Raw genomic sequence first — 1,153,433 nt, 5'->3', positions numbered from 1 at the left:
ATAGAGTTAGTATTTTTAATTTAATTCTGTTATGGATGGGGAACCAGTTTTACATTTCTGTGACATTAAAGCAAGTTAATACTAATTCCACATGATTACACAACACTGCCAGTTTGTGATATTTGCATATGCTGTTGTTGACTAAGCATGAAGTTTGTATGTGCCTCCATTGAGCTATTGTTTAGCAGTCAGTTTCTATGGAAATGCCACGGTTAACCAGAACTATGTTCTCTGTAAAAACAAACCTACTCTATTAAAGCATCATTGAGAGACATTAACTAAACTGCAAGCTCTTGCGAGCTGGCAAAAAAATGCTAGTTTGGAGGAGCAGCATCCAAAATAATAAATAAAAAAGCTGGATAAAAAAAATACTACAAAAATGAAATTAAATCACCTGACCCCAGTTACAGTAGGTTGTACAATCACAGGCCATGCAGGTATATGTTTATTTACTCTTGAGAAGCGCAGACAGTATTTTGTTTTTTGTATACATTGTACAGCCAACACACTGTATTTGCAGCATGCTCACACTGTTTGGTAGGCCTCGTATTATACATTTGTATTATTTGTGCCTGAGACTAGCTTAGCGCACCGACATTTTTTCTTTTCCCTGTTTGCACATATTTGAGGTTGTTGGCTCCTCATCAGTCTGGTTGCAGCTTGCTGTCCAGGGGTTAAATGGGAGGAGGTTTAATTGCACCTCCCCCAACACATTAATCTGGTTTTGGTAGCAGTATAAACTGCTTTGTGTGCCCACTATGTAGGAGGTGAGAGTAGGATCTCACCCTATTGAGAGTGTGCCTTGATGTGGCGGGTGAGCTTAATTATGCTTTGGCCAATTCATATAACCAAAACCTCTCATTTATATTATGTTTATATATGTGTTGCCAACTTTATTAGGGTGAGAAGCACAGACAGTATTTTGTTTTTTGTGTTCATTTACTCTTGTTTACTGCATCCTTAGTAGACTTGAATGTGCCCCATAGAAGTGGGTAGTTGTTTTGTTTTATTTTTTACATTACTAAACTTCTTTTCTCTAAATAGGTAATGTAATTAGTTGTTGTTATAAAGCTCTTTAAAGCCCTTTAATTATCCATTTGAAATGAAAAAACTAACAAAAAACTCACAAACATTGATACAAGTAATGCCATGCCCTAACCCAAATGTTTCTCTATTCAATATATTAATATCTAATCTTTTCCATGTTCATTTCATTATAAACCATGTTTTGGACTGTGAAGTCCCCAATTACAGTATGCAACTAAAACAGAGTTTATTTTAATAACAGGATTTACATTAAAATGAGGTGTTTAAAAATCAGATACCTCAGCAAAGAAGTTTTCATCTTTAATCATTAAGCTACCGGTACAAATTGAGCCCTGCAGTAATTCTATTCCCATTGGAGATTGAAGATTTAACAAAATTTGGTGGATTAAACATTTGTGTATGAGTGAACATTGTTAAGTGTTTTTGTGACTGTTACTAAATTATCTCAGTAGTAGATTTTAATGATATAAAAGGTAATTTGTATTTTGTATGTGATAATATTTGTTGGTTTTGAATTTATTTATATTATACTCAACTGAAATGGAATATATATAATATCGTGCTTAACCTTTAAAATATGTTGAAATGTTTATTGATTTAAAAAAATATTATACTTTTAAACTGTTTTAGTATAATTCCTTGTAAGAGAATTAAACAAATTGAGTGTTTTCATTAAAACATATAGGTATAGTACCTATATATCTTATTTGACAAGTATCAGTTTCATTTCAGAAAACCAAATATTGGTGGCAAAAAAAAAAATAAAAAAAATATATATATATATGTGTGTGTGTGTATGAATTTACTTTACTTTATTTACTAAGTTTATCACTGACTTCTCTAGGACTCTCCATTCAGAATAAATGAAAAGAGAAAAAAATAGAAACCTACTTTATTAAATGTAGCACAACGATTTCTGAGTTATTGAATTTGATGGTTTTCTAAATATCAATATTATGTTATAATGTTGCATATACAGTACTTATAACAAATTTACTAATGGGATTATGTTGTTTTTGGGAATATTTTGGTTTTGTATATATTAACAGCACTGTAGTCTTGGAAAATCTTTTAAGAGCAAACTTCCAGATAAAAACTGGCTCATTAACAAGAAGGGGTGCTATTGCAATTTGACTGTTGTAATTCTGTGATACACTGTTTTCTTGTTTATGGTGTTGTTGTTGTGGTTTTGGGTATATTATAAATTGTTTGCACATTAAGGGTTTTCACAATAACTGCCTTGTTTTAAAAATGGCAAGTGTAAACCGCAACATCAAAAACAGCACAAACAAATGCCACTTAAAACCTAAATCTGTAAGTGTGAAAAGGGAGTAAGAGATATAGCTGTACACCTATCAAGGACTGACCATTCAAAATGGATGCAGATTTTGCTTTTTCCAAAATAGAGTCACCATGTGCTTGCAACTTAAATACACAACCCAATTACACTCAAAGTCCTCACCATATACAAATGCTTACAGTATTGCTTACACTAAAAAAGCACTCCCTAAAGGCAAAAGACGCAATCAGAGCTACTGGAACCAAATGTACTTGCAATCACCCAAAAGCAAACAGATTTGTTTTAGTGCAACAGTTTATGAGATGGGGTTTGCACACCTAGTTACAGAAGCACATGATATTTTGGAAGAGATATATCCTAACAACCAATACCCAACTTAAGAATGTACACTCAAATGCTAGCAAAGATTATAAAGTTTTCTAACTAAAACACCAATAATTAAGCTAGACACTTATTAAGACATTGTAGAGATTAACAAAGTATTACAAGAATTATAGTAGAAACAATATTCGTTGGTTACTCAGGTGGTTTCCTAAAATATATTTGTATAAAGCAATGCAATACTGTATACTTATCAGTTCCTGGGCACTCTTTCAATTTAGCATGTAGACATGGAGAACTACTAGTATGGATATAAATGGCTGCATCAACTTGGCTATAGTCAGGCTTTTCAGGACTAAACTCTGCCTTTTTTAGACTTTTAACCAGACTGTTTTCCCTGACTACTAATGGGTTGTCCTAGCTTCTTGTATTTAGCCTGGTAGAGCCTGTTTTCCCTGCTATGTAATAGAAAAGTCTGTTGTTTAGCTAGCTTGGAAAGTCATCATTTTGCTGTTGGAAGATATGCTAAATGGTAATACTGTATTCTTGTAATTAAGCTAGTTTTTTTGGGCATGGGGACACAAAAATAGACATAAAATGTTATTGTAATGACTGTAATTTACGTTTATCTGTGTGGAGACAGATAATCAGCCATGTTTGGCCTGGTTGGTTTGTGGGAGTCTTTCTATCAATTATAACAGTATTTTTTCTAACAACTTGTAAGTGAGAAAACAGGAAAGAGGGAAAGTAAATCTTGTACATGTTGCATGTTTTAATTTTTTCCTGGATTTGTAGCATATCACTGCTGGTACCATGTTGGAAATTGGCATTCTGTGCACATCTTGACTCATGAATCAGTTGGTGTTCAAGCTACATTGCTGAGAAAAATGTCAGCAAGTTGACAGAAAAGCCCTGGGTGAGAGTATGGAGCAGGAGGGGCACATGACTGAGGGGAGACGACAGGCAGCCCTCTCCCCCTCACCTTTTCCTGTTGTTTAAATAATTTTCTGCCTAGTCATGGTGGGCTGTCAGTCAGGGAATGATTGACAGCCTGAGCTAGTGGGTGATAGGCAGGTATCATCCCTGTGGGCTTAAGGGGTGTAGGTCACTATAAAGATGTAAACCCACCCCGCTTAGGTCATTAATTTTACTGACCTGGGAAGGTTTTTCCCCCCCTCCCACCCCTGTTTTCTGGTACTTTTTGGTTGGTTGTTGGGCTGGCATAGAGCAAGGGTTAACAACCTTTAGGTGTGGTTTAACTCTTGGTGTGTAGGCCCTCGGCCTAAGTGCAGGACACTCCTTAGGCTTGTGCCTGACGGAATCTAGTTGTAACAAGGGCTGCTGTGCATGGGATGCCGGTGGTCTCTACAGTGTACGGTTTTACGCCTGTGCCAGCTGGTTCAGTGTAGTTTACAGTTATTAAGTGGTTGTTTTAACAATTAACACTTTATAGTTATATTTCAGGGCTTGCACTTGTTTACAAGTGGGTCATGTGGTGCAGCACATGCATTGCCATATTGTTTCATGTTTTCATGTGTTTTCAAATATTGTATTTTGTATTATAATAAAGTTATTTTATATCTATGTCACGGTGTGGAATGCGAAAAGCAGACTGCACCGTGGCCTAAATTATCCATCGTCGACTTTATAACAAAGCATTGTTAAATGACTATGGTGTTTTTGTGTCTTTATTTGGGGGGGACAAAAGAGGGCATCACATTGGCGCTACCTCAGTTCTAAATTCTTAATTGCATTCTATGTATGGGCAAGCAAAAACATAGTTCGTGGTGTTTCAGTTGACGTTAGATATTTTGATTTTACAAAATGATTTAATGCAGTTCCACTTATAAGGTTATTGGAGAAATTGAAAACCACTTTCTTATTCAATATTGCTTGCTGGATTGAAAGTCGTTCATGTAAAGTTCTCCAATTGGACAGAAGTGGTAAGTGTTGTATCTCAGAGTTCTGACTATGCTACTAAGTGAGATAAAAATATGATAAGTATATTTTTTTGCACAAGGCATTTACACTAACTTGATATTTTATACTATATCTTGACTTTCTAGTATTATTTTTTAATGTTTAATTTCCAGCAATTCAATTGTTATGTGGTATAAACATGTAAATTATTACAAATCTAAACACTTTTTTTCCTTATTTCCCAATAATTTATTCAAATAGACAAAATCATTTGAACTAGAGAAGGGTAATAAATGTTAAGTAACTCAAGAAATATTTTATTCACTGATAGCTAAAACAGGATATTGCTATTTGTATTTTAGAACAACAAAGCTATATTTAGAGTGATATACCATTAGTGTGACAAACACTTCTTAAGTATACATGTCCCATAAAATTAAATACAGCCTCATTTTTAAATCACTGGTAAACTTTATATTGTGCACATTTTAAAAGAAATGCTTTACTCATGTATAAATATAAATATGCAGAATAATATTTCTGCATTATATCATCAGCTTTATGTTATACTAGCTTGTAAATGATGCACATTTAAAGTTGAGCGGTGAGTAATCATACTTTATACCATAGACTAAAAAAACATTGGATATACTACACAGTTTAATGCCCATTGTTTAGAATTGTTTGGCATGTATAAAATATTGTCAGCATGTACCTTTATTTATTACAATGCAAACTATACTACTGTCAAACTTGGAGCTCCTGCTAAAGTTCTCTACTACTAGTAATGTCAGAATTTAGTAGCTATGTAATGTGTACTTAAGTTCTTCTTTGTGAAATTTAAGTCAGTAGTTTATGAACTAAATAATTATGGTTTAAATACCATAACATAGGTTTATTTGACTGAATAAAATAGGATTTAGGAAAAGTGGTGGATTTGCTATGATTTCATTTATGAAATTGCCACAAAGAATAAAAAGAATAATAGAATAACTATAATATTCAATTTCTTTATTCAAAAATGTGTTTGCTATATGCAGAACTGACCCTTAACAAAGGTAGCAGAAAAGTTTTTTGTCACAAGAGTCATAACCAACATATATAGTATACTTAGAAAAGAACAACAGTGAACTCTAGTGGTAATTTCCTGTAGAAATTACCACAGTTAAATAGTGAGAAGATATGTTTCTTAATGAGTATTATCTTTTACTTATAGGGCATCAAAAATGTACTCAGCGCTTCATACAATACACACATATATATATATATATATATCTATATATATATATATATATATATATATATATATATATATATATATATATATATATATATATAGATATAGATATATATTACATATATATATATAGATATAGATATATATTACATATATAGATAGATATAGATATATATTACATATATATATATATATATATATATATATATATATATATATAACATAGACATATACATAGGACAATTAACTTGCATGTTTTCAGAAATGTTATGTATATCAATATGTGCTTTAAGTGCACATATCTAAACAATTCATAGCAGAATTTGGACTGTTTGATATTTTTACAGGGGCCAGAAGCAGTGAAGCCATTCTAGTTTAAATTCATTTATTTTGTATTGATATAATAAACCATGCCCTAAAGAGAAAATACCTTTTGTAAGACTAAGGGATATATTGTTAACCCAGGAGTTTACAGAAATTTGCTTTAGAGCTAAACATCTCAACTATCATAGTTTAATATGTATTATGAAAAACCTTCATAAAGTATAGTTTATATGGAGAGTTAATAAAAGTAGAAATATTCAACACTCCAGTAAATTCTTGGTTTAGTGAATGAACTACAGAGATACTCTTTTTCCTCTACATGCTTGATTCCTGCTATTAATAGGATCAGCTGGTTCTGTGATTCACCACTTCATACCAACAATCATACCATGGTAAAATTTGTATATTTACTAAACAGTCAAGTGGTCAATCAAGTTAAGGGTTAACCTAACTGACCAGAGTTGGCTGAGATTGCATGCCCTCTCATGCAATTACTAACATGCAAGGGTGTGTGCAAGTACATGATACTTAAATTTTGCAATTTACAGCGAGGGCATGCAAGTTGAATGAAAACATAAGAGTCCTAACCTGAAACTCACAAAAAAATCGTATTCCTATAATCTCCAACCATAAACTCCCTCCAGTCTTTAACTGTGCCCTAACAAAGGCTCTCCTCCTCTTCCTTTTCCGTCTACAATATTTCACTCGAGCTGCCCTATATCTCTGGAATCTACTTCTACAGAACCTTCAGCTTTCACCCTCCCTCCCAACATTCAACAAAAATCCCAAAACCCACTTCTTCAGAGAAGCATTCCACCTTAGCTGCTAGAACTTCCTTGTCATTGAGACAACCACCACACTACCTCTCAACCTTTCTCTGTGCCTTATGTCACCCCATTGCCTCAAGATTGTAAGCTGGCGCTATATAAATAAAAGATAATAATAATAAAAATGTGCTGCTTTTGAATTTAATTGCCTTTGGGTCCTCTATGATACCCCACACCTTGCGCAATTGGATGAGGGAGATTTAAAATGTCTTATTTTAAAAACTTGCGGGCACATGGACTTACCTTGTGTTTATTGAAATGAATAGATAATGGGTACTACTATTAATAAAATAAATAGATTAAAATTAAAAGTGCCCAGAGGGAGGTCAATCCAAGTATCCGTTGAGTACCAGGAAGGTGGACAGTGAAAATCAATGTCCTTACCTTTTCAGGGCATTTTGAAATAATGTCCTCGTCTCCTCATCTTCAGATCAGGGAAAGAGGCCATCCACGAAACAAAAAAAAGAGATGTCTGACAGGAAGTGTCCAAAACATGGGAGTCTTAACTAGGCATATGGAGGTGGAGCTACCTCTCAGAATGTAAATCATCCCATAATTTCAGTTTGGCCCTAGAAGAGGGTTATCCAGTATGAAGGTCACCCTGAATGGGAAGGGAGATAACTCCTAATTACTAGACTTGTGCATTTGTCTTCGGGTGAACATGAAAACGAACATGAAGAGTGCGTTTTCGTGTTCATTCCGAAGACATGAAGAAGAGAAGATAGCGGCGGTAAAACCTAGACGAAGACGAAGACACACAACACGAAGAATCTTCGTGATTGTCTTCTTCTACTAATCTCCCTGGTCCCTTCCCCATCTAGCCTACCTTATCTTCGCGGCATCGCAGGAGTTGATGGAAGCGGAAATCCGTAGGTTCGCCGTCAGGGGTTATAGGGCAGTGTGAGTGAGCCTATTGGTCGCCTGCAGGGACCTCCTCTGGCATCAACCAATTGGCTGGGTAACTTGACTGGGAGAGACCACTGGTCTCCCTGCTCTCTCAGTTAAATGTCCGTACAAGCGACTTTATTGGTCGTTCGTACTGACTTTTAACTATTGCAGCAGGGAGACCAGTGGTCTCTCCCGGCCAAGTTACGGCACCAGGATTTTAAAAATCTGTACGAACGACCAATAGAGTTGCAGGGAGACCATTGGTTGATGGCAGACGAGCCCCCTGCTGGCAACCAATAGAGTTGCTCATACAGACATTTAAACTTCTGTCGCCACAGCTGTTGCGGTACGTGTTAACCCCGTATTAACCCCTTATACAAAACCGGAGAAAAGGAAGAAAAAACGAACACGAAGAATGTCCACGAATATTCGCCCAAAGAGAAGACAGGAACGGGCGAATATTCGCGGAATACGAAAAAATTTTTTTGCCGAAGACGAGCAAGAAGATGAACACGAAGACCCCCCTGGTGCCCAAGTCTACTAGTTACCATAGGGACCAGGGAGAGTTTGCTTTAATTGATGCCCACAACTTAAACAGGTGTTGGATTGTGTGATGACTCTTATAGGAATCTTTGCAATTCCAGCAAACTGAGTTTTGTTATGGTTACTTAACAGAGCCTAAAGTGGTACTGTCACTCCACACATGATTAATTGTCAGTTTCTGAGTCCTTATATAATACTAACTTAATCTCTTGACCATGTCTGTGTGCTTTTATATATTTAGCAGATGTACCTAATAAAACAGCCACTGAGTATATGACGGTTAGCTAACTAATGACATTGTAATGTATAATTTGATGTAATACGGTATTTGATAAAAGATTGATCTAAAGATCATGTTGACCAATAGCGTTTCAGAAATGTTAGGCTACAAACTCTATGTTTGCTTCTTTCAGTAAAATGAACAACTTTTCACATAAAATACCTCTTATTTACTTTACCAGTGATTGTTGCCTGTAGTGCCGGGCCTGTTGAACATGCACACTCACGCACAGGTATTGGGTATGCATTCCCAATACATTCTACCCTAGCAGCTGGCTTCAGGATTGAGTCACATGACCTGGACAGCTAAGATCATTCATTGGGGATAAAATACTTTTCATATTTTATTTGACTGAAGAAACTGTAAGGTCAAACAATTGTTTGAAATAAATGTTCCTTTAATTAAAAAGGGAACCTACAGTATGTTGTTATACATGTATTTATTACATAATTTTCCAACATCTTTACTTTTTAATCCATTAAAGGTTTGCACTAGAATTATTTCTACAAATGTAGCTTTAATGTATATCTTAACATTCCAGTTTTTGGCCACAAGATGGCATCAAATGATTAAAAAATGTTTATGTATAAACTTCCATGTCTTTGCTATGCATTTTAACTAGTTTTGTTTCCACTCATTTTCTCACACTCTTGTTCACATTCTCTAAATGTTCCCTACCATCTCTGCCAACCACTTCTGCAGATTACTTCCCCTTCTACAGATCACTTCCAATTCCGCATCTTAAATTCGTCCTCCTTTTTTTCTTCAACTACATCTTCGCAGACACAACCCAGCGGAATCTTCTGCCAAAATTATGGCGGATGCAGTGAGACAACGTCATTGCGTTCCCGAGTTTAACTCCGGGAATATGGTGGTTCTTGCTTCGACGTCCTCTCCCCTATCCTCCAATCACTAAAGGGCAGAGCCTCTTGGCACACCCGTCCCTGATTGGAAGAATGGGGGAGAGGGTATGCCCGGTGACTCTGCCATTTTGAGGATGTTTGCCTGGAGGCCAGAATAATGAACACTACTTCCACTTAGGTGAGCTTGTTTTATTCGGGGCAAAAAGAAAATAAATAACAACAATAGTGTAGCCAGTAAAAACAAAAGTTTTTTTTTTACTTGTGGTAAGTATTGCACTCACAATTGTTCTGTAATATTCAAACTTTTCTCAATATCTTTGAATCTGAATAAAGTGATAAAGAAAAAACTGACCAAGTTGCGCAGTATTTTTCGCCAATGTAATATGAAAATGTATGAAAATAAAATTGCACTTACAAGATGATGAGCACACTTAACTGTGTGCTAATGAGCTGTAAATCAAGGTGTAGATCAGGCAGCTTCCAAAACTTCTAAGTGGTCTTGATTGAATAAACGATCCTCAGGTGGTGGATTCTCAATGTACTTCAGTGGTTGGTTCCACAAAAAGGACAGGAATTACAGTGTAACTCAAAGTGCAAGTGCTCTGTTCTTTCCAAAAAAGTGCTGGTGCCAAAGATCCTCAAAAAAGTGCAAGTGCCATGTACTTCACAAAAAGAAATCAGGAATTGATCATTGCCCCTAAGAGTATTTAAAATCTGATTGTATTTATAAAAATAGATAAATATATATGGAACAAATAAATAAAAAAAACTAAAAAAAAAAATAAAATAACTAAATAGTAAATAATAAAGTCCCAAAAATAAGTCCTCTCCAAATGTGCAAATCCTCAATGCGTTTCGCCTAGACCAGGTAGTCTGTAGTGGCTTCCTCAGGAGGAGTGTTTTCAAAAGGTAAGTCATTTTCTCTATTCTTCCATCCGGTCCTTGTGCGGGACTTCCGTATATGTCACTTCTACCCCCCTCTCCTCTACATAGTGTCAGGTACCGTGGAGTAGTTGTAGTGAGAACGAAGGAGAAGCCCAACATGCAGGGGTTAGAGAGAGGCAAGTCAATAGGCAAGGAGGCAGGCAGCAATCCACAGCAAGGTCAGTAAGGGTCTAAAGTCTGTAGACAGGGAGTGTTCCAAAAAGCAAGGTCAAAGAGCAATCCGACGTCAGTAACAGTAGCGGGGCAATAGAGGCGAAGAAACAGGTCACAATAGGGACAGGAGCACAGACTTGGGAACGCACTGTAACACACAGAGCGTCTCAGAATATCTGAGCACCAATATATATATATATATACTTACTGGCCACTTTATTAGGTACACCTGTTAAATTGCTCGTTAACACAAATAGCTAATCAGCCAATCACATGACAGCAACTCAATGCATTTAGGCATGTAGACGGGGTCAAGACAACTTGCTGAAGTTCAAACCGAGCATCAGAATGGGGAAGAAAGGGAATTTGAGTGACTTTGAACGTGGCATGGTTGTTAGTGCCAGACAGGCTGGTCTGAGTATTTCAGAAACTACTAATCTACTGGGATTTTCACGCACAACCATCTAGGTTTACAGAGAATGGTCCGATAAAGAGAAAATATCCAGTGAGCGTCAATTGTGTGGACGAAAATGCATTGTTGATGTCAGAGGTCAGAGGAGAATGGGCAGACTAGTTCTAGATGACAGAAAGGCAACAGTAATTCAAATAACCACTTGGTACAGCCAAGGTATGCAGAATATCATCTCTGAACGCATAACACGTCGAACCATGAAGCAGATGGGCTACAGCAGCAGAAGACTACACCGGGTACCACTCCTGCCCTTACGAAAAATTACTGCAGTTTTTCTGAAGTAATACTGCTCTTTTTTGGACATGAAAAAACTGCAATACTGCACTTTTACTGCAGTATTACTGCACATTTACTGCAGTTTTACTGCATTTGTACTTCACTGTACTGCAGTTTTACTGCACATTTACTGCACTTTTTTTTTTATATTGCAAACCTACAGTTGTACTTCAATGTACTGCAGCTTTATTGCATTTGTACTTCCGTACAAAAATAACTGCAGTACAGTGAAGTACAAATGCAGTACAACTGCAGTAAATGTGCAGTAATACTGCAGTAAAAGTGCAGTATTGCAATTTTTTCATGTCCAAAAAACAGCAGTATTACTTCAGAAAAACTGCAGTAATTTTTTCGTAAGGGTGTCAGCTTAGAAAACGGAAACTGAAGCTACAATTCGCACAGACTCACCAAAATTGGAAAATGGAGGACTGGAAGAACGTTGCCTGGTCTGATGAGTCTTGATTCTAGCTGCGACATTCAGATGGCATGGTCAGAATTTGGAGTAAACAACATGAAAGCATGGATCCATCCTGCCTTGTATCAACGGTTCAGGCTGCTGGTGGTGGTGTAATGGTGGGGGGGACATTTTCTTGCCACACTGTGGGCCCTTTAGTACCAATTGAGCATTGTTTTAATGTGACAGCCTACCTGAGTATTGTTGCTGACCATGAGTATTGTTATGACCACAGTGTACCCATCTTCTGATGGCTACCTCCAGCAGGATAATTCACCATGTCACAAAGCTTACATTATCTCAAACTGGTTTCCTGAACATGACTATGAATTCACTCCAATGGCCTCCACAGTCACCAAAAATCCAAAAGAGCACCTTTGGGATGTGGTGGAACAGGAGATTCACATCATGGATGTGCAGCCGACAAATCTGCAGTGACTGCGTGATGCCATCATGTCCATATGGACCAAAATCTCTGAGGAAGGTTTCCTTCCACCTTGTAGAAAGTATGCCACGAAGAATGACGGCAGTTCTGGAGGCAGAAGGGGTCCAACCCGGTACTAGCAAGGTGTACCGAATAAAGTGGCCAGTGAGTGTATATATATATATATATGCACACAAGCTATATAAATTTCAGTCTGCAACTACAAGCCAGTGCGCTTTCGACATCGGTAGTGCGGAGAAATATTTAAATACATTTTGAATCACAATGATTCCGTGAAAGACAGGTTTTGTCAACCTGAGAGTGAACAAGAGAATGACAGTGTGAGAGAGTAAGAGTGGGCACCAAGCACTGAATTTCGTTCCAGAATTAAAAATGCCCCTGAATTTTCGGCCGATTCTTGATAGACATGTGGAAATGGTCTAAAAAGCCCATTTGGTTCAGTCAAAAATTTGGGGCCATTTTCATTCTAGAATGAGACTTGTTGCCCAGTGCCCACATTCAATTTCACTCACATTCTCGTTCACTCTCTCTCACGCTCTCTAATTGTTTCTATCTTCTCTGCCGACCACTTCCGCTTCTGAATCTTCTTCGCCCTTCTATATTCTATCTTCCATCCTTAATCTAGATCCTCACAGATGTAGCCCAGTGAGAATTTCCACCAAAATGGGGGTGCTGACGTGACATCTTCTCCAATCCTACAAACGAGGAAGAGGACATCACCGCAAACACCGCCAGTTGGCGCTTTCGATACTCCAGTAGGGGGAGATGATGTTACTATAACTAACTTTTTTACACACTGATAATTATGTGAAGAAATAAAATCTTGAAGGTAATAACTAATATAAAAAGTTGTGTAGTTATTATTTAGTCTTCAAATGGTATCTCAGTATAGATAATGTTATAGTTTGAAAATATTATCAATAATGTAACTTTAACATAGTTTAATTATTATATTATGTGGCGAATACCACATTTTCATAAACAAGCAGTTGTCTGTATTAAGTAGTCAGTGTTTTTACTGTACAATTCATCTTTTGAAAAAATTGCAATCATAGTGGGTGTGTACATAGGACTAATTAGCTTATTATTAACCTATTATAAAAATATCATTAGCACGTGATCTAATAAAAAAAAAAATCCAAAAGATAAATGCTCACAGACATACAGCAATTATTTGATTTATCATATTATAAAATATAAATATTTGCTAAAACATTTTTTGCCTATATTGACATATTCCCTATTTTTCCATATTCCCTATATTTCTTTTAGATTCAGCATGTAGAAAAGGACATTATTAAGTTAATATTAGTAAAACCTGCTACAGTATTATTAAACTAGACTACTTTTATCTCTAAGGCTTTCCACTAAAAGCTATGTTAAAATAGAATATCTTTTGTCTTCAGTTCAAGTACAATATTTGATGGTATAAAGTATATTATTAACAGGAGTTCTAGAAAGCTTTATTTCACAGGATGTCAATGTGTAGCTGTTTTTAGAACTTACCAGTTTGATCTAGAAAATCTAATGGAAGTGAATAATTTTATAACATGAACATGTGCTTGACTGTTTTTCTCATAACAATCAGTATTTTTCAATGTAATTATGACTCTAGGTCTATTTGTATAAATAATGTCAAAATGAATGTCCTTTCTTATTTCTACAAATTCAAAAAGAAATTTCTGAACTTCATATAATTTCCTCCTCTAATGTCCCTGAATGCCTCTTACACTTGTTTCTTAGCTTTTAGGGTAAAAAAATGTAGCGTGGTTTAGTTTACCCTTGTTTCCATAAAGACATGGTTGGATAAGTTTGGTGTAGAAGAACTTGACTGGCCCGCACAGACCCCTGACCTGAACCCCATAAAACACCTTTGGGATGAACTGGAACGGAGATTGCGAGCCAAGCCATCTAATCCAGCATCAGTGCCTGACCTCACAAATGCTATACTGGATGAATGGGAAGAAGAAGAGGGGAAGCTGTTATAGCTGCAAAAGAGGACCAACTGCATATTAATGGTTATGTATTTAGAATGCGATGTCATCAAAGTCCATGTTGGTATAACAGTCAGGTGTCCTAATACTTTTGTATATATAGGGTACATATATTGTATTTATTTATATGTGTCCATGTGTATATGTTTAAAAGATAAATTGTAACTTTTTAACAAATTGCACACCTATGGGTCTGTCCCTTCCCATATGTATTATATTATAATTAAAGTAAGAGTTATATATATATATACTGTATATTACCTATATACTAAAGTTAAAAGTTAACACTTCTGTTTTGCTTACTTGAGCGATTTACCTTCTCCTTATTTTGGTTTTAAGTCACTGTGAATTTATCCAAAGCAGCTATGTTTGATGTATTAAATATTGTCATGTTGCTTTCCAGCATATTAAATCACGCAAACTTGTTGATAAAAGTATTTTCATGTTTAGACTAGATTGAGTCATAAGAATTCATTTTGTAAGATACATCAAAGATTAGATACAGGATTGTATTCACTATAACATCTACAGTTGCACAAAGTTCAAGAACTGAAGCCATAGTGACCAATGAATTTTTTCTGTTAATTGCTCCAAATTTAGCATTTACCTCCAAACTTTTCAGTTGTGTCTTTAAAATATGGTCGTTTGAATTGAGTATTCAAATTTTTACATTAACCAGGCACACTTAAGAAAATTTATTTTGCAGAGAAAGGAACAACCCAATGACTTTGTTTTAGTGCCAAGGGAACTATACAAGCATGAACACTACAATAGCTCTGTGATGGTATATGGCCACAAACATTATCATTGCTAAAAGTAACATAGTTAATATAAATTCTCCGAATAGAAGATTGCAAAATTCCTATGGCATTAAATAATGCTATTAATCGTGAAAAAATGAATTTTATGCACAATATTAATGATTTATAAACAAACCGAAAGGAAAATAAAAAAAATCATAAAAATGACAATTGTAATGATCCGTACTCAGGCCTATCACTCTTAAAATGTTACTATCTTTGCATGACATCTTGTGGCCTTCATGTGGTACTACATAATATTTTAATTTCATATGCAGAAAAAGGGAGGCCTTCTAATGACAATTTCAAATAATTGATTTTTTTTATTCAGTGGCATAACATAAAATCCCAGGGCTTCCTGTTAAGGGACCCTCCTTAGTTCTGATTTTCTTCCTTACAAATTATACAGTATCCAAAAACTGGTAGATTATTACACCTCAGATCCAGGAGAAACATTTTGGTGAAGATGACAATAACACTATGCTCTTTAATACATGCTTATCAATGTGCTTATTTTAGAAATGTTTATTGTGCCCAGAGCCTAGAACCCTCAACAAGTAGTTAACATTTAGGTTTCATATTATCTTTTAGTATAGCCAATTTACTGGAATATCAATATAATTTACAACTATATGTAGTTTGTCAAATGCAATTGACAACACAGTTATTTGCAGCTGTGATGCTGATTTTCAGCAGGGTCAAATTAGATTGACAATACAATTTTGTTTAGGGGCAGTCTAACAAGAAACACAGTCGAAGGACATTTTCTTGAAAGTCACCAAAAGTCTAGTTTGTGCTTGTAAGAGGCTTAATCACTGATACAGGGTTAAAGCGTGTTCATCAACCAGGGCTATGTGGCTAGACAGTGGTCTGTGTAAACATGAGGAAGCTGTCATCTACCTTGCAGTAAACCTGATAATTCCTGTAGAATATAAGAATAAATTTTTTCTTTGTTGATCAAAAAAACACTTAATTTTGTTGAAAGATGTATACTTGATTAACCCCTTAAAGTCCATTGATGGGTCATTTTATTAAACAAACTTATGATCACTTTCTTTGCTTAAACGGTGTTGCTGTAATGCATCAATGTCAAGGCATTCAGCAACACCGAGATTGGCATCAGGGGCCATGTGTGGCCCCGCCCCGGGGCATCAACATCCGCCATGTATGCGATCACTCAGCATTCCACTCCGAAGGTCTATCTCTTATAAACCATTATTATAGTAAACCATTTATATTTTATGTCATAACAAGGTGAGTGAAGTCACATTCTATATACATTACTCTCTTCAAAAACAAACTAAACACATATACACATAAATACAACACATATTGGCCATTGGCATCACATTTTATTTATTTGGTTATGTCATAGGAATCTAATATATATGGTCATGGTACGTTCTACAAGTATAGGTAAAGGGACGGTTATGCTCAAGAGAAGGCTTTAAATTGCTTGAGAGGTTTAAAATGCAGTGCAGTCCCACTAATATAGCCATGTAAAATGTAATATAACTCGCCAAACATGGGGTACTTTGACATTGTGGTGGGTTAAGCCATATATGGCCAAATAGTGTGAAGGAATCAGCAATATTTATGCTTTGGATGTTTTTTAATGGGTTTTTGCTTCATATGAGCTGATTTTTTGCAATGTTTTGTAAAAAAAGCATATAGTGCAGAAGGTTGGATGGTCATAGATAAACAATGCCACTGTAATAGGAGAAAATGAAATACATATTTATATATATTCATTACAATCTCAAATACATATTTGCCTTGTAATTAAAATTGTTAATGAAGAAGCCATCTGTTGTCTAAATTTTGAGTGACAATTGCTGACATTTTTCAGCTTTCATTTTGACATTTGACAAAGCAAAAGAGACATGTTTTGGCAATATGATGGTATGGATTTAAATAGTTTAATTTTTATTATTGTTTATCTATCAAAAAGTCACAGTGTGGGAAAATTAAATTTACTTGATTGGTAAATTTAAAATATGTCTCTGTTGACAACTGTTGACATCAGACTGTTGACAACCAGTGCATCTTTACAGTTTTTCTAATGTTCTAATACATTTTGGTTAGATATGAAATATTCATGTTTTTTTTTTTTTACAATACATTACTAAAACTTAAACACGTGTAGCCAATACATTAAAATATTATTAAACAAAGAACAAGTTTAAATGTGAAAATGATCTACACTGATAGATGAGAACAAATAAATAGGAATAACATTTTTTTGCAGTCAAATGCAGTTTTAATATTCATCAGTGAATATAACAAACATACAGATGAAGATGCTTGCTATGTGTCAAAGCACAAACTGAAAGTCATAAACAATTCTCTTCAGTTATGTTGTTCCATATAAAAAACTAAAAAGAAAACATCTAAAAATGAGAAATTCAACATTACCAGCAATTCTAGGAGCTCTAATAAAGATAAAGAATAAAAATTGTACTTACAATGTCAATAATAATGTGTGGATAGATTTAGAACTGTTTGGGGAATAAACACAAGTGACATTTCGGAATTATGATAATTATGCAAATGCAAACTATTGAATGCTATAAACATACAAATCATTTTTTTTGTTTTAAAAAGAAAACATTGGGAGAAAACAAAATATTGGCATTAACACTGCAAGCAGAATTTTAATAATATTGCAATCTTCTACTGGAAACATTATATAACTGTGGTAATTTATTTATTTGGCTAAAAAAAAAATAATATATATATATATATATATATATATATATATATATATAAAACTATTTGGGTAATTTTAGGTTTTGATTGACTTTTATGCATTGCATTTATGCTTGGAATAATCACATAATTTATGAAATGGGTACCTATATTTCCAAAATTCGTAAAGCCCCTTTTCATGAAACTAAAATGATCTAGTTTCACGAAATGCGGGTGATAACAAAGTTTACATGTTACTTACAGTTATTGTTGCCGCAAAACATCCTTATCAACTGAGTGCTAAATTAATCATGCTTACTGTTCCCTTCCTTTAACTACCATGTTGCTTAAATCCCAAACTTCATACAAATCAGAGATGCTTAAATCAAAGCTGGTCCTTTATAAACAATTTTGAACCAGACTGTCCACCCTGTAACACCAGGTAACACAAGGTTACATGATCCAGCAGTAAAAGCGGGGTGGCTCGCACAGAATGTGAGCGCAAGAAAGAAACTAAGTGAGGTAAGGGATAATGGTGGGACAGAGTATTTATGAACGAATAAATGTATGTTCGTTAGAATGAGAATGTATGTATAAAGAGTTATCATGTATGTGTAAGGGTTAGTGTGTGAGCATGAATGTGTGACTGTGCGTGAGCATAAAGGTGTAAGTATATGTGAGCATGAATGTGTAGTTATGTTTGTTCATTAAGCATGTACATGTGTGAGCATGTATGTATAAGCGTTTGTGTGTGGGAACGTGAATGTGTATGTATGTGAGGAAGTGTGTGTTACCATGACTGTGTAAGTGTGTGTTGAGTAAGAGTATGTTATTGTAAGTTTGTTTTAGCGTGAGTATGTACGTTTGTATAAGTGTGTATACATGTGTGTCAGTGCATATGTGGGGGGCAAGGGGCCAGAAGGTGCCAGCCCTCTGCTGCCAAGACCCCAAATACTAAAGGGGAGAGGCATCACTGGCTTGCAATACTGTCTTTTTGGTGAGCTAGGCCTCACTGGGGCTTTGGCTTGATGCCACAGTGTCACTCCTCAGATACCTCTGTTGTTTCCTGCACAAATAAACAGGAACAAAAACAAATGGGTCAAATTTGATTTTGATGCTTTAAAGGCCAGTGGCCTATAGTTCACATGCGTGTTGCTAAGTATATCCAACAAGCAACTGCATGCTAAAGCACTGGAACTGCTGCATGATATCTACCCAATGTCCAGTCTGGGTATGCAAATGACTAAAAACTGTTGAAATAATTTATAACATTTTAACATCATGTTCTGATTAAAAGCTAGTAAAATAATAGTGTTAGATTTGTAAAAAACTATAATAATGATTCATTTGATGTTTACTAGCTTCAATAATCTCACTTCTTATATCAGCAGTTGCAGTCAGACTAATATGATGACTGTGCCGCCACAGTACTTTTGGATCTTTACTGAGTCATAACCCTGTTCCTACTCTTATGCTAATGTCAGTTAGGTGAGTTTTCTCTGATTTGCTGAAGTCATTAAAAAATCTAGACTTGAAGTTAAGACTGAACTCTTACAGCCAGATTTTTAATAAGACCTGAGGGTTAAAAAGCATGTCTACATTCAACAGTGGAGGCTAATGAGTGATATAAATCTGACCATTGAGATCAATAAAGCATTTATATGACTTGCCAATCAATTTACTTTGGATTGCATACTATTGCCTCCAAAAATGAGTTAACCGCTACAAAAACTTGTGAAAAACGTTTCATCCTCTAATGGCACAACACATGTGATATTTATTGTTGTTAAATTCTATATATCTGTAATGATATGGTTGTACTTGAATATTACATCTTAATTATTTGTCTGTCTAGCCTACTTATTCTTAAAGTTAGTATAAATTCTTTATTTTGATAAAATCGTGTATTACAATGCCCTTCTAATATGCTATCTATCTTTTGAATAGTGTAGAACTATAAGAATGAATAGCACAAAAACTCATTCTTTTCAATCCTTGCACAGTATCCTTTACTGAGATTAGTGGAAAAAAAGGCAACCTGCACAACCTGGGGCTAATCAATAATTTCCCTCTGTATGTTTCACACAAATTCACTGATTTCAGTTACATTTATTCAGAATGTTTACACAAAAAGATTATACCAGGCAAGATGTCTTCCCCAACAGTTTATCTTAAAAAACCCACAACAAACAAAAATGGAAATAATAATTATATAATAATAATAATACTGCTTTGAAAATTAAACTGTTCATACGGTCTATTCACTTAAAAGTGAATGCTTACAAGTTGCTGTATTTGCATAAGCACTGGAAAAAAAGGCTTTTTTCCTTTTTTTTAAATAGTCCCTTTAATTTGCCAGAAAATGAGGATCTATAGCTTTGTGGATCATTGCTGAATGTCATCTAAAAAGGTAAGTGATCATTTTTCCCCTCACAGTTTGTACCCTTTGAGTGCCATGAACAGGAAAAAAATCACAGGATGACCTGTAAAGGTATTTTTTAAAGTAATTTAACTTGCACCATCCCATGGGAAATGAGATGGGGGTTAAAAAGGGGGCACTGCTTAGGGTCTGTGCCTCCTGTAAGGCAATTCTACATAATTTAACCCCCACTAAGATGAGGGGCTATTGTGGCACCAAACCCTCTGTTAATAGTGGTTTGTGGGGTACCCCATTTTGTTTGTTCTTAAAATTATTTTATATATATATATATATATATATATATATATATATATATATATATATATAGTTTTGCAAGTGACAGCAGGCAAGAGCATGTAACCATGGTTGAGTCTGGTCAGTTGAGTTAACTTCTTAGTGATTAGACCCAAGGTTTATATAGTTATCTTATCTATTTACAAAGTATCCAGTGTCTACTGTCCATCTACCCTGTAAGCACTATAGCCTAGCCAGACATATCTTACATGACATGATAAGGAATAAATGGCACGAGTATATAGAGTAGATTTGATTAGATCCTAATGCTAAAATAATGGACATTTTCTTCTACAAGCAATAATTCACTTTTTTTTTCTAAAATACTTTTATTGTGTAGATAATTACATATGCCCACTTGTGTATTCATATTCTTCCCATAGGAATTACTAAAGCCAGCTGTCCCTATAATGGTTGCAAATATCTTCACTAATTCAGAAGCCTATACTACATTGGTAAATAACTTCCTTGGTTGCCTAAATCCCAATAGGTAAATGCTTATATATAGCTGAAGTGAACTATTTTCTCACTTTGAAATTGGATATCCTCTATGGTTTACAGTGTTGCACTGAATCTACCCACAGGAAATCCCACAAGTCATATTCTGTCAATTCCAGAAAAACACTAGAATGTCAAAATATAGAAATATGGAAGTAGAACTCTAGAATGTTTAAAGCTACTGTATGGGTCATTTAATGAAGTGATAAATTTGTGTGTGGGTTACTAGCTCTTTGTATTATATACAGAATCTATCAATAATAAAATATGGGGTAGAACTCAATGCCAGAGATACATCTATAACAAGTCATTGAGATATATTGGCTCAGATTGATTAACTAAGGTAAAATGTTTCACTGACTTTTATATAACATTGGGTCTAATATAATGATCTTAGTTAAAAAATGGCCACTGGGAAATATGACGTCACCTGCATTAATAGTCGGCGCATAGTGATGTAGGAGCACTAAAGCAGAGACCTGGAGTGACAGACCTCGCGCTCCCACCACAAAATGGAAGATTGAAGATGATGGAAGATGATTGAAGGGCTGTGTATATGTGTGTGTTTGTAAAATGGTGTATGTGTAAGGGCAGTGTGTGTGTATGGGCACTGTGCAGTGTAGGTAGTTGTGTGTTTGTATATGGTGTGTGTGTATATGTGTGTGTTTATGGGCAGGTGTGTGTAAAGGCAGTGTGTATGGGCAGGTGTGTGTAAGGGCAGTGTATGTGTATATGCGTGTTAATGGGCAGGTGTGTGTAAAAGCAGTTTGTAAGGGCAGTCGTGTGTAAGGGCAGTATATGTGTATATATGTATGTGTTTGTAAGCTGGTGTGTATATGGGAAGTGTGTGTGTGTAACAGCAGTGTAGGTATTTGTATGTTTGTAAGCTGGTGTGTGTGTGTACATGTGTATAAAGGTAGGGTTGTGTAAGGGCAGTCTATGTGTATATGCCATGTGTAAGGGCAGTCGTATGTAAGGGAAGTGTGTGTTATGTGTGTTTATGTGCAGCTGTGTGAAAGGCAGTGTGTAAGGGCAGTGTATGTGTATATGTATGTTTATAGGCAGGTGTGTGTAAGGGCAGTGTATGCGTATATGCGTGTTAATGGGCAGGTGTGTGTAAAGGCAGCATGTATGTGCATGCGTGTTTATGGACAGGTGTGTGTAAAGGCAGTGTAAATAGCTGGGGGCACAATTTTTCATTCTTGCCTCAGGCGCAAAAGGCGCTAGCTACGGCTCTGGTTCCAATGGCATGTTGTATTAGTTAATCCAAGTTTAGGTTAAAAAGTCTAATTAATCATTAGAATACCCTTTGCAATTATCTTAGCACAGCTATAAATTTGACCCCAAACTTTTTAATAGTAGTGTATGTGGGATATGGCTAGCTGTGGAATTTTCCCATCTCTTTAAAATTCTTTAAGAATATTAATGTATTTAACTATAGTTAAATTTCAACCAATTAACGGAGATAGGTGTTGGCGGTGCCAAGTTGAAATAGGAACACAAACATATCTGGTGGGACTGTCAAAGGCTAACTCAGCTTAAGACAAAAATATCTGAGCTTTATTTGAAGTTGTTTGGATCCCACCTGGAACTTTCCCCTCAAAGGTTTTTGTTTCATATAGAGTTCCCAGAGATTAATATACTCTTGGCGTTTAAAATCTGCCTTGCTAGATATTGGAGAAATCAGGATATACCAAGTTGGCAAGAGATCAAAATGCAAATAAACCTACAAAGTAATGTACAAAAATATTTTTTTCTTAAAGAATTTAACTCAAGAGAGAAGTATGATTGCATTTGGCAGAAATGGTCTCAGATAACCGATTAAAAACTCCCTGTGCATTGACATAATTACAGCACTGCTCCGGCGGCCCTTGTATTAGATCCATCTTGGCCCTGTCATTTCATGATCCCCCCTCTCCCCAAGGAAACACTGAGTGTTTGAATATTTAAAATTATTAATTCTTAATGCTACGAGTCTTAATGGAATATATTAAATATTCTTGTATAAATGTGTATGTACATTTCTCTATCCCTATTCTCAATTGTTACTGTGATGTATTGTATGTTTCTTGTTGTTTTTGTCTTTTTTTTTATATATTCTTGTAAAATCTAATAAAGAATGATAAATTTAAAAAAAAAGAATATTAATGTATTTATTTAGTTGATTATTATTTATGAAGAAAATACAAGGTGGTGTTCATGAAATGTGGGCTGCATGATCTTCAAGAGGCATTATCTGGAGAATAGTAAAATCACCATAATGTAACAATTGTGTGGGTTAAAGTGGTTGGAGATATCCTAACACCTCCAGAACCAAGGCTATTTTACAGTACAGGATGAAACCAATATTTCTGTTTTTGCTATATCCTCCTCCTCATTTAGTATACCTAAATAAATCAAACCACATGAATTAATTTAACACAATATGTATTAGGAACAAGATACAAAAATTGTGTGAAATATATTGATTAGTATTGTTTTCATCGGATACCTACCATTGCTAAAATGTGAAAAAATAAAAACAAGGTTTAGCAATATTGCCTGATTACAGATTTATATGTACAGATTTATATATACGTGTCCATAGGTGTTTAGGTTTGGAAGGGACAAAATTATTTCTTACACACTAAATATTTTGTAATTTTAAAAAATTGAAAATAAAAAATAAAGATTTTTTTTGAAATAATTGTAATAAATTTATATATATAACATTTTTCATTTTTTTGGCTTTTTATAAAAGAGCAGTACAATGTGATCACAATGGGATCTTTGGGGGCCACAAGGATCTCTCTGGTAGATAAAGGGTATTCCTGATGATGTTTTGGTGACCATATATTTATTTATTTTTAATTTTTCTTTTTATTATTTACTTAAGGTTTTTTTTATTATTTTTGGTTGTTCAAGCCTATTTGTCCTTAAAGTTATTGATGTATTTTTTTTTAATATATTAATTTATTACTGGTTATAAGGCAGATCTCTACGATGTGAAGCAATTAACATACTTATGAAATTTAAATGGAAGATTTCACACCAGCAATGTGACAATAATTGAAAGGTTTTTTTGACATACGCATTTATTGGCATTTCCTATTTTCAATTGATTGATTGATTGCTTAATCAGAGCACACCTCAAAATTACTGATTTTTTGGTGACATTTGATGAACACAATTTGAAAGAACTGCAATTAACTCAATATGCAAAGGTAGCCCTAACCAAGTACGAACCTAACATTTGCATAAAATAATTAGTCATAAATTAGAATCACAGAGAATGCTAAATCTGAATGTCAGTGTACTTTCCCAGAATACAATTTCATCAGAATATTTATTTTGAAAAAGTGTTATTTTTTTAAATTGAATCTCCCCACAGTCATGCCAGATATTATCTGTCAGGTATCCTACACTCTCTGAAGGAGAATTTAACATGCTTATTAACCTACAAGGATTAAAATGTCTAAACAAATGTATTACTTGACAAATACTGAGTCTTATAATCTCTTTATACCCCCAACAGCAAAACCACAAAACATTACATAATGAACATCTTGATATACCGTATTGGCCCGAATATAGGCCGCACTCCCACCCCCACACTTTAGGTATTTAAAGTGGGGGTGTGGCCTATATTTGGGGTTTAGCGTAGGGATGCGCAGTTCGTATTGCCCGACGCCCGGGACATGCAGTTCTAGGCGCCAGATGGGTGTTATTTTTTCATTTCTCATTTAGCCCTGTTGCGGACAAGCAGCAGTGTTAGGATCCTGCTCTCCGCCAGGGCTTCTATGGTGGAGCACTGGCGTGACATAACCTTCCAGTGCTCCACCATAGAAGCCCCGGCAGAAGTGCCGGCAGCGGAGCTTGTCTACGCGTACCGCACAGATGTTTACCCGCCGGCCCTGCTAGACACCAGGGAGTCTGGGTATGCATTGGTAAGTCAAGGGGGGCAGAGTGGGATATCAGGGGGGCAGAGTGGCACTGCTAGGGGACATAAAGCATATCTGGGGGGGCAAGTGGGCATTTCTAGTGGGCTGGTGGGTATTTCTAGGGTCAGGTGGGCATTTCTAGGGGGCATAAAGCATATCTGGGGGGCAGGTGGGCATTTCTATGGGGCATAAAGCATATCTGGGTGGTCAGAGTGGCATATCTGGGGGCAGAGTGGCATATCAGGGGTTATAAAGCATATTAGAGGCAGAGTTGCATATCTGGGGGCAGAGTGGCATCTCAGGGGTTATAAAGCATATTAGGGGCAGAGTGGCATATCAGGGGGTTTAAAGCATATTAGGGGCAGAGTGGCATATCAGGGGTTATAAAGCATATTAGGGGCAGAGTGGCATATCAGGGGCAGAGGGGCATATCTATGAGTAAGGTGCATTATGAATTAAGGGGGGCTTCAAATGGCTATTGGTTTTCTGTTTGTATGCTGACAAACTGATAGATACCAAAAATGTTAAAATACATGTATTCTTGTTCATTAGATAAAATACTGTTTACCATTCCACTAATGTGTATTTTTTCTTTAAAAATATTGTTAGTTATTGTTGGAATATTGTTTTCTTTAAAATAGCACCAAACTTTAAGGGTGCGGCCTATAATCGGGTGCGGCCTATATTCGAGCCAATACGGTATGTGTATATATATATATATATATTATTCTTTATATTTATATAAAGCATATGGCCAACACATAATTATTTGCTTAACATTAATCCGATTCCCAGCTGCACACGTTTATGCAATAAACTGCAAAAGGTCAATATTAAAAAGAACAAAAGATTGCTTGTCTTCTATGGAATTTTGTCTTTTTATGTACAATAAAAAGGTCATATTATGAATATAAAATCTATTCCCATTGCTTTATCGAATGTGTCACAAGTACAATCAATTGAATAACAATGCCTCATGTTTAATGTATATTTTATAACCCAAGAACAAGAGAGAAAGTTAGCTTGTCAGCTGAGGTAATTCTTACTTTACCTGGGTTTAGAAAAGCAAAACTATCTCTGACAAAAAAGTGCATTTTATGTTTTGTTTACTATCATAAATTCTTTAACTGTAACTGGTGCATAGACTGATATATTTAGAGTTTCTGTAACTGCCATTGCAAAAAAAATGTTGTAAATGTATATTTTGCAGATTCCATCATAAATGATTACATGGCTTATTCTAGAATAAACAGGACATTATTTATATTGCGCTTTTAGTGGCAAGAAGGGTTAGAAATAAAATACAAAATATAAACCACATATATGACCACAGCAACCAATACAATTGCCCAGATTTTGGTCCATCCAAAATTACTTTTTTTTTATACCTAAACCCCAATATGTTATAAGTTGCCATTGTATCATCAAATTGTCATGCTCAAATATTCCAAGAGGGTAAATTAAGAGAGAAATGAGTAGGTGAGAGTATAAAATACTCTAGGAAAAGAAGCCTAGATGAGAGCTAAAAATAAGAAGTGTAGATTATAAATTAGTGTCAGGCCAGAGTAAATAATTGTGCAGAAGAATCTGGATAAAGAAGGCGTAACCAAGAGTGTACAGAAACAGTAATGATGGGTGAGGGAAAATAAGGGAGTTATGTAGATAGCTAAGAGGTTATAAAAGCAAGTTCCGTATGTAGTATGTAGTAGTGTCCGTATGTATTTCTGAACTTTTTGTAGGAAATATAAAGACCAGGTAATGACATTTAAGATGAGAAGTAAGCAATGGCATAGTGAAGCCTACGCTGACTAGGCTCAGGCCTAGGGGAGAAGGTCAATGGAGCGACAGCCCCTCTGTGTCACAGGGAGCCTGATCGCTCTAGTGGGAAATCAGCCTCGCATTAAGGTCAAAACTCAATGGGCCAATTATGAGGGAGATCACTTATCTCTCCAACCATGAGATGCACCATGCCGACTTGGCACAACCCTCCGTAATTTCCTTCAATACTGTGCTTCCTTTAAAGTGTAGCGCTGGGATATGGCAGTAGAAAGGACAGGAGCATGTGGCAGGCATGATGCCATGAGTTAGGCTTGGGGCAGCACCAAATATAAATACACCACTGGAAGTAAGAGTTAAAAAGTATATATACTTTCACAACCATTTGAATTTTGCCCCAATGTAAAAACATACAAATAAATGCTTTGAAAAATTGTTCACTTTAATTACATTCAAGATTGTAAGCTTGCGAGCAGGGCTCTCTCCACCTAATTTATCGGTTTGTCTTAATCTGTCAATTCTCGTCTTGTCATACCCCTTGAATATATGTATTGTATTAAGTGCTGCATAAATTGTTGGCGCTCTATAAATAAAAGATAATAATAATAATAATAATAATAATTTGATGGTTCACTCATACAGATGTCCTCTTGAGTCCAGTTGTTTCTGAAATTAGAGCTTTTCCTCTGGCTGCTCGCGCACAGTGTACGAGCAACCATGGTCTCCTGTCTCCCCGTGACGGTTCAAAATAGCTTAGAAAGGGCTCTTGTTTCTAAACTATTTTGGACTGGTAAGAAGGGGATGCAGGGGTCATATCCTGCCCCCTAGAGGCAAAGGCGCCGTCTCAGCTGCGACCCCATGTAGTTACGCCAGTGCTACACAATATATAAATATACATCTGTCAGCAAATATATATTTTTGTAATGTATGCAACAAATAATTTATGCATACATATTGTAATTACTGGAGAACCTCTGAACTTTAGTACCCTGAATAAATATATACATGAAAATGTACTTTATATCTAATATGAAAACTATTTTACTATTTTAATTACATACACATTTTAAATTCCAAATGAATGTTTTTTCACCATTTTCAATTCAAAATGCCACTACATTTACATTATGTGACCTTAGTACTGAAATGTCTCTGCTTTACTTTTCAATATTACAAGTCGTGACAACTATAACTGCAGCTCAGCTCCTTTATGTGAAGACAAGGTGACACTGTGATGGAAGACACAGTAATGATTTTTTACTAATCAAGATTCAAATTGCCTGACATTGCTTGCAAACATGCTAAATAACTAGCTTTCAGTATAATACAATCACAAACGATGGCAAAGTTCAACCCTGATCATATCAAAGTGTGTTATCTATTCCAGATCCTTATTATTTGTAAGTGTTAACTGATCCTCACCATGCAAATGATAAAAAAATTACAAAAAAGGAAACACTCCTATCCCAATAGCTGTGAAACTCCTATGAACCAGAAGCCCCCAGTGTTTGGAGAATGTATTTGAACAGGGCCCATAAAAGGGAACTGGATGGAAGACTGTGCCTCGCACAAAATACATTTTGTACCCCTCTAATCAGAGGATGAAGATGAGGGGGTACTATAGGCACTATACACCCCCCCCCAGATTGATTTCATTACCCCTGTCCCCATCGAGCACAGAGTGGAGGTATGATTTTCAGCCTGCTATTTCATGGTGTAAAAATCACAAACTTTATCCGGTCTTATATTTAGTATAGCCTTATGTCTACCTAATACATGATTAAATGATCTTTCTGTATTAAGACTTAATGCATTATTAAGCCGATCCTTGCTTCTTCATTCACCTTTCTGTTTCCATATATCCAATATCCAAGCTGAATCACTCTTTTTTTGTTCTAGTCAGATTTTTTATTAACCGTTTTAAATCTTTTGTGCTTTAACATTAAAATGTGTTAGTCTAGTGGATTATGTGTAATTTTGCCAGCTCCCTTGGTAGCTGTTATGTCCTCTAGGTAATAACTCTTGCAAGTGGGATCCATCCTGTCAGAGACAAGCATTTTTATAAAACATCTCACAGGACTACCATCATTTGTTTAACATTTTGTCACTTCAACGATATGATTTTATTATAGACTTCTAGTATGAAATCTGAATCATCCCCTGTTGAATCGTTTTGCACTTTACATCTATGAACTCTTTATTAAGATTCAAAATAGATGTGTGGTTTCTCAAAATATAAAATCGCCTGAGGAATAAGCTGCATATCTTTTAAGGATGAAAGCTGATATTCATATAAAAAAAACTTTTTAAAACTATTTTAAGACATTTCACGCTTTTAACTTACATTATACACAAACTGTGTGTAGAAATGCAGAAAGTGACGATGTCATGCATATTATATATATATATATATATATATATATATTGTGATACTTATGTTCCTTGTATATTACCTTCTTCGATAGACTCATCTTTATGTACATGACCATACCTGCTTACATTTCAGGCATCCAAATTGGGGTCATGGCCATACTTGAAGAAGGACCTTGCTTTGCTCAGCTGTAGAGCATCATGGGGACACATAGGATCTGCAATGGAGGTTTGTGTTACAACAACATAGGACCCATTTACAGCTCCCTGGACCACCTAGGGTAGAGCAGACAATCTCTCCAACTGGCCCATAATCAAAAGTGGTACATTGGGCCAGCTAAAACAGGCAGCAGCATAGAGCCCGGAAATCGGGACTATGCCATAAAAAATAGGAGGTTTTGGGAGGTGTTCAGTACATCTACAGGACCATGCCTCTAGGGGTACCTGTTCTAAATTGTGTGAGCAACCAGAGATAAAGATGCTGGAGAGGGGAGAGGTAAGGGGGGGGGGGGATGAAATTAACTTATATCTGAAAATAGCAAAGGAGATGGCAGACATCAGCAAATCTTGCTAGTGAAGATTGTACTTAATTAATTTGAACAATTGTTAGTGTTGTTGAAGTCTTCAAAGTCTCTCATCATTTTCAGTGCTGAGTTTGCTGAGAGCTTCATTAACTTTTCCAATATTAAGATGGTGATAAAATAGGGGGTATGAGTCCAATGTGTAATTGAGATTGGAACCCCATACAATCAGTACATTATGGTAGACATACCTCTCTTTCTCTGTGGATTCATTTGCATTATCATGGCCTGGTGTAGTACTTCCCCAACAGGGTGGAGCCTCTCCCCAATATCGCCAATCGGGGTAGAGAGTGTGTGCAGAGGCTCCGCCCTGTTATGGAAGTACTATACCAGGCCAGATTTGTGGAGAGAGAGGTGCAGAAATGCTTCTCTTTCTCTGCGGATCCAACCACAGAGTGCTTCTACAACAGGGCGGTATATCGGCAATTAGGGAAGAGGGTGTGAGCCTTAGGCTCTGTCTTGTCACGGAACTGCTGGGATAATGCTGCGGAAAGTGGGGACAAACAGACCATGGAAGAGACAGAAGAGAGAAGAAACAGAGAACAAGTGAACAAGTAAAGCAAAGGACCAGTGGCGACAAATAGAAAGACATTAACAGAGAGCATGTACGAGAGTGGGAGAGCGTGTGTGAGAGAGCGTGCAGAGGTGAAAAAAAATCAAAAAAGTTTGTATGAATCTGAATGCACAAGTCTACAATAAATTAGGCTTGATTCAGTTCTCAACACAATTCTGTAACAAGTAATTGAATATCAATAATAATATATATTGCGCTAAAAAAAAGAGAAAAAAATTATATATGGGTCCGGATTCATTAACTGAGGCAATTGTCTTTTATTCTATTTTTTCAATTGCAATCAATAGCCTGGATTGTCCTTCAATTACCGTATTTGCTTGATTATAAGACCATTGTCTTATATTTGATGTCTTCTTCTAATCAGACCTCAGTTCTAGATCCCCCGCAGCAGTCCATTTTGTAACACTTGTCAAAATGGCTAGAAGCCTTAAAGCTTTTTATTAAAGATAATGAAACAAGGACATTCTCCGTCTCATCAAGAGCCAATGGGTAAATGGGTAACCTTACAGTTATATTCTTACCAAAATTTCCAAAACAAAAATGCACGATTGCTAACATAATTCATGTAAAAACCCTATTGTTTAATTAATAAAATATTTATAGATCTCATTATGAACTAACACACTAACTCAATGGTAGGGACTATTTTTATTTTGACAAATATACCAAATAGCTATTATAGCAAATAGATATTATATTTTGGTACTTGTTTCCAGAATCTGGATCAGAACATTTATATAACAATTTAATTTTCTCTTCCTTTTGTTTTTTCCCCTTTAACTAGGTCAATACCCATACTTGACAATTGTACTTTGTAACCTAAATATCTTAACTTAATTGATTCTGGAGATAGATAGATAGACAGATAGATAGACAGCCATATTAATTAAACCATTTTTGCCACCTTCTTGAGCTCTGTTGTGTTTGCTATTATTTCATATTTGATATTATTTCAGTATAACGTTTACACTGTGTTAGGCTGCATGTTATAATGTTGTCTCAAAGAATGATTTATCAGCTCTTAAATGATGATATTTCTTATACTTTTCTTTATTACTTACTTATTTAAAGAGGAAAAGAGAACAATTAGGTAGAAAGGGAGAAAAAGAAGGAGATAATAGATGGGAAAGAGAAGAAAGAAAGGGAGAAAAAGGAAGAGAGAAGAAGCAGAGGAACATACAAAAAGAAAGAGTGGGTAGAAAGAAGAAAGTGGGCTTGAGAAAGAAGATACAAATAAAGGGTGATGTGAGACTATGAGAAGAAGAGAGAGACATACAGAAAGACAGAGAGGGCAAAGAGACAAAAAAAACTGCAAATCATTTTTATGACTGACATAAACAATAGTAAATAAACACAAAATCCTTTGTATCTTGACACTACAGTTAGCTTCAGCTCTACACGTATTACAAGAAGTCTGTTTATATAATGAAGATATTTATATATATATACATATGTATACATTAGAAACAATATGTAACTCTACACATACAATATTTAACTGTATACACAAAATGCCGTATTTTACTTGGCCCGTATATCTACACGCACAGCACTTGACATGTGATGAGAAATGATGGGAAACAAAGAGTGTTTATCCAAGAAAGCTATTCTGGAAGTTTAATTTCCATACCCAATTTGTTGTGAGGGAAAAGAAAGATGTCACAGGTCTCTACCGAAATCAAAAAACCACAATAAGTATTCTGTGTCATGAAGACAAATAAAACAAGATTATTAGGTACACAGCAACCGGCAAACAGCCGTCTTAAGTGATCAATATTTGACAACAGAATAGTATACAGTTCAAGAAGAGATACATTATAAATGTAAATTATAGACAGACAGGTAGGTAGATAGATAGATAGATAGATAGATAGATAGATAGATAGCCTTATTTGTTAAACCAGTTTTGCGACCTTCTTGAGCTCTGTAGTGTTTGCTATTTCTTGTTTCTATATAACTGTTAGGCTGTGTATCATAATGTGTGCTCAAAGAATGATTTATTAGTTCTTGACTTTTTTTATTACATATATTTATATTACTCACTAGCATCCATTAAATTAATCAAAAGTATTATTGTCTAAAAAAAGCAATGTAGCACTGATTTTTTTAAGAACGTAAGTTTTATTGAGACATTATAATTGATGCATGCAATTCTATTGAATATATATATGCATTAGTAGAATGTATTTTCATTGTTGCTTTATGCATAGCTCTTTTATTACTAATATTATTAGCAATACATAGCATTCTATATTGCATGCAAATATTCTACAATGCTTGCTTTACAACCAGATGACAATGTATAACGGTAAATCTTTACTGTAAAAATGACAAATTTGTATTTTGCTGTTCTGTATCGCTTCAAAGTAAAGACTTTTTTTCTGGGGGAAAAAGAGAATTAGGCTTTACATTAAACTAAAGAATGGTGTGTCTAGTAACTATAAAATCAACACAGATAAATGAAAGTGGGAATACGGGGCAAACAAGTATGTAAACATCATTAATCTTCAAGTAATATTACTTTTGGTGATCTAGGCATAGAGTATACAAATATCAAAATATTCCTCTAGATGGCAGTGTCACACCTTGTTATTAATAAACGTAGCTGTTTAACACAAACTACAGTATTATTAACCAGTTTGTTATCGGCCTTTTATTGAAGACATTTTTTTTTTTCCTGTATTATATATCAACTCATATATTGTCATATCAACTACTTTAGGCTGACATATATATATATATACACACACACATTTTTATAGGCACATCATTCCATTACTTCTATTAAATGGGGGGTCACAGTAAAGATTGAAATAACAGATACTTTTCACTTAGTAACTGTAACACAGATGTGTTAGGAAAATAGCAGTTTTCATTATTTAGATTACCTGTAATTATTTTGTCATTGTCAGATAAAGCATCAAACTCTTTTATTTTCATTTTACACTGTGTTCTGAACACAGTGACAATTTCAATTTGCATAGATTACAAATTATATTCCTGATATGATAAAGAAGAAGCTGTATACAACATTCATCACAAACACAAGACTTCGGATTCTAAGCCTATATACATAGGACAGGAGTCATTCTGCATCAAGCTATGTGGTTCAGGTATACTTTGTAATTGTAGAGCAAGGCAGGCTGGGTAGAAGGGACAAGAAATCACTGCAATACAGTATCCTAATTCAAATAACTGCTTCTCCAATTTAAATCCACATCTCTTTATAAAATACATTTTGGGCATGATTGTGTGTCATGAGCAGTGTCAGATTAAGACCTTCCTTCAGGTGCGTTGAGTTGCTGTACGGGAATGGATGCTTTTTCCTAGTTTGTTGTAAGATTACTGGTTATTCCCCCCCACCAAAACATTTAACATAATTTCTGCATCTACTAATGTGGGGACAAAGAAAATCTTTATCTTATGCTCAAAACACCCTCTTTGATAACCTGTGTTTGATACCGATATTCCCTCTTATTAGGGGCACCCATAAACAAAACCGATCTCCATGTCTTTTTGTGATTTAGTAAAGGAAAAGATAACTTTAGACACCTTATGTTACATTGCAAAATATACTCATGTATAGTGGTCTCATCATGGTTCAATATGTGGTGTAGGCCATAGGCTATGAGGTGTATTCACTAGTAAGAGTTGGAAGGAAAGGTTTCAACTACTTTCAACCTTACTATTTAGCACAAGCAAGTTTCTCCAGCTCTAAGGGCTGAACTGACCTCATACAAGGATGAATCTGACTATATTGATTTAACTATACATTATACATGGCCAGCCAAGCTGCAGCAAAAGCTCTTAGTAGCTCTGTAGTTGGCTCTTCATAATCTATAGTGAAGTGAAGGGGTTGAAACTCTCCTTTCAACTCTCCCTATAGTGAATAAACCCTTTTGTGTTTGCCATCACGTGGCAAGGTCTTCCAGTTGCTATATTATACATTATATTATATATTATATCTATGTATAATGCCTACAACCCCCTACAGCATTCCTTCTCAGCATTCCTTGGTTCATGAGCAGTTACAGCTTTAAATTATTAAATTATTAAATGACTTTCCCTTAGAGCAGGGGTGTCCAAGTTTTTTCTGCAGTGGGCCACTTCATCAGAACTGTATACGTGCGAGGGCCGCACTTATTTTTCACTGAGAGAAAATATGGCCTTTAATAAGATATGCAGATTAAAATAAAGTAAATGACACAAAACCTTTACTTTTCCTCTCACTGATTTCTGGGATTTCTGGACCTACAAATTCAGGATTCTGGATAAGTAAAAATGAAATAGTTCTATTTATTTTAGGGATGCACTAAAATGAAAATTCTGGACCAAAACCGAAAATTCAGGGTCACTTACGCGAAACTGAAAGTGACCCCCCACACACTTTTAATAAAAGTAAGTTACACACCAAAACTGTACAAAAAAAATATATATTATGATTGTTAACAGCAATGTCAGGCATACCCAGATTCCAGCATGTACTGGTTGGCTGGGCATTGTATTTTTTGTCCAATTTTAGTGTGTAACCGCACTTTTATTAAAAGTAACACACCACAATTGGACAAAAAAAATCAAGAAACACACTCTCAGGCAACCAGTGAATGCTGGAACCTAGGCATGATGGGACTGTGATTGCTGTTAGCAGATTGCTGTTAGCAATCACACTCCTATCATCCCAAGTCAGCCAATACGTGCTGGTGCAAGTAAGTAAGTGCAGACCTCATACTGCTGGCAGCATCAATACACAAGGGGGGCAGCTAGCCAGGTTTCAGCATGTACTGGCTGACTTGGCATGATAGGAGTGTGATTGCTAACAGCAATCACAGTCCCATCATGCCTAGGTTCCAGCACTTACACATCCATGCTATCACACACACACAAATTCATTCATTCATTCACAGATTCATTCCCTCAATCAGACATACTCATTCACCCAACCTCCCCCACCCCCTTACCTGCACTACAGCTCTCTCAATGCTGATCGCAGACTTCAGCAGGGGGCGCGGCCTCCCTCGTTCTCCCCACAGAGCAGGCAGGACTGGAGCAGAGAATAGACCCTCCCACAAGTAAGCAGCAGGGCTCTTGTGATCCTGGCTACCGATCTCACGCGGGCCGCCCCTTTTGGTTCCGCGGGCCGCATTTGGCCCGTGGGCCGCATGTTGGACGCCTCTGCCTTAGAGTCTATGTAAACTTTTTATCTGCCCATATCTGTAGCTCTATATTTTGTTTCTCTCTAGTATATTATGGTAGTAGCAATATGTACAACAATTGTTTCTCTTTAGTATAGTATGGTGGTAGCATCCACGACAAGGAACCCAAAATTAAATGAAAAACAAATGGAGTTTAAAGGGGGAATCACAAATATTCCCCAGGGATCTATAAGAATATTTGTATATCGATTACAAAGAGGAAAATAGAACATACTGGGTAACCCACAAGTTAAGAAATTAAACTTACCAGAAAGAGTCCCCTGTGGAAATATACTTTGTCCACTAGATTAGTCGTATGCATGTTACATGTTTGATGGATGTGTCATATCTAATTATGAGCTCTTTTTGTACCCCTGATGTGCAAAGATGTTGAAATTCTGTCACAAAAGTGTGAAGATTGTATTGTCATCAAATTAGCATACAATTGGCTATATCTTTCACATTGACTCTGTTTTTCTACATTTATTTGTTGTTTTGCTATGATCCAATTTTTTAGGGGGGATTTTAATGTGTGCAACTAACAATGTTTACTCTAACTGGGTATCTGAAGCATAAAGTCTTGTTACCTTTTTGATTTCCCTATAGTCACAGTGCAGAACCTTTCATACAATGTGATTTTAAACCACTCACTGCATCATCAGACACAGCTGAAATCTTATCTACATTTCTTAGGATAGAATATTATCAAGTTTTCTTTTTACAATTATAATACTTAAAAACAAAAATGCAAAGCTTTTAAAATGTACACTATTCATCTGTTTCAGATTGGTTTCAGATTATTATGTAGTATAAATAACATACCCTATTTGCTCGCTTATAAGACAACCCTGATTACAAGACAACCCCCCACAAATTTGAATATAAATTTAGGAATAAAAGAGAAGGCCTGAATCAGAAACAGAAACACTCCAAAATCTTGTGGAAAGCATTCCCAGAGTGGAAGCTGTTATATAGTAACTGCAAAGAGGGGCCCAACTACTTATTAATGTCTATCTATTTAATGTGATGCCATTAAATTCCCTGTGGGTGTAATGGTCAGGTGTCCCGATACTTTTGTGATTATAGTATATATATATAAATTACATGTCAAAGCAGTTACAGTGATATAGGTAAGTTTTCCTAAACTGACTGAACCAATATCAAACTACAACAAATATCAAGCTCAGCTTAAGCATTTGAGTGGTCGTAGTGCACAAAAGCTATACTGTTAAATGTATAGCCATTACCAACTGCTCTAGTAGTTAATATGGATCCAAGCTCTATCATATTGATCCAGAGCACGGATCCTGTCGGTATTTGTGGCGGGTTCATATAAACTAAGCAGAAAGTAAAGCTTGAAAGCCAGTCACATAACTGCGACGTCACAAAAATAGAAGGGAAGGATAATCTATAATGTGCCTTTGCAGTCATATATACATGATTGCTAACAGCAATCACACTCCTATCATGCCCAGGCATACCCATATTCCAGCATGTACTGGTTGCATGGGCATGATAGGAGTGTGATTTATGTTAAAGGCAGGGGGAGTCATTTTTGGTTTTGGCCACGTGCATCCTGAATTTTCGGTTTTGGTCCAGAATTTTCATTTCGGTGCATCCCTACTGGCTAGTGTACCGAAGCTCATGCCAAACACGTTATACTGGTTCTTACAGCAGGAAGTCAGTAGGGGAAGTTATGATTAATGTGGTGTTTAGGGTTAATTTAGGGGAAGTTATGGTTAATGGGGTGTTTAGGGTTAATTTAGGGGCAGTTATGGTTGATGGGGTGTTTAGGGTTAATTTAGGGGCAGTTATGGTGTTAAGGGTTGAGTGCTCTGCAGATGACTCACTCTAGGATCAGGTTATAACTGAATGATTCACAGATGGAACTGCTACAAATGAAACCCCATCTCAATGAAAATCCTCACCCAACCTAAAATAAAAATTGGGGTTGACCAGCAGGCGACGGATGGCAGAAATGCACTCAATGCTGCTTTATCTAAACAAGTCTAGGTAACACCACGGTCTTTGTCAATTCTGTAATTCAGATATCCTCCATTTTGTAAAGGAAAGATGGTGAATGAGTTTATCCAATTTACCCAATTCCTTCTTGGGGGACAGGAAACAGATTAGTTAATGCTGGCCCTACCTCTGGCTGCTGCCAATTTCAGCTTCCATGAGGTTGAGTTGAAACTAGATATCTCGGAAGAATTATTGGAATTGACAAGAAGCACAAGCTATATTTGGTTTTAAAAATGCATTTAGTTATGCTGAAAGCTGTGACAGCAACAGCTCCCCTTTAAATCTTAAGTTTAATTCATCATTTTGTCACTTATTTACACATACTATTCAGAAATGCATACAGACCATACTTTATCTTAATTACAAGATACATTCTTGTTTATTATTTCTGTTCCATAAAACAATTCTCAATGACCTTTAGTCAAGATGAAGGTTTCTCATCCCACTAATACTCTAACCCAGACTATGTGACATGTAACATGTTGTTCAACTCAAATCTCCTTTGTTTTTTGTTGTATTAAATATCTAAATATGCTGTTTTGCTATCATTATTTATGCCAACAGTTACATAGCACTGTACAGCAGCAATGGCTTTCAAACGTGATTACATATAATGTATATACACAAAAATCAACTTTCTTATTGTTAAATATGTCTGCAGTGTACAAATTATTATGGCATACACTGAAGGTGGTATAGCTATGAGAAGATTCACTCTTTCAAGGTAGGTGGTATATAAAAATATTTTCAGAATCAGTGACATTTAAAATTTGAATAAATTGGTTCTTAAAATGTCAGTCCCTAGTGCCATGAATCCAAGATACAACTGTTACAATGGAACCAAAAAACTAATAGAAATAGATGTGTTTTATATTAAAAGATCAAACAGTGAAAATAACCTCTATATATAAAAATGTTACTTGTAAAAGTCAATTTCTAATTAATGATCTATGCAGTTCTTTAAAATAAACCTTGAAAAGGGTTTATACTGTAACAAAAGACATATATAAAACAATTGGTGATAACAACAATCAGTAAATCACCATTAAACTAACTTATATAGATTGATCATATTTCATTCATTAAAGACATTAGTCATTCAAACTCAACTTCTGGTGAGCATTGAAAGATCAAATGAGAATTCTCCAAGCAGAATAATAACCATTCTTACTTTACCACTGTTTATATGGATATATTTATATCTTAAAAAATATGCACATTTTTACTACATTGACAAATGTGCTTTGTTTTTCCAGTTCCATGGGACTTTGCTAGCCTATTCACCAACTGTCAAAAACAGAAGAAAGAAAAAATTATTTAATGGAAACCAAAACTACTAGTATATTATTTGTTTATATCCACATCAAATGTACAGGTTACATTGCACATCATGACTTTCACTGAACAGATCTTGGGCTTGACTCAGTGACCTGTCTGAATTGATGTTAATGGTGGTTGACAACGAGTCAGAAACATATTGGGGTAAGTAAAGTGCTGAAGTATGTGAACAGCTCTCCTTGTTAGTGGATTTAGGTGTTTCAGCCACACACATTGATAATAGATATAGATATAAAATCAAGCAACTAAGCAGCCACCTCTATAGGTCAAACATTGGCAGTAGAATGGGTAGTACTGAAGAGCTCAGTGATTTTAAACATGGCACTGTTATAGGATGCTACCTTAGCCACAAGTCACTTCATGAAATGTCTGCCCTGATAAAGCTGCCATGGTCTAAATAAATGCTATTATTGTGGAAGTGTGGAAGTATTGAAACAAAACCACAGCTCAGCCACAAATTGGTAGACCACACGCACTCAAAGAGTTCTGCATTGTGTAGCACCAGAATAAAAGCTTGTGTTTTCGAGATTATCAACCTTCCCTTATCCAATGAAAAGCAACACTAGCCACAAAACATCTAATTAAGATATGAGCAGAAGTATAGGTGTTAAGAAGAATGGCATAGGGCCCAGCGGTTTAAGGTAGCTGTAAACTAATTCATGACATAAAAAACACACCTAGAATTCACAGGACATATTTAAAGAAATGTAACAATAATAGAAAGCAAAAATAAACACCCTGCACAAGCAAATGGACATTATTATTATTTTATTTTTTATTATTTTATGTAGCGCCATCATATTCTATATCGCTGTACAATGGGTAGACAGGACTTAACAAGTAGTATATAACATAACAATTAGATTTACAGAAGAACAGGTGAGGAGGGCTTTAACCAGCTTACAATCTAGATAGAGCGTTCAACACATTATAGAAGCAACAATTTAACCCTTACAATGTTAGCAGATTTACTATATGCCAATGAATCAGAAGTTTCATATACTTATTTATTGTAATAATTTCATAGAAATTACTTCTTATCCAAACGCATTGTGAATGAAACATCACTAAATATATAAAAAATATTACTCCTTGGTGGCATATTTTATACCTCTGATTTGTGTGCAAAAATAGGGGCTGGCCGAACTAGTTAGGAAGGGGGACATGACTGCTGGCCCTTGACGGCTTATTAGTTCAAACGTGATGGGAAGTAAGAGCAACAATGTTGCAACAGAGTAGTTGGCTTAGCAAAGTCACTCACTTCTTTTCTGACTGGCAGCGGAAGCTAACAGCAGTCAAGTCTCCCACCCTCCCTTCCTTCTCTTCATTAATAATGTTTGCTTTGTTGCTGCTTGCTGTGCGTGTTTCTAATTTGAAGATCAGTCCCGGGCTTGGGGAGACGAGTTCTGTAGAGGCTAATGGTAGTCAGAATGAGAGCTCTTGGTACTGTTTGGTATACCTGCTTATCAGGGGCACCCAGAAGCTGGCAGTTTGTTCATGGGTGTTACGTGCTGGCTTATGTGGTGTCAATGAAAGCTGTGCTGATGCCCTTACCCAACATTCTAGTGTTGCGCCTTAACTTTGTTTTTAATTGACACTTTAACGCCTCCCATACAAAAGGAATTATTTGGATAAATGCACATCTACTTTTAGTGTATACCTTTTACCGTCACGATTGTGTAATATTATATGATAACTACATTTTTTTGAAACAGAGATAAATATTGATATATGTTTTTGTTTTTAAAGGAGTAAAATGTATAGCTGTACTTCATTTATCACTTATTTGTATCACTTTACGGTTAATCTCTTTATGGGAACCATTAAGACATAAAAAGCATGTAATACCACAGAAAACGATGTAATTATTGTGGATAAATTGATTTTTCATTTGCTCTGAACGTATACCCTTTTATAATGTGTTTGTAGATCTATGCCTATCCAGAAGTGACAACAGCATTCTTTAGCTGACAAGCAAAGCCTAATGCACATTTTGTATCCAACAAGTAGAGAAACATTATGCTTTGTCTCCTTAGAAAGAGCATTTTAGTGCTTTATGCAAATGCCATGACCCTCTAGCTGCTACACATTCTTCAACCAGACACCTACCTTCAAAAGTGACAGCAAGCAATAATGTGACAAATGAGCATGCAGTGTGCACATGTGCAACATATTTCACCTGAAATATTCGGATGTGATTGAATTAAATTGACCTTTGTGACAAGGACACAGCAATCAAAAAGTCAGCACAGAAGAAAAAGTAACTGGCAGGAGCTATGTCCTAATTTACTGTGCTGATATGTTCCTTTAACTTAATATTTTTGGCAGAAGGAATTAATAAAGCTTTGTTAGGGAGCAATCTTTCATTCTGCCCATTACAGATGGTTCCAAATGCGTAACATAGAGGGGGTTTATTCACTAAACTGCAAAAAAGAAGCAAACGTAAACTCACTAAGGCCACCTAGCATTTGCATTCACAAAAAAAAAATAATAAAGTACTGAACTCAAAAAAACTCACTAGTTTTATGCAGGATGGAAAAACGCAAGCAACTGTTTCCTGCAAGTGGAGCTACGTTCCAACTTAAAAAAATTCATGATGCATTCCCAGATAAACAACCATTAATAAAAAAAAGGTTGCCTAGGACCCCCTATTAAACAGTGTACAGCAGTGTAGGGGTAATAAAATAAACGTTGGGGCGGTGTAGCTCCCAAGTATGCCTCCATCACCTGCTCAGAGGGAATTACCTCTGAAATTACTCTATGGGAGGTACAGGCCCCTTGGGTGTATAAAAACCCATTTGGATGGGGCTTGAACCTCATCCTGTTCCCTTGGTTTCATCCCTGGGATGGAGGTGGTATAACAGTAAAAATGTATATTTGAAGAGATGAGGTCCATCCATGTAAAAATCTGTTGGCGTGGTTTGGTCTGCAAGTTGAGTAGTTCAGGAACAAGGCGTATTTTCTTTATTGCAAAGTTGCAAAAAGGATACCAAACCACTAGCCCGAGACATAAAAAATCAGCAAGCAAAGTGGCAACTTTTTTTGAGCCGAAATTTTGGTTCCCAACTAACACAAGTCTGTTCATGATGTACTGTTCACCCAAAATGTGGACTCTATTTCAGACTCACCGAGACATGCAATGGACAATTGGGAGACCTCTCCCATGTCTCTTGTGAGGAATCAAATACTATTCACTGGTATCATTAACCCAGTGATGACTATTAGTTGGTTTGTTTTAATATAATGTAAATAGGCTTTGCAAAAAATATATTTCTATTGCTTTGAAATAAACATGTCAAATAGCATCTTTAAATGTTAATCAGGCAGGTGAGGTGTACATTCTGTGACTACTCCATGGTGTCAATACAGTTGCATCAGTCTACATTTGCTGATATACTGTCGTATATGAAAATCTTTGAAAATGTTATGCTGTAATACACATTATGGGTGAAGAGGACAGCGACATGAAACATAAAATTTAATAGCTCCATTATATGTATATATGTCTGGGACTATTAAATGCAGATAAAATAAATGTATAAAAAGTGCAATGCACTAGTAACAACCCAAGAGTAGATTAGTGATTGGTGTAGTTCATTGCTCACAGCCTATATACTTGAATAAATATCCTGTAAATATACATACAATATCTAAAGTTTTTGTTAAAAAAATGCTGAGAGGTATAGACTACATGTTGTGTTTTCATTTTAAAACGTCTCTGGGGACATACAGTAGATGCCCTAAATGAAAACCCGATTGACTTGAAGGGTGTTGTCACAACCTGGGCAATGGAGTCAGGGAGGAGCCTAGCTGCAGGGGATACTATGGACTATCTGTAGCCCACAATGCCTGACTAATGACTAGGTGGAGACAGGGCTGGATAGTACAGGCTGGACTGGAGAGTACCAACGGGACTGGTAAGTGCAAGTTGAACTGGTTTGCACAGACAGGACCAAGCACTAAAAAAGGACTGTGCAACAAGGCAGGACTATGACTTAGCCAGGGGACAGGGCCCTGTTCGGACAGGGGGGGGCTATTATAGAGTCACAATACAAGCTGCAACACTCCACAATACAAAGTCACTGTTTGCAGAAAATAGCAGCTACTTATAGGACAGGCACAGGATAAAGTAGTCAACAATTAAGGATTGACCAAAACAAATAAAGTATAGGAAACACTCAAGCATACCTTCCAACACCCAAAACTTTTGTTTTAAGGTGTGTGGTTAAAGGCATGGCTTTACTGACATATTTTTTGTGATTTTTTGGTGACTATATATGTAATTGCTTTAAAATAAATTATTTTTTACACAACATAATTTCTAAACACCTTTTCCACATTATTGTGTTGTTTAGGATTGTAGAACCCTGATACACTCAATCAGGGAAGGAAAAAAAAAGATTTGAGTCGCAAAGAGGGAATCCCAACCCCTATACACATGACACATAGAACGTATATGCTCCTATTTATAGCCAAATTTGATACAGAAATATTTTACCTATGGCACACCAAACTTTTTATTTGCTAGGTTGCACAATATGTTTGTGCAATTTGATATAGTGCTAATGGTTATTGGCAGGTTTAAATGAGTTCCTTTGAAAAACAATGTTTATGAATCAGCCAAGTTCAGGCAATCTGTGATCTGGAAGAGTCTTTATAATCTAATTCTAAAAATGTAAATGTGTGTCAGTATTAATTAGTGTCTATGTGTAAAATAATTATCTATGAATAAATTAAATAAAGTGCTAAAAATAAAAAAGGACTGCATATAATAGATGAGAGGGTGGTGTCAGGACAAACCTTTCTGGTTAATCGTTCACTAACTTAATATACAGTGTGTGGCTTTAGTGCACAGAATTCTGTTTAACCAATATATGTTGAGAAAAGGCATACCCGTCCCACATTGACTAAAGAGACAAAATATATTCCTTGTATTTTTTTTCTTTCTCTATTTAATTGAGTTAATTTTAAATAGATATCATATGAATTGTATTTATTTAAAATGATTTTATTAAATTAGCATTTATATAACCAAAGACATACATCATAAAAAAATGTAATCCTACAAAAAATCTAAATTTTACATAAATGGCCTTAAAATGTGAATAATTCATTATGTAGAATATTTATATTGATTTTCTTAAAAGTACAATCTTTGTATCTGCGGCTTTTTAGCTCTGTGCCAAGATTGTCTATTTACATACCCACATACCTTCACACACATATTCTAACAGCTTACTTATAGATACATAGACACTCCCAGGATCACTCCCAGGACCTACTTATACCCAGGACTGTATCTATAACAAGGGGACATCCTCTACGGCTGGAGGAAAGAAGGTTTCTACACCAGCACAGACTGGGGTTCTTTACAGTAAGAGCGGTGAGATTATGGAACTCTCTGCCAGAGGAAGTGGTAATGGTAAACTCAATAAAAGATTTCCATAGGAGCCTGGACGTGTTTCTTGAAAGCAATAATATTACAAGTTATGGATATTAGATTAATAGGGACAGAACGTTGATCCAGGGATTTATTCTGATTGCCATATTTGGAGTCGGGAACAGTATGAACTATGTTACTATGTTACACACACAGCAACTCCATCCACTTACACGTATGTACATTTTTCAAAAGAAAATTGTAGATCTTGTTGGGACATTTATTTAAAAAAATGTTCTAGGCATTAGACTTCGTATTTTGTGTCAATGTGTATGCCCACCCAAGTGTGTGAACTTTTTTACTCCAGTGCTATCAAATCTTATATGGGCTCTAGCCCCGGATCTCTTAGAGACCTAGCAACGCCCCCGACGTTATGAGATGGTAAAGTATACTGTACCTGAAAATAAATATTTTTGCGCATGCATTTTCTGTTTAACTGAAAAAAATCGCAGATGAGTTCACGATGCATGTCTAATAAGGGGAATTACTAAACCACAAAAAACACACTGATGTAATAAGCCACTTTTGTAATAATACATCGCACATATAAACCATATGAAGTTTTGGATGGTTCAGCGATTAATCTTGTAGTAACATAAGAGGGCAGGTGGGCTAATGTATCTACAACTAACTAAAGCATCTGCTCCAGCTGACAGTCCTACGGTACTATACATGGGATACAATGCAACTCCTTATCTGTGGGTTTAGTAATATTGATTTGAATGATATCCCTCACCAGGGCCGGCCCGACAATGGAGCCAAGTAGGGCAACCGCTCCAGGCGGCACTTTTGAAGGGGCTTTGCCGCCCCAAGCCCTTTTTTTTTTTTAAAGTGGAAGAGAGAGAGAGGGCGCCGAGTGGTTTTCACTTACCAAGTTGTCAGTACCAGCTCGGCGCCCCTCTCTCTCCCCTCTGCGAGCCCTCTAGCTCGGTCTCTGTGCCGGCTTGTAATGTTGAGCGCCGGAAGATGACGTCATTTCCGGCGCTCAGCATTACAAGCCCGCACCAAGACCGAGCAGGGAGACTCACCGCAGGACTGCTGAAAGGTAAGTACGGGGGGGGGAGAGGAAGGGTAGATAATGCGGGGGCGGCAGGGAGAGGAAGGGTAGATAATGGTGGGGGGGAGAAGAAGGGTAGATAATGGGGGGGCGGCATTTTAAACTTCTCCCCAGGCGTCATTTTGTCTTGGGCCGGCCCCGTCCCTCACCATGAACTAACCTATATCATTTTGTTCTAGCACCGACAGAAGGGTAAGAAAAAGAAGGAAGATGTCTTCCCAGAGATGGAAGTCTCTGAATTCAGCTTTCCGAGTTCATTATTTTTATATATTTTTTTATATATTTATTGAATTTTTATCTTCAAAACTATTATATACTTAGTATATAATGTAATATTATATGATGTATCATTATATGATAATATATAATGTAATAGTATATGATGTAAAATTGAAATTATTACATCATACATTTTAATTTATACATGAACTAATGTGTGTAGATGATGGACTTACATAAACTACATCATAAAGTGGAAAACTAGAAACATCCATAACATATGGATAAAAATATCATATCCACCATAGTTTATGCCAGCTTCTAATTTAAGTTACATTGATTATTAGACAGTAAAACAATAAGCTGATAGTCTTCCAAAAAAAAACAAAGTGGAATTTCTTTATCGACTAAAAGCAATATTTGATAATGGAGCAATTTCTTAAGCATTCTCTGTATGTAAAAATGGGCTTCTGTCCAAAACTTAAGGAGAAATTGTTCTCCTTACAGAATGTCAGGTAGATGTCAACTTAAAAGATAATTTCAATAAAATCAATCCTGGTTTAAGATTGGGCTAGAGTTTTCATTTTGAATCTTAACACTTGTTTGTCACAGTGATTTATTTGCAAATACAAAGAAAAACCTCCCTTATAAACAGTGCATATACTCTCTTGCCCAGTTCAGATAATAAGTGCAAATGATTCGTTTTCAAATACTTTTTTGAAACACGTGTCAGTCCTCTTGTTACCAATTTGTGACACATCTGGAAGCAAATATAAGTTTTCTTGGTAACATTTGGATCAGTAAATGCGTTTCAGTTCTATTTAATTTTTATTATTATTTTATTCCTATGGGAATATGGCTATTTCAAAACCCTATACTAGACAATAACTTAAATCAGCAGTCATGGTAAAGGTTAAGGATAGGTCAATTGAATTTCTGCAACACTGTCTCAAGGACATTTGATATAGCAATAACACTTTCAGGTTTACTGCGATCAATAGTGTCCTAACAGTTAAAAATTAAATTGAATGGTGTTTTTCTATTTTATAAACATATCCTTTGGTGTAAATAAGAAACAAATATTTGCACGTTCAGATTAAAATAATGATAAATGTCAAATTGATATAAAATATAAAACAATATATTCTAAAGTCCATCAACATACAGTCATGTAAGAAAGAAAGTACCCCCTCTTTGAATTCTATGACTTTACATATCAGGAGATAATAACAATCATCTGTTCATTACCAGGTCTAAATATTAGGTAAATACAACTTCAAATGAACAACACACCACATATTACATGGTGTTATTATATATTTAACAATAAAGCCAAAATGGAGAAGCCATGTGTGAAAAAGTACATCCTTACCGCTTCCATAGGAATGAAGATGCTAAGTAGCAGACAGGTGCTGCTAATCAAATGCCCTTGGTTAATTGGTCATCAGCAAGTGTGACCACCTCTATAAACACCAACGTTTTAACAGTTTGCTGGTCTGGAGCATTGTGTTAACAGCCTGCCAAGGAGGAAAAATATCAGCAATGATCTTAGAGAAGCAATTGTTGATGCCCACCAATCTGGGAAAGGGTTTGAGGTCATTTTTAAACAATTTAAGAGGGGGCGTGACCAAATGCTGCTCCCCAATACAGAGATTGCTCCCCAGCCCAGAGATTGCCCGTAGCAATTCGAAGACCCAGGAAACAGATCTTTACACATGAGACCTGGAAAGTTACCAGGTAGGCTATAAAGCAGATGAAGAAGTGTGTGCATACTCACTTCTTTATTTCTAAGCATTTCACCAGCTAGCACCATCCTTCATCGAGGCTGAATGACACAACCTTTCCTCTATATATCCCTTTAAAAATTGACACTGTTCTAATATGCACAGGTTTTGACAACATCCATGCAGTGAAATAGACAGTACAGCATGTCCAATATCTGATTAAAAAAAATACATTATGTACTTGATAAAGTGACAATATTTACAAGAGAATACTTGTACTAAAATGTATAAAAATAAAAAGGGATGTTTGCCAGATGTTATTAACTAATAAAACACAACAAAACACATTTGGTCTATGGTCTTTAAGCTTGTTTAAATATATATTAAAGGAACAGCAAAAAAGGAGAGGGAATCAACCCTCAATTTTGCCTTTTCAAAAAATATATATATTTTGCAATTTTTTTTAGAATGGTATTCATTTGTTACACATGCTTGTAATGCAACCCCTAATGCACGTAATGATCTCTGATTGGAAATACAGTACTTCCCCTGTGTTTTGTTGGTACTTCAACTTGCAGTAATAACAGAATTGCAGTTTCTCTCTATGACCTTAGTATTTTAACAATGTAACATCATTGCGTAGAATAAATTGTAAAATCTATCTGTATGATGAAATACTGTACAGTAAAGCTATATATGGTAATTCATGTGCATCTAACATTAATACCGAACAATAATATCCAGTCAAATATTGTTCCAGCCCTTTTGCTGCCTGCACATAAATCCTGTTTATGCAAAGTACTGAGAAATATGAAGATATTAAGTGCTGCATAAATTGTTGGTGCTATATAAATTAAAGACAATAATAATATTATGTCTTTTTTATTTGCAACTGCATCAAAATGTGGGATTATTTGAATGTAAATTTTGTTATTTAACAGAACTGTTCAAATTATTCTAGGGATAGTAACATCAATGTAAATGAAATGCTTCCTTATTAAACATACCTCCTAGACATCTATATTTTAAAGTCCATCTTTTATAAACCATAAGATTGTATATGTACGGTAGAACCCCATGTTATACACATATTTTACCCAAGTATTATAGTTACCATAATCTCCACTGTTTTCTGCAGTAGAGAATGAACATGAGCATTAACATTTCCAGTGCCACAGCATGGATCAGCATGTTAAAACAAAACCACTTAGCTTTTGTCAACACTGAAGGCAACATGCTCAAAGTAAAACAACGCTTTTAACACTATATCATACATTTCAGTAAAATTATTACATTATCTATTCACCCTATTTGTTTGTTATAACCCAGGTTGAAGTGAAATACCAAAATAGTCAAAATTAAAAACCTATTGCATCACTGACTGACTGAGAATTAACACATGGATGTCGTTCTTTTTTATTATGCATTTACCAACAGAGTCTGGTATTGGAGGATAGGATAACAATGCCGTCCCAGGAAGGGTTAAGTCAGGTAAAAGTCCAATATGCACAATGCATACACCACAGCAGCAGTCCGTGGAACAAACCGTGGTCAGGGACATCAGAATAATAGCATTTATCTGTGGAACAGCCTGAAAATGCCAACAAGGTACAGGACAAGACTAGAATTGACAGACCAAGACAAAACAATACATTAGGTGGAGGGGGCCCTACTCGCAAGCTTACAATCTTGAGGGAATGGGGTACAAACATAAGGAATAGAGAAAGGTGAGAGGTAGTGTGGGGCTTGCATCAATGACAGGGAAGTTCTAGCAACTAAGATGGTAAGTGGGTTTTGAGATTTTTCTTGAATGTTGGGAGGGAGGGTGAAAGCTGAAGGTTCAATGGAAGTAGGTTCCAGAGATACGGGGGACAGCACGAGGGGAGTACAGAAATGTATGGAGGAGCAGCGTTATGGAGGGCCTTATACGTTTGTACAAGAATTTATTTCTTAAGGTAATAGGGAACCAGTGGATGATTTCACAGAGTGGGGAAGCAGAAGAAGAGCAGGGTGCAAGGAAGATAAGCCTAGCAGCAGCATTTAGGACAGACTGCAGAGTAGAGATTCGCGACAGTGGAATGCCAACATGCAGGATCTGGCAAGGGACTAAATGTGAGGGATGAAGGGATAGATTTGAGTCAAGGATGACCCCAAGGCATCAGTCCTGGTTAGCAGGGCAGATAGTCATGTTGTTAATGGTGATACAGAATTCAGTTACTGAGGTAGAGATTGAAGGAGGGAATATAATGAGATCAGCTTTAGAAAGATTAAGTTTCAGGTAGTGTTGTGACATCCATGAAGAAAGAGCAGACAAGCAGTTGGTAATATGAGATATGAGAGATGGAGCAAGATCAGGAAAAGATAGGTAGATTTGGGTATCATATGCATATAGATGATACTGGAGGCCACATTAGTTGATTAGTTTGCCAAGAGATGAAGAAAAAAAGAAAGAACAGCAGAGGGACAAGGACTGATCTTTGGGGGACACCAACCAAAAGTGGAAGAGGTGATGATGTCTTGCCAGATAAGCTGACAGATGAGCAATGGTTAGACAGATATGAGGACATCGAGTAGATGTGTCTTGAATGCCTATAGAAGAAGGTGCTGATCAACAGTATCAAAAGCAGCAGATAGATACGGGAGTATTAGAAGGGAGAAGTGACCTTTTGCTTTGGCAGAGAGCAAGCCATTTTAGTGGAGTGAAGGGGTTTGAAACCATACTGCAGTCCGTCATGGAGGGAATTAGAGGAATTTAGTAAAGCCATTGTACACAATCTGTTCAAGCAACTAAGAGGTACAAGAAAGCAGAGAGATACGGGGTAGTCAGATAGATTGGATCTAAGGAAGGATTTTTTAGAATGGGTGTGATTAGCGCATGCTTGAAGGTTGTTTGTACAGTTCCAGATGATAGGGAAAGATTAAATAGGTGGGTAAATGATGGACAAAGAGATAGGGATACAGACTTTGCGGGGACAGGTTGTTGGGTCAGAGGAAGAAAGAAGAGTGGCAAGCTCTTCCTCAGTTAAGATCTTTTTGCATTTATTTAGTCAAAAGCTGACTGCTACCTCACTACCTGGCTCTAGAATTTTAAATATATTGTCATATATAATTAAAAGTTAGCAATAGCATAAGTCAGTGGGCAAGTATAAGAGCAACACCAGCAAGGTAAAATTATTTTTGAACACTGTGGTATGTTGACATGATATTACCAGTTATTTTAATGACATTTTAATATGTACCTTTGGTAAAAACAAATCTGTAGTGGGTAACTATTGATAAAATTAAGTTTGGATAAAATAATTTATCAAAATGCAAGTTATAGCCACCAATGATATGACATTGAAAGGACTTTGTTACATTTAATTGATAGACTGACTCAATTGCCACTGCTATTAGGTATTAGCATATTTTAATGTAATCTTCTTAAATTAGTTGAAGTAAATATGCCAGGCATGATCCTAGTTAATCCACAAGGATAATAGTTTTTGTTGTTTTAGTGTAGTAGCTCATAGTATATACAAGCCTTTGACATTTCTATGTGAGTTGGGTTTAACACATCACAGTTTTGAGGTCATGCATGAAAGTGGTGGAATACTTTTATGAAGTACAAAATAACTTAGCAGAAGCTTGTGATTTTCTGGTTAATAAAACATAAAGCTGCTACTCATGCAGGTTCAAGTTCTTCACATACAATGGAATCTTCTACAAGCCAATCCTTAGTTGCTGAATAAGGCAGTTGAAATTCAGTAAATGCTAGGTCAGCATAAAAACCAGCTAATTTCCAGTATAGGACACTTATATTAGGAAACTTTCATTTTGAATTTTTCTTAAATTTCTAATACATAGCTATAATAATTAGGTTTGAGGAACATTGTTCATAATTGCAAATGTACTTTCAGAAACAATAGGCATCAAGTAGAAACTTTGATTTTAGAAACACTGATTTTATTTTAGAAACATCTCTAATATCTATTGATTTAGAACAATATTTTGCCAGGACACACAGAGGCATTATTACAGACATACAAGGAATTAACTTGTTTACACTAATTAGAGGCAATTAGGGTTGGTCAAAAACATAAGCATCTAGTTCTCATATATCTTAATGAACCCCAATGGGTAGCCAGTGGCTAAAATTTCACAAAACATAGGTGTGCCACTTAATCTCAAAATCAGCAGAGTTTCTACTATCCTAGACAAATTACATCTCCAGCAGCCCTCTTCGTGAATGCATGTCCTTGCTAATATAGGGATAAACATGGATGAGACTTTCCACTAGTTTACAGTACGTGGCCTGTGTGGTAGGTTTGAACTTAAATGTTATCATTTTGTTTATTGTTTTACTAAGGAGATGATGTCAACAACACATTTATAGCCCCTTGGTGCGCATTAAACAACATATTAAATTGGTCATTACCATTTGTTCTTTGAAAACATAGGAAGTAAGAGTTGCTTTTGATGAATGGCCAAAAGGTTCAAAGCATAATGACGTCAACAGCAAGTACTTCAGGGGGCATTGTTTTATTGAAAATATTTGACAAAACGACAATGTTGTGTGCCAAGGCAGCAGTTTAAGTAAATTTTACATTTGTTGAGAGATATGCCTTAACCCTGGAGTAAAACTATCCTTTTTTTCTGGAGATGTCACTCTTTATTGGATAATGTCATCATTCAAGTATACATCTTAGAACACGGAAACCATTAACCTTCAAGTTTCTGTGTCTGTTTACCTAAATATTTCTAATAATGTTTTCAATAATGTTGAGAAAGTAATGCAACTGTTAGCAAGATTTAGGAATAGTTATCACGTGACAGATGTAAGTAACAAAAAATCTATGTTATCATTTACTCAGATAATGAAACCACATGCAAAAATAATTCAATTGTGTGCATTAATTTTTACTCGGAATTTACCCTAGTATTACAAATGCTCACTTTTTGGGCCTCTGATCATCTGGATTTTATATAAAAGTCATTTTATTTTTCTTTAGAGAAAGCTGCTGCTAGATCAGTGACCGATCCAGCAGCATTCTATCTACATTTGTTGGATACCTCCATTGATACCCTAGTTGGTTCAATGCCTATTATGATGGCATGGATTGTCATCTTCTGGAATGTAAGGTCATTTGAGCAGGACCCTCATAACTTTTTGTTTCAAATTGCTATGTGATGTACTATTTATGTCTTATATCAGAATATGATGTTGCTATGTGAATAAATGCATGTTAAAAATCTGCAAAATTGCCGTTCACACTACCAGGAGTACAACTACTCACCAGTGCCACGTGACCTGATCAGGGTCAGTTAGTCATTTTATTGAGATCAGCAACCATGTACACTTGTGTCACAAAAGTGTTTCTGCTGTGTATGATATACCTTTGATCATAAAAGAGCTAAATTAGGAGGATATAACAATAGCAATCCGTTGCCAGCTGGTTAAGAGTCTAAATACCTTGACTTACAAAAATATATTTTACATGCAGTTTGTAAGTTCTATTTACATAACTTTGCTGGAACTCGAAATTGCTGGTGAGAACACTATCTATTATTTATATTATTTGTCAAATGTAAATACATTCAGTGTTTTACGAAACCATGCCCTAAAATGATTAGACTTTTTTTTTCATTTTTGGGCAAGATAAAGTCTAGTTGTGTCATAAGAATCTTGTTGATGTGTAAATATATATATTTATATTTAAATATAAACTTACACTGTCCTCCCTCTTAATAGGGCTGTGTTTATAAATCTCTCTGTCTTAAGCAAATCTTGTGGCTGTGTCAATTTGAGTGCTGAGTTGTCATGAGCAAGAACTTGGGCTGTTTTGCACATTCTGATATAATGCATTGTCTCTTTGGAGATAGCTCTGTCATTTATTTTCATTTTGCTGTGCTGTCATTTCTTAGATTGAAATATCTATTATAGTGAAACATCTGACTTAGTGAGAACTATAATAAAATGATACATTTTCGGAATAGCATTTTTATTAGAAATGTGATATAGAAATATAATTAGTGTTAGACATTTAGAAAAATGTGGTAAACCTAACACATTTTGTTTCATAAACAAATCTCCTTAGTTTAAATATTTACAGACATTTTTTTGTATTTATATACTTTCACACAGCTTTGTTCTGTGTTGATCACAAATAATTATTAGAATGATTACTGTGTCTCCTTTGCTTCGTGAAACAGCGATACATAATTAATATTTGTCTCATGTGAAATCATGTTTCAGTAACCATTGTATGTTTGCAAAAACTTGCCTTTTTATTATTTGCTGTAAAAAGGATTATTTAGGAAATATAGAATATGATCATTATTTGGGTCCTAGCTTGAAGAGGACCTATGTAAAGGTTCTATGTAAAGCATAGAAATATGCAATGAGGCAAAAATTACACCAACAGGGAAATAGTGGGGAAAAGCTTGTAATGGTTAAAACATAGAAACTTAAACCCTAAGTGATAAGTGAAGTGGTGTTTCACTGGGTCAGCTTTGTCTTTTCCAAAAGAAGGAAAGCAGTGTTTGGCCATCACCACTGCCCACCCTCCTTAAGGTATTCTGGAGCTAGCCCTCCTCTATGTGTGATTAGCTCACCCTACATATGGCTAGCCCTACCATAGCCTAGGAAGTTTCTAGGTATCATGAGTAGAGGGTCATGTTTACATAGAATGCAAAATAGGTAATGTGCTAGGAGAGCACCAGTACATTCATTTGGTAGTGAATCCGACAAGACCACCTTTTTCTTAATTTAGTAAAATGAGGGAAAAAAGCCCATTTCCATGCAATACCATGAATATTAATACTAAAAGTTAGTTACTATGACTTTCAGGATAAACTATGTTACCACAATAATGAAAAAAATATATAACAAAACCGCTCCTCGTTTGATTATTCTGATAATCAAGCTCGTTACCAAACAGTTATCTAGTATAGCCATAAAAAAACCTAATCTTGTAATTAGAATTAGACAAAGTGTAGAAAAGGCAAGTATAATTCCATTTTGGATTAGTTTAATTGATAGGCTATGATGACAAAGAAACAAACTGTTCATCAGTTTCCAATGGTGGACTATTCACAAGAAACCAGTCATAGGCACTTCTCATGGTAGATGTAGTGTATTTAGGTTTTGATAAGGCATTTGTTACAAGATGCCATGGGTGGAGATTGTTTAAATTGAGAGGACTATGTCTAGGATATATTATTTGTACCTGGATTAAAAAAATAAATATAGGGTAACTTGCATTTTTATAAACAGCGTTTCTTCTGATGACATTGCAGTTAAATATGAGGTACCACAATGCTCTACTTTACGCTAGGTAATTTTCTTAATATCTTTTTTAATAAAAATAAGTGGATGTTGATAATAACATTTATATTTCTGCAGATGATACACATTTTGCCTATTCAGCTCATGCTATGTGTTTCTGAATGATTTCAATGTTGATAAATAATGTAATAATATCTGAAATGTATTTGGTAGTAAACACAAATATTGATTAGGAACTAAATGGGGAATCATCATTTTAAAATGATCTTCGGGTAATAGTGAACCAGTAAGCTGATGAAAGGTACCAGCTGTTAATGCAAACTAATTAATGACATAAACATTGTATTAATGCAAGATTAGAGTGTGTGATTATGACTCTACACATAGGCCATGAGCCAAATGCCAAAGGATAAATAGCCATCAATTTAGCTATGACTATACTATAAAAAAAGTTCATGCCTTAAAATAGTTCTTTAATTCAGACCTAATGTTACTACAAACATATTGCAATAAATTCAGAGAGATAGTGCAAGGATTTGTTAAAGAGGAAAAGGCATAGTATGGTATCAGAAGAAAAAACATGTAATGGGAATCTAGCTACTCATAATGTTTAATTCATACTTGCCAAAGTTTTATATAATGTCCTTTTTGCATAAAACAATGTTTTTATATTATAAAAATAGTACTTACACTTTGGGAAAAATTTCTTACCATTGTATTCCACTTTCTGAGTTTTTTTAAACATCTTCCCTACATGCCAAGAGTATGTCTCACAACAGCGGGCAGCAGTCTCTAGGTGCATACAACAAATGAAGAGAGCAACGCACACCCAGCAAATACTATTTAACATCATTGGAGATTCCATCACACTATATGGCCTGGCGCTACTTAGGGTGTGCTTCCTTTTATGCTAGGTGGCAAGTAGTGGCTTCAGGAGACTGCAGTGTGTAGATGTAAGATTGGAGCCTTCTTAAAAATACTAGGTGCAAATTAACCTCAGGCTTGGACAGTAAATAGAACTGAGGATATTTAAACATAAGCACCCTTTTTAAAACTGTTAAGAGGGTCTGTGTATTGGACATAGAGGTGGATTCACAATGAAGAGGGGATAGCCAGCAGATTTATCAAAAGGAAAAATCCAAAAGCACAAACTATACCTGGCTAAATTAGGGGAAGATTGATATCAGAGGTGGTCAAGAGGCAAGGAGATTCAAGAATCCAGATACACAACAGTGGAATATTACCCAAGCACAAAGAAACTGGCTCAGAACAAGAAATGTGAGACAGGGGTATGAGTTTTTTTGGGGGGGTGCATCTCATCTGTCTCATAATAGTGCAATGTGAGTAGTAGAGTGCTTACATCATGTACCCATGCATCCAGTGCAACACCACAATGTCCACGGCAAACCCAAAACATATTATCAGTTGCCAAGAATGTGCAACACAATACTTTGTGTGTTCAGTTTAAGCAGCTTGTACCCCTGAGGCAACAGGGGTGTATATGACAGTCTAAGACTTCAATTAAGTTTGTCTTCCATATCCCACTGTTGTTTGATACCATTTGTACCATGCTGCCTTATCTGACTAGGGTTGGCTATTTAATTTTCTGACTTTTTCCCCCTACATATTTCAGACCTTGCTTCTGAAATTCGTGGCTTGAGACCTGATTTGTTCCTTGACCTTTGTGCATTGTCACCATAGTTCCCAACTACCTGGCCTTCCTGACTCTCCAACCTTCCATTGCGGGAGTCTGCCCATGCAAACCTTTGTTCTAGTACTCCTCCAAGTTTTCTAAAGACCTTCATCAGTACTCTAAGTCAGCTACCTCACCTAAGCTCACTCTAGTTCCTGTCCTTGTGGTCCTCCAGTCCCCCTCCTATAACACATGAAGACTTTTTTTTGCACCATACACCACCAAGTCACATGCCAAGCTTACTCATTCTCACTCACTCATACAATTTCTGCTGTAGTACAACATCATGTCATCCAAGAGTTCTCATCCATTTACTAGTCAAAGTCTTCCTTAAAAGTTGCACTCTTGCTGGGATTTCCAGCACCTGGAAAGAGTTGAATAGTTTATGTTCAACGGCTGCAAAGATGCTGAATACAGATCAAAAGAGGCATGTCTGATGGCAAAGTCCAAATTTATTTTTGAAACCGGTCTGGTATCACCAACACTGCATGTAACAGTTTGCTATTAAGGAGTTGCTCTTCTCATCTGCCTTCCCATCTTCTTTGATTTAAATTGCGAAACTTTTCTATTTATTATTTTACACTATGTTTCTGTTCATTTATATGTTTTTTCTGCCACTTAGTCTAGATGAAGGAGCCCAAAGAGATATTAAAAAGTCTAATTTTAACTGTATATTCGTCTAATGAAAATGTATTGTAGCACTACGTCGAGTTCATTTTCACAGACCAGCACTGCACTGTTAATTTCAATTATATTGTATCATTAGCAAAAATATTACAAATGTTTGTTCAGGGTTGTTAGCAAGTTTTAGCAAGAAGCTCTGACATATAGTGTTTATTTAAATCCTAAAGTGCAGGCTTGCTAATACTATACGTTATATGCTGTACATATATTATTTTTAATACCAGTCCATTTAGGCACCAAATAAATGTTGTTTGATTATTTATAGCATCTGTCGATTCAACACTTTGACAGGTTAATGACAATATGTGGTTACATTAAGTCCTCCTTGCATTGCAAGTGAGCGAGATAGATGAAATTGAATTAAACTCAGTTGGAGCCTGTGAAATTGCCATGCATTTAGAGTTCAAACAGAGTCTAACTATATTGCTAAAAGGTAAATGCCCAAAATGTATAAATAATGCATGGGTAAATGCAACCTCTTCTCAAGAGACAATGCTGCGGGGCTAATTAGATTGGTCGGATTTTAGTGCTTTCTATCTGCATAAAAAAGTCTGCATACAGTTTCATGTTTATAGTGCTATAAAAAGACCTAAGGGGATTTAAATTCTGACTGATACTATTGATGTCAGTAACATGGATACATTGACAATTAGGAGGTGAACTAGATGACAAACATCCAACGCTAGTAAAGTGACTTTGGTTGCTTTAGTAATAGTAATCTTATGAAACGTAAAACAGATGTCACCATAAGCTTGTTGTTCTAGGTAATGTATCATTCAATATGAAAGGAAAACATATATTAAAATTATCATTGGGATCATGTCATTATTTAGAATATTATGGTTATAAAACAAAACATGAATGAAGCAGGTATCTTGACAATTTCAATGCACCATCGGGTTATACTTTTCCAGGTAAGATTTTTTTTTTTTTTATGTTAACTTTCTTTTGTGTTATATTATTTACTTCCTTCCATCTTTTGGGGATGTTTATACATTTTTAAGTATAAAGGAAGTTGTTTTCTTAGATATGCCATAATTTTACATAATGTATATTTATTTATGTCACATTATTTCATATAATCACTGTCCATCTGCCATCCTGCAGACTAGATGTGGCTTCTAGCCCAAAGCACAGCATTATGATGTGAACTCTTTTGCTTAAAAAATTCTGCGTTTAACAAAAACATAAATATATTTTAAGTGACATTTTCTAATCTCCCATTAGCACACACAACCCAAAACTGATAACAAGGACTGGAAATCATATTATCAATTTACTCCTTCTCTTGCAATTTCTGAAGTTTCACGTATCATAGTTACTATGTTATATATTAAGTAGACTTCTTCATTCGGATTCGTATGAACTAGTTTTTTTTAACAAAAATGGCTTGTTTTGTGCATTCATCCGAATCTCCAAAAAGAGGGCAATTCCGACGAAACTGAGGAAAATGAATTGCAAAAGTGCTGAAATTTTGTTTCATCGCCACGTGTAGCAGCGTCATTACGAGATGTTTTGTCACTCCTTGATGAGGTTGAGTAGGCGAAGACTGTGTGTAGGAGGGTACATATTAATGACTGATAGGTAGAAGTCACCAATGAGAGGTAGTCTCATTGGTGGTTATGGCTGTGACTGATGGGTCCAACAACCTGTGGGAGTTTTTCCTTACTTTTTTCACTCTGGCCAATCAGCATTAACAAGGGGAAGGGACAAGCATTAGATATACAAACATGCTGACGCTATTTTAACAGCAGTTACAGATTGGTGACAGTTGAAGCGTGACACAGTGACAATGACAGGTTAGCAGTGGCTGAGATTGATGCTCTTTGCTCATATGCCATACTGCAAGTTAATTAATAAAGTAATAACAGATTATTTTAGAAAAAAGTCAGAAATTTTAGCAGAAAATGTACTGGTTTGGGACAGATTGGAGAAGCTATAGTTTACTACTGTAGTGTATGTATATAATGTATATACCACTTACAAGGACTGCATCAGTCATTTCTTTACCAATTTAGGGCCAAACAAAAAAATATGTTGTATTATCTGTCTATCTTATCATATATTATTCTTCATCTTCATTGATCAATATTGGTGACAAAAACAGGCATTGTACTGGCCATGCGTACAGTGTGACTGTCTTTCAGTTGTTTAAAATTTAAAACCTGTTCCTGTTCCTACTCCCAGTGCCCTGCTACTCCTGCTGCTGCTGACATATCACCTTCCTTACTCAATCTATTAATCAAATTGGACCAAATTGTCTCTTAACATGCTGTTGGATGTGTGTGTCCATTGGTGCTGTTGCTGGTGGTCCTACAGTGCAAAACCAAGCGTGGAACTCTTAATATTGGTATGGTGCTGCCTAGAACTAAAACGAAATGAACGTTTTGTCTGAATCGATTTTGCGTGCCGTACACAAGTCTAATATTTTGCAAGAATTAAACAAGACCTGAATCAATTGAGTTCAATGCTTTCTAAGCAATTAAAAAAAAATCAGTTTGACTTAATGAGCATTCATAATAAGAGAACAGGGAAGTATGCATTGAATATTATTATTCTAAAAATCCTCAGTTGTCCCTGCAGTCACCACCTCTACATGTAGGGCATTCTACAGCTTCACAATCCTTACTGAGAAGGAAGTCCACCTTTCTTTTAAATCTTGTTTAGCTAAATGATTCTTCATTGTCTTTATCATTCAATATCATTAAATATCTGGACATAGAAACAAGATAACTACTGGGATGGGGAGCAGAGACCTTTCAAATTATTTTAAAAATAATTTAGGTTATATGTGTAAATAGGAAGAAAGTAGTGAAAGTGGTGTGGGCATCTTTCTAACAGTCATGGGATCCAATGCAATTTTAAAGCCCTATCTATATGTGTCTTTAAAAGAAGGGGTGAAACGTTAACAGCGTTTTAATTCTGTTAGAAGCACAATTCAGGATATACCGAATGCACTTTTATTTTGTAATGATGGGTAGAGTACATATGCAAATAAAAAATACTTTAAAACAGTTAAGCAACTGTTTCCATTGTATTACTGTTTTTTTTAAATAGGTGCTCATATTGTTCATATTATTCTACTCACTATCACTAATGATGGAAAATATGAAACTATGACACCTTGTGGCCAGCTTTCGGTATACAGAAAAAATCATCTAAAATGTTAGGCTATTATCAAGACATTTTAACATATAACAGTAACATTCTACAGGGTAACATTAATTCTATGAATAGAAAGCTTTGCTAAAATATCCATCTATTGCTAAAATTTGACATAGCTGGTTATACAGCAAACATGGTAACTGGACATGTACAGAAAAACGCACAAGGTAATAATATTTTAATAAAGAATGCTAAATTACATTTTTGGGTCTATTCATTCTGAAGTTGAGTGGTCAGACAATTTGAGGATTAATACGACATGTCACATGCTAACACTTGCAAAACAACTCAAGTATTTGCTAAAATGTGAATTGTTACATTAAAGTCTATGAGTTTCAGATAAGGGCATGGAAGTTTCATTAAATACTGCATGTCTTTGTTTGAAACTTTGCAACATTTGTTAACCCTCTCAAATATATGTTATTTTAGGAATTCCATATTTGCTTTAATGTAAATGATCACCTCCTCTTCCAGCACCCAGGCAGGAGATAATTAAATCAACCTTGGTGGGTGGTCACCAAATATAACTTAATCACCACCATCCACTGTTAAGAGGAACAAGAGGTTAAAGTAAACTAAATACCCATTGAAGAGGTCCTTGCTCAACCTGCGCATGATTGCCTTCCCACTAAGGTAAGAGGTTTAAAAATTATTAAAATCCCTATGAAGATGGAAAGGCTTCATCCCATCTCCCTTTTTCTATTATTGTGCTGTGACATTAAGGGGATAATATAAAATGAGTCCTCCTCCAGGTATGAGGAATAAGGTCCATCCAAGCCCCTGTAGGTGCCACCGGAGTGGACAGCAAAAATCATGTCCATCCCCTAATACTTAAAGGATGCAACATTTTGGAGAACAAAAAGAGTATCACTTATTGTTGGTGCCTTTACAGCAAAGATCTACAAAGCTACCGATCTTCATTAACATTACCAGGAAAGGGGCCATCCAAAAAATTTACAATTTGTAAAATTACAAAAATATAAACTCAACTCGAATCCACTCAACTCTGCTTTGTGCAAGTGTATCTAAGTTGTGATTTTTTTGCAAATACTACTGAATTTTTCAGTTGTTTGTCCAACCCATGCGAGTTTAAATAGGCCCAACTATTTTATCATTTATAAAACAAAACATTTTGGACAGCATACAACAGATTTGATTCCAAAATCAATATGAGAACTCAATATGCCGGAATTATGTGTAAATGGACAACTGACATAGCACAGCAGCTGTATTGATGTGCTTGGAAAACTATTTTCAACAAATTCAATACAATTTTTAAGAGCTAGCAATTCAAATTTAAGAGTTTGTGCACATTAACAAATTATTCCTTAACAAAGTACCATATTTTTTGATATACTAGTATTTTAAAATGATATATTAAGGTATATTGAAGTCCCTATAACAAATCTATTTTCAATTTTTATGACAGCAGCAAAAAGATTGGGGGTGATTTTTTTAAGGTATCACAAATGAGGTACAGGCTCTAAAACGGTCTAAATAACATTTCCAGCCTTTATAAATGTTCCTGTTACTGATTCCACACAGCTACTTCCAAAATGGTGCTGAATTTTCTAGGGGTGTTTTTGGTGTAAAAACAAATATTTTTAAAATGGTGCCTAAGTTTTATAGTGTGATCTAACCACTGATTCAAGATATACTTATTTAAGCCATGGCTTACTTCTCTCTTCCAATATTAAAATATGGCTCTAACTGCATGCAATCTATGCACCCTTAATGTCAATATTTCACATGTATTGATTTTTCAATAGCAATCTTGTAAAAAAACATAAAACTTCTTAGTGTCAAGAACTTATAATAAATATGGAGCACAATTGCCAGGAAGGAGGTAAAACTGGAGAAGACAAACAAAGTTCTGGGCCATGCCAGCATTATCACATCATATGAATCCTCTTATGATTACCTTATTAGCCATCTGTCCTGGGGTTAGCTGATGATGTCCAAGAACTAAGGCTATCTACAGGCTGAATCAGAAAAATTGTGGGACATTTACATCAGTCACTACCAGCCTCTCCTTTTCAGATATATAAAACCACAAATATAGACAAAGAAAAGGAAGAATACTCTACTGGAATAAATATAAAATGAATTCCTCTTATGGTGTCAAGCTTCAAGGGATCTCCCAAAGTCCTATCAAATATATCAGAAAGCCACCACAGTACCAGCATATACAGGAAACTTGTGGATAATACTGCAATAATATCTGCATAGATGTGAAAAATAAAAGTTAATACAATATAATCTACGTTAAGAAAACTCACAAATAAAGTGGCATTGTTTTATAAATGTATTTCAACTTGCATTTTTTGTTTGTAGGTATTCCCTGTGTGAATGTGTTGTACACATAGGATAGGTGGGTGGCTGACAACTATTCACAAATGGCCATGTTTTGCAAAGCATTCAATAGGCTTAAGTAATGGTCACATGACCACAATGTATCAAATAAAGGAACTGGATAGCTCCTCGTTTAACATTGAATCATTTTGTTTTACAAAGATCATAAGCCCCTGAAGAAGTTGGTTTACACTAACGAAAAGCATTGGGCTTGCCTCTTTCTTACTGCTAATAATCAAAGACTTTACATTCATTACCACCCTCTATATCGGTGTTGACTGGTGGAATAGCAGAGCAACACTCACTTCGCCTGTATTGACGGGCTAGTTTTTTTCTATGTATGCTGGCATACAGCTCAATTTTTATCTGTGAGGGTGCATTGCCAAAAGTCTTTTCTACAGTCATCTTAATTTTCGGTGAGATGAGTTTCATATCCGCAATTCTAAGAGCACAGCAGCTTTAACTATTTGGATCAAACCATGTTGCTTCCACGTCAGGATCCTTTTCAAGTACTTAATTCGCACAAGGAGGGTAAGAACCAAGTTAGGGGCAACTGTGATGTTGGTCTTTGTTTTAAAAGGAACGCCATTTTATTTGTGAGTGTTCTCCTTTTCAGAGGCAGAGAGGGTGAGATGACAACATAATGCAAAAATCTCCCCAAAGAAAAGAGTGGAGTAAGAGAGGGCAAAAAGCCCTTTGCATCCCTTGATGCCTGCTTTAGCGACAACAAAGCCACAAAATCCTTAAAAGTAAAGTTGATTCCTGAGCCGATTCCTAAGACCTTCTCTGTTTCAGTGCGACTAGCGACAATGAAATATGAATTATTCAGTGTATAATGGGGGACGATTTCCTGATTCAGTGAACTTTTCAAAGTTTTGTCCATCTCAGCACAAGAACATTTTACATTTTGCATTTTCCAGGTCGATTAAACTTTTTAACAGGAGTAAAAAAAAAAAATAATACATTTTGACCTTCAAAATCTGAGAAGTGTTACATAAATATACCACGATTGTCTCTACATTCTATATTTTTTTTTGGAAATAAAATTTTTCACTTCAATGAACTCCTGAAGTTATATAAATATAAGCATAAAAAACTGTTGTACTCATTTTTGTGACAAGAGAAATATTATTTATGCTGTGGAAATGTTAACTGTGTTTACTTCCTGTCAAAAGTGATAACAGCAGTTACTAGTGCACGTAAACTCCATGTGTGATACTGTACGTATTTTTATAATTCTCTTAACTTTTCCAGTCCTTAAACACAAAATCACAAAATGTTTCAACACAATGTAGCAATCTTTTTTTAAATTTCATATCTTATTTGTTACATTAGCTGTTTGCAGTCAGCATAATTTAGCATTTGGCTGTCAGCTAGTTTATAACAAGATGCAAAAAATACCATTGAGACATAAGTATAATATGTGATTTCTAATGTAAACACATATTTGCAACTTGACAATAATCATCTGACACCTGAGTGGAATACTTCCAGTGCCTATGATAAACTATTTTTAAACAAGCGAGGTTAGAGAATTTATCTTTAGGCACAATCTGGAATATGTTCTGTTCTACAAATTCTTCGTACTGGCCAGATTGAATTTTCTAGGGGTTTTCTAGGTAGTTGTAGGTATATTCATCAAATGCAGATAAGGATATATAATTTAACCCCTTCAATCCCAGGGGTTTTTGGTACCTCAAAGCCCGGAGCTATTTTGCCATTTTTGCGCTATGTCGGTTCAGCGATTATTCTCTTTTCCTGTGAATAGTGTACCCATGTAAACTATATATTGTTTTTTCAAGGAGAGATAGAACTTTCTTTTGATACCATAGTTGGATGATTAGCTGAAAATTTAGAGTTAGAAATGTAGTAAAAACACCTCACAAAATTAGATAAAGTGACAGAAAATTCCATCCAGATTTATCAATTCAGGTGTCCTGATTTCAGAAATATTAAATAATAATTTATATAGATTTTCCATACTTTCCCAGCACATACTATAAGGTGTACATTACTTTATACAAAGTTACATTTTTACATTAGGTGTGATGGGATTGCAACTCTAATTTTAAACAAATAAAACAAAAACACCCACAAAGGTATATATTTCTGTAAAGCAGACAATCCAGGCTATCCTATCAGGGGTATTTGGGCATTCTACATGCAGGTATTTGGCCACCAATCACTGTCAAAGGTGGACACAGAAATTAGTTCCTGCACTTTTTTCACCAACGCGTCTTAGTATTTTGTAGTATTCTTAGGATTTTTTGTACTGGGTATGTGTTACGGCAGAGAAATCTATTCTTAATTATTCAGCCACCTCTCCTGATTATGGAAATACCCCACATGCCTTGTGGTTTTCTGGACATTACAGGGCACAAACGAGACCATGCGTGTTATGGATTCCAAACGTGAAATTTTCACATTTTGCTTTAGTAGACCTATGTTTCATTTGGGCCTGTTTAGCACCCCCCTAATTATAAATACCCCCCTAAAAGTAAATATTTCTGTAAAGCAGACAACCCAGAGTATCTCATCAAGAGCATTTGGACAATTTCCATGCAACCATTTGGCCGCCAATCACTGCTAAAGTCAGCCGTAGCAATAATTTAATGCGCTTTTTGCCAACACTTCTGTGTTGCTGAGGATTTTTGGCACAGGGTATGTGTTACGGCAGAGAAATCCAGCCTAAAGTGTTCAGCCCCCTCTCCTGATTACGGAAATACCCCACATGCCTAGTTTTTTGTGGTTTTCTGGACATTACAGGTCACCCACCAAACTAAACTCAACATTTTTTTTTGTTTGTTTTGTAAGTTTGGTTTTTTTTTTTTTTTTGTTTTTTTTTACAGATCTACGATCGGGCATAGATCTATAACAGTTTACCGACATTTGTGCCGGTAACTGTTACAGCTCCCTCATCGGAGTGAGCCCAGCAGGGTCTAGACAGACCCTGCAGGGATTCCCTGTCCTCCTGTTAACTTCCAGGTCACGTCAGTAGTCATCATACTTCACTTTTCCTTAGAAGCAGGTACTCAGCACCAACATAGCATACTAACATGTTAACATACTGTTAAATGAAATCTTGTATTTCTGCTTCTGCTGTTCTATTACAGAAATAATGTACATAGAAATATAAAATTTGACAATGGAAAAGAACAATTCAGCCTTTTAAGACCTGCTCATTTTTTAATACTGTAAAAGTTTAGACTCAAATCAGTTTTTGGTCTTGTCTTACATCATCATAGGATTTCATGCATTAAATCTAGGAAAATAAATATTTGCATATGATCTATAAATTATTTCTGTTCAACTACATATTAATCAAAATACGTGTTAACACCAAACAGTATGTAACATTTATAATGTGAATTTTACTTGGAAGTTCCAAAGCTGCTTCTAACTCAGATTAATGTGTTAAATTGAAATAAAAACAGGAAAGTAATTGACATTTTGTTCTGACATCCAGTTGGTATTTTAATGGCAAACACTGAAAAATCAATGGTGATGAGAGTTTAGCCTCCTATAAATCTTCAGCACATTTTTGTATGCATGTTGCCATTTATGCTACCTCTACTCAGGTGGGATCATCTTTTTATACCTCTACTAAATTACTGCTATCTATTACACAGTGTCTATCTGGCATTGGCTTAAACAGGCCATCTACCCTTGTCAGTGAAATGATTTATCACTGTCAAAAATCTTAATTACACAATTAATTAATAATCTAACTTTTAAAATGTTTTCCAATACAATTTGACATTCATTAGTTTAATTTATGAATAATTAGTTTTCAGTGCAGTATATTATGCTGCCATAATCAATTTCAAAATGAGCATGTAACATTAGTCACAATAATAAACAACTGCAATCATGTTAATAAATATCATTAATAATCTACAGATACACACCTTTGTTCCAGATTATGAATGCACGTTATGAAGAATGGCTTGCATTTAAATGATAGCTTATTACAAAATATGTGTTTAGATATATACTTCGACACACAGATGCAGGTTTGCCATTATATGATACAAAAAGTGAAGATACAAAAGGTGATTAAAGGGAAATCCAAATTAACATTTGCCAGAGGGGACAAAGGTGAAAACCAAGCATTAACTGAACTATAGTCATTTCCCAAAATTACAATGTATTATACAAAAGGTGTTACAATGTTACAGTAGCTGCATAACAGCAGAAAGAATACTGCATTGCATTCAATTTATATTTAACATATATGTGTCATTTTTGTTTAAACATATAATCAGTAGAAATTTTTTATTGACTAATTTAGTTTTTTTTTATTAAAATGATAATGCAAATCATTAACAAAATTCCTAGGGTTAAGGTGGTCACCCATTATTTCCCTTTTCCATGTTTAGTGTACCCATATAAATTATATAATGTTTTTTCAAGGACAGCATTTTTGTATAGTCTGTCAGTTAGAATGAATTAAATGTAAAACAAAAAACATTATTATATTAATGTTATTAATATTAGTATTATTTTACTGTTTTAACTTTTTATGGAGATCCCTTTGAGGTCTTTAAAGAATCTCTGTTGGAACTGGACTGGAACCACTTAGGATGGTGACATCACTGGAGTCTGCTTAATTATTTGTTATCATTTAATTTCATTTAATTTATTATAATTCTTGCTCCAAGTTACTCGCAGAGTTTTATGTTTTTAGTAATGTTTCCACTGTGCATTTGTATGAACATTACGCCATACTCTACAACTTGAAACTGTAAAGGACCAGGTTGCAGAGGTTAAAAGATGGATTTTCTAGAAACAAAATATTCCTATAATTATATGTTTTAAAGGCATTATGTGGCTGAGATACCCACCTGAGTCTTGTCAGATCTTGTCAGCAAGTGCACTTCACCATTGGTCTTATATTATTTTTGTTATTTTAGAATCAGCAGATTATCAAAAAACAAATAGTTAATCTATTTTTAATTTAATTTTCCTTATACTAGTTAACATTGTACAACCTGCTTAAAAAAAGCAATGATAGTAACATATATTAAATAAATGGTTGGTTCATTGGATTAACAGTTCTTTACAAAATAGACAGTCCCGTAGACCAAATACCCAGTTGTAAATATTACATCTGCAAAATAACTTTGAGATAATAAATGCCAAGAATAGAGCTGGTCACACTATATAGGAGAACTGATGCCAAGTGGAAGAGGAATATCTTAAATGTACCAAAATGGCCCTGCTTTATGCACCTACGGTGTGGGAAACTCAAAATCCTTGAACATGTTATCATATGATGTTGTGGTGTCATTTTTTTGTTGTGATATCGTTATTTATTAATGGAAATATCAATTATTGATTGATTTAGCACCATCATATTCTACGCATCTGTACAATGGATAAACAGGACATAAGTAATATATCACATTAAAATTGGGGCATAACCCAAAGACCCTTCTTAAATAAGCTATTTAACATTATTTATGTTTTTCACCTTGTTTGACATTTTTCTAAAACTAGTAACTAGTCACAACTAGCCAAAAGATAATGCAAATACTTAAAGGCTCTGATTGCCCCATCATGATTTTAATTCAACAGCCATTGTCAAAGTGTTCCAAAGAAAAAAAAAGCAAACGATCTTAGTATCAGCCACTTTTATTAGTTTCTGCAGAGAAATAATTGAACCAAGAAAACCATGCATCATTTGCCTGTAAAAGTATTCATTTTTCTAACAGATTGCATGGGAAGCATCACATTTCTTCTATATTCTGGACATAACAAATGAAGCATGATGAGTCCTACTTATTATTTAATCAGAAACCTTGTTCTCTGCAGTTTAAGATAAAGGACTCATTTTTTCATATTGCAACTTCAAAAGAGAACCATGCTGTGTTTTTCTATTACAAACAGCATTAAAACTATGAAAGTGAGTAACTCTAGTCTCGTAACTTCCGTTGGCAAACTGCTTTTAAAGAAGAACAGTGATTGCTGTGCCCTATCATTTACTCATGTACACTGATAAATGTATTCAGTACTCGGTATGCATGTTACAATGTCAATAACCTGCCTGTGGTATTTGAAACCTAGTTTGCATTTTTATTAAACCCTTCTGTTAGCATTTCATAAAACGGAATTTATTAATTACCAATTTAAATCCATACTTTAATACCATGGGTCATTATTAAATGGGTCACTTCAGCACTAATAGCTCTGACCAAGTGCAATATTTCAATTTCATCAGTTTTCAATCCAAGTAATTAAAATGTGCATGCACTGTATTACAGTCTATTTATCATGTTAACTAGACAAAGCAAGATACTAACATTGCACTTTGTGCTTCATGAAAGGCATCATTCTCTTTTGTTCCAAAAATATATTTTGTATCAAGCTAGAAACGTAGGCTATTTCTCAAAAATATGTATTTTTTTCCTAGGAAAAAAGGTCAACCACAACTTATTTGGGCAGTCTATGTATTCCAAAGCAATTTTTGATATTTTTTAGTGGGCCACATTTTTTTTTTTATTATTTTAAGAAATTTTATTTATTTGATTTTATATAAGACAAAAGAGAACTCAAAAAATACAATACATTCAACAATAGTCAGACATACATAACAAAGAAAGTAAAACAGTATCAATAAATTGCATAGACATGCAAGAATTTCATTGGGTATATTTAACATATTCTTCATTTAATTTCATATGTTTTCTGCAATTTACAAGAGGGGGAAAGAGAAGAGAGAGAAGAAAAAAAAAATAAAAAAATTTATAGACTAGCCCATACTCATATAAGGTTCCAAGAATCTACATTTGCTATTGTGTTAAAACCCAATGAAATGGGAAATAATAGTAGTCACATGCGTATACTAAATACAGTATAAGCACTTAAACCAACAATTCTCTTTTTAAAGCTTATTATAGGAGGATTTCATTATTCTCTTGTTTAAAGTCAATAATATTTATTGATTAATTTATTTTAATGTGAGTATTATAGGTATACTATTTTGTAAACCATAACAAAAGATTAATAGTATTATAATTTGTGTATAAAGAGACAGCTTTCTCATATCCTGGCATTTATCCTACTTTCCCCTGAATGGAAAGCAGAAGCAAAGCCAACAGAATAACAAAAGAAAATAAAAAAAAAATAGAATTAAGCATTCTGAGTCATTGACAGATGCAGTGTGTTTTTCTTTTATTGCTTTGTGTTTTTATACATATGTTGTCAATTATAATAGCTTAACAATATTTAAAAAGGCAAATTGAATGCAAAATGGCTTTGTTAGAGTATAATAAAGATATGGATCAATGCTTCTTGATTCATTATGAGATGAAAAATATCGACCAAATTATTTTCTTTTCTGTGTGTTAATTGTACCTGCACCAGATTAAATGTGTGCACTTATCTTTTGTTAAAGTAGCCAGTTATGGTTTTCAGAGGTTTTCTTTAAAATAACAATTCATAGTAAACAGTAGTTGGAATAAAAGAAACGGTATCAAATATATTTTCTGGTATGAAATTACTGCATTCAACTTTACACAAGAACATATTAATTGTGCCAAAGGTATTTCCTTTGTGAATTGAATGTTGGGTACTATTATTAATGCAGTACAAGTGCCAAGCACAATCACCAGAAACTAGATACTAACAAGGTAAATATATATTTTTATAACCAGGATACTGTAGCATTCATACATTAACTAACTCATTCATTTATCATTTTATTGGCAAGTTGGTTGTGTGCCACACATTAAGCAGCATGTTATACCACTACTATTATGATAGTACATAAGTGGTTGTACTATCCTTGATTCAGCTTGGCCAATTGAAAAGAAAGTTGATAGGGTTCATATGAAATATATTATAATCGGTCTGCATTAAAGACCATAACATTTAGATGTGCTACATCTATACTTATGTACCTTCCACTTGGCTTTTTATAACTATTGGAAGGTTAAGTCTCAGGCCTCCTGTTGGGCTCATACATCTAAAAACTATTATCCCACCAGCCAGCTTGTTATCTCTCTCTATAAGCCTGCCATTTCCAACACACTCCTTTTCCAGATGATTTACACTCCGGTTTGTAACTCTCTGTTCCATTCCCAACAGCAAAGTAAGGTATATACATAAATTTGGCTTAACTTTGAAACAGAAGTTAGACATATAGCTTCTACTTTATGAATGTAGAAACATTTTCTGTAATGTCTCATAATCTTTCAATCACATTATTTTTTTAAATCGTTTAGAACACCTTAAAGGGTGTTTAAAACAAGATGAGAGCTGATATCTATAATATCTGTTCTCCAATTAGACAAAAGTTGGACCAAGAGTTTTGTCTTAGGTCCACTTCTTTTTAATGTGCTTACTTGAGGTGGATTTTGAAAGCCACTCACTGCTGTTTTCAGATAACACAGAATTAGCTAAATATAGTCTGAATTACACATTATTTCCATGATAGGGTATCTACTGTACACGGAACACCGGGCAGCCAAGAAGCAGACAAGATTTAATATTGACAAATGCTAAATTATGCCTTTAGGGAAGAAAAGAAAATCTACATTGGATTGAATTAAGAAAATATTTTTAGTTAGAAACTCGGAATAATTGTAGACAATAAAGCTAGCAACAATGTTGACAGTTGACAGTTGCTGCACAGGCCAGTAAGACATTGTCATGTATAAAAGGGGATTTCGACTCCGGAAGGAATTTTGTCTCTGTATAAGTCAATAATGAGCCCCACTGACATAATTAATAAGGAGGATGGAACACCTTAGTTGTGAAAACTTCAATATGGTAAGATTAAAAAAAGGACACCTTAGAAGTGATATGATGTCATCTTACAAATCCATAAAATACAAACCACTCCCTGATGATCAGTTTATTAATAGGGCTGTACAAGGAAGAAGAGGTCATCCATTTCAACTTGAAGAAGGAAATGTTCACCTAAATCAATAAGAAGGGTTTTTTAGAATAAAGAACAATAAAGATGTAGAATTTAGTGCTTCCAGTGATTGTGCTTAAATATAGACTTTGTTATTTTGTATCAAAGAAGAATACACATGCGGTATAATGAAGTTTAAGTATATGATAAGTTATAGCTTTTTTGATCTAGTGGGGAACCAGACCACTATTTTTGGAGACAAGAAGGTTTTTTTTCCTCGGGGCACAATTGGATATTCCTTCAATGTGGATTTTTGCTTTCTTGATCAACAGCAGGGTTGAACTTTTTTCAACCTAAATTACCATGTCACTATGAGAATAGGGGTTTGTTCATCGAATGTTAAGGAAAAAGGTTAAACATTAATATTCAAAACAAAATAACTGTTTTTTTTTTCTTTTGGCTCCAACCTTACAATGACATTTTACATATTGTCAGGGTCCACTCTCTGCTCCCTGAACCATGGCTGAATCATACATCAAGCTAATACATCTGCTACCACTAGTGGCCACCCTCCTCCCTCTGGAGTGAGCTGAACCTGATTATCAGGTACAGCTGCGCCTCATGAACTGAGTGAAGCCTGCCTTTATAAGACCTGCCCTGCCCATCAGTCAGGGCCTTGGCATTGATGTTAAAGGACTGCCTTTGCTCTGAGCCGCTACCTGTACCTGAGCTTGCTCCTGTGCCTGAACCCATGCCTGAGCCTGAACCTGTGCCTGAGCCCGTTCCTGTACCCGTGCCTGAGCCGGTACTCGTGCATGATCCAGTACCCGAGCGTAAGTCCGTACCCGTGCATGAACCTGTACACGTGCCTGGCCCGGTAGTACTCCGTTCCCGTCCGCCCTGCCAGTGGGCCTCCGTTCCCGTCTGCCTTGCCAGTGGGCCTCACCTGTACCTGTACCTGTGCCTGAACCTGCCTGTGGGCTTACCTGCCAGTGGGCCCGCACCCGAGCCTGTACCTGTGCCTGAACCTGCCTGTGGGCTTACCTGCCAGTGGGCCCGCACCTGAGCCTGTACCTGTGCCTGAACCTGCCTGTGGGCTTACCTGCCAGTGGGCCCGCACCCGAGCCTGTACTTGTGCCTGAACCTGCCTGTGGGCTTACCTGCCAGTGGGCCCGCACCCGAGCCTGTGCCTGCACCTGCACCTGCACCCGAGCCTGTGCCTGCGCCTGCACCCGAGCCTGTGCCTGCGCCTGCACCCGAGCCTGTGCCTGCGCCTGCACCCGAGCCTGTGCCTGCACCCGAGCCTGTGCCTGCACCTGCACCCGAGCCTGCACCTGCACCCGAGCCGGTACCTGCACCTGCACCCGAGCCGGTACCTGCACCTGCACCCGAGCCTGTACCTGCCTCAGCTCCCGTCTCTCTGCCTCAGCTCCCGAGCCTGCACCTTCCTCTGCTCCCGTCTCTGTGCCTCAGCTCCCGTCTTTTCCAGTTCTGCTACTCTGTCTGTACCTATCTCTCTGTCACCATGCATAAAGGAGTACAGACAGAGTCCCCCGTATCCCCTGCACATGGACTCCTACCAGACCTGCTCGCCCGGGTCCTGACAGAATGCCAAGGCCATACCAAGGAGTCCGCGGGGATGACTGCAGTTCTGGAATTACTGGCGGAATGTCTTTTGCAGCTGTGTAAATCCGTACGGTCTGTGTTGGAATGTGAAAGCACCAAACAAAAGCCTATGACTGTGACCAAAGGCAAGAAAGCACCACAGAAGAGTGTTAAGCGTGAGCCTCTCACCAAAGAAGAGAAACAAAAACGGCGAGAGGACAACTTGTGTTATTATTGTGGTGAGACCGGTCATAGGATCACGTATTGTCCGTGGAAACCTGCTAAGTCACCTGCAACCCACACTGACCAACCCTGTGCCCAGGAACCTGCATATGACACCAGCAACCTGTCACAGCGGGAGCACACCCCGTCTCTTCCTCAGCCCGGTGAACCAGAGGCTTCTCATGTCACGGCACCAGGAGAACCTACGCCATCTGAAGCCATGTCAGAGGATCTCCAGACCATGTCGGACGACCCTGACTGGTCTGACATGGATTATGCTTCGTCTGAGGCTGATATGGCATACTCACCCGAGAACAAAGACACCAAGGCTGTTTGTGCGGTTGGGATCACCACTCCCATCACTCACAAAAGGGTACATAGGAAACCCCAGACCGCTAGACACTCCCTTGGGGCTCCCGGTAACGTCCTGGCGTCCGATGGGACAATCGTGCACAGGAAAGACCTAAACCGCTACGAGCAACTGCTGCGCGATCAGAGGTCTGGTACACCCTCCTACGTTCTAGCCTCCACCCAGTCCAGTCCTGGTGTTATCCAACGCCAGGTAGAGGGACTCTGTGTACAGGGGGAATTCCTAACCCCTGACGAATGCAGAAGTCGGACAAGACAATTGCTTCCCGGAAACATCGCCTCTGCGCATCCAGCGGCTAAGGCCCATACCACCCAGGCCAGCGCACCTAAGGCCATGTCATCAGAATGTGTGGTGGCGTCTAATGGGACTGTCGTACGTCGAGGTGACCTGCAGGTTTTCGAAAACGCTCTACGTGTGAGAAAAGCTTTCAGCACCATTGGCTACTGCCACACCTCTGCCGTCCTAGGAACGCCCGGAGGACGCTCCTTGAGGGGGGGGTACTGTCAGGGTCCACTCTCTGTCACCATGCATAAAGGAGTACAGACAGAGTCCCCCGTATCCCCTGCACATGGACTCCTACCAGACCTGCTCGCCCGGGTCCTGACACATATACACTTCCTCATTTTAACTAGTTTTCTTCTGTAATACTTTTAAGTGCAAACACTTCGATCTACAGCCCAGAAATAATATTTTTTTGCAGCTGTATTTATACTTCTCATGTCCAAGTGCCTGGCTAGATTGCTAGAATTCTAATCAGGGCAATCAGCTATACAAACTAGATACTTAGATACATAAGAGGGCATTTAATGTGGAGAGTGAGATTAATTGGCAAGCAATGTATGGTTCATATATCTTTACAGAGCAGATGCATATTAGCTCAAATAAACTCTCAGGCAATATTACCCTGCATTACATATGAGGTGTACATACTTTAAATAAATACTGCAACTTGATTTGTGTGAGTGACTCTGTGCTCAAGTTTGATTGAAGTCTGTGTGTCTTGATACACAACCCTGTTTTTAATAGTCCGGGAGACTGTTCTGAATGTGATATTAGATATATGGGATGTACAGAACAGTTAATTCAGATTTTATTGGTTCATTGTAAAAAATTCTAACACATTTAACATCTCTTTTAACCCTAGTAATATGAAATGGACCATATATAATTATTGGTATAGGCAATAGTCAAAGATATGTAATCATTGTTCATAAATAAATGATTATTAAGATATATTAATAGGTTTCAATAATAAGCTTCAGGGTTTCCTTGACCTTAAATATAGAATGAAGGATTTGCTGAACAGGCATTCTATAGATAGGATAGTAGCTTGCTAATGCGTGGTATAGTTGTAACTCTAAAAGGGCATTACAGTATGCGTACAGCGACCACCTAAAATAGGGTTTCGACGTGCAAAGATCTTAGTGAGCATGTTTACCCAATTAGGTGAAGACCAATACCCTGACATCACTATCCAATCCACATATAAGCTAGGCTTTTGTAAGACATGGAGAGGCATGGGAAGAGAGGTCGAGAGAAGATGTACTTGCCATCCACGGACTCTTCACGTCCCAACACTCCCTCCCTCCATCCTCAGGAATGCATAGGACAGATGTCATGAACTAAATTCCTCTCCAAGTTTTTGTAAGACTTGTTTCGTATTTTTGTTATCTACTTTTTATATTCTTCGTCTATTTTTGTTCGTATTAAATGTTTTACCTTTGTTTGCATCTAAGTGACTCTGCCTATTTTTGACGCACATACATTTATATGTGTTCCAATTATTTGAAGTTTGTATTTGGCCCTATATACATTTTATTACATATCTGGCGAGCCAGCCAGGAGTATTTTTTCCTGACCTTTGCCCTCCAGCTTGCTCAGGGGGAAGGGCAGATATATCTGTACACTTTTTGCAAACTGTCGGGAGATAATTAAGAAAAGAACCTTTGAGGATACAGACTTCCAGATTTTATTGGAACACGTGCTAAGAGACGCTATTGACGGCAGACGCAAGAAAGCCATACAGCGTGATACAACAGCCATTCAAGGAGAGTTCATTAAGAAGGGTAAGTCATGGATTTTATAAAAATATATGCTAACAAAAGTAAAATAACTTTTCAATTTGATAATTGTCCTACTAATGCACAGTTATGGGCTAGTATGTACAAACAATGTGAGCTAGAGAATATGAAATTGGATAAGAAATTGTTATGTATTGATAAACTTAAGAAGAAACTGCAAAATGTCCTAAGCATGTTTAAAACGTTTAATGAATTGATTGTGGAGGATTTACAACCTAGACAAAGTATTTGCATGATTAACAAAGTTGTACCAGAATCTAACCCTGATGACAGTACTGACGACTTTAACAGCTGTCCCGACTGTTTTGTTTTAGCTCAGCAATTAGAGAACTTGGAGAGGGATATGGACAGACAAACGGCTAGAATTAACTCAGAATGACTGTCACAAGCCACAAACTAATCCTACTAATTTTGAACGATTTGATAATACTAACCAAAAGATATTCAGACCAAATGTTAGTTGTTATCATTGTGGTAAAAGAGGACATTTGAAGTGGCAGTGTAAACAATTTCTTAAAAATAGAAAATTTGTCCCTAGAACACAAAATTTTGGGAAAGAGAATGGGCTGGTGCCAACAGCCCCACCTACTGGTGAACAGTTTAAGTCAATGTCCCCATACACTCCACTAATAAGACAGGTGCAAGAGCTGACAACAAATAGTACTGCTACTAATGTAACAGGAAAGAATGTCAGGGGGGGTCTGACACCCTCTCAGTGACTAGATAAGAATCAATCACTCTGTAAGTTGACCCATGTAGCTCCAGTGTCAACTGACAACTGTGGCAGACCATATGTCAAGGGAAAATTACAGGGAAAAGAGATTACATTCCTAATTGATACAGGAGCTCAATTAAGTGTGACTAATCAAGCTTTGCCTATAACATCTAATTCACCTGTTTGCACGATTGTAGGTTTTAGTGGTAAAGGTAATACTTCACCAACTTTAGTTACTGGTGTTTTGTTTGAGATTCCTGGCTATTTGTGTACTGAAATTGATATCTGGCATTGTCCTAGCTCAGAAAATATCTTAGGGGCTGATGTAATGAGAGAACGAGGCTGGGTCATTGACTTAGGGAATCAAGTGATTTGGAGAAGTAATAACCTAAAAGGGCCTGTAGTAATTGATCCAAGTGACTACAGTGTAGTGGCCGTTATCAATTTAATTGAGGAGGTATCCCCAAATCATGTATGGCCACAAATGGATTGTAATGACTTGACTCTTGTAGAAATTGTACAGAAACATCCCTCGTTATGGGCTCAATCTAAGAATGAGGTAGGGACGATGAAAGATGTTGTTGTCAAAGTGGAAGGAACAGATCCCATAGCTCAGAAACAGTACCGATTGCCTCCAGATTCAATTGAGCCTTTGTCCAAAATTATTGAAGAACTACTTCAACAAGGCGTCATACGCAAATCGAATTCGGTGACAAACTATCCGTTATGGGCAGTTAAGAAACCAGATAATTCTTATAGAATGCTTCTAGATCTGCGTATGTTTAATAAATGTACCCCAAATGTGGCACCAATTGTAGCAGATACCCCTGACTTCATGTCTTGATTGAATGCTAAAGCGAAGTTTTTCTCGGTACTGGATATCAGTAATGGTTTTTTCAGTATTCAGATAGAGAGGAGTTGTTAATACAAATTTACTTTTACTTTTCTGAATGAGCAATATGTATTTTGCAGATTACCACAAGGGGCACACATGTCACCTAGTCTGTTTCATCAGGCATTGGCAAAAGTATTATCAAAATTCTCAAGGCAAGATTGTATTCTACAGTATGTTGATGATATCTTGTTGGCAACAGAGAGTAGAGAGGAACACCTCATCTTGTTAGCAGAATTGTTTGATCTGTTGTATGAGTCAGGATTGAAATTAAATCCAAGGAAGGTCCAATTACTGAAACAAGAGGTTCAGTACTTGGGAGTTTTGATAAATCCAAATCACATGTGTTGAGATATTTCAGGGGGATTATCCATCTCTTTTTAGAAAAGAAGTAGAGGAAACTGATGAACCTGTATTTGTAGATTGTTCTAGATTTTGCTTGAAAGGTCGAGCTATTCAGCATAGACTACCAGGACATTTTTCTGCCCAGAGAGCAGAAGTTGAAGCTGTTAAAACAGTATTGGAAATTAACGAGAAAGAAAGCAATGATCCTTTGGTAATCTATAGCGATAGTTCATATGTCGTATGATCACTAACAGACTACTTACCTGTGTGGAAAAAACGAGGTTTTGTGGATTCATCTAACAAAATCTTAAATCATGTTGATACATTGCAGACTATTTTTGAGCTTGCTTCTAAAAATCCTAACCGATATGCTATTGTCAAGGTACCAGGCCATAGCAGAGGGACTAGTGATTTAGCTTTGAGAAATGAGAAAGCAGATTCTCTAGTAAAGGAAGCAGCTTTGACAGAAGAGATAGTGATGGAACTAGAACGGTTGGAAGTACTACCAGTAAAGAGTAAGGAAGCAAATTTACCTTCATTCATCGATAAAGATGAAAGATGCGTTCATTATAGAATGTAAGAATAAAATAACACCTCCCTTTGTTTGTGAGAACGGAGTGGTGTGTTATGAGATGCAAGGTAATTTACTTCCAGTTGTGCCTAAACACTTGCAGACGGAATTCACCCGCTATAAGATGTAAAGATTAGGTCATGTGGGTCAGCAAAAGTTGCTGGAAAACTTCAAAGATAAGTTTTATTGGGACAAAAAGGTGGACTCTGTACAAAATGTTGTTCAGTCATGTCTCATTTGTGCTCAAGTAAACCCCAGGCCTAAAGGACAAAAGTCTCCACTTCTAAGAATTGCACCTGCAGATGGTTCGTGGTCTATACTGCAGATTGACTACATAGGTCTCCTACTTCAGGTAACCAAGGTCTCAGGTATGCATTGGTTGTGGTAAATGTATTTTATAAGTGGGTAGAATTGTAGCCTGTCAGGAATGATGATGCTTTGTCTACGGCAAAAGCATTAAGGAATCATGTTGTACTTGGGGAATCCCAAGGATGATTGCTTCTGACAGAAGGAGCCATTTTACTGGCAAAGTCATGCAGGCTGTTTGCGCAATCCTGGGGGTACGTCAACAATTCCATGTTCCATACCATCCTCAGTCCGCAGGTATTGTAGAAAGAATGAACAGAACGATTAAGTCTAGAATTGCAAAAATGTTACTTGATAAAGGAAATAGTTGGGTTGATGCAGTACCTCTAGTATTGACGAGTATTAGGGGAACGAGCTCCTCAACTACCCAGTATACACCTTTTGAATTAATGACAGGAAGGAAAATGCCATTGATCTTTCCTTATGAACCATTTTTGTCTACTCCACAGAAAGATGCCATTGCAAGAACTAAGTGGTTACAGGTACTTCAGGATAATTTAAAAGCAATCCTTCCACACGCAGCGTCTAGAATGCAGCGTATGGTACCGCCTCACTCTTCTAAATTTGTGAAAGGAGCATCAGTAATGATTAAGACTTTTAGGAAGGCAGGACCTTGGGAAAGTAATTGGGAAGGACCGTTTGAAATAATCGACACAATGGGTCAAGTTATGATCCTTGTTCAAAGGACAGAAAAGACTGTGAAAAATACCCGTAGGCAGCAGAAGCTGTGGGTACATGTTGACCAGTGTAAATTATATGTTTCTAACTAAATTCTGTTCTTGCAGGAACACAGTTCTGCAAGAAAATGGAGGAACAAAACTGTTTACTATTGGACAAAGAACCTCCAAAGAAACAGCAATACAAGAAGCGTGACATCAAGATAGCGTGCTACATATTACTTCCATGGTTGTTGGTGCTGAGTTTTTTGATTGCTGTGTTGTTTGATCTATACCAGAAGCCAATTGGAATTGATGATCCGACAAAGGATTTACCACAGGAGACATTGTTATCACATAAGATAAGAGAAGTTCAAGTGGATCGACTCCTGACATCAGACATTGATACATCAAAAGACATTGTTGGACAAATTAGATTCGGTTATGGCTCCAGAGATCAACCTTGTTTGACTATATTTTTTGAGCATACCTCAGAGATCACGGTTCATGCAAAAGTAGGACCAAAAGCCAAATTCACACAGTCACAGGGGAATTATACCCATAATAATCAGACAGGCGTTTGGGAATGTCATCCTACTGAGTCCATGTGGTGGTTTATAACAATTAAGGGAGAAGAACATGCACAATGGACAGGTGATGTTACCAATGAGATGTTAACATCAGGGAAAATGGGAAAATCAAAGACAGAGATTTGGTATAAGACTCAGTCTTATGGTAAAATCTTGGATCCTTCACTGCTTTCTATATCAGCAGGGGACGATGATTGGACTAGGGTTTGGAACTTTCAGGTGGAAAGAGAAATAGCTATGGTCAAAGTATCTTTTGTGTTTACGGTAACTAATTCTATAGCACCTGAAGTTAGAGTTAATCCCCATAGTGTGAAAAGCCAAGAGGAATTGGAACCTATAGAACTACAATGTGGGACAAGGTTACTATTACCCCAGGAAGCATCACTCGTTTGGTCAAAAGGGAAAACATCTTTAGGAAGTTTTACAAATAATCCAACTCGTATACTTCATAAGGGTCAAATGGGGGATGTACATTGGAATGGTATACATTTTATGCTTAGATTAGATAGTCCAACTCGTAAAGACTCTGGGATATATGAATGTTGTGTATTACTGAAAGGAGATTACAAACACTGTGACAGAGCAAATGTCAGTGTTTGGTCCCCTGAAGACAATTTGTGTACTGGTACTAGACTCAAACCATCCAATCCTTTTCAGGTTAATTACTTTCAATCTAAGCCATTGTTGAGGAATGGATCGTTTGTAACCCTAGTTTGGACTTTTAACATGACTGATTGGAAAATATCCACTTGGTTTCCTCAATGTTTGTCACACCTTACTAACATGGAAAAAGGTCTTGCTCAATGGTTTGGACAAAATCCATTGAGAATGGCAAGAAGTAGACGAGGTATTATTGAGGGAATCTTGGGGGGTGTTGGTTCAGTAGGAAGCTTACTTAATACTATGGATATAAATACTCTTAAGTCCGATTTGGGATCCGTGAGTTATGTTGGAAGTCAGGGAGCAAAAGTACAAAAAGGGTTAAATCAGTTATTGGAAAAAATGGTTCTAAGTTCTGCTACTGTGATTGGGTCGTCTGTATCTCACTTACAGGATGCCACTTTAGACGTAATAGAGAGTCAAGAGGAGAATCAAGTGTCAAGAGCATGCCTGGAAATACAGATAGAATATTCCACTAATCTAAAGATGATTGCACAGGCTTTACAGAGTGGTATTACACCTTTGGGTTTGTTGAAAAGCTTACCTGACAAATATAGTTTTGGTCTGGGTCATATTGATTTGTGGATTAATAAATGGATGGGTTGTGATCAGGATTTTTGTATAGGGACATCTTTAATCCCAGTGGCAGGAGTTGAACAAGTAGTGGTACCAGTAACAGTTTTAGGAATTCCAGTCAGTGACACACAATTGATTCATTATAATTTAAGGTATACAGATTTTGTATTTGATGGGGAAAATCTGGAACAATTAGATGTTTCAGCTTGTCTTCATTTTGTTTCTAAAGTAATATGTCTTCCAGGGCAAGAAAAGGTTGTCTATCATTCTTGTTTTCACAATCATTCATCATGTGAGGCCAGGATTGAAAGTGTTACATCTATGCATGAATTAATGACTCAAGTAAAGATAGGGAAAGTTTGTTTTCAAGTAATGAAGGAGGAGTCATTGGTCAGAGCATTCTTTTCAAATTGTATGCATAATGATACTCTTCACAGAGGATTATATTGCATAGAAGGTGATTTGAAAAAGTTGGAGATAGATGGGAAAAAGTTTAATGTCTCCACTATAGGTACAGAGCGTTTAAGAACACTACCTCAGCAATTTAATCTGAAACAGATAGACCATTTTCCTTGGAAAACATGGACAGAGGAAATAAAGAAAGATAAGGGATTATTGGCCATGTTAAAGCAACAATTGAAAGATGCAGAAATTGTTTTCCAACATAAACAAGGTGAATTAGAACAAATTCAACATCAATGGAATGATATGTCTGGAGTTAATTGGTGGTCAAATTTTAAAAAATCAGTAAATATGTGGTCACAATCTTCGGTAAAATCCGCAGCTGGGAATATATTGTTAAATCCAATTGTTATTATAGCTATACTTGTTTTATTATGTATTGTTTATCAAAGTTTTTTTATGTGTAGAATAAGTAAGATATATAAACATGTTAAGTATGAAGTAGATAAGGGAGATGGAATATTAAGGGAAATGATAAAAAGAGCACAATCCTCTCATTCCATAACAAATGTAGAGAAAAGGGTGTCTCATGCTAATGATTATCATATGGTCCCAGGTAAAGTGTGATGTGATTGTAGTATAAATGTGATACGAATGTGATACGAATGGTGAGTAAATGTGTGTATTTGAAAATATATGATAAGGATATTATCCTATCATCAGGGGGAATTGTAAAAAATTCTAACACATTTAACATCTCTTTTAACCCTAGTAATATGAAATGGACCATATATAATTATTGGTATAGGCAATAGTCAAAGATATGTAATCATTGTTCATAAATAAATGATTATTAAGATATATTAATAGGTTTCAATAATAAGCTTCAGGGTTTCCTTGACCTTAAATATAGAATGAAGGATTTGCTGAACAGGCATTCTATAGATAGGATAGTAGCTTGCTAATGCGTGGTATAGTTGTAACTCTAAAAGGGCATTACAGTATGCGTACAGCGACCACCTAAAATAGGGTTTCGACGTGCAAAGATCTTAGTGAGCATGTTTACCCAATTAGGTGAAGACCAATACCCTGACATCACTATCCAATCCACATATAAGCTAGGCTTTTGTAAGACATGGAGAGGCATGGGAAGAGAGGTCGAGAGAAGATGTACTTGCCATCCACGGACTCTTCACGTCCCAACACTCCCTCCCTCCATCCTCAGGAATGCATAGGACAGATGTCATGAACTAAATTCCTCTCCAAGTTTTTGTAAGACTTGTTTCGTATTTTTGTTATCTACTTTTTATATTCTTCGTCTATTTTTGCTCGTATTAAATGTTTTACCTTTGTTTGCATCTAAGTGACTCTGCCTATTTTTGACGCACATACATTTATATGTGTTCCAATTATTTGAAGTTTGTATTTGGCCCTATATACATTTTATTACATTCATCAACAATTCTTGTATGACAGTATAATGGTCATAAAAAAGAAAACCCAAATATCTACAAGCTGCCAATGTCTCAAAGGCGTTTTGAAGGAAATCTAAGCAATCATTTGACTTATTTTATCTGGACAAGGTGAACTGATTGGTACATTTTTTTCTTAGCAAATTATTGATTAAATGTGCTCATGCTTGTCACGTAAGTAAAAGATCTTCTATCACAATTTCCTTTGCTAATTTCACCTTTACAAAATGAAACAGCTTGTTTACCTTTTGTATTTTACTATCGATGTTGCTCTTTGAATTGACAACCATCGAAGGGATTAAATAAATATCACAGTGTTCTTGATGGAAGGTTGTAGTGGTTGTTTTAGCTTAGTACTTGACTGTGTATTTAGCATCAAAATCCTACACAAGGGATAAGAGTCATGGACCATGTTTGATGTTTAATCTTTTATCTATTAATGTGCAGTCATATTGTTTAAATTTTAGCTACATATAGCTAGTATTTGCAAAAAAACTTCTGAAAGACAGAAGAAAAAAAACACTTGACCAATTATTATTATTATTATTATTGTTATTGTTAATAATCATAATTAGTATTATTATTCTCCACAAATCTATCTGCATTATTCTAGCATCTACGTGTACTTTCGTAAGAGGGCAGGGCAATCAAATTGAGAGAGAAAGGGTGTGCCCGGAGGTGCTCTGGGAGGCCTGGTTAATGGAGCTGATACAGAGGAGAATCTGACGTAGAAATGAAGCAGAAGAGAAGAAGCGGAGCTAAGAAAAAGCATACAGGGACACTGAAGTGGTCAATGGAGAAGCTAGGGAGACATCGAGAGAGTGAGACTGTAAAAGTGTAAGACAGACTTGCATAAGAGTAAGCGTGAGTGATAACGAGAGTGTGAGTAAGAGTGAGTGAGAGTGATAAAGCAACAAAGTGCAAGGAAAAATTCAGAGCTATCAGGGGACCTCATTGGGGTCCCTCCTTATTTTCAGACATTCATGTGAATTAACAAAATTGGCAAATTTCATTAAAATTAAAATTAAAATTCGTACAAATCTGAAAACACAAGTCTAATAGGTAATATTGTTTAAATCAGACAGTACACACATACCAGGGAACTCTTCGGGCTTGAACTTGCTTTCCTGGTTTGGTTTCTTTCTCTGGACAGGGAGAGCAGTGTTTGGCCATGCCCATACCCTGCACAGTTCCTGCCTATGCCCTGCCTCTACGTGGGGCTAAACGGAAAAATACATTGAAATAAAGGGTTTTTTTGCATAAAGTCTGCCAAAATCGTTTAGGAAAAAAAAATGAATGATACTATTGCTGGAAAAATTAACACATTATGCAATAGTCTTGACTTTTGACAAAACTCGAGGTCCATAAGGAGGTAGGCACTTTCACATTGAGCATTATGGCGTTTTCTCCATAAGGAGCTCATACAAAGCCATGACTAGTCAACAGTGGATACGACAGCTTTTTAGCAAGGGAGCTCCTGTTAAACTCTTTAGTCACACAAGTTTTGATGCAGAATATTGTGGAATCATATAATGTTTGTTTATACAGGTACAAAACAATTTGTTCCTATCTAAACATCTGAAAATATGAATCCCATGTGTCATTTCATGGAAATGTTTGTCTAAAATGGTTAACCTTATAATCTATAAACTCTTCAAATGAGAACATCCGAGACAATAAAAATTCAGACTAAACTTTAGATCTTTTAGTCAAGTTTCTTTGTTACCTTTTTATTGCTGGATTAAATGTGGGGTTGGGAAATTAGATGTTATGATCATAACACCTAAGCAACCATTCCTTTTTGTATTTTGTGTTACTTCTATGTTTAATGTATTACACAGAAGCTATTTTATATTTGTTTACATCATTCATATAGTCTAACAATGCACAATGACTAATATGGTGATATATATTGCACGGAATAGTCAGGATTAAATTTTAAGTGCATCCACATAGATGCTATTGCAATTTTCTCTGAATATGATTGACCTTAATGTTTTCATGATTATTCACGAAATGTGTTCAACACACATGCTAGAAGCATTCATTAGCACTTTTCATTTGTCCGTATTCATATGAATGAAAATCAATTTACCACGCCCTAGTAATTAATGCAACCATTTGAGCTAAAACTCTGAAAAGACCTTGGCAACATAACTTCATTTTACAGAGTGTATATTTTAAAGATAATAATGCAAACAGCATAATAAGTGTCTACAATATGATTAGAAGAAAGTCCTATAATGGACATACAATACAATGAAACATAGACATAAAACATAGAATTTGATGGCAGAAAAGAGCCATTCAACCCTACTAGTCTGCCCAGTTTTCCTGTTGTGCCAGATGGCCAGTCTGGGCATGTTAAAGAGTCCGGGTGTTTGCCTGGTAGATTGGGCTAAGCTAAGATAAGAGCTAATATAGAAATGGCAAACATGTAGTTGCCTGAAAGCATGTGAAAACTAGAACCGTTTTAAAAAAAGAAAATCACACAATATTTTTGAAAACTTGTTGGTAATGCAATACTCATGATAAAAATGTTGCTAAATAATGTGTTTAGATGCAAAACATGGACAGAAAAAGCTTTTCTTTATTAACCAATTTAAGACCGGGACGTACCTGGTACTTCCTGGTCAAAGGTCACCAGCAGACCGGGAGGTACCAGGTACGCCATCGATGATGCGCGATCCAGCGTCGCTATGAACGCTTTGAAGCGAATCATGAACACGGAATTTAAATATTTTTAAAAAAAACTGCGGTCGCAGTATGCAAACGTCGGTCCTTAAGGGGTTAATCTATTATCCAAGTCCATTTAAGACATATGAGAAAAACCTTAAGTGATATTTTTTTTATTTATTCCATTGTACATTATTTCACTGCTGCTTAGGTCTGAGAACTTCATAAGTGATTATTGCAAGTTTTTTTAAACAGTAATTTAGACATAGTGGTATAAAAAGGAGTGTTTGGGGAGAAATATGTCTTAAATGGGCAGTTGTACAAGGAGAGGACATACTGAGAACAGGTGTAAAGAAAGTGTATTGTTTGTAGAATAGGATTTTTATAAACCAGGGTCTAGTTCCATATGTCCAGTCTCCCATCACTTCAATAAGATAGCAGCTATGTGTATGTTAAAATGCAAAGCACAGTCTAATGTATATAACCATGAAATAGTTACCTTTGCATCAGAAGTTTATGTAATGAAATGCCTATGATCATTTGTTATTGATAAAGGAGTACACAATATACCCCTATAGACATTGTTTGAGTAAGAAAAACTTGATATTTTTATTTTTTAGGCATCTTCTTGTTCCTGAATTATACTTTTATTGTATCATAAAACCAAAGGTCCCTACAAATATATGTTTTATTTTTAAAATCTTTGGAGACCCCATAGTCATTTTACAAAATCTAGTTTGATGAATGAATGCTCACAAAATGTTTGCTGAGCTTGTAATTGTTCTTGAGATGTTGTAAGAAAGTTCAACAGCATGTAGCTAAATTGCTGTCAATTGCTTAATAAATGTATATTGTTCTTATGCTAACCCATGAGAGATCTAATAAATTCCTCCTTGGTGTCTCCTCACCAGATACTTTTGAGAGATAAAGAGAGATTGTACTATGAGTCATGTATTCTGATTTTACAAGATGCGATTTCCTATCTTTGTCTCCTCAGTAACAAACTATTGAATTTATAGTTGTCTTGGAGTTTTTTCAGTGGTGTGACTGTGCTTTATCATGTGTGGCATTGTAGCAAGTTTGGAAACCAACAAAATAACCAACGAAACATCTATTTTCTTTACAGGTGCTACAGAATATGTTGGTGTTCTATAAATAAATGTAATATAATGAAAGTATGAAATTACATACATTTAAATGATCGGGAGATTAAATCATATTGATGTTAAAACAATGTAATAAATAAATATACCTTTTTAATGGTAGTTTATTTAAGAAGTAGTTATGTTATTTTACTGTTAGAGTTTAACATGGTGTTTTATTACTGTCGGGCTCCCAGCCCTGGCCCCTGTAGTTTGCGCGACGATCATAGGGGCAGGTACGGTCCCTAAGCTCGCTCCAATCTGCATTGGTGGTAAGAGTTACGCGAGGCCGGGGATGCGGCCTACTCCGCAAGCTTGTGCCACCAACGCAATGTGACTTGTCCTCTGCTGGCGGGAGGTATGTCTTCTGTGTCAGGGCAGCCTCCCAATTGGTGGTTCAGCGCTGACCACTCTAAATGAAGCTAGGGCTGCCATAAGGAGTGGAGCTTTATCCTTTGCCCCTATATAACCTCTGCTCTCACCTCAGTGCTTGTGTGTTCCAAGCTGCAGTGTCCGTCTTGGTACAGGCACCATTTATCCCTGCACTAGTGCTTTATTTGGCTGGGCTGGACTCTATTTGAACCGGCTGGACTCTATTTGATGTCTTGGCCCTTATGACCTTGGATCCACTTCAGACTATCCCTGCAATCTCCTATCAGCTATCAGCTATCAGCTATCAGCCAAATGTGCATTCCACATCAGCTGCAGTACCAATACATAATGATATAGCGATATATAGAGGCTGAGGTATTTTGCACTTTAATGTTAAAATTAACATATTGCAATAAAACTTGTAGCTCCATTCCATTCACCAGAAGGAGCTCCATGGGCTTTTTAACGTTGGAACCTACAGAAGAGTCCAATTTGATAAACACATTGAGGTGCCTTTTGTAGATTTTGCGCAGCAGCTTATTTTTCTGTTTTTTGTACTATCTTTCACACATTTGTGGTAAATGTTTTGGGTCTGCAGCACCATGGTATTATGTTAACGTTGTGTTATTATACCAGATGTCTGGCATTTCTATTTCAAGTGCTGAATCTCACTCTCTCTCTTTTTCATAATGATATAAAAAGCTAACCCTTGCCACTCCACTTGTTGAGTACTCACTTTCCTATGATGCTTAACATACCAAACATACCAGACTCACTAAGAGTCATGGGAAAATAAATCTCAACAGCTGGAGTAATAACTAACTCTAGCTGCAATACATGTTTGAAAAAACTATCTTGTGTCTGAAGAATGCAAACTGTGTCTGGTGGGGACTCTGTACCTGTGAAGAAGCAGCTGCCAAAGTAAAGGGGAGGAGACCATATAGAGCGAGAAGAAGAGAGCAGACAAAACTTAGACAGCCAGGGGTTACAGAATTAAGGAAAAACGTTTTTTATTGCTGATATTTTATTGATATAGCCTAATGTTGATTTTTTTTTTACTCTGCATAACTATATTGACATATATTGGTCTATAATTGGATCATTGCCCACAACTTAGAACTTGGCCTTGTAGAAACTTCTTCATTAAAAAAAACAAAATTAAATAATTTCTAGCTAACAAGTTTATTGTCTTGCCATTATAGACTCTGCTTTATTTCTCTTTTCACATTCATTCAATTTCCAAAACATTTTTGTTACCTGCTGTTTTAATCCATTTACATTGCTACTTCTCATTCCTCATAAAATGACGGTGTATTTGATCTTTTTACAAGTCAGTTACTTGTTTGTTACTCTGCCCTATCAGACCTCACTCTTAATTAAGGAAAAGTCTTTTGTATCTTTTTCAGGGAAGCAAACCAGCTAATTGAGTCTCATCTACCCGGATCCAACACAAATGTGTTCCTGATCCAAAGTGCCCTTCTGTTGTCATTTTAAGCTTACTGCCCTTTATTAATTTTACCATGTAAAAGGACAACAAATGCTGATGTAATTATTGTCCTTAATACAGCTTGCTATTTTTTACTATTTTTGCATTTGGTTCAGAATTAATAGCATTGAGTACTGGTTTAAAAAATAATAAGGTGGGAGATGTTCTTACATTTTATTTATTAGAACAACAACAGCATCTGTCACATGTGTGTTAATAAAAATCAGTTTAATACATGTGCTCAGTTCTTGCACATAACTAATCAAAATTAAAAATGCAAACATCGCACTTAAAATTAATTCTGAAATCCATACGTGTACCGACACTATTTTTCATAATACATAAATTTGCAGAGTTTCAAATGTAGCTTTTAGATTTTATAGTTTCTCAATTGTAAACAAATAAAGCTAAATGTGGAATAAAAAGTAGACAATAATGACGTCTGTTATGTATTTTAAAAACCTCATTTAGGTATACTGTACATATAAGTGACATGATTATTTTTTTTATTACTGTTAATTTGTAAGATTCTGTAAAGGTACATTTTTACAAAGACACTGTATATCTGTATTACTATTCTATAAGACACAAATGCCAGGGGCCTTAATCAGAACACTGCAGTTTTCCACTATTTTGCTGAATTATTAAGCACTTAGAACTCTGTTAGAATCTGCAATCATAAACTTCCTATTAAGTAGACGTTTCCTGTACCGACTCTGACAGCATGAAACAATTTACTGCTACATGTAATGAAAGAAGATATTTCCGGCATTCCCCAGAGGTTCCAGATTAAATCAGAGAACCAAAAACGGAGCATAGATTGGACATGCCTTCCTTGTTTTAAACATGTTGTCCAAAATCGGAGGATAAAAATTTATCTTGTGTATCCGTCTGTTGCCAATATCGACTAAAAATGTGAACCATCATTGAGAAGCAAATGTAAAATACCCTCAAAGGCAACATTGAGAACTGACATTATGAAAGAACTGCATACATTCTTCTACTGGTAGCTTCCAATTAAAATCAAACCATTTTCTTTGCATAGTTTGTGTATTTTCGCAATCATTTTTCAAGGTAACAAGGGGTCTTAGCTAATACTTGATATTTTGAATGTACGCAGAATAATTTGTCAAGGTAAAAAGGGGTCTTAGCTAATACTTGATATATTGAATGTTTGCAGATTATGATCTTGTATTACCTAAACAGATGATGGTAAATAAGGCTATCACAAAACAAATATGCTTGTCTCCCCTCTATTAGTAACATATGCAATGGCACACATATGTACACACATACACTCTCATACTTACACAAACTTACACGGTCACACTTGAACACACATACTAATGCTAACACACATACATTTACGCACACTGCCTTTTACACACACTTACACATACGCATTCATGCTAACACACAAACACTTAACCATACACATTTATGCTCATACACGTACACCCTCATGCTAACACACAAACATGTACACATACACATTTATGCTCATACACACATTACACATAGACATCCATGCTTACACATACACTGTCACTCTCACTCATTGTTACAAAACTACTTATTTTCTTGGTACCTTGTCCTGAAATCAGGATTTACACAGCCTTTCAGGTTCCAGAAACACTCCACATGCTGGATATCATTACATGGCTTGGCATTTTTATTGTTGCGCCAAAATACTGGGGTAAAACAAACATAATAGCTCTAGTTATCAAGGAACCATTGAGAGTGAAATCACACTAAGAAAATAAGGTTTCTTATTTTTTATTTTAATTAATTTGCTGTGCTTATTACTTTAGGTCTTTACAGACGACAATAATAACCATCCTTTATTATTACCAGTGCAGGTACATACAGTATATTTGTATATAATTAATGCATGGACTAGCTTTATTATTTTAATTTTTAGATGTTATATATATATATATAGAGATTTTTTTTTTTTTATTATTTTTTTTAAAAGGATACTTCAGCCATCATATGCATTTTACATGGTATGCCTCTTGCACAGTGACGTCTCCAGCTTTCATATTTAGGGAACAAAGTAGGGGGGCAATTATAAAATGCTACATATAAATGTTATATGTATATGCATTAGACATGCATTTTTAACTACATAATATGTACTTATCTCTTTGAAGTAAAGACCGTGATTGAAATATGATTTCAAAATAACAGCTGAACTGGCAGTTAGTTTTCATTCTTTAATATTAGACCCTGCTGCCGATATATATTAATAATATACCCTGCTGCCAATATATATATAAATATACATATATATATATTAATATTATACCCTGCTGCCAATATATATATATATATATATATATATATAAATATTAGATCCTGCTCCCAATATATATAAATATTAGACCCTGCTGCCAATATATATTCATATTTGCCCCTGCTGCCAATGTATATTAATATTAGCCCCTGCTGGCAATATATATGTATATCACCCCCTGCTGACAATATATATATAAATATTAGCCCCTCCTGCCGATATATATAAATATTAGACCCTGTTGCCAATATATTTTATATTGAAAAAATTGGACCCCAGGAAAGCATTTCCTTGGGCCCCGCTCCATACTTCCTAGCTGCAATCACTCCCTCCGCCACCAAAAAATATATATTTGCCACACTGACCGTAGATTAGGGAAAGACTGAGAGTCAGTGCAGTCTACCCTCTTTCTGACCCTACCCCGACATTGAAAGGTCCTTTCCCCCCGTAATTGTCCCCAGAGTCCCTTTGTCCCCTCATTCACTAAACCACGCCTCTCTTTTACTTACTCCCTGTAGTTCAGGTATAGATCAAATAAACAACACATGTAAACAGCATGTACATGTATAGATCAACTGAATAAGAAATTAAAACTCTGTATGTGCAGGTATACATAAATAATATATGGAAACATAGCATTGCAGGTATAGATCAACAGAATACACAAACCCAGCACTGCAGGTATAAATCAACTGGAAATCACATTTAAACTCAGCACTGAAGGTATAGATCAAATAAACAACACATGGAAACAGCACTGCAGGTATTGATCAACTGAATAAAACATACAAACCCTGTTTTGCAGGTGTATGTAAATAATGTATGGAAACATAGCATAACAGAATATCACAAAAACCCAGCTTTGCAGGTATAGATCAATTGGAATTCACATAAAAACTCAGTGTTAAAGGTATAGCTAAAACCCCCTAAATTACCCCCTTAGATCACAGGTTGCACACCCCAAAGGCCAACCCTACCATCCACATTGCCAACATAGAACCTGACCAGCACCCAGATAACACACATGGACTTGCCATCTTTGTCCCCAAACAGCCCAGCATGAGTCAACTTTGTCCCAAAACATGGCCCTGTGTCATCTTTGTCCCATATTTATGCTACCTGTGCCATCTTTGTCCCATAAACACCCTGCCTGTGCCATCTTGGTCTCCAAGTCACACAAACACTTTTACAGTCACTCACTTAATTCACACAATTCATTCACACAATAATCTATTCTCTCGCTCATTCACACATATTATTTACACATACTCATTAATGCATTCTCACAAATTCATGAATTCTCTTACTCATTCACACAATTCATCCACACATTAATTCATACTCTCACTCATTTACACAATTCACACACACATTATTTCATACTCATTCACACAATGCATACACACATTCATTTATTCTCTCACTCATTCACACAATGCATACACACATTCATTCATTTCACACTCATTTTTACTCTTTAATTATTTCAATATTCATAGTACCCTTCTTTTTCCCAATTTTTTCTACCCTGTCCTCCCCTTTTCTCACTATCTATCCCCCCTCTCTCCATTCTCTCACTATATACCCCTCTTTCCCCTGTTCTCTTTATATACTCCCTCTCCCCCTTTTCTCACTACCTACCCCCTCTCCCCTTCTCACTACCTACCCCCTCTCCCCCTTCTCATTACCTACCCCTCTCCCCTTCTCACTATCTACCCCCTCTCCCGCCTTCTCACTATCTACCCCCTTCTCACTATCTACCACCTTCTAACTATCTAACCCCTCTCCCGCTTTCTCACTGTCTAACCTCCTTCTCACTATCTACCCCCCCTTTGTAGTTCACTTACCTTGCAGAAGAAGTCTTGTGGTGGGAGCGCGAGGCCTCTGTCTCGCTGCCCTGCCGCGGTGTGCTCTGCTTCACTGCTAAGCGCCGGTATATGATGTCATATTCCCGCCGCTCAGCATGAAATGCCGGCACCGCGACAAAGACACTGAAGACAGAGGCCTCACGGAGGAGGGAGAGAGTCACCGGGCGGTAGCTGAAAACCTATTCCTGAGCGACCGTTTGGCGCCCCTCTCTCTCCTCTGTGTCAATCAGTGCTTCCTCGCGGCGGCTGGACAAAAAATAAAAAAAGAACGGCGTTTCAATTGGGGGGGCACACAGAGGGGCACAGCATGCTGTAGGGGGACACGGCCCCCTCTGCCCCCCTACCTGCCAACACCACTGCAAATGCATGGAGAGATTCTACTGTCACTTGATATATTCACTACCAGTAAGTTCCAGCTTGTAGAGGGGTTCTGAGGACTCTCATTCAAATTTCCTGCCACTGATTGGCTGCTTCAAACTAATAAGTGGGGCAAACAATTAGAACTCAGAGAAAACATTACACAACAGCCCTGGAGCCGCAGCATTTTGCAAGGTAAGTAGGTTTTCTTTTTTACAACTTAAGTGAATGAATATTAAAGTTCTTATAAAGTAGTAGAAAACTATTTTTTTGAGAATGCTTTAAGAAATGTAATAATGTACTAATGTTTGCCTATTTCATTTTTTTTCTTTGTTTTTTCTTTGTTTTCTATTGATAATAGTTAAATCCAGTTTTACAAATGACTATGTATCTCATATACACCTTCATCTATTTTGGCAATTTCAAGTAAATTATTTTAATACCGATCTGTATCACTTTTTAAGAATGCAAATGGATGCAAGACTAGCTGATTCATGTGTTGAATAAAATGCCAAGGTTATGGCCTATACATTGTATGCAGGATCATTCTACTTGTGTCAACTAGGAGTCTACACGGCTGTGGTGAAAAAATAATTTGTAGGTTTCTAAATTATTTTATTTCCTCTAATTTAACTGTTTCACTTTTCAATTTGTTACTCTGTTTTTTCTTGATTTTTCTCTCTTCCACCCGATTTGTCTAGCTGCTGATTGTCCTGACAAATGCCTAATCCAGGTCCTTATCATTTAGCACTTCCTTTGCAAAGTTCTGTCCCAACCGTGTCACTTTATACTATTATTCAAACAATGGTACTTAAGGAAAACACCAATGGCAAAGAACAATGTGGTGTAATGAACACATGTGTGTTCTCTTGTGCTAACAATTGCTTGCCTGGTAAAGCTCCAAATGTGTACCTTGTAACTAAGTAAGTCCTCGATATTGGTTAATTCTAGTCCTAGTTTAAGACGTTTGACAAAATTATAGCAGGGATTTTAACTCGCATGATAAAAGTATTGCTCATTTTGGCTCCAGCTCTCTTATTATTCCTTATACTGAGTGTGGCACAGAGAGACAGAATTCTCCCTCATTTGAGGGAATGGCTTTGTGAGGGGCCAGGGCCAGCTATGTAAGGAGCCCTATAAGCTAAATGCTGTGATCTTCTACAGTTCACTGTATGCAAACATTCTAGAAACAACTGAAACCCATACCTACATACCTATTTTCAAAAAACAAGGAATTACTAGGTAATAATTGTAATAAATAGTGGTGTAGGTTTTATTTATTTAATTAATCTATTTTTACTCTGTACCTGCTTTCTGCTGCTGGTAAAGGGATAGATAATGCTATTGTATTAGGATACAAACATTTTTACAAGCTAGCAAAGAATTGATTTTTGGATTAGCTGTAATGAATGTCTTTTTCTAAGATGATGGTGATAAATGATGAGGAGGCTTCTGTGTTAAGGTGATTCACTCTTGGGCTAAAGGGTATCCATGGTGATTTTTGTTATGTGATCTATCTGATTAGCTGTCAATGCCTTTGGCTATTTTATTTGGATGGATAGTTTTACATTCCCCTTGTTGCCACAAGAATAAGAAACATTCGCTCATTGATCAAATATTTTCATCAGAATTAGTCTGGTCTAAATAATTATTAGTTTATTAAAACATATGAATCCCACAGGAGGTAGTATGGCATGTGAATAATAGATTTTGCTAGAATATCTTAACTAAAAATGTAGTCTTTATGAAGTAATATAACCAAAACTAGACAAGATTCATAACACATTATGATCTCTCTCATTGGGCATTTTTACACAAGCTGAATTGAAGGATTAGTGTTTCTTAGTTACTGTAAGGCAAGCTCTCCACATGTCCTATATACTCCTTTATAGAACAAATTCAGTGTTTGAAAGCAATGTGGGCTATTCTCATACAATCATCCTACATAATGCATACTTCAATTAATGTGACTTTTATGACATCTCTTCAATTTAAATATTTTATACATGGTCATTGACTCTATTTGTACATACGACTCTTCTCTGCTTTAGTGAATCAAATCTTCATCTGTAGTTTGATATTCTTATATTTTTGGAATTAGCATGTCTGGCTACAACCAGTTAAAAATTATCACTCTAATTTATACAAAACAAAAGTGTGATTTTATAAAGTGACTGATAGGCCAATGTTAGGTTAGCAGAATTTAATGAAGTTCATCTAATTGATCCTATAAATGTAAATGTTATTTACATATATAATACCCATGTGTCCCATAGCCCAAACTTTATTTTTAATTTTTGTGATGGATCTTTTTAATTGGCATTGTAATAAATAAGCAAGTGAATCCTAGCCTTTGCATAGATTGCAATGGAAACAATTAGATAGAAAAGAGTTTAGTGGCCAGTAATTAGTTAATTTGACTAAACAGGTTTGGCTAAGGATTCATGCCCTTGCAAAATAACTTGCATAATCACTAAAACGCATGTTTGTGAGTGCATGCACTCAAATTTTAAATTCATATTTTTGTGAGTTTCATGCAAGGGCATGCAGGTTACATAAAATCTTGCATGTTCCCGCCTAAACCTCACAAACTTGCTCATTGCCCAACAATATGTATAAATAATTAAAAATAGCATATAAATCTAGAACATTTTATTAACCAAGAGGGAAAGGAATGAATCACTTCCTCCTCTACCAACATACTATGCCTGATGGGGTGCAACAAAATTAACTGGGGGTATACTGCCAAAGTAAAAACTACCTCCCCTGCCTCTCCCAGAGCTGATTAAAAATCATAAAAAAATACACTACGGGGGGCATGGACACCAAGCAGACCCCTACACACTTTCCATCCCATTACTAATAGGCATAGGAATTGAAAAAGTATGAAAAGACTTAGAGACTCTCCTCCTCCTTTCATTTCTGCTCTGTAGGATGGAGGGGTATTGTAAAAATAAATAAATAAATAAAGCTATAGGTTTAGAGGCGGGGGTAAGGTCCATCCAGACACCCTTTGAAAATCATTGTCCATCACTTGGAGCACAACCTTTTCAGGGCCAATTCAGTGTTATTAAACCATGCTTCACTTCTACATCTTTAGTCCAAGAAAAAGAGGTACCCTAATAATAAAAACATGCCCAATGCCAAAGGAAAAAACAAGGAATTAAGCCATTCCACATATGACAGTGAACTTGAAAAGCCTGATGTGTGCACATGACTCGTCTTTGGTGTTATGACTTGAGTCATTTTCTCTTGATGACAAGAGACAGTTCTGCAGCATTCTGGCGATTGGATTTATTAAGGATGTCGGGTATTAATTTTATTTTCCCATATGGTGCTTTAGTAGTATTAGGATTTCCACTTCACAATAAAATATGTACTTGTTAACTTTACATTCCACAGTGATGATTAATATCATGTACCAAACAAGGCATATATTAATAATTAATCGAAGCACATTAATTCTTGCAATGAAAAGCTTTATTTATTTTTTAAACTTATAGGTGTTTCTCTGCCTACAGTAACCCTGTGGATTTTTCAATCCAAGTGATAAATTGCCATCAAAATATAACATTTTAATATCACTACTTGTTCATAATAAATGGGAGTAAGACCACCTGAAAGCATATCTTACAGGATTGTGTACAACTATAAAAAATGGCAATGCTTGGCCTTAGAAATGAAAACGCCAGAGCACACAGGAGAGAACATCAATCACCATTATTACGCAGGTTCCCATTATCACAGGTGTGCTTTACTTTGTAAAACTGTACTCGCAGATTATTGTTGATACAATAATGCGCAATTTTACGTAAATTCAAAAAATATGCATATTGACTGTCATCAGTAGAGTAACCTAAAAAATCCTTCAAAAACTGGATTATAAAGCACCATTCTAATATAGATTTAAAAAACTCTGTTTTCAAGGAGAGTGTACAAGCGCATTCTTATCTTTTTAATATTCCCAATAGATTAGTAGCCAAGTAGACATAGAAAAGGAGACAGAGAGATAAACAAAACCAGATAATAGATTGATGAGTAGGAAGATAGCATGAGACAAAACAGACAGGCTGATAAGAGAGAGGGTGACTGAATGAGTATATGTGTTTTTGTCTTCTGGTGCTGAATTTCTGTTCTCCTTTCTTTTCTCAACAATAAATCATATTTTTGCAGTGTAAATGTGAATTTGTTTAATCTGACACAGATGGATTTGTTTAAAGGGAAATATTTTTTTTTTGTGAATTCTCAGAAAATTTAAAGGAAAATACAAATGTCTACTAAAGAATTTTCATTTACTGGCAAACCATTATGTTAAAATATTGACATATGATAAATGTAAGGGAAGTTTTGGTGAATTGGTATTATGTATGTCTTTCCTGCAAAAGTCACCTTGTACATCTATCTAATATTTTATGATTTAATAAATATTTACCACGTCTGAAAAGTACATGCAGGATGGGGGAAATTATGACTTTGCTATCCAGGTAGAAAACATCTCAAAACACCTTTACCTTGACAGCACTAGCAAATTCATTTTTCTAGTTTTTTTCTTTTAAATATTACCTATAAATGCATAATGCATTTGCTCAGAAGCTGAAGCACATATTAGCAGACTTTTTTTTAAACATAGATGGAAAGGATTTTGTTGTGCAAGAATGTTTGCAGGAAAGAGTAAAAGAGCATTTTTGTTACACAGTGTAGTATTTTTTCAGCTATCATCCTGCAGTATACAGAAGAAAAAACCAGTTTGTTCATAACTTTATATACCATGTATTATTGCATAATGCACAGTAAAACACAGGTATAAAATAAGACAAAATACTTGGGTCATTCAACCCTTATGTGTAAAATTAAACTAGAGATATTGCATGGCTATGCATTAAATATAATGTGTCCCAGAAATATAAAGGACAATAGGTCCTATCTTTTCTTTTCATATCTCATTTTGCTCTACATTTCTTTTTTACTTTGGCCCCAACCCCCTCTCCACCATCCACTAAGGATTCCATCTTCTCCTGATTACAGAAATACCCCACATCTTTATTTTTTTTTCTTTCTAGAGGGCCATATCCATCCCTTACATATAGTACCCCTATAGGGTAGTATTTATTATACTTATGGCTAAGTGGGTTTGGGGGTTGTGATCAGGGGCAGGGGGTTATACCTTTTAGATGTTGTGTTAGGGCAATGTGATGTAAGGGTTTTTTCTTTTTTATTATTATTTTTTTATATATATATTTTTTTTAAGTGCAGTATGGTTAGAGGTCCTCTTAGGGACCTCTTGAACATGTTATTAATGCCAGTGATGTCACAGTGACATCACTTAGCTCACTTTATTATTTATTTTTATTTTTTTATTATTATTTATTGCATTATTTTAGCGATTTCTTTTTTGTGTTGATTTGTGTTTCAGCATGTGAGAAGAGTGAGAAACATGGTTTTTCACTCTCCTCCCTGCGATCCCCCTGCACCGATCACACTGCAACTTGCATAGAGATCACAGTGTCTGTGATCAGTGCCTCATCAATGATACATCTATGATTACAGTCACTCACTAATTAGCATAATTAATTCACACAATCATTTATTCTCTGTCAGGATTGGGGTGGGAGTGTAAGAGCAGAGGATAGTCCAAAGTGGTGTCAGTAAACAGTTCAAAAGGTCAGGGGCAGGCGGCGATCAGAATAAACGGTAGTCTAAGCAAGGGTTACGTAACAGGCAAACGAGGTAGTCCGATATGGAAGCCAAAGGTCAAGTAACAGAGAATCCAATAGAAGGTCTGTAGCAGAGTGAGCAGAGGAAAACAGGAAGCGGAAGTCCACAGACATACAGGAACTAAAGTTTCTTGCAGAAATCCTCCGGTTGGGTGACATGTGGTCACCCTAACCAGTACGTCTATAAGGGTTTCTTGAGATGCGTTTTATGGAGGTACCTGTATAGCCCATAGGGGACTGGAGGGGTTAACCATGCTCCACTCACTGTTGCCAGCACAACATGTCCACCCATTCCTTGTCTACACATACAGCATCTAGGGTGTACGTTGGTTCTTGCTCATTATATGAAAGTACTTATACAGTACTTGCGAATAACCAGCCTAGTATGATTACTAAGAACATGACATTAACTATTTCTAAATTATCTTTACAAGGTATATGTATATTTTATTTTTTTAGATTTTTACAAATTGTAGTGCATGTGTACCTATCTACCAAGTATACTGTATGTATACGAATAGCAGTCTTAGCTTCTAATTACAATACAAAAATAAATATATACATGTTTTACATTACATTGGTTTGTCTTTAGCTAATTTATGCCTACATTTTTATATGAAGTATTTCAGAAAGTGCCTGAAACACATCATCTTTTAGTGCAAAGGAATGTTATATATCAGACGAAGTAAAATGTTCAATCCTAAATAATATATTACTTTTGGAATAAGCAAACAGGTATCTGTATCATTATTAGTTGTAGTAGTAATAATAGTATTACAGTGATATGATTAATTACCATAGTGTTATTTGTTGTTTACAGATTTCAGCATTCAATTCAAAACATTGAATAATAATAAACCTAATCATTATAACCTTTTTCTGTAACGAATGGAACGCTCAAGTCATCAAAGTAATTGTAATCCAATGAGCTTTAATGGTTGTCTAAGATTTTCTTCAGGGTAATGAACTATGTATTAAGAGATGTGCGTACAAAGCTAATTAGCATTCAATAAGTCATTAAAACTATGTATTGATTTCAAAGGAGCAATTACTTTGTTTGCAATTTCTAACAAACTGTTTGCCTTATCATATTTTAGTTATTATTTGAAAATAGCATCATTATAGTTGACTCAATAATAATAATAATTAATAATAATCTGAGTGTTTGCTAGGTATGGGTTAACACACCTCCAGTTTATTGACAAGATATGTTGCAGTTTCAATAAATAGATTGATAGGTAAGTAAATGGCTTATGTGAAGACTGCACAGAGATTACAAATTTTGACTAAGAACATAATCATGGCATGTTATACATTTATTTTGGATACAAACAATGGTTCGCTAGACTTCATGTGAGGGATAGAAACAGCTAGCATTAGTGGAGCATGTGCTTGAGTGCCAAGTGGCATCTTAAAAGAAGTTGAGCATCCTACTTGCGCTTGAGTAATAAGAACAAGGTAATCAGAAATACAGCTGACACATGTAAGGGTCAAATCTGAATGAAGCATGTGCTAGAGGCAACAAGCTCATTGGTGCAGTTTAAGGTAATAAATGGTGAGGTAGATCACTGTATTTTTTTCTGTTTTTGCTGGCATATAATTACGTCTCATTTTTCAGAAAGAATGTCAAGTAATAAGTCCATTATGTTCGACCTATAACATCTCTGTTGCCCCAATTGATTCCCCAAGCAATTACATTTTTTATACCTGCATGTATCATTGGTTAAAATACGCAAATGTTTGGTTATACTATAAACCATCAGCTATCCCATTTTTTTGGTGTACATTCTTAAAGTAGTTTTATGTTTTATAAGAGTTCTCCTTTATTAAGCGACATGCCGTTTGTTTGTTCTGGAGAAGCTCTGACCATTGTTTTATCGGGAGCACCTCTCAGCTCGGTCTCCAATCTCAGCATGCATGGACATTTAGTGGAGGATAATATCATGGGCTTTGGGTGTGACCTAGAGATAGAGTGCCTAGAGAACTTAATCATGATCTCAAATGTCAAGAACCTCTGATATCATAAGCATGACACAAAGTATCTAATTTGTATCTAATATCTAGTATCTCTGGATCTCTCACCTTCAGGAGTCTGGAACTGCTTCTGAAAATATTGGAACGATCATAGGCTATCCCCAGGACAAAGTCCTCAATTCTCATTAAAATATTATCAGCCCTGGTAAAGCCCAATCGCTCCTGCATTCCCAGAAATCTGGGTTTAATAAATATTGATAAAGTCATCAATGACACTCTGGAAATCATGCCATCACTGACTCCTTGACTACAAAGAAGTTTTTAGGAAAATGTTATCAATGAGAGGAATGTAGCTATAGTTGATGGTGGAAGGTCAAGCCATGGGAGACCTGCAATTTGAATATTAAAGTATATTTGGGAGTGAATTCATCTTTGCTGGGTTTATTCTCCCAAGCCAGATATAGTAAGGTCACCACTTTTGTATGTCTTGTTCGAGTTGTTTAATAAGGGGTGGGGAATATACTTTGTTTAAGCAAGATACTTGCAATGGTATATTCACTCTAAGGTATCTAATACGTGTGATGATACCCATTTAAATTTAAAGTTCTTGGCTAGACACTTCTGCGTGGATAGTGAGAGGAAGATATTAAGCACTTCACTCTTGTGAACATTCATTTTATATCCAGATAGTATGGCTAATTCATCTAAAACTATGTACAGATTAGACAGGGATGTATGTGGTGAAGTCACCGTGAGGAGCATGTCATTAGCAAGTAAACTTAGTTTATAGGTCTCCTGGTGCAGCAATATGTCAAGGTGCGAGCATATTTTTTGGGCTAGAGATTCAATGCCCAATTAGAATTAACATTCTATGGACGTTGTCCACTGCCTCCCTGCATGGACTAAAGCCCACTTGATCAGGATGGATCAGGTCTTGCATCATTGGAGACAGGCAATTGACTACAATCTTGGTAAATATTTTAATATCTCTGTTGATCAAGGAGATCGGGCTGTAATTTGCACATTGGGTAGGGTCCATGCTCTCCTTACATACTACCGCTATGTGGGTTTCTAACATCTCATATTAAGAGCCTTTAATCTTTCCTGATAAATTCTGTCTACTAAACCACTTACCATTTTTGTTGCTTTCCACTGAACTCTCTTAAATGTGTCAATATCCATCTGGAGATGGGGTCTCCAGAACTGTACGCAGTATTCTAGGTGAGGCCTGACCAGAAATCTATACAGTGACATAATCTCCTCCCTCTTCCTGCTACTAATGCCTCTCCCTATGCAACCCAGAATCCTACTTTCGTTTTCAGACTCGCTACTGCATTGGTTATCTTTAAGTCATCAAAAATAACTACTCCTAAGTCCCTCTCTTCCATTGTTATTGACAGTACAGTGCCCCTATGCTATATTCTGCCTTTGGATTTTTACCTCCCAAGTGCATTATTTTCATTTATCAACAGTAAAATACAGCCTCCATACTCTAGACTATTCTTCTAATTTACTTATTATTTGCCATTAGAGTTGCTGCACCCGAGATGTTTATCCTGTTGCAGACCTTTGTATCATCCGCAAAATGACACACACACCAGGACAGGCTCTGCCACACCGACACCCAAACACATAACCCAGCACAGGCTCTGCCACACCAACACCCAAACACACACACACCAGGACAGGCTCTGCCACACCGACACCCAAACACACACACCAGGACAGGCTCTGTCACACCAACACCCATATACACACACCAGGACAGGCTCTGTCACACCAACACCCACACACCAGGACATGCTCTGCCACACTGACACCCAAACACACACACCAGGACAAGCTCTGCCACACCAACACCCAGACACATACACCAGGACAGGATCTGCCATACCGACACCCAAACACACACACCAGGACAGGCTCTGTCACACCAACACCCATATACACACACACACACCAGGACAGGCTCTGTCACACCAACACCCATACACACACACCAGGACAGGCTCTGCTACACTGACACCCACACACACCAGGACAGGCTCTGCCACACCAACACCCATACACACACACCAGGACAGGCTCCGCTATACTGATAACCAAAAACACACAAACAGCAGGACACAATCTACAACACAGACATCTACACCAGGATGGATTTTCCACACTGCATTGTCGTTGATACCCCACTTAGTGTTTTTGTCCCTTGTGTATTGATGCCTAAGCCAGCACCTTTTTAGTATAGATTAATGTGGTGCCCCCCGACCCTTGTATGATCGCCTCCAGCCAGTACTATTTGTATTAATGCCCCCAGCAAGCCCCACCCTTTATTATTGATTTATGTGATGGCCCCATCACATATACGCATTAGACATGCATTTTTAACTACATAATAAGTATTTATCTCTTGAAAAATAACAGCTGAACTGGCAGTTTCTTTAATATTAGACCCTGCTGCTGATATATATATATATGTAAAAATATTAGACCCTGCTGCTGATATGTATTAATAGTAGACCCTGCTGCCCATATATATTAAAATTATCTCCTGCTGCCGATATATATATATATATATATATATATATATAAATATTAGACCCTGATGCCGATAGCAGCTATAGATCAACACATTAACAAACAAACCCAGCCAGTGGTTGATGGCAGACGAGCCCCCTGCTGGCGACCAATAGGGTCGCTCGTACAGACTGTTAAACTCCCCACTATCTACCCTCTCTCCTGCTCACTATCTACCCTCTCCCCCTCCCCTACCCACTATCTACCCTCCCCACCTCCCCACTATCAGTCATTTCCTTGTTCGCATAACTGTATTGATTAACAAATAAACGTAACTTATAAGCCACTTATGATTTGGTTGTCTGTATGTAGTGTTCGTGACTTTGGATCATGTGCGCAGGATCCCTTCAAGTTCAAGATGTTTGTCGTGTCCTCTGATGACATTTCCCCACTAATATTCACAGACTTCTACCCAGTCACACTGCAAAGGTGTAGGAATGTTAAACCTTTTACTGATATTCGTAAGGTGAGTTTATTTCACACAGGCAACATTTCGACACACAGGTCTTTTCAAGCCTTGGCGTTTTGCACACTAAAAAAAAGTAAGAGCTGAAACAGAAAAAAAATCTCTAAGGTTCCTTAATTAGAGGTCATAAATCATTAAACAATAGAAACCCCAATGAAAGGGGTAAAATCAGCCTTCCTTAAATAACTAATTTAAATAACATCAATTTAAACCTGGAATACAGCCTCTGCCTGCACTTGTACTGTACTACATGATTCAATAATTTTTGTTTCATTAATTACAAATAATTCATTACAGACATTTGATTATGTTGATTTAAATAAATACAACACATGAACACTAATTGATCGACATATACTGCTAATTGTTACAGTGTTATATATTTGCCAGTGGTTGATGGCAGACGAGCCCCCTGCTGGCGACCAATAGGGTCGCTCGTACAGACTGTTAAACTCCTGGTGCCGTAACTTGTCCGGCAGATGCCATTGGTCTCCCTGTTCTATCAGTTAAATGTCCGTACGAACGACCAATAAAGTCGCTTGTACGGACATTTAACTGATAAAACAGGGAGACCAGTGGGATCTGCCGGGTAAGTTGCAGCATTGGGGTTTTAAAAGTCTGTACGAGCGACTCTGTTGGTCGCTCGTACAGACTTTTAGGCTCCTGGTGCTGTAACTTACCCTGCAGATCCCACTGGTCTCCCTGTTCTATCAGTTAAATGTCCGTACGAACGACCAATAAAGTCACTCGTACGGACATTTAACTGATAGAACAGGGAGACCAGTGGGATCTGCAGGGTAAGTTGCAGCAATGGGGTTTTAAAAGTCTGTACGAGCGACTCTGAACTGCCGCAATTCCAAGGTAAGTTAGAAGGGGGGAGACTGGTAGACGAAGACGATCACGAAGATCTTTGTGGTGTGTGTCTTCGTCTTCGCCTACGTTTTACCGGCGCTTTCTTCTCTTCGGCGTGTCTTCGGAACGAACACGAAAACGCACTCTTCGTGTTCGTTTTCATGTTCGCCCGAAGACGAATGCACAAGTCTAGATGTTAGAGATTTTTTTTTTCTCATGTTATTAGTTTTTGGGTTAGAGTGCTCACACTATTAGCTTTACCTCCCTTGTAACCCCTGCTATACTATACTTAGAATAGGCTAGAAAACAAGAAGAAAACAAAGAGAAAAGCGAATGCGAAGAAAATATACGAATATTTGTCTGAAACGAACACAGGAACGAGCAAATATTCATATAATATGAAGATTTTTTCCCGAAGATGAGCATGAAGACTTCGCCAGTGCCCGAGGCTACTAAATATTAGAAGTCTGATTTTTGTTCAATGGTCATAGCCATGGTTAAAGTTTGAAAATGTGCCCTTCATGCCTTTTTAAGTTTTTATTCTGTTTTCATCATAATGGTCTTTAGTTGCTACCTAGATCTTTAAATTGCCCTATAGATTCTGTATGTGATATTCTGAAAGGTGGGTGAGAGGGTAAGTGTTACATCTTGCCTCTGTATTTATATACCAATAAGAAAGCTAAAGGTACACAAGAAAAAAATCTAACTGTATACATGAGAAACTCACAAAAATGCTTTTACTCAGCCCAAAGGATCTTATCTACATGCACAGTGCTTGACATGTGATGAGAATTGATGGGAAACAAAGAGTGTTTGTCCAAGAAAGCTATTCTGGAAGCTTAATTTCCATACCCAATTTGTTGTGAGGGAAAAGAAAGATGTTACAGGTCCCTACAGAAACCAAAAGACCACAATAAGTATTCTGTGTCATGAAGACAAATAACACGGGATTATTAGGTACACAGCAATGGGCAAACAGCCATCTTTAGTGATCAATATTTGATGACAGAATAGTATACAGTTCAGGAAAAGACACATTATAAATGTAAAGGATAGATAGATAGATAGATAGATAGATAGATAGATAGATAGATAGATAGACAGAGATGTTCTAAAATATAGTCACATCTTTCACTTTTGGTTTTCATTGAAAAGAAAAGGTTAATTTTCAGGAGGCTTTATTTAAAATATAGCTACTTGGTTCAAATGTTAAACATGCAATCAGAGGGAATAAAATGTCACTGATCTAATCTGTGATTTGTAGAAGGATGTATTCTGGGATATTTGATATGTTTGAAGAGACAATTGTGTTCTTTAATGGCTTCCCTAAATCTTAGCAAACATGAGAAATGGAATGATGTCTCCACTGTGAAACTCATATCCACGTAATTTTTTAAACCAAAGAAGGGCGAGTGAAGCATGCATGCACATTTAAGAGCTCCGATTAGGTGATTAAAGGCAGTTGATCTTCACTAAATGATCCTGAAGTGAAAGTTTTCAAAAATAAACACAGGATTTAAGGCTTGGTCAGGGAACAAAACAACTTTAGCGTTAAGACACTTTTGAAAGATTGCTTTATCTACCTATTTCATTCCAAGATTTTTCAGTGGGAACAATTCTATTAGAAGAAAGGTTATTATTAGTAATACAAATATAATAAAACATGTCAATACAATTTTAATGTTAATTGACAAAAAATATAACAACCAGCAATTATTATTATTATTATTATTATTATTATTATTGTTATTACACAAATAACCAGCCAGGGTCAAACAGAGATATCCTTGAGATGGCATATGTATACCACTGCTTAGAAGTACATATCATAGCTTCTAAAACTAATGCAAAAAGTTAATATTTTTTATTATTTACTTTACTGTATTATAGCATTTTTTAATAATGAATGTTTGTGTTATTTTTCATGGACTAATTTAACAAAGCTCTGTAGAATTAGTGGCCTGCAAGTTTGACATGGTCCTCAAGCCAGTGGCCTCTGCTGGATATTAAAGGTAAACCTAGATGTGATGGGTGGTATATATCTTAAAATAAGAGATAATAAGACATTATCAGGTTTTAAGAAGTTCCTGGAACACGAGCTCCTCACAGGGTATAGCAAAAGACAAAATGTAAAACTCTAATGATCATAACACAACTGGTAGCTGACCTTCCAACTCTGTTCATGGTTTATACTTCATGCATTCTCTGTGTCTTGAGCTATTTATTTGTTATATATACCTGGTTCTCATTGTCGATCTCTTTTCTACACTGACAGAGCTATGTTTTATACCCCCTGGTCACACATCTTCTAATTTAGCTGAATAGTCCTAGGTACATCTCAGTGTCTACTTTGATCTGTGGCTGACAGACAGCATTAACTGTTTTCCCTCGTGATCTGTACAATTTGTCATAGGTTCCAGGTACCCAAACGCATAAAGACCTGGTCCTTAAAACAGTTTGCAAAGGAATACTTCACACCTAACTAGGTAAAAATGCAGCGTACAGATAGAATAACTACGTTTCGTATCAGCAGAGACCAGCTGTGTATGTAGCAGCAACACTAGTTAAGATTGATAATAGTCTGTAAACAGCAAGCATAATCGTATTAGAATTGACCTCTACAATTTTATTAGCGCAAGATTTTCCAAGAAAATATGTTTTTGAAAGAATAAAATGCAGAAACATTTGGTACTTTTTTTTTATACAAAGCAAATAAAAAGTGTGAACAGCAGTTGTAGTTTCTTGTGTGTATCTATTACATTAAACAATAATATATAATTTTTATCTATAATATGACAAATGTCTTAGATTAAGACCACTATGATCACTTTTTTCAAGCCACAAAACAAAATACTAAAATAAAAGCATAGCTCCGGATTGGAGCCCACTCCTATCTGTATTTTGCTGGCCCAGAATGTCCTCTAACTTTTTACTAGACTTGCGCATTCGTCTTCGGGCGAACATGAATGAGGCCGTTTCTTTTGTTCGTTCCGAAGGAACGTAGAACAGAATACAGTGCCGGCAAAACGTAGGCGTAGACGAAGACTCACAACCACGAAGAATCTTCGATCGTCTTCGTTTTCGCCGCGCAGCCGCCAAAACAGGAGTGAGCTGATCCTCATCTCTCCAATCAGCTCACTCTTGTGACGTCACGCTAAGGGTCTCGTCCAATGCCTGTGCTGCTGTTTTTTGAATTCTGAAGGCGCCTTTATAAGACCAGAGCTTGCCTGAGAGATCCATTCATTTTTCGCTGTGACTGCTTTGGCAACACTGCTGTGCTGCATCCGAGCGTTACAGAGAGATTGTTCTGTTCTGTGTGAGACTGGTAAGCCTTAGCCTGCCATTTCTCACAGTGTACTCTTCTTCACTTAAATTCTACTGAATTAATAATTTTATTAATTTAGTTATTTTTGTATTTAATTTTTTTCCAGTGCTTCTGACATCAACTGTGTAGTGCTGTTGAGTTGACAGTGCACCCAGTGTTTTGCTCTTACATTTTATTTTCTATTCTAATTTCTTTTCAAGAAAGATTGACTGTGTGACGACAACAACTGTACTAAGCAAAGCTTCAAGGTAATAGCTGTAGTACTAAAATAATTCTAATCTTTAATCTTAATCTATAATATATTATAAATATATAATATAATATAAATTGCAATTCATAATCTAGAATATAAGTAATTCTAATTCTAAATTCTAATTCCTAATCTATATTCTTCTATCTATAATACATAATATAAGTAATTATTTCTAATCTATTAATATTATATAACTTAATATTAATTAATAAATCATATACTGAATCTGATTTAACCTCACTTTAGTTTAGTGGGCTTGAGGGCGTCTGCCTAGAGGTAGACTTATAGTAAGGAAATATAGCTTTAGCATAGTAGTAGGCTAAGCTCTTAGGCCCGTGTAAATTCAAATTAAAAATAAAATACTGCTAGTTATATAAATAGTTAATCTTGAGTTAATAATTTAAATAACTTTAGCACTTTGGCAGATTGCACACAACAGTACAGTGCAGTTGTGCATAGTTTTACTTTTTAAGCAGTAGCACTGAAGAGAACTTCCTCTAATTTTTTTGTCTTGAATTTGTTTTTTCTTTTTTTTTTCTTTTTTTTTAATAGTTTTTTAAACACTACACTACACACACAACACAAAATTTGAAATGGATCCTCCTTTTGGGACTAAGAAGGGACAAGCTCCATCTACCACCACCACCACCAGCAGCACCACCACCAGTTCTAAGATGCAGCCTATGCGTCAGTCTAGTCGGCCAAGTAGGCCAAGCTCTCGCTTGTTATTTGGGGAAGCATTGCTTGAAGGATCATCAAGTAAAGGAGAGGCACCACAAGCAGGCAGTAGTAGGGCTGCTAGGCCCACAAGCTCTATGGTTTTTTAAGGAAAGCCTAAAGCACCAGAAGCACGTTCAAAGTTAAAGGGTACCACAACTAGTACTTCTACTAGCCCAGTCAGTAAAAAGAAGTGCCTTTTGCCCCAAGCAGCATCTTCCCCATCCACGAGCAGCATGCAAGGTACCAAGCAGAGCCAAATTAGCAGCAAGACTCAGAGGGGTTTTCCCAAACCAAAGCGATCTCAAAACCACCACCACCACCACCCCCACCTCTACCACCTCTACCACCACTAGTGCTGCGCCTACTGTTCCCACCGGTACCGCCACGCCATGTCCTCCTAGCACCTCTAGCAAGCCACCAAGTCCTTACAATATTTTTGTAAAGACAGTTAGAGAGATGGCTACACATAGTGGAACTCCACCTAGCGAGGTAGCAGAGGAGCCTGCAGAGTCTGTTCTTCCTGCTCGCACTACTACTAGTCACAATATCAGTCTTAGCTCCAGCCTAGCAGGAATTCCATTTGATCTGGCTAATGAAGAACTAGACTATGAGCCAGAGGAAGTAGAGGAGATGAGTGGTCAGGAATCAGATTCCTCAGGGAGCAGTGTCCAAATGACTAGTGCACAATTTTCCCCTGAGCCTCCACCTTCTCCGCTGCAATCATCACCACCACCAGCAGCAGCAAAACCTACCAAATCTGCTAGCCTTAAAGCAATTAGCAGTCCCACTATGGCCAGTACTGGTAGTACCACCAGTGCCACCACCACTAGTTCTGCCGCTGTTCATCCACCCCGAGCAGTAGAAGTAGCACCCAAGGCACACCCCAAGGCTATGCGCGCCCCAGTTTGGGAGCACTTTGAAAATGTTGAAGACGGGCGCTATGGAAAATGCAAACATTGTGGGAAGCTAATAAGCAGAGGGAAAGTGTCTGGCCATTTTACCAGTGCTAGCATGAAGCATCACCTCAGTACTCAACACAACGCTCTGCTATTGGGGAAAGATGCAGAAGTAAAACGTAGTGCAGGCAGCATAGCTGGTGGCCGTGGTACTACAACAACAACTAGTACCATCTCCAGAGACAGTGGTAAAACCCCAACAGCTGCTTCTGAGCCAATAGCAGCAGCTAGTGCTGGCAGCCAGAGACCAAGGCAGGTTGGAGCACTGCATGCCCAGCCCACCCTGGAAGAATTTGGGGCATTCCACTCCAAGAGAACAATGCCCAAACAGCAGGCCAATAAAGTAACGCGACTTATTGGTCAGTTCATTGCTGTTGGAGGGGCATCCTTCTCCATGATTGAAGGGGAGCCTTTCAAACAATTGATGGCGGCTGTGGCTCCACAATACACAATTCCGTCACGTTCCACTTTCAGTAGGAACATTGTCCCCTCATTGTATCGGTCCTGTGTTTCAGCAGTGAAAGCGGAGCTTTCCAAGGCTGCTGGTCAGTGTGTTCATTTCACAACAGATTTGTGGAGTGCACCTAGCGGCCAGCATGCCTTTCTTTCTTTGACAGCACACTGGTGGCAGCCCGGTGTGTCTAAGGAAGCTGCTGCAGCAGGCTACCGATCATTCCTTCTCCATGCAGAAGTGATGGATGAAAAACACACTTCCGAAAATATTCTGCATGCAATGAGGAAAATGTTTAGCCTTTGGGTGGGAGCAGAGGCGGGCACCAATGTTGAAGTTGGTTTTGTGGTAACTGACGGAGGTGCCAATATGGTGAAAGCGCTGCGAGATGGTCATATTGTTGGTGTGCGCTGTGCAGCCCACATCATCCATCTTGTAGTGAAGGCAGCAATGTCAGAAGGAACTAATGTAGCAGCAGTAGTTCTGTCCCGCTGCAGAAAGATCGCTAGCCAACTTTTGAGGGAAGAGCAAGAGAGGGCAGGTCTTCCCGTACACTGCCTACGACAGGATGTCAGTACGCGGTGGAACTCCACTTTAGAGATGCTGGAGAGGACTGTCTCCATTGAATAGGACAGTCATCGCCCAGCTAGTGGCAGTCCTTAAACCATTCAGGGATGCAACTGAAAATTTTTTTTGTCAATTCTCCGTTTATTAAAAACCATGCACAGCAGTAAACACAAAGGCGTTACAAACGCATGGTACAATGTGCAGAGTCACACAAGAAGCACGTAACATAAATCAGAATGGATGATCCACGAATACATAATGCAAGATATAAGTTACACACGTATAAACCAGAAAGGATCAGTAGTTTACAGCAATCCAGAGTCACGCACATATCAGTAGGTGCTCAAAAGGCACAGGAGAATAGCAGAAGAAAATTACAATGTCTGAAACGTCGAACGTCAAACAAAAAACAAACGAAACCAGGGTCTCACCGCACAGAAAGATCCGCAGAAAAATGTCTATTGTCATATTGCGCAGCCAGAACGAGCACGGAAAAAAGGGGGGGAAGGGGGGAAAAATGAAATAGGAGCAACCTCAAACCCTATCGAGAGCGAAACCTGGGGATTCACGGAAGACCCCCGGGAGGGTGAGACCCGCATGGTCAGGAGGCTGTGCACAACCAATGGCCAGCCCACGCGACGAAGACATATAGGATGACCATGGGAACCACCTAAGGCCGTTCTTATACCCCCTCCCCCGAGAAGTCGCCACAAGGTCCTCCATCTGACACACGAAATTGACCCTAGAAATCCAAGCGGCGATAGGGGGGGGACCCGGCTTCTTCCAAAACCTAGGAATAACAGATTTCGCCGCTTGAATCAGGTGAATAGTGAGAGACCGTTTGAAAGACCCGAAGGAAACCTGAGTATGGAGGAGTAACAAGGACTGGGGGGACGCAACAAAATCCGGGTCGGACACCTCAGTAATCACCCTGACAACCCCCTCCCAGAACGGGCGAATATCCTTACACTCCCACCACAGGTGAAGAAAGGAGCCCTCCGCTTCCGCACACCTCCAACACAATGGAGAAACCTGAGGTAAGTAATGGTGAAGTTCCAGGGGCACCTTATACCAGCGAGACAATAGTTTGAAGGCTGTCTCCTGAACTTTAGAGGAGAGGACGCCCCTATGGGTAAGCATTAAAATTTTGTCCCAATCATCGTCAGCAAACTGGACAGAGAGGTCCCTCTCCCAGAGACTAAGGTAGAACGGTTTCGAAGTACAATGCGCGTCCACAACCAAAGCATACAGGTATGAGAGCAAGTGCGGTGGCTCTTTGGGGAGAACGCAGAGCCGCTCAAAGTCAGAGAGATCCCTGGTGAGCAAGGGATCAGGGAGAAGAGAGGTAAGAAAATGTTTCAAACGGTGATACAAAAACGCGGATCGGAAGGGGGGGGGGGCCAGGTCCACCAAAGCTGAAAGAGGTTTAAACTCAGCGCCCTGAAGGAAATGGTAAAATCTAACACGGTCCGTCGCAAGTCGAGGGAAAGAACCCGCCAGACTGCCACTGAGGTCGGGAGGGAGAGTTGGGTTATGCGTGAGAGGGAAGAGGGGACACGGGGCAGACGTGAGGAGGCGACGGCGTGAGAGACGACCCAGGACTCGCAACGTGGCCAAAACCGTGGGATGTGAGTGCACCAGTAAGCGACGGAAACGGTCTGGCAACCATGGAACCGCCGAAATGTGATGGGCCAGGAACGAGTTCTCCAGAGGTATCCACAACTTCGGAGCCTCCAGGGACCACTCCACGACACGACGAAGGTGAGACGCCAACCAGTACCACTCCACATTAGGGACCCTCAAACCTCCCCGGAGCTTAGGCCGGACCATATGTAGAAAGGAAAGGCGAGGAGATCGGTCTCCCCAAATGAATTTACGGAACACCCTGTGGCAGGCCTTAAAGTACGCTTTGGGAAGAGAAATGGGCAAACACTGCAAGAGGTATAAGAACCTGGGAAGGATATTCATTTTAATCACCCCTATACGGCCGAACCAGGAGATATGAGGGACCGCCCACCTGCGAAGGTCGCCCTGCACCGAGGAAAGAAGGGGGTCAAAATTTAAGGATTTAAGCTGAGAGAGATCAGCCGGTATCCAGAGACCCAAATACTTTATGGCCTCATGTTGCCAGCGAAAGGGGAAGGATCTGGCCAGGGAATCCCGAAGGGACTGGGACAAATTAATTCCTAAAAGCTCCGATTTTTGCAAATTAATAACATAATTAGAGAGGCCTGTGAAGACCTGGAGCTCCTCAATGATGTGCGGGAGGGAAGTGGAGGGCTGCGTAACCAGGCAGAGCATGTCATCGGCATAGATGGCAAGCTTATGCGTATGATCAGCGATGCGGAGGCCGGAAATGTTAGCGTTACCCCGAAGTGCAGAAGCCAAGGGCTCCATTGCCAGGACGAAAAGCAACGGGGAGAGGGGGCAGCCCTGACGGGTACCATTATGGATGCGAAAACGGGAAGACAGAATACCATTCACTTTGACCTGAGCCGAGGGGTTGGAATACAGGGCGCCAACTAGATTGAGGAATTGACCCCGAAGTCCGATTGAGGACAACGTCTGGAACAGGAAGGGCCAGGCCACCCTGTCAAACGCCTTCTCGGCGTCCAGGGACAATAGGACCAACGGGGTGGAGTGATGTGTAGCGTGCGCAATCAAATTAAGCACCTTAATAGTGTTATCCCTGGCCTCCCTCCCCAGGACGAACCCAACCTGGTCTCTATGGACCAGGGCAGGAATATATGGACCCAAACGCAGCGCCATCACTTTGGCCAAAAGTTTAAGGTCTGTGTTGATCAGGGATATGGGGCGATAATTGGAACAATGATCCGCGTCCCTCCCAGGCTTGGGGATAACCACTATGTGAGCCAGATTCGACTGAGGATCAAGCAACTGACCCTCCGCCAAGCAATTGAAGAATTTGGTCATGTGGGAGCCCAGCACTGGAAAAAAACGACTATAATAACCAGTGGTAAGGCCATCTGGGCCCGGACTCTTGCCCTTCGAAGAGGACTTCAAAGCGAGGCCGATCTCGTCACTAGAGATCGGAGCATTCAGGGACTCTATGACGGAGTCCTCCAGTCGTTGGGGAAAGTGTTTGGTCAGGTAATCCTGAATAGAAGGGCGAGAATGCGAATCGGAGGGAGCCGCGTGGGGTAGATTATAAAGAGCCGCATAAAACTCATGAAAACAGTGGGCAATCTCGGAAGACTCAAAGCAGAGGTCGCCCCCACCGTTCCTAATCCTGGGAATATAGGACGCAGAAGACTGCGCTCGAAGAGCCCGAGCCAGCAACTTCCCAGGCTTATCACCCAACTCGTAAAAATGCTTCCTAGTCAGCAGGAAGGAGCGTTTAGTTCTGTCATCCAGGAGGGAGGCCAATTGAGAACGAAGAGTATGGAGTTGAGGAAGGAGGACAGAGGACAGGGAGGCCTTATGGGCCTGCTCCAACCTGTAAATCTGCGTAGTAAGCGACAAAACTTCAGCCCGCCGAAGCTTCTTAAGGGTGGCTCCCAACTGAATGAGGTGACCCCTCATAACGGCCTTATGGGCCTCCCATATGGTAGGAAAGGGAATGTCATCCGTAACATTATCGGCAAAATAGTGAGTGAGATGGTCGGAGAGATCCGATAAGTGAGTGGGATTATCCAAGAGATTTTCATTCAGTCTCCAGGTCCAGGGTTTAAGGCGTGACCGAGACAGCGAGATCGTGACATGAATCGGTGCATGATCGCTAAAGGAGCTAACGTCAATGCAAGACGAGCGAAGGTGCAAAAGGTGGTGGTGCGAGAGAAACAACATATCAATGCGTGTATACCTGTTGTGGGGAGGCGAAAAAAAGGTGTAATCCCTATCAGAGGGATGTTGGGACCTCCAAACATCTACCAACTGATTTAAGTGGAGAGCGCGTTTAACCTTCTTGATATGTCGAAAAGGGATGTGAGAAACACGGGCAGAGGAGTCCTGGAGGGGGTCTAAAATCATATTAAAATCCCCCCCAAACAGGGACAGGCCCTCCTGAAAATCACCAAATTTCGCTAAGATGCCACACAGGAAGGCTGGTTGTGTGCGATTCGGCGAATATATATTGGCTAACGTGACCTTCTGATTACCAATAAAACCCTTTACAAAAAGGGCCCTGCCCTCCGAATCCCTCCACACGTCCAGAAGCTGGAAGGAGAGAAGTTTGTGAATAACAATGGCCACTCCCTTAGTTTTAGAATCGGGCGAACTAGAGAAGAAAACCTGAGTAAAACGCCGATCCGTAAGTTTAAATTCTCTAGAGGCTATAAAATGGGTCTCTTGAAGGAATGCGATATGAGAGCGAAAGGAGTGTAGTGTGTGTAATAATTTGGACCTTTGCTGCGGCTTATTAAGACCCCTCACATTGAGAGAGGTGATTTTAATGCAATCAGGGATAGACATTGGTACTAGACATTAAAAGAGACATAATGCAATGTAAGACTACCTGGCGGCGAAAAACCAAAAGAAAAAAACAAACTAAACCATAAGAAATCAAACAAGAACAATAAGAGCCCAAGGAATGCCCGTGGAAAGCAACCCAGGACTCCGGATGCCTAGGCATCAAATAGTGAGCCCAAAGACCTAACAGTAGGTCGTAAACCAATACTCCAACTCCCAAAGGGAGGGGAGTAGGTCGGCTCCGAGGGGGGAACAAGAGGGTAACCAGTAAAACACCCAACATGGAAGAGACTGGTGGCGCCACCTGGCCCATATGAACCGCATGGGTGCGGGCAGGGGCTCCTGTGGACAATAGAAAGGGCCACTTATATAAGTACCCCCATGAAGGGACACACGACATAAAAAGAAAATAAATCACAAAAAAAAAAAAAAAAAAAAAAAAAAAAAACCCCCCCCCCAAACAAAACGCTAGCTGAGCCACGATAATGTGACGTCAGAACGAAGGACCCCCATCCCCACCCTCTCGGAACCTGAGCGTCGTAGCGATGACGAATAAAGCCGAGAGTCCGGAAACGACAGCGGAGGAGGAAGCACTGAGGGCCAGTCTGGAGATCTGCCGCATGAACATTGCCCAAGCAGGGCCGCCGAAGACGAGAGGCCAGGACACAGAAGGCGAGCGTCAGCGACTCCAGCAGGTGAAACAAAGTCCAGGAGGGTAGAGCGTCCCACGATAAGGTATATTAAAAATAACAAAAATTAAACAAGAAATAAAGACGAAAATAAAGGCAAACATACGAGTTTAGTCAGTGTGTGTGTCCCGAGCTCGCACAACCTCTCCGCCGTGTTGTCTCTTCTTACGCTGCGGGCGAGGAGACCAAACCCTAGACGGATCCGACAGACTCGCCGGCTGGTGGAAGGAGTAATCCCACGCTGGAATGTCGCACGATGGCAGGCCAAGCGATTCCGTAAAACGGGGTACATCTTCCGGTTGCCGTATAATATGGGTACTGCCACCTCGCCGAACAATGAGGGCAAAGGGAAAGCCCCATTGGTACGGGATATGCGCCTCGCGGAGAGCCCGGGTGACCGGCTGAAGCAAACGACGGTTTTGAAGGGTCGCCGGAGACAAATCCTGAAATACCGCAACAGGACAGGAATCCCAGGTGAAGGTAGGACGAGATCGAGAGGCCCGCACAATATCTTCCTTGAGAGGGTAATCTTGAATGCGGCAAATCACATCCCTCGGAGGGAGAGAGCCGGAAGGCTTTTGACGCAGGGCCCTATGGACCCTGTCGAACCGAACAGGAGATTCAGCCTCTCTGTTGAGGACTTTATTGAAGATTGCCGTAAGCGTGGCAGGTAGGTCATCGTGGAGGATCGATTCCGGCAGGCCGCGAACCCTAAGATTATTGCGCCTGCTTCTGTTGTCGAGGTCATCAATCCGTCTCGTGAGCTGTTGTATGACAATCGATTGCTCGCGAAGTTGAGTAGATAACGAGTCCACCGTCGCGAAAACACGAGGTTGATCCCCCTCTAGGTCTGTCACCTACATGACGGATGTCCGCTTGTATGGCGGTTAGACTGGAGCGAATGCCTTGAGTAGCGCGATCCACGATGTCGGCAATATCTTGCTTAGTAGGTAGCAGATCAAACTTGTCCTGCCAGGTGGGAGGAGTGGGGTCAGGAGAAGGTCGTCGCGCGACCGAGGCAGCTTCATCTGCGACATCACTCTCCACGCTGGCCGTAGAAGATGGCGGCCTAGCACAGGAGTCGCGGGAGTCCTGATCAGGCGGAGGACGAAAGAAGGGGCGCAACGAGGTAAGCGACCCCTTGTCTTTAGACCCCGAGGGTTTTGGGGTGCCGGTAACCCTGCCGTGCTTGCCCATTGCGGTCAAGGAGCGTTAAGAATAGCTAAAGAAGGGCCAGGTGCGCCGGAGCTCCAGAATCAAGCGGCCATGCTGGTAGCCGGTCAGCCACGCCCCGCAACTGAAAATTTAAGCTCAAACACTTCCAGTGTTCTCCCATCTAGGCAGCAAGATGGATGTGTTCCTTGAACACCGTGAGGCTGTTCAAGGTGGCACAAGGTACATCCTGACGTAGCAGCCATAGTCAGGAAGCTGAAGGATCTGCTAAAAGTACGCCTTCGCAAACGTATGGAATAAAGTCCCGAAATGATGCTAGCATGCCTTTGCGATCCAAGGATTAAGGGAAAGCTAGCAATGAAATTCAATGTTCTCAGTAGCTACCGGGAGCAATTGGTTAACAAGGTGCGTGACTGGCAGCGTAAAATGGGAATGCTTTCCGAGGAGGGAGAGGTGCAGGAGATGGAAGAGATTATGTGGTCTGCTACTCCTAGCAGCAGCATCAGCAGCAGTGCCACAAGCAGCACAATACAGCTGAGTGGAGCAGCTGCTTTTGGGAAGAGGCACTTGGGAGTATAGTTGGACCATCTGACAGAGCTAGCAGCAGAAAGGAGAGTAGTGCTGCTGAAATGGTCAAACTTTACCTCTGTGAAGTTCCTTCTGCGCCTAATGTTGATCCTCTTAGCTACTGGGATGAAAAGAAGAGTGTTTGGCCTGCACTCTCATGGGTTGCGCAGCAGCTACTATCATGTCCGCCAACCACTGTCCAAAGTGAACGCGTGTTTTCTATGACTGGAAACATACTGAGTCCACAGCGCTCACGCATGGCACCTCATCTGATGGAGCAGATTGCCTTTCTTAAATTCAATCTGCCCAATTGAGTTACCCAGCTCTTAGCTTGGAAAGTTTTCCCTAATGGAAAGGGTAGTTTCTCCCCCTGGTTGCACTTGCTGCGGTGTGGCAACGCCTGCTACCTCCGCCGGTGTAGCCAATTTACGCTAGGGCCTTGTGTCTGAGCTCTGGAAGTCCGCTGCCAAACGTCTAAGACTGACAGTGTTTGGGTGCTTTGCCCTGGGGTGAAACAGGTGAGTGGGTCGCCAATTGCCCACTCATTTAGCTTTCCCATTTTTCAATGCTGGTGGTGGTGCCAGCATCTCTTCTCTGCCAGTTCGCTTCCTGGCTAGAGTCATGCCCAAAATGTCCCTAATGGTAAGGGTAGTTTCTCCCCCCCTGGCTGCCTCTGTTTGCGGTGTGGCAACGCCTGCTACCTCCGCCGGTGTAGCCAGCTTACGCTATGGCCTAGTGTCTGAGCTCTGGAAGTCTGCTGTTAGCAATCACACTCCTATCATGCCAAGTCAGCCAGTACATGCTGAAACCTAGCTAGCTGTCCCCCTTGTGTATCGATGCTGTCAGCAGTATGGGGTCTGCACATCACTTACAGCCACCCTGTACCAGCATGTACTGGCTGACTTGGCATGATAGGAGTGTGATTGCTAACAGCAATCACAGTCCCATCATGCCTAGGTTCCAGCATTTACTGGTTGGATGTGTAAGTGCTGGAACCTAGGCATGATGGGACTGTGATTGCTGTTAGCAATCACACTCCTATCATGCCAAGTCAGCCAGTACATGATGAAACCTAGCTAGCTGCCCCCTTGTGTATTGATGCTGCCAGCAGTATGGGGTGTATACCTGCAAATACAGTGTTTGTATGTCTTATTCAGTTGATTAATACCTGCAATGCTGTTTCCATGTATTTATTTGATCTATACCTGCAATGCTACGTTTCATATACAGGATTTGTATGTCTGATTCTGTTTATTTGAACAGTGCTGAGATCACAAGTGAATTTCAGTTGATCTATACATGCAAAGCTTGGTTTGTGTGTTAATGTGTTGATCTATACTTGCTATCGGCAACTGGGGCTAATATTAATATATATGGGCAGCAGGGGCATCAATAACACTAAGGGGGGTATAAACGACAATGCAGTGTGTAATATCCATCCTGATGTAGACGTCTGTGACGTAGATTGTGTCCTGCTGTTTGTGTGTTTTTGGTTATCAGTGTAGCAGAGCCTGTCCTCAGGTGTGTGTGTGTGTATAGGTGTTGGTGTGGCAGAGCCTGTCCTGGTGTGTGTGTTTGGGTGTTGGTGTAGCAGAGCCTGTCCTGGTGTGTGTGTTCGGTTGTCAGTGTGGCAGAGCCTGTCCTAGGGTGTGTGTTTGGGTGTCAGTGTGTCAGAGCCTGTCCTGGTGTGTGTGTCTGGGTGTCGGTGTGACAGAGCCTGTGTTGGTGTGTGTCACGAGCTGAGAACACAGGTTGATAAGGAGCCCAGGTGCAGGGGATACGAGGGGCTCTGTCTGTACCCCACGATGCATTATGGTCTGGGGTTGTTACAGACAGGCGCAGGATTAAACCACAGACAACAGATCTGGATTAAGAGTTGTATTGACTGCAATGGTACATCAATAAATACAAAGAAAGTCACTCAACTTGGCAGGAAGCCCACTTGCGGGGCACACGGCAGATAAGCCCTCTTGCGGGGCACACGGCAGATAAGCCCTCTTGCGGGGCACACGGCAGATAAGCCCTCTTGCGGGGCACACGGCAGATAAGCCCTCTTGCGGGGCACACGGCAGATAAGCCCTCTTGCGGGGCACACGGCAGATAAGCCCTCTTGCGGGGCACACGGCAGATAAGCCCACTTGCGGGGCACACGGCAGATAAGCCCACTTGCGGGGCACACGGCAGATAAGCCCACTTGCGGGGCACACGGCAGATAAGCCCACTTGCGGGGCACACGGCAGATAAGCCCACTTGCGGGGCACACGGCAGATAAGCCCACTTGCGGGGCACACGGCAGATAAGCCCTCTTGCGGGGCACACGGCAGATAAGCCCTCTTGCGGGGCACACGGCAGATAAGCCCTCTTGCGGGGCACACGGCAGATAAGCCCACTTGCGGGGCACACGGCAGATAAGCCCACTTGCGGGGCACACGGCAGATAAGCCCACTTGCGGGGCACACGGCAGATAAGCCCTCTTGCGGGGCACACGGCAGATAAGCCCTCTTGCGGGGCACACGGCAGATAAGCCCTCTTGCGGGGCACACGGCAGATAAGCCCACTTGCGGGGCACACGGCAGATAAGCCCACTTGCGGGGCACACGGCAGATAAGCCCACTTGCGGGGCACACGGCAGATAAGCCCACTTGCGGGGCACACGGCAGATAAGCCCACTTGCGGGGCACACGGCAGATAAGCCCTCTTGCGGGGCACACGGCAGATAAGCCCTCTTGCGGGGCACACGGCAGATAAGCCCACTTGCGGGGCACACGGCAGATAAGCCCACTTGCGGGGCACACGGCAGATAAGCCCACTTGCGGGGCACACGGCAGATAAGCCCACTTGCGGGGCACACGGCAGATAAGCCCACTTGCGGGGCACACGGCAGATAAGCCCACTTGCGGGGCACACGGCAGATAAGCCCACTTGCGGGGCACACGGCAGATAAGCCCTCTTGCGGGGCACACGGCAGATAAGCCCTCTTGCGGGGCACACGGCAGATAAGCCCTCTTGCGGGGCACACGGCAGATAAGCCCTCTTGCGGGGCACACGGCAGATAAGCCCTCTTGCGGGGCACACGGCAGATAAGCCCACTTGCGGGGCACACGGCAGATAAGCCCACTTGCGGGGCACACGGCAGATAAGCCCACTTGCGGGGCACACGGCAGATAAGCCCTCTTGCGGGGCACACGGCAGGTACTGGAACAAGGCAGGTACTGGAACAAGGCAGGTACTGGAACAAGGCAGGTACTGGAACAAGGCAGGTACTGGAACAAGGCAGGTACTGGAACAAGGCAGGTACTGGAACAAGGCAGGTACTGGAACAAGGCAGGTACTGGAACAAGGCAGGTTCTGGAACAAGGCAGGTTCTGGAACAAGGCAGGTTCTGGAACAAGGCAGGTTCTGGAACAAGGCAGGTTCTGGAACAAGGCAGGTACTGGAACAAGGCAGGTACTGGAACAAGGCAGGTAGTCCTCAAACATTAGGTACAGGAACAAGGCAGGTACAGGAACAAATCAGGAACCAAACAGGTAGTCCTCCAACTTCAATGTCAAGGCCCAGACTGCAGGGCTGGGCAGGTTTATCAAGGCTGACTTGATCAGGTAAGCCACTGCAGCTGGACCTGATAATTAGTCAGAGTGGTCTGAGTGGCAAGGGCGGCCACTAGTGGTCGGTAAATGAAAATGAACAACAAAGTTTGAACAAGTCCAGCTAGCGCATGGTGAAACGTGACATAGTGTGTGTTTGGTCATCCGTTTCCTGGCACTTAACTTACAGTAGGAATTATTTAATTTATATTTATCCAGAGATAAAATGCCCTCCTGAAGTTGTAGTGACTTCAGAGGACAAAACGTTCAAGGCCCTGAAATCATTTAGTGGAAAAGTTATTTATTGTGTTATAATATTTATTTCAAGGATTAGTCGCACTCAATTGTGGCTTCAGGCTTCCCATGTTGAATGATCAAGTATTATTTTAGCCCAATAACAAAAGTATAATTCCATAGCACATTACTTTTGGAAATTATGAATGCCCCCCCCCCCCCGTTTGACTGTGGTATCTTGTGTGCCTCCCCTATATATTGTTTCTAGAGTTGCCACTGATTAGAAGGGAAGTTCTACAGAGCATGTGGAAGAAGTGTACTGAGGAATGTTCTCTGATTTGAGTAGAAGCAGCAAGGGAAATAGTGAAATGAGACAGAAGTCTAATTTTGTAACTCTAATAATTGAAGAATGTCAATGTGCATGCAACATGGCATTCAATGTATATTGAACAGACAAATACAATTGAAGTGCTTTAATTTTGAAGTATCAGATTAATTTTATTAGCAAACTCCTCAGCATGGAACTTTAGGCCACATAGGCCAAAGTAGAATTAAATGTTCCCCAATAGGAAAACTGTTCTATTCACAGATCATAGGGTTATACAATAATAATGCAATATATATATATATATATATATATATATATATATATATATATATATATATATATATATATATACTCCATTATACTGTATTTATAGAGCAGGGTAACTCCACAGGGGGAAAACTACCATGATTGAGGTCTGCAATTCCCATATAGTAACCTTTACATGCCCAGAGCCGGCCTTAGGTGTTCTGGCGCCCTGTGCGGGCTACTCCTCTGGCGCCCCCCCATCCCCAAAAAAGAAAGGAATAAAAACTTGTAACAAAACCCCAATCACTATATACTACGCCAAACATTGATGTGGTGTAGGCCTACCACTTCATTGGCTGGCTTAGTAGTAGGGATGCACCGAAACTAATTCTGGACTGAAACCGAAAGTGCAGCATTTACCTGGCCAAAACCGAATATGACCCCCCCACACCATAAAAAAATCTAACACTTTTATTTAAAGTAAGTAACACACCAAAATAGGACAAAACAATTAAATAACAATATTATATATATATATATATATATATATATATATATGATTAACAGCAATCACATTCCTATCATGCCCAGGCATACCCAGATTCCAGGATGTACTCGCAGACTTGGCATGATAGGAGTATGATTGCCCTATCTCACTCCCTTCTGCCCTATCTACCCCTTCTCACTCCCTTCTCCCTATCTACCCCCTTTCCCCTGTCTCACTCCCTTCTCCCTATCTACCCCCATCTAACTATCTACCCTTTCCCTCTTTGAAGTTCACTTACCTTTCAGGAGTCCTGCGGTGGGGTGCAATGCCTCTGCCTCCCAGCTCTGCCACTGTATGGAACAGTATAGAGTGATGGGAGTTATGATGTACTTTTAGAGCATAATTAGATCATGAAAAAGACATTGGAAATGGTACAGCATAACACCCATCACTCTCACACACTTACCAATCCACACATATACTAGTCCACACATATACCAATCCACACGCATACCAATCCACACGCATACCAATCCACACGTATACCAATCCACACGTATACCAATCCACACATATACACTAATCCACATTTACCAATCCACACACATACCAATCCACACATACACTAATCCACACATACACCAATCCACTCTCACTGAATCCTTTCCTACCTTTCCTCTTTTCTCCTTACAGCTCCTTTTCCTTCTCTTCGCTCCTCTTCTTCAGTTCTTTTGTCTTCTTCCGGGTCAGAGGGCACGGACAGCGGTGGGCGCGGCTTCAGTGTTGTGCGCCGGGATCTGACAACAAACCCCGGCGCACAGCAGCTGTTGCCGCGCGGATCACAAGGGAGCGGTATCGGAGGTCTTTAACAGACCTCCGGCTCCCTTGAGTGATTTTAAGCCGGGTTCAAGGGAGATCCTTGAACCGGCCTAAAATCACTCAAGGGAGCCGGAGGTCTGTTAAAGACCTCCGATACCGCTCCCTTGCGAGCCTGAGGACCACACACACCCCCCCGCTAGGTACGCTACAGGCGGCAGCGGTACGCTACGGTGGCGTCAGACCCCGCGGCGGCGCCCCCTGGAGTGTGGCGCCCTGTGCAGTCGCACAGGTCACACACCCCAAAGGCCGGCCCTGGGATGGACTTCAAACATCACATAGGGTAACCATTCCCCAATATGTGAAAGTAAGGGTAAGGAGGAAAACACTGGTGAAGGGTCTCAAAATAGTTGTAATATAGTGCCCCCAAACTATTGCAAATGAATAAACAATGGCTGGTTGGAAGCCCTGGAAAAAATCATGCATAACCATACTTTGGGTAAAGCTATACTACTCCAAGAATATTATCAATCATATGAGTGGCATTTAGACAGCTGCACCCCAGCCCTGTTTATACCTACTCTGTGGCCACTTATGCATACTCTCTGCCCACATGTTACCCCATTTAAGTCTAACTGGTGCAAACATTTGTATATAAAATATACTACCTAAATTTATACTGTAATTTCTAGTAATATGTCTACATGAACCCTACGTGAACCCTATTTAAGCCTAAAAGTAGAGTAGACTTAAAAGTAACTTGTTATACCTTAAATGCATACATTGCCTCTAATATCGTCCGTCAATATATAAATCCCAACAATTTGACTTAATATAACCCTTGACCCATTAAAGATGAATGATGAGTATACTTATTATAAACCAGTGACGAGGCAGCTACCAAGCATACTCATCAAACTGCAAAAGTGCTGTCAGAGACAATCATTAAACATCACTGCAGGGACAGGAGCTGCTTCTGCCTGAATGTCCAAGCAAACTAGAAATAACCACGTGAGAAGCATGTGATCAAAAATTACATCAATGTGATATTGCTAACACATAAAGAAAAGTTGAAAAAATATGATGAGCCTAGCAAAAGTGATGTGTTGGTCAAGAAGGGATGACAGTAAGCTATACGAAGATTTCTATCTGACCTTGGAGATTGATTATCATCATTATTACTTGTTTATTACATCATTTTAAATTATTTCTTTAAGATTATTAATAACCTAATTATACATTTTACACCTCCTCTTATTAAAATTATTAACAATTACTTAGGCTTTATTGCTTTTCACTTGTATACTTAGATTTTGCTTAAATTTTAATTAATAATGGAATTACAAGTGCAGAGGACAATGCTGCATTGTGAGATTATATTTTTTATTACACAGTGCTATTTGAATTTATATATTTAAATAGGCAAGCCCATAAAGGTTATATGTTAGTTTAATCTTAACAGGGCAATCTATTCAGTAAGCAATTATTTAGTAGTTAAATGAACACATAGATATTTTGCAGTTAATTATATCAACATGTATTATGAAAAAAAATAATGTCATAAAAATAATAATCTTCTTGTAGCTTTCCTGAACCATCCCAAGCCCTCTGCAAACCGCTATCTGAAACCATCTGAAGAGGTCCTTGCAATAATCAAAAAGGTACTCATCATATTTGGACTTTGCCAGATCTACAAGCAGGTTTACTAACTGATATTTTGTATGATTATACAGATTTTCCTGTATTCCACCACATGTGTATTTTGTTTCCTTTTAAGCCAAATGTTGTGTAGCCTTGGGAAAGTGCACTCCTTTATCTTGATCCCCTCCACCTCTTGCCACCTACAGCCATGGCTCCAATTTCTCTAACCTAAAACTATCTTCTCTTAAATGGGGATTAAATGAGAAAATTTTAAATCTTACTTTAAATGTGGCGGAATGCTGAAGTGGGTTTTTTTTTAAATAATAAACGATAATGGGGAAGTTTCATGTTCAACATTGTGGTTCACATTTAAGTGTTTCATGCAGGGTTTGATCATAAAGTTAGCCTCAAAATTGAAGAAAAGGAGGGAAAGGAGGTTATCCGAGCTATGCATTAGACTTGCCAAAGTTGAAAGATTAAACCAAATCTTGGTTGACCCCAAGTTAATACTAGAAATATCAAAGATCAGACAGGATATAATGGAGAAAACCTATGACAAAATGAAGCATAACAACAATAGGATAGGTACAATGTAAAGGACATAATCTCCACATTTGGTGGGAATGTGATAAACTGAATTCCTTCTGATGGCTATTGCATTTCATTATATCCTTTCAGATGTCCCTCTTTAATATAGACTTACCTTTATGCAATAGACCCCAGAAAAAAACTCTCCAGATATTACCTATGGAAAAGCATAGCCAGGTATTGGAAAAACTTTGAGATAATCCAGTAGTTGGAGATATAAAATCAAATCGTATATCAATATAAAATGGAATTGGTTTCTATTCCTCTAAAGGCCAATATGATACCTTTGAATACATATGGCTACCTTGGACTTTACACAAGAATTGTTCTTGTAAGGGTTTTTTTTTGTATCCTTAGTAGAACTACCCGTAGTTGATCCCTGCACTTCTACGCCCCTTGTTGTTGAAGACAATGTTTGTGTGAATTTCTGAATGGAACTTTTATGGAACACTTGTTAATTTTCCACCATTACAATTATAAACAAAATTAATTTTATGTATTTGGATATTTAAAAAATATTTAATATTTCAATATTTATTAATTTTTTTCCAAAGACAATGTATGGCATTAATTTGTATTATGATTAAGCCATACAATAACAACAAAATAAGAAAATAAGAAAAATAAACTTACACAAATACACACATACAAAAACTAAAGAAGAACAGATATATAAAAAAACAGAATAAGAAATTTGGAGATGCGATAAAAAGGAAGATATCCCAGCTACTGATCGTACTTAAACTTCAAGGAGCTGTATGATTTTTTCCCACTTTCTAATTTTGGTTAAACTATACCCATTTAGCCTGGTCGCGCCCAATTCCATTTTACAATGGTATATTGTAGTTAATTTTATCTCCTCCCATTTCGGCATTTTTTAACTTTTCCAGTTCTTCGCTATATGTAATTTTGTGGATAGAAGAATATGGGTCATTAGGCTTCTATTTAAATTTGAAACTTTTGGCCAGTCTAAATGTATTAATGCGCAGTCCGGTGTTATAGGTATCTTTACCCCAATTAGTTTCTCAATTTTACGGAGAATCTCTTTCCAAAGGGCCATAGTATAGTGGCAAGTCCACCAAATATGCATAAAACGTCCATCGTCCTTTCCACATCTCCAACAATTAGCTTCGGTGTTCTCATACATTTTTGCTAATTTTCTTGGGACAAGATACCATCTGTAGCATACTTTATAGAAATGTTCTCTTATATTTAGACAGTGTATTGCACTGTTAACCGATTTTATTATATTTTTCCACGTATTCCAGGAGATATTCCTATTCAAATCCTTCTCCCAGGTCTTAATAACCCTCACTGGCATATGTTCATAATTAGGTTTAATTAGGTTTAAACACTTAGTAATCATTCCCTTGGTATTTATCATGTTATATATAGAGTTTAGTAATACCCATTTTTCTCCACTATTTAATATATCATATTTTGAGAAAAAGCCTTTGATTCTTAAATAGGAAAATAATTCTTTAGTGGGGAGTGAATATTCCTCCTGTATCTGGGGGAAGGATTTGAATACTTTATCCAAATATAAGTCCTGGATAGTTAGAATTCCGGCCTGTTTCCACCTTGATAAATTAATATCCTCTATGCTAGACTCTATTACTTCCAATTAAAGGAAATCCGCTAAAATATTATGGAGGGCTAGCTTCTTCCTTACCCTTCCCCAGGTGCCAAAGATATCTTTTAGGACGATAGATCCTAATCCCGCCTCACAGCTTCTTTCTACCCCTCTAGTGGACCATGGCATTACTGCCAGCCCATCTAGACCTCGATTTGGTACCATACTTCTTCTTTTATTCCACTAATCTGAGTCGCCATCGCATGTTCTACCATACAGGCCTCTTGATATTGATTTATGTTTGGAACTCCAAGTGCCCCATCATTTACTTTCCTAGATAAAAGTGTAAGTCCCAATCTTGGCTTCTTACCTTGCCAGATAAAGTTATTAAATGCTGTCTGAATCATTCCTAGCCATGCTTTGGGTATCGCAAGCGGAATCATTTGGAATAAGTAAGTCCATTTAGGTAGTATGTATGATCTAATTGTATTAATTCTACCCGTCCAGGAGATTTCCCTTTTTATCCAATCTTTTAGAGATTTATTTGTAGATTTCAGGAGGGGTAGAAAATTTGCCTCTATTATTTTGGCTGGGTCTTTGGTGATCTTAATGCCCAGATATTATATACTGTCTTTAGCCCATATGAAATGAAAGTTAGCTTTTATGAAACTTCTTTCCATGTGATTCATATTGCATGCTAGCAGAATGGTTTTATTGACGTTTAATTTATAGTCTGAGTAATTTGAGTAGACTTCGATTACTCTCATTAGCTCCGGCAGTGATGTCTTAGGTTCCTCTAAAAGGACCAGGATGTTATCTGCATATAGGCTAATCTTGCTTTCCAATGATTTTAATCTAAAACCATGAATATCCTGATTTTCTCGGATATCCAAGGCAAGAGGCTCGATCATCAATATATAGAGCAGCGGTGATAAAGGGCATCCCTGTCTCGTGCCGTTCTTAATTTCAAACCATTCTGCGTCTATTCCTGGGCCAACCGTCCTTGCAGAGGGGCAAGTGTATAAGGCCATTATTGCATGGTATATGTTCCCAGAGAGTCCAAACGCCTGTAGTGTATGCCCTAGGAAATCCCATCTGACCCTGTCAAAAGCCTTCTCGACGTCTAAAGACAGGGCCAGAACAGGAGTGTTTAGCCACTGAGATACATCCAGAATTTCAATGATCCTTCTAATATTATTTTTAGATAACCTACCTGGGATAAACCCTGTTTGATCTTGCGAAATTAACTCCGGAATAACTTATTTTAGTCTTTTTGCTAATATTGCTGCATAAACTTTGATATCACCATTTAAGAGCGAGATTGGCCTATAGTTAGAGAGAATCTCCAGATCTTTGTTAGGCTTTAAAATAGGGACTATATTAGTCCTTAACATATTCGGGGGAAACATCCCCTTTGCTATTATCTCATTGAAAATTTATTAGTAAACCCATCTGGTCCAGGCGCCTTATTTATTTGCATTCCGTTTATTACTTTAATTACTTCTTCTATCTCTATGGGTTTATTAATAAGCTTTAGCTGTTCTTCTGTTATTTTGGGCAATTTCCTATTGGAAAAGTATTCTTGTGGCTGGTTTTGTTCTTTTCTCGTTATACTATATAAAATTTTATAGTAATCGTTAAAGGCTTCTCAGAGGTGAGACATAGTTCACTATTTGATCTAATCCTATTAATTCTCTTAGATTGTTTCTTACCCTTTAGTTTATTTGACAGCAAAGTATCTACTCGATTACTATTATAGTACCTGTTAATTCTTAAATAATGTAACTTTTTGTTCTTTTCCTCAATAAGAAGCTCATTTATTTTATTTTGAATCTCAGCTAATTGTTTAGTTTTAGATTCAGTTGGCAACTGCTTATTTTCTTGTGAGAATATATAGAACTTTAAATACAACTCTGCTAAGGATTCTCCTTTAGCTTTCTTCATGATGGTTCCAAGTTTAATTAGGTGACCTCTAATCACACACTTATATGCACACCATATATTCGCAAAAGTAGTTTCCTCACTCTCATTTTCGAGAAAATATTTCCCTGTTATATCAACGATATAGTCTCTATTCTCCTTTTTTAGTAGTATGTTTTCATTTAGACGCCAGTTTGTTCTTTTTTTTTAATTTTGAGGTAGAATATCCAACATTATTACATTATGGTCAGACCATGTTATATCTTGTATCAGCACCTTTTTAACTTTCCTGGCCATTGTATCATCTCCTAGAAATAAGTCAATTCTGGAATAAGATATATATGTTTTAGAAAAACAATTGAAATCCATTTCATCAGGATGGTATATTCGCCATAGATCTAAAAGTCCATAATTTCTAAGAATTTTCTTAAATTGAAGCGCCTGTACTTTTAGATTTTTATCCGGAGGATCAGTTCTAGCAGTTTTTTTATCCAAAGTCAGATCAATTATACGGTTAAAATCCCCTGCAATTAGTAGATTGCCTTGTTTTAATCTACATATTTTTTCAAATAGGTTCTTAAAAAATTGACTAGAAGGGCCATTGGGTGCATATACATTTATCAAAGTATATATCTCCCCTTGGATCTCAGCTATCAGTATTAGGACTCTAGCTTCCTCATCAGCCTCCTGGTAAATTATCTTTATATCTAATTCATCACTGATAAGAAGTGCCACTCCTCTTTTCCTGTTGTTTTCCAACGAAGAGCAAAACACATGGTTAAACTTCTTGGGGATAAATCTCTTATTGTCCGATCTTTTCCAATGAGTCTCTTGTAAAAACACAATCTGAGCCCTTTCCTTTCTAATATAGTCGAATAGTATTGAACGTTTGTTGGGAGAATTTAGGCCCTGGGTATTTATTGAAATAATCTTAACCATAGTCCTTGTTTCTCTGGTTCTTAGGGATTCCTTTTTTTCATATCTCCAATAACATATAATAGACAATAAAGAAATAGATAATACATAATTTTAAAAATAGAACTATTTTCCCATACTCTAGTTTTTTTATTAAAAATCCTTCTATACTCCGTGGTACTAATCCCCTACCACGGTTAGAGCATACCATATTCCAAACACAAAAAGTAGGAATGTGGTATAAAATTGAGCCGCGAGGCCGTTGTCCAAAAAAAAAATTTAAAAAAAATTCTGTATTTCTTATCAAATATTTTACCGTGCATAATCATTAATTTTGTAATGTGACTATATTTTAATTATCTTCATATATATACTATCTCACTTCTACTATTTATTAACTATTAGATACTATTAGATTATGTATATTTAAGAGACATCTAATATTCGTTTTCTCAATACCTTTTAACTTTGTGTCTATCACGTATTCAACCTCTTCTCGCTACCTCCCTTCCCCTTCTTCCATGAAGTCTAAATAACTTTTATTCTCTAATTGCCGGTGGTAAAATCCTAATATGTGTTTTCCAGTGTAGTATGTATTTTGTGTATACCTATATATAGTGCAACTTATATCATATTAGTTACTAAATGTTATATACCCTGCAGCCCGTCTTAATCTTATTTAGGAACGATCCTATGTAGGAATATTCTCCTATATATAAAGTGTTTATTAATCCTATCCAAGCAAGGAGGAGAAAAAAAAAAAAAAAAAGACCCCTTCGAATTCGTCTTATGCCTTCCCTTATGCCCCCTCTATTTAGATACTATTACTTCAATTATATGCTCGTTGTTCCAACCATTTCCTAGCGGTTTCAGGGGAAGTTAAGATTTTTGTTTTATCATTTAACATGACAATAATTTTAGCCGGGAACCCCCCTTTATATTTTATATTATGTTTTCTCAATATTGTAGTAACCGCCGAAAAGGCTTTCCTATCTTTTCTAGTTTGAAACGATAAATCTCGAAATAGCTTAATATCCCGATAAGGACCCTCCTCCAGATTAGAGGTTCTTATTGCTTTAAGGATATTATCCCTCATTTTAAATGAGTGGCAACTTATTATAACATCTCTCGTAGCTTTGGGCGGTACGAAACTTGGTTTAGGTAACCTATAGTAGTTATCCAGCCCACTAGCTTCCTCATCTATTTGTACTCCTAATTCTTTAAAAAAGTTCAATAAGTAACCCTCCAAAGCTTGTTGTGAAATATCTTCAGGGATATTACGAAGTCTTAAATTATTTCATCGAGATCTATCGTCTATTTCTGCCAATTTCAACTCCATATCTCTTAATTTAGACTTCTGTTTAGAGATTATATAATTTTGTGAAAGTACTAGGAAGTCTAAATTCGCCATTTTCTCCTCCATTATCTTGACTCTTTGTCCAATAGACCCCAGATCTCTTTTGAGCTCCATTATATTATCCTGGATTTCCTGTTTGATTTGAATAAACTGTTGTTCAAAGCACGTTTTGATATATTCAGTTGTGACCATCTGACAGCCCGTAGGTAATTATATTGGTATTTGGTCAGCCGAATCTTGTAGGTCTTTATCCTCTGTTTCTTTATCTGGTGTACTGATCTGTCTTTGTTATCTCAAACTTCTATCGGATTGTGGTGAAAAAAAATTAGACAGCCTTTTTTCTTGTCTATCTTGTCTGTCTTTTCTATCTCTGTCCTTTTCCCTTCTGGATAGAGATTTTTGTTCTGTCATTTTCCTGGTGGCCATTTTATACAAATTCAAACACGTTAGCAAAACTGACTTATTATATTGCTGTTATGTCGTTAATACGGTAGATAGCAATCAGGAAATCTGGCCAGATATTTTGCCAAATGCCATTACTTATTCGGTAGTAATCAATAATAATTTAAATATGTAATTAGTAGGAAGCAGAGTCTTAAATCAGACAATTATAGGTTAATATATCCAAGTTAAAGGTTAAGGTATCCTTTCTATTTAATCAGCTTCGCCAGATTTGAAAAAATAATCCTCTACTAAGAGTAAGTTTAGTATAAATCACCAAAAAAGATGTAATAAGGATGTAGTAAGTAAATTCCTATCATCACCACAAATGTGTTTTTTTGTTTTTTTTTTACAATATATATTGTATATTATGTTATACGTCACCACTGCTCCACACAGGATTCTCTTCTCTTGCTTTATTTCATCCAGCTGTAGACTTTCTGTATCAGTCTTTCAATATTACGGCTTTGCAGCAGCTCTGTTATTCAGTCCTGTAGCACATCCGCTGCCTCCTCTATCCCCGCGCGGTGGCGGCATGTTAACCGGCGCTAACCAGGGTCCACACCGACCAAGATCCACGCCGGCACCGTAGTCCGTCCGTCAACCCCCTAATAGTTACGGGAGGTAGCGTCCGCTAACGGGGAGGGGGCCAAAGCCTCCCAGAGTATACCAGGGTAAGCAGTAAGCAGAAGGCTATATTAAGGGGCTGTATAGACTGTGGAGCTGTAAGGCTAGGAGCAGCAGGCGGGAGACGCAGTATCCATCAGCCGCTAGACTGAACGAAGCAGCAGGGCGGCAAAACGGCAGGACGAGGGATCGGCAGGGCAACGGACGCACAGCATCGCGGCTCCTCCCCAAACGCAGACGCGCACGTAGCACGTCCTCACGTCATCCCTCCCCCTATTTAAAAAATATTTAGATATGTACTTATTGTGTGCCCTTTGTAATATAAAATAGGTAAAAGTTAATTAAAACAATAAAAAAATAAATGTTTCTTCATGTTATACCTTACATAATTTTACATAATACTTAAGAAGTAGGAAAGTTTATAAGAACATATATTTTAATTACTAATAATTTGTTTTCTTGTAGAATTCATTAGAATTGGAGGAAGCAATGTCTCAACTATGCACTATGATGCCATAAGGTGTAAATAGAAACTCTAATGGTCTCATCTGGAGATTTTAGGTTTTTAATAGACTTGTGCATTCGTATTCGGGGGAACATGAAAGCGAACACGAAGGGTGCGTTTTGTTGTTCAGCCCGAATACTGAACATATGAACATGGCGGCAGCAAAACTTATATGAAGACAAAGAAACACAACACGAAGAATCTTTGTGTTCGTCTTCGTTTACTAATCTCCCTGGTCCCTTCCCCAGGCCAAGTCCCCTGTCAGGAGTTAAAGGGCCAGGCAAGCGACTCTATTGGTTGCCTGCAGGGGCCTCCTATGGCATCAACCCATAAAGTTATAAAACAAAGCAAACTTTTCATAATCAATTCTGATTTTTGGTAAAATCACATGTGTAGGGTAATCACAAAAATCGTGCAGGTTTCAAATGTTTTAATGAACAAAATATTATATATTAAATTATCTTCTACGTTGTTTTATAATGAGTTAACCCCTTAATGACAAAGCCCGTACATCAAAGTTGTTTGATATTCTGACATTGGCCATCCATCACATAAGCATGTTAAAATCCATTATGTACCATGTCATACCAATTAAATAAATCTTATTATTTATTGTTAATGCTAGTGCTATAATTGTGGGGGGTTTTTTACCATACGATACGGTATGGTATGTCCTGATGAAGGCTCCGTGTAGGAGACCGAAACTTTCGATATGACCTAAACTAATAAATATTTTTGCACTTTAATATGAAGTCCTGTTAGTGCCCCTTTTTTTTCTATCTATCTATCCATCTATATATCTATCTATATATATATTATTTTAAAAGTTACAAAATGTGTGTGATTGAATGTTATTAGTTTTTCATTCCTAAACATGTTCCACGTGAATTAATAATGTAACAGCCTCAAAGTTAAGAATTTTTAATTCCGTTGAGGAGATGTGATTTTTCCATTATAATAATTTAACAAAGAAAAACACATGTCACAGCAGCATTGTGATTACAAAAAGGCTGTGATTTGACAGATAACAATACTTCTGTGTATTCCCTGTGTTTAATTGCTTTAAAATGTAGACAATACAAGAAGTGTTAATGCAAACAAAATAATAGTACAATTGTTCAAATGGCCCATTTGTATTCAGGCAACAAATTACATTCCCTGACCATTTGCTTCAGATGAAAATCGGGGCATTTTAAATTCAGGAACAAAATGTATGCCAGGTGCCCAAATTCTCTCTCATTCTCTCTCTCTCTCGCTCTATACATGTTTCTCTGTTAACCTGAGGGCAAAAAGACGGCACTAGCAATGACATCCTGTCCCTCGATTGGAGAAATGGGGAGCAAAGTCGTTTTGGCGGAAGTTGCTGATGAAGAAAGAAGATACCAGATTAAGGTTTGAAGATTGAAGATAGAATAGAGAAGATAATGAAGATAAGGGGGAAGATGCGGAAGTGAAAGTGGTTGGCAGAAGCAGAAGTGGTAAGTAGAGAAGGTAGGGAATAATTTAGAGAGCATGAGAGAGAGAGAGAGAGAGAGAGAGAGAGAGAGAATGAGAGTATGAGAGAGTGAGTGACAGTGTCAGGAACCGGGTCCATACAGAAGACTGTAAAGACATAGAGAGTATAAAGTGTGGGGTCTCTTATCTGTTTTCATTGAAAACAAGGGAATGTCTAGCTGTGTAACATAATTGCAAAAGCGGTTTTCATATGATCAATTAGCTTTTTAAACTCAAACTTGGATTAGCCAACAAAATGTGCCTTTGGAACACAGGAGTGATGGTTGCTTATGAAGGGCTTCTGTACCTGTATGAAGATATTCTATTCAAAATCAGCCGGTTCAAGCTAAAGTAGTCATTTACAAAATTAACAACGCCTGCACTGTATATCTGATCCTTTTGATGTTATTTTAATGAACGCAATTTGCTTTTATTTCAAAATCAAGAAACTTCAAAGTGAACCTAAATATGTAAATGGTAATATTTATATATATATATATATATATATATATATATATATATATATATATATATATATATATATATATATATATGTTTTTGTAATCTCCCCAGTATAACATTATAAAATTGTTATCTTATTTTGTAACTACTTCTATTTTTATGCTAATTATTTTATATGTATGTTGATTAGAAATATATAAATGTTTCATATGCCCCTATATTTCTTATATTCCCTCTTCTTTCAAATATCCTTTGCACTGAAAATAGTCTCAAGGTTAACAGGATGCTTTTACAATCTGTACATATTATTTCAAGGTTATTTACAGAATCTGTTTGGTAAGGGTATGTCACATAGCTGAAAGAATTTCTTGGCAACATAAAAGTAATTGACATCCACTAAAGTGTGACTAACTTTACAGAAAGCCCATCTGGCAGTGAAATTGTCATCAAAGGTTATCTTTTCCAAGCACTGGCCACAGTAAACACAAGAGGCCGTTTAGATCTGAGTATTACTTTCTGGACTGTTATATTATTTGGCTTTCAACGAGTCCCAGATGTCCATCATAAATATGATATAGGAAGTTATGTGTTTTGGCAAATTGTGTGCACATGAGGTCACTACATCATTTAAAATGCTCAGCAGGCTAACCAATGCAACACATCTTATCTGACCAGAAGAAATATACCTAAAATCCACTACTGCATGTTGTTTTAAAGAACTAATTCATATAAAGTGCCTTCAAAGTCATCAACACGCAAAGTTTCTAGTTATTTGGCTTGTGTGTCTTTTTTCCTAAATGCTGTCTATTGTTTACACAGACTAGTGTGTATATATATATCTATCTATCTATATATATATATATATATATACACATTATGAATGTATGTATTTTTTTAGTAAAAATGTTAGAAATCTACATATGTCTACATTTATTTCGCCAGCGATTGTGTGCATCCTGTCAGCCCATAGGATGCAGAGGATGCTTGAAATTGTGATACATAGCTTTCTTATTTGAGCTACTTCGCGCTTACTTTATTTTCAGACATGAGGGTCTAAAATATATTCCCAAAACTTTCCAAAGTGACATTCCAATGCAAAGAAAAATAGGAACTATGTACCATTGTTATTCCTTAAGGTGAAAAATGTATATCATAAAAGTGTCAAGTGTGCCCAACCAGAGTGCATTTCAACCTTGTTTTATTGTAAGAAGATTGGCTTTAAAATGTTTTTTTTTTACTCAAAAAAAGAAGAGATATAATAACTTTTTGGGTGGATGAATGAAAAAAAGGAGTTCATAGGAAATTACACTACTGATTATGCGAATCTAGGAACACACTGGCATGTAGGCAAAGTTCAATCAAGCAAAACAAAGGTGGATCTAAAAGTAAGGTCAGGTGAGCCAAGGTCAAAGTCGCACAAGGAACAAATCAGAATAGCACTGCCAGAAGTAAGGTAATTGGTTGAGCTAATGAGGAAAACAAGCCTGGAATCAGCAACTGGCCATACAGACACAAGAGTATACACGGCACAGGAACATCACTGGAAAATATTTTTTTACTGAAGATGTTTAAATAAGGAGGAGATGTCTCCAGGCTTCTTGTGAGATGGTCATAGATTTTGACATGGTGTTTTTTTACCTAAGAGCATCAGCTCTCTGTATATGTGATTACCTCAAATGCCATCTGCATCCACAATGACTGATGGAAGGCACACTTGTGATAGCTGTACAAGCTGTAGGAAGTATGATGATATGACAGCTAGAAAGATTAACATCACCTTATGTAGTTAAGGAACTGTTTATATAATAAATGTGTTGCTGCTGTATCTTTGATTACTAAAGTTTTTTTTATTTTTTTAATTAAAGTATTTTTTTTTGGCCAGCTCTATTAGATGACCGAGATTTAAATATATTACTTGGGTGGTGGATATATGGATGTGAAATGACACAAAACTAGGACAAAAAATGTAGAGAATGAAATAGTGAAACAGTATGAATAAAAAGCTTTGCATCCTATCATAATATACATGTATAAACTTGCGGAACTGTGAGTAAAAAACTGTTATGCTGCATAATAATATTATATATCTATCTTTATTTACTATATACATTTTGCTTAGTCTTATGTGATAGGCCTATTAAACATATTAAACATTTTAATTAAGGTTTATCTTTATGGATATATAGACCTCTTACAACATCTAAGTAGGCGCAGAACTAATCAATTACATAATTACTCTTAATAGGTCCTACTACTTATTTGATAATCACAAAGATTTAATTGCAAGTAGTCTTCTTGTTGATGTGATTCTTCTGCCAAACTAGAACTCCGTTGTCAGGGTGGAAGCACTGGCTGCTTTCAATATATTTATTTCTGCTTGATCATTACATGGCATAATTATCCTTGACGTACACTAAAGTGGTTCTCAAGAGAGAAGTTACTGCATGCAAAAGTGCATTGCTTTACTTTTTTCAAATTATAGACATAGGCAAAAAATAATATGCAGGCTGTTGACATTAAAATAGTTCTCCAATAACCCATTATGATTGAGTTTTCCACAAACAATCTAACGACTCAGAACATTAAAATGAAAGGATTTATTGAAGATCATTAGGTATAATCCCAAAGTTGTAGTTCTTATTATATGTTTAGTATAGATTGAAGATTAATTTATTCCCTGTTATAAAAATAAACCTTTATTGAAAGCAAAGAGAATTACAGAACACACACTAGAATGCATCTATTATGAAAACAAGGAACTTTTTATTTTTTTTAAGTGTCATATATCTTAATTATATAAAAAATATTATAAAATTAGGGGGTTTTATGAACAATTTTATTGCATTTTATACTTTGTTAGCTTAAAAAAACACTTTTGCCATTCTAGAATATTCAGCCAGAAATATTTGATGCTACTTTACTATCGTTTCTGTTATTATAAAAAAAAATTTGATCTTTCCATTTAATAAACGTGCTAATATAGTATGGCTTGTATTCTTAGACATCTTTCTTCCAACAGCAGTCAACAGTGAAACTATACCAAATGAGTAAAAATGTAATTAGATGTATTTTTATATTAAGCTTTTCAGTTATATTTTTTTACTATGCACCAGGGAGGTCAATTGGCATATAACTTATCCCCATCATTTATAATTACAGTTTTCACAATGGTATTGGAATATTTTATAATATAGAAACATAGAAACATAGAAAGTGACGGCAGATAAGAACCAGTAGGCCCATCCAGTCTGCCCAACCTCTGAGTACTTTCCTTTAGTACTTGCCCTTATCCTATATCTAGCTTGGCCTTATGCCTATCCCATGCTTGCTTAAATGACTTTACTGTATTAACATCTACCACTTCGTCTGAAAGGCTATTCCATGCGTCCACTACCCTTTCCGTAAAGTAATATTTTCTGATGTTACCATTAAACCTTTGCCCCTCTAGTTTATGCTTGTGTCCTCTTGTTGTGGTAGTATTTCTCCTTTTAAATAAACTATCTTCCTTTACCTTGTTGATTCCCTTTAAGTATTTAAATGTTTCTATCATATCCCCCCTGTCCCGTCTTTTTTCCAGGCTATGTAGGTTAAGATCCTTTAACCTGTCCTGGTAAGGTTTATCTTGTAATCCATATACATATGTATATGTATATTCCTTTTTTGTTAAGATAAGAAAATGAAAATTACCAGAGTATACTCTATACAGCTTTATTACCTTAATCAAGTGGAATTAAGGGAGCTACAGTGTTTTTGTTTAACTATTGATTTAGAAAACAAGTATACTTAATTTATATTATTTATATTTACCTTAGATTGTAAATTCAGGAGTGGGGCCTCAAAAGCCCACCATTCCTGCCAGGACCTTTGTGTAAATGTACCATAATGCTAGATGGCAAGCTCACAGACAGGGCTCTCAACTCCTGATGTGTCTTTATGTATTAATGTATATTTGTTATGTATGTGTTAACTGCCCCATTTAATTTGTACAGTGCTGCATAATTTGCTATATAATATCAGCAAAGGGCTAAATATTTTTAAATGTATCTGTTTGTGTAGCATATCATTTGATCTGACACATTCAGAAATCTCCAATAAAAACCTTGTGGGATCACATTTACATCACCCAAATCAATTGATGTGTCAGGCACGTCACGGAAATGCAATCCCTTAACCACAGCTGACATTCCTGGCACGTCATGGGCAGTGTTCCCTCTAAGCTGTGCGCTTGTGCGCGTGCGCACATAGCTTTCAGAGGGAGCGCACACGAACCAAAATTGTGCGCACAACCAGTAGCGTACCGAAGGGGGGAAGTCCGCTACTGGTTGTGCGCACAGCACCCCTCCAGAGACGGACAGTAATGTCCGTCGCTAGAGGAGCAAGCTCGGTTGTGGAGATCAAAGATCTCCCTCTAACCGTCTTTAAAAAAATCAAGGGAACTGGAGGTCTGTTAATGTAGACCTCCGATCCTGCCCCCTTTCGATGCACGCGGCAACTGATGCTGTGTGTCGGGATTTGATGTCATATCACAGCACAGCACTGAAGCCACGCCCACCGCCTCCACTGCAAAGGAAGGAGAGGACACAGAAGAGGAAGAACAAAGAGGAGGAAAAGTGACAGGTAGGAAAACATTCTGTGAGAGTGAATTAGTAAGTGTGTGAGAGTGATGGGTGTTATGCTTTAGTTTAAACTGAATGTTTGTGAATGAGTGTGTGTGTGATAGCATGGATGTGTAAGTGTGTGGGGGGGGATAGCATGGCATAGGGAGGCTGTAATCATATTCCTATCATGCTCAGGTTCCAGCATGTACTGGCTGCCTGAGCATGATAGGATTGCTGTTAGCAATTATATATTTCTTTGTTCAATTTTGGTGTGTTAACCACACCTTTAAAAAAGTAAGTAACACACCAACATTGGACAGAAAAAATCGATAACAATATTAATATATATATGTTTGCTAACAGCAATCCCACTCCTATCATGCCCAAGCAACCAGTACATGCTAGAACCTGGGCATGATAGGAGTGTGATTGCTGTTAATCATATATATATATATATATATATATATATAGTCAGTCAGTGCTAAATTTTCAGGTCCAGAATTCTCATTTCAGTGCATCCCTCTATATATATATATATATATATATATATATATATATGTAGTGTGTGTGTATATATATATATATATATATATATATATATATATATACTAGGCCAGACACTAAAGTGGTAGGCCTACACCACATCAATGTTTGGCTTAGTATATAGTGATTGGGGTTATGCTGCATTATTATCAATGTCTGGCTCAATGTATAGTGATAGGTGTTATGTTGTACCACGGTCAATGTGTGCCTCTGTATATAGTGATAGGTGTTATGCTGTACCACCGTCAGTGCGTGCCTCAGTATATAGTGATAGATGTTCTGCTGTACCACTGTCAATGTTTGCCTCAGTATATAATGATAGCAGTTATGCTGTACCACCGTCAATGTTTGCCTTAGTAAATAGTGATAACAGTTATGCTGTACCCCTGTCAATGTTTGCCTAATGATAGAAGCTATGCAGTTTTAAAGTGTGTGTGTGAGGGTCCCACGTACAGGATCCGCCCCAGGTGGCAAATACTCTAGGTACGCCCCTGCGGACCACAGTTTTTCCCAATTTTTTTTTTATCCTTTATGCGGCCTGGAGCCTCCGCTCGTGATTCGCTCATAATTTACTTATGCAGTGAGAATGTCACCTTTAAAAAAACATTACAGTAATTAATACTGTTGTGTAACTAATACTACATTATCACACTATAATATTATTAACCATGAGCGAGCTATACCAAAAATATAGAATAACAATTTAAATTTAACATTTGCAGAAGCATATTGTGCGCACAAAATTTTGGCTCTGGGAAAATATTTGCACAAGAGAAATTTTCTGCGCACACCACCTAAGAAAAATTAGAGGGAACATTGGTCATGGGGTAAAACAAGCGTATAAAATAATCGACTGCTTTCTTCGCTCAGTTGTGTTGCTGCAATGCCTTGACATTAAGGCATTCAGCAATATAAAAAAATGTAGGGGCCCTGTACAATTGTTCCTAGAAATGGTCATATTCACCATATTGAAAGGCTATATACCTTCCAATCCCACGCCCAGAGGTGAAAAAAAATACTTATGCTAAGCCAGTGTTGCTGAAGTGCATTACGGCAATTAGCAATATAGAGGCAAATATAGAGGGCTCTGTTTGATCACTTCTAGGATTTAAAACTGCCACCTGTCCCAAGTAGGACATGAGAACAGAATGACCACGTGTCAAAATTCAAAGTTGAAAAATCTGCACCACAGAAATGTTACAAAGGGTACAAAAAAAACAAACAGCTATGTTAAAGCAGTTTAAGTGGCCTTAAGGATTTAAGCAAATTGATGTTATACTAAAAGACAAATTCATCTTTATTATGTCACAAGAAGATGTTAAAGTTGGTTCCTGTATTATAAACAAAAACAGTTCAGTAAAGAAAATGTCTTTGAATTTTTTTACAAAATAAAAAAAATACATATTAGAAACCCACCTAATTTTTATGCCAGTGGGAGAAGCATCTTTTCAGTAGAATAATTATTCCTCCATCTAGGTTTTTCCTCTCCTTGTTAAGGTACCATCCTGTAACTGGTTGCTTTTGGTTAAATTAATATAGTTGGGGGAGCAATAAAGGTAATTTTTTTTTGCACATTATGTATGAGGATTTTGTTTGTTTTGTATATTGTCTTTATTCTTGTTTTTTGGAAAATAATTTAATAAAATAATAAAATTCAAAGGTAATTTAGGCAAGTAATAATATTGTTGACAATCAAAAAGCATAAGATAACTTTGACTTTTTATGCTAAAAACTGTGGCAATGACCAGTGACATATTCCAGCCTAGGCCAATTAGTCCACCTGCCGCAAAACAGTGGGACAGATTGCCTTCTTACTAGGGAGATCTGTGACCTCCCCAGCCATCCCATTGAAGGCTGTGCTGAGCCAACAGAGCCTCGATGGGATGCATCACTGGGCGCTACATGACATCATATCCTGGGCTCAACACCAAGGGTAAATATGTCCCTGACAATGACAGCACCTCATCAGCAACACATAGCTTATTGAATGAACCTAGAAATAATTAACGAGAGCAATGTTACTATTTTACCATTCTTAATACATGTATTAATACAACTTTAGGAGCAGATTTTAAAAGAACAACGCTGCTAACCCATTATCTTATTTACCTAATTTAGAATAAACTGGTATATAAATCTTCATGGTAAATGTTTGGGCTTTCACAGATGAGCAACAAAACATTAACTATGGGAAGCACTAAAAGGTTATCTTTATTTACTGCAAATGTTATTTCCACAACTAACATTCATACGCTTGTCTGATTCAGGGTAAATTATTATTGTAACATTCTTCTTTTGCCTTCTGTCTGTTACTTTTTCCTGTGTGATAATTGATGGCTTCTGTTGAAGCTATATTTAAATGCACCCTTTCTTGAAATACTGTCAAAAACACTTCAGTAACTAAATCAGCTTAAGCTTTTGCCACAGTCATGATGATCTATATGTCCCCTATTTAATAGTACCAACACGATTAGACAGCCAGAAAGGCTATACATCTGATTAAATAACATCAGTTTGTTTTTTTTCACTAGAAAAGATTGCAAACAAAACTATTATTTTTTTTTTAGCAAAGTACAAGAAGGAAGCAAATGTGTCTAAAATAGTTGGAATATTTGCCTATTAAACTATTGCTTTTTTTTGTCTAGAATAAAAGTATATAGTATCATCAATGAGCCTTAGCCATCCATGACCCTGTCAACGGTTCACCACTTTTCCTTCCTTGGATCACTTTTGATAAGTACTTACCACTGCAGACCAGGAACACCATACAAGAGCTATAGTTTTGGAGATGCTCTGACCCAGTCGTCTAGCCATCACAATTTTCTACCCACTGACAGGTGCCATGATAAAAAGATTATCAGTGTTATTCAGTTCACTTGTCAGTGGTCATAATGTAATGGCTGATCGGTGTATGTATCCTGTTTTGGATGTAAATTGCTGCATCTATGAGCGTACCTTTGTGTAAAATTAAACTGGTACTTATTCACCTGGATTTACATTATGAAAACAATATTAATATGCACACAAATGATAAATCTAGAAAAAGTAAAAGTAAAAACTGGTTTATCAACCGGTTTGTTAAAATTATGATCCCAATCATTATCCCCCCCAAAAAGCAAAGGAATTGATTATATGTGGCAAGTTCACCTATTTCTGATGAATTTATCATGTGTGAGATTCTACTATGTGTAAAGCTGGTTCTGTATAAATGGCTTTATAAACCTATATTCTGGATGATAAAATCTAGCTCCGGCAGCATCCATAACATAAGGTTGTCAATGATGTCATGATCAGGACACACCACTAGATCAGAAAAAATGGGTGAATAACAGATAAACATAACATGGTGTATATAATAAAAAATATATATCAATAAAGAAACAGGGGAACTATTATCCCCGAATACTTGAAGGTGGTAAACCTTAGGGACTCTCTTCAATTGTGAGAAAACAAGTATCTTTAGAAAGGCAACAAATGTACATTATGTGTACTATCAACTTTTCTGAAGATAAACATAAATATGTGTGCAATCCTTATAAACATAGAGAAAATGCACATGATTTACATGCATGTCATATAATAAGAACAAATACACATATTAGTTTCCTAGTGTGTTCTCTGTTCATACCAATAAAGTTGTACAAAAATAGTGGAACCATAAAGTAACAATATCACAATTCATATAAAATATCCTAACATAATAATATGGTGCATATTCAGTCCACTGTATCTAAATGAAAAGAGTAAAAAATAATGAATAACCTTCCAGAACAAATAGCTAAAACAATATTATCAATCCTTCTACAATATCCACCTGGGGGAGCCGGAGGGGATGCAGGGACTCCATGAGTACTTGAATACATATTGTTTCAGATCTGATTTAAACATAGTTTCCATTATTTTCCCCACTACCGATGTAAGACCTACTGACCTATAGTTGCACGACTCCATCCTACTACCATTCACTAATTTCTAATCTTCTGGCACTAATTGCAATTATCAATTACATTAATCTGTGTTATAACTATAAAAACGTGTCTGTATCTCACTGTGATTACTGAATAACATTTAATGTATGAATATATAAATATATACACTGTTATGCTATCAATAACCACTAACTATTGAGTGTAAAGTCAGAGTCCACACTCCTTGTTTTCTGCAATTAACAATATTTATTAAGAGAGGCTAAACAAATTAACAATACATATACAAATTACTATAAGTTAGTATATGCTGTTACCAAACTATCTATTCATTGATTGAATGGAAATAACAAAGAAACAGCAGGATAAGCCTGTAAACACCTGATACAATTACCACTCCCTTGTGATCATCTCCACCCAGACTCAGAGAGAGAGAGAGAGAGAGAGAGAGTTGGCAGGACTTTATAAACACACTAAGTCCTCCTTCTGCTGGACACTCCCCTGGTAACCTATCTTCTCCAGTGACCCTTAGAGACCAAGGTGATAGAAAAGGGAAAGGACATTGCACTGGGGGAGGGAGTGGAAGGTGACCAAATGTCCTAACTGATTTGCCATGTGCTCTGCAGAGAAGAATCTCCATTAATGGTGGACAAAAGGTGTGCCACAGAAGTTGTGAATTGACTTGGAACAGACATCACTTACCCTGGGGCTGGGTATATGGTACAATTGCATCCTTTGGTTGAGGCCAATGTGCGGGTCTTGCTGCCCAGGGATGTGGGGGATGTCATCTTTCCCCTCGCCAATCCTTACCATAAAGGACGACCTTGACTTTTTGAGGTGACGGGTGCATGGTCCCTAGAGTTCCTTGGGGTTTCAGCCCGGGTTAGGATATCCCATCTAAATTGTTTTAAGAATTTGTGTTATTGACTTGTCCCATGGGCAGACTAACATGTTCATTATATAGCTAACATTAGAACCTCTCATAGAGTTACCTTGTTGTGGCTATGTAATAATTATTTGGCTATTTACTTTTGATGCAGGGGGCTAACCTAGTGATTTTCAAGGCTCGTCTACTGTGCACCCAGTACAAAGCAACCTGTAACTCTTAGGTAAACTGACTTTTCGATTTCCAATTGCTGCTTATTTAATTTTAAAGCTTTCATTTTAGTTATTTGCTAAGATTAACCAGGCTACTTTTTTCAATGATCCATAGGGCTGCCGAAAAAAACATAATTGTAGTTTATCATGTATTAGCCTTCAACAAAGGATCAAAGCCAGTGCTTAAATTGGGGTTTTTAAACTTTACTCATAAGTCCACTATGAACTTCCTTACTTCTACTTACTTACTTACTTCACAACTTACTCACTTTTATTACTTCATAAGCTGTGCAAATGATGTTACAAAACCTCATTTGGCCACCTGCCTTGCTATACATTTAGAATAAAGGAATGCCTGTAGTAATGTCTGCCACTTCTAATGGAAGGCTTTTCAACACCACACTCCCAGTAAAGTAATACATTCATACATCTACATACAGTAAATTGACCTTTTTCTTCCAAAACTACTAGGTTTAGTTCCGCAGAAAAATCTGCAGTTTGCATATATTCGTTCTGTTCATTCTGTTTGGAAATTTTGCTTATATAGTGTCAAGCTTTATATAAAAAACACTTTAATAGAAATTTAAAACCATAATATAATGGATTTATAATAAAACAAAATTTGTAGTTTACAATTTTTGCTGCTGTAATTAGTTTTGTATATGCACATATAAACCTATTTTTTAAATTAGATACAACTATGATTTCTAAGTATTATATATAATAGAATAAAGTAGAACCATCCAACTAGAGTCTTAAATGATCATTGACAGGTTTATGGCACTACATATATAAACAAAACCAATGATTATATGCATGAACAGTTATTGGTTAATTATATATTAATTAGAGGTGTCCCACAATTCTGGCAAGTCAGAAGCTCTGGAGATCTGAGTTGGACAGACCTAGAACAATAAACATAGAGAGGGCAAGAGGAGCCAACCTCAGTGAATGTTTTTAATTAGAGAATGTATAACATACTTTTTTGAGAAAATACCGTATTTGCTCGATTATAAGACGACCCTGATTATAAGACGACCCCCCAAAATCTGAATATTAACTTAGGAAAAAAGAAAAAGCCTGAATATAAGACGACCCTAAAGGAAAAAAGTTTTACCAGTAAATGTTAATTCATGTAAACTATTTTTTTTAATAAAAGCTATGATTGAGAAAAATATTTTTTTTGTTTTTATTTCTTGTATTTTCCAGCCTGTCCCCCAGTTACGCACATCTGCCCCCAGGCTTGCCACACCAATATGGCACTGTGGCCCATGATATGCCTTTTAACCCTCTATATGCCACTGTGCCCCATGGTATGCCTTTTGACCCCCTATATGCCACTCTGCCTACAGAAATGCCTTATACCCCTATATCCCATTCTGGCATTTAGGGGGTTAAAATGCATATTATGGGGCAGAGTGGCATATAGGGAGGTATAAGGCATTTCAGGAGGCAGAGTGGCATTAAGGGAGTTAAAAGGCATTGTATAGAGCACTCTGCCTCCAGAAATGCCTTATACCCCTATATGCCACTCTGGCATTTAGGGGGTTAAAAGGCATATTATGGGGCAGAGTGGCATATAGGGAGGTATAAGGCATTTCAGGAGGCAGAGTGCTCTATTAAATGCCCCCTTAACGCCACTCCAGAAATGCCCTATGCCCCCATTTAACTAACACACACACACACACTCTCTCCCCCCCTCCCCTCCCCTCTCCTCTCTCCTCTCTCCCCTCTCTCCCCTCTCAGCCCTCTCTTACCGGTGCTTCCAGCCGGGGCAGCGGGTTGACGTCGCCTTCTGCTGCAGCCGGAAGGAGGTGGAGTTGGCAGCGGGGGTTTGTATGCGTCCGTCGCGTATACTTTCCCCGGCTGTCAGAGATCAGAGATCTCTGACAGTCGGGGAAGGTCTACGCGACGGACGCAGACAACCCCCGCTGCTAGCCACACCTCCTTCCGGCTGCAGCGGACGTTGTCTACGCGGATCGCGTAGACGTCAACCCGCTGCCCCGGCAATACAGCAGGAAGCACCGGTAAGTGTGTATGATGGGGGGGGGGGGTGAGACAGGAGGATCCAGGTCCCCTGCAGCGGTGCGGGGGATCTGGATCTTAGTCTCCTAATCAGACTCTATTTGAGGTCTGATTAGAAGACGACCCCGATTAGAAGACGAGGGGTATTTTTCAGAGCATTTGCTCTGAAAAAAACCTCGTCTTATAATCGAGCAAATACGGTAAAAGTAATCACAAACTCTGTCTCTGCCAGATAACCTCTCTACTAGCATGCAAATGAGCAGGATAACTACTTTAATGTTATGTTTAAATCATGGCTTTCTAGTGTATCTTTAGACCAGTTATGATAACCTATGTTATTTCTGTTTAGTGTTTTATGTTTACCACTTGCACTCAGCTGCAATGTTTTCCCCTTCAACTTTGGATGCGATAATGTAGAATGCTGGCCTTCTTACTACAAACAGAAAAGGCATCTTAATTTTACCTATGTGATGGAGAATAAATAAAAGTTTTATTCACAATTAATTCAAATTAGCAACTTTAAAAAAAAATAATAACCCAGTATGGACATAGTTGGTGACTACATGATCTTTGCTAGGCTTAGCGGTTAAAGTTATAAGGAAGGTGTTGCAGGAGAGAGTGAGCATTGTAAGCTATATAAATGGGGGGATTTCTATTATTCGATTAAGGTAATGATTCTGCAAACCTTAAAATTAGTTTAACGAGTAAAAAAAAATAATGCCTCATTAAATTGTAGAGATTAAGATGAAATCACAAAATTTAAGGCATTTAAGGAAAATATAAAAAAAGAATTAACCTTAAGAACCATGATTTATCTAAAAGAAACACTTACAAAGAAGACAAGCATCAGCAAAATAAAGTAAGAAAATTCAGTGGAACATGAAAATTAACTCTACAAACCATCCAAATCTCAATGGAGGGTCAATAGTTCAAGCATTAATTATCTTAAAGGAAGAACAAGCTTCGAAAAAATCAAGGCCTAATTAGAGCATATCTGTAAGCCATATTATAGAAGTGGCCCAAGTGATTGACAAACACTATACTGGTGGATAAGCAACATTTGTGAACTGCAAAAAAGGTGGAAATGTTTTGATGCACAGTAATAAATGCTGTTAAATAATTATTACTAATATGTGCAGACTAATTAATGGTATCCTCATTAAATGCATTTCTTTTGTTGATTATTTATACTCGGTACAATAAATGTTATGTTTATGAGTAGCTTTTCTAATATAAGTATCCTATGCATATTTTTTAAGATATTTTTTCCTTAATCTGAGACCGTAAGTCTTTAAATTCATAATTTATAAGAAGTTAAGCTTCACTAAATGGTTTGTTTTAGGGGCAGTACATATTGGGTGAAAATGCCATAGGTAACGGAGATAACCCTGACCAGAATCCTATAGGAAAAGCTCCAATAGCAGGTTATATAATTGTAAATCGTAAACAACACTTACTGTATATATGACCAATGACACTGTTACTTGGTCAGTCAGCTGACACTGATCCCAAAGACTGGTGGGTTCATATTTATTGCTTTAAATTTTATGAAGTCTTTGGAAATTAACTTTTTAAGCAAAAATGTTCCTTTCAGTGTAAAAGGTAATACAGTACGTGATCCAGAAAAGGGAAAAGGCATTATAAAACTGCAATAGCCTAGAAATATTAAAATGCTTTAATATCAAACACCTCCATGATGGATTGCTTGCTGTATTAATTTTATTCATTTGAAATGGAAATTCCAAGTAAATTGTATTCATGCTAATCTTCTTTTTTCTTTAATTTCATATTTCATTTCATATTTATGTTCTGATGATCTTGTGTTACTGGTAACTTAAACCCTGATTTATATGAGTAATTTATTGGGAGAATTTTAAGTACTCAATTAACACTCTAAATATAAGGTTAACTTCACTAAATTACTAAATAATATTAATGCTAATATTTCAACAATCGGCATGCTTAAATGTAATGATCAATTTTGACATGCAAACTGTTCCTTGAACACATTTGTATTATTTCTAATCTTGGATTTTATGTCAAGTACAAAATGTGTTCCTACTAACTGCAGTCTCACATATATACATGACTATGGAACCTAGAAGGATCTATCCCTGCTAAATGTTTCATCATATTTGCCCTTCATTAGACATAGTGTTCTCTCTATAAAACATAAAAAACCTTAGACACAGAGGGACCTACAGTATGTACTGTTAATGCCATTCATGGCCAAGTATATTTAGTACACACAAAGACCAGAGCTTTTTCTGACATCTTTCTCAACCAAATTTTCCCCAGTTTACATTTTATTGTACCACTTAAATATAAGATCACTTATATAAAAAACCACGCACACAACTTCATTTGTTACTGGCCTTGGTATACACAAACTTTTTGGTTCGACCTTGGAACGTTTATCAAGGGAACCAAACATTTAAACTCAGAAATATTTATAGAATCTGTTATACCACCGTGTCAAACAGCAGGAGGTAAATCCAGAAGCGCACTATACCAAAACCAGTCACCCACCTATAACTAGAGAAATCAATCATACATAAACAAATGTGTTTGAACTTACTTCAGAAAACCATCACAAACATTTAATAGAGCTAAATACATCCATTACAGATAACCAGCTCTGTTGTTGTGCTCTAATGTTGAACTCATAGCTTTTAATAACAGCAGGTTTTATCATGTTACCATTTTTTTTGCGAAGTTCTGTTTTTATATAGATTATGTAGTCCAGTTTTAGGTTTTTGCAAAGCCTTAAATCTTGATGGTGGTAGGTGGTGATTTTGGGGATTTTTTGGGTTGAACAGGTCTGGGTTAGGTGTAGTTGATCTATGCCAAATGGTGAGAGTAACAAGTGAGCCTAATGGCTCGTTGTTATCCCTGTTATACCCATATCATGGTCTAGATAATGCTTGATCACAGATGAGTCCATAAGCATAAATAAGTAATTAAACCCCTACATAATTACGTAAAAACATAATTTAAAATTATAAGGAAACATTTCCATAGTAAGTTATTGAAGTGGGTCTGTCACAATTCTCAAATCTCACATTTTACAGTTCTTTACTAGTAATAACTGATGAAAATAAGCAATAAATATGCTTAACCCCACAATAGGTTAATATTGAGAGCAGCCATATTACGTTCCTATTCTAGGAAATGGATGAAATTTTTTTGTCATTTCACTAAAGGAAACATTGGAAAATAGCCCAACCACATTAATCTAAGTGGCTTTTGTACAAATCTAGTTTCTCTAGTTTAGTTTTCAAAAAGTGTGAAATAGTCAGCTTTCCAAGGGGTATAATGCACAACTGTGTGCCTGCAAAGAAATATTTAAAATGTACCTATTTCTAATTGCTCCAGATTACTCAGAGCCAGACATGCATCCCTAGTGGTTATGTCCACTTTTTAGACAACAATCCCTATACATACAGTAGTATGTTACAAGAAGGGTAAAATATGTATGAGAAATCTACATTCTTTGAAAATAAAAGCTTACTTGCAAATAAACACACAACTTAAAGGTTATAGCCAGCTTGATTTTAACTTAAATACACAGTTTAGCATGTCAAGCGACCATACACCAGTTTAAGAATATCTAAATACATTTTTAGTTAACGTAAAAAAAAGTCTTCTGTTTGCCATTGTGTGAGAATTTTTATCTTTTAATAACCATTATGTATTCTATTGCTCAGATACATTTGAGATCACATCACTGTGTAAATTAAAGTTTCTAAACAACACAAAATTCAATAAGAATTTAGTATCTATTTTTGTGACCTTTAATACAACAGTTTATTATCCACTGTCTTTATGGCATCATTGATTTTAATGGTACGGAAAGTAGTTCCTAGAAGATGATATACATGTATGAATGCGGTACTTTGCTTAGTGAGAATGATCTGCAGTGTCCCTACGCTCAAGGTATATAAAAGCATGAACAACGGCATTAAATAAAATCACCACTGATATACCTTTAGGTATAAAGTAAAGTGGTGGGGATAATTACTCTCACTGTTTCCACATCATGAGAAATTATGGCATTAGAAATTCAGTGCGCATTCTATATTTAACATGGATCATTTACCAACAGTTTCTAATTTAGTACTCTGGTGGTAATTGAAGGATGGCTTCAAATGAGTGAAGTAATGTGCAATGGGGATTTTACAGTTTTCCAACAGCTGGACACATGGTAATCAGGCTGTAAAAGCAAATTTACAAAGGAGGAACATAAAAGCCAGTTATATACTTTGTCCGGGTGCTGTAAAATCACCTTAATGTAGAAATACGTGTCAATTTTATACAGGTGGAACTATATGATAATATTTGCATGTAGTTGGGAGTAGCTCATTCAATACATAATATAACTAAAAAAGTTAAAAGAAAATGCTAACAACCTAGTCTTTGGTTAGTGAATATTGAACCATCTTGATATGCATGTGAAGAAAAATGTCCACAAGATTTAAGGTACATCTATAAAAATCCTTTCTGAAAAATAATACGATCAGAGTGGCATTGTCTTAATACATTATGTTAACTTAACAAAAATGGCAAGAAAGTCAGCAGAATTTGCTTATGAAATTCATCACAAGGAATGAGCAGCCCGAAAATTCCAAAACTGCATTTTATGTTGAACATCTATAGCTATTACACAATCCAACATTATTGGATGATAGGATTCAGGGCTGCTCATGTCACTTAAGGACAGAAAAAGATTGATTAGTTGAGTTCTGAGTGGAACCTGTCCTGTGAAACCACTCTATGGTCTTGCCCACCGTGCTGCAGCTCAGTTTCAGAGTCTTGGCAATCTTCTTATAGCCTAGGTCATCCTTATGTAGAGCAACAATTCTTTTTTTCAGATCCTCAGAGAGTTCTTTGCCATGTGGTGCCATGTTAAACTTCCAGTGACCATTATGAGAGAGTGTGACAGCGATAACACCAAATTTAACACACCTGCTTCCCATTTACAGGGACATTTCTCATATCCTACTTTATCCAGGGTTTTCTTTACTTCTTTTCCTACATGAAGCATAATCACTTGATAGCATCTTTGATGAGCAGTGATTGTTTTCTAAAATTGGTTAACAAAATTGGTTAAAATTAAAATCGAAAAATCATAAAAATCCAAAACTTATGTTAGCAAAATAGAATCAAATTATAATCAATGAAAATCCAGTTTATTCACTCCACATGCAATAGTCCCTAGGCAGCTGAGTGCTGCCAAAGCAACTTCCGTCTCTTAAAAAGGGCCTGCCAAGATAATGTATCTGCCACCTTTGTCTCTGAATTTTGGACGCAATGGAAAGAAAACAAATCATGCATGCAAATATGGAGCCCTTCTTGTTTTCAAGAAGCAAATGTGAAGCATGCATAATATTTACCTATGAATTTGAAGTGTAGATTAGCCAATATAGTGGATATTAGCTATGATGCTATTTTCCTCCGATACTATCTCTGAAGGTTTTTTTGTTATTTTGAACACATGCATCGTCTTTTACTTGAAGTGTCTGTTTTCTGTCATTCCTTTCCATTGGCTCTATCATTATTTCCGACAGAAATATTACCTATACCACTTTCTCATAAATGAGGTTTATAGGCATTACTTACAGTGGGTTCTTGTGGTATGTCATAATTTCAAAGGACAGTTTAGAAAAGACATAATAGATGTTTGATATTGATATTGCTTTTTACTGTTTCTATTTCTTGTGTTCTAAAGTAAAATATACTTTGTTTTATGTTTATTAATAAAGCAGTAACATTTATATATTAAAGATTTTGACCCACAACATACATCACTACATCCAACATTAATAATGAAACAAGCTAAAATATAACTAATTTTGCCAATAAAACATGTATTTTAATTACAACTATATTTATCGTACATAAGCTGATATAACACAAAAGGTGTTAATGAAAAATAAATGTTGCAGCCAACTTGAAACCAGTTGTCAGCTGTCAAAAAGTCACTCTGTGTTTAAAATAGTTATAAAAAATATTCATTATGTCAAGTCTACACCTGTTTCCACTAATAATGTCCTATATATCATCTGTACAGCAGAGTGATAATATACCTTGTATTAGCCAATAATTGGAAGTCACTAGGGGATATGTGACTGGGAAAGTCTAAATAGGCTGAAACTGTAATCACATAATAATCATAGGAGTCAAACGTCTGTTTGTGAAGACTAGGTAACTGTATGCCTGTATGACAGCCGATCCCCATTTTTCTCTATGTGTGTGGAAAAAAAGAAAATGTATCACATCTTAAACTTTATTTCACAGTACTATAATATAATATGGATGCATTTGCATTTGGATAAATCGCAATGTAATTTAGGAGTCAGATTTACAATAGATAATGCTGTGTTTTTAGTATACAAGGACATGAATGGTTAAAAATAATTAGTGTTGGTGGAGATTAATAACAAACGTAGGATGTAAACCTACATAAATTTTACATGTATATTTTACATAATACTGCGCATAATAGAGGTATGGTAAATCAAGCATTAGGTGAATCAAGCATAAAAAAAACTCAAAGCAATGTTCTCTGAAAATATCTATATTAACAAAATCAGGACTTATTTTATAAAATAAATGGCACCAGGTGATTAGATTTGGATCTCCCAAACATACTAAGACCTAATCTACAATGAAAAGCACATATACATCTCTAGTGGTTAAAGCCTTTGATACCCTTTGGGTTGATATCTTTCCTTAGCAGTTATAGTTAGGAAGCCTCAGTTGCTCAGTTAGCCGGGGAGTTGAATCACAAACAACCACAATAAAGTTGTTAAATAAAATAAAATGGAATTTACAATTGGACTATACTGTATGATTTTATCACTCCCAAATTGGAACTAAGCTCTAGGTAAATGTGTGTTAGGAATGATAATATATTTAAAGTTCTAAATATATTGGATGTCCCCTTCATAATACCAAGATATTTTGGATAATGCTATGCTTCCGACTTTGTGCTTTTGGAAGGCCCTAGAATGACATGGTTCATCACACAGAGCCCTGACCTCAACCCCATCGAACACCTTTAGAATGAACTGGAACAGAGACTGCGAGACAGACCTTCTCATCCAACATCGGTGCCTGGCTTCACAAATGCTCTACTGGATTAATGGGCAAAAATGACCACAGAAACACTCCAAAATATTGTGGAAATCCATCCCAAAAGAGTGGAAGCTGTTATAGCTGAAAAGGGGGGACCAACTATATATTAATGTCTGTGTATGTAGAAGTGCAATGGGCAGGTGTCCCAATCCATATAGCTTATGATACATATTCTAAACATATACCTTGTATGTAATTTTATTTTTCCATGCCAGTCAAGATGATTTTTAAATCTAGATTGCTCTTCTTTTGTAATATAATTAAACAAAATGTTGAAAATGTTACACAACAATGTTGCCAACTCTGTTTCAGTAAAAATATACTAGTTTTATTTGTGTAGGAAATCATATATTCATTCCAATATTAGTGCAGTTGTATTAGTGCTCTCTGTCCCTTACATGGTTATAAGGAAACAATACACAAACTTATCTTTCTGTTCCTATTTCCTAGTTTCCAGAAACAAACAAACAAAAAAGCATGCACCACATAAATGGTTAACTAGAATATTCTGATGGACACTCAGCCTACCAGTAATGAGAAAGTGCTGGTTTAGAGAAGAACGAGAATAGAAATTGTAAACATCTACTAAAATATGGAATTTATTTGAAACATTTCTGCCTAATGTGCAATGGTACAATTGTAAACAAGCATATTTTTTAATAAAATATTTGTTTCTATAATGATCTTTTAAAATCCATATTTACAAATTGCATGAAAATACATATATTTTGTAAGAAATATCACACAAACTCTACAATACTTAATACATAGATATAGCATATATTTTTCCTTCCGGCTGTAGTCATTTCTCTCATAATGTGGCAAGTGTATGTGATTCATTTTACCAGATATACAGATTTAATGAAAGTTGTGATCATTAATATGAGTTCAGTTATGTATTTGGAATAATTAAAGATATTATCACACAGTATCTGATATATTGCAATATTTTTTATTATCTTCAAAGTGGTGACATTTTAATTATTGAATATTTTCATTATTACAAGTATTTAATGTACTTAGTTGTGTTAATATATGGTTACTTTGTGGCAGATTATGTTGGTTATAATTTGCCAGTCATCCTGTCAGTGGCTGAAGCATTTCCTTTAAAGCTCAAATATTTTAAAATTAAAATAATCATTATTACAGTCTGTGATTACGTAAATTAATTAAGGTATTTCTGTCTGTTTACTTTGCTTTCAAGCTATTCGCCAACACATTGCTATTATTTTGGTATGGTTGCATTAACACTTTGATTCCAGTGACGACTTTCCACAAGATTTTAGACTACGTTTGCGAGAAATTGTGTCCATTTGACCAAAAGAGCATTTGTAACATCAGGCACAGATGTTGCATGAGAATGGTTGGCTCATTGTTAATGTTCCAAATTATCCCAAAGCTGTCCAATCGGGTTAAAGTTAGGACCAAAAAACCAAAAAGTTAGCATTTACAAAAAACCCAGAGTGTCATCGCTGCCAATTTTTTTGAGTCTAAACATCATTTTTAGTGGTTTTGAGTTGTTGCATTTCTCCCTTTCTCTGCAGGTTATTCCTAGATACTAACTTATCTACAGGCCTCCTGGAACAAGCCTCTCAGGTCCAATAAATGCTGGATCTAACCCTGCTTATAGGAATTGCTACAAGTTTTGGAAGACGTAGGGCTGAGTCTGCTTCTTGGCAGATTAAAATTGTGGTCTGCAGTTTATTACTACCTGCCCTGGTGCAGTGGACAAAATAATTGCTTCCCTCATAATTCTGACTATTACCTTAAACTCATACTGTCCTCTTGTTGACAGGTTGACCCTCATTCTAGCCATAGTACATTCCCAGGACATCAAGTCCATTATTAACACATCAGTGGCTACCTCAGTGCAAAAATCTCTGGCTAGGGACCAACGCTTAACCTCCCCTACAGGGATGAAGGACAGACAGGATTCCGAGGGCTCAGATAGGGACATGTAAAACTCATCAAGGAGTCCGGCAAAGGTCCCAAATCCTCATCTGAAAGGCCTTGCGGTTCTGGAAAAATAACATCCCACATTCCCAGCTTGTATGATGAGGGCGACATGGAACCTGACCTATCGCTCTATGACCCATGGCAAGCACAGAATCAATCCAATCCACTTCTGATGGTGATTTGGAGGCAGATGTTTGGCCTGAAGGGATCTCCGCTTACATCCGGTGTGGAAGATAACGAACAGAAGGTGTTGTTCCCACCAGCTACACCTTCTGAAGGGGCAAACCTCCTGTACTCAAGTGGCCAACTGGAGTTGTTTGACCCAAGGAACATCCATCACCCTATGTCCTCCGAATGGTCTCTGTCCGATCTCCTGGCTCAGTATGTGCACCGCTGGGTGAGGTAACCTCTGAACAAGGAGGTTCGCAACCGCCGTCATGGAGAATCCAGTTTTTGACAATGAGGTGGGTTTGTTGATGTCCTGTTCTGAAAGGGATCCTCAGAAAGGAATCAAAAAAGTCTGTGGTCTACCCAGGATAAACTCCTAGATGTCTCCGGACCCCTAGCCAAGATTCTGCTATTGGCCGGTGAGGCCACGACGGGAGGACCCGCCCTGGATCCGGTCTGTGTCAGAGGGTGGGCCCTGTGATCCTTCTGTCTATTAGGGAACGCTAATTCACCCCTCTCCACAAAAAAAGAGAAAAGTAGTAGTGCTTCTTAAAAATAATCCCAAATTAAGCCACCTTGCTACCAAGGAATTGGGTCCTAGACCAGTTGGTCTTTTGTTTGGCAAACCTTTTCTCAAGGAGCTTCAAAAGCACCAGATTCGGACAGACTACTTCTTTTTTCCCAGGATCTTCAACAACAGTCCAACCAGCATTGGGGACAGGACAGCAGCAGCAGTAAAAGAGGACAATGGAGATCTCGCTTCACCTCAGGTAAAATAGACGGCTTTAGATCCACTAATGTATACCCCCCTCAGCAGGGAGACTGTCTTTTTTTCTGTAAGGCATGGTGCGCCCTTACCTCGGTGGCATGAGTGCTTGAGATGGTGCAGGGCTATAACATAGACTTTCGTATAACCCTGGTGCAGGAGAGGATGCAGTGTCCTATGGTGGTACCCAGAAGTCACTTGCACTTTACAGATGAATAAATGCTGTGCCTGTTTGCCAAGGGTGGGGTCCAGTTTGTCCCTTAAAGCGGAGGGATTTAGTTCCCCTAATCCCCCTGCCTGGTAGGGCTTCTTTCATCGCCCATTCAGGTGATTTTTCTTGGTCCCATTCACTATCGGGCCATGCAGAGACTGAAGACTTCCTTTCTACGAGTGCAGCCCTCTTATGATCAAGTGATCCAGTGGTGGATCCGTCATATGGAAGCATGGAACGGCACAGCCATCTCTGGACCTTTCCCAGATCTGGTGAAATTATTTGCAATTATTTTTGTGAATTTCCCATGCACGGCTCATATGAATTCTCAGTGGAGTTTTTAGAAATGCAGACAAAATTGTGTGTTTTTTAAAGTACCGTATTTGCTCGATTATAAGACAAGGTTTTTTTCAGAGCAAATGCTCTGAAAAATACCCCTCGTCTTCTAATCGGGGTCGTGCGGCACCGGTGCGGGGAACTCTGATCTCTGACAGCCGGGGAAGGTATCCGCGACGGACCAGGACAAACCCCCGCTGCAGCAGAAGGAGACGTCAACCCGCTGCCCCGGCAATACAGCAGGAAATTGGAACACCGGTGAGTGTGTGTGTGCGTGTGTGCGTGTGTGTGTGTTAAATGGGGGCATAGGGCATTTCTGGAATGCCTTATACCCCTATATGCCACTCTGGCACTTAGGGGGTTAAAAGGCATATTATGGGGCAGAGTGGCATATAGGGAGGTATAAGGCATTTCAGGAGGCAGAGTGGTGTTAAGGGGGCATTTAATAGAGCACTCTGCCTCCTGAAATGCCTTATACCTCCCTATATGCCACTCTGCCCCATAATATGCCTTTTAACCCCCTAAATGCCAGAGTGGCATTTTGGGGTATAAGGCATTTCTGGAGGCAGAGTGCTCTATACAATGCCTTTTAACTCCCTTAATGCCACTCTGCCTCCTGGAATGCCTTATACCTCCCTATATGCCACTCTGCCCCATAATATGCATTTTAACCCCCTAAATGCCAGAATGGGATATAGGGGTATAAGGCATTTCTGGAGGCAGAGTGGCACATAGGGGGTCAAAAGGCATACCATGGGGCACAGTGGCATATAGAGGGTTAAAAGGCATATCATGGGCCACAGTGCCATATTGGTGTGGCAAGCCTGGGGGCAGATGTGCGTAACTGGGGGACAGGTTGGAAAATACAAGGAAATAAAAACAAAAAAAATATTTTTCTCAATCATAGCTTTTATTTAAAAAAAATAGTTTACATGAATTAACATTTACTGGTAAAACTTTTTTCCTTTAGGGTCGTCTTTTATTCAGGCTTTTTCTTTTTTCCTAAGTTAATATTCAGATTTTGGGGGGGTCGTCTTATAATCAGGGTCGTCTTATAATCGAGCATATACGGTACCTTGTTCAAGAAGATTTTTTGCCAAGCTCTAGCAATACAGTTTGAATCACCAATTAAAAAAAAAAAAATGAAAGTTGAAAAAGGTCCACTCCAAAGTGCTAATAAAGATAGAGAATACAAGAAACATTTTTAAAAATTGTTTAATCAAAATTAGTACTTTAATAAAAGCTACCATTACTATATGAATATTCATCAAAATCTATATAACTTTCTAAGATGAATTTTTTAATCTCTCCCAAATAGTACAGATGTACTTACAGTTTTTTTTTTATATCTACAATATATGTATCAATTTTAGGATAAATAAAATGTTTCTGGATTATTTAGCATTTTCATTTTTTTGATGAATGCTAAGAATTGAATTGTTACATACAACATTATTATTAGTAATAATAATAATACCCAGCCTCTGAATTATAATGATCTAAAATTAACAATGAACAAGAATAACTGTATGTGAAATGTAAGTAAACAAGTTTATTTTTATTTTCATTTTAACAAAAGTATGAAAATATTTAGCAGTAGGTTGTGTTGCCATAAACTCTGTTTTTTTATATAATGGAAACATGGTTTAAGTCACTCTGGCAATATTCCTTGAAAATTCCCAGGGTAGCATAAAAAGTTATACAAATACACATAATACAGCTAACTAAAAATACTTTTTGGCACACTGTGCTTTCACATAATTGATAGCACTAAGCTGTGGTACCTCCACTGCTTTGTGCAGATCTATATATTTCAGACTGTAACCTATTATAATGATATAATGATGATGATGATTGTATAAAATAATGATATAATATATAATTATATGATATATTGACTCATTGTGATATTAAAACCAATTTTAATATAACATTTTGAGTTTTAAGCCAACTATGCAAACTATATGACCTGGACGTATACTCATTATTTGTTTGCCCAAAGCAAAAACAAAACAAACAAAAAAACATGTTTTCTACAGACAATTCATTTTTCGGTATGATTTTTTGATTGGTCAAACAATGAATTACTTGTTAATAATCTGTTTTAATGCTGTATTGTTTCTAGAATGGACATATCATTTTATATAAATCATTGATGTGGAATAGAAACTTTTTCATATTAAAACATGAATATATATAGTTATATATCACCTAAGTATTCTAGATGGGATGAAAGTATTCAATTAAAGAATTTATCGGCGCAACCCATAGTAGTATTGTTCTTTTTATATATCCATTTCTACATTAGTATCTATCAATGCAAAATACTACATGTTTTATTTTACCATACTTTCTTACATTATTTTCATTCTATTTGTTCATCAAATTTTCATTTACTTGTACTTATTGCCCAATAACTTGCAGAAAAAAAGATAAAAACATTGGGTATTTCTAAACTCAGGACAAATAGTAGAATCTATTTAGCAGTTTTTTCATTAGCTTTTTTTGTTAAAAGCCAGAAAATATTTTTTTTTCTGTTTTTCATCATATTTTATTATTTTTAAATGGGAAATTAGATAATATGATCAAAAAATAGTATCTGAAGAAAGCCCTTCTTGTACTGAAAAAAACAATAACATATAACTTGTGTGGGTAAACTAAATGAGTGAGGAGAAAATGACATCTAAACACGAGCAACACAAAAGTGTTAAAACAGCCTCGGCCCCAAAGGGTACAAAAGATAAAACACTGATAGATAGATAGATAGATAGATAGATAGATAGATAGATAGATAGCCCCTGGCGCCCTCCAGCTCAGCCCCTGCATGCCAGAGACCTCAGTTATGCTTATTTTATAAATAAACAATAATATATTTACTTATTTGGTACACAGAAATTAGAACAGTTTCTATCAATTATTTAAACTTACCATGTTCAATAAAAAGTCAGAAGATAAATTTGTCAATTTTGGCAACGGTTGTAGAGGTTAAGATCAATTATCCTTGATTAACCAAGGAATACAATTCACAGCGGTCTTGGAATTCAATCAAGGCAATTATATATGTAAATATCACAACACCAGCTTAAGATTGTCATTTTGAAGTTATTGTTCTAGTAACCAGTGATCACGAATTAATAGCTTTAAGGTCCAATGTTTCATTTGATAATTGCATGAAAATGTCTCTAATGTCTACTCTACTTAGTAATGGAGAAATATAGCATTTAGAATAGATATACAGATGTAGTAAAATGCATGCATGGTTAACAATCAGAAGAAGAGAAGAAGAATATGTCTAAGTTAAAAAATGAAACCTAGACAGGATGACCTAGAACATGTCACACAGCATTCAAATTGTAGTAGCTTAGAAAGAACACATGTCTAATGTATAGTTGACATTCCACACATTATATTTTTGATTTTGTTTTTGATTATTTTTTTTTTTTAGAGAGCATTAAAGTAACTACAACTAAAAACACTTAGGTAGGAGGTCCTGGGTGAGAGCAGCTATCTGTACTCATCCGGTTGACATGCACAAGGAGTGGATGTACTTTTTTCCCATCGCACTTCCCTGTTACAGTAAGGTACAGCATTGAATCTAGCAATTTCCTGTAAGTGTCAGGTTCTGATAGAGACACAGGGTAGTTTAATATTTTAATAAGAAATTAATAAATATTTTTGACACATCAGGCCTTTACATTTCACAGAAATACAGCTACTGATTCCTAAACTGCCCAGTAGAAGTTGCATGCTGCTCTTTAGTATGCATTGTTCTGCTGGAAATGTTTCTTTACAACCTTGACCTTTTATACAAAATACAGACAAATATAATGCAATGAACAGGTTCTGTTTTAAAACTTATGACCCGAACTAAATGAGTGGAATTCAAAAATGTGGTATAATATATTCTATTAATCTTAAGTGATCATTTACTGTCTTTAATCATTAAAAGATAATAACCTGAAAGTCATATGATATTAAGAAACATAGAATATGATGGCATAGAAGAACCATTTTTACATTTGGTTTCAGCTAAATACAATAGATCCCATTTAATCTCATAAACTGACTACAGAACACGTAAATGGTTGAGTTGAATGCCAATAACAAAAAGTGGCATTTCAAATTAAATCAACTGGTTCATTCTTAAAAAAAAACATAACTCCAGTGAGCATATCACTCTTAACTTCTGGATATATACGGAGGATTTTCTCTGTAACAAGAGCTTTTAAAAGAAAAACAAATCTGTACAGGTTCAAATAGTTTTAGAGCAAGGGTTTTCTTTCACCATGTAATGGAACAACGTCCAAAAAAATGTGTTTAGCATTTTTGTAGTAGTTGAACAATATAGAGAACATTTTCTTCAACTGTTTATATGAAGCAAAAATATAATTTTGCAGTTTTGACATTTTGTAAATAAGGCAAAATTTTATTGGTGATTTCCGCTTATAGTTGGAAGCTAAATGAGCATGTTCTGGAGTACTAAACCACAGGCATTCACATCATTAATATAGTTGGACTCCCTTGTTTACATTGCAGTGCAAAGGAATAGACCAATCTGTAGCCCGGAAAAAAAGAAAGAACAGCTCTGTTCATCCAAACATTTCTAGGCAACGACTAGACCTATTTGCAAACAATTATAATTTTCTCATTTGAAATTCTATAAAAATGATTTAATAGCAAACATCCCAAGGTATGCAGTTTAAAGAATCTGACATCTATTGATATTATTCAAATGGAAGATGTAGACCTTTTGGATACTTGTGGTAAAATAATTATGAAGCAGTCCAGATAATGCAGCTTTTTCCTATGTATGTAAACTATCAACATTTGAAATAGTCAAACAGGGACTTTTTGATTTAGTATATATGACTAGGGGTGAGGATAGGGGTCAGGACTTTATTGAGGTCTCTTATGCTTTGTGACCTATAAATAGACATTCTCCACGTATAAGAATAATCAATTTATGTACACTGTTTAATTTATAAACACATTTTCAGCTATTTATACAAACATATTTGCAACTTTAAATAATGTAAAACACTATGATAATATGAATGTTAATGGTGTAATCATCTTCTCATGCCCTCACACTCGCTGCCTTGTTACCACCCTTGACCTTTCATTCATTCCCTACATCAAGTCTGCCTCAAAAAACTGCTGTCTCCATCTTAAAATCATTGCTTGCATTCGTTCCTTCTTAACACAAGATGGTACTAAGGCTATTGTTCATGTCCTCATTATCTACCACATTGACTATTGTAACTCTGTCTTAGCTGGTCTACCTCATACCTATCTTGCCCCTTTACAATCTACCATGAACGCTGCTGCCAGACCTCTCCCCTCTGACAGTCTATTCAATAGCTGCCTGTGTGCTTTAGGATTCATTTTACAATCCTAACTCTTACTTTCAAAGCTCTTCATGGTTGTTCCCCTACTTAAATCTCCTCACTCAAATACACTCCTTCCAGGTCTCTCTGTTCATCTGATGATCTCCATCTCTCCTATCATTTCTAGCTCTGATGCACGCTTGCAAGATTTCTCAAGGGCTGCCTCTATCCTCTCCCCAGGCCAATCTGTGTTTCCCCCTGCCTTTGATCCTTCAAAAAATTCCTCAAGACCCACTTCTTTTGGGGCACTTAACACAGTACACACATTAACGCCCTTCCATACTCCATTAACTCACCTTTCCTAGTGCCTCTCCTGCAATACAGCACTTTTATCACTCGTGTAATACAACTTAACTCGCTCTAGATTGTGAGCTCATCTGAGCAGGGCTCTTCTTACTTCTTGTTTCTGTAAGTCAAATTGTTATACTCTAATTGCTATGTCCTGTCTATCCATTGTACATCCATTGAATATGATGGCGCTATATAAAGCAATAAATAAAAATAATGTCCATCAAACGTTCTAAGCTCATTATAAATGGGGATTTGGGCCCTATACTCCTAAAAGTGTTTAAAAATATAGCAAGATATCAAAGATAACCCCACCATGAACCCCCAAAATGCATACTGAAAAAATATTTAATTAAAAGAATGGAAGAATTATGCATTCATTTACGGAAATATGAATTCAAAATTCATGTTAAGTAAATATAGACTTTTTTAAATGTCACATTGGCATGGTATTTCTTTTCTAAAGGTATTGTAACCAAAAATGCTACATGCTTTCAATTCTAAATGGTCATGACCTTATAAAGTATTTTGGAATAGCAATTTGTCATCCTATAAACCTCTGACCTCTGTGTTAAATGCTGCTTTTACTTAATGCTGTGTTACATAAAAAAAATCTAAGCCTATTATTCTAGCAGCTTTCCTCTATGGATATCGTCAATTGAAATTCTACAGATATTTGCATAAACAGTTTCTGCATAAGTAACATCTGCAGGTTTTTAAATAAGATAATTATTTCAATATGACATTCCTGGTGGTTTTATAAAACAAGTTGTGACATATAAAAAACAATGTAAAGTTAACAATAAACAACACTGTGAAACATAAAGTGAATTTTAATGCTTTTTATGATTTCCCAACACAATCAATAACACGTGAACAAGATATTTTAAAGAAAGAGGCATATTTATTGCACCTTAAACTCAACATACAGTGTGATGCAGTATGAAACAAATTGTTACTTTACATGCAGCTGAGTTACCATTTATACATTTGGTATAAATTATTCCTTTGTTTACTTACTGAAATGCACTAAATTGCAAACTTTCAATTTTAACTTATATTTTTAACAAGCTGGTGCATACTCATGGCCGGTGAACATTTTTACAATCCAATGTCATCACGGGAAGATGTAATACTTTTTTGGTGGCTTTTTTTTGTTACACTGGAGGCTTTGTGGATCGTTGTCAAATGGGCCTTTTAAATAACAAGTGACAGTCAAAGAGTGCTTGAATAGTCCCTATACCCACTACCAAGGGGACATAGCAGGGGTAGAGAGATATAAATATTAATTAACCTATGCCAATATGTTTTTACTTAACTACTGCAGAGTGGAGGTGGAGGAATAGGGTACTGGATGTGGTTAGTGCCCATGCAAAGTTCATCTGTTGAGGGGTGTATAGGGTAATATACCACCCAGGTTCTTTAATTATCCTCCACCACACAACAAAGTAGCAAAAGAAGTGAACTGCTAATTATTTTTTTATGTTTTGTTTTATTTTTTCTTTACTGTAGCAGGGTGGGCTGGGACTGGAGGGACTCCAAGTTAACCCTGCTGCATGCGAGTGTATGTGAGTTGCATTTTTTATTATATTTTGTGAGCCGGACCATTATCCATCTCATGTGAGCTTGCTCATGTTAGCCATCTCGCAAGCACCCACATTTTAGGGAATAGAGCTCCCTGTTATCTGTTGTTTACCTACTGTAGAACTTAATATGTCATATTGATATAATTGATTTGAATTTATGTAATACCGATTAGTTAAGTGTAGAAAATACAATACATGGATATATTATTTTATATACAATGCAACAGTATTCATATTATTTTTATTTTATTTCCAGGATCTTTTTTTACTGTTTTGCATTTAATTTAATATATTTCCATAATCAATAATGATAAAATTACACAGTAAGAGGAGTGTGCTTAATGACGCTGTTATCCGAGTGTGGGTGTCTTAATTGCCAATCTAAAACTTCTAACAATCTAAATCTTTCAGGTTAAAAGATTGCCTGTTGTAGCCATCTCCCCAACAGATTCTTTAATAGCTTCACAAATAAAACAGTGGGGAATTTGTTCTGGCACATCTACAGTATGTATTGAGAAGTTTTAGTTACCAGTTGTTCAAAATAATAAAAATGACAATTATTAGTTATGTATAGCAAATTTAAGTTTAAATGCACTGGCTTTGCAATCCAAAAAATTTAAGTATTTTCCCACTGGTATCTAGCCACATACCATACAAATTAAACTATAAGTATTTTCTGTGTGTTTTTCCAAATCTGTTTGGAATTCAGTTTCCATACAAAATATTGGTGGCCTTTGTCAACACAGTCCTTTCTTTTGCAGTTCATAAAAAATGTTGCCATAGGACAGCATTATATAGGGAGCACCAAAGATAAGAAAGTAAAGTGTGCATAAAACATACTATGTAACATAGGTCAGGAGGTTAAAGATATGTTTTAACCCTTTAGGTAGTTGCTATACCCCTCCTAAGCAGTGGTTGAAGCATTAGTACATAAACATCTTGCACATGGTCAGCAGTGCTCCCATTTAAGTCATCCATCTATGCAACAAAAATGTCAGGGCTCAGGCAGCATACCCGAGATTGGCTGCTGAAATCGCCAATGGCTTCAAAGTGTGCTTACCTTCCATAGACTAGTAAAGAAGTTCTACCAAACATGTGCATGAAGCATATTCATACCTGTGAACTCTCTGGAGACTGGAGACTATAAGAGTAGCGCTGCTTCTACTGTCCAGCAAGGATAGGCTCCGGATAGCCAGAGTCCAAAAGTTCCCTGGTATGAGCTTATTGTCTTGGAACCCACTCCAAACTCTTCAAACAGGATTGGCCTAAATGTGCTGTTTCACCCACAGAGACAAGACTCAGCGGAGTCATCCAATGCAACATTACATGACACACATAGGTATGGCAGATAAAAAGTTTCACTTCATTATGATGTTTCAAGAGTCATTTTCATGCCTATGTTCTCCTTGCTATGTCACCTGAAAGTCAGTGAACAGCAGTGGCTCACCCAAGAATTAAGGTATAAGAAAGAGCTTTCATATCAGTCAGGCAGCAAAAACAAACATCAGCTATTCATCAACATTTGAAAAACATAAAACTATTAGAACTCCAGCCCTTTAAGCTACCATGTCTTCTGTGTAGGAAAGATATTTGATATAACCTTCAAGAAAACAAGCTGTCTAATTTAAATTCAAAGTCTGCTAAAGGCTGATCCATGGCTTTAAGAAAAATATAGGAAAGGACTACAATATGTGAAGTTAACACACAGTAAAAATTTTGAAACAAAAGTTTCTCTTCCGCCCCTAGTCAGACCTGCTTCCTAAGCCGCGTTCCTGTAAATCTCACAAGACAGGTGTTCTGATTAACTATACACTAAAACACCTGCCACTTCACAGCGGAGAACAGTTTAATCAGTTTGTCTGCATCCACAGATTTATTTTAACCCTGTAGTAGTAAAGTCAGAAAAAAACACCTAAACTTCCACATGACTGGAACCGTCTTTCCTAATCATTTTACGTGTTTAACCTCTATAGAAACAAAACTAACAAAACATTCTTATAAAGCAAAAGTGGAAAAAGATCAGATAGAGGTACTATATGAACAAAAGTATTGGGACATCTGACCATTACACCAACAGGGACATAGACATTAATATGTAGTTTTGCAGCTGTAACATCTTCCACTCTTCTGCGAAGCCTTTCCACAAGATTTTGGAGTGTTTCTGTGGAAATTTTTGCCCAGTAGAGCTTTTGTGAGGTCAGGCGCTGATGTTGGAGAAGGCCTGGCTCGCAATTTCTGTTCCAGTTCATACCAAATGTTTTTCCATGGGATTGAGGTCAGGGCTCTGTGCGGGCCAGTCAAGTACCTCCACACCAAACTCATCCAACTATGGCTTTATGGACATTTGCTTTGTGCACTGGGGCACAGTCATTCTGGAATATAAAACAGCCTTCCCCAAACTGTCCCCACAAAGGCAAAAGCATAGAATTGTCCAAAATGCCTTGGTATACAGAAGCATTAAGATTTACCTTCACTGGAAATAAGAGGCCCAAACCCCTGAAAAACAGCCGCATTCCGTTATCCCTCCTCCACCAAACTTTACAGTTGGCACAAAGCAGTCAGGTAGGTAACGTTCTCCTGGCAACTGGCAATATGTATACTTTCATGGTGTCCACAGATTTCAATGGGGTCCCTCTGTGTGTGGTTCGTTCATGTACGAGGCCTAGGAGACACATTACCAATGAATTATCCCCTTTCAGCAGGGTTTCATATGAACCTTGCTGCTCCACATTTATGGTACAATAAGCAAAAAACTTTTAATAATGGAGTTTATGGAGCATTGAAACAAACCTCACCATTTAGTGAATAAACCCCTACAGATAGTCTATTATAGATAATACACGGTTTTGTGAATAAACCTCTACAGACTACTACAGCTACCACAGTTAACACAATTGACATAGAATAATGATTGAAATAGGTCATTGTGGAATTATAGGTTAGCGTGAATATATTCTAAGAATACCGTGGTGACCTAAATTAAAAGGTGATAAAATTATATTTGATTCTCACCAGAGAACACAGAAGCAACAAAATAGCTTTTTTTCCACATTAGAAATAAGCATATGAAATAAAAGTATTATATAAAAACAAAGGCAAATTGCAATTTAAATAGACATTACATTTTATTGAATGTAAAGTTCTATCCAGAACAAATATAATCAAAATGGTTGTATCTAGAATAAAATCAAAAACCTTTTATGAATTTAAAAGCCACTATACTACACATCAGTAACACCTGAGACCGTCTTACTGCTTCTGCACATTGTTACATAGTAAGGGTGACACATGTCCATTGAATTCATTTGTTTTTAGGTTAGCCTTGTATTGACCCTGAAACTAAAATCATAAGTCAATATTGAGAATCAGTTGGAAACAAAACTAAAAATTGTGACTTGTCTAATGCCATGATCAGCAGTCTAAGCTGATATTGTAATTATAGCAGTACTGTTTTATCTGTTACATTACCAACAAAATATCTCAACCTACAGTCACTACTTCCTTGTTTTTGTACCAACATTCATTATTCTATAGTTATTCCATTTGTAGAAACTTTTTTAAAGTATAACCCTATTCTGTACGCAGTATGGACATAGCAATTCAATGCCCCTGACAAAAAACAAATCAACAACCATTCTCAGCCAAATGTACATGTAAGCAGAAAGTAACCGTATCATGTAATCAAACCACAGCACGCACTGTAAGAATGGCCAAACCACTTAACCACCAATTAGATCAAAGAAAAAATACAAAACAACACATATAACCTATATAAACTGCTGCAAAACCATTAGACAATGGCTAAGTGTATGAAAGTTTGTGGAGCTACAACACAGAGCTAAGGAGTGAAAGATATTTAGAGAGAGAAAAAGAGACAGAGACAAAGAGAGTATACATGGGGGTTTAAAAAAAAGCAAGTAGTCTGCAAATTAGCTAAATTTCAGTTGTCTGCGCCTCTAAATGTGAATTGGAACTTTAGTTTTAGCTTACAAGTGACACCTAGCAATCGCAGAGGGTTCCAAGATGACTTGTGTGTTCCTCCTGCCACCCATCACATTAAATATAATTTAAAAATAAAAAAGTATATTTAAAAAAAAAAAACAAAGGTTCATCATTGACCCTTTTTACCCCTATACATTGTGCAGTTGGGTGGATAATTAAATAAACTTGAGGGGGTATATGTCACCATTAGGTAGGGATGGGGTTAAAGAAACCTAAAAGCCTTTGGGCGACACAGACACCCAGATCCCAGTATCCTTCCCATTGGGATGAGAATTGGGTTAAAAAATACATTATAATTCAAGGTGGCATCTTTTATCCTCCCATGTACTCACCCCTGCCAATTGGGGTGGAAATGAAAAAAAAAAAAATCCCCTTTGGAGGTGTTAGCATTTGAGGGCATTCAATTTGATTCCTTTACTTATTAGTGAGTAGACTCAAATCTCATCTGCCCATTTCTTTGTAAGAAAAAATGAATATATTTGTAAAATATGTATATATTTTTCCTTTTATTATTAGTATTTTTAAACGGGATGTTTGTCATCCCCTGCCCAACAGAAGTGATCAGACAACTCTTCCATGTGCCAGGCAAATCATCTAACTGCAACCACAGTTTTTTTTAACATCTTATGGTGGCATGGTAGCAAGCCGCCATTGTAGACTTCCTATTCCATGCAATCCCTGTCTTTAGATTTTTCTTTTTATTTTTCACTAATTTTTTATTTATATTTTTAGGCTGCTGATCAGTAGCACTCACTACCCATGATCCATACATATAAGAAGTCTTGTGCGTACACAATATGTTGCAGGACAGTAGAGGGGCTTAACAATGGCTCCATACACAAGGAACCATTGATCAGAGATGTGTACATTTGCATCATTTGCAGTCATTTTAAAGTAATCCTAATCATGATGGCATGAAATGTTGAAATAACGTTTATTTTTCCTGCATCCATTTACATAGCTTATCTACTTCTTTCTACTTGTTGCACACGTCAGGCGATTATTAGTTAAATCGTAACTTTGTCATAATTTGTTACACGAGCAGCAATTCGCTTTGAAACATGAAAGTTTTCTTGCCTAGCAGATTCTTGATGACAGTACATCTGAGTTTCCCATTATTAGGACAATGTAATTTATTCAATATATGAGCTTATCGTTCTTTTTTCGCCACAATATTTTGCTAAATCATGTTTTTTGATGTTGTCATGTACCTTGCTGGAACACATTGATTAAGGTGTACGTAGATCAATTTGGAAATTATTCCAAACTTTAGTATTTTGCTCCAGAATTAGATAGATCTATTACAGATTTACTGAAATTATTTATTTAAATTTATTAATTTCCAAGGAGACCAGCATAGCCAGATAACAAGTTTAAGAGTTTAGTGGATTTTAGGAAGATACAGAATTTGCACACCATCACCCCTATAAGTGCACATAATCTAGCAATATGTCAAGCTACGACACATTTTCAGGGTGTATACTGTGAAAGCAGCAACTTTCATACATATTTATATTCTTAATTCACATGCAAACAAAAACGTAGGCGCAGACAGTTATAGCAAACAGGTTTTCTTAAAATGAACACAGGACCACATGCAATTACTGTTGCCCAGCTGGAGTCTGTACATGTATAATGAGACCAGTAAAAACCAGCAATTCAAAAACACAAATAATTAATGTATTAGTTAATGCAAATCCTAGTTACTGTAAGGCAAAAAGTAAGTTGTATAAAGCACACAATTCACAGGATGACTCAAAAACTCACCCAAATTTGAGTGGTAATCACGATCATTTTAGAATAGCAGATGTAACATACAGTATATGTCTGCATGAGCTGTCTTCCTTTTTAAAAATGTGCCAATCTGTATATCCATAGTATAGCGTTATATGGAGATATTATACATATTGCTAGGATCTAACAAGATCTGGGACTAGGCTGTGCATGGCCTAGGATCACATGCCTGTGTATTATAAAGGGGCCCCCTGGAACTTTAGGAAAGGGGAATATGACTGCTGGCCTAGGCCACAGTTTAGGGTTAACAGCAGGGTCACTATTGGCTAGGTGGGTACAACAATGTTGCAGGACAGGCACATCTATCCCTCCCTACCTCCCTGTTTTATGTCATGGTATCCCTGATGTTGCTGCTTGTTATTTCTTTTGTAGTCACAGCTGCGGAAGAATATCCACCTCTGGCCAGCGTTTGGAATGGTGAGAAGTCGAGGCTGCACCCGTATGGGCTTGGGGAGGCCAGGCTAGAACTCTTCGTTTATGTGTGTGTGTTGAACCGCCTGCTAGGCTTAATGGCTAGCAGCTGGCGGGTTGTTATAAGGTTATGGTTATATATATATATTAATTTTGTTAAGCTGGCATGAGTTAATAAAGCTGTGGCCAATGCCCTTACCCACATTAATGGCTCTTGTTGTTATTGATTGGGAGGTGGGTATAATGGGATGAAAGTGGTAGCGATCTCTAGGTCTAAGCCAGCGATGGCAAACCTTTTTGAGCCCAAGTGCCCAAACAGCAAACCAAAACGACTTATTTTTTTCAAAGTGCCAGCACTGCAATTAAACCTGAATAACGAGGGGGCGTGGCCAGGGGAGGGCTGGCAGCCTAAGGCCTGGGGGGCAAGTCAAGTGAAGTGGCTCCGCCCCCTCGCACTCACCTTTCACCCCTCACGCTGCTCCCATCACTATGCGGCCATCAGACTGCTGGAAAACTTATCTAAACGGCCGTTGGGTGCTGATGCCACCGGCCGGAGCTACTTTAATCCTTTTTTTTTTATTTATTTAATATGCCGGATCGGCTTGCCATATTAAAAATAAATAAATAAAGTATTAAAGTAGCGCCGGCCGGCAGCATCAGCACCCAGCTGCCGTTTAGATTCGATTTCCAACAATCTGATGGCGGCCATCGCATACGGCCGCTGGGTGCTGATGCCGCCGGCCGGCGCTGCTTTAATACTATTTTTTTTTCATTTAATAGCCGATCCAGCTTGCCATATTAAATTTTTTTTAAAAGTATTAAAGTAGCACCGGCCGGCGGCATCAGCACCCAGCGGCCGTTTAGATTAGATTTCGGGCGGCCTGGGGGGCAATTGCCCCGGCGTGGCTTCAGTGTTCTCTGGGGTGGGAGATGTAGTCCGCGGGAGCCGACGCCGTGACTACAGTGTATGACTGTAGTCACGGCGTGCCCACAGAGACGGCTCGGCTGGTGCCACGCGTTCGCCATCACTGGCCTAAGCAATCATGTTTCGCAATTTGTCACAATGACGCAAACATCTGCTATTTACTAGTTAAACCCGATGGCTGAAGATCCTTTTTTATGTTACTAGAGAGAGGGAGATTCAGGCAGCTCAAGGGGCTCCAGGATTAAAGTATACTTTACCCCAGAGGGCCCACATAGGGCTTTGGTCCTCTCAACTCCCTAGCAAGGCTCCAGGTTACTAGACTTGTGCATTCGACTTCGGGTGAACATGAAAACGAACACGAAGAGTGTGTTTTCGTGTTCGTTCCGAAGACACGCCGAAGAGAAGACAGCGGTGGTAAAGCGTAGGCGAAGACGAAGACACACACCACGAAGATCTTCGTGATCGTCTTCGTCTTCATCTACCACTCTCCCCCCCTTCCCCATCTAACTTACCTTATCTTCGCGGCATCGCAGCAGTTCACGGAAGTGGAAATCCATAGGTTCGCCGGACCTACAGAGTCGCTCGTACAGACTTTAAAAAGTTAACCCCTAATGAAGCAACTTGTCCGGCAGATCCCACTGGTCTCTGTACCAGCGACTTTATTGGTCGTTCGTACGGACATTTAACTGAACAGGGAGAGCAATGGTATCTGCCGGACAAGTTACGGCACCAGGAGTTTAACAGTCTGTACGAGCGACCCTATTGGTCGCCAGCAGGCGGCTCATCTGCCATCAACCATTGGCAGACAAGCCCCCTGTTGACGACCAATAGAGTTGCTCATACGGACATTTAAACTCCTGGCGCCAGAGCTGCTGCGGTACGCGTTAACCCCGTATTAACTGCTTAACCGGACAAAACGAAGAAAAAACTAACACGAAGAATGTCCACAAATATTTGCCCGAAGAGAAGACAGGACCAGGCGAATATTCGCGGAATACGAAGATTTTTTTTCCCCCGAAGACGAGCACGAAGACGAATACGAAGAGCCCCGTGGTGCCCAAGTCTACTGGTTACTACACATGGATTTTGCTATGTTTTGTTGTTTCTGGCGCATGTTAATTACCGTTTACTTCCTTTTCTGTCTTACAGAAGAGGTGAAATATATAAATGCAAAAGTCATGCACCATGTATGTATAACCTGTATTATTATTGTTCATAAAGTAATAATACAAGTTATGGCATACAATTGCCTCTTTCTTTAAAAAAACTTCCATCCATTATTTGAATAACAGTGAAAAATTTCAGTCCCCAGTCCTATCGTCTTATGTTGCTTTATTGCCAAAATAAACTTGTGAATCATGGTAACTAATTCATTGAGGCTCCCATGGTGAATTCATTTGAATAACCGTTTTATTATGTTAACTGTGATCCCGAAAATTGCCGTATCAGCAGTTTTATGGGGCTTATTAATGAAGCTTATTACCACATTGCACTAAAGTTTCAACAGCTGTAATATAATGAAGTAGCCTAGTTATAATTACAATTATGCTAAAACTTATTAATAATTGGACTTCTGTGTCTTGAGTTCATTTGGTAGATGGATGATTAGACCCTTTGAGAAGTGGCCCTGTGCTGAGCAGGTGGCCTGATTAAAATGTAAAGCAAATCATGTTTGGAAGACTGTGTATTGCAAGAAAAAATAACAGAGAAAGGGAATGAAAAACAATTTTAAAATACTGTTTTTCTTTAGTTCAATAAAAAGTTTTAGCTTTTCGTATCATCCACAACTGAAATGATATAAAACAGTTGCATATAATAAAAGAACAATACTATTTCTTATGTTTATATTAAAGTCATGGCATCTTTTTATGATCATCACAATGCTGAATAATATAGTGTAATTATATTTTATATATATATATATATATATATATATATATATTATCCCATTTACCAGTCACAGCAATTTAAAGGATGCCAGGGCTACATTTCCATGTCAAGAAATGTCAAATATACCTATTATTTTCCTTTTCTCAGTATCTGACTCATATTCAAAAAGTGTATTTGCTAAATCAAAAAGTTTTACAGGGAATTTAATTTACCAAATTCAGTATGCATTATGCGTAGTCAAAACCAAAGAGTTTGTCTTGGATAAATATTTGGATTTGTGTTGTGTAATTCATAGTTTAAATCAAGAAAATTACTTCAAAATCCCATCCCAGACTGGATTGTGTAATAGGGAAGACCCAATCACCCCTACTTGGCCCTTTGTAAAACATATTGAAGTGATGGAGTCGAAATATTCAACCTACGATTTAGTGAGCGTGTCTCAATATCTAAAACTAGTGTTATTATTCTCAAGATCGGTCTGCTTTCCTCTAAAGCTAGAAGCCTATTCCCATTGTTCCAGTTTGTCTCCCTATTTTTATAAAGCACTGAGATCTATTTCAACAAAACCTTAAATTAATAACATGGTACATTTGTAACCAATTCCTTAAAATTAACCATGAATTGACTGTCGTTAATTCTAAATTCCATTTAGCAGTATCAAGGCCTTCTGAATTTACTTAGTGATGTGATCTCAACCATGTCAGACTCACATGTATATTGAACTACCATTTGATGAGCCAGGTGCTTTTTAAATACGTGACTTGCTAATCTGGCCATCCATGCATGGAAACATTTTCACTAGTGTCATAGAGAAGTAGCACAACCGGCAAGCCAATTAGACAAGATAAGTATAAGGACTCCTAGTACCAGCTACTCTGAAATATTTGGAAATCTTTGTATTTCTGATTTGTGTCATTATTGCTCTTTTATATGTTAATTGAGGACTTTCTGACTTTTATACCAAAATTTTTCCTTTTAACGTTTCCTTGATTATTGACATATTCAACTGGTTTTTTTTTTTCTGTACAAGGTGCTGGGTGTAATTTTAAGCTATATAAATATAGAAAACATTATATAGGAATCTAGATACACAATGTATAATTTTGTTTTGGTTGAAATATAAGGGATGTAGCTTCATTTATTTTGTAAAGTATGTCCTCGTTTTATGCTTTTAAGGGGTACCAGAACCTTTTTGTGAGTACATAAATCACTTTAAAATTGACTGAAGTATTCCCATTATACAGATATGACAAGAATGCTATAACTGATAAAGCACTATGAGAAAAGGTTGATCCTTATAGATGTTCTCATAAATCATTAAAAGTGAGGAGAGAATGACATTTTAATAGGCAAATAATAAAAGCTAAATATGTTTTTTTCTGCAGATCATGAACAGTTTCATGTACCGAATCACCTTCAACCACCTTCAATAATTAGAAAAAAAATCTCATATACTGTGAAAGATGCCGATGGAAAATATTAACTCCCATGTTTAAATGAGTTAATCTAATCTCTAGAATGTTTATATAAAATCTAACATAATTAATAAGTGTATTGTACAGAAATGTCTGTACACTGAACTAATTAATTGTGTTAGCATTTTAGCTAATTTGTCCTTTTGTACTATTTTTTTAGCACAGCTGCAGAAGAATATTATTAGGTTCAAACTTTCCTTTCGTCTGAGTAATTCAACATTAATAGGACCTACCTGGTCTCAGAGAGTTTAAGAATCTGGTCAGGTAGCCAGTTGCTAGTAAGAAACAGGACAAGTGGTTGACGGAACAGGGAACTGTAAGCAAGTAGACAGCAGGGATCTGGATGCTGGCAGACAGCTGGATAAGCAGGTATATAGCCGGGTGCTGGCACACAGCTGGATGCAGGACATGGGATATACATCTTTTGCAATGTTGTGGTAATGTCTGCCCTATGGTAATTCAATTTCCAAAGTACTGTATAATTGAAACTGTATTTACAATCAGATAAGTATGGGGAGATCTTGACTAATTTACGATGAGGTAAAATAAAGGTCACTTGGCTTACAATGAGCAAATAAGGAGTGCCATGTAAGTGGATCCCTAAGTATATAAGTACTAAGTTATAACACTTTGGACCTTATGCAATGCATAAAGTAACTGTTGACATATCAGACGCAATTAAGAAACTGGATGTGTTTCTCCATTGGTTTATTCATCATCAAGCCTCTTTGGATGTTTAAATCTTTGTGTAGATAATATAAGAAGTGCTTAGACACTGACATTTATTAAATTTCTTAATTTAGTATTTCCATAGTTATTGTAACTATTTTCTTTATTCTTTCAACCTACAGAGCACTGGGATCATTTCTCCCTTTAGATCTTAAAATGTCATAAGTCCAAGGAAATGCATATTGGGCTTATTGCTTTCTGGGCAAAAAAGGAAACCTAACTCAGTACCCTGACATTAGGTAGTCTTAATAAAAGTAAGGAAGAACCCAAAACACTGAAAGGTTGGGGTCAAGGACTGCCCAGTCTTGATTTTAGTTGAATGCCCTTCACATGCTCGCATTAGCAAAAAAAAGTTTAAGCATGCAAGATTAATGAACACTTACATATCCCTTCCTGACCACAAACAATATAAATTAAAAGGAACATGTAAATGAATAAGCAAAAGAACTCCCTAATAACCCAGGGGGGCTTACAATGTCTTTACCTTCCCCCCACTATGTTTGCGGCATGGGGAATAATAAAATAAATCTTTTGGGTATAAGGCCCACTTATACCCCCACTCTCCCTTCCCCTGCACAAGTTTTGGGCGTTCAACATGCTTTCAACTCATTCCTGGTAATCAACGCCACACTTACCACTTTTGCACTTAGAAGTTTGCCCTTGTCATGATCAACAAGGATCAGGATTTGCCTCGCAGCTCTGTTTAAATAGAAAGCAAAGAAAAATTTCACAAGCCAACCAGGTCAAACACAAATAATTGTTTAAATTGATACAACCTGAGAATCCCCCCTTTATTCAAATATAAAAATCCAGCTGTTACTGAAATACAGGAGCTGCTTCGATTTCATAATATTGTCACTTATTTTGTTTTTATTTAAAAGGCAAAAAAAAAAAAGATTCCTTTAGGAGCCCCCAACATGCCTGTTTTCCAGTGTATTAATCTTTAAGAATGGGTTGTTGTAAAAGTGTCATCTTAGCTATTCTATCAAGTTTTTGTAATATTGAAAGTTGCTGATGATGCATGATTCTGACTATTAATATAAAATATTTGACTGCATGGCCATTTACTGATAATGTATTAAGCATATGTTTTGCAATCTATTTCTACTTGAAAATATTGCTTATTAATGTTATAAATGCTGTATTTAGACTAGGTATTGAGAAAGATTAACGAGTTTCAACTGTAGAAAAAAAAGAGAAACCATTTGGCAAAAATGCAAAATTGCCAAAAATTAAAGATTTATGATATTTTATTGATGAGACTGAAAAGATGTATATTTTTATTATAGGGATACCAGCCAAATAGAAAAAAAATTATATTAAAAGTAAAAGGCGAAGTATAAACAATATTGATACTCACTATGCATGCTATGGTAGTGTAGTGGCTATTTATCAGATCCCATCTGTCTTGCACTGCTTTTGTCAATACCTTATCTAAAGTGATTAATTAAGGGTTGCCGCTTGCTTCTTTTACCGTGGATTTCATGAATATATTTTTTGCTTCTCATTTTTTAAACACGTTTTTTATTGTTTATATTGTAAAATAGGTTTAAAACAATTTATACAGATTTTGCTGTTAGTAGCATCTCTTATTGAGTAAAACTTTGTGTGTTGTAATTACCCTATTTAATTTACTTGCTCAGAATCCTTCCCTAAACAGTAAATAATAAAAAGTAAAAATATAAAAACTCATTTAGATAGGGCACAGATTTTGTATGGACAAAATGGGCAGGCTATGGGATGGTGGAGTGTGATATGGGCTAGAATCACATTAGTGTTTTTGTTTTATTTTTGTTTTATTGGTGCTTTATATGTAGGCAGAAAGGGTTTTGATAGGGAAAGGGAAGGTAGAATTATACAATTATATATTTAAAAATCTCAATTCATAAATAAAATATAATTATCAATGGAGTAAAGTCTATAGTTTTCACATCTCTATGGTGGCTTAAGTAATATTTGTAAAATATGACTGCTGTGTTTGATGCAGGGACACTCTGGAACAGATAACATGTAAATAGATTAACATGTACACTCTGATATATTTAGTTATTAGGGGCAAATTGATAACTTAAATCCAAAATCCTTATTTTCCGAATGTTAATTTAATGTAGTTTAATTCTAATATATAGAGAAAGCAATAACAATATTTCAAAATCTTTAGTTTTGTAATATTTATAAACAGACTTTCAATTAAACCCAATGATGTTTGCTTATCAGACAATGGCTCAGGCTAACTAAAGCTAAATCAAAATTAAATGTAAATATAAATATAAGCAATATTCTTTTCATTTTCTTTTAAATAAGTTTGGCTACAAATAAACGGCACCTAAAGATGAGTGAAAACTTAAATAAGGCTTGTATAGGAGTTACCATAGAGACCTTATGGCACTTCTGCAATGATTCCCATTGAAGAACAGAAGCACACAAAAGCAAGTGAAAAATGATAGTTTCTTGCTGCTGTGTTCATGAAATAAATGGCAGCTGGAACTAGAGTTCACTGATGAAATATTATTTTTTTCCACAGAAGTTTTTACATGGTAGAAAGTGTTATTTCACCCTGGAAATTTTTTTGACTACCTCTAGTCATACCTAATCAAATGTTGGCTAAGGCCACTCCAACCCATGGTCTGCCCATGTTGATTATACCCAACTCTTGTTTGGACATATACCCTTAAAATATATTTTTTTATTTATATAACAGAATTTAGGAATAAAAAAAGTTTACAATTATTAATATGTTCTCTTGGGAGGACCCTTGGTCCGTTATTGACACATTCTGTCTAAAGAACAAGGAATAAGCTGACCACTGGACTTGCTTAAATATCAATATTTACTGAACAGCTATCTGCTGGAGAAATACAACTCAGCTATTTTTGGTGACATTGAAAATAAAAAAAAATTAAAAATTATACATTTCTCTTTTTAATTGCTTAATGTTTTCTACATTTCATTACATATTTGTTTTTACATTTTTTCAGCATAAAAACAATACTAAAGCTTTTTGAAAAATACATGTTATTAAACCTTTCAGAAAGGTAAAATACAATCAAAGGTATTCTAAGAATTCTACACATAAGTGTGCTTTATTAGTAATGCAAATATAATTAAGAAGTCAGCTACAAATATTTAACTGTTTAACTCATTTTTGTCTGTCTAAGACAGATATTTTATTTAGTGTGCACATGGACGGAAATAGTGAAGGTTCACTTACCAATGTTTGCTACCTAAGCCCAACAACATTGTCTAAAAAATATTTAAACATATATGATATATATATATATTATAATCCCGTAAATCATCATTAAGCAGAAGAATCATTATTAAGGGGTTGGCAGTATTTTACCGTGATTAAAATCTTAAATTGTTTCTTCTAGGTTTAGGCTGCAGAAGACTTTAAATAAGGATTCAACTTATATTATTGGCTTTTATCCAGGAAGCTGCAAAACACTAGAAATAAGTGGGTTACCATTGATTTGCTCATTCTGTTCTCTAAACAATAGCATTATAGGGGCAAGGGAATTGTATGGTAGGGTAATGTAGCTTATATTATTTGATATCACATCTCTGCTGGTATTATTGTTGTATCCTGTAACATTAACCAAATACATAATGATTTAGTACATCAGGCCTAAGTTCCAAGCCAGGAAATGCAAAAAATATGCATTAGGGGTACATGAATGTAATCTATGGTTACGTTTAGGTAAAAGTAACCTATATTGCATTTTTACTTTTTTCAGGACAAGTTAAATGGACATTCCAGTCATTACAAATTTGTAATGCATATAATAGCTGTGTGGGCCCTTTTGCTTTTTGTAAAGTATCCCCCTTGCAACTAAATGGAGGGATCCTACAGCATTTGCTACGCAATCAGGGAGGTTTTGCGTACTTTCTCGGGGGGGGGGGTCACTAGTGCTGGGTGTTGTTATTACCAGTTAATGACGGACACTGAGATTTGAGCCCCTCATGTCACTTAAATCTGGAATGTTCATGCTGTCTCTCAATATTTCAAACATGGTAAGGGGGGAGAACTCACCGACATGGGAGCACATGGGTGATGACCCCAGTGGACATCTCTGATGTGGCTGTGGCTAAGCCATTATAAGAACTGTAAGGTAGCACAGAAGGGTTTTACTGAGGGTTTTTGGATTGCACCTCTTCCGGTTTGGTTCAGATTTTACGTTCGTTTTTTTAGTTTTCTAGTGTTGTTCACGACAAGTTAGGTAAGGAAGTTGCATTGGGCCGGATGGCGGGCCCATTCACGGCCCTCCCATGGCTAATTTACATGTATCTCTGTTGGGGGTGGTCGCCAAGAAGGACCCAGGCAAGTACTGATTAATTCATCACTTGTCATACCGCAACATTATATAAGGCTTACTCGACCTATGGGATAATCTGGTGGTGTGGGGGTCTTTTTGAACTTTACAATGGGAGACCATACTGATACCAGGGGTATGCATTGCCCAGTTACATATATACACGGACACTGCTGGGTCTGTGGTGTTTGGTGCTATACTGTGAGTCCTGGAGGGAAGCTGGGATGATGAGAAATCTGGTATTTCCACAAGTTGTTCCTGATCATGCTGGCGGTGGTTCTGACATGATGTCCCAAACTGACAATTTGAGTGTGGCACAGGCCATTGATAATTTGATGACATCTTCTCCTTCTGTGGACTGCCTCTTGCGCAACTTGGATATTGCATTGTCCAGGTTGGAATATGACTTGTAGGGTGGTGCATATGCCTGGTGTCCGAAATGTAATGGCTGATGCTCTCTCGATTTCAGTGGGCACCGTTGCGATATAGGGTTAAGGTTAAGGATACTAGTGGGCTGGTTAATTGATCTTAATTTGAGCTTAATTAAATCAAAACTTTACAGAGTCTTAGACACTGTCACAAGTACCATGCTGAAGCTGAATCTCACTCTGTAAAATGCTCAGATGTGTGATGTTTTTCTAGCTAGAACACATACAAATGGCTAAGCCCCTGTCTGAAAACATTACATTATACAAAAACTAGAACTGTTTTTTTAAAAGAAAACTCAATATTTATAAAAAAATATCTGAGGAACCTTCTTCAAAAATAAATTAGCCAAAATACAAAGTATACTACCTAAGAAGACAAGAAAATGTAATTACAAAGCAATATATACATTTAAAACATTTAATAACTATTTCTTTTCTAAATAAAATAAATGCTAAATAAAAATATAGCGATATTAAATTTGCCATATGGTTTAAGAAAAACAATTAATTTAAGTAAACATTCCAATTATATGAAATAGGTTTTAAGTATGCATGCTTTAAACAGCTCTCACTTTATTTATTATATTTAGAAGTATTAGAAGAATAACGAGGCATCCCTGGTTTTTCTAAAGGTATGGAGGCAGACCAGAGTAGCGTGTGGGATGTAGTATAGATTAAACTACTGAAAATAAATCTATTCAAATATTTCTGTGAATGTTGTTCCAGCATCATTAATACCACTAAAGCTATAAAGGGCATTGGGAAAAGACCAGGCATGTGTAAAAGAACAAAGAAGAAAGCAGTACACATCTGTGCACTGTACAGACACTCTTACTCTTACATATCATAGTGGTCCATTGACAAAGGGCACCTGCAACACACATAACCTTGGTAAGCTAGCGCCACTAATTAAACTGCTTTTTTTATCTACCGTGTTTCTACAAGCAAAACGATTTTTGTAATAATAGCTAAGGGCACTTCTGTTTGCAAATATTTAGCAAGTCACTATTTTATGCCTTGCCAAATATACAAACTTTAGGTATCACTTGGAGATCTGATACAGAGAAGTATAGCGTTGCCCTTGTGCAAGGAAAATACACAAATTCATGATGTGTTCCATATTTTCAGAGGGAAAACAAAAACTAAAATCCTTTTTTGTAAAAAAAAAATAAAAAATAATAATCTTGGTAGTTCCCTATCCATTTTCTTATTTGGACAATGCTGTCATTTTGTACTGATGAATATTCCTATTGTACACCTTGATTCCCAACTAATCTCAACAGGAAACATAAACCTTATAACAGTTGGTTATCAGAATTGCCAGTTGAATCTATAGTTCACTGTTGACCTAACTAAAATTGGCAGGTTTACAAATGCTGTGCAATACTGATTAATTAGCAATGTGTAAAACTGATGGGATCAGACCCACACTGCCGATTTGGTACAAAAGGCAAATGCCAATGTCATTTATCAGCCGCTGGCCTTAAAGTGCCAGGCCTACTTTCCATACTACTACTACCGCTTCTCTGGCTTCGATAAAGACAAGATTGTCTTTATTGAATGTCCAAGCATATACCATTTTTTTTTATAAAACATATCAGCTCTAGATTTAACACAGGGTAATGTTTGTACCAAAAAAATTATTGCTTACTTGTAGGAATTATAGTACAATATATAAAACTATATACATTTATTTAATAATGCATGACTTACTTTCAATGTAACACTTATATAACTCAGTATTCACTAATAATCACCGAAAGCTGTACGTTGAAATCTCAGAAATGTGGATCATTAAGAAATGTTGACACAACTCAAAGATTGTTCTCTTTGGATTATGGATTAATGCCAGGTTTACTTTTGATGAACAAGCCAAATGTGTACTCTGCAACTTTTTAAAACTCTCGATTTTAGCGGAGGGTAATGCTTAAGAAAGTGAAATTATCAGCAGTAAAATAAATGAAGCACCTAACTTTGTATTTCCTCCACTGGATACAGGAGCCATGGGAATCTGAAAATGATATGTAATTGATGCAAAATTGAGGTTTCTTTTAATAGCAATGAGAAATTATGACTAAAAAGTAGCTTAGATAATTGGTTCCAGGCACCGAAGTGTACAAGGTTTGGCCCTAATAAAAGTAAAATAACGTCAGTAACAATCTGTCAGTGTATCTTCCTGAGAAACATCATTACAAGTTACACTTAAACTGACCGTATAATTGTTTTCTCTTTTCCCTCCCGAAACATTTGGTATAAACTGAATCAATTCAGATATTAACTGTAACTTATAAACAAATTGGTATCTACAGGTTATCATCTTTATTTCTACATTATATTTGAACTGTAAATTGAATTTGATAGATACATAATGTACTTTTATTCTGCAATTGATGGGTAAAAAAACACGTTTTATGTGTTAGAATCACCCATGCTGTTAGGTTCTGTAATTTATTATTTCTTTACTTTTCTGGCCTAGAATGTCCCAATTAGTTTTTATACCTATGACCTGGTATTTGCTATTTGCTTGCCCCAATTAATTTATACTCAATTGAAGAGGTATATATATATATATATATATATATATATATATATATATATATATATATATATATATATATTACAGTAACATCATGTGAGACTTCTTTAGTTCCACAAGAATATACATTCTTAAAGTAAATACTGTATGTGTATATATATATATATATATATATATATATATATATATATATATATGTATATATATATATATATAAAACCTGACCATTATAACAATAGGGACTTTGGTGACATTGCATTATTTCTTCATTTATAAATGAATATGGGAAGACCCATTTCTATTCCAGCATGACTGTGCCCCAGTGCACAAAGCAAGGTCTATAAAGACATGGTTGGATGAGTTTGTTATGAAAGAGCTTTACTGGCCTGCACAGAGACCTGAACTTAACCCCATTGAACACCTCTGGGATGAACTGTAAGGGAGATTGCAAGCCAGGCCTTCTCATTCAACATCAGTGCCTGACCTCACAAATGCTCTACTGGGTGAATGGACAAAAATTCCCACAGAAACAGAAGAGGGGAAGCTGGTATAGCAGCAAATTGGGGACCAACTACATATTAATTTCTATGTATTTAGAATACAATGTCATAAATGTCCCTGTTATTATAATGGTCAGTTGTCCCAATACTTTTGTCCATATATATCATACAACGATCAGCCATAACATTATGACCACTGACAGGTGAAGTGAATAACACAGATAACATTGTTCTCATGGTACCTGTCAGTTGGTGGGATATATAAGGCTGCAAGTGAACATTTCTTCCAAAAGTAGTCAAAGGAAGGAAAAGCAGTGGACCGGCAGCAGGGTCATGGGTGGCCAAAGCTCATTAATGCACGGGGGGGCAAAGGCTGGCCCTTGTGGTCAAATCCAACAGATGAGCTACTGTACTTCAAATTGCTGAAAAAGTTAATACTGGTTCTGATAGAAAGGTGTCAGAGCACACATGACCCCACATGCTTTATGCTTAATACATCGTTAATGCTGCTATGTTATACAGACTAATATCTATGTTTAGGCTGGCTGCATTTAGCTACTATTTGACGTTGACTCAAGGATGACGAGACACAAATGGATCTATTCACTGAACTGTAAATTCTCAAACAATGGGACAGGACCGAAGCCTGACCCGCAAATTCAGAAACCCAACTTTCATAAGCCCTCGCAGGGCTGTGCATTTCTCACAATATGACTAGCAGGACAGAAAGCTTTTTTGGGTGGGATATGTGGGGAAATCTTTCCCAGCTCCAGTATATTAGCAAAATTATTTCTATAACGGCAGTTTTGAAAGTCATATTGAACAGTACATTAAAAAAATATTTGTTGATATGTATGGAATTAATTGACATTTGAAAATAGATATGATATAGTAACTATACATTACAAAATATGTGAACATTTTAGTTTAATAAAAAATTTAATGCATAAATGAAATGGCCAGCGGTCACTCATTGCTACATTTTAAACTTTCTTTTTTTTTTTTAATGTGTATTTTATCCTGGAGTTCTAAAGCAAACAATGTGCTGTTTTAGATTTTGTCGGGTTGCTATTTTCTTTCATTTCTCGATTAAAGCTTGCAATAAAAGCTACAGTCTGAATCCAGTGATCCCATTTCTAATCTAGATGGAATCTATTTTTGATTGATAAATGATTAACTAGAGGAAAAGGTTATTGTGTGACCTTGGGCAAATCACTATGTCTAAACAATGAAAGATTGTTGGTTAACTAAAAATTGCAAAGCTTCTAGAGATTTATAAAAGCTGTCATTTTTGACAAAATGTATTTTAAGAAAACATTGCAAATGGTTATATTTAATGTGGCAAGTATTGAAGATTCTATAAAATATACGTACAATGACTTGATAAGGATATGTACAAGATTAGAATCTTTTAATGAAACATACTGGGTTCAAATTTACATGCATGTAGTATACATACAAATAAGAAATTATGCAGTATATTATGCACATATCAACAGTATTGGTTGTTTAAAGCCAGGTGTTCTATTAAATATCTACTGTTCAGGCACCCAATGTATGCAACGTATGGATCTTGTCATAGCTAACCTGGGGTACATGTGGGAACTGGGAAGGAAAGTAGGGATTTTTTTCCTAACATTTGTTAAAAAAAAATTGTGGTATGTTTCTTACCCACTTCTATCCCACAGCATCAGGGATGGAGGTATGGGAAAGCTTAAAAGATAGCTGTGTATCCCCTGTACATTTTCATGTTATCTGTTTTGCAAATGCATGGGAGATTCTGCAGAATCTCACTTGCATTTTCTCTTTTCCACCACCGCTAAATGCTATGCAGGAGATGTTTTTGGCCAAACATTTCCATGCACTTGATATACTTACCACCAGTTAGCTTCAACCAACCAATTAGTGGCAACAAATGTTGGACCACAGTGGTGGAGGGTTGCTACTACATCAGGAGAATGTATATTACAATACTTGCAGAATACTTTAATATGCATTCTTCTTGAGAGGTAGTGTAAAGGACATTATACTGTCCCTTTAATGTTGTTTCTGTAAGTCTAATTGTTATGTTATATACTACTTGTCATGTCCTGTTTACCCCATTATTAAATTACATTTCTGGATTCCAACTCCTTACTTGACCTGCTGCAAGTTATTCCTCTCCAATCAGTTTACTAACACCTCTCTCCTCTGTCAGTCTTCACTGGCTGCCTGTGTGCTTTAGGATTCATATCAAAGTCCTTTATAGCGCTTCTCCAACTTACATCTCATCACTCATCTCTAAATACACTCCTAACTGGTCTCACTGCTCATCCAATGATCTCTTTTTGTCCTCTCTTCTGATTTCTAGCTCTCATCCACACTTGCAAGATTTCTCAAGGGCGTACATGTTGACGCCCTCCCATATTATTTTAGCTCACCTTTATCCCCAGATAGAGGACATATCATATATTAAACTGATAAGAACAGATACTACACTTGATGTTAGCCAAAAGGCAGAGAAGCTATGAGTTGTGTGGTTTATGAACGTGCATTAACTCAGCTATGCTGCAGTCAACTTGATGCAATATGAGTACATTTTGTGTGTAAGGTCGAGTTGGCAGTATTAAATATGTTAATTGGATGTTTTCTCAAGCTTTCACTTAGATTGGCAACTCATCCTTTAGTAAGACACAGAATGTTAAAATCTAATATTCATAGAAACATAGAAACAAAATTTGACAGATAAGAACCATTTCGCCCATCTATCCTGCCCATATTCAAACAAATTATAGGTAGTATGTTCTGAGAAGCTGTTGTAGGATAGAACCCAATAAACTAGCAGCTTTTAGCTAATCTGAGTGTCATATATTTATATGCAGAGTTACACATTGATGTTTTTGTTAAAGCTTCTAGAAAATGAAGACTACAGCTAAAAAAAAATGAGAATTTTCCAGCGGTTCTTGGCTAGGTTGCAAAACAATACCTTTATTCAATGGAATCCAAGGTCAGATGCAATTGATATCTTTAGTATAAGGTCACATGCATTTAATAGATTGTAGAAGTAGAGCATATTCTTCCAGTATTGATCCTTAGCCAGTGTGTGGTTAACATTTATCTCTATAAGCTTATCAATAGCGATTGCATCTGCCCCACAACTACAGAGTCGATTTCTTTGTAGAGTGCAATTTAAAAAGTATTTGAATAACAAAAGTTAAAGAAAATTCTGTAATGCTTGTTATGTTTCTGTAAATCCGTGAGCTGGACCATACTTTCTCACATTGTGGGAAAGTTTGCCAACAATGGCAGTGGCGTCGCTACAGGGGGGCAAGGGGGGGCAATTGCCCCCCCTAGGTTAATCCTTGCCCCCCCTGTTGCCCCCCTGCCGAATTTGGAATAAAGTCGCAATGCGACTTTAAATCCCGTCTTTTCCCCGGCTGTCAGAGAGAATTCCCCGGTGAGTGCCCTTCCACAATTACACATCTATGATACACACATACTCATTAACTCATGCTCTCCCTCTTTCAGACAATTCATCCACATATTAACTCATGCTCTCCCTCATTCAGACAATTCATCCACATATTAACTCATGCTCTCCCTCATTCAGACAATTCATTCACACATTAATGCATACTCTCACACATTCACACAATGCATCCACACATTAATTCATACTCACTCATTAACATGTACCCCCTCTCCCTCCCTTATCACTTTCTACCCCTTCTGCCTCCCTTATCACATTCTACCCCTTCTGCCTCCCTTATCACATTCAGGGGAGGGCTGGCAGCCTAAGGCCTGGGGGGCAAGTCTAGTCAACTGGCCCATTGCAGCATCAAAGCGGCTGCGAGCGACATTGAAAGCGGCCGTCGTGCGGTAGTCACTCCACCAGCGCCTAATGAAATTAAAGTGTCTGGTGTGCACACACCGCATGCCTCAGCTCTTCATCACACCCCTTTTAAGACGTGGGAAAAGGAGCTGAGGCATGGCCGTTGGGCTGACAGCCGCATGATGCAGGGGCGTACCTAGAGTATTTGGCACCTGTGGCAGATCCTGTATGTGCCCCCCCACACACACACTTTAAAACTGCATAGTTTCTATGGTTAGGCAAACATTGACAGGGGTACAGCAAAATTGTTATCATTATATACTTAGGGATTATGCGGTACCACCGTCAATGTGTGCCTATACATTGAGCCAGACACTGACAACCCCTATCACTATATACTAAGCCAAACATTGATGTGGTGTAGGCTTACCACTTTAGTGAGTGGCATAGTATATAGTAGGGATGCACCGAAATGAAAATTCTGTACTGAAACTGAAAATTCAGCATTCACTTGGCCAAAACTGAAAACAAAAACAAAAAAAACTTTAAAATACTTTATTAAAAGTAACACCAAAATTAGACAAAAAAATCAATAACAATATTAACATATATATATATATATATATATATATATATATATATATATATATATATACACACATATATATATAACAACAATCACGATCCTATCATGCCCAGGTTCTAGCATGTGCTGGCTGACTTAGCATGATAGGAGTGTGATTGCTTTTTGCAATTATATATATATATATATATATATATATATATATTTATACTGTCATTGAATTATTCTGTCCAATAAAAGTGTTAACACACCAAAGTTGGACCAAAAAATAATTTATAACAGCAATCACACTCCTATCATGCCTAGGCAGCCACTACATGCTGGAATCTGGGCATGAAAGGAATGTGATTATGGACTCCCTATGCCAAGCTATCCCCCAACACTTACACATCCATTCTATCTGAAACCCTCATTCACAAACATTCAGCATAACACCCATCACTCTCACACACTTACATCCAGCATAACACCCATCACTCTCACACACTTACTAATCCACTCTCCCTGAATCTTGTCCTACCTTTTTTTCTTTCACTCTCACTTTTCCTCCTCCTCCTCCTCTTCTTCTTCTTCTTCTTCTTCTACTTCTTCTTCTTCTTCTTTCTGTCCTTCCGGTGTACTGAGCGCGGAAGACGGCGGGCGTGGCTTCAGTGTTGTGCGCCGGGATTTGACATCAAGTCCCGGCGCACAGCCACAGTTGCCGCGCACATCGTTTCTGAAGGCGTGCCGGCATGGTGGCACCCCTCAGATGAGTGGCAGCCGGGGCGGACCGCCCCCCCCCGCCAGGTACGCTACTGGCATGACTGCCGCATTCAATCTTGCTCGCGGCCGCTTAGTTTTTAACTTTGCGGCTGCATTGAATGCTCGTCTGCCGGTCGTCCGTCCGGCCCACCGGCCCACCGGCCCGGATTTAGGGCGGCCTGGGGGGCAATTGCCCCCCTGCCCCCCGGCCCAGCCCACCCCTGATCACATTCTACCCCTTCTGCCTCCCTTATCACATTCTACCCCTTCTGCTTCCCTTATCTCTTTCTAACCCTTCTGCCTCCCTTATCACTTTCTACCCCTTCTCCCTCCCTTATCACATTCTACCCCTTCTCCCTCCCTTATCACTTTCTACCCCTTCTCCCTTATCACATTCTACCCCTTCTCCCTCCCTTATCACTTTCTAACCCCTATCCCTCCTCTTTCCCTACTCACCCCCTTTGTATTTCACTCACCTTTAAAGTCCTGTGGCGGGAGAACGAGGCTTCTGTCTTCACTCAGTATGAAACGCCGGCACTGCGGCGGAGGTAGAGGCCTCGTGGAGGAGAGTGAGGGGGGTCGAGCGGTTGCCAGGTGCCCCTCTCTCTCCTCCGCGTCTGTTATGGACATGAAAAATGAGGTACATTTGTTGGTGCTATTTGTGCTTTTGCGCCCATACCTCCCTAAGTTATAAACTCTGAGATTCCCCATTTAGTAGATATTCCCTGGGTAAGTGGCATTCTCCAGCACTGGAAGGGTTAATTTCAAACAAAAGAAGTGGCCTTTACTGTCCCGGAAACCGGTAGTGACCAGTTCTGTCTGGTCACTACTGTAAGCATGGCCAAAACCAGTTTTCCTAGTTTTTTAGGGAATGCTTGTTCGGAGGCAGGGAATGGGAGGAGAGTAGGGGGAGAATGGGCAAGGCAAAGGGGGATTTAATCCCATGCCTTAAGTGGAAAAGAGAAATTGCATCTTGGAGAGGAGGGAGAGAGGACGACCCATATTAGAGCTGCAGGAAGTATAAAAGGCTTTTCCCTCCTGTTTCTCATGTGTTCCAGCATCATCACCGTAAAATAACCTGGGATTGGATAAGTATTAAAATCGTATCGATTTTCATATTTTTATACTTTAATTTTAAATTACTTGGGTAGATCCATGCTAGTCTGCTAAACATAGCGCATGTACTATGGTATTGATGTTTGTAGGTATGTTTTTTAACATTTCTTATTAAACATTATTAACTGTGTCGGTTCCCGAGTGATTGTTAAATTGTGATCAACTGCTAGTACAAGACATTTGCTGCCAAAATACCTGGTACATCTTATATTATAGTTGTACAAAACTTATCAGTGTTTCGGGGTGTTTACAAAAGTATTTGGGTACTATTAACTTAGCTTGTGCCTTCTGCCTGAGTTTCACGTGCTCGGCAGCCATTTTGTGACTTTGAACAAAAGAGCACATGGTCGGTGGCCATCTTTGTTTGCACCAAATATTGCACAGTTTCATCTCCAACCACAACAGCGTCCAAAAAAAAAAAGCGTTTCAGGCTGCCCAGGACTTAAAGTCCCATTGCGGGACTGTCCTAGGCAATCCGCTGGATGGTTCCAAATTCGGCGGGGGGGGCAACAGGGGGGGCAAGGAATTGCAAAAGGCAATTGCCCCCCCCTTGCCTCCCTGTAGCGACGCCACTGTAGGAGTGTGATTGCTGTGTGGGCAGTGTCGACACCAGGGCTGGCTTTGGGGTGTGCAACCTGTGATCTATGCCTGTAATTTAGGGGGTTTTAAATATACCTTTTAATTACGTGTTTTTATGTGAATTCCAATTGATCTACACCTGCAAAGCTGGGTTTTTGCGTTATTCTGTAGATCCATATCTATATATTTCCATACATTATTTATGTATACCTGCAAATACAGTGTTTGTATGTCTTATTCAGTTGATCTATACCTGCAATGCTACATTTCATATACTATTGTATACCTGCAAATACAGGATTTGTATGTCTGATTCTGTTTATTTGATATATACCTTCAGTGCTGAGATAACAAGTGAATTTCAGTTGATCTATACATGCAAATCTATACCTGCTATTGGCAACTGGGGCTAATATTAATATAAATGGGCAGCAGGGGCATCAATACACAAGGGCCAAAAACACTAAGGGGGGTATAAACGACAATGCAGTGTGAAAAATCCATCCTGATGTAGACGTCTGTGACGTAGATTGTGTCCTGCTGTTTGTGTGTTTTTGGTTATCAGTGTAGCAGAGCCTGTCCTCGGGTGTGTGTGTATAGGTGTTGGTGTGGCACAGCCTGTCCTGGTGTGTGTTCGGGTGTTGGTGTGGCAGAGCCTGTCCTGGTGTGTGTATTCGGTTGTCAGTGTGGCAGAGCCTGTCCTGGTGTGTGTGTGTTTGGATGTGGGTGTGACAAAGCCTGTCCTGGTGTGTGTGTCTGGGTGTCGGTGTGACAGAGCCTGTGTTGGTGTGTGTGTTTGGTCATCTGTTTCCTGGCACTTAACTTACAGTAGGAATTATTTAATTTATATTTATCCAGAGATAAAATGCCCTCCTGAAGTTGTAGTGACTCCAGGGGACAAAACGTTCAAGGCCCTGAAATTATTTAGTGGAAAAGTTATTTATTGTTTTATAATATTTATTTCAAGGATTAGTTGCACTCAATTGTGGCTTCAGGCTTCCCATGTTGAATGATCAAGTATTATTTTAGCCCGATAACAAAAGTATAATTCCATAGCACATTACTTTTGGTAATTATGAATGCCCCCCCCAGTTTGACTGTGGTATCTTGTGTGCCCCCCCTATATATTGTTTCTAGAGTCGCCACTGAACAATGGCAACATACAGATCTGCACATTTCCCACCAGTAGTGGTAGAGGTTAAGACAGTTTAAATGATTGAGATATGGAAAAAAAATGGGTAGACTAAATGGGCCAATCTGCAGTCATATATTATATTGTTCTACAACGTAAGAATACTACATGAGCAAAAGTATGTGGACACCTGGCCATCACACATATTTGAGCTTGTTGGGCATCCTATTCTAAAAATATGTGCATTTATATGGAGTTAGCCCCCCATTTGAGGCTATAAAGGATTCCACTCGTCTGAAAAGGCTTTCCGCCAGAGTGTGTCTGTGGGAATTTGTGCCCATTCAGCCAAAACAACATTTGTGAGGTCAGGCACTGAAGGATGAGAGAGCCTGGCATTCCAGTTCATCCCAAAGGATTAGGGTCAGGGCTTTTACAGGCACGCAAGTTTCTCCACACCAACCTCATCAAACCATGTCTTTAAGGACCTTGCTTTGTTCAGAGGGTCATAGTCATGATGGAACAGGAAGAGCCTTCCCCAAACCCGTGCCATAAAGTTGGAAGCAAACAACTGTCTAAAATGTTTTTGTATGCTGTAGCATTAATATTGCCCTTCACTGGAACTAAGGGGCCTAGTCCAACCCCTAAAAAACTGCCCTAGACCATTATCTCTTCTTCACCAAACTTTACAGTAGGTACTTTGCATTCTACTAGGTAGCATTCTCCTGCTAAACCCATCCATGAGACCAACTCTATATTCTCCTTTTTCCCACATCTAGCTTCTTGTGTGCCCAGGCTAACATTATATTGTCTTAGTTCTACACATCAGTGGTCTTAATAATAATACTTAAAACAAGAACCAAGTAATCTGTTTGTGGCATTTAAATTTAAATAAGCTAAATATGTATTAAGATGTTGTTAAGATGAATACTGAATTAAGAGGTTTAAGCAATTGTTTCCTGATTTATTTTTTGTGAGACTACAAACTTGTGCATGAAAAATATCTCTTGATGAATATTTAATAGTTTACAGAGAATCGATTTTGATTTTTGTCAAAACTTGTAGTTACTGTCAGGAAACTGGGTCCATACGGACGACTGTAATGACCCAGCGCGCCCAAAGATGGAGTTCAGGAGTTCAGTATGCAGTAGCGGAGTCTCAGGACAGGGCCTGGTGCGGGACGACTGCACTCACACGGGTGATGAGCATCTAGGGTTCTGCAGCCACACACCAGCGCCCAGATGTAGCAGCGGATGTAGTCCAGAACGAAGTTAAATCCTGCAGGCTCCCTGGAACAGGCATGAGACATTACACAAGGCTGGGAGTGTGGAAGCTAAGCAGAGGTTATAGAAGAAACATAACAAGCAAGGGATAGGGAGACCAGGCAAGAAACATAATAAGCAAGATATATGATACAGGGCACTACATGGAACAAGACATGAACAGGACAGGACACCCCTCTACCGGGGATAAGGGACAGACTGATACACAAAAATACAGAAACTAGCCTAGGACTGTTTTATAACTATTGGAGATTCCGTCACATCTTATGGCCATAGTATGCTTAGCCCACCACTACGCCAAAGTACTCCAATGATGGTGGATTCTAACGCTAATCCCTGCTGACAGAGGTACGAAACAAACTAAACATGTAACCCAAACACATAGCACTGAGACATACCTTTAGACTGCAGACTGAGACAAACAGAACACACGGGAGGGGCACACCTTATAAAGGATACAAAGCAAAAGCAAAGAGCTGAAGCAGAAGCAAGGAATGGGAGATCAGAACAGTGCAAAAGGAAATCCAGGAATGGATTCAAGCAAAACAGGGAAATTGAAACAAGAGTGAGATATGCAGCTCCGCAGCCTGGGTAGGATCATGACAGTTACATAGTTACTTAGGTTATAAAAAGTTTTATCAGTTCAAACTCCCAGATGTCACTGAATTGTTACATAACAGTAGTTAAAAATAATATACATGATATCTCCACAAGGCATGCATTAGCTTCTAAATATATATTTAATGATATGTATTATATATTATTAATGTTATTATGGCTTAAAGATAAAGTTCTGAGAGTTGTTGTTAACGGAAAAGTACTTTAGGGTCTTTTCCTAGGTCCACTGTTATTTAATGTCTTTGGTAATAATCTTGCAGTGGGTTTTGAAAATTATGTATCAGTGTTTGCAGATGACACAAAATTAGATAAGGAAATACAGTCTGGGCTAGACTTTTCATCGCTGCAAGAAGATTTGTAAAATTGGAGCACTGGGTGACCAAGTGCCAGGTAAATTTTACTACTGACAAATGCAAAGTTATGCATTTTGGGAAAAGAAATAAATGTGTAAATTATGCCTTAAATGGTGTTGTGTTAGGGAAGTCATGAAATGGAATGAACTTGCGAATAACTGCTTTGTAAATGTGCATTTCCTATTGAGTGCTAGTGAAGAGTAATTACAAAATAGCCCACTCTCTATCACTGTATGGTTTCAGTATCAAAAGCTCAGAGGATGCAACTATCTAAATACGTGCTCATTATTCTGCTTGTCGTGAAATTAAAGCTAACCCAGAAACCTATACTAATAAAAAAGCCATCTTCACTTGCAATAAAAGCCTCTCTTTTGGTTGAGCCCCAAAGCCTAGACCCTGCAATCAAAATATAGCATTATGTCTGCTCCAGGAACAACAGAAGTTAGAGAGGTGTAGGTGTTGTTGCCTATATACAGGATTCACAAAATTTCTCAGTCCTAAAGGTATCAAACCCCCCTTCTATCTTTTAATTTACAGCTGACACAATACTAAGACCCTTCTTAAAACCAATAGTCATTTTTGGCACCTGCCAACAACCAGATTCCTCTGCTCGGTCTCTTACAGACATCAAGCAACTGCTGGGCGATATACACCAAGTGCCAACATAAGAAAAGTGAGTTGCTGTTTTTTGGAGATTTTAATGTAGACTAGTTAGACCACAAAAATGTTAGGTCATGCCCACTGATGTTAGATCCAGAAACCTAACCCAACTTATTTCTTCCCCTACTTGGATAAAACCAAAGAGCTCCAACCATACTCTGTTGGATTGGATACTCTTGTATCACCCCCAAAGAATCCAGCAGTCTGGCACCCTACTCAATGAAGTTAGTGATCACTACTTAGTGTACTGTGTGTGAAAACTACGATTTATCATTTTTATGAAGTTTAATATGCAATCTTTCCTAAGTGACTTGAACAATTGTCTGTGGAGCAGGCTAAACTTAATACCTGATCTTAACTCTGCAATTGAATAGATCCAAACTGAAAACATGCAGGTCTGTGATAAGCATGCCCCACAGGGGCACTCATCTCCCATGAGTATCTGCTTACTTGCTGGATATTTTCTATCTTAGAGCCTCTTTATAGTCAAAATGGAAGCCAACTGGCACAGTGCACGATCACACTGCTTATCGACACATCTGCAAAACCATTCTTTTAACATTACCTTCCATTAGTCATACATAAAGGTAGGAGGAAAGGTATGGGATGCAAATGTTTACATGTGATAAAATCTTCATTCAACATTATAAAACAAGTAAATACATAAAATAAATAAAAAAACACTTTTTCCTAAAACCACATTACAAGAAAATGCTAGCAAGCTTAAGTATAGAAAGCCATTTGATGAAAATAAGCATGTATGAAATTCCACTTCCACAGGAAACCTACAAGAGATAAGGCATGCTGAATGATGGCGAAGAAGCATGTAATCAAAATTAGACTGACAACCACATTTTAAATTAAATATAATGTTGAGGGCTTGAGGAGACTTGAGTAAACAATGCACGTATCTCGTGTGAAATGGTAAATTCTGAATTTGAACCAGCATCATTTTAAATAGCGTGCATGCAAATTCTACACCTACGTTTTTATGATAAAAATGTTCACAGTATTGACAACGGTATATGAATGATGCATTGCACAATGTATTCACTAACTGGTAGAAAAAACTGTCAAGCCAGTTTGTTTTTTTTGATTCTTCGTCATTTAATCATATTTGTAATATCCTGGTGTCACAGAGAGGAGCCTTCCTCAGTCCACTATTGTTTTTAGCATGTGTCCATCAATAAATGTTAACCAAACATCTGCAAGTAATTAGCCTATTATTCATTGTTCAAATAAAATTGTTCAAATAAAATGTGGGCAGAAAGATGGTTTCAGAACTGTCACTTGCACGCATCTATAATAAATCTATTTTAAATATACTTGTAGTATTGTATCTGGCTTAAAGAAATAAGATATAACAGACACTGAACTCGCAGCTTTAATTAAACAAGACAGGTTCTGTATAAATAAATCATTAGCGTGTACCTAGGGAAACCCACTTGTGTCCTTCAGGAGCAGCAACATCAAACCGGACATTTTTGGAATTGTTTACCTTTGAAAGTATGTGTATTGATCACCTTACCTTTATATTTACTTAATATCCAATATGCAGTATCAATTCATTACATTTGTTTAAGAAATGTTCTGGGGTTTTTCTGCCTCCAATTTGTGTTTGTGCAAGCAAAAAAAAATATTGGCCTAGTTCGCTCGGCTATATTAATGAAAAAAATCTAATTTAGAAAGATTTATTTGTGTTTGTAAAGAGCAAAAAGCATGTTGTATTATGCACTTAAATTTAGAAATTCAAGTTTCACATGTTCCCTATTAATATGCTCTGCAGATAACTGTTGTGTCAACAGAACAAGCTTAACTCTGGTTTATATATTTTTTTTCAAATTTTAATAGAAATATCTGTACAAATCCCTAAATTGATAAGTTCTCAACATCAGAGATTTAAATAGTTTTGAAAATAAGTGACCTACAGAAACCAGTGGCAGGGTGAGTAATCAAATCTGTAACATAATTTCCTGAAAGGGAATCACGGGATTGCATACTAAATGCCTACCATTATTTTCCCAACTCCCAAAGAGAATATGACATTGCTTTGCAAAAACATTTAAATAGTAGTTTGTGTTCCATGCTCTCAGCCCTTCAAATTGTTTAAGACTTTAAAATTTAATCAAGGGATTTCTTAATGGAGGTAGAGGAAGAGCAACATCAGAAATACATTTGACAAAAGGGTAACAAATTTCCACTTAATTATTTACAATGGCCTTACACGGCTACTTAGAGACACAGAAGTAGACAGGGTTTTTAGCATAAAATCTTAAAGTCAAGAAGGACAAGGGCATCAATTCATCCTCCGTTCATATAAATACCATTCAAGATTGCATTTGTTGATACTAGTGAAAGCACAAGACTAGAATCTGATATAGTATGGCAGGAATCTATGGTTACAGGTCAGCAGGGGTTAAATAGCCGCATAGCTAATTTATAATTTTTGCAACTAATCTTAATATGCAACTAATTTCAACATTGGTTTATTTCCTCTTTCTTTAGTTTTTTTTCCCCTATACACTGCAAACTTTTAAGTAAACAGTAATAAAATCCTACTAGAAGAGCAATTAACCTATTAACAGCAGGTCATATGGTTTGGTACTTTGCCATTTTTAAAAGTTAAAGCATTTGCCACTAGATAATGAAGTATCATTGTGCTTTTAATGTTTGTGAATGTCATATTAATAGATTGAAGACATTGTTTAACCTTTAATTTATCTTTAAAGATATCTTTAAAGATATGACACACTGTTAGGCTTTGCTAGTTTTTTACTTCAAAAGGTATACATATGTTTGGAGCAGTATAATGTAGTGGGGAAAATTAGGATTTTAGATTGTGTTACGCATGAGCACATTAAGTACATAAAAAGACAAATAAACCATTACATTACATATGTTATAATATGCTCTAGAACAGTGGTTCTCAACCTTCCTAATGCCGCGACCCTTTAATTTAGTTCCTCATATTATTTTCGTTGCTACTTCATAACTGTAATTTTGCTACTGTTATGAATCGTAATGTAAATAGCTGATATGCAGGATGTATTTTCATTGTTACAAATTGAACATAATTAAAGTATAGTGATTAATCACAAAAACAATATGTAATTATATATTGTGAAATATGTGTTTTCCGATGGTCTTAGGCGACCCCCGGTGAAAGGGTCGTTTGACCCCCAAAGGGGTCGCGACCCACAGGTTGAGAACCACTGCTCTTGAGGAACAGCTTATCCAAAGAGAAAATGAAATAGTGTAGCATCAGTATCAGCTCAAACAATGTGAAATAAGGTTAAATTGCCTAATGCCTCAGATTTAGCAAATAGCTATTAGGAAAGGAGGAATATGCTGGCAGGTTTCAAACTGTCTCAAGGTATTGGAGACAGCGTTACTTCCGTTAGATTATCCTTCTCCGCTCAACACTAACTGATGTGGCAGGAAAGAAGGGTTCTATCACTATTAAAATTAGTTGTCACCAGTTTGGGCCCTTGGCTTTGTCTTTGTATTGGTTGAAGATCCATATGGAGAACTGCCCTTACAAAAAATTACTGCAGTTTTTCTGAAGTAATACTGCAGTTTTTTGGACATGAAAAAACTGCAATACTGCAGTATTACTGCACACTTACTGCAGTTTTACTGCATTTGTACTTCACTGTACTGCAGTTGTACTGCAGTATTACTGCACTTTTTTTTTTTTATATTGCAAACCTACAGTTGTACTTCAATGCACTGTAGCTTTATTGCATTTGTACATCCGTACAAAAATAACTGCAGTAAAACTGCAGTACAGTGAAGTACAAATGCAGTAATACTGCAGTAAAAGTGCAGTATTGCAGTTTTTTCATGTCCAAAAAACTGCAGTATTACTTCAGAAAAACTGCAGTAATTTTTTCGTAAGGGTGGTGCCTATGAAGCGAAATTGGCACACCAACCAAATAAGTAACATAGACTTCTATTGCTACAACTCCTCTATCAGAGAGGTTGTCAGGGTTTTGGCCTACCTGCATGGTTTTCATCCTTATCATGGTTTCCTGTTTGTTACGCAGAACACACTTCTTCTTATAGCCTCTGAACCCAGCTAACTCCTCCTCTTCCTTGCTGAGCTGCTTCAGTTGCTGATTGCCCCTTCGTGGTTATAAATCCGTGAATGCATTCCATCTGTGTATGTTCTCTGTGTATGACCCCTGTGTATGACCCGCCTTGCCTGATTTCCACACTGGTTCCTGGCTCCTGCCTGATTTTGGACTTCACAGATTTCTGGACTCCTGGCCTCGGCTTGTTCATGTTTACCCGCTTGTCTCTTGATTTTGACTTTGCTATTATGTTTTTTTTGTCATTCATTATTGTTTTTTAATAAATTTGTTTACCGGTACCTTTCGCCTTTGTCTTGATTTGTTGGTACCCTGACAGAGGTCATCCTATGGATTTCCTGGAGACACTCATCCTTTTTTTAATTTTATTTTGTTATAGTATTGCAGTGGGTTAAATAGTTTGAATCTCAGAATCTATTACTGAACTTGCATGTTCTCTCATGAAACTCACAAATTCCCTTGCAAAGTGTTCATACTAGTGAATTTGCAAGGGCATGCAACATTAGTCTGGTCAGTTGTGCAAATTGACTCCAAAGCCTGTGAGTTTCTAACTATCTGAATATGTCAAAATCACCATAAACAAACATAAAAACAGACTATAACACAAAAAGGTATTATGGCTTTTTAAATACCTGTTATTTTAGTTTATACATTGAACCTGAATTATTTGCATGGCATAATGTTATTGTTATGCTGACCCACCTAAAAAGTATCACTAGGGAGATCTGACATATGGGCTTTTGAGTAAATACAATATGGTTAACATTCCGCCTTTAGTGCAAAAATGCTTGAAAAACATCTTAGCAGATGTTTTCAAGCAGTAGATCTATCTCTCTGCAGCAGAGCTTTGACAGTATTGGAAGACGGTTACTGAATCATTGAAGTATCCTTGACTTGATGTCGTAAAAATCAGATGCAATTCAAGCTCTAATGCTGACTTACTTTATAATCTTCATATATAATTTATTTATGGTACACTGCCACAGCTAAATCATTTAAGAATAAAACTTAATTGCAGTAGAAACTTCTTTCTTGTCTGACTTCAGTGTATTTCATCAAACTTACACATCTAAAGCACTTTCCCCAAGTATTTTTTTTTATTTTATTCTGATTTCTAACATTATCATTAAAAAATAAAATGGTTTCAAACTATGTATTAAATATTTCCATGTGATGGATTTGAATATAGAAAATTCTGAAAATTATATTTAAAAGTTTTATCTAAACAACCTACATAACAATAAAATATAAAAAAATAATATATATATATATTATACGTTTAAAAAAAATGTATATGTAAAAAAGAAAAAGCTAAAATATGAAATGAAGGGAAACAAAAGTATGGGTAGTCAAACAAAAATACAGAGCTATTGTATGATAAGTTTTTAGCGTGACGCATTATACGAAAAAAACGCATCATTGTTTTTAAGAAAATGCTTTTTTTCTAACCGCACTCTTTTCTCTACCAAGCTATATCTTTTAAGTGCTTTCACACTTTCTTGATATTTAAGCATCCTTTTTCCGATTTTTGTAGACCTTCACATTCTTCTGAAGAAAACTGAACTTTGTATGAATTTAGGTATATTTTAGGCACTTTTTGCCAAGCCATGGGTAATCTACATCCAATATGTCAGTATACAGAACATGATAGTCCAGATTGATGCCCGCAGGGGCCAGCATGGTCAGAGTGGGCCCTGACTGGGTTCCCGAGTAGTGCCAGGCTTTGGCGACCGTTTGGGTAAGCTGGAGGTGGGGTTTAGGGGGTAGTTATTTAAGGGGTTGTGACACAAGGTTTAGGGGCATTTTGTAGTCACCTTACCCTCTGTTGTTTGTCTTGCCCTCCCTACCTGTTTATTGTGTTATGTTGGGGTATTTTTGCTGTCACAGCTGTGTGGGTAGCTTACCAGGCATCTTGGGGGTGTGAATGCTCAGGGGGAGAGCATTTGATGGGAGGTTCCCGGTAGGTGGTGCTGGGAGCCTCAGGTTTGGGCATCTTGGTATGTCCTTACCCGTGTGGTGGTTCCTAGTTTGCCTGGTTGTCTTTATGGTTTCTGTTAATTATTTATGTTTATTGATGTTATTTATTATATTTATGTGTTCAGTTTGGTAGTATTTGCTTCTGGCGAACACTTCTGCACCTTCTTGTTCTTGGTAGAGAAGGTAGGGGAACAGTAAGAGAGAGTGAGAATGAAAGAGAATGAGAGTGTGAGAGAGTGAGTAAGAGTTAATGAAGGAACCGGGCAACACATTTTGTTCCCAAATTAAAAATTCCTGAATTTAACATTCCAGAATTTGAAGCCGGTCAGTTTAATTTACCCCATCAAATTATATATTTTTGAAAACTGCCTCATGGTATTTCAAATGCTGGTATTTGAACTCTTTCCATGTACAATTTTTACTACAAGCCTTCATGAAGGTATGCAGTAGTATTTTAGTGCTTTTTTTTTACACACACACACACATTCTACATTAGGTATGAATTTACAGCTCCTTGTATATGTCACTGTTAAACAACCCATAATATGTGTTCAGCAACATCTTTTTGAGTACAGTGATGCCTCCATGCATGGGTTTGTTGGGTTGTTTGGGGGCTAAAAGGCCGCATTTGGGACATGTGCATTTTTCAAATAGGAAATTTGACACATTGGTCATCCTGCCCCCTATGTTATTTGGGACATTGTTGAACCCGGCCATTTCAATTTACCCATCAAATCATACATTATTTTTTTTAAACTAGACACCTGAGTTAACATGTGCTTTTTAGTTGATCTATACCTGCAATGCTGGGTTTGTGTGTTATTCAGTTGATCTATACCTGCAATACTGTGTTTCCAAGTGTTCTATATCTGAAGGGAGGAAAAGTGAGGTGTGGAAAAGCCTTCCCAGAGGAGTGGAAGCTGTTATAGCTGCAAAAGAGGGGACAACTACATATTATTCTTTTATGTATTTACAAACCAATTTTAAAAAGTCCATGTTGGTGTAATGGTCAGGTGTCCCGATACTTTTGTCCATATAGTGTATATATATGTATTAGATAGATATATAGATAATTTTTAAATGACTTCTCATTAACTCCAACTAGCTATAAAGGCTAAACAAAATTCATCAGGTTTGCATTTTTTATGTTAAAATGATTTCAGTCTAGCTTCTATTTACAACGTGACCTTTTGCTGAAGAAGAATGTTTCTAAAATACCATTTTATTATACAGAAAAATGAATAGTACATGACATAAAGCTCTCTGTTTTCAAGGTTTATTGATCAGAAGTGTTGCTTGTTTTTGTTAAACAAAGAGCAATATTAATTCACATAAATGTGTCCTAATAAAAGGAAATTAAAACATGCAATATATGGTGAAAACTGGATCTAAAAGACAGCAATACAAAGGCCCCAAACACCATTGACAGGCCTGTTAAGTCTGGACTTTTCACTCGGTTTACCACACTTTGCCAAAAGGGCCTGCAAAGTTCTACTGATGCAGCATGTCCGAGACGGCTGTTGTGTTTATATGAGTGTGCGTTTTAATCATGGAATAAGTTTCATGTGGGCCAATAAGGAAGGGATTCTTTACAGTAAGGACAATAAAGAAATTCACTGCCAAGGGAAGGTGGTGTTATCAAATAAATTAGATGCCTTCAAAAGGGGTCTTGATATCTTTTTAGAAAGGCATGACATTACTATTTTAGAGCTTCTTGATCCAAGGAGAAATCTGATTGCCTTTTGGAGTCAAGAAGGAATTTTCCCCCCTGATGACAGAATTCGAAGTAGCTTAATTAGGGTTTTTTTTGCCTTCTTTTGAATCAAGAGTAGGAAGGTTAGGTAGAAGGGTTGAACTTGATGGACTTATGTACTTTGTAACTATGTATGTGCCTTCCATGGGATTCTACCATCTATTGGATACATTTATTAAGGAGCTAGGGGCTTTTAAGAAAATCATTCTGTTTAAGTTAGTAATACTATATGCTTTGGAATTGTTTCAATATATTCATCTATGTAAAGAGTAACTAGGCTTTTCTAGTGAACGTGTAAGCTGTGTAAAGGATTATCACCTCAGTAATAATGAAATATAGCAAAACCAAAAAGAGATTCTAAAGCATTAGACCTTAGTGCTTATAGGACATTAGTGAGCAAGCGGAGAAACCAGAGCTGACAGTATCATATTAGAAAAATAAGCAGCTTCTTGTCTCCCCTGGTATTTCATTGAGTACAAATTAGAGGATGCTGAAACAAATACCTGTACATATGACCTTAATCTCATTCAATAGCCAAAACAACATAATCTGCCTTCAAACGTGGAATTGTACATATACATTGTTTCTTATAATGGATAATATTGAATTCATACCTCGGGTTAATGATGGATCCCCAAATTTTTTTTTTTTCTGTAAAACCTCTACAAACTTAGTGCTTGCCTAGAATCTGGTGACCATGTGTTTGAGAAAATCACCCCAGGTCTATAATATGCTATTGGGTCTGTTCAAAAAGAAGTCATGTGGTCCATCAAATTAACACAACTGATGAGATTTGTCTGAGGTTCCATGCATACAGCAGTATGCTTCCTATGAGTAAAAGGCGACCGATAGTCACCCTTCTTTTCCCCCATACCATGTGAAGTGGGAAGATGGGTAATTAAAAAAACTTGGGAAGTATAGTCCCTAAGTAAATCCCCCTAAGTGGATAGCTTAGCTTAAAAATTAATATTTAAAAATATGATTTGGGAAGCACAGACCCCATTCTGTGCTTCCTCCTCACATCACATCCCATTCCTGGTTTGAAGGTGGTAAACATACTCATAGTTACTCATGCCCTTTCTGTGCAGCCCCCCCCCCTCAATTGCTGCCCTGTGGAATGCAAGGGTTTTTGTTTAATAATAATACATCAAATAAGATACCTACAGCTATAGCAGGACTCCAGGTCACCTGAGAGGTTATTCTGGTTTAAATCTGCTGTCAGATACTACTTAAGTCAAACCATATAGAAGTTTACAAAAATGTAATGATTTAAACACATTTAAAAATGTTTTTCCAGAAACGCAGGTCACTCTAACAGTAGTAACAAAAAGTAATTTTAATTGCTTACCAGTGGGATTCTTTACAAAAAAATCAATTTTGTTACACTGACTTTGTTCAAAACTTACCAACAAAATGGTTTAGACTTCAAAAGCAGAGCCTTCTTTCATTTTCAGCTAGCATGTTGTTTGTTTATGAAGCTGCATTGCAAACTTTATATTTTGTTTGCTTTGTAGCATCTATTTTTCGTATTATTTATTTGTGTATGAGTCAATTATCGTATCAACATAATAGTATCATCATCATTTACTGTGCCGCTGCAAGAGCTGCTTTAAACTAAAGATTAATAATATGAACACCAGTGCCAAAATCATGATATTTTGGAATTTAAACTATAGCGTAATTAATAAGGCTTGAAAAACAGCATTAGACTGATGCATGATTTCCACATGTGATACTTGGAAAAGTGTGTAGTCTCAAAACAATTATAATGATTGAATGAATCAACAATAATGATTATCTCAAATTATTAGGATGACAAGCCATTGTCACCTCCCCCATCTTGGCTAAAAGGTCTATCCTATAGACCTCTGTTGGTATTATTTTTACTATTTGTTTAGTTTTTAGAAACATATTTTTAGATCAATTATATGGGGTGAAGGGCACTGGCCCTTGGGATCAGAGGTTAAATTTTTGAATTGTAACTTGTAGGTTAATGAATCTGTAAGTGGCTTTTTTCAGCTTACATAAAGTTGTGCAATTCTTAGTGGGTGCAATTGTGAGCTTTTGTCCAACTCATGTGAACGTGCTGCACACTAGACTTGGGCACCAGGGGACTCTTCGTGTTCGTCTCCGTGCTCGTCTTCGTGAAAAAAAAATCTTCGTATTCCGCAAATATTCGCCTGTTCCTGTCTTCTCTTCGGGTGAATATTCGTGGACATTCTTCGTGTTCGGTTTTTCTTCGGTTTTTTCCGATTAAGGGGTTAATACAGCTCTGGCACCAGGAGTTTAAATGTCCGTATGAGCAACTCTATTGGTCGTCAGCAGGGGGCTCGTCTGCCAATGGTTGATGGCAGACGAGCCCCCTGCTGGCGACCAATAGGGTCGCTCGTACAGACTTTTAAACTCCTGGTGCCGTAACTTGTCCGGCAGATGCCATTGGCAGTGGGATCTGCCGGACTCTGTTGGTCGCTCATACAGACTTTTAGACTCCTGGTGCCGTAACTTTTTACACCTTAAGGGGTTAAGGGGCCGTGCGAGCGAGCCTATTGGTTGCTTGCACGGCCCATTAACCTACGGATTTCCGAAGGGATTAACGGGAGTGGAAATCCATAGGTTCGCTGTCAGGGGTTACAAAGGCCGTGCGAGTGAGCCTATTGGTCACCTGCAGGGTCTTCCTCTGGCATCAACCAATTGGTTGGTGACCAATAGGCTCATTCGCACTGCCCTGTAACCCCTGACGGCGAACCTATGGATTTCTGCTTCCATGAACTGCAGCGATGCCGCGAAGACAAGGTAAGTTAGAAGGGGAAGGGACCGGGGAGATTAGTAGGCGAAGACGAAGACGATCACGAACATCTTCGTGGTGTGTGTCTTCGTCTTCACTTACGTTTTACCGCCGCTGTCTTCTCTTCGGCGTGTCTTCTGAACCTACGGATTTCCGAAGGGATTAACGGGAGTGGAAATCCATAGGTTCGCTGTCAGGGGTTACAAAGGCCGTGCGAGTGAGCCTATTGGTCACCTGCAGGGTCTTCCTCTGGCATCAACCAATTGGTTGTTGACCAATAGGCTCATTCGCGCTGCCCTGTAACCCCTGACGGCGAACCTATGGATTTCTGCTTCCGTGAACTGCAGCGATGCCGCGAAGACAAGGTAAGTTAGAAGGGGAAGGGACCGGGGAGATTAGTAGGCGAAGACGAAGACGATCACGAACATCTTCGTGGTGTGTGTCTTCGTCTTCACTTACGTTTTACCGCCGCTGTCTTCTCTTCGGCGTGTCTTCTGAACGAACACGAAAACGCACTCTTCGTGTTCGTTTTCATGTTCGCCCGAAGACGAATGCACAAGTCTACTGCACACTTACATATATAGCCAACTAATTATATCACTTTGCATTATATCACTTGGTGCACAATGGTTTTACAGTATGTGTTAAATTTTATTACCAAAACTGCGATTACAGTAAACTTTTGCCAAAAAGTAGATCTGTGAATGAAAAGGCACACAATATATAAAGTGGTTTGTTCCTGTATAAATATTTGTTGGGAATTCTACATATATTTTTGTGACGTTTAATAGAACAATTCAAACAGCTTTATATATACTATGCAGGCACAAGGTTTAAAATTTGATACAGCTTTGGAGCAAAAAGCTTTCAACTTGGGAGTTTGTCATTTTCTCAGATTCATTGGTATGTGTTCGCTTTGTTTAATGGATTGTTATTATTTGTGTCCACATTGAAGACATTTGCCTGAAATTTTGAATAGAAAACTAGATGAATTAGCAAGTTGTTGTAGTTTATTTAGGTCCTGATTTCATTAAAATTAAAAAATATATATATTAGCGGAAGGTCTCAAGACTTAAGTGGACGAGTATGTCTATGTTTGATATATATTTTGTACTATGTACCGTGGAATCTGTGGAATCTGTTAGTATAAATCTGGTATATAAATATGAGGGGTACTGATATGTCAGCTACTGTTCTTAAAAATCAAGTAAATAATTTGCTTGTTTGGGGATGTTGGCAGTGGAGGTTGTTGCTTTAAATGTCTTCAATTAAATTTGATACATCCATTTTTTTTTCATGCTAAAAATTCCATAATTATTTTTTTAACTTTCCCAAATCATCCAAAATCAATTCCCCAAAGCCTAGTAAAGCTAGTATAACAAGGCTCACAAAAGACTTATCTCAGAGTCATAGGTCTTAGTAACCTATAACATTATAGGTAACTTGCCACTCAACACCATGATTGTACATATTATTTAGATATTAAAACATAAAATGACATAGCCCCAAGTGCAGAATGAGGCAACTCATAGGCATCACACTGTTGCCTAAAACATTCAATCCCCAACACATGCTTCGTGCTCAGAATTTGGTGGAGAAACATCCCCACTCATTGGCAATATAAATGAAGAATATTAAGTGGCTGGTTTGTTTTTACAAGTAGATGACCCAAGGAGGCTATGGCATCTCAGGATGTGAAAAGTTAGGTGTCAAATGGGTTTAATCAGAGGGTGGACCAACCACATGTAAGAACATATGTCCCCACACCCACAATATCAGAGGCCCAGAGCCATAGAGTAGATCTCTGATGTTACATAAGCTAAGATACTATCTACTTAGAGTGCGGGTGTTGTCTGCAATTAAGAATTATTGCTATTCAGAATGTTCTTTAGAAATGTATGATAACTCTGTGTCTTGTGGGAAAAGTTGTTGAGATGGAACTTTGTATGTACATACAGTATGTGCAGGCTTTTTCAAAAATGCAAGATGAGAAGAGAGGTTAGTTTTAGGAGAGGCTTAGATGATGGAATATTTTATTGTAGAAAAATCACCTTTACTACTTTTTTGATACCCAGTAGAAACTGATCAGATCTTTACTAGGAGGTCATAAATAGATGTCAGGACGTGGGCAAGCAGGTCGGGTAGAAACAGGGCTCTGTCTGTACCCCTTGATGCATCATGACTGGTAGGTAGGCACAGACAGGCACACAACAGACAGAAAAGCAGGACTGGAACCAAAGAATAAAGGGGAACTGTAGCGAGGACAGGGGAACTGTAGCGAGGACAGGGGAAGCCAGAGTGGCAGGGCACACAGCTTGGAAGTCCTCAGGCAGGACACATGACTTGGAAGCACTCAGACAGGGCACACGGCTTGGAAGCCCTCAGACAGAGCAGACGTAGTCAGGCAGGCCAGGTCAGAACCAGAAGGACGGTATAATTGCCAAATCAGAATCCGAGGAACAAAGTCAAGAGCAAGCCAGGTCACAACGGGTTAAATCAGAATTAAAATACTGTAGCAGGAAAACTGGGCCAGGCAGTAGGCAGATGAACTGTACTGCAAAGGCCCAAACTGAAGGGCAGAGCAGGTATAAAAGGGTGGGGCTAAACTCAGGTAACGTGGCTGAGAGAGAAGGTTGGCCACTAGTGGCTGCAGGTAGACAAAACAATGAATAATTATTGTATAGTCCAGGCTGGCAGGGTGGAACCCTGACAATAGATCAATGTTTCTACCCAGAAATTTTAGTGATTGGCATGAATGCTGAGTCACCAGATAATATGAGTACAAGCACAAAACCAAGAGTGATTGTTTTCTTGGGATGCCAAGTAAGTTAAACATCAAAACAAGTGTAGGTCCCTTCTCCCAGAAGATGTAGAACATGTATAATATTCTAGAAAGGGTGCTTATTTTTACCAAGTAAACTTGCCCAAACTCTGAAATATTTTACTCATCCTTCTTTTAGAGGATTTATGAGGAACAGTAGTTGTTAACCTTGTAAACCTTGATGGGAAAAGAACAGCTAAGCATTTCAAACACATTTAAAGTTAAAATTCAGTGTGATTAACTTCGACAAGTGAAAAGGGATTAAGACTTACAATGCCTCACGCTTGGCCTCATTTATCTTCTACTTAGACAACCAGGAGAATAGATCAAGAGTGTGGTAGAAATTGGAAAGGGATACAAGCTGAGAGTGTTAATACAAAGTTATCAACAAAAAGGACATTTTAAAGTCACCCTTTCACTGGTAGCCCTCTTGTTATGTCTGATTGACTGGCTTGTTATTTAGTTCCAATAATAATAATAACATATATTAAGAAAAATAGAACCTTGTCGAGGACTTTACTTACTAAAGCTAGATCTATCTAAACCAAACCAACTTACATAAGGTTTTATAAGGTAAAAAACTTTAAAGCCAAGATAAATGCAGTAATTTTTTCTTTATAATGCAAAACCCTTCAACTTCATATATTCAATAACTTTTTAATATGTTGTACTTGGTGAGTTACCTATGGCATTTCCATTGTCATGATACACATCAACGAATTTTCTGGTATTTATACCAAGCGCATTGAAAAGAATTTGAAATGTGACATTGTCTGAATAATATCTCAGCTCTTTCATGTATAATTCCTAAACTTAGCATTTTTTTCAGAATGTTCCGAATTCTATCATTTTATAATATCAAGTTTAAAATGCTATATAATATATTGCAATACATATACCACCCATCCATATACTGTTATATATATATATATATATATATATATATTACAGTTTCTATTGGTGTGTAATGAATATATTGGCAAGTTTCTTCTTTAACCCCTTAAGGACCGGGCTCATTTTTCGTTTTGTACCCTGTGGGACCGAGGCTGTTTGACACTTTTGTGGTGCTTGTGTTCAGCTGTAATTTTCTCCTCACCCATTTAGTGTACCCACACAAGTTATATATTGTTTTTTTCAGGACAAGATGGGCTTTCTTCAGATACCATTATTTTGATCGTATCATCTTATTTACTATAAAAAAAATAAAAAAAACATGGTGCAAAATTGAAAAAAAAACACATTTTATGACTTTTATTTGAAAAATCTTTTACTCACCTAAAAAAGCAAGTAAAAAAACTAGCTAAATAGATTCTACTACTTGTCCTGAGTTTAGAAATACCCAATGTTTTTATGTTTTTTTGCTGTTTTTTGTAAGTTATAGGGCAATAAGTACAAGCAGCGTTTTATGATTTCCAAATCTTTTTTAACAAATCCGGTCAGTCTGCCTCCATCTCCTCTTTGGAACATCTTTGAAGCCGGTTAACTCAATTTAACCCATTCAAACCATATATTTTTGAAAACTAGACACCCCAGGGTATTCCAAATGCTGTTATTTTAACCCTTTACATGCACCAATTATACAACTACACTTTGTCAAACTTTGTAATAGTAATTTTTTTTATTTTTTTTCCACACAAATTGTACTTTAGTTATAGATATACAGGTCCTGGTATATGCCACTGTCAAACAACCCCCCAATGTGTGTTCAGCAACATCTCCTGAGTGCAGTGGTACCCGACATGCATGGGTTTGTCGGGTTGTTTCAGATTTAAAATGCCACATTTGGGAAGTGAGCTTTTTTTCTCCATTTTGGTCAGTCTGTACCTATGCCCTATCTTTGAGCTAGGCCACTCCAATTTACCCCATCAGCCATTTTTTTTATATATTAGACACCCCTTGGGTATTTGAAGTGCTTTTATTTTAACTCTTTGTTGAGATTTTTGAGAAATTTTAGCACTTGCTCAAAATAATAAACTTTTTTTTTCTTTTATTTTATTTTTTTAATACTTTTTTTATATTTTTTTTACACATTTTGCTGGTACTGGATGGTTCATCTAGTGACATCACTGCATAATTATTTTTAAATGTTAGCACATTTTTTTTAATTTTTTTTTTTCCATTTTTTATTTATTTTATTTTTTTTGAATATTTTACTAATCACATAGTGATTAGAAAGCTGGGCTCCATTGACTTGCATGGTTGAATGCAGTACCTGTATTCAACCAGCAAGTGGAGCCAGTTCTCTAGAGGGTCTGGAGACCCTCTAGCGAACTTTTTCGTCTTTATTGTTTTATTTCCCGGGCCGCCGCCATCTTGCTTGATGGCGAAGATCACCGGCAGCGGCGGCTGTGACCGCTCTCCGGAGCGGTCACAGCCCACCCAGAGGTAAGTGTTTGGTGTCGCTGGATGCCTCCTGATCGAGGCATTCCAGCGACACCGTTTAAGTTTAGGAGGCGATCGTTGATCGCCTCCTAAACGCTTTTAAAACGGGCGTCCGCCGCCATACAATGTATGGCGGCTGTTGACGCCCCGGGGAGGGGCCAGACATGGCCCCCGATGCCGATCTCGGCCTTGCTGAATGCCTCGACATCGAGGCATTGCAGCAAGGCCGTTTAAGCGAAGAAAGTGATCCTTGATCACTTTCTAAGCTTATTTAATTTTTTGACGGTTCAGGACCGTCAAAGGTCATTTAGTGACCTTCTTGTTATGACGGTCCTGAACCGGCAAAGGTCGCGAAGGGGTTAATCTTATGGTGTTAAAAAAATAAAACATCTTGTGATCAGTCTAAATTGAATATTATAGTAAAAAGAAAAGTGAATATGTGTATATACGTACATAAATACATGTATAAGCACCATTAAACCTAGAATTAGTTAATCAATTTTAGTCTCCACAGTTTAAATTCATGGAGACTAGATTTATTTCAGGGCACCACTTTGCCGCAAGATATGCCTTATACCCTCTATATGCCACTCTGGCTCCCCGATATGCCTCTTAACCCCTTATTTGACACTCTGCCCCCCAGATATGCATTATACCACCTATATGCCACTCTGCCTCCCAGATATGCCTTTTTACCCCCTATATGCCACTCTGCCCTCCAGATATGCATTATACATCCCTTTATACCACTCTGCCTCCCTGATATTCCTTTTTTATCCCCTATATGCCACTCTGCCCCCCTGATATTCTTTTTAACCCCCTATATGCCACTCTACCTCCAGAAAGCCCTTATACCCCCATATGCCACTCTTACCCTCCCCCAACTCACCAGTGCTTTCCTAGACTTCTCCCCGTGCTTCAGATTCCTTGGTATCTAGTGGGGCAGCCGGTGAAGGTCTGCACGATGCACGCAGACAGCCTCTGCTTCCAACACTTCCTTCCCTTCCGGTGCTATGAATGGGCACCGGAAGGTCAGTGCCGGCAGCAGCAGAGTTTGTCTGCGCGCATTGCACAGACCTCCACTGGCTGCCGGAAAGGAGGATCCAAGTTTCCTGCAGCGCTGCGGGGGATCTGAATCTTAGTCTTGTAGGCAGACCTCTATTTGAAGTCTGATTAGAAGACGTTCCTCGAATATAAGACGATGGTTATTTGTCAGAGCATTTGCTCTGAAAAAACGTTGTCTTATAATCGAGCAAATATGGTATAACCAGTTATTGTTTTAAGGCAATAGGCATTACAGTGTATCTTACTAGGTAGACTTCAATGAAAGTGCATCAGTGTGCAGTAGGGAGAAGTTAGGTAGTCTAGGCTTATGAGCTTACAACAGGTCAGCAAGCAGCATTAAAAGGGCTGCCTCAATGTATCTTAAAAATTTAATATTTCAGGATAGTTAGAGCTTGCTGTGTAATGTGTTTAACAGCACAGTTTAGCATAATAGGGCTGATTAGTGCATGAGAATTCAGTAAGATACAAAGTAATAGGTTCACAATCGTGGTGTTGAGCTCTAGAGTTTGAATCACAGCCCATGATATAACATTAATGAAATGGCTTCTTGACTGAGCATGGAATGTCATTAGCATACAGTGACAGTGTCCAGGGCTCAGGTCAGTGTGTTTATAAAAGGTACAGCTTTACTGACTTCAGCCCTTATTGGATAAATCTGCCACAATGATTTATTTTCCTCCATTACCCACTCACAACCTTGAGTGTTGGCATAATTGTGGAACTTAGCTGTCTAAGGTACAGCTAGTACAGCTGGCACTAGCACAAGTGGATTTTTGCTATGTCACCGATCTCAGGTACCCCAGCCAGTCATTATTTATCTCATCAGTTAGCCAAGTAGTTAAGCTAAAATGTTTTTATTACAGTTGACCTTAAAATAAATTGTTGCAGTGTTCAATATAATATGGCATTTTATCTCTAATATGCCTCTGTGACTTTCTTTTAGTATAATTTAAGGATCATATCAGCATTGCACCAGTCCTAATGATACCTCAGCTTTGTCAGAGACATATCCTGTCCAGTGGTTGCAAGGGCACAAGGCCAAGCTGATTATAAATAGCTGTATAACATTTATTTTTATCCGTTTGGGATTTCAGAGGAGTTTTCTATTGGTTGTTTATAGGATTTAGTTGTCTTCAATCAACACAAATACAGCCCCAGAATTAAGAGCTGATTTTTGCGAACGCCTGTCTTAACTTACTTTTACCAACTTCGGAACGTTCCCTTAAGCCATCTGCTATATGATTAATAAACATTCTATACAGTCAATTTTTAAGCAGATACTAATCACACTTGTAATTTACACCCAATCTAGCTGTTAAATTATTTACAGCACGGAATGACAAGATCTTATAGATGAAACTAATTATTGTAGGTTTTCTAACACTCTAGTTTCCAGCATACTCATCAATTCTGAAACCTGATCTTCTTTACTACCATTTATATAGCCATCCAAAAAACAGATCAAACAGAAAGTGCTGCCGATTCAAGATGTTTATTTGTAAATATCATCAATGAACATAATCATTATAATTCCACTTTTGAAGCTGAAATGTTTTGTTTTAAATATATTTTTCATGATATGACATGCTTTTCCGATATTTTTTTTAAATTACATTTTCATCACATAGTCCTGGCTAGCTTAACGCCAATAATATATTTCACTCTGTTAGTATTAAATTATAAATGTTCTATCAATAAAGCAACTTGGCTCTTTTTAGATCACCAGATGGCCCATACTGAAATTGATGCATTGGTAAGTACAAATTTGCCTCCCTGATGCTTTTGAAATCAAGCAAGATAAATATTGTTACTTAAAACAAAATATACATAAACACACAAATTCCTCTTTGGATGAAAGTTAGCAGCAATATAAATCAAACAATGTTTGCTTAACAATTGGAAGATGGGCAAACCAATTTTGAATATAAATATTTGGAAAGTACAGAATTGTTTTTATTTTGTCATGCTCCGGAACAGGATTGTGTAGTTAATTTCTCACATATTATAAGTGATATGCACGAAGAACATACATACAATAAAATGTAAAAAAAAAATATTTCAATTTTTTACAATCCCACTTTTTAATTATTTGTAGTGTTTCACTGTGTATGAAAAGACGATTATTTAAAAAAGTCAGCATGCCTTTATTATATATCTAGCTTCGTTGCCAATTAGCTGAGATAGGAAGCAGGTAAAATAATTGCACTATACATGAAAATGGGTAATTTCTATTTGGAACTTTCAGGGAATAAATGGAATAAGGCAGCGTGCTTGCAAAAATCACAAGCTATTTTCTAGACATGGAACTAATATAAGGTGAGCTACCTACTGGTTACCATGAAGCACTATGTTATAATGATGTTGTCTCAGTTTGACGCCCTGCTATCTTCTATGAATAGAAAATATTAAACATAATAATAAATAATCAATGTGAAAAAGAACTGGTCTGTTGGTTTGTGAACAGCAATAGCAAACAGTTCGGAACCTAACTCGAATGCTTGTATACTATCGTTATAATTTTTAAATGGCGGCTAACTATTACATGTACCTATTGTACCTACTGGACTTTATAAGAGATTGCTAGCTTATATTGGAAAAAGTTTTCTTTGTGTTTAACTACAAAGGCGTTAGCTTGAGATACAATTATATGTTAGAAATGAGCCGTAGTATCAAGTTTGGGGAGTCTCCAAAAAGTATAATAGGTGAGATTTAGGTGAGGACAGCAACCGTACCTTGAAGATGTTCTGGGTTTTACAAGCAAATACAATGAAATGGCTCTGAAATTTTTTTAGGCTTCTGTAGTATCGGGCTATTTGGTTGAATTTGCCCTGGGGGCCAAATATAACCTGCCATGTCCAGGCAGTAATTGATGAACATGAAGAGTCAACTGTGCAAATTGTGTTGTGGTAAAAGGGAAAGGTATATATTAATGGGAGGAAGGTATGAGGGGTCTGCAGAGGAAGGGGACTTCATGGTTTCACTCAAAGCTGATAAGGATAAGGGGACAAGGCTAGAAACATTTAATGAGGCACAGGGGCCTCAATAGAACACATTTTTCCTGCTATCAAAATATAAAAACAGCCATTTTCACTGCTCAATATTGAAATAATTCCATTTGGATGTCATGACTGAAAACAATTTAAGGATAGACAGTTGTTTAGTAATAATACTAGGTTTATTAAAGTACTGCCATGTGTGTTATTCTTCTGTCCTTATCATTTACAAGACAAAATGTTGTATTTAATTGAAAAACATATAAATATGCTACCATAATCTGAGATATTAAAATTAATGAAAACATGTTTAGCTTCAAATGTAAAGATTTCCTTTGAAGAACATTACATGGCGATTAAATACTGATGCTGAATCTTTAACTTGGACATTAACCTAATAATGGTAAAGATAACATTTAAAGATAAATTAGGTGCATTACATCACATGTTGACAAATACACTAAACATTGTAGGATGTAATTTCTGACATTGTTCTATGGAGCAGTATTTTAATAGTAATTATAAGGCTTCTGTGAGTGTGGAAATTAAATAACCAGAAATCATAATGAGAAAATGCATATTTGACCAAGGTAAAATAAAATGTAATTTTGTTCTCAGTTGGTACTTGTATAATTAGAATGAAAGTTGAAACATTTACCATTCAACATTAAAACTAAGGGAGCATCTGTTGGAATTCAAGTGAATCTTTACTGCACTGAACATATAATCAGCTGCTTACTTAGTGGCAAGCAAGTTCAAAATTCATCATGAAATTCAGTGTGCCTTTGACTTTAACATGAAATCTAAGTTTGGGCAATGCATTTCCTATTTAGCCAATAAGGAAGCATTGAGTAGTTTAAACATAGACATACAAGAGGACAACTGGGTCAATTAACATTATATTCAATTCATTCTTTCACATGACCTTCAATCACTTCAAAAGCTCCCTTATTCCTTTCTGTTTTGTGGATCATATTACTATTACTATTATAGTGCAACCTTGAGGACAACATTATCTAATCTATTTGCGGGAAATAATATTGAAAGAATGTCTGCTTTTCTCCAGACCAGGGTATTGTTCTTAAAAAAATTGTAGAAGGATCTAGAAGATACATTCAGCATGTTTCCTTGTCCCTATCTGAAACAAAGCCAAAAAAAAAGCGTAGGATGCCAAAATGACTTCCAAGAAGCACCACAACATGAAGAATACACATATTTTTAGACTATTCTAGAAAAATGAGTCTTTGCTCTAATCTATGCAGAGATAAAGTACCTGCAAATAAATGGAAAAAATCCTCCATAAGACAAGGGTGGTTAACAGACCAAAATTGGACCAAAAAATTCCTATATATATATATGCAGGGTCCCGGCTGTACGGGCAACTTCTCTAGCCTTTTTTTTGTTTTGTTTTGGCATTTTGCTGATAATGCCCTTTTCGGCTGATATATTTCAGCCACTGATATATCAGTGTATCCCTAGTTTTTATTTTACAGATACCACAAAATACATCTCACCAACCTGATATCTCTATAGACTAATCAATTATGTTTATTAAAATAGACCATTTAGTTCTTTCTGAATTACCATTGTGAGCCTTCAAGATAATGAAACCCAAATATCTCCCCATTTTGACTTACTGGTCTATAAACCAACCAGCATGTGTTTTGGTCATTATACATTGTCCTTTTAGCTTCTTAGTATATTTGTGTATGTACATCAATGAATATCAAGGTGACTTTTTATTTTACTATTTTATTTTCACACTATAAAGTACTGTCCTTAGATCATGCCTTCTAGCTGTTCCTGGATTATAATTCCCTGCCTTCTTTCTTAACCTTTACTTTTGACCTCACCCAGTACATTGCTTGCGTTCCTGACAATTCTTTCCATCAATTGTGACCTAGACCTTTGTCTGTAATAATGATCAAGTCTGTGTTCCCATTCAAGATGCAAATGCTCGTGTTCCGTCAATGTTTCAATTCCTCCTTCACTATTTCCATTTTCTGTCTTAAAGTGAACACATTTGCTCCATCTTTGGGATGTATATTCTCAACATTATACCTATACATATACATATACATACCCTAATACTCGCAATAATCAGTGGAGTCTTAAGGAGTTAACTGTCCTTTTTTCCTCTTTTTTATTTTTGTTCATAAGAGTCATTTTGAGGTAACATTGAATGTTAGGGGTTGTGATGCAACTCACATTTTTGTAATTAGTATAAAATATTTGTTTAAAGTAGAGACTCCAGACTTTAATTATCAGTGTTTATTTCATATACAGCATGCTGCAGTCTGAATAGAAAGTTAATTTGGCACCAATTATTGGTTTGAAAGAATGGCTATGTGACAGGAATAAATTATTTGGCCGGAAAGAATCAGAGAGGCTTCTCTTCTATCCAATTGTATCCTGATAAAGAGAAAGTCCCAGAGGGAGTGATGCTATCAGAATTACAATATTGAACTGTTGACCTTATATACTCTTCAGTTCTGAAACAATAACTGGGATCCGTAACAAAGTGTCAGATTTTCACAAGGAAAGGGCATGACTACAGCTATAAAGATATAAAAAGAATAGATGCAAAAAAATGCATTGGCTAAACTGACTAAGTATAATAAATGTTCACAATTATACTAAAATTGTGATAATACTTTGGTTTAAATATGCATTGCCCATTTGCTGCTGTGAGAAATGAAGCATAAAGCGATTTAAATGAGAACTTGCCTCTTTCTATATTAATATCAAATCTGAATGACTCCAATAACATATAATTCAAAGGTTAATATACAGCTAAGGGGTTTAATAGCAGTAAATGTTTTGCTTTTTAACATGTTGATTGCTGGCATTCTTTGGATTGTTGTGGTATGACAATGTCACCCTACATCTCTTCCACTGAGCTGTGGAACCCAAATGATATGTAGACATCAATGCAAATTATGTCTTAGCATATACTAAGTACAATTTTTAAATTAAAAATCATATCACCACCACAGTAAACTATGGATATTTCCAATCATTCCCATCTCCTTTTTTCCTCCTCATCTCTCATTATCTCTATACTCTTCCTTATATTTCCCCCTTGTCCCCATCTCTTCTCCATCTCATTATCTGTCTTCTTCCTCCCTATCTTATTCATTATTATATTTGGCTCCTCCCATTCTTGTTTTTTGCGGCATAAAATCTTTAAAAATGTATTGAAGAGCTGTGTTCTGGATTGTTAGATAAATATAAATTCAAGCAATATAAAGTAAATGTCTTCTTTTAAATCTTAGTAATAATGAATTAAAAATGGAACATTAAAGTAAATGTTTTTTTTACAGACCTGCTAATTCTTTGCACAGATGCTTTTGATCAGGTCTGCTGAATTGTTTATCTTTCTTACAAACCTGACTCAGACTATCTATATCAAACTATTTCAGTATTAAGGTGGCCCGTCTAGACTTATTGGGACATGAGCCATAATGGCCCACAGCTCTGCAAGGCCATCAAAAGTGTAATTCCGGAGGTCTATGACATATTAAAATAGTTCATCATAGAGCTGTTCTATCCAGCTTTAGTGGGACACAAGCCCTAGCAATGCTTAGCCTTTCTCACCCATCAGATAGACAGTGATGTCTAAGGTCACACCAGAAGGTGTTGAAGTCATTTGAGATCTAACTTAAGTAGGTAAGTTAAGTAGGTCACATTATTGTGATGCTGTATACCTGACAGTAGATAGTTTAAAATGAGCACGTATTCCATTGTAAGGAAGATTTCCCAAAAGCCAAAGAGCTCTTAGGGTTTTGCATGAACATGCTGATAAATGGGTGGGGGACTATATAGTATACACATGTAATGAATGGGATTTTATAAAGTAAAATTATATATATATATATATATATATCCAGAGAATTTATTGTATTGAAATTATGTGCATTGCTGTGTAAATCCAGACCATTACAGTTGAAAAAGTCAAACTTTTTACTAAACAAATATTTAGAAATAATGGTCACAGTATACCTTCCAAATAAGTGCATTCTACTTTTTTTTTTTACAGTGAAGCTATAACAACACAGCGGAAACAGTAATGTTTCGTATTTTGCTACAAGTCCCAATTCTCTGTCACCTGCATGTATTAGTTCTATAAGTTTATATTGATGCAGCCCATTTTATGTGAAAAATGACTATTAATTAATTTGCACTCTACTAAACCAAAATAAAACAAAAAATTCAAAAGGTTTTAAATATATTTTTCATATTAGTCTACATCATTTTGTTACCATAACCTATTTTAAATTGGTCCCATTCAGATTCAAGGTTGCAGTGGCATTATTTTTCTCCCTAACTATACCGAAATTTAAGAACATGGGAAGTTTGAATTCTGAGCTCCAGCTGTGTTGAGCATATCGCGGCTATGCCATCATACTAACTCAAAAGTAGATTTAATTGGCTAAAATACATAAATTATGCATGAATCACTTTATATGTTTTGGATCTTGAGAATTCTTTCTGTGAAGGAGTCACACAATGTCCAAATCTGTGCTGTGAATGTCCCGCAGCTACCATAGACAATAAACAACAACAAAACAAGGGAATACTATGTACTGTGAGATCACAGTCTAATTCTCGCTGGTGGTAATGGACAATAAATTAAAGGTATTGTTAAGATGCAGCAATTTTTTTTTTTATTCTAAATTCTTTTACACTTTGCTATAAATAGCTTTTAGATGATCCCCTGTTTACAGGACAACAATCTGTCATATGCCTAATGTTGGAGGGATATTATCTACCTTTTTTTTTTTTTTTTTTGTAAATATATGTTTTATTGTTTTATCACAACAACAGAACCGGAAATCAGTGGGGTAGGGAAAACAAAGGGGGAAAACAGGGCCCATAAGTCCACAGAGTACAGGCCGACATAGAGCCCAAGGCAGTGGGCCAACATAGTCGAACACAGGGCATATACAGTGGTAAAAACATTGTAGGAAGAAAACACATTGTTCATCACATTGACATACCAAAGGTAAGGTACCAAAAATCGTGTCGACATAGATCCGCCAATGCATAAACTGTAGGTCGAATAGGGGGCCTCAGGGACCGATCAAAATAGGACATGATGGGGATAACCCTTCACACCAGCAACAGGGCCCGAACATCGGGGCTCTCAATATATTCCATCCAATAATACCACATCTTCCGATACCTCTCACTTTGATCATCAGAGGACATGGCCAACTCCTCTAGAGTCCTGATATGTTCCACTTTCAGGATCCACTCCCGAAACAAAGGTGGCAGAGGATTCTTCCAGTGAAGCGGGATTAAGGCTTTCTCTGCGTTCAGAAGGTGAGGCACTATCGACTTCCTATAGCTAGAGACCGATTGGTCAGTATGATGCAAAAGGGAAAAAGCAGGCGAAAACGGTACCTGACGGTCCGTGAACCGGGGCATGAGCGAATGGATCTGACGCCAAAATGGAACAATCCTCGGGCACTCCCACCATAAATGTAAAATCGTCCCTACCTCGGAGCCACATCTCCAACACGTATCTGGCACATCTGGGAAGCATGGAGAACGTCAGGGGACCTATACCATCGGGTCAGGAGTTTGTAAGAGGTTTCTTGCAGCTTAGTACTGCGTGAGCTTTTATGGGTGAGGAGAAAACTTTTGTCCCAGTCCTTCGAGCTTAAAGAAAGCTGCAGCAGCTGCTCCCAGAAGCCTTGAAAACATAGCGGGACAGTGAGTTGCGTCCGTAAAAGAAGTTGGTACAATATCGAAACACCATGTGGAGGGAGGGATGGGCCAGTGCATAAGAGCTCAAAATTAGTAAGAGCACGCGTCATGGTATGTTTGCGAGCGGATTTAGAGGAGAAACTCAGCAATTGACAGTAGTGAAATTTATCGAGGGTGGTGGGCGGCCTGCCTGGTAGAATCGTTTCTAATGGTCTCAACCTGCCATCAAGTAAGAAGTCGGAAATTGGAGCTCTGTCCGTCAGCATGGTAGACAAAAAAGGGCCAGCAACCTGTCCCTGCGGGAAGTCAGGATTATTTCTAATGGGCGTCAGGGGTGAGGGATACGTCGTCAGAGAGTGCGATAAATGCAGCGAGTCTAGTGCGAGTAGCGTAGCCTTCACAAACGGGTGAGTGCGGGCGAAAGCTCGGGAGTGATGACGTGGCAACCACAAGAAGTGGTGCAGGGGCACAGAAATCGCCTGGGCCTCAATACCAACCCACAATTTATGTGCAGGTCGATGGGACCACTCCAGGGCTCGCAAAAGGTGGCAAGCCTGAAAGTACAGGCGGGGGTCCGGCAGACCCGCGCCTCCATTTAATTTAGGCCTGCATAAGGTCGCAAACTGGATTCGGGGGTGCCCTCGAGACCATATGAAGCGCAGAAACATGGAACGCACCTAAGTGAAAAAGGCCCGGGGGATCTGTATCGGGAGAGACTGGAATAAAAATAAAAGCTTGGGCAATATAGCCATCTTGAGCATATTAATTCTCCCAAACCAGGAAATATGTTGAGGGGACCATGCGTTGAGGTCCTTCTGAATAGCAGACAACAGGGGAGGGAAATTATGGCGGTAAAGCTCCGACAGGTCTCGCGTAAGCCAGACACCCAAATCCCTCAGCTTCCCCTCACACCATTTGAAGGGGAAGCTGGAACGCAAATGCAGAGCGTCAAGCGTAGCCACAAGGTTCAGGATCTCAGATTTTGAATTATTAATTTTGAGATTAGCCAAATCCCCGTATTCTTTGAACTCACGGAGTATAACCGGGAGCGTTAGCCGCGGTTGCGTGATAACAAAAAGTAAGTCGTCTGCATAACCTAGGACCTTGTGCATGATGTCACCAACTAAGAGGCCCCAAATGTTCCCGTTCCGTCGGATGGACTCCATGAAAGGCTCCAGAGAAATAATGAAAAGTAAGGGAGAGAGCGGGCAGCCCTGTCTGGTCCCATTCGTGATAGAGAAGGAGTCAGTTAACACTCCATTAACGCGTACCCGAGCCGAGGGGCGGGAATAGAGGGAGGAGACCCAGCGCTGCATATTTGGTCCAAAACCCATATGATCCAAGACCGCAAACATAAAGGACCAATCCAACCTGTCAAAGGCTTTTCCAGCATCTGTTGACAGGAGGATGGTTTCAGTCTTGGAGGAGATCGCATAATGCATTAAATTCACAGCTCTAAGCGTACTATCGCGGGATTCGCGTCCCGGCGTGAAACCTGTCTGATCGGGATATACCAGGGATGGGATAAACCGTTGCATACGAGTGGCCAAAATTTTTGAAAACAATTTGACGTCTGCGTTAAGCAGGGAAATGGGGCGGAAGCTACTGCATTGCTCCAAATCCTTGCCCTCCTTGGGGATCAGGGAAATGGTAGCCATCAAGGTGTGTGGGTGAATATCCCTCCCCTCCAAAATAGAATTAAATGAGCACACCATCCGTGGCCCCAGTACATCAATCAGCCTCCTGTAGTAAATCAAAGGGAGCCTGTCTGGGCCAGGACATTTCCCAAGCTTAGACGCCTTAACTGCCACCCCCAGTTCAGCTAAAGTGATAGGGGCCTCCATACTATCCGCCTCCTCCACAGACAACTTCCTCTGCAGCGTTCTGGAAAGATAAGCACGTATTTTAACAGACCGGGCAGCCTGATCAGCAGACGAATGGGCACCAGACAGATTATATAGATTAGAATAATAGTCCGTAAAGGCAGACATAATCTCATTCTCATTTTAGGGATATAATATGGTCGGCAGCGAGTTCTCAGGGCCCTAGCCAAATATTTACCTGGTTTGTCCCCGTGTTTATAATAAAGGGCCCTCAGCTTCAGAAAAGAGCGCCGTGCTTTAGCGACCAACAACGAAGAGAGGTCCCTACGCAGAAGAACCAATTGCTGGAAGGCAGCATCAGTAAGAGAATCTTTATGGGCCTGCTCTAACGTCTCGATGTCGTGATATAGTTTCCCTAGGGAGGACGCAGCAGCTTTCTTACGTTCAGACCCGACCTTTATGAAATGACCGCGAACTACGCATTTATGAGCCTCCCACACAGTAAGAGGGGAAACGTCCGGGGTAGCATTATCCGTGAAATAGTTAGTCAGGAGGGAGTGTGTGTCAGTCTGAACTATCGGGTCCGTAAAGAGTGATTCGTTAAGACGCCAGGTCGTCGCTGCAGGTCGGGTCAGCGTCGAGGTCAGAGACAATATCAACGGTGCATGATCCGACCAGGTAATCAGACCATAACGGGCAGACAGCAATTTGGGGAGATGGTAGTATGGCAGGAAGAGATAATCAAGTCTAGTATAGAGTCTCCTGGCCGTGGAGAAAAAACGGTTGTCCCTATCGCAGGGGTGAAGCGCTCTCCAGCAATCTACTAGCTTGGAAGGAGCGCAATAGTCGCAGAATCTTGGAAAGGCAACGGTGTTGCTGCCTATTAGGGAGATACACATTAGCAAAAGTATAAACAGAATCCGCGATAGTGCCCTTGACAAAAAGAAACCGACCATTAGGGTCCGACATATGAGCCTTCTCGAGAAATGGCGTATGTTTATCAAAAAGAACCGCCACACCTCTAGATTTAGACCTCTCATTATTACTGAAAATCCCCATCAGGTAATGGGCATTAAGTAAGGTAGGTGCATTGGGCGACCGAAAGTGAGTCTCCTGAAGATAGACAACAGAAGCCCTATGGTATTTCAGATCACGCAACAAATGCAAGCATTTTTCTGGGACGTTGAGGCCCTTCACGTTATAGGAGACGACAGTAAGGGCACGACGCGTACAAGGAGGGCGCTGCGCCGGCACAGGAGCCATAAAAGAGCAGAGAGGAGGTAAGTATGAAGGAGAAAGAGAGTAGAGAGAAGAAGAGAGAGAAAGAAAGAAAAAAAAAAAAAAAAAAAAAAAAATTAGAGGGGGAGGGAGGAGGGGAAGACGAAGATTACAGGGAGAGGGGGGGAGAAACGGGGAAGAGGAACAGACAACACTTGGAGTGAGTACCGGGAAGGAAACGGGCCACCCCACAGAATGGAGGGCAGCAACCGCGACCACCCCAATAGCATGGGACACTCCCGATGCAGGGGGAAGCACCACCGGCCCAAGAGCCTCTTGGCAAATCACGCAACAGACCAAACGGGCGATCGGAGAACTGTAAGCCATGAGCAGAGAGAGAGGGAGGAGATGCAGCAGAGGAGAAAAAAAAAAAAGGGGGGGGGGAATTGGATGATCAGTCACATAATGCACTCTCCCCCTCATCGCCACAGGAGGAAAGAGGCAATCACACATGCAATGTGGTGTATAAGTAGGAGCTCATGGCCCCCATCAAGCAGAGGCAACCAAAGGTCTCATATAAACCAAAAAAATTAAAAAAAAAAAAAAAAAAAAAACACGGATAACACAGTGTAAACGTGATTGTGTGAGCATAGGGCCATCAAGGCAGAACAGGCCATTATGGGGCAAAAGAAAATAATAAAAATATGTGTAGGTGTACTACAAAAGGTATGTGTGCTTGTAGGAGTGTAGGGCAGTGGTCAGTAGGGCCAAACCAACCCACAAGTATGACATCGGGAAAAGTGTGGAATCTCGACGCACCCCAGTAGGAGTGGAAACACCCTAAGAAGACAAAGGTAGGGATGTACGCAGCCTAACACCAAGCCGGCACCACAACCAGCAGAAAATGTATAGCGCATCCAGAGGGGGTCGCAATATCAAACTACGAAGACAAGTGTAGTGGTGGAGACAAAAAAAACAAAACAAAAACCCTCCCCAACCCCAACCCCCCCCCCACCTCAGCCCATCCCGCCCCCCCCGGACTGCCCACAACAAATGTATACGTAGCAGGTAGTAGTGAGTGTGTAGTGCAAAGAGCCCTAAAGTGGGCCGTGACAATGAGCCAAAACGGCAAGAGCCGTGGTGTGCGTAAGGCGAATCAATGGTAGAGAACAGGAGACCGCACCAGGGACATGGCGCGATAAGCAACACCGCCACGTGGCCCACAGCGGGTCCTGGCGCGGGGAGACCCAGGAATGCACAGTAACATGGAAACATAAAATAAAATCATAAAACATAGCGTAACATGTATCGTGGGATGCCTAAAAATAAGGTGACCATAGTCCCGAAATGTCAAACTTCATGGTGACTGACCGCATCAGCCTGTAGCGTAGCCCACTCGTCGCCACCGCAGGTCAAGGAGGGCATCCACCCCCGATATAGCGCCTGTAGGGAGAACGTGAAGCAAAACACAAAAACTGCAGGGCCCAAAAAACAATGAACGGGGCCAAAGTCACTGTCACAAGGGTTTACTCACGGCACAGGGCAGCCGTTACTCCTCGCGCACGAAGGCCCCCGAAGGGGTTCCAGTACCCGGAGGGGCAGAGGACAGGTCTCGTTGTCCCGGAGGGCCACGAATTCTGGAAATCTCGCGGCGACGTCGACGGGGCAGACGGTCGACATAGAGATCCTCCAAGCCAAGCTCCTCCAAGAACTCGGGAAGCTCATGGTGGTAACGCAGCGTCGCAACTCCATTGTTGGTCCGGACATTCAGGCTGAAAGGGTAGCCCCAGCTGTAACGGAGCCCGCGTCGTTGGAGTTCACTCGTGAGCGGGCGAAGTATACGTCGGGTGCGCAGGGTCAGGTCGGAGAGATCGTCGAAGAAGGATACGGTATGGCCCTCGAACTGCCAGGTGCCCACCTCCCGTTATCTACCTTTTTATATAATCTCTAGCATTCACGTAAAAATAAAATTTGTTGCTTTTTACACCTTTGACAGTTTAGCTGCAGTGTAAAGTTCACAATATCTTAACTAAATAGTGAAATGAGGGCGACTCATAAGTAAAATTACTTTTCATTGTTATCAAGAAGTTCTTGTTCAAAATATACTTCAAATAGTGTGTCCTACTTAATCCCTTTATTTGTAATGTGAAATCATTTTTTTCTACATTTCTAGACAAATTTATAATTCAAATAGAAATTACATATGATGACATCACCAAGTTCCTTTCTAAATATAATATACTGGATTATCAGCTATCCTCTTTAAAAAATGAAATGTCTCCCTTTTTTATGCACTGTTGGTGTCGATATATTTTCCATTTGTAAAATACATTTATAGTGTATATCAGGCTTATAGTTTTAAGGGTTTTTTTGATCTATAAAATTATGTTGTATGGGTTAATTTAGTCTTAATCCTTTCTAAGACAAACATGGGAAAAAGTAGAAAAAAAGACATTTCTGTTTGACACATTCGCTAATGAGATCTGAAATATTTAAAGTCTCTGTGAAGTGTCAATTAATTTACCCAATGAGGAGAGACATTGCATTACAAAAATTTTGTAGACGATTCTTTTATCATCAGGAAGTGCTTTTCACACATTTCTTACAGAAAAGAATATGCCATGACTAATTCAAATTTTCAAAGAGATCTTTAAGTCGTTTATTTAGTTGTATTAAACAAATTATATGTCAAGTTTAGCTTAGGAACATTTTTTTCATCTTCATTTCTGCTCTAACGTCTTTAGATATAGAATTGCTGACAAGCTTTCCTTTATGTTGCTAACATGCCAATATTTTTTTCCCTAGCATGCACGGTTTATGTCTTTTTATAATTACTTACCAAGTAATAATTACACTCAACTTTCTCCACCTAGTAAAGTATGTTTATAACCTATAGCTGGAAACAGAAACAGACAAGTTTATGTTTTTGATGTATATGGTGATGCATTTTTATTGGTCTGTGTCATGCAACAGTTGGAAAGGAGACACCGAAGTCAGGTGGGACTCAAGGGTGCGGTAACATTTAACAAGCTGAGGTCAGGATTCCAGAAAATAGGATAAACGAGTAAACACGCCAAGGTCAGGATGCTAGAGAATACATGTGGTCGAGAAACAAAGCCGAGGTCAAACACACAAGGACTAAATATAAAAACACACTCTGCGAAATAGCACTAGGCATAGATGACCATCAGAAGGCAAGGGTCATTCAGACTGAGGTGTTTATATAGGAACCGAAATTTGCCGAATTTATGGACGTCACTTTCGGTATCAGGATTTGCGGCCCTCTTGAGTGTGGTGTAACCTCCCATCATATAGACCTGTAGTTTGGGAGTTTGCCACGTGAGCGCCGAAGCAGGTTGCCGCGCAGAAGGATGTCTCCCTCTCCTGTACTGCTCTTCAGAGGACTGCAGCGGTGGATAAGAAGAGAAGAGGGGGGTGTCTTCCTCTCCTCCGTTGTGGCATCTGCAGCTGTATTAATGGGGTGGAGGGGGTCTCCCCCTTTTCCATGGCAGCTGCTGCTGTGGTGGTAGTTGTGCGGAGCATCGGCATCATGTGACTGATGCTCATTCATAGAAGCCCCAGCGGAAGTGCCGACAGCAGAGGTTGTCTGCGTGCATGGCACAGACCTCCACCGGCTGCCCCCACTAGACACCAAGGAATCTGGAGCACAGGGGGAGAAGTCTAAAGAAGCACTGGTGAGTTGGGGGAGGGCAAGAGTGACATATGGGGGGGCTTTAAAGGGTTTTCTGGATGCAGAGTAGCATATTGGGGTTAAAAAGAATATCAGGGAGGCAAAGTGGCATATAGGGGGTTAAAATGAATATCAGGGAAGCAGAGTGGTATATAGGGGTGTATAAGTCATATCTGGGGGGGCAAAGTGGCATATAGGAGAGTTAAAAAGCATATCTGGGAGGCAGAGTGGCATATAGGGGTATAACAGAAGAAAAGTTGGAGTAGGAGTGGGGGTATATAGTTAAAAATAAGACTCCAATGGCTAGAATGAAGGCAGTGGATCAACTGAGTAACAATGAGTTTTATGAAGTCCCACTATTGTAATGCAAGTCGTGGTTGTTGTGCCTGTTGGTTTCATGTTAGAATTGCCCCAAGCACGAAGAAGAAGGGTTGAAGGGGTGAAGGTGTTGAAAGGTCTCCAAAAGATCCAGGACTAGATCACATTTAATAGCAGTGGAGTCTGCTTTGGGATCAGAGCAACCTCTGTATAATTTGCCACCAAGTCTGTCTCCTTTAGACATCCCACAAGATTTGCCCCAGTACTCAGATTACACCCACAGGACTTGCCCAGATTGCATCCATGTGATTTACCCCACGCCCAGATTGCACCCACAGTGGTCTTCTTTCAGACTCTCAGAGTCCCTTTTCTCTTTTTTTTCTCCCCCTTTCTCATTATATCTCCTATTTGTATTTATCTCATAACTTCCATTTGTCTTTATCTCCTTTTTTGTCACTTTCTCTCTCCATTTTCTCCCGATTTCTCCTATTTCTCATTATCTTTCTCCCTTCTCATATCCCTCCTCCTTTTCATGATTTCTCCTCATCTCTCCCCTTTGTCCCCTCCAATATTTTCCCTTGCCTCTCCCCTAGTAACTCACATATGCACACAAATTCAAACTCTCACACACACTTACACATACATGCTCACACATACACATCCATGTTCACACACACTTATACATCCACACAATTGCACATAGACATCCATACTCACAGCAATTACACATTCACATCCATGCTCACACATAGACATCCATGCTCAAACACCCTTACACACATCCATGCTTACACATACACGTCCATGCTTACACATACATGCTCACTAACTTACACATACATGCTCACATAAAGATCCCACATACATGCTCACACACACTTACCCTCCTTCCCTTCTTCCCTCAACCCCCTTATCCTAGCTTCACATTTTCTTTGCTGCTAACGCACTGTGTGAGCAACCTTACGTTTAACCATGGAGTCAGGTGACTGGCTCGGACTGGCCTGGTGGGCAATTATAGTACCCACTGGTGAGTGGCACCTGGGGAGGAGCACCCTCCACATACCCCACTGGTGCTGAGAGCCAGGATATGAAGTCATGTCCTGGCATTCAGCATTAGTAACCAGCACACTTCAAGAGGGAGCTGGGAGACTGAAGTCAGTATAACTTTTGCACTACCGTTATTTGGGGCTGGTTAGAGGGAGATATATGATCTTCCCAATCGTCCCATACTTTAGCCTCAGAGTCTCTATTCAGGGGGATATGAAGTTGGGATTCAAGGTTTCAGCCCCAGCAGCCCCCTTGGCGACGTCACTATGAAGGGTTTTGGTACCATGTACCTGATATCCATAAATAAAAGTACTCACAAGAGGATGGGGCCAATTATTATTTTTGCAGTGCCCCAAAATATTTTTTCAATTCATATGAATTATTAATATGTGTTTGCAATATAAAAAATGTTGATTAACATAATTAAATCATTCCCTTGAATACAACAGGCAAAGTATCCTAGCTAGTAAAGTTAGTTTTAAGTGGCTCTATTTGTTACTTGTTACCCTCTGAAGTTGCACTGTTTGTATGTCAAGGAAATGCCAGAATGGCTTTTGGAAATATAAGATCTACTGCTGTTATTAGAGCAAAAAATACAAATAAAAAAACAAATATATATTTGAATAAATTATTGAAGGATGTAAAACAGTTAAGTGGTGAGAAAGGTTATGTAAAGAACATAAGAACAGGAGGGTAAATAATTGGGTATATACTTCTACATTTTTAAAGTAATTTAGTGTAGCACTGGATTGGGTAAACATTTGGAGGTAGACAGTCACCTAGTGTATCTGCAGTAGTATAAACCCTTCTCAGAGGTGAAGGTCACTGCTTCTGCTTGATATACACTGGGGTATGTCAGTAATAACTCTATCATAGTATTTATTTCTGGCTAGCCACTTGGGATTCCGACATTGATATTTTATTGCAACAATCTTTTTCTCATCTCACTTTTTATTTCCTCCCTTAGTTTCCTTCCCCTCATTTTAACACTTTTCATCCTGTTTCCTACACATTCCATTCTATTCAGCTTCTCATTTAACCCTATTATCTTCATTGCCTTTGACTTTTAGGTAAGCCCTTTAATTTAGATGCTTCTTGTTTACTCTCTTCCTCTGTTTGCTTGTTATTAAAGAAAGATGTCAAAATGATGGCCGGCACTTCATTCATCTTATTTTTGCCAAAACCTATATATATATAAAATATTTTTTTGATCTGAGTAACAATATGTCAGTCTTGGCCACTGATACTTTTCTGTATCGCTTTGGTCCAGTGCTGGCGCCCACTGTTAATCTTACAAGAAATCTTTTTTAATGTTACTGACAATACCATTTTATATGATATTAGAAAAAATGCTCATTATTTCTAGTTAAGAAACTAAAATTTAGATCATTTTGGGTTTAATTTATTTCACCATTCAGTTCTAATTCAGCCCAATTAGCAAACTAGGTGAAGTAGAGCACACCTGTATAGTCTAACCTAAACCACAGTCTTGATTAATGCCATTCACAGGATGTTAATTAAGAGCAAACTGTAATCTTATGAAACCAATGTTTTCTCTTAACTGGAGCTAACTTTAAAGTACTTAATTGGATTAAAATTCGATGATATGAGGTAAATTGGGTAAAGGGTAATAAATTGAAAACTATTAGTAGTAATAGACATTTTAAACTCCCTAGGTGTAAGAGGCAAGTCTGTTCTGTTTTTGGCTACATCATTGTCAGGGTCCATCCAGGCTGCGGAGCTGTATATCTCTGTATTTTCCTGCCTTGCCTCAGTTCCCATGTTTTGCTGTGGTCCACTCCTGGATTTCCATATGCTCTGTCCTGAACCTCTGATTCCTTGATTCTAGTTTTGCTCTTTGCTTCAGCTCTGTTTCCTTTATAAGTTGTGCCCCACCTGTGTGTTTTGTTTCTCAGTCTGTAGTCTAAAGGTATGTCTCAGTGCTATGTGTTTGTTTGTTTGTTTAGTTTATCAGTACTTTCGTATGCAGGGCTTAGCATTAGGACCCACCGTCATTGGAGTACTTTGGCGTAGTGGTGGGCTAAGCATACTATGGCCATATGATGTGACGGAATCTCCAATTGTTATTTCATAGTCCTAGGCTAGTTCCTGTATTCATGTTTGTCTGTCTCTTATGTACCTTTACCCTCCTTCCCTGAATCATCTGAGGATTCTGGTTCCTCTCTCCTCTCCCCACGTCCCTGTTAAGATGTCCTATCCTTGCTTAAAGGAGAAGCGTCCGAGGATTCTGGCTCCTCACTCCTTCCCCTGTGTTCCTTGCCTTGTTCCCTGTCCTTTGTTGTGCCCTATATCACGTATGTCTTGTATGGTTATGTTCCTTGCTCGGTCTCCCTGTTCGTTGCTCTGTCCTCCTTGCTCTTTGCTCTGTCCTTGCTTGCTACGTTTCTGTTGACACCCTGCTTAGCTTCCATACTCCCTGCCTGCAGCACCCGACATGATTCCAGTGCTATGTATCATGCCTGCTCCAGGGTACCTGCAGGATATCTCCAAGTTTGTTCGTTTTGTCAGATCCAAGTTTTGTTCGGGTTTCCACATCCAGCCAAGTTTTGTTCTGCTTTGTTCTGGACAACATCTGCTGCTATGTCAGGGCGCTGGTATGTGGCTGCTCAACCCTAGATGCCCACCTGGGAGAGTGCAGTCGCCCTGCATCAGGCCCTGTCCAACTCCACTACTGCACCGTAACTCCTTAACACAATCTTTGGGCGCACCGGGTCTTTACAGTCGTCTGTATGGACCCGGTTCCTGACAATCATAGTAACATTGTAGCAATACCCTCAAACTTTTGGCCAGTGATGGTTACCATTTTTGGCCTGGGTTTCTGTATGAAACCAAGTTGCAAACCAAGTTGCATACTTCAGACATGTTGATTCCTACCCCTGACATGGCGCAGTATTGTTTTTACTGTTTAGAACAAAAAAACGAAAAGTTTGTCCGAATCGTTTTTGGCCCATTTGCTTATTTGTTCAAACGAAAATTGTGAGGCATTTTTAATTCAGGAACAAAATGTGTTGCCGGGTGCCCACATTCACACTCATTCACTTTGGGACATTAATTTTCCTTTTTTCTTAGAATATGTATTGATTTCTTGTTTAGATATATTATATTTGTTTAGGGGAGGGTGTGTCACTTTTTAGCCCCTGCGGATACAAGGTGAAATTGCATTTTCAGCTCACAAACATCTCTTGGGTTGTATCAGCAAGATGCCTGCTTTTTACAGCTCACATCAACTCGACTCTCCTGCAGTCAAGTGAATGTTGAAGTTGAACAAATACGAGTTAGCTTTAGTAAATTTGCGATTAGGACTTTTGTCCAGCTGCTGAAAAATTCCATTTTTAGCCAACTGGCATACTCTAGCAGTAAGTAAATCATTTTGAGTTAAATATGTGTGTGTGTAAAGCATAACCCGTGCTCTATCGAAGTGTTTTCAAGGACTGTTTAAAAAACAAAATTCTAATTTAGGAATATCTGTTTAAAAAAAAAAACTGATTTTGGTTTGGAAAACCAGATTTTTGTTTACTGAAGGAATGAAAACTGACATTTCAAATGACCCCATTTGTTGAGGCGTCAAGGCTGGTCAATAAGGGCATTAGAATACTATTTATGGAATTCATTTGCAGTGACCTGCAGAGGAAAAACATTGATTTACAATTATTACTAAGACTGAATTGGACCAGAGTGTTGTAAGCGTATGGCATAGTCTTAGATTTACATGGAGGTTTTAAGATAACACTAACTTTAAATAACCATTTAGAAAATCTACCAAAATGTAGCATTAATTGTTCTTAATTTCCAGTTGTATTAAAAATCTGAGTTCTAATTTGCACTCACAATGTAACTCAGGTTTCTGTCAGCCAATTGGCATGATAAGGAAACATGGTTAAGCGATATCTGGCTGCATACTTATGATTATGACTGTATTTACAATGATCATTCTCTGTTGAATTATACCTAAAGAACAAGATCTTCCTAAGTCTTGGCTTTAATATACCTTGCTTATATCACTTCAATTTCTCCGCTGATCCATCCGCATTATTCTGGCCTCACGGATAACTTCCGTATCAGGGTGGAGCCTTTGCGCCTACCGCAGGAACAACGTCTCCCCTATTCCTCCAACTGGAGGTAAGGTTCCCCCGTGGTGTGTGCTGATGCTCTGCCTAGATGCGGAAGTGCACCAAGAGGCCAGGGTAACATAGTGGATCAACGGAGAAGACAGAAGAATGAAAATGCAGAGAATGCAAACAAGGAGAAGAAGCAGAAAACAAGAAGCAGACCTGTGGAAAAGGAGACAGAGAGTCAAAGTGTAAGAGAACATGACCTCATAAAAAGGTTTCACCTATGTTTTCATTTGTTTCATTGGGTCCTTCTCGTTTTCGGATATTTCTACAAATTAGCGAGTGCACAATTCTACTAATTAATTTTTCTGTGAGATTTGATATTATATAAAAAGTTCTAGCGTAAAAGAATGAAAGGGAGACTGTAAATTGAGCATATAGCAGTAGTTAGAGAAAAATAATAATCCGATGAGCACAGGTATAGAGAGCTATAGGGAGGACACAAGGATAATGCAGTTAATGTGTGTGTAGGCGAACTTTTATTATCAAGTGCACTTTGCTATTTGTCATTTAAGCGTTTCTAAATTAATGAAAACTATAGGGACAAGAAAACAGCTTAAAAAAAGACATGAGGGCAAAGTATGATTGTATATACTACAGATATATAACTTCAGTAGAGAAAGCATTCAGAACTAGACCCTATATGTCAGGGGTGTCCAACCTGCGGCCCTCCAGATGCTGCAGGACTACATCTCCCATCCTCCTCAGCCAGCCCCTTAGCTGAAAGAGCATTATGGGAGATGTTGTCACGGACTGGGTCCAAACAGATGACTGAAAGGACCCAGCGCACCCGATGATTGTATGCAGGAGTCACAGTGCAGTAGTGGAGTTGGACAGGGCTTGGTTGCAGGGTGACCACACTCACCCAGGTGTTGAGCACCTAGGGTTGTGCAGCCAAACACCAGCGCCCTGATATGGCAGCGGATGAAGTCCAGAATGAAGCAAGGTGATATCCTGCAGGCATCCTGGAGCAGGCATGAAGCATATCATTAGAATCACGTGCAGGATGCTGCAGGCTGGGAGTATGGAAGCTAAGCAAAGGGTAAGCAGAAACATAACAAGCAAGGGACAGGGAGACCAGGCACGAAACACAACCAGACAAGACATACATGTTACAGGGCACTACAGTGAACCAGACAAGGAATAAACATTACTAGACAAGATATACATGATACAGGGCACTACAGTGAACCAGACAAGGAATAAACATTACTAGACAAGATATACATGATACAGGGCACAACAAAGGACAGGGAAGGAACACAGGGGAAGGAGTGAGGAGCCGGAATCCTCGGACGCTACAAGGAAGAAGGGCAAAGGTACATAAGAGACAAACAAACATGAATACAGAAACTAGCCTAAGACGGTTTTATAACAATTGGAGATTCCGTCACATGATACGGCCATAGTATGCTTAGCCCACCACTACGCCAAAGTACTCCAATGACGGCGGGTCCTAACGCTAATCCCTGCTGACAGTGGTACGAAACAAACCAAACATGTAAACCAAACACATAGCACTGAGACATACCTTTAGACTGAAGACTGAGACAAACAGAACACACAGGTGGGGCACACCTTATAAAGGAAACAGAGCTGAAGCAAAGAGCTGAAGCAGAAGCAAGGAATGGAAGATCAGAACAAAGCAAAAGGAAATCCAGGAATGGATTGAAGCAAAACAGGGAAACTGAAACAAGACAGATATGCAGCTCCGCAGCCTGGGCAGAACGTGACAGTATCCCCCTCCGAATGAGTGGCCTCCGGACGCGAACAGAAACAGAAGGAAGGCCCGCTCTGATGGGAGAACTGAAGAAACAAGTCAACCCAGGAACCAGCATACGGAGTCTGAAAAACTTAGGAGTCCTTCGATGACCAGCACTGCCGCTTAGCAGAGCAATCTCCTCCAAAACAGGAATCGGAATATCCGAACAGGAATGAGGAAGTTGTCTCTAGCGGACTTTTAGGTCCAGACGAAGGCAAGGCAGATAAGCCCACTTGACAGGGCCAACACGACAGGTAACCCACTTGCTAGGCAGACACGACAGGTAACCCACTTGCCAGGGCACACGGCAGGTTGCCCACTTGCAGGACACTCAACCAGGGTAGCCCAGATGCAGGCACTCATCCTGGGAGTCGCGATGCAGGGATCTCAACTTGGGAGTCCTCTAGTGGGGCGCTGGCCGCAACTCAGGAAACCCCCTTGGTGGGGCACACTCGACAGGAAAGCCCCCTTGGTGGGGCGCACTCGACAGGAAAGCCCCCTTGGTGGGGCGCACTCGACAGGAAAGCCCCCTTGGTGGGGCGCACTCGACAGGAAAGCCCCCTTGGTGGGGCGCACTCGACAGGAAAGCCCCCTTGGTGGGGTGCACACGACAGGAAAGCCCCCTTGGTGGGGTGCACATGACAGGAAAGCCCTTTGGTGGGGAGCACACGACAGGAAAACCCCTTTGGTGGGGTGCGCATGACAGGAAAACCCCTTTGGTGGGGTGCGCACGACAGGAAAACCCCTTTGGTGGGGTGAACACGACAGGAAACCCCTCTTGATGGGGTGCACACGACAGGAAACCCCTCTTGATGGGGTGCACACGACAGGAAACCCCTCTTGATGGGGTGCACACGACAGGAAACCCCTCTTGATGGGGTGCACACGACAGGAAACCCCTTTTGGTGGGGTGCATGATAGGTAGCCCTCTGGCCGGGCTGGAATGCTGCAGACTCCACTCCGCGAACTCCTGGCCTTTTGCCTGTGGCCATTGTCACGGACTGGGTCCAAACAGATGACTGAAAGGACCCAGCGCGCCCGATGATTATATGCAGGAGTCACAGTGCAGTAGTGGAGATTGGACAGGGCCTGGTTGCAGGGTGACCACACTCACCCAGGTGTTGAGCACCTAGGGTTGTGCAGCCAAACACCAGCGCCCTGATATGGCAGCGGATGAAGTCCAGAATGAAGCGAGGTGATATCCTGCAGGCATCCTGGAGCAGGCATGAAGCATATCATTAGAATCACGTGCAGGATGCTGCAGGCTGGGAGTATGGAAGCTAAGCAAAGGGTAAGCAGAAACATAACAAGCAAGGGACAGGGAGACCAGGCACGAAACACAACCAGACAAGACATACATGTTACAGGGCACTACAGTGAACCAGACAAGGAATAAACATTACTAGACAAGATACACATGATACAGGGCACTACAGTGAACCAGACAAGGAATAAACATTACTAGACAAGATATACATGATACAGGGCACAACAAAGGACAGGGAAGGAACACAGGGGAAGGAGTGAGGAGCCGGAATCCTCGGACGCTACAAGGAAGAAGGGCAAAGGTACATAAGAGACAAACAAACATGAATACAGAAACTAGCCTAAGACGGTTTGATAACAATTGGAGATTCCGTCACATGATATGGCCATAGTATGCTTAGCCCACCACTACACCAAAGTACTCCAATGACGGCGGGTCCTAACGCTAATCCCTGCTGACAGTGGTACGAAACAAACCAAACATGTAAACCAAACACATAGCACTGAGACATACCTTTAGACTGAAGACTGAGACAAACAGAACACACAGGTGGGGCACACCTTATAAAGGAAACAGAGCTGAAGCAAAGAGCTGAAGCAGAAGCAAGGAATGGAAGATCAGAACAAAGCAAAAGGAAATCCAGGAATGGATCGAAGCAAAACAGGGAAACTGAAACAAGACAGATATGCAGCTCCGCAGCCTGGGCAGAACGTGACAGATGTAGTCCTGCAGCAGCTGGAGGGCTGCAGGTTGGATGCCCCTGCTATATGTCAACAGCATTCACTTATGTAAACATCCAGTGTTTCATTGTGGATACAACAAATATATATTTTACATCTCAAAGAAATGTAGGCAGAACCCATCCAACAAATTTATCATTACATGATGTACATAATTTTAGAAGAACTAATTGTAATTTTTGTGTATATAAAAGTATATCTTTGTATATATTCATAGATATATTTATTTTTTCTTATGAAACATAAGAAACAGTTGGTCCGTGGAAGATACAATCGTATTCATCCTCAAAAGACTAGGAGAAATAGCCAAGATATACAGTACCTCATTTTAAGTTCAAACTACGGGAGCCAAAAAAAAGAATTGGAAACAAAGAAAGGTGAAAAAAAGTCTTTGAAATGATACTTAAAAGTGCACAAGGACAGAGTGGACAGATTGTTTTGATAAAGTTTGTTAGGTGCATCATCAGCACATAAGACAAGTTCCTTTGTTAAACTTCCTGCACCTTTACTACAACTTAATAGACTTGTGCGGTTTGATTTATAAAAATGTTATTTTTCACAAAATTTGGCAATTTATTAGTGATTGATACACAGATACTGCAGCAGACATTTTTGTTTTTCATTTTAATCTAATAATTGATTGATTTATTTTTATTTTTTATATATATTTTTTCAATGTAAAAATATATATAGGAGTTACTTCTTTGAATATGCTCCCATTTTACTATAAGGTTGTGTCTCAGTAATACACTTATACTTACATTAATAATGATGACAAATTAGGCAGGTCAGACCACAGGACTGCAGTGTGTTTTAATTTAAATACTGCTCCTGAATTGGGTTTTAGTCAGCTACTAAACAGAAAACAATAATTAATTACTAAATATAGTGACAAATTAGGTGGGGCAGGGCCAGGGACTGTGCTGTGCATGCATGCAGAGTGTTTTTAGTTCTTGAAATAATGTTCCTGAATCTGGTTTAAGACACTTTAGCATATACGCTACCAGCAAAAGTTCTAGTTTTCGGACAACCCAAAAATAATCTTTGATAAATATGGTGACATTTAGGCATTTGACTGTGGTTGCACGCAGTGTGACTGTGTTTTAGTTCTTAAAATATTGTCCCTGAATATAGTTTATTAACCCCTTAACGACAATTGATGTGCTAGGCACGTCGCAAAAGAACATGTAGTTAATGACAACTGATGTACCTGGCATGTCATGGGGATAAAGGAGCTTAAAAAATGAAACATCTAGTTATTATTATTATTATTATTATCTAGTTATAATTATTATATTCATTCAGTGACAAAATCAGGTATTTGACTGTACTTGCACACAGTGTGACTGTTTTTTAGTTCTTGAAATACTGTTCCTGAGTAGAGTTTAAGACAGTTGCCTTCTTATGCTACCAGCAAAACTTCTAGTTTTTGGAGATTTTCCAAGATAAAAACATGGGCAATGGGGTTTCCCCAGGCAAAGTAGCAGGGAATACAAGTTTTTCCAGGACATGGCAGGGGAAGACAGGGTCTCTTAGGCTACATGCAGGGGGCCAGGACAACTCATACGTAGGCAGGGTAAGTAGGCTGGTTATTGATGGAGAAAATGGCATAAAAGACAAAGCCAGGTAGCGTTTATAAAGAACTGTTCTGAAGATCTGGATTTTAGCATACTTGACAGTGGACAACACAAAATAATAATTAGTTGCTAATTAAATATTGGTGACTAATTAGGCAGAACAAGGCACAAGTCCCAAGTAGGATGAAGCCTTTTTTGCCTGGAGTCATAAATGCAACCAGCCACATGCATCAGTACTAGCAAACATCCTAGCTATAGTAGTCATAAAATATTCTCCACCAAGCCTATCAACAGGAGGTGCGATTATAGTCACTACTAAGGACAGAGGGTCATGGTGCCTTGGTGGGATCAAAGGTGAAGGTAGCTTGTAAGCTATTCTATGGTTAAGCATTGAATACAACAATTAGCAGAGCCACAGCAATCGCCACTAGTGCCACCACTACCGCAAGCACTGCCATTGGAATTGGAATGTTTCTAACTTTGTAGAGTAAAGATGGGCAGGAACTGTCAGATGATAGTAGCAGACCTATGTAAAGAGAAAGAGAAAGAAAGAAAGAAAGAAAGAAAGAAAAAAGAAAAGGGAAGGTCAACCTTCCCTTGCAGCAAAAGTGGTTCTTACTCTGCCTTGTGCAGGATTGATAAGGCCATTGATAATGTCTATGATGATGACCTAGATTTAGATTATGGGCCATCTACCATTGGTGACTTGCAGGCCCCATTCATGTTAACGGACCCCATTGAAATAAATTCTCATTTTTTTTCCAAGTATGCTTTCCCATTCTATTTTTTTTTCTTCTTCTCATATTGCTCTTATTTCTTGAAATATTTGTTTCCAATGGCTTCATAGACTTCCCAACTCCTCAATTGTAAACTCTTGGAATCTTATAATCTTAGAAACATAGAATGGTAGATAAGAACCATTTAGCCCATCAAATCTTCCCTTTTTTCCAGGCGTAAAGAAATATTATCAGTTCTTGGTTTCGTCGTTAGTTTCAGGATAGCTTTATGTCTATGCCATGGAAATTTAAAATATTTCACTGTATTAGCCTCTATGCCCTTTCATCAAAACTTTTTTGGAGGATAAAATAAATTCCTATCAATTTGCACAATTAAAACAAAATGGCATAACCTCAGCCACTATCAGCTGCATATCCGTGCATATCACTTCAAGCTTAGAGCTGCTGTTTACAGACAACCTGTATGACTCTGTATACAACTGTATAGGGCTGCAACTAACGATTATTTTAATAATCGATTAGTTGGCTGATTATTTTTTCGATTAATCGGATAAAAAAATGCAATTTTTTTCAATTTAAAATAATGCAATAAAAAACGTACAATTTACACTTTCATCTCTTTATTGCAATGGCCTCTCTCTATTCACCTTCTTATTTTACTGACATAATAAAAGCTACAAGAACCCAAACACGGTGTTTCTCAAACTACACATCTGACCCCCAGCTTGCCACTCTGCCCCCATATATGCCTTATACCTCTTATATGCCAGATTCCACTGTGCCCCCTGATATGCCACTGTGCCCCTGATATGCCTTATACTCCTTATATGCCAGTGATATGCAACTGAACCCCCTGATATACCTTTTACCCCCAGATGTTTTATGCCCCCTGATATGCCTAATATCGATATGCCTATTATCGATATGCCTTATACCTCCTATATGCCCTGAAATTCATAACACCCCCCATACACCACTATAACTCACCCATACACCACTCTGGCTCCTCCCCCTCCCATACACCACTCTGGCTCCTCCCCCTCCCATAATCCACTCTGCCTCCTCCCCCTCCCATACACCACTCTGCCTCCTCCCCCTCCCATACACCACTCTGGCTCCTCCCCCTCCCATACACCACTCTGGCTCCTCCCCCTCCCATACTCCACTCTGCCTCCTCCCCCTCCCATACACCACTCTGGCTCCTCCCCCTCCTATACACCACTCTGGCTCCTCCCACCTCCCATACACCACTCTGGCTCCTCCCCCCTCCCATACACCACTCTGCCTCCTCCCCCCTCCCATACACCACTCTGCTCCTCCCCCTCCCATACTCCACTCTGCCTCCTCCCCCTCCCATACACTACTCTGCCTCCTCCCCCTCCCATACACCACTTTGGCTCCTCCCCCTCCCATACATCACTTTGCCTCCTCCCCCTACCATACATCACTTTGCCTCTTCCCCCTCCCATACACCACTTTGGCTCCTCCCCCTCCCATACATCACTTTGCCTCCTCCCCCTCCCATACATCACTTTGCCTCTTTCCCCTCCCATATACCACTCTGCCTCCTCCCCCCCTCCCATACTCCACACAAGACACCAGGGAGCCGGGTAGAGAGGCAGAGTGGCGTATGGGAGGGGGAGGAGCCAGAGTGGTATATGGGAGGGTCTGCACAGATTCTCTGTCAGCCGGTGGGGGTCTGCACGATGCGCACAGACAGCCTCCGTTACTGCCCTTCACTTACGCTGAGGCTTCTATGAAGCTGCAGTGAAAGTGCCTGTCAGTAACGGAGTCGGGAGAGAGGCAGAGTGATGTATGGGAGGGGGGAGGAGGCAGAGGGGGGAGAGAGACGGACGTGAGAGACCGGCCGACAGTGAGGGGAATCCAGGTCCCCTGCAGCGTTGCGGGGATCTGGATTCTAGTGTTATAATCCGATCTCTGTTTGAGGTCGGATTATATAAGGAGAGGAGTTTTTCAGAGCATTTGCTCTGAAAAAAACCTCTTTTTATAATCGATAAAAATCGATCGATTAATCGATAATGAAAATCGTTGACAACGATTTTCAGTATCGATTATTATCGATTTTATCGATTAGTTGTTTCAGCCCTACAACTGTATAAAGCTTTCTTCTGCTAAAGGGAAGAAACTTGAATGTCGCCTTGTGAGAGCAATACAAACAAGCATAAGATTTGAGCAATATAAGCAAAATTAAGTGTGGCTATTGGCAACATGGATTAAATAGAAGCCATATACTTAAGAACTTTAAACCCTTCCTCATTATTGTCTGCTTTATAATTTATTATAAGAACACAAACTGTTTATGGTCCTCAGGTTCTGCTGGAACATAAATAAAATGTATACTTGGTTTTTAGTTGCTTATTGTTCCTTTCTTTATAATTAACCAACTTGTCCTATGTATCATGTCTCCATATAGTGAAACTAAATGTATGCATTTCAGTGTAAACAAAGTGTTGAGATATTCAGGGCCGGCCCAAGGCAAAATGCCGCCTGGGGCGAATTTTAAAATGCCGCCCCCCCCTTATCTCCCCTTCCTCTCCCCCCCCCGCCCCCCCCCTTGTACTTACCTTTCATTAGTCCTGCGGCGAGTCATCCTGTTCGGTCTCGGTGCCGGCTTGTAATGCTGAGCGCCGGAAATCTGCCGGCACTCAGCATTACAAGCCGGCACCGAGACCGAACAGGAAGACTCGCCGCAGAGGAGAGAGAAAGGGGCGCCGAGCGGGTACTGACAGCTTGGTAAGCGAAAACTACTCGGCGCCCCTTTCTCTCTCTTTCGCCTTAAAAAAAAAAAAAAAAAAAAAGGGCTTGGGGCGGCCCCTTCAAAAGTGCCGCCTGGAGCGGTTGCCCCACTCAGCTCCATTGTCGGGCCGGCCCTGGAGATATTACATTTCCATTCTTTTTTTCCTATTTTATCTGGGAGAGACGTATAATATAAAATGCCTGACAAGTCTGTACAATTATTAATGCAATACTTAAAAGTACACTTAATAAGGAATAGTTAAGATCATGTGTTTCAAGCTTGTTATGGAACAATAGATTTAAAAGTACAATAGGTCAAAAGATTGTAAGAAGAAATGAAATCTGCCAGGAGACATCTGGGGAATTATAATTCATATTTACAAAGTAGAACTAGGTACCATGATACTGGGAGATAACTACGGAACTCAATTTTAGTTCTCGTCTTACTTAGCATCTCTTGGTAAATACATCTGAAGATAGCTCTAAAAATAAAAATACACTATAAACAAGCTTTAGGAATGAAGCAGTCGCTATAAAAAGCTTATGGTGTTGTTAAAACAACGTAACTTTGTTGCAAATTGTATTTTTTTCCTGATGTGGTGAAAAGTTTAAATACTAGCAAAGTCTCTTGCATATTAATGTAGTTTAGGAATTTAGCTAAGATTACTAACTGAATTAGAAATATATATCATATTAACCTAATTTCTACATTTATATTTTGTAGATACAAGCAGGTCCATTCACAAAAATACTATTTCTTTTAATTAAACTTTTATAAATTAATATATTGTGGGTGTTTATTTTGGGGGGTTTTACAAAGTTGACATTCAACCTACATGCCTTAATTCTGCAAATTCATGAACATGAAATACTAGCAGCTTGTCTTGGAAAAAAAGAAACTCCTCCCGATGAACAGAGAGAGCCTAAAAAAGAAAAAGAAACTAATATGAGACAAAATACACAAGTTTAATAAATAAATAATAAATAATATATATCGCCAATATATATAAAATATACAAAAATACAGACATTATCAGAAACAATACTAACAAAAATAAAAATAGAATAGAAAAGAAATACATGAAACAAACTATTAAGATAAAACAGATATATCTCAGAATATGCTGATATGATAGAGGAAGTAAAATATAGGAGTTTAAAACTCAGAAATTGACTATAATACTGCTCTTAAAAGGGGCTCCTTACCAAAAAGTAAACTGTGCCTGTCTGAATTTCTTTAGAAATAAAGAAAGTCCTTAAAATGTCATTTTATTTTTTAATGTATGATGAATGCTTGCTACATGTTTATTTTGAATGTCCATTTTCATTGGCCTCAAATTAATTTTACTGCATGCAAATTGGTACACACATTTTTTAGTTACTGGATCTGAAAAATAAAACTTTGTCTCATTTAGCTCATCTGAAGACTGCCTCTCTCAAAACCAGGAGAGAGTATGCTGTGTAGCGCTGCCAATGAAATCAGTGAAAGTAACAGCAATCTACTACGTGTCATGCTAGAGCCTATAAGAAATAAATCCCATAAGCTGTACAGTCAACAGTACAATAGCAATAGCAAGAAAGTGGAGGGTCTTCATTTATTTCTTATCATTAAAAATATGGGGTGACTGAATCACTCCATAAAAATATACATAATTATATAACAACTTCCATCTTCATGGTATTATGGGGTAGGGGTTTAGCCTATACTAGGGAATTGCCCACTTCCCCCAAGAGTTGAAGAATTTGTTCTTTTAATATCTTGTAAAATTTTGATTGGAGTCTATTCAATCTTGGTTCCCTTCCTAGTTTGACTTTCAGGCGAAGGGCGGAAGCTTCTTCTAGAATAGTATTAAATTTGTCCCTTGCCAAGAGGAATAACTGTCTATTTTGAGAGATCAATATCCTTATTATATATAACTGTTGGGCTTTTGTAAGGGCCTTACTCAGGATGTTTAGTTTGTGGGTTATCCCTAACCTCCTCTTATCCAGATATGATATTATATACCCTCCACAAACGGCCTTAGCTGTCTGCCAAAAGAGCATCTGGTGAACCCTGTGTTGGTGATTATGTGAGTTCAGTCACAATAATTCAATGAGCTTGCGGTTACTCTAACAATTGTGTAGCCTCTTCTGGAGTTTCAAACCACTGCACCTTAATCCTGGTGATAAATATGAAGTCATGCCAGGAATAACAGTGCAAATGTACCTTTTTTTCTAATAGGCTGCTGTTCAGATAGACGAAAAGCTCTGACTCTTAGCTGTTCGGAGTAATTCTTTAAATCGGTCCGCTGTGTTCACCCGTGCTGGGTATCAGTGTATCTAAACTCCCTTACTATTTACAGCATTGCTACTAATGCACAAATATAATTTTTTCTCCAGTGTTTTAATAACTATGGCTTTTTAAATTGTACTATATTTGTCCACCATTTTGTATATTTAAGTAAAGTACGACAATTGGTGTTATGCTTATAGCAGCAAATTGAATGGTAAACCAACAGAAATGTTCTATTTGTTGTGGTGATGAGATCATATTATATATTTTAAGGTTGCACCAGAATCATTTTTTTATGCATAACCCAAAATTGACTTCTTATACCTTCTCTCAACTTCCTGGCCTTATACCACAGTATTGTATATTTAACAACAGGTGTTCTACTCGCATTCATTATTCATAACCTTATTAAAGCAACATGAATTAAAACATTCTTCTAATATGACCTTATTAAAATGTAGTCCCAATTAGCAGGTATAAATTAAAATTATAATGGAATATAGTGACAAAATAATTTTTTTGTTTTTATGTAATTTTTATGATTAATTTTAGAATGACTTGTTAATGTGTGTTAATTCTTTTTAGAGATTCATTATTCTTAATTAATTAATTCTATATTCTGTTGTGTTTCGAAAAGGGGTCAGATTTTTTTAGAACGTTTTAATGTTATGCCAAGGAATGATATATATATTCTATGTAAGAGAAAGTATTATGTTTCTTCAAGAAATCCATTTGCACAAGTAGGTGTAAAGCAAATAGCCACTGTTGTTCTGAATAATTTGAAATAATAATTTGTCAGAATTAGTTTGGATGAAATATACATTTAATATTTCCAAGTCAAATGTTTATTTGTTCTTGTAGCTTGCTGTGGTTATTCTCAAGAAAGCAATTATACAGTAAGCTTGAAAAGTATTACCTGCCAACATATAAAACAAAAGAACGCCTTATATGAGTGGTATCATAAAGTTAGATTTAGCCTTAAAATTCTCAGATTATTTGAGTGTGATTGTGGGTTTATAAATAAAATCAAATGAGTTTTGAGTGACAGAGAAGCTGGATGTTCCTTGTAATTACTAATTTTAGCTAACTAATTAACCAATTCACTAAACTTTGAGTGCATGCAAAAAAAATTACACCAGATGGACAAAGGTGCAAGTCACAAAATCACTCAAGCAAACTAACATATGCTATATGAGATATGAGTTGATGTAAAATGAAAAAAGGACACAACCCACTTATTCATTAACCTGCTCATAGATATCGTCAACTCAGTTGGGTAACTAACAATCACCCCTTTATCCTCTACCCAGTGTGCCTTTTGGCAGAGGATAAAGCCTCCTCTCTGATTTCCTTAATTATGGGAGTGAGGGCAATTCAAGCTTCCTCAAAGTGCCACTGGGTACTCCGAGAGTATATAACACGTGGGGGAAAATACTATTTCCCTATTTTTGTCATGGCCAATCTAGCATTGTGTAACAATGTACTTGACTCCTCAACTTCAGGCCAGGAAAAGGTCCAGCAAACAAATAACATTTAAAAAAAATGCCTGGTGCCAAAAGGATAAAACAATACTAAACATAAATGTAATCCATTGCAGCAGAAACGTGGTCACTCCATCTTCCTTTAATTTGAATGGGCCCGTGCAACAAAATGAAGGCTCTGTCTTCTGCATATGAATCTATGATCTGTTAAGGTGGCTCGTTAGGGCCATTTTTATTTTACAGGATACCGAATAAGCGGATAAATGTACACGAAGATGCACAACACAAAGAATCTTTGTTTCTTCGTGTTGGTCTTCGTTTTTGCGTCGCGACAGCCATTTCTTGAAAGAGGAGGAGAGACATTGATTGAGTGAGCTGATCTTCATCTGTCCAATCAGCTCACTCTTGCGACATCAGGCATTTAATACCGTATTGGCTCGAATATAGGCCGCACTTTTTTCCCCCACTTTAAGTCTTTAAAGTGGGGGTGCGGCCTATATTCGGGGTCTAGCGCCCGACGCCCAGGACATGCAGTCCCAGGCGCCGGGCAGGGTTAGGATACACTCCCCGATACGCTCAGACAGCCTCCCCTGCCAGCACTTTCCACGGGGGGGGGTGCCTGCACGGGAGGTTGTCTAAGCTTTACCTCTGCCCCCAAGACTTACCAGAGGAGACTCCCGGGTGTCTTGAGGGGCCGGCGGGGGACATCTACGCATTACGCAATACGCGTACACAACTTCCGGTGCCGGCACATCAGCTGAGTGCCGGCACCGGAAGTTGTGTACGCGTATTGCGTAGATGTCCCCCGCAAGACACCCGGGAGTCTCCTCTGGTAAGTCGGGGGGGCAGAGTGGCAGCATATCTCGGGGGGGGGGAGGAGGACAGTGGCAGCCTATCTCGGGGGGGAGGAGGACAGTGGCAGCATATCTCGGGGGGGAGGAGGACAGTGGCAGCATATCTCGGGGGGGGAGAGACAGAGTGGCAGCATATCTCGGGGGGGGAAAGAGTGGCAGCATATCTCGGGGGGGGAGACAGAGTGGCAGCATGTTTTTTTGGTGCTTTTTTAAAGAAAAAAACTTTTTTCTTTAAAAAAGCACCAAACTTTTAGGGTGCGGCCTATATACGGGGGCGGCCTATATCCGAGCCAATACGGTAACACCTATTAATTTTAAAATTAGATAAACTAATAATAGATCTTTAACCAAACCTGTGCACTACTACTATCCTCAACCTTACATTAACCCTATAACTTTAAGTCTAAGCTTATTATGAGTTTTTGATCCACCAGTCCCAAATTTCCCAGGACAGTTTTTGTTGCTTTTTTTACAGTTCAGTTCCATCAAATTCGGTTTGTAGGTAAGTTTCAAATGTTAGGCAAGTATGTAAAGTTGGTCTCAAATTCCCTATTAAACTTCTTCTACGCATTAATTTATTGATTTCATCCGAAGGCAGATTTTAGTACAGAAGAAATCTGCTTTTTAAATGACAGTCCAGAATCAATTAAACTCTGTTGAACTTATCATTTCAGAACAGTTGAGTTATCATGAAATATTCTTGTTTCCTGAGTCCCCCTCACCAAGAGTAGCTCTGTTTTTTTCGGATCCATTTTTAGACAGCTAGCTCTGCTAAGTTACTGTTGATGAGGCTACTATTGATGTTGGGTCTTTAACATCTGGGCCTATTGAGAAGTAGAGCTGTGTGTCATCTGCGTAGCAATGATATCTTAGTCCATGCTGCCTAATGATGTCCCCCAGTGGTAGCAAAAAGATTGTAAATAGCATGGAAGACAATATGAAACCTTATGCCATGCAGTGTGGGTCTAATGAAGGTTCCTTTTTGGGTTTTACCACTGCTTCATTTAGATGTTTGGTAAGAGTGGCTTTCTACTCTGGATCATGTGTCCTGTGCCATCTTCTCTCGAGTTTACAGCCGAGTCTCTCCATATCTTTGATTGTGCTACCAAAGCAAGGTGCATTGTTATGAGTTTTGATGCACATGCATGTTGGTGTCTCTCACACTTTTGTTGTAGAGTCGGACCAAAGAAGGCAGATTTTTAGTTCGACTATTTAGCCCTAAATTTATTCTGCAGCATGACAATGACTCCAAACATACAGCCAGAGTAATTAAGAACTTTGGATCGTTAAGATCTTTAGCCTATGGCCACCAAAGAGCCCTGATGTCAACATGATCGAGTCTGTCTGGGATTACATGAAGAGAAGGGAGCAGCTGAGGCTGCCTAAATCCACAGAAGAACTTTGGTTAGTTTTCCAAGATGTTTAGAACGACCTACCTGCCGACTTCCTTTAAAAAAAACTGCGTGCAAGTGTACCTAGAAGAATTGATGCTGTTTTGAATATTGATTCGATTTAGATTTTTCTTCTGTTCACTCACTTTGCATTTTGTTAAATGATAAATATAAACTATTATTGTATATCGTATGAGTCAATCATAAACGCTTACAATGATACTGACCAGGACAGAGGGCTGCTTTAATGTAATTTGCATGGACTCGGTGTCACGGTCAGGACTACTTGCCAAGCCGTGACTGTGTGGAGGGCATGGGCATGAAGGGGTTAATAGCACCAGGCCTCTGGATTTACTAACTTGACCCCTTAACAAGGCATAAGCTATACCAAATTAACCCCCAAATCCTGCCTGTATCCCCCCAGGTAGTCTGCCACCACTCACGATTTTGATACCGGATTCGTGAGAAATCCGAATTAGAACATATATCTCTATATATATATATATCAACCCACCCCGGGCAACCAACATATATATATCCTGTAGAACTCAATAACAATATGGTAACGTGTTATCCTCTCTTAGGGTTCGTGGATATCGATACTAGAGCCCAAAGACAGACTTAGATTTTGAAGATTTTAATAACAAAAAGACAGAGATTACACAGTGCCAGAATTACAAAAACAAGACATACAAAATAAAAATAAAACAGCAATCAGTTCTTAAAAACAATAGGACTTAAACACAGGACCCTCACTCACGAGTTTCTCCAATAAGCAGGCCTGTGGGAACTCCTTAAGTCCAGATGGTTTCTTGTGATGTTGTTCCGATCAGAGTATATCATGGAGTTCTGCTTTGAGGTCGCTGCATTGTCCCTAAATCAGACTTTTGCAAGCAAACGCCCCTCTGACCACGACTGATTATATGACACCATCCCCAAGAATCGGGTCCCATCTTTGATGTGCCAATTAGTTATGGTGGGGTAAAGGTGATGGAAACCCCTCCACTTAAGATAGGAATGGAATTCCTATAACTCAGGGTCCTTATCTGTTAGGCCATGAATCACCACAGGGGTCCTTTGGGAAGATGACACCTCTAGCCAGAACAGATACAGAGGGCATGCACAAAAACACATTTACATCAACCTCAGATTAACTCATTGAATGCTTAAACAAAGAAACTAACCACCTCTGCTGGGTTACCCTTCCATGCATCCACTACGTTATATGAGTTAATCATGACACCTCCCCCTTTAAGATGGTGGACAGAGGAGGTCAGCACACGCTGATCTACTATGTCTGCCTAAATCCTAGTCTCCCCCTGACAAGACAAACTGTCAGCACGGGACTCCATCTGAGCAACTTGCTAAACTTCCCATCTACTCTATCTGCCTGAAGAGAAGGGTTGTGATAGATTATAACAGTGAAGTCACAACCATACAAGCATGGCCGTAACTCCTGCAAAGCACACACCATAGCTAAGCACTCTCTGCCAACCCTTGAATAAACCTCTTCCTTTGGCGATAAGTTACTCTGATGTTTTAAGGCCTCATCCATTTGTTTCTCTGCCCTGCTTAGGATAGCTAAACGCTGCCCATTCCCAAGCAAGACAGCAAACGGGTGTCCATTGTCCTGGGCTTCCTGTGTGGATCCCAGGCTCTGCGCTTCACCTACACTCACAGGGCTAAGGGTTTCTTGCTGACTGGTCAATGTATCCCAGGCTCTGCGCTTCACCTACACTCACAGGGCTAAGGGTTTCTTGCTGACTGGTCAATGTAGCTGTCTTTTCATCAACCTTTACTATATTATCCTCTATAGCTGTTGCCTCAGCATCTTGCTGGTATGCCACTACAGCTACAGGGGAAATATTCTGCCCCTCACACTGCCCACTCGGTAAACACACAAAAGGGATAACAGGGTGTGAATTTTCCTCCCCCTCCTCCTTATCTCCAGACTTTACAGCTTTAGGGATCTTAGGCACGGTGGAGAAACTACCCCCTTCCTGCTTCTTAACCTCCAGCACTTTAAGAGTTAAATGAAGCATTTCCTCTGGAGCATGAAAGCAGGGTTTTGGCTGTTGACACACAGATACATCACATTCCATATATCTCTTGTTTTCCCTTTGAGGAAAGTCAGTAACATGAATATCCGCAGACACCCCTATATCATGTATACTTTCTCCTGCACCCAAACCTAAATACTCAGGTGCTGTAGGCACGGTTGGCCACACATCCCCAGTCCCCTTTAGTTTTCCAGGGATAATACGTTCAGGGCATACAACTTCTGAAGACACGTTGACAGAAATATCCCCAGCATCCCTGAATCCCTTGACTACCTTATCACCCATAGTCACACAATGCTCTTCAGTATCAGGGGGCATTGCACCAGAAGAGCCACTACAGACTCCCTGTTCTTGAAACTCTGCCTCTCCAAATGTCAAACCACACTTTTCCCCTAGAGCTTGATCGCTAGGTGTGGTCCCTTGGTGCACATCCCCCTTCATCTCTTCAGGAGACCGGATCCTGGGTGCTGGTTCAGACAGGCATACCTCTACCTTCCGGGCTTCCTCCCAGCTACCCACTACTCCCAAAGTTTCAGACAGTACCTTAGGTTGGACAGGGCCCTCTACCAGCCCTCCAGGTTTGCAGGTTTCCTCAACTGGTGCATACTGGCAAACAAGTTGACCCAGATCCTTGCCCAGCAAAACATTAACAGGAATATCCTCGGATATCCCCACCTCCCGCAAACCCTTGTCCACACCCCAATCAAGGTACACACGTGCCACTGGCACTGCAGGGCGCACCCCGCCAATTCCATGGATGGACATGGTCTTCCCAGGGATATGATCCTCCAATTTTACCATCTCAGGCCGCACCAGAGTGCAAGCAGCCCCCGTATCCCTGAGTCCCATAGTCACACAGTCACCTACAGTCACTCTTTGTAGGTTCTCCTCTTCATTCCCCTGAACCCTGGAAACAAACAAGACAGCTGGGTGTTCCCCAACTGGCTGTAAGGCACGTACCGCCCGGCGTACGGTACGTGCCATTCAAGGTCCGGGACTTACCTCCCGTGGCAGACCGCGTCTGCTCGTGGCAGGCTCTCGGTCCCTGTCGCCGGCTCGGGCAGTCTGTTCTTCACTCCCTGCGTCCACGCGGGGAGCTGGGGAACACGCCGGCGACGCGGCTCTGGTCCCCACGGAGGGGGCGGCGCTCCAGCACGCCGCCCTAAGTTCCTCTCCTCCTGCTAACAGTATGCAGGAGGGAGGGGGAGGAGTGGGGAGAGAGGCTTCCTCTGGAGGGGCGGCACCTCTGGTGCCGTCTCACAGGAGAGAGATGGTTGGGGGCGGAACCGAGGGCGGAGATCCAGACGTGACGTCAGACGCCACGTCTGGGATCTCAATAAAACCCTCAAGCTCCCTTATGTCGGCGCTCAGATATTCTGAGACGCTTTGTGCCCTACACAGCGTCTCCTGTACTGTGCTCCTTTACCTATTTGATTCCTGATTTGATCTGTTACCTGACCCTTGCCTGTGAACCGTTTATGCTTCCTTGCCGCCTGGACCTGACCCTTGCCTGTGACCTGTTTACGCTACTTCGCCGCCTGGACCTGACCCTTGCCTGTGACCTGTTTTCGCTACTTTGCTGCCTGGACCTGACCCTGGCCTGTTACCGGTCTATGCTATTTGGAGTACTGCCTCTACCTGTGTTTTTCTACTGTGTCCCATCTCTACTACTCTGGACTATTCCGGTTACCTCCAGTAGTCCTGCATTCTGGGCTCCTTCTACCCTGCTGATACAGACACTTGCTGGTGTCTGATACTGGCACACACTGCAAGTTGTCTCCTTGTGCCTCCTTTGGTCTAGCCACAAATAAAACAGGTGCAGCTCCCCCTGCTGCACCTACATTTCCATTTGTCAGTGGAGATGGTCTCTTAGGAGGGCAGGTGGCACTCAAGTGCCCAATCTGGTTACACCGATAACACCGGCGGGTATCCCCCTGGCCCGATGTGGCCCCTGCTCTGTTGGCTAGAAAAGGTATTGGTGATGGTCTCCCTGCTGGCTTAGGAGTTGGTGGCTGGTAGGCTGCTCCTTTCCAGGTAGATGGTCCCTCTGGTGCCTGTACCCGCTTGGTTGTTGGAGTACGGTTGGCATAATCCTTAGCCATTTCTGCCGCCTCTGTTTTTCTTTCCCAAGCCTTGTACTGCAGAATCAGTCTGAGCCTTAGCTGGGGATCCACATCCTGCACATCTTGTAGTGCCAATTGTATCACATAGTCCATTTCACTCAAGGAGTTAACTTTATCAACCAACAGTCCTTGATCCACAGGCTTCTCCAAAACCACATATCCTCCAATGGTCTGCTCTGCACAGAGTTTATCATGTTCCAGGAGATCAAAAATCAGCTCCTCTTTGCTTTTGCCAAATATTTCTATATTCCTCTCTTGACAAACCAGCTCCAGAGATTCTTTTGGCTGTCGTCGATATGCCTCCATAATGCAGTATGGTAGAGAAAAACAAAAGGGAGAGGAACGAACTGTTTTGCACTGTATGTCTGTAATTAGGCACTGAGTAATGTCTTTGGGAAATTACACAAAACCCATGTAATTTCTTCTAGTACTAAAATCACCAAACCGGGCAATACAAATAGCACTAAAAAACTCTAGATATCCCACCTAGCTGCCGCCAAGTTTGTCACGGTCAGGACTACTTGCCAAGCCGTGACTGTGTGGAGGGCATGGGCATGAAGGGGTTAATAGCACCAGGCCTCTGGATTTACTAACTTGACCCCTTAACAAGGCATAAGCTATACCAAATTAACCCCCAAATCCTGCCTGTATCCCCCCAGGTAGTCTGCCACCACTCACGATTTTGATACCGGATTCGTGAGAAATCCGAATTAGAACATATATCTCTATATATATATATATCAACCCACCCCGGGCAACCAACATATATATATCCTGTAGAACTCAATAACAATATGGTAACGTGTTATCCTCTCTTAGGGTTCGTGGATATCGATACTAGAGCCCAAAGACAGACTTAGATTTTGAAGATTTTAATAACAAAAAGACAGAGATTACACAGTGCCAGAATTACAAAAACAAGACATACAAAATAAAAATAAAACAGCAATCAGTTCTTAAAAACAATAGGACTTAAACACAGGACCCTCAATCATGAGTTTCTCCAATAAGCAGGCCTGTGGGAACTCCTTAAGTCCAGATGGTTTCTTGTGATGTTGTTCCGATCAGAGTATATCATGGAGTTCTGCTTTGAGGTCGCTGCATTGTCCCTAAATCAGACTTTTGCAAGCAAACGCCCCTCTGACCACGACTGATTATATGACACCATCCCCAAGAATCGGGTCCCATCTTTGATGTGCCAATTAGTTATGGTGGGGTAAAGGTGATGGAAACCCCCCACTTAAGATAGGAATGGAATTCCTATAACTCAGGGTCCTTATCTGTTAGGCCATGAATCACCACAGGGGTCCTTTGGGAAGATGACACCTCTAGCCAGAACAGATACAGAGGGCATGCACAAAAACACATTTACATCAACCTCAGATTAACTCATTGAATGCTTAAACAAAGAAACTAACCACCTCTGCTGGGTTACCCTTCCATGCATCCACTACGTTATATGAGTTAATCATGACACTCGGAACATCCTTACTTATCATCCAGCAATCACAATGTGAAATACAGCAGGGATTGCTGGTAGCTATGTCCCTTTGTTCCTTTAAAACTGCAATGCAATTGTATATCCCACAGCTTTGCTCTTAACCTGACGTTAAAATATTCAGCATGCTCTCTAAAGTGTTTGCTTACTTCGATTTTAATTACAATTGCAAAAGAATGTTCGCTCTGTATTGCCCATTTTTGTTGACATGATCTGAATGCCATTAAAGCTCTTTTTTTAATCTTAGATTTTAAAATACAAGCATGTAGTCAGGAAACTTGCTCTAGTTTTGCTTGTATAACTATTGTGTCTGACTTGATAAATAGCTCCAGTGTCATTTGTTCTAGGACTATGTACAATAAAATATATAAATACATGATTAATAGAATTATGTACAACCGACTTAGAACAGTGTTTTTGCAAATATTTGAAAGAATTATATAATATTCTGCTGTACAATATGCAGGCCCACTGTTGTTGTGCAACTCCCATAAAGCTTAACCACTGGAAGACCAAATGTAAAGATAGAAAGAAAAATTATATATAGACATAATTTAGTGATATATACCAGTGATGTATTCTGGCCTAGGCTGACCAGGCCTAGCATGGCAGCTCCAGGGGGTGGCAGTCTCCTGCTACAAAACTAGGAGGGCAGATCATCCTCTTGAGCAATCGGTGCCTCCGGTGTGCCACTGCTCAGTGAGCCAATCATCTCTCTTCCCAACTAAACCATTTACACTATGGATGGCTAAGCCAGCACAGTCTCCATAGACTGCCTTAAAAGGTGCCGGGATATAAGCATACCTGGGAACTTTTGGGCTACGGCTACCCGGGAACCTTCCCTTGCGGGACATGTCCAGCACTACCCGCTGAAGTTGGTGGGCATTCCCGCTGACATTGCGGGACACAGCTTCATTTAAGGGGGGAGGGGAGCCTTGAGCAATGCGCCCAGGGAGTGTTCTGCATTTCCGCCCTTAGGCGTTTTTCAGATTTATTTCAGTCATTTCTATATTTCTGGTTTTACATATGGCATTCTTTCTTAATTATTTTCCATCACTGATGTGATTTTGTGTGCTTTTGGGTCGGGTTACGTTTTTCCCTTTTTTGTTGTTTTTTAACGGGTTAATTGTGTTTTGTTGTTTCTTCTAAACTCCGTGTATCTCTTGTTTGTTCTGGGTGTTTGGTCTGTAATCTTCTGCCATTTATTTCTCAATTACTGTTTGATCACATGACCCCATCTTTAGCCTGCAAAAGTAACACCTCTGCTATATTACATTACCCTCTAGAGAACTCTGGCTCCACTTGCAGGTTGAATATAGGTACTGCATTCAACCATGCAAGTCAATGGAGCTCAGCTTTCTAATCACAGTGTGATTAGAAAAAATAAATTAAAAATAAAATAAAATTAATAATAATTAGAAAAAAAAATAGTAAAAAACCAGTAAAATGTAAAAATAATTTCCCACTGATGTCACTATCAGGGGAACCTTCAAGTTGAAAAAAAATGTTAAAAAATTTTTAAAAAGGCAAAAAAAAATATATATATATATAAAAAATATATTTTTGTGAGCAAGTCCTAAAATTAGCATATTAGCTTAAAACGATTCTCGCATGGAAAGAGTTAAAATACTGGCATATTAAATGCCCATGGGGTGTCTACTTTTAAAAAATGTATGATTTGATGGGGTAAATTGAATTGGCCGGGTTCAACAAGGTCCCAATTAACACGGGGGGGAAGGTTGGCCACACATCTAATTTCCAATTAGAAAAATGCACACGTACCAAATGTGGCCTTTTAGTTCCCCCCAAAAATGACAAACCCATGCATGTGGGGTATCACTGTACTCAGGAGATGTTGCTGAACACATATTGGGGTGTCGTGTGACAGCGGCATATACCAGGAGCTGTAAATTCATACATAAAGTAGGTGTGTGTGGGAAAAATACACACACAAAAATACTACTGCAAACTTTGAAAAAATGCTGGTGGTAAAATGTGTGCATGCAAAGAGTTAAAAACAGCATTTAAAATACCCTGGGGTGTCTAGTTTTCAAAAATATATGGTTTTGTTGGGCACACTGAAATGGCCTGGCTCAAAGATGTACCAAATAGGGCATGGGCAGTGGATCCCCAAATGCCAAAGTTCAACATTGAAAAATGTGCATGCCCCAAATGTGGCCCTTTTGCCCCAAAACAGCCAGGCAAAATCATTCATGTGAGGTATCGCTGTACTCAGGAGATGTTGCTAAACACATATTGGGGTGTTTTTTGATAGTGACATATACCAGAGCCTGTTTATTCATACCTAAAGTAAAATGTGTGTGAAAAAACAAATGCAAAAAAATTACTACCATAAAGTTTGACAAAGGCTGATGGTAGAATAAGTGCTTGGAAAGGGTTAAAATACCAGCATTTGGAATACCCTGGGCTGTCTAGTTTTCAAAAATATATGATTTCATGGTGTAAATTACATTGGCCGGCTTCAAAGATACCCGAAATGGCACATGAGGGGAAGAATTACCAGATTTGGAAAAAATGGCTTTGAAATAGCAAAACGCTACCTGTCCTTATTGCTCCATAACATGCAGAAAAAAGCAAAAAAACATAAAAACATTGGGTATTTCTAAACTCAGGACAAATAGTAGAATCTATTTAGCAGGTTTTTTTATTACCTTTTATAGATGAGTAAAAGATTTTTCAACTAAAAGTTAGAAACAGTCATTTTTTTCTAAATTGTTCACCATATTTTATACTTTTTTTAATAGTAAATAATATGATACAATCAAAACAATGTCATCTAAAGAAAGCCCTTCTTGTCCTGAAAAAAACAATATCTAATGTGTGTGGGTTCAGTAAACGGGAAAGAAGAAAATTACAGCTAAACACGAGCAGCGCAGAAATGTTAAAACGGCCATTGTCACGAAGGGTACAAAAAGTAAAATCAGCCTTTGTCACGAAGGGGTTAATTAAGAAAAGAGGTATTGTCTCCAATGGCTGCTATGGGTCTATGGGCCCTTATTAAGGTTAGTGAACTTTTCATTACTACCATTGGCACCCCTTGGATGTCTAACCCATTGCATTCAATGAGTTCCTAGACAGATCTCATGCCTGCTACCAGTGTGACTTTGGGGTAGGTTTTTCCAGGTAACTTAACCCACTCCATCCCACAGGGCAGAAATGGAGTGAGGAAGGGCACGGGATTGGGTCCATACACCTCCATAGCATTTTTTAATTAACTCTCACGCCAATGAGCCAATAAGCCAAAGATCCCCTCAAGAGTTTTAGAAACTGTCCATGTTTTATGCTTCACTAGTGCATCCTTCATCTCTCCAGAGTCTTTCTGAGAAAAACAATGTGGTCAAATATAGCACGGTCGTTCTGTATACATATCTGCCTTTGTAAAAGTTGAATGAGAAGGGTGATCTCCAATCTGCAATCTCCAATACACTTACACTGAGTGCCACAGTTTTTGGATATCTGAGGTGTCAAAAATAACTAAATACAGCTATTTATTATCAGCAAAAGATGCACATAATTCCTTACCTGTTCTAAAACCTGTATTATTGACAATTCCTCCGTTAATGTTCAGATGTAGGAAAAAGTTATGCCTTGTAACCTAATTTAAATATTAAGATTTATCACTAATACCATTGTGGAAATACTAAAATATATATGATGCAACCTACTATATTATCTACGGTAAATATGTGTAAACATGTATAAATAATTTACATTTAATAAAATTTTCACTCTACTCTTGGCTGGTCTACTAATGGCTAAATAATCATTTTAAATTGGCCTTGGCTATGCTTTTGAGAGTATTGTGATTATAATGGATAAAGCACAAACGTAAGTTTGAAAATTACGATTGTTTGCGTAAAAGTGCCATTATATTATTTAGAAATAGTAGTGCTGTTATATTTTCAAAGGCAAAAAGCACTTAATGTTCTGTTTTCTTGGTGTTTTGTGTTTATGTAGGGGATGTTGCTGTGTATATTGAACAGCTGGAGAAGTGTGTGCATAAGTGAAATGCAAATACACAGACAATGCTAACTTTTTGCCAAGGTTTCATCTCAAGGAAAAAATCCAGGAGACAGACCAATCATTTTTCTAAATTTTGCCAATGTCAAAAATCTGCCAGGTCAGATAAACTATTAATCTTTCACTAACCTGGCAGTTTCTGTAGGTAGCAAACAGAGCTCATTTTTATACAAAGGTAAACTTGCTTAAAAGAAAATATTCCTGGTGTAGGTGTACAGTAACACCTTAAAGACAGAGGACATAATATTACGTCCTTACAAAAACAGCATTTATAGCTGAGGACCTATTACTAAGGTATTATTTTTTAAATCAATTTGTATCTGTTGCTGCCAGTTCATTCTATGTCAGATTGATCTGCCGTCTTTGTGCATGGCCATATTTTTTTTATCCTAAATGGCTAGTTTTTTCTTCTTTTACGCTTATATACACAGGAATCTGAATGTGTATGACTTTTATGGTCTTTAGGCTGTGATCCCCTTTCTGTATACTTTTGTTTGTGGATATTTGCGGGTTCCAACCAAATCGTAGGGTTGAGCACCCCCACCTGCCATACAGGTGCTTCAGTAATGGTGTCCAGAGAAGGCTTGAAATTGCTTGAGAGGGGGTTGAAATTCAGCTCCTTGGTAATAGAAATATTACATAGGACTCACAGAAATCTGGGTACTTTGACATAGTGGCAGGCTATGTCAGGATCACAGGTAGGAACCCAGGTGCAGCTCTCAAACGTGATCTGGTAGAAACTCGATAAAGTAGGGGTCAGGCAGAAATCGTGGTCAAACAGGTCCAAGGGTCAGTATACCAGGCAGCACAGGATCAGAAACGGTGAAACAGGCCAAGGGTCAGGTAACAGGAAAAACACTCTATAGCACAATAGGAGCACAGTAACTCTAGCAATAGCACAGAACAACTGAGCAATGATGGCTCAGTTGTTCAGGGTTTTTAAAGGGTGGAACTCCACCCCCTGACTGCTGCAATTAGTCTCTGCAGGTGTCCAGGGTTCATTCTGGAAACCTGAACACCTGTGGAGACCAAGAACAGCCGTGTCTGTCTCCCTGGCAACCACAGACGCTGAGTGTGGGGGCCGATCTTCCTCCTGATGTCTGTGACCGCCAGGGAGACAATACGTGGGTTGCAGGGGAACGGTCTCCTATCTGACATGTCTCCACGGCGTCTTTGATCGCTGTGGAGACGTGGTACCGAGGGCCAGGGTCGCCCCCTCGCTTGAGCCGTCTCCCCGGCATCTTTGGTTGCTGGGGTGATGGGACGCTGAGTGTGGGGGCCGGCTCTCCTGCCGTCACGTCTCCCCGACGTCCTTGGTTGCCGGGTAGAAGGGTGTATGGTGGAGGACAGCCCTCGTCGTCATAGAGGCCGGGTGAGTCGCACGATGCGTGACAGGCTAAGCAATATATGGCTATATATCCCAATACTTATGACTTAGATGGATGTTTTTAATGGTATTCACTGGGTATGCATTGATTTCTTGCTCTGTTTTGTGTACATATTAAAAGAATGGGGAGCACAGTCTCAAGAGCATAAAAGGAATACATATTCAGATTCCCGGTTGCTGCTAAAATAATGATGACCAATATGTACACAAAATAGAGCAAGAAATCAGTGCATATCCAGTGTATTCAAAAAACATCTATCTAAGTCATAAAAATATATATATATTGTATACTTTAATGGCCTTTGGTCTGCTGATATCTGAGCTTTACATCAACAGTTTCTACCTTCTCAAATTATGTGAAAAGTTATATATAGGGCCTGTGGCTCCTAAAAGTCATGACCAAAATGAATGGTAATCAATGGAAGTTTATTTTACATAGTGTATCATCTATAGCAAATATTTGTATGGCATTTGAACCCAAAACAATGACATTGACTTGAAATTATTTAGGCAAATGTTAAAGGTCAATCTTTTTAACACAGTGTAATAACATGGTATGCTAAGACTTTGACATAAGGCTCATCAATGATATCGACATTCTGGCAAGAAATTATGTGTTCTAGAAGAAGTGACCTTCTCATATATTTATTGTTGTGATATGTCACACTGAATAGCATGCAAATTAGTACATATTCCTCCACTTCACTGTTATTTCCAGAGCATGTTCTAAACATTTCTAAGTGTGCCTGTCTTTTTCTCTTCAAACCTTTCTTGGTTTCTGACGTATGCATGTTTTTTTTCTCTGCATACAGAGCTTTTCACTACATCCCTCTGTAAATAAAGAGAAAGCTTGGTGTGTTTTGTTTGGATCGTTTAGGCAGACATCTAAACATCAGCTTCCTGCCCCTGATGTGATGTCATCAAAATGTTGGTGCTGTAACTTAAAATATTAAATTCAGTGGTATCATCCTGGCAAAAACATAGTTGAAAATCCACTTGTTTAGTGTTATGCCATCCCCAATTACTCAGTCCAAGAGTTACTACTTTGATTGTTGCTCAATTAATGTAAAACATTAAATCCATAAAAAATATTTATTATCAATAAATCATCCATCAAAATGAGTGTTTCTAGAAAATGCAAATACATGAATAACTCATAGATACATTTGTTATGTCAGAATGAAGCCGCCTTGTGATAGCTTTTGTACTAATCAGTTTTTATGGTCTATTATTTCTCTAACAATTATGCAAATAGCACATTATGTGACACATAGATAAGTAAGTCATTTTTCACTAAAAGTTGAAAATACATTTGGTTAAGGTTATACTTTTTTGGCTAACTGAGGCATAATGGATTGCAAGCTTTCAAGACTATCTAGGACTCTTCTTCAGGTATATTATGAAGACAGCTGATGCAATCTAGGAAAGAAAAAGCCAGTTCCAGCAGTTGCTTGCAGTTTGTCAAAATGACCTCGAGATGGCGATCTTTACTGCATTTCATTTTTTTTTTACCATTCACTGAAGATGAGCAATAGCTTCAATCAGTCTTGGCTAAAAAGCAAAAAATTGACTGTAGATATGAAAGAGGATTTTAGGGAAAATAAAGTGATGTTCTTGACCTTTTCTCCTTCTCAGTAAAAATGTTTTTATTCTTTTTTTCTGTTCCTTTTTAACTCATTCAGTAAAAAAAACATGACCACAGATATTTGACCTTCTTTCACAATCCATTGTGTTAACCTAATAATTGCTGAAATGTGACTGAATCATAAAACTGACTTTCTTCTATATTATCCTAACATATTATATCAGCTGGTCACTTCATGGTTTAACTTATTAAGCATGTATGCACATACACTGTTTTATTGAAATTAGACGTTTATAACAAGGAAAATAATCACTACTCAAAGCCAAAATAAGGGTATTAAACACAGAAATGTTTAATGAAGGAAAAAAGGATGTAGCTTTAAGATATACAAAAAGAGGGACCTTGTGAAGGCTTTGTGTCTAAAATCTAAAATTCTGGATTTGTATTTGAGAATTTGTATATAAAAATAACACTTGTCAAAGATTGTTTCTCTGACTTTTATTATGTTGCAGGGTTTTCTATGCTTTCAACCCTGCTGCCTCTGCTGTCTTTTGCGTAGACCTCTTTGGCATTTAAAGCAATGATCAGTTCCAAGGCAAAATACAAAAGAAAAATCAAATTTCATAAATAACCTGGTGAGGGAAGTATGTTTGTGGATATATATACTGTATATAAATAGACAGACAGACATACAGACATGTGGAAAAGAAAGTATGGTTTTGCATATCAAGACATAATAACAATCATATGTTCCTTAGCAGGTCTAAAAAAACAAAACCTCAGATGAACAACGATACATGACATATTATACCATGTCATGATTTATTCAACAAAAATAAAGCCAAAATGGAGAAGCCATGTGTAAAAACAATAACTTGAATTAATCGCTTTTTGTGTTACTTTATCAGTCTCTCAAGTCATTGTGGAGGAAATTTGGCCCATTCTTCTTTGCAATGTTGCTTCAGTTCATTGAGGTTTTCAGGTATTTGTTTATGTATGTTATGTACCCTTAAGGTCCTGTCACAGCATTTCAATCAGGTTGAGGTCTGGACTTTGACTGGGCCATTGCAACACCTTGATTCTTTTTCAGAAATTCTGTTGTAGATTTGCTGGTGTGCTTGGAATCATTGTCTTGTTGCAATACCCAATTTCTGCTAAGCAAACTGCTTATACTTTGTATGTGTTAAAGAGTAGCCACACTTGCTGATGATCAATTAATCAATGGTATTTGATTAGCAGCATCTATCTGCTATTTAGCATCTAAATTTCTATGGCTTCACACATGGCTTTTCCATTTTGGCTTTATTTTTGTTGCATAAATCATGGCATGGTGTAATATGTCATGTGTTGATGTTCATCTGAGGTTATATTTACCTAAGGAACGGTTATTGTGTCCTGATATGTAAAACCATAGAATTCAAAAGGGTTGTACTTTCTTTTTAACACGACTGTAGATGATCTTCAAATTGGATATTTCTTCTGAGTTGTAGTTCAATATAGTGTTCTGGAGTGAGATGTGGATTCAGAAAGCAGCCAAATGGTTACAACTTCAAAGTGAATTCCATCTATATCAAAGGGAATGATTCACAAGTATCTAAAAATAAAATTTCATGAGGGATTTTCACCTCTTCATCCAATGTGATTTTATTAAAAATGCAGATATGATGGATGTGGACTCAGGTACTGTATACAAAATATACTTTTTAAGAGTAACCTTTAGATTTTTCATTCGAAGCCCTAAGTAAAAATTCTGGTTGTAACATATTACACATGGAAAATATTCAATCATCAGTAATTTATGGACAGACCATAATGTATTTATTATTCAGCATCTACTTTTGTTCCTAAAATTATGAACAGTGTGATTTGAACTAGAAATTAGCTATTCAGCAAACAATATGTCTGATGGGATATTTGGGGACTTGGGATACTCCTGGCATCAAAGCTATTTTTTGATCCTCATGACAGCCTTCAGGTGATGTAGGGGAGAATGATATTTGCTTCCACCCTTTTCTTGCCCCATTTTATTGGGGTTAGCCCCACTAGTATGTACAGCTAGCCCCTCTCCTCCTCTCCCCAAGGTCATAACTTACATGGGGAAAGAGAGGCAGCTTCCACAGTTTGAGGTCTTCTTAAGCTCATAAACTACTCTGCAGACACAGTGCGGTTTCTTTACAAATGCATGCATTTGTAGCTAAGATGAAGGTGCTAACTTAAAAATATTTTAACCCCTTAATGACAAAGCCTGTACATGTACAGGCTCAAAATGCATTGTTTTCAATGGGTTTAGGGACCGCCCATTGTTCTTAAGGGGTTAATCCCTATATCAGCTTCTTTTGTAAAATGAAATTGGCCTTGCGTTATATATAGTTTAATTGGTAAAGTACTTGAAAGTATCGGAAACAGTTATGCATGGGCTCAAAGCAATTGTTTACTTTACTGCTCCCACAGCTGCCTCTACTGAAAGCAGGGAGTTTTCATATGAACACATTATATAGTGCTCTCATTCTAGTCAATGGGAGCTGAGATCCCTTTGAGGTCAATGGCAGTACAAGCATTTTATATGAACACCAATGTTTCAGTTCTATACATGCAACTGGCTGTTAGCTAAGGAGGATGTGGAGGAAGTATGCTACCAGTTTCCACTTCCTGTTTTAGGTAAAGGCAGCCAGGGTAGTATTTAAATAAGTCTAATTTAACTCCAAACCTAAACATATGGAACAGTTAGCGTAGGATGCAAAATGGGCTCCAACATGCATTAACGTTTTCACTACCTTATAGACATATGTCCACAAAAGGTGTGGCAAAACTACCCCTGGAACGTACCTGTACATCATGAGTTTTTTGCAGGAATATCTCTCTGCCGCTGTACAGGAGATCAAACTGTCTATTGACTACCTGGACCCCCCCTCATTGGCATCGCTGGCTTCCTGTTGACCAGTTATGGGGGGAACACCGGTACATTGTTACATAAGGAATCTCCTTCCAGTAAGCATCATCTGCCTCTAATTGCTCCCCCTGCTGGCTGATCACACACATTGTGATCAACTATGCCAAGCTATGGAGCCATGCTTGCTGATCACAGTGTGATCAGTGCAGAGGAGATATTTATCCCTCTTCCCACAATAAAGAAAAGTTTTAAAAAATCATGATAAATAAACGGGAAAAAATTTTTGTGGAACAGTTATGTTATTGTAACTTGACTGGCATACATAATTACAAATCCATATTACACTAACAGTGCAGAAATAAAATTTACAAAAAAAACACATCCCATTGACCTAGCACTACATGGAAAAGAGACCCCTCCCTCTGTTTACTGCCCACAAACCCCTTAAGCCAAAAGTATTAAAAATACTTCCCTATAGGCCACTCTGTAAGGAATACCTTATAGAACATGAAAAAATATGTATGTGGGCAGGGCAAACACAATTTTGCCGCCCCCTGGCTCCACCCCAACAACCCCTCCCCTTTTCTCACACCCACCCATCCACTCCGTGGCTGCAGGGTCCGCAACTGCCGCCCCCCCCAAGTAGGCGCCCTAGGCGGGTGCCTACTTTACCTAAAGGCCCTGTATGTGGCGTATATCTGTAATAGAGATAGGTTGCTCATCAGTGGCACATACTGTGTAGAAGAAATTCTAGTTTTGTATATGGGTTTTATAAGTACTAGCACCATAGCAGTGAACTTAATGGCTCCGGGTACCCACAGTCCCCCTTGTGGGGTGCAGGCAGGAAGTCCTGCTGATGTCATTGGCGGTTCCTGGTGACATTGGTGGGTGGTCAAGCTGATGTCGGTGTTTGTTTTTTTTTATAAAAAGGAATTTAATATAAAACATTTGCCTCACTCATTCACAAATGCACATATTCACACTCATTTATTTAAAAAATACACATACATATACATCCTCCCTTAGACATAAATTCACACTAATATTTGGTCAAGTTTTACAGATATGTGCAACCAATGCTTTCCTGTAAGCCAACCCTACCCTGCATAATAGTCCTGTTAGCTTTATTGCAGGGTTTATGAAGTACTTAAACCATAAAGTCATAAACCTTTATTAGTTAAATCACTCTCCAGTGAGGGTATTAAAACCCAGGAACTCCATTGTTTTCACACAACACAGATTTACAATTTAGGAATTGTCAACGGTTTTGAAATATAATAAATGCAGCACTTTTACAAGCACCTTATAACATGCTATAAATTATATCTAAATATAGTTACACAGTATAATACATACATTGGGTTTCCATTGAACTGGTCATATTTTAAGTGTATACATTAAGACATTTTAGGATATTCTGGCACACAGCTTCTGCTTTTGTCATTTTTGTTTCAATATTCTTATGTTTGTTTATCTTATTCAGCTCATTTCATATTATACCAATTTATATTACCATAGTTGAATTTATTATTTTTTTTACATTCAGTTATATGAAATATAAAGATATACTGTCCAAGTATGATCATAGATTTATGTATTTACCTATTCTGGAGCCCTTCTCTCACATGCATAGATCTGTCTTTTTGGGCCTATTTATTAAACCATGATTGCCACCATCATTCATTAAAATAGAATTTATTTGAGAGAGTATAAACAAATGATAATGGCCATCATACTTAAATGATTAAACCCTCATGGGTCTTATATACAGTAATAAGGCATATGTCTTTGGCAGTAATTGGCTTTAGAAAGCAAGGGGGAGGGCAATGGAACAATAAAAACTGTGTATTGTCCAGGATATCTGAACAAACGCAGCTAATGTGAAATAAATTAATAAAGTATGCAAAGCTTCCAAATTTCCTGTAATTATATAAAAGCAATTAAAAGTTCCTATGTATGAATACAATGTTAAAAAAAAGCATGACTGTAAGAGGCATAGGTAAATAATACAATAACATTATTTTCACAGCCGTTAAAAACCTTTTCAAAGAGTATGTTGTTTATCATCCGAGCGATCCATGAATATTTAACTATACTTATGTGAATTAGACATGATATCTGGAGAAGGGACTTTTAGTCTATGTTGATTATTTTTTATGGAATTAATTTTTATCCTTTAGAAGGAAACAATGATTTAATGCATTATTAAGAAGTGCGTTTTGTCAGATCATTGCAGTTTTTTTACGTTTTGTTGGGATCTTTGGATGCATTAAAAAAAAAAAAACATGCTTACAAGATTTATATAAAAAGGTGATAATTATGATGTGACATCCACCTCTAGGTGGCTCCTGGTGAAAGATGGACACAATAAAGAGACATCATGGTGTATGTGGATGTCTGTCCATTAGGTTCATGTTTGCAAATGCTTTTAGTAGATGCAATTAGAACTGCAAACGGTGCGTAGGAGATTGTGGCAGTATTTTCACTTTCTCAGCACTAGGTCATAATAAGCTTTGCACTTAGCAGGCTTCTCCATTGGAAAAGCTATTTTCCTACTCTGCCTTAATCTCATATAATGTTCCATGGCAGATTTTCCTCTTTACAGAAAATAGCGTGATCATCCCAACAAACCGCAATTAGACAACCATAAGTAAGCGGCAGAGGAGAAAGTGAGTAATGTCTGCGGTAACCTTGAAATTTAACCCCCTAAGAAAGGTGGTGAAAGTTAGCAATCAATGGGTTAACATTATTTTAAATACAGATTGAGTAGGCATCTTGGTCTGAAATAAATTTTTACATTTTAACAATATATTTAATATAATGTATAAAAAGTGACCTTTACATTATATTACAGGCCATTGATGCTGACAATATAAAGATTCTACAATTATATCCATATCACTGAACTATACTGGGATCTGAACTAAAAGATACTATTCAGATTTTATAGAAAATATACGTACATTTGGTCATATTTTGCAATCTACGTATGTCCATAAACCTAATTCTTATTGCTTGGGGGCGAAAGGAAGAATGATTAAATTCATTTGGAATAATAAATGAGCATTGCAAAATGAAAACCCAGACATTGATTTTTTTCTTCTCTTTTAATATAAGACACTGAATGGCATGGGTTACATACATTTACTTTAAATTGTTCTGTAATGAAATATCCTCAGTCAACCGAAGTGCAATGATTCAAGACAATAGCTCACCTCTAAAATTGTTCTTATGCATAGATATTGCTTGAGCCTGATTCACTGTAAGCAGAGAGCGATTTAATCATATGCACAGAACACATCGGTGAACCCTGATCTGCAGCTGCTTACCTACATAAAACATTTTATGTGATATGGTTTGTGCAGAAGACTAGAAAAAGAATTGAAAAAGAAATAATCACCACCATGACTGTTTTGCACAAGCCACTAGCAAAGGGGAAATTAAAAGATGATGATGTGTTCAGAATAAAAATAAGTACATGCATGCAGTTAGTATATCTATTGGCACGGTGTCTAAGCAGAAACATGTATGTTTTTAATTATACTTGTAAAACTTTGTCAAATGTGAAGTCTCCATTTCTGTATAATACCGTATTTGCTTGATTATAAGATGACCCCCCCAAAATCTGAATATTATTTCAGGGGAAAAAAAGCCTGAATATAAGACTGCCCTATAGGAAACAATTTTTACTAGTAAATATTAAGTCATGTAAACTAGTTTTTCATATTTAATAAAAGCTATGATTGAGAAAAAATGTATTTCCTTTTATTTGCCAACCTGCCCCCCAGTTATGCACATCTGCCCCCAGGCTTGCCATTCTGTCCCCAGAAATGCCTTATACCCTCCTATATGCCACTCTGCCCCATGATATGCCCTTTAACCCTCTATATGCCACCCTGCTTGCAGAAATACCTTATCATGGGCATATCATGGGGCAGAGTGGCATATAGGGGGTTAAAAGGCATTTCTGGAGGCAGAGTGGCATATAGGTGGTTAAAAGGCATTTCTGGAGGCAGAGTGGCATAAATGGGGTTAAAAGGCATATCATGGGGCACTCTGCCTCCAGAAAGGCCTTATGCCCCCCATATAACACTTACCAGTGCTTCTGACTCCCTGGTGTCTAGTGGGGGCAGTGGGTGGAGGCTGGCGTTAGTTCCGGTGGTGCTTCTATGACTGAACACCGGAAGGTCATGTGACGCCGGTGCTCCGTCATAGAAGCCTCGGCAGAAGTCCCAGCAGTAGTGGGGGGGTTGTCTGCGTCCATTGAGAGAAAACTTGTCTTATAATCGCAAATACGGTATAAATATAAATATAATGCTCAGTTACCTTAGCGAATGAAGATCATGGGAGATGTAGTATAGGCCGGTTGTTCTGTTTTTGGTTTACTTACGTTAGATAAGAACCATAAGGCTCATCTAGTCTTCCCATGTTTTCCTACTTTAACTCCTTAAGGACCAGAGCTATTTTCATGTTTTTAGAATGTCTCTGTTATCCCATAATATCCCTCAATTATTACTCAATTATAGTATCCGCACAAATTATATATTGTTTTATTTTCCAGCACAAGTAGGGCTTTCTCTTGAAACCATATTCATAATTGTAAAACATTATTCTGTATGAATAAAATGAAAAAAAAAAATTCACAGTTTTACATGTATATAAATTATAAACAGATAAAGGCAATGGGGAAAAAATACCTAAAATATATTCTTTAAGCAAATTTACAGAATGTTGGCAAATTCTGCTATTTGTAAGAAGGCACAAAAATGAGGCCAAGACAAGTAGAGGCAAATGAATCAAAAAGCTCAGAATTTTCATCCAAACTTTACGGGCCCTGTCACTCACTCTCTTATTCTCGTTCTCTCTCTCACACTGTCTAAATGTTTCCCTACCTTCTCTGCAACTACTCCTGCTTCTGCAGACCACTTCCGCATCTTCTCGTTCTTCCTCTTCTATCTTTTCTCTTTCATCTTTTCTCTTCTATCTCCTATCTTTGTCCGCATACATGGGCTCAATGGTCATGTATCCCGATGCACAACCCTTTAGAAATATGTCTAAATATAGATAACTTGGCGCAAACTCTCACCAAAATGGTTGCGCTTCCAGTGACGTCCTCTCGCCCCGATCCTCCAATCAGGTGGGAGGACGTCACCAAAAGTGACACCATTTTGGGGATGTTCGCTTCAAAATTGAGGCATTACTGGAAGCACCGCCATCTTGGTAGAAGTTTGTGCCAGGTTATGCTCGAAGAGATGCCAACCAAGACAGGAGATAAAACATAAAAGAGAGAAGATGAAAGAGAGAAGATAAAAGATGAAGAACAAGAGGTTATAGAAGCGGAAGTGGTTGGCGGAAGTGGTTGGCAGAGAAGGTACCGAACCATTTAGATAGCATAAGAGAAAGAGAGTGAAGGAGAATGAGAGTGTGAGTGAGTGAGTGAATGTGGGCTACCCGGCTACGAATTTCGTACCCCAAATAAAAATGCCCCCTGATTTTCATCCACACCGAATAGGCAAGGAACATAATTTGTTGCCTGAAAAGGAATGGCCCAAAAGTGAACCGAAAAAGTCTACTGCCTTGTCAGCCTGATCTCTCCATGATATAGGGGATGCCTCCTTGGTCCTCAAGGACCAGTTCTTCATTAAGTATCCCCTATGTCACCAGTCGTTAAGGGGTTAAAGATTCAGACCAGTCCTTGGTCTGGTCTTAGATTAAGAATAACCTTATGCCTATCCCATGCATGTTTAAATTCCCTTATCATGTTAATCTCTTCCATTTCCGCTGGCAGGCAGTTTCATTTATCAACCACCCTCTTAGTAAAGTTAAACTTCCTAATGTTACATCTAGGCCTCTGACTCTCTGATAAATGTTGTTGGCAAACTGGGTTGTGTTGGTTCAGTATATAACCAGTCATTAAAGTAGCCAGGGCTCTGCAAGCAGCCATGCTGCCATGTATTATACCTGCACACAGACATGAACCCAGGAGAATAAAATTGAACTACACACACTTTACCTCCCTGATTGGGATTTTGATTTTAGCTTGAACTGAGAGGCTTTTCTACACATCAGGTCTGAATGACATTGGCTGAAGGTAATCCCATCTGTCTCTGTCTAGACAGTTCTCGGCACCAGTTTGCACTGCTCCCTTTCACTGCATTGTTGGAGTTTCTTGCTATATCCAGAAATTTGACAACAAAATCAATTACTGATCACGCCACTGTGTGTACATGAATATGATAGAATGATGCACATAGCCACTATATATTTTAGATTTTATTGTATTTTACAAAACCCCAAAGGGGGATGTTTAAGCCTTTAAAATGTGAAGGTTTAATCAAGCATATGGGAGGCTTGATATTATCATCAGAAGCTGTAAAAAAAAAATATGGCAGATTAACCATATTATTGCTTTACCTGCGATTGCACATCGTACCTGGCAGATTTAATTATTTTTACATTATCATTTCATGTAAAGAACAATTAGGTTATTTGCAAGGCTTGGAACATATCCTATTCCATGGTGGCAAATTGGTTGAGACGTATTCTGCATAAAGATGTAACCGTCACATTTATCTTTATGAAGGACCTAAAACAGAATTGAAGAAAATAGCATTCATGTGGCATAAACCAAGAACAATTAGAACATTCTAAATGAACTATATAATTGTTTTTTAAGGAGCGAATATTTATTATCCGATGCCTTGCCAAATCAGCATTGATTTCCATTGTTTGTTTGCTTTTCTTAATGACTAGGCAATACCTAAAAGACAGTCCTAGCACAGTATGTCAATTCAGACATAAAAAGGGATCTGTGGCTTTAAGTACCCCTCCCCTTCTCACATACTCCCCCCTCCTCTCCTATTTCACAAGTGCTGTGACATTCAGTGATTAACTTTATTCTCAAGATGTCTAATTAACCCATTCGCTGGCAGAGATGATACAAATTACACTATGATGCTTAAGGAGGTTCTCTATGGGATTCAGGTTGAGGAGTTAACACTGGGGAACTCAGGTGTTCATATCAACAGATGTATTAGATACATCCATATGTCTGTTGTTTGGTACCTGCTGTAGATCAAATGGTTAAATGATGTCAAAGTCAATATTACAGGGAAAGAAAACGACAGTATGGCGGAATAGAGTTAGAACATACTTACTAAAATGAACACTGGAGGGTAGATTGTAGGTCACCAGAGTATTAAATATAATAGTTTTGGTACATGTTAAATGAATGATTACATGTTAATTACTAAAACCCTTAAACTTTGTAGTGTTCATGACTCAATATATAACTTGGGCCCCTATATCTAGCATAAAAGATGTGGAACCCATTGGCAACATAATTTGCAATCAGAATACAGTCGATATTTTATTGATAATAATAATAATAATAATATAAATCAACAGTCATGGCAATGTAGTGCTTATTTCTGGAACTCAAGGGGTTAATTTTTCTTCAACTTAATATAATGGTCTGGATTTTTACTACAATACTAAAGATCTCAGTGGTCTATAATCTAAAAAGTATGCTTTCTACTTATACTACTCATATGTCTCATATAGGGATATGTGCATTTTCCTATAGTTGCAAATTATGCTAAATGCAATGAGCATGCAGCATGTTCCTATTCAACTGCAACTTGATGCTCACTTTGATGTGCTAATAAATTGGCCTCTACTATTCAAAAGCAACACATCATAGTCATCAGTTCATATTAACAAGTCTGAGATACAAATTAACACACTGAAAGATAGTGTGTTTTCACAACTAATAGTAAACTGCAGTCTGCAAAATAAATGCAACACCATGGAGATTCAACTATAGTGTTCCCCTAGCCAGCAAAATGAATTTCCCAAGTATAGAAGACAAGACATCTGTTCTTTCTGGTAGTGAAGATGTTAATAAACGTTCATCTCTTGGCGTGTGCTAATATGATTTGTCATGAATTCAAGTGAGATGAGGCACAGTTACTAAAAGACAACTGGTTTGGGAAATAATAACATCAATTTGAAGAGAGTTCGCAAGAATGACATCACACGACCATTCATATCAAATCTGTCCCAAGAGAAGAGACTGTGTCTTCTACTGGTTTACAACTTGTTTGTGTGGGGTTTTTTTTAAATATCCCCCCCCCCAAAAAAAAAATAAAAATATATATATTATACATTACAGCAGCAATTGGGGACATTTGGAGTAATGTGTCTACCTCCTTAAGCATGCAGTAGAATAGAGTAGATTGGACTCCTAGGTATCAGAATAGAATAAAACCTATATTAAACATTTCACTACTAAACTGTATAATAGTGAAGAGGTGATAGAATGGAAGGCTGCTCTGTACAGACTCCGTGATTATGCGTTCTCTATGTAGCTCCGTTTCTACTGTTTAAATATAACACAAAGGCGATTTGTTCTATGTTCAACTTTTGTGACATAAACCTGAACGGGGTGACACAATGAGGCGAGAATTATCTCACTCGGCATGTGATCATACAATAGGGGTTACTGTTCTGGGGAAACAAACTGCGGGTTAAGATTCTTTGTTGACTGCATACGAGAATGGCAGACGGGGGGGGGATAAGTTTAAGTAAAATGAAGAACATTCTCCTCGTTAGCTGCAAACATCTTAATTCACGGATGGCGTTTAAAAGGGAAACAGATGGAGTGTTAACTCGTTGGTGGCTTGTGAAATACACTTTTATTTCTAACGGTGCCACATTGCAAGAGAGAAGGATGGGGTGGCTTGCAAAGATGATGGGGTATATTCACTAAAGGGCAAGTTGGCAGGGGAGTTGTGTTGTAACTCCCTAACCTTACTATGCATTATGAGGGGCCAACCTTGGCTGGTCCTGTGCAATGGTTAGTTAAATCAAAGAGAGTTCTTCGGTCTCCTCGCCTTTTCAGTTATGCATTACACAGGGCCAGGGAAACCTGCCAGTGTTGGCCCTTCATAATGAATAGTGAAATGAGGGAGCTGTAGTGAAAGCTCTCCTGCCAACTCTCTCTTCAGTGAATAGACCCCCCCTTTATAGATGGCCCACCTTCGCTCTGGCAGTGCAGTCCGCAGGCTCTTGCGTTCAGCACCATGGACACGGCGTGCAGGCTTGCTGATCCCGGGCTGGACAGCTGATATGCGGCTGGCTCTGGAGCTGCAAATCCATCGAGCTTCCCAGACGTTCTCTCTCCGGCTCCCCCAAGCCCTGGATGGGAAGCTACGATTCTCAATGGGCGGCACAGTCAAGGAGAATCATTTTTTTGGCTCGGGGCACACTGGCCTTTTAATGGATTTCATTGCCCTTCGCTAGTGTTTACCCCTCCCCGATGGATTGATTACTGCCCCCGGGGTCTTGTTGCAAGGGTCGGATAAAGCAAGGAGAGGTGGGTGGGTAGAGGGAGGGGGGTTTAGTAATTGGATTCTGTACATTGCCTGGTGCGTAGTTACAGGGATGTGGATTAAGTGGCCGGCTGGCGGATGGAATAAACACTTAAAGAGAATAAGGATCCGCTTGGATGTTTCGCGCGTCTCAGGATCGGTGTCTGTCGGCCGGGAGACACCTTCTTTCCCGATGCCTGTCCCTTCGCCGCAAGACAGACCTCGCCGAGCCAGTAGCCCCCGAACCATTCTGCACTGGCCGCTTCTGGAGCCGCCTCTAACGCCAGCGTGATGTGAGCGACGGCGAGGCGGACCAATGACAATGCAACCTCAGCCCGTCTCCCAGCTGCCTACTACCAGGCTGCCAATGACACGGCTCTGGGCGTGTCTACGCGCAGCTCACACCCTCCCTTTTGGGTTTATTGAGAGTTATATCAAGAAATCCAGTTCAGAGGGAGAGAGGGAGGGAGGGAGACGGAGTGCGCGTCCGCGAGAGGGATAGTATAAAAAGGAGAAGAAGACGAAGAAGGAACATCTTCTCATCTCTAAGCGATTCGTTTGGGGATTTCTAACCACAGCGCGAGCCCCTTCTCATTCAGCCGTGACATCTAGAAGTTGCAGACTTGTGTTTTTTTTTAATATAAATATATTTCTTTTTTTTTAAATATATTATTATTTTTGTATATTTTTAACCTCGGTACCGGGACAGATTGGGATTGTACCGAATGCTTACTGGAAATATAACATCTGGATATGGTACCCTATACACATGTCAGTGGTGTGGAGCTCATCACAGCTTGAGGACCCTGCGGAGAGCATGATTTACCAAGAAACTGAGCAATGTGTGTTTCCTTGGAGTTGATCATCAGCATCCAGAAGCTGCACATTCAAAGGAAGCGTTTTGGTGTATGATTCACAAACTGCTACTTGCTTCTACTGCTGCCACTAACTATTGGATGCTTTCTTCTTTTTTTTTTCTAGATGCATTGCATCTCTTCAGGCAGGGGTGGGGGGAGGAATAAATGGAAAGTGTGAAGTTGTGCATGGTTGCAACAACGTTTCATTTTGTCGTTTTTTTCCAGAATCCTTTATTAAATTTTTTTTCTGTCATGCAAATCGTTAAATCGCTGTCTGAGAGCCTACTTGTAAGGCAGTGCCTGCTCCTCTTACCTGCCTGTATCACCCTTCTGGAACTAATCACAGCCATCAGCCTCTCTGTACAGCCTAATGCAGATGAGATTAGTGGTTAGAAACTGGCCAGTACCAGCAAAGTATCTTCCTGGAGTGCTTGCCACCTATATGATCTGCAGTTAGCTGGCCATCTCAGCAGAAATCACCCTACTTGTACCTGCATTATTGACCTACAGTATTTATTATTAGCTGCTGGGGGCTAATCTTTTAAGAGTAGACTGCACCTTGTCTTCTGACCACAGAAAAGGAAAATTAAATACATCTTATCATTTTTGGTTATTCACACAAGAGAGGGGGCTTTCCTTTTACTGGCATCTGGACTGGAAACCCACTGGCTTTTGTAAGTTGTTGAGACCTTTGATCAGTAGTAAGTGGAAGGCTTTTACATTGGACTTGCCAGGATCAATGTTTTAATGCAGGCATGATTGTGTAGCCCAGGTATTGTATTATTAGCCCTGAATGATTGTAATGTGCTCAGTGGTTACTGCAGTAGCCCTTGTTACATTCTATCCTGAGCTCACCATATTATAGCAACATAGTGTGAAAGACACAAGGAAAAGAGGGGATCTGATAAGGAAAATGACTCCAGAGTAGAGGCAATGAAGCACAAATTGTATTTGGCAGCTGACAGTGCAGTTACAAGGAAGACTGGTAAGGACTTAGGATTTTTTATTGGCAACAGTTATACAGGGAGATGCATGATGTGAATTACACATTGAGCAGTGGGATGATTAGAGGAAGAGGGGAGAGAGAAGGGGGGGAAATACGTGTTAGAATTGCATATTTGCTTAATGAAGGAAAGTAGTTGATTGTGTGTCTTATGCAAGTAAAGCGGTTGATGCCAACATTGATGAATAAGTAGCAGTTATTTGCAGATCTAGATCACCACCATAGAGAGAGAGAGAGAAAGAGATAGACCTAACTACTACTGTAATGTTTTGCATGTGCATGTATATAAGGAGCATGTATATAAGGAGCAGTATTTTACTGAATGAAACAAATCTGTTTGTTTGTGTGATTGTGTTGACAGCTGCTGGCTCCAATTAGACATGACAAGTAAGGCATCTTGCAGTCCATGCACGCCTCCTCTTGCAGATCAGCAGCATTCTTCAGTGACAACCTTTAAATCCTAACAAAAAAAAATCCAAGAAAACAAAGCAAGCACATTATCATGGACCTAAGGGATTTTTACCTGTTGGCTGCTCTTATTGCCTGCTTAAGGCTGGATTCTGCAATCGCCCAAGAACTCATTTATACTATAAGAGAAGAACTGCCTGAGAATGTACCAATAGGGAATATACCAAAGGATCTGAATATTTCTCATATCAATGCCGCCACTGGAACCAGTACTGGACTCGTTTATAGACTGGTCTCTAAAGCTGGGGACTCTCCTTTGGTTAAGGTGTCCAGCACTACCGGGGAAATCTTTACAACCTCCACCAGGATAGATCGAGAAAAGCTCTGTGCTGGATCATCTTATGCAGAAGAAAATGAATGTTTCTTTGAACTTGAAGTAGTCATTCTTCCGAATGACTTTTTTAGACTTATCAAGATAAAAATAATCGTCAAGGATACCAATGATAACGCACCTATGTTCCCGTCAACCGTGATCAATATCTCTATTCCGGAAAACACGCTTATTAACAGTCGTTTCCCCATCCCATCAGCAGTGGACCCCGACACCGGCTTCAATGGAGTTCAACACTATGAACTTCTCAATGGCCAGAGCGTATTTGGACTGGATATTGTTGAAACACCAGAAGGGGAGAAGTGGCCACAACTCATTGTGCAGCAGAATCTGGACAGGGAACAAAAGGATACTTACGTGATGAAGATCAAAGTGGAGGATGGTGGGTCTCCTCAAAAATCCAGCACGGCCATTCTGCAAGTTACAGTAAGTGATGTGAATGATAACAAACCGGTCTTTAAAGAAAGTCAGGTGGAAGTCCATATTCCAGAAAATGCCCCCGCTGGGACATCAGTGGTCCAGTTACACGCAACAGATGCAGACGTTGGCAGCAATGCTGAAATTAAGTACATCTATGGTGCCCAAGTGACATCTGCCACCAAAAGGCTTTTTGCATTAAATAACACCACCGGGTTAATCACTGTTCAGAGGCTGTTAGACAGGGAAGAGACTGCAGTTCATAAGTTAACAGTCCTGGCTACAGATGGAAGCTCCACTCCAGCAAGGGCAACCGTTACAATTAACGTGACCGATGTTAATGACAACCCTCCAAATATTGATCTCAGGTACATCATCAGCCCCATCAATGGCACAGTGTACTTATCAGAGAAAGATCCCATTAACACAAAGATTGCCCTCATCACAGTTTCCGATAAAGACACCGATGTCAACAGCAAGGTCATCTGCTTCATTGAGAGAGAAGTACCCTTTCACTTGAAAGCTGTTTATGACAACCAGTACTTGCTGGAGACTTCTTCCTTGTTGGACTATGAGGGAACCAAAGAATTCAGTTTTAAAATAGTTGCAGCTGATACTGGGAAACCCAGCCTTAACCAGACAGCTTTAGTGAGAGTGGAACTGGAGGATGAAAATGACAACCCTCCAATTTTTACTCAGCCTGTAATTGAGCTATCTGTGTCTGAAAACAACCGTAGAGGTCTATACTTAACTACAATCAGTGCCACCGACGAGGACAGTGGAAAGAATGCTGACATTGTGTATCAACTTGGCCCAAACGCCTCTTTTTTTGACCTGGATCGTAAGACTGGGGTTCTGACAGCTTCAAGAGTGTTCGACAGAGAAGAACAAGAGCGCTTCATCTTCACTGTCACCGCTCGAGACAATGGGTCACCACCGCTCCAGAGCCAAGCAGCTGTCATAGTCACTGTCCTGGACGAGAATGACAACAGCCCTAAGTTTACCCACAATCATTTTCAGTTCTTTGTATCTGAGAACTTGCCAAAATACAGCACCGTGGGAGTTATCACAGCCACAGACTCGGATGCAGGAGAAAACAAAGCTGTGACCCTTTCTATACTGAATGACAATGAGAACTTTGTTCTGGATCCATATTCGGGTCTGATCAAGTCTAATGTATCTTTTGACCGAGAGCAACAGAGTTCCTATACTTTTGATGTCAAAGCAGTGGATGGAGGACAAACTCCACGTTCTTCTACAGCTAAAGTAACCATAAATATCATGGATGCCAATGATAACAGCCCAGTAGTTATCTACCCACCATCCAACACATCTTTTAAACTGGTGCCTCTTTCAGCGATTCCAGGATCAGTAGTGGCCGAGGTGTTTGCTGTGGATATTGACACCGGGATGAATGCTGAACTAAAATACACTATTGTAAGTGGGAATGTCAAGGGATTGTTTAGGATAGACCCAGTAACAGGTAACATAACACTTGAAGAGAAACCATCTACAACAGATGTTGGCCTCCACCGTTTAGTGGTCAACATAAGTGACTTAGGATACCCAAAGCCGCTTCATACTCTAGTTCTTGTCTTCTTGTACGTGAATGAAACTGCTGGCAATGCCTCTTACATATACGATTTGATAAGAAGGACTATGGAAACACCTCTCGATAGAAACATTGGGGACAGCAGCCAACCTTACCAAAATGAGGACTACCTAACTATCATGATTGCCATAGTGGCAGGTGCTATGGTGGTCATAGTGGTCATTTTCGTGACAGTCCTAGTCCGATGTCGGCATGCATCAAGATTCAAGGCTGCCCAGAGGAGCAAACAAGGAGCAGAGTGGATGTCGCCCAACCAGGAAAACAAGCAGAATAAGAAAAAGAAGAGGAAGAAAAGAAAGTCACCCAAGAGTTCTCTTCTGAACTTCGTGACCATTGAGGAGTCTAAACCAGAAGATACAGTTCATGAACCTATCAACGGGACAATAAGCCTTCCAGCTGAGCTGGAGGAGCAAGGGATCGGACGTTTTGACTGGGGTACAGCTCCCCCTACCACCTTCAAACCCAACAGCCCCGACCTAGCTAAGCATTACAAATCTGGCTCTCCGCAGTCTGCTTTTCATCTTAAAGCAGACACTCCAGTATCAGTAAAAAAGCACCACGTGATTCAGGAACTCCCTTTGGACAACACCTTTGTTGGGGGCTGTGATACCCTCTCCAAACGCTCTTCCACTAGTTCAGATCACTTCAGTGCCTCAGAGTGCAGTTCCCAGGGAGGCTTCAAGGCAAAAGGTCCATTACACACCAGACAGGTAAACGAGCACTTTTACTGGTCTATAAGTACTGCATACAAGTGCCCAATCAACCAGTATTAAAGTGCCAGTATGTCTTCATTCGGTCATCTTTGGCTTGCTTACATTACAGTATGTAGAGAGAGAGAAAAAAAATCAACCCCTTTCCCTTTTTCCCCCCTATTAACTTTTGTAAAGGTTTTGATGTCCTCAGAAGTATGGGGTATCTATGCATATACCTGTGTGTGCATATATACCAATATATTTTGTCAATTGTATTATACCATATTACTGCATGTCACATCACAGATCCAAATCTCTTAGGTGCAATAAAACAAAAACATGAATTTTCAATTTCACTAACATTGTTCACAGTGTTCCAGTTACGTTCCACCTAGCAGTCCACATAATGACTGGTTTAACCTTTTGAATGCCAAACTACTATGCAAAACTTTTTGGCATGCAAGAGGTTATTGTTTTCTTGTAGGCATGAAGGTAACATATCAAGTCACCAGAAAAAGGGGTTAACTTTTTTTTTACTCTTGCTGAAAAATATGTTGATGTATTTCACATTTTTAATAATAGTTATTGTGATTATAAAAAATGCATGACTGGGTGCAATCCACATCTGAAAAAATATATATATTATCTATTTAAGTTTAGCTAGAACACATTTACAAATGAAGTTGAAAGCATGTTAGTAAAAACATGCTTGTAGCTGAACAGATGTTTAATGTGTATTTTTAAAGTTCTGTGCCTTTGCTAGGCTCCCTAGCTGCACAATGGGTTGTGATGATGTGCAAAAAGTTTATTTGTTTGTCCTGCAAATGATATTGAACACCCTCCCTCCCATAAAAGAGAAAAAAAAGACATCCACTAACAACTATGTTTTATTATAAATGTTTGGTATCTCATCTATTATTGTATTTCTAATTGAAATAAGATCTAAAGTTTATTAATTTATTTGTCTATTTTAATTTCACATGACAAAATGTAGAGACATGCAGTGCTGAATTTAAAAAAAATGTACAGGGTCATAGATATGAATTGCCCCCAGGTTTAAATATGTAAAAAAAAAAAAAGTTTTTTTGTTTTTTTTTTACAAATATTTTATCAAATAAATTGTGCAGAAAATCGACATTTAGAGTATGTGCTGTGTTTTGCTTGTACTTATACAGGACATGTCTACTTTGAGGGGAATGGATTTATTCAAATAATTATAGAAAAGAAATTCAGAAAAAAAGTAAGCCCATTGTAAATATTTCTTCATCTTAGTAAAGCAAAAGCAATCTGTCAAAGCTCATTTTAGCTGTGAAATTTGCCATCTAAAGAGGGATTAGCTGGTAGAGAAACTCATATTTTAACAAAATCCAGCATTAGCTTTCAGTCCAGTAATTCCCTACTAATAAAGATTTAAATGCAGAGCTGTCTAATTTATTTCATTGAGATTTGTCTGTTGCCTCCAGATTAGAGAGTGAAAATGTCCTGTAGATGGCGCTAAGGTTCTATGTGGTTTCTGCTGGCTCAATGCCAAGCCTGCAGTATATTAGAGGTGGGGGAGGAATAGATCAGGTTGGCACTACAGCCAAAGAGACCTTTTATTTAATGACAGTTGCACTAGAGCGACCAGTCCTTGAGTTCCTAATGCAGTTCCAAAATGGCTATGTTTTTACATATTACTGCACCAGCTTCCTATACTTCCTTTGATATCTCCAATAATTAATGGCACTTATGGCATTAGGCTTTTTAGGGTGGTGGGTATGTGTAGAGGCTACCTGGGTATGCAGCATAGCTGGTGGAAGTCCCCACCTGCTTTTGCCATATATATTTTAAACCATATTGCAAATTTACTGGTAATTAAACTAGAGTACTCTGGATAACAGTCCCGATGATCCTATTTTTCTAGAAGGGAATTCTGCTAGCATACAGTGTCAAAAGGGATACATAGGCAGATTTAAGAGTGATAATAATGCAAGTTTCCTTTCCTCAATTTCGTATACATTTGTTTTATGGGTAGGTGCACATGCTTGAATGTTGGATTATAATGGACTAATATTGGTGTTACCCACTGAGTAGACTAAAACTAGGCATGGACTCCCTTAAGATATATGACACTATATGGAAGGGCATTTTTTAATGATTTGGATACTGGTGGCTATTTTGGCAATACACTTATAATGAATCTAGTTTTTCAGTACAATATTATCCACATTAGACATGTTTTATTGACAACGTTTTTGTTGTAGCCTCCAGCTTTAGAATAAGCTTGTTTATTGCGGTTTCCTAACTCAGTTGACAGCAATTGGGGAATTAATTTTCTTGTCTGGAGAATTAGCTTGGGTATATATCACAGATGTTAAAGAAATGAAAACAGTGACCCATTTACTCGCCATATTTATAAATTCCTTTAATCAAAGCATTCATTTTAGAAACAGCATGTTTGGGGTCCCTCAAATATGATACGCTGAGTATTCTGGTGCTGTAGGTGCTAATCCCTGGAGAATATACTAGGTCTGGTATATTCAGTTTGTTATCTTTAATGTAGGTCTTCGGTCTCAGGGATAGTATATAACTTTATGAATCTGCAATTTGTTTTGGCTACACATGTTGCCATGAATATTTAATGTATTTTTGAAAGTAAAAAGAAGAAAACCTCTACATTTCTGACACATCAATATTTCCCAAACTGCAACAGTAAATAGAAAAAATAATGCAATATGCAAATACCCACCTTTCTTGCCGGATCTGGGGAAAAAAATAAAAACCAGTAAGGATCAGTATCTAACATAGATCGCTATCTCGTCCCTTTGTCTGAATGCCTATTTTTCTGTTTGCCCTGTCCCAAATCACTAAACAAGATTGGAAGGACAAAGCAGACTATGGCAAATGATATGGATTCATTTTAAAATTTCCACATTTCGTAAATCTGATAACTGACTTTACAGTCTTCCATTGTCTTAAGAATTCTTATTTATTCAAGATACTAATGAACCTTAATGATGCTCTTTAAGCATTATATATATATATATATATACACACACACACAAAGTCCACAAGGCTTGCACTTAGCTTCTATAGTTATTATATTTATATAAGTCGATATAGGGCCTGAGATTTTTATGTTACGTTTTTACATAATTGTCACACATAAATACATGTATATATTTTCATAAATATTTTAATTTCTGTATCACTGTAGTGTTAAATGTACCGAGATAGTAGACCTATATTCTTCATTTTCTTATCAATTATAAATGATCAATGTACACGGTGCTGCAGTGCTTTCTGGTATCATTGTACAATGCCTTTTTATGTTATGCAGTGGGTGAAAGAGCTTCTTTGTTCAGTCGCACCTGCTTGCAATCCTTCTTATAACTCTTTGCAAACAGTAGGATACATATGAAGCAGCCTGAAATATAGCATCATTTGTTACTTTGTAGTAAAGAACTGCAAGTTATTAATGGTTATACAAAGTGACAAACAGTAGGTAATTTAACCATACAAGCAGTAGACCAAAGGATTAAAAAGAAATCCTGACATGGATGGACTTATGTGTACAGCATGTATACCAGAGAGAGTTTTTTACTTTGAGGGTTAATAAAGACATCTCTTCATCTTCTCAGCATGGATCAAAAAATCTTCAAGCTGGGGTATGGGCTCAGCCAATTCTTTGATTTTTCAGGAAGCCTGTATAGGCCAAACTTGTTCAGAGATCTTTTATTCGGAGATCTTTTATTGATCTTTTATAATCTGCTTGCCTTAAAGGATCAGTTATGTCAAAATGTTTTGTACAGGACAGTCCTTTTAGGTGTCCTATAATAGCGCGCCCTAGTCTCCCCATGCTATGCAGAGTCTTTACATGTGTAATGCTCTGCAAAGCAGCTTACTTCCGTCCCTATTGGTTTGATGGCTACTATGCAGGACACATTTCCGTCAGAGTTCAATCCACAACCCTGCCGCTAGTGTTGCACTGAATGTATGGTGACCACATCGGCCATGTTTTCCAGGACACATATAATATTTACATATTGCTGACCAGCCCCGATAAAGGTTCTGCCCTGCAGTATGAGGGATGTATAGACTTATTGAAGATAACCAATTAGTCAGTTATACATCCCCCATAGTGCAGGGCAGCATTTTATCTGGGCTGGTCAGCAATATGTAAAAATTATATGTATCCTGGAAAACATGGCTGATGTGGTCAACCTAATGTGAAGTGGATGAACTGACAGCCAAAAAGTGGGCAGGCATTGGCAGTGAAGTGAACGATCAATGTCTTATCATGAAACATTGAAGCAAAAACTTCACTGACCAATGAAAACATATTTTTTTCTGGCATCTTTACCTGTTTATTTGTGATGGTAACTTAAGAGTTAATTTAAAAGAGCAATAGAGTTGTCCCAACTGTTTGGAACATGGCCAATTTGAAAAGGCTGGCTTAACCATTCATTTAATATGGTATTTACTGTATAGGTTTGAGGCCGTAGAAGAAAAGCAGAGTCATGGTGTTCGGTTGTGTCTCTGTGGAAATTCTAATTTCACAAAATGTAGCTAGGTAAGCATTTTAAGATTAAAGAGGTTTTAAATGTCAAAGATCCTATTCTAACCCTCTTAAAGGTTTACAAAGCTTGGTTATGCAGGGTGAAGTGGATATTTATTGTGCTAAGGGATGTGAAAAATCACTGTTCCAAAAGTATATATTAATATAATGAGTTTGGTAAGCATTACAATTTTGGCATGTGGTGGTTAGGAGGTTAATAGTTCTTTTTGATCTTTAAATTAGCAAGTTATACATTACTGTCAGTAATTGTTATTTGTTTATTCTGCAGAGTGCCAGTGAGATCACAACTCTCCAAAGCTGAAAGAAATAGCCTTTTTTCTTATATTATGCTAGCTGATGAATATTGATGTGATTGTTCTGTTTGGAACTAAGAGAATTTATTCTGGGTCATTATTGCTTGCAAGGAATCATTGGGAGTTGTAGTTCAGAACCACCCGGAGGGCTATCTGTTGGCTTTTCCTACTTCAACTACTCATTTTTTATTGCTGTACATGTTTTTTTTTTTTGCTTTGTTATTATCCTAGTGGTGCTTAAAGGGATGATCTTAATTAAAATCAATTGAAAAATTAACATACTATTGCAACATATTAGCAATTTAAAGTATCAATAAACATTGGCAACACTTGTGTGATTATACAGGCTTAGTTATTATTTTTGTACAAGCATATCTTGGGCAGGCATATTGTTTCATAAGCAAAGGGTTACACAGAAACCAAAATAGTATTTCACTTTTCTAAAGTATGAACAAGAACAAGAAGTAACAGGAATAGTAGGACCAATATTTAGACCAAATAGTCCCTGAGAGTACTATTGCATTAGATGTGCTATGCTGGAGCAATTTAGTGTGTTCACTATACTGCAGGATACAGGAGATTGGACCAGTTCCGCTCCCTAATTTCACTACACTATAATACGAAGGGCCAACCTCTACAGGGGAGGGCTGCCACATTTTGGCCTGGGAGGTAGGTAAAGCCAAGTTTTATACAAACTTATACACAGACACAAACACACAAACTAATACACACTTACACCTCCATGCTCACACATACTCCCTCTCACACACACATTCATGCACACAAACACACATACATATTCATGCTCTCTCACACACTTCTAAATATGGAAATATGTACTCATATAACATACATACACTCATACATACATACTACCTCCCTTACCCATCTGTCCCCCACCCCTTACCTCACCATCAGCTCGGTTTTACAGTGGGGTCCCATAACATCACATTATGTGACCCCTCTGCATTCATGCCTCCCGTGACTGGTCCACAATTGTTCACAAAAGGCTCATCTAACCTGGCTGGACTGCCCCTTTGTGAAGAGTTTTACAAAGCTCACCCCTGAAGCTTCTCCTTCAATGACGTCCAAGCTGAATCTACATAATGCAGTGTTTATTTTGGAATATTACTCATAAGTCACCTCACAGAGTTAATTATGCATTATGTAGGGCTGGCTTAGTGTTTTTTGGGGGACATTCTAAAGGGCTTGGCTGTTCACAGTGCATTGTGAAGTCAGATGAAATGTCCAACTCCACCTTTAGTGAATACATGCTATTAAAATTAAACATACTGATCTTCATTTACTTATATTAGAGCAACATTTAAACAGACTCTCCCTTTCTATTGCGATTCTAAGTGGAAGTTAAATTGAGACGCAGCCAATCCCTCCAAAATGTATAACATCCATGCAGACACAGTATTCCTTTTCTTTTGATAACCAATTCATAAGGCCCAAAGTGTAGGCCTGAAATAGAAACAGACTTACAACATGCCCCTTGCTTCTGAAGTCAATTGATATTTTCTTTGTCATTCACAAGTATGGCATGCGTACTTCTAGGTCAGGGATGTCCACCCTGCGGCCCTTCAGCTGCTGCAGGACTACATCGCCCATACTCCTCAGCCAGCCCCTTAGCTGAAAGAGCATTATGGGAAATGTAGTCCTGCAGCACCTGGAGGGCTGCAGGTTGGACGCCCCTGTTCTAGGTGAATAAGTATGCATAAGTCTGCTACCACCATCCATAAAGCTCCTCCTTTAACCTCTGATCCAAACTCTGGATTTGAGAATCACCAGGAACACATATTAAACCAATATTTTGGGGCAACACAAAACCTTGTATTCACGTTGTAGTAAGGATGTGTGAATATGGGGAGCTGAGTGCCTAAAATTTTAAAATCTGTGTACATTTTTATGGTTCTTAAATCAAGATTTCTAGGGTTCAATGGACCAAATGCATATTTAAGATAACCCAACATCATAAAAAGTTATGAAGTCGCACATTTCAAACAATATTAAAAAATACTTCACAATTAGTTGTTCTAGCTTATCCTTGAAATAGTTTGCTCGTAGAGTGTGTTTGACTCAGTACTGGACATACAAGTATCAGACATAATAGAACAACAACCCTTGCATATATTTCGATAGAAAAATATAGTTACAGTATGTTTTATCTCAGTGGATGAATATGGGATAAAATATAGCTCTCATTTTCATCTCTTTTTATTTTTTTGGTAGATAAGGATTGCTAATCAATTACGTCTGAGATTTACCTCCTTCATTAAATCACTTACCATACCTGTACATATCAAGTTAGAAAAACCCTAACATTCTGAATCAGGATTTTATATAACCTTTGGTTTGAAATCCTTAGAGTTGCATTATTTCCAGTTACAAACTAGTTGGCTTATAATTATATGGCTGTCTATATTACAGACACACTGTGTAGTGCCTGCCAGATAATCTAGAAAGTAACACACAGAATGTCACTGCTAAATGCACATGGATTTTGTAGTTTATCTATGAGTGACATTTATTATATGTCCCCATGTTTTCAGACCTACCACTATCTTGACACAATTGGAGGTTTTTAATGTGAGGTTTCCATTTTAAAAGTTATAAGGTAGATACAATGTAGGATCCATGGTAATAGTGTTTCCTGCACACATAAAAACATAACTTTTATTATAAATGTATTAAAATGTTAAACCATCCAATGTATATTATACGCTTTCTCCATCCAAAAATCCATAGAGCATCCTCATTGTGAGCCCCATGTCAATATCATAGGTATCCAGAAATATTGAAGATTTGTGGCTACAAATTCTGTACATTCTGCCCCCACACCACATGCTTTACATTGACAAACAATGGAATTTGGATGAATAGATGTTTTAATATGCATTTGATAGTTTAACATTTTAATATATTTATAAGCATTTTATTTTAAATACAGTGGTACATTTGTGTACACATGACTTTCAGGGCTCACTTTGATATCAGTGGGGTAGATTGAGCTCACACTCTATTTTTGGGCCACTTTCTACTAGATTCTTACACCCCCTTCTTGTTCCCACGGTTACCCCTAAATCCGAGCACCTCTGTCTTATCACTTTTGCAAGATTAACACCTATTTTACAACTTGACCATCCTCACATTCACAAACCTAACCTCTACAATGAAAAATGCAGGAGCACATGGGTGAAGTTGACTTTTATGGACATTATGGCGTTCTAGGACATGGGTCATTTACGATGGCCATGGCGATTCTTAGTCATACGTGGCAAGTTTGATGTGTTGCTTTCACTGACATTACAAAAAAAAGTTCTGTGGGTTCAGAACATGACAGAATAATAATGTAGCTAGAATATCATTTCTCAATATGTTAATCTATCACAATTGAAATATTGGTTCAGTAATTTTACCAAATATTTGGTTGGTATGAAAAGGGTTAAATAAAGAAAAAATTCATTGATTTCTTAGAATCCTATCCACACATGTATTGTTAAAGCTGCTTTAGAATCATTCCTTTGCATTGTCAAAAGACTTGGTACTGAATGGGTTGTAAGCTGTAGTTTTCACTATGATTTATTCTCCCTAACCAAGCACTAAACAAAGCAAAGGTTCAAGAAGCATAGGAATACTCAGATTTATTCTTTTGGTTAAGTGGGGAATGTATGCTATTCAGTAGTGTTTTCAGCTTCATCATTTCTACTTTTCCTTTTTCGGGTCATGATGGCAATCTAGATTTAGGGATAACGCTTTTCGACAAGTGCTGGTATTACTGCTGAAACATACATTTGCTTGTCAGTATACATTTATAAATATCTAAAAAGGTAAGTTCAGGCCAAGTAAAAATTCTTCAGATACATTTATTTCTTAACAACTACACTCAACAGTCTCCGCTTAAACAAGTGAATGTGAACTCTGGAAATACACCGTAATCTCTCATGTTTTTCTGTAAGATATGGTTTGCAATGTGAGATTTCATCAGGTTTATTTTAAAAGTCTTGAGCGCGTGCCAAGTTCCATTGTGCAGCAAGATACATTTATGTTTGTAACAAAAACACACTAGGAGCGTTACAAATCTTGCGTATTTTATCAAATCTCCTCGAAATAGCTACCGAAAACTGCTAGAATGATTGATAAACAAAAAGAGATTGTAAAAATAGCAGTTTATATAGTAGTAGCATTTATATCACTGAATAGGTTCTAATATGACATTTATTCAGGAGGTTTGTTAATGCTTTTAGTGATATAGAAGTCAAGAGGGCTCTTTTGCATCTATCATGTAGAGATATAAGTTCACCTTTTACATGGAGTTGTGTGGTAGCCAGGGCCGGCCCAAGGCAAAATGCCGCCTGGGGCGAATTTTAAAATGCCACCCCCCCACCTTATCTACCCTTCCTCTCCCTCCGTCCCTGCCGCCCCCCCTTATCTAGCCTTCCTCTCCCTCCGTCCCTGCCGCCCCCCCCCTTATCTAGCCTTCCTCTCCCTCCGTCCCTGCCCCCCCCTTATCTTGCCTTCTTCTCTCTCTGTCCCTGCGCCCCACCCCCCCTTCTTGTACTTGCCTTTCAGCAGTCCTGCGGCGAGTCTCCCTGTTCGGTCTCAGTGCCGGCTTGTAATGCTGAGCACCGGAAATCTTCCAGCACTCAGCATTACAAGCCAGCACCGAGACCGAACAGGGAGACTAGCCGCAGAGGAGAGAGTGAGGGGCGCCGAGCGGGTACTGACAGCGGCGCCCCTTTCTCTCTCTTTCGCTTTAAAAAAAAAAAAGGGGCTTGGGGCGGCGAAGTGCCGCCCCTTCAAGAGTGCCGCCTGGAGCGGTTGCCCCACTCGGCTCCATTGTCGGGCCGGCCCTGGTGGTAGCCATAGGCCTTTTTTTTTTGTTGACCGTTTGTCCATCAAGGATTGCTTTAGCGTATTCACCATTTCTGTGAAACAGATGTGAAAATGTTCCTCTCTTTTTTTTTTTTTAGTGATGCTTGTCAGCAGCAAATATCATATTTAAATGATTGAGGCAGATTGCTGATATATAAACAGCGTAATAGCAGAGAAGCTGCTTTCTCATGAGACGTACCTTTTAGAAAAAGATTAACCCTACTTTCCCAATATTACAGATACCCTTCAATTAAAAATAAAAATTATATGTAGGTGGAAGGAAGGGAAGCAGGAAGAATGTCGAGATTTAAATTAGGGAACGCACACTTGACTCCCATGGCAACCACGTGAAAGGGGTGCTCTCAGCAGGTGCCTAGTTTCTTATTCTAGAATTCAAACCATGGTTAATTATACCTTGTTTGTATGTATTTATACAGCGTTCTACACTTTATTTGTTCTAAATCATTAACTTGATTTGGTACATTTTTTAAAAATATATTTTTTAAAGATCAGATTTTTTTAACACAATAGACTATCTTTAAAAACAGAGACAGTATTTCTGTGTGTATATATATATATACATATATTCTGTGTGTATATATATATATACATATAAAAAACTAAGCTTATTTAATTCCCGTGTTAATTAAACAAATACCAACAATACTATTAATACTGTATTGAAGGCAATTGACATTGCTCATGATATAACATGTAATCCGTTTTGTGCATAAGGGACCTGCAAAGCTTTACTTCTGAATGCCATTCACACCCTCTGGCAGTTCGAGGATTATTAAAGTAAATTAATAAGAAGCTGACTGTATCAAAGCTGGATTTATTCTCCAGTGGACAGTAGCGCTGGCTACATGATTCAAGACAGTGCCTTCAGTGCATAATAGAACCTTACTATATATATATATATATATATATATATATATATATATATATATATATATACACATACACACACCTATAGTTGAATTTTCAAATATGTATACTTATCCACAGAAGGAAACAATTGCCAGGATTCTCAAAATTAAACGAAACAGATGATATTTTTCTTCTTAATATGCAGACATACGGCAATGATAACAGTATGGCTGGTTTCAAGATATTGTGTCAGTGTTGGCTTTTGTTGTGGTTGTGTGTTGTAGATTAAGTTTTTAAATGCAAATACTCGTATGTCAAGATTGACAAGGGCTTTGGGCAGCATTTAGACTATGACTCGATTCTTTCATTTTAATATCCGTGTTGCTCTACAGGTCTGCAGTAGTGTGCTTTAAACTTGTAGTCCATCAAATATTGTTTGGGTCATTGTGTGACCAGGCCGTTGTGACCAGGATGCTGTGACCAGGCCACTGGTTGGCACTTAAATGCGTCACATTTTCCTGTGACTGATTGGGGACATTGAAATGTTAGTAGGAGTGTTTGCAGGAGCGCTGTGGTTTCAAATCTTTAACTTCAGTATACATTATGAAGGTTCATCCACAATAAGCTTCCTGCTGCAGGAAGAGCATGGCTGGCCCCTGTTCAATGCATTGTTAAGTCAGTGAGATTTCTCTTAAGTATCCTCACTTTTTAAATTATGCATTATGCAGGGCCAGCTCAGCCCTTCTTGCTAGAGAATCGTGCCATTGTTAACCATTCATAAGGTATAGTGAAGTGAGAGATGTAACCACAACTTCTTTATTTTAAGTGCATGCATCTCATTGTCTAGCCGGTTTCTAATCTCCTCTCTGAGTAAATGTTGACAGATTTAGCAAAGGGAATATATATATATATATATATATATATAGAGAGAGAGAGAGAGAGAGAGAGAGAGAGAGAGAGAGAGAGATTTCCAACAAAATACTTACGGTTTCTGCAGTTTTTCCTCTTAATGATCACATTTCATTGCCATGTTGACATACAATGTCTGAACCACAATAATTCAGTAAATATCTGTGTTTTACCGTATCAGAGCCTTTTTCAATTACCAGTATAATCAGTTCAGCGTTATAGCCAGATGGAAGATAAGTTGTTATTTTTCTCCCTTTAGCTGTTTTGTCTTTCTACCACAAGTTGCCCACAAAACAAGTCAAGCATTTTTACATAGGACAAGGTCATTTTTATTTAAATACACTTTTTTATATATTATATCCATTGTAAAATAAATATCTCATATTTTCAGTGTAAAACTAGAATATGCTTACGTCACAAAGCTGAAAGCATTCCTTTATATTCTAATTTTCATTTGTGCGTGATACATAAAAATAAATTAACAATTTCAAACAATTTGTTTAGGCAAATGTCAGCATACTGAGAAGCGAAATATACTTACCAAACCATCTTAAATGCTAAATACACTTTTAGGATAATAAGCAAATGCACAAAGCTTGTAAACCTTTTCATAAAGTGGATTTAAGTGTAAACATTGATCTTGGTAATAACCTTTTGGTTTAACACAGAATTATTTTAATGAACTGTTTAAACCACAAAAAATACAAGGTTTTTTAAACATTTGATTTCAATATTAACATTGCAAATGTCAAAACTCTTCATAATGAATGTATGAAAATACCATGTAGTTAAGAAGCATAGCGCAAATGAGAAGACGTCATGCTGTGGGAGCATTAGTAACTGTGTGCGTTGCCAGAAATTACCACACTTAAAATGTAGATTTCAGTTGCAAGTACATTTGCACTATATTAAGATATGCAAATTTCAGTTGTCAATTTAAGATTATAAAAAGGTTTTTTTCTTCCTCTCATCACTGTACACATGAGACTAAAATGACATGTCTGCTGTCTTCCTTCCTCAGTTAACAAATATTGGGTCTGGTGTTAAATCAAAGCAGTTTGGTGAAATCATTTTTGTGATATGTATACTCTGAATTAGTATTCTCATTATTCTTAGCAGAAAACAAATGCGGGAAATAAAGAGTTTTCATTTTCCATCAGTTATACAAGGTTTCTGTGACATATGTTGAAGCCCTTAGCCCCATCTTCTCCTTTAATAGGCTTAGTAGCCAATGGGCTAGATTCGGTGGAAGAGAGGAATCTATCACAAGTAATTGAATGGCAATCATCCCATAGATTTCAGTAAATTAGATTAAACAAATTAGATAAAAACAATGATACATTTAAATCTGGGCCAATATGTATCTGTTTTTACCCTCTTTTATTGCAATGAATGCAAGTTGATATTACATTATTTGTGATAGATATATCTCTGACATTGGCTCCAGTCCAGATTTAAATAAATGAATCGTTTGTTATAGTAATTTATTGTGAGTAAGAACTAAGTATTTTCTTCATTAACCCTGTCCAATTATGTGAGCAAGCAGCAGTAAGCATTTGTCTAGAAAAAACTTTGTAGAACTTGATAAATATCAAAAGGGGTCAGAATTTAAAAATCATTCCAAAATACTATGTGTTTATTTGCATTTTTAGCTTATAGATCTCATTACTAAAAAATTGCAAACTCTCAGTATTATTAATGCCCACTTTTAGTTATTCGAAAGTTCTTTTTAAGTATTTCAAAGACAAAAATCACTTTGTATACACATACATTTTAATCAGAATACATTTGATACTGAAATTATATACCCGGAGATCCAGTTTTGTTTGAGTGCCTAAACAGTTGAGTTGCAACAAGTAAACATTCAGTTCACTACCTTTAATATATATATATATATAGATAGATAGATAGATAGATAGATAGATAGATAGATAGATAGATAGATAGATAGATAGATAGATAGATATACAGTGTAAAATATTTGGTATAATACGCACTTGTGTATAATATGCAGGCATAAGTTTACACTCAAGTATGCTAAAGGAACAAATTAAGTACTGTATAATACTCACCCATAACTTCACAGGCAATGTCACATTTACATATACTCACACTCACATATACTGACAGTCATACTTGTACCCACATACATATTCCAACAGACTCCATGCATCACACACACATCTACATTTAAGACCCATCCCAGCTTCCTTAGATCTGTAGGCTCACCAGCAGCTAGTGACAGGTCTGTTCTCCTGACCCTTTGCGGTCAGTTCCTGAGTCTTGACTGGCAAAGCCATCAGTCTTGCCTCAGTCAGTCACACAAAGGCAGCATTGCAAGCATGGTTCAAAGGTATGTTTTTGTTCAGTTTTAAGTACTCCGGTATAATATCCACCCCCTCTTTTCAGGAATCTTTACAAAAAGGGTAGGTTGTGCGCATTAGACCAAATATATATTTGTCTCCTTATATGTTTCTCCTGCAAAAAGGGCTGAATAGTTGTATCTATGAAGGAATATGAGGAAAATCTCACCAATTTTATTGTGCAGGCCTGGCCAAATTTTTCTGAATCAAAATGCTAAATACTGGGTGATTATCAGAAATAAGGCAATTATAATTATTCTATATTTAGCTTTTTGCTCCCTTTATGCTCTTTATGATGCTATGCTCTAGTACACACCAAAATTAATAGAGCCGTTCTGCCACTAGAAAACATCATTATTCTGATGTCACCAGAACAGCAATGGATGAACCACATGAAGATATTCACTTCTTTTGTTTTAAAAGGCATGCCACATCACTCTTGCTGACAATTACAAAACAATTACCATTACCCATTTGATTTGTGTTATAGAAACACACAGGTTTATATTTAATAGTCAAATGCCTTCCATAAAACACCTTCTGGCACACACATACTTCATTGGCATAGAATGTGTGTTTCTGGCACAAAATACCAGCTTAGTAAGTAGGGCTCAGTCTTTTGCATCAAACATGTTTTTAGTACAAAAAATACACGTCAGCCCTTACGAGTTATATCTTTCTGCTTTCTATAGCTGCACACTGGTAAAAAATAATATAAGGTCAATTTTTTAAATAGGACAAAGACCACACACACACTCACATACACTCAAATACACATATACACCTACACACGGATTCAACATGATTATAAAGCTTAGTGAGTGAAATCATGCAAGAAAATAATATGGAAAACGGAATATTATTAAAATAGAGCAGTATGGTCATTAATTTGACAGCTAATTGTAACTCTGTATATAAGTTCTTTTAATTGTATTGAGAGAATATGGGTTTTTTTTCACATGTTTCAGCCCTTTAAGGTGCCATTTCAACTATGATGTTGATCACTTTTCTAACTAAATGCAGAATTAGAAACATAATCTCCACTACTGCGGAAGGATGTTACCATCTTAAATAACTATTAATAAATCATGTCAAATTTTGCCTCATTCATAATTTTTGCTGGGAGCACTTAATTGCCAAGTGGCACAAAAGCAGGCACTGATGTTGTTGCCATAGAAACTGAAAAGGCATCTTAAAACTCTCTATGTGATTGAACCTTTAGACGAAACAATATAATGACAGATCTACTAAGATATATTTGCTTATTACACTAGAGAGTTCAATGTTTTGTTTTAAGTGGAACACGAGGGCACATGAGTATCACTCAAAATGACTAGTCTATCCAAATACAATTATGTGCCGTCCGACACAAATGTTTATAGCAAATGAGTGGTGTTAAGTGAATTAGTACATTACAAAAAGACCTTGTTAGCTTGTGGTCAGAAAAACACTTATGGAACATTTGGTCAAGATGATACTTTTTTGGGCTGACATATAATGGATTGCCAATAAATGTATCATCTTTACCAAATATGCTTTCTCTCTTTCTATGGCTAACACTGTAAACCTGGAAGGAACACTTAATCCTATAAATGATACGTACCTGTTATACACAGGTGTGCTTCAAACCCAAGACTTTATGGTACAATGCTTGCACTAGCTAGCCATTGAAAATGTAAAAGGTGTCCAAACACTCCGATTAGTATAGGCTCTTGTTTTGGCAAAGCCTTTCCTCCCAGGATTTTTGTGGTACCCTAGTGAACTATGTTCAGTGTTCCCCCACATGCTTTCTTTATTAACATAAAAAACCAGCCTCATAATGGTACCCAGAGCCAGACAGGCCTGTCACTTTTAGGTAATGGCCGCCTGATGATGTCTTTCTAAATGAGTATTTCTGTTCACTTAGTATGCGGCCTTTCATATCCAGCATCTGGCCGCATTCTGCTGATCGTATGAGTGTGTTGTGATGTTGGCCAGTGGCCCATAGGGCATTTGCTTGGTGTGTGAGATGGCCAGTCCAGGGCTGGTGGCACCCCAGGCAGGATAACAGAGGAATAAATGCCATGATAGCAAGTATTGTAGTAAGCGTTACACAGAGCAGTTCAAAAGTCCAAAAGCCCTGAATCCTAACATTCCTAACATTACTTAGGATATCAGTAATCCAAGAAACCAATTAGTGTTTTGTCATTAAAACGCTGATGTAAATGGCATTGATAAGAGTATTTTGAAGACTTTTGGCGTATCAAAATAAGTATATATTTACAGTATGTGAGGAAATTACATTTATACATATCATGTAACTGAATTTTCTGCTACCATTGGCTCAAAATATATAGCATATGTGGTTGCCTTTTCTGCTCAATGCAGTAGTAAAAGGAATCAATATTTTTCATACCGCATGGGATGAAAAACTTTTAAACCAAGGGAGATATTTGCAGTTGACATTGTGAGATCCGGTATAGAAGAATATTCTCATATATTGTTAAAGTAATTTCCTACAGCTATAGAATATAACAGTTAATGTATATAACTATGTGGGGTTCTGGTTCTCTTACCAGAATGTCAATGCTCGACTCATCTGTTCTCTGTTCACTCTTATATTGCAATATACTTAAAATAGAATACCTTTTGACAAGCCATGTACAATTGCTTCAAACTGTACAACTGCTTCTCAATACGAAAACAGCGATGTAGTATGGATAATTATCCATTTCTAATTTTATCTACAATATAGTCTTTAAAATGACTGTTATTACACCTTACAGAGACCTATAATTAGGGGAGCAATCTTTTCCCCTGGTAATTTTCTTTTTTTAATATGAAATGTTCCCTGTATGAAATATATTCTGGTAGCCATTTTTTAACGTTTGGTTTCCGTTCACTTCTGATATGGCTTTCCTTAACTTTTTTTTTTAATACTTCTAGAGAGGCTGCAAACATCTATTAATCTTGCAAATTGCTATAATTACAAAAGTATATATATATATATATATATATATATATACAAAAAATAAATCAGGACTAGGAAAGTATCCCTAAGGTTTTCCAGCTAGCAAAAAAAATTTTACTAGCCAGGAGGAAAAAAATGCTTGTCTATATAATACTCGGGATTCGTAAGACATCATATTTTTATACCTTTATCTTCCATTATAATTTAGTCAATTTTATGTATATTTGACTACAAAGCTTTAACCGATGGATAACAGTTGCATAATCCTCTTCAGTGTTCTGTTACGTTTCCTCACAATCTTCATATTTCTAGTAGACGATGCCAGGGGTGATGGCTTAGCTTTGAAAACCTTTTTGATAAGCGAGTAGCAAATTAGCACATATGAATTTATTCAAAATCAGAACTTGGAGATCCTCATCAGTAATCAGGGGTTACACATTTTTAAGCATTATTCCTTCTCCTATACTTTAGAAATGGAAGTACAGAGGAATCAAGAAAGGTGTTTTCCATTTTTTATTTATTATACCAGGGACATAAGAACAGAAAAATCCATGATTATCGGTACTTTAGAAGTATTTGATTAAAAAAAAAGGAGAAATACATTATTCTGTTCCCAAATCTTATACATTTTCCCTTTACATACCTATGATGATGATGATATTCACACATGATCCCAAGCTTATTAATACCGTTGCCACCATAACCTACTTATCTGCATACCCACATTGCTTGACAAGAATAACCCCAGCATAGAAAATTGTCAGTAGGTGGTGATCCACCTCCCTTGAGAAATTAACACATTTCTTACTAAATACATGAGTAGTAACATCATTCATTGAACTACAGAACTAGCTTTAACCCTTTAATATTTTGTCTCATTCATAATTCTTGCAAGGAACCCTTCATTGTCATGTGGCCCAAATGCAGACACTGATAGGTTACTGCAGCATAAACTGGATATGCTTCTAGAAACTTGAGTTGTGTTTATGTGATTGAACATTCATCACAAAGAATAAAATGACAGATTTGATTTGCTTAATTAGTGAGCACAATTAATGTATAAGCAGAACCGCACCTTTAAAGTCCAGCAATGGTCCTCTATGGGAAAAGCAAGAGGTGTAGTTGGAGGAATTATAAAATGATCTGTTATAGATTTTGCATTGCCCAGGGCAGCTTTACCAGACATTATAAAACATCATTAGTGTTTTGATCTAGCATTCTCAGATTGTCTGCCAAGCAGTATTTGCGGCTCCAAGCATTTACGTTGTTTGCCTGTTTAGACCTCCACATCGTATATTGGCCCTACCCTGGCAAGATTAAAATGCACCCAACACAATCAAGGGTTGAATTGTAAGCAGTACAGGCTTTTCTTTTTGCTGTTCAACGGAGGCAGACCATATTGTTTTAATATTTCAGATAATCCAGGCATTTCAGATTTATTTGAATATATATTACGTGCAGTTATATCCTTTATTGCTTTTTCCCCAGATCAGACTTCATGTCTGAGATTTTAAATTAATTATCTACATAGCTGGGTAGTCCCTCGGTTCAAATAATGTATGAAAAAAAATAAACATCCATTCACAGGAGAACAAATCTTACTGATACTTTTTACCTTTGGAATCTTAATTGGAACAGGCTCTGTTTTTAACGCAGTGCGCTCGTCATAAAAAAAAAAATACAAATCTAAATTGCCTTTTATATACACACTTATCGCACAATGCATTTTTTAAAAGAAAAATTATGCAGTGTGAACAAACACAGCTGGCATATTTATGCTTACAAAGAATAGTAATAGTTTTTTTCACGGTCAAAATTAATTTTCTTTAGTATTATATACTATACTGTGTTCTATAGTAAAATTACATGTATTGTCAGTTTATAAATAAAATGGGGTTGATCTATTACACTTTTTACACTATATACACTTTTTTTAGTCCATAACGCTACGGGGGAACATCCCAGGTCAGGCTACCCAGAGCCCTCCCTCTTCGGAGGAGTGACTTTAGAAAGGGGTGGGGCCTTAAGCACACATGGGTGTGGTTAGCTGTCGATAAGGACAGGCTAGATAATGCAGATTTGCATGGGAGTAGAACTGGGTGGGGAGACGATGTGCCTAAAAACCACTCCTGCACTCCAAAAAATTAGCAGTGTGACCCTGACCCAGAGATCCAGGGAAGCAGTGCTTCACCCGGAGACTCCTGGTGAAACCCAGATAGTTCCCAGGCACGTATATCACTTTATATTCCATTTTACATATTTACACTGCCATGATAACGTATTATTTTTTTAATAATTCAATTGGTTTATTTTACTTAAATTATTTTATTTAAAGACGGAGAATTACTCATCGGGGTAAATACCGGTAATAGCATATTTTTAAATAAACACTATCTCATAGGACCTCTGGCTAACCTGTAGCTCTTTTACCATTTTTTGTTTAGAAAAGATTGATTATCACTTGTTTGAGAATGTAAAACATTTCAGAATGTTATCATTTTCGGAATGCATTTGCTTTGTTTCCATTGATTTTACACCCGAAGGGAAAATACCAGGCATTGAACTGGGTTGTAGTTTGGAATTTAATCACCAGCTTCATTAGATTGATTTGTATGTTTTTTTTATATGGCATTAAAAATATATTTAATGTCTGGTATTAAAAAAGCTTACAGTGAATCATTAATCATCCTTATTATTATTACTATGAACATATGATCCATATGAATACTTACATTTTTACATGACTTCATGATAAATAAATAATAGGGCAATGCACACTAAGTGGTTTGTATAAACAACTACATTTACTTCCAATGTGACATTATTAGAATAAAACACAAACCCAGGAAACAAAGGTATAAGCAAGGCAAATTGATCGAGTCTTAACAGTATCTACAGTGAGTGTATAGGTATCTTGGAAAGGTTTCAGTGATTTGTTTGGAAGTGTATTTATTGACATTAATGCAAGTTTGTAAAAAGACTATTACACAGAAAATTTCACAATAGATATTTCCTAGTAATTGAAAAAAATATATTACACTAAAGCAGTTTGGAAACAAATTTGAATACAAAATATATATTAATTATATATTTTTATCATACAATGGAAATGTGTTAATCCTTAAAACGTTTAGGCATGAATCCAAACCCACAAATCTCCGTAAGAAGTCCTAAAATTAGACAGGTGTTTTCCGGAAGGATAATCAAGAGTTTTTGACCTCACAAGTGTGAATAAGAAAGACAACCACTGCGGCTAACAAAATGAAGTAATTGATTCAGGGGATTAGGCACAAATAAAGACAAAATGTATTCTAAATTGACAAGTTAAAGAAGATCCAACTGGTTTAGCCCTGAGAATGTATTCTCTAAGAAGATGGTTAAGCACTAGGAATATGAGTGCAGTCCATTTGCTGTTTCTCCCAGTACTGTTGCCAGTGGAAAAAAACATCCATAACGCATCATTTTAAAAAGAAAACCATTTTAGTGAAAGATTGAATATTTTTGAGGTTGCCTATATTTCTTTTTTCTTGCTCTACTACTTTCCTAGCAGCCAGTTCAAGCTAGCCCACCAAGGTACCCATTGTATATGATTTAGAATACTATTGGGAATTATATAGAGTAGTGTAAGCTAATTATATTAATATACACATTCATTTAAATAATATATTTACTGAGAATTTTATTACCAGGAATATTTTAGCCAGGAATGCAACCTTTTTTCGGTTTTAATTTTCCAGTAGCACAATGGATGGATTTTGGTATACACACTTCCCTATGAAGAACCTTGGTTTGAAGCACTTTGGTTGTATATTGCAGATTGGGGACAGCAGCAGAAGTTGGCTGAACCACGCATGGTAATGATAGAGGCCTTGTAATGAGCACTTATACCAAGGAGTTAACAAGTCATCAGAAGCTATAATGCTGGAGTTTATCCGCCATGTTGTGCTGTTGAAGCCTCTGACAATGTGCCTCTCAGCATATATCCAATGCATATAATTTAAATTCATAGAACAGTTGAGTTCCACCAGAATATAATTTTTTTTTGTTGTTTAAATTTCCCTACTGAGGTGTAATTCAAATATTCATGATTTACACCATCTGTGATTTTTTATTCCTCTTCTTTAAATGCCTTTGTAACATAAGAACAAACAGTACGAGTGAAAGAAATGCCTGTGTTCGCATTATTGTCACAGCTTTGTGGTTCACCGTGTCTTGCATATTTTTAAGATCTTGTATGCAGAAAGGGTTTACTACACTAATTAAAGACTGTTGTTCAGCATGTCACTTAACACAGATACTTGCACAGCTAATTAGTCAACGGCTCAGTATTGTAATAGGTCACCTGGTAACCACACATAGGTTGTAGAAGTATTTTATTCCTTCTTCTCGTATATGTGTCCTTCTGTCTGTCTGTCTACTATATACACGTCTCTCCCTCTCTCTATAGATGAAGCTAGATACATGTCTTCTATAGAGATAGGCAACATAAGAATGTACAAAGACAAACAACCTATTTGTAGTTATCAGGTTACCTATATGGTATTTAACCCTGAAATACCACAAAAATTATTGATAATGCTCAATCTTACTTGATACCTTCATTGTATTTAATTTTCTTACAATGTAACCTTGTAACACTATCATTGTAATTGTAAATGTTCTCCGGGACATAACTGAAAATGAGAAATCTCAGAAGTATTCTTCCTGGTTTTCTTTCTAAATAAGTAGAAACATCATTAGTCAGTGAGGGAAAATTATGCAATTGGCAGATGAACTAACTTTTTATAAAATAAACACAATATTAATAAACATAATATATATCAACATTAGTCACACATGAAACACACTGGAAGGAAGGTATAGTATATACTATAGATATAGGTTTTAATACAGTTCACATTCCTGGGGGGGCGGGGATGAAATGATTGATAACTGGAACATATTTTAGGGCATTAAAAAACACCTTACCTATAGTTTAATGGCACAAATGTCAGAGACATTAGGATTCTACAGTTTTAATGGATACAGGATTAATGGAGGCAAACGCTTACCCAGAATGACTTCAAGGGAGACGTGCAATATGGTGTAACAGTGGGGAAGATCAGTGGCATAAGAATAAATATTCACGGGAGAAATAGAGTGTAATTTATTTCAATGCATTTGTCATTGTTAAATGTAATTAATGTGGACAGTTTTATTCTGGTCTAGGTTGATAAACATAATCTGTGATTTCTATATGAGCATGGATATCCTTGCTCCTATAATTTTGTTACTGATGATCTTTCTGTCTATATATCAGTGTGGCTGTGAGAAAAAAATGTTGCATTTTTTTGTATGAGTTTGAGACAGGACATGTCACTTCATTATGTATAAAGTGGATGAAGGTATACTGAGTAGAATGCAACAGAGATGTAAGAATTGTTAGGGTATAATGTTTTAGTAGGGCCTGGACGGTCACTTTTTTTTCCCAAAATGAAATCGGTTTTGGGTTTAAGACAGTCCTGCTGCCAGGGATTATAGAAAATGTCGGCAGAGCTCATGGAACATCATGGTAACACATCCATTTTCACTCATGTAGTTAGTATGTCTGGGCAAACAACATTGTGTTATAGCCCACTTATTTGTAAAAGATTAAGCAAAGGAAGGGATAACGCGTAGGTCAGTTTAAGTCATTTCAGAAAACCATGCAGTCTAAAAATGCTTTAAGGACAAAAATGCCTTGTGGTGCGGTCCAGACTGGCCATTGTGCACAACAAACGACTGCCTGGTGGCCTGGTACTCGGCAGCACCTTCCAAATACCTGTCAGCATTGTCGTCATCATCATCACCCTGTAAGAAACAACCTGATGTGTATAGCACAAACTGATTTAAGATGTCAAACGTAGGTAGGCACATCAATATATCAAAAGCAGTCCAACAGTCTGTCCAAGAAAACTCATTGTGTGAAGTGCCAGTCATAGAGCAGGGTGTTTTGCCAGCAAACTGCTTCTAAGCTCTGTATCTCAACAATGGGACCTGAATTTTCTATATTGATGTACCCCTCATGCTGTCCTAGGACTGTTTGTAGTTGATGGGGGTTGCTGTCTGACTGGGGGGAAAACAGATTAGGAGCGATAACTTTTCTTTAATATAAGACCATAAGATTTAACTCCATATGTCTAAGAAAATTGTCTGCACAATGCACACACATCTCTTCTTCAACACTGATGAAAATATAAATGAATTCAGTAATGCATGAAATTACTCATCTTTTTCTGATTTATTAATTCACTGAAACTGAAACCCCATAATAAAAGTAATAATACATAACATGTAGATTTGGGACATCTGTTGCGTGTCAAGGCTACCTCACAACTCCTAGAAACACTTCTAGTCCTGATAGGGTATTAGGATATTGTTAATTGCATGTGAGTGATTGATTAATTAACATTTAATTACATAGAGAGCATAGGTAATTACATTTTACTGAAGTAAATGATACAATTCTTTATATATATATATATATATATATATATATATATATATATATATATATAAAACCCCCAGAGAATTTAATAAAAAAAAGATCCTGGTGACTCATAAGGGGTGTTATTACCATGGCAACGAATGGAATGTTTCTGCTGAATTGGTTTCTAGGGTGATAAAACCCAATTCAAAACTTTGCACCAAAATCACCTTCTGTTGATAACCACATAGAATCTAAGCATCCTAAAATAAAGAAAAACTAGGATAAAACTATGATTTTTTATACATAGTCCTCTATATATTTAACTGTTTCTGTCAGCTTCTTAATAGTAAAGACCAGGGCCGGCCCAAGGCAAAATGCCGCCTGGGGCGAATTTTAAAATGCCGCCCCCCCCCTTATCTACCCTTCCTCTCCCTCCGTCCCCCCCACCCTTGTACTTACCTTTCAGCAGTCCTGCGGCGAGTCTCCCTGTTCGGTCTCGGTGCCGGCTTGTAATACTGAGCGCCGGAAATCTTCCGGCACTCAGTATTACAAGCCGGCACCGAGACCGAACATGAGACTCGCTGCAGAGGAGAGAGAGAGGGGAAGCGAAAACCACTCGGCGCCCCTTTCTCTCTTTCGCTTTAAAAAAAAAAAAAAAAAAAAAGGGCTTGGGGCGGCAAAGTGCCGCCTGGAGCGGTTGCCCCACTTGGCTCCATTGTCGGGCCGGCCCTGGTAAAGACACATACATAAGTTCTTGAAAATCAGAATAACACAGCAAAATAAAAAAAATAATTTGGATATAACTGAAAACATGACTTTAGTTCAGTTGTCTTTGCTGTTATGGAGGTTGAGAATAATATGTACTGACATGGGCGCTATTGGTTGAATTTGTGATTAACTCATTTGATCGAAACAAATGCTGTAAGATACGAATATAATAGACATTAACATTCTGCTATTTTAAGAGCCGAGGTTTTTAAATGCAGCAATCAGGGATTATCAAAGAAATGCCCAGTAGATTGTGAAAGAATTAATGAAGCATGACAAATATGTACCTTAGGGTAGGATGTTTATATGGATTTGCCGTCGCAATAAAAATCAGACATATTGGCAACTGCAGCTGATCTTTGTACATACATGTCTTTAAAATCAAACATGTGAAAGTCAAGTGGAATTCACTTTGCGGCTTAAACTGTCAGACACGGTTATCCTGTGATTAACCAAATTTAGTCCCTAAATCCTTCACCTAGGTCTGGTTTTCTTAGGCCATTTACGTCAAATGTATGTAATGACTACTTAGCCAAATCGTTAGACTATCAAAAAAGGCTGATGGTTTTTACTACTGTGTTATAATGAAGCCACAGGGGAAAAATAAACAATCAACTGTTATTTAGTTTGTACATTTTAAATTTAAAAATCCAATTCAGCATATTTGTTCCTAAATGTCAATAATACATACATAGAGGATATTATGTTACCCTTAAATTCAAGTTATATTCTTGCAAAATTGTTTAGACTTTCAGCGGCACATGTCAACTGCAAGAGAGAAGTATACTTGCTGCACAACAATGGTGTCTGCTTGTAAATCATCCTATGAGTGCTAGTCAGCTGACCCAGGGATGTATTTGTCTTTGGTGCTGCTCCCGCAGCAGCCACTTCCACATCCTCCAATTATACTAGCACTCAGTGTGCTTTTGCTGCACTTTATGGATAGTGTACATGCTTGGCACGTTCCTCCATTTTCTAAATGGGCCAGTTGAGAAGATCGGAGCTATCCCTTGTCTACCGGCACATTGGGTAGCGGTACACTGGGGGGGGGGCTGCCATCCTAGGTGTAGTGGGCCTTGTCCAAAATACTGTATGTAAGTGTCTCACTCCCCAAAAATTGAATGAGAGGCTCTTCACAAAATAATTACTGTATTTTAAACAGGAAATCCTAGTGAGTGTCTACTAAAGAAAGTGCCCAATGTGTAATGGATAGTTACATTTGTGAGCTTGTTCATTATCTATCAATATCTATATATCTATAGATATATAAATACCCAATGATTTATTGACCTCAGTGTCATTATAATGATGCAAAGGCCTGTTATTTACCTTAATATGTTATAGGACAGCTACAGAATTGGTACAGTGGTACATTCTCAATGCTATACAATGAGGTTAGGACCACTTTAATTCTTCTTCAGAATTGAGTTATATATCCAAAATATTAGCCTCCCCAGCATCTAGTTATAATTCTGCACATATAAGCATACTTATGTAATGATCTATTAATAATTATTCTCATATGGCATGCAACACACGAGCTGTAAAATGGCAACTCAAAACAAAAACATTAGTATAGCATATGAAAGTGCATTTACATATTTTAGACTTATTTACATGGGTATATGCGAAATAGGGCAATTCTAATGACTAAAAGTTGAATGCCAAAGGTCATCATTTTAGAGTTTTGAATGAGACCAGGATTATATTCTTATATTCTAATACCATTAGCCTCTTTTTTTGGCAGGCCCAGATAAGCGAAGCACAAATCGTCAGTGATTCTTATATTAAAAAATGTCAAGACTTCTCTCAACCTCCTGCTGAGGTCTGGAAATAGGATTTTTTATTTTTTTTTAAATCTGACATTCCAACAACAACCAAAAAATGATACTACAGAGAATACACTGGCAGAAAATTCGAGCTGTAGTTGGATTTTTTATTTTTTTTAAAAAAGTGTAGCAGCAGTAATTCTGGTTTACATGCTAGACAACCTATTCATTGCATTCCCTAGACTCTCAATGGTATATTAATCTCCGAATACAAATATTGGCTATCTTGTCTTCCTGTTGCGCACAGCAAGTAGGCTGACGTATTCAAGCTTACTTTATAGTCTATTTGCATATGCATTCCTAACATAAACTAAATGTTAATAGTTCTGATGACATTTTCATCTGACTGATGGCCAGATCTGAAAGACACCATACATAGCAACCAGACAAGCTGGAATTCTAGATTTATGAGCACGACAAAACTTGATTAAGTGCGCATTTTCTATGGCCTACATATCTTGAGCTGCCACCGAATATTCCCAAGCAACTCTAAAATATGCTTACCCTCATAACGGCTGGAGTTTACGGAAATTGCCTGAAATTGAGCTTACTTCATTATTTCAATCATGGATTTTTACATCTGGGGAAACAAACAACTTGACCTTTTGTAATGGAAAATCTGACAATACTTTCATAAAAGATCTCCCAATTTAAATGAAAAGAATGGAACCCAAATTAATTGGAGGTAATATTAAATGTACAATTTAATATTGGTTACTTTCCATACTATTCATATATTCTGTGACTGTCAAGGCTAAGCTTAACATGGTGCTGTCTCCAAACACTTGATTTTAGTTGATTTTCCTTTGTATTGAGTTTTGCAGTCTTTAAATGAATAACTGATAAACCGCCATATGGCATAAGCAGGCCCAATCTGGACATTTGGCATGTCCAGTCGCAGCAGGTGGCCAGCGACTCGTCATGCCCGGCCGCACCCTCCATGAGCATAAAAAAGTAGCGTGCCGGCAACGCATATCCAGCTGTCGGTCGCACTTACATCATCATCGTTAACCTGCTGAAATGTTGACATCATTTCCTTTGGGCGCTATGGGCACTGGTCTAAATCTCCTCTGTTTTCTGTACCAGTGGTAAAATATATTACACAGATTTAGAAAGCTGTTAAATGAACAGCCAATCAGAACAGAAGTATTAAAATAAATGCTGGGATACATCATCATCCCAGCAGAAAAGAAGGAGAAACAGATTGCCGTATTTCCATATACTGTATTAAAAATATGTACACAGCATATAAGCCTTTTTTTTTTATGCTGTACCTTTTAATATCAAGATTATATTTGGTGACAGAACCATTTTTGTGTGACTCAAACGCAATTATAAGCCAGCCATCTGCAAAGAATCTCATGAAAACACTTTGTAGGACTCTTCAGCTCAGAATGAGTTAATATTGGAAAGTCATATGCAGAAGTACTCTTCAATGCGTAGGACAAAATGTCATTTTCACAGTTGTTCTTACATTTAATACTTTCAATAGGAATATCAAGAACCTGGATGTATTAGAACCCCATAAGTTACTACATTTAAGGTGCATTTGTAATAATTGTCATTTAAATACGATAGAAGTCCCTTTCTGTGTATGTTCAAAAAGTAAAGCTAATGTTGATAACCTTGTTGCATGGGTTATCTATTTTTTTTTTAATCTTGGTTTATAAATAGTGATCTAAAGGACTTGCGTTGCGTGTCACACATTTTCTTGCGTTTTACCGTCAGTGTTAGTGTTATTATCTACAATGGCGTTTATTCACTGAAACTAAGAGGAAATATTTATTTCACCATCTTAACTATGCATTATCAAAGGTCAAGAATTCTTCCTGCATTACTGCAGAAGAACCTTGGTGTGATCGCCCCTTCATAATGCATGATTCATCCCCGTGTAATTCACATCCGCCACTTGGTTTAATGAATAACATGATCACTGTATACGAGTTTGCAAATATACCAAAGACATTACATTTGTGTTATGATAGGGTTGCTGTTATGTTTGTGACAAACTATATTATGTAATTCAGAAAAATTATGCAAATCAGATTTATTCCGGTTGACTCATTCATCATTTACTATCCCTTGGATGGAGGTTAAAGCTCCTTTTTAAACTGAATTCATTTTCTTCCCATGTAGGCGTTTATGTGTTTGCAGACATGATCACTTATACAAAAAATATTTAACCCTTGAAATTGTATAGAGCTCTTTAGGACCATACCATACATCATACTCCACTGCATAGGTTTATTTTATTTCTTTTTGTTTAACAAAATGCTCTAATGTATTTTTCCTGGCAGTTTTTTTTTTTTTTTGTCTGGATTTTAATGAATCCATAAAAAAAACAGAATATGCAATTACAGTGCTTTGTATGTATGTTTAACACATGTTAAAGAAATTAGTCTCGTTTGTGTGCAGGAAACCAACTACATTCGTTTCATTCGTATCAGGCTTTTCATATAGTGAAATACTTAATTATAGGAATTATAGGAATTATAGGAATAATAAAAACTATTTGTGAAATATGATACCTTGAATCAATTCATTGTTCATTATGGAGGAACAGGCTGGTTTTTGCTTGATCCAAACATTTGGCTCTGCCCAGCTTGTCAACAGTGGCGTTGTAAGAGCTGCAGCTAAAAAACACAATTACGGAGCTTGCCCGCCTCTCCTGTTCGAAAACTGGGATTTGCTTAATTGCAATGCTCTTAATTGCGCATTCCCATGTCATTAAAAGGGTTAATGGCAACAGTCCAAGGTTTATTTATACCAACATAAAAACAGAATTTTACAGCAGAAAAGAACCATCCAGGACATCTAGAGTGCTCATTTTTTTCTGATGTGAAGACTAAAACCTTAATCTGCAATTGGTCTCGTCTTAGATTAAGGATAACCGTATGTCATGGCATTTTAAAAGCAGGACTGCATATGAAAGCATAGATCTTGAGATAATTTGTGTTTCCCTCTTGGAAATTTTTTACAGCACCGTATGCAGATTAAATACTACTCTGTTAATTTGCATAAGGTGGTCAATGATGATGTCATAACTGAGACAGATACAGCAAATTAAATGAGATGTTTTGCATTGCTTATAAATGAAACAAATATTAAAAAGTAGTCCTTCAAAAGTTTCATGTGATCCAGTGTCTGCCTTTGCATGTGCAATGAATGCAAAAACAGGCAAGCACCACGCGCCATTGACAGTGATGGCTGAGTGCTGGGGTCATGACCAGTCATTTGAAGAATGCTCCTCTGCTGTGAAACCTAGCTGACCAGAGAATGTTTAATGACAATAAACCTCATATAAATCCAAGGATCATAGAGAAAAAAAAAAAAACCTAAAGAAATTTAGTAGCCGTCAAACAAGCAGCTTTTAGCTGGATTCAAATCCATTGTCCAAAATGCAAGGGTAAAGGATGCAGACTTTTATAATTCACTCGCATTTCTGTAAGTCATCAGGGTAGGAGTTCAGTTATAGGGAAGACGCCTTACAGATTATTTTAGCAACACAGTGTAGTAGTAATAAAAATATAATGGTGCACATGTTATACCGAATTTCCAGTTGTTTTTAGCTTTTTCTTATTGTGTATAGTGTTACAGATAATCCAATGGGTATTTCCATATTACTTTTTTGTATGTGATACAGTAGCTGCATGGAATTAGCAGTTGAATTAATATGACAATATTCTCTGTATAACGTGTACTTGCTAATCAGTCCTGGGAATACAACACAAAATTGTCAGATTTAATGAACCGTTGTACGCATTCATTTCTAAATGGTGATTGATGCTGAATTATGATAGTTGTAATTTGAACCCTTTGAGTGCCAGAGAGGTGCGAAGTGCAATGGGGGGGAAAGTATTAAAAGTAGTTCCAGTGCAAAGTGTTACGACTGGGGCTGGGGTAAAAATAAAAAATAACAAAAAAAAAAAGAACAACACATTCCATTGGTTGCTATGGTGATTGCATCACTTCTACCACTTTGCACAAGAATAAATAACCCCCCAATGTGACGACCTGCCCTCTGATTCTCATCGGGCAGATGTGTGCCACGTTATCTTATGTTGTCATGTGGTTTTCTCTTAATTTTGTCAAACATGTATGATCGTCAGTTCATTTCTCAAACGGATTATATATCTGTATCTAAAAGCTTATTGCACTCATTCATGTATATATTGTAACTTTTTAAAAATATGTATTGCATTTTGCTTATGGACTTTGTGGATTTATTTCTAACTTATTTCAATTCAGTTATCTTAAATTTAGATTCCTTTGCTAAATGTAAATGTAAAATTAACAATAAAGTTTGACAACATGTTTTATACAGTTTGAAGACTTTTGTGTTGAATTTGCACTTTGGGAAATAAAAAGGTTCCTTCTAGATTTTTCTGTCTCTCTTTCAATACAGTCTTAACCCCTTAGAACCAGAAATGTTAGGAACACAAAGGACTGTTTTTTTTGCCCAGCCTTTAGTTAAAACACATATTTTAGTTTAAAGGTGCTGTTCCACCTGAATTGTACATCTTTGTACTTAAACGTAGAATACAAACATCATCCCTAGTACTCTTGAATATGCAAACCCTCCTGGGATTTATTTAATAATGTAATATTTTACATTTATATTTTTTTTTACAGGAACACTTAATTTTCATGTGACACACAAGCAGACACAGATAGGTTAGTGCTTTGAAAACAAAAACAAGCTTCTTAAACATTATGTGTGTTTTATGCGATTAAACCTGCAGAGGAAAGAATAAAATGGCAGATTTTACTGGAGAATGAACTTACTGCCTTAGAGGAACAGCACCTTTAATCAGATAAAGTCAGCTATGCATTCTACAGGGCTATCTTTGTCCACGTTTCAGGAGAAACTTTTCAGGCATGGCCACTTGTTATGCATATTTACGTGAGATTACATTTTCAATCCCACTCCAGCTCACCTGCCACTCATGGTTTAGTGAATAACCCTTCTCATGTGTTGTACAGAAGGTGGTTTATTGCTAATGCATGGACGTAATATGAAAAACTCCAAAAAAAAGTAAAACGCCTAAAGGGTATTGTGTCAGTATTAATAAAGGTAGGTGTGATATATTACATTTCTAAGGTTCTCAAATGATCTAATTGATATGAAATTATTGGGAAGATCAATTGAACACCTTATTATAAAGCACCTCTATTTGCCACTTGCTAAAAATATAACCATTTGTATCTCACCTACTTTTATATGTATTATTATTATATTATTGAACCAAAATGTGAGTGAACCGACTTTGCACTCACTTTGCATTTTGTTAAATGATAAAAGTAAACTATTAACATGTCTATTTTTTCTCATATGCCTTTTTTGAGACTTGCAACCCTGTTTTGAAGTGAAAGTGGTAACATCATTTTAAGAAATATTTTATTTATGAAAAAAATAAAAAAATAAAAAAAAATCAAGGTGTAAATTTGCGTGCACTATTTTAACCCTTCAGGTTCTAGTATACATACAGAAGCAATGCACTGATCATACCTTGAAATAAACTAAAAAAATTACACGGAAATTAAACTACATTTAAATTATAAACAACTGTAAGAGCACTTTTCTGCTGAACCCTAACCCTTTTACGATAAGATTGACTGTAAAAATGATGTTGTTACTTAACACAATTTATTAAAAAGGTATTTATCACATATATTTATATTTTTATTTATTGAGCCCTAACATATTTATTCATCACTTTACAGTATTATTAAATGGGATATACAATATGTGCATATAATAAGTATAGTAGTCTACAGACCTTTTGATTGGGGTACAGTTTATATGAATACATTAGAAGAGGAGATCCCTTCCCAGAAGAGCTTACAGTCTACAATAGTAGAGATAAACCTCACAAACTAGATTAATAGATGTATCTCCAATTTGAAATCATACCAGATGTGGCCTTCTAGAAAAGTCAGGATGAGTCCCAATAGTCATATTAATTGTATCACAACAACGCTGGTTATTTTGTCGATCTCATTCACGTTAATTATACTTAACTTAAAAGCCCTTTATGTGTATGATAAAAGTAGATATTTCAGTTTCATGGTATCAGTGCTCACAAATCAATTATTAGAAACAAACTAAAGAGAATCTGTCTTTTTCAGTTAAATTCTTTTAACCTACTTACACATTTCTAGCTAATCCAGCTGGCACAATATTATATACAGTTTTCAACTTGCAAACAATATATTATTGAATCTACTTACTAGGCTTATACTGTTATAGCTACATAGTTAAAATTAGGTCAAGCCCCAAGAAGGTATTAACAATATTTAGGCTTTATTGACTCATGTTTAATGCATACAAATCCTCAGGCTATGTACCAATGTAGATTTTTTTCGTTATAATGGGCTTAAAATTGTAATTTACTTGCTAAGTAGTTATGCAATTGTTTACCACCTTAGAGACAATATGGATTTCTAATTCAATTATTTCTTCTTTTGAAACAGAAAAACTAAATCTTGGTAATTAATTGTGTGCTAGTATAAGATAGTTCTCAGAACTGAATGTGGAGTTTCCATTTAAAAATACAAAGATAGTTAAAGGAACAATTGTTGGCGCTATATCGGACAGCAAGACATCATCTTATTCTTTAAAATGCCAAAATAAACAGATTTATACATTCTAAAACATACTAAATGCAAAATAATTAACACACTATTAACATTTATATAAAAAGTATCTATCCAGTACTTTCACATAGCTCAAAAAACACATGTTTAAAATAATTACTGGATGGCCATTGAAGCATGCTCTTTTATTTCTTTCGAATGCCAGAATTCTTGGAGCTTATTGAGGTTTTCATACGAAAGGCAAAAAACAGCCTGACTACCTTTCTAGAAGCAGAATATAATATATTCATAGAGGGAACAAAGTTAGCATTAAGATGTTTTAAATGTATTATGGCTGGTGATCCAAAATATATCCAGTAAGCAGAATACACCACTCACAGTATATGTTTTAATTTTAAATACAGTTTTACATAATTGGCTTTAGTAAAGGAAGGACTCATTACAGACTTTAACATTCGAAATAGGAAATACATTAAAAACTCAAAAGAATGAACCCAACTGTATTTCCAACATACTTTACAAAGTGGGAAAGAGATGTTCTAGATCAGTGCTCATCAAAATGTTGAGAAGGTGAGGTCAGGGTATAAATGTACTTCCGTGGAGCAGAACATGAGCCAATGTTCTGCGTGGAAAAGCTTTCCAAAAGATTTTGGGGTGTTTCTGTGGGACATTTTGCCCATTCATCCAGTAGAGCATTTGTGGGGCCAGGTACTGATGTTGGATGAGAAAGCCAGCCTCACAATCTCTGTTCCTGTTCATCCCAAATATGTTAAATAGGGTTGAGGTCAGGGCTAAGTGTGGTCAGTCAAGTTCTTCCACACCAAACTCATCCAACCATGTCCTTATGGACCTTGCTTTGTACACAGGGGCACAGTCATGCTGGAATAGAAAACGACCTAAAACAAATACTTTTGTGTATATATTATAATTATATCTATCTATAGATAGATACAGGGCTTGGTACAACAAAATATATAATTTTTATAATAAAAATTGTGAAGGGAAAATAAAATCAGGCATTTTTAAAAAAAAGATCAAAATATGTGAAATGTTATAATACATTCAAAACACTTACCGTATTGGCTCGCATATAGGCCGCACCCGAATATAGGCCGCACCGTAAAAGTTAGGTGCTTTTTGAAAGAAAAAAATTTCTTAGTAAATAAAAAAAAAAAGAAATACACTTAGTGGAACAGATATGCTGCCACTCTGCCCTCCCCAGATATGCTGCCACTCTGCGCCCCCGAGATATGTTGGCACTCTATCCCCCCCCTGAGATATGCACTCTGCCCCCGAGATGTGCCCCCCCCCGAAATATGCTGCCACTCTATCCCCCCCTGAGATATGCTGCCACTCTGCCCCCAAGAGGTCCCCCCCCCCTAGACTTACCGGTGCAGACTCCCCAGGGTCTTGCAGGGCTGGCGGGGGACAGCTACGCAGTACGCGTATTCAACTTCCGGTGCTGGCACTTCCGCCGTTGGAAGTGCCGGCAAGGAAGATTGTTAGGGTACATCACGCAGACGTTTACCGGCTGCGGCGATGCAAGCGTTAACAACCTCTTGCTGCTGGCACGTTGTGCTTTAACAATCTCCCTTGCCGGGACTCCCCCCGTGGGAATTCCTGGCAAGGGAGATTGTTAAAGCACATCGTGCAGACGTGCCAGCAGCGGAGGTTGTTTACGCGCGCATTGCCGCAGCCGGTGAACGTCTGCACGATGCGCTTAGACAATCTCCCGTGCCAGTACCCCCCCGTGGAAATTGCTGGCAGGGGAGGCTGTCTGAGCGTATCAGAGAGTAGGATACGGGTCCCCTGCACCGCTGCGGGGATCTGTATCCTAACCCTGCTGCCTGCCCGGCGCCCGGAACTGCATGTCCCGGGCGTCGGGCGCTAGACCCCGAATATAGGCCACATCCCCACTTTAAAGACTTAAAAGTGGGGGGAAACAGTGCGGCCTATATTCGAGCCAATACGGTAAATAGTAGTTTCATGTATCTTTATAAGTTGAATTTTGCAGCAATTTTTCTTTAACCCCCCTTTACCATCCTTTTCAACATTTTGTAGCCCTGCATGAAATTTAAATGACTTTCCAGTTAAGACATTAATATTGGAGGGTGATGGGTACATTGTCCTTTAAAAAAAAGAAAGTAATGGCTAAAATGTTGACGTCTGTGCAAAAGTCAAAATAAGCTAAAGAGACAAAAAGTCTAGTTTCCACACATTAACAATATATATATATAAAATCTAACATACCAATGTGATTACTGAGGTGTATAAACTGAGATTTCAATTTGGCTCTTCCTAGGCGTGGCCATATATATATATATATATATATATATATATATATATATATATATATATATATATAGACCTCAGTCTCATAAACGCCATCTGCTCGATCTGGCACTCTTACTTATTATTTTATTTTTCTGCAACACTGGGTTAGTTTTCACTAAACAGCCTTAATAATTTGAACATTTGGCCTTTCAGGCAAGGACTTTTAAGATGGGAGATGAAGGTACACATGGTATTCCATATAACATATTTATCAACATGAAAATAAGGCTTCTTAGAATATTATTAAGTTAAAGTTAAATAATATTAAGTGCTGACGTGAGCATTCATAACACAGCACGGAAACCACAATGCACCATTATAATATATCTACAATATAAATGAACAAATTCACTTTTGTCTGTAGGTTGCTGTCAAATAATATTGTGCCAGATACCTCTTTTTTTTTGTTTTGGACACAATAGTGCGCCTTTAATATTTAATTTAAATATTAGCGTGTCTTTAATATGCGAGGATCGCTATTTAATTACTTAATAGATTTATCTCCAGCATTGAAAGCAGCCCTATGTCTTTGCTGTATAGTGGATAACAGCGCATCCCTAACAAGTAAGGATGTGTTCCCATTTGGTTCGATCAACTAAGAATAGATGTGAAGAATACAATTTAGTGAGTGAAAAATCCAGTAGATTGTCTTAATTTGCCTGCTTTTGCTGCAACAGAACTGTGTTTGACCTCATACATTTCTCAATGCATTCTTAATATGGACTTCAATTCAGCCTTGTCAGTTGAAATGAACTTTATAAGCATCCACCGAAGCCTGATGCTACAATCAAGAGCGGACTATTCTCGTTTTTTTGTTTTGTTTTTGGCCACTGTAATGGAAACAGAATATGGAAGTAGTGTCATGTGGGGAAGCTCTTTCTGAGGATTCGACAGGAGGTAGGCTGGTTAATTGTGCCTTTCAAAACGTAGCCAGAGTAACATAAAATGCATATAAAATGTATTTGCATGCAACAAGAAAATGTTCATATGCCATTTCTGTGCTTGTATTGTTTATTCTTGTTGTCTCTCCTCTAATCCTAATGCTCTGACACTTTTTTTTGTGAATTCTAAAAGCGCTGTATGAATTCTACCTAAACTATGCTTTATCATAGGCAATGCTCCAGTAATCAAGGTCATTTTCTGTCTCTTATCAGAGAAAAGCTTTTTTTTTTTTTTAAATAAAAAAAAAAGTCATTTTAATATTGTAATTACAGTCCTGAACATTAGAATTGCTATGGCTAATGTGCAGATCTGAATTGAATGTTACATGGAAAATATGAAGTGTTCCTTTACTCGTGGAACCCATTATGATTCAAAATGCATTACTTAAATACCAACAACAACAGTCACCAGTGCAGTACTGATCAGGTGTCTTTAGACAGTGAGTGCCCTGTGGCTACTTTTGATGACTTGTATGTAGCCAAGAAAGATTGAAGCTCCATTGTCCAAGATTAATATTATGCTTACATGGAAGATTTAGATGAATAATTTAACAAAATAAAGACGCATATTGGCATTTCATGAAAGGTACAAGTGTTTCCCGATGTTGCTCAGGTGCTCTAGAAAGCAGCACTGGATTATTGGATCTCTGGATTAGTGGATTCAATCTTCAAACGGGGAGCAATCCACACCCCCCCAACCCTCGTGACAAACCTGCTCCTCCCAGGCACTTTTAATACATTTGGGGATTAGCTTTGCCCCATGTGTTGGCAGCCTCACCTCCCTAAACATACACCCCTTCCTGCCTCCTATATATATATATACTGTGTGTATATATATATATATATATATATATACACAAATACAAAAAGGAAGCACTCACCTGAACTTGCATTAATTATAAGGGGGTGCTGCTGAAGACCAAAATCATATACAATCTCTAAATCAGCGCACACACATCAAATAGATTATAAACTCTCATGACTGTAGTTAAAACTACCATATAATGTGACTAAAACTCCAATTTTGTCATCTTAGAAAGGTGTTTTTAAGTAGTTTTAACTACAGTCATGAGAGTTTATAATCTATTTGATGTGTGTGCGCTGATTTAGAGATTATATATATATATATATATATATATATATATATATATATATATATATATATAGGCAGCCCGGGAAAGTTCCCACGTATATACGTAATATATTACCAAAACATTTGTAGTTTAATGCAGAACACGGGGTGTAATGGATGCCAGTGTGGTAGCTGAATTAAGAATTTCACTCCAGTTATTGGCAAGATCAAGGGGTGAGCACAAATACTCACATCAGCTTTTATAAGTACCTGTTTCCTATACAAGCATTGTCACTGAAAAAAATGTATTTTGCCCTATTAACACAGAGCTGTTATCTATTGTTTCTATTTATCTAACCTGCTACTTGTTAAAATACTGAAGGTCTTGGTTTATTGAAAGGATTGTAGCGACAGCGATAAAAAGTAATAAGCCGCTTAGAAATGAGCAGAGACTGTTTTTAATTCTTTGTAACGAAATGCAAAAGATAGTAGGTCCTTGTCATATTGACATATATCGCTATATGTTCACCCAAGGTCTTTGTAAGGTAATGGGATTTTATTGTCTGTACCATGACTCTAAAGTCATGCTACCAGTGCGTATGGTAATGCTGTATTCCACAGACATTATGTATCATGGTGTAACTGGTGTTATATTGGCATAGATAGTAACATAGTAATTCATTTAAAAAAAATACTTAGGTCCATCAAGTTTAACCCTTCATTTATACCGGTCCTTGCTTTGGGTTTGAAAAGAAAAAACTTACATTAAAGTAATCCCTAATTATGGCTAAAAAAGGTAAACTTTCCTTAACTCAAAATAGCAATAAGATTTCTCACTGGATGAAGTTTTAAGTAATAACGACCTTGTTAATATTCCTGTCTCTATAGACTCTGCTTTGCTAAAAAAGAATGTGATGCTCACATCAATTGAATTTGATAGCACAACCAGTATAGGCATTAAATCCCCCATTATTATTATTCTTCCATTAAATAACTATTTCTGGGTGAAAAGTCCTTTCCTGAAGACTGAATGGGTGACATTCATGTATGCAGGTGTATAATGCGATCATATACCTTTTAATACTCCTTATTTTCTCATCTGGGCCTTTCCTTATAAATAAGGCATCTCGTTCTTGCTCTTATTTTGTTGCCCACTTATGCACTCTTTGAAGTTGTAATATGTTCATAGAGTATAGCAAACACAAAGTCTTTTGTTTGCAATTATTCCAAGATTAATTTCACTTAAAAAGTTTCCTAACACAAACCACAACCCCACAAACTATAATGTGCAAGTTTTCCCCCCAAATGCGTAACTTTGCATTTGTCCTTATCGGACGTTAAATGATCCTTGTCCCCCAAATGCAGAGAATGGAAATATCCAGTTCAGTCGCTATAACCTTACCTTATTTTCTGTTATTTGTAATAACCAAGACATGGATCAATAATAACAAATTAAATAGAAGTGGGTCTAGGACAGGACCCTGAGTTACTCTGCTTGCCTCTCTTGTCTAGTTTTTCCAACAACAACAACTCTTTAAGCCTGTCCTCTTTAATTTAGCATAACTTAATCTTATTGATCTGTGCTTACTTAGGGTGTTGTGCTGTGGTTGCTTAATTTTTAAGGATATATTATCTGCATAACAAATATTCTTATTGCCATGTGCCTACCTTACCCATATTTTTAATAATTGTAAAACATTTTTAAAAAAAAACATATTTTGTAAGTATCTTTTCCGCTTTCAATTAAAAATATCTTAGCAAAACTTTCTTTCTGTATACCAAAGTTGAGTATTACACCAATCTGTTTTCATGTCTTGAAACTGCTGGACACATTCTGCTATACAAACCAGAATAGATCTAAATTAATTTTTTTGTTTTGTTTTCTTTCTCCCCTTTTTTTTTTGCTAATTGTTGTTTACACATGAATAAATACCAAAATAATTAGCTGCACATTTAATTAATGCTTGCATACTAACAGTGTTATTTCTATACATATCTTATACAGTAAATTTGATGCTATACATATTGTGCAATCCCAGCAGATCAGCTGTTTCATTTTTCTTATCTTTGACTGTAAGGCTGAAAATGCCAGTCTGTATTTTTATTGTATGTTTGTTAACGCAGATTTTAGTTTAACACACATGTATTATACACAAAAACTGAGACTACAGTACCATAGAGCATTCAGGGAAGATGTGCATACCTCCCTCCTTACTTAATTGAGTAAGGTGTTTAAAAAGTATTTATAAACACATTTTCGGTTGCTACTGTAGAGAAAAATGGTGGCTTTTAGGTCAATATGACCTACTCATACCCAGCAAAGATTCTGAGCTCCTAGAAAACATGGATCAGGGAAAAAGAGGGCACAGGAGTCAAAAAAATTTGAAAAATCCCTTCTAAAAGGGAATACTGGGACTGGTCTTATTTTTCAAGGACCTAGTGTTTTGATTCCAGTTTACCAGCTAACGTGCGACAAAGCTAGATTTTTGTGTTCCTCTAGACAGACTATTTTTCAGTTTTCCTAAGAAAAGAAATCTTAGACAGTGTTCGCTGTATTTCCAAGCAATTGGCAGTGAAAAAATAGAAAATGTAAATATCCACAAGTACCGCACCATTTTTGCCACCCTAATATACCTGGTTTTGTTGAATACAACTCCTATCATCCTTGCTGAAGGTGTTGGGAAGTGTCCACAAAACATTTTTTCTTATTTAAAAGATAAATATATAAAATAAATGCTTATGTCTTTAGTGCCAGCATAAAGCATGTCACCACAGCTATATCTTTGGTAAGAATTAAAAGCAATATAATAAAGAAAACACCAAAATATTTATTTCATCACTAAACCTACCAAAACCAAATATACTTGTATTATGTGGAAAATAGATTTTCAAGTTACTTGTTTACTACAATGTGGAAAACGGAAGCCATCCAGCCTTTAAAATTCTGGCAATTTAGAAATATGTATCTTTTTCCTCTCTTTTAATCTTCCCCTGACAGACCTGTAGACGTAGAGTGCTATTTTCCATTCCAGACAGACAAATCTATGTTTTTTTATTAACATATCTTTTATAGTCTTTATCTTACTTTTTTCTGTTCTTGCCTTCCTTTCTACCCTGAACAAAACTCTCTGTAATCCGACTTTAAATAATGATGCCAGATTGGGGTCTTTTAGTTTATAAATTTTTAAACGTTTGTAAACATTGGTATTTATTCCTTTGTTATACGTTTGGGATACAGTATGGTCCCATATAACACTTGGTTTAATTTCCATAATATTGAAACTTGGGAGAGAACCTAAAAAGCTTTATTATGAAAATGAAACTAAGAGCAGTTTTCTCATATCAACTACATATTTCTTTTGCTTCTACCACTCCTTTAAATTTCAAAACTATCTCACGTGAGAATGCTGTTAGGTTCAGACTAGGAGTTTAACCTTCATCAAGAAAACATTTGGTAAATGGAGGAAGTGTGGGAGAAAAAGATCTCCCGGAGGCAAAGTTATTAGAACTAATTGAAACATCTTCATTTATCTAAATTAGGTCAATTTACTTCTTCTTACTAATCTGCTCTTATTCTTGAGGTTACTTAAAAAGCTGGTGATTGCTGCACCTTTAAGTGTTTTCGTTCATGCGGTTACTAAGTTGTTTCATTCATAAAATCATATAAAACATTTGGTTTTAGATAATTAAAACTACATAGATGTTAAATTGAATACTTCATTAGCCATGTGACTTATGAGCATACCTGGGAACTTCTGGTCTCCGGCTACCCAGAGACGTCCCTTGCGGGAGGCGGCCAGGACTGCCCCCTGACTTCAGCGGGCAGTCCTGTGACATTGGTGGGAGTTTCCTCTGATGCCAGGGGCGGTCCCACTGATGTCACGGGCAGTCCCACTGACATTGGGGGCGTTCTCACTGACGGCAGCGGGAAACACTCCCTTTTAAAAGGAAAATGGGCAGGGAGCGTGGTGTGTCAAGACCCCGCTCCCGCGACCCAGAGGATTCGGGTCTTGACCCGGAGATGTTTCACCCGGCAATCTCCGGGTCAAACCCGGAGAGTTCCCAGGTATGCTTATGAGCATGTAATAAAATGAAAAATAGCAAACAGGTTTGCATTTACACATGTGCTGTTTTTATCCCATACACTTTTTTGTGTGTGTTTTAGTGCATAACTCTCAACTTTCCTGCTTTGCATGGACAATCTTGATTTTTGGGAACACACAAGCTGCCCCGGTATCTGAACTTTAGGTTGGGGAGATCACAGCTATAGATTCAATCGAGGTCTATGCATTTCATTAATACACATTGGTTGATTAATATTGGATTTGTGCACCCCTGCTTTATGTCTACAGTTTCTTTGTTGAAGTGCCAAGCATATGCTTCTCCAGGATGGAAGAAGGTGTCACCATAAGCAAATAAAATGGCATCCCTCTTCTTGTTGGTTTAGCTGACAAACACAAAAGAGCTATGTCTCATATCATGGCCTATTCTAGATATCATAGGCTTTGCTGCAGAAATAAAAATATATCATATATAGAGAGAGATGCACATCTATTGTCTCATCTTTAACCTTACCCTGCACCTCTATAACCCCTGTTAATACACTCTGCCCCTCATCTCTTCTAATTCACTGTTTCTCTCTTCTTTATGAATCCCACCCTTGTTATTTTTAATATTTTCTCTAGTTGCTTTTTTGCATCCTCCCATCTTTCCTTATAATAAAATCACCATTCCCTCCTTTAACCCCCAAATAGTTTCCACCATACTTTTGACTCATTAATCAGTCTTACTTTTTCTTTCCTCCATTTCTGTCATCTCTCTAAAGCCCCCTCCCCTTTAACTCAGTCCTTGCTTCAAACCTTGTTATGTCTCTCTTCTTTTAACCCTGTTAACCTTCTCTGCTTTTTTGTAAGTTCCTTCTCTCTCTCTCTCTCTCTCGTCTTCTATTCTAAGGTATCCCTTTTAATTAAATCAAATAATCATAATTAAAAAAATCTAAATTCCCCTTCCATTCCACTCCTATTTCTAAAGTTTGATCGGTACTCTTTTCCTTGGTAGTCTAGCAGGGGTCCTAAAAGGTTGATTACTTTGTTTACTTTTATGATGACACCCATCAGCAATGCCCACTGCTGTTTGGCACCCTTCATGGTGGAGCCAGCCTTACCTCCGATGGATTTCTTTTTGATTCATAAGAAGGTGCTTATAATTACAATATATACTATATTTACATGTTCTTTTTCATAATCATTTTTAAACATAAACATACACAACATGGTATGTTATTATCATACACAACCACCTGGTGAGAAGTGATTTTATATACTTAGTTATAATGTGCAATTAAATAGACTGAATTTTAAATAGCTTAGTGATATCATTAACATATAAGTATATGTGGTTACCATGCGTCATACAAATCATTGCACTTCAAAAAGAGACCATTATATAAACATTTAGTAATCTGCGTAAAAGTTGTCTGACAGTTTACAGATTATCACCATTTAGCAACTTGAATGCTTGTGATTTAGCATATACATTTGAAGAGATAGATAATGACCCAGAATCTCCAAACATTGTTAAATTAGAACAAGTAATGTAACTTTACCTACAGCAAAACACAAATTGTTTTTCCAACATTAACACATTAATCACTATGGTAATTATACACAAATAATGCCTTTGGCAAAATTCATTAGCACTGCGTTAAAATCAGGATATCTAAGGCCAATGTTTGCTGCAGTATATTTAATACAGGTGGGATCATCCAATAAAACAATTACCATCATAAAGAAATAAAAATATGTCTTATGTATAAATTGTATAATATATTTAAAGAGGCTATCAAAGCAATACAAATACATGACTAAATTGCTTTTCCACTTGGAGATGTTTTGGGTGCCCATTAAGGATACCTAACAAGTATAAAACATAGGGGTGTGACTGCCTCTCTTCTTGACCTGCTGCCCTATGCCTAGTTGGTCTACACAAGAAAATGGTGCTGATTACATGACCACCCGCACCTCCTCCTTCTCCTTTGAGCCACTTTGTAGGACTCAGCTTATGAACATCATAAGGTGAAAGCAAGGTAGCTGCAAAGGCACAGATCCCCTTTGATTGTGCAACTCCTTTGGCTGGTCAGTGGAGGCCAGAGGATCTCCCCAACCAGCTCATGATCCCCACTGCTCGCAAAAGTGGGACAATGGTGCTCCTACCAGGTACTGTGGGTACTGTGAAAATTGGCATTTATGATATAATATTGTTTTAATAACCAACATTGATACTATATAGCTATTTTGCAAAAAAATGTTGATAACCAAGCAAAAAAAATTGGGTTCCATTAAAACAAAAACATTTATAGAGCATACTTAACTTAAACATAGAGGGTTTTTTAACTGAAGGCGAGTTGTTGTGAGTTAAAATATTTTACCTGAAAAGCATTACAAAGCGTTTCTTCCATGAGAAGAGCTGTTTAAGCCCTGCAATATATAAAGGTTAAACATCATAATGTATAGAATTATCTGAGTTAATCATGTGTCATGCATGACCAATGGTCCTTCTAGGAAAAACTCTCCAAAGTTAACCCTTTGGTTTATTGACTAGACCTCAGATAAGACAAAAAAACCCACAGTCTCTCTTTTTATGTTACTTATATTAAAAACTGTACAACTAAATATTTTGCACAATATCAAACTAAAATAATTGTATTTACAAAACTGGGTATAGTATCATAATTAATAGCATTAGCTTAAGGGGGTTTAAATAATGTACCATTATTTTAGCCTAGTAAAAATACCTCTGGGGAAAAACTCACGTATTCTTTTTCATGGGAATATCTACCGCATTCGAGTAAATTAGATGAATTTCCACTATTTGCACATGTGCAGTTAAGCACAATGTAACCGGGGATGCAGAATTATTTAATGATAGAATCTACAGATTCTTAAACTCATAGCACCGGAGAGGATCTCGGCGGGTTATTGCTGATCCCCATACTCTTCGCTGCGTGTTTAATTAAACCAGTCCACAGCAACAGCAACAAAACATATGATAATTTTAAATAAAAATGCAATTTGGTGTCAGGTTGGCCTAAGACATTTGTCAAAAAGTGAAAATGGCAATTGTTTTTTCCCCTTTGCTAGCAACTTTTTGAAACAGTTTTCTCTCAAATACCATGATATCTCAGCATGTTTTGTAACTATTGGAGCTGAGAAATACAGAACTGTTAAAAACCACAGGACTATGCAATTCATACAGATATTTGTCAAACACATAGGTGGATTAACTGAAATGGTTAGCTAGACTATTGGCTGAGAATTCACCAAAATCCTGTTAATCTTAATTGAGCAGTGGAAAATATTGCAAAAAAGTTAAAGTTTATTTACGGATACTCTTCTTCCATTTGGAAGCATTCAACTTGTGTGTAAGCCAAAATTCATTATTGTGATTATTTTTTCTTTGCCTAAAGTATTTTCCTCACTGGCTATAAAGTAAAAAATTAGAAGAGATACCCAACACACATAGCAAAATACAATCGTATATTGTATTTGAATTATGAACTGAGCAGTTTCTATAATTTGTCAAAAATCGATGTATATGCTTTAACATTAGTAACGGTCTATGCCAAACATTTGCTTTATGTATGTAATAAAAGTCTTAAAAAGAGAGAAATTGTTCAATTTCCATGGTAATTTGGAAGGTTGTTGCCATGGATATTCTGAAACTGTTTTGAGTGGGGCTTTCCTTTCTGTGATTCGGTATCTTTTTTTATACGATTTTGGGAAGAAATATTGAATTAGCTATGTAGTTTGTTGAGGTTATTTTTCTACATTTTGCATTAAATAATAAATTGTGCAAAGTTTAGACTTTATGTGGTTAGTTCACATTGAAGGATGCAAAATAATAACTTTAAGTCTAAGGGTCTCTAAGGTGTTTCTTATGTTTATGAGATGGTACCAAAGTAATTATTTTTATTCTTCCTATATGCATACCTGGGAACTTCCTAAGTAAGCTGACACCAAGACTGTTGAAATATTAACTTTTTAACAAGCCATTTTGAAGATTCTGTGTAGTTACTAGCCATATGTGCTCACCAAATGACTCTACTACCGGTCCTCATGGAACACTTGACTTGTCATTATGTTAACTTGGGTCACTTAGTTGAGTCACCTGCATTCAAGCAGGGATATCCACCATAGCATGCTGATAAAGCACCATTTGGGAGTCTTAGATATGATCACAGTAGTGTAGAATAGGAATGAGTCAGTTCCAGACTGTGTAACCCTGAGAATCTTCCCCTTTATCCTAAAACACCAAGATTGGGTCAAAAATCCTGAGAGTTCCCAGGCATGCCTATTGGTGTATCCTCAATTAGGTCTAGTCAGTATACGTTGATGCTTAATCAATAAATTGTGAGTTACTGCCCTGTCCTTCCATTATATAGTAAACAGTTCACAGTACATTGTGAAGGTTTTCTCTACAAAGAAAAGAGCACTAGAGATTAATAAGGGATCAATAAAAGTCTGATCCGAACAGCCGAACAGATCTCCTGCACAGCATTTAGCTGGCATTGGGGAAAGGGTCAAACGTACAAGGGGGGAGCGTTTTGCACAATCCTCCATGTACTTGCAAAAGGGACAACACAAAAAGTTATCATATGTATTAACGTGTGTATGATGACTGGAATGATCCTTTAATAGGCATCGCAACCTGACCTAATCATTTTGAAAGACCAGCCCTAGCAAGAAAGTCTTTCACAGCTGAATCATTGTGAGGTTTATTCTCTACAAAATGCACAATGGCTGTTTCTCCAGCTTGTAGAAAGTTAAAGTGAGTGAGATTTTTTAGTCATGTTGTATTAATGAGTCTCCAATTCAGTATTATAGGTGCAGTAACGTTAGAATGATCATCTAGGGAAATGCCTGCTAGAGGAACTCCAGATGTTTCAAAACCATTTCTACATTTAATTGTCTGCTAAAGTTCCAGAATATACTTATGTCCAAGGATGTAACATTCTGATTCACAAATTTTCTGCTTCGCTGTGAACATTTGCAAACCCCGTCATTTTATTACTTTTTAAAGCCATACAAATAAAAGCTGATACTTATTAGTAGCAGAAAAATCTTTTTGGTCTCAGATGGTATAGGGCTGTGTCATAATAAAATACAATGCATTAGGGAGATCCAATGATTCTGCATACAATGAAACCCCATAATAAGTTTATTCTTACACCATCTGAAAACTAGTGGTTCCATACATTTATACTCAGTTTATTAAAGTGACACATATTGAACAGCTTGTCCTTCAGTCTCTTAAACTTTCCGATATTTCCCACCAAGCCTATTTAAAACGGCACTCTGTGTATAATAAACAGTAATCTGGTATTTTCTGGGCTAAATGCCATAAAGTATATCTGCCATCATTAATATGATTAACAGGCATCCATCAGCAGGGGAGGGCTGGCAGCCTAAGGCCTGGGGGGCAAGTCTAGTCAACTGGCCCGTTGCACCATCAAAGCGGCTGCGAGCGACATTGAAAGCGGCCGTCGTGCGGCAGTCACTCCACCAGCGCCTAATGAAATTAAAGTGGCCGGCGTGCACGCACCGCATGCCTCAGCTCTTCATCCCACCACTTTTAAGACGTGGGAAGAGGAGCTGAGGCGTGGCCATTGGGTCTGACAGCCGCATGATGCAGGGGCGTACCTAGAGTATTTGGCACCTGTGGCAGACCCTGTATGTGGCACCCCCCCACACACACACACACTTTAAAACTGCATAGTTTCTATGGTTAGGCAAACATTGACAGGGGTACAGCATATTTGTTATCATTATATGCTTAGGGATTATGCGGTACCACCGTCAATGTGTGCCTATACATTGAGCCAGACACTGACAACCCCTATCACTATATACTAAGCCAAACATTGATGTGGTGTAGGCTTACCACTTTAGTGACTGGCATTGTATATAGTAGGGATGCAACGAAATGAAAATTCTGGACTGAAACTAAAAATTCAGCATTCACTTGGCCAAAACTGAAAAAAAAACCAAAAAAAAAACAAAAAACTTTAAAATACTTTATTAAAAGTAACACCAAAATTAGACAAAAAAATCAACAATATTAACATATATATACACACAAACACACATATATATAACAACAATCACAATCCTATCATGCCCAGGTTCTAGCATGTGCTGGTTGACTTAGCATGATAGGAGTGTGGTTGCTGTTTGCAATTATATATATATATATATATATATATATATATATATATATATAATTGCATATATATATATATATATATATTAATACTGTCATTGAATTATTCTGTCCAATAAAAGTGTTAACACACCGAAGTTGGACCAAAAAATAATTTATAACAGCAATCACACTCCTATCATGCCTAGGCAGCCACTACATGCTGGAATCTGGGCATGAAAGGAATGTGATTACGGACTCCCTATGCCAAGCTATCCCCCAACACTTACACATCCATGCTATCTGAAACCCTCATTCACAAACATTCAGCATAACACCCATCACTCTCACACACTTACATTCAGCATAACACCCATCACTCTCACACACTTACATTCAGCATAACACCCATAACTCTCACACACTTACATTCAGCATAACACCCATCACTCTCACACACTTACATTCAGCATAACACCCATCACTCTCACACACTTACATTCAGCATAACACCCATCACTCTCACACACTTACTAATCCACTCTTTCCTACCTTTTCTTCTTTCACTCTCACTTTTCCTCCTCCTCCTCTTCTTCTTCTTCCTGTCCTTCCGGTGCACTGAGCGCGGAAGACGGTGGGCGTGGCTTCAATGTTGTGCCGCGCGCATCGTTTCTGAAGGCGTGCCGGCATGGTGGCACCCCTCAGATGAGCGGCAGCCGGGGCGGACCGCCCCCCTCCCCCCCACGCCAGGTACTTTGCGGCCGCAGCCGCATTGAATGCTCGTCCGTCCGGCCCACCGGCCCGGATTTAGGGCGGCCTGGGGGGCAATTGCCCCCCTGCCCCCCGGCCCAGTCCGCCCCTGTCCATCAGTTCATTTTACTCGACATGGAGTTAAAAATTAGGTGTGTATTGCAATTTCTTTTTTACATTAAATTACATGAGCAAAGTTGCCCCCTTGTTCCCATTAGGTAACAAATAAAGTGTCAAACAAATCTACACTATACCACATGACACTACTTAAAAACTACTACTACTACTCACTTGGACAAAAACACCCCCAGATTTCACTTAAAAGGTATCACTTATTAAGTGAAAGCCTCCCAGGTACACAAAAGAGCAGTTACAGGGTGAATATACTTAGGGTGAATACTTGGATAACAACAATCCAATGAAAAACTAAACTAAATGTTGGTTTATAGGTAAAATTGAGGATGCATATCTATCTACCTTTGTCGATAGATAAGGTGGAAAAAAAATGGCTTGAGTCAAGAACAGCGCATTATGGCTTCCAGAAGAATAGAATGATGTTATACACATTGCCTTCAGATATTTTCTTAGCTTGCTTTTTGTCAAAGGTTTATATTATAGCGTTTTGTCTCCCTTTTCCATTTTTGATGTGTAAGGCCATGCCTGTTGTGTGCAGCAGTGCTTGTGATTGACTAAATAATTCAATATTAATTATAAATGGATGAAATAGGTTTGACAGTCCAAAAGTCATGTGAGGTTACATGTGTTCTTTTTAAGTTGTGTTTGCATCATTCCATAATTGATTCCCAATAACGAAATCATCTATGCTGACTGTGCTAATAATTGTTGTTGATTTTCTTTCAGTCAAATTATTCTGCAGGTTTATGTAATAAAAAAAAAAAAATCAGCTAACTTGGTTGAAATCGAACATTTAGGATAGCATCAAAATTGTGACATATTACGATATTGCCCACATCTCCAATCTTACAATCTAGAAGAGGTAAAAGCCAAAAAATGCAAATATTTCAGGTGGGCCAGTCACAAAAATATAAACATAATAAAGTAAAATGTGCATAGACTAACTGAAGAGTAAGAAACTATGATGGGAAACATCCAACATAAGGCGTGAGACTAGGAAAGGTAAAGAAATGGTTAGTAGGAGTAGGGGTCAAACAGTTGGTAGGCTTCCCTAATGAAATGGGTCATAAGAAGGACTAAAGACTAGAGTCTAATAAGCTGGAGAAGGACATTCAATAGGAGTAGCCTTTGAGATGTGTTGTATACAGGGTTCCTTGAAATATCATCCAACGGCAGCATCTACCGACCAGAATAGTGCAGTGAACGCAAAAACAAGGTTGACAACTGAAAGGTGTAGCTGATACTTATCAGTTATGGTTCTTGATTTATTTTGAATAATCAATACAACTGTTCATGTTTATCCTCAGTAGGAAAATGAAAGAATAGATGGTCTGCAGAAGGACTTGGTTAAAGTCATTGTTTTTAAACAGTTAACTGCCAATGCACAAGGGACTATATCTGATGCATTCATGGTGGTGGAGTCATAATAGATGGACTTTCTCCAGGTTAAGACATGGAATAATCAATCTTAAAGGAAACCTCAACAAAGTGATTGACAAGTAGAGTATCTCTCTGCCTCTCTTGCTCTCCCTTCCTCTCTCTCTCTCTCTGACAATATATATATATATATCAGCATGTCACAAAAGTATGTGAAAGTCAAAGATCCCTTCTTGCTAAAATGTGGCCTTCCTTGGTTGCTTAGAAAAAGTATTTTGAATCTCGTTGGCAGGGACCTGTAAATATTTCAGTGGAGCAAGTGACCAGAACTACTAGGCGAAATGTAAGAAAAAAAAAATGAAATACCAGGTCATTTTAGTTTTGCAGAATTATTTTCTGCTGCAGAAGCAATTTTCTAACTTATTTCATGAAGTATGATGAGCAACCCCAGCGTGCAGCTCTGGAATCACAGCTTCTCTTAACAACTATACAGCTCAGAACACTGCAATTAGCAGGCATATTCCATTAGAACATAGGCTCTGCATCCATAAATGTCATGTTGCTAATTTGTTGTGTACATTGTGTCTACAAATATATTGCCACATATTGTGTATGCAGGACTCATTTTTCAAAACAGTTGGGGGGACTTCACCAAAGCCTATATCATCACATATTTTTTAGACTCTGGGAATTGACCATAGTTTACATTTTGATGACTAACACTCATTACGCAAAAAGTAATAAGAAACATAGTCTAGAAGGAAAATTACATTTTATGGGATGCTAAAATGACTGTACAGAGCACAGAAGCGATTGTGATAGTGAAGGGGTTAACGGGCTTGTGGGGATCAAGTCACAATCAATGCTGTGCTCCTATGGAACACCAGCATTAAAAGAGTTGAAAAGATAATAAAATAATAAAAAATAAAAAAAACTTCAATAGCATGTACCTGGAAGTCAAAGGTGTAAGTTACACAAAAAAAAACAAAAAAACTATTAATATTAATAAAAAGACCACTGATTAGTGATACCGATTGACCGATCCATTTCAGTGGTCCAAACTTGTCACTTACAAGATTAATTCGGTTTTTTTTTTTAGAATATTTATGTGATTTATTACAGCCTTTAACCTAATAAATTATCTGATCAATGATTAATGACTCTTTAATTCACTGATCGTTAATCCGTCTCATTGATTATCAGTCAGAGACCCAATCTGGTAGGTGCTTATTATACACAAGTAAATTTTTTCCAACAAAATTGAGTGTACTTGAATATTATACACAGAGGTGTATTATACCCAAAAATTTATGGTAATTGTTTTGAGTATATATACATTGAGGATGTCCTGATGAAAGTCTGAAATAAACAAGACTGAAACGTTGACTTGAAAACCGAAGTTGTTTGTGTGGTTATTTGGAAAGTCCCTGGAGTGCCGGTAACTATTTTTGGACTTTATATTATTTACTGCTACAGCTATTTGGCACCAGGCATAAACTTGGCATTTGGAGTGCAATTGTTAATTTTGGACATATATATATACAGGCCCGTACTGGGACAAAAAAATAGGCCCGGGCATTTGAGACTGAGCAGCCCATTTTTATTTATTTATTTATTTATTTATTTATATGCCAGAGATGCCACTGTGCCCCCTGATATCCCTTATACCTCCTATATGACACTCTGTCCCGTGATAGAAAAACTGACAGCGCTAAAATAGGTATGAAAATATATGCTTTAATAAATAGACAAAAAAAATTGATAATACATAATACAATATCAATATATATATATATATAAATATATGGACAATACAAGCAATAAATCAAATATTACAGCAATCAAAAAAAAATAAAAAAAATTTCAAGAATGCACATAATTAATAGATCCCGAAAAAATTATATCTGCCCACCAGGGGTTAATATATCAACAGAAGAAACATGGGGCAAATAAGCAAAAAAATAAAGATAATACTCCAGGCTAAGCTTACCCAGTGGTGCTTATTTGCCCTGTTTTTCTTCTGTTGATATATTAACCCCTGTTGGGGCAGATGGAAGTGAAGTAGTGGAAGTTGCGCACTAAAATCCAAATTCCCCGCAGCACTGCAGGGGACCTGGATCCTCTCTCGCAGCCAGTCACAAACTAAGAAACTCAGACCACGGCAACTGAATTGCGGCGCTCAGCCAATCCTCTAGGCTGAGCAATGTGACTAAACAAAGTCATCATACACGGGACCCCTGAAGCCACAATCTAGTGCCACAAATCCTTTTTAATAAGATACGCAGGTTGAAATAAGAGTAAATAACACAATACCTTTACTTTTGCTGGGCCTAGAATGTTTTGACCTCTGAAGTGACAAATTCAGGAGGGCGTTTTATCTCTGGATAAGTAAAAATTAAATAGTTCAATTTAATCCTACAGAAAGTAAAGAGCCAGAAAACAGATGACTAAATACACATCAGGACAGGCTCTGCCACCCAGTCAGTCACACACACACACACACACACACACACGGACAGGCTCTGCCACACCAACACCTAAACACAAACACCAGGACAGGCTCTGCCACACTGACACCCGCATCCGGACGGTTTCCACGGACGCTTTCCCTTTGATTTAGGTGATGGCCGCAGCTGGCTCTCTTGTGTATTGATGCTGCCAGCCCCCACGTGTATTTATGCACTCAAGAGAGCAGCCCCACTTTAGTATTGATTTATGTGATGCACTGATGCCCCAGCCAGCACTCGCTTGTGAATTAATGCCCCCACACCCTTGCGTATTGCCCCGTCAGCCAGCCCTACATTGTGTATTTATGCCAGCCACCCCCCTTAGTATCAAATCAGACCTGGCACCCAGACCTGCCTAGGACCCAGATTGGAAGAATAGGACTTGCCATCTTTGGCCCCAAAACAGCCCGCCTGTGGCATCTTTGGCCCCAAAACAGCCCGCCTGTGGCATCTTTGGCCCCAAAACAGCCCGCCTGTGGCATCTTTGGCCCCAAAACAGCCCGCCTGTGGCGTCTTTGGCCCCAAAACAGCCCGCCTGTGGCATCTTTGGCCCCATAACAGCCCGCCTGTGGCATCTTTGGCCCCATAACAGCCCGCCTGTGGCATCTTTGGCCCCATAACAGCCCGCCTGTGGCATCTTTGGCCCCATAACAGCCCGCCTGTGGCATCTTTGGCCCCAAAACAGCCCGCCTGTGGCATCTTTGGCCCCAAAACAGCCCGCCTGTGGCGTCTTTGGCCCCAAAACAGCTGCCTGTGGCATCTTTGGCCCCATAACAGCCCGCCTGTGGCATCTTTGACCCCATAACAGCCCGCCTGTGGCATCTTTGACCCCATAACAGCCCGCCTGTGGCATCGTTGGCCCCAAAACAGCCCGCCTGTGGCATCTTTGGCCCCAAAACAGCCCGCCTGTGGCATCTTTGGCCCAAAAACAGCCCGCCTGCGGCATCTTTGGCCCCAAAACAGCCCGCCTGTGGCATCTTTGCCACCAAAACAAGGCTGTTTTGGTGGCAAAGATGCCACAGGCGGGCATCTTTGCCACCAAAACAGCCTGCCTGTGGCATCTTTGCCACCAAAACAGACTGCCTGTGATATCTTTGCCCCCCTTACACATCCATGCTATCACACACACACATATTAATTCACAAATATTTACTCACTAATTCACAGATAATCCATTCACTCATTCAGATATTCATACATTGATACTCATTAATTCCCTCATTCAGACACTCATTTACATATACTCATTCACAAACATTCATTCACTCACTCCTTCACAGATACTCATTAATTCACTCACTCAATCTCAAACACTCCTTCATGCAGCCTCCCCTTACCTGAACAACTGAAGATTTAAAGAGTACGTGCCGCTCGGCGCTCGCAGACCAACCTGTTCTTCTGCACAGGAGGAAGCAGATGCGCAGCAGGGTCATGTGACGTACGTCACGTACGTCACGTGATTCTTTTGGATTCCTGCGTCCCCGGCATCCTCGGCTAGCCAGTAAGTAGCGGGCCCCCGCGGAATTAATCGTGGGGGTTGCACGGGCCCCCTAGAGTGGCGGGCCCGGTCGCAGCTGCTGCAGGGTTAAGGGGCAGGTGCCCCTTTTGCCCTGCGTTATAGACGGCCGTAGAGGCCCAGTCAGTCCGGTCCGGACTGGGCCTATTTTAAGGTAGGGGCTTGGAGCTGCAGCTCCATCAGCCCCTAAATCAATCCGGCCCTGCCGCGGCCCTGTGTGCCCGATGGCCAGTCCGGGCCTGTATATATATATATATATATATATATATATATATATATATATATATATATATATATATATATATATATATATATATATATAGTGGTGTGTGTGTCATTTGAGGCCTTTGTTCTGAACATGAGGCTTCAATCATTTGTCCGGTGTGCCAGATTTTTTCCATTTCCGGGTTGTTGATTAATATAGGAAACATGCTAATCTTAGAGCGGATAGATTTAACATAGGATAATGTCAATTTATTTTACCCATAGCCTAAATGTATATGGGTGTGTACCTAATTAAATGATTAATTGATGCATGTCATTCTATAAACATGAAATATTAACGGAACACAGTTTTTGATCCCAGTCATATCTGCGATCCAGAAAATCCTACAAAATACACAATGAAGCACCATATACATTTTCGTTCAGCAAATAAACTTACTAAACTTTCCGATTTTTGATTGACAAGCAATAATGGAGCTAATTGGAAAGATAGAATGTGCATTTCACTTAGCAATAATATATTCATGTAAATATTTAACATATTCAATTTACTGTCAGTTATTGACACACAGTGCCTAGTGTAACATGTAATATTGCTTATTGATGAAGGGTTGACAGTTGATAGTATCACTAATTGATGAGCACAGATATTTCGCTAAGCGGGCATCATTAAAACTCCTGACATCCCTGACAGTGTCTTGTGGACAAGATTGTGCTTGCCATGTATCCACTGATCAATATATGCCTTTTTAATGGCACAAACTCTCCATTTGTTGTACTAAAGACAAAATAAAATTCAATATATAAAATTTACATATTTGGGAAACAGTATTTAAATATTGCTTTGTCATCAGTTCTAGTAATTTTTGCGGAATTAAAATCAAATAATTCACTGACTAAAGATGTTCCAAATGTTTGAAAGCATCTGCAGTCATCCGAGATGGTAAGGAGGAGGGGTGAGCAATATCTTACTCATTATCCTGGCACACTTAATATAATCAGGTGATTTATGAATAATCTCCATAAGAGAAACACTCGGACAGGTCCACCAACATATGGTATCCATCTTTCATGGAAAAGTCTGTGATTTAACACTCTAGCATGTATTCAATGGTTGGCCGTAGGCATGTGATTAATCGGCCACTGGCCTTAAAGTGCCGGGGAGGATTTTTAGCCCCAGTCCTGCTATAGATCATACCGTCAAGTGTAAAACGATATTGACATTCAATATCTGATCTTGGTGTTTGCTGAGTGTCAGTATCTATTCATTCATGTCAGATCTATTATTACTAAAATTGAATTTAGAAAGTGTCAACATTTTCAGAGCTTATTCAACACAATATACAATTACATTTGTGGTAAAAGACAATATCTAGAATGGGTGATAGGGCATTTCATTTTTTCATAGAAATGGGAACATCATTATACCGATGATCTAATCACCATGGAAAAATAAATCAGACACATCTGAGAGATTATTTTGTTAGAATAAATTGTAATATTTACATATATTATTATTGGATGACGCCTGAGAGATATCCTAAGAGAATAATCAGCGGCATTAATAGAAATGCTATTTCAAAACAGAATCTATGATGCAGGAATTATTTTTTCTTGTACTTTAAGTGTGTTTACTAGAAGCAGTTGCCTTGGAAACCAAGATTCCTTTTTTTATCAGCAGATTTAGCAAAACATGAAATTCAGAAAAACATATTTGTCAGGTCTTTGTATTTCCAAGACAGAATCACAATCACTTAAAAAGTTGCTAAGTTCTACACATCGGAACATGCGTGTTTTTGAATGCCATTTGCCACTTGCCTTTTTCTTACAAGAGTAAAGACTATTTTCTTTTTTTTTTTCTTATTGATCAAGTAGAATAATAAAAAGCCAGCCTATTATGATATATTTTTAAACACTATAGAGGTTTTCTAATGCAACTTGTGCCATGGAACGCCATTTCATTGGGTGTTGTTTAAGACATATCTAATGATTAATCCTCTCCTTGTATGTCTTTACCACTTTGATGATAGCAATTAAAAATACCATATTTTATAGTTGGTGGTATATTTACTTCTCACTTTGCAAAAACCTTCTTTACTACAGGCCACAAGGATATGGCATCACGTCCTAGCGTTCCGTGCCTTAAAGGTATAAGTGACATTAATAGCGTAGATAGGATGGTTGGGAAGATCAGAGATCTGTAACCCAGAAACCGGTCCATTGAGGACCAGCACACCAGAGGGCCTTATTACCCAAAAGGTGAGACTGCAGCAAGGAGACTGCAGCCCATCTGGACCGGTTGTCCTATGACTAAGAGCATTATGGGAGATGTAGTCCACAACATGGACAACACGAAGATTGCCTACCCCTGTCCTAGGCCAAGTCTGCCTACGCCAGGATACATCGCTGGTTATAGTTTAATAAAAGAAATAGGTAAATTTAGTAGTGTAATAGTGTAAATAGTGTAAATTTATATTATAACAAAAGGTGTTTAACAACACAGAACCACTTAAGGTAATCCTAATTGTTAGAATATTCTTTGTCTTGAATATCTAAACTTCTCTGGTGATGAAACAGCAATCAAGACCACAGCTTCTATGTCTTATTAATCAGGTTTATTCGATAACAAATTATCAATTCATACAGTACCGATGCTGGAACAAATGGTGATAAAAGGTACTGTAGGCTCAATATTCTTGGTGAGATGAAGGCGAGAGCATGGAAAGAGATCTTGCCCTTGTAATCATGTCTATTTATACCCCTTTACATTTGGTTAGGGTATAGGTAAAGGAATCCTATTGGAACAGTCATATGATACACCGGCATTCCACAGAAGACCCTCTAAGCCATGTCACTTAATTGATACCATATGTTCCTAGCACTCAAGTTGCATTCAGGCCTAAAATGTGCAGAACAAAATAAAAGTCTAAAAATGATTTCTTACACTAATACAGCACAATTAAATTATATAGCAGGGAGTGATGCAATCATTTGGACAATTGGCATACATATATAGCATCAAAAATATATGTAAAATATTTATAAACTGTATATGTAAGACAAGTGGGTATTGAGCATACATTATCATAAAAAGGTAAAGATCACTTTATGCATAACTCCAGTATGGAAATTACTTCCACATTGACTATAACAGAAGAAATTTTGTGGGGGCTGGAAGTGTCTTTTTTGGCATGAATTTGACAATTTATTTTCTATGCCTATAAGAAATAGACTAGGGAAATTTAGATTTAAGAAGTTCTTGTGGGTGTATTGTTTTGTTTGTTTGTTTCATTGTTGGTCTTATTTTTTGGCTGCTGGAAATATTGCCAGTACTAAGTTGTGAAAAGAAAAAATGTCGGTGCGCTAAGCTAGTCTCAGGCTCAAAAAATACAAATGTGTAATACGAGGCCTACCAAACAGGTGTAAGCATGCTGCAAGAAACAGTGTATTGGCTGTACAATGTATACAAAAAACACTATGTGCCCACTATGTAGGAGGTGAGAGTAGGTTCTCACCCTATTGAGAGTGTGCCTTGATGTGGCGGGTGAGCTTAATTATGCTTTGGCCAATTCATATAACCAAAACCTCTCATTTATATTATGTTTATACATTTGTTGCCAACTTTATTAGGGTGAGAAGCGCAGACAGTTTTTGTTTTTTGTATACACTACTAAGTTGTAACAGATTTTTTAAAACTAAAGCTAGCGTAATATTGATAATAATATTTTTTGTTATACTTTTTTAATAATAATGTATCATTTTAGGGCAGAGATAGTTTTTCTTGTCATTGGTCACACTTATTTGCAACGATTTCTGGCCCTGAGACTTTAAGATTGTCTGTTCCAGGTTTCCGTTACTGCATTCTGATTCTTTATAATAAAATTAATAATACATTGCAAAAATGTTGCATTTTCTGGGATAAACTACCAAACATTCAACAACCCCCCCCCCCCCCAACTCTCTAAATCTTTTAAAGCCCACAGGAGAAATATTCTTCTTGTTTTTATCTAGGCAAGAAAGAACAGAGTACCACTCATTCAGAGGAATTCTTCTCACCGCTGTTAAAAAAAAAAAAAAAAAGAAGAAATGTAAAACTATAGCTTTCTAGTATCCTGCCAATTTTCAATATCTACAGATTCCCCGAGCCCCTTTTCCCATCTTAGCACATGTTTATCTTACGCTAAGAGGAAGAAGGGATGCAGAATAAAACAGAATATACAGTAGATGAATCATCAAATGGGGTTAACCGGTATCTACAAAATAATATTCGGCAAAACATGCCTTTAGCGCCTGCAAATTCCGAAATTTTTTTATTTTTAAAGTCTAGATCATGAAAGTGCGAAGCATTAAGTAATTTTGCTACTATTTACTATAGCTGTAGTTTTCTTATAAATTTACATTAAAAAGCAGCATAATTCAACATCGTCATTATATTTTATACAGTGTATTTTTTTATTTATGCTTAAGAGCTCGTGAAAGGGTAATTAAAGGGAACCTGTCAATTGATCGGTTTTTAACATTGTTTATGGAGGCCATAAATTTAATCTATTCACTGTTCTAGTAATTATATTGGATTTAAATGTGTTGGAGCATTTCATGTTTTTACATAAACATGGTATATTAATAAGTTTATGTAAAGTAATGCTGTTACAAAAGAGGCATAGGCAAGTTCTAGAGAGTTCCCAGGTATGATACATTAGCCATACATACCGCTATGGTTTATTTAGTTTCCATATTCCTTTATATATCCCTAATATAAACCTAGAACGCTGGTCTAGTGCAGGTGTGAACATTTTCTTAATTTAGGATATAATCAAGGCAACAGATTTCCAAGCTTTCTGCTGTGAGTTGTGTGGGCTTGTTTTGAGGAATTATATTTTTAATGATTTCTATTTTAATCGGTTACATTTTTAAGAATTAATTAAAGTCTGTGCATTAATACAATGGAACTTCTTATTTGTCGTGGGTCAATCAGCATGCGTGGTTAGTATTTCTTGGTAGCAATTTATTTTCTTTTCTTTTTTTTTTTTTTTTTTTTTTTTACTTCCAATGGAAACTTTAGCATAACAAGATTAACTATCTTAAAGCACAGATCAATATTAATGGCCACATACGTTGAGTGATTGATTTTAAAGTGCAAAGTACTAAAACATCTTGGCAGGTAGTAATCTTTGTGAAAATATTTTCGAATTATTGAACCCACCACTGGCTGCCATAAATATTAGGAATAGGGCATTTCAAGTAACCATCAGTGCACAGGTTACCTGAAATTATTCAGTAAACATTGTTAATATATATTTTATGTAAACCAAATTAAACAAAAAAGTGATTCATGCTCTTATAGTGATCAAAAATAAAAAAAATATTGAACCTGTTTCTGAAAGCAAATTCCTTTTGATAAACCAGCTCATAAAAAGGAGAGAAAATAAAACAAGAAAAAACATAGTGTAACATTCCAGAAATCCTTATTAGTGGTAATTATGTATCAAATGCACTCACATTTGTTTTCTCTTTCTTATATATATATATATATATATTATGTACAAAAATAACTCTCATTGTAATAGTTATTTTATTAGGAAGACATATTCCCCATTTGTGCAAGAGGTTATAATGTGTACCTTTCAGTTCACTACCTTTTAAACATCAGCTGGGTGGGAGTGAGCATATTTAAGGTCACTTGCACTTTAACGCCAGTTGCTACCATATGACGTACATGGAGCCACTAGTTTGATATGAGCAGCTGCACGTTATGTTTTAATATCTTCATAAAAACATGTGGTCACAGTATAATGCCAGTGGCCGCCCACTGCAGGAACTGTTCATGAGCCCACCAAACATTTTCCTGTCTGGACATGAATTGTTCTGCAGATTGTACATCCCTGCTTGATTGGTTTGTCCTTGTTCTGGTTATTTATGTTCTCATCTTGTACCTGCTCACACTTCCCCCGTATAAATCTTGTTAAAACCTTCAAGTTCTGTTGGAGATTACCATACTTTAGACAAACACACTCAAAGCGGTCATCACCGCTCAGATCTGTAGCTCAGATCTGGTGACCAGTTTTAGGGTTTGTAACATGTTTAGCTCTAGATCTCACAAAAACAGAAAATACAGAAAAAGAGGTAAACAATATATATTAACAGGTACTCAAAAAGATATAAAAATTGTCAGACAAAATAAAGCCAATGTGTTGAAGAAACAAGCTTTAACAACGTCATAACAGAAAGCTAGTATACATGACTGTTTTGTTTCATGCACTACTGCTCGGAGCCCTTAGTGATAGATCTTGCTTAGAGAGAGGTACCCTAACATGGTGCAAGTGTAACATCTCGTGTCATCAGGTGAGATGAAATATTATTACATATCTTGATTTGTGCTGGGCCTTGTGTTTAGCCTGCATATTTTTCTTGCAGTGTCTTATCTTGTGGCCACCTAGCCACCTGTACTATACAAGCACATGCAAGGATATAAAGGCGTTAATAATTTAGAATTAGCATGGGTATGCTTTTTTTGGAACTGATATAGATATATATATATATATATATATATATATATATACACCGTATTTGCTCTATTATAAGACAAGGTTTTTTTCAGAGCAAATGCTCTGAAAAATACCCCTCGTCTTATAATCGAGGTCGTCTTATAATCAGACCTCCGCTGGGGCCAGGCTGCTTACCGGTGCTTTGGTCTCGAGCAGCTTCTCTTCCAGCGGCAGGAGAACAGGAAGCTAGAAGAGTGTCACATAATTCTGTCTCCCCCTCCTTCCTCTGCGGGCGGGGCCAGAGAAGTTGCTCGCACAGCCGGGCCCCTGCAGAAGTCTTCGAGTGAGAGATCTGCAGTTCAGGTAAGGGGGTGGGGGAGGGTTTTTGACCAAGTATGTGTGATTAATGGAATGAATGAGTATTAAAATGTTTGTGAATGAGTGTGTGTGTGTGATAGCATGGATGTGTAAGGGGGGTGGTGGTAGCATGGCATAGGGAGGCTGTACTCACACTCCTATCATCCCCAGGTTCCAGCATGTACTGGCTACCTTGGCTTGATAGGAGTGTGATTGCTGTTAGCAGTTATATATATATATACCTCCAGAAATGCCTTTTAACCCCCTATATGCCACTCTGCCCCATGATATGCCTTTTAACCCCCTATATGCCACTCTGGCATATAGGGGGTTAAAAGGCATATCATGGGGCAGAGTGGCATATAGGAGGGTATAAGACATTTCTGGAGGCAGAGTGGCATATAGAGGGTTAAAAGGCACATCATGGGGCAGAGTGGCAACCCTGGGGCAGATGTGCATAACTGGGGGGGCAGGTTGGCAAATAAAAGGAAATAAAAAAATATATATTTTTCTCAATCATAGCTTTTATTAAATATGAAAAAAATTGTTTACATGAATTAATATTTACTAGTAAAACTTTTTTTCCTATAGGGTAGTCTTATATTCAGGGTTTGTTTTTTTCCTAAATTAATATTTAGATTTTGGGGGGTTGTCTTATAATCAGGGTCGTCTTATAATCGAGCAAATACGGTGTGTGTGTGTGTGTATATATATATATATATATATATATATATATATATATATATATATATATATATATATATATATATATATATATATTTTATCGGTATATGTATTTGTAAACAACTGGGGCATTTAATTGCTTGTATTGCTTTCTTTTTGCTGAGCCTATTTTAGGGGACGTAATGATAGACAAGCGAAAGGGAAAATTGTTAATGATGCAGTCTGTACAGTCTAGACATGAATTAATTCCCAGGATAAAGAGAAAATATGTCCAAAGTAGGACATGGTGACATCTTCTAAGTTATAAAAAATATGCAAACACAGTGCTCAGTATGCACTTTTGCTTACTCACTGCGAATGAAGCAGGTATACAATTCAGCTATATCAGAAACGTTTAAGATGTTAGACTTACCTGGGTCTTAAGGCATATCTGTAAATATACCATCATCTGTGTTGTTTTTGAACATTAGTGCATTAATTGTAAATCACAGCTACTGTAGGTTTTGTATAATAACTGTGGAATCTGTACAAATGTCATTATTTACCACAGAACAACTACAGCTGACCGAGCCATGGATGGCTCAAGCCCAAACCATGGCTTGGCCTTGGCACCTGAAGAAAGATTATTAAGAGCAAAAGCAGAGCCTTCCTTCTGTTGCTGGTTAGTCTGCGTTAGCTCTTGCATGGCTCTACCCAATCCCTAGCTTGCCATGTGTCTACCAGCATGCCCAACTCCAGGGGAGGGCTGGCCCCTCCTGGACTAAAGGACATGTAAAAACAAGTGCCTCATGCATCCTCCCACCATAAATAACACAGCGACATATACACAATTTTACTCCTTAAAAGTATTCCTGTGTGTATGTGTGAGTATATGGTGTAAGCATGCTTATGTATGTATGTATACGAATGTGTCATTTGTTATTGTGTGTATGTATGTGTAATGTGTTAAAGTGTGTTTGTAAGTGTATAGTGTTTAAGTGTATGTATGTCTAATTGTATGGTGTTAAATTGTATGTATCTGGATATATGTATGTATGTGTCAGTGTAAGGTGTTAAAATGTGTGTATTTGTATGTATATGTAAGTGTATAATGTTAAAGTGAGTGTGTGTTGTGTAGGCAGTAGGGCATGCAAGTGTTGGTGTATGGTGTTAGCATGTGTAAGAGAATGGTGTGAGCATGTGTCCGTGTTACTTTATGGTGTTAGAGAGTACGTGTGTCAGCATGAGTGTGTGTCAGTATATGGTGTGTCCATGTTAGGGTGTGGTGTTAGTGTGAGTGTGTATCACTAAAGTGATTGGGTGTGGGACTAGACGGTCAGGGGTGAGTCCAGGGCTAATAGTGAGAGGATGGAGGGAGTTAGTAAGTGTTTGTATGTATGTGTTAATGTATGGTGTTTGAGTGGGTGTTGGAGCAAGTTTGTGTGTTAGTGTGTGTAGTGCGTGTATATGAAGGTACAGGGGGGCAGCAGTCACTCTGCTTCCAAACCAGGGGGAAGATCGCCCTATTGAGTGATCAGGCACATGGTATTGTGCTGTTCAATGGGCCAGTTACAGTTATATTTAATGTCTACAACAGACCCATTTACACTATGGCTGGGAGCCCTGCTCTTGGTTGGGCGTTGGGCAGAAGGGAAGAAAAATAGTGCAAATGTATAAACTGTTTTACAACAGAATTTTATTTGTCCATCATATCAAAAAGTTGCTCTGTGAACAAAAGGGTTCACCTTATATACAAGAATTTATCGGGTTCTTCTACCATTAATGTGAAACAAATACAATTAAATCTGAAGCTGCAGTCTTGCATCTACGCAGAAATATATGTAAAGCATGCAAAGGGCTGTGGGACACAACCAGGCCACAAACACCTTGAGCATAGGCATCTTCAGGACTGAATTGTTGAAGATGGGATGACCTTGGCTCTTTAAGGCCCGCAATTGCCTGATGACCTAAGCACGGTCAACGGCTGGATATCCTATGTTTTTATGCTCCCGTAGCATGTGGCCGGGCATATCCAGCTGCTGGAGCCGATCAGGTGAATGTATGGCACTGTCGGTCAGCGACCGACCGGTCATTTGCCTGGTGCGCCATATGGGCAGTCCAGGCCTTGGCGTCTCAATTACGTATTCATTGAATTCCTCATATTTAGATACAAAGTCCCAGAATTCCTGATGTTTGTGGTCCCGGAGGACTGGAGTTGTGTATCCCTGTTGCAAAGGCTGCTAATGCATAAAATTATGCTGCAAGTGCGAATTTAGACATTGGGGCTACCAAATCACACAACTATTGCATTAACTCATTATATCATAGGTAGGGCAGTAATTTAATATGCATTCCTAATTGGGGTTGCATAGGAAAGTAAAATGTGCCTTTAATATTTTCTATTAAAAGTTTGACTCAAAGAAGGTTGCATTTTCTCCTTTAACCCCTTAATGACAATTGCCGGTCCTGGCACGGCACGGAAAAGCATGTGCTTTACGACAATTGACGTGCCAGGACCGGCACGTCTTTAAACGGGTGCAGAAAGCGATCTACTATCGCTTTCTGCACCCAAAAAGCGTTGCTGAATGCCTCGACCTCGAGGCATTCAGCAACGCCGCGATCGGCACGAAGGGGCCATCTCTGGCCCCTCCACGGGGCGTCAACATCCGCCATACTTTGTATGGCGGCGGACGCCCGTTTTAAAAGCGTTTAGGAGGCGATCGACGATCGCCTCCTAAACTTAAATGGTGTCGCTGGAATGCCTCGATCAGGAGGCATCCAGCGACACCAAACACTAACCTTTTGATGGGCTGTGACCGCTCCGGAGAGCGGTCACAGCCGCAGCTGCCGGCAATCTTCGCCATCAAGGAAGATGGCCGCCGTCCTGTAACAGGAACCACAAATTTTAAAAGTTCGCTAGATGGTCCAGACCATCTAGATAACTTTGGCTCCACTTGCAGGTTGAATACAGGTACTGCATTCACCATGCAAGTCAATGGAGCCCAGCTTTCTAATCACAGTGTGATTAGTAAAAATAAATTAAAAAATAAAATAAAATTAATAATAATTAGAAAAAAATAGTAAAAAAACAGTAAAATGTAAAAATCATTTCCCACTGATGTCACTATCAGGGGAACCTCCAAGTTGAAAAAAAATGTTAAATTTTTTTTAAAAAAAAAAAATAAAAAAAAAATATATATATATATAAAAAATATATTTTTGTGAGCAAGTCCTAAAATTAGCATATTAGCTTAAAACAATTCTCGCATGGAAAGAGTTAAAATACTGGCATATTAAATGCACGTGGGGTGTCTACTTTTAAAAAATGTATGATTTGATGGGGTAAATTGAATGGGCCAGGTTCAACAACGTCCCAATTAACACGGGGGGAAGGATGGCCACACATCTAATTTCCAATTAGAAAAATGCACACGTACCAAATGTGGCCTTTTAGTTCCCCCAAAAAATGACACACCCATGCATGTGGGGTATCACTGCACTCAGGAGATGTTGCTGAACACATTATGGGGTGTCGTGTGACAGCGGCATATACCAGGAGCTGTAAATTCATACATAAAGTAGGTGTGTGTGGGAAAAATACACACACAAAAATATTACTGCAAACTTTGAAAAAATGCTGGTGGTAAAATATGTGCATGCAAAGAGTTAAAATACCAGCATTTAAAATACCCTGTGGTGTCTAGTTTTCAAAAATATATGGGTTTATTGGGCACACTGAAATGGCCCGGCACAAAGATGTACCAAATAGGGCATGGGCAGTGGATCCCCAAATGCCAAAGTTCAACATTGAAAAATGCGCATGCCCCAAATGTGGCCCTTTTGCCCCCAAACAGCCAGGCAAAATCATTCATGTGGGGTATCGCTGCGCTCAGGAGATGTTGCTGAACACATATTGGGGTGTTTTGTGATAGTGACATAAACTAGAACATTTTAATTCATACCTGAAGTAAAATGTGTATGACAAAACAAATGCAAAAAAATGACTACCATAAAGTTTGACAAAGACTGGTGGTAGATATGGTGCATGGAAAGAGTTAAAATACTAGCATTTGGAATACCCTGGGCTGTCTAGTTTTCAAAAATATATGACTTGATGGGGTAAATTGCATTGGCCGGGTTCAAAGATACCCGAAATGGCACATGGGGGGAAGAATTACCAGATTTGGAAAAAATGGCTTTGAAATAGCAAAACGCTACCTGTACTTATTGCCCCATAATGGGTAGAAAAAAGAAAAAAAACATAAAAACATTGGGTATTTCTAAACTCAGGACAAATAGTAGAATCTATTTAGCAGGTTTTTTCATTACCTTTTATAGATGAGTAAAAGATTTTTCAACTAAAAGTTAGAAACAGTAATTTTTTTCTAAATTTTTCACCATATTTTATAATTTTTTTAATAGTAAATAATATGATACAATCAAAACAATGTCATCTAAAGAAAGTCCTGAAAAAAACAATATCTAATGTGTGTGGGTTCAGTAAACGGGAAAGAAGAAAATTACAGCTAAACACAAGCAGCGCAGAAATGTTAAAAAGGCCATTGTCACAAAGGGTACAAAAAGTAAAATCAGCCTTTGTCTCGAAGGGGTTAAAAGAAAACTTAGTATTACATGTGTACCCGCTGCTTTCTTTCCAAAAGTACCGTATTGGCTCAGATATAGGCCGCCCCCGTATATAGGCCGCATCCTAAAAGTTTGGTGCTTTTTTAAAGAAAAAAGTTTTTTTCTTTAAAAAAGCACCAAAAAAACATGCTGCCACTCTGTCTCCCCCCCCCCGAGATATACTGCCACTGTCCTCCCCCCCCGAGATATGCTGCCACTGTCCTCCTCCCCCCTCGAGATATGCTGCCACTGCCCCCCCCCCGAGATATGCTGCCACTCTGCCCCCCCCGACTTACCAGAGGAGACTCCCGGGTGTCTTGCGGGGCCAGTGTTAGACATCTACGAAATACGCGTACACAACTTCCGGTGCCGGCACTCAGCTGATGTCGCGTATTGCGTATTGGGCAGAGGTAAAACGCATCGTGCGGACGGTCACCGGCTGCGGCGATGCGGGTAAACAACCTCCGCAGCCGGTGACCATCCGCACGATGCGCTTAGACAACCTCCCGTGCCGGCACCCCCCCCCGTGGAAAGTGCTGGCAGGGGAGGCTGTCTAAGCGTATAGGGGAGTAGGATGCAGGTCCCCTGCACCGCTGCGGGGGATCTGTATCCTAACCCTGCCCGGCGCCCGGGACTGCATGTCCCGGGCTTCGGGCGCTAGACCCCGAATATAGGCCGCACCCCCACTTTAAAGACTTAAAGTGGGGGGAAAAAGTGCGGCCTATATTCAAGCCAATACGGTAATAGTTCTAGAACAGGTATCCAGTTTTCTCACCAGAGCTAATGGCAGGAAAATAGTTATTAATAATTCTCTCCAGACCTAATGGTAATATAGTAGGTCCTGAGTTTGCTTTCCACAACTAACTGCTTAAAAAGTGGTTTGTCTTCTCCTGGTGGTTAATTCTAAAAACATTTTGGTGAACATCATGCACCAGGGTAAATAAATATGTAATTTGATGCAATATTACTACATTTTGGCAAAATTGCTACTGAATAAGTGTCTTTCTTTAAGTACAGCATATTTGGAATGGTCTTACATATATGTTAATTATGCATCTATTATTACATTTTGAGCTCTGCCATGTCAAATAAAGGCCTTTTTAGTTAATGAAATCTTCTGTTTCCTGATGTAATCTCCTTTTTTTCAGGTTTGGTCTGCATCCAAGCACCTAGATTGTATTACTGATTCATTCTTGCCATCTGCAGTACAAAATGAGTGTGTTTTTAAACTTCTTAAACCGATTAAAGTTAATTTGATTGGGCAAAAGGAAAGAAAGAATAAATACATAGCCGTTTTAAGGGGGAAAAAAAGACGTTATGCGGTCAATATGGCCAAAAGATTTCTGAGATTTTCTTTTTACAGCAGTTGAAGACAAGCAATTTAATTTACCAACATGTGTTATGTATGCAAATTGATGTAGGGGTCCTACATTCTCGATGTAGCTTAAATGTAATTTTGGTTGTATCTACAATGTACATATAAATTATAAATTATTTTCAAATATATTATTGCAATGGCTATTGATTTACTAGGCAAAGCTGTTGCCCCTCCATAGCATGCAATACTCTGTGCTGCACATCCTTAGGAGGAGCATTCCATGGATATGGTGTAAGAGAGTGGCTGGGGATGCTGCCCTGGGTCAGGCATAGGGTAGTATCTAGGTTGACCACATCGGCCATGTTTTCCGGACTCATACTGATCACCAGTGTGCAGGTAAAGTGCTACCCTGCAGTATGTGGGATGTATAGACTCATGGACGGGAACCAATTAGTCAGTTATACATCCCCCATAATGCAGGGCAGCACTTTATCTGGGCTGGTCAGCAATATGTAAAAATATTTGTGTCCTGGAAAACATGGCTGATGTGGCCACTCTAGTAGCATCCAATAACTATTCATAATTATTTTAACCTATCACAATGCATTCTTCTTAATGGATTTAAGGACAGCCCATTGTCCTTAAGGGGTTAATCTTTTATGTATGTAGGACATCAAACACAATCCTAAATCTCTGTACTCATTATTAACTGGTTTACTTAATTTATCACATGGTGTATTTTATTTTTGCATTGTAGTAGTTATGTTTCCTAAATAGCTTATTCTTAAAATTTTACAGGGTCAAACAATACTAATTAAAAATAAGACCATGTTAAGCTAATACATGGATAATACTGTTTTCTATTGTACCAAAAGTTAAAAATAAACAAAAACAAAGTAAAATGTATTTATTCAAATCACGCTTTAATTAATCCTGTGTTGTTTGCCTTGAATTAATACAAACTAATAAACTGGTGCATTTTAAACCGTGTATTTAATAGAAAGCTTTTCTATCACATTGACGTTTTATACTGTGCTTTAAATTTGAGCAGCCTGCTTTGTTCAAAGATTGTTGGCTGTACCATTTACAATTTCATTTAGGGATAGGGATTAGTTTAATTGCCTAGATCAAAGCAGCAATTTGTATGTTCTGAAGCGTATTCATCTGCATACTACCAGCCAAGTTGACCAGGCGGGCTGATGAATTTAACTATGGGGGAAAAAAAGGCATGTGTAGACCAACCGAACAAATTGTGGCAATAATTTTAAGCTGAAACATATATAATATAATATTAACTATATTATATTAAGTGTCTTAAAGCAAAGAATTAGCAATTTAAATATATTCAGTTTTTCACCAGCAGTACCGTATTGCTCTATAGTTGTATGTGACCTTTAAAGTTATAGCTATATATTTCCTAACATGCCAAATGACATAGGAGGAACTCTGTTTTTTGACTGACTTTGGCAATACTTCTTAAGGAACATTATGGCTTACAGATATCTATTTATTTAACATTAAGTACAATAATGTGTTTTATTTACACAATGTATTTCTTCTCATACTAAGCGCCATTGGTGTTTTCTCACCTAGGCTGGCTAGGCCTAGGGCAGCAGTACCAGGGGGTACTTCACAGTGTACCTTCACAGCGCTTCCCCTACTTACATCTCATCTCTAAATACACTCTTAACCAGTCTCTCCACTCATGCAATGATCTCCTTCTGTCCTACTCATTTCTAGCTCTCATGCAAGCTTACAAGTTTTCTCAAGGGCTGCCCCATCCTTTGGAATGCCCTCCCCCGGCCTATCTTTCTCCCTGCCTTCAGTCCTTCAAAAAAATCCCTCAAGACGCATTTCTTTAAGGAGGCTTATAACATTACACATTAACGCCCTCCCATATTCCTTTAGCCCACCTTTCCTAGTCCCTCTCCTGCAATACTTTTACTAGTGTGGTTGGTCCATCCTTAATAAAGGCACGTTTACCTATTTGAGAGGGAGCTACACCCTAGCTCCGTCTGAAAATCTTCTTATTCTACATTTAATCGTTTCGGGCAAATATTTGTATACATTCTTGGTATTCGTTTTTCTGATGGTTTTCTTAAGTCTTCTATAGTATAGCAGGGGTTAATACAGGAATCCACAAGGGAGAAAAAGCTAATAGTGTGAGGAAAATAGATCCCTAACACTCTAACCTGCTGCTTGTTTCGTCGAGCTGCACCTCAGTTTCATCAGGGAGGGGAATCATTAAGCAGAAAACCCAGCTTTGGCCCCAAGATTTAAAAGCCTGTAAGAGTGACTCTATTGGTCGCCGGCAGGGGGCTTGTCTGGCATCAACCAATGAAGAGCAGCTGGCTTATCCCATTCATTCTTTAGTGTGAATGCAGTTATGTCAACGTTGCTGCTAACTGTTACAATGTTATACATTTGTTCGTTTCATAGGTTCGCTCCTGGCGATTTATATGAATGATCCAACTCTATCCTTCATTCATAAAATGAACCTATGAATAAAACATACCGTATTTGCTCGATTATAAGACGACCCTGATTATAAGACGACCCCTGAAATCTGAATATTAATTTAGGAAAAAAAGAAAAAGCCTGAATATAAGACGACCCTATAGGAAAAAAGTTTTACCAGTAAATGTTAATTCATCTAAACTATTTTTTTTTAATAAAAGCTATGATTGAGAAAAATATTTTGGTTTTATTTCCTTCTATTTTCCAACCTGCCCCCCAGTTATGCACATCTGCCCCAGAAATGCCTTATACCCCCTATATGCCACTGTGCCCCATGATATGCCTTTTAACCCTCTAAATGCCACTGTGCCCCATGATATGCCTTTTAACCCTATATGCCACTGTGCCCCATGATATGCCTTTTGACCCCCTATGTGCCACTCTGCCTCCAGAAATGCCTTATACCCCTATATGCCACTCTGGCATTTAGAGGGTTAAAAGGCATATTATGGGGAAGAGTGGCATCTAGGGAGGTTTAAGGCATTCAGGAGGCAGAGTGGCGTATAGAGGGTTAAAAAGGCATTTCTGGAGGCAGAGTGGCATTAAGGGGGTTAAAAGGCATTTCACAGAGCACTCTGCCTTCAGAAATGCCTTATGCCCCCCATTTAACACTCCCCCCCCAACTTACCGGTGCTTCTAACTTCCCTGTCATGCAGCCGGAAGGAGGCGTGGCTAGCAGCGGGGGTTGTCTGCGTTCATCGCGCAGACCTTCCCCGACTGTCAGAGATCAGAGTTCCCCGCACCGGTGCGGCACTGGTAGACATCTACATGCTGCCCCAGCTACACACCGGGGACTCAGAAGTACCGGTAAGTGGGTCGTGGGGGGGGGAGACAGGAGGATCCAGGTTAGAGTACTAGAGATTTATTTTTCTCATGCTATTAGTTTATTTTTGTTTAGAATCTATTAGCTTTTTCTCCCTTGAGGATTCCTGTATCAACCCCTGGTATACTACGGAAGACTTAAGATAGGTTAGAGGGAGTGACTTGTGTGGGGGGAACCAGGGATATTAGCTAGGAGATATTTAGGGATTTGTGCTAGCCTAGTACATATATATATCTGTGTCTTTGTGCACATTTATCTGTTGACCATATTTGTTTGTTCGTTATTCGGTTTGATGAACAAAAACGCAACATTTGTGTTAATTTTCCTGTTCCCCTGAATACGAATGCACAGGTCTACCAAATACTACTTGTTATGTCCTGTCTGGAATTTAATGTCGCTATACAAAACAATGAACAATAATAATCCAGTCTGCCATTTTTTTCCCGGTATAAAGACTTGAACTTTAATCAGGATAACCTAATGAATACTGCATGAATGTTTACATACTCATATTTAAGTATTTTAATATTTTATTAGCATCTACCACCTTCTCCTGGGTGACTGTTCCACGTATCTACCACTCTCTCAGTAGAAGTAAAGTAAAACCTCCATACATTACATGTAAGCCTTTGAGCCTCTAGTTATAGATTATGACCTCATGTTCTAACATTTCTCCTCCTTAGAAATCAACTTCCCTCCTGTACAGTTTATGGGTGTGCAGAAAGGCGGTGGATATGAATTGCACACTTAACTATGTAGCAGCTTACCAGTCAGTTCCGTACATGCGTAGTGAAGAGGTGATGCTCCTACCAGAATTATAACCAGGGACCCAAACAGGGAAGCTGTGCTGAAATCGAGTTAGTTGGTTGCTATGCTATCATAAGCAAACAAATGATAACTTGCTGACGGTTGTCTTCGTAATATATATATCAGCTTTATTATTACTGGAGTGGTGGTTGTTCTTATATGTATATTCTAATATGTATATTTTAATGCAATGTTGGGGAATGAGGAAAACAGAACTTAATATTCAATTTTTAACTCATGCACATGAATCATAACTATTTGCAGCAAATCAACTATTAATAAGAATCTCAATGATCAGATGTGCCCTATAATATTTATTATCTTTCAAAGGTCATCATATTATGTCACGATGCTGGCCAAATTCCCCTTTTAACATATTTAACTGTTTCATTAAACTACAATATGGTGACATATCTGTTGACTCAGTTGATAAATGGACTAAGGTTCTTGTTTGTTTGTTCGTGTTAAGGTACTAATATTTCACATATTGTACATACAATACATTTGTAGCCATCAGAAGATTTACTGATTTCCCTCAGCAGGGTTAAATGAAATAAAAACACCTGCCCGGTGCCCGCAACTGCATGTTCCGGGCGTCAAGTGATACGAATTGACCGAATTGATCCCTGTCACATACATATGAAATATATAGTCTTCAGAAATAAAAAACAAAATGCATTTGTCAATATGTATTACAGCGGTTTTAGGGCTTTAATAACTCATATTTTTAAGAATTCTGTACAGGTTCATTTTCCGTGATTAAATTTGAAGCAATCAAGATAAAGAATGGGAAAGGTCACACATTATGGTGGGTTATAAAGTATGAATGATTTTAGTAGTTGGAGGATTTTATAAAAAATTAAAATGTCTCTTTCCAACGGATTATCATTAAACAGAATATTACCTATTGATGTGCATTTTATTTCATTTGTTCCTAATTGCTTTTACCCTTTGTGTGCTATTGTGGTATCGTAAGCATACCTGGGCACTCTCTGTGTTTGACCCAGAGTCTCCAGGTGAAGTCCTGCTTCACTGGGTCTCGGGTGTCTTTCTCCACGACTGGGTGTAGAGTGTGACCACTCTTTACCTATGTTCTGTCTACTCCCTGCCTGATTTCCTCTGATCCTGCCCAAATAAAGGGTGGATTAGCCTTGTTTAATACCCCAAGAGTACAATAGTGAATTTTCATTTCTGATATTCTTGGGGTAATTGGCTTGTCCTAGTTTTAGAACTAGAAAGCGCTGGCAAAAGCATCTCAGGTCAGATCAAATTATGTAAAACATGGACATTTTGCATTGATTTCTCAGGCACTGAATGACAAAAATATAAATACACCATTAAAGGCCATTTTAATAGCTAATAAAATTGCAGGCAACAGTAGAAATGTAAAATCGCTAATCAGTGCTTGTGATCTGTTGGTATTATTTTTCATTATCATTGTTATTATCATCATTATTGCTAAAGCTTGCTGTTCACATTTTTCTCAGTACAGTATTAGATGAGAAAAATGTAACACACTGTAAACTAGGTCAACACATGCGCCAAACATGATTAAATATCTGAGAAAATTGTGTTTCCAAGTTTAAGTTTCTCTAAGAAAAGGAAATTTTGCACATGTTGGTATTTATTCCTACAAAGAGCCAAATTCCTGCTTTACGTAAACTAGAAATCGTTAGAAATCTCAATATTTATTTTAAGGGCAAAACTTCATTTGCAAACCGACTTTGGCCGCCCTCATCAACCAATTGTATGTGAAAACACAGCTCCATAGGGTGTTTGATTAAATAGTTTGGGGAATTTTTATGGATTTCTCTTGTATGTTTTTTTTTCTCTAGTAGATGGAAATCAGACATGATCTGGGGTATAAAGTGCATAAGATTCCTTTAAACAATGATTTAAACAAGGTAGGATTAATGGTGGAGCACACGGAGTAATTGTCCCAGGGCCCCAGCACAATGAGGGACCCACATTTCTCATGCGTTTCACAAAGCAGCAATCTTATTGGGTCCCGAGACCTGATCTCCTTTGACACTTCCATGGCAACATTGCTGTGCTCCAGGAAGTGATGTCATTTCTGAGTGCATAGCACAATGAGCTGCAGGGCACAGTTCTTACAGGATGTGATGGGTACTGTGGGCTGTAGCTCCATCGCGGATACTGCGTGCCTAGAACTGACATCATTTCTGGGCGCACAGCATACTAGGGGAGCTTCTAGCTATGAAGGACGCAGGTGCTTTTTGTAACTGCACCAGGACCCCAGGTGCCTTAACCTGGACTTGGAGATAGCGTTAGAATGGAAGTAACCAGAATGAGGAATCTGCTCACTCCAAAGGAACTCAGGTGCTTAACTGTGCCAGGAAGGGCCAGCTCCCCAGTAGATCAAAATAAATAAAGGCTCCAGGCACTCAAGGGTTCCAGCTCAGGCAGATTTATTAGAGGAAGACAGAAACACCGTTTAGACCTCACAATGAGGTCTTTTTCAAGTGTTAGAATGGAAGACATTGATTCTGGTGCAAAGTTTGAAAAGTGATCCTATTACCATAATTGCCAATGGAATGGTTCAGCCAGCATAACTATTTCACTGGTTGCATTGGTTGCATTGGTTATTATTATTTTTTTATTATTACAATTAATCCCTTTGATACATTGATTTTAGGAGAAGCTTAACAGGAGCAATATGTTGAAAGAAACAATGCATTTTTTAAATAGTTTTTTATGCCTACTTTTAAGGATTGATCACAGGGCTAATTTTGGAACTTATTGCATGCAAATCAGCACCTGTGTTATTTTTTTAGGAGAGTTAGAAAATGAAAATTCTGTCTCATTTTTTCCTCTTCCCTGACTAGTTAAGCACAAAACCCTTGCATGTGAAGTTATCAGTTCAAGTTCCATATATATCAGACTTCTCCTTGCACTTATGTACTATAAAAAAAACGCCTTTCATAGTTCTTGAAAGTGTACATTAAATATATTATACTTGAAAGTGTCTTTTAAATATATTATATTTTTGTTTCCAGTTTTGCAGTTGTCATTTGGAATTAATGAAATAGAAAGAATTATATATATATATATATATATATATATATATATATATATATGTGGATACATGGATATAGATGTTTACTAACAAGAACAGCGTTCCTTTTCATGAGGATGAGATTGTTTTGAAATAAAATTAAACCTTTATTTGAAATGTAGAGAAACTGAAATTTTTTTTCAATGCAGGGCACATTGATCGGTTTACTGTCTGCTTCTCTGAAGTCTTAAAAAAAAATTAAAATAGAACAGGTCTTTGGCCCAGTGAACAGTTGATAAGCACTTTGTATCCGTTGGACAGTAACAGCTCATCATCTCAGAGTGTAAACACTTCCCCATTCATTAGCATCACCTCCCAATTGATTCTCCATCAGTGCTTTTGAGACTTGAAAAATTGCCTTTTCACTTGCTTGTTGACCCAGTTACAGTATAAGCATAAGACAACTGACTACATATTTCTTTCTCTAAACAAATACTCACAACACATTTGTGTAATCCATAAACTTTTTTTTCATGGGTAACTACTCTAAAAAGACTTAACAGCATAAGTTAATCTTTCTATTCCTACTACAATGATTTGACATTTAAGAAACTCCTGTATACCTCATACCTTGTACATATAATTGTACATCCTGTGTTTTTCACATTGGAAGGGAGATCACATGTGGGCTAGCAGGGCAAAGCACCCTGAGCCAGTACCAATGCTTCAAAACAGAGCCAGTCCATGTCGGATGTCAGGAGCACCATGGGGTCACATAGTGTTGCATTACACAACTCCAGAATAGTGTGATAGTTGGTACTGCCTGCAAGCAGGATGCACAGCAGGCTCCAGGCAAAAGAGTGGAAGAGTGTGTGTACACATGGCAGGGGATGGGGGCCACTTGCCCCCCCCCCCAAGCTAAACGTTGTCAGACATTCCCTGATGGAGATCCAGTGGAGATTAGGCTTGAGATCCAGCAGACAGTAGGCTTTCTGCTGACAACCTGGTCTAACAGTGTAACAGGGTTCAACAATCTATTTGTACAGTGCTTGGATACCCATGTTGTGTTAATGGTGACACCATAGGTAGGCCCTGTCTGTGTAATAGAAACCCGTGTGAGGTCTCTAATGATCTGCAACATTGCCAGTCACTTATAGCTGCAGTGTTCTTCTACCTGATCACTGTGTGATTGAAACTTAGGGAGATCACAACATGGAGGTTTAAAAAAATAGTTATTCAAATAAAAAAAATAGACACGGTGAGGCATTACTTTACTTTACATAATTTAGGTATTAGTCAGCAGTGACACCTATTCCGTGGAAATCCTAAATATGTGTGTTGTGTGTGTGGGGGGTAATTGATGGCCACTATATTTTAGTGCTATTAAATATTGCTATAGGTATGAATATGTTTCCAAACAAAAACCATACATGTCCTGAAAAACAATTTAAAATTTCTAAACTTAAGCGGCCATTATGTTCAGTCCTCCAATGCGTAAATGGGCATGACTGGATATAACTGAGATCTGCCTTGTAACCAGAATGTTGAGCAGCATTGTCCTGGGGAGCCTGATCATCCAAAAGAGTAATTCAAGCCTGGTTGTGTGCCAGAACGGCTGCCCTAGTCGGGCCAGAATACCCCACTGTGTCTAATATTGCATAAAAAGATATCCTGAAATAATAAACAGATCTTTGTGAATAGTAAAACTTTTTCATGCTTTTTCAGGCATGGCTATTTCTTTGGGAAATAACCTTACCAGTATCAAAATCAATATATTCAAAGTCATGACCGTGTACGAATAAAACAGAAAGCCTCATAAAGAATGCTTTATAGCCTTAAATGTAGTCTCGAATCTGCAAACAATACAATCAGGTTCCCACTGTGGCTTAGGGAATATAAAATGCTGCCATTTTTATTACCGAAAATCTGCTGTCTTCCTTGCTTATTTTAATGCAATAATGTAATCTTTCATAATTTTACAAAGTAAAAAAAAAATGTAGAGGGTCTCATTGAATATGCATTAAGCATGTTGGCTGTTTTCTTGCAGACAAAAGTCAAATGCGTGTTTACCGAATTCACAAATTCACGAGAAAACCAAAGAATCGGTTTGACTTCAACATTTAATTAGATAAATAAACAGGTTTCTTTTTCATTGCATGATGCATAAAAAAAATAAAAATAAAATGCAAATCCTTCCGATGCTCGTTTATAACTAACTTGTCTTCCATCCAACAATACATATGTATAGTTAAAAAAATAACTATTGAAAATCATAATGCCGACTGGAACATCTTTTTATTGTTCGGCTGAGCTTGAAAACCCTACTTCAAATGCTTCTAAAGCTACTGTGGTTAACGCAATGCAATTTACATGGAAATTTCAGACAGACCATGAAGTCATTTATTTCCCTTCTTGTTCTCATTATCATAAACTGCACACACTGTAAGAGTGCTTCAAGAGGCAACATTCACTGCTTAATATAATCAACAGATATCACCAGCATTGAACTCATTACCTACATTTTCTACCTAGGTGAAATTACCACTGGCCTCCATAAAGCCCTGTTTAATACAACTTTATACAGTGCGTCCCATGCATTGAAAACACAGAAATTACAAGTTTACTTTGACACATAAAAACCCATAGTAATTTCAATTATTCCGCAAAAGAGACATCTAAACTTTTGGCAAACAAATGATAAGAATACGAAATATCTTTTGCAATTAGCAATGGTAATGCTTGATGCGACCGTATCCGTGGTTAACAAAGCTAATACTATACCCTCCTTAAAAGTAACACAAAATAAAAGTTCCGCAGTTTGTAGGGAAAAAATGAATTGGTGTTTAGAAAGAGCAGAAATAACTTGACTGGATAAGAAGATTCGGAGACTTTTATTTTTTAATTATTATGTGCATTGTCTTCAGTATTCGGAAGATTAATTACATTTCTTGATGGTATTATGGAGCACAAAACAAAACACAATGGCCAGGAAAGAATGGCTATAATGAAGCCCAATCTAGAAAAGCTGTATTAAAAAAAACACTTAATCTGTATAAAATGAGCTCATTGCCCACCATCAATTTCTTGCAATTTTATTTCTATTCTTCTGGACGGATCAGAATTCTTCCTTGGCACAAGGGTATGATGTCAATCCCAAAATACTACTGTAACCTCTGTAAATAGAATTTGTAATTGGAACAGAGCATTGTTTCATTGTCCTACAGCTGTAAATACATTGTAGCATCATGTAGTTGAGAGTAACAATGCAATCTCTTTGTTCGGGCACTGTCTTTCCGAGGATACATTGCTGACATTACTTCATTTGCCGTTTGTGTGTTGATTGTGTCTATTCACTGTTAACCAAAAATAGCCCTGAGATTACATTTTTAATCTTGGATAAAAGTTGAAAGTTCCAACTTTCCATTATGAGGAAACTCACAGGGGTCCCTCGTGGATCCCATAGAATAACATTTACTATTTATACAAGTGTCCAAAAAAACCTAGCCATAGTTTGATGAAACATGAGTATTTCCAAGAGAGTGAGCTAAAGCAGAATTTGGCATCAGATAAATTTAGTGTTTTTCATGCCAACATACATATGAGTTTACAAACTGCTTTTCCTGCCTGATGTACTGTGTAACACCAACAGGTCTGGGACTGTTTCATAATGGGGCTTATTCACTAAAAAGAGAGTTGGAAGGAGAATTTGCAGTTGTGCTTTCACTCCCTCACTTCACTTTAAATTATGAACTTGCCAACATTGGCAAGCTTCTCCGGCTAAAAGGGCTGAGCTGGTCCTTTATAACGTATGAGATTACATATGTACATTTGAGTTTTCATTGAAGTGAAATCTCTCCAGCTTTTTTATTCTACATCCACTGTGCTTAAAAAAAAAATTAAAAAAAATTATTGCTAAAAAACATGGATTATGTAATGCTATAATGCCAAGTGCTGAATACCATCAGTGCCCACAAGGTTTTAGGCAAACTAGAAAGCCAATTTAAAAATGTTTATATACATTTTATATATATATATATATATATATATATATATATATATATATATATATATGTATTGTACATATAACTTATTAAATTCATAGATCAAGCCAGGGTGTGAGAAAAGAACTAGTTTAAGATACCATGCTTTTCAGTATTTTGTGTATTAATTAAAAGCTGTTTCCTATGATCTGTAGCATTAAAATTGTGTTTCTGTACATGCATTTTTTATCTGTAAAGATTATAAATCCAATTCCTGAGATTTCTGAACACCTGTTACATTCTGCAAATCCGACAATGGCAAACAGACATCTGGCATTGCTGCCCCTCTGTTGTTAGTCAAATGGGGCAAGTTATCCCTGAGTGTGCAAGTCTGTTTTGTCTGTTCAGGACACCAGTGTATAGCATGTGTGACTACACTGAAATCCAAATCACCCCACCACCGCTTCCATTTCTAAAGCAAATCACTATTCTGCTGTCAACTGTATGGTATATAATGATAGAAAATAGAGTAACTCCATTGAGGAAATGAGAATTCCACAGCAAATCTAAAGCTATACCAACAACCAGTGGGCAGGTTAAGTCAGGCCATAATTTATGGAATTTATGATTCCAGTTTTTTAATATGAGCTTTGACAATCGTTAACATTTTGGTAGCATATGGTATATTACATACAGCATTTCATCTCAGGGCTCTATGTTTGGTTAAGAAAGAAGGGGAATTTGGGTCAGTGAATTATGGTGGCTTTACGATAAATGCTTAGCTTTGGGGATAGGGTTTGTAATGTGCATGGAACCTAAAAGGTTAATGGCTTTCCATCTCTGATACATAAGACAAAAACTAGTACTGCCTTGTGCAGCTGACAAATCGTTTTCGGCACAGATAGAACAATCTCAATTAGTGACCTGACCTCATAAGTAAATGGACTAAGAGTTCTTCCACGTGCAGAAACTGCCAGTGTTCTTTTTTTCAGGGGTCGAGGGAAATTGTAAGAGTGATCCAAAGAAAAAAAAATCTAGCACAAAATTACTATTATCATTATGGAAAACAGTTATTCTTTTAGCTGTTACTGATAATTGGTGGGTTACAAATAGTCATAGAGTGTCATAATAAGTGTCAGCTTGCAAGCAGGGCCCTCTCCACCTAATACATAGGTTTGTCAATTATAGCTTTATCACACCCCTTGAATATATGTATTGTAAGAAGCGGTGCATACATTTTTGACTCTATATAAATAAAAGATTATAAAAATAATGTTTTTTTAACTCATTTTTTTAGACATGGTACAGATTGAGTAGAAAACATACATAAAAAAAACCAAAAAACAGATAATAGAGCATAAACTACCTTTCCTCATATTAAAGAGTGACCGGGGATAACGGAAGAGTAATTTAAGATGGACAAGGGACATGCCAAGCTTTACAGGTCAAAAGAAAAAATTTAAAATCAATATGCGACTTAAGAGGAAGCCAACTAAAAGACTAAAGCACTGGGGTAATGCGATGGGTTGATTTAATGGAAGTCCTTGGGCAACAGTATTTTGCAGTAATAACATCTCTGGTAGTGGAGCAAAAAAAAAAAGCAGGCAAACTCTAAGCTGCATTGGTCAATTTTCGAGATAATAAAAGCACTGAACGATGCAGTGTAACTCTGCAAAAGCAAAGGCGGTTTCAGTCATGCAGCATTTCTGAGTTGATAAAGAAGCAACCTTGAATGCAGCATACAGTAAATAAAAGTCCATAACTATATACCGTCGCATCTATTACAATAATGGTCTTAAGCTGTCTCATAGCAACTTACTTCACACAGGTGCAGCAGCCACATTGGAAAACATGAATGGAAATTGACAAACTATATACCCCGAGTTGGCAGATCACAAAGGTATTAAATATCTGAGAGGCATATCTAATTGTCAGGGTAGATATTGTTTAGGCAGGCCTTAACCTAAAGTGCTTTTAACCCTTGAAGTGCAAGTGTTAGGCCCGGTGGGAGGCCTGGTCAAATGTCGCAGACACCTAGTTTCGATCAAACCATGTATCATATAACGGGATATATTGGTAAAAAAGCAAAGAACCCTAAGACATGTAAACCCACCCATTACTTCACAATAAATTTCAAACCAAATAGTAAAACTAAAGAAAATACAATTTTTTCAATGCTCTTACCCCCTCAGTAAATTTTTCTAATAGATGTGGTTGTACATCCCTGTAGACTGCGCACGCAGCCCACGTAGGTGTCAAACCACAATATAATGCTTTTTAGGTACAAATAACAAGGAGTTAACTTCTACAATCATGTTAAGAAACAAAATATAGGTAGAACATACACTTCCACAGGTATGCCTTTACGCACCTCTAGTGAACCATCTTTAGAGGTCTACACCTTTTATTGGCCATGTCATCATTCTGACATGGTGGTAGAAGAAGTAATCCAACAGAATATTTTACCCACCGTGACTTGCCTCTTTAATGTTATTTTTGCATGTTATGTTAAATGCACAAGATGTTTGCTATGAGTTAAATGGCTGCTGAAGCTTCCACAACACAACTTCTACAGAAATTAGACTTGTGCATTTGTCTTCGGGCGAACATGAAAACGAACACGAAGAGTGCGTTTTCGTGTTCGTTCCGAAGACACCCCGAAGAGAAGACAGCAGCGGTAAAACATAGGCGAAGACGAAGACACACACCACGAAGATCTTTGTGATCGTCTTCGTCTTCGTCTACCACTCTCCCCGGTCCCTTCCCCTTCCAACTTACCTTGGCATTGCGGCAGTTCACGGAAGTGGAAATCCGCAGGTTCGTCATCACGGGTTACAGGGCAGTGCGAATGAGCCTATTGGTCGCCTACAGGGACCTCCTCTGGCATCAACCAATTGGTTAATGCCAGAGGAAGACACTGCAGGTGACCAATAGGCTCACTCGCACGGCCTTTGTAACCCCTGACAGCGAACCTATGGATTTCCGCTCCCGTTAACCCCTTTGATGCTGCGTTAGATAACGGTAGCGGAAATCCATAGGTTAAAGGGCCGTGCAAGCGACCAATAGGCTCACTCGCACGGCCCCTTAACCCCTTAAGGTGCAACAAGTGCACCAGGAGCCTAAAAGTCTGTACGAACAGAGTCGCTCGTACAGACTTTAAAAAGTTAACCCCTAATGAAGAAACTTGTCCGGGAGATCCCACTGGTCTCCCTGTTCTAGCATGTATTAACTGATAGAACAGGGAGACCAGTGGGATCTGCCGGGTAAGTTGCAGCATTGGGGTTTTAAAACTCTGTACGAGCGACGAAGAAAAAACGAATGTCCACGAATATTCGCCCGAAGAGAATACAGGAACAGGCGAATATTCGCGGAATACGAGGATTTTTTTTTTCCCGAAGACGAGCACGAAGACGAACACGAAGAGTCCCCTGGTGCCCAAGTCTAACAGAAATATCTGTAGAGATCATGGATAGATTCCCTTTTTAGTCGATCATGTACCGTGTATGTTCATAGCACTCTAAGGGTTAGTTGTCATTTTCTCTGTTGTGCCCGCTGAGTGTAAATTGTGGGAATTAGATGGTTAAGGAAATGTTTGGGGCCACCAACAAAATTATTCAGTTATTCAGACTGACGGAAGAACTAAATGGTAACAATATTTATTAAATAGCTCCTGCTCTCCTATTCCTTATAGGGCACAGGATGGGGACATGCCCCATGCCTGGGAACTTTCAAGGTATGACCTTGAGTTTTAGGGTTTTTGCTCTAGTCTCAGGGTCTCAGAGTGAAAGGGCACATTTTCAGTGTCCAGGGTATGGAAGTGACTCTTTTCTATTTTACAGTCCTGAGATCATATATATATATGACACCAAATTGGTATGTTTGTAAGTCCGGCCTTGAAAGGGTTCATTTATTGTTATATTTATGGATAATTTCTATTTATATAATTATCCCTACAATGTCCCATTTTTGTGTGATGATTTGTATTGAATCCTTAATCTGCAATAGATCAGAGTGATTTTCAGGTTAGTAGAATGATTTTCCTAATTTACTGAAATTAGCTTGCTTAATTTGTATCAATTGAAATAGTTGCAAATCGGAAGATCCTGCAGAGCTCATTAGGGAAATGGAATATGATTGGATTGCAAAAGGCACTGCAGAAAATCTTCATCTGTGATATTCTGCAAATGATTCACAAAAGAAAAATGGATTATTTATGACCAAATATGTGAACCCTTGTGATGTATCTGTTTTTGTATGGCCTCACACTTCTCTCTGTGTAAATCTTGGAATTCACAAAAGATTTAGGTTGTACCAGAAAGAAAATATCCACTTGACATGTGTTCATGATTTATCAACATTTAAAGACATTTTCTACTTGTGTACTATTGAGCTGGAAAGCTGCATATTTTTTGGAACAAGTTTAGAACAAAAAGTGGGCTACTTTCTCAATTTGTTTCATTGTAAGCTTGCAAGAGCAGGGTCTTCTTTTCCTTTTGTACCAGCTTATTATTGTGTGTGACTTTAAATTATCCGACTGATTGTAACAGCAAAATCTGGGGGCTCTATATAAATAAGTGTGATGTAGTCATACCTGGGAAGGACGTAGGAAGAGTGAGGCGAGAGAGGCACTCGCCTCGGGCGCAGCTGCAAGGGTGCGCACAGAAGCCCGAACCAGGCCTGCAGGACTGGTTGGGCGTGATCTCCCTAACAAGCCCAACGTGTGTTAGCATGTGTGAGTGTGCTCCATGTCACTGTGTGCCAGGCGCTGGCAATAGATGCTGGGCAACCGGATATGATGTTTATATCCCGGCCCCAGCAATCAGCATTAACCATTGTGCGAAGCCGCACTGACAGCGAGCGGCAAACCAGACGTCGTGTTCCAGTCCTACCTAAAGAGACGAGTCACATGTCAAGACAAGAGGATAGAAGGAAGGAGAAAGCAGAAAGGAATAAGAGATGGGGAGAAACTGGAACAAATGCATAGTTTTTTTTGATATTCACTGCTTTCACCCTGATTCTCACTCGCCTAGGCTGCTCCCACTCTGGTATGTCGACCACTACCCTCTGCCCCTTGAAAGTCTACTTGATGCTAGACCCATTACCACCTCCACACTCTCGGGACAGAAGTAGCTCTGGGTGCCAATCCTTGTAAGTTACCTTGTATAAGAAACCATTAGTTTCAACTATTAACTTTATCTTCTTTCCAAGCTATTCTTCATGTATAGGTTCTTATGGCTGGTACCTCTGTGTCTTTAATAAGCGGCTATCGAAATCATAACTTTGTGCTGTTTGATTATATGACTCTTATGAAACATTGACTATCCCTGAGAAATGCATCAGGCGTATTGTGATCTCCACAGTCCTTTCACTTAATGTTTTTATTAGTTGAGCAATAAATTTAGACTTTTATTATACCGCCTAGGGATCTTCCCTCCATTCAATCAATATTAGTCCTTGTGTGACATTTTATTCTTAAATAAACACTACTTGTTGTGCAGGTGAAAAGATGGATATACCAAACAAAAAATTATTTTTATATAAATAAATAGAATAAAAGGAATTGTATATACATGTAAGTGCAAAACTAATAAAACAGGGGATAAACACACACTGTGAAATACATATTGTAAACTGTATAAATTCTGTTTAAAACCATTCCTCCAAGATTAAACTTTTGCGCTATAAGTTCATATACGGCTTAGTAGCCGCTATACCAATGGACCCAATTTTGACAAGTTCTGTCTGCTCATAACAAGGTGAAGATGAGTTTATTCTGCATCTAAACAATGAGCCTGTCCTACAATGTATAGCATTCTTTGGAAAAAGTTTGGTCAGAACTTAAAAAGTTGTTAAATACATACACAGAGAAATGCTAATTGAACAAACATATAAATATAGACCAATGTGTATACACAAGAAAATAAAGGCTCAGCACATGTGTAGTGAATAAACGCATTAGGAATTGTATACATTAAACCATAATGCAGACTGTTAAACCATAATCTATGTATCTGAAATGCAACAAAGGAAAATTAATCTAATCATTTATATTAACAAATGAGGGAGCATGGAAGTTAACATTAACCTGTTAAAGCCTCTATGGACATACTGACACCCTTAGGACATATACCGTATTTGCTCGATTATAAGACGACCCTGATAAGACGACCCCCCAAATCTGAATATTAATTGAGGAAAAAAAGAAAAAGCCTTAATATAAGATAACCCTATAGGAAAAAAGTTTTACCAGTAAATGTTAACCCCTTCATTCCCCTATAGACGTACCGGGACGTCCAAAAAACGCCTATTAAGAAACCCCTATGGACGTCCCGATACGTCCAGCCCTTCGTGCAGCGTCAGGGACACATCCCTGCCGCTGCACGGGAGATCAGGCAGCCTGGACTCCCCACTGACAGCAGAAGCCGGCTTTCTGCTGTCCGATCTCCTGTAACAGCTTTCGGCATGAAAGCCGATAAGCTGTTACATTGCTAACTGCCCGATCGCCCGATTGCGCGATCTCGCAGTTTCAAACGCGCGATCGGCATTCCCTTCCGGGTTGCGTCAGTGCTGACGTAACCCGGAAGGTCATCGGAGGATGAGGCACAGAGATAAGGCACAGAGACGCTGCGATCTCTATGCAGGTCTGTGAGGGAGGGGAGTGAGAAACCATGTCTAGGAGGACTTCTAACCATTTCTGTGTAAAAAAAAAATATATAAAATACAAAAAAAATTACACATTTTTTTTTAAAAAAAATATATAAAAAAAGATAATAAAAAAAATTATTAAAAAACCTTAACATAACATCTAGCCAGTATAACCCTCCTGCCCCCGTTCACAACCCCCAAACCCGTTAAGCCATAGGCATAAAAATTATACAAAACTGTACACCTTATAGTATGCTCCCTGGTGCTGGGAAAGTCTGGAAAATCTATATAAATTAGGTATTTCTGAAATCAGGACACCTGAATTGATAAACTTGGAGGGGATTTTCCATCACTTTACCTAATTTTGTGAGGATTCAGAGGGAAAATTTAAAAAAATATAGTTTTTTTTTTCTAATCTTCGCTAGTTTTTACTAAATTTCTCATTCTAAATTTCCAGCTAATCATCCAACTATGAAAAAACAATATATAGTTTACACGTGTACACTATTCACAGGAAAAGAGAATAATCGCTAAACCGACATATTATTTTTTTTAATAAAAGCTATGATTGAGAAAAATATTTTGGTTTTATTTCCTTCTATTTTCCAACCTGCCCCCCCAGTTATGCACATCTGCCCCAGAAATGCCTTATACCCCCTATATGTCACTGTGCCCCATGATATGCCTTTTAACCCTATATGCCACTGTGCCCCATGATATGCCTTTTGACCCCCTATGTGCCAATCTGCCTCCAGAAATGCCTTATACCCCTATATGCCACTCTGGCATTAAGGGGGTTAAAAGGCATATTACGGGGCAGAGTGGCATATAGGGAGGTTTAAGGCATTTCAGGAGGCAGAGTGGCGTATAGAACGTTAAAAAGCCATTTCTGGAGGCAGAGTGGCATTAAGGGGGTTAAAAGGCATTTCACAGATCACTCTGCCTCCAGAAATGCCTTATGCCCCCCATTTAACACTCCCCTGCCCCCCCCAAACTTACCGGTGCTTCTGACTCTCCTGTCATGCAGCCGGGGCAGCATGTAGATCTCTTACGCTGCAGCCGGAAGGAGGTGTGGCTAGCAGCGGGGGTTGTCTGCGTCCATCGCGCAGACCTTCCCCGACTGTCAGATAGAATTCCCCGCACCGGATCTGGATCTTAGTCGTCTCATAGTCAGACCTATTTGAGGTCTGATTATAAGACGACCCCAATTATAAGACGAGGGGTATTTTTCAGAGCATTTGCTCTGAAAAAAACCTTGTCTTATAATCAAGCAAATACGGTACTTTATGTACATGTAGCCTTTTTTCCCTGTGGCCCTCTACAGCATAAAAAATTTATGTGGGATATTACTGTAATTAGGGAAAAACGTTAAAAATAAATTTGGTTACTGTTCAACAGAGATACCTACTCAGTATAAGAAATGCTACGCAACATTGCAATTTTGTTTAAATCTATTTTTGTACAGTTTTTTTAACATATTAGCACTAATAATTATTATGTTTTATATATTTCTATGATATTCAAAGAAGGCCATAGATGTCCAGAAAAAAAATAATTTCATTTGTGTGGATACATCAAACAGGCAAAAAGGGAATTGTCATAAAAATGACAAAAAAAGTAGGAACATTTCTGGGGCCTTCAGGGGCTCAAAGGGCATGAGTTTTCATTTTCTTGTAAAATGTAAAATTTCAAATTCTGAAAAAAAATGTGCATTTCCAATAAACATCAGTGATTTCATAAAGCATTAGAATCCACAATGCTAGATAATCATTCTAATGTCTTTCATTTGGAAAAATTCTGAGTGACTGACAAGTCTAAGGCGTGTAGATGCTGCAGTGTGAAAATGGAAACTATTATTCACTTATAGTTAAAATTCCCTAAGAACATAATATTCTACAGCAGCGATTCTGAAGCAAATTAATTCAGTAGCTAAACAAGATGAATGTTTTGCATTGCAATTTCTGTTGTACTCTCTTATTACCTGCGCAGAATGCATTAGATTAACTATGATTATGTATAGGGATAAATAGAACAGAATTTTTATTTTATTGTATCCTCTCCACCTAATGAAAATTATTCCTGTAAGCATGGTTACCCAGTATAGGATGGCAAAGACATGATAAAGGACTTTATTTTTCATTGAAAAATCAAGCGGCGCTGAACATTTTTCACATACTTATTCAAGTTTTGAAAATTGCTTCTTGCCATCTCTGCGAAGTGTTGAGACAATATTTACACATTAGAAAAAAGTCCTAAACAAAATATACACAGATGCAATTCGTGATTTATTTCAAGCATGCAGTTTTACAACCAAGTTCGAGAATGATCAACTGATAGAGGACGATAGTGCTAGCTGTACAAAGATTATAAAAGATAATTTGTGCAGGCAAAACACAATGAAGGGATTTGCCACCATATAAAATATTATTTTGCTAGGTGCGCATGGTAATCAAAATCAATTGACGATCAAGGTACATAGTCAAATACCTAGAAAACCACATTTAACCAACAAAAATCCGTAGCAAGATACCCCATCTGCTCTTGGAGGCAGAAGAGGCACAGTGGCATTGCTGGAGGCACCTGGGGTAGTTGCCACTCTTGCCCCATGGAAGTTGCAGCCCTACTGCAGATACTTCAAAAACATATTGTCCTTTCATTGCAAAACATACAGTGCCAGGCCACATATGTTCCCCGGACAATATGTTTTTAGGGGTGCAACTGAAGACAAAAGCTGTGGCATTTAATGATTGACTTTAACATATGCTCTGGACATTTTGACTAGTCTATGGCATGTATACCTATGCCTTTCCTATAAATAGAAATTGTTGTTTAGTTAATGCACATTCTGTAACTTCTTTGTGCATAGGGCCGCCTTAATTGAAAACCTAGCCCTGGGCATTGCATGTGTGCTGCTCTGGTGGGACTTGGGCATGATCAGTTGTCCATGTTAAGATGGGACATAGCCATGTGAGATAAGCTAGCTGGAGCATGTCACGTGGTGTGATCATACCTGGGAACTTCCCCGAGGAGCAAGCAAGCCAGTGAAAGAGCAGAGTAACCCGCAGACCTAGGGAAGCAGCATTTTCCCTGGAGAGTTCCCAGGTATTGGACAATATGAGTCTACAAACTTGTGTAGTCACAGCCACATTCTGTCCGATTAACGCTTTTTCCAGTATTGGAAAGTATGTAATTGGAAGCAGATACAGTTGGGAAGCAAATGTCTAGTAAGGATACCATTAAATCCACACATTTGCCAGCATTGAAAAAAAAATTAAAAAACACTGCAAAAAAGGACATTTGATACAAATACTGAGGTGTAACACAAAATATTCTTTATACATAGTAATCATATCAATTCACTCTATACACACACAAATATGTGGCAAGCAGCAAGTGACAGGGCATTGCTAATGATTTATAGGAATTTACTATCTATGCATTTGTGTTTGTGTTACACATTCCGCAAACTCACTTATTCATAGTCTAGACAGGAAATGTGGATTACGTTGTATCTGTTGACTGTTGAAGGGATTACGTCTTTTTATTTACTCTTTATTGTTATAAAATGATAACATGATTTAGGGGAAAATGGGTTATTATATACTTGTAGATAGATGGGTATTTGTTTGGTTTTTAGCGATATATATGTAGGGATTGTGGATTTATAGCATACATGTACAATAATGTCTTTTCAAGTTACCTAAATAGACTTTTTGATGTAGACCAAAATTCAGCAAGTTTAATTGAGGTCTTTACAAGCGACTAATACAAAGAGGAACAGTGTTGCCCAAAGTCAGCCATGATTCCTCAACTTCCCAGTCCTTCCTGATATAAAGCCTGGTACCATAATGCTGCCAATGCCAGCACCATGCTTAACAATTGATATTTATTGAATGGGTGTGGAAAAACTGAATAAGACATAATATAACACGTGAAGTTAGCAACTCGATTATCTACAGTATTATTTACATTCTTAAGAAAACACAATTTGTGCAGCAGCACAGACCTCCATCCATTTTACAGCATCCTAGACTGGCCAGGGGGATCTGACAATCTCCCCTATGGGCCCAGCACACTTGAAAGGTATGTGATATTGCCTGACACCTTTACGTTTTCCACCAACAGTCTACATAATACTTAAGCACCCAAAGTCTTTCAAGAAGGCAGGTTGACTTTCTAGAGACAAATGAATGCATGTTGTAAAGCAGACATTTCACACACACACAAAAAAACCTTCACGCTGAATAGGTTATGTGGCTTAAAATAGTAGAAGTGTATTCTGAGCAATGTAAATCTATGCTAATGAGGAGCAATAAAAAGCTGTTATGGTAGATTATGTTTGTGAAATGAGGCAGCAAAATGCAGATTTGTCAAAAAAGTCAACCTTTTGGCACAAGTGCAGCAGAAGATAAAATCTATTTGTTCAATACCCATCCAATCGGAGGGACTTTCTGTAGAAATACACATTCATCCACTGACAGATGTGCCGACGCGACCAATAATCGGAATATTTTTAATAGCTAAGTTTGATTTTACGAACAAATAAGCAATCGCTTGACAGAATTATGCCCTAGTGTTGAAACATTCTTAATAGAGACTATGGACCACTTTAACAATATGCATTGGTGTTCCACAGTCATATTTTTTTCCTTTGAGTAATCTGTTCATTTTAACAGGTAAACGTTTATAGCCGCAATTAGTATCTGCCTAAGATGTTGATACAAAAGAAATGCAGCTTCATTTTTAATTACAGTCAAACACTTTCTTTGATTGTAATTTAGCTGATATACTTTCAAATCTATATGCTGAAAAAATCCATTTAAAAAAATCCATAAAGCATGTTTGGAAATTTCAAAGATTTAAATTTCAGTTCATGTTTTAACAGAGCCATAGCTAGATTTCCATTCCATAGGCTTAGTTATCAACCTACAAGTTAAGTCTGCTGAGACACAACTTTGGGTGAGTCCCGCTCCTTTACATGGGTAGAATTAGGACATGCTATCACAACTATGTCATTTATTATGGAGAATGCTATGACATCATATCACACCTCACCAAGATATTGCTGTAGTCTTCCATTTCAAGCATTGTCCATTCGCCATTGCCTGTAGCCCTTGCAAGTGCTCATTTGGAGCATTAATTCTGTTAGTACTCTACAATACTGTAAGCAAGAGGGGGTGGCGATTGCCCTCCTTCCCTTTCCAAACCCTGTGTGCAGTGGGTAACCCAATAATCCTTATGGGGTATAGTCCCCACCTATACATTTTAATCCTCATTCCTTGCAGAAAATATTAATGAAATAGTTTATTCTGAATTCTCACCATATGACAACACTAAGAATAAGCATTCAATGGATCAAACATTGTACAAAACAGAAAAATTATAATATGCCTCATTTCCTTTTATGCTTATTTTTATATTGAATTTTCCATGTCAAAAAAAAATCTCTCCTGGACTCCATCATAGACTGTAAGAAGCGTTGCACAAATTGTTGGTGTTATATAAATTAAAGATAAAAATTGGTAAAAATAGACACGCCACCACTGAAAAGTGATCCGAGGCGCTACGGCAGAATAAATTGGAACACATTCAAAACGATGCTCTTTTTTGTTTCTTATTTTAGCTTTCTGCTGATTCATGACACTAACACAACTCCAATTTACTTGACTTGACAACACCTTGGCTGACACCTGTTTGATCAGGACAGGTGTGTCAGCAGAGGTTGCACATAAAATAATGTGCTCGGGCTGTCAAAAAAAAGGCATTTTCAGGGAGAAGAGTGTCAGGAAATGACAGAAAACCGCATAACTATGAATAAAGGCAAACACAAGGAAAAAAAAAGCAAAACACGGTATCTGTCCGGGTTTCTGTAATCAGTACGTGAATGCCATTTAAGAAATCATTTCAACTGTCAAAATATTATATTGTGATCACATCAAAGGACAGTATGAAAACATTACCGGCATGGCATGTGGTGTTACAGCATTGGAAAGAACTTGTGTTTTATTTTTATAATCAAGAAACCATAAGTTTGGATCTGCAGACACTGAGGCTCAGCTCATCGCTGTATACAAATGCAGCTCGGAAATATATTACTGAAATAATCCCAATGGACTCCAGCCTGAACGCATGCTATATTTGTGCGGATACTGATATAACGTATGGCTTCCCGTTCGGATCGGATCATTAAATCAAGTGGTCCGCTAAGTTGCGGTAATTACATTAATTTAATGAATCTGTAAGATGATATGTAACTGCTAGCTCTTGATATCTTGTGTTCACTTGGAAACAGAAGGCCTTTGTTGTGCAAATGAAGCCTACTACTTCTGGTTTTGTACTGTGCTCATGATTTGAAAAGGAGTACTAAGCAATAACTCCCTCGAGCTTTACCTTCAGCCAAACCAAGGCAACTTTCCAGTTTTGTTTTTTTTCTAGTGATATTTTCAATAGAATACACCTACAGAATTTTGTCCCTTAAAATGTCATGTAAGCCATCGTACATTAAAGATGAATACAAAAAATAGTAATTAAAATGAACAAATAAGGTAGGGAAAGATACACCTAGACATTTAGCTTTTTTGTTGTTTCAATATTTTATTGTTGAATTAAATATGATAAATGATATTTAAAGATTACGTGTGCATATATTATGTCTGCAAACATTCCATCATGATGGATAATAATGTAATTTATTCATTCTAATATCAGCTATTCAGGTTTTACCCCTCTCTTACATTAACCGAATGCTTTGTGCATCACAAATTACAATATAAAGCATTTAGAGGGCCATGTACCGCATTGTATCATTGAGTAAAAAAAATTAAATAAATGAAGTGCTAAAAAAAATCTCTCTGTTTAATGTACTCTACATTTTATGTTCCGCATGCCTATTGTTTATTTATATACAGGGTACTTTTATGCACAGTACTTTTTTTAAAAAATAATGTCTTTTATGATTTCCACATTTTTAAAATTTACTTACAAAGATATATAAATAACAAATTTGGAAACAGGAGGAACATTTTTCTTTTCTTTTTGCATGTTTTTGTTTTTAGTGCATGCTATTGTAAATGTAAATTTAGTTTTTTTTTTGTTTCATTTAGGGAACATATATGGAATCCATATATAAAATATAATTTCCTAATGTGGCTCAACCCAAGCTTAGCTGTGCAATGGGCTACCTAGCCTTATATATATATATATATATATATATATATTTTTTTTTTTACCTTATATGATATAATGAGCACTAGTATTAGCGTGAAAAAAAAAGCGGTTTATTCGGTAACCCAGCGGTTTGCAGGAAAGTTGAGTCAACTCCTTGGATTCACCTGTATTATAAAGGATTAAGCAGATAGCGGGTTTATGTGAGGAGATTTCTTTAATTGTTATCTTGATTCAACTATACATTAACCAGTAAAGCAGGTCATGTTTTATTCTTAAAATGACACACTGACATTATGTTAAAGTGCTTACATTCTGAAGGCCAAGCATTTAAAAAAACATTGGAATTTTAATTTAATACATGTGTATTTAATTCACCCCAGGCTACAGAGAGTGTGTCCTATAGCAGTCAATGTTTACAGGCAGTTGAAACCCACGCACACCTTTTGACACTCTGTTTTGTCTTTAGAAAAGGTGTACAGGAGGTACTCAGCTGCATATACCCCTGAGAAGGCTCTTCTGTTTACAGATGGGAGTTGCAGTGACAGCGGATATGCAGTTGCCACAACCGGCTGATTCACTGGGGAGTTAGTAAATTCAGTAGCTACTAGCATTATCCTTAACCCTTCCATTGCTATCTTCTCAAGCCAAAGGAAAAACTTCTTCACAGGCTTTAATATAGAAACATTTACCTTTGTACATATTATATAATTTGGACTTGGGCACTAGCTAACTCTTCGCGTTAATTTTTTCCCAATGTTTTTTGCCGTTTTTTGTAGAAAGGGTTAATACAGGGTTAACGCAGTAAGCACTACTCAGCAGCTTTGGCGACAGGATATTAAAGGTCCGTAGGAGCAACTCTATTGGTCGCCAGCAGAGGCTTCCTCTGCCATGAACCAATGATGGCAGACAAACCCCCTACTGATGACCACCCTTCATGTTTGTTTTCATGTTCGCCCGAATATGAAGGCACAAGTCTAGTAATTATGCTAAGTTAAAATGGTTAGGGTAAATGATTGTATAAAAAAAGTGGTGCTAACTCAAGGTTTGAATATTGGTCTTCTAACCATAGCAATGAATGTGAAAAGTTGCCACCAATTAGTATGGTTTCCAGTGTTGCCACTGCTTACTTTTTCTTGCTGATAAAGTGTGTATAGATGTTGATATATCAGTACCCTCAACTGTTGAAGCGTCAAAACTGGATCACTTGTGTTGTGGTGGTGACAAGTGGCCCTTGAAGTAAGCAGCCTGCCCATCTTCCAGGTGGCCACCTCCCATCACTGACATCTCTAGGTGGCCACGTGGAAGTTGCAATGGAGATCTGTTCTTCAACAGCACGGACCTCCATTGATTTTCAAGCTCCCTGAGTCAGGGGAGATCACAGGATCACCAACCTGTCTATGCTCCCCACTTCCCACAAAAGTGGAAAAGTGGGGCTTTTCCCTGGGATAGCAGGACAGTGCTTGAAAACCCGGGCCGTGTTTTCTTCTCTCCCCCCGGATGTTTACCAACAATGGCCACATCAAGCACTTCACATAACCTGTCTTTGCAAAAAAGAAATGGTTTACTAGTAAATGAGCTGGCACCATTTGACATTAGAAAAACTAAGTGGCCCATTTCTGCTACCGTGCCAGTTGACTTGCCCAAATCAATCACTTCTGCTACTGCCCTAGACAATATACCAAAGAAATTTGTCCATGGTTTTCTGTTTTTTGTAGAAGGGGTTTGTAGAAGGGGTAGTTTTTCCACAATGGATAAGCAATGCTAATTGATACATTAAATTAAAAAGGGGAAAATTTACTCCATGAAAAACTGTGTAACGTATGTAATTGTACACAATAAGAATGAGACAATTGTGTCACAGAGTATAGGCCTCTAATCCCAATTGACAAATCAAATTAGAGAAAGGAAAATAAAACAGATCTGTACAAAAATATTTTAAAATACACAATTTCACTTTATTCTTCTTTCTCTGATTTGACATGGCAGTTTGGATTGGAGATCTATCAGTTATGGTTACATTTGTACAGATCGCTGGTATAAACAGATGATGCATATATGTATGTGTGATGACAGATATTTTTCCCATGACAAAGCCAATAAAGTACTTCATTATGGTTCACATATCATCCACGGTGAAACGTATTCAGTTCACCACAATAGCAGTGATTTTGATAAAAATAAAAAGATTAAAGAAATGGGACATGTAATTATCTGCAAAATAACAACTAACGAACTCCCTATATTCAAGTAAAAGATTAACCAAGGTTAAATGTTTTGACTTCAAACAGCTCCACATACAGGCGTTCACAAAGGCACTGTTTTGAGACAGATTTCAATTTATTTTATGAAGTATAATAAAATATAGTTCTAGGTTAAGGTTTCATGAAATCAGTTATGATGACTAGTTGTTTTGGCCATGCTCACTCCTGGGTCTTCTTGATCAACAGCAAGCTTGAACTTGATGAACTTTTTTTGAACCTAAATTACTATGTTACTGTGTAACTGCCAGCCCAGTGTTAAAGATCAGCTTGGCGTGCAATTACCCTCTCATCTGCCTGCGTTTACTACTCCTTAAGTTGCAGTGTCTCCCAGTTTTTACTGCATGGTATTGATGATTTTGTCTTCTTTTTTCCAACTTTTACTAAAAATGCAACAATAACTCACAGGCAGCCTTAGATGGAAATAGCCTGCTTTATTTTATAGGCAAGTAAATATATACTGCAATGGATATCAGCTATTTGTGACAAGAAATCCCTTCCCTGAATTATATGCACTTTTATCTTATTGATTTACTTCACCCCAAGTCAACTCTCTTCCAACTGAAAAGTAATCAATATGATATATTATTCTGTACGTTTAGTAAAAACTTTTTTTTAAAGTATGCCATTTTAGAAAATCTGAAATAAATATTTACTTAGCATTTGTCACTGTACTTTTTTTAATCTAATTGTAATATATTTTGCCATGGAGTGTCAGATTTAGTAAAATTTTGGGATAAATCTGGGATTTTTTCCAGAATGACACAAAGCTTCAGGAAAGTTTGCATTGGAGCAAAACCAAAAAGAGTTTGCCAACAGCCCTTGTAGGCGTACAAAATCAAAAAGTGGGAAATGATATGAGCTTTTTAAGGATAATCTGTATATTGTATTTATGTAGTTTAATTTATCAAAACTAGGTAAGGCAGACTTATCCACTGACTATTTAATATTAACATCTGTGTTGTGTGTTTTAGAGATACATGCATGAGTGGGAATAGTGGCTAAATTTTATGTTATTTTTATAATCACGATGTCAATCCTTGCAGGACATTTGGAACAAACAAGCTTAACAACTCTAATTATCAAAAGTCACATCTGGAATACTGGTGGCTATACCTGACCAATGGTACAAAACCCAACACACCCTTAAAATCAGAACTCCCCAAGTGTTCCTTTTATGACAAATACTTCTGTTCAATGAACGATTTAATGCTAAAAATGCCAATATCCGTTTTGGTAAATTTAAGTTTCTGAGTTTATATTATTTTCTGGCATTGTCATTTATGTTCTCCTTAAACTGAAATATTTACTTTTATTTCTCTACAAGAAGTACAGCTTTTAGAACTACAATGAAACTGAGGCACAGGTCAAGACAACGATTGAGGCCCCATTCACCACCACTAATAACTGATCATTGACATATTCCAATCATAACCCCAGCAGTAGCAACATCATCTCACACACCAAACACCCATCTCACACCATCATACACTAAAAGCATTTCCTTGCAAACAGGAATCTACATATCCCCATGTTTTACACTCGAAAACCCTCATACCTGGATCGGTAAAAGTGAGGTGACTCTAAAACACAAACTATTTATTTCATAACTGCCCATTAGAAATATTATGTTCTGTTGACTCATTATTGATGACAACCAAACACTCCTCCCAGTCATCCTTGTGAAAACCATTACTTGGTAAAAAAGATTTTAAGTCAACTGACCAATATTCAAGTTGAATTTTCATCTGTGATATACCAGTAATAAAACTAGAAATCAGGATCTTCAGATACAATGAAATCTGAGTTGAATATGAAAGAGTCAGCGCAAGACTACGTGAGCAGCCATGACACTCTGAGAAACTCAAGCTCAAAACCTGAAAATTCCCGAGCATGCACATCGTGTGACTGACTAGGAGCACAATGGCTCTGACCCCTTTCTCATCATCTACAACACACAGCTTATGTTTACAGTGAAGAGTAAGAAGGGGGAACACATTGTAATGGCAGGCTTTCTCACAAAAAAAACCCTTTAAAAATAAATACTGGTGCAATGGGCAAAAATGGTAAAGACTACCCTGCAAACATCATCATTTAGCCAATAACCTTAATTTGTTTTGATAGATCTAAGCCCACTAAACCAGTTGTGTATTTTATTTTAGAAATTATTTTTCTGTACAGCAGAGAGTATTTCTCTGGAAAAGCTTGTATTTTAAAAGTTATTTTCATTACAGAAAATAAAAACATGTTGTTTAATAAGGAACATCTCTCTGAATGGCTCTGATGGACCATTAATAGAAGTTTTAGGGCACAGTGGTGTCACTATGTGGGAAAGCTAATGGCATCAAAAAGAAGTAAAAAGAAAAAAAAGAATAAATCACTGTGTTTGACCCTTACGCATTCTGGAAATTGTATGTCAGGCCTAGTTATGTCCACTATACTTTTAAAACACTTAAGCTTAATAAAGGCACATTCACATAAATAGCTTCTGTCAGAGGTTTCTTTGTAATGCTTGTAAGTTGTGCAAAATATTAACGGTATTACTGATACCTAGGAAAATAGCTAATAAAAGGAACAACTCTAATTCCATTTCTCGGTAGAAAAATAAAGAACAAAATTAGATTTTTTCTTGAGTACTATATACAGTGCTAGTCCACAGTTCCAATCCTTTTCCATATGTTGACGCCAACTGTGTCAGCACAGCCAGGTCACCAGGGTTATCTAATTTGATGGCCTAATTTTCTCTCATGTGGATTCTGGTACTTAGGCATCCTATCACATTAGACTTCTCAAATGCAGCTTAAAATATAAAAATATGGGCTTGTAAAGAAAGTCCGAATAAAAAATAAAAAAGTAAATTAAATATTTCTAAATGTGTAAGTAGGAGAATTTGGATCGTCCTGAATGTAGGTGTCCTATAATAATTACCATACCCTGACAGCCTGTCCCTGATAAGAAAGTAATGGATCACATCCAGCTGACTGACAAAGAGCACCTCAGTAGGAACTTTAATATGATGCTGGTGATTAATCAGTGTACAAAAGACTTCTTTAATGAAACTATTAGGTTCCCCAAATAAATATTGTAAGTCAGTTCCTAATACAATGATGTAAGAAAAAAAAAAGAAAATTACACTTCCCAAATTTGACTTTACAAAGTCAGTGTACAGAAAGACACAATTTATCATGGTTACTTACCCCTTCCTAATGATCAGTTCTATTCAGTGGCTTCAATTATGGCTGCTATTTTTCAGCACACTAGGAAATAATTTACTTCGACATTTATTCCTACAGTATAACATTTCTTTTTAAACCTGTGCTTCACAGTATATTCTGTTATAGTATTTATAGCGTATGAATCTGTAAGATGCGAGTATGTGAAAAGCTGTGTATGCAATGTAGGGAGGTACAAAATGTACAGTTATATAATGTAGACATTACATTAGACTACAGACATTTTGATCAGTGTACAATAGGTGCATTAGGAAATATACTTGTGTAAATGGACCAAAAACGATATTTCATTTAGTTTTTGGTTCATTTGTTTACGAACAAAAATTTACTGCATTTTCGGTTCGGTCGAAACTTTTTTTCATCTGGAGACAAAATTTGTTGTTACCCTAATTCACATTCTTTGATACTCTCTCATTCACACAAATCTGCTTCTCCTTTTGACTCTTTTTGTTTTGCCGTCTTCTTAGTCCACTTCTTCCTGCATCTCCTTCCTTTGTTCACTTCTCTGTGAACCTGACCTCCTGGTGAACTTCTGCAAAAGGGCGGATCCTAAGGGCACGCCCTCTCCCGTATTGGAGGGACAGGGAAAAGGCTTTCCTTGTTGCTCCGCCCTTTTGTGGAAGTGCACTGAGAGGCCAGAATAAGGCAGATAGATTCACAGAGAAAAAGAGGTGCAGAAACGCTTCTCCTTGAATCAGTCTTCATTATTCTGGCCTCACGGTGAACTTCTGTAAAAGGGCAGAACCTCTGGGCAAACCTTCTCCCCATTGATGCAATCATGGGAAAGGGTGTTCCTGCAGGCTTACTATCAAGACAGGAGTTTTCTTCCATTGTGTTTAGATTTGGGTATTGTAAGGGGTATATGCCCACCTGTTTAAATGACTGGTCAAAGAGGCCCAGTACTAGACCAACTCACTTTTTTCTTCTCTTTTTTCCTTCTCCTGATATCTCTATTTTTCTTTTTATTTCTTCTCATTGAGTTTGTCTTATGCCTGGGTTGTTTTTATGTGATGTATAATCTATGGAGCATTTAGTACTCTTCTCATATAACCATCTGATTGTTTGCAAGTTTTGTATGTACATCTTCACAACACATCCAGTAAAGCCCCTCTGTTACTAGTGAGAATTTTATTTCTGTTTGAATTTTCACTAGGACTGGGAGTGCTGTTTGTCATACTAGAAGAGCCGCCTGCACTCTCCACAAATCAATCTGCATTATTGTGGCCTTTCTTTCACAAAAGGGCACATTTCGTTAAAATTTAAATTCATAAGAAACTGAATGCACAAGTCTAGTAGAAAAGGAGGTCCCGGGGTAAAAAATTGTTCTGTGGGCCCGTGGCACTAACACGCAACTCTATTCCAGTAATGCCATGTATACACTATAAGTTGTTATAACTAGCACACATATTCCACCAAATACAACCTAATTAGGGACCAGAACAGTTTGCCATATATTAAGTATATATTAAGTACAAATTTCCCTAGTGCCTGTGCCATAAATTACCGATTCTCTCAGCCCGATACCCCCACATTAAATACAGATTCCCCAATGAACTACTTATTCCCAGATATTAAATACAGATTCCACCCAGTCTTATTCCCCCATATTAAATACAGATTCCCCACAGCCTGATCCCCTCATATTAAATACAGATTCCCCAAAGCCATGAAATTACTGATTCCCCAGCCTGTGCTGTGCCAACTTTCTTATTAGGAGGAGATGATGCCATTGAGCTGTGGTGATGAGTGCTGTCTTTCCCTTTCACTCTCACTGCATGCTCTGAAAGTCTTCCAATTTCCTGTCATGCGTGTCAACACTGTATGTCAACGTGCTTTTGTGATGATGGCAGGATGAATGGTATATGCAGGAATCTACTGGACCCCTGGAATGACAAGCGTGCTCGCAATTGTGACCCCTTGCGACCATGGTAGTTACCCATATAGTAAGGGAATGCCTCTAGGACTGAATACCTAGGAATGCCAGGATATGTCATGCACCCCCAATACAATGTCCCAGAATGAGGGCAAATGTATAATAATATGATAAAAAAAATATACATTTGCTGGTTATTTTAACAGGCCAATGCATAAATAACAGCATACCTATATGTGTCATCACCATGTTTATTTATGACAGTTCCTCTGCTGTTCTACAGAAAATATATTTCCGGGCATTTTAAAGAAAGAAATTTAAATATGTCTTATTCTTTCATAAAAAGGTTTAATCACATAAAATGACATGAAACCTTTTTTTTTTCCAAAGGCAATAATGTTTTTGTGCTGTGTTCTTCTGTTACATGGCTATAGGCCTTAATTAAGTATTAAATTAACAATATGACTATGGCAAAATTTGACATGATTAGAGCATTATTTCTATGCAGGGCTTGGCCATTAAGTAGTATTAGTGATGCCGTTTTAAGTGTTCTAGTACATTTAATCACTCAAATACTACATTTAGCAGCAAAGTGGAACAGCGCCTTTAAGACTGTTAGACTTGGGTATAAGATATGTATAGCTTAGAGGAAAGAGTAGATATAAAAGAAACATTTAAATACTTAAAGGGATTTAACACAATATAGGAGGGAAGTTTATTTCAAAGGAGGGGAAATGTTAAAATGTAATGTAATTTAAGGAAGTTTTATTTTAATGAGAGTGTGGTAGTGAAATGGAACAGCTTCCCATCATAAGTGGTAGAGGCAGGGGTGTACCTAGAGTGGGGCAGATCCTGTATGTGGCACCCCCTCACACACAAACACACTTTAAAACTGCATAGCTTCTATCGTTAGGCAAACATTGACAGGTGTGCAGCATAACTGTTACCATTAAATACTGAGGCAGGCATTGACGGTGGTACAGCATAACTGCTATCATTATATACTGAGGCAAACATTTACAGGGGTACAACATAAGTGCTATCATTATATACTGAGGCAAACATTGACGGTGGTACAGCATAACTGTTATCATTATATACTGAGGCAGACATTAACAGTGGTACATGATAACTGTTATCATTATATACTGAGGCACTCACTGACCATGGTACAACATAACACCTATCACTATGTACTGAGGCTAACATTGACGGGGGTACAACATAATCCCTATCACTATACATTGAGCCAGACATTGACAATAATGCAGCATAACCCCTATCACTATATACTAAGCCAAACATTGATGTGGTGTAGGCTTACCACTTCAGTGTCTGGCTTAGTAGGATGCACCAAAATGAAAATTCTGGACCGAAACCCAAAATTCAGCATTCACTTGGCTGAAACCGAAAATGACTCCCCCACCTTTAAAAACAAAAACAAAACAAAAAACACTTTTTAACAGTATGTAACACACCAAAATTAGACAAAAAATGTATAACAATATATATATATATATATATAATTGTTAACAGCAATCAAAATCCTATCATGCCCAGGCATACCCATATTCCAGCATGTCCAGCAATCATATGGTAATACTGTTATTGAATTTTTCTGTCCAATTTTGGTGTGTTACTTACTTTTAATAAAAAATATTGGACAAAAAAAATCAACAACAATATTATATTTATATAATTGCTAACAGCAGTCACACTCCTATCATGCCCAGACAGCCAGTACATGCTGGAACCTGGGCATGAGAGCAATGTGATTACAGCCTCCCTATGCCATGCTATCGCCCCCCCCACACACTTCCTCCTCTTTTTTCTTCCTCTTGGCTCATCTTCTTCTCTGTCCTGTCCTTTCAGTGCAGTGAACGCCGAAGGCGGTGGACGCGGTTTCAGTGCGCCAACTGAGCTCCTCTAGCGGCGGACATTATCGTCTCTGGAGTGGTGGTGGCACCCCCCGATGAGCGGCGCCCAGGGCAGATACCCCCGCGCCCCGGGGATAATAAAGTTAGGGAAGTTAAACATGCATGATTTGGCATAAAGCTATCCTGAATCTGCCATCAAATTCTATGTTTCTATAAGAGGTTATAGAGGTTATTATTATTATTTATTGTTTTATATTGCCCTCTCAAAACAATGGGTCAAAAGAAAATATACTGCAACTGTAAAAAATATAGGCATCCATTGCGTGATGGATCCTTGATACAAGAGAAAATACCTAAAAACCCAAACACTTTTTTAAACGAAATGGAGTAAGTTTAGGCGAGAATTTGGTAAAGTCACACATTATTGAAACAGCGGATTCATAAGTGGTTTACATGTATAGCTATAGCTTTATAATGATCCATGCGGAGAGTAAAACTGTGGCCTTTAAGTGAAGCACTCACATATTGATTGATTGCGGGACCTCAACATTCATTCTTGGTTTTCTCTGATGTCATCCAGCATTTAAATTATTCATAATAATTATTTAGGTAAAAACCTAATCTATTTTAGATGATGTGGTTGTGTGTAACTTTAGAACAATTTACTATTACTTTGGAAACCACACATGACCTTTATAAGTTTATATCTGGAAAAAATGGAAGCATTGAAATGACAAATTTACGGTATTAGCATGTCTTCTGTATATGCTATGCATTGTATATGCTAAGTATTGATCTCTATTTTACCTATACCAATATCTTTAGGCTGCAGTGTGGAACACAACGTGCAGTATATTGACCAAGGCCATTCATTAGTGAAATTGTTAAATGATAGTACACTAAGGTAAACAAATAGGGGAATGAGAATTTTGTTTGGTTATGTCGCTTTATAGACTTCTATAGTAGAATGTCTATATTGTTGTATAGATGATTGATCGTTCTATGGCTTTGTTAGTGTGCAATAAATTATTAGATTAAACCCTTTATTGTTGCTTCTTCTTCTTACTGTGTATTCACTGCTTAAACTTATTTTATATTGCCTGTGAGTCTCAAAAACATCCCTTCCTTGTCATGTTTAACCCCTTCAGAACTAGGATTTTTTTACTCTACAGAACCAGAGCAATTTTTTTCTCTCTTTCTTTATTATTTCTTAATTTATGTAGCCCCATCATATTACCCATTTTCTTTTGGAGCTATATATATAAAATTATTTTTTTTTTAAATTGCATTTAAAAAACAAACACATTCACAGTTTTTTTGTAAATTGTGAAGGATTGATATTAATAGTGGAATATTATTCTGATTAACGCCTCTCTCTCTTAGCTCTGATGTTTGTGTTGTTACATTTAGAAATGATATGGCCAAACCCTCTCCAAGTACTGTGCATGCAGCTGCAGTGTTGAACATTTGTTTTTCCACTTTCCTGTTTTGTATCAGTTGACATTTTTTAAGCTGCACATACGGAACGTTTTTTTAAGGAAAAAAAAATTAAAATCTGTAAGTTTTTAAAACAAAGTCAGACTCTAGTTTCAGATGGAGGTAGATTGCTTACTTCAGGCAATGTTTCTTACCCACACTTCAGTAAACAAGTTTAATGTAGCATAATAATTAAAAGTAACAGGGGCAATGAATGTGCTATGTGCCTTTAACCAGACCATTATTTTTGAGGAGTAATTCTATATCTTAATAGGTTCAGCGTAAATAAAAAGTGGACAGTTGCAATAAATGATTATGCTATACACATTCCCCCTCAAGATATATATATATATATATATATAAATATATATATATATATATATATATAGTTGTAAACCCCTCACATTTTTGTAAATATTGTATTATATCTTTTCATGTGACAACACTGAAGGAATGACACTATGCTACAATGTAAAGTAGTACATGTACAGCCTGTAGCCTAAACCCTATTGAGCATTTGTGGGGCATCCTCAAACGGAAGGTGGGGGAACACAAGGTCTCTAACATCCACCAGCTCCGTGATGTCGTCATGGAGGAGTGGAAGAGGACTCCAGCGGCAACCTGTGAAGCTCTGGTGAACTTCATGCCCAAGAGGGTTAAGGCAGTGCTGCAAAATAATGGTGGCCACACAAAATATTGACACTTTGGGCCCAATTTGGACATTTCCTTTTAGGGGTGTACTCACTTTTGTTGCCAAGGTTTAGACATTAATGGCTGTGGGTTGAGTTATTTTGAGGGGACAGCAAATTTACACTGTTATACAGGCTGTACACTCACTACTTTACATTGTAGCAGAGTGTCATTTCTTCAGTGCTGTCACATGAAAAGATACAATAAAATAGTTACAAAAATGTGAGGGGTGTACTCACTTTTGTGAGATACTGTATATAATATATATATATATATATATATGTATATAATGGTATTTCTTTCTACGTCAATAAATCAATTTAAACATGCACGAGATAAGCATATGGTTATCCTGAATGTAACGTGAGCCCAAGGCCTGATTAAGGTTTGAGTCGTTACCTCAGGAAAAACCGGTAGACAAGATGGGCTGATTAATATATTACTTATTTTTCTAAAAATACATTTTGTAGCCAGAATGAAAGTTATTTAAAGATAACTATTTGGGGGGCGAAGCGTACATTAGCAGCGTGTTTAATAATTTACAGTGAGTGATATGGCTCCCATCATCAACACAATTAAAAGCCAGCTCCATTATATAATGATAACCGAACAACAAGGGAAACACAACTCAGGTATGGGTACATGATACAGTATCAAACGTTTAATACACAAGATGAATTTTTCAGGAGCTATGATTCTTTAAAATGGAAAGTAGGCTTTTAGGTATCTGTTAAAGCATCTCTTCACATGTTTGAGAACAGTATTTTAATGGAGTACTATATTTACTTTAAGAAATTCATTATTAATGAGCTCTTTCTCTTTGTAATGTGCTCTCAGCAAAAAAGTAACATTATCTAATCTAAGAGCCTGCACACCCACTCAGAAGCCTTTATTAACATCTCTGATTAAATCATGACAGTCTTTCTCTCGGAATTAGGCTTGCTCCCTTTCATTTGTTAAGATGTACAGTGGTCTCGCTAAAATGTAATGTAAAAAAAAAGAAAGATAATGTAGGCAAATGAAGCTTTAGATAAGTACAGGAAGACGGGATTAGGGTCTATGCAACCCTGTTATAAAGTCAGGGTTCTCTCCGAAAGAAATCAATTTAATCTCCGTTGCTATTCCTACTATTTCCTGTCGCCTAGGATTGTTAGAGGGATAGAAGTATGAATGAAAGACTTGTAAATGCCATTTTTTGCCTGTAGCCGCCTATCCCTCATCGCTCGGTAAATGTATTTAATATATTTGGTTGTACATAGATTCAAAGTCAATGCAATTAACACCATACTGGGGGTAGGCAAATATAATAATTAGTTGCATTATTATGCTGAAGAAACAAAAATTAAGCAGAAACGACATACATCCACAAGTGTGGCATGCTTTTTTGAAGACTACAAATTGCATCGTCGCAGTGACTGATGGAGTAGTAGTCCATAAAAGCTTAACTGGCCATATTTTTGCGTACGTTATTTTTTATTTTTTTTTTACTTTTTACATCTGTGGTGTCGCAGTTACTGGTCAGATTTTTTTTTCTGTATGCTGGCCAGCTGATTTCACAGATTCTTCACACACCAATCAGATATAAGTTTTTCTTTTTATTTACAGAGAAGCTGCGATTTGGCCGCCTACAAATTAGCAGCTTTTCAGTGGTTTAACCCTTCAATATATTTAGGTAGTACTATTACACCTCCCGGGAAGTGATTTAAACAACCTTTGGGATGTAATAGTGTGTCCTAGGTATAGGTGCATACAGTAGGTGGTGGCATTTACCTAGGTCCAAAATGTTTTTTTTTTAAATAGTAACAATAATGTTAAATTATATAATTGTTCTAATACCTAAATATAGAACCTGTATGTACTTTAAAATATCACCTGATTCCTGACCTGACAATGCACCCATCTCCTAAAATATTAAATTGAATTCTTTATAAATCTTTCAAAATCTTGCTAATTGTGTTTTAGTTACAGCTGCCATTAAACATTAAGCGCCCATCTTTTTAACACTTCACATATTCAGCTTTCTAATTTTGCGTTTCTAAATCTGTAACTATATTTTTGGTTATAAACTAGTTGTCACGGTTCTATGAATACACGTTGTACTGGGCATCTCATTATCACAACTCCACATGGCAAATTCGCTGGTCTGTCTGCCAGGCAAGAGCAGCCAAACATAACAAAAAGCTGGGAAGGATGTACCGCGTAAAAGAACATTTTTTATGTATTAATATTTCTGCATTGATTTTTCAGTTAGGTTTTTCAAACTTTGCTAATAAAATGTAATGACGCTTCTAACAAAAATTTTCTTTTTCAATAGATGGAAGTCAGACAACTGTTTTGTGTACTTACAGCAGTAGGCGGTTTGTCCAAAAAAAAAACTATACCTTTGCTTGACTAGCTAATCTTAGAAACTAGACACTGTTAGAAGGTAGACTCTAATTATATTATACAACACACATGTCGAGGGGCGAGCATAAAATAATGGCCGTTGCACTACCCATGATTCTGCAACCCCTAGGTTCATCTGTACAAAAGCTCAGTTGCGATTAGTAGTGTTTTTGAGTCTTTTTCTATATAGCGGCAGGTTTAGCAGGTCACTTTGAGAGTGATTTGCCCTTCACCCTCTTAGTTTACATTCAGAGCCACAGGGGAAAAGGTTCAGATGTCCCAGTACCTTGCAGTCCAGATGAACAAAACTGGACACAAAGGAACCTATGTCACCCTCCACTAATGGTTTCTTTGCAGTTCTCGTGAAGGCATCCAGGATTTATTTTTAGCAGGTCAATGCTAGGCTGATAACCTGTTACATTGAACAACCTGGCAAGGGTTTTTTTTGCTGAAAGACATCTGTGCTTTCACAGCAACCCAACTAGAGATTCAAGTGATTACTTCAGCATGCATCAGGCCTCAGTAAACAGGGATGATAGGTTTATACAATGAGAAACAGCTGGGTAACTCTGTGCGCATTTGCCCAGCTAGATAATAAAAGATATAACTAAACTTGCCATGTCCATCTTGCATGATTCTGATGGTTTTCTGTACGGTTGTGATTTTGTGTGAGATTTACTGCTTATTTGGAACTTAAACCCAAGGCTTCCAATAAAAATGTATTCCCTTAGATGGATTGTCCCTACTGACCATACATTTATTGAAACATTCCATGATTGAACACCTCATTGATTCCACAGCTGCATTATTTTCTTGAAATGCAGAATACAGCCCTCTTCACCCATCATGCATACATGCATCATATCCACCCTTAATTAAATTAAAAAATACAAGCAACATTGGGATGATCTTAAAGCTACAGTATCCTTCACAACAACTCCAGCCATGATATGCACTTTAATGGTGTCCTGCTTGAAAAAGCATTCATGGGAGGGAGGCAAGAGGGGCACTTGCCAGCTCTGGAAATTCAAAGAGGCCCTGGAGCGGCAGCACAGGAGGGAGAAACAATAGGCTAGGTTAACTAGACACAGAGGCAGAAAAACACCTGGTAGTCTGCAAAAAAAGTTTTTATTTAATTCTGTATACCCTCTGCTTTCAGAGTGTTTGCTCTCTTCCTCTCTCTCTCTAGCTGGTCTCCTCCCCTTCACTTTGGTAACTGCTTCTTTGTTGACACAGAGTGCCCACCTGGGCAGAGACACAGTTTGCAGGCTGCAGACAGTAGGTAGTTTTGCAGCTAGGGTTAGTTAATACTCCAGCTCCCATGACTCTCAGTCAGTTTGGTGTCTTAAGTATCATGGAAAGAGTGTCAAAGGTTCATTTTGTATAGCATTGTGGTACTCCATTTAGTTTGCTAACCATCATGACAAATGTGTCAAATGTTCTGATCTTGTGGGCTTACAATCTAGAATGGGGTATTTGTGGCTAATATTTACCACCCCCTCTTGCCTCCCTCCCAGGTAGGCAAAGGGGATGAGGTATTGGGGTGATGGGAAAGGTGGGAAGAATATTTTGCCTCCTCTCTGGAAAAATTTAGTGGACGCCGATGCATGGGGGGATTCTGCATAATTCTTTTGAGCATCCAATCAGTGGCAAGATAACCTGACTTTTCTGTCATTATTATTTATGTATCATTAAAGCACAGAAGACTTTGCAGCAGTAAAACAAAAGGCATGAGATCCTCATGTCTAAAAGGTTCTACAGGATGCTAAGAACATTTGTGTTGGCCTCAACGCAGTTTTTAGGTAGTGATTGGGAGAAAGTTTTAGGTAGAGATATAATTGTAGCCACTTTCTGGTCCTTCCAGCAGGTAGCTTGTTAGTACTGATTTATTCAGCAGCTTGCTTGCACTATTTAGAGAATAAATTTAACACCTGGTGAGATTTTAACTTAGCAGGTTGTATTCTCTATTCGGAAAGTACTATAAAGGCTTATAGAAAAGATAGCAAATATTGAGACATCAAAGTTTTTTCTATTTAACTGAGACATCTTATCAGATGTCTATATTTCAGTCAAATAGTAATGCACTTAATATATAAATAGATAAACCATAGTTAACCAAAGTCATTTTCTTTTGATCAAAATCCTCTGTGTGTTCTCTTTCTTCACATGCAAATGCATTCTTTTGACTTTGCCTAAATATTGCATAATTCAAAGTACATTGTGGTTCTAAAAATTAATTTACTATTATTCCCGTTACATCTGGAATAGAAAATGATAAAAAAAAATTATTTTGGTCATATATATATATATATATATATATATATATATATTAGCATTTTTACACTATACAATTGTCATGGTTAGCAGCCTTTTGTAACGTCTTATTGTTACCTGCTACCTGCGGCCATATAATACTTTGCGACCGAAGTTGTAATTCTGTATTTGTAGTGTAATCCTAAAAATGGATCACGTCTTCTCTTGATGTATTTGCAACCAATCACTTTAAACATGACTTCTGTATAGTTGCAAGGACTGTAATGTATATAATTCATATAACAAACCATCACATTTGGCTCACAATATTTTTCCTTTTTCCTACTACAAAGTGTCCAATGTATGAATGGAAACACTAGAGGATTTAGTAGTTCTGGCAAGGGCACTCCTAATCTTTAACCCCCTTAATCTATGACAACTAAAACATTTGCTAATTCACATTCATCAGCGATCACACTCAGAGCCCCAACATAAAAAGACATCTCTCTTTATCTTAGACAGCTGTTTGAAAGAGATGATTACTTCCAATTTGGTGATGTTTACATTGACTTGATTGATCTGCTTTCTTTATTCTCTTTTGATTTAATGAAGCCCAATATAACTTGTAAAAACCGGGTCATAATAAAATACATTTCTTTGAGACATATCTTCAAAAGGATGATGTCTGTAATGATAGAGATTTTTTTTCTATTTATTTTGTTGATGTAGAATATTTGACATTTTGGGGTTAATATGTGCAAGTGCATTTTGTTGAGCAAGTTAGTTTCATTGTATGCTTGCAATGTCCAGCATGTATCTGGTCTATAGGAGGTATTTCGTATGGCTTCATTACCCATCGTCAGACAGTGAGACCAGAACACACACAAATACATAACTACACAGAACTACATTTTTATAGCTTAAATGGACATTCCAGCTATTATAACGGATATGATAGCTGTGTAATCCCTTTGCATTTTCATGGTGTCTGCAGAATTCCCCATAAAAACATTTGCCCCTTTGCCAGCCACCAGCTATTTGGTGCTTCTTGCATGTCATATACCCACTGCCAGTCAGCTCCAGCGTTGGCTTGGTGAACGCTGCGGACAGGGACCTATTCAGTAGACTTGGGCGCCAGCCAACTCTTTGTGTTCGTCTTCGTGGGGAAAAGTATCTTCGTGTTCCACAAATATTCACCGTTCCTGTGTTCGGCTCTGGCGAATATTTGTGTACATTCTTCGCGTTCCTTTTTCTCTTTGTTTTTTTGCCGTTTTTTGTAGAAGGGGTTAATACGGGGTTAACGGGCTACGCACTACGCAGCAGCTTTGGCGCCAGGATTTTAAATGTCCGTATGAGCAACTCTATTTGTAGAGTCGCTAGTACAGACTTTTAAAATCCTGCTGCCACATCCTGGCCAGGGAAGACCACTGGTCTCCCCGCTCCAAGAGTTGAAGGTCCGTATGAACGACCAATGGAGTCACTCATACAGAGCTTTAACTCTTGGAGTGGGGAGACCATGGTCTCCCCAGGCCAAGTTCCGCTGTCAGGAGTTAAAGGGCCGTGCAAGCAACTCTATTGGTAGCCTGCAGGGGCCTCCTCTGGCATCAACCAAAAAACTATATTTTGAATACCTATTTGTTGATGCCAGAGAAGACCAATAGAGTCGCTCACACGACCCTTTAATTCCTGATGGCGAACCTAAGGATTTTCGCTCCCGTTAACCCCTGCAATGCTGCATAGATAAGGTAGGCTAGATGGGGAAGGGGCCAGGGAGATTAGTAGGCGAAGATGAACATGAAGATTCTTCATGTTGTGTGTCTTCGTCTTCGTATATGTTTTGCCGCCGCCATATTTGTTCTGATTGAACAAAGAAAACACACCCTTCATGTTCGTTTTCATGTTCGCCCGAATACGAATGCACAAGTCTACTATTCAGACTCCAGTGGGCATGCATGATCTAAATATGATCAATTTCTTGCCCCCGAAACGTTGGGCCATGAAATAGGAGGACGTTTGCTGCTGCAGGATCTTATAAAGCCTTCATGGGCTGTCCACCACCTCCATTCCCAGTCATCTGATGGTTAAACGATAGAAATGATCAGATGGGTATATAAACATTATTGAGTTGTGTAGGTACACAACATATCTGTAAAATATGAAATAAAACCTTTCTACGATTTAAAAATGTTAAGAGTCAAGAGCTTGAGGTCACTTGAATTTAACAAGAGGTACTCTTTAAATATTCAGTGAAACGATGAAGATGAAATGGCAGTGCCAGGTGTTGTATTCACTGAAGGGCTTAAAGTGTGAAAAGAGCAATGTTCCAGTAAGCCAGACCTACTGAATAATTCATCATTGTCTTACGCACTTCTGCTGCCATACTGTTATTTAGCAAAGAATATTACAATGTTATTGATTACAGCACTCACTGATATATAGCACTCGCTGCAAGGTGTTGTACGCATATGCTTCTGACAGGTTTAACACCGGCAATAAGACCTTGACTTAACAGTCAAGACTGAGAAGTGCACATTTGTTGATCAAAACAGGGAAATTGTACAAAGTTGAAAAAAATTATAATAATTTCCTCAGTAGGCCTGTCTCGCGCTCGTATTTTTTATTAATGACAAGTAAAAAAAATGAGACAGATTATTTTTTCTAAGCCTTTTTGGTAACAATAGAAAGAAACAGGAGTGTGTTGTACTACTGTTGAGTCTAAAATGTTATCCTGCGGTGCCGCATAAATGTTCAGAAGGGAATCTACAAAAAGACTCAGTTGTGAGAGAGCAGCTTTGATGTCACTGTGATCAGAGACAGCTATACTTACGAACTAACCCCCAAGGGTATCCTCTGCTTATGCCTCTGCACTGGCTGATACAAATAAAAATTCAACTTCAATTTGGTACGAGACTCGGATAATTATTTGGGCATTGCTGCAAATATGGTGTCGTGACACATACATTTACACAAACGCACCTTGTACGACTTCTAACATATTTTAAATGGGCATCTGCTGCTTTTAAACTGTAAAAATCTATTTGGGTTTTCGATATGTAGTGTAAAGTGAAATACGGCTAGTGAGATAATTAGGTCAGGGCAGAATTATCACGTTATACATTGAATGCCATGTGCAGTACAGTTATAATGTAAAAGAAGCAGGGTTAACCGATAAATCAAAGGCATTCTTTCTATCTATAGGCATTTAGTCTCATATTTGCCTCTGCATGTGTAATAGCTGCATTTGTACATAGAAAACAAAGGTGGGCAACCAAAGGGGGTTAACTTTATATTCTGTTAAACAACCAGTATGTTTTTTTGTCCAGGAGAATTATCTGTTGCTATGTTTCTGGTGTAAGAGACCTAAACATTGGCTCGGATCACAGTGTAGGTGACTGTTAACAGACAAGCCTACGGGGAGGTAATGGAGACCTCTGCACCCCCCATTGTGCAAGCGGTCCTAGATCAAAAGGCCCTTCAAGCTGACACTAATGACACCTGCCGCCGACGAGTTCTCTTACTGTTATTACACCAAGGTGTTACCATATCACTAGTTTATTTTGTGCAAAATTGGTACCTTCAGTTTACTTGCTCTGTGAGACAGCCACTTAAACGTGAGTAATGATTAAATGCTATTACATGTTTTGGTCACCCTAACAAATTCTGGCTATATGGTGAAAATAAAACAACAACAGACACGTTAATATTACAAAAAAATCGTACTACCAATTTCTGTTGTTGCTGGTGAAAACGTTTGTTCCCATAGCTATGTTGCCGTTCTACGGACTTTCAGTGAGGTAATGAGGGCTGGCACACCAGGAGTCCATATAACCATCCTCAGTGAGATATGTCCTGCACAATTCTCCCATTAAGCAACCAGCGGAGCATTCATTTAGCTCATGCTAGGTTCTCCAGTTTATCTGCATTTTCGAAAATGTCGTCATGCCCATTCATCCAGAAATTCTGTGACAAGACACATTAATTAGGAACAGGGACTTGAGCAACTCTTTGTATGTAGTAAAAAAAGTAATGTATATTATTAATGACTGTACAATTAGTCATCCAGATTGTACCAGTCACCTAAGGGGTAATTTAAGTTAATGGAAATATATAGTAAGAATTCTACCTTAGGTGGAGTACCACCTGCAAAATATTGTTGTCACATGAACAATATATGGTCATGTCTGCCTAATATGGCTCTCTTTGGCTTTTGTAGGGCAAAAGCTCTAATTATGGGTCATGCCAACTCATAACTGCATTTAGACCATTAACTAAGTAACATAGTAATTTAGGTTTTGAAAGAGTGCATCAAGTTCAACCTTGCTGTTGACCCAGATTGCAAATATCCTTCAGTGAAGCAATTTACAATTGTGCCAAAAAAAAGGGTAAATTATTTCTTGACTGAAAAACAATCTGATTTGTCACTGGATCAACTAGCTTTAAGTAATAGCACTTGGAAAACCCACCTTTTGTTGAGAAGCATGCAACACTCTCAGCCATCATCCTAATCAAGCCATCTGAAAAATCATCAACCTCAACAGATCATCCGGACCCTATCAAGTCATCCCCATCCAAGCAGCCCTCTCCTATTGTTTCACTTCCCCCTCAACCAACGACTAGATTGTAAGCTCACAAGAGCAGGGCCCTCTTCTCCATTTGTGCCAGTTTCTTGTTGTGTACGACTTGTCATTATAATTAGATCCCTGTAGATTCTCCTTTGCTAAAAAGTAACCAAGCACATATTTAAGGACATCTATTGAATTGGATAGCAAATGTCTGTGGGTAGTGAATTCCACATCTTTATTGTTCTTGCCGTAAAGGACCCTTTTCTCAATGCTTTAAGTAAAAATTCCTTCCTTTAAGTCCAAATGGATGACCTCTTGTTCTTCGCACAGTCCTATTAATGAACAGGTTATTTCCCCTTATGTGGAAATAAGAGAGGGTATTGGATTTACAATAATGTAATTAGTCATGCTATGTAAAGTCTGATTACTAGTCTATTCCTGTCTCAGTATTTGAACCACTTTGTCTTTTGATTGATTATTTGCATTTGATCTTGGATTTCTTGTGCTCTATAACTTCTGATGAATTCTTTGAAATTACTACTCTTCTGACTGAGAGACTGTGGACTATTTATTATATAATATCTTTTTCTAGATTTGATATTTTATGCTTCCTATTCTCTGCTGTTCATTGTACATGTTCAACTAGGTTGAAAACCACGTTTTTCAGGAAAAAAAAATAAAAAAAAATATATATATATAAACATTATTTTTTAATAATGAAATATTACTGCTTGTTACATGCTTTTTAAGTCATTGTCTCCCTAAGACAGTGGGAAGGTTTCCAGTTTAAGTGATAACACATAGAAGCAGGCTCAGTCTCCGAAAAGATTAATGGGTCTTCATATCATATCTCATATCATATATATTCATATCTCCATTAACGAGTGCTCAGACCAAACAGGAACAACACCTCATATCCCCTTATATCTACTGATCCAAAAGGTAAGGTTGGCAACTCCGAATAAATGAAAAGCAAAAGTCCACAGGTGGCGATGTAGTGTAGTAAAAATAAGCTGTTATTATAATCCAACATAGAGAATAACACTAAAATAATAGCAACAGAGATAAAAGCTATTTGTGATTTTCTATAAGGCACCTGAGCAGGGGTAATTTTCGAGTCAAAAGGCATGTAGAGGTTCTAGAAAAAAAATGTCTGGCTTTAAAAAAAAAAAAATACATGGATAATCATAGTCCATGAATGCAATCTCACAGGAATGTAGTAAGTGGTGTCCAAAAGCGCTACTGAAACACATCAAAACAAATTATACCGAACAATTTTTGGAATAAATAAAAATTATCTACCTAGCCAGCAACATAGGAAATGAGTGAAGCATTCAGGAGTGTTTCTGAAACGGAAATTAACATCTTGTAATTATTGTAAGAATGGACAGCAATAATGAGAGTCAATGTACAAAATGGTGCAGCACTTTTATGCAAAATACAGAACCAAGATAGACAAACCTGCATGTTTAAAGCCCAAGTAAACACGTATGCATATTAAAGTACTTTATGAGAATGTTAATATGCATTCTTTAAAAAAGAAGTGGAAATCCTTCTCCGTGGTGCCAATCCATGTCAGGAAACTGCTCCTGGCCCACGTTGTGATTCAAGCCATTGGTGGATATGGTTGGTGGTAAGTATACAATATGCAAGGAGATGCGTTCAGCCAAACGCATCTCCAGCACAGAAGGTAACAGATGGCTGGTGTTTCCATATAAGTTTCCTGTTCTCCTGCGCTGGTCTATTGTTAACTCATATTTGATGAATAACAAACTGCAAAGACATTTTTTAGGGGTTTTGCGGAACTGGAAAGGGTTTCTTTTAGGTCCTTTCCCTTAAAAATCATATCCTGTTACACCGAAGATCACTTAGTCTCTTCCCTGAGGGCTGTAAATGCAACAGGTTTTTCATGTGATGGTCAGCATTTTATTTAGTGATACACATATTAATTAAAGTAATCATAAAAAGCTGACAGAATTGAGGCCTACTCCTGGAAGTTGGACATGGCAATATCAACATGTTTGATGAAAGGCACATTTCTAACAATAGGTAGGCCAATAAATGTGATGACAGAAACTCTTCTCTTTATGTATGTGTGCAGACGCTCTTGGTGGGACCCTACTAGCATGATATAAAAGAAGTCCCAATTACGTGATAAATGCCTTCAGCAAATCCACAAGCTAATTTCTTCTTCCTTTTTTTCTGCCCTCCAAATGTCAGCTAATTTACAGAAATAGCACAAGTTATTGGGCTAGCTGACGAGGAATATGTTATGTTCGGCCTATTGTTAAATACGTTGCTTACTGTCATGGCTGTCCAAGAATATTTCTATACTTTATAAATAGCACAAAAAAGCTTATATAATAATGATTGTAAACCAGAACCATAATTACAATAAATTTAGCTGTAATAGTTCCGAAATGTTACATAACCTAAAATCATTTGCAATTATAACTCAGCAAAGAGCAAGATATGGCAAGATATGTGTGTATGTCCACATGCTGCCCTCGGTATAATTAACGTGAACATAATTGTAGCAAAACATAATCTAAAGTGACATTTCGTTCTTATTAAGATGGCACGAGGCATTTTTAGACAATGCAATGCGTATCCTTATCAATAAAGCATTTTATCCTTTATATACATTTAATGGTAATATTCACTTTACTTGTCGGAGGATAGAATGTTATTGTCCATCCATTAAAAAAGCAGTATTATTCTATTTGCACCAAGTACATCATGTTTATTATGTTTTATACAATAATCCAATGAAATCCGGTGTTGATTTTGTTCTAGAATATGTCAGTGCAGCTGTTGTCATGAAGGTGTAAATGCCATGCACTGTTAAGTTTCTTTACAGCTGACTGCTCATATTATTCCGCTGTGACATCATCAATCATATTGAAGCTTCACAAGGCTTTTTCATGTTTTTTTTTATTTATTTTTTTATTTTTATATAAATAAAGGTTATCATATGAGCATACTTTGTTCTCAAGGCAAAAAAAAGTGTTTCATAGAATGCCCATATTCCCTGTGTCTGTACAGTTCTGATAGTAGAACATGTCCTTTGGCAATTAAGAGTAATAAAGTCAGTCTCTGGTTGAAAACATATATTTAAAGAATGAAGAAATCATAGTTCTTAGCCATCCTATGAAACGATCATCACAGGTAATCTATTTCCACTCTCTACTGTCCAGCTTGTGTGTGAAAACAGGAAACAAAAGGCAGGGTTTTTAATCCTCTTTAATGTGTGTATTAAGCAGCCTTAGGATATTCTCCCCTTAATACATGGCTCAGTACGCCAATAAATCCAGTCTTCTGCAACCTGTGAGGATAACAAAACTATATTTAGTAAAATGTGTGTTTTTAAAAAAAAAAAAAAATCTGTCCTTTGTTATCATTCTGATACTGTATTGTCATATACAGATATGATTGCATTAGAATGTTGGACATCAGGTACATAAAAAGGTTTTAGAGTCTGGCAACAAAATAAAAAAAACATCTAATATCAGCTTGCGGACAGACATTTCCAATTTGGGCTTGTTTACTTTGAAAAAAGGCAGCTGTCTGGCTTTGATTATCATGTATAAGCATATTAAGGAACAACACATGCATTCATAAAACTTTACAGACCACACCGAGACATCCATGAAGGCTATAGCTCATATCAAGCAAGGGAAAGGAATTTTGTTCACAGTTAGGGCAGTTGAGATGTAGAATGCACTACCAAATTGGTATTGGTTACTACTAATTAATACTTAAATCGCTTCACAACTTTTTTTTACTTGTTTTGGGGTTTTTTTACACTTACTGACCAAAACATTTAAATCACTTTTTAACTGTTAGGTGTTTTTAATTTTATACTTCTACTAGGATGCGGAGGAGATATTGAGTACTGTTTTTTTAAATTAACATTTGCTTTTATTTTCTCCACTTTAGTTTTGTTTGTTCATTTATTCTTTTGCATTTCTCTTATCAGAGACCAGTGTAACATGGCTTGAGATTCTTTTGGGGTCTTTGTAGACCCTCGGGATCTCTCTTTTACCTAGCAGGTGCTCCTTAAACATGGTTACACTTGTTCTGTGATCTTAGAGCCAATGCTGGCTCCCGCTGATGTAGGGGAGACCAGGCTGGGATTACATGAGCAGCGAGTGTTTGAACAGACAATGTCATCTGCCATTCTTGGCCATAAAGCACCACTATTTAGGATGGCATTGAACATCCTTTGTCATGAAGCAGTTAAAAAATAAGTTTGATGCTCATCTATGTTATGTTTTATTTCTAGAGTACTAGCAGATTATGTAGCACTAATACAATCAAGAGAGTGAAAATTAACATTAAAATTGACAAGAACTCACTCGGCTTTAGACTAGTATTGATTTAAATACCCTTTACTGATTTAGGCATTTTCATGTACTATGCGTTTTATAGTATGAAAACAAAATATATTCTTCTGGATATTGACTCACATATTCACAGATAAAACCAATAGATGGAATGATTTTACATTGTAAAGGGAATTTCAGTGGGTCAGGTATATACGACTGATGTGAGAATTAGCCCGGCCTGTGGTGCAGTAAATGGATATTTCATACGTTCGTGAATAGTACACGTATAAGATTCATAAAATACCAGACAATACCTACTAAAATATAGTAATGTATAAGATGTTGCTTTATACAAGCAAAAAAAAAAACAACTCATTATTAATGATGCAAAATAATGACAGAAACTGGTTTAAAAAGATACAACCCAGACTTTCAAAATATATATATAAAATAATAATAATAATAATAATGATCATTTGCATTTTTTTTAACAAGCGATGTTACTTTGTTCTTATAAACAAATAACATCTGTTGTTACATGAAATTTACAGCCGGCTGCAATCCTAGAATAGAAAAAGCAACCTGTAAATCCCCAGAAATCTGGAAAAATCAAACAGGAGTTGTGCTTGTAGACTGCACATGTGCGGTATTTTGGTTTCCCTAGTGAGGAAGCACTGAGCCTTAGCTGAATAAATTCATAAGGGAAGGAAATGTCGCTAATTGGTCCCTAACCATTTAAGGAACAAGATGATTTTCTTCACGAGAAATGACTTAAGGATGGAGCATGTAATTACGGCTTCCTTTATATTTCACGCAGGCGGCGAAAAAATGAAGATGAAAACACATAAATGCACCTTCCCTGCGCATGACAAATATATGAGTAATATATGTATTTAAGGGCTTACGAACATATACATCCTGTTTATGGATTCTTAAAGCTTCTTTGAAATACAGACTTCTAAAGACATTGCGTTAAAAAGATAGACCTGCATTTTAATGCTGATCTCAACTTTCCACTAGGGACCACTAAAAAGTCTTTCAGCTGAAAAGGCTGGGATCAGCAAAACATGAATCATTATGGTTGCAGACTTTCCAGTCCTGCTTTGTATTACAGTCTTTAAAAAGACATTTGTTTAAGGATATGATAGTTTCATTCTGCCTGTAATGCATAATCATTCGTCATGGAATAACAGGCACAAGCGAAGTCAAGAGATGAGAAGAAATGAGAAGTTACAATGTCATGCTCAAACTGTATATATATATATATATATATATATATATATATATATATATATATATATATATATATATATATATATATATATATATAGTGACACTATACAGGGACATGTTTTGTTCATATTTTGTGCATAGATCAGGGGTAACTCTTGTGTATGGGTTCCTGGGGTTGAGCATTTGGAGAGCAGGGCAACACACTGGATGCCCAAGTTGGGTCTGTATTACACGGTCCAGGATTCTCATGAAGCCAGCAACAGGTGCAGCAAATGGACATCTATACCCCCTCATGCCACATAATCAGATAGACTGCTGAGAGGAGAGGACGTATTCTGTGCTACCGAGGCAAGGAGAGGCCCTGAAGGATGATCCATGAGCTGAGTGAGGCTTTACCTGCCTAGTGTGTTGTCTTGGGGAGTTTTTCAAATTTAAGTTTGATAGTGTTTAGACTGGTAAGCCTGGGCCACCAAGATATAACAAAAAAAGGGCTAAAATTGGGTGCTAGGTTTTATTTTTATGATTTGCTTTGGGGTTTACAAATATTAATAAACACAGTTTGCCACAAATTAGTGTTCTCGAGCCTTATTGCCCTAGAATACTGTACTTAAGATCCCTAAAAGTGATTTTTTTTTGTCCTCACCTAATGGATATATATGTGCTTATAGATGAAGAGTGAATATATATATACTAGTACTAGGGACTTACACCAATCCCATTATAAAACTATATAGAATCTAATAAAATGGTCACGTTATAGATCTTTATAGACCAAACTGCTTATATGTTGCCCAAGCGTGGAGATTATGTATGAAATGCTGCAATTATATTCTATTTTTTTTACAAAGGGTACTTTTCCTTATATTAAAAGAATGACAGGACAGTTTTTCCAGCTAACTCCCATTGACAGCAATGGGAGTTAACTGGAGAAAGCTGCCAGATCTGCTTTTCTCTTCATATAGAATATAGCCCCCAGTGGCTGCAAATTCTCTTACTCTGTGTCATCTGTTAAAGTTTACGGTAATGTCTCCATTTGTCTATAAATTACATCAGCAGTAACCCATTTTCTAGGATAATATTGTCTCTCTCCCGTCATACTATGTCTGTCTGGTTATGAAATCTACCAGCTGGAAAGAAGTTGGAGAGGTTGTCATTGAGACTATAAAAGATACATAGAATTTACTCTGTAAAAGAAGAGGTGTTAATAAGTCATGTCATTTTTAAAAATGTATTTATTCTTATTTTTGTTTTAAATAAAGTAATCAGGCCCATCATACCCAGGTAACATGTTCACTGACAAAGAAGCCACAAAGAATACATGCATCAGCATTAAACAAACCATCTCTAGACCTGATTTCAGAAATGTCTTTTTATAAAGGCATGTGCTTGGTTGGCCTGGAAATAGGCACAAACAGTTTGCTTCATTGTTCCCTAAAAACAGGCATTTCTGTCCATTTAAGCATCTTAAGCAACAACACCTGTAATTTTTTTTTTATAAACTGTGATTTTATGATATATACTATACTGAGTAATTAATATTTCTAGTATGTATGGTCAATGTCATTTCATTAGCTAAGTTTATAGTAGAAATAATGTTATTATCATACCTGGGAACTTTCTGGCTCCAGCTACCTAGAGCCCCGTTTAGAATGCGTGTAGAAGGTCCCACTGACATCAGCTGGCGGTCCTACTAATGTCAATGAGTGCTTCTACTGATGTCAGTGGGCTGTCCTGTTGACGCCGTGGAACACATGCTATTGTTGGAGGGGAAGTGGACCATCTCTTGATGGTCACAGATGGCCCACGATTTTTGGACAGCTCAGTGTAAAAAAAAATAAGATAAAATACTAGATTTCAGACTAGGATGCACAAAGTTCCTGGCCAGCTGAAGATGAGAATCACTCCACTGATGTCATTATGGTTGTTCACATTCCAAACCTTGGGTTTATCTCATAGAATTTTATTAATGCTACAATTTCCATTCCGTTTTCTTATTAAGAGCAGACTTTTAAATAATCAAAGCAGAAATAAGTATTCCTCCAGCAGAAAAAAAAACATCTGCAAAATACCTGTTTTGTTGCAGAAACATAGTTGCTGAACTCAGCTGTAATTTTTTACAAAAACAGAAGTACAACAGATAAACAGAAAATAATATAAAACATAGACCGTTAGTTAAAAATCCTATGTGTTTCATCTTCAGTGTCTCACCGAGGGATTTTAGCTGCTTAAGCCTCCTGTGGTGTCTTCTTGTAGGACTCTCTTTACTAGAGAGACTTGATTTTTTAAAAATAATAATAAAAAACTTTATATGTTAGAACTCTTTTTTCTGAATTAAAAAGTGTATTTGTGCCCCTGGGAGAACCACTCCAAATTATATGCGTAAACTGCTTGTCTCACAGTTTATATATACATATACATGCACTTAAACTTAAAACACCCCACACCGAGTAGGTGGTAGCATGTCAGCTTGAACCAAGCTGTTTTTGATTCAGACACAAAAATTTGCATCCTGCATTTGGAGGGCTTTTGTTCTCTCACTCTCTCCCTACCGTGTCTAAAAAACCCTTATGCGTCTCCCCTTCCCTGTCTCCACTGTTTTGTCTGCATGCTCCCCTATTGTGGAAGTACTCTGAAGATCAGATGGAGCCTCTGAACACACCATGAGGACAACCTCTTCCCACATTCCTCCTATGTGATTTAAGAAATTGGGGGAATAGGTTGTCCCCATGGTGAGTGGAAGAGATCCGTCGTGTTGTGGAAGTATATTGAAGAACTCTGACTAAGAAATAAGAATGCAGACAGAGAGAAAGGGAAGCAGAGACAGGAAAGTGGTTGAGTGTAGGGAAAGCGCAAGGATTTTCAAATAACAATTCTGAGCTTTCTGCTTTGTTTTTTATTTGTTTTGTTAAGGCGTCCTCCTTGTTTTTCGACACTTGTATGAATGAAAAAAATTGACATTTGTTAAAATTAAAATTTGTATGAATCCAAATGCACAAGTCTATGGAAAGACAGGTTTAAGCGCCACACATGGTAAGTGTGTGTGAATTAAATATTGTTGCCCCTCTTACTTCCCTGGCAGTTGTTGCCCATCATCTGTCTTTATTTCATATATTTTGTGGTGCTCCCTCTGCATTCACCTCTAGTGGCAGAGTTTAAAAACACTGTAGTTACCCACCTATGTCATTAGCATTAAGGAGAAGATTACGGTATGGATGGGTAGAAGCACGCTATACAAAATAACAAAATTAAATTAATATTGCTGTACCTTTAAGCATTGATTTAACCAATAAACTGCAGCAATGGGATGTATAAAGAGTGAAGTTCTGGCTATAGATGTGGAAATCAATTTATTTTTTCCACTGATTGCTCCTCATTTAGCACTTCGCCCAACAATGTATTTTTATTAATATCCCCGATGTGGCACTCACAACTTTCCTTATGTATTTAACTGACTTTTTGTGATTAATACAAGCATACCAAACATGATCAGTACATCACAGCGTTTAATCCTCCCAGCACCAACAGGCTGAAAGAAATTAGATTTTTCGCTCTCCCCTTAGGCACTGAATGTGTTAAAGGATACAGCGACCTCTTGAATTGTTAAAACAAAAGGCACTAATAATTATTTTAAATTAGAAGTAATCAGATTTGCATAATTAAATTGACAACCATCTCCATACCTTGTAGGTTACGGATAAGGACGCACAATACCAAACTGCTATGGGAGTGTTCATTAGATAGACGTGTACGATAGATAAGAAGATTAAATTAATCTCTTGAGATTGGATGTTCACATTTAAGGGGAAGCTCTCTATCCGTATTTTAAAATGCAGTCATATCCTTTTCATTCTGGCCAAGTAGGTGTTAATGTTTGCCAGCCTTGATCAAAGCTACTTTTTATTCAAAGTGTACAGCGCTGAAATAATTTATAGTGAGGCTGAACTCCCATAACAATCATTAAGAATAATGTAATTAAATAGCTGATTGAGTTTGTCCCTTTTGCAGTTTACTATGGTCAGATAATCAATGTTGTTTGGTGTTAATTCTCGTAGGTGCCCTTGCTGAATTGCAGTACTGTGTAGAATGAAAAACTTTTTCAGTGCTTTCCTTGTGTGAAAGGCCTTGTGTGTATAGCTGATAGATTATGTATATAATGTAGAATAATTAAAGCCCATCTCACCAAGTCAACTTCCACATTGTTATAAACCTATTTATTTAATCATTGGTTGTGCTGGTGACATGACCTACTCTTACAAGTTGTACAAATGGCACATGGAGAAAGTATTATATTGTTGCTGTCCATTAGAACCCCCTTCTACCGCCTTTAACCTGCCAGTGACCGAAGCAGCAAACACACTCCATTAATCCTACTCTCGGTGTACAGACTGTAGACACAGCGTGAGGGCACCACGTGTACCCTCTCTGACTAATGCCCTCCTCGAAATTCTACAGAGGCTCCTACGCAAGCATAGTTAACTTTGAACATGATATTTGTATTTCGCTGATGCTGTAACATTTGTGCTTACATGTACATACCACCTAAGTATCCCATTTTCCGCAGGACTGTCCTGATTTTCAGGCACTGTCCCTCTTTTTCACATCATGCAGATATTGCAGCACAGACCCCCCATAACAACTCACATGTGCCCAAGGTGGCTCTTCAAGTTAGGTGGGCAAGTGGTCCTGCCTTCTCCTGACCCCACCACACCACATCTAGCCACACTACCAACACAGGTGTCCCAGTGTACTTACTTTTATGTATACACACCATATAAACCATACTACCATAGCAATTTGTGAGACCATTATATTTACTGCTTTCTAAATGTGTAGTGTAGTCAAATATCTACATGCTTACATTCCATGTGTATTGTTTTAAAGTGATTGATCATGACACGTATAAACAAATTAATTCCCAACAGAAATCCAGTTTTATGAACATGTTACAGTTGGTCAAAAATTACAATATAATTGGTTGAGTTGCATATATTTATAACTTTTAAAATATTTCAACACAGGTATATGTGTCACTATGGTATATGACAGAGCAATTCAGTGAGGAGTAGAATATTTAAATGATTTATTTTGAAAAAACAAAAAGAAACTCTAATTTGCATTGATCCCAACCAACTTTACCTTTTGCTCTAATGCAATAAACCTCTATGATCTGAATAAAGTTATCATCGCTCTAAATAATCTTATAATGCGGTACATAAAATATGCAGATTCCATAAATATACCACAGGGTTAAATGACAAGTAGATTTCTACACAGGACCCGCACAATAGAAAATATTACATTTTGAAACTTAAGGCTATGCTTCAAGCTACTACGATGATATAAAATGTTGCTGACACATTATCTGTAATTGGAGATTTTTTAATGACTACCAAGGAAAATATTAAACAACTGTCTGCTTTTGGTCACCCTGATTCTTACAAAAGATCTAGAATTATTTTTAGGATAGTACACACTATATGTATTTTTGTTAATTTAATGTATATGCTTTTTTCCCTCTATTCAAAGCAGACTTGTCATATATAAAAATAGGTTTGCCTTAAGCATGACAGGTTTTGATTGTATTTGCAGGTATTTGATTAAACAAAATGAATGGGTGCTGTACTGTAAGGCCCAATAGCTAATAGAAATGCTTCAGTCTTATAGTGATTTGTTTAAGTTACTTAAATGTCTGTACAAAGACAGAAAGGGTTAATTGTTTACAAATTTAGAAACAATTTGCCCAGTATATTTGGAGAAAAATAGATTTCACTACTCAGAATGTAATTGTATATGAAAATACACTACATTACACTCCCAATTTAGTCTGGTCAACCTAGTTCTCATTATTTTTTAAAGATTATTATTTTATTAGGTTTTTTTATTATTAGTTTATTAATATTGGACTTAACTAGCTAACTAACATAATTAACTGCAAAGTGTACTTACGTGTGCTTATAGCTTTAGCAGAAGCAGGCAGAGGGAGGAGAACATTTTCATTCTAATTCCATTAAAATGAAAATAAAATATAATTCTGTCCATGCAAAATGGACTCCAATAACCAGTTTCCACAAAAAATAAGAGGGTGTTACTTCTAGATTTTAATATCAACACTGCTTCTAGATCATAATTGAAAATACAGCAGCATGACCTTTACACCCCAACACTTATCTAGATTATTACTCCTAGTCTTCCTCCGAACAAAGCACTGGACAGTCTAGGTGGGCCAAACACTTCTTACCTGCTGTCAAATGCTATGTTTCTTGTTTTTTTGTTTTTTTTTGGAAGGGGGATTCTAAAAATTCAATGGTCATCTTTGGCATGTGTTGGCATTCTCATACTACGTGGTAAATCTTACCTTCCCAGCTCGGGCTTTTTGATTTGTAATCCTTCTAATTGTTGTTGTGATATTTGGGTTAAAGGTGTGGCACAATATTACCCCATCGAAGCAGAGATCTGAGACAAAACCACCATAATAATTAGCTTCCTATAATCCTTTCCCATCTCCTCCTCTCACCTTTTCAAAGGCTGAAAAATCAATTAGTTTCCAGCAAAGCAAAGCAGTGGATTAGCAAAAGGGGAGGAATAACTTACCCGAGAGCAAGAATTGGCCTTGGTTACAAAATACATATACTGATTATTTTTATTTGTAAACACTATTACTTATGGTAATTTAGTTCTCTGAGCAGTCATTAAAATATGCGTTATGGTTCATTTATTCAGTTATTTATTACTTGTGATTATCAAATACTTTTTTGTAGAGCTATATAGCGGCTTGTATACCTGGGAACTCTCCAGGTTTCACCCAAAGTCTCCTAGTCAAGCCATTCTTCTGTAGGTCTCCGGGTCAGTTTCTTCTGTCTTCGGACGAGAGAGCGTTGTTTGTACACATCTACTCCCCACCAATTTTCAGCACACTTTCCTTTTAGTCTTATCCCAGATCGGGTGAGTAAGTAATAATATTTTTTGTTTTCTTTAATATACCTTGGTGGTAAAACTGCTATATATTTTATTGCGATAACCTAAAGAAAATACTGGCCTTTGAATCGAAGGTGTAATGAACAAGTCCTACATTTTGGCAATTCATGTTCTTCTAAAACTCCTTCCAGGATTTCTTAGGAATCGAACGTTTTCTGGATCATATTGCTTTGCCTAGAAATCACTGATACATTCTGGGAATTCTCATTGCGGTAGCATTTAGAATTTTTACTTCCCATTTCTTGTCTTATGGAACTCTAAAATGACCTACAGACTTGGCTTAGAGAAAGTGCATAAACCCAAATTAAAGTATATTACTTTTACTAAGACATAGGAGAAAACTACTCTTAAATAGATGTCATTAGAAGGAAGTATGCTAGAGCAGTAAAACATTTCTTAAAAAAAAAAAGAAAACAAAAAGGCCCGACTATTTGCTGTAGGAATGGTTTATATAGGTCTGTAATACACTCTAAAACACAGTAAACACAATTTAAGACAATATGAAGTTCTTGTGTGACGAACCTGCATTTAGAAGGTTATCATTAAGGAGTGGGTTTCTATAGTTAATTAAGGCCTTTCGGTTTCATAAAGTCCTGCCTCCACGGCTGGAAGATCCCGTATTTTACTAATAATGATTAGGATAGCTCTGACAGTCTTGCTGACTCCCCACATTACTGAATAACATTTAAAACACTTTTAGACCAATTTATACTGTACAGACTTCAATGCAGTACCCTACATGTACATATTAATATCCCATGTAATTTATGTCATATTTTATGTACATTCAATTAAATCTGTATAGCCAATGAATAATATGTGTCTCTCAGTCCTGGATGCCTCCTATCATTGTAGTTCATTTTCTTAAATTACGATATATCGAATTCATATGTGTTATTGCAAGAATTTTGCGTCTCTAATAAATCAGAAACATTGTTGAATAACACACTAAAACCTCAACGTAAAGTTATTTTGTGTATGATTTACTTACATGATAAACAAAATGTATTTAGGTATATGTCTTGTTTAGGAATAACATTTCCTTAATACTATTCAAGATAGAAAAATGCAAATTACGCATTTGGGGAAAAAAGCAAATTATAAAGTGAATGACTGCTTATGGATTAGTCCACCATGGAGAAGGATCTGGGAGTACTTGTCAATAATAGACTTTCCAGCTGTGTGCAATCTCATGCAGTTGTTGCAAAATCAAACCTTAAATATGCAGCGTAATTTTGGATACCGAAATATGATTGCCTTTGGAACCAAGACAATGATACAAGACTTGATACAGTTTTGTAAAAGATTAATTTGTTTTGGGGTTTTTTTGCCTTCTTCTGGTTCAACAGATGGCCCCCTGTGAGGTATGTTCTTAATGGGTATTGGTAATTTTTTTACCTACATAACTATGTTTGAGCACTGTTCCAGTAATTGTATATACACTATCAGCTCCCATTGTAGTAAATACATCTCCCATTATCTGCAGACTCGGACATTTTGTATTAGTTTTGTTGCTCTATTGCAACAATAGTTCACTGTTTCTCACCTTCAGGCAAAGAGCCTTAAGTGGACACCACAAAAAATCAACAATTTCCCAAAATGTCTGGGTGCCTATAATCTGGAACTGTATAAAAATATGATTGTTACAATTTTCCTTTTGCTTATTGACTCATCTTCATCATATTTTAACTAATTTTAAGGGGACAATCTAATGTACCTAACACTGCTACTATAGCAAAATCCTTATTAAAGAACTATATGAGTATTTTAATATACATTCTTTCAACAAAAAAAAAATGAAAAATAAAGCACTTGCCTGACACAGAAGTCTTCTTCTTCTTCCAAGATCCATCATTTCTTGCCACTGATGGGATGCTGGAAGCTGCCAATCTTTGGCAGGGAACTGCTCCCATTGATCTTAATAGATACACTTTCATGTCACTGGTTCTGCAAAACAAACCACACAAAAATGTAAAGGGACCATACAGCTATCATATGCATTATGCTGTATATGATGGCTGGAGTGCCCCTTAACGTTTAAATTCTCCATTATATTTGGGCTCAGTCTAGAAGTAAATGACCAGCACTAGAACATGTTAGTTAACAAAAAAAGATTTAACGAGACAGTAAGATTTTTCTTCCACCTCCCTATTCTTAATTTAAATGAGCAGTAAATCCGATCTATTCCGAGTAGCATATGATCTGTCCTCCTCCTACCCACAACCCATTCTAAAAGAAACCACTTGTTTTCCCCACCTTCAAGATCTCCATGTCACACATTTTTGCTCCAAATGTAAACATAAGTCATAATATAAACTACATAGATAACAAGGATTTTAAAATCTTGGTATTGACAGTTTTTCAATTTTCTTTTAATTATTAGGAGTAAAAAGCCTTGTTTCTCTTCAAAGAATTCAATATAATCTTTGCTAGGTACGTTTCCATTACTGATCCTGTGGCTTTCTTCTTTTAATATTTAGCTGGACATATTGATCATTTGACATTTTAAAACAACACCCTTATCGAGATAAAAGTAATTTTGAGAGCAGACTCTTAGAATTTTGTTTTTGATAATAGTTCAGCACCAGCACTTTTTCATACACTTGAAATTTCATCTGAAACATAGCTATGATCACACAGAAATATCTAATTTGAGAGAAACTGAATCTGACTAAAAAGAAGGTATTTCTAACCCTTCAAATTAGCATAAAAGGCGATCAAGGATTTGGAGACTAGTTGTAGTAGTTTTCACCAGACAGTCATGACTTTTGGGTACTGTCCTGGGTAGCTGACCCACTGTTCTTCTCATCTGTGAAGTCAATTGAAACCTTTTCAGTTGCAGCAGAGGCCTCTACTGTAGCTCCCACATGGCCTCCTCGTGATGCTCTAAAGATGAGTGCCACCAGGTTGTTCTTCAGGTAAGGTGGGTAGCGGTCACACCGCTTTTGCTCCTGAGTTGGTACGTCTACCTCTAAATAAATTCCACAAGCTCTTAAGCATCCAGAAGTAATTGTTGCACTTCACAATTCCATCATGAAGAGATGCTGTTAGGAATTTTTACTCTTTTCATCGGTGTGTTGATAAGGCACAATATTTAATGATTAGAATATTGTGTGTTATTTCAAAGTACAATGGTATAGCCCAAATATCTTAAACTGGGTTTTGTAAGTATCAGAAAAGACCTCCTGTAACAGAGTAGAAGACACTGAAACACCCCATGTTCTACAGGCAGTGGAGCTGCATGCAATATCAAGAAGTACCTGTGTGTTGCTATCACCGTTCTCCTAGATCCGGTGGGAGAGTTGAGGTTGTGTTGGAGGGGTATGAGGGACTGAGTATTATGGTATTGTGTGTATTATTGCTGTTCATGTTATACCTTAGCTACTATTAGCTACATGTAATATCCCACTAATTAACTTTCCTGGTTGGGAAATGTTTATACAGAACTATTAAAGCACTGGCAATGTTTTGTTTTCTTTATACTATATACAAGTAGGCATTTCCCTTCTGTCTCACCATACAAATGCTGTGTGCGTGTGTGTAATGTATAATGGCAAGGAGGAGGAAATATATTGAAAAGAAGGAGTAAACAGTACAAACACTGTTCCTTGTTGTGCCTGGATGTCTGAATTGGGCTTAGTGTTAAAAACTGCAGGAGTGCAGAAGGCTCAGTCTCCTTTGTTCTGAACTTGCCAAGCTCCGGATCGCGTTGTATAATTTTATTTACATAGTGCCAACCGTGCATGCAGTGTTTTACAAGATTAAAATGCTGGGATGTTAGAAGACTGCAACAAATGTTGGGAATAAGTGAAACCATCTTGTAACGTGTAGAAATAGAATAATATGAGAGGTATCAACACAACACCAGTATGCAAAACGAAAAGAAAAGCAATGTCATTAGATGTAAGGGAGAAGTAAATAATATGGTCTACGTTGACTGGAATTTCGTCAAATGTAAGTATGTAGGTAGGAATTGGATGTTCTTATAAATTTGAAAATCTACGAATATGCCCTTGTAATACAGTTAAGGCCTCTTAGTTTATTGCACTGAGTTTATGAACTAGCCAGAGTAATGTATGAAGGCATCTACAGCTAAGGCTACAACAGATGTCTCTTTAACTAGAAGAGCGTGCAGCTGACAAGTCCTTTAGAGACAGACAAAGGGGTTTCTCTGCTCTGTAAAATTCAGAAATATTCAAATGAGTTGTTTTATTTTGCTGTGTGTACGCAATATGTGCAGTCATATAAAAAGGTACAGTAATCATCCTGACAGTGTGATGGGGTACAGTAGGGATGCTACAACTATGTTTCTATTTAAAAGCATTCATAAACAAAACTTTGCAAATAAAATATATTCTTCTTCTTCTAAATGTCTTGTTCAGTTACGTTAATATTTATCAGTAGGTCACAAAGTAACATGAAAAGGTACAGTTACTGGCAGACTGACAAAGGCAATGTCTATGTCACTCTCAATCCCTGCCTCTCTCCTTTCTGAGTTAGAGAGAGAGGCAGAGAAAGTGTTAGAAATAATGGATCCCCTGCAGATGATCATACTATGTGTGATCAGGAATGCAGGGCCACATAGCCCTGCTTCTGGATCACTGTGTGATCAGCACACAATGAGATCACATTGATTACCTCCCCCGTAAAAAATAAATAATAAATGAATGTCTCTTTAAAATAATTTAAAAAATAATATGAATTAATATTTAATAGAACCCCAGTGATACAATATTGACATCACCAGAGGCTTACCTACAATTACAAGAGAGATCCATGTGGTCAGCAAAGACTAGTCATGCTGCACTACTTCCTGATAGAGCAGAGCAAAAACAATGTAAGAAAAAATGGGAATATGTAAGAAAATTGGTATAAAATATACCCCCCCCCAAAAAAGTAAAAAAATATTTTAAAAAATTGAATTGTTTCAAAGAATACTAACTTGTCCTGGAAAAAAAAACATAGTAAATAGTTTGGGTGAGTAAATGAAAAAGAGAATAATTAATGTTGGCGAAACATATTTTAGAAATGCTGAAAAAAACTGTTGTAAACCTTACGTGTAAAAAAACCTTAGTCCTTAAGGGGTTAAACATGTCTTCATCATGAAATGAAAAAAACGAATACTATTGTTTGGCATTTGCTAAGCAGAAATACAACACACGCACATGAGCATTGTCTTGTACTGGTGTATTTCACTTTAAAATATTTCATTATGTATGCAACGTTGCACATTTCTATTCACCCCTGTTCTTTCCCATGTTCTTATGCATTGAATTTTCTAGTGTGCAGTCGTTTTGTTGAAAGGCAGCCTTGCTTTATGAGCGATATGTATAAAGCCTTCTTATTTTAAGGCACTGGATATTAGATTGCAGCAAATGGGTTTTTTCCCTATATTTTTCTATAAATTTTGCTTCTAGAAGCATATGTTCCACATGCTAAATATAATAAAAGCGTATAATTTAAAAGTATATATACACTTAAAGTGGACTGTAAAATCATAGGTACAGTATGTTCCACTTTTTTTTATTGTATAGACCAATTGTCTAGACTGACTTGAAATACCCATATATTACACTTAACTCTGCATTATCATTTAAAATAATGCGTGTAGCAATTACCTAAATGCATATTTTAGCATAATTAAATTATTTTATTCTTCTTACTCCCAGTTCCAAGTCTACCTTCACATGCAGTTCCCGAGAGCTAACAGGCTATTCAGGAGGGGAAACTATGCAAGAAAGAGTCTATCCAGAAGAGACAGGGGCTACAGTCCTTCCTCTCCATTGAACCTCCTAAATATGCATAAGTACATGTGTTTTAGGAGGTTGAGCCGGCTCGGCTCATGTGCAGGTTTAGGTGGTCCAGCCATGGTGTTATTTCTTCAAACTGAACGTTTGAGGCTTGTTAAAGAAATTTATATTAGTGGTGGATGGTTCCAGAAATAAAGAGTAAGAGCCCTAGTAGTAAAATGATTATGGAATTCTGAAAAGAATGCATGTGTGTGTGTGAATGTAGTAGCGTGTACAGCTTCCTTCAAGGATCCGTATTTATAATACATAAAAAACTGAAACCTAGTTGTGTACTTAACCTTTCCTGACACCTCGGCTGCAAATACATAAGTGGTACCTAAAAGAATCCTGTTACTGAGTTGCGCTGTTAGTCTATAGATAAAATAAACATGCTGTATTTGCTCGATTATAAGACGACCCTGATTATAAGACGACCCCCCAAATCTGAATATTAATTTAGGAAAAAAAGAAAAAGCCTGAATATAAGACGACCCTATAGGAAAAAAGTTTTACCAGTAAATGTTAATTCATCTAAACTATTTTTTTTTTAATAAAAGCTATGATTGAGAAAAATATTTTGGTTTTATTTCCTTCTATTTTCCAACCTGCCCCCCACTTATGCACATCTGCCCCAGAAATGCTTTATACCCCCTATATGCCACTGTGCCCCATGATATGCCTTTTAACCCTCTAAATGCCACTGTGCCCCATGATATGCCTTTTAACCCTATATGCCACTGTGCCCCATGATATGCCTTTTGACCCCCTATGTGCCACTCTGCCTCCAGAAATGCCTTATACCCCTATATGCCACTCTGGCATTTAGAGGGTTAAAAGCCATATTATGGGGAAGAGTGGCATATAGGGAGGTTTAAGGCATTCAGGAGGCAGAGTGGCGTATAGAGGGTTAAAAAGGCATTTCTGGAGGCAGAGTAGCATTAAGGGGGTTAAAAGGCATTTCACAAAGAACTTATGCCCCCCATTTAACACTCCCCCGCCACCCCCAAACTTACCGGTGCTTCTGACTTCCCTGTCATGTAGCCGGGGCAGCGTGTAGATCCCACTCACTTAAGCTGCAGCCGGAAGGAGGCGTGGCTAGCAGCAGGGGTTGTCTGCGTCCATCGCGCAGACCTTCCCCGACTGTCAGAGATCAGAGTTCCCCGCACCGGTGCGAATCGCGTAGACATCTACACGCTGCCCCAGCTACACACCGGGGACTCAGAAGTACCGGTAAGTGGGGCGGGGGGGGGTTAGACAGGAGGATCCAGATCCCCTGCAGTTGCGGGGGATCTGGATCTTAGTCGTCTCATAGTAAGACCTATCTTATAATCGAGCAAATACGGTATATAGAAAGTTTCCATGTTTTGTCAGTTAACTTCTTTATTTTCAAAGAAATGTGGCGTTTCATGTCATAACAATAAACATTGCTCTCCAGGGACGTTGAATATGTAGTGTTAGTCCTTAAGAATCTTTGGTTCCCTCAACGGGACATAAAAAACATTACAGAGTACTCTCTAGAAAGCCTTTGTGTCTCTGATGTTTTTTTTTCCCCTTTAATGGCCAAGTGATAGAAATCACCTGATCAACCATGAGAATGCTTTCTGTTCTGAAGCAGATCTAGCCAGCAGCTTCAAACTATCAAACTAGACCAATGACTGTGATGACAGTTTATTAAACTTTAGACAGGCTTGGATCGATTGCTTTTGTAATGATAAGTAGAGGCATAGAACAGAAATACAATGATAAGATGATTCATGGCATTTATATCAAAAAGAGATGAAAGCTGTTTTCGAGGAGAATGTTGTACCCAAGCACTGCAATTTATCAAAGCAAAGAATATTGCATCCATGAATTTAAAGATTTTTTTTTTGTAAGTGAGCAAGTGTGCAAAGGGATTTCCCTTATAACTGATATGCCTGTAGGGTTTGCATTGACCAGCTAGGGACAGCATTGTTTTTATGCTACGGAACATAAATGAATAAAAAAGATAAAAAGGCCAATATCCAGTCACAGTCAGGATGCAAATATTGCAGAAGTCAGGCTGGGGAGAATAATGTAATGGAAGACATTCTAAACACTCATTCGTGTCCCAGTGTCCCAAACTGCTGTATGAATTACCATTGAAAGTAACAAAGATCTGTTGAGGCATCAAGATTTATTGAAGGCAACACTGCTAGAAGCACAAGATTTAAAGAAATATAGGTCTGCTATTTGTACTACTGCCTTTGCTTTGGTTATTTTTAAGAAGGTAAAAAATGTCCTATTTAAAAAAGAAAATAAAAAAATAATAAATGCCCTGCATAAAGTACAGAAAACGTAAGAATGATTTATTTCGTTTTTTCATCATAGGAAAATTGTTAGTTATTTGCAACATTATTAGTTGTATGTTTAGAAGTATAAAGCTCTGCAAGCATAATATGAATTAAATCCTTCTAAACATGCTTTTACCTGTCTGTCATTAGGTAGCTTTACCAATGTACTGAGGTTATTACTTTATAGACCGGGCAGATAAGAAGCTAAAGCCATCCTCAATCGCTAAGACAAATGGCTGATGGCGTGACCAGGTGAAAAGGCAAAAGGAATGGCTTTTGTTCCTAGATCATACATAGTACAAAACATTCAAAACTGTTATTTGGTTAGCTAATAAGAAACTTGTAAACATGTGTCTTTCTAGGATCTTCTCATGTGAATTTAAGCAGCTTTATCATAAGCACAGTTGGGTATGTCTACATGTGTGGTTCCCGGCAAAATCCTCAGTCTAATAACTGTTCAGGATCATCCCATTATATGTCAAAATGAATATCCAAAAGACTTGGACTAGACTAGGTGATTAGTTCATGTTTATGACTTTCGTCATAATCTAAGTTTTTATTTAACATCAATATTATGATGCGTAACCTACTTTACCAAAAAAAAAGCAAATCTTCAATGGATTAGTGGAATGTTGATTACAACTTGCTCTGGTATGTAAATGGACTTCTTGATTTCTAGGTTCCTTATCGGAAAAGTGACTCCCAATAATTTGTATTTTTTTTTTACTTTGCACAGAATACTACAAAAAATAATGAGCAACATTAGCAGGGCTACAACTGTAAATACAGTTTTAATGACCGAGACACGGAGTCGATTCAATGAGCTGTAAAAACATAACAATTGAAGTAAAAATAGAGAGCAGCTAATGTAACCACGCTATTCTGTAGATGCCATGGACAAAACCCCTATATTTCTCTTTGAGATTCTCCAAATTGTTTAACAACTCTATTAGTTTTTGTGTCTCTTTAAACATCATTATGGGAGAGCAGCAGAGCTTTTTCCTGCCTAATACAGGCAGGTTCGAGTGCTACCTTTCTCCAAACGTCTTGGATTAATTTCTATCATGTGAGTATATAGACACTTTTTTCTTCCTTAAATAAAAGATGTCTTTTTAGGCTGCTGCATTACTGAGCCGTTTTACTCAAAGATGCCAGCGGGCTTAAGTTGTATGACTGTAGGCCTTAGTTAACTGCTCAACTATCTTTTTACTAACAGGCCTGCAGAAAAACGAATATTATGCTACTTTGGAGAGTCCCATAGGACTTTACTTTTTTTTGTTTTGAAATTGGACAACACAGTAGAATTTCATGTCAACTTGGGCATTGGATGTTTACGGTCAGTTGTGCTTCTGAGATCAGTCCTTTCTGAAATAAATATATATATATGTATCCTAAAAAAAGGAGTTACTCTGCAAAAGGGCATTTCTCCATGATGGGGATTTAGTGAATAAACCCCTTGGTATAATATCAGTACTTTATATATAATATATTCAATATTGAAATTGCTCAAGGTATACAGGTATAAAGTATAGAACCCTGTCCAGCCAATGTCCAATGAGTAAAAACCTCCCTGTGAATATGACATATGTGTATGCATTGCTCGATTTGGGTAGACACCTAGGCGTTATCTTATAGCCATAGAGGATACCAGACCTGGATGGCACACCAGCCAAATTCCCACTGAGCAGCTGGCAGACCGCGCCACACACTCATCGGGTCTACCGTTACACCAATGTAAGAGTAACAACGTAGTGCCCGACCACACACAACCAGCGGTATTAGGTGGCCGAGGCCTTACAGTGCCAGGGCCACGAAATAAGAGCTGAGAAATTCAAAACAAGGTCTTTTGTGAGTGGGAGGCTGAGGTTGGCTGCATCAAGAATAAATATGAAAGTCAGGCTATGGATTTAGATTACTTTGATGCAGTATTATAAATATAAATTATTTAAATTTCTCTACATTTTCATCTGTGTATAGATAAAATCAGAAACGTTTACTATCTTTTTCCTGATATGCTGGGCTGTCAAGCAGAAAGAGAATTATTATAGAGATGCAAATTTAAGACACACGAGGAATGACAAGAAATGACAAGAAACTTCTTGTATAATAAAGACGATTATATGATTTCTTCTAAGAAATTCTCAATCTATAGCATTTCATTAAATCACAGTTGGCAGATTCAAGATTAAACCCAAGTGATGAAAACAATACTACTTCTATGCTGAAATCACTTAATGTGAAAAGGGAAATGTTCTGTAGTTTATTGGTCTCTATGTCACATGACGTTGAGTATCCTTATGTTGTGAAATGGTTGAGTAATACAACAGTGACAATTGATATGTTTATTTTTTATCATTGTACTTTTGTGTTTGCTGTAATGTAAGGAAGCTTAAGGCCTTAATTTAAACAAATATAGGCCAGCCAGACAGCAATAATCGATCAACAGTGCATTCACAACTTGGAAGGTTGATTTTGCATAATTTTTGTTTTCTTTATGTTAACTGGTTACCATCATTATGTTGTTCCACATTAACTACTAAGGTTTTTTTTATAATAACGCTTGTTTTTTTGTTGCAATGTAAAGTTAATGTGACAGTAACTATGCTAATGGCAGGTAGACACGTGTAGGCCTTCCTTGAGTTCCTCACGCCATTTGGACCAAAATGTCCTTATGGAGCTGGTGCTTCTTCTAATGACATGACAACTATATTTATTACCATACAGGTGCAGGAGTACCCCTCAACCTAAGCCAGGATTACAAAACCAAAGTTATACAATTAAAGTTTTTTTTTTATATTTGTTTTCTTTAATCTGGATCGATGCATTTAGGGATATTTTGGATGTATTTAGCTTGACACATGTGTTTCTTTCAACCTTTCCATGTAATTGAATGCTTCTGAAAGTCCCCTAAACATCTACAATGAAAGGCATCTCAAAAGGCAGATTCAAAAATAAAGAGTCCAATAACCATAGTATAAACAGCCCAGAAAGCAACAAGGTAACAACAAATGCATCATATCTCAATTAGTCTGGGTGTCTACAGTTTTGTCTGATATCATTTTTATGAATCAGTATGCTAAAAGACATTGTTTCAGGTTACCCAGTGCTTTATTAAATTTTGTATTAAAAACTCCAATATCTCCAATTAAAATAGTCAAGACGGGTTATGTGACCATGTAGGTCATCAACCCAAAAATCCATCTATGTCAATATCCCACCATTTTCTGCACAAGTATTACACTAAAATAAATTGCATACATTTGTAAGAAGTTTGACAGCTTTCAGCGAAAACTTTGCAAGTGCTGCAATAAGTAAAATGAAAGCCAAGTGATGTAATTTACTTTTGTGTCACCATTTACCATTCACATCATTGTTTATGTTTGTTGATTATTTTGCAAGGCTTCATTTTGAATTCCAAAATCCACCAGAGCATATTGCGTGTCTACGGTAAGGACATTTTAGTCTGCAAACGGACAGTCAGTCATATTTTATCCTTGCCTGAAAAGTGAATCCAGTGAATGCATGTAAATTGGACAGCTAGAAAGAATAGGCTAAGAGAGATTATTTACTTATTGATAAGGAAATTTAATTCATTCTGCCCTTTGTGCTTCTTGAAAGGTAATTGATTATACAACATAATTAAAAAAAGAATTTCCAGGTACATAGCATGGATCCTTTTTTTCCCCCAGATTGCAATTTAAGAGAGATCGGGTATTTAGAATTTTAAAGGTTCAGACAAAAGAATACACGAATAAATATTTTGCTATAGGTATAAAAGTGAAAAATATAAACCTTACATATATTTTACATTAAAACCTGTTAACATTTCTGTGTTATGTGCACAGTTGCTATGAATTCAAGTAAAAGGTGCAAGAATCTGTGCAAAGATGTCTATTGGAACCACATGTCTTTGTGTGATAAATGCTCAATCATTTGCAGTCATTTTATTCTGAACCTAAATTATGCAGATCAAATAAAATAAAAAATAAAGAAACTGTCTCATCAGCGCACTAATTAAACAAATGCCCAGATCCACAACAGATCAACTTCAAGAATGTAAAGGCCACAATCAAAGATACCAAGATGCCTTCAAAATGCAACTTTTCCTCCCCATACCTCTGATATGTTTCCTGATGAGTAGGGTAGCTTTCCGAGTGAGACTTCGTATTTTGAGGTTATAAACTGTATTTCTCTGAGCAAAAACATCTTCCCTCCTCAGCCAGTCCTGTGACACTGTCACACTTGATATCGTGCACTATGTTACTTGGTTGCTATTAAACGTTCTTTGGTTATTTGCTTTTCTTTCTCTAGTTATACTAATTTAGCTTTAGATTATATTGCACATGTGTAAAAATTTCTCTGTCTAAAATATCTTATGAGTTTTAGGCGGATAGTCGCAATCTCCTATTTTCTCCTTTTTTAAGTGGCACACAAACAACTGGGAAAAGGATTATTGGAATAACATCTGTCTTGATTCCCTTTGTATCTTTGTATACAATGTATCTTGCACTTTGTGAAGCTTCACTTTATGAAGCGTGGCACAGTATTATTGTTTGGCCAAAAATGGGCCTTGGCATTTGAAATACACTGGCCCACCAATGCATGTCTTGTGTAGTTAGGACAAGGTCCAATGATTCTATATGCCCTATGGCCTTTGTTGACCAAAAACCAACCAACCAAAGCATTCTATTGGTTCCATTAATGTCTTGCTCCAGATATAAGGCTTTCAAATTATATTGTTATTATTTTGCTTTTTGTAGGAATAACTCCAATTACTATATAACAATCAGAATGCTGAATGAACCAACATTCTAACCAACTGTAAATATTTACAGGAAAATGACGTACAGTACATGAAGAAAACACCTTTGCGGTATTTACTTGCTCATAAGTAAAAGGTTCATACCTTTATAACGTTCATAACCTTTAGAATGTAGCATACTTATATAACTTGGTTCCCAGTAGCTTGTGGTTACTACATTTTAACTTAGCTTCTGTTTCCTATTGTGTCTTATAGCAGACAGTGCTTCATAACAGAAGTACTGTTAATTAGCGGCGCAACACAATAGAATCAAGGAAAATAAGACATTTCACAGAGGAGGCCCCATGGAAAACTATTTTTCACCTAAAGCATAAAGTATAGTATAGTCTATACAGAAACACAGGTTAGCATTGGTTTTATTTCATTTTTTCTTGAATAAACTTTAATTATCTGCAGTCCTCTAGGCTGCCATTGTTGTCAGTCATGTGATGTTTGGTTGACTTTCTGCTGAGACACCACACTGAGCTGATCCTTTATGGCAATGCAAATGAAGTCCTGCTTGTACAACGAAATACATAGATATTTTATTAAATATGGTTATTCAAATAGACTGCGCTTGCTGTGTAAATGGATTTGCTCTCCTTACCATGTTCTGTTACAATTAGGAAAGTTACAACTTCCTCTGTGCTTTCAGTGGATTAACTAGCGGTTATTGAAAACCACAACCTCTTCAATGGCAATTAATTAAGCGAAAGTAGTAAATTTAGATAGAGTAAACAAATTAAAAATAATGAAATCATATTAGTAAAGTAATGTTTTGGAGACAATAAAGTCAGTAAATTCATAGCAGAATTATATGCTTCAGGGGATAATACATAGAGAACGTATTGTTAGCCCCAACCTCATAAAGTGCTCATGACTCTTTTGGGAGCAGAAGTGTTTGAGGTTCACTTTTATTGAGGTGTGCTTAGCAACACATCAAAGTGAAAAGGTTAGACATTTCCTTACCCTATTCTAGGTTAGGCAGATAGTAATGTATTTGTGCAGAATGTGGCTTAGTTTGACAAAACAACCCGATGGAGAATGCTACAGCTCATAGGCTGGTTTAATGAATGATAGATCTCTGCATCTTTTGTACGATGGTCCAATAAAAGGTATCAACTCTGAATAAGGACTCCTCGCTGGAAGTCAGGCATTTACAAGAGCTGTTTGGAAGTATGTAGATTTTACAGACTGATGTAATTTGGTTGTGCGCCAGTGAAAAGTGAGCTGCACATTATCATACCTGAGAACTTTCCAGCTGGTCTTAAGAAAATCATAGGGATGGGAAGAGAGCAGGGACATATTTACCTAGGGCGATGCCATAAGCCTGACCCACGGCAGTGCCCCAAGCTGTTGTCTCCGAGGCCGCCATCCTCACTGCCATGATTAAAAGGCGCTTTGCTTGTTTTAAAGCGTATTATGGAGGATGTGCAAGCATAACCTCCGTAGTGTCAATGAGCAAGGAGGGAATATCAGAGCTGTCTCTTGTAACTGGGTCATTGAACAGTGACACACCAGTGACCCTGATCAACAAAGATGGACAGTTGGGCTAACCTTTTTTTACTAAGTACTTTTATATATAAAGACACAAAAGGACTTAGCTGACCTAGAAATTACTGTCCCGCTGCAGCACAAGCACTTCTCATGCATGGTCCGACATTTGTTATGACTGATCGGCTTCTAATCAATGGCTGAAAAGCACTCCCATTGAAGTCAATGGGAATACTTGCCATGCATGGGGTCTGAACTGATCACGATTCGCAACATTCACTGCGCCAGTGTGCAGAGATATATGTTTTATATACCTCCTGTAAGGCTTTTAGCTGGGCGGTGGGGAAGGGGGCGAATGAATATGTAAGGATTCTGCAGTATACCCTCACATATTCACAAAATAAATACCAAGAAAACTTTAGGGGGCCACACAGAAATCAGAGCCACCTTTACTTAAAAAAAACCAGAATAAAAGGACTTTAAAGTTGTGCAATCCTGCATCTTGATAATGCTTAATTTACTGTATGTTTTTCTATGTCGTAAATATTAGGCACCACTTTAGACAATACTTAGAAGCAAGAGCTTTTTAATGGTTTATTTATGCAGGCTGCGGTATTACATTTATTGAAGATTATAAATTTAAAGGACATACAGTATATTGTAAAAATGATATCTTGCTATGAGCTTGGAAGGCACAATCAGACCCAATAAATAATATGAAATCCTCAACTTTCTTTTTAACTAGAGGTGTGTAGTCAAGGCACAAAGTCTTTTTCTATTAGTAATAATCGGATCTGTATAATAATCTATCTATCTATCTAGATATATAAATATATATATATATAATTTATAACACCATCACATTGAATAAGACAATATTATATATAGCAATTTCTAGTATAATACCACTTAAAGGGAATGTTTTTTCCCTCTTACCTTAGACCTAGAACTCTGCAGGCGCTACTGTAGCTTTAATTATGCTCTCATTTCAGTATCTATGCTGCTATTATTCTGAATACCTTCTTGGTCGGTTCCTGCTACTCCAGGGATGTCTGGATTCTCTCTTTAACTTTATATAATCTGACGGTATTTTGCTTTTGTCTCGACTTCCTCACCTATTTTTTCACTACCCTTGTGTGTGGCTACTGGGTGACTGATGGAAGAGATGTGCCTTTGACTGTGTATTTCAAGTTTGTGACAAGATGAAAAAAAACCTCGTTTTACAGTAAGAAACACTGAGTATTTTGTAGTTCAGTTCTGGGACTAGAAGAAAGGAAAATGTACATTAGCTTTCTCTAAAAATTCCATCGATTCCAAGAAAGATGAAAGCAGACATGGATCTCACTAAACAAACCACCAAGTGAAATAAATAAAACAAAAGCTAAAATTATTATGCATTCTACAGCACGTTCAGGTGTTAACTATACAAATAAACAGTTGGAAAATTCATTAAAAGGTAATGTTCTATCTGATGATCTGAGATCTATGTGAGTTATCTTCCAACAAAATCTATTCAAATGCTAGCCTAATGGTACACAGGTATTTAGCTTTTCCATAGCTCTTCTGCGGTTATGGACACCTGGGTACATCCACAAGTCTAGTACAAGCCTTCATGAAGCATGCAAAAGGTGCAGGTGATGGACATTTAAACTCCCTCAAGCAATAATATACGGAGAGCCTGTTAAGAGAAGTAGCCGTGTTGTGTATATATATATACAGTCCAAGGGGGTCATCAGCGCACATATATATATATATATATATATATATTATACATACAAACACATACTTTAAATACATATACTGTACACACTTAACTTCTGATTTACGTGCTCTCTTTCACTTCCCTTTGCCCCTGTTTTCTCTTCTGAAGTTAAAATGGTTGGTGGGTATGCATCTAACTGTGTTCTGCACACACACATTTTAAAGAAAAAAATTTCGTTTCAGAGGCAATAGCGGGCATTACTTAGACATTTCAGCAATGAAAAGTCATGATTGAGTCATTTTCACCAAAAATAAAGTCATTGTTGTGTTTACTTCAGTCTAGATATACAGAATTGAGATATTTATCGCTGTGGAACGCTATGACCAACTAGCTTGAAAAATAGTAAGGAAGACATGTTCTTAGATCCCTTTCCCCCAGGAACTCTTGCTGGAAGGCAAAAAAAAATGCCTCAAATATGTGAATTTGGCCAAAGGCAAAAAAAGGCCCTCATTTTTAGTACTAAGCCACTTTTATTGTAATAAACGTATACAACACGACTTGAATATAAATGTCCTCCCTATGCAGTATTTTGTCTTTCCCTTGTACGTGGTAATACAGCTTTTTCCATTGTTAATTTAGTGGATATTTATAAAAATAGAACAAGAAGAAACTATTGCTAGATTATTATAATTGTAAAGTGTTATCAGGTTTATTAAAATGATGCCATATTATAGCATGACATACTCTCAGAAATGCCTGTAAAATAATTCGTAGATAAGAAAATTATTATGTAAGTATATCATATAAATAGTTTTATCCACATTTTACCATTAATTTTCTAAATGTTCCTCTTAAAATTTCCATTTAAAGTTACTTACGGCAAAACTCTCTTAAGTAATTGTCACAATACGTTACGTATATTTACTCTGCGACAAATTAGCATTCATGTTTTCTGCTGCGCATTATGTAATTCCATTAAGGGTGTATAAAATGTTCTCTCTATACGAATCTCTATGAAGTGGCATGTTTGATGACTCGTGGTTAAAAGTTAGTGATATAATCCGTGTGAATAAATTAAACACCCTCTGTGTCGCTATGGAGCAACTGAAGCCAGACCGACGGGGTGGATTCTTTAAAGGATAATGTATCTGTAATCAGGTAAAACTGTTTTTTCACCGAATGGCTTGTTTTGCTCATTTGTATGAAAAGTATCTTAATCTTCATGGCAGATTTACTAAAACTAAGTTCAAATTTAAGTGATCATTTTTCAGCAGAGCCGGCACAATAGGAATAGACATTTCTCTTCTTTTCCCATAAGTGTGCCTCTAATGTTGGAACTCGATAGTCAGCACATGTAAGAATTTGCAACATGCTATTTCTCTAACAATGAAACAAGCACCATTAGACCCACTACAAGGAAAGGTTTTCATGTGGAGCTCACTTTTTTAAGTAACACCATTGAAACCAAATTGAAGGGGCTAGGGTTAGGCAACAATCGCCAATGTGACAATTTGTAAATGAGCTTGCAGAAATCTTTCAATTTCAATTCACCAACTTCACTATGCATTATAAATGGCCAAACCTGAAAAGTGTTTCCTACACGAAGGGCTGACCTAGACTTCAATAATGCATAATTTGACCAATGATGTTGTCATGATCCTACCCAGGCTGCGGAGCTGCATACCTGTCTTGTTTCAGTTTTCCTCTTTTACTTCGATCCATTCTTGGATTTCCTGTTGCTCTGTTCTGATCTTCCATTCCTTGCTTCTGCTTCAGCTCTTTGCTTCAGCTCTGTTTCCTTTATAAGGTGTGCCCCACCTATGTGTTCTGTTTGTCTCAGTCTTCAGTCTAAAGGTATGTCTCAGTGCTTTGTGTTTGGATTACATGTATGGTTTGTTTCGTACCACTGTCAGCAGGGATTAGAGTTAGGACCCACTGTCATTGGAGTACTTTGGCGTAGTGGTGGGCTAAGCATACTATGGCCATATGATGTGACGGAATCTCCAATTGTTATCTCATAGTTCTAGGCTAGTTCCTGGATTCATGTTTGCCTGGTCTCCCTATCCCTTGCTTGTTATGTTTCACCCATATTCTCTGCTTAGCTTCCACACTCCCAGCCTGCAGCATCCTGCACATGAGTCTTGTGCTATGTCTCATGCCTGTTCCAGGGTGCCTGCAGGAATTACCTTCATTCTGGTTTATATCCGCTGCGATATTAGGGCACTTGTATCTGGCTGCACCCTAGATGCTCAACACCTGGGTGAGTGCCGTTTGTCCCGCACCAGGCCCTGTCCTGAGACTCCGCTACTGCATACTGAACTCCTGAACTCCATCTTCGGGCGCGCTGGGTCATTACAGTCGTCCGTATGGACCCAGTTCCCTGACAGATGTTGCCTTAAAGAAATCTTGCTGATTTAAAAATGCATCTATACATTGGCAGCCAAGCTCTTCTTCCAGGAGAAAGCATTGGCCAAAGGTGAACTTGGTGAGATGAAACAACAACTCTAGAAAACTCATATTCAGTGAATACACCCATTTGTACCCTTTGTGTCCTTGTACAGACATATGATTATTTTTGGGGGTTCAGATAAAGCCCTTTGTAGCCTTGTCTATATTTTAGACATACTGCCAGTCTATATTATAGACTGAGTTAAGCAAACAATGGGTTTTTGGTGGGCATGGGGACAATTGAGCAATCAGTTTCAGCAGAAGCACACAATGTTAAACTTGTATCCATGGAAAGCATTTGTGCTTCCCCCTACATGTGTTAAGGGAAGGGTTTTGAGCAAAGCATCATGTTTGGTCAGATTCTGCTTCATTTGTTTCACATTTAGAACATTCCATATGAATATCCTATATTACATATAATATTGAAAACTTTTCTAAATTCAGGCATGAACATCTTAAATTTTAGATGATACTTCTGTCCTGGTCTGATTCTTTATACTTTAGACAAAATGTCTAGACGTGATGAGTAATGAGTGCATTGTATTCTGCACAGAAGAACAATAATGAGATAATAGCGTATTTGTTTGAAATAATGCCTGTTCTCACACTTCTATAATACAATTATCATTATGTATTGACAGCAGTCTTCTGCGGATGGATATTGTTACTCCTGTTTCAGCATCTAGAAAGCTAGAGGGGAATTTTGACCCATGGGCCAATAAAAGTGTTGTGATTCTGACAACACAAAATATATAGAGCTTTATTTCTTTCCACCCTCTGGTACTAATTTCTTTTATCCTGTCACAAGGAACTATCCGGGTTGTAACAGCCAGAAGAAGAGTTCAATCCATTTATCAAAGGTCAAGGCTAACACAAGTAACATGAACGCATGAGCCAATCTATATTCACCACCAGTCGCTGTGCAGGTTTTAGTCCATGTTTAATGTATGGACATCCTTTTGAATGGTTTATGACTTAATTTAGAAGACACCGGCTGAAAGAGAATCCATTTTCAGTGATGAGATATAAGATTTGCTTACTTAATAAATGTATTGTAGACTGATTTTAATACCTAGCCATTATACATGCATTATGCTCACATTTCATTTTGTTCTATTTAAATTCAGAATTACTTGTTGTTTCCCTACTAAAATGCTGAACAATGGGATTTCTGACTTAGACATTTTTTCATATTTTCTCCACTAAACATATTTATTGAGAAAACGTGTTTATCTTTAAGCAAATATATTTTTTAATAATAACTTCAAGATTTAAGAAAATATCATCACAAAAGGTGCAGGCTAATTTTGATTTCATATTGATCTAAATCTGATCAAAAAGTTAGGTTAACACAACCTGCCTGCATAAAAAACATAGAACTTCTAAAGTACAAACCCATTGATAGTATTGTTCTGTTAGGTCATTTATTGAGATTGTGCTCATTAATGTACATCATTATACATTATGGCATTCAATGATACAAAACCTACTTAGGACATTTAAAAAGTGCAGATTGATCTAAAAATCTAAAAAACCTCTTAATAAAACACTTAAAAAAACCAGTTCCAAACTTAATTTGAAAAACACCCCAGATGACCTTATTGTTAATATGAGATGAAAAGAGATGGCCTAATTAGAAACACCGATAAATGTAGCACAATAGTATCAAATCTTTTTCTTAAAACTAAACTTGTTAAGTAGGACACTTCTTGAACATGTTTCGGCATCAAATGTAGAAATGTATCTGGATCAGGTGGTATCTGGATCAGGTCGTATAGGGCGCATGCCAGCCAGCCTGAGTGCTCTGAGCCCTCTGCAACATGTATATCAGTGGGTCTACAGCTTGGGGCATGGAGATCCAAGCATTGGCTGATGTGTTGCTCTAAAAGTTAGCCATGAAGGAGTAGAAAGGAGATATGTGCCAACAGAGGCGTTTGTTGTACTAGAACCACCAAGGTTAGATGCCCCTGAGAAACCGTCCCTCAAGCATGTAGAAAGCGCCACTGGTCTCTAAATGATTTAAAAAAATACCACATCATGAATATGGTTTACATTCAAGTATTCTTTTTGGGTCACTTACCAGATTTTATTTTCACTATTCAAGCTGGAGAAGGTGGCAATATGCAGGCAGATCTAGATAACGACTTAATAAACTTAAGTTATGGCTCGTGAATAGGACTGAAACAGGGGCTTAACTTGGACCACATCTGGGGAACTGATATTTTTTTTATTGAAAGATCAGTGGCTGACCATTTGTTCTCCTCCTCCTTGAATTTATACTGCTTCTGTATTCTCTTCTGCCAATGAATGCCTGGGTGCATGTTCTCCGGAATAACTTTTTCGTTCCTGCATCTCTAAGGACGCAAGAGCAGTAAAATGTTTGTACGCAAATACCAAACATTTAATGAACTTGCCCAATGACTTTTTTGCAAATATCAGCATACGTGTAAATAACAGTGCCTATGCATGTTTTTTAATTAAAAATGACAGTGGCCTTTTAGAAGCAATACACCGAACAGCTTATACATTTATTTTTTATATTATTATTATTGTCTTCCTAAGATATTCATAGGTTACAACACACATTGAGAAAATAAAAATCCTTTCCATTTTACAGAACCGAAATTTTTATTTATAAAAAGAAACAGTCTCAGATATAGATAGTTTTCCCTTTCCTATGTTCTTGTATGTGTAATGTCTATGCATAGTACATATACAGTATAAATATTATATTATAATATATATACAGAAACCCAACACTTCCAATTACGGAACCAAAATTTTTATTTATAAAAAGAAACAGTCTCAGATATAGATAGTTTTTCCCTTTCCTATGTTCTTGTATGTGTAATGTCTATAGTATATATACAGTATAAAAATTAGATATATTATTTATACAGAAACCCAACACTTGTTTAAATTATCCTCTTCATAATTCTATATGATAGACTTTCTATTAGCCAGTGGCTGTGCTAGTAGATGAATCCAGACTGTAGATGAGATTAATCTGGAGCGGATTGTAATGAAATACTAATTCTTGTCACATTTACCAGAGGTTCATGCATTAACTAATGTTATGAAACCCAAATAATACACTAAGTGCTAAGTGATAACATTTCTGTCACTGTATTAATATAGCGATTTGTACTTTTTCCTATTTAACAAAATAAACCTAAAACTATACACAGCCTCACTTTCCTAATTCTAATGTCCTGCAAGCCCCCAAGTAGTTATCAGCGATGATTTAATATTCACAAGAATACCTGTTGAGATGTCCTTGTGAAATGCCCAAAGCATTCTCTTAGAGGTTGGGCAAGGATACCATTTTCAATGTAATATATATTTAAAGCTTTGCCATTTCAAAAAGTGCCTTGTAGATTCTACCAGACTACAGCACCCGCGAATAAATGATAGGAGTACATTGAGATGAGATGGAAATTGAAGCAGATTATGACCTTTTCCTGTGCCGTGGCTAAGAAGATTTAGTGTAAGGAAAGTCTTTATGGTGCCAGACTTCCATAATTTTGATTAACTTTTCAGTGTTTTAGCACAGGGTCATGGTATTCTGTTGGTACCCTTTGAGATGTCAGTCACATTTCAATAACTTTCCAATGTATGCTTGTAATGAAGCAGGTTGGCTTATAAGTGTAGCATGAGATATAACTCAATTTTGTTTTTGCATTATATTTCCAATTGATTGGCAAGTTTATGGCATTAGAACTGTTGCTGTTCAGACGTATCTATTGTTGAGCATTGATGCCAAAGTTATTGCTTTTTTGTATCCTTGTGGCGTGTGCTAAAAGATGCATCACTTTTCAAAAAAACAATATTTTGAAGTTCTGAATATTAAACAAATCTAAGTGATATGGCTTACCGACATATGTATTACAATCGCCCTTACATGTATACCATGGAAGCAGCCATATTGACTTTGTGCTTCCAGCATCACCATGGTTATGTCTCCTCATTAAACTATACATCTCAAATTGTTAAATTGTTGATATTGATTGATTCAAGCAGTCTTTGTAAAGGTTGGACGAGGAAAAGGAAATTGAATACACAGTTTATGCTTTCTCTGTAACAATAAGCCACATTTCCTAGCTATCTCAGCTTTTATCTTAAAAACCTCCAAAATGTGTCAATTATCGATAAATATCTTTATAGATAGTTGGGATAAATTAAGTTATGCTTTAGGCTGTGACATGTTCTTTTTTTTATTTTTATTTTTTTACAATAACACATTTTATGTAACTTGTTGTTTTACATTTTAATGACTAAAAGACGCATGCTGCAGGTGTTACAGCTCAATGCTTGGGTAACATTTAGATTCCCATAAGTCTGTATATTGAGTTCTACATGTTTTCTTCCCCCCTTACACAGCCTAATTACTGCCAATCTACAACACAGCAGAGGGCAAAATGGATCTGCACTTGCTAATAAAAAAAGTAAAAAAAAAAACCAACAAATTCTAACACATCAAAAAAGAACATTACTCCCCTGGACAGAAGGCAGATCATAATTTAAGATGTCTTTTTGCAACATTTCATTATTTTGCAAGTGGTTTAAATGCAATGTCTATCATAATAATACTGATTCTAAAAATAATAAGAGTAATTTGTATTATTATAAAATTTAATGATGTGCTTTGTATTAGCTCCTTTAAACCACAAACACTATATTTTTGTTATATTGCTGTATTAGCTTGTTTGTGTCTTTTGATTTCTGGTATAAAACACGGTTTATTTCATTTACTTCAAGCATTCTCTGGGCTAACAACTTGAGACCTGTCATCTTATTTTTAAAAATAATTTAACCCTCCAGTATTGAACCATAAAGCAAAGAATTGGTACAAAAAAAAAAAAATCCTTCAGGAATAAAATGCATCAGAACACTCAAGGGCAGTACTGGAAATGCAAACAGCATGCATTTTAAGTTCTTTCTTCTGACATATCCATCTCAGAACATCTTCCTTTTTTCAGATAAAAGAACAAAAGTAATAGCTTACACCGACAAAGGAAATAACAAAATAATCTTACTTAGAAAAAAGGCGATATTGTGTTTGGAATAAAGATGCAATGTCATGTCAAGTTGTTTTGAAGGCTGGAAACAAGCAAAAGCTGAATATTCTTCAACAGATGCACGCAGTGAATGTTTATTCTGTACAGTTTTGTTTAGAACTGTTTAAACCTATCAGTTCAGGATTTAGTTCCTTGAAGAGGTTTCTTTTTATGTTTTGATAATTTACTGTATGAGGAAAGAAAGTCATTTATTTAGATTAGTACAAAAAGATTTTTTTTTTCATGTTTTACCATTCTTATTTTTTTTTTTACAGTCTTGCATTACCAATATCAACTGAACTTTTTAGGGCTAATCTGGCAATTATATGTCAAAAATATGGATGTGTTCTGAAGCTGCTGCCGACGTGCCTTTAGAGAATAACCAAACTGACAAATGTCTACTTCAAAGCAACAGAATAGGGATGTACTACTGCACAAAGTCCTTGGTGTTGTAAACACCCTGCAGGCTTAAGGAGGAACTGCATGTAAAATACGCAAAAAATAAAAACACAAGGGGAAGTTAAAAATGACAACTGCATACACTGAAAAACATCGAATGAGGATGTTATTGTGTAACGTCAGAAGGCAGTTTACCACTGAAGAATGCTCACAAAAATTGTAGTACGATATGGAGTATAATTATGCTGCCATACTTACAATACTGAAATTATCTTATTAATTAAGAGCAAACTACCTTTTTATGGATGCTTTTTTGGAATTTCACATAAATAAGTAGAAATGTATTTTACAGGTCTATTTAAATAATATGATATTATAGGTCAACTGTTTTAAAATTTGAGGGCCTAGCACAGACCTCTACATGAGGTGGGCGACACAGTTCTACTTTGTACCATATTGGGATCAAAATGAAACACATAAGGTAATACATTTATAAAAATGACTTATCATATTAATAGATGATACAGTACTTATTGGCTTTATTTGTCTGCTTCTACATACCTAGGAACTTCCCAGGGTTAGATACCTAGGGCTCCCCCTGTTTTGTAAAGGTGGTTTCATCCAGGGGGTAGGGCTAGCCCCACATAGGGGCGGTGTTATTTCTAGTTAGATTTTAGTGGGTGGGATATAGACAAGGAGGAGTTAGTCGTGGGTGGGAAGTAGATGGATCCCAGGCAGGGAGTGAGCATGACTAAATGCTGCACCACTGTCCAGAGATTGAAATAAGTGGCCCAGAGCCCCGGGGAGGCAGCCCTTAACTCAGAGACTCCGAATCAAACCCAGCATCTTCAAGTTAATATTGATGCAAAAGTACAATATTTGACTGATATCTGCCTGAATTAATCTACCAGTTGTATTGAGTGTTCTCTTTATGCATATGTCATAGCATACTTTAATAATTAGTCAAGATGTATACCTCTCATAAAATGCTATGTAAAAGGCCTATTAAGTACTTCACTGTGGTTTGTGTAAATAGCTAGATGTATAGTTTGGTGTGAGAACCTCTTAGCAAGTTTTAATGTAGCTTTATGTGTTTTTCTAATTTGCTGCTTGATAAATCTGTCACAATGTTTTATTGTCACAAAGCTTTAAAGGAACCAACACTCCATTAACTATGTTCACTGAGATTTAACGAACACAATAACTTGCTGATTTAATGCACAACAAGATTTCAACAACATTTCAGTAAAACATTAATAGGTGTAAAACATTAAAATGTTTTCTACGTAAAATGTATATTTATTTATAAAAAATCATATCTAGTCGCCCTGTGTTTTTAACTCACCAGTAAGTAACATATATTGATCAATTAGTAGTATTGCATAATGTAATATTTATTTATGTTAAACTCACTGACCAATACTATGTTTTCTGTTATTGTGCCCCATTATCTTCCTTATGCCAAGTTGCCAAAATAAATTCCATAATACTGTACGAAGAGAAATGTAGCATGTATTGATTACTATATCTCAGGGAGCATTACATCTGTAAACTGTAAATGTTATATTTAAAATGTCAATCAGCACAGCTAATGGAATTAATACGAGGCACCATTTGCCCAAGATGATTTTTTACGTGTCAAAAAGAAAGAAAGAAAAAACAGCAATGTCCTTTTTGTATGTACAGGTCTTAGCATATTAAAGGCTTAAAGTAAAACACATTCCAGTCCTTACTGTAAAAGCACTGGTGTACTATAACCTATAATGGGGACTCGCACCCCACATAAATTACAAAACTCAATTGGAGTCCATTTTGCATGGACTCCAGTACATTTTTCCAATAAAAGGAAAGAAAAACAAAAAAAATCATTTTTCTCAATCATAGTTTTTATTAAATATGAAAAAAGTTTATATGTGAATTAATATTAACTAGTATATTTTTTTTCCTATAGGGTAGTCTTAAATGCAGGCTTTTCCTTTTTTCCCTAAATTTATATTCAAATTTTGGGGGGGCGTCTTATAATTGAGCAAATATGGTATATCTAGCACTCTAAGGCATGGCTAGCCTTGGCTGTGAGAGAAAAAGAACAACAGTGGAAGGTCCATATTCTATCAAAGGGTTAGCCTTGAGGCCTGATACTAAGCATTTTTTCATAGCTATTGTGTTCCCAGGTTTGTTAATAATAATGCATTTCCGTCTCTTTAAGTCAATTGACATTTCTGGAAGGCTAAGACACATTGTTTACTGGAGCTTTACAAATCAGATTATACACAAATTAGTCAAGTTTACAGCAGTCAGAAAAATAGACAACACAATTAGCACTGTTTAAACTTAAAAGTCAATTTCTTTATTTTTAGGTGGGCACAATCAATCAATCAATCAATCAATAAGGCGTTCTCTTACACAGTTTATCCAGTATCTGTGCTTAAATAATTCTGGCTTGGTTTTCATTTACTTGTTAGGTCAAATTAAATAAATGTCTTTGTATCCACAGTGCCATTACTATAAGAAAACTAGAGTCATGTTAGCCAGTCCCTCATTAAATCTTATACAATGTTTCACTGTACGCCAGCTTGTTTGCCAATCCCATTTAATTGTACAGCACTGTGCGTAAGATAACGGTTAAGATTAAAAAAAATCATATTGCTATAAGATCTCAAGTCTCCAATTCCCTGCTGTATTTAACCATGCTTAAATAACACGCTTATATAGATTTCCTTGCGACTTGCATACAGAGAGTGCAATTATTCTCTACTGTTCTTATACCTTAATTTCCATGAAGCGGCTTGTGGAGTGAACTTTCGATGTGCGCCCACAGATGACTAATGCATTCAAATTTCATAGCTCTAAATAAGCAGAAGGGATAACCATTCTCTTCTCCCCTGGCCTAATTTTCACTTGGGAATATAGTGTGACTTTCACAATCAAGTTGGCAAAGATTCTTAATGAGTGAAAGGAAATACTTCAACAAGAACAATGGTGCTTTTGTGTGTCAGAAAGAAAAAGATGCAAAGGGAGCACAATTAGGTTTTCCAACACAGCTCTGAATAACTTAATTCAGCTCTGCTTCTCCGCTATGATTCTCATGATTGGCAACTTGCTGAATGTAAGGAAGACGATCTGCTTTCTCATTTTATTATCAATAGGTATTGTAAGATTAAGTCAATAGGCAATTACTGAGACAGATCTCCTTAAATGCTCCCATCTTTTGTATTATGTCGTGTTTAACTTAAACATCACTTTTCTTTTCATAAAAAAAGGAAAATGGACAACAATGTGAACATAATTTCTAGAAAAAAAAATATTGAAGAAAAATTCCCATGGTGCAGAATTAGTGCTATGGTTTGTTCCCTTTTTCAGTTATTTGGAGGTTGTGTATTGGTTCAGCTGACCATAGATAATATTTTATAGGTTATAGGTATATGACCTACACAAACAACAAGATTAAGTAAAACTAATTATTAGCAAACCTGGGCATTCCGTGGTTTGGCTGCAGAGAGTTTGTACATAATACTTGATAATTGAGTCTCCAGGGCGACACCTGGTTCCATCCACATCTGCCCACATCTGTTAATTTTATCTTTTTATGTTAAAACACATATAAGTTTATCTACACCCCATATGCCTCATTTATACATTGGCAAAAGGGAGAGCTCTATGTTAGCATACTTGAAGAGTATTATTATTAGCGTTTCTTCTAATACGGGAAGACTTAAGCCCCTTTCAAAATAGCTAGAAGTAGCAATATGTCCACTGTGTATAGATAAGAGAAGGATAAAATAAGTAATGCTACACTATGTTGGGGTTTTAGATTGTACAATAAATCCATTTTCATGGAGCTTTTGTTTTTAACTAGAACAATCTAATAGAACATCTTAGAAGGGCAACTAGGGCTCTACCCTCTAAATGTCCCGTTAACAAAGACAGCAGGGAAAAAGTAGAACTATGACAGACAATGCTGAAAAGCATATGCTCAGGAGGCTAAAGATTAGTCCATTCATTCCTCTCATCTTCATACTTTTTTAGGAAGCCTTTCCAGAACAGCCCCAGAGGAAGAGTAGTCCCACAGAGGGTCCACATTACAGCAGGCAGCGTTCCCTGGCCTTTTTTCTTCTCCCTCCACCTCTGTGGCGGTCACAGCCCATCTGGTTGTGTATAGCGATCAGGTGGATGGAGAGAGAGATTCAGGGATAGATTGGGTCCTCCCTTGAGGGGTTATAAACAGGAAGCCAACCTCACTTTTTAAAATCCTTCCGCCCTTCTCCTGTTGTATCACGTTCGTGTAGCGGCTGGTTTTGTTGCTTGCATGGGGCAAGACTTAACCATCATAGGTGTGGTTTGATTGTGGTGCTTCAGCATCAGACTTAAGTGCAGGACACTCCTCAGGCATGTCTCCTTGTGATTCCGTTTGAGTGATTCTGGCTGCCTTGCATGGGAAGGCGGTAGTTGCAGCAGGGGTGCAGTTTGTACGTCTGTGCCAGATGTATTGGTTCAAAGTTAAGTTGATTTATGGTGAAATATTTTATTAAGTGGTGTATAGAAAAATTGCAATTATTGGCCTAAATGACCAGTTTTTCGAATATTGAAATATTTTAGAATGATGAATCGTTTGTTATGGTTCACATCATTATGTTAAAACCTAAATGAGATTACTGTTATTTTTATGATGTGAATGAACATGAGTGGCACTGTGGGCATATTTAACCATAGCAGATTTGTAATAAAATCATTTTTTATACTTTTATGGCGGCAATCGTCTTATTTCATGGAGAGGGGGCCATAATGCGCGATACCTCAGTCAAGGTTCTTATTTTCCCCTTTTAAAGGTTTTGTTAAGATGTGCGTTAACACGCAATTTCCTGTTCTATGGTAATAATCATTTCAGTGAAGCTCAGATCTCCTTAGAAACTGAAATATCTATGAGCACCTTTGATGTCGCCACTCTGTGGCTTTTCATCGGAAGGTGAACCACAATTTTAAAAAATAATAATTATAAACAATCTCTAGGAGAATAAATTGCACAAACCACCCCACAGATCTAAGACAAGTACATCCACTGGGAAGTAAACAACTTTTTTTCTGATAGAAAATGACAATTTGGTCAATTTCAGTTGAGCAATGACCATATACAATGCTTCTGACAAGAAAATGACCTGCCAGAGCAGACATCCAAATGATCGGTGGCCGGTGAGATTACACCCCTTCACTTATGACAATAAGATTATAGCGTTTCACGTGTGACATAGTGCGGGCCAGGAAATGAGAAAGTAATGACAGATGACTTTTGAAGCCTATCCATGCCAGTATCAGGAAGTGGGGATAGATAAAGGTTATAATGCTGTATTATGATGGAAGAACTGTTTGACTTGTGCAATGCTTACAAAACGATAAAGAAGATATACTCTGTTTATCAAAGGGAGAAAATCCGTTGTGTTATTATTGACTAATCAAAAGTAACCACATCACAGTGAAAAAGCAAGTCAGAAATCAACTCACCTTGGGATCTAACCATGCATGATATGTAATCAGAACCAATATATTAGATACATTTCTACTAAACGACTCTGACTTGTGATTATGGAAGGTAACGGTATTACAGATAGTTAATCCTCTTGAGGGGAGAACTAATTTCCGTCTGACTTAGACAACTACAGGGATTCAATGACAAAAAGTATTAGCGTTTGTTTACATAGTATTCAGTGCCACAGTATTGATTGTATTTTTCTTACTGTAAAACAAGTAATCTGTGAAACATCTGTTTCTTGATAGAGTTCAAGAGGTTGCATTATCTAAACTGCATGTTTATATGTTCTATGTATCTATGACTGGGCCCTGGGTCCAAAATAGTCACTAAGCTTCTCCATCCAGGGTTCCAATTGTTCAATTATTTCCCTTGCTATCCCTTATTGTTACAGGGAAAGTCTAGCCAAAATATTTTATCGCTAGCTTTTCATTAAAAAGGTGTTCCAAAATACTGTTTTTACATATGTTTTTAGACATTCATTTGTAGGTCATTTCAGGAGAATACAAATCCCCTACAATCAGTCTAAGGGTAGAACACCCATTCGTCTTGAGTTAATCAAGTTAAGTTATAAAAAGCACAATACAAATATAGTCTGGCAAAGTTAGAATCTAAAAAAGAAAGTACATTTAAGATGAAATCTAAAATTCTAACAGTGATATGCCGCAACAAATGATTTCAAATATGTGATACTTATACATAAAAATAAGCAAATTTATTGATATGAGCGCTAATAAAAAAAAAACCCACTGTACTGATTTTAGTCTTATATCAGAAAATTAGTTAATATTGTTATTTCATAGAAAATGTAACGACCGGTTATTAAATTATATACAATTATTTATGATTGTCGCAGGTAAAGTATTCTTTTAAATCAGTATTTAAAATCTTCTATTCAGGAGTTAATAGTTAACATTGTTGTTAAACAATTATTAAAATAAAGAATTAAAATATAAGTGTCTAAAACAAAAACTTGCAAATGTCTAAAAATAAGTCATCAGGACTAATTAGGACCATCAGAAAAATGCTGTGTTTAATACTGGGCAGTGGTAGCCTCACTAAGTGATCACTGTCAGTTTAGGAGACCAACACAATTTCTAAATGACCCAGTGGGGTTTCCTAACAAGTTTAAAAGCTTCTGATCACCCTTTAAGTAAAATTTGATAAAAGATAAGAACCATTTGGCTGCCCATTTTCCCAGATGTAGATCTTAGATTTAGGATAAATGTATGCCTGTCCAATGCATGTTTAAATTCCCTCACTGTATTAGCCTCTACAATCTCTGATGGGAGACTGTTCCACTTATCCACCACCATCTTAGTAAAGTGAACTTCCTTACTTTAAATCTAAACCATCGACTCTATTCTTTAACATTCTAACATTTCTCCTCTTTGACATAAACTACTATATTAAATGTTTCTATCACCTCTTCTGTCTCTTTTCTTTCCACCAAGCTATACATGATTACCTTAACATAGCATACAAAGATGGAAAAATGTAAAAATATCATTAGGTACTTTCTCTCTTCCAAAAAATCCTTCTCCAGAATAATCTTTTCTGTCTGGTCTTTTTGCCTGAAAAAACTTATTTTTATAGCCAGAAATGTTGTTTTGGATTGCCAAATACTTTCCTGTTTGTTTTCCTGATTAACATTGTTTATGTAAATTAGCCTTGGGTGCAAACAATATGAATAATTATGAATATGCGTAGTAAATGTGCTGCCTTTTAATACTTTAAAAATAATAATGTAACCCTCTAGGCACCGGAGAAGTGTGCACTAGAATATATTGTACACAGACCTCTTCCGATATGGGTGCAATTTACTTGAGAAAGTATCCCCTGGCTATACTATTAACTCTCAAATATTATTTATGAAGCAGCTTGAAAGTGGAATGCAAGGAAAAGGAAGCAGTATTTCCATCGCAGTGGCAGAAACAGATGAGGCTGGTCTTAAAATGTGTAATGTATTTCTACAAAATATTGTATACATTGCTGCAGTGCTATACCTTATTCAATAACTTTGGCACTCTTCCTCAAAGTGCAGCTGCCTTATCGAACACGTTGGATTAATAAATAGGGGACTCTAAGTAAAGTATTACATTCATATCCATATGACCAGATCTGGGAGCTTCCTGGGCTCTACCCAGGGCCCCTAAGGGGTTAATTCTCTAAAGGGAGAGTTAGTTGGAAAGTTTACAGGAGAGCTGTGATTTTCTCAAGGAAGAAGGATCGAGCTGGCCCTGTATAAGTATAGTTCAATGGATGAGGAGACTTTGAAGCAATCTCCCTGATTTAACTGTGCATTATACAAAGCCACGTAAGCTCTTCCTGAAGAAGGAGCTCACGGTGATGGATATAATGTAGAGACTTCAGGGAGTGGACATCATCACTCTCCGGCAGACTCTCCTATTAACTTTACTTTTAGTGAGCAGACCCCTTAGTACAACCCTGGACTCTAACCACATTCCCAACCATCAACGTTTTCCCTTTTAACCATTTAAAATGTTGGGTGATATGCAAGAGGATCACAGTATTTTGTATCCTACAATATACATTTTCCAAAATGATTATTTGTTAAAATGGAAATGTCACATGATACCTTAGTCAAAGTTACTAATCATCACTTTCATACCTGAAAACGTCCTAAGTACCTATCTGGAACATTCCCTCTTTTATGGGGCTAGCTTCATGAATGAACAGCCTTTAGTGCGTATGAAGTGAGTGGGGGTCGGTTAAACACATGCGTGGAGAAAGAAAATCTGGACAAGCAGGTCTTCACCTGAAGACTCTGGTCCAAACCACCAGAGAGTTCCTGGGTATGATTTCTTTAAACATTTAAAGTGGTTTGAATTATGTTACATTTGCCTTAATCAAAAAAGCATAACTTGGGCATTTCATTTTGTAGACGCAAGTCATTAAGACGCAAGTTTTAATTCCTATCGCCAAATATGCAATGTTTACTATAACTATATAACTATATGCAGGTCTCACTGATTATATTAATAAGAGATGTACAGTTTTTAATCTATTGACCTTTAACCAGATGTTGGTTTAGCCCTCAAATTTATCAGATGCTTATAAGAGAATATACAGATTTAAAATATACACTACATACATTATAGAGATCTGGAATTATGCTTCTCTTTTGAAGTATAAAAGCAAGCAACAAGTTTAAAGGCTATATATAATATTATAGTGTACATCTGTTTTGGTGAACATAAGCCAGTCCTACAGACATGTTGATTTACTAATGTTAGGGCAAATATGCCATCAAATTCTGTCCAACAAGTGGTACTTGATGACAGGCTTGGGAAGCCCTGCTTTATGGTAATGGAAAGTCTAAGGGTAATTTATCCCCTGTCAGAACACAAAAATTACAATTATTACCTGTCTCTGATTGTAAACAGCTTGCCTTTGGCAGTACACTAGACCTTCATTCCCATTCATAGCCACTTTCTCATATTATTACTGACATCAAGGGAAAGTGCTAAAAGCAGTGCAGTGCTACAATTATTTATCTGCTTGCATTTTACGTTTCAGGTTTCATTTGTGTATATAAAATAAAACACCCATGCACCCACAGTGCACGCTCAGTGTTAGTAAATGGACCAGTTCACATATTCAGGTGCTTCAATTTGTTGATCTAAAATATAGTGATGCATTCATTGCTGGGGACTTTTGTTTGATGAATCAACAGCTTTACCCAGAATTCTTGGATGAGTGTTAAGGGCAAAATGCATTTGCTTAGTAGACATGCCCCTGTACTCGCTTAGAAGGACGATGAAGGGTTACATTAAAAGACTGACTTAAAACAGAGGATTTTTTATGACTTACCATGAATCAATCAAACGGTTTCTACCTGGCCTCGACACCTATTATTTAAAACCTAAAGATGAATTTCTAGTCGCATACGTACAATCAGATTAGGCCCTTAATTAAACTGGCACACGCTTAGTTTAGAATTTTCATTTCGGCATCGTAAGTCATCAAACTTCTTCTTTCTACCAACACAAAACATGTCGTTCATGTTTGTCCTAGTTTACAACATTACCCACAATATATCCTATTTTGTTTAAAAATACTGCCGATAGTAAGACACACCAAAACTTTTACTGCAAAAATCTAGGAAAAAAACATAACTCATTTTTTGGGTACTTTTTGTCCTCAAAACATCAAGTTAGACTTATTGTGGAAAATACTTACGTATGTGGTCGTTGTACACTCTTAGATTCTTCATATGATTTTGTTCAACTTTAGCCACTAAACCAGAAGCTCCATAGGCTATTAATATGAAACATTTATAGAATGTTTTTTTTTATTGGGGTAATGACTTTACTCAATAAAGATTGTTGCCACTTTACAGGCAAAAATGAATGTTTATTTGGGAACTGGTTAAATAAAAGAAGATTTTGGGTCTTTCACTAACCCCCTGGTGTGAGGTCCAAAGAAAGCTTTTTCTTTACAGAAAAATTCATTGAGCAAACAAAATTATCCATGGCTTGGGAATTATTTGATGAAGCGAACAGACAAGCAGACAGTTATAAATGCAATAAACCAGTGTTTAATACTTGGGGTGGTTGGTACATACTCATTTGATTAACCCCTGGTAATTCAACTAGTGTTATAATAGAAAGTGAGCAAATATTGTAGTCAACTAGAGTGTACAACTCCCTCTACTGTTGAAGTTTCATTACGAATCACTGCTAGGAAAGTGTTCCTGTGCAATCACTTTAGGCTCACTGGAACTCGAGCGTGAACCGGTCATGGCGCTGGCTGGAAGTGAGTATACTGCGCATGTGCAATGATAGGCAGGGGGTACGTTCGGCTGGACACATCTCCTGCAAGCCAAGGAGCTGGTGGCAGGAAAATGCATAGGGAGATTCTGATGAATCCATTCACATATTTGAGTGGAACCAAAACATTAATGCCATCTCCATAAAGTGCAGAAGACAGCTGGTGTGACCCATTAGGATAATTATTAGGTGAGATAATCAATAGCTTAGTTTGTTAGAAAAAAATTGAAAGTGTTGCCTCTTGCCATATAATACCCATTAAGGTTATGTGTTCCATTTGTGATTAAGTTCTAATGTATTGCATCAGAGGATAATACTGCTTCTCAGCTAAACATCTTCTGGTTTACACAGCACAACCCTGTGAAGTGAAATTCAACAGAAGATATTTGCTTAATGGCACTTAATGCATCAAACTCGCTTTTCTGAGAGATCACACCTATGGTAGCTTTTAGCAAGTTAAAACATGAACTTCGTATTTACTCATTTTTCTGTGAAATGGTGGTTTTGAAATGTGTTAAATAACAGGATTGTCAACATACCTCACAATCGCGTGATTATTTTAGCATTGGTTAGCAACAAATTAACCATGAAAAAATGAAAGAATATTGAATTGGGACAGCGCAAGTTAAAGAGCGGCCAGATTTGTTCATTTGCAAATGAGCTAACGCGAGTAACTTTCATACATTTTAAGTGTACAGAACTGAATGCGTATAGAATTACACGTAACAATAACAAACAGGGCAGTAACAAAAAACAAAACAAGAAGAAAACATTAAGCGCATCTTGGGGTTGGTGCACCTTGCACCCTTTATTAAGGGCGACCAATAGACATTCATATTGTAAGTGCGATAAAGGAATTAAGGGTGTTCTTGGACGCCAGCCACATAACAGATCTCCATAACAGGTCGGCACTCCTTCAGTCCTCAGGGGCTACAACAATTTTCCGATGCCCCATATTGACCACAAGCATCTCAAGTAAACGTTCATTCAACTACCTGTCTTCAGGCAGGCATATACAGATTTCCTTGATTGTTTGTTCTTTGTTGTTTGGAGCTATGCAGTTCTGCTCTATAGGGTATACTTCTTTTATATAATGTAACATTATAGTATAATAATAGATAATGTTACCAGAAACCTTTTTTTCCCATTTTATTAGCAATTTTGATAAGTTTTGTAGCACATGAATCTTTTTTCTATGTGATCAGACTGAATTATAGTGATCAATTAAAAAAAACAAATATCTCAATAGTGGATGAAACCAAAGCAAGTTATGCGCAAACAAGTAGAAAAACACACGTCTTAACGCCATATGGAAGAGCCTTAATTGCAATATAATGAAAGACAAAAAAAGCAATTAGTATGCCCAGCCATTATAAAGAAACAAAAGCGCTGAACGGTTCATGATTACTCAATTCAGCTTTTCCTGTATTTCTCTGAAAACATCTTTAAAATTCTGAACTGTTCTTTAAAGCAACTGTTTTAAAATTTTATATCAATTTTGATTTATTTTGCATTTTTCTACAGCAATTTTGTTTCTTTTCGACAATTCTTATGATGTACTCTGGAACATATTTGAGAGTCTATTTTTTAAAGTATGATTTTAAGAAACATTTATTTCTGTTACTGCTTTGTTCTGCATGTGGACCTGTCAAGGATTCTATGCTTTTCATAACATTTCCATTTTCCTCTTCTCCATAACCATAATTCATGGAAACCACACGCCACCTAAATATCTTTTGTTTCACCTATGCCTATCGTTCTCAAATATAATTAACACAATCCAGAGTAATAAACCTGGATGACAAATCAATCCTCCATTACCACAAAACAAGGCAAGGGCCACAAGGGGTTACCAAAGAGCTCTATCTGTCCATAGAAATGTCTAGTTTGGCCCTTCATGATACATAAGATGATGAGAATCTCCTGCAAACTTTGGGTTTGAGGGGAAAAAGCCCATGAAATGCTGCTATGCAAACATATAGATTTCTCTGGGATTGCATGTATACAAACAAAATATCGGGGTAGTATGTCTTGCAAGAATTTTGATGGGCGAATTTTGATGTTCTAAGTGCGTAAAGTTGTTGGAGTCTTTCTTCTAACATAGAAAATGATGTATAAGTCAAAGTTTTTTCTTTAGGTGGAATCACCTTGTTCCATCTGAGGAAGAGAAAGCTAAATTGACCCAACCAAAGGTATAACCCTCGACTAAAGGCTATATCTTCTCTTTGAATAATATGCCTATATCAATTTTCCTAATTACAAATAATGCACATAATAAATGTAATGATTAACTTCTTAATGATCTTTAGAAACTGCTATTTTAGATGAGGGATTTTGGGAGGGCATACTGCAGATACACCTGTCATTCTATGATGAGAGTTTTTACCCACTTTCATGGCTAGCACAGGTTAAAACACATATGAGCTAAGAAGTTTGTTTTCCCCAAACAATCTTATCACTTAGTAATCCCTAATAAAACTTTTAGATAATTATAAACACGTTTAAATACATGCGTTGGCAGTTTCCGGATCACAAAAAGTAAATGTTACTTAAAATGATTATGTATTTCTATCCATTTGGTGTAACTTTCCCTCCCTGTGTGACGGGGGATTCATTGTAGTTTGTGATTTAAACTTTAAAGGGATGGTATTATCTCAATAACTATGGATTTTCGCTCACTTTTACATAGACCATTCTTGTTTCATATGTATCAGGAAGCAACTAATAAACATAGGCATACAGACATTGTCAGGGGACATCTGTGTTACTTTTCAAAATGTCCGATTTTGACAACATGAGTGTCCATTAAAGTATTCAATTCTTAAATGTGTAAAAAGAACATAAAAATATAGACTCTCTGAGTATTTGCAAAGGTGAAATATGTTTGTGAATGGTAATACATAGATATACAAGAACATGGCGCATACCATATATGCACTCCAAGGAACATGGTAATAATTGAGATTGAGGTTTACAGTGCGTAATGCAATAAGGACAATTATACTGAAGTAGGCTGCGTGACGGTAGGTCCCAGGGCTGTGCTGGCCTACTGGGATACCCAGAAACTATACATACATACACACACACACACACACCACTCAAACACTTATACATCCATACATGCACCCACTCTAACAATACAAGTACACATACATACATGTTGACATGTAAACTTATACATATAAGCATACATACACATAAACACACGCACACTCTGACACCATTCACTTACAAATACATGCATACACAATCTAAAACCTAGCGCATGTGCGCTATACATTTACATATATATATATATATATATATATATATATATATATCTATATATATGCACATTCACTCTTATTTATAATCCATGCAGCTCCCTCAGCCTCCTCCCCCTTACATTGTTTGCTCTAAGTTTATTTGCACTGTTATTTTGCACTATTTATTACTTTCACTTTTATAAATAACTCCGTTTTCAGTAACTTATTTTTACAAATTTGAAAATGGTTAATTTCATACATTATTCGAGCTATACTGGTGTGACCTAAGTTGGCCCCAACCCATTACATGATGTCATAGGCCAGAGTGATATTAGGAAGAATGTGTTTTCGTATGTATATATGACTTTTTTTTCAAATATACTTTTAAAATGCATAGAATTGTCCGTATTCTAAACAAAAATATTGTGTCTAGAACCCCATATATGCAGTGTGCAAAAAATATGGTGAAATATGGGGCTGGTTTCCATTCTAGCCCTGTCACTGGGTCCTGTAGTGGCAAACGAGCAATGAAAAGTCTCTAGCTAAAAGCCTTTACATTTGTAAATACATGTTTACTAATAATGCCTTTCTTTTATTACTATGTGATTTCATAACCCCATGGTATATAATCCTATTAAAGAGAAGATTATTCTACAGTGTAAGCAATGGGACTTAAAATTAGCACATAGTTATCATTACATATATACTAAATAGTGTGGTGTAGGTGAGTTACCTTATTATTATTAAGAGTGAGTTCCTAGTGCAATTGCCAGTTTATCCATTTGTAATGTGTGGTTTGTATTGGGATATATTTATAACAACATACTACTTAAGCAGCTAACTACTTATACCATAAACAGCTTTGTGAGAATTTATAATAGAAAAAGCAATGAAAACATAGCACCTTTTCCCAACTACAAAACTGAGTTATATTATCTTCAGCTGTATGAAAAAATGAGTTTATAACTTAAAATAAATTATGTACTTAGAAATGTATCCAGTGTGTGTATATGCCGATATATGTGTATGGTGCTGATCTATGAATAAAATGTAAATAGAAAGGGGGGAATAAGATGTAAAAAGAAAACCACTTTGCCTTGTTTATTCACTAAAAAGTGAAGTGGCAGTTTATTATCAGTGACCAAAATGGAAAAAGGATTAGATGTGGAAACTGCAGCCCTTCTGCTGCAGCTGCCCTCTGACAATTCTTGCCCCGAAGCAGCCAATCAGTGGCAGGAAACTGCTGCCATTGAAAGTAACTGAAAAGACCCACCCGCAGCATTCTCAAGCCAGTGCTAGAGCTGGCCCCATTATATAGGTCCGTTATATTCCATAGTACAGGGGTAGGCAATCTTCGGCTCTCCAGACGTTGTGGACTACATTTCCCTTGATGCTTTGCCAGCATTATGACTGTAAGAGTATTATGGGAGACGTAGTCCACAACATCAGGAGAGCCGAAGATTGCATTCCCCTGCCATAGTACTATACAAAGGGTAAACCCATTTCCAGCAGATGGGGTTTGGGGCAAATGCATATGTATTTGCAATAGTGTCGCCAAGCAGCTAAAGATTATATCCTTTTAACTCTGATGAGATTCAATATTTTGCCTCACACTTTGACTAAGGAGGGCTGAGGGCAGATATGGACACAAGGTAGGTAATTTTGATAGCCTCAAAAGAAACTCACCAAGTTTGGCGGGTTTTTCTGGAACATCTTACTCGATGTTTTAAATAAACCTCTTTGTGATCACTAATCACTGTGGTAAAAATTGCCTTTTTCCCTACCTTTTTAGGACAAGGACATTTTCCTTACTCTGAATTACATTTGAATGTAATTTGCTTACAAATTACCCAAACAAGATAACAATGCAAAAGGAAATATACAATATATTTAAACTCTAATGAGAGGACTCGGAATTGAGCATTTGGGAACAATGAAAAAAAAGAAATTGTGGCTTTAAAGATCTTGCATAGAAAGGGAAGATAAATGCCTTGCAATTTACCAACTGACCTTGTTACATTCATTTAATTGTATCAAATTTAATTAACTCTGCAAGGGCCATACATTTTTGAGAAAAAAAAAAATCGGATTCTATCTATATCTTGACAGTTTTGGTGCTGGCAAAATTGTTATGAGGAGCTCCGAGAAATGGCAATAGAAACATAGAGTTAGCCCTATTCCCCAACAGTCCTATTTTTCGTGAGGCAGTAACTGTCACATGTAGAAACATAACATTCCTGTTGTTGCAGGCAATGAGGATCATGGGACAGTTGTGGAGATCCTCCCTTATGACCACAGGTAGCATATGGCCAATTCCAGTAGAGCCCTACCATGGCTCGTCTGAACCTGAAATGTTGAGGGCCATGTTAACCTGGTTAAAACCTTAGAGTGGCGCTCTTCCCTTCTACCCCTCACAGTGAGTGGATGCTTGTGTTTATTTATCCTAATAAAACCCTTATGCCAGGCAGGGGGTGGGTCCCGGTGTTATATATGTTTATATATTTAGTGATTTATATACAGTACCTCACATTTTTGTAAATATTTTATTATATCTTTTCATGTGACAACACTGAAGAAATGACACTCTGCTACAATGTAAAGTAGTGAGTGTACAGCCTGTATAACAGTGTAAATTTGCTGTCCCTTCAAAATAAGCACACAGCCATTAATGTCTAAACCTTGGCAACAAAAGTGAGTACACCCCTACGTGGAAACAAGTCACATGACGCCGGGGAAGGGAAATGGCTAATTGGGCCCAATTTGGACAGGGGTGTACTCACTTTTGTTGCCAAGGTTTAGACATTAATGGCTGTGTGTGGAGTTATTTTCAGGGGACAGCAAATTCACACTGTTATACAGGCTGTACACTCACTACTTTACATTGTAGTCTTCAGTGTTCTCACATGAAAAGATATAATACAATATTTACAAAATGTGAGGGGTGTACTCACTTTTGTGAGATACTGTAGCTCTGTTATATTCCATAAAGCTATAGTAAGGGACAACAGGACAGTAGTGCATCATATAACAGTTTGCACAGAAATACATGAAATGTTTGGTACAGAGAATGGATGGGGACGCACAATTTTATTGCCCCTCCCCACACACCAAGTGTACACACACACATACTGTACATACAGATATATACAATTATCTTGTATGGCTCTTCCACTTTAAAGTAGGGCTTTTAAACGGCTTTAATATGTGCGATGCCACATTAAAAAAACAAAGCTAAATTCAAGTTTTTATCATCATTGTGTTTGAAGTTTCTCTTGACCCATTGATATGAGCTTGAATAATTCTCTTCATCAGAACAGGTGTACTCTAGTGCCAAATATGCATTCCCTTTGCATTCCTATCGGCTGCAATTTTACACGGAACTATCGCTCATTAGCAAATCATTTACTTTCGCGAAGATGCTTTAAGGCTATAAGTATGCATCCCGTAAGATTTAATAGCAAAAAATATCTCTATTTTGATTTTCCAAAACTAAAATGAAACATCTGAAGTCTCTATCATGGTTACTTAGAGAACTTATCGTAAAGCAAATGTCACAGTATGTTAAAGATGGATATAAGGGGTTATCCATTAAACAAACTAAATCACTGCCTAAGTCACAGTAGGCAAAATACACATATTCAGTATAGACATATTATGCTATGAAATAGCCATTGGGTGAGAGAAAAGACAGTTATTGTATATACTCACATATAAGCCGAGATTTTGGGATTCAAAATCCTCCTAGGAGGCATTGTGAGTTGTATTGAAGACAGGCTGAGGCTCCAAAGGATAAGTGTGTAGCGTCTGTGTATCTGTGTGTGTGCATCTGGGCGTCTGCATTACTGTGAGTGTCTGCGTCCATGTGTGTTAGTGTGAGTGTCTGTGTGCATGTGTGTTAGTGTGAGTGTCTGGGTGTGTGTTAATTTGAGTGTCTAGGTGTGTGTGTGTACATTTACACAATTGCCTTATCCACTGGTAACAAATTTTTCATGGTATTTTGATTGAGTCTTCGAAAGGGTTGGCGTATCCATGAATAGGCTTATCAGAGACTGTAAATGGTTATTTATTTTGTTACACAAATGCAAGCATTGAGTAAGTGAAGAGAAAAAAGTACACCGGTAATGGAATTGTCAGCAGTATTACAAGACTATGTATGTGTGTCCAGAGGTGAGTCTAGAGTTAGTGGCACCTGGTTTCCCTTTTTTTACTATCGCCCCTGTACCCCCCTTAACTAACACACGCATATACTAACATGCAAACTTGCTCTAATGCCTTACACTAACATACACCCTCATACGAACACCATACACTCACACATACATACATACATACATAAACTCTCTTTCCCCCTCTCGTCCCCTCTCCCAGACACCACTAACCCTAGGTGCACCTCTAACACTCACTGACCGCTTACGCTCACACAAACTAACACCATACAGTAACACACACTTTGACATCATTGGTTCACACCCACACATACACTTACACAGATATATATATATATATATATATATATATATATATATATATATAAATATATATATATACTCTATCTTTCTCTCTCGCACACACTCTCACCCTCTCTCATCTTCAGCGCAGCGCCATGCACCTCCCTTATAGCACCCTGTGGGTGTAAGAGAATAGTCATATGTTGATAGTTGCATGCTCAAAGCTTGGAAATTCATCCCACATCTTAGGCACAAATATTTTCAGACAGGGCGAAGACAGGACAGTGAATAAATCGGTTTATATGCAAAATAGACAACGTAAAAGAGCACAAGTTATTATTGACCTATGCCTCATTTTACCTTGTGCCCCCCCACTTAGTTCCCAAGGGGCTTTTCATGCGTTTGCAAATCTGAAAAGTACAAATACTTCTCTATAGACGAACATATAAATTAGACTCTGTTAACAGTTTTGAATGCAAATCAGCTGGTACAGTAATGTCACAAAGGAAAGAGTGCCCACACATTTTGAAACATTTTTTTCTCTTAAACGATAGGCTTGCTTGCAATTCTAATAACACAATGTATAGATCATTTTTTTAAATGTTCAACGCATACATTTATACAAATCGTTCCAGTGACAGGTTCCCTTTCATGCATGTAACATATTTCACGTTTCTGTACAAACAGAAAGCAATCAGCGGCAGGAAATTCCATTTGTAGGCAGATATTTTTTGAAATCATTGGCATAGAAATATTCCTTATCTGTAATGCTTTACTTAACAATATGGCACTTTTAATACATAAATATAACTTATGCAAGATTTATTTGAAAGCTATGTATATTCCGAATACATGATTTTTTTGTGTGTGTTAAAATAAACCATTTCTTCCTGAATGTGGCCAAGGACTGACTAAAAACTCGGCAGGGTAATAGCAGGTTAACCAAAAGATATTGATTGAAATGCACCATGCGTAGACAGGTGCTGAGAGATTACCTGGTCGCACAGCCATGGCTTTATTAATACAAATTATTATTATTAACCCCTTAATGACAAAGCCCGTACATGTACAGGCTCAAAATGCATTGTTTTCAATGGGTTTAGGGACCGCCCATTGTCCTTAAGGGGTTAAAAAACAAGGTTTTAGGGTCCAAAATAGAATTGGGGTAAGTGAGTGGCATGTCAGGAGTATATATTTAATATAACTGTAAAGTTCATTAGCTCCTTACTTTTTTAGGATGAGATAATGACAGTAATTATTATTTGCAGTCTCACAAGGCTAGATTGGTACAGGGATATACCTACGTACTAATGGTTTTCTGATAATGGCTTCTGTAATTATTATTTTTTCCCCCCATTTTGTAAGGTGGGGCAAGTCCAGCTGATTGCCCCAATAAAGTGTCCCAACAATATTTTGTAGACAATGTTCTCAGTGGACGATTTCCTACATACGTTCACTAAAAGGGAACGAAGTACGTAGCTATTTAAGTAAAATTATAATAACTAAACATTAAGGAAACATGTTTGACAAAGTGACATGAAAAATGTAATTTCTACAGTCATATCAACATTTTGTGAATTTTTTGTGTGTGTCTTTAAACAAAGGCCTTTTGACTGCTCATTTAATGTATTTAACAACATCCCACGGAAAAAAATATTTATGAAAATAAAAGAAAATATCTATTTTCGCTTCATCTTTATGTTGTAAATGCTGAGTTAGGTCGCTGATGTTTCTGCGGTGTTAGGTTGAGTGTGCCTGTGGAGAATAGACTGTAATTTTATTTTATCATAATTTCGTGTGCTGACACTCACTGGTTTTCCACTCTTTTGGGCATGGTTACATATCCTGTGACACCCTTAGGGATCAATCAGGGATTCAATTCTTCATGGTCTGAATACCCCAGAGAAATGTACTATTTTTCAAATGATTACTTTCCTCTCCCAACAGTATTCATGTTCAGCTCTGGGTTTTTTTAAACTTTTAACTCTGTTTCTTGTTAGTAGTCTTGCGCACACCAAGATTTTCCAGAGGTGCACTCTGAACAGCCTGGAGTACAGATGTTCTGCTTGAGCTATACAAGTTCAGAGGGAATGAAGAGCTTAGAGCAATTTAAAAGCAACCAAGCAGAGATAGAAATCCACAATGAAGCAGCTGATGTGAGCATTTTGGCCATAGACTGCAAGGCATAAAGAAGTAAAAAATGAGCTGTTTCAACCTATATTTTGAGTAAATTCCAAGATGACTTACGTATTACGTATTGGTCACTGATTGCATTTTTAGTTGCAAAAAATATATAATGATGATATGTCATATCACGGTGCACTGAAGTGTAGAAACTGAAGGAAATAATTGTCGAAGAATACTTAAATATTTATAATTCTGAATACATTCTTCTAATTGTTCTTTACTTCAGATTTTTAGTTGATTTGCAAACAACATTTGCTAACAGAATGCAAAAAGTAATTATACTTGAATAAATTATTTTCAAGGACATGACACTGGCTTGCATAAATAAAAGATGTTGTAGACTTGTATAACTTTAAAATGCCTAATACTGTTAGATCCAGTGCCCTCCAGCGTGTGGAGGGCCATATACCAAAAGGTTTATAGGACAAGTCAACAATAAATAATGAATAATAAAACTAACCTTAACCTGCAACTCTTCACACTTTAGTTAATTTCACTTTCACACCAGTAATTTTCCTCCTAGAATATTTATTTTTTAGAGACAAATAAAAAAGTAATCTTTAAATGATTTAAGTAATTCAATTTCTTTGCACCTGTGTGTTGAATATGTTTTTTTTTTTACAATGGAGCTAATAATTATAAAAGAAATAACAAGCACTTTGTCAGCTAAACTGAATTTTATGTCCTGAAAGATAAATGTGGGATTTAACTACTCCATACCTGCCAACACTCAACACTCTGTTCACAATGATTTCAATATATTCAGTAGGTAGAAGGAGTTTAGGGGTGGCCTGAGCTACAAATCGGGTCTGGTTTAATAATGGGGTCTACTTTAAAGGGCAAGGAAAGCACAGACAAGCTGTTTGTGGGCAGTGATGCCACAGACAAACTGTTTGAGGGCAATGATGGTGCAGACTGCAATGAAGATGGTGCAATGAAGCTGCTAAGGGGATAAAGATGGCACCGATAAGCTGCTTGGGGCAAAGGTGGCTCTTACAAGCTGTTTGGGCACTGTGGGATATGTTGCTTGGTGAAGTTGGGGGCCCCAGGGCCTGTGGGAATTTACGCACATTAAACCAAAAGAGCATTTGTGAAAAATGGTCAGTTGGGTTATGCTCAGGGATCTGTGCAGGCCACTCGAGTTCATGCACACCAAACTTCTCCAAACAGTTTTTTATGGACCTTGCTTTGTGCACAGAGACACAGTTATGCTGGAACAGGAAGGGACCTTCAACAAACTGATGCCACAAAGTTGTAAGAATGTAATGTGTTTTTCACTCTCACTCACGCTTACTCACACTCTTGCTGACTCTCACTCACATTCTCACTTAATCATGCTCTCTCATACTCTTACTCTCTCTCATGCTCTCTGTCAATGTCCTCCTACCTTCTCCGCCAACCGCTTTCATATCTCTCTCTTCCTTACTGCAGCTCTGCTTCTTTTCTTGCGTCTTCTTGTTCTGTCTTCTTCCTTTGTTTGCTTCTCCCCCGGTATTAGCTCTTGGAGTGCTTCCACAAATGGCTGGAACCTCCAAACATATTATACATATTATCCCCGATTGGATGAATGGAGGAGTGGTTGTCCCCGTGGGGCACCATTCCTCCAATAGGGGGAGAGGATGTGCGCTGAGGCTCCGCAAACCAAAAGGGCAGGAAACAATATTTGTTGTCTAAAAACAAATGGACCAACAGTCTACAAGAGAACATGGTAACAATGTTACAAAGAGTGGGTTTGAAGTTGCAGGCATTGCGGCTGTTTGGCTTTTTTTATAAAGAGAGTGAGGACATGAGCAGGTAGAAATAGGGCCGCCAGGGATCAGTTTGACACTGTTTGAACATAGAACGAGAAGAACAATGGCAGGCCTGAGATGGGATTGGGATCTGTGGTGATGTGTTGCCTTCATGAGAGTAAAGTTCATATGTCATAAACTGGGGTCATAGAGAGAAGAGAAGCTGTTTTCCATTGGGGTTGCCATGAAGGGAGCAAAAAACTGTACATTTAAACAGAAGGGAGGAAACCAGAAGAGAAAAAAATATACAGCTGTCAGTTTTGGTCAGTTTAAAGTAAACTATATGCTGGGGTAGAGAAGCCTGTGCTTTACAATGTATTCACAGTTGTACTCTTAGATTTTTTTTCTCATTTAGAACAGGTCAGTCATTTAAGGCTTTTCCCTTGGATACATTTTTTTTTTCTGTTGTTTTAGTCAAGCTCCTAGAGAAAACTTGAATTATTTCATTCCAATCATGCCAACTTCATTAGGATTCAATGGCAGGCAATCAGAAGGCAACAAATATGTGTGCTTGAACTTGACACAATCGTTCACAATGTCAACTCTAAAACATCTACCTATTTAAAAGGCAGAAGTGGTACAATTTACATTTCACATGTCTAGGGTTATCACACCAAACAAAATTATCTATCTCCATTAGCCAACTCAAATTGTGATATATCGGCATAGCCATTATGAATTTCCTTAAGTACAGTATGAATGGGAAAAAAATCTAGTACTGAGCCGAAGGATAATTTGTTAAAATCAATTGTTTGCTCATTATCACTGGGATAATACATTATTTGCTTTTCTATGAAGCATATAGCGTGTGGTATCCGTGAAAAAAGAAAAATGCATTGGACATCACTGGAAAAGGAGTCAGCTAGTGAAAATGGCGATTTTTCAATATATTTGTATGTATAGATCCAAAATACACATATAGTTTTTTGAGAAGTATATATACCGGTATATATATTATATTTATAGGATTCTGAAATCAGTTTTAAAATTTAAAACCACAACATACTTTTTAAGATCTCTTTCTATGGCATTTTTCAGAATTGCACTCCCTGGATATGCTTGGGGCATATGTTTACCTACTTTATAGGTATAGAAATCATCATGTACAGAGCTATAAGAAACCAATAGATTATTTGCTGAATTACAGATGCAAACAATGTTATTACTCTCAATGACACGGCTCATAGGTTGAAACATTGAACTAAAATGAATTCCAGAGTTTTCCATGCAAGACCATGGCAATTGATCATTATAGCATATCGGTTAAATCTCTCACTTAAGAATGCATTAATGTTACAGGGAGCTATGTTTGTTGTCTTCTACTATTGAATTGTGAATTATTAAAGGAGAAGAAGCCCTAAATAATGACATGTTTTATGTAACAGGAAGCGTCTCATGTTACTATCTCGTTATATATACAGGTTTAGTCTTTATATAGTGTAGCTTTACATAATGCATCAGGTTTGTTCTTTCCTGCTTGTTTTTAGCATCATTGGACCTAAGCCCATCTATGACACATCAGGTGTTTTTATTGATTTAGCAGTTTAAATAAGTTTGCAGTACTGGAAAACATTTCATCTTATTGAGTTCCAACAGCTTCATAGTAGACCTCTCGTTCACAGTAATTGGTCATAGGCCAGCATTGTTTTAACTTTGGTGCTGTCCTTGACCTGATCTGTGGCAGCGCCCCCAGTCGCAAATGCTGTCCTAATTTAAAATGACATCATATACCTGTGTCCCATCTACTGGCAAACAGTGTGCTATAGGGACTGTCTGGGTTAGGCACCATAGTGTACATGAGTCAGTTGGGGCTCCTGGACATGCCACCTCCTATCACCCTATGCCTACACTTCTGACATCATCAAATGTGCCAGTAAAATAGAAGTCTGGTTAAACATGAATTAGAAGGACTTTGTTGGGAATTAATAAACTGCGTCAGTTCCTGGGAAAACACCTACCCCGTGCAGGGCCGGCCCTACCATGGAGCAGAGTGGGGCAATTGCCCCAGGCGGCACTTTTGAAAAGGCAACACCTTGCCGCCACAAGCTTTTTTTTTTTTTTTTTAAAGCAGAGGAGAGAGGGGCACCGAGGGGTTTTTCGCTTACCAAGTTGTCAGTACCCGCTCGGCGTCCCTCTCTCTCCTCTGCGAGGCCCTCTAGCTCAGTCTCAGTGCCGGCTTGTAATGCTGAGCGCCAGAATATGACGTCATTTCTGGCGCTCAGCAGTAAAGCAGCGCGCACTGTGGCAGAGCAGGGAGACTCGCCGCAGGACTGCTGAAAGGTAAGTGAAGTACAAAGGGGGGGGATAGGGTAGATAATAGGGAGGGAAGGAGTTAGAGGAAGGAAGGAATGGTAGATAATGACCACTGGTGTCTGCAGGGGGGGGTGGCTTTTTAAACTTCGCCCCAGGTGGCATTATGTCTTGGGCCGGCCCTGACCCCGTGAGTTTTTCTGCAAGAAGGATTAGTTGGCCCTGTATAATCATGTGAATATTTTTTCCCTAGCCTGACTAGATCTATGGTGGCAGGTCTTGAGGGGTGGCAGGCCGTATGCGACTTTACAAGGGGGATTGCCTTATTGGGCCACAGCCTAGGTTAGGCCTAATGTCAAATTTAGCATTATGCATAATGCATACTTTAAGTAGGAAGCTTTATTTAAAGCTGAAACACCAGCTTAGTCAACATATCCCCAAAGCTTACTCTAAAAATACTTTCATAAAAGCAAGTAGCGTTAAGTGATGGCCAGTGATGGCCAATATGGTCTTATATATTCGTCTAGTTTTGCCAAGCTGTCATTTGGTATGGAGCTAAGGTTGTCACCATAACCTTATATTCTATGGCAGTCTATATACTGCTATAGTTCTCATTTGGTAAAAAAATTCATTCAACAAAATACATTTAATACTGATGGAAAAAAAGATCTGCAATAGTTAACCGTAGAATGTGTGGAACTGTGATGTGTTTGTGCATTGAAAGTTTTATTCGAAGAGAAGAAAAATAATGTGTTCCTGGAGTTACCCTTCTAGTAACCTCTACATGCAAAAGATAATCATATTCTCTCTGTCCTAAAATTTGTTTTCTACTTACTCAACTCATCTGGCGAGTATGAAAGTTCTGTGGCTTGAAGAGGAAGCACTCTGAATGTTTATCAGATGTAATCTAATTTCTAAACTGTGTATACCTAAATTAATGAAATTCTGTGGCTGAATACATAAGGTTGAATTTAATCAACAATTGAAGAGGTACAGTACATAAGATTATCAGGCAACAGATACATTCTGCGGTAGATTGTTCACACACAAATGAATCATGCAATATTGTTTTCTTGCTATATAGTTTACAAGTATTTTTTTATTATGTTACATTTTTCTTTTTTTTTTGTTTTGACACATTTTTTTTTCTAAACCAAAATAGCTTAACAGTGATATGTTCTCTCCTTCCATTCTTTAAATGGCAAATTTAACAAAAAAAAAAGTGTTTTTGATACAATTTTTACCTTGCGCTTTATAAATTCAAACTCTGGAAATTCAAAGATTCAACTTTTATATTCTTACATTCCAACAACATAACAATGAATGAAACACTACATAAAACATTTGAGAATTGTTGTCTACTGTAAAGACAAAAGGCCAGACTAATTGCCCTATTGGTTGGTCTTATTAGAATATTAGGGGTATCTAGAATAAGATCCAGCCATCAATTTACAGATTCCATTATGACTTATTCAATTAACATGCAGACGATCTTTCAGAAAGTACCGCTATTTATTGGATAAGACTAGGTTTTAATCTTGTTGCAAGGTCTGTATCCCAGTTGTATTTTGCGATTGCAGTCTGTCTTGGCCTTTTCTCATGATATAAATATTACAAGTCTACACATGAGCAGGTGAAGAATTGTCTAATATTAACTAATTTATGAAGCCATTTGTCCACTTGTATTCGTCCTTTAGCTGTGGCTTAAATTTTACCAAGATAATGGCAATTGTTTTTCTCTAGTACATTAAAATCCATCCAACAAAATGTACAATTAAACCAATAAGAAAGAGCTGTGAATTTTACACGGATTACAGTGATGTCTAAAATATTATACAAATTCTGCAATCAACGACTGACTCTAAAAAGGCAGCACAGTATTAAACACCCACTGTACCTTTCTGAAATCTTTATGTACAACAGCAGCCGAGTCTGTTACAAAGTTGAGCCTCAAAAAATGGTGCCTAATTTTGACTAACTGAATTTATTCCCCAACAATTATGATATGTGGTCCTTGAGAGTACTGACATAGGCATAATATTAATCTTGCTGGATGGCTATCGATGCAACTGCACAGTAGCAACTAGACTTGGGCACCAGGGGTCTCTTCGTCTTCGTGCTCGTATTCGTCAAAAAAAAAATCTTCGTATTTTTCTTAGTTTTTTCCGGTTAAGGGGTTAATACGGGGGTAACGCGTACCGCAGCAGCTCTGGCGCTAGTAGATTAAATGTCCGTATGAGCAACTCTATTGGTCGCCAGCAGGGGGCCTCCTGCTGGCGACCAATGAGCACACTACCATATATACAGCTAATATATTCTCGGGCAGAATATTATGCTACTCAATGTAAAACCAACAGAGAGCAGCATTGTGTCCGATGATATATTAGCCATATGTGGCAGTGTGTTCATTTTCATTTATTAATTATTTAAATAAAATATATTCCCATGATCCGCTGGTCTCCCTGCTGCAACAGTTAAATGTCCGCACTCGCGGACATTAATTCTGTCAAACTTGCAAACTCTTTTTTTCTATTTATTGGGGAATATATTTTATTTAAATAATTAATAAATGAAAATGAACACACTGCCACATATGACTAATATATAATCGGACAGAATGCTGCCCTCTGTTGGTTTTACATTGAGTAGCATAATAACTTATTAAGCTACTCAATGTATCGTACCAATAGAGGGCAGTATTCTGTCAGAAGTTATAATAAGTTATTATGCTAAGTTAAATCTCTGTACCAGCGAATTTGTTGGTCGCTGGCACAGACATTTAACTGACACAGCGGGGAGACCACTGGTGTCCCTGCTGTGTCAGTTAAATGTCCGTACCAGCGACTTTGTTGGTCGCTGGCACGGACTTTCAACTGTTGCAGCAGGGTCCCAGTTTTTTTTTCTTTCTGCATAGCAAATAGTGGTAAGGGGTCGTGCGAGTGAACCTATTGGTCGCTTGCACGGCCCTTTACCCTACGGATTTCTGCTCCCCTTATCCAACGCAGCATCGCAGGGGTTAACGGGAGCGGAAATCAGGAGTTAAAAAAGCCGTGCGAGTGAGCCTATTGGTCACCTGCAGGGTCTTCCTCTGGCATCAACCATTGGCTGATGCCAGAGGAAGACACTGCAGGTGACCAATAGGCTCACTCGCACTGCCCTGTAACCCCTGACGACGAACCTGCAGATTTCCGCTTCAGTCAACTCCCGCGATGCCGTGAAGATAAGGTAGGCTAGATGGGGAAGGGACCGGGGAGATTAGTAGACGAAGGCGAAGATTCTTCGTGTGTGTCTTCGTCTTCGCCTACGTTTTACCGGCACTGTCTTCTCTTCTACGTGTCTTCGGAACGAACACGAAAACGCACTCTTCGTGTTCGTTTTCATGTTCGCCCGAAGACGAATGCACAATTCTAGTAGCAACACTCCTACCGTCCATGGCGCAGATTCCCAGAGAGTCCTGCATTAAGCTACTGCGCTAGTATCACACAACTTAGTTGTACCTTGGAAAGTGTGTTGGACAATAATATGCTAAAAATGTTTCAATAATAAAATGCAGGGGCTTTATTTCGGCAACCGACCCCCCCCAACCACCAAATAGATCGCAAGAGTGCAAGAGCAGGGCCATCTTTTCCTTCTCTACCAGTATGTTAAATGTCTGTTAATGATATTTAAATTGTTTTCCAATTTTTTATTTAAGTTCCATTATTTTCCATAGTACCCTATTGTAATAGCGCTAAAAGAATCTGCTGGCGCTATATAAATAAATGTAATGTAGCAGATGTAGCATGATTTTTTCTTGTCTAGCAAAATGGACAGTCATGAAGCTTTGTTTGAATCGAAATTTACACATCCATATGTTTTAATTGCTAATTTAATAATTTCATCACATATTAATATGCCACGCCATCAAAACTGTTTTTTTTTTATAGCAGTGACACTCAATACAAGACTGCTGAACAAAAATCCTTGATATTAAACATTCGGTAACAGTTCCATTACAATTCATAAAAAAACTATTTCAAGCCAGTTTTGCGACTTCCTTTATTAGCTTTATTGTATACTTCAGGCCAGTGGAATACATTTAATAAGAAAAACAATGTTATAGCTCTAGTCTTTTATTGATTCTGACAAACTAGGTGAAATTTACATTACATAGTGCTCCAATGAATCATGCATTGGCACAATCCTTACAAAAGCAATGCAGGGAAATCTGTAGGCAGACTTGAAATAAAGTGACCTGAACCTTGAAAAAAGGTTGACAATAAGTAGTGACAGGGGTAGCCTCGACTCTCGGGCTATGTCATCCTAGTTAACCCCCCAGGCACCAAATGTGGGATGAATAAAGGCCACAGCCGATTTATTAAAGTCATTGCCACACAACCTGTAAACATAAAAAAGGTGCATTAACACGGCAATAACCCAAATCCAATAAAACACCCGTAAGCTTGCCAGCACCAACCGGGGCCGAACCGTAAGCATCACCTTATGGGAGGGCATACCGTGATGCCCCTCCCCCACCTGAGGTTCCAGCAACCGCCCAGCCAGGAACCTCCCACCGATACTTTAACACCAGAGGCAATAACCACATAACACCCCCCGGCAACCTGGCAAGCTACTGCCCCCCGGCTGTGACAAAAACCTGAAACAAAACAAAGAAAATTAGTAAACAAGGCCACACAACCACATGAAACATCACAAAATAAAAGGAGGGAGGGTGGGACAAACACACCGGGTAGGCTGGCACAACAAAAAAGCCCAGAACCCCCTTATGCCCCAACCTTATATACCCTCCTCACTTCCTCCCCCTCCCCGCTGAACTTTCTTTGACCCCCTGACCTAGCCCTGCTCTGCATCCCTGTCAAGGCCCCCTCCGTTCCATTCAGACTACGTGGGCATCAAGACAATGTACAAGTATTTTGAGGTCCGTAGGTCAAAACTGCAGATATTAAGAGCTTATTATGATTGATGCCCTTCAACACAAGATACTTTCTACAATGAATAGCATATTAAGAAGAATTTAATAGAGTAAAACCTGGGTAAAATATATATGGGGGTTTTTTTTGAAAAAAATATAAACTTTCAAGCTTTTCGCAGATGACATAATAAACTTGTAACTTCTCCAAGAAATGTAATATATTCTTCTCACATTATGTTAACACCTTTTCCTCTCAAATTATAATATCATGTTTATTTATAGATTATGCATTGCTGTCACATCAATATTTCTCATATATACTCTATATATATATATATATATATATATATATATATATATATATATATGTGACCTTTTGACCAAAGCCAAAAAGTTTTGGAATAACCCTCAAAGTATTCTGTCATCACTAAAAAGGATATATTCCAGCTATTCCCACAATGTATTGTGAATATTTAATCTACTTTGGGGTCATAACTAATGTTCTAGCACTGCCAATTTGACAAATTGTCCCCATTGTGTGCTACTTCAACCTGATTTTAATTAGTTCAGTAATTCCTGCTGATTCATACTAGAAACCATTTTAATATCTTAATTTCATGTGCCTAGATATATCACATTGTTTAGTTAATGATTAGAGTTGTATCATTATTATAACTTTAGTGTGACCTTAGATGAAGGTAAAGGGACAATGAATATTCATTTTTTTCTATAGCTGTTTCCAGAAAGATTGATAAAAATTAATCACAAATAATTGATAATAATAATCTGAATAATAATAATAATAATAATAATAATAATAATATAGCATTTTAAAAAGGTTGGTCTGCACAGCTCAGCATTGTACTTTTAGATGGAAAGGCGAAGTAGTTAATATAATATGATGCTAAAATATAATAAAGAAAAGCTTTTAAGAATGGTACATTATTCGTATAGTATGCGGTAATTGCTATAGTAATGTATACTTTCTTTTTGTTAAGAATATATATATTATATTGCAAATTTGATTCCAATTTGAAACAATCATCTTAATGGTTCATTAGAAATCCAGGCAGACATGAATATGATATACATTGTCGAGGCAGAAATATATAGGAGAATAAAAAAAAACAGCCTTTAAAACCATTTTTTGCACTAGAACTGGACATTCCCATATGCTGATGCCTATGAAATCATGGCTTTTTGTCCCAATATTTTTATCTCATTTTAAGGAAACTTCTGTCATGTGCTTTATTGAACCCCTAAATATATAGGAAAGGTCTCTTGCATATTAATCCCATCTCCTTGCTTTTATTGCTACCATACATGTTTTACCATATCATTTTATGTTTTCTTGCTAAATAACTAAATCAATATCTCGCCATGTTTGTATTTTCTCTAGCCGTTTATAGGATCATGCACACCTAACATCATACCTACATATCACACTGGCTCGCATTTATTTAATGTTCTCCATATAGCATGATCTTTGTATGAATTGTAAAGTAGAGGTACTACAGCTTAAAAAAAGAGGTTGATTCATATATAAAGGCATCCCAGCCACACATAAGTCATATAGAAGATATTTCAAGATCTATAAATCATTATGTACCTTTGGGTAGGTCATCGCACAGGGGTCACTTTGATTCTATATCCTTGCCTGCATCATACATGAAAAAATAAAGCAATTCTCATATTTCAATATCTACAAATGTCTTGGTTTTGAGCCTTACAAATCAAATTAAAGACTGGCAGTGAAACATCATAATACACATTAAACGTATTTGATGTGACAAGAACTCACAATCTATAACCAATAAAAGAATTGCAAACTGTCAGTCCAGGTGTTTAAACCCATTATAATCTATTATTGGTCAATATTTCCGCTCACAGAGGAACATTCCCGAGTAAACAGAACAAGTTGCTCATGGCTTAAACATTTTTATTAATTTAAAATATGTTAAAAAAAACCCAAAAACATAAGAAGACAATAAATTCAACCCCCCCAAAAAAAATGTGTAAAAAAACAGAACATAAATCACTAAGCGAGAAAATGGCACGATATAGGCTTGTAGTGCAACATATCAAAGAAAAAGAATGGTTTAAATAAAAGATCACACAAAATGTTCTATTTATTTTAGGGAACTAGGAGACACAATTTCTTTCCATTTCTTGCCTCATGCTGTCTGATGGCATCCTCCTGCTCAGTAGGTGGTCCTACTTACATGTTCAAACAAAAACTGCTTACCTAAGCTTTTTTTTAAAACCCAATTCCAAGTATATTAAATCCCTTTAAAATAAGGCAGGACCATATAAAAGGTCTAGCCATGCTTAAAACTCATAAAAATGTAAACAATCTTTTCTAGCAAACACTATATAATATATAATCTAAGACAAAGACAACATGAGTAAACACAAAATGACAACATACCACAACATAGCTTTTAAATAATAATTTTATTTATTAAAGGTAAAGAGCTAATCAAAACCTGTATCACCCAAGTGAAAAAGTAATTGCCCCCTAAACCTATTAAGTGGTTGTGCCACCCTTGGCGGCAACATCTGTCATCAAACATTTACGATAACTGGCGATGAGTCTTGCTGTGAAGGAATTTTGACCCTCTCTTCTTGGCGGAATTGTTTTAGTTCAGCCACATTGGAGGTTTTTCGAGCATGAACTGCATTTTAAGGTCATGCCACAGCATCAGCTTCAAGTTCGGACTTTGACTAAACCACTCCAAAACCTTCATTTTGTTTCTTTTGAGAGTTGGACTTTCTTGTGTGGTTTGGATTATTTTAGCCTACTTCATGTTGCTAGACAGGTTTTATTTAATTGATGTTTAGATTAAACAGGGTTGGCAGTAACCATGCCTGGGTGTGTTTAGTGCAATTGAACCCAATCATATATATATGATGTTTATTACTCAATGCTCTATTCTAGTGTAGGTCGATTAGATCTAGGGCAGCAGTTGACAGTGTGGTAGCTCGATTGCCACAGCTTAATGGATCGTTGGAGATACCTTCAGAGCTGTATGATGTCATATCCTAGCATTCTGTAGAAAAACTTCTATCTATCTTTATATATACATACACACACACACACACACATACAAATTACCCTTGGAATTATCAGCATTTATCTAGAAATGTGTCTTCAAATATGATACCTTCATCTAAGTTATAATAATGAACAAACACATTCTGTGTTAACTAATAACACATAACTTATTCTATGGTTCTTGTCCATATTAAACACACGATTGAAAGCTAATTGGGTCAGGAGTATGTGTGTATATATATATATATATATATATATATATATATATATATATATATATATATATATAATACACCTGAGCATAATATTCAGCTTGTAAAAAAGAGCAAACATAAGAATTTCATCTCAACTCAGTGCTAGAAAGACGAGCTGAACCTTTTCTTTCCAGGGCATGGTCAGAGGAGGAAATCACTCATCTGACCCTATCTTATCAGTCTGACAGATGTAAAAGCACAATATAGCAATAACAAACACAGGATTTAGGTTTTCATCAAGCTTAGGTAAATGGAGAAGCATATTTTGTTGACATTGGCAATTCTGTTGTAAGGAAAATAAATTTAGATCACATTTCTTAGAGCCAAAGATGTTAAAGGTAAAGTAAAATTGGGAAATTGTGACTTTTTAATACAGTTTAATGAAATATTCTGGATCCCACCAGGTAAGTAGAAAGGTTAATCTAGTTACTTGAGAGCTTGCATTTAAACTTTTGACCAAAATTTGAATAGTAGTATCAGCAGTCAAAATTACTCACCCCTTATCCCCCAATAGGCTTTGAAATGTTGGAGAGAATAGTTATGTTTAATAATAATGGAGACTGGCCATTGTCTTAAATGAAAAGAGTTTAAGCATTAAATACTAAGAAAGGTATAAAATAACAACAACCCATATATTGTATAACAAAGTCATGTATGAGATACCTGGTAGCATAAATATTGGGGATTCCATCACATTATATGTCCGTATATCGCTTAGCCCACAACTGTGTCCACTAGAGTCCTATCTTATTGTACATGGCTATATTGCTTACCAAGGAGCTGATTTATTGGGACTGCATTGTATTTTAACCCATTGAGATTCTCAAGCAATTTAAAGCCTTATTTGGATACCATAAATAAGAGGTACTTGGGATACTTTGGAGTAGTGGCTAAGCAGTACATGGCAAATCCTCAATATTTATGCAATTTTTAATATTTTTGGTATTCGCTGGGTATGCACTGAATTTACTTTGTAATAACTGGGACCTTCTTCAAAAGGTATGAATCAGAATGTGTATGCCTTTTATGCGTTTTAGATTGTGCGCTCTCTTTCTGTATAGTTATTACAAAGGCAGATCGAGGAGACCACTGGAGGTAAGAAAGCATATGTAGAATTGTAGGGAGCTTTATAGTCGTGACATATATACAAATAAAATTAATATATATGTACCAAAATGTTATGGAAAATGAATTTAGCTTATTAAACCCATCCCACTAATGTTACAAATTGAGACTTTACTTAACCAAATGATATTACTGTCATATAGCACAATGAATACCTTCGTAACACACATGGAAACACTCTGTGTTTGTTCTCTAAAATGTGTGATGATATCTTGGATTCAGGAGAATTGTTTTATGATTTATTTAAAAGCTACATGATGTACCATATATTTGCTTCAAAGGTTTACCCACTAAAACCAAGAAAGCTATTATAAAGCAGATGTGTTTTGAAGTATGTTAAAGTGGGTTCTGGTGTCTAGAATTTCAATATAGTGGTTTTCCTTGTTCATCAGACCATGTTCCCTATTATAACATACAGATCAGTTTTTGTTATTTAAAGGCATCCGTGCTACAGACTTTTTTTCTACTCTTTTTTTTTTTTGTCACTTGGCTTTTTCCTTTTTGCTGCGTTAATATATGGGAAAAACATATAAAAAGGGAGCTTGTACAAAATAGACTCTTAGGATTTCTCAGTCTGGTTAATATTTTTTGTTGTACAGTATAAAGAAAAAAATAAAACCTGTTACGTTTCATGTTGATGTTTAATGGAATAGTAGAAGCATTTTTCCTTAAGGCCAGTGACATACAACTGTATTTGTCTCTCTAATTATTTATTTATAGATGACATGAAAATGTTTCCCTCTAGACATCGTTGACTACACCTAACACAATTGCACGTGGCTTTTTTAGACTTTTGTTATTGTAGCATGATTAAAATACCCCATTAATTATGCATCTCTCAATAAAACTGGATACAGCCAAGGAAATAAATGCACATTAATAATACATAACTTATTAATCTGTGTACATGTCATGGATGGGATGCAAATGACTCTGAGTTGCATTCATGACACTTAGTAGTATGTTCGATTTGTTTTCATATACTCCTGGCTCCAGGGACTAACTTTATTTTTAGCAGAAAGGTCATACACTTTTGTAGATGTTTTTCAGTTTCTTCAACACCTGAAATGCCTAAAACATTTTGAAAATTGTCTTATATAACGTATTTGCTTGAATATAAAACAAGGTTTAAGACAATACCCCTTATAGAGTTCTGACTATAAGACTAAGATCCAGCTCCCCCTGCAGTGCTGCAGGGGTCCTGGATCCTCCTCTCTGACAGCCTGTAGATGTCTGCACGATGCATGCAGATAACCTGCTGCGGCGGGTACTTCTGCTGGGGCTTCTATGACCAAGTGCCGGCATGACATGACCTTCCAGTGCTCCATCATAGAAGCCCCAAGTGCTGTCAGCAGCGGAGGTTGTCTGAGCGCAACGCACAGATGTTCACCGGCTGTCAGAGAGGAGGATCCCCCAAATTAAAGTGGCTATGAGGTTTTATGATACCTTATAAACTTCTAAAATCACCTTATTTTCACCTCCTTAATTTGCTGTAATTTCTCTCGGCTCTACTAATCCCATGTCCCTGTCTGTTTTATGCGCTCCCAACTCTTCACTTTATAATCTCTTTATCCACTCAACATCAGCCCTTTTCTGTTTATGTTGTGAGACACCCCAACTCCTTTGTCTATGATTCCATCTGAAGAAGGACCTCTGAGTTACCAAAAGCTTTAAATCTTTTTCTATGTTGGCCAGATAAAATATGTATCAACTTAAACTAAAGACACCAAATATCTCCAAAAAAATTAAACTGACAAAACACACAGTGTTTTTAATTAATATTAATGCTGCTAAAAGCTGTGCAGGTTACAAGTTCTCTCCATGAATTACAGACTATATGTAGAGGGTTATTTTTTCAATTTTACAGAGTAATGCTTTGGAACGACCAGAACTATACAAAGTCCAGGCTGTGCTTTCATCTAAGTTTTTTTCCTCCTTTCCAATGTGAAGCTGCAACACCAGGGCTCTCTATCGGTTGCGTGCTTTTCACGATGCTTTAATATGTGGCTAGTCCAGCTCCGTACAAAGTTCAGACTTATTTCTGCCTCAAGTCATTCTGTGAAAAGAGAGAAAACTATAAAGAAGAGTAGGCATTGAACCTACTACTGAGCCTAGAAACCTGACTGTAAAGTAATGGACAGCTCTTTTATAATTTATAACTTCAAGGCTTTATGACAATCTTATCTAAGTAAATATACCAAAGCTTACCTTGACTTTTATATTCCACTAAAAACACCTGTTCATAGCCAGCATGTTTATGGTTAACATAGCATGAAATCTGCCTGCTGTATTTTACTCTGTTTTAAAGAATCGGTAAAAGCTGCGGGAATATGGCTAGTTATTATATTTCTTTTTGAAAACAAGATGCCACATTCTAGAACTAGAGGATCAGAGGCTTAGAGGTAATGTAAGGACGTTTTTCTTTACTGAGATGGTGGAAGATAGGTGGAACAGTCTCTCAGCAGACGTTAATATAGTAAGGGAATTTAAACATGCATGGGATAGGCATACAGCTAAGATAAAACCAAGGACCGAGTATTTATAATTTATGTCTTTACAGAGGGAAAAGCAGGCAGACTATATGGGCCGAATGATTCTTATCTGCCGTCAGATTCTGTTTCTGTGATATATAAAATGGAGGAGTTGAGTGCAAGGAAGTTTTCAACATTAAAAAAATATAATTGAATTGTTAATAGTTTTACATAGTTTGTAATTGTAATGCTGGAGTCTTTGCCAATATCGCGGGGGAAAAAAAAGGTAATTTTGTTTCTTTCTTTTATTTATGTCTTCCACTTTCCAAAAGTGTTCAAACTTTTGTTTTTTTAAAAGCTCTTTTAAGGGAAGAAATAAAGTATAAAGAAGACAGGCGAGCAATATATCCAAGAGAGGCTTTAGCGGTGCTGTCTCTCTCTCATTGCCCCAGGCAGAAGATGTGAATTTGTTTCACTGTGAAATGAGTGGCATATTTTATTGCTGTATTCCATTTCTTCCGTAGCTTATTCAATTATTGAAAAAAATTATGATACACCTCATATCACAATAAAATACATGTAACGTTATGTGCTTTTGTGAGTATAACACTGGATTGACGTGTATGCTTTGAAACTATTCAGGCCACTTTACATTCTAACCAGAACCCTAGATAAGTGTGCCTTTGGGCAATGTTGGGATGGTTGTGTTGTAAAGTCCTAATGTAACATTAAAGTAGCCACAAATGGATCAAATAAAGTAGTTGGTTTGCTCTAAAACTATATATGTCTTAGAACCGAGTCCTTTTTTAACTCATAGAGCTAGATTATAAAAAAGAAAACGCAAAAAGGGCAACCCTTAAGTGACCCAATAATAGCCTAGGGATCCTTATGTGAATGATTACATCAAGTAAGAATCTTAAGAGCTTAATATCCTGAAAAAAATCCACTTTTAATGGTAACACATAATCTTTCTTTAAGTGTTGCTGTTACAGCAACAGATAAATAAGAAATGTGCTACAAATAAAAGATGTTGACGCGTCTGCCTAAAACATATTTTTCTTTTTTTAATGTATTGCTTAAATTTACTCAGAGATCATATCGGTTTTGCAGCCAAATATTTACAGAGCTCAGATTTTTTAATTTTAGCTTAAAAGCTGCCTCCATGTGATATCTTCTATATTCCTTCAAAACAGATAAGGGGATTTAAAGCACAACATGGTACTAACTACTGCTTTGGACAATACCAGTCAAAGTCAACACAAGTAACACTCTGAGGACCAAGGTTGTATTTCTACATAGTGATTACCACACAAAGAAATGCACTGACATTTAATATCTGGCCACTATCATAATAGTTTCAGTAGTTTTATTTTTGTGAACAGCATGTTTTCCAGTTAGTAGAAATAAAAATATCTGGCATCTTGGGGTATTTTTAGTTGAACTCTGGTAATGCGCCACCCTGACATCTCAGCCTGTACTTTGCTTTACAGAAAAGTTTCAGATTGCAGAAGAACACTGTAAGAACTACTGTATATGAGGCAAAGCACTCAGATGGGTTTTATGCCCTTTCCCTTATTTTAATTTAGTAAAATGTATTACTGCAGGACTTTACTGACCTAATCAGGAACGCCTGGAATGCACTACAACTTTACATCACTAATACTCTGGGGATTCGCTTTTCTATTTCAGTGGAATGGGCACTATTCGGTGTGTTTCCTGAACACTGTCCCCTTCCATCTTTGGGGGCTCTTTCTCTCCTGCTTATTATTTCGGCGGTAGCAAAGCGGGCTATACTTTCGCAATGGACAGGGCCGGCCTTAGGGGTGTGCGACCTGTGCAGCCGCCATGGCAGCAGGGGCGCCTGCCCTGGACTTAAATTAAAACATCGGGGTTTTTTTGGTGTTTTTTTGGTGTTTTTTTTTAAACTTTATTTAACATCATTCATTTAAATAAAGTTTAAAAAAAAACAAAAAAAACCCGATGTTTTAATCTAAGTCCCGGGCAGGGCCGCCGAGCGGTTGCTCGTGAAGTTCTCAGCAACCGCTCGACGCCCCTTACTCTCCGTGACTCCGTCGCGGTGCCGGCATCTCATGTTGAGCGCCGGACTATTCCGGCGCTCAACATGAAATGCCGGCACCGCGGCAGAGCGAGAAGACGAATGCCTCCCACTCCCACCGCAGGACTCCTCAAGGTAAGTTAGGATAAGGAGAAGTAGGGGGGGGGATAGTTTGAAGGGGCATAGGGGGGGGGATAGTTTGAAGGGGCATAGGGGGGGTAGTTTGAAGGGACGCAGGGGGGGTAGTTTGAAGGGACGGGGGGATAGTTTGAAGCGGCAGAGGGGGGGTAGTGAGGGGGGGCGCCATAGGAGTAGTCCGCACAGGGCGCCAGAACACCTAAGGCCGGCTCTGGCAATGGATATCTCCTCAGCCGCCGGTGTTGCCTATGGTCCTATCCCGTTTATATTTTCTATTCCAAATGGACTGGATCAAGTCAATTCTACATACGGAAAGTTAAGCCAAATATTTTTTTAACCACTGGGCTCCTTATATCGCGACTTTAAATAGAGACACCAGGTTGCAAATATTCCAGGCGTTCCACCCCTTACAAAAAAGGGTTTTTCTGAAGTAATACTGCAGTTTTTTGGACATGAAAAAACTGCAATACTGCACTGTACTTCACTGTACTGCACTTTTACTGCAGTTATTTTTGTACGGAAGTACAAATGCAATAAAGCTGCAGTACATTGAAGTACAACTGTACGTTTGCAATATAAAAAAAAAGCGCAGTAAATGTGCAGTAAAAGTGCAGTACAGTGAAGTACAAATGCAGTAAAACTGCAGTAAATGTGCAGTAATACTGCAGTAAAAGTGCAGTATTGCAGTTTTTTCATGTATGTAGGTAGTGTGTATCGTGCATTGTAAACCCAATACCAGTTTAACCCACCAAATAACGACACAGAGACCGAAATTGGATAAAGCAGGCCACAGCACAATTTTATTATAAAACCATAAAACACTGTGTTGGCCCAAAACACGATAAACCAATAAGAATAATATACAATAACCGATAAATAATAAATACAAATATACAAATATACATAACACATTACCGTAACATATTCAAAACATAACCAACACAGGAACCGAATTAACCCCGTCCTTGCCGGCCTCTCACACTGCACAATCCAGACCACAGGTACTCACCTCCCCCCTCGTCCAAACAAAATTGACAGCTACCTTTCGCTGTCCCACCACCAATGCTAACCACCAGCCGTCCAACAAGCTCGGTGGGCACGTCCAATAAAACACCAGAGGTTAGGGGAGGATTGAGCCTTCCATTACACCAGCATCCAAACTCCATCACTTACCAAAACCAGACCGGCAAGGACACACAAACCGCCACTAACCCCGCTGTTTAACCCCTTAAATCAGCGGGGGCCCCCACCAGCACACGCCATGGCCTGACCGATAGCCTCCTGCAGAGCCAAATTGAAAAGATCCAAACCGATGTCATTCAAATGAACGCCATCACTCCGAAACAAATTAGCCGCGTCCCTCTCAAACACCCTATGCCGAACTGTCACGCCATTAACGCTAGCCACAAACTTGGAAATCCAACGATTAAACTTAACCCGCGACCGCTCCAGGGCCCGCTGGTTAGTCGCCACCCGCCAAAAATTCCGAGACACCACCTCGGACCATACCAAGCGGACATCAGGAAACAAAACAAGAACCCTAGCAAGGTCCCGAAGAACCGTGTCCCCCAGAGACCTGACCGGGACTACACCAAGATCATTCCCCCCGAGGTGAATCACCAGGACAGAGGGAGGACCCAACAATCGAGACAACCGGACCAGCTCAGGGAGGAGATGAACCCACCGCATCCCCCGCTTCCCGAACCACCGCACCTCAACCGCAAGAGGAGAGAACCCCAACTGCTCCCCGTTCGGGCGAACTGCCGCCCGCCTCCTGGCCCAGAAGATGAAGGAATGTCCAACGAGCCAGACTTGAGGGAGAACCACACCTACAAAAAACAGAGAACATTAAACAGGCATATCCAAACGAACATACGACCTAAAACGACCCGATCGCCAGCGCCCAATACGTTGCACAGAGGAATCAGGCAAACCAACCCGGGTAGCCTCATCCGAAAGGAATGACCCCCAAAAGACCCGGCAGGAACACCCAAGACCGACAGCGACTTCCGAAAAACGCTGACAAACTGGAAATGGGATAAAAACGACCCGTCCTGATGCACCAACAGCGGACCCCCCACCGCCGGGCGAACCAAGAGAAACTCGTGAACTGATGACACCGGGCAAATAGGTGAGCCCGCAATGGCACCCAAACGAACACAAGACCCCCGACCCAGGACATCCGTTTTTGAGCGCCGAATGCGAAAGCTCAGACCACCAACCCCCAAATCCACATCCTCCGCCAAAACACCGCCAGGCACACGCTTACTAGGGCTAACCAACTCCCCTATCCGCATAGCCCCGAAAAAGGCTAAGCTAAAAGCCGCCCTGAACAACCGAACCTCGAAGTCCGAAACACAAACAGAACCCAACACCCCACACAACCGAACCAGCAACTCAGCCGAAACCGGCCTCCGAGTATCCCTCGCAACAACCCCCTTGCGCCATCCCCTCAAGGCCTGGCGAACAAAGAAAACCTTGGTAAAATCGACGATGCCCATCAACTTACACAAAAAACTAAGACCCGACAGGCGAGCCGAAGCCGCAGACGGGGACACCCCGGTCGAGTCCCACTGACACAGGAGGGAAAGCAAGCCACGAACCCGAGCAGCGTGAGTCGGGAAACCCCCACAGCCGTCCTCAAAGGCCGCCCACTCGTCCCACACTTTACCATACCTCCCCCAGGTGGACCTGGAAACCGAATTGCGAATCCACTCCGTCACTCGTCCAACCCAAGGGACCACAGGTCCACTGGACACGGGACCCCGTCTTCGTCCGCGAACGGTGCCGTAGCTCGAAACTCCGCCCACTGAAAGCGAGAAAGAGCATCAGCCGTCACGTTTTTGACACCGGGTATATGCACTGCCCTACAGGTCACATTCAGACCCAAACACCGCAACACCAGCCGACGCAAAAGGCGAACCACCGGAGGAGAGGAAGCCGTCAAAGTATTGATAGCCTGAACAACCCCCAAGTTGTCGCAATGAAACAGAACCCGCCGATCCCGGAGAACATCACCCCATACCTCTACCGCTACCAAAATGGGAAAAAGCTCCAGGAACGCCAAGTTCCGGGTGAGCCCCGACTCCCTCCAGGAGACCGGCCATTTCTCAGCACACCAGTGCACCCCCAGGATAGCCCCGAAACCCACCGACCCAGCCGCATCCGTGTAAAGATGCAACTGGGAATTAGAAACCTGGGGTGCCTGCCAATACGACCGACCATTGTAGGTATCCAAAAAGGACCCCCAGACAGCCAAGTCGTCCCGCAGCGGACGAGTGAGCCGAATAAAATGGCGGGGCCGGACAACACCCGCCGTCGCCGCAGCCAGCCGCCGGCTAAAAACCCGACCCATCGGCAAAATGCGACAAGCGGAGTTCAACTTCCCCAACAGCGATTGCAACTGACAAAGCTGAACCTTCCTCATCCCCCGCACCCTGGCAACAAACCCCTTCACGTCAACCAGCTTATCAACAGGCAAGCGGCACTCCATCGCCACAGAATCGATCTCGATTCCAAGGAAACTCAGACAGGTCGAGGGACCCTCCGTCTTGTCGGCCGCAAGAGGAACTCCAAAACGACACATCACGGCCTGCACAGTGTGAAGGAGACGAAGACAATCCCTCGAATCCCCCGCCCCGATACACAAGAAATCATCCAGATAATGCAGGATAGAAGCCAAACCCGCCTCCTCCCGAACAACCCACTCCAAAAACGTGCTAAAACATTCGAAATAGGAGCAAGATATAGAACAACCCATCGGGAGGCACATATCCACGTAAAAACAACCCTCAAACTGACAACCCAACAAATGATGGCAGGCCGGGTGAACCGGGAGAAGGCGAAACGCCGCCTCAATATCCGTCTTCGCCAACAGGGCGCCACGACCCGCCGACCGCACCATGTCAACCGCCTTATCAAACGACGCGTAAACAACCCGAACCATGTCAGCCGAAATGCCGTCATTAACCGAACTACCACGGGGGTACGATAAGTGATGAATCAAACAAAACTTACCAGGATCCTTCTTAGGAACCACCCCGAGCGGGGACACCCGCAAATTTGCCAAAGGCTGCACGGCGAAAGGGCCCGCCATGCGCCCTAACTCAACCTCCTTACGCAACTTGTCCCTAACAACATCAGGAAATTCCGCAACAGAGCGCAAATCCCGAAAATTAACCGAACCAGGGGCATCCACAAAGGGAATCCAAAACCCCTCCGAAAACCCCCGCAACAAAATGTCAGCAGCCCGCCGGTCCCTATATCTGCTTAGCCACGGGCGCATCGCGGCGACGTCCACTGGTGTCGTCGCCCTTCGATCCCACATCTGTGCGCTCGCCCCCCTTTGCCCGCTTGAAGCAGCGGGAATGGGGATGGGCACCGCCACAGCCGGAGCACTCATGCTTGAACCGACAGGACGCACCAAACTTACACTGCCCGTCGTTGAACTGGTAACAGCACCCAGGCCGCCGCTGACCGGCCGGAGAGGGCGTGGCACCAGATACCCCCCGGCCCCCCCAAGAAACGACGAGAAACCACCCTGGTGCGTGGCCGGCTGAGTCATAATGGCCAGCCACAGACCAATGTCCATCTGATCCCAACCGATAGACGGCCGGACCGCCAAGCGTTGGCGGAACTGCTCATCGTACCGCCACCAGCCCAGACCCCCATAAGTCCGACACGCACTCCAGATGAGATCTTGATACGCAAAAAGTGCCGAACATTTCTCAGGGCACTTTTCGCCTATCACACTAGCCAAAATAGAAAAGGCGCAAATCCAATTCCCAAAGGTCTTTGGAATCCGCCGATACCGATACTTCTCCTTTTCCTTCTCCTTTTCCTTATCCTTCTCCTCCGCCGCAGGGGGAGGTGCCTCCTCCAGCGGCAGAAGGGAGAAAATCTCCAAAAACTCCCCTTTCCAGATCTTGTCTTTAACCTCCTGCTTCAAATGCAGCCCAAGCGGGCCCGACCAACACATGTAGGCCGCCCCACGAGCCACGTCCGCCACCCCTAAAGCTGCATCCACAACTGGCGCAGAGCCAATCACCGCAGCAGCCCCGCCAGCCGGCGAGGCCACCGCCACCGGAACCCCGGGGGCCACCGGGCCAGACGTCCCGGCACCAGCAGACCCCGCCACAGCAGGCACAGAAAGGGAAACCGAACCTAAAGACCCCGTGCCACCCCCAGGTTGCTCCCACACGGACCTAACCTGACTATCCAGCCCCGACCCCGACGGACCAGCACCCCTGTCGCGCTCCCACGCATCCAAAAAAAAACCCGCAGACCTGAAAGAAAAGCACCCATAGAAGAGCCCGAGCGACCCTCCACCCCGGCTCCCAAGAGGCCCACAGAATGAGAAGGCAACTCACCACCAAGCGACCGGCAGACCTCCTGCGGCGCCGTAGCTGAAGCCGTATTGCTAGAAGGTCCCTGAAGTCCCGGTCCCAGCAGCGGCGAAGCATCCTGTAGCAGCACACCAGACACAGCCTGTGAAGAGGAAGGGGGTGAGAGCACAGGTCCTGGAACAGTACCTGCAGTACCAGAAACCGCCACCAGGGGGCCGAAACTTGGCAAGCCACCAGCAGGCGCCGTAATGAAAGGTGGGAGGGGGGTAGCGAAAGCCTCCTCATCAGAGGAGCCGTACTGCAGCCGGGAAGACCCCACCATCCCCCCACCCTGAGGAGGTAAGCGGGCCGAGGGCCCTGGAGAGAGGGCCAGGTCGTCCCCGGAGGACCCCCCTGCCTCCTCCGAGACATCCCCCCCAGCAGGTCCCCCAGCCGCCCCCCGTGCAGCCCCGCCGGGCCTACTCACCCCCCCCGCGGCTTGCCTGACCCCTGATGGGGCTGCCGCAACCGCCCGCGACGTCCTCTTCGGGCGGGCAGCGGAAACGCCGCCCGCCGCTTCCCGCGCTCCCGCGCGGCCTCCAGCCGGCTCCACCGGAACGGCCGCGGCGAAGTGCCGCATCCCGCGGCACCCGTGCAGGCGCCGGGGCCTCCGGTGCCGGCCCCGGCAAGGGAGCAGCAGGCCTCGCGAGCCGTGAGGAAGCCTCGCGAGACCGCCGCGGGGACGACGGCGGCGAAGACGGCCGCCCGCCCCTAGGAGACGCCTCCGGACTCCTGCTCCGGTACCGAGCCCCCCCACCCGACACGGGGCTCAGCCGAGCAGGAGGGCGGGCGCGCCGGCGACCCGAAACGCGCCCGCGAGACGGTGCCTCCGCAGCCCCACCAGACCCGGCAGGCACCACAGGCACCGCAGCCTGGGGAAGCAGGTGAGCAAACTGCTCACGCAGCGCCCTACCACCGTCCTGGTCCGCACCAGCCCTGAGAGCAGCGAGGATCGCCTCCACGTCCATACTCCAGGCCGTCACACCGAAGCTCAAGCAGGTAAGACTGTTGGCCGTGTCTGTAAAAAAGGACAGTGACCGGGGTCACCCAGAGGGCACCTTATATCACCTAGGGTCTCCCACCCCTCAATTAACATACCCCAATCAAAACACGGACATGCCCTGAGCATGCACTAACCCACACACATACATGCTCCCTGTCCATTTAGCTACGCTGATTCCCAGGGGCCTTGTCCAAAAAACTGCAGTATTACTACAGAAAAACTGCAGTAATTTTTTCGTAAGGGACTCCACAGCATGGTATTGTCTTCAGGTTTTGAAGGGCCACCAACCAATTTCGGGACTTTAAGGCACTTCCGGTTACCTCCGTATTACTGATGCTAGAACGCAGGAGATAATGTCTTTCCCTAATCTATGGCGCCTTTTTACGTACCTTCTTGTTTAATGTTCTTGACCTCACTTGTGCATTGCTAGACCTCTCTGTTGGTGACTGCGCTCACCTTATTGCTATGTCATTGTAATTTTGATTTTGTACTATATGCCTGTCTTCTCCGTATAATAAAGAAAGTTATACAAAAAGGAAAATGTGTGAAGGTAGATTGCCACAGTAACAAGGGCACCTCTAATACTGGATCTCTAATAACTGCCCGCTACATTATGGTCACACCAATATATATATATGTGTGTGTGTGGCGGCCACATATCCACAAAGCTGGAAAGGATTTTCATTGAATCACGAATGATCCATAAGAGACATGCCAAGCATTTGAACAGTTGTAAAGTTTAACCAAATTGAGGTGTATTAGCAACCAGTGACTTGCCCAGCTAGAGTATTATATTCTGGATTTAGGGGAAATCCAGCCAATGCAGCATTCCATCTTGTGCCGAATTTATTTGGGCAATTTTTACATTATGGCTGTGTACACATTTCCAGTAGCGTGAATTGTTCTTAAAATATAAGAATACTCGGGAACAAAATTAACTAATGTTCATTTTTATTACAAATTATACTGTAAACTGTCCTATTATGTAGACAACGAGAGTATACCCATGATAGCTGTTAACTTTTATGCAAATGCTAATTGGTAATGCATCCTTACAAAACAATGTTATAGCTTACAGTGGTAAGTTCATATGTTCAAATTTGACTAGGACATTAACAACGTGTTAATCAAAAAGGCATTTTATTGCTGTGATACAAAACAATAGTAGTAAAAAATAAAAACTGAGCATCTGATAACAATACATGCAGTTGCCATTTTCTTGTGGAAATAAAAGCATAGAATACTTTACAAAGTAGAGACATAACAATTGATGCTCCCTTTGCGGATGTATAATGCATCATCAAAAAAATGTCAGATGTGCAAAAAGCAAATGGTGCCAACATCTGAGGTCAAAGCCAGAGGCTGCCGGATCATGAGCTGTGGGAATTCTTTATCTTTGAGTTGTATATATAATAGAAATTGTGCGATATTTCCTATACCATCGTTGTGTGTAAATATTGGGTACAGATGCAAAGAAACCATTAAATCACAGGTTTCCCGACAAGCGAAACGACATCCCTGTCCTAAGTTCTACCATGGTGAGGAGGTTTCTCCAGAATGGAATGGTCTGCGTATCCTTTTTGCAAAAAATATAATATGGCATGTTCATTTAAGAAAAAGGAGGACGAAGCTCCTTCAGGGATGTCTTGAGAACCAGTTGGTTTTAAAGGACACAGGAGTTGCATATTGCTTTTTCAATCCTGCTGGTTCAAAATGTAATATTGATGCATCAGAAATAGTTTTTGTTTAAAAAATAATAATTACTGTACCTCATAAGTATATTATTTTTAGTATCTATGAATTTCAAATATTTTGGGTTGCTATTAGGATTATTAACACCTCCCAACACTTCAGATATCCAAATCAGGACAATTGTGTTGCGATGAAGGAAAATGGAAGCTGCAATAGAGGCCTGTGCTGCAATACCACAGACCTTCATTGTTTTTCCCCTCCTTGGGGCAGATCATAGGATCTCCCTAACCAGCCCATGTTTCCGACTACCCATAAGAGTAGGACGTTGGGGCTTCGTTCAGAATGCAGTATTTCATGCTTTCCACAATCATCCCATAGTCTACAGTACACACACACATTCAATGCAAAACAAGGTAACATCTAAAAACTAAAATCACAAACTTCATGTTATTTATATTAATGTGGATAGGCTCGCTGTATTCAAAATTCAAAAATAAATTAATAGGGTCATTTTATCGGTAAGGTTTGTTCAGGAGGCTATGTTCCTCAGTATATATTCTATTTCTTCAACAGTCTGCAAGTCTATCTTACTTCTTGTGGTATCCTCTGTAGTATTGCACAGTGTTACACACAGAGTGTAGTCTGAAATGGATTCTAATATCGGTGCGTATTTATCCGTTTTATAATTATAGGCCTTTTTGGGGCATAACACTCAGGAAATTGTCATGTTTGCGTTTCCATAAGCAGCAGCTTAATATTAAAGGACAATGTCTTCATATACCGTATTTGCTTAATTATAAGACGAGGTTTTTTTCAGAGCAAATGCTCTGAAAAATACCCCTCGTCTTATAATCGAGGTCGTCTTCTAATCAGACCTCGATTAGGTTGCCAGGCTACTTACCGGTGCTTTGGTCGCGAGCAGCAGGAGAACAGGAAGCTAGAAGAGTGTCACATAACTCTGCCTCCCCCCTCCTTCCTCTGGGGGCGGGGCCAGAGAAGTTGCTCGCATAGCCGGGCCCCTGCAGAAGTCTTCGAGTGAGAGATCTGCAGTTCAGGTAAGGGGGTGGGGGAGGGTTTTTGAGCAAGTATGTGTGATTAATGGAATGAATGAGTATTTAAATGCTTGTGAATGAGTGTGTGTATGATAGCATGGATGTGTAAGATGGGTGGTGGTGGTAGCATGGCATAGGGAGGCTGTACTCACACTCCTATCATCCCCAGGTTCCAGCATGTACTGGCTGCCTTGGCTTGATAGGAGTGTGATTGCTGTTAGCAGATATATATATATATATATATATATATATACCTCCAGAAATGCCTTTTAACCCCCTATATGCCACTCTGCCCCATGATATGCCTTTTAACCCCCTATATGCCACTCTGGCATATAGAGGGTTAAAAGGCACATCATGGAGCAGAGTGGCAAATAGGGGGTATAAGGCATTTCTGGGGGCAGAGTGGCAACCCTGGGGCAGATTTGCATAACTGGGGGGGGCAGGTTGGCAAATAAAAGGAAATAAAAAAAATATATATTTTTCTCAATCATAGCTTTTATTAGATATGAAAAAATTGTTTACATGCATTAATATTTACTAGTAAAACTTTTTTTTCTATAGGGTAATCTTATATTCAGGTTTTTTTCCTAAATTAATATTTAGATTTTGGGGGGTCGTCTTATAATCAGGTATTTTCTTTACGTGTAACAATTTAAACAGTGTTCTTTGCTTATGGAATTAAACTGTAGCGATAATATCAAGGGTTTATTTCTATTCCTCGTGGATAGCCGCCAAGACAGGAATATAAAAACAACACTTTTGGTATGTTGCATAAGCCTATTTACATCAGAGAAGTAAAAAAAAAAAAAAAAAAAAAAAAAAAAAGATGAAAGTATTTAAGAAGCTGTGAAGTTTTATAGATCCAAGTCTTGTCTGGCTTTATGAACATGAATTCGGTATTGTTAAACAGACATAATGATGTTCTGAAATTAATTGAATGTTATATAACAGAACTTAACGGAGTAACAATAAAAGGTTTAAAAGCGGGGTTTTTTTTGTATAATGTCTCTGTGATTATTACCGATCTCATTGGAGAAAATAAAAAAATAATAATTTTGGTGTCATTGAGAGCTTCAACACTTAAAAAGCACCTGCTATTGAAAAATGAAGTGTTCATTTGGGGTAACTTTGAACCGATACATGGTTGTAAATATATGGCTGAAAAGGTATTAAAAATGTAATTTTTTTTGGTTGATGCGAGAGGAGGCCCCTGCAGGCGACCAATAGACTCACTTGCACAGCCCTTTAACTCCTGGCGGCACAACTTGGCTTGGGGAGACCATGGTCTCCCCGCTCCAAGAGTTAAAGGTCCGTACAAGCAACTATTGGTCGTTCATATGGACCTTTAACTATTGGAGCTTTAAGTCTCTATGAGCGACTCTGTTGGTCACCATCAGGGGGCTCACCTGCCATCAACCAATTAAGTACAGGTGCACTTCATTGTTTGATGCCAGAGGAGGCCCCTGCCGGCAACCAATAGAGTTGCTCGTACGGACATTTCAAATCCTGGCGCTAAAGCTGCTGCATAGTGCGTACCGCGTTAACTCCGTATTAATCCCTTCTACAAAAACGAAAAAAAACGAAGAAAAAAACAAACCTGAAGAATGTACACAAATATTCGCCCGATCTTAACATAGTGTAATACGAAGATTTTTCCCCCCACGAAGACGAACACGAAGAGTTGGTCGGCGTCCATGTTTAGTTTAAACCCACTTTAAGCAGAATAAGTCGTACCAGGACATCAGGGTCTATGATGTATGGAACTCATTGGTGCCTATGGGGCACTTAGTGAAACGTCTATCACAAAGTATCTTTCTGCCCACCACTGGTCCTACACAAGTTTAACGAGTAATTAAACACAGTTCACCTTAAACTCGGCAGGATCATAGATTCTGTTAACAGTAAATAGTATTCTAAAATTCTTACTTGAAAGTTGATAGTGTGCTTGGGCTATCATTGGTGATAGAACCATGGAATTATGGAATTGTGTGGACTATTACTTTGGTAGGTTTTAACAGCTTGCCATATGGAAGTTAATTTTTTAACATTAAACATTGTTTCCACATTTGATATTTTTTTTTATTTAAATAGACATTATCTCTGCTTTTTAAATGTTGGTTGCTGATTGAAGTTGCACCGATTTTTATATTTTTTTCCAAGCCCTGAAACCCGTAAAGTTTTCAACATTTACAGGGATTTAGATTTTGTAACTGAAAATTGTGTGTGTATTTTTTTTTTTAACGGCTGACTTCCTTAAAGCAAACAGTGTGCTTACCTTATTTTTATTACAGTTATTTACCACTCGACTGCAAATTGATATGTGACCTGTCTTTGCTTTCTCTATGATTCATTTCATTGTATAGTTTTGTAAAGATTTTGTATTTTATAGATTTAATTTTCCGGCCACTTTCCGAGATATAGGAGGAATTGGGGACACCATATTCTGACACAGACATCAACTATTTGTTGGAAGAATTTATTTATATAGCACCAGCAGATTCCATAGCGCTGTTGCAATCAGTGGAATAATTTAAAGTCACTTACAATAACAAACTGGTGCAACAGGAGAAGAGGGCCCTGCTCTTGCGAGCTTACAATCTAGTCTGTGGTCTGGATGACCTGTTGAGGGTGTTGATTAGGATGATGGCTGAGAGTGTTAGGAGAAACTGTTGTATGTGTCTCAAAAAAAGTGGGTGGAAGCAGTCAGATAGAAAATGGAATTGTGGTTGGGGTGAGGGTATGAGGAAAGGTGAGAATAATATGCTAAGGTAGGGTGATGGCAAAATGGTGGGAGAGATGTGGACTGGGGAGAGGGTGTCAAGGGAAATGGTAGATGAAATGTGTTTAAGGAGTAGGGTAAGAAGAGTAGAAACATGGGTTCATAGTAAGGATTAGGGTGATTGGGACAAGTGATTAGGTGGGTTACCTGCTGATTGCACGAGGAGATTGTGTTGCACTCCTTGCAGTTTCCCTCAAGTGTAACTTATCTGACCACTTAGGAAGAGTTCTTGCAAGAGGAAACCCTTGCAGCTACGTTTCTAAGCAAGCTTAACTGCTGACATTCTAAAGAAACAGATCCAGACAAAATAAATGGATCACTGAACTGTTGTATACAAGTAGTTATCATACTGGTGCTCACAAATATATGATTGTGCCATTTTCAGATGACGTCATTTAAAATAGGCACATTTGACCTGAAATACTGTTGCTGGAGTAAAAACCATACTAGTTCTCAAGCCTGCTGAAAGCAGGGACTTTTCAAAACATGATTGACAGGGAGAGCTTCATTCTGCATTTAGAACAGTATGATCCCTTGTGGGTACTTTAAAATGCAGACCGGTAAAGAGCAACCAGAACAAGAGGCCTTCAATGTGTGAGAGAGGCCCATGCAGCCACAGAACCTCTCCACTAACGATTCCACTTATGCAGTCTGGACACCAATTGATCAGGATCGCGTTGTCCAAAGAATCTATAGCGTAGAGGTAGTGTACCAGTGTACCATTGGCTCCACAGACCTCCATCCACACAGATGACCCTTGGTGAAGACATAAACCTATAAGAGGTCAAAGGAAGCTATGGTAATAGTTGCAGGTAGTATAGCCTCAATTGGACATGTTGGAGTTAAGCAGCAACAGCTTATGCTCAGTTATACTTAATTTATTTTTCATTGTTTTTGTTTTTTGTTCTTTAGCAGTTTGAGCAGTATTAATATTCCTATATACCGTTTAAAAAAAAAATGAAAACTAGAATAAAGTGTATTCTATAAATGTGCCACCAAATTTCATATTATCATGACAGGTGCACTTTAAACTGCACACCTGTCCCAAATGTTTTATTTAACAAGCTGTCTTTAGGATTGGTGTTTCAAACAACAGGGCATATTTACAGTATATCTCTTTGGAACACTGATAACAAATATTTCATGAGATCCAATAACAATAATGTTCATTATACCTGCAGAGTGATTTATTTAAAAGTACACATACATTTTCAATCTGATTATCTGTCCTATAAATCATAAGTATAATACATTTTAAGGGCAAGATTAAAGCTTTCAAGATTATCATCTTCGATCCCAGAATCAGAATTATCCACCAAGAACTTTTATGCACAAGTACCGCTGGCACCCCTAGAGTATAAACATAAGAGTAGATGGTTAGAGATCACCAAGATGGCTGGGATTTTATTAAACCTTCCATGGCATCCCTAAAACATGAAGTACTAGACACAAACCAAGTCTGTTCGATAGTAAATCCAGCCCTACTGTTCTAGCTGTCCATATCTGATCAAATTTCCTTACTCTTTCTGTATCTTTGTCCTCAAATTTTTGGACCCCACATATCTTGCCTCTTCTTCTGCTTTCCACATTTTTGTCCTTCATATATCATGTCTTTGCTTTCTCTGTCCTTAGTGAGAACCTCTACCTATTGCTGAAACCATCTCTCTACATTGCTGTGAAATATGATTGCACTATATAAATCAAAAAATAGCAATAATGATAACATGTGTTAAACAAGTTAATAGAAAGGAATAAAGTGAAATTCAACATTACCAATTACTAAAGGGGCATTTTGATGCTTAATACAAAAAGGGAGCTGTGAAAATGGGCTGGAGGTTGTAGATGTGGAAAGCTTGGGTGAGCAGACTGCTCAGGTAGGGCACCAGCTTTTTTAAAGAGAAGTGGTTGTGTATTAGGCATGGAACGTGAAGGGTACTGGGGCAGCCGGCACACTTCTTTTTTTAGGCTCACATAGCATGAAGCCGGCCATATCCAGTTGTTGATGGCACCCTGCAGCGTATGACCGTTATTGCTCCATACACAGATCCAGAACAATATCGGCCAGCAGCACACAAGGCATTTGCCAGATGCTGGTCTTTTACCATTTCACTATAATTGGTATTTTACATTTAACCCATTATAAACATTTCCTCATCATCCTTGCCCTTGATCAGAAATCTAATCTACAATATCAATGCTATATAGAGATTCATTTACAATAATGTCCACTTACTATAGCTGCATTGGTCTGTTTTTATTCTAGATTTTCAACTTAAAACACTTTCTAAAACAATCTTCTGTGAAGCCTATCAGCCATTCTTTTAACTATATAATGTACCAAGAATTACTTTTCCGAGCTCTACTAAACTGTACACCACTAAGAATTGTATATTTTTTGTCTTACTGTAATGGTGACTCACATGTTCTCCATTTTCTTTACTTGTACAATGTTCCTCATTCAATATTATTTCTAATTATTGCAATCTATGTATAGCATACATATTCAACAACATGCCCAAAGACTTTAAAGAGGTACAATACATCCCAAAGATCTTCTCAATGCGTTATTCATTCCATAGTGTATGCTACCAAGCAGCATTCATATAAACGTAATAACTCTTAAATTAAAAAAAAAGGTGATTAACATCTAAACGACTTTCACCGACATTTTAGAAGCCTACTTAATACTAGTTGTTGTGTTTGGTTCATTCACCTAAAGGAATATCTTTACCCGAAAGAGAAATACAAGGTCATATTTTAATATCATATTAAAATTATGCATGCGTTGCATTCCAAGGGGGAGGGAATAAAGGGAAAAGACAGCATTTATAGTGATTACTAGAAGGGGGCCTCAGTGGGCCGAGATTATTGTACTTTAAGTGAAATTGATTTTGTACATGATTTGATTTTAATCTAGTTTAGATGAATCAAATTCTACAAGGAGCAGATATTTAATTTAGTACATTAGGATGAAAAGGACATTGGATCAGAGAAGTTTAATGCATTTGATGTGATAAAAGCAGTATCCGATTATGAGGTTCTTTTTTTTTTTTTTTTGTAAAGTAATTCTTTGTTATTTCATTATTGCTTAAATAATTTCATCTGCTCGTGATATTTTTATTAAATTTCCTTTTTTTTTTTTTTACTTGATTGCTTCGGCTAAATTAATAAATTAGGTGAGAAAAAACCACAACAACAATATATGCAGAATTTCTTGTGGAGGGTTAAGTGATTTGTTAATACTGGTTATTGGCATCTTTACAGAACTGAAATACGGTATGCTTCTTCTAGCCTGCTAATCTAAACACTGGTCTGAGGAAACCAATCTCCTATAATTTTCCACTCTACTGTTTTCCAATATAGTAAGTAAGTGCTCTTATCAATTTTGAGGAGGTGCTTATCGAACTCTCCATCCTTTTTACCAAAATATCCCTCTAATGTAAACGGGAGATGAGGAAAGTACATTATGGGATGCTCTACGGAAATATCTGCTGTGTATTTATTATTTATTATGCTTAAAGCACTAATAAATATCACAAGTTTGCACATTTAAAACATATAATTAAATCTACAAATTGAATATAAATACGGTACATGGCATTTGAACAGAGACGCTTCCCATATAGCACTTTTAATTTTGAGCTATTTATCAGAACCTCTGTATGTACAGATGCTATAAAGGAAAATAAACCACATAGCAGCATATGGCACAGTTCCATATACTGCTGAATTTAACACATTAATGTGTAAATGCAGCATTAGAATGCCAGTATCCTTATTTTATTTGATCATGTAAAATTCAGATTGTGTTTACAGAGAATGATGTGTCCCAGTCAGCCTCACCAACAAACACTTTAGTGTATATTGAAGTAATATGGAAGGTACAGCCATCATATGCATTTTCATTTTTATATTTTCATGTAGTTCATTGTGCAAATGGATGTTGGTTTCTTCATGGCTGCAAATTCTGTGTCAGGTAAAGTGTTTTAATTTTGTTTTGGAAGAATGCAAATTAACCCCTTCCTCCTGACCAATTGTGTGTAACGGCTCAGGCATTCCCTTATGGTCTTCTAGTAGACAGACCCTGCTGGGATCTCATATTGCTCCCCTTGCTGGCCAATTGCATGCATTGCGATCAGCAATCCAAGTCTGATAAATAAATAATACTAATAATAATAAAATGCCCATTGCCCTAGAACTACATGTAAAATGTATACCCTGTCCTGTTCACTAACCGAAACCAGAGGTATTAAAAATACTACCCTATAGGGTACTATGTAAGGGATACATATGGGCCTCTAGAACATAAAAAAATATATGTATGTGGGGTTTTTCTGTAATCAGGGGATGTTGCCAAACATAAATTGGCTCATTGTTCATCAGTGAAACCTACTGTGCAGTAGAAATTAAAAATACAATTGCAAAAAGCACAATTTTTTCTGGAAAAAAATATGTATAATTTCTGTGGTTATATTAAACATTGAAAAGGAAAATCTTGATTGCCAAATGGCAAAAAATCACACAATATGTAGGGTACTAAAAAACCCTGGTAGCAAAGAGGTCAAATTATGCAATAAAATAATTATGCAATACTTTAACATGCATTCTTCCATATTAGGTGTGTCTTGGACATTAGACTGTCCCTTTAATATGCATTTTTAACCTGTATAAAAAAGTGATCTTTAGGAGAAGCTGCAGCTCTATAGCTGCAAAGCATTGCCTCACTCTGTGGTCCATTTTCCAAGCCACCAATTCACACAATATGATATTGCATGAACATAAAACACTTCATCTATTCATGTATAGTTATTGCTATTACTGACACATATTTACATTCACATTTTTAATTTTTTTTCTTTTCAATGTATCCTTCCAGGCAATTAGAGTTGAGTCAGAGAACCTATTTTTGCTACGATTCTGTGGAATGCTATTTTCAGTTTTTACTCTTAGTCAGTGACCTTTACATGCTCACTTAAAATATATTCTGTGCTGAAAATGCTTTATATTACTTTCTTACATTAAAATGATCGGAATGGCAGCTTAATGGATATGCACAACGAAATGACATCCCAATATCAAAAAAGACAGGATAATCTTTAAATACCATTACATGCTACTTTGTTTCTGGAAATTGCACTCATTTATTTGTGAATTCAAAAAAAAGGCCCACACAACTCCTTGTTTTTAACCAATTTCATTGTTATACAATTAAGAAAATAGTGCTAGATGATAACATCTCATTTATATTACTGTATAGACACAATCAGTATTGCTTGTGTACTGGAACAAAATATTCTGATTACGTAAAAAAATTAAATCCATGCACATGCTCAGTAAGGGGAATGCAAGCCCACAAATAAAGCCTGATGATCAAGGGCACGACTAAGAAGCTCTGGAACTAATGGGGACTGTCTGGCTGGATACGGGCGGCCATGCTGTTATTCAGACAGTGGCGCACACTCCAGGATCCGTTTTGCCAATGGATTGGTTACTGTACTGTCCTATAAGCCACCAGCCCACCTGTTGATGAAATTCTGTTAACAATGATATCCATTATTTACTTCAATGACTATTCTTTTCAAGTTTTAAGTATTAGTACTAATCTTCATTGAAAGTGATTAGCCAGTCAGCAATGTTTATGAAGCTGAGCTTAACATGGAACCCAAAATCCTATCTACATGGACAGTTTTGGTCATTTCTTGAATACCAAGTAACGTTATCACATCTTACTTAGTAAAGCAAATCAGCGTTAATCATTTTTAAAAAATCTGGACCTATGCCTTTGTTTTTTTCACTACCTGTCTGTCTGCAATACATTATCATTCAGAAATAAGAGTGTTATCATTGGGGATACCTAGGAACAGTTCCAATTAGTATGATATTGCAAAGCCTAAGGGCAGTCAGTGACATCAGCAGAAGTGATGTTACATTAAGTTGTAAAGAAATCTGTTAAAATGTCACAAAGATCATTAACATTTATAAAATGACCTTCAGCTAATTGATGCAAATATGCTGAAAATTGATACATATTATCTAAAATCCCAATACAATAACTCTCAAATTACTTTGGAATGAATTGGGCATTGCCCATACTTTCTCTGAAATCAATGTAATTAACAAGTGTCCTTTCAAAAAATCTTTGGCAGGCCTGGAATGGCCATCTGGTGCACCAGGCACCAATGCCTGGTGGATCACTGGCTGACAGCGCCCCATAATCTCCAGATCTGCGAGACGGATATGCCTGTCCACATGCTATGTAAGCATAAAAACGTAGCGAGCTGCTGCGCATATCCATCTGTTGGCTGCACTTACGTCATCAGACGGCCACAGGCCTTAAAGTGCCAGGACCGCCTTGGGATTGCCAGTCCAGCCCAGTCTTGCAGGTATTTTAAAAGAACAAATTTCAACATATAGATTAAACATAACCCCAATAAATTACATGCTCACTTGCCATCCTTTAATTTACTGGTCACCAAACAAGAATATAATAATATGTTAAGCGCTCTGTGCTGCTCTCTAGCTTTTTAACCTAACTTTTATACAATGCTTTTTAAGAGTACAAGCTTGGAATTGAGTAATACTATCTAATATTATCATTGTATTAAATTTTAAATATAAAAAATAAATTTATACCTTGGAAAATTAATTTATGTAGAAAAGGAGAAAAAGAGTTTTAAGATACGTGAAGGCAAAGTACACTGTCTATACCATCCATTTCTCCGTAAAAAAAAAAAAAAAAGTCAGACACAAGAACATGTTTCAAAACTAAAACAAAAAACATGGAGGAACAAAGTCGCAACTGTAGTTTAATCTTTTAAAGCGGAGTGTTTAAACCTTCCAATGGTCACATTCATTACGTGCTTTTACCGAAGTAATGCACCAAATGTATTGCTGCTCCTCCACCTATGCTGGTGAATTAAAAATTGTGGTACCATAATGCAGCATTAGCCGTTACATTAGTAGGACCCTTTAAAGCCCATACTCTTTAATCCTTTAATTAATTAAAATTCTGCCATGTTAATATTTTGTACAGAAAAGATTTATCATGTGACAAAAATACAGGCACTAACAGGCTACTACCAAAGAAGCTGAATCTATGTGGTCGATAGTGGTTTGTGTGGTGGAGAGTGGAGTATGTTGCTGGCAGTTGTGTCTGTGGTGGAGAGTGGTGTATGTATGATTTGAGTGTGATCTATATGGCTGAGAAGGTTGTCAATGGTTGACAGTGGAATTTGATTGTATGTGAGATATGTGACCAGGAACTCTACCAAACGCGCACTACTAACCACACAGATCACACTTACACATACTACTTTTGGCCACTGAGCTCACACTAAGCCACACACATATCATTCTGGCAAACTGTGGTGTGTGTGTGTGTGTGTAAATTGCATCAAAAGGTCTACCAGCAGGGATTAAAGAAAGGTATTGATGAAACTTTCATATAGATAGATTTAGTTATATAGACTATACACAAACAAAAGGTAGGGTCATGTCATCCTACCGAGCATGTGCCTCAATAGCTGGCATTGATTTGCATTACGAAGTAAGGGACTGTTAAGATGCAGCTGCAAATCCAGACATCTGAATTGTCCCTATCACAATAGTGCAAGGTGTGGACAGAGCACCCGATTTGCTGATATTTATTTGTTTATTAAAGTTCTTCTACCTTTTCAACAAACAATATAAGGCAACATCTGTTATTATGTATCTACAAAAAAGTAAAATCACTTATTGTCCCCAGGCCTGACTGGCACTGCACACTCAGAGCCGTGGGAAGGGTGAGGCGAGTGAGGCACTCATCTCGGGCGCAGCTGTGAAGGGGCGCACGGCTGCCCGATCAGCAGCTGCAGCCTCCAGGACTGGTTGGGGAGATCACGGATCTCCCTAGCCAGCTCTACAGGGCCCCGTGGTGAATCACAATTCACTGGCCTTTAAAGTGCCTTTCACAAAGTAAGATGTAAAGTCACATAGGCTTTCAAGATATCAGAGGTTCCTTCTTTAGAAGTCATTATTTTTTTTTGTAGATGCAGCACTTTTACTGCTAGGTTGTGAAGCCAAGTCAATTAGCATCGCTGCACTGTTTTCACCAAAAACCTGTGCTGCAGCAGTGATAAACTTATGCTTTTACCCCCTTTTATTTCTAAGTGTTATATTTAGCTTAAAAAAGGTTTGTTTGTGTTTAACTATGGGCAGATATGATGTATAATTTACTAATTTGCTTAAAAGGACCTTGGATATATTAGGTTGGACATTTTTAGATGATGTGTGCATAGGGGTTGGAGTTAAAAAATTTATTTTTTTACCATTTTTCGAAATTTTGTTTTCTTGGATATAGGTAGCTAGAAGACTTGAATCTTATAGACTGTGTTATTTCTCCTTTTATCCTAATTAATATAAATTGTGCCAGTCAACTTTCATTACTTTTACAATAGATTTCATCAATAAAGCTAGTGCCTGTTGAAGTAATACACAATATTTAAATAATATACAATATATATTATATATGTATTTTTGTATATTATGTCAAGTTAAAATTACTTTATAATTTAAACTTAGGACAGCCAAAATATATTTAAATCTCCTCACCTTGAAGCTAGTGTTGGTAAAATGTTCTTTCTTTGGAGCACAAAAAATAAAATATGTCATAAGCAATCTCTTCCTGTGGGTATGCAAGGAGCCATGAACGACCATATGGCTTACTTTGGTTTTTCAAACTTGATAAGAACATTATAAAATGAAAATTCATCCAAATCATCTTAAAGGATCTCAAACTGCTGTCTTAGGCATCTAAATGATAATTAAATAAATAAATACATTTCCGGTGATCACTTCAGGCTTCTTATAGGGTCAAAAAGACAATAATTCAAAACATGTTAAAAAATATAATAAAATTATTGTTCAATGTTGTTGACCCCTGAGTCTTTACAATGGCAAAGTGTTTTCCTCTGATATTCAAGAGAACAAAGATTAAAGCACGTGTGAATCTTGAATACATATACAGTATCATTTAAAAAAAATAAAAATTGAATCCCTACAATAACTGGGACAACAAAAGAAATCCTTTGAAAAAAATGAGTAAAGAAAACTAGCATATTAAGCATATGAAATAATATGTAGCCGTTTTGATATTTCTTGCTTGAGACATTGACTTAAATTCTCTTTTTTATTCCGCTTCTGTTTTATTTGATATGTCCCAATAGACCTTTGATTCTTCCCTCTGTTACTTGTTTTTGCGTTTGAAAAGTTTCCTGTAATACCAGTGTTCTAAATGGTATGTGAAACGCCAGCTGTTCCCAGTGATCCAAATTACGTTTTCTATCCCTACGAGAAAACATAGAATAGCTTTAGTTGTTGACTAAATAACACAATGGCTATGTGTAGCATATCTTTACATATTCTTTTGAAGTAAAGCTCATTTGATACATAAACATAAAATTCAGAATTCATTAAACGTTAATCCTGGTTACTGAATGGAACTTGAACCACAATCGGTTGATTTTATGAAGCAATTTAATACTACTAAAACTGCATTGATTATTTGTGAGTAAACATATTGCAAGACCAATAAAATTGCAAATGTTGAATACTGATAACATTATAATATGAAGGTTGGGTGGCTTCTGTTTCAAAGAGAATATGACTATTAGCTCAAGGTTACCTGTCTGAATTATGTATGTTTATGGAAAAAATTAGCCAGAAATTGTTATTTTATATTGCATGCAAATAAGGCATTTGGGTAGATTTGAGATAAAAAAATAATGAGGATTATGTATATAAAAAATAATAATTTTGCAGATATAAAGAGATGTCACAATAGCAACCAATAGTCCAATCAGCAGGAGGCTTTTTAGTAATAAAACCAATTTATAAACTTTTCACTTTCCAAACACTAACTGGCTGGAGCTAGCCTGAGCTGAAGGCAGAATATTCTCATTTTTCTATCTTTAAATTAATAGATGGGTTTCGTAGGGCATTTGATGCCATTAACAGGATATTTTTTTTATTACGCTGCTGAAATTTTGCAACAACGTTAATACACATTAAAAATATATAAAAGACTTACTGTACCTATTGAAAATGCTGCAATGCTGTCTCTCCTACCTAAGTTTTGACTTCTTGAAGCAGCCAGTGACTGACAGAAAAGCACTCACATGGAAATGGAGAGGGCCACTTTCGGTGCATGTGTGATGGGAGAAGGCTCAATGCAGTCATTTATAGTTGACACACAGCTATAATATGGATTAAAGTGCATGTGATCAGTGACATTTTCTGTTTTAGACTGACTAGACCTAAGCCTATGGTGACAGGTCAAGGGGCAGCAGGTCCCGGGGTGGCAGCCCCTCTGTTGCATAACAGGGTGCCAATTGCAATCTGGGGTGATCAGGCTCCCTGTTGCACCACTGTTCAATGGGTCAGTTAAAAGGAAGATCTCCCGAACCATATTAATGATATGGAGGAATGTGGCATGTCAGCACAGCCTTTTTCATTTCTGCATCCATAAAAGGCTGATTATCGGGGTATGATGTCATATCCCAGTGCTTAACAGTAGGGACAGCATCACGGAGGGGGCAGCTGGTGGCACTGCCTTGGCTGAGACGTGGGACAGCACCAAGGGTGACTATGTCACTGCATATGATGGCTGGAGTCCCTCTTTACCTCTGTATCTCTTCCTTCCCCTGGTGTCAACTCAGAATTTTGGGAATGAGTTTATCAATTGTATTGAATCTAAATAAAATGTGTTTATAATTTAAGTTGTGTAAGTGAAGTAAATTATCTTAATACTTTGCTTAGCTACGTAAACCGCTATCAATAGGTCACAAAGTTTGAAATGTTTGGCATTATCTGAAGTGAACTGTTTTATTATTTTTGTTCTTTTGACCCCTTCACAACAAAGCCAGTACATGTACGAAGTCACAATGCACTGCATTGGTGACAAAGCCTGTACATGTATGGGCTGCTGTTTAATACCTGCATCACCGGCGTTTTCGCTATATTCACCATATTTTATAATTTTTTTTTTTACAGTAAATTAGATGATATGATAAAAATAATGGTATCTAAAGAAAACCCAGCTTGTCCTGAAAAACCCCCCAATATATAATGTGTGTGGGAGCACGAAATGAAAAAGAAGAAAATTACAGCTAAACAGCAACACTGAAAAATGTTAAAAGTACACTTTGTCCTAAAGTGTACTACGAGTAAGAAACAGTCTTGTCATTAAGGGGTTAAACTGAAAATGACCATCTAAATCAGTCAGATTAATGTGACAGCAAAATGTTAAAACATTAAAATAAAAAATTGTGCTTATTTCTATATTTCATATAGCTTGTGACTATATTAATTTACCAACAAGCGTTCAGTGATAATAGGAAATACAGCTGCAAACTTATTTTTAGCATTTTTTGTTTACACCTACTTGGATGAGAAGGAAATTGAAATGCTAAATGAGAAGCTGTAAGCACACATGTGAATCGAAAACACTGTAAGCTAATTTTGAACCTAATAGTTTATTAATAAATTGCTATTAGGATAGAATATGGTAATTCTATTATTTAGCTCAGAGATGCGATATTGTACAATATTTTTTTACATAAATCCTGGCATTTTTTCTCATTTCCAATTATATTTTATTTTTTGTTTTTTTTAAAAGCTTTTTTCCCCTTGCAAATACCTATTTTTAATCATTATTTTTGTTATTTTATGTTCAACGATCTGATTCTAAAAAAAATTGAAAGATATATGATGCTTGATAATTACAGTGCATCGAGCCTGATACACATTTTATTTTTTTATTATATAGTCGGCCTATGCATTTGTCATCAAATGTTCTTTCATTACTGTAAAACTTGTCTCATTGTGTTTGAAAGTTTTTCATGGATCAACAGGTGGTGTCATTCTCATAAGGTAATCTAGTGCATAATCTTTTAAACCTGCAGATGTCTTTTCATCAGATGTAAATCTAAATTACAGGAACAGGTGTTGAATAGGGTCTTTGTTCCATGTTCAACACCTGTATACATAACGGTTAATCATAACGGCAGCCAAACAAACTAATTGTATTCTACATCCAGGGTCAGCTGGCCTATAGTCTAAGGATGAAAAAAGTGATTCCCTCATGTTTTTCCCAAAGGCTTTATATCCCGTCATCAGCCTGTATCAGTAATTGAAGAGTACTTAAAAAAAAACCACTCTATAGTTATATTATGTTATAATGTTTACCTAAATTATATAAACTCTGTAGTTCTCAATTTACTATGAAGAGTTAAAACAAATCCCCTTTCAATTCTGTTTTGTATGGTTTTGTGTATTTCATATGGTAATATTTGTTATTCCTGCATATGCTAATATGTGTAGAATTATGTATAATGTATATATTGCATTCTAAATACATAGACATTAACATGTAGCTGGATCCCCGTTGCAACTATAACAGCTTCCACTCTTCTGGGATGGCTTTCCACAAGATTTTGGAGTGTTTCTGTGGGAATTTTTTGCCCATTCATCCAGTTGAGAGTTTGTGATGTCAGGCACTGATGTTGGATAAGAAGCCCTGGCTCGTAATCTCTATTCTGGTTCATCCCAAAGGTGTTTGATGGGATTAAGGTTAGGGCTCTGTGCAGGCCAGACAAGTTCTTCCACCCCAAACTCATCCAACCATGTCTTTATGGACCTTGCATTGACATAAAGCAAGACAGAGTCATGCTGAAATAGAAAAGGGCCTTCCCCTGGGAGTTGTGTAGATACAACCATGCTGTATATAAAAAAGAAATGGCAATTTGAATGCCGAATTGCCAACTGGTGTCATGAGAACGACAGCAGCCTATCGTAAGTATGGCACATGTACAGAGACTGACTCCATTGGGATGCTACAGCACATGTGCAGGTAGCATACCTAGCTCACCTTAAATAATAAATAAATAACCATTGTCTTACTTCTATAAATGATACCCTGGGGTGTCTGGACAGAAAATGGCAGACACATTATATATGTGTGGTATCTTGACCTCATATTCTACTAATGTTACTTTTCAGCATTGTTGCTCATCCTAGTATTTTGCTACTGCCTGTTCTGTAGTGACATGGGTATTGTGCATGTTCCTCATGTGTGCCCACATAACGGGGACCGATCTGGACAATGATAAGCACAGTGGGACAGAGCTGCCCCTTTAGACAGTGTTCCAACTACTGTATTTGCTCGATTATAAGACAACCCTCATTATAAGACCACCCCCCAAAATCTGAATATTAATTTAGGAAAAAAAGAAAAAGCCTGAATATAAGACGCCCCTATAGGAAAAAAGTTTTACCAGTAAATGTTAATTCATGTAAACTATTTTTTTAATAAAAGCTATGATTGATAAAAATATTTTGGTTTTATTTCCTTCTATTTTCCAACCTGCCCCCCAGTTATGCACATCTGCCCCAGAAATGCCTTATACCCTCTATATGCCACTGTGCCCCATGATATGCCTTTTAACCCTCTAAATGCCACTGTGCCCCATGATATGCCTTTTAACCCTATATGCCACTGTGCCCCATGATATGCCTTTTAACCCTATATGCCACTGTGCCCCATGATATGCCTTTTGACCACCTATGTGCCACTCTGCCTCCAGAAATGCCTTATACCCCTATATGCCACTCTGGCATTTAGATGGTTAAAAGGCATATTATGGGGAAGAGTGGCATATAGGGAGGTTTAAGGCATTCAGGAGGCAGAGTGGCGTATAGAGAGTTAAAAAGGCATTTCTGGAGGCAGAGTGGCATTAAGGGGGTTAAAAGGCATTTCACAGAGCACTCTGCCTCCAGAAATGCCTTATGACCCCCATTTAACACTCCGTCCCCCTCCCTCCTCCAAACTTACCGGTGCTTCTGACTTCCCTGTCATGTAGCCGGGGCAGCGTGTAGATCCCACGCACTTACGCTGCAGCCGGTAGGAGGCATGGCTAGCAACGGGGGTTGTCTGCGTCCATCGCGCAGACCTTCCCCGACTGTCAGAGATCAGAGTTCCCCGCACCGGTGCGGGGAACTCTGATCTTTGACAGTCAGGGAACGTCTGCGCAATGGACGCAGACAACCCCCGCTGCTAGCCACACCTCCTTCCTGCTGCAGCGAAAGTTGTCTACGCGAATCGCGTAGACATCTACACGCTGCCCCAGCTACACATCGGGGACTCAGAAGTACCGGTAAGTGGGGCGGGGGGGGTTGAGACAGGAGGATCCAGGTCCCCTGCAGCTGCGGGGGATCTGGATCTTAGTCGTCTCATAGTCAGACCTATTTGAGGTCTGATTATAAGACGACTCCGATTATAAGACGAGGGGTATTTTTCAGAGCATTTGCTCTGGAAAAAACCTCGTCTTATAATAGAGCAAATACGGTATATCAGATCACATAGCTATGCCTGGTACTATTGTAATTTGTTTAAACATAAGAACAATAGCTCTTCTGAAAAGGAATTTCTGAAATAAAGCACTACACTGTGTACCTAACTTTAATCTTCACAAGTACATTTCTTTCCATGACTCATTGAAAGATCATAATAAAATGGCAGATATCCTCCAGCAAGATGCAAAGAGCCAGCATGTGGCATATTAATTGTAACAACTTCTTACCAGAACTAAGAGCATATATTGATCATTATAGATAACATGAGCACTAGAATTATGTTATATGATGCACTGGAGACCTATAGCTGAGAGATTAAATAAGTGAGAGCATTGTAAACAGAAAGACGCAAGACAGGGACAGAGGAGAAGAAAGATTCCTGGGGTACATAAAGACCTTTCAACTAAATTGAATTTTAAAAGGGAAATGTTCCAGGAAATAAAACTTCCAACTTCGTGCTTCTTTTTATTGTAGGCTTTCAAAGATTTACTCAGACTGCTCAAATCATTAGAACTCCCCATCTTAAGCTTTCATTAAATTTAAAGCAAATGCCAGCATCAACTAGACGTGTTTCAAGATTGCAATAAGTAGCTGCCTTCTGCTTACAAGCTTGTAAGCTTTTGATAACTTTTAACCGGATTTGTATTTTCTTTTTCCCTGCAAAGGGCTTAATTTTCTCAGGATTGCCAGAAGCATAATGAGACTCGCTAGCTGGACTAGACTTATAATAAGGATCAAATATTGCAAGGAAATGTTAGCCATTCTTAAATTCACTTTAGTCAGTGTCCTCAATTCTCATCATCGACATCCATCTGAGCTGCTGCAAGTTAAATAAGATATTATGATTCTCGGTGGTAGTATTATATCACTAAGTAAAAAAATAGCTCTACAGGGTGGAAATAGTGGGAAAAAAAGAAATGGGAGAAAATCATATTCAATAATGTGAGAATGCATGAAAACCATTTAATAATTTCTTAAAAGCTTTTATGGCCTGTGGCTACTAGTGGTTGTCAGTGAATTATCTTTAAATTGCAATTGTAAGTTACTTCAGGCTATGCTATACTTAGGGCAAGATTTTTAAAAATCCATTAAGTATTAACAGTTAAAATATCTTTGTATGTTTTTTTAAGTAGCCCTTCTGTTGCAACAGAAGCCTTTTGATGCTATTGTTGTGTGTTGGAACTTGCTTCTATCACAGTCATTCTGCCTATTATATATATATATATATATATATATATATATATATATATATATATATATCAGAAACTACCATAGAAACATACATATTAGTATTTAATATTAGCATATAAAGTATTTTTTGGAATATAAAACTTTTTCTTGAGGAAAAAGACCCAGAAAATATTGATTTTATTGGCCAATGTTATAAAAGTTATCTTTCTAGCAATCAATACAAGATATTGCTTGTTATGATCAGAAGACCACTTTTGAAACTTAGCACCAAATTTGCTTTCCATAAATAACCTTCACAGAAAGAGATTTTCGAATCATTTACTTGCTAGAAGAATTTAAATCTCATGTATTATTTACCCTTTCTAATCTAAGGATATCTTTGTGAATATGCCATGCTTGTTTTAATTCCCCTTATCATTTTTCCTTGAAAAAAAATAACGCACAACATATAAACATGAAGAAAAATTTTCATTTTTTACATCAAGATGACTGCTTATGCCCATAGCATCTCTATAGATATCAATAGAATACCTTTATAATCCACAAGACAATAGACAAGAATATGTGGGTAAGGGCTTAGCCACAACTTTATTGAACATATATCCACACACAGGCCAATTTGAGGACCTTAACCATCTGCCAGCTGATGGGACCAAGGAGAGGACGTCACCACAAGCACCGCCATTTTGTCGGACCTTCCTACCAGGTTATGTCCACAGAGATGTGGATGGAGATAGAAGATAGCAGATTGAAGATAGACAAGAGAAGATAAAAGATAGAATATGAAGAAAAAGATGTGGAAGTGCTTGGTAGAAGCAGAAGTGGTTGACAGAGAAGATTAGGGAAACATTTAGAGAGCTTGAGAGAGAGAGTAAACAAGAATGTGAGTGTGAGAAAGTGAGAGTGTACACCTTACAAAGAATTCAAAATGCCCCTGAATTTTTAGCCAAATCGAATGGGCAGGGAGCAAAATTTGTTGCCTGAAAATGAAAAGGCCAAAAACGAACAGAAATATTTGTTATTTAGCTTGACATAAGAGACAATAATAAGTTTAGCTTATGAACAGACAGCATAGATTTAAAATAACAAAAAAAATGTCAGAAAATGTCAGTTTTCTCCTATACTTACCACTTATGGTTTTCTGATTAAGAGTTTGATTTGAATGGAGAGCTTATGCATTTCTTTTGTTCTTTTAATTTCACCTCAGAAATCAAAATCATAAAAATGTTGTAGTCTAAGCACATAGAATAAAAGGCAATAAAAGCTTAAATTGTATTATTATACTCAGAACAGCAATGCTTTGTCCCAAAGGAAATACTTTTTTGCTATGCCTCTTGGTAAACAACTAGAAACGTAATAACAAAAATACTCCAGAAATAAAATGTCCTCTCTTGACCAGGGCCGGCCCAAGGCAAAATGCCGCCTGGGGCGAATTTTAAAATGCCGCCCCCCCCCATTATCTACCCTTCCTCTCCCTCCGTCCCTGCCGCCCCCCTTGTACTTACCTTTCAGCAGTCCTGCGGCGAGTCTCCCTGTTCGGTCTCGGTGCCGGCTTGTAATGCTGAGCGCCGGAAATCTTCCGGCACTCAGCATTACAAGCCGGCACCGAGACCGAACAGGGAGACTCGCCGCAGAGGAGAGAGAGAGGGGCGCCGAGCGGGTACTGACAGCTTGGTAAGCGAAAACCACTCGCGCCCCTTTCTCTCTCTTTCGCTTTAAAAAAAAAAAAAAAAAAGGGCTTGGGGCGGCAAAGTGCCGCCCCTTCAAAAGTGCCGCCTGGAGCGGTTGCCCCACTCGGCTCCATTGTCAGGCCGGCCCTGCTCTTGACTTTACTAATTGTACAAATGGACTAAAAAGGCATTTGGACAAAGTTTTGCTTTTTTCTTGGTCCACTCATTTTTGAATAATACATTTTGTGTCCTGCTGTTCTGATTTGGACAAAATTAGAAGGGCTTTTTACATTCAGGCACACCACCATTTACTTTCTCATGCTCTCTCAAATTCTCTCAGAATCTAACTCAAACTCACATTCACTTGCTCCACTTTCTCTGTTGCCTCTTCTAATTCTTCTGTCTTCTGCCTCTTGGCACACCCTCTCCTCAACTGACTCATTTACAGACGAAGCCAAAAAAAAATAAAGTTGGATTTGTGGAGAAAGAGAGGTGCAAAGGAGAAGAAGAGGCAAGAGAAAAAAAAAGATTGTGAGAGAGTCTGAATGAGTAAGTGTGAAATAAAAAATAAATAAATATATATATATACAAATGAAATTCATTTGGAGCTCTCTGCTTTTATTTGGTTTATTGAAGTCCCTCCTCGTTTTTAGACATTTGTATGAATTTAAGAAATTGGCAAATTTTGTTCAAAATTAAGATTTTTATGTAAGATTGAATACACAAGTCTACTAGCTACTTATATTATATCTTAAGTGTTCCTCCTTTGCCTCAAATACACAACCACCTAAACATACTTGTTCTTACCTCAATTCCTCTTGTATCTGTATGTCAATTGCTTGTCATTTTGTACTTGTCGTTATCTGTAAAAATGTTTACCTTGTATAGCGCTGCAGAATCTGTTGCCGCTTTATAAATAAAGTATAATAATAATACCTTGACAAAAAAGAAATCTCATTAGACCCCATAATTTTATAAATTCACATGGTGTGGCTATCTAGAGGTCGCAATAGATTTCCCCATGTTTAGTGTACTATTCCAGTTTGAAGAGTATCCTTTTGTAACTTTAACCCCCTAGATCTCTTCCAGGGTTTAAAATCTTAACAACAAACATCTTGATCACAGGAATATTACCTCCTGCTACTTACAGATCACAAAAATATACATTATTTAAAATTACATTTCAGATTATAAGTGATAATAAAATATAACATGAACAGAGGGAACATTCGAAAGAGAGAAAATGAGTACTTGGCAGATGGTTGTGCATTAATCAAGATCCTGGTAAACAGATGAGTCTTTGGATTTTTTTTTTTTAACCTTTCCTCTGAATGGCTTTTTGAACTGTGGTAAGGAAAATAGCAAAGAGCTAAAGCAGTAAGGATGGTGGCTTAGATACCATAAAATACTTAATGGACTCTTAGAATAATCATCTGTTTGCCATGTAACTGCACGAAGAAACACAGGAAATAAATGTACTATACTTGTAGAATATCGAAATCTAGAACTTATATACTGTATTTGCTCGATTATAAGACGACCCCCCAAAATCTGAATATTAATTTATGAAAAAAGAAAGCCTGAATATAAGACGACCCTATAGGAAAAAAGTTTTACCAGTAAATGTTAATTCATGTAAACTATGTGAACAATTGTTTGTTAATAAAAGCTACGATTGAGAAAAATATTTTGTTTTTATTTACTTTTTTTTCAACCTGCCCCCCCAATTATGCACATCTGCCCCCAGGCTTGCCACTCTGCCCCAGAAATGCCTAATACCCCATATATACCACTGTGCCCCATGATATGCCTTTTAACCCTCTAAATGCCACTGTGCCCCATGATATGCCTTTTGACCCCCTATGTGTCACTCTGCCTCCAGAAATGCCTTATATCCTTATATGCCACTCTGGCATTTAGGGGGTTTAAAGGCATATTATGGGGCAGAGTGGCATATAGGGAGGTATAGGGCATTTCAGGAGGCAGAGTGGCGTATAGAGGGTTAAAAGGCATTTCTGCTTTGGCATCAAATCTGGGTTCTGGATATCAATGCCAGTCAATGTAAATCTGCCAGAATTTTTAAACAAACTGTTCAATGTGTTTAGAAAAAAAAATTGAATTAAAAAAAGAAAAATCTACTAATTGTATTAATCATGCATTTTAGTGATGACTATAGGCACTTTTCTTCTCTTTTTAAACCAACAGTGTATTCAGTGCCAGAATTCTCTAAAGTCTGGCCAACTATTCCAACCATTGGCTCAGTAATACTTTTTTTGTTTCTTTCTTTCCTAACAGATGTAGATTTATTGTACAATGTGTAAAATGGAAATAATGAAAAATCTATGTATCTATAATAGCTTGAGTAAAAAATGTTATGGTGGCTATAAAGTACCACAAAAGACATGGCAACTTCCTAAATATGTTTTTGGGAGTATTATCATTATTATTATTATCTTTTATTTATATAGCGCCAACAGTTTACGCAGCGCTTAATACAATACATATATTCAAGGGGTATGACAAGACGAGAATTGACAGACTAAGACAAACTGATACATTAGGTGGAGAGAGCCCTGCTCGCAAGCTTACAATCTTGAGGGAATGGGGTGACAAACATAAGGCACAGAGAAGGGGTGAGTGTAGGTAAATATGTATACAGTGGTGCCATAAACTGTCAACTTCATGGGTGGTCTTGAAAGCGTGTGGTGCTATACATTATTTTCTATGTTGTCCCAATAAAAGGTATTACCTAAGTAGGGCAATATAAATGTTCCTTGTCTAAATACATTTGTAATTGTTTTATAATGCAATTCCTTTCTTCTCTTTGGGTTGTAGAATTAAGAACTCGTAAGTTCGTAAAACAAGTCTGTGCCAATTTTTGTGCATCGGTCAGGTATCAAAAGTCTTTATTCAAAGAATGTGTATAGCATCAGCCAAGGAAATGCAGTTGATGAAAAAAATATGCTATAGCAGACATTGCTTAAGGATACAATGCTGTATTCCTATATGCCTTTAGGTACAATTCTGTTTGCAGTATATGAATTATTTAAAAAAAATCATTATGACTGGCAGTAAAGTGGCTTAAATCTTTAATATATTGAGCCGCATGAGGAAAAAACTGTTGCTTTAATTTCAGAGCTAATGCTTTCTATCCATATTAAATTGACTGCGCTGTGTGAAACAGAACAGGAAAGACAATCCTTTCGGATACTACTGTTCTCTGACTTTCGCATTCATTGTTGATTTTAGCTACATCTATGGTCTAAAATGTCCTCTGGGCATATTTTTATCATTCCATGCAAATCGCGGTTCACAGAGCTTTCTATAAATTTTGAAAGATTGTTCTGACAGGTATAGTTAGGAATAGGATAATCCAAATGTTTCTTCCGAGTAAAACTATATTTTTGGTAGAATAATGAAAGAGCATTTGCCTTTGTCAAGCATCATTATTAAGATCGCCAGTTGTTCTCAGAAGGTCTTATTACTGAAATTTAAAAAGGATTAATATTAAACCAGACACACATAAGTCATAATCTCAATGCATTATGATGTTCAGTTCCATATATTTGATATAATCTATTCATTTTTTATTTAAATTCAATGGTATAAATTAATGCAATATGATTTAAAGTTCAATTTTGCAATCCATTAATTATTGTTAATGTGCCTTAGTACACACACACACACACACACACACATATATATATATATATATATATATATATATATATATATACAGACTCATACAAATTTTAATTTTAATGTAATTTGCCAATTTAATTCAATGTCCGAAAATGAGGCGGGAAGAGGTTGTCCTTATACGGAAGTACTACACATCCTTATGAGGTGGTGGATGTGTTGTGGAGTTTTAGTCTTTGTAAGAGCACTTTAGGTGGTTGCACCTGGGATAGGTTAGGTAGCGGCTGCAGGCAGGGATTGTGTGCGTCGATTCGGATTGGCAGGCAGGACCAAAAGTGACTCGGATTGGCCTGTAAGAGCGTTGTATGATGGGCCGAGATGCCCCCGATGTCAAGGGGGACCCAAGGGAACGCAAGGTATGACACAAGAGTGTGTGAGGGAATGAGAGTGAGTCACAACAATTTTCATCTGTACCGAAAGGGCAGAAAACAAAAGTTGTTGTCTGAAAATGAAAGATTTTTGGTCCATTTGGTCTAATACACATGGTGGAGATGCACTATTACTAGCTATTACTTGTACCATCAGCCTAGAAGGCCTATATGGCCCCACAGTCCAACAGTAAAAATGGAAATTGTTACTATTTTCCATTTAACATTGCAAATAGATAACAATCTGCTTGATTTTATTTAACTTGAAAGTGAGCAGTGCACAAAACATGTGCATTATAGTTACCTGTAATGCAGAATAAGTTGACCTGAAGACAACCTGAAAAACTCAGACTCAGTTTTAAAGAGACTGTGATTGCCTTTACTGTATTGTTTTCCTTACTAAATGATCGTATACCGATTCCTCTGTGAATTAGAGAAGCACCCTTTTTCATATTTTAACTTGATTTTCATATTAAAATATTTATATTTTATTGTAATTTAAATAATTTAAAATGTCATATTTAAGTATGCTTAAATAAGTATAACAGAAGTTGCAAGTGACTTAAGTTAAAGCTCCATACAAATAAAGGTGCCTCTCTGGCCCCTTACTAAAAGGAAGTACTGGGGCAGAATATTCTACTTTGTATGTATTTTTTAAAATTACTCAAAATTGATTAGCCTAAGGTGATTAATATGCTGTGATAATTACCCTCACAAGTATGAGTGTAATTTTGTCAAGCTTTACTTTTAAAAGGATTAGCTTCAATATTTTAGGTTTCAAAGTCTAGCATTAAATAGAAATGTATACACGCACCACTAGTCTGGATTAAATGATCTTGGAAATCAAGGCCATTGTTCTTGTAAACAATATTCAATGAACATAAGTAGCTGAAAGTGCTTTTTTTAATTAGAGTTTTTGATTGGTTGTTTTGGCCCAAATTCAATTGGATAGGAAAGCATTCTGAATGTATGAATGCATTTCAAATTAAGTTAACATATCAAATACCAGAAATTTCTGCAACTCAATTCAGGCATTTATAATATCTCTGAAGCTAAAGATAAATTATATGTATAACTTTCTCTTCAATGAAAAGTAAGTATAAGGAAATACAAATAAAAACATAAACAGTTATAAATGAATCATTGTTTTTCTTCAGAATTGCATATTTAGGAATGTACTGTATGGAACAAACTTAATATCCTTTTATCTATAATTTTATCTGATGTGTTGCTATTCGAGGTGTTTCATACAGTTCCATCTATATTGGAATTTGATCCATTTGCTACATAAGTTTATATTTATACTGTATAGCATTAAATCATGTAATCTGAGGCGGATTGCCCCTACCACAGGCAAGCCCTACTCTTGGTATTTATATGCTTCTTTGTGTCCAGCCATAGTCCAGTTGTGGAGTTCAAAATAGGGATGTACCGAAATGAAAATTCTGGACAGAAACCGAAACCAAAAAATCATGATTCACTTGGCTGAAACCAAACCAAAACAGAAAATGACCCCCCCCCCTTAAAAAAATAAAAATCTAACCACACTTTTGTTAAAAGTAAGTAACACACCAAAATGGGAATAAAATACAATAACAATAACAATAACAATATATATATATATATATATATATATATATAATTGTTAACATCAATCACACTGCGATCATGCCCAGGCAACCAGTACATGCTAGAACCTGGGCATGATAGGAGTGTGATTTCAATAACAATATTACTTATATGATTGTTAGCAGCAATCACACTCCTATCATGCAAAGTCAACCAGTACATGCTGGAATCTAGGAATGCCTGGGCATGATAGGAGTGTGATTGCTGTTAACAATCATATATATATTTTGCAATTTTGGTGTGTTACTTACTTTTAAAAAAAAATGGTTAACACACCAAAAAAACAATGGTTAACACACCAAAAAAAACCAACAATATTATATATATATATATATATATGTATGTCTAACAACAATCACACTCCTATCATACCCAGGCAGCCAGCACATGCTAGAGCCTGGGCATGATAGGAGTGTGATTACAGGCTCCCTATGCCATGCCACCCCCCCACACACACTCAATTTACAGATACTCATTCATTCCTTTAATCGCACATACAAGCTCATACACCCTCCCCCACCCCCTTACCTGAACTGCAGATCTCTCTGCTGCTTCCTCTCAAACAACTTATCTGGCCATGCCCCCAGAGGAAGAAGGGACAGAGCAGAGTCACATGATGTGCATTCACGTGAATCCGCTGGGTTCCTGCTTTTCCTGGCTGAGATGCTGCTCGCACACTGTGCGACCAACGCGCAGGTAAGAAGCCCAGCCCCTGCGGACGATTATTTTCAGCCGTTTTTTTCCCCGGCATTTTGCCGATAGTGCCCTTTTCGGTCGATACATTTCAGCCACTGATATATCGGTGCATCCCTAGAAAGATCTCCTCAAACTAACCCAATATCATAATGGAGACATTTCCAATAGCTAATTTTGCACTACTCCCAATACAGTACCTGAAAGGAAGCACAATCACCACATGATTCATTAAGTGTTAGAGGTAGAGGTAAGGGAGGAAGAGTTACAGGTGACACACTTCCAGGAATCACCTGTTACCTGCATTTTGTAAGAAACCCTCTTTTCTTCCCACCTTCAGATCTCCATGTCAAATCACTTTCCCCAAGCAGTCCATTTTCCCTCTAACTCCACATAGATTGTAAGCTCACAAGATCAGTAACCTATTCTGTACCAGTATGTTTAATGGTTTGTTAATGTTATTCTCATTATTTTTTATGTTGCCATTTTTTATGTTATTGTTCATATTCACTCCCCTTATGGTAATAGCTATATAATCTGCTGGTGTCCTATATTTGTAGCAATGTAGGCAGTTTTTATAAACAAGTCATTTTTTAATGGGTGGGCATATGAAATTGTAAAACAAAACAATGATAATCTACAAAATTGATCAAACATAGATAATAAAAAATGTGAATGTTGATATTCAAAAGGAAAAACAAATATCTCGAATGGAAAGAATTTGTATGCATTAAAATAATTCATTAAAGTGATTCCTTTCCTCCTGTGGGCATTAGTAGGTTAAGAGCTGACTTAAGTGGCGAGGGGATACTTACATCACTCCAGCAAACCAGACATTGGAGTTGCTTCACTAAACGCAGTCATCAAAACACAACACAGCTCATAAACATTTGCACGTTACAACTGGAAAAGCAATTTATAAAAGAATATTTATTAACACTGCAATTTAAAAGTGCATTAAAGTTGCACTTCAGTTGATGTGACTGCTTATGAGTTTAAAGTTCCCAAGTTACGGTAGAGTCACTGTAAGTTAAGCTCGAATCACAAATTACAGATACCTGTTAAAAAAAAATATGAAGAAAGATTACAGTGAATAGAATGAGGTTCCACTGGCACCCTCTATTAGCCCTGGGCAGGCATGTGGCTGCCTCCCTTCCCAAGATGCTTGAAAAGGAAGAAGGTGAAAATTAACCCTAGGGGGGCATGGTGCCCAATCCTCATCCTGTGTGTAGTAAGATCACCACAAATGAACCCCATATACAAAATGCTATGAGGATAAAAATCTAAAAAACTTATATAATTCTCTTCCAAGTCCCTTCCAAGTAACATAGGCAGGATATGAATCCAGCCAAGCCCCCCATTAGGTGTAACAGTTCTACAGTAAAAATTACAGCTGTTGTACAATTGTACTTTCTCATTACCATCCGGTGTCTTGAAGTGATCCCCCTATATATATACTTTGACAAATAGAAATTAGAGATCTACTTTAACCTATTAAGGACCAGGGTCATATTACAATGTTTTCCAAGAGCAATTTTCATGATTTTGCTATGTCTTAATTTAACTGTGATTTACCACTAACTCATTTAGTGTACCCCCACAACTTATATATATTTTTTTTTTCAGGGAAAGTAGTACTTTATTTTTAAACATTTTTTAGATGGATAAAACATGTATATGTGCAGACCCCATACAAATGTATATGTAAATAAATTGTACACAGCTACAACCAATGGTGGAAGAATACCCAAAATATATTAATTCACTTGTTCTGATTTGGAAACCACCCTACATGCCCAGGATTTTCATGTATTTTGATGGTTATGGGGCAAATATTACAAGGCATGTCCTTTTACAAACTCCATTTTTTTCAAACATGGTTTGGTAGGCCTCAATAGTGGTCAAGATATCAAAACTACACCATAAAACTATATGTTGCTAAAACAGTAGACTTCCCAGGGTAGTTCACTAAGATTATTTTGACACTGATATTTTTCAGGCAGCTATTTCTTCACTGAAGTATGCCAAAGTTTGTGGGGATATAATTTTTTGGCATGTTTTACATATATACTTCAATGTTGCTTTGAATTTCTTGCACAGCATATGCCCAACTGTGGAAGCAAGTACCAAATTGTGTTCACCAACATCCCCCTGACAGAAACAGGCATGGTCCCATCATTGTAGATGGTGTAAGCAAACAGACATTGTTCATGTCTCTGTATTTCACTGCCAAAAGTCATCTCCCATGAACAGCTCCACAAACTGGCATGGGCTAAAATCTGACACATCTGGAGGAAAGAGTTGCCAGTGAAAGGGGATACATTGGGAAAAGAGCTTGCTGCAGGGATGGCTTGCTTTGAGTAATATAATTCCTCTTAACTGGGTTTCCAGCATCACCAGAGCTTGTGCTATACAGACCCATGTCAAAATCTGACTCAGTTGCATTACAGTCTGACACTAAAATATTATATGTCTCTTCTGCACTATAAAACCTCTCCTAAAGCCTAACCATAATCCCTGCCTAATAAATTCCCCACTAAATAATACATTCTGCACTAAGTAATACATTTCCTACTAACTAATAACCTACCCACACTAATAAAAATGTAAATTGAAAAAAATCAATTTTACTCCTTATGGTCAAACACTGCTGAGCACTGATCAGCAGTGAAAAACAGAAAAAAATATATTTTTATATTATTTAATGTTTCTAACGCTCAGGGCACACTGTAATAACACACTCTACCTCTCTCCAACTCACAACCACCAGTAACAAAGAGAGAGGCAGAGTATATAGTCAGATACAATGTTTATAAACATTGTATCTGTTTCTTTTTCGAATAGATGCACGTGATTCTCTTTGATAGCAGAGGTTTGACTGTAGCTTCAGTTACCGAGTGGTCAGGTACAGTGATCCCGACATACATCGTGACGCCAGAGCTAATTCTGGTGAAGGCATTCCACGTATGTCAATGGTCCACAACAGACCTGATGATGTACCCGGTACGTTTTTTTGTGGCGATAGGGGTTAACAATTAAAATTTTTAAGTTCTATAAAGACACGGATTGACAAGTTTGGTGTGGAGAAACTCGAGTGGCCTCCACAGAGCCCTGGCTTTAACCTCACTGAACACCTTTAGAATGAGTTGGAATGCCAATTGCAATTGTCCAACATCAGTGCCTGACCTCACTAAATGGTCTTTTAGTTGAATGGGCAAAAATTCCCACACACTCGCAAAAAATGTGGTGATCTTCCCAGAAGAGTAGAGGTTGTTATAGCTGCAAAGTGGGGCCAACTCTATATTAATACCAATGGTTTTGGAATGGGATGTCCAGCAAGCTCATATAGGCTTGATGGTCAGGTGAGCACATATTTCTGTCATATAGTGTACATACATTTGTGTGTATTTACATAAACATTACAAGACAATGCCCATTCTTGTTCTAGTATACATACTGTACATTATTTCTCTAGCTGAGCAATTACTGCCATACAATAAATTTTATTTATGCAATATTACTCTATATTTCATAATTAAAAGGAAAATTAGTGGAGAACATTTTGAAAGGGAACAAGATTTTATCTTACCCAGTAATCTTACCATGTTTTAATGTACCTTGTGACACATCTATATGGAAGCTATAGTTGGGTTTAAGAGCGTCAGGTTATTCTGATTTATATGGTATCATTTTAAACAGCTTCTTCAGTATTGAAATTTTCCATTCCCAATCATTGCTTCTTTTCCATTTTCACATTTCTCACAGAACATTTAACTCTGGGCACCTAATCTAGGTATTTATCTCCACTGAACAACAACACTACCTAGTCTTTAACACTGCTTGGAAGTAATACCAAAAACATGTATCAACTAATAGGAGCTGCATGTCAGCTGGATCAACTTCACTCACATATAGGAATATTTTTTTATCTTAATCTCAGCCTTATATATTTCATTCTCCAGTACTATAAACAATATTAATCATACAAATAAAATAATATTTGTATTTCCATTGTCCATAACAAATATATTTCAATAATATTTGTAACTTTATAATGTTTTAAACTATTCAAATTATTCTGGACATATTTTGCAATGTTAATGTATTAAAAATAATGAAAAAATAAAACCACATTTAGAAGATAATGTATATTTGTTATAACAGCTTGCATGAAAAACATTATTTCTATAGTATCTACATTTGGACAATTTTCTTTCTCCATATAGCATATTGATGGAAATGCATTTGGAATATTGCATATATATCTTGACTTTTGTTGATTAATCCCAGTTATCTGTATTTTGTTATTTTTTTGTGAAACTTGATAAAACTGCCTAAAAGTAAAACATGTGTGACTACTTTGAATTGTCATGCAGCCATGAGACATTCGGCTAGTCTGGAGAAGAAGTTAATATTAAGCATGGTAGATAAATGTCAATTTCAGAAGGTTTTGACATAATATTATGTTTATATTAAAGCGAATATTATTCTGTTTCTCTCTTGCTCTGAACCTGCTGGTTTCCCTTTCAGAAAACTGATAAAATATGTGATCATACTCTGCCAAGGATCTCAATTCCTCTTCTGTGCAGACGGCAGGGTTTATATGATAAAATTTTAATGACCCTGGACCTGCATAATAATGTAAGGCACCAGCACATTTTCAATAATGCTTACGATTTTGTGGAAGACTGGCACCAAGTGATATCCCTACAGCTGAATCCTATATGGCCTAAGAGGCAAGCTTGCAGGAGATAGAGTCAGCTCCAGAGAAAGTACTATTACCATTCAGCACTCGTTCTGATGAAACAGATTTATGAATCACTGCCAACAAAACTATATTACAGACTGTAAATTAAAACCAGTTTAACTCATCCTCAGCCATGATGGTGCTTCATTTTTAGGAATATTTTTTACAAAATAGATTACACTCCTGAAGTTGTTATATACAGTAGGTATAGATTCACATAGGTCCAGAAAATACACGGGAAGTATATTTCTTTACACAAATACATCATGTGAAAAAGAAAGTATCTTTGAATTCTATGGTTTATCAGGACATTATAACAATCATCTGTTCCTTAGGAGGTCTAAAATGAGGTAAAAATAACTTTAAATGAACAACAAGTACATGGCATATTACACCAAAATCCACAATGGAGACACCATGTGTGAAAATAAGTACCCCCTTACATAGGAATTAGGATGCCGATAGATACTGCTAATCAAATGCCCTTAATTAATTGATCATCAACAAGTGTGGCCACCTCTATAAAGGTCAAAGTTTTAGCAGTTTGCTGGTCTGGATGATTCAGGTGTGTGTTAACACAGTGGAAAGACATCAGCAATGACCTTAGAGAAGCAATTGTTGCTTCCCATCAATCTGGGAAGGGTTAGAAGGCCATTTCCAAACAACTTAAAGTGCATAATTCTACAGTAAGTAAGATTATTCAAAAGTGGAAAACATTCAAGACAGTTGCCAATATTCCCTGGAGTGAACATCCCAGCTAATTCATCCCAAAGTCAGACCATGCAATTCTCAGAGATATTGCAAACAATTTCTAAATTTACATCTCAGACTCTACAGGCCTCAGCATAATATATAGTAAAGCTCATGACAGTACAATTAGAAAAAGACTGAACTGAAGAGTATCATTTGTTTGGAAAGCTTGCCAGGAGAAAGCCTCTTCCCTCTAAAAAGAACACAGCAGCACGGCTTAGCTTTGGAAAGTTACATCTGAACAAACCACAAGACTTCTAGAACAAGATGAGACCAAGGTGGAGATGTTTGCCCATAATGCACAGCTCCATGTTTGGAAACCAAACACAGCAAATCAACACAAACACCCTATACCAACTGTCAAGCACGGTGGTGGAGGGGTGATGATTTGGGCTTGTTTTGCATCCACAGGACCTGGGAACCTTGCAGTCATTGAGTTGATCATGAACTAGAGTTCTAGAGTCACATTTAGGCCATCTCACTGACCGCTAGAGCTTGGGTGAAACTGGGTCATGCAACAGGACAATGCATACCAGGAAATCTACAACAGAATGGCTAAAAAAGAAAAGAATCAAGGTGTTGCAATGGCCCAGTCAAAGTCCAGACCTCAACCCGATTGAAATGCTGTGGCGGGACCTTAAAAGAGCTGTGTATAAACAAATGTCCGCAATGAACTGAAGCAACGTTGTAAAGAAGAGTGGGCCAAAATTCCTCCACAACAATGTTAAAGACTGATACAGTCATACAGAAAAGATTACTTCAAGTTATTGCTGAAGGTGTTTCTTCAAGCTATTGAATCATAAGGTATACTAGGTGTCTCCATTTTGGCTTTATTTTTGTTGAATATATCATGACACGGTGTAATATGTTATGTGTTGTTGTTCATTTGAGGTTCTATTTATCTAATTTTTACACCTGCTAAGGAACCGATTATTGTTATTATGTAATGATATGTAAAACCATAGGATTCAAAGAGGGTGTACTTTCTTTTCCACACTGTATAAACAAGTTATGTTCACGTTCATTTCTTTGCTGCCTCATTTTCACACTTCCTGTAATAACCTTAACTGGCTTAGAGCAGCAGAATCTAAAACCCATGAATAGTTATCAAACCCTATAAACTGCTTTAGATTTTTTAGGCTATCGCTAGATAAACACATTAAATGTATACAAAAAGTGTGCTCATCTGACAAAATATCAAACAAATTCTATCAAATAGACTTTGTTCATGAAAAGAAGAAGGTCTGATCTAAAATGCAATAGGATGTGGGGGCTTGTGATGTCTAGATATTTCAACAGTAAATAGGTTACATCTTTGTTGTCATCTGAGTAGCTTTCCTACAGGTTGAAAGTTAAATGCACTTTACAGAAAATATTGTTCAGTTTGTATAATCTGATTGAATTGGTACATAGCAATCATGCAGCAACAGATATACTTATTATGTTAATGCACAGTTGAAAATAAGAAATAAATGTAACTCAAATATTAACTTGCTAAATAAAAAAGCTCTTAAGTGTTTCTTTATATTATGAGATGGCTAAATTACATGCAAATGTATTATCTGTTATTCCGTGATTCTCTATTATAGTTTCACGTCATAATGCTATACATTATACATACTGTATTTTACATACATTAATGAGGATATTTTCATAAGTGAAAAACATAACTCTTAGTATGTCTGTGGTTTTGACATCAGATATGATGCATGCACACTGTTATCTTTCATTCCATGTAAATTAATTCTAATGGTAATAATTTTATATAATTTAGAAGTCACCCGTTTACATATTTTTAACCACACTTTCCCAAATAAAAATGTACCATGCATATAATAAAATAACTAAATTTAATGTTATGTTATTTAAAAAAAAAAGAGAACTGTGACATTTAAGATTAAACTATAATTCAACCCAGTACTGAAAAACATCTAGTGTTTGTGTTATTATCTATATTTAATGTTTTATTTTTTTTCGTTTATTAGATTAATATTTGTATGCACTGTCATCCACTAGAAGCCAAAGGCAGCACATAAATTCTCTTTACTTTCCCATAATCCCTCAGTAAAGACCATTAGAATCCTTGAATGGGCAAAGTTATTCCCTATATGAAAGTAAAAATTCTAGGCAGCTATGTTCCTGGGGCAAAAATGTGTCATAAGTTGTTTTTTTTTAATGGCCCAACTAGATTTCCCAAGGTAGAAACTTTTTTTGGACTGAAGAATTGAAGGACATTCAGTTTCTTGTGAAAAGCATTTATGAGACTTACGATGGCACTGCACACTTTTAGTTTTTGTCTCATAGTACGTTTTACACAGATAAAGTCCAGACGTTACGCCGGAGGCTCCAGGTATCATTGTTGACTACTGAGCCTCAAGGGGAACTTTTTACTCCCATCTTACCCCAACCACTACCTGCCCACTCTAGGCTAGTTTTCACACACTTACAGACAACCCTAAGCATAACTAGTGCTCTCTGTTTTAATCCAATACTCTCAAATGCTATGGGGAACAGTAGGAGGGGGAATGTGGCAAGCAAAACTAAGAAGGAGCATGGTATGTTACTAATGTCTACAAAAATCTAATTTCTCTCTGTTCTAATTGACATGTTTCCAATGTTATACTGATAAAGATGCCATGACAATCACATCACAATGTAATGTAATGTTGGCCATTTACAAAGGAATATAACTAAGAAATCATGTGGGCTTAATTCACTAAAAATATGGTTGAAAATACATTTCAACCTTGTAATCTTATCAAGTGTCCCCTAACAACAAGGTGCCTTTGGCATGTGTCTACTTTGTTCAATAAGAAATACACCTTTTTGTAGGACACATGTAATCATCATTCAGGAAAATGACGACTAAGGGGTTATTTCGTATGAAATCAGAAAGGCAATATTATTTTGACAGGTAAAATGAACAAATATAGCCAAAGGAATTGAATTCCACTGACATGTTATTGCACACACAATAAAATGTTAGACCGTCCCCTTTTTAAATAGCCCAATGCAGTTTTTGTCTAGGCTCCATTAACCACATCACATTAACATACATCAGTGGAGTCATTATAATATGCACCAGTGGGTGCTTTATATAATAGAGGAATTAATTTTTTTGTGTTACGCTATTAATATGTGCACACCACTCATCTGGGATAAGATGAAATAAATTATATAAATGTGAGAAGCTTTGTGCAAGAAAAAAAGCTGCTTATTTGGCCCAATTGTTAATTCACATAAAAAAATATTTTGGTTTAAATTTTTCCCCTGTTTTATAATTAACTTCTAGGTACAAAGCTGAAAACAAAGCCGCAATAATATTCAACACAATGTCCAATTAAATTAAGCACTCCTTAAATTTTTTTTTTTGACCTCACTCCCCCACCAACTAATAAATGCAAATAATATATTATGTAATTTATTTCATCATTACGTGTCCTCACATGCTCTCTCTCTCCCACCTGATGTTCTTTAAGTATCTGCCGTCTTCACACTTTTTTTACTTTGTCAGTCATTGTTGTGCAGCACTGATAATCAGAGTCCACAAGTGCAAAACATCAAAGTGGGATGATTATGTGGCATATTTTCCAGCTGTTACACAAGTAGTTAACCTACTTTGTGCTATTTTTAATACTTAGTGATACTGGATTATAAAAGGCTAACCATAGCAGGTTTAATGCACAAGAAGGTCAGGGTCAGCCCTGTATTATGCACATTTTAATATGTGATCTCCCATATTGACTATGCATTATTCTGGACTAGCTATGTCACTCTTGAAGAAGCTTATAAGAGTTGGCCCCTCATAATGCATGGGGACATCAGTAAATTAATACTCTTACCGTTCTGCAAACGCCTGCTCAGGTGAATAAATCATTTAGACTTTCCGTAGGTGGACCACTGATTAGAGTCTGACCAGTTGAGATATGCATGAGTATGACAATATGAGAAGGTGAGTTTGGTTACTAAATAGTTACAGAAGATGTAGAGCAGGTTTCAGGGAATTTATGAAAGTTCTTTCTGGTAGTTGTGCCTGGCCTAGGGTGAAAGGATAAGATTATGAAAATCATATTTTATACATAGAACTCAATACTCAATACTGCAGAACTAGATGTGTGCTATTCATATTAATAACAAAGGTGAACAAAGAGAAGGTGTTAAAAGATAGATGGGATCTGATACAAAAGTGATAAAATACACTATTTTTGGAGCCATGCTTATCAAAAGAAATGTGGCAACTCAGGTTCTAAGTTTTCCCTTAAAGGTACAGTCTTTAAAGGAACAGTTTACTGTCATTACCTTAGGGAGAAGTTGCGGCATCAGAGCTGCAGCTCTCCTACTTCTCCATGGTCCAGGGATTCCTTCCATTCTCGCCTTGAAGCAGCCAATCAGTTACAGGAAGGAGCTCCCATTGAAATCAGCCACCCAGCAACGTTTGCCGAGCCAACATTGTAGCTGATATTACTTGCAAAAATAAAATCCCAGGGGTGATGTTTGTGGGAAAAGGGACAAGTGTGATATGTGTGTATGGGGGGGGGTTGTTGAATCTCCCCATGCACTATTGAAATTTTAAAGAACATCTCGGTTAGAGTGTCCCTTTTTGTAGCCTCTAAAACATGCCATGGAAATTAACATTCAAATCAATTTGATTGTTGATATAATGTTCATCTTGTATAACAATGTAGTGGCTATAAATGTAGCATTTTTCAACTCAGGTAATGAGAATAAATAAATAGGTGAACTGCTTTGACAATGTAGCTTACACTGAACTGTTATTGGAATGGATAACGCTGTTGATTTCTATAAATAAAGTAAATCTTAGTTATGGTTTACCACTGACTTGGATTTTTACATGCTAGAAATTTTGATTTGTTGTTTGCTGTTTTTCTGCCAAAGCCCGGTGACAATTTGAATTATATTACTCAATTGAGATGATATAGTAGATATGTGTCAGTTTTACTCACCTTTAAAAAAACACACACAAACAGATCAGTTTACAAAACTACTGATTCAGCACGGAACTATACAATTGGGTAATTTTAGTATCACCCTAAATCCACAAGTCACTCGTTTTATGTATTGTATTTTAAAAAGCTTGATTCATGATGCATAGTGATGGCTTGCAGTTTGCTTATTCTACCATATATAAAACAGTTGTAATGCAACAAACTGGAAAAGGAAACAATTTGATCCCCCTCCATATACAGTGTAGGACTTTTTATTTGTCAACTTTTTAAGATAGTTATCTGTTGTCCATGATTATAGTGTCTATGGCGCTACTCACAATCTTTGAGACACCTGGAACTGTGGGACATATACAATAGAAGAATAAATATCTAGAATTTAATAGAATACCTTATTGTCTTCTCTGTGCCTATACTTAGAGAAACTGCTTATCTAACAGTTGTTAAGAATTACAGCTAAAGCATACAAATGGTGGATTAACATCTCAGCAGCCCACAAGCTCACCATTGGCACCATATGTCAAACAATAAATATATAACATTAAAGGAGACCCTGGTATAACATGTTGTTCCACCTGCTCTGCTGAATTAAACACTTTTGTAACTACATATTAAATGTAACTAAACCATTTCAAGAAATAATTCTTTAATCATGTAAAATGTTGTCTCATTAAACATTTGGGGGGGGGCATTTAATTATTGGCTTGTTTTATGTGATTAACACTTAATAAGAAATAATAAAATAACATATCTTATAGGGTTTATTTGCTTAGCATATAAACTGGAAAGTGCACTTAATGTTGTCCAATGATTATGGCACCTTTAAACCTTTTAGTGACAATTGTTTTGTTTTCCTAGGTAAGGTATGTTATAAACCTGTTTAAAATGTTGTCCCTTTGCAAAACAAATTGTCTTGGATCACCCATGGTGAAATGATTAAGATAGGGAAATTATTATGCTTGAAATTAATGGCCTCTTGTGGTACCTCCAAAACATGGCAATATTGGTCCTTTGTACATTTTATTTGACTTAAAGTCCCATTTTCTCCTTAGAAAATATTTTAATTCAATGAAAATTAATTCTGCTATTTATAAAGTTATAGCAAGAACATTGTTTGATGTAAAAGGGTAGTTGAAAAATTGAGTGATATCTATACTGATCTTTTTTGGTACTATATATGAGTGCATCACAGCTCAGTTTGGGTCACTTTCCTGTCGTTAGCTGTAGATGGCTGGTATGGAAACTTAAGGTGCATTGGTCTACTGAATGTCCTTCAGTATTTTAAACCAGAATGTACATAGTCTATGAGCATATCAAGGTGTCTGAATGATAATCCATTTGATGTTAAACATGCTGCAGAATATCATTGATTCTCTTTAAATCTCATGCCAACAGTATAGATAAATCGCATTGAGTCAGCTAAAGAACCTTAATGCTGTAGACTTGAATTATGAAAAGCCAGAATACCTGTAGATCTATAGAGCTGATTAATGTTCTGGTGTCTCATGAAACATCTATAATGGAGTTGAATGTAATATTTCAAACATTGAGTGTCTTTGTGCAGTTGAGTCTTCAGTTCTCTAGAAAAAAATAGAACAACATTTCTTGGTAGAAGGACTCCGACAAACCATAATTTTATGCTCCCAATAGTCTTAGCATAATGCTTGACTCGAATAGGCTAAAGAATATATGAAGCTAAAAGAGATCTATTGTAGAATGAAAGAGCTTAGTTATGGGTTTTTTTCTTACATGGGGACATGTATAGTAACTACTTACAAAATATGTTCAAGATGATGATGTCATCACTTGAGATTTGATTAATGGTCCCCATATTTTGGCAATGTACAATTCTGATACTGTGTGAAACAAATATATGACATTTAGGGTTTAATATTGGTTTTCTCAATGTAATATACATTTGGAAAACATGGTTACGGGACAATGATTATCAAATAATGATGTTAAATGCCAATATTTCCTGAAAATACCCCACATACCCCACATAAAGTTAATGAGAAGACTACCTAAATTGCATACCTAGGTATAATCACGTGCATACTTGATAAACTGCATGCACAGCTGCCAAAACTCTGCTCCTGAAAATCCTGGGGAAGAGTGGCATTTCTTCATAGAGGTCCTGTTAACCCTTTTCACTTTGGAGGATGCACATTTTATGCATTTCTATCCAACAGCAACATAAATGAATTTTAGCATAAAATGATTTAGTGAAATATTTGATTGCATTTAAAAATAATAATGCAAATTACAGAAATGATTGCTACTAACAACCATCCCAAATTTTTTAAATCACAGTAAATAATTTTATCTCCCCATCCCTGAAGTCTTCACTTATAATACATACATCACACTTTTGTAATTTTGCATGTTAAATTGTACTTGTAGCAAAAACAGCAGAAATAGAAATCAGATAAATTGTTTCAGGGAGCACTTTAAATCGCGTATTGTCATCTGTTATTTAGTGAGTTAGTTTTTCTCTGGTATCCATAGCAACATGTTCTCAATGAGCCTGAAAAGACTAAATGATCATCTCATTCAAACTCGTATATAAATTGCATGCAGTGTGCCTTGCTCAGTTTTTTTTTTAATTTATGGCTCCCAATCAAGTACCACCTTTTCCCCAAAAAAATACAAGTAACTTCCTAAACTACTTTCCTATTAGTCAACCTACATTAAATCCTTCATGCGCCTCTATCCAGGCTTCTCTATTGCCAGACATGAATCTCATGTTTCACGATATAAGACTCCGGAAAATGGAAATAATTTGCTAGAATGCTTTATAAAATTGTAATTGTTTCCAACAAAATATTAAACATTACGGGAAAGATTAATTTTCAGGAGGTTTAGTAAGTTTCTGTGAAATAATATGAAATGAAGAGTTATAGAGAAGATATCTCCTCCTAAAAAAAAAGAAAAAAAAGAGAGAATGGGAAAAGGAAAGAGAGAAGCATTGGGGAATTTTGAATTTATACAATGTGTTTAGAAACCCATATATAGATAGATATACTTTTGCACCATAAAAACTACATTCAAGAAAGTAATAAAGAATAGTGGTCTTGGAAATAAGAGCCGAAGACTGTTCAGTAGTGATTGGGTTTGATTTGCTGAATAAAGTACTATTTTCAGTTTCAATTTGGATCAAGGGTTTAAGTCCTGCACACCTGCTGAGCTTGTCACTCTTGGTAACCTTTACTCTGCCAACTCTAATATAGCTAGTCTTTTGTTATTCTCAATATGTATTTCTCCTGTATACATCACAGGGGAGAACATTAATTTTCAACACTTGCAAAGTGCACAATAAAAATGTTCTTCTTAAGTGTAAAGGCTCAGAACCTAGATAAATTATGAGCCATATGGACCAATGTGGTGTTTTTTTGGTGGCTCTGCTTTTGTGCATGAATCTGACAATATTCTCTGTTGAAATTAATTCTACCTTAGTATGGGTGAGGTTTTAATAGTTTAAGAATATTTTTATTTCAAAAATGCTTTAACTTCAATCAAATACTATTCATATGTCTGCACTCCTGATGATTAGAGCTATACAGTATAGCAGCACTGACCACATATGTAGTAAGGCAAACACTCGTTTTGCAAGGGCTGATGCCAGAATTCTAGCTACACTATATGGACCAAAGTATTGAGATACCTGTCCATTACACCAACAGGGACTTTTATGACATTGCATTCTATGACATTAATATGTAGTTGGTCCCCTCTATAACAGCTTCCACTCTTCTCGGAAAGGTATTCCACAAGCTGGAAGCATAGCATTTTCTAAAATGCCCTGGTATCTCCCCTTAATCATACCAAGACATTTCGGGCAATGCTATGCTTCCAACAGTTTGGGGAAGGTCCTTTTCTATTCCAGCATGACTATGCCTCAGTGCACAAAACAAGGTCCATAGATATGGTTGGATGAGTTTGGTGTGGAAGAATTTGACTGACCCACACAGAGCCCTGACCTCAACCCCATTGAATACCTTTTGGATGAACTGAAACAGAGATTGTGAGGCAGGCCTTCTCATCCAACATCAGTCCCTGACCTCACAAATGCTTTGCACAGAAACACTCCAAAAGCCTTCTCAGAAGAGTGGAAGCTGTTATAGCTGCAAAGGGGACCAACTACATATTAATGTCTATGTATTTATAATGCAATGTCATAAAAGTCCCTGTTGGTGTAATGGTCAGGTGTCCCAATACCTTTGACAATATAGTGTATGTATCTAGCTTCCATCTCCTGGAAGCACCCTACTATCTCAGCATCCTAGACAGAGCTCTAGTTTGACTATATAGTATGAATTAATTAATGAACTAGGAATAAATCGTATAAGCAGTTCCAGAAATTAATGTAGAAAAGTCCAGTGCAGATTTTATCTGACCTTTCAGATGAAAAAATGAAAGTAAAAAACTGCTAATGTTTTTTTGTTTAATATCATAGAGAGTGCAATCAGTTTTTGAACCATTGGAAAGACACTTTTGTCCTTAGGGGTATGTTTGACCTATTAATAGCTACTTATGTCATTGAGTAGGGATTTAGAAGAAGATTAATGTATTTCATTAGGGAAATTTAATTTTTATACACATTGGACTCGACTGATAAATATATAATTTGTATTCAAATAACAAGTATTGTAAGATAGATTGCGAGCAGGGCTCTCACCACCTAATGTATCGGTTTGTCTTAGTCTGTCAATTCTCGTCTTATCATACCCCTTGAATATATGTATTGTATTAAGAGCTGCGTAAATTGTTGGTGCTATATAAATAAAATATAAGTTAAGTGCAGACCCCATAATAATAATAATAATAATAATAATAATAGATTGCTACAGCAACACAAAAAGTCATATATTTTACTATAGCAGATGAATGTGGGTTTACATATGTATTTTAACTGCAACACATAGTTTGCTAATCCTTTATACTCTTCTAGTCTTTGCAGCCAGTCAAGAATTCCATTTTGACCCCACCTTAGAAGAAAATAAAAAATAGTCCTCCACTTGTGTACTCAGCATTTTTTCCAGGTGGTCTAATAGAGGTTTGTACATTGGCTCTGCACTTCTCAACCTTCTTAGCGGTGGACTTAACATTTTCTCAATAATATAGACTTAAAGAATCACTTGGCTTTGTGTCACTAAGTCAGCAGGTATCTCCGTTAGGGGAGTAAGGTCATTGCAAGTTCACAAGAAATGAAGGATATCAAGTTAATTAGGACAAACCATATTTTGTATATATTTTCTAATAGCATATTTCTAAAGAGGCATTTTCTTCTTCTGTCATTTAAATGTGAAAAAAGAAAAATAAGTCAACATTACGGAAACTAATTAAAATCATGACAGGTATTTTTTGGGGGGGATTTACTTTTTGGTTGAAGGATTAGAATGAAATTCAATGCTTTTCAAGGACAAGTGCTCATTAAAAAAGCACTATAATGATCAAAACATAAATGTTTTTGGGGTACTGAAGCACCCACAAAGTAGAGAAAATGTGAAAAATAGGACCGTTGCAACAACACAAAGAAGATAGGTGTGCTGTGTCCAAATATCAAAAGCACTTAAAAATACCAACAACAGGTTTTGTTCATTGCAAGAATTGCATGGCATGTAAGTGAACTGAATGTAGCAAAAACAAAAGATCACTCAGTTTAAATCTAATGTTTTTAATAAATCTTACTCTATAAAGCAGTCCTTATCATGTTCATCCTCCAATGTTTTATATTTATTGGAATGCCCTTGTTGACTCCAATACATTGTTTGGACAATAACATTTTTTTTTTTAAAAGATTAGAGGAACATGTTCTTAACATCAAAATAGGTTTTCTAAAACACTCAACACGTCAAAACATTTTACAGAGGTACATAAAACCCTGTAGGTTTAAAGTTCGGTACAATCTGTAAAGTTAAGAAACGTTGGAGAGGGGGCAATAAAATTAAACAGATAGGGAGCCGTGAAATGGAGTAGGCCTTTAAGTTAAATAATTTTCATCCCAAAAAGGTTAAATATAAGCTTTGATCTTTTGTATTTTCTATAGGTTTATTTTTTGGTGTAGTTTTATTTTTAAGATTAATTTTTTTTAATACTGTCAAGTTTCATTATGCTATTAAAGTTATCTAGTTACTATTTTTCGATATTATTTGTAATGATCTGTTTTAAGGGATCTCATTGTAGATGCTCGTTGCGTGCATCGCATGTGTCCCTTTGTGTCTGTTGGACAACATGTGCTGCTCATTTTGAAGTATTACATTTATTGGATCTTAATCATGAATATTACCTATTTCTTTGATGTTGCAAGAACAGGAAGTCACTTCTTGCAAGACTTACAGCGCAATCCTGAAGTTTGGACACTACTGCTTTTGCTGGAGTGTTGGATACATAACAGCACACTTCTTTCACCCCTAACATACCTGAGGAAGCCTTATTTTGTCACAACATGCATAGCGTGCTTTTATGGGACAATATAGGATTTAACCCCTTAAGGACCAGGCTGATTTTACTTTTTGTACCCTTTGGGACCGAGGCTGTTTTAACACTTTTGCGGTGCTCGTGATTAGATGTAATTTTCTCCTCACCCATTTAGTGTACACACACAAGTTATATATTGTTCTTTTAGGACAATAAGGGCTTTCTTCAGGTACAATTGTTTTGATCATATTATCTAATTTCCTATAAAAAAAAATAATAAAATATGATGAAAATTTAAAAAAAAAAAAACTTTTTCTCACTTTCTCTCGCGTTTTGCTATTTCAAAACCACTTTTTTTCTAAATCTGGTCATTCTTCCCCCATGTGCTTTTTCGGATATCTTTTAAGTCGGCCAGTAGAAATTTACGCCATCAAACCATATATTTTTGAAAACTAGACAAATGCTGGTATTTAACTATTTTAACCATTTCCATGTTTCCTTTTGTCACATTGAGATTAGAAAGCTGGGCTCCATTGACTTGCATGGCTGAATGCAGTAGCTGTATTCAACCTTCTAGTGGAGCCAGAGTTCTCTAGAGGGTCTGGAGAGGCATTTCAACAACACTATTGAAGTTTAGGAGGCGATCGTTGACCTGAGCAACACATGTTTATATATTATTGCTGGGGCACCCTTTGTTTACCCTTTAGGGTCTTTACAATTTTAGGGAGCCGATCTACATATGCCAGAGCAGGCATGTGAGTGGGACTATGATATATTTGACTACATTCATCACTATTTTATTTATTTATTATATTTCTTTGTGTATTTACATGTCACATAACTTGGAAGCTTATTCACTGAAGACCATCAAGGATAAAATATTAACTATTATTATTAATAATAATAAATATATTTTATTTATGAAGCACTAACAAAATTTAAATGGTGCAGTTAACACATACATAATAGATATTCTGTCAGGACTCGGGTGATCAGGTCAGGTAGGAGCCCATGCGCAGGGGATACTTGGGGTTCAGTATGTAACCCACGGTGCATGATTATGCAAACAAAGACACCACAAACAGAAATCCAGGTAATGCAGTGTATTTCATGTATATAACAGGACCAGCAAATAAGGGTAATATAGTCTAAGCAAGTAACCGGACGTATGGCAAAATAAAATACAGGTAATAAGTCTTTTGGCAGGGAGCCCGCTTGGAAGGGCAGGACAGAGAGCCCGCTTGGAAGGGCACGGCAGACAGAGAGCCCGCTTGGAAGGGCACGGCAGACAGAGAGCCCGCTTGGAAGGGCACGGCAGACAGAGAGCCCGCTTGGAAGGGCACGGCAGACAGAGAGCCCGCTTGGAAGGGCACGGCAGACAGAGAGCCCGCTTGGAAGGGCACGGCAGACAGAGAGCCCGCTTGGAAGGGCACAAAAGGCACACAGCCCGCTTGGAAGGGCACAAAAGGCACACAGCCCGCTTGGAAGGGCACAAAAGGCACACAGCCCGCTTGGAAGGGCACAAAAGGCACACAGCCCGCTTGGAAGGGCACAAAAGGCACACAGCCCGCTTGGAAGGGTACAAAAGGCACACAGCCCGCTTGGAAGGGTACAAAAGGCACACAGCCCGCTTGGAAGGGTACGAAAGGCACACAGCCCGCTTGGAAGGGTACGAAAGGCACACAGCCCACTTGGAAGGACACAAAGCAGGGAGTCCACTTGGAAGGACACAAAGCAGGGAGTCCACTTGGAAGGACACAAAGCAGAGAGTCCACTTGGAAGGACACAAAGCAGGGAGTCCACTTGGAAGGACACAAAGCAGGGAGTCCACTTGGAAGGACACAAAGGAGGGAGTCCACTTGGAGGGACACAAAGCAGGGAACCAGGAACAGTACAGGTGCAGAGCCACAGCAGGAAGGTCCATAGACTTCAATACAAAAGGCCCTGACTGAAGGGCAGGGCAGGTTCATAAAGGCAGGGTAATCCAGATAACAAGGCCCAGCTGGATGTAGACTAGGGCTCAACCCAGGTAACAAGGCACACCTGAGTTCTGAGTGCTCCAGAGGGTGGAGGGTGGCCACTAGTGGTTGCAGATGTAAACACCACAGGTATTAAAAAAGCCATGGTTCAGGCAGCGAAAAATTGGTTCCTGACATATACCTTAATACATACAGACACATCAGGAGTTGCGACCCCTGCCCGTGAGCTTGCCCGGAAGTACCTCTCTTCAGATGGTGTCTAGCAAAGGTGTTGTGGTGTTATCACGTGTGTGTTTTTACTAGTGCATTTGAGATTTGTGCTACATGACTAGAAAGATTAGCTGTTTTGTTATTTTGGCAAAATGATAAAAGCACAAAGATTTCTGACACTGGGGAAAAATGCACTGGACTATATTTTGCATAGTTGTGTATCCTGAACTTTATTATAGCCAATCATGAAGCAGTAAAAATAGTACACACTGCAGTGTAATTAATAATAAGTAGCATGTACATGAATGATCTGTACTCCAAAACGTCATTAGTCATAGTTTCACTCTGGACTCTTCATAAAACTTTCTTTTACCAGTGTGTTTTAGTGGAAAGCTAAGCAGGTTATATGCTTTTATATATTTTCATATAAACAATGCTTATACTTCATATATGAAATGTTCACTCAGTAAAGTAACAAAAAATTTCTTATTGTAAACAAATCAGAAGGGGAGCATTTTTTCTAACATAGAAATGTTGTTACAGAAATATAAATATCTTTTCACAAAACTGAGTTCAGGCCTCTGATGAAGTACATAGAACACCCTTTTTGAGTTTCCTCATGTGGAGCCACCAGCGATCAATGGATGGTTGAGTATGGATAATGGATACTCAACTCACTTAAACGTGTTTGTTTGAATTTGGGAAACCTGTCAGTTTGTATTGGTTATTAGTATTACCCTATAATACCCGAGTCTAAGGCCAAGGACTGATTATAGTTTGAGTCTGCATCAGGAAAAACGGGCAAACTACATGGGCCGAATGCATTAAACAGGCAATTTTTGTTAAAAATAAAGTTTGAACAAATGCACAAGTCTAACAGATACCTGGCAGATTTTCTTACATTAGCCACTTCGGGCAAGTGTTTAGTTTGTTTATTTCCTAAATGTATTATAACTATTGCTTTGATATGCAATGGGTGTCTCATATTAAAAAGCTTTTGTTTGATCATCTTTCTTTAGATTCAGTAGTGGTGGTTTTCCAGGGATGGATCATCGGTTATAAGTCAGTCTATCGGTTTTAAACAAGTGTTTGCATCAGGAAAAATGGGCAGACTAGATGGGCCTTTTTGTTCTTATGTGCCATTAAATTATGTGTTTTTTTATGCTTCAGTACAGATTTCTCTTTCTATGTCAAGCTTCTGCTTAATATTCAAGTTTATCACAATTCCTTTACGTAATAAATATTTTGCCTTTGCTATAAAGTTGAGTTGATAGGCGTTCTTCTCTCTTCTGTCACTTTGCATACACAATATATATGTATCCTTAGATATAAAAATACACAGAGAATAATAATTAATTTTATATAAAAAAAAATATACAAGGCATAATCACGTCCTGCTACCAGGCAGCCTAAAAAATAAAACAAACCTACAACCAATATTAAATTAGGTGCATTCAATCTAATTGATTGCTTATACAATACGGTCTAAGCCACTAACAATTTTGGGAAATATTTCCCAGTGTTTTTTTTAATACTTTCTGCCAAAATCAAATTAAAATTGTAATGTATTGGCAGACTGACTGGTATCTCCTTAGTTCACTTGCAGTTTAGCAGGCTTCTAGAAACTCACTTCTGGGAATGGCAGAAAATCTATTATCATAGCCTGAGTTATACGAGGACATGGATGTTAGCACTGTGCTTATGTGAATAATACTGCATGGAAGCAAAAAAATATTTGACAGACTTACAGAAAAAATAAAACTAAGGTTTTTGAACAAACATCCAGAGTGTCTCGGTTTGGGAAGAAAAGCTTATTTTTATATTATTAAAACTGCAAGTGAACAAACAAGAAAAATCCCTCAAATCTATGTTTCTAGTAATGTATGCAAATACATTATCTTTAATTGATAATGTTTGTTTTTTCGTCAGTGCTCATCTGTTGCATTATTTATTGGAAGACTTTCCAAGAGCGTAACGCGAGCATAAGTCATTAATGCTATTTTTTGATACACGTTTATTGTATGATATGTTTTCTAATGAGTGCATTTACCAAAAATGACTGTATTTTAAGTCAGCAGACAATCACCGTCAAGCAGGATATGGATTTTTTTCCATTCTTAATGAGCAGCATCCATAACATAGTTACAAAAAGGATATATAATTTATTTTGTTTTATTTGAAATTGATGACTCCTGAAAGTGATACCTAAGTGAAATATCATTATGAGCACATCTGTAGTCATTAATGCTCCTTTTAGTGTTATTTGACATTCAGCGTTAATCTAGAATATACTTGGGTTACAACATGTGCCATAAAAGGCTTTTTCTTTAGGCTAGTTTTTTTTTTTACTGGAAATAGACTGAACTGGTGATGTGAAAAGTCAGGAAAACCATGGCAACAAACATGACAAAGACCCAAAAAAGGTAAATATCAGCGTAATGTCAAATGCCCACTTTTTTAAAGATGAGGTTATGACACCTACTATGCTAGGTTTAATAGTTAGCAGACCAAAAAGAGTAATCTAGCCATTCCATACAATATGTATATTCATAAGCAATTCTATATTAATCTATTTAAGAAACAAGCTTGTAATTATTTTTTACTTATATATTTCATTTTGAAAAAGTGAAATCTCCCATTTGAATGTAATTTGGTTGCACTTGGATAATATTTATGTATAATTGGATTTTTTGACCACTGTATCCTTAAAATAAAATTGTATTTACTGTGTTGTTTTGATGTCAAACAAAAGAGAAAGTTAACAAGGTAATACATTACTGAAAGACATACATGATTCTTTACTTGTGCCTTTGAGATCATTGGGCATCCTTACCAGAGTAGAGGGGTCATTGTAGTGATTCAGATGCCAAGATATACTTAACATTTCATAATTCTTTACTTATAATTTACTAGATGGAGGATGCATGGTTGAAGATTTTAGAAGATTCAGACATTTAAACCTGAAATGCATACCTGGGAACTTCCCAGGGAAGCCTACCTAGAGCTTTCCCTCTTCTGGTGGTGGCGCCATGAAGGGATGGAACTAGCTGAACATGGCAGCATTCCTAGCCCTGGAAAGCCTGTAGTGATAGGGAACTGGACATAACATAGATTGGTGAGGCAAAACTCTGCTCCTCTGCATGAAGAATTAAGAAACTGACCCAAAGACCCAGTAGAGCAGGACTTCATCAAGACATTCTGGGTCAAATGCAGAGAGTTCCAAAGGTACGCAGACATACTTATCAGATGGAATGCTGTTCAATAAAACACCTTTAAATGTGCACCATCTGAAACACCTAGCCCCAGCATAACTCAATCATTCTTGACACAATTGTGTAGCTTATAAAAAAATAAAATGCACTTACCAATATCAAATGTATTTGAACTGTGGGAAGTTTTTCACACTTGTTATAACCAAATGCCTCTTTCTTAAAACATAGTCAATAAGTACTTATAGTTTATTGAGATTAGCTTATGTCCACTAACTACTTTTAGCTCTCTTCAGCGCTTCCTCCGATTGGCAAGAGTATGCAAGAAATTTGTTAGGCAGCGTATGTATTTATGTTACACACAGTGCTACGAAAGGTATTTGCCATGATTTTTTCTATTTTTGCATTTTTGTTGAAAGGAAAAAAAACACTTCTGACCAAGAACAACTCAAAGGCTTGTCTCACATTTTCATAAAAACATCTTGATGAACATCAAGAAATAATATTTTGTGGTACAATCATTACATTTAAGGAAGGTCCATTTTACAAATGAAAGGGCGGATTCTGCCAACTGCATCTCCCTGCTCGTGATTTAGTCACCTATAGTCAGATTCAGCACTGGCTCTGCGGAATATTGCATACAGGTTTAGACCTCATTGTGCATGTATGAAGTCTTCTCATTGATTTTGGAAGGATACATATTAAAGGACTCATAGCGGGTGAAGGTTACCCACGGATTACTTTAATATGCATTCTTCATTGTGTGTGTATATATATATTCTCTTTATAATCATGCCCCTAATCATTATTATTTCTAGCTGTATTTAATAATGTTCTATACAGCAACGCCTTTGAAAGTGTGAGGAAAAAGATGTTAACAGAGAGGGATGTTTCACCTAATGAAGAACAGCTGCAAGGTTTGTTTTTCAATCTGTCAGAATACAAGCAGCAGAGCAGAATCATACATTTTATCCAACAAGAATCCAAACTGAGAGACAGTGTGATATAGTGATTTACCTTCTAGACTTTTACATCTGGAGACCAGAGTTTAAATTGAGTGAAAATCACATACAAAATGAGCTTGTAGCCAGTTGGGATATTTTCCCCATAAAAACAGCATGCATCACTTGACTTAATATTACACAAGTGGCCTTTGTCAATAACAAAGAGCTTGTATTGAGTAGTAGGTGTGATAAATTGTACCTTTTCTATGCGTTTACGTGGGCAGCGCATTCACATTCCCTCCCCTGTTGTCACAGCAATGTTTCTTCTTGGGATTATAGTCTAAGATTTGTATACACCTTATGAATGATGCCTGTGTTCGCTAACACAATGAGATAGCAGTGGTAAAATAACCAAGTAAAATGCAATTGTCATTAAGGATTTTCCTCTGCTATAGAGCTGCAGGCATTATGGCATGAGCCAGCATGTAAAATGTTAAAGCACTGTCATTATGGCGTAAAAACAAACCCATGAGATATGTAAATAGATATTAACTGTCTAGCTTTATGGAGTTTGGGCAGCCAAGACTAATTTTCAGTAGGGTCGTGCCAGGTCGACAGGCTGGATAAGAGTCCGACTTGAAGTACAAAAATACCTTTCCCTTGACATCAATTAAACATTAATATTTACACCTCTGAGTCCATCAGATGTTATTGCAAATGGGACCTCAGGGAATAAGAGTTTATAGGGGCTGGTGTGGCTTCTGTGTTACAGCTATTAGGTGCAGTAATTCCAATATTATTTGTAGAGTTGTGAGGCAACTTAAGGCCTATCTCTGTGTTTGGACATTTCAGAGATGGTCTCCCTACTAAGAGGACAGGTGTGGTTGTTGTGGCCAGTGATTTTGGTAAATATTAAATTGGTCATTGCTAGATGAGTGGGAAGACAAGTCTATTACCCAGACACCCAAGGTTAAAAAAAGACACAAGCTGTGAGTACAGTATGGTGGCTTATTCAAGTGAAATGTTAACCATTTCTGTCTTTGGCCATTTTGTCGTATTAAGCTTGACTGGCCAAAAAGTAGATGGGAAGTGGGTAGAACTTAGGTGGAAAGTGTATATGACCAAACTTCTCTGTCCTGACCGGTGATCAAAGATCTAAACCTGGAGGCTGTGGGATGAAGGGCTTCATCCAGAGACTCAGAGTAAAATGTAGCACGTTCCCAGGAATAGTTGTATGTCAATAAATATCTGGCCACTTTTTTTCCCAGACAATGTCACACCTTTAAAGGTTAAAAATCTATGACTACTCTTCATTTTGTAGTTACGTACAATGAACCTGAATTAGTCATCCAGAGATGGCAGGGTTCACTTGATACAGCACAAATAATTTTTTTCTCTAACATTTTTTTCTTGTGTTTATGGTTGGTTAAATACACAACATATACTATATGCTTGTTTATATATCTGTGTTTCTGGTTTCTGACTCTGGCTTTCCAAAACTGGTAAATTAAGCCATTGTGCTTAACATCAGTTGCAGCTAAACATGTCTATTTTATACCTTGGCACCACAGTGGGATATTAGAAAACACTTGGCATTCTGTATTGATGGAGGTCTACAACGGGTCTCATGAATCCAACAGTGACAGAGCAAAGATCCAAATTTTGATTTCTACACAAAGGGCTGTTTTTGACCAACCCTGTAAGTAATTTTCATTAGCAAGCATTTATCTTTGGTCAATTGGCAGAAAAAAATCATTGAAATAAACCTTTAGCATAAAATTTGCTAAAACAGTGAGCCACCTATGCGTACGTTATTTGTTCAAGTGTATCCATGTTCATTATGCCTAAAAAATCACATTACATTCAATGAAAGCCATGTGTGAATAAAAGTGTATACAGTAAAGTGATACCAGGAATAAAATATTTTAAATTGTATTATCTTTTTAATATTATAATAATAATTACAATGTCAGCCACAAGAATCTGCTGTTAAAACAGCACTCCAGAGAAATAAGGGTGAATTTTATACTATAAGGCATGGTTTACTAATTGATAGCAGATCTGTACATTTTTAATAACAATATTTCTTTACACAATGTTCTATGAAAATACAAGTGCAACTAATGGAAAATATTATTTAAGTAAGCTTCCTATAAACCTTGTTCTTGGCGTATTACTTTAAATCCTCTTTATATATTGCATTTTAAAGAACACAATGCCAACTTCATTCTAGAAGCTTGTGGAGCTAAGAAATAATTATATTTTTTTACTGCAAACAAAATGGGAATTGGTAATACTGCAGGGGAGAATTCACATATAATCACACATTTGCAAAAAAAAAACTTCCATATAATATGAAAATTAGATTTGGGATACAGAATTCTCATTGGGCATCGTGTTGACCTAATTAATATGAAAGGTGTTTATCAAGTATTTTCAGTACATTTTAATGACATTTTAATGAATGATTATTATTATTTTAGTAGTAGTAGTAGTAGTAGTAGTAGTAGTAGTATGTTGTACTCTGTTACTAGGTATTGAATTGCAGCAAAATCCAACCTTTTTAAGGTAATATATTTAGGCTTTATACAAATGCAATGCACATACATTAAATGGACAAAAGGATTGGGACACCTGACCATTACACTAATATCATTACATTGTAAATGCATAGACATTAATATGTAGTTGGTCCCCTCTTTGCAGCTATTACAGCTTCCACTCTTCTGGGGAGGCTTTCCACAAGAGTGTTTCTGTGGAAACTTTTGCCCATTCTTCCAATAGAGCATTGGTGAGGTCAGGCACTGATGTTGGACTGTCTCGCAATCTCTGTTCCATTTCATGCTAAAGGTGTTCGATGGGGATGAGGTCAGGCCTCCAAAAAACCAGTTTCCACAGCTCTTGAGTCTAGCGGCAGTGTTCTTTACACCACGCCAGACAACGCTTGGCATTGTGGATAGTGATCTTTGACTTGTGTGCAGCTGCTCGGCCATGGAAACCAATTTCATAAAACTCCTCACACACAGTGCATGTGCTGATGTTGCTTCCAGAGACACTCTATAGTGAGTGATGCTACAGAGGACAGATCATTTTTATGGACTCAGAAGCCCTGCTCTGTGAGTGTGCGTGGGTAACCACTTTGTGGTTAAGCTGTTGCTACTACTAGACATTTCATGAAAGTTCATGAAATGACTTGTGGCAAGGGTGGCAACCTATGATACTGCCGTGTTTAATGTCACAGAACATTTCAGTACGACCCATTCTACTGCCAATGTTTGTCTATGGAGATAAGTGTCTCAGTTCCTTTGCCCATATAGTGTAGATATTCTTTATTAATGAGATGTGTATATGTAGAAATTACAGATATATTTACCATAGATTTATAAACAAGGACCAGTAACATAAAAGCATAAATGCTGAGATCACAATATACCAAGAGCTAGCTAAATTAGTCTCTTTTCCAGTGTCCCAGGAACAATTGAGTAAAATTAGCTTGGATTAAAGGTGACAAACACCTAGCAATACGAATGATGTGATTTGTAGTTCAAAAACAGCTGGCTGTTTATTCAAGTGATTTATGGAATATTACATGTGAACCCATGAGTTTTATTAGGGAATGAATGAACAGTAACAACCATGCCATAATAACTTAATAACGTTTCCATGGAGAGTCTCTACTTTTTATAAAATTGCTTTTCTAAATTCATTAATGTTTACAACATTTAATTTTACTTTACATGTATTTGTAGCAATAAGTGAATGCGTGGTTTACTTGTTTGCCATTAAAATATAAGAACACATTAAAGCAGTACACAAAAGCATATTGCTTTGCCTCATATAAGCAGAAACGCAGCATATCCTGAATCCCTGTTAACAATGCTGCTACAAGGCTGTTCTATGCATCCACATCACTTTTTTCATTATGTCACCCTAACTGTTCCAGCCTCATTGTCATATGCCTCATTGTCAACATGCTGGTTGGGGGAGATGCTTTATCAGGACACTTATTACATTTCTGGTTTATTTAGGTAAATGAGTAAGAAGAACAATTAGGAATATGCTATCTTTGTGCTGGGTTTACATTCCAGGAACCCCCTTGACATATAAACTGACAATATCTCCACCCCAACTTTTCAGGTGCCCAAAATAGGCCACTGTATTTGGGAGCATGATTGGAGACATGTAGAGGTGAGTATTAGAGGAATGATCATGTACCTTGTGTAGCATTGAGGCAGAAAACTGGAATATGATGTCATATTTCAGTGCACTGCTTTAACTTGCCACAGGAGGCCAAATAGGAACTGTAGATCGGTCACAGGAGATTATTTTACCTTCTAAACCAGCCAATCATTTCCATTTCCCGCAAAAGCCCCAAAATCAACTGTCCAGCAGAAAATAGGATGCTTGGGAGTTATGCATTCACCGATCCACTGATAAAATTAAGTAGGTATCGGCATACATGGGGACGTTCTAAATAAGCTGACACTGAGACAGTGTCTTGGCAAAAGCCATAATCAGGAGTCTATCAGATATCATCATATTAATGCAGAGTATGACTGTGTCAGCTCCACACTGTTTCTGTGAACCTGAGACTTTGACCCTCTAACCTGATATTGGACCAAGAACTCTGAGGCTAAAATAAAATACTTTATTAAAAGTTATGACTTCATTTTGCTCTCTGGTCATTTAAATCATCTTTCACATTCATATTCAAAATATAGCATGCATGTACACATAGAATATAAAAAAGCAAACAAAAAATACTTATTTTCCTGGTGCATGATTTATTGAAGTGTGATTGCTGTAAACCAACAAGGCTATTATCCTTAATCAATTGAATTTTAACCTTTTAAATACCACGAGAATGAGCCTAACTTAAAGGAATATCTTTAAAATATAATTTTTTTATGTTATAAATTGTTTCTGTAGACCTCGAAAGATTCTATTGCATGTCACAAATATGTAAGTCATTTATATGTATGTATTTTCTGTCTGCAAAATCAATCTTCTGTGTATTTTTTATATATTCCCTGTCCTTTTGATTGCAATCAAGGAAAGTACACATCCACTGGTTGTCACAAGTGGTGACATTAAAAAGGATCATTTGAACTAGCATGGCAAAGGTTAATTAATTTTCTTTTTCTTACTAGCAGTGGAAAATAAATAATAGTAATATTATCATACTTCATTCAGTGGGCTAATAAAGTTATTGTTCTTTACACACCATGCTGTTTAATCTGTGATAGGAAAGGGATGCCTCATCACAATTATAGCTGTTTATAGAAAATTGCTTAAAGTTGTCAGGTTTTCTATAAATTTCCACCCAAACATATTACTTATAGCAGCTAGATGTGCTTTATTAATGAGATTAAATGCTATGACCACTTCAGACATGGTGAAAAGACCATGTACTAATTGTATAATAGACTTAATTATAAAAGAAATTGACAAATAAATTTCACGGTATCCCATTAGATGACATCAGCTCTTTGCTATTAGAAGGGTGTTATCTAGAGACAAATTCTCCAGTAAAACTATCCTGATTCTTTCCATCATAAATGTTAATCTTGGTTTTCAGAAGCTTCTGAAAATTAAAGAAAAATATAAATGCGATATACTTGACACTTAGTGACACATTTACAGTAATCCTAAAATAAATGTTAAAACAATTTTGAATAATCATTTAGGGGAAACCTAGCGCCACTAATGACTAGGTTCAGCCTTTTTGGTAGGTGCCTCATACCCCCAGACCTTAGCTTCAGGAGGTGGCAAGCAGTGCGAGGGAATGGATTTGTGGGTTGGGTATAGGGTATCTATTATCTCCCTGCTAGCCCTTCTGTCTATGTTACAGTATTGACTGTCATGCCCTGGTGTATTTTGCAGTGCTGTGGAGTGCTCAGTGCTGGATTAAAGGATAAATGGCCCTGCAGCTGAAAATTGCATGGCAGCAAGCTTTTCATTTCACTTCTTGGGTGACTCTGACATAACACATTTTAAAAAAGAAGGGGGGGGGGCAGTCACCTTGTGATAGGGCTGTCTCAGGCAGTCCGGAACCCACGATCAAACTAGTGTGGCTGCTGTTCAGCCGTTGAGACATACGCCTGGTGCTTTCGCTCCATCAGCACCTATATTAATCTGGCCCTGCCTCATCTCTTTGGAGGGAGGTACACTTGAAGTGTCTCCTTCACAATCCAATTTATCCCTAGGTCCTTAGTGCTATTGGTTGCAGCAAGTATTTATCCTTACCTTCAGCATACAGAGTAATCCTAGACAGGCCTGCCGAGATAAATATCCCCCATATAAATATATAGATTAATATGGTAGAAGATCAATCGTAAAATCCAAGAGGGTGGTAGATAGATGAAATAGTCTCCCATCAGATGTTGTGAGGCTACAACACAGAATACAGTAAGGGAATTTAAACATGGATTGGATAGGTATGAGGCTATCCTGAATCTAAGACAACACCAACAACTGATTTAGGGGCAGAGCCTCTCCATCAGGAGAAATGGGCAGACTAGATGGGTGGAATGGTTTTTCGTTAACTTTAATCCTAAAAATTTAAGCTTGGTTAGGTTTTTTAGGAATAAAAAACTGCACATTACACCCTATGATTTGGGACATTCTAATTCTGTAGTAGCGGAAAATTATACAAACCTGTTCTTAACAGATGTGATACACAAGTGATATGACAAAATCTAAATTAAGTTGGAGATTAATTATTACTGGATTCTCTGCATACTACAATATGCCACAACACTGCGGCTGGAAAAGGAAATCCCAAGTGATATTTAAAGTAAAAGATTCAAATGATCTGCTTTTAATACAAACAAATTTTCTTTCAGTTAGTAGCCAACGTTTATTTCAGCATAAGAAAGGTATGAACACATACAATTCTCAAAGAAATGTGCAAAATATCGGCATCTAATTTTTTCTTTCTCTTTGCTACTTTTTGTAGTCATTTAATCCTTAAGGAACAGGGATTGTTTACACTAAAGGACCAGAGCATTTTTTTGTGTTTTTGCTATGTCTTTCTTCAACCATTATTTCCCTTTTTCTAATTTTGTGTACCCACACATTTTTATTTTATTTTTTTAAAGTATGTTCATACATATATATAATTATAACATTATTTTTTAGGAATTTGTTTTCAAATGGGATTTAAAAGAAACACATCTATTCATAGTTTTACAGGTAAATAAATTATCCACAGTATATATATATATATATATATATATATATATATATATATATATATATAATATATATTACTGCTGTAGGTGTATTATAGTAATAATAATGAAACTGTTTCCAGGTTTCTTGAATATTTTTGTACCGCTGTCAGTCATAAGAAGACTAGAAGGAAACAAACACATTTTCAAAATAAACACCCTGGAGTGTGATGCATACAAGAGATAAAAGATAAGAAATGGTTTTAAGATTTTTTTTTCTTTATGAAATAAATCTGTACAGGAGAGCTCAGCAGCCTAGAATATGCTGCGCATTTTTTTTTCTCAGAAACATTTCCGCATCACCGTTTTGCTGAAAAATCCTTCATCTAATGGGAGCTTGGGAAAGATATATCAGAGGGTCTCAGTCAGGTTTCTTAGATGTGCCTGCACTTGCCGCTTGAACATACACCTCCCTTCCCAAGAGATTAGCAGCATATCATGAACTATGACAGATATTGTGTATTATAAAGCTTTTTCCTTCTTTTTTTTTTATATAGCGCTTGGTGATCCACCCTCTGTTACTTTTTGTTAAGAAAAAGAAGTACATAAATAGTAGACTTGGGCACCAGGGGGCTCTTCGTGTTTGTCTTCGTGCTCGTCTTCGGGGGCAAAAAAATCTTCGTATTCCGCGAATATTCGCCTGTTCCTGTCTTCTCTTCGGGCGAATATTCGTGGACATTCTTCGTGTTCGGTTTTTCTTCGTTTTCCCGGTTAAGGGGTTAATACGGGGTTAACGCAGCTCTGGCGCCAGGAGTTTAAATGTACGTATGAGCAAATCTATTGGTTGTCAGCAGGGGGCTCGTCTGCCATTGGTTGATGGCAGACGAGCCCCCTGCTGGCGACCAATAGGGTCGCTCGTACAGACTGTTAAACTCCTGGTGCCGTAACTTACCCTGCAGATCCCACTGGTCTCCCTCCATGTTCAATTAGTTAAATGTCCGTACGAGCGACCAATAAAGTCGCTCGTACGGACATTTAACTAATTGAACAGGGAGGGAGACCAGTGGCATCTGCAGGGTAAGTTGCAGCATTGGGGTTTTAAAGCCTCAATGCTGCAACTTACCTGGCACATCCCACTGGTCTCCCTCCCTGTTCAATTAGTCAGTCTGTGCCGGGTTAAATGTCCGTATGAGCGACCAATAAAGTCGCTCGTACGGACATTTAACTAATTGAACAGGGAGGGAGACCAGTGGGATGTGCCGGGTAAATTGCAGAATTAGGGTTTTAAAACCCCAATGCTGCAACTTACCCTGCAGATGCCACTGGAAATCCATAGGTTCACTGTCAGGGGTTAACTTACAAAGACCGTGCGAGTGAGCCTATTGGTCACCTGCAGGGTCTTCCTCTGGCATCAACCAATTGGTTGATGCCAGAGGAGGTCCCTTTAGGTGACCAATAGGCTCATTTGCACTGCCCTGTAACCCGTGACGGCGAACCTGCGGATTTCCACTTCTGGGAACTGCCGCGATGCCGCGAAGACAAGGTAAGTTAGAAGGGGGGGGAAGAATGGTAGACGAAGACGATCACGAAGATCTTCGCGGTGTGTATCTTCGTCTTCGCCTACGTTTTACCGCCGCCGTCTTCTCTTCGGCGTGTCTTCGGGACGAACACGAAAACGCACTCTTCGTGTTGGTTTTCATGTTCGCCCGAAGACGAATGCACAAGTCTAATAAATAGCTTATGTAAATGGTCTTTAACATTTCCTATGGTAATATATGTCTACATATGTAAAATAGTTGTATAAAGAATGATGGAATACGATTTATGATAGAAAATATGAAAAAATAGCTGTTCTGAGTGTTAAGCTTTTCTGACATTTATACATGTAGCAATATTATACTTGGGGCTAGGAAATCTTTTAGGTGCCACCAGCTTTTGGCAAAATGACTACACCTGTCTCTCAAATATACTTTGTTCTTGGAAAAGCCTCAACATTTTCTTTATTTTCTAGCATCAAAAAATAAATCTGTCATCCTGTTAAACACTTTAAGACTAGTAATCCAAGAAAAGGACTTGTCCAGAGCCAGTGTCAAAAGTACACTATTTATTCTACACTTTGATGCATGAATTTACCTTGGCAATTGGGGAAAATAAAAGCTTCTAATTTAAGAATAATGTATTGATACCCAGGCATCAACATAGTATATCTTCAATTTTGGATGACAAAACATGTCTCATAATATTTTAATATTCACTAGCAATTCTCACATACGCCCCACATCAATACAATTTCATGATGTTTGGATAGCACTGATTCCGCTTTCCATATTTAGTTTTAATTGATCAGGAGCATGTCCTAAACTCTTCCCTTGTGTGACATTTATTTATAGAGCTTGGGTAGATTCCGTAGCATTATTACAATAGTGGGATAGTTATCAATAACAACATAAATTGACAATTGACAAGTAGTATATAGCATAAAAAATAACAGGTAAGGAGGGCCCTGCTCAAACGAGATTACAATCTAGAGTATAATGATAGGAGTTATACTGTACCATGCTCAGTGTCTTGATCACTATATAATGATAGGAGTCATGCTGTACTACTGTCTTTATCTGGATCACTATATAATAATAACATTCAAGTAAGCTAGCCTGAAAGTAGAGGAACACAACATAATAAGAGATTAATGTCTAATACTAATTCTATATATAGAGACAAAAATGATATGGTTTCTTTTCCCATTTATTCTCATTTGCAGTTACTACCTGACATTGAGTGATATTGAAAATCCTGTTGTTTATATACACACTCCTCCAGGTGTAAATTTTGCTATATATGTGTTGGTGGGTCAAATTTATTTTCCCTACACCCACGTAAACAGCATATTTCAGGTAGTGAGCTGGCGTTTTCCCAAAAGCAGCAATATTTTGTATATGTATCACTTTACAAATGAACCCATTTTCATATTCATCTTCTAAAATAAGTTTGTTTATGATCCACAAAATCACTAATATGCATCCTTTTCAATATATTTCATTTAAAAAAAATCAGGGCATTTTTATTTTTAGAAATTACATTTCTGTCTGATTTGACTGCTACCCAGGCTGCCTCTACTGAAACCAGGAAGTATAAGTACGATGCATGCCTCCTTAGTAGCACTTCCTTTCTTTATTAATTATCAGTCTATACCTTGCACAACATGATTCATACAACCATGGTCATCTTTAACACAGGGCAAAAGAGGCAGCTGCTATGGGCTCCCTTTAACTCCTACTTCGGTTAACAGCATACTTCTGTGGGAGCAACTTCTTTTTTTTACCGCCCAGGGGAAGCAGAGACAATGTACGAGTGCCACAGAGAAAGCTGCAGGTGGGGAATGGGAGTGCGGCAGGGAGTATGAGGGAGGATGTGTGATTGAATATGTATGTATGTGTGTGATAGCATGAATGTGAATGTGTAAGTGTTGAATGTGTGTGTGTTAGCATGGATGTATAAGTGTTAGGGGGCCAAAAGATGACACAGGCAGGCTGTTTGGGGACAGAGATGACACAGGCAGGCTGATTGGGGGCAAATATGGCACAGGGATGCTGTTTGGGGGCACTGATGATCTGTTTGCGGACAAAGATGCCACATGAAAGCTATTTGGGGGCAACAATTGCACAGAAAAGCTGTTTGGGGACAAAAATGGCAAATCCTATTCTTCTAATCTGGGATCCAGGGCAAGTACTATGTGTGCAATCCAGCCAAGATCTGGGGTTCCACGCAAGATCTCACCCCGTGGTGTCAAAATGATCACAAGAACGGTGAGCAAAAATCCCAGAATGACACGGGGGGACCTAGTGAATGACCTGCACAGAGCTGGGACCAAAGTAACAAAGGCTACCATCAGTAACACACTACGGCGCCAGGGACTCAAATCATGCAGTGCCAGACGTGTCCCCCTGCTTAAGCCAGTACATGCCCGGGCCCGTCTGAAGTTTGCTAGAGAGCATTTGGATGATCCAGAAGAGGATTGGGCGAATGTCATATGGTCAGATGAAACCAAGGTAGAACTTTTTGGTAGAAACTCAACTCGTCGTGTTTGGAGGAGAAAGAATGCTGAGTTGAGGGAGGATGTGTGTTTGAATATGTATGTATGTGTGTGATAGCATGAATGTGAATGTGTAAGTGTTGAATGTGTGTGTGTTAGCATGGATGTATAAGTGTTAGGGGCCAAAAGATGACACAGGCAGGCTGTTTGGGGACAGAGATGACACAGGCAGGCTGATTGGGGGCAAATATGGCACAGGGATGCTGTTTGGGGACAAAAATGGCAAATCCTATATTCTAATCTGGGATCCAGGGCAAGTACTATGTGTGCAATCCAGCCAAGACTGGCCTTAGGGGTGTGCGTCCTGCGATCTATGTCTGCAAAGGGTTTTCATGCTTTATTTGTTTGATCTATAATTTCAATATTGAGTTTACATGTGATTTTCAGTTGATCTATACCTGCAATGCTATGTTTCCATGTGTTATTTATTAATACCTGCAAAATAAGTTTTTCATGTCTTATTTATTGAGCTATACCTGCAGTGATCTGGTGAAATCATGTGAAATCAGAGCTGTGTTTCATCATGGCTTCATATTGCATATATACTATGTTCGATATAGAAAACGTACAGAATTTTTATTTTCTATGATGGCCCTGCATTGGGTGACATAGCAGAGATCAATAACAATGACTTTTCTACAGAAATAAAAAGTGCTATTACTTTGTACTTATGGCCAGAATAAGAGAGTTTCAGTCCCAATTTGAAAGAAAAAAAAAAAGACTATTAACATTAAGGATACCCTTGGGTAGATGAGGAATCAATGTTCTAAGTAAGATATCAACAACAACGATAAATCTGTTATGCCATGAAGTTTAACTGTGTAAGTTAGTAGTTAAAACATGCACTGAAAAATACAGAGTCCCTTAGTGCTCATCAAACCCAAAGAGAAGGTTCAAGTTACCACATATAATGCAAAAGAAGCACATTTATGGGGCATTATAAAATCCTTAATCACACCTCATGCCCAACTGGAAACAGGCTCCTATTTATTTAAAAACCAAAAACATATGACATTTTTAGATCCCTTATGGTTTTTTTTAGCATCATTACAATTACCTATACAGTTTATTGCAAATACACATACAGATTAAGGTTGCGGAAATAACAATATTCCTTTGGGGTATAACTAGTTTTTGTATGCAAGAAGCAATCTTTGATTTCCTATGTTTACATTTGAAAATAGCATTAAATAAGGCTATCTCATTTTTCTGGGTCAACAGCAGGAGTTGAACTTGGGTTTTTTCAGCCTCATCCATTATGGAACATGTAATGAATGATGAAAAACTTTGTTTCAATTTTACTTTACACAAGATATGCTGATTTCACAATTTTATTATTTGCTTTTTTTCTCTGCAAACACATTTTTGAATGCTGAAGTGCTCCATAACTTCAAATATAAAGTAGGAGAGCAATATAAGTTGTTTATTATCATCATTATGTGTGATATGGGCAGAATAAATAATGTACATAATATTTACTATATCTGTCATTTTCTACTCCAATCTTTACCACTTAACTACACTGAAGTCTTAAACATTAGAGAAATGGCTGGGTTTGATTAATTTTTTTATCCCGGATAAACATCTGTTTGGCTGCTTTTTTCCCATATTAGCTGTTGTTATAACTATAACATAATTAAGGATGATTTGATATTTTGTCCCCAGATACAGTGGGGCAAAAAAGTATTTAGTCAGCCACCAATTGTGCAAGTTCTCCCACTTAAAAAGATGAGAGGCCTGTACTTTTCACCATAGGTACACTTCAACTATGAGAGACAGAATAGGGGGAAAGAATACAGGAAATCACACTGTAGGATTTCTAATGAATTCATTGGTAAATTCCTCGGTAAAATAAGTATTTGGTCACCTACAAAAAAGCGAGATATCTGGCTCTCACAGACCTATAACATCTTCTTTAAGAGTCTCCTCTGCCCTCCACTCGTTACCTGTATTATTGGCACCTGTTTGAACTTTTTATCAGTATGAAAGACACCTGTCCACAACCTCAAACAGTCACACTCCAAACCCCACTATGGCCAAGACCAAAGAGCTGTCGAAGGACACCAGAAACAAAATTGTAGACCTGCACCAGGCTGGGAAGACTGAACCTGCAATAGGCAAGCAGCTTGGTGTGAAGAAATCAACTGTGGGAGCCCGGGCCCGTCTGAAGTTTGCTAGAGAGCATTTGGATGATCCAGAAGAGGATTGGGCGAATGTCATATGGTCAGATGAAACCAAGGTAGAACTTTTTGGTAGAAACTCAACTCGTCGTGTTTGGAGGAGAAAGAATGCTGAGTTGCATCCAAAGAACACCATACCTACGGTGAAGCATGGGGGTGGAAGCATCATGCTTTGGGGCTGTTTTTCTGCAAAGTGACCAGAACGACTGATCCGTGTAAAGGCAAAAATGAATGGGGCCATGTATCGTGAGATTTTGAGTGAAAACGTCCTTCCATCAGCAACGGCATTGAAGATGAAACGTGGCTGGGTCTTTCAGCATGACAATGATCCCAAACACATCCCGGGCAACGAAGGAGTGGCTTCGTAAGAAGCATTTCAAGGTCCTGGAGTGGCCTAGCCAGTCTCCAGATCTCAACCCCATAGAAAACCTTTGGAGGGAGTTGAAAGTCCGTGTTGCCCAGCGACAGCCCCAAAACATCACTGCTCTAGAGGAGATCTGCATGGAGGAATGGCCCAAAATACCAGCAACAGTGTGTGAAAACCTTGTGAAGACTTACAGAAAACGTTTGACCTCTCTCATTGCCAACAAAGGGTATATAACAAAGTATTGATATGAACTTGTGTACCTATGGTGAAAATTAAAGGCCTCTCTCATCTTTGTAAGTGGGAGAACTTGCACAATTGGTGGCTGACTAAATACATTTTTGCCCCACTGTATTGTATGTAAGCAAGGGAAGATGTGTCATATGTTTACATAGCAGCCATTGATGAGATTGTGGGGTGATTTAGAATATTTAAATTTAAAGTGTCCACAATGTATATCAGTGGCCTTAGGTGGGTCCAACCCAACATCTATATGTTGAGATATGTATGAATAATGCAGTGTTGATATATTTTGCGTATTATATATCTGACTTGGAACAATTGAGATTTTAATGGATTTGAATTACCGTATTTGCTCGATTATGCAAATGCTCTGAAAAATACCCATCGTCTTATATTCAATGTCGTCTTATAATCAGACTTCAAATAGAGGTCTTATAATCAGACCTCAAATAGAGGTCTGACTATAAGACTAAGATCCAGATCCCCCGCAGCGTTGCAGGGTAACCTGGATCCTCCTCTCCGGGATGCACTTCCCCCGGGGCTTCTATGACAGAGCACCGGCATGACATAACCTTCCGGTGCTCCATCATAGAAGTCCCGGTGGAAGTACCGGCCAGCAGCAGCGGAGGTTGTCTGTGCGCATCGCGTAGACGTTGACCAGCTGCCAGAGAGGACGATCCCCCGCATTGCTGCGGGGGACCTGGATCCTCCTCTCTGAAAGCCGATGAACGTCAATGTCATGCGCGCATACAACCTCCGCTGCTGCCAGCACTTCTATGACAGAGCACCAGCATGACATGACCTTCTGGTGTTCAGTTATAGAAGCCTCGGCTGGACTATAACAGAGGTTGTCTATGCGCATTGTGCGCTAGGCACTAGGCACCAGGGAGTCTGAAGCACGGGGGAAAAGTCAAAGGATGCATTGGTAAGTCGGGGGGGGTATTAGGCATTTCTGGAGGCTGAGTGGCATATGAGGGGTTAAAATGCACATCCGGGAGGCAGAGTGGCATATCAGGGAGGCAGAGTGGCATAAAAAGAGGTTATAAGGCATATCTGGGAGGGCAGAGTGGCAAGCCTGGGGCAGATGTACATAACTGGGGGGCAGGTTGGAAAATAAAAGGAAATAAAAACAAGAAATACATTTTTCTTAAATATGAAGAATTGTTCACATTTATTAATATGTACTAGTAAAACTTTTTTCCAATAGAGTAGTCTTATATTCAGGCTTTTTCTTTTTTCCCCTAAATTAATATTCAAATTTTGGGGGGTCATCTTATAATCAGGGTCGTCTTATAATCGAGCAAATACAGTAATATATAACTTTAATAGGTATAATTGTAATGAATATTGTGAAGTCTTTAATTGAAACTAGAATAGTTGAAACATTTTAAATAAGCAGTCATGCAATTGTCTGTGCACCACCACAAGCTCTTTAATGAGTTATGGCAGGCTTCTGTGTGCTATTGGCATATAACTCTCCCATTATGTCATATACAGTATATGACTATATAAAGAATAACCTACTGTTGGCATGTTAGGTTTTGCAAAAACACATAAATTAACGCCACTACAGTAATCCTCAGGAATTTGGAGTATCAGGTCTTGACCACTGGAATAAGTGTGCTTTCGCTCATGTTACGATAATGCTCTGAGTTGTACAATGCTGTAAGAAAAGATATGTCGAGGTTACATTTTACTGGCACTAAGCTCTTCAGAATCACTTGGATTATTTAGTTCCAAGCAGACATGGACTGGCAAACCAGGCAAATGTCCAGTGGTCCAGTGGCTGAGAAAACAGCATGCGGGTACTAGGCAAACTGTATTTGCTAGGTTTGTGAAAATGTCCCAGGTTTTGGCATAAATAAAATCACTTATTGAAGTTCTTTACAGCTTCTGCTTTTTGTTGATCAATTGATATAATTGTTTTAGTACCTATTTAATTTAAAAGTTCATGTCATAGAAGCTGAGATCAGTAGCAGCCTTGACATTACCTATTCAATTTCTTCTGCTAAAATGATCACCCTTTTCTTCTTCTACTCTCCAAGACTGCAAAATGTAGGATTTGGTAAAGTCTCAGATCTGCTTTAAGAAACTAAGTTCAAAGATGATCCAATAACTTAAAAAAAACAGAAATTGCACTTAAAACAGTAAACAAGTACTGATAGTGTAATAATTCAGGATAATGTGAAACAATAACTGATACCTCTAGAGCAGTGATAAAGCCCAAAGAAATATTCAATAAAAGTAATAAAATGTGACCATAAAACTTTGTTACACTGGTATTACGGATTTATCTCACGTATCATGATAGTTCAAAGAGTACAGTTATGTACATTAAACACTTTGTCAAATCCACATGGTTGATGTACTTTTTTCCACTTACTGCATTAGCTGTAAACATAATCTTTCCCTCGAAGAGTTAAATGCGCAAGTTATGATTGCTTTTTAAAATGAATAGTTCACTCCACCTAATAATGTCACAAAATGTGTATTACTACTGTAGAAAATCTTTTATTATGGCACATTGCACATGCCCGGTTAGTGTTGCTTGTTGTATTATTCAATATCAGAATATATTGAATACGTCTTTGAGCTTCAGAGGGGGCACTGGCCTCTCCCAACCTCAGAAGAGGAACCCATCTGTCTGCTGCAGCCTTAGTCCTCCTTTTTTGGCACCATCTACAATGATGAGTTGAGCTAAGTTTTTGCCCACCAGCACAGTTTTTATTGTAGAAATATGAAACAAGCCTATTTATTATTGTTTCTATTGAAATAATACCAAAACTACTAAGCAAAGACATCACATTGCTTTGTAGGCTAGGCAGTTGATGATATTAATAAACCATCGCAAAATACAATTTATTTTACTTTCATCGTTATTTCTTTAATGTGTTTCTATATTTGTCATGCCACCCTCAAAATGAGGTCTACATAAATAAGTAGGATATACCAACATCATGAACCCATAACTACAATCATTTTCCATCAATATAAAAAGAGCAAGTAGCCACAGCTTTAGTAGGAATATATATGGTTCTTTGGAAGTCAAAATCACACAATATCTGATGAAACATCCAGTAAACATGTTATAGTCAAAAACAGTCAAAATTTTTATTTTAAGTTGTCTTAACATTAACATTTTAAAGAACCACAAGAGCCCATGTGGTCTGGAACTAAATAGTGTCCACTGGTCACAATTGTTTTAACCACATTGAGTGAAGGCCGTAAAACTGACTCCCAAATGTACCTTAAATAAATGGTTAAATCAATCAACAGTATTTTTATTAGCACTTATTAGGTGGTGTTGAGCCACCATATTTAAATTCTTTGTCAGTGATCCTGCCACTAGCGCTACCTATAGGATGTTTGCACATTATAGGAATTAGGGAAGTTCATGTCCCTGTCCTTCCTTTTATCCCCATAGCTTGCAACAAAGTTACTTTCTTCCATTATTCCTCCCTCCTAGGCAGGTCATGTCACTTGGTGTATCTCAATTGCTACCTGTGTAGCTATTATTACATTGCCCATAACTTTTTTCCATACACTTTTTCCTTAGTGCATTTTTGCCTATAAATTATTTTTTCCCCTTCAGTTCATTCCAGAATAAAAATGTAAAGACCAATGTCCTTCAATATGAAATAGGTTGATAGATACCAATGTCAGGATTTAATCAGTAGGAGGTTTTATTGTGTGTCCTTCTCTGTCAGGAAAATAAACTACTATGTTTTGCAATATACTTTTTCTCTAGTGGTGAAGTCATTAGGAGGAAATATATTGGTTTATATGACAGTTAAAATGTATAATTGGGTAAGGGGTGTTCTATGCATGAGCTTGGTAGGATTTGATTCAGTACATTTATCTGATTTAAGGACAAGAGGCCATGGAATAAGGAATTTCTAATTTAGCAAAATTGCAGTGTTCCAGTGTTATAAGCCAGACAGGGAGAACTCGGCTTTTAATAGTTCTTATCTATAATATTTCTATGACATCAGTGTCACTAGTTCAAATTCTGAGGCTTGTAGCTTGTTATTTAGAACTGGAATGAATCACTCGGTTTTTAGCTATTGTAAATAAATGCATGCTGCAAATGTATTTTTTTACCCTCATTTTGTTGATTGGGAAAATATATGGGACAAAAAGGAGACATAGTATGGTGAGAAATATATGAGATCATTAACTACCATCTGGCTTTCTATATAAAGAGCAATGCCTCCAGACTGTCAATATTTTAGAGGATTTATATTTAAAAACATATAACGTGAGAATAAAATTCTCCAAGGACTGCTGTTATTCAATTTCCAAAAATTGAACTGAATTGCACAGAAAAGTGGCAGCAGAACAGAATAATATATATGTTATTGTATGTATGTACATATATATATATATATATATATATATAAAATAACAGATGGAATAAGTACTATATATATATATATATATATATATATATATATATATATATATATATATATATATATATGTACATATTATCAAAATCATTAAATAATTTGTGTTTTGAATTATATATATATATTTTTTTTTTAAGAAAACCAATTGTGTCTGGTAAATGTTCTCTATAGGCTACATAATTTATTGCCTTATGCTCTCTTGCAGTGAATTTGGTATAAAGCAAATTCTTCCGCTCTAAAGTAATTTCATACGTAACACTAAGTCTAAAATACACATATCCTGTGTCGTTTGTAGCAGTAATATCTCTTGAACGTTTGGTTCAAAACATCTTTATTACACACTTATCACAAGCATTTATAATTGGTTTAAGTAATGATAGCTTGAGAATCCCTGGAAGTGAATCCTGAGATCTTCCTTGTGATTGTTCCACAATGCTTAAAGGGGACAGTTTAATATCCCTGATATCCCCACTATAAAATAATTAATAATAAAGTACTCTGCAGGTTCTTTAATATGTATTCTTCCTAAATGAAAAAAATAATAAATAAAGAACTATCTGATGTAGAAGAGGCAGCCTTGCTTCAGCAGCTTCCCTCCTCCACTGTTGTCCAGCTATTGTGGCACTGATTGGCTGCCTTAAACACCTAATCAGTGGCATAAAGGTTCTTCTATTGAAATCAATGGGAATCCTTTCCACATTTGTGCAAGGGGGTCTGACTCACTGCATTTGCCTCATGATAGGGAAAGAGAGACATGAATACAGGGGGGATTTACAGAATGCAAAATGGACAACACGAAAATTTCAAGCAACCACATAGCTATGTTATGCATTAAAGTGCATATGAAGGCTGGAGTGTACATTTAACTGACACAGACTCATGAAGTATATATTTCTGTGTACCCTTCTGCGACAGACAGTGAGGATATGATGTAATGTCCAAGTACACAGAGGGCAAGCAGCACAAGCAAGACAATCCACATGTACATGCAAGGAAAAGTTTCATCCTCAGGGGTGGCCTGGAGAAGCACCCATAATAAATCTCTTAAAGGAGGCGTTCAATTTAGAGTGCTACAGTGCTTTTATAACTAAGTGTAGCATGGCCATACCAATCACAGAAAACTTGACTTTCCAGGAACACTTAATTGTCATGTGAAACAAAGGCAGGCACTAAAAACATTTCTTTTCTGTTGCTTTTATTTATGAACCCCTTTGCCACCAGTGACATACCAGTAATGTCATGAAAATAAATCTGTACACAGCCAATGATGTACCTGGTATGTCATCAGTTAAAAACCCTCTCACATCCCTGCAATCACCGTGGTCAGGGGTCACCACTGTAGCTGACTGCACCATCACCAGAGAGAGATCAGTCTATAGCAAATCCCCTGCACTCCCGTGCATTAAATCACTTCTATAGCCAATCACATGCATATATACAGTCAGATGACATAGGCAATGCTCGTACACACTGGTTTTGCCTCTGTTCTGTGTCTCTCTCCAGCTCTCTGTTATTGGGAGTTGGAGAGAGACAGATAGTAGTAAGAAATAGTGTTGCACTGGGTCCCAGAACCCAGGTTACATTTTTTTAAATGTATTATTACTTTTTTTTAACCCTACTATTTGGTATTATATAATTTTAATTTACTGTTTAGTTGATATTGTGTTAATGTGGTGGGTTATTTAGTAAGGAAGTAGATTAGGTTTAGGGTTGGTAGGGTTTAAAAAACAAACGAACAAAAAATTTGAAAAGAATTTAGAAAAGTTAAATCAAATCAAATAAATTTAAATTATATAGGACTTTAGGGTGGTTAACCGATATATTTTTCCCATTTATCCTAGCTATGTATAATTTATATGTTGAAAATGTGTTGTTTTTTTAATTCATATTTGTTGACACAGTATATATTGTGTGAGTACACTAAAAAAGAAAGAGGGAAATAAAATAAAAAAAACCTGTAAGAAAGAAAATGTTAAAAGCTACCTCCTTTTTATAAGGAAAATACAATGGGTTTCCTCATTCATTCGCACTTCACATGTATTTCTGTATACCTTCACTTTACATTTGGCTTTTATAGCTAACACCTTGTAACAGTATTTTTCAATGTATATAATTTGCATTTGTCCTTTTGGACAGGTAATCAATTTCTGGATTGTGCGGCCTAGTATCCAGAAATTGTTATTTAGTCTGTACCATGACTTCTGATGAATGTATACAATGTATCTTAGTTCATGTTGAAAATGGGAAATTGTTTTTATTACTTATGAGGACAGGAAACACTGTATTCCACCCTTAGCAACTGTTTGCAAGTTGTACTTGTCAAAATATTAGATTATATATATATATATATATATATATATATATATATATATATATATATAGTTTTGGAAAAAAATGGCATCCTTACAACTGACCAACCCTATGCAGCATGTTGATCATACATTTTGTATTACAACATGTTCCTTTCGATTTTAGAGCTCCTAGCAACACAACATAATGATAGATCACGCTAAATCCTGTACAAATGTTGATCCTTGCTTAGAAAAACTTACTTAGAAAAACAAAAAAAACAGAACTCAAGGGATGTTCCCAGAAGGTCCAAATTGGACCTGGGACAGAAAGTTAATGGAGAATATTTCATCACATGGGAATGTACTTATAACATATTGGTTCAAATGAATGAAAAATGCAAATTATTACAAATTGTGTAACCATTGTTGTGGTTCCAATTTTCAGAGGAACATTTAAATTATTACCTTCAATGCAAAGTTGACAGCTGTGCCTACTGTATTGTATTTTGGTAGGTTTAAGAGATGTAACGTGTTTAATTAAAGAACTTGGCTACATAAAGTTAATTTAAAGAATGATATGGTATACAATATTTCCTGTCACCTTTTGAGCTGTAGAACTGTCATGTTTGCCGATTCACCGGTAGAAGGCAGTTAAAGCTCTGAACAACAGTCAATCAATACAGATTTTTCCAATATTGTGCATCTTGCACATACCAGGTAAGGGTAGACATAATACGCACTGACATTTCATTACATTGCCTTAAAATATTGTATTGAAAACAACAGAGGAATGTTCCACAAAGTGTAGGCATTATTGGCTTTTTCACAAATTATTTTGAGAAACTGTTCTAAAAACAGACATAATTGGTTTAGTTTTTTTTTTATAGATTTAACAATTTCAAGTTAAAAAGAAGCACATGTAACAATAGATTTGTTGAGTAGGTTTTATTGTGTCTCTGATATTCGTATGCAAGTGCCAGTATAAATAAATGTATTCCGAATATATTTACATTTTCTACACATTGGTCTGTCAGAAAGACATCACTCCTCCTTTCTGTTTTATTATATTTTATTTCATATTTTTTCTATGGAAAAAAAAGTGTAAGAAAGCGATCATAAAAGAAATATAGCTATTTTTGGTTCTAAGCAACAGGCATGGCTATTTGAAACCTCCACATTATACTGTACATCACTATCAGCCAATTGACATGATTACTTAATCTATTTGAAAATGGTACATTTCTTCCAAGCTCAATTTTTCTTCCCAGCACTCTGATTTTATTTATGCAAAGATGTTTTCCAGCTGCTTTCTCAAGCTTGGAGTTTAGTATATTTGTTTTGTTAGTGTTACACATTATCTATTGTGTCGTTCTCATGTGAATGAGCCACTTTCCACTATTTCTTCTTTTCGTATTTACTTGTGTCTTATGCTTTAGGGTTTCCGATGTCCTTGAAAAGCTGTGACCATTCTTTATGTTTGAAAGAGTGCCAACTCTTTTATTAAGATAGAGTCTGTGAGGCCTGGATAAATGTATCCTATCTTACATTTAATACAAAATTAAATTAAAAATTGACTTATGCCGTGACTGGCTTTGGTATTGCCCTTCCAGGGTTTCAATTCAAGAGCTATGGGGTTCCATTTTTGAAACATGATGGGTCATCAATCTTGTGCGTTAGTGACAAGGCCAGAGATGTCTTCTCAAGGCGGTTGTTTAATAATTAATTTTTCTTTGCCGGCTTGTTCAGTTCAACTATTGCAGCATTTAAGCCAAGTTAAAGGTTCTCTAGGAATGTAATTGATATCTAAGTTATTTTCATTGCACATTAATTATAAAGACATGCTTACTTTTTTGTTTATTTGGTTATGTATTTTACAACTTTTTAAGCTTTCTTGACAATATTCCCGTGTCAATTTAAATTTGAAATATACAGAGCTGCATAGTAAATGCGTACAGAATCAATAATGTATCACCAATGACTACAACTGTGTAGGGAAGATGAAAATCAATTTATAGTATGTAAATGTTCTACTCTTCGTAAATTACTTAAACCCTATGTTTTAGCAATGGATAAGATGGATGGGTTAGATAGGATGAGAATTGGATTTAAGTGTGTGGAGACCTAAGCAGTATATACTAGATACTATACATTTAGACGGGGCAGAATTAAAATCAGCCCTGAATATCAGAGTACCGCTATTGTGTGGAACATATTTATGGGGGGTCCTTGAACATTTTTTGGTACTGCTGACTGTGAAGGGGGGGGAAACTGCCCGAAGTAGTTCCAAGGGCAGCGCAGAAGGTAAATACATCTCTGTCTTTACTTATTGACACCATACAACATTAGGGATGTTTTGTGTTATACAAAGACTGCATTGTTGTAATTTGTTGTAAGAAGAGGAAACTAGGGGAGTTCCACTGGAAGGGAAATGGATTGGTAGGCCAGCACCTAATACTGTTCTGGCCATATATTGCTTTATAAGTATGGCCGCCAGCTGCCAAAATGTAATGTGCACCCATGCACCTTCTCTTTCTAAAGTGCCTGTCTGCTGTCTTTTTTTTTAAATGTGTGATGTCACAGTCACAGAAGAAGAGGGGGAAACCCTTGCTGCCTGCCATGCCTATGGAGAAAAGAGTGACAAATGTATGTTCTAAATAGATCATATTTACTCATTTCAGTGGCTTCCTTAACCTCGCTATTAACTTTAAAAGCTCATTTGGCCCATTTTTTAAGTTTTAGTGTTCTCTCCATGCCCACAAAGCTCTTAATCTAGCAATGTATGTCTAAGTGATATAGTTACATTATCTTTTATTCCCAGACAACTGATTGGGTTGTATAGTAAATTAAAGTCACAGATATTACTACCATATCCAAGAAAAAAATACTAAGAACCCAAATATTTTCATGTGCCATTTGAAAGCTACTCAGTAGGAACAGCATATATTCATGTCTGAGAGAATGAATGTATGGGATCATGTCATAAAATGATAACATGACACGAATCTAAAAGGGTTTTATTATTTCATAAGTCAATCATATTGTTGTTCTTATATCTGATGTTCTGGTTTAATATATGCTTCATTGTGTTTAATTTGTGTCTTCCTGCAATACTCATCTCCTGCTGTCTCTAAAATGTAGCATATCCTATAGCAGCAAACAACAAAACAGACTTTACATATATGTTTGAAATTATATTACTGTATTTGCTCGAATATACAACAAGGTTTTTTCAGAGCAAATGCTCTGAAAAATACCCCTTGTTCTATATTCAAGGTCGTTTTATAATCCGACCTCAAATAGAGGTCAGACTATAAGACTAAGATCCAGATCCCCACAATGCTGCAGGGGACCTGGATCCTCCTCTATGGCAGCTGGTGGACGTCTGCGCGATGCACGTAGACAACCTCCGCTGCTGCCTAGCACTTGTGCCGGGGCTGCTATGATGGAGCGCCAGTGTGACATGACCTTCCGTTACTCCATCATAGAAGCCCTGGCAGAAATGCCAGGCAGCAGCAGAGGTTGTCTACATGCATCACACAGACATCTACGGGCTGCCCCCACTAGACACCAGGGAGTCTGGAGCACGGGGGGGGGGGAGTCTGGGGATGTATTGGTAAGTCTGGGGCAGAGTGGCAAGCCTGTGGGCAGATGTGCATAACTGGGGTCAGATGTGCACAACTGGGGGGCAAATAAAAGGAAATAAAAATAAGAAATGCATTTTTCTCAATCATAGTTTTTATTAAATATGAAAAAATAGTTTACATGTGAATTTATTAGTAAAACATTTTTTTCCTATAGGGTAGTCTTATATTCAGGCTTTTTTCTTTTTCCCTAAATTAATATTCAAATTTTGGGGGGTCGTCTTATAATCAGGGTCATCTTGTAATCAAGCAAATAAAATAATATTATACTTCATGGAAATCTCTTCAATCCAGCATGTAAACTATATCCTAAGATATTTCCTTTAGAAATGAGGGAATACTTGAGCTAGCGGAAAAGTGGACGGAATGTTTTATGGTTAGATACTTATTCCATAAACTAGGAAAGGCTTGTGTTTATTACATATGGAGAGCAGGAGCCCATAAAGAAATAATAAAAAAAATGGACAGTATCAAATACAGAAGAGATATTCATGTAAATAAGCAAGAACTGACCTTTAGACTTGGCAGAAAGCAAGTCATTAGACATTTTTGTCGATGATGTCTCAGTAGAATGTCGAGGGCAGGAGTCAAACTGTCAGCTTGTTTACTAAGAAAAAAATGATCAAACAAGGGGTGATGTCTCATCGAAAAGGAAATTTATCACAGAGATATTAATATTTTTCTGTATACCTTTAAATGTATGACAGTGTTATCCAGTCTTGAATAACAACATGTACACATGTTTGTGTCTTTTTTGTTTATTTTTTTTATTTTAGTTAAACATTTATTTAGACACGATAATAATGACTTATTTTATTACTTTTATACCTGGTGACTTTGAGACGATTTTTACCTTAATTTTTCCACGGATCAGATGGATCAGTCTTCCAAACTAGGCCCTGTATTAGTTATTTTCAATGTACACAAAAAATCTGTATGTATTTGATTCTGCATTATTAAAGGATGTTATATGGCAACCAGTTTCAGCTCCAAAGGTAGTGGCACAGACAACTACACTATTTCATGTCCTGTAATGTTAGAGGGAATAGATTTCACTGGGGGCTTAAATGCAAGGTCCATACCTATGATAGGAGCCTGTCCCGCTTAGTGCTCCATTTCCCACCCTCTTATATCATTGCATGTGGGAAATATTTCTCAGGTATAAAAGTTTGCATTTTTTTTCTTGCGCCGGGTGTAATATATGTGGAAAACTTCCCAGGGTAAGGCTACCAGAGCTCTTCATCTTTAGTGGAGTGGCTTCTTGAAGTGGTGGGGTTAGTCCCATGTGAAAGTGTGCCTAGTTGTGCGTAGATACAGGGCTAGCTGCAGACAACCATAAAAGAGCACGGAGAAGGACAGGAAGCGAGCAGAATGGGCATGGTCAAACACTGCCTCCCTGGAAGGAGAAAGAGGAAACTGTCCCTGAGACTTAGGGAAGCATCACTTCGCCCAGAGAGACTCTGGGCTAAACCCAAAGAGTTTCTAGGTATGGATGCAAGGTTACATTATTAAATCACCACAAACCCACCATATACAATAGAGCAACTAACAACGCTGATAAAATAGTCAAGGTCTGTTTTCTATGGCTTCAATATGACATGAGAGAAAAAAAATAGGGAGATAAAAAATCCTGCAAAAAAACATGCATGTGTCATGTCGCCGGGTCCCACTGCTGACAGGCAGGCTGCTGCCAGCTGACACAGGGGGTCCTGAGCAACTAATACTCAACCACTCTTGGTCTCCTGGGACTGGCGGCACGTCTGTGATTTATCACACATTAAAAAGCAGGGCAGCTTACAGGTACCCTGTTGTGTTTCTGTTTATCGTGCTTTCGCTGCAGACCTCTGATATCAGATTATTGACCATTGGCTTGCTTCAATACTCTCCTACCTAGTGATTCTGTACCAGATTGTCCTACCTGTGCACTATGCCTGGCCTGTCTGACTACCTGCTCTATGTTCTGACTTTGGCTTGTACGATTACCTGCTTTGTGTTCCGAAAACCTGGCTTTATCTGACCATCCCTGCTGCATTAACCCCTTAAAGGGGATATATATATAGATCTATATGATCCTTTTATACCATGTGCAGTCATGACTGGTAATGTTACCATTTAATTAATGCATTTATGTTTAGTGGCAGCACAGCTGTTATGTGTTAAACATGTTAGCGTACACAAAACAGGCAAGAAACACAGAATTACATTAAAATAAATTACTGGATCAGAACAAAAAAATAAGTCTTTTTCAGTGAGTAAAGTGCGCCGGTCCTTGACAAATGTCTAGGAGATATATGGGGGAAAAGTTATGTAGAATCTGAAATCTCCATCCAATAAAAGAATGGCATAAAGATACAAACTACAAACGTGGCCATCAGGTGGGGTGTATAAACACCCCAAATCCTCTCCACTATTTAATAGAATGGTGTGCAAGCAATTGCATGTACAGCATTCTAGGACTGAACAAAAGGCAGTCTAGATAAGTGTTTATGTTAGCACAGCCATATTAGAATGCAGCTGGAACCAGCACCAGCGTCATTCAGGTATTAATTTCAAGTAGTAATTTCCAATATACTGTAGTGTATATGCATTTGCTAGAGATTATGCTAGTACATTGTATAGTGCCATACCTGTGCAGTGAACCAGGTCATCCATGTTTTATTTTGAAAATACTGTCACATTATTATGTTTATTAACCTAGAAGAAAATTGACCATCTTCGTTTGAGTGTCTTCAACTTGCATTGTGACGGCCTACCCTGGCGAGCATGTCTTCCAATATGGCTTTAGCAGGCACTATATGATGTATATTTAATATGGGGCAATATCTTATTACTGATTTGACTAAGCAATATGCCAGAGAAGAAGATTGTGGTTGGCTTTTTATAACATATAGTGCTATCATTTATTTCTTATGTTTCAGAATTCTGAATGCTAGAAGGTTGGACCTTACCTAAGTATTAAGTCATATAATTACAAAAAGACTATAGTATGACACAATGCATAAGCATTTTTTTTTTTTAAATGAGATGTCACATTACAGATTTAAACAAGGAATTTTTATTTCATATTCATTTTTTCCCCATAATAAACACACAATCTAAGTAGTTTTAAAAAAGAAACAAACAAAAAGGTTATCCTGTTCTATACAATAGAAAATAAAATATTAAAACTAAAACTGAAGGGTAAATAGAAGTTTTAAAATATAATAAAATATGCTGTTTACTTTCCAAGCTGTTACTTTTTTTGCTACAGAGAGGGCTTTGAGCACGAAGAATGGCTGAATTTATTTCTAGTAAAGAAAAAGTAAAGGCTTGTGCTGGTTAGCAATAGTGAATAAGAAACTATAACAAAAAAGGAATAATGAGACTGGCTCCCATAATAATTTGCCATCTAAAGCGTTCTCAAACAATGCATTCGCCGACTAGTTTATTATTTATGAACAGTGTGGCTCAAATCAGACACTTGGATTAGTGGTAGGTAAAATAAATGTATAAATGGAACATAGTACGGATAAAGTTATTAAATAAAGTAATCTTTAGAATACCACATACATTATTGGTACATAACATTATCTGTAAAGAATAGCTGATAATCTTCTAAATGATACATTTTGGTAATTTACAAGAAAGTTGCTGGAAAATGATATTAATAATGGACAACTGTAGATGTATTTTAAAGCTTTTCTCTTTTTGATCCATTTCCAGCAATTATGATTTTACAATGCATAAAAAGAAACAAAGATGTTTTATTTAATTTGTGAGTGTGTATGTGCGAAATATTTTGGGGGGTTTGTAGGGGAGCTCAAGCTGTTTTATTTCACAATGCATTATGAAGGGACAAAATTCATGAACTCCTCCTACTAAAAGAGCTCAGCTGGCCCTGTGTTATGTATAGTTCATGTGGGAAAGGTTCTTCAAAGTCATCACATTGATGTAATGATGCATTTATACAGGAGTCATCTTAGCCCTTCTTGCTTCATGGTTTACATTAAACATTTGCACACAAAATACTGTTGATAGCTATCCTTATTTGTTAGTAAATGGTTGCTAAATTGGGGCCTTCTGGCTTGGTTGGACCACATATCCAACAGCTGTGATATGGCCGCAGTTAATAATGGACATACATACTAGAGTTCCTCCTAGTGAATTTTTGAACAGTGAGCGATTATCAGTGTTATATGAGCCTATAAATTAATTTTGGCTTTAACGCCCAAGGTTCACATCCATAATGAATACCTGCATCCTACAGGCTTCTATGCATGTACTTGGTTTTTGTAGCCTGCTGTAACATTGAGACATTGATTTAAATTATTTTATGGATTTTTCCTAACACAGCCAATTCCAGAACTCTGTCTATAATGTGGCCTTGGGGCTTTCTTTTATATGTATTTGAGCTGTTCTGCCTCTAACTTCATCAAGAGCTTGGACAGTTGACATCATGTCAATCTTTAAACTAAAAAATAACATTGTATGAATAAATACAGTGTATATAGGTGGTTTATACTATTCATGTAACACTGATAAAGTATGGTGTGGTTGTTATTCTGAAAAAAAAGCGTTGTAATGATGTTAATTTATGGTAAAGGATCATAGCACACATTGGAGGTAGACCAGGAGAGTTTCCAGGTATGTTGGCTATCCCCTCTGCTGCCCACTATGTCCGTCTGCTGCCCACTGCTCCCTCTTTTGCCCACTGCTCTATCCTCACCTCTACTCCATCCCCTAGCCACTTTGTGCAGCTGAGGTAGAGAGAGCAAGAGAGAGAGGACTACATGTAGTTTACCCTTTATATAATTTCAAATTACCCAATCAGTACCATAAAAAACAATATTTTTATAATTCTTATTACTTATATTACTATTATCATTCATTAATTTATATAGCAGCAACGTAGTCTATAGTGTTGCACAATGGACGAACAGGACATTTAATATATATAAGGTATATATAACTGTTGGTCAAGCGGGGCAGAGCTTAAAGAAAGATCCAGTCAGAGTGCACTTGTACTCTCATTCATTCCTGTCCCGCTCAGCATTTAAATTCCCACAGTGACAAGGGATTTCCAAATATTGTTGTTCTGCTGCCCACTACTCCCCAACACTCCTCTCCCCTTTGTTACCTTACACTTCATCATAACCCTCCTGTTCCACAGCTGATGAAAGAGAGAGAGAGAAAGAAGAGAGGTATAGCGAGAAAAACAGAAGCAAGTAAAATTAAGTATGAGAGAGAAAGATGAGGGAGGGAGAGAGAAAGGGGGAGAGGATGAAGGAGGTGAGTTAGAGAGTGAGAAAGAATAAGGAGCCGTAGAGAGAGTAGGCGAGAAGAGAGACATAGAAGCTGGGAAAAAAGAGAGAGAAGGGGAAGGAAAGAGAATGATAAAAACAACAGAGATAAAGAAGGGGGAGAGAGACAAGGTGGAAAGATGGGAACATACGCTAATATATATATATATATATATATATATATATATATATATACACACACTCATTTTTGGATGACATATCAAACAAACAAAAAAGAAAAAGCAGACTGTAGCTAAGAGGGGCTGTATCTGCTTCTGCATAGATAAATCATTCAATGGCCATAGACATTTTGATTGATTTTCCATCTGTTCTCAAAGCAAAATATTGTCTGAATCTGGAATTTTAACAATGTATATTTATTGTGAGACAAGACTAAAAATATAGGTGAAAAAAGTTTTTTTTTTATCATCTGAATGATAGAACTAACATTTTTTTAACTCCTTGTTATATATATATTGTGGGAAAGTGTATGGGAAAGTGGTTAATGGGATATATATCTCACCTGGTTTCCTCAGCCAGGCACGGTAGCAATCCCAGGAGCCCTCAGGTGAGGCTTCCTATGTTCATCACTGGGGAGGAAGCCTTAAAAGAGAGGGCTGTTAGGTTTGAAGGGGGCGAGGAGAAACTGAGTGAAGGAGCAGCTACAGCCAGCGCTGCAGCCCACCAGGTATGATGTTTTTCCCCATGAACAACCTGTTACTTTGCTTTGTGCCAGACCGTAGGCTTGTAGAGAGGTATCCGGACGTTTAGTTAGAGCCGGACAGGCTTAGAGTTTGTTTTATTTGCAAGGGGCTCTGTGCCTACAGCATCTCAATAAACACGTTTGACTTTTGAAACCTGTGCGAATACTGTCATTGCCGCCCCATGTGTGAGCTGTCCCCTACAATATATATATATATATATATATATATATATATATATATATATATATATATATAATCCTTTTTTATAAAAACATATAAAAGAAAATAGTGCACTAATAAAAAACACCCCAAAAACATGCCACTTGAAGGACTTTTGCTATTGCATCAGTTGTTGCCCCCTTTTTCTAAAAGTAGTTGATACTAGAGTTGGCAGATGTATTAAATAAACTAATGGTATTCTGTCTTCATTTTAGCTTTGAGACGAAATATATATATATAGTGGTTATTGACCATTAATGCATGTATGAGTGAAAGGAAATCGTCTTCAACACATGTTGTTTCAACATACACTATTACAATAACTTTATGGGTCATTAAACGAGTAATTATTCATGCAAATGAAAGACATTGACAAGGTTATTTTGTGGGTCAAGCTTAGTATAAGGGAAAAACCGAATTAGTTTTAGTGAATCATATTATGACATATGCCAACGTGAGCAGATAATGACACAACAGGAAATTCAGAGAAATCTTCTAAGAATCTCATTAATTTGATAACTCTACATTGCATTTTTTCATGTGTTCACTATGACTTATCAAAGGTCACATTTAATTTTTTTTGATGGTTTTGCATTATGGATTTGTTGTTTACTCTGAAAATGATAAACAGGATATGGATATACAAAATGCAGCATATTTTTCAACGTGTGTAACATTCAATATATCCTATTCCTAAGTCCAACCATAAGCTTCTAAAGCCTACATTTTCGATGTAAAACTGTTGTAGCAATTAATGTGAATTAATCCATACTTTAGAATATTAATGCTGTATTATTAAATCTTATTTATTAGCTAAAATAAATATAACATTGGTTTCATAATTGTTGAACCAAACATTGTGGTTAATAATTTAAACAATAAGTTCATTTTATTTAGCCACACATAGTTTTGCTACCTGCTTTTTGTCAATATCTATGGTGTACGTTGGCTGCCGTAGAATTTTTTCCAGGGAAGGGTAATATCCTCCTTACCTTTTCTTTCTCTCACCCAAATGCCTCCTTACCTCCTCCTCGTTATTGGCTCAGGAGATGAGTTTCCTGGTGGGAGGCACAATTACCCCAGTCTACAATTCCTATGGTGTTCAGCCAGTAATGGCTGACTGTTTATCATGGGAGCTGCAGTCAATAACAAAAAAAGTATTGTGTAGTGTTGGCCACCATAACCCCAGTCTATAATTACAATTACACTCCAAAGGCCAATCTACAGTTACAGCGACTATTCCCATAATAATCACCTAGTAGCGTTGCAGTCTAGAAAAGGTACTATTGAATATTTATTATGGTATTAAACAATATTTAAATTCAATTATATATGTATACATCTGTTAATATAGATTTGAAAATTGTGTTAATGTTAAAATGTATTAGTATTGAAAGACCTTTTTAATTAGCTTTAAAAATTAAATAAAATAAAATATATTTTATATTTCTTACATTGAATCATGTTTAGAGTATGTGCTATATAAGAAAAATAGGTTTGTGTAATTAGGTGTTTTATTATATTTTACATTTTCTTATTAAATTGAATGCATTTTAAAAAATGTTAAGTGACTAAAAAGGAAAAGTCAGGAAATGTCTTGGATTTTCCAGGTTAACAAGAAGGCCCCGGTACACAGTGGTCATGATAAGAGTCACAATAATGCGTTATTCAAGTTATTTTGAGTGTAGTTTAGCCAGATTTGCCATGGGAATAGTTTTAGATAAGCACATAAAATATCTGCTTTTACAAAAATACTGTACTGTTACTGTAGCTGTATATACAAATGTTATTTCTTTATTGAGAATATTAACTTTCAATATAATTAAAACAAGATGGAGTGTAATTGTTACAATCCCAGATTACAATAAAATAATTTAACATATGCATATCTGATTGACATTAAACATTGTATCATCAAGAAGATTCCCTTTTAGAGTAGTTTATCTATTATATAAAATATTCACGTATGTAAATATTTGAATTATTATTAATATATTAGGAACATTTCAAGCAGATTCTGGAATAGAAAACAAATATAGCTATTATATTATTTAAAGTTTTTTTCTTTGATGCTAACATTCACATTCTTGACATGACAAGGAGTTTAAAAGTGTTGGTACTAAATAATTATTTCTTAAAACCATTCCCAATGTTCATGTTCTAAAAGAGAACAGGGCTGATTTTTTGTAATGCAATGATTTATTAAATAACATGGCGGGAAGCCAGTAAAAGACCTGCTGACTCCTCAATGTCCTAAACAACAGCACAAACATAAAATATGATTCATAGCACACTGTCAGACGCTATCCTTATTTCTCATGAAAAGGTCTTCTGGTTATGTTGCCCTGGAGCACACATTTTGCATATATAGCACCACTATTTCTTGTATCCTTCACCAGTTTTATTTTAGGCTAAGGTGTAAGGTGCAAAGCAGATGGCATAGCAACAATGGCATAAACACTTTTGGGTGTGTTGTTTATCTTACACATGGTTCTGGTCACGCTCCCATTTATAGCTACACTATTGTTGATTTCTTGGCTGTTTTTATTAATGCATAGAATTTAGTAAAATTAAGACGAAAAGCAATATATATATATATATATATATATATATATATATATATAATTGATGTCTTAAAAGACCCTTTATAAGTTTTTTTTTATAATTATAAATAATAATTAGTTCTTGATTATTGCAAGAACTAAGTTGCACCATTGCTTCTTACCTGGAAAACAGGTCCTCTGTCGTTGCTACAAGGGGGACCCTACAGTGCCACCATGTATAAATTAAGTGGATGGCTTCTGGGGTCCACTTGGCTGATTCTCTACCACATACATTATTGGTGCTGAAAGTGTTGCAAAGATAGTACAATTTAGTCACTCAGCTTTATGGTAAACTTCACATTTGCACAGGAATCTTACCTCCATCCAATGATAAGGTTCAACAATCAGGTGTGCCCTAAGCCAAGGGTCACCTGTACCATATAGACAACCTATGAAGCTGCCTAGAATGCTAAGCTTGGAAGGAGGCTGCATCCAAATTATCTCCTATGTTAGCAAGTAAATGCATGAAAGAAGGGGTGCCAGAGTTTGCTGTACCATATAGGTAAGCTATTGGCTGCATAAGGTGCTGAGCTGGTGGTGTCGGTGGTGGTACTGTCTCCAAATTCTCTCCTCTGTTATCAAGTAACTGCATTTAAGAAAGGGGAGGGGCAGAGTGCTAGAATCAGAATGGCGGAGATTACCTAAGAGGTAATGATAATACCATCTATGCAACTTTTAACTTTAATGTCAATTAGGTGAGATCTTACTTTGAAACACATGTTTTCATGTAGTCCAGAAATAACAGTAGTCATCAGCATTGAGCAGGTAGTAAACATAAATATAAAACAGCATTTAACAGGATGCATATTTTCCATTCATAAAAGCAGGCAATCACATCCCTTTGATCGTTTCAACACTAGTGCATTTATCACGACTTTCTCCTTTAAGTATTCATTGATTTTGATTGTCGTCCCTTTTGAATATATTTACTTGGAAATAGATGTATTTTGGTTTTCTCTGTAATATACTTAAGCAGGAAATGTTTTGAATGCAAATAAACTTTCACCAAGTCAAACCTTCAGGGAAATGATTTTAATATTCGTTGTATCTAACAAGCAGAGCCCTTGAAACGTTTCAAGGTAGACACATTATATCCTGCAGAGACCATATTAAAAATCTAACAGTGAAGACGTGTCCAATACATTATATTCACTCATTACTGAAATAAACAATTGTATAAAAGATATAACATGAGGCAGGAAACAAAAGGAACTTGTTGTAAATGATCATATTTCCTTTTTTCCTTGTCTTTGTCTTTTCTGAGATCTGATTTATAGACTGCAACATTCACAAAGTGCTTGTTATCTGTTTCTCTTTTATTCACTGTTTTACCAATTCAAAATAATATATAATGCGTTGTGATTATAGGAGTCCCTGTTGAATTGCAGACAAGAGAACACAGAAACATGGTCACAATGAAATAAAAAGAGATAAAAAAAATATACGTTTGTTGATCTCCTACTGTAAGAATACTGTATTGTCTACTAGAAATCCTTATTCTACTGCATGATATTCAACACTTCAGTAAAAAAAAATTACATTATAGATGTTTGATTGCTTCTATAAATAAAAAATGTTGGTTCAATAAACAATTTTAAGGACATCTATATTTGTTAAGCAAAGTGATCAAGAAAACAGTTGGCCTTTTCCAGTGGAGGGCTGGCACCTTCTGGCTGTAACACACACACATACACACTCACTCTATTGCACCTACACTCCCTAACAGTTCGTTCCATCGTGCCTCCACACCATTAAACCTCCCTGTCTCCAAAGCCCTTTTTGTAGCTGCTTGCAGGGCAATATTTACCATCTGCACTGCCCTAGGCCTCAACCAGGGCAATACCACCTCATATCCTGAATTTCCAATCCTTAAAGGTGCATCGGACCAGGCGGAAATTAAGAGTCCTCCATAGTGTTAGTGGCCAGTTGAGGTAAATAGTGATTGCCCTTTTAATTGGCCAATGGAGCAGTGGCACTAAAAGTATAATGATCACTCAAAAGGGCTCATGTAAAACTGCGTTACTTGACCCTGATGTGTTCCCATCTTCACAAGTCGAACAAGCCCTGTTTGAAGAATTGTAGGCATGCCTGGGGCAGGGGAGGGCTGGCGCATTCTGACACCGGGAGCAAGTAAAGCCCATTGGCCCCTTGCCTCCCCCTACATATGTATACATACGTATACAAACTTACACACTCATGCTCACATACAATGTTTAGGAACTGTTTCATTTATATTGTATTACGTAATCATTTGGCAGGGATTAACATGGTATTTAATGGAGAGATTGGTTGGCAACATAGGGTTAAAGTGTAACATAATTGTGGTTGTGGTTGTAGGACACAAAAAACATAACATGAACTTGATCCTCTGAACGCTCTCTGTGGTGTATGATTTTTGATTATTATGTTTTCCTGTCTCCTGTTGCCAGAGGGCATATTTACCTCTGGCCCTGTCCTAGGCATGACCAGTGCCCTGACCCAACCCTGGGCCCACCATCTTCATTATGCAGTGCTGGCATATGACATCATATCCTTGTGCTCCGCAGCTTAAAGGTGCACGTATCTATCTATCTATCTATCTATCTATCTATCTATACTATTTACATCTTCAGGCATACAAAAACCAACACATTTTATTTTTTACTTTAACAGATTATTCTAAAGTATATATTTTTATCTATGAATATTGCTTCCATATTTTCACAGCTATTTCAAGAAATAAAACTACCATTGTCACCAAAATATGGAGTTACCGCAAGCATAAATTCAGATTGCTAAGGCTAGACTTTGAATGAAATAAGAGCCCTGTAGGTTTTTCTGGAGACATATATATATTGATAAAAGCACGCCTCACCCCTTTTCCCTGAAGGACCTATGATAAATCAATCTGCTTTAAGCCCACCTGAACACAATGCCATTGCGTGATAAATTTCAATCTCTGTGTTATTGCTGGAGTGCACAAACAGTGCTTTACCCGCTTGGAGAAATAAAAAGAGAGAATTCACTCAGCCTTTATATACTGTACAACCAAATGCTATGCAGCGATGTTAATAAACACAAGCAGACACTTCCTTGTTAAAGAGCATTGAGAACGGCAATATACACAATTGCAAATCTACTTGTTCATCATTGTACTCTAGGAGAACCATTCTTATTTTGTTTTCTGTTTACATTGTAATGCCACCATAGTCTTGCCACCTGAAGATGTCATGTTTTAATAATCAGGACAAGCTGTGCAGGTACAAACCAAGATGATTATATTTATATACGGTATATTAGTGAATGAAGGCCCAAGTATAATGTAGTGTTGGCACCATGTATCCTATATCAGTGCTAGGTTCTCATGGCTTCAATCTATATTGCATAACGATATTGCTGGGTCAATGAAATATGTGTTTTATTGACACGGTCATGGTTAACATAGTGTTACTATATTTTTTTTTTACTGGGCACAGGCTTGGAAAAGCTCCAGTGATGCCATATGACAAGATAAGATAAGGCAGTAGCATACATGCAATTGTTCGTGCTACGTACTTATAAGATTTCATGCAAGCCTTCTGACATTTGCCGATAAGAACATTAGATAATAAATCCTTTCCTTGAATCAGTATTCATAAATGGATAGTCTCCAAATGTATTATACAGAGATATATTTATAACTGTTTGGGAGTATGGCAAGAAAAAAAGCAATATTTTCAGTTGTTGTATTCTTTATGGATATGTACTTATTTTAAAACCCACCCTTACACTGCCTTCAAAAATACCACCTACGTTCTTTGCAGCTTAGCCTAGAATAAGCAATGACGTAATTAGATTAAACATTTTTAGAATATCATTGACCTTACATTGCATTAAGGTTATTTCTACATTAATGCTATGTTTCTGTTCATATGAAATAATTTTGGAGCAAAATTATATCAGAAAGTTAACGCAAGCAATGTTAACGCTACCATTTTCATCCATACCTTGGAAATCTCAGGAGGAAGCCCTGCTTCTCCGGGTCTCCAGGTCACTATAGGGAAACTCTGGGTCGCAGGAGCAGCATTGCGGCACCCCAACACACACCGCTCTGTTACAATATGAGCAGGATAAAGAATAACAATAATATTAAAATTAACAATACATAAAATTGTCGCTGGCCAAACTGTAGTTTACTCCAATGTTAAAGTTTGTGGGGTGGAAACCATGAAAGGAAGCTGTTTCCATCTAAGCTTTTACCAAATCTAAATTCATTAATTAATACTACCTATAGCTTGTGTTGTTGTAAGATATTAAATTCAAAAGTTTATGAAAGCTGATGGAAGCTGTGATTAGTGATCGCCTGAGGAATTATCTCTCCCTTCTGCTCACCTACTCATACAAAGGCAACATGAGCCACTGAACATCAATCAGTGTCAACTAGGAATTAAAAATAAAATAAATCATGCATATCCTCATAATGATATTCCCCCTATATTATATACATGATGGGAGATTTAAATATGTACATTCTAATTTGCCAGCACCAATATATAGGTCTACTTAGTGCATTAATGCAAAGTTGACAGATCTGTTTTAATTTTTAAAATCATCTATATTTATTGAAACAACTCAATGCTTTAGCTTATGTACAACTGGTATATACACTTACGAAAAATTACTGCAGTTTTTTCTGAAGTAATACTGCAGTTACTGTACTTCAGTGTACAGCAGCTTTATTGCATTTGTACTTCCTTACAAAAATAACTGCAGTAAAACTGCAGTGCAGTGAAGTACAAATAAAGTAAATGTGCAGTAATACTGCAGTAAAAGTGTCCAAAAAACTGCAGTATTACTTCAGAAAAAACTGCAGTAATTTTTGCGCCATACACCGGTATCAGGCAAGACCACAAGGAATGAAGAATCAAGGTCGGTGACTAGTCAAGGTGCAACCTGTAATCAATGTCTGCAATGTATGGGTTCCATGCATTATTTAGTTGTTTTATACTTTCAATGTTGGTCTATAGCTGCAAGACTGTGTTTGTGTGTTTTTCAGTTGCCCTATGCCTGCAATGGTATGTTTCTATGTGTTATTTATTTATATACTCAATGCCTCGAAATTTAGTTGATCAATATTTGCAATGCTGTTTATCTGATCTATACCTGAACTACACAAGGGAAGACATAGTGTGGCACAGTGAAGGAGGGGACAAAAGGTTACTGCGGGTGATTAAAGGGGAGGGTGCTTAAGGCTGGCCCAGATCAAGACGTACACATCTGTTTCGGGTCACTCACTGGACCCACACCATTCATTTGCTATGTGAGTGACATGGTATTGTGCTCCTGCCCTGTGTGGGTCATGAGGACTAGAGTCAGATGGAGGGAAGAAAGCCCTGCACTGGCAGGTTTCTCCCTCAAAAAAGCTTACCTGGCACTGTATAATGTATAATTCTATGAATAAAGAGAATCTGAAGAACCATCACTGACTTAACTATACATTACACATGGCCAGCCAATCGCTTCCTGCAACAGAAACTCATTGGAGATGGTCCTTCCTTGAAGTCAAGGAGCTCAAATACAGCTCTCTTGGTAACTCTCATACATTGCAAATTGTGAGTACATAACGTATTTGCGCGATTATAAGACAGTTTTTTTTCCCTCGTCTTATATTCGAGGTTGTCTTCTAATCAGACCTTTAATAGGAGGTCTGACTACAAGACTAAGATCCAGATCCCCCGCAGCGCTGCAGGGGACCTGGATCCTCCTCTCTAACAGCCTCTGATGCTGCCTGCACTTCCTCTGGGGCTTCTATAATGGAGCGCTGGCATCACATGACCATCCGGTGCTCCACCATAGAAGCCCCGGCGGAGGGTAAACGGTGAACGTTTGCAAGATGCGCACAAACAACCTCTGCTGCTGCCAGCACTTATGCCAGGGCTTCTATGGTGGAGCACGGAAGGTCATGTGATACCGGCGCTCTGACATAGAAGCCCCAGCGGAAGTACTGGCCAACAGAAGCAGAGGTCTGCATCGCGCAGACCTCAACCGGCTGCCTCACTAGACACCATGGAGTCTGAACACGGGTCACAAGTAAAATGGTGCACTGGTAAGTTGGGGGGTTAAGAGTGGCATGGGGGGGGTTTAATTAATTTCTGGAGGCAGAGTGGCATATAGGGGGTTAAAAAGGCATATCAGGAAGGCAGAGTGGCATATAGGGGTATAAGGCATACCGGGGGGGAGTGGCAGATAGAGGGTTAGAATGCATATATATGTGTGTATACGGCATATATGGGAGGCAGAGTGGCTTATTAGGGAGGCAGAGTGGCATATAGGGGGTATAAGGCATTTCTGGGGGTGGAGTGGAATATAAGAGGGTAAGGCAAATCTGGGGGGCAGATGTGCATAACTGGGGCAGAGTGGCAAATAAAAGAAAATAAAAACAAAAAAAATTTTTTTTTCAATCAATCAAAACATAGTTTACATGGGAATTAATATTTACTAGTAAAACATTTTTTCCTATAGGGTAGTCTTATATTCAGGCTTTTTCTTTTTTACTTAAATTAATATTCACATTTTGTGGTGTTGTCTTATAATCAGGGTCGTCTTATACATTATATACATCCTTATTACACTAGCTTCATATAAATATATTTTGCTCCTCCATACTGTTATTATCCTTTTAGTTTTCTATATCTCACCATGCAATTAAGATATCTTGCTGTTTTGCGCAATCATTATGGTGTAGAAGAATGAATATTAATTCTAACACATATTATGCTTTAAGAGGATGTCGAGATCTGCATGGTTATGTAGTATCATACTACGAAACGCTGAGCTGCATTACAAATACAGGGCCAGATTGATCAAACTGAAAACATTCTCATCGTGGTTGTACACGAGGGTAAGTGTTATCAATAATTCAGAGCCTAGCTGATAGAAAGATCAGAGTCATTAGAAGGATGCTAGTGAATACCAACCAACGATAACCTCACTGCAGTCAGGAGATTTTTTTTAAGCTATTATAGAACGTGACAAGCTTTCTGCCAAACACAAATAGTATGAAATATATGATGTGTTTTGTGAACAGGGGATGTGTATGATGACACAGTCTTAATACAGATTTTAATATCTTGTTATAGTTAAATAGGTGACTGCAATTCAACACATGCCCACAGTGTTGAGCTATTGAAAAGCATTGTGTTTGCACCTTATTGATTGTCTAGAATTGACTTTCTTGCACGCTATTCTATTACATTAGCTCTAGATCAATTGCATTTTCGTGTTTGCCTTTCATTTTTGCACTTTTCCTTTACAATGACTCTAGAATCAAGGGTTGCATTCAGATGCATATAAGCGGTGCATACCTCCCAACATTTCAAAATGTGAAAAAGGGACACTTTTTTTTTATCACTCTCGCAGAACTCACCAATACAAGCAATTGCACTTTACAATGTCGCACTTGCATCGCCACTTAAAACACATTTTATTTTTGACAGCACAGTCATGCATATTAAAAATAACCAACACATTGAATTGAATTCCCACGAGGCACAGACATACTACTTCCATGATGCTGGCTGAGCATCATGGGAAGTGCAGTCAACAGTAGATGTTAGCTGTGAACTACAATTCCCATGCTCAGCCAGCCAGGTGTCCACCATGACTAGGCATCATGGGAGTTGTAATTCACAACTAACACCTGTCACATCAAATGCTGTGTAACGACAGTTCCTATGAGGCTCAGCCAGACATACTGCTTGAATGGCTGAGTGTCCCGCTATTGATGCAGAGAGCGGGGGTATGACGTCATATCCGGCGGTGGGCATTATTTGCCGGCACATAGTGATTAAGGGAGCAGTAAAGTGAGGTCCGAAGTGACAGACCTCACGCTCCCTAATGTTGAGCTGTCTAGAGGGAGATTGTTATCTTCCAACTAATCCTGAAGGCTGCAGCTGCTGATCGGGTAGCTGTGCGCCCGCTCGCAGCTGCACCTGAGGTGAGTGCCTCTCTCGCCTCACCCTTCCTCTGCCCCTGCAAAGCCAGACAGAAGTAGAGATAGGCGGGACAGAGTCCCAAAATTGGGACTGTTCTGCTGAAACAGGGACAGTTGGGGGGCATGGTGGTGTCTCTGTCATTAAACGACATACATGCTGTAGTTGGTACCAGGAGAATGGGGGTGTTTGAGAATTGTAGTGTAAAGGACTGTGACAAAGTCCTACCCTTCTCATCTCCCATAGTGACCCTAAACCATGGTCCTCTGTATGCATGCTTTACAGAACATAGTCCAAGTTCTTACTTGAGAATCTATTTACTTTCAATGAGGTGCACTATTGTAAAAAAACATTTCCATTTTCCAAGAGAAATCATACTGTTTATGTCACAAGAAAAAACTTAAATCATGATGTATTGTTTTATGTTGAGACCCGTACTGAGCATGTTTCATTCTCAGTTGTTATATACTGGACATAGTAGAAAAAAGGCAGTTTTTAAAAGTCCCAGGAAATCCAAGACTGCTTCCAAAACAAAATTACTTGTAACTTAACATTTAAATTTTTATTGTTTTAATATACCCTTTTTTTTATTTTTCCCATTGTAATATGGTTATGAAACTATTGCAGTGTATCGGCGTTTTTATTTATATCCTCAAGCATAGTAATCCCATAACTGCTTACTAAAAGAGGTTTAGTACATTATAGTGTTGCTATGGCAACAAGACATTGTTAAGAAATGATCCAAGGGCAGTACCTCAAGAAGGTTATGCTTAAAAATGTCTATATTATAGCAAATTCTACATATCTCATGTTCATGTACTTGCCCACTGCTCTGCTTCTAGGGCAACAAGGTAGGACATAATTATTTTGATGTATATGATTTTTCTTGCTACTGAAAATTACAGACTTGCAAAGTGTAGAACCCATAGATGTCCAGTCTTAAAGGCTACTGTGGTAGCCATATCTATAGGACCTTTTATATTGCTCTACACCTAGACAGACTGCTTTTTATTATTATTATAATACTTTATTTATAAAGCGCCTACAGATTCCGAAGCTCTGTACAAAGATGAAAATGTTACAGATAACGACGAGTACAATACAGCAATTGACAGAGATACAAGAGGCAGTGGCGACTCTAGAAACAATATATAGGGGGGGCACACAAGATACCACAGTCAAACTGGGGGGCATTAATAATTTCCACCATTAAATCATACCACTGAAAAAAATAATAAAAAAAATATAAAAATAAATAAATAAATAAATATATATATATATATATATATATATATATATATATATATATATTGCCAAAAGTAATGTGCTATGGAATGATACTTGATCATTCAACATGGGAAGCCTGAAGCCACAATTTAGTAACTTTTGCACTAAATGATTTCAGGGCCTAATATTAGATTCTTCTGCTGATATATATATATTAGCCCCTGCTGCCCATATATATTAATATTAGTCCCTGCTGCCGATATATATATAAATATATATATATATATATATTATATCCTGCTGCTGATAGGAGGTATAGATCAACACATTAACACACAAACCCAGCTTTGCATGTATAGCTCAATTGAAATTCATTTGTGATCTCAGCACTGAAGGTATATATCAAATAAACAGAATCAGACATACAAATCCTGTATTTGCAGGTATACAATAATAATATATGAAATGTAGCATTGCAGGTATAGATCAAATAAATACATGGAAACAGCATTGCAGGTATTAATCAACTGAACAAGACATACAAACCCTGTATTTGCAGGTATACATAAATAATGTATGGAAACATAGCATAGCAGATATGGATCTACAGAATAACACAGAAACCCAGCTTTGCAGGTGTAGGTCAATTGGAATTCACATAAAAACACAGTATTAAAGGTATATTTTAAACCCCCTAAATTACAGGCATAGATCACAGGTTGCACACCCCAAAGTCAGCCCTGGCGTTCACACTGCCCACATAGAACCTAGCCAGCACCCAGATAACACACATACGATTTGCCATCTTTGTCCCATATACACCCTGCCTGTGCCATCTTGGTCCCCAAGGCTCAAACATCCTGCTAGTGCCATCTTTGCCCTTCCACAATTATACATCTATGATACACACAAACACATTAACTCATGCTCTCCCTCATTTAGACAATTCATCCACATATTAACTCATGCTCTCCCTCATTCAGACAACTCATCCACATATTAACTCATGCTCTCCTTCATTCAGACAACTCATCCACATATTAACTCATGCTCTCCCTCATTCAGACAACTCATCCACATATTAACTCATGCTCTCCCTCATTCGGACAATTCATCCATTTTAAGAAACTACCCCCCTTGGAGCTTCAAATGAGGGGCTACATGTATTTCTAGGACAAAAGTTGAGTGCACAAATAATGATGGAATATGTCGCTTTGGCTAGAAAATATGTTTTTTCTAACCATAGCGACATGTTCATTTGTGTCTTGCGCACTCCAGGTTTGCACTAGAAACACATACAGCCCCTCATTTGATGCGCCAAGGGGTGTAGTTCTTGCAAATGTGTACTTTTTGTACCATAATTTAACTTCCTATGTGAGCAGTAATGCCACGTCAAGGCTTCAACCCTAATTACTGATCATTCACACGCCTTTCATATCTCCATTCACTCGCAGAAGCACACACCATACTTTCCATACATTCACTCACAGAAGCACACACCATTCTTTCCCCTTACAATCCCAAAGAAATGATGGTAAAGGGAGAAAAAAATCACTTTTACAGCAAAAATAAGTTTTGCAGTAAAAATGCAAGGCGCTCCAGGGATAAGATGGTTACCCACGTACCACACAGGCTAAATGGCTGATTTTATTAATATTTGCAGTTCATCAGGATTTCAAAAATTGCCTCCCTCTAGCATTGGCTAAATTTAACCCCATGATCAAAGGGATCATGGGATAAAAAATTAGTATCGGCCATTTTTAAAAAGGGAATGTGACTTTTTATAGCTATATGATCACTGTGGTAACATTGGCTACCACAGTGGATCATTTAGCTAGAATACTTAAACTTTTTTTTTTTTAAGTTAAACTACTTTATGTTTAAATAATTGTTTAAACTGTTTTTTTAAATTTTTATTTTTTTAACTTAATATTTTTTTTCATAATATTTTTACAAGCTATATACCGTTGCAACGGTATATGTTGGGGGTCTGTAGCTGCTTAGATGCCTGAGATACAGGCATCTAAGCAGCATGCCCCCATACCTCTTTAACTGACAATTGTCAGTTGTTAATAAAGTTAATAAAGTTGCGCGGTGACGTCATCGCATCATTGCGCGAGACATCACCGGGCGGATCGGGTGGCCCGGTGATGCCCTTCAGTTTGAGGGGCGGATCGCCGGGGTAGGTGGTGATGGTGGTCCACAGACCTCCATCAAGGTAGGGTAGTGCTAGTGATGGCATGGTGCCGTCGTTAGCACCTGACTGGGACTGCTAGCGACGACACCATGCCGTCATTAGCAGTCAAGGGGTTAAAGTCCCATTGCGGGACTGTCCTGGGTGACTCCAAATTCGGCGGCGGGGCAACGGGGGGGCAAGGAAGATCCTAGGGGGAGCAATTGCCCCCCCTTGCCCCCCTGTAGCGACACCACTGACAAGAGGAATGAAGGGCCCTGTTCCCGCAGGAACTTACATTCTAGGTGGATAAGGGGTGAGAAACAGGAGGCAAGGACTGCGTGGTAGTGAATTATGTTAATGTAGGGCGAGATAAGGGTTGTAGGTGGGTGAGAGAGAAGTTTTGATGTTTATGTCAGTGGTAGGCTTCCCTGAAGGGAGCATTTGAAGGAGGGTAGAGTTGGTGAGTTGGTGAGAGTGGGACAGCACGGAGGGTTGGTGCTGCGTGAAAGAAGTCCTATAGGCGGGCATGGGAGGAGGTGATGAGTGAACATGCAAGGAGCGGGCTGGAGTATACTTGCTGATGAGGGAGGATAGGTAGGGGGGAGTGGCGTTAGTGAGAGCTGTTTAGGATAGAGTGAGTATTTTGAATTTAATTCTGCTATAGATGGGGAGCCAGTGGAGGGACTCGCAGAGAGGTGCGGCAGATGCAGAGCGTCGGGTGAGATAGAGTAGTCTGGCAGAGGCATTGAGGACAGACTGGAGGGGGGATAGTTGGGAGAGAGGGAGGCCGGTAAGTAGGTTGTTGCAGTAGTCTAGATGGGAGATTACAAGGGAGTGGATTAGTTTGCGGTGTTGGCAGTCAGGAATGGACAAATTTTGGAAATGTTGCGTAGTTGGTTGTGGCAGGATTTAGAGAGTGATTTGATGTGAGGGATAAAAGATGTTTGAGTCTAGGGTCACTCCGAGGCAGCGGACTTATGGTGAAGGAGAAAGGTTTAAAAAGGGGGCAATAGAGTTAGCGTGAGGGATTAGAAGGAGCTCAGTCTTAGACATATTTATTTTGAGGTGGTGAGAGGCCATCCAGAAAGAGATGTCAGATAGGCAGCTACCATCTTAGCAAATTTTTGCCATCTTAGAAAATGTTTGAGCTTTGAAAAGAGTCATATCTTTAGACAAAAATTCTGGGGTTCCCCTTGTGTACTGTGTTGAAGGGCCCCTTCCCATGTGTGTATCATGTTTGGGATCTTAATGGCTGTGTCTTGGAATATGTTATTGAATATGTGCAATTATTGCTTACCAGGTTTCAAATGCAGTTAAGTCTTATATCAGGGCTTTACTACTCCAGTACTACTCCAGTACTACTCCAGTTCTCAAGGCCCACAAACAGACCAGGAATACTTTACATCCCTACCTAAAAACAAGTTGCTCAAGATGCCTGTTGTCAAGCTGGTCGATATCCACAAATTGTGGCCCAGAGGTCTGGAGTTGTGTAGCCCTGTCAAGGTAGCATATTTCTGGTGTAATACAAGGTACAGCCAAAATACATGAGCTGATTGTTAATACTTCATAAAATTTAAGCATATCCAGAAGGAACAAAATATTTTACCAGCTGGAACCCTTGACGAAGAGTGTCAACACTATATTTCAACAGCTATGAAGCATTCTAGACACCTGCAAATACATGGGTTTCAGAAAGGCTGTAACTGTTGAAAAAATATACTTGTTTTGACTTATGAAAAAATACAAGTTAATTGCTTAAAATTAACATGACTTGTTTGCAAGGAATGAATAAAAATATGAACATCTCTAAATACATTAGAGTATGTACTGACATTTAATTGTGAAGAAAGAATTTAAGCAAACAATTTAAGTGGTATTTGGATAAAAAGTCATATTCTTAGCAATATTGGTACATTTACAAGTATCATACTATTAAGTGCTGGTATGTCTAGTAACACAGAAGCTCAATGTCACCATGATTGTAGTCACTGGTCAATTTTGCTTTTTGGCCACTCATGAGACTGGACTTGCAACTGTATATCTTGACCTAGGCTGACTAGGCCTAAGGTGTACCTCTGATCTCCCCCACTGGTTCTTTTATACTATGGATGACTGTGCCTAGCCGGCAAAGCCTCTTATAGTATGCTTTACACAGCACCACATTTCCTTAAGAGGTGGAGTGCCAGAATATGATGTCATATAATGAAACTCAACAATGGCACTGAGCTAGGCCAAGGGCAGTGCCCAACATAAATAGATTTGTGCTTATGGGCTGCATGCTTATAGGATATGCTAATATGATATTCCCATATATATATATATAATATTAGAATATTGGGTGGTAATTTGGCTTTTAGCATTGTATTCTATGTGATTTATAGATTTTGAGTATTTGTTGTTATTCTAAGCATCACTTCTCTTAAATCATGTACCGTGTATGTAATTAACTTGTAATTATATTTTGAAAAAAAAAGCTCCATCTTCTATCATCAAAGCAAATTAACACTGACACATACTAGAGTCGATAATCTATGGCTAAATGGATCTTCCCTTCTTTCACATTAAGCTGTTTTATGAACTAACCTGTACAGCATTCACTATTATCTCTAAGCCGATTTACAATACCCAATCAAGAACTCAATAGCCTAATCTAGAAGTAAACTCACAAGGCATTACTGAAAGAGAAGAACACCTTGCAGCACCAACGTACTTTAGGTTATCTATAAATGTGGCTTAAATAGAGGAAATATCATACATTGTTTTTTTTATAAGCATGTGGAACTGAGCCAGGCTTCCTTAAAAGACATCAAATAACACAAGGCGTTGGCGTGTGTCATCCATAAGTTTTTGACTAAAAAACACAAGCACAAAGCACTCTGTAAGGATATTGAACAATAAGACATGGGGACTATAGATGGATCAACTCACTCTATTCTACTTTTACTTATACTATAACAATACTCTATTGTACTTTTACATATTGTCTAACAATACCCTCACTAAAATTGTAGAATAATGAAAACCTCGGAAGTTATACATTTATTTAAAAAGCAATATATTTTTAACATCTAGACCCTTGCTGCAATATCTCTTCCAGGAACATTAAAATTAGTAGTCCATTATTATTTAACATGAAATCTCCCAACATTTTAGATTTATATAACAAATATATATTCTATAGCACCAGACAGGCTTCTGTATTATTTGCCTAATGAAAGAATATATATGGTGGTTGTATTACATACTTTTGAATCCGGGCTGTGTATTTTATGTATTTGAAGCATATCATCAGCGTACTTATTTGTGTACATTCACATGTTATGCCAATGATGTGGGTGTTTTACTATGCTTTACAGAACAGATTCTTTTTCAGCCTTCGAAACACAAAAAAAGAGATTTCTTTTCTAGGACTTTTCTTTTCAAATCCAAAAAGCAATTTAAGGCCTAGAGTGTGCTGACATTTTCTGTCTACTGCAAACAAAGGCTACAGCAGTGATTTGGGTTTGAATCTTTGAACATTTAAAGAGTGGGTCAACATAGGTGTTTGGAATCAATTCATTCTACAAAAGGTACCACAGAGAAAAGACCAAATCCTTACGGGGATTGGTATGTGAAGACAGGGAGGAGGCATGAGCCAGGCACATGTAGGTAGGGGTAATGTAGAAGCAGTGTAATAGAGAAATGTTTATTCCCTATCCTTATGAGGAAACCAGAAATAGCAAATAAACCACAAATAAACATGCGCTGGCATTTTTAGGAAAAGGCAAAACTTTGAAAGACATGAATTGCAGAGGGCATATCATCTACACACAACTCAAATACCCAAAAGTATTGTATGGTGGAAAGGCTGCAGCTCTATTAAGAGGATTGATTACAATGATTTTGGGGTAGAATAAGTTAAAATAATTAACTCATTTAATAGTTATAAATATACCAATATATATATATATATATTTCAAGTTATGATAAATAAATGTATACTAGAAAAACTGAAAGTAGCTCTACCGTTCCAACCAATGCTCCCAAATATAACTTAGCCACAAAATCTGTCCACCTCCACAGGAGGCAACACTAAACCCCCTTGTTAAAAAAATTATATGAGGGTTTTAGTCTTTTTCAGCCACATATAAACATATCTTTAGCATCTAACAGGACAAAATCGTCATTGACCAATATCAACTTATGATAGCTACCTGTCTTCATACGTTGACCCAGGCCACGGGTTGTAGTGAGTCCGCCACTGTTGATTTTAATAAATAGGTTTAAGTACATTTAGGCTGTGGGCATGGGATATGTAACAGAAGATTATGCTTAACTGGGATATGTTAAACTTTTATTTGGGCCAAAATACTCGTTCCCCTCTTTCCTCCCCTTATGTTCTACCTTCTTGAGAATTTAGAATGTTTGCTGAATAATAGTGTTCCACAGTGTTTTATAGCTCTAAATGTTTTGATAAAACAACTAGACAAAGCCAAAAACCTGTTTAGAAATTAAGTTGCATAAACTCAATAATTATGTAAAACATATTGCTATAGAAACTGGGAGAAATTGAGAGTTCCAAAATGTTTTCCTACCTGGGGTGACCTGGTCTAGGGACCAGCCTTGGGTCTAACCAACCGCTATGTTCATAAGACCACTTTTAGAACATTGCACTGGAATTACATTTTACACTTTAACCTCTGTTGCTTACTTTTTTTCTATGTGTGTTATGGTCTTCTTTTTAAATTGTTTAAACTGTAACATTTTCCACTTTGTAACATAATATACTCAAGAAAGGGGCCTTTCTTAGAGTTTCCTAATAAACTGAGTATATTTTAGGCATCATTCTGCTGCAACTAGAACAATCTAGAAGGCCAACGCATCTGTTGCATGTAAAATATTTATGGGGCAGATTGCAACGTTAAACCATGAATGCTATAGAAATACAGAGACTAATCTCAATAAATTGCTAACTCAGTTATAGAATTAGTAGCTTTATTCTGAGAGACGATGCACTGGCAGTCATGTTTGGCTGGTTTCTGAATTACAATTTGGGAACCTTCGTTCAGTAAAACATACTGCGATGATTCATGATACTCTCCCAAAAGACATTTTATGTACAGATATGTTTACTTTTACCAGGTTATACAATGGTGTGAAAATTCCCATCTTCATTTCCAAAAGCTTAGATGAGGCTATATATCTCAATATTATTGTAGGCTTTGGAAAATGGATCATTGGTTTCTAGGCTATTTAAAATTAAATAGCATTTTAGTTACAATGTATTTGTTGTCCTTCTGGATGATGATTGTGAAATTTTGTCCTGGTCAAGCACAGCAATAAAAATTGGTAAATTATTCTTGTCTTCTTGCAGTATTCTTCGATAGGTATTAACGTAAAAAACACTTTTGTAAAAAGTGAGGGTATAATGTCTTAAGTAATAAGCACAAGATCATTTAAGACTGTTCTATGTATTAAATGCGTTATCTGTTTTGCATCTAACTGCATTTTGAGTCTTAGAGACTGTTAACACTTAGAAGCTGGTTAATAGCAGTTGACTTGATGAAGAAATATATTTATTAGACTATAAATTAGTAAAGTTCCCTGTTATAATAAATACTGGAAAGCTGTTGGTCCTTAGCAAATAATACTATATATTTATGCTTGTTGATCTGTAAAGGATATTTGCCAGTGGAAAATTTAGGAACCACATACATTTATCACAGTGTAACCTGAGGAAGCAGTCTTGCGAAACGTGTAGTGCGCGTTGACGTCAGAGCATATGGGAGGAAGTTACAAACAGTAGACTGTGTTGAGGATTGCTCTTGCGGTGGATCCAAACTGCAGAAACCACGAGGACACCCCATTCTCAGTTAGTTTTTATGTGATTGAAGCAGATTTATTTTTATTCATCTTCCATTTTGCCTCCCTTCCGCTTTGTGATTCAGGCTGGTTTATTTGTTGCCGCTGAGTGGGGGACACTATAGAGGAGGTCTTGGCTGTATTACATATTACACTATATTTGTTTACTATCTGTTTTTTTACATCATCATCCCTGGATCTTTTATTCGAACACCAACAGGAGTATGCATTTAAGGTTATATAATACTTATTATATGGGATGCAGGCACCTATTTCTGTTTATCTCAGAGTTACCAAGTTTGAGCATTTACTATATATATATATATATATATATATATATATATATATATATATATTTATATATATATAAATATTTAAACGATTGTGACTAGTGTAAGATATATTCTACACATTCTAAATGCTTTTACACATGCTAATACTTTTTATATACATTTTCGTGCCGCTTCTAGATATACTAATACTCACCAAACCTTCTATCTCTACATGTCAGACATCAGGAAAAGAAAGATAAATAGAAAGGCGTTTGGGTGGCCAAGATGGGTGTTCATATTTAAGATGTGCAATTAGGAGGTATGTTTTAACAAAATAATTACTAGACTTGTGTATTTGTATTCGGGCAAACATGAGAATGGACATGAAGGGTATGTTTTTGTTGTTCAGCCCGAATACCAAAGAAACGATGAGGAGGAGCTCCCTGACGGCGACCAGTAGAGTCACTCGCACAGACCTTTAACTCGTGGAACCTCCCCAGGCCGAGTTTCGCAGTCAGGAGTTAAAGGTCTGTACAATAGAGTTGCTCGTACGGACCTTTAAAATCCTGGCGCCAAAGCTGCTGCGTACCGCGTTAACCCTTTATTAACCCCTCCCTTCTTAAAAAACAAACAAAACAAAAAAAAAAAACAAACACAAAGAATATACGTGAATATTGTCCGGAACCGAACACAGGAACGGGCGAATATTCGTGGAATACAAATATTTTTTCCCCATGAAGATAAACACGAAGACGAATAATAATGACTTTTAATTATTGCACCAAATATGTATAAAAATGGGTTTACATGTTCCCTTTTGAAATCTATCAATCTTCTGTTCACAAAAATGGGACTTTTCCAAAGAGTTGGACTTTTCAGCTTCAGAGTATCGCTGTTCATTCATATTCATTATTAATAGTAGTATAATTATTAAAGACATGCTTTTAATGTATACACCATTAAATTCCATGCCACACTGTCTAGTTAGTTTACTTGCAAAACTTTTTCTGCTATTTATGAGTATCTTTAGGAACCTTGTAGCACATTCCAGCCACCTTATGTAATATTGATTGATGGCATCTAAGGTTGTTATAGCCTCTTCGGATAGGCCCCTTGTAATGATGATTAATTTAAGGTGTCATGGACAACAGAAGTAATAAACAATCTATGACATCTAGTGTCTCAGAGTTCAATTTGTAGATTGATATGTTGAGGTCAGGCAACTTTTATGGTCTTTAAAATTAGTATGTAAGGCTGCAGTCTAATTTGTGCAAAATGATCAGGCATAATTATGATCAACACACAAATTTACTATTCTACCTGCATCGTCCCAGCCGCTTGATTGAAAGAGCATGTATTTTTGAGTAATGACCCTGCAGACAGGTTATTAAGTGTAGGAATATTAAAGGCCATTTCTTGATAGTACATAATGCTCTCATCTGCCCTCGCTGATAATCTGTAGCTAAACCTTGGGAATCATTTATCAAAAGCTCCAAAAGTGGAGCAGAAAAAAAACTGTATTACATTTATCAAAATAGCAATATATTTGGTTCTTCTAGTTGACTTTTTATGGAGGAGGTAAACCATGATAATGAAACCTTTTGGGGAGAAAGAATTGCTCAATGTCCTCTATGCAGCCCATACTTTACTTTACTTTATTATTCATCTGTTTGCTGAAACAAAAAATCTACCTTTAAGAGAAGCTGCAGCTCCTGAATTACAGGGGCACCACCGTCATCATGGTCTGGTTTTCACAACAATTTGGTTTTCACAAGGAAAGGTCTCCCATTGATATTAACGGGAGTACTTTCTCATGCAAGCCAACACTGGAGCCGGCTAGTTTTAAGTATAGCTCATGTGCGCCGGGCAAGCAGGAGCTCAATGTGTGTTATTGTATTCCTTGATTACTCGTTTAACTATTACTATTATCTTAATAATTTATTGAACCTGCTTTGTAGTGAAGCATTAAAATGTGCTTGTGTTACTATACTACAAATCAATAACAAGGGTTTGGATCTGAACCATCGTCTTCACCAAAAGTTACATATGGAAATGTAAACAGATAATTTAACCAGTACTTGTCCAAATAGGTAATAGATACTGTGTTTTGTGCTGTCCTGTCTAAAACAAACAATCCAGTCAAGGCAGAATACAAGCGCTACACTATAGTTTCACTTCTGTGTAAGCAGATGGAAGAACAGTTAAACACTTATCTGCTTGGTTTGATTTCATAACCAAGGGATGTATTTGTACAAGTTCTGGTTCCATCCAAGCCAATGAAGTGATGTTGGATCATCTGCGAATTTAATGTGATACAGTTCATTGCGCTGTCATTATGATTTAGTTACTTTAGAAAGAACAGATTGCTGCAAGGAGATTAGCAGTCTTGAGACTTTTCGGATTCTTAAAATCTTATATAGTGTTGTGGTTTTACACTATGTAATCTTAAAATGGGGATTTTACAATTGTGCATTAAAACCAGAACCTAATTCAGTTCCGTGGTCGTAATGAATGAATTGCACTGAGAGTTTTACTGTAATCTGGAGCCCTTCTGATGCCCATGCTGCTACTTGGAATGCCAAGTGGCAATTTTCAAAGAGCAACTGAGGTACTTTAAAAGCTACTGAGTGGTTCTGGAACCTTATAGTGTGATTAAATGATGCAATTAATATGTGCCAGGACTGTTGGTGGAGTTTCAGCACAAAATACAGCAGATTTTATTTATTTTTAATTTTTTTTAAATGTTAAAAAAAGAAAAAAAGACGTATAAAATACCCTATTGTATAATAATCTGCGCATGGTAAATCTACAAATTAACACAAAGAGCAAATTAAAAGAAAAACAAATATGTTGCCTTACAAAAATGAGAGGGCACTGATCTATCTGGCACTGATCTATCTCATTGTTTTCATTAGAAATGTTAGTATTCCCAATTTAGAAAAGAATCATTTTATTAAACGTTTTTTCCATTGGAAGTTACTTTAGTAAGTTTTTTGTTAAGTTGCAAGGTAGTCAATATTGATTTTTATTTTTTCAATTAGCTTTTTGAATTTTCTCTAATGGTACATTTTCAGCATAGTTAAACACTGTTTTAGATTTTTCAAGCCGTCTTTCATCGGAATTTGTGCCAGTGTAGTTGTCCTCAAAATTTGAAGACATTGGCTTAAAAAAAAAAATGTAAGGCTTTATAGAGCTCACTTGACAATTTCGTGGAAGCTAAAAACGTATAGCAGTAATATTTTTTGCTGATTGGAAAAAAATGAACTGGTCTGTTTCACATTTTGTAGTAAATTATTCACGCATCCTTAGACTTAAATTGATCACACAGTTTCTATACTCTCAGGCATAAGGTATTGCATATGATATGCTTAGTAAGTCTAAAATCTGCATTTTTTTATATAGTAGAAATAACTTTTTATGAATATCTTAGCTACATGGCAGAAAGAGGTTTTTTAAGTCTTAAGTTTAAATGTTTTGCTTAGAGCGTAGCATAGGCGATGGAATAATAATGACTACATTAAATGTGTATAATGTTAACATAACCCATAGGGTCGTAACCATTCATAAGCCAGAGCACTGAACTCCATTCAGAAAGAAGTAAAACAATCTTCTTAGAACAAGGTTCTTCAAACCACTAGTTGTGACCCAGCCAGGGGAATTCTGGCAAAAGTTCAGGGAGAGGGCTGCCTAGATTTATAGACATTGGCCCAGTACCTGAAGCGTTATTGTGTACTTTTACGTGCAATTCCACACACAGCCACCAGGGTGTCTAAACTATCATGGGCTTTAGGAAGGATTTACTCACTGACTGTACCCTTTCTGTGTACTTATACAATGTATATATGCAATTTATTAAATGTTTCCAGCCCTCAGCTGTGCAATTGTTTCCACATGTGTCGAGACAGGTGCAACAAAGAATAAGAGAGCACTGGGGAAAAAGAAGCAACATAGCTCATTGTGTAGTAGTTACTATTTTTTAAAGAATAGCAAAAAAGTTCCTTCACTGGCGTAAGTGTGCATTTAGTAAACATAACTACACGAGAACAGTTATATTCTTTAGATTCAAGAATACCTACAGTGCTTCTGCTGCTACTTCCACCTGCCTGTTTCGTCAAGCCAGTACGTCATCAACTACAGGTCTGCCTTAGAACCCACCCAATGTAAATTTTACCAGAAAATGTTTTAGAAGCTGTGTGACGAGAGAGGTTGTATAGGAAAGTTCTATTTTTTTATTTTTTTGGGGGGGGGGCAGGAATTTACAGTAATACTGGTGTGCCCACCTGTTTTTAGTTTCAGGTATGTTATTTTCTGGGGGGAGGTCACTATATATTGGGGGATGCTTTATATTCAAGAAAACATCTAAGCAGCTGTTTCTAACAAAATAGAAATGCAAACAAAATTAAAACAGTAAATTAAAACATCATATTATATAAAAATTACTAAATGTCTACAACTGCATTGCGAATCCTACCAGTTCCAGCATCCCGGCCTTTAGTTGTGTATGTGTTGTAGCTGAAACAATTAGTGGCTCTTATGATAGCAATACTCATTTCAGCATGAAATATCTCTCCGTACTCCTGGTCACACCTGTGATTGAGCAGATGGCAGTATCCTCAAACCCCTCAGGTGAAATCCAGAAAACCGTTCCGTTTCTCCCGATGAGATCATTTATTTTCACTTTGAATTTATTTTGTTTAACATTGATATGCTCTTTTTATTTCAATCATATAACTAGGAAAATACATCTGCTAGATTTTTTTCGCGTATCAGACGTACAAATATTGTGTATATATGATTCCATTAAGACATTTTTGTAGCAGTCTTGCTTTTAACGCCTTTGTCTTTTACTGATTTTGTTTTCTGCTTTCTGCTTGTTTTTAATCTGGGATACATAATACCGTATTGGCTCGGATATAGGCCGCCCCCGTATATAGGCCGCACCCTAAAAGTTTGGTGCTTTTTTAAAGAAAAAGTTTTTTTCTTTAAAAAAGCACCAAAAAAACATGCTGCCAGTCTGTCCTCCCTCCCCGAGATATGCTGCCACTGTCCTCCCCCCCCCGAGAAATGCTGCCACTGTCCTCCTCCCTGCCCGAGATATGCTGCCACTGTCCTCCCTGCCCGAGATATGCTGCCACTGTCCTCCCTGCCCGAGATATGCTGCCAGTGTCCTCCCTCCCCGAGATATGCTACCACTGTCCTCCTCCCTGCCCGAGATATGCTACCACTGTCCTCCTCACTTACCGGAGCAGACTCCCGGGTGTCTTGCGGGGCCAGCGGGGGACATCTACGCAATACGCGTATACAACTTCCGGTGCCGGCACTGGATGTGCCGGCACCGGAAGTTGTATACGCGTATTGCGTAGATGTCCCCCGCCGGCCCCGCAAGACACCCGGGAGTCTGCTCCGGTAAGTCGGGGGGGGCAGAGACAACCTCCCGTGCCGGCACCCCCCCCCGTGGGAAGTGCTGGCAGGGGAGGCTGTCTGAGCGTATCGGGGATTAGGATGCAGGTCCCCTGCACCGCTGCGGGGGATCTGTATCCAAACCCTGTTGCCTGCCCGGCGCCCGGGACATGCAGTCGGGCGCTAGACCCCGAATATAGGCCACACCCCCACTTTCAAAACTTAAAGTGGGGGAAAAAAGTGCGGCCTATATTTGAGCCAATACAGTATTTGATTTGTTGGTGACCGGCTACATTAAGCAATTTTATATTCTGCAGATATGGTAATATCATAGGTTAGGTAGATAGTGTATTTTTTCTTTTTGATTACAGTTGGCTCAACATATTTAACCCTATATGAGCGGTTGTAGCACCAGGGCCTAAATTAATTTCATACATGCTTTATATACTGTATCATTTGTAAACCACAGCCTATGATCTAAGCCCATTTTAAATTACACAATTTCTATATAAATCTTTTAGTCTGATTCAAAATTGACTGACTTTCTTCTTAGATCAGACATTATTTTGTGACTTCATATTATTTTTAATGTTATTTAATACAAGAATCTGATATTTCCTATGATGCAGGAGTGCAGTTTATACTCTATTGCACAATATAGTCCAAATACATTTTAACTAAAATTGCATATATTTTTTTTTATAAATCTACCACTGAACCAAAAATTCCCATTACAGGATAGGGATATTTCTTTATTTAATTTAATGATACAATTAGAAGGTTTTAAAGTATGTATGCACATAAGTCATACTATACAATAATATACCAAATAGTATAGTATTACATCTATTATAAAATATACTATTTTAGAATATTTCAAGCAGATTATACAGGTATGTATACCGCAAAATAATCACCCGGGCTCTTAGTTCACATCAGTTCCAGCCACGGGTTGTTTCATCCAGAAGGGGTGTATTCATGGGATCTGGCAGTTTTCACTGGCATACTCTATGCATATTTTCCTAACATTTAAAAATGTATCTACACAAACATGCAGCCGGATTTCGTAATGTTTCCAAGATTTATGAATCAGTTATACTTACAAACAATTCCGCAATTGTCCAGTAATACCATTGGAAATTGGAAAGACAGAAAATATTAATTAGTATAACAATGCAATTGTTGCGGAAAAAATAATGATTTCCTGCAATCAGCATTGAGGTTTCCAATCTGCAAAGTTTATGGAAATTTTGGTATACCACATGGGCTTCAAAGAACTTCATCCATGTACTTCAGTGTAAACCAATAGGATTTACATACATAATAAACTCTTATATGTTTCTACTAATAATTCACAAAGTTCAGCGCTAACATTTCAGACTGATCCCAAACTTATTTTTTAAATGAAAAAAATAAAATACATTTATCATTATTATTTTTTTTTCATCTTCTACTGTATGGGATTCAGTCAGGGTTTGTGGGGCCCCAGGACAAACAGGACGCCAGCTCTCCCTCACGATCATGGTGTTTGCACCTTTGAGAAGAGCAGGGAGACATGGCACTGTATCAACAGTGCTGTGCTTCACTCCGAGATGCAGAATTGAGGAGTATGAGGGAGAGTGTGGTAAGCAGTAGCACCACTAGGCCTTAAGTGCAGGGCAGGGGCTAGTAGCCCTGCTCACCTTTGCCTATGCGTAGCCCTGGCTGCCCCTGTGCCGCTACAATTTAAATACCTGTTTTGCCCTCACAAAATCATATAATTGGCGTATCTGGGAACTCTCCGGGTTTGACCCGGAGATCTCCGGGTGAAGCATTGCTTCTCCGGGTCAACACCTGAATCCTCCGGGTTGTGGGAGTGGGGTGTTAACATGCCCCGCTCCCCCCCATTTCCCCTTTAAATGGGGAGTGCTTCCCGTGAGGATCAGGTCCGCCCGCTGACGTCAGTGGACAGTCCTGGCCACGTCCCGCAAGGGAAGGCTCTTGGTAGCCGGAGCGCAGAAGTTCCCAGGTATGATCATAGGATACCTTTAAAGAGGAGCTGCAAGGCTATAAACAATTAAATTTCTTATGCTTTCTAAAGTATAAGATATACTGTACGTTACATCTTACTACTTAGACTGGCAATAGGATTATGATTGCTGTCTTCTTTAAGTATCAATGAAAATGGAGGATAGTTTGCATGGTATGCCCTTGCATTGCCTTTTGTAGAATCAGGTTTGATGTCAGAAGTGTGAAATACAAATCTAAGTAACTTAATAAGGAAGCATTAAACAAATAATAATAGCAAGGGATAGATCATTTTCAGGACGGGATTCAATTAAAGTTTTATTTCATTTCATTTTTCTTTAATGTAGCTCACCTTAACATCTAAAAAATGAAAGCCTGGTTCCATGGCAGCACATTTTCCTACGTAGAGCACATTGGGACTAGATAGAAAGACAGTGATTAAACGATATAATAACAGGAGTTGTAATTATATGGCTGAATACTGCTTATCTGTAAAAGTGAGTTAAAACATCACATCCGTTTTTATATAAAAGTTCATTATTTCCAAGTATTGGTGCTCTACAAGTCCAACTATTGTGTTACTTCGAATGCATGTTTAAAAACTGGACATGGTTTTGTTTACCAGTCCTTCTGATTGATGAGATGGTGGGGCAAATAAAACCCTGAATGGTTTTAATAGTATTCCCCTTCCCATAAACGTGTATATTTTTCAAGAATGTATGCGTGAGCTAATTATTTCTAATGGTTTACCACTAGGTTTGTACCATTTCTGCAGACTCATAAAGCATGGGTAAATCATTGTAAATGCATTCCTTGATTGTAAAGCTGTTTCTGTTCTTTATAACGGCTGTAAACAAACCTGTGGTGCCTGTCCTACTCCAACATGGCTGTTAGCAGTGACTTTCTTTAAGTATTTAAGTGATCACTGCATTATAGATATAGTTGTAAACTGACTGTTAAGCAAAAAAACAGTTTATAGACTCTCGGTTGATGAGTTTATTGTACTGCCCACTGTTTTGTGAATAAACCCTATAGTCTGTTTTTTTTTTTTGTATAATAAAACCAGTAAAAGCAACACAAATTGGTTACGCAGCTAACAAATTACAATACACTGTAAACCAGAATTCAGAATATTTTTTATTAGCAGGAATTTATAAAAAAAATAAATAAATCTTAAAAAGACAGAAACAAGTTTATAGGTAGGCATTAAAACATTTCCTTTTAAGAACAAAAAGCCCTTAATACTAGCAACCACCTATGCAGTAAGATTATAAACAAATCCTATACACACACTTCACAAATGAAGTCATACTGAAAGGTTTGTTGCAAACTCTCCATATAGCTTTTGAATATTAATGAACGCTGATTTATAATAGTAATAATCATTGCATAAGCCATTGTAAAACACAACCTACACAAATTACAGATAGATTTCCACCTCGACTGTTTTGTTTTGTTTTCCCTCTCCATTTTCTTTTCCCAATTTGGTTCTGTTGTGGTTGCAAAAGGTTTTGCTAAAACTTCTGATAACATTTTATTCACAAACAAAAATGTCAGATTGGGCAAGGCGGCCATCTTGGGTGCCCTCCCTCCATTCCAACCAAGATTGGCTCAGATTTGCATAAATAAGTTTAGGATTTTTTTGTGAAATTAACTATTGTGGGGTTTTTAAAACTAATTTGTCAAACAAGAACAAATAGAAATGAGAAAAAATATTCATAGGCCTTTTTTATTTGCCTATTTTCTAAGTACTACATTGGGAAAAGCTGTCTTGCTTAAAGGTTGAGGAAGAATAGATTCCGCAGCACAGCATGATGCTGGCTAATACTTTATAGAATTAAGACTTTGATTTTGAGATGCCCAGACATAAATATAAAGGTAAACCTGTTGACAATGTGATTTAATAAATGAAACATTAGCATAATTAATTTAGTTGAATGAAATCTGTATGAGTACATAGACACCACTATACTCAAACAAAATAAAAGGCTGGTGATCTGTACATCCTACGTATGATTTATGGATCTACTTCACAAACTCATGTATGTGAAAGCCTAAACTAATCAATCAAATGTCACAGCGAGCTCATTGAGATTAAAAAGCAGCTATAAGGCCCATGGAATTCTTTTTATAATAAAAGCTAATAAAGTTAAACAAAATTAAAACGTCAAATGTTAGAAACGTATGTGAAATATGCACATTAGTGAACTGCAAACTTATAGATTCATAAACGAGTGGCAACAGGCCCTATGCAATTTACTAACTGGAGTCGCCTGTGGTTGTGTTCGACATCTGAACTCAACCAGTGTTGTAGTGGCCCTCGAAATAACTTTCTGCCTAGCCAGGGGCCACATGCAGTATCTCTGGATAATGCCCCAACTGTGTGTTTTATATATATCTATATCTATCTATCTATCTATCTATCTATCTATCTATCTATCTATATATATATATCTATATATATATCTATATATATATATATATATATATATATATATATATATATATATATATATATATATATATATATATATATATATCCATCACGGTGGTGGGTTTACATAAATTGTTTCGAAACACTGCCATATCTTACTTTAGTAGGTTTAAAATGATCATACATTTGTAGTGCTGCATTGATATGCCTCCTAACATCTACCCCTGGCGAATAGGATGCATGGGGGCGGAGCTTGGGAAGTGTAACTCTCATTGGCAGTGCTACTGCGCAGACGCAAAATTCTGCACACGTTATCACATTATCCGGTGTCCCAGACACTGGACATTGAAATTGGGACATCTGGGTTGCGGTCCCGAATCCTGCTGTCCCACCAAGCTCTACCTCTGTCCCCAAAAATTGGAGTAGAGTAGCAAAATTGGGACTGTCCTGCGCAAAGTAGGACAGTTGGGTTGTATGTACTCATTACCATTCTGTGCCTGTGAGGCAGGTCTGGACTGCCCATCTGGCCAATTAGACAAATTAATCTCTGCCCTATACTCACTCAAGCGGCATCTTGATTGGATGTGCCTGGTCACATACTATGTGAGCAAAAAAATGTAGCGTGCAGCGACGGATATTCAGCAGTCGGCCACATCGACATCATCAGAGAGCCACTGGACTTAAAGTGCCAGGGATGCCTTCTGATCGTCAGTCCAGCCCAGCTATGACATCAGCATTACATACATAGTACAGCGACATGGCATACAGATAGAGACAGGGATGTTTTAGGTAGGACACAGATAGATGTTGCTTGGGTGAACTTGGCTACATGGTTCAAAGTCCTTTAGCATATGCTAAGTGGCTCCTTTAAATAAGTGTCCCTTAATGTTTTGTAAAAGTGAAAAGTGTTTTTGAGGACATCTTTTATATGAAGCATTTATCAGTTAGTATATGCAGCGTACTTCTTGTAAAATAACTTTTAAATTGATAAGTTTAACCTTCCATGAGTGCAATAAAAATGAAAAGAACTGGCACATCCTGTAATTGCAAACAAAATTATTGCGCACATATATCTTAAACATTTCAGTGCCTTATAAAAGGAGATGAAATTAAAGAGATCAGTCTCTCTTTCTAATGACGATTTAGCATCTAATGGATCAGATTAGGTAGCTCAGACATAGTCATTTGCTATGCAAAACAGACAACATACTGTGGGGGTTTCAAGTCCAAATAGCGGAATATTTCAAAACCGTTTTCTAATTAGCAGTGTTGATGATCGATTTTAAGAACGTACGCAAAAAAAAATACTTGACCGAGGGTATGCAGTTTAAAACTAGAGAAAGATATCTGTGCTGCTCAATGTTACCTAAATGCATCCCTTATTCTGTACAATTAATTAATTTCTTGTTCTAGCACAGTGTAGCATCTCTTCTTCAAAAGACTGATTTGCCTCTCATTTAAATGTTTGCTTGAAAAATCAGCAGGATTTTGCATGCACCAGTTTCCAGCTTTACATATTTCATTTTCTCAAGATCTATTGTATTGTGAGAGTTGGCTGGCACGCTGCCCACAATTAATGATAAGCTTTCCCTTGTCATACTTTCGCTTCATCGCCGTATGCATTTGTAGCAGAAAGCAAAATGAATACCCTATCCAAATTTAGATTTGGAAAATAAGTTAATATTTTAAGGTTTTTATTTTTTTAGAGAAAAGTACAGGAATTTAAAGAAATGTTCAAGTATTAAAGAAAAAAAGGAAATATACTCATAAATATACACTATGTTTGCTCATCTTGTTTTTTTTTAATTATTATTATTCACTGATCCGGTTTACTTATCTGTTTTTTCCCCCATTCTATTAATTAAGGATATGCAGCGGCCCAGGGACATGCGGTAAAGTGTCATTAAAAATATATACATAAATCAGAGAGTATTTGCCAATAATGCCAGCTTGGAAACTGGCAAACATAACATCAATTATGAATTGAAAATAATGGATAACTTCCAGTGCATAAAAAAATATTGGCTACAGTGAAAGCAAATGTATTTCCTTTTTTTACAATTATATTGTCTTCCTCCTACATACTTAAGAATAATAAACATATAAAAAAAAATCAATTTGCCCTCCAGTTATGCTTCTGCATCAATCAAACTTGAATTCTGTATGTACAAAGATATTGATTAAAGAGAACATGAGTTTAATGCTTTCAGTCTTGTCCCAGTCAGTATTTTATGCTTGTGACTCTATATGTTAATTAATTGTGGTGTACTCACACATGAGTTTACATTTTTTTGTCTAATTTTATTTGAGCAATTTTGTGTTCTACCTATTGTTAGCGCTCCAAGCTTTCATGCAATGCCAAGGGGCAGACATGTCCCCAATTTTTTTCCCCCACATGAAACTAAAATGTTCTGGTCAACATTTCCGTGTAAACTTTTCCATGTTACACACGGAATCATTAATGAACGCAGTGCAGGACTGTCCATACTTTCATTGAAGGAAGATGTTAGCGATTCTACAGGGTGTTTATTCTGCTTACATGCAAGCTAGAGAAGGGGCTATTTTTATGAAATAATATCATGTATAGAAAAAAAGTTTGGGTGACTGTGTTATAGTCACACCTGTAAACTCTCTGAGTTTGACCCAGAGTCTCCTGGCGAAGCCCTGCTTACCAAGATCTCTGGGTCAGCTTTTTTCTTTGCTGTGGATGGGGCAGTGTGTGGCCATGTCCACTTCCTGCACACATTTCACCTATTCCGACCCACTTTATTATGATCCTCGCACACATTTACTCCCACAAAAGGATATCTGCGGCTAGCCCACCAATTTAAACCCCAAGAATAGGGAGATCTCTGGGTAGCCTGCCATGTGAAGATCCCAGGTATAGTTAGTGTAATGTAGTTATGCTTTATAACAATTACACTCTACGTTCTATTGTATTGATTTAAATACAATGGCTAGCTGAAACTAGCTTGTCCTTAAGGTTTAGATCTTTGATCTTCTTTAAGGGGCTCGTATATACCGGTTAAAAAATGACAAGACAACACTCAAGCTAACAAGATAAAACGCATCATAGACAAACACTGGCAAATATGATGAAGTTTTAGGGACGGTAATACCCAATAGACCACAAATAATTTTCAAGAAAACTGGATCACTAAAAACTCTACTGACCCCAAGCGTTTTACCGAAACAAATAGTAACAAAAAAACCCCTAATGTTCGTGGGAAACAAACCAAAAGGGTTCCATAAATGCGGCTATTGTAAGATGTGCACGTTCCTCCCCAAAAAAAACAATCAGTTTATAGGCTCAAAAACAGGTCAAACATACACTATTAAACACTTTATAAACTGTTTAATGAAAAATATAGTTTACCTATTGGAGTGTGGGTGTGGCCTACAATATGTGGGCAGGACCATAAGACCCATGAAAGAGAGGGTATTAGAACATCTTGGGAACAAAAGAACATAGTGTTCCCAGACATTGTAACACGTGCCCAAAATTTTCCATAGAATCCCTAAAAATTATCGGTATAGATTGGGTTCCCCCCAACTGGAGAGGTGGTAGTACGGTAGAAAATTTATCCAAACGTGAAACCGAATGGATTTTGAAACTAAAAACTTTTAAAAAAGGTGGTCTAAATATGGAGCTGGACATCCTGACATATATGTGAATTTTTATCTGATAACCATAACTCTATGATGCAGTCCTTATTGACTACACACGTCCACACTTTTGCTATAACACGAATCCTGAGGTGGTGGTATGAAATACACATTTTATAATAATCCATTGATGCAATAGTTTAGTAGTATAGTACATTTTAAATATATATGTGTAATAGGCATAATAAATAGGGGCGAAATAACATATAACAAATCCTTAGATTTTTAACCTTCTTTTATTAATCAATTTATGCAATAATTCAACAGTACAGCATATTTTAGAATGATGAATTATAACCATTCAAATAGGAGGAAAATAATTATGTTTCATTTAATATCTATCTTTATTGAAAATTCATTTAACATTGATTTAAACACTAAAAACACCAACAACACATTTAAAAATTCATGGGGAAAACATTTTGTTTTATTTTTAATGCATTTTATATTTTTTATATATATTATATTTTTATTGATATTATTCCCATTTAGAGTATACATATAATGCTTCATTTATAATTTACACATGGGAATTAACTATTGGAACATATTAGATATCCTCATCCATGTAGAAGTCCTCCCACTCCAAATGACACTTGACATTAGGGTCCGTTCCTCACAAAAGAAGAAATAAAACATGAATATCTCAGTCTAACCACACCTTTCACAAATACTTACCGTACCAACGTACCGGCTTCTTTTTTCCTCAACTCTATGATAGATGACTAGTGCCATTCTATTCACCCTCGATTTTTTATTTTATATTAAACATTATAATGGTTTGTTCCGTTGTGGGACTCATTATCCATTCTATCACCTACTTACGGCGATATCTAGGGACACGCACCCCTTAGAATACTATGCGGCACTGGCACACCGTACGCACAATCGGTAGTTTTAAAGACCGCCCCTCTCGTATGCACGATCGGTAGTCCTTAGGACTGCCCCGCACAGGCACCTTACCAACAATCGGCACCTCTCATCGCCGTGTTACTCGAAACCAGTGGATGTACACAAAACACTATGTTCATGAACTAATAAAACTTTTTTTACTCACCTCCGAGTTCCATGGGACGGACGGGATGACGACATCAGACACATCGACGTCAGACGCCGGCGAACTAAGATGGCGCCCGGCATGATTTAAAAGAACCACACATCAATACAGAAATCACTCCTGATGAAGCCACACACTTGGCGAAACGAGTTGAGGATTTTATAGAGCTCTTTTTACGGATTTTTTCCTTCCTTTTTAAATATCCCTTGGTGGATTATTGTTATTAAGATTTTACTTTGGCTCACAGCCTTGAATAAATAGTATTTTATCCCACTACACTGTAGTTTTAATTCTATTTACCCACTGGGTATAGATTCACACCAGTGGAATACTGGTACAGATCTGGAGAAGTTGGAGGAAAGCAGAGGAGAAACGCTGAATACATATGGGCACTATACCTTCACACAAAGTGTAAGTGTATTTCCACGTTTGCGTACTGAAACAACCGTTTGATACCACACTATTGTGGTCCCTATCTGTTTTTCTGCTTCCTTACATATACCTGCTATACATCCACCCGGAGGATTTGATGGTTACGAAGCTTGAACATACATATATATTGTGAGTGCATAGCATTGACATACAGTGTCACCACTTGCGCACAATACTACGCCATTATTGTTTTTCATTTTTTAACCGGTATACACGAGCGCCCCCTAGTGATCCTTGTTCTAATTTCCAAGCACCCGGAGAGTGTTGTTTACGGGTTGCAGCTGGGTATCCGGTCCAGTGACACAAAGGAAAGTATATTGACTATTCTTTCTCTATATACCTTATTTCACACTGGTTTTCATCACTTTCTTTTGATCTTCTTTAAGAAAGAAGCCAGGTTCAGGGATTTCTGTAGGACAACAAAAGCTACGTTTTTATACTGTGATGGAAAAAATAATTTTTAGACTATAGCAGTGCTGATGTCCAAAAATGACACATGTGAAGCCAGCATTAATTATAAATCCCCAGGATTCTCTGTTTCAGTGGCTGCATTTTCTCAAGTTCGCTTTATGTCAGATGGCATTTACAGAAGGGGCACCATAGTTTAAGAAATGGCAAACAATTTCAGCAATCCCCTCCTGCTAAATACATTGGCTTGAGTGCAGATATCCATATGAGAATCTCTAGAAAAAGCCATACATTTGTTGGCATCCTGACAAATGAATTATGTCTTTATGTTGACACTAATTAAAACTATCACTTTAAATAGCATATACCATAACAGTGAAAATGTAATTTGGAGACGGCAAGCTATATAAAGCAGAAAGGTGTAATAATATGTTAAAGTGCATTTGTCACTTTAGATTTATGTTGAGAAACCGCTTTTATCAACTTACCTCGGCAGGCTTGGACAGGCCATCTGGCGGCCCGTCATCACTCTACTCCCCGTTCTACCTGTCTGAATTAGCGGGGAAGGGTTTATATGTCTGTTGTCTGCCTGTATCTGCCAGAATTTACAGACTTTTTTTTAACCCCTTAAGGACGATGGGCGGTCCCTAAACCCATTGAAAACAATGTATTTTGAGCCTGTACATGTACGGGCTTTGTCATTAAGGGGTTAATGGGGAGGGTTTAGGGCTATAAAATAAATTAGGCATAGACGTCAGCTAAGCTAACATACTGAGGATCTGTTTGGAAATAAAAAAGTTGAAATTGTCTCTAGAAAGGGAAACAGAGTAATACAGAAATTGGAATATTCTATTTGAACAAAGCATGTTTAGTTCCGTGTGCAACAGCAATTATATTTCCAGCCTCACTGCTGGCAGTAGGAATATATTGTTCATTTTCGGCAAGTTTGCTTAGCTTAATGTCATGTATCTCTTGTAACTTCCAAGCCTTGTTTTGCAATATCTAAGTCATCATAAAAAAACTGCAAAGGGTACACTGCCAATCAGATGTCCATCACATTAGCAGGGGCACTGCAGCTGTCAGTATCGAGTTGAACACTTGGAAAGAGATAGAAAGATAAAGTCATTCATGGAAGAGAAACATGGCTTTATTTATTAATAAAGAATATGCACATTTTTTTAAGGTGCTGTGATAAGATATCCATCTCTGAAGCAATACTGTATATTCCAAACCACCTGTTTCTTGATCTACGTAACATGCTGGGGAACTTTCCCTTGATTTCCTGTGATACTAAACAAAATAATGTATGCTTATTTGACATTTTTGATCATGATCTACAGAGAGAGAGAAGAAAGAAGAGAGGGAGGGAAAATGTGTGTATTGTTATGAACTGAAAGACTAAGGGATCTCATGGTGCTTGGAAGGAAGAAGAGAGAGGGGAAATGTGATAGAGATTATTTTCAAAGAAAGTGAGATGTTAGAACATAATCTAAAACAATAAGGTCAGAGTCTTAGATCTAATCTAAGGGTGCTATGTAAGTGAAATGACATCCCAGCAGAAGTGGTTGAGACCAATGCGCCCTAAGCCAACATCAGCTGTAATCAGAAAGAGTTCTGTTCAGAGAAAGTTGGGTTCTACCTTAAGGCATCTGCCAACTCCCAATTTATAATACATGTTGCGTCAAAGGCTGGTCTATAAAACGCTGCAAAATAAGTCTACCTATGTGTTTTAGGTTACTTTTCAACATTAATACCATCGATATTATACATACCCAAGTATTCATTTGATGTACATTTTATAATATGGTCATTTATGCTAAAGATGAAGTGTTTAATATATAAAGGCCACTGGTGGTTCATATTATATGTTCTTCTTCCTGCATTGTTCAAATTGAACTTCAGAGAGATATCACTAATGGATACCTCTACATATGTGTCATTAAGTGACATGCAACTCAAAATAGGTTTCATTAATTTAGAAGTAATTTCAAATACATTATCCGCGAATGGGAATCTGTCAGGGATAGTCAAAACTGAATGAATATCAATGACAGTCATAACTGAATGAATATCAATGAAAGTCATAGCAATTTCAGAGGTTTATAAAGATTGTATTAAGTATATAAGACTGTTTATAGGTAATATGTCTCCCTAGGCGAAACTTTAAATGGCAAACCCACCAGCTAATTTTTTTTCCAATTTTGCTGAAAGAAAATCTTGCGAGACAATAATAATGATCTAACAGTTTGCCATATGCTCAATGTGCGCACAGCAAGTGAACATAAAGACATTGATGATCAAACTTATATTTTCATAAAATCTGAACAAAAACTGCATAATTAGATACGATAAGATTTTAAATAAAATAAGTACCTTCTTGGCTATGCACATATTTTATAATAAAGCATCATAATGGCTCTGCTTACCAATATCAGATTTAACACCATGGTTCCTAGGCAGGAATGGATTTGCATATATATCATTTTGTGTTTTATTGCCCACTGTTCCTGCACATCAGACTAAGTAGGACATGTGGATTCTACTTCAAAATGTCTACACGATGGTATTCAATTTTGCTGTTTGGAGGTAGGGAGAGCTATATAAATGTTGAGCTATAGATGTATGTTATACTAATGATGACTACATGGTGTGTCCTGGCACAGAGATGCGGGCACGTTCTGCGTCACCTCCCACAGTTGGCTGGTCCTCCTCTCCTGAATACTAGTGTCCTACGCTAAATCAGTAGGCCCTGGGAATATTACATTTCGGTATTTAATATAGTCAGAGTATTGTGGTTTACATGTTTCCTGGGAATAGCACAGTAAAGTTGCTCAATATCTGTTGCAATGACATATCATCCTATACAGTAACTATTATAATAAAATATTTTTCTCCCACATTATTTAAATAAACCTGATTTTTTCACCTGATTATTCAATAAATAAACAAAGAAAAAACACTGCTCCAGGTTGCTTACTGCTGATACGTAGCATTTTTTCTGTCATTTTGAGAATGTTGACACCCTATTAGAAGTTTGAAGTCACCAAATCATTTTTTTAGGCCAAGCAGTATTACATTTTGAGCGATCTTATATGGCAAGTGCCGGACTCTGCTGTTCTGTTTGGATTGCATGAGTACATTGGCCAGAAAGTTCACACACCGTTGGCAGTGAGATTTGCTTTCTTTGTGCAAAGTTTAATAAACTTTTCTGTTTTATATACTTTCTAGGGAATTTGAAGTCTTGATTCATTTCTTTAGTACAAGTGGAGTGGCCAGTGCATTGTTTGCAAGGCATCAAATAGCTATCTCATTCTTAAATCCCATTCCACATGTTCAGGAGAGAACAGATATACTGAAGTTAGTTATAGTACGTTTACGAAACTAAAAGTCTAAAGAATATCAACATATATGATTCTTAGGTATAAGGGATGTATAAGAACGAGGGGGAGAAGGAAGAGGTTGATAAATGCTAGAAAACAAGGTCTAGATTAAAAAACTGGGTCATAGAATAAATTGTTTGAGAAAACATTGCTTTGCTGGACTGGATTAAAAAATCTGAATCCCAACCTCCATTTTGATCATATAATATTTTCCCATGATATACAACTTTATAATAAAATTAATTCTATAACATGATTGCCTTAACTTAAATATAACTAAAACCTGTGAGACAGGGTGTTATATAACATGGAACAAAAGCATTGGATGAATTCATTCATGTTTTTAAAGTGAAGCACTTACTCACTGTAAAAGATTCTAACACATTTAACATCTCTTTTAACCCTAGTAATATGAAATGGACCATATATAATTATTGGTATAGGCAATAGTCAAAGATATGTAATCATTGTTCATAAATAAATGATTATTAAGATATATTAATATGTTTCAATGATAGGCTTCAAGGTTTCCTTGACCTTAAGATATGGAATGAAGGATTTGCTGAACAGGCGTTCTATAGATAGGATAGTAACTTGCTAATGCATGGTATAGTTGTAACTCTAAAAGGGCATTACAGTATACGTACAGTGACTACCTAAAATAGGATTTCGACGTGTAAAGATCTTAGTGAGCATGTTTACCCAATTAGGTGAAGACCAATAGACTGACATCACTATCCAAGGCACATATAAGCTAGGCTTTTGTAAGACATGGGGAGGCATGGGAAGAGAGGTCGAGAGAAGATGTACTTGCCATCCACGGACTCTTCACGTCCCAACACTCCCTCCCTCCCTCCATCCTCAGGAATGCATAGGACAGATGTCATGAACTAAATTCCTCTCCAAGGTTTTGTAAGACTTGTTTCGTATTTTTGTTACCTACTTTTTATATTCGTCTATTTTTGTTTGTATTAAATGTTTCACCTTTGTTTGCATCTAAGTGACTCTGCCTATTTTTGACGCACATACATTTATATGTGTTCCAATTATTTGAAGTTTGTATTGGCCCGAATATATTTTATTACACTCACATGTGTATATATATTTTAGACTTGGGCACCGGCCAACTCTTCGTTGGGAGAAAAAATCTTTGTATTCCATGAATATTCGCCCTTTCCTGTGTTCGATCCGGGCGAATATTTGTGTCCATTCTTCGTGTTCATTTTTTTTCTTTGTTTTTTGCCGTTTTCATAGAAGAGGTTAATACGGGGTTAACGCGGTACGCACTACGCAGCAGCTTTGACACCAGGATTTTAAATGTCCAATTGGTTGATGCCAGAGGAGGCCCCTGCAGGCGACCAAAAGAGTTGTTCGCACGGCCCTTTAACTCCTGGCGACGAACCTACGGATTTCCGCTACCGTTAACCCCTGCGATGCTGCGTAGATAAGGTAGGCTAGATCGGGAAGGGACCAGGGAGATTAGTAAACGAAGACGAACACGAAGATTGTTCGTGTTGTGTGTCTTCGTCTTCATATACGTTTTGCCGCCACCATGTTCATATGTTCAGTATTTGGGCTGAACAACGAAAACTCACCCTTTGTGTGTGTTTTGGAATGTTCAAGTCTAATATATATATATATATAAAAAACATTGGGTTGGACATAGAGAAAATTGCATGATGTTACCCTATTATTTGGCATTCATCTACAGTTGAAGCAATTTGTTTTTGGTGTCTTCCCCAGAATATTAATAAGAAATAAGAAATCCAATAAACATAAAGCAATCTCAAACGGTATTCAGAATAAAGATTTCTCAAAATGTTTATCTCTTCTGTCTGTCTTCTAAATCACAGTTTGCTGTTTTCTATTGCCCTCACATCCTTTTTTACTATGTGTATAATATATTATCTGAATTCCATCTATGTACATTTGCAAAATTGGTATTCAGTGTTTGATCTCTCCACTCTGTTTTCAAACTATATATTTTTTTGTTTTAAAGTTCGCTGGTAATCATTAATATTTTTCTCATCTTTTTGTGTTTAAAAGCTAAAAGGGCATTTTACCCAACAAATATAACATTTGTCAATACAAAATAAAGTATTTATGTGAAATGCATATTGCTGCATACAGTGGCGTATCTACAGGGGTTGCAGCAGTCACAGCTGTGACGAGGCCTGTGGCCCCTTATTCCTGTTTACTTGTACAGATTCAAAATTATTGCCCTCACTGGTCCAGGTTTGGAAGGGCTCTTTCTAAATAATTTTGAACCGGCAAGGGGAGGCACACTATGTGAGAGCTGCAGTAGCGGTGAGAGGTAAGCAGGGGCGGAAGGTGGGGTATCTATATATATATATATATATATATAATATATATATATATATATATATATATATATATATATATATATAGATGTGTACTTGTGTGTGTGTGTGTGTGTGTGTCTGTGTGTGAGTGAGAATGGATGTGTACTTGTGTGTGAGCATGGATGTGTACGTGTGTGTTACATAAGATGCAACTGAAGATGACTCTGGTCTGTTGACTTGACCCCTAACACAAACAACCACTTAACGTTTTAGCGAATAGATCCAAATGATCTACAGTATTCATTTAGCTTACATTCATAAAACAGAGGGCCTAAAGATACCCCTGGGGATTCTGCATTAAGCACAGGAGAGATATCACTTCTAATTTTTCCAAAGCAAATATTGTGTGTGTTTTGTAATAATATACTAGTTCCAATACTTAACATAGTTAATATGGCTACAATTTAATAGTTAACATACCAATAGTGTAAATTTATCAGGTGTTATCATTCTAGGAATGCTAAAACCAACCATATTTCTCTGATATTTATACTCTACTTAGCCTTGTCACATCTATAGATATATATTCAACTAAAAACAGCTGCCAACGTGTTTTTATATTTAAAAGCAGAAAAAAATGAGTAAACTCTGATTGGCTGCTTTACCTGAAGAAACGGCAAACTTCAAAATTGAAGGTGGTTGCCAAGCTCATCATATCTAAAACAATTGTGGCAAATTAGGGTTATCTGTAACCGCAGAAGTAACAGATTGCATTATAAATCATCTTATCATTGACAGACAATTATATTGAAAACTTTTCATGCATAAGACACTTGCTCTACTTGTTTATAAGAAAAACATACTCTTAGAAGCCATGAACAGTATAATGTATACTGCCAAGACTTTAAATTGTTTTTTAAACTATGCTCATGATATCTAGTCACTTATTAAGTAAAGCTGCTTCGGATAATTTACCTGTAATTTATTGAACTAACAAAATATTTCAGATTTTTTTTTTCTGGAGGTTGACTTCAATAAATCACTTTAGGCTAATATAAAACCATGTAATAGATTTGTTCCAGCATAATTTGCTTTCACCTTTCTATAATATTATTGAAAGAGACTCTACATTTAATACTTACTTGTATAAACTAATATATTTTAAAGGGCAATATGTGGCCACTAATGCCACAGTTCTCTTTAAGGTGAATGCTATAAATATTCATTGATCAAAAGGCTGTCTCTCTTTTTCCTTTTTTTTCTGGAAAAAACTTTAATTTATGTGTTCCCATTGTTAGTTAAAAGTAATGTGTGCACCACCTACACTACCTTTTAATATGAAGCTTATTTACTGTGTATCTATAGTAATTCCTAAGTAGTATAGCATTAATACATACTTACATCACCTTAAATCAACCTCAAGCAGGTAACAAGCAATGTATCACTTAATGGTTCTTATCTGATGTCAAATTCTATGTTTCTAAGAGCACATGAAACTAGTACGCTTATTAAGTAGTAACAATTATAGTGTTATTTACTCTATTATGTTCTTTGTAAATAGTTTAGCTGAAAGTATATTTGCAAATGTTTCAACTGAACAAGATTGGTGATATTTGAGATTTGTGCACACTTGAAAACACTGTGTGAAAGTAACCTATGACAGGTTTGACCTCATGGTCATCCTGAATCAATAAATGGTTTACCATGCATTGTAAACAACCAATATCAGCAAGCTTCTCCTACAATGAGATGGTCCTGTAGCCAGAGTAATCTAAGTAATTTAAATTTTGTTATGCTCAGCATGTCAAGGCAGAATCCTTGAGTGGAGATGAATGTATACCAAAACAAAAGAGAAAGTCTTAAAATCAAAGTGGAGTTTTTCATCCTCCTAACAGTTTCACCTTGGACCCTTGGATTTGAGCAGCAGTGGGACTTACTGATGATCCACTTGGAACCTCAAGTGGAACCTTGATCTGGTAGGTGAATAATAGTAGCATAGTCAGTCAAGCCAATAAGTCCGGTTAGGAGAAATTAGGTAAACGAATGCCAAAGTCAAAGTCAGGATGCCAGAAATCAGGAGCCATAGAAAACAAGCAGGCACAACAGGGACTAGAACAACAACAATGCAGTGTTACTGGATACATGTAGCACTATCCAAGGGCAAAGCCTATTTAAAGGCCTAAAACTAGAAGTAGCTAGAACAGACGCCCTAGCTAGAGTACTGTCTCCTTTGGCAAGTCAGAAGTGTTCAGGCCTTGCAACCAGAATGTCTGGAGTTCTTTTCTAACCAGGAACCACAACAATCTTTTCATTTTGCAGAAGAAATGTGCCAAAAATTTGCTTTATGGCCATAAAGCTTGGTGATATCAGGGTGTATAAACATGTTATTTTGCATAGTCTTCAGAAATGCAATATCTAGTTTCATGTCCCCCAACTGTCCCGATTTAGGCAGGATTTGGGTCTCTGTCCCGCTCTGCCACCTTTCCCTTCCTCTGTCCCGCTTTGCAGGGGCAGAGGAAGGGTGAGGCGAGATCTGTACTCACCTCAGATGCAGCTGTGGGGGGTGCACAGGCGCCCAATCAGCAGCTGCAGCCTGCAGACTAGCTGGGAGATCACAATCTCCCTCTAGTCAGCTCAACATTAGGGAACGCGAGGTCTGTCACTTCACTGCTTTACTGCTCCCTCATCATTACGCGCTAGCAAATAATGTTGATCGCAGGGATATGACATCATCCCTGCGCTCTGCAGCAATAGCCGACCCGTAGTGATGAGGGAGTAGTAAGTTACAGACCTCGCGCTCCCACCAGAGGATGCAGGATACGGGATGGAGGCAGAAGGATGAAGGATGGTGGAAGAGGTAAGAGATGGGGAGAAAGGGGTGTAAGGGCAGTGTATGTGTTTGTAAGCTTGTTAGTGTGTATGGGCCAGTGTGTGTAAAAGCAGTATAGGTATTTGTTAGCTGGTGTGTAAGGACAGTGTATGTGTATATATGTGTGTGTAAGGCAGTGTATATGTGTGTTTAAGGGCAGTGTACATGTATATGTGTGTGTGAGGGCAGTGTACGTATATATATATATATATATATATATATATATATATATATATATATATATATGTATATATATATATATATATATATATATATATATGGGTGTGTAAGGGCAGTGTATATGGGTCCTGGGAGGCAGGCTAACATTAGCCTTTTTTAATTTAAAAAATTTTCTGCTGCTGTGGAATACTCTTCCAATCATGCCCCCCCCCCAGTGGACACCTGGCTGGCTGAGAATCATGGTTTCACAGCTAACATCTGCAGCTTTATCTACTGTTAACTGCACTTCCCATGATGCTCAGCCAGCATCATGGAAGTAGTCAGTCTGGCTGAGCCTCATGGGCATTCAATTCAACGTGTTGGTTAATATGCATGACTGTGCTGACAAAAATGAAGCGTGTTTTAAGTGGCGATGCAAGCGCGACATTGGAAAGTGCAATTGCCTGTATTGGTGAGTTCTGCGAGAGCGATCTCACCACTACAGGCAAAAAAAAAAAAAGTGTCCCTCTTTCGCATTTTGAAACGTTGGGAGGTATGTAGTTTAGAGACTGGAGGAAGTAGCTGGTGCTTCTCTAAAATCAGAATTATCGCTTTATTAGAATACCGAAGGACACAGAAGCAAGTTTCTTTATCTGGAGCTCCATAAATGGTTTTCATGCACACTTATTGCTATTTTATTTCAATTTAATCTCAATTTCATAGCCTGGTGATAGACTTTGCGCATCAAATAAAGAACCTTGTCTCTTTAATTAAAAGTCATTATTTTTGTAATCAGTGGTTCTCATTTTACAAGTGCATAAAAGAAAGTGAAACAGATAGTAAAAGAGAAACACACCAGGGATCTGATGTAGATCTTGTCCAGAGAAAGATAAACTGAGAAGTAGACTCAAAGACAATCCCAAAGAGTTCCTAGGTATGCTGATGAGATGTATAACTTCTGGTTCTTGCTGCTAGTAAATGAAAATGTTAACATCCTGGATCAAGGTTTGATCTGTGGTTTCGTGAGGACAACCCTGGCATCTGAACCCATGTTGGTTGTTGTAGAATTTATCATTTTTATTTTTATAGTTTTCTAGACATCAAATCTGTAGAGTTTACTTACTAAAGGGAATGGATACTGGGGAGCTTGCAAGAGAGTTGTTCCAACTCTCTCACTTTCCTATTCATGATGAAGGGGCGAACACTAGCAAGTTTATCCAGCAAGAAGAGATGAGCTAGCCCTGTATAATGTGTAATACATTGGGCAAGGAGACTTTGAAGAAAATTCAATGTTTTAGCAAATAAGTAATACAATATTATATTTCTTATTTCATAAGATATGTTCTGCACCTAAAGCTCAGCAAGTACAGGAAATCGGGGAGGACAAATACCTTTTGGTCCAGGAAGGGCAACTAAAGCCTAATGGCTCCCTGGCTCCTTCCTCCTCACGTTAACCAACACAAACACTTGAAACTTAACATCAAAGTAGGTATTAAAGTGATCCTAGAAGATTATCAGTTATTTTCATTTTTGATCGATGGGAGAGGTTATAAAGCATTTGTGGTTATCAATACTATGCATTTATGCAGTATGTCTAAATATGCAATATCTAAGTAAAAAGGATAATGTCTACATTTAGAAGAAATTTTAGGAATACTGTAGTCCATAAAACAATAACATTTCATGCTGCATCATTGTGACTTTTTTTTGCAATCTCATTCACTTACAAGACACTGATCATTTTTCTTAATATAACTTCTTGCCACAAGAAAAAAAGATATTGACTTTTTGTAAAACATATAAAGTTGTGTCTGGCAGTTTTAAGAAATCAGCAAAATAGCTAACGTTATGGTATAGTTCTTGTTTTCCTGAATTTATTTTTGTACATTGAACAAACAGGATGGAAATAATTAGCTGAGCTGTTACAAAACAGGTTACTGTAAAGTTCATTGGTGTCATACCGTATTGCAAAATAGAAAGACAATGAATAAAGTAAGTATTCTGTTATTGGAGCAAAATGTAGCATAATAAACTCTTTACAATATGCATTTTTATATAATAATCGAATAAGTGAATTGAAATAACTCACTAATAAATAATAATAATTAAATATCTCATCTTTTCAGAGCTGTCTATTGCACTTGCACAGTAATTGCTTTGGATGGCTCATAGTGTGTAAATAGGAATCCAAAAGAAAACATTTTAGGCCTTTCAATGAAGGTCTTCAAAAACCAAGGGCAGTGAAGAGTGATGGGCACTTAGGGTCTTGGATAAGGCACTGGGGTCTTGCATTAATATCTAAACAATCCACCCAACAGGTGCATATTGGTTAACATTAATAAAATAATTGTAGGCATATTAACAACAACCAATAGCTCCTGCCATGCCCATGTTCCCACCATTGTCTACATCCCAACCACTATCCATCAAGAATAACTGTCTGTCAGCACTGTAATTAAGCATTTCTGAAAGGCTGGAACTTGGAACAGCCTCTTGCATGAAATGACCCTGCTACCCTGCTGTTGTACACAAAGGACTTGAAGACAACATTATTAAAGTCGAGTTTGGATATGGCCAAGAGGGTGCTTGAAGTCAGAGGTGAACAAAATGCGATATGTTATATGCAGGGTCACATTAAATTGAATACATTGCCAGACTAGTCAAGGGTCTTGGCAGGTCTTCTGTTAACCCTACATTGTGGTAAGTACCATTTGTGACACTGACAGTATGCAAGATCATTGACTGCTATTTTTAGTCAACAGTCAATGGATAATTAAAAAAGCTGATTATCTTTACCAGAATCCCATAATGGTAGTTTAAAGACTATTAAAAATTTGGGGAATAAATATGTCTAATTAAAGAAGAGTAACTGAAGGTAAACCAGCAAAAACGCCTCCTTACTTTCAATGTTTCCATCGTTAAGTAGGTCCCTTTTGGGCATTCCATATCAGTTGGAAGGTCAAGTCAGTTTGTGCCGTGTCACTGCTTGGCTTTCCTCTAATCACAGGGATATATTATTTATCACAACTAAACTTTCTGATGAAGTATTCATGTTCACTTAAACAATAATATACTTGGACTAGAATATAGCTACTATTTCCTAGTATGTTTTTTTTTCTCTCACTGTTGGAGGTAATAAAAAGTAAGAACATTTTTGACATGTTCAGTTTGAAAACATTGCCTCTAAAAACAAACCTTTCCAGACACAAAACCAGCGTATAAATGTGCCTTTCAGGATTATACACTGTTTTTTTAGAGAATGTACTGAGAATAATATTTTTTTTTGTTGTATCTAAAGATAATTGAGTATGATTTTGTGTTTCTCACAACGTCATAACCAAGGATGGTCTTTTAATATATTTATTATCAATACATAAAATCTATATGACTTGCCGTTTTCAAAATAATTCATAAAGACTGAACTATGGAGGATTTGTTTACAGTCCTATGTAGGATTAAAGATCTGCATTGTTGCCTTTGTTAATGTTATATTGGATGACAATCAGTTGTATGTACCTAATCAGGCTAGTATAAATGGTTTCTTACTGCAGAAGGCAGGGGAATACACTTGTGGCTTGCAAGTAAATGTGAATGACAAGTCCCATGTCTTCTACTTCCAAATGTGATTGTTAACAGAACAAAAACCTTGGGGTGGCTACATATAAAACACAATGAGAGTCAAATAATCTATCACATGCCTGCTCCAATGTCCTCATCCTGTGCCTGGGATTAGGGGAAAAATATTTAGTAAAGCAAACTCGGAAGGCATAGAGCTCACACGTCTCCACCCTATGCCACCAGTTATTTGGATGGTTTAAGAGCTAGCCACCTAACCATGTAACTCTGAATTTCCTCATAGTGAAGATTATCTTTAATCTCTACTTTTGGGCAACTATTTGAGATTTAAAAAAATTATGCTCAATTAGAGGATCGGGTAAAAGGACATCACTAGAAGTGCAGCAATATTGGTGGAAGTTTGCGCCAGGTTATGTCCAATACTCCAATGGAGTCAGAGGACATCACCGAAAGCGCCCCGTCATTTTGCCCTAAGGAGAACTTCCACCAAAATAATTTTACGTCCCCCACCCCCAGTTGAGGGTCGGGCGAGAGGACATCACTGGTTGTAGCAGTACGCAGGTTATAGCACACACAGAAAAAAAGGTTGGATTACAGCACTCAGTAGTGAGATGGTGCACGAGTCAGGGTACCACCAAGTCCTCCAATAAATCCAAAATAAAGAAGCACAGGCTCAGCACTCAAATAGTAAGGTGAGTTTATTTCACGCAGGCAACGTTTCGACACACAGGTCTTTCTCAACCATACCATTTGAGTACTGAGCCTCTGCTTCTTTATTTTGGAAGCAGTTTATGTCCACAGAGATGTGGACGAAGAGGGAAGATGAGAGAAAGACAATAGAAAAATGCATAAAAAAACAAAAACCTTGCAACTCTGCCACTTTTTTACATTTTGCTCATCAAATAAACCGATTTTACATTCTGCACTACATATACTACACGTATCTATATCCCATTACTGGCACAGATTAAAAATGGAATCACTAACCATGTGATGTTTACATTTGTTAGATCCAATTAACATCCATGTTTGTGGTCAAATTCAGTTATTTGTAATTTCGCACATCAATAAAGCAACACAGCTTTATATCCAAAATGCAATATTTATCACCTTTTGGTTTTGACCTAAAACAAAGCAACGTAGCGACATGCCTATAACAATTTATTACACAAGCTCCAAATTAGTGGAAATGTAATCATTATAATTGTGAATTAACTATAGTTAATTACCCAAATAATCAGTACTCCCTTTTACATTCATCTGCTTACCTCCCAAAATACTCATCTAATGATCAGACAAGCAATCTAGGTAAATCTAGGATATTACTTACCATTTTCCACATACTTTTGTTTTCAGTCTCTCCCCGTGTTTGTTTAATTCCTGATTATAATATGCTATACTTACAGGATTTCTTTGTTTCTTTATAAAGCATTGTGATGCATCACCATTATAATAACAAATAGCCTGTCAACACATTTACTGGACCGGAGCCCTCTAGGGATAATTTCTGAATTTTCTTCAAGACTGCAATGATTAGTGGATCTGATTATCATAATCAAATAACTAATTAACCATCATGTTTCACAAAGGACAAGAAAGTGTTTCTTCTGCTCTTTTTACAATCCATGAGAAAAGTTTCTGCAAGCATGGAACTGTTATGGCATATATAGCAGTCAAACAGTTAATCTGATTTTCAGAGTCAAATCCTAAAAAGTACCAAGTTAGAGTTTTTCACCAGCATCTTCTGCCTCTAAGATGCGTGAGCCCATATTAATGTGGACACACAAGATCAAACTGGAAGTTCAGGTTCAGAATAAAGTCAGTGCAGGCAACACAGGAACAGATGACAATATAATATAATATATTTTTTTACTAAATACGATTAAGCAATTCATCACTGCACATCCAGCAAATACTATTTAAAAGTACCTACCTGAGGCATAAATATTGGCATACCTGGGAACTCTCCAGGTTTGACCCAGAGATTGCCGGGTGAGCACTGCTTTTCCGGGTCAAGACCCAAATCCTCCTGGTCGCTGGAGCGGGGTCTTGACATGCCCCGCTCCCCGCCCATTTTCCCTTTAAATGGGGGTGTCAGCGGGAACTCCCATTGACGTCAGCGGGACCTTCCACTGATGTCAGGGGGACCTCCCACCGACAGGACAGGAACGCCTGTTGACGTCAGTAGGCAGTCCTGGCCGTGTCCCGCAAGGGAAGGCTACGGGTAGCCGGAGCCCAGAAATTCCCAGGTACGAATATTGGGGATGTCATCACATTATATGGGCATATATTAATTTAGCCTGTCACTACATCAAAGTACCTAATCCTAACATTGCAGAATTGCTTAACATGGATTCTATCCCTTTTAACCCACTGAGATTATAGTTGGCCCTGGAAGACGCTCAGTTCAATTTGTAAGGTACTCAAGAAATGTCACCAAATTACCCATGCGGTATATCAGGCAAACCAAGCTCTTCCTGCAAGAGAAGCTCATATGGGTTGGTTTTCATAATCAGAGCCGGCCTTAGGCGTTGTGGCGCCCTGTGCGGACTACTCCTCTGGCGCCCCCCCCCTCTGCCCCTTCAAACTACTCCCCCTCTCTACCCCTTCAAACTACCTCTGCCCCTTCAAACTACACCCCCCCTGTCCCTTTAAACTACACCCCCCCTCTGTCCCTTCAAACTACACCCCCCCGCCACTTCAAACTACACCCCCCCTTCAAACTACTCCCCCCCCCTTTCCCCCTTCAAACTACCCCCCCCCCCCACACTTACCTTGTTGCCGGAGTCCTGCGGTGAGAGCGGGAGGCATCCGTCTTCTCGCTCTGCCGGCATTTCATGTTGAGCGCCGGCACAGTGACGGAGTCACGGAGAGTAAGGGGCGCCGAGCGGTTGCTGAGAACTTCACGAGCAACCGCTCGGAGCCCCTGACCAGGACTTGGATTAAAGCATCGTTTTTTTCTTTAAAACTTTATTTAACATGAATGATGTTAAATAAAGTTTAAAAAAAAAAAACCGATGCTTTAATCTAAGTCCCGGTCAGGCGCCCCTGCAACCATGGCGCCCTGTGCGGTCGCACAGGTCGCACACCCCTAAGGCCGGCCCTGTTCATAATACAGTTATGTTGGTTAATTGAAATCACAGCTGGATTTTAAACTTCAACTTTAGTGAATAAACCCCTGTTCTATCATATAACGTTAATTAAAATTTTGGTATTTGTTGGTTACTTTGATGGCTTATTTTAACTTTAGGAAGCAAAATTAGAAAAGCATTGCTAATTTTCTAAGTCTCCTTGATTTTTTTTTTATCATGTGCTGCATGCATTATACAGAGCATCTTTAACAAACAAATTAAAATAATAAAATAAATTTAGTGTTACCATGGGGTTTATTAGCAAAAGGATGTATATTAAACATATTTATAATAATACTGGAAAAATGTTATTGCATTTATGAGAAAATTCATTTCTCGTTTTTAAACACATGCAGAATACACTAGAAAAAAACTAGCTATTAAACTGGAATGATAACCCTGGCTTTGTCAGATGGCCCTTTTTTAATATGCTGAGACATTAAGTGCTGACTTAATACCTCTGCATCAGGGTGGCACATTCACGCTGAAACAAATTAATTTAATTACAGAAAAAAAATGTGCTAATGAGATTTTTGAAAAAAGGCCCAAGAACATGCATTCAAAACTGAAAAAAAGACTTTTAAAAAAGTTTACAAAACATTTTAAAAAAAGAAATAAAATATTTTGCAGAGTTTACTGGTCACTTATAGAGCCACAACCATACCTGGGAACTTGTGAGCTCTGGCTACCTGGAGCCTACCCTTGTAGGATGCGGCCAGGACTGCCCACTGATGTCGGTAGGTGGTCCCGCTGACATCAGTGGGCGCTCCCGCTGACATGGGAGGAAACATCCCCATTTAAAGAGGAAATGTGTGGGGCATGTGAGGACCCTGCTCCCGCAACCTGGAGGATTCGGGTGTTGGCCCCAAGTTCTCCAGTCCAAACCTGGAGAGTTCCCATGTATGGCTGCAACACTTGTTTAACCAATCCACAGAGTTCAATTTTACCAACAGACAACAATAGGTCACTTGGAGTCCCACCAAATATACTATGTTTAGGCCAGAACACACCAGCTGCTGACTTTCTATTATTCATAATGGATTTCTTAATTTATAGTGTAATAATTAGTATGGCAGTAATAAAAAACAAGTTGGGTCCCTTACGCAAACTGGCATCTGAATTTATGTACTTAAAAGTCACCGACTAGACAGTTAGCAGGACAGTAACATTTTTCAGCTCCTTACTTCAATCTACATTGTTAAGGACCAACCTCAGTGAGTATCTTCTGTCAGATGGCTTTTAATAAGTCTCCCCATTTAACTGTGTGAATCTTTAGACCAGCTCAGCCATACTGAACTGAGCCATACAGAAGGTCACTTGAAATGGCCCTCATTAATGCATAAGGATATCAGAGTTAAAATGTTCAATCTCCAATTTTCACCATGAACTGGGTACTGGGAAGCAGACAATCAGAGGCAGGAAGGAGATCCCATTGGAATCAGATATAATGTTTTCTGGATATGTGTGTTGGGAAGGTGGAGTGGGGATTATGATTCTGCCTTAATAGGCTGTTCTTGCTTATTGATCATATAACATAAGGTCAACAGAATATTTTAGTAGCACGGATACAAGTTATTTCAGTAGCCAACAGAATTTTGTGATAATTAATTAAAGATTTATTTATTGTCTGTGTACAGTCCTCTGAACCTAGAGGTGAAAAGGGACTAACAAAATCAAACCAATCAAGTAATTGGTCGACACAAAAAACCTTGGATCCAATTATTCGTAAATGACAGCAGTGAAAAAGTTTATTTGACCAGAATGAAATAATAAGAACATTTTGCCGAATAGTTATTTTTTACACATTGATGTACTGTCACAAGTGTAACAAGGAGTACTGTTTTCACACATACATCTGTGCCATACATTACACAGCATCCCAACATTTATTTATATTTTCTAATTAATACACTTAACGACTCAGGTGTATTGAAGGTATGTAGTTATCGCTACATATTCATAAGTTTAATTGCAAATTTAGTGGAAATAATTGCAATATGAGTAATTATCTCTTAATCTTCAATAGCTGGGAAGCTCCTAGGGCTCTATAAAGCATCATTAAAATTAAGAAGCAGTTACACTCACAGTCCAATCATGCAGAAACACATTCAGTGTAAAAACATGTAGCTAACACCCCGCGCCACTGAATCTGTACATTATGGGAACTATGGATTTTATCTATGTACTTGTTGGAACTTAAAGAAACATTTTTTTCCATGATCGCTCATAGCATGGTTGGCACTATTGACCTTTATTTGACAACCATGCAATCACATACGCATACCTTCCAAGTGTCCTGTCTTCTGTGGTCATTTCCAGATTTTGAGCACTGCCCGGCTCTTCTGCTGAGCCGACTGTCCCCTTTTTGTGGTTAGTGGGGATCTACAAGCCGATTGTAAAATTGATTAAGGTCTGTGCTGTTGAATCTCCAACATGATCTGCTAGCGTAGTACCAATACACTTATAGCCTTTTCTTTGTTTATAGCCTAACTTCTCCACAAAGGTATCCCAAATTTGAGACCTGAAATTTTGGGGGTATGTGTTTATCTTTTTTTTTATCATGCCAATAAAATTACCATGACTGTTTAAATGTTCTTGCACTTTTTTTTTTTACTGTTATTCACATGATTTGTAGTGGAGCTTATTGGCATCAATATCTAAAACTAGCAAATAAAACTTTTTTGCAGGTACATGGAAAGCAATTATTTTCACAGCAGGCATGTTAGAACATTAGCAAATGATTTGATGAATGTGCTGTACTACTTATATTCTTGTATTCAAGCAATCACCTTCTGTGGAACATAATTGTTAAGTTGCATTAATAGCTACCGAGTTGTACACAATCATTCGAGCTGTGTTGCTCCTGAATAAAAATTTCCATAATTGGTCTTCCTAGACAACTCTAGATATATTTTAGATATATTTTAGACCCAAGGCTTATTTTTTTTAAAAAAAACTGTTGTATAGTAAAATGCCCATTTTTTATGCAGCTTTAATTTCTAAAGAAGAATCGTTAAATAAGTAATAAAGAAGCACAAACCATAGCCAGACTATAAATTCATGGGCATAAAAAATATTGGAGCACAACAAGTGTTAAAATCAATAATTTATTTTCATACTTAGCAGCAAGATAAATTTTCTGTGTTTTACCATCATAGCCATGACAAATTGATGGAGGCAGTAAAACCATGAAATGCCATCAAGGAGCTTGCCTTCTAATAAAATATTGATAATATGATGACAAACGATGCATGAGCACCTGCAAAGCCCCTGGTTATACTTTACAGGTGCAAACCAATGTCTTTTTTTTCATATAACATTAGTAAAAAACTAACTAAATATTAGGACTAGACTTGTGTATTCGTATTCGGGCGAACATGGAAACGAACATGAAGGGTGCGTTTTCGTTGTTCAGCCAAATACCTAACATACGAACATGGCGGCAGCAAAACGTATACGAAGACAAAGACACACAACATTCTTTGTGTTCGTCTTTGTTTACTAATCTCCCTGGACCCTTCCCCATCTAGCCTACCTTATCTACACAGCATCTTAGGGGTTATTGGGAGCGGAAATCCGTAGGTTCGCTGTCAAGAGTGAAAAGGCTGTGCGAACAACTCTATTGGTCAACCAGTTGGTTGATGCCAAAGGAGGCCCTTGCAGGCGACCAATAGTCCTCCTACCACAAGTGGAACCTGATTGGCTTGCTTGGTCGGGGATTGGTTGCCTCTAATAATCAATTGGTTGATACCACTGCCAAGTCATTGCAATAGAATGAATGTGATGGACTATTAAAGGGTTATTAGCTTTTTTTTTTTTATGTTACAGGATTTTTATATGTTAAACTATGGTAAAATCCTGTGTACCATTTAAAGGCAGTTCAGTTGGCTTATGCATTATTCTTTTCATTTACTAAGCTAAAAGCAGATGGGTTTAGAATCAAATTTGCTATTTTTGCAAACACAGCAAATTAAGATTTAATTCACTACAAGTCACACAAATTATTTCAGAGACCCAAAGGGTAGGGTATCTTAGTTGTGCTTGTAAAGTTATATATTTGTAAAGCGAGAGAGTGTGATAATCAACTGTCTATTTTGTGTAATTTGTGGTTTTTTTTGCATTTTCCATAAGGCTTGAGGCCTACGTGCCACATAAGGCATTTACTATATAACTTTCCACAAGAATCAAATCACAGTGTATTTGTCCAATGTACTGAAAGAAAAAAAATCCTAGAAATACATTTAGAATGTATGGCAATGAAATGCACAGGTGGGTAGAATGCAGCATGAATGTAAACCCTATTTATAAATCAGGTATTCTCTAGAGTTTGGGCATTATGAATGTCTTCACAAGAGAACAGGTGAATCTGTCAAAGGGACTGAAACATTGTTAAATCCACACATGCCTATGTGACAGTATCATTAAAACACTCCTGCTGGGAATTAGGGTAGGGGCAAAGGGAATAACTGCAGGAATCAATATAAGAAGACATACATTTCTCTACTCCCCTTTTTTTTTTAAACATATCTACAGACAAGGAATACAATATATAGAGAACTATAAAATAGTTAAGATATTCTCATGTTACAGACAGGTTTGTTTGTTAAAGCAGGATTATCTGTAGGACTATTTGCACTCCCTACATTCACTATACAGTATAAGCATACCTGGGAATTCTCCCAGTTTTGCCTGGAGACTCTGGGTGAAGCTCCACTTCTCTGGGTTACTAAGGGAAACTCTGATGGCAGCAAGGCCTCTCATCGAAAATCAGCGGGATCACCCACAGACATTAGCGAGACCACCCACCAACTTCAGAGGGACATTTTACTCACATATTGCAAGGGGGGCTCCGGGTAGCTGGCCCTACATAGGGCATAGTTCAATCAGTGAGGTGACTCAAAAATTAAACATACTGTAACACCTTCTTCCTTGGGCCTGACATCTCTGACATATATGTCCTGGCCTCTTGCCCACAGGAGATCCTGGCCTTTGCATAGTTAGTGGTTAACATATTAGTTTGACACCCTCAACCATATATCAGTACCACCCAGACATGACAATTTTTTGCTGGAGATGCCGTGATTTGGCAGGCCCCCACCATATCTGGTGGCAGTGCCCTTAAATTAAGGCATTCTAGACACAAAGCCTGATAGGCCCCAACCCTTCCCCCTAGAGTTCCATCTTATCGACTTCAATACCATCCCAATCTCTTCTATCAGCAGTCAAGGCCCTGATCCCTTTGCATCGGGGTGACCTGTCCCCTACCTTCTTTAGGGAATGGATTCTCGGGGGAAAGCAAAATGCTGGAGGAGCTACCTCTTACTGCAGGAAAAGGATCAAGGGCATTAGCTTGAATTTGTAAGTAGCTTGCAGATTTGTTCACTTAGGTAGGTGGACTGGGTCAAGCTATTTTGACCCATACCTTTCCCCCACTGTGCCCTGCCTTTTTTTTCTTCCCTATTTTTTTAAAAGGGGTTATATGGTAGTCATCTTGTCAAAAATGTTTCTGCTCAAATCTCCTCTGTATCTCCATAAATATACCTAATTTAGACCAACCTGTTTGGCATTACAGTGACAATAGGTCAAGTGCATTCTGTCTGGCTGTGAGACCAGAGGGCTAGGACAGCCCTTCATGAAAAAGGAATGTAACCTGTATATATTAGGTTAGTAAGAAGTTATTAAACAGTAAGAACATAAACATTGCAACAATATCAGAGGTATACTGCAAAGCAACCAGATAAATCTGGATAAACCCCCATCCAAATCCCCTCCCTAAATACCAAAAGATCTCAACATGAATGAATTGGTGGAGAGAAGAGTGACTTGCATGAAGGGACTTAAGAAACAACCTGAGGGAAGTATATTTCAAGTGAGGTGAAATGTTAGGACAAGAGGTTCACACTGTGAATGTGACTCTGATAGGGAGGATGAACTATGGTGGAAAACAGGCCACCCACAACATTTACCCACTTGTACCTAAGCAAATAATGTTAATCAATTTATTCGGAGCAATAGATGCATGAGGGTATACCCATGATCTTAAACACTCACAGTACTACTGACAAATCAGTAAGAAGCTGTTGGGTAAGTAACTTTTGTCACTGATTGGAGGATCGAGGGAGATAACGTGACCAGAAGCACTCCATTTTGACGTAAGTTCACTCCAGGTTATGTCTGCGAAGATGCAGACGAAGACAGAAGATTAAAGATAGAAGATGAAAGAGAAAAGGTAGAAGAGAGAAATAGGGTGTGAGTGAAAGAGCCCGTTGATTTTTGCTTGGTTTAGTCCTCTTCATAGGGGATCTGACCTTGCTTTTGTTGCTTTGTACAAATTGCAGAATCTGCCAAAATTAGGTACATTTTCCAGTCATACAAATCCGAATGCGCGAGTCTAATGTATAAAGACTTTCTTTTATAGCAACAAAGATAAAGCTGCTGTCTCTTTAAGGCTAAAGGTCCATTTTAAACTCCCTTTTACCTGAAAAGTAATTGTGTATTTATTGTAAACTAACCAAAGATTTAAACAAATAATGCTAGAGAATAAAGTGCAGACTGAAAATACTGTATATAATGTTTAACAGCAGGCAAACCAAGTACCTTGTGATTTTAATGGGAGCATAAAGTCCAAAATATCTCAGCATCAAGCCATGGAAAATCAAAGCTCTAAGTTTTGATCTGCAAACATAACAGCCTGTAATGCAGATTCATTCACCTACTGCACAATGTTATCCTTTGTAATTTAAAACCTCTCATTTGTTTTTTACTGCTTTGAAATGGATTGTGTGCTGCGTTAATAGCACAAGGGATAGGCTGAGAAATAGGCTAGGAATATCCTATCATTGAAAATGTTCTCTGATGTGGATTTTATTTCGGTTTATACCCTATCACAGCTAGGTAAACACACTTCTCAAAGAAAAAACGCAAAATACTTTAGACTGTGCCTGACCATGTGCATAAAAATGACCCAAAATCCATCATCTTCTAACAAAACGACTTTACATTTCCCGTGCTCCGCGGATAATGCACTGGAATTGTATCCAGCGACGACGTATTAAGATTGAAGAGTGGGCGGTAATTGAAAGTGAGCGATTTTAGTGTTTTAACTTAAGAAAACAGATTGGATCTTCTAAGACCAAGGTTTATTTCCTCTTATTGGAAACCCTGTTAGTTTTTTTTGTTTCCCTTGGCATACTTAATGCATTCTTCAGTTCTAGCAGGGTCTATTTCAACTCATCTATTACAAGACAGTTAAAAGGACCCTGCTGTGTAACGTTCGCATTGAGTGCTGTTGTTCAAATTTTAATTGGATTACCTAGCATTGGTTTTAATGATGGCAATATTTTTTATATGATCTTCGTAAAAAAAATAAAAAATGTTGTGCATTGTATATGGATTAGGCCATTTGTCTATCATCAAAATGCTACTTGTTTTTTTTCCCGTTTTTTTTTTTTTTTTTTTTACATTTCACTTCAACATCAATTAATTTCTAAATCAGCAGCTTCTCTGTTGCCTTAGCAAATCTGATACTAGATAAAAGTACAGTGACCAGGTCACGGTAATGCTTCACTGAATATTTAACAGCGCAGGCGATATAAAAGCAGCATAGGTTAATCTGATAGAACAACATGTTGATGCCAATTCTAGGTCATTAAAACAGTTTAAGCAAATGTGACACAGGTCAGCCACGCATCTCTTTTAACATCTGTTTAAACTCGAAGGGCTTTGTTTGGAAATTTCCGAGGTTTTTGTTACAACGCCCAGTCAATTAATGAAAGCAAAGAGCCTGGGATCCCTGCAACATAATCGGCTAAACATTACACGTGCGTGTCTTTTTTTAAAACATGTATTTTGCACACTGTGGAAGGTTCGGCAGGGTTTGTCGCTGCACTAGGCATGACCTGGGGCAGCATCCCATCCATGGCCGCCATCTTTGTTACAGGAACTGAAGCCCCCTGGACCTACTGCCCTAGGCCTACTCAGTCTAGGCCAGGATATATCACTGGACAGGTTACAAACTTTCCTCACACAAATTATATTCAAAAAATTTTAGAAAATTATATTATATTATAAAATTTTTGGAACTATAATCAGCTAATTGTATTTTCCCCCAGCATTTAATTAAACACCACAGTTTAAAACGCCGACACACAAAAAGTTACTCCATTTTATACTTTTTGGGTGAATTAGAGGTTCTTGCTGTGACAATTATACACTTTAATGGATTAAGAAATGAGTTTGATGTGAAATATACAGTGCTTTGTTCTATTATTCGGAGGTTTTAAAATAAATATGAAATTCTTAAGAAAGTATACTACATGAGGCATGTTTATCTTTTTGGTAAAGAACAAACTTAGGCAAATTTTTATGCATTATTTCAGCTACAGTTTGATACGTGGCATGTTTCCTAACTAACTGGTAGCCAAGGGGCAATCTACTTGTTAGCATATGGTTTGCATACATTTTTTTTAATGGTATCGTTTCAAGTGCACAGAAAAAATATACATTTTACATTCTATTTTTTTCTAATATATATATATATATATATATATATATATATAATCTATTGTGAGGCAAGAAATCATCTACAGGTAAATCGATGAACCATTTCAGGTGTCTCAGTGAGTCACATTATTTTTATCTAGTCCCCCATGATTTTAGCAAGCTCTTGCCATGGGGAAACAAAAGTGGTTATAGGTTTACCTAATTGCAAGCTGCAATATCAACTCACAATAATACCACAGATTTCTATTGACCACCAGAGGAAGGCTGGTCCCAATGGTCATAATGTTTTTTTCCAGGACTACAAATCATGTAAGAAATTGTCACAATAGAATATCTAAGATTGCTATAATACAATGCAGCTGCTTCCCCTTGAAGTCATACTAAATATGTAAGTTTAGCAGGCCCAAAAGACATCGCTGGTAAATGCTTGCATGACACTTAGTGTGTCAGATGTTAGCATGATCCATCACGTCTACTAGAAAATCATTTCCAAAGTGGAGAACATGAACACATTATGACATTTACTGCAATATCGGAATACATTATATGATCCACCACACAGAAAAGACACTCTTTAAAGAAAGCACATTGTGGGAGTTCATTTACCAGCAAAATCTACTAAACGTTTTTTACTGAATAGCAACATAGAGATCATGTGCACCTAAAAGCTTGGTAAATATATTACCTAATCTAATAAAAGTAGAGTTGTCAGGTGCGTTAGACGTAACTTGCCTGAAAAAAATAAGCACAGCTTGAGACCCTACTAGAACTTTCCTCGACATATGAGATGCAAGTTTTGTTACTCTTGACTTCCAGCTTGTATGCAATTGTGTTAAAAGAAGAGAGATGTTAAGGACACATGGTCATAATCTAAATCTATACATAGATGGCTTAGATGTAATGTAGGGATGTTGTACTTTACCGAGTGCTCCTATAGAAAAACAGGTAAAATTTCCTATGGCCCAGTCGAGAATTTGGTGGGAATAACCACACAATCTTTGGATATGCCTTATTACCATTATTCACGAAAAGTCCTAAAGTACCCCTGAAATGTTTTAATTTGCCATGCCCCTCCAACCCCAAGACATATATAGTGTGTCTATATCTATATCTATATATTATTGGCTGATCACATATTGCTTAAGCATAGGCTTGGATAATAAAAAAATGGTGTTTGTGATTATTCACTCGATTTTGTACTTTGAAGAACACCTAATTAACTCATAACATGCATATATTAAATCTATTTTCATGAGCTAGAAGAGGTTGCAGTAGAAAGGACTTTTTCCTTCCAATTTTCCTCCACCTTCCATTAAAGGTTCTCATCCACACAACGTAAGTAGTTGAAGAGTACAAATAAGAAAATTCCTCTTCTAACTGAACAATTCAGATTAATAAGTATAGTATTTAGACACTACTTCAAATGCCCGAGCGATACCAGCCTCTGTTTAAATAATGATTAAATCATTTAGGAGAGAAAATTGCAATTTGAAATAAATGAAATATATTTTTAATACATCACTTCAGCGTTATTCGGTTCAATTATTCCACTTTATGCTTAGCGTTAGGGTGTTCTTTTGTGAAAGATTAAAATGAATTTTATTATTAAGTAGTTCACTGAAAATCCCAGTTAAGCAAAAAGCTCATTTGTTTTGTTTTTGATTACTTAAAATATTTTGATTATTAAACACAAAGCATGCCAAAAAAAACCAGTTATTAACAAGGTCAATGTTTGATTAATGCCCCAGTTTTTTTTCCGTTTACATTGTAATAGTTTATTTATATTGGTGTTATTATTTGAAGATCATTAGGCAGAAAACCCAAGCGCTACGTATAATGTGTTAAACATATATATTCTTTTATTGGAATGTTGTTTTTGATGTTCTTGTCCATACTAGTTACTTAAAATATCAATGCATGGCCTCCCAAAATTGTGTCTGAGCCAAACTATAAAATGATTATAAATTCTATTATTAGAACTGATTTTGTGACAGTTTTGTGAACGCAACTGTCACGCCATAAAGTAAACCTGAGAATGAATAGGCAACCTATCACAGTATTTGAAGAGGTTTCAGCTTTTTGTGCCCGACAAAATGAACTGCCACATACAAGGTGAGGGTATTGTATACTAATACAGTTAATACAGATTAATATAAATAATGGAATTTAACATGGGATAGCCATATGGCTATCCTGAATCCAAGACAAGACCAACAACTGGTTTAAGTCTTTACAGCAAGAACAATTTGTTTTTTTAGCAAATTCTCTATGTAAAGGGTAGTAATATGTAATACAAGAAATACAGTGTACTCATTGCAATGTGGAACCCAGCATGCATTTCAATCTTAAAATAATTCCTGTCCCGTTCTATCTGCCAATGCGGTCAGTCACATGGTAAAAACCTGAAGAAGGGTTCCTTTATGTTTTTGACACCACTCTGGAACATTCCATTTACATGCGCTGTGAATGTTTGTTTGTGCTATTCTTGTGTTTGATATACACCATGCTAAGCTTATCTGCGTTGATTTTATTATACATCTTTCTGCAATGAGCTGTTGGTGCATATCTATTATAAATTGCTTTGTAGAGGACAAAGCAAATGATTTAAAGACACCTCTAGTACTATATATATATATATATATATATATATATATATATATATATATATATACGATATGGTGTGCCTGATCTCCTGAACTACTAAAGAATAAGATATTACAAAAAATGTAAAATATTCTAATAATACGATAATCTCCCTTCTTCTGACATACAGAAGGTTCTCTGAATTTCACTTAGGTTAACATTATCAGGGTAAAAGTCAATTATGGATATTTTTCCACTAACTCATGCAACAAAGAAAGTCACTATTCTCTCATATTTATGCTAAAAAATGTATACTTCACATGAGCTTCTATTACTATTTAAAAATCTAAGGATTTCAAGAAGCAGCATTTCCATTTGTTTTAAATAATTCTACATTAGACCACGATGACAATATATATTCCACTCTACACATAGATCACTATAGTAATTAAAATGGTTTGTGTTGGGGTATAAACAAAGGAATGGAAAATATAAAGACTGTAGTTGTCAGATTTGCCGTATAATTTAACTTTGACCACAGGGATCACGTACTCTGTAACATTGCAGTGCTTACTGTGTTGCAATAACACGCAGCGAAAGAGTAATGTTGCTTATTCTCGCAAGACTCTACAACTATATATTATTTCAAAGTACAAAAACAGGCAAAATTGAACATTTTTCAAAATCCCATTTAAAAAAAAAAACCTTGTTTGTTGTAATGTGTATGTAATGGGCAGTAATTTATAGGCATTACAGTTTGATATAGTTAGTGTATGAAAAGAAAAGTATTTACATGTTAAGCAGAAGGGAAATAATAACATAAAAATATAATTATTATATTTGAAGAAAATTTAGTGTATTATATTTTTCATAACAATGTGTAAACTTAGATTGATTATAATTATTTTTTTTTGGTAACCAATATCTTATATGTGTATGATGCAGCAAAATACGAGGTCAAGTTGGTACTTTTTACCTATACATGCGCTAGCAATTTCAGTAGTTCATTTTATAGATAAAAAAAGCTGGACCTTTCCTCTATACACTCAAGGATAATTATGACGGGTTTTCTAGATTGATACAAGATTTATGCACAGACATTTTTTATGCTTACATCTATGGCATTTTGTCTTGCACTAAATAATGTATTTTTTTACAATTTAAATTTCACTTAGCAAAAGACACAGGTATATGCAGCATTATAATTGTACCCAATATATCATTGCAGATTCAAATATATAAAATCTGCTACTAATGATAATTAACTTTTTTTACCTTAAGATAGTATAAAACATTAAATGTCCATTTTTTATATATGCAGCCTGCCATATGACATATACAAGGTGCTTCTATTACTGCAATGAATTTAAAGCCAAACTATTCAGTAAAGTAATTAGATCAAAATAATTTGTGACTAATTTATTCACATCATGCTTTCTTTGTTCAAAGAAAAAGCACATCAACTTCTTTTATTTTTCTCACTTGATACTGACATATGTTGTATTAAGTTTGGCTGGTGTTAACTTGGTTTGGAACAAATTCAAACTAATGTGATTAAGAATGCAATTACAGTTACAAAGTGTATACCAGATGTCAAACTTAGTTTCTTTTCTTTAAAAAAAAAATAAATCAAAATATAAAAAAAAAGAAAAATAGTTCATTGGATGTAGGAGTTTAAATAAGAAATGTGTTTCATTAACATCTCTCACAAGCAGTCAAGCAAAGATAACAATAGTATGATTTTAAGATAAACAATTACAGTCTAGGTTTTTCTAGTAAAAAAAACCCCAAAGCAACAGTTGGAAACAAGATGTCTGTTCAAGGGTTTTCCAGGAAATGCTTAATGGGTCAGACCCATCAATAATACTAAAGGTAATTTAAAAAATGTAGCATCTTATGTACTATTATATACTAGAAATTGTATACAAAATAGTAGGTTCAATGCTTAAATCCATAACATAATAAATAACTTCATTTAATTAATGTTACAAAAACAGGCAAAAAACTTATTTGCAACATGAAAAACATCTCTAAGAGAAAAACCATGAGACTTTGTAAAATTGTATGTATATATATATATATATATATATATATATATATATATATATATATATATATGATGCATTGTCCTCTGCACTCCACAGATCAAAAAGGCCAATTTGTCCCCAAGTGCTAATGGCTAGTATGAAAAAAGAAGTTCAGCGTGGTTTATTCACAAATAATACAATAATACATTAAATCAGAATTCCATTTAACAGACTCAGGCTCAGAGGGAAATCCCAGATGCCCTTAGGTGGAACATGAAGAAAAATAAGTGAGACATGCTTTAAAGGCATAAAATGATCAAAATGAGCAACACAACGGCAGGATAGGGCAGAACATAGTTAGAATGAACGTGACAGCCACCAAGCCCCTTTTGTTTTGTTTCCCACATGACCACCCCTAAACAAAGTGGCAGTCGAGAGTAATGATTTATGAATAATGTAGGTCTTAGCACAGTACAAATGTGAGAATGGTTAACATTCATATGGCCGAAATTCAAACAAATGTAATTAAGATGAAGATCTAAAGATGAAACTAACTACTAACTTTAGTAAGCCATTATAATGGGAAAGTCCTTTAGTACATTAAGGGGTTATTTTAATGGTAATGTTGAGCAAAGAGCTATTTTATGTAACTTTATAACATAGCTAAGAGAGAGACAAGAGAGCTAAACAAGAAACAAAATAGATGATTAATCCCAATTTATGATTGGCTTCTTAGCCTTTTAGATAATGGTTAGATTTGAAATCATGTTCACTGACCAGAATATGCATAAATTACAATTAATAATTTTGGTAAAGTAATATAGAGTTATAAAACTAAAAACACCAAAAACCTACCATTAGCCCGATCTTTCACATAAGATGTACTTCAATTTGAGTTAAAACATTGGAGGAAGTTGGCCATAATGGGGATAGCCATTGTATTGCATTGAATTTTACTTGCAGAGCACCTTAGAAAACAAAGTAGAGTTAGATTCAGGACTTTGCAAAATACAAGTGATATGGAATACTGATTATATGAGATGCAGTCATATAGCAGAGGAATTTCTGTTTTTCATCTATAAAGATTGTATACCCTATGAAATATTGTTAAAAGATTGAAAACAAAGTAGTTCCATTATTTAAATGGCAATATACAATATCGGTAGCCTGACAGACCCTTTAATGTTTCAAAAACATACTTGAAAGGATGATGCATGATGTTATGCTGGAATACATTACTGAAACTATTTTTAAGCACAAATCGAAATGGTTTTTATGAAGTATTGGTCTTGTCAAATAAACCTTCTCATATGAAAATGTGAGTCAAAAGTTGGTCCAAGGTAACGCTTTAATCTATTTAGATTTCTTCAAAGAAAATGATATAGCTCCACAGAGTAGGCTGACCTACAACATAAAGTGAATATTTATTTGTGCTTAAACAGAAAGCTGGTTTGAACTAGAGAAAGTTACAGTTCTATTGACCTTGTATGTCTATGTCTAGTAAGAGGAAAAGTGACTGACAGTGTGAAAGAGAATTAAAATGTATCACAAAAGAAACACATCCTTATTTACTATTCATTTGACTCCGTGCTTCAGCTATGCTGAACAGCATGGTGGCATGGACCAGCTGCCATTTGTTTAGACTATTTGCTTGTTGTGGACCTTTGACTTGACTAATAGTGAAGGTTCTGTAAATTCAGCCTCCTCACTTGTTTGTTATATTGTGTAGAGAGAGATGAGTGTGAGGTGAGGTCTTCCAGTCTCACATTTCTTAACACTATATACTATTCATATATAATAAAATACAGTTGTAATTCACAAAATATTAATACAGTTTTTGCTAAGCTGACGTAGACACCACTTTTACCACGTTTTACTACTCCTGATCCTATGAAAACTAAACAAAATAAGTAGATACTATTATTTTATTCACTTTTTTCCCCCCATGGCATCCTATGGGATAATTATGAGACATGACTAATAGTAAAGGCATCAGAGCAAGAATCCAGTTGTCACTGCTCAGAGGTGGTGGGTTCATTTTACCTGTCAAGACTTAGAGTCAAACATGCTGTGATTTTCTCTCACTGGGTAACTAAAACTAATCAAAGCTTGTCTCTGGGCTGTTACAATGCTTGAGGGAAAAAAAGAGGATGGCGTATAGTTCGATACTTATTCTGTCAAATGGTCATTTCTAAGTATTGTGTTGCACAGGGTAATGTAGTTTTATAAAAAAAAAAAGTAGCCTTAGCTTGCAAAAAAAGATTATCACACTTAATGGCATTGCTTCTTCTGTGCTTTTTCATGAATGTATTATTATTATTATATAATTATTATTTATTACGAATTACGTATATGCAAGGATTTTTTATAGGTTCATACATACTGAATCAGTAAAACAAATGTGTGTTCTTGGTACAATGCCTTAAGCCTTAAAAAAGATTTATTGTCTACTATATGATAGGAACTTAAGTTGACTATAAAACGTATATGATGGTGTGTACATTGTACCGGGTTTCTCTTGATTTATAGGGTGCTGCACATTTGTTTTCAGTTCTTTTACAGCAATATATAGATCGGTTTCTCTGCCCTTAGTTCACAGGGTAATCAATGTTGAGGAGACCCTTTAAGGGAGATTTACTTTAGTATGTTCATTCAAACACTAGGGAGCTACGTTAGTATAAATAAATAAACACGCTAATAAATAAGTATCTTACTCTGCAAAAACATTGACTGTCATAGTTTTTTCTTGTGTGTTATTGTAATGCATTCTTAATATGTGTGTGCATATGTCTCTACAGCAAAGGCATCCTTTGGTCAGTCAGACAGGAAGCTTTCTTCTTTTTGCAATGAAGTCCTGTCAGCCCTTATTATGTCACCTTAAAGTGAGCGTTAAGGATACTGAGAAAAAAAAAAAAAAAGATACGCTCGTCATATGGCGAGCTGTAAGATTCAGTTTCATGAAGGTTGGGGAAGCACTACAGGAGAAGTTTGACATCGATGCTGTCTGATTTGACATTTTGTGTCATTGGTTACATTTTAATTTGTTTTTTTTTATTTAAATTTTGTGGGTTTTTTTAAAATTGTTTCATCATTATTAAGTATTCTAAAGAAGTGTGGTACTTCTTGGCAACTTCAGCATATTGATATACACTATATTGGCACACCTGAACATTACACCAACAGGTACTTTTATGACATTGAATTCTAAATACGTAGACAATAATATGTAGTTGTTCCTCCCTTTGCAACTTTACCAACTTTTACTCTTGCACAAGATTTCTGGGGGGATTTTTGCCCATTCATCCAGTAGAGCATTTGTGAGGTCAGGCACTGATGTTGGAAGCATAGTATTGTCCGAAATTTCTTGGTATGCTGAGTTTGATGTAGAAGAATGTGTGTCCTGCACAGGGCCCTGACCTCAACCCAATCAAACATGTTTGAGATGAACTAGGACTGAGATTGTGAGCCAGGTCTTCTCATCCAACATCCTCACATCTCGCCTGACCACACAAATTGTCCACTGGATGAATGGGCAAAAATCCCCACAGAAACACTCCAAAATTTTCAGAACAGTGGAAGCTGTTACAGTTGCAAAGACGGACGTACTACATATTAATGTCTATGTATTTAGAATACAATGTCATCAAAGTCCCTGTTGGTGTAATGGCCAGGTGTCCCAATATGTTTGTCCATATAGTATACCTATACCAGAGAACTTCCTAGGCAGGTAACAGGGAGCTTTTCCTATTTTGGAAGGGGCTATCTGAACATAGAAGTGGGGCGAGCCTCATTCAACATTAACTATGAACATGGCTGCATAAGTCCAGTCCTTGATGGATGTAAACAGGCCACCATTTTTGGATATCCTATGATTATGATTTCATAGTTAAATGAATTTAACTACCTATTTTCAGGATACAGAGAATTCCTGGCCAGTTTGCAGACCTCAAGGACTGGAGTTGTGCAGCATTTTTATAAATATAAGGATGCTCGCCCAACAAGAGCAGATGGGAGACCATGTCCCTAAATGTGAAACCAAGTTTCTTTTAGGCAGGAATTTGAAAGGCATTACTAACTATTATATTAAAATATAATTCATATAAAGTTAAGTTAAAGCAGAAATACACCATATTAAGCTCCAATAATATGTGATTATCTAGATTTTTTTTTACTTTGCGGTTTTGTAGTTTTTTAAATCATTCTTATTGCAATCATCAAATCTACTAATAAATTAATGGACAAAGGCTCTAGATTCGCACATGTGCCCTTTAAATATGAATATTCAGCTGTTGCTGCAAAACTGTCAAATTTCTTCACCTATTGATCTAATGTCAGATCAATGTGAATGATATTTTACCCAGGGGGATAAAGGCTCATCTATTTATAATAATGGTTTAATTACTTTAGCAGTTGACGACAGGTAGGTGTTGGAAGACTTCACTGTTTTGTGACCCTATGTCATTTATCACTGCTGAATCTGCTTGCAACATTTGATAAAATTTTATAGAAGGTGAAACTGATTTGATTTTGTTGTTTCAGCTAAATCCTTTATCAACATGTAGCATTAAAATCTGTTCAGCTCCTAGTTTAGCTAACAGCCACATAATGTGATGCCTGCTTGCTCTGCACTGTTTATTGTAATGAAATTACATGTCATTCAAATGCTAGTCTTCTGAATCCATTCTGCTGGGTAACTATTGCATGTTGAAATATTACAGCATACCAAACACTTATACAAAAAATAAATTAAATAACAGCCAAAATGTATTTGAACTAGCTCCCAAATATGATAAACCAAACCAGCATTTATGCTGTTCATAAATCTGTTGTTTTCAGTGCATATATATCTCATACTGGGATTTGTCTATTTTATGAGGTCCATCATGAAAATATTAAACAGGAATTGTCACATATGAACTAAAACCATAATTCACCCCAGGAACCATCAATCACTTTATATTTATATCAGACACTGAGGTGTATTCAAAAAGAAGTTCAGTGGTCATTTGGGTTTAGGGTTAACTTGACTGGACACTGGAAGAAAGGCAGAGGTTACCAGACACTGGTGATGGAGGAAGGAAGAGAGGGGTATGGCCACTGGTGATGTGGGAAGGTAGAGGGGTATGGACACTGGTGATGGAGGAAGGTAGAGGGGTATGGACACTGCGAGGAGAGACAGGGACACTGAGGGGAAAAGAACATGGAAATAGGAGACTGGGAAAGAGTAGTGATCAAGGAACATGGGGAGAGGTTGCAATGCTGGTGAGGCAGCCCAGGCACATACATCTGTACTAGGCCCCAAAATTTTGGAAGACAGCCCTGGTCATACAGTTCTTTAAAGCTATTATCACATAATTCTTAGGGCAGTGCTACAGTTTATAGCATGCAATGTTGGCTGCAAAATGACAGCTCCTCCATACAGCCAGACAGAGAGATAAAAAAACAGAGCACATTTTCGTACAGGTATTATTTGAGTTTAGATTGCGAATAGTATGGATTCAGAAAAAACGTATTGCCTGCAGTTGCATTTAGCACCAATATTTAACATGGTTTTGTATTTGTGTGAATTTCATGTGTGTTAATTTACTGGCTGGTTTATTGTTCCCTTCACCTTTTGTGTTCATTATACATGAAAAGGAGACCATCTTGCTCTTCACAACATGCAGTCAAATACAATTCAGTTTTCCAATAACATTTTCTTCTCAAAGTCATCTAATTCTTTTTAGCAAGCAATACATTTCACCTTGATGAGCTTGATAAAATAGAGATTAGATGTTCTAAACTCCCCCACAGGATCTACCCTTTGTTACTAGAGACATGGCCAATTATGTACCTTAAATACCTACGGATAATAGTTTCATATGGATTACTTCTGTGAATTATAAAAAGCACATTTATATGTCATAAGAACTGTTCTGCTCAGAAAAGGCAAACACATTGAGAATGTTTGTATGTAATGAAAACTAATTAATTTTATTTTATTTCTCTCTATTTGCAGGTATGTGATCCAGTTTTCTTCCAACCTCAAGAATAATTGAATAAGCCAGTCATCATCAGACTGTATGTAATTAAACCCAAGTATTGGATTTCGGAATATTATTTTTCTAAGTACACATTCCTCTATTGAAACTTGGTAGCAGCAGGTTGCAAAGTCTTAAACCACCCTTCTTTTAGTATCCAGCTTAAACTAAAATATTCTCTTTTTTGGTATGGTGTTGTTAATTGTTCTAAAAGTTATATTTATGGACTACGCTAATCATCTGTTTGAAAGGGGACACTTGTTTGTTTTTTTGTTGTTGAATTCACACATATGTAGCTATTTAACTTAACGTAGCTATTTGGCCTTAATTAAATAAGTTATATTCTGTTTAGCCAAGACAAGGCAACATTTATATGCCTTTTTAAAGCAATAAATAACAGAAATTAGTTTAATAGATGTATTTGGGAGAATAAAAAGGAAACCAGAAGATGTTTTTAGGTCACATTGTATTCGATAAAGTGTATCAAGATGTTACAAATAATGGTATATACAGATTTTTTTAAATTAATTTCATTTTATTTAAGATCACGCAATTCTTAGCGATTTTCAAGATGCTTATTTTATTTCACCCTAGTTATTGCACCTGATTTATGACTAGGTACAAAGTAAATAACTTTTTCAGATTGATAATAAACGCAAATAGTAGGATAATAATTGGAAAGCAATATGTCACAATTGGTCAAATTAGTTAAGAATAGTTAATTAATAACAATTTATGATTCAGCCCTATTATTTAATCTGAGGCGTATTGGCATGTACCTAGGTCTGAATTAATTATCTCTTCATGCATTGTAAAATATCTTGGGTAAAACGCATTTAAGATTACATTTTAAGAGCTTAATGTCAAGAACAGAAAATATTTATCTTACAAATTGCTTGAGAGACAATATGTAATATTATTTCCCATAGTTTTTATAAATGTTTCAAGTGTTTTACATAGTGTTCAGTAAACTACTAAAGAAATGAAAAAAATCACGTGTTTAATTCATTTCTTACAAGTTTAGAATTGTTCATGCATCTTTGGATTGATTGTCCCGCTAGACGCAAGTGCTGGTGTTATTATATGGGTTATGGGTTGTTAGCATTTAATGCTGGGTTCTAATTGTCTATCAAGTAATTATGTTATAAGCATCACATGATATCTATAATAATAGTTTTAGTGAATGGAAAACAACGAAAAAATGATAACAAATAACATTATGAAAATATCTCTGAAACCTGACATGAATAATTGACACTGGGAAACATATGAAACAGTGAATGTACTAAATAGCATACTCCATTTCACATCTTCCACAATACACTTTAATGGGAAGGGCCAACCTTAACCTTCTAAAATTAATTTTATAGAATGCCATTAAAACCCAGATCACTACGTTATCTGTATGGAAATGTTGCAGTTTTAATATAGCCAGTTTATTAGTCCCATGCAGCATTGAATAGGATGGAAAGTGGTCTGGATAAGGCATGATTAAACATCTCTCCTGTCTGAGAAAAAGAAGACCCAGGGAAGCAATGCTTTACCTGGAGACTCCTGGTCAAACCCAGAGAGTTCTGCAAGTGCTAGATCAGTTTATCTAGCCATTTTTTTATAATGTCCTATAACCATCTACCTCTATTCAAACATTTTATCTAGCCACATAGTATAGAATATTGTAAAAACAAATATTACACTTTTTAGATTAAAAAAGAACCCCTTCAGAATGTTCAGTAAATAGCAGATATATTGATATATTTTTTTTTTTATCCCTGTATGTTAAGGGGTGAAAACAAGGTTTTAAGGTGAGAATTCATTGAGCTTCTGGTGAGTCTGATAGGATGTCACTTTAATCATGAAAGTATGGGTCTAGCTTTTCTATCACAGCATGTTTAGTATACCTTGGACAGCACTTTCATTTTGGACAACACACAGCTGAAAAGGTTTGTCTTAAGTTTAAAAATAGCTGCTAAGGCATTGTGCTTTTGGGAACAATGAAACATGCGTTTGTACCGTTTAAAGTGTATAGGTAAGTACAACAAATTGTTCAGGGACACAAAGGCGTTTTATGGCTTAATTTACATTTTAAGATGCAGAGGCATGGAATGTCTGAATTTATATATATATATATATATATATATATATATATATTGGAAGTTGTAAATTCTGTCTATTCTGTGTATGGACCCCACAACCACAGTCTATAAGTCTATACAGTTCCCATGAAGTTCAGCAATATGGCTAGCTGAATATTATTGTAGATGCAATCAACATGACTTAGTGTTTGTAATGCAGACTTACTGTAACCCCCCCCCCCCCCCAAAGCCCAATCTACAGCTACTATTCCCACAATAATGCTTGCTTGCTCATCATAGGAGTTATGGTCAAGAAACACTAAAGTTGGGTAGAACAGTGTAGCTTTGTGATGCACAGCAAACATTCTAAGGTATTACAAAAAAATAGGGTAGTTACAGAGGCGTAAATAAGAGACTTAAAGGCATGGAACCAAAATATAGGACACCTTTTGCAGCAGTTGTGGCTAACATTTGGCACATTACATTTCTCATGATGTTTAGCCAGCAAATGGATGGCTGAGAATATCAGGATGTGCATTTCACAGCAGCTACAGCACCAATCCATAATTATATAAAAGATAACCTTTGGTACTCCAGTTGTTGAGTACTCATGTTCTCATGATGGCTGAGTATCACAGGAAATGTGGTCTTAACAGAGTATTAACTAACCCTAGCTGCAATATAAGTTTGAGGTAAAGTACCTTGTGTCTGCAGCATGCAAACTTTGTCTCTGCCCAGGCAGAGACTCTGTACTTGTGAAGTGACCCGACTGCAACCTATAACTTGTCACTTGCACACTGGCTTTCTAGACTGTATAAAGTGATATTTTACCTGGGTCATGGCTAAGTGCATCACTGAATGTTTCACAATTTTATAGTTCAGCCTACCATAAATACATGTTTCCAGATTAAAATAAGCAATGTATTTGTGTTACCACCCTTATGTAATATAACTTATGTAATATCATGGGAGCTGGTTTGTTGCTGTTTTATTGCACCTCCACACATCTATTTGCCCCCTTTTATTTAAATACTGCTCCGCTTTGGCAGCAGCCATTCCATTGTTATGGTAAAAGGAAAGCTCATGGATTCAGAGCAGGACGTTAATTGATACGCTAGTGTTGCCACCTTTTTGCAATAGATCTTAGACTTCCTAAAATAAAATTATTTGTTTTTAATTTAGTATTCTCCAATGACAGGGATTTAAACAAAAATCAAAAGAAAAAACTATAATTAACTATACTAAATTATGCTAAAAGCTGTGAATCTGGCAGTTGCCTCGAAATCAAAACATTAGTCACATTTGCAACACTTTATTATTATCCTTTATTTATATAGTGCCAACAATTTACGCAGTACTTCTAACAGTACATAAATCAAAAGGGTATGTTAAAACTAGGATTGATAGCCTAAGACAAACCAATAGTAAAGAGACCCTTGCTAGCAAGCTTACAATCTAATTAATGTTATATGATAAGGTACAAATGGCAGATGGATTCCTCTCTAAAATACCCAAAATGTTTCACACTTATTAAAGGCCAAAACATAGCTTTATTACATGAGGATACACATGCCCGGTAATGTGGTTACCTTTAGTGCTACCCTAGGCCTAACCTTCTGCCGTCTCTGTGTTGTTGTCCTTACTACTGGGCATTGGAATATTGAGACACAGAAGGAAAAAATGGCTGGCTCAAAGGCTCCCTCCATAGTGTAAATGGGCCGGGTGATCATCATTTTAACCAGCCAATTGAGTAATTGCAGAGAGACAGAGGCTCCTCAATGGACCTGCTGTGCACCTGGACCTGCTGCTCTAGGCCTGGGCCTAGTCAGCCTAGGCCAGAATATGTCACTGCTCATGCCAACATTAATCATTTTACAATAGTCTCTCAGGCTAAGATGATAAGATAAAATAAAAAAAATGTACCATGCTATTTCAACCGAATGACAACCTTTTGTGTTCCACCTATAAAGCAACCATACTAATAGCCTTGAGGGTCACACTGATTTTTAGGTTGGACACCATTGCTCTTAGTATGTACCATATGTTTATTATACACAACTTAAAGTAGAGATGCTAACGACATACTACTAAATAAATGATTTGTTAAGAAATATATTTTAGACTTTGTAACATAGAATAGGATGTGAAAATAATATTACCAGGTTCATGGTAGGTTTTCAGAACTACAACAATATGTGTTTTGATAAGAACAAGCGTTGTTTCATTGAACTCTGCATATAAAATAGCTTTAAACATTTGATCATTGTGTATTGCCAAATGTTTCATTTTGCATTGTTTGATGTAACAGAAATACTTGTTCTTCCCACACAGCAAACACTGCCAGATGATAATTTAGTGTAGCAGACCATAGACAGTGAAGAGTTTGCTTTCTGCATTTTCCTCCAGTATCCCATTTGGTTAATAGTGCTACATTCCATACATAAAATGTAATGTAATGAAAAGAGAAAGGTTGGCTTCATTAAGCCAGGTAAATACGTGCATAAATATTTTAATAGATAATTCTCTTTGTTAATTGCATATGTGTACACATTTTCATAACCCTTTGATTTTGATTTTGACTGGAGAGAACCAGAGAAGTGCTGTCACCGACCAGCAGTTACACCCAAATGTTATTTGTATCCTGGGAGTGAGTTAGTTAATAGAAAAAGTCTTACTATTTAATGCATATCTCCTTTTTCTCTGGTTTGAGGACCACAATCACAAGTCCTACGTGGCAGCACATTGAAAGAAAGCACAAGTGTTTTATTACATATGAAAAGCACTATGATTTTTTTCTCTTGTCTATATGTGGAAAATTATAAGTGGAGCAGATGATTGTATTGAAGAACTCTCTGAATATATCATTTGTTGTGTTTTACTTTATGCGCATAGGTGTTTATTTGGGCAGATTACTTTTTTTTTTTATAAAATACATATGTTGAAAGGTGTCACAGTTTTGTGGTTTTTGCTGCGCTTTATTTATTAATGAATCACTTGTATGTCCAGTATGCGGCGGCCTCAGTCCAGTAACAAACATGTCTCTCAATGCAGTAATTGAATGACCTCAAAATTTGCACAAACTAACACGTTTTCGCCAACCGGTAGCATTTTCCTTTATATCCTTGTTAAGTTTTCTTTTGGGGGAACTAGGGAATTGTGTTATTAAAATATCAATCAGATGGATTAATGCTTTATCTACAGCATACCATCTAAAAGATTTATGAATGTGTTATGTGCTTAAGATTACAACTGATCCGGGCGTGGTTGGCTTGCTGAGGAAGATGGCTGCTTAATTTGAGAGCTCCTCACCACCCGCTCTTTAAACCCGCATATCGCACCTACTACGTCCGCCATGGGCAGGAATAAAAAGGCTCCCTCGGACCCTGGTACCCCCGGGACCAGCACCAGGCCTCCTGCGGCGTCCCTCCGTGAATATTTTCACACCCCGGCCCTGCTACATTCGCAGCCGGAGGAGCCTGACATGGCGCCTGCCGCCACGTGTTCGCAGGCCTCGGACGAGGGCTTATCTCACCAGCGCCCTGAGAGTCCCCCGGAGCCTTCTGATAGGGACTGGCGGCGCATCTTCTCTTCGCTCCCCACCAAGGATGACTTCAGCCTCCTTGTGACCGAGGTGAAGGAAACCGTCCGGGCAGAGGTCACGGCGCTACGCGCGGATCTTTCGCGCCTGGACGCGAGGGTCTCCTCTGCCGAGACCGGAGTGCGCGAGGTGGACCGCCAGCTTTCCGCACATCAACGCTCCTGTTCCTCCCAGTTGGCCACGCTATTTTATCACTTGGAGGACTTGGACAACAGGGGCCGCCGCTCCAACATACGTGTACGGGGCCTGCCCGAGGGCGAGCGCCCCGAAGACCTCAAGGGCCTACTGGACCGCCTGTTTGCTTTGATCCTGGGCTGGCCTACTGACGCTGGGCGCAAACCTATTAAGTTTGACCGGGCTGACAGGGCCCTGCGCTCCGGTGGTGGCCCGGGTGACCCTCCTCGAGACATCATCTGCTGCTTGCACAGCTTCGCACTCAAGGAGGAAATCATGCGGGCGGCTCGAGCCCACCGGTCCTGGTCCTTCGAGGGACACAAGGTCTCCCTTTTCCAGGACCTCTCTAGGTTTACGCTTCAAGCTCGACGGGCGCTTCGGCCGGTGACGATGCTCCTGCAAGATCACCAGCTCGCTTACAGATGGGGATTCCCGTTTGCCCTGACGGCGCGCAGGGGTACTACGTCTGCTACGATCCGGGCTCCTGCTGATGTTGTTCACTTCCTGCGCGCGCTAGATCTACCATCGGTCGACGTGGAGGACTGGCTCGGCAGGGACCTGGGCTCGGGTTTGCCCCAGCGTGGGACTCGTCGACCGCGACCCGATCGCCGTGCCGCGGCGGAACATGACCGACACTTGCCGCAGGAGGCTTGATAGCCGAGCGCCACGTCTCCTGGCCCGCTGACGGCGGTTTGTGTGCCTATGCCTCCACCCTCTGGTGCCCCGCATCAGGGCCGCGTGGGTACTTTGCTGCTCCCGGCTTGCGGGTCGCATTATCATTATTGTTTGACTTTTTATTTTTCATGCTCTTTTTGCTGACCGCTACTGCGACGCATTTATGTCTGGTTTCACCGACCCCCTGCCCTGGGGTTTTTTATTTTATTTTTTTATTTTTTTTTATTTTTTTTTTTATTCGAGGTTCATGCACTACATACACACGGCGTCCTGTGGTTGCGTGCGCTTCCTTGTGCTCGCTATAGCGCCGCTGATGCCGTTCTTGAGCCGCCGTGGCTTATTTTTATTTATATTTTTCACCTCGCTGCCGCGCTGGGCGGTTTCGACTCAATGCTGGATCTGGCCCCCACGGCTAGCCCGCCCATGCTGTTGGGACGTGGGCTGATGTACGCTCCGAGTCGGCCGTTCATGTATGTGGGGGGGGGTTCACTACGCGTCCGGGGCGTTTTCTGCACTCACATATATTTCTGTAACTGTATGTCATTGTGTCTATCTGCATACCTGTATTTTTTTTTTTGTTTGTTTGTTTTTTTTTTTTTTTTGCACTCACATATATATATATTGTTCCCTCTCGACGGTGGCATTGCGCTCATGCGCTTCCGGTTTCTGCTGGGATGTTTCATACTGCTATTTATGGATATGTGGTACATGTATATACATATGTCTGTATGCCTATCGGTATATTTTTTTTATTTTTTTTTTTTTCTTCTTTCTCTTTCTCCGAGGTTCATGCACTACATACACACGTTTTTTGCACTCACATGTATGAGGACGAGCCGCTCGCTCCCTGTGCTATCCCGTGCCCTGTGTCTCGCCTTTGTAGTGCCTGGTTCTTGTTCCCCCTCGACGGTGGCATTGCGCTCATGCGCTTCCGGCTTCTGAAGGGATGTTTCATACTGCTATTTCTGGATATGTGGTACATGTATATACATATGTCTGTATGCCTATCTGTATTTTTTTTTTTTTTTTTTTTTATTTCTTCCACACTGGGTCGGTTGCCGCCTTTGGTTTGCTTTATTTTGAACTTACTGCCTTCTCATCGGCGTCTGTTTCGCCGTGGTGCTGTATTACCGTTCCACATGGGCGGGTGGTGGGATGCTCTGTTCTGTTCATTGATATCTTATTGCTATAAACGGTTTTTACTGTTGCATTACTACTGTTGCCTTCCTTGACTACTAACTTTTCTGCCCCGCGCGGGGTATTAGTGTCCTGGTAGTGTTCTATTGGTGGTCCTTGTCCCTCGGCCGAGGTTCGGGTTTTCCACCGGTAGACGACACGTTTGCCTCTAGACTCCCTTCCCCTCTTCTGTCCTAGCTCCCCTCCTTCCCCTTCCTCTCCTCTGATTTCCTGATCCTTCCTCCCCTTTCCTGGGTGTCGGGTCTCTCACTGTCCTTGATGGCCTTCCAACCGGCCCCCCTGACGTTCTTCTCTGTGAATGCCAAGGGTCTTAACATCCCGGAAAAGCGCTCTAGGGCGCTTAGGGACTTTCGCCTCCACAAGGCTTCGGTTGTTTTCCTCCAGGAAACGCATTTTAGGGCAGGGCAGGCTCCCATTCTTCGCGACTCCCATTATCCCGTTGGCTACTTTAGCAATAATCCCGACGCCAAGACTAAGGGGACTGCCATTCTGATCGCTAAATCTATTCCGTTTGTGGTTAAAGACTCTATGTCTGACGCGTCCGGTCGTTATACTTTTCTGAAGGGCACTATTGCCGAGGTTCTATACACCTTTGCCAGCGTCTATCTTCCTAATCGGGGTCAACACACTGCCTTGCGCTCCATTCTAGCGTCCCTCTCCTCTTTTGCGGAGGGGATTCTGGTTTTGGGCGGTGACATGAATGTGCCGCTGTGCCCTTCGCTGGATACTTCCAGTGGCTCCTGTTGTGTCCCCGCAGGTCATTCGAGGTCCATCCGCAAATCGCTTGCTGACGCGCACTTGATAGATTGCTGGCGGTCCATGCACGCCTTGGACCGTGACTTCACGTTCTATTCCTCGCCTCACAATTGCTACTCCCGCCTTGATTACTTCTTCCTCTCCCAATGCCACCTTGACCTCTTGTTGACGTGTTCCATCCTGCCGATGACTTGGTCGGATCACTCCCCCGTGCTTCTGTCCCTCTCGTCCCCCTTGCATAAAGCGAGGGAGTGGACGTGGAGGCTCAATGACTCCTTCTTGTTAGACGAAGCCCTTGTGGCTCGCGTGCGGTTGGAGTTGGAGCAGTATTTCCGGGAAAACGATACACCAGGGGTGCCTCCCCCGGTGGTGTGGGAGGCCCATAAGAGTGTCCTCAGGGGTTTCTTCATTAGGGAGGGCGCGCGGCGTAAGAAATTGCGCGCGCAGGAGCTGGATAGGCTTACCACTCGCATTGCGCATTTGGAATCTGTGCACAAGCAGGCTCTGTCAGACGACATTCATAGGGAGCTGTTGTCCCTTCGGGGTCAACTCTCTGACATCCTGAACTCCCGTTTTCGGCGGGCCTCCTTGTATAGTCGCCGGTTCTTTCACGAGCACGGCAATAAGAGTGGCAAGCTCTTGGCGTCGATGCTTGCTCCACATAAAAGGACTACCCATGTCCATAAGATTCGGACCGCGGCGGGTACGGTATCCTCCTTTCCTTCCCAGATTGTGGAGGCCTTCCATTCTTACTATACGGCTCTCTATAATTTGCCCCAGGGGGCCCCTCGGGGGACGGAGTCTGACAGATGCGCGCTCATACGACGCTACCTTGAGCGGCATGTACGGCGCAAGCTTACGAGTGCGCAGGCCGCGGAGATTGACAGCCCACTCTCAGTGGAGGAGCTTGCTCTGGCCCTGAGGGCTATGCGGGCGGGTAAATGCCCGGGCCCTGACGGGTTGCCCCTGGGTTACTATAAGACGTTTTCTGACGCACTGCTTCCCTGCCTGCACGCGGCTCTGAATTCCCTTTTGGAGGGCCATAGTTTATCCCCCCAGACCCTTGCGGCCACGATCACCGTTATTCCTAAAGAGGGTAAGGACCCTTGTCTGTGTCAGAGCTATCGGCCCATTTCTCTGTTAAACACAGATTTAAAACTTTATGCTAAGGCCCTGGCGCTGCGACTTGCTAGACTGCTCCCTCAACTGGTCCATCCCGATCAGGCGGGGTTTATCCCCCGCCGTGAGGCCCGTGACAACACTATTCGTCTCCTTAACATTGCCCACCGGGCAGGGGCTCATCGCCTTTTGTTCCTCTCCACCGACGCCGAAAAGGCTTTTGATAGGGTGGACTGGGTGTTTTTGCGGGCTGCCCTGGAACACCTGGGTCTGGGTCCCTCCATGCTCACGTGGATTGCTGCCCTTTACGCCGCGCCTACGGCCCGGATACGGGTCAATGGCGCCTTGTCACCGCCGGTGTCGATCGGCAATGGCACTCGGCAGGGTTGCCCTTTGTCCCCTCTTTTGTTCGTGTTGTCGTTGGAGCCCTTTTTGGAGGCCGTTCGTTCGTGTCCTGATATTCTGGGGTTTCCTGATGGAGGGGAACAACACAAGGTCGCCGCCTATGCGGACGATCTGCTCTTTGTGGTGGACCGCCCTGAGATTTCTCTGCCTCGCATCCTCGCGGAGTTTCGGTCCTATGGGGAACTGTCCAACCTTAAGATTAATTTCTCCAAATCGGAGATTCTAAATATCTCGGTGCCCCCGCAGCAGGTTCCTGCTCTCGCCTCCAGTTTTTCGTTCCGCTGGTGCCCTGGGAAGATGAAATATTTGGGGGTTTGGCTGACAACTGACGTAGCCTCGTTATACACTGAGAATTTTGCCCCTTTGTTGTCTACTTTGGCGTCGGACCTCCAGCGGTGGATGCCCCTGTATCTGTCCTGGATTGGTCGGATCAATGTGGTGAAGATGAACCTGCTCCCGCGGGTCTTGTACCTGTTCCAAACTCTGCCGGTTCGGCTCCCCCGGGTCTTTTTTGCTTCGCTTCGGTCAGCGGTGATTAAGTTTATTTGGGGTAACAAGAGCCCGAGACAGCGGCTCTCGCAGCTTACTCGCCCGAAGTCGGCGGGCGGACTCGCCCTTCCGGATTTTCACCGGTACTACCAAGCCGCCCACTTGCTTCGTGTGGCAGAGTGGAACGTGGTAGGGCCGGGGCAGAAGCCCTGGGTTGCGTTGGAGCTTGGTGATCTGCGGGGTAGGGTCCTGCACGCCCTGTGGGGTCCTAGAATGGGGGCTCGAGTGGGGTTGCACCCCTTCGTGTCGGCGACTCTGTCGGTGTGGAGGGCCGTGGGGTACCCGGACTTTGCCCCAAGTCGACGTTGGGGGCCTGAGGGGTACATGGGACTCCCCCTTCCCGTCCGTGCCCGTGGGTTGTTGGCGGGGGGGGTGGTTGCGACGCTGGAAACCCTACGCCCGGACGCTGTCTTTTCCTGGTCTGACCGCTTCACCCATCTCCAGGTTACGCACTATATTGACACCCTTCCCAATCGACAGTGTTTGACCAGAACGCTGACGTGTTTTGAGTCCTGGTGCGCGGGGGCGGGTCCTCCGAGGGGGGGCGTTTCCCTATTTTACTCTCTTGTTCTGTCCTCTGCGCATACTGAGCGGCCCTCTTTCTGTTCCCGCTGGGACTCCCTCGGCGTAGCGGACCTTGCGGACGGGGACTGGGATAAGATATTTATCCTCACGCACAAGAGTTCCAGGGCCGCTAAGGTACAGGAAACGAACTATAAGATTTTGACCCACTGGTACCGTACGCCTCAGAGGCTTCACCGCATGTTTCCGGACACCTCCGATAGATGTTGGCGGTGTGACGGGGCTGAGGGCACGATGCTGCATATATGGTGGGAGTGTCCCCTGATCCGACAGTTCTGGACAGAGGTCCACCGTGTGATCTCTGAGCTATCTGATTCCCCTCCCCCTTTTCAAGCACTGCCTCTGCTTTTACACCACACACACCTTTCCCTCTCCCAGTACAAGCGTTCGGTAGTGCGACATTTATTGGATGCGGCTAGGGGTCTCATTCCCCTATACTGGAAGCAAAAATGCGCGCCGCCTGTTAGGGACTGGATGTCAAGGGTTGAGGATATTAGGAAAATTGAGGATCTTTCCGCAGTCTCTCTCAAGCAAAGAGAGGGATACACAGCCACTTGGTTTCATTGGCTTTCGTATGTTTCCCCATTCGATTTGTGATTTCCATTTCTCTCTTATGTGTTGGCCTCGCTTTGGGGTCATCGTTAGCGCTGTGATTTTGATGCTCTTGCCGTTCGACGCCACGATGCCTTTTGTGTCCTCTCCGGATGCTGACGGTGCTGTTTTTCTGCTACAACCCCTGCGTGGGTTATTGTACATTGTGTGCCTTACACTGTTCGGGTCGTGTATGGACTCGCCCACCCCTCCCTTCCCCCTTCCCCCTTTTTCTTCACTCTGTACCCCATACCCCGTCACCCCTCCCTGCTCCTGTATTTTCAAAAAATTCAATAAAACCTGATTTTGAAAAAAAAAGATTACAACTGATCCAACAACAGATACATCCAAACACATATCAATGAAATCACAATATGTATTCGATATATCTCCTGAAGGCTAATGTGTTTTCTAGCTACAATAACTACACTTATCCAGGTGAATGGGTATATGGATACACTTATGAAATATGCACCGATAAACCCACCTACTGGCTTATTAAGTTAAACAATCCCTGTTCTATCTCTTCTAACTTTTAAGGTTTGAACTGAAAACTTTCGCTTCTTCCAGAATGCAACAGAATATTTTGGAAACAACAACAGGATATCAAAGAATCCACAATGCGGCTATGATATAACAATACAAACTTTTATTAGAACATTCCAAATATAAAACAATACAAATAACAGTACAATAACAATAATCCCCACATTAATTGACACACTTACAACAAATACATATATATAAGTTCCTATTTACAATATTCAAACATGCATGTTCATAGTTACCTTCCCTGAGAGCTCCAGGTTAGTGATGTTCCTTTGTCTCTTTACTTTCTCTCCTCCTTCCTTCTCTCTCTACCTGTCCCTTGATATACTAGAGGGTCCCAATTGAGTCTACTGGGGAGATCCCTGATTGGACCCTGTGGTTGCTGTAGTTACCCTTTGAAGTTATTCCCTTTGGCCAACACCACACCCTGGGGTCTTTACAATCATGGGGCAGTAAAACCCAAAGATCTCCTGATCTGATTCAATCTATTTCATGATTGTACGTGTGTAAATATGCACCTGTCTTTCTTCCACACACCCTTCATCACGCATATCAGTGTTATCTAAACTAAGACAAAAGGTTTACCAAATATTTATCATTCCCGGCCACCTCCCATGCATCTTGATTTAACTAGTATTAGCAGAAACCATGATATATATATATATACACACACATACATACATATGCATATTTACACACATGTACATCCATACACCCGCATACACGTGTCCATATACATATATATCCACACACCTGCTTATAGTGTAACAATCCTCATGTGAAGTTGTTCATCTGCTATAAAAGTGAAGCCTCTCGGCAGTTTCCAAAGGTTTGGGTTACAATTTTATTTAACCCTGATAAAGATTGCTCTGCAGCTCTCTCAGCAGAAATTCAATCCCTCAAGATGTTGTACACGTTTTGATCCAATCTCTGCCACAAGTTCCTCGTCCTTAACCTCATTAGCTGAAATAAACTGATCAAAACGCTCAATCTATGAAATCCATCTGTCAATTTAAGGGTTAAAATCTTGTACAGACTGAATCAGTGTGATCTTCAGTAGATATTTAGCTGAGCCCAAAATTAAACTTGATATGTATATCCTTCTTTCCTCTGTTATGTATTTCAATATTTCGATTTTACATTTTCAGAGGTCAAGACAGTAGACACAACACTTAAGTCTATTATTGCTTTTTATTAAGTGATACAAGTAACATTTGTATGTTACTGTGACTGCATTTGTATTTGTACCATTATACCATGTGATTCACCGATTTCTTTAAATTAGGTATCTGTGAATAACTTTTTTTTTTTATTCTTCCTTCTCTGAAATCTCTCCTATTGGGGTATGTGTAGTTTTGTAGATCTGGTATCCTATTTTTTTTTCATCCTGTTATTGACAGTATTGAATCTGAATTATACAGTTGGAAAGGTTTTCCTTGTACTTTAAGGGCAGAATTAGCTTAATTAAAATGATCTCATATTCTAAAATTAAGTATGCCCTTCAAATGCTTCCTTTGACATTAGTGTATTAAAATACATTGTTAAATTAAGTAAAATGTTCCCTCACTTTATAGAGGCACATCCTTATGTTCTTTCAATATTTTTTTTACTGACCAAGCATGGTTCAGCTCAATAGATACATGCACACATGGATAGAAATATATATTTTTTTACTTAACAATGATTCAGGAGGATCCGTTTGAATACAGCAGCAATATTGATCTCCATATTGATTTTGATCTTCAATATTCTCACACAGAACAGTATTTAATAATTTGACATATGTTGTCACTCTTGCAGATAACATAAAGAAAATCAGATTAGCATGGTTAATGTAGGCTCAATAACATGATTGTGTTTACCAACATGTAATATCACAAATGTAGAGTTGTATATGTATAGAATATTAGGGCAGTGGTGTTCAACTCCAAGCCCTGCGTGGGACTGCTTTTTTAATCCTGCTGTTTTTAATCCCGCTCCTGCAGTGTGGGTGTTTCGCTCCCGCCCGCCCGCTCCCGCCACATTTGTGGCCAATCCCGCCCGCTCCCGCCACATTTGTGGCCAATCACGCCCGCCTCCTTACCTGATTTCCTGCACAGTCCCGCAAGGCTGCCCTCGAGTTGTTCCCTCACAGCGTATCTTCTCTTGCTCCACCCAGGAACAAGGCGGGGTCACAGGAAGTGATGTCACATCACATGACTCCGCCTTGTTCCTGGATGGAGCAAGATAGGAGACACTGTAATGGAGCAGCACGAAGGCAGCCGCGCGGGATTACCGGGACCCGCAGGTACAGTGCCTGACCGCCCGCTCCCACCCGCAGCCCCAGCAGCCCCCTGCAGGACCCGCCTCCCAATGCAGTCCTCTACTTTGGAGGACACAAACAGGCTAGGAGTTCTGTGTATCCTTGTCTGAAAACAGGTAGTTTAATGTTTTTTTTTTAGTTAAAATGCCTATGCCCCTGCCAGGATATCCAATAATTATGGCCTGGTTGTATCCATTGAGGGCTAGTGTTGAAAATCACTGAGATAGGTGATTCGTTATGGCTCCCTAGCTTATAATACCATAGCATAGCACTATACATGGAAACCCTTGAGTTTGAACTAGAGTCTCCAGGTGAAACCCTGCTCTCTTGGTCACTTTCTGCTTCCTCTAGGCAGGGTAGCGCCCAATTTGCTTCCACCCATTCATAAAGCCACTACCCAAGAAGAGTGAGACCTCTGGGTAGAATACCATGCAAAGTTTCCAGGTATTCTGTGACTGATTTAGCCTTGTTCTACACTAAAGCTTATGTCAATCAATGATCTGCAGTTCACTCAAGAAATAATTAGTGTAAAATTGCATTAATGTTGATCACATATTCATTGAAAACTGTGCAACAGAACAAGAGTTACATACTAATGTTTCCACGGCCTGATTAAGGAGCTTGGGGACCTTTAGAAAGTATACAGGAATGGCCCCCTCTCTGCATTTGCTGCCTTTAGCAATCTCTTGTTCCCCCTTTTCCTTCGCTTTCTGTCTTTCACCTTTTAAATTCATCATCCTCTTTCTAACTTCTATTCTGCCCCAACCCACATATACATACACACACATATATATACAGACCTATACACATACATGCATACATGTACACACACATTGTATATATATATATATATATATACACATATACATACACATGCACACATATGCACACATATACACATACAGTACATGTATACATATACCCAAACCCACAGATATATGCATGCTCACACTCATCTTACACATTTTTATTATTTGAGCCTGGGACTAGCTCAAGTGTTTCCCTGTTTACACACATTATATATATATCTCTATATCTATATCTATATATATATATATATATATATATATACACTTACATACACACAAATAGACATACACATTTACATATACATAAAAGCATATATACACACATTATTTACCATATCCTCCAATTCCCTCCTATATGTTCCTTGTGGCCTGTAGCGCCCTCACTGTGCGATGATCTGACTGGATCCCGTGATGTGCAGCAATCATCCTCCCCAATTGGAACACCACTTTGTGCGACAGGTTAGAGATATGGACCCATTGTGACCTGAAGTAATTGGTGCAGGGCGTTCTGAGCAATTTTTCCTTGTGCTCCACCATTAATTCAGCTCTGAATGCTTCCTTGTTTCAGCAGAGGCCATCAGGGGAGGATTAAATGAAACAGAAGTCTAATTTTCTAATGCCAATAACTAATGAAAACATGCACCATTTTGTATGCAATAAAGTGCTCTGGAATCCATGCGAAATTGACTCTAACATGCAAACAAACTACTGAGGACTATATTGTTCCTTTGTGCTTAAGTATTAGACAATTTAGGTAACCTTAGAAATTATTAAGTAGTCATTTTGGAAGGTTGGTTCGTTATTGTATTGTATTGTATTTCCTTCATCTGCTCACTGGTACCTAAGTAAATTTGAGGATGTGGTTATGGTTAGATACTACTGACCAAACCTTGATCCCATCCCAAATGTATTATTGAAAATGTGACTAGATGTACTTAGTTAATCACTAAGTTGAGTTATTAAAAAAGCTTTATTAGGTTGCCTTGGCAGCTTGGAATCCAATCAGTTCTATATTACTTTTCTGGGAAACTGCTGTTTTAACCAGGAAGGTTACTTGTCCTTAAATTTTACAATTACATAAAGAAAACAAACCTATAGGGTGTGTTTAAAAAAGCAAATAAGCGATATATACAATATATGGCTTAAAAAAACTCATGTCTGTAACATGGGGAAAATACCTGGGTAATCTCTCAATATTATCTCAGTACTCTCAGATCATGATTATTTCTCCCCATTAAGTGGCTGTTGTTGATTGGCTCATGCGTCATTTGTTAGGTACGAGGGGGTCAAAGTGAAAGGAGAAGTCTAGCTTAGGGTGCTAGAAGACGTGAGAAAGCCATGCACATGCAGTCACATCCAGCTTCCTTGAGATGAACTATGTTACTAAGTATCGGAAATATGCCCGCCTTAAGCCACATACCATACCAAAAAAGTATGAATAAACGACTCCAAATTTCAGTTCTATTAGTTCTAATTACTATGTTCAGTTAAGACATGGGTAGTTTTATAAATTCAAGAAAAACATTATATTACATCAAAAAGTTGATGAAATACAATGCATTATTACTACAAATACTGCTTACTAATTAACCATTAATTTGTTATTTTAGATACAGGTGTATATTCATGATAATGTAAGATGTATCTAGCATTAATATGCATTGTTGATTAATAACATACAGATGGGCTACTAGCATTAATTCGCACAGCTTTAGCCTTTACAAGTTTGTTTAGCTTTAAACTGTTGGTGAACATCAACATTATTTTGAAGGCACGTGTTGTGCTTTTTAAGTCCCCAAATGACAGTGAATGTTCTAGTATATGATAATGCCTCATTTATCTTTTTTATTCATCTTTTGTTATAGATTCACACAACCGTGTCAAGCTCCATTGTGTGTTAAGCTCTATGCATCTGTGATGAAACACAAAATGATTTTGATGTATTTCCTGATCTAATGATGGATATATTTAGCTTATTGAGCTGATTGATCAAAAAACAAACTGCTTTTGCCAACCTTCCAGTATATTGGATTCCATTATGTAATTGTAAAAAATATTCTACATATGTCTATATTTTAAAAACCAGTCCTGGGGTCTTACTTTATGACCGAGGTCAATTCTTATCAAAATGTCTAACCCTTCATTAGCGCGTGATGAAGATTTGTTGATTTGGACTAGCGGATTCCCTAACGAAGTGATTCAATTTCATTCCACAAGGAAACCTTCACATATTGGAATGTCAAAATATTTTTAATTCAATTTCCATTTCTCAAGATGACCTTTTAGTTCTGACATGCTTGTGTGAAAAGCACCAGTTTTGAGTGCTTACTATCAATAGGCTCTGTAAACCAGAGCGTCTGCTCATTCGTTCAGAGATTGAACCAAAAGTCTTGCATATATGTAGAATAACTTAAAGGTTAGAGATGTAAAAAACATAATATTTTCTTATGTTAAAAAGTATCTGAAACTTCAGAGGAATTTCAATGTAGCATGTGTGTCACACAAAGCCAATTCATTAAAAAGCATACTCATAAACATTTCTAAGATCTCATTATTTCAAATACACTTCATAAATACTGTCAGATAGAAAGACTAAAGTATGAACAGGCCAGATATTAAAATGGCTGCCACCATGATCATATGTGTTGTTTTTGTATGAATCTTATTTCGTCACATTCCTTGTATAGCCAGCATGGTGCCTAGCATAATAAGATCTTCAGGCAGCACCTTAACCAGGTCCTTCCTAAAGTTCTTTGTTTTCCATGCAGTTCTTTCTGGTCAATCTTTGTTGGCAGGATTATCTATGGACTAGCTGATTCATTAATTAAATGATTCAATTTCCATCCTGTAAGAAAATCCTAACATATTGGAATGCCAAATATTTGTAATTCAGCCATTTTGAGCGTTTAATATAAGAGTCAACCCATCCCTGGACTCTATACCCTTGAGAGTCTGTTCATTCACACGGGAGTTGAGCTAGTCTTGAGACTTGTAGTATCTATTGCCTGGTATTCATTTACATCAATAACCTTTTGGTGGTAAAGACGTTAGTTTTGTACTAAACTGTAAATATTCTGTAGTTAGTAATCTTATATATTAGTGCATCCCACAGTGCAGCTACATACACAAAGAGATAAAGTAGATGAAAAAGAGCATTATTTGATGGAATCTTTCACCAAACTGTGTAAAGCTTTTCTGAATATCATAAGATTACACAGAAAAACATGAAAGAAAAAAAAATGTGGTACATTACTTTCTTATCTCTGCTTTGCAAATCTTTCCCAATGTAGAATGAATTTATCAAAAACAGATAAGTGAGGTTAAGTCCAACAGAATGACTAACGTTATGAGGTAAGATTTATTAAGGTTGATAATGATCCAATAAGTCAATGTAGAATTTTACATTTTTTAATTTTTTTAAATTTTGTTTTGTGATTTTTATTTATGTCTTTTTATGTTCTATACATCTCTAACCTTTAATTTATTCTACATATAAAACAGTTTACCTAAAGTTTAGGTAATATAGAACATAGTATATTGGCTTATAAAAAAATATTTGTCACTTTCTATGGATTTTACGTGTAGCATGTGTTTCACACATAGCCAATCATTTTTCTTTAGGACCAAATGAAAGAGGAATTCTCACCACCTTATTGTTACTACTTTCAGATTAAAAATGTAGGCTTGCTTCATCTGAAATGAAATGTACATGACTTTTTTCTGGCCTTATTCATATATGATCTAAATTGACTTATACTAGCATACATTATTGCAAATACCTCATGTGATATAATATGGTCAGTATTTTTAATGAAAATCTGTAACTGAACTGTTGATAAGGTCTATAATTTTACGTTTTTTTCCCCTAGTGACTAGTTCAAATACAATATTATAAACAAGATACAGTTACACATATAGTACTACACTAGATAATAGTGCTACTAAAAGATAAAAGCTTTCCAACTTAATTGATGTGAAGAGTCGCATTTTATCAGACAAATGGGGACAGACGCACAGAAATAGACAAATTTAACACACTTCTATATACATACTTACACCAACACACATGCACACTCACACACTTATACATACTGTCACTAATGCACACACATTTACATATACATGCCATTGTACACTCACATTCAAATATCCTCACTTTATCATCACAGCTCCATAGCCTTACTTTGTCTGAAGCCATTCCTTACCACAGTATTGCGTACGATTGCTTTACGCGTCCCCACTATGCTCCTACCTCCACGACTAAAGAAATGTGGACCACAAACAAGCATGTGATGGGCTCACATGCCACCAGTTAGACAGCTCTTTACTAATAGTGCTGCTATTTAGTTTATATTAGTTTTCTGATATTTCACAGCATTGTACTGTCATCTCGTATATAACACTTAAATATTTCACACTTATTTTTGATAATAGCTGAAGTTTTAGTTCAAGTTCATGTTAACACTTTGCAAACAGCAAAGCATATAAAAGCCCTATGATTTCGTATTAGTCTTTACTATTTTCTCTTGTATTCTTACAATAGCTGCACGTAAATGGTATCTATAGGTTCAGATTCCAGTACATTACATCATATTCTCTTAATTATGTTAATCCTATGTGGAAGAAGACTTAAAACATGGCACCTGATACAATCTAGGAAAGTAAATACTAAATACACTTTAATGGCACATCATGAGTATATATGAAACATACCAAGCATTGAACGTTAAATGGGTTTAATGACAATCCATGTAATAGTCTACATGCTATTGCAACATTTGTAAGTTTATTTTCTGCGCAGAGAATGTGTGAAGAGTCTTTGATTTCCATATACATATTGACATTTTACAAAATTGTCCATTTGGAACCTGTACTCTCTCACTGGAAATAAATTGTATACTACAAACCATTATTAAAAATGTATGATTTAAATATTGAGAGTAACTTCCTATTTTCATTGTTTAAATAACAATTCCTCCTCATTATGAATATGTTGATTAGCCATGGCAGCCTTCGTATGAATGCGTCTGAGAAGTCTTTGGAATGTAATTCATTTTGCTACTTTTCCAACCTTTTCTACACAAATCCCCTTTCCCTGCTTTTAATTTTTTTTAAAAATAAAAAGCACAAACTATAGGTAATTTTAATACACATAATTTTGTTAATGATTTAATGATACCGTACTTAAGAAAACTTTTTAAGAAGCCTTTCCTCTTATTATCTTGCATTTATACCTAGTGAAAATTATAACTTAGGGAAACAAGTAATCTCAGATAGTATATACAATGCTTAAATGCACACATCTTACCAATTTACAGTTTTTATTTTTTTTCCAACAGGGATACAATCCAAAATCGATGCTGGTTAGATATCAAAGTTCTTCCTGCCACCTTGATGTAATATAGGATTTTACTTGATCACATAATTAAAGTTTGTTTCAAAAGTTTTGGAATCTCTTATGAGACTTTAATTGTGTGATCATTTTAAGACTCATATTGCATTACCTTGGCAGAAATAATAAATATAAAAATCTTGAGGGTAAATAGCTTTAAAAGATATCCTAGCCATCTATCTCAAAGCTTTAAAACTGTTCTTTCTTATCACTTTGCTTCATTACAGAGACTGTGATGGTATCAATATTTCTGAAATGTGATTAAGTTCCTGCTAACATTCATGAAATGTGATAGTAATATTCCTAATTTATTTTCCTATTGGGTACCTTGTGTGATGAACCTTATTGCTTTGATGCCAGTGGTTATACTAAAAGACATTTGCTGCTTAACCCTTTAATATAGCATGCTCAAAGTAGCAAGCAGTGTTTAGTATTTAAAGGGAAACTATGCAATTTATGTTTCCGTACCTAAGCACTTTGGGGTTTATTCACTTAAAAGTGAGTAGAAAGGAGAGTTTTAGTTTTAACTCTTTCACTTTAATGTTCATTATGAATGGCCACTAGCTCGTTCCTCCAGCATTGAGGGTTTGAGCTGGCCCTGTATAATACCTAATTCAATGTATCAGAAAATGTTGAAGAAATCTCCCTGATTTAGCTATCCATCATACAGGGCCAGCCAAGCTGTTCTTGCAGCAGACCATCACTAGGGTTAGCCCTTCATAACAAAGTCAAAAAAGCCTGCAAACTCTCCTATTGACCCATATTTCTGTGAATAACCTCTCTAGCTTTAATCTAGAAGATAAGGTGCTTTGGGTGAGCTTTCATACTTATGCAATTACCACAATCAACTCAGTTATTGCTTTATATACTTTTAGTGGTTTACCAGTGGAGATGGTAGTTTATTATTTATGATGGATTCCCTGTCTTCTTTATTTTTTTCTTCTAAATAAGTGGAACAGGTACACAATGTGTAGACTTAAGTCAATTCTGCATTAATGTGTACAATCTATGAGAACAGGCTACATCAGAACACATGCTTGACTCTTCTTAATAAGCTGTTGTTCCTTTTCTTTATGACAATGTGGTTATAAGATAAAATCTTCCCGTGCCATTTCCCCCCCATCAGTTACAGACAGGTACTCATTAGTGTAAGCCAACATGAAAAAAAACTGCGAGAGAGACAATAAAAGCAAATGTCAGCAATAGCACTTACCTTATCTCAGCCGCATTAATAGGAAGCAATGCTTCCAATTAAGATTCATACTATTTTATTTGTCCCATTATATTCACCAAAGGAGAAATGTTACAAAAATACAGGGAAGAGAAAAGTGTCTGCTTTCCTTTTTTGGTAACAAAATGATTTGAAATTTGAAAACGAAAAGGTAAAAAAGTTAGATTTCCATTACTATAATTAGATCAGTTACTCCGTCTGTGATACATGTAGTCAATGCTAGGTTATCAAAATTCTTTCTTTTATATATAGACAGTAATGAAAAATACTTGTGGCTATGTTTACATCAGTCTCTGAGGAAGCAGAATGATTCCCCTCTAAGGCTAGTTAATGATAGGTTTAATGTCATATTTTTAAAAATAGTGGAATTTAAAGGGGTTACATGTTTTATCTAATTGAATCATTTTGTTTCCAGACGCTCCAGTTCGGTTTTGACACAACAACTAATAATGAGCCTGGCATAATACCTTTGAAAGATGCCAGTCCAGCCCAAATGTGTTGTGATGCTAAACCAGGGAGAGCGTATAATTGAGAACCAGCCTTGTCCTCAAGGGGCTACAAAAGGTTGTCAAGATAATATATAAGACACAGTTGTTAATTGTCTGAATACATGATTATTAGAGAAATTCTGTCAGATTCATGGACCCTACAGACACGGTTGGATATTATTGACATATAATATCAGAATGCTGTAAATTGTATAAACCTCAATCCAATATGTGCTATTGTATCTGACAGCTGCAAATACAAGAATAGTTTAAATGAACTGTAATACCCCTATATTTTTAACTTCTACTAAGGATACATACATTTACAATAGTTTTTTCTCCCGTTGTTCATCATGTTTTTTAAACACATAAGGCAGAAACAGTGTATTTTCTTATAATATGTCTTGAATTTAAATTAGATGTTACTGTAGTAACAGCAATTCATTTTATAAACGATGCAGAAAAATACTGAAAAAAACATATATTTTCTGTGCAAACATACAAATATATGTTTCTTAGTTGAATAAATAGAAATATAAAATGGGATGGCAGATGGGAACTATTGTACTCATCTAGACAGTGGCGTATCCTATGCCTAGGGTGGCAAGTCCAGGGCAGCGGAAGTCCTCCTGATACAAAACCAGTGGGCAGATCGCTCTCTTGGGCGATCAAGCCCACTTGGTGTCCTGCTACACAAAGGGGCGCTTACAAAGAAGATCGTTGAGCTTCTCGACTGGTGCTCTGTTTCTTAAAGGGTCTTTAATTGTACCGGAGACGCTGACAACAGAGGTGGAGGGGACTGGGGTGAGGTCAAGCCTGGGGCAGCCATACTGGTCTTGTCTTATTCTTAGGATAGTCATGTGTCATGCATGTTTATATCTCCTCAATATAGTAAACTCTACCACTTCTGCTGGGAGGTAATTATCTATCAACCACTTTGTAAAACTTCCTTTCATTACATCTAAACCCCTAGCCCTCTGGTTTTAGATTATGACCTTTTGATCAAACATTTCTTTTTTGAAATTACATTTCCTCCTGTACTTTATTAAATCCATTTGAGTACTTAAATGTTTCTATCACATCCCACCTCTTTCCTTTTTTCCTCCAAACTATACATATTGAGATCCCTTAGTCGTTCCTGATGATTTTCATTATTTTGCAAACCATCTACCATTTCAGTAGTCCTCCTTTGAACCTAGTGATTGGCTGCTTCAAGGAGAGTACATAGAGTGCAGAGTGTTTTCCAGGTGAAAGTGTTAACGTTAAACTACTTAAAAAGTACCATGAAATACATTTGTTGTCGGTGGCCTTAAACTTTCCCTTAAAGTAATTTACATGTGGCTGATACATTATATAATAATGGTTAGTTTCTATTGTCTGCCTCTTGGGATAACAAAATCCATTATTTAAATTGCACTAGATTTACTAGATTTCTAAATTCTTTGTATTTTTCATACTGCCAAAACAAAAAAAGAATGCAAGCACGCCTCACTAATATAATGGAAGTTGCAGATGTCCATCACTAAATCAGTGTGTCAATCATTGTGTTTACTGCCATGTATTGAGGAAGACTGTTTATAACCTGTACTAAACAAACACCAACTTAAATAATAGTGACAAAGTAATGACATGTCCTAGGATTTTTTAATGTCCAGCTAGGAAACCTGAAGGCTTGGACTACCCAGGTATTAATGGTAAAGCTGAGTATTTTCCTGTGGAAATCATAACTACTGTACCATAATAATAGTTTTCAACAGTTATCGTGTCTTCCATGTGATTGTTAAAGGGGTCACGCCATGAGAAAAAAAGCATAAACTACAGTTCTGTATACCGAAATGTTGCTTACCTTTGTTAAAGTCTTTATTTTATTTAATTTTACTCTAATAAATTTCCTATATCTACAAACCAAGAGGCTGACATTGTTGTCAGTCATGTAATATTTTGGATGACTTGCCCAATTCTACAGTACAATGAGCTTATTGATTATGGCAGTGCTAGCGCAGTCTTGCTTTTAGAATGAAATCCTTGAATTAAAGTTTTTTGTTTTTAGGGGTTTAGTTATATATATATATATATGTATATAAAATTTTAAGAAATAAATTAATATTATTAAGAAGATCATGTATTTAAACAACAGCCTTTCCTAACTGGTCGCTCAATTTTTCATTTTTGTAAGCCTTAGAAAAAAACTGGTGCAGAAATCTGGTAGGACCTCTGGGTTCCGTTCTTCAAAAGCAAGTAATTGAAGCATTAAATCTGAAGATGAATATGATAGCCCACTACAACTGCTAATGACACTATCTTCTCTGGGACCAATATGGCAGGTTCTATTTCCCTGCCATTACTGTGTAACTTACATCCCAGCATGTATACAGATTTGTATGCATTTAGGCTACCATTTAACTCTCTCAATGTCAGTGAGACGCCTCATGAGGAATTTACAATGTCTTCTGTAAATGTACGCCAGATGGTGCACATTCATGCTATGAGATCTCACTCTGTAGCTTATCTAGTACAGAAACATTTGCAATGCAAGTTTTCCTGATTTTAAATGACCATTTGCACTGTAATCATGATTTAGTGAGTTTCATTTTAATTGCATCGCTTGCTGTCTTGTAAAGATGTGTTTTTCCATTTGATTTTCACTTGTTAGTTTGATTGGTACATTATAAACCTTCTAATATACACAATTCTATTAACTTACAATTATAGATTTTAAATAAAAAAGCCCTCTTTAGATTGTGAGCGCTCCCTATTCTTCCAATGATGCTGTTGTGCCATTCTTTAAATGACCAGGAATGTCTTTCTCTGTGGCTCCAAAGCCCCTGCTTCTGTATTGGCTCTTTGTGAGTAACGAGAATGTCATTTTACCTGTACTCATCAGAATCATAAGAGGAGACCTAAATCGCAACTTGGCTATGATCATTATAGTGCCACCTGCCTCCATCCAACCATGCTCTTACTGAGCTTCTAACCACACTCTTTGATTTATTTTAGTTTATGAAAACTGTATTTTGGTGCACTTTTTGCAAACATTTTACTATTGAAAAAAGAAATCTTAGATTTAACAAACTCTGTTCAAAATGTGACCAAGATATTTTTTATACAGTTCATTAAATAAATTCATAAATATGCATTAATATGCATAGTTAACATCTGTTAAAGTGTAGCGATGAACAGAAGATCAGCATCTTTGTCTGAAGATATTGGAATAAATCAAGCATTCATTTACAAAATAGCCATACCTTTATGATGTCCGAGAGTATAACTTGATACTAACTTGATACTATACTTGATATATATATATATATTACATAGCGCTGCAAGTACTAACTGTAAAAGATGGCGCAAGCTTGTGATGTACCCATATAGAGACTCTGTATGGTGGAGAGTTCTGTGTGAAGGAGAGTTATGGTATGGGGATAGACCTGAGTGGAGGAGAGATGCAGTACAATAAGGGTAATACTCATGTGGAGGAGAGATGCAGTAAGGAGGGGAAGACCCATGTGGGATACAGGTTAATTGATTATCTTTGTATATGCTTATTAAACCTTTGAATTATATTGAAGCAGTAAAAATACCCAACAGTTTCTTTCCAGGTTGTATTCAAACAAACGTTGATCCTTTTAAGTAAGAATATAAAGCTCCGGGTTGAACACTTGAGGAACCTCACAGAGTATTCTTTCAATGTCACAATGTTTTAGATGGAGTTCTTGGCCTACTCTTGAATGTCAGCCTGCTCTGCTCTCTTCCCACATGGCATAGGGCAAAGCAAGGCCAAAGCTATTTTAAGCTCATTACATTAACCTGCTGTCTGCTTCCATGTGTCATGTGTTGGAGCAGCTGGAGCAGTTAAGTGAGGCTTAAAAATGGCAGAAAATTTGGTAAACATAGTTTATTTTAGGAGAAGGTATTGATACAATTAGGTATGCTGAGAAATCTATCCGCTAAGCAATTAGAGGAAAATGTACATTAGACTGAATTCAAGTATCCTCACTTTTGATAAGCAAATTAAGCCATAGGTTAAAGAATAAATTGTGATAGGACAAACATTCATATCGCAGAGAGAATACGGTACTTAGCAGTAAGGTATGTGATACTACACATGCTACAGTCAACCAAAAACATTTAAAAACACACAAAACTGTAATGGAATTATCAAGAATAATCTATTTGTATTTTAAACTGTAGAAAAAAGTATCTAAATCTCTCACTACTTTAACATAATTCATCTGAAATGACTCTCCAATGTTTTTGGTTGACTGTAGCATGTGTAGTATCACATCCCTTTTATGATCCGGAATAGACATCTCACTAAAGTGGGAGTTTCCAGGAGAGTTCAAGATTTTAACAACCTGACATTACAATGAATTATGAAGGGCTAACTTTAGTGAATATCTTTTACAATCAGTGCGTTGAAATTACAACTTTCAGCTAACAACATCTTATACACTAACCTAATATACAGGCTTACAAGTGTCTGTGGGAGTTCATGTGGACATTTTTACCAAATATATGTCTTGGAGTCCAGAAACTGCAAAATATCCATCATGCAAATTGTGGTGAAAAACCTACATGACAGGGGCCCTTTTTGCACTTTTAATGAATTAACTATTAGAAGGTCAGTGGAAGAAATAACATTGACCAGTTTGTTATATAGAATTTTATTTTTGTAGGTTTGAGTCAAAACAGAATACCAGTGTGATTTGATTATAGGAAAGGGCAAAGCAAAGGTGAATGTGTTATAGTTATCAATTTGTTGGCATAAAGCATTGCTTTGTGGAATAAAAACATGACTGTACATACAATCCTTTTTATACATCGACTTAATTTACAGCCGTTCACTTTATAATGAATATGTACAAAACATTCAAAAGATATTAGGAGATCTAATTGATTGCAAGATGTATTTTTTTTTTGCTTATTAAACTGTGCGGTGGCATAAGGAAAAACAAAACAAAGTTTGCAGGAGAGTTCAACTGATTTACAAAGGGCCAACCTTAGTAACCTTCTGCTTGAGAAGCATAATTGGCATTTCATGGTGATATTTGGGAGTATGAAGTACTGTAAATACCAGGAATTAGTGAATACAAGTTAATATAACATACACTCCAACTGAAGCAGTTTGTTGGGGTATGTGATTAGAGGTGGCGAGAGGGGTGTGCTTAGAGGCTGCATTGGGTTGAGATCACTATGAAATGAAAATCACCTCAAGATCTACTAATGCAGATTGCTGAGATATGAAGTCCTATCCTTCAGGCCATTTTATGGTGGCCTCATTGGTGATATGATTGTGGTCTTTGTTCCCAAAGCATAGCTCGATCAACTCTGCAGCTCACCAGGGGAGATACTCTGATCTCCACACTAGTCCATTTATGTCCAGTGCCCAAGAATGTAGTATTTTTTGGGTTGCTTAGTCAGACAGTGCCTGAAAATCGGGGCTGTCCCACTTAAATGGGACAGTTTGGTGCTATGCTATGAAGAGAATTCAGTTTCTGTGCTTTAGTATGACATATTTTTTTACTTTGTATACAAGCCATTTGATGCTAATCTTTAAGATAAATCTCATTGCCTCCAACCAATTGACCTATTTGGCAACAAATCAGTTAGCACGTTCTAGCTTCTTTTATTACCCCTATAATTTCCCTCCATTTCTTTACATTAAAACTTCATTTTGAAGCATCTGCAGCAGTTTGACCTTCAAAATTCTATTATGGTGTATGCTAGACATTTGCTGGTAATCACAACTGTGAATTTCTAATAGTGATAACTGAGCTTTGCTGAGCTTTTTGAAAAAAAAAATACAGATCAACACTGAGGATAGAATTATTACTTCTTTGATATACTGGCCAAAGGAGATGCTTTTAGTGAAGAAAACTGAAAGTAATTACCCATCATAGAATCAAGCATGAATGAGGCTATGACTAAAGAAGGCATATTTTCACAAACTGTATTTTGTGCTAAAGCCACATTTAATTTTAGATTTTTAGAGGAAAAAAAGATGTTCACCTTCATCACTAAAATCGACTCTACTTGCTAATGTGAAAATTCTCTTTCCTTGCGCATCGCTGTGGTAATTGGAGGAAGCATGGGACATTTCTTAACAGGAACATTAAAAGAACCTGCATTCCTCATATTTTCCAAAAAAGAGCATAGAATTTATTTTCCTTACAAGTACATGCCAGCTTGACAGCCGGTGCTGACATTGTCATTGGGAACAGCAAACATTAACGGACAGCACCAAACCTTCCTGTCTCGCTCCTTTCATTAATTAGTTGTTCACAAAGACCTTATGCACTAGGAGGATAAATATATCTGCAACAGTAAAAATGCTTTTTATCTGACAGCCATGGTGCAGAGTTTGGATAGAATAAAAATGTAAGAGTGAATTTGTATGTAGTATCTATCTATCTAGATGTCTACTTTTATCAATCTATATCAATTATCTTTCTTTTATCTAATATATATACACATCAATTACACCAAATTACAATAGAATGTTAACAAAATTAATATTTTGCAAAAGAACGAACATAAAATATAGTTGTATAAAGAAGAAAGAAAATCTCCTAGCCCGGCAAGTAATTTAGTAAGACAACCGGTGATGTGTGTTTTGGTGATTAATGCAGAACCAGGGATTTGCTTATGGATTTAATGTACAAATGTTCGTGATTTTACCTCGATTTTGTGCATGTCCGTGGATGTTAATGGGAGCTCATGCCAAGAAGTCCCACATGTGAGCAAGCTACGGTGTACTGCAGTCATGAATAATTCAGTGAAGTCTTGTAGATCGGATGACTTCGGAGACACGCTTCAAGAAAGAAAAGAGAAAAATACATATATCTTTTTTTTTAGGGTTACAAGATTGGTTGTTTGGGGGGGTGAAAGTTTTTTGGGGATAAAAGGGGAGTTATAATATATATATAAATACAGACCTAGCTAAAAGAACAGAACATTAATTCTGTTTTAGCTAAAAAATTTACTTTTAAACATGTTTAACCATAAATCCTTTTCTTGTCGTAGTGTTAATAATGTAAGAAATACAAAGGGTCATGGAAAGTGCCTTTGCTGTGAGGCATCTCATTTACATTAGGTAAATATAGCATGTATCCCTCAGTGACATAGCTTTAAATGTGTAATGAAGGGATCACGTCAGTCACAAGGACGGCTCTTCCGGAATTCTTATCATAAACTTATTACAGATAAATCTATATTTAACATCCTGTGTGAGATCACTTGTGTAACTAATGAATAACTGTTTGATGGGAGAGTATTAGTAGAAAAGTATGAAATGCAGGTCAATCAAAAATAACTGATTTTCATTGAATATTACTGCATATTTTGATTAAACTTATCTTCATGAAGGTCAGTGTTTAGTAAACTTGCTGTTTAACCCCTCAAAGACAGATTTGTTTTTTTATATTTTGTATCCTTCATGACAATGGCTTTCTTTAGACACCATTATTTTGATCATATCATCTAATTTACTGTAAAAAAAAAAATATAAAATATGGTGAAAATTTGAAATGAAAAACCTGCATTTCCCAACATCTCATGAGTACAGCGATACCACCCATTCATAGGTTTGTCGGTTGTTTGGAGCTAAAACGCCACATTTGCGAGATGCACTTTTAAAAAAAAAAAAATTGACATATGGTCACTCTGCGCCCATGTCCAATTTAATTTACCCCATGAAACCATACATTTTCGAAAACAAGATACCCCATGGGTATTTCAAATGCTAGTATTTTAGCTCTTTCCATGCCAGTTTTTTGTGAACATACAGTGCTAATTTTAGGACTTTCTCAAAAAATAAACTTTTTCTTTTGGACTTTTTTTTCACATTTTACTGGAACCAGATGGTTTCCGTGATTTCTGGGTTTTTTGTTTTGTTTTTTACCAATCGCATTGTGATTTGAAAGCTGAGCTCCATTGACTTTGATCTTGGGAGAACCAACATCCCTCACTAATGTGCTTTTAAAGCAGGCAGCAGTCCCAATACTTGTTTAACCCCATGACATCAGTATGCATTTCCCTGACATGCCTGGCATGTCAATTGTCATCAAGTGATTAAAGGATCTGTGAAGAAAAATAAATCAGATGACAGGTGCAAGTAGCAACCACTAACCCCATATTACTGTATTTGTTTGATTATAAGACAAGGTTTTTTTCAGAGCTAATACCCAGCGCTGCAGGGGACCTGGATCATCCTCTCTGGCACTTCTGCCAGAGTTCCTATAGAAGCCTCGGCGGAAGTACCGGCCAGCAGCAGCGGAGGTTGTCTACGCCCATCGCGCAGGCGTTCACAGGCAGCGCTGCAGGGGACCTGGATCCTCCTCTCTGGCAGCCGGTGAATATCTGCGCGACATGCACAGACAACCTTCGCTACTACCCAACATTTCCACCGGGGCTTCTGTGACAGAGCACTGGTGTGACGTGATCTTCCTGTCCTCCGGCAAAGTCCCAGGTAGCAGCGGAGGTTGTCTGTGCGCATCGCGCAGACGTCCACCGGCTGCCCCTCACTTGACACCAGGAAGTCTGGAGAATGGGGGGCAAGCCTAAGGATGCTTCGGGGAGGCATATAGGGGGTATAAGGCATATCAGGGGGGCAGAGTAACAAATAGGGGGTATAAGGCATATCTAGGGGCAGAGTGGCATATAGGTGGTATAAGGCATATCAGAGTTGCATATAGGAGGGGCAAAGTGGCATATCAGGGAGGCAGAGTGGCATATAAGGGGGTATAAGGCATATCAGGTGGTAGAGTGGCATATCTGGGAGGCAGAGTGGCATTTAGGGGGGTATAAGGCATATCTGGGGGGCAGATGTGCATTACTGGGAGGCAGGTTGGCAATAAAAGGAAATAAAAACAAAAAATGCATTTTTCTCAATCATAGTTTTTATTTAATATGTAAAAATAGTTTACATAAATTAATATTTACTAGTAAAAAAAAAAATTTCTTATAGGGTAGTCTTATATTCAGGCTTTTTTTTAATTAACATTCAAATTTAGGGGGATCTTCTTATAATCAGGGTTGTCTTATAATCAAGCAATATCAAGCTTTACTTGGTACTTACATTTAGCCCTTAAGATTTAAGTTTCGTAATACATGCAGACCAACTACAGACAAGTTACGTCCCATGGGTGCACCGATTATGGCTTTCAGCAACTTTATGGTGATGCTTCTTTTCATAGGAAAGATTCAGAACTTGGACATTATGGAATAGGAAAAAAAGCATGTCATGTTTTCATGTTGACATTTTCAATTGCAATGTTTTACTTCTTTGTGGATTTTATTAAAAGGAAGTATCTTGTCGTCTGCACCGTACCATTCTAAAGGTTCAAACACATCCTATATTCAATGTTCCGTAGAGTTTATCATAATAAAGCACTGCCATTAATTTGTAAAAACGTTACTTTACAGCATCTTCTGCTTTTTCCGTAGACTAAAATGTTGCAGTGTGGTAAGCTTCAATAGATAACTGGGATAGTACATGGTGTTTTTTTTTATTGATTATACCACCATTATTTTTTGCTATGTGCTATCTCTGGATTTTAATGCTGATTTAATACACATTAATACAATATAGACATGCAAGCCAGAAAAACATTAAGAAAAAACAGCGTTGTCTTGAAGAGCTTACAGTCTAAGTGAATGGTTCAAAAGGTCTGCAGAATTTATAGCATAGTGGTTATCACAGCATCCCTGCAGCAGATGCTTTGTGTAGACCTGTTTCCCTTTCCTACTAAGGATTTATCTCATCTGTCCTTCACCAGTCCTTCCTGCATATATTTAACATCTGGTGATTTCCTACTGGGTGGAAAAAAACACACACTATGTGACAGATCTATAAAAATTGTGAAAGCTTCACATTCTATATATATATATAATTGTTTATATAATTGAAGGAGTGATTATGTGATTATGACATGTTATTTTATTTCTGTAATTTCCTTACTAGGAAAATAATTTGCAGACTGTGATTTATTTATTTTTTACTGTGTCACGCCCAGTGAAACCTCTTGACAGTCAGATTATTAGTATGCAATACTTAAATTAATATCATTACTAAAAGAGAGGCAAACAATCTTATTTTCTGCATGGAAAAAAAATGTTTGTTTTATTCCTCAAATTGATTGGTTACTGAACATGGAGCGTAATAAATCAAGAGCCGCAGGATCAGTGATGGATTTATCTTCTGACCTAGAGCAGAGCCCACCAGCTGCCCCCTCTTCATCTGTACTACCTTAAGACATGGAGTGCCTGAATGTGACAACACATACCTGTGCTCCTTATCATAAAGGCACACAGTGCCTAATAATCCAGGCTATGGGTTGAACATTTATGTACCTACGTTAATGTATTTATTGATATAGATAGACAGGAAATTTACAGCAATTGCTCTTTTTCTTAAGCAGTTGAAAATGTAATCCCCACTTGGCAAGATAGTTGTACCCTTTTTTTTACCAATATCATTGCTGGATTCTTGTTAGTTGTCATAATCCTCTCTACAGTATTTATTTTGCTAATATTCTGTTCAGTATTTAACATTAAACTTTTAATGCAATGTAACAGTATGCTTTGAGCTACATTATATGACATAATTATTTGGACACCTATGCAATAATCATGGGTATTGATATGAGTTAGCTTGCTTTTTGCAGCTTTAACAGCATCCACTCTGGAAAGGCTTTCCCAAGATTGTGTCTGTTTGAATTTGTGCCCATTCAGCCAAAAGAGCATTTGTGAAGTCAGGCACCAATGTTTGTCGAGAAGGCCTGGCTCACAGTAGATGTTCCAATTCAAACAAGGATGTTGAATGGGGTTAAAGTTAGTGCTCCATGCAGGCCACTCAAGTTCCTCCACACCAGACTCATCAAACCATTTATTTATGGGCATTGCGTTGTGTACAGGAACGCGGTCATGTTGGCTAATTAGGCATAAATTCCCACAGACTCGCTCAAACATCTTATGAAAAGAGTGGATGCTGTTATAGCCACAAAGGGGGGGGTCTCAATATTAATGGCCATAGTTCTGGAGTGGGATGTCCTACAAGCTCACATAGTTGTGATTGTCAGGTCTCCACATACCTTTGGTTAGCTGAAGGAAAGACCAGTACGGCATTTATTCCTGCCTATCCACCCTATAATAATATTATTGTGATGTGCTGTTTGAATCACTTTTTTGTGTTGTTTTATCCTCATCATAGTGCAGAGGTGTCCTCTGGCCATATCAAGGCTACAACCTTGCAGCTGGTGGGTAATTTATGTTACTTTGCATTAGTCGGGACTTGTGGCCGATGCCCTACCCGCAATACAGGGTTAACTGGGAATACTAAGGGACCTCTACACCGAAGCCTCTCACTAATTTTACAATGTAGTAGGCAAGATCAGCTCTTCTTTAACCCCTTAAGGACCGGGCTCATTTTTTCTTTTTGTACCCTGTGGGACCGAGGCTGTTTTAATACTTTTGTGGTGCTTGTGTTCAGCTGTAATTTTCTCCTCACCCATTTAGTGTACCCACATAAGTTATATATTGTTTTTTTCAGGACAAGATGGGCTTTCTTCAGATTATTTTGATTTCTTCATTATTTTGATCATATCATCTTATTTACTATAAAAAAAAAAAAAACATGATGAAAAATTGAAAAAAAAACAAATTTTATGACTTTTATTTGAAAAATCTTTTACTCACCTAAAAAAGCAAGTAAAAAAACTAGCTAACTAGATTCTACTACTTGTCCTGAGTTTAGAAATACCCAATGTTTTTATGTTTTTTTGCTGTTTTTTTGTAAGGTTTTGGGCAATAAGTACAAGCAGCGTTTTATGATTTCCAAACCTTTTTTAACAAATCTGGTCAGTCTGCCTCCATCTCCTATTTGGAACATCTTTGAAGCCGGTTAACTCAATTTAACCCTGTCAAACCATATATTTTTGAAAACTAGACACCCCAGGGTATTTCAAATGCTGTTATTTTAACCCTTTCCATGCAACAGTTATACAACCACACTTTGTCAAACTTTGTAATAGTAATTTTTTGTATTTTTTTTCCACACAAATTGTACTTTAGTTATAGATATACAGGTCCTGGTATATGTCACTGTCAAACAACCCCCCAATATGTGTTCAGGAACATCTCCTGAGTACAGCGATACCCCACATGCATGGGTTTGTTAGATTGTTTGGCTGGTAAAAGGCTACTTTTGAGGCAACACAGACTTTTAGCATCTGGTCATTCTGCCTCCATCTCCTCTTTGGAATATCTTTGAAGCCGGTTAACTCAGTTTAACCCCGTCAAACCATATATTTTTGAAAACTAGACACCCCAGGGTATTTCAAATGCTGTTATTTTAACCCTTTCCATGCACCCATTATACAGCCACACTTTGTCAAACTTTGTAATAGTCATTTTTTTTATATTTTTTTTCACACAAATTGTACTTTAGTTATAGATATACAGGTGCTGGTATATGTCACTGTCAAACAACACCCCAATGTTTGTTCAGGAACATCTCCTGAGTGCAGTGATACCCCACATACATGGGTTTGTCGTGTTGTTTGAGATTTAAAATGCCACATTTGGGAAGTGCGCTTTTTTTTCTCCATTTTGGTCAGTCTGTACCTATGCCCTATCTTTGAGCTCGGCCACTCTAATTTACCCCATCAGCCATTTTTTTTATATATTAGACACCCCTTGGGTATTTGAAGTGCTTTTATTTTAACTTTGTTGAGATTTTTGAGCACTTGCTCAAAATAATAAACTTTATTATTTTATTTTGTTTAATACTTTTTTTTATTTTTTTCCATTTTTTTTTTTTTGGAAAATTTTACTAATCACATTGTGATTAGAAAGCTGGGCTCCATTGACTTGCATGGTTGAATGCAGTACCTGTATTCAACCTGCAAGTGGAGCCAGAGTTCTCTAGAGGGTCTGGAGACCATCTAGCGAACTTTTAAAACTTGATTGTTTTTTTTACAGGGCAGCCGCCATCTTGCTGATGGTGAAGATCACCGGCAGCGGCGGCTGTGACCGCTCTCCGGAGCGGTCACAGTCCATCCAGAGGTAAGTGTTTGGTGTCGTTGGATGACTCCTGATCGAGGCATTCCAGCGACACCATTTAAGTTTAGGAGGTGATCGTTCATCGCCTCCTAAACACTTTTAAAACGGGCGTCCGCCGCCATACAATGTATGGCGGATGTTGACGCCCCGGGGAGGGGCCAGACATGGCCCCCGATGCCATTCTCGGCATTACTGAATGCCTCGACATCGAGGCATTACAGCAACACCGTTTAAGCTTTCTAAGCTTATTTAATTTTTTGACGGTTCAGGACCGTCAAAGGTCGTTAAGTGACTGTTTTTCCGTGACGGTCCTGAACCGGCAAAGGTCATTAAGGGGTTAAAAAGACTCACACTGGAGTTAATCCTCCAAATGTATAAGAAAGTCAAGAAGCTGAAATAGCAACTCATATACAAAGTCCATATTTAGTGTATATATCCCTTTAAATCTAAAACATGTCTCAATTATTAAACAATTGTTATAGAATTGATTAATCCAGAAAATTAATTTTGATCGTTTTGTTTCTGAATGGTAAAATGGCCAAGCTCATGTTCACAGATAACTCAATGTTACAACTAATTTTGTTGTAACCATATTATAAATGAGAAACTAAAAGCAATAGCAAACCCCGGTATATATTAAATGACTTGGAATTATTCTAATCCTGTATGTTAAAAAATAATGATAATATATTACTACAGTCCTAACAAACTGACAAAAGAAATTCTACTTCTTGAATTTCCAAAGGTCTCAGTTAAATTTACCAACAAGGGACATGCTATCAGTAAAATCCTACATAGTAGTTTGCTACTGGAGTTTTTAATGAGGTCAGTCACCCAGTCCTGTAAAACAATTAATTTCTACAGCACCTTGCTGCCTGTGTTCCAGCAAAGATGAATGTTCCTTTCTCCCCTCTGATTTACCAGTTCTTCATATTCATGTAAGGACAAATTGTCACTGTGCAGGTTTCTGTGACTATTTATCCCTGTTTTTGTGCTAATGAGGCCAATCTGTTGTTTCCCCTGTGGAAATGACAGCCAAATGGGAGTGTAGGGCTATATGAAAAAAGCGTATAGAACACCTGTATACAAACACAATTCTTTGTGTAGAGACCAAAAGCTTAGATATGTCAGTGTTTATAGGAAATTAATCATTCATCCTGTGGTGTGCCTGTACCTAATCAGCTGAGGGTACCATGCTTAATCATGTTATGGGTTCCTTGCATCCTGTGTCTCACATACCTTTCCACAGAAAACGACATACCTCCAGGGATCAATACACTTATTAATGAAGATTTGTGCTTCAGATGGAGCAAATCTTTCTTCATCACTGTCTCATGCTGTTTTACTGAGTTATTTTTAAAAAATGCAGTTATATGATACTAGTAGGTTTTATGGTACTGTTCTACTTTTCAGTTGCAGAGAGCATATTAGTACTTAACCCGTGGGATGGCATGCTTTCAATGCGACTATTGATGGGACTTTGTATGGCAGACCTGGTACAGGAAGATCCCCAGTGCTCTTGTGTCGATGGGTTACTCAAATAACATAAAAAGCTGCAGGATACGGGGCTCAGAGAGACTAATGGAACAGCAAAAAAATACTTTGATTTATTTTACATAGGATAAGGTCAACAGATTAACTGGGCCAATTGGTGCGAGTCAGGCTTTGGTTGAGCATATCTCCTTTTAGAGAAACGTGGGGTATATTTCTGGCGCCAGGGTCCTGTTTCCTTTTGGCATTTTGTCTTTGTGTTTGTCTGGAGTGTCCTCCTACTTCTAGGTGAGCAAATAAACATGCTACCCCGCTATAATATCAGAAACATATGCTACCTGTAGGCTACCTGTGCAAGCAGATAAAAGTGGTGAACATTGGCAGAGGTACACCAGGGCAGATTTTTTACGATATAGTAGACCCTTCCAAATTGCCCTAAAATAAATGTGTATCTTTGTGAAATTACAGTTTTGTTTTATATTTTTTTATTGAATGTTATACACTGTGTAAAAATATAATATAGGTTGAACTTGATGGACTTTGGTCTTTTTTCAACCTTATGAACTATGTTACTATGTTACTATAAACCTATTCGTGGAAACAATGATCTTTATTGCGTCCATCTATGCTGCCGGGTGTCGATGTATAGGGGCCACAATTGGTGGGTGTCACAGTCATGACTGCTGTCATAGCCAAAAACAGCAATCTCATCAAAAGTCACATGACAAACCCAATGCTTATTGATGCATGTCTTTTTCTAGATAGTTGTTATTTCAGTATACAAAAACTTAAAATATGCTTTACTTTGCAGTATGGAATAATGGGAATTCTTTTTATGATCTCTCAATCTTTAGAATTGTAAAAGGAAAAAAAGTGAAAGAAATTTCATTTTGCAGGCACGGAGCCCATGCAATTTCATTTCATTACCAGTAAAAACTGAGCAGACTAGGATCTGCAAGTACTTCAGGCAATTCTGAAAGATGATAAGCATTTCATCATGGTTCTAAACATATTACCTTTTTGCTATAAATTTTATCAGCAACATTTCTGTAGTATTGTTAAGGTTTTTTCAGCACAATTTCTAAGTGTATCTCTTACAACCTATGCAATTTTAATGTGATCTGTGAATCCTTTTAGATAGAGGCATATGGTAGGCTACAGAGTGGTTCCATACAGTCAGGACATGGCATTACCAAGCTCAAATTGCTTTATTAAATGTTCATTATATATTTTTTATTTACTAGTTATTTCAGCTAGGAAACTCTTTGTGTTTCACGCAGTCTCTGGGTTAAGCCCTGCTTTCCTTGGTCTCCAGGTCACTTGCCTCTTTCTTTAGGCCAGGGGGGCAGCATTTGTCCGCACCCACACCTTGACCACTTCTCCTGCTTCTCCTGCTCCCTTGACTATCTGTGGCAAAACCCACCCCTATGTGCAGCCAGACCTGTCCAAAAACACAGACCGCCGCATCCCACAAATGGATAGCCCCTATTCTTCAGAAAGCCAGTCCTGACCCTTGCTACAACTCACTAATTTAAAAAGATTCAGACAAGGTCATGCTAGTTGTCATGTATCTAGCATGCCCTCACCCTTAAACTCTCAAAATTTGAAGTGACAAGCACTCACAACACATATAGTTGTAAATATACAAGTTGAATTGTGGGTGTCAGTATGCATAGGGATGAACTGAATATGGTCAATTGCCCTGATGGACCATTCAACTTCTTAGTGAAAAGACCAAAAGCAATTAAGTTTTACTTTTGCATGTCTTTAAAATGGAAACAAATGCGTTAATTATAATTGAAATATCAGTCAATAAGTACATTTTAACTACTATTATTTTAACTGTCATTAACGGACTGTCATTACGTAAAAAGTAGGACACATCCCTACCCGAAACACACACAATTGCACCAGTCGTAGGGGGTAACTATTACTTAAATGTGAAGTAAAATACAAATAAAATGGATATTTTGGGGGAGCTGCTTTGATCAATTTCAAATCCCTTAATTATACCTTCTTTCAGGTAATCTCCCTACTTTGTTTATAAGTGAAGGCTGCATTCCCACACTTCTCATTTTCACAGTTAATATAGTTTTTAACACAATTTTGCGTAGCATCTCCTCATGAGAATTGGGTAATTCTTGATGAATGGTTGCCTTTAATCCCTTGTAATGACAGAGAGGGGATACAGACAAGTCTCCACCGTTCTGTTTGATTGAAGCAACATCTGTTGTGGATTTTAATCCTTTTCTCTGATTCTCAGTTTGGATTGCATCTTTTTGCTCTAACTTTTTTCTTTTTTTTGTTACTGAAAAAGCCACCCATTGCTTTGTCCATCTGTTAAAACAGCAATTGCCATCTGCATTATTGAATTAGTTCAGATATTGTGTTATGTATGTGTATATATATATATATATATATATATATATATATATATATATATATATATATATAATTAAAAAATATCTGTTTCTGAGAATATTTTTGGTTAAAGAGCTCAGGGACTTTAATTTTTTATGCATTGTGCTATTTTTTTTTATTTGATCCTAAAAGTGACCCAAATTAAACATATGCAAAACTCAGAATTGTTCAAAAATTTACAGTGTAGGTTCATGGTACTAATGACACTTGAATGATTCTAGGTTTGTTATTATTATATGGTCACTTTTCTAAGTATTGTACAATTAATTACCAAGACAATACATTTTGTTACCCTTTAACCCCTTAAGGACCAGAGGTTTTTATGCTATAGGGCCAGAGCAATCTTTGTGTATTGCATCTCCTAGCAGTTGCAGCAGTCGCCACAGAGGTGAGGGAGACCTCCATCTGGCTCCACATACCCCCTAGTGGTGTCTTTGCCTACAGTGGCCAATTAAGCCAGTGGAATTAGCACGCCACATTCAAGATGGCCACAATGTACTGATTGAAGGTTACAGGATTTTAATTTTGGCGCCAAATCTGGAAATAGTGCTTATTAGTACCTCTGCCTTATATAAACCCTTTAGAAGACAACTGGACTTGGCCCTCTGATGGCATTGCTTCCTCCACTATTCTGATTATTACGTGTTCTGATTATTGACTTCTCATGTTTAACCTTGGCTTGACCTCGTTTATCCTGATTTCTGGCTCCTTACCCCGGCTTGTTCATCGCTGACACTAAACTCTGGTTTCCAGACCATGGCTAGTCATTCTACGTCTCTGCAGCATATACCCTTGTTGCTCTTCACGTACCTTGTATCAGAGTCTCCATCTTGCCCTGTGTGTAACAGAATCAGAGGGCTATGATGAGACCCTCATCGGTAGGACAACTGGGTACCTGTAAGGCACGTCAAAGATTGCTGCCATTGGAGGGGGTTATGGCTTACATGTAACAATTTGACCTTTGACTTCAAGAGAGATAGACCCAGAGAGAGAGAGAGGAACAGCGGTCCAGAGAGATAGAGGAAGGCAACCAGCTATTCATTTGGCTCCTCAGTTCTTACCTCCAGCTACTACATTAGAAAGCACAGAGGAGCCTATGCAATTGGGACCAGCTCAACTAACAGAGCAAGAGAGAAACAGAAGGAGACAGGAGGGATATCTTGTATGATCATGTCCTAAGAAGCCGGGAAACGCCCACACCTAAGCAGGGGGAGCTGCCATAGGCGTATTTGATTTGCCATCTGACCTACTAGTAGACTTTATTGTCAAATTACCTAACTCCAAGTGTCATACAATGATCCTCATGGTTGTTGACCACTTCACTAAAATGGCTTATATGATATCACTAAGGAAGTTACCCAACGCTACCCATTCGAGTGCCTCTGGCTTCTGGCGTGACTATACCAAGGCTCTGGGAATATCCCTTACCTTTTCTTCGGTGTATCATCCCCAGACCAATGGGGTGCCAATCAACACCTCAAGCAATAACTACCTGCTGCCTGGACGAAGAGGGAGACTGCAATCCAGATCTCAGCAGCCGCCAGGGAGGGCAGTGAGACTCCCATCCAGCTCACAGCAGTGGAAACACCCACCACGGAGGCTCCATGCACTCACTAGTGGTGTTGCGTCCAGCTGTCTCTGCCTACAGTGAATAACCACTCCATGCTCAAGATGGCCACGATGTAATAATGGATGTAGAGTGACATCACAGGAATTGAGTTTCAGCTCCAAATCGAGAAACTGGACTTTGCCCATTGATGGGCATGTGTTTGATGGGCCTTGTTTTATACAGACTTCTGGTTTCCTAACCCCGGCCTGTTCTCTGTTGAGCCCCAACTCTGGCTCCCAGGCCTTGGCTAGTCATTCTACTTCTCTGCAACCTATACTCTCGTTGCTCTACCTTGTATTAGCATCTTCATTTTATGCTGTGCTTGACAATTGCCATGTCTTTCTTTTACCATTATATTACTCTTTCTCATTTAGTGTACCCTTTAAATATATATGTTGCATGGCAAATAAGGCTATTACAGAAACCATATGCATATAGGTGACATTATTTTTTTATAAAAAAAAATAAAAATGTATTCACAGTTTTAAAGGTATAAGTTATCCGAATATCAAAAATAAATTTGTTCACTTTCCTTATTTGAAAACCAACAATATTCCTTTCTAATTTTCATTTATTTAGTTTTTCTAGTTTTTTAATGTTTTAATTTATTTTTTAAACCCTACCCACTCTACTTATTTTTGAACACCTAGAAACAGGTAAAAATAAAAAATATATATACTGAGAGTGGGGTATTTGTACATGGAGGTTGAGGGGTTGCTGAAGTGTGTTGTATGTGTGGGAATAGGAATAATTTGTTAATATAAATATTAAATATATATATAAAGAGGGTTCTGTCACAAAAATAATTACTTACGTGAAATCTACCTAACTTGATGGAAATTGTTTTAACATTGATAGCATACATTAGTGTAAAGTTACAGAGATACTCTGACAGTGTGGTATACAGTAATCCAGTCATTACAATTTATTAGGATAAACTGACACTTAACAATATAATCAATTCCTAATATCTCCTACATAAATACTGCATAATAGTTAAAAGGCACTATTACATAGTGTAGCAAATAAGTAAATATAGTCTAAGAAAAATATTTATTTGATGCCATATAGCCACACACCTACCTAAATAAATATGGGCATATTTTGATAATGTAAACACTGGCCTTCTGCACCTCAAGGATTAGACTTTTGGTGGCAGCAAAATGACATTTAATTAAACTTTTAAGACTACAGGGGGAAGTTAAAGACACAAAACTGACATATGGAAATGAATGGGAAGTCTGCTTTCCTTGGTTGTGTTTTATTTACTCTTCATGTGACTTTTCCATTAAGACCCACAGAGATTTATTTCTCTCTGCTGAAGACAATGTGTATTTTATTGAGAAGAGATGAGTGATACAAGATGTCAGACATGGATTACTGTAAAAGCCACACTGTGGGATGTCAGATGGCTAAAATGTGTTTATACAAATCAACCGAAAATACAAGCGAAAAAATCTAGTATCACATTGTATCTCCTCTAATCCATCAGTTGCAGACTAAATATATTTTGAGGGATAGACTTTTAATAAAATATATATTTTTTTGTTTGTTTGTTTGTTTCCTTCTTGCAAGTTATATAACAAAAACACCTTCACATCTGTCAGTAAAATTCAAAAAGTTTTAGATAAAACTAATTGATTGCGGCAAAAGAAAGTTTAAAAATTGAAATTTCACCCCTCATTTCATTTTAATCTTCTGTCATTTTCCATTTACTATGTTATTAAACTTTTTTTTCTGCCCAAGGGTTGTAGTATTTTTATGAGGAATTATGGGCTGTGTTAAATCCTTCCAAAATATTGTGACAATCCTGGATGATGCACACTAGGGATGTTTCACAGCACAAAATAGGAAATAAATTAGGCTTGTCAAAGCATGGAGGAGCTTGTTAGCAGTGTCAAGAACATTCACAGCTAAAATACCAACTAATGTTAAAGTTAAAATTATAATATCCTCACAGGACTTAAAGGAAATAGTGTTTCACAGATTTTCAGCGTTAGGAAGACGTGCGTCAAGGACGTAACCTGTTGCGGATAGAAGCCTTATTTTGTAGAAATATAAGTGACACAATGCAAATGTAAGATTGGTTTTTGAGAGACAGACTATCTATTTTAAAAAAGGGGATCTTTAATGATATACCCATGCATACCAGCTATTGATGCTTTAAGTATATTAACCTTTAGCCTAGTTTAGTGCACTTGGCACATTAAATGACTACACAATAAATGGGTTCAGAAAGTCCCACAGCACGGATAACTAAGAAAATGTAGAAATGTAGGTTTATAGTTCATAGGTGGTATTAGTACTGTACATGTGAACTAAAGCTAAAACCTTCATGATTAAGGCTGTTATTTTTACACTTACAAACCAAAGCATTGTTAGCACTTTAGCTGTTTTTGTTAAACCATGATTTCTTTTTCATTTTCACTTGATTTCACACACAAGTTATGTAGTATTTTCATACACATACAATAACATTTAATAGTGCCAAATATAAAGTTAGATAAAATAAACATATATTTTTCAATATTTTGCTTAGGGTTTCTTCCATAAATGTCAATGCTAAAAACCCAATGAATGTTTAGTAATATTCCCTGAATTCCGGAATATCCCACATGCATTATTTTAATGTTTAGAGAGCCAAAAAAACACTTTTTATTTTTTTCTGCACAGCTTTAATTAGTAAACAATGCAGCGTGACTTCTCTTCTTACTTGTATTTAGCAGGTACCTCTAAACATGTCATACTAACATCACAGGGGTCCTATATTTATTTATTGTTTTTTTTTGTGCTCTTATAAGGTAGAATTATTATTTCCTATTGTAGGTTGTACTTTTGATGTAAAATGCAGAACTATGATGACTGCTGCCAAAAATGCATGTCTGAATGCGTTAATCTATTTCTGTCAAATGAAAAAGTACTAATGATGTTCAAGGACCAGTTTTTTTGCTCAAATGGTGTCGCTGCAATGCCTCAATATTCAGCAATACTAAAAAAGGCACAAAAAAATACTACCTCAAACTTTGACAAAGGCTGGTGGTAGTAATAGTAATAGTAAATTGAACTGGCCAGCTTCAAAGATATCCCAAATAGGACATGGACCTGGGATGACCAGATTTGCAAAAATGTTTTTTAAATACTTGACTTCTACTTATTGTATGTCTTATTGTATGTCTGTAGATGAGTAAAAAGAGATTTTCAAATACAAGTATTATTCTTTTATAGTAAATTAGATGATATGATCAAAATAATACTATCTAAAGAAAACCCTTCTTGTTCTGAAAAAGACACAACTTTCTGTGGGTACACTAAATGATAAAATTACAGCTAAACACAAGCACAGCAGAAGTGTGAAAACAGCCTTGCTACGAAGGGTAAAAAATGTAAAAAAAAAATAACCCAGTTGGTTAAGGGGTTAATGTTTTGTTTTTTACTTTTAAACTAAGAAATGTATGGAATGTGCCATGTGAAAACAAAACAACTACATGAATCAACAGAGCATAAAAGAACATAAAGCATGTAAATTAACAGGTTTTTTGGTAATTTTCTGTTATACATTTGTACCTACCTGTCTCTTGTGTTTAAAACATGACATTTCTCAGCAAGCAGCTGACTTATACTTCCTAACTGGCTGTTAATTAATATCTTTATAAATCTACATAACACAGTTTAATTCTAGTGCTGAAAACTGGCAATAGCAAAGTTATATGACTGTCTGAAATATGGCTAACATAATTAGCTCCACGACCGCTTTCTTGAAATACATTATTTTTGAAATTCATTGAAAATGGAGAAATAGTCTGGATTGTAACTTAATTGGTTTAATGTCACATATAGAGTTGACAAGAAACATTTAGCTATTTAACCAGGAGGCATTTGTACTCAGGGGTTCACAATTGGTTTTGGGGTCCCAATATGTGTTAACTACACCTTTTACTAGGTAAATAAAAGATTTTGATTTCATAGACATAATTTATCTTAAATGTACAAAAAGTATAATAAATTCAATGCAGTATTTCAGGGCAAAAGTAAAGAAAATGCAAGCAATATTCTGTGCAAAGTAATTATTTCTCAGATTAGAATGGTTAGATAGGATAACTGGAAGTACCAAAAAAATCTTTTAGGAACATAGCGATTTTCGCTGAAATTTCTTAAGGGTTGCATGGAAATAAGTTAATAATTAAATCCCAAGTAAACAGAAGATGGAATTAAATATATATATTGTATTAGCATAGGCCAAACAAGACAGGTTACTTCAAATCCCCCACAAGTAATGTGTTGGAGTATGGTGAAGGGGACATATAAGGACATTTTGGACAATGCAATGCTTCCGACTTTATGGGAATAGTCTGGGGAAGGCCCCTTTCTATTCCAGCATGACTGTGCCCCAGTGCACAAAGCTAGGTCCATAAAGACATGTTTGGATGAGTTTGGTGTGGAATAACTTGATCGGCTGCACAGAGCCCTAACCTCAACCCCATCAAACACCTTTGGGATGAACTCGAATGGAGATTGCGAGCTTAACGTCACAAATGCTCTCCTGAATGAATCGGCAACAATTCCCAAAGAAAAACTCCAAAATCTTGTGGAAAGCCTTCCCAGAAGAGTGCAGTAGCTGTTATAGATGCAAAGGGGGTAACCAAGTACATATTAATGTCTATCTATTTAGAATATGATATTGTAAAAGTCCCTGTTGTTGTTATATGTATATATATATATATATATATATATATATATATATATATAAATATATACACTAGCTTCTCAACTTTTTATTCATAATTCATCATTATTATGATTATTGTTATTGTAATTGTCTATTTTGAGATAAAAAATAACATTTTGTTTGTCAAGATAAAAAGGTAACTTCGTAAAAGAAAAAAAAAATCATTAAGACAACTATAATAAAAACAAGATAACACCAGGGACATTTCTCTTCCCACAATCCACACAAGAATGTGTTTTTATCTTTATGGCTCACATGTGAAAGAAGAGTCCATAACTCACAAGTAGCATGTTTACATGAGTTGTAAAGCCTGTCCCTTAGGAGGAATCAGAATAAATCCACTCACGCTACATTCTTTTTATGATAGGAATAGATATAAAAGAAATATTTCCTAAGCACGCACTTATTTGGCATTCATATTCAAAAGCTAATACTACTTATAGACATATTTTATTATTCACTTATGCTGTTTAACCCCCTAACATATTAAAAGTGTAATGTATCATTTTCAAAGGATTACAGGCTGTCAGAATATTTAATCACATTTAGAAATGGGCAAGTTTAGTTAGACAGACTGTAAAAAAAAACAAGCTAATCCAGACATTTCAGTAACCAGTGTGCAAATTTAGCTAGCAACACCACTGGATACCATGTGAGGACCAAAATAAACGAAAGACCCATCTCTATTATCTTCCACTTGGTGGGCAGTGCATCTAATTGTTTGCATATCCTGCCTTTTATTTTGAGTATAATTATAATTATCACATGCAACATTAGTGGTTTTTGTAAAATGTTTAGAGATATCTTTGACCCAGTTTGACCTAAGTTCTAAGAACCCTCTAGTGACTTTTCCCTGGCAGTTGAACCTCAATTTTTTTCTTGATCTTTGTGTCATATGTATGGACATTTGAATTAAGCTTTCTTTCTACTCATTCAGTTGCGCACAGAGGTGTAAATGACCCTGAGCTGCTCTGGCTTTAGGATTTTAGGCCATTTTTACAGAGGATCTAGATTAACACGTGCTTTAGGCAGCGTTTACATCTATATTAAATCCTTTTTTGTGTTCCTTCATAGGGTTTTTATGCAGTCCCTTCCTTTAAACGTGTGGTGGACAGAAGTAATTTGGGCTGCTTTATCACTGGATCAGTCAGGTGGATTTGTCCTGCATTGATGTAGAAAATTATATATATATATATATATATATATATATATATAATTTATGAATCAATGCTTAATCTTAAATCAACGGCCTCTTGATTTTGATATTACTGGTAATATAAAAGATCGCATCATCTTAAATTAGGGTAGGTGACCTTCTTGTGCAAGGGATGCCGAGCCATCCATTCATAATGTATTGTCATGGGATTTGTTGAATGCTGTCTTCTTATATGCACTATGCAGGGTCAACTCAAGCATCCTTGCAAGACAAAATCCATAGAGTTTAAACCTCCAAAATGTATAGTTGAAACTCGCTTGCAACTTATGGTTTAGGGAATTCATTTTATAACTATAAGTATATAATGTAAAAGGACCAATTAGCCTGTCTAGTCACTCCTCAAACCCCATTTTGCTTAATAATTCTTAAAAATAATGTATTGCATATTATTAATTAATGTATTAATTAATTAATACATATGCCACGTATACACTCATTTACCAAATTCCTTGTTAATTTCCACTTGTGTAGAAACATATAACCAGTGCTCGTGAGTGATTTATTCAGCTTTCAAATATAAGGAATTTGAGAGTCCATGATCACATGATAGTTCAACTATGTCACTTATTTAAACACTGCTGTAACTGAAGAATAATGTAACATGGATGAAACATGGGGATTATTGAAATTGACTGTGTAGTTGACCATTGTAAACCCCAGAGATTCAGTGTGGTACAGTAAAAAAAATAACAGTATTGACCTAACAATAAAAACATGTTTGATATACACTTTCAATTTCATTGCAGGGTTTTTATAACTGTAACTGGTAAAAGTATCTTCTGAATGCATGGGGTATTAGTACCAGAAAGTATCTTCTGAATGCATGGGGTATTAGTACCAAAATGTATCTTCTGAATGCATGGGGTATTAGTACCAAAAGGTATCTTCTGAATGCATTGAGTATTAGTACCAAAAGGTATCTTCTGAATGCATGGAGTATTAATACCAAAAGGTATCTTCTGAATGCATGGGGTATCAGTACCAAAAGGTAGCTTCTGAATGCATGTGGTATTAGTACCAAAAGGTAGCTTCTGAATGCATGGGGTATCAGTACCAAAAGGTATCTTCTGAATGCATGGGGTATTAATACCAAAAGGTATCTTCTGAATGCATGGGGTATTAGTACCAAAAGGTATCTTTTGAATGCATGGAGTATTAGTACCAAAAGGTAGCTTCTGAATGCATGTGGTATTAGTACCAAAAGGTAGCTTCTGAATGCATGGGGTATTAGTACCAAAAGGTATCTTCTGAATGCATGGGGTATTAATACCAAAAGGTATCTTCTGAATGCATGGGGTATTAGTACCAAAAGGTAGCTTCTGAATGCATGGGTATTAATACCAAAAGGTATCTTCTGAATGCATGGGGTATTAGTACCAACTGAAACTCACTCATTTACAAAGAATGATTTATTTGTTTCTTTCTTTCAGTAACATCCTTTATTACAAGCAGCTTATTATTAATTTAAATTGAATACTTTAACACAATATGGGAGAGTCTGTGCTTTGAACAACTATATCCTTAGCAAAGTCTTGAATGTGAGAATGTGATATCAGCTATGTCTGTGGGTGTACATTAAACATTTGGCAGCAATTTGTTTCTGAAATGATGTTACGGCTACATTTTTTTCCCAGCAGAATGCATTACATGATTAAGACAAGACCAGTGGTACAGTTTTGTGCTATATATTCTTAAACAAACACTGCTGATGGTAAGATGATGTATAATATATATAATACATATTTTTTTAATTAATATTTTTATATGCATTTTTATTAGCAGTCAACACAGTACACCAATGCCTTAAGACACAGGGTGTTAATCCAACCTAGACATTTCAGTCACAGATGTAGGTCAATTTGAGTAAAATCCAATATTTTCCAGCCAATGCCATTAAAAAAAGAAAAAAAGAAAAATAATTCTGATTTACAAACTTGTAGTGTTTATAAATAATCAAAAAGAATTTGAATAATCTTCTTTAAAAAAGGCTGTTTAGAACAAAGCTACATCCATTTCTAAAGATACAAAGAAATAATAGTTCAAAATTAATTCTTAATGAAACATGTAAACAATTCCAGCTGTAATCAGCAACCAAAGACTCTAATACCGATTAATGTATGGGAGAAAAAAGGACCCTGTGCTTATAGGGAAAGCTGTGTTCCCAATCTTTTGCATTTATATTGATATATAAATTCTTCACATGGGATTTGTGTTACTAGATATTATGCACCGGTTACAAAAGTATGGAAAATAGAAATATTTCAATACTTAAAGGGATTTAACAAAGTACAAGAAGAACGTTTATTTCAAAGGGGAAGAAATGTTATTAGAAAAGGACATAATCTAAAGCTGGAAGATCAGAGACTTAATTTAAGGAAGTTTAACTTTATTGAGAGGGTGGTATATAAGTGGAACCGTCTCCAAGCAGAAGTGGTGAATGCTAATACAATAAGGGGATTTAAACATACACTGAATAGGCATATGGATGCTTGATATAATACAAGGACCGATTAAGGATTCAGTTGTTACATCAGGTAAAACAACTTTGCCGTCCATCCGGATAGACTTTGCCTTCAAATTCTATGCTTCTATGTATCAGAATCTACAGTGAGGGATTAAGACACAGAAGCTCTAATGCTTTTTCCCAGTTGCAAGCATATTTCACATCAGACAGCTTGCAGGAGATGATACCCCTCCTAAACATTAAGTGTATTATAGCACTTTTACACTTAACCCCTTAAGGACCAGGCTCATTTTTCGTTTTGTACCCTGTGGGACCGCAGCTGTTTTGACACTTTTGTGGTGCTTGTGTTCAGCTGTAATTTTCTCCTCACCCATTTAGTGAACCCACATAAGTTATATATTGTTTTTTTCAGGACAAGATGGGCTTTCTTCAGATACCATTATTTTGATCGTATCATCTTATTTACTATAAAAAAAATAAAAAAAACATGGTGAAAAATTGAAAAAAACCCACATTTTATGACTTTTATTTGAAAAATCTTTTACTCACCTAAAAAAGCAAGTAAAAAAACTAGCTAAATAGATTCTACTACTTGTCCTGAGTTTAGAGATACCCAATGTTTTTATGTTTTTTTGCTGTTTTTTGTAAGTTATAGGGCAATAAGTACAAGCAGCGTTTTATGATTTCCAAATCTTTTTTAACAAATCTGGTCATTCTGCCTCCATCTCCTCTTTGGAATATCTTTGAAGCCGGTTAACTCAATTTAACCCATTTAAACCATATATTTTTGAAAACTAGACACCCCAGGGTATTCCAAATGCTGTTATTTTAACCCTTTCCATGCACCAATTATAGAACTACACTTTGTCAAACTTTGTAATAGTATTTTTTTTTAATTTTTTTTCACACAAATTGTACTTTAGTTATAGATATACAGGTTCTGGTATATGTCACTGTCAAACAACCCCCCAATGTGTGTTCAGGGACATCTCCTGAGTACAGCGATACCCCACATGCATGGGTTTGTCAGATTGTTTGGCTGGTAAAAGGCTACTTTTGGGGCATGCGTAATCCAGGTGGTCATTTGGTCATTCTGCCTCCATCTCCTCTTTGGAATATCTTTGAAGCCGGTTAACTCAATTTAACCCATTCAAACCATATATTTTTGAAAACTAGACACCCCAGGGTATTCCAAATGCTGTTATTTTAACCCTTTCCATGCACCAATTATAGAACTACACTTTGTCAAACTTTGTAATAGTATTTTTTTTTTATTTTTTTTCCACACAAATTGTACTTTAGTTATAGATATACAGGTTCTGGTATATGCCACTGTCAAACAACCCCCCAATATGTGTTCAGGAACATCTCCTGAGTGCAGTGATACCCGACATGCATGGGTTTGTCGGGTTGTTTGAGATTTAAAATGCCACATTTGGGAAGTGCGCTTTTTTTCTCCGTTTTGGTCAGTCTGGACCTATGTCCTATCTTTGAGCTTGGCCACTCCAATTTACCCCATCAGCCATTTTTTTATATATTAGACACCCCTTGGGTATTTGAAGTGCTTTTATTTTAACTCTTTGTTGAGATTTTTGAGAAATTTTAGCACTTGCTCAAAATAATAAACTTTATTTTTTTATTTTATTTTATCTTTTTAATACTTTTTTATATTTTTTTTACACATTTTGCAATGTACTGGATGGTTCATCTAGTGACATCACTGCATAATTATTTTTAAATGTTAGCACATTTTTTTTATTTTTTTTCCATTTTTTATTTTTTTTTTAATATTTTACTAATCACATAGTGATTAGAAAGCTGGGCTCCATTGACTTGCATGGTTGAATGCAGTACCTGTATTCAACCTGCAAGTGGAGCCAGAGTTCTCTAGAGGGTCTGGAGACCGTCTAGCTAACTCTATCATCTTTATTGTTTATTTTCCCGGACCGCCGCCATCTTGCTTGATGGCGAAGATCACCGGCAGCGGCGGCTGTGACCGCTCTCCGGAGCGGTCACAGCCCACCCAGAGGTAAGTGTTTGGTGTCGCTGGATGCCTCCTGATTGAGGCATTCCAGCGACACCATTTAAGTTTAGGAGGCGATCGTCGATCGCCTCCTAAACGCTTTTAAAATGGGCGTCCGCCGCCATACAATGTATGGCGGCTGTTGACGCCCCGGGGAGGGGCCAGACATGGCCCCCGATGCCGATCTCGGCGTTACTGAATGCCTCGACATCGAGGCATTACAGTAACGCCGTTTAAGCGAAGAAAGTGATCGTTGATCACTTTCTAAGCTTATTTTATTTTATGACGGTTCAGGACCGTCAAAGGTCATTTAGCGACCTTCATGTCATGACGGTCCTGAACCGGCAAAGGTCGCGAAGGGGTTAAACATTTCCTTCCCATGTGGACCTTTATCAAGAAAGACTTTAGGGAATAGAAACACTGAATGCATATTGCATAAGCTTTAACATTTCCCCATTTCTGGTGCTATAATACCGCTTTCACACAGTCAAGATCACATTTTAATTGGAGGTTCTTTTGCAGTATTCTTCATTAAAATACATAAAAAAAATCATTTTTAATTACGCATCTAAAAAGTGAAATTCCCATAAAGGGACTGCTCAGGTCTATGAATACTGAGAAACAAATGTAACCTTGGGCCTATAGAGTTTGTAGAAGTTCTGGTTTAATTGTGATGTAATGCTGGAAATGTTGACCTGATTCTTGAATCTTGCTGTTAGTTGATTGTCTACCACAGCTATGAATCCTTACTTTGTAGTAAGTCATCAGCATTATGATAATGAACAGTTGAACCATCTCACTTCAGAGGTTCTCATGGGTGCCACAGCATGACAGCGTACTATGCTTTGATTCTCACATTGCATCTACTCTCTCTTAACATTGTGTCAATATAATGCCAAGTATGAATAATATTTCTATTGTAGGACACAACAAAGAACTCAAGAGCGAAGTGTCATTTGTTTAAGCTCAGATAAAAATGTTCATACATTTTTCAGTGGTACAAGCTAATAGAAAAAGAAAATCAAGCTCCGTATCAAGGGATGTATTTCAATGAATGGTATCAGACCCAAAGGTTGCTTTCGTGGTAAAATAATAACACAGCTCTTGATTCAGGAAAAGGTTTCCAAATCATGACTGCAAAAACAGGCTGATAAAAACGTGTTGTAGCTCTAACCTTTGGAAATTAGAAATTGAGTGTAAATAATTCTGGCATTTAGTGGAGATCCTTAACACTGGAATATGCCAGCCAGCTTATAGGATATCTGTTGGTGGTCTCGAGTAATTTCTTCAGTGGACAGATGTCCTCTCTTAACTAACCATTTAGTGAGCATTAAAGTTGACCTACTCAGTAACATTTTCTGGTCCATTAAAGCACGAGAAATAAAATATAGTGACACAGATGTCAGCATCCATCAACAGAAATGGTTTGAATTCAACAAAACCAAAAGCCTTATATTATAAACAAGAAAATAGCATAGGAATGTGGCAAATGAGCAGAAGCTGTATTTCTACAGTTTTCTCCAATGCACAGAATGTTTATGTCTACTCTTCAGAAGTAAACATGTATTACTTTTGCTCATTCATGAATATTTATATATTATTTTTATTACTTGGAAGATTGGGGGGGGAAATCTACTTTTTAAATGGAACGTGTTATAGAGTCAGTACAAATTTCTTAATGTGAAATTATTTTAAATTTAGAACATTTTATTTGACAAATATTCTGAAATATATTTTGAGACATCTGCTTTATAAATAATAAACAAACACATAAAAAAAGCTGCATGCATTACATTTATGACATATAAGTCAGAGTTGATATTTAGTTTTTAATTATATATATATATATATATATATATATAAATATAAAACATCCAAAAATAGTTACCGGCACTCCAGGGACTTCTTTAAATAATCACTCCAGAAAATATATATACTTTTAATGGCCATAGGAATGTCCAGAATTACCATTTTCAGTCATTAAGAACATATTAAAGTTTTTCTGTATCCTATTATTTTCACAGGTATCTTTGTCAGAAATAAACCCCAAATAAGACACCCTGTGTTTTTTGTTTGTTTATTGTCATGGTGGTTCCAGATTCTTGTCACGAACATGAAAAACTATTTTGAAAATAGCACATTTGTTGTGTCTAGAGAAAACATATAAAGCATATTAAGTCTTGCTGGTTGCACCATGTATTTTGTGACTGATAATAATACAACCTGAAAGCCATGACGTATAGTTCTCCTGGTGGTATGGATGTGCATTTAGGAGAGTATAAAAAACAGTAAAGAGTACTACGATTACCAAGATTTCCATAACCGTTTGGTGTCCTTGTCAACCCATTACAGCAAAGTTCAATGTTTTTTATAATCTAACCCAAATCATTACAACATTGAAAAATCCTTCCAAGGGATATCCATAGTAGTCCCGATGTCCAGGAACTTCTGGGTGCGCTGTCCTGTTCCTTTTTTTCTCCTCCATATAGGAGTTACATTGCAAGGTTGGATCAGACATGATGGAGGTAGCCAAAATAAAGAGGGGGAAGAGAAGGGGCTGAGCAAGACACAGTGTGGACAGAGCTAAATGCAACTTTCCTTACCAAGAGCTTTCCAGTCATGTCATAAACCATAGGGCAGCCAAGTCAAAGGGAAGACTGTGCTGGTCAGAGACCTAACCCTGGGGAAATATGTTTATATGAGAAAATACTAGCAAAATCACATTTATACCTCAAACCAGAAACCAGCAGGTTTCTTAGGAACATGGAAAATATGTTTATCTACACTTTTTGTTATAAAAGAAAATGATGGAAATAAATGAACACATAAAATATTCTTAACTAGATAAGGACAATGACAAATATCTAGATTCCTCAGAACTTGTGTTCTAAGCACCTATTCATATATGCCAAAATATATAACACAGGGCATGTGGACACACGTATATGCATACATGCTCTATTGTCCATTGTTTAAAACAGATTTATTTTATAGATGCCGTGAATGAAGTATTTGCTGTTCAATTCCTCGGTGAAATGGTCCTTAGACGCTTTAATCCAGATACATTTCTTGAGTGCTCGCAAGGCTTGATTTATTTCTAACTTAGCCAATGATTCCCTAGTGTTATTACTTTGCCTCTAATATTTGTGCCTTGAGATCTCCTAGTAGCAAAGCGTACCCTACTTTAGTTTATTTCTGGATCATAGGAAGTATGTCATTGTCTTGAAATAAGGAAAAAAGAAACCAAGCAATTTTTCATCCGAAACATTCACTCTCTTAATCATTTGCAATGCTCCTATAATGACTTGCAGTACAGAATGTCTTTTGGAACACATCTGCCCTTTGCTGACACTCCAATTTACAAAATGGAGGGAAATTATTGTATTAAAGTAATATGTGTTAATAAATTCTGAGTGTCAAAAACACAACTACACAAAGTTAAGTTCTCGAGTACACTGCATACTTAGTAGTAGTGGCAACTTTAGCCTGAACTTAACCTTTTTTTTCTGTTAAAAAAAATACTGACCTAAGGGAAAGTGAATACTTTTTTTCTATTATTTCATTTGAATGGACAAAAAAAACATCACAGTAGTTTAGAATAGTTATTTTGCAGGCTATAGCGCTTTTGACTACTGTTCTTTATAAAGATATTCTCGTATCATTAGCATAATTCTCAGAATACACTGAAAAGCAATTTCAAACTATACATAATTTAAAATGAACATTTTTAATGAAGATTAATAACTATACTTCATTTAAGGCATGCAGAGCACATTGCCCTTAAGCAAACAATGCTGGTTTACCAATGTACATATTTTAATTTAAACTAAATATTGAATATACTTTATTTTAAATTTGCATGTTTTCCAGAGGATATAAATGAACAAATCACTCACCTTGGTACTTCTCTTTGCAGGGTTCATTCCAATTAAATGTGAAAGTACTAAGTATAATCCATCTCAGACACTAAATACAGGTTTTAAGGAGTTTGTTTGTTTATGGCCACGAAAAGAACATTTGTAATTTGAAGTGGATCTGTATGATGCAAAAAAGAGGTGATCAGTAGGAGGTTTTCTGTAATTGTAACATTTTTCTTTTATGGAACATAAATATTTGGGTTATTCATATATATCTGGGAACTTTTGAATCGCCTTGGGGGTTCTGATATCATACCCCCTTGTTCTCACCCCACGCCGTACTGGCTTCTGCATGGGAAAGGAGACCATTGAGCCAGCATAGATTGGAGTTTGCGGGAGATCTGTGGTTGCAGCCCCTTGACACCACTATAAATTATAAAGGGCCAACCCCAGTGAGCTTCTGCTGCATGAAGAGCATGGCTGGCCCTATATAATGTATAGTTAAATCAGTGAATTATTTTCAAAGTATCCCCATACAATAAATTATAAATTATGCAGGGTCAGCTTAGCCCTTCACACTAGACAAACCTGCCAGTGTTGGTCCTTCATAATGAATAGCAAAGTGAGGCAGTTAAAACTAGACTTGTGCAATCGTCTTCGGGCGAACATGAAAACGAACACGAAGAGTGCTTTTTTTGTGTTCGTTCCGAAGACACACCGAAGAGAAGACGGCGGCGGTAAAATGTAGGCGAAGACGAAGACACACACCACAGTTACAGGGCAGTGCGAATGAGCCTATTGGTCGCCTACAGGGACCTCCTCTGGCATCAACCAATTGGTTGATGCCAGAGGAAGACCCTGCAGGTGACCAATAGGCTCACTCGCACGGTCTTTGTAAGTTAACCACTGACAGCGAACCTATGGATTTCCAGTGGCATCTGCAGGGTAGGTTGCAGCATTGGGGTTTTAAAACCTCAATGCTGCAACTTACCCGGCACATTCCACTGGTCTCCCTCCCTGTTCAATTAGTTAGTCTGTGCCGGGTTAAATGTCCGTACGAGCGACCAATAAATTCGCTCGTACGGACATTTAACTAATTGAACAGGGAGGGAGACCAGTGGGATGTGCCGGGTAAGTTAAATCTGCAGGGTAAGTTGCAGCATTAGGGTTTTAAAACCCCAATGCTGCAACTTACCTGGCACATCCCACTGATCTCCCTCACTGTTCAATTAGTTAAATGTCCGTACGAGCAGACTTTATTGGTCATACGTACATTTAAACTCCTGGCGCCAGAGCTGCGTTAACCCCGTATTAACCCCTTAACCGGGAAAACGGAGAAAAACCGAACACGAAGAATGTCCACGAATATTTGCCCGAAGAGAAGACAGGAACAGGCGAATATTCGCGGTATATGAAGTTTTTTTTCCCCCTGAAGACGAGCACGAAGACGAACACAAAGAGCCCCCTGGTGCCCAAGTCTGGTTAAAACCACAACTCTTCTACCAACTTTTTTACAACATTAGCATGCATTATAACCCATGCTTGTATATACAGTATACATCATATTTCGAGTAGATATGCTAAAAATAGTGTTAATAAATGTGTTTCAATTATTTTTCTCACCCCATCACTCCCTGCTTCGCTCTTTGTTCATTTTCAATATTTTCTTCGCTTTTTTACTTGATAATTTCTCACTCTATCACTAGCTCCCTTTCGGAATTATCAATTATATTTATGGTATCTTGTGTTTTCCCTTTGCTGGTCAAAATGACATTTACAAAATAGAGATATTATGTATGTTATTTTTTTGAGTTAAATTGCAATCTTGAACTATTGGATAAAAAAAATAACTCATGTTTTAAGAGATAAACTATTACTTTTTATCGACTTTTGATAAATAGACCCATTGGGCACTCTTGTGATAAAATTGCTTGTAATGTGTTGTACGGCTAGGGAGGTAGTTTATCACTTTTTCTCCAAAGTTGTGTTTACATGATGATTGATGCTCAACCCAGTAAAAAATAAACTATAATCCAGCTGGAAAAGCAATAACTCATTTGAAGTGATTCAGAATATCTCTTTTCAATGATTTAAGTAAAGAATGTTCACTTGAACAACAATACAAAAATAAGAGCTTGTTATATTGCCGATGTTTATCAAACCTACTTTAGGATTAAATATTTCCTTTTTATGTTAAAATTTGTTTTTTTATGTACATGTACATTTGTATACAGTTTGGCAAAAAATATACGCTGGAATTTATTCACTTAACTGTGACTTGTAGAAGAGTAATGGTAGAATGAAACATTTCATCTCAAGTTCTAAATGATGCGTTATGAAGGGCCGACCCTGCTGAGTTTACCTTAGTTACCTATATAACTAAGGATTATAATAGGCCAACACTCTTGCAGGCAAGATTTGTTGAGGTGAGGCCCATACCTGGGAACTCTCCAGGTTTGACCCAGAGAACTCCAGGAGAAGCACTGCTTCTCCGGTTCTCCAGGTCAACACCTAAATCCTGACAGGCCTCGGTCCTCGCCCATTTCCCCTTTAAATGGGGGTGTTTCCCACAATGTCAGTGGGAACGCCCTCAACTTCAGAGGTTACGCCCCCGACATCGTGCAAGGGTAGGCCCCGAGTAGCTGGAGCCCAGAAGTTCCCAGGTATGGTGAGGCCTTATATGTTTTATTTTTCATCAACTCAAGGTTTAGCTAACAAACCCAACCTGGAACACTGTTGTGAAACTAAAACCCTGATCATGTTTATTTTAGATATAAAAACTTAATTAGGATTTAAAGACTGAAAACTGAACTATGTGTTACACTGAGTGAATTAGAAACAAGGGAAGTAGGTGGAGTAAGAAAGCTAAAAGAGAGGCCACAAGTACCATATTTGCTTGAATATAAGATGAGGTTGTTTTATTAGCAAATGCTCTTATATTCGAGTTTGTCTTATAATCCGATCTCAAATAGAGGTCTGACTTTAAGACTAAGATCCAGATCCCCCGCAGCACTGCAGGGAACCTGGATCCTCCTCTCTGGCAGCCAGTGGACGTCCGCCCGATGTGCGCAGACAATCTCAGCTTCTGCCCCAACACTTCGCCGGGGCTTCTATGAGGAGGGCCGGCGTGACATGACCTTCCGGCACTCTGTCATAGAAGCCCTGGCGGAAGTGTGGGGCAGCAGCAGAGGTTATCTATGCGCATCGTGCAGACATTCACCGGCTGCCCCCACTAGACACCAGGGAGTCTGGGGCATGAGGAGGGGGGCAAGTCTGGGGATGCATTGGTAAGTCTGGGGGGGCAGAGTGGCATATAGAGAGGGTATGCGCTATATCTGGGGGGCAGAGTGGCAAGCCTGCGGGCAGGTTGGCAAATAAAATAAAATAAAAAAAGGAAATGCATTTTTCTCAATCATGGTTTTTATTAAATATGAAAAAATAGTTAATATGTGCATTATTATTTACTAGTAAAACTTTTTTCCTATAGTGTAGTTTTTCCTAAATTAATTTTCAAATTTTGGAGGGCCGTCTTATAATCGAGCAAATACAGTAATAAAAATATTACTCTTTCAACAGAGAGAAGTAAAAAAAAAATGTTTTTCTTTATTTATTTTTTACCCAAAGCTAAGATATTAACAACATTGCTAATTAAAACTCATACCCAACACATTTATTTCCGTTCTGGTGCACTGTAAAAGCTTGTCTCACTCTGTAACATGCCAATTACCACATACATTACCCCACATCCTGTGCTGTCAGCTTTAATCAGACATCAACAATCATAGCTATAAATCAGTTTTCTCAACCGTTATTGTCCTTACAAACCACCACTTCAGATATAAAGTGTGTTGATTTCCAAGAAAAGAAAACTGCCTCTCTTACTTACACATTACAGTAAAATACTAAATGTAAGCGCAAACGTATTAGCTGCTTTCAATAAAACGTGTATTGCATGACTTTGGAATATTATATTTTCACATTATTTAAGGGTTTATTTATTGAAGAATAGTTTCAAATTGATTCTTGTTTTATTAGGAAGGAGTACAGATTCTCAGTTACTAAGATTACTAAGATTTTGTACCACCGCATGCATTATTATTATAGAAACATAGAATTGGACGGCAGATAAGAACCATTCGGCCCATCTAGTCTGCCCATTGTATCTGTTGTAAGGGGTTTAAACAGGGCCGGCCCAAGGCAAAATGCCGCCTGGGGCGAATTTTAAAATGCTGCCCCCCCCTTATCTACCCTTCCTCTTCCTCCGTCCCTGCCGCCCCCCCCCCATTATCTACCCTTCCTCTCCCTCCGTCCCTGCCGCCACCCCCTTGTACTTATCTTTCAGCAGTCCTGCGGCGAGTCTCCCTGTTCGGTCTCGGTGCCGGCTTGTAATGCTGAGCGCCGGAAATCTTCCGGCACTCAGCATTACAAGCTGGCACCGAGACCGAACAGGGAGACTCGCCGCAGAGGAGAGAGAGAGAGAGGGGCGCCGAGCGGGTACTGACAGCTTGGGAAGCGAAAACCACTCGGCGCCCCTTTCTCTCTCTTTCGCTTTAAAAAAAAAAAAAAAAAAAAAAAAAAAAGGGTCTTGGGGCGGCAAAGTCTTTGGCCAGGTCCTATAGCGAGGAAAGCTTTATGTCTCTCCCATGCCTGCTTACGTTCCCTCACTGTATTAGCCTCCTCCACTTCTGCTGGGAGACTGTTCCATTTATCTACTACCCTCTGAGTAAAGTATAACCTCCTTATGTTACAGCTAAGCCTCTGATCCTCTAGTTTAAGACCATGATTTTTGTAGCTCTCCTCTGAGCTCTCTACAATGTTTCAATATTCTTCTGGAGATGAGGTCTCCAGAACTTTACGCAGTGCCCTCTTCCTGCTACTAATGCCACTCGCTATACAGCCCAGCACCCTACTTGCTTTTTGAGATGCTTTAAAGAATTGTCTGGTTAGCTCTAACATTGTTATTATTATTTACCAATCTATATAGAACCCTGTGTGTGTGTACAATAGCAAGGTGTTTAAGCAGCATATACCATGTATATGACTCGAGCTTTTCTGTGCTTCTTCCATGGGCTTTATAAGCAGGTTATTTAAGGAGTATTTAAGTTCAGAGATACACTGAAAAAAACATATGGTATATCACACGATGAGTTTGAACATAACACATGCGGTTTATTGACAACATACTCAATTTATTACTCAATGACAAATGACAAATTCAGATCTACCTATGTGTAAATCAATAAATAAAATGGAAAGTATAAATAGTAAGGTGAGGAAGAGATTAGATCCGGTCTCACCCCTGTAGGGCACTTTTCCATATGTCACTTTATTTTGCACATCTGTCTCATGACAAACATTAAATGATTGGATTCACTGCCAATTACAGGCCAGAACAAGTTTATTTTCAATTACAACAGGAGATCAGAAACAGCTGGGAAATCCCCAAGGGGAGGTTCAAGAACCAAAGGGGTGAATGAAGCATCAGAATGGTACATCGCACATTGCTAATTAGTGAAAAATTAAGTAATGACTAAAAACACCTCTGCGTGCATATCAAATGAATTTCAAAAGTAAACACCAAACCAATCCTGTGCAAAATATTGACAGATACAAGAAAACATTTTTTTGATCTGTACCCCGACTCTGTAACTAGTTTATTGAATCTGTTATATGGTTTATTATTGTTTAGTTCTATTTGGTTCAAATTGGTAACTTTACATATGTACAAACTATGTGAAAGTAACACAGAAAAATATCTTTATAACCTTAAGTATTCTATGTGAACAATATATATTTGTGTGCTTCATTTTTCTTATTCCATTTCTTATTTTTTTTTAATAAATGTATATATTGTCAACATTTTAGCTGCAGAGTAAAACTCTGCCGTTTAACAGATTATGTAATATTTTTGGACACCCACAGTTTGTAAGTATTTCTCCAGTTAATGTAAGGGTCCTCTTGGGAGAACACTCAAGATTTTTTTTTTTCCTTGGTGACCTCCTTTGCACTTGTGCAGTGAATGTGACTTAAGCTATTTTTACTAAGAAAAAATTAACCTAATTAAATTATTTTGAGTGGTGTCACAATTAACATAACCCATTTTTTTCATATTATTTCTTTATGTTTCAGTTTTGTATGGTAGATGCTACTAATGAGCATAGTATAAAAATATATTTGTGTTAGGGGCATGAAAACGTTTGACATTTATATATATATATATATATATATATAAAGCACTCTCAAAGGATGGTCAGCACTCCAGGTCTTCAAGTTAACAACTTCTCTTTATTCAAACAAAGTCAAGTCGATAACTGCAGCAATGAGTTGGCTGTAGGACCCATATGCAACAATTTACTACTATGGAAAAAAAAATGTAAACCTAGGTTTACTTATGTTTAATGTATTTTCTTAGCAAACAAAAGGTAGAGATCTCTAAATAAAGAAAACATTCACAAAAAAGTTAAATCAAAACCATAAAAAACATCTTTTATATTGGTATAAAAATTATGTGACAACAATTTAGGATGTGCTAACATATAAACTGCAGTGCGAATGCCTCTTTTAGTAACAGCAAAGTGAAATATAAGAAAGAAAATGTACCTTGTTTATACATAAGTGTTGTTACAAACAGTCACGAGTCGTTATTTCCTCTTTCTATATACATTACGTCTCAATAAGTCTTAACTTAGTAGGACAGTCACAATTTGCTTTAAATGTAGCAATGTATTATTTTAAGAACAATAGAAGCATACAACATTGCCTGTAGAGAATTTTCCATTAATTACACAGGCAACGCAGAGATTCATGCCTGTATACCATGTAAATACATCCATTTCAAAAGACAAAGGCAAAATAGGCAACAGACAAATAGGAAATGCTATCGTGCTTTTGTGGGCAGTGGGGAGCATCGGCTGGTTGGAAAGGGGTGGTGTATTCCAAGGATATTTTATGTTAATTCCTTCTGATATCTTTCTAGCACATTTTAAGTGAAATGCATTCTAGGGGGTCTCTTAACACCACGACTAATCATAGTAGACAGATTTTAGTCGCTTGGTATTTTTAAAGTGATAATATTGGTAGATTATTACGTTTGTAGTCTTTTTTTTTTTTCTTTTATTAACAAATTTAGTAGCAGATCACAACAGGAATATCACCAGCATATATTGATTACATCAAATTTACATTATATTAATTCAAATCTGAATTGTTGTTCCTATTGTGAAACTGTCTACTTTCATTCATTCATCATTCATACAACATATTTCTTGATCACGTCATTGATAGGAGGGATTAATTGCAATCATATGTCTCACCTGAAAGGAGTCGACACATGAAATGATGTTAAATAGAACGAGGGGATCGTTGGTGTGAGGATGATAAACCAGACGTTTGTAGTCTTTTTTATGTATACTCCCTTGGTTCTTCTAATATAATTTCTTGAAACCCATGCCTGTGTGTTTGCTAGAGTTTTTTTTTTTTTTTTTTAACATACAATGCAATTACTTTTTCAGGTGTCAAAGAATGAATACAATTAACCCAGAGCATTATATATGGAATGAAGGTTCTATTGCTAGGGAGCCAAGTTCTCTTGATATTATGATTCATGAGTGGTAATTTAATAGACATACCAACATTATTTCCAAGTATCCCAGCAAAATAAAATACTGGTATGTATATAAAAACATTCCTACTCTAAATCTATTATGTACAAATCTTCTAGTACACTTATGCTAATATGGGCATATCTAGCTTTTTGTGTTAAAGAACCCTGAGAGCACACTGGAAATTTGATGTGTGTTGTGTAAGTTTGTAGTCCATACTGCCATGTACTGTACTGTATATTGCTTTTAGAAATTTGTATTTTCTTTTGGCTTTTTTGGAATACCACAACTATGACAAACCTTTTGCACATGCTTTTAATTTCTTCAACTCCCAAGACCCTCATATTATTCATTCATATAGAAGCCCATCAAGTTCTTCAGTGCTATTACAAAAGGGAGAAAAGTATAGTTAAAATGATACCATTTATTGGCTGAGAGTTTAATAGCGAGCTTTCGGGACCAAGTTGTTAGGTCCCTTCCTCAGGCATTAACCCCTTAACGACCTTTGCCGGTTCAAGACCGTCATGGAAAAACGGTCGCTTAATGACCTTTGACGGTCCTGAACCGTCAAAAAATTAAATAAGCTTAGAAAGTGATCAACGATTCGCTTAAACGGTGTTACTGTAATGCCTCGATGTCGAGGCATTCAGCAAGGCCGAGATCGGCATCGGGGCCATGTCTGGCCCCTCCCCATTGTCTGGCCCCTCTGGCCATGTCTGGCCCCTCCCCAATGGCGACACCAGCAAGATGGCGGCGGCACGGGAAAAAAAACAATAAAGATGAAAGAGTTCGCTAGATGGTCTCCAGACCCTCTAGAGAACTCTGGCTCCACTTGCAGGTTGAATACAGGTACTGCACTCAACCATGCAAGTCAATGGAGCCCAGCTTTCTAATCACAATGTGATTAGTAAAATATTAAAAAAATAATAAAAAAATAAAAAAAAAATGGGAAAAAAAAAAATGTGCTAACATTTAAAAATAATTATGCAGTGATGTCACTAGATGAACCATCCAGTACCAGCAAAATGTGTAAAAAAAAATATAAAAAAAAGTATTAAAAAAATAAAATAAAAAAATAAAGTTTATTATTTTGAGCAAGTGCTAAAATTTCTCAAAAATCTCAACAAAGAGTTAAAATAAAAGCACTTAAAATACCCAAGGGGTGTCTAATATAAAAAAAAAAATGGATGATGGGGTAAATTGGTGTGGCAGAGCTCAAAGATAGGGCATAGGTACAGACTGACCAAAATGGAGAAAAAAAGCGCACTTCCCAAATGTGGCATTTTAAATCTCAAACAACACGACAAACCCATGCATGTCGGGTATCACTGCACATATACCAGAACCTGTATATCTATAACTAAAGTACAATTTGTGTGAAAAAAATAAATAAAACAAATTACTATTACAAAGTTTGACAAAGTGTAGTTGTATAATTGGTGCATGGAAAGGGTTAAAATAACAGCAATTTGAATACCCTGGGGTGTCTAGTTTTCAAAAATATATGGTTTGATGGGGTTAAATTGAGTTAACCAGATTCAAAGATATTCCAAAGAGGAGATGGAGGCAGAATAACCAGATGCTAAAAGTCTGTGTTGCCTCAAAAATAGCCCTTTACCAGCCAAACAATCTAACAAACCCATGCATGTGGGGTATCGCTGTACTCAGGAGATGTTCCTGAACACATATTGGGGGGTTGTTTGACAGTGACATATACCAGAACCTGTATATCTATAACTAAAGTACAATTTGTGTGAAAAAAAAAAAAAAAGAAATACTATTACAAAGTTTGACAAAGTGTAGTTGTATAATTGGTGCATGGAAAGGGTTAAAATAACAGCATTTGGAATACCCTTGGGTGTCTAGTTTTCAAAAATATATGGTTTGACGGGGTTAAATTGAGTTAACCGGCTTCAAAGATATTCCAAAGAGGAGATGGAGGCAGAATGACCAAATGACCACCTGAATTACGCATGCCCCAAAAGTAGCCTTTTACCAGCCAAACAATCTGACAAACCCATGCATGTGGGGTATCGCTGTACTCAGGAGATGTTCCTGAACACACATTGGGGTGTTGTTTGACAGTGACATATACCAGAACCTGTATATCTATAACTAAAGTACAATTTGTGTGAAAAAAAATCAAAAAAATTACTATTACAACGTTTGACAAACTGTAGTTGTATAACTGTTGCATGGAAAGGGTTAAAATAACAGCATTTGAAATACCCTGGGGTGTCTAGTTTTTAAAAATATATGGTTTGAATGGGTTAAATTGAGTTAACCGGCTTCAAAGATGTTCCAAAGAGGAGATGGAGGCAGACTGACCAGATTTTTTAAAAAAGGTTTGGAAATCATAAAACGCTGCTTGTACTTATTGCCCTATAACTTACAAAAAACAGCAAAAAAACATAAAAACATTGGGTATTTCTAAACTCAGGACAAGTAGTAGAATCTATTTAGCTAGTTTTTTTACTTGCTTTTTTAGGTGAGTAAAAGATTTTTCAAATAAAAGTCATAAAATGTGTTTTTTTTCAATTTTTCACCATTTTTTTTTATTTTTTTTTAGAGTAAATAAGATGATACGATCAAAATAATGGTATCCTGAAAAAAACAATATATAACTTATGTGGGTACACTAAATGGGTGAGGAGAAAATTACAGCTGAACACAAGCACCACAAAAGTATTAAAACAGCCTCGGTCCCACAGGGTACAAAAAGAAAAAACGAGCCCGGTCCTTAAGGGGTTAATGAAGCTAACACAGGCTTTTCTAAATACAAAAGCACAATTCACACATTAACAAAGACTTTAGATAAACACAGAGGTATTGGGGAAATTGTTCAGCAGTAAATTAGCTGGACTAGCAGAGATCCAATGGACAGATATGGTTCAATCAAAGCATCCTTGGTCAGTTTACTCCCTGGTTAGAGGGGCCATAAAACCATTTGACAGATGCCAGATCCATGAAGGTGTCGAAGGTTCCCAGGAATAAGTTGTTTGTAGTTAATTCGAATTGTGAGAGGATTAATGGTTTGTAATGTTATAATGGGAGATAAATTCTCGGTCTCTGTTGAGGCCAGTGAGTAGGGTATTAAAACGGTATATTAGTTTGATCTCACATATTTTTCTCTCCCTCTGGGTGCGGAACGATCCCATCAGTACTGACAGCTTCACATCCTGAATGCTGTGTCCAGGCTGACAGAAGTGTTCTCCAACAGGTGTATCTATTTTTTTTCTGATTGATGGTATGTCTGTGGGGCATTTTATCATTACAAAAGGGGACATTGAAAATGTAAAATGTATTCTGTATACACATGTTAAGGTATATTGGTACACAAGTTAAAATTGGTCCAGCTTTTGTAAGCTTACCATCTATCATTTGTCCTGCATGCTGGATAGCTGATCTCAAGATATAAGTCTGCCGCCTCCATTGACCGATCCCTTGCTAAAAGGATTGGATTTCAATTATAGAAACTTTGGATCAGTGGATGGGGCGTGCTACCACCATGAGATATATGGTCCAGTGGCATGTTTTTCTTTATATTCACTTTTTTTTAAAACTTTATGCAAGCTTGACGTTTTTCAATTAGATATGAAATAAAATTCAGAAAATAAAATTGTACTGACAAGTTATTTCAACGGTGTTTTTGATTATATGGTGTCACTTTGACCTTCTGCAACTCCCAAGTCTAGTAGTATAAAGGAAATGAACTGGATCTGCAGATAGTAACAACAATATGAGATTAGTTTTACAAAATGAACCACACTATTTTGAGTAATTTCATACTGTGATGAAATTTTAGATGACCATCCTGTAATGGAAAAAAACAAGCCAGGAAAAGGTAGATATTTAATTAAATTCCACATTTATTGATCATGGTAGCACTCTTTCATTATGAGTGAGTGATGGGTCAAGGTTTCCCAATAATGCCCCTGTCACTGGATTATGATTTGAGTTATGGATATAGTGACAGCTTTCTGGAGGGTAATTTAGTTCATATGTTTTATAATTCAATGTCAACAAACTTCATATATATATATATATATATATATATATATATATATATATATAACTAACATTTTAAATTTGAGAAAGGCAAGTATGCATACAGAAAAAGTTTAAAAAGTACAAAAGATAGTTAGTTGTAGTGTTCTATGAGCTGACTATAATAATCAATAATATCAAATCTAAGATGACCTTTCTTCCAGTGGTTCTTATCAGTACAAAGATGTCCTGGTTCCAGATGAAATTGGACACACACAAAGAAGTTACACCATGAGATGGTTTGTCAGGATTTAGATGTATTATCAACTGTTAGAATTTGTATCACTGGTTGTTTTTTGCTCAATTTGCACAAACTGTTATTATTCGGCATACAGTAGTAGTAGTAGTAGTAGTAGTAGTAGTAGTAGTAGTAGTAGTAGTAGTAGTAGTAGTAGTCAGTCTCTTTCTGATGCAGAAAGGAATTGAAACATTCATGTTCTTTGCTCAGAATCTATTAAGAGAGGATGATAGTAAGGACTATGATTGACCTATCCATTGATTTATCTAAATCCAGGGGAGGGCAGGTAGCTTTTGGCCTGGGAACAAGAGAAGCCAATTATCCTCATACATATATACACACACACATACACTTACATGCATGTATCAACTTACTTTGTATAGAGACTGTCTTCAGCCGTGTTGGCATGATGCGAGCTGCCAAGATACTATCTCACGTGAATATCTGATACCTTTTTGCCTGTAATTGCTTATGCTTTATGATGTGTGCCCTAATGACGACCAGACACTATGGTGAAACCTACACTTATGAATCATATGATCTCCGATAGTTATTTTTACTCTAATGAAAGTGTGCTTCAAGTTTTTTGCTTCAGTATTGAAGGCTGGTCCTTGCATAATTGTACTTATCTACTCTCCATATCTGTTCACTTATTATATATATTGAAAATGAAACATACTGTATATATAAACCTATTACTGGGTGTCATCTAAGTCATGGAGCACTGACAAAATGTTTTTTCTTGTTAGAAAAAGCAATTAGTTGATTAAATTGTTGTGCTGATATTTATTAGTAGAAAAACATACATTCACTTGCCAAGAGATTTCTGGCGGACAGATAAATAGTAATGAAGGAAATGTAAGCATTAATAATGTGCTAATATACAATTTAACATTATTGTATAGATTGCTAGATTGCAATACTATTAGATGAGATTAGGTGCAACAATTATAAATTTATAAAGTGCTTTATTCACTTAACCAGGAAAGCTGAGCATTAGGACTTCCTTACTTCAATAAATAGGAAGTCTGCAACATCACCAAGAAACCCAATGGCCACTATAGGGATTTTCCAAAAATAAATCTTTTTTGGAGACTTAAAACTCCAAAGTCCAAATCTTGTCCAGAAACCCTTAACAAAATGAGATACAATATGAATACACACTTGCTAAGTAAAAAGAAGTAAACATTATTTATTAACCCCTTAAGGATAATGGGCGTCCCCAAAACCCATTCAAAACAATGCATTTTGAGCCCGTACATGTACAGGCTTTGTCATTAAGGGGTTAAACATAAATATGCCTATGTATATTATGAAATTTAAAGAAGGAAATAACAGGTCTAATATTTTTTTATGGCCTGAAACATTCTTATTGTATTATACTTTCCAGGGGTGCCTAATTTTAAACATAGCCCCAATCAAATCCACAATCAGTCAGGGATGACGTATGACTACTAATAAATACAAAACAAACATATATACAAAAGAGTCCAAGTTCCAATATACTCATTATACACATGTTTTTTTAAGGCTATACTACATTACAGCTGCTGAAAGCTGACACTCTAATACAGTTGAACAGTGAGTCAAATCCTAGAACAGGTTTTCTGTATTTTTTCCAAATACAATAAACATGTTTGCACTGTGGAGAAACTTTTTGTTTCTCAATTTAATGCACTATTAAGCTTTTTATTGAGATATTATTAATCAACCCTGGGCCTCCGAAAAGCAGCAGCAGCAGATCTTTAAAAGTGCAATTAAAAGAGTGTTTAATGTGGGTGCATTAATGTATGTTAATGCCCTGTCACTAACTGCAGAATACAAATAATATAAAGCAGCTTAAATATTTTTTAGGGGCAGTGTGGATACCCCAATTAATTTTTTTTTCCTGAATTTTGCAGCTGCCAAAAATGTAACTAATTTCTTATTCTAACAGAAAAAATTAAGATATGCATCATGTTATTCGGGGAAGTCCCTGAGACTATAATAAAACCTTTCCAACTTAAATCAAGACTGCAGTCATAGTTAACATTTGAAGAAGATAACAACAAGTTGAACAATAAGATGTGGAATTATACCTTTCCTATCCCCATTGAGTACAGTGGATTATTGTCGTACATGTGAGTTTCTGGAATGCAAAAGTCTTAACCTAATGGAAAATAAACAATACAATCTTTTTTTTTTTTTTTATAATTAAAAGGCTTAACTACTTTTTTTAATAAACATGTGTGTCAATGAGAAAGGTCAATGAGAAAGGCCACCAAATGTACATTGTTGAGTGTGCCTTCTTCAGCTTAACATTTCCCATTAATTATGATTTCAAATGTTACTGATTTTAGCAACATTATTTTTAATTATTATATTTGTGTTTGGTTATTCAATGTATGTAACACATTGGAAGGGACTTTATACACATGAACAATGTTTAGTGGCATATGGGGCAAAACCTGCTTAAATAATGTCTTCCCTGTCCTGAAAATACCTCTTTTTAAAGCCACCCTCCAGTCATCATATACAGTTTAATGCACCCACCTTGCAAATGCATGGGAGGGTTCTACAGAAACCCCCATATGGCCTTGCCGATTTTGCCTGTTCCTAGCTATTTTTCGGAGCAGAAGGTATGTTAAGCCAAACACATTTTCCGGCAGGTGAAATACTTGTTGTCTCTGGAAGAGTTTGTCTAATTAGACATCCCTCATGTGCATTGTTTTTAATCAGAGTGATTTTTTTGCCACTAATTGGCTGTTTCAAGCAGCCAATCAGGAGAAAGTAAGTTGATGGGAAGCTTACATGTCAGATGGGGGGGTGCGGAGCGTGGCGCAGGCACCACTACACACAGTCCAGTACGCAGTACAAAGAGGGGCAAATCCAATAGAAGAGTCGGGGTCACGGTCCAAAGGTCAAGGCAGGCAGCAGGCAGCAGACAGCATAAACGTGGGACGAAAGCCAAATAGTCAGGATACCAGAGATTCAAGAAATACAGAGAGGTTATACGCTATGATGAAGCTTAACAAAGAAGCATTGGTGCAGAGGCTTGTGGGGATTATATAGGGGCAGGTAATGAGTGATCCACCCCTAGCACCTGATCCCCTGCCACACTAAGTGCTTGTTCCCCTCCCTGCTGCTACACCTGAGTGGAGGGAGACAGAGCAGTGTCTATCTCCTCCCCCTCCCTCTGGTGGCTGTGGAGAGGGAGGTTGCATCAACGGGGCTAAGCCCCGCCCCTCCTCTCCGAGAGCGCGGCGCGTGTGCGGCACTCCGTGCTCGCAGACCGCGAGGCCGGGAGCGCGGCCTGCCACAAGGCAGGGCCGCGCCGTGATCGGGAGGTCCGCAGGCAGGAGTAGACACGTCGCGAGGAGGCCGGCCGACGGGGATCGTGGTCCGGGCAGACGGACCCCGCAGCGAGGTAGGTGGTCCCCGCCGGGTCTGACGTTACATAAGTACATTTTTATTATTTTTTTCCTATTTTGAACAATGCATATGAAGGTACTTACAAAAGTGTTTAGGGAACTCTATCTAAACAGCGATCTTTCAGCAAAGGTGAGGAGGAACTAAAATAGGAGCAATCAAAAAAAAAAAAGGATCATGCATAGCTTGACAATTAGCCTAGATGCCCATTAACCTAATGGAATGAATATGATTGAAATGTGTGTATATATATATATATATATATATGCATTTCAATCTCAGACTACGGATTCATGTTTTGAACTAGATGTACAGCTGGATTTTTGGTTCATATGAATATATGAATATTAACCTTCCAAGCAAGATCAAGCTAAAAAGCTTCAAAAATATTCTGTTTTTGATTTTTAAACATTCACGTTCTCTGTAGAGGAAACATTTAGCCATGTTACACAAATTTTTATGCTCATTTCATAATTTATACAGTTTATTACGCTTGCCAATTTGGTTGTAAACTATGTCAAAAACTCTATATTTAACGTTAACGTGAAATCCATGTTAAACAGCTCAGCATGGAAAAATAGATAAAAAGCACATTATTTGTACTGATGATTATGCAGAAAGAAAAATTGTACTCCATTTGTCTGCTCAATGTGATTATCACACCTTATGATGCATGATTTGTACTTCAATATTATAACTGGAAAAGTAGTGTGAGCAGCAGTACGATAAAGAGGGAACGCATATTTCATATTTGAATGTTTAACATTATCACTGCAGAAGATGGAATATATTATCTTATGATCTGAAATCAAATTGCAGCTCATATATTTACATTTTTTTTTTTTACCAAGTAGAAATGACTGCATTTTATCCATTTTATCTTGGGTAAATGTAAAAGGTGTATGTGAAATAAAAACATGAATGCAGATTTCCAAAGCGATTCAAGTTTTTGCTTCTTTAGTACCTTCTGCGATGTAGTTATGTAGCCACTAATAATTCTGTCACCTTCCACAGAAAATTAAGGGGAACATGGCTGTAACATCTTCCCGTAAAAAAGGCACATCTAATATTGTATCTGCAACGACAGAGATGTTATAGGACATTCCTAGACATTAACTCTTTGACTGTAAAGTAGAGAAATTTAGAGAGAGGTAATATTGTTAATTTTTCTGTTTATGAACAGGTGGTTTTTACATGTGGCATGTAAAAACTACCATAATAATTTTTGACGTTAGGACATATAATACTTTGTGTTTTAGTTTGTGTCCTTTTTGCCTCAAATCAGTAGGTTTGTCCGTATTTGAACATCTTTTAACATCGACTATTTCTTATTAATCCCTTAATGACAAAGCCTGTACATGTACAGGCTCAAAATGCATTGTTTTCAATGGGTTTAGGGACCGCCCATTGTCCTTAAGGGGTTAATTAAACACTGTGCTCGATATTAATTTCGAGCCAATCATTTCATCTTATAGAAATTTGCAGCTAGGATGTGTGCTGGTGAAGTCGGCATGCCAGAGAGCAGTAAAGTCAATAGAGCAGTTGCCTTCTAGAGTGGTCTATGCCTTCATGCCCCTAGTCATATCCACCAATACAGGTGCCCCCATTTGGACAATTGAAATGTTGGGGAGTATGTATAATTTGTAAGATGGTGCAAAATATGTAGCTTCTGATACACACTGAAATATGTAATTTGGTGGCTGGTAAGAACGAATCGACCCATTTATTGTGCCTGTTTTTTCAGTTTTGAAGTCTCAAACCTTAATGAGTCTTTGGTCTAATCCTAAAAAAAAAAATCTTATAGCTATATGCCTATTCCATGCATCTTTAAATTCCCTTTGATAAAGCTCCTTTGGTGCGAAACGCATTAAGCAGGTTCTCTGTGCTAGTGCCTGGTATCTTTTTTTTGCTTTATATTTTGATATTATATATATAGATATTATAGATATTATCTATTTGGAGTGAAGTTGTAATACGTTTGGAGGTGATATTTTATGATTTAAAAAAATAAATATATATATATATATATTTGGATATTACATTATATATATATACACCATTGCAATTTGGATAAGCAACAACGATTAATATTAGGGAAAACTGCTTGTCTCAAAATATACGGCTATTTTATATTTGGATGTTTTGCTCTCCAAAAGTTGAGGTAGGAAGATAGAATTTGACAACAGCTAAGAACCATTCAGTCTATCTGATCAGCTTGTTGTTGATGTAAAGACTCAGACCTTATTCAGTCCTGAATCTAAGATGAGACCAAAGTCTGATTAAGGTTTAAGTTTTTTTTACATCAGGCTACATGGGCCAAATGGTTCTGTCGTTAAATTCTGTGCTACGATTTGTCTATGTTTTGGACAGCCAAACATCCATAATGAAGCTGAATAGCATGGCAACAGCAGAGCTACATAACAAAATCTAAATATTTTTTCTAGTTTGGGTATTTACCCCCTTTCCATTTCTGGATATCACAAGTAATGCTTCTGGTGCCAGTGGCACTATACAAAATAATGTATCACTTATAAGAGTGATAGAGCAGAATGTGAATGCATGCAATATTAATCTGAATTAATAGTTCACAAATTGTGCTAATATAATCTCAGCGGTATTAGCATTCTAATCTTGTTTTCATTTAATTAACAAAGAAATAATTTAGTTATTTAAGTGGGAATAAGCTGTTAGCTAATATGGCTGATTTACATAAACACTTTTTTGTGGCATTGCTATTCTGATTAAAAGATTCCCAAGCTTTTACCATTTTTTACTAGTGTACAGTATGTACGTATATTTTGAAGCAGATACTTTTTTATGGATCCATACCTCTTTTTATTGAGAAAGAATATTTGCAAAAATTGATAGTGAGAAAAAAATCCTGCTTTCACCCTGCTCTGGACCTGTTCCTGCTTTTACCCCTCGGATCAATGCCTTGGTGTATGTGGATTGCTTCTGACCGTGCCTGGACTCTGATTCAGTCTGACTGACAGCTGATTACCTGATTTGTCCTCGGCTTTCTCCTGACCCAGATATTTGGATTCTGATTCTGGTTTGTCAGACCTCTGATCTCTTGGTTTGACCTTGGCTTCCTCTCCTGCGTGTTCCTATTTCTGAGTTTCACTAACCCAGTAACTGTTACATTACACACCTGTTGTTAAATTGGCAACTCATAGCCTAGAATGCTGGGGATAGGATGTTCTTTAACATCATGTGTCCTGAAGGGGTTTATTTACTTGTTCTGGCAATGTTTTCCTATGTTAACAGTATCCCAGAGGTAAAATAGTACTTTTAAACCACATATCTCAATTATACAGCGAGACAAACAGAAAGAACAAGCTACAGTAGTACTGTGCAGGCAACAGGTCTTCTTTGTTATAAATAACATTAAACAATAAGGGCGCATTCAACTGTTAACCATTTTTCATGCAGTATCACATATCCTTTGCCACACTTAGTTTCCTTTGGTATTAATCGAACTATTTATCAGTAGATTTATTTCAATGACTCCAAATACAGATGTATGTTAAATGGACACACTTGGCAGCTTTTTTGGTTGGAATATTTCTGTATCTTTAATATCTTCTTGGCTTAATAAATCAATTAAATTACAGTTGTCAATCAAATCCTAGTCATGAACCAGAAATCCACAGATAAAACACCTGTGTCATTTTACCACTTCTTTTTGTTCTCGTAAGGTATTTGAGGTACTCAGAAACATGCTAAAAATGCAATTTTAAATAACAAATGGAATATAGGGTTTACTCATGATCTCGGGATCCAATTAAATGATCTTAAAAGTTAAAATATTATACACAGTGGCTCATAATTCTATATTGTTTAATCAGCTCATGTTCTCTGTATTAGTACACATGGTACAAACACTTAACAAGTCCAACATATACAAACAAATGTGGAGGTGAGCATATAGAAGGCATACAATACAGAGTAGAACATCAAAAAAGAGGTTAACTATAATGCCTATGTGTGTCCTTTTCCTCATATTGGATGAGTATTTTACATGGTTTTATTTATTTACTTTGACATGCACCAAGGATGCCCAGATGTTGGATACAATGGAACTGTTTATTGTTGTATTGTGTTGGCATGACTATTAACAAGGACCTAAACATGTTGTAGATCTCATATTCTTTCTATTTCAAATTTGCATCTTCCATGGTAGAAGGGTGTGATAAAGCTTGCTCTTCTGGGCACTATTTTTCTATTGACAACAATTCCGTGGATTCTCTGCAGACAATTACATGTACGTAACTTTTTTCCAAAAATGTATTTCATTGTAAAAAAACCAAACATATATAACATATATAAATATATATTTTTTCTTTTCTTGTTCTTTTAGATTGTTCATACATGTAAGCAATGATTTATCACATTAAAAAGGAATTTCATTTATCAAAAACCTTACAAGTTAAAGAACAGAAATGTTAGTAAAAAATTTTAATTTAAGCTTCCGCCATAGCTGGTAAGAAATTTCATTTAAAAAATGTCTCAAACTGTATAAAAAGAAGCATTTGTTAACCAAAAATGCAAGTCTAGTTTTATTTTGTAGGGATTCTTTATATACATAGAGTGCAGCTGCATGGAAAATGAAATAGGGCTTTCAGGTTGAACAGTAGAACAACCTTGAAATTAGAATACATTTATATTCCAGGAACAGTAAACTGATATTTTACTGTGGTGTCTGTGTCCAGCAGGTAGCGAATATTATTTAGCAACAAATTCCTTATTGCCTTGTTAAGCATCTGTCATTGTTTTCTTGGCTAAATTAGTATTCATCAGCAATTCTATCATTTGTTTATGCTTTGTTTGCCTACAATTATTCAAATAACACTGAAGAATATGTTTCTAAATTTCTTTATTTATTCTTAGAGCAAGGAAATAACATTTTTTTCCATTATGTATGCACCAAGCAGATAGCCAATAAAGTAACATTCAATCTAGACTCGGCTAGTGATCCATAAATTAAATATTTCTGAATAAATTCACTGTAATTCACAGAAAGATCATTTTCTTGTGATTTGCGTTGATTGTGCTGGAGTTGCCTTGCTAGAAAATCTCAAAATTGTTTGATAAAATTGAGGATAATAGTTAAAGGCTCTCTTTTTTCTCTCTTGTTTGTTAACTGTCTAAATGTCTGTTTTTGGAACATTACATTTATAGAGTTATTTATAGAGTACTAGCAGATTCCTTAGCACTATTACAATAGAGAGAGAGAGTGAAAATAATCAGCAACATTAAAATTGACAATAATTGAGGACACTGGTCTTGCAAGCATACAATCTATTAGTTTTAAAATCAGTAAATAAGTGCATTTAACCCCTTAATGACAAAGCCTGTATATGTAGGGGCTCAAAATGCATTGTTTTCAATGGGTTTAGAGACCGCCCATTGCCCTTAAGGGGTTAAACAAATAGTATGAAACAAGAAAAGAAGGTAACAAGAAAGTCACTGAAAAATTATCTTTTGTGTATTTATTATTCTTTGTGGAAGACATATTACTTTCAGACCCCGCTGTTATTTCTTGTCTAACCTCCCACAACTCTCATATGCTTTTGGAAACCATGGATGTAGTTGGTAGAGAAATTATCAGACTAGTTAACAGGTAGTGAACATATATGTGAAATTGCAGATATTGCTCTTACTAAAGGTCCTTGCTTCTTGATCTTAGGTGAAACTGAATGGAGAGGGCTATAAACCCATTGCAGCCATACTGAGATAGAAAACCCCCATGGAACCCAGTAATACAACTACTCTACGAACATTTGAATTGGTATTGGTGTTTGGGGAAAAATACTGGCATGTTTGCTTCAAAAACAACAAACTTTACTATCACCTCCAAAGTATATACATCAGTACTGGAGCATATAGAATGACGACAAACCTCCTGATACATTTCTTAATCTCTATGCCACTATAGTAACCCCTTCACGACACAGTGCGTACATGTTCAGGCTCACAATGCATTGTCATTCATGGGTTAAAGGACAACCCGTTGTCCTTGAGGGGTTAAAAGCTAACCTTACATGTTAAGATTGATAAATTCCAAGGTCCTTCTCCTATTCCACCTCTACCAAATGATTGATATTCAAGGCTTTTGATAACGCTTTCCAGCTATTTGATGGATCAATTATTTAAGAGATACATTGTATGTAAAGATGTACAAGGCGTTTTCTGGAAGCATACATTTTGTTACAATGGTTTTAAAATGATTAAACGTATGATAACATTGGTATTATATCCGATTAGTTTAGGCTAACTGCTCATAGCAAAATGTGTGCATATTGTTAAATTGTAAAGACAGGCAACAGTTTTTGTCATTTCCACTTCGCAATTTATATAAATATATCCCTTAAAAATTACTTTTTAACGAAATAAAGGAACAGATATAGCTATGTTTGCCTCTAGACATGGAATTAATTAAGTGTGGCAAATGAAGCAGAAATAAAGATGAGTGTGAAAACACTAGTTCTAGTAAAAATGAAGAACTGAAGCACCAATTACTAAAAGGGATAATAGGCAAAATCAAATTTCAACCTAATTTAGGTTGCTACCTTAAATGGAATTTAATGAAAACATAAGCAATACCAATTCAATACAAATATGAAAAAAATGATAATGTAGTCTAAACTAATTAGTTCATATGTTGGGGCCAAGTAGCTGATACTAGTGCTTCCCCTTTATGATTAATAATAATAACAAGACTTTAGAAGTGTGGCCCATTCCTAAAACATAGAAAATTGATATAACTTTCTAAAAACAAATATAGAATATTTAAAAACACAAAGGTTCCTTTAATAGGAACTTTCATGTGTATGGATTTATAAAAGGCCTTTTTTTTCTTTCTGTTTATTATCCTTCAAAATAAACATGTTTTAGATCTGGTGTCTAGAGACGGAACAATGGAAAGACTTTACTTTACTTTTTCATTTACTTGTCCATGTCAGTCATTAGATAAGTGTTGATTTTTGGTGGCGTCATGCCACTTTATATTTTAAAGATACAAACCTGTTAAAATCTGTGTTTCACAAAAGAATAAAAAAATGCCCGCTGTTATCTTCTTTGCGTTGTCATATAAGTATATTAAAATAAGTCAATTTACTTTTGTTTATATGGAATTATCTACATAAATCTATATTGTATTCTGTGTTTGTTTCAACAGTATCCAAATGCATGTCTTAAAAGTAGTTTTGTACTTTTCTATCTTTTTTATAAAAGAAGGGCAAATCTATTAAGAGACAACTGTGCTGTGTACAGTTATATTAATGTACCACCAATGCAAAGTGTTTTGACCTAACTACCCTAACACCAATCTAATAATAGTAAGTATTTACAGATGTACTTGGTCGTCACCGCATGGTATGTGGGCTGCCTGGAGGTTGGACAGATTGACATTGTTCTAAGATATAATTTAGCTGAGTAAGCCAAGAAATATCTTTGCCATGTATTTGCTACTTAGTTTTATTTCAGGATCCATGGCTTGTTTACACAGCTTGCCTTCTCTTTGGTGTATAATAATGGGGGAAAAAGTTAATACATTTAACTTGATACTCATTGGAACACATTTATCAAAATGTCTCAGGTAGAACATTGTTCTCATTATATTTGAATGCATGAATTTCTATTTTTTAGAACTGAGTCAGACAGTTTAAAATATACCACTTAAATAGTACCTTTAAAAAAAAAACAGGATTACTACAAAAACTGATACAGATATATTGTGCTCATATGCCTTGAAGTCATCTCTTACAACCTTTGACAACATGACTTTATGATGAATAGGGAAAAAGCATGAAGAGTTTCAACAGTTCTGTCTAACCTATTCCTAATCAAAGGAAAGTCATCATGATCCTTGTGATCCCCAAATTATATCCATGTGGCAGACAAAGGAAGAATTCATGCTTTTCTTCAGACCTGAGATTGTTAAACTTCTAGATGGTATCAACAATTGTATACAATTAGACTCCCTGGTAGAGTATTGTATTCTAAATGATCTAAGTAAGATAGACTGTCCATTATATTTCTGCTTCTCTTTAAATTATTCCAGATGAAATACTCATCAGATGATGATCATTACCATCAACTGTCTGGAACATCAACTACTCATAACCAAATGCTATGCATACCATGTGGTTGGGTGGGCTGGTATATGGTTGACCTCTTGTTTGCCCTCTACTTCAACTCTTTTTTTGCCAGTAGCTCTCCTTTTGGTGGTATGCTTATTTGTAAATTTGTTTACTAGTCATAAGCATCTCTTGCTGCATTTTCTACACTGTTATTACTTAGAGTGCAATTGCAGCCATTTATACACATTGTACTGTTCTGGCTATATAGTATTGATAGGTATTGAATGCTAGTATGTGCATTCTTTTGATGTCATAAGTAAAATGGAAAGAGTTAGAATTTGCATTCATTAAGTAAAATTCTTAATGTTTTTAACTATATCTGTAACCTTAACATATAGCAGTTTTTGTAAGTATGCAAATACGTGCATTTTTTAGTTGACACTGATAATGTCATTATTACAATGATTGCAGCAAAATTACTACTAAGTACATTCATCTTTTAGTCATCACAGTTATGAATGAGTTACATTTCCACAAACTTTTTGTTTAGAAGTTTGTATTTTTTGTGCATTGTGTCTTGGCTCCTTAATTCGGCGTTATATATGTATGGTAATGAGTAATTCCAACGGAGCAAATTTCCAACCCTAGACTAGGTTAAAAAATCAATTTGGGTGGTGTCATTTGAATGAATGCATAATGAACAGCAATGCAAATGTAAGTTATTTTTCCTCACATTCACTAATTTCTATGCTAATAGGTTTTACAGAATGACAACCACAGTTTCTTGCATTGAATTGTATTTGTTATTTTTTCATTCTTCATTGGATTGAGTGAGAGCTTTTATACATATATTTTTTTCTTTTCAGAGTTTGTTTTTATAGGGTCTTTAAACAGGTGCAATCACATAGCTGTCAAAATGTATAAAGGCAAAAACTGTCAATCATACATGCAATTGTCAACTATAATGAGCTCCCTCAGGTGGCTTGAAAGAGTATAACACTTCCCCCTCTATAGTATCTATGAAAATGCATGTTATTAATACATTTGGTTCTTTGTTTCCATAGAGAAAGTGCTGAAAGTATCTGAGCAGCAGAACTGCAAATAAAATTTAATTTTAAAATCTGACTTATTATTATTACATGTTCTGTAGTTTCTCGTTGAAGAAATGGTTTAATTGTTTTCCTAGCCCTGGTAAAGACATATACAGAATATGGACATCAATGATTAGACAAACACATCTTGCAAATGTAATATCATATTGATTTGCCTTTATTCTCATGTGATTATTCCAGATTTACAGTTTTATTATATGTTAATTCAATCACTCTTCATATCCTTAAGGCAACAAGAAATGTCATCTATATATATATACAAATATATATATATATATATATATATATATATATATATATATATATATATATATACTCTGAAGATGCTATGCTAAACAGTTTCTCCATTATTCCAACTGGCAATATATTTAGTGATTGACATAAAATGCATATGAACTTCAGAAAAAAACTAATAACTTGTATGTTTAATACAGTGTATATATATATATATACACACATAAACTGATCAGATTGTTGGGTGGAATCTGTGGACGATGTTTATGTAACTTTGTAAATGACATCATGTGACTATGGCATACCCTAATCAGAACACTGGGCAAGAGCGCATTAACCTTCACGAGTCAAAAGTGGCTGCTGCCCTAGGTGCTGCAAAAGTGAATGAGAGGTTTGAGCTGCCTGGTGCCAATTCCCCTACATCACCTTGTGCTCCCGACCGATTAGGGAACTGGATGTGCCGTTAGCTTGAGGCGAGACTTTAATCCTGCCAAAGGCGCCAAGAACCCTTGTTATGGCTCTGAAGGGTAACTATGCATAAAGAAGATTTTTTTCTCAAATTTTCTATTACTTAGTGTGATTTAGGGAAGATACTCAATGAAATAGGATGGTTGGTGGGGATTTTAATGGATTATTACATTTTACGACATTTAAACCATTTAAAGCATAAAACAGCATATGTTTGATATATAATTAACATTTAGGCTTAAGCAGATTTCTGGGGACATTTATGTGGCAAATAATAACCAAATAGAGAAGTCAGGAGACTTGAAAACAGTGCACCTGATCACCTTAATTATACATGTAATTGCAAAGTGAAGCCTAATGAAATGGCTTAGGAGCCCATACCTTGGAACTTCCAGGGTGGGCTGCATGAAGGGCACTCTCGCTTGCTCTTTAACAAGACAATGGGATGTGACAATGGGTGGGCTAGCCACAGACCTTGAAGAGGTGGGAGGTTTGTGGACTGTAGATAGGATTGGACAGGAAATGGTTGTGAATAAATTCTGTTCCTCATCCAGAGATTGAAGAGACTAACCAGAGTTTGCGAGTTAAACCTTGTTAACTCTGTCTCTGAATACTTGCAGCTGAACAAACATGCTTTTTGGTACCACACCTTAAATGCCAATACGTCTTAAAGTAGAGATACGGTAGGGTTTGCAGCAGATTTGTGGTTTTAACTTTCTCACTTCGCAATACATTATGAAAGAACGCTACCAAGTTTCTCCATCAAGAAGAGCTGAGCTGGCCTATACATTATACATACTTCCAAGCATGAGGAGACTTTGAAGAAATCTCACACATTATACATGGCCAGCCAAGCTTTTCCTGAAGTCATGGAGCTAAACAGATCCCTATAACTCTATCAGCAAAAACAAAACATTTATCAATGGATTACGATCAATGATTTATTTTAAATTATACTTTAGACACAACATAAGGCAGTGTTTAACATATTTGATATTTATTAAGTGTTTAATTTACATTTATACATTATACGGTCAAAGTATGGCCTGCTTGTTAACCCTAGTGTCCAATATGACACTGTTTATGGCTTCATTATTTTTATTTTCATGCTAGGTCAACAATTCTTGTAAATTTTGCACCTTTTTAAATCAAGTCTTACAGACAAAATGAATATATACTATATATATATATATATATATATAATTTTTATAATCGCTGTTTTATATTATTTTACTCCCTAATCTAAAAATATCAGATTTGGATTTTAAAAAAAAAGCTATAAATAATATAATGCCGTTATCCTTCAAGAGTCCTACATTATTTCAGATATATTTTTAATACTATTAACTTCGTTAGTGATCAGTTAATGATCCTTTTGAAGACTGTAATTTCCCATTTATCTCAATGTACTTAAAGATTCCACATAGTCAAATTCATACATTGATCTCTAAAAATCTCATCAAGGTGATAATTCATATAAATGACTCATTAAGCGTCAGCTGGTTAAATGGTGGTTAAAAGCCATGGCTGTCTCATTTAGTGTCACGCTCACAAATCATGAGGTCGTCCTATATAACAATAACTGGAACACGCTGTATGGCAAGATCGGAATGAAATCAATACTTGGATTTTTACAAATGACATTTTATATTTTATGGAAAGGCTAATGCCATGGAAACACAGAAAGGGGACATTGCTAAATTGCAGTATAAACTATGGGGAATGTTTCTCTATGACACACTGTGTACATATATCTTACCTATATACTGTCTGGTACTATATTTCTATTAGATAACTGGTCTAACCTTAATGCCTCAATGTATATATTTACATTGAGAAAGAGAGAGAGAGAGAGAGTTTTTTTTTCCCAACATCACAATCATTATGGTTGCTTAGATTGCATAATAGTAGCAAAATTGTAATCTATGAGCTCCTTAACGTGTCACTGTCCATCAAATCTGCTCCTGAAAACAGGAATCCCATGATACCTTTTACTCATATTAAATTCACCATGCCCATACATGTTTGCCTTTTTTTGTTACATAACTCATCATATATAAAAACTATATAAATAAAATATGAGTAATTCATTGCTTGCAGGAGACATTTTATTTTTTATATGTTTTTGTATGTTTACTATAATGTGAAGACATGAGAAGAACAATGGAGATGGGTATATGGAGGTTAATATGAGCTAGTGTAGAGGAGCTTTGGTGGAAGGGTGGTGCAGATATTTTTTATGTATATATTCTGCATTATTGCGGAGGGTGTAGAAAGGGGTGGCGTTTGGGTATTTGTTTGACTTTATATAGACATTACCCTGTATTACCTGGAGAGGAACATGTGTGGATGTATTTATGGGCATTTTTTTGGTATATGGCGCTTTGGGAAAGGGGTTGGGTGGGTGATGATTTTTATATGGCAATTTCTTGTTGATTTAATTTGTGGTTGGATTTGATTTTAAAAGCACATTTCATTTTAGGTTCAGTTTAGACCAAAATGTATACATTAGAATATATATGTCACTTGAGATGTTGTAAATACATACAACGTGGCCATCCTGCAGCAGAATATGTGTGTATTACATACTCCCCCCCGGGTCTACTTTTTCGCAGAAGACATTTTAAGCTCAGGAATGCAAGTGGTTAAAAAGAGTCTGTTGACTATATCAAGCATTACTAAGGCTATCCCTGGTTGGTAAACAAGAACTAGTGTTTGAGACAGAAGGGACATGGCATTTGGAAATTGGCACGATTTGTTCACACAGCTATTGTAAATTGGCAAAGAGAAAGCAGAGGCAAAGCTTGCAGCATTGTTTCTATTCCATGAGGACTCGCTTTACTCTTTTACTATGAGACAGAGGCAGGGAAGGAAAAAGAGCAGACAATCCAGCAAACCCATTTCATTCAAGAGGAAAATGTTATCTGTCATAATTCAGTTGCTCTAAAAATTACAAATTATGGATCCCTAATGAGCTTCTAATAATGTATACAATATTCACGGCCGTAGACTTATTGATCTTTGTGCACGCTATATATAATACAACAATTAAAATGGTAATAAAGTCATGAATTCATTTCTACATTCAAATATATATATATTTTTTTTAAATCAACGCTGATTTCTAATATTCACATGCTAATAGCGTGTGTCTTATACTAAGCAGAGATGATTACCCTTGGAATGATAGTGTTCTTCTACAAACACAATATTCCTCATAATAATCTGTGATTGTGGGTTAAACAATGTTATCATTTTTTGCATAAAAGTAGGGCAAAAATATATGACTATGTACTTTGGAAATGGTACAGTGACATTGAAAATGATTGTTACTCTTATATTTATTGGTTGATTAGAACTTTATATTTCAGTATTACCGTTCTTTGTTGATATATGTTTAACATAAATACAAAAACATTTTTTCATAATAATAAATGTAATCAGATATATACGCTTCATAAATATTCATGAACCCAAATTTAGCAGCTCTTTTCATATTAAAAATAAATATTTGAAAGACTTGCCTATGTTTATTAGCTTATATATGAGCAACTTGCATTTTTACTTGAAAAGTAATATGCATTCTTATATCATTAACAAGTTTTTACATTAAATATTTACTTTCACTATATGTAATACCCAACATTGTTGTCATGCTAATTTATGTTCATTTAATTTGTTGTGGACATTTTTTTTCCAGCAGACGGACAGTTTTCTAATATTAATGCATGCAAGTTCTTTTTTTTTTTTTTTTCTTGTTGTTTTTGTATTAGATTTTCCTTTTAGAAAGCATATTCCACAAAATATAACAATGGTTCATTATCCCTTCTATTGATCTGGTATTCCGGGCTTAGTTCTTTTCAAGTCTTATAATCAAAATCAATTATTTTTTTCTACCGGCTTATGTTAAAACCGAGAAAAGAGAACAATACCTATAGACAAAGCATTCAAGACGCATCACATTCTGCTTCACTAGATGCATATACTTTTGAATTATTTATTTATATTTATATGAAGTTTTCTTTTAATTATCCCCCTTTTTTTGTGTGATCTGTTTAAAATGATGAGGTTCAATAAGGTAAGCAATACCAAAGTTTCAAATTAGCTGTAAAATAAATATAATCTAAAAATACAAAAGTAATTTAAATATCAGTAATACCGATGTTTTTTTTATGTTTTACAGCAAAAACAAACACCTTTCCAATAGACAACCCAGAAAACCTATGCTAGGTTTTTACATTACTAGTGTATCATGATATAAGCATGCAACCATGATGTAAATAACAGACTCCCAATAAAAACAAATGTATATTGAGGTCTCTAAATGCAAATTCTTCTGTATGGACACATCACACAGGGACATCATGTAGGTCCTTGCAGTGCCTAGGGTACATGGGGCTCCTAGGGTGTATAAAAAAAAATTGCAGGAATACTGCAAACGTAAGTAATGAAAAACATATATCTCGCCTCTATAATAAGAACTAAGTAAGGGTAACTAAGTGAGTAACGCGGTATGTCATCACATTGTTTTCAAATTGAAGAGCACAGTAACAACTTTAACGGCTAAATTAATGTCAAAACACCCGCTTACCTTCAAAGTAAAATACACTGTTGAATTGATTGATAACCAGTGTCAAGCCCTAGAGGCAATTTTACTGGCATGTTGCCCTTATGTCCTTGAGACAATTTTACTGGCATTATACCGCAATTAAAAAATACTTTGGTTATAAGTTCATTGTTGCCAATGTCATGTAATCCAAATGATCCAGAACCTGTGGCTGGTGAGACTGATGTTTACAGGTTTACCAGGTTGATTTGGCACTGTCAGTTGGGTGGTTTTCCTTTCATTTTGAAACAATGGCAAGTTCCAGTATGTTTAAGTTTTGCAACGATCATAAATAAAAGTCAGGGACAAGTAAGGTAGGAATATATTTGTCCAAATCTGTATTTAGTTATGGACAATTGTATGTCAGTTTTTCTGCAGCTACAGCTAAAAAAGGCAGTCAATGTGAAAAGTCTTCATACTCTCACTTGCTTGGTACCGTCACGTAAAACACCTCAAATGTAATTTACAAAGAGATTTTTGATATGTAAGAATTATCATCCTGTCCACTGTGTCCACAGAACGCAGACTTTATTGTCTAGTACTTTATGTGTCACAAGTCTTCATGTGACTAAGCAACATGGTAGCACTTTTTTCTCCCAACTCTCCTGATGACATCTACCGCTAATGACTCTGCTAATGTAACTATTTATTACCAGGCATGCAAAAGAATACATACTATCAAAATATATATATGGAGATTGTGTTACAGAGTACACTGCAAATATTCTTGTAATCTAAATATTCACTAGGATCAACAACGAGACATGCCATGTGTGATAGATATATAATTCATGACTGAAGTTATTTCCGTCAACCGCCATGTTTCAGACAGAAGACAGCTCTAGATTAAATGTGTTTGGTATGTTAGCTGACATGGGTGGGGAGTAGGCTTTCATTTATACATTTTTCCTTTGTAAATATAACTATGGATACAAACAATGGGCTTATTCAACATGGGAGATCTATCACAAGTAATCACATAGATTGCAACAGAAAAGAATGAGATGAAAAACAGAGATACTGTATCTTAGAATCTTTAAAATGTTTTATCTCATTTTTTTCTATTGCAATGTATGTGAGAATTGCTGTTCAATTAATTGATTTATCTCCAGCATTATATGTCTGACAATAATGCGCACTAAGCTCAAATAGAGCTTCCTGATTTTGTATGTGTTAACGGCCCACAGTTAAATTGTACAGTGTTGCATAATTTGTTGGTGCTTAATAAATCAAAGATAATAATGATAATAATAATAATAATGTACCAAGCTATATTAATAGTGTCAAAGAAATACTGTATAATATGCAATGTAAGCTTACTGTACAATGATCATTGCTATTCTGTTTGAATATAATTTAAGTACCTCAATTACCAGTTGGCTTTACAGTACATTCCTCGCACCCTCCTCCTATTCCATCTTAGCATCCAGAGTGTTTCAAAATGAATAGGTCAGTCAGGTCAATGACTCTCCAAGACATTTAGAAGGAAAATGTTACTTTATTTTGATCGTAGACCTCCCGAATACCTACAATTTCTGTATGCAATTAATTCATTTGCAATCAATTATCATGAAGGGCAAAGGACAGAACTGGCAAGGTTTCCTCTTAATCCTTTGTATTAAATCGCTTATATGTTTGATCCTTGGAAGCCTTTACTCATGTAACCTCTGTGTGGGTGATTTAGGTTTATATACGCATTCTGATGGAAATATATTAGTGACGTCTAACGTATAACATATTTATCCTATTATATGACTCAAGCAAAGATATTTCCTTCAGGATGGCCTTGCAGATAATTGTGCAAGATCACAGAATTGACTGGCTGTGGCAGTCACAACATCTGAAAATACATACTTTATAGCAACACAGTCCACTGCCATATGATTAGTACGCAAGACAAAGCAATATGTGCATGCCCAGTGAAACCATATCATTTAAAGCCTTCTCTGGGCACCATTAATGAGTCTCATGTGTGGAAAGTGGAGCTGCTCAACCCTAAGGTTTGGTCAGAACCTCCAAATATGTAATATATACAGAAAGGGGAGCACATCCTAAAAAGGCATAAAAGGCATGCACATTCAGATTCCTGGGTTGCTGCTAAAATAATAATGACTAATAAGTACACAAAACAAAACAAGAATTCAGCGCATGTCCAGTGAATAGCATTCAAAAACACAGGTCTAAGCCATAAGTATTGGAGATACACTATATGGCTATATATTGCTCAGTCGCCACTACGTCAAAGTACCCCACGTTTGGTGAGTCCTTTCTAATTTTGTATGGCTATATGGCTTACCAAGGGGCTGAATTGGTGGGACTGCATTGCATTCTAACCCAATGAGACTCTCATGCAATTTGGAGCCTTCTTTGGAAGGACTGAAAGAAACTATGTAAGATTGTGCAGACTCGGCACAGCCCTCCATAGTGTCAATGGGTCAGTAGGGGAGATCAGCGATCTCGATTTTAACTGGCCCATTAAGCAGTGTGCCTTTTAATGCGACAGAGGGGCTACTGTTCCCCTGGATCTGGCCCCTTTGTCCTGGACTTAGTCGGCCTAGGGTAGAATACACTACTATATATAATGCATTTGGTTCAAAAGTAAAATATTTTTTATTAACCTACATAGCTTCCAAAGCATCTTTAGGAGTGATATATGCCAAATACATTATATTTTCTTTTATTATTGAAATATATATGTTTAACTTTATGACTATTTTTTGTTTATCCTGGAAATCTCTGTTGTATTGTGTTGTGTTTTCAAAAACAGTTTATACAAAAACTGTATACTAATTTTCATAATGAATGTAATGGGCTTTTTTGTTCTCTTTTTTCTATGTTGGCCATTTTAAGGTTTACATAAAGCATTAACAGCTGAACAAATGTATGTATATTTTATTCTTGAAGGATTTTACAGAATACCCATATCTTCTTCTTAGATTTTTTTTTACAAGTGTACTTTCCCTTGCTAACCCTTATTCACTGCGTAGGCATTCTCACTGCCTATTTTGCAGGTAGAAATTAGCTATGTTCATGGATACATGAATTCAAGTTTACCAAAAGGGTAGTGAATACCTGGAATAGGCAACCGTTGGAAGTAGTAAAGGCAAACACAGTAAATAATTTCAAGCATGCTTCGGTTTTACATAAAGGTGTCTACATTAAAAACATTTTTTCTAGAAGGACAAACTTGATGACATTATTGGTTCTTTTCTACCATTACTATTTCTATATCCAAGTACATATGGATAGTATCAGGGCTTCAGCTAACTTTTGACGACTGTATCCATTTATGTAGTTGCATTTTGAAAAAAGAATAGTGCCTTGTATTTACATAATGTAACATTAGCACTTTTTACTCCTGTTTATATACACACATTATATTACAGGGTGGTAGATAAATGGAAAAGTATCCCATCATAAGTAGTAGAGGCTTATACAGTGAGGGAATTTAAACATCCATAGGTTAGGCGTAAAGCTATCCTGAATTTAAGACAAAACCAAGAACTGATTAATGTTTGGGTGTCTACCTCAGGAGAAATGGGCAGACTAGATGGGCCAAGTGGTTTTTATCTGCCGTCATTATTGTATGTTTCTATATTTAACTGTAGAACACTGTGGTATACTCATACTCAGCACACACTCGGAGCGCCTAGAAAACAGGGACACAAAGGAAGGAATAGTGGGCCTAAGGGAGTGTTCCTCCCAAAGATGGACACTCGGTGAGCAAGTACAAGTAGTTATCTTGATATAAATGTTCTCAGCAATGGCAACCTCTTTGGCTGAAGAGTAATTTTCAAGTGCCATTAGAAATTATGTTTCAGTTGCTGAGTACAGTGATAAGTGAGGAATATGGACCTTGTACTGTGGTTGTACATGATTTAATAAATAATATGAATGGAACTCTCATAGGGAGCGTCAGGAACGTGCTTGGAGGTAGGGAAAAGGACAAATGCATGTGGGGGGATTGAGCAGAATCCCTCAATGCATTTGCAAAACAGGCCACATGAACATTTTAAGGGACTTCATACTTATCATATCCATTAAAGTTAATATGATAGCTGCAGTACCCCTTTAAGTCTTTGTTATGGGGGTTGTTGTAGCTAAAATTAAATTTAGCACAAAATTACCTAAAATATATGATGTACCTTTAACAGTCCTATTTATACCCTACATAATAAGGGGTGGGAAAGGGTCGATTTTGCCTGCATTTTTTTTATTGCAGCGGTTTGTTTGTTTTAAATAATTTCTTAAATTAGCCCTTAAAAGGTCCTTCACTTTTGTTTTTCAAACAGTTTAACAAAAATAATTGTGACCTTGTTTTCTGCCTCAACATTATGTTTGTCCTTCTTTGCATGGGGGAATTTGTAGTGATTATGGATATGCCTTGAACTTTCCTTTTCTTTCACCACTTTGTGGTGTGTATGTGTGACACTGAAATGTGCCTGAAATCTGATGGACATGTCTCGTTATCTGGTGAAGACAATTTATATTTGCAATGTACCTTAAATAGAATCCAAAAACAAGTTTTTGGGTATGCAGAACACAGATGTTTTTAATTTCACTTGATAGATGAGGTGTGATAAATATTAACATCTTTTGATAAAGCTAGCCCTCGAGGTGATGTTGTGGAGTACCCGTGCTAATCTGCATTTACTATGCTGTACATTAAGCCACTCACAGATTTGCTGTTCTGAATAACCAGATGTATTCAGTTGAGATTTAACCATTTTGTATTCTTATTATGAAATGCATGTTTTAAAAAAAATAATAAAAAAAAAAATTGGCTACAAATCCGATGCATAGTATGTAAATCTCGTTTCTTGTAAGCAGAGCCAAATGTTTTGTCTATTACATTTTATACACTCTAAATATGTTGTGGAAGCAGGCAGATGTTATTTATACCTGCATAAAACATTACATGTATTTCGATTCTTTTAAAAAACTGACTTATTAAAATCATGTATATAATATTGGTGGGAAATACAAAAAGATTTGGGTATAATTAAGGTTGTTCACTCAAAACAAATGCACGCTCGCTCTAGTCTATCTTCAAGGAACCATTCGGTTATGTATTTTAATGGAAAAACTATGCACATTTTTTATTATTTCACAAATCAATGATGCAAACTATGGTGTCTTCACTGATCCCTGCTTCATTTAAAACTACATAGATCACTAACTGAACCACTTGCTCCGAGATGTCTGTCAGCCAACAGCACTTATATTTGTGTTCCTACTGCTGAACAAGTATGGCCAGACACTGGGACCTTCCAGTGGGGTCATTTCATGACATTGTTATATATCGCTGCCATGATGGGAGGACCTTATCAGATCTGTAGAAGCTTTTACCGTACATGAACCCTTTTCTATTAGTAAAACATTATTTTACCTTATTCACTGCAAGGAATTAATGATTCGCTGTGTTATTACATGCTTAGGATGAGTAACACCAAGAGAACCATTACAGTAGAAGGGGCCGCTGATAAAAAAAAAATTGTGTTCATATTTAATTCAGGAAAACGTTATATTCATTACAATAAATTGTGTACTATATGCCAATACAAAATAAAGAATTGGAAGTGGAAATCTCTGGATCTTCATATTTTCTTATTGCATATAATACATCAAACATTAAGTACATTCTGAGGACTGATGCTTAAATTATTTTTTTAAGGTGAAGTCTTATGATTTTTTTCACTCACCATGTTTTTGACATGCTATATTCATAACTACCAATTCTAATTACAAGGCCAGCGTAATTAGGATATAAAAAAAACCAATTACAGATTTGTTATTGATCAGTTAAAGTTATGGATGAATAGGTATACCTGGAAATAACTACCTTTATGTTGTGGATATCTGATCAAACTAAGAACTTTAGAAATTTTTTTTTTTTTTTTTAGAATAATGAATGGTGGAAGTACAGATCCTGTAAATGTGCCCAAATGGTCCCACTCAGTATAACCATTGGGTTTAGTGTTAAGGAACAAGGAGATATCTGTTCACATATACATACGTCTATGTGAGGGTTGGAGATAGTATCATAGCCAACATCTCCTTTCAATAATATTTGGGGCAGATTAAAGAAAAAAAAAAGTTCTGTGTTCTCACACAAGATCATGAAGACCTGGTCCCATTTAAAGGTCTCAGGTCTCAAAATAGTGGACCAACGAGGGGTCCCTACATTAATGGCTTAATACCTTGCATTAAGGAGCTCATGAGTTCCATCATATCATAGAATATACCTTACTGATCATCTTTAACTTGCAGGGTGGCACAACTGTACATTGCAACTGCCTCGCTTGTACTGCAACATATTTGCACACTCCCAGCGACTATGGAAAGCTCATATATAGAACTGATCCGGCTTCATCTCTAGACACCTTTTCACCGACCCTCGTTTATTCTGTTAGGGTAAGTTAACTTTATTTATTCTGAAGTTTTGTAAACTGTTGTAAGATTAAACACATCACATCCCTATTTTTTTTCTAATTCGTATTTGCTCTTCATTTAAAAAAGAAGCCAATAAGCAATGACCTACATTTCATTTGTCTATGAGGGGAACTCTATAAGGCAGCATGTGTTGTATTTTATAAGCTTTTATCATAGCATCAACTATACTGTACAGAATTGTAATGAGTTCTCGTATCAGTTTTGGGTTTTGATCTTTTCCTTACCCTTAACTAATATTGAAGGGCCTTTTGAAGTTAGGCTAATTTTTTTGGGTTCAGCTATACAATCCTTAAGCCCACCGTGATGGGACCTACACATGCTATGATCAAGGAACAGCTGTTCTGCTATATAATGTGACTAGTTGATTGTTTATGTGGATGAGAAAGTGCCTGGACATAAACAAAAAAAATCATTATAAAAGTTTTAAAAATATTAAAATTACATACGAAACTGAGTTTGTTTAGGTAAAATGTATCATGAGTAGACCCTCATGATTTAGATTTCATCGTCCGTTTCTTTAGCGTTTCTGAACGCTGACACATCCAGATTTGAAGATATTGAACAAATGTTACATTTTTCCTTTTTGTTTAGGTTCCAGACATCTTACAATTTCAGACCTTTTAAGCAGCAACATAGCAGTCTATTAACTTATGCTGATTGTTGGTTCAAAAAACTACAAAGTACAGAGTGTTTCTCTCATTCTCTGACCAATAGAGCTCTAAGCCTGTATCTAAGATCTCGAGTTTCTATCATAAATATTTTACCAGCCCTATAGCAAAACACTTTCAATAGTTACTCTTATTGTTAGACTCGTTCCCAAATCAGCTTGTTATTTTTCTGTCTTTAAGTGGATTTTGTGTTTTTTTCTTTTTTTTCTTTTTTTATTACAATGTTGCGTTGTCAATTGTAATGAAGAATAACCCTGACTAGTGCAAAATAACCATTTGTTAGTAATGTTCATTGAGACATCTTTACTTTTTAAGAAGGTAGCAGTTTCTATTAAAGTATACTTCTTTGTATCTAAAAGAATAGGTATTATTTGCTTTGCAATTCTTTTGCTTTGGCAAAAAAATATTACATTACTTTTCACAAGCTGCTCAAAACAATACATCCATAGTTATTAAAAATGTAACTGCAAAAAGTATATAAACCTCAGAATCTCACAACCAACAACAGTTCCGTTCAGCCAACTTAAACCTTGGCATCTGATGAAAATAAATAAGGTGCGTGTCTGCAATTGTACTCCAGTATATATCACATATGTGCAATAGTAAACTGAACTTACATCACCACAATCCATGGCTCACCCTTAAAACCATATACCTTATCAAAAATATTGTAATACAGATGTAGAATGCATTTACATGTGTTAGGCATACAAATTCCAGGTTGCCTTCTTTTGGCATGGCAGAGAAATAAAAAACAATGAGTTAAGATATGAAATTGCCTTCTTTTGGCATGGCAGAGAGATAAAAAACAATGAGTTAAGATACGCCCCTTTTGCAGCGTGCCTTTATTTTAGCTATTTTAATGAAATTGCATCTGATGGATGCCTATGTCCATATATTTTTCGGTTAGGTTATTGGGATCTTTTGTGACTTTGAACATGTTATCCTTGATGATATGTTTTTTGCATTATTTAAGCTATATTGATATATATATACCGTATTTGCTCGATTATAAGATGACCCTGATTCAGGTAAGGGTGGGGGAGGGTGTATGAGTCTGCCTGATTGAATGAATATGTGTGTGTGATAGCATGGATGTGTAAGTAGGGGGGGGCAGTGCACAGGGAGGCTGAAAGTGATGTGCATGTGTTGGCTGCTTGTGCATGATAGGAGTGTGATTGCTATATTAAATATACATGATTGCTAACAGCAATAACACTCCTATCATGCCCAGGCATACCCAGATTCCAGCACAGATAACATCACACTCATCCTGGAACCTGGGCATGATAGAAGTGTAATTTTCTGGTCCCAAAATTAAGGTGAATCTTATACATGGGGAAGTACAGGAGATATATATATATATATATATATATATAGTTTTTGAAAATTCTAAAACATATTTGTGAATAAAAAAAAATAATAGGGAAGTTATGGCTGGCTGGTGGGCTTTTTGAAGAAAATACCTAATCAAACAATTTTCTTATCTACCAGAAAAGGAGAAATTGATGTCACAACTGGGGATATAATGGATTTATCATAGTTCGTGTGTTCTATTTCAAAATACCGCATTACAACATTAAATTACACTATTCAATCTAATATAAAAGTAAATATAGGGGCTGTTTCATATTTTTATTATTTTGATCTTGAATCTACCGGAAAACACTATTTTTATTTCACTTTGTCTCTGTTTCATGAAGAACGTCAAACACAGCATGATGTTCCTTGTAAAGTGTCTGCTATTTTGATACCCAAGACACAACACTCATCCTGGGTAATATAGTTAGAATTTAGCTTCACCATTAAAGGTCTGCTACATTCTTAAGAGTGGTGCGCAGAGCTGAAAATACCAAACGTAGGAAGGAAAAGTAGCAGCAAAGTGTAAATGATAATGTTAACTATAGATAGCTTTAATGCTAATATTGTCACCTCTTATATAAAAATGATCTCCGCAGGGGGCTTCATGCACAGATACAGACTTACTACCTTTAGTCATAGCAGCTTTGTTGTAAACATCATGTCATCATGACAGACTTGGACATGCATCTAATTGCTTGATCTTTTTGAGTTGATCCAATGTTCCTTTCAATGGAAATAAGATCACTCCACTGTTATTATTCTATGTACTAAATGTTCCCTTCACTGTTAATACATCTGACTAAATATTGCATGTGCAGACATTTCAATATGAAAACCTGGGTATCAGACCTTAGGTAAGAAACATATTTATACCAGTTACTTATATACATCCCACTTGACCTACATCATTTTTATTATACATAACTCGAATTTGTGTACAGTATATATTTAGATATAGGTATATACATATGAATAATAAGGGTACACTATGATTTTACACATGTTACATACAAAGACTTGACATTTCAGTCCCAACCTGGGACATCAAGAGTCCTGATGTGTCCTCATTCTTTATACATTATCTGTGGCAGATAGAAATTGAATACTCCTTTAATATATATATTATAATATAATATATATACACACACTTATATATAGAGACAGAGAGAGGGTGAGAGTGAGATATTTAATGTATTATTATATATATGTGGGTGCTGAAAGTAGCTATGTGCTATAGAGCATGACAAAAAATAAATCTGATCCACATTTAAAGAAACAGCTGTATGTGAAAAAATGTAGAAGTGGAGAGATTTTTGGTTATGCATATTTAAAAGTGTGTAAACCAACATTAGTATACAGTTCAAAATGTGCACACAAGTGCATTTCATATATTTACATTCAATAATGACAGAAAATTGACAACTATACTTACTCATCCTTGTTTAATCTGTATTTATTATATATGCATCAAACTCAAGTCTCAACTCAACCGATGAATCTCTATTTTAGCTCTACCCATGGTGAGGGGAAAAAAAAAAGGAAATTTAGAATATTTCATTAAAAAATGCTTTTACTTTTCCATTTAACAAATTAAAAATTACTTAAGTAGGGCTTTTCACTCTTCACAAATCAACTACTGAAAAGGTTTCAGAGTGCACTGTGAAGGAGAAAACTCATCGTCTTAATGCAAGATGACCTGCCCCTGTGTAAGACAAACACAAAGGAAATGTGAAGATGAAAAAGACAAAAAGGTACGGCGAGGGTAAATGAAAATTCGAGAAATATTACAGGAATAGAAGAGCAGAGATAAATATCTTTAAACTCATCCTATTTCCCTTTTTATTTTGAGACTCTGTCTTATGTAATAATAATAATAATAATAACAATACTTTTGGATAATGTTTATGTTAAGACATAGAACATAGTAGCTACATAATTGTGTACCTAAAAGGTTTTATTATATGAGAATATTTGTCCACATTTCATTTGCTGTACACGTTCATTATCAAAATCTATCTATCTATGTCATAACATGCCACTACAGTTTCTTTCTATTTAAAAAAAAAGAAAAAGCAATTCAGATAAATGGAACCCTTAACATCAATATATAACCAAGAAAACCTGCTTTGGGAAGGGTACGAGGCTATTATTGTAGTCTTTAATGAAAAATAATGGCTTAAAATCTCTAGGTATCTTTTTCATGATGATAGACAAGGAAGCTGACAAAAGTTGTTTTAATGGCCCTTGCTGGTGCCATACTACAGGGGCCTCATTAGTAGACATTTTTGTACATCATTTTCCCATTGCGAATGTCATTTTACATTATTTCTTTAAAAAGGTGGCTGTTGAAGATAATTACAGAGAAGCATATCCTGTTTTGTAGTGCTGGAACAATCAGACACTAGAGAGTATCTCCTAACAGGCATCAGAAATTTCTATCGTCACAGATGAATGTGGATAATACATTTTTCCAGCTGTTGCCTCCTCCCCTCCGTAAAGAATACCTTATTTTACTTATTATTTGTATGTGATTGTTTAAAACATTTACAATAATAAATGATCTCAGATTTGATGTTTCAATGAACTTTCTGAAATTCACCTTTAATAAAAAAAACTTTATACATAGTGTAAAACTATACAGCTCATACAACATTATTTCACATTGTTGAATTGATACATAATTATGGGCTTATTATGTTAAACATTTAACATTTTAATAATGATGCCTAGAAACTGACTATTATAAAAAAAAAAGAGTATCCCTATTGAGGTTGGAGATGCAAGAGCAGTGCATGAGCAGCTAGGTCTAAATTGCATGTCGCTATTGTACATAAATAAGCCATTTATTTAGGAGAATGTTTCATACAGACTATATTTTGAAACACAGGAGGAATGTTGAGTTACAGCATGTGCTAGAGATTTGTAGAGTGCACAGACAAATGTCATTGCAGATTCTGTACTAAAAAGAGGACATCTAACATACTGTTTTCAGCATTTAAGCTGTGATCAGGCTTTGTTTCTTTTTTAAGGTATATTTGTATTCAGCTTGGGAGTCCAAATGTCATCACTGAGCCAGTAAGCCTTCATTGGTAAAACCAAGTTCATTGACATAACCAATTATGTCCCAGCCACCCCACCATGTGCAACGAGGAAAGCCCTCAACAAAAAGAGGCCACCTAGACCACTACATGATTTTTTGATAGGTTGAGAGAAGCATTTTGCTTCCTTTTCTATCTCCACATGGGTTATTTTCTAAAGCCCAGTGTTGGGTTATCCATCATTATTATAGAGACATATTTTTGCCCGTTGATTTTCCCATTCATTTCCCATGCATATTAAGGATTATCCCATGCAGGATCATAAATACCGTACACTTGTCAAATTTCAGGAAAATAGATGGCCTTCGACTGAAACCTTTGAAAAGTTGTCCTTAAAAGATTTCAATTATAAAGGAAGGATGACAATGCCCTGCTTAATCCCATCTATACCCCCAACAGTAACTTGCAAAAGATAGTTATTTACAGATAAACAAGATCACTAAATCGAGGTAGGCTAGCTGACCCTAAAGAGGTACAAGCAGGCCACCTGTGTTGAATAAGTCGGTTGAAGTCAGGTTGAGCTTGTGCATCAAAAACAGGAGGGAAGTAGTAGCTAACATCCATAAGCATGTTTGATAGTCTAAAAAAAAGGTGATGAAAGGATGAGTTTAAGCATAAAAAAGAGAGGTAAAGGAGATAAACTCAAACCTGGCTTGAGACAACTCCAGCTGACATACCTATAGTGCTAAATTCTTTTCAGGTTGAAAAACTAGGAGAAACTGTAAACTGAAATAATAAGCCAGTTTTGAAATAAGTGATTTCACAATTAAACATTCCTGGAACAAGGCTATTTCAGTCCTTCATTATATATGCCAATGTATAGAACTCTAGTTAGACCTCACCTATAGTATTGTTTATGGTTCTGGAGACTCTATCTCCATAAGGATATTGACATTTTGGATATAGTTCAGAGAAGGACTAATACAATGGTGAATGGTTTGCAGGATAAAAAAATAAGACTATATGTATATTTTTCAGGTTTTAAAAAGATTTAGAGGGTTCCTTCTATTGTCCCCTATTGTGGTTTCAATAATAATGTAAAAGAAATACTAGATTTGAATATTAAAATATAGCAAAGAAGCATTGAAACTCAGTCTCTTTATACTTTGTTTCTTTTTATTTTGTTAAATGGGCCTGTTAAAGATGTTCCCTCTTTTGATATGGTTGAATATTTTATTTATGTCCGTTTGAAACCTATTAAATCACTAAAATCAGATTTATCATTAATACATAATTAGTGTGGAACAAAAAGAATGTCAAACCTGACATCAATCTACAGTCTTTTCTTGCAACAGACGAATACATGCCAAATATCCGATAAAACCTTTCCTAATCAACAACCTATTCTTTGAAATTCAAAGGAAAGACTTTATACTGATGATGACTACTTTATTGATTTGGTCTCTTCCTTCATTGCTCATGATAATTAGCCATTTGACAGCTTAGCAAAAAAGCACTAATATTAATATGTTTGCAAGGCTTGATTACAGCTAGGGTTGATTTGAAACAGATATTGTAGTTAGATTGCAGAATACAATGAAGGAATGGTGTCTGCAAAAAAAACATAAAAAAATAAAAATTATTCTGATAACTATTGTGAAGCCACCATTATGGAAGCTGAAAGAAGTCGATATAAGGCAGCCGATGTATAGCATACATAATTAGTGATGAATTTGTCTCCATGTATCCTGTTAGCACAGATGCACTTATATAGAGCAGAATAGTCCCTCACCATCTAATGAAAATATATGTTACAGAAACCACTAGTTTTTTTTAACTATAATTACTAAAAATGCAGTTTGTCTGATGTTTTATTCTCTGATGTTTTTTTTAGTGGTTCTCACTCAGTGATTCGGAAACTGCCCTATATTCATTATAGCCGCATAACAAACCTCTATGAAGGAGAGGATAGGATTTTACTGTATATTTAAAGCATTTCTTACTTTATAGCATTTATGTATGTCCTATGTAACACAAGCTACTATATAAGTGTATTAAGCAGAAGTTTAAGACATCAATTTCTCTGATGGGTCTCTAAACAATTGAGAAGACATAATCCTTAAAGTTATATCACTATAACGTACAGCACTGTGCAAAAGTTTAAGCAGGTGTGAAAAAATGCTTTAAAGTAAGACTGCTTTCAGAAATATATCTGTTAATAGTTTATCATTTAAATCGGAAAAAAATCTAAATCAAAACAAGATTTCATGTGACCACCCTTTGCCTTCAAAACAGCATCAATACTGCTAGGTCCGCTTGCACAGCAGGTTGTTCCAAACATCTTGGGGAACTGACCACAGTTCTTCTGTGGATTTAGACAGCCTCAGTTGCCTCTCTCTCTCTCTCTCTCTCTCTTCATGTAATCCTAGACAAACTCAATGATATTGAGATCAGGCCTCTGGGGGGGATATACTATCACTTCCAGGATGCCCTGTTTTTCTTAAGATAGCTATAATGACTTTGGCTGTAAGTTTGAGGTTGTTGTCATGCTGTAGAATTTTTTCCCTCTCTAGCTCTTCAGTGAACAAACTGCCTTCTGCTACAGCCAAATTCAAAATTTGACTTATGAGTCTACCTGATGCCATTTTTCTGCACCCCAGTTCCTGTGTTTACATGAATAGTTGAGTCACGTGGCCTTGTTTCCATGTTGGAGGCATTGCTTTTTGGTCTTCCATCTCTCTCTGTTCTAGACCAGTAGATGGCTGTACCAGGGTCCCACCCACTGTTTTCTGCCAACGCTGAGATGATGGCACTGCTAGATATCTTCCGATATTGAGTCCAAGTGGTGATTAGATTTACCCTGGATTCATTATCTTGATTGTACTCTTCATATCCTGTTGTCAATATCAAGATTTCTTCATATGGAAAAGTTCATATTATCTTTAGACACAACTAAAAATACATTTTAGAGTGTTGGTGATGAGAATTGTGATATACATGCTATGGTTTATAGAAGGGGGATTTTATCTTACCATTTATCAAGTTTTTTTTAAATATGCAGTACTGTACAAAAGTAATAAAATGCTGTAAAGAAAGAATGCTTTCAAAAATAGACGTGTTATTAGCCTTTTTTCCGTAAACGCTTGGGAACCTTCTATTGAAGTAATTTAATTGGTATAGCATCACTTCATGGAAACTTTTTTTTATATATAATACATACTAAGAAATTAAATGATTCTGTTTCATAAAATTCATAAAACAGTTTTAGTCACATACAGTATAGTAACATATTTACAGCTCTTTTTTCATAAGATATCAAGGAAAGAGGCACTGCCTAAAATCACAAGATGCTGCTGTTTTTATATAGTAAGTGTCATGTTTTTTGCAATTATGTTATTTTCTCTGTAGCCCTGTCAGAGCTACCGACGAGATGAAGACAAAGGGTGAAGATAATATGGAAAGTGGTTCAATGCATCAAAATATTTATGCTTTAAATGATATAATTTGTTTTCTTTAGTATATGCTTTGTTTTATTTTCACTAGTACTATACTGAAAAGATATTTGTGACAGAAAGTGACTTTCATTTTAAAAGCACATGGGAAGAATATATTTTTATATGTCTTTCAAAACAAGAAAATGCGTATTATAAACACGTCTGCTCACTTCCCCCTGCATAAACTAAATTTTATGAGGTAACATCTTATACATCTGCATACAGGCCTTGTTCACTAAACTGCTTATGTTGCTTTAAGGTCTTTATTTGGTGACCCTGCTCAACCATTCTATAACATGCTATCATATAAGTGGATTAGGCAACTGCCTAGGGCCAGCAGTATTCATATGGCTAATATTAAAATGGAAAGAAGTAATGTTTTTATTCATGACTGCATTACAAGCAAATGTGAGCTTTTTCATGCGCTGTATATATATTTTCAGGGCCATAATGTCCACAGGACAATAGGTGCAGCTACCCCAAGCCATGCAAGATGAGGGGGTACTTGAGCGTCCCAGCAGCAATTTCTCTGTGCCCCCTCCAACTTCCTTCAGCTTCCAGAGGCAGATGTGATGTCAATGCATGACAGAACCTCCTGGTCTAGGTGTCAAGATGCCATGTTAGATCCCTGATACATGTATAATTAAAGCCATTGCTGATAAGGAATCCTCTAATGCGGTACTTCCCAGGGCCCCTAAATTCGAAATATGCACTTCCTGGACCATTCAGGTTGGTCAATTTCTCTTAGGTTTATAGAGTTGGAGAGTTATCACCTGTCCACAATGATTGTTAAAGTTTCATAATTTCCTCCAAGTGAACCATGTGTTCCATGGAATTAGTACTGGTTTGTCACCCATGTAAAAATTGCAATAGGCATGAGGTAAAATGTAAATTCTAGCTTCCACCCCAACAGGAAATGAGAGGGTCATTAATTTCCACAATTGTGTGTCTGGACAGCCAACAAATGTGCTTCTTTGTGGCTTCCTTTACTATAACTAGATACGCCAGCTGTAAAAAAAAATACAAAGTATAACTCAGCCTATGTGAAGGCAAGTATTATCAACGTCAAATGAATATAAACCTTTTTAAACCTTCCCCATAATAAGGGTTAGCAATGCTACCAAAAAAGTGGTTAAAAAATATACTGACAGCAATAAAGTAGAAATAAACAATAATTTTGTATACAAATAAAATATAAAAAATCAAAATCAAAGTTTTTTTTTAAACACTATATAATTATATCAGATTTTAGATTAATACAGTGAAAAGTTAAAACTTCAAGATGTTAGTATATATATATATATATATATATATGTAAGTTGAGGTTGATGCTGATGCACAAAAGGCAAATATATATTTGATTAATTTTGCTAAAGGTTATATTGAGGTTCTAAATAAAGGTTTCACAGGTTTCTGCAGGTTCTAATGTTTATTGGAAATAGTCATCATCACAACTAGCAGTTCACAAGAATGTGTGAGGCCATTAGATATAACAAGGTTTTCTCAATCTAAAAAAAAAATTAAATCATTATTCGCTTTCTGACATAACTGCTTCTTTTCTGGGTCTTTTTTATAGTTTATTTTTGTGCCCAAAATAAATGTGGTAATTATGTTTCTTCTTTTTAAGAGGGTGGTGGATAAGTTGAATGGTCATCCAGTAGACATTACAACAGAGAAAGGTTTTAGCCATGCATGGGGATATGTTTAACACAAAGTCATAGACAAAGTAGAGTTTAATGATCTTATTTGACAAAGTTATGTTTTTACATCACTACATATTCAGTCTATCCTTTAAAGTGGGAAATATGGAAACTAGAATAAATTTATATGCAAACAAAGAAAATGAATGTGGATTTACAAAAGTACGATAGTTAACTCTTAACTGCTTCCACGGCTCCCGTAGTGCACTTGCTGAATCTGATGTCTATGTACAAGTTATTGATAATCTGAATACAAGGTTTTTGTTTTTGGTCCTGCCAGTTGAATTTGATTTCTATACTGCAAACTTAATTTCAAAATGGCTTAGTGTGTTTTCAGTCAATGCACAAGCTTTATAACAGTACATTAATAGTTAGATCAATTCTCTCTGTTCCTGGCATTCATTATTAATTCTCAATTAAGCATGCATTTTATTTTTCTTGTTTGAGTTCACATGTTGTCTACAATTTAGAAAGATAATTTATAATTCAATTTCTTCTTCACTGTCAGAAGTCATGTATTTTAGGACTTTTTAAAATGTTCTCAATGATAACATTATGGATTGTATGCAGTATTATGTATTTTCCTTCTAAAATGAAAAATAATGCAATACTAGTACAAGGTGGTTAAAGTGGAGCCACCAAGAAGAACACTACATTGGTTCCTATGTTAATTGTATAACTTTTAACAATGTCCACTATTATTGAATATGCCCATTTCCACATAGTTCCAAATGCACCACTAGCTCGAACTGTGTGATTTCCTATGTGTATTTTAAGATTGATTAATTTTACCCCTTGAGTCCTCTATTTGTGTTTCTTGGCAAACACCCTGATGTATAGTGAAAATTCTAATATACATATTAGGTAATTAGCAAACTCAATTACATTTGAAATAAAAAATATATAAATAAAGATATACCTGGTTAATGATAACATCAAGTCTTCAGATGAAGGTGATATTTGTCATTGTGTCAGCAAACAAAAGAGTCTCATAAGCTTTCGGAACCACAGAGTTCTCTTCTTCCATCTGAACCAGAGAGTTTTCTAGAACTTGAATATTATTGAACCAATACATACAACTAAGCATTCCATTAAAAATCATATACCTTTTCCATTGTTGGGCAGGGAGAGTCAGCAAACTTATAGGTTACCGTGTGGACAGATCCAATAGGGTTAATTCAGAGGGCCCCTCACCCAGAATAAATATAGCCATTTTCATAGCCTCCCTACTTAATATTGTTTAGACTCCCTGTGATAATATTTTTGTTTAACAAACAAAAGTGTAACAAATTTAAGTGTATTAGCCCTTACATGGGTCCCGGTGGGTCCATAGGACATAGGTGGCACTTTGACAGGGGCAGAATTTAGGGATTATCATTGTAACACAAAGATGAGAGAAGGGGAAAAGGGTGAGAGACAATGAATATAGTGACAGTGATGGAGAGCTAATGAGAAAGTGGAGAGATGGGACAAAGGGAAGAGATAAAGAGAAGCGAGAGGTTAAGATAAAAGAGAGATAAACAAAAAAGGAGATGAGAAAAGAAAGGAGAGAGATAATGGCAGATGTGGAAAAATGAAAAGGATGGGGCAAAAGGGAAGAGATTATGAGAAAAGGGATAATGGTGAAGGGGAAGAAACTGAGAGAAAATAGAGAGATGAAAAAAATACTGTTTGATTTGATTTATTTGCATGACTTTGAGGCCGACATATTTACCTTTATTTTAAAAAAGAATGTATGTGGCAGGCAGCATTTCATCCTTAGACCCAGGCAGCATAATTTATTGGGCCAGCCCTGTATTAGATCCCTAAAGTGTAATTCTTCTACTGGTAAAATGAACTTTAATATAAAGAATTTCTTTGGGTGCTTTAAATGTAAAACATGTTCCAGACATACTGTGATCTTTAAAATCCCATTGGATGCATGCAAGGTTGATTCACAGGAATAATAAATGGATCATCAGGGCATTTCATTTTTACACAACAATAGCCACTGCAGGCAGCAGCAACAGACTATGTACAGTAAGTCTGCTGTGAAAAGCATCTGTTCATAACATCTGTGAATAAAGAAACACAAATGTATGCTTTTATAAGGAATTGTGACAGGATTTACATTACCCATGGCCTACAACTGCTTGAATGGCTTATATTTGTATATTTGTTCAACCGTTTCTTTTCTTTTTCCCTATTTTTCTTTCTTTTCTTTCCTTTTTCAATTATTTTCTTTATTTCCTTTTTAATTTTACTAACTTAAGGGTATATCCAAGGCTGACGGCCATGATGATGATGGGTGGCCGCACGCTGCTCTTTTATGCTCACGTAGTGTGCATTCAGTTATATCCAGCCACTGGCTGCACACTCCAGCACCTACTCTGCCACTGGAGCAGCAGATGGTTAGTATGTGGTAATGTTGGCCAGCGGCCCACCAGGCGTCGGCCTGGTGTGCCAGATAGTGTACAGATAAACTATATTCTAAGATGGATAATGTATGCTTTTTGGAATTTTGGAATCTTCATACAGTACCTTATTTGGCCATGGTTTCTCCCCTAAATCACATGCATGCATCTTTCACTGCCTTGATCCATGAGATTATAAAAGCTGCCCTTATGTCAGTGACTTTCCTGACAGCTCTCAAAAATGCCGGGTGAGCACCGGTTCTCCAGGCCAAGACCCGAATCCTCTGGGTCGTGGGAGCAGGGTCTTGACACACCCCGTTCCCCACCCATTTTCCCTTTAAATGGGGGTGTTTCCCGCTGCCGTCAGCAGAAACGCCCGCCAACGTCAGTGGGAACGCCCACCGATGTCACAGGAGTGCAGTAGGTCAGACAAGGAGGACTATGAAGGAGGGTCACAGAGGAAAACGCTGCATTGTAGGATTACATCACAACGGAATGTCCTGGGTAAATCGGATAATAGAGGGCTATTATACCATAGCAAAATACTCTAGAAGGGTGGAAGCCCCCTGCCACATAACAGCGAGCCATTCAGTCAGAGCTGCCCTAGCTATAGCATAATAAGGCGGTGCATTGAATGTATATATGGCCCTGATCGTTTGCTAAGAAGATGATTTTGGTCTAGTTTGCCTTGCTGAATTAGGAGGACTAGAATGTAAGACAAAATCCAGTGACATACGCAGATGTGACAGTTTAGTATCATGCTACATTGGAACTGTGAGCACTTATGCTCAAAACTAATTATTTTCAGATTTTGAAATACCGTATTTGCTCGATTATAAGACGACCCCCCAAAATCTGAATATTAATTTAGGAAAAAATAAAAAGCCTCAATATAAGACGACCCTATAGGAAAAAAGTTTTACCAGTAAATGTTAATTCATGTAAACTATTTTTTTAAATAAAAGCTATGATTGAGAAAAAATTTTTTTTTGTTTTTATTTCCTTGTATTTTCCAACCTGCCCCCCAGTTATGCACATCTGCCCCCAGGCTTGCCACTCCAATATGGCACTGTGGCCCATGATATGCCTTTTAACCCTCTATATGCCACTGTGCCCCATGATATGCCTTTTAACCCTCTAAATGCCACTGTGCCCCATGGTATGCCATTTGACCCCCTATGTGCCACTCTGCCTCCAGAAATGCCTTATACTCCTATATGCCACTCTGGCATTTAGGGTGTTAAAAGGCATATTATGGGGCAGAGTGGCATATAGGGAGGTATAAGGCATTTCAGGAGGCAGAGTCGTGTATAGAGGGTTAAAAGGCATTTCTGGAGGCAGAGTGGCATTAAGGGGGTTAAAAGGCATTGTATAGAGCATTCTGCCTACAGAAATGCCTTATACTCCTATATGCCACTCTGGCATGTAGGGGGTTAAAAGGCATATTATGGGGCAGAGTGGCATATAGGGAGGTATAAGGCATTTCAGGAGGCAGAGTGGCGTTAAGGGGGTTAAAAGGCATTTCATAGAGCACTCTGCCTCCATAAATGCCCAATGTCCCCATTTAACACTCCCCCCCACACACACGCACTTACCGGTGTATTACCCTACTGTATTGCCGGGGCAGCAGGTTGACGTCTACGCGATTTGCATAGGCAACGTCCGCTGCAGCTGGAAGGAGGTGGAGTTGGCAGTGGGGGTTTGTCTGCGTCCATCGCGCAGACCTTCCCCGGCTGCCAGAGATCAGAGTTCCCCATGCTGATCTCTGACAGCCGGGGAAGGTCTGCGCGATGGATGCAGACAACCCCCGCTGCTAACTGCACCTCCTCCCGGCTGCAGCAGACGTTGCCTACGCGAATCGCGTAGACGTCAACCCGCTGGCCCGGCTACACAGTAGGAAATTGGAAGCATCGGTAAGTGTGTGTGGGGTGGGCGGGGGGATGTTAAATGTGGGGAGACAGGAGGATCCAGGTCCCCTGCAGCGGTTCTGGATCTTAGTCTCATAGTCAGACCTCTATTTGAGGTCTGATAATAAGACGACCCCGATTAGAAGACGAGGGGTATTTTTCAGAGCATTTGCTCTTATAATCGAGCAAATACGGTAATCATAGGGTGGTATTCAATAAAAGTACATGTTCGGTAGGGAGTTTTGTAGTTATAACTATTACGTTACATATATTTTTATATAACACCAGTTTAGTTTAGTAACCAATTTATTTTTAAGGAATGTCCTAATTTTGTTTTAGGTGACAGAACCAATTTAATGTTTTCTAGATGCAAATAACGATTCTGTCTGTGTCACTATACCTTTAAGGCAAATAAAATAATTTAAAGTTCAATTGCATTTCTATTTTAAGGTGTTAGTTTCCCTTGAATAGCCGCCAAAATGCAAAACAATCTTCACTCCACCGGAGTTAACAACAAACATGTATATACAAGTCTGCAAAATATGCAGATTTAATATAATGAAACAATCAGATTAAAGTCTAGGCAATTATCTGATGTTCTTAAAATCAACTTGTCATCTCAATTGTTACAGCTATGATCTGATTTAAAGCCCTTTCCCTCTCTTATAATTAAACATGACCATTTCTGAGATCTTTGAGAAAAGAGCTTTTTGTATATAATTTCAGCCTGCTGTCAGGTTAAATATTTGTTTTCCAGTAAATAAAGTAATTTGGAAATAAACTGTTATTAACCTATAGAACTAGATACTATCAGCTGCAATGTCATTATGAAAATGAGGAATACGCAATATACCACACTATTGCGTCTTCTGAAAAATATGTAAAAATAGGTAGGAATTTCAACAAAAAAAATAATCGGTGCTGGTACTTAGCAAGTAAGTCAAGTTATTATACCAGGCAAAACATTCAAATCACTTAACAGCGTGAGTTTTTTCAGCGAGATGGAAAACTGTATTTGCATTTTATGGATTATACAGCAAGCCAGCACAGCAGACACATTAGGTCTCACAATTTTGAAGGTACTGCTTAAAATCTCTTTTTTCCCTAGCTAAAGGATATAGTTGACAGCTCGCACTCATGAGTCAAGTTAATCTGCAACATTATCCACCCACTTTGCACCGAGCAGTCCCTAAAGCAGTTTGTAATATGCATATGAACTGAACCATTGTTGAGATCAAATTTTTAATACCCTAGTGAAATGGGGGGAATAGAAAGATAAAATAGAAGCTTGCCGCTATGATTCACAGAGGAAGGAAAAACATTGCTTCAGTGAATACAGGGCTTTGGCTACAGAAGATGCTGGAGGGACTTGTACCATCCCTCCTCTAATGCATGGCTAATAGCTTAGCATTAACTGTGTCAAGCTGCTAGGCTAAGTCTCACAGTCCCTTGTTGTTATGAAATTATACTTGTGTGAAATTAAGTGCATACCTGTTTTCATTTCCTTGTATGTGAAGGTCTACCTTAACCAAGTTGCTGGTTTGGAACAGAATTAAACCTTCCAGCAACTGAATCACTGACATTACCAGATTTAATGCATTGGTTTGCATTTTGATCTTTTGTGTCCTGGAAAAAATATGCATTAAGGCATGAAGCAGAAAACACTGAAGCACAGGAAATTGGAAAAAGGAGGCATTATTCTGCAAAAATGTAGTAGCTGTTTCCCTTAGCATGAATAGGAGAATTTATTTAAAGGTTGTAAATCTTTTCAAAACGACTTAATAAGTGTATTACAAAGAGTAATGCAGGTAAGTTTGAGAAGTAAGGTGCTAGCCCTCCCATGGCAAGATGGACTATGTTGGCCATTAATAATGGTTTTGTCTGTTGGGTTTATAATATACAGTGCTGTGTAACAAAGTGAGTGAACAGAAGAAAAATAAATCAATATTTGTTGTGACCACCCTATGGCTTCAAACCAGCATCAATTCGTCTAGGTGCACTTGCACACAGATTTTTGAGGAATTGGACAGGTAGGTCCAAACATATTGAACTAACCACAGTTCTTCTGCAGATTTAGGCAGCCTTAGTTGCTTCTCTTTCTCTCTTCGTGTTGAGATTAGGGTTCTGTGGGGGCCGTACCATCACTTCCAGAACTCCTTGCTCTTCTTCACACTGAACATTTTAAGTTCTTAAAGACTTTGGCTGTATGTTTGGGGTAGTTGGCATGCTGCAGAATAAATTTGGGATTAATCAGTTGCTTTTGCATAATAGATAGGTATCTGCCTGTACGTCTTAGCATTGAGGAAACCATTTACTCAGTTTGAAGAAATGCAGCTTTAAGCTTGCAAGAAACCTCCACCATGCTTCATTGTTGCCTTGTATATAAAAATGTGATCAGCTTCTAAGTTAGCTGCAATCTGGAATACTGAATTGCAACAAGCAGAGAATTCCAACAGATAAATAGTGTCCTGCGCTCAATGTAAGGGAATACACCTTTAATAAAATGCTCAGTGTTAAAATATACTTATTATAAGGTGCATATATAAAAATCTTACTACAAAAAGTATGTGAATTCATCTGTAAATGTAAAGATAACATTAAGTAAATCAATAAATGAATTCATTTGATACATAAATACAATAAATAAACCAACTAATCCTTAAACCCTTAATAGTGAGTTTCCAATCACTAAAAAAATACATTCAATAATGTAGAATAATTAATTCAATTGACACCTAGATCATCAATAGTGACCAACCAATGAATATGAAGAAATACGAATAAACAGAATTGAATAAATACATTGGTTAATCCTTAAATATTCAATAATAATTTTCAAATTTATAAATAAATTTCCAAGAATGAATTTCCAATAAATAGTTAAATAGATCAATCAATCAAAAAATAAATAAAAGGTGTCCCAAAGAAAAATGTCCAAAAAATAAATAAATATAAGACAGTCCAACCTTGTTGCAGTCCCAAAACTCTAAAATTTTTCAGGGTTATTTTTGATTCGGGAACAAACTTTATTGCCCGATGCCCACATTCACTCTCTCACACTCTCTCACACTCTCACTCTCATTCACTTTTTCTCTCACACTCGCTAAATGGTTCTCTGCCTTCTCCGTCGACCACTTGTGCATTTTCTTTTAATTCATCTTTTATCTTCTATCTTTTCTTCTTCTAATCTGTTTTCTTCCTTTTTTCAATCCGCATCTTCACGGACAGTAGCGTGCCTAGCGTGGGGTGGGGGCTTCTAACTCCGTCGCGGTGCCGGCATCTCATGGTGAGCGCCGAAATATGACGTCATATTCCGGCGCTCAGCAGTGAAGCAGCGCAGCGTCAGAGCAGGAAGACTGAGGTGTCGTGCTCCCACAGCAGGACTTCTGGATGGTAAGTCCAAAACCTTTAACTACAAAGAGGGAGAGGGTGGAGAGGTGGGTAGATAGTGGGGGGTAGAAAAGGGAGAAAGGTAGATAGTGAGAATGAGTGAATATGTGGATGAATTGTCTGAATGAGTGAGATAATTAATGAGTTTGTGGAATCTGGATATGCCTGGGCATGATAGGAGTGTGATTGCTGTGAACAATCATATATATATATATATATATATTAATATTATATATAACAAATTCAATAACAATATTAATATATATATATATATATTAATATTGTTATTGAATTTGTTTGTCCTATTTTGCTGTATTACTTACTTTAAATAAAAGTGTGAGATTTTTTTATGGTGGGGGGTCATATTCGGTTTCGGACAGGTAAATGCTGCATTTTCGGTTTCAGTCCAGAAGTTTCGGTGCATCCCTAAGCCAGACAATGAAGTGGTAGGCCTACACCACATCAATGTTTGGCTTAGTATATAGTGATAGGAGTTACGCTGTACCACCATCAATGTCTGCTTCAGTATATAGTGATAGGTGTAATGCTGTACCACCGTCAATGTCTGCCTCAGTATATAGTGGTAGGTGTTATGCTGTACCACCGTCAATGTCTGCCTCAGTATATATAACGATAGAAGCTATGCAGTTTTAAAGTGTTTGTGGGGGGGGTGCCACATACAGGATCCGCCCCAGGTGCCAAATACTCTAGGTACGCCCCTGTTCACGGACATAACCCGGCAGGAACTTATGCCAAAATGGTGGCGCATGCAGTGATGTTCTCTCACTGATCCTTCAATAGGGGAAGAGGATGAAAAAAAAGTTGAAAAACTGAATTGCACATGTCGCAAGTGTAGCCTTTTATACAAATATAGAAAAAGACACACCAGTAAATAAAAATTAACTAAATAAGCATATTAAGAGATGTGCAGGACTGAAACCTGTGCCCACCAGGTATAAGCATATACAAATATGGTAATATAGAGGTGCACTCAAACATAATAAAGAAGCAAAAACAACCTATGTTTGCCACAAAAGCAGACTAATGTATTAAGCACTACAGCAAGTAAAATAAATTAATACATAGATGGCAGAAGAGCGGAGAAAAAATAGGAGATTCCCAAAGTTTTGACACAAAGGTCTTTATCAAGACAAAAATATATATATATATAAAATTTGTGTGTGTACACTAAATGAGTAATAAGAAAATTACAGCTAAACATGCACATCGCAGCCATTGTCACGAAGGGTACAAAAAAACAGGTCTGTCATTAATGGGTTAATAACAGTACCAAATTAGTGTTCCTTTGATGGATAGGTGAGAATGTAGTTCTTTTCTTGCCTACTCTAGACTTGGCAGTAGGCAGTAGCCCATTTTGCTAATGCTACTAGAGAAACACATTTTAAAGACCCCTTTGATGGGTACAGGATAATTATATTTTTAATACATATATGAATTTTCAAAGCTATTGACTATGGTATTGTTTTCTATAATGAGCTATTCATATTGATCCTAAGTCAGTCAGATGGAATTTCTGTGTGCTCTAGCAAAATGTAAATATTATGTATCTAAGATTATCACAAGGGAAAGAAAATTGGCAGAGAAAACAATACATATTGATAAAGGAAAGTTTGAGTAGCAGATAATTAAAATAACTGTAAACTGTGAATCACTAAGTTGATTTTGAAATTAAATAACATTAATCAATAATATGTTGTACCAGCAAAGGTACTGCTACATAATATATTTGAATTGTTGGATAAACGTAATAAAATTCATAGATTTGATATAAACCAGTAAAAAAAGGAAAGAAATCTAAAAAGTGAAATTATTTTAAATTGGAGTTTTAGACAATATTTATTATGTTATATGTTTTTTAATATATCAACCCCCTTAATAATCTGCCTGATGTCAGTAACATCATATCCCAGCTCTCTTTTTCTTAAAGGCACACAGCTTCTTTTATTGTACCGGAGACATCGACCACTGAGGGGACTAGGGCAGCATTTTAGTAGAAAAACTAGGTATCTTTGGTTCATAGTCACATTTTATTATCATTCTATTTATAGCCGCATTTTTATTATTATTCTATATAAAAATAAGATTACATTTTAAACCACTAAGAAAGCCTGTCTCTTTTTATTAACATTTTACAGTATGAGCATTCCTGGAAACATCCCAAGGTAGGCAACCCAGGCCCGTCCTGTGGAGCTAGTCACACTTAGGGGTATGGGCTAGACCAGAGGCAGTCTTCAGTTGGTGGATAAAGCCAAACAGGACTCCCCTGGCTGGAAGAATACGAAACTGAAATAGAAACCAGAAGAAGCATGGCTTCACCAGAAGACATTTTGCTTATAACAAATCCATACTTGGGAAGTTTGAAAGGCATGCCCTATCCTTGACTTGAAGGGGGCAAGAGCAAGCAGAAAACAGGTCAGGAATTGGGCATGGCATGGGTAAGGGTCACCCAAAAATGAAACACTAACATGAAGTCCTGGCCAGCACTGTTTTCTAGAGATTCGTGGGGCACTACTTTTTTTTCTGTTGCAATCTAAGGGAGGACTGGTATTGAATTACTAGTGAGAGATTCATATCTGGCAATGAATCCAGCACGTTATATGCTTTGCTTGCACTTCACTGCTGATGAGGGGTGAGAATCACTGAGAGCAAAGGTCAAGAGCAGACCTATTTATAAGAAGGGCACTGTTATGCTCTGTGATGCATCTGCTTTCGGTATAACCGGATCATAAACAATAAAGACTTCCAACCTACTCAAGGTGACTCCACCCTTTGATATGAAAGAGATGTACTATATGCTTTGTACAACTGGACAAGTGTGATCTTGGTTCTCTTCTTTAAAGAAAGATCAGGCTCATTTCACTGTTGAGTTTTTAGAATATGTACAGACATACCTATAAATGAACAATAATATCTTACTCTCTCAATAATAGAAATTTTAACATCAAAGAAGCCTTTCTTCCAAAAAAAATACAGCTGAGCTAAAATAAACTGTACATATTGTGACAAAATTATCTTTAGGATACAAGGGCTTTTGTCAAGGATCTAGGGTAAAAAGGTACATTACAGATCCAGCTCAGATTCAGGTGTTTTTATTTGCTTAATTCGCCAAAGAGGATGCAACAAAATAAAAAATAAATCCTTGCTTATTCTAAGAATTAACTAAACATAACCATTGCACAGTATTAGTTGTATTGCTTCTACACATAGTTTTGTTTTAGGAGCATTTGCTTTCTGGACAACAAATTAAATTTCCTGACTTTTCAGTTACTTAATAAAATAGAGGAGTGAGAAGAAATAATGGGAGAGTGAAAGAATAAAGAAATAGAGGGACAGTTAAAAAGGGGGTAAAGAGAGGGACAGAAAGAAGCAAGAAGGAGAGAGAATAATGGAGAAAAGGAAATAAGCAAGAGTGATAGAGGGAGAAGAGTGAGAGGAAAGAGTCAGAGAGAGGAGAGAAAGAAGCCATAGAAGAAAGTGGGAGAGAAAGAAGAAAGGGAGAGTGAAAAGATAAAAAAAGAGAGCGATGAAATAAAGGTGAGTATAGCGTAGGAGGAGAGAGAAGAAAGAGAGATAGAGAAGAAATAAAGGCAACAGTTAAAGATGAAAGAGGGAGAAAATGATAACGCGGCAAAATAACAAAAGAAAAAAGTATGAGGTGAGAGAAAGAAAGAAAGGGAGAAGAGGAGAGAAAGGGAGAAACATAAGTGGGAGAGATAATAAAGAGGGGAGAGAGAAGGTAGGAAAAAGGAATTGAGAGAAAAAAAGAGCAAAAGATGGTAAAAAAGAGCTGTGTCTCTGCCTCTGTTCTGTGAGAGCATCTGGTAGTGAGAGGTATGCCCACAATGAAATGTAACAAAGAGTTAATTGACTGCTGGATGACTTCGATAAAATTTAACAAGCTATAGGAAGCTTCAACTTCACCTGTGGAAGTGTGGAAGCTCTCCATTCATTGCTTATCATGGCCTGCACTTTTAAGGCTGTCCTGTTATCTGTTTTTCTGTTCTGCCTGCTTTCTGGATCTTCCACTACCACACGTCATTTAACCCTATTTAATAAATTGGTTAGATTATTCTCTAGTGGTACACCACTAAATTACCAATTGTAAATTTGGTATTTCCTAAAAGGATACTTACCTTGTGCTTCTATGGATGAGTAAATGGCTCTCTAGTATGGAAAGGTAAAGTTGGCGTGGATTATCCAAACAGGACAACCCGAGTTAGGATGCTTCCTATTATCTTTACAAAGATGCTATCAAGGAATTTTACTGCAATTGATATACTTTTGGTGCAAATACATAGATGTTAATTTTTAAAGCTTAATAATTAGCAGTTGTGTTGGTGGCACTTCTGTATTATTATTATTATTATTATTATTATTATTATTATTATTATTATTAGAATAGATGCTTTATAATTTTAATAATGTTATAAGATTCATCTTTAATACTAAAGAGAGTTTTTATGAACATGCACTGATATTATATAATATTACATCAATTACCATAGTCATTTAGCTCAAATAATACTTTTAGTTCCTTTCCATTAGAAATTCACATTGTTGCTGTTGTAAAAATGCATTTAGGTGTCTGTTACCGAAAACATGGATATGACTACCTGTTTAATCACAAGGATACACAAAGCAGTCATTTTGCTTTCCTGCTTAGACAGAGAAACACAGAAACATAGAACTTGATGGCAAATAAGAACCATTTGGACAGTTTCTATTATTTCTACTCCTTTAAAATAAACTTCAGTTCTATTCAGTACTTTGATAAATCCCTTTCAAGAACTTCAATGTTTCTATCACATCTCCCCTCTTTCCTCTAAGCTAGACATAATAAACTCCATTAGTCCTTTTTGATAATTTTTATTTTGAAAAACATTTACCATTTTAGTAGCCCTCCTCTGAACTCTCTCCAATATGCACAATACCTCATTCTAAAGATGGGGTCTCAGTACACAATACTCTAGGTGAGATCTGACCAGCGATCTGTAAATAGCAGACCAGCACTCTCTTTTTGTTAGTGATGCCTCTCACTATAGAACCAAACACCCTGCTTGCTTTTTCCAATGTTTTATTGCATTACCTTCTTACCTTTAAGTCCTCAGAAATAATTACTCCCCAGTCCCTCTATGCTATTGTCACTGATGGAACAGTGTCCCCAGGGCTATATTTTGCCTTAACCCCTTTACGACTAAGCCCGCGCATATACGGGGTCACCATGCACCGCATTGGTGACAAAGCCCGTAGATGTATGGGCTGCTGTTTAATAGCTGCAATGCCACGATCGGTGGCTTTACAGGATCCACGGAAGCCTCGCAAGTGAGGCTGGCTGTGGATCATGGGAGGAAAGCCCTCCCCCAAAGAAAAATGGCCGGTCCCTTCTTAAACATAATTGGTGTTGCTGACATACCTCAATATCGAGGCATGTCAGTAACAAAGCCCCTTCCCCCGATCACCTTGTGATTGCTCCGAAGAGCAGCCACAAGCACCATCAGTGAATGGCGTTGCCAGCTATCAGATCAGAGTTCTATCCAGACCCTCCAGAGAACTCTCAAGCTCCCCCCTGTAGGTTGAATGCAGGTCAATCATGCCCAGCTCACTAATCACTAATGTGATTAGTAAAATAAAATAAAATTTTTAAAAAAAACAACAAATTTGTAACATGTCAAAATAATCCCCCACTGTCACAAAAAACTATATATATATATATATATATATATATATATATATATACAAACCAATAATATGCTATTGCACTCCAAACCAATTCTGTTGTAGCCTGTTGCTAGGTAACAAGGAAAAGTAATATACACAGTCTATGGATAGTTACCAGCACAGGTCTTTTTCCAATAAATACAGATTCCTCTTTTGCAGGTCAACATTTCAGTCTTTATTTGACTTTCATCAGGACACATAAATATGTGTATACAAAAAAAGTTTTGTATGAGCAAGTCCTACAATTAGCGCTATATCTTCACAAAACTTGTTGCATGGAAAGAGTTAAAACATTGGCATTTTAAATGCCCATGGGGTGTTTAAAAAATTGTATGATTTGATCAAATTGGCCGGCTTCAAAGATGTCCCAAAAATGGGACATGGGCACAGGCTGACCAGATGTCCAAATGCCAAAAAATGCACACCTCATAAAGGTGGCCTTTTACCTCCCAAATAACCCAACAAACCCAGGCATGGGGGGAACCGCTGTACTCAGGAGATGTTACTGAACACATATTGGGGGGTTGTTTGACAGTGACATATACCAGGAGCGGTAAATTCATACCTGACGTATAATGTGTGTGAAAAAAATACAAAAAATTACCACCATGAAGTTTGACAAAGGCTGATGGTAGAATTGGTGCATGGAAAGGGTTAAAATACCAGCATTTGAAATACTCTGGGGTGTCTAGTTTGCAAATGTATATGGTTCGATGGGGTAAATTGCACTGGCCGGCTTCAAAGATACCCGAAATAGCACATGAGGCAGAATGACCAGATTTTGTGAAAAATGGTTTTGAAATAGCAAAACGCTACTTGTAATTATTGCCCATTAACTTGCAGAAAAAAGCAAAAAAAACAAAAAAAACATTGGGTATTTCTAAACTCAGGACAAATAGTAGAATCCATTTAGAAGGTTTTTGAAGATCATTAAAAGATTTTTCAATTAAAAGTGAGAAAAAGTCTTTTTTTAACCAAAAATCACCATATTTTAACCTTTTTGTTATAGTAAATTAGATGATATGATAAAAATAATGGTATCTAAAGAAAGCCCTGCTTACAGCTAAACAGCAACATTGAACTACAAAGTGTACTACAAAACACAGTCTTGTCATTAAGGGGTTTATTTCCCAATACTGACATTAGAGTCGTATTTATAAAGAGCAGTTATCCTGAATTGTTCTTTTATTCATATGGCCCAATATGCCTTAGTCTTTCATCTCCTATGTGATGGTGCTGATGAGTTGTGACTAATCTTATCTATAGATATGCCAAGCAAATCCCAATTTAAATGCCACTCTGCAACAGGGCATATTAATAAATACTGTAATATATATTTTCACTTGAAATGCTAACACTTGTGTTAATTAAGTTTAGGTCTGCTATAATAACAATCAATCCCAAAGGCTTTTTTTCTTAATAAAAATAAAATCAGTGTATATATCAAACAGGACAGAATGCTGTCATTTAAAGAGCAGTTAATTAAAATGCAGCACATGGGTATGTATATATATATATCACATAATTATATGCAGTTATAAGACATTTAAATCTATGTTTTTAATGAAAGTAAAGCATTTACAGTTGTGTATAAACAAAGAAATTAATAAACTACAATGTCAGCTATATGACATTTATACATGATGACACCTGTTCCATTATCTCCACTGGTTTTATTTAATTTTTGGTAGGGTTTAATATTTTCAAACTTCTAATCAAATAAAATTGCACAGTGTGGGTATGGTATAATTTGTATAACTGTGGTCACAAAGAGTAATTAGCACTTTATTAATATGCAATGAACTACCAACTTACTGGGTGCCTACAGCAGTAAACTTTAATTTGTTTTTAGATTACTTTTTTGTTACAGTGCAAATATCACAGGATACTTTTTGCTAATCAGCTGTAATGTACTATATATTTTAATTGTCCAGCCTATATTACAGTTGGATCTATCTCTCCGCAGATAAATGAAATGAAGGATTTAATATGACGTATACAAGGTTATATGAGCACACAATGCCGAAAATATAATATTAATTGATTCTTAAAAATCGAGTTAGTTAATGAATGTCAAGAATAGGTTAAAACCCATTCACAAATTACCATTTTACCCTTGTACTGGTTGTTATTAGTTACATGATGGAAATGAAATTGACGTAAATGGATTGTATTCCTGCCTTTGTACCACATCTTTAATTACTGTAATTATTTAATTTACCTGTCTGAGTGTATTAATAAAATGTTGTACATCATCCACCATTGATGTTCACACAAAGTATCAATGAGATGTTGGATATACTGTATTCAAAAGCTCTTGTGCATGTGCTGCTATTGACACTACTTTGTGAAAAAATATAGCTAATTGTATCATAAATTAAATGCTTTAAACAAATAATGATATACTATGCATTTTTAACTAATTGGAAATGTATTATTTTTCATAGGAATCAGTATCAGTATGTATTAATATGTTTTGATATTTTTAACATGCGAACCTACATTATCTTCCCCAGAAAGGCTCTTCAGAAAAGCTGGGAAAGGTTTTTTTTTCCAGTGTTGATTAAGATGCAGTTGAAATCAGCCAAGTTTGTCATTGACTATCTATATCTGTGGAATTAAACTACCTATCTATAGTCTTGCATTAATACACCATATGACCTGTGCAGCTGTAAAGTGCTTACCACCCCTAAATCATCATTAGACACATAGAACCATGTACAACGTCCTCAATGTTGATCAAGCACCAGGAGGCTTCCATGGTAATTGCTCTACATTCAAATTATTTATCTGAGTACTTCTTAAGTATATATGGCTAATTAATATGATATACATTATATGAAATATATATGCCCAATAGTCAAATAAGTAAACTAAACATGAGCAGTAAATAGACAGCAAATACAGCAATCCCATCAGCTAGTACAAGGAAATGTTAACAGGCAAAACATAGTAAAGGTGTAGACCCAGATGACCAATTAATGGATATAGAAGAATAAAATAATACAAACCACTGAAAGAAGGTTCGATAGGATTTACAGAGTTTCATTCAGGTAAATTGTGTTGTGGATGTATGGTATATGCACTTTATCAAGGTGCGTATATTTCAATTCAGTTCCTCTATATCTCATTTCCGAAGAAAGCTGCACAGGGCACATGAAACAAAGACAGAAGATGATGTTTAAAAACTCAAGGACGTTCATTGTTTAGGAGAAAACATGGTCTATTATGCGCTGAAAATAAATAGCTATTTATCTCTTCATCAGTTAAAATCTGACCCATTACAGATCGCTGTGAATCTCCTCTATGCAGAAACGTTAGGTTTTTATCCATGTGATTGTTATTGTAGTATTTTGCTCAGATAAAATAAAGAAAGCATTGCTGTTTTATGTACCATTTCCTTAAGGCTTCAAGGACACAAATTACTGAATTATGCTTATTTGAAGTAAAAATGCATTTTCTTAAGGGAAAATGTATTTCATAAAGGACAGTTTTATGTATTTTCTCTGTGCTTGAAAGGCATTTTAGTCAAATTCATTTGCATGGACCAGATCATTTCTCCAACGCGGGGATGAATTCTGTGCAGCATATTTAATGAAGATTTAGGAGTTCATTCATGCAAGTAAGTGGTAAAGGCATTCAGTTAGTGAGATTAACTCCAACCAAATCACGCTTGACAGAGCCATATCTACCAGCCTTTTTAAACAATGCATATATGCTGTAAATCTCAGTCAAACTAAATGGCGTTGGCTGAATGGTATTGTATCATCGATTAATGAACTCAAGGAAAAATATTTTACAGGCTATACAGTTATCGTCTTGTACCTATAAAATAATCCAACAATAATGAGAAAAATGGGTTTGGAATACTAAACTAAGGCACAATGCATCTTTATGTATTTCTTTTTTTATTAATGTGTACACGTAGGTAGTATTCTTTTCTTAGATAAGGTAATAATGTCCAGTCCTCGCTTACCGACAGTGACTAGTAGCATGTGCAAACTGAATTTGTCAACTTTTGGAACCTTGCATAGGGAGGTAGGACACAGAGAGAGCATAAAAAATACCCCCCAACTGTAATTTTCATATACAAAAAAAATATGCTGTATTTTTATTTTAACATATAAATGTGGACCAAAATCTCTGAGGAATGTTTCTAGCACCTTGTAGAAAGTATGCCACGAAGAATAAAGGCAGTTCTGAAAGCAAAAGGGGGTCCAATCCGGTACCAGCAAGAAGTACCTAATAAAGTGGCCAGTGAGTGTATATGGCCATAAGCCAATTATTTCCTTACAGCAAAATGGCTGAATGAATGGAACTGAGGTTTATAATCTTTTTATCACATGTCTAGAACATTGATGCCTCTATAACGTAACCCATGTATACTTAAAAAAAAAAAAATGCTGAGCACATGTACAACATTTCTATATTGCAAATAATTTTCTGGTAGAGCAGAATAAAGAATTACTCTAAAATGTAAAAGGTAATGTACTGTTCACATCTTTATAACACTACAGCAGCGAAAGACATTAAAGTGGTTTTAATAATTTACTACTTTTAGTATGCAAGCAATCTGTTATTAGCAATACATTTTGATCTTCATCTACACTTGGCTATACTGACCACTTTCATTACTCAACGCATGTGTTCCATTTCTGAACTGATCCACACTGTGAATAATTATAGCCACAGCGGAAATGTCTTTTTTATAACAGAAAAAATGCATATTTTATGTAACAGAAATATGTAGTGAAATGAACATTTTCCAAAAGAATTATAACTCAGAGGCAAAGGTAAAATTCAAGATACAGTCTCACCAATATGCACATGATTTGTCCTGTAGAAAAATAAACATTTTCTATCAACAATATCTGAAAATAAGTATTAGTGACCTATATGAAGGACCTATATTGATCTCTGCTCTGGTAATAATCTTTGATGAAGTTTTTATTTTATTTATTTTTTTGGGAAATTATTTTTCCATTCTATTCTGCTTTAGTTTTCTTTTTTTTTATAGACCAACGCCTGGGTGGCACATCTTTGACTAATCATGTTAGTAGAATACTAGTCAAATACTCAATGGATGGATGATCCAAGTCTCTTGGTTATAATTATATATTCTTGGCTCAGAGTCTCCGAGGTACAAAAGCAGTGCTTAGCTATTTTCCAGCCACTCTTATGCATAGATATTGCTATCCACTATTCCCATTATCTTACAAAAATATCAATAGCAATGGAGGTGCTTGATTAATAGAATTAGGATGCAACATAATTTGAGCAGTAAGACCCCCTTCCCTGCTGACAGACCAACAGAACTTACATAGGGCTTAATGTACCTTACGGAAATTCAGACCTTGGATAGTCATTCCAATTACTATGACAACCATTGAAAGATCATGTTTTTTCTTGCATGCATTTTTTGGCTATTGAAGCCAATATTCAAAACTATATTGCCTATGAATAACAAAATGCTTTTAAATGAAAGTGTGTACTTGCAGTTAATATGATGGATTACGAATATGCCAGGGGCTTCATAGCTTGGCTCATATGGACCTGCACAATGCATCTTTTTGGACGAAAAAAAACAAACTTTTAATTAAAACTGTTTTTCAACGCGGCATTCAGAAATCTTGGTCTCTTTGCAGCCCTCGAGGCTGAAGTTTGCCACAGCTGTTGCAAATGGTCTACACAGTATGGCTGATCTAATGAACAGCGACATTCTAGACAAAAAGAATGAAGACTGGAAGTTGTGGCCCAGGAAAATATTGCGCAAGAACCATCAATGTGTCATAGATAAATACACATATATTGTTTAAATGCACTTGGAAAACACTATCGTTTTTAGTACTTGAACAATTATGAGCAGGTTTCATTTTGGCCTTTTATATTATTACAAGAGGTTTACACCGTGATTCCATTACAATCATTTTGTCCATCCAGCAAGACATTTACAATAAGGCAGTTTTTGAAAAACACATATTATAATGGTTTTTATGTTTTTTATAATGTAAAAAAAAAAAATCAAAAAGCAATTCTAATTTTAGAAGGTAAATCAATCAAAACACAAGGCTCTACTTTCTTATTGGCGGTCAGTTGACTAGATCATATATATATGATATTAATTTAAATTATACATAATAGATGTGTGTTTTTCTCCTGCTTTTGTCTTTTAAATCAGTAATGATATTGACCTTGAAGCCAACTACACTGTTAATCATGTTGAGTCATCACAAAGAATAACATCAGACTTTCCCAAAAGTGTTATGATTCAAAAAAACATCTGTTGTCTAAAAACATTACTTTTTTCTGCTATGAAGGAACATGGATGCAAGTATACATAGAACCCATAAGATAGTTTAGGGAATAGTCAAGAAGAACTTGCAGTCCATTGAGCATCCAAAGTAGTTTGACAGTGAAAAAAAGAAATTTAAAAAAACCCCCAAAAAACAAACATATATATATATATATATATATATATATATATATATATATATATATATTAACGTCATGTATTATGTTTATCTAGAAATATTTTAGATATTTGTAATGAATAATTGCAAGGGTATTGTGTAATTACCAACATTACACTCCCACAGGGTATATTTAATTATATATAATTATTTAAGCAAACCTTGATTTCACTTATTTCAAATAAAAGGTCCCCGCTGACCATACAGTAACCAGACATACTTTTCACTAAAACATTGATGTTGATGAACTAAGTGAACTCCATTAATCGAGACAAGTACAAATCATAAAAGTCTAAGAATATTTGTCCCCAGCAAGGCTCAAATGGTGGCTTTTTGTTTAAAAAACAAACAAAAAAAAACAAACAAACATTGCTTTCTAAAAGTTGAAATGCACTTAACGATGTCCTAATAGCAACAACATAAACATCAAAATGTTAGACAGAAATCAGAATCAATCCGTTTTGGCGCTTATCTTTTGAAGGAACTCAAGAAAAAAAGCTATTGGCATGGTTTATACATGGGAGATATCGGCACAATTTGATAAGGTTTTTGTAAATAGATGATTGGACTCTAATTGATTAATGTTCTAGACAAAGCAGGAAAGCTTGTCTACAGCTAAGAATAATGGCGAAACATAGTTCCTAAATGTGCTCTACTGCATAATGTCAGTAAGAGATGGTGTACATAAAGATGAGATATGGCTGGTATGATTTTAACAGTCATTTTTAGATAGTACAGACCTTAATCCATTAAGATTTATTAAACCCACAGTGAAGAATATGACTCAGTGGTGCTTCTTATCCTTACAAACAGATGGAAGATGGAATGACACCTATAAACGTTCATGCTGTGTAGTTTTTGCTGCTAGGATGCTAAGCCCTTCATCATGATGAATTTAGATAAGTATGTGCAATTTTTAACTCCTCGGATATAGGAGTGTTCTGCATCATGTAACAATGAAGCAAATTGTAGGACTGTTTGTATACAAAATTATTATTTAGTGGAATTATAGCAGATTAAACAGTGAATACTCTGGATAAATGGTGATCTTTAAAACATAGTACGGAGGTAGCTATGAACATGGCCAATGCTAGCAAAATAGTCCCAGCTGATGTAGGTTAAGAGGGAAGGATACATTTCAGTATGTTATACCATCAGTTGAAGAAGTAAAATACTCCAAGGCCCTTTTTAACAAATGCATGTCATTCTCCGACTATAGTATTTTGTAATATTTTTAGACAATACTGATAGTCCAGCTAGATTTGTACATGCAGTTTTGAAGGCACAATGGCTGTACGCTCTACTAAACTTAAAAAGTTTGTGCCTAGGGCTCATGTAGTTAAAGTAAGTTGCCTAAGGTCAAAAGGAGAGCTGACACCAGGATTTCGACATGGCTCAACTCATCTGCTGCAAAGGCAGTGACATTATCACTGAGTTACTCCTTCGGCCTAATCTCAGAGCTATCATTTTCCTAGAGATTGTGCTTCACGTACATCATTTCACCTTTTGTACAAAAATGTTCACAGAATGTAAATCTGTATGTAGATATTAAACAGGAAAATAGCTCACACCTGAGCTCTGATAAAAAAAATATATTCAGATGTTAGTAGAAAAATACGACAATTCTGTCATATCAATCTATCATAAAGGATTCTAGCGATGGACTTTAAAATGTTTAAAACCTGATGTATTTTTCATACAGTTGGATGAGATTATTTCAACACTCCCAACTTCCTGTCCAATATTTTGAGTAATAACAAAAGCACTAATCCTTACCCACCCATTTTCTGATATAGAATCATTGTGTCCTTGTACCCTATTAGGTACTTTTATTTAATAATTTCAGTTTATTACTCAAAAAGGTATTATGGGTAGTGGGTATCAGTTGTAAAGTATAACAACCTTCAGCCACCTTCACAGTTTTTAGCTGAATTTATTTACTGTGCAAAAAATAACAGGTCACCCATTCAGACTTCAAGAAAGGAGTTCTTTACAGCAAGAGCGCTACAGATGCGGACTTCACTACCCACAATGGTTGTGCTATCAAATTCAATAGATACTTTTAAATATACGCTATATGATTTTTTCAGCAAATAAGAATATACAGGAATATAATTGGTCAAAGGACTGGACAGATTTCCGTTTTGGAGTCAAGAAGGGATTGTTCCCCTTTTTGAGGCACAATTTGAGATTGATTCAATGATGTTTTTTTTTCTTCTTCCAGATAAACAGCAAGGTTGAATTGACTTGAGTCGTTTTCCAACCCAAATTACTATGTATTAAAATCGCCTATAGCTTGTATTTTTCATTTTAAAATTAGAAAAAAAAGTTTTATTAGCTGGGAAAACATATTGGCAAAATTGTTGGCAAAATGTGTCAAAATTAGAAAATCTAATTAAATTTGTGCCCTGAGGTAATCATGCAGATCCTGGGGACAAAAAGTTATTGTCCCCCAGTGGTTTACTCATAAAGTGTTTTGTTTTTTACATATATATATATATATATATACAAATAAATAATTACTGTGCTTATCAATTGCACTCACTTTCATATATGTTTATTTAATTGATGCCTAAAATTAAATGTACGTTACTGGCTGTTGCAAAATAGACTTCTTTTTCAGGAAAATTACTGTTTTAACTATAGTATCACGTTAAGTTGTGTTTGATGCATATAATGTCCCTAGTCTGGAGTGAATCATCATTTGATACACAAGATCCCTTCTGCTATTCCAAGTGAAAATTATCAGCATAATTCACCAAATCACAATTATGCACAGAACATTTCTAGCAGATGTGCCCAGTTGCAATATTTAACACATAATACAAATAGTCAAGTCTTTTTTCCCTTTTCTTTCTCAGAGCCATAAATGAATATTTTAACATACAGCTCTATAAAATTATATCTGCTTAAATATATAGTTTTTTAAATTTTTTTAAATAAATCCATTATGTGGTAAAAAGTCCCAAAGACGGTCGCAAGAACATCAGTCAGAGGCTGGCAGAGGCTTAAGGGACCTGTATCCCTTTTGTTTTATAATCAACATTTATACTATAGTAACATAGTTCATAAGGTTGAAAAAAGACCAAAGTCCATCAAGTTCAACCTATATACATATTGTGTCCCTACTGTGTTGATCCAGAGGAAGGCAAAAAACCCTCATGAAGCAGATGCCAATTGCCCCATACCAGGGGGAAAATTCCTTCCCGACTCCAAATATGGCAATCAGAATAAATCCCTGGATCAACGTTCTGTACCTATTAATCTAATATCCATAACTTGTAATATTATTGCTTTCAAGAAACACGTCCAGGCTCCTTTTGAACTCTTTTATTGAGTTTACCATTACCACTTCCTCTGGCAGAGAGTTCCCAGTCTGTGCTGGTGTAGAAAACTTCTTTCCTCCAGCCGTAGAGGATGTCCCCTTGTTATAGATACAGTCCTGGGTATAAATAGGTCCTGGGAGTGATCTCTGTACTGCTCCCTTATATATTTATACATAGTTATTAAGTCCCCCCTAAACCGTCTTTTTTCCAAACTAAATAACCCTAATTCTGATAATCTTTCTGGGTACTGTAGTCCTCCCATTCCCCTTATTACTCTGGTTTCTTTGAACCCTCTCCAGCTCCACTATATCTTTCTTGTACACTGGTGCCCAGTACTGTACACAGTATTCCATGTGTGGTCTGACTAGTGACTTGTACAGTGGTAGAATTATTTCCTTGTCGTGGGCATCTATGCCCCTTTTGATGCACCCCATGATTTTATTTGCCTTAGCAGCAGCTGCCTGACACTGGTCGCTACAGGTAAATTTACTGTTAACTAAAACTCCTAAGTCCTTTTCCATGTCAGTCGTCCCCAGTGTTTTCCCATTTAATACATATTCCCAGCCTGGATTTTTCTTCCCCATGTGCATAACCTTACATTTATCTGTGTTGAGCCTCATCTGCCACATCCCAGCCCAAGCACTATCTATTGTGTTAACCACATTACAGAGCTTAGTATCGTCTGCAAAGATTGACACTTTACTATACTTTACTATACAATCTCTCTACAAGGTCATGTAGAACATTGCCTAGAACATTGTACTAACAACAGGGAACAAATAATTTCATTTTGCCATTGGAACATGGTAGACTTTGGCATGATTTTAAGTTTTTGCCGACAAATACATTTTCTTATTTGCAAAATTATAAGACAGCTATGTAAGGAGTATTTCACCATACTTAATGGGTAGCCAATCAAGCTGCTGCAGTCCTGTGGTTATAGCATTATGGAAGTCCTAGTCTGCAGTAGCTAGACAGTGATACTCTGCATAGTCCAGATAGCTAGCAGTAAACTTAAATGACACTTGTTATTCAAGGAGTTTGGCACTCGCAACTCCAGATAGTTAGCACAGACATGCACACCACACACACACAGACCTGCAAGTCTACGATGTAGCGGAAGGACTGGAGTTCATGGTCTCAAGGCTGGAGGCAGGGGCGAAACTAGAAACCACAGGGTATGGTGCCCTCAACTTTCCCTTGTAACATGTTCCAGGGGCCACATTTCCCCCCAAACAGCTAATTAGTGGCATTTTTGTCCCCAATCAGCTTGTCTGTGCCATTGTTGTACCCAAACAGCTTGTCAGTGCCCCCAAACAGGTTGTTTGTGCCATCTGTGCCCCATACAGCTTTTCAGTGCCTCCAAACAGCCTGCTTGTACCACCTTTGCCCCAAACAGCCTGCATGTGCCCCTGCTTACACCACTTTCCTGCAGGAGTGGTGTGTCCCTGATTCAGCATACAGGAAGTGGACCTAGAAGAAATGATGTAAAGCCACACGCGAAACACGCAAACAGTACCACAATAAAAGTTTTTTTGTACTTACAATAAGCAGATATTTTGTCAAATATATTGATCATAAAAGTTGGAAAGGTTGATGATCTGGAATGAGAGAGTTCCTCTTTAAATCTGGCAACCTACTTTTGATAGACGTGATAGATTGGGGATTTTCTTAGCGTAACCGTTACTGAAACTAGAATATGGTTAAGCATTAATGTTTTTATTATATCATATTACATAAAAGCCTTAATAGCTTTTTTCACTCTTCTAGTCAACATTTTAATATTATTCTATATTTGCTTGCTATAGAAATTAAGCACACCGGCAAATTATAAAGTACTGCTGTAGCACTTGAATGGCTGCATTAAGTTACGATACCGTCATGTTTTAATTCCATTTTTGTGATTCAATAAAAAGAATTATAACAAAAGATTCCAGCTAATGCGGCAGAAATATTTTTTTTTACTCATCTTTTCATATAATACGGCCACAAAAAATTCCATTTCAATTGTTGTATTAAAAAAATGAAACTTTATTTTTTTAGGTAAAGGAAGTTAAAAAAGATAGAATGCTTCATTCGTATAAAAGGCAGGTTTTCCATTTTAATGACTTCATCTGTTTCAACAGAAACGCAACGTCTGTTAAAATACAAAATTAATACTTTTCAGTACAATGGTTTACTTGGCATATCAATACCAGTGCCAGTTCTTGTTAAATATTTTGTACAATCTGTAGTCATAACATTCATTAGTATTAAGAGCAAAGTTCTAACGTTAACTTTGTCTACATTAAATATAGCATAAAATTAATCAACTGTTAACATAGCACATATTACAACAGTAATTAGCAATGTCGTTTTTTTAATTCATGTGGTCAAGCCATGATCCTGTAAAACCAATTTAATGGGTCTACTTACTTTTTAATCCATTATCACTTCTGCAGATTGCTTTGCTTAAAAAGGTATTAAAGCTAATGTCATTTAATCTACTTACCTAAAAACGGTATCATTTTGGGCAAAAAAAAAAATGCTCTTATCGAGCATTTCCAGATGTTTTATGTAGGTAATTTATAAAGTACCATGTGCTTTCTAATTAAACATATTGATTACGACACCTTGGCGATTATCTTTAGTTGCACGAATAATGAAAAGAACTCTTAATATTCCCTCTTTAAGTACCCACGTTATATACCTACATCAACACATTGAGCGGCAGGATGGTCTCAAACAGTTCTCCATTCCATAAATTACCTTTTGCAGTGTATGGACCAAATGTATTATTTTTCATAAGCATGTATGTTTCTTTAAAACTGTACATTTCATGCGATATTGTGTCACTTTGAGTGTTGCGGTGCAGTTGTAAGGAATTCTCACCATTCCATTATTCCCAGCAGGCTAAAAGACTACACACACTGTTCTCCCCTTGCTCCCTCTAATATGGGCTTTTATCGGATAGTGACATATTTAACCTTCACATGTCCTTAATATAAATATAGATTCAGTCGCTCTGTGTTCTGCACTGATATTGTGAAATTGTGTGCACCTTACAGACATTTTAAAGTCCTCGAGTCTTCAATACTAGTTTTACAAAAAGATTCATGCCCCTGCCATTGCAAATTATCAAAATTTACTGAAGAAACAGGCCAAAATATTTTATGACTTTTACGGCATGGACTGTGGAAATGTATTTAACCATAAATTTCAATCTAATTAATCCAGTATATAGAAAACACATATTTGAAACATCTTGTTTGGAGGGAAACATAACACATTTCCTTGCAGTAAAAACACAGGCTTTAATTAAATGTGCGATTGCAAACTTTGTAGAAATCTCAGTTTTGACATTTGGGTCATAGCTTCATGAATCAGTTATGAGAGAAAGGCATAATCATAACTGTTTAAATTTCTACTTTTATACAATTTTCTTTTGGCAGAACCCCAATATATTAATTGATACATTATTGTGGGATCCACTTACTGGATCTAAATAGCTGTGGATAAATTGCACATTAACTCCCTGATCTAGGAAGCACCCCATGCCCAGTGGCGTCGGCAGGGGGGGCCAGAGGGGGCCATGGCCCCCCCTAAATCATGCTGTGCCCCCCGGTGTGCCCCCCCAATTGAAACGCCGTCTTTTTTTTTTTTTTTTTAATAGATCCGGAGGAGAGAGAGAGAGGCGCCGAGCGGTCGCTGAGGAATAAGTTCTCAGCGACCGTTCGGCGCCTCTCACTCTTTTCCGCGACCGCGAGGCCTCTGCCTTGGTCGCAGTGCCGGCATTTCAAGCCGAGCGCCGGTATATGATGTCATATCCGGCGCTCAGCAATGAAGCCGCGCACACTGCGGCAGAACCAGGAAGACAGAGACCTCGCGATCCCGCCGCTGGACTTCTACAAGCCCAAGGTAAGTGAACTTCAAAGGGGGGGGAGGAGGGTAGAAAGTTAGGAGGGGGTTAGAGAGTGAAAAGAGGTAGATAGGAAGTGAGAAGAGGTAGATAGGGATACATTGGGAGGGAGAGAGGGGGTAGATAGGATAGATTGGGAGGGAGAGGGGGTAGTTAGGATAGATTGGGAGGGAGAGGGGGTAGTTAGGATAGATTGGGAGGGAGAGGGGGTAGTTAGGATAGATTGGGAGGGAGAGGGGGTAGTTAGGATAGTTTGGGAGGGAGATATTAACATATATTGGCAGCAGGGGCTAATATTAATATTAATTGGCAGCAGGGTCTAGTATTTATATTCATATTGGCAGCAGGGTCTAGTATTTATATATATATCGGCAGCAGGGGCTAATATTAATATATTGGCTGCAGGGGCTAAGTTTATATATATATTGGCTGCAGGGACTAATAATATATATTGGCAGTAGGGGCTAATATTAATATATACTGGTAGCAGGGTCAAATATTAATATATATCGGCAGCAGGGTATAATTTTTATGTATATCGGCAGCAGGGTATAATATAAGTATATATCCGCAGCAGGGGCTAATATCAATATATATCCGCAGCAGGGGTTAATATTAATATATATCAGAAGCAGGGTGTAATATTTCTATATATTGTCATCAGCAGGGGCTAATATTAAAGAATGAGAAATAACTGCCTAACGTGTGTGTGTATATATGTGTATATATATATATATATATATATATATATATATATATATATATAGTGTATATGTACCGTTTTATAATTGGCCCCCATACTTTGGTTCCTGGCCCCCCATGTGCCCCCCCTAAATATGAAAGCTGGAGACGCCACTGCCCATGCCAAGCCATGTGCAGATGTCTAATACATGTCTAACAAAATATGTCTCTTAGTAACACGTATTATCTGAAGGCTATAAAGTAAAATTATGTATCCATCAAATGGTATCATTACTCTAAGGCCTGTCAGGAAAAAGAGTGCGAGAATGTGAAAATCAGAGGGAACCATAACTGTGCTCTGAGAGAGCTGCAAATCTGGGATTTCCTTAACTCCGTTAGACTCCTAAACATATGCTTATATTCCGTGGAAACTTCCACAGACAAAAATGCTCCTCCGCAGTTAGTTATGTCAGGTGACATGTTTAGGTCATGACGTATCCAATTAGACTTCTTATGCACATTGTGACATCAGCAAGTGGATATTTCTCTTTATTGTGAAAAGATGCAAATTCATTCAATATTAACAGTAGCTCTCATGGGAGCACAATCTTTTTTTCCAAGGTGTACCTGATGACGCACATAGCATCAGAATATGGCATCATACCTGGAATCATTTGTTTTCGAGCTGTGTGCTATACCAGACATCTGTGTTAGCCTCTCTCAGCTAGTCTACCAGGGCTGTGCTTTCTCCTTCTAGAAATTGTAAGCAAATGGAAAGCCATGGCTTAGGGAAGGTCAGCATGAATCACCAAGTTTTTGCACACGGCAGCGAAACTCTTCTGTCGACCATGCACAGTAGAGTATATACAATTAATACAATCCCCTACACCAGCAAAAGCACCTAGCAAATGCATGCCGAGAACCATTGTTGTCCTTTATTCCACTGGATAAATGGTGTAATGCAAACATTCTACAACATAATGCAAATTGTGATTTCCTTGATTAGCAACCACAGAAGATACACAATATACATTACTAAGACTCATGTCTTAAATACTTCTAAAATATTCTCATCCATTATAATATAGTTAAACACAGCTATAACATGAACAATTTTTTTTTACACTTACAAGATAAAGTGTAGAGTAATTTTTTTAAAATACTGCTGTGCGTACTGGATTGGAACTACAGTGAATTAAAATTACAATACACAAATGAGATAACAGAACTTCATTCTCAGGAGTCAGGAGGGAACATTCTATGATGTGTGTTGTCATTTATGATAATGTGAGAAGTGCATGGAGGTTCATTAATAATGCCCCAAGCTTCTACTGCTTCTTCAGCTCAACAATACTGTCTTCTTCCACTATACTTTCAATCAAATCCTTTAAAAGATAATAAAAAGTAACAACTTTGTAGCACATATCCACCCTACCAACCATGTGAAAAGTATTATACTTTTTAGTACTATAAAGGTACTAAATCATTATAGTTCATCCTTTGAGAAAACTAAAATATTTGACTCCTATAGAAACAGCTGATTGAAGGAGGCTTTCTGTATTCTATTCTAGACTTATTTAAGTGTATTTCAAAACTTGTGTATATTGACCTGACAGGTACTTTTTTATATAGTGACACATTTTATGTGTCTTGCATTTTGTCCGAAGATGTTTTTGCTGTCTGCCTAATTAATTATCTATAAAGTAGGCAGGTATTTTTTGGAAAAAGGCATATTCTATTATATTTAGGCTCTGGTTAAAAGTTGACATTTCTTCCTAAATGAAATTGTCAAAATCTACATGTTTATCTGCCAATCCATTGCTAAAGCTCTTTTGCCTGCCCTCATCATATTCCACCTGGAACACTGCAATCTGTTACTCAGTTGTCTTTGTACCTGACAATTTCCCCACTGTAATAGATCTTAAAATTGGCAGCTTAACTAGTGCACCTATCTCTGGATCATGATAAAACTGCTCTTCAAAATGTAGTTAAGTTTTCAAATAAACATCCACACATCTACATAACCTTAACTGCACATCAGTCTTTGTCCTTTTATATATGACATTATTTTTACATTTCTGTCTTCTACAATAAATGTAGCAAGCATCTATATACTAGTCACCGTTACCTTTGGGATTGGTTCACTCGGAAATAGCTGATTGCCAAAATATCTTGCAATGCCTTCTCTCAGTAATATCTTTACTTTGCATTGAAAGCTCAGACTAAATTCCACTCAGCATTAGGCTGAGCACTGGATGGCTGAGCACTGATGCATGTAGCATATAATAGTCATTTATCTTCACATACCAAACTGCTTTGGATGCAACCTCAGCACACAAATGTTTTGTTAGGAGCTTATTGGGTTTCCATGGCCAAGCAGGCACATAGAAACCTAATACTATCATGGACAATGCAAGGCATCAGTTGGAAGAGTAGTACTTTCTGGCAGACTAGGCCTTGGGTGGTTGGCCTGGAGGCAATTCATGTCCCCCATCACCAGATGTAGAATGCCCTACTGGGTGATTGTGGCATTTGGGCTTTGTAATTTCCCATTTACAATACAGAGATCTGTGCTGAGCTGGAACAGACCTATGGTATGATGTAGCATTTGCTCCACTGACTAGATACAGTATTTTACATTAAGAAGCAAAATGCAAGGCATATGTCTTTATGTCCCACCACTCTGCAGAGAGAATGTGCAGTGTGACGAAGAGCAACCTGCATGATATATCCTGAAGAGCAGCTGGGACCATCTGCCTGGCTCAGGCCTAGGACAATGACCTGCTAGTCGACATTGGGCCAACATAGAAAAAGATGTAATGTTATATACCTTTCACGGCCTCAGATGTCTTTTTAGATGGAAACTGATGGAATAGCTATGATGGACCTCACAGATACACATAGATACATACTGTTTATAAGCATTATTTTCTAGGTGAATAAAACTATGTACCCTGTCAAACTTACTGCATATACCATTTTAACTGCATGGGTTTGGGCATCTCATTTTCAAGTATGCTATAGCCTTGCAAGAAATACAAAATGACATTCTCAGGAATAGACAGGGTGAAAATAGGCAGGAAAAAACCAACAAGCTTTTTTTTGCCCACATTCAACACCTTTCTCCTATGTGTATTTGTGATTGACACGTCCCCTTATCATACCTGCTGTCTTATGCCAGTAAATCTATTTCTTATTAAATAAAAATACATTTCAACTTCAAACTATTTTTGCTGTTCATTCAACACTTAAAGAGTAAATCTGGCACTACTTATTGTTAATTCAGAGTTGAAAAGTAAAAGAGTTAAACCAGACACAGGCATAAATTAGTGGAGATAGATATTAGGTGAGAAGAATTTTCGATTTCCTTGTGACTGGTGTTGATCCTTATTATTCTTTTTTATTTTATGTACTTTACTAGTGTCAGATGTTACACATCTATTACACTGATGGTGTCCAGACATGAAGCGTCACCTTCTCTTCCTTAGTCGCCAATAATGCAGAGTAGCAAAAGAAACAGAGAAGAACCAATTTGTACCACTGAAGGAACGGATAGCTACTGGACTCTTAGCTACAGAGGGAACAAGCAGCTGGAGCTGAAAATATCTTATTCCTGCAATCCATGTGATTAGGTAGGGGTCAGAATAAATAAAACTCTGAGATATAGCTCCAGAAATGGAATGTGTTAATTCACATTCATTTGCATGGCATTTCAGTTACAGATACATATTTGTCTCCGTCTGTGAGTGTGCCAGATGGATTTGTTAATATTAGTAAATGTTACAATGATCAGCTTTTGAAATATTGCATTTTAATGATATTCATTTGACATCGAGAGCATGCACTAAAGTCCAACTTTCAAATTAACTTTTTTCAACTTGCATATACACATCCAGACACTATCACCCAACTCATGGTACAAGTGTTAGCATGGAAGGGCACATATCTGAAGTCCAGTGTGGTCAGATGAGACCTTAACTGACCACTTGAAATCTTAGTGACTAGAACCCGTAGTGGATGCTGACTTAGTTATTTGGACATGTCCTAAGGCAAACACTTTTCAGAGATCTTGGAAAGCACTATGGTTAGGTTACTTATTCACCCGATTTACTGGGCATAAAGTTGAAGCTGGATGAATATAATAATTTTTAAGCCATTATGCTCATATCTCCTAAGGAAATGAATCCATAATTGAATTAAATGTTCAAAGATTTGTTACAGTGACAGATATGTATTTTTTAACTATGGTGGCCATTAACATAATTTACGCTTCATCTTCTTTTAGTAGGAGCTTTTGGGCACATTACCAAAGCTGCTACTCATTCAGCCATAGAGATTTTTTTGTCTTAACAGATGAGCGGAATAATAGGAAGAGTGCATCACGTTACTAAATAGAAATCACCCAAAAAACATAATTAATATAACTACTTTAGATGTGTGTGCCATATCTTAAATCTATATTGATTAGTTAAAATAAAATTTAAAAAATTCAAGGTTTATGTGTACACAACTAAATTTAATTTAGAGTTGGGTGATCTGGTGTTCACGGTATGCTCAAACTAAACAAGCTGTTCAGTATTAGCAGAGCTGAGCCAGATCGCAATCCTTCTCTTGTTATAATTTGGATTTCCTTCTAGTAAGCAAGTCTAGTTCAGCTTATGCACTGCTTACCCATCTCTGTTCTCATTGCTGTAACATATGTTTTGCTGACCTATTGTTTCCCATTATAAGTTTATACTACACCCTGTTTATCCAATTGTTCTGACCAATATTAGCCAGAAAAATATTAATGTTTCTTGTTTCTAGTCATAAGATGGCAATTATATTGATATAAAAAAAATGTTTAGAATGGAGTGACTCTTTCTATTCAAGCTATAAGGAGAAGTTCCAGTAGTTACATTTTAATACCTCTCAAGTGGCCTTGATTTGCAAGGTAGCTGCCCCATTGTCCTGCTGTTGAGGCTAGCTGAGATCATGGGCTGGTTAGGAAGATCATCTGATCTGCCCTGACTGGCTCATGGAGCTGTTTGTGCTGTTGCAGCAAAGACCGCCACTGCAACTCAAACACTGCCCCCTAGCTACTGTGTGCAGCTGAGTGCCATAAGATGTCTTCCCGGCTATTCTCCCTCCTTGGTGTTATCATGCCCCTCCCAGGTGCACTCATACCCCTTCCCACTTCTACCTAGAGCACCAACACAGAGGTCCCAATTTTGACACCAGAAATTTTACAGGGTGTGCATATTTATGATATCATAGCAGCTGCTATATGGAATCTCTATTCAGAAATCTGGGGATGTATAGAAAACACTGAGCCCTCTCCTTTCTTGTCTTAATAAGAAATAGTGAAAGCTTGATACATACAAAAAAAATATCACTGCATGAGGGGAGAACTAAGGGAAAAAAAAGAGAGAAGCAGAAACAAAGAAAGAGAGGAAGAGATGCAATGGGAATGAGGCACCAGAACACGCATGGAATGATAAATGTAATACACACAAAGAGAAAGACATACAGAGTGGAATACACAGCAGACATAGACGGGTAACAATCTGTAGTTAATGGCAAACAGACAGCTCAAAGCACAGACACACAATTTATATATATCTAATAGGAGTCCTCTGTCACTGCCAGATTTACCTCCTACAAAAAAATGTGACGAGATCAGTAAGACCCATTTTTTTCTGTACTACTTCAAAGCTACTTTGCTTTCAATTACCAAATTATATTAAATTTCACTTTTGTGCAGTTAGCTTTTTTTCATATTGTGTATTACAACAAATATCTGAAGATTCATTATTAATTAACACATTTTTCAGTCACGTTTGTGTAACAATATATTTACAATATAATCAATAGTGAGGTGTTCCAAGGTTCTGTAGAGGAGGTATCTAACAGTAATCACCACAAGTTTTCAGGCTTTGAGACATATCAAATGAAATTGCACATACATTTTCAATTCACATGGTATATAACAGCAGAAAATAGTCATTCAGCCCATCTCGTCTCCCCACTCTTCCTGATTAAGGACTTAGATCTTAATTAGTCCCTTGGTCTTGTCTTAGATTCAGGATAGTTATATGAATGTTGAAATTCTTTCACTGTATTAGCCTGTACTACCTCTGCTAGAAGGCTGTCCCATTTATCTTCAATACTCGTCGTAAGTGAAAACTTCCTTACATTGCATCTAAGCATCTGGTCAACACTTTCCTCCTTTACTTAAGTGTCTATATGTTTCATATGACATATTTCCTCTTTATTCTTTCCTCCAAGATATATATATATATATATATATATATATATATATATATATATTCCTTAGTCTTTTCTGATATTTTTTATTCTTCAAGCCATTTATCGTTTTGGTAGCCCTCCTGGGAACTCTCCAAAATGTTAATAACCTTCTGGAGATGAGGTCTCTGAGGGTGTACTGAGGTCTGACCAGAAATCTGTAGAGAAGTTAAGTGAGAACCTCCCTCTCCCTACCACTAATGCCTCTAGCTATACAACCCAGCACTTTGTTTGCTTTTTCTGATGCTTTATTGCATTGCCTATTTACCTTTAGGCAATGTGATAAAGTTTTGGAGAAAGCAAACCTAGGTCAGACTGGGCAATTACTTGGAACGCATCATATTATGGGCTTCCAAAACGATGAAGGGACCAGATCAATGGTAACGACATCCACTAGTATGACTGAATAATTAAGCTGTTTAATATGCTCCATCCACCTTTTCTTAGGCCAGTCCCCGTTCCTCAATATGCCACATCTACAAAGCCTTATATGATAAAGGTGCCTATGATTTTTTCATAACCAGATTCCAATATATAATACGATATAATTTTTAATCTTGTGGGTGTTCGGCAACAGATGTTGGCTATTGGAATTCAATGCATTACGTAAGAGGTCAGTCTTCTCCAAATAATTGGTGCAATGCAGTATACATAAACACATCGTTTTGCTTGAAAAAATGTACGTACGATGGAAATTTAGGAAATGTAAGTGTCTTAATTAATTAGATTTAAATGTTATTGTTAAATCGGTGCATTTTAAATGAGGGATGTGAGCCTGCTTGTGATCCAATTAATATATGGCACATATATTAATGTTTTGTCGATTTTATGTCAAAGGGTACGATATTAACTTTTTAGAATATTTTTTTTTCCCATTTCTTCACATACATTGCCTAAAACTGTAAAATAATGTGAGCAGATCGTCTCGGTTATAGCTGCTGCTACCGCCGTCTGCTCTGCCCTTAGACGATTACATCTACGAAGCTCTCAGCTGGTAACACTGACTTTTTATCAGCAGAGCACCAGGTTCTACCGAGATCACATCTGTTCTTGCAGGATACACAAAATAGCTTTCATGCTTAGCTTGATATATGTTTACTCAAACTATTTTTAAGACTGCTCCTTACTTGCCAAGGACAAAATTCAACTTCTGAACTAATAAACCCTTAAGAGACTGAGGCCACTCTAATTATTTCATAATTTCCTGTGCTACTTTTCTCATTCCTTTGTAATCTCAGTAACAATTTTAACACCTTGTCAGGCATTCAGGAACTTCCATCTGTGCAGCCAAGTGCATTTGTGTAATATACCCATCTGTACAGCTGATTAAAAATTGGAAGGCGTCCATGTTTTGTGTTTGCCGTAACAGCAACAAAAACGTCTGCGCTGGTTGTTGTAGCGCACGCTCAAAATAGACGAGACTGTACAAGGTTAATGGAGTAAGTAGCTTTTAGTGTATTCATTTGAATTTAATAATAGTTTAAAACAAAATCAAGTGAAATTACGTGTGACTATTGCACATAATTAGGAAAACTGTAAGTTCATGTTTGGAAGTAGTTCATGCGTGCAAGTCTTGTATCGCTGCCATTTCAAATACATTTAAACAGAATGGTGGATGGACTTATAGTTGCGCTGCTAAGCCTCTGCTTTTTGCCAAATACTAATTGAAAACACAAACATCAAAGGGGAGATACATTCAAACCCATTGATGGTATTGCCAGACAAACAGTGCCAAGGGAGCAAGTGCACTCTATCACTGTATGCGCTAATGCTGGGTTAGTCCTATAATACCAGAGTGAGATTAACATGAAGAATACTCTTAATGATAGACACAGGGTGGTTTGCTATTATTTCAGAGAAACATTATGCATCTTGATTAGATTTCCCACCTGACCACTGGTGGAATAAGCTAAGCGAATAATGATTTAAGTAAATTAGATGAATGATCGAGAGTGTGGCAGATTCAGTTCAAAGTGGATAGAAGTAAAATAATACACTTGGGAGATGAAGATCTAAAGACAGAATATAGCATTAGGGGTACTGTGTTGTAAGCAACAAAAGAGGAGAGGGATATGGAAGTAATTATTTCTTAGGGCCTAAAGGTAAGCAAGAAATGCAACAAAGCATTCGAAAAAGCAAGCAGGATGCTGGATCGCAATGCTAGAGGCATTGGTAACAGAACGTGATAGCTGTTATACCACTTTACAGATCTCTAGAGTACCCAGATCTTTTTACACTATACCTAGAGTATTGTATATTGTTCTGAAAACCCAATTTCTAAAAGGATATAGATATTGCAGAGAGAGTTCAGAGATGGGCAAATTAAATGGTGAATGGCATGAAGGACAAAAAATATTATGTATTATTTTTTCATTCATATATACAGCTCCAAAAGATGTATAAAATATACAGATACAGGATACAGAAGTCTTAATGCTAAATATGTTAGGAGTTTATATGAGGGGTGGCTGAGAACAGTCCATGATTTTGAACCCTTGTTTTGAACATATTCTTTAAAATTATTTAATCAGTGTCACCCAGTTTGATTGAGATACCAGTGCCCAAGCTGCAAGGGCGCAAGATAAATGCCTGGAAACGGAGCTCCCTTGTAAAAACAAGGGTGCTATCGCTGGGGCTAACACCTCTAGCACAAGGTTTTTTCCCAATGCTGGAGTCGCTTCCTCCACACGCGGCCTACCTAAAATGGTGCCATATTTGTCAGCAGTGCTCCACTATGAAGCTAGCATGTGAAATGAAGACTCAGTCGTCCCCTCTTCTGCACCCATGAAGGATTGAAGGGAGTACTTCCAACACCTTCCTACCAAGCAGGACCTTGCCACCATGCACCGCCAGCTCTAGGAGACAAACAAGATGTGAGGCATCTTGGTGAATGAGTCTCACAGTTGGAAGCTGAGAGGGATGCCATAGAGTTTCTTATAAGGCCAGTCAAAACACATGCTCACTTCACACAGACATCTAGATAATAGTGTTGCTAATGTGCAACACTGTTTACAAAAATTCCACATCAAGCCCTAATTTTAGCAAAGTACATCCAAGTATCTCTGTATCAAGGCTAATGTGAAGTATTTAGGAGCAGTAGCAATTCCCTGTTTTTTTTTATTTTCCCCTACCCTCCCTACCTTGCCCTCCTTCTCCCCACCCCATGCACCCTCACCCATTCATCTCCTTTTGCTTATTTATAAAAGTGGTATTGCAATACCTTACACCCCTTTTATTTTTGTTCTTATTTTTCTATCTGAAGGCAGGGAATGACAACATAATGCAGAATGTTTTGCATCAGATTTTTTTCTCGTTATTGATGTAACACTTTTATTCTGTTCATATGCAATATCCATTGTTCCTTTTTATTACAATACCAACATACCAAGAAACATTAAATACAAGAGAATACATTGAAAGCTCACAAACACAAATGCACTGCAGACCCAGAGATGCTGTCCACTTATATAGTAAATGAGCCATAAACTCAGTAAAACACTAAGGGAACACTACTTTAGTAGAGCTCCATCGTGCTGTATACAGCTTTCTGTTGTAGATCACCAAGATATGGCATCATATTACTGCTAAGTATCTGTCGGTAGCATGCAGTGTGAAGAAGGCATATAAGAGATGTTTGAGCCTATAGGGGCCAGGATCTCCACTCTTTTAGGTTCTTTTGTTATAAATCTGTGTAATATAAACCTTTGCGATCTACTTACGCTTGCTCTTCAGTCTTTTGAGGCATCACACAAGTATGTGATCCCCTACAAGGAAGGTCCTGGGAGTTGCTGCCCTAGGTGATAGAAAGATTAACAACTCCTATAAATACACCACTGGTGTGAATAAGAAAAAATAGCTTTACCTATTTTAAAAAAAAATATGTATCAACAGGTCACAAAGTTGCACTGAAAGTTTTGGTAAAGCTGTACTTTGTCACTAACTAAACTGCCAGTTTAAATAATAACACGGTGTCTTTAACATATAATTACTGGTTTACTTTGTTTATCAACATACATGCGTTTTTTTTTTGTCCCAGTCATACCCAGCGCTCCCCCTTATACGATGTTACTCGCATCCCACAAGAGAGGCTTTGGTTAAGACTGATATCGGTGGGTAGTCTCGTGGTGTCGGTGGCCGGTTCCACTAACATCCCGGGGCACACACAACTGTCGGAGGGCAAGGGTGTGCGGGGAGTGGGGCATGCCACAACACCACTCCCATGACCTGGAATTTCCCTAGAGATCTAGAGAAGTAGAACTTCACTCAGAATCTTTAGACAAATTCCAGAGATCCAGCAAAATCCGTGCTCACAACTGTGCTCTCCTTTTGTCACAGTAACACATTAATTAATCAACCTTCTTGTTTTTTTTAGTTTCCCTGAATTAACATACAGTAGTGTAAAATAGGAATATATATCTATACTTATATAAGTACAACCGATTCATATGAATTGAAGCCTAATTCACGAAATCATTTTCTAGTCAGAAGGATCACGTTACAGTTTCATTCTTGCAGAAGTGTTTAGGGATTTTGATAGGATGAAAACACAAATAATCCATAAAATTAAATAGCTCATTCATTGCTGTCCAAAATAAAAACGCGGCTCACTGTCAGAGCCCCGGGCTTTACTTTGGATCCAATCCATTACATATTGCTGCAAATACACTTTGAAATTTGAAAAAGGGTTTTACCTCGGGCTGTTTCAATCCAAGCGCAAGTGCCAGACAGAACAAAATGACTCTTCACATTCTCTGTCCATTAACATTTTATTTCACATTTTCAAAACCTTGGCTCCCACCGTAATACTAAAATTACAACAAGGGGGTACTCAGAATTATGTAAAAAAAATGAGTCCTGCCTCAATCAATATGATACCTATATTTTGCTAGCCACAGGGCTAGTTAATACAGAGTATATATAATTGACCTCAATTCTGTTTCTGGGCAACGGGCAAGAGAGCTGTGTACATATATAAAGCTACATTAATTCCAAGTGATCTTTTTTAATGAGAAAGTTCCAATGCTTGCATTTGGATGACATCATAACATCTGTTAGAGGTCATCATTCTAAAAGTTTACACAGAAAGGTATTAACTTAAAAGGCATTGGAAGTCTGATTCAATAACATATGACTATGTTTATTATACACATTGATACCCATACACTGGTTTTGTGCATACTTGGGCATTCTTGCCCCTTACAACTTTGCAAAGCACAAGTTGTATATTGGCTCCACATTGGCTCTTGTAATCATAACTGACAACTCTCCAGGTTTCACCTGGAATCTTTGTGTGAAGCATTATGTTTTGGTGACCTTTTTAAATATTCAACTAAAATGGACAGAAGCCATGCTGCATATGTCATGATCATAACAATCTCTTGTTACAATATCTAAAAAAGATTGTGATCTAAACTGTTATCTAAAAAGGTTCTCTTCTTAATAAAAATAGCCAACTACAGTTGGTTGCTTTTTCACTTTTTTTTTTTTTTTTTTAGTTTACCTGCTCCTGGGATTTGTTTTGGCACAGGATTTCCATGTGCTTTCCAATATCAGCGGTTGCTTTGCTTGGGATCGAAACCTATACATAAACAAATGTTACTATAATTTCATTAGACCAGTAGACTTCTCACACAAGAGAATATGATTTGTTCTCTGTAAACAACATTGGGTCTGCAAAGACAGAAACGCCAAAGACAGAAAGACAGCGTGGGAATATATTCTACAAATCTGCTTAAAGTGTCTGGTAGCATGTGGACAGACCCTCATGTGTGTATGTGTGATTTTCAGAAAAGGACTCAGGTCAGAATCCTTTGCCACCCTGGACAGTCCTAACATATATGTATATGGGACAATGTATATTTGTGGTAATAAGTTGTAATATAAATGTTACAATTTTCCCCCGACTGAAGCCATGGCCACCAGTAAAACTACATCTCTTCCTTAATCGTAGAACATGTGGTTGCTGGGGCAGCCCAACAACCAGGGTTATGTCCTGGCCAAAGGCTCGTTAATAGTTACTGCAGCAACTTAAGGGGAATAGATGGTCTCTAGGTTGGGATTCCTAGAGGTAAATAGAAATGGTCTATCTGTCGGAAGGAGGAGCCCGATTTACCATTGTTTCTGCTTGAACGTTGGACCTCTATACCTCTATATAGGTCTATCCCAGATCATCTGCTGGTCCTTGGCCTGGCATCGGGGGGGGTGGCAGAGTTAGGTACATGGTTTGAGCTGTCACCAGACTGCCCAATTCAATGTTAAACATAACAAAAAAAATAGATAGGTTCAGCTCAATTTTTTTTTAGCATTATATCCTAAAATTGTTATTGGGGAACACGTTACCCTGGTAGTCTGGAATACTGCTAAGAGAAGCAATTTCAGAGTATTTGATTTTACATACATGATAAAATAAATAGCAGTGGCCTTTCACCTATGGTATAAGGACATGTTAGCTGTGGCTTGCTTTCTACGTATTAGTAACATTATATTATTCCACTCTTTATCTTCCTTTGCTCTGCAACTCGATTATATATATAGTTAAAATATACATCCTCATAAACTGCCTACCCTCCACCTCATTACTCTAATTGCCACTCCTCCGTGTAATTTCACCTGACCCTCATCACTTGTTCATTAAATCCATCTTACCTCTGAAATATATGGTATAAGAAAAGGATCCTTGTGTTTATATGTATATACTTATATGTATATACTATATTTTTTTTTTTGCAAATGCCAATGCTTTAAGTGCCAGAAAGATAAAATGTTGCTGTGTAAGTTAAAATGTGGAGGAAATTGAAAGAAAATCATTACCTGCTAAAATGTTCATTCCATTTAAAAGACGTTGATACACAACCAGCAAACTCAATCAACATGCGCAACCTAACCAATCTTATTCCTATCATCTCCAACCATAAGCTACCTCCCGTCTTTAACTGTGCCCTATGGAATGCCCGCTCGGTATGCAACAAACTTGCTTGTATACATGACCTTTTTCTATCCCATGCTTTTAACCTCCTAGCTCTTACTGAAACCTGGATCCCCTCCCATGACACTACTGCTTCTGCTGCACTCTCCTTCGGAGGACTACACTTCAGCCACACTCCTAGGCCTGATGGCAGAAAGGGTGGTGGTGTAGGCATCCTTCTCTCACCTCACTGCACCTTCCAGAATATACCAAGCCCTCCCTCCCTCTCATTCTGTTCCTTTGAAACTCACACAATCCGTCTTTTCTCTCCACTCTCTCTTCAAATTGCTGTCATATATCGCCCTCCAGGTCCTACCTCACAGTTCTTTGACCACCTCTCTGCCTGGCTCCCTTTCTTCCTCTCTCCTAATATCCCCTGTCTTATTCTGGGTGACTTTAACATTCCTCTAGATATATCTAACAACTCTGCTAGCTCCAAACTCCTCTCCCTGACATCCTCCTCTGGTCTCTCTCAATGGACTAATTCCCCTACGCACACAGAGGGACACTCACTTGACCTGGTTTTCTCCAGATCATGCTCCCTTTCAGACTTCTCCATCTACCCGTTCCCTCTGTCTGACCACCACCTTCTATCCTTTTCTCCAGTGCTAACCCCTAACAAGACAAACTTACAGCGTTCACCTCATACTTGTAGGCCATTACCAGACAATACCATTACCCAACTGTCAGCCTCACTTGAACCTCTCTTACCTTCCATGTTAACCCTTTCCTGCCCAGACACAGCAGCCTCTTTTTATAACAACACACTTGCTTCATCCCTCGACACCATAGCTCCAATTACTACAAGTTACCCCCGACAATTTAAACGCCAACCATGGCATACCAAAACCACACGGTTTCTTCAGAAGTGCTGCCGCACGGCTGAGCGTTACTTCAGAAAATCCAAATCCAGCGAAGACTTTACTCATTATAAATTCATGCTCCACACCTACAACTCTGCCCTCTCTCTCACCAAACAGCTCTACTTCTCCACTCTCATATCCTCTCTTTCTTCCAACCCACGACGCCTTTTTTCTACTTTCAACTCCCTTCTCTGTCCCTCCACACCCACACCACAAACATCTCTCACTGCCCAAGATCTTTCTGCCCACTTCAAAGAGAAGATCGAGACTATTAGAAAAGACCTCTCTTCCTTACAACTCCCTCCTACACCACTCAACACCACTCTCTCCACTCCTACTATACTAACTGCCTTTTCCCCTACAACCGAAGAAGAGATAGCCACTCTTCTTTCTTCCTCTCACCCAACAACCTGTCCCCTTGACCCCATCCCTTCACACCTTACAAAGTCTCTATATCCATCCCTTGGTCCATCACTTACCCACCTATTTAATCTTTCTCTATCATCTGGAACTGTACCATCTGCCTTCAAGCATGCGCTAATCACACCAATTCTAAAGAATCCTTCCTCAGATCCCGTCTGTTTGTCTAACTACCGCCCTATCTCTCTGCTTCCTTTTACCTCTAAGCTGCTTGAACGGATTGTGTACAACCGCCTCATTAACTTCCTCTCCTCTAATTCCCTCCTTGACCCTCTACAGTCTGGTTTCAAACCCCTTCACTCTACTGAAACAGCTCTAACAAAAGTCTCCAATGACTTGCTCTCTGCCAAAGCAAAAGGTCACTACTCTATTCTAATTCTACTGGATCTCTCTGCTGCTTTCGATACTGTTGATCACCACCTTCTTCTAGACTCACTTGCTTCTATAGGCATTCGAGATACAGCTCTCTCCTGGATCTCCTCATATCTGTCTAACCGTTCCTTCTCTGTCAACTTCTCTGGCAAGACATCATCGCCCCTTCCACTTTTGGTTGGTGTCCCCCAAGGTTCAGTCCTTGGCCCTCTGCTGTTCTCTCTTTATACTTCATCTCTTGGCAAACTAATCAACTCATTTGGCCTCCAGTATCACCTATATGCAGATGATACCCAAATCTACCTGTCTTCTCCTGATCTCTCTCCATCTCTCCTGTCCCGTATTACCAATTGCTTGTCTGTTATTTCTTCATGGATGTCACAACACTACCTGAAACTTAATCTTTCTAAAACTGAACTCATTATCTTCCCTCCCTCCATCTCCACTCCACTACCTGAATTCTCTATCACCATTAACAACACGACTATCTCTCCTACTAACCAGGCCCGATGCCTTGGGGTCATCCTTGACTCAAACCTCTCCTTCATCCCTCACATTCAGTCCCTCGCCAGATCCTGCCGCTTGCACCTAAAAAACATCTCTCGTATCCGCCCATTCCTCACCCAAGAATCCACAAAAACCCTGGTTCATTCCCTTATCATTTCCCGTCTTGACTACTGCAACACTCTTCTGGTTGGCACTCCACTGTCTCGACTCTCTCCTCTACAGTCTATCCTTAATGCGGCTGCTAGGCTCATCTTCCTTGCACGTCGCTCCTCTTCTGCTTCCCCCCTCTGTGAAACCCTCCACTGGCTCCCAATTACCTTTAGAATTAAATTTAAGATCCTGGTACTGACATATAAGGCCATCCATAATACTGCTCCTCCGTACATTTCTGACCTCATTAGCAAATACTCTCCTACTCGATCCCTACGTTCCTCCCATGGGCTAAGGCTCTCCTCCTCACTCATCACCTCTTCCTTTTCCCGTCTACAAGATTTCACTCGAGCTGCCCCATATCTCTGGAATCTTCTCCCAAGGAACCTTCAGCATTCTCCCTCCCTCCCAACATTCAAGAAACATCTAAAAACCCACTTCTTCAGAGAAGCATACCATCTTAGCTGCTAGAACTTCCTTGTCATCGATACAACCCCCACAATACCTCTCACCCTTTCTCTATGCCTTATGTTTGTCACCCCATTTCCCTCTAGATTGTAAGCTTGCGAGCAGGGCTCTCTCCACCAAATGTATCGGTTTGTCTTAGTCTGTCAATTCTTGTCTTGTCATATCCCTTGAATTTATGTATTGTATTAAGCGCTGCGTAAACTGTTGGCGCTATATAAATAAAGGATAATAATAATAATAATAATAAGTGATACACATTTGCTGTTATTCTTATTACTGTTGTGGCTGGTGATATCTACATGGAGATGGGTTAGTATCGGTTTATTTTGCGCCTACGTACAGGGAAATGGAATCAGTCTTCCACAAGCCTTATCACAGACACCAGCTCCTAGGTATGGACACTTTGCTTACCCCTGCCCATGAGGCAGTCAAAGCCTATTAAAATCACACCCCTACTGAGGCAATGCCCCATTTGTCGTATTGCTAAAGAAGGCAGGGTATGTGTGACCAGGAAGGGCTGATTTTCAACCTCTTTTTGGTTGCCCCTAAAATCAACTGGGTTGACATGGCCTTGCTAAAAATTATCAACTGTCTTCTGCAAGTTTGGGGTTAATAACCCCAAAATCAGTCCCTTATGACAACAATGCACTCACTGTTGGGACCCTTCATGAAGATAGCGCTATCTTCTTTAAGTGTGTGTTATGTTGTTACTGGTATTTTTTGTAGCTTTGGGAATGTTGGCCTGTTCTGTTTGGAGAGGAGCAATTTAAACAAGCAAATCATGATCCAGGCACCTTCATACAAATTGCAAGGCTTTTGCTCACGAGCAGCTTGACACACAAACAAAAATGACAGAAAAGAGAGAACTTCTGCAGCGCCATCTGAGGAAAATCACAAGATGGCACCCTGTCAGACTCCCAGTGCTTCTAGTGACAGTCGTGAAAAAAGCGTCTATTTACATCTGCTTTAAATTTCCATAATGTTTATTTTGCAAATATATTGGTGGATTCCACAGAATCCCCTAATATTTATTTGCCACTTCACCTTCTTCCCCTTCAAGCAGCCAATCAGTGCCATGACATGTCAGATCACGGAGGAGCAGGGCAGTTGCAGCAGCAGGACAAATACATACTGTATTCAAATACTAGGGTTACACAGGCTTTTGATCAACCTCTTTTTAATTTTTATCTAGGGAAAAAAACACATCCGAATTTATTAGGCAAAGACCAGACTTATAGATCACAACAACCTAAGGTCACCGTACATGAATTAGGTCAATTTGAGAAAGGTGGAGGGGCAAGTATTGGGGATAGACAAATGGCACTGTCAAAAACTTAGAGAGTAGCATTAAATAAGTACCAAATAAATGAAAATAGTGTGTTTAAAATTATATATATATGCATTATTACAATAAACAGATTGCTGTTTGCTGAAAATATTGCACTTTTGCTGGCCCATGACTAAAGTCACTATAACAACAGATCCTTAATTAGGCAAAAAATGCAATTAGATTGTATTGCAATTTGAAAGACATTGCAAATAAGGTTTAACTTATACTATAAAGAAAAACACAACACGTTAATTTGTGTTGTAGAGCAGAAATGCTATTGAAAACACCAGCTTATTGAGAAAATCAAAGAAAGTGAATAGGTTTAAATGCCCATTCACACCTCCCTGTATGATTGTTTGGTAAATAATTATTTGCAGACTAAACGCAGCAATGGGAAAAGAAATTGTAATTATACACTAAAAGATTGCTACCCAGACCCCACTGAGAACTGTTAAGGTTGTGTATGGTTCACTTTTTAGATTTTAGACTCCAATAACAAGACGTCATTCAGTGTATTGTAAATTACCACCGGGGACATACTTTATTGCTCAGGGGTTGAGCAGAGCCCAGATGTTGGCACCTGGCTTTAACTTGATAAATGCGCACGTTTGGATTACCTATAAAATAAATGGTTTTGAAACATTAAAGAAAATTGTTTTGCCTGTTTTTGGAGTGTCAGCTTCAGTCTATCAATCTATATCTGTTTAGTACATTCTATTAAGCATATTTCAAATTGTGCTGATAACATTCCTCAAGGGGAAGTGTAATGTTTGTATAAAACATAAAACAAAGCTACATTGCTTTCCATAGAAATTTCATAAATCATCTCTTTGGGACATTTTTATCTTGTCACACACAGTTAATGGCTTTTGAATAGTATATAAGAAACCTAAGGTGTTTCTTAGTGTGCTGAGCTAAACGTGGTCTTGCAGTGGATTTTTAGATAATTATATACTCCGCATTTATTCCTTTTACCTTATTAACTCATAGTTTCTTAGATACTTGAGTATAAACATGTTATTGTGTTCATATCTATTATCTATTAGCAAGGCCGAGATCGGCATCGGGGGCCATGTCTGGCCCCTCCCCGGGGCGTCAACAGCCGCCATACATTTTATGGCGGCAGACGCCCGTTTTAAAAGCGTTTAGGAGGCGATCAACGTTGGTGTCGCTGGAATGCCTCGATCAGGAGGCATCCAGCGACACCAAACACTTACCTCTGGATGGGCTGTGACCGCTCCGGAGAGCGGTCACAGCCGCAGCTGCCGGTGATCTTCGCCATCAGCAAGATGGCGGCGGCCCGGGAAAAAAACAATAAAGAAGAAAGAGTTCGCTAGACGGTCTCCTGACCCTCTAGAGAACTCTGGCTCCACTTGCAGGTTGAATACAGGTACTGCACTCAACCATGCAAGTCAATGGAGCCCAGCTTTCTAATCACAATGTGATTAGTAAAATATGAAAAAAATAATAATAAAAAAAAAAAAATGTGAAAAAAAAATGTGCTAACATTTAAAAATAATTATGCAGTGATGTCACTAGATGAACCATCCAGTACCAGCAAAATGTGTAAAAAAATATAAAAAAAAGTATTAAAAAAATAAAATAAAAAAATAAAGTTTATTATTTTGAGCAAGTGCTAAGATTTCTCAAAAATATCAACAAAGAGTTAAAATAAAAGCACTTCAAATACCCAAGGGGTGTCTAATATAAAAAAAAATGGCTGATGGGGTAAATTGGAGTGGCCGAGCTCAAAGATAGGGCATAGATACAGACTGACCAAAATGGAGAAAAAAAGCGCACTTCCCAAATGTGGCATTTTAAATCTCAAACAACACGATAAACCCATGCATGTCAGGTATCACTGCACTCAGGAGATGTTCCTGAACACACATTGGGGTGTTGTTTGACAGTGACATATACCAGAACCTGTATATCTATAACTAAAGTACAATTTGTGTGAAAAAAATAAAAAAAAATTACTATTACAAAGTTTGACAAAGTGTAGTTGTATAATTGGTGCATGGAAAAGGTTAAAATAACAGCATTTGGAATACCCTGGGGTGTCTAGTTTTCAAAAATATATGGTTTGACAGGGTTAAATTGAGTTAACCGGCTTCAAAGATGTTCCAAAGAGGAGATGGAGGCAGACTGACCAGATTTGTTAAAAAAGATTTGGAAATCATAAAACGCTGCTTGTACTTATTGCCCTATAACTTACAAAAAACAGCAAAAAAACATAAAAACATTAGGTATTTCTAAACTCAGGACAAGTAGTAGAATCTATTTAGCTATTTTTTTTACTTGCTTTTTTAGGTGAGTAAAAGATTTTTCAAATAAAAGTCATAAAATGTGTTTTTTTTTCAATTTTTCACCATGTTTTTTTTATTTTTTTTTATAGTAAATAAGATGATACGATCAAAATATCAAAATAATGGTATCTGAAGAAAGCCCATCTTGTCCTGAAAAAAACAATATATAACTTATGTGGGTACACTAAATGGGTGAGGAGAAAATTACAGCTGAACACAAGCACCACAAAAGTATTAAAACAGCCTCGGTCCCACAGGGTACAAAAAGAAAAAACGAGCCCGGTCCTTAAGGGGTTAAGTGGAGCATTTAAAATGCAGTTGCATTTATCTTATTTTTTAACTTATTCACAATATATTAGATATATATATATATACACCGTATTTGCTCGATTATAAGACGAGGTTTTTTTCAGAGCACCAGTGCTGGTGCCGCACCAGTGCAGGGAACTCTGATCTCTGACAGTCGGGAAAGGTCTGCGCGATGGACGCAGACAACCCCCACTGCTAGCCACGCTTCCTTCCGGCTACATGACAGGGAAGTTAGAAGCACCGGTAAGTTTGGAGGGGGGGGCCGGGGGAGTGTTAAATGGGGGGCATAAAGGCATTTCTGGAGACAGAGTGCTCTGTGAAATGCCTTTTAACCCCCTTAATGCCACTCTGCCTCAAGAAATGCCTTTTTAACCCTCTATACGCCACTCTGCCTCCTGAATTCCTTAAACCTCCCTAGATGCCACTCTTCCCCATAATATGCCTTGTAACCCTCTAAATGCCAGAGTGGCATATAGGGGTATAAGGCATTTCTGGACGCAGAGTGGCACATAGGGGGTCAAAAGGCATACCATGGGGCAAAGTGGCATATAGGGTTAAAAGGCATATCATGGGGCACAGTGGCATTTAGAGGGTTAAAAGCCATATCATGGGGCACAGCGGCATATAGGGGGTATAAGGCATTTCTGGGGCAGATGTGCATAACTGGGGGGCAGGTTGGAAAGTAGAAGGAAATAAAACCAAAATATTTTTCTCAATCATAGCTTTTATTAAAAAAAATAGTTTACATGAATTAACATTTACTGGTAAAACTTTTTTCCTATAGGATCGTCTTATATTCAGGCTTTTTCTTTTTTTCCTAAATTAATATTCAGATTTGGGGGGTCGTCTTATAATCAGGGTCTTCTTATAATCGAGCAAATACGGTATATATATATTTCTAGCAAAATAAGCCTAATATAAAACACACAATTTACATTAAACAAAATAATGTAAATTTCAAAAGTTGAAAAATAATCATATAAAATCGTTAATGGCAGCGACAGTTACCAAATTTATATGCATATATCCTTAATTATGAAATCACTTAAATAATACACCACTTAGGTAAATTTTATATGTAAGTTCTTGCTTCACTAGGCCTTTCTTTTGGCAGACTTTGCAGCTTTTCACTTAGGTATGCTGGTTGGTTGTTTGTTTTCCCAGTGGCTGGCTCCTGACATGTGAAATGGCAGCACGGTGTGCACATGTTCATCAATATTCTCCCAATGCATCCCAATACTCTCTCCTCTGGGCTTTGGCCTGGAGTATTATTGTTCTAAGAAAGCTGTAGAAAAAGGGGACCTCACTCATCTATAACCTGCATTTTCTGCACAGTATTCTTTTATTCACTTTGAATTTTATTTGTATGGCTTTGCGCTAGCTAATATAGGAGAATAACATTGTTCCTCTGATAAAGTATTAGAAAGGCTTTGAGGGTAAAGTTGACTCTGTTTCCTAGTGCCTTAGGGTGAGCTGATATGTTTAAATTTGGTTATTTTTTATTGTTTTATATATGTAATTTGTCATATTGTAATAGGGACTTTAAAAATACAATGCAAATAGTGGGAATGCCCAAATTGTCCCAGATCCCATGCAGTATCTTTGAAAGGTTTTGGAGTGCATAGGTATAAATGGTGAGAGAGTATGCCCTGTCTTTAAAATATGGCCGGCTTCAAAGATGTCCCAAATAGGACATGGGAGCAGAATTTTCAACATGTCAACATTCCAAGTTTAAAAACTGAATTGCGCATGTTGCACTTGTGGCCTTTTACCCCCTCCCAAAATCAACCCAACATGCATGAGGGTGTTGTTTGGCAGTGACACATACCTAAAGTAAAATGTGTGTGAAGAAATGCAAAACAAAATACTACTAAGTTTGACAAAAGCTGGCAGTAGAATTAGTGCATGGAAAGAGTTAAAATAATAGCATTTGAAATACCCTAGGGTATAGGAACTGGCCGATGGGTATCAGCCCTGTGGAGCAGGACTGAATTTCTACCTCAATATTATCAAAATTAAAAAAAAAAGGTTCCCCCAGAGTAAGGATGGTCAAAGAGGTGCAGCAGCAGCCTTAGCAGTAGAGCACTGGGCCTGAGCAGGCAGACACTGGCAGATGATAGTAATATGCTGCCCCTTGGAGCAGGACTGAAACAATTGAAAGACAGTCAAACTGTGCACAAGCCCAGTAGAATACCTAGAATTGTCACCAGTATTTATCAATAAAGATGAAGAATAATATATGAAAAGATATAGAAGGATAATACAAAAAATGTTGTGTACTTAAATAAATTGGTATAAAATGACTGATACAGCCCCAGTAGTATATGAATTATAAACATACACTAGAGTAGTACACTACAGCTTCTCGAATCTACCCAAAACCAGTACATTCTGCACTAAAATAAACTATTATTATTTTATTAATTAACTTGCAGTATGGTATATGAGCAAATCTCAGCCTCTGCTAAGCTGTCACTGTCTCACACTCCAACTCTCATCAGTCTGTAACTGCTGCTATTGATAGGTTATAATGGCGGCAGCACACTTATATATTTAATGATTGTCCCTTCTCCTTGTAAATGTTGATTGATCAGGGTGAAAAAAAGAAAGGAAAAACTCCCACAGGTTGTTGGACCATCAATCACAGCCATAACCATCAATGAGACCACTTCTTGTTTTTTTGGCTACTTCTACTTATCAGTCATTGATATGTACCCTGCTATACACAGTCCTTCCCTACTTTACCTAATCAACGAGGGCCAAAACAGCTTGTGATTGCCTTCGTTTTTGGAAATGTGTATAAATGCATGCAATTTTCATAAAAAAAAATAGTTTGTACGAATCTGAATGCACAAGTCGAGTATTTATCCAGATACAGAAAACACAGAAGCGTATAAATAAGCAATTAAATGTTCTTCATTTCTGTATAATAAGATTAAAAAGTCAAGATATTTCTACTCCAAATAAATGACATTCTTAAATCTAAGTTTCTTTTCTAATGAGTCTACATATGTTTCACTGGTAAACCTTTTATTGTAGTTTTATTGTATTTTTTTACTTTTTTTGATACATTTTTCTATAAAAGGCCTCAGAGTTGAATGCACATATTTTGGCAACAGTAAGTGTCACTGCTGTATTTTAAAAGCATACCTGACCTAACATCTCCATCATGAAGACAGGCTTTGTCTTTGTAAAGAAAGCGGTCTGCCCCTTTATCATTAAAGCACAATATCAAAGTGTTACTTTCTGACATGGAATAGATACGTGTCTCGGAAATACAGCTGTGTGCCTTACACTGGTGAAATGTCCTATTCATCTTAAAAAACCTGATGACCCTAATTCTTGTTATTTACGAGGAAGGTTAGTAAGCATTTTTAGTTTCAAAAGCTAAGTTTATTGCACACAATACACCAAATATACATTTATCTTATGTCTCTGGAGAACAAGCATATTATTTTGACATTGTTCTTTCATATTATGTTACTTAAAACATAGTATCGGATATTATCCTTTAATGTCTTTGTGCAATTGCTTACAATTATATGATGTATACATTTTGCTTGCTCTATTTAATCCTGTACCAACTCTGCTTATAATTTAAAATCATGCTAGAAAAATAAAAGCTCTAATGATCAATCAAATATTGGTACTTTATTTTGTCTTGTATACCAGCCATGGATCTATTTATTGTCGATTATAGATCCTATAGATTTTGCTTGCATGGTGTTGGAACCTTGTTCCATCTTTCTATATAAAAAAAACAGGTGAAAAAAAAAGTTGAAGACTTTGAGCTTTCTCAACTCATCAGAGTGTTTCCATATTTGTATTTGTATACTGTATCCGGGTATTTTTTGTTTTGTTTTTATATACTTTTTTGCGACCTGTGCATTGATGAGCTGTTTTGTAGGATGGATGCGCTGTGCAGAGGTTCGGAAAGCGGCGGAGCTATATATACCCAAGATCTGACCAATAGACCTTGGCCTTACGGGTATTTTTGGATCCTAACATTACATCATCTTTGGCAATTGTTCATTAAACTTTAAAGTGTAGATTAAATGAGGTGAAATGAAACATTTCAACTCGCCATTTGAAATACTGTATGCATCATTATAGGATTTCCTACCACTAGATGGGCTGAAGTGACCATCATAAGCAAAGGTAATGCAGTGAGACAAAATCAGAGGAATCACTACAATTTAACTGTCTGTTAACTAAGCTATTTTTGCTTGAGCAGGTTTTACACATTTCAGTGCACATTGAGTTAATATGTTGACTCCAATGTGAGCACAACTGTTATTTTTTTAGTAAGCCACTATGGAAATGGGTAACACATGGGAATGGGAAAGGACAGAAAAACATTTATATCACGCACAAACATATTGTATCATAGCGTCCTTCCTTGCTTAGGTAAACTTCTGCAGAATTTTCTATTATGATTTATTACCGCTATTTAGAATATATATTAGAAGATGTATATATATATATATATATATATATATATATATATAAATATATTGTGAAAGAGAGAGAAATTGGAGAGAAAATATATATATATATTATAAATAAAGTAACTGTTATGCATTCTGCAAGTATTTCAAATTTAGGATCAAATAACATGTGTCCTATATTTAGTATACAACTTTAACAAGCTATAACTTTTTCAGTTCAACTTGAGACCCAAAAGCTCAGTTCATTATTGATTCAAAAATTCTAACAAAAAAAAATTGATTTTAAGGGTCAAGTAGTAAGGAGAATGACTGATTAAAGGTATTTTAAAGATATTTAATATTTTTTTTTTCAAGTTACATTCCAAATGAAAATTAGTTCTGTTATACATTATACCTATAACATATAAAGAGGTGTATTTATATTCTTTTAGTTTCAGCTATTGAACAATAATGGTAGCGGAGGAAATTTCACACTCTGTTTAAAAATAAAGTCTGAAGCATGGATTGAAGGTCGTGCTGTCTAGCTTAAATCAATTAGTTCAATGTGATTTAAACCAGAAGCCTGTTATGTAGACCAAGTCATCATCTTTCCAGAGAGCTCATCGTGTTAACACAAGTGGAAGATTTTAATTGCATTCAGCTAGCATTTTGTCCTCCCTGGAGTTATGGAACTAGGTGTTAAAATAAGAACTTGTTCCATCCCTTGTATCACCAGTTTTACAAATGCCCTAACTCATCACTTAAATGGTAGTTCAAGATTATCAGCCAGGCTGAGCGGTAGATAGATTTATAATTGGATTTATTACTTGTATTTATTATCCAGTCCTGGTTTAATAGGGGACTTAAAAGCCAACCAAATATATACACCTATCCATGCTTTTTCTTGTTTAGATCCATTATTTTTGTTTTATTTTTCACGTACTGCTCAGTATGTCCAATCAACCATGCAACCAAGCAATATACATATATTTTGACTATATAACATTCTCATAACATTCCCGACTTCCATGCTGGGTATGAGCTTGCTGATGAGCTATGCACAAGCCTTACTGCATGACCACGGAGGTTGGAAATGCTTGCCATCCTTCTGACACCTCCATGTTTCACGTTAACACTTGACTGAGTAATGGCATTTGATTTTCTGTGTTTGAGATTGTATTCTACTGCTGTGTCTTTGAGATCCTGAGTCTACTTTTTTTCCAGCAATTAAAATATGTTTCACTTTTATCATTTTTTTAAGTAAGCAAAATATGTTTATGGAACTTTTTTCCAATGCAAGTAACCTTGAACAGGCTATGTACACTAACAAAGAATAAAGTCGATCTTTGCTGGAGAATGTTTTAATGATGCTAGTCACCTGAAAAAAAGGCATAAACTCTGAGCAGTGTAGACTAGCAGCATAACATTTAAAGCTGGTGGTGACAGGGATATGCTATACTAATACTCATTTTCAAAGATCCCTAACAGCGTAACATTCCATTTAAGGAATGCGGGTGTATTAACTAATTTCTCAATTCAACAATCTTCAATGTACAAAAAAAATATATAAATGAGCAGAAGAGCTGTGAATGAATTCTAGTTAAAATAGTAACTAGTAGTTACATTAATGATAATTTAAGGTCTGGTAGTCTGGTAAGGGGTACATGTATGTCAGGTTAATCCTTTATGAATTATATTTTGTTCTTTATAGAAATAAGCAAATTGTGAATTTCATAGACTTTTTTGATAGGTTTTTATTTTTTAGCAATATAAAACACACATTTGACAATATAGACATGTGTAGGCATGTATATAATGACCTTGACTACACTTACTTGCTAACATACATGAAAGAATGGTTGTGCTGTCCCTCATCAACGTACATGAGATCTGGGGCCACCAACAGAAATCTTGGGGCCCAGTTCATGCTTAACACCTGGGCCCCTTGCCCCTCCAACTGCCCCACCCATCACTCCATGTGAAGATCCTCCTATAAACTTATGGTTGGTGGCACCTGGGGGGAGTATTTCATCAAAGCCCCCCTACAACTAACTATGCAAACTTGCTTTAATACTAACTCACTCTACCACTGTACACTTACATATACCCGCATTCCTTCTCCTGCTCCTCCTCTCCCCCTCTCGCGCACCACTAACTCTAGGTTCACCCCTGACACTCCAACACATATACTGACACACAAACTCATAATAACATCATACGCTGACAGCCCCACACATGCTAACACCAAATACTAACACAAATACACTCACGCCAACACCCCATGCACATGCATGCTAACCCCATACACCAATACATATACTAATACTACATGCATTTATATACACTCATGCTAATGCCATAAAGTAAATGAACTTTGACATTTAACACAGTAACTGAGGCCTGTAGCGTCTGAGATGTAACTGCTGGATTTTTATAATTTTTCTGGGCTTTGCATGGTCTGAACTTGAGGTGATTTTGCTGGGACCTCCACTCCTGGGAAGATTGACAACTTTCTTAGTTGTTGTCAACTTTTTAATATTCTTTCTCATTGTTGAATGATGGACTTTACATAGTTTGAAAATGGCCTTATAACTCTTCCCAGATTGATGGGCAACAACAATTGCTTCTCTAAGATCATTGCTGATGTCTTTCCTCCTTGGCACTCTGTTAACACACACCTGAATGCTCCAGACCAGCAAACTGCTAAATTTCAGCTTTTATATAGGTGGTCACACTTGCTGATGATAAATTAATCAAGGGTATTTGATTAGCAGCACCTGTCTGCTACTTAGAGTCTTAATTCATTTGGAAGCAGTAAGGATGTACATTTTTCATACACATCATCTCCTTTTTGGCTTTATTTTTGTTGAATAAATCATAACATGGTATAATTAATTCAATATGTCAAGTGTTGTTGTTCATCTGAGGTTGTATTTACCTAATTTTCAGATCTGCTAAAGAACAGATGATTGTTGTTATGTCCTGATGTAAAACCATAGAATCGTAGAAGGTGTAGTTTCTTTTTCACATGGCTGTATGTATGGGGGGAGACTTGTAGTTTATGACGCAGGACTAACCTCATACAGCCTTATTTGGGATGCATACCAAACACCACTTCTCTGCCCCAAGAAAGCGTAAAGTGACCCAGAGACCAAGGGAAGCACAAACCACTCTTGTAAGCAATAAAGAAAAACAAACTAAGAAATAGAGTTGAGCAAAATGTCTGTTTTATTTTCTTTTGCCAACCCCATGGCTCGGAGCCATTTTTGTATCTTACAATATGAAGTAAAGCAAAAAAAAAAACCAGCTTTTTTTGCTGTCTAAGATTCTTGCATAATAGTGACTTATACCTGTTAGTTTGTGTATGGCTCAATAACATTTCAATAGGGGTGATTTATAAATGTTTCCCAGGGGAAAAACACTCAAAACCGTGATCGATTCAAAGTATAAATGGTTCTTCAATAGAATATTCTGTAATGTGACAGTCAACCCAAAAAGTAGGCCTGTGAATGCCAACCAAATATTTTTTGTCTTCTTTTGCTTGTTATGTTTTAAAACATGATATTCATTTTTCTTTTTCTTATTTGTTCCTTTTTTCTACCTAATAATCCTTTTGTCAGTCGTTTATACCAGGCTATTTTCTCCTCTGCTTGAACTTTCACACATTTAATAGAGATGTGTATCAGGTTAACCAGAAAGAGGCTAAGCGCGTAATCAGATGTGTGAAACATTCTCATAATTCTTTTGGGGATGAGTTCTCCGTTCCTTTTTTTCTAATGCCTTTTCTGTTTACAAAGCTACTACTTTGATTCACAATTTATTCTGAATTAAATGCATTCTATACAGATTTCATTTTGCAAGGTGTTATTATTTTTATTCATTACATCTATTAGAATAAGACATGTCATGTTTAATTGCAATTATTTCTTCTGATGACAAGCTAAGCTTTAAAGTATAAATGCTAGCTTTTTGTAACCTCTGTAGGATGTACAAGAGCACCTCATTCAATATTATTACTGCACTGTTTTTACAATTTTTTAATGTGTAACATCCATTCTTACTACAACCAATTAAACATTAAGCACTTAACCTGTATTTGCTGAATTAAAAAAAATTGTTTATTATAGGTGCAATCTTACTCCCACTGGTCTAATTATCTCAGCTGGTTCCCAATTAATCCATACAGTTGGTGGGTTTTCTTTTTAATTAGAGTCCTTCTGTCTACAGATTAATTATATATCTGCATTTACCCAGGGCAAGATAGATATTGAGGTGACGTCAGACAGGTGGAAATAAGCCTACCATGAAGGTTATTTGTAATTGTGATAGTGTTAGATGATCAAAATTTACCAAAATAAATCCTACAGGGTAATATTAAAAGCATTATTGCCCTGCCAAATATATTTGCTCTAACCATTACATCTTATATCATATCCTAATTTATTTTAAATGTTAGCAAGTCTATAGGAATATGTAGTTTCAGTGGTCACTTTAAAAGGACACCCAGAATGAGAGCTCTGAGTGAAGGAGGTCTCAGCCAATCAGAAGAGACTTCTCAACTCCTGATTGGGTAAGTCCCTCCTTCACAGGGAGCTCATTGTAAGCTGCAGCCAGCACCAGGTAAGAAACCCACTGTGTGTGTGTGTGATGTATGTATGTGTAATGTTAATTCTCTGAAACTGCTCATATCTAGTAATGATTGTGATATATATATATATATATATATATATATATATATACACAGTATCTCACAAAAGCGAGTACACCCCTCACATTTTTGTAAATATTTTATTATATCTTTTCATGTGACACTGCAGAAATGACACTCTGCTACAATGTAAAGTAGTGAGTGTACAGCCTGTATAACAGTGTAAATTTGCTGTCCCCTCAAAATAACTCAACACACAGCCATTAATGTCTAAACCTTGGCAACAAAAGTGAGTACACCCCTACGTGGAAATGTCCAAATTGGGCCCAAAATGTCAATATTTTGTATGGCCACCATTATTTTCCAGCACTGCCTTAACCCTCTTGGGCATGGAGTTCACCAGAGCATCACCGGTTGCTGCTGGAGTCCTCTTCCACTCCTCCATGATGACATCACGGAACTGGTGGATGTAGGGACCTTGCGCTCCCCCACCTTCCGTTTGAGGATGCCCCACAGATGCTCAATAGAGTTTAGGTCTGTGGCCAAACCTGGCAGCCCCTCTGCACTTTCAAGGACCTAATTGGCTAAAAATCCGATGTATCATTTGTTCTCGCCTGAAGATTTACTATTTATATCAACTCTCTGTACTCTATCACTAAGCCAATGTTCAACCCAAGAACAAGAATTTGCATCTAGACCAATTTCTTTCAGTTTGAATACCTTTTGTGTGGAACCGTGTCAAACGCCTTGGCAAAATCCAAGTAGATTACATCCACTGCAACACCCTGATCTACACTTCTACTTACTTCTTCGTAGAATGCAATTAAATTAGTTTGACATGACCTATGTTTCATAAAACCATGCTGATTTGAACCCTTTTTGAATATACAGTAGAAACCAGATCTACCTTCCTCCAATCCTCTGGTACAATTCCTGAAAGAAAAGAATCCCGAAAGATTAGAAACAGAGGTTTACTTATTTCCTGACTCAGCTCCTTAAGTACTCGTGGGTGAATACCGTCAGGCCCGGGAGCTTTGTTGACATTAACTTCCTTTAGTTGCTGCAGCACCTTGTCCTGAGTATATTTAAATAAGCATAATTCCTGCTCTGCACCCCGTGTGTGGCTGCACTTCATTAATTCTGTCTGTGAGTGTTGTGGGGTTGTATTTTTGAATGTATATGTCACTGAATGCAGTGTTCCTATGCGTGGTAGGAGCGTGCAGGTACTACTTGTTTTTGTGAGTTGTATATTTTTGTGTGTGTGTCTGTTTCTCTTTTTTGTGAGTGCATTGAGTTGTTTTCTTGCGAGAGTACTGTCAGAGATCAACCACAATTCATCATGTCTGTAATTAAGAACCACTGTTTTTTTTTAGGAAGGGTAGTGCTGCCTTTTGCATTTTGTTTTCTGTTTAGTGCGTGAATGAAGTTATCATATGTATTAAAGTGCATATATGCCTATATATATTAGACATGTGTAAATGGGACAAAAACTATTTGGACAAATTTTTCGGTTAGTTTTTGGCCCATTCGTTTGACTGTTTGTCATTTTTGAATCAGAAATTAAATTTGTTGTCCGACGCCCATATTTACACTGATTCTCTCACAATATATAAATATTTCTCTATCTATCTAGCTAAAATGATTGTGTATTCGATCATTCAAGCACAATCGGAAGTTGAGATTGTACCTGTTCATGTATTATTGAGCAACCCCATATCTAGAGGCAGCATGCAGGTTACAGCTTTATGTGCAAGCCTTGCTTGTTAGTCATGGAGGGGAGCAAATTAATACTGTACCCAGTCACCACTAACCCTAAGTTTGCCCTCGCTTTGTGCTTATGGAATGATCTTAAGGTGGGGTAATTGGTGGAAAATGGGCAGGGTAATTGGTGGGACAGTAGGTTGGGCATGGGGTATGCCGATGGGACGGGCATTAGGGCTCAGGATTTTAATCTGTACTGGCCCAAACACCGCTTCTCTTTCAGATGAAAGAAAAAAAACGTAACGGAGACCCTAGGGAAGAAGTATTGAAATCTGATAAAACCCATACAGGTCTTAGTCTGCAATAGGAGATCTGAAGTGAAGTGTTTTTAGAAACACGATGATAGTACTTAAGGATGCTCGCACTGGTAAAACTTCCATTAAGTGTCACAGGTTATATAATAATTAATGCCTGACAATAAGGCTAGCAACCTAAATTAGCCTGATTACCATTGTTTAAACAATAGCAAAAAATAATAGCAAGGAATGGATGAAAAAGATGCATTTGAGCAAATTAAGCAGGAAAATAAGTGATTGAGAGAAAAATTCGAGCAACAGTACTGTGGTCTTTATAATGTGCCCTCACATGGTACAAAGATGAACCAGACCAGTTGAACCAGTTATAGAAAAACAAAAAAGCAGCACCTTATGTCTCCTCTACATTTTTCTTCCTCTTTTTAAAAGGCTATAGTATTGTTTTTCCTCATTATCTGCAATAATGTGTCCAATACACAATAGGAAATAAGATAGTTGTGCTACTTATATAGATCTACAATTTAGTTGTAATGCTAGCCGAATGCCCTTAGCAGAAAATTAGACCTGCATACCTATTTCAGTTGAATACTTAGTAACGGAGAAGAAAATAAAAAAAGGGAAAAAAACTTGTTCCAAAATGTTTGCCATTTTTTTATATAATAGGAGTCTGAAAGTTTTGAAGTCAATTTAGAGAAAAAATATGAAAGTATATACTTTTATGTAGTTTAGGCTATTTTTTCATGAACTATATCCCATTATTGAAGTATAGGAAAACTTACTTAGAGGCTACCCATGCATAGAATTTTACAGCATGTAATGTCTTAATAATTAAGTGCCTTTATTATTTATGTATTTACTAAAATAATAAAATTAGGACCCTACCAAAGTAAATGTTAAAAAGTTCTCGTTTGACTAGCTAAACCTGGGTAAAATTAGCTGCTAGAATTAAGATATGGGTGTATTTGGTAACCAGGAGCTTTGGTTCTTCTGGCAGAGTCAATTTATGTAGGGACCAGCTTTGTACATCCATCATTTAGTTGGAGCAAATTGGACAGGAGACCAGGAAAAAATGGGCAGAATATGATCAGGAAGTGAGTGTGATCACTCACTGCCCGGAGAAAGTGGAAATTGACTTGGGGACAGAGGAAAGTAGCTATGTTTAAAGGTGACATTTTATTGGGGATATTGGCTTGGCAACTAAAGTTTGGCTGAGAGTCACAGGAAAGCGATGGTGTCAGCAGAATTGTTTCTATGGTGAGGAACACTTTTAGTAACCCCTTGGCACCATCGTCCTGCTAATTAATTTTAACACTCTTCATTAGGTGCATTTCCTTTCCATTTCCCCAGAGAATATGGAGCATGAGAAAATAGCAGTTCCGATGGAAAAACCTTTGTTTTTACCCTGGTTTATAAAATAATCACATACACTGTGCAAGGAGTTAGTATCAGCTTTGTTTTTTTATATGGTTTACCTCAATATCAATGAGTACTGCAAGCAACATAAGATGTGTATGTTTTAGGCATTGTCATAGTGCCTTAACTGTAGTTAATTTTGCTTGCTGTGTTCAGTACATTGGGGCTTTTGTTACTTTTTTGCCTACTGTAAGCACACAGAATCATTGCCAACTGGCCATTCCCAGATTCATTGTAATAGGCATGAGTACATGCATTTTCAGACCTATGTTCTGCTCAAAGGATGTGTCTAAAAAAAAAAAAAAAAGCAGGTGTATCGAAAATGAGCAAGCCCATGTAACTATGGCTTAAGGTTCAAAAAAAGTCACGTACATTGTATCTTTTTGTGCATGTAGTAACAATTTAACTAAAATGCTACATATTTGTATGTGTATGGATGCAACTGTAATTACCGTATTTGCTCGATTATAAGACGACCCTGATTATAAGACGATCCCCCAAAATCTAAATATTAATTTAGGAAAAAAACAAAAAGCCTGAATATAAGACTACCCTAGTAAATATTAATTCATGTAAACAATATTTTCATATTTAATAAAAGCTATGATTGAGAAAAATATATATTTTTTTATTTCCTTTTATTTGCCAACCTGCCCCACCAGTTATGCACATCTGCCCCCAGGGTTGCCACTCTGCCCCCAGGAATGCCTTATACCCCCTATTTGCCACTCTGCCCCATGATGTGCCTTTTAATCCCCTATATGCCAGAGTGGCATATCATATTTAAATACTCATTCATTCCATTAATCACACATACTTGCTCAAAAACCCTCCCCCACCCCCTTACCTGAACTGCAGATCTCTCACTCGAAGACTTCTGCAGGGGCCCGGCTGTGCGAGCAACTTCTCTGGCCCCGCCCCCAGAGGAAGGAGGGGGGAGGCAGAGTTATGTGACACTCTTCTAGCTTCCTGTTCTCCTGCTGCTCTCGACCAAAGCCTGGTAAGCAGCATGGCCCCAGCGGACATTTTGAGGTCTGATTAGAAGACGACCTCGATTATAAGACGAGGGGTATTTTTCAGAGCATTTGCTCTGAAAAAAACCTCGTCTTATAATCGAGCAAATACGGTATATGTACAAATATTGTGACAAACCACCAAACATTTAGGTTGTGTCTGGGATTTTGGACATATACTTGACCGCTAGCACAAAACTTGCAAAAAGTAAGGAATATTATACAAAATGTTAATTAGAAGAGAATGTCATTTTTTTTTTAGTAACCCCCCTGCTGTTTTGGTAAAATCAATGGACACCATGAATATTTCACTATGTTTTCTAAATTAAACATTTCTAAAAGGTTTCTTCTTTTAATTTTCTGAAACCCTAACTTTATAGACATCATTAAATATTAATGAAATAACTCGATTCACAATAACAAAGGCAACCAGTGTTTTATTTATTGTCCTTTTTCCTGGAAGTTACTAGACTTTAATAGTTTTTCTGATATTAGCCTTTCATTCACCATACTATGTACATTTTATAATTCTTTTTCTTTGCAATAATGTAGAGCAGAACCTGTTGGGACTTAACTATACAAATATATGCAGTCTAACAGTACAGGTAATACAATACATAAAGACTTTTCTTTGTATAACCATTTTAATAAAAAATGTAAAATTACCACATTCTTGATCTGCTTAAGGAATTTGAAATTTCACAAAAGGGTTGGTAGTAAGAACTTCTCTCGTATTCTTGCAGAATAAAAGATTTAATCATTGCCAAAACGGTGAGTACGATAAAGGTGTGTATATATATATGTAGCCTGCTTAACAATGGCAATGCAAACATATGTTATTAAGCACACTGGTACTACAGTCATAGACATTGTATATTGTGCTTTCTATTAAATGTTTCAGAAACCTATAAAATTAGAGCAGGTATTGAACATTTTAATGGGTATAGTCTTTTAACTCATATTCCTCTCTGAACATACTTTACGAGTATGATTTCTCCTGGACATGTGCATCAATAGCCTACCCGTGGCTTTTCTATTATGTATTATAGTATAGTTAAAACTTCTCTGGCTCTTAATAATTATTTTCTTTTTGACACTGGGAATGTGGAATGTCGGTCAGGTTTTATACTTATCCTCCTGTTTCAAAATTATGTCTAGCCATAAAAGTAAAAATTAGTATTGGCAAAAAGGTCACTAGACTATTAACTTGATAACAAGAGTAGGGATATCACACAGTGGATCACCCAAGGTTTGCCAGTGTGTGATTAATCTGATAAATCCGAGGGAAGAAAGTTCTAACCTTAAAAATTACAGATTTACAGACTCTATATAATTGGAATGTGGCGTATTTACTTATTGAAAAATTGGAAGTCAAACCTTTGTACATTAAGTATGGTTTGATTAGAAATTTGAAGATTACAAATAGTACAACAAAGCAGAATAATTTTTTTTTTTCACGTGGAGATTTGACCAATTTACTAGCCAGCCAAATCTGCCAAATACTTACTAGCCACATAAGCCATTTTCTTCAATCAGAAATCTAAAAATGTTCCATGGTATTGACCAGCACATACAGTATCTCACAAAAGTGAGTACACCCCTGACATTTTTGTAAATATTTTATTATATCTTTTCATGTGACAACATTGAAGAAATGACACTCTGCTACAATGTAAAGTAGTGAGTGTACAGCCTTTATAACAGTGTAATTGGGCCAAATTTGGACATTTCCTTTTAGGGGTGTACTCACTTTCATTGCCAAGGTTTAGACATTAATGGCTGTGTGTTGAGTTATTTTGAGGGGACAGCAAATTTACACTGTTATACAGACTGTACACTCACTACTTTACATTGTAGCAGAGTGTCATTTCTTCAGTGTTGTCACATGAAAAAGTTATAATAAAATATTTACAAAAATGTAAGGGGTGTACTCACTTTTGTGAGACACTGTATATTTATTTATCATGAAATACCATCAGGGATTGGCCCCAAATGTATTCTGCAGCATGACAACAACCCCTGGAATGACACTTGGAGGTGATGGTATGGCCCCCACAGAACCCTGATCTCAACATCATCGAGTCTGTCTGGGGCTTCATGAAGAGAGAGAAGCAACTAAGGCTGCCTAAATCCACTGAAGAACTGTGGTTAGTTCTCAAAGATGTTTGGAACAACCTACCTGATGAGTTCATTAAAGAGCGATGTGAAAGTGTAATATATGAAAAATCAGACTTAAGGAACTAAGGAAAAAATACTGTCCATATAAAGCCAAACTCTGCAAGGACTCCTTCAGTCCCCAGGAATATGTATATAACAATACAACAAAAACGATCTTCTGCTCCTAGGACCTCCCCAGAGTTTAGAATATGATATGTAGGGGGGAAGGAAGAAAGAAACAATAGCACAGCACTGTATAGTATAAAATTCTAAACAATTACAAATGCACTCACAAATAAAATTGCACTGATATCTAGTGCAGAAAGAACCTAAGAACATATGCAGGTTACTGGTACAACACACTGTGCAAGTGTGTCTAGAAGAATTGATGCTGTTTTGAAGTCATAGGGTGGTGACAACAAATATTGATTTTTCTTCTGTTCACTCACTTTGCATGTTTGTAAATGTAAATATAATCCTTTAAGGATAAAAAGTGCACACGCACAAATATTGCTAATCACTCTATAATAGAGTGATCAGCAAACAAAAAGTACCAAAAAATATTTTCAACTCACCATTGCAGTGGTCTATGCTTCTCTCTGCCTCACAGTCAGAGGTAGAGATCCCTGCCAAGGACAAAGTTTATTGATACTGTTCTTGGTAATGTGCATGCGGCTCCTTAAACAATCACATGTACAGAAAGGCTGCTGCTGGTCTGCCTGGGTCTCTGAGCAATTAGCCGGGGTAACAGTAGCAGAGGACGTAACATTACATCCTCAGGTTTAATCTGCAGGTTTGCGGGAATTAAATATTAACCAACAATTTATTTTAGGAGAAGAGACATAAAAATCCTGAAAATCTATAAGAAGCTATCATGATCCTCTAATTTCTACAATGAAGAGACTTATTTAGTGAGCAGTAGGAGATCTGTTCCTTTGACTTAGTCAAAGGTAATAAAACCTTAACTATAGAATGTATTTTATTATCTGATTATATAGTAATTTGTTCATATTTTTTTCAGTTAAAATATATATATTTTCTAAATATGAAAACCATTACTAGATTACAGAGTAATAGCCTCTGACTTAAGGGTAGAAAGAACAGGCAATTATATAATATTTAGTCAAGAATATAGTCATGACTCAAATGTCTTTTTTCTAAGCATGTAGCATGTATGGTAAAATATTTAATTTTAGGAGTCTAACTTGGCACATGTAAGCAATGTTTGAATTAAAGTAAATTATGGTAATGCTAGCATTTTACTATTTTTCCATCATTTACACAAATAAAGAGTTTAATTTTCATTACCTGGTCCTTTATTACTCCCCCGCATCAGCTGGAGACTTAAAACTCAGTGACTGATAAAGAAAAAAAAACACCTGCTGTTTACCGTGATTTCATTATTTTACTTTGCATCTGCGTGCATCATAAAAAAATAAAACTAACAATACATGTTATTCTTCAGAAGTGATCATATTTTTTTAAAGCAGACTGGAATGATAGAAAAAAAACAAGCACAGTTGTTCAGGTGCAGATATTTGCAATAGTAAAAAGCACTATTGGGAATGTTATAAAAGCAGAGCATTTCTCCTTTGGTACTATGTGTTCTACCTTTAGTCTTTTATTCTTTAGAACTTCCTTGGTACAATTCAGTGAAAAAGCATGTGTCCCTCCCAGAATTCTTCTCTTTTAGCATTTTTTTTTTTTTTTACATTTAAATGGTTCAGATCATCAAACTATTTTTAATATTAGACAAAGATAACCAGCGTAAACACATAATGCAGTTTTTAAATGATTTTGCGAATAGAAGAAAAAAGCTATCAAACCCTACCTTGAAAAAGTAATTGTCCCCTTAGTTAATTAAATTTCACTAGACACACCCAGGCATAATTACTACCAGCCTTTGTTTCATCTAAACATCAATTAAATAGAACCTATCTTGCAAAGTGAAGTAGGCTAAAATTTGGTTTTGTTCTTTTTCAACCAATATTACTTTAAAAGAACAATGGGCTTGATTCTATGATATTTATTGGTCTCAATCTTGTAACAAAACACCTTAAACCTTATAGAATAATTGCACATTCAAGAGTAGGAACACACACAAAATGCTACTTTGAAACCATAGAAAACCCTGTCTCGTTCTCTCCTTCTATCTGTCTCTCCAACTATTCTCTGCTCCTTAGTCCTTTGTTGTATCTCAACCAACATCCATACACAGGTCCAACGGTTTTGCAGTTTATATGGGTTGTTTGAAAAAGTTGTTGCAAGCTTCCAATCCAGCATTTGTTGTGGCAACATCTCCTAACTTGTAATTTTGTATTTCGTTTTTGATCTAATTGGTGATTAAGCGGTTTGGCATTGCATGGCGTGATTACTGCTTATGTCCTTTTTGGTTGAGGACAGTCATTCATTTGCTTTTAGTCATGGGCATTGAATTGGTACATTCATACTGTGTAGGGAACCGCTGAATTGTATTTTCTGACTGAGACTTGATATAGTCAGGTTCATTGAATCAAGCACAATATCACCATCTTTATTCACACATAATTGGAGACTTGTGGGGGATTGGGAATCGTGTTATATCCACTTAAAGCGGAATATGTATTTGGTTAATGAAAATAAAACACAATTATACACAATATAAAGAACACACAGAATCGGTAGTTAATAAAGAATGACTTACAGGAAGCACCAAGGCAGTTCACACAGCACAGTGCTCCTGATTTTCATCATAGAGATATTAATCAATGCAAGTTAGATAATCTTGTTCACATTCTCTTCTGTCATTCGGAGGCTATTTAGAAAGAAGTAGGAAGTTAGCATTTGCATTAAGAGCTGAGCAGATGCAAAATTGGCATATTAACCAATTTAAAAACTCAGTACAAGTTCATTGGAAACATTAGGAGAGGTTATTTGCAAGCTAGATCATGTAAAAAAAACTAGAAGCACATATTCAAAATGAGAAAATGTAACTTGCACAAAGAGGCCTGGACTGGCAAACATCCAGTCTTGTATCCTGGCCTACGCCAACTTGGCTTAGGGCAGCAGGTCCAGTAGCCCTCCGGCCATAAAACTCAGTGGCAGTTCTCCCTCTTGGTGTCCAGGTGTGCACTTGGTCAATGAGCTGGTATAGGGTGACCACATTTCCTAACTTACAGTCAGAGATACTTACTTTCTTAATTTGATGAGTTTATTGCATCAAAATTATGCATCCATCTTGGATTTTAGCATCAGTTGAACGGAGTTACCTTCTGGGGCCCCTGCTCACACCCATCCTCACACACAATGATTACACTGTACTTTTCAAAAAAATCTAAAAATATTTTAAAAGTTATATATAAATATTTAAAGGGATCAATGTTATCTCATCAGAGTTATAATTGCCATTATAATAGTATTATTTACAATTATGATCAATGATAATACAAAGATGATCTTTAGTTATGTTGTATTGTTCTTTCAAGAACAGCGTAATAAATATTTTTTTAGTACCATCTCCCATAAATATGGTGTATACTCTATACAACTATTTTCTATATAAAAACCTTCACTATAGGGTGTAGACAATATAAAAAATATATAAAAACCTTCACTATCCCACAATCCAGAAGTATTTACAAATAAATATAGTGTAGTGTTTAAAGGAACATTTTCTCCCTTTAAAATGTCAGGTATTACAACGTTGTGGGAGATGATGCTGAACATACATTTGAAAAATTGAAAACTTTTTTGCCCAATCTTTGTGTTTCCTGTGTAAATGTGATTCTACTAGTCATGAGAATTATGTATGTTATGGTTAAACAAAGACAACCACAAAATAATTGTGTCCTCAAGTGTAAAATAGCCTTTGTCCTTAAGGGGTTAAAAGGTCCTAGTGACAGCTGTGTTTCTATAGTCAACAGACCTTAAAACCTTGTTTTTCAACTCCATGTGTTGTACCATGTGATGCAGAAGAAATGGAAGGAAGACAGAAAATATTGTTATAATTAGCAGGCTCCTTAGAAAATTCACAGGGTCAACATTTACAGTTAATTGGATATTAATTATTAAGATTTTAAAAGGATATTTTGTAATTATAAAGAACATTTTGTTCTTTAGTACTTTTTTATTCACTTTTTGTTTACATTTTGGGGGGAGCTTTTACTTTTTAATTGACATGCTAATTTCTGACTCTTTTTGTGGAGTCTCTGGTTAAATTAGCCCATTGTACCCAGGGCAAGAAGATCAATGAAATAGGAAAAGGGAGTTTATGACAGTATGTGAGCATGGATGTCTATGTATACGTGTGTGAGCATGTGTAATGGTGTGTGTGAGCATGTGTGTGTAAGTGGGGTGAGATGGGGTGTGTGTTAGAATGAATGAGTATGAGTAAGTGTGTGTAATTTGTGTAAGTGTGTTTAGATATGTGAGTCAGAGTGTATGTTGGAAGGTAGGGGGGCAAGGGGCAAAGATGGTACAGGCCAGATGTTTGGGGACTAGATGGCATGGCACAGATAAGCTGTTTGGGGACATTGACAAGGTGGGGGTAAAGATGACACAAACAGGCTGTTTTTGGGTTAGGATGGCACTTATAAGCTGCTTGGGAGAAAAAGGCACTCACAAGCTGTTTGGGGCAAAGGTTGCCCTGTGGGCCATGTTGCTTGGTGAAGTTGGGTGCCCTGGGGCTCAATTGCAATTAGATTTGTATGTGCAAAATTGTTACTTTTCACTGACAAGACAGGACATAACTTTAGAATTACTATTCATCCTTCATATTGCAGTAGTTTTACTCTATGTAAATAATATCATAATCACAAATAAAGGGATCACCGTTGTATTTTTTTGAATGTACATATTTAAAGTTCACAACTATATTCAATGTTGATGAAGACAGTTAAATGTCAAAAGACACAAGGTAGTTATAATGCATCAGCAAGGTCTCTCCCAGGCAGAAATTTCAAGGCAGACAGGGGTTTCCAGATATTCTGTCCATGTTCGTTTGAAGAAGCACAAAGAAACAGGCAGTGTTTAGGACTGTAGACTCAGTGGTTGGCCAAGGAAACTTGCAGCAGATGACAAATCATGGTTACTTCCTTTCACAATCCGAAAATGTCCAGCAGTGCCATCAGCTCAGCATTGGCATTGGGACCATGGTACACCCATCTACTGTCCAGAGAAGTCTGGTCAGAGATGGCCTTCATGGAATACTTGCAGAAGTTTGTTCATCGAAGGGCTGGAAAGCAGTACAAGAATGAGTGTTGGCAGGAAACAGTAAGGTATGGTGGAAGTCCCTTGCAAACTTAAGGTTGCAGTTCTGCAAATAGAGTTAATGGTATCCTCAATGCTGAGGTACAGATGAGAGGTAGAGACAGATACATATCCATCATGCAATACCACCTTGGAGACATCCGATTGGTCCCAAATTTATTCTGCAGCATGACAACAACCCCCAAACATACAGCCAAAGAACTATCTTCAGCGTAAAGATTAACCATGATCTCCAGTCTGTCTGAGATTACATTGAGAGAGAAGCAATTGAGGCTGCCTACAGAAGAACTGTGGTTAGTTCTCCAACCTCCTACCTTTCAAGTTACTTAAAAAAACTGTGTGCAAGTGGACCTAGAAGAATTGGTGCTATTTTAAAGACAAAGGGTGGTCACACCAAATATAGATTTGATTTAGAGTTTTCTTCTGTTCAATCACTGCATTTTGTTTAATGATTAAAATAAACTATTAACTTGTCTATTTTTGAAACCATTCTTACTAAACAACATTTTCACACCTGCCTAAACTCCTGCATAGTAATATATATATATATATATATATAATATATATATATATATATATATATATATATATATATATGCACACACATGTGTACACACACATACAGTGGGGCGTCTGCAAGGTGTAAACGGATGCCTTTGATACTAAAAGCTACATTTTTTCATCATATTATAAGCAAGACAGTAATTTGAACACAGTGATTTTGAGCAGCTGATTTGCTGACTAAAAAGCTTTGCTCCATTTATTTTCACTGAAAGTACTGTGTCAAAAGGGCTCGCTAGAGACTCTTAGGTAGATCCAAGTCTGGTGTATTTAAAAGCAAGGACTGAAATATAGGTCAGTGTAGGGGTCTTGAATAATTGGATTCAAAATGTAATATTGCCCACAAAAAGGATTGCTCTGGCATTTTTCTTCATATTGCCTTGTTCCATGACTTATTTATGATCCGAGTTCTTTCTCCTGTGGTATTAGTAACATTGTATAGATGTGCTCTATGGCTCAGGACCCAGTCCTAATTAGCATTGCTATGCAATGTCACAGAATTAAAAAAAATGCTTTTGCTTTGTGGATGAATTAATTTAACGTAGTGTTAGAAAATCACATTTGATGTTACATAAGAGATTCTATATAACAAAAAGTATAGCTAAACTTTACATTATGGGATCACCTCAAAAGGTATATAATTCTAATTATAGGATTGCAAAAATGAGGCCCAAAACCAGTCACATAAAATAGGGGAAAAGTGCTGATAAATTCATTAATGGTTAAAGTCATTAATGGCTAACAGACTATTTGGGGAAACATTATGGAATAAATGAATGTTTATGTAAAAAAAATGTTTGGGAAACAGCCAACCTTAGATAGGTGAAGAATGGTATTTTACCGCCTATATACCTGGTCAGTCAAAGTGGCTAGTAATACAGTGGGCCAAAGCAAATTTCTTTAATGAACTCTATAACTAACAAACTGTAAAGTAAGTACACAGACATATATTTGCAGATGAAATGGGCAACAGAAGAAGAATTGATAATACTTTTCTTATTCAGGGGAACTTCTTGTGTATCTATTGGGTTATCTTGGATTTTTGGCTAGAATAGTATAAATTGAGTGTCTTAACTGACAAATATGTCTGCTCTGCTTTATTTCCTGAACTTGCCCCTTGGTATGACATTTATTACGATGGAATATCATTTTATGTAAATAAACCTGTTGGCTATAGATTTTTTGTTGTCCGATAACTGTATTTTAACCTTCTAGAAAATAATTTACTGGTAATTCCAAACACAATATAATATATGGCAGGGAATTTCAGTAATTTAGTTTGGATAAAAGATAAGAGTGATATCAGAAGGCACAATGACCTTGAATTGGATAAGGTGGGCTAGTCAAAAGGATTTACACGGAGGCCTGGCAGCAGGAATGAATTGAGCGCTGGAAGTGAATCTGGCAGAGATGTTCTAGATTAATTAAAGTATGGGTAAATCAGATAACCCAGAATCAGGGAAGATACAATGTAACATAATAAAGTAAATTATTTGTATTTGAGATAGATATCAAATTGTCTTTTTCCTTGCAATATGTATCTTGTAAATGTTTGTACCATCTGGAAATTTTGGATGTATATGTGTTACTGTGTGAAAAAAAAATGAGATAAGAAAAAAACAAAAACAGATGTATTGGGTCAGAACTATTTACAGAGATAAAACGTTGTAATCTCATTTTGTTCCAAAGCTATGTATGCAATTGTTATTTATTTACTTTTCATAGCGTTAGCTCCAGTCCAATATGTGTTATGAGGATGTATTTTTAATTTTTAGAACTAATGCAACTACCCTGCTGATGATGATGGTACAAAGTCAGACCTTGTGTATCTGAGTGCAAGTTCTCCAGCACTTTTGTGAGATGTCAGTGCTTACTGGTACATGCGTCTAGATTGTGCTGCACATGCCTGGTTGTTTCTAGCCGTACTAGATGTTTCACCGAGATACTGGTAAAGTACAGCGAAAGTATCTGATTGAGCCTCAGGTCAAGCCTGTGATTTCTATGCTTCTTGCTTCTTCTGGCTACCTGAACAAAAAAAGGCTATATGGAGGATTTTAATCTTGTATTTTAACATAAGGTCTTATCCATGCAATACAAAAATGTTTCATATTGTAACAAAAACACCTAAGTATCACTGTGACACTAAAAACCAAATGTTTAACTCCTACAAAATAAAGGCCTTTTGAAAAATCAGTTCCTATAAAGTGTATAATTTATGCAATATGTTATAATATATTCGCTTGTACTATAATAAACTGGGTTATAAAGGCACTGTTTCATTTACATAATGAACAATATAAATCCATTCTTAGCAGAACGGACATATAATAAAACATATTATATTAAGTTTTATTAATAACAATATCTTGTACTGCTAGAAAAAATATTTTATATGACTCTGATAACTTTAAATATGAGTTGGTAAATATGAGGCACTTTGATTAATTTGAAATTATACAACCGATCAAAATATTCAGTGGCACCCTGCAAAAGAAACCTCATATCTATTTGTTATATGACTCGTTCATCAACATGTAACACCATCAACAAGTAGGATACGGTTTTGCTATTTCTAATATCGTGATATAATGCACATTTAAATGTGAGGAGTTGGAGCAAAATCTCTCCAGATTAACAAGAGAATCCTCTTTTCCAGAAACACAAATTTCCCTAGGTGCTGTGGCCATGAAATATTAATGTTTTAGTACCTCTCAGTGAAAAACAACTCATGCTTACATTTCCATGACACCTGTGCATCTAGCTGTTTTGTAATTCTATGCATCCTATAAAAGGGTAAATCAGGAATCAAGTTAAAGTTTCCTGTTGTGAAATCGGAAAACTATAAGCAAAACCACTTTAAATATTTTACAGGAATACAGATACATAGTCAAATACATACAATGAGAGAAGTTTCTGCATTTTGTGTGTATAAAGGATATAATATATATTATGGGGGCCAGTTACAAACTCACTTTTCTTTGATAATCCCCTAAAGGTGTACTTGGTTCTGATATCACCTGATAAGTTCATGCATATCAAACCAATTTCCATTTGGATGAGATGTGGTCCTTTTCCTGAAGAGTAGATTGCAAATACCTATGGCCACAATGTTTATGAAATCTTACTTCTGCAGTGACAAAACAGACTTATGTTCTGAATCAATTATAGAATTCAAGAATATCTATGACCGCAATGTTTGTGAGATTTCACTTCTGCAGTGACAAAATAGACGTATGTTCTGAATCATTTATAGAATTCAAGATACTGTGTATGTATCTATATCTATGAGATGCCATCTAGTGTTCTGTATTCAGTTGTAATGTTATACTGAGGCACCATTGATATACTCCATACATAGACATTAATATGTAGTTGGTCCCCTCTTTGCAGCTATAACAGCTTCCCCTCTTCTGCAAATGCTTTCCATAAGATTTTGGAGTGTTTCTGTGGGGATATTTGCCTATTCACCTAGTAGAACATTTGTAAGCTCAAGCATGGCTCGCAATCTCTGTTCCAGTTTAAAATGTCTTGGTATGCTGAAGGGGACATAACAAGGCATGGTGGGCAATGCTATGCTTCCATCTTTTTGGGAACAGTTTGGGGAAGGCCCTATTCCAGCATGACATCGTTGGATGAGTTTGGTGTTGCAGGACTTGACTGCCCTGCACACAGCTCCAACCTCAACCTCATCGAACACCTTTGGGATGAACTGGAATGGAAGTTCTTGTCTAACATGACCTCACAAATGCTCTACTGGATGAGAGGGCAAGACTTTCCATAGAAACACTCCAAAATCTTGTGGAGCCCCTTCTCAGAAGAGTGGAAGCTGTTATAGCTGCAAAGGGGGGGACCAACTACATAATAATGTCTATGTAATTCAAATGTGATGTCATAAAAGTCTTTGTTGGTGTAATGGTCAGGTGTCCCAATACCTTTGTCCATATAGTGTATGTATGGATAATTTCAGGTTGCATGTTATATTAAAAAATATGTTATTTTTGGTTGATGATAATAATCATAGAAATGTTGTTGGTGCCAGACCTTGAATTGGAGGATTTTTGTTGTGCAGTGTTTGTTTTGTGTACACAGATGTGTTTAATTTGCTATGCTAACATTTCAATTAAAACACGTTTGTTATGTTTGCTATTCTTAGTAGTCTTTCTCTGATTAAAAGCAAATCAATGGTAGTTTTATAGAAAAATCATTTAAATGAACGTTTGACTACAAATTGAAAACAAAAAATTTCAAAACAGTCACCGCAAAGGCATGAAAAGGCTCAGCGGTGATTCGATTATGGTCAGACTGCTTGGCAACCTCTTAGAAAAGTACATGCAAGACAACAAGAATTTAATATTGCCTTCAAGTGTGCCATTGTGTTTAAGTGGAAAATTCTTCTAAGACATTTTAGCTGTTGGCATTTGTCTGTATTGGGGATGATCTTCTCCTAGTTTGGGCTGATTTTTTTCTACTGGTCTATGTCAGAGAGACCTTAATCTCCTGACAGTTGATACTTTTCATATATGTAAGGCATGCAACCACTTGAGTGGTTTGCCAACCATTTTCCAGAAAACTACAGCTTGTTGTGGGTGGTTATAGCTTCACAATGCCTCCCTTTAGTTAATATTTTATTTTTGTCTTCAAATTATTAATAAAAACAAACCTAGGCACACTTATGATACTCTTTTTTTCAGTTTTTATGGAAACAACCTGTAAGTGCCTTGATTTGTGCCACGTGGCTATATTTTTAGCCCCATTTGTTCCCTGAAACCTTCAGAAACCTAAATGTTAATTATATTTAAAAACTGAATATTATTTTATATGTTCTGAAATATATTTAGTATAATCACCAAATATAAGAATGCACAACAAACATGTATATGTACATGCATGTGTAAAATATCACCTTTAAATCATAGGTAGGACAGATTTAAATAAACACAGTTGTCCAATATCCCCATCAGGTGAACAGAGCATGTCCACGCATCTACATTCAGATCCAAATTTACCCATGTAAATGCATAAACATATCCCCTGTTTTGCTTGTAGAAGGCCTACCATGAAGTTCTTTCATGAGTTAGCATTTGCAGACTGGAAGCGCATGAGGCTAAGTAGATAGGTAATACATTTTATTGGGCCAACATATAAAATGCTATTAATTTGCATTAGGTTTTTCTTCTTGAAAAGGAAATCGTGATTCCATCCATTTTGTTTTTAATCTTGGCTCAAAAAAAGGTATCAACTTCAGCTCGTTTCCTAATGTGATATAAACCCTAGGGGCAGCCCTATCTGCTGTATCTTAAACATAACATTGATTTAGCACCCATTTTATTACTGATTTTTTTATTCAGTAACCGATGGAATGTTAAATTCTTATATCTTAAGATACAATGCTGCAGTTTTATATTCCTGTCTTTGATATTACTTGAAATAAAATTGGAAAAGTCAAAAAAATATATCAAATAGAAGGGCAATTTATTTTTATAGAAGCATTCCAAATGCTTATTAGACTAGTATTTTTCTAATATGTGTTCTTTCTAAAGAGGGTTACATGTTTAAAGTCCAACCTCTGAAATTGCTCTATCAGACCTTTGTTCATTATGCAGTAATTAGAAGGAAACTATTAGCATCTATGCTTTGAACTTTTCAGTGTAGTTCAGCAATAGGGTAGTAAACCCAATTAAATGGAAAACATTTCAGTGAGAACGAAAACCATTAAAGTCAATTTATTAGACCTTAATTTTTTGGGTCACTAATACAGAACATGCACATCAAATAGAAAAACTTGATCCACTGATTTGCCCTGTAGCAAAGATCTTAGCAGTTTACTAGAGACTGGATTTAAGAGGTAGCACAGAAGGATGCTGATTACATTCATGAGTGTACATTAATAACTGGGTATTTGGACACACAGTGGATGATTTCACACAATATCAGATGTTGACCCTGTGAAAGCATCACTTCGAAATTTTAAATTGCGTGATATACAACAATATGATTTGTGGGAAAATGTGAAATGTTTTCCATTTGCTTTCAAAATAGAAGTACAAAAAAATGACCCTAATTAATTATAATATAATGAATAATACATAATGATTCATAGTTTCTGATGGCAATCTGTAGCCTGTGATATGTATACAAAAAACAAAATACTGTCTATATATATTTTGCATAAGCAGCTTGTGTTCACTATCCCTTTGTTGGATAATAATGAGTATATATAATATATAGTCAATATGTTGGGGTTTGTTGGCATACTGAAGAATACATTTTGGGGCCAATAAGATGTCTTCCTTGATAGTGTTGTATGATGGATAAATATCTGCCTGCTATTCTCAGAGTTGAGGAGACTATTAATTCAAGCCACATTTTCTGGATAGTAGATGGGTGTACCAGGGTTCCACTGTTTTCTGCAATGCTGAGATGATGGCACTGCTGGACATCTTCCGACTGTGAAGGGAAGTAAGCATGATGTGTGTTTCATCTGCTGCACTAGATTTCCTTGGCCGACCCCTTTTTTATGGTCCTTAACAATGCCTGTTACTTTGTGCTTCTTCAAGAGAGCAAGACAGAAGAATGTCTGCCTGAGAGAGACCTTGCTGATACAGTATAACTACCTTGTGTCTTGTTTATGTGACATTGTGTATGACTTTTGACATTAAACTGTCTTAAGCAACCTCACCTTGTTAGTGAGTTTGGCTGGTGCTCATCCAGTTTTATGCCTCCTATACAGCTGTTTCTGTTTCAGTTAATGATTTTATTTCAGCCTACATATTAAATTGATAATCATTAGCACCTGCTTGGTATAATTGTTTAATCAAATCCCTAACTATATGTAAGTGTACCTAGAACAATTCATGCTGTTTTGAAGAATAAGATGGTGACACCAAATATTTTGACCCACTTTCCTTTTCTTGAAATTAACTTTAAAATAAATAAAACCTGAAAACCAAATAGTCCAAGAACAGAACAGAACAGAACAGTTCCTCGTGACAGGGAGAAGAACACATCAGAGGAGAGCAGTCTGTAGGGAAAAAGTATTAAAAAAAATAATAGTTGGGGTCATAGATGTAAGGGGACCCATATTCAAAGGAGGGGCTGTCTTGTGACAACAATTAAATATAAAGGGGGTGGAAAACCAGTGTGGAAAAGCATTTTTTATGCTTTGTGAAGATTAACCCGTACTGATGTGGGTGTTGGTGTGGAAGAGCCCGTCCTGGTGTGTGATTGGGTGTCAGTGTGGCAGAGCATGTCCTGGTGTGTGTGTTTTGGTGTTGGAATGGCAGAGCCTGTCCTGGTGTGTGTGTGTGTGTGTGTGTGTGTGTGTGTGTTTGGGTGTCGGTGTGGCAGAGCCTGTCCTGGTGTGTGTGCTTGGTGTGTCTGTGTTGCAGAGCCTGCCCTGGTGTGTGTTTGGGTGTTGGTGTTCCAGAGCCTGTCTTGGTGTGTGTTATGTCTGTGTTGCAGACCCTGTCCTGTTGTGTGTGTTTGGCTGTCGGTGTTGCAGAGCCTGACCTGATGTGTGTGTTTGGGTGCCTATGTGGCAGAGCCTGCCCTGGTGTGTGTATGTGTGTGTGTGTGTATGTTTGGGTGTCGGTGTGGCAGAGCCTGTCCTGGTGTGGGCCTGTCCTGGTGTGTGTGTTTGGGTGTCGGTGTGGCAGAGCCTATCCTGGTATGTGTGTCTCGGTGTCAGTGTGGCCGAGCCTGTCCTGGTGTGTGTGTTTGTGTGTCAGTGTGGCAGAGCGTGTCCTGGTATGTGTGTTTGTGTGTCGGTGTGGCAGAGCCTGTCCTGGTGTGTATGCCTGGGTGTCAGTGTGGCAGAGCCTGTCCAGGTGTTTGTGAGAGGAAAAATAAAGGTTTTGTGTTATTTCAATCTGCATATTTTATTAAAAAGGATTAGTGGCACTAAATTGTGGCTTCAGGCGTTCTGTGTATGGTGACTTTTTTTTTGTGTACTAATGTACCCCCAATCCCATCACACTACATCAATATGCGTTAGAATATGGTGGCTAATTACATGGTACTTGACTATACTTGCCCCCCAGGCCTTAGACTGCCAGCCCTCCCCTGAAGAGAAGTATCAGGGGAGGAAATAAGGACAAGGGAATATGGTAACTAAGAGGTTCTGTCCCTCTAAAAAAGCGATAACAGTCAGGCATTATATTTATTTCGTGCCATTATTTCATATATTTCCCTTGTATACCCTATGCAAATAGTTAATGTAAATTTGAGATAGCTGTGCTGGAAATGCACTGATGTCATATCTACTGTATTTTATGATGATCAATTTAATACTCACCTAGAATCTGTACACAACCACATTATACATTATACATTATTTCTAAAATGAATTATAACAGATGTGTTGTTTGTATCACATCTGTTCAGCGCCTTTGTAGTAATAATGAAAATCTGAATAAACTAAGTGACAAGTGCTTAGCATGTGCAGTGGCTTTTGAGCTGAAAGAACATTGTGATAAATTGCTGTTTTTCAACAATATGTATTGGAAAGGATAAAAAAAGAGTTTGTTTAGTATTTAGTTATTAGATAAGTCAAGGACTTGTTGCCAATGGATTTGCTTCTGTTCGCAGACTTGCTGACATTTCCTGTCAATCCAAGAAAAATTGTGTGTATTTAATATATATATATATATATATATATATATATATGTTCTTGTTATATAAAATGTCTGCTCATATTTTGTTTGCTTTAAATTAGTAAGTCATGAAAGACTGTAGTGCCCGGATATCTGCTGAATAGAAACACTGCAGTAAAGTCCCTAGGTTCTCAAAATGCTTCATGTGTTTTTATACTAAATTATATCCTTTATAAATCAAAAGTACTTATTCTTTAATGAGAGATCAGTAATATTTGCTTTATTTAAAAGATGTTTGTTTTATGTAATGCTCTTTCTAATTGTATTTCATTCCATACATATTTTGAATGTTATTCAAATTTTCTCTAAATGTGAAATTGTAAGAACACTTAATACTGACTCTCCAAACAGTAAAGGTTAATGTACTTTTATAAAATAACATTTAACTAAAACACTTACCTAGTTGGCATTCATTTTTAATAAACTAGGAAGTTTTAATGGTATTGGTATTTTGGTTGATTCCAAAAATCTCTTTACTTTTATCTGTCACAAAGCCAGGAAGCAGTTGTGGGGTTTGATAGGTTAGATTATACCAAATAATTAAAAGCCCACTCTTTAATCAATTCATCATATACAATGTAGCATAACACTCACAGTTAGACTCAGTCTCCCAGTGTCAGGACCTACCTCTGCAGCCAGTTTACCCAGAACCACTGCTGCCTGGAAGCTGGTGGTCATCCAGCAGTTCACACGAAACAAAGGGTTTCCCAGCTGTGATCCAGCAATGGAGGACAGCAGCTCAGCTACAGCAAACTTACTTGAAAATTCTTTAACACACCACACTACACCCACTTTAAACCCCTTCACCTCCAAAGTGACTTCCTGTAGCTATATTAAACGCTGACACCATGAGGATGGCGTCAAGTTATTGAAATGCAGTCTCCTCTGTACCACTTGGAATTCTGTGACCCTGTTCCTAGGTTTGCATTACCCTTCTGCCCTGCTACCTTCCACGGTTTGGATTGGTCCACCATGTTTGACCTTGGCTTGTCTTGTCTGCAGTGATTCAGCCTAACCCTACCTGGACTGTTGATTTTGATACTATCTTGACCTTGGCTTGCTATTCAACATTTCTAACACCTGACCTTCTTGCTATGCTGATCATGTTTCCTAATCCAGCCTGTTTCTAAATCCTCCTATTCCATGTGCTCCTTATATGTACTTAGGTAGACTTATATTCTTAGACCTCATCCTGCGCAGGCCGGTGTTCTTTCCTACGTAAGGCACCAACCTCTTTGAGGCCTGGATCAGGTAGGCACTGCTTCAACAGGTCTACATGCCTCTCTTTTTCTCTAGGCATGGGTGTGGCATTTAGGGCTTGCCTACTCACCACTCTATGCCTATGCCACTAAAAAGCCAATTTAAGGGTACCTGGAGATAGCCTTGTCTCCTCTCAGGAAGCCCCCCCAGAAGAGGTAGAGCTTTGGATAGCCTACCCTGGGAAGCTATGCTACTTAGTTAGTTTATATCGCTCCTGAAGTAAATACATTTTTTGCATAAATATATTTTTCTACTATGAATAGTATTTACAACTGCGTGGGAGGTAAGCAAGTACATTATATTGTTGAAATATGAAGTAAGTTAACCCAAGGCTGGTGTATTATAATTAGGAGCTTGTGAATATCTTGTCAAATTAATTGTTTTTTCCCCATGACCCAATGTGTAGTTATTATTATATTAATGCTAACATTTCTCACAGTGTTTTTATTAGCTGGCGTTGTATAATCTTGGTAATTTTAGTGGCGGAAGTATATCCATTTAGTGTTTAATGAAGGCATGGTGGTCTAATTCTCCACTTGAGTAAATGTGAAGCAGGCAGCTACCTTGTGCTTTGTGGTAGTAGAGGTTCTACCACCAGGTTCTCTACTGTTACCAAAAAAGTATACTCTGAAAACAGCATACTGAAGACATTGGTTGGTTAGGGTACTACTAGAAACCCTTTTGTTGTTTAGGATGATTTTTCATTTACAGTGCTTTTTTTTTACTTTACCTGACAAAACTCTGACAGTCTTGGCTCAGAGGCCTGACCTAGACATATGGCTTATATGCTGATAGAGCCAAACTAGGTAACTCCCTTTTATTGCAAGTGCAAATATTTTGAACTTGCCAGTGCCATACATAAGGGAATTTAATAAGGAAAGATGAATAGGGATCATCACACTCACAGTTGTTTATAGAGAAAAGATTCCAATTGATGATCCTGACTTTTTAATACTTTAATACTTTTGTGTGCACAATGGATGCAGTCAATTTGCTTCCTGTTTGCATTGTTTTCCATCTCTATTTTTTTTGAACCATCAACTGGTTCAAACATCTGTTGTATAGATGGGTTGTGAAGAATATGCTTTAGTTGTACTAAATGCAGGTACAGATCTCAGCTTCCCTGGATATTTTAAAACTAAATAGCTCCAGCTCCAGTTGATTTAATAAAAGCAACCAATAAAGGCGCCATTTCGCCTTTACTAACTCACCAATAGCATATTCAAAATTATAGCATGGATCAAAGTTAAATTTTATTAATCACTTCCATGCTGCCACCTACATTCTTTTTTTCTACTTTATGATGGAATGAAGTGTGTCACCAGAAAGCTGGTAAGACACACCGACTCTCATATATTTTAGGTGAATATCCTGCTAAGACAATCCCTACGAGACAAATTGAACTGTCTCCTTAGGCTTTGCCTTTTCAGTGTATGTGAACATTTTCTTCAGTACAACTGTCAATCTATAGTATGAATTCTTGGCTTTCATTCTTTGCTCATCGGGATATTTGTGACTTGATCAATACATATTCCATCAGAAATGATTAAGGTGAAAGAAGCCTCGTACAAGCAATTAGTAGTTGGATGATCAAATTAGATTTGTGGAAAAAAACAGCCGTAATGAAAAGGACTGAGAATCTGCCACAGAGGTAATATTTCAGTCATTATTACTACAAATATTCTGTTTCTAAGATAACATTTATTTGATAATTACTGGTATCTACAGTTTCAGGAAATCTTTTTTTTTTATATTCTCTAAAATCAAAATTTAAATAAATGTGTTTTATTATGAATTAGAAGATAAATAATGAAACTAATCACTAGTTTCTTTAATTAGTGGGATAACTGATTACTTACTAGACAATGATTTGATCATGTTAACTGGTAAGGCTTTGGTTGTTTTGTGACAATCCACTGTAAATCTACATAGAAAACAGAATGTTTGTATCACAAAACTAGACATAATCTTACGTGTGGCTCATCTGGACCTAAATGTAAAGAAGAAAAATCTTTACATTTGTTTGTTAGAATATGTTTTAAACATATCTGTAAAACTTCATTAGTGTTGGCACTGAGTATACTGTTAGTAATAAATATTTATTTAATACTATAAAGGATATTTTCTTATATTTAGATTTTTATGTTTATTAATTATTTGTTGTGGTACTGTAACATGAACAGGTTTACCCTATGTATTATGTTATATGCAAAGTTTGGGTGTCTCCATTCATAACTTTAATGACTTATGCCACTTATTCATAATGGAACCTGGGCATGATAGGAATGGGATTACAGCCTCCCTATGCCATGCTACTACCCCCCCACACACACACACACTTACACATCCATGCTATCACACACACACTCATTCACAAACATTCATTCATAAACATTCAGCATTAACTACAGCATAACACCCATCACTCTCACACATTTACTAATCCACTCTTTCTGAATGTTTTCCTTCCTTTCCTCTGTCACTCTCACTTTTCCTCCTCTTGACTGTTCTTCTTCTCTGTCCTTCCGGTGCAGTGAGCGCGGAAGGCGGTGGGTGCGGCTTCAGTGTTGTGCGCCGGGATATGACATCAAGTTGCCGCGCAAATCGCAAGGGAGCAGGATCGGTGGTCTGCATTAACAGACCTCCCGCTCCCTTGACTGACTTTAATCTGATTACAGGGAGATCCTTGATCTCCCCAACCGAGCCTGCTCTTCTAGCGGCGGACATTACTGTCCGTCTCTGGAGGGGTGTTGCCACCCGCCCCCCGCTAGGTACACTACTGATAGAAGGTCATTCTTTTAAAATGTTAAACATATATTAGAGAAATGGCATGCAATTTATACCTTATATATTTAAAAATCGAGCTATGGAAATGGTTACAAAAAACAACTGAGACTCACAAATGTTTTGAACATTAGGTTTTTGAAAGTTGTAGACCAAAGAATTGTGCTTCAAATATTTTTGCTCACAGCAAGGTTACAAAGCTAGTTAATTGTGAAAGGAGAATAATTATCTACCATAAATTAAAAAAAAATATTTTCATAATGAATAAAATGAGAACCAACAGAAGCCAATGAGCACTGTTTACTTACAAACTATCTTTCAGTAAGCAGAAAAAAACAAACTGACCTAATTGGGGAAGGTTGTGATGTATAGATGCTAAATTCTAGATGCTCTTAAAAAAATCACAATACTTTATGAATAAGGCACAGTGCAGATGAAGGCTCAGTCTAGTTGGTTGAATCACACACATACAAGATATACTGTACACTTGTTATACATGGAAAACACATTATTTTAATTAATATGAATATTATTTATAGACCTGCTTGAGTCTCTGGTGATCCCTCTGCTTCCTGATCACTTTGTGATATCATACTGAGCAAAGAGAGAAGTAATTAAAATGTAAAAATTGCTCAAAACCAGGAAATAAAAAATAAATAAAATGAAAACCCCAGTGATGCCCTCATGTCATCAATTGGTACTGTATGGTTACACAATTTCTGGTCATGTTCTTCTGCTCTCTGGTGACAGCAGTGGGGAAAAAAATAAGAAACAGTGGAACAGTGAAAAGTGGAAAAAGGTTCCCAAATACTTTTAACCTCTACCTCTGGAAATAGTAAATTAAAAGAAAACTACTCTCCTCCCTAAAACAAAAATTTACATCTTTTATATATTTTATATACATAAAGTGCTTATACAAATTGGGATAAATCTGGTTTTAAAGAGCCCTGTTTGTCCTTTAAAAACTAATATATAATGTGTGCATTAAAAACAAAAAAAAAGGAAAATTGCAGTTAAATAAACATGGTTAAAGAAAAAAGCTCCTGTTTTATGTTGTGAATAAAATTGTTAAACAACTAATGACATATAATGTAGACGGTCCTTCTATGTTCACCTTACAATCAAAAACTGAATCTTGGTACAGACCTCAGGGTGAAGATACATGGTAATTTACCATGAAGGATTTCTCAATTCCAATCTCACTTATGTGTTTTGTTTTTTTTAAACTATTTTTTCTGAATCCATTCTTTGAGTTTTGCAGCTGTTATGGTCCATCCAAAGCGTCAAGGTTTCCTAACCATAACAAATACATTATTTCTTCTATTGAAGGGAAAACTAGCTATGCTTTCCTTTTTTCTACTCAATAGGAACAACCGTCTGTACATACTTTGGATAAAAAAAAGGTTTTGCATTTATTTGTTTATAGTACAAAACACATTTGTAAAATATTATTTAATTTGTATAGTCAATGGTTTTGTAACAATACATGGTGATGCGGTCACTCTGAGACTCTGGGTAAAACCCTGAGTGTTCCTGGTATGCCTGGGAGGTCCAGGGGGTGGCAGCCCTTCGCCGCCCAAAAAGGAAGCCTGTGGTTTCATGCAGTGCCACTACTAAATGGGCAGCTTAAAAGGGAGATCACTGACCTCATAGTTTTTTTCCACACTGTGCTTCCTTTAAAAGTCGGCTGGCAGCGTATAACATCATATTCCAAGACAAGAAGTAAGGACAGCGACATGGGGGGTGCAACAGGCAGCTCTGAAGGTAAATGCATTACTGGCAAATGTACATACAATAAATATATACTTTTGTGCTATTTCAATGCAGGTTGTCACTCCTAAAGGAATGTACAACACGTGTGGGTAACTTAATGCCCTGGTAGGTATGATACAGGAATTGCAATGCAACATGTTTAATTATTTGAAAATATACCCACTTAAGTTCATCCCCACCCGCTGACTTAATTGCTGTTTTAATGTATATACCAGCAAACAGCAAATTATAATTCAACAATAACAATAATGTACAAAATTATGTTCTCTATTTTTAATTCTGACAAAAGTAATATCAGCATTGTCACAATTATACAAATATCTATCCAGCTAGCGATATATTTATCATATCCAATAATTATTACAGATTGTAAGCTGTTTGAGAAATATATGGTCTTCTATGTGCATTAGAATCAGCATTACTTCTTATTAATTTAAGTACTTAACATTTGCATAGCAGAAAAACCATATAATGGCAAACACTTGGCTCAATTGAATCCAGTTCCACACCTGAGATTGCAAAATTGCAGTCCTATTAATGTACACAGCCATAGTCTATCTTGTCTTACTTCTTTGACGAAGCAGTGGAACTAAAACATATAGAGAATAACGTGCAAAAACGCTCTAAGGCTAGGTTTCCACTTGGATTTTTGTCCTGCGTTTTTTTTCTTGATGACTTGATGAAGAAAACTGCCACTGCATTTTCCTGCGTTTTGGCGTTTTTTTCTGGAGTTTTTTCTGGCGTTTTAGCCTTTCTGTGGAAATTGCTTTTTTTGACCTTAGGCAGTTTTTCCAGCCTTTACAAGTTAGCAGTTTCACCCAGCTAAAAGGGATTAGGATAAATGGCAAGTATCTGCCCCCGATGTCATTTACTTGGTAGACCCCTTTGTCTCTTTTCTGTGGTTTGTAAGGCATGCTTTATTCCGAATGTCTGCTCCTCTAGGAAGATTGGCCCCAAATGATGGTGCAAATTGTTTGCTGTTGCTTTTGGCACGCAGGATCCAGTTGATGCGTCGGGTATGTTTGTTTGTAATGGCATGTTTGTTCCAAATGGTGTAAAATTCAATATGAACCAGTCCAGGACTTTGTTTTGTGTGAAACTGTTTGTTTTCAGCCTATTTCTCGTAGGACACACAGATACTGGGTCCATCCTCTGCATTGTAACTGTGGGAAAAAACGCCATAAAAAACGCCAAGGCAATAAACCCACATGGCTTTTTCATGGCATTTTTTCTCTCCCATAGACTTCTATTGGAGAAAAACGCCAAGATTTCCTTGAAAAAACGCCAGAGTGTGAACATGCTGCGATTTTGAAAAACTGCCACAGAGCCCAAAAAAGCAGAAAAACGCCAAAGAGGACTGAAAAAACGCCAGACAGAAAAACGCCAAGTGGAAATGGCATTTTGCGATTTCCTATTGAAAAACAGCTAACATCTGGCTGCTGCGTTTTTCCACAAAAAAAAACGCCAGGTGGCTCTATTGGCGTTTTTATGGGCGTTTTTAGCATAAAAAAACCAAGTGGAAACCTAGCCTAAATGCAACAAGACAATGATTTAAAAATGTCTCGGTAGACTGCTTCAAGAAAATAAGTCATATGTAGTTAATTAAACAATGAACATGAGTAGGCAATTTAAATCTTGTTGTTTTAAGATTATACAAACTGTTTTAAAAGGGTGCCTTTAGGCTAGGTTTCCACTTGTTTTTTTTTAGCTAAAAACGCCCATAAAAACGCCAATAGCGCCACCTGGCGTTTTTTTAGTGAAAAAACGCAGCAGCCAGATGTTAGCTGTTCTTCAATAGGAAATCGCAGAATGCCATATCCACTTGGCGTTTTTTTGTTTGGCGTTTTTTCAGTCCTCTCTGGCGTTTTTCTGCTTTTTTGGGCTCTGTGGCAGTTTTTAAAAATCGCAGCATGTTGACACTCTGGCGTTTTTTGCAAGGAAATCTTGGCGTTTTTCTCCAATAGAAGTCTATGGGAGAGAAAAAACGCCATGAAAAAGCCATGTGGGTTTATTGCCTTGGCGTTTTTTATGGCGTTTTTTCCACAGTTACAATGCAGAGGATGGACCCAGTATCTGTGTGTCCTACGAGAAATAGGCTGGAAACAAACAGTTTCACACAAAACAAAGTTCATATTGAATTCTACACCATTTGGAACAAACATGCGATTACAAACAAACATACGCGACGCATCAACTGGATCCTGCGTGCCAAAAGCAACAGCAAACAATTTGCACCATCATTTGGGGCCAATCTTCCTAGAGGAGCAGACATTCGGAATAAAGCATGCCTTACAAACCACAGAAAAGTGACAAAAGGGTCCGCCGGGGCGTTTAAGTAGAACTCTACCAAGTAAATGACATCAGGGGGCAGATACTTGCCATTTATCCTAATCCCTTTTAGCTGGGTGAAACTTCTAACTTGTAAAGGCTGGAAAAACTGCCTAAGGTCAAAAAAAGCAATTTCCACAGAAAGGCTAAAACGCCAGAAAAAACTCCAGAAAAAAACGCCAAAACGCAGGAAAATGCAGTGGCAGTTTTCTTGGCGTTTTTCATCAAGAAAAAAAACGCAGGACAAAAACCCAAGTGGAAACCTAGCCTTAGAGTCCTTTTTTTTTTGGAGGAATTATTCATTTTTTTATAAACATGGGATGATCTGAAGTCTTGAATTTTTTTCTCATCCTTTTTACATTTTGCTATCATTAGAGAGCCTACAAAGACAAATGGAGATGGTCAAATAGTAACTAGAGCTTTATGAGCCATTGTATATAAATCAAGCGGTTAAAAAAAAAAAGAGAGAAAATCTCAACAAAAGTGTTAATCTACAGTTGGGGTGAAGAAAGTCACTCTTCGTGCCAAACAGTCCAAGGTTTAATTATATACCTGTCTGAGCACATGTAGTTCAACTACTAATACTGTCATTTCCATTGACCGACTACAGTTTAGAGAGAAAAAACATCAAAGGACTTTGTTATGTAATGAACAATGGATTTGTTCCAATGGAAAAAGTCATATGTATCTATACTTTATTTTTCCTTTGCCTCATAAATATGATAATGCACAAATGTTGATTAAGAACAATGTCAATGTCATTGTTATATTATGTTATATTAAAATCCAAGTTGTGGGAACTATGGGACACTATACCCAGGATATAGGATGCCATTGAGTGAAAGTATGAACGATAAACCTGACATTTATCTTTTCTTTTCAGCCTCTGAATGAAATTCCATATACAATACACCATCAAATACAGCCTAATATACCATCATCAAAAAGGGTTCTCTAAAGTACCCATGATTTGTTTTCATTAAAGATATTCATACAGTATTGAATTGGTTTTCTTTTCCCATTTTATTATATGAATTTCAGCTTATTGATCTTGATTAGATTTCTCCTTATACACTAGATCAATGAGAGGCAAAGCTAGAAATCCATCACATAATAACAGAGATGTTAATCAGCTTTTGGATTGGTAATCTAATATTATGATTTATATTTTTCATAAATCGTGCTTTCCCAGTATACCTTATTAGCCTATGTTCTGTGCCATAAATTGAAATATGACGTATCAAGTGGATTTTCATGCTGGCTATATTTTTTTTACCTTTGATTGATATGGTGGGGGTTTAAAAAGTTAAATTAAAAGAATCTATCAAAATGAATTTTCCAACCAATAGTTCATTTGCATCTCTATGCCTCAGTATCTATCTATCTATCTATCTATCTATCTATCTATCTATCTATCTATCTAATACTCTACCTTTTTTAGTTTTGGTTGATTATTTCATAATCCTGTCGTTTGAAAAAGGCTGCATGTCTTTGGCTATGTCTTGTTTTACATTGTTGACTGTCTGTTACATGCCCTGGCCTCCGGACCTCATTAATTATACCGAGGCTACATCACCTCGAAACAGACTGACACCTATAAGTCTACACTGGCAAATCCTTTCTTTTTCTGAAGCAGTAACATCTCTTTCAAAACCCAAAGGCTTACACTTGAGGATAAAACAGTGGGATAAGACCTTTGTTTATCAAACTTTTCTGGAGAGGCAACCAGATTACAAATACTTCAATCATCTAATACAACGTCTTCAAAAAGCATTTAGTGACATATAGTATAAAATCGGTTACATACAGCAATTTTTCCTTATATATATTTCTATATCTCTGCGCCATTAGAGAACATTTTTACACATAGTATTGGTAAACAGAAACTTCTATTTAACAGATAAAATAATTATTTCCAAAATGTTATTCCCTTTTATGCAAATAAACCTTTACCGAGATTACAGTGGGGTATTTAAGTAACATTTCAATGGATGTCTGTTCAACATGTGAACCTTTTTATCAAATAAATGACTGTGCACTATGTACCAAATTAGCAATATTAAAGAAAAATACAGTTCTAGTTATAGTGTTCTGATTGCAACGGAAGCTCTAAAGAATCAATTAAATTCTCACATCACATCCTCTTGTCCCAATCTCTCTGGTAGCTGCTATAATTAATTGTAAGATTAGGAAACTTTCCAGACAATAAAAAGCTCAACAGTTAATCTAACTAGTGTCTTTTTAACAAGAAAAAAAACATTAAAAGCTTCTTAACAATGATTATCTCCCACATTGTGCTTTGCATTCATGTCTAATATCAAAATACCCATTTTAACAGTCTTATCAAATAAAATATATTTAACATATTTAGTTCTCTTCCAGATACATTATAAAGGGACATATGTGATCCATGTGCACAAAGGAGCCTATGGTTGTCCCAGGGGATGCAGATGAATAAAGCAGGTTGCTATCTTGTTAACCCCCAAGAGTTGCAGGTGTGGCAGGCTGCACAGGACAATGCTTTAGATACAGCTGTGTAACATACAAGGGAATTTGAAAATTGTACAATCATACAGGCCCTTCCAAAGTAATATTGTCCAACTATTCTATGTTTACTTCGTTCAAAATCATTACGTGAAGAGGGTATCTTGTGAAAGCAATTATATTATTCAATGTAGTATGTCAGTTTCTTGGAGAGGAATTGTCAATTGGACCACTGGATCCAGTTGTACAAACTTGACTTAGGGCATCGAGAACCCCTTCTCTGCCCTAGTAGACCACACTTTACAGATTTATGTAATTTGTTATACTTACATATTTTCTTTTAGTAATTCCTGTTGTACAAGTACAATAATGAAATTATATTACGCTGAATTGTAAGTGTATAGCTCTTAGGCCATTCTAATTCCTTTTCTGATTTTGTTACAATACGGTAATATTAATATTGGACCTGATTAATTTATTTGATTGGCATTAACATTGCTGATAGAAAGTGACAAAACAATGTGTTATAAAGCAACATAATGAACAAAAAATCCACAAGCCAAAATTAGATAGGCATCTTGAATCTCCACTCGGTATAATAAACTCAATCAATTAAATTTTCCAATGGAATAGTAGTTTTATAATGAGAAAATGTTTCATTTAAACATTTGTATAACGTACTTAATATTTAAAACTAACTTGTCTGTGGCTTTGCATTGGGCAGGGCTAGCCCCAGACAGGCTTTAGTGGGTGTGGCCAAGCACGCTCCCCTGCCCAGAGTAAGAAACTGATTCATGGACCCAAGGCTTCACCTGGAGACTTCAGGCACGCCCATAATGCCATCATGTTCATATCTGGGTGAAAAATAATAAATTTTAGCAAAAGTTGTGGTATAAAGAAGCTTTTTTAAGTATGTCTAAACATATAATTTATTAATAATTATATTGACAACATTGGAATTAACTCAACATCACAGTTTGGATATATATGCTAACTACAGTATCACATATGTTAACATTTCTTAATGTTACTATAATTAGGCTATGCATCTAAACAGCTTTTTGTAAACAAGTTTTCCTAATGTTTGTTTTTTCCATAAATTGTACAGCATCCTTCCTTTTTCGTTAGAATTTTACATAATATTTATATAATATATTTTTGTTCTGATTCTACGTTCAATAGAGTTTTCAGTCGGAAAATAAACTAGATTGCTAAGAAAGAAAATTATTGTGTTTTTCCTTACTCCTCATGAGCTACCTAAAATGTATCTCTTTTTTTACACAAATGAATCCATCAGTGTTTATAATGAAAAGGATGAGGGAAAAATAAGCTGCACCTCTGAGTTTTACTGCTCCAAGACTCTCAAAGATGACCTGAGGTTATTTCTTCTCAAATGCAATGGTAATGAATGAGAAAAGATTTCAGATTTTCCAGCTGACATCAAATTGTGGCATCACAACTAACTATTGCTGAAATAATAATAGACAATTAAATAGTAGCATTGTGTTATCTGAGCTGGAAAATAAGATTTTTTTTTCCAAATTTGCTACCCATATTTAGGTGCACAACAGCCTGAGACTAGCTCAAAAAGGTTTAAGCAAATATCACCTCTGATTGCTTTTTATGTATCCTGCATAGCAAAATTTCAGTTCTCATTTAGGAAAAAAGTAGAAATTATGTACATTGCATGCGAAAAAGAAAAGACACAGCCGGTTTGATATAAATGTCTTTGGATATTTGGAGAATTGTTAGCAGAAGTAATTTTAACATGGAGATTTAGGGAAAATTGTCTTCAAATTTTAAAATGTAGATTTAGGGAAATTGTCTTCAATTGCAAAGGCAACATGGCTTTTCCTAAATTCACATAATTGTTGCTTACAGTCACTATAGTTGTTAGTAGTAGATGCTACCAGCAAATATTCCTAACTTAAGGAAACACTTCTACAGAAATTGTAAAAGGGGTTACTCTTGCCATCATATCACTCTTCCTACGCTTTACAATGCAAAACCTAGGATTATGGCTTATAGGTACGGAATGCATACATGGATAGAATTTAGAAATTTCACTACCACCTCATGAAGCAACTAATTCAGTAAAGGTATAGCCTGCCCAGGGATGTTCCAAGATATGCTTATACCCAGTAGAGAAGTCACTACATTGTATAATACATAAAGGTCCATTAATCTAGGTCTTTTACTTCTGGTGTTCTGGCTCAAAATATGCATTTTTTTCCCTTTTGCTTCAATATATCTTTTCTTCTCTTGCAAGCCAAATATTTAAACACTGATAGTTAACGTTCTTTGCAGCAGTGATCAAAACATTATTGTTTACTTAATTCAATGATTAATTCCGATTTAATAAACAAGTGGTTTGCAGCACCATACATACATACATAGACTTGGTTCATTCGTAGGTTCTCATATAATTTCAATCAAACAAAATGTGAATTGCAGATTTTAGAGCTTTAGGGGAGGGATTTTTTAATAAGACACCTTGGTGCCTGCAATGAAAACGCTTCAAAGTAGGTGTCCCTTTATACAAAGCATTATAAAACATTAAGTCCCTATATTGAACAAAATCGGGTTATCTAGAAATTGAATTGCTGGGAACCTATACCTTATAAATCATTCAAGGAATTGTCACATAATCCAAAATGAGAAAGAAATGACTACAAAGACAGTGCCATATAAATTCTGTCTATTCCATTATACATGTTTTGCAGTGAACCTTGATTATTTTATTTATGTCTCAGAAGCTTTCCAAATCCTACTTTAGATCATAACACTATTATATATATATCTTTAAAATAAGTTACTGGGAAAAGCACCTGACAGTAAGTCTTTTTATTGTGAATATCTACGTGTCTGGGAGTTATGTACACACTGCTGGTGTATCGGCACAGGGAATAATGTAGGCTTTATTTATATAAATATTATAAACTACATCCTGCTAGAAAGAATTGTATTTATAGGAATGAACTTCTGGGTAAAAAAAAAACCAAAACAATAGCTTCTTATGGAAAACATTAATAAAATAGAACCAAACAAGATATAGAAGCTACAAGAATATTAGCTGGGGATTCGTTATATGTGAATTCCCTGTATTGAACAATAATGAAGCTTCCATGGTGGTAAGTAAATTTAATTGGCAGCATCATGTAATCCTCGTGTGGCAAATGCGATCAACACTTATGTGATGAGGAAGCTGATTGACTTGTTTTATTTGTTTAAATCACATGGAAAGCAATGCTAATTAACACAAAGAAGACGTGAGATTTTTCTCTCTCGTCATATTGAATGCTTATAGCAATAGATAGGAACTGTTAGACTTTGATGAACAAGCTGTATGTCATACAGATACATGATATATGAAGGGCTAGCAAATCATTTTGCCTGTCTACCTAGATATCTGAAAATCATACAAATACAGATGCTGACATAAAGTTTTCTGTAATCTTGATCAAATTGTAAAACCATCGCTTCCAACATGGCATTAAATTGGCCAGCTGCATGCCAGGAGCCAACCATGTATGTCATACAAGGTTGCACTCTAGATCTTTTCTGCACAGTAGCCTATATCAGTAGTGTAACTTAAGCCAATTGGCAGCCATGTCCTTTACTTGCAGGGCAGGTGTCTTGTGATTAACTAAACATGGAATACCTCTTTTACTGATGAAAGTGTTGCATTTACAGTTATACGCACAGGCTTCCTCTGCACAACAGATTATGCTGCTGGTCGGTCAGAGACCATCATATGTAACCCCCACTGTGAAAGTAAACCCTATAAAAATTATACAAAAAAAAAAGATATCAGATGTTTGTTTCGCCTTAAACTAGAGATTTATGTATAGCTTAAATTGTTTTCAAAATTATAGGTTTCCAGAGTGTTAGCCGTTTATAAGGTTGCCACCTAAATCTAAATATATCAGAGTGACAAAAATTGGCCCGGCCTCCTACAGTAATAAAAACCCAACATGTCCATACCCCAGCATTTGAGAACACTTAATGTCATTATACAGTGCAAGTAATAACATACGTCAATGACCAACAGTCAGTCTACATTAATGAAATATTACCATTGCTTCATATAATGTTAGAAATGTATTTCTAAAAAATAAGCAAAGAAATAATGACAAATGGAAAAGCCGAAGATCCAAGAAGCTTAACTTAATCTTGGCAAACTTTACCACTTCCAAGTTTCACATGGTACTTAATGAAGAATGTTGGTTGTTATGTGGGGTAAATGTTATTTTAGCGTATGATAAGATTGGCTGTTATGATAATGAAACCAGCTTGAGCTGTTATTAAAATGTGCTGTTCCTGATTTATTTTTTAGTATTGCATCTGAAATCTATATGTGTTTAACATACGTATATAGCGCTCGTTAACCACTTTTCAACACAATAGTACATTCTTAAAAACCATCCTTGGAAGACAGTGACGTATTCCGGCTTAGGCCCTTCTCAGTCGATCAAGATGCCCAGTGTCCTGCCGGACAATTGGCTGGTTTCAAGGAAGACCAATAGCATTTTATGGAAAATTGTAATAAAATAGAATCAGACAAGACATAGAAGCTACAGTAAGATTAGCTAGGAGTTCTTTATATGTGAATTCCCTGTGTTGAACAATAATGAAGCTTCCATGGTGGTAAGTAAATCTAATTGGCAGCATCATGTAATCCTCGTGTGGCAAATGTGGTCAACACTTATGTTATAAGGAAAGCTAATTAACTTGTTTTATTTGTTTAAATCACATGGAAAGCAATGCTAATTAACACAAAGTTGAACTGAGATTTTTCTCCCTCATCATATTGAATGCTTATATCAATACATAGGAACGTGTTGACTTTGATCAACTAGCCATATGTCATGCAGATACATGATAATCACTTTGCTTGTCTACCTAGATATCTGAACATCATACAAATAACAGATGCTGACATAAAGTTTTCGTAATCTCAACCAGATTCTAAAACCATTGCTTACAACATGGCACCTAATTCTCAAACTGGATGCCGGGAGCCAACCAAGCCATGCAAGGTTGCACCCTAAGATCTCTTCTTTACAATAGCCTGTATCTGTAGTGTAACTTAAGACAACAGGCAGCCATGTCTGTTACCTGCAGGGCAGGTGTCTCGTGATTAACTAAACATGGAATACCTTTTTTAAAGATAAAAGTCTTGCATTCACAGTTATACTCACAGGCTTCCTCTGCACAACAGATGATGCTGCTGATCGGACAGAGACCATCATAGATAACCTCCACTGTGAAAATGAACCCTATAAAAATGATAACAAAAAATTATTGGATGTGTGTTTGCCTTAAACTAGTTATCTTAGTTAAACTAGTTATCTTAAAGCTTAAATTGATGAGAAAAATAGAAGTCTCTAGAGTGTTAGCTGTTGTCACCTAAATCTAACTATATTGGCCCAGCCTCCCATTGTAAAAAAATAAAAAGCTCCAGCGCTGCAGTACACTTAGTGTACACCACAGTGCAAGTAATAATTGTTTTATAGGGCGGGGATAGGGATTAGGAGATAGACCTGTTCTGGAATAGTTGGAGGAAAATGGCACTCCTATTTAGACGTAGAAACATGGAAACACATGGAACCATTTGGCCCATCTGGTCTGCCTGTTTCACTCGATGTAAAGACTCAGACTTTGGTGTTGTCTTTGATTCAGGATACCCATATGCCTATACCATGCATGTTTAAAGTCCCTCACTTTACTCGCCACTTATGTTGGAACCTCTCAGTAAAGTAAAATGACACTGTAGGTATGGTAATAACTAACTTTAGATGGGCCTCAGTCTTATACCATCATTCCTTTAAGATCCACAGAGGAATGGAAAAGGTATGTAAGACATAGTACATGTGAAGTGTATGGAGGATAGATAAGAGTAGAAAAGGTGGTGGAAGACCATAACAACCAAAAGTCTACTTTAAAGATGGAAGGAATGAGAATTTAACATTTAAGAAGTCCTAGTATGTCAACATATACATGGCATGCTTTCCATGAACATATGAAACTGTAAATTTTTGGGTTTAGGCAAATAAATATTAACAAAAATTTGGTTACAAAACTGATAAAAAATTAAAAAAAACCCCAAAAATTGTTAAAAATAAACAAAAATGATCAAAAACTGTGTATACACGTTAAAACCGAAATATCTTCTACATTATTAAATGATATTCTCTATATATTTATATACTTTTAAAGTTTTATCTTGTTTTGCTCTATTTCATTCTTATGAACACATCAATGAGATAGACGTTCACAGGAGTTATTCCCTCTCATTCTGTTTATGGATTCAATTGTTTATCTTTCTTTATATTTCCATAAATAGTCTGTGATTTATTTATAAAATACCAATTCTTAAGAGAGCATAATTTCCCCGTTTATTATGCTTTCATCTGCCGGTTTTTAATGATTATGTATATAATTATTACCTATACAGAAATTAACAGCAGATGTTTAATTAACTCTGGTGATGCAAATAAAGCCTTAGAGGAGTTTGTTTTCCTGTTATTTAACATGCATGGTCTTTATCATACGAGGGAACTTTGAAGAATTAGGGGCTGCTAATTTCCCTACGTTTTCTAATGTTGACCGTTTAATAGCCCTTCACAAAGATTATAGCGCAGTGATGTTTTGCTGATGGCGGCTAAACAATGGTTGTAAAAACAAGCCATTTGAAAACCATCATTTTCAATGACTACATGAGCATGAGAATTTGCCCACTTGCCCAAAGGTTGTTAGGTTTGAGTGTAAATTTTGAAACTCGGGAAGAGTTTACAGTCATTTTTGGCAAAAAAAAAAAAAAATACTAAGGGGAAACAAACTCTTTCAATAACTTGTGTTTGAAAAGTAATCATGATATCATTGTCTCTTATATATGTTCAATTTCTTGGTATAAGAAAGCAAAGTCAATATTATTATTAGAGCTGTATGTCTATGTGAATAACTAAATGTAGTTGGTGAAATAAAATCTAAAATCTATATTCTGTTATCAGTTCTTACTCCATGGGGTGAAGCAAAGCAATTGTGAATTTTAAACAGCAGCAGAAAAAAAAAATATATTTTTTACCAGTTTTCACAAAACTGCCATTGCTAGCTTCAAGGGATGTGTCTTACTAATAATTTGTCTCGGGGCAAGAGGAATGAGATACTTTTATGACCTCCTGAATTCCATTTCTTAAGCCACTGCATATTGTCAGAGTACATGACACAGGCTGCAGGGCTTTCAAGATCTATATCCGAAACCATGACATATATCTCTGCTTTTGGTTTACATTTAAGGGTTTTAGCTACATTTATAGCCTGTGACTTAATTTCCAACAAACCCACTTAAATCCCAAATAAAACCCAAATAAATACACCGTTGCACATATACACATATGGGAATTACCCCTGTTAAAACATTTCCCCCATGTTTTAAAATGATATACATCTCACTTAAAATACAGTGGGCAACAGCAATTCATCTCAATGCATATATTATATTTGATGGCAAAGATAACATTTACATATGTACCAGGGGCGTAACTAGAAGCCTCAGGGCCCGGGTGCGAGAATCTGTTATGGGCCCCCCCCCCCCACCCCCCAAAAAACATGATTTTTACACAACAATTTTTTTTCCAACAAATTACATATTGAATCATATTTGTCAAATTTTTCAACTTTTTACAATAACAGAATACCACATTACAATCCCAGGAACCAAAAGTGTTAAAAGGCCAAAATAAGTAGCAGGGAATGGACAGAATATTAACTCCTCACCATCCATGTATGCTAGATAAAGATTACATCAGAGCTCGGCAGATGTATGAGATAGAATCTTTTGTGATGGGATTGGAAGTACATCGATACACTAAAAAAGTCATGTCACATCTGAAGCCACAATTTAGTGCCACTAATCATTTTTAATAAAATATGCAGATTGAATATTTTGTCCACTGAAGTGACTACAAATTCAGAAAGGGCGTTTTATCTCTGGGTAAAAAAAATTGCCTAACATTAGGGTGCAGTCTTTCCTCCTTCTGACCCTGACCATGGTACTCTCCCCCTTAATCATCCCCAGAGTCCCCTTGTCCCTCATTCACTAAACCATACCTCTTACTCCCTGTAGTTCGTGTATAGATCAAATAAACAACACATGTAAACAGTACGTTCATGTATAGATCAACTGAATAAGACATAAAAACCCTGTATTTACAGGTATACATAAATAAGGCTTAAAAACAAATATAGATCACCCTATCACGTGATATGTGTTCAAATTAAAAAGTGAAAATTAAAAATAATAAACAAGACTCCCCTAGCAATGCACTGCAGCAACCCGACAAAACACTCCTCAGGATGTTCAAGACCAGACGTAATCAAAGAAAAAGGGACGCATATACATAGGGCATAATCAAAGTAAAAGGAGCGCATGTACATAGGGCATAATCAAAGAAAAAGGGGCGCATGTACATAGGGCATAATCAAAGAAAAAGGGACGCATATACATAGGGCATAATCAAAGTAAAAGGAGCGCATGTACATAGGGCATAATCAAAGAAAAAGGGGCGCATGTACATAGGGCGTAATCAAAGAAAAAGGGACGCATATACATAGGGCATAATCAAAGAAAAAGGGGCGCATGTACATAGGGTGTAATCAAAGAAAAAGGGGCGCATGTACATAGGGCCCCTTTTGTACATGCGCCTCTTTTTCTTTGAATACATAAATAATGTATGGAAGCATAGCATAGCGGATATAGATCAACAGAATAACACACAAACCCAGCATTGCAGGTATAGATTAATTAGAATTCACATAAAAACACGGCATTAAAAGGTATAGATAAAACCCACTAAATTACAGGCATAGATCACAGGTTGCACACCCCAAAACCAGCCCTGGCCTCCACACTGTCCACATAGAACCTGACCAGCACCCAGATAACACACGAAGGGTTTGCCATCTTTGTCCCCAAACAGCCCATCCTGTGCCTGGCTGGATGGGGACAAAGGTGACACTGGGGAGCTGAACTCGTATATATATAAGTGTTTATATATGTGTCTAGACAAATATATCTATATAAAAAGAAGTCTAGTAATCTCCATTTTTTAAAATAATTAAAAAAAAACTATGCAGTTTGTCCCCCTCCACAGACACACAGATAGATTTCTTTTTATGTTTATAATTTAATTAATAATTAAATAATAATTAAATGACATATACACACATACAATTTTTTATTTTTTTTAAATACATTATTTTACTGACCTACCTACTTCTACTTTGGGGCCCTGATAGATGCAGACTGCTGTATTATTTTTAAACAGAATGTCAGTGAGTGACAACATCTGGTGCTCCAGCTCCAGCAGTCAGTGTGAGGGGGCGGAGCTTTCACCCCTCATGCTGCTCTCATTACGGTGCTCCTGCAGTCTGAGCATGAGGGGGCGGAGCTTTCACCCCTCACACTGCTCTAATCACTAGGTGGCCGTTGCCAGCTCCGTGGCACGGCTTGCCTTATTAAAAAAAAACAACAAAAAAAACGTAAAAAGGTTTCGGGCGGCCCCTTGGCTTGGGCCCCCCTTCCACCGGGTCCCGATTTCGGGCGGCCCCTTGGCTTGGGCCCCCCTGCCGCCGGGGCCCGATTTCGTGCGGCCCCTTGGCTTGGGCCCCCCTGCCGCCGGGGCCCGGTCGCAGTCGCGACCCCTGCGACCCCGGTAGGTACGCCACTGATATGTACCTAATCATGTATAATCAGGGTTTAGTTTGACCCCACTGGACACCAGTAGAATTACCCTTAGGCCATAATGACTTCATGATTTGGGCCAATTTTTACTTATTTTGGATGCCTTATATACGCATTTAAAGTCTTGAAACCTCCATAAGGACCACTGTTTATATTGAAAGCACTGTTGAAAATAAATCAGACTACAAGAGTATATGTAACCACTTAACAAATTTCAATTAAAACATCTATTGTCTAATAGTGACCCTTATAAAGCCCTCAACACATTGGATATTTAGTCTGCTTTGATATGACAAGGTTATACTACTTGAGAGTATGAAGTGGGAATGAACACATTATAAATGATAATAATGCCATAAGGGACTGACTGTTATGGAAGATGTACGCCCATTGTGTATGGCATACCTTTACTGAAACAGATCTCATGATACTCCTTAAGTAACAAGACAATATAATTATCCCAAGTAATTCATAAACATTTCCCAGAAGGTGATGTTAAAATGCGCACCTTTTATGTTTAATACTTAATTCAATATTTCTTATTTTGGTATTTACAGTTACTAATATAAAATAAAAACTTGTAAAACACACACACACACACACACACACATACATATATATATATATATATATATATATATATATATATATATATATATATATATACATATAGTATACCTAACTGAGTTGATGAAAGCAAAAATCATCTTTTAAGAAAAAATATATGTTAACACTTATGAGAGAGAAGTGAGGAAAGAGTGCAGGAATGTGTGAGAGAGAAGAAAGAGAGCTTGATTGATAGACATAAAAGGTAGAGTCTTGTCTAGCTGTATTGTATGCCATCCACACTGCATTTAGAATTTGTCTAAATTTAAAAAGTTTGACTGTAAATAAAGTGAAGTGTAATGATGAGGATCAATTCTAACATTAATTATGCGGTACTTGTGAAATAACTGCTCTGAGTAACACACTTTCTACACTTCTCTTAACATGTCACAGCCAAATGCATATCTGACACCTTTCCAGATTTAGAAATCAAAAATGAGGCATGTCTTGCCTTGTAATAAAAGTTGAGAAAATGAAATAATGCAGGAGTAGAATAACAAGACTTTAAGGGACATTTCATTTATAACCCAATAGGGAAAAATAAATATAATTAAAAAAAAAGTTGAGAATACAAGTCGTCTAAGTGTGAAGAAATTAGATTTTTTTTCACTTTGCACATCTGTTTCTTTCTTTTAATACACTCCACCTGTTTAAAGGTAGACTGGTATATCACGGTATCCTGATACATCACAGTATAAAGAAAATAATGCTTTTATAGAAAGTGCATGAAAAAAGACATACTAAATATTCAAAAACTGTACCATTTTATTCTAAATATATATATATTTATCTGTGTTGTGGTAGCAATTTATTAGTTATCTTACAAAGAGCAGAATAATGTTCTTGTTTTAACCGTATTTGCTATCTACACACTTCAATGGTTTTATGTGCCAGATATTAGAAAGAATACTTAAAGTGATAACCCCACTACAGATGAATGCATATTAAAGTATTCTGTGAGTACTTTACTTTAATGTACTCTTCAAAATGGCAAACAATTGAAGCAAACAATCGGTGGCAGGTAAAAACTCTCATTGAAATACATTGCCACAAATGCACATGGGGGTCTGAATACCATTAGCCCAGCGGGTATTGGAGCCGCCTGGTCTGCGAAGTATATCACGTGCAGGGGTTATATTTGGCCAAAGACATCTCCTGCACACAAAATAGCTAAGGGGGGAGGCAAATGTAAATAGGGGGATTCTCTGAAATTGCCCATGCATTTGCTAAAGGAAAAGTTAAAGGGACCATGCAGCAATCATGTGTATTAAAATTCATATGATGGTTGGACAGGGGCGTAACTAGAAGCCTCAGGGCCCGGGTGCGAGAATCTGTTATGGGCCCCCCCCCCCACCCCCCAAAAAACATGATTTTTACACAACAATTTTTTTTCCAACAAATTACATATTGAATCATATTTGTCAAATTTTTCAACTTTTTACAATAACAGAATACCACATTACAATCCCAGGAACCAAAAGTGTTAAAAGGCCAAAATAAGTAGCAGGGAATGGACAGAATATTAACTCCTCACCATCCATGTATGCTAGATAAAGATTACATCAGAGCTCGGCAGATGTATGAGATAGAATCTTTTGTGATGGGATTGGAAGTACATCGATACACTAAAAAAGTCATGTCACATCTGAAGCCACAATTTAGTGCCACTAATCATTTTTAATAAAATATGCAGATTGAATATTTTGTCCACTGAAGTGACTACAAATTCAGAAAGGGCGTTTTATCTCTGGGTAAAAAAAATTGCCTAACATTAGGGTGCAGTCTTTCCTCCTTCTGACCCTGACCATGGTACTCTCCCCCTTAATCATCCCCAGAGTCCCCTTGTCCCTCATTCACTAAACCATACCTCTTACTCCCTGTAGTTCGTGTATAGATCAAATAAACAACACATGTAAACAGTACGTTCATGTATAGATCAACTGAATAAGACATAAAAACCCTGTATTTACAGGTATACATAAATAAGGCTTAAAAACAAATATAGATCACCCTATCACGTGATATGTGTTCAAATTAAAAAGTGAAAATTAAAAATAATAAACAAGACTCCCCTAGCAATGCACTGCAGCAACCCGACAAAACACTCCTCAGGATGTTCAAGACCAGACGTAATCAAAGAAAAAGGGACGCATGTACATAGGGCATAATCAAAGAAAAAGGGGCGCATGTACATAGGGCGTAATCAAAGAAAAAGGGACGCATATACATAGGGCATAATCAAAGAAAAAGGGGCGCATGTACATAGGGTGTAATCAAAGAAAAAGGGGCGCATGTACATAGGGCCCCTTTTGTACATGCGTCTCTTTTTCTTTGAATACATAAATAATGTATGGAAGCATAGCATAGCGGATATAGATCAACAGAATAACACACAAACCCAGCATTGCAGGTATAGATTAATTAGAATTCACATAAAAACACGGCATTAAAAGGTATAGATAAAACCCACTAAATTACAGGCATAGATCACAGGTTGCACACCCCAAAACCAGCCCTGGCCTCCACACTGTCCACATAGAACCTGACCAGCACCCAGATAACACACGAAGGGTTTGCCATCTTTGTCCCCAAACAGCCCATCCTGTGCCTGGCTGGATGGGGACAAAGGTGACACTGGGGAGCTGAACTCGTATATATATAAGTGTTTATATATGTGTCTAGACAAATATATCTATATAAAAAGAAGTCTAGTAATCTCCATTTTTTAAAATAATTAAAAAAAAACTATGCAGTTTGTCCCCCTCCACAGACACACAGATAGATTTCTTTTTATGTTTATAATTTAATTAATAATTAAATAATAATTAAATGACATATACACACATACAATTTTTTATTTTTTTTAAATACATTATTTTACTGACCTACCTACTTCTACTTTGGGGCCCTGATAGATGCAGACTGCTGTATTATTTTTAAACAGAATGTCAGTGAGTGACAACATCTGGTGCTCCAGCTCCAGCAGTCAGTGTGAGGGGGCGGAGCTTTCACCCCTCATGCTGCTCTCATTACGGTGCTCCTGCAGTCTGAGCATGAGGGGGCGGAGCTTTCACCCCTCACACTGCTCTAATCACTAGGTGGCCGTTGCCAGCTCCGTGGCACGGCTTGCCTTATTAAAAAAAAACAACAAAAAAAACGTAAAAAGGTTTCGGGCGGCCCCTTGGCTTGGGCCCCCCTTCCACCGGGTCCCGATTTCGGGCGGCCCCTTGGCTTGGGCCCCCCTGCCGCCGGGGCCCGATTTCGTGCGGCCCCTTGGCTTGGGCCCCCCTGCCGCCGGGGCCCGGTCGCAGTCGCGACCCCTGCGACCCCGGTAGGTACGCCACTGTGGTTGGAGTGTCCTTTTAATGCCTCTATTTAGTAATTATAAAAGAATTTAAGGGATCTAAGGAAAAATATATCACAGACTGCTGGGGAAATATCACTGAATCAAGTGAAATGAAAATATTACTTTTTTTTTTACTTAATTTCTTTTTAAATCATATTATGTGGGCATCATAGTATATGATGACATATGCCACATTTCTCTTTAACATGACCGTATCATTCTCAAATGAATTCCCAGACAGTGACCTTCATATGTAACATGACAACTTGCTTCCATTCTGTCATTGCATGCAAATCCCCTTGTTAATATTCACGAGTGTTCCAGTGATACCATTTCTCTTCTTTTTTTCTCATTATCTCCAGTACATTGTCCTACACTAAGAAGAAATTAGCCTCTAATGAGTTTTGTCCTAGTTCTGTGTTAGTTGCTGTTCGAACAATCCTTCTTATTGTGTGTGATTGCAAAACTTGTGACATCTTTTATGTGTGACATGACATAAATTATTGCAACTATTTATCTTAGGAAAAACTGATCCTTTTGTGAAAATGTATTTTTCTAAAGGGGAACTCCCACCAAGTATGTTATTACTCGTTTTAGAATAATAATATGTGTTGAAGAATATTGTGCTATTTTTTTTTTAAACAGTTCTAGCTTTTGCCTAATATAATATTTTAAGGCAGATACATATTGACAATTGTATGTGTTCTAGTTTAGTTATATTAGCCCAATCTACTAGACACGTAGATCTAGTAGATTGGGCTAGGATAAATATGACTTTTATGGCACTGCCTGTGCTAAACAATAGAATGGCTCACTTTCAATTACCCAGCTGAACACTATGGCTATTGAAAGTCTATGGGGGAATAGACTTCATTAGCATTACCATAAAGAATCTGCTCCGTGTGGTTACTGAGCAGGGAAAATTATCCAAAATATCACATGACTGATTCAATGACAGCCTTCAGATCTGCAAACAAATTAGGTCTATTGCAACAAAGTTAGATAAAACCCATTTGCATTTGTCAATGATAACCTACATTAATGTATACAACACTGGATTTTATGATCAACGAGAAATATTTCTATCCTAGGACTTCCTCTACGTTAAAACCATGGCTAGAACATAGATATCAAATAAAATACCCAATTTACCATAAGAGGAAATAAATATTTTGTACCCTTCTCGTAACCCATGATGAGTTCTAAAGTTGTTCTCTTATTTTTAAAATATCTCAATAAAAGTTATTTTTTCATTTCCTTTTATTTTCAGTTTATTTCGTGTTAATGGAAAAAAAACTTTCTTAGTAACTTTAACAATAATTGATCTATTTATGTGTTATGTGATGTGAGAGAAAGGTGTATATAAGTTTACAGTGAGCATCTGTAGTATATGTTTTATTAGGTGTCTTTTTTGATGAGATTCAGATACAGATTGAAATTTATACCTCTTACGTCTTCCAGTTTGATTCCTACTTGCAACTTCAGGACCCATATAGAGACAGATTTACAAATGTAAAAATCTCACCGTAACTGACAGTAGTGATGATGGGCGATTTTTTTTTTCCCATTCGATGCTGCATAGTGAGAATCAGATTGAAAGGGAGATTGTAACCATTCATTCCATGGATTACAAAAAGTGATGAAAAGGTGGCAACAGCTTTAAAGCTGCATTTGACGTACTCTTATCTACTTGAAGTGAAATGAAAACTCCTAAAGAACATGTCGGCTCTAGGAGGACTAACACAAATGCATATTATGTTATACAATAACAGTTATAGGTTTGAACACTTTCAATGACCAGATAACAAAATGTATTGTCAATGACACTGTTTGTTTAAGAGATATAAAAAAAACTATTATACATTAAAGACTTGAAAAGATTAGAAAAGGTACTTGAAAGTATAACTAGCCTTTGTTTAAATGATGGTATATATATATATAATTATTCTTGCATTGATAATCTGGATTAATAATTCTGTTTTTGCTAATTAGTTAAATTAACTTGGAATTATCCCATGGTGGTACCAAAACTGGAATAAATATGTCTTTAGCTTTCTAATATTTTTTTCTATTTTTCAATTCTTCCCATTTAGGGGCAAGACTTACCATTACATGAGATACTGAATGCTTCCTGTGACAACAACGCCATCCAAGTAGGTTTTAACATCATTGTTTATTATTTTTGTGGTGTGGAAATTATATAAAAATGTTTCATTGCAAGCTTGTACATTTTTACATGATCTAATGATGCGTATAGAGATATAATGTAGAAGAACAGTAAAGGCACTCAGATGAACTCTAGTGAACAAGCTAAAACATAGGCTGGGAAACATCCAGATAACACAAGATAATATATGAGAATAATTAGAGTATGAGATCTGCCAGGTCTTGAGTTAATGCTGGTTAGTTAACAAAATACAACACAAAATAGATCTGGATGTGAACACTGGAGCTTTGAGACACAAAAAATGGCCATCTCCAGAAATAGTTGAAGGGAACTACTCTTGAGGTCAGTTGCCTATTGTTGGCCATCAAGTACACTTAAAAATCCAAGGATTGCGTTTCTCCTGATTAAATAATATAACTGTAATAGTCCAATGGAAATGAGAAAAAATCTGATTAAAAGCACATATGGTTTAATGAACCCCATGCCTTAAGACAGACACTGGTTGATTAACTATATAGGAAGAGCTATATGGCTATGGTTTGCAACTTTCTCATATTATGTAGCGTAAAACTTACTATACAAGTGTAGTTTGACATGTGGTATAAGCGTTATTCAACATAACGGACACACTGCTTAGTCATTTGCTAAGAAGAGCTTATCTAAGAGGTAGATATGTAAGTAGATAGTTATATACATATACTATGTTAGACCTGCATATTGTACATATGGTACTAGCAAGAACTGTATTTCAAACAAAATCACATTTTTGTTTCACTTGACTTTTCTTTTTAACATTTTTAAAAGCAAATCTTTGTATGTTCTTATTAAGCGTCTGATATACTGTATGATGTATTTTCAAGGGGTGACGATCAGCTAGCTTTATGGCATAAAGAAAAGCTAAACCATTATACTTGATAATATATGGAAAAAAATGTATTCAATTACCTCCATGCTAATAATGGTATTGCTAAATTCTGAACTGTAACAAAGACCTTAGGGCAAATTTATGACATTAGGTTTACATCTGTTCAATTTTACCCACGTGATTTGTAACTGCTACTACATTAGCAGGTGCTGGAAACAGTTGGTCTTGACACCTTGTCACATATGATTGATTCATTCCTACATAACTTTTCTATGCATATTTGAGATTCCAAATGCCTCCTATATTTTTCTTTTACATTCTTATGTTAGTGCTTGGGTTCTTGCAGCTTGTGTGTCTCAAAACAGTATCTCATTCCTTTAAGATTAAGCAGCAAAGATGTGAAGAACAGTTGGTTTTCCCAACCTGTGGTGCTTGGTCTTCTCTTCATCCTTAAGTAATTGTTCACAGTAGTATAGTATTTTATAATAAATGTTTTACTACCTCCACGTCCCTTGAATGTCTCCCGTTTGAAAGCATATGCCAGTTATGACAGGTTTATTATCAAAGTTTAACAACCTGATCAGTAGTCTCTATCCTTTCTACTTAAATTGATATGAAGTTGTCTGGTGAAAATGAGGCAGCTTTGGAACAAAAGGAAATTGTCAGGCACAACAGTGAAAAGTATTTGGCACCTTCAAATGTAGAAGTTAGAGTGAGACAAAGTTTTCCTTTGTTGCATATTGCTTATATAAAACTTGAAATTCTTCTATTTAAACTTTAAGATTCTGTATATGCAATAAAAATATTTTACTGCATATTACAGTGCTGGTCCAAAAAAGGACCTTGAAAATCATGAAAATGTATATGATTCTATATCTAAAGATGAGGGATAAATACTTAATAAAATTCTATATTACTATTTATTTATTTAAATATATGGGGGGTTAATTTAAAATAGAATTTCATTCAGCTTGCATGCCCTCACATGTCTTATGATGGACTGTCATACACTAGAAATGAGGAGACAGCTCTACAGCAGGTATGTTATATAATATTATCTGATTATGCACAACCAGCCCCTCTCCTCCGATGTCCATCTGCTGTAGGGTATGAAGGCTTTAGGTCACAGAATGCACTCTGATTGACTGTTCAGCCTACTACCTTTTCTTTTGCTTTACTACCCTCGTATCATTTCCCTCCATGTTGCACAGGCTTGTGTGCCACTGGCACAAGATGTGCAGCATATAAGTGTCTTGAAGTGCAATGGTTGGTGGGTCTGTTTAGAGGCAGTTAAGTACCAATTTTTTAATGTCTGATATATGTAATATAGTTGTTGTCAATTGTCCTGATATAAATGGGACAGTCTTGAACATGAATTATGTGCCCTTTGCCATCAGCCCTGTTTAATGTCACCATGTGAAGTGGCCAGGCCTCACAGTATATTAGGTGGGACATTATGTGATGCCAAAACATAATATGGACCCTTTCTAATTTCCTGTTCTTACCCCTATGCCCTGCCCTGTGGTTCGAGGGGAAGAGATGGATATAGTGTTCCCCAAAGGTAAATGTGTAACCTTTTAACCCATTGGACACAAAATAGGAGGTAGGAGGGAATCACTGGGCCCATTCCGGCCTTCCCTCTCACTCTTCCATTCTATGTATGGTAGGTATAGGATATTTTTATTATGACTTAAATCCCCCAACCCACTGGAGCATAGATCCCCTCATTTTATTTCATTATAAGGGGGAAAATATTGGTCCTTATCCACCTAGGTAAAAAAAATCACGATGTGGACATCATTTCTTTTTTATTTTTATTTATAGATCTACAGGTACATTTGGGGGATGAGTTTAATTCAATTTGTGAGTTTCAGACAAAGGAAAAAAAGTTTTCATTCACATTTTTTTGCCCTCACATAAAACACCAAATCATTCATAAACAGCTCATATGTTAGCAAATATACAGTTTTTCTGAGTATAAGCATGTGTGGGTGTGCAACCTCAGATGAACTTGGTGAATCGCTTTAAACTCACCTGGACAATCGGCATCTAAGTGAGAAGACTCAACAGCATGAGTTAACTGAAGGTAGGTTGTGTTAGGACATGTAAAAACAGTCATAACGGTACACTTTTGAGAGGTCATGTTTGTGTGAAATGGAGGCGGCGATGAGACATCGCGTTTTATACAAGGGAACTACCCCATCCATGGAAAGAGACGTAACAGAAGAGGTGTGTTGAAAACCTGAAGGTCTAAGCTCCTTGACAAGTTCCGTCAGGTAGGAGAGAAGCTACATTCTGGAAATGGTGAATCTGTCTTGGTGCAAGAAGTCATGGAGAAAGAATGGAAAGCAATGCAGTTTGACAATGGCGGAATTCCATCCCTCTGGAGAAAGGGGACTTTCTCACATGCCCTTGGGATCCAGATGAGCTAGCAACTCTAGAAGAAATCAAACGTGAAGTCCTTGTAGTAGAACAAGCTATGGTTGTGCAAATTGAAAACATTCATCGGTTTGAGGAAGTATGCCTTGATTCTGTAGTTGGGCTGAATCAGGCAAACCAGATAGTGTGTCCAGTGTATAATCTGCACTACATGACTGTAACTAGCTGTTTTATTGTTTGCCAATGTGGAGTGCGCATTAATACAAGGTCCCAAGGCATAAGCGTAGAAAAACTACATTCGCTACTAGAAGCAAACTTGACAGCACAAAAAATTATATTCTCACAACCATAAAAATATGTACAGGAAGCACAAATAAGCAGAAATATTTAAGCAATGTATACTGTATCTCTGTAAATACAGAAATAATGGAACAATAATATAGCTGAAAAACTACAATCTTTAGGTTTTTTATTTAATGTTCTGCTGTGTTATAAAAAAAATGCTGTTTGGTTATTTGGATCCATGATCCTTCAGTCATAGTAATTTTTTCACGAAGAAGGTGAAGCTTGAAAAAAGGTGGTAATGAGCAAAACTAACATAGAATGAAGATGTGAGAAATATTAATTGCTTTAAGACAAAAGAAAAACTGTAAGGAACAGAAAATGGAAGGAATTGCAAGGTTAGTATTATTTAAAACTAGCAGCAGGTGGGAAGCATGAGGAAAGACTGCTTGCTTCATTGCATGTAATTGAGAAAAAAAGAGTACATAAAATTGCCTGATTTTACATTCTTCTCTGAAGTTTCTTCTACATCGTATAGTTATGAATTACATCCTATTTCACAGCCCAGGCATTCAAGCTGTCCGAATGTCTGGTGTCCACTGAGTGACTCTCCTGCTGCAGTATCACCACACTATGTCCTTGAAAGGAATTATTCATTGAATCTATTAACTCTGTTATGTCTTAAGTGAAAGGAAGGTAATTCCGAACACAAACTTTTATGTCAATTTTTTTATATTGAATTAAAAAGTATTACCTTTTAATTGCTAGTTCATCTCTTCTCTTATCCGAGATACTTTTTTGGAAGAAGGAATAACAGTGATCAAAGGGTCCTGGAGCAACACAAACAAGCAGTAAGCTGCTCTAAACAGTATCAGTGAACACCTGAATTTCCTTTTACACAGATAGTGTTGTAAAGTTTATTGTGCCATGAGATTCCCTGTATTTCTTTGTTTTATATATATATATATATATATATATATATATATATATATATATATATATATTTCTGAACTGCATTGGATGTGTTAATGAGAGTTAAGTATACTACTTTAGGTATGATTATAAAGTGCAATCTGGTAGCGCACTCTACCACTCTGTTTGCTGTATATTGGTACTTTTTCTAGATTGAGACTCTATAGGTGTGTGGTTCTGCTGAATCTACACCCGGTGCTGTGTGTATATTACATTTTTCTCAACTACTATAATTGTACCTCTCATTAAAATATATGTAATGTCTTAAAATAATGGGGAAAAAAATAAATGTATTGTATGTACATGACAATGCTAACGTGTCTTCTGAAATGTCTAATCACAGGTACAGATCATTTTATTAAAACATAAATGAGTCAACAAGCTTTTTAACGGGACAGTTTAACTGGGCTGTTTTAACATTTTTGCAGTGCTGATATTTAGCTGTAATTTTATTCTTTCTCATTTAGTGTACACATAAAGTAATATATTGTTTTTTTATGACAAGAAGGACTTTCTTTAGATATCATTATTTTGATTATATCATCTAATTTCCTATAAAAAAATAATAAAATATGTTAATAAAAAAACCTAATAAATAGATTCTAATATTTCTGAGTTTAGAAATACCCAATGTTTTTTTCCAAATTTGATAATCCTGTCCCTATGTCCTATTTGGGAGATATTTGAAGCTGTTCAATAAAACTATATATTTTTCAAAACTAGACACCCCATGTCAAAAGCTAGTATTTAAACTATTTCCATGCCAAGATTTTTGGGAAGATGGCATCATATGATTAAGTCCATGTTCAATGATTACTAGGAAACGCCCAATATATACTGTGTATTTTTACCTTCTAACATGTTTTAATGTAAGTTAGATAACACATCACAAACATGGTAAATAAAGGCAAAACAAGGCCCAACAAAATCACATGAAGGGCCCGTGTCGAGCGTTTAATACATTTTTCTTGTTTGCACCTCATGGTGTCTTTTCGCTATATTGTCTTACATTATTTAGTGTGTGTTCAGAGAGCACACATCTTTGCCCTATTATGTAATGGATTTTAAGGCAAATCTAAAACTGTAGGATAGCAATAGTTCCCTGCACCTCTGTCTTTATATGCACTTTTACATGTAGTTATATTTTCTGTGTTTGCTCTTAAGAAAATTATTAAAGAAACCTTAGTTACAGAAACATTGAGATATACGCAATAGTTCTCTTTAAAGATTAAGAGAAAACACCCTTTAATTAATTACCAAAGCTCACTTTCTCTTGTGCATCTCCTCTTGTTGCTCATTGCTTGGTCACTGTCAAGTGTGGATCTGATGTAGTATATACATTAATCTCTGATCTAGTCTATACCATTACCTTTTCTGTATTATAATTATTTTACAGCCTTTTTGAGCTCTATAATGGGCAAGTTTAAGGAATATAGGTTGTTAAAACTGTGTTTGAGCAATAACGTGATCATATTAATTTTGTCTTCCCAAGATAATCAGCATAGAATCTGAACAGAAAGAAAACTAATTGAACCAATATTATTATTTCATTATCAAGTAAATTCCAGGGAAGCTATTCTCCATAAAGCAATAAAGTTACTGCTCTGACAATTAAGATCTTTCCTTCCTATGGCAACCCAGAGGAATTAACTCACTGGAAACAATGGAGTTTACACAAGAAATCCTTAGTTGCCTCTGTTCCAGGAAACTCCTGCATAGCCAGTATTTAATGAAAATAGACATTAATCAATTTAAACTTGAACACAAGTTACACAAAGCTCCAAAGTACATAGGAATGAAAACATATTAATCTAAAGGGTTCAATACCTTACGCGTACAGAAATCCATAGAATTCACAGTGTCAAATTAAGTTAAAAAAAATAAAACAAAACATACCAGTTTTAATACTAAATCCAGGTATTCCAATAGTTTTGAACATTGGGGTTACCATTAGTAATGTGAGATGTTCTTTTTTTTATTTAAAAGAAATAAAAAACCCTGTACAATAAATATTTCCAACACTATATAAGTCACAACATTGAGTGAATGCTGTATCATCTAATAGAAATAGTCTACTATAAAATATAGTGCAATATGCAGAAAAAATTTACATGCTACAGTTCTGTACAGTAAAGAAACCTATGTAATGTGTTTACAGATTGCAAAGTATATATATGCAGTATATTGGAAGCCCATATTATGCTTATATCATAGAGGAAGCTATCTTAAGAATCTCATATATATGATACTATGTGATAAATGCTTAAAGTATAGCAGGTAAAAAAAAAACTATTTATTGTGCTAATTTATGTGCTAGTAATGCCACCCTTTGCTCTAAGTCTCAACTTCCCTAAGATAAAATAGTATCTCAAAACATTAACATTGGCCAATAAAATAACACAAGCTATAGGTAGTATTAATGATTGAATATAGTTGTGATAAAACCTTATAAAGATGGCAAGGGCTGATAGGTAGGTAAAGTTCTATGGCCCCATTATCTAACATACACACACTAACACACTTACTCTCACACTAACACGCACTTATACGTACACACTCAAACTAAGCACCAGAACATTTCTTTAAGGCTGCTCACACACTGTCTGTGAGGTAATGTTGTTACCACAAGAGGGTATAGGAGGGAGGATGTAGGTTTGTATATTAGAGTGGAAATGTATGCATGTGTAAGTGTGTATGTGTTGGCATCTAACTATATGTGTGTTAGCATCATTGTGTATGTATAAGACTGTGTGTTAGCATGCGTGTGTGAATGTGTGTGTTAGGATGTATGTGTAAGTGTGTGTTACAAGGAGTATGTATGAGCATGACTGTTGTTAAGGTGAACCTGAAAATCCTTCAAAAAATATTGGTGTTTACTGGATAATATCTTAAAAAAGGTGCCTTGTCAAGGACTATTCACAACTGTGCACAGACAAGTTGTCTCTGGAATGGGCTCTGAACACAAGTTTCAAAGACTTTTTATACAGGAGCTGTTTCAATCATACATACACTTGATACAGACATAACAACACATATAACACTCTTTTTTCCGTGATTAAACCATTAAAATTACACACGTTTTTCCGTTGTTAAACCATCAAACTTACTCCTCTGCATACCTTTCATCCCAGTAGGGGAGTTGAACATATAGAGATAGCAATACAGATAATACCACAAGCTTTGTTTATATAAACTTTTGATCTATTATTCTTGCTTCAAAACCCACAATATCAAATGTTTATGTCTTATAATGAAGTGTAGCAACCCCACTAAAATAGTAATTGCTGCTTTCTGGGTACGGTGCCTAAGGCTGTCAATTAGATCAAGCAAACAAACAAGAAATAAAAAAGCTCAATAGAATAGTGGACACTACTGACCACTACTCTATTGAGGTTTTTTAATTAGTTTTTTGTCCTGTGTCATGGAAGAATTTACTATTTTTACTATTGGAATTAGCAATAAAGGACTAAACCATTTTTAAAATTTATACATAATCTCTCTCACTGTTCTTAAGAATATGAATCTTTTTTTAGCCTTTTTTGGGGGGATGTTTTCTTCTTTTGTTTGTTTGATTTAATAAAACATCTTAGTTTGTTAACTATTTCCTTACCTAATGATATTGCTAAAAAACAAAATGTGAACAAAATGTAATGTACCTCGAATGCTCTTACATATATATTGCCTTTATATTAAAAACTGGGAAGATCCCCTAATATAACTGGATTCCTTTCTCCTTCAGCAACAAGGGAATAAACATACCTGAGAACGTCCTTGCGGGGACTGACCACTGATGTTGATGGTTGTTTCTGATGAAGTTGGGGGAGTTCCCGCTGATGCTAGGGGCGTTACCGCTGATGTCAGTGGGCGTTACCGCTGATGTCAGTGGGCGTTGCCGCTGATGTCAGTGGGCATTCCCGCAGATATCGTGGGAAACACCCCCATTTAAATTCTTTACCTAATACAGAAAAAAAGATTCATTGTTTTAAATAAATATCCACTTTTCCAAGATGTATCTTTGTTTTTACAAACTACATTTGTTTCTTTTTATTCTCTATGCTCGTAGTCTCGGTTCAACTGAGATAAATGCGTACCTATATATGTAATTCTCTGAGATCAAGAATAAATACATCTATGACAAAGAAACGCTCGGTGTCCCCATATGCATGTCAGTACACATAAGAAGCCATATAGTGACAGCTGTGCAGCTTAATCATTCTCTGAAGTATGGCAGTAGGAGACAGCGAAATAGGTAATTGCTATCCTATAGTTTATATAGTTTATATAGAGTATACAGCAAAGATGTTTGCTCTCTGAAGACCACTAAATAATGTAAGCAAGTACAGCAAAAAGACACCATGAGGTGCAAACACGAAAAGTGTATTAAAGGCTCTGCATGGTCCTATGATGTGACTTTAATATTTTTTCCCTTTCTTTGCCATCATTGAGCCCTGTCATCTTACCTACAGCAGTAGCATGTTAAATGGGGAATATATATATATATATATATATATATATATATATATATTGGGACTTTCCTAGAACTAATAATCAAAACCTAATGTCAGGTATGCACCATTTTAAACTAAGCCATTTCAAACGCAAAATATGCAATATAGTTAAGTACGACTTGGCTCTATAACACCTCATGTAATTTCATGTTCATAGTGCCAGCACTGAAAGGGTGTTTTTTCCTCCGCACAGCTTAAGAAAGATAAGGTTTTTTTTCTCACACAACATCCAGAGTTTATTTCAAATCTTAGTTCAGTAACAGCCAGACCTATGTGTCGAACCAACAAGTCCAACCAAGACTTGATTTCCTCAGAAACAATATTACGGGCTTGGGAATTCAGAGCAGAGAAATGTAGCTTTTCATAGATAATATATAATAATAATAATAATAATAATAATAATATAAAACATAGATTTCTAAGAATGTGTTTGTTTCAAATGGTAAATTCAGCATATGTTCCTGCCTTGGGCAGTTAGTGAACCCAGTGTCTTGGCCACTGCTGATAAAGCTATATTATAAAGAAATGTTAAAATAAATGTGCCAGGTTCAATGCGGCTATATGGAATATAGGCATTATGACACATATTTAATTATTATTATTTATTTATATAGCGCCACCATATTTCACAATGCTGTACAATGGGTAAACAGTGCAGAACATGACAATTTTTACCTACAAAAAAAAAGGTAAGGAGGACTTTGCTCAAGCAAGCTTGCAATCTAGAAGAAGTTAAGGTATTTACACAAGAGGTATAAGCGCCACTGTTTTTGATGGACCATCCACGTCAGTGTAACCCAATTTAAATAGTAGCTGAATAATTAATATTGTTGGACATAGGTTCAGTCCTATTGCTGCAGTGGTAGTGTGAAAGGTACACTTTTTTAACTTTTATTTACCGTAATTTATTTTTTTAATAAGCCTCCTGATCGGTCTTTGACCTGTATGGAGGATCACATTCATTGAGAACGCAAGGCATCCATTATAAAAAAAGAAAGTCTTGTTTGATCGTATGATCTTGCAAGTAGGAGGGAGCATGGATGGCAGTTCCCAAGGACTGCTTCGGATGCGAGGCAATCACCTGCGCAGGGAGCCGTCAGGGATGATTTTATGGTTTTTTCTTCTTTTTTTATAATTTAACTTTACTGAGGCTGCTGACTGGTCTTGGAACTGTCTTGCAAGCCAAAGCCAGGTGGCGTGGAGTATACCATGTGTGCACATCGATAAGCAGGAGATGACTTTGCATGGGGACACCCAGCTATCATTTGCAATTAAGTGTAAATGATGGCTGCAGTGTCCTTGGAGTGTCCTTTTTAAAACCAGTGTCCATATTACTAATCCTCTTTTGGTGCCTCATATTAGATAAGAATACAAAAGGGAAGTTAGGAATAGGAATAGTTAATTTTTCATTAGTAAAAAAACATTGATAGTAATTTGAATGCTCTGCTGCTTTTATGCTAATACCCCTGCTAAATCTTTTTAAATTACCTTTACATGTCACAGTAATTGGGAAGATTGTGTCATTTATTTTTACGTTTTTCATTTTAGAATTCAAAATTCTGTTTTTCATGTCAGTCCCATTTGTGTTTATTATTATAAGTTCTGTATAATTGTGAAGGTTATTTGTCCATATCACAGAGCCGGATCATGGAGTGTGTTTCTGCATTAGCAATTCTCAGTCCGCCACACACAGCGATACAAACTTGAAAGAGAATATCTAAAAATACACCTGGTGCACATGGCAGGTAGTTGCTAATGTACTTGTCAAAGAGCTAAATATTGCCGTATCAAAAATTAAAGGCACATATGACCAGTGAACAGCAAAATTACAGTATTAAAACTATCTACCTTATTTTAGACACAGATTTTTTTTATATTCACATCAAGTTGCCTGTAAGAACTATATTCCAGCTTTATCCAGTTATACAATAAATATTTAATAACAGATTTTTAAGAAAAATAGAATCCTAATCTGCTAACACGAAGGGGTGTACAGTATAAGGCACTCAGGTAATTGGCTTCAGAGACACACAGCTCTCGCACTTGCATGTACTAAGGGAACCCTAATTTTATATTAAAATGAAAAAATATATATATTGTTAAAATAAATTGGTTTTACAAATATTTTTTATTATTTTTAGGAATTTAAATATTGTGATAACTCTGGGATGTTATCAGTTGACAAATGAATATTTTTATTCTTCATCAGTAATGTTTTAGACCGGTTGCTTAAAATGTCTAACTGCAATCTTCAGTAGCAGTAGAAAACAGTAACTTCTGTAGTTACCATAAAATGTATGAAAAGGCATTTCATTATCACTGGCTATTGTACTCTGAATTCTTGTGTGAATTACTACTGTAGAAAGAATTCTATAAATCATTACACAATGAGGTTACATTAGCGCTGCTGCTGCTGCTGCATAGAGAGCTAACGAAAAGATGATTTTTTGACAATTTCCTCTCGGACCAAACAACACATTATTAGCAGCCTGTAACAAGGAGAAGAAAATACATAGTGTCAAAAATGTCAGTACCTGCTGCCTGAAGTCCTGTAACTATAAAACTTACAAAAGCAGCACTGAGTGGTTTTAAAACATATAATATATTTTTCTGGAATGTGCTTGGCCAAAGTAAACTGAATGCTAAACTGGCAAACTTTTAATTGCAGACATCTGATTTGCAAGAAACTCATGTTTTTTACGGTCAAGGGGTATTGTGTGTAAAAGGTCTTACCACTCCAAACGTCCTACCAATTTTTGTGATAATAAGTGCTATTATTAAATAATTCTAAGGAAGTGTATTGCCAAATGGCAATAGGTTCAGATACGCCTTTAAAGAAGGTCACTCAGGTTGAATAAATGGATAAATATCGTTTTATTAACAGATAATATGATAGATAATATGAACACAATCTTATCAAGTATTCACAAATCACAAATCTGATCAGAACAATCGATTATATACTTACATCACCGAGAGGCTAGCACATCATCTGTCTGGAATTATCGGCTGGGGAAGCACCGGCGACCAGTCAGAGAACCTCCTCGGGTAAGTACCAACACTGTACAGGCGTGCACTCCTATACAGGTAATCGAGGCTTCTGACTAATCGGGATCCTCCCCCTGCTTTTATACACAAATTTACGTGTATTGGCCTTGTGTTGTTTAATGCACGAGTCACAACCTTGCGAGTGGCCATCTCCCAAGGATATGAGCCATACAGTTACAAGATGCTTCAGACAATACAGGCAGTATGTCTGGTACTTGCTACTCTTTGTTCTGATTATATTTTTGGATATATTGTCCTTGCTTTCTAATAAAACAGCTTGTTCTTGCTAACACAAATAATTCTATGATTTGCACATTAGGTTACAAAGAATCATTCGTCAAATTTATCTATACAGGCAGGTACTTGATATAGGGGAGCACAACATGACTAGAGATCCCCTTATGGCTCTTTGTAAACCTCATGACTGTAGCAGTTGTATAAAGTGCCCAAATGACAGCTTCAACAGGCCCCTAAGGTAAACCAGGGACCAAGGCAGTTCCTTCTTTTGCCCTATGTTTGAGATGACCGTGGGCACAAGCTTGGTTTCACCAACTCTAATTGTACCTCCCCCAACACATTAATCTGGTTTTGGTAGCAGTATAAACTGCTTTGTGTGCCCACTATGTAGGAGGTGAGAGTAGGATCTCTATTGAGAGTGTGCCTTGATGTGGCGGGTGAGCTTAATTATGCTTTGGCCAATCCATATAACCAAAACCTCTCGTTTATATTATGTTTATATATTTGTTACCAACTTTATTAGGGTGAGAAGCACAGACAGTATTTTGTTTTTTGTATACATTGTACAGCCAACACACTGTATTTGCTGCATGCTCACACTGGTAAGCCTCATATTATACATTTGTATTATTTGAGCCTGAGACTAACTTAGCACACCGACATTTTTTCTTTTCACCAACTCTGCCAGTTAAAAAGATAGACATGCTGACTCTTGCTGATGAAGGTGAGACCAGGACTTCATTGGGCAACGTGTCCTCCCATGCATTTGCAAATTTGCGAGGACAGTTTTGACTATGTCAGAATCTATTACTAGGCATAGCTGCAGTCCCATTTATTCTTACTTAATGTTAGGTTGATCTATATCGTCATTACAGAATATGGTTAATACATGGATAATTTGGACCATCTATCTACTGATCGTTCTAACATTTAGTGAAGGTTTAGCCCTGAGGCTTGTGACATTTCAATAATGGGAAATGGTAAGGATAGCTATGATTCAGCAGAAGCCCAGATAGTGCTTTGCTTTATGTTCCCTTTCTGAAAACAATTACTTGAAAGTGTATTATCAGACTACATCCATGGAAAGACACTTCATACAAGTTCACTAAAGTCTAACAATATTTTTTTATTTCCTGCTGTTCGATTTCCTTTATGCTATCATGCACTTTGCTTGAGACTGTGAATGTTTTCTTTTCTGTAGCTAATGTATTAAGGTGACAGTAATCTTCCAAAAACAAAAAAGTTCCTGTGAGAGAATGATATTTCACACACAATGCGTACTCTTTATTGTACCATTCTACTTTAGAACTGAAAGCTACCAAACCGTTTAATCCAGTACAAAGCCTGCTCCTCTCTCCCAGTATGCATCTGCACCCAGGCAGATTTGGTGTTTAGGTGATCTTTTGTAAACAACAAAGAAATAAAGCCTGATGGATGCTCAATGTATATATTTGTAAGTGTTTGTATTCAAATGACAATAGGGAAATCTACCTGCATGTTTGTGTGCATTTGTGTTAGTATGTGCATCTGGGTATGTTAGTGAGTGTGCCCGGGTATATGTGTTAATGCGAGCATCTGCTTGTGTTAATGTGAGTGTCTGGGTATCTTGGTATGTGAGAGAGAGTGAATGAAAGTGTGAGAGAGAGTGAAAGAACATAAAAGAATAAATGAGGTTGAGTAAAAAAACAAGGAAATTCAAAGGAAAATTCAGAGCTCTTTGCTTTGTTTTTGTTTGTTTTGTTGGGGGTCCCTCCTCTGTTTCGGAGAAACAAAATTGCCAAATTGTATTAAAATTGAGATGTGCATGATTCTGAATGCACAAGTTTAGTGTCTGGGTGTGTAAGTATGAGTGTATGTGTGTGATTGTCTGAGTATGTTAGTATGTGGATGTGAGTGTTAGTATATGTTTATTAGTTTCAGTGTTAGTAACATAGTAACATAGTTCATAAGGTTGAAAAAAGACCAAAGTCCATCAAGTTCAACCTATATACATATTGTGTCCCTACTGTGTTGATGTGTCGGGGGGTGTGTCTCACTCGTCTCTACTCACTTGTCTTTTTCTCTTCTTTTCTCTCGCCCCACCCCTCTGCTTCTTCTCTTTCCTTCTCTCCTCTTCATACTATAGTTTAAATAATAGTTTTGGTACTAATATACAATTGCAACCACATTGTGCATTAGATCAGTTTTATCTGCTGGTATCTAATCACTGACGGACAGTATGGTAGATCAATGTTCCCCAGATCTCATCAGCAAATGAATTCACTTAAAACTGTACGTTTTTATTACTGAATGAAGGATATCCAAACATTCTATATTGATTAGTCGGAATCCTAATTCATATAACATATATTTTTAAAAGATACAAAGTATTCATCAAGAAAGGGGACTAAAAAAAAGCCCACAAAATCTAAAGGAATCTTAGCAACAATCCTTGCTTCCTATTGGTGGATGGGCTGTTCTTAGTCACATCCCCTTGTTTTCCATAAGTTGGTAATTTATCTGTATATAAATGACTGTAACAATATTGTACAATTACTGTACCAATATTTTAAACATTGTTATATTCACTGGATACGATATACTGTCTTGTCTCATCTCTTCCAAGTTAGTACTTTTTATAGTGCTTTGGTTATCAAATCACCTTCCAAACTTAATCACATTATCCACATCTTCACATGGTTATAATAAATTATAAGTTTACTCCATCAGAATCTCCATTTATTCGTTTTGTTGACGGTGTATCCAAGTATACACCATCTCGGTTTATTTACTTTATTAAAGAGTTAGTAAAGTTATATAATTGTTTTTTTTTTTATATATAACACATATTTTAACCCTCTGAGGACGGCGCACACACTATACTGATCCCATAGTAAAATTCATTCGCTATGTCCGATATAAAACATCAAGTCGCAGAGGGTGAATATATTTTCTATGGGATCCTTTGTTGCTAGAAGAACTTGGACAGTATTTTTAACCATTTGAAGTCTTTGAAAAAAGAGGAGAAAGAGTGAGCAGAAAGAGAGGAAAACAGAGCAGACAAGTGAAAAAGAGAAAGAAAAAAGAATAAGTAGATTGGGTAATACATCTAGTGATTATTTTAGGAGTAGGTTAAGAAGGTAGGGGAAGGGATAAAGTGATTGGCAAGAATGATTGAAAGTAAGTGTAAGACCTCTATTTATTTTGTTTCATATCCCACCCCTCTCATTCTACCATTCTCTTATCTCCCTATTTTATTTTTTCTATATCTCTCTCTCATCCCACTTTCAGTTCTTGTTTTTTTCTATTTTTCTTTCCTCTCTGATGAACAAAACATTTTTTGCTACCAATTATAAAACCACGCCACTGTGAGCAAACCTTCGAAGATTGTCCGGGAAATGGCTTTGCAAAAGGTGCCAACCCTAGCTGGATATGACATTCAGAGCTGTCAACACTCTTTCTTGTACACCGTGTGACATAAGATTACAAGGAACTGCAGGAAAGTGCTCTATGTCTTTTAGATTGCATATGACCCTATCCCTTTGCAGGTGTTTAGCACGGGGCTGGCAACTCACGGTTTTACACATAAACACACACACAGACTTATATTTTAAACTATTTTTCTTTTAGATGCGCACTCTCCTGTTCACAAAGAGGCTACAGGGTTATATAATGCTGATTTCACAATTCACAATGGATTTAAGAGGAAAACATATTTTTGTATGGTTTTTGGCGATCTTCTTAATGGAACAGTGCGAGTCCAGCAGGTCTGAAGCAAACGGCTGTCAGGTTACATTCTATTAATCTGTGTACTCCAGGCGTTATGAGCACCTATGCATATTAAGCATTTTTGAAAATGTCACTAAATTAAGGAAATTGACATTTACAGTTCCTTAATCTCAATACTTGGAGGAAACCTGGTAACATACGCAAACAAAATGGAATTCTGTAGCTAATTTATAATAGGTAGGAAAAACAAATAATGCCAAAACCCCATTTTCTTTCAGTTTCAGGTTTAATGCATAAGATGCCTTTTGCTGTTATTTTATATTGCAAAAAACAGCAACAAACGTGTTTTGTCCATTGAGAACTTAACGTGTCAGGTGTGTGGCTGACCATTTGTTGCTGTATTTAAGACATTTGGTGTACCTTGACATTGTGCCATAATTTTATTACCAATAAAGGCAAACTTTTATTCAGGCTTGGGTCCAGCCTCTCGAGTGGCTACTGAATTTCAAAACTGAATTTTGAGTCTTTTTGCTTCATGCTTGAATTTCTCGCAGGTGTGGGATAGCTGCGGTTTCCAGATACCTTTGAACCTTTAAACAGGAGGTGCACTGACTGCAGGGTTGTCTCCCAGGAGGTTGCATATAGTTGTACAGTAAGAAACAACACTTTCTACTCTACAATTTAGTTCTCAAATAAAATAAATTTGGGTCCTGGATACAAAACTTAAAACTAGTAGCGTTGAGCTAAAGATAACTATTTATTGAGAGAGTATTAGATACCACCAGAAGTGGTAGAGTGTAATACGGTAAGAGAATTTAAACAAGTATGGCATGGTAATATGGCCATCCTGAATGTAAGACCAAGATTTGGGGCTGAAAAAAAGGGGCAGACCAGATGGGACACAATGTTTTTTTTTTAATCTGTCATCAAATTTTTATCTTTACTTTGAATATAATCCACAAAAAGTGTATTTTTGCAATGTCACATGTGCACAAAACATGGATGCCTCTGCACATGTGCACAAAACATGGATGCCTCTGCACATGTGCACAAAACATGGATGCCTCTGCACATGTGCACAAAACATGGATGCCTCTGCACATGTGAGATAAGATGCGCAGAAGATTTGTTAATACATAGTGTCTTATCAAGTATTCTGGTATATGTTTTTTGTGATTTGCAATATTTTATTATAACACCATATTTTTGGCTGATGTCTTGAAAATAGAACATTGGCTTTGAATTTATACATTTTCCTGCCTCAAACTGTAAAATAAATACTAGGATATATATATAACCTGAGGTCTATTTGAAAAGTTTGAGATTTTTCTTTTAATTAGTTAGCGCCTCAGCCTTTAATACATTTTCCCTTGTTATTCAACAAAGACAAAAAAAACATCCAGACATGGATCAAGATAGCAAGTTCTACAGAGTCCCCTTTATGCAGACGCTCACCTAAAGTGATTTTGAGTGATGTTTTGAATTTTTTCCACAAAATTCCTTTGATTTAAATTGGACAAAAGTATTCTTTCAAAGAACTTGACCTAATTTGCTAAGCGCTTTGATTTGTTTCGACATAAGAAAGCCAGCATTCAAAAATATTTTGTGGTATATTTCTTTTTCTTTCTGTCTTAACATACTGTGTTCAGTGCAGTCTTTTAATTGTTTCACATTACCAGATGTCTTTCATTCTGTAATCTTTAAAGGATTCTCGCATTTCTTTTCTTGAATAAAAAATGTATAGATTAGAACGACATTGATGTCCGGTCTTTATACAGCCGGTTTGTTCCGTTCCATTAAGATTTTTTTCTGTTCTGGCTTATTTCCAGAAGGCCCAGAAACACACTCAACCAGACCACATTGTGTTAACGCAGTCATTTTCAGCTGGATCTTCCGCAATTATTTTTCAAGTAGTATTACATTAGGATAAAAGAATAGGGGATGACATAGGTCTTCTAGGGGACCTCTTGTGTGCTTCTGTCTCATTATGTTAACAGTGTGTCAAGAGAATGGTGTCAGATCTTAACAACGGGCTGGATTGATTTACCTTCCAAGTCCTTTTATCTGGCCTAATTATAGTATTACAAATGGCAATTTTTTCACCCCTCTGAAGGAGCTCTTTGATTAGTTTCTGCAATTCAGGAGCCAGACCCTGATAAGTGCATGTTAGCTTGCTGCCTACATTGCATAGGCAAACCCTGTAGAACAGCCATGCATTCGGAATTTATTTTTCCATTAAACTATAAAATAATAAAGTTATCAAGCTACTATGAGTAATGCTTTTCCTTGCCTTGCATTTAAATACCTTAGAGCCTTAAGGTATCTGTAATGGAAAATGAATTATTAAAATCAACTAATTGATCATTTCTGGATCCGATTCACAACTGCTCCCAAAGTTTCGAAGCGATGGAATGAAGAAGAATTTCATTTTTTTTGCATGCAAAATTAAAAATGTACGATACATAAATCCGTGATGGGCTTGTTAAAGGGAAATCTAAATATCAACAAATAATATACTATATTAGGATATATTTACTGAGTGACACAAAACACAGGGAAATAAAATGGGAATGTTTACTTTGCAATTCAAATTCACTAGAACAATTCAGTTTACATGTACCTAGAAGAGTTAGCATTATTTCACAAATAAAAACAACATCTTTCATTATCTAGTGCCTGATTTGCATGTACTTTTGAAATATACACTGCTAAAATTCCCGAATGATAATATTCATGCTCAAAGAAATAGGAAATCTCACAGCAAAATAAGCATCAGGAAATCGCATGTGATTTCACTTTGGATTGATAGCGCTAAAGACTTTTCTGGTTTTCTAGAGGTAAACTGTAAGATCCTTCCTGGCGTAACATCAATACACAATAGAAAGGCAATGAGAATATTATAAGAAACCATGGAAAACAATACAGAAAAGAAAAGTGGTAGTAAATTAGTATGAAGAAATTGTGATTTTTTTCCCCCTGTTCCGTTGCAGGTATTATAATAAACTCATGTAGTGACAGTGTTGGTGTGCAATAGAATTGCATATCATTTGAAGATCAATGTAGAGACCATATTGAGGATTACTATTAAATATCAATTGGAGGATTTTCCAGAGTATATTGATCAGTCCAAAATAGGAGCAATTATTGATTTATTTTCTGCTAATTTGTGCCACTTCAGCATTTGCCCTGGAATTGCACCACTGTATTTCCAAAATATTGCACAAAGCCCATATCCTATACTGCAGAATGAATCAAACTCAATTTATATCTCAAGACATTTCAACAAAGCATTTTCACGAAATAGGCATAAGAGATCACAAGTTCCTGTATTGTTACCAAGACGATATATTCGCTCAAAGGTTTCAGTTAAGCTGCGGTGCCAAGCTGTTGTGGACCATTAGTATTATTATTATTTATTGTTTTATATACATAGCGCTGTACAGTGGGTAGACAGGACAAAACAAGTATATAACATTACAATTTGACTTACAGAAACAACAGGTGAGGAGGGCCCTGTTCAAATAAGTTTACAATCTAGATGAAGTTAGCTATTTATTATAGGTAAAACGTAAAAATGCAACTTGATGTCATTGTTCTCCGTTTGACTTTATCAGTCTCTCACATCGCTGTGGAGGAATTTTGACCCGCTTTTCTTTTCAACGTTGATTTAGGTCATTGAGTTTTGCAGACACTTGTTTATGCACAGCCGCGGCATTTCAATCGGGTTGAGGTCTGGACTTTGACTAAGCCATTGCAACACCTTGATTCTTTTCTTTTTCAGCCATTCTGTTGTAGATTTGTGATGTGCTTGTGATCATTGTCCTGTTGCATGAACCATATTTGGCCAAGCTTTAGCTGTTGGCAGTGGCAACTCTAGAAACAATATATAGGGGGGGCACACAAGATACCAAAGTCAAACTGGGGGGCATTAATAATTTCCACCATTAAATCATACCACTGAAAAAACACACATATATATATATATATATATATATATATATATATATATATATATATATATATATATATATATATATATATATATATATTGCCAAAAGTAATGTGCTATGGAATGATACTTTTGTTATTGGCCAATACAATACTTGTACATTCAACATGGGAAGCCTGAAGCCACAATTTAGTAAGACTAATCGTTGAAATCCTTTAAACAACACAATACCTTAACTTTTGCACTAAATGATTTCAGGGCCTAATATTAGATCCTGCTGCTGATATATATAAATATTAGATCCTGCTGCTGATATATATATATATATATTAGCCCCTGCTGCCCATATATATTAATATTAGCCCCAGTTGCCAATATATATATATAAATATATATATAAATATTAGACCCTGCTGCCGATAGCAGGTATAGATCAACACATTAACACACAAACCCAGCTTTGCATGTATAGATCAATTGAAATTCACTTGTGATCTCAGCACTGAAGGTATATATCAAATAAACTGAATCAGACATACAAATCCTGTATTTGCAGGTATACAATAATAATATATGAAATGTAGCATTGCAGGTATAGATCAAATAAATACATGGAAACAGCATTGCAGGTATTAATCAACTGAACAAGACATACAAACCCTGTAGTTGCAGGTATACATAAATAATGTATGGAAACATAGCATAGCAGATATGGATCTACAGAAGAACACACAAACCCAGCTTTGCAGGTACAGATTAATTGGAATTCACATAAAAACACAGCATTAAAGGTATATTTAAAACCCCTAAATTACAGGGATAGATCACAGGTTGCACACCCCAACCACGCTGCCCACATAATACCTGGTCAGCACCCAGATAACACACATAAGATTTGCCATCTTTGTCCCATATACACCCTGCCTGTGCCATCTTGGTCCCCAAGGCTCAAACATCCTGCTAGTGCCATCTTTGCCCTTACACAATTATACATCTATGATACACACAAACACATTAACTCATGCTCTCCCTCATTCAGACAGTTCATCCACATATTAACTCATGCTCTCCCTCATTCAGACAAATCATCCACATATTAACTCATGTTCTCCCTCATTCAGGCAATTCATCCATTTTAAGAAACTACACCCCTTGGAGCTTCAAATGAGGGGCTACATGTATTTCTAGGACAAAAGTTGAGTGCACAAATAATGATGGAATATGTCGCTTTGGCTAGAAAATATGTTTTTTCTAACCATAGCGACATGTTCATTTTTGTCTTGCGCATTCCAGGTTTGTACTAGAAACACATGCAGCCCCTCATTTGATGCACCAAGGGATGTCGTTTTTGCAAATGTGTACTTTTTGTGCCATAATTTAACTTCCTACGTGAGCAGTAATGCCACGTCAAGGCTTTAACCCTAATTACTGATCATTCACACGCCTTTCATATTTCCATTCACTCGCAGAAGCACACACCATTCTTTCCCGTTACAATCCCAAAGAAATGATGGTAAAGGGAGAAAAAAAAAATCACTTTTACAGCAAAAATAAGTTTTGCAGTAAAAATGCAAGGCGCTCCAGGGATGAGATGGTTACTCACGTACCGCACGGTCTAAATGGCTGATTTTAATAATATTTGCAGTTCATCAGGATTTCAAAAATTGCCTCCCTCTACCGTTGGCTAAATTTAACCCCATGATCAAAGGCATAATAGGATTTAAAATTAGTATCGGCCATTTTTAAAAAGGGAATGTAACTTTTTATAGCTATATGATCACTGTGGTAACATTGGCTACCACAGTGATCATTTAGCTAGAATACTTAAACTTTTTTTTTTTTTTTAAAGTTAAACTACTTTATGTTTAAATAATTTCATTTGGGGGTCTCTAGGTAATTTTGATCTTTTTTATCTGCCTTTAGAGACCCCCAAATCCATTTTTTTTACATTTTTATTTTTTTAACTTAATATTTGTTATTCTTTTTTTACAATCTATATACCGTTGGAAAGGTGAGGCGATTACCTTTCCAACGGTATATGTTGGGGGTATGTAGCTGCTTAGATACTTGAGATAGAGGCATCTAAGCAGCATGCCCCCATACCTCTTTAACTGACAATTGTCAGTTGTCAATAAAGTTGCGCGGTGATGTCATCGCGTCATTGCGCGAGACGGCACCGGGCGAATCGGGTGGCCCCGGTGATGCCCTTCAGTTTGAGGGGCAGATCGCCGGGGTAGGTGGTGATGGAGGTCCATAGACCTCCATCAAGGTAAGGTAGTAGCACCTTACTGGGACTGTCCTGGGTGGTTACAAATTCGGCGGGGGGGCAAGGAATAACCTAGGGGGGGCAATTGCCCCCCCTTGCCCCCCTGTAGCGATGCCACTGGCTGTTAAACAGAGGGCCACATTTTACTCCAGAATATTTTGGTATACAGGGGAGTTCATGGTCGACTGAATGGCTGCAAGTTTCCCAGGCCCTGTGGCTGCAAAACAGGCACCAATCATTACCCCTCCACTGCCGTGCTTGACAGTTGGTGCTTGTGCTGATATGCTGTGTTCTCCCCTCTTGGGTCATGTCTGTCCAAAAGACAACTGGTCCAGAAGTCTTGTGGTTTTTTGAGATGCAACTTTGCAAATCTAAGCAGTACTGCTATGTTTTTTTTTTTTTTTTTGAGAGAAGATGCCTTCTTTTGGCAACCCTTCCAAACAAACCATACTTGTTTAGTCTTTTTTTAATTATGATGGGGCATGTAGTACTTGTGGGGTTTCTTTGCAATTTCTCTGAGCATTGCACAATCTGACCTTGGGGTAAATTTGCTGGGACGTCAACTCCTGGAAAGATTGGCAACTGTCTTGAATGTTTTCCACTTTTGAATAATCTTTCTCGTTTTAAAATGATGGACTTTAAATTGTTTGGAAATGGCCTTATACCCAGGGGCGTGCTGGGCCGGGGGGCAATTGCCCCCCAGGCCACTCTGAATCCGGGCCGGCCGGGTGGCCGGCAGACGAACATTCATGGCAGCCGCAAAGTTAAAAACTAAGCGGCTGCCACCGGGACTGTCCGCCGTGCCTCCAAAAAAGATGCGCGCGGCAAATGTGGCACAACACTGAAGCCACGCCCACCGTCTTCCGTGCTCTCGGAACCAGAAGGACGGGACACAGAAGAGGAAGAAGAAGAGGAAGAATGAAGAGGAGGAGGAAAAGTGACAGTGCCAGAGGAAAGGTAGGAAAATATTAGTAAGTGTGTGAGAGTGATGGGTGTTATGCTATAGTTTATGATGAATGTTTGTGAATGAGGGTTTGAGATTGCATGGAAGTGTGGGGGGGGATAGCATGGCAGAGGGAGGCTGTCTAGGCATGATAGGAGTGTAATTGCTGTTATCAATTTTTTTTTTGTCCAACTGTGGTGTGTTAACAACACTTTTATTAAAAGTAAATTACATACCAAAATTGGACAGAAAAATTCAATAACAGTATTAATATATATATATGATTGCAAACAGCAATCACACGCCTATCATGCTAAGTCAGCCAGTACATGCTAGAACCTGGGCATGATAGGATTGTGATTGCGCGTTTCGGTCCAGAATTTTCATTTCGGTGCATCCCTACTATGTACTAAGCCAGTCACTGAAGTGTTAGGCCTACACCACATCAATGTTTGGCTTAGTAAATAGTGATAGGGGTTGTACTGCAGAATTGTCAGTGTCTAGCTAAAAGTATAGGCACACATTGACGGTGGTACAGCGTAATCCCTAAGTATATAATGATAACAGTTATGCTGTACCACCGTCAATGTGTGCCTCAGTATATAATGATACAAATTTTGCTGTACCCCTGTCAATGTTTGCCTAACCATAGAAACTATTCAGTTTGTAAGTGTGTGTCTGTGTGGGGGGGTGCCACATGCAGGATCTGCCACATGTGCCAAATACTCTAGGTACGCCCCTGCGTCGTGCGGCAGTCAGGCCCAATGGCCATTCCTCAGGTCTTAGTCCCACGTCTTAAAAGGGTGGGATAAAGAGCTGAGGCACGGCTATTGGGCGGCGCGGTGCGTGCACGCCGGCCGCTTTAATTTCATTAGGCGCCGGTGGAGTGACTGCCGCATGACGGCCGCTTTCAATGTCGCTCACAGCCGCTTCGGTGGCGCAATGGGCCACTTGACTAGACTTGCCCCCCAGGCCTTAGGCTGTCAGCCCTCCCCTGCTTATACCCCTTCCCAGATTGGTGGTCAGCATCATTGCTAATGTCTTTGCTCCTTGGCAGTGTGTTAACACACACACCTGAATGCTCCAGACCACCAAACTGCTAAATCTTTGGCTTTTATAGAGGTGGTCATGCTTGATGATCAATTAATCAAGGGCATTTGATTAGCAGCACTGCTACTTAGCATCTTAATTTGTATGAAAGCAAACATAGCTTCTTCATTTTGGCTCCATTTTTGTTGAATAAATCATGACACAGTGTAATATGTCATGCGTTGTTCATCTGAGGTTGTTTTATTTTAGACCTTCTACGGAACAGGTGATTGGTATTATGTCCTGATATTTAAAACCATAGAATTCAAAGAGGGTGTACTTTTCACACAACTGTAATTTGTCATATGCACTGTAGAGAATGTTTACTAAACCATGTATTATTACTAATGTAAGGCTTTAAATAGTCTTTACCACCAGCCATGAGTACCACCCGCCTGGTTAATTTCTCTCCACCCTTAACAATGGTACCATCTTATTGGATACAAAAATTCTTCCTATAAACCTCTAAATATCTCTCTTCATTCACTACCACCTAATTTGAACAGATACCTGTTTGTCTAAACAAAAGTACTTGATGTCATTTTCTAGTTAAAGGCCTTCTTACTTGGGTCAGTTTCTTCTTTCCCCATTCAGGGGTTGTGTTTGACCACACCTATGATATACCTACTCGCCACGTATTTTTAATGCACCCTACCCAGCCCTGCAGCAGCTAGCTGTGCCTCTCAAGTAGCAACTTCCCTAGAACTTAGTAACTTAATAGAGGATAACTAACTTAATTAGATGGAGGTAACCATGCAGATCCGGAGGACAGAAAGTCAAGAAGGTTGCTCCCATGGTATTTTTAATATGTAGGATTTAAGGAAACGGACAGTTCCTTTTTAATTCCTTGTAATCTTCCTATTTCCAATATCTCTTCCTTTCAATTTTTTATATTGCTGTAAACATACAATTATGCAACACGTGATATGTATATATTAATTGTTATGTGTTTTAAGTTAATAGGGCCCCTTTCACGATAGCATGTTTCAAAATTATTGGCAGAAGCAAAAATTGTCTTTACTGTGTATATAAATATTTATATATTTAAATAAGAGAAACATTTTTATATTTATTTATTCTGTAATTGTGTTTTCAGATATATTCCCTATGTATAAGTCTAGAATAATTACTAAAATAGACCCAGGCACAATATTAAAGTTATCACCTGTATCTGATCAGTCTGATGGAATAACAGTGACTATTCTTGTATACGTTAACAATCCTCATAATGAGCTTATTTCCATATTCATTTATTTTACTTTAAAGGTCTGATTTGCAAACTCACCACCATTTTGGATTATCCTCAAATCTACTGAACCAGTCATAAGAAATAAAAGTAAATTTATGCATGCATACATTCAACAATAATATGGAATCATCTTAATAAACTCTTTAAAATTGAGGCTAAATATGTCATTTGATTTTGTATAACTATGCAAATGTAATAATAAATATTAGCAATGTTGAGAGCATGTCAACAGCTTTATACTTATCAAGAACAAGAAGACCATTTAAAATAAGCAACATAATTACAAAATAGTATATTATGGAATTAAAAGCATTGATTGTTTTTATGTCATCCTGTGGGTTTTGGCAAATTTATCTGTAGAAATAAGTAACAACAGATTAGTAGTTGCCACTTCTGGGGACCTGGAGAGAGGAATTACATAAAATCCTCAAGTCAGCTGTTCAAATAAATATACAGGAGATAATTTAAAAAAAAACTTTTTATGTTTTTTTATTATATTTTCCCTAGTGAAAAAATGATGTCTACAAGCGTTTTTATGGAGGTAGTTTCTAAGCTGTCAAGTACTTTTTACTATCTTCCCTGTGGATTCAGTAGAAAGAATGCTGCGGTGCTGTCTGCCAAAGCTGCAATTATAGTTGTTTGTATAATAATGTGTTTTCTAGAGTAGTATTGTCAGTGTCGACTATGGAGTCTGAATAGCCTCTTGCTTTAAGGATTTCAAGTATATGGCTTTCTTTTAGGAACACTAGAGGGCTGTATAAGTCCTATGTATTCACATTATTTAAATACACCATCACTAAGTTTGGTTTTGTATACTAAAGTAGATAGTAATGCCAATTGAAGGCATTTTTTTGTAGAAAAAATGGCCTCCAATAGTTATGTTCAATCTATTTTATTTGTTTGGGGATTTTTGTTAATATTCTGATTTTTAAGTGGCCCAAATAGGCTTTCAATAGTTATATAGAATCCACATATCCCCATTTAATTATTATTTGTATGATTATTACTATTATTTTAGCGGTAGGGTCAATAATATGACAGAGATATGCATATTTTTTAACTCTAAGTATTAGATTGTATTTAATTAAATGTGTAGTGTATTGATTCCTTCTCATAAGACATAACCCCAACCTTAATACACAATAATAATCTTATTAGATTAGTTTAAGATGGAAAGACTTTATATTTGATATGATATGGTAGTTATTTAAGGGTTGTGCAGGTTGAAAAGTGTATGCATTTAAACATTCTATACATATAATTCTTTTCTATAAGATTTTGACAGCACCTTAGGGACCTTTATAACTGTTGTGGAAGTTTAAAATAATATAAACAAACATATAAATGAGCTATTTTTAATTATTTGCAAATGTACATCATTAAAAACTAAATTGAATAACCTTTATTTTCATAATGGTACTTCATAGGGTTAACCTTTTCTTACTGTTGTTTTCCCTGTTCACTGCTTCATATGGCGCCCATATGAAAGTAAATCTACTTCTTAAGGAAATTAATTCAATTAATTTTCAGTGCCCCTGAAGGAATAAATAATGTTAACTAAAGAAGATAAAAAAAGAATGTATTAAGCTCTTGGTTGAGCTTGCCACAGTCACAGTTCATTATTTAGAACTCTCCAAGAGTTACAAGTAAAATCCACACCTCACTGATGAATCCATATGAACATACACTATCAAGCGCTGATGTTAGATGAGAAGGCCTAGCTCACAATCTCCATTACAGTTTATCCCAAAAGGTGTTTGATGGGGTTGAGGTCAGTACTTTATACTGGCCAGCCAAGTTCTTCCACACCAAACTCATCTTTATGGACCTTGCTTTGTGCACTGGTGCACCGTAATGCTGGAATAGAAAAGGGCCGTCTCCAAACTGTCCCCACAAAGTTGGAAGCATAGCAATGTCCAAAATATCTTGGTATGCTAAAACAGCTATGGAATCAGCAGACCGTTGGTGACTTTAACGCACCATGCGCCTTAGCACTGTGTGACCCCGCTCTGTGACTTTACAGTTGACAGTGGAAAATCTAGCAGGGATGAAATTTCAAGGCAATTGACCAAAGGTGGCCACACTTGAATTCACTGAGCTTTTCAGAATGACCCATTTTTCTCACAAATGTTTGTAAATGCAGATTGCATGGTAAGGTGCTTGGTTTTATACACCTGTTGAAATGGGTCTGACTAAAACACATCAATTCAATAATTAAGAGGTGTGTCCCAAAACTTTTGTCCATATAGTATATGTATAGGGATGAGGATACATTCATCCAGGAAAAATTTGTCTCACATTTTTGAGCTGGACTGCCCTAAGAGGCGGCATCAACCTGATATCCAGATTGAGATATTGTCTTTGCAGTGGAAGAAGCATGCCATAATAGGGGACGTTCCCACACAAGGCTTTAACATAGGATAAGCATTGCCTGACCTGGGTTGAGCTTGCTTCAAACCCATTTGCATTTGGAAATGTAAGAATCCAAAGATAAAAATGAATAGCTCAGAAATGATATTAGCCTGAATGTCTAAAACAAAACTTTAAACATCAGCCCAGACCTCTATTAACGTTACAGCTCCCTAGGCAGGTCAGAGGAGATTTGGGGATCTCCTTAATGGGTCTATGACCCCCCTGCCAGCAGGACAGCGAGGCAATATGAGGAATGTAACTTATCTTTTGTGACTAATAAACTTTGGGATCCACTATCACCAAAAATTGAAATATTATTTGGTACTTCACTGTACACATTGAATAGACTGCTAAAAAAAAATCTTCAGCAAGCTGTGTATACGATCGGTTATAAATATAGCTTGTCACTTTGGTCAGAAATAAATGACAGAGCTCCTGCTTGTTTGTGAGATCATGCTGGGTAAAAAAAATACAAATTGCAAGTGTGTTTTAGGTTGTCATCATTATTGCAGCTCCTTATTGTTGAAATTCCTATATTCTGCCCTTTGTGCGTTATACTTTTTTTTGTTATTCTTTCCTTAAGTGACAACTGTCACTTCACCTGTTTTGATTATTCCAGAGGAATCTTAGATGTTCAATACAGTGTCTTTTTGAAACAATATATGGCAAACTTCAAATGATCTTCAATCTTGATTGACATCATGTTGTATGTACACACTAAGAAAAAACTGTATAAATTATTTCTTGCTCTGCTTTATATACCTCTAAGGGGTTTAGGCTTCTAGATTACCTTGTTATGTCTGGGGTGAAGTTGATTTTGGGTACTGGCTTCAGGATGGCCCGCCAACTCTCATTCATTGGAAACAAAAAGTTACACAATATATGTCTCATGAATTAGTTTTTATAACTTGAGAATCATTTATTCACACGCTAAAGACAAAGTAACAGAGACAGGTCTGGAGGAATTGGAGGGACCTAAGCACTCCTACCCACTTGGCTTGCTGAATAGTTTTTGTGTTACCTTGAGTCAGGGAAGAGCGAGGTGGGGTGAAGCTTTTGAAGCTTTGAGTCATCCCTGCAGGTGATAAGCTTGGTGCTGTGCGGGGTGGGCGGGGACGATAGGGGACAAATTAACCGATGACTGACAATACTGAGCCATGTTACCTACATATTATTTTGTGCAGATTGTTCTTACTCATGTGTTATTTCTCTTTTGTTTGGCCACATTTAGATCAGCTTGTCTTGGTCATTATGATGGAGAATGCATTGTGTCAATGTGCTATTGCTCACTGACCTTTTGCCTTTGATACGCCTTTTATTTTGCACCGCTAAAAAATAAGGTCATGTATTGGTCAATTACTAGCTTACGTCTTCTTTGGAGGCTTCAGTAGATGTTATTGTTTCCTATTGTTTACATGGCTTCTTTGGGAAACTCTCATTTACACTTTTTCCATTTTTTGTGTATGTTCTTACCCCATGTCTTGGTTGTTACGGTGTAAACAATTTTCTTGTAAAGATGTCTTTGAGGTTGTGACACTCAAAAAAAAAATGTTTGGGAGAAAAATAACAGTCCTGCCAAGAAGAGTGGGGCAAAATTCCTCCACAGCGATATTGACAGTTATGGCAAACATTGGATTGCAGTCCTGCCAAGAAGAGTGGGACAAAATTCCTCCACAGCGATATTGACCGTTATGGCAAACATTTGATTGCAGTTGTTACTGTTTATCAGGTTTAGAGTGCAATTACTTTTTCACATGGTGATATAGGTTTTGATTAACGCTTTACCTTCAATAAATAAAGTAAAATAAATAAAGTCGCATTGCAGCTCCCACTTTGCTTCCTTATGTCACTATTCAGGTAAGGCAGGCAGGTGATGATGCCTACTTTTGGGTACAAACCCACCCCTTCCTTCCTCTTGCCATACCCCCCAACACAAATGTCCAAATTTGGCCACAGAACATTTCGGGGGTATTTTTTATGAAATCTTTGCTGTTTATATTTTCATTTCCTGTATAAATTTTGCGCTATTTCAGAAATGACGCATAATTTAACTGTAATTAAACTGAACCAACAGAGGTATGTTTACATGATTTTACTTTTAAAGAAAAACAGAGAATGGACAAAGATAGGCAAAGCAAGCCAGCAACAACAGGTAGATAAGCCACAGGTGGAGAAGAACTGCCTTACGCTAGTAAATAGGAATCAAAAATGTTTTATTGCCAACAAAAAAACAAGAAAAACCGCACTCTATTCTTCCGAATTGCTATAATCACATAAACAACATTCAGCATTTAAACAGAATAAATCGATATCCAAGAAATTGAAGAAAAGGAACTATTTTTTTTAATAGCAGGTATGCACAGTATGAAAGTAAAACAGAAAGAGACTTTAAACAAGGTTACTCAGGTTCAGGGAAAAGAGAAATTAAATAAAAAATAAACATATATTATGAAATCCGCAGGTCTCGACGCCATATTCCTTATTTCAAGGCAGGGGATTGGAGTGTGGCTACGCCCATTCCCCGCCCATTTTGCTTCTTGTTTCCAGCTGTCTCCGGCCAGAGCTGCCCCTGTGTATGGCTAGCCCTGCCTCCACACACACATCTAGCCCTGCTCCTAATGCAGTCACCTCTCCAGAAAAGTTCCAGGTACTCTACAAAGGGAAGATTTACAAACAAAAGTTTGTGGAGAGTTCTGGATAAAATGTTAAATAGAGAGTATATACAGTAGTACATGTGGAACCTATGGGAACCCATGTGGAACCTATGGATAGATAGGCAATCAATGTTGTCAAGGGATCAGGTGTATACCTGGGAATTCTCCGGATTTCCCTAGGAAAACCCCGGGAGAATCGCCGCTTCTCTGGTTGTCCGGGTCAACACCCGAATACTCTGGGTCACGGGGCCCTGACACTCCCCACCCTTTCCTCCTTTAAATGGGGGTGTTTCCGTAAGACCTCTGAAAAAACATCCACTGATATTGGAGAACGTACCCTTCTACATACCACTGGACATTATGCTACCCAACCTGGTAGGTCAGTTTCTACCTTCTTCTATGTACGTGATCACCACCCAGAGGAACCAAGCCCCAATATTCATGGCGGGCACTTCTCATAACCACCCTCATGGGAGCCGATACTCAGAAGTTTCCTCCCCTCAAAACTCTATGAACTTCAAACTAGGAATAGCAATGGGTCTCCTTCCACCCACACCCACTACACATGCCCTTAAAGTTAAAAAACTCACATGAAAGGGTGGGAGGATTCATATTCCCAGTGTGAAAAAAAGAGAAAACAAAAAGGCCTCTCCGTTTCTGTATATATACCCTATGTTCCTCTACCATTTCCCACCCTACAATCACTTCCTCACCCTACCCAAACAACCATTTCCTGAAAGTATGCCTGTTGACCAATGCCAGGTCATGATCTCTTACAACATGTGGCCAATTGATTGGTTCTAAGTGTGATCAAATGCGTACAGTTAGAGGTGACTGGTTATTGCTGGTCTGCTCTATGCGTTCAACTCTGCAGTTACCAGAGCTGAGCACCATTTAACACTTGCTCTATATGATGCTTATACTTTGCCTTGAAAGGGTTAATATTAAAAAAAAATCCTGTGTTTTGAGCCAATGTACTTGCTGGACCATCACTACTACACCACTCCAGCCAATGCTTGACATTGCACTTATGTGCAGCTGTTGGCCATGGCAGCCTACTTCACAAAGCTCCTGATAGGCAGTTCTTGTGCTGATGTTGCTTCCAGAGGCAGTTTTGAGCTGTGTAGTTTGCATGCACTTCAGCATATTTTGCTTTCGATTCACAATAATAGGGATGCCTATGTGCTTCATTTTATACACCTGTTAGTAATGGGTGTGACTACAACACCTACAATATGCTTATTAGGAGTGATGTCCACAAGGCTGGGGTACCTACAGGCAAGGTAGGCACCAGCCTAGAGCACTGAACTAATGGGGGCATGTGTGCCGATTCCCAACACATTGCGGACAGCTCTGTACAATAGGTAAACAAGACATAATAAGTGATATTATTACATTACAATTTGACTAAACAAATTGAAACGTAAGTTATAACAAAAAATTAAGACAGCCCTGCTCCAAACAAGCTTACAACCTACAGGGAGTGAGAGTGTACACAAGAGATAAAAGTGTCACTGTTAGGGATGGACCCAGGGGCATAACTAGAAACCACAGGGCCCCAGTGCAAAATTGCAGGACCCCAGCTTCACCAAGCAACATGTCCCACGGTGCTACCTTTGCCCACAAATAGCTTGTGTATGCTATAATTCACCCTAAACATCTTTTCTGTGCCTTTTTTGCCCCTTGCAATATACACTCTGGCACACATATACTTACTCATACTAATTAAAACACACATACACACTCATTCTAACACACACTCCCTTTGACACCACCTATATATACACATTCATGCTCACACAGAAACACAAAACATACACATCATTGGTAACACAAACACTTACACACTAATGCTAACTTACACTCCATTTCACACCACATGCACATACATGCTCATATACAAACACTTACACATACACATCTATGCTCATACCATTACACATTCATGCTCGTACATCCACTTTCACATACAGATTCATACTTACACACACTTATACACAGACAGTAATGCTCACATCACTCTATATTGTAAGCTCTTTTAGACAGGGCCCTCCTCACCTGTTGTTTCTGTATGCCATCATGTTATGTCATATACTAATTGTTATGTCCTCTCTACCCTTTGTACAGTGCTGCAGAATCTGTAAATCTATAAATCACTAAATCATAATGATAACAATATTATACACTTATACAAAAACTTTCATGCCCACATTCACTTATACATACACATTCATGCTCACCTACAGTTATACATATACATTCAGGCCCGGACTGGGACAAAAAATAGTCCCGGGCATTTAAGACTGAGCAGCCATTTTTATTTATTTATTTATTGTTAAAGCCCACCCTTCATGTACCATCTTTGCATTTCCCCAAATCACTTAAACATTCATGATAGACACAAACACTTACTCACTAATTCACACAAATCATTAACACATACTCATTAATGCAGTCTCACAAATCATTCAAGCAATTCATCCACACATGAATTCCTTAATTCTCATACGCATTCACACACTTCATCCACACATTTACTCATTCATTCTTGTATGCATTCACACTACCCCCTCCAGGGGAGGGCTAGCAGCCTAAGGCCTGGGGGGCAAGTCTAGGCAAGTGGCCCGTTGCCACACCGAATCAGAACACCATCCATGCCCATCTTTTCCTGATTTTCTAACGCATATTGATGTAATGTGATGGGACTGGGAGTAAAAAAAAACATTAAAAACGGCTAATCTTTGTAACAAAATAAAATTTAAATATGGAAAAATTGGACCCTAGGCATTTCCTTGGGCCCCTGCCTGTAATTATCCCCAGAGTCCCTTTGTCCCTCATTCACTAAGCTACACCTCTCTTTTACTTACTCCCTGTAGTTCAGGTATAGATCAAATAAACAACACATGTAAACAGCACGTGCATGTATAGATCAACTGAATAAGAAATACAAACCCTGTATTTGCAGGTATACATAAATAATGTATTGAAACATAGCATAGCAGAATAACACACAAACCCAGCTTTGCAGGTACAGATCAACTGGAAATCACATAACAACTAAGTATTAACAGTATAGCTAAAACCCCCTAAATTACAGGCATAGATCACAGGATGCACACCCCCAAAGCCAGCCCTGGTGTCCACACTGCCCACATAGAACCCGACCAGCACCAAGATAACATTAACAAATTACAGTCCAGAGTGAGCAACTTTGTCCCCAAACAGCCCAGCGTTAGCCAATTTTTTCCCCAAACAGCCCGCCATGACACCAGTACAAGCACACACACACACACCAGGACAGGCTCTGCCACACCGACACCCAGACACACACACCAGGACAGGCTCTGCCACACTGACACCCAAACACACACACACACCATGACAGGCCCTGCCACACAGACAGCCAAACACACAGACACCAGGACAGGCTCTGCCACATCAACACCCAAACAAACACCAGGACAGGCTCTGCCACACCGACACCCAAACACACACACACACCAGAACAGGCTCTGCCACACCTACACTCAAACACACACACACATACACCAGGCTCTCCGACACTGACACCCACATCCAAAATGCTTTCCACACTGGTTTGCTGTTTGTTTTTCCCCATGTGTATTGATGCCACAGCCAGCCCCCCCTTTGGTTTTAATGTATTTCCCCCACATCCTTGTGTATTGCCCCATGTGGATTTGTGCCCCCAGCCAGCCCCCTTTGTACATTATGCCCCTTGTGTATTGCCCCATGTGGATTTGTGCCCCCAGCCAGCCCCCTTTGTTCATTATGCCCCAACACCCTTGTGTATTGGTTTATTTGATGTCCCCAGCCAGCCCCCCTCCCTTGTGTATTGATGCCCCGTTTTGCATTGTTAATGATTGACCCATGTATATTGAACCCAGCCACCCACCCCCCACCTTTGTGTATTGATTTATGTGGTGCCCCAACCACCCTGTTGTGTGCTTATACCCCTTAGATTTTGCATTTAATATTGTTGTCCCAATGCAGCCTTCCCCTTTGAATATGGCTCCCCTTCCGCCTATTACCCCAACTATTTTTTTTTATTTTTTTAATACTTAGGTTTTTGCTGCCATCCTTCACTGCTGCTGTCCTCCAACGTGCTCTTCTAGCTGTCACGAGGAGCTGTTCCGTGTGACTCCGCCCCCTTGAGCGGCCCATCACATTGACGATGTGAGTCACACGGAACAGGACACTGTTCCCAGCCTGATCACAGCCAGATCGGCTGCAATGGCATCTCGGTGTGCCGGCCAGTTCAGCCGGCCCGCCGCGGATGCTGCGGGCATTAAAGACGGCCCTGGCGTGGCTGAATCAGCCACTTAAAGGGGTGGCCGCGCGGCCGTTTTAATGTAGATTCAGGGCGGTCTGGGGGGCAATTGCCCCCCTACCCCCCCCGCCCCTGACCCCCTCTCCCCATCCCCTTCTTATCTGCCCCTTCTAACTATGTTCCCCCTTATCACTATGTACCCCCTTCCCCATTTCTCAATATGTACCCCCTCTCACTATCTATCCCCTCTCCCCCCTCTGCCCCTTCTCACTGCACCCCCTCCCTTACCCTATTTACCTTGTTGCCGGAGTAAGCAGCAACTGCGACCGGGTCCGCCACTCTAGGGGGCCGGGCAGCCCCCACCAGGGCTGGCCTTAGGGGTGCGGAGCCGCACAGGGCTTAAATTAAAACATCGGGGTTTTTTTGTTGTTTTTTTTAACTTTATTTAACATCCTCCATGTTAAATAAAGTTAAACAAACTTTATTTAACATGAAGGATGTTAAATAAAGTAAACAAAAAAAACAAAACCCGATGTTTTAATTTAAGCCCTGTGCAGCCGCACACCCCTAAGGCCGGCCCTGGTTGGGGCTGCCCGGCCCCCTAGAGTGGCGGACCCGGTCGCAGTTGCTGCGGTCTTAAGGGGCAGGTGCCCCTTATGCCCTGAGTTAATGCGGCCGCATAGGCCCAGTCAGTCCGGTCCGTCTTTAATGCCCGCAGCATCCGGGCATTAAAGATGCCATTGTAGCCAATCTGGCTGTGACTCTTAAAGCGGCTGTAAGACACGCTGGCCGCTTTAAAATCATTAAGCGGCCAGCTGCAGCTCCATCAGCCCCTACCTTAATCCGGCCCTGGGCCGCCCGGCCCACCGGGAAAATGCCTGGTGTGCCCGATGGCCAGTCCGGGCCTGTATACATTCATACGCACATACACATTAAAGCTCACACACCTGGACTGGCCCAGAAGGGCCCTTTCTGAACAATTATGAACTAAAATGAGGAGACAAGAACAAGTGGTCGCAGAGGTTGCCAGTGCCCCCTAGAGAGATTGCACAGGCAGCTTTATAAAATATTGGATTAAAAGCAACAGATATCAAATCTTGATTCACTTACTCACCAATTTTTCATAGCTTTTATTGTTCTTTTAATATAACGTTTCTATTGATGTCTGTTCGTTTTAATTCAATATTTAGTAAAGTTGATTTTTAATTTAATTCTGTGTGCATTAAATTATAGTTACATAGGACTATACTCATTGCACATTGTAAGTGCATATGTTACTTACTGGGGGAGGGCAGAGCACAAGGATCCAGGGCCACTCGGCTTTTCCTGTCAGTTGTGATATCACCTCTCTCAGATAACTCTTTATAGATACTTTATAATGTGATATTCCTCTGTGTTATCATGAGATATCTTGTTACAAATTGAAATATCTACATTATAATATGATGTCTATAATGTGTTATATGTTATGATGTGATAATACTCTGTTATAAGCTGAAATTTCTCTGCAGGATAATGTGATATATATCTCTGTGTTATGATACAATATTCCTCTATGTTATGATGCAATATCTACTTTATAAGGTGGTATTCTTCTGTGTTATGATGTCATACCTCTCTGTTATGAAGTGGTATTCCTCTGCTTTATGTGATGTCTCTTTGCATTAAAATATTATATCTATCTGCCTTATGATGTGATGTTACTTTGCATTATGATGTGATATCTATCTGAATGTTAGTTAGCGCATGAAAGGTGCTAAGTTAACAATCATTAAAATTGGTGGGTATAAGGAGGTGGGGCAGAAAGGAGGCAGAGCCAAAGTGGTGGCAATATGTGGTTTCCCAAAGGAAGCAAACATCTTTGCATGGACCCTGGTTGTTTACATACTTTAGATCATATAGTGTATGTGTACTAGTGCATATATTAGTTACTGGCTGAGGGCAAAGCACAATGATCTGGCTTTACCTGTCAGCCCTTCTCTGTGGATAACTACTTAACAATACATAGTTAATTCAGTGAAATAAAGTAACTTAGCTCTGCGTGACTAAGTCACAAATGTTAAGTGAATTAACCTCTCTGCCTTATGGCCTGTATGAATTTCTATCACCTAGTTTGTATGACTTCTCCAGAGAGGCTCTCACTACTTGTCTCTCAAAAAAAGAGAACACTCATCTAGCACATGTTGGGGATAATGTATAAAATGTGAGTCTGTTGCAAAGTCTGAGAAGTGTTCTTATCACCATAATAAATGTTGAAATGTTGCACCATTCCATTAGTCTAAGTACTCTTTAACTGGCCCTCTTCTGTCTTATTTCCACTTTTGACACTCTACGAAGACCACCCTACCCCTCTACTAATCCGTCTGGACCTTTCTCCACTTTTGATGCTGTTGACCATACTCTCATTCACACCTTTTATATTCTCACTTTCGGTGACACTGTTCTTTCCTGGTCCTCATCTTAATTGCACTTTTATGGTCTTCTTTTCTAGTAACCCATCCTCTCTGATAGGTGCCTGTCCTTTGTTTCTAAATAGATTTCTGTTGAATTCTTAAACCAGACTGCTTCTTATCTTTCCTCCCTCCACAAAGGCTTGCTTCCTCACTCCCTAACACAAGAAACAAATAACACTTGAAGCAGTTAGATATTTTAAAAGATGACAATACAAGTTTATGCTATCAAGAAAGACATGAAATGGAAGACCTGCAAGTTGAAACATGCAAGACAAAGCATGGCCTGCCATCATGAGAATTTTGAGAAATGTAGTTCAACAGCTGCAGGATTACACGTCTAACATGTACTTGTCATTCTAGCCAAAACATTCTAAACAAATTGTTACCTATTTTTCCGCAAGCATGGGTATTTCTAGAAGAACATTCTGAACTATATTCATCTTTTTACAATTGTATTCAAAACAAGCTAGAAAGACCTGAAGTTCATAAAAAAACTATTATGAAAAACACTCATCTATTTTATTGCTATTCTCTGTTATGTTCATGTGTAGGCGTTGACAGTGGCGTCGCTACAGGGGGGCAAGGGGGGGCAATTGCCCCCCCTAGGATATTCCTTGCCCCCCCTGTTGCCCCCCCGCCGATTTTGGAGCCACCCAGGACAGTCCCCTTGACTGCTAACGACGGCATGGTGCAGTCGCTAGCAGTCCCAGTCAGGTGCTAACGACGGCACCATGCCGTCACTAGCACTATCTTACCTTGATGGAGGTCTGTGGACCCCCATCACCACCTACCCCGGCGATCTGCCCCTCACACTGAAGGGCATCACCGGGGCCACCCGATCCGGCCGGTGACGTCTCGCGCAATGACGCGATGACGTCACCGCGCAATTTTGTTAACAACTGACAATTGTCAGTTAAAGAGGTATCGGGCCATGCTGCTTATATGCCTGTATCTCAGGCATCTAAGCAGCTATAGACCCCCAACATATACCGTTGGAAAGGTAATTATCTCACCTTTCCAACGGTATATAGCTTGTAAAAAAAGAATTAAAAAAAATGTACGTAAATTTTTTTTTTAAAACAAATGATTTAAACATAAAGTAGTTAAACTTTAAAAAAAAAAAAAGTTTAAGTATTCTAGCTAAACGATCACTGTGGTAGCCAATGTTACCACAGCGATCATATAGATATAAAAAGTCACATTCCCTTTTTAAAAATGGCCGATACTAATTTTTAATCCCATGATCCCTTTGAACCTGGAGTGTGCTAGACACAAATGAACATGTCGCTATGGATAGAAAAAACATATTTTCTAGCCAAAGCGACATATTCCATCATTATTTGTGCACTCAATTTTTGTCCTCGAAATACATGTAGCCCCTCATTTGAAGCGCCAAGGGGCGTAGTTTCTTAAAATGGATGAATTGTCTGAATGAGGGAGAGCATGAGTTAATGTGTGGATGAATTGTCTGAATGAGGGAGTGCATGAGTTAATGTGTTTGTGTGTATCATAGATGTATAATTGTGGAAGGGCAAAGATGGCACTAGCAGGATGTTTGAGTCTTGGGGACCGAGATGGCACAGGCCGGGTGTATATGGGACAAAGATGGCAAATCGTATGTGTGTTATCTGGGTGCTGGCTAGGTTCTATGTGGACAGTGTGGACGCCAGGGCTTGCTTTGGGGTGTGCAACCTGTGATCTATGCCTGTAATTTAGGGGGGTTTTAAATATACCTTTAATGCTGTGTTTTTATGTGAATTCCAATTGATCTACACCTGCAAAGCTGGGTTTTTGTGTTATTCTGTAGATCCATATCTGCTATGCTATGTTTCCATACATTATTTATGTATACCTGCAAATACAGGGTTTGTATGTCTTGTTCAGTTGATTAATACCTGCAATGATGTTTCCATGTATTTATTTGATCTTTACCTGCGATGCTACCTTTCATATATTATTATTGTATACCTGCAAATACAGGATTTGTATGTCTGATTCTATTTATTTGATATATACCTTCAGTGCTGAGATCTATACATGCAAAGATGGGTTTGTGTGTTAATGTGTTGATCTATACCTGCTACCGGCTGCAGGGTCTTATATTTATATATATATATTTATATATATATATATATATATCGGCAGCAGGGACTAATATTAATATATATCGGCAACTGGAGCTAATATTAATATATATGGGCAGCAGGGGCTAATATATATATATATATCAGCAGCAGGATCTAATATTAGGCCCTGAAATCATGTAGTGCAAAAGTTAAGGTATTGTGTTGTTTAAAGGATTTCAAGGTTTAGTCGTACTAAATTGTGGCTTCAGGCTTCCCATGTTGAATGATTAAGTATTGTATTGTCCAATAACAAAAGTATTATTCCATAGCACATTACTTTTGACTATATATATATATATATATATATATATATATATATATATATATATATATATATATATATATATATATATATGTTTTTTAAGTGGTATGATTTAATGGTGGGAATTATTAATGCCCCCCCAGTTTGACTGTGGTATCTTGTGTGCCCCCTCTATATACTGTTTCTAGAGTCGCCACTGGGCGTTGACAAGAGAAAGGCTAATTTCTGCTAATAAATGATGCGCATTTATACACATGCAAATGCACTAAGCTGAGAACAACTTCTCCAGCAAGTCTTCGTTTACCTTAGAAATTAAATGGGAATGAATTGGACGAACGGGAAAGTATGCGTTTTATTTGTTAAATCTTCTGAATAATTTACAAACAAATTATCTAATACTACTACTTTCAGATTTTACTGCTTCAGGGTTTATCTTTTTTATGTTTGTTTGGCTTTTCTCTCTGGTTATTTCTAATGGTTGATTCAGTTGAATCATTATCAGTAAGAGTGCTGCAGATAAATAGAAATTTTTAATCTTTCTTTTGCCAAAGGGTTTTACAACATATTGCAAAGGAATGGAATGAACATCCCAAAGGCTGCAGGTGGATTAAATGTTAATATAAACTATAAGGCATATTACTATTGATAATATCATCCAAATTAAGCCACAAAATTTGTTGTGAAAGATTATTGGTATCAAGTTGTGGAAAAGGTTTTTTTTTAACAAATATACATTAGGGAAAAATACCTTCAGTAAAGCTATGCAGTAGTGTTTAAATTTAAATGTATCCTCTCCTTTAACCCACTGCCTGTCAACAATTAATATCATATCTATCTATTATTAAACCAATACTGTATGTTTTCATATCACATTCCAATAGGTTGTAAGTAGTGTTTGTGTATGATTGTGTGACACATACACATATTTCTCTCTTTATCTAGTCCATGACTATATATGCGTGTATAGGTTCTAGGTTTTTTAGGGGCAATTAAATTAATTTAATAAAAACTGAGTAATCTATTTGTCATTTGGTTTGCAAAATGAAGTGTTCATTGTGGCATGGTATTCCCATAAAAGTCCTTGCATAAGTCTCCCAATCAAACAGAGATCACTATGGGTCTTAATTAGTTGCTTAATGTTTGTAAGAAGAAGAAGAAGTACTCATGGCTACGTATATTAAAATTGTCACAGCATAACCTTTAGTATCCATAGTACCACGGGTATAGTGGCATACTATTAATATTCATGCTTCAAGATAAATACTAGTAAGAATATATTGAGCCGAGCCAGCTATAGGGGTTGCTGATATTCTCAAATCTTGTACACACGAAACAAGGGTAAAAATAATATATGTTGATGGTACTGAAAAAGTATCAAAGTATAGAACAAAAATATTATATTATAATGAGGATTAGTCACTATATTGGGAATTTGCAGGAGTTTGTTTTTTTTGAGACTTTTGTGAGATCTCCCAACATTTACAAAGCATTATAAATTATACAAGGGAAATTTTCTTACACCATTAACTGATGTTTTTAAATGGGTTGCTAATTGTGGAAAAGTATCTAATGTAGTATCCAGTAATATTAACATATTAGTTAAAACAGAATTTTATTCCCTAAAATTTAAAATTTAATATTTTTTTTTTATATAAAAACCCATTATATTCATTTTTTTTCCTAATGTGATTTACTTGGATGCAATTCATGGCCTAACTACACATATGTATTATAATTTCCTGTTGGTTAAATAGAAACAATATCAATAATTACTCATATATTCCTCATCTGTAAAATAATTTGAACGTTAATTATGTTTCAAATTAGAAATTAATTAGTTGAACAAATCTTATTACCATGTCCGTTTATATAATACATCTTCAAGAAAATCATCTTCGTAGAAGTTGATGTTCCAACAACGTTTTGATTACTGTTATATCTCCTGAATTAACAATAGTAGATCAAAGGGTGTTACTATTTTAATTACTGAGCTCATCTACTTCAAACATGAGAAACAATGCGTGGTTAGCAAAATAAATGTGATATGTCGGATTACATTTACTAAGAATTGTGAGAGGACATTGTGTTATCCTCCTTATAGCTTTATTACATTTCTGACTAGACGGTCCCACTTTTAATTTAGTCTGTCTTTTGGAGAACATCTTCACATTAGGAGGAAGCTCAATGTCTGACTGGGCCTTGGCCTGAGAAGAAAGGAAGAGTATGAACTAGAGCCAAGTGGACTTTTGATTCTTGTGAGCAACTGTATGTGGTGGCCAGTCTCAGCTTGTGACGGGTTCACTCACCTACTTCTTAGTCTCACATGATAAAAATCATTGACAGTCATATCTACACCGCCATAGGTTTATTATTTCAAACAATGTTTTTAAATTTGCATAAATAAGATTATCTGACAGAAAATAGTTTTTTTCTGAGGTATGTACCAAAAACCAAACATGCAACTTGACAGCAGATAAAATCCAATCAACCCATCTAGTTTGCCCATTTTTTTCTGATTTCTTGTTTTTTCTCTCCACTTGTGATGGTAAAATAAAACTTTATTACATTATAGCTAAATATTTGACCCTCCGGTTTTAGACTATGGCTTCTCGTTTGAAATTTATTTAATGCTAAAATTATTATTACTAAGATATAATACCCAGAAAACATAAAGGGTTATTGATGGGAAAAAGGACTCTAAAACCTAATAAACTGACTTAATCTGGCCAGTTTAAAAAAAAATTGTATTGTTTGTTATTGTTAGTGTTTATTAATATCATCCTAATTATCATCACCGTCATTACCATCACAATTTCATTAAGGATTTGATTAAATAACTGACAGTAGTCTCAATTTAATTCATAAATAAACATTGTGCAACAGTTATCCTAAATAACAAAGGCTTCTCCCTGTTAATTGACATGTGCTCACTAGCATCCCAAATTGATACTGCAAGTGGACTGTTTGCACTGCCTGGCAATTATGTTGATGGGATCAGATAAAATCAGTAATTACAAAATGACAGTTTTATGATGCTATTCACCAGAGATTACTAGCAACAGGAAATGTTTACAGAGTAAATAGATGCTAAGATTACTTCTACCCCAAAAAAAAAAAAATCAAAATGTTTTTTTTTTTTTTTTTAATAACATTTCCCAATTAATTGATAATAAAATAATTTCATATACTAAACACACTCTAAACCCAACAGGAATTAGGAAAATATTGGGTTTTCTTTAAGGAAAAGGGAGTTTGCAGGTGAATATGCAGGTGGGCTGCAGTTTCAATTCACCACTATGAATGATGTTTTTCCTGTTTTTCCTAACAGAAGGCTGAGCTAGATCCACAAAAAACAGACATTTTAAACAATTTAATATATATATATATATATTTATATATACACACACACCATATTTGCTCGATTATAAGACGACCTTGATTATAAGACGACCCCCCAAAATCTGAATATTAATTTAGGAAAAAAAGAAAAAGCCTGAATATAAGACGACCCTATAAGAAAAAGGTTTTACCAGTAAATGTTAATTCATGTAAACTATGTAAACTATTTTTTTTTAATAAAAGCTATGATTGAGAAAGATATTTTGTTTTTAATTCCTTTTATTTTCCAACCTCCCCCCAGTTATGCACATCTGCCCCTAGGCTTGCCACTCTGCCCCAGAAATGCCTTATACCCCATATATGCCACTGTGCCCCATGATATTCCTTTTAACCCTCTAAATGCCACTGTGCCCCATGATATGCCCTTTAACCCTCTAAATGCCACTGTGCCCCATTATATGGCATTTAGGGGGTTAAAAGGCATATTATGGGGCAGAGTGGCATATAGGGAGGTATAAGGCATTTCAGGAGGCAGAGTGGCGTATAGAGGGTTAAAAGTCATTTCTGGAGGCAGAGTGGCATTAAGTCACAAGGCATATCATAGGGCACTCTGCCTACAGAAATGCCTTATTCCCGCCATTTAACAACCCCCCCTAAATAAAAACTTACCGGTGCTTCTGACTCCCGGTGTGTGTTCCGGGCAGCGTGTAGACGTCTACGCGATTCACGTAGGCAACTTCTGCTGCAGCCGGAAGGAGGCGCGGTTGGCAGCAGGGTTTGACTGCGTCCATCGCGCAGACCTTCCCCGGCTGTCAGAGAGAATTACCCGGTGAGGGGAACTCTGATCTCTGACAGCCGGGGAAGGTCTGCGCGATGGACACAGACAACCCCCGCTGCTAACCGGAAGGAGGTGCGGTTAGCAGCAGGGTTTGTCTGCATCCACCTCGCAGACCTTCCCTGGCTGTCAGTGAGAATTCCCCGCACCGGAACTCTCCTCACTAGCAGCTGGGGAAGGCAATGAACGCAGACAACCCCCGCTACTAACGGCACCTCCTTCCTGCTGCAGCGGAAGTTGTCTACGCAAATCGCGTAGGCGTCTACACGCTGCCCCGGCTACACACCGGGGACTCAGAAGCACCGGTAAGTTGGGGAGGGAGGGGGACAGGAGGATCCAGCTCCCCTGCAGCGTTGCGGGGATCTGGATCTTAGTCTCATAGTCAGACCTATTTGAGGTCTGATTACAAGACGACCCCGATTATAAGACGAGGGGTATTTTTAAGAGCATTTGCTCTGAAAAAATCTCGACTTATAATGGAGCAAATACGGTGTATATATATATATATATATACTCATCCATATCTACCAGACAAGCCAGAAATCCCATGTTGCTACAACAGCCACAAGGAATTCTGGGTAGGTGAATGCAAATAAGGTCAATAATGATCACCTTTTAGATATATACACACACATATGTGTATAAATACTATGTGCAGTAAAAGCTCAGTGGGTTTAGCCCTTCATAAAACATACAGGTTGTTGAGCTGACCTAAAGCTCAAGCCTGGAATTCAATCTATAATCAATAAATTCCATTGCTTAAGATACCTGACTTGGCCTCAAACCTCAAACACAAATACACAAAACTGCAGATATAACTCTCTTTAGTGCAATATGATAATCACAATATTACAATCTGGTTCACTATATGCATCCATACAAGATAATTAGCTTCAGTGAATGGAGATTGACACACTAATACAATTTACCACCTTGATTTTTTTAAATGAAAGTGAATCTGATAAACTATTTGCATTTCCATTCTCATGGATCCAAATCATCTACTTAGTCATAGTTCCTCACCTATTAAATGTATCCTGGTTTAAGGTTTGACTTTAAAACCATGTGCAACACCCTACAATTTAGATCCATTCTTGTAATTGTTACTGTTTAAGGCAAGAGTTGAAACTCAAGCTAGTCCCACTGAATTACGCATGCTTATGTTAAAAAATAAACACATTTTCAAGTATTTTTTATTCATATTGTGGGTAGATAGATTTCTGATTGAACATCTATTTATGTTGAAATACACAGAGTAACAAAACACAATCCTATTCATTCTTTCATTAAAGGTTTGTTCATATAACACTGACATTTTTCTTAATTAAAGCAACAAAAGGAAACATGCAGTTTATGTGACTGACCTGAAATTTAAAGAAGGTTCTATTATCTGTGTAATTTCCCATTGGGTTTGCTGTTTCAACAAGAATGTCTGCATTCTTGAATAGATACATTTTACTAACTCAAATAATAAGTCAATAAGTGGAGAAGAAAAACCTGTGTCAATTAAGATATTCACTTTAGATAACGTCTAAAGTTAAGAGACTTCTTAATGGAAGGCTATCCCTGCTCAAAAATACATCCCCTGCTAATGTCCATAATTTTACTTGACACCAATAGTTTAATGAGTTTTCTGGGTTCACTATTGAAACGTAAAAAAAGCTACATTGTGAACACACTAGTCAAAAATAGTCCATATAGCAAACTGACAACTAAAAAATGTATAAGCTCCACAAAAACAAACAATCTAAAGCAAAGAAATAAGTTACAGTCATGTGAAAAAAAAGTACAACCTCTTTGAATTCTATGGTTTTACTTATCAGGGCAAATAACAATAATCTGTTCCTTAGTAGGTCTAACAACAACACATGACATATTACATTGTGTCATGATTTATAAAAAAACAAAAAAAAAGCCAAAATTGAGAAGCAATGTTTAACCCCTTAATGACAAAGCCCGTACATGTACGGGCTCAAAATGCATTGTTTTCAATGGGTTTAGGGACCGCCCATTGTCCTTAATGCTTTCCACTTTTGAATAAACTTTCTCACTCTAGAATAATGGACTTTAAATTGTTTGGAAATGGCATTGCGTTAACACACACCTGGATGCTCCAGACCTTAAAACTGCTAAAACTTGGGCTTTTATAGAGGTGGCCACTTGCTGATGATCAATTTATCAAGGATATTTGATTAGCAGCACATGTCTGCTGCTTAGCATCTTAATTCATATGGAAGTAGTAAGGGTGTATTCCATTAACTATCACCTGGCCACCAATAAAGGCTTCCCATGTCCCTATCCTACATGACGAAAGGGGCACAAACAGGTGTAATTGAGCCCTCAATTGACTACAATGACCTCCATACTCTAATAAACACAGAGTAAACAATTCATTTGCCACACTTTTTATTTCAAATTCACAGTATATGATCTAATATTTTTCATTTTTTACTTTAAATTACACATTCATCTAGACCATTTTAATATCCCTGTATTTGTTCTGCAAGCTCATCAGTTCCTATTTCATTTTCATAATAATACTACTTCAATTCACATTGTCATATTCCTGCTGATAGCACAATATTTTGTAGTTGAGATTTTTTATACATACACAACATATTCCATGGCATCTGTTGAAAGTAATTATTTCACAAATCAAATTAGCATTAACATTGCAGTAGCAAAAAAGTAAGAGTTTATGGTTCTCACCTTTTTTGAGGATTATAAAAGAATTAGTGCAACTTTATAATGAGATTATGACAGACAAAAGTTATTTGAAACATGAAGCTCCTGACAAATGGATATGCCCCTGAATGTGAATTTACTCTGTATGTCTCACAATATGTTATATACATTTTCATGGGTAAGCATTAAGTATCTTGTACATGTACAACTTATATAAAACACATCAGTTCATTAATATGGATACATTTAAATGCACAAATGTTGAAGGGGGTGCTTGAGAAATTTGTTAGGTGGGTTTTTTTTGTTTGTCTTCTGTGCCATCTTGGAGTGCGGTGGTTGCCACAGACATTTGCAGCTGCTTGTTTTTTATTTTAATGCCAGTTAATCCCATAGTCACCCTAGGGTATGACAAGTCCTTCATCAAATGGATCCATTTTTAAAGCATGGATTGGTTCTTTCCATTTGCCAGAAAGTTTTATTTGCCATGAGTGATGCTTTAACTGGGGAAGTGGGGACTTTCAATATTCCATGTACAAAAATGCTATTAGCAATAACACTTACATCAAAATTTAGTCAGGGCAGGGCCAGCCCTACAATGGAGCAGAGTGGGACAATTGCCCCAGGCGGCACTTTGGAAGCGTTTTTTTTTTTTAAAGCGGAGGAGAAAGAGAGGCGCCGAGTGGTTTTCGCTTACCAAGTTGTCAGTACCCGCTCGGCGCCCCTCTCCTTTGCGAGCCCTCTAGCTCTGCCACGGTGCCGGCTTGTAATGCTGAGCGCCGGAAATTTACGTCACTTCCGGCGTTCAGCATTACAAGCCGGCACCGTGGCAGAGCAGGGAGACTCGCCGCAGGACTGTTTAAAGGTATGTACAAAGGGAGAGGGAGGGGGGTAGGGTAGATAATGGTGTCGCCCCAGGCAGCATTATGTCTTGGGCCAGCCCTGAGTCAGGGCATTGCAGCATGGTCACCATCATGGACTACTCTGGGGCATGCAATTCAGCATCATGCTTGGTCACCATCTTTGTGGGAGATGCCTTGGTCAATAAGTCCACAAAACTCTTGCTAAATTGATTGGTGTTGGATGATCATACATCACAATTGTTCCAATGCTGTAATAGGTCTGCTTTAATTACTTGAATTAAATGTATATAACAGGCAGCACATCATGAAATCAGGCAAATATGGCATTTGTATAGGCTGCTTAGCAATAAGCACATTTCTGTGTGAAACTCGTGAAGCGTCTAGCCTGGGTCTTGTGCTCACTGCTCTTGTCTCTCGATGCTATAATTTTGGTATATGGACTGCAATAAAGTGTGTTACTTTTTACCTGGAAGCCCCTTTGTGTTCACCTGGTGTCAGCCAGCATTACATTGTATACAGTCATGTTTTTTTATGACAGATTTTAGTTTTACATTGTCCCCGTAATTCATGCTTAGTCTATAAAGTAATGATTTCAAAGGAGGTTAATCACCCATATTAGTTTTGTAATCTTTAATAGAGCTTAATAGGTAAAGCTGCAGCTGAATATTATCATCTCAGTCTATGAATCAGATTTAGTTTTAAATCTAATTATTGTGAGAGCTTGTTATAGGAAGATTTGACAACTTTTATGTTAGATAATGGAATGAATCAACATGGGACTTTTCATTATCCCATAATCTTACCATTTATGCAGCAAATTATTCCAAACAGAATAGATACTGAAGTGTTTTGTAGACTGTGGATTGCCTTCTAATCAAAAAATGAATAATATAATAACAATAAAAAAACATGATTAATTAATTTTAAAACAGCAGTTCTTCTAATCTAGTTACATGTTAAAACTGCAATTGTTGAACTACAATATATGGTTATATTGCTGGAGAAGTTAAAGATACTCATTACAGAATACCACAGTTGCTAAAGTTAACAAATGTACTAAACACCAAATTCTTATTCTTATGTGTATTATACTAGCGATTAGTTTGATCTACCAGTGCACCGAACCGGGCTGTGTTTGACGATCCATTCTATATTAACCCTTGGCATCCTGTGTCATACTGTTTGACACTTCTACCTGCAGTTTACCTATCTGTTCGTGATTTCCTATACACTCAGTGCCTAACTTTACCTGCCAACACCAGAGCCCCCTCACAGTTGGGATCGTCTAGGTCCCTGTCCACTTAGCTTGGGGCTCAACCGCCTGTTAGGTGTTTCAAGGCAAAAGATTGTTCGCGTTAAGTGCTTGACAGTAACTGCAGATGTGATATAAACCAGCAAGAGAAAAACCCTTTGTTGATGTGGGGTCAAATGTACTATTCTTGAGAATGAGTGATATCAGTTTGAGGAGTAGTGGGAAAGGAGGAGGGAAAGGTGCCAGCAGATTAAGTGAGGTAAAAGTGAGGTAAGAGGTTAAAGTAGAGGTAGTTCTGGAGGACTAGATCAAATTTTGTTATGAATAGTACCAAACTTTAGCCTGAAGAATTCAACAAAGACTTAAGGGATAAGAGAGAGGTTGATGAAGGAGGCCAAGGGGAAAGGAGATAATTAAAGGTGAAGAGTAAATGACATGACTTAGGTTTGTGAGTATTGATTAGTGAAGAATTATTATGCTGTTTTGTAGGAGAGAAGGCATAGTTCAAGCAGTGCAAGATGAATTTGCACTGGAGGTAGTCTATGAGTGATTATAATCAATATATTATCAGCATTTGTTGTTTCCTATATAACCAAATGTAATTTGGGGGATATGTACCTGTGCTGTATGGATAAGAGGGATTCATTTATTTCCTTTCCCCACTGCAGGAATACAGATGAAATTTAACATAGATATATACTGTATAAAGATATCTATTTTACTACTAACTAAAATCTCCCATGAGATATTTATTTATGCTTTTTATATCATATAAGTTAAAAGTTAATTTTTATAATTATTTTTATTGTAGTTTTAATGTTCTTTTTTTAGCAACAAGGTTACCCCCTTAAGTACAGCCACTGCATTTAATTTATCCAGGTAAATAATGACCAAATATATTTTCTTTTAAAATGAAATGCGGATCCCAGGGAACCACTATTAACCAAGAATGTGTTTTTTTAAAAAAAACCTATTAGTACCTCTTCCTAAACTTACCCACGTAGGCCAGTGTTTCTCAAAAACTGATCCTAAACAAATCATTATTAGCAGATTCAAATATTCAGTTAAAACTTTGCATTTCTCAAGCTGACACTATAAGGCTAGGTTTCCACTTGGGTTTTTGTCCTGCGGTTTTTTTCTTGATGAAAAACGCCAAGAAAATTGCCACTGCATTTTCCTGCGTTTTAGCGTTTTTTTCTGGAGTTTTTTCTGGCGTTTTAGCCTTTCTGTGGAAATTGCTTTTTTTGACCTTAGGCAGTTTTTCCAGCCTTTACAAGTTAGAAGTTTCACCCAGCTAAAAGGGATTAGGATAAATGGCAAGTATCTGCCCCCTCCTGATGCCATTTACTTGGTAGAGTTCTACTTAAACGCCCCGGCGGACCCTTTTGTCTCTTTTCTGTGGTTTGTAAGGCATGCTTTATTCCGAATGTCTGCTCCTCTAGGAAGATTGGCCCCAAATGATGGTGCAAATTGTTTGCGGTTGCTTTTGGCAGGCAGGATCCAGTTGGTTTGTTTGTAATGGCATGTTTGTTCCAAATGGTGTAAAATTCAATATGAACTTTCTTTTGTGTGAAACTGTTTGTTTCCAGCCTATTTCTCATAGGACACACAGATACTGGGTCCATCCTCTGCATTGTAACTGTGGAAAAAAACGCCATAAAAAACGCCAAGGCAAAAAACCCACATGGCTTTTTCATGGCGTTTTTTCTCTCCCATTGACTTCTATTGGAGAAAAACGCCAAGATTTCCTTGCAAAAAATGCCAGAGTGTCAACATGCTGCGATTTTGAAAAACTGCCACAGAGCCCAAAAAAGCAGAAAAACGCCAAAGAGGACTGAAAAAACACCAAACAAAAAAAACGCCAAGTGGATATGGCATTCTGCGATTTCCTATTGAAGAACAGCTAACATCTGGCTGCTGCGTTTTTTCACTAAAAAAACGCCAGGTGGCGCTATTGGCGTTTTTATGGGCGTTTTTAGCAAAAAAAAAACAAGTGGAAACCTAGCCTTACACTGTTACTATATTGTGTATGCTGGCGTTATCCTTATGTCTTGTACCACTAGACGTTTGCAAATCACCAAATAACCCTTATGACAATGGATATAAACGTAGTTAAAATGCAGCACTCCTATTTGCGTTCAGACAGCCATATGGTGAAAAACATCTGGTTATTAAATATTTATTTATTTATGCATATTTTGTTACATATATTTTTGCACATTCATTAGAATTTCTGAAATGCTAATGGAAATTTTCTGTAACGTTAGTTGTTAATGTATAGGAATGCAGTGATTAGCTCATGGAATGAATATAAATGTTGTCCTTGTTACATAATATTCCCACATTTTAATCATGTTGATCAGTTTATAAACTGCTGTAGGTATGTTTGTAGACGTGTTAAATCTGCATAAGTGTTATTATTTTAAAATAACAAAATGGTTCAAATGCATTTTGTTAATACATTAGTTAACATGAGTTTCTTGTTTGGAAATATGTACTGAATCCAAGAAATCAGTTGGCCAAGAAATAAAATCAATAAAAAATGCTTGTGACCAAAGCATAGTTTCTACAAAACTAAAACTAGCTTGAATTGAGTTGTGGTCAGGAAAACAGGGCTGCAGAGCATGCTTCCTAAACCGCTGGATCTGCTTGTAGAGGTTAGAAAAGGAAGGGAATAAAGTTTTTCTAATTTCAAAGAAAAAAATCTATATATAAAAGTTAAGCATTTTTAAAAAAAGTTAAGAATAAATAAATATTTAAAGGGGGTCATCAATAATTCTTTATCGTTACAACAGAGGCCACATTATTCTCTTCATATATTATGATACATACATACATACTTAACAGGTATCTCCAAGTTATCTATATAAAACAATAAATAATAATAATCTAACTATATCCTTTAGTGATTCTGCTATGGTTGTAAGGTTATATATATTATTAGACTGATGAAAGTCTAATAAATAGACTGAAACGTTGATTAGAAAACTGCAGTTTCTTGAGTGATTATTTAAAGAAGTCCCTGGAGTGCCGGTAACTATTTTTGGGTGTTTTATATATATATATATATATATATATATATATAATATTTGTAGTAAAAAGTCTCATTAATCAATACTGTCTTGTATGTCTACTTTTCGTACATATCCATAATCACTCTATTTCTCACAACATGGAAGTCTCTAGGAGATAAGAACATGGCAAGCTGCAAGTGGAATAAAATGTCCCATTTAAGTAGAAGGGCTTATGGCATTGCCAGTTCACCCAGCAAATCCTAACAACTGGTATGTATAAGATATATATATATATATATATATATATATATATATATATATATATATATATATAGATAGATATATATATATATCTATATATATCTATATATATCTATATAGATAGATATATATAGATATATATATATAGATATATATATATATATATATATAGATATGTGTGTGTGTATTTTCATTCACAACATCTCAGCGTAAATGAAACAGATCCAATTCTAGATTCTGTTAAATGAGTACTCCCCCAGTGAGTTCAATTTTCTATTGACACTATTAGTCTATGCACCTGGAGTTATAGCACTGAGTTAAATTGCTTAATTAACACGGTGAACTTTGTTATTTTGTTTTGACAATAAATGATTGGGCTTGGTACCTGAGGCAAAAGGAGATAAACTGACTTGTATTTTGCATACAAAGAAAGGAAAAAAAACTTCTACGACTTGAGTACTTCATCCTAATGCATTAATACCTTCTTTCAAACATCGCTGTTTTCTTATTTAAATGTAACATTTCATGAGATATGAAAAATGGCATTTGTTTTTTAATGCACAAATGGAAAGTTGTTTCTTTCATAAAGATTAATTGCAGCATGGAATTGACAACTCTACACACGTAGTAATATGACACTAAAAAGTTTTATTATTTAATTCTAGAATATTTGGAGATGATGATAAACTTAGTAGTATCCACTCTTATGACAGGACATATATCACCTTCACTTGTGATAATGGCAGCTATCCTCCTGAAAAACGCCAATTCAGCCACACGGCATTTTTTTTGTGAAAAAACGCTGAGGCCAGATGTTAGCTGTTCTTCAATAGGAAATCGCACGATGCCATATCCACTTGGCGTTTTTCTGTTTGGCGTTTTTTCAGTCCTCTTTGGCGTTTTTCTGCTTTTTTGGGCTCTGTGGCAGTTTTTCAAAATCGCAGCATGTTGACACTGGCGTTTTTTGCAAGGAAATCTTGGCGTTTTTCTCCAATAGAAGTCTATGGGAGAGAAAAAACGCCATGAAAAAGCCATGTGGGTTTTGCCTTGGCGTTTTTTATGGCATTTTTTTCCACAGTTACAATGCAGAGGATGAACCCAGAATCTGCGTGTCCTACGAGAAATAGGCTGGAAACAAACAGTTTCACCCAAAACAAAGTTCATATTGAACTTTACACCATTTGGAACAAACATGCCATTACAAACAAACATACCCAACTGGATCCTGCGTGCCAAAAGCAACAGCAAACAATTTGCACCATCATTTGGGGCCAATCTTCCTAGAGGAGCAGACATTCGGAATACAAACCATAGAAAAGAGACAAAAGGGTCCGCCGGGGCGTGTTTAAGTAGAACTCTACCAAGAAAAAGACATCAGGAGGGGGCAGATACTTGCCATTTATCCTAATCCCTTTAGCTGGGTGAAAATTCCAACGTGTAAAGGCTGGAAAAACTGCCTAAGGTCAAAAAAGCAATTTCCACAGAAAGGCTAAAACGCCAGAAAAAACGCCAAAACGCAGGTGAATGCAGTGGCAGTTTTCTTGGCGTTTTTCCTGGCATTTTTTATCAAGAAAAAAACGCAGGACAAAAACCCAAGTGGAAACCTAGCCTAAAGCTTCTGCTTTTTTAAAAAAGTGAAAAGCCTTATAATTCCAACCTTGTATACATTGGTAGGTAACCCAAGAAAATGGAACCGTATGACAGAAGACAAGTGTTTATTCCTATTGACCTAAGGATTTGGTTTGAGGTCCATCATAGAGTAAACCATTTAAATAAAGGAGGGGATGGATAATGCCAGACTATATGAAATGTTTCTAGAGGTACATTGAATGGTCACACTGGTCATACAGTCCAGCTAGGAGAAAAAAACCATAAGCCCTTGTATATCAATCAATTTAGCATTGCCTATTACTTGCCCTCTTACATTTACCACCAATGAGTAGACATGCACCCTCATATCTAGCCCCAAATTCACTAGCTTGGCCACTCACCCTTCCAACTCTCACTTCTATGATGAGAGCTAAGCATACCCAAGAGGTACTTCGGTACTAATGTAGAGTAACCAACTACTACAGTATATATGGGGTGCTTTTGTGCATTGTAATAGTTATGAGTTGCTTGCAATATGACCTTTCACATCTGTTAGCGACAAGGACAAGAAAGATATCTGTGAGTAATTCTATAATATGCATAATTTATAGCAGTTTTTTCCAGGTTATCCTAAATTCCTTTTTGCTGCTAATCTTTCTTGTGGTTGCCATATGTAGCTCTGCATGAACACACAAAAATAAATAATTAAATAGATACATTAAATGTTTGTATGCTGTGACTATAAAGCAAATGGAATAAGTTGAAGAGGTAAATAGAGGCACTTAAACCAAGCAATAAATGAGAAATATGATGTGATTATCACTGCGGAGACATTGCTAAACACGAGTGGGTAGTTAATTTACTTGGTTATTGCACTTTTGGAAAAGCCAAGCAGAAGATTTTAACGACCTAGAATTTGACTAGACAGGCTGAACTTATAGATAAGCTATAGATATCAGTTTTCTGATTCAAAGTAATAATTTTGTGAAATTATATCCAAAAAGTAGTTATTCAAATCTATCAGGTTTTCTCATATTTCATAAATCTAGGATTTGTGTATTAAGATTACAGAATGCTTGCATGACATCATACAATCTAATTTAGGGAGACATAAAAACTGTTCAGTGGTATCAGCTTGAATTTATAATCTGATTAAAGAAAAAAAAAATTATTAATATGTCTTTTTATGAACATTAAAAATCACCAAATTATAAGAAATAAAAAAAAATAACACTCAATTATTCAAAGCTTTGGTGGGTTAATCAGCCACAGAGACAAAATATGTTCCAAGGATAAAAACAATAATAAACATGTTATTTTCAAATTATTCAAATTATAACAACTTTATTTAGATGTAAAAAATGCACACAAATAAAGTGCAAAAAATGTAAGTTTCAAAAAAAGCTAATAGCTAATATTCTAAATATGCAAGAAATATACAAATATACAATAGAGCTAAGGACAGAAAGCATTTACATAGAGCTACAAAACCATTTATTAGTGAGAAAATGTTTTGGATGTGTGTATTTTGAAAATAAAGTCATATTTTGTGTGTGCTAACAAATGGTAACAGGAAGTTATGTTCCAAAATGGCCTATTTAGCATTTATTTACACAGTATGTTTGCAAAAGTGTACAAGCTGTAATACACAAGAGTGAATAAACTGTACAGTTGTTGAGCGAAATTAAGATGATTCATTAGTTCTTTAAGCGAAAGTTTTTTCAAGCCAACAGCTACAAACATGACTAAATACTTAAAGGTTCCTTTAGATTTGCTGCATTACCCTGGCATCTTGGAGTACTCCTGGATCAGAACCGAGCCTCGCACATGCCATGGGGATAACCTCCAATCAAGGTAGAGGTTGTCCATGTTGTGTGCACCAAGGCTCCTCCCTGATACAGGAGAAGCGGATCACCAGTGAAAAAAGAACAATCAAAAAGTTAGAGCACAGGAAGAAAAAGAAGTGGAGAACAAGAAGCCGTGCTGTGGAGACACAGAGAAGGAAGGAAGACATTGTGAGAGAAAGAGTGTGACAGAGAGTAAGGTTGAGTGACAATGAATTTAGTTTCTGAATAAAAAAAGCCCTCCAAATTTCCTCGAAACTGAAAAAGCAGGAAAAATTATTTCTCGAATGATCCAAAAGGTTTTTTTCTAAAAGTTCTTGGTCCATGTACACAAGCCTAATATGTATCATCAAGTAATTTCCTTTCTTTGTTGTTCCTTTGTTTACACTATATTCTTTATTAAATATATTTCTATTTGTCTGTTTCACTAACATTTAATTTGTATGACTTTAGTTTATGGTATGTAACCCAGTGCATTGATCCTGTCTGATCACTCTTCAGCTGGGTTGTTATGTACTACGAACTTTTTTCCCGTAGGACAGTCATGCTTCCGGCAGCTGCCAGGCTCTTGTGTGATTGCTATGTTGCAATAGAGTAGGTTCTCACCCTATTGAGAGTGTGCCTTGACATGGCGGGTGAGCTTAATTATGCTTTGGCCAATTCATATAACCAAAACCTCTCATTTATATTATGTTTATATATTTGTTGCCAACGTTATTAGGATGAGAAGCACAGACAGTTTTTTTTGTTGTGTACAGCCAATACACTGTATTTGCAGCATGCTCACACCTGTTTGGTAGGCTTCATTTTACACATTTGTATTATTTGAGCCTGGGACAGCTTAGCACACCAACATTTTTTTTTCCCCTAAGCCCTACAGTCAGCTTATTATATCCTAGTTTGTGCACTGATGATGCCCAAGCAGTGCATTGAAATCATGGCAGTCATCATGTTGCTGCACTGCACAGTATCCTGAGCAACTCTGAAGGAGCTGCAGTTACACATAGTGGTCCTGAGCCCAGCAGTCTGTAGCAAGTTCCAGCCCTGCAGTATTTAGACGTATCATCAGTGAGGTGACAGTAGAAATGCAGGTAGACACCTGTAAGATGAGGCAGCATTCCAGGTCTGCCTGAAGACATCAACATAAGGTACCTTCATTTATATATACGTTAGGACTGTGTGACTCCTGCTAAAACCAAACTGGGTAGCTCCAGCAACTAGGTCATTATGTTATAAATCCAATTCATGTGTTATAAAGTTATTCTGATACACATTTTATCCAAGTTTATAATGTATTGTGTGTATTAGACTTGTGCATTCGTCTTCGGGCGAACATGAAAACGAGCACGAAGAGGCCGTTTTTTTGTTCGTTCCGAAGGAACGTAGAACAGAATACAGTGCCGGCAAACCGTAGGCGAAGACGAAGACTCACAATCACGAAGATTCGAAGATTCTTCGTGATCGTCTTCGTTTTTGCCGCGCAACCGCCAAAATTTCAAACAGGAGTGAGCTGATCCTCGTCTGTCCAATCAGCTCACTCTTGTGACGTAACGCTAAGGGTCTCGTCCAATGCCTGTGCTGCTGTTTTTTTAATTCTGAAGGCGCCTTTATAAGACCAGAGCTTGCCTGAGAGATCCATTCATTTTTCGCTGTGACTGCTTTGGCAACACTGCTGTGCTGCATCCGAGCGTTACAGAGAGAGATTGTTCTGTTCTGTGTGAGACTGGTAAGCCTTAGCCTGCCATTTCTCACTGTGTACTTCATCCTCACTTCAGTGCTACTTAATTAATATATTTAATAATAATAATTTGATTAATTTAATTTTTTTTAAATTAATTTGTCATCAACTTTAGTGTAAGTGCTGTTGAGTTGACAGTGCACCCAGTGCCTCAGTGGCACTGGGGTGCCCTTGCCCTGGGCTGGCACTAGTGCCTATTGCCTGTCCTGCTTAAATAAATTAAATAGAATTTATAAATTACAATTTAATAGAATCTATAATTTAATAGTTCATTATAATATTATATATATATATATATATATTTGTCAGTCATATATATATATATATACTATAGTATACTAGTGTAGAGTGTACTGTAGACATTCATCTACTAGTGTCTAATTTAAAATCAGTAATATTAATTAATATAATTAATAATTGAATTCATTATAAAATTATATATATATTTGTCAGTTATAGTTAGTAATAGTATACTAGTGTAGAGTGTACTGTAGACATTCAGAACATCTACTAGTGTCTAATCTAAAATCAGTAATATCAATAATTCTCTAATTCTTTCTTATCTTAATAGTTAATTAAATTAGCTATAAATAAAAGTAATAATATTAATTAATTACTACTAGCGTATAGTTCAGCTAATCTTATTAGTACTGGTGCTGCAGCTCTATAGTTTGTGCTTTGTTTTAGCAACAGTAAGAGACCAAGTCAATTTTTCTTAATTAATCTTTCATTTTATTTCATTTGTTTTGCTCACCTCAGTCCATCAGTGAAGTGAACTTGTTGGGCTAGTGAGTGCAGCCGCATAAGTGCTGTGTTTTTTTTTGATCAGCAAGCAGTGACGTTAACTGTTTTGCAAAGATTTTCTCATTTATTTTACATTTTATTTCAATTTTATTAAAAGTACCCTTAGTGTTTTGCTCACCTCAGTCCATCAGTGAAGTGAACTTGTTGGGCTAGTGAGTGCAGCAAGCAGTGAAGATAACTGTTTTGCTGTGACATTTTATTTTATTTCTAATTCTTTTCAAGAAAAATTGACTGTGACGAGCTGTACTAAGCAAAGCTTCAAGCTACTAGCTGTAGTACTAAAATAATTCTAATCTTCTTTAATCTTAATCTATAATATATTATAAATAATAATATTCTAATTCATAATCTATAATATAAGTAATTCTAATTCTAAATTCTAATTCATAATCTATATTCTTCTATCTATAATACATAATATATAAGTAAATTAGTTCTAATCTATTAATATTATATAACTTAATATTAATTAATAAATCATATACTGAATCTGATTTAACCTCACTTTAGCTTAGTGGGTTTGAGAGCGTCTGCCTAGAGGTAGACTTATAGTAAGGAAATATAGCTTTAGGCTAGCATAGTGGTAGGCTAAGCTCTTAGGCCCGTGTAAATTCAAATTAAAAATAAAATACTGCTAGTTATTAAATAGTTAATCTTGAGTTAATAATTTCAATAACTTTAGGATTTTGGCAGATTGCACACAGCACAGTGCAGTAGTGCATAGTTTTACTTTTTAAGCAGTAGCACTGAAGAGAACTTCCTCTAATTTTTTTGTCTTTAATTCGTTTTTCCTTTTTTTTATTTTTATTTTTTTATTTTTTTTTTTATAGTTTTTTAAACACTACACTACACTACACTACACTACACTACACACACAACACAAAATTTGAAATGGATCCTCCTTTTGGGACTAAGGAGGGACAAGCTCCATCTACCACCACCACCACCACCACCAGCACCACCACCAGCACCACCACCAGCTCTAAGATGCAGCCTTTGCGTCAGTCTAGTCGGCCAAGTAGGCCAAGCTCTCGCTTATCATTTGGGGAAGCATTGCTTGAAGGATCATCAAGTAAAGGAAAGGCACCAAAAGCAGGCAGTAGTAGTGCGGCTAGGCCCACAAGCTCTATGGTTTTTTACGGAAAGCCTAAAGCACCAGAAGCACGTTCAAAGTTAAAGGGTAGCACAAGTAGTACCAGCCCAGTGACTAAAAAGAAGTGCCTTTTGCCCCAAGCAGCATCTTCCCCATCCACCAGCAGCATGCAAGGTACCAAGCAGAGCCAAATTAGCAGCAAGACTCAGAGGGGTCCCAAACCAAAGCGATCTCATTCCTTTGTAGGGAAAACCACCACCACCACCACCCCCGCCTCTACCACCACTAGTGCTGCGCCTACTGTTCCCACTGGTACCGCCACGCCATGTCCTCCTAGTACCTCTAGCAAGCCACCAAGTCCTTACAAAATTTTTGTAAAGACAGTTAGAGAGAGGGCTACACATAGTGGAACTCCACCTAGCGAGGTAGCAGAGGAGCCTGAGACTGAGAGGCCAAGTGCAGAGTCTATTCTTCCTGCTCGCACTACTACTAGTCACGAGTCTCACGACGATATCAGTCTTAGCTCCAGCCTAGCAGGAATTCCATTCGATCTGGCTAATGAAGAGCTAGACTATGAGCCAGAGGAAGTAGAGGAGATGAGTGGTCAGGAATCAGATTCCTCAGGGAGCAGTGTCCAAATGACTAGTGCACAATTTTCCCCTGAGCCTCCACCTTCTCCGCTACGATCATCACCATCACCACCACCAGCAGCAGCAGCAAAACCTAGCAAATCTAAAGCAATTAGCAGTCCCACTATGGCCAGTACTGTTACCACCAGTCCCACCACCACTAGTTCTGCCTCTGTTCATCCACCCCGAGCAGTAAGAGCAGCACCCAAGGCACACTCCAAGGCTATGCGCGCCCCAATTTGGGAGCACTTTGAAAATGTTGAAGAAGGGCGCTATGGAAAGTGCAAACATTGTGGGAAGCTAATAAGCAGAGGGAAAGTGTCTGGCCATTTTACCAGTGCTAGCATGAAGCATCCCCTCAGCACTCAACACAACGCTGTGCTATTGGGGAAAGATGCAGAGGTAAAACTTAGTGCAGGCAGCATAGCTGGTGGCCGTGGAAAAACCCCAACAGCTTCTTCTTCTGAGCCAATAGCAGCAGCAGCAGCAGCAGCAACTAGTGCTGGCAGCCAGAGACCAAGGCAGGTTGGAGCACTGCATGCCCAGCCCACCCTGGAAGAATTTGGGGCATTCCACTCCAAGAGAACGATGCCCAAACAGCAGGCCAATAAAGTAACGCGACTTATTGGTCAGTTCATTGCTGTTGGAGGGGCATCCTTCTCCATGATTGAAGGGGAGCCTTTCAAACAATTGATGGCGGCTGTGGCTCCACAATACACAGTTCCGTCACGTTCCACTTTCAGCAGGAACATTGTCCCCTCGCTGTATCGGTCCTGTGTTGCAGCAGTGAAAGAGGAGCTTTCCAAGGCTGCTGGTCAGTGTGTTCATTTCACTACAGATTTGTGGAGTGCACCTAGCGCCCAGCATGCCTTTCTTTCTTTGACAGCACACTGGTGGCAGCCCGGTGTGTCTAAGGAAGTTGCTGCAGCAGGCTACCGATCATTCCTTCTCCATGCAGAAGTGATGGATGAAAAGCACACTTCCCAAAATATTCTGCATGCGATTAGGAAAATGTTTAGCCTTTGGGTGGGAGCAGAGGCGGGCACCAATGTTGAAGTTGGTTTTGTGGTAACTGACGGAGGTGCCAATATGGTGAAAGCGCTGCGAGATGGTCATATTGTTGGTGTGCGCTGTGCAGCCCACATCATCCATCTTGTAGTGAAGGCAGCAATGTCAGAAGGAACTAATGTGGCAGCAGTAGTTCTGTCCCGCTGCAGAAAGATCGCTGGGCACTTTCACCATAGTGTTAAGGCTAGCCAACTTTTGAGGGAAGAGCAAGAGAGGTCAGGTCTTCCCGTACACTGCCTACGTCAGGATGTCAGTACACGGTGGAACTCCACGTTAGACATGCTAGAGAGGATTTTGGAGCAGCAGAGGGCAATCCATAATCTTGCCTCAGAGCACAATATTGGGATTACCTCTCCATTGAATAGGGAGGATTGGACAGTGATCGCCCAGCTAGTGGCAGTCCTTAAACCATTCAGGGATGCCACAGAAAATTTAAACTCAAACACTGCCAGTCTGGCCCAGGTAATCCCAGTGTTCTCCCATCTAGGCAGCAAGATGGATGTGTTCCTTGGAAACCGTGAGGCTGTTCAAGGTGGCACTCTACATCCTGACGTAGCAGCCATAGTCAGGAAGCTGAAGGATCTGCTAAAAGTACACCTTCGCAAGCGAATGGAAGAGAGTCCCGAAATGATGCTAGCGTGCCTTTGTGATCCAAGAATTAAGGGAAAGCTAGCTTTGAAATTCAATGTTCTCAGTAGCTACCGGGAGCAATTGGTCAACAAGGTGCGTGACTGGCAGCGTAAAATGGGAATGCTGTCCGAGGAGGGTGAGGTGCAGGAGGAGGAAGAGATGATGTGGTCTGCTACCCCTAGCAGCAGCATCAGCAGCAGTGCCACAAGCAGCACAACACAGCTGAGTGGAGCAGCTGCGTTTTGGGAAGAGGCACTTGGCAGTATAGTTGGACCATCTGACAGAGCTAGCAGCAGAAAGGAGAGTAGTGCTGCTGAAATGGTCAAACTTTACCTCTGTGAAGTTCCTTCTGCTCCTAATGTTGATCCTCTTAGCTACTGGGATGAAAAGAAGAGTGTGTGGCCTGCACTCTCATGGGTTGCGCAGCAGCTTCTATCATGTCCGCCAACCACTGTTCAAAGTGAGCGCGTGTTTTCTATGACTGGAAACATACTGAGTCCACAGCGCTCACGCATGGCACCTCATCTGATGGAGCAGATTGCCTTTCTTAAATTCAATCTGCCCAAATTGGGTTACCCAGCTCTTAGCTTGGAAAGTTAAATTTTTTCTCTCTAATGTTTAAGGTAGTTTCTCCCCCTGGTTGCACTTGCTGCGGTGTGGCAATGCCTGCTACCTCCGCTGGTGTAGCCAATTTACGCTAGGGCCTAGTGTCTGAGCTCTGTAAGTCCGCTCCCAAACGCCTAGGACTGACAGTCTTTGGATGCTTTGCCCTGGGGTGAAACAGGTGAGTGGGTCGTCAATTGCCCACTCATTCACCTTTTTCCGTTTCCAACGCTGCTGCTGGTGGTGGTGCCAGTATCTTTTGCCAGTTCGCTTCCTGGCTGAAATCATGCCTCAGATGTCCCTAATGGAAAGGGTAGTTTCTCCCCCCTGGTTGCACTTGCTGCGGTGTGGCAACGCCTGCTACCTCCGCCGGTGTAGCTAGCTTATGCTAGGGCCTTGTGTCTGAGTTCTGTAGGTCTGCTCCCAAACGCCAAGGACTGACAGTGCTTGGATGCTTTGCCCTGGGGTGAAACAGGTGAGCGGGTCGTCAATTGCCCACTCATTCGCCTTTCCCAATTCTGCTGCTGCTGGTGGTGGTGCCAGTGTCTCTCTTCAATGCCAGTTCGCTTCCTGGCTAGTGTCATGCCTCGAATGTCCCTGATGGTAAGGGTAGTTTCTCCCCCCTGGTTGCACTTGTTGCGGTGTGGCAACGCCTGCTACCTCCGCCGGTGTAGCCAGCTTACGCTAGGGCCTTGTGTCTGAGTTCTGGAAGTCCGCTCCCAAACGCCAAGGACTGACAGTTTTTGGATGCTTTGCCCTGGGGTGAAACAGGTGAGCGGGTCGTCAATTGCCCACTCATTCGCCTTTTCCAATGCTGCTGCTGCTGCTGCTGGTGGTGGTGCCAGTGTCTCTTCTCTGCCAGTTCGCTTCCTGGCTAGTGTCATGCCTCAAATGTCCCTTATGGTAAGGGCAGTTTCTCCCCCCTGGTTGCACTTGCTGCGGTGTGGCAACGCCTGCTACCTCCGCCAATGTAGCCAGCTTACGCTAGGGCCTTGTGTCTGAGCTCTGGAAGTCCGCTCCCAAACGCCAAGGACTGACAGTGTTTGGATGCTTTGCTCTGGGGTGAAACAGGTGAGTGGGTCGCCAATTGCCCACTCATTCGCCTTTCCCAATTCTGCTGCTGCTGCTGCTGGTGGTGGTGCCAGTGTCTCTTCGATGCCAGTTCGCTTCCTGGCTAGTGTCATGAATCAAATGTCCCTAATGGTAAGGGCAGTTTCTCCCCCCTGGCTGCCTCTGTCTGCGGTGTGGCAACGCCTGCTACCTCCGCCGGAGTGGCCAGCTTACGCTAGGGCCTTGTGTCTGAGCTCTGGAAGTCTGCTGCCAAACGTCTAAGACTGACAGTGTTTGGGTGCTTTGCCCTGGGGTGAAACAGGTGAGCGGGTCGCCAATTGCCCACTCATTTGCCTTTCCCATTTCCTTTTCCATTTCATTATTTTCCTTCTGATACACAACCAACCAAACATAACACACACAATAACACATATAACACATATAACACACAGTGACATCACACATAACACACATACACACACACTTACAATGCACAAAACACAAGGACCTTTTCCTTGTTATTTGCCCTGGCCTTCACTCACTAATAGCATTACATTAACACTATAACTCACACTTCACCCTATAACATTTTTCCATCCACATACCTGCCAACAGACCCAACTTTTTCAGGGACAGTCCTGCTTTTTTCCAGTCCTGTCCCATCTAATTTAGCTAAACTAGGTATGCAAAATGCAAATACACATAGGTAGTTATAGCTCGGTAGGTAACGTTACTATAAACATTTAATAAATATAATCAAGTACTAAATAATAAATCTAACTTTAAAATACATTTAAATAAACCCCTATTTTTTTTTAAAAAAAAACATTAAAATTAAATTATTATTATTTAGACATAATCCATCTTTAACCAAACCAGTGCACTGCTACTAATCTTAAACATAACCGTACATTAACCCTAAGCTATTTTTTAGTTCTTGTCCAACATTTTTCCATCAGCATACCTGCCAACACACCCAAGATTTTGGTGGACAGTCCTGCTATTTTCCAGTCCTGTCCAATAAGTAAGTTGGGTTGTTGCAAAGTATGCCATTGTAAATAGGTAGCAAATGTTAGGCATGTAAAGTGGTCCAAAATCAATTTAAAAATGTAAAATATTCCCTATTCTTTTATTAAACATCTATGGACAGTACACCTCGGTATGTGTGTGCAACTCTATTGGTCGTTTCGGCAGGGGGCTCGCCTGCCATCAACGAATGAAGTGCATTCTGCAGTTCTGCAATTCACTCGTTGATGCCAGACCAGCCCCCTGCCGAAACGACCAATAGAGCTGCACACACGTACCTTCACGGCAGCTGCTGCTGCTGTGATGTGTTATTAACCCCGTATTAACCCCTGCTAGGCAACCAGGAGGAAAACGAAGATTAAACGAGCACGAAGAATGTCCGCGAATATTCGCCCGAAGAGAAGACAGGAACGGGCGAATATTCGCGGAATACGAAGATTTTTTTTTCCCCGAAGACGAGCACGAAGACGAACACGAAGAGCCCCCTGGTGCCCAAGTCTAGTGTGTATATTACTACATAAAGCTAGAAAAAAATCAATGAGAGGTGATTCAAGGCGAGAAGTTCCCAATCTTCCTCTTTGTTAGCGGGAATTTGGGAACCAGTAGTCCTAATTATACAAAGTCCTGGAACCCCTTGCAGGTGCGACCAAACAGGAGTTACAGATACAAAACTTCAAAGATAACTCAGAAAGACCAGCAGTCTAACAATATATAGGCACCCTATTATTTATATCAACTCTGTCACTCAAAATGTAAATTATCCCTTAGGATCTTTTTGTTTTATGGTCTATTTTACATATTAATATAAAAAGTGTTGCTTAAAGGGAAATACATGTAAGTATGTTTTTGGTCATCAGTAATGAAACTAAATATGTTTTATGATTTAGGATATATGTGACAGTATACAGTATAATCCATACAAAAGTGGATCATGACACTTATACTGTGATATCACAGAGACCGATAACTGCATGCTAGCAGGGATCATGGTTTTTTATCCCCTGCATGCTAGCAAGGGTCTTTTTTAATAAATCCGCTACCAGCATGCTGCCATTCGTAATTTAAACACCATAGGTTTCCATGTTAGCAATCAGTCATATTAAGCTAATTAAGGTTTTCTTCTTTAGTGGCAGTATTGCCACTACATATGGCATACCTGTTTGACATTCTCAGCACTTTTTGCCAGTTACTTATACTACATATTATCAGTCAGGTGAACACAACCTAACTGATGCCCGGAAAAAGTATACTGCTTATAAAATAATCCATGAACTATGTTTGCAATACTGTCTGACTCGTTCCGTCATAAAGTGCAACAGATGATTAGTGAACTTTCGGTAAACAAGAAGAAAATGTATTGCGAAGAGAACATGCAGGTTACATACCAGTAATATGCAAGCTCTAAAGATAAACATTTTCTCAACCCTTTTATATCTTCATCTTAAAAAGGTTGGGCTTCCCTATTTGCACATGCGGGCAGTTTTAAGCATCTTGGGGCTAGTTTCAAGGATATAGGGGCAGTTATATATACTCTAAAGGATGTGAGGGCCTTTTATAGTTCCATAATAAATAAGAGCTTTATCTCCATTTGGACAAAGCAGAGCCTTAGCCAAGGTCTTACTAGCCTGTATTGTCCACAGAATCATCAGCAGTTTTGTTCAGCAAAATCAGTTGTTATTATTAAAGAGCAAATGTAGATATATATAGGCAGACTAAACGCACAGATGTACATTATGTTTGTTTACAAAAAACATAGAAACTGGGTCTTCTTCAAATACAATTTTCAGGTTTATTTGCAAGCACTTATTTTGCAGTTTTATTTTCTGCCATTAATTAACATTGATTCTCCCTTTGAAAGATGCATACAATTATTTAGGTTCCAATAACAGTAAATTATATTTTGTGATGGATAGCATCTATCTATCTAATCATATGTTATCATTTCAGAATAATAAAAAAACTCAGAATTCTAAATGACTAATTCTAAAAGTGGTCCTGTTAAAGACATCTTACATGGAGAGTAACTGCAAATAATAATGAGCTATTGCCTAAGGCCCCAAATAACTTGTGGTGATGTGACCAAAGATATAATTACAGTGCTGCATAATTACGGCATGCTACTATAATGTGAACCGGTACATCCATAGGGGATTCATGGGATGCGTTTTTTGACGTACCGTTACGTCCATAGGGGACTGAAGGGGTTAAGAAGGCAGCTCAATAACATTACAGAGTTGCCTTCTACCTAAACTGGTGCTTGTGTATAGTTCCACCCTGCAGTACGTGGGATGCATAATAATGTTACTTTACTCCTTAGTCCTTTATCCTCAAAGGAAACCCCTAAAAGGCCTACCCATAGGCCCAACTAAAGTAACAACAGTCAAATTAAGGTGAGTAGAATGTTTGGCCACAGCTTTATTTATGACCCCCAGGCCTAGTGAAACACCATAAAATAGCCTTTAAACAACCTTTTAGCAACTGAGCCTATAGGCAGTTCCTCCACAAATGTGGCAAAGCCCTTTATGGCGAGTACCTGAATCAAGAACTGGGTAAGTACGGTCCTCGGGGGAATGCTGCTGCTGTGCCAATACAAAAGAGAACATACAAACAGAACTCAGAACTTTCGGCTAACTATTTTCCTAGGGAGGGTAGGCAGAAGGCTTGAGTTGTGCCAGTCTTTAGAACAGGAAAGAGACAAGCCTCCTCTTTTTTACCCCTCCAGCTCGTTGCATGCTCTTCCAATAGGAATGTGCCATCAACATGTGAAATTATTTGTGTCCTGGAAAGAAAAGCGTGACAGGGACAGCACAACATAGTTACATGTGAACATTTTATAAACACTATACTCACTGTTTATCTTTCTCTACGTTAAAAGGACGGTTTAGGGTCCCTGAGAAACCCAATATAGAAAATGCATATTTTTTTCCAAAATAAAAATAAACAATTTACCTGACCTAGAAGTTGCAGCCCTGCTGCAGAAGCTGCTCTCCTCCTCCGTGGTCTGACATTTCTTACCACTGATTGGCTGCTTGAAGCAGGGATGTGTATTCACTTATCATATGCATTAACGTTTATTTGATGGCTAGAATGTCACTTTAAAGCTTTCAATTAAAGTTTTCATAGCGTTTCCACATCTTAAAAAATCCACTATTTCCTCTTCCTGTCTAGAAATAAAAATGTATGTTATACCCTTGGGGAGTTTTGTATTTTTTTTTTACTCAATTTGTACAAGTCAAATTACTAATGGCAGTTTGTTAGAAATTATTCAGCAAAAACATTGATTTGTTTCTCCCCTCACTTTGTACAACCACAAAATGAAATAAACTGTTGGGAGATTTGCTTATCTGTTATTGAACCAATATGAGAGTGCTGGAATTGGAAAGGTATTTGGAAGATACTGTCATCTGGAGAAACAATATTCAAATAAAACGATGCACAGCTTATAACAAGACAGTGATCTTGTAATATGTTTTTTATTTCTTACTTTCTTGATGTAGTTTTGCGATGTTCAGAAGGTATACTGAAAATACAACTGTTCAGTTTGCTTCTTTCAAATATACTGATATTGAGTCCCTTAATACCGTATTTGCTCGATTATAAGACGACCCTGATTATAAGACGACCCCCCAAAATCTAAATATTAATTTAGGGAAAAAACAAAAAGCCTGAATATAAGACTACCCTATAGAAAAAAAACTTTTACTAGTAATCTAATAAAAGCTATGATTGAGAAAAAAAAATATTTTTTTTATTTCCTTTTATTTGCCAACCTGCCCCCCCCAGTTATGCACATCTGCCCCCAGAAATGCCTTATACCCCCTATTTGCCACGCTGCCCCCAGAAATGCCTTATACCCCCTATTTGCCACTCTGCCCCATGATGTGCCTTTTAACCCTCTATATGCCAGAGTGGCATATAGGGGGTTAAAAGGCATATCTGGAGGTATATATATATATATATATATATATATATATATATATATATATAATTGCTAACAGCAATCACACTCCTATCAAGCCAAGGCAGCCAGTACATGCTGGAACCTGGGAATGATATGAGTGTGAGTACAGCCTCCCTATGCCATGCTATCACCACCACCCACCTTACACATCCATGCTATCACACACTCATTCACAAACATTTAAATACTCATTCATTCCATTAATCACACATACTTCACACATTAATCACAAAAACCCTCCCCCACCCCCTTACCTGAACTGCAGATCTCCCACTCGCAGACTTCTGCAGGGGCCCAGCTGTGCGAGCAACTTTTCTGACCCCGCCCCCAGAGGAAGGAGGGGGGAGGCAGAGTTATGTGACACTCTACTAGCTTCCTGTTCTCCTGCTGTTAGAAGAAGAGACGCTGCTCGCGACCAAAGCACTGGTAAGCAGCCTGGCAACCTAATCGAGGTCTGATTAGAAGACAACCTCGATTATAAGACGAGGGGTATTTTTCAGAGCATTTGCTCTGAAAAAAACCTTGTCTTATAATCGAGCAAATACGGTATATGGACCTAATCCATTAACAGTATGTGTATATATTAATATAACAGTATATATTAATGTAAAAAAACAGACACCTTAATTGCTTATTTTTATCAAGTAACAAAATGCAAAGTACGCATGGAGAGGCCAGAATAGATTTGTGGAGATAGAGAGGTGCAGAAACACTTCTCTTTCTCTACGAATCTGTCATAATTATTCTGGCCTCTGTGTGAACTTCCGCAAATGGGTGGACTATCTGGGCACACCGTCTCTCCCTTTTCTCCAATTGGTCCAGAGGGTGTGCCTGGAGGCTCCACGGTTTATAAAATATTAACTATTTTAAATAAAGGCAAAACTCTTCACAAGTTGATCATGTTGCTCAAAATCATGTTTTAATTGGGATTTTTAAATTCTTTAGAATAAAGTACTGTTAGCATGAACATGTGACAAAATGAGCCAAGTGGTACTATTGTACAGGTCAAGTCCCATTTTGGGTTTCCCAATTAGATTTATGTCTGTGTTTTTAGCTGTATAAACAGCACTATGTGTGGACAGAAGCCCCTATGATGTCTTTGGTTCTCCCATGTAGTCATGCATTCTTGAGAATCCTACTAAATGAAAATCCAATGTTGGCTAGTATTAGTGTTAAATGAGTTATGCATCTGAGCTCTTTCTTATGGGCATCTACAGCTACCCGAATAAGAACTAACTAATGCAATAGAACAAGTCAAACCAGACATGGATTCATTTTATACACAATCTGGTGTTGGGCTAGGCTGTGCTTCAAGAGAAGAGCAATGGACCATTATACACGAAGGAGCCACTATCACTTTGAGACTCATCATAGGTCTGCTGGATAATAGTAACTTGGGACTACCTGCTTGAATTAATATGGGTTCACTCTTCTCCGTGAACCTGGCCTCCGGGTGAACTCCTGCAAATAGATGGAGTCTCTGGGCACACCTTCTGGAGGAACAGGGGAGAAGCATACAGAGAAAGAAAACAGAAGAACAAATAGAGGCAAAAGAAGAGGAGCTGAGCGGCAAGAAGACAGGGCCACATAAGCATTTGGCGGTTAAGGTAGGAAGACATTGAGAGGGCGTGAGAGAGAGTGAATGAGAGAATGTGAGAGTGAATGAGGGTAAATGACAACAATCTTTGTTTCTGAATGTAAAAAAAGCCCTCTGAATTTCATTCGAACATATAGGACAGGAAACAAATTTTGTTGTCCAAAAAGAATGGACCAAATGATCCATTTGCACAAGTCTAGTACCCACATTCTTATTTATTTTATATTTATTTATTTTTTCAAGAGCAGTAGGGTTTTCTGTTCAAAATATATACACATATTACAAGGGGCCAGAGGGGTCGCACCGGGCCCCCTAAAGGCATGGACCCCTGTAGTTACGCCAGTGTGCCATAATGGTATGGCTGATCGGTGTATAAAATCATGACACCTTTAAATACAATTTCGCCACTGATATGATAACAAATGCCAGCAGTACCAGCTTTAAAGGGCATGTTTAAACACCAAGAAGTGGTAAAAGGGTCCCTAAGATCTGTGTGCAAAGTCCTATGTCTTATGCCTGATGTCCTAAATACTCTACCAGATCTAGGAACTGAAACGGATGGTTAAATTACATCACTTATTACCATTTAATACAATTCCATCAGCAACATTAATCAAGTGTCAAGTTAGCCAAAAACAGAAATAACTAGTATGGACAGCAAATTCAATTATCTGCATTTGGCAGATGTAAGTAACCATATAAATATATAATAATTTCTATTAGGAAACTATAAACTCTATTAAGCTAGGCTTGTGATGAAATTTTTTTTTAAAACAGCAATCTGTAGAGGGCTTTATCAATGTCTGTAGTTTGCTGGTATTCTGGAATGAGTTTGCATTTAGGAGCTATCTTAAACTGTATATTTAATGTAAGAACAGATTTTATATGATAGTGCAACTACTTTATTAAATATTCACTCTGGATAGCTCTGCTAGCACTGTAGAACTATAGAAGATAAGTAGAGGAAATTGCTACATACTTGTATTATTGAATACTGAATAGTGATTCTTTTCACACATACTGTGAAATATAAAATTGAAGATGGAAGACAAAAAAAATCCTTTAAGATGTTTGTTTTAAGAAAAAAAAATGTCCAGGAATACCTTTCACCTTAAAAGACGTTACCATTCATATACAAACCTGATAATAAGCAAGAACCACAAATGTGCTTATCTATAGAATATATTTAAGTGCATAGTGTCAAGTAGTTAGTCCAAAGCCTTACCCAGGGCAGCTTCATCACCGTCTCTTCTGCGGTCCTTAATACAGACTACAGGGGTATGGTATCATATCCCATGCTCTGGGCACTGGGCAGATGTAAACTTTGGAGGCTGTGCTCCTCTATAGTATTAATAGACTTGTTGATCCATTCTTCTTAGGCCAAAATACTCTACTGGCTGCCCCTGCATAAAGCGCATACCTGGGGACTTCCTAGAATAGGCTACCCTAAGCTCTGGGAGGAATTGCTTAATGAAAGGGTAGAGCTAGCCATGCATTTAGTGGAAGGGGAGTGGGAAGTAAGTGTGCATTGAGTAGGTGGCTATTATTGATACTCTGGTTATTACAATGGTCTATTGGTTAATCCTTTAATACCTGGCGGTTTTGGCCCATATTTCATACAAAACACAGCAACAAGAAAATGTGTTGAAGCATCGATCACTATATAATGTATATCTGATCAGTATATAATATACGCTATAGAGGTTGGGTCTTTTTCGTATTTTATTTGTTATATTTTTTCCTCCTCAAAACAAACCAAACTGTAACCCATTCCAAATTCCTTACATATCTTATTTAAAAAAAACACTGCTTCATGTGATCACTGTAATTTGGAAATCGCAGTGGTGAAAGTAAAACATTGGCACTGTGATCACGTGATCATTGACATGCCGCTCACTTAAAATAGTGACATTGAATGCTTTTGTGATCGATTTAACATAATGCAAAAATCATGATGGCATCGAATTGCATTATGGATGCAAAGAGGCTAAGAAAATATGTGTGTAAACACTGCATGGATTCACATAAAAAATATAGAAGGGGAATGACTCACCTAACAAGCGTATAAATACAGCTTTATGCACTGCTAGAATAACCAGCATGTATAAACAACCAAGCAGGAATATGCATCCTGAAAATCCTATAAATGCCATTTCAAAACACCTGTCTCGTAATAAACTGTAGGTAAGTGTCAATGAACCTAAAAGTAAGGTAAGGTGATGCCACTGATTTAGCTCCATGGTAAACATAAAGTCTAGTAAAGCCCTGAATAATAAGAGGAAGGGAACTTAGACCCAGAGGAAGGCTATGCAAAATATGGTCATATTTACATGCTTACATGTTTACAAACATTTCTTAAGGTTCCTGATTAAAGGCATTACCATAGACTTCCTGCAATTAATCTGTTTCCACCAGCTCTGTGTGTTTATTCTTTTGCCACAGACTCCCTGTATTCTAGCCTTTGCACTGAAGACCTGTCAAAATAGGTCTTTTAAGAATAACTCATAGGACCCTGCAAGCCAGAGGTTGAATTCTTAGGAGTGGTTGCCATGCACAGGGTCATGAGTTATGACAATCAGCCTGTTCCTACACCAACTCTTTCCTGACCTGGCATCCTTTCTCTCTCTCTCTCTCTGACAGTCAGTTAAGTGTTTTGAAACATTCCATGCTTTACTGTATGGATTTGCTCTTAACGGAAAGATAACACAACACCTTTGTATCTTTTTTTTCCACCATTTCGATGCATTTTTAACAGTCAATTGTCTTCTATGTCTTTGTGTGATTTCCTATGACAACATCTATAACTCTTTTGGGTTATTTAACTCATTTGTTTTCCAGCACACATGGCTTCTCCCATATTCTACTCCAGCTTCGTACAGAATCAATCTTTAGCAGCTTGCAACCAAATGCCTGATTAAAAAGTTAGTAGACCTTAAGCACAATTACTTTAGCTATATGGCATTCAGGCATTAAACCCAGTGTTAATTGTTTTTCAATTTTGTAATGATCCTTATAATAGGATATAAACAGAAGAGATCATTTCTTGCAGTTAAATCAGCAGAAAGTATAGACATTAACTCTGATTAATTGTTGCAATATAAAACTAAAGGCAGTTGTGGGTAAACAAGCTAACTGTAGGCTGGGGATGATGATCATCCAATATGTGACATTGGCTTGAATAAAATACATCAAATGGCAATTCATTACCTCTAGGATTAAAGAGTTTGGTCAATGGTCTACCATTGGAAAGATTCACAGTAACACTTTTCATAATTCATCACTTCTCTTATTGTTATCCTTGTATGTAGTTAATAATTTAAAGGAATACAAATTATTGTAGCATTACTAAGTATCTAAGTTAACACTAAACAGCAAAACCTGCTGTTAAAAAATCAAAAAAATATTTAAGTACATGATTTAGGCATAAATTATTATTATTATTATTATTTCTATATTTTCCATAAAATATTTGCCTTTATATAGAAGATGATGCATCCCTGCATGGAGGTCCCCTTCCCTTTTGGAAAAAGAGTAGTTTTACATGGGTGCCCACTGTGCCCATATGAGAATGATAGAGCAGACTGAAATCTTTTATTACACACGTAATTAAAACTACCATATGCTATGTTAAAACACTTTAACACAACATAAGGGCTGTTAACACAAAAAAACAGAGGTTTTGGTGACAAAGGTTATTCAAATGCTAATTGTGCTCAAGGCCATGCTAAGGAGCTTGTCAACTTAAATAAAACAATTTAATATAAAATAAAACAAAAGTAGTTTATTACAGGTAATTCTACGTTCCTTCATGCTGTCACGCTCCGTTCATATTAATATTCTTACTGTACTATAATGTATGGCACAGCATTATATTACACTTCAGTTCCTCTGCACTGACTTAGAGTTGCTATCAGTCATTATATTTTAAAATAGTTCATTGCTGTTCTCTGATTGGCACACTACAAGCTTACGTGCAGCTTGTAATGGACACACATGCCAATATAACATGGATGAGAAAGGAACAAGGGCAATGCAAAAGGGGGAGAAAGACAACCAATCAGAGCACACTCTAATGGCCTAAAGTACTTCTACTATTCCTGCCTGCCTGAGGAGCTGGTTCTGCACTGGATTTATCAGGTAATACAAATACCTGCTGTAGAGCCGGCTCCCTTTTTGCTAGTGTCTGACAGTCCCTCTTAATCCACAACTCACAGACAGCACAGTTCAAGATAGCAGTGGAGCAGCTTGTACTACTATAACTCAAATAAGTGATCAATGTGGACCACTCTGGGGCCATGGAGCAATTGTTCCAGATGCCTCTTGGTTAAATTAGCCCTGATTGTGCCAGTTGTATACCAAAATAAATATTACACCAGATAACCAGAGCAGTCAATGTAATTGTGAAGAAATAATGGGAAGGGACAGGGTTTTTGCTGTTTAGGATATGGCAGGTGAATACTCATTGGTAAATTGTACACACACAGCCTAGCTGGTGTTTTTACTTAAATTAATCATATGCAGTTTGTTTGAAAAGACATATTCTGAACCTTACTTGCTGGTAAATCTGGTGTCACGTATCAAACAAATTTAGCAGGTGGATCTTGTGAAACAGTCCTTGCCTGATTCACATATGAGGCAAATAGTTAGATGAAACCTTTGTTTATTGCTGAACTCTTACTGAATAATTCAGGTTTATTATTAAATACAGTAGTATATATCATCTGCAGAAGGAGAAGAAAGGGAAGTAGAAGAAATATCTAAAATCTTATAACAATAAACCATCTCAAACACAGTTTATCCACAGGAACCATGACAGTGTCACTATAGTCAGAGGGCTAGTCTTCTGAAGAAAGTTTTAGAGTTTAATAACCTTCAGGATTTTTCCTGGTCCTAAGGGAGGATTGCCTTAAGTACTGTATTTATTCTTGAAGTTCTAAGCGGCAAGGAGGATGATGGTTGTGTTGGGGAAGGCCATGAGTAGTCAGGGTGTTGGAGGTAGCAAGACCGGAAGGGAGCATGGGCATGAGGAACCTTAGACACAGAAGTGGCCACTATACAAGGTGAATTCAAGTTTTCCGAGTCAACCCAAACTTCATTCCCGATGTCTTCTGTCTTGTTCGATTTGAGGTCAGGGATGTTTTCAGGGATTCAGATAACCGAGAACCGGTCCATAGTTGGTCTACAAGTCTTCTGGTAATGTATCCATCTTTCAGACGGACACTTTACATCTTGAATCCAAAAGATTCCACGATTGTGGTGGAAACCACGGAGTGTTGAAAGAGAGGTGCTCCTTCATATCTCAGAGTATATAATGCTAGTTTCTGACTCTTGCATGATACCTGTACCTTTGCACAACCAAGTGGGTGGAGTACTTACATCAAATAAATCTGCAGCTTGTTTGGGGTTGGGCGGAAAGTTTCTTGTATGTATCTATTCCAGGTATAACAAAACTAATTTAAAGTATTTCTTTGACTGGGTAACAAAAATAATAGACAAAGGAGGAGCAGTAGGTATGGCCTTTTTTGAATTACAGTAAGGTATTTGACTTAAAGCGACAGGGTAGACATTCCTGGTGGTATAAGTCAAATGGCAAATAATTTACGTAAACTAGAAGAATGGTCGATGCTGGTAAATCTAAAATAATGCACTTCAGACATCCCAAGGTAGAAAATAGCAATGGGGACTGTTCCGTCAGTGACAACAGAAGAGAGGGACTTGGGAGTAATTATTTATGAATTTATGAATAAATCATTGCAAAAAGCGAGTAGGGTATTGGGTTGTATAGCTAGAGGCATTAGTAGCAAGAAGAAGGAAGTGGTTGTGTCAGATCTCTGAGCAGACCTCACCTAGAATATTGTGTACAGTTTTGGAGAGCCCATCTCCTGAAGGATATTGGCATATGGGAGAGAGTATGTATAGCCTGGAGGATATGTATCAATATGTATAGCCTGGAGGATAGGAGAGAAAAAGGAGGTGTCATAGAAATATTTAAATACTTAAACATACAGTACATGAGGCATAAGGCTATCCTTAGTCTGAAACAAGATCAAGGACTGATTAGGACTTGATTCTATCTGTAGGAAAAATGGGCAGACTAGATGAGATGAATAGTTTGTATCTGCCGTCAAATGTTTTTGTGTTTTTGTTTTGCCTTTAAGAGCTACATATTTGACCAGGACAGGACTTTAGCTTCTTAACACCATGGGCATGTCAGTAGAGTTAACTATGATGTATTCATTGAAAACTTACCATTGTAAGCTATGAATGCAAACCTATCTTATAGTAATATATATATATATATATATATATATATATATATATATATATATATATATATACCGATCAGCTATAACATTATGACCACTGACAGGTGAAGTGAATAACACTGATAATCTTGTTACCATGGCACCTGTCAGTGGGTGAGATATATTAGGCAGCAAGTGAACATTTCGTCCTCAAAGTTGATGTGTTAGAAGCAGGAAATATGGGCAAGCATAAATATTTGAGAAGGTCCAAATTGTGATGGCTAGACGACTTGGTGAGAGCATCTCCGAAACCGCAGGTCTTGTGGGGTGTTCCCAGTCTGCAGTGTTCAGTATCAAAAGTTGTCCATGGAAGGGAAAGCAGTGAACCGACAACAGGATCAAAGGTGGCCAAAGATCTTTGATGCATGTGGTGGGGCGAAGGCTGGCCCATGTGGTCAAATCCAACAGACGAGCTACTGTAGCTCAAATTGCTGAAAAGGTAATGCTGGTTCTGATAGAAAGGTGTCATAACACAGAGCATCGCAGTGCGTTGCGTATGTGGCTGCGTATCAACAGACTAGTCAGCGTGCCCATGCTGACCCCTGTCCACTGCTGAAAGTGCCTACAATGGGCACGTGAACATAAGAACTGGACCATGGAGTAATGGAAGAAGGTGGCCTGGTCTAATGAATCACATTTTCTTTTAAATCAGGTAGATTGCCTGGGGTGTGTTCACGAACACATGGCATCAGGATGCATTAATGGAGGCCCCACCTCGCAAATTTCAGGACTTAAAGGATCTGCTGCTAACTTCTTGATGCCAGATACCACAGCACACCTTCAACAGTCTAGTGGAGTCCATGCCTCAATGGGTCAGGGCTGTTTTAGGAGCAAAAGGGGACCTACACAATATTAGGCAGGTGGTCATAATATAATGGCTGATCTGTGTATTCCAGCATTATCCATTGAGCACAATAAAAACATTTTTTAAATCGACAAAACATAATAACATTATGTTAACGTTACCTAAGTCCATCAAGTTGAACCATTTTACGTATCCTTCCTACTTTTGATCCAAAGAACAGCAAAAAAAGGCAATTTGATTTCTGCTTGGATCAAAAAGCTCTAAAATATTAATGTTCATTTATAAGCCCTGAATGTTCTGCTTTTCTAAAATAATATCAAAACCCTTTTTAAAGGTATCTATTGTTCCTTTGTTTCCATTCTTCAGAGGATGAACCCTTGTTCTTTGTACATTTCTGTTAATGAAAAGATCACTGGGGAGTTTTTTTATATTGGCCTTGCACATATTTATACAACACTGGTCCACAAAGTGCTCAGAGTCAAAGATCACACAATAAATTCAATTTGTCAAGGCATCTAAATACCATATGCAAAAAATATAGAAATGTTTCATTTTATTTATGTAATAATCCATTATTTTAAATATTATCAAATAAGCAAAAGATGTACCATTTCTTTGTTATCAATTCAATAGCTTACCTATAGTTCATGTAAAGAGCAGGGAGTTGTTAGTATAGATAGTCCTTCAACCTCTGTTATTGTGTGGTACAGTGTAATGCAAAATGTAGCTCCCTAACTGGGACCTTGATTTCCATCAAGCAGAGCTGTAAATTGTTTTTACTTTAAGTCCCCAATCTGTTCAACTAAAAATTATTTCCTTGGGCAGATTTTGTTTGAGAATAAAAAACAGCCAAACCTGTGTTTGCAACAATGCAAACTTTGGGTAGTTTGAATTCTATTAAAAGGCCAGCTTGTATTATATAGCTAAACCCACTTTATGTTTCAAGCAATCTGTTTTGCATAATTTCGGATATGTTCTGTTCATGCTGAGCGGGAGTCTCTGGGTGAAGTGCCGCTTCAGGGAACCAGCATTTGGTCACACCCACTCCCTGCCCACTTCCATCCCACTTGTTACTTTAGTTGTTTCTAGGCCTAGCTCTAATTGTATCTGGGCCTAGACCCACCTCCACACAAACCCACTCTCACAGAAGAGACTTCTGCATGGGCAATTCGGAGCTCTCCTTCTTCTGGAGGGGAGCTCCAGTTACCTTCTCTTGGGAAGTTTCTATATATGGTTATATGGAATATATATATATATTATCTTTACATTACATCACAGTTATTTATACTGCGCCTGCATATTCTATAGCAGCACTAAATTGAAAATGACAATACACAAAATTTACAATAACACCTGCACATTGAAAACTCATACAGAAGAAGGCAGGGGCCCTGCTCTTGTAAGCTTAAAACCTATTATGAAGTTTTACCTGCCCATATAACAATATAGCTTCATCCTTTTTTTATACAAGAAAATTCATCACTAAAAACAGTATTTAAAATAAGGAAATGTAGACACAGTGCAATAAGAAGTCAATCATGGGGTTAACTTATATTTAGGTTTATTTGGAATAAAGTAATAAAAACACAAAATTATTTTTTTTTTACCTTTTTATATACTTATCAGAAGGACTTGCAACTTTTTTTTGTAATCTCCTTTATTGTTTTGTCATAAATAACACCAATTAAGTTTCCTAATTGGTGTATTGTGTAACAATTTTAACATGCTTTTCTTTTCCAAAAAAATTTTGATTGTGTAAAATGTAATGGGAAGTGATCCTCCGAATCCTCCAGGTCGCGGGAGTGGGGTTTTGACACTGCTAGGCATCGTTTATAATTGAAAGCATTAACAGTGATGTCCCTAGTAGGGCAGAGGGGGCCCCCTTTATAAATTACCGCCCCCCCCTAACTGATGCCACCAGCGATGTTGTGGGGGCAGGGCCAATTGGTGACATCATAGATAGATTTATACAGGCCTCTATCTCCTCGCTTCCTATTGAAGATTGCTGGCTATTAATGCAGAGCGCTGGGTTATGATGTCATATGCTGACGCTCAGCACTGAGCAGGGAGAGAGAGGCTTGTACAAATGGACCATGCACTCACACCACAGATCTAAAGAAGGTAAGTGAAGGATGATATAGATAGTGAGAAAGCAGGGCGAGCTAGTGAGAAGGGGGAATATTGAGAAATAGATGGAAAGAAAGGGGAGAAAAACTAAAAATTCTGGCGCTGCGTAAATTGTTGGCGCTATATAAATAAAAGATAGTAATAATTTTTCCTTCTCAGTTTTTGTATCAAATGCCAAAAAGAGTCAGAAAATTCTAAAGAAAACTTATGAAAAATAAGGTTCAATAAACAAAATTATGGTTTTAACTGGTCACAAAAAGAAAGCAATGAAAAATGGTTTCATTTTATGAACAAAATGGACAACAGCTGGAAACTCGAGGATTAAGTTTATTCACATAAGCATTAACAGAAACTGCCCCGTGTAAAATCCCTAATGTAAATCCCCTGCGTTTATATAACACTCTCCATTCAGGACCATACAAACCCACAGACAAGTAATATTTAGCTTTAACAAGCAACTGATACAGTTTTTTTCTTGCCGATGGCACTAAAAGGTAAATCAGAAAAAGTTTCACATTTTAGCAACAAACCAGATTCCACTCTTTCCACCCCATGAACTTGTTAAAAACCAGCAGTACACTTTTGTGTCCAACAGCTCAACAACACTGTTTCTTTAGACTAAGATCTTCCACTAACCAAAGATTATATTTCTGCTCCAAAGATGTATAAAGATTTATATATTTTTCCTAATCACTAATCACTTCTTCAGCCTTCAGATGTCTCATAACATCCTCACTATACCTTTGACAAAACAGTTTAATCTGAATCTTCCCAATATCCCACCATTGCTGTAAAGGGGCAAAAAAATTTTGTTGAAGCCTCCAGGTTTGCCAAAAACAACTAAAACATTCAATAAAATGCAAATCATGCAAATAGCAAGTATTAATATGCCAATAGGCACTTTTACATTTTATTAAAGAAAGAACAACTTTCAGTGTGATTAAACTGTGATCTGACAAATCATTTGGGATAATTTTGCACTGTGCTAAAAGATTAAAATTATCGTTATATCCATATAGCCAATCTTACCCAGCCATGGACAAAATATTAGAACTCCTTCTCATCCAAGAATACTGTTTGACAGTAAGATTCAAATTCCTCCAAACATCTATCAAATCAAAAGTCTTGAACAGAGAACAAAGTTCCCTAACAGATTTTGGATGAGGCTCTAAATGGTTACAATCCAACTGATCAGATACTGTACAATTCCAATCACCTTCCAAAAGTAAAACATCATCAGAATTACAATCGTTCAAATGATTATTGAGAGCATTAAACAAAATTAACCCTCTCTTTATGGATGGAGCATAAACATCAATAAAAACAAAATTTTTTACCCCCCTAATGTTCATAATCTACTTCTAATAATTTCAAGTACAGAAAAATAATCAGAACTGAAATCTGCAGAAAACAATATAGCATCCCCGCTAATCACATTAGTGCCATGACTTAAAAATGTATTTTCTTAGACCCCCTAATTTTTTCCCTGTCCCCCCATGTGTCCCTCCGAATATTATTGCTGGAGATGCCACTGAGCCGTCAAATATCACATGTGATAATTAACTGTTGGTGTCAATCTTTAGACAAAAGGGTTTAAAGATTTCTATTTATCTTAAATTGCTTCAAGGTACTTAAAGTGTAATTGCACTAATTAGTGTATTTGCTTGACTAAAACACCTTTATTGAACCATGCTCACTGAGTATCACATAATGTGACAATATTTCTAAAATCTGGTTAACACTTTGGCTTGTAACATGAATGACTAAACTTCATTGCCTTGACAATCAATATCTACAGTGCAAATAAGAAACTTTTGTTTAGAAAAAATGTGTGAAATTCCATTCCAGCAGTTTTGTGGTTAATTAACATAATAATAATAATAAAATGTGCATTGCTAACCCACCTTGTATATACCATTGAAAATATTGGCTTTCCTGATGTAAAATACCCCTGCAATTTTAAAGTAAATATCTCCAATACATACATATAGTTTGAAACAAAACAAAAAGGTCATTTTCATTACCTCAGTTCAAGCGAATTTAGTTATACTAAAAAACTGTACAAGGAGGGCATGTTCTATCTGACCCTTGTTGACATAGGCAGTCTGTGCCACCTCTTCCCTTTAGGCAGCCTGCCTGTGCCACCTCTGACCCCCAATCAGCCTACCTGTGCCACTCCTGCCTCCCCAATCAGCCTGGATGTGCCACCTCTGGTCCCCCCCCAATTAGCCTACCTGTCCCATATCTGACCCTAAACACTCATTCACCCACTCATTCACCCATTAATTAACCCATTAATTCTCCCGCGTCTACTTACCTCTCTTGCAGATTTCACTCTCTGGGGGCGGGCAGAGCATCACTGGGGCCGCGCAGACGTCTATGTGGCTCAATGTACACCTAAGCTTACCACTGCGGCACCTGCACACTGTGTGAGAAAAATCTTTTCCCGTGCAGGAGGAGCAGGAACCTGGGCGGGAAAAGAGTTTCCTTGCACAATGTAATTAGCAAATAATATATTGATGGTTACCAAAGCCTTTCAAGGGTTCTAAATTCTAAAAAAATTACTTGATGGTGGCAGCGTTTTACACTGGGAACTTGGGTTGACGAGTTTCGGTTAGTGGTAGTTGCTTTCTGCCCTGCAGGGAAAGTGACACCAGATTCTTCACCATTCATGAACTCATGTGGAAAGATTAAGTTGATAAACTGTAATGATTCACAGATTGACAGGTTCCAGGAACATCTGTGGAGTTTATATGCCAAGTCCCTCTTATATCATCTGGAAGGCCAATGCCTATACAGTGAAGAAATTATGATTTCAGAAGCTATCACATGTTTGTTTTATTAACCTAAAACTGATTTGACTTGTGGACCCTGAAACCCAAAATAAAGGAAAGTCAGAAACCTGAACATTGGCAAGATGATTGAGGAATCAAATGGTCAAAATAACTGAGCAATTCAAAGTCAATGATTATTTTGAGTGCAACTATTAATCTATTAATAATACAAATATAATAATACAATCAATCAATAAAACCAGGCTACATGAATATGCCTTATTGGGATAATTTATAATGATATCACACAACTACACATTTATTTTTATTTTGTTTTATTGTCTGCTTAAACAAGAAACAAGTAGAAACTGTACACCAGTGTAATATTTGGAAATAGAAGTATATGGCTTCAATATAAATTGGCTTATCTTTGTAAGAACACACAGGACACTTAAGAATATGAAGGGATCAGCGTGTGATATGTCCCATTATATTTTTTATTTGGAAAAGGCCAAAACAAGTTAGGTCACATCTATATTTTATAATATCATCTAATGATAAATCATCAGCCTGAGATTGTTCCAAACGGTACTTATTGCTTCACTGGCAAAAATAATAACAAAATAAAACCATGATAAATCACATCCTTAACGTTTTCTTCATGCATTGTAACATAGATAAAAACTAACACACACAACATATATTTATGTATCAAGCGCTTCATTCACTAAACAACACTTGTAAATAGAATATACAGCACACTAAAATGTTTGCTTTTACAGTGTTAAATACTTCTGGTTACTTAGATGGTACAGAAATATAAGATGCGATATCAGTATGCAATAAAAAGACTTTCTTTTTCTGTGACTCACACCTCCCCACTTCCCCTATCTCTCTCAAGTAAAATTGTTCCAACACCAGGAAGGAGGGGAAGGAAAGAAAAAAGGAGGAGGAACAAACAAACAAAAACAAGTATAAGTTTTAATAATAACTTTTAATTAAATCAATGTATTGTTTGCTGTTTGGCACTGTATACAGGTTGGCTCATTCAGGTCAATGTTGCCCCGTTCAAGCTAAAACAGACATTGGGCCTTTTATATCTTTGCATGTCAAAGTTGATGGTTTATTCCAGAAAGGACATCATCTTTAGGCACAAAGGGAGTGTAAGGTCATGTAGTTATGAGGGGCACTCTCATGCAGTTTTCATCCATGCACGACCATTACTTCCACACTTACATGTTTTGATAGACCCAGAGAACTAGAAAAGGTGTAACTGACACAACTGTAATATTATATGGATCATTAGAATATACAAAGTCTACCATTGATAGACCTGATAACTAACAGAGTGATGTTAGTATGCATTTATTACATATTCTGAATCATTAGACCATGGCGTGGTTGCCAACAAAAAATATAATTGGGGAAGAAAACCACTATAAAATAATCAGGAATGAACAACAGTTTGTCTACTTGAAAACTAGGAGTATTCCAGACCATTAAACTAAGGTGCGGGGTGGTACTACTTTATTCCATACCCAAAGATGTTCCGCATTGAGAATTAAAGTAGCTATAAAACTGTAATAATATATATAACTATAAAAAGTTGTAAATGTAATGTATGTGTATGTGTAGATGTGTGCAGGCTGTTTGGTGGCATTGGCAAGCTGTTTGGTGGCAAAGATGGAACACGCAGGTTGTTTGGTGACAAAATGGCAGAGACAAGCTGTTTGGGGCACTGGCAAGCAGGTTTTTTTGGAAAGATGGCACAGACAAGCTTTCGGACACTGACAAGCTGTTTGGGACAAAGATGGTGCAGGCAGGCTGTTTGGAGCCACTGACATGCTGTTTGTGGGCACCTACAAGCTGTTTGGGGGCAAAGATGGCACAGACAAGCTGGTGGCATTTACAAACAGTTTGTGGGCAAAGATGACACAGACATGCTGTTTGGGGGCATTTACAAGCTGTTAAGGGGCAAAGATGGCACAGACATGCTGTTCGGAGGCAAAGATGGCACAGACAAGCTGGTGGAATTTACAAGCTGTTTATGGGCAAAGATGACACAGATATGCTGTTTGGGGGCAAATATGGCACAGTGATGCTGTTTTGGGACAAAGCTGGCACTGTGGGACATGTTTCTTGTTAAGTCAGGGGGCCCTATAATTTGTGGTTATGCATCTGTTTTCAATTAAGTTATCTTGTCGACTTTTTTCCAGTGAATAAGTGCACTTTAAGTATGCTTCCCTCCTCCCATAGTTACTAAAATGTTGGTAACTATAAGTCAGCTACTTGAATATGCTTCTTTGGTGAAGACATGAATTATTTAAATAAAAGAAACATATGCTTAATACAGAAACATTGGGTGGGGTTGAATGCTAAACAAATGTCCATTATTAGTGAATAGCAATCATTCAATAGATTGCAATTGAAGAAAGTAGATACGAATACTGATAATTTTATCTTAGTTAATTATGCCTGGACCACTTTATTTCTTATTTCTTTCTCCATGGTGATCTATGAATAGATTGCTATTCAATCAATCAAATCCAGCGCATTGTATTAAATAAAATCAGGACTAATAAAAGTATATACCATTATTGATTAATTGCACACTATATCTGTAGTTTTTAGCCATTACATTTTGGCTTCTGCATGGTCTATTTTTACACTTTTTTAAAAGGTGATTGTCCAAATACGAGTATTGTATATCATTCAACTTGGTGCTCTGGTGCATTTATTCCATACCATGAAATAAAAAAATGATATTAGTGAATATCAACATATAAGGCTTTATATAACATATTAGCAAAACACCCTATATATGTACTGCATACTTCAAATAAATAAATATATATATATATATATATATATATATATACATATATATGTGTGTGTGTGTGTGTGAATATAAAAGAATAGAAAACTACGCAACACAAATTCATGCATGGTTTTAAACCAACATGGTTTTACTGCATTGAGACAAAATATTTTAGCTGAGGCTTAATGTAAGAGCACATAAGAGTATTCACTGGATTTAAAAATATATTTTCCAGGCATACTTGAAAACAAACAGACTACAACATATTGTTCCTGGTAAATGGTTTCTAAATAATTTTTCATTCTTCTACCAATAAATCACGGCTTATAGTCATTCATAGTATATGCTACCACATTTGTTCAAACACTTCAAGGCAAAAAACAATTTTTTTGAACAATTGCATTTTGGTACAATATACAAGGAAAATTATATTTGAAATTGGTTACTTTCCCTATAGTAGGACAACAATACTGTGAATACAATTCCATGATCTTGGTGATAATATGCATTCGGTATGAGCCTTTTAAATTAAGTTTCAATACAGAGCTTTTAACATTTATAGAAAAGTACAGTATTCAAAATAATCCTGATTCATTTAAATGTTGAATTATAAATGTAGAATCATGTTCATCTGTCCCACATTATCAATATGCGATTAACATCCTTCCTTTCATTAAAAATATCCTCTAAATTATTTCTGGGTTACGTGATAATTGAATGATAAACATTTAAATACTTAAAGGCATAACAAAGTACAGAAGGGAAGTTTCAGAGGAGAAATGTTAGAACAAGGGGCCATAGACTAAAACGGGAGTATCTGAGGTTTACATGTAAAGCAAAGAAGTTTTGTGGTGGCAGACAAATGGAACAGCCTCCCATCAGAAGTGGTACAAGCTAAACTTGTGCATTCGTCTTCGGGCGAACATGAAAACAAACACGAAGAGTGCGTTTTCGTGTTCGTTCCGAAGACACGCCGAAGAGAAGACAGCGGCGGTAAAACGTAGGCAAAGACGAAGACACACACCACGAAGATCTTCATGATCGTCTTCGTCTACCATTCTTCCCCCCGCTTCTAACTTACCTTGGCATCGCGGCAGTTCCCGGAAGTGGAAATCCGCAGGTTCGCCGTCACGGGTTACAGGGCAGTGCGAATTAGCCTATTGGTCGTCTACAGGGACCTCCTCTGGCATCAACCAATTGGTTGATGCCAGAGGAAGACCCTGCAGGGGACCAATAGGCTCACTCGCACGGCCTTTGTAAATTGTAACCCCTGACAGCGAACCTATGGATTTCCGCTCCCGTTAACCCCTTCGATGCTGTGTTAGATAACGGGAGCGGAAATCCGTATGTTAAAGGGCCGTGCAAGCGACCAATAGGCTCACTCGCACGGCCCCTTAACCCTTTAAAAAAAAAAGTTAACCTCTAATAAAAGTTAACCCCAATGCTGCAACTTACCCGGCAGATCCCACTGGTCTCCCTGTTCTATCAGTTAAATGTCTGTACAAGCGACTTTATTGGTCGCTCTTAAGGACATTTAACTGATAGAACTGGGAGGCCAGTGGGATCTGCAGGGTAAGTTGCAGCATTGGGGTTTTAAAAGTCTGTGCGAGCGACCAACAGAGTCGCTCGTACAGACTTTTAAAACCCCAATGCTGCAACCTACCCGGCACATCCCACTGGTCTCCCTCCCTGTTCAATTAGTTAAATGTCCGTACGAGCGACTTTATTGGTCGCTCGTACGGACATTTAACTGATAGAACAGGGAGGCCAGTGGGATCTGCAGGGTAAGTTACGGCACCAGGAGTTTAACAGTCTATACGAGCGACCCTATTGGTCGCCAGCAGGGGGCTCGTCTGCCATCAACCAATGGCAGACGAGCCCCCTGCTGACGACCAATAGAGTTGCTCATACGTACATTTAAACTCCTGGCGCCAGAGCTGCGTTAACCCCGTATTAACCCCTTAACCGGGAAAACGAAGAAAAAAACGAACACGAAGAATGTCCACGAATATTCACCCGAAGAGAAGACAGGAACAGGCGAATATTCGCAGAATACGAAGATTTTTTTCCCCCCGAAGACGAGCACGAAGACGAACACGAAGAGCCCCTGGTGCCCAAGTCTAGTACAAGCTAATACAGTGAGGGAATTTAAACATGCATGGGATAAAGCTACCCCGAATCTAGGAAAAGACCAAGGACTGATTAAAGTCTGAGTCTCTACGATGGGAAAAATGGGTCGAATGGTTGTTATCTGCTGCCAAAGTCAATGTTTCTATGTTTCTATAGACATTTCACAAAGTCCATTAGGCTGAATCTATTGGACTATCTGAATCTATTTTTTATTCAACAGACTCCTCTAAACAAACACCACTTGTACTTGTTAAAAAGTGATGAATAAATAAAATCATATTAAACATATAGATACATAAAGTTGATTTGTAAATGTAACAAAAAACGATTTAATTTAGATTACCTCAATACTAATTTTTATGCCTATATACAAAATATATTTTATGTGTTTTGTTTCACTTGAGTATAAAACAAAATACATTTATTACGTTTTATTACTCCCCTAAGTTAATTTAGAGAAATGCCATTTTGAGTCAAGAAGGAATTGCATTAATGTGGGGTTTTGCCTTCCTCTGGATCTTGGAGCTGAACTTGATGGATATGTGATTTTTCTTCCACTTAAATTACTAGGTTAATTTTTAAGATTAACAATTAAAAAGGGAAGAATTTTGAACAATCTTTAGCACAGGTGATGTGTGTTAGAAGAAAGCTTACATGCTGACAGTCAATTCCTGCTACAATCTTTATTTGGGAATCTTGAAAAATAAATAAAATGTCCCGGAAAATATAAATATCATAAAAATGAATCATTAGAAAAAGTGATGGTTTTCAATACTACATTCTGTTTTATTTCAGACGTGACAAGTCTTTAAAGTTTTTGTAGATTGAAAAATCTACTATATTTCCACAGCCTTTTATACAGTAAAGTTTGAAAATGTATATATATTTCTTTTTTCTACAATCAGAATTACATATTGTGTTTATTTAATTTCCTTATCCAGTGTGAGCCTGCAATGCTTAGCTTCATTTTAATAAGTTGTGTGACAGGCGCTTGTTTCACATGTCACATTCGTATACAAATATGTTTGAGTTTGAAAAATAAAATTCTAGTTTACTAAAGCTATAACAATAGCTGCACTATAATTCTACAAAAAAAAATATATAAAAAGTGTTTTTATTAGTAATACATGTTAGAATTTATCTAAAAAAAGTATTTTTTATTTGTTTTTTTTAAAGGTTTTTTTTGTTTTCTGACATTCATTGTAATGCACTACATCTCTGATTCTGTATGTACTGCTTGACAAAGAAGGCGTTCCTAATCTGTAAAGACAATATTGTATATATTTTTTTTTATATTTTGGCAAATATAGGGTTACCTATGTGGCACCCCAGGAGACCACATTTAACAAGCACTCTGTACAAGAGAAATAGAGAACAGTTGAGCTTTCAAACAGTGTGTCGTTATATGTGTGAACCTCACTTATTGTTGAAATGTTAGAATTTTCAACTAGAATGAAAGAAACGTGATTTACAAATAAGGGCAAGGTGAATTCTGTGTGTGTATATATATATATATATATATATATATATATATATATATATATTCTGAATATATGTTTTATTCTACACAGTGTTACATTAAAGGCCATAGTTAGGGTATAAATATATGACAATGCAAGTTACATAGTAACCATAGTAAATGGTTCTTTGAAGGACTATAGCTGTGTTTTAACAAATATTAATTAGTAAATATTAATTCACATATAAACTTTTTTTTCATATTTAACCCCTTAATGACAAAGCCTGTATATGTACGGGCTCAAAATGCATTGTTTTCAATGGGTTTAGGGACTGCCCATTGTCCTTAAGGGATAATAAAAACTATGATTGAGAAAAATGCATTTCTTGTTTTTATTTCCTTTTATTTGCAAACCTGCCCCCTATATGCCACTCTGTCTCCCTGATATGCCACTCTGCCCACCTGATATGCCTTATACCCCCTATTTGCCACTCTGTCTCCCTGATATGGTTTATACCCCCTTTATGCCACTCTGCCTTCCTGATATGCCACGCTGCCCCTAGACTTACCTATGCATCCCCAGACTTGTCCCCCATGCTTCAGACTCAGTGGTGTCTAGAGGGGGCAATTGGTGAACGTCTGCATGATGCAGGTAGACAGCCTTTGCTGCTACCCGGCACTTCCACCAGGGCTTCTATGACTGAGCACAAGAAGCTCTTGTCACACTGGCCCTCCGTCCTATAAGCTCCAACGGAAGTTCTGGGCAGCAGCGGAAGTTGTCTGCGTGAACTTCCAGGACCCCGGCAGCCCTGCGGGGGATCATCCTCTCTGGCAGCCGGTGAACATCCTCCGTTGCTGCCGGTACTTTTGCTGGGGCTTCCATGGGGGTGCACCAGAAGGTCATGTCACGCTGGCACTCCATCATAATAGCCCCGGCATCGTGCAGATGTCCACCAGACGCCAGAGAGGAGGATCCAGGTCCCTTGCAGTGCCGCGGGCGATAAGGATCTTAGTCTTATAATCAGACCTCTATTTAAGGTCGGATTATAAAACGATCGTGAATATAGGAGCATTCAGAGCATTATATGGTATATTCTAAACAGAATGTGCTTTGTACCTAATTTTGCATAAAATATTTGGCACTTGCATTCTTATAATCCAGGATCTAACTAGGAGAATGCTCACTTCTGAGCTGTCATACAGGATTAAATTGGATGAGATTCATCCATATCATATGCATATAGATGTATATATATTTGTGTTAGGTAAATAAAGCCCCAATCAAGTCAAAGTTATTGCATTGTGATAAATTTATTTAAAAAAAAGGTAAAATGAGCCATGGCATAATGCAAGCTGACGAGGACACATGAAACTAGCTGGAGAGAAACACAGTGTCACAATGTCCATAAAATCAGCCTGGTGTAATTCTTCTAAAGAATCAACTCTGTTTATAATTGAATTGTATTCCTGGAACTCTGTTTGAATGGGGGAAAGGTTACCTGCAGCATAGTATCTATTTCACGGAGCTGCCAAAAGTCGAGGCTAATATTTGAAGATTGAGAGCTGTCTTGGGCTTCATTGCAGGATGGTCGTTTACAATGAATATGTGGTTCATCCGTACTATTAAGTAAAAAAAGCTTTCTTTTTTATTGTATAACTTAATTACATTAGGTTAGACAGTTGAGTATATTATAAGGTGAAACAGCTACTTAAAGTTGGGAGCACAGTCTGTCAGCCTTCAGTTTTATAGGTAAACAAATGGGCAAACATTGTTTACCTCAACAAACTAAGGCAAAGAAAAAAATATACATGAAAATAACATACATATAAATATGACCATTGCTTTAAAATATGATGATAAATCAATGTAGCCAAATACAATTATGCTTTTTGTTGCCTAAGCCATCCATTCAAGTTCTTGCACAAAATATATATTTTTTAATGTTAATTAATTGAATAGTAAGATAATGGCCCAATTCTGATTATATCAACACGTTTTTGTTATTAAAAAAAAACCCCAAAGAATTTGCAACTGTCCAAATTAAAAAAAACCTGGAAGTTCTATCTCTATCTTTGTCTTTTCTAACAACAATTCCCTTTCTTCAAAAGTGAAGGTGCTATGTTGTGTCTACAGTTCTGTAGAGGAAAAATAGCTGGCATAATTGAGTAGTTGTATTCAATTTGTAATATTTTTTTTTATATTATTCATAATCTGAAGAGCATGAGAAAGATTAAGGGTGATACATTTACAGAAAAAAATATGATGAAATTGTCTTTTTTTTATTATTTATTTATTTTCCATTGATGTAGATGTCAGGTTAACAGTTCTGTAGAGTGCATTCTTAGTAATTTTTAAATCTGACCAAGCACATTGATCCATCTGATATGAACAGCAAATAAGTATGAAAACAGAGGGTTTTTTTCTGTTTTTAAAAGGGGACTGTCCCCCTCATTCTTTGTACAGGAATGGAAATGCATTTTATAGGTACAGTAGTCCCACATACACTAGAGATTGTTCAGTATTCATTATAGGAACAGATTATAGGACACAGATAAACTAGTGGTAACATTTGTATACTTCGTGAAACATAAGGGCGTACTAATTTAAGTACAATGCATACTGGTATACTAAGGTTAAGGAGTCCACATTTTATTTCTGGAATGCTGTTTTTCCTTTCTGTGCATGTTCCTCCAGATAATTTTTTTTCCCTAAAAATTGGGTTATTATAACCCCAAACAGTGAAGTATAACGGATTAGATCGCCGCTGATGCTTTGGGACGCTGACCACAGAGGGTGGCCCCAATATTTGATCTATCCATAAAAAAAGCTATTCAAATATGGCCTACATCCTTCTAGAGGCAGTTGACCTCTTATCCTTATATCTGACTTAAAAGACACACAACCTCAATTGAAGTTATTGTTAAATAAATAAATACTTCATCATTGGACATGACAAGGTGGTTTTCTGTGAGAAGGGGTAAGTCCAGAAATGTCCTGGCTCATGTGGAGGTCTTCCTAAAATAATTAACAAATATATCGGACATGGGTGATTTCTACATTTGAAATAGGAAGGATAGAATTCATGATATTTACAGTGTTTCCCTTGAATTATGAATATACACTGCTTTCCAAACACTACTTGGGAATGTGATTAACTATCACCAGTGCTATGTAACTGACAACATAAACTTGAGAGTATAAGCAGTGAAAAAAAAATTAATTTAGGTTTCATGTCAAACTTGTCAAAATTACAAACGACTATGTAACTGTCAGAACATTCACAGGTCAATATTCTTTAGAAAGAATCTTGCAGCTTTAATTGACATTTGCTCGGGAACCTTTAAGGTTATGTTTCTTGCCTGCTGAAATGTATCAAATGTCAGTAATTAAAGTGAACTAAAGCGGAATTAATTTTGCACCAGCTGGCAGGTTTTGTATTTGTTTCCTCCTTTCTTTCATTTTTTAATCATCTCAATACACCTTGAATAGCCGTCCTGCCACAAAAGTCATATCCTTTCCCTTTTTCGGTTTTCTTATCTTTTTTTACATTTATCCAACAGTGCAAGTCATGTCCCTGTTGCTGATATAAATTAAAGTGTCACTTCAATTTCTGGGTACAACTTTATTATAGCAATTCTGCTAATTCTATCTTTAACACTTCTGCGGTGCTCGTGTTTAGTCCTCACTCATTTAGTGTACCCACACAAGGACAAGAAGGGCTTTCTTCAGATACCATTTTTTTAATCATATTATCTAATTTTCTATAAAAAAATAATAAAATATGATTAAAAAATGGAAAAACAAATCTTTTTCTCACTTTTATTTGGAAAATCTTTTACTCATCCAAAAGAGCTAATGAAAAAAACCTGCTAAATAGATTCTACTCTTTGTCCTGCGTTTAGAAATACCCAATCAAACCATTGATTTTTTTAAACTAGACACCCCTTCGGTATTTGAAATGCTTTTACTTTAACTCTTTCCATGTCAAGATTTTTGGGAAGATACAGAGCTAATTTTAGCACTTGCTCATAATAATAAGCTTCATTTTTTATTTATTTTATTATTTTTGATCTTTTTTTACATTTTGCTGGAACTGGATGGTTCCTCTGATGCCTAATTATTTGTAAATGTTACCAATTTATTTTAGCTTTTTTCCCCCCATATTTTTGTATTATTTTTTTAAATATTTTGCTAATCCCATTGTGAATAGAAAGCTGGGCTCCATTGACTTGCATGGTTGAATGCAGTACCTGTATTCAACCTGCAAGTGGTGCCAGACTTCTCTAGAGGGTCTGGAGACCCTCTGGCCAAATTTTCCAACTTGGGGTGAGTGTTCCGTGTTGCTGAATGCCTCGTTATTGACTGTTGATCGCCTCCTAAACTCTTTTAAAACGAGTGTATGGCAGATGTTGAGAGGCCCTGATGCTCATCTCAGTGTTGCTGAATGCCTCGACATCAAGGCATTACAGCAACACCATTTAAGCACCATTAAGCTTGTTTAATGAAATTATGTCATCACCTGACCGTTTTTGTGTGTTGTGTCTGGCCCGTCAGCGGATGAAACAGAAACATTCTTGGTTTATTATATTTACAGTATAGTGCTTCATTCCAAGATCGTATTTAATTTAATAGAGAAATAGAAAATATATCCTATTGTCTTTTTCTACAATTGCCTAGTAATTGACAAGCATCTTGATTCCTTCTCAATTAGCTGCTCCGTTCAAACTGGCCCACCGTGTTATGCTTGTCTGTTTAATGCCAGTGTAATATATAGAGACACAACACAGTTTTAACAAGTAGAAACTCAAATGTCCTATACAGAATGAAACATTTTTGTTTCCGTATATCTCAGATGGCTCATCTGCTGCTTAAGTTTTATTTCAAGCTATTTCTCCTGCAGACAAATCACTGTAGACAAACGCCTCTTGAAAATGCATTCACCACCTAACCTAATACTGTATGTAGATGACTTACTCTATGAAGGCTAAATAGAGGGCTTCCTTTATTGTGTCGCCCTCACACAGAAGAATGACAAACTATTTCACCTTTAATGATTGCAAAAAATAGTACACAACCATTTATAGAAACATAACATAACATAAAAATGAAATAATTTGCAAACATTTTGTCTTAGTTGTTTTAGTTAGCTATTAATAATTTTAGTTGAAGTTAAGTTTTCAGACTTGTTTTGGAATATAAAATAGGGGAAATCAGTTTTTTTGGTTTTTTTGCAATTATTATTATTAATCTCTAGAGTTACTCCCCCTTGGATTTCCAAACTTGACATTTCATAGTGTTGTCAATGGTAAGTTTCTTCCCTTTCACAGTAAACATCATGCTCTAAATATGTGTTTTAAGCAAGGATCTATTTAATTAGAAACATACTTCTGTCACCTATGTAAAACCTGTATGGTTTTTAGTTAAATATTATGTCCATATATTAATTTAGTTTACACTCTTCACATTATTAGCATCTTAAATAAAGCATTTTTTCTTGGACTATTCATGATTATGATTTTATAAGACCTAATGTTTGGAGGTCCAGAGATAACCTTTTTAAAAGATTATTGGCTAAAATAGGAGTGAATCCTATTCTACCTATTTCTTTTCTTTTTACAGTGTATGTATCCTTTGTTTTTATATATATAACTACAAACAACTCCAATTTTATTTAATAAGTAATGCGGACGAAGGCCAAAATGAAGAGCAATAACAAGTGTATCCTTCTTCGCTCTTCTTTGTAGTCCCACCGACGAGTTACATTTCACCTCCCTGATGGCTCACAAGAAAGTTGCAGTGACAGTGGTCTAGGAGACCATGAACCTGTGGGTAGTGGAACTTTGATCTCACACCCTCTCCCTCTGGTTCAGCCACAGGACGAATTCTACGACCAAGCCTCTCCTGACAAGAGGACTGAAGCTGATGGCAACTCTGACCCCAACTCTGGTGAGTCGTGCACAAAGCTTTGAATTACTGATAGCTACTAGATGAATTAAATTGTTATTATTATGTTTTCTTTTGTATATGTGGTATACCATAGTAATATGATAGGATAATAAATCAGAGAGTAAATCAGAAAAGAGGCCAACTGTCTATCGCACCTCCCAAGAGAATATGAAAAATATTTAGACACTTGGAAATTAGGTCTGTATGCTTAAATATCAGTGTAAATTATGCTAGTTTATGTTGGGCAACTTTCATGTATTTAAACAATTCCTGTGTAAAATCATTATTGATATACACAATATGATGGATTGCAACTAATAGCCGGGTGAACTTTTAAACTCTGTATACCTTGTTTTAAGCCTAAATTGGATATGTTTTCTCTAATGCACAAATTTCCAATTCAATAAATGTAGGTATTTTTATTCTGTAGTGCAACCTTTTTAAGTGTAGTTATTGGTGTTATATAAACAGTTATTCATACTTATATTATATTGTAATATATTTTGACAGTAATTTCAATGGCTTACTCCAGGGCTTTTACATTCTAACCAATTAGAATTCTACTTTCAATATGCTAAGGTCATTTCTCAGTGGTGCTCAGTATACTCTATGATAATATTTCACATACACCATAGCTAAATCTACAGTATGTTCCCAACTCTCAAGCAAAGAGGTTGACTACTGAAATATGGTCAGTTGCTTTTTGGTTGACCCAGTAGACCACAATGGTATAGTTGATCTGTTGTCTAGATATGTTTGTGCACAACTTGTAACAATTCATACTAAGAATATGATATTGTGAAGGAAATTTAATTATGCTAGATAGAGGAACCATGACTGTCGATTTATTAGCAGAGGATAGAGAATTAGTTTGCTGTACTTAACATGTGGCTTTGATAGTCTCCCCATTAAAACTTTAACTTGGTCTGAGGGACCACTTGTAGGCATATGGTGATGAGCAAGGTCTGATTACACATGGTTCTTTTTCTGCATCACTGTAATACCTGGAAATTTGTTAAGTGTTTTGCACAAACAATGGCATAACATGCTGGGACAGAATGTTGACAACTATGACTTTATTATATTAGTCTAAAAATACTTAAATACGTCAAACAAAAATGTTTGGTTTAGAATGCATTTTCCACTGATCTTTTAGAGATCTTTTTAGAGTTAAATACATGGCGGTGATACCAGTTTGCATAAAATATTTGAATCTTGTCATTTGTTTTGTCAGAATTTAGTTTTAAAAGGTTCTGCACCTTTTCTATTCATCATTGCAATTATGTTAAATGCTACTTATTTGATTATACGTGATGTTTGTTTTTCCCAGATTGAAAGCAAATTAAATTAAATATGGGCAAAAACATACATAGAAAGCAAATGTATTGTACAGACAATGAATGGATATTTATAATATGCTCAGATGATGGTTAACAAATGTTATTTCAATATTCACGTTTAGGTAGACATGGGAATGTCAGCCAGTTTTGTGGTGTGAGCCAAACCATGGCTAAGGTTGACCACAGTCTGGGCTTGACAAGCCTTGAATGTTAATTTAACTTGAATTTAGCCTTAGTCCATAATCATATGTTAATTGAAGCAGCTGAATGCAACTTCAACAAACAACACTTGGAACCTTGAATGTTCTTTCACCAATGATAATAATAACATAGTTATTCCATACAATATTTATTACATATTGTGTAAGTGTTTTGCTGTGTATGAAAAACCAATAAAATATACTGCATTTATTATTCCGTTTACTGTTCCCTTCAGTTTCCTACCCAATATACATTATAAGCCTTTTACCAATACTTATATTTGCTTCTGAGCTTGATGACCTTCCAATATTTGTTGATTCTTTTTTACAGATGTTCATGTCATAATTTACTTATTTTTATGTAAACCAAACGTGCTTATAAACCCCCCAAAAAATAACATTTTAATTAAATGTTAAAATACATGTATTTGAACAACACTTGCATTTTCCACCAATGACAATTTTTGCCCTAGACTAACTAAGCCTAGGTCTAAGATGTCAAGGTCAAGATATGATGTTAGGTACTATCCTTAGTGTTCTAATGAGGATGATTGGGGGGGTGTCAAGGAGTTTTGTATTAGCATAATTTTGATAGTTCTTCAATCTCAAAAACAGCTGACTAATGTTTTGAAGGATATGTGGCTTAAAAAATAATAAACAAAGATTGCTCTTTATTCATTAAAATATGAAAACAAAGAAAAATACATCAATACGAGAGAATGATTAATATTGTTTGTTGGTAAAGTTTAAATATTGATGTTTAGGAGACTCTGTATCCTAACTGTAGTTTATTCATATATTTCATTTGCCAAATAAATAAATAGCTATTCATATTTGAATGCCTGTAACAAAGCTGATGGATGACAACACCTTCAATTAGGCAGCAAATCATCTCAAAGGAGACATTTGCGATATTAAAACACTTATAATAAGGATACATCACAGTGAAACCCAATTTTCCAGAGCAACTGTGCATACAATCAGTTACTCACCAGGCACACTTTGTCTTGGAGTACAAAATCTCTGGATTGTACACAGTCTAATGATGAATGAATGTATTCAGAATCAATGGTTATATTTTGTTAGTGTTAAATCCTGATGTGTGTCACCATCCTATTAAAAGAGACTGCACTTGAAGAGGCACAATTAGATTTTCCCACTAACCTAATGAAGAAAGAGATGAAAAGAGATGAAGCAAATAAATGTACATTGTTAAAGACTTTGCTAACTTTAGCTCTGTTATTATTTAATTTTTTAGCAAGTTGGAAAGAACTATAAAAGAAAAAAAGTAGGATAAATGATTATGAAAAAAAATAACCAATCACATTTAATGTTTGAGTGCCGGGGGACGGGGCACATTATTCCATGCTAGGAATCAAGCCAGTTGTTGATTATTAAAATATGCATATCAAGGAATTTCCCAGGGGAGGCTACTCAGAGCTCTCCTTCTGGGTAGCACTTTGTGAAGGGACAGGGCTGGCCATCTGCGGAGGCATGGATAGCTGAACACAGAAGCGGGGCTAGATCCAGACAGATTTGAATGGGTCAGGAGTGGGAGCGCAAATGGGCATAACCAAGCAACATGCCCCTGACCAAAGAAAAAAGGACCCATGGGTCTGATACCCATGGAAGCAGCACACACCAACACACCCAGAGACCCTGAGGCAAACCCGGAGAAATCCTAGGTCTGGGAATATGATGGAGCTTAGTTAATATAGTTTTATAGTTATAGTAAAATATGAGTTTAACATAATAATAATAATAATAATAATTGTTATTATTATTATTACGTAAAATATGATTACCTAAAATGCTGCCCATGCTTTATATAGTGCCTTTCTTAGTTCTCATCATTTTACATAAACTTATTTTATACTTTTCTCCATAAAAAGTTCAGTAATCGAGCAGAACAATTAACATAGTATATATAGTAAGATGAAATTGTTCTCATATAGTTCAGTGTTTTGTACAAAAATGCCTTACAGCCATTCTAGTTTATATTCATGCCCATATTAATGATTCTGCATTTGCTCTTCAGGGAGAGGTGAAAATAAAAGGCACACACATATGCCTGGAAACTTAGCATGGTGTTGTCTTCAAAGAACAGTTGCTTGAAAACACTTGCTACTTCACTGGCAACCCAGTCAAGCAGTTGTACTGCTAGATGTTCACGTTTAAAAATAACATTTTAATGTTCAATTTTAAGCCTCCCAGAACAATCAGCCCTTAAGAAGCAATACAAGCAATGCAGCATCAGCGCACATAAGAGTAACATTCATGATATATTACAGAAAATGCCATTTTTTTTTCTGTCTACCACTGTTTTCTCCCGTCTTATTAAAAAACAGTTGTGTACATTTCAGGTATCACATTTAATAACAGTGCATTGTAATGAACTGCACACGTATCACAATTAATGGTGTTAGAACAATATATATCGTCTTCCAAGTTCTTGCAGATAATGAAAAAAAAACCAACATAGCTCTTGGTTGTGTCGTGTGAAACAATATTCACTCTGCAGGGCACAGGAAAGCCATTGGGGCTTCAGTTAATATTTTTTCAAAAAAGTACTTAAAAGGTCAAATCTTGAAATTCTGTCTGTTCCAGTGGCATGGATGGTGTGATACTGTGTTCATTATTGAACCCAAACTTAAACTGGAAAAGTATTAGGAAAATGTGCACACCCAACCCTAGGCCACACAGCAACTTTGTTGTCCCACACCATTCCACTCCATGTGTTTTTTCTATACTTAGAATGCTGATATAGTCATAGATCTTTTGTACATGGCCCCCTGTGGAGGCTTCCACTGCATGGGTGTTAGGTACCATAAAGGTTTCTATATATTGAGGTCACTTTCTGGGTGTAACGGTCATCATGCCCTCTAGTCCAGGCACCCCATGCAGCTTCCTGACTTGACCAATATTCACTTCTTATTCTCTCTTGATATAACATAATGGAATATATAAAACAGAGATTATATAATAATGACGTTTAGGTGTTGATCAAAACAAACCGGTATTATACAAAAATGAAATGTACATACTTTTTATCAAACGGCTTATTATTTTACTGGCAAAAATTTAATTATGATAGTTTCATGCTTTTGTGACAACCCACTTTCTGCTGTTTGATAATATATTACTCACACAGAAAACGTATAAAATGCAGTGCCTTTTCTCCTATTCCCCAGGGCACTTTGGCTAGGATTAGAGAATGTGGATTGGGGAGAATCTCTTTCTGCAGCTAAAGCCATTATCTATTGTACTTTATGACACTTCCTGTTCACCATTTAATTATCTGTGTTTAAACTATATAAAAAATAAAAATAAATAACCAAAAGAAACATGTCTCCCCTGCATCACTTATCAATGGGTCAAAGGGGTCAATGATGCCCTTCTTGGCTAATAAGGGATACAGGAGGTACCTGTTTCTTTTGAGTACTAATTTTCATTTTTTTATATAGTTTAATTGTATTTGTTATCTACTGACGGAGGTTTGGTGACTCATGGTCCGTTAGGGGAGACTGCGTTAAAATCCTACTTTCAGCATGTGTAGAAAGTTGTCACTCCATGAGTTACCAGATATTTGCCTTGTATGTATATATATAAGGGAAAGAACAAAATGGAAACTCTCTAATACAGTACAAGAGAAAATAACAAAGGTAGTTTTTTATGCTACAACTAGAAAGGAAAAAAATAATGAATACGCTACTGTATATACGAATGTGTATGAAAAAGAACCAGGAATAATCAGGCAACCTGTGACAAACTGTGTATAGAATCAAATGGAAATATCTGAAATAAAAATGGTGAGAAACTTTTAAATACAAATGTAAAACTGCTTATATAAAGCCGTGTGTTTCTACATTGAAGCTAAATGTATTTGAAGTATAGCAACTTTTGACGCTGTTGTTCCACTCCTGGATATGCTCAGAGAGGCCTTGAACATAGTTTCCATGGTAATGGTCAGCCAGACCTATTGTATATCAATAATTCTCTGCTGAAGTATTTAATAACAGCTTCCATTTAAAATGTTTACAGCTTGAAATGCTTATTTAAGTTACAATATTTAGAAGAAAGAGATTCATATTTTATTTAACATATGCAACACATAAGCACCATCGCTTATTATTAAATGTAAAAATACAGCAATGTTAGGTACAGAATCAAACTTTGTCAGTAGTCTTTGAAAGAATGTTTTAAAGTAAACAAGCGTAATGCATGGTTTTCTTTTGACATTTACATGTTTTTCAGCACTTTCAGTCCTTCAGAATTACACCCTGCATTGCACAGAAAACCCATTTTGTGAATGCTTTGGTTTTATTATTGAATTAATTGAAGTCTCCCTCCCTTTGCTGTGCATAGCCTTTTTTTCTCACAAATACACTATATCTTGACCCCTTTGTTTAATTCAGAAATCTAGTTTTCCAGGTTACCATGTTGAGGGCACTAGCAGAATGCGCTTAGGTTTGCCAGCTATAAGGGGTAAATCTTTGCGGTGGCTAAATAGCTCACTCAAACAGGGACAAGAAGCAAATTTGGGACTTCTCATGGTCCCATAAAATAGAATGGGATTTGCTACCTAAATAAATATATTTTTTCTAGAAGCTAATGGTGATTGTTTTTTAGCCAACAATGTCGTGAATATAAGGTCCACCAGCTTCTTATCTTATTAGCTGGTCAAGATAAAATAGACAAGGCACAGATGAACACTACATACTAAGTAATGTTTTAATTCCATACAAACAAAACTGTAACAATAATTTAATCCTTATTTATTTAGATCTCCCTTTAATATAAAGCAGATTAGGCATTTGCCTAGAGGGCCATTTTCAGGAGTCCTAAGAGAGAATGATTTGCTTAGTTGTTTCACCACCTACTTTGAGCCCGACGTGCACCATTTTTACCATTCTCTTGGAGTTTAACTGAGAAAGTCCTGCACTCTTGGCTGGTTTTATTAGTAGCACATCTATACCCTATTTTGAATTTGCACTGAGCTCCTTTATCTAACCCAGCAACTGTCTCTACAGTAGGTATCCCACTAGCCAAGACGTTATTTACATATTCCTTTGGAGACACCACCCAGTTTGACCATATGTTCTAGACCTTGTCTTCCAAAGCTTTTGTTCTAGTTGGTTATGGGTGCCTGTGATGAATTCCACCCCTAACTATAATATATAAAATATATTACAATAGGGTAGTCATTTGCCTTTAATGTTATATGGAGATTTTCTGTTCAGTCAACGTATTCAATAATATTTTATATGTTTTCCGAGCTAATGCGCAATGAAGCAATGTAAAGTACAAGAGGAATAGGAAATAAACTTTATGAGTGGATGAGGTAAGAAATATGTACAAGTAGTATTGTTAAAAAAAAAATTACATTAGGAGGTTAAATTACCAAAGAACACATTGAATACATTTCAACTATGCATAAAGATAGTCAAGGCTGGTACGTTTTTCTTGCAAACAAAGCCAAGTTAGCCTTGTAGTCGAATCAGTTATATTCAATTCACAAAATGTGATTAACAGGAACTGGAAGAACTCAGTGGGGTTTGAATTTTATAATACATAGTAAGTCAGAATACATGTTTTAGCTTGTGGAAACACATCTGTAAATCACTGCTTACTGAATGCATGTTACCTTGCATAATTACCCTACAAATCAGCTTGTATGTTCATTCATTTACAAGTTGCTTGCAAGTATATTGACACCTAGGTCCATCTAATACACCCAAAGGCTGTAACCTGTAGATTTAAAAAGATGTCTTACCTTTAGGCCACCCAGTGTTTTTAAATGATAACCTTTAGTTCTACCTTTAACCCTAGAAAGATGGCAAAGTCAAATATACCTTGCCCGAAGGTAGCTGAATGTAACATGGTTGAAGCACAGGCACTTGTTTGTTCGTCCTAGTGGCCCTAAGTGCTTGTGCAGTGCATCATCCAAACAGAGAATACGGGGTGACGGAGGCAGCCATTGCCCCTCAAGGTTAGGAAAGGGTCTGGGGAAATTGTTTTTAAGAATGTATTTTTTTTTTAATCTATTTTAATTATTTTGTTTCATGTATAGATGCTGGCGGCGGTGGGTAGGTGACCAGCATTTGCAACGTGCAAACAAATAGTTAGTGAATCTGTAGCTTTTTCATTTCATATCAACTTGAGTCTTGCAGTTGTATTTTTGTAAATCTGTTGTTAATCTGCAAAAGTGAGTTGAATGAGAATTGGTGAATTGGTTTTAATCGAGCTTCACATATTTCTGTAATCTTGGTAGAATAATTGTGACACAAACACTGAATATATATAAATCCCTGAAAAAAGCACCTCAGAATATATGAGGTAAAATCAGTACCATTGTTTATACTTCTATGAACCCCTTTTCAATGTGTATTTGGTATTACTTTCTACTCAAGTGAGCATTTAGAAAATTAATTAAGTGGACACAAGCACAAAAAAAGTTTTAGTTAATCATTTTCAATTTAATCTCATCCTTCATTGAGTTTAAATTTAAAAAGAAAACTCCTTAGTCTTAGTTTTCTTTTTTAATTTAAATACTTGCCCTCTATCTGTTTTAATCCTGTATCCTTTGCCAGATTTCCGTTGTGCTGGATGTGTTCCAGCAATCTGTTTGCTCTGCGATGCCCTCTAATATACCGCAGTTTGGGTAAGTGAAGGTGGTACATTGCGGCATTATATATATAACAAAAACAAGGCAGTGAAAATGTGTCATTCTAATATTAAAAGGAAGCAGTGGCTATATTTTACATATCCATGTACATATTTTATTTTCTGATATAACCTAATCTAAGAAAGTTTTGAAAAAGTTAACATACAGTAAACAATACTCATTTGCTTTCCCCATAGTACTAGTTGTAAAAATCTCTCGGTTAAGTATGACAATATATAGGGTACCATCAACTGTTTTAACACAAGGAGACTAGAACACGGTAGTGTATTTATGGGAGTCTCTGCCCTAAGCCTAGCTCACAAGACTTCTCCTAGCTATCCCCAAGACCTAGCACACCCTTTTCTCTCTGTTCCAAGGAATGTGACATCATGTTCCAAGACCGCTGCTTAAGGATATGAGGGTCATTGGGGAGGGTGGTATGAGAGGCAGTGGGGAGGGTGGTATGAGGGCCAGTGGGGAGGGTGGTACAAGGGCTGCTCTGGCTAGACACAGACCTCTGAAATACAAATAGGCCAGCTACAAGGGAGATCTATAACTGGCTCACTAAGTAAGTGGCACCAGGGAGCGTCCTGCTGATCTGCGTGGCACATACCACCCAGAAGTCAATCAAAAGGTAGTAGATTTAATAATTTAATACATTAAAAAAACATTGTTTTTCAGGCATGTATTTCACATTTAGGCATCATGTAGTAGTGTGCCTCTTGATTAGCCCTAGATGCATAAGGTTTCAGTCCACATACAGACATTTTTTAGTGCTGCATGAGGGTAGCTTCCTGGTGTACGGTAATTTATTCTATTGTGCTAATTACTTTTACACTTTACAACATATTTTCAATTATATAGTATTTGATACCTGAGGCGTATTTACCTTGTTTGCTGTTGTAGGCCTTACCCAGGGCTCTGCGCTCGGCGGCCCCCTACATGGCAGTCATCCTCACTGCAGTGGGAAATGCAGCATAACTTTTCATGAAAAAATACTATATATCACAGGGAACCGAGTAACCTATATTAAAAATATAATTGTGTATTATAGTTTATGTCAATATTTATAGTATTTTTATAGGAGGCACCCTGGAGGTTCTGTTAATCCTGCTGTCTGTATGGAACTGAACATCGCACATGAAATATAGTTAAAGACATAATTCCTTATCTTTGTTGGGAGTACCAAAAGGACCACATTTTCATATGTTACCTATTTGCTTTATCAATATGTATTTGTATTTATCTCATGTGCTCTTGCATGCTTCACTCATAGTCAAGATATAAATAGAACATTCTAGAAGGTGATAACGATTAGCTTAAAGCAAAACAAAATACACTATAACCTTTGGAACAACAGATTGTAGAAGCTAATCTAATATTATGTATATGTTCTTAAGAGAAAAATGAAATGCAATTTTACAATTTAGACTTCGGGCGCTCTTTTATGTTCAATGATTAAAAGCTTTTGTGTTTCACAAAAGTAATAATCTCAAACATTTACTATTAATATAAAATATAAAGTGTTTGTGATTTAAAATCTGTATCCTGTTTTGTCCAAACATCTTGAGGGTATTATTTTAAAATGTCTGTAACAAAATTATAAACAGCTTTAAGCCTGAGAGGATAAAAAGTGGCATAATTGAAAGATTTTGTGACTTCTCCTTGGTTATAATTTTGCTATGTTAAAAGTGATACCATCAAAAATGTCAAGAATTTGGGATTACATCTAAAACAAAATCTGAAGCGTTTCTCTGTTAATAATATGTATAATTATTATTGAATTATTAGGTAATGTTTGGGACAAGCACTACTTGAGGATTACCTTGCATTGCTATTATCAAGTATCAAGTTTGTACATTTTTGGCATTGGAGTTTAGCTTGACCATAAGTAGGTTCTGTGCGCCTCCTAGTGATGAACTTGGTAAATTCACTGTTTCTAAATAAGCTTTGTTGGATTATATTGTAGCTTCAAGCAATGAGAAGTGCTTCATTCTTCATCACAGATTGAAAGGACTAGCATATATTTAATTGTAGTATTATAGTGTTCCTTATACCCAAAGGACATAGCCTTGCTATGTATTATTGATTACAATACACAAAACAGTAAATATTTTTAAAAAAAAATGGAAATTTACTTTCAATAATTTCCTGCGACATTTTGACAAACAGAACATGTGAAGGGTATGTTCCACTCAGTATTACATGCAGTAGTAAATAAAATTCCAGATTTAGATTAAGTAATGCCCGATAAATATTTTTAAACCGGAAGCTGTATTAAGACAAGGATGTGATTCATTTTCATTTGTATAGGCGAGGAAGAATTACCCATTTATAGTTTGTTTCAGCAAGGCCATCCTAACATTTCTGTTTTTGTAGGTCCAAATTGTTATGTGATGCACTGTTCTTATGTCCTGCTTGCCAATTGTACTATGCTTCAGAAAATGCTAGTGCCATATAAACCAAGACATAATAATAATAATAATAATAATAATAGTTATATATTGTCGGCCTTAACCTGATGATAGGAAACCAAAGATGTCCGAAGACTTCAAACTTATCACCACGGATGATAATGCAACTGCAATATTTTTTTTTTTAAAGAAATATGGATTGCAGATTACTCTTTATTACTCTATAGGTTTATGTGTTTCTTGCTGGCTATATGCATATGTGTAATTTGGTGAGGCACAGTCAACATAGCTGCTGTTTTTCCAATTTTTACATGTATATATATATATATATATATATATATATATATATATATATATATATATATATATAGACACACATACACATATATTCACTGTAAACTGTAGTAACTTAACATCAATTAAGAAGTAGCCACCATGAAACATGCCTGTACAATGTATCATTCCGTGAGCATTTTCAAAGCACTAGCAGCATTTGGGACCACACATGTATTTTATATCAGATTTCACAGAGCTCTTTTTAAGGTTAACTCTGTGACATAGGTCCATAAATAAGTATTCTAAGTGTAATGTTTGTTGATATCAACAAATTCTATTTTTGGTTTAAAAAAAATTAAATACCAACAAATTACACTAATTACACTAATGGACCAACTGACCCAACCAGTAAAAAGCTTACTTACACATTATAACTTTTAATCCTCATTTCATTTCTTGAATATCTCATAATTTTATATATCTTGAGTGATACTTTTTCAATGTTGTCTAGCATGTCACTGATTTTCATGTTTTTTTAATCATCATCAATGATCTATTCTAGGAGCTCTACATTTGCTATTTTGTCCTTATTCATTTGGATTGAGCAAGAACATATTTTTCAATTTCACTGCATTGTTACCATCTCCTTAATTTTGGAGGATAAGAGCTCTGCTCATATAGTATGCTTGGATGGAAGATCTAAAAAATATTTAAAATGAAACCGTAGAACCATCACAATGACACCTAAAGAATCCTAGTGTGATCCAACTGCATGAATTCATGATAAGTTAGCTGATCATCGCATAATAGATTGTCACAGCTCCTTGTGTGACATTTAACATGAATTAATCTAAATGTTCAATTAATTAGCAGTCTCAATCTTACATCTGCTTTTGTTAAAATAGTTTGTCAGATATATAATACATTCTGTCAGCATTTGGTAGATGGGTACTTTTGATATTTACTTATTTATTGAAACAAATCAGTTTCTTAAATTGTTGTTATAGATTATAAATATAGTACCTGAATCCATTTCTGTTGGACAACTTTGTGCTTCCATCTCATGTTTCTTAAAAGATGAAAAACTAGAGTAAAATGTATTAAAAATAATTTTATAGGCTTTTCATTTGCTCTGTAACCTAGTGAAGCCCCTCTAGAAGACTTCATTGGAGCAAATCTGCAACTTGATTTGTGATATCCTGTCATTATAAAAAAAACTTTCCTAAACTGATGTTTCTATAGACAGTCTTCTGCATACTTAGGGAATTACTTATTTTTCTGTATATATAATATATAATTTTTTATACTATGTATGCTTTTTATGCTTTATATGATATATTGTATAATGAACAAAATCGATTTCATTAATTATTTTTTTTGAAAATTCTTTCAGTATCAAATGAATCAAGTCAGACTTCAGTCCCCCCAAAAATTGCATTTGTAATGCTCAGACCTTGCTTTGTTCCTTTTGTATAATTCCATTCTGTTAAATGCTGGGAAATCATGGTATCAAAGAGACAAGAAAAGTCTCTCTGATATTTAAATCCCATGTACTGCATATTTTTCTTTTGCACTTAACTTGGTACTTTAAATAATTGAATTTTAATATGAAAGTATACCGCTATATAACCACATTAATAAAAGAAATATGCATACAATTTCACTGCTGTTAAACTCAGGTGAAACACTGTGACACACTGTGAGACAAAATAGTACGAAGCCCATTTGTAACACCATGAAATAGGTTTTCTACTTGCAGTTTTAAAAGGAATACCATATTGTCCCGATTATAGGCTGCACTTTTCCCCTTAATTTAAATGTTTAAATTAAGGGTACGTCCTATAATCGAGGTTTAGATATTTTCAATATCCCCCTACCATATCTGCAGACTGCTTCCGTGCCTCTGTCTTTTTTCATGTGGCTTCACTTCTTCTCTTGTATCTTCTTGTTTTGTCTTATTTCTTCCTTCTTCTTCTTCCTCCTGGCACACTTCTGTAAAATGGTACAACCAAACTCTCGATTGGAGGAACAAGGGAGAGGCTGTCCCCATGACTCCGCTCTTTTGTGGAGAAGCCCCAATATTCCAGATTCACAAAGAAATAGACGTGTTTTCACACCTCTCTTTCTCTGAAAATCTGTCTGCAATATCATGGCTTCTTATTAACACTATGGAGGACCATGGAAAGTCAGCATGGCCTCCATAGGTGATTTCCACCCAGACCCTTTATAAGTGGAAGCCAGGATATGATATCATATACTAGTGCTCAGCAGTAAGGATGGCAGTGCAGAGGAGGGCAGCTGATGACATTGCCTTGTTATGTCATCCACTGAAGGTTGCAGGTTTTAATAGTAACAGTGGTATAATAAATTGTAGGCTTTAGCTACAAAGTACATTAAATATACATTTGCAGAGTTCATACAGTATATTTCTATTCTAGAGAGGGAGTTATTGCTGACAAAGGAGCCTACCATATTAAGATATTTTGTAGTGTCCATTATTAAATAGTATTCAGTCACAGAAACAGTACACAGAAGGTAAAGTATTCATTAAAAAGAAGTACGCATATGAAATACTTCAGCATGAGAGATATCCTGCCGAAAATACAAAAGGGTAATTTTTCCCATTTTAGCTTTGGCATTACAACTAACATTTTCTGAATGGAGTGAATTGCTACCATATTGGGTTCTGCCTGTTTCAATTAAGACATATTATGTTGAACGGTTGCATTAACCTTAGTCTTTCTATGAACCTGAAATAAAATGAATAGCTAGCTGTGAAGAGATTCCAGTGCTTCAAAATTGTTCTGCTACACATGAATGGAACGGGTCAAAGAACATTCACAGGATCTTCTTACAACTGTATCATTATACATTAGAAGTAAAGATTTTCATTTTTTTTTTGCTTAGTAAAACGTATGTAACCATTATTATTGTCCAACAGGCAAATAAGCATACCGTGTTCCTTAATGTTATATTTGCTCTGATATAATGTAACTAAACCTAACATATACAGTTCTTGTTTTGATTAAATACGGAATAGTATGCTAGGGATAGCCCTCACTATAGGCTAACAAGATAGCAGTTTGCAGAAAAGAAAAACAATTGAATTCCCAATAGGAATGTTTGATTTAGGTACATGAAAGAGGTATGAGGAGTTATTGAATTTATTTTGTTTTGTAGTTTGAAGAGTTATCATTTTCTTATTTGTAAATAACTTAACTATTTCATGTCCATTGCCGGGATCTCTTCGGGTTAGACCTGAAGTCTCCAAACAAAGCACTGCTTACCTGGGCTTCTGGGCCACTTTCCTCTACTCCTGACTACTTCGTCTCCTAGTGCTCCTACATAGAGCTGTATACGAGTAGCCTTATGTGCCATTAGCCCTGCCCCTGTGAAGATCCCAGCTGTAGTGTATGTATACACACACTTATATAATGCTTAAGCTATTATAAATTAGTAAACAATTCATAGTCAGTCTCATTGCACAGATCAGATTACTTACTTGTGAAAGTAGTTTACTTGAGCATAGCTGGTGTCATACGTATCTTTATACAAAAGTAAACCTTATTGTGTATTGCACAAAAAATATTATTAATAAAATTGTTGCTAACATAGATGATAGTGCTTGACAGATGTATAGTCTTACTTTCTTTCCATACACTTCCTCCGGTCTGAGTGGCTCCCTGTAGTGGAGATTCCTCTCTGACTCGAAAATCTACACCACTGTTCTGTAATGAGCGTCATCAGGTTTTATGTTGCCTTCAGTACACCACCTCTCCAGAGTAAAGAAATTGTCAGTACAACCTCATTTTATACATGACAGTAGAATTTCTGCCGGTCGTAAACACTATGTTGTATTATGCTTTTGTGGTGGTTGTAAACATTGTTCCATTATTTTGCACATATATCCTTATGAAAACAGTACTGTAGACATGTCTATGCATGCTACTAAAAGTACAATCTCCGGTGGCATTAAATTGTGTATCTGATGAGATCCAAGACTTGTCCTTATTTTTCTATTTGCAAAGGCTTTAAGGAAGATATTTTAGTACCCATGTGAAAACATAACATGTTTACAATGTGTAAAATAATGAAAGATGAAGGCAACAATCAAATCAACAATGTGATCATATGGCATTCTTTTTCAGGGAGCGTTCCTGCTGATCTTTCCAAGTCATTTTTCCCATTATAGATATGGTGGGATGTACTTAAAAGGATGAAACAAACACATAAACTTGGTGTTAAATTTAACTAGTTAAATGCCTAAATTGTGCAATATCATCTGAATCAGGGTAGGCATTATTGACATGTTAGCAGCAAATAAATTACCCATGTAAAAACACCAAACCTTATTGGCTTTGTCTAACTTTGCATACTGTATAAACCTCCAACAACCTACCAGGGGAGAAATATTTTAAACATTAGCTCTGACTAGTGTCTAGTGTTCAGGGCCGGCCCAAGGCAAAATGCCGCCTGGGGCGAATTTTTAAATGCCGCCCCCCCTTATCTACCCTTCCTCTCCCTCCGTCCCTGCCGCCCCCCACCATTATCTACCCTTCCTCTCCCTCCGCCCCCCCCCATTATCTACCCTTCCTCTCCCTCCGTCCCCCCCCCTTGTACTTACCTTTCAGCAGTCCTGCGGCGAGTCTCCCTGTTCGGTCTCGGTGCCGGCTTGTAATGCTGAGCGCCGGAAATCTTCCGGCACTCAGCATTACAAGCCAACACCGAGACCGAACAGGGAGACTCGCCGCAGAGGAGAGAGAGAGGGGCGCCGAGCGGGTACTGACAGCTTGGTAAGCGAAAACCACTCGGCGCCCCTTTCTCTCTTTCGCTTTTAAAAAAAAAAAAAGGGCTTGGGGCGGCAAAGTGCCGCCCCTTCAAAAGTGCCGCCTGGAACGATTGCCCCACTTGGCTCCATTGTCGGGCCGGCCCTGCTAGTGTTAAACAATAACCTCTTCCTCCCTTGAAATGTACATTTCTCCTATACTTTCTTTTCATTTACATATTTAGTCTGTCAGACCCGGCGGGGACCACCTACCTCGCTGCGGGGTCCTTCCGCCCGGACCACGATCCCCGTCGGACGGCCTCCTCGCGAAATGGCCGCACGGTCCCAGGACCGTGCGCCACGCCGAGTCTCGGGTCCCGCGTCGCGGGAACCGTCAGGCAGGAGGTCTACTCCTGCCCGCGGACCTCCCGATCACGGCACGGCCCTGCCTCGTGGCAGGCCGCGCTCCCGGCCTCGCGGTCTGCGTGCACGGAGTGCCGCACACGCGCCGCGCTCTCGAGGAGGGGGCGGGGCTTAGCCCCGTGATGCAACCTCCCTCTCCACAGCCACCAGAGGGAGGGGGAGGAGATAGACACGGCTCTGTCTACCTCCCCTCAGGTGTAGCACTTAGGGTGGGAGGGGATCAGGTGACAGGGGTGGATACTCATTACATGCCCCTATATAATCCCCACAAGCCTCTGCACCAATGCTTCTTTGTTAAGCTTCCTCATCGCGTATGACCTCCCTGTATTCTTTGAATCCCTGGTATCTTGACTATTTTGCTTTCGTCCCACGTTTATGCTGTCTGCTGCCTGCCTTGACCTTTGGACCGTGACCCCGACTCTTCTATTGGATTTGCCCCTCTTTGTACTGCGCACTGGACTTTGTGTAGTGGTGCCTGCGCCACGCTCCGCACCCCCCCCACCTGACATAGTCATTTTGTTATAACACCTCTTTTACGTTGTTATGAAAATAAAATGTATTTTAATAACTTTTGGCTGCATCGCTTACTTACTTAGTTATGCATTGTATTTTTCACCAATGTCACATACAATTATTTAATAATCTCTACTGTCAATATAAAAATGCATTAAAATAATATCTGTAATTATAGAGTCTATCTTTGTTATCTAATTGATTTTCAGCTTATGTTTGTCATCTGATTTTCAGCCTATGTTTGCCATAAAGCCTTTGACTGAAGTATTGTTTATTGCTGCAAAATGTATTAATGTATGGTATATAATTTGCACATTATGCATACAGTTCTCTCTTCAATTTGATATCAATTGTTATGTGACATGGATAGACATGGAGTTCGTGTTCATAAAGTATTAACATGCATTCAAATTGAAGGAACTCAAAGTAATGAAATACATTTGTTTTTAGAGCATTTTATAAATATACAAAATAAATAAATTGTACATAGATATTTATATGAATTACTGGAAATTAGAGATTGGTAAAGTTGTTTGCAAAATGATGGTGGCATCAAAAAATGGCTTGAGTCTTTATAAACAATACATTTAAAGTAAACTCAACATTTACAATAATAAGCCAAAAAATCCTGAGATATGCTTAAAATGTGGGTTTCCTGATGATAAGGTGTAGATAGTTGATGAAGCCTCCTACAGCATTAAACAATGTTCATATTTATTTGGCATACCCTCAAAGGAGAGGTTGCTTGTTCAACAGAATGGTAGAGTTCATTGGCAAGACTTACTCCTGTCGGTGTCAGTTATTCTGTCTGTCCTCTTCTCCTCTTCCTGCAGAAACAAGATATGACTTGTTTATAGAACAGGTTTGATTTGTTAACCATTCTGGGCAATCTAGTACATGTGGGCACCCTTTTTTTTTTGTCTTTGTGTCCTGGCCCACACGGCAGCCTATCACGGTCCTCTTCTTAAGAAAGTTGATTGCCGAAAAGTTTCTTCAAATTTTTTTTTCCAGTCAATTTCTTGTGGTAATGGCCTAGTAGGTAATAGCTTGTATGGCCTGATTGGCTCTACAACCCCCTTGGACCTCTTCTAAATTAGCATGCCTGCCAGGCAACCAGCAAGTCTCTTCAATTTCTTCCCACAGAAAAAATAAAAGCATCCTTTGATTAAAAAATAATACCGGTATATAACAAAATATCAATAATAAAATACACAGAGACACATATTAGTTCTATCCCACACACAAGAAGTTGGCTTAACTTATGGTGGTGTTGATGGTGAATAAAACTATCGGGTGTATATTTAGCATACATTGTTTTCCATTTATATTTCTACTTGAATTTACATGTAAAAATATTTTAAGACTGAAATTGACTTTTGTTGACTCCTCCATAAATTTCTGGAATTTCTGGCATTAAAAGCGCAAGTTTATACTTGAATGGAAAGAGATAAAAGTAGGAGCAGTCAGTGACATTAAAATGGTAGTTGAGGTTTTATGTTTTAAATGTAGACAGGACATTTCGTATAATTTCTTGATTTCACTAGTGGCAGGCGGAGGAGGCATTAAATGAGACAGAATTCTCAATTTGTAATATCTTTGAAGCGCATGCACAGATTTACAGCAAAATGCATTGGAGTCCACCTATGTATTTATCATGAAAATAAGGCTATTTCTACTGTTAACTATGTGATTTGGCTGAAATTTGCAAATATTTACACCTTATTCTAGAATACAGATTTGTTTTTGCATTATTCTTGGACACATACATTGTTTAACATTTTTATAAGTGTTATCATATCATAAAATTGTGCTTTTCTTAACTGTTCATAGTGATTCTATAGATCATTCAGTTACCAACGTACTTGTAATTGGCACAAAATAACCTTGTACACCAACTCTAATAGACTCAATATTAAATTGCTGTTCTCAGCATAAGCAGTCAAACAGTCATTTCCATTGCTTATGGGCAAACAACGCAATATGCTGTGCAAGCCACCATGAGGCAAGAAGGGTGATGCATCATTTGGAACAATAATGAAATCCTAGTTTAACTATAAAAACAAGCTGCTCCGGCTCCAAATTAAGATCATGTCAATTCTCCTTTGCTTCGACCAAAATAAGCACTGTGTGAAAATATATGATAAAAGACGTGCTCATGTTGTACTGGTTTTATAACAAAATCATTATGGGTCATTGTCTGGATGAACTATTAGTTGATAATGATTATTTTTTATGTATAAAAGACAGGCAGCATTCAAAATGACCTTAGTATGGCATTTTATAAGAACTGATAAATATTTTAATGTCTACACTAACGAAACGGTTGAAAGATTAGTGCTTAAGCTAAAGGTTAATATAACTGTTAACAGTATTCTGCACCGTATAATGTATTATTTACTCGTATTTCTCTGTGGTCTCTTTTATTTTTTATTAATATCTGCAAATCCATCTAAATGCTAAAAATAAGCCTAAATTATAATATTTAACACGCATGTTAACCGTTTTGAACTGCAAAGCAGTGACCAGTAATGTATTAAATTTGAATGATTTCCCTGTGGGATATAAAGGCTTAAATAATAATTAGTTCGTTTCACTTAAAATTGTAAAAATACGGTGAATGGAGGCAATACAAAAATGGCAATTCACTGGTCACCTCTTTTAACACAATTGTCTGCAATGTAGTGTAAAGCAGTTTCTCGATGTGTGGTATAAATGGGGATACTTCAAGTTAATAGTTCTTTGGTAGGAAACCTTTCCAAGTGAGTCTGTATTTTCCCTTTTGTTTGTTGTTTAAAAAAAAATCATTTGTATTACTTTTGATTTAATTGTATCGCAACAAACCCATACTGACCATCCTACACAAACACATACATGCATACACACACATACTATCTTCTTTATTGAGCTCAGTCGATTCCATGCAGTCAATGTGACCGAGCAAAATCCCGAAATGCCTAAGGCCAGTCTTGATCAATTTCACATAAAAGGCAATGATAAGAAATTACCAGCCTCTAGCTTTCTGAGGGGCTGCTAGTTGGTCGGACCATTCTAAAAGAAAATGGCTATTTTATTAGCATCAAATTATATTTTGTTACTGAAAAATATTGCATCACTTTTCTCAACCAGAGCAAAATTTAGTTTATTGGTATGTGGCATGTTTGAAGTTAGAGGACATTGAGGCCCTGTTTTTAATAAATAGTGTACCAGCTGTCTTTAACAACTTTTCACTGAGTTTAATGAAGTTGTTTAATTTAATAAAGCATAAACATGCTGTATTGACACTTAGTCCATGGCTTTAAAAATTTATTCAAAGTGCCATCTATGGGTTGGTTTCAAGGTTCTTTAGGTAATGAATGCTGGATCCCTAGCAATTGAAAATATGCTCCGGCTCAATCCAAATAAATGTGGATAAAACATCGAAACAAGAAACAACTTGACGGCATATAAGAACCAATAAGTTCATATAGTCTGCCCATTTTGCCTAATGTAGAGACTCAGACCTTAATCAGTCCTTGGCTCTGTCTTAGATTTCGGATAACTCTTTGTTTATGCCATGCATGCTTAGATTTCTTCACCGTATTAGAATCTACCACCTCTAATGGGAGGCTGTTCCATTTATCTTGCACTCTCTCAGTAAAATAATTCCTTGCATCACATCCCAATCTCTGGCCCTTCAGTGTTAGATTATAGCCTCTTGTTCTAAAATGTTCCTATACTTTGTAACACCCCTTTATCTAATAAAAAGGGCAGATGCTCAGCTCTTGATCATTTATGATAATAAAAAAAAAGAAAATGTATATATCCATCCTAATAGCCAGCTGAAGTACCCATCTCAGATAAGTTAAAAGTATCAATATTAATATAATATAATATAATATATTATATTATATAATATAATATAATTAAGTATATGGAAAGGCCCACCCCAAAACTTGCTTCTTTCCCTAAATTCAAAATGAAATTGATGTATACATGTGTGTTAAATATACAGCTATATGCAGGAATCACAGCTGGGACAGAGAATGAAAACGCAAGTCCCATTAATAATGTTAACAAGAAGAAAATTTTTAAAAAGGTGTAAAATAGCAAACAAAACAAATGCATTAAAGTCCAGAAGTGCTTTAATATACGTTACCAAAGTGCGCCTTCAAAAGTTACATTTCTTTGTATTTATTTGATACTATAATCCTGCATCAATGTTATATCAATAACAGGTAAAACATGTTTAAGTATCCATTGGCTATCCCCATGGCCCCATTTGAAGTATACTTTAACTGCATGTATTAAATTGTTCTATTCTTTTTAATGCTCACAGTTTATTTTTTGCACCAGTATTTCTTCTCAGCAGTTGATGAAAGTTTGTCCAGGAAAGAATGCTTAAAGCATTCAACAGCACTTTAGCATTCATTCGGTTTAGTTCTCTTAGCCGTGAAGAACCAAATGATATTTCCTAAAAGAGAATTTCTCAGATTACATTCTCATTTTATTGCAATTGGTTACCTGCTAGACGCATAGTTTTCAGACAAGAGCTTTATCGTTCAAAGTAGCTGTTTTGAAATGTCGCATCACACAGCTACTGTTTATCTTATTGAAGTTTCCTTAGCAAAGGAAATGATCCAACAATTAGCATTCTCAGTAAGGAAAAATTATGATATATATACACCAGTATATTATGATATTTGAACATTCATATGCATTGACTATACTGAATTTAGAGGCTTTATTAAAAGCAGATATAAATATGTTCGGGCAGTGGCATCCTTAGTGTGGTTGGGTTCAGGAGAAATAAAAAGGAAAATATTAAAGTTATTAATGTTACTGTTTCTTTGCAAAAGGACCCCTTCTGGGGAATAGGGACTTGAGCCCCTGCCCTGGTTCATGTGCAGATGGCATGGCCCTGTGTGCTCAATGGTATATTGATGGTACAGCATTACCATTAACAGCAAAGCATTGACATGGCTATATTGAGTGGGCATTTTGCTGCCAACCACCATGTACATATTTTGTCCAATGGCAGAGCTGGGACAAGTGGCACTTTACAGACTCAGGGTGGTGGGTTATGATGCCATGTATGAGGCACGGCATCAACCTCATCAACTCATAGACACAAGATATATCAGTACCCGGGCACCTGTTCATATAATACAGGGGCAGAAAAAAAGACAAAATCTTTAGGGCCTTCATCAGACCCTCTATGACTTAGTAACACTTCCATCCACCCCTAAGCAATTTGATTGTTGATGGTTATTAAGCCCTTGGCTTAACCAATTATCTCTATTTCGGCCATGTGCAGTGATCTGTAAATACATCAGTTGTCCCCATTAGCTTATTGTTCATCTGTCTTCAGCTAGAGTATGTGCATTTGTTTTCCATTTGTTTTTTTCTATTATAATCATTTAAAAGAATACTGAATACACATAGTTACGTAATGGTGCAAAGGTATGAAACGCAGAATCCATATGAGTATTTATTTATAAGAGTAATGTGTTTTAGCTTTGCAAAGTAGGACAACCCTACTTGCATTTTCCTTTTGAAGCCTGTTTTCTATTGAATTTAGGTTCAAGACATTTCCTCTCATCGAAAAGCTACGTTAATATGTTGGATGACACAGTATCTGAATTTTCTAAATAAAGTGGGTTGTTTATAGTTCACATTTTGACTGCAGTAGAGATAGCAAACAAAATCGAATTCATTCTGAGATTGTTCAAAGTGACTTCACATGAATGTCTGTATGCAAGAGAATTGAGACATCTACCGAAAGAACAATTTTCCTAAAAGGGGGTTCAATAGTGCTACTGCCAGCTTTATCAAAATGTACACATTTTTTATTTTAACCTCTAAAATCACCTTGTACATATCACTATAATCTTATCTATACAGTTGCTATTTTGGACGAGAAACTATCTGTAAGTTGCAATAATAATTATACTGATAATAAGTTCTGTATTACATATTGTATTTTGCCGGACTTCACATTTTTCCCAATTCATGTGCAAACTGGGACATGTACTCCTACATCTTTGGAATCATGCGCTGTCTGCTTTTTGTGATTTTTTTTTTTTGGTGTAGCTGTGGGATTTTTTTTATGTTCTCTAATAATTCTTTGCAAAGTTTAATAAAATGCACTGTTGGTAATGAAACTTGCTAGTTGGTATAAAATTGAGTACTTAACTGATAAAAACTAATATATATCAGAAAAGAAACGAATTAGTGTAATTGCTTTTAACCCTGATTTCAGTGTAGCAATATTTTGAATTATGTGCAATTCTGTAATAGAAGTATATAATTCATTGGAATTCATATACGAAGTGCAACATGAGTATAATATAATAGCTTGTGGTATCGCACAGAAGTAGAGTTTCAGGATAGGGCTCTACCTGTTGTTTTACATGGTAGGAGCGGTAGTGTAATCTGACATAGGCCAACTGTGTCTAGAACAGCATTACAAGGGGCCCGTACCAGGAGCCCTGTACCAAGCCAGCACTGCCTCCATAGTGAACTCTGTTCTGCTTGCCTTTAAAATGCCATGCTGGTATTTGACTGCAGTATTTGCTGAAGTAAGGGGTTGGGGATGGCTGAGGTCAGGTCTAGGACAGCATCCAGCCGGGATAAGCCACTGAGTAGGAGTATTTTGATGGTGTACATGATTATATCTGAAAAGCTTATTTTTGCTTGAAAAATTATGATTTTAATAAATAGGTTTCTACCGATTATGAAAATTCACTTGTTTGAGCTTCATGCAAGACAAATGTTAATCTGAAAACCTCATTTATAATTGTTACATTTGTTGCAAGTCTGTACAATAAAAACTGGAAGTGGTTAGTTCAATTGATATTGGTTACTGTTGATGGAATGAATCTCAGAAAGCTATTCAGACACATTAGACCTTATGCAATCAAAGAAAAGGGGGCGCATGTACATAGGGAAAAAAACAAAAACAACCACAATAGTGTAAAAAATCCGATGGATTTCAAGCTCTTTAAAAGAGTTTCTTTAATATCCTTTATAATCTATAAAAATAAAGAGCCACAATAGTGAAGTATCTTCTGTTATACAAAGTATAAAAACAGGGATCCACTTGCAAGATACGTAGCATAACCAGAATGTTATGCCAATGAGCCCAATATGGATCCAGAAAAGGTGGTGTAGAAGCTGATAGAAAGTGTCCAAAGACAATTTGTTAGTCCTTCTAGTCCGAACTCTCAGAGATTTGTGAACATTTTTATGTAACAGCAACTGAAGTAGAATGATCATTTCAATAATACAAAACTCATAGCAAAGGGCAGAGTTGATAGGCAGGTTGTACTCATTGTCATATTTCTATATTTATTTGTAAATGCAAAATGCCAGCTGGATCTTTACAAGCTGTGATCAGGCTTACACTGACCAGAAAGAAATTTCCGTTAAATGAATGCGTCCACAATTTATACATGGATAAAATAGACAAGTGTATTTTGATAACAGCTTATTTAGTATGACAAGTGACACTAATGTATTGTTGGAAACTAAACTATACTATTACATGTTACATGGCAAAAGTAGAGATTTAAGAGGACAGAAACTTGGGGAACTGCAGAGAGTTCTTTTTCTTGCTCTGACACTTGATCAAAGGCAAATAAAACCCTAAAAACATTCAATACATTAATTGCACAGAGCAATTTGTGACGTTAAATTGGGTGACTACCAAAGGAAGAAATGTAATCTAATAAAATGATTTATTGAGAGTAAGACAAAAGTAGAAACGTCTAATAGTTAACTTTATTTGCTAAAGGAAGAGTTAGAAGCATGCTTTGCAGCAGAGTTGTAGTTTTAACTATTTGACTTCACTTTTCATTATGAATAGGCACGGACTGAGCTGGCCCTTAATGCATAGTTTGGTGAATGAGAAGATTTTGAAAAAATCTCACTGTTTTAACTATGCGTTATACAGAGCCTGTCAAGCTGTTCCTGTAGCAGATCACTGGTTTCACCCCCCATAATGTTTAGTGAAGGATTTGAAACCACAAACTCTCCTGTCAGCTGCCCCTTTAGTGAATAAATCCCTTTGAGTATAATTAATAACTTACAGCAAAGGTGGCGATCAACAACCATTAGGAGTCCCATTCCAGAATAAGCATTTAGTAACAGATAGGCACTAATTGTCTGTAACCATAGCACATATATGTCAGCCCCCTGGCAGTATACATGTTTTATTCCCCTATTTAACATGATGGTGTAAAGAGCTGATAAAGGATCATAGTCTATGTACCAGGGTGCGTGGAATACGTTATAACCAGTTATGTGAAATCAGCTTTTGACCTTAGAATGGGGTACTACAAGCCACAGTGGGATAAACAAATATCATAGAGGTCATAACCCAGCATGCTTTTCAGTTAGTGTCTTAGAATAAGCCATGCAATAAGAATCATTGTTTTAGACATATAGATATGTAATGCACTTTGTCTACTAAACTCAAGTAGAGTTATTCAATGAAGGCTATACTCAAGCTCCTTTTTCTTGAGACCATATAAGTCATCTAGGAATCATTACACAGTACAGGTGTAGAACCTAGAATTAATATAACTGAAATATTGCATTTGGTAGAGAGCAGATGACATATGATTTGCCTGGAATTAATATTATATAAATATATATATCCTTAACAACGGCACCCTAATTCCCTCTAGATTGTAAGCTCACGTGTAAAATCCTTACCTGTTGTTTCTGTATGTCATGTTATGTTATATACTACTTGTTATGTCCTGTCTACCCTTTGTACAGCTCTGCGGAATCTGATGACGCTATATAAAACAATAAATTATATTATTATTATTATATTCTTATTGGCTGGATATTGTGCACTTATGGGCAATGTATTTATCTATCCTTTATATGAAAATAGATGTGTTTATTTTGTCTAGTTTATTTACACTAAAACTGTTTAGTTCTAGGGCTGCTCCTTTCCATTCATTTATTGAAGAAGAAATCATCCAACTTAACTGAATTGATAGCAAAACTAAATCTGAATTAATTTGAAATATCAGAGGGAGAGATACCAAACATAAATGAAAGATAGCATATTATTCCTTTGCTTCTGGGAAGCTTGTTATGTACTGCTGTTCTATCCTGTTTAATTTATACAAAGGAGCTAAATCATTGCTGGCTGTCACATTCAGATTATGCGTCTATCACAAACAAATTAGAAGATAATTACTGAAGATGATTCATTCTAAATAACTCTATATTACTTTTTGATTGGTTATTAAATTCCAATATACCAACAACAAATAGCTATTTAGATTATATTTAATAAAGTGCTTGTGTAGTCATTTTAAAATGGAAGTCTAAATAATGAGTAGTAATTAATAACGAAATATTAATTAGATGTATAATGAGGATACATGACATCTTGTGAATTTTTAAATGACATAATGCAAGTGAGAGGCAATAGCTAAATAAAATAAGTTCTGGAATTGGCCCAGTGTATATCAAGCCATTGTAAAGGCCGTCAAATCTTTCTTTTAACCTCCATATTTTAATGAGTACTCTAGAAGGGTCGAATGGAGTCGGAAAAGTTAGAATTAATTAATTTTGCTTTTATTGTAGTAACCCAAATTTAGTCGATATTGCAGTAGTGCATTTCTGTTAATTAGAAAGGAGGAGCTCTTTTTGGCTAACGTACCTTTTTACGTCCTGTCAATGTGCCAGAAGAAATGATGTAGCAATTGCATCATTCAAATCTTATTAATATACCATTAGAGGTACTTTCGAAAAGTAAATGTGGGAAATAATAAGTAACATAGTAACATAGTAACATAGTTCATAAGGTTGAAAAAAGACCAAAGTCCATCAAGTTCAACCTATATACATATTGTGTCCCTACTGTGTTGATCCAGAGGAAGGCAAAAAACCCTTATGAAGCAGATGCCAATTGCCCCATACCAGGGGGAAAATTCCTTCCTGACTCCAAATATGGCAATCAGAATAAATCCCTGGATCAACGTTCTGTCCCTATTAATCTACTATCCATAACTTGTAATATTATTGCTTTCAAGAAACACGTCCAGGCTCCTTTTGAACTCTTTTATTGAGTTTACCATTACTTCCTCTGGCAGAGAGTTCCATAATCTCACCGCTCTTACTGTAAAGAACCCCCGTCTGTGCTGGTGTAGAAACCTTCTTTCCTCCAGCCGTAGAGGATGTCCCCTTGTTAAAGATACAGTCCTGGGTATAAATAGGTCCTGGCAGTGATCTCTGTACTGCCCCCTTATATATTTATACATAGTTATTAAGTCCCCCCTAAGCCGTCTTTTTTCCAAACTAAATAACCCCAATTCTGATAATGTTTCTGGGTACTGTAGTCCTCCCATTCCCCTTATTACTCTGGTTGCCCGTCTTTGAACCCTCTCCAGCTCCACTATATCTTTCTTGTACACTGGTGCCCAGTACTGTACACAGTATTCCATGTGTGGTCTGACTAGTGACTTGTACGGTGGTAGAATTATTTCCTTGTCGTGGGCAGCTATGCCCCTTTTGATGCACCCCATGATTTTATTTGCCTTAGCAGCAGCTGCCTGACACTGGTCGCTACAGGTAACTTTACTGTTAACTTAAACTCCTAAGTCCTTTTCCATGTCAGTCGTCCCCAGTGTTTTCCCATTTAATACATATTCCCAGCCTGGATTTTTCTTCCCCATGTGCATAACCTTACATTTATCTGTGTTGAACCTCATCTGCCACATCCCAGCGCAAGCCTCCAACCTATGCAGATCCATTTTTAACCGTGCACTGTCCTCTATTGTGTTAACCACGTTACAGAGTTTAGTATCGTCTCCAAAGATTGATACTTTACTATACAATCCCTCTACAAGGTCATTAATAAATATATTAAAAAGAATAGGACCCAAAACTGACCCCTGTGGTACCCCACTAGCAACAGTCACCCACTCAGAGTATGTACCATTAATAACCACCCTCTGTTTCCTATCACTGAGCCAGTTACTTACCCACATACACACATTTTCCCCCAGCCCAAGCATTCTCATTTTATGTACCAGCCTTTTATGTGGCACCGTATCAAATGCTTTGGAAAAATCAAGATATACAACATCCAGCGATTCACCCCGATCCAGTCTTGAGCTCACCTCCTCATAAAAGCTGATCAGGTTAGTTTGACAGGACCGATCCCTTGTAAACCCATGCTGAGGATCTGTTAATCCCCACAGAAATAGGCAAACCACAGGAAAACCAAACCATATATAAAAGCCTGATATGAGTAACAGGATGCGACAGAATCCACAAGTTTTCATATGAAACAATAGTTTTTACACAGTATCTATTATGGTTCCCAACAGAGACAAATTAGGGATTAAAATAATTCCTGACACTTTAAATGACCTATGTGTGGCCTCCGGCTGTATCTATGCGGTCAGCCACATGAACGGCGATATAAGTATATTTATTGGAGGTTGCCACTGCCCAGTTTGGGCCTGTTGTCCAGTGCTTCTGGTTTGTGTATTCATCTTCAGTAGTTGGCCACTCAGTTGTTGATGGAACTTTTCTGTCTACACTGCCCTGGGCAACTAGGTTAGAAAATGTTACTGGGCTGTGAGTGTATCAACAGGTATTTGAGTAATCTTTGATAACTGAGTAACACTCAAAAAACATAGCCAAGGGATATAGAGATACTCTAGAGAAGCTGTTGTCAGAACACAGCAAGGAAAGGACAAATTACACAATAGTTCACATAACTGATGTATTATGCAATGCATAATTTATTTATAACCTATGCGGGGGAATATTGTTTGAAAAACCTACACAAGTGTTAATTAAAAGATGAAAGGGTATTGTGAGTTTGTGAACTATGAATGTAAGTGTAATCATTATGTTCTTCAGACACTTAAGCCCTTTGTAACAAAAGCCATATTGTAACAAAGGGTTATCATCTTTATTAACCATTTGGAAGTTCCTTAACCAACCCTTTCTAATGTATATACAAGCAATTTATTTATACTGTGTAAATTGAATCACTATCAACTTTTATATTGATCTTGTTAAGTAGCTGTTTGCTAGATAACATCTATATTGTTTTTTACTAGTTTGCCATCTGTGATATGTGCAGTATAACTACAAATAAGGCATCTGTTACTTAAGTAAAACTTATAACATGTTATGTTACTAATGAGTATAAACAAAAAACAAACAAACAATTAAGTTAATAAGTTACAATGAAAACTAACATAAAAAAACAAATATAGTTGTTACCTGGATATGAGTAAGAATGGGTAGGAAAGAGAGGCATTAAGAAATCATCAGTCTGTGTGCTATTGGTTAAAAAAGACAAAAAAGAGAAACATAGAAATAAAGGACATAAAAAATAATGACAAGAGAAAAGAGATAGAATTTTGAAAACATAAATGTGCATTTAGAATGATGCAGCTGATCGGTTACTAGAAATGCGAGTACAAATAATAATAAAGCTGATATGGCATACGCCAAACAGTTTTAATTAAAATATATTTCCTGTAGTGTACAAAAGATCTAAATATTACTTTCTGGATATTATTAATAAGCATCTCCCCGTGAAAGACTGTAAGCTTACAAGAGTGGGACCGGACCCTCTTCTCCATCTGTACCATACTAAGTATATCGTTTATATAGCCACAGTTTTTAAAGAATCATTATATGCCACAAAACTGTATAATAAGCAGAAACAACATTAACATAGTGAACTTTTAACAGTCGGACTAGAAGAAAAGACTAGGCCCTACATGATTTGTGTACATATTGAGGAGTGTCTGGCAGAGTCATTTATAGACTGAATGTTAAATGAACAGTAAAATGTCCCAGTCGGCCTCACCAGTAAATAATGTATGTACTTCAATATGCATTTGTTATACCTCATAAAAATGCAAAATTAAAGTCCTTACCTTTATCAGAAGCTTCTGCTTAATAGCTCCCATGAAACATCCCTCCGCAGTCCTCTTTTAGCACTGCTGATTGGCTGCTTAAAGCAGCCAATGAGTGACAAGAAAACATTCCCACTTAAACCAAGTACTTTCTGTTCATGTGTTGGACCCTTTCTGAGCCAGTGCCACACTTGAATGATGGTGAGCATTCCACGTAGGCGCAGACAGAAGGAGACCACAAGACCAGTCAGCTTTAAAGAGACTTTTGAGATTTAAGAATTAGGACACACACTGGGACAGTGTAAATAAACCCAGCGACTTCTGATTTTTTGTAGTGGGCATGGTGAGATATGGGTAGATGGCTACAGCGGGGGGGGGGGAGTAATTTTAGAAAACTGTCTAAATCCAAAACAATAACATTTTTAGTTGACAAATGCACAGACTTTGTTTGTACATTGCATTGTACGTTCATCAAGTATAGGGTTAAATGAAAGGACATTTTCTAGAAAATTGGAAAAAAAAATATCTTGATAGTTGCAGTTCTGATTCACCAAGCAAAATTTAATTATGGCAGTCACATTTTATTTCCAATCTAGCAGAGGTAAATTGTTACAAGACTAATTACTAAAGGTCTTGTCCTCGAAGATCCTTAAGAAACACAAGATGCTGGCTTTTCCCTTTTTCCTATGCAAGTTAAACTTGGCAGTTATGAACAACTCCATCTTTTCAAACAGCTTTGTTTTATTAAAGTGTCATGCACTAAACAAATTAAAAAAGCAACAATGGTTGTGTGTGTGTTTAGATTAATTAAATCATTAGGCCCGCAGTTACTCAGCTGAAAATATCTACGTTGCCCTGTTGAATTTATTATCGTATATCTGTGGGCACCGATTAGCACTCTCTTTCATTATTGAAATGTACATTTTGAATAAATCACTGCCTTAAAACATTACTTAATATGCTGTTTTCCCAGAGCCATTTTTAACCTTTCTGTCTCAAGGACTTTAGTTCCATCACTTTCATAATTTGAAAAAGGCCTGTCATTATCAGGGAAAAAAATCAGGAGAGCTTATGAAAAATATTCTTTTCTCTAAATAATGGTTAAACAAAGTTAATGCAATATATTTTAGCAGTGTATTTGAGCAAAGTTTGTCAGCAAAGCAATATTCCAATATACAGTGTTAGTGTTAGGTTCAAAAGCAGGTAACATTCTTGTTGACCTTCTACACATGGCAAAGTAGGGTTGTCCATATAGTAAAACAAGGAGAAACAATCTAAAAAACAATTCTCTACAAGATTGAAGGTTTATTATAATGTTGGTCCATTTGTATTGGTATATCTGTTAACTACATAGAGTCAGTGAGAACCAACTTAGAAAAGGACATAATAAAACCATGGTAGCTCCTCATGGCTTCAATCGAGAAGCTATGTGGAGTCAATCATGAGCAGAGTATAAGCTCATCATCTGGAATCTGCATACATGAAAATATATATTCATTTATTAAACTTTATATATATATATATATAGTGCACACATGGGTTTCTAATACATATGCATTACTTTCATTTATGAAGAGACCTTGTTTCGATTAATTGAATTTGGCCTTCACCTGCACAAATGTATGGTTGAAAATGTTGTCAGAGTGATGGTAAAATGTATCACATCTTTTAAAGGTGATGACTTCATTACATTACTTTATTTTAATATCTAGCAGACAGGCTCGTGATACGATAAGAGTTCATTAATCCTGTGTGTAAAATGAATGTCACTTACAAGTTGTATATTATTGATGTTCTCTATGAACTTATGCTGTGGTCTTGTGCATGTTCACAATGTATGAGTGCAACATTTAGAAATATATCTGCCGAAGACACTATGCTAATACCACATATGGTTTCCATTCCTGTTATTGAGTAGGAGTTATGTCAGTTTATATTATTTAACATGTGAATAGTATGTGAATAATTAGGGATTATAGTAGCCTTGGTGAAGGCATAATCTAAATTTCAATAAAGATAGGAGGTGAATAACCTGCAAAAATCTCTTTACTCTACCACCAAGAGCAGAAAAGATTAACATTAACATAAGAAAAAATATAACCAATGAACATCTAACATAATTCACACAACCTAAAAACAACCACTCTAGAGTAACCTGTGATCCACGATTAAACTTAAAAAGGAAGAGAACCGTAACAGTAACTATGATCATGAGAATGGCATAGGAGCACAAAATCGACAAAACAGCACACACTGGAGCCAAATACAGCACAGACCCAACGAACAAATACACTGTAAAGCAGGGTATTGCAACAGAATAACAAAAGAAACCTACCACCAGAACCCCGGTAAAGAAGGGGGAAAATTATCCCCCTCTTATCTTTATTAAAATATAGATTATACCTTCACCAAGGTGACAGGACAGGAGGCTTCATAATTTGCCTGTAAGGACTTACCTGCCTCTCCGGTCCCGCTCCATGGCTGCTCCCACGACGCTTCCTCCTCAGGCGGCTTCCCGGGCAGCGAGTACCACCGCTACCCGGTCGGCGTCTTCACTGCATGGCCGACCACGCGGCAAACAGGTACCACCAAAACTTAATATTGCACGTTACATTTGTAACATGCCTTTATAACCTTGGGTGACCTCTTCATGCAGGACACGCCTCCTCCTCTCCCTATTTAAACCCGGAATTCCTCTTCTGGATCACCCTTGGTTGGTGTATTTTTGCTATTTGCTTGCGCATTAGATTGTGACTGACTGCTCCGGTTTGACTTGGCTTGTTGACCTCGTTCCTGTCTCCTGATTCGGCTCCTGATTCCTGCCCGTCTGGTATTGATTCGGCTTGTTGACCTCGTCTCTGGATTCTGATTTGGCTTATCCTGATTACCTGTCTGACCCGGTTGGTTCTCTGACTTTCTGGTTCCTGTTTGGCCTGGCCCACTCCGCCATCTGGGGTCCTACCTCACCATACCATTACATTGCCTTTTTAAACTCTCAACCCAAGAAAATGCGGCATGCAACACTGGACAAAAATCAAAAGTCCGGAAGGTAGACACTCAAGACCAGTCCACCACCCTCAACACGTCTGACAAAAAAGCACCCAGCGTAACCGCGGCAGAGGCTGCCGCACCCCTGACTGAATGAGCCCCAAAACTAGGATCAATCCCAGCCAGGACCAATAACATGCGAACCCATCTGATGTAAAAGATTTAGTGTGGCGGAACACCCTCTTGTTGAGCTGCCTGAGGTTACTTATCGGACAGAACTCTCCCAACTTCTTGCGGACTAGAAAAATGTTGCTGATAAAGTGCAGAGGTCCCGATACGGGTTTTATGGCACCATTTTGGAGTAGTTGTTGAAGCTCTGCATCCACAGGGGTCTATTGAGAGAGTGAGCGACAGGGGACAGGGAAGAGAAAGCTGGACAGGGGGCTCGGAAAAGTCTTTGAGGAAACCCTAAACAGACTGAAGAATGGATCGATGGGGAAAAGAGGGGTCAGTTATAGGAAAAGAGAGATAGTTTGCCCACAACCCTTAGAAGGGAAGAGATATTTGAAAATAAAGGACTTACAGTTCTTCCCCCGAGAGGAACCGGCGAAGCCTCTTCTACTGGAGCCTCCGAAAGACGGGAGCAGTGCCCGGAGCAGGTAGCCAGGTTGATATGATGGCTGGTAGTAGACATGGGAGCCTCTGGTGGAAGATTAGCTAGCGGCCCGGCTCCTTGGACATCCAGAAGCGGACACTAGAGAAGAAGGCCCACAAAAACAAACGTACCTCAATAGAGGAAAGGACGGAGGAGGATGACAGGGAAAAAACCCTGGAGGAAGAGGAGCCACGCGTTGAGCATGGCATACGGCGCAGGAGGGAGAAGGCCCAAAGGAGACACAGGGAAATGAAGAACACACAGGAACGAGGGAATGATCAAAGAACCTGTGACAAACGGACGAACCAGGGAAACAGGCTAGAACCCACGTGGGGAAGTTAGAAAAGGCTACACACCAGATACATTGGTGTGATGGCGGCCCCACAAGAGAGGTTGATAAAATAGCAGGGAAAGTAAGCCAACTTACCCTTTATAAAGGGTAAGACAAATTATGTATGATCTGACCTTTGTGGTCGTAGCAGCAAAGAAGAAGATGAGGAGTGATTGTTATTAGGTAATATGGGTTATGTTAGATGCTCATTGGTTGTATTTTTTTCTTATGCTTTGCTGCTGTTGATGGTAGGGTAAAAAGGTTTATGCAAATATGAAGCCTCCTGTCTTGCAAACATTTTTTGAACATAAATAAAATTATCTTCAAAATATAATTAACATTAGGGATGTGGACAAGTTTGCATAGTGATATATATTTTAAAGAAATTGGTTTATTAACTAAATTGGGAGTTTGCAGGAGAGTTTCAGCTTGAAGCCATTGTTGTGAATGATGACATTTGTCAAGCAGGAAAAGTGAAAATTTTACTTGTACTTTTTTCACTGCCTCCATGAAACAGGTAGGCTTTAATTATATGGCACACGGGATTCTATAGAGCCCTCTGAAAAAAGGTGACCATGTACATTCAGTGTTACTAAAAAAAATAAGAGTCAATCTATACTTATTTTCTCCTTGTATACTTCATAAGTGCAAATGCACATTCTATACTATTTACCTTTACAAAATTGAAAGAATGCAGTTAACCTGTCTGGGATTCTATGCATGTTTTGTGATCTTGGCTTGCAAGGTGATTTGGGGTCACTAAGCATTTGACTCCTACGAGCTGACTCAAAGGAAATTAGTTCTTGTGTTCTGAACGACAGAAGCCTCTGTAAATCAGAAGACCGTTGTGGTCAGTGTTTTTACTTTACAAAAAGGCCAATTATTCTGTGCCCTTGTTCTTACACACATAGATAACAAGCCTTTATTTGAAGGAAAATAAAAAGCTAGTATTATCATCATTTCACTTATTTTAAAAGAAATTGATAACTGTTCATTTCTAAAAAAGAAAGAATACGCGATGTATGCTACAGTATATACTGTATATATCTTGTTCATTTTTGTTTAAAGCTGCTCTTTGCAGTTATTTTACCAAAAAAGTAAAAAAGAGAAAAAAGATTCAAGGGGAAGGATCCTTCACCGTGCCTCAAAAAGGGAAGCATGCATCCCTCTTGTTTTTCCATAGTAAATCTATTCTACAGATAATAATTATTTTTATTAATTCTTCTAATCATAATAGCATTACTGTACATTATAACTTTGTACACTGAAGTATTATATTAATGGTTATTGTTTTGTTATTATTATTATTCTCCTCCAATAAAGTCTAATGCAAACATGGATCATATTCCATGTTTTAACTCTTAACAAGAAAAAATATTTATTTTTCTACATAAGCTATTCCTATATGTCCATTGTTATGTCTTGATATGTAAAACTATACTATTCAAAGAGAGCGTACTTTCTTTTTCACACGACTGTATATGCTGATCGCCATACCGTAGAGCCCTCCTGATTCTTTATAAAGGAGGTTAAAAGCAGAGTCAGTATTGGCACTGCTGGAAAGAGAATGACCAAACATATATTCAAGCACCCAAATGGTGCCATTTCACCGATGCTCTCAGCAATTCTAGTTTCTACAAACAGGGGAGAGACCGGGACTACGTTAGAAAATCTTATCTAATCTGCAGCTTATATCAACTACTACTATTATTATACAATTATTTGGGACAGTTTTTAAAGACATAATAACACATCCTTATGCACAAACTGGTTAAACCAGATATCTCCGCAACAATCACAGTAAAACTAACTCTAACTAATTGAATGCGTTTTGCTGTTCTAGCTCTGAAGGTGACAGTTCCCTATTAGTCTAAAACACTTTGTTTTCATATTCTTTCAAATGTTTCCTTTTCTCCTTCATGATAAAGTTTGATGGCTAATCCATACCCTGTCTCTAAAGCACCTGTCACATTATATCCCTTATTGTATCTGTGGCTAGACCACAATGCAATTAAAAGCACCTAAACCTCCTGTATCAATTACCCACTTCTCCTCTCATTTGAAGTCGCAAATATTTGTGTGGCTTGCCTTCCACAGGACTGTAAAATCTATTGACATGTTATGCAAAAAAATTGATCACCACAGTCGACTTGACCCTATTTGAATCTGCCTTAATGTTAAAACAATTTGGTAGCTGAAAGTGAGTGTCGAATGTCGAATTCTCAGTATCTGTTTCAAATTGCCTCACATAGTTGTTCAATTGGATTTGTTATAATAAAAAAATACAGATGTAAAATAATAACTATATCACTTGTAAGTCAAACCTAGAAGCACCAGTATATATAGAAGAAGTTTTTAATGATCTGGAACAATCACTGAAGTGAATATACTGGCTCTAGTAAAATATATTGAAATTTGGGTCTAATCCTAGCTTTTTGGTATACCCAGCAGAAAATATTTAACTGCATACTTTCATTTATTATAAGCTGTAAATTATATTTTCTTTCCTGACATTATGTATTTTTCTTAAATGATGTAATCAAACACTTTAATAGGACAAGCAATCACTCTTAATATTGTGTCTCAATAATATGAAACATAAACAAAATACAGACGTATTGACAGTAGTTTTCAGGAGTTATTTTTGTTGTCCTGTTGTCTTCTGTATAATTTAAATAATGTGTGTGCATATATGTGTATATGTTCTTAGTTCTTAGATAAGAATATATATATATATATATATATATATATATATATATATATATATAGATAGATATATATAGATATATATATATATAGATATATAGTATAAGGCAGTTTGCTAAATCAACCAAGTAAACAGGCAAACACTGTGGACAAAACTATTCATTTCTTTAATAGAAAAAAGTAATCTAGAAATTAATACTTTTCTTTGCAAAGTTCCAGATTTTAAATTCTTTTTGCTTTTGGGTTGGATGCCATACATAAGTCACCTTGGTTTTTCTTTCATGGGTTTGTTAATTGCTACTACGTTGATTTAGAAATATCATTTTTTTTTAGCCTCAAGGCTAGCAAACAAAGACATTCATGAGTGAATAGTTTTAACAAGCAAAGAACTGAGGATAAAGTCAGTGAAAAATGTTATTGTAAGCTTCATAGTCCATTATAAACACGGCAAATGCTTGAAATCTATCCCTGTGACTGTGTGTATACATCTGTATATCTGTGTGTTTTTTCCCTTTAAGTGAGAAATAAAATAAAAAGTAATAACAGTGAAAAGCCGATGGCCAAAAATTGACTCATAAATGAGAAGGTGGCATTCATCTCAACCCTCTTATTGGAAACCTAAATCTCAGTAAATTTGTAGCCTAAGGATACAATGGGCTTAAAGGATTTCTGTCTCTGAAGAAAAATTAGAAGGCCATTGAGGTAAGGTAAATGGAAAAGGTTGTTTGGGCAAACGTGGAGCTACAGCACTATTAAATGTTAAGCACCATCAGGGGGTATCTAAGTCATTAATGAGAGTGGCAAGTGGGAGATTGTTCCAAACAGTGGAAGAGTTATGGATAGCCTTGCGAAGGTGGCAGAATGCCACAGGGTGATTCTATCAAAAAAAGAAAATGATATTTTTTTTTTAGTTATTGTTTCAAAATAACACAGGTGACCTTTAGATATATACTTTCCAAAAACTAGTACAATAGTTCATATTAAAGTAAAAAAAAAAGCTATGAAACTATTGACACATTTCACAACCATATAATATTCCATTATAGATACAAGTAGGCAGCAGCAAATGCTCTCCTGCAGCAAAAATCGAGTTCTTGCTGTTCTTGAAATGAATGAACAGTTCATTAATAATAATTATATTTATTTAGAAACTGGTTTCAGATTTAGAAGAAATACCTAAAATATTTTGAAATATCATGATTAACATATATCTTATACAGTATTTAATTACACATGCAATTTAAAATATAGCAATGAGTACAATGGTTCTTCTTCTTCTTTCTTGAAGGCAAATGTGTTTACTTGGAGGGGGCACATTGTGCATTTATAAATTAAGAATAATTTGCAAGATACACAGGGGTCTATTTATTAAACTCACAAATTCACCAAAAAGCCAACTCGCATTAGCACTTGCAAAAAAATAAAAAGCAAGAAACATGTAGATTAATTAACCTATGACCTGTACATGCAGTTTAAAACCAGAAATACTGTATCACCCCCACATTACAAGAGGTTGAGAGATGACTTTGCACAAATAATTATAATAATAACATATATTTTTTTTAAAGCTAAATGAAGCCCCCAGGGCAGGATGTTCATTTAATTATCCCCAGCCCCACTCTGGATGAAACGGAGGGAAATGGTAGGGGATTATTCTCCATCTCCATAGGTTATTAGGGGGTCCTAGGGACCCCTATTTTTAAATGTATTTAGATTTTTTTTTATTACTTATTCCGTGGTGTGTAGTTCATGGGTAAAGCTGTTATTGATATGTGGTCAGGCTGGCTTGTCATGGGCGAAGGGAGCTCTGTGGGGTCACATAACACAATGTAGTAGCACAAGTCAAGCTCCAAGTAAGAGCAAGGGAGTGTGTGTACGTGTGTGTTTGTATATACACAGGAGGATGTTTAAGTTGGGGGCTACTTGGCTTTACTTGACTCTGGGTCAAAATTTGCCATCCCCTCCTATAATGCACCAGCAAGATGACAACATATACAGCAAACCAAAAGAACATGAATTTTCATATAATATTAAGTGAAAAGGTAAACAAATGTATGAATATATATGTATATGTATGTTGTATATAGGTGTAAGAATTAGGAACTGAGGTAATCTAGAATGTGGCATATATTGAATTTACACTTCAGTATACTTGATGGCATACTCGGGGGGGGGGAGTGAATCTTATACAGGATTGTTTTCTCTCTTTGTATGAAGCAAGCGAATTGAAATAACTAACAACGTGTTGGTATGTGACTACACAAAGCAGATCTCCTGTGGTGCACAACAGGGAATGGTACCACCTTGAGTGGCATGTACTCACTGTGTGTGTAAAAATAATTACCCAAAAATAAACACAAGCCTTAACATAGACATTTTTTATTTATGTAGCCCATATTAATTACACATCATTTACAGAAAGTTGGCACCTATGGATTGATACTTACATGGTTCACTTGTACATACACATAATCCCAGGCTCAATTAGGGCAATCCAATTAATGCTTGTTTTTTGTCATGATTTTTAAAACCCTTTTACACTTTAATTATTCATAATACAATTAGACTGTTGACATGTGCTATTTCCTTGCATTAAAGCATGATCATTTTAAATGTTATTTACTATTATTATATTTTATTTATGTAGTATAACCAAAATACATAGCTTTATTGCAGTGAGACATAATACAAAATAACATGAGCATAAGCATGCCTAACACATTCTAATACAGAAGAACAAAAGAGACCTGTTTAAAAGAAGGCTAAATTAAAATATATATTTTAAAAATCCAACTTTTGTTGTACATTATAATATATGATTTCCTAGTTTCAAAACCTGAAAACAAAAGCCTAGGTAGAAAGCAATTTCAAATAATACTTCACTTTCAAGTGCAGCTATCACAGCAGCCTTTAAAAATGAAAAAAATAGCCCAGGACATTCAGAAGGATAAAATAAAAAGCAATTTGGTCAATGCATACAAAAATGAGAGTACTCACAGGAATAACTCAACAGAATGTTTCTATATATAATATCAATAACTTATCCATGTATTCCTCTCTTTTCTTAATGGTTACATTACAAGATTTTAAAGGGTAACCATTAGACATGTGCAAATGGGCCAAAATGATTCAGACACATTTTTTGGCCCATTCGATTTTGGACAAGAAAATTTATTTTCTGCCTGTTCATTTCGGAATAACATGGAGCTGCATTTTAGAATCAGAAATAAAATTCACTCTTTCAGACTCTCACTCTCTCACACTCTCTGAATGTATCCATATCTTCTCTGCAGACCACTTCCATGTCTTGCAGCTCCACTTCCCTGCCTTGCCTTGCCTTCCCTGCCTTGCATCTTCTTGTTCTCCTCTTTTCTATCTTTTCTTTTCTCTCTTCCTTTGTTCGCATCGATTTCAATTGGGGGAGAGGATGTCACCACAAGTCTACACAAGGTGAAGTCCTCCATTTTGGCATAAGTTCACACAAGGTTATCTTAGGGCGAAATGGCAGAGCTTCCGGTGAAGTCCTCCATCTTGACAGACGTTCACATAGGGTTACTTTAGGGGGAAATGACAGGGCTTCTGGTGACGACCTCTACCCTGACCTTTAAATCAGAGGAGAGGACATCACTTGAACCTTCGCCATTTTTGCCAAAGTTCATACAGGGTTATCTCAGGGCAAAATGGCAGAGCTTCTGGTGACATTCTCTACCAAACCCTCCGATCGGGGGAGAGGAAGTCGCCAAAAGGTCCACTATTTTGGGCGGAAGTCATGCTGGGAGGTCATGTCCACAGAAATGCGGGCAAAGAGAAAAAAGAGAAGACCAAGACATTGCAAGACATGAAAGCGAAGCTGCACAATGCAGAAGTGGTTGTCAGAGAAAGAAGGGAGACATTCAGAAAGTAGAAAGAGCGGTCTGGTTAATATGCAATTATTTTGGTTATATTCGTGACAGGAGGCGTGCAACTAGCTAGTACCTTTGTATGTATCCCATGTTACTCACTTTAACAAGTCTAAAATCAAACAAATTTGTCATATGGGAATACCAGGGTTTGATCCTGTGTCCCGGTTTTTTTGCCCCATCTTAAGGGGTGAGATCTCAGGGTCACACAGTCTGGAATTAACCCTTTCCTATTTTACACTGATGTGATCATATATAAGACTCCCAATGGGTGGCTTTGCTACCAGTATGTTATGGTTGTATCCCTATAAATAATAATGAATAAATTAAGTGCATCTTTAAAATTAAACAATGACAAGTCATGTTCTCCATGAAGGCCAGTAGTAGAGTGTCAGTCACTACCCATGTATGCATATTGGAAGCCAAGACACAATGTATTGTGTAGGTAAACCGGAAAAGATATCATACATGGGATTTTAAAGAAATACATATTTTATTTTTAACTTACTCATGTGGTCACCCCTATGTATGGTATTGATTTAATGTAATTATTTAAGTGAAAAGAAAGCATGAGAAACATTAATATTCCATATGGTATCTTCTGAGATATTTGCAAAGAAAAATGCAATCAGCTGCCATGAGCTACTGGAAGCTCGTCTATTTAACACAGTAGAGGAGTGAAGTATATTTCAAAGGAGGAGAAATGTTAGACCAAGTAGTCTAAAACTAGAGGGCCAGATATTTAGATGTAACGTAAAGAAGTTTTACTTAAAAATGGATAAATGCAACAGTCTCCCATCAGAAGTGGCAGAGATAATTTAAACATGCATGGGATAGACATAAAGCTTTCCTGAATCTAGGGCAAGATCAAGGGCTGATTAAGACATCAGGAAGAATGGGCAGATTAGCTGGGCCAAATGTTTCTTATCTGCCGTGAAATTCTATGTTTCAATGTTTAAACGTCTTTATATTCATTGTTATGTGCACTAGTAACAAATATTTTAAATGTTGTTAAATGTAATGAGGAGGCCAGGAATTGTCTCTAGATAATCAGTCTTTGGGGTATTAAGGCAATTTAAATGAAGATTGTGTTACATTAATACGGAGGTACACATGCATATACAGTAGCTGTATACAAATACATGAATATCAGTATCTTTACTGTATGTCATGATACTAGAATATACACCAACTAGATCAAAGTCTAAAAGTTTTAGTTCTGTCAGATATATATTATGTATAAAGCATAGACAGCATATTTCCATCTCAATTATTTGCACTGGGACATTTTTCTTATATTTACTGCATTTAGCTTTGTGTTGATGTACAGAAAATGTCAAATATATATTCCACGGCAGAAAATGACCACATTGAACCACGGTATTACTATAATTATCATTTGGGACTATGTTCAAGTGCTTTGAACTTTTTACTTGATCTTCATTTAGAGTCTTAGTTGGCAATAGAAAAGAGGATATTAAATGCAAAAAAAAAAAAAAATACAGCATCTTATATTTAAGGATTTTCCCAAACCTTCTATAGACTTCAAGACTTCATCTGCTCTGTCCACAATTCCTGACATATCTCATAGTGTTACAACTCCACTCACTGCCTTGGTATGACACTTAACTCTGCTTTCTCCTACATCCCTCTCATCCAGTCTCTCACCAAAACCTGCCGCCTTCACCTGAAAAATCCGCCTATTCCTCACACAAGAAACAACAAAAATATGAATCCACTCCCTTGTGATATCCCTTCTGGACTATCGTAACTCCCTACTTATTGGTCTTCCTGCAAATATGTACATTCTGTGTTAAAATGTAGTGAGTGCTATTAAGCACAACCCTACCAGGCATCCTCGGAGCAGCCCAGACCATCCCCTGCTACTCACTTGCTCCATTAGAATGATCGTGCAATCGCGTCTATTATGTGATCACAACATTTTATTGGTTAATGTTCTGTCTCTTTAGTCCACACAAGCATGTGGGGGCCAAATCATAGTCCATGCTGTGGTCCTTTGGAGCACCAGCATTGAAAGAGTAAAAAATAACAGCTTAAGAACATGTGTACCACTAACCTGCTATATTCTTAAGCTGTTTCTGCACCTGAGCTGAATCTCAGTACATTTTGTTTTTGTGAGTGTATTTGTAATACATTGTTTAGTTATGTTTTTTATACTACACAGTGTTGTTGTTTTCTTTCTTCTTCTCCTTTATATATATATATACTCTATGCTGAGGTCCAAGGAGCAGAAAATTCCTTGTAGAGTCCTTGTAGAGTTTGGCTTTATAAAAAGAGTATTTTTATTGGGTATTTTTTTGTTGAGTTCCTTGATCCTTACCAAATAGAAGAATCACTTTTGATGAAACCACTGATACACTTATCACTAATAAATTAATATTTTAAAGGTGTGCTAGATCGGGTGAAAATCCATAGATGTGTGTTTTGAGACCTTTGTTGACAGTTAACTGCATTATTATTCACGTGAATTGCAATGTACCAGAAAAAAAACAATTTAGCTTAAAATCTAAGTTTGATTTGCTCTGCTAAGACGTCCTTTTAACAAGCACAAAATAATTTAAATCTTAAAAACACAGTTTTATGAAACCATTTACGTTTCTATTACTAGAGGAGAAATGCCTAATATATAAAATACAATATATGATAAAACATAATTAAAAATAAACAAATAACCTTTTTTTTGTTGTTTTTTTCCTAGAGCAAGCAATAATGTAATGTTGCCAGGGTGATTTTCAATTACAAGTTACATTATACTTGAAGCTGATTCTAATACATATATACAGAAAGTAATTCTCTAGCAATCAAATCATAATTTCAATTAATTTGTTTCAGTAGATAACTTAAAGTGTGCTATTTAAGCATGAACGTGCCAGGGAGCTGAGGCAGTGTACTGAACAGTAGTCTAGCCAGGCATTTAAGGAGTTACGGTGTTTCTACAAAAATCAAGCATTTATAGAAATACTACACCAGGTGTATGTATTGCTTAAAATGAAAAAGAAGGGTTGAGATTTGTTTTACTCTAATTGTCCAAAAGTTAAGGAATGGGTTATAACCCCTGATGAATTAATCCTCTAACAAAACAGCTTCTTCCGTGTAACAAGAAGGTTCTACCATACTGGTTGGGGCAGAAAAGCATTGTTCTGTAGTACACTGTCATTTCTTCCGACAACGAACAATTCAGAATATATTTCACCCAGGAGCCTGCGTACAAAGAGGACAAGAACAAAGTATTCACTGGCATTGCCCTCTCAAAGATACTTGTTGAGCAACTGCTCCAAAGTGCAGAAGGTTTCTTATGTTTAAGTCTTACTGATGGATACGCCTGCTGTGCATTCTATACATCTCAACTCGGAGGGAGGTATAATGTAATGCGTCCCATCAAATCAGATACCCTGCATTTTTTGTTATGCACATTTTTTCTTTTCCTTTAGGTTTTTTTTTCTTTAGTATCACTGGATACCGTCTTCCAAGTAATAAAGAACAGAACTTGTAATACACTTACATTTTCTACAATTTATTCACTAATAAGTGTGTACATAATATAAGTAATTTAACCTCTTTAAATTAATGTTGAGTCTTTCAAATGAATAGTAAAAAGCAGTCCATTATATCTAAGTATTGTGTTAATGCATAAGGTTTTGTATAAAAAGAGATAATGGTGCAAGGTTAAAATGATAGTACTTTGGCCTTAATAATTGGTCTCTGCTACTGGTTTCTATGGTCATAAAATCACTTATTAAACCTTGCACTTGAATCCTTTTTTATGCACCTACTGTGCTAAGAACATTGTTATGTAAATGTAGGAGTGAAAACAACATATCTGGAAAATTAATAGAAGTCCCCTCCCCAGATCTGGCCCTGTTAGATAATTAGGAACATATTCCTGAAAAAATGCATGACGTATATGAGATCATATCACGGTGTGCTGTATCTAAACACACATACAGTGCCTTTTAATGCAGTCTATGGAGGCTGCGATAAGCCTACCTGGGAATTCTACGGGTTTGACCCAGAGAACTCAGGGTGGAGCACCAGTTCTCTGGTTCTCCGTGTCAACACCTGAATCCTCTGGGTCACAGGAACAGGGTCTTGACATGCCCCACTCCCCGCCCATTTCTTCTTCACTGACATCATCGGGAACGCCCTCTGGCGTCAGTGGGACTGCCCACTCACATCAGCATTACCACCTACTGACGACAGCAGGACCACCCACCAACATCACAGGACCGTCCACTGACATCACTGGGTAGCCCCTGCTGCGTCTCGCAAGGGAAGGCTCCGGTTAGCCCGAGCTCAAAAGTTTCAATGTATGGTGATGAGCTGGCATAGCTTAAATAGAACAAAGATCTTTGTCACTGGGCTATTGTGCAGTGGGACATCGGAGGTTTGATCGCCCTCCTGTTTTTTTTGTAGCAGGAGGACTGCTGCCCTCCTGAACCTACCTCCCTAGGCCTAGTCGATCTAGCCCCGGATACTTCACTGATTATACGTATTGTACCTTAGTTTATGTATAAGTCTAATTTTATTGGATGTATTCAAGATGGGGCCTTTTATTAAATAGTCCTTTGTAAAAAACCAAGATCCCAAGAAAAAAGTTTATGATCCTCATTTATTTTTATTTCCAAACATGCTGTTTTCTTTGCTTCTGTTTTCTTTACTCAATACAGTTTTAGACGTTATACATTTCATTAACAAATTCCATTTTTCGACAGCCAATCTATTAATTGTAGGTTGTTCATTTGCAATGTCAATTATTGATGACTAACAGTATATTTTTGCTTTAGTATTGCTAAACATTGCGTAATATATCAGCACAGCTCCCAATGTGTCTTTTCAATTAAACTATATTCAGTCTAAAAGCACAAATATATTTGAAACTAAACTGGCATCCATTTTATTAAGCTCCTTCACATAATCAAGACAATCAAAGGATCTCATTCCTCAAAGTGACTTTGAGAGGTTCTAAGGGCATAGAGATATGCTTGTGTTTGTCTGTTCAGTCATCCTGTCTTTCTAAAACGCAAAAGACCAATGTCACTTACTCTTTGTTAATTCTCCTTGGAGAGCTTCATGTTACTGGAAATGACACTAAACAGTAATTGCATACACAGGACAATAGTAAGGTCAACAAACTCCACAGTGGCATTCGTTCTGCAATATTAAGCTTTGGCAAATATCCTTTACTTACAATTCCTACTTGGCTTCATATTAGAGAATGGAGCTGTATAAATACATAAATATAACATTTCTTTATTTCTTTCCCTATAGTCTGTCTCCCTCTTATAGGTTCGCACATTGTATATTTGTACATGGGTACAATAAAAGTGAAGAAAAAAGTTTTTATGGACTTCTGTTTACTATTTGTGTCTAGCCAATTAATTAACTAACCTAAAAAATATAGTTGTTATTTTTAAGAGCATTACACTGATTGTATGTTTACTGTAATTGAATTAGTATACTGAAATATACTGAGGGTATAAGTTTATTACAATTATTCTAATTATTATTATTGAACAATGAAATGAAAGGCATGGAATAAAAATGTACCGTATTTTTCGCTCCATAAGACGCAGTTTTTTTCCTCCCAAAGTAGGATGAAAAATCAGCCGCGTCTTATGGAGCGAAGATGCAGGCAGGCAGGCAGGGAGGGAGGGGGGGGGGGCAACGATATACCGTATTTATCGGCGTATAACACGCACTTTTTTAACTAAAATCCGGAGCTTAAACCCTACCTGCGTGTTATACGCCGATAAATCCGGGGTCGCAACTGAGGCAGGCGGCGGCGGCGGCCGCCAGCAGAGGAGTCCTGGATTTCTGCCAGTCAGGGGGGCCCAAGGGGTGCCGAGCGGTTGCTGAAGACAACCGCTCGGCAACTCTCGGGCCCCCCTGCCTGACAGATATACAGGAATCCTTTGCTGGCGGCGGCCGCCACTGCCGCCTGCCTCAGTGCTTCAACTCCTGTGTTGGAAGCGTTTGTCTCGGGTGCCGGCGCTTTACGCTGGGCGCCGGCATATGACGTCAGACGCCGGCGCTCAGCAGTGAAGCGCCGGCACCCGAGACAAACGCCTCACGCTTCCAACACAGGAGTTTAAGGTAAGTGACCGGGGGGGGGAGATCCTGAGAAGGGGGGGTTAGGGAGTTAGAGGGGAGATCCTGAGAAGGGGGGGTTAGGGAGTTAGAGGGGAGATACTGAGAAGGGGGGTTAGGGAGGGAGGTCTTACTGTGTGTGTCTTACTGTGTTTGTGTGTGTGTGTCTTACTGTGTGTGTGTGTCTTACTGTGTGTGTGTGTGTGTGTCTCACTGTGTCTGTGTGTGTCTTACTGTGTCTGTGTGTGTCTTACTGTGTGTGTCTTACTGTGTTCATAGCTTATTCAGTTATTGTAATAAATATTTTAGCCCATTTTTTAGCTCAAAATATTTTTTCCTTTTTTTTCTCCTCTAAAATCTAGGTGCGTCTTATCAGCAGGTGCGTCTTATAGAGCGAAAAATACGGTAATTTTTTTTATCTATGCAGCAGAAATACAAATACAAAACTTTATAAGCAGTTATTGAATTGGGGCAATATACTGCATTACAGTGTAACAATCACTTGTCACTTATATGTATTGCAAGAGGAGGTCAAGATGAAAAATGTGAAAAAAAAATCTTCTTAGGTAACTTAATGAGCATAGACATGATTTTAAAAATCAACATATTGCACGTCAACTACAGGAGGAGATCCCAACTTACCTCCTCTTTTATAATTGTGTATATTATCTTTTTATTATTTATATATATATATATATATATATATATTGACTTGCAGGTAGGAAGATGTAGGCAGGAACATTTTTAAACATTGTATTGGCTCGATTATAAGCTGCACCTGATTATAGGCCGCACCCTATTTAAAAAATATATATTTTTTAAAGAAAAAATACACATAAGTGGAATGGTAAAACAGTATTTTACCTAATACACAGGAATACATGTATTTTAACATTTTTGGTATAAATTTTGTGGTTAGCATAGGTTATATATAAACAGAAATTTGGCAAGCCAATAGCCATTTTAAGGGCCCCCTTTCATTTATAATGCACCTCACTTATAGATATGCCCATCTGATATGCCACTCACCCTGATATGCCACTCTGCCCCCCAGACATGTCACCACCCCAGATATGCCACCCCTTCATATATGCCCCCAATACTTACCAGACTCCCTGGTGCCTAGCGGGGCCGGCCGGGGAACATCTGCGCGATGCGCTTAGACAACCTCCGCTGCCGGGGCTTCTATGGTGGAGCAGAGGAAGGTTTTGTCACGGCTGGTGCGGGGAATCTGTATCCTGAAAGAAAAAAAATATGAATTGATAGCGATATGAATTGTGCATCCCTGCGCTAAACATCGATTATAGGCCGAAAAAAGTGCGGCCTATATTCGGACAAATACAGTACTTCTTTAATATTTAATATACAAGTGTAAGAATTCAAAATGAACCCTGTGTATGTTTTAATATTCCAGTGCCCATAGGCATAGAAGGTGTCCTCATTCTAATGAATGGTACGGTCATAGGACATGTCCCCAAGTAGTTATTGCATTTCCTGCCCTATTTCACTATTTAGAGTCTTGGCTACTGCTAATAGTAGCTTCCTGTCTTCTCGTACCGGTTCAAAATTGTTTTCAAAAGTATTTTGAACTGGCACGGGGAGACAGGAATGTATTGGGGTCACGTGACCCCACAGTGAAACCGAGGGTGCTCGCACATTGTGCGCAACCAGCCAGAGATACATATTTTGATATGTACTTGTGTGTGTTCGAGCATGCAGGTTTACTTTGTGTATGTGTTTGAGCATGTATGAGCAGGCATGTGCACTTGTGTGTGTCCTTCAACGTGCATGTGTGTGTGCGTTTGAACATGCATGTGTACCTGTGTGTGAGATAGAGCATGCATGTGTACCTGTGTGTGAGAGAGAGCATGCATGTGTACCTGTGTGTGTCTGAGCATACATGTGTACTTGTGTGTGTTTGGTCATGGATGTGTACTTATGTGTTTGTATGAGCGTGGATGTGTAATTGTGTATGTGTGTGTATGAGCATGAATGTGTAATTGTGTATATGTGAGCATGGATGTGTAATTGTGTAAGTGGGGTGAGATGGAGTGAGTGAGTATGAGTAAGTGTGTGTAATTTGTGTAAGTGTGTTTACATATGTTATATGTTAGAGGGGGGGCAAGGGTCAAAGCAGACACAGACCAGTTGTGTGGGGGCAATGACGCCACAGACCAGCTGTTGAAGTTAGGGGACCCGGGGCAATATTTCGCACCAGAACCCCGTGGTTTCTAGTTACGCCCCATGATGTTGGCTAATAACTGAGCAAACTGTATATGTCTGTTAAGTGTATTAAGTCATTAGCTTTTTTTTTTTACTTAACACTATAAGAATGCTCCATCACTAACTACAGAGTAACACATCAACTAGTAATCAACTAATGTAAAGAGTTGCTTTCCCTGGTATTGACATTGTCTCGTTCTCTCACTTTAGGCTTTTTAACCAAATTACTTTAAATCCATCTTAAGTCTTTACCTGAACTTGATATCTTTTATTGGACCAACATGAAATACATGTGGACCTTATGGGTCACTTCTTTAATAGAAATTATTCATCTTAGTCATTAGTAGGCACTGGCCAATAGGTAGACAGGATGATGTAGCAAAAAATGAAACTGTTTGAAATGTCCTCTCCTACCCTCACTGTGTGTTCCACAAAAGAACAAATAATAATGACCAGACTTGGTTTGTTAAAAATTTAAAGAATTGAAAAAGATATTTGAACAATAGCTACATGATGCCTGCATACTTGGATGGATTGTATACTTTAGATGCCCAAAATGCAAAGTCATTTGCACCAGTGCTAGGATCTTATTGTGGCCAGCATCAGATACTGTGTAGTGAACTCTCATAATATAAGATAACCCTTAATTGAAAATTGCTAATTGTTTTTAATATTATTCTGTAAAATTACTCCAATATTGGAATAATGAAGTGACATTTTTGTCACCTTACTTATTGTCATCAGAAAATTAAAAAAATAAATAAATAAAACACAGCACTACCACGAACCCTTCATTATGTTCCAAATGACTACAAGAAAATGTAAAAAATAAAAGGAAATGGATTTTTAAGAGCCCTCTAAATTTGAAGAATCACAAATTGCTTTAAGTATTATTCCAGAGTTTAAACCTTAAGATGTATTAAAAACCGCAGAGGTGCTCAGTTAAAACTGCAATAACACAGTTGAAGACACTACCAATTACTCTACTTAAATAGCAGGGCCTTTTTAGAAAGAAATTAAATATAAAAAAACGAACACTATGTAAAAATCTAACTATTAATACAGTATTTTTTAACAGAGAACAATGTTTTATTTAATTTAAAAGATGACTCAGCCACATTTATTGAAGTAAATTATAAGACAGTGTGGAAAATAACACACTTGTTAGTACAGTACATACAAGATCAGTGGTGTTCTGAAACTGCTAATAAAATAAAAAGTAAAAATAAACAGCAATAGTATATCGCCGCAATATGTTCTTTGTGTACCTGCCATTCTTAAATGGTAACTTTTCTTTTTCATTGCTACACTTTTGTCATTGATAAGTGTCCAAGAACAAAAAACCTTTTACCCTCTACAATTTCTATCTGACCTCATGTACACTTGACTTCAAATTCCAACAGCAATAAATGAATGCTTTCAGTGCCAGACAGTCAATGACAGTAGAGTCTCAAAACCCACTGTGGAATCATAAATCAGGTATTCTGAAATCCAAGTGATCCACCACATTGTTCATTTTATTATTGCTGTTTTATTTTTATGATCTCTGTTAGATGAAATAACACGGCTCACAGACGGGCCCTGTAACGGATCACGGTAATCTGAATGGGTATATCCGCTAAAGACGGCTTCCTCCACTACTCAGACCGAAGAGCCTCTCGCTTATCATCAATTAAAGAAAAGTGGTACTCTGTACTAAGGCGAAAAATTAGAAGTAGTCCCAGTCGACCGCTTGTACCCACCTCCCCAACTACTGATAACCTTCAAGGCCAGGGCCCATAGTCTGTAGGGAGGAGGCTGGCCCCCAAGCCCCTCCAGGAGCCCAGGGCACGGAGGCTTCTGTGACAACCCCACAAGGCAAATTAGGGCTCAAATGCTTGTGCAAGAGTTCATACGATATGAAGGGCCAGTTGCTGCCCATGCATTCCCTCAATGGTTTGCATGATTGACCAGGTAGGATACCATATTTCTAGTTCTTCTGGTCTTTGTTACAGGGGAGAATGCTTTGTGATGAAGATATAACCCAGCCCAAGCACACATCATCAGACATTTCATATTCTAGACTAGCAAGGAAGCGGATCACTGGTTGAGTATCCAAACATTGGGTCATGGCCACTTTATTCTGCTACTGGCACTTGAAAATGAAAGTAAATGGTACAGATTATGAGTCAGTTGAGCCAATTACAGCCGGGGATCTACTTTTCATATGACAATAAAAATCACCTTTTTATCGCTGGATGCTAGTTCCCTAGATATTAGGGTGAAAAAGACCCCAAAATGATAAATTGTGTAAATCTAACTATACCAAAATTTTCAAATGTCAGTTGCCAAAGCCAGAATCCATTTTAAATGTATACCTTTCTGTTCTTTCCATTGCTACACATGTACAATTATCTCATCTGTCTAATTAGAATTCTTTAGCAGTTATTTAGTTTAGTTGTTATAGTTCTGTGCTTGGTCATGCTTTTGTCTGTGCCATGGAAAGGTTTTTTTGAATTTTTAGTCAATAGAAAGAGAGAAAAAAGATTATTTTTTGTTAAAGTGGCATAATTTGCATTTGTATAAATGTTTTAGCCAAAAAAAAACCCATGTATTTGTTCAAAATATGTCTCAAAGGCTAGATGTTCTGACCATACACTGTTTAATTCTGAAAGTATGTACAGCTGTGATCTGTTACAATTAAAAAAAGGTCAAAAGTTCTTTTCAAAGTATTAAACGTGTATCTTCTTCCTAAAGTTTTACCTCATTCCCTATAACTGACATAAAGCGTGTTTCAGTCTTCAAAATCAGTCATAGTATAACATACCCATGAGAATCGTAAGTAAAGTTAGAAGGACATTTCGTGAAAAAAGAATGGTTAGCTTAGTGCAGACATGGGAGTACAAGATGTTTTTAGTCGTACTTTATATGGTATTACAAGGTCTTAATAGCCCTTCCGGAAATGTTGTAGCAACTGCTGATCAATGAAGTTTATTTTCTGTCCTGTATAAAATTGGTCTTGTTAACCCCTAGAGTTCTATAATCAAGCTCATCTATTTTAAAAACAGTCAAAAATAAGTTGGCATGAAATGACAGTCAATACCATTTTTATCACTAAAAACAGAAAAATCCATGATATCGATTGTATCACTTTATGGTTTAATTTATTTTTTTTTGTGGGATTTCAGCTTTGGTGTTAGCTATGATTAATTTGAAGAGTCATGTATTGTTTAAACTGTTGTGATGTAATTAGATGCTTGAAAATTGATTTCTTGGTCTAACAGGACAGCAGAAGGTTTGACTCAAGAAGAGCAGGCTCTGTAGAACTGAGTGTTGAAAACCAAGCGTGCACACATCCCCTATCTTTGTGTTTTTTAGAGAAATGAGGGGCAAGAAATATTACACAGATATAGCACAGAAATCAATTAAGATGGCTTGGGCTCTCTCTTCTATGAGTTCACTTGCAAAACATAAGCAATATCATTAATTAAGTATAATGTCTTCAAAATAACTCAAGCCAAAGTGTTAGTACTCATGGTAGGTATCAGGGGCAACACAGATTTTATACCAGGGCTCACATAAGTACATGGTGCCATACATTTACAGACCTTTAGTAACTGTGTGAATACTACTGAGTTGTTAAAAGCTGGCTTAGGTCAAGCAAGGTCTATCTTTCCAAGATGACATTTTGGAAAGATAGACCTTGCTTGACTTAGGTCAAGCAAGGTCTATCTTTCCAAAATGTCATCTTATCTACCCTTATAGAAACATACTCTGCTCGTTTTTCCTCATGTAACAATCATGTCTTAATTAGTCCTAGATCTTGTCTTAGATCCAGGGTAGCTTTATGCCTACCCAATGGATTATAGTCACAGCATGGTCAATATGTTCTACATGGGCCCCCACTGCCCATTATGGACCTCAACGGTAAAATTTTTCTAATTGCTACTATGAAATGTGTCAGTTTACAATGAAGGAAAATGAAGCTGTGTGAGTGCTCTGATATCAAGATTATAGAACACTGCAAACATATTTGTAAATAAACTCCATTTCATAATAGTCATTTGGTAGTTTCTTTTTTCATAAGCTGTTAAGGGAGAGTACAAAAAAGTGAGGCATATATCACTGATGGTTCGGTAATTCCTCTAGTTCTTTTAGTATTGTATCCTAGATATGTCTGTGTATATAACACAATAGACATTTTATAGGCATCTATTTGGGAAAGTGGTCATGTTCTTGAGAACGTATAAATGTTGTAGACAATCTGATCTAGCCTGCAAGTCTTCTTTCAAGACGTTCTCATTAACACTAGGTTTATATAAATGTTGTGTGACAGATGTCAGTGTCTACAGGGTATAGTTATTTGTCCTCATAAACATCCCCGAAAGCACTCTAAATTAACAGCAGTGGTATTACGGTAAGTGTGAGGAATATATATATTTACATAATCAAAATGTCTTTATGTGGAATTATGTGTATCAGAGTCAATAATATATGTACACTCATGCACCACCTAATTCCAGCCAATTATCTTCCATTTATAAACCATGTTAGATCTACCCATGTCACAGTGTATAGATAACCTGCCACCTCTGCCTACTTCCCGTTATGGAGTGGATAGGCAAGGGGACACATCTAGGCTATTATACTTATTTCCCAGGTGTGTTTATTTGCCTTAATATTAAAAATAATAATAACTATTATTATTAGTCACCATTCTCCATATAACATGGCTTGTTTTCATCATGGCAGACGGTATTGTTGGCACCAGATGACACTTTCAGAAACTCTTGTTTCATATGAATATTCCTACATTTCAGCAAAGACTGGGCAAAATATTGCTTTGATTCCCGTTTCCTAGACAAATCCTGATTGTCAGCTTATTTTGATTCCGAGATTCCATAATTGTTGCATTCTGTATCCACAAAGTCCCTACATCTGGATTGTCTTTGTTATTCTGTTTTGCAGTGATAGATTAAGCAGAGTTCAGAAGCGCTTACAAAACATGCTAAACAAAGAAAGATTTAATGATAATTTGATCTTTGTTCTTTCGTGACAAGTTATATATATGTTCTTCCTAACAAGGATAAAGCTGTCAAATAAGGATACTTATTATATATGACTTGTTCTCAAACAATAAGTAACCAGAAGGCAGAGTCATATGTAAAAAAACAAAAACAAAAAGAGATTTAAAAAATAGTATTTTGCAAATCAGATGTCTGAAAATGTATAGGCTAAATAAAACATGTCAAGATTTTAATATTTGGGAGCTTGTCGAGGCTATATAAGTGTAGTGGTCTTACTAAAATAGACCAATCTATCTTCTGCAAAGCATGGTAACAGTATATTTATATTTATATTAGCCAAATAAGATCATTTTGTAGCATAGCCTGTAGTTTAAAAATGTTGCATATTCAGAACATGAACAAGTAAAGGGTAATTATCAAGTTAAATTGGACAATTTGCTGTAATTGACCTTTTTAAATGACTGGATTTTTGACTATACATTTTAATAATGGGAAACATAAATTTTAGTGGATATGAACAGTGTTCCAGAAAATGTCCCCATTTAAGTCATTTGATCTTTTCCCAAACTATACAGCTTTGAAATAGCCCAATATTCACAGTATGCAGTCTGAAAAGAGTTTTGAATCATTACAATACTTACAGTACCTAGAATTTTCAGCTGAGTTACAAACAAACCTGTGCCTATTTTAACCATTATTTCATTCTGTTCTTGGAAACAGTAGTGTTAAATAGTATATTTTGAAAGTACAATATAGAGTGTACAAAATGTTTTAAAAGATAATATTTTTACATTTAACATAGTACCAAAAAGGAAAGAAGTGCTTTTTTTAAAATGGAAATATTGTTACCATGCTTTTACATTAGCAAATCATATGTATTTAATGCCCTGGTATGGATACTAATGGGATCCCAGCAGAAAAGACTCCTATTGATTTAAATAGGAGCATTTTCCTGCCCATGATTTGCTGCTTCATGCATCCAGAGCTAGCGTGAAATGCAGACAGCAGAGGGAGTGTTCCACTTAGAATAATTTTGAACAACACAATATTTTTGGAGACTCATTTTTGATTAGACACCAGCTAAATGTGATCATCTAGCTGTTATTGGATTAGAAATGTCATAAGCTTCTGCTATCCAAAAAGAAGCCTTTTTAATGAGGTTGGCTAGTTGGCCACTCAGTACAGTTTGGCATGTGGCCTTTACAAGATGTTTTTTTGTGACCCCTCAAGGGTTATTTTTTTTAACTACCACATGCAGTTGAAGAATAATAAAGAATATTCACATAGTATTAATAAATACACAGTATAGTGACAACTGCGGCTGTAAAGCACTCTTATACATGCTTACATCCTACGGAGCAAATGTTCTGAGAACCCTGAAAAGAAGAACATCAGAGTAGAAAAGAAAAAGATGTGAGTTATGTATTTGTGAACATTATTTGAATATGTTATTCAAATGACATATATATATATATAGAGAGATATAGAGATATATCTATATCTAGATATATCTATATATATATCTATAGATATATATATATATATACAGATATATAAATATATAGATATATATATCTATAAATATATCTATATATCTATATATCTATATATATATATATATATATATAGATATATATATATATATATATATAGATATATACCGTATTTGCTCGATTATAAGACGAGGTTTTTTTCAGAGCAAATGCTCTGAAAAATACCCCTCGTCTTCTAATCGGGGTCGTCTTCTAATCAGACCTCAAATAGAGTCTGATTAGGAGACTAAGATCCAGATCCCCCGCACCGCTGCAGGGGACCTGGATCCTCCTGTCTCACCCCCCCCCCCATCATACACACTTACCGGTGCTTCCTGCTGTATTGCCGGGGCAGCGGGTTGACGTCTACGCGATCCGCGTAGACAACGTCCGCTGCAGCCGGAAGGAGGTGTGGCTAGCAGCGGGGGTTGTCTGCGTCCGTCGCGTAGACCTTCCCCGACTGTCAGAGATCTCTGATCTCTGACAGCCGGGGAAAGTATACGCGACGGACGCATACAAACCCCCGCTGCCAACTCCACCTCCTTCCGGCTGCAGCAGAAGGCGACGTCAACCCGCTGCCCCGGCTGGAAGCACCGGTAAGAGAGGGCTGAGAGGGGAGAGAGGGGAGAGAGGAGAGAGGAGAGGGGAGGGGAGGGGGGGGAGAGAGTGTGTGTGTGTGTGTTAGTTAAATGGGGGCATAGGGCATTTCTGGAGTGGCGTTAAGGGGGCATTTAATAGAGCACTCTGCCTCCTGAAATGCCTTATACCTCCCTATATGCCACTCTGCCCCATAATATGCCTTTTAACCCCCTAAATGCCAGAGTGGCATATAGGGGTATAAGGCATTTCTGGAGGCAGAGTGCTCTATACAATGCCTTTTAACTCCCTTAATGCCACTCTGCCTCCTGAAATGCCTTATACCTCCCTATATGCCACTCTGCCCCATAATATGCATTTTAACCCCCTAAATGCCAGAATGGGATATAGGGGTATAAGGCATTTCTGGAGGCAGAGTGGCATATAGGGGGTCAAAAGGCATACCATGGGGCACAGTGGCATATAGAGGGTTAAAAGGCATATCATGGGCCACAGTGCCATATTGGTGTGGCAAGCCTGGGGGCAGATGTGCGTAACTGGGGGACAGGCTGGAAAATACAAGAAATAAAAACAAAAAAAATATTTTTCTCAATCATAGCTTTTATTAAAAAAAATAGTTTACATGAATTAACATTTACTGGTAAAACTTTTTTCCTTTAGGGTCGTCTTATATTCAGGCTTTTTCTTTTTTCCTAAGTTAATATTCAGATTTTGGGGGGTCGTCTTATAATCAGAGTCGTCTTATAATCGAGCAAATACGGTATATATATATATATACACAAAGAATACACAAATATATTAAAAAAATCCCTAGATACCCTTAAAATAAATGTTAGAATACACCTTCTGGAATACTAAAAACTGTTTTAAAGTATTATAACCATCATCTTATATAATTCATGGTGCAATTTCATATTATTACTGTATAGTAGAAAAATTATAATTTTATATACCACACATAAATGAAGTGTATTTTAATCTATATTACGGATACAGTTTTCACTTACTGTACTGTCATTGTGTCAGAATTTTTAGTTTGTCACACCTGACAACATTTTTATATAATAAGCATTTCTGTTAATTGGGAAGTGGAAATTCAGAATCACGAGTGCGAATTTCAGAGATTTGATGTATAGCAGAAAATGTATAAATAAAACCATGCTATATATCAGAGTATATTTTTTATATTTCTAAGTTATATTTGTTAGGGTGTTTTTTTTTTTTAATATGTATATACCAAATTGATATTAAATTGGTTGTATATGCCAAACCAAAAGTCTCAAGGACTTAAAAGGTCTTAGGCTCTAAAATTGCAAAACATTGAATGTGATTAAAAAAAATGAATATTCTTTGAATATATTTATAATATAAATAAAATTCTTTGCGTGGATTTGAGCATATATCTGTTGGCTACATAGTACCTAGGGTTATAAGATGTATTAAAGAAATGTATTTTAATTATATATATATATATATATATATATATATATATATATTTATATATCTTAATAAACATTTACCCTCCTCCAAAAAATATCATCTTGCAACAATTGATCTGGCATTCTAAATTCTCCATTTGTGATTCGGTAATGTGAAAGTTAAATTGTTAAAGGGTCTGAATATATTTGCAAACTACTGTACATATAGAGCCTGAATAATATACCCTCAATCAAGCTCTCATGCATATTTATTCTGTTAAATAACTAAAATAATAATTTAAACATTGTCAATCATGTGTCATCTGCTTCCTTTATCCCTGGCAGATATGTCTCCCTTGTGAAAATATAAAGTGTGCTGATTATACAAGTTCCCTCAAACCCATTGTTTGACTCAACATTGAATGGAAGCCCGTAGATCGTCTCTGTCAGTGAGACAGAGTAAGTGAGTCAGACAGGGAAATACACTATATTTGTCCTTTTGGTTAATTTCACTGTGTTAGGAGGAGATGGGACTATCATTGTCACTCACTATATAACAAAATTAATTTGTGATGCTGAAAAGTTGCTGTGTTATGGCACCTTTGGGGGCATTCGAGAACTATCTAACTCCTTAGTGGTGAGCCTTTTTTTAATATTATAATTAATTTTCTAAAAGCCACTGCTGCACCTAGACAAAACATTAAACTATGTTAAGCAAATAACATTTACCTTTAAACTGAAGGTTTAATTACATACAAAAGCAACATAGAGCATTTTAGAAGCCTTTAGTATCAGCTTTTGTGCCACACAACGTGTTCTCTGACCAAAACTATACATGTTACAATGCCTCTAATGCTGCATTAAGTTACTAATTAAGTTATTAATTCAGAATAGTCGATGGGACGTCACCTTTAATTGAGGACAGACAGGGCCGGCCGAAGACTTAATGCCGCCTGGGGCGAAGTTTAAAATGCCGCCCCCCGCCGACGCCGGGGGGGGCGGCATTATCTACCCCCCCCACACCGGTACTTACCCTTAAACAGTCCTGCGGCGAGTCTCACTGTGCTGCCACGGTGCCGGCTTGTAATGCTGAGCGCCGGAAATTCACGTCACTTCCGGCGCTCTGCATTACAAGCCGGCACCGAGACCGAACAGGGAAACTCGCCGCAGAGGAGAGAGAGAGGGGCGCCGAGCGGGTAAGCGAAAACCACTCGGTGCCCCTCTCTCTCTCCTCTGCGCTTGGAGAGCCGCCCCTTCTGAAGTGCCGCCTGGTGCCCCAGTCGGCTCCATTGTAGGGCCGGCCCTGAGGACAGACGTTGTTAACATATAGAGGAAAGAAATAACAGTTAATGGATGTAAACTGAAAAGTGAATTCAAACATTCTAGATGTGGCCTACTATCAGCACTTGCCATTGAATTCCCATTTAACCCTAAAAATATCCGTTTTGTTATTCCTTTGTCTTCCAAGTTACCTTGCATAAAATATAATCCTGACCCTCATTTTAAGTTAATTTTAACCTTAGCTGAATTGTGCGTATTTATGTGATTCCGCATAGTTGAGAATCACGTACAGCTTACTGTGTGCTCTTATCTCATCTGATAATATATATCAACCTCCGATGAAAAGAGTACCTCAGCTGACAGAGGTTACAATGGATCCTTTCATGCAAACATTTATAGGTATCCTCTTAAAGCTCTTTTTACTGTAATTTTTTTTTCATTTGCTTGAGGCTTCTTCAGGGTTCCTTTGAGAAAACAAAGACTCTGATGTTCTTAAACTGGTACTTTATTACAGTGAAAGTTAAAGGACCACTGGGTAAAATATTTTCTAACAATATTGTTGTGCTCTCTGTTTTTCCTTCAAGGGTTTTAATTTGGCTAGACTACTGAGATGCTGGCTCTAAAGGCCTTTAAACATCACCACTGCTGAGGCTGTTTTCGTGTTTTAAAAATCAGACAGCACTTTCCCCATATTATAGATCTATTTTAACCGTGCTGCTAAGAGCTGCTGGTGAGAACAGGATTAAAGCATTTATTGTGAAGATATGGCAAACACATTACATATTTCGATTATGCTTCTCGCAGTCCTTTATGCCATAGAAACTCTTTTGTGATGTGTATACACTTCGGTAGAGACAGATATGTTGTAAACTGTAAAGTAGCTAAATCGTTTGAGAAAGAATGTAATTTGTACATTAAATAATTCATAGCTGTGTCTGTTTCCCACCTACCTTAAAACTAATTTACTGTATAACCCATCCCATTTGGCCAACTCCTGTAGTTGTGTTGTATTTCAGCATAATTTATGTAAAGGCAAAAGGAAAAGGAAAAAATATCAAATTCATGGATGACATTATTACAGAAGAGTAATGTCGTACAAGGGAGTTCCCAAGTCTTAGAAAGTCACAAGGTTTTTAGGTGCACAGATTGGCCAGTGGGTTTTTCCAATTAATGAAACCTGAATGCTGAAGCGTTGCAGTAAAACAACTGACCCCCTCCTCAAATGAAAATATGTTGAGAGTGGAACAACAATATTGTAATGAAAAGGCAAGCCAAGTAAAAATATACAGGTTCTAGACAGGAATATATTGCCTGAGAACAGACAATGCATAGCAAGTTGCCCTGTGACAACTCCTCAACTAGGTGTGAGTACATCACATTTTAGCGCAGTTGCTTTATTATAGTGGCAACATCTCCACAATTCTCCCGCACACACTTTACTTACTCAATGCAGTGAATTATAGACTTGTGTATCTATAATTTGCTAAGCTTGATTCGATACAGTGTGATATGAAGTCAAATATTTGATAACATATATATATATATATATATATATAAATATATATATATTTTATTTTTTTATCTTATTAATAACCTAAATTATATATTGCAGCAGAGATTTCTAACAATGGATCTACACTTATTTTCGTACAGTAACTTTCTTTATCAAAAGGAGATAAGCTTTAATTACAAGACATAGAGGAGTAACATTATTGTATTCCATAAAAACCTGATATAATAGAAATTCATCCCTGACCGAATGTCCTTTTTGGTATTTGAATTCCTAAACCTTTAAATAAACAAGATGCTCTAATAACTGTGTATAACTATATAATCACTAATAAACCATGTATAATACAAACTAGTAACATTACTTTTATTTTAAAACAGCACCTCTTAGAACAGGGTGAATCGCTGAATAGGATTAAAGAAAGGAAAAAAGAAACCTCAGTATTGATTAAGCAACTTAATCATGTTGATTATTAAGTCTTAATCAACTTGATTATCTAATTTGCCACCTTAGAGGGAATGCAGTTCTACTTAATACTGGGTAACCAATAATGAAATAGATAAATGTATAAGAAAAGTCATGGGATTTAGTTGTGTACGTAATGATCAAAATGAAAATACCGAGAAGTTTCCTTTTGACACTAGATACAATAACACAGAAAAAGCTGAATATGCTTACCCGCATCATAAAATAAGCCCTTAAGTTGTAACAGGTGGTTAAACGGCCACAAAATATAATTTGTTTTTATTTATTTAGAAATATAATGTACACTTACTCATCATAAGCGCTTAACCAAAGCTAGGAATTGCAAATGACACAGCAAACTGATTTTAATAAATTTGAAATGTAATGAAACGCCAATGTATTTCTAATTAAAAAGTCATTTTTTTATTGTACATTTAGAGTCTCAATTAATTTTTCTCATTTGAATACATTTTTAACATTTCAAAAGCTACACCTATAAAATGCAAATAGAAAAGGTGGGTTGCATTGCAAATGGGCTTAAAAATATATCAATCAGAAATGTGAGAATATTGAGAGATGGAACAAATTCAATATTAGCGCAAGTTCTAATTTGGTAATTTATATTTATATTTGTCAAGCCATTAAGCATACAATTGAAATATTAGCATACCTTGCAACCCTCTATGTTTAACCTGGAGTCTCCAAGTAAAGGACTGCTTCCTCAGGTCTCCGGGTAAGTTTTATTTCTGGGCTTTCTTTAGGCAAGGATGAATAAAACCAGAGCATGAAATTGAGACCACCAGTTGAATTCTTGAATCCTGCTGTCCGCCGACCCCTACCTCTGTCCCAAAAGCAGGCAGAGGTAGACTTTGGAGGGATTGGGGAAGAGGGGGAAAATCAGAACTGTTGGGAGGCAAATGTTTACAGAAATCACCCCCCATTGAGTTAAGCAGGAGAGCATTCTTGCCATTGATTGGCTGCTTTATGGCACAATAACAGAAGAACGAATAGGGAGTTGCAACTCTGAAGCTGCAGCTTCTCTTAAACTTGTGTCTATTTTTTTTCCTACAGGTTAATGAATGCATATTAAAGTACATTAGTATTATACTTAAATATGCATTCTTTGAAGGGAGCTTCATAGAACACTAGACTGTTCCTTTAATGTGTTTTGCAAGCAACAGGAAAATGGCATCTATTTTCAACAAAATAGAAAAAAAAATATTTATAGTTCTCTATTGTCTGCGAAATAAAAGCAAGAAAATGTGCAAATCTGTAAGAATAACCTAAATACATGTTATCCTGTGAGTCTGAAAAGCAATTGCTGGTATTTTATAAATGGCTTTCAGAACATAATCACCATTTCTAAAATGGCAGTCACGATATAGGCTCGTACATAAGATGTGTGGTTACAAATCTGATATCATAGATAGCTGAAATACAGCTAACAGTCTGGCAAAAATCTTCTTCAGCGACTTAAATCAATTTCTGGAGTTGACGGAATCAATTTTTGATAATGTTAACACCAGTGGATTCTTCAAAATGTTCTCCCAAACAATAATAACGTAAAATAACCAAGAGGGCAATCAAAAGAGTGGAAAATAAATGGCTAAAATAGCAAGGAAGGAGGTAAGCGGACAATATGAAAGGGCAGCATGGAACATGGGGATGTGTGCTGATTTCAGACAGAAGCAAAGACTGTAGCCGGTTTTAAAACTGTAGGATTAATATTGGTATTGAAAATTATATAAACATTACAGTTATTGTAAATAACCATACCTCGCTTTTTTGTCTTTGCCCTGACGAAGGCCGGTGTGGTCAAAAAGTTGGCAAACTAAATAAATACATGATTTTTTTTATATTTATGTGCATGTGGAACACACTAATATACAGTGTACCTGAACATTAGGCTCTAAGTAGTTTTTATAAAGCCTGAAACGGCTCTTCATGGGCTGTTTCCAGTTGTGACACTACTGGAGTGGCATCATTAATTTGAGTTATATAAAAATATAAATTTCACATTTATCCAGAATATTTATTCATTTCTAGAGCCACACACAATAACCCTTAATATAAATTTAAAAATAAGTACACAATACGCTTTATTATAAGTAAAAACATGATTTAGAATTAAATCATTTTACAAGATATTTTACAAGATATCCTATTAAAATTTCCATACAAGATCACACACCGCATACTCAATAATGGTTCTATTATGTACATGCAAGATATATGTGCTTTGGGAGTTTTCCAAATTACAATTTTATATAACTCATTTACTACGTGAGTCCCCTTGGTAAGTGATTATAACTTGCTGAAACCATTTTACTTCAAAATTAAGCAATCCATTGAGTAACTTGGAAGCTTTCCAAATATTCTATAGGATTTAAGGGAGGACTCCCTGTGGGGGTAAATCACTAAGTGATTTGTCCTTCTACTTTTTTATACAGTGGTTTATCATTCTGTTCTGTATGAAACATTCTAGTCTCGGGTGTGTTTTAACAAGTCCTCATTAGAAAAGTGCTAATGAAATAAAAACAATAAACAAAATAATTTAGACTCTGTATGACCTGCAGTGATCCTAACCAAGATCGGTGACAGTGAATTAATTTTTAATCATCCCTAATGTGTTCTTACATATTTAATACATGATCTAGTTACTATTCTTCCCAAAGGGAATCCTCAGTTCCTTTTACTTTGATTGTTGTTCTTTTAGGTATGGGTATAAACTGTGCTTATTAAGAAACCAATTTACTGAGTACATTGAATTTTTTTAATGCAGTACAATAAATCCAAGTAGATATATGTTTTACACTGTGCCCATGAAATCACATCACATAAAGTAAGAATGGAGACTTCCAGGGGGACACAACTTTGATTACTGCACAAATGGCTCATGTTGCCTTAAGTCTAACGCATATAAAATAAAAAATCTACTTTAATTTAACAGGTTTACTAGCATTTGTTTCCTTTTTTTTTACAATATTGGCTAGTTCCGAAAACATTTTATTGAGGAAAAAAACCACTTTCTTTTTCAAAAGAAACACTGACATTTTTCTTGTGGTGTTTTGTAAGCATTACATATGCTGCTGTTAAATTTATTTGCTATGCCCCCTTTCGAAACCAAGGGCATACCAGGTACGTCATGAAAAGATGTCCCTATAGGGCCAATGACGTACCCGGTATAAAATTTTTTAAAAACACGACCGATTAACAACCCATGCATGTGATTGTTTATAAACACTGCCTTTGTCTCGGTTCCTCGCCTCTCCTCATTTAACTGTGTTGGTGAAGAGGAGAGAGAAACAGATCATTTGTTAGATTGCTAGCTTGTTGAGACAGGATATTACTTCTCATTCAACACAGGCGCATAGTTCTAGTTTAGCAGCTTGATATAATGATGATATTTCATTATGCCTTCACTGGTAAATCAAGCAATGACAACCCAAGGCTAATACCATTTTATTAGGATAATCCTGGATCTTTATCATGTTCTAATCCACTATTTTCTCTCTGCATGGTTTACGATACTTTACGATTCACTTTACATTTAAACTTCATTAACACTTTTCATTCGGTATTCTGTTATTTACGATACAAGGTCATGCTATTATTCAATATGTATGAAATGATTGAGCTTTTCCAGTTGGTGTTGCATATAAAGACATCACTTCACATATTTCCTTTATCTAGCCTAAATTAATTGTTAATTATACTTCCCAGTTTGTGTTCTTCAATTCAAGTACAGAACAAAAGCACACAGTAATAAATCCCAATAATCCTTACACTAATCCAACAATAATATTTTTGTTCCGTAGATCCACAAAACACATCATTCCACAATTTATTATTTTCAATATAAAAAAAATTATCCTACTTACTAGCACATCCTTAAATACAGATATTTTCTTTTATTAACAATATAGAATTACATAGAACATAGAATATTTTATTTTATTTTCTTAAGGTATACTGTTGATCAATATATAGTTTAAGCATCTATGGGATCTTGTTATAATATGGGCGGTGGTTTATAGCAGAAATGCTTAGCATTTTAGATGTACAGCAAAATGACCATTATTGAATTTGTGAGTTTATCCAATAAAGCATGATTTCACATTTCAATTAATTTTGCCTTGCCATCGATCCCATGGATGTTTTGAGTGGTATTTTTAAACCATTTAACCATTAAACATGAAATTTAATTTATATAGAACATGTTAATGGCTCAAAGAATTGAAATAGGGAATATTAAATAGGGGAGAAAGAGGTCAGGAGTGGCTAAACATCACTCCTTGTACCTAGAGACTCTGAGCCAAACCTGAGAGTTTTCAAATATGATTATAACCCTTGGGAATCACTAATTTCTGGGTCTGTCTGGAACCCCATGTTATGACACATGTTATGAACAGAATAAAGAATTCTCGTAATGTCACCATTTTTTTAAATTATAGAACTTTTTTTTTCATGTGTTCCCATGATTAAGTGCAATTGCATAAAACATCTATAAACATGTAAATCTGTCTCATTATATAGACTGAAAGTTCTATCTTTTAAAATTAATTTAAAAATGTCAAAATAATAGTTATCTTTGACTCTACTCCAGTAGTGTACCTAAAAGGGGGCGAGGGGGCAGACCACCCCGGGTGCCACTCATGAGGAGGGTGCCTGGTGGCCTGACGGCCACCTAACACGGGCCCGCATCTTACTGCTGTGGTGCTCGTGCACTGTATGAGGAAACTCTTTTCCCACGTAGGGGCAGCAGGAATGTGGGCGGGAATAGAGTTTCCTCATACAGTGCGTGGGCACAACAGTAGTAAGCTGCGTTCCCGAGTTAGGCGGGCGTCAGGTCGCATAGACATCTGCTCAGCAGGACCCAGACCAGTGAAATCTGTAAGAGAGGTAAGGGGGTCTGGAAGAGTGAATAAGTGAGTGAGTGAGTGGGTGAATGAATGTTAGTGGGTGATTGAATTAATTAAATCAGTAAGTTAGTGTTTAGGGGCAGAAATGGCATGGGTAGGCTGATTGGGGGCAGAGGTGGCACAGGCAGGCTGATTGGGGAGCAGAGATGGCACAGGCAGGCTACTTAAGGGGCAGAGTTGGCACAGACAGGCTGTTTCAGGGGCAGACCTGGCCCAGGCAGGCTGTTTCAGGGGCAAACTTGGCTCAGGCAGGCTGTTTCAGGGGCAGACTTGGCCCAGGCAGGCTGCTTCAGGGGCAGCGGTGGCACAGTTAGCCTGCTAAAGGGGCACATACAGGGTGCCAAATACTCTAGGTACGCCCCTGCTTTGGAATTGTTTTGTTCAGGCAATGGAGCTTACATTATATTAGAGCTTATTTTTGTTACTACTATACTGTAGCAGGATAGATGATACATTTCTTACCTTAATATAGCAAAAACATAGTAATAATAACCAAGCAGTATGCTTATTATGCTTTATGACACAAATATGATTTCAGTGTCTGTTTTAGTAAAGAATGCAGCTACAGTGTCATTACAGGCATTTGCAGCGATTTTCAGCAACCCCAGCTGCCTCCCCTCCATGGTCTGCACCCCAAATACAATACAATTCATATCCTGGGGTTTTCACAGGGTGTTTCCGCAGGTTTCGTCAATGTGCTGGAGGTGTGGGGAGCAGGTGCTCCTTTTGATAAGATATATATAGGATTATTGCTTCAATCTTAGATAACATGCCTCCCTTGACTCTTGCCGTCTTACTTTGTTCATTTTATTAATGAAAGTAAAGTCTTTGATTGCCCTTCACTAAAGAAATCCACTCACCCCTGTTCTTAGGGAAGGGGTACATAGGTTGGAGGAAATCCTTTAGATTGAGTTAATAGTGCTCTCAGCCACTGATCGATAAACTTGTACATGATGCTACTGGTTAGAATTTCTCTGCCTATCCAGAGTGTGAGGCCTTGATGGGATAGAAGAGCTGGACTCCTTTTCTTTGTACATTTGCACACAAAAGTGATGTAGTGATCATTTGCCTTCTGTTTGTATGCAAAGCTATTTTATTTCAATAAATATTGAATGCAAAAAGAACCAGCTGTTGATGGGAGGGAGGAATGGATAGAGAGAGGAAGAGAAAGAAAAAAAGGGAGAAAAATAAAAGCCGCAAAAGACAAAGAATCAAAGAAGAAAGGTAGTGACAGAAAGAAAGAGAGAAAAAATAAAGCTGGTTGAGAGAAGAAATACAGGAAAAGACAGAGAGAAAAAAGAAAAGGGATGTAGAGAAGGATAAAGGAAATAGAAAGAAGGATGGAGGGAAAAGAGTGGGAATGAAGGGAGCGAGAGAAAAGAAAGAAAGAGACAGAAAGAAAGAAAAAGAAAGAAAGAAAGCAAGAAAGAGAAAGAAAGCAAATACTTATCTGCTTTTGCAAGATGTACTCAGGCAATTCAAACTGCCGTTTTAAGGCTATTAGTTTTAAGCTGATAAGTAAAAAATTTAAGGTAAGTATATTTTATTTGTCATCTACTGAAGTATACCATTTACTTTATAGAAAGTACAGTCATGTTTTTATTTCCGATGTTCTTAAAGTAGGTGTTTGAGCACATCTGCTTTTAACTTTTGTGTTCAGCTTGAGAGCCTTGGCTCATTACATACATATCCAAAATTTTACCAATTTGTTGAACAACAGGAATCATCAGATGTTATATACACCTTCTTACTGCCATGTCACTCGTTTTAAACTAACAATGCAAATTGTTGAGAATCCTGCTGTTCTATCTGCCTATATCAAGAGACTTACTTTTCAAAGAATACAGATTGAGAATAAGAGGGTTTTTCTATCCTTTGATCTCATATTCATGTTTGAATGTATGTGATTGTAAAACACAACAAATTTATTGTAAGTGGCAGATCAGGAAAATGGATGTCAAGTTTTTTTTCTTGTGTTCTTCGTTCACTTTGTTTCTTTGAAAACACAAAAGAAGAGTAAGGGCAAAGTGTGCAGGCTAATTTAATGAAAGCAGCAACAGAACATTGGCATTGTGTGTTCTCTTGTCGTTATGATGGAAAACTTAAAGTCCACCTTTCTCCCTTATGAACAAGAAGGGTGACTGTAATGACTATGTTAAAAACTATACTAGTTCTTGTAGTTGCAAAGAACATTTGTCATATGACAAACAATGTTTAAAAGGACGCAGTCATTAGTATTTCTGTGGTATACATTCTAATTAACCTACCAAAGCTGCAAATGTAAATTGAAAGCACTGGATTTCCTGTAACATTTTACAAACAAAGCATTTATTGATTAATCTTATGCAATTTTCAGTGTCAGACTTTGCTTGTTACGGCATCTCAATGGAAAAGATTGTTCAAAGATGGCATTGTTAACTGCTTTTCAAGTGCTAGTGTATAAAGATGGACCTATTTCCATACATACATTTCCATTAATAAAACAATTTTAAATCAGTCATGTAACCACCATAAGGTAAATTTGTATAGCGTTGCCATTGAATACAAAATCTGAAATCTGGGTAAAATATATTTCCTCATTAGTTTTTATATGGCTTGAATTTGTTACCGAACTGAGTTACTGAAAACATTAACTCATAACATGTATTATAAATGAAGATAATACATACTTCATTGATTGATTTTATGTGCAATGTGGAACTCTTTATTTAGAGCTTGTTCCTTTTGATTTGTCCTTTTCTGTATTACTCATTAAACGAAACATGTTGCTACCTATTTTAAATATATTGAAAAAAAATACAAAATGGCGGGGCACTATTTTTTTTTGGCCTGGAGTGCAATTTTGTTTGTCGCAGTTCTATTACTTTCCTACTCCCAAAGATTCAAGTGATAACAACAACATGACCTGGCACCGCACGGAGCTGACAGATACTGGAGCTTTGTGCGTCTGTGGTCATGCTCTGATACTGTCAGATTTGCTTGCGGAGTGTAGCGCAGGAAACAGATGGAAAAGTCCAGGCAAAAATACACAGGGGCAAATCCAAATAGAGAAGTCGGGGTCACAGTCCAAAGGTCAAGGTAGGCGGCTATCTATCAGAAACGGGTCACAGGCCAAAGGTCGAGGCGGGCAGCAAACGGTCATGAACAGGGTCACAATGCAAGGGTCGTATACAGGTATCATACACACAGGTAGCAGAGCAGGTAACACACAGGTAAATAGCTTAACGAGTAAGCACTGTGTGTAGGAACTGCTGGGGTTATATAGCGGTGGTAGTTGTATGTCCCTCCCCCAGTCTAACATCCCTCCAATCCCCTAGTAATGAGAAGGCGGTGCGGCTACGCACCAAATCTAGTCTGAATTGTTGCACGCCTTATAGCATTTCTACAATAGAGAAATATAATTATTTTAATAACAATATTTTTGTACAGAGCATAAGTTTCAATACATACAAACAATCAACTTGCTTTGAACATTGTCATATTTTAAAGGTTTTTTGTCCAAGTTATTTGACTTTGCATTTATCATTACATTCATGAACAAGGAAGAAAAATTATCATTAACTGTCCTTCGTTATACATGATTGGTTCTATCCTACTCATTAAGAAAAGCACACACAGGCAGGTTTCAGTGGGATATTTCCACTGATTAATTTCAATAAAATCACAACTCAATGACACATTGATTTTTATTATGTTTTGTTTGCTTTGCTGTTCTTTCCAATATTATGTGTATTTAATTTCAATTATCTGACCTTTTCAAATTGCAAAATAATTAGGTGTCTTACAAATCATTATCTCTTCCCTTAATCTTTGTGCAGTGAAATAACCATGCAGAAGATTACTGTCAATTAATGTAATTCAAACATGGTTGCTGAATACCATGGTTACAAAATATTATGAAAACCTTTTTTGTCTGTTTTCTTTTATTTATATTTTTAGTTTGTTTGAACTTTACTTTGTTTTGCAATTTGCTTAAAATCTAATTTAATTTTTGTGTTAATTTCAAAATCTGGTCTAATGACAATTGCAACGAACTGAATTGTCCTCTCTGGATGAACACGATACAGGTTTTAATGGTAATCAATCAAGATTAATTTTCAAGTGTTCACTGTTTTATATACCCCGACCCCTTATGTATAGAACTGCTTTGAAATCAATGTTTATGTTTTATGATTTTCTACATAAAATGCCTCCCAACACTGCTAAAGGTCACACAACACACCAACCATGTTGCATCCCAGCTCCACAAATCAATTTCATGGACTGTTCTGTTCCCCAAAGAAGGCTCTTCTGCAAGAATCGCTTAGGTGGCCCACTTTTTTGCAGGAAAAGCTCTCTAGACTTTGCCCTTGATAATGCAGTCATATGAGGAAGCTGAAATTGTCAGCCAGGTCCAGGCTGGCTACCTGACATACTAAAGAAATGGAAGGTGGGCCAGTGCCAGATGGCAGAGGTCTCTCCCTTTTGCAGCTGTTTGTGCGGCAGATCCAGTACTATAAAATGCGTCCACAGGCTGGACGCTTGTGGCTGAACACTGTTCCAGTGTAAGAACGTAGAATGCGGCCATGCATACTTAGCGGCTGCAGTATAGTCCTGTTTTAAGCTTTCCTAGTAAGTCCTTCTTTACTGAACAGAAGAAGGAACATCACCATGAAGTACTGTATAGCATCTGCATGCTACATGGTTTATTTGCATATTTGTGAATACAATATAAGTTAAGGCTGCACATTAATTCTGTAAGTATATTTCTTTACTAGATGAGCCTAACAGAGATATGCAGTGGTTTTCATATGCTCAGCAGCACTGAAATAATTTCACTGGAATATTATTACATGTTATTCATTGTTTATATCGTCTGGATAAACAAAAATGTTACACTTTTAAGTTATCAGAATACAATTTGCTAAAAATTGCAGTGTGAGAGCTATGAAATGTAGGTGTCGCGATGTAAGTAGTTTATATTGGTTATATGTATTAATTCATTAAATATTACTAATTTTCAAAATTAACAAGATAATGTGAATAGTCTAAAATCTATCAGCAACAGAGATATAGACGTAAGCTAATATAGCTTGTCCTAAGATATGTACTTTTGTAATGCAAGTGTAAAAACAGATGGTATCAGATAGAAGTGGACTTTTAGCTGAAATGAAATGTTTAACTTGAAGAAATGAGATACTCCAAACAAGCGGAACTAATGCAGAACAACCATTCCTTTAAAAAGAAGCTTTATTTCAACATTACAAAGTAAATCACAATATTATATATATCAAATGGTAGTGCCCTTGGCCAAAGGTTGACAGCCACCTTTGATATCCATAATGCAACTATTTCCTCTGGGTAATGAACACATGTAATTAATATCTGGCTCAGGTATATAAAGCATTGTGTTTTTTTCCAGCTGATGTTATGCACCTGATTCCTCCATCAAGGGGTATTGCAAGGTGAAGTGTTAGTTGAAACTAATGGCAAGAGGTAGTAAAGAAAACTTGATATAGCATAAAAAATTAAAAATACATTTATTTATTTATTCACCCCTTTACATAAAGGTTTACTTTAAAAGTAGTTAGACTGAGTGTCTTATTATAATGCCTGGTAACCTTTAGGCTCTGGATTCCAAGAGCCCCCCTTGCTGCAGCCAGGACTATCTGCTAAAATCAATGGATGGACCCGCTGAGGTCGCAGGTGTTCCAACTGACATCACTAGTGGTCCCACTGACGTCAGTGGCCTTTCCCACCAACATCAGTGGACATTTCTGCTGATGTTGCGGGACACCCTCCCGCCACCCGGAGGATTTGAGTGTCAACCTCAGAGAGCCGGAGAAGAGGCAAAACCCGGACAGTTTCCAGATATGTTTATTATAATACTTATATGCAGCTTAGCTTCAGGTGGAGAGGTAGCGATCCCTGGGGAATCCTCCTCTTCTGGCCAGTTAACCCTTTAAATACCATATCCCATAATGGGCAGGTTAATTAACTCTTACACAACATTTACTGAAGTCTATAGTCAGTGCCTGCAGTATTTGTTCTGTAAGCTTTTAGAAATGTTTCAGAAAGATTTCATATTGTGAATAATGTTATACTTAGAAACTGTTTAATATGATTGGTATAATTTATTTGCCCTGGCAATTTGTACTGATAGTAGTGGTTTGTATTGTCTGTACCTACTCTAATATTTAGTTGTTCTGAATACTATACTGAACTGAAGGTTGCTTTCTTTAAACTAACCTTCCTCAGAAATTCTGAGGTCATAACCTGTGACACAAAAAACACGAGAGAATGTTTCACCTGGGGCTTTTTTAATCCATAAGGATAGAATGAGAACTAGTAATTACAATCCTTAAACTCCTGGAGAGGAGAATGATTGCTTCAAAATAGAAATTAAATGTTACATATTAAGAAGGAGGGTGCTAGTATTTTAAAGCTACTTTATACTAGTTTTTTTTTTTTTTTTCTTATATCATGATATTTTGAATAACATTATATACCTGCGTAGGAGTGTTTTCTTTATTTATCAAATACTAAGGATTACTTCGAGTGAACCACCATCCTTGCTACAAGCAACATATAATAGTCCTAGGACCTTGGTTTTTAGTGTCATCATTAGGACAAAGTTGTGTTATCTATTTTAAACTTCAGTTTATATATCATGGAATAATTGTTTTTCAGATGAAATTATTTTTATATACTTGCATGCATATTTTCCCTTTATTTTCTATATTGCTCCCTTGTACGGTTTTATTAAGTCTCCTTGCATCTGAACAAGTTCTGTCAGCCCACAATGCAGCTTTGGTCAATTAATGACTGGAAAATGAAACCTGGCATATCCTTAAACATAAAGCGGACAGCCAATTTGTAATCTGCATGTTAAATATTTAGATAGTAACGAGAAAGGTGACATACGAATGACATTCTCATAAAGCTAAATATTAAAAGAAAAATCCCAGAGCAGTACTTCTACCTAGAAAAAAATATCCAATTATGGTATAATAATATTGTCAAGAACCAAATTTCTGAAAAGTCAATTCATAATGAAAGATAAGGTTGACAAATACAGCTAAATGAGCTCATCTTCTTTAATTATTAATGAGATGTTGAAAAACCATTTCCTGACCATGGCCAATAGTTAAATTACCTGAAAGAAAACGCTCCTTGGGAGATCAGCAGTGTAAAATCTGAACAGTTTGCAGAAAGGATTTAGATCCTAATAACTAAATTCAAAATGTAAAATAGCATTCAGATCAGTATGACATTGACTGAACACACACGATAATAAAAGAAAATCCCATTTATTATTCAAATGCATTAATGTTTTATGAAGCTTGAAAACAAATATATATGTATTTACTTTTCATAATTAGCTAATAGGGAAAAATATACATTAATTTTAAAACATAGGTATAATGAAATATGAGGTATAGATGCATTTGCTAATTATCTGGAGTCATAATGTAAATAAACACTACTGTTTTTTTCACTGTTTTTGTGCCAAAATAGGGGAAAATTGCTTTGAGAGCAACAATTTCAAGTGCATAGATATGTGTATGTGTATATGTGTAGGTATATATGAAAATATATTATGTGTGGGACAACCTGCCAGCAGATATGGTAAGGGTTGATACAATGAGGATATTTAAACATATACGAATAAGGTGATTTGAGTCATAAGACAGGGGTGTCCACGTTTTTTCTGCAGTGGGCCACTTCATCAGAACTGTATACGTACGAGGGCCGCACTCATTTTTCACTGTGAGAAAATATGGCCTTTAATAAGATATGCAGATTAAAATAAAGTAAATGACACAAAACCTTTACTTTTCCTCTCATTGATTTCTGGGCCTAGAAAGTTTTGTGACTACAAATTCAGGATTCTGGATAAGTAAAAATGAAATAGTTCTATTTATTTTAGGGATGCACTAAAATGAAAATTCTGGACCAAAACCAAAAATTCAGGGTTCACTTAAACGAAACCAAAAATGCCCCCCCCCTCACCTTTAAAAATAAATTTAAAAATCCCACACTTTTAATAAAAGTTAGTTACACACCAAAATTGTACAAAAAAATTATATATTATGATTGTTAACAGCAATCTCAGGCATACCCAGATTCCAGCATGTACTGGTTGGCTGGGCATGATAGGAGTGCTGTCAACAATCATATATAAATTAATAGTTATTGTATTTTTTGTCCAATTTTAGTGCGTTAACACAATTGGACAAAAAAAATCAACAATATGACTTGGCATGATAGGAGTGTCCGCATGTTGGACACCCCTGTCATAAGACAAGACTAAGGACCAAAAAGGGTTTAAGCAGCAGAAAAATTGATTAAAGTAAATGGGCAGAATTGTTCTTATGCAGTAAAATTATACGATTCTTTCTTATAATTACTACACAAGTTCATCCTTGTTTTAATTTGTTGAGAATGAAAGATATTCTCTATATATTTGGCTACACCATTTGAGTACCAGTGGAGTGAACAAAGATTTTCACCTAAAGGGTGCTTAGAAGGACCTCAACCCACCTTACCTGGGGACTTAGATGTAGAGCTTTTTATTTTAATAATTTTTATATTAAATTACATTACATTTATTTAAAAAGCTCTGGCAGATTCAGCAGTGCTTTTATAATGTAACCCCCCCCCCTACATCCCAACTATCAGCAATAGACATTTGGGAAACACCAGGGGAGGGCTGGCTGCCTACGGCCTGGGGGAGCAAGTCTAATCAAGTGGTCCATTGTAAAACCGAATCAGCCCACCACCCATGCCAATCTTTTCCTGATTTTCTAACACATGTTGATGTAATGTGATGGGGTTGGGAGTACGTCAGTACACTTAAAAAAAGTCATCATACATTGGATGCCTGAAGCCACAATTTAACACAACTAATTCTTTTTAATAACATATGCAGATTGAAATAGATTAAATAACACAAAACCTTCATTTTTCTGCTCACTGATTTCTGGGCCCATATTTTTTTTTCCTTTAAAGTGACTATAGTTCAATTTATTACTACAGAAAGTAAAGTGCCAGGAAACAGATGATCACATACACACCAGGACAGGCTCTGCCACACCGACACCCAAACACACACACCAGTACAGGCTCTGCCACACCAACACACCAAACACACACACACCAGGACAGGCTCTGCTATACCGACACCCAAACACACACACACCAGGACAAGCTCTGCCACACCAACAGCCAAACACACACACACCAGGACAAACTCTGCCACACCGACACCCAAACACACACACACCAGGACAGGCTCTGCCACACAGACAGCCAAACACACACACCAGTACAGGCTCTGCTACACCGACACCCAAACACACACATACACATCAGGACAGGCTCTACCACACCGACACCCAAACACACACACCAGGACAGGCTCTGACACAATAGAAGACAGACATACACATACCAGGACAGGTCCTGTCATACTGACACCCAGACACACATACCAGGACAGGCTCTGACACCCACCAGATGGGCTAAGCTACAACAATAATAAAAAAGAAAGTATTTTTCACCCTGCTTTGTCATTGACTCCCCTTATAGTGTTTTTGCCCCCTTTTGTGTAATGGCCCCAGTTGCTACCCTTATGTATTGATGCCGCCAGCATAGATAAATATAGATAAATGTAGTATGGGCAGCCCCGGACTGGGACAAAAAATAGGCCCGGGCATTTCAGACTGAGCAGCCCATTTTTATGAAAAAACATATATGTACATACATATACATAATACTTGGTCATTCAACATGGGAAGTCTGAAGCCACAATTTAGTGCGACTAATCCTTGAAATAAATATTATAGAGTAAATAACACAATACCTTAACTTTTCCACTAAATGATTTCAGGGCCTTGAATGTTTTGTCCCCTGAAGTCACTACAAATTAGTAGGAAAAAAGGGCAAAACAAAAACAGAAAGCATAACAAAAATAGCAACGTTTTGCCAAACAGGGCCTTTTGAGCTTGACAAAAGCCCTGTTTCGCCGAAACGTTGCTTTTTTGTTTTGCTTTCTTTGAATAAAGTAACCTAAGAATTGGAAGTTGATTGGAGTGCTGGGGTTCTTTTCTATGTTCGTACACACACCAGGAGAGGCTCTGCCACACCAACACCCAAAAACACACCCCAGGACAGGCTCTGCCACACTGACACCCAGACACACACATCAGGACATGCTCTGCCACACTGACACCCAGACACACACACCAGGACAGGCTGTGGACAGGCACACCGACACCCAAACACACACACACCAGGACAGGCTCTGTCACACCGACACCAAAACACACACACACACACACCAGGACAGGCTCTGTCACACCAACACCAAAACACACACACACACACACACACACACACCAGGACAGGCTCTGTCACACCAACACCCATACACAAACACACACCAGGAAAGGCTCTGCTACACTGACACCCCCACACACACACACCAGGACAGGCTCTGCCACACCGACACCCACACACACACACACACCAGGACAGGCTTTGCCACACCGACACCCAAACATACACACACACACCAGGACAGGCTCTGCCACACTGACACCCAATCACCAACACCAGGACAGGCTTTGCCACACTGACACCCGCATCCGGAGGGTTTCCACGGACGGTTTCACTCAGCCTGCCTGTGGTATCTTTGCCCCCAAAACAGTTTGCCTGTGGCAACTTTGCCACCAAAACAGCCTGCCTGTGGCATCTTTGCCACCAAAACAGCCTGTCTGTGGCATCTTTGCCACCAAAACAGCCTGCCTGTGGCATCTTTGCCACCAAAACAGCCTGCCTGTTGCATCTTTGCCCCCCCTTACACATCCATGCTATCACACACACACACATATTCATTCACTCGTTCACAAATATTTATTCACTAATTCACAGATAATCATTCACTCATTCAGATATTCATTCATACATTGATACTCATTAATTCCCTCATTCAGATACTCATTAATTCCCTCATTCAGATACTCATTTACATATACTCATTCACAAACATTCATTCACTCACTCCTTCACAGATACTCATTAATTCACTCTTTCATTCAATCTCACATACTCCATACAGCCTCCTTCACCCCCTTACCTGAACTGATGATGTACGCGCCGTTCGCAGACTTCCGCGGATCGGCACAGGGGAAGCAGACGCGTTGGATTCCTGCGTCCCCCTGGTGGTAGAAGAGATTCTGCTCGCACGCGTCTGCCAGGTTGCGTCGCAGTTGCCCCTTTTGCCCTGCGTTAAGGACGGCCGCATATTTTAAGGTAGGGGCCTGGAGCTGCAGCTCCATTAGCCCCTAAGTCAATCCGGGCCCTGCCCCGGCCTGGCCCACCAGGCAAATGCCTGGTGTGCCCTATGGCCAGTCCGGGCCTGAGTATGGGGATGTATATCTGACTAGTTTGTTCCTTCCCTGAGTCTATAAATCCCCCATACTGCATGTAAAAGCTATATGTGTCCTGGAAAACATGGCCAATACAGTCACCCTAATGCACCCACACCCTTGTGTACACACCCTTGTGTATTGCCCCAGCTAGCCCCACATTGTATATTTATCCCACCGCCTAGCCCCCCCTTTATGTGATGCCCCCAGCCAGCACCCTCTCGTGAATTAATGCCCCTCCCCTTAGCACCCAGATTTCACTCACAGAATCTGCCCAACACCTAGAATAGAAGCATAGGACTTCCCACCTTTCCCCCCAAACAACCTGCCTGTGGTATCCTCAAACAGCCTCCCTGTGCCACTTGCAGACTTCTGCGGTAGCCGCTGCATCCCTCTGCGTTCTTCTCTTGTACCGCCCGGGAAAGCAGGAATGGAGCGGAGTCATGTGATGTGACGTAAAGTCAGGTGACTCTGCTGGCACAGCGAGCAACGCACAGGTAAGTGGCAGGGCTTCTGTGGAAGATATTGCGGAGGTTGCGACCCCTGCGATCACCGTTAATGCGAGCTTTTGTCCTGCATTAAAGAAGGCCATGGTGGTTGTGCGGCCGCATCGGCCACTTGGCCGGCCGTTTTATTAACATTTAGGGTGGCCTGGGGGGCAATTCCCTCCACCCCTGGAAAACATACAGGATGGAATATGCACTCGCAGTTAAGACCCCTTTGTCTGTAATATAGCTTCTGTAGCTTGTTTCTCTAACAGATATATAGATTGGAAATTAGATGCACCTCTACTGAAAACTCGATTACAGTTAAACCATATCCATATTCTTTGATTTATTATATATATCCCAAAAATGACTTGGGTTTGTAGTACAAAAAGACTAAATAAAGTTATTGTAAGCTGGAATCCATAATTGTTTTTATATGGTGATAGACACTTTATTAGCATTAGAAAACTAATTATAATCAGAGCTGGGCACTCTCCATGTTTTGCCCGGAGAGTCTCAGAAAAGAGCCGCTTTCCAGAGTCAACAACCGAATCTTTTGGGTTGCGGAAGCGGGGTCCACGCTCCACCCATAAGGGGATACATTTTTGTTGCTGAGATTAGATGTATGGCTAGGGGGATGGAGCTTTATCAAGACATTTTACATGCCATTCTGACCTCTTGATAACTGTTTAAAAGTTATTTCTATGAAGAATAATGTATTGTACCTATATCATTTCATATATAAATACGTTTTCTGTTGTTTATATGTATATTATAAAAAGTTCTATATTGCATCTGCTTCAAAACCCCTGTATGGTCCTCATTAATACATAGACAATGATCACAGGAATTAAACAGTAATCAATATTAATATATACACTACAATTCAAAAGTTTGGGGTCACTTAGCCATTTTTATGAATATACAAGGACATTTCTAGCCGTGTAACATAATTGCCGATAGGCTTTTAAAGATAAATTTGGATAGCTAACACAACATGATATTGAAACACAGGACTGATGGTTGCTAATATAGGGCTTTGGTACGCCTATGAAGATATTCTATTCATTTAAAACATTAACAATCTACACTGTATTTCTGATCAAGTTGATGTTATTTTAATGGACAACATTTGCTTTCCTTTCAAAAGCAAGGATATTTGTTGAACCCAAACTTTTGAACGACAGTGTATTCCTGTAATAATATACATGTTAGCAGAATATGTATGTTAATATAATTGATTTATATTAAGCAGAAAATATGTTGGTTGTTATCCTTAAAATATTGTATGAAATATTTACAGTTACCATTAGCCATAGCATATTACATTGTAGGCTTATTAATAAGTAAAAAAGTAACATAAGTCACATAACTAGTGCTTTATTTTAAATTTCACAGTCAGATTAAGGTTAAATCTTCCTGAAATGAAAAAAATAGGATTGTAGGTTTTTTCTTGCTGTAGAGGATAATCTAGAAGTGTTTCAACTCAAAGAAGCTAATGATGTGAGTTAGAAGACCTTTGGGGCCTATTTATCAAGTGTTGCAAATTGACAAGTTGCATCATTTTTAATTTTGCTTGACTTTGCTGCAATTTATCAACCCAGAATGCCATATTTCAAAAGGATACTATGCCCTCCACAGATCAAAAGTGTATGATAATCACCTTCTAAATGCCTTCTGAATTATATACACTGCCTTGTATATATGGCTTTGCTAATCTCTCAAAAAGCTGGTTAAGGGAGACTATTAGAAAAACTGACTGTATACCAGCAGAAGAAAAAATATAAATGTTTTTCCTCTAATGATTTAGGGTGCTCAAAAGCAAGTTAACGTTAATAAGTACATTGTAAGTACTTAAAACTACAGAATACAAATTAAATGCTATTTTTTGTGGAAACAAACCCACTGCCAAGTTATATCCAATATTATAAAACAACAAAAGGGAATTTTCTTTCAAAAGTCCAAAGACCATGCATATGTATTGTAGAAGCCATGTAAAATGAGGAAAACTCATTTGGACTTCATATTGTAAATTAACAACAGAAAAAGTAAGAGAGAGAGAGAGCATCAGAGTATTAAACACTTAAAATGGGATTAAGGACTATGATATTAAATTGTCTAATGTTAATTTTTACCTAAATATTCTAGTATTAAAGTGCATTTTTATATTACCTTTATAAACTTCCTCCTTTGACTTTGACTAATTATATTCCTTTTTACAACAGTGTGGATCTTGGCTACCTGATTATTAATAATGGAGTTAATAGTTCAAATTAGAGGTAGTGGTCCATCCTCTTGGTGGCGATCATAAAATACTTTCAAAGAAGTAAATTTCATTGAATTTATTAGGTTCCTGTAACAAGGGGGGGGCGACCGCACCAAGAGGATTTCTAAATGACACATATAGTACATAATCTAATTCTTTTAACTGTTGGCTATTCTGTAGCTTTACAAATTAATTGTTGAGTATATATATATATATATATATATATATATATATATATATATATATATATATATATATATATATATAGGGCAGAGAGACATATATGGGCACCAATACATGGTATTATTCTGTTACCAAAATCTTATTTCTTTAGCCCATTGTTATTTAAGTTATTTTATTTGTACAGAAAAATAACAGCGCAATGAAAGCTGCTAAAATGTATGAGATGAGCTTTATGGTAGCAGAGAAAAGATACAATAACCACATTGCAAGGAACGCTATTATAATCATTATAATTTTATTATGATTGTTCTTGAAGTAAATTTATCCCGTTATCTTAGGGGATTATTCCTTACATATCATGCTTAATGATCCTATGTTGTTTGTAATATAAACCGAACTTAATATACCCATTATTTTAGGTTGAATGTCCTTGTGCAAGTATTCCTATATGAGTTATTGCATAGAAATGCATAGAAATTGCTATTTAATTCAAAATAGCACTACATGAGAATGAAATATAACAATAATACTTGTTTTCCTATTACTGTTACCAATTAATCACTTATTTTCCATTATAAATAACAGCCTAGGAAGAGATATGTACTCTGTAAGCACAATTTCTTATATGGAACACACTCTATTTCCAATTTGTCCATCTACACAATTCTTTTGTCTGTAGTCTATGAGTCCAAGCTGAGTTTTATATATTTTTCATTTGCTTATATTTCCTTAAAAGTGTTAAATGCTATGCAGCAGCACTGATGGATGTAAGGATAGTAAACAAATACATATTTAAAACCCCATTAATAAAAGATTACAGTTCTATATTTAAACTTTGGAAGTGGAATCCTTAAGATGCATCATCTGTTTTCTGAATCAGTTTAGTAGGATATAATCAAAATATATTCTAAAGGTGGTTAAAATGGCACATTACTTTCCAAAAAAGCATTATAAAAAGTAATGTATTCTAGCTTCAATATATGAGGGTATTTTGCCCAGTTGAATGTGGTGTAGGAACAACATCAGCCAATAAAATCTTCCTGCTGGCTGCTCCAGTTTACCAGTTTGGACCAGTATTGCTGTTTTTATACACATGTCTATCCCACTTCTCTTTCTGCTTTACTTTGTTATCTCTCAAGGCACACAGTACACAATTTCATAAAAAGGCACTTTGATGTGACACATTGGAGGTCACTTGGTGATCTTTGATGGCAGTAAGATGGATATGACATTTTCAGCGCTGTCATTCCTCATTCTTGCATGAAACACACCCTGGGCCATTAAAGAGTGCTAGAATGAGATTTGTGCCACTGACACGGCATACATTTTCCTCCTTTGCATCTTTGAAGCATTGGGGCAGCCATATAAAGACCAAAATCAGTGATATTTAGAGAGCTTTGGGTGGACCTACATAATAGAAGTTTAGTTGAACAAGGATTTAAAAACCACCTTATAAATCTAGCTATGCATCATGCAGTATCAGCTATGCTCTTTTTCCAAAGCTTTATAATAGTGAAATTGGCTGATGGTGTAACAGTTGAAACTTTCCTATGAACTATTATCTAGACTTTTACTTAATTGACCCAATGTGTGAAGTATGGGAATCCCAGGAGGCTGTGTATGAAAAACAGTTAGGAGGAACACTATTGGTTTAGGTGGTGATTGCAAAATGACATTTATTGAGAAAGCAACAGGTTCATCTTAAAGAATACAGAAAATACATCAGCTGCCATTTTTTTGTAAACACAATGTTGAATTGCAGTCATGACCAGTCATATCTAGAAACACCTGTAGTAACTAGGGGGTATAGGTTTTACCATGTACCACCTATAATTATAACAAAATATGTATGTGCACATATGGGTAGAGATATATCCTGCTTGATAAACCATGTTTGACAAACTGTTGTAGCATTTAGGGGTGATAGGCCACCTTTTTCATAAGTGGAGAAAATTTGTAAACATGGAAAAATCAAAAAGGGTTATTTCTTTACTTCTCACTTACTGATATTCCCAAATTATTTAAAAAAATTACACTTTCATCTATTTTAAATATTGTCCAGTGTTACTAAATACGTATTTAGTGTTATATAGAAGATTATGTCTCATATAATTGGATGTTGGTAAATCAAATTTCCTTTTGATTGTGGTTGTGACTTTTTCACACATTTTAATCTTTTTTTTGAAACATATCTGCATTTAAGAGTTTCCTCATTACATTATGTGCAATCAATACTATAAATTTTTAAGTAAAAGTTGTATTCAATGCATAATTTGCTATTACACTTTTTTTTGTTAAAAAGCTGTTAACCGTGTGCATTTTCTGTTCTGTAGTCATAATTTCCAATGAGATTTTAATTTTAAAGAGTAGGATGTCAGGCGTAATTAGTTCTCATTCATCTAAATATATACATTAATCAAGTATGTGCAATTTGCAAGTTTCTCTTTAACTTTATGATCAGCTCATTAATTATGGGGGGGAAATTACACCGTCAGCCAAAAAAATATGCATTTTCACTGTCACCTAAGCCTCATTTCAGAATTCAGTTATCAAGGTGATGTGGGTGATGCTGTATGGCTCCATTGCTTCTACAGTCATTAAAGTTATTGCAGGACAGACGGGTACGGTTAGAATTTTTCATTTTGCTTAAGCAAGGAATATGTCTGGAGAAATGATGCATTTCAGGTACTTTCAAACCTGTCAGCATTTGAGAGGTTATTAACTCGGGCTGTTTTTTTGCTGTTCAGAATCAGATGGAGATTTGTCACATAATTCCCAGCAGTTCCTGTGTGCAATTAGCCATTGGATTTACTGAATAATTACTTAATTTGTCATGTAAAATTCTGTGTATTTGGAAAGATCTGGAAAAGACAGGTCAGCAGCAGTAAAAGTAAATGACTAAGATACCCTTTTCCTTACCCAAATTCTAATGGAGTCATCAACATTCATTGTTTTTTGGACTCCATCACACACATATCTGAGTAACACAATTTGCTATCCAAATAGCTATAAATAATTCTTTAAAAATATAGTAAATTGTTCCTTAATACTATTACAAAAATACCACATTCTAATTAAAATCCCTGGAACCAAAAGTGTTAAAATGCCCAAAGAAATACCCAGAGAACAGATCCCCGACCCCCTGACTTTACAAGCACCGAGTCCCACAGTGCCACCTTTGCCCCCAAACAGCTGTGAGTGCCACAGTTGCCCCCAAACGTCATGTCTGTGTTCTCAGTCCCCCCAGCAACTTGTCTGTTCCATTGTTTTTCACAAACAGCTTATATGTGCCATCTTTGTCCCCAAGCAACTTGTCTGTGCCCCAAGCCCGCCTTACAATTTTTGTCCCACCACAGCCTACCTGTGTCATTTTTGCCCCCAAACAGCATGCCCGTGCCAGTTTTGCCCCGCAAAAGGCTGGCTGTGCCATTTCTACCCCCAAACATTATGTCTGTGCTACTTCTGTCCTCAAACAGCCTGCCTGTCCCATTTTTGCCCCCAAACAGCTGTGAGTGCCACAGTTGCCCCCAAACGTCATGTCTGTGTCCTCAGTCCCCCCAGCAACTTGTCTGTTTCATTGTTTTTCACAAACAGCTTATATGTGCCATCTTTGTCCCCAAGCAACTTGTCTGTGCCCCAAGCCCGCCTTACAATTTTTGTCCCACCACAGCCTACCTGTGTCATTTTTGCCCCCAAACAGCATGCCCGTGCCAGTTTTGCCCCGCAAAAGGCTGGCTGTGCCATTTCTACCCCCAAACATTATGTCTGTGCCATTTCTGCTCCCAAATAGCCTGCCTGTGTAATTTTTACCCCAAAACACTCATTCATCCATGCTAACACAAACATTCACACATCCATGCTAACAACACACGTCATTCATTCATATTCGCTCTCACAACCCCCCTTACCTCACCTGCAATGTTCTCTGTGGATCTTGCAAACTGTGCCAGCAACCTCTATTTTACCGTACAGAGGAAGCAGGTATGTGTCAGTGGGCCCTGACCATGTCTGTTTGGTGTCCTCACTGAAGTTGTGTAATACCCATAATGTTTAACACCTGTATTTAGTATAATGAAGAGAATACATTGGATCCCCTTCTATATGAAACCTGATATATATCAAAAGGAGAAATATTTTATTGACTACTGGGACTTCATATCCTTCATTTGTTTTGCTCAAATCTATGATTGTAATATAGACACATTTTAAATCTACTTTATTCTTCCCATTTTACATTTTGTACTTTAGAATAGTCTTCTAGTCTTCCTTTCTTACTGCATATAGACCTTTGCTTAGACTAACACTGCAGTGGCCCATCCTCCACTTGCTAAGTAAGCACATAGGACACTGGAGATGGGATAGAGCAAAGGCGCAGCTCTTTATTATATAACCAAATACAAACAGGCTAACTGTAATTCCATAATTAAAAAGGTGCTGGTTTGAAAATTCCTAAAGCAGACATTGTACCCCACAGGAGGGGGGTGTACCCCACAGGAGGGATCCCTCCATTCCATTTCCCAAGAGGGCATGCCCAGGCACACAGTAAGCTATGCCTGAACTTCCTCTCTTAGTTACAACCTAAGAAACGTGATCTTTATTAATGTAGAAAGTGCTGGCTATGTACATGTACAATTTCCACCAAACAAGAGCTGTGACAATAACTCTTTTCAGAGCAGCGTGAGGGTAGAGTTCTGCTATAGTAATACACGCACAAGCAGGAAAGGAAAGGCAAGTAGGTTGTACTAAATAAAGTTAGCCTCTCCATCTACAACAAGGTTTACCCTATACAACCTAATGCCTGTCCTGCTAGTAGAGGCAAGGGTTGGCATTCATGCCATTCAGTTCCCTATTGAGTCCAGTATGGGTTTCCTTTATGCGGTTCACACATCTGAACTGGGTTTTTTTAAATTAAGATCGCAGTTTTCTTAATATCCATTGGTTGTTGTGAACACATCAATGATTATGCAGCCCTAAACTGAAGAAAACCAAATAATAAAGTGACATTGTAAAGTACAAAGAGATATGCTACATATTGTAAAGCAGGTTGTTGCTTCATTGAGGTTAATTGTGTGTGTGTGTTGCCCTTAGGATGTCTTCTTAAGTAATTTTAATGGAGAACTATCACAACTTGGCATAACAAACTTTGTTTATTGAAACTACCTATAGCCTATACTTTTTGTTTCTCAATTGATCAATCAGTATAATTGTTTTGGACATAGTTAATTTGAAAACTCACCTGATTTAAGCTAAGATCAGTAAGAACTTGTGGTAGAGCCAGCATTAATTAATCAATTTCCAGAAGCTATCTTCCTCCCCTTCACCAATCCCTACAAAAGCTGCATTAAACAATTAAAATTTCTGCAAAATATCAGCAATTTAACAACATATTGAGGAGGAATAATTATTTATATTTTAAATATATATAGTTCTGTTACATGTATATTTAAGGGAAAAAACCAGATCTGCTTTACTTGTTTTTACCTTTATTTTAAAACAGAACCTATCACTAATCTTACTGTTATTTTTTAAGTACTCTAAGACGCAGAGGGTGGGCGATGTATGCTATCAGTATTACAAGATAAATTACTTCTGAAAAAGGAGAACAAAGTTTTTTTTTTTGGAGTCGCTGAGAAAATCTGCAAAGCTTATTAATTATCTGCACTATAGCTTTGGTTGCCACACATCCCTAAATTCACAGATAGTCCCTAATTTATTGAGCCTGTGTCCTGCGTTGATGTGATAGAGACATTTTAGATATCCCTGCTTTTTGTGTAGTGTCTGTGTAGGTGTGTGTGTGTACGTGTGTTTGTTTGTAGTGGTTGTGAATACCACATGTATAGACTCAGCCTTCTGAGCCACACAAATGACTCATTACCACATAATTTTCACAAGCCACAGTCTTTCACACATACCACTCTCAGCCACCCAAACTGTAAACACCATTTATAAACTGTAGATGTATGTACTGCATAATACAAAAAATGACATATGCCTTTAAAAGGGATTACAGAAGGTAAAATCTTTGTGCACCGCAAAAAAACGTGCTGCATACTTATCTTTTTTTTTTTTTTTTTTTAATAACCCTACTTATATATAACTCTGCCTTGTCCTCACCTCAAGGCATCACAGTAACAGGACTGATTAACCCCTTCGCGACCTTTGCCGGTTCAGGACCGTCATAACAAGAAGGTCACTAAATGACCTTTGACGGTCCTGAACCGTCAAAAAATTAAATAAGCTTAGAAAGTGATCAAGGATCACTTTCTTCGCTTAAACAGCCTTGCTGCAATGCCTCGATGTCGAGGCATTCAGCAAGGCCGAGATCGGCATCGGGGGCCATGTCTGGCCCCTCCCCGGGGCGTCAACAGCCGCCATACATTGTATGGCGGCGGACGCCCGTTTTAAAAGCGTTTAGGAGGCGATCAACGATCGCCTCCTAAACTTAAATGGTGTCGCTGGAATGCCTCGATCAGGAGGCATCCAGCGACACCAAACACTTACCTCTGGGATGGCGGCGGCCCGGGAAATAAAACAATAAAGACGAAAAAGTTCGCTAGAGGGTCTCCAGACCCTCTAGAGAACTGGCTCCACTTGCTGGTTGAATACAGGTACTGCATTCAACCATGCAAGTCAATGGAGCCCAGCTTTCTAATCACTATGTGATTAGTAAAATATTAAAAAATAAATAAAAATAAATAAAATGTGCTAACATTTAAAAATAATTATGCAGTGATGTCACTAGATGAACCATCCAGTACCAGCAAAATGTGTAAAAAAAAATATAAAAAAAGTATTAAAAAAATAAAATAAAATAAAAAAATAAAGTTTATTATTTTGAGCAAGTGCTAAAATTTCTAAAAAATCTCAACAAAGAGTTAAAATAAAAGCACTTCAAATACCCAAGGGGTGTCTAATATATAAAAAAATGGCTGATGGGGTAAATTGGAGTGGCCTAGCTCAAAGATAGGGCATAGGTACAGACTGACCAAAATGGAGAAAAAAAGCGCACTTCCCAAATGTGGCATTTTAAATCTGAAACAACCCGAAAAACCCATGCATGTCGGGTATCACTGCACTCAGGAGATGTTCCTGAACACACATTGGGGTGTTGTTTGACAGTGGCATATACCAGGACCTGTATATCTATAACTAAAGTACAATTTGTGTGGAAAAAAAAATAAAAAAAATTACTATTACAAAGTTTGACAAAGTGTAGTTCTATAATTGGTGCATGGAAAGGGTTAAAATAACAGCATTTGGAATACCCTGGGGTGTCTAGTTTTCAAAAATATATGGTTTGAATGGGTTAAATTGAGTTAACCGGCTTCAAAGATGTTCCAAAGAGGAGAGGGAGGCACAATGACCAAATGACCACCTGAATTACGCATGCCCCAAAAGTAGCCTTTTACCAGCCAAACAATCTGACAAACCCATGCATGTGGGGTATCGCTGTACTCAGGAGATGTTGCTGAACACATATTGGGGTGTTGTTTGACAGTGACATATACCAGCACCTGTATATCTATAACTAAAGTACAATTTGTGTGGAAAAAAAAATAAAAAAAATTACTATTACAAAGTTTGACAAAGTGTAGTTATATAATTGGTGCATGGAAAGGGTTAAAATAACAGCATTTGGAATACCCTGGGGTGTCTAGTTTTCAAAAATATATGGTTTGAATGGGTTAAATTGAGTTAACCGGCTTCAAAGATGTTCCAAAGAGGAGATGGAGGCAGACTGACCAGATTTGTTAAAAAAGATTTGGAAATCATAAAACGCTGCTTGTACTTATTGCCCTATAACTTACAAAAAACAGCAAAAAAACATAAAAACATTGGGTATTTCTAAACTCAGGACAAGTAGTAGAATCTATTTAGCTAGTTTTTTTACTTGCTTTTTTAGGTGAGTAAAAGATTTTTCAAGTAAAAGTCATAAAATGTGTTTTTTTTTCAATTTTTCACCATGTTTTTTTATTTTTTTTTATAGTAAATAAGATGATACGATCAAAATAATGGTATCTGAAGAAAGCCCATCTTGTCCTGAAAAAAACAATATATAACTTATGTGGGTACACTAAATGGGTGAGGAGAAAATTACAGCTGAACACAAGCACCACAAAAGTATTAAAACAGCCTCGGTCCCACAGGGTACAAAACGAAAAATGAGCCCGGTCCTTAAGGGGTTAATTTAGAATAATATGTTTGTATGGGTGTATTAACTATAGTCTGTTTGTTCATGATTGTATATAAGTATATATATATATATAAATATATATATATATTTATATATGCATGTGAATATAGATTACAGAAGCACGCATGAATTTGATTGTAACAACCCCTTATACTGTACTCATGAGATCTGAAAAAAGATGTCAGATGCTGGAATATTTACTTTACAATACATTTTGCAATGTGATTTACCGATAATACAGATATTTACAGATAATACTGTGCGTTTGAAGATGATAAATATGACAACGTTTTCCTTCAGTGCTTCTCCAATTCTAAGCACCAATCTTATACTTATTAATGGCTACAATTTACAATTGATGTTGCATTATTTTATACTCTCTGAAGTGATGCCAGTTTTATAGCTCAGGAGGAAAGATTGTCCATTTATAATCCTTGCATGTCTATTCTGAAGGCTAAATCTGCAATAAAAAGCAAAATAATTTTTGCCTATGATACCTTTTCAACTATGAGGATTTCAGAACTAAAATTGTATTGAATTCTTAAGTAAATTGCAATATTTTATAGTTTATTGTATTTGTTGGATTTTCCTCTCTGATATGAAGCATTGTATTACTGGGGCATCTGGCCCACGGGACAGGGGCAATTGTAGAAGGAGCCAGCCATCCTCTGCCCAAACATAATTTTGCAATGTGGTCTTAATTTCTTCTTTTAGTACTACAAAAATACATTAATTTGATCAGTGAGTTGTGTATTTGCTAAATTGGGAATTTATGGGTGACATTACTAGATTTTACTGAGAAACAGATTACTAAGCATTACCTGCATAATGTATAGTTCGATCCGTTCTTTGGATCACTGTTTAAAACATTTTATCAGGATTATATTAGTAATGTATGTTTATGTTTCTAAATATGATTTATGTTTTTTTGTGTTTGCATTAAACTTATTTAATAATTCAGTGCATAGAATCAGTTTTCAGTGCATAGAATCAGTTTTCGAGCAAATCAATGACTTATTCAGTTGACAAACATGTCAATGTTCTATGAACTACTACTACTAATTGATTTATGTAAAATGTATTACATGTATCATTTTGTATTCATACACATGATGATCACCAGCAGTTTTTCCTCTGCATCTCTTGCTTGTCTATAAAACAATGAATGATTGTTTTTCACATGATAATGATAGGATACATTAATTCCGCAATGAAGATTTGATTATGGAGCATTTATTCTCATTTGAGCTAAACTTCTTATGTTTGCATGTAATTTTATATTAAATGAGACATTAAACAAACCATTTGTTATGCCAAATTCCTACAATGTAGTAGCAGTTTATCGGATTGCAACTAATAAACCATTTTGTTTTTCCTTTCATGATACCAAATACTTCAAATGTGTATAAAAATGCCATACATTTATTTAAAATACTATTTTGTCAAAATATGCCATATATATGCACATACAATAATATGAAAAGGAAAGTACACCCTCTTTGAATTCTTTGGTTTTACATATCTTGAAATAATACGTATCATTTGTTCCTTAGCAGGTCTAAAAATTAGTTAAATACAACTTAAGATAAACAACACAGTGTCATTATTTATTCAACAAAATAAAAGCCAAAATGGAAAAGCCCTGTGTGAAAAACTAAATATACTCTTCCTGCTTCCATAGGAATGAAGATGCTAAGTAGCAGTCAGGTGCTGCTAATCAAATGCATTTTATTAATTGATCATCAGCAAGTGTAACCACCTCTAAAACAGCCAAAGTTTTAGCAGTTTGCTGGTCTGGAGCATCTAGGTGTGTGTTTGCCAAGGAGGAAATACATCAGCAATGGTCTTAGAGAAGCAATTGTTCCTTCCAATCAATCTGGCAAGGGATATAAGGCCATTTCTAAACAATTTAACGTAATCATTCTACAGTGAGAAAGATTATTCAAAAGTAGAATACATTCACGACAATTGCCAAACTTCCCAGGAGTGGAAGTCCCAGCAAATTCACCCCAAGGTCAGGAGGTGCAATGCCCAGAGAAATTGCAAAAAACCCAAGAGTTACATCTCAGACTCTACAGTCCTCAGTTTGTATCTTAAATGTTATGACAGTACAATTAGAAAAAGACTGAACAAGTATGGTTTGTTTGGAAGGGTTCGCCATAATGCACAGCACCACGTTTGGTGAAAACCAAGCACAGCATATCAGCACAAACACTTCAAACTAACTGTCAAGCGCGGTGGCGGAGGGGTAATGATTTGGGCTTGTTTTGCAGCCACAGGAGCTGGTAACCTTGAAATCATTGAGTGCAAGTCCTCTGTATACCAACATTTTCTAGAGTCATTGGGTCATGCAACAGGACAATGATCACAATCACATCACAAATGTACAACAGAATGGCTGAAAAAAGAAAAAAATCAAGGTTTTACAATGGCCCAGTAACACTCCATACCTCAACCCAATTGAAATGCTCTTGTGACCACTAAAGAGAGCTGTGCATAAACAAATAGCCACAAACCTCAATGAACTGAAGCAACGTTTTAAAGAAGAGTTTCCTCCACAACGATGTGAGAGACTGAAGTCATACAGAGAATGATTACTTCATGTTATTGCTGCTAAAGGTGGTTCTACAAACTATTGAGTAATAAGGTGCACTTAGTTTTTCACACATGGCTTCTCCATTTTGGCTTTATTTTTGTTCAATAAATCGTGATATGGTGTAATATGTCATGTGTTCTTGTTCATCTGAGGTTGTATTTACCTAATTTTTAGACCTGCTGAGGAACAGATGATTGTTATTATGTCCTGATATGTAAAACCATATCTGTACATTATTATTTAAAATATTAGTCGACTATCAATATTAATATTAACTATATATAATATATATGAATTGATTGGTTGGTACTGTAACAGTGCTTTACCATTAAATATTACAACTTTAATACAATAAGATTGTAAGCTAGTTTGAGCAGGGCCCTCCTCACCTGTTGTCACTGTAAGTCAATTGGTTATGTTAAATACTACTTGTTATGTCCTGTCTACCCATTGTACAGCGCTACAGAATTTGATGGCGCTATATAAAACAATAAATAATAACAATAAAGTATGCTATGATGATGTATACAGTATGTCTGGAAACTTAGTCTAATGTAGAATCTCTCATTGAAGCCCTGCTTCCTTGGAGCTTTTGGTTTGTATGTTCAGTCTGGCAGGAAAGTGACATTTGGTTACACACTCCCCAGCCAAGGTCTTCCTACTTCTCCCTACTATCTGACGACATCTTATCTCTGTAAAGCCTAACTAAGGATACCCTACCCTTGAGTGTGGCTACCCCAGGGCATTGGGTTGTGTGAAAACCAGTGGGAACCATAGTAGGTAGTTTTATTTATAGGATACTATCAATGAAGATAAAAATGTCCATGCTTTCCTGCTAAACCAGTCAATTTCCTCTGCACCAGTACAGACAAATGTTGTGAGGTGTAAGCAACTAGAAAGTGCCTAAAATGTTCGGAATACTTGACTATCTCCTTGTTATTCACCTACAAATATAAATTGCAAACGTGAAGTGTTAAATTTGCAAATCTTTGCATTAGTAAAGCTAAAAAGTGACATCAAGTTTATAATAAGCATATTTTAAGTGATTTATGTTTGATTTATTTTTTCCTCATCCAAGAACTGCATTTCAATGTATCTATGGCTAACTGAAAAGCAATTGTCAAGATACAACAAAGGATGGAAAAAATATACCGTATTGGCTCGGATATAGGCCGCCCCCGTATATAGGCCGCACACCCAAAAAAACATGCTGCCACTCTGTCTCCCCCCCGAGATATGCTGCCACTCTGTCTCTCCCCCCCCGAGATATGCTGCCACTGCCCTCCCCCCCGAGATATGCTGCCACTGCCCCCCCCGAGATATGCTGCCACTGTCCTCCCCCCCCCGAGATATGCTGCCACTCTGCCCCCCCCGACTTACCAGAGGAGACTCCCGGGTGTCTTGCGGGGCCGGCGGGGGACATCTACGCAATACGCGTATACAACTTCCGGTGCCGACACTCAGCGTATTGCGTATCTGCTCTGGTAAGTCTTGGGGGCAGAGGTAAAACGCATCATGCGGACGGTCACCGGCTGCGGCGATGCGGGTAAACAACCTCCGCAGCCGGTGACCATCCGCACGATGCGCTTAGACAACCTCCCGTGCCGGCACCCCCCCCCCGTGGAAAGTGCTGGTAGGGGAGGCTGTCTAAGCGTATCGGGGAGTAGGATGCAGGTCCCCTGCATGTCCCGGGCGTTGGGCGCTAGACCCCGAATATAGGCCACACCCCCACTTTAAAGACTTAAAGTGGGGGGGGGAAGTGCGGCCTATATTCGAGCCAATACGGTATTATTAAGGTTTATTAACAACCATGAATAGTAATGTACAATAATATTAATAATTAATATAAATTACAATTATTATTATTTTCCTGCTCCGCTTTCCTCCAGCAAACCCAGACCTCCTAGTACTAAAGAAGGTTGCTTAGGAATCTCTCCTATTTCACTTAACTCTGGGCTCTAAACTATCACATCTTAAATATAGATGAGTCTATTCAGTCTCCACCATTCAAAAAATCTTTATAATGATAGCCCTCAGAGAAGAATAGATGCTATTTTTTTTTTGTAACTCCAGATTAATTTAATTATATATTGTAGGATTGACAGATGAGCTTGCTTCACTGGTATGGCATGAGAACAAACCTGACAGAATGACATCAAGGATTATCTACCAAAGCAAAATATAATTCTTCATGAACAGCCTATACTACTACTAATTAACTACAAAAGTCTACTATGCCCTTACAGCTTCTATAACTCATAATGTCTTAAAGTTAATTTGGCTTATTGTATAAGTAATAGATACCTTTGTGAATGCCAAAATAGACTAGTTGACCCAAACAGATCTTCTACAAAATTGTTCCAGTATCTATATAAGAAAATAGAATTAGTATTTTTTTTTTTTTTTAAATGAATTAAATAATAAAATAAAACATTAATTTTGTGATGAACACCATGCTTTCTATCTGAAGAGGAGTATGTTTTAACCCACGGTTAAGAGATGCCAGTTTTATTAAAACTATTTTATTCTTTCTGTTAATTGTAATTGTTTTCAGATTCCAGTAATTACTTTTTATCAAGGTGTAGTATACAGCAATCAATGTGCCAAATAGTATTTAAGAGATCCTATGACGTTAGACAGTCCTAGCTGAATTATTATACTCACCTTGAGACGTAACTCTCTAGCGTAATAATTCCTTTTATTTTTGCACATATGGAGACTCCAAGAGCATTCCATTCTTTTTACGTGTAATGTTTTAAATAAATAAATTATACCAGCGCTTGCATGTCATTGCTCTTCTGTTTTATACTGCTTGTTTCAGTGTCACGTCAAAGGCATTTACTGGACACTGCTGGCAGGCTTCAGAGTCATCATAAAATAGATAGTATAATATCTATTAATTTAATTCAAGATTAGATTAAAATATGACTCATTATTCTAGTCTAAAAAAAAGCAATTTTTGAATCTGCTGAAAAATATAGGTTTTAATCACCTTATTTCAAGGGCACAGCTAGATATAATCTGTTATTTGTGAGCTTTCTTCTCTTGGCGAAAACGTCTCATCATTTGTATGCTGACATCTATTCTATTGTTTTCAATAAATGGAACAGCATGAGGGACTATAAGAAATTTTACACCTGATAAGAATTTTTTAAAGCTGACCTCAACTTGTTCAAGATGATTTATGAAATCAAGGTTTTCATTATAAAACTTTGTGCTGACTGCATTGTTTTTGACTGATAAGCTTGTAGTCTTGTCTTTAAAAATGAGGGCATTTGTTTATGATCTAGTGGATTAATCCACATAATAAAGAAAGGTAGAAATGAAACAGTGACACTAAAAATGATTACACTTCCAGTCATCCTCAGTTTCTTTTGAGGATTATGAGCAAAGTACAATTCCTTGTCCTGTTTTTCTCTTAATATTATTGTCCTCATTTGCTATAATAAAGTAGCAGGTAAAAGATGCAAAATAGTATTGATTGAAAGAGTTATATGATTCCCAAAATAGAAATAACACTGATATAGATAGATAGATAGATAGATAGATAGATAGATGATAGATAGATAGATAGATAGATAGATAGATAGATAGATAGATAGTATATATAGATTTAAACTCTCAAGAGCAGGACCCTCTTGCTTTCTGTGCCAGGATGTCTTAATGTGTTAATATCATTGTCAATTTTAACGTTATTGTTCATTTTCTCTCTCAGTATTGTAATAATGCTATGGAATCTGCTCATGGAGATAAAATGTAATTTAATATATAACGATAGCGTGTTGCAGACTCAGAGGCTTTAAATCCATATCAAGTTCAGCTTAATTGCCTGTAGGCTTAAAATCTAACTTGATCAAGTCCAGTGACTCCTAACATGATAACGTGATACTCAACTTCAGCAATATCACTGAGTTTACAATTATGTTTTATTCTGTGGGTTCTGAAAAGATATTTTCTTTGCAAAGCTTATTGTCGATCTGGTATAAATAATTTCTTTTTTTTTTTACAGTCAGTATGAGTAATAAATATTTAGCCTAGCATGCTATTTGTGAAAACGAAATATAACAATTACATTATCATAAATATGTTGCCGCTGGATAGCTCTAATTTTATTGTTAAATCTGTTGTAAGGATGTATAATACCCTTGAATTCTGCAAGAGGAACTACACATGCTTTATATTGATTTGTTCTGTATCAACCAACATTAATCAAATTTTAGGATGTGACTATTTTTTTCCTTTTCTTTGTTAGGTCAAAGAGTAATTTCCTTCACCACCTCCCCTGTATCCACAAGCTGCCTACCAGCTCATATGGCTAAATCAAGTTTGACAGAAAATCAATAAGAAATCTGAGAAGGATATCTTAAGAGTAGTATTACTTACTCAGTCTTCTCAAGTTATTTCATGGAATTAAGCATTCAGCATATGACCTATTTCTATTACACTGCTGTTAAATTATATCGAAGAAAGTGCCATGCATTCATCGCTCACCATTTGATATAAACTTATTACAGCTTTCATATTAATAATAAAACAAGGGATACGCCAGCCATCTTATACACTTTTACACTTGTATAAGGTGTTTCCTTTACAGTAACTTTTCTCCACACAAATGCAATACAATACGGTCTATGTCATTATCTGTGAAATGTAACACCCAAAAAATAAATAATTCAATATTATACTTCCCCAGGTGCACAGCAGCAACCCAATCAGAGTAGTCTCCAATGCGCTTACAAGACGACTTAGCAAACAAATGAGGAGCTTATGCAAAAAGAGAAAACAACAATAGTGTAGAATGCCAAATACAGTGGTATATGTGTTATCTGTGTATAATAGTGCACTCACAAACAGACTTTGGTACATAAGCTCATCTTAAAAATCTGTTACTTCTGTGGTGTCTAAAAACAGGAAAGTACACCAATGGCACAGTATCTTCACAATGTCAGTATAAAGAAAAGACACTTACAAAAATGATTGCACATAGATCATATGTGCAAAAACATCTGTTGAGATAATCATCTTTAAAGTGAAGGATAAAGTGCAATGGGCAGTATTAATAAATAAATATATAGAGACAATGTGCAAAGATAGTGGAATAACCTTCTCTAATGTCCTCAACAAGTTTTGCCACACCTGAGCTTCCTTAGGATGCAAAAATCGCTGTAATAATTCACTCCTTGGTTGATTTTTCAAACATTTCTCAAGTCATTTGTGCTCCTCTTAAGTCAGTGGGAAAGCGTCTGTCTGATGCTTGAATGTATTATGATGCGTGTACAGAGTCTTCCAAGGGACATTTATTTTACTAATTATTACATTGTGATTAGAAAGCTGGGCTCCATTGACTTGCATGGTTGAATACAGTACCTGCATTCACCTGCAAGGGGAGCCAGAGTTTTCAGTAGGGTCTGGAGAGACCCTCTTGGAAACTTTGGAAATTTTAATTTTTTTAAAAGACTTGCCGCCATCTGATGCCTTGACATCGAGGCAATACAGCAACACGGTTTGGGTGGAGAAAGCAACCGTAAATTGCTTTCTACATCCGTTAAAATTCATGACGGCCCTGGCACGTCAATTGCCATTAACTGACGTTTTTACGTGACATGCCTGGGCCGTCAATTGTGGTCAAGGGGTTAACATTATTCATGCAAAGGTAATTTAAAATATAAACAAATTTTATTTTAATGTATTTTTCAGAGCTTCGAAAATTAATATTTTAGTTTCTCATGAAGTGATATGCAGAATAATACAACAAATAATTTTACACTTGGAAGATGACAAAATGCAAATATGAGCATCAAATCAGGGAAACAAACACAATATTGTTAAAACACCTGTCCTTTTTCATTTTCTATAATTTAAATACATGAGAAACATGTTAAACCTCAATGCCTTAAATCAATTGAGACGATTCACTGTCAATAGAAATCACGATCATACAAGTTTCTTGCTGACATCAATAAACTATGTTATTGATTGCAAAATATCAGATTTCAAATTATGTTTGATTATAGATGCTATGTCCTAATTTTGGTGTTACTGTGCATTTCTGTGAATCACTTGATGCATTTTCAGTCTTTTCAAAATGTTAACACAGACCCATGCACTTTTGCTGTTTCTGCTATCTGGTTCTGTTTGTTTTATCAAAGAATTATAGATACTATTGCCTTTTTAATGGAGATATTTTCTCTTAAAATATTTCAAGTAAATTAAGATAAAACTCATTCTTCAATTCTGTTGATTATTTTATAGCTGAACAGGGGGCTAATATTGTAATCATTACTTGGCTTATCTTGCTTTGTTGAAAATAATAACTTGCATATAACTGGGACGTAGGCTGTCTTGCAGGGCTCAATATTCTTTTCTAATTGGAAACTATGGTTGAGCTGGACAAGGAGTGGTTTATAGATGTGATTATGTCCTGAAGTACTCAGGAAGTAGCTGGAACTAGGTAGTTCCTGTGCATTTTCACTTGTGTTACAATAGAAGAGGCTGGAAAATATGATGTTTCCACAGTAATTCCCAGAATACTTTTTTTTCATCTTTTGTCCAGCTTTATGTGGCTCCCCTAACCCTTTTTTTCTACAGGTCTACAGAATTTTCACACAAACATATATATATATATATATATATATATATATATATATATATATATGCACACACACACCTCTCTACCTTGTTTAGCTAAAGAGGGAATGTCCAGCAGCTGGTAGCTCTTCTGCTCCCTTGCGGTTGTCAGACACTGTCTGCTTTCCAGCTGCCTGCCTTTGAGCAAAGGGAAGTGTCTTATCTAGCCACAGTTATACAGAAACTATATTTAAAAATATGGATGAAGGGAGAGAAAATTCAATGGAGAAATCCAGAATTCTTTTATGAGAAATGTGCCAAAATAAGGGGATAAGACAATAGCTACAAACATACAATATACATAAAGTACAAGTGCCACATGAACCTCTAAATAATTCAATTGCTAGTTAATGGTAATTAGTAATGGTTATCTAATTTCCTTTCGCCCTTGTCTTCTGTCCTTTAACTGTTCTTTCTTTTCTCTCACCACATCTTTCTTTCCTTTCTTTTCTCCTCTTATTTTCCCATCTTTCTCTCAATTTTGTTTTTGCTCTTCTGTCTTCCTAGTTTCTATGTTTTTCTCTCTCTCCTCTCTTTACTCAACTTTTTCTCTCAGTTCTCTCCTCTTCCTCCCTTTGTTTTCTCTCTTCCTCTTTTCTATTGTGTCTCCTCTCTCTTTTCTTTATTCTCTCTTCTTGTTCTCCTCTATCTTCTCCTTCATGTCTCTTCAATTTTCATTCCCGTCTCTTCTAACTATTATCTCTCTTTTCTCCCTCCTCTCCTTATTCTCATGTATTTTTTCTTTCTCTCCTCTACCTTTTTGTGCATTTCTTCCCTATAGATTTCATTTCTTTCTCTCTTGTCACTTCTCTGCCTTCTCTTGTCATCCCTCTAGATTTGCTTCTAACCACAATGTTGTAACCCAAGCCAAGACAGGTTTGGAACTGGCAAGAAATTCAGTTAAATAAAGGGAAATTATTCTGAAACCCCTATTATATACTTGCTGTCCACTAGGCTGATGTCAATCCCTATTCCATATTAGACTATGGAATTGGCAGGGCTCTTTATTGCCATACAAAAATTAAGGAGGACTGGACAACTCTGCTTAATACATTATAGTGGATATCTAGCTCCAAATTATTTATTAATGAAGCACATATATATATCAATGACAATAATTTAGTCATAAAAAAATCACCATTTAGCATTATTTCTTAATTAATTGATATCAATTACATAAAAATTTATATGGGATTCATTGTAGATTTCTTTTTTTATTTGCTATATGGGAAGCAGTAAAATGTTATTATATAATATGCGTTTGATAAGATTTATTAGTCTACTCACAATGCATATACAGAACACCCTTGTGTTCATTAATATTTTAATAAATTATATTCCCAACAATATTTGTTTTTTGTTTATAATAAAGGCCGTGCATTTTCAAAACAATCAAATAATTATTATTCTGGTTTACTTTGCTCAGCAAGAGAACGACAAACATAAAATGTTAATTTCACAATTACGGCTACTGTGGTTCTTTTGTTTTCATAAATTTATACATAACAAGTATCCATGCATGTTCAATTTAAAATCTCCAGCAAAGCTCATTAGTAAATAACTAAATAAAACATTGTGATTAGTATTAAAAAAAACCCAAGATGTTCTGTATGGTAAAATAAAAATGGATAACATGAAGATCAACTCTTTTAACCCAATTAGAAGTGGTCCTGAAAAAATAGATATTTCATGTTTTTTGTAGAAACATGAGCACTGAAACAATATAACATGCATCTAGATATCTGCTGAAAGTAAACATAGCATTATAAAATCATACTGACAAGTAATTACTTCAACTTCCGAAAAACAACAACTTGCCAACTGCTCAGATGTACATGTTTAGTGCATGTGTCTCATAATTACAGCTTTATATTGGATATTTATATGCCCTATTCACTGGGTGTGTAAGGCTAGGTTTCCACTTGGGTTTTTGTCCTGCGTTTTTTTCTTGATGAAAAACACCAGGAAAAACGTCAAGAAAACTGCCACTGCATTCTCCTGCGTTTTGGCGTTTTTTCTGGCGTTTTAGCCTTTCTGTGGAAATTGCTTTTTTGACCTTAGGCAGTTTTTCCAGCCTTTACAGGTTGGAATTTTCACCCAGCTAAAAGGGATTAGGATAAATGGCAAGTATCTGCCCCCTCCTGATGTCATTTTCTTGGTAGAGTTCTACTTAACTGCCCCGGCGGACCCTTTTGTCTCTTTTCTATGGTTTGTAAGGCATGCTTTATTCCGAATGTCTGCTCCTCTAGGAAGATTGGCCCCAAATGATGGTGCAAATTGTTTGCTGTTGCTTTTGGCACACAGGATCCAGTTGGGTATGTTTGTTTGTAATGGCATGTTTGTTCCAAATGGTGTAAAATTCAAAATGAACTTTGTTTTGTGTGAAACTGTTTGTTTCCAGCCTATTTCTCGTAGGACACACAGATACTGGGTCCATCCTCTGCATTGTAACTGTGGAAAAAAACGCCATAAAAAACGCCAAGGCAAAACCCACATCGCTTTTTCATGGCATTTTTTCTCCCATAGACTTCTATTGGAGAAAAACGCCAAGATTTCCTTGCAAAAAACGCCAGAGTGTCAACATGCTGCGATTTTGCAAAACTGCCACAGAGCCCAAAAAAGCAGAAAAATGCCAAAGAGGACTGAAAAAATGCCAAACAGAAAAACGCCAAGTGGATATGGCATTGTGCGATTTCCTATTGAAGAACAGCTAACATCTGGCAGCAGAGTTTTTTCCACCAAAAAAAACGCTGTGTGGCTGAATTGGCGTTTTTATGGGCGTTTTTAGCAAAAAAAAAACAAGTGGAAACCTAGCCTAAGGCTAGGTTTCCACTTGGGTTTTTGTCCTGCGTTTTTTTTCTTGATGAAAAAAGCCAAGAAAACTGCCACTGCATTTTCCTGCGTTTTGGCGTTTTTTCTGGAGTTTTTTTCTGGCGTTTTAGCCTTTCTGTGGAAATTGCTTTTTTTGACCTTAGGCAGTTTTTCCAGCCTTTACAAGTTAGCAGTTTCACCCAGCTAAAAGGGATTAGGATAAATGGCAAGTATCTGCCCCCGATGTCATTTACTTGGTAGACCCCTTTGTCTCTTTTCTGTGGTTTGTAAGGCATGCTTTATTCCGAATGTCTGCTCCTCTAGGAAGATTGGCCCCAAATGATGGTGCAAATTGTTTGCTGTTGCTTTTGGCATGCAGGATCCAGTTGATGCGTCGGGTATGTTTGTTTGTAATGGCATGTTTGTTCCAAATGGTGTAAAATTCAATATGAACCAGTCCAGGACTTTGTTTTGTGTGAAACTGTTTGTTTTCAGCCTATTTCTCGTAGGACACACAGATACTGGGTCCATCCTCTGCATTGTAACTGTGGAAAAAACGCCATACAAAACGCCAAGGCAATAAACCCACATGGCTTTTTCATGGTGTTTTTTCTCTCCCATAGACTTCTATTGGAAAAAAACGCCAAGATTTCCTTGCAAAAAATGCCAGAGTGTCAACATGCTGCGATTTTGAAAAACTGCCACAGAGCCCAAAAAAGCAGAAAAACGCCAAAGAGGACTGAAAAAACGCCAGACAGAAAAACGCCAAGTGGAAATGGCATTTTGCGATTTCCTATTGAAAAACAGCTAACATCTGGCTGCTGCGTTTTTTCACTAAAAAAACGCCAGGTGGCGTTATTGGCGTTTTTATGGGTGTTTTTAGCATAAAAAAACCAAGTGGAAACCTAGCCTAATAAGATAAAAGGAAAGCTTCTAGATGATATTAGATCATGTTGCCACAGCAGTAGCTCATTACAATCAGGGTGGTATAGCTAAAAACTGTTATGGTTGCTGATGTCTGTTAACCCTGTGTTGAATTAATATTTTTGTTTCTTCTGCATCTACTACTATGTATCAATCAACGCCTTCGATCTCTTGGAAAATTTGAATAAGATGAGGTTCATACCTCGTACAAGGAGCAGTGGTGCTATATTCTTCCAGTGCCCATTAAAACCAATCATGTTTGCTTCACTGTACCTCTCAGTATTAAACACTGTGTGGGTCAATTAACTATTGTCTAGGCATAAGTTCAGTGGACAAAACCTGTTCAGAAAATGCTACTTTCCACTCAGGAATTTCCATAAGAGTAAGCTTCTCCTGCAAGGAGGACTGAGAGAATCATTTGTAGTGTATATTTAAATGAAATAACAGTTTGTTAGGAAGACTGTGGAATTAGAAAAGAGCAGAGTGCAGAGATGATGAGTGGTTTTTGACCCTGCAAATTACCTGCCCTAATCGGCTCACCTATTGCCCTATTGCAAACTACGTGTTGCTAACCCCCCCCAATGTCTTCCCAAATTGGCCACCTTCCCAATACTAATCATCAGAAGCAGGGGGGGTTCTTGGGCTAGCCTTGGGAATATAGGATGTTCTCAGGTATGCGAGTTGGCATTGTTTTTATGAAGCTGCCTTATAAAAAGACTATTATCAAGGTGGCATCATTTTTCATAAATATTGAATCATGACATTGCAAGTACACACAGCCAATGAAAATAAATTATATATTTTTCGAAGGCAACTTACTCCTAATTGTAAACTCTAACGGTAGAGCGCTATGTTTCCTAATTTTGCACCCTTGTGACCTTATCTGCAGAGAATTTGCTGATACTTCATAAATAAAATAAGAATAATAAAACTGCTTACTATATATATTAATGTAATGTTAAAAAAAAAAATTAAAACAATTTTTACTGTCTCATGATAAACGTAATAATATATGTTTGTTCAATTACATTTGTCTATGTTTACTTTTTACATCCACAAGCAGAGCTAAATTAGTCGTCATTACAGATTTGTCAACATTTTTTCCTGTGACTTTTTGGATGTCTTGATGCTAATCTGTTTCTGGGTTAATAACTTTGCATATTATATGCCATTTTAAAAGTTCAGACATTTAATTCAAGTACTATCAACCCTGGGCAATTCAGAAATTAGTATAAATATGGCACAGATGCCTCGAGATAATTGAAGATTGCTGAAGACTTTGTGAAACAGCATTATTGTTAGATGTTTTCAGCGAAGAATTATCGAATAAAAATGTGTCCACTTTGTAATCTTCATCACTGATGTCTTTAAGGGACATCAAGTTATCAACTTGGGCAAGTTGTAAATGTGAATGCACAGCTATATCTTTAAGAACTAAGCTATCAATGGCAACTGGCCTGTCAGAATCCTAACATGTATCTAATTATAATATAAATGGCCAGTTAGTTTTATAGTGCATTTAACAAGGCATATGATGAGCTATGTGATGTCATTACAATATTATCCCTCAGTGCCTCACAAGGACTAGATTTCAATGGCCATGTCATTGCTAATGAAGAGATAAAACACTTAATGATAACAGAGGGTTCTTTGAGGTAGCCGTTTTACTTAGAATGGAAACTTTACATAATATTATGACAGTGGGATTTATATGATGACTGTTATAGCTAAGGGGATGCAACGCTATATTTTTCGCTAGAGATTCAATATGTGTACTCTATTAACATTTGCTTCACATAATCACATTTAGTAACCACACCATTAAAATACCGTATTTGCTCGATTATAAGACGACCCTGATTATAAGACGACCCCCCAAAATCTGAATATTAACTTAGGAAAAAAAGAAAAAGCCCGAATATAAGACGACCCCAAAGGAAAAAAGTTTTACCAGTAAATGTTAATTCATGTAAACTATTTTTTTTAATAAAAGCTATGATTGAGAAAAAGATTTTTTTTGTTTTTATTTCTTGTATTTTCCAACCTGTCCCCCAGTTACGCACATCTGCCCCCAGGCTTGCCACTCCAATATGGCACTGTGGCCCATGATATGCCTTTTAACCCTCTATATGCCACTGTGCCCCATGGTATGCCTTTTGACCCCCTATGTGCCACTCTGCCTCCAGAAATGCCTTATACCCCTATATCCCATTCTGGCATTTAGGGGGTTAAAATGCATATTATGGGGCAGAGTGGCATATAGGGAGGTATAAGGCATTTCAGGAGGCAGAGTGGCATTAAGGGAGTTAAAAGGCATTGTATAGAGCACTCTGCCTCCAGAAATGCCTTATACCACTATATGCCACTCTGCCATTTAGGGGGTTAAAAGGCATATTATGGGGCAGAGTGGCATATAGGGAGGTATAAGGCATTTCAGGAGGCAGAGTGCTCTATTAAATGCCCCCTTAACGCCACTCCAGAAATGCCCTATGCCCCCATTTAACACACACACCCTATACCCCCATTTAACTAACTAACTAACACACACACACACACACACTCTCCCCCCCCCTTCCCCCGCTCTCCCCCCTCTCTTACCGGTGCTTCCAGCCGGGGCAGCGGGTTGACGTCGCCTTCTGCTGCAGCCAGAAGGAGGTGTGGCTAGCAGCGGGGGTTTGTATGCATCCGTCGCGTATACTTTCCCCGGCTGTCAGAGATCAGAGTTCCCCGCACCGGTGCGGGGAACTCTGATCTCTGACAGTCGGGGAAGGTCTATGCGACGGACGCAGACAACCCCCGCTGCTAGCCACACCTCCTTCCGGCTGCAGCGGACGTTGTCTACGCGGATCGCGTAGACGTCAACCCGCTGCCCCGGCAACACAGCAGGAAGCACCGGTAAGTGTGTGTATGATGGGGGGGGGGAGTCGGGTGAGACAGGAGGATCCAGGTCCCCTGCAGCGGTGCGGGGGATCTGGATCTTAGTCTCCTAATCAGACCTCTATTTGAGGTCTGATTAGAAGACGACCCCGATTAGAAGACGAGGGGTATTTTTCAGAGCATTTGCTCTGAAAAAAACCTCGTCTTATAATCGAGCAAATACGGTATATAGCTTTAGATATCTTTATGGCAATATAGCAAATTATATTTCGAAACAAAGTAAACTTTGTGGCTGAGTATTAGCTGCTATGAGAAGGCTCTATTCATCAAAATGCAAAGGGAACTCACTGTTGCGTTGAGGCAAAAAAAACTTGGTACTAGGTGTGATTCATCAAACTGTTCGAGGTAAATCAAGCAAAACTTGAAGCAGGACCTACAGTCTTTCAGGCTCTCCGATGCCTGAGCACAAAAAAAAAAAAAAGCATGTGCATTTTACAGGAACAAATTATTTAAATGTACTACAAAAATTGCTTGGGGTATTCTCAAAAAAAAAAAAAAAGTCGTAGGTAAAAACAAAAAAATGACTTCCATTTTCTAGCACATTGAAATATGCTAGAATATCTTATTTTCAATTGCAGTTCACCTGAATTAATAAAAAAACACAACTAAATAAGATGAATCCAATTTGGGGCAACAAGTTACACATATTATATCCTTAATTAAAGTGAAAAACGTGAGAGGAAAAGGTTAAAAAAAAGTATAAAAAAATGTGATTGCTCATCAGTAGGGTGGCTTCCATCAGGGAAAGAAATTATATACTAGGTTGTATTAGGTGTGATTTACTATAATCAATACAATGGTAAAATGTAGACTAGATTTCTTTTAAGCAGTGGAGTACATTTTTCATACATGTCACCGATTAAAAGGGTTTTCAAATGAACAAAGGCACTGAAATCTGAAGTTCTGGAATAAGCTGAAATGGTACCGCTTTTATACAGCTCCTTTCTGTGCTGAGAAACACATTTAAATTTAAGAGGATTACCGGCATCCGAGACCACATTCATAACAGGGATGTGAATACAGGAAATGGACTTAGAATGGACAACTGGTTATAGAGAGCATATTAATGATAAATAGAAAACATGCCCGGGATGTAGCTTTTATAGGGGCTCTACCATTATCACAGCTAAATATTTGTTCCAATAATATTGACTTACAGGAATGGCCAATAGCCTGTTATACCACTCTCCCCTGTTGGGTCACTCATTACATGACATCACTCATTACATGACATCATTTTCCTTACATACACTACTAGCGGTGGTATACGCACTGCATTTGTGTGTAGTGTTACCCAAAATTGAAGCAACATAAAAAAAAAAAACATTTAAAACATCAGTCTAGCATCAAACGTCCAAAGTATACTGCAGGATTTAAGAATTAAAATGAATCTTTTTTTTTTTTTAAGTTTTTACAACCTTTGAGGAATACTGCATGCATACTTTGCTTCTTGGAATCAAAGGGTTATGTAAGCTATTTGATTGCTGTAATTTGAAGTATCTAAGGAGAAAGAGGCAGCTGTTGGTTGTCAAGGCAACCATGGGCACAGGCTACCTGACATTTGTGCAAAAAGCTACACCTTTAAATGCCAGTGATTTGATGAACACATTACTGATTTATCTGGCATGTAATGAGTAACAGAAAAGGCATATACAGAGACATATGAGCAATTATGAATAAATCAACAACCAGCAATGGCCCTCCAACAATCCCGGTGGAAAAAAATCTTTAAAAAAAAAAATGTAAATAATAGTCATAATAATAACAACAGTAATAAAGTGTGTTTGTGCTCAGTACACAATGGAGGGTCACCGTAAGAGCTCACGCGCATGATTTGGCATTCTGAGGAGGTTGCAAATCAAGAAAGCGGTGGGGGAATGCAAAGCAAATACACCGTGACGTATTACCAAGCCAGCAGCTGCCTTATAATGTTAATTTATTAGCTATTTGGTTGCCAACATATTGAATCTGCAATTTGAATTGTGGATACAGTATGGCTGTTGACCATTAAACCTAATTTCAAGACAAAATTGTATCACCATGTATAGGTATTCAATATTGATGTTTAATCAAACATCTTTAGTTAACATATTTATATATGATTAATATTAAAAAAATTTAATAATCCGCCAAAGAGTCTTCCTTTAAATAAACTATGCTTGACTTTGCCAAATGAATGTAACGACCTGCTTTGAATATTTATATTTTCTTTTTTTGTTAGTAGATAGACTTTATTTTCAAGCTGTAAAAGATGAAATAAGCATGTTGCGACTTAAACACATTTTGCCTTAAGGAGATTCATGCAGTTTGAACCTGAAAAGCAGTCCTTGAATAAATATTTAATCTAATTTCCTTTAAAAGAGAAGTCAAATAATTTTGGATGCAGTAAGGTGACATTTTTATGTTTTTTACTGAAGCATAGAATCAAAAGAAAATATTGCACCAGTAATACAAAAATGTAGCATCCTCAATGACGTTTTAAGGTTATTGGTTAAAGCATATTTGATTGTGGCATTTTATTTATTAAAAAAAGAACATTACTAAACACAATATGAATTTATTCTAGATGTTTTTTTTGGTTTGTTTTCTAGTAGTACAAAAATAAAGTTATCCATGTTGATACAGAACAATGGATTGCCTGTATGATCACCTTGAGTTTTATTGTGATTTATTATGAATGCTCTTATTTTGTACCTTAAAAAGTTCGGCAGCGCTGTATAATATCATAAGAACAAAAAGCATATTCAAAGAACTTACAGTCAATGGTAGATAGACCACACAGTGTCATAACCATGGGACAAAAAGGGCAGATTTCCCAGGAGCTGCAATGTAAGGGGAGCACTTGAGCCAACCATAACCAATGCTCCTGAACCCCCATTCTGTTTCTGAAAATGGATGTGATGTCAGCACAGGGCAGGACTTCCAAACCTGCCCCAGGTGCCAAGAATGCTAGTCAAGGCTCTCCTGCTCTTACCCTCCCTTTGAGACTTTTTTACATAACCTCAACTTCCCTTCCTCTTTTAAACCCAACCAGTTCCTTCTAGTCACTGAAGGTGACTTCTCTTTTCCTCTTGCCCAACCATCTATCCCCTGTGATCTTATCATATTATATTATTTCTGATATCTCTCTCATGCACTATTGTACTTACGCTTACGTATTTAATCTCCCTTTCTCTTTACTGGTCCTTTCCATTGATTCTAGGTCATGATCAAACTATAGTCCCAAGTGACCACTATTAACACAATCCCAAATCACTAGTCTTTACGAACCCTTCTGAACTTTCTGCCACTTTTGACATTGTGAACCTGTGAGGCTCACGTTGGGGAGTCTAGGATGAGTACTGGGATTCAGCACAAAAATTAAGAAAGGTTGAAATGCCACATTTAGGTACAAAAAGGCATAATCCAAAATACAAGGTCAATAATCAGTCCAAGAGTCAAACAGAAGGAAACATAATCCAGGTATCAGGTTGAGGTCAGTAAGCAGAGAAATAAGGGTACAATAGGACCAGGACTGTAGTACATGAGCAGCAGAAACAACTGAGCAAAGAGACTTGGTTTAGGCAGGCTTATATACTGATAGAAGAAGTTGTAGGTGGTGGTGATGATGAGTTGACCAGGAGCTGTGTATCACAAATTCAACAGCCAAAATTTGTGCTAAAGAAAGCTCTGGCACGTGAAGCACTGGTGGCAGGCAGGGAGACCGCAGGTATTTTAGAGTGAACTCGGTTCAAGACTGGGCCTGACAGAACCACGGCCTTCTTCAAATCTTTTACAAACTTGGGGTCCGTGACACTGTTTCCTGGGTCACATCTTAACTTTCATCACAACTTTTCTGCCTCCTTTTCCAGTAATGCTTCTGCTACCCCTCTGAATTAGAAATCAAAAGATGCGATTACCGCCAGGCTTCTTTAAATGTATAAAGGTGTATTCCAGATACAGTAGCTGCAGCTGCACAAAAACAGGCAGGTATGACAGCTTTACATAAAATATGTATCTAACAGCAATACAATTGCAATCCTTAGCAACAATAAGAAAAACATGTGTCTGGAATTCACATTGAGCATCAATATCTGTTAAGATTATATTTAACGTTTACCTGGTCGTTTTTCCTTTTCTATCCTGGTCTGCACCCACACAGCTGATTATATCACTGTATTACATTTATTTCTAGAGTGTCAGCCTTATTACAATAGGGGTGAAAATTAACAATTGTTTATAACAAAAATAAACTTTAATAAAAAATAAATAATCAATTTGCATAGCATTAATGTTATCTTTAATGCAAGATGTGACTACAATAATCTAGAATTAAATTCTGCTGAGGAGTTTTCGCCACCACAGAGATTTACCTATTGTATTCATATATAAAATCGCCTGCAGAATTTCACAATTCATTTTGTTAATATTTGGCATAATAAAGCATATCTTGGTAAGCCTTTGGATACTGACTTTAAATTGTCCTAAATCTATGTACAATAATCAATGAAGCATTGATCATACCTGATATCAAAAACTGATGAGTTTTGAACACCTCAGTGCCTATATATATTTTCTTTAAAGCATTTGCTTTCGAAAGTTAAATAATAGTTCTAAAGAAAGATAAATTGGAGTAAAATTCATTATATGTGCAAACAATTATTAAAAGGAGGTCAGGTACGTGCAAGTAAAGTTAATTATGGAAACAGTTTCTCTAAAGGTGAGAGCTAGAATAACCTATTGAAAGTCATCTAAGTATAATTAAACCAAATTGTGCTATTTTCAGCTGAATTTGGAATTAGATTTTAAGAAGGTATCGATGAACCAAAACTGAGCGTATGGTTATTAGGAATGGGTGGGAACATCCATTTTTGCAGAATTTTTTTTTATTTATTTTTTTTTATTTATCAGAACAACAAGTGTTCTTATTTTTCCCGTATAATTCTAGCAGCAGCAGGAATTGCTGTGGAAAGTTAACGTTCTTGTTTTTTATACTTACAAAGGAAACTGTGCTTGAAAAACACTATTAAATTCAATAAACAGTTTTCAGCCTTTTAAAGTAGTTTAAAAATTAGATGTTCTTTCAGAATTTCCCTTGGGACACAAGACATTTAGTTTACTTTTTTGCATGACATTTTGCCCATCCCTACTAGTTATGTAATACATATATACCTAGAGACAGAGTCCTTTTTAGGTCACAATGCTGATAATGATTTTAATTTCTCATTAAAGAAAGTTAAATGGTAATGAAGAAAAACTGGAGTATTGAAAATGAAATGAAACATAGAATTTTTGAGATGTTTTTTATTTTAATACATTATTTTCATTTAAAAATATTTTTCATTTCATTATAAAGGATTTCAGAAATGTCTTGATATATTATTTTATATATTTCAGTTAAACATGGTTTGTTAAAAAAAAAAGTTGTTTCCTTAACGTAACATTTTTCTTTTGGATTCCAGAATTTCTTACCTCACACTGCCCCCTATAATCCTTTAGTGTTCACTAAGACATCACCTGTTTAGAGATGCATAGAATCTCTCTCTTTAATACCCTTGCATTCTGAAAGAAACTATTTGTTCTCTACACCTTCAAGATTTCCGCGCCACTGATATTTGTATTAGCAATTGTCATAATCATGCATTATATCATGTGGATCTTTATCGTTTTCATCTGAAACGTCAGTTACTTCTTCGTAGCATATAGTCTGAAATTTTAACTTGGTTCCCAAAGGCACCAAACAACGAGTACTTTTTATGGCAGCTGTTCACCTCCTGAGGTTCCATTCTTCGATGTACTGGCCTTATTGATATTATGAACTTTATTCACATATCATATGTTGGTCCATCAAATGAACCTATTTTTAAAATGACTGATTTTGAAAACATGTCACTTTTATCAAAAGTGACAAGATTTATATTCTAAATCCCATTTCTTACCATATAAGTCTATTTCTGTTGATTGTTGAGTATGTTTCTTCCCTTGGATTCCTAGTATTGTTCCAGCTGTCAATTATATGCTAACTCATATTTTTGTTATTCAAAAAATAATCCTGAAAATATAATAACATATTTTAATTAGTTATTTTGAAACTATTTTAATTAGTAAACACTTAAGTTAAAAATGTTATTACCTAATACACTCTACATATGATACAAAGTATACAAAAAATAAACCAGAGCCTGTGGGTATAAGGATTTTCCAACTTTCCAGTAGTTTAATGCATCACATCACACTTCTACTGCCCATCTGGCACAAATGCCTGTTCTGCCACTCCAGAGGCAAATCTGGTGTGTGGCCACTGGCTGGATATGAGCGGCTGCACGCTGCATGAATTTAAAAATATGATATGCTGGCTTTCCGTCTCCTTTGTTCCTGAGATCCCTAACCCCTTAAGGCTGGAGAACTTAATATTACATCCCTGCAAAACTGGCATTTAAAGCTGACGCTGCAACTTTTTGCTATTGCCACAATTGACGGCAGGACTACTGCTGGCTTCCCAGAGACCAATAGGAGGCACTTCCATACACGTGATGGTTCAAGGATAATAAGAGGGACATATTTTAGTGTAGATCCATAGATTTAAAAAAAACTAAAAACAAATATAAAAAGGGTGTACATGATCCAAGTTTAATGTATGCTTTTGTCAAAATTTGTGGGTTTTTTTCTAAAATGTTTCCCATTTTTAAATATTTTGTACTAAATTATATATATATATATATATATATATATATATATATATATTAATATACCGTATATAGGTAAGGTTATACTATATGTGAGAGAGATAAATTATGCTTGAAAATAAGATAACAAAAGAGCTAGAACTCTTTGGTACTTTTAGAAAATGTCCTTAGAAGTAAAAAGTATATCTTGAAATATAGTGCACATTTTGCAAAACACCTTAGAAAAAGCGTGACTCAATTCTGAAATCCAGTTTGTGTGTTGGGTTACATGTGCTAGAATCCTTCAGTTAAATTAACCTTTGGGTAGTGAAACTATAGCCAGCATATGGACTCACTGGATCACTGCCAAATTGTGTGTGATCTCTCTTTAAATGCGATAATATGACAGAAATGCAATAATCGTTGCAGTGCAAATATCTGCATTAACAATGCAGCTGTTAAGTTATAAAATTAATATCTTGACTTACACCATTTACTGCATCTTCATGAAACCTGTGAATTGTTTGAAAGTCCGGATAGGTTCTGGCAAATTTTGAGGACACAACACCGTTTAAATTGGTCATTTTTAACATGAACCACTCTCATCAGATTACCAAACTGAAACTAGTTTACTTTATTTTTTCATATTTTATATGATAATATTTTAGTGCCTAATAGCACTAGCCATTCCATAGCCCAATAGCTCACCTGTAAAATATATAATTATTGTTTATTTGTAATTTATTTTGTCTACACCAAATTATGATTTACAATGGGTAAAATAATGAAACAAATTAACATAAATGTCATCCATTATTGATTATTGTCACAAAACATGCAATAATATATTTGTATATAAAGTTTTATTTTAATCCCTGGGATTGTATGTCAAAGTATAATGTGGAAAACATACACTATGTATCTTCTCTGCAAAAGATGTATGAATTGCAGTCAATTTATGTAAGTAAATGAATCAGTTTTTCTCTGGGCAGCTTAAGCCCTGCCATTCCCCAGAGACAGTTAAGAGCTGTGTTTTAATAGTGATATTAATATCTTTAGCTAGGATTTCTTTAACAAGACTGTTAAGCATTGTAAAGTAGTTAATAGAGGAGAACATGGGGAGAAATGTATAACAGCAGAAGGAGATGGTTTGGATTGTGCAATACTATCAATTTATCATATTGTGTGCCATAAATTATGCTTTGCAGCATAGGCGTGAATGAATGCATTATTAAAAAGTTAATGATGGAATACTATAATAACTACACTAAACTACAAGAGACCATATATATCTTGAGTGGGTGACTAAGGACCAAGGATTGGCATTTCTATTTTTTATTTGTCAGATTTATTTGACTTTTTTCTTTTTCACAATTTTAAATGCTGTAAAGCAAGAGTTTAAAACGTTGTATTTTTGTTTACAATTTACATTTCATTGTATATTAACATGCACAATGAAAATGACATGGCCATTACATACTCTGGATAACTATTTTTAGGAGGGATAGTCCCTCTTTGGAATCCAAATCTTCTCCCCTAGTATCTCTGCCAAAAATGTATATAAAATCAATGGTGTTGATAAAATGCATTTGTCTCCTTCTAAGTTCCTTCTAAACTTGTTACATAAATACCTATCGTTATAACCTAATGTCTTTTAGAATTAATAACAGATCCTGGTATAATTTTAAGTTCATGTTTATCATCTACTTTCTCTACTTTGTATTTTTTATATTCTCCTTTGCACCAGTTTGTTATTGTATGTGTTATTGTATGTGTTTCTAAATTGTTCTTCAGCGCTGCGGAATCTGCTGGCGCTTTATAAATAAATGTAATGTATTATAATATTCATTTTATATGCAATATTTAATATAAAACCTCTACAGCCTTATTTGTACATAAATTAGTGACATAAATGTCACTATTGATACCAAGATCTTACATTTTAATTTTCATTTAATTAAGCTATTAGCATTCCCTCAATTAAAATATAAAAGGGTATTCTGTTTAATTATGATATATATAGTTAATCTACATAGTACACTTATATATGACAAAATTCTAGAATGGCGAATGGTGCTCTGAATTAAGTCTTCCATATTGGGAAATATAAAAAAGCTTCAAGTTCAACTGTAAATAAGCAGTTGGATTAAACTATACATTTTTTACTAGGAGCAATAAATTGAATGTTGGCTCTTTTCAGCTACAATAACACTTTATAATTTTAATAGGCAATAAAGAGCTTAGCTGCCAATGTTTGTTATACTGTAAACATAATTGCCTTAATGAGAATGCTAATACAGTGCTCCTTATTGGATACTAATTTTCCATTCTGATATAACTTTTTCCTTTTTCGTATATTAGCAGTTGCTTGCATGAAAATGCTATTTAGTTTTAACCTTTCATCAAGCATGCATGCTAAAAACAAGACTACAATTTAATTTGGAATTACTGGCTTGTATAATAATTTCCACTGAGGTTTTTTATATGTGGTTATATGGTTTTAATAATTTTACCGGCAGAGGAGGGCTGGCAAGGGCAGAGTGACAATTGCCACCCAGACTGCTCTAATTTCCTTTCCAATTAGACCATTTACAAGAACCACATGGGAGCAGAGATATGTGGCTCTGCTAACACAGACGTCTATGCTTTCTAATACACTATATGTTAACTACTAGAGCAGTTTGCTGCAATATGACATCATGTCCTAGCAAATAGCATTCAGAGGCTCAGTACATAGCTAATATGGCCCAGATCTCCGGATGTCTTTATCTATTAAGCTCTGTTGAATGTAATGATATATTTTTTTTCTGAACTGAACTGACCATTGCACATTAATGACAACTGTTTCCTATCTCCTGGAAAAAGCTACTGTCGTCAAGTTGTGTTTCAGATTCTTTCTCCCCCAGCTCCATGATTCTATTCTTTCTATATATTGTAGGCTCACGAGAGTAGGTCTCTCTTCTCAGTGTTATTGTCAGTTTGGGCTATTGTCAATTGTAATGTTACTGTTAATACATAATGTTAATTTTGCCATATGTACCTTAGCCTGCTGATTAAGATACCAAACATACAATTAGATTTAATGTTTTACATGCAGACACATTGCATGTTAGTGGGAGGCTAGGGTAAGGACTTTATATTTTTGTTAAAAGAAAGAGTTATGCGAGACGTAGAGTTTTGGATGTGACCATTCATTTAGGAAAAGCTAAATTAGTCTGTTCATTTAATGAAATTTATCTGTAATAAATTGTTGTTGACAAGGAAAAAAATCTAAATCAAATTACAATCTCCCTATACAGACAACAGAGACATTGTGCATTGGTTTCTGTGCAAAAGCTATGCAGAAGCGAAACCAGAAAAAACATTAGTTTTCAAGCAGATACAAGTCATATAATTGCTTGCTTAAAAGAGAAAGCTGCGACTAAGTGAAACACATTATTTTTCGTGCTCATAAATTTCAGCCACCAACAATGTTTTTGTTTTTAAAGTACTATATTGTTTTCCTTTTAAAAATAAAAATAATGAGAATACTAGTAATAGTAAATAATATCTCTACAAAATATCTTCTTCTGGACCCCGCACATCACAAATTGCAATGCTTATGTAGGAAATGCTCACTGACATTTCTTTTCCTTTTTTTTTGGTCTGCCTTATGTTCAGATAAAAAATAAAATACTTTTCTTATATGCTTAAGAATATTTTCTGGTGATTAAGTAATTTAAGTTTCCCCTTAAAAAGATTTGATATTTTCTCAGTACATATAATATACTACAACATTTAATTTGTTGGATATTTTATTAGGGCTATAGCATATCTTTTGTGGGCTATTTTATTTTAATGATTTTATATCATATATTAAAATATAAATGGACTGATAAATTCTGTTTATAAGACTTTATAACATTGAACTACATTTACTGAAAGAGAAAGTGCTGTTAAACTACTCATTATGACCTTGTTACTTAGATGTAATTAGATCTTTACATATCTAATTATAACGGGATTCAGATGGATGGAATCCAAATGAGAATGGAAGGATAATATAGGCATAAACACGCAAGTTAGTTTTACGAACTTCAAAATGCACACTTTGATGATAAGAAATGTTTAATTTATTTAGATGGTGTAAACATATTTCAAATATTATAGATCAAAATATGAGGACGATTCTTGATAAAGTGTTATTTATCTCTTATTTTTATACCATCATCGCATTTGATTTTCCATGTCCTTATGTTGATGGCCTGGAAGATTTGCTTTCATTTTTTTAACAAAATGCAGCATTAGAGACATCATTCCTAGCGGTATAGGGCCACAGGATTTGAAACAGAATCACTGAGCTTTGGATGCTAATGTCATCACCAGGAAGTTCTGTTGTTTTTTGAATCTGAGACTCCCCATTTCTTCTGTCATAATGAACTGGTTTGTTTTTTTCCACACCTTTGTCTCATCTACAATCTTTAGTGGCCTTTAGGTACCATGTTGTACAGTGCTATGTGATATGATGGTGCGATATAAAACAATAAATCATAATAACGTTACTCCCAGCCTCCTTGCTTGCTCCCCTTGTTAGCAGATCTGATTTCCTGATCTGCTTGATCTGTGATTACACTCTGGTTTTAAAAACTAGCCTAACCTCTATTTGTCATGTTATCTAGGTATGATATTTAGGTATCTATGTTATTTGTTTTAAGTGGACAGTCTGAGCTGTTTCACTAGGAGCTTTTAGGCTCTTGTGATACAGCCCTTTGGCCACCAACATTTGTCAAAGTTAACCATTGTTATTTTTGTTGGTTTAGGGCAGGGGTGTCCAACCTGCGGCCCTCCAGCTGCTGCAGGACTACATCTCCCATGCTCCTCTGCCTGTCCCTTAGCTGAAAGAGCATTATGGGAGATGTAGTCCTGCAGCAGCTGGAGGGCCGCAGGTTGGACACCCCTGGTTTAGGGTTTTCTCTTATTTTTTTTATTTTACTTTACCAGATTTGTCAGGTTGAGGGGGGAGGGTGTTGGCTGTGGCAGAATAGACAGTTCTTATAGCTAGCTGCCAACCTTTTGGCACACTCCCAATGCAGTCCTCTAATAGAAGGCTTCCTGCCCCATGCAGAGACCACTGTGTTTAGGCAGCAACAAATTATTATTATTATTATTATTATTTATTTAGTTAAGTGTAAGAGTTTCTGTGTTTTTATGATAAATCTTCATAATAATAAAAAGCATAAAATAGATCTGCTAAAGTGAATTTGCCCCTTCAGATGCTGGATTCCTTACAGGTGTATTGGCTGCACCCTACTGATGGCACCCCTAGTGCCCTAGTGCAACATTTATACACAGAATTTAACTTTAAATGTCTTTAAAACAATTTTATTGATTGTAAACTAAGCACTTGAACATGAAATCACAGAATAAATAAAAAAATAGATGATTTTAATCACCGCTGTTTTTCTAAGTTGTGACAGGCACTTGCAGAGTAAAGGGGATTTCAGCAGGAAATGTAATAATCTTGTCATTTATAGAAATAGAGCGGCTTAGAAGACCCAGAAACTGTTATGACCAACATCAGCATTCTTATTACAAACAACCCCTATTTATTTTCAGGTTGATTTGTTTATCAAATCAAATCAAATTTACATAAAAAAATTAAATTTACATGGAATTGTCTATTTCTGAATTAAATAATCATCAATTCCCTTTTGTAAAGTGCTAATGTATAGGGAAACAATAAGACAAATTATATCTTTATACTGCTAAGAGATATTTTCATGGTTAAAAAAAGATACATTTGTCTCCGAAAAATATATACATTGTAAAAATAAGATACATGTTATTGTTAAATATAATACATCATTAGCAACAATCTGTCCCATGTGGTTGGGCAGACAGTGGCACTGGTATTTTTGGTGCATTGGTTAGTTAGCTCACTCCCAGTGGTTATTCTGCACAAGGTCAGGCAGGACTAAAGGGTAGCAAGGGGACATCTACCCACTCTACCCATGCTGAACAGATGGGAAGCCTGTTTCCTCCAGACAGGTGCTGCACATAGACATAAACGTTAATACCTTAACATACATGGATTTTATATAAAGAAGCATACTGGTAGAAGCTCATATATGTAAAAGTGATGCAACTTGGCTATTCTACATTTTACTCTTATGAAAAGCTCTGCATGATAGAGTTAGCATGTATGAGTGGTGTCTAGAGCAAGCACACAAGTACAAAGCAAATAAATAACAGAAAATTTGAAATAAAGCGTAAATGTAAATGACTTCTTTCTATCATAGTGGCAAGACATGATGGTAAACTGAGATACCCCTATAAGCAGGAAAATAGAGCAATTAAACTAAAATTGCACAAAATATTTATTTTTCATATAAAATAAATTAAAGCTGATACCTTGCCTTTTCCGTTTATGATAGGATTATTCTTATGCTGTATAAAGGTAAAAAAGTTAAATATTACATACTTCCTAACATTTCGGTTGGGCTAATTGGGATAACTGTTTTAGGGGTGTGGCTAGATGAGATTCGTAAGCGAGAGCAGAACCAGAGGTGTAACCACCCACTCATCTTACCCAACGAGCCACCTCACAGTGCTCAGCTGCAGAGTGTTCCGAGGTGGCCATATGGAGCTACAATGGGGTCTGTGCTGCCGGCTACCTGGGCCAGTCTCTCTCTTTCCCACCTTTCACCGATCCAATCCATCCTAAACACTGCAGCTAGATAAATTTCTCTCTGTCACAGTTCCTCATCTGCTGCTCCACTGTGACAATCAGTCCATTGGCTCCCCATACTTTTCACAATCAAATTTAAACTTCTGACCCTGACTCGCAGAGCCCTTCACAACTCTACATCTATATCTCTACCCTCCTATCCAAATACATCCCTTTTTCCTCAGACTTCCTCCGTTGTATGTAACTTTGAAAAGCTCTCTGAAAACCCACCTTTTTTTGAGAAACGCACAACCTTTCTTCCTGGCACTCTCAACCATCATCCTAATCAAGCCATCAGAACGATCAGCAACTTCAACAGATCATCCTGATCTAATCAACTCATCACCATTTAAGCAGTCCTTTCCTACTGTTTCACATCCCTCTCAACCACCGACTAGATTGTAAGCTCGCAAGAGCAGGGCCCTCTTCTCCATTTGTACCAGTTTGTTATTGTATGTGACTTTAAATTATCCCACTGATTGTAACAGTGCTACAGAATCTGTTCAAACTATATAAATACATGTCATGTAATTTCTCCAATGAAACCTTGATCCCTACTGCCTGACAAAGCAGGTCAAGGAGGCGATTACATGGGACAAAATTTTCTTGAGAAAATCAAGAAAAAAAGTAAAAAAAAATTAGATTTTTAATGGAAAAATAATATTTATTTGACCTTGACAAACATGTAACCAGGATCATTAAAATCTGTATTACTGCAATATTAAAACCCACAAAAACTATTTTAGTTGAATAACTTGCTTTTAGAGCAGTATCTCTAAAGCAAAACATTGCTGTTCCAATGATTGATGATTTGAAACAAATATGTTCACTCCGCTGCACAATCCAAATGAGATATACAACAAAGAATACATACCTGGAGTGTAAACAATGACAAATACAAAGAGAGGAGATTAATTCAATAGTTATTTGTAGCTTTGCAATTTGGTGTTAAACAGGCAAGCACAAAGTATGGTGCATTAAAAACACTCCTGTAGAATACAGCGCATTGATCTGCATGTAACACGCAATTAAAAGTAAATAAATGATTGTACCGTGTTGGAAAAAAGTCACCCAAAAATAGAAAACATATTCTATGTTAGAAGCAATATCTTTAAAATGATGTCAAGGACCGATAGTGAAATCATATGAACAAGTGAACTGGAGAGTAGCAGCCAGTAAACATTTACAGCAGGTTGCATTATAAGGAAGGCGATAGATAGGTTTTTCTTAAATCCTTGGGTTTTATTTTATTATGTGTGGAGAAAAATGTAGATTTTTATCTGTGACCGTTGAAATGCTGGGTTGTTTCCATAAACCACCAGCGAGGGATAAATCTGTGTGTATTTTGAGTTATAACAAGCTGGAACATCAATGCAGCATCATGCTGGAAATTGGAATGAAAACACCCCAGGCAAGCATTGTAATATCATCACCGAGGTATTGTCACAGAACATCATAAACTACATATCACTTGTGTTTTGGATTTTGAACTTATCAGTTTTATGTCAGCGATCTTAGACCCCATGGATTTGCAGCTGATGCTAAAACAAAATCACCTGCTTAACACAAATGACTAGGATACGGGGGATCAGAAATTCATTCCATGAGGGGTTTTCAAACTGTCCGTGGAAAAAGGAAAACAGAACATATTTTGGTAAAATAAGGTTTATGTTAAAATGGTATCAAAATGGAAATTGAGTTTAAGCCTCCAATTCAGTAGTCCCCCTATACCCACTTTAAAGGTGCTAGCATTATCATATTGCATTTAAATACAGTAAAGCTAAATTAAATATAAAAATGGGTTTATTCACTAAAGGGGGGTTGACAGGAGAGTTGTGCTTGAGCTCACTTACTTCACAATACATCATGAAGACCCATTTCCAATAAGATTCTGCTGAAAGAGGGGCTTGGCAGCTCATGTATAATGTGTAATGGAATCAGTAAGAGTTCTTCAATCTGATTTGCAATGAAAGGATACATCATACAGGACCATTTCTATACTTCAATATGGAGAAACTTGCTAGTAGCGTCCCCACAAAATAAATAGCTGACCATAGAAAGTCAAAACCATAACTCTTTTGGCAAGCTCTCCTATCATGTCTTACATTTAGTGGTATAAATCCCAAAGTGCTCTACATTGATTTAATTACTTATGACTGAACTAGCTGGTAAGTTTCCAAATTTGAATGGTTAAACTTTTTTGGCTTGGTAAAAAAAGGTTGCACCACTCACCCCATAAATATGGTTTAACTTTTGCCTTTGCCAAATTATACACCTGCTGTTTGTTGAGCTGGAGTTGCAATGAAATGTAGCCTATTTGGATGTTCCAGGTTATATTATTGCTAATTTTTATTATTATTAATTGAGGTATTCTAGGTAAGTGCTCTAAATTGGACATTTAACTTTATTTAACTATTGATATTGGTAACCACAATCGTGTTTAACATTTAATATTATTGCTGTTATTATTATTATTATTATTATTATTATTAATATTAAAGACCTAAAGGGCTTTCTTTACGTAATGTATCATTTGTCTTAGTCTGTCAATTCTAGTTTTGTAATACACTTTGAATTTATTTATTGTATGAAGAACTGAGTAAATTGTTGGCGCTATATAAATGAAACAATAATAATAATAATAATAATGATCATAATAATAATAATAATATTTCTTACTTCTAGGTAGGATTAGTACAGCTGAATATTTGGAGAAAATAAGGGATTTATATAAAGAGACAGTTTACTGTCCCTCATAGCCCCACTAAAGTATATTAAAGTACCCATACAAGTGCATGGTGGAGCTGACTGGTGGTCAGTAGATCACTTGCAAGGAAATGTGCAGGAGATATCTTAGCTGAACAAATCTCTTGCCCCAAAAAATAAAATGGTGAAGAGGGCCAATGCATATGGGGGAAGGGATTTTGGAGAATCTCCCACTGAATTGTAAAAGAAACCTAACACAGCTTTCATATACATTAAAGGGTATATGATAGCACATGTATCCCTTTTTTTGAAACCTCAGCCTCTGTTCCTAAACTTGTCTGGTAACCCTTTTTTTAATAACTAGAGATCTACAGGTTACTCCAGCATCTTTACACAGTTCTGGCTGAGCCAAGATACATCTTATGATGTATGTGATATAATGTCATTAGACAGCATTTTCATGCACTAGCATGATCATTGAGTGTGTTTAATCTCCACATATGGTTTTAGGTCTTCATGGTTTTTAAGGGCCCCAAATGCATTGAATCCCAAATAAAAATGCATCTTCAGTCCTCAGATAGCTTTTTCTTTGCAAGTAGTACTTAATGTTGAATTACAAATTCGGAATCAGAAACAAACATTAAGATATCGCATGGCTCCTCTAATTTTTTGTAAAGGTTTTTTTGAGAATAGAAATTTCTTCATGTCTGTCTGATTGTGAATTTCCCATTATGCTATCTGTCTCAATAATTTTAGTTCTTTGTATCAAACATTTGTCACATCTGTTTGAGGTTATAAAGTTAATAGAGCTTAAAAAGACTTCAAACAGTTTGACAAGATTTGAAAAAAAAGTCACTTTGGTACATTGTTACGGATATTCTCAAAAGATGAAAATGACTTCACAGATGAATTTTTTTCTATAAAATGTTAGCCTACAGTTAATATTCTTAATATGTACATGTTCAAATATTCAAACGCTTTCAAACATACTAAAAGGTTATTTTCCTTTTTCCATCCAAATGGAAATATGTGGTGGAAATTCAAACCAGGCGCTTATTCTGTGCAGTTTATTCTTTTGTTCTGACTTCACCTGATTGACGTAAATATTGGAACCCCCTTAAATCTAAATGTATTTGTACCCATTTATTAACCTTCACTATTATGATCTTACCCTTACCAAACAACTGATCTTTTATTAAAGTGGAAGAAAATGGTGGCAATACTTGCACATCCACGCTCATATAACTTGTTTAACAGTTATATTAGATATGTACTTGCAGTGATTCATAAATTATTTCACTTCCGCAAATGTTCACTGTGACACACTTTTGGTTTAACAACTAATTTAGCATTATATTTATTGTAAATATGTAAACTATATTATAGCATTGACAGTGTTCATTCATTTCTCTGGACATTTACATATATAATACTCATCTAAATTCCTCAACTGGGCTCCCTAAAGGGCTCCTGATATCATAGATGACATCTGATTTATTTGTTTTTTAAGCTTTTGCCGTCACTGTCTAGTAGTTATCGGCTTTAGTAGATCTAAGAAATATAGTTAATCAGTAGATTCTCATTCACCGTCTTTGGAACTCAAAATATATAACATAAGGAGCTTTGTCTGTGTTCCATTATATTTATTTCTTTACACATTTTAAGCATAACAAGCCATACAACATACTAAATATCTTAACATAAATATTTTTTGTATTATTAGGTGCTGTTCAAAGTCTTTAGAAATAATAACACTGAAGTAGTTGCTGTTGCCTTATGCCAAATTATCTTTTCCAGAATAGTTATTTGGATGAATGGTGCACTAATGAATATATTTAATTAGTAAATTAGTCATTATACAAATACTGGGGAAAATGCTTTTGACCTTTTATCGCTCTAATAATATGGCTACTCTGATTTAATTAGATGTAATAAAAGACATTTTGCCATCTCATTTTTTTGTTCTTTTTAAGAACCACCACTTAAATGTATTCACATTTAACGGTAGGAGTTTGAGACAGGGATGCATTATATCAGTTCAGTGGCAGTTAATTGTTAATTCATGACATTGCTGCAATAATTAAAATAAAAACACTTTCATTGCTGGTAAAACAGCGTGTGGACTCATAATGTAAACTTCAACTATGGACATGCCTGTTTATGTTGGTAAACATTGACCAGAAATGGTCTTCTGCAGAAGTGATAGATGCTAATACAGTTAAGGGTATTTGAACATGCATGGGATAGGCATTTGGCAATGTATTGTATGTATGAACTGTTCCATGAAAAGCCTTTTAATACTCATTAAGGCTCATTATCTCACTATTTAGATAATTTTAAATTCAATATTTCAATATTTGCACACATTATTTCCTCTATTAGTTTTGCTAAAGTTAACCAATTGTGATTCAGATTTATAATCTGAAAATAACTGATAATCTCAGTTAATAAAAATATGCAATATTATTTAGTATACTACACTACCTTGAAGTATGTTGGAGGTAAATCAATTATATTAATTAAGCTCTATTTCCAATCCATCCTTGCTGCCAAACTGGACAGGTACTTCAGATTCCTGTAAAAATGGGCTTACTTTAAGCAAAAAATCAGAATATGCAAAAAATTACATCAGAATTCCCCAAAAACCAGATGGCCCCTTTTTCTGAAGTTATTAAGATGAACAAGCAAGCAGCAAATGACTTTGCGACAAACATTCAGCGCTGAAGATCTATGTGGTGCAATCAGAAGCAACATTCAATTGTTTGTTTTGTAACAAAATTTGACAGTTTTGTCAATTTGCCTGAATATCTGAAAACAAGGAGGGACCTCCGATGAAACAAACCAAATTTAATTGGTTCTCTCACTTATGGTTTCTCACACTCTCACCTACGTCTTACTCTTTTATCTTATTTATTTTTTGTCCCCTGCTCCTCATGTCTTCTTCCTTCATTCGCTTCTCCATGGACATGATCTCCCAGTGATATTCCGGGAAGGGGCAGAGCCTCCAGGAAACACCCTTTCCCTCTACAATTGGCAGAATGGGGGATAGGCTGTCCTTGTGGCTCCATCCTTTTGTGGAAGAGGCTAGAATTATGCAGATAGACAATGAGGTGCAGAAAGCTTCTCTTTATCAGTGAATCTTTCTTCATTATTCTGCCACCCAGTCAACTTCTGCAAAATGGGTGAGCTTCTGGGCACACTCTCACCCATGATTGGAGGAATGGAGGGCTCCACACATTTGCAGAAGTTCACCAGGTGATCGTGTGCACAGAGAAGTAGATGAAAAACAAGATGCTAGAGAAAAAAAGCAGAGCTGCACGGCAAGGAGAGAGGGACATGGAAGCAGTTGGCAGAGAAGGTAGGTATAGAGAGAAAGTGTGACTGAGTATGAGAAAGTGAATGAGAGAACAAGTGTGAATTACAACAAATTTCTGAATTGGCTTTATCTTTATGGACAAGAAATGCTCCTTTAGTGACATTAGCCATCCAGATTTGCGGTTACTAATCCATATTCTAAAACATAAAATGTTTCTGGAATCTGGTGACTTTTTCATTGATTCAGGTGGATCTTTCATGAAAACTGATATATAGATTTAAATTGGTGAAGTTATTTTAGAAAAAAATATAGAACTTGTGGTCATGATGGACATTTTAAGGCAATACAACTTATAGTATAAAACCTGAAATGTGGATGCCCCCACAGCCATTTCTATTCTCCATTTTGTGTAGCAAAAGTACAAAGGAGATCCTGCCACATATTGATCCAAGAGGTTTTATTTAATTCACTTGGTATCATCACACACTAAAAGCACAGCAAATATACATTTTTTTAAGGCAGCTGAGACTAACAATATACTATACACAAAGCCAATGAAGTTCATGACTGATAACACTAATATGTGGTATGATAGATAGAGCTAAACCAATATACATTATTATCAAGTAATATGAATAGATCTAATCTGCAATTAGAGAATTGTATCAAAATAAAATGTGTTTTTATGATAAAATACATTAATAATAATAAGAATAATTAGGTGGGGTGGGAAAACATTATATCATATAAATATAACATCTTATATTTATGTATAGTATAAATGTTTACAAGTGCAGGTATTATGTAAACAGATTGTGAGTCTACCTAGAACCAGGGCCAGTTTAACAACAGTGCATAGAGAGCAATTGCTCCAATTGATGAAATAAATAAGACAAAAATGTATAATCAAACAAGCATGATAAAAGAAAAAGGGAAAGCAAATAGAAAAGGTTGAGGAAAAATATGTCAGCAAGTGAGGTGCAAAATAAAGATAGGGCAAAAAAATTGCCAAAGAGGGAGGAAAGAATGGAACAGAAGGAAAAACGACTGCAAGTGTCTAAAAAAGGGGGAAAGAGCTTGCTAAACGTAGGAAATATTGAGAAGCTCCCTTCCTGTGTAAATGCTCCAGGGTCTTAACTTCCTTAATCTGAACTTGCCTAGAGCAACCCTTTCTTCAAGGGCAGCATCATAGGATAGTGATAATTTCTAAACAGTAACATTGCCTCATCCACTTTGTGGGTGACTGGAGCCCAAACCATGGGTCATACAAGTAGCTGTTTCCAAAGTACCCCATTAACTTTTGACACATCTCTCCAAATCCATTTGATGGTATGAATGTTCCACCTATATCCAGGCATAGTCAGAACATATCCCACAAGCATCCTTTGTGCAAAACATTTATTTTATTTTCTACAGCAAGAGTGAAGGGGTACAACTCTTATTATCAAAGGGTTCCAGACCTAGCATAGATACTAAAGAGGAACTTTTAATGTTCTATAAGTACTCCACTAAAATCAAAAGCCATAAAATTATACAACTCACAGTATTAAAATAAAAAATTGTACCTTTAATTTTCCTAGATTTGTTTTTCTACATTGCTACATAACCATTCTACACAGGGGATATGAACATACATTAAGTAAATATACCATAATTAGCGCTGTTCATGTTACATGCCCTGAAAATCACAACATAGAACCATTTTTATGCACTTCAGATATGGCAATCTTGTCAGACTTTTACTGTTATAAATATTTAAGCTATGCTCTCTTACTTGTATGACAAAAAGTCAAAAGTAACTTTTTTATTGAAAATAAAGAGAAGTGTATATGCTCCCGTATTAGCAATTTCTTCTAGTATTGTTCGCATGAGATTAAATAATGTATGTAAAATAAAATTTATCTTGGCCTGATGCATGAATATAGAATAAATGATCATTTTTACTGGAACAGTTGGTCTTTTTTCTAAAAAAATATTTTTATTTTGCAAATAGTGAATAATGTCAGCGAGATACTTAATACTGTCTTCTTTTCACTTTATTAATAATTTAAGAATAAGAAATTTGGTAGTTTTTTCCAAAACAGTACATTTTAGTGTAATCATCCATATTTCTATTTGATTCCTTGCTCATTTCATATATTCTATTTACAGATTTAGTTTCGAGCATCTTAATGTTTGACTCAAATCATTCACAAAAAACACTAATTAATTGATAGTTCTGAGCATCCCTAAGTATAGCCCTTGAGTATTATTGCCTTCAGAAGAAGAAAACTTTGACTGCCCTTGATATATATATAATTCAGAGGCATTCTGTATTTAGTACAATAATGATGATTATAATTCCCGCTATTCTAATTATAATTTACAAGATTTGCAGGCATTTTAGAAAAAAAACAGATATTTTGGAAATGACAGTAAAATGAAGTATAAAAGCAACTCCAGTAATTAAGAATCTCTTTATGATTTTCCATAAGGCTTTAATTTTATATGATGATGATTAATATTATTAGTTTTATATAGCAAAGGATGATAACGTTTAAGATTGTAGGAATCCTTAAAGATGTGGGTCTTGAGGAATTTTTTGAAGGACTGGAGGCAGGAGAAAAGGCAGATAAGCCTGAGGAGAGCTTCCAGAGGAAAGGGGCACCCCTTGAGAAACTAGAAGCTACAACTAGAAAAGGGAGAGGACAAATGGAGATTGTTGAATGAGCAGAGTGACTGGTTAGGAGTGTATTTGGAGATGAGTAAGGAGATGCTTTGAAATATGATGGACTATTAATAAAGTTCGTAGCTTTATTCATAACTTGAGTTAACCTCAAGTCCTGGATAGATTTTGCTCTGTTGTCTGTATACTATTCACTTCACCATATTGTGCACACGTGTCACTATATAGGAATAGATGCCTTCTCATATAGAGATACACAGTTTTGATGTAATATTATACTATATTTATAATAGACCAAAACTTCAACAAAGCATACCATAATAAATCATAGTGAAGGTTAATCGTCACCACCTTAATTGGTGATTTTTATAGTATCAAGGACACTTTGATGCCCCTGAGGCTGAGAAACAAATGATGATGACGTGACTATTGATCTAAAATATCAATATTGTATTTGTGTTAAAGCATTTCAAAAATAACCATTGTATCCAATTCATGTTCCCATAAGCAGGGAATTGTGCACATTGTTTCTGAACATGTCACTTTTTGTGTGCAACTGCATTAAATAGTAGTACTAAAATAGTTTACCGTAATTTATAATTGTGACTTTTATAGTCCATTGTTTTTTTCACTGTCTGTGTTATACTGAAATCCAAACAGCATTTCATCGAGAAAATCTTGCTTATTTTAGTGATGGACCCAGTGGTGCCCTGTCTATGCCATTGGTACACCAGCCCATTAGACAGGTTGGTGACATGTTGCCATCTGAAGACCAGAGCTCTGAAATCCCAAAAGCTTATATAAATTTACATATTTTCCTAAATTTGCCAAATAAAAAGGTTTCAACATTGAATAAATAATCTATTATCTCTTAGGCTAATACTGCTGTATATATTTTCTTATTAAGGAGATGTAGCACATAACATTTTTCATAATTGTCAACTTATCTAAAATATAGCTTAGGGATATTTAATAACATTAAATATTTGGAAGTATTATACAATGCAATATACATCTACGATAATATATTTAAATATAAGTGGAAAAAATCGGAAACTAGCCTTAAAATGCAGAAACTTTACCCATATAGTGCATTTTTCAGTTGAGTCAACTAAATAAACCTATTGCAGTTATTGGTTGAAAACATATGTACCGTACTTTACATGGATAAGGAACTTACCCTATTTTCATACCTTGGAAAACTCTGGCTACCCGGAGCCCGCCGTTGTAGAATGTGGGTAGGAGGTCCCACTTATGTTGGTGGGGGGTCTTACTGATGTTGTGGGACACACTCAATTTTTGGAGGAGTGGGGTGTGCTGAGTTTTCCCACAGTTACCCAGAGAAGCACCACTTTACCAGGAGTCTCCTGGACAAACATGGGAAAGTTCCTAGGTATGCTTATTTGTATACCAAAGGTACAGCCACCTTAGCTTCATATTAATAGCATTTGGATAAGAATAAGCTTGAGGTTACTGTCCATTTTAGCTGGCAGCTATGAGGATGAGAGGAGAAGGGTAGATAACATCAAGATATCAGTGATTGGTATGCTTGTTCTCCTAAGAGACTATGACCAAAAGTATGTGGACACCTGACCAATACACCTATATGAGCTTGTTGGATATCCCATTCCAAAAACATGGGCATTAATATGGTGCAGCCTTTCACTCTGTTCTGGGAAGGCATACCCCAAGATTTTAGTGTGTCTGTACAAATTTGTGCCATCCAGACAAAAGACCATTTCTGAGGTCAGGAACTGGCTTGGCTCACAATTGTCATTCCAATTCATCCCAAAAATCACACAGTCAGTACATAGAACATCTTCTTGTTTTAATTATACTACGGAAAATTAACCATATTTTTTTATATCAGAACTCTAGGGAGAGGATTCTAGGTGCTGCATCCCTGTGTGACCCCAGTGCCGGGTCCCCTGTAAAGTTTTTATGGCTCCCAGGACAGTGCATCTAGCATCCGTTGAAGATACCCTGCTTGGTTGCTCTTCATTTTTCATTTATTTTATGATGGGGTCTGGCCAGGTGTCCTGACAACATTTATGACAGGACTTGGCCTAGGAAAAGCTTCTTTTTTCTCTTATTCATGGAAGATGACTTGTTAAACCTTAAACATTGACATTGTGCATGAGACCACCTTAACATTTGTTTCTGTTGATGAACATGTTAGGCACTATTTGTTATGTCCCGTTTACACATTATACAGGGCTTTATAAATTAGTAAATAATAATAATAAATGTGACAGTTTCCATTTAAGGACAAATACCACACAATGTCAAATGTTTTGCTTATACTATCATATTCAGATAATTCTGAAGTTTACATTGGTGGCAACTTTAGAGATTTATTTTTGACAGTCAAACATATTACTTAGAATTACTATTCTAAGGTATTTTATTAATTTAAAGACTTACATTTTTTTGCTGAAAATTATTACTGAAAAGATAAGTGGTGTGATAGCTGTCTTCTTATGCTACAATCATCAATGTCATTACAAATATAACTGTCTGCGGTACTTTATTCAGTAACAGTAGCTACAAAGAAAATATATCTCATGCTATAAGAAAAAAAAACTTTTGACTTAGTATGAAGAACAAATAATGTTGAAGTAGTCTGAATCACTATGGTATCCAACGGCGATGTAACATTTTTCAAAGGAAAAAGGCTAGTTATTTCTTTAAAAAGTGCATTTTGGGAGGATGTGGTCTGACTGGAGCTGCAAGTAGACACATGGTGCTCCCAGGTAAACAGACAAAAGCAACTTGAGCAACATATTTTTAGTTACCAAGTGTTTCAACTCTGTTATAACTTACTTTTGAAATACATGCCTTACTTCTCACACCCTGGATGGGAAAATCGATGCAGGCCCAAGATGGCGTGGAGATACATGCATCACCCTCTACAGCCAAGCATTAGTTCAGCATTACATTTGTAGCTTGAAGTAACTTTTGCATCATGGAACAAGATAAGGAAAGTACATGAAATCCCCACATAGTACATTTTGTACCATCTTATGATATAAAACTGCCTCTGTCTCTAACTAGATGTCTGCACGTTTCCTAAAACTTAATCTCTCAAAAACTTCTCATACCCCCTCCATCTAATGCTAATATTCCCTCATTAGTTTCCCTCAATATCAATGTTGCAATCATCTCTCCGTCCCCTTGAGCTCACTACCTTGGTGCCACTCTTGACAAACCTATCATTCACTCCCTACATTTAAACAGCCTCAAAAAACTGACTTCATCCTAGAAAAATTGACCACATATGTCCCTTCCTAACAGAAGTTGTCACCAAGGCTCTAGTCCATGCCCTCATCATCTCTCACCTTGATTATTGTAACTCTAAGCTGCTCTCCGTCATAACTGTCTTGCCCCTCTACTATACACCATGAATGCTGCTGCCAGACTTATCTTCATCTCCCATTGCTTTACGAACACCTCTCCCCTCTGTCAGTCTCTTCACCGGCTGCCTGTGCATTTCACGATTCATTTCAAAATCTTGACACTTACTTTCAATTTAATACTTACTTTCACATTTAATAAAAACATAAAAACTATGGTAAAGAAAAATGCATTTCTTGTTTTTATTTCCTTTTATTTGCCAACCTGCCCCCCAGTTATGCACATCTGCCCCATTCCTTGCTACTCTGCCCCAGATATGCTACTCTGTCCCCCAATATGCCACTCTGCCCCCTGATATGCCTTATACCCCCTATTTGCCACTCTGCTCCCCAGATATGCCACTCTGTACCCCCGACTTACTGATGTATCCCAAGACTTGCCCCGTGCTTCAGACTCCATGGTGTCTAGCGGATCGTGCAGACGTCCATTGGCTGCCAGAGAGGAGGATCCATGTCTTCTGGGAATCTGGATCTTAGTCTTATAGTCAGACCTCTATTTGAGGTCCGATTATAAGACGGCCTTGAATATAAGACGAGGGGATGAGGGGAAAAAAAACTTGTCTTATATTTGAGCAAATACAGTAATAATATTAATAAACGTTCTAAAACCTTTTTTGAAAAAGCACAAAGTAATGGCAATAGGTGCAGGGGTCATCCAAGGAAACTAAGTGCAGCAGATGAAAGGCACATTATGTTTACTTCCTTTTGGAAGATGTCTAGCAGTGCCATCACCTCAGCATAGGCAGAAAGAAGTCTGGTCAGAAGTAGTCTTCATGGAAGACTTGCAGCCAAAAAAGTTATACCTTCAACATGAAAACAAGGCTAAGTGACCTAAGTGAAAACACAGCAACTGGGGTGCAGAAAATGGCAGCAGGTGCTCTGGAGTGATGAGTCAAAATTTGAAATATTTGGTGTTTGCCAAAGGGCTGAAGACAGATTCAAGAATGAGTTTTTGCAGGCAACAGTGAAGCGCTGCAGAGTTCTGGGGCTGCATTTCTGCAAATTAAGTTGGGGATTAGGTCAGAATTAATGGTCTTTTTGATGCTAAGAAGTATAGGCAGATATTTTACCATCAGGCAATACCATAAGAGAGGAATCTGATTTTCACCAAATTTATTTTGCAGCATGACAATGATCCAAAATATACAGCCAAAGTCAATAGGAGCTAGACTTGTGCATGAGGTCCATGAGGACACATTTTTTATTTAGGTTTTTACTAGTTCGTTTTTGTCAACACATTTGTTTTTCTGCCCTTTCATTATGGATGAGATTTTTTAAATTATGTCTCCTAGTCATGTCTATGCCCCTGCACACATGCAGTCTTAGGAAAGTAGATTTATACCTTAGTGCAGGGGCGTCCAACAGAAACCTCGAGGTGCGGCCCGCGTATGATCGGCAGCCAGGGCACCTCGAGCCCTGCTACAACAAGAGCCCTGCTACTTACCTGTGGGAGGGTCTTTTGTACTGCATAGGGGAACCGGAACCCAGCAGAGCTCACGTGACATCACATGACTCTGCTCCAGTCCTCCTTCCTCTGTGCAGTACCAGAGAACGCAGAGGGAGGCCGCGCCCCCTGCTGAAGTCTGTGAGCGGCATCGAGGAGCTGCAGTACAGGTAAGGGGATGGGGAGGGTCTTTGAATCAGTATGTGTGATTGAGGGAATGAATCTGAATGAATGAGTATATGAATGAATGAGTGTGTGTGATAGCATGGATGTGTAAGTGCTGGAACCTAGGCATGATGGGACTGTGATTGCTGTTAGCAATCACACTCCTATCATGCCAAGTCAGCCAGTACATGCTGAAACCTAGCTAGCTGCCCCCCCTTGTGTATTGATGCTGCCAGCAGTATGGGGTCTGCACATCACTTACAGCCACCCTGTACCAGCATGTACTGGCTGACTTGGCATGATAGGAGTGTGATTGCTAACAGCAATCGCAGTCCCATCATGCCTAGCTTCCAGCATTTACTGGTTGGATGTGTAAGTGCTGGAACCTAGACATGATGGGACTGTGATTGCTGTTAGCAATCACACTCCTATCATGCCAAGTCAGCCAGTACATGCTGAAACCTAGCTAGCTGTCCCCCTTGTGTACTGGGTGACTTGGCATGATAGGAGTGTGATTGCTAACAGCAATCACAGCAAGTTCAGCCCCATCATGCCTAGGTACCAGTATTTACTGGTTGCCTGGGTATGAGAAGAGTGTGATTGCTGTTAGTAATCACACTCCTGTCATGCCAAGTCATATTGCTAATTTTTTTTGTCCAATTGTGGTGTGTTACCTACTTTTATGAAAAAAGTGAGTTTTTATTATTATTTTTAAAGGGGGGGGGTAGTTTTCGGCTAAGTGAACCGTGAATGTTTTGGTCCAGAATTTTCATTTTGGTGGATTCCTAGAATCAATAGAACTATTTCATTTTTAATTATCCTGAATTTGTAGTCACAAAACTTACTAGGCCCAGAAATCAGTGAGAGGAAAAGTAAAGGTTTTGTGTCATTTACTTTATTTTAATCTGCATATTTTATTAAAGGCCATATTTTCTCACAGTGAAAAATGAGTGCGGCCCTCGCACGTATACAATTCTGATGGAGTGGCCCACTGCAGAAAAAACTTGGACACCCCTGCCTTAGTGCATCTTCAAACCAAGGTCCATAAACAAGAAAGTAAAAGAGTACACCAAGATTTTCTGCTAAGGTTTCTTCACTTTTAGTGGGTATCATAACAGAAACTCAATGTTATATATAATTTCCTTCTATTTATCCTTCTATGGTGCTCCCCATGCATTTAATTGCAAACATGAGGCTTCATTGTATAACAGGGGTTGTACATGACCAATGAAATCAAGCAACACCATGGGACCCAGAAGCAACTGCTGCCACTTACTTAACTTTTTCAGTAATACTTACACGGGTATTTATTAAATTCTTTAGATTCCTAAAATAAGCTAGTAAAGAGCTTAGTAGAGTTTGCTGAATGAATTGAATGCATCAAATTTAATATTTATAAATCATATTCTTTATCTTTTGATTTTTGTATAGTTTTGAACTTTGGTTTATAAAATAAGGTTTTGATAAATTTTCAGCCCGAGGTTTAAACTTGATTTATTTTCACACCACAATGTGTATTCTACTTCCTACAGAGACAATGAAATAACATCGGATTTCTTTTTCTATAACCTACGAAGCCTTCCACAGCTCATGCAGAACACAGTTGGTATATTACAAGGTGTATTATTATAAAGTGCCACCAAGTCTAAGAATAAGTAAAAAGGCGAATGTAACCATGGAACTGTTTTAAAAGTTTATAGCATAGGGATATCATAAATTGTGTTTTAGCCCCCAAATCTATCTCTTTATTATCTTATGTTGTATGTCTATCATACCACCACTCTCAAAGGAACAGAAGCAAAGTCTACGGTTAGTGTTTGCTCCTGTATGGAACCTTACATGTCTCTTTGATCCACAGGATTCATTCTGGTTTAATTCAGTTTGATAAGGTGTATGCAATACTGTGTAAAAGTATTTGCCCCCTGTCCGATTTCTTATATTTTAGCATATTTGTCACCCTTAAATGTTTCAGATGTTCAAAAAATTTTAATAACAAAGATAACTGGATTCCCCTTATCAACAGCATGCACTAATCGCATTTCTGGGGGAAATAGTCGAGCCAGGGCTCCCCATTGTTGACCCAGGGGAAAAGCCGAGTTATGGGTGGTAGGTGATAGTACTGATGGAGAGTAGATTAATTCTGTCTTATTGATAATTTCAGTCAACACCTTCAACGCCACTGGCCAAGCCACCACTGGCATGGGGGCGAAAGATATTTTTGCTCTATTGACACTCATCCCCTAGGTGACAGCCCCGTCCAATCCACCACCCGAGCTGCCATTACAGATTTATAATACCCAAGCCTCCCCTATCCCTAGGTCTTGTCAGATACTTGTAGCCAAGTCTTGCCTGCTTTCCCCTCCATATAAATTCCAGAGACCGTGATTCAAGCTGTTGAAAAAAGAACCCTCTAGATAAGTGTCACGGCTAGAGGACCAGCAGTGCAGGAACCTGGTATCATCCACCGGTACGGGAGCAGGGCAGTTAACTGGTTGCAACAGGCAAAAGAGCAGTCGTTACACGGAGCCGAGGTCAGGAGTAGGCGAGGACAGGATAATCAAAAACAAGCCGGGTCAAACACAGGAGATAGACAGGAACGTCAAAAACAAGCCTGGGTCAGAAGCCAAAATCACGAAGTAAGGTATTTAATAAGCACAGCCAACATCCACAAGGCACTATCACAGGCAATGAGCTAGTGCAACAGCCAGGTTAAAATAGACATACTAATTGCATTTCCCGCCCAGCATGAAACGGAGGCTTGGAACGCACAAGGGTAGTGCCTATAAGAGGCCACACGGTGGCACGCGAGTACACAGGGCCAGAGTCCATGCAGTCTGTGTTCAGGAAACCTGCCAACGGCTACAGGCGTCGAGGGGTTTCAGAAGATCGGCGGTTCGGGCAGACGGAAGGTAAGTACCCCGCAGTTACAATAAGTCAATTGGGAACACTCGAAGTGGATACAGTACCCACTCTTCCGAACCAGGTAAAGGTTTTTTTAAACCAGGACCTAAGGTCTGCCCTATGTGAATTCAGCAATACAGCATGGTTCAGGCTAAATAAAGAATGCAGGTGTGGGGATAAAGTGATTCCCAAATATATGATGGTGTTTCCTCTAACCCATTTAAACGGGTGAAGTCTTTGTAGGTGCTCCACCTGATTCTGTGGGATAGATATGTTCAGTAGTTGATTTAATAGGTTTCTTAATGCTTGCTTTAACTTGATAAAGTCTTTAAGGGAACATGTAACGCTACTCAGCTGTTTTGTCAGACAAATGAGAGACCATTTTTACTTAAAAAAATATAGTTGGATTTCAATTAGCTTGATTTTTAGCATAGAATTGCTAAGATTGGCAATAATTAATAAATGACAGGTTTCCATTTTTAAACTGAATAACTTAATTATACATAATTAATATTTGTTCTTGAAACATAATGAAATGTTTTAGTTAGGAAAATATAATACCACAAAAACATATAAAATAGATAAAAAAACAAGTTATTGCTGGCAAAGTTATATCACTTTCTCAAGTGTAATAAGTTTATGTATTCTTAGTTTAAAGATTGAAATGACTGAAAAGTCACAATTCATATGTCAACACAACTCACTGGCCCACTGTCTGTACATACTGAGACACAGATAGTTTAAGGTGCCTTGCCAATGTGCACCAGCTTCGCTTACACAATTCCTTCAACAAGGCCATGTACGCATTCATCCAACAGCCCAAAAGAAAATTGACTTTTTAATCAAAATGCATTCTTTTTATTGGCCCAATGTTGGAAACACATGTACCATTTTGAAAACTCAGAGGTATCTTCCTCATATGGAAAACCACAGGCCAAGACTGGCCATCTGTGTCAGGGTTCGGCGACCCGATGCGCGCGCGCGCCCTCTATTAACTTTATTGTTCCCGGGAGCTCGCCGCTGTAGCCTCCCGCTCGGGGGCGGAGCTTCCCCCGAGCGGCAAGTTTAAAACCAAGCACTGAGCTTTGCTCAGTGCTCAGTTATTGTGCTTCCCTGCTACATCCTGAGTGCGCCTTTCTAGTAATTCTCCGTGTACCTACCTGGCTTCCCTTTGACCACGCTCCTGCCTGACCCTTATCTACTAAACGGTTCGTGATTCCTGGCTCTCCTTTGACTACGGCTTTGCCTGACCCTTTTGTACCTCGTTGCCCGCTCGTGTACCGTGCCTCGGCTTGTGTCCTGACTTTGGCTCGTCTGCTCCTCCTGTACCTCGTGGCCCGCCTGTGTACCGTACCTCGGCGTTTCCTGACAGCGTTGTTGGCCTTATCTGCTAAGCGCCTCTGCCTGCATATTGAGCTCTGCTCCCTATTGAACTTGTCCTTTCTGATTCCTGCTCCTGACAATCTGGCACACAGGACACATGTTTAATTAGGTGGCCATCTCATTACCCCAAGTCTGGGCCTGTTTCCACATATAGTTTTCCACCCAAGTAAGAGACCTCTGATATCTCAAATGCTTAACATATTTTCTATGTTCGTCAAATGAAAGACTCCATGAAATTTCATATACCAAAATTACCTTGCAAGCTCTAGTGAAAGGAAGTTTGACATCAAATGCAGAATCTCAGGAATATCCATACGTAAAAAAACATAAAAAATAAATTTAGGTGTAAATTATCATTGGTTGTGTTTTTAAGAACCATTTTGGTGGCATTTGCATCTGAATATGCGAATGATCCCTGTAATGCTGGAATGTTCTCTTTATTCCTCTACCTTATAGAAGCTTTTATATGTGTCTCAAAGTTTTACATTAAGCTCTCAAAACCGCTAGATTCATCATGCTAACACAGTATGCTTGTTCTAATTGGAGCAGCAACAACAAAAATATTTTTAGTTTACTATTACTACATTTACAGTTTAGCTGTTTTAGTTTGCTGTTAATTATATAAAGATTTTTTGTAATTTTATTACTATGAATTATTAGTGTATATTCAGCATACAAATAACCATTGCCATGAATATTTTATTTAACCCCCAAAACAGCTCTCTTTCACACACTTTCTTTATATTTATCTATATGAACATATTTTAAATTTCTAAGCTTTTATTTTAAGTGTAAATAAAATACTACTTACTATAATACTATATTCAATTCCAGACATTCTATTTCTGTTTTCAAATTGCCTAAAATCTTGATTTACACACTAATAATCATGTAGTTTAATATTTTTTGAAAACCTCTTATAAGGTAAGTAAGGAAAGAAAAAGTAATGGGAAACACTGAAAGCTCAGTACAACAGAAAAAACTGGAATGCTTTGGTGGAATTCAGTACATTTTCAATTTTCCACATATAGTTGTAGCAAATCAATTTTTAAAGATTCATTCATCTATAAAGGTGCAGGGCACAGATATAACTAGATAGGTTTTATATTGAAAATGTGATATGTGAGGGTGTTGGATTTTTTCTTGTTTTATTTTAAATCACCGGTTTAACCATCTAAATGTAGAAAAGTAAAAGCAGGGCATTGCAGTGTATACCTCCTATGTTCTGGTAATGTTATTTTTAACTATCTATCTATCTATCTATCTATCTATCTATCTATCTATCTATCTATATATCTATCTGTGGGAATTAACTCTTACCATGCTGCTGCTGCATCAATTTTATCCAGGTAATGCACTTTAGCTATTCATTATTCTTTCAACAGAGTCACTGATTCCCACTTAACTGCATAAAAACAATATAATACAACACAGAAGATAAAATAGTGTTATTGAATTCTAATTACTTCAATTAAAATTTCTTTAAAACTAATATTTCTGCACTTGTCTGAAAGAAACACCCCTGAGCTCATCCATCATGTTTTCAAAAACTCCCTAAAGCAAGCTGCGAGCATTCTTCAGCATCATCATAGTAAGGCCTGTTAAATTGCAATATTGTATTGTTAGTATCTGCTGGTGCCAGAATCAGTCTCCCCAGAGACAATGGCGGTAAATAAGCTTCTCTTTAATGCTAACACAACATGACTGGAATGCATGCCGTTGCATTATTCTCTGATGTTACATTGCTTTCCTTTAACATTGTGTACCATGGCTTGTCCAATTTAGGTATACATGTAATTACTAGATCATACAATTCCAAACATGATTTCCTGGACCCCATTGCAGGCATGAAGTAAATCAAATTCACTTAGTTTTAAATTTATATTTCGCAACACGACCTGATTACATAGCTGTGTGTGTGTGTGTGTGAGTGGCACACCAATCGACATGGTTGATGAATGAGATCCATTCAACACAACTTCTAAGTACCAGAAAATAACTCCTATAGTATATATTAAGGGAAAAAGTGTGAATATACTGTGTATGTTAGTTTTATAACAGAAAATCATGGCCATGAGGTACTTTAAGAAAACTAATTGAGATTAGGTTGACAATAGAAGAGGCCTAGTAATGAAACCACATAAAACATATTTGGTACCCTGACTGAAACACATTCACTTAATGGGAACATTAAACTCAATAAAAGGAGCAAAGTAATTATTAAGTCATGGATGGAATCCTATTCTTCAAGACACCCTCGCCTATATGAGGAAAATAAGAAAAAATATATTTTTAAAATGAAATACATATAAACTTATTTAAATATGATTCTAAGTTACATTCAAATTGGCAGTAAACAAACACAATATTAGGGAAAATACTTAGATACAAATACTTTTTTTAATCACACTTAATATTGTTTATGTTGAATAAAATGTACAAATAGATTCACATTTGAAGATTCTGAGAAAATGGTGTGTATTTAGATATAGGTTTCAAATGGTAACAGCATGTAAGGATTGAGTTTGTTCCTGTAACAGAGAATCTATTGCTTTCCAAAGGTCCACAAAGACCAACAACATCCTCCTGGACATCCTATTATTTCAAGCATTGACAATCTTACACACAACATAAGCATATACTTGGATATTGTATTGAGAGCAGTGGTAGCAATTCAGAGAAGTTTAGTTACCATATCTTCAAACAGCGTCTTTGCCAGTTTGGATGTCGACACCACAACAACTGTGTCTCCATTTATCTACCTATCACCCTCTCAGTCAAGTAAAACTTCTTTACATTACACCTGAGTCTCTGACCTTCTAGTTTTAGATTATGACCTCATCATAATCTCTCTTGACCTTTCTCCTTCTCTGCAACAAGTTTCCCTCCTGTATGTTGTTAAATCTATTTATTTAAATGTTTCTATTACATATCCTTTCTATCTTCTTTCCCCCATTCATACAAAGACCACCCCAGTTTTCCCTGATAATTTTTATCCTGCAAACCATTCACCATTTTTGTAACGTTCCTCTGGACAACAAGCAGAATATAAATATCAATATCCTTCTTTAGGATCTAGCTAGAGTCACCACATCCATCCATGTGGGATGTATAGACTTATGGAAGGGATTAGTCAGTTATACATGCCGCATACTGCAGGGCAGCATTTTATCTGAGCAATATGTAAAAATTATATGTGTCCTGGAAAACATGGCCGACGTGAGGTGTAACCAAAGATCTGTAAAGTGGCATTACCACTTCTCTTTTCCTGCTACTAATGTCTTTAGTTATACAAGCCAGCACCCTTGCTTTTTCCTGTACTTTATTGCATTGTTTGCTTACCTTTAAGTCTTCAGAAATAGTTACTCCCAAAGAGATCATTTTGTCAATGACAGAATAATGCCACCAATGATATATTAAGCTTTTCTTTTAGACAGGATGCCTTTAAGTGGCAAATCCTGGGAAAAATAACAACTTGGAAAATAAAACCTTTATTAGTTTATCCTCAAAATCAGTTATCCAGTCATTAATGTCAATCTAGTGCCCCCTTTTGCCATCATTTACCATAAAAGAGTACAGTTTGCATAGTATTTAGTCCCTCAGTCATGTTAGCTTTTAAGAAACAGGCATAGTTGTCTCAGCGTCCTACCAGTAAACAAATGGTTTATGAACAATTTCTTTTTTACCTAGCATTGGTAGTATTCGCACTGTGCAGCATATTTCTAAGCATGGTGGGGAGTGGATATTATGTGAAAACATTTATGCAGTTCTTTGAAGTGTTATTTTAAAGCTGATAAATGCCGAGGATCTTGGCATCTGAGATACTTTAATACCCCAAATGCATTCATAAGTGAGCTTCCTATAACCAGGGCTGATTTGGTCAGGTGTAATAATTTGTGAGATATCTTGAAAGTCTCCTCAAAGATTTCACTTGCCATTATGGAGGGTTAACTGAATTCATCTTGCAAGTAAACTTACAGGTAAACTTTACATGCATTCACAGCTGGTATAATTAACCGATATAGCCTGGTGTTTATACAAATGGGTGAAGGGTTAATACTTTGATGTTGTAGCTATCCTTCATTCTTCTACTGTAATTCCAAAGTAGGTAATACAGCGAGGAAAGAGGAAGAAAAATCTTGAGAAAATGTGAAATTCAATTAATCTTATAAGCAATCTTAAAACCCAATTGTCGCCACAAAAAATCACTAGCATGACAACAGAAACAAATGAAACTAGCTCTAGTTTAAAACATGTTGCATTAGATTGACAGAAACTAACATCAAATCTGGCGGAGGGACCGTAGCAAGCATTTTAGAATTCTATTGTTATGGCAACTGCCATAAATCAAGTTTTTTTTTCTGGTTTCTCAGTAAGCCATATTGATCAGCTAAATAAAGAAAACTATTGGTACATTTTCCATGTTTCATTACTTTGTTTTTTATGAAATTGAAAAGAAAATCTTTCCAATGTATTTGTAAAATCTATATATACTAATATACACTACGATTCAAAAGTCTGGGGTCACTTAGACAGTCCTTGTTTTTGGAAGAAAAGCAAATTTTATTCAGAAATACAATGTCATTGTTAATGTTGTAAATGACTATTGTAGCTGGAAATGGCTTTTTAATGAAATATCTTCTTAGGCATACACAGGCCATTTATCAGCAACCATCACCCCTGTGTTCCAATGGCATGTTGTGTTAGCTAATCCAAGTTTAAGTTTAAAAGGCTAATTGATCATTCGAAAACCCCTTTCCAGTACAGTCATGCAGGAATAGAAAAGAGCCTCCCTCAAGCTGTTCCTACAAAGTTAGAAGCATAGCCTTATACAAAATGTCTTGTTATGCTAAAGGGGATGTACCAAGACAGTTTGGACAGTGCTATACTTTCTACTTTTTGATTCCAGCATGACTGTGCAAGGTCCATAAAGACATGGTTGGATGAGTTTGGTGTGAAATAATTTGACTGGCCCACATAGAGTCCTCACCTCAACCCCACTGGGATGAACTGGAACAAAGATTGCGAGGCAGGTCTTTTTGTCCAACATCAGCGCCTGACCTCACAAATGCCCTACTGGATTAATGGGCATAAATTCCCACAGAAACACTTCAAAATCTTGTGGATAGCCTTCCCAGAAGAGTGGAAGCTATTTAAGCAGCAATGTCTATGTATTTAGAATGCAATATTATTAAAGTCCCTGTTGGTGTAATGGCCAGGTGCCCCAATACTTTTGTCTATATAGTGTGTTTATATATTTTGAGACTGTGAACCCCAGGGAGTTGATTGGCATGGCATCTGGAGTCTGCAGAAGTCTGCAGGATTCGGTCCGGGATTCCTATGGGGCCAGTATCAGGCACAGGTTCTGGGCATTAAAAACCCCTGGAGCTTGATACTGTCTGTGGGAGGTTTTCCAGAGCCTGGCTTAACTGGGCCTGGCTGGGAGGTTGGGTTAGTGGGTAATTAGGCTGGTCAGTCTGGACCAGCATAGTTTAGTTAGAGAGGGCTCCAATTGGGAGCTAGGTTTTCTTTTTATGATTTGGTTTTGGTACAAACTGGTGATCCTGACTCTGATTGCCCAAGAGGACTGTGCTTAAGACCCCTTACTGTGACGTTTATGGCCCTCGTGCTACAGGGTTTGTCACAATATATATATATATATATATATATATATATATATATATATATATATACGAGAGACAGGTGAAAAGTTTCTGCACTTTTTTAAACTCTATTTATTTAAAAACAAATTACACCAAAAACAAATGACATCACTTTTCGACATAGTCACTTTCCTTTGTGATACAATTTTCCCAAAGTCGTACCAACTGTTTAATGCCATCGGTGTAGCCACTGGTGCACCGCTGCTTTCACATCATCATTATGATGGATGCTTCCACTGCATACTGCTTGCTTTCAGGCTCATAATGGTTAACCCACGCTTCGTCACCAGCGACTATCTTTTGTAGAAAATTATAACCTTCTTCATGATAAGCCATGTAACAAACTTCTAAGCGCTTGCATTCATGCTCCTCTGTCAGCTGCTTAGGCACCAACCTGGCACACGTAAGGCTGACATTAATCAGGGTATAGACAGATGCAACACTCACATTCAGCTTTCCTGGAACCTCTTCAACTGAGTACACATGCAAAGATGAATTTGTGCTCCCGGCACACCTTCTGCTCACAAAAAGCTTATGACCGAACACTGTTCCTCTTTGGTGCAAATAACAAAAATGAAGGCAAAACTTTACTTAATACGTATTATATTCTATACGTATTGTCATCAATACTTTGACTAAATTATTAAAAATATGTTAACATATTGCATATATTATTTAATGTTATACTGAACGGCAGATATATAGTTGCATTCAAGCTTGAAATTTACATTTAAAAACTTTAAGTTATGCCTTAATATCCAAAAACATACTTTTATTTAGGTTTTTTTATCAGTGTTATTAAAGGTCAACCTTTCTAATTAAATATTTTATTGAGGTAATGGCGACTGCCTGATTTTTACTTTCTGTAGATCACTTTTATCTAAAACCGTAGGTACTTATCCATTCTGAATGGCAACATCTGGCTCCATAAACTGCAATGATAACAAAACAATGCAAATGGAAATAGATTTGGCACATGTTTCTATTAACTATGGTCTTTAAGGGGTTTTCATCAGCACTTGTGGGACTGTCTATAATTATTAATTAGCCTAGTATTTTCTTGTTCCTAATTTGGACTTTTTGTGATTACTGGTACAGCTGCGAGTTACAAGAAAACACCACAATAATGCATCTTAAGCATTTTATTTTATTTAATTATATTATCATATTTTAATTGTTGCTTCACCACTAATAAGTTACACATGTAGTTGTGCCGAAATTTAGTAAAAGGTTATTTTTTTGGCAGCTAAAGATCCAATCGTCTTTCTAATCTTAAACAGGCAAATGCTTTGATTTTTTTTCATGAGACTGCAGTTACAGTTCATTATAAAAGACCCAAGATAAAATCTTCGACTGATTTCCCGGGTGTGCTGAGTTTAGCCAGCCATCTGCTCAAGGAAAAAAGTGCCTCGTAAAATCTTTTTTACTGCTTTTACTTCATACTGCCTCAGTGTCTTAATAAAACTGAACATTTTAATCAGCAGTTTGGTGAATCTCATAACATATATACTGTATATATATATATATATATATACACTATATGGACACAAGTATTGGAAAATACCTCTTCCTTATTGAATTCAAGTCTTTCAATCAGACCCATTGCCACAGGTGTATAAAATCAAGCACCTAGCCATGCAGTCTGCATTTACAAACATTTGTGGGAAAAAAAGTCGTTCTGAAGAGCTCAGTGAATTCAAGGATGCCACCTTTGCAATAAGTTAGTTTGTAAAAATTTCCACGGTCAGCTGTAAGTGGTATTATTGGAAAGTGGAAGCATTTAGGAAGACCATGTAAAATCACAGAGCGGGGTCACACAGTGCTGAGGCCCATGGTTGGTAAAACTTGCCAATGCTCTGCTGATTCCATATCTGAGGAGTTCCAAACTTCAACTTGCATTAATATCAGCACAAAAACTGTGAGGCAGGAACTTCATGGAATAGGTTTCCGTGGCTGAGCAGGTGCATGCAAGCCTCATATCACCAAGTACAATGCCAAGTGTTGGATCAAGTGTTATAAAGCATGCCATTGGAATCTGGAGCACTGGAAATGTGTCCTGTAGACTGATGAATCAGGCTCCTCTGTTTGTCTGGATTTGGCGAATGCATTTTCCCAACTGTAGAGTTTGGTGAAGGAGGGATAATGGTATGGGGCTATTTTTCAGGGGTTGGGCAAGGCCTCTTACTTTTAGTAAAGGGAATGCTTCAGCATACCAAGTACTTTTGGGCAATGCTATACTTCCAACTTTGTTGGAACAGTTTGGGGAAGTTCCTTCTCTATTCCAGCATGACTGTGCCCCAGTGAACAAAGCAAGGCCCATAAAGAAATGGTTGGATGAGTTTGGTGTGAAAGAATTTGACTGGCCCACATATAGCCCTGACTTCAACCACTTAATTTTTAACTAATTCACAGTCTGTTTCGCGTAAAATTTTTACTTTACTGAGAGGGTGGTAGATAAATCTAACAGTGAGGTGGTAGAGACTTATACAGTAAGCAAATTTAAACATGCATGGAATAGGCATAAAGCTATCATGAATTTAAGGCCAGATCAAGGTATGATTAAGACATGAGTGTGACGTCCAATTCTATGTTTCTATGTCTAAACTTCTTCATATATATTGTTATGTCCACCAGTTTTCCAATATATTGCAAACATAAATGCTGTTAAATGTGAATGAGGAGGCCAGGACGTGCCTCTAGATAATCAGTCTTTTGGGTATTAAGGCAACTGGCACAAAGTTTGTGTTACATAGATACAGAGTTACACATACATATAGCTGTATACATAGAGATGAATATCAGTATCTTTACTGCACAATACATCATGATACCAGAACATACACCAAACTAGATCAAAGTCTTAAAGGTTTTAGTTCTGTCAGATATATATTATGTATAAAGCATAGACAGCATATTTTCATCTTAATTATTTGCAATGGGACATTTTTCTTATATTTACTGCATTTAGCTTTGTGTTGATGTTTAGAAAATGTCAAATATATATTCCACGGCAGAAAAATGACCACATTGAACCACGGTATTACTATAATTATCATTTGGGAGTATGTTCAAGTGCTTTGAACTTTTTACTCAATCTTCATTTAGAATCTTAGTTAGCAATAGAAAACATTTAGAAAACAGAAGAGGATATTATATGTGAAAAAAATACAAGCAGTATATATTTTTTTGATTCTATAGATCTTTGAGCATTTAAATATTAATCCATTTATTTTCTAAAAAAAGTGTTTATTTTTGTTTTGAGCAAATCAGTTAACCAATCAGTTAGCTCACTGACACCTTTAAGGCACCATGAGATAAATATTTAATTACAAGACTTCAAGTTGGAATTGAGTGAAAGAGGAAATAATTTGGTATATAGTCGTAGATTATATTAAGCCTGTCTTCTAGAATCATTTAAACATATGCTTGCTTTTCCTTAGTATGATATCCTTCAATTTGGATTGTTAAATTATCCATTAATTGTAGAGTAATGGTTCTAGATTTAATTATTTAGACATTGATACCAGAATTCAATATATGCTCCTCCGACAGTAATGTGGATGATGAATTATTATACTTAAATAGTTATACTGTTTAATAGTTTACAGTCTCTTAACATTCATGTAATATAACACAAATCTGCATAGTTTATTATATTGTATAAGATGTTGAAAGTATGTATATTTTTGAGTTCCTTGATCCTCACCTAGTAGAACAATCACTTGTGGTGAAACCACTGATACATTTATCACTAATTAGTTAATATTTTAAAGGTATATTAGATCCAGTGAAAATCCATAACTGTGTGTTTTGAGACCACCATTGAAAGTAAACAGCGTGATTATTCACATAATATTTTGATAGGGTACAAAGGACAGGGCCGGATTAACGTAGGAGCTGATGGAGCTGTAGCTCCAGGCCTCTACATGAAAATAGGCCAAGTCAGGGCTGGACTGACTGGGCCTATGCGTGACTGATGCGGGGCCGTCTTTAAGGCAGCCCATAAGGGGCAACTGCCACTGGAGTCCGCCATTATAGGAGGCCCTGACGACCCCTGTGATCACTTCCGCAGGACCCCGCTACTTACCTGTGTGTTGCTCGCACACACTGTGCGACCAGCGTCTCTTGTACAGCCAAGTGGATGCAGGAACCCAGCGGAGTCACGCCACGTATGTCACATGACCCTGCTGCGCGTCTGCTTCCCCTGGACTGTAAAACAGAAGTCGTTTGCACAGAGTGCGAGCAACACAGAAGGAAGCAGCGGCCCCTGCAGAAGTCTGTGATACATTTGCAGTTCAGGTAAGGGGGTAGGGGAGAATGTATGAGTAGGTGAGATTGAGTGAATAAATTAGAGAATGAGTATTTGTGAATTAACATGTGTGGATGTATAAGTCGGAAGGCATGCCCCAGGCAGGCTCTTTTGGAGGGGCAGAGATGCCCCAGACAGGCTCTTTTGGAGGGGACATAGATGCCCCAGGCAGGCTCTTTTGGGGAGGACAAGGATGCCCCAGGGAGACTGTTTTGGGGGGGGGGGGTGCAATCTGATACTGATATCTAAATGATAGCTGATTTGATACTAAATGGGGGGGGCTGGCTGGCTGGCATAAATACACAATGTGGACCTGGCGGGTGGCAATACGCAAGGGTGTGGAGGGCATTAATTGACAAGGTGAGTGCTGGCTGGGGCATCACATACATCAATACTAAAAGGGGGGCTGCCTGGTGGGATAAATATACAATGTGGGGCTGGGGGGGGTATCAATACACAATGGGCTCACTGGAGTGCACAAATACATGTGGGGGCCGATGCAGGAAAGTCCAATCGCTCCGATGAGGCACAGACACTGTGGGGACTTGCATAGAGATCAAAGTGTGATCAGTGCAGGGGGATCGCAGGGAGGAGAGTGCTCATATGCTGAAACACAAAACGAAGAAAAAAAATTGTTAGTGATTTAAAAAAAAACCACTAAAATAATACAATAAATAATAATTTAAAAAAAACCAAAGTGAGCTAAGTGATGTCATTATGACATCACTGGCATTAGTAGCAGGTTCAAGAGGTCCCTAAGAGGACCTCTAACCATTTTTAAAATATATATATATAAAAAAATACAAAAAAATAAAAAAAAATACAAAAATAAATAAAATATATATATATATATATATATATATATATATATAAAAAAGAAAAAAACCCTTACATCCCATTGCCCTAATACAACATCTAAAAAAGTATAACCCTCCTGCCCCGTTCACAAACCCCAAACCCGTTAAGCCATAAGCATAAAAAGTATACGAATAATGTACACCTTATGGTATGTTCCCTATAAGTGCTGGGAAAGTATGGAAAATCTATATAAATTAGGTATTTCTGAAATCAGGACACCTGAATTGATAAACTTGGAGGGGATTTTCCATTACTTTACCTAATTTTGTGATGATTCATAATGAAAATATATAAAAAAAAAATTAGGTGTTTTTACTAAATTTCTCATCCTAATTTTTCAGCTAATCATCTAACTATGGTATCAAAAGAAAGCTCTATCTAAAATGGCAAAATTGCTCTGGGACGGAAAGGGTTAAAAATAGTCATATTTTAGCTATTGTTGCAGTGATTATAAATATCACAACTGTTTCAAGTCTAACAGATTGCCTGCAGAGAACTACAAACTTGTAAGGCATTGATCAATAACACAGACTGGAAGTTTTGTTTATTCCCATTGTGCAAGGCACACAAAATATATTTTTTTAAAATTGTTGTCATAATCAAATGGTTATGGCTGTTATGTGTGGCAAAGTCTTGAATTATATGATTTTCCTAGTGTGGGATCACATGTGAGACAGAAACAAATTTTTTCATGGTTGCCTAAGATTAATCTTTTAGGGGTACAGCAGCTGTACTAGCTTAAAAAAAAACAAACAACTCTTCTGACTTTTAAAGAAAAATGGATGATACGGATAAAATATGAAGTTAAATTGTGCAATCTATGGCTACTGAGTGCCTGCATTTCTTGACAGTTACCATAAATGTATATGATTATATTAAATACTTCCAATGCCAACCAGGTTTCAGACACTTGTACCTGTTGCTTGTTTTGCCACTTTTGCAGAGTGTGTAAATTCATTAGCTCTGTCTACATATTAACTACTGGTAAAAAAACCCAAAAAACACGTAACTGTGAAAAGCAAAACAATATATGACCTTACTGTTGCCTTCAAGCATTTAGAAGTATTACATTTGCTTCAAGCTTAATACATTTATACTATTGGATTTTTTCTTCCAGGGTTTGTACTTATTGCAACATCCTATACAATACACAGAACTATATTTTATGAAACTGAGAAGCATCCACAAACCATAGCTATATGAATAAAAAAACATAGCTTTTCTAAAATGAATAGTGAATGCATGAATGAGGGAGCTGAAATACATTAAATGACCACTATAAGTATCTGGTTACCTGACCATTACACATATATGATTGTTGGACATCCCATTCCAAAAACATGGGCATTAATATGGAAATCCCTCCCCACAAGGTTTAGGAATATATCTGTGGAAATTTGTGTCCATTCAGCTAAAAAAAACATTTGTGAGGTCAGAAACTGATGTTGGACGAGAAGGTCTGGCTCACAATGGACATTCAAATAGATCCCAAAGACATTCATTGGTATTAAGGTCAGAGATCCCTGCAGGACATTCACGTTCATCCATGCCAAATTTATCAAACCTTATCTATGTGGACCTTGCTTTGTGCATACGGGCGCAGTCATACTGGAACTGAAAAGGGCCCTCTCAAAACTGGTGCCAAAAAGTTGGAAGCATACTAGTGTTGAAAATGTTTTTGAATGCTGTAGCATTAACGTTACCCTTCATTGAAGTAAGGGGCTTAGCCCAAACCCTGAAAAACACCCTCTAGATCATTATCCCTCCTCCACCATAGTTTACAGTAGATAGCATGCATTCTGGTTCTCCTGGCATTTCCCAAATTCAGATTGAGGAGTGATCTTAAGCTCCCGGTGTTTGTGTTGCTTCTAGAGGCAGTTTGGAACTCTTTAGCTAATTTCACAGACTGTCTTGTGGCAAAGGTGGAATCCTATGACTGTGCCATGTTTAAAGTCATTGAGCTCTTCAGTGTGACAAATTCTACATCAATAGAGATGGCATGCCTATGTCCTTGACTTTATACAACTGTTACCATTGGGTGTGGCTAAAACACATAAAGGCATGAGGAAAGTCCTTGCATTGACCTTTATGAACATACTTAAAAACCTAAATACAAAAGAAAGATGGAATTTGAGCAATTTCCGCTCAGTATTGATATCCTTCACTCTCAATGAGCCAGACAAAGCCTAGTTATGATGCTGCATAGATCTGGTCAATGTATATTGATTTTGCTGCAGTCCGTATGTTTGAGGGTCACCATTTTTATTAGGCCATTGGGTGGGGGTAAAAAATATCAGGAAGGACGATTGGCCAGTGTTACACTATAAGCAGGTGTGTGGATATATATGTATATGGACACGTGTATGCGGGTGTATGGATGTACATGTGTGTAGATATGCATATGTAGGTATGTATGTGTATGTGTATATATATATATATATATATATCATGGTTTCTGTTAATACTAGTTAAATCAAGATGCATGGGAGGTGGCTGGGAATGATAAATATTTGGGAAACCTTTTGTCTTAGTTTAGATAACACTGATATGCGTGATGAAGGGTGTGTGGAAGAAAGACAGGTTTTCGCATGAAATAGATTATAAAAATACCTGACATGTCAATAATCAGGTCAGGAGATCTTTGGGTTTTACTGCCCCATGATTGTAAAGACCCCAGGGTGTGGGGTTGGCCAAAGGGAATAACTTCAAAGATTAACTACAGCAACCACAGGGTCCAATCAGGGATCTCCCCAGTAGACTCAATTGGGACCCTCTAGTATATCAAGGGACAGGTAGTGAAAGGAGAGAGAGAGAGAGGAGGAGAGAAAGTAAAGAGACAAAGGAACATCACTAACCTGGAGCTCTCAGGGAAGGTAACTATGAACATGCATGTTTGAATATTGTAAATAGGAACTTATATATATATTTGTTGTAAGTGTGTCAATTAATGTGGGGATTATTGTTATTGTACTGTTATTTGTATTGTTTTATATTTGGAACGTTCTAGTAAAAGTTTGTATTGTTATATCATAGCCGCATTGTGGATTCTTTTGATATCCTGTTGTTGTTTCCAAAATATTCTGTTTTCAGTTCAAACCTTAAAAGTTAGAAGAGATAGAACAGGGATTGTTTAACTTAATAAGCCAGTGGGTGGGTTTATCGGTACATATTTCATAAGTGTATCCATATACCCATTCACCTGGATAAGTGTAGTTATTGTAGCTAGAAAACCCATTAGCCTTCAGGAGATATATCCGAATACATATTGTGATTCCATTGATATGTGTTTGGATGTATCTGTTGTTGGATCAGTTGTAATCTTAAGCACATAACACATTCATAAGTCTTTTAGATGGTATGCTGTAGATAAAGCATTAATCCATCTGATTGATATTTCAATAACACAATTCCCTAGTTCCCTCAAAAGAAAACTTAACAGCCAGATTATATCCTTCCATGCATGTTGATGCATATTTTGTGGACTATGATGTTCCACTGAAGACCAAATGGAGCATTTCACATTATCGAGGTTAAGCCTAAAAAGTAGTTCTGGTGAACGTTCTTAAAATTGGTTTTAATACCATGACATCCAATTGAATTTGTTTTTTGTATGTAAAATGAATGCTACATACTGCACATAACAATTTATTTACTACTAGAGCATTTCAATAGAGTTTCTGCATTTACCAGCAATTACAAAGTAGATAATTCTGAGCTATAAATTCTGCTTTAAAAAACGAATTCATAGCACTGGTATCTAAGCCAGTTGTGAAATCACTTCAGGGCCTTAGGAACAGAAAGTGGCCATATGCCTCCGAATGGCTCTTTACTTGGATATAACACATGTCCACAATATCTAAAATATGTATATTTATGTTTAATATGCAGTTATGCTCCAAATAATTCTGCGGATGCATATAAATGCATACTAGATCCAGTATATCATCTTAAATTATTTAATGCATTTATTGTTCATTCATTAGTTGAGAAATTCTCTTAACTGGCTAACTCGTTGTAATGTGATAACAAATCGGTCCAGTTTGCGATGACCCATATAAACAAATTGCTAATTTCTCTGGGAGCATCTGAAAGAGATTTACTAACACTCTAAAGCTAATTATCCTTTATCATGCGTTGTGTACTTTTAAACTAATGGTACACTAAATAAACAGAATATAATTAGCCAAGGTTAACATGGTGTGAATAGTCTATTATTATAAGTAATGAAACTGAGAGTAAATCTCATGCAAATATTAAAATGTGTATTTATAATCAAAATCATATTCATTTTACTTTATTAATGGTAATGAAAGAGAAGGGCATTGCATGAAACAAGTTTCATACTGAGGCTAAGTCAAAATTATGTTTAACCCCTTCGTGACAAAGGCTGATTTTACTTTTTGTACCCTTTGTGACAATGGCCGTTTTAACATTTCTGCGCTGCTCGTGTTTAGCTGTAATTTTCTTCTTTTCCGTTTACTGAACCCACACACATTAGATATTGTTTTTTTCAGGAAAAGAAGGGCTTTCTTTAGATGACATTGTTTTGATTGTATCATATTATTTACTATTAAAAAAAGTATAAAATATGGTGAAAAATTTTGAAAAAAATTACTGTTTCTAACTTTTAGTTGAAAAATCTTTTACTCATCTATAAAAGGTAATAAAAAAACCTGCTAAATAGATTCTACTATTTGTCCTGAGTTTAGAAATACCCAATGTTTTTATGTTTTTTGCTTTTTTCTGCAAGTTATGGAGCAATAAGTACAGGTAGCGTTTTGCTATTTCAAAGCCATTTTTTCCAAATCTGGTAATTCTTCCCCCCATGTGCCATTTCGGGTATCTTTGAACCCGGCCAATGCAATTTACCCCATCAAATCATATATTTTTGAAAACTAGACAGCCCAGGGTATTCCAAATGCTGGTATTTTAACCCTTTCCAAGCACTTATTCTACCATCAGCCTTTGTCAAACTTTATGGTAGTAATTTTTTTGCATTTGTTTTTTCACACACATTTTACTTTAGGTATGAATAAACAGGTTCTGGTATATGTCACTATCATAAAACACCCCAATATGTGTTTATCAACATCTCCTGAGTACAGCGATACCTCACATGAATGATTTTGGCTGGCTGTTTGGGGGAGAAAGGGCCACATTTGGGGCATGCACATTTTTCAATGTTGAACTTTGGCATTTGGGGATCCACTGCCCATGCCCTATTTGGTACATCTTTGAGCCGGGCCATTTCAGTGTGCCCAATAAAGCCATATATTTTTGAAAACTAGACACCCCAGGGTATTTCAAATGCTAGTATTTTAAATCTTTCCATGCACCATATCTACCACCAGTCTTTGTCAAACTTTGTGGTAGTCATTTTTTTGCATTTGTTTTGTCACACACATTTTACTTCAGGTATGAATTAAAAATTTCTCGTATATGTCACTATCACAAAACACCCCAATATGTGTTCAGCAACATCTCCTGAGCGCAGTGATACCCCACATGAATGATTTTGCCTGCCTGTTTGGCGGCAAAAGGGCCACATTTGGGGCATGCACATTTTTCAATGTTGAACTTTGGCATTTGGGGATCCACTGCCCATTCCCTATTTGGTACATCTTTGAGCCGGGCCATTTCAGTGTGCCCAACAAAACCATATATTTTTTGAAAACTAGACACCACAGAGTATTTTAAATGCTGGTATTTTAACTCTTTGCATGCACACATTTTACCACCAGCATTTTTTCAAAGTTTGCAGTAGTATTTTTGTGTGTGTATTTTTCCCACACACACCTACTTTATGTATGAATTTACAGCTCCTGGTATATGCCGCTGTCACACGACACCCCAATATGTGTTCAGCAACATCTCCTGAGTACAGTGATACCCCACATGCATGGGTTTGTCATTTTTGGGGGAAACTAAAAGGCCACATTTGGTACGTGTGCATTTTTCTAATTGGAAATTAGATGTGTGGCCATCCTTCCCCCCGTGTTAATTGGGACCTTGTTGAACCCAGCCAATTCAATTTACCCCATCAAATCATACATTTTTTAAAAGTAGACACCCCATGGGCATTTAATATGCCAGTATTTTAACTCTTTCCATACGAGAATTGTTTTAAGCTAATATGCTAATTTTAGGACTTGCTCACAAAAATATATTTTTTATATATATATTTTTTTTTGCCTTTTTTTTATTTTTTTTAACATTTTTTTTCAACTTGAAGGTTCCCACATCAGTGGGAAATTATTTTTACATTTTACTGGTTTTTTACTATTTTTTTCTAATTATTATTTATTTTATTTTTAATTTCTTTTTTCTAATCACACTGTGATTAGAAAGCTGAGCTCCATTGACTTGCATGGTTGAATGCAGTACCTATATTCAACCTGCAAGTGGAGCCAGAGTTCTCTAGAGGGTCTGGAGACCGTCTAGCGAACTTTTTAGTCTTTACTGTTTTTTTTTCCCGGGCCGCCGCCATCTTGCTGATGGCGAAGATCACCGGCAGCTGCAGCTGTGACCGCTCTCCGGAGCGGTCACAGTCCATCCCCAGGTAAGTGTTTGGTGTCGCTGGATGCCTCCTGATCGAGGCATTCCAGAGACACCATTTAAGTTTAGGAGGCGATCGTTGATCGCCTCCTAAACGCTTTTAAAACGGGCGTCCGCCGCCATACAAAGTATGGCGGATGTTAACGCCCCGGGGAGGGGCCAGAGATGGCCCCTTTGTGCCGATAATGGCGTTGCTGAATGCCTCGAGGTCGAGGCATTACAGCAACGCCGTTTCGGTGCAGAAAGCAAAAATAGATCGCTTTCTGCACCCGTTTAAAGACGTGCCGGTCCTGGCACGTCATTTGTCGTTATCGACTTGAATTTCCGTGACGTGCCCGGACCGGCAATTGTCATCAAGGGGTTAAATATAGTAATTAACTAGGAATTCTTGCAAGAGAGAAGATGGAATATACCATGTATATGTTGTGATATGCTTAAAGGGACAGCTTACTAAAGATCTGTCCACCAGACTCTGGGGGCTTGATTCAATGAGTCCATCTTGATTCAAGAATGAATCCTAATACCATACTCATTATTAAACTATTAAACTTCTACAATACATAGTCAGGCAACAAGTTCGAATCGCTTTACCTTACATACATGTCCCGTAAACATAAATATAAATTTCCTCGTTGAATTAGGTTCAATCAGGCTAAACTAGCCATATGTTAGGACCCAAACAAAGACACTACCCTAAATACCTTTAGTTGGAGGTGGTGACAACTATGAAGACATTGAATGGGTGCACTAAAAAAAAAAAAAGATATCCAGTGAAGTACAAAAGGGAATGAAAGCAGAGTCAGCAGTCCAGGCCAGAATCTATAATTGATAGCCTAAGTAACAAGCAGCAGACCAAAGCACAGGAAAGCCATGAGCTTAACCCCATCAAACAGCTTTGAGATGAACTGGAATGAAGATTGCCAGCCAGGCCTTCAACATTGGTACCTGACCTCACAAATGCTCTACTGAAGAATTAGCGGAAATTCCCACAGAAACACTCTAAAATCTTGTGGAAGGCCTTCCCAGTAGAGTGGACGTTGTTATAGCTGATGTCTATATATTTAGAATGTGATGTCATTAAAGTCTCTGTTGGTGTAATGGTCAGGTGTATACAAATAATTTAATGTAATCATTATTACTAGACATCTGAATAAGTTAAACAAGGGGTCACTAAGGCAAAAAAACAAGCATTATTTAAAAAAAAAAACGTTTTAACTGACTTTTTAACATTATATGTAACCTAGCATGGCAACGGTGTCAGATATCAAATTAAATTTGCAAATAAAAGGTTTCATTTGTCTGTGTAAAAATGTCTTTTATCAGGGCATTAAATTAGTTTACACCCAATTTCTAAACCTACAGTGTGTCTAGAAAATCTGATTCAAAAATATTAGTTTAAGAAGTGCTAAAACTTTGCACATCCTATTGACAGATCATTAAGTTGATAACCATGCATTTTTCTCAACTGTTAAGGCCAATTAATGTTCAGATGGCTCATTGAATCGAAACCCATGTTAATTCACTGTATCCCATATGTTTAAGTCATAATCTAAGTTTAGATTTAAGGTTAGAGTAAAACATTTTAATACAATTAGAATGTACTATTGATATGTACAAAATATTGGAGCACAGATGTAAAATTATTTTTAAGAAACATCATAGTAATCACTGCTTTATAACAATCTAACAGGAAAAAGTGTGCAAGCTTGTGATGGTGCTATGGGCTTACCAATCACTCCATGATTTGACTATACTTTAATAACATAACAAAGTATAGTAAAATAGGTATATTATAGTCATTCAGATTAAACAAGAGATGAAAGGTAACATGCTATAGCCATGCTATAGGTTCAACTAAAAGCACAAAGAAACATTTTATGTTTAGTTTAGTTAAAATGGTCACAGTGTTTTTACAAGCAACATAGTTAAAATAAACCTACAAAAACAATTCCAAAATAAAGCCACACAGAGCCCTCTACAATTACCACCGTATCCAAAATACCTAAAAATGAGACCCAGATACTTTTGAAATCTTGGAATCTATTATGCTTCATTTAGCCAATAAAGGTATCATCTTTACAAAATCTAATATCTAATATGAGTCTGTGGAAACGTTCCGATCCGTCAAAAAGAAATGTAAAATTCCCTCACAGATCCACAACTTTAATAGAAAAAAAAAAAAAAATTCTTTGTCTCTAGAAAACAAGAAATGTTTTGATTTATTTATTTTTGCTCATTGATGATATAGCTTATAATCTTTTACAACAAAACTTGTCTCGTCATTGCAACAATAGTGTTTATATTGTTATGGTACGTAATATGTTAATATATTTGGCGTTGTACAATTATTTTCTTGTTAAAGTGTATGCCTTGATTCCATAAATGCATTTATTTGAGATTGAAACCACATTTTCTTGATAGTTTTTGGTCTTCTAAGAACCCTGTGACTATAAAAAACTAAATCTTAGTAGCAAAGGTGCTAACATCCTTGATATTCAAAGGGTGTAAATGTCCTTTTGGCACATTCTACTGTAGAGAGACAGACAGCAATTAAATCATGAGAAATATGTAAGCTCTGCTCTTATTTTAGACAGCAATATTTCTCATTTTGTAACACTTTGCATAATTTGAAGCAGAAAAAGTTGGGCTTCAATTTGTATGACCTTTAGTTACCCACCAAATGTGATCTATGTTTTAGTTCTGTATATCTGATTTGTCTTGTATTTTTATGCATGCTTTGCAAAATTATCACTGGAAGTCAGCCTGTTTATTTAGCTTGCTGGCAGGAAAGACACATAGAAATTGGTGTATATTCAAATAATTAACAGCTACATAAAAATTCACTCTCGTTAAAACGTGTCCTGTCACATTGACATTGATAGAAACTACTAAATTTATTCTGAGTGCAATAGCAGTCGTAACTAATTTATTTAAATATAATCAACTTTATTCCAAATTCAGCTATTTTAACTTTTTTTCTATTTATATTCCTTTTATGTTAATTGTCGCTTACCATTCACAGTGATTATGTATTGAGAAATATTGTGTTATGTTATAGATTACTTTTAGATTTTTCTTTAATAATTTTTACTGGTTTATTGGTTACACTGGTGGGCTGGGTCACGGAGCTAAAAACTGATCACTGTTTGTTGATTCTTCAAGTCGTACCCAGCTCTCATTCACAATTATACATTTGTGTGAACAAATTTCTGTGGCTACATATATTTATGTTAATGTTCTAACAAGATATTTTTTCATAACCAGTTGTAGGTTATATTTTCAGAATTCATAAGTTCAAAAATTAAAGTCATTCATGATTGAATAAGAGGTTCTAATCTAAGTATGATTAAGACTGGCATTTGTGTAAAGCAATAGATCCTAATTTAATGAAATCTACTTAATTAACTTTTACACGGCAAAACTCTGTTGGTGAACTCCACAACAGATGTCAAAACTGCAGTTTGGGCAAAAGCTCATACTTTGCTTGCAGAGTATTTTTTTTTGTTTCATTTAGGCTTTCCATTTAAGAACAAAAGTTCAAAAACATTTGGATTAGCTAGCACAACATGCCATTGGAACACAGGAGGGAATGGTTGTTGATAAAGGACCTCTGTACCCCTATGAAGATATTTCATTAAAAATCAGCCGTTTCCAGCTATAATAGACATTTACAATGATAACAATGTCTACATTGTATTTCTGACTCATTTGATGCTATGTTGATGGACACAATTTGCTTTTTTTTTAAAGGACATTTCTAAGTGACCCCAAACCTTTGAATAGTAGTGTACATCTTCTTGATACCAGGGATTCAGAAGTCGAAAACATCAATGGTTCTGGCATAAACTATGTTAGTATGTTTGCTCCATATAGTAACACATTGTACAGTGCTTCCGAATATCATGGTGCTATAAAACCGATTCAGAATAATACAAATAACAACTAGGGAGTTTTGATTTCCCGATCACTCCAATGTCAATGTTCTATTGTCTAAGTGTTTTTAAAGTATTTGCCCCTTTTTAATTAGCTTATTTGCAGTGGCGTCGCTACAGGGGGGCAAGGGGGTCAATTGCCCCCCCCTAGGTTATTCCTTGCCCCCCCTTTTGCCTCCCCGCCGAATTTGGAACCACATCTCCCGCCAATTTAGGATGACCACACGTCCCGGATTCCCCGGGACAGTCACTGAATGGGACTTCATGTCCCACGACCCGGGCAGTTTCAATCCGGGACAATGCATCTCAATCCCGGATTGAGAGCTCTCCTTAGATGGTGGATCACTGCCAAACTTGCTCCACCCACCTCACTGAACGGAGCTGGCATCACCCACGAAGGTTATTGAGCCGCGCTGGCAAGCTGACTCAATTCTATTTCGGATCGACTGGGGTGGATTCTTAAAATGCCGCCCCCGCTCAATAACATTCGTGGGCGGAGTCAGCACGGCTCAATTACCTTTGTGGGGCAGTGCCAGCCCCATTCAGTGAAGTGGGTGGAGAAAGTTGGCAGTGGGAACTCAGCAGAGTGCACTGTTAGGGAGCGTGTCTTCTCTTCAGTCAGGTTAGGCTGGGACAAAGATGGCTATGGGAAACTGATGAGAAACTCTGTCCCCAGTTTCCCATAGGCATCTTTGTCACTAAATAGCTTCCCATAGTCCCATGTTTAGTGACAAAGATGCCTATGGGAAACTGGGGGCAAAGACAAACTCTGTCCCCAGTTTCCCATAGGCATCTTTGTCACTAAATAGCTCCCCATGGTCCCATGTTTAGTGACAAAGATGCCTATGGGAAACTGGGGGCAAAGGCAAACTCTGTCACCGGTGTGTGTTTGGGTGTCGGTGTGGCAGAACCTTTCCTGGTGTGTGTGTGTGTGTGTTTGGGTGTCGGTGTGGCAGAGCCTGTCCTGGTGTATGTGTGTCTGGGTGTCAGTGTGGCAGAGCCTGTCCTGGTGTGTGTCTGGGTGTTGGTGTGGTAGAGCCTGTCCTGGTGTGTGTTTGGGTGTCATTGTGGCAGAGCCTGTCCTGGTGTGTGTTTTTGGGTGTCAGAGTCTGTCCTGGTGTGTGTTTGGGTGTCATTGTGGCAGAGCCTGTCCTGGTGTGTGTGTGTTTGGGTGTCAGTGTGGCAGAGCCTGCCCTGGGGTGTGTGTTTGGGTGTTGGTGTGGCAGAGCCTGTCCTGGTTTGGGTGTCAGTGTGACAGAGCCTGTCCTGGTGTGTGTGTCTGGATGTTGGTGTAGCAGAGCTTGTCCTGGTGTGTGTGTGTTTGGATGTTGGTGTGGCAGAGCCTTTTCTGGTGCATGTGTCTGGATGTTGGTGTGGTCGAGACTGCTGATACCGACTGTAAACTTTGGTTTCCTGCCGTAACTATCAACTTGGACGGCATTAACTGGATTGTCTTAACTGATCAAATATCTGAAGTGCATTGCAAAATTGACCCAATAAACAGAGTTTTGACATTGTCTCTAAATCCCATTGCCAGCAATTTAACGCTGTCAGTGTTACATTCTATTAGAAATTAAATTGAAGACATACTAAACAGGCTTAGGAGAAAAAAAAAATCTCTCTGTGTATGTGTACCACAAAAAAAAATAAAAAAATTGAATCAACAATTCAAGAGAAAAAAAACCCTCAATGTTTTAGTCCTTGTCTGGTACTTTTACCTAATTCTCTCTTAAGAAAGAAATGGTATAGTATGCAACACGAATAGTGCCACAAAACTAGATGTCCCCTAAATAGGACTTTTAGGAAAATGAGCCTTTCAGACTATAATGAGGGTATATAATCTTTGGGGGAATGTTCATTCTCATAAAAGTGTGCTTAAAGTTTTACATCATTTTATTTTTCTTTTAAGTTTAAAGTGTTTACTATAAAATGTTGTGTTATATTTACTGAGCTGGCATTTTAAATCCAGACAGTGACATGTGCCTAATTAGATACAACTAAAAAAACGGAGAAATGTTTATTTAGAACAGCAAAATATTGTCCAAGAGATTTCCACTGAGTAGAATAAAGCACAAAACACTGCAAAGTAAACAAATGACTGTGCCTCACTGATAAAAGTAAGCAAATTGTAATTGTGTTATGTCAAGGCAAATAATGAATGTGTAGACTGATTAATCAGGCCTTGACAGCTCATTTACATGTTCACTTGGTAATCGTGCAACCTATTCTGCAAGGCTATTGTTTTATTGTCGACATTTCAAAGATCTGAATTTGAAAAACAATTTCAATCTCAAAATATTGTTGTGAATAATATACTCAATTATAAGTATTAAGCTTCACAAATGTTTTCAGTTTTTTATTGCATTAACCCATTCGCAAACATACCTTAAGTATCTATATAAGATATCTAGATTTGACTGTGGCAACATTGATTTGCGGGCCTAGTGCCTAGTGAACCCATCCTCCAACAGTAAAAAAACACACATACATCCTGCTGATAGATAACAATTGGCCAAAGTTTAATATGTATGGGGAAAGTTATAACAATAAAGTCATTGTACCCATAATATTCAAATGTAGTAAAGACCTGCCTAAATGAGATGAAGTATGGCCCTTATGACCCATCTGCCTACTGTGGAGAGAGACATCCTGCGCTGTGACCCGGATGAACGAACCAAAGTATGCCCCCTAGCCCCCTTGTCTAACTTGTAAGGAAGCCAAGCTAGGGGACCTGGAGCCTTGCGCTAAGGGGCTGCCCCTCCTCCCACCCAGTAACCCAGAGGCAATGCTAAGGGACTTGGCTTCTGGAGATCCAGCCCTGGCAACGATACCGAGAGGGAACCAGATACCTGAGATAAAGAGGGGCACCCTTATCTATAAGTCCCCAACCCCCCAGCAGCTCCCCTAGGGGACCCAACAGATGCCCGAGGCCTAAGCCCCGACACTCCTCCATGACTGCTTGGTATAGAAGCGGGATCACTGGGTCCATGTCTGCAACCAAGATCCAGAGACAAATTAATTATGAAATTACAAAATGGAGGTCCTATATATATATATATATATATATATATATATATATGTATATATGTATATATATATATATATATATATATATATATATATATATATATAAAGGCTATTTACAGCCTGTATTTGTGGGAGGGGCCCCCCCTTCACCATCCTCTCCTTCAGGGTGTTACATTTGCGTTCTTCCCGCCTGCACCCACCCTCAGTTCAGTCACTGTGCTACCCTCAGTTTCTATATTGTCTCTTTCCTATCCCTCCTCCTTCTCCTTTCGGTGAGGTAGTGCTACCTACCAAAGAGGATGTATGCACCTATCCAGACCCACTGGGCATTTTGTATATGTTTTACATCTATTCGGACCCACTGGGTGTTTCGCACATGTTTTACCCTTACTATATATTTATATATATATATATATATATATATATATATATATATATATATATATATATATATATATATATGATTTCACCAAGGGCCAACTGACCAATATCCCTTAAACCTATTATCCATCAGGTTCTTTATAGATGTAAATTATTACCAGAGAATAATCCAAAATTAGTTTCACATGTTGGAGATAATTATTTTACTTGGTTTTAAACTATTTTTAGAATATTACTTTACTATAACATTACATATTTGCAGAATCATATTTTTTTATTTAACTATTATATTTCTTTTTTTGTACCTAGTGTCAAATTCTCCATCAACCTCTTTGATTTCTTTTGGTTTTTGATTACATTTCATTTGGTTACAGTTCATTTTATGGCAAACGTCTATATAGCTGCATTCCTCTTATGTAACATATTCTGTATGTAAATATTGTGGGTATAAAAGTTCCAGAAATAATTCAAATACTTATTATTATAATTTCCCTCTTACATTTTTAATGCAATTATTTCCCACAAGCACTGTACATCTGAATTCACAGAAAGTTTTCAAAGAAAGTTAAGATGGTTTTACAGATAATATCCGACTGACTTAGATTATTTATTTCAGAAAAATCAATCAAACCCTTATTTAGATAACCAGAGGCATGTTAGCTTGTTGCATTGAGGGCTTACATTTATCTGACCAGTCAATATTCTCATTAGTACAGATCTGAATGCATTGCCTCCGTGTTCTTTATTAGCATAGAATACTTCAGCTTTTTTTTATTTTTGCTAGAAGATATACTGAAAAAAGCAGGAAGAAAAACAAAGAATTTTGCTTTAAAAGTTTGAAACTTCCAAAGTAGACATGATACTTGGAAAAAATGTTGTTGTTGAATAGACCGTGTTGAATGTTTTAATTACTGTATATATTTTAAAGATATTTGTAATGATAGATTTGCCATTCCTTCCTCGTCTTCTGAGAAAAACTCTCAGCACGCAACTGTTTCTGGAAAGCTGACTACAGATTTTTTAGGAGGTTTTGGATGAATGCACAAAATATCTGATACACAATAAACTTCACAACAGGGAATATAAAACACGTTATTAAAGATAAATTAAAATAAAAACACATATATTGTGCTGAAAATTCAGCAAAGCATGTAGATATTTGTACACTTTAATTGTTGATGTTCATTTTAATGTGTATTTCAGGTGAGTGGACTGCTTCATAATTGCCCATTAATAAGACATAATGGTACTTCTTTGAGAAACATTTACAAAAATAGTAAATTTTAATACAGCAAGTTTCTATCTAATGTATTTTTATTTAAGTTATTTTTTGCATGGCATACAGTGACATATAATGGGAAACATTAGTACAGTGGGGAATATTGATAAAGTATGATACTAATCCAAAGTCTTAGAGTTTGGGCCTCTCACCATACCAACTTTGTTTGTATTGTTGGATACTTTATATTTGGCACAGATTGCACGGTCACAGTGTGTACACCTGATTTATTAAACAATGCCACTTTTTAAATTGTACATCAGAATTGCTATGTATAATTAACCCTCTATATAGAGTGGAGGTGCAAACATACAGTATATTCTTCATAACAACCAGAAGTCATGGTCTCATCTTTATCATTTGGCCATAAATATTTCATACATTATTATGGAACATCAAGTGTTTTATATTATTATTATTATATTTTATTTGTATAGCGCCAACAGTTTACGCAGCGCCTAATACAATACATAAATTCAAGGGGTATGACAAGACGAGAATTGACAGACTGATAAATTAGGTGGAGAGGTAGTGTGGTGGTTGCATCAATGACAAAGAGGTTCTAGCAGCTAAGAAGTGAGTTTTGAGATGTTTCTTGAATGTTGGGAGGGAGCGTGAATGCTGAAGGTTCCTTGGGAGTAGATTCAAGAGATATGGGGCAGCTCGAGTGAAATCGAGTCGAGACAGTGGAATGCCAACCAGAAGAGTGTTGCAGTAGTCAAGACGTGAAATGATAAGTGAATGAACCATTTTTGTGGATTCTTGGATGAGGAATGGACAGATGCGACAGATGTTTTTTGGCAGGATCTGGCGAGGGACTGAATGTGAGGGATGAAGGAAAGGTTAGAATCAAGGATGACCCCAAGGCATCGGGCCTGGTTAGCAGGAGAGATAGTCGTGTTGTTAATGGTGATAGATAATTCAGGTACTGGAGTGGAGATGGAGGCAGGGAAGATAATGAGTTCAGTTTTAGAAAGATTACGTTTCAGGTAGCATTGTGACATCCATGAAGAAATAGCAGACAAGCAATTGGTAATATGGGACATGAGAGATGGAGAGAGATCAGGAGAAGACAGGTAGAGTTGGGTACCATCTGCATATAGATGATACTGGAGGCCAAATGAGTTGATTAGTTTGCCAAGAGATGAAGTATAAAGAGAGAACAGCAGAGGGCCAAGGACTGAACCTTGGGGGACACCAACCGAAAGTGGAAGGGACGATGATGTCTTCCCAGAGAAGTTGAAAGAGAAGGAACGGTTAGACAGATATGAGGAGATCCAGGAAAGAGTTGTATCTTGAATGCCTATAGAAGCAAGTGAGTCTAGAAGAAGGTGGTGATCAACAGTATCAAAAGCAGCAGAGAGATCCAATAGTATTAGGATGGAGAAGTGACCTTTTGCTTTGGCAGAGAGCAAGTCATTTTGTTAGAGCTGGTTCAGTAGAGTGAAGGGGTTTGAAACCAGACTGTAGAGGGTCAAGGAGGGAATTAGAGGAGAGGAAGTTAAATTGCAAAATAAAATGATTTTATTTCATTAGTAAAACACAGGATTGATTTTTGAATCATTGTACCTTCCCAACTATATAATTCCATTATGGCTATACAATTCCATTATGGCTAACACCTCTGTGATTTATGGTTCCCATAATGCCTAGTTAGTAAATGTTGTGGGAAAGAGTTATGATTACTGAATGTTATCGGGTATTAGTAAAGGGCTTAATTTTTACTGATTTTCAATGCCATATTTTGACATGCCTTTTGACTGTCCTCTACCACAATTTACACTGAAATATATTCACAACTAAAAGTAATGTCCATACCTGTATCAACTTACTCTCCTTATCCTAACACATTTGAGATGTTTGTACCTGGCTTATGAACCTAAAGGCATATGGTAATTCTAGCATACTCTTATAATCAACAAGTTGGCTACCATTCTTAAAATGGTAAGTTTTCATTAAGCACCCAATTTACACCATGAACACCAGCATGTGTAATTTGCATCAGGGTGTCTTGTACTAAATCACAAAGAGCATTAGATCTTTTTCATGTTTGAAAAGCCCCTCTTGGTTTTAACCTCTCTAAAAAGCTGATAAAATGTTCTCCGAGATCTACAATCTTTTGGTACTACAAACACTATTCTGCTTCCATCTTACAGACTTCTGGGCATGCCCTAATGATTCTCCAGATTCTATGAACATATGCCTATGCTTGTTCAATACCAAATTCTAGGTCAAGAAACCACATTATCACAATTGTGGGTACCCAGCCTGTTATGGACTCATTTCTTAACCACTCACATTCTCAGTCTATCTTTCATCCTGGAAATCATTTGATGGGCTTGGAAATCTTAAGGACTAAGAGGCCAAAGCAAGAGGAAAACAAAAAATAAAAGGTATCCATAGAAGGGCAATTACAAAAAGATGTAACTGCATAACATCATGCCTCCACAATGAGCTGGTCCATGAATATTTATGGACTGGCCCAGGGGGGCAGTTGCCCAACTCTGCCTTTCTCAATGAAAAAGTTTGAATCAGACAACATAATAATTAACTGAAAAACTTCAAGGTAGGTGGTATAGAAATAGAACTTGAACTTTGACATGCGAAACTCTTTGCAGCCAAACAAATTTAGACAGCTTAGTCTGTGGAATAGATGCATAAAAAATACAAATAGATGTTTCTGTCAAGTATTTTTCCTTAGTACCACCAAAATGGTTCAAGAAACATCTGCAATATTCGTTAAATGTGGCATATAACAGGGGATAAAAGGGAACAATGAAAGACTATTAATATTTATTTCATTTTTTTTAAAACAAAGCATCAGATATATGCGAACTTACTCTATTGGAGTAAATAACTGATTTTTGTATAATGACGGCAGAGAAGTTTCAGTGATTCTCTACTTAAAAGAGTCACTTTTTAATAAGAAACTATATCATCCTTACAAGGTTTCAGTTTAATTATCTTTATGTAAATCAATGTCATCATCTTTAATTAAGCATTCATCTCCTGTAACATTACGTGCTAAATCCCCTAATAAACCAATATAAAGCTTCTCTTCCAGTAAGTGAGAACCATATATCTTACCAGTTTTGGTAATTTTAAAGGTTGGTGTAATATGTTATGATTTATGCTGACCTTCATGTGTTAGTGCCCTTTCCTTCAGAAGTTATTGGTGTTCTTTAAACATGTGACAACTACATAAGAATCTTTGCTCAGGATCATGATTTTCACCTTGCTGGAATCAACTTCATATCAAAGTATTGAGAATTTGCCCTTGAAAGTATAAAAATCTGTGTAAGCATTTACAGGCAGCCGGAAATCTATCTTAATTTACTGGAGTTCCAAAATGTAGCCTAAATGAGTTTTAAAGTGTTAAAAGCATGCTACATATCCATTTTTTTGGTACGTACTCAGTGTCAAGAACAGAAGAGGTGAAATGACAAGAGCTGTTAGCATAATTAGATCAAGAGCATCCCCACCTTGAGTGATTTATTATTTTTTGTAAGTGATTCTCAGCATTATAATTGATTTGAAAAACATCCATTGTCAATGACACCATTGTGCATGATTTCTTTGCGAGAAAGACTTTTCAAGAACGTCAATATTACTCAGTTTTAGTTTAAACTCTGTTCAGTGTTATATGTGAGTTAGAAACCCATATTGTTTTTAACACTATAGTTTTATTTTTAAATTGTGATTAATGATTAAAATTGGTAAAATGTTGTACCTGCCAGCTTTTACTTGTCCTTTTCTGATGTAGAGGCATTTGTTAAGTAATTTTACCATGTGTGTTATATGGATAATAATATGCATATCTAGTAATTAGCTTGATATCCTGTGTATGTCAACTGATTTCAAATGGCATTGCAATCATCCATTTACTGCCTGGTTATTATTATTACTAGACTTGGGCGCCGGTGGTGTCTTTGTGTTCGTCTTCGTCTCTAGCGAAAAAAAATCTTTGTATTCTGCAAATATTCACCCATTCCTGTGTTCTGTTTGGGCAAATATTTGCGTGCGTTCTTCGTGTTCGTTTTTCCCTTGTTTTTTTCCGTTTTTTTAGAAGGGTTAATACGGGGTTAACGCGGTATGGACTATGCAGCAGCTTTGGCGCCAGGAGTTTAAATGTCCGTACGAGCAACTGTATTGGTAGCCTGCAGGGGCCTCCTCTGCCATCAACTTCACTTCACTGCAACTTCACTGGTTGATGCCAGACGAGCCCCTGCTGGAGACCAATAGGGTTGCTCGTACAGACTTTTAAAATCGTTTCCTAGCAACTTGGCCCGAAGAGACTACTGGTCTCCCTGCTACAACAGTTAAAAGTCCATACGAACGACCACTGAAGTCGCTTTTACAGTCCTTTAACTGTTATAGCAGGTAGAACCCTGCCGGTGAACCTACGGATTTCTGCTCCCGTTATCTCGGCAGCATCGCAGGGGTTAACGGGAGCAGAAATCCGTAGGATTACCGTCAAGAGTTAAAAAGGCCGTGCGAGTGAGCCTTGCAGGGAGACCAGTGGTCTCTGACGGCCAAGTTAACCCCTGCCGGTGAACCTACGGATTTCTGCTCCCGTTATCTAGGCAGCATCGCAGGGGTTAACGGGAGCAGAAATCCGTAGGATTACCGTCAAGAGTTAAAAAGGCCGTGCGAGTGAGCCTATTGGTCACCTGCATGCTCTTCCTCTGGCACAAGTCTAATTATTACTATACAGTAGAGCACCAACAATTTGTGCCACAAGTTTACAGTCAGGAGATCATTCTTCCTACGTGCCTCCTGTTCCCTTGCCCAATTTTGGCTGATTCATATAAAACAGCCATAACCAGCATTAACTTTTTCAGCAATTTGAGATACAGTAGGTTGTCTGTTGCATTTGAACACATGGGCCAGCCTTCGCTCCCCACATGCATCAATGAGCCTTGGCTTCCCATGTTTGCGGTTCACCGCTTTCCCTTCCTTGGACCACTTTTGATAGGTACTGACCACTGCAGACTGGGAACACCCCACAAGAGCTGTGGTTTTAAAGATGCTCTGACCCAGTCATCTAGCCATCACAATTTGGCCCTTGCCAACAATTCTTAGGCTTGCTGATTTTTCCTGCTTCGAACACATCAACTTTGAGGACAAAATGTTCACTTGCTGCCTAATATATCCCACCCGCTGACAGGTTCCATTATAACAAGATTATCAGTGTTATTCACTTCACCTGTCAGTAATCATAACGTTCTGGCTGATCGGTATATATATATATATACGTAAGAATGCTTTCAAAATAGACATGTTAATATTTTGTTTTTATAATTTAACAAAATGCAAAGTGAGTGAAATCAATATTTGGTCTGATCATCCTTTGCCTTCAAAACAGCATCAATTCTTCTATGTACATTTGCACATAGTTTTTTTTTATTTATCATTCCTTTATGTTGTTATTCTGTAACCCTTGTTATCCCCTGGTTTAGTCTTGTGCTGCCTATGATTTTTGGTTTAGTTATTTCATGCCCTAGACATATTATTTAGTATCTTTGCAGTAGTACCCCTTTTGTTGTTTTTTCATCGCCTTAAGGTCTCCAATTCAGGCTTACACTTTTTTTTTTATTCCTGTCTCTTGATGTTCTCTCTTCTTGTAACCTTGAATTCTAACAAATTGTCTACCAGCAATTTAACAGAAATCAGCAATTGCAAATGGTAATGTTTATTGTGGCTGTACAGGCAACGTGTTTTTAGCATCTTGGTAAAACTGAATGTAATTGTTCTTTAAGCATGAGTTCAGTATAGCAGTTATGCAGTAGTCAATCTGCTTTGTAATTGTCTGTAACTACAAAACATTTTTTACAGAACTAATATACTGATCTAGAAGAATGTTTTGTTTCTTGAATGTTACTGTGCCTTTAAATGAAAATAGAATGGAAAGTAAAACTAAATGGCAAAATTGCAGGTACCAATAAAAACACATTTGATGGGTTTAGACCCAGTAAGCAAGAAGAAGACTGAACATAGAACAGGAGCAGATCAAATGATTATTTGATTTAAATAGCATAATTCTACTTTAATCTGGCTTAGGAAAAATGCAGTTTGTGATGTCCAACCAAGTACACATTCCACAGCAGTGATTAATAGCCGACTCATCATGAAATTTATGGCTTTAAAAATCTTTGAACACACTAGATATTTGTTAGCTGTGGCATCTGGGCTGCTGCACACTGATATCCAATGCCCTATCTATTTTTGATGTTGATAAACCAGTCTGTGCTGAAGGTTATAAGCCCTTCTTTGAATATTGATTGCACGACAGCCGTTGATCTTGCTGACAAGCTGATGTAAAAACTACCACTTAGTAGAATACAATATGTGCATGTTTACCTATATCCTTTCAATGTATGTCTAAAACAACATTTCCTGTTCACCCATGATTCTGTGTTTTTGTATTATACTATTACACAACACAATATACAATATTGTTTATATTATACATTAAATAGGATTACATTTTGCCATTTGTTTCCTCTTTTTTTAGGTCAAGTGTATATATATATATATATAGAGAGAGAGAGAGAGAGAGATTTTTTAGAATGTTATGTGACCCCACAGTAAAAGCACATCTCTTCACACAGTGTGCAATTAACTAGACAGAAGGGTGCGCAAAGGTCATGGAGTAAAGGGAGGAGGGAAGGAGTGAGAGACAGGGTAAGGGAGTAAGGGTGGGAGCAAGCATACTTCTGTGAATATTTAAGTATGTATGTGTTAGCATGAGTGTGTATGTGTGAATGTTAGAATGATTGTGTATGTTTGTTAGCATGGTTGTGTAAGCATAGGTGTGTGTTAGCATGAATGAAGGTGTAGCACGTGTGTGTAATATGTGTGCCTTTGAGTATGTTAATCACTAGGGGGTAATTACCTGCCTCATGACCAGAAGGTGCCATCCCTCCTCTGTATATAGATATGCCACAAGCTCTGTGGGGATGCTAACATAGCATGTGGCCATGCATATCCAGACAGCGGCCGCACTTATGTCATTAGGGGCCACCATCCTCAAATTGTCAGGGTCAACTATTCAATCCCCAGTCCGACCCTGGGTTTGGTAGCTGCAATTGAATTCAAGTTTCATATTAGACTTTATCCTTGACTATGTGGATTTTCCAAGAGTATATTTTTTTCTTATCTTCCCAAAGCCTCCAGGCCACTCATTTGATCCAAAACCTTGCATTAATGATTTTCTTTAACAAAAGAAGTAACTTATATGTGTAATACTGATATTAAATTGTTTGGTAACATTGGTTTGCAAAATAAACAATATATACTAATTGCTGGTTACTTTTTATTTCCCAAAGTTTTGGGTCCAGAACATAAAAAAGCAAAACATGAAAAAGTAATTGTATAGGGTACATGAAAGTGTCTTTTTTTTTTAAATTGATATGTGTCATTTATCCCCAATATTTTATCATGAATAATGTATTCTTAGAAATGCAAGCGTATGCATATTAAATAATTCTGGTTTTCCTATATCGGAACATTTTTCAAAGTATGGTATTCCTCTCTTCAGTCTGTATCTATCAAGTAGTAGGGATTATTCTTCAAAGCAATTTGTTTCAGGGTTCATAGTTGACAGAATGTAGTAAATGGATTACAGTATTACATTATCTGTATAAAAAAATGTAATTTGCCTTAGAAACACTTTTCTGTATTATATTTGCTGTTTCAAATAACCAAAACATATTTTTCCTTACTCTTTGAAACTAGAAACCAAATCAGCCCTGAATTTCACAGGACAAGTTCACAACCTGTTCCTCCTAAATTCAACCTAATTCAATTTCTTAGAAAAGACTTTTACATTTAACTGATGTCAGTTGCCTGGTGTGTATGTGATAAACATAAGTGAATACATAATGGTTGTTGTATATTTATCAGCTAAGCAGTTTAGGTGTTAAACACACAGCTTGTTGGAGTGAACTACCATAAACTCTTAAAGTCTTTTTTTATCTTCCCTTATATACAACGCTGTGGTTTTACAAATGGACCTCATCAGTGGGGTTATTTATATATTTTGACCCTAGCCATGTTAATGAAAAATCAGTGCAAAAAATAAGCCTTGTCTCAATTGCTATATAAAAAACACTTGTGAAATACTGAGGATTCAGTCACACTATACGGCCATATATTGTTAAGCCTGCCACTACGTCAAAGTACCCTAATTTTGGTGAGTCCCGTCTAATCCTGACATTGCTGTATTTATCTAATATTAGAGCTACTGCAATAATTATTTTGAAGATGCTAGGATCTTACATATAAGTTTAGCATTTGCAGAGTGTATCTGCTAGGTGAGCTCCAAGTTTTTGTCACATACAGTATATTAAAAAAGGACAGTTATTACCCTACAGCCTTATGGTAAATAATAAAATGCATGAGTCTTAATCACCATGAGGGACCCTATATCCAATTAAAGTCTATGGGGAAATGGATTTCATTAGCATGTGCTGGACTTTATTAGTGTTACCATACTGGTTTAGCTTTGTTAGTCATTTGTTTTATTTTATTATCAATGAATCAGAATCAAGTGGCGAAATGGTCAGGTCAAAGCAATGGCTACCAAAAGTATCGGATGGCTACACATCAGCCTTCATATTGTATTAGATCTTTAATTATCTGCCATAAATATTGATTATGTCATCTCTTTAGGTAATGGATGATAATTACATGTGTGTAAAATAAAGGCAACTATACGTTTAGGTGACTACATTGGTGGAATGGGGGACGTGTTTCTCTTGGGCCTTCCACTCCCACACATAGTGGCATCCTCAATGTGAAGCTCTATGTCCTTTAATGAGCCACTTGGGGAGCCTTGTAGTTGTGCCATTGAGTGTCATTAGGGGGTTAAATTTAATTATCATTAGGGATTTGCAAAGCAGTGCCAAGTAAGCAGTGCCACAGCGTAGACATTGCTACTGTTGTGTTGGAAAATATACTATTTTGGGGAAAACTGTATATTAATACCAAAATGTCATACAAGTATTCAATTTCAACACACATTCTTATTAGATTAAACATATGTACTTTGTATGTAAAATATCTTTTCTTCTCTTTTATTACAAAAGACAAATTCTGTACGTTTGCGCTGGTAAAAAATTTTCATTGACAGGAATATTCATTTTCCAGATATGACAATGTACTTAAACACTACATGCCTGAGATTTTCTATTACTAGCTTGTTCTGACACAATCATTCATTGTTTTACTGACACCTACTGGCTTTAAGTATTAACTTTGCGAATGTTCCACATATTTAACTTTGCGTTTAATAAAAGATAGCAGTACAAAAATAGCCTGGGCTCAGCTTTATTTTTATGGTAAATTTGGAATTGTCATGGATTGCATGTTAATTGTCATTAATTTTAAGAACATGAAACATGAAACACTTGCATTGTTATTTAGAAAAAGAAAATATTTTTCTCACCCCCAGTTTTTGTAATTCTGTCTCTCAGTTGTACAAACCTGGAACCTTGCTGGAACTGACCTGGAGTCTTCGGTGATCCCTGCTTCCCTGGGTCTTTGGGTCAGTTTCTTATTTCTTCGGGCAGTGGAAATACTTTTGGCCATACACTCCTCCCATATTCCCTCCCACTAAATTCTGTCTGTGGCTAGCCCCACCCACATGTTAAACTAACCCAACCCCCTTCATAAGGTTACTCCCCCAGAACAGACAGAGGCTATTGATGGCCTACCCTGAGTTCCAGGGTATGATCTTACATGAGAAATGTCATATTGTATATTTTAACCCCTTAATGACAAAATGCATTGTTTTCAATGGGTTTAGGGACTGCCCATTGTCCTTAAGGGGTTAAATAAATGCAATTATCCCGTTTTGTAGTAAAAGTAACACGTGAAGCATAACATATAAAAACACTGGTATAATTGGTATATAATCCAACACATTTTATTGTGGACCTTCCTTTTTATAGCTGCACAACTCTCAACCTTGGCACACGGCTAACCAAATTGCAGAATCCGTTATCAGGCGGGCCATTCCCCTTTACCTTGGAGCCATCAAGCCCAAAGAGCCATTAATATGGCAGCCAAAACCCCATTACCTGCTACTACTGGCTCCAAATTTTAATTTTGTTCAGCTCAGATATTTTTAAATTACTTGCAACCAGATATGGTTTAAATACAAACTACTGGATATTATACGTTCAATCTATGTATCATATGCTAATGGGGTATCATAGTTGAGTTTCACATTTAAAAATGGTTTCATGTAAACTCATAGAGGGACTCACCAGAGTCATATATTTGTCCTTGTTTCCTGCCGTCCATTTATTTGCCTTGCAGAAGATGTGTTTGACCAATGTGCCAAGGGACAATCATTGCCAGCCAGCTCCAGTGTTAGCCCATGCAAGAGTTCCTAATGAGCCATCCAGGCACATGCGCTGAAAGAACTCCCAATTATTTCAGTTGGAGCTTAATATTACCAGGAGCGGGTTGCATTAAGGTGCCAGAACTGGTACAAAATACATACACCAGTAGAAATATGATTTTGCATATACAGTCTTGGATAAGTATATGCATAGGTAATCGTAACAAGTTTTTGAGGTGCAATAAGATGCTGGTAGACTTGTTTTTTTATCATTAAGTTATACATACCTCCCAAGCATTTCAATTGTCGAAATCGGAATGTAATGGTGGTCTGTGCTGCAAAAACACACACCTCTGTCGATTTTACAGCTCACTTAGCCAGTAGAAGATCCTCAGATCTCCCCAACTGGCCCAAAGGGCTGTGGAGCGGCTAAGTGGGACAGTGTGACGTTGCCAGAAAAATCTGAACAGTTCTGTGAAAACAGGATTGTTGGGAAGTATGTTTATATATTCGGTCAGGCACTAGAGTTCTCTGAATGAGAAACTTTGTGTTTATGGAGCTTTAATTATTTTAGATATAGAATAGGTATTGACATGTTAACCTGGTTGTTTTTGTAGCTCACTAAATGGCCATTGTTCGTTTCTTGCTTTAGCTTGATCTTTGTGGCTATTTTGAATAGCAAATCAATGTCTCTCTCTTGTATCTCTGTAGGAGATTAAATCATCAATCCATCTGATCCTCTTTAGGGAGTACTTCTAATTTTCTTTTTTCCTTTATACTGTTCATTTGTTTAACTGACCCTCTATTTTCTTACAATCCTCTTTACATGTTTCCTTTATACATTATACGCATATGTGACTTGGTCATAAATTGTAAGTTGTTGAAAATTGTCCAATTTACTATCCCTGCAAGATAATACAGATTTGTCATCATTATCTCCATTTATAGTTAAAGAAATTAAAGTGCTCCTGGGTAGCATTAGGCTTTGTCTAGAAAAAAAAAAGGAAATCAACATTTCTTCTGCAGTCAGTTTTAACATTAAGATTTTGTGTATAAAAAAAAGATGGTTGTTCAGATTAGATACTAATACATTATGAGCCAAGATCACCATGACAATTGCTGTATATGTACTGGAAGCAGACGCATCTTAAATATTTTGTCGATAAAATTTTTTACCATTGTCATGATTTTTTATTGCTTTTGAAAAGAAAACGAGCAAAAATCTGTCTTTACGTTAACTATTCTCATAAACATGTAATACAAAGCACGATCAAAGTAAAGAATTAAAAACCGCACCTGCTTTAAATAAATCTAAACTATTTGAGATGCACGGGGACACATTGTATGCTATGCTTGTCTGATTACATCTGCTGAAAAATGACCTTGAAATTAAATGGATTTAAACAATGATGTTACATTCTTACATTCTCGCTTTTATTTCATTATCTTTGCATTGAAAGTCACAAAAAGGAAATATTTGTAGTAGAGTCTGCTTAGCTAGACAGGAGAAACATTATATATGATTATGGAGGATAAAAGTTACTATCCAACTAATATATGTCCCTATTACATTGTATAATGTTAATTAGCAAGACAGAAGATACTTTAACTGTGTTTGTCAAATTACAGTAATGTATATCAAATAAATCCAATGTCTGGAAATTAAAATAGGAAAATACATATGTGGAAAACTAATATCTGATCTATTTGGTATGTCATAGGGAAATGTACCTCAACTTCCTTTTCTCAAAATCTGCATAATTATTCCTCCCCATTAGGTGACAAACAAGTATGAACATTTTTGATCCTTTGTTTATTCTGTACCTTGCCCACTGCCCTTATACAGATTATGAATTTCCACCAGAGGGAACTAAGGGTTAGAATTTAATGGGGAATAAATATGACACTATTCGAAAAACACAAAGTTAAAACTGCTGTTCCAGTTGTACACACTTGAAATGGTTTTAATAAAATAATGTTTTTTTTAAATTAATAGCAAATTTCATTCATAGGGACTGTATAGTGTACTGAGCTTCAGAATATAGGATTTACAGATACAACAAAATCCTCCAGTTTTCTACATTTATTTTTTATTTTTATTTTTTTTTTAAACACAGCAGTGAAAAAAATGGCAAAAGCAAATTCGGCTGTCTTACCTTAATTGGCTTTTATTTTTATTTTTTTTAACCTTCACAGATTTGACACCAGAAATGTTGCTTGGCAAAAAAAATAAATAAAAAAATAAATAAATAAAAAAAAATAATAAAAAAAAAATATATATATATGTTATAAACTTTTAACAATGCAAGTTATCACTGGTTCACTTTTGTCGCTTGGTATATTGATATTTTACACGCAATGCTTAAAATTACAAAAAATACCTAAAGCATTACATCTCGACATCAAATTCATTGGTGAAAAATGGCGTAAAGGCTGACAGTCTTTTAAAACAAAGGAAGTAATGCATGAGTAATTTGTTGTGTTTCACTAAACCTTAGCAAGCAATACTAATAAAATACCAGGCTTATTGTACTGTCGATGTAAGAAAGTGAAAAGGTTAACAGGTCTTCCAATACCCATTCTTTTCACTTCACCTTGAATTCTGCTTTGTATAACCACAATCAATCACTGCAACTCAGTTTTAGAATTGGGAGACTTTTCATTGTGCATGAAAGGATCTTGTTAGTTGGAAAAGTAACAATGACTCACTTCATCTTGCTTCATAATCCATTATTGTATATCTTGTGCACAAAGTTTGCAACTTTCATTTATCTGAGCACTTTCTTTATCTCAAACCATAGAAGAACAGTGAAGGATATGGAAAACCTTAATTTAGTATTAAAGTTAGACTGAATTTGTGTTCGGACCACAATCCATGGCATTATAAAAATTCCCAACAACCAAAGACAAAGTGAACGATACCCGTTTTAAACACTAGAGACAATTAATGTCAACATAAATATTATTATAGATTATATGTACTTTTTATTTGTAGCGTGCCAGTGTCATCCATTCTAGCCGTTGTAGATACTGCTGATTTGCACATTATTGAAATAATTTCAGTGAAATTATTCTCATATTCCAGATCCATTAACAACTAAGTTCATGACAGGGTCCAGTAATTGGATAACTTTGCACATACGTAATTTTCGACATTGCAAAAAATCACTTTTGGATTTGGCAAATCTTAATCCACCGTCCTTTTTAAGATAAATTGTGATACTATTTAAATAAAGTCTACTGCCATGTTTTGTGATATGTATTCCCTTCAGCGAAATATGTTACTCGTTGCTAACCACACCAGCCATTTTGTTTGGTCTTGTATGCATTTCACATGTTGCATCGCACTGCATAGCAGCATGGCCCTGCACCTTATCACATGAACTCCAATCCTAAACTCTTTGTGGAAATAAATGCTTTGGAAACAGAGATTAACTAGGACTAGTGTGGCTGCCGGTTGGACTCGTCCATTGTGTGTCACTTTCAGATCGGGTGGGTATGGGGCACAGGTGACCAGCAGCCCACCGCTTGCCCAGAGTGCCAGGTGGTATAACTATAACAATACCTGAGCTCACAAGCAGATTTGTTTTCTGTTTATACACTGCAATATATATATATATATATATATACACACACACATACAGTGTATGTATGTATATACCGTATTTGCTCGATTATAAGATGAGTTTTTTTCCAGAGCAAATGCTCTGATAAATACCACTGGTCTTATAATCAAGGTCGTCTTCTAATTAGACCTCTTTCTGCTGGGGCCATGCTGCTTACCGGGCTTTGGTCGCGAGCAGCGTCTCTGCTTCAAGCAGCAGGAGAACAGGAAGCTAGCACAGTCCTCACATAACTCTACCTCCCCCTCCTTCCTCTGGGGGCGGGGCCAGAGCCAGAGAAGTTGCTCGCACAGCCGGGCCCCTGCAGAAGTCTTTGAGTGAGAGATCTGCAGTTCAGGTAAGGGGTGGGGAGGGTTTTTGTGATTAATGTGTGAAGTATGTGTGATTAATGGAATGAATGAGTATTTAAATGTTTGTGAATGAGTGTGTGTGATAGCATGGATGTGTAAGGGGGGTGGTGGTGGTAGCATGGCATAGGGAGGCTGTAATCCCACTACTATCATCCCCAGGTTCCAGCATGTACTGGCTGCCTTGGCTTGATAGGAGTGTGATTGCTGTTAGCAGTAATATATATATATATATATATATATATACCTCCAGAAATGCATTTTAACCCCCTATATGCCACTCAGCCCCATGATATGCCTTTTAGTATAAGGCATATCATGGGGCAGAGGGGCATATAGGGGGTTAAAAGGCATATCATGGGGCACAGTGACATATAGGAGGGTATAAGACATTTCTGGAGGCAGAGTGGCATATAGAGGGTTAAAAGACACATCATGGGACATAGTGGCAAATAGGGGGGTATAAGGCATTTCGGGGGGCAGAGTGGCAAGCCTGGGGGCAGATGTGCATAACTGGGGGGGCAAGTTTCTCAATCATAGCTTTTATTAAATATGAAAAAAATGTTTACATGAATTAATATTTACTAGTAAAACTTTTCCTATAAGGTAGTCAGGCTTTTTGTTTTTTTCCTAAATTAATATTTTGATTTTGGGGGGTCGTCTTATAATCAGGGTCGTCTTATAATCGAGCAAATCCGGTGTGTGTATATATATGTATATATATATATATATATATATATATATATATATATATAAATTGATTTGTTATCCTTAGTGCAACTTGCTGATGTCTGCATTCTGCATTGTGCGACTGCATTGGAAATAAATTGAAGCGAACGTGTTGTAGCATGATGTGCTGTTAATAATAGAAAAAAAGGAGGGAAGAACGCTGTGTTAAAACAATGAAAGTTATTAACCCAGACAAATATTTGATTTTCTTTAAGACGGGAATACTGAATGCACTGCTGGATTTTAATAACAGAGTTGTTAACAGTAGCTTCTCGCTCTCAGTACTTAGCCACCTAGTGATTGCTTTATACCATATGGGATTCTTCCTGAGTGAAATTTTAAACTTCCTCCTTTCTAAATAGACATAACATTTCACCGGGAACAGGGAACATTTTATCAAATCTTGCGAGCGTCCCTGCAATCCTGTGAGCTGCCCCTGAATAATATATGTTTAAATCAGTGAAATAACTGCAAATAGATCTCCCAACATGAACTATACATTATGCAGGGCAAACTTAGTCCTTCTTGGAGTAGATGGTCACAGTAAAGATTATGAGTAGAAATTCTGAACTCTTCTGCAAACCACCAGGCTAGTTAAACCCTGAACTACCCTGACCATCCAAAGGAGTTATAAAATCGATGGAAGTCAATGCTTTTGCAACACAGACCGCCATTGTAGCTGTCATGTGACCATCTCATAAATTTAGTGTCATAAAGTGGCCATTCAGGTAGGGCAGCGGTGGCCAATCTTCGGCCCTCAATGCTTGACCCTCTTTTGCATCACCAAACACTGGTGTACCGGTGTGAACAGCTGAAATGTGAGACATGTAGTTGTGTTTAACTGCTCAAGTGTGTTAAAGTGTTGTCAAATTACCGTATTGGCCCGAATATAGGCCGCACTTTTCCCCCCACTTTAAGTCTTTAAAGTGGGGGTGCGGCCTATATTCGGGGTCTAGCGCCTGACGCCCGGAACTGCCGGGCAGGCAGCAGGGTTAGGATACAAATCCCCCGCAGCGGTGCAGGGGACCCGTATCCTACTCTCCGATACGCTCAGACAGCCTCCCCTGCCGGCACTTTCCACGAGGGGAGTCCCGGCAAGGGAGATTGTTAAAGCACATCGTGCAGACGTGCCGGCAGCGGAGGTTGTTTACGCGCATCGCCGCAGCCGGTGAACGCCCGCACGATGCGTTTTACCTCTGCCCCCAAGACTTACCAAAGCAGACTCCCAGGTGTCTTGCGGGGCCGGCGTGGGACATCTACGAAATACGCTTATACAACTTCCGGTTGTATACGCGTATTGCGTAGATGTCCCCCGCCGGCCCCGCAAGACACACTGGAGTCTGCTCTGGTAAATCGGGGGGGGGGCAGAGTGGCAGCATATCTCGAGGAGGGGAGGACAGAGTGGCAGCATATCTCGGGGGGGGGCAGAGTGGCAGCATATCAGGGGGGGACAGAGTGGCCCCATATCCCGGGAGGGCAGAGTGGCAGCATATCTATTACAAAACTTTTTCTTTAAAAAAGCACCAAACTTTTAGGGTGCGGCCTATATTCAGGTGCGGCCTATATCCGAGCCAATACGGTATAATTTGTTCTGTCATGAAAGAGATTTAAAAATATTTCACAAAATAAACCATGCTATAGATTATATTGTGGTTTAATCCATATAAAAATGAACGTTCACTTGTCTAATCCAGCTCCGAGGAAGGAGCTGGGGAAACAGAAGGTTAATACCTCTATACTTAAAGTTCTCCCACCAGAATACAATTTTTATCAACATGCTGTAAGCAACGATTCTGCAGTACCAAAGTATGTGTAAACCAACATATTACATTGCATACCACATGACGGACATTTCATTTATTTTTCCCATGGATTTTTTATAGCTTTAAGGTGTTGTCTGCAAGATTCAAGACATGATGCAATGCTGAATACAGAATGAAAACTGCTCATCCCTAAAAACAAGCCATCGTATTCCTTAAATTAGTTACACTACTTTATTAACTCATGGCAAGAAAATCCCAATTAGCTTTAATTTTAATCTAGGAACATATCATTGACATTCTGTATTAATGTGGCATATTTATTATCATATAAATGTGTCCTTGAAGAACAGCATTCCATCATGATTTTACATTTAGGGACAGTATAAACGCAGGAGTTACTGGCAGCTTGGGAATTTACAAGTAAAGTATACACAAACAGAGAAGAAAAATAAAAATGTATTGCTTACATAGGTTCTTCCGCTATCAGTAGGTTGCTGATGGATGCAACTGGTTTGCATTAAGTACTTAAATCTGACATATAACTCCTTCTGTTGGCACAGGTGATTGATTTGCATCTTTTCCATAATTATTTTTAATGTTATGTTTTTTAAACTAAATCTTATAAAATTGTCTCAGGAAGATGTCTTATAACAGTTCAGCGGAGAGACTGAAGGATTAGGGGTCTTCATGCCATTAAAGCAAGTTAGAATTTTATACTTCTAACGCAGGGGGGTCCAACCTGCGGCCTTCCATCTGCTGCAGGACTACATCTCCCATAATGCTCTTTCAGCTAAGGGGCTGGCTGAGGAGGATGGGAGATGTAGTCCTGCAGCAGCTGAAGGACCGCAGGTTGGACACCCCTGTTCTAATGCTTCGGTTTGCATACCTCCCAGGTATGTACCCAGGTACATCATGCATGCTCTGTACCTCCATAGAGCAAATAGGTGTGATGGGGAGATCTAGGTCAGTAAACGCCTCTGGTGAGAAACCCATATATTTACATCCTTTACAAGATCTCCTTATGCATAATTCTTTATATTTTAGCAATTGTTTCTGAACCTATGTTCTGATTCATCCATATCAGTGTTCTATACTAAATTATATTACTTGCTTTCAGAGCCTTCTGTGTTTCTTATTTTCATTTCAGAAACAACAACTTTTCATTGGATTATTGTTTGCTGATTTAAAATTAAAGCACTTACATGTTTTTTTTTTTCTTGAAACTTGTGACTAGCATACCATTTACCGCTGTAGACCAAATCAATTACATACCAGGAGAAGGTCAAATACTATTGATTTCTCACCCAATAATAGGTTTACATGACTTCAGACTCATTTTATTTTTTTTCTTTGTTGGGAATATGATTTTTCTAGAATACGATATACAGCATGGCTTGTTTTGCAGCAACTTATCAATTTATTGTAAAATTGATTATGTATTTTTCCAGAACCAAGTAGAATTTTACCAAAATAAATCATTTTGCATTAACAACCGTATGACAATAAAATATTATGAATTATTAAATATAATGCATAACTATAAATTAAATACAATAAATGATTTAATTATCTATGTTGCAACAGTTTTGCTTTTTCTTCGGCTGATTTCTTTATAACGGTTGTCCTTAAGCAGCCTTATGTAAGGTGATTTACTAATTGTAAGACGGCAAACAATGTACAATTTATAGAATTTACTCTTAAAGACCTACAAAAATTGTGGATCCTGAGCCAGCAACTGGATAGCTGAGGATGTATTACTACAACAGCTGGTGAGATACTTGTTGACAGTCCCTGACGTATAACCATATGTACATTTTTACTTACAATAACCGTATGTAAAGGATGCTTGTAAATATATGCATTTATATAATTTCATATAAAAATAACTTGGGCTTATAATATTAAAATGAAAACATTGAAAAAATAAAACTATCTGCAAAATGAAAACCATTTAACTATTTAAGTGAGCTGTTTAAACAAACAAATATTTGTATAAAGCCGGAAACTATAAATTATTAGCTGTCCAATTTTATAATTTGCAGGGTCACATACCATTGCCCTTCTTGCTAGGGAAGAAGAATGTGATTCATCATTCATACTACCTAGTAAGTTGAGTTCTTTTTTTTTTCACAAACTTCTGGTGTAGGAAAAAAAAACCTTATACGATACAGTAGAGCCTACCATTCAATTGCATTTAGAAAGCCCCCAGAGAACTGTCAACTGTATAGCAAACAGACAAGGTGATCAGTGTAAATGTGATTACTGTTAATCATTGAGGGTGGTGGTAAATGTGCTTTTCAGTAATTGAGAATATGAATAAGGATGAATTAGGTCCAGCTTATTGTACAGTTTTAACACGAACAGAAGGTGGAAAGGTTACTTGTTCTTTATGCTGATATGACAGTGGCTACATTCTTTTCATATTTAAGCATTGTTTTAGTTAGAATAATTATCAATCTTTGCTTGGTGTCATGACCTACCTGTAACATGAAGCTCTGAACGTATTTTATTTTTCAAATAATGTTTCTATGACCACTCAACCTTACAAGGCTAGTTAAGCTTTAATAAGCAATTCTAATTTGATAGCAGTCTTAGCTGTCTAAGCTTTTATTTGAGGTATCATGTACCTAGAATGTGCCTAAAATATGTTTGTGACTAGGCTACATAGACTACTATAGGGGGATAATAATATGGGATAATATGGGATCTAGGGTTTGAATATAGTGAGGGAGAGAATCGATTTCATCTAAACGGGGAAACCACAGGATGAGCAATAACCAGTCATTGGTGGTTAAATTGAAGAACTCTTCTGGTCAAGTTAGTGATGACAGTCTCGTTTAGATAACAATGGGGCTATTTAGCGACAAGACCACATACAACTACTATTTTATATACACATCAAGTTTACTGTTTTATTTAACTGTTTCATTACAAGTGGATTGAACATGATCAGGAAAGTACTCCTCACCTCAAGCCTTGGACTCCCAGATCAAGACAAAGTGATGTAGGATTTTGTACTAGTGAATATTTTTCTCATGTAACTCAACCTTTAGCTCCATCTAACAATAATAACAAAGATGCATGTGTTTTATTTAGTCCTTATATGTGGTCTAACTTAGGGTAGAAACTGAAAATGGAATTTGGGGTGTTTAGGTTGTATAACCTACAAAACAGATTATGAGTGTTAAACCTGTTTGTACAGTGAAAGTATGACTTTGAAGGGAATAACCACAAGTATTAGTAGAGTTTCCCATAGCATGTTGTATTCTGCTCATTCTAGTTGATCCTAGATCATATTCATTTTATTTCTCAATACACATTAGTAAGAGATCATATGTAGATGTAATGTAAGTGGTAGATTAATGAAAAATCAAAAGACCTAGAATGAGTAAGGGAATTTAAACATGCATGGGATAGGCATAAAGGTATCCCGAATCTAAGCCAAGACCAAGCACTGATTAAGGTCTGAGTCTTTACTTCAAGAAAAATGAGAAGACTAGATAGGCTGAATGGTTCTTAATGTACTGTCAAATCTATGTTAGTTATATAGTAGAGTGACATTGCCAATGATAAAAGAAATTGCCAGTTCTGAGTCAATAAACTATAAAAACATAGTAACATAGAAAGTGACGACAGATAAGAATCTGCCCGTCTAGTCTGCCCTATAATGTATAATAATTGTTTTTATAGAAGCCAACTAATAAAATAAGACAAAATATTTGTATTAAAAAATACTACTGGTAATATAACTAGTATTAACTGGTGAATCACTTCTATGTCTATGCTATGTTAGAGCCATTACGTAAGATTCCATAACAGAACCTTCTGTTCCACCTTTGCATTCAATGCCTTTAGGGTCTACAGGTGAAGTGAAAAATTCAATAGTTTTCATTCTGCCTTAGTCGAAACTGAGGTGTGCGCCTGCAGGAAATCCAGACAACTAGTGAAAGAAAATAAACGTGATGAAAGAAAATAGACTTACAAAAACATTTAATCTATGACTAGTGGAATCCTCAACTTACGTTTCACTTTAAGGCCATAGGCCACAAAAACTCATGCACACAACCACTCGGACCTAAAATGCAGATATAATGGCCAGAGCATTTATTCATATTATATTAAATAAGTGGACCTTGCCAGTGTATATCAAAATTAATTCTATGAGTGAAACACTACTATGCACTGGCGTTCTCCAATTAATGTTTTTGCCACCCATACCACCATGTGAGGGCAGCACCATTCCCTCACATTCACCATAAAGTATTAGGACTGCCTCTGCCAAAAACAGCCTCAAACTCCAAACCATACGCCTAGGCTTTAAAAATCTCTACAAGCCCATCTGTCCATCCTGGCTGTGCTGTGTCATGAAGAGAGGGCAATATATATCAGTGTAAACTAGTACAAGAAACTATTTAGGATTGACCCAGATGACGTCAGCTGCCCCACACCCTTTTCCCAGCCATAGTCACTCATGCCGAAATGAAAAAAAGGATAAGAAATTACTTTTTGATTCCAAAGTCACTATTCTCATTGTTTATTTCAATTTAAATTAAGCAAGTTTAGGGACTGGACCATTTTCAAATAGCGTCTTTGGATTTATTATGACTAAAACATTTCGGTTCATTTTGTATACAAATAAACCTTGAAATTCAGTTGTCACTGACAATTATCAACACATTATTCTATAATATCAGTTAGATAGTTAGACCGACATTATACATTAGTGCAAGTGGATGAGGTCTTTTAAGTCACTAGCAAGCTCTAACTGGTAGTTGGGTTGTATGGGTATATGGCCACCAGAGGGACATGCCCAGCTGCACACTAAGTATAAAAATACAAGGTCTGGTTGTCCCGGTTTACTATCAATAATATTCTAAATAAATATTATAGCCCCATGAATAAATAGGTATTAAAAAGTGAGATAATCATTGATTTTAATCTTTTTATGCAATTTGGAATCTGCAAATGCAGAATATAAACAAGCAGATATGTGTGAAATAAATCTCGGAAGTCTCTGCAGCAAGTAATTACTTTCATAGTTATGCTAAAAATTACGATATATTATCTTTCACAGTATGTATTTATAACTTACAATTATATAAGAACAAACACCTTTAATAGGACATGTTTTTTTTCTTTAACTGCAACCTTAGATTTTGTTATTGTAGATTTTAGTATCTGACATATTTTTCACTGCTCCCCTGTCACCATTATATTGTTTCTTCAATTGCAGAAAAGAATTGCTGAGCTCCCCAATAAACAACCCACCTTTATCAGCAGTAGAAAATCTATAGTTGCTAACTATATCTGAAAGAACAGAAAATACGTTGTCTTTCCAAGAAAATAATTACCTTTTCACATCAGGTGATCAAGTATCAAAATGGCTGCTGTAGGTCAACTTTGTAGGCTTTTTTTTTCATTGCCAAAAAGAATTCAAAACTCAATTTATTATAAATTCAACATAACATAGAACATAGAAGTCAAAAATATAGAATCCAAAATAATTTGAAATAATATGACTATCCTTAGATCCAAAATACAATTATACAAAAAGAATACTGTGAGCTACATGGCGTCATCAAAGAACGCCATGAAAAAAAGACTGCTTGGCCCATTTTTATGTGATGACACACTTCCTTGAGCATCACTAGATGATGTAACCTACCAATAGGAGATTTCTTTTTTTGCTTATTGAAGGTAGTTTTTCCTTCCAATTTGGGGAATAGGGAGATTGTTCAATTTAGCGACACCTCTGCATTTCCCTTTTCATATTTTTTAGATATTTGCTGTTTCTGAACAGACTTCTGAATTAAGCACCTTACCTACCACACAGGCTCCACATTAATAGTGTCCAGAAAAGGGTGCAGTGCAGTCCGACTTATTCACCTCCATGATAACCAGCACAGCTATGTTAGGATTAGATAAGACTCACCAAAATCAGGGTAATTTGATATAGTGCAGGCTATGCAATGTATGGCCATATAGTCTGATGGCATCTCCAATACTTATGGTTCAAATATGTGATTTTTTACTAGAAAATTTAATCCCTGTGAGTGCTTTTTTTCTTGAATTTGTGTTTATGTATATTATTTCTATGTACATTTTAAAAATAAATGTTTTATTCTCACTTAAAATGTACATAACCTGTTTATCAATAGATAAATAGATAATAGAGATTTAAATCCAACATCTATCAAGGTATACTACTCAGTAAATGTGTCAAAGACTAGCACAAGTGCCCTTAGTTAACGTATCTTGGAGAAATAAATTATACATATAAACTGAGGACATGTGCCAAGAGTGAATATGCAACGAGCTCATCAGCATGCAGCTTTCGACCTGAAAGTCCTCACTGCCTGGACATTTTTAATGTTTAAAAGATTGCTCCCGTGTTAGAGAGATGTTTTGTGGAAACGTCTTTGATAGTTCCGTGATTGAGTCTATCTTGCTTTGGAAAAGGATAGTGCTAGACGACTAAGTCTGACAGAACGGCAAATATGCACATCTCCAAAAACAAAAAACAAACTCATTACAGCTGAATGTTGCCCTTTGAGATAAAATGAGAGAAAACCTTTCTCTGTTACCTCTGTTGATGAAATGCATTGTCTAGAGCATTACAAAATTCCAACATATATCATCTTCACAAAACATGGTCAGATGATTTTATTTCTGTAAAGGCTTTGAATGTCCTGGTGCATGCAAATGCATTCCAAACGGAATAATGGAAGTTAGAGGCTAGACTGTGATGCTACTCACTTTAAGCATTTATTATTATTTATAGGTAGGATTTTAGTGGCCTTTGGAAGAAAAAAGCATCGTCCACCACCTTGGAACAATCAATGTTTTAGTGTAAACAAATGAAAGAACCCTTTAAAAATGTCATGTCCATGGGCTGAAAAAATTAAAAAAAAAAGATAAATTACATTACCTTTTTTTCGTTAAAAGTGACACCCTTTAGGGGGTTAGGAGCTATGTGGGAAGCAGATGGGATGGGTATGACCAACTGCCTCTCCCCTGTCCTGTGAAGGCAGAAAGTGTAATGGAGACCCAGATAAGGAAAATCTACATCATAGACTCAGGGTCAAACATGGAACACTCCACAAGGAGAAGCTGATAAACCTCCTTTTCTACTATGATGGCTTCAGTAGTATATTAACAAACTTAAATTAACCTTATTTGCATACCCTTGTGGGAAAAACAAGCCTTCTCGCTTGTCTGTTGGGTATAGATTAGTGTTTAATAATGCTTCTGCTACCACCTTAATTTAAGTGTAAGGGTTTTCCATCACTTTTACCCCACTATAACTTTTGTTATGTGTATTTCTTATGCTTATTTATGTAATCTGTCTTCTAAGAATTAATATTAGTTAATTTTGAGCATTAGTAAAAATACTTTTCAATGTTGTAACCTTTTCATGTGAAAAACTTTGATTTAAGACAAAAACATTACTTTAGTTATTAATTGTCTGTAGTGAATTAAATGTCATTTTAAAATGATTCATACTTATTCATAATCTTCTGATTCATTTTAAATACCTTCATTTTAAATAACTATTGAGCCACGCGCCTTCTTGCATTAAAAAGAGTTAATGGATGTGTGTAGTTGATAAAGTTCCAACTGAGAACTTTCAATTGTTTAGGCACTAAATGGAGAACAGTTGAACATACATACCATTAGCAAAATAGACACCCGAGGGGAAACAGCTGTAGTATGAAAACATTTTTATGAGTGTTAGAACTCAAAAGAAGAATGAGTAAATCCCTGATGTAGCCAGTTAAATATGCAGTATGTGCATATACTTTTGCTGGGTGCTGTGTTTTACAGCAGGACATGCTGAGGTAGAGACTTATACAGAAGATTGTATCTCAGCTTAGTTAATCAAATATGTCACCATCAGTGTGAAACAGTAAGAGTTTACTGGCTTCATTTTTCAGGGTTGAAAAAGACCCCTACAAATAATTAAACAGTGCAGCACTATATATCTACTAAAAGAACAGTGAAATTGTAAGTAATCATCAAAATTATGCCTTTTCAATATCATTACTTTGAGTACATTGAAGTGAAAATAAATTACAGACTTATATGTGCTATTTCTGTAATGTTTTTGACTCTTTTTCTTTCAATCTTGACATTAGGATTTTTTTCTCAAAATTTTGTCCAACAAGAAAGTATTTTAACATTTCAGTTAATTACACTGGATTCATTAAAGAGAATATAAATGTCAGGGTTACTTTAGGCAACTCAGTGCTGCTGAACTTGCTGCTTAATAAATGAACACGTTCATTACAAGCATAATAATCTTCCAGAATAAAATTGTTAATTTCTGCATAAGTACATTTTTGGAACAGTTTCTTCCTCAAATGTTGAATTCTTGGTAACTAACTATCTCAGTGGACAGATGATTAGGACAAAGCTGATGGGAAAAGTTTGACATTAAATAGGTATAATGTTCTTGAGTGTACTTATGGGTTGATATTTGCTACCCAAAAGAGTTATACTAGATTTGAGGAAATGATTCAGTAATTTTTGAGGTAATATAACTTTGTAATTATCTATTTCACTTTTAATTGCTCACTCATGTGTCATCTGTATATAAAAATTCTTCAACCATCAGTCTTCCAATTAATGCTGTTATTGTCTTAACTTGCTGAGCATCTTCACAAGACTTACACTATATATTGTTGTACATGTTTTTAAAATAGTGACTTTAAAGGGTAATGTTTATATATTCTATATTTATGTGCAAAGGGGGAAGGATTATCTATTAGGGTTTGTAAGGCTACTCCCTCACACCCTATGTTCCAGACTAATGTTTTGCATTTCCTATTCGGAGGTGATATTTATCTGCAGGGTAACTTTGTAAGCAGCTTTTATAGATTTTCGTTATCTGTTCATTATTTGTTATATATTTTTATAAAAACACAGAGGTAGATAGTAAAAGACAAATTAAATTATATAACACTGCTTCATATACCAACTAATGCCCCTGTGGATATTATGGACCTAACATTTACATTTCAGTTGTCCTGACCAATACCTGAATGTACAGTATATGGCCAAAAGTATATGGACACCTGACCATCATACCTTTGCCTCTATACCAGCATCCAATCTTCTGGGAAGCTTTTTCACAACATTGTGGAGTGGTCTGTAGGAATTTGTGCCCATTCAACCTAAAAAGCATTTCTGAATTTGGGCACTGATGTTGAGTCAGCTTGCAATCAACGCTTCAAATCATCCCAAAGGTCTCCAGTGGGGTTACGTCTTTAAACCATGTACATATCTTCACAGACCTTGGTTTGTGCACGCAGGCAAAGTGACCATTGAATGAGAGCTTTCTCCAAAATGGTGCCACAAAGTTGCATTCCAGGCAACTGCCAAACTCAGATTCGTCTGTCAGACTTACAGTGTAAAGTGATTTATAACTCCAGAGAACAAGTGTCCACTGCTCCAGATTCCAGTAGTGGTGTGCTTTAGACCACCTAACATTGCAGATAGTGATCTTTGGCTTGTGTGCAGCTGCGAAGCTCCTGACACACAGTGTGTGATGCTATAGAAGACTGGCAGACATTTCACAACTGAGTTGTAGCAAATGTGACATCCTATGCCAAGTCACTGAGCTCTTCAGTATGACATTTTCTACTGCCAATGATTGTCTATGGAGATAGCTGCCTATGTGCTTGATTTTGTACACCTGTTAGTGATGATTGTGCCCTTATTACTAGACTTGCGCATTCGTCTTCGCGCGAACATGAAAACGAGCACGAAGAGGCCGTTTTTTTGTTCGTTCCGAAGACACGCCGAAGAGAATACAGTGCCGGCAAAACGTAGGAGAAGACGAAGACTCACAACCACGAAGAATCGAAGATTCTTCGTGATCGTCTTCGTTTTTGCCGCGCAGCCTCCAAAATTTCAAACAGGAGTGAGCTGATCTCGTCTGTCCAATCAGCTCACTCTTGTGACGTCACGCTAAGGGTCTCGTCCAATGCCTGTGCTGCTGTTTTTTGAATTCTGAAGGCGCCTTTATAAGACCAGAGCTTGCCTGAGAGATCCATTCATTTTTCGCTGTGACTGCTTTGGCAACACTGCTGTGCTGCATCCGAGCGTTACAGAGAGAGATTGTTCTGTTCTGTGTGAGACTGGTAAGCCTTAGCCTGCCATTTCTCACAGTGTACTTCATCCTCACTTCAGTGCTACTTAATATAATTAATAATAATAATTTGATTAATTTAATTTTTTTTATTTAATTTGTCATCAACTGTAGTGTAAGTGCTGTTGAGTTGACAGTGCACCCAGTGCCTCAGTGGCACTGGGGTGCCCTTGCCCTGGGCTGGCACTAGTGCCTATTGCCTGTCCTGCTTAAATAAATTAAATAGAATTTATAAATAATAATTTAATAGAATCTATAATTTAATAGTTCATTATTATATATATATATATTTGTCAGTCATATATATATATATATTCTATAGTATACTAGTGTAGAGTGTACTGTAGACATTCATCTACTAGTGTCTAATTTAAAATCAGTAATATTAATTAATATAATTAATAATTGAATTCATTATAAAATTATATATATATTTGTCAGTTATAGTTAGTAATAGTATACTAGTGTAGAGTGTACTGTAGACATTCAAGACATCTACTAGTGTCTAATCTAAAATCAGTAATATCAATAATTCTATAATTCTTTCTTGTCTTAATAGTTAATTAAATTAGCTATAAATAAAAGTAATAATATTAAATAATTACTACTAGCGTATAGTTCAGCTAATCTTATTAGTACTGGTGCTGCAGCTCTATAGTTTGTGCTTTGTTTTAGCAACAGCAAGAGACCAAGTCAATTTTTCTTAATTAATCTTTCATTTTATTTCATTTGTTTTGCTCACCTCAGTCCATCAGTGAAGTGAACTTGTTGGGCTAGTGAGTGCAGCCGCATAAGTGCTGTGTTTTTTTTTGATCAGCAAGCAGTGACGTTAACTGTTTTGCAAAGATTTTCTCATTTATTTTACATTTTATTTCAATTTTATTAAAAGTACCCTTAGTGTTTTGCTCACCTCAGTCCATCAGTGAAGTGAACTTGTTGGGCTAGTGAGTGCAGCCAGCAGTGAAGCTAACTGTTTTGCTGTGACATTTTATTTTATTTCTAATTCTTTTCAAGAAAAATTGACTGTGACGAGCTGTACTAAGCAAAGCTTCAAGCTACTAGCTGTAGTACTAAAATAATTCTAATCTTCTTTAATCTTAATCTATAATATATTATAAATAATATATAACAATATAAATTCTAATTCATAATCTATAATATAAGTAATTCTAATTCTAAATTCTAATTCATAATCTATATTCTTCTATCTATAATACATAATATATAAGTAAATTATTTCTAATCTATTAATATTATATAACTTAATATTAATTAATAAATCATATACTGAATCTGATTTAACCTCACTTTAGCTTAGTGGGTTTGAGAGCGTCTGCCTAGAGGTAGATTTATAGTAAGGAAATATAGCTTTAGGCTAGCATAGTAGTAGGCTAATCTCTTAGGCCCGTGTAAATTCAAATTAAAAATAAAATACTGCTAGTTATTAAATAGTTAATCTTGAGTTAATAATTTAAATAACTTTAGCACTTTGGCAGATTGCACACAGCACAGTGCAGTAGTGCATAGGTTTACTTTTTAAGCAGTAGCACTGAAGAGAACTTCCTCTAATTTTTTGTCTTTAATTCGTTTTTCCTTTTTTTTTATTTTTATTTTTTTTTATTTTTTTTATAGTTTTTTAAACACTACACTACACTACACACACAACACAAAATTTGAAATGGATCCTCCTTTTGGGACTAAGGAGGGACAAGCTCCATCTACCACCGCCACCACCAGCACCACCACCAGCACCACCACCAGTTCTAAGATGCAGCCTTTGCGTCAGTCTAGTCGGCCAAGTAGGCCAAGCTCTCGCTTATCATTTGGGGAAGCATTGCTTGAAGGATCATCAAGTAAAGGAAAGGCACCAAAAGCAGGCAGTAGTAGTGCGGCTAGGCCCACAAGCTCTATGGTTTTTTACGGAAAGCCTAAAGCACCAGAAGCACGTTCAAAGTTAAAGGGTAGCACAAGTAGTACCAGCCCAGTGACTAAAAAGAAGTGCCTTTTGCCCCAAGCAGCATCTTCCCCATCCACCAGCAGCATGCAAGGTACCAAGCAGAGCCAAATTAGCAGCAAGACTCAGAGGGGTCCCAAACCAAAGCGATCTCATTCCTTTGTAGGGAAAACCACCACCACCACCACCCCCACCTCTACCGCCTCTACCACCACTAGTGCTGCGCCTACTGTTCCCACTGGTACCGCCACGCCATGTCCTCCTAGTACCTCTAGCAAGCCACCAAGTCCTTACAAAATTTTTGTAAAGACAGTTAGAGAGAGGGCTACACATAGTGGAACTCCACCTAGCGAGGTAGCAGAGGAGCCTGAGACTGAGAGGCCAAGTGCAGAGTCTATTCTTCCTGCTCGCACTACTACTAGTCACGAGTCTCACGACGATATCAGTCTTAGCTCCAGCCTAACAGGAATTCCATTCGATCTGGCTAATGAAGAGCTAGACTATGAGCCAGAGGAAGTAGAGGAGATGAGTGGTCAGGAATCAGATTCCTCAGGGAGCAGTGTCCAAATGACTAGTGCACAATTTTCCCCTGAGCCTCCACCTTCTCCGCTACGATCATCACCACCACCACCACCACCAGCAGCAGCAGCAAAACCTAGCAAATCTAAAGCAATTAGCAGTCCCACTATGGCCAGTACTGTTACCACCAGTCCCACCACCACTAGTTCTGCCTCTGTTCATCCACCCCGAGCAGTAGGAGCAGCACCCAAGGCACATTCCAAGGCTATGCGCGCCCCAATTTGGGAGCACTTTGAAAATGTTGAAGAAGGGCGCTATGGAAAGTGCAAACATTGTGGGAAGCTAATAAGCAGAGGGAAAGTGTCTGGCCATTTTACCAGTGCTAGCATGAAGCATCACCTCAGCACTCAACACAACGCTGTGCTATTGGGGAAAGATGCAGAGGGAAAACTTAGTGCAGGCAGCATAGCTGGTGGCCGTGGAAAAACCCCAACAGCTTCTTCTTCTGAGCCAATAGCAGCAGCAGCAGCAGCAGCAGCAGCAACTAGTGCTGGCAGCCAGAGACCAAGGCAGGTTGGAGCACTGCATGTCCAGCCCACCCTGGAACAATTTGTGGCATTCCAATCCAAAAGGTCAATGCCCAAACAGCAGGCCAATAAAGTAACGCGACTGATTGGTCAGTTCATTGCTGTTGGAGGGGCATCCTTCTCTATGATCGAAGGGGAGCCTTTCAAACAATTGATGGCGGCTGTGGCTCCACAATATACAGTTCCGTCACGTTCCACTTTCAGCAGGAACATTGTCCCCTCATTGTATCGGTCCTGTGTTGCAGCAGTGAAAGAGGAGCTTTCCAAGGCTGCTGGTCAGTCTGTTCATTTCACTACAGATTTGTGGAGTGCACCTAGCGGCCAGCATGCCTTTCTTTCTTTGACAGCACACTGGTGGCAGCCCGGTGTGTCTAAGGAAGCTGCTGCAGCAGGCTACCGATCTTTCCTTCTCCATGCAGAAGTGATGGATGAAAAGCACACTTCCCAAAACATTCTGCATGCGATGAGGAAAATGTTTAGCCTTTGGGTGGGAGCAGAGGCGGGCACCAATGTTGAAGTTGGTTTTGTGGTAACTGACGGAGGTGCCAATATGGTGAAAGCGCTGCGAGATGGTCATATTGTTGGTGTGCGCTGTGCAGCCCACATCATCCATCTTGTAGTGAAGGCAGCAATGTCAGAAGGAACTAATGTGGCAGCAGTAGTTCTGTCCCGCTGCAGAAAGATCGCTGGGCACTTTCACCATAGTGTGAAAGGCTAGCCAACTTTTGAGGGAAGAGCAAGAGAGGTCAGGTCTTCCCGTACACTGCCTACGTCAGGATGTCAGTACACGGTGGAACTCCACGTTAGACATGCTCGAGAGGATTTTGGAGCAGCAGAGGGCAATCCATAATCTTGCCTCAGAGCACAATATTGGGATTACCTCTCCATTGAATAGGGAGGATTGGACAGTGATCGCCCAGCTAGTGGCAGTCCTTAAACCATTCAGGGATGCCACAGAAAATTTAAGCTCAAACACTGCCAGTCTGGCCCAGGTAATCCCAGTGTTCTCCCATCTAGGCAGCAAGATGGATGTGTTCCTTGGAAACCGTGAGGCTGTTCAAGGTGGCACTCTACATCCTGACATAGCAGCCATAGTCAGGAAGCTGAAGGATCTGCTAAAAGTACACCTTCGCAAACGAATGGAAGAGAGTCCCGAAATGATGCTAGCGTGCCTTTGCGATCCAAGAATTAAGGGAAAGCTAGCTTTGAAATTTAATGTTCTCAGTAGCTACCGGGAGCAATTGGTCAACAAGGTGCGTGACTGGCAGCGTAAAATGGGAATGCTGTCCGAGGAGGGAGAGGTGCAGGAGGAGGAAGAGATGATGTGGTCTGCTACTCCTAGCAGCAGCATCAGCAGCAGTGCCACAAGCAGCACAACACAGCTGAGTGGAGCAGCTGCGTTTTGGGAAGAGGCACTTGGGAGTATAGTTGGACCATCTGACAGAGCTAGCAGCAGAAAGGAGAGTAGTGCTGCTGAAATGGTCAAACTTTACCTCTGTGAAGTTCCTTCTGCGCCTAATGTTGATCCTCTTAGCTACTGGGATGAAAAGAAGAGTGTGTGGCCTGCACTCTCATGGGTTGCGCAGCAGCTACTATCATGTCCGCCAACCACTGTTCAAAGTGAGCGCGTGTTTTCTATGACTGGAAACATACTGAGTCCACAGCGCTCACGCATGGCACCTCATCTGATGGAGCAGATTGCCTTCCTTAAATTCAATCTGCCCAAGTTGGGTTACCCAGCTCTTAGCTTGGAAAGTTAATTTTTTTTATCTGTAATGTTTAAGGTAGTTTCTCCCCCTGGTTGCACGTGTTTGCGGTGTGGCAACGTCTGCTACCTCTGCCGGTGTAGCCAATTTACGCTAGGGCCTAGTGTCTGAGTTCTGGAAGTCTGCTCCCAAACGCCATGGACTGACAGACTTTCATGCTTTGCCCTGGGGTGAAACAGGTGAGCGGGTCGTCAATTGCCCACTCATTCACCTTTTTCCTTTTCCAACGGTGCTGCTGGTGGTGGTGCCAGCATCTTTTGCCAGTTCGCTTCCTGGCTGAAATCATGCCTCAAATGTCCCTAATGGAGAGGGTAGTTTCTCCCCCTGGTTGCACTTGCTGCGGTGTGGCAATGCCTGCTACCTCCGCCGGTGTAGCCAATTTACGCTAGGGCCTAGTGTCTGAGTTCTGGAAGTCTGCTCCCAAACGCCAAGGACTGACAGTCTTTGGATGCTTTGCCCTGGGGTGAAACAGGTGAGCGGGTCGTCAATTGCCCACTCATTCGCCTTTTCCAATGCTAATGCTGCTGCTGCTGCTGCTGCTGGTGGTGGTGGTGCCAGCGTCTCTTCTCTGCCAGTTCGCTTCCTGGCTAGTGTCATGCCTTAAATGTCCCTAATGGAGAGGGTAGTTTCTCCCCCCCTGGTTGCACTTGCTGCGGTGTGGCAACGCCTGCTACCTCCGCCAATGTAGCCAGCTTACGCTAGGGCCTAGTGTCTGAGCTCTGGAAGTCTGCTGCCAAACGTCTAGGACTGACAGTGTTTGGATGCTTTGCTCTGGGGTGGAACAGGTGAGCGGGTCGCCAATTGCCCACTCATTCGCCTTACCCAATTCTGCTGCTGCTGCTGCTGCTGGTGGTGGTGCCAGCGTCTCTTCTCTGCCAGTTCGCTTCCTGGCTAGTGTCATGCCTTAAATGGGGCAGTTTCTCCCCCCTGGCTGCGTCTGTTTGCGGTGTGGCAACGCCTGCTACCTCCGCCGGAGTGGCCAGCTTACGCTAGGGCCTAGTGTCTGAGCTCTGGAAGTCTGCTGCCAAACGTCTAGGACTGACAGTGTTTGGGTGCTTTGCCCTGGGGTGAAACAGGTGAGTGGGTCGCCAATTGCCCACTCATTCGCCTTTCCCAATTCTGCTGCTGCTGCTGCTGCTGGTGGTGGTGCCAGCGTCTCTTCGATGCCAGTTCGCTTCCTGGCTAGTGTCATGCCTCAAATGTCCCTAATGGTAAGGACAGTTTCTCCCCCCTGGCTGCCTCTGTCTGCGGTGTGGCAACGCCTGCTACCTCCGCCGGAGTGGCCAGCTTACGCTAGGGCCTTGTGTCTGAGCTCTGGAAGTCCGCTGCCAAACGTCTAGGACTGACAGTGTTTGGGTGCTTTGCCCTGAGGTGAAACAGGTGAGTGGGTCGCCAATTGCCCACTCATTCGCCTTTCCCATTTTTCAATGCTGCTGCTGGTGGTGGTGGTGCCAGCATCTCTTCTCTGCCAGTTCGCTTCCTGGCTAGAGTCATGCCCAAAATGTCCCTAGTGGTAAGGGCAGCTTCTCCCCTCTGGCTGCGTCTGTTTGCGGTGTGGCAACGCCTGCTTCCTCCGCCGGAGTGGCCAGCTTACGCTAGGGCCTTGTGTCTGAGCTCTGGAAGTCCGCTGCCAAACGTCTAGGACTGACAGTGTTTGGGTGCTTTGCCCTGGGGTGAAACAGGTGAGTGGGTCGCCAATTGCCCACTCATTCGCCTTTCCCAATTCTGCTGCTGCTGCTGGTGGTGGTGCCAGCGTCTCTTCGATGCCAGTTCGCTACCTGGCTAGTGTCATGCCTCAAATGTCCCTAATGGTAAGGGCAGTTTCTCCCCCCTGGCTGCGTCTGTTTGCGGTGTGGCAACGCCTGCTACCTCCGCCGGAGTGGCCAGCTTACTCTAGGGCCTTGTGTCTGAGCTCTGGAAGTCCGCTGCCAAACGTCTAGGACTGACAGTGTTTGGATGCTTTGCTCTGGGGTGAAACAGGTGAGTGGGTCACCAATTGCCCACTCATTCGCCTTTCCCATTTCCTTTTCCATTTCCATTTCATTATTTTCCTTCTGATACACAACCAACCAAACATAACACACACAATAACACAAATAACACAGTGACATAACACATAACACACATAACACATATAACACAGTGACAAGTGACAACACACATAACACACATAACACATACACGTACAATGCAAAAATCACAAGGACCTTTCCTCTTGTTATTTGTCCTGGCCTTCATTTCTACACTCACTAGCATTAACGCTATAACTCACACTTCATACTATAACATTTTTCCATCCACATACCTGCCAACAGACCCAACTTTTTCAGGGACAGTCCTGCTTTTTTCCAGTCCTGTCCCATCTAATTTAGCTAAACTAGGTATGCAAATACACGTTGGTAGTTATAGCTCGGTAGGTAGCACTAGTATAAACATTAAATAAATATAATAAAGTACTAAATAATAAATCTAACTTTAAAATACATTTAAATAAACCCCTATTTTTTTTTTAAAACCCATTAAAATTAAATTATTATTTAGACATAATACATCTTTAACCAAAGCAGTGCACTGCTACTAATCTTAAACATAACCGTACATTAACCCTAAGCTATTTTTTAGTTCTTGTCCAACATTTTTCCATCCGCATACCTGCCAACACACCCAAGATTTTGGTGGACAGTCCTGCTTTTTTCCAGTCCTGTTGTAAATAGGTAGCAAATGTTAGGCATGTATTACAAGTGGTCCAAAATCAATTTAAAAATGTAAAATAATCCCTATTCTTTTATTAAACATCTATGGATGTGTGATTGTGTATGATAAACGGAGGCCAAGTTCCTTGGAGCATTTGTCTCTAGGTCATTTTGTGTACAGTACACCTCAGTACGTGTGTGCAACTCTATTGGTCGTTTCGGCAGGGGGCTGGCCTGCCATCAACGAATGAAGTGCGTTCTGCAATTCACTAGTTGATGCCAGACCAGCCCCCTGCCGAAACGACCAATAGAGTTGCACACACGTTCCTTCACGGCAGCTGCTGCTGCACCGATGTGTTGTTAACCCCGTATTAACCCCTGCAAGGCAACCGGGAAGGAAACGAAGATTAAACGAGCACGAAGAATGTCCGCGAATATTCGCCCGAAGAGAAGACAGGAACGGGCGAATATTCGCGGAATACGAAGGCTTTTTCCCCCCCGAAGACGAGCACGAAGACGAACACGAAGAGCCCCCTGGTGCCCAAGTCTACTTATTACCTAAACTCAGTAATTAGAAAGTCCCTCATGAAATTAACTTGAAACCATGCAAGACTCAATGTACAAATCCCAGTGCAGAGAAGAGTTACCCATTCAAAGACCTCCCTATGTAACATTACAGATTCAGGGATTCTTGTGTGAACAATATCTGAATGTTATTACTTGATATCCCAATTTGCTTTGCAAATAGACACAAATCCAGTATCAACCAGAATTGTTTAAAGACAATTCTACCTTGACACATTACTGAAAATTATTACATGCTGATTACCATGTAGGTTCAATTGAGAAAGGTTTCTGATGTGTTTCTGTCTTCCTGAACTTGAACAAACTTTGCCGAAGGCTAATATATAGTTTGCAGTCAGAATCAAGCATTTTGTTGATTTATCAATTTCTAGAAGCCAAATCCTGGGTATGTTATCTATTTATTTAACATTTGACGACATCATCCTTTTTAATCTACAATTTATGATTATCTTTATCTCTTTCAGTTCTTAAAAATATCGACACCAGATTTATTATACATAAATCTCAGATGAAATGTAAAGAGCTCATTTCTTCATATTTATTAAATAGATTTACACTTCAAGTTCCTATAACTCATTAGCAAAATAAGGCTTTAATATACATTAAAGATCTGGATACAATCTAACTTTCAATGGCTTGCCAACTGTTAACTTTAATTAGAGTGGTACAAAAATTAGTTTAAAACCGCAATGATGTCCACCTTTTCTAACAACATTTTCATGGTGGGACTCATAATAATAATAATAATAATAATAATAATAGTAGTAGTAGATTGTACAGCGCTACAGAATTTGATGGCACTATATAAAACAATAAATAATAATAGTAGTAGTACTTGTATACTGTATACCAATAATAGTGTCATCAATAGTGTCTTATTATAATCTATAGATTGTAAGCTTGCGGGCAGGGCTCTGTCCATCTAATATATCGGTTTGTCTTAGTCTGCCAATTCTAGTTTTGTCATACCCCTTGAATATATGTATTGTAAGAAGTGTTACGAAGTGTTATATAAATAAAATATAATAATAATAATAATAATATTCTGTTTTCAAGTATTTTAAATTATTAAAATAATGTTCTTGTTTTAAATTTTACTTGCCCATACTGTAACTATAACACTGTGGTACAAAGTTCTGTTGGTAGTGTGGAGAATGGTCAAAAAAGTTTTTTTTTAATTTAAATTCAAGTGGATAAAAAATTTTTTATTACTTTTTTTATAAATTATTTCTTAGCGCTAGCTAGAACGAAAAAAAAACCATTGTAAATAGTTATTTATTTGCCATGTGATCCCTGGAAGCCCAAAAAATTTGAACACTGTCTACATTGTTTATAAAGTCATATATGTAACAATGTAGTATCATCCAGTCATTTAAAAAACATTCTAGTATAATTAAAAAATTCAAACAGGAGCTTCAAACATATGTTTTGTCCTCTTTGCTTTACAACACAGTCCCTTTTTATCCTTGGTAGTGTTTGTTAAGTACTGTATTATTTTTTTTAGCTCTCACGCCAGGTCATGTTAAAAATACTTCCCTATACATTACTGTGATATCATAGAGAAAAAAAAACCCCAAGATGATTACATTGTGGCAGCATGAAGCAGCCAATCAGCGGCAGGAAAGTGTCCCCACTGAAATCAACAGCAACATTCAGACAGTAGACAAATCAAACCAAGTCGCCCAGTAATAAAGCAACCTTAATTACAACTGTCAAAGAACACTTTCTGTGTGCACTGTCCTGTCCACATGTACACAAAGAGATTGTATGAAATCTATAAAAGTAAAGTACACCTAAAACCCTTCTTACTCTAGACATCCTGGTGGCCACTCTTTGGGGGATTGTCCTCTTGCCAGCCCTTACTTGAATTAATTATTCCTCATTAAAAGGTCCAGCTGCTGTGAGCTTCATAGAATATAGGTACCTGACTTCTCTGTCCTGCCTTTGAAGTTCATTGTACTTTTCAAAAGTGCTTAAAAATCCATGAAATGTCAGAACATTGTTATTAAGAGGGAGCATTGAAATTTGACTGTTCATTAAGCACAGAGAACAGTAGTAGTTGGCAACATCTGAAACTGTCAGAGGAATAGAAAATTGGATGTTTTCAAAGAGGCATTAGTTTGCTTAGCACTAACATTTTCTAAAAAGAAAAACAGTACATGTACCTTTATATATAATATGACAAAGACCTGATACTAATAAAAGTAATAAAGTTTTAGTACAGTTGAAGTTCTCTTTATTAATATATGGTATTGGCAACAGTATTTGAAATACTGACTTATATGAGCTTTGAATACCGTTCAGTAAATTTTGTCCTTATTACCGTTTAATATGTCTTCATACAGATGATTATATTTTCTGTCAATTTCACTGAGAAGTTGTAATGTTAACACATTACACTAAAGACTTTGCCGATGTGGCATCAATAAAATGAGGAGATCTAGTTAGAGGAGAAGTCCAATGGCAAAAATATTTTTCCCCATGAGCATAAAACACGGTATACGAGGTTATCATTCACAAAGAAGAAGTGTTATCTCACTTTCTCCAAAGGTCTTTCTTTATCTGCAGTCCTGGAGGCTGTCATTGTTGTCAGTCAAGTGATATTTTGGATTCCTTTCCATGCTCAAACACCACACTGGGCTAATTATTAAAGTGTTTGCACCCCTTAGGATGCATGATCCATCATGATGTATTGGTATGTCCTGACTTTGTTACAGTAGCAGGGACATCTCCCTGATGCTACCAAAGCATCCCTGGCTTCTTTAAGACCAATTGTTTGTAACAATGCTCTGGTCTACTGACAACCACCAGAAATTCAATGGAGGACAGGATGAGACTTAATGTGGTCTTCCTACACTTTTGCAGGAATGTCTAATTGCCCCCTCTGCTGGCAGATTGCACATACTGTGCAATGCAGGCTCCTGGAAAAAAATCACTACCCCCAAACTCGTAAGTCAATAGTATTAAAAATACGAAAAGCTATAGCCTTCTTGAATAAAATATATAATATTTAAAAAAATATTTGTTTGTGGAGTATAATTGTAATTAGGAGATGTTTCTGAACATAAATTGGTTAATTTTACAGCCTACAGTATAGAAGAAATGTTAAACACATTTTTTTTTTCTATTTAAGTATAGGGTTTTATTTTATCTATTATCAGTAATAATCATTGTGTTTTATGTATTTCTATAATTTTAAAAGAAAGGCCTACTTCTCCTGAACAAAATAATGTGCCGGGTTCATCAAATATGGAAAAAGAGGAATCATTGTTTATCAAACATATGATAAAAATGACCAAAAAACAATTCAGGTCCTAAGGGGATGAAATTGCTTCCACTGTAGACTTTCAAGAGCATCCGGCTAGGTGAAAAGAACTGAGTTATTCTATTGTTTATCACAATGAAGTATGATAAGGATTTAAGGTGTGTGTCTAGTATATTGGGCTTGACAACAATAAAGATCAGAGCATACATGTCAAATGAAAATAAATATGAAGAATAATCAAAAGAAACAAAAAAAAAACAATGGAAGAGGGGGCCGTATAAAAGGACATACAACTGCAAGTTGGAGGAAAGGGAGAGAGTTGTTTGTAGTGATATAGCGATGATGATGATCCCCATTCTGTTTATATTTATTTATATGTTTTCTATTTAATGCAGCAGGGAGGCAGGTCTCTCAAGTGACCTCAAAACCCTCTAGTGTTTAACTTGTATTTAGAAAAGCAGGAACCACTCAAATTACTAAATTTGCGAGTAGCCTGCTTTTTGAAACTTGCATGCGCTCACATACACTCACATATCCTGCATGAAAGTGTTTGCAAGCTTTTTTTTTTTATTTTTGGGGAGTTGACTGTAGTGAATTTGCAAGTTTTACTTTTGTCTAGCATGTATGAGTCTGCTGGTGCAAGAAACTGCTGTTTAATTAATAGACCCCATTGTCTGAAACGTGTAATATACAGCACACTAAAAGTTTTTTTAAAGAAAAAAATCCATGTGTCACATATTTGGTATGTGTACCAGTAATTTTATAAGAAATAGCACAAAGCAACTATTTCATAAACGTTTCCACTTAAATGTTCCAGGAACATGTGTTGAAGGTACACACATCAACACATCGACGTCTATTATATTTCTATAATGCATTATTATTGACATTCTATTTATTTTATTGAAGTAAAGTTGTTTCAGCACTTAGATGTCCAAGGTTAAATAGATTTCCTTTTAAGTAACCATACAGAAAGCAAAGTATGTATAAATGTTTTATTAAGATGTGACGCTATAAAAATCTATTCAAAGCAACCCTGCATTTCAAAGGAGATTTTTTAAAAAGCAATTCAAATTTATATGCCAGAATGAATCATGAATCCAAAGTTAATGGAATTACATAGGAAAGAGATCAAGGCTATAACGCAATAACAAAAAGCAATCTTTAAAAAAATATAAAGAAACGTTGAGCTGTTAACACAAATACATAAAAACACATCACATCTAAATACATTAATTAAAAACTTATTTGATTTTCTTAAGTGAAATTAGGGTTCATTTTTATTAACCTACAGAAGTTCGGGTCTGCTTTCTAATACTAGATTTTAGTCTAATCATCTATATTTGTTACCACATAAGATCTGTGGCTTGAGTGCATAGCAAGCTTCAGTCACTAAGACATCAGGAACCATCAAGACACACGATACAATCATTGGATATCCCTACACTGCTATGTTATTAAATCCAATAAATCCAAAAAACATACTCTAAACACATTATTATTATTATTATTATTATTATTTAAATTAGTGCCAGGAAATTGCCTAGCGGTTCTTATACAATTTATATATCTTATTCAATACATCTGATAGACTAAAGCAAACAGATAGATTAGGTAAAGGGATTCCGGCTCGCAAATTTATATTCTAGAGGGAATAAGGTATTTAGAAAGGGGAGTGGTAGTATGGAGGTCAACATTTCTATATTCCTTTCCTTATTTTCCATTAATTTAGATTTTAGCTTATTTAGATAATTAACTCAGCATTTTCATCATGACCGATATTAGGCCTAATGAGTTGGAGTCAATACTGAAGATAAATCACAAATAAAGGAACAGCTATCCTGCCATAGATTGAGATAAAAGTATTAGATAAAGACAGAGGTTTACTTACAATATTTCTTTTTTTTTAATAGCAGTTAAATATTTCCTAATACGATTGAACAGGTCCTTTCATCTTTAACGATAACTAATGCTTTTGTTTTTGTCTTTTCTCTCTTTGTCACAGATGGACCTCTTGGACCAAGAGGATTAGCAGAAGCTACAGAAATGTGTACTCAAGAATGCTTGGTTCTGGGTCACTCTGATAATTGCTGGATGCCTCCAAGTCTGGGTTCATACCAGCAGCCAAAATCACCTCTTTCCACTTTTGCACCCCAAAAGGATTGGCTTAAAAAAGACAAATTGGTTAATGGGCACACATTGACAAGAACCTGGAAAGAAGACAGCAACAAAAATCAATTCAATGACCGAAATCAATATGGAAGCAGTGATGGACACTTTAGTAGTGGGAATCATATGAATGACATTCCTTTGGCTAATTTAAAGTCTTATAAGCAAGTCTCAGGTGCTTTGCATAGCCCAAAGGAGCAGCAACTATAAACATGTGTTTTCGGACCAGTGACTTTAGCCAAAATAGATTTGCTAATATTGTGTGTCAGAGCTTCACGTACTGAGTAGACCTCTAGAACTATGCTTCATATAACAAAAATATGCATACATTTGTTTTACAACTATTAAACCGTGGTGTTCTACTCCTTATGAATACAATATTTCTAGATGTGGGTTTTTTGGGTTTTTTTGGTGAATCAAGTTAAAAACAAGTTTTTCATTTTGGTTTCAAAAATCTTTACTTTACCCTGGACTGCTGCTAAAGACTGCAGGAGATGTTTTAACTATATGGCTATAGGGGAAAAGAATTCTGTGTGGATTGCGGTAGTTGAAAAGCATATATAATTAGATGATTTGTGCTCTTGATGTTGATTATATGTGCTGGGACATTTATACTTGATATCATACAACAAACCAGCTAAATCTTTAAAGACGAAACCTATTGTGCTATTAATAATGTTAGTGGACACTTGTAAGTCAATCAGTGTTCAAATACCTGTAAATAGAAACAAGTTACTACTAACAACCTTGTGTATTTTATGGCCACATATATATATCTATATTGTAGCATACTTTTTTGTCAAGATTGCATTTTAATTTGTTGTTTTATCAGATTTTTTTTTAATTTCAGTGTTACGTGTTTCCGTGTACCTGTCAAACATATAATGTTACAACTTCAAGTAACTTCAAAACACTTGTGTTAACGTATAGAAGGCCTTGCTTCTATTGTGCTAGAAAAGTATGCTGTTTTTGGGGGCAATTCAAACTGTTCTCTAAAAATGCACTTTAATTTTCTTTCTGTTTAAACCAACAAAGGAGCAAAAAACATATATAGAATAAAAATTATAATGTAACAATTTAAAAATATTTAGTATCCATTGATACTACTTTCAAAACACAAATACAATTGGAAAAAATGAAACTATATATGAAAACAGTTTATGTTGCTGATATAACAGCATTTGTTGCTTGTGTATTGTGATAACACAAGTGTTTTTATACCATAGCCACAAACTATTTAATGTGTTGTGCCTCCATTGTGTAACCAAGCATTCTCCTAGTAGGCCAGTTGGCGGGAATGGTTAGATAATTTTTTTTGTTGTTAAATACTGTTTGTTAATATCATTCACTGGCCAATGCCTGGCAGGAACAGATATTATGTAACTGTTAAGCCAAAAGTGAATTCTGATGTTCATAGGATCTCAGTTGCACGTAGACCTAAATTGGGACATTCTATCAAGGTTTTAGTTAAGGCATGACAGACAATTTAAGCTAACAAAAAAAAAAAAGCATGCAAAATTCCTTACCGAAAAAAAAAAAAATATCTTATGCCACAGTTAAACATTTATGAAAATGTTTGTTAATTGGATTGGTTATTTGTTTTTAATCAAAAAAATATATTTTGTGTATAGCAACTCACGATTTTATCCACAATATAGCCGTGAAAAGGGGTGGGGTGCATTGCTTATTGCAGTACTTATGTCAGTCTGTGAGGGTTGTTTGATGATTATGACAGAATACGTATCTAACCAGTTAATATTGTTACTGCTTTGCCAGTTCAACGTTATTTACAGTTATTTAGCTCTTGAAATAAATGTGTTAAAACCCACGACCGTGTTTAATCTTTCCTTTTAGACTCATACCACCTAAAACTACGAAATATTATCTGTAAATATATTGTTAATCTTAAATGTCTGGTTGGTGAATGGGCTCAATATATCACAATGACTTCAGCCCCCAAATCTGTCACATAGTCTTGAAAGCAAATTATTAAAAGCTTTAGAATTCCTACTGTGCAAAAAAAGTAGAGACACAATAATGAAGATCGATATAGATGTACAGGTTTCTAAAATAAACTTGTGAAAACAGCTAATTATGAAAACGAGAGGATTTGTATGATTATAGTTAGTAAACAGACAACAAAATCATGCCTGTAAATAGAAAAAATAAACACATATTTACTATTCAATGTTTTTCAGGTTAGAGAAATGTAGAGTTGACCGATTGGCATACAACGCAATGTCTTAAAGATATCCAAATATATTTTGCTTTATTATTCATTTTGGTTATTAAGGGGATCTCTATCATCATGCAAAATAGATGGTTTCCCCATGGTCTGATGGCTAACAATGAGTTGATACAAGTTTATCTGTTGCCTTTTTTGCATTTTGGAATACATCATGTTTACTGTTGACATTATAATGCAGTTTATTCACCAAAAGCCTACCTATCAGTAGGCTTAACTTATCAACAATATATTCATGCTAGGCTCTGTGTTAGGCTAGGCATAGTAATCCTTAGTATAAATAAGCCAGTTGGTAAGACCAGATATCTCCCTGCTCTCCATTGAGCCGTGGCACCCCTTTTCCAAAACATGTCTGCCTAGACCTAGTCAACCTAGTCTAGAATATGCCAGTGCATGTTACGGCTCACAAAGCAGCTTAAACATTTAGTACTATTTGAGTTGCTTTTGTGTTTATGCTAGTAAATTCATCTTTGCAGTCAAGTTAATGCGAAGTTGAGTTAACTTTGTATGACCTCAACTTCAGCCAGGTGCAAGGATTTTTGCCACTTGAGGCAAAACTTAATGTGAGTGTATGATACACATGACCCCCCCCCCGAGTAACAAAATAGAGGAGCTGGGACACAGCAGCCACCGGTAGGGCTGCGCTTAGGTGTTCAAGTGCCTTATGCAGGCCACCCCCCTGGCACCTCCCATCAACACCCCCAGAGTCCCTTTGTCACCTACTTCACTGTGCTATACCTCTCTCTTTTCGTCCCGCATGTAGTTCAGATAAAAATCTAATAAACAGCACATGGACATGCAATCCCTGTATTTTCAGGTATAGAGTAAATCAATAACACAAAGAAACATAGTATTGCGGGTATAGAGCAACTGAAAAACACACAAGCCCAGCCTTGCAGGTAAACGTGAACTAAAACTCAGCATTTGAGATATAGCTCAAGTAAATAATGCATGGAAACCCTGAATTGCAGGCATGGATCACAGGTTGCATCCCCCAAAGGCCAGCCCTGGCACCCAGATTGCACACACATAGGATTTACTCAGCCCCCAGATTGCATCCACAGGACTTGCCCCAGCACTCAGATTGCATCCACAGGACTTGACTAGCACCCAGATTAAAGCTGTCACACACATGTCAAGTTCCAGGATTCATTGAACAGCACACGTTATGACTTCAGTTCCAGTTTGGCATTGTGATTATGTCTTTTTTCCTAGATATTTTGTGATCCTGGGCAGGGACTGATGCAGGGCGCCTAGGGGCATTTGCTATGTATAGAGAGAGATAAGGTCTGCTTCATGACCTGTCAGCTCGGCCAGTGTCTTGCACAGCATTCTGTCATTATCCTGGTCCGGTCAATGGAACAAAGGACACTAGATGGGTTAACAAAATGTCATGGAGAAACCAGTGAGTTGTTCAGGCACTTGGAGGGTTGCAACATTGTTGGTGATTTTGCATTAACCTCATATATGGTGGGGGGATATGTACATTCTAGATATCTATAGACACAGTTTTTGGCTAATCAGTAGTAATGCTATGAGAATGTAACAGTTATTCATATGACCTGTGCTTGAAAATCCCTTAACAACTGCCTCCCGCCAAAGATGCCAGCCAATGCTTACCTCCTACTCCTACATGGTCCTTGCAGCCTATTTCTCCCTAACTCCACAGGGAGTTGTAGTGTTCACCACTCGGACCACCGAAAAATTTATAATTGAGTCCTCAGAGTGCCGTCATTACATCTGGACTATAGGCGCCTATCTTGCCTGCCCAGACTGCCGCTCTAAAAGCCAACCTGACAATTTAAAAAAATAAGTTTAAATAAATTTACTTTAAAAAACATGGCTCCTCAGGAATGCCATTTCCCACCTTTCACCTACACAGTGGGATGGGAGGAGTTTAAAAATAGAAATTAATCCTATTTGAAGGGGCTTATAGATGATTTTCAGCCTAATTCTTTATGAGCTCACTGTAGCACAAAATATGACTCTACAATGGAACTTCACAATTAAATGCCAGATTTATAAATCAAATTAGCAAAAATATACTGTTTCCCGGTCACTTTTCTAGATATGAACTGTATACTACAGAATTCACAGATGAATGCCTAGAGTCTTAGGGCAGAGAAAAGATCAGGCAGTCATCAGACAGATCTCTTCCTTTGATCTGCAGTGCTGACTTTAGACCAAGATGGATCAAGTAGGTGGTCAGTCTTATCAGTGGTGGTAAAAGAGTTAACCAATATTGTTAATATTACATTTGGGGTGTTTCAAATTAATTCTAGGGTAAAGTATGTATTTAACATTTGCATACATTAAATAAACTTTCACAAATCTATAGAGAAGGAAAAAAAGGACAATAAAAGAATGAGTCTGTGATATGCCATCAGACTGAGCGGCTTGTAAAAGCAGAACCATTGGATCTCTTGCTAGTATTTCTCTTTAGTCTTTCCGTATCCACTATTAAATCATTGTAAAATATTAACGAGCCATCACTTAATTAGAAGTGTGCACTGCTTTATTGAGTGTCCAGGTCTGTAATTAAACTATCGAACCTTGCTGTTTTAATGATTAGGTTGTGATTTAGGATTGTCATATATCTGGAAGAATAAAAATATCTAATTTATAAAGCAGAAGTGTTGTTCAATACAAAACAAATAAAATGAACAAAACATATTTTGATGCAAATATGCTTTTGAATTACTACATGATAATGGTAAAAGTAATTATGTGAAATAGTAAATATGAAATATTTTCTTTTTTGCATTCAAAAACAGTTGGAGAAAAACAATAAACAAGCATACAGAAAATTTTATTAGATGGAATAAGGAAACTTTTTAATATATTTGGCTTATAATTTAAACAATGAGGAATAAAATGACATGTCCAAAGTATTACTCCACCGTGTTCGAACAGTGGAAATGTTATTACAAATATAGGCTCCATTTGTGTGAAGATTATTAGTTTTTTTAAGGAAATAATGAAGTTTAGGGAAAAGAATTTGGCAAAAGTAGCTGCATTATAATAAAGTCAACAAGTAAATATTCATTTAGAGAGAGAGGCTGGCTTATCCCCAGGTGTTAGGGTTATTGGAAGCATTCCATTCTCAAAGTCATGCAGCATTCATCTTAGCTCCGCAGAGATTTATTTATACACAGGGCAGTGGTTTCTTTTTCGTGAACGATGAAAACACAGATAAACCTCTGGGACTGGCCAGGTGTTTGTTAAGTCTGCATGACCATCGGAGAGATTTGCGGTGATAATTATTTTGTAAGCTTTGCTCCAAAGATAAAAACACACAGCCTGTTAATCTTTGTTTCCAGGTTTTCCACGCCAGTCGTAACCATAGCAATCTCCAGATCTATTCACTAAATAGAAAGCTGCAGCTTACAAACGAGAAAGCTGCAGCTGACAAACTCACAAATAGACATTTGCCATCTTGCTTTTGCACGCCTATACACTCAACTACAGGAGACTGTGGTTCATGCAAGCAGGAAAATGCAAGCAATCCATGGAGTCCGTAACTCACAAGCTACTTGCTACAAGCTACTAGCAAACACGGTAAAGAAAATTGCAAAGTTAACAAAAAGACTGATAAAATCTTAGATAAATAAGTGGCAGAAGAAACCATAAACAATAATTAAACCAAAGACAAATTAAATGTAATATATAAATGAGGATAAAGATCTAGCCAACTGCTTAAATATTTTTCTGTTTTTACAGAAGAAGATGGAGGTGAGGATATGGGCAAGGAAAGGGGGCACTCCAAAATTAAATTAAAAAAAAATTGTGACATTTCAAAAACTAACCAGTCCTCGTGACTGGTAGTGAATTCTAAAGTGGCTACTAAAAAAACATCCATTCTCCATGTCATAACTTCTCCACATCACCCTTGTTACTTTCAAATCATTCTCACCCAATCTCTTAAATGTAATGTGAACTAAAATTGAATGATATGTTAACCTAAGCAGCATTTTAACCTATGCAGGTCATTTTGTGAGCTTTCTATCTACAAGGAAAACGCATTGTATGCTGTAACATAGTCTAGAAGATATATATAGCTATACAGTAGCTATATAGCTTTAATTATAGTCATAAAAAATGTGTAGCAAATAAGTGACACAGCAAACACTATAGTATACTTCCCAACCACTCAAAATAACAGAAAACACAAATAAAAGATGGGTTGTGCATTAAACAAAAAAATGATAAAAAATAAAAGATACTTATCAAAAGTTTCTAGCTTCTGTGGTGTATTTCAAAATGCATTTTGGTGAGAATTATTTTTGAAGTATACTGAAAAAGGGGAAAAACAATCTTTATTTTGACTCTTAAATCTATCACCATGTGGCATTCTGTTAATTAAGTACCAAAGTATCCAGAACTAACTACATATTTAAATCATCCAATGAAATGTGACAAAACACGTTTGAAATATTAAATTAATATGAACTAAACAAACTTAAACATAAGAAGACAGCTAACAAACATCACTTTTCTATTTCTTTAATACACTTTTTATTGTGGAATATTTCCCTGACTTTGGGATAAAAAGTTACATGACTCATAGGACTTTACAAATACATAAAAGATAAAAAGCTTTTTGAATTAGAACTATGTTCTAAAGTCCATATTATATTATTATTATTATTATTATTATTATTATTATTATTATTATTATTATTATTATTCCATTATTTACTTATTCTAGAAATTGCAAATACTGTTGTTTGATAAAAACAAAATATTGAATTTGGTTAAAATTTGTGTGAAATCATTCCCAATAATACACCCAATAATACACCCACTATGTTTTCAATTTACTAATGTGTCTTCAAATATTTAATTCATGTAAGAGGAAACTAGGGTATCTTGCATATCCGCAGACAAATGAGGCCACATTATATCATGATTTTAAGGATACCCTACTTATCAAGCTCTGATGAATTATGTATTACTTCCCCTTGCATTCTTCGAGTTATATCAATATATGACTTTTAGAATGTTAGCTTACTAAAATTGCTTGATTAGTGAATAATCTTTACAACTGACACAGCTGTTTGCATACTGATCTTAAAGTACCTAAAAGTGGAAGGACAGTCTAAACCTAATACTGAGGTCACAATGTTCACGATAAAGGGTAATTCGATGACATGTATAAACCTCATCAAAATATGATTACACAATAAGTATTATTTAGATAAGTTAAACTGTTTTTCTTTTACACCAAAACATGACACAAAAGAGTGACTCTGCTTTAAATTTTGACATAGCACCCAATGCATTAGTCCTATAAACAGAAACATTCCATTTGATTGTTATGGTTATAAGTATAATTGTGTTATGATCAAAATACAAAAGTGGACAGATTCGACCTGTAGTTATTTGGCATGGTCAGTGCAACCCATGACTGTTGAAATAGCTATGAAACGCTACAAGAATGGTTATGGATGTGTTCCTACAGCAGCCCGAACAAAAGCCCGACCATACAAACTGATACAATATTTAACTAAGACACCAAATAAAAGTTCAACTCCAATCACCATATCTATATGAAAGTATACAAATAGAAATAGCAGGTGTATCTTAGTGAAACATTCACCAAAGATGTTCTTTGTCCCTGGTCTCCCCAGTCCTATGTCTCCTGCCTAGGGTGGGGAGTATGTCCTTCCAACAATTCAGTCTATTATTTAGGCTGGTTGCATTATTGTGTGAAGTATTGCCTGGTAGAATATTTTCAAACTGGTGTATCTGTTAATGTTGTATACCTGGCTACAAAAAAGGCAAAAAAAATTTGTAAAGTGCTCCTGAGTGAAGAAGAAATGAAGCCAATCCATCACAAATTGGTAATATAATTTACTTCTGAAGTCAGTGAGTGGTGGACATGTAAGGATGTCCATCCTTATGAAATAGTTTTCCTTGCCAAAAATGTGGTAATGTGTGTCAGCTTTATAGGTTAAGTGGCTTGAACAAATTGCAAATCTTTAATATGTGGTAAAAGTCTGCATCTCATTCCAGAAGGGCCAGACAAAGCCAAAACAGTGGTGATGGTCTGTGTCAACATTTTTGTATGAAGATTAACTGCAAATTGTATTGACTTAAGCTGGAAGCTAGTACAGGCAATGCTGCTTTTTTTTATATTGTTTCCTGACACCTGAGACATCAATGTATTTCTGTAACTTTTCCCTGAGCTATCATCAGCTGGTGATACATAGGTCATGTGAACTCATACAATCTGTTAATTAAAACTGAGCTTATTTTGTCATCCCCCCCCCCCAAAAAAAAAGAAACAACATTCTAAAATGTAGGATTTTGGATGAAGGGAAGAGAAACTATGATGTCATTGAATATTCAGTTAAAGCATGGTTGTTTTTTAAGATTAGTTTCTAGCATACCCTGAAAGCAAGTGAATCCTAAGTACTTGTACAGAGGATCTCGCAGACTAGATACCATAAGGCTGGCATTCTTCCTCTTCAAGGGTTTAGTAACTGTCATGATCCTACCCAGGCTGCGGAGCTGCATATCTCACTCTTGTTATGTTTCAGCCATATTCCCAGCCTCCCAGCCTGCAGCATCCTGCACATGAGTCTTGTGTAATGTCTCATGCCTGTTCCAGGGAGCCTGCAGGATTTAACTTCGTCTGGACTACATCCGCTGCTATATCTGGGTGCTGGTGTGTGGCTGCAGAACCCTAGATGCTCATCACCCGTGTGAGTGCAGTCGTCCCGCACCAGGCCCTGTCCTGAGACTCCGCTACTGCATACTGAACTCCTGAACTCCATCTTTGGGCGCACTGGGTCATTACAGTCGTCCGTATGGACCCAGTTTCCTGACAGTAACACACACTTCTACACCTAGGGGGATTATGTCAGATCAAAAATTCAACACATGGACATCACTTAGATCTGAAAATCTCAATAGCATAGTAGAAGGATGCCCTTCAAGTGATCCTATAAATAAATTACATAAAACAAACTCAATCTAAACAAACTGTATGGCCCACTTGAAGGCATTATTGTCCCTAGCTAGTGAACATTGTGTTTTTATATATAATAGTTATATGCTTTGTATATTTACTTTTAGATTTTTAATGGCATACTATGATGTAATTTGTAATGAATTAACAACTGATTAGATCATCTGTTATGCATATCTTAGCATCCTGTAAATTACACTTTACCGTCTGTTGAAGTATAAATCTGGCAAAGTCCCATATGACCAATATGCTGTGAAGAAGACAGCTAATCATCATCTATTGGGTTGAATTCAAACAGTAAATACTGCATAATACAATATGGAAGAAATGGCATTTTAGATGTGAAATAAAAATAGTTTTGATAGTTAAAAAACATATTTGGGGCCATAATAACAATATATGGCTACGTCATTATTTAGTGCAGTAATTTAAAATTCTAATGACATTTAAAATATGTGAAATAACCAGTTGTTACATATTTGAAAGGTACAGAATCATAAAATAATTCCAATGCTATCTCAAAGGATAAAATAATGATTATCCCTTACTCAACATAAACACACAACCTATTTCCTAGAACAATCTCCAGGATGTATTAAAAAGTGAAGCAGTTAAAGAGAATACACTCTTGGCATGTATTTCAAATTTATATGTGTCATAACAACAAACCCTTTTAATGAATTGTGCCTCTTGAAAAATCATTTAATATAAAGCAACGTTATCATGTGTAAGGTGTCTACATTCCTTTTAATTCCTTCATTTGAACACATTGTGGTAACAAAAAAATGTAAAGACTGTATTTTAAGTCATAAATATGTTTATATACTGTGATAGTTGAGTTTCTTCTTGCCTTTTTTCTATAAAAGTTTAAATTTCGCAAAAATATCTTAATGTCTTAATTCCACATATTAATGGTGTTACCATTCCTTGAGATATTAAAAGAACAAGTACACAGTTTTTTTTACCACATTACATGCTGTTTATCAAAATAATAGTTGGGTACTCAAGCTTTAACAAATGTCCTCAATTAATGAAAGAAAGAAAAACAAGCAGCCAACAAGCATTTTATTTCTTATTTCTGTTCTCCTCTTAGAAGTATATGTTTCCACACTGAAATACTTACAATAAAATCTGGTGGATTCTTGGTCCTGTTGCAGAAGAATTGGTTAATGAATGTACTGTAAAATGCAAACCCAACGGTGAGTCCTGAGTATAGTAAGACTACCGTCGCTCCATTAGCCTGTGTGATATACATACTGTATATCTGAGTTTGAAAACGGAAGTGGCAAGATCTCTCCATCTAAGAGAGAGAGATTTCTAGAACACCTCAAGGGAGAGGAGCAAAAGCGATGGCCTATAATGACATCATGGTAAGTCTACCCAGGTCCAGTGTATGTCTGATTGCAAAGCTTAGAAACATAAGCCAGAGCAAGAGAAGCACGGCTGAAAGCAGCATGTGTTAGAAGAAGAGGTTATGGGAGCTGATCCAGTTTCAACATGTATACAAAACACCAGCATAAGCTGTCAGAATCTATTGTCTTAAGGATACAGACCTTTTGGTCAATAGATTCTGGATTTGAACCAGTTTCTAATATCTCTGGAAGTCTAAGATATCCTAACGAAGTGGAGGCACTGCATCAATAGGCCCACAATCACTCGAGAGTCTGCCGAGGCTCAAAACTATCTGTAAGCACTAAAATAAAGGAAGTAACCAATCTGAATGCTACTTCAAAAAGGGGCTATATTTACATTAGGTCATAGCTTATAAAATATATTGTCGGAAATGTTAACAAAGTTTAATGGTTGACCCTAGTTTGACAGGCAACAATGTGCATTCTTAAACGTGCAATGAGCAGACACGCCACTGAATGTCTGGAAAAAAAATAAGTGCAATGGTTATATACATCTTAACCATGAACATCGTATAATGTGGTGTTGTGAATCCTTGGTTATGGATGGCATTTCCCTGCTTGGTGTCTTTGTAACCTGAATCTCCTCACCTGTGTAGCAAGCCTTTCTAGTGGTTTTTGGGTGGGCTATCCCTATTGACAATGATAGTTCTCAGCCTACCATGGCCCTTTGGCCTATTCTTTGACTTCAAGACAGCTTTGCCCTTTTGGAACTTTTGGACGAGTATGGACCCATGCCTCACCCCCTCTGTCCATCCCTACTCTTCAAGAAGGCTGATCAGTAAGCAAGAAATAGGCAAATTTCCTGGCAAAGTATGGTTGAATAGCAAAACATGTTTACACACACATCGCAAAAAATGTGCCACTATAAAATTAGAGCTGGTACCCAATGCAAATTTTTTTAATATGGGCTAAACTCATGCATCTTATGTACACATCAAAAATGAGAAAAACCATGAGAAAAAAGTCCTTTATATGCAACTGGTGGTTAGCGGTAACAGCTAGAATGTATTCAAGTTAGGGATTCTTTTAGAGTAATACATCTTATTTGACACTAAGCAACGAGCGTAGAGGATAAAGGCTTATGTCAATTCACTTATGCACAGTATGGAGTGAATATAGTTTTGACCACTTCCAGGTTAGCTTCCCATCAAAAAATAGGATGGATAATTTTTATGAAAGTAGCAGCTCAGGTGACAGGTTTGGATACATTATTATATTAAGTGAATAATGTTCTTGACAGAACAGAAGGAAGGGCTAGAGAAGAGGGAAACAGTGCTGGGGAAAGAGGAAAGTAGGATTAGGAAAAATGTATTCAGTTGGAAGGAAATATGAAGAATAAGTTCCCGATAGCTGAACAGACAAATATTAATTATGCAGAATAATAGTTTGTGGGTGGTGGAATATTACCATCTGTTTCAAATTACCAGCAAGTTAGTTATAGTTCTAACAATGAAGATTGAGAAATGAGGACCATAATTCATGCTTATAATCAAAGGTTTCAATATGCACCCCAGTGAGAAGATATTAAAGTGTAAAACAAATGACAAAAAAAATAAAATTACTGATCAGCAATACCATCTACAACATTTCTAGAATGGCTTGTCAATAAGTAGAAGCAAACAGAAACATAGTTGTAGTAAACTAATGATTGTAACCCATGTACAATTAATACAATTGGTGGATCTCAATACAATAAATAATAATGGAAAACTGCATTTTATTTTCAGGTTTGTTGTTTTAAAAAAATATTTCAGTAATCATCTAATTATGCATTATTGTATAAAGTCCTGCCCTTTAATTGATTATTATTTTTGCATGTTAATCATAGCATTTGTATGGGCTGAAATATTATTGTTATGGAAAATGACTTCAAAAATTAGCTGCACCACTTGATTAAGCATATCTATTCATTTTGTTGATTCATGCGTAAAATGCCTTTCTTTGGAATAGATGATGAATATGTAATGAATGGAACAGGTCCAAAAGTTTGGCCACTGTGTTTCTCAGCATTGATATCAGCAAAATGTTTTTTGAATTTCCTATCTTGGAAATGTGTACCATGAAATTTTTTAATTCAGATGGGCTTTTTGGTGTTTTATCTTTCGAATGCAAAACAGCAATTAAATTAAAGAATTTAACGGATTTCTTTTACATATATTTTTGTGTGGTAGTTATCTCAGAAAAAGGAAAATATGTTCAGAAAGTGGAAAACAGATTAATGACATTAATATGTTAAACTCGTCTATTTTTAATGAATTCATTGTATTGATTTTAGAATCATAAATACAGGCCATAGGTTTTCTTTGCCTTCAACAAACGAAATGACCATTTAAAAACTGCTTTTTGTGTTTGTCACAATGTCTTTTTTTTTCTTATATTAAAATTAGATGATATAAAACATTTTAATGTGACAGATAAGCAAATTTATCGTGAAGGTGGCAAATACTTTTTTACAGCACTATATATATATATATATATATATATATATATATATATATATACCTATATAGGGTTCGGGGCATCAGGTAAAGCATTTTTTCCCATTGTACAGCAGTATGGGGTAAGATGGCACTCTAAAAAAACAAATAATAATAATACAAACTTTTTCAACAAATTGGTAAGTATTTGTTTGCATGTTTTATTTATAACAATAAGCACTTTCTCATTCTGTAAGCAAACAGAACAATGCTACACAAGGCCCACCTGGGAAGAAATAATGTATATTACAATATATATAGCTGAAGCGATTTACTGTACTTTATGTACGTATGTTTACATGCATAAATGCTTCAGGGACACTCCTCAGAAGAATAATTGCGTAAAGAAAGTTAATTATATGATGCCAGCCTAGTATGCAGCTCTGTATAACATAGCAAAGACATTGTATAAATGGTTAGCACAGTTAGATACATAGTAGAAGTCACGGCCTTTGCAATTCTATGCATATAATCCACAAACATCATTATAAATATTAGTTTTGGTTTACTATAAAAAGTTATTGCTGTTCTGTGTGATATTTTTCCTTTACATGTATATATATATATATATATATATATATATATATATATATATATATATATATGTATATATATATATATATATATATATATATATATATATATACATATGTGTGAAATCAAAACATTTGTTACAGTATTTCTGATGTACAAATTCTTACTGCATATAGAATGAATAATGCGTGACTGGTCACTGTTATGTTTAAGTAAATCAAGTTTTGAAGAAAATTGAGGATCCTATTGCTAACTGCCCTCCTTGTCATCATGAAAAGTTGAAATTATATATCAAAATCCGTCACTAGGTTGCAGCATGAGAATTCCTCTTGCTTACCCATAATCATTTCCAAGCATATGAGCCATAAGTTAGCCATCTCTGTACATAAAATATAGGTACAGATAAAATATTTACCCTATAAAACAAGGTAGAGGAAGCCCTCACAATTTTGATTTATATAGTAATAGGGCTATGATTGTCATAAACCTTTAACATTTCTAAAAGCAAGTCATGTTTGAGCTTAGAATGCTTTATTATCCATAAAAAATAAATAATAATCGTAAAAACCTCTAAATAAAAAAATACGTCTGTATACATCTGCCATGTTTTTTTCCCAAATAATAGCAATAATTTTAACAAAATTATGTCAAGTTCTTTTTCAGTCTGTTTTTGTGTATTTATATAGAGTTTTATTGTTCCCAATTTAGAAGTATGAAGAAGGTAACATTTTCTGGAAGAAAATGAAAGAATAGAAAATAACACTATTTTCCACCTCCTGCAGGATTTCCTGTAAAAACAAAAAATGCTTACAAACTGACAAATTTGTCACATCTACAAAAAAACTTTAAGCATGTAAAAAAAATGGTGCAAAATATAGCTTCATAGATATTTTTTCCACATCTTTTCATCTTTATTTAAACAGTTTCCCCCCTCTTGTTTCCGCTGCAGACAACCCCCTGGAGATGCCGCCAAAAGGAGCCAGAAAACGCAAACATAGCGGCAAGAAGGAGGAGGACGAGGACAGCGAGACTGAGACGAGCCCCACCAGGAGCTCTGTCCAGAAGAGTGCGCCACCACCAGCCCCCACCGTCCCCTCTACTCCCGAGCCCGCTAATGATGACGACGACACGCTCGAAAAGATGTATCCTCATAATGGTCCTCAAATACTGGATTGTATCACCACAGGCTATCTAATATTTTATAATTAAATATATTGTGTCAAGTTGCATCAAAGTGTGTGACATTGTAACAAGTTGTTCAAAAGTAATGATTAAAGAACTGTATAGAATACAGATTCTTTTGGATCAAATATGGCACAGAAATCCTATTTGGGGGCAAAAATGACACTGATAAGATGTTTATTACCAGACATTACACACACACTTTTAAACTCTTAGATAATCAGAAGAGTTGAGAAATATTTCCTGGAAGGAGAGTTAGTCTCCCAAAGAAGACCCCGAGGACAGCAGACAGCCTTATAGTGTACCCCACTGATGATGGCCTTGTAAGTGCAAATGCTTTACTTGCTTGCTTTAAACAAGAATCACATTAGAAGGAGTGATGACACTTTGTATCTGCAGCTTCTCTCCAAAGTAAGTACCTTATTTTGTATGTGTTTATAGAGTATATATGAAGGCACTCATAATGATCTTTAATATGCATTATTTCTGGTGATACTCTCAAGGACACTATACTTTCTTTTAACAGCACATGTACATTGGTGTGTACATAATTCTTTATTATTTGCTTACAGGTTTATTTTAAATTCCCAGCATTTATATTATTTTGCTCACCCAGAGTCCTACATTCACTTATGTTTTTCCTGTTCTTGACATATATATTGCTTAGTTTGTTTTTGTTTTAATCCTGTCTGCATAGAAGATCATGCATATGAGGATGGTTGCTTGAAGCACATACATTCCTGTGTTGATAAATGGCAAATGAGAGAACTTATTAAGAGGTCAGAAGTAAACCCATCTCCAGGTCTTTATATTTATACTAAGTTTGAAGCCAGAAGTAATTATGTTTCGCAAAACTTGTCCGTGGAACCCATCTTGAAGGTACAGCTTAGTCACTTGCCAGCATGTCAAGCATTTTTTAGCGGTGTCTGTTTTTCCATCTACTCCTGTGAGGATGTTCTAGGACAATAACAAAAGGACAACATGCCCTTTTTCAAGGTACTAGAATAATTTAGCTCTGTCAACATATCTTGAAGCACTTCAAGGCTTGGAGAGGTTTTCATTTGTACAGCAGCCTGCTGAGGATATTTGTCTATCACCTGTCATTAGAAAGTAGTACCTGTTGATCTCCACATATGCTTCTGCAGTTTTCTTAAGCATTTAGCTTGCACAAGTGGGTGAGTTTAATTGAAGGTGCTTCATTTGGGGCTACCTCCTGTGAAGCTGAGCACCGTTCTTTTTTCCATTTATTTATTAAAATCTTGAAGTTTTATAAATTTTCACATAACAAAGTAGTATATGTGTATGCTAAACCACTACATTCTCTTCTATAGGCAACAAGCACTGACTAGAATAGCACCCATGGAACAGGTGGCATTAAACCATACTTCAGGGGAAACATGGAGCTCATGGGGAACTACACTGTAAATTATATAAATGTCAAAATAATTAAGAAGCCTTAGTATTTATGATGTTATTGGAATATAATGTGCACTTCTAAGCTAAGATATATCATATGATGCTATACAGGCCATTCGCTGTATACTTTTATAATAATTATAAATATATAGCATGGCACTTCCTAGAGTATATATCTGTAATGGAAATGAAGTCTTGTTTGATTACAATGTGTAAAAATAGATTTATTACGCCGTCCCTTATAAACATATATGTCATTTTGCACAGCCTATTCTAACTATAACGTTTTATAAAATAAATATGCTTATATCTAAAAAAATAAAAGGGCTTTTTCTAAATGAACCATAGTAATAAGCAGCTATAAAATGTTTGCCGCCATCCTACATAAATGTGTTAGCCAGGAAACTATTCTTAATAATTGAATGCGTACATGTTTTCAATTTTTTAGTAATATTAAATAAATCAAGACACATTCAAAACAATATTTTTTAATGCTCAATGTACTGTTGATTATTAAAAAATATTGTTTGTTTGTATTGTTCTTTCCTTTCACTGATTTAGTGAAGCATTTAACCATAAATATCAACAAAACATGTCTCCGCTTAATGATTATTATTCTGCAAATTTCTACTTAGTAGTTCTGTCTGCAACAAATTCAACAACAACTTCACTTAAAATACTTGGCAGAATCAATTTTAACAAGCCTTCTTTCTGTGGTACCATATCTCCTCCTGGAGGTATGCTTCTGAAGTGATAAACTAACGTATTACTATAGAGAGGCCTGTGCATTTGTTATATATACTGCTTTATATTTAATAGTATTTTAGTTATGGTAAACTATTCTTTTACATTATTGGTATGCCATTTTGTTCTGCATATTGAGTTTTAGGCATTCTTATGCTGGGTTATTGACATAAGAAAATGGAACATTGACTATTGTACTAAAGATCAGTAGACAGTGTGCCAGATGTAATTTGTGCTAAATAATGTCATTAGATATCTTGAAATCTTTTATTTCAGAAACAGTATGTTTTTAATTATTGAGTTAGAAAATATGTAAAAAGACAAAGAAACATGCATTTAATGTCAATGGAATATAAAAAATAGAAAAGAAAACACAATTATTATTAATATGAAATTCAAAGAACGCTCGTCAGTGACCTTCTTCAATAATTACAGTATATACAATTTTTTCCCCAGTAAGCAATAAGTCACAATAGAACAGGCTGAGGCAGGAAGTATTGTGCAAAACACCGGTTATAACATTCAAAGGAATTCAAAGAGCTAGATAAACACAGTTTAAATTGAAAGTGGTATCTTGATATTGGATGTGATGCATATGTTTTAAATGTCTTTAAAACCAAATGCTCACAATATCAGGCAATTTAAATTTGCACAGAATATGTTATATCTTCTAGGTATCCCAGAAGTCTTACCGTAGAATAGAAAGAGTGCAAGAACCTTACTTTGGGCTATCAGTCCATATATTATTTGTAAATAGACGTGCAGGTGCACTTCATTGGTTGATGGCAGAGGAGGCCCCTGCCGGAGACCAATAGAGTTGCTCATATGGACCGTTAGACTCCTGACGCCAAAGCTGCTGTGTAGTGCGTACCTCGTTAACCCCGTATTAACCTTTTCTACAAAAAACGAACACAAAGAATGTACACAAATATTCGCCCAAACCGAACCCAGGAACAGGGGAATATTCGTGAAATATGAAGATTTTTTTCCCCGCAAAGACGAAGATGAAGACGAACACGAAGAGTTGGCGGGCGCCCAAGTCTAGTAAAAAGTCAGGGTGATATGAGTAGCAGGAGAGGTCTCCAAGCCCCTTGTATGCCCCCCTGGTAACTAACATACACGCTAGCACACATTCATATCAACTCACACACTTACATTTCTCTACATCATTGCACCTTCACTCCTCCACTACATTACACAGCATTTAATGCCAGGGATACACCCCAGCACACATCTGATGGCTGCAGGCAGCTCATTTGGCTCCTCCCTGGTACATGACCTAACCCTGGGGCCTCATAACTACAAACTACGCAGGTTCTGAGTTCTGCCTGATGTTTATGTCACAGCATGTCAATCGAGACGAGGTCTGGACTTTGATTGGGCCTTGTTTTTTTCTGTTTCAACCATTCTGTTGCAGATTTGCTAGTGTGCTTAGCATCATTGTCCTGTTGCATGACCCAATTTCAGCCAAGCTTTAGCTGTAGAACAGATGGCGTCAGATTTACCTCTAGAATCATCTGGTTATGACTCAATGATTGCAAGGTTTCCAGGTCCTGTGGTTATAAAACAAGCCCAAATCATCACCCCTCCACCATCATGCTTGAGGTGCTTATATGCTGTGTTTGTATTTTGCCATATGCAGCACTGTGCATTATGGCCAAACTTCTCTACTTTGGTCTCGGCTGTCCAAAGAACATTCTGAGGCCTATAGAGTCTGAGATGGAACTCTTGTGTTTTTTGCAATTTCTCTGAGCATTGCATGGTTTGACCTTGGGGTGAATTTGTTGGGACGTCCACTCCTGGAAAGATTGGTAACTGTCTTGAAAGTTTTATACTTTTGAATAATCTTTCTTATTGTAGAATGATGGACTTTAAAGTGTTTGGAAATGGCCTTATAACCCTTCCCAGATTGATGGGCAGCAATAATTGCTTCTCTAAGATCATTGCTGATGTCTTTGCTCCTTGGCATTGTGTTAAACACACACCTCAATGCTCCAGACCGGCAAACTGCTAACGGCTTTTATAGAGGAGGTCACTCTTCTGATGATCAATAAATCAAGGACATTTGATCAGCAGCACCTGTCTACTTAGCAACTTAATTCCTATGGACACAGTAATGGTGTACTTAGTTCTTCACACCTGGCTTCTCCGTTTTGGCTTTATTTTTATTGAATAAATCATGACAAAGTGTAATATATCATGTGTTGTTCATCTGAGGTTGCATTTTTTAGACCTTAGACTTTAGAAGAGTATTTCTGCATCTTCATACACCGTCTCATGGATCTATTCAGCACATACCACATGCACATACCATTTTTACACATTTAATGTGCATGCTCCATTGTGAGTAATTTGGATTTCTTTACTCTTCTTTTGTGTCTGTGATACTGTATCATGGGGTGTGTTTCTGTTTAATGTTAAGGATTGCGGAAGTAAAGACATGGTTTTACGAAGAACCTTTTCATATTTGAAGCTTTGCGAGTGCACAGACACACATTTCTCTTTTTAATCCACTCAGTAAGGACATTATACACCATATGTTTTTTTCTTTTTTCTCTTTTCCTTTGTATGAGCATCCCATTTTATATTGTGCAGAAGTAGCAAGACATAGGAGAGTGCCATTTTGGGTTGCTGCTGTACTCTGGGAAAGTATTATTTTTAAGTTTCCACAATACTGATATTTATTTCTGTCATATTTTGGTATACGATTGAGATGCTGTGGCATGACCTGAAAGAGACAGTTCATGCTCAAAAGCCCTCTGTTGTGGTTGAATCAAAACAAATCAGTGACTTGACTAATGTATAATTTCCTGTGGTTAACAAAAATATTTTAACAGCCAGACAAGGTTCTTTTAATTAAAGTTGGTAATAGAGGGTTGCAATAATTAGAGAACATTGTGACTGTTGTTTTAAAGCAATACTACAAAGAACTTAATTATGTTTGCCATCTCTTTGATATTACATAAAGTATTTTGCCAATAATTGACCTTTCTGTACCCACTTGAGGTATAGAAAAGAATGATTAGCTCTAACAAGATGCATACACTATATCAAAGAATATTAAATTATTTTCCTATATACTTGGATGTTTGCTGTATATTTGTGAAATATAAATACAAGATTTTAGTTAAAATGTCTCATAGGAAAAAATAAAATTACACTTCCCTGTGTTTAGAATGCCAGCATTAAAATGCAATCATCAAGGGAGATTATCTCAAACATCCCCAGAAGAGTCAAACATTTGCATTAAAACCTTTTCTACCTGTGATTTGTCTAAAGTAATTTATTTGATCAAATACCCTTGCAGCAAGGATTATAAAGTACAGTTTAGCAGTCCCATTAACGATAGCCATCATTTACTACAAACATGCTAATGTTACACTGAATTGTAAAGAAGACTTATTCAACAGAAATTTTTAATAATTTAAACAGAAATAGGGTGAATTTGGTGTATACACCAGGTTTAGCACATTGCATCAATACATATCCTGCAACATTTCTATATGATGGATCACATTAGCCCCTGAAACTCAAGATTTTCACTCAGGCTCTTCTGTATTGGCAGATTCCCAGGGTCACACACTGTAGATATTGCTTTATTCTGAATAAATTATATCCGAGGATTTCATTTAACTCAATGGTGTGTTATATCAGATCAAATCCCTGCTTGAATACTGGTGATTTAATTAACAATATATTTACCACCTGATAGATAGATAGATAGATATCTGTCTGTATAACTATGTCTTTTAGAAGCCCAGAACACACTACTAAGGACACACAACCTTGAAGCATATTGACAAATATACAATAGAAAAAGACAATTACTTTCTAGCCTTTTTTTTTTTCTTTACAATTTTAATGGAATGTTGGAGAGACATTCCCTAATTTTTTTACTGGGTGATACAAGTACACACTAAATGCACTATTGTGAAGAAATCTCACATTATTAAAGTCTTTAACATTGATTGCATTTTAGCTGTTATAATAAATACTAGGGAGAATGGCAATTTCATCAGAATTACCTTCTAAACAATTATTTCTGATATTGGTTACTACAATAAACATTGAAAAAGAGTCCCACAATCAAAGTGGAAAGTGGTTGGAGTTTGAAGCGTATTTGAAGATTAGCATTGAGCATAGTCCTTTATATATGATAATAATGCAAATATATTACTCTGCTGAGCTCTTAAACCATTAGAACAGAATGTTCTTCTTTTTATATTTACATTTATTTTACATTTTACATTTATGTATGTGACTATAAAAATTATCTAGAGCTTTTCACACTACTGTGAAAAGCTATGTTTTAATTTTGAAGTTTATTGCAATGGATAATTTTCTCCATCTTAATACCAATCAACATGAATAATAGTAACAAAAAAAACCAACTTTATAATGACTGTTATGTAGCTCATATTTTGTAACCCTAAATAAAAATGTACACCATGTTCTTCAAAAGATGCACAAGTTATGTCCAAAGCGCGGTTCTGGTTTCATAAGACATGCATAGCTGTGGCTGCGGCATACGCTAAATTTTTTTAAAATAAATTCTAGATTTACCTTAACTTATTTAAATGTATGCTTAGTCAAGTTGTTAGTTGATCAGTCCCATTAGATAAAAATGCTTTGACGATGGACCATGACATACTTTTTCAATGGCAAACATGTCATATTTTTCAGTAGAGATAGAAGGGGGTACAGGGTTGTTAAGGGCTCTGTAGGTCAGAGTTAGGAGTCTGAATTCGACTCTGAAGGGTATGCAGAGCTAATGGAGCGATTGACAAAGAGGAGTGGCAGATGAAGAAAGGTGACAGAGAACGTTTAATCTAGCTGCAGTGTTGAGGACAGTTTGGGGCAGTAAAAGGTGGCAGAGGGGGAGCCTGTTAGTAGGCTGTTGCAATAATCGAAGATAAAAGACAGGTATTGGTAGTGCAACCCACCAACAGTGAGTGGAGCGACAGAAGTAAATATAAACGTAACTCACCCCAATGGGTTATGTAGAATATATGACATAAAAATAACATTATCATTATTATGGATTAGAATAGCCAAGTCAAACATGTAAGTAACTTAGATAGTAAGCTTGCGAACAGGGCTCTCTCCACCTAATGTATCGGTTTCTCTTAGTCTGTCAATTCTAGTTTTGTCATACCCCTTGAATATATGTATTGTAAGAAGTGCTGCGTAAATTGTTCGCACTATATAAATAAAAGATAATAATAATAACTGCATGATTCACATGTGTAATACGTTTGTGTGTGAGTGCTTGTTTTAATAACAATTGATGTACTAACATTTAATTGGATATCCGTAGCTAAAGAAGAATACAAGTTTCTGAAGTACATTGAGCAGATAAAAATGTGTGTTTATTAAGAGACAGCAAAACTGCTTATCTTTTTAATTTTCTTTGGACATGTTAAGGAACCAGAGGCAGACTTTGTGGTTTTTCTCATCCTTGACCTTGGGCTGTTGAGGAGGTTTCAGCAGCAGGACGTGTAGCTGGCAGGTTGTTTATGGGGGTGGATGAGTCACACGTAGCTGGTGTTTTCAGTCTGAACAGCGTCAGCATCCTCAGTGACTGGGTAGAAAGGTCACCCAGGCTCATTATTCTCTACAGTATGTTTAACATTACAAAAATCAGCTAGGCCACATTTTTGCCAGTTTACGTAGAAAATACTTCACTCACAGCTCATCTTTTCTCTATGTGTTTTTTATAGGAATTAACGAAGTAGGGGTTATTCTTTCAGTGTTAGCTAAATGACTAATTGACTAGTATTCTTAGTAACTTGAAATGCGCACCATATTAGTTGTAATTTCTTAAGTACGTTAGGTTGGCCACATCAACCATTTTCAAGGATATATATATATATTGTAAAGTATGTGGGATGATCAACTCATGTGTGCTGGTCAGGAACATCTTCATTATATATAAAATTCTGACATAAGAACCATTCAGCCCATCTAGTCTGCCCATTTTCTCCTGATGTAAAGACTCAGACCTTAATCAGGTCTTGGCTTAGATTCAGGATAGCAATATGTCCATGCATGTTTATCAGTTTCTGGTCATTTAATAAATAGTAATATTTAGTGACACATAATTACATTTATATGCCAAATAATTGGATAAGAGGGTACATATACTATATGATTAGATTAGAACGTATCACTATGACTTAGGTGAGGTAATTTATATATCTCCTACCTGTATATAGTTTTAGCAAATTAGTAGCATAGGGACATGTTATAGTTCATGTGTTGAGATAGAAATTTATTTTTTATTTAAATGCACCACAGTGGTGGTCATTAATTGTGGGATATGTGCTTAGTACATTAGGTCTACTTTTACCCTTTTACCTGTTTACATGTTTTAAAGTAATGACCAGAAACTGATAAATATTAAAGAAAAAATATGAATTATGTTACTTTTCTATCAGTATTTCATCTAGTCTGGCAGACTGTAATGGTCATAGCTAAAACTTTTGGCCTTCACAGTAGAGGTGCGGATTACTTCCATAAAGTCTGACGAGCATCCCCCAGAAAAAAGATGATGTTAACAGCAACTGATCATATTCTACCCTTTATTGCTTTCATTATTGCATAGGAGATTTAGTAGCATTGTTCAGCTATAGTGCTGAAACTACTAACTTTTCCCTTTGACAATTTGTTCTAAACCTTTTTTTTTTGCCTTGAAGATTACACTTATTTCCGTGTCTGCCCCAGGTACAGAGTATGGAATTGCTAATATAATAAATTTAGTGCCACAAATAGAATTTTCTAGTAACAAAGTGCACATTATATGCAACACAATGCTTTTAATGCATTTTTTGCTACAGCATGTAAATTGCTCTACTGCTAATTCAATTCTTTGTACCTGGGGCATTAATTGAAAATGAATGCAGTCTCAAGGTATTCTTGCTTCATGATGAAATTATGTTGAAATAAACAAATATCAAACATATATAAGAGGTTTAAGGGAATTAAACGTTTGCATGCTGGAGATTAGGCCGGTTTACTTAGTTTTGCTATAATGAGATTTAGGTAGGACATAACCTTCTGACACATTACCTAAAGAAACATAAATACACTATATAGACAAAAGGATTGGGACACCTGACCATTACACCAACAGGGACTTTGGCATTATGACATTGCATTCTAAATACGTAGACATACATATGTAGTTGGTTCCCCCTTAGCAGCTTCCAATCTTCAGGGAAGGTTATGGAGTGTTTCTGTGGGAATTTTGACAATTCATCCAGTAGAGCATTTGTGAGGTCAGGGACTGATGTTGGCCTGGCTCGCAATCTCTATTCCGGTTCATCCCAAAGGTGTTCAATGGGGTTGAGTCAGTGCTCTGTATGGGCCAGTCAAATTCTTCAATACCAAGCTCATCCAACCATATATTTTCAGCCGAAAACCTGGAGGCATTTTTAATTTAGGAACGAAATTCATTGCCCGGTGCTCACATTCAATCTCTCACAATCTCATTCCCGTTCACTCTCTCTTACATTCTCTAAATGTTTCATCAACTTCTCTTTCGACTACTTCTGCATTTTCTTCTGCATGTTCAATCTTTTATCTTCTCCCTTGTCTTCTATCTTCAATCTCATATCTTCTTCCACATCTCCGAGGACATAACCGGGTGGGAACTTCAGTGGCCACTTGCAGTGATGGCCTCTGACTGATCCTCCAATCAGGGGAGAGGATGTTGTCAAAAGCACAGACATTTTGCCCTCACTTCAACTAAGGGCAGTATGGTGTCACATCCAGTGACACCCTCTTCCCAATCTGGAGGACGTCACCAGATGCTCCGTCATATTCTCCCATGTTTTGCCCAAGCATTGCCATTTTGTTCCCACCATGTTATGTCAACAGAGATGCAGACGAAAATAAAATATTGAAGACAGCAGAATGAAGATAGAAGAGAAGGAAGAAGATAAAAGATAGAAGATCAAGAAAAAAGATGTGGAACCGATCGACAGAAGCAGTTTGCAAAGAAGGTAGAGAAAAGTTTAGAGAGCATGAGACAGTGAATGAGAATGAGAGAGTGTGTGTGTGATTGAATGTGGACCCACTAATTTCGGATGAAAATTCAGAGCTTTTTGCCAATTTACCAAAATTCAGTAAATTTCCAATTTGTATGAGTCTGAATGGACAAATATAATATATAGCAATACATTGTAGAGTCATTTTGAGAATATGGCAGCTATTGTTATAAAAAATGAGATGCAGACCCCTACAATGAACAGGACAGAAACTTAGCAACAATAGCTGAGAGTGTGGCTTTAAGAATTGCTTCATAATAAACATTATTGTGACATCTGCATGCATGACACATTAAAACAAACAGAAAGACAGTTTATGTTGTTTTCAATTGACCTACTCTGACAATGCCATATAAGAAATATGAATATGGTCTAAGAATAAAAACAGTCAACGTTAATATCTGTCAAACAAAAAGACTTTCTTCCAGTTTTTATATGACCTACCCTCATACCAGTACTTTGAAGGTACAGAAGTTGAAGATATAAAAATGTCAACATAAATTTCTGTCAAAACCATTATGTTGCAAATAATGTTCTGTTTCTAAACAGAACAAATAATTTGAACGACTAGTAAATACACACACACTATCCTTTAAAGGTTTACAGTCACTTAGCTGTTTTCATAGAAAACAAGGAATTTTCTACATGTGTAATTGCAAAAGGGTTTCCTAATGATCAATTAGCCTTTTAAAATTGGATTAGCGATTAGTGATGGTTGCTGATAAAGGGCCTCTGTACTCCTATGAAGATATTCCATAAAAATCAGCTGTTTCCAACTACAATAGTCGTTTATAACACTAACAATGTCTACATGTCTGATCCATTTCATGTTATTTTAAGAGAAGAAATTTGCTTTTTTCCAAATACAAGATTTTAAAGTGACACCAAATGTTTGATTGTAGCGTGTGTGTATATATATATACACAGACACATATACACACGCACTATATGGACAAACATATTGGGACACCTGACCATTACACTAACAGAGGCTTTTATGACATTGCTCAAGTTCCCAACTGGTTAAGTCCTCGGAGATGCGTAAGGAGATTGGAGATAGAAGAGAAGGGAGATGATAAAAGATAGAAAATGCAAAAGAAGACGTGAAAATGGTCAGCAGAAGTGGTCGAAACAGAAGTTTAGAGAGTGTAAGAGAGAGTGAGCAGGAATTAGATTGTGAGAAAGTGAATGTGGGCACTTGGCCCCAGGTTTTCAGCTGAAAAGATATGGTTAGATGAGTTTGGTATGGAAGAACTTGACTGGCTCACAAAGAGCCCTGACCTCAACCACACTGAACACCTTTGGGATAAACTGGAACAGAGATTGCGAGCCAAGCCTTCTCATCCAACATTAGTGCCTGACCTCACAAATGCTCTACTGAATGAATGGCCAAAAATTCCCACAGAAACACTCCAAAATCTTGTGAAAACCCTTCCCAGAAGAGTGGAAGCTGTACCATAGAAATGGGCTAGGTAAGTAGCTAATTTGTAAGCCGTTCATTTTCTAATGCAATGAGCGATAGGTCAACACCAAGTTTAATGGCTCACTCACCAACATAATGTCTTGAGCGTTATGAGAAAGACCTAGAAGATACATTGCTTAGATGACAAATTGTTTATTGATGTGTGTTTATGTGTTTTGAGATATTACATCATATGTGAGAGGGCAGTGTGAAAAAGAATAAAGAGAAACAAAAATATTTCATAAGAAACACGAGAGCACATACCAAAACAGCTTAAATTATATTAAATCGTGAAGAAACAAAATAAGAATAATGAAGAGAATAGAAGTCTATTGTCCAGCGGTAGTCTGACAGTGACTGATGATAATAGACTAAAAACATATTATATTTTCATTTCAGAGACATTGGATGGTATGTTATTAGATTATGTTTTCTCCCTTTGAGTTAACATCACTCATCACAAGTTAATTGACTTTAAATTAAACCTAATAAAGTAATACAATGCACTTATTTGAATAAGATATCAATTTGTAGGACAGATATACAGAGCAAGGTCTCGGGGATCAGCAGATCATCATAAATCTAGTGACTTCAATAAATTTAAGGTCAATCTCAACAGTAGATGTCACAAGATAAAAGGTTTTTTTAAAACGTGTAAAACTCTTTAGTTCTAAAACAATGTGTACGTAGCGTCAATAAAAATGAGAAATAAGCAAATGTCAAACTTTTTTACCACAAAGAAATCATTTTATATTTTTTGTTTATTCCTTTTAAGTTGAAATATGGTAATTAGATTTCATAGGTACCCAGGTATCAGTACAATATTGCAATTGCAATAAGCAATGCAATTTTGTACAAAATAAGCAATTCAAA

General features: G+C 37.2%; 1 protein-coding gene and 3 pseudogenes across 1 annotated transcript; 3 read left to right on the top strand and 1 right to left on the bottom strand.

Annotated features, from left to right (window-relative positions):
- The first annotated feature begins 181,889 nt into the window (after nt 1-181,889).
- On the top strand, nt 181,890-181,990 carry LOC149299862 (U6 spliceosomal RNA; annotated as a pseudogene).
- A 4,288-nt stretch (nt 181,991-186,278) lies between these two features.
- On the bottom strand, nt 186,279-186,408 carry LOC149299861 (U2 spliceosomal RNA; annotated as a pseudogene).
- Nucleotides 186,409-274,737: 88,329 nt separating this feature from the next.
- LOC149299859 (protocadherin-9-like) lies at nt 274,738-1,126,277 on the top strand. Its single transcript, XM_089485932.1, has 3 exons — nt 274,738-277,773; nt 924,461-924,662; nt 1,125,904-1,126,277. Exons 1-3 carry the CDS (start codon nt 274,738-274,740, stop codon nt 1,126,275-1,126,277), a joined length of 3,612 nt encoding a protein of 1,203 aa, XP_089342058.1.
- Nucleotides 833,748-834,324, top strand: LOC149299860 (RPA-interacting protein B pseudogene; annotated as a pseudogene).
- Nucleotides 1,126,278-1,153,433: the final 27,156 nt, after the last annotated feature.

This window comes from Sceloporus occidentalis, unplaced genomic scaffold, assembly GCF_023333645.1.
Source record: "Sceloporus occidentalis isolate IW3139 unplaced genomic scaffold, rSceOcc1.0.p SCAF_27, whole genome shotgun sequence".
NCBI lineage: Eukaryota > Metazoa > Chordata > Lepidosauria > Squamata > Phrynosomatidae > Sceloporus > Sceloporus occidentalis.
This window is presented reverse-complemented; position numbering and strand designations above follow the sequence as displayed.

What these genes read in the sequence shown, in the direction of transcription:
- LOC149299859 (XM_089485932.1), top strand. Translation starts at nt 274,738, where the DNA reads ATGGACCTAAGGGATTTTTACCTGTTGGCTGCTCTTATTGCCTGCTTA. An exon ending in GTCCATTACACACCAGACAG is followed by an intron (nt 277,774 to 924,460) that starts GTAAACGAGCAC and finishes TCTTCTTTGTAG; the next exon opens with TCCCACCGACGAGTTACATT. An exon ending in CAACTCTGACCCCAACTCTG is followed by an intron (nt 924,663 to 1,125,903) that starts GTGAGTCGTGCA and finishes TCTTTGTCACAG; the next exon opens with ATGGACCTCTTGGACCAAGA.